We start from the raw sequence: 939,307 nt of genomic DNA, 5'->3' as shown, positions 1-939,307 counted from the left end.
CGTTGTAAAAAGTCAAAGTAGCAGCTTAAAGATAAATCTTCTTTGCTAGAAAACATCATATTCTTGTTCCTTATACAAGATGTCCTGTAATTAGTGACACAAGAAAAAGGGAATGATTCCTTATCCAAAACATAAGTCAATAATGTAGAATAAAATCCTGTTATAGCATCTGTAGTCAGGTAACAATTAATTTACATCATCCTCAATTTCAGGAGCTCATCTGCTAATACATATAACGAAGAAGTACTATTCAATATAGTGAGTGTCCAGATATTCTTTTAACCCTCCATAACTTCGTGTTAAAATTTATCTTTCGATTTATGTACAATTATAGATGTTTATGCCTTATTAGGCAATTCTTTCATAAGATACAACGATGATTTCAGTTATAGAGGGTTACTTTAATAGACTTAAATTATATAAGAGAAAAAATTCGTCATTGTTTTATTAATATTATATCATATCGATCCGCAAGGAGAATTCAAACTTTATATTGTGGCAAATAGAAGATAAACCTGTTAACTCAGATAAGAGTCGTGCGATACAATACGTTCAGAACTAAAATACCAAACTAGATCTTTAAAGTCCATACCAGCAATCTATCGGCTCGCGAACATATTTATCCGTAACGTTTTCGACCACACTTTTTTTTTTGAAGAACATTTTCGACGACAGAAATTTCTCTAAAATTGTTTCAAGCAAAATTAATGCGACCAATACGAAAACAATTTCAGTATTAACCGTGAGTATAATTAACAACAGTATTCAGTAACGGATTGCTTGAATTGACTTGAAAAAAAAAAAGGAAAAAAAAGAGCTATTAAGTTCGATCGCTCAATAAGTACTGCTCAGGTTCAATTAAAATACCACGAGTTCAACTGTCACTGGAACGATTCTATGCCGCGTTCATGTAACAACGCCGATGATAAAACAGAAAACAAATAACAGAGTTTGCTTACATCACACGTAGATTACACATGTCCGCTATTTTTTTTTTTCCAGCCTCGATCTGCGTCTAGCGCGAACGTGGAAGTTCGGATCGATCTGCAAGAAGTTGTGTAGAATGATACAGTCGCGGATCTTTCTTAATGAACGTCGTTTTATTTCACGTCTTTGAAAAAAAACCATGAGTATCGTTTGTACGAAAAGCAAAATGGCTATTGCTTCGACATTGAGATTCGAACGACGACGCATCTAAGCTACTTACGCCCCAAAAGGATCAACGCGATATGTTCGTCCGAAGCTCTGTACAACAGATAAAATGGAACCAAACGCGTGTAGTAGCTACGGCGGCTCGTTTAATTCGCAATTAATTGATACCAAACGTTCCCTACTACGAGAAACACACGGATTCATGTTGGATGTAAAAGAATAATTTACAATTACGCGGTTCCTTCAAGACAGAAGTGTGTCTACTAATATTTAAATAATTTTTATTGAATATCATAGGTAATATGAATTAGCAAAGATCATACCCACAGCGGCGTTTCACTTAAATAAAGAACAATACTGTTCATAAAACACTGATCATATATACCTGCACATTCTGCATGGCCTTCGCTCTTGTTTTCTTCCCGTTCCTCTCATTGTCTCACTCTCTCCTTATTTCTCTTCCTCGCCACTCTCTCACGCTCATTTACACCGTGTATCTCTCTTTCTCTCTTCGTCAACGTCGGCAACATCGTCTAATTAACACTTTATATGGTACTTAGAGAGCACGCGCATTCGTGTCCATACACTCACACGCACATATATGCATATAAACCACAGCTGCATCTGCATCCCGCACGCGTATGCACCTAGAATGTTACATCTATATGTGATTGTACCTAATAAGCATGAACTTTCCACGACCGAGGTGTGCCCTCGTATCCGGTACGATTATAAATATCCTGAAATCAAGGATCCCCTACTTTCGTAAGCTGCATTAAATAAAATGTACAATACCGTCCTCGTCGTGTCAAGTAAATTTGTACCCGCAAGAAACGAAGTTCTACATCGGCACGCTACACGTGGCCGCCTTCACCGCGAGACGAAACTAGACGCTGGAACTATTTGTTAAACTTCTCCGTATTTGAATATTTGAGCATTCACGGCGATTCAAATACTCAACGAATACAACGCGAACACTCGACTACTCGAATTGACTACTCGTTTGAACAACGGTATTTGAATCCTCGAATATTCGAAATCTATTCGCAGCATTCGAGTACCTGCAAAATATTCGAACATCGAATCATTCGAATAGTCCCAGCCCTAGGACGAAACTCCAACGAGCGCATCTTCGTGTACCATAGTTGCTTCCGAAAGGATACGTTTCACGAACCAATCATCGATCATCAGCAGCCATGAGAACCTTGAACGCCGTTAATAACTGTAGACAGAGAACTTGCATAAAATGGCCACCTCTCAGGTGATCTTTCACACAATGTAAATACATAAAAAAAAAGAAAAACAAACAAACACCTTGTGCAAGGAACGAGTCCATTTACATAAGCGCGTTGAACCGAAGAGTATTTTTGTCTAGCTAAATCCTGAAACGTGCGACTACTCCGCAAGGAATCGTCCTACGGAGGCAGTCGTGGCAGTACACGAAGAGTACACCTGGTTATTCCGGTTTTGTTTGGGAAAAGAACGCCTATTGAGGGTCCAAGTTAGTTGCTATACAATTCTTATTTTCTAAAAATCTTAAATAAATCTCGGTAAGGCAGTGCCAGCACGGTGGTACATGTACGGTGGAGGGGGCGGTCCAGAGTAGTGCCTCTGGTGCTGGTGAGGAAGCGAGGACCTGTGCGAGCCCATGGTTCCGTTCGACGGTGATACGTGCTGCAGAAGATGAGAGGTTCCGTCACCGAGATCCAGCTCCAGCTCTTGCTCCTCTATCAGCTGCAAAGCCCCAACGGAGGCTGTTGCCATTGCTACATCTGGCATCACACCGGACAACTGTCCATCGCTACACGAGTTGCTTTCTTGTTGCTGAAGCACACAACGAGCAGACGTTCGTTCGAATTCTCCGATTTCTTGTAGAGCTATTTACCGAAACTGTATTTCTTACCTCAGCAAGGAGTCTACAGCTTTCACCCTCGGTGACTATAGCTGGAAGCTCGTGTCTATGCATGCAAGATGAAGCTGGCCGTGGGAACGTCATGTTTCTACCGTAGCACAATGGTGGAGCTGTCCTTGGGTTCATCCCCATACCCGGGGAATCCATGTCTTCGATATCGGTCAGTCTCTCGTTTTGCTCCTTCACGTTGTACGCGGCTGTGTTCTGCAACAATACATAAAAACGGAGGTTTTAGTTTCGTGACAAATATTCCCAAAATACCTGTGCTGTTATATCACGCGTCTGAAAATATCGGAAGGACGGGACAGCACGGAAACAGGACATAAAACATGATTGCAACTTTAACAAGGAAACGTGTCTAAAGCCCTTCCAGGCGAACACGAGCTTAACGCTCAACGGAAACCAACGGTGCTTAGCAAACTTCGTAACTAGAGTCTCGAACAGAGAAAGGCTAACACCTACTGCGTCATTCATTAACCGTAGGATCCAAGGCATTTAGCGATGGCTCCCGAAATCCTACTGAAACGATTCCAAGGGCTGACGTCAAGTCCTGAGTAGCGTGGGTGCACTATTAGGAACTGAACCATTAGGAGGATCACCATAAGATAAGGGAAACGCTTTTCGACACCGCCTATAGATTACGATTCCCCCCACATGGATCAGTAGTACTGTGACGACAGCAGGTCTGACAGACTACTTAAAGAAATATTCTGCAATTGAATATTCGAACATTTTGGTGATTCAAATATTCAACGAAATATTCACCAATTCAGACACTACGATTATTCAACTATTTGGAGAATATAATTCAAATAGTATTCGAATACATAACTATTCAAATACTCAAGTGTTCGAATGCTATTTCAATACTTAACAATTTAAATAGATACAGACATGATAAGTAATCGATTCTGTGGCACTAAAATACTATACAAAAATTAGGATACAGCTCAAAAAATTAAAAAAATCAACTTATCGTCGCTGTATGTCCTATAATTGGATCTCTTAACCTACGTCCATTCTGTAGGTGCACCTAATACACGAAACGAATACTTTCCAAGCATTCGATTGGGAACAGAATACAAATGAGCACGGTATTCGTCGTTCGACTACTTTTTGAGGTACGTTTGGCTCCATCCCTGCTTGTAAATGGTTTCTCGCCTTCGATGCTCGTCGATTGATCTCATATTCTGCATCCCCCGGCGCGGACTCGCGTGTTCTTCTGACGCGTACCGTTCGGACTTAATCCGTAACGAAGCTGAAAGATGGAGATACCATCAATGAGCGTCGAAAAGAGGGAGTATAGGGGTCAAAGTCAAACGGTAACGAAGCTCGGCTCAGTTGTCACGGCTACGCTGTGCCAGGCAGCCGCGTCGACGGAGCGCATTCGACTGCTCCTGCGTTTCTTTGAACTCTCGGGACACTGCAACAGGTATTTCCGTTTCCATCCCTAACGCGAGGCTTTCTGTCAACGCTCGTATTCGTGTTAACCGCACGCGTTGTTAACACATTGGTGACCGCTAATGCTTTGCTAAAATTTTCTGTGGGTCCGGTGATTTCAGTCGAATACAATTATTTTTGGAAATAAGCATTTATATACTTAAAGTATTTCTACCTAGATATAAGTAACTCTAACAAGATTGATAACCGTACATTATTAAATTTGAAATATTGGCCGTTTTAGAATCTTCTTTGCTTTCATTTTTAATTAGAGAAAAGCGAAATATCTCGTTGAAACTTAGTTTAACAACGTTTGAATCAAAAGAACCAATAGGCAATGTACGAAGATTTATACGATGGGCTCATATATTTTGCCTGGACTGAATTAACTAGACAGTCAATTCATAGTTCAATGAAACTGACCTCTGATGCATGTATTTAAATGCTCTGTGCTTTCTGTCATACATGGCTGCTATTCCTAGATATATCTGCTTCCATATAACTTATGCGCGTGTAATACATATACGCAGATCCTCTAGTTAGTATAATTACATTATACCGATAGGTATCTCATTAAAATAATCTCATTAAAATAACAAAGTACATTTAAATTAAATTAAAACTTCATCACGAATGGAAGTATTCGCTGAGAATTCAGATGATCTAATAAATCAATCAGATTTAGTCTGCCATGGTGGACTATTGGAACACTTACAAGTTTAAGTTACATGACTATTCGAAGACTTGAATTACTCGATTGTTCGAATACTTGAGTTACTTGACTATTCGAGTACTTGAGTTACTTGACTACTCGAATACTTAAGTTACTTGACCATTCGTATACACTAGAACCTGAATATAGTATGAACTGATCTGTTTAGACCATTTTAAGACACATTCAAATTGTTCAAATGGCATAACAAAATGGTGACGCTTTGATAGAAACAGTTCACTTTTTTTACGACAAAAAGTATCGATTTTTTCGAAATTCTGCCTCCTTAAGAGCTAACTATTCGATCAAATAAACGTCACGAACAATTTTTACCCAACTCTGTGCAGCGCTCTATCGCACAGTCATGCATCTGGCAGTGATTGCATAATAGCGAAATTGAACAGCAACGAGATAAGTAACCGATCGATCGGAAAACTACCGACAATGATGTTACCGGAAAGGTTTCCGCACTTTTATTGCAACAAGACGTCACGAAGAGCCATCGAGATGCTCTCGAGTCTTTGCCATGTAAATGTTAATTGACTGTTTACCGGAACGACGCTCCAGGCGACAACTAGCGTCTAACTTTTTACACTGAATCAAGAGTTATCGTTCGAAGGAAATCTAAACGACGATGACGGGTCGGTGTGAAAATCTAGCATTTAAAAAGCAATGTATAATGTTCGATATTGGCAACGTTCGATCCCGGGCGAAATATTGTACGTTCAAATATTTAAGATTCGACGTCACGCGAGTAGTAAAACTGGTCTGGTCTTTTTTGCAACCTAGATTTCATACGTACAAATATTTGATGTGAGATATCGAATGCGTGGGGATTACTGTCCTCAAACATTGGAGCAAAACAGCGAATTAACACTATACTAACACTGAAATACTTGAAATGAGATATTGCAGAAGGCAAAAATTAATATCAGACAATTTCTCTTCAAACAATAGACACTAAATTAAAACGAATAATATAAAAATGTGGCAATTTCTCGTGTAGTTTAGAAATTCTTCTAAAGTCAAAGCTGTCTCAAAATATCGAAGAGGACACAAAGTAATCTCAGCTATGTAGTACGATATTAGATTATTTAGAACTTTGAAATGAAAGAAAAAACTGTCATGAAACGTTCGAGGAAAAAAGAGGATCGTTAGATATAGGCATCAAGATACTGTCACTTGGTTTAGAGCATTCCTGAATTCGCAATCGAATGCAGTTTCAAGAAATGTGAATTAAATCTCAAGGGAGCACAGAAATAATTTAAGCAGCTGCTACCAAGGGATTTCAGGTTGTGTATTGAATAGAGGAATACCAATCAGCTGGCAAAAAGTATCAGCTGCGATTCTAGTTTCCACTTTCTCTTGCCCTAATGTCTTCATAACCGGCGAATTGCATGGGAAAGGAAGCCAGTTAGTCGGTTCTTGCGATTGAACGCCGTGGCCCGAAGAAACGTTGCATTTTTCTATTATTTCCTTCCATTCCGTTTCGTCACAAATGTTCCAGTTACGGCCATTCATTTCTCATTAAACGACAAACTCGCGTTAAACGTCGTTCCGATCGTTTCTAAAAACTAAGTCTGCAAGCCAGCTGTATAAATTGTCGTCTTCTCTCCGGAACTGTGACCATTTGAGTAATTCGTAGTTATTCAAATACCATGTATAAATTTTGAAAATACAAATTCAGAAAGTAATACATCTATCTGCGGTATTTAAATATTACATCTTGTCATCAGCTGATTCAGGTCACACATACGGATGTACCATTGTGGTGAGTGAAATCGATGATCCTTAGAAGTTGATCAATAATCTGCATGTATATAGACATCTATAAATACAGTTGTATATAAACACGAGTACAGTAGCACGTTCGCGTCTTAGATTAGCGTATTGTAGGGCACGATTCGTGGCTACATCTGAAATGAAAATCAACTACGAGAATGACGATCAATTTAAACAACTCGATTTATAGTTTGCGTCGCGCTATTCGAATATCCAAGTACTTGAATACTATTTGAATACTTGATGTATTCGAATACTATCCAAGTACTTGAATAAATCAATATTCTCTATAGTGAAGTATTCAAATATCGAATGAATATTTGAATGTCCAAGTACTCGAATAGTATTCGAATATTTTATGTATTTAAATTGCTCGATATTCGAGTGGTACTCAGAAAAACTATTAGAATGTTGCGTTCCTCGTCAATGGTTTCTCTTACTATTCTCGAGTAAGTTATTACTGAAAAATTTAAGAATATTCGAGTACGAAAAACATTTGATAAATCCAAGCCCTACTTCTACCGAATGACACCGAGAGAAACGATTACAGAATTTGCGCCATGTGTGCGACGGTTATCGCATTACGCTAGATTTCTCGATGCGCTGCGCAAACTATAAATAGAGTCAGCTTCCAAGTGGCCTTAGCTGCGTCGAAACGACGGGTTGTTTAACAGTGTTTTTTCAACATTTGTCGTCGCTGCGCATTTTGTTCGTTGGCTTCCCCGTGGAATTCGGGTCATTGAGAACTGGTGAACGATACAGAAGGTTGAATTTTAAACGCCGCCTTGAAATTGAAGAGAATACGGTATTTTTGTGTGACAAATAATTCATCGAATGTGTCTAATTAAATTCTATTGTAAATACGAGCTGCGCGACACCGACGTTTGGCTTCGAAACGAAGAACCGACGTATCTCGGTGCCTCGATTCATCGTTCGAACGAATTCTATCCGCTACAGGGTGCATTTTACGTAATTCTACAGTGTAACGAGTGTAAGGTGACAAACACATGTACTTAAGATGAAAAGTTGGCGCGGTAATTGTAGCAGCATGCGCTCCCCTGGCAGCGATGAATTAATTAGTGTCCACGGGTAAAGGAGGCGTGAAATACCATTCGACGAATAAATATTTATGAGGGAAATGCAATTAAACACAATGGGAAGCGTGTATCTGATTTCGATTAGCGGAATAATTATCTGTCGCCGCGGTGCGTGAATTTTTTCTCATCGGAACAATAACATTGCTTCGCGATAACGCAATGGGGGAGTCGTCAAGGTTGAAAACTGTATCAAACCGCCGGTGTGCTTTTACGAAGGGATACTTCGAGAACCATTATTCAATCAGGTCGAAAAGTATAGGAAAGGTGGACGAATACTATCAGTACATTCATTTCTACTCTGTTTGCGATGGAATGTTCGAAAGTACCCGTTTGTTGTACCAAGTAGCTGTGGATCTATAGAATAGATTCGGTTTGATTCGGTCTGTCCAAGGATTAATACAAATTACATTAAAATTCTCTAGCACGATTAAATACAAAATGTTTTGAACACAACTATTTACTATTATACGCGTATTTTAATTACGCGTCGTCGTGTTTTTTTTCTTCTTTTTTTTCACTTCGTCATCGCGATTCAAATTGAATCTTAAATCATTTTCTACTTGCAACTGATCATCTTCTCATTAATAATACACTATTTGTCGCGTGTACGATGTGCTTCATAATAAACAGAACATGTGTAATATAAATACGTGTATGTAGTTTAGGTATCAGATTATTAGCAGTGATAAAAAATACATTATTCAACGATACAAATTATTTATGCTAGTGTCAATACTTGATTGCTAATATTTTTTGCTATGTCGCGACACTAACGACATCAAATTCCAAGTAGAATATAAAACAAAAAAACTATAGAATAACTCTTGCGCGAGATTAGCAACTAACGACCCGTTCGCCAACTCTACATCCGCCCAATAATACTTTCTAATCCATTTTCTAATCGCATAAAAAATATTTAAGTGTTCCAACGACATGCGCGTATTTTAATTTTAATCAATACCATGTATTTTTAGGATCAATATCTGCTTCACAGTTCTGGTAATTGATCCGACGAGTATGTCGAAATCACCGTAGCACGCTGGCGTTGAAAACAAAGCGAAAACAGTAAATCGTTCCACAGAATCCCGCGAAAGTGACAAACTCGCGTCACGTTGAGTGTTACCGTCTAAGAGGGCGTTTAATTCCCCTGGATAATGATCTCTCGCGACGGGTGTAATTACACGCCTTGCCTGTAATGCATCGTCGTGTTACGCAATGAAGCCAAACGAATTGTCGCCGATGCGCTCTCGCGAAATGGTTATCCGCCGAAGGCGATGAAAATTTTCACGGAACAACGAAATCGAGCATTAGAATCGAAGATGGGACGCGAAAAAATAAATCGAAAACGAAGAATAAAACTTTTTCATTCGAGGATTCCTGTCGTGCAATAGAATCATACACCTATTTTGGAATTTTTAAATATTCTTCACCAAAATACGCTTAGTTTGCATTTCGAAACATGAAAATCCTTAAATCCGTTCAGAAGTTATGTTTTAAAAAAATTTCAGAGAAATATTTATGGTCAGACATTATATTTTCGGTAAGGAATTTTTTTCTCCAAAATGCGTAGGAATTCGGAGGTATGTCTAATAACCAAAAATGATTGTAATTGACCCCTGCAACCGAAAATAATTTTTTTAGAACGATTTGAAATTTTTTTTTTCCGTCGAAAAATTTCACACCTTCTCGAATTTTTTTCTGGAAAGTGGATAGGATTTCGGGGGTATGTCTAATGACCAAAAATAATTGTAATTGACCCCCACAGCTAACAATATTTTTTTCAGAACGATTTGAAATATTTTAATTTCGTCGACAAATTTCACACCTTCTCGAATTTTTTTCTGGAAAGTGGGTAGGATTTCGAGGGTATGTCTGTTGACCAAAAATGCTTGCAATTGACCCCTGAAACCGAAAATAATTTTTTTAGAACGATTTGAAATTTTTTTTTTCCGTCGAAAAATTTCACACCTTCTCAAATTTTTTTCTGGAAAGTGGATAGGATTTCGGGGGTATGTCTAATGACCAAAAATAATTGTAATTGACCCTAGAATCTAGGAGTAATTTTTTTAGAACGATTTGAAAAATTTTTTTTTCGTCGAAAAAATTAGGCACCTACCCCCTGTCGATTTTTCTTAAAAATTCGTTTTTCATTTAGAATAAACACAACCATGTAGTAATAAAATTCATTAATAATCAATAAAATATATGAAATTCCTACGCTTTATTCGTCGCTCAAAAACAAAGTTTCGAACGAAAAGATTTTATCCATGATTTTCAATTTGAATCATCCCTTTCTCAGTTGTAACATCGATACACTGGAACACACTGTATATAATAATTTATTCCTATCAACCGCTGGTGTCCTCCCATTCGCGTGATAAAACGGTGTTTAAAAACCATCGCGGAAGTCATTTGAGATAATATCAGGTCGCTACCTGACGTTGTAAATAATTTGTCACCAATCGTTTTGCATTGGAAGCACGACGCATGTGGAATTTTCAACTGCGAAAATCGCCGTGTGTTTACACCGTACGTCACGTAAGACGACGAAGCAGATCCGAACGCAATCGCGTAATGGCTGCAGTCCCGTTTCCGTACGAGATTGGGTCTTGCATACAAACACCGAATACAAATGTCAGATTCGTTTGCAAACTAGCATTTTTTTTCCGTACAATATCGAGTTCGATTTTTGGGAACACTTGAGAGTGAAATTCTAAAAATTCTAAAAATAAATAAATTTGTTTTCTTATTTGACTGTGTCATTTGACGTTGATGTTACTATTTTCCTAATGTTTGCACTAGTTCCGGTTTTAAAAATGTTTAATTATGCTCAAATATTGGAGTTAGTCAATAATAATGTGTCGCAGAGAGTTCAGAAATAATTTTCACGCGATTTTCGAACCGTTGATAAAATTGCATTGTAAATTTGTTGAAAGTGAGAGGATCGGATAAATCGATCGATCGTCACGGGACATTTAATTTACATCGAAAACCTATCACTCGTTCGTAATACCGATGACTCGATTTTATCTCATTGATCACCCTGGCGCTTGTAACAGACAGGTGAATAGATAATTATGTGCGCACCGAGACATACCATAACAGTTCTCGGTGCATAATTTTCATACCATTTTCACATCGATCATTTGCATTTCTCACGATTTCCTATTACAAGAAGTTGAAATTAGTTGCAAGGTTGCGCTTTCAAACTAATAATACATACTCGAATAAAAATATGTTTCCAGCCTCGGTTTCTCTTGTCCCGATCATTTTTTGTACAACGAAATGCTTCGACCGTGGAGAGGGAATTAAAAATTTGATGTGCAAACATAAATGAAAAACGTAGGATACAATTTGCCCGTAAAAACGCGCGGGAAATTGAGATTTACTGGTCACTTGCGCGCGCAACCGTGTACTTTAAAGATCGATTTTCTCGAAAACCAAATTTATTGAAAAATATTTTGAATAAAAAAAAAAAGATAACCAAAGGAGAATCGAGATTAGATTCCTTGGATTATTTATATGAAATAAGCCATCTAATATTTTACAGTGACTAAGCAAATTTTTAAATCACCAATTGTTTAAGTATCCTTAAACACCGAAGACGCGCAATGCATCCGCTAATTTTCGTCATTGCACAACTTGCTCAATGCGGTTGGAAATATGAATTACTCCGTCGACTAAACACGACGTGGCACGTGTTTTCTTATGGTAATCCGATGATGCAAGTTTTTGAAAAATTACCAGCACGCGTTTTGCTCCTCACGCCTAGTACCTTTATCTCTAACGATCGCAAAACTTGAACTATAAAAGCGATTTACATTAATGCCCGCTAATCGCACGGTTAATCGATATTCAAGAGGGTGATTAGATTTCTCAGAAATAGGGGCTGGGACTATTTGAATAACTCGCTATTCGAGTATTTTACAGGTATTCGAATTCTACGAATAAACATTGAATATTTGAGTATTCTAATATCAAGCAATTCATCAAATATTGGAGTACCAATATTCAAACATTATTATTCGTATATTATTCTTACTATAGCGACTGACAAATAGCATTAATAAAATATCGAGTCATCAAGTATTTGAGTAGTATTCAAATCATTTCCGCCAAGTATTCGAATAGTTAAATATTCAAAGAGTATTCAAATCCTCGAATTCTTGTCGCCGAATATTTGAACTACAGAATTCTATTCTGCGCTGACTGAATTGTTTCGTACCCTTCGCAATATTATTCTGCACCAATTTGCACACAATTGATAAACGTCGAATGAGAGATAAAAGGTTACGATGGAATACAATATATCGATAGCGTTATGGCGTAATCAGTATAGTAAACGGGGGAAAAAAATGAATATTGCTGATAAATGTTATCATTGGCTACTTGTCTGCTGTCCAACAACCGCGAAAGCTCATATTATTTTCACGTTTCTGATACGAAACATTGCCTTCGCTTCCTCCGGTTCTGTAAACTTAAAATATTAGTGATCTAATCGTCATTTTGCTGTTTTAATAAGCGAAGAATCAAATCCAAGACTCTTGAAAAAGTAAGTCATTGAAAAAATAGTATTTATCGTTTCATCCGCAGGCTGTGTAAGTAAACAAATCTTAAGTAGAAGTATAAATAAATTCTTGATCAATCAATTGTTTATCTCGTCTATAATGGATAAAATTCAAAGACGTACTCTTTGTGTTGAAACGATTCTCTGTGACAATTGAAATTATGCAATTCCTTGAACGCAAGATGTCGCGAACATTCAACAAAGAAGATGACTAATGTTATGCGACGTTGTTTATGAATAGCTCTAGTTTACCTATGAGTTTGTAATCGCTCGCGATAGCAAAAGACAACTTGAGGATTATAGAAACGACTTCATGTGACACTGTAGATACCTATAACATACTGAATTTATAGTGTTTACATTAATTTCGTTAAACCATCTCTGTGTAGCTATTGTGTTAAGTGACTTCTTCTATGTTGTAACTTCAAGCAAGAGAGAAACCTCAGAGTACCTGAAACACTAATGTCCTTCATCCATTAACACATACATTAATAGTAACGATATAGAAACCTGTGATGCATTGATTTTTATTACATTAAAAAAGCTATTATCAAATTCTGCTAGATACAATCTCATTTAATCTTAATACCACTATTATTAAAGATGTAATAACATGCAAATGATATTATGATCAGTGGGAAAGAAGTCATATATTAAATACCAGCTTCTTCGGCTAGATCTCTACTTAACCAAGATGTTACTTTTAAGCTGAGAACTTGAAAACAAAGTTTCACGGCACCTATGATATCTTCATGAACGCAACAAATGTACTTCTAGGTAAATAATGTCTCCATCGATCGATCCACTCCCAGTACTGAACTTGGACACGGTTCTGACCCAAAATTTTGGCAAAGACCTTCAAGTAAAGCACCTAGAATGGAGGCCGCTAACTGCCCCAGGAGAAAACTTTGGAAGCATAATGCTAGCTATCGACGTCACAGTGACACGGGCTAACAAAACGGAGACTTTGAACCTGGTTGTTAAACTTCCACCCACGTCCGCCTATCTACTGGACTTGTTCAACAGTCCTGTTACATTCAAGAAGGAACTGTTGTTCTATAGCAAAATGGCCAAGGAGTTCGTGAATCTCCAGTTAGAAAGTGGCATGAGAGAAGAGGCTCTGAACATCATCACACCCAAATACTTTGGAGGAAGACTAGGTATACGCGACCCGGAGAATTTCGACGAACAAGCTCTGATAATTTTGGAGAATCTAAAGTACAGTGGCTACAGCACAGAGGACAGGATACTGGGGCTCGATAAGAAGCACGCAGAGTTTGCTCTGGAAGAACTGGCCAAGTTGCACGCGCTAACCATCGCCCTGAAGATCAAGAAGCCTCAATTATTTCAGAAAATTACATCAGAGGTATTGGTAGACGTTATGAATGAAACAACAGAGAAATGCGTAATCGACATGATTCGCAAGGCGCAAACAGATATAAAAGATATCGAGGAAGCCAAACCGTATCTAGATCGCGTGAACAGGACCATCGAGTTTGGCATTCAGCTAAACAAAAACGCGAAAAAGCCAGAGGAACCGTGGGCGACTCTGGTTCATAATGATTTCTGGGTGAATAACATGATGTTTCGCCACGACGAGCACGGCGAGCTGATCGACATGAAGATCGTGGACTTCCAGCTGTGCGTATACGATTATGGCATCAACGATCTTATCTTCTTCCTCGTATCCAGCGTGAAGAATGATATCCTGGACAATAAACTGAACGATATGATCGACTATTATTATTATTCTTTCATTAAAATGTTGAAGATGTTAAACGTCGACACCGAGAAGTTCACCAAGCAGAAATTCGACGAAATCGTCGACTATTGCGGACCAGTAAAGTTCAACCAGTGCATGATGATGGCTCAAGTGATTCAAGCGCCTCAAGAATCCGCTCCCGAGATCAAGGATTTGAAAGACGACATCTTCTTGAATCGAGGCGTCGACAACAAATACAAGCAAAAATTGTTGCACATCGTGAACCTCTTTGACAAAAAGGGATGGCTAATTAAATAGTATTTAATGCCGCTGTTGTTGTATTCTTAGAAAATTTGTTAAAAGATCGAATAGTATTTTTATACGCGAACATTTTCAAAGTACAAATTCGTGAAGAACGACAACGAATGTTTATATATAATTATATTTGTATGAAAGTCGGTGTATATAGAGTAAATTATAGATAAATAACACATAGTATTTAAGAGTAATCTAATCTCGAGAAAAAGACCAAATATGTTCGTGATATTCGTAACACTAACAAGCTTTAAAAATTAAATATTTGTTTAGAAAGAATTTTACTTCGTTACACGCACGTTTGTTCTATGCTTCCAAGTATCTGTACTACTTTCTACAGCATGATAAAACTTTACTTCCTTACAATAAAAAAACCTTTCTTGCAAGAAATAAACAGTTGAATAGTATTTAGTTTTTATCCAATCTTTCCCATATCTTCATTTTATACTTAGAATTCGTGTTGCATGCATTCCACTTAACTTAACGCCGTAAATTTATCTAAATATCAGTAATTTTATCAAAATTCTTACCTTTTCTATAAAATATTTTGTTTAACTTTTCGCAAATAGTTCGAATTCAACACTTACTAAAAATCTTCATGTTGGTTACTGAAGGGGATGAGGAGGGGGAGAATTACACGTATAACTTATACATATATACATGTAGTAATTATTTTAAATAAAACAAGCATCTTCTATTTCTATGCTAGAAAGAAGGAAAATGTGTCATATATTTTCACATTTTGTTTAACGTTCACTCTTCAATAATGGTACGAATACCGGTCGAAGAGTGAAGAATCAAACACGAAGCACGTACCTACGAGTCACGTTGCCATAACTGTGAAATTAATTTTTTTCCTAATGACTATGCATTCGTCATTGGATTCTGAATAAAGATAAAACCCTAAACATGGTATAAATGGGCCTTGAAGTTTGAAAATTGGCCGAAATAACGTGATACTACAATCATCGACGCATTTATGCAAATATAATACATATGCCTATCTGCAACCGTTTGAAAATTTATGCGATGGTCATATTTCCGAGTACTTTGCGGTCAAGTGAAATAGATATATCACAAACAGAATTTCCATTTTGAAACGTGACTACTTAACCTCTTTTTTAGCCTTGACTAATCGAGTCAAGTAAACAGAGAATTCGATTGAAATTGCTAGCTTCTCGATTATGGAAAATAAATTTATATGTAACAAAAAAAAAGTACTCACTTCTAGAAGGTCCGCCACCGTGTCAGGTAAGTTGAATTCCCTCACGACACGCAGCCGAACTTGCCTGTTGATTTCGTGACGCGACGAAAGTGGCAAACTGATAGCCCTCTGACAACTGGGGGACTGTCTCAATTTCTGCTCTCGTTTCATCATAGCTGCCAGGGTCACAGAGTCTGGAACTTAAGTACAACAGAAGTATGAAAACATTTTTTAACTTATAAAATAACACAACGGGAAAGCGACGTCTTAAGTACCTGGAAACGCCGGGGGGAGAACATCCACTCCAGCTGTGCCTATTGGTCTCGGTTTCTCTTCAACCATGTACAAGGCATCAGGAATATCGGCCACGTACCGTGGCCTTCGCAATCTCACCAAATCTGCTTCTTGGACCATTTGTTCCTCAACTAAAGACTGTAGAAAGATGGCCGGTGCATAATCGATAAGCAACAAAATATATTTCGTATTTTTCATGTTGTTCGCAACAACATGTACCTTTATTTCCTCGTAATAAGGCATGAACAAGCGAGGCCTTACAAAAAATCCATTTTTCTTCCCTCCCCTTATCCAAGCGTTCATACGTAGGTTCTCCCTCTCGTCCCCTATCATGTGACTCGGTGGGGTTGAAACTAATCCTCTTCTGATAGCCTAACATATATTTTCACTATTGTTCAACGTCTTTACGAATGTTAAGTAACAAATTTTAATAACTTTCAACGCGTCGAGCAACTGTGTATCTCTCTATGATGACTTGTAAAGTACTACTGAATATAAATGTTACGTGACTCGAACGAGTGAAAACCAAATACGGCGGCGGTTATGAGAATTGGAAGTTCGATCGCTCTTATTGGAAAACCCTATTGATGATTTTGGGAGCAATTCAAGAGAGTCATACCTGAGCTAGCGCTTCGCTATTGGGCGGTAATATGTGATCCATTCTGACAAGTGGCAGAAGCTCGCTGAGTATCTCTCGCAACTCTATGTCGCTTAGATCACGTTTCTTCAACCCCTTCCTTGTCACCGAATGCACCGTGTGACTGAGTAAATTAGGCTCTCGATCTTCCATACGGCGCACCAACTCCTGCTCCCCCCACTTGAGTACTGCCTGCAGTATTTCAAGCTCGCTGGCTTGCAAAAAGTGGCTTTGCAAAACGTTCGCTAAATGCGCGTGATCTAACTGATGGAGAATAGAGGAAGAGGCGACCGGCTGAAATTCCTCCCTCAAGTAATGCAACGCTTGCCTGTGTACCCATGCAGATCCGTGAGGTTGACTGCCCCATCTATAACCAAGCGTATTTAAACAACGATAAGTAAATAATTACGCGGGGAAGAACTAATTAAACCTCTACGACCCTCTATGACTCCGAGGTCACATATTTATATATCGGATCGAGTCATAAGTAATTGCCGTATCAATTTCACTGTTTATAAATGTCCTATTATATGATATTTTCAGGGGGCAAAAGTAATTTGGGTCATAGAGAGTTAAATTGACAACGGACCGTGGAAAACTCACTTCAAGACGGCTGGAAGCGATTCCAATGTAAGATATTCTAAAATAAGATCTTCACAACCCTGTGATAATATATCTAGCTCTAAAAATCTGCCGATTTGGTACAATTCCATTGCTTCCTCTAGGGGACTTGGTCGAACTCGGCCAGTGTGAGTGAGAGCTTGAACCTGAGAACGAATACATGGAGGGGACGTTGATAAAAAAAAAAAATTAGTAATAATTTGGAAACACGTGATAAATCCCTTGGGATCAATGCACGAGAAATATCGAAGACGACTTAAGTTATTTGAATATATCAGGTCATTTCATAAGTTTTTCATTTGCGACGAGACAGTTTTGTTTATAGTCAAATAATTAGTAGTCAAAAAATTAGTTTATTAACAAGTATTAAAGAGTCTTAAAATATATTAAAGTGAAGGTTCACCAAAATGTTTTTTATAACTCTGCAGTTTAACCACTTATTATTATTATTCAAAGTCCTGAACTTACCTGTACAGAGAAATTACAAGTCTTCTTAGCTAAGCTGTCGATATAGGAACAAACATCGAAATTATGGGAAAAAACAGAGCGGGATTCGGGCAGTTTCTTTTGGTGAAATGGGAGGTCTTTAAAAAAAGTTTGAAAACCACCGCGACGGAGGAGTAAACGAAAATAAACGTCGACTTATGAAATGACTCGATACGTATGAGAAATAACGTAGTTACCTCTCCGAGACTACCAGCGCTGCTTCCACAACCATTACCTCTCATTATTAACGATAAATCAACGGTATCTAAATACACTGCATGTAATAATACTCTGGCGTATCTTTTGGGTATTACACTCTCGTCCAAAACTATTCTAGTAGGTATATGAAGCGCCCTTTCTGTGTGATCTTCCCCCGATCTAGTCCGTCTTTGTATTAAGTTCCTGAAGAACGGGGATCTCGCAGAAAGTATCGCTTTATGACATGGCAGTTCTAACTTTGGCCGGAATCCGTATTCTGAACTTCCACTATCTGGTCTCTGGTAATCACTGTCCGACGTGAACACTAGCGCCGCGTCCGCGTAGTCGCCCGTGTCGAGCAAGTATCTGAGATCGTGCTCCAGCAGATTAGGCGTGCCAAATTCTTCTCCCAGTCTTCGCAGAAGGTTCGCCTCCAGAGCTGCATCGTGTGGACAAATATCACCAGTGTAGAGATACCGCAGCAGCGCTGAGAATATTTGTACTTCGAGATTCGGTGTTCTTAGCTCCAGGCATATCCTAGCACCGTATCCTAAAAATCAAAAGACACACGCTATTATATTTATGTTCCGTTCCTCCAACATTTTATATTGATTCTTCTCAGCACAAGTTTGCTAATCCCTGATCTAAAAGGCAACTGCTATTTTGTTAATTTCCAAAAGGAATCTGAAGAATTTGGACTCTGGACTGTGATCTCTTGATTCGCGACTGTAAATGAAAGGAATTTGTTTATGTACCCGGGCATCCGGTCAGCAGGTCCCTAAAGTATGGACAGCGTGCTGACAGCAGGGCTCTGTGAACGGGAAAACACGCTCCTCGGTAGACGAGATCCACGTCGGAACAATGCTTGTAGTCGTACAACATCGACAGGTCTTGCTTGTACGTGGCAGCTGGTGGTCTAGCTAATTCGGCTTGGACATGGAGGTCCTTTAACGCAGCCAGCGCCTCGTACTCCTCCAGGAGCGCCGTTGCCTCCAAGTGACTCCATGTCGACACCAAATCTCGTATTATTCTACCGTGGTCGCAGGCCTTCGAAGAACGACGTCTTCGAATGAACTTCTTGCGCAACGTCGCGAACCCCGTCATTTTCTTCTTCTTTTCCCTGCAAATGGAATAAATAAAACGATAAAGCGTACAACGAACGAAGACAACTCAAAGCGATTTCGTTTTTTTAAGACCTTCCAGTTTCCACTGTGTTTATCGAAGTTTAGCATTGTTCGAATTTATTTTTCGTTTATTTGAATTCTAATTGTTCTTGGATCACGTTTTCTTGGTTCTACAGTGAAACGCAGGAGCTCGATCAAGACCATTTAAATAGTCTTCATTTATCAATTTCGTAATCGTTAATCCGGGGGTGAGAAATGTTTATTAAGGAACTCGGTAGCACCAGCTGTACACCGTTTAATAGATCTTTACCAACGTTGATCGGGACGATAAACTGAGAAGTACAAACGAGATAACGTAGGTAAATGTTTGAATACCTGATAGCAATGCCATGTTGATCAGGATTACCAGAAGTTGAGAGTCTAGCTGCTTGGACCGAATCTCCACCTACACTGGTGATGCTTGACGATGCAGAAGCACCCATTCTATGTATCATGTGAGAAGCATCTCTACGCCGTCTTTTCACGAACCAACAATCCCTTTTATCGGAATTATCTACCTCCTTTGGTCGTCTACGTTGCAATACACACGGAGTCAAAATTCGGAATACATTCATTGCTCACCCAGAGAACAGCCTGAAATCATCGGTGCATCCGTATACGATAAACGATTCCCTTTTGTTCATTTTCTTTATCAATAATGTTCACTCAAGTCTTCCACTATCCCATTGAAACTTAATATAGACATTTTTCTCTCCTCATCTACTTGGAGTACATTTTTTCTCAATATTTCCCGTTAATATTTTCTTTTTTAGAGCAAAGATAATATTCTCATCTTTATAATTATTTCTTTTTTAATTTTCTTCGTTAAACACTTCTGTTTAGAATATTGTTAGAAACGTTACAGTTGATTATATAAATTTATTCGCGCAATACCAAAGATCTACATTTTGTTATTCGACCGCAAGCCACTCCATTTAATTTACGACTCGAAGAAATTCGAAACTATCATCAATGACTCATTTATTCGCATACATGCATTAATCTTACACATACAGCAATCGCTATCTTTATGTACAAATTACATTACTTGAAATCACTGCATTTTCAATGTCAACATTTCAGAGCAACAATGCGAAATCCAACAAATACGACGTACATAATTCTTGTTCTTCAATGGACTGTTAAACATTTTTATTACAGTCGATTTTAATATAAGCAAAATTTTCGGCCCGAAACGAAATCCGTGTTATGAAAATTATAAATTGAAATTTATTCATGAATAAATTTTCCCCGATTTTATACATTTCGTAATTTAATAATGTATTCAAAATATTTCCTTTCTCAACATTTGTTGCTTTTTCTATTAAAGCTTGCATACGCGATGGCAGACTGTTTAATGAAAAATAACGAAAGTCCTCAATTGCATCTGAAACTTTCACTTTGTTAGCCAACATACGATATTTACCTAGAAAGTGTACTGCATTGATTTGGAAGCTCCTTTTTTAAATGGATATCTCAATGCTCGAAACTTTTTTCACCCATTTCCGACGAAATTATCGAAGCTTGAAAGGAATAAAGTTTTGGAAATCACCACATGTTAACTGATCGATAATTATTTTCTAACAATTATCTTATCAGGCTGCTCCAGAAATTAACTTTCTTTATAAAGCTTCAATTATTAGAACTATGCACAAGCTTCACACACAAGCACTATTTTTCCATAATACGCCAACGTAACATTAACAAACTTAATCCTCAACAAACAGAACAACTTTTTTTTAATTCGCAATTAATTATATAATATTTTTATATTACCATATATATTCTGCTCATTAAAGATTAAATCGATTAATACTACATTTTCACATACAAGCTAATATTCCAATTATTATTTAGCGCGCGGCTGTAAATTAAAAAATAAGCGAAAGTATTCTGTTAAATACCTGGACAAGTAAAATAATTATAACAGTTAGTAGATCATTTTAAAAAAAAACTCCAAATTGTTCAACAAAAATTTGTAAACCACAAGGAAAATAGGATGGGAATTCATTTGTTGTTTTAAAACGCACTTTTGTTTTTACAAATATGAAAAATTGAAAATATACATCACCGTATCAAATTTCATGATAAACTGCACCTAAAATACAAAGCAAAACAGAGGCAAACATACACACATATATTTTTTGTTTGGCCAAAAATATAATGGCTTCAAAACCCTACAGCAATATTGTTCCTTTATTATATCTAACAACACCTTTCAAAAAATACAATATAAGCAAATTTGAAGCATAGAGACTTAATTTATACATGCATAAATTCACTATGCCAAAGAAAAAGAAAGTGCCAAAAATAATTGTATGGCAATTAATAAAATAGATGTACATAAATGCATATATTTATATAGATTGTGCAAATACTCGTAATGGGGCATGATCAATTCCAATTTCACTGGCACGTTATTTGAAACAGTGTTTCTCAAACTGTGGTTCACGAAGCCTCGAATCATACTTGTGGGAATAAATCTGTTTTCTTATTGTTATCAAAGCAGAGTATCTGTACTTGCTGAAAAAGAAATCAATTCATTGCTAAATGGCATTAAATAAATCCCAAAATATTTTCGTGCAATGCTTTGGCAAACATCTAAAAAGTTTTAATCAAAGAGTATGAGACCATTTAAATGTAATAATGATTTACGTAAATAATACATTAGAAAACATTTTCGAAGTATATTGAAAAAAAAATAACGACTTAACACTACGGTTTTGTTATGTTTTCCTTTACGAGGATATCCGCGGGAAGACGGAAGTTTGAGTAACACTGAAATTTGAAAGAAATCCAAGGCAAAACGCACTGTACGAAAAATCAACGTTTCCGCTGACGAGGGTATCGCGCGAGAGTAAATAAGAGCGAAGGGCATTGTGTACAGCACCATTAGAAAACAGCCCAGAAAACTTCCACTGACAGCAACACCAATAGGTCAATAGTAGTCAGCTGAGCTATGATTGCGATCGCGTTACGTGGGTTAACAATGCATATGACGTACGCCTTGGCGAAGTTCAGTCACCTTCGGCGCGATTACGTGGAAAAAGAACAGAGAACGAAATAAAACACGGTGAACGTATCTAATACGAACGTGCAGTTACGTGCCATGGACGAGACGATGTCAAGTCCGATACGACGGGAGGATTGGTAACAATGACGATGGTCGGGAACGTATCAGGTCGTAACGAAAGCGTCTCGCTTACCTGGATATTCCTGGGGCGCGCGTTCCGTCCATTATTTCCATTCCAGGGCTCCATCGAGTTCAGACTGACACGAGTAATCATCACAGAGCGCGACGGCCATGTTTATACTCGTCGACTCAGCCTGAACCGTAAATAAGTTGTCGCGGCACAGTGCGTTCCAATTCGTGGCCCGGTCCTCCTCCATATCACCGAAATTTCGCGGAATGTTCTACGAGGAACGGGTATTCGGCCGCGTTGGACGAACACGGCCGTGCGGCTCGATACGCATAATTTCGAGCACAGGGGATCGTCGTCCCGTCGCGCGAAAACAAACTCCGACGGTGGTCATGCTAACCGCGGTGTTGTTGGCTCGGTGATAGCGGAACAAAAATAACGCGGAACGTCGAGAATAGAGAGCGCGTGTTTACGTTCGCGACGCTTTCACAGATAACAGTACATCGTTTAAGGCATGCACACAGCTACAGAATTTTTCTGGCACAGAAAGATCTTATTCGTTTTGATCATGCGCGACTACCGCGATCCGGACTCCCGTGACTGATCGTACCGGGGCCTCTGATATCTGAGAGGTTAGGTTTATCGGTTCGCAACGGTATTGACAACAATATCATCGAAGCACTGACGCGTTGTTTTTGTTTAAACGAATTCCACGACCGTAGCACGATTGTTGCAAACTGTTATCCTGCGTTTCCATGGAACTAATAAATTCTTTACCCTAAAGGTGGAGCCACAATTCAGGCGTCCATGGCAACGGTTCACTGGTTCGCCGCTAGGAACAGCGAATCAAATTAATATTCAGGTACTATAGAATTTTTTATTTTATCGCGGTATAACTTTGTTCAGGACGAGATATGGAAATATTTTGTTGCATATTGGGAATATAAAAATGTTTCCACCGTTTTCATAGGAAATTTCTGTATTAATACGTCATAAACTGTATAATATTTTACAGTTCAAATATTTTCCATTAGTTTCTGTCATTTTTTTTAATTATATTAAAGGGTAGATATCGCGATGAAAGAATTTTTTAATTTCTGCATTTCGCAATCGTAATCTGATAGCACTAAGTCTGGTATACAGGGTGTGATAAGATTTCCCTCCCATTCCAATTCCATTAACGTTTCACGGGTTATCAATGGAACATTAATCAATGAAACTGTACAGCAAGGTTACGTTATTTCGGTACTTTCTTCATAATCTTTTTAATTAATTTCTCAAATTATTGACAATATAAAGCTACCATGAAATTTTGCTTCGAATTTAATAACTGATAGTACAGAATACAGTGAATCTATCAATCGTACAGTTGCATCTTGAATATTTGACTATGAATTTCGATGCATTCGCAGTGTTTTCACTGGCAAATTGTAAAGAATTATTATTATTATTAAAAAATTAGATTATTCAAATGGAAACTTCTCATAACGTGACGCTACTTTTATAGAGGTTAACTAGCACTACGAAAATCAAGAAACAAATAGAAATGCATTGCAATATCGTCTGCAATAACGTGCAGAATCACTTATGTTCAAACGATAGAAACTTTTGCATACCTCTAATATTATATTAATATAAAGAATGTAACAAAAATACAAAAATCATTTTAACAAATCATTATACTTCTTCCATTATGCGTTTTTAACGAAACAATGTCTGATTTTAATGTCAAATTAACACTTGTCCCATGTATAGTAGGAAATATTGCTAGTCAGTAATGGGGAACACGAGGTGGCCGACAGATGGTACAAATCGATCAATAAAGGGGGTCGAATACAAGTTTCACTATGATTTTCTTATAAATATTCAAATAACACTAGAGAACTAAGATTACATACTTTAATAAGATATTATTGAGTTTAATAATGGGGGCATGTACCTTATTCGAGAAATATCAAAGCCTGATAATAGTATATGCTCAACAATTGTGAAGCAGTAACAAGCCTCGTTTGCATCATTTTTATATTATCGAGGGACTTGCGAGAATTAATCGTTATTCGCAGCCATCTAACGTTAAACATGACAAACGTCATCAACGTTCATAGCGTCATCTGCGATTGTATCGAGTTGGAACTAAATCTGTTCGAGCTCAGCAGAATGATGATACAGCGAAGGTGGTAACAATCCGATCTCGATTGAATCGTGTACGTCGAGTGTTAAAAATCGGGAGGGAAAGTGAGAGGTACTCGTGTTGTGTGTTATTCAACTTGGACACGTCGAACGAAATCTCGATTTCGTGAACGCACAGCCGTGACAAGTAAACCCCCACTGACTGATAAAATGCAGTAAGTTTCAAAAGGTTTTCTCGCGTTATCATTGTACGTAAATGTGTGTCCGTTGTGGTGAGCGTTTTCTTTGTCGTGTAGCTGTCACTTTCAATTTTTTGAAGTTACCAGTTCGGTAATGGGAATTTTTTTTAATAACAAATTCAACTTTCCAAGACCTCCCGTAGTCCTTCGTACAATCTGCGGAACGTTCGTTTCGCTCTTGACGGGACCGTTTTTATTTGCACACACTTTTGTTTTCGTTTATGCTATATCGCGCGATATTACGTATGTGTACAGCTGTTTAAGCGGAATACGATACATATATCGTTTTGGCGCGCTCGAATATTTCGTGCACACTGTCTTTCCTTACTTTATTTCAGTCCGTGGAACCTTCGACTCTTTATAAAAACAGATTAGATTTCGAGATAACGAAAAATACTTCTTTGTCGATGGTTCGATGCAATGCCGCGAACGACATAGTTTCGAATATATTGCTGAGGCAGATGCTTCAGCAAATATATTGTTTACGTAAGTGATTTAATTTTACTTCGCGAAGAAAGTGAATATGACGTAAAAAAAATAACTGAAACCCGACAGACAATAACCGTCTCTCAGATTGTCGTATGTTATTGATACGCTACTGACGCAACATCGCTTTGTGCTCACCCAACGTTTCACTCGCTTTGTATTTATAAACAATTGATTTATGAAACTATTACAACGGAAATAATTTTGTAAATAAACAATCTAAACTTTATGCATTTGACAAACAAAATAAAACTATGATTTTTTAAAATATTTAATAAATAAATATAAATTTGTAATATCGTAATATTCACATTCCTGTGTTAAATGCAAACAATAGCTATTGTATCAGTGTACTTTGCACAGTATATATGACATAAGATATTCAAGTATGATGTAACATTATGTTGCAATCAATAATTTATGAATTGGTAATGAACTAGATCTTGTTTTAAGATTGTTGGCTATGATAATAAAATATTATGGACTTTAATAGCCTGAGCATTGTAGTTTTCTTTGTACTTCCTTCCCTGAATAATTGTTGTTAATTTACAGATATGGAGTCATTCTTGGAATTATTTAACCCAGTAAGTCACAAAGATGCACAAAAGCACATGTGGAATGATTCAGAAAATGAAGGAAATGGAATTTCGGATTGTGAAAATTCAAGCATAGACGATGATCACGAGGAGAGATTACCACCAGAGCCAGAACAGGGCAATGTTGAATATAAGCTAAAATTAATAAATCCCTCTAGTCAACGATTCGAGCATTTAGTGACTCAAATGAAGTGGCGTCTAAGAGAAGGACACGGAGAGGCTATTTACCAAATTGGTATGTAACAACTTGTCATTGTAATCCAGGTACAAATACATGCATTGCAAAATATGTAAACCTTGCATTTTGTTTGTTAACAGGTGTGGAGGATAATGGAAGGCTGACTGGTTTAACTAGAGAAGACATGAAGGCATCGTTAAAGACTTTAAATGATATGGCAGCCAGATTAGGTGCTGCAACGAGTATATTACGCGAAAGACTTGCCAATTCTAAAAATAAAAATAGGTGTGCGCACGGTAACAACAAAGAGGAAAGACGCGTGGCGGAAGTTTTGGTGAAAAAAATGAGGAAGGGAGACAAAGAGGATCAGGATAGTATTGTCGATTTAAGGCTTGCAGTAACTGGTGCGCAGGACGCTGGGAAATCAACTCTCTTAGGTGAGAGGATTAGCAGAGGACATTTAAGGTAGAGAAATATACTTAGAGTTTGCTCTGCTATACTCATTGCTCGTCTAGTTTGTGAAAAATCAACCGAGACGTTTATGTTAATGCGTTCGCAATGTGTATAGGCGTACTGACCCAGGGTGAATTAGATAATGGTAGAGGAAGGGCAAGACTTAATATGTTACGACATCTTCACGAGATAAAAACGGGTCGTACGTCGTCGATATCGCACGAAATCATAGGGTTTGATAGCGAGGGTCACGTCTTAAATTATGCGGAAATGGCAACCGCGGAGGAAATATGCGAGCACGCTTCGAAAGTCGTTACGTTTATAGATTTAGCTGGCCATCGCAAATATTTAAGGACGACGGTGCTCGGTCTTACGGGTATAGTATTTTTCCCTAATTATAGGGTGAGCCGCGGGAATTGTTACAAGTTTCACAAGGCTTATGATAAAATATCTCCTTAATATATTCCTCGTGTTGCATAAAGAACAAATGGATTAAAATTCATTTACATCGTCAACGCGGTTCACCCTGTACACAGATTGAACGATACACGGAAGGAATTATTTAGGGTTTTACGGTCTTTCAGGGTATTCCCCTCATCACGTTATGCTAGTCGTAGCACCGCCTATGAACGAAGCATCGCAGGAACATATGGCTTTATGTCTAACTCTAGGACTTCCTTTCTTCATAGTCGTAAATAAAATTGACCTCGGTTTTTGTAGTACACCAGAGACGATAAATCAGTTAGAGGGCGCGATTAGCGCCCAGGGTTATTCCAAACAATTAGTAATGTATAACGAAAGTCTAACCGCGTGGAATTATGAGTCTGACATGATACCAGTGTTCAATGTTAGTTGCGTCACTGGTGAGGGTTTAGGGGATTTAACGAATTTCATAAAGAATTTATCACCGTACGATGTGAATTCTACGAATTCAGATTCCGAATCTTGCCTGTTCCAAATCGACGAAACCTTTAGGTAAGCATATCGGCGTAATTTTTATTTGGAAGGTGGTATTCGTCGCGATTTAAAACTGGATATGTATTTTTTGTTTCTTTTGTTTTCTTACAGGGTAGCAGGTCTGAACGAACCTGTTTTAGGCGGATTGCTTGTGAAAGGAGCAATCGCTCCCGGTACTCGATTATTAGTAGGACCTTTGCCAGACGGGGAGTTCAGTCCCGTCAAGGTCGTCAGTTTACATCGCAATAAGGCTCCATGTTGTTTAGTGAGAGCCTCGCAGAGTGCTAGCTTAACGCTGGCACCACCGACAAATAGAGGCCCTCCCCTGCCACATCTTCGACCTGGAATGGTTTTGGTATCGTTATGGGACCAGCCACACGCAACACTGTTTTTCCAGGTACGTGCGTTTCCTGTTCCTATCAAGTGTAGGTTTATAGCATAGAGATCGGTTAATTATGCAAATTGTTTAGGCCACTGTATTAATAGTGTACCATGCTACCGCAATATTCTCTGGCTTCCAAACGACAGTGCACGTGGGGAATGTAAGGCAAACGTGCATTATTAAAGGTATAATGGATGCAAATGATAGAGGATTGCAAACAAACGATACAGCTTCTGTGCTGTTCAGGTTTGTCAATCATCCAGAATATCTGCATGTCGGAATGCGATTGTTATTGAGGGAGGGTCGCACCAAAGGGATTGGTAAAATTACGCAGATATTTCCTTTGATAGGTCAACAAAGTGGTATGCAATAAATTAAACAAAATTCCGCGTGTAAAAAGTATTAAGCGTTATAGATTGTTTAAAAGGTTGTAAGAAATTTAGTTATTTTAACGCAATACGTAATTATAATACGTATCTAGTGTAAGTATTTGAAAGTTATTGACTCCTTTAAACCAATTTCGAGGGGTATATACGTTGTCAGTGTTGTGGACAAAATATGAAGTAGATTTTTTTTTTTTTATGGACATAGCGTGTGTGTATGCACATACACATAGATATTTAATTTGATTTTCTGTTCCTTTTTCTTACCTGGGAAAAACTAATTCTAGGCAGACATAAAACATTGAAAAATATGTTTCGGATTGTTAGGAATTGTGACGCTGCAAACGAATTTATACAACTAAAAAAAAGCTTTATAAATATTTTTGCTTTGAGCGTCCAAACAATAAGATACTGCTTAATGAGGAAAGAGACCTTATTGTCTCGGTAAATTTCATTCATCGTCGTGTTATTGTTTCATTATAGTATTTATGCAGTTATCGCTTAGGATTAATCTTATTTCGTATTACGGAGTAAATTATTGCCCAGTTAGTGTGATATTTTGAATAAAAAAAAAAATTCTTTGTGAGTACAATCATTAAAATAATGCAATATTTCACCAAAAAAAAAAAAAAGAAGTTAATCTTAAGTGTGAAAAATAAAAGTTTAAAAACGTATTGAAGCTTGAACGATGCGGAATAAATATTTTTGTAATCGAGTACTGTAAGTATCGAATACAATAGTGTTTAGTTCATAGAACTTAGAGTCACAAGATCTTCTGTATCGTTAACAAGTTACAGTCAACCTTCCTATAAATAAATTTATTTCAGATATTTTTCACGATTTTGAGAGTTTATACATTAAAATTGAAATGTATTAAAATTCAATACTCTAATAAAACGGTCTCGAACTTTGGCCTATTTCCAAGGCACTACTGTATTATGTCATAGTATAGACGGAGAATTTCCTGTCCATTTTGACGAAAATAGTGTGATGGAAATATTCGTACTATGTGAGGATTATCGAAGTTTATATAATACGTGTTAAATGGAAACCGTGTTGCAAGAATGTCATGTAACACGGGGACTATTGCAATTTGCGTACTGTGTTATATCGAAATTGTGATTTCAGAGTAGCATATTATAAGAGGATTGACTGTACTATATCTTGAAAAAGCTACTTAATTACAGACGGTTGTACTTACAGGTATATTACAAATTGAAAGAAAGAAGCCTTTAATATTATCTGAAAGTTACATGTTCTGTAAAAATATATATATAGACGCGTTATGTTGTAAATTATTACACAGCCGTCCAAAGTAAGATCTCCAATTTATTTCTATCAAATCTCGATTGCAACATTGTATTATAAACTGTAAAGTACCTTGAATAAAACAAAAGATTTACATATCTAAACACAATGAATTTCCTTGCATGCTTTGAACGTCGGCGAGCCGATAAAACTTTAAATTAATTCTAAAGTATGGCAGCAATGGTCTGACGTGAAATTCAATCAGAGAAAAATGACCATTAGCGCGCGCTCTGAATATGATTTCTGATATTAAGTCGTCGTTAAGTGTATACTACAGCGATTAACAACACTTATAATTATAAAACGTTTATTTATCACGATTATATAAAATCATTCTCTTAATAACTTACAGCAAATAGTGCTAGAATTTGTTTTTTACGTGGATTAATATATGGACAGCGTTAAGTATCAAGAAAATACTGTTTCGTTAGGAATACAGATTTACCTTCAATAAATCGTTACAGCGCGATTAAATAGTAGCAGAATAGCATATTATACTCCGAGCCTGTAGTGATTCAAGGAAAACGATATAAATAAGTCGTACACAAACATTCACATTATCCTCTCATCGCATTCTGCTCCCAGTCGAGCAAGTTTTATTTAATCCTCGCACGATCTACGTTTACTCATTCAGAAATGGGGTGAATACGGTATCGTTACTACTCATACCAGATAAATAAAGTATTGTTTTGTATCAAACTGTTTTGATACCTGCACGAAAGTGTCGATACGCATCAATTTCCTATACCAATACTTTTGTAATGAACACATATTAACGTCAATACTGCATAAACTGAATTAGTACCGATACTATTGTAAATGCATTGAAAATAAGAAACAAAATCTAATCGGTACGAAATAAACAGTTTGCAACTTCAAGCAATTACTTTCAGCGATTAGATTTTGTTTCTTGCGATATATTTACAATAATAGCGATAATTACTAGGTATCCAACGGTATTGGAATCAACCAGTATTGATTCAAAAAGTATCGGTATCGTAACCTGATAACAAGTACCCGAGATTTCGATATCTTTCGATAGTTACCATTAAGTAGTTACGCCACCGTCGCGGTGAAAAGAGATTCACAATTTTTGGAATTAAAAAAATAATAATACTGTGCAACTTTGAATTTTCAAATACTGTTGGAGCCGAAATGACCGACGTCTACCGCGAATGAGATCAACGCCATTTTCTTTGCTCGCGTCTGCCATTAAGGGCGTATTTCTAGAACAGCCCTTCAATTTCGAAACTTATCGTGCGTTTTATTCATAGCGTTATATTATCGTTATAAAAAAAATTTGTAAAGGTACGTACCCACTGTTGTTGTCGCCGTCGAGGTGGCGTAATCTCTCAAATACTTTGGTATCGAATTGCTTGCGTATGATCAGTATGTATCGTATCAGTCGCATAACTAGTTAATCACCCGCATGACCAGCAGCGTGTCCATGAAAACAGATGCATACACGGTCGAAGCTATGACGACAATAGTAAACAGTATTAATTAAAAGCTAAGAATTTCCTCTGCGCGATTAACGCTCTTCCGCAGTCCTGTGTACTCGGTAATCGAGAAGACGATCACAAATTACGTCGCGACGTAGTTAGGAGTAGGAGCGTTCACCGTGCCCCAGAAGAGTATGAGCCCCGTAGTGTCGTGTCTGATAAAGAACAGGAAGGGTCGGTTTGCCACCAGCCTCTTCTGATTTCCATCACGGTCCAACAGCACGGCTGTAGCGGCCGCGGCCTCGGTGCCCTTCTCCGTGATGTCGATTTCCACCTTGTGCAAAACGTCGGAAGCAAATAGATGCGGGTTCACCAAGGTGGCGCTATTCCTGAGCTCGTCCAGCCCGTACGACGGGAAATCACGACGTTTAATAAAGTCTAAAAAGTCCTGATCAATCGGTCTGCTTTGCCTCCTGTTCCTCTTCCGTTCTCCATCTTGGAAACGGTACTTGTTCCCTTCGAGGCTCACCACCTTGGCGTTCCCAGCTTCGGATCCCTCCACTTTGTAAGAGTCCTTGCCCTTTACCGTGTCCCTGGAATCGCGAGGCTTTCGAGACTTGATAGAGAATCCAGTGGACCATTGTTCCACGGTGTAACCGCGAGACTTGTCCTCGTACGTGAAGTAGTTCCTCCGCACCATGTGATCCGGTCTGTTCTTCCCGTCGATTCGCGAAGTGATCCTCGGGTTCTCCGTCGAAGACGTCCTTCCGCCGAGCCCTTGAGACACGAGACTCAAGTCCGCCGTTCTCTGATCGAACAAGGACGTAAGGCCCAAGTTCGCGAGCGTCGACCTCAAGCTGAGGCTGCTCGACAACTTCATTCGCGGCATACCGATTATACAGGTCTCGTTCCTCATGTTTCTTATCAGATTCTCGATGATGTCGACGGTTAATCGATTTTGAAAACTGCGCAGGGCCCTCGCGCCTTTGGCTGCCGGCAGGATCACGTACATCGAGATCTGAGAAGGTTGCAGGCGATTTTATGTCTTGTTTAGGGTCGTGATATTTACCTCGAAACGCAACTTGGTTCAAATTTAATTAACAAAATAAACGAGTGATTGGATATCTTGGATTACTCACTTCACGATCTTTGTAGGGAAGACCAAGGATCTTAGCACCCAATTGTTTGTCTTCGTAGAAGGGAAATGGTCCTCCGTTGTACATCATGTCGATATCGATCGATTCATTTGGTTCGATGAAAAACGGTTTCCTGAATTAGCAATAAATAAATATAAATCGCTGTTGTTTTATTTTTATCTCTGAAAATTACCGTGTAAAGGACGATAAAAATTCTTTTCAAATACTAGAAGCTATGTCGAACAATTTATTTTCGTAGACGACCTTTAAATCATTTCGAGCATAATTTAGCAGTTTGAGCGAACAGGTTCTTGTGTTCTCGAGAAGAGAAAAAAACTGAACCTTTTAGTGGCCCCTTGCAAAAAATGCTGGTTCCATTCCCCGTTAAAATACAGTGCCGATAAGAGGATGACGGTCGTCATTGGATGCGGCGCGTCGTTCAGGATGCTCGTGATCTTTCCCATCGTTTTCTGTTTCACCCACGCGTTTATTAGTTCCTGTGACAGTCTTCCGCTCCTGGCGAAGTCCACGTTTATCACCTCGGTGTCGTAGACGTTTTGACTGAGCGACTTGAATTGTGGGAGTATTGGATATCCATCCTAGCATCGAATTATTCAAAATGTTTGTGAGTATTTGATATCATAATGCTTCTTTTGCAACAGTTCGGAACAAAGTGGAATCAGATTTTAATATGAAGCTGATGGCTTTCAGGTTCACGTATGCATGTGTCTCAAAGTGTTTCAAGAAACAGATCTCCAATTCCTCGAGGAAGATGAAAACTCTACCTGCACAAACGCTGCTGTGGCAATGTCCACGCGAGGCCCAGACGATCCTGCTATTTTACTGTGAAGCTGGGTTAACAGTACGCCGAACATCTGATGGACGACCTCCGAATTCCGTGAGACGTCGACTCCACCCTCCAGACCAAGGACCCTGGACACTTCGTCGAAGGTTCTGCCAGCAGAACCCGCGAGAACGATCGCCAGTGTCGTCGCCAGACTGATCGGCGAAAAGACAATGTTGTCTCGCTGGTCGATCATCGACATGCTTCGAGTTTTGTAGATTTCTCTCTCCATGTCCAACGCGAATTTCGTCACGCCTTTAACGATGATATTGTTCACCTACGATAGTTTGAATGATCATATCTAATTACCTCTGGAGAATCACAAATAGATATATGATTATTTAATGAATTCTACTTAAAAATGTAAGTCTCGATCAGATACTCGACGAACACCTAACTGCTGGATGTGACTGACCATTCCTTTTGAACGACAAACAATAACAATTTTTTGTGACAGATGCAAAGCTGATTCGAAAGTTTCGAAATAAATATTCTTCCACGATGCGTCATCGTCAAAGAAACAAAAAAAAAAGACTCGATAATTATGAGCGACTTCCTCGATCCACATTATGCAACAGCTTCTTGAAATCGAGCCTCCATTTCTGAGGATTTTAATCTTCTTGTGATAGGTTGTAACAACGATAAATAGTATTCCCGTAGTGTTCGAGCGTTAGAAAATGTTTAAGAATCGTTTTAATAATGCCATAAAGCTTGCATCATCGTCCTTTTCATCATTTATGAAGAATGTCTTCGGCACAACTCATGCTTTGCGAAGTTGAACGATTCGATTTTTCTTCCTAACGATTCGTTAACAGATCCAGCCATTATTACTCAAAGATCCTGTTAACACCTTTCACTAAACATTCTGAAGAGTGCTTACGTGATCACCCCAGTCCTGCAGCGGATTCTCGGTGGATTTTGAATCTACCTGCGGTTGCGATGAACTGACTGCAATCTCTTGAGGAACGTAGATAGTTTGTTCGGGCGGTGGCGGGTACGACTGCATATTTGGCACGTTCCTCATCACGGAGGGCCTCGATTGACGGGCAGGTGTCGTATAAACGTTCGGAGGTAGGACTGTCGAGGTCTTCATCCGCTCGTACTCGTCTGGGTAGATTAGTTGGGCGGAACTGCAGGCCAACAGGCCGAAGAACATCAACGCGATCGCCATTTCTGTAACAACAATATTCGAATGTGTCGATTAGAAGAGAACCAGCATTGTGTTTCTATAAAGATACGGCTGTTTAACTTCCACGTTCCATTATTGTCCTGTGGGAATACGCGACGTTAGCAATTTCCTATTTACGCGCGTTATCGTGGGTTTCCATGCGCCCGGCAATGCCTGCAAACTTTCTAGTTATCGCGAGTACGAAAACTGAACCGGGGTCATGTCACGATAATAAACTGTTTCATGGTCTGCGTTATGCTTTTCAAGCGTGGAATCAAGCAAATCCTAAGCTTCTATTAATTTCAACAATATTTCTATTAACTACTTTGCAAAGACTAGTCTACTCTGGGTCAGTTTATCTCAACCAAAGATAGAGTAGCCCTAGACTAGCGTTTATCTCCAATAAGGTCAGTTTGTGTCTATCAGGGTTCGATTGGTCTGGCTGAATTCCTTACTATTAGGATCAGGCTAGTCTAGAGTTTGTCTCTGCTAAGATTAGATTATTCTAGATCGGTATCTCTTTACTAAGGTCAGACTCAAGTTAGCACGGGCCATTTTATCTCTACAAAGAACTTTTTATAATGTATAGAAAAATAATAATAAAAATACAAAAAAAGTGCGTGACTATAGGAGTATTTTGAAGCGTAAAAACAATTGTGACGTGACAATGCCAAGTGGCATTACAGTCATTAGCGATTGTGAAAGCAATGGCGCTAATCTACATCAGGCAAAGACCGAAACGCAGTTTCAATTCACAAAAACGTCGCGCTTCGTTCGCTAATGTGAACAACGAGAATATAATACGTTTCCCGTGTCCAACTGAACGAACAATAAGTATCGACTAGTGTCCGGCGGTTTTATGGCTACGCGAGACGCTGCAGACGCGTCACTGATCACTGTAGGTGGCAATGTTGTGGTAGTGTACGATCATCCAGCGGGAAAACCCACTATCGAATGTCACCCAACGTTAACTCTGCACGAGATTAATCGTGAGACGAATGGAAACGTGTCCCGAAAAGATACACGACCCGTGACCGCTTAAAGTGCAATAAACGTTCCGCTAATGCGTAGTAGAAATTACATTCGAGCCAATCTGTTCGACGATTTTAAGACGACATTAACACGTTGACTGCTAGATACAGTTGCATGTAGGTACAAGCGCTACCTTTATTGCTTATATAGGTACGACCAGTTCTTGCGTGCACCTTGTATAGGGTCGTAAGAGGTCAAGGTTCTCGGGAGGTGTCAAGATCGAGGCGCAAGGGAGAGCTCTAAAAGGAAATCGGTACGTTGCGTCATGAGATTGCAAGAAAATGTTTAGATAGCTACTGCAACTCCATGTGGTATTCAACGTGTCAGGTTGAGGTAATTCGTAAAGGTTAAACCTCTTGTAATCGTGTTCGCGATGTGTCGTACATCTGTTGAGTTGCAACAACTGTCTTTATATTTAACGAATGACTGTATAATAATCGCGAGGTAATGAATGAGTAATAACTTCATAAATATTTGAAACTAACAAAATGAACTCTAAGAAATTGATTTAAAGCACTATCTAAGGCTATCGGTAATCTTTGGGGAACCTCCATTGTTCAAGGATTATAATTACACCCGGAGCTATCTCTAATTACTTATCGTGTCTTAGGAAATAGCCGTTTAGAGGAAAAAATTGCTTTCGAATAAATTCTCAGCTGCGTCGAACACAGCCGTAGGAATTCCCTGAAGATCACAAGCTCGATGACCCTACATTACAGGTTTAGTCATCGTTCAGTGTATCCGCGAGGGTCGTCGCTGGACGCGACTATCATTGAGCAAGAATTAACGTTCCTCTTAAACGAAGACAGAGGGGTGATAGTTATGGGAAAGAAATAACGATGCTTGATTAATCACGTTGTAAATTGCTTTAGCGTTGCCGACAATCTTATCGCGCATCTCGAATTCTAAATCGATTCAACTCGTATTTCGGTTTGCTCATAAACGATTACAAGGTCTTCCGTTTGTGCGTGCCACAATCTTGACAACAATTTAATTAAATGATATAGAAAGGAACTTCAGAAGAGTACACGATTATACAAAAAAGTAAAATTAAATTAAAACAGCAGTATTCGAGGGAAGTATGAAAGTAAAATACAAATTGGTCAATGAAACACCTTATGTAAACAGGACTTTCAGTGATTAATACATAGCCACTCATCGACGAGCATTGTTACGAACATATTTTTGCAAGCAGGCGTTACAAGCGTTATTAAATAAATTAAGATTGTCAAGAATGACTATGTTCGAAGCTCGTGTTCCTTTGATTACTCGACGCAGCGAAATAATCATAGTTGGAAAACAATAAACAGCCAAATTGATCCGAATTATATCCCAATTACGAGGATCGCCCTTGAGCTGGCTTTTGTCTGGCTAAAGGCGTCGTGAATCAAGCCGTGATTACGCGTCTCTTTGGAGAAAATTACGTTTAGTGTGGCGATAATCGCGAACAAAGTTGTGTGCGTCCTCACGGAACTGGTTCCGCAAACGTACAACGTCGAGGGGCCATGGAATTTGCATCCACGTGCCAGAACGTGCATTGCTAGAGAAACAAAACGAAATCAACGAAGAATATCACGTCGCATTTTTTCAGAAGGAGAAAACAAAAAATTTTTGAATTCGTGGAACGCCTCAAACTTCTCCGGAACAACTTTTGAAATATCTACTCATAAAACGTCGCCAAAACCACATAAAACCCGCAATCTTGCGATCTAAACTTGTTTTACCAAATTGTTACGTTCACGAAATTTCGTAAAATATTCTGTACATAACGACTCTACAAATTTCACCGATTTCGAACTTTCAAAACATAGCGATACGCAGTGTTTGTTACAATACATAATCGAAGCAATTACAAGCCTAGTTTACTTTTATTATTCATTAAATGTTTCTACGCATCGTTGAATTCCTGACCTCCCTCAAATTCCGCGAACCCTCCGATATAAGTGCAACAACATTCGAATAATATTTGCGTATTCGATCGTACGCATTGATTTTATAAAAAGTGTTTAATTTCTCTAACCATGCCATTACCGATATCATCCTTTGCCAAACGTTTTAATTAAAGTCAATGGATTCTAATTCATAAATGAGTTTGCAAACGTATTAACAATGTTGTGTCTGACGTAAGCAATATATTTTCCTTAGAAATGAATTTTATTATTCCTGTGTATGACATATACTCGAGCGCTGAGTTTACCTTTTCCAGCTTCTTCTGTCGCGTATGTATCTCGTGTAGCTAGTGTCGCATCCAAGTCTTCGATGGGTCTTCGGACACACCGGAGTGTGTATTCTTTCAATTACACTCAAACACCACGATTCACCGATCGAGAATCGCTTGGATCTCGGGTTGGACCGTTACTCGTCGAGCGTTGGTTATCGCAATAAATTCGAACGGAACTGTCAAACGCGCTGGAGGACTCGTGTTATCCTCAGACAGCAGGAACTATCGCGGTCTCCACGTCCGTATCGATCAACAGCCACGGCGCGACTGACTGAACTGACTCACTCTTTGGCCTCCGTTTGTGCTTTGCTCGTATCGCATTTACTGCATTTCTCCCTGCCGCTTCTCCGTGAGATGGTCATCCGGGTCGTGAGCGCGAAAGCAATCGTGTACAGGTCGTTACAAGGGTCGCTGACGTGATCCAGATATCGACTGTTATGATGACCGTCTGTAGAGGGATTATAAAGTCGACCGACCAACTGGATTTCCCAAGAGATTAGGTCTTTGGAACACGTAGCTCGTTGTTTGGACTCGGGAGATATTGGCTGCTTCCGAGGAACACGCGTTTGTTTTGATAGTTGACGCGTTCTTGAAGAACTTGGAAGATGGATTTTCCCGCGCGTGGATTTTTGGAACGTAGGACATGATTGCATTTAACGTGCGGTACTAGGGAGAGAATCAGTCGTATTAGTTTAGAATTTGTATCGATTTTAACAAAAATTAATGTTAATTATGAAAACGTTAAGAATATACAGAATTTTTGTGTTCATTGTTCTAATACTACGAGAACTTAATTTAGAGGCCAAAAGAAATGTTATATGAAGTTAATCATTTTGAAATGAGATTTTAAAAATAGTACGACACGTGCTGCATTACTTATTTTATTCAATATACATATTTCCCTTTGACTCTGAAGCAAAGTGTTTATTCGAAAACTTTATATTTTTTCCTCCTTCTGTCGACACACGTTGAAGGGGATCCAAGTTAGTACAGATGCATGGAATTCCCCGAGTACTGACTTATGGAGGATGGTTTAACCTTTATAATTCTACTGGAACGTCGGAATATACAGGGTGGAAAGAAATATTTTGTCGTGACTGACATAGGCGATGTCTACACTTTCGTTGGAAAAGCTTCCTGCGATAATTGATCTTGACTCAACCTTGATCTTGAAATTCAAGGTCAAGGTTTTTTTTTAATCGTATCGTATTCTAACCGTTTTCCTAAAAAATGGTGAGAAAGTTTTATTATTGTTTAACTGAGTAAAATTAAGCCACGACATAAATAAAGATGATCTAAGTGGCTGACAAATGTCAGATAATGTAGTGTAATTATAGACATTTAGTTTAGTCTAACCTTCGATGATAATACGTTACAAACAAAATATGCATTGTTAACATTAATGGATGTAAAATGTTTCCTGGTCGCATTAGCCATGAATTGTTGTAACTATGCTACCTGTGTCAACAATGACGTATTTGGAAGGAAGCTAAAGCTAACAATGAGGAATAATTTTCCTGGACAATACATTTTTTCGATCGTAAGTAGCTGCTGCTAAGAATTTCTGAGTTATCATATGCGTCAGTGAACCAGATATAGTCTACTCAAATAGTGGCACACCTAGCCCTGCGATTACGTTCGCATCGATAAATAGTTTTCCTGTAGACTGAATTTCTATCGCAATTTTCACAAATGTTGAAGTTCGTATTACCCTGCATTATAAAACAGAGTCCTTTCTTCAAATGACTTTGGTATGTTTCGTGTATTGTTCATCAGTTTCACAAGAAAGTCGAAAGAGATAATTTCACTTTCTACAGTCAGTCGGTTCCACGACCCCTAAAAAAGAGACATGCAAAATTTGAGTTCGGAATTGGCTATCATCGATTAAATTCCTGCGGCTGCGTGGGCAATTAAGCACCTAATGGAAATTCTCAAATAAATGATTAATTGCATAGATCATCGTCGGAACCTCGGATCATTTCTTTTAAATGAAAAGCGCCTACATGATCGCGGGACGTAACAAGATTTTGTTCGCCGATAAATCAACTCACCTCGCATACAATAGCAGCGATACGATCTGGGGAAAGATAATGATAATGATTTACGCAAAGATATAAATAGCATATCGATTGAATATGCGCTTCCAGTGAAATTATGTTAATGGCAGACTATTGGAGGAAAACAGGGAATTTCCATAATTTAGTTGCAATGAAAAGCATAAGTATACATTTTGCTTGTCATGTTTTAAACAAACGATCCTACGTGACAAAATAGCGTCGCGCGCCATTATGACAAAAGGCGTTCGACGTATGCAAATGTGTTTCAAACGGTGACTCGATCGCCTATTTGCCGCAATATCATTTCGGATTGTGCCAAACAATCAGTTGGGAATACCGAATCGTATTCTTGAATAATTCAGGATCGATTACCATAATAATCGATGAAAAAATTTCGTTTACGATTGCAAGAGTTATTCGTGATCCAATTCTGAGATTCCCAACGAGAGGCAAAAAATACGACTTCGGGATTCATATGACTCCCAACCAACTTGAATCATAAATTTGCATAACAGAATTTAAGAACAGTGGGAACAAATATCTCCAGATTATTGTAAAAAGTTAATAGAAAATATGCCAAAGAGAATCAGTGCAGTTTTGCAAGCGAAAGAGTTATGGAGGAAATATTAAAAATGAATAATATATTAAATATTGTCAAATATTGGACGTGGTGCAAAACTGAGTCAATCTATTGTTCGTATTATTCATAAACAACAAGATGTTAATTACTGAAAGACTTTCTTATATTACTTCTAACTGTGTTAAAAATAATTATAATGTTTATTTTTTGTTCTTCTTTTATATTCCTAGTAATAAATAATGATTTATGCAAAACTTGTGGTCACTTATGCTTCTTACTGTATGTCTTATTGTACCGATTATCCGCGATGTCCGATTAACATTTATTTTTTTATTTCCTAGTCTTGAGATACACTCCTTCAAAATGGAACAAAATGTTAAAAAGATCGTGCATTAAATTTTAAGAGGATCCTTGTAAGAAGGCTTTAATCTTCGACTTGGTCGTGGTTTTAATGGGTCGTTGGTTATTCGCTGGTCAACAACGATTAGGTAATGGTCATCGATGGTCAACAGTGAGGCTGACATCAAGATCAAAGGTCCAGGAATCCAAAAGGTAGGGCCAACCGAAATAGTTGTTCGGTAGACCAAATTGTCTTTAACTGTCAACTTGGTCTCCGTCTCCCCACTCTTCCACCTTAGGAAGAGGTATACAAGGATCACTGCTAGCGTACTCACTCAGTACCCCTGGGTCTCCCAGGGGCGTCGGGTCTCGCGAATTCGGGGGCCTACCTCTGGCCATTAGTGAACTGAGCTGACCAGGACTGACCAGGACTGACCAGGACTGACCAGGAGTGACCAATGCTGACCAATACTGACCAATGCTGACCAATGCTGACCAATGCTGACCAATGCTGACCAATGCTGACCAATGCCGGGCCGTTGTGAGTAACAGTAAGAATCAGTGAGTTGAATATGATTTTTATTTCTCCGGTCTCCATGTTGGTTAGGACGTTTCGTCCTAACCGACATGGGTGACTGGTTGTATACGTGTTCTCTTTGGCAAGTGTAATGACCGCGTGAATAGTAACACATGTATATTGTTTTATCTTCGGATCTTTTACTTAAAATTAAAATCTTCTTGCATACCGCGATTTTTGAGATGACAAATGTCATAGTAGATTCAATTATTTTTCATTTGACACTCACTTTAAAATGAATATATAACGAGTACATACATCAGTTTCTCTCATTCGCTCGTTCTCTGGTTCTCGCTTTCCGAGATTATGTCTCGACTGAAAGGACCAGAGAGTTTTGCTCGATCACCTCTGTTTATTGGAATGAAACACGTGATCACCTGTGTAGTAGGTCTGATAACTCTAACCGCTTCAACCCCGGTGCAGCTTGGTTCAGCTTAAGTGGGGCCTTGGCGGAGGGATTATTCTCCTCTTTATTCGGAAAAGAGCATAACCGACGTCGAGAGGTCTTGATTCAGGTCCTTTCTCAGTACTAAGTCGGGTCCCTTTGTAATCGTGTGTTCTCTGGGACCCGGCGGTGTACGTAGAGAAGTAGAGTGACCAGTTTCAACCGTGACTTGCTTTTCTGATAATCAAGGCCGGGGGGGATCAATTTGATACCCACACTCACTGCACGCTATGAGCACGCGTCGGGTCGCGTCGCGTTTTATTTAAGCGTGCGATATTTTTGCACGCCGCGATTTTTAGTATGACAAATATCGTACCGTCGATCGAAAGTAGAGAGTAGAGTCATGATTCTAATATCTTTTACTTGTAATTATATTCATCTTGAAATTAGTGTCAAATTTGTAGTTTCCGATTGTTCTTTATATTTTTCAGTAATTAAATTCACTTTCATGATTAATTTTACGACTTTGGGTATCTTCGATATCGAAAATAACCAAAGTCTTTCTTTACTTATTAAAATATATCATTAGATTTACGTGCAAGAAGATATTTCGCGACGAATACATTGTAGAATCAAAGTAACATGTATTATGTACTATTTTCACTTTGTCACTGCACTTGCCTGTAGTTGTAGTATTTGTAGGTTTACGAATGCCAAATTTTTGTTTGTTCTATTACTAATCTATTAAATAAATTTCTGTTACAGGGCATATTCCTATGGAAGTTTAGGTTTACAGAAATAGGAATTAAGAATTGTTACAATTTTGTTTCATATTGTTTTGTTTGTGTTTCAGGAAATCATCGTGGGATAAACAGAAAATACATCAGAAACATCAAGGAAGTACATATTTTAATGTATTTTATTAAATAATCAGTTCGGTAGGATGTATATTAATTTAGATTTATAGTTAGGCAGGAGTTTAGTTGTATTTAGGTGTTTCAATTGTTATATTTTGTTGTTTTGTTGATGGACATTTGCAGACAAATTCTTTCTTAGAAAACTCTTTTGTTATCTGTTTCCTTCGTTGGTTGCATTTTCGTTTATTGCTTCTTCGACCAACGTTATCTATATTAATTATTAAGTCAGGCAGGGTTCTATTTGAATACAAACTCTCGTTTTGGTTAAAATACTTTCTTCGTTGGTTGTGCACCTTTCACAGGTTGCACTTTCGTTTGTTGCTTCCTCGACCAACGATCGTTGGTCACAGAAGTTCTTTATTAATGGAGGGTGGATGGGATTCGGTTAGGGTGGGTCTCCATTCGCAGCAACCTCCACGTGGTGAGACCTGGGTAATATTATTTAGCGTTTAATTAATAATCGTATCACTCTTAGCTGGGTAATGCAATTATTAATTAAAAACTAAATAGTATTAGCAAATTAGGCTGCGATCCGCTTTGCATAGGTCATCATAAATATAGAGCTTCCTCGCTAGGTTTTGATTCTCATTGATTCATCAAAGATTAGAGTATTGTCACAGAAGAGGTATACAAGTAGATCTTTCACCCAATGCATTTTTTCGACCCATTTTTATAAAGTCTCGAATCCCCATTACCATTTTCGTATCATTTGCTACTGTTACCGACAGATTCTAATCCCTTTCATAGTAAACTCACATACATTTACGTACACGCTACACTGTTTGCCCATCAATACTAATTCAGTGCATAGTTTCTCAACTGACCGCCATCCATGAGAAGAGGCCGCTAAAATCATCTTCGAAATCATTTTCAGGTCGGTATGGCAGTCAGTTTGGGCCGCGAAAGCACAGACGAGGTATGAATATTATTACAATTGCAAACATACTCTGGAAATAAATAAATTATCATAAATACAGGTTATAGAAGCAATTTTCTTGGGTACTGCGTATATGTAAAGGAAAAAATCAATAAAAGAATGTAAACCATTCTGCGGACTATTGATGAAACACTAAGTTATTTATAATTCATAAAAATCGAACTGAAGTAAATGCGAGAGTACTCGAATGTTCTATGTATATTCATTTATACGTACATTCATGCATTATTCAACGATTTCTCAATTCGTATTATATTCGTATCTGCTTAATTATTTAATTTGTTTATTATTCAATTTCTATTAATAATCATTTCGATCCTAACTACCGAATAGTAAACGCCGTTTTTAGGTTATCGATCTTCCTTTTATTAAAGACAATGAATGATTCAGCATTATGATAGAAATCGCGATACGTTGTAGGATATTTGAAAATAAAAGTCAAAAGTTTATTGAGCGTTGTAACCTCAGAAAATTTCTTTTATGGAAAGATAAGTTTTAGAACTTCCTGATTGTTTTAATACCTGCGTATGTTAACGCAGAGACGTCTAACAACAAATTTTTTGTATTTCGGGTATGAATGAATGTTTTAGACTTTGTTTATGCAAAAATTTAAAAAACTTTTTTCGAATTTATTTACATACAGGTACTTAAATGACGACTTTTAATCCACGATAAATAGTATTCGAGCTTTTTACAATACAAAAGTAGAGTCTTCTTTGACAAATTTATATTATTCATGTTATATCTTTGCGCAAATTTTTTCGAGAATTCTTTATTTATAGCTTTGTTTTTATGCTTAGATATTTCCATTTTTGCTGCTGTAAACAGCCTGTACAATTCCGAAAGTGCAATAGCAATGTAAAAATATTTATTTCCTTCTTCTGGCCCTTGCATTATTAACTCTGCAGCTTCCTTGAAAGCTGATAATGTTAATTCATCTTGAGGCAACCAATTGCACTTGACAATATTGTGAGCAACAGAACCTATTGCTGATACATCATTTTCATACACTTTGTTTTGTTTCATATTATTAGAGAGGTCTAGAAAGACGACTGTAGCTTCTATTGGACAGTTCAAATAATCACCATTATAGTAATTAGCTATGTACGCGTACGCGTAAATTACGTTTGTTAAATTAAAACAAATGCTTGAGGAGGCTTTCTGTAAAAGATAAATACTTTCACTGTTTATAACAAAATTATCATTTCAAAGGAATAACATTAATGTACCTGTAACTCATTGAATATTGGAACATCTATTAAGGAAGGATATTCTCTTGTTTGTTCAATATCTTGTTGATTCAACTCTTGTACAAGTTTTCTTTTCATGTGGTAAGTCCACCATGGAACCCATTGAGGTAGTAGCTTCTCTATTTCACCATTCTTTATTAATGCTTCAAATTCCTGTTTCTCAGCATCTGTTAATGTAGACCACACCTCATCTGGGTTATCCAAGTTCACATTTTGTAACCGTTTTTCTAAATCTGGTACCTGAAACATACATTGATAGTTAGAAAAGAAGCAATGAACAAGCTTAAAAGCAACGAACAAGTTTCTTTACATCATCCTCATCATCAGAATCTAACTGTTCCTCTAGTTCTTCCTCATAATCTTTGTCACTTATATCATCAATTTCTAAATCACCATGCTTTAAAGTTTGTTCATGTACTCTTTTAAGGATTTCAATCATTTTTTTCTTATCTTCTGGATCGTTTTCGTAAGATCCTAACTCCTCCTGTACACATTGCCTGTAGAAACTCTCTGAACATTCTAGGTGAGCCTCTGATTTATAACAATCAATATTGCAATATGCTATGCCACATCGTGGGCAAGTGTATGTTCTAGGACGAGTGTTGCATCTATAATCAAAAACAAAATATAATTAATAAAAATTACACGTTTGAGCGTTGTTTGTAAACAGATTTTGAGGTTATTGTCGCGATACGTACAATTTGCACAGATTATTTGTATTCATCATGCTCGTTCCTGGACTGTCCATGTTTTTACTGAAAATCTGTTTAGAATTTTAAACGATCACGTAATGTAAAACTATGTTTATGACCAAAGAAACGTAGATATCGGGAATAAATGTTGCAGTGTCCGAATGCAGAAGTTGTCGGTACTTTGTAACGATAGCAATAGAAACTATTTCTTGACAAATTTAGACATTTTGCCGTTGAGAACAAGGCTTTTATAAACAAATTAAGATAACGAGTAACATATTTTATATTAATAATATTACTTCGAAATATTTTTCGATCGTATACGCTTCAGGCGCTATCCAGCGTCGAAGATAACGAACTATTTCTCAACAAACTTGGACGTTTTGCCGTAGATGGCAGTGCAATCGTCCGTATTATAGATCATTCTTTTTTAAAAAAAATAAGCTTTAGATAAATAAAAATAAATTGGGGGTGTCTTGTAATGATAGCAATAAAAATTCAGACAATTTACAAATGAAATACTAGACTTTGAATGTTCGAGTTTCATATATAAAATCATTTATTTATATATTTTTTACAAAACAGCCTTTTTATTAACAGTATAACTTTAATTTAAGTATCTTCTACCAAAGTGCCATTTTTTAGTTTTTTATATTTAAATTCAGGTTCCTTTCGTTTGCACTTCCAAGCTTTAGTATCTGTCTTTGATAAAATCCATTTGGGATCCACAGCAACTTCTTTACATTTTTCGAAATTCTTTTTATCATCTATTGTTGTTTGAATTTTTCTTTTTTGCGGTTTTTCAACTTCTTCCTTTGCTGTTAGAAATTCCACTGAGGAGCTAAGCAGCTTTATACCAATACTGTTGTCAGTGCTTTCTTTGTCATCTGTAGAAGAAGTAATTTTCTTCTTGACCTTTAATTTAATAGATCTGAGAAAATCGTATTATTACACAAAACATGATTAAAATCTTTATCACTGAGTTAATGTTATCTCTAATTTATATACTTCTCTATTGCTTCATCCAGTTTTCTTGCAACATAATTCTGAAATGATGGACTTGCTCCAAAGTTTTCAAAGTGATCTTCCTGATCCAAGTCTTTTCTTAATGATTTGATATTTGTTGAATTTTCAATGCGCGCTGAAAAAGAAAAGTACATAAAATAGACGATTCGATGTTTTTTAATTATTCAAAAGTTGTATACAAACTTGAGGAAACCAAACGAAAGTGAGGTTAGGATACTTACTGTCCTCATTGGTCTTTTCAGAGATTTTTGAACTTTCAGATTTTGTCGTAGACAAATAAGTATTTTTGAAAAAGTGATGATCCGTCGCTTCCCTTAATGCATCCTTCGATACTTCGTCTTCCGAACTCGTTGAATCTTCATTGTTTACGTTTAACATCGTTATATCGTATCGCGAACGATACGAGTACTACGAGTCAGCAATCGATAATCGAATTTAAATTTTTTCAAAAAACGCGTCTCTAACAAATTTTTGATAATGTTCTTATTAACAATTGTACCATAATTTGCAATGTATCAGGTATTCAGTATATTAAAGTACAGAGACGAGTGTAAAAATTAATTTAAATTTAATTAACTCATTGCCGAAATTTGTTTATTAGTTAATAGTTATAAATTTTGTACAGAATGTGAGTATTTGAAATGTGTGTAAAGATGTTCATATATTGTACAATTATTTATTAGCAATAAATTTTGATAATAATTAAAAACATAAAGAGTATTTTATCAAAAATGACATTAGAGGAGTTGATATAGAAGTTTGCTTCAATGTTTAATAAAAGTATACACAAATAAATTGAATAACTATGCTTCGATCTGAATTCCAAGCCAACAGAAACGAATAAATATTGGCGTTATTTTCTCTTACGAATTTGAAATGAGAAAACTGATGGTATTAATGTAGATATCGAATACCAGGATAAGAAACAGAGAATAGAAAATCATAACAAAGTGATGATAAAGAGTTCTTCGATATAATGATTATAAATGAACAAAATATAGATTCACACATACAGACCATCGTAAGAGTATTAGCGATCTTAAATTTTTAGTTGTATCCCGTACAGTGTTATATCAGATTTCATTCATAAATTCATTTTGATCGAATGCTGTTTGCATTGCTATAAGATGTGTTTCGATACCACACATATAAAAACCAACGATCGAGTCTTTGTCTTTTTTTTCTTTTTTCTTTTTTTTTGTAACTGAACGGTCGTTGTCGAAAGGAAGTGCAAAATATAAAGATGAAGATGACGATGAAGAAGAGAATGAGTATGGAGTACTTGGAAGTGTGTCTTAAACATAAACAATGATATATTTTAAAATATTATAATTATTCTCTGTCCGAGAAGAAAACACTTCGACTAAATTATGTCAACGTGTTAACGATAGATTAACAAGAATTACAGGCGCAAATTATTTCAATCGTTTCTGACCTATTCGATGCTGGCTCGAAAGGAACAATAGTAGAGACGTGTGGTCTAGAAACTAAATGGACGGGCGAAGTTGAATATTGCCAACGATGTTTATGTACACGATAATGATCGTTCTCTCGTCCCCTAATAATTCAATTCTTAATCTAAATACATTTAATAATATATTCTCACTTTGCATCATCGTCTCTTACTTTTTTTTTTTTTATTTTAGTGCGCTTCTGAGAGGTTTCATGTACACTGTTTCATTTTTTTTCTTTTAATTAATCATTATAACCACTTGCTGCTTGCTTTTTAAACAATGCGTTAAATGTATAAAATATACATGGAGCAATGTTCGCGGGTACATTTTATACAGATATACGGTATTTAAACATAAGGGTATATGTGTATGTATATCCTTTCTTTCCCCTTCGCTACTAAATGTATCTTTGATGTATGCATTGGCTTTTGGCTCGTTTTGTCAATTTTTTCATTTTGTTTTTTTTGTATATGACATTGCGTGTACTTATTATACTTATATAATTACCTTCCGCGTCACGTACCACAATGTACAGTAATGTTTTTTTTTTTTTTTCTGCTAAGGCATTTGTTATGGCAAGTATATTTTAAAAGTGCTGATGTCTAAACGCGCGTGAATACTTATTTGTTTTTTTCCATTTTTGTACAGTTTATAAAAGTATATTGGCCAGTTATGTAACTTCTAATTAGCCAGCTACGTGTCAAATCACTTAAAAAATGATTCGCTCGTTAGAAAAAGAACTAATCTGCAAACGTTTTTTGTTCTCTTTTCACGTTTAAATTCAATTGGCGCCATATAATCCGTGGCCACTAAATTTGTTTACTCTCTATTTTGCATGCAACTTTTACTTATGCTCATTATTCGGTTATCTGTTATTTTTTTTTTTTTACTTTTTTTTATACCGTTTAATAAAATATATTTAACCGCAGGCTAGAGAACCGGAAACAAGAAGAAGTATACGTATGTGTCTCAAGAAGTATGTATTCCTTTGTTTGGATTCTGTCGTATTTCTTTTCTTTTTTTTTTTTCGTTTTTTTTATCTTTTGTTTTCTTTTGTTCAAGTGGGGGGCCCAACTTTTTGCAATTGATTGATGACCGTTACGAAAAATTGTCCACCTCGTGCTTTCATTCTCTCTGCATTTGTATATATCCCGACGTAACGAATGGAGAACTTTCATTGCGATTTAGTTTACACCGTGCCCGTTCTCGATACGCGGGCTAAAATGGCGGCGCTCCAAGCGTTCGATTCGATTCGAATCGCGTTCGAGTGTATCGAGTTTATAAAATGTACGAACGAGATGCAAACAAAGTAACCGTGCGACTTATATTTTATTTAAATTTGTTCAAACTATATATATATATATATATCATGAGTTTCGTTTGTGAAACGTAATTATCAACTTGATACACTGTTTACACCACAGTTTCGTTACGGTAATCGGTGTGGTCGGTACGCACGCGTATCAAACGCTCGGTGTAAACTAGCTCTGTGTGTATATCGAGTTGCAGATGGCGGTAGTTTCGATTAAACCCCTCGTCTGAACTAACGTCCCGACTTATTATGAATTATTATTTTGCTCGAGCCACGAGCTGGCCTAAACGAAGTGCATCTTTGTACACACGCGCGCATATACACTTACATGTACGTGAATACACGTGTATGTTTTTTTATCATTTTCTTTTTTTTTTTTTTTTTGCAACGGCTATCGCCCAAGCGCGCTGGATCACTCTGCGAACAATAGTGTAGCGCTTAACAAAGATCAGTGTCGGTAAAATAATTCGAATAACTCTCTAGCCACTATCTTTAGATCGCCCGTCGGCGATGCTAATGTTAGTTTATACCTACAGAATAATAGTCTAATTCTTATTACGTTACTTCGATACAATGTAACTTCGCTAAAAGCTCGTCTGAACGTGTAATATCGAATTGTCGATTGCTTGTCGCGATTGAGAGGCGAACCGAGGATTGCAAGACTAAAAGAAATCATTTTGCCCCGCGACTAGAGAGTCGTTTACGTAGTCTCGCGTACAGAGCTTCCCGGGAGTTATCGATCGAAAATTGTTCATTGCGTTAGAACTAAAGAATCGTTGCCAGAACGAATCGATTGCGAATCGCAGAAATTCGTTCTAACGTTGTCCGCCAGTAGTGCAGTACCACACCACTGAAAACATTACCGCACAACGGATTTACAATTAAACGAAAGTACATTATAATCGCAATTATCGCTTTTCATTGAACGCTTTTGCACGCTGTTTTATTTATTATCTTCTTCCGCGTTTCTTTCTTGAAATTTTTTCTTTCCAACGATAACTCGACTATTCTTCCCAGAGCGATAAGAATACTCGATCGATGGTTTAACCTCTGCACACTCGATCGGCAGACATATTGAACCGTTCGTGAACGAAATTACCCGCGAGAAATGAAACGCGCTCAGCCACGAGTGCGAAAAGTTAAACACCGATGTAGAACTCAATAATTGAACGATAGTTATAATTGCTTCACTTCAATTTTTTTTTTTTCTTTTTTTCATCTGGTTCATTATTCGCGATTTACAATTATACTGCGTCTCGAAACAAGCATCTATGAGTTATTTTTTTGTTGCTTCTTTTATTTAATCCGCTACTAATGCTTGCTTGGGGGCTGCCCTCTCGGTTTTACATCGAATAACAGATTCACCGCTCTTTAAACATTGGTAACAAACTTAGCCAACGATATCTAATAGAAAAACGTCAAGAGATTCGTACCAGCGCTTGTATTAGCATACATACAGATTCATACGATAAGCGCGATTGCGACAGATACACGCTTATGGTGTGAATTTTGTAGAAAACTCTTTCGTAGAAAATTGACGCTAGGGTAATGTTATTTTCTCTCTCTCTCTCTCTCTCTTTCTCGCTCTCTTTCGCTCTCTCTCTCTCGCTCTCTCATTATTTCATTTTTTTTTTTGTTCTTTTTTTTTAAATCTGTTTCTTTACAAGGCGTTTACTATGCAGGTTTCTCGCATGACGAAGATGACTTCTACGTGGTGCCACACTACTGGATCTTCTCGTTAACGATAAATTCGACTTTTTTTAATATTCTTTTTACATTAAAAATTAAAAACGTTCCGCTAGAAAACTGTAGTCAGAGTTTCTACGATTCAAGATGACGGGAAAGTCGCGGATGAACGGTTTCGCTGATCCCCTGCCCCACCCCCTGCCAGAGTTACCTGTATGAGATCTACAAGGCAATCAAGGTGTACGTTTCTGTGTCAATGACCCATTTAATATCTTCGATTTCGTTGTTTCAATCACTCGCGGCTCTTAAACGAGTACTACGTTTTCGGTAAATCATATTCAATCCCGTTCCGGATCACAGAGCATAGGTACTACTTAGGATCTAGGAGTCGCTGATGCTAAGCCAGTCTTGTGTCACCCTGTAGAGATCACCGAGAAACGCTTGTCAGTGTACTGTCTAACGAAGCTTAGCGTTCTACTTGGCATTGGACAGTCGCATGTTTCGTTTATCAATCGTTTTTTATCGCGTTTGATCCTTGAAACCGGAAACGGAGGTTAGGTCTACGCCGGTGCCCTCAGCTAAAGTTCAGCTCGACTATGCTCGATTATTTAGTTTATTTTCTCATTTTTTATTCCGGGATCCCGGGAGAATTTCTTGATACTCGGAAACCAATGATGTCGAGAAGGGAATTTCGAGAGTAACGTGAATTGCGAGATTTAGGGGGAGGGGGGAGGTGGGGTTAGGTCTTAGGTCGTAGGTCTCCCGCGAGCGAAGGAAGTTTGCCTAGCGATGGGCGTTCGACAATATCGACAAGTTCTACAAATGTTTTGTTCGCACCCCTTCGGAAATATCATTTAAAACCAAAAGCGCGTCCAGTTGAAAATTAAAAATTATTCTACGAGTAACGAGAAGCAATCCAAGACTTGACCCTGAAGAATTGTTTTCCGTTCGACCAGAACAAATAATAAATATCCTCCTCTCCGTCTAAACGGTTTCAAATAATATTTCGAACGAGGTGTCTTCGCGCCCATCGCCCGGTCCCTACCTAGATCGTTGCACAGCTAAATTTCTCGCTGCAAACGTACTCATAGTCGCTCAAAACGAAACATCTGATATGTAAGATCCGAGATACACATTCATGGCGCTACAGTCTTTTGTGTTATACGTGTTTTTTTTTTCTTTTTACGTGGCTCTAAGACAATTCTAGGCGTTGTGTTTCCAGCTGCAACCGCGAACTGACGATCTCGCAATTCATCATCAACGAGATTGCACGGAGAAAGAAATATATATACATATATATATATATAAGTGTATCTATATATATATATACATATATATGTACGTGTAACGCGTTTATGCCGTGTTTAATTGAACTCTTTTTGTCATCCCTTGGATTTGTCCCACTGTTACAAATATACGTACCATTTCCGATTTCCGGACCCCCGATCGTGTATCGTCCCGTTTCTGCTAAGCCGCGAAACCTAATCCTCAATTGATACAAAAACTATCCGCCTTTGTATGTGTTTTTTTTCTTTTTTTTTTTCTTTTTTCTATTATATTTCCCTTAATTACGTCTCACTCTTGTCGCTTAGCGTTAACGTCTGGAATAGCCGCGCACGCGCGATTTTTAAACACTGTTTTTTGTTTTTAGTTTCATTTACTTTTGTTTCGATATAATCCTAATGTTCCTTTTTCGCGCGTTTCCCTTTCGGTACGCCCCCCCCCCCATCGGGAACGCCCCGTGCTCTATCCGCGACATATGTACACACTAGGTATATGTACACACACAGGTTACAATGCGCAATATGCAATGGTTAGCACGCTCCTTTCGATCGTTCGTCAACGTCAGCAGACAGTGGTTAAATAGTCGTCTATTAGTTAGCAGTGATAGTGAAGAGTACAACTTCGTTTCGTTTCTTTCTTTTTTTTCTCCCCCACCCCCTATACCCCTTTACGAATAATCGCCCCGTTCGGTACCGTATCCCCGTTTCTCGTCACCCGAAGTAGTAACAATAATCTATTTCTTGTCTGGGTTCTTTTATTTTTTTTTCTTTTCTCTTTTTTTTTTGTTATTAGTCACGCGTACACCTTAGGCCCGAAACCTCGCTGGCAGATTAGTCCTAGACCGGCTGTTATGTGTATAGATTAATCTATAAAAACGTCGGTCATGCGGTCTACGAGTATTCTACCATTTTTCTGGTGATGCTTCCTCGACCCACAGTACGCAATCATCCTTTCGTCGCTATTACAATATTATCATTTATTTAGTATTTATATATTTAGGATGACGTGAGGAGATGTAAAATAATGACAGAAAACTCTCTCTCTCTCTCTTTCGTTCTCTCTTACATGAAAAATAGGTACTTCTGTTTTCCTCGCATGTGTGTAGGTGTATGTTTACATATGTATATGTATGAAACGCATGTATAATATTCCTATTCTCTTACATGGGTATTTTTTTATATATATATATATATATGTATATATGTATATATGTACATGTATGCATAATCACATATGCACAAAGGTGTACACGTTCAACTAGGAAACGAATGGCACGTTTCTTTCACCCGCCATATATGTCAGTGAAAAGTGTCAGAGTGTACGTCAAAGTAACAAGCAACACTGCTATTAAATTAGACTCTTATAGCAATTGTTTTGAAGAAGAGTATTATTGTTAACAGACGCGACCTACGCTCTGTCGAGTTAACGCTTGGAACAGTGGTTCCTGAATTCTCGAACAAAATGGATCGCGAAACGTTTCTAGAAACGTTCGTTTGCTTTTACGAGTGAACGAGAGCGTGGCTCCATTTTTCTTTTTTATTAAAATAGGAAGTTATGGAACTCCATTTACGAAGCAAAGGATAGATCGATTGGAAATATTCGCGAAATACGTTCCTATGGGCTTTGAAACTGACTTAAATTCAGGAGCCACTGGCCCAGAGAATATTCCCTCAGAACCGGGTTCCCCCTTTCGTCGTGAGTATAGAAATATCAGAAAATTCAACAGCCGTCGTAAACTTTCAAAGACACAAATAATATCACCGCTAAAAGATACACCAACAGCTACGAAAACGATACAGTAACGCTAGGTAAATGGAATCGTTTTGGTCAATTGACTTCGAATTGTTCGTTAATTGCCTCGAAAGCGTCGTATCGACGGAAACTCATTAGAAGAAGCTCTGGGAATCGTCGCGTGAAACTGTCCATAAGTATTGGCGTTTTGTCGGTGTTTAACCCCTTTTTTTTCGCGTTATAGTTAAAACGTTACGTAATATCTTGCACCACTGTATTGACCACTATATGCGTACGCGTGCACGCATACGCGAGCGTATCCGTTTGTCGTTTACGTCTTAACAACTGCCTAGTTTATGCGGTAGTGGATGTAATAATCATTGCAATGATAATCGTAACAATAATAATAATTTATTACATAATATTTATACCTTTTGTTGTTGTATTTTTTTTTTTTTCTTTATAGTACATCGCGTCACTTCGCCTGAATAAAAAGGTACTTCCCCTCGCGTTCAATATTTTCATTCATTGACGTTTTAGTCGTGGCAGCCCAAAGGACTCTCAACAAGTTAACACGGTCTTTGGGCTTTCGATTAGACTTTTATAATATTATTTCCTTTTTTTCTTGTAGAACGACTTTGATCATCCCCCCTAAATTATTTTTTTTTTTTTTCGTACCTTTTACACCACCTGTTCCCGTGGCTTGGATCTCGTTCGCGTCTCAGGACGGTCTTCCTAAACTCCGGATTATATAATAGAACTTGTATACACAGCTCGGCCTTACAGTGTTATATCACTACGCTTTTCTCGAAGCGGCTCAAGAAGTATTAGAAAATAAAACTGGATCTATTTTTAACGAAGCGAGTTCCGAATGCAGGCTCTCTCTGTTAATCTCGAAATTAGGTTAGATTTCCCGCGGTGAAATGAGAAACATTCCTCTTCTTGTGCGTTCCCTTTTCCCCCTCCCCCACCCATTCCTGGGATCTTTCTTCGCAGGTCCGATCGCCACTTCGGAGCTATTGTTGGTTCGTTCGCCTCCATCTTGTTTTCACCCCTCCCCCCCCCCCTGATCACTCGTACGGGAACTATTTACGATACGAAGCTAAATTTAAAACACGTTAACAAAATTAATAACTGGAATATTCTCGTCTTAAGAGTACGTTCTCCTCTATGTTAGTTGTCTTAAATAAAAACGAAACGAAACAAACGTGAATCCTAATTGTTCGTATAGGTTGTAATCGTTTCTCCATTTTCTTCCCCCCCCCCCCCCCACCCTTGTTCTCCTTCGTGAAGCGGGAAATGTCGACTTGCAAAACTAATTGTTCTTTTTTTCTTTCCCCCTCTCCTTCACCGTAAAGTGCGAAACGTCGATTTGCAAAATCACAGAGAATTACGCATCATTACACTGTTGTTTTAGGATTTATACCTAGTCCACGACGGACTACACATACTCTCTATAAATTTTCTAGGCCTGCTCTTCGTCGTCGTTAAGATCTTCATCTGCTGTCGCGTCTTTCCTTTCGCCGACACTTCGATGAAGAGTCTCGCAGAAATGAAACGGCTCCGTGCCCTCCAATTGGCGACACAGCGTTCGATTCTCGCTCAAAACTAAATGTCTCTACAGTTTTCTCCAAACGTTGATTGTTGCACACCCTGCACCGGAACGTACGATCGAATGTCACCACGCGTTTAGCTTATCCTCCCTCCGAGTATCGGTTTGCTATTTATTGCTGTTCGAGTTCGAATCTTTCACTAAGAAATAATGGGTGTCCGAATGAGCTCCTGGTGCTGTGTCACCATTGGAGGATGGGACACGTTGGTCCACGCGGTTTTACGCACAGATTCTGGACAAACGTTGCCATCAGGTTAATATAAGGCGCTAGAAACCGATCGCTACAGGACTACTGGCATGGCGTATATCTATGTATAGACTGCTTCTAGAGTAGCGTCCAGAATCTAGGCTTAAAACGGCCACCAACAATCCTATCGACAGCGGAGACCACTGTCACACATGGAGCCGTTAGTATCTCTCTGTATGCTAGTATAACGAGTGTCGTCATTGATACGAGTCCTTATGAAAAGTGTCGCTTTTGTGGAAGATCTTTCGTCCCTCCCTTGAGAGCTCCTGACTCGCGAAATTGTTCTCAGACTTCGGTCTGGGCAACAGGCAAGCTGGAAGAGCCCTCAGCTCCAAGCTGTGTACCTGTAAACACATTTTACAATCTAAATAATCCCGTGGCACTTCAACGTTTCACCACAATTTCTGCTTTCACGAGTCTGTCAAGTGATTTTAGTGGGGTCGGTAAGATTGGGAAGGACTGTCATGGCGGACATCTAGTCACTTCAACTCGAACGAAAGAGATACAGCATTCAGCGTGACATATTAGTCAGTTATCGAACAGCAATTGATTATTTTTAACAGAGAAATAAGGTGTAGCTAATTATTATTGGTATTATAAAATGTATTTACCGATTCTTCACTGGCGCTAGCGTGCGCAGCTTGCTCCGCGAGCGCGTTTACCACGGCGTTTATCGTTTTCGACTCGCTGCCAAGATCCTCCTCGCGATGAGCCACCAGGTTCGGGTTCTTCCCGATTTTGTTTAACCTACAAGGAGAGCACAATTAAGCGTAGGGAATGTCGCATGAAACACAACCAACGATTATTCACATCGATCGACTTACAAACCGTTTAGCAGTACAGGTTTTTCCTAACCAAACTTTTTTACTCCGCCGCGACTTGCAACAGATTAGTATTATTTGTTCTAATACCACTTGCACCGCTAAAGGTTTTACAATGTGAGGTACAAGATTGGGTAAAAGAAAGTTAGTAGCTTTGAAATGCAGCCTGCAGAATCACGTTTCGATCAATCCTAAGTATCTGCAGTACAAGTCTTCAAACGACACGATACAATTTAAATTCGATTCTCAATTTAAGTTGAATTACAATTTACGTAGAAACTTTAAAATAACGTACGTTTACACGGGTTCTAATATCGTCGTCGGAACGCTAATATTACGTACTTCTACTTAACCCTTTCTTTTCCAATGATTCTGTATAGCATTAATAATTTTAAGTCTTTTAATTTCAGATATAAATTATTTCAAAACGATTTAATTATGACATTAATGTCCATTGGTAGCCTTTCCAAGTCTGACTAGAATGTCTGACCCAATATGGCCCAGAACTCCTTCCAAGACTGATATCTCTTTCTCACCCCTGGGAAAAATTTTAATGGAAGATTCTAGAGGTCAAAATAAGACGAAAATCAAGAATACTAATTTGTTGATGAAGGCTTCGTTAAAAAGTTATTAACGTTTAAAGTTCCGCCTGTACTGAATTTTTTTCTAGAAAGGGAGTAGGATTTCGGTGGTAGGTCTATTCACCAAAAATTATTGTAATTGATCCCCGCAACCGAAAATAATTTTTTTAGAACGATTTGAAATTTTTTTTTTCCGTCGAAAAATTTCACACCTTCTCGAATTTTTTTCTGGAAAGTGGGTAGGATTTCGAGGGTATGTCTAATGACCAAAAATGATTGTAATTGACCCCAGAATCTAGGAGTAATTTTTTTAGAACGATTTGAAAAATTTTTTTTTCGTCGAAAAATTTCACACCTTCTCGAATTTTTTTCTGGAAAGTGGATAGGATTTCGGGGGTATGTCTAATGACCAAAAATGATTGTAATTGACCCCAGAATCTAGGAGTAATTTTTTTAGAATGATTTGAAAAATTTTTTTTTCGTCGAAAAATTTCACACCTTCTCGAATTTTTTTCTGGAAAGTGGGTAGGATTTCGGGGGTATGTCTAATGACCAAAAATGATTGTAATTGACCCCAGAATCTAGGAGTAATTTTTTTAGAATGATTTGAAAAATTTTTTTTTCGTCGAAAAATTTCACACCTTCTCGAATTTTTTTCTGGAAAGTGGGTAGGATTTCGGGGGTATGTCTAATGACCAAAAATGACTGTAATTGACCCCCGCAACCAAAAATAATTTTTCCAGAACGATTTGAAATTTCTGAATTTAATTGTTAACTTTTTAACGAAGCCTCCATCAACAAATTGGTATTCTTGGTACTTATTGATACTTATCACGTTTGACTGAATCATATAACCACACAAATAATTCCCAATAATATATACATACAATTATTTTAGTATACTCCAACAATTTCTGTTGGTGAACTATTCCTGAAAGATGATTTTTACTGTACCTTCTTTCCTACCCATAAGATGCAAACTCAAACTTAAAAAACATCCATGTTGTGTCTCACCACATGCAGTTTGAGTTTCCCATGTACTTTTATTTATATTTTGTTCTGTACATTAATCTTGCATGTTATAATTTCCTGCTTTCTACTAGCTTACAATTGTATTCTTCAAGTTATTTATAACTTAACGTGTAATTTCGTAATCTTGTTCTGAAGCGGATCACAAGCGGACGAAAGATAGTTGTCCTCTTTACTATTAGCGCCTCCGGCGGATAAAAAATGAAACTATACCTACCCGGGGGATTCACCGTAGTTGTTTCATTGTTTCTCCGCCGGCGGTTTCAGTAGCAACGAGGACAGCTATTTTTTTTATCCAGCGTACGTTGATCTAATGTTCAAATAAAGTACACACTGTGTCAAATTATGCGATCAATAGATACATTTCAGCAAACGAAAAAGAAAAACTGCAATATTTGATTGTTATGGTGCCGTGTAAACGTAGTTCGTCCAAAAAATGGTGGCTCCAACGAAGCATCCAAGAAATGTGATTCTGCGAAGGTGCAGCAAAACTGAGAATCCAACTGATTTATAAAGAATGTTATGCAAAATTATGAATACAACATTACTATGTAGTGAATGTGTCGAGAGTGTAAAAATATTTTGTCGCGATGTCTCATGGTTTCTTAATCATTATATCTTTGTAACGCAGGTCGATTCGGCCGCGTCGTCGAACAAAAATTTCGCAACCGAGAAAATATTTTGTCGGAACCCTCTCAACTCATTTCGAACGCGTATCCGGCAGATACAGCGTCCATTGGTCGTCCCAAGTTAGTGCGCTTTCGTTGTAAAACTTTCTCCCCCAAAAAACAGATTCTGCACTGTCACCGTTTCGATCGAAAAGAGATAAAAATTTCTTGCTTTTTTTTTTTCACACCGCTGAGTGTCGAGACCAAAAAAGTTTCAATTCTTGTGTTGTGTAAAGTGTATGTAAAACAAGCACATCGAGTCCAAACCAGCGTAATACAGAGAAATTATATTGGATAACATGTTAAAGAGAAGCGACATGATGTTTGGACAACGAGTAATGACTGATTTCGATTTGTCGGACAGTACACAATGTTCAACAAAATCAACATGGAGGTGGGAGTGATGATTGACATCTAGTAGCACACCAACTCGATAGAACAAACCTAACCAAAGCTTATACCTCTCGGCGGCAACGCTTTCCATCGTTCTGCGCATTAGCGGATACTGGTCCAACACGGCGTTGAAGTGATCCACCGAGAGGCTGAAGAGATTGCAGTAGGTCTCTGCACGGACTGACGCCACTCTCCTCGCGTTTGTCAGCAGGCAAATCTCGCCAAAGTATGAACCGTCTGACAGCGAGGTCGCGACTTCGCCGTTTGCCATTACAATATCGACTATGCCTTCCTGTATGAAGTACATTTTCGAGCCGATTGTACCTTCCTTGATGATGATATCACCTGCAACGCGCAATTGCTTCTGATATCACATCATCGAAACGCAAGAAAGACCGGGGCAACGTAATACGACTCGTTCGAGAGCAAATGGTCGTCGGGGGCAGACGTGTAACATAACGTTGATATGCCATATTCGCGAGACTACTAGGAACGTTCAGAAAGTTCCATGTTGTCTCAATTTAGCTTGTTCCAGAGACTGTTAGGCAGCTCTAATTGTTCATCAGGATTTCTTAACGAGATGTAATTGAAAATTACGTTTTCAAACTGGTAACATCCTCTCATGTGGCTTAAGCTAAACCTTAAAGAAGACTAAAGCTTGCACTAAACGGCTTAGACGAAACTTATGAATCTAGTAATCGATACCTGGCTGGAAGACTTCGTATCTCAGTTTAGTGACGACGTCCGAGACAAAGTTCGAATCGGCGTTGGCAAAGAAGGGTACAGACGCGACCAGCGATCTGCAGTTGTAGTTGATCACATCCTGAAACGAAAGAAAGGGTTATGAAAGCGGAGAAACGTGGCGTCTGGTAGATCAGGGTCTGTTGTTAGGGCGTACTTCTCTTAGTTTCTCCGAGAGCTCTCCAAGAATCAACTCCTCGTCGAAGAATTTGCCCTGGTAGCGGTGCTCGAAGTACTCCGTGATCCTCTGTCTCATTTCTCGTGGTAACTTTCGGTAGGCCATGTACTCCTCTACTTGTTTCACCTGGTTTTACCAAAAACGGTTAATTGATGCTTCCTGTTCGATGTTCAGATTTGCAGCAAGGATACTTTTAAGGGTATTTTGCTTTGCTTAGAGGCATAGTTGGTTTGCACGATGAGGATTAGTTCAGTACCTAAACCCTTTGTGAACCTGTGGCCGCATTGAATGGAATTATACGGCTTTAGATTTAATTTCATGAATTATTAACAGTGGCAACAGTTCATTATACTGTTTCTGACATGTTGTAGTGCATTAATAAAATAGTTGTCTCTATTGTTAGCGCCGCCAGTGGAGAAATGGAGAAAGTGTGCTTCACCATTTCTCCGCTAATGGCGCTACTTTTTGGTCCAGAAATAGTAACGCCATTTCCAACTTAAACTTAATTCCAACTCTGAGTGAAATACTGACAGTGTCTACAAGAGTACTATATAAGAAGATATTCAATATTTACTCAATACAAAAGATCGAGCAAACGTATAATAATACGAATGACTTTTATGCTTGCCGAGGTCCATTTAAATATTTTAAAGAGCCATGAATTAAAAGGGGGAGTTACAACAGAGACACTGCTGGGAATCCCAGACTTCAAAGGACCAAAGCTTGAACTGAACGAGGAAGATGGACGTAAAGAGGAAAGCCGAGGCTCCTTCGCTGGCGGTGTTTGCTTCTTGAATGTTAACTACCTTCTCGCGGTATTGTCTTCTCGAGGAATCGAGAGATTGGATGAGATTCGTCGCGTGTCCAAGGAAAAGTGCGTAACAGGTAGCACCGCTGATCATGCTGAGCATCGTGAGCCACATGTCGGTCAAGGACTGCGGTGGAAACCTCCCATATCCTATGCAGAGCATGTGCGACATGGCCTTGAAAAGGGCCCATGAATATTGTTCCAGCCAAAATGAGTCCTGGAAAACAACGGTAGTTCTCTGCTAAATTGATTAACTTCGTAGTGGCGGGAGAGCTACTGTAAGAATGAACAATTCAATTAGCCAGTTAACAACAGTGAAAAGAGTCGCAAGAAGCAAGAAAGGGACCTTGGAATCCCTTCATTTTCAGAATCTTCCTCCATTCTTTGTTTTCTAGCAGCAAAGAAAAGAAACGGTAATCAAGGGAAGAAGGCATAAAAGGAAAGGGAAGCTGTTTGAGAATTTTTTTTCGCTCGTAAAACTTTCATTGCTCAGAAGACAGTGTCTAGAATAAGTTACAAGCTAGATGGTTAAATAGCTATCCACTGTTGTTTTTTATTGTTTAACGCAGTATGGTCAAAGTCGGTTGACTTTCAGGTATAAGTTCGATCTAAAATCCAAGCTAGGGACGCTTACACCTGGAAGCACCGACCGAAGAATCTGTTTAAACACAATTAAGTGTTTGATAAATCTCAGAGAGTGGCAAGAAGTGGTTCATAGAACGATATACTTACTTGCAACTCGTTAATGGCGACCCACGAGTTACTAGGAAACCCTTGGAGCATAGGAACCAGGAATTGCAGACAGCCACTCCAGTGGCCGATTAGGAGCATCATGCAAATCAGGTTAAAAATCCGCATGAACACCGATGCCATATTCAGGAACTGCCAACAACAACGATAAAGGTTTATTCTCGTGCCGATCCCGGTAGCCAAGATGTTGTTCACACTTCAGTTAAAAACTTCTCTCGTTATCCAAAGCTCCGGTTGCGTAGTGTACAGCAAATAAGCGAGTGTTGTACAAAAACGCGTCAAATATTAATTCACTGAATACATTGTCAAAACTATCTTAGTAATTGTTATCCAAAGTCTGAATCAAGGACCAAGTAAACTACCTGACGTTCGAGCGTTCAGACCTGAACGGGTACATCTTCGACGATGTTAGCAACGATCAGACAATCCTTTTTATCCGGACGAAGTTAGGTCTTCGCGTTCTAATTGTTCGGACGTTAACATTGTGCTATCGGTTCGAGACTATCTTTTTGGTCCAGACGAAAGGTGCGTACATTCGATTCGCGCGATAAAATTGTTCCTTCGTCTCGGATTCTGTTAGTAGCAAAGATGGCGCCTCAGGTCTGAACGCGAACGGTTTTAGTGTAATCTCTCTCCTAAGTAGTCTTCGCTGTTCATACTTCCGGGTTTCAGTTTTCAGTCCAAAAAAAGCATGCTACATTAGAAAATACGCATCACGTGGCACACAAAAGAACAAGTCAATGTAACCTAAAAAACGTTTATAATAATGATTACTCTACGAATGCTCTAAACAGAAGAAACAAAAATAAAAATGTATACAATATATATACAATATATATATATATATATATACATACAATATATATATATATATATATATATATATATGTATGTATCAATTTGCACTGCTTGGCCAAGATTCGCAGACCCGCTTATAGGCTGGACCTGTTCAGAACGATTCTTGCGTCCGAATTTTTAGCAAACGCGACGCGTCCGGAGGTTGCAATCCGATCGATTGCAACGCGATATCGTAAACTGTTCGGCTGAACAGTGCGCCATAAGCACGATTTGGGAATCTAAGTCCTTTACTAAGAAAAGAAGCTGGAGAACGCAGAAGCTACATTGACGAGAGCGAGCCATAATTCATGATCGTGACAGACGATCACTACATTTCAATAATGTCTTCATTTTCATTGCGTCGTAGTACTGTTCATAATTACACGAATTATCGTTAATTTCCATTCTTCATGCTTGATTGGCTCGACCAGTTTTTTCAACGCCTAGTAATTCTGTTACAGTGGTGTATGTTAATCCAGACGCCTACGCGGAGTCTTGAATTTTTATCGTTTTGATGTATTGTTACGCAATAGACAATCGTGACTTTTTCATCGAGGAACTGGACCATTACTTGGATCACAGTCAAGTGGCAATTCAAAGGCACGAATAAAGCTTTTTCGAATAGTTTAATAAAAGTTTAAAAGTTTAAATATGAATTATAACGATGCCCAATTTTGCTTAATCTCTGCGCCATGACAGTTTGTTTCGCGTTTAGAAAAGCAATATGGTGGCGATAACCTCTCAGCGGTTTTAAGACACCAATCGACCGTGGTCAACTATTTAACTTAGTAAAATATAGAGGTATTCAGATAATTATAAACAGTACTGTGCATAGTAATAATATTTCCATTCAATTGATCGTTGTAATTCCAAGAGGATCGGTAATAATAATAAATAAATTAAATCCTGTTTAGCAACGGTAATGCAGTTAGCATCTGTTAGTTTCACACTGATTCTCGATGTTCATCTTGCGTTCGAATAACCGAGAAAAAAAAGATCGCTTTAAAACGTTGGTTTCGAATTTCAAAAAGCATCGCAATTGATCGCAACGGGAGTTCTTTGATGAATTGGGGGAAAAAAACTGTCGATTGAATCTGAAAGCGTAATTAATTTTTCAAAGCTTCCTCTAGTGGGTTTTTGTCTGCAACAGGTTTCGAGCTGATTCGCGATTTCCATACTCGTTTGAATAAAAACGAAACATATTTGAATGTTAGGTCCTCACTAAAAAAAACCTTTTCGCGATCGAACAAAAATTGCGAAAAAAATTTTAAACAATAATTTGCCGTTGAAATATTCTCTAAATAGCTTCCACCGTCGCTCGACTCGAAACTCTATTTTCGTTCACTCGGTTTGAAATAAAAAAAAAAAAAAAAAAAATCATTTTACAGTGATATTAAAATTTTTAAAAGCCTTGAACGATATTTTGTTGTCTCGTTCGTTTGTTTCCCGGAACGTAAACTAGTTGCTGGCCGAGCCAATTAAACAAGTCAACGAGAGATTTATCGGAATCGATTAGACGGCTGATTATAAATTCATTATCGCGAGTGGAATAAAACGTTCACCAGTCCAGATGTAAAAACTCCCTTTCTTCCGGTTACGAGGCGCGAATGACGTCGAAATTTCGACTCGGGAGTATCGTTTATCGAATTATTCATGCAATTCGACCGTACTGGATCTCTTCGTTGCGCGTGATTTGAATTTCAGAATCGCGAAGTCGTATCCGGCGCGTTTATGTTCCAGCGTACTGGAATCGAAGCGCTTTGAAAATTATTTACGACTTCTGAATCGACTATATTAAACAACGCGTTATTTTGATTCTCCAACTATTTTGCAGCGAGTATCAAAAATTATTCGTCACGTGCATAACCTGTAAATTGACGTTGGGTTTGATTAACCTCGTCTCGATATTGAATATATATTTTTTACTCGATGCTTTTCACTATTAACATTCAGAATGGGATCAACATAGACTTCTCTGTTGGTTATAATAGCAGTGCAGGTAAATTTGTTCACTATATACATTGGCGGCCATATTGGTATTTTAAATGACGTACATCGGTAAGAAGTCACACTTTAAAAATATACAAGGTTATACGATTCATATAGTATCCACTTGCAAGTCAAAACGATGTCGAAATTAATCCCATATAAATTAAAAAAAAAAAATACAACGATCATACGTGGTAATTTCTGCTTGAATACGTCTAAAGAAAGAACAACCTGGCAATTGGCTCGCTCTCTCGGATCGGAATCTCGTCAAGGGTGCTCTCTGCGCTCTCCAATCGATCCAAGGGCTAGAGTCTAAGGATCGGTTGTCAGGGGGTTTCGATGGTATGTGCGTATCGTGGTTATGTACAGCACACGTTTCTCGCGGGGGCGCGCGTTTCCGTTTCCGCATTTGGAAACGCGCGCCAAAGGAAGTCCGATCGCGGGAAACGATCTCTGACCCCGGTTTTAATCCGCGACCAATCTCGACAAGTTTTCCAATTTGAACCGCGGCCCGATACTCAGCCAAGGCCATCGACGCCATGCTGTTATCGTTCTTATTGTCGTTCCATTTCCGGGCTAGCGAAACATTACCGCAAACTTGGTCAATCGGTTTGGCGTCTCGGGGTTCCACTGAGACCCGCCATCTGCTGGAGTCAAAATCAACCAGATCGTACGGGGAATCACTGAAGACGCCATGTTGGAACTTATAAAGAGTCGTACACTCGCAATACGGTGCACTTGTTTGCTTACTGAACGCGACAGCATCGATTTTTTATCGTGAATTTGTGAGAAATGTGGTGTAATATTGTACATGGTCTATATAAGATATTCTTTTTCTCCAAAAGACGTATTACTACGTTCATTGTTACTGTATGACTCTAATATTATAATACAAAAAGCTTATTATGTGGGCCACAAAAAATATTCTATTATTTCAAAATTGTAGATACGTCGAAACAAAAGTAAACGTAGTGCTACGTTACTAATTTGTAAAAAAAGTCGGAGATTCTAGTATTAAGGATTATAAGTCTTATCATTATGGAAGGACGTAGTACTGCGTAACGCACACGTACCATGTGTTTTTATGATACGTATTTCTATAGAACTACGTGATCGATGCTGCCACGTATCGTACAATTGACTCTGTTCCGTTCCGTGAAGAACGTATTAGTACGCGATGGAAGCTGCGAAACCCGAATGACTCCAGAGATAGCGTCTCTGGAAAACAGGATTCCGCGCGTTCACTGTCCGGCCCCCGATCGACGTATTCGATAGCACGGCGCTATGCCCCGTGAACGGGTCACGGACAGTGAACGTGTCGGAGTAATGGTAATCAATTCTCGTTTTTCCGAGTATCGGGCGACCACGGTGCGTGTTTGTCACACGTCTCGAAATCAAATGGCGACGATTCGGTTCAGCAGGGGGCGACGCATTGTCCCTGCAGCACCAATTTTCTCAGTCGTTCGAGAATCGACGTATTTCGAGTGGTTCGAATGGTTCCGCGGCAAAGGGAATCGTCATTCGATTTCGATTTCGGGGGGGTGGGGGGTGGGGGGGAAGAAAAAGCACACATAGTCCGTCTAACTACTAACGGCCGGTGGAATGATCGCGCGTGTCTCTATTATCGTGATGACCCATGGCTGATAAAGTCGATGTATTGTTTCTGCGCCTACTGGACAGTACGGGTTGTAAACGATGGGGGTGTTTGGGGGTGGGGGGGGGGGGCGGGCGATGAAAACTTACTGCTAGACCACAACTAGTTCAATACATTACCTGGCATTAAGAACATAAATAATAATGTTTTAAAAAAAAAAAAAAACAGAACAAACTAACAAACATCGTCATGCGGTACACATACACGGGCGCGCACGCGCGCTACGTAGAGTTCGATGGTTACACACTGGTTGGTTGCGCGCGTATTAATGGCACGTGGTTTCTGTCACGCATGGGAGCGCGCGCATAGTGGATATGCATACGCATGGTTTTGAATCATTCAGAAAACAAAAGATTTAAAAAGAAAAAAAAAAGAAAAAAAAAAAGAGAAAAAAAAACAAGGAGAGATAACGAGACAAACAAAGGAACGATATACATATACATATACATAGAAAACTGAACATCCAACCTTCTGTTCTACAAGAGACAGTCACAAGTCCATTTAAAGACGAAAGCTTTTGTTCGGTAACAATTCTTCACGGTAATAAATGAACAGCTAATGATCCAAAATGGTCGGTACGAGTAACGATATGGCGATACTTTTTTTTTTTCTATCAAATATCATACACGTGCGCGGTGTATGCATGTGTATACACGACGCTGGACGACGGGACGCGCATACACGTACAGACACGCGCGCACAGATGTGTGGCAACAGCGTTACTAAAACACAAGAAAAATCAACGGAAAGTAATCACACAGAAACGAGAATAAATCGGGGGAACAAAACCAGAAAAAACAACGCAACGTGAACAAACAAGGAAACAAACAGAAAGAAACGAGGCATCGACACTGGTACCAAAAAGGAGCGATCACCAATCCGGGGGCCGGGAACGTTCTCCCGACGTTCAAGCGACTAAAACGCGCGCAGGGGAGACGGAACGCAAACAACGTTAAAACGAGACGGAACAAAGTTGTAAAAAGATTAAAAAAAAAAAAAAAAATAAAAAAAGAAAGAAAACGAAGAAGAACAAAACGACGCGGAACGAGAAAGGAAACACAGAGAATCGAAATGAAAAAAATAACAGGAGATGGGAAGAGACAGACAGAGAGAGAGATAGAGAGAGATAAGAGAGATATGGAGAGACAGAGAACGTAAAAGAACGCCAGCTGCCAAGTCAAACAATCATCAAGCGGCGAAAAAGCCAGGCTCTAAGCAACGAAGCAAGCCACCTCTTCCTCTCGCTGTATCGTTTATAGTCTTTTTTTTTTCTGTTTCCCTGCGCCTGCTTGCAGCCACACAGACAGCCAGCCAGTATCACAAAAGGGGTGCACATTTTCTTGGCCGAGAAGCAACAGAGGCTCAAGGGGCGTGGAACAAGGAGGCGAGAGAGAGAGGGTGAAAGTCGTTCGCAGAGCAGCGGTAGGGGTAGCGAGCTCTCTACTCTCATACACTGCGCCCTAATTGTTATTCCGTTTCCTTTCTGGTTCGTTTCATTTCCGTTTTCGTTACTCATCTAGGAAAAGAACAGCGATGCGCCTCGTACAAAGGGGTGGGGGAGTCGGTGGGAACTTGGGATCCATTGGGCTGGAGGTCTCACGATGATGGTCAGCGATGGGCTCCACGGGCGTCAAACCGCCCTGAACACGTCAAACGGGACTATCCAATCGCTTTGAATGTCCGTCGAAGTTGAATGCAATAATTCGTAACCTACAAGGTCTAGGAGAAATCAACACTTGTCTGGTTCTCACCCCCTTTTCACAAGGGAAGCAATTGTTTAGTGGGGTGCGCTACTAGGGTCAACCTTTTTGGCAAATAGAGAAGAAAGAGGCTCTTTCAGGGGCTCTTCGGGCAATAGGAACAGGAATCTTTTAAAAACGTAGACCAGGTGACGTTTGTGGGTTCTGATAGTCTGCAAATTTGGGGATCAAGATGTTTGAACCAGTTGGACTCCTCAAAGAACAGTTTCAATACTATTGATTGTGACTCTTAAGGGACCATTTTGGGGTACCTAATAGTAGGAAGTAGGGTGATCGAATCAGCTCAGCTGGACTCCTAAAAAAATAGCAAGAAGTCACATGTAGGGAATGTTAAACATTATAGTTGGAATCCTCAACAAATAGTTTGAATATTGATCTGCCTTTTATGGAGCCACGTTTGAAGTCTGATTCTGAAACCAAAATGGAGAAATTTGTGTCCAATTTTAGGTGTATCCAGTAGTTGACACCTAATTTAAAATTCCAGTACTTAACCCCTCTTCGATTCAGTGATCTCTTAAGTGAAATAAGCATGATTAAATATTGTCAAGGGAACCTTGATTAGCCCCATGGCTACTTTACTGCCTTTGTTTTGAGAGCATCGCTGCCAAAAACCTAAGTGTCGCCAAGTGTCAACTACTGGAACACGGCCAAACGTCGGGTTCCTTTATCTCACCCCAGTGTTATCGACTTCCAAGTAAAGTCGCCATTTTAGTTCACTGATTTCAATGACAAAATTTTTGATCAGAGGACTCACAGTTTCGGTGGTGTTTCTTGGAACAAATTAGTCCTGAAAACGAAACGGAGGAACTTTCAGGCAGTCCATCTTCCTCCCAAGTTTACCAAAAGGTTGAGACCCGCTAAACCAGACTCAAACAATCCAAACTGATCCTCTTTTTCCGAAGGACTCCGACGAGACTTTAGGTCCTAGACCCTTGGACAGAGACTCCGTGTGACATCCAAAGCAACTCGTAGCCCCGGGGGGTGGGAAAATGGCGGCTGGGCCGAGCACCCATCGCCAACAGCGGCACAGTGTGCGATTTTGCAACAAAGCGACAGAGAAGGGACGCCCAATCAACGTGCGCTCGTTTCCAAAGGATCGTGCACACCGTCTAGCGATCAAAAAAGCGTTTCAAGAGACAGTGCGTGGACAAGTGGGCTTGGTACAGAGTGCGGGCCGCCTTGTTCTTCCGACTCGACGGTCCCAATGGGTTGCACAGGGCGGACGGGGACCGTTTACGGTCCCAGGGGACTCTGTTGGTGCCGGCTGGGAGAGAAATTCAGGTTGAAAAGAAAAAAATCCGCGGAAACGGAACAGAGAACTGGACAGACGGAAAATATAAAATACAGCAAATCAGACAGAGTAACGTGAGAAACAGACGGAAAGAAAGTGAAAGTGGGGGAGGGATTCCACGAGTAGACAGCGATTCTACGTGGGGGGACGTCTGATCTTGATCGCGATCGATTCTGTCGCGGGTTTTTCTCTCATTTTTTTTTTTTTTTTTTTTTTATTGGCTCGCGACGCACGGGGGCCGCGGTTATGGTCGTCGATTCCGACGAGTCGACATCGACAATGAAACGACGGATCCCGTCTATCGAAAGAACCTGTGTCTCCGGAGAGAATCAGCTCCGGAGGCTTCCTCGAGAGCTGGGTCTCGGTCATTTCAGTCACTGGACTTGGCGAACTCTTTTTGCCTTTTTACTCTAACGTACGTTAACATGTCACACATAATATATATGTAATATATATATATATATAAACACAATTTGGTACTTTCTCATCGCTAGGCGGGTGCCGATGGTGAATGTATAGAAGCATAGCCTATTGCTGCGGGTAATATGTAATGTATAATGCGGCGGATAGTAGAAGCGAATGTTTGTAATAAACCAACGAGCCAATCAGCGTACAGCTCCTGCGTCCAGCGTCCTCGTGATCGCCGTGCCTGTTTTCTGAGACGTCGACTGAGGGACCATCGAGACTCTTTGCTTATCCGTTTACTTAGTTCCGTTTGCTTTTCTTTTCGTTCTTTATTTATTTATTTACTTTTTTGTTCTATTTAGTTTCTTTCCTTCTCGTCGGCGCTCCTGACGCTCGACCAACATCGAATCTGTTTATTTGATCGCCGTTGCCGCCAGTCGCGAAGACTGGTCTTCGTTCGACGTTCGTCGTCCGTTCTTTGCGCCAGATTATCCGTCGGAGTCTGTTTAATACCGACGTGTCCGGTTCGGGGGGAACGGTTTTTACGGGGGGTGGGGTCGACAGAGTCGGCGTCCTTCGTTCGGGTCTCATGAAAACGGGACGGAAGTGGTCTCGAGGCGGGTTCGACGGTGACCGTGAACCCCGTGGACGCGAGCTCGCGCGTTCGTTAGGGCGGGTTACCTTAAAAATAAGGTCGCTTTTGCTGAAACCGGACTTCTTTTTATTCATATTGTCAGAACTTAGGCGCCCCCTCCGCTCAGTGCGTTTTTTTTGTAGGTTCTGCAATATCTAGAAACAAAAGAAAGCGGGACATAGCAAGACGTAGTAAGAAAAAGGCCAGGTTATCAAGAGATTCGTATAGAGAGAGAGAGAGAGATAGATAGAAAGAGAGAGAGAGAGAGAGAAAGAGAGAGAAAGAAAGAGATAGAAACAGACAGAATAACGGAAGAAATTAAATTAAAGTAACAGAGAAAAGGAAGTAAAAGTAAGATCGAAATATTGTGGAGAACGAAAGTACTTTGGGGGTCTTCGATTGGTCGACAGAGATGTGTTTGTACAGTATAATAGAGACGAAAAAACAGACAGTGACAAAGAAGGAAGAGAAAACAGAAGGAGCTGGTACGGGTTGTAAGGCGTCAAGGATCAAGTTTCCTTTTTTTTTTTTTTATATATCAATTTTTCAATTGTTTTTTTTCCGTTGTTGTTGTTTTTTTTTTTCTCTTTTCATTCTCCCACCGAGCAGAAAGAGTTCCGGTGCGATACGCTTTAGGGACACACAGGGTATTAAACGGCGAGATCACGGTCTCCGATCGTTCCTAAAAGATCTCGACGGATCCCTTTCGCCATTTGCTTTTCGACTGCGAGATATTCGTCCGCCGCTGAAAGCACAATCGTCACGTGAATGGCCGATCGGGCAACGAACGGCCATTTTCTCTCGTTTCGTCCGCCATTTTGGGGGCTACTCGTTCGTTGCGTGTACGCTTATGTGTCCGTGCACCCGACGGGATCGGTTTAACGATCGAGGGACCGATGGGCCGATACTCGATCAGATCCGTCTTCTTCTCGAACGCTGGCTCGGCGCAGTCACGTGGGGGGTACATAATCAATAGAAATAAAAGAAGAGAGAAATACAAAATAATGGTAACAGACGTTGGGTGCTTTGGTGTTTTCGTTCGTTCGTTCGTCCATGTATATGTAATATGTGTCGTTTATCGTTTTTACATTTTTATTTCATTGTATTCATCACCGATAGAGGAGCGTGAGACGCGATGATAGGGGTTGGCGCAAAGTGTGGGTACAAAGTACGGTGTGTGGAGAACAAATTGTTGCATAAAAATGACCGTCAACAGCACATAAGGATAAATGTAACAATAATAATAATCGTAATAATAAGATCGATAATAAAAATAGTAAGTATAATAAATATAACAGTAATGATAATAATAAATAGAATAAATATAATAATAATAATAATAAAAAGTAATAGTAAATGGTTCGTGAGTTAAGAAGTAAGAATCAAGAAGCCATTCTTTAGTATCAAGCTTTCGTTGCAGCAGTCGCCCCAAGCGTGAAGCCGCAGTCTCTGGTCAAGCTCGTATAAAGGCTCGAGAGATCGATTTTAGCGGGTAGCTTCGATGAAACAATCGAAAAGTTGGTGTTTTTAAACATTTTCCTTTCTCGCCTCGTCCGAGCGATCGACAGTCGTCGGGAGTTCCGACAGGCTCGAACGGGTTCAGCGAGAGGCGAAACCTGGCGTCGAACTCTTTTACGGAAATCAAAAGTGTCCGAACGTTCGTATCTCGTGGGAGAAAACAATGGAAGTTTGGAGGACGAAAGTGGGACACGATCGAAATTATAGATTTCTTTCCTCTTGCACGAAGTTCTGGCCTTTTTAATCCGCGTGGTTTACCGTTGTCCGTTCGACTTCAAGACGGAGTGGATGTAAACAACAGGTCACGTGGGGAGACCACGTGATAGGTTCACGTGACCAACATTGGTCCGTTGCGTCGATATTACAGATCCCACGCAAGGTGAAATTGTTCATACGAATAAATAGTAACTTATTAAAATTCTATTATACTTGTATTTGTACTGACTATAGTTGTGTAGTTGTATTTGTTCACACTTCGTCTTTGCGTTGAACGGACAAGAAACTAGTCAGAGTATGTTCAGATTAACATCCTCTCTTCGTTGTTTATAATAGATTCTGATAACCAGAGTTTTGTGCATGTACGATTTATATAATTTAGTTTAGGTTTGTTTCCACTTGCACGAAATCATGGCCTTTTTGGTTTGCGTGGTTTTCTATTATTCGTTCAACTTAAAGATGAAGTGGATGTAAACAAGAGACCACGTGATGGGGTCACGTGATTGGTATTATTTAATTTGAATTTTTCAAATTATTAACACTACTATTTACATATATAAATAAATTCTATTATGTTTGTATTTCTTGGGAGAGCAAACTTCCGCCAATGTGATGGCTCTATCAAGGCTACACTCGTATCTTTCAGTTGAACGAACGATGGGTTATGTGGTACAAATAATTAATTTAAAAATTCAATAAAAATTAAATAAAATCTCACTGATCGACTTGTTAGAGCCAGTTCAGACTGGTTTTCCCTTGCACAAAGTTCTGGCTCTCGTCTCTTCGCATAACGAGCGATTAAACAATTAATAATAACTTCATCGAGTGATTGGTATGGTCTGCGGGTATTGATTTTCTGTTTGTATAAATTTCCTTGTATCGTGCATCTTTGAATGCTGTTTCTCGTTCGTAGAAAAAATTTCGAACCGTCGATCGTTGTGTTACCCTCGACAGGGTGTGTCCCGCGAACGAAAATCGACGAACAAAGGGTGGCGCGACTTCGTGGGCAATCTGTAATTTATCACTTCACCGCGACAGCTATGATTAATCGTGTTCTAAGGTCCATTTCGGTCAGGGTTCTCGAGGTAGCTCGAATGGGCGTCGAGAAAGCAACGTATTATTGTCCCACGTCGATTTCGCGTGTCGCGTCGAGCTCAGAACAGAATGGAAGTCGAGGACAGCAGAGAGAAGAGCCCTAATATAATCGACGTTCCTCTCGAGAGCTTGGATATGGAACATATCCCCGTTTACGTCGATGCCCCAGCATTTCTGAACGTTCGACGCTAATCACCGAAATCGGTGTCCTGATCAGTTATCAGGGGTGAAATTGGATCAGTTATCCGGGATAACAATCGACCAATTATCCAGGATAACGTTCGATCGGTTACACGGAACAATACGTTTAATCGCGCGGAATAAAATCCGATTCGCTCAACCGGTTTGACGATTTTATCAGTTATCCGGGTCGAATTCGTAAAATTGAAATCAGTTATTTGGGACGAAGGCTGACCAGTTATCCTGAATGAAACTCGATCAGTTATCGAGGAACTACTATACCAATTTTCTCGTCTCGCAATCGAGCACGTCTGCGCTACAGCATTCCCACGAGCAGAAACAACCACAACGAAGGATCAACCACGGAACAGACGCAGCCTCCAACGGGTTTAATAATATTTTCAAGCGAAACAAGAAACACTGACAGGTGGATGCAACCGTCGCGAAACTAGAGAACAACGCTCGGTGAGATCGATCGATCTTTCGAACCGCATGCTGTCTTCGTCAGGGAAGGCTGAACAATCTAGGATCGACCGACTCGACAATAAAACACTACTTGATCTACGGAGAAACCGACCGACCACGTCTCTATCCGTCGTCATCTGTCAGAAACAACGCAACGGAACGTAAATAATAAAGAAAAATGAAACCTTCAAACTTCAAACTTCGTCAAACCAGGCACATATCTAAACAACATGGAAACAGCAAGCAACTTGGGGGGGGGGGGCAGGATCGGAACGAAACGCAAATCGGTCTAGAAAAAGAAATATCGGTTTCGGTTGGAGGTACTCGGGAGCGTGAAACGAGGGATGGTAGAGGGGTGGCTGAACAAAAAAACGGGATCGCACACTGAACACGGGCACATCGCCAAAAAATTTCGGGCAAATAGGGTTAATGTACACCTAACACTCACAGGCAGACCTACGATCAGTCCAACTTTCTCGTCTGTAGAGTAGCCACGTGGAGCGCGTCGTGCCGAATATCTCACGGTCCTCGCCCATTGTCCCGGTGGCTTTTGTTCCAACGGGTCTATCTTTTTCTCTTTTTCGCCCTTTTCTTCCCGTAAACCCGTTTCTAAATCTTTTCTCCGCTCCTGGGGTTCTTAATCATCGCCGCGTCCATCCGACAATATGGCGCACCATACGTTCGAACTAACCCGCGGAAACAGTTGCATGCACTCGTTTTTCGTAACGTCAACGGCCAGCCATCGATCCACACGGTCAATATACATGCGCCCCGTGTCGGTGTCAGGCCAGCGACAAAGTGGCAGACGCGGCGATGCTGCAACGAAGACCTCCAGCCTTCGGGACCCCGATATTCGACACGACGCGACGATTACGTTAACGAAACTGTCGATTGCCTAACAAGAATTTCCAACAAGACCCGAACAAACAAAACGTGACAGCAATTCATATATCAAATCGTTCCCAAGAGCTCTCGCAAGGAATCTAGTCAGTGTAACATGGATTCGTTGGGAACAGGTCGAGCATCGATTTCTCTCGTTTTCATCAAGGATTACGGTCGTGTATCTCGATTCGGTGTTCGTGATCCATGTGACACTCTCCAAGGACTACGGGGTTACCAAAGACGAGCCCGACCAAGAGCTTTCATCGTCGATTAAGATCTTTTCAACCGTCTACGGAATACCAAAACGCGCCCACGGGGGAGCTTTCACGGTGCAAAAAAAAAACACACACACACACACAACGAACAAACGAAAAGACTGTTTTCTATCCTCTATTCTATTCTGTCATTTCCACACCTCTATGTACGAACCGTGCAAACATCGATCGCTAAAGAACGTAACGGAACAATACGAAAAATGAGATCGAAGGACTTGGAGTGTCGGAAGCTCTTGGTCCGGTCGCGCTTCTCCGTTAACGGATCTAACTTGGTGGTATCGGGGTTTGGTGTGGCGAGTCAAAAAACAAAAAGTAACGTATCCTGGTTATACTGAACAGAAACTGAATATAGGTATACACGGCAAGGCTATACACGTTCTCTAGAGGAAACTTCCAAACCAAACGAACAACGATAATCAGTCGATAAAACGGTAATAATAAACGGTAACCAATAACCGTAACAGAAAAAACAATATAAGTAATAATGATCTAGCGTATATATATAGATATGTATATTTATACGTAGAAACATTAAGTTTTAAGTTAACGAACGCTTGAATCAAGAAAGGGCATTTGGCCTTGGTTTCGGGGTTACTAGGCAGGCACACCTTGCTGGTTCGGTCTGGTTGGGGCGGTGTCGCCCGACGCTCGTAGTGCCTCTCCGGCTGTTGATAAAGGGGGATCTGCAAACCCATTCGGAAACGTGTTCTCGCAATACGCCTGGTATTTCATTTTGTATATTGTTCTTTGTGTCTTTGGGGTCAAGGAATGGGACACTGGGGGCTTCTAGGTGATCGTGGAGGCTATAATGCTTGGTCCAGCCTCGAAGAGTCTTTGGGATGTTCAGGAAATGATCTCAGAAATAGCACAGCTCAACTAGTCACACGAGATCCCCGGAAGAAGCTACTGTCATCCTCAAGCTTACCACAATCTTGCTTCAAACAGTATCAGATGACACTTTGTAAAGATATATGTCTAGGCTATAGTCTGATTCTACTACATCAAGAGTCTTAAATAACTTGTTGAGCTGTAATTGAGAGACTTAAGCTTCTTCAATTGAGTCTAGAATGTTCAGGACTTAATCTACACTAGGTGACTGTATGGTCATTGATACAAGTAATATTATTGAGGTTGTCTGCATCAGAAGTAGAGGACTGCAATACTGAGTTCACGTTAGATTGGGTAGTATAGACCCTAAGTAGACATTACTGAGGATTTGAGCATCACAGTCCATCATCATCAGAGATTTGATGTTGACTGCATCAGAAATGGAGGATTATAATACTCAGTTCCCACTGAGGATAGTATGAATTCCAAGTAGACCTGGGATATTCAAGACTCAATCTACACTGGGTGCCCTGTGACCTTATGTTATATGACCTGATGACATTACAGATTCATCAAATGTAATTGGGCTTTGTAGTCCATCGTCATCAGAGATCTGGAAGTATAGTCCCAAACTAGCCCCAAGATACGCAGGATTTAATCACGTCAAATAATATTTGAGAATATAGTCTCTGACTACTTAAATATGGCTAACTATTTTAAGAGTTCCTCGGTTCATCACCATCACTGATTTGAAGCAGTAATTACTCCACGTAATTGTCATAGCCTCTTCTGAAGTTGCTGGTAGAATAAACAGAAAGATCCAGCAAACTTGACCCTAGACTGGGTTATTCAGAAACTGGGTCAAAGTTTAAAGCTATTGGAATCTCAAATACAAAAACATTTTCTTTCCATTATCGATGCGTCACAGGTGTCCCAAGCTTAAGAGCATTTAAACACTGATAGATGGAAGTCCTAGTAATTTGTTAAATACATTTTTAGGTTTCATCGAGACTCCAAAAGTTACAAAACAACGACTGGGGTCTACGTCCGGAGCTCCCTAAATCTAATTTTCAATAATCGACTCTGCAATATTATTTTTCCCCCAGTCACTATCGAGTGCTAGCGTAAATTAAGTCCAAACTCTATTCCCCGAAGTACCGCTGAAAGGTTTCAATCGCAAATTCAGCCCAAGGCCAAGCTTCACATCGTCGAACAACACCTGAACGATCCGCGAACGTATCGCGACTGGACCATTGGTATAAATCTGTGACTAAGTATAAATCTAGAACTAATCTCCGGAGTATTGAGCAGTGTCTAAACTGGACCGTTGGGTGTGAATCGGGTCTATTAATACGCCCAAGTGTGTCATGTTTCATTAAACGGCTGGTTTTTAGCTAATCCGTCGATGCTTGATCGATACAAGGACGCGCGTAGCTTTCGTGGAAACCGCCTACGCGTTGCCTTGTTCCTAGAACGGATCTCTGGTTTCGCGAAAATAGCGCCGTGGAGCGGGATGATTTCCAGGGAAACGACGCGCCGGAACTAGAATGGCTTTGCGGAATGGCCGATTGATTTTTCGGTGGCCCCTGCGGGAACGGAAGTGTGTCAACGTTTCTGTACGCTGCTCCGAGAGTCTTAGGCTATTATCCCGATCCTTCGATAAGATGACACTTCAATGGCCAGGACGAAATCGATTCTACCCTATAGAATGGACTTACGAACGGAGCACGAAAGAATTAAAGTAAATACTTTTATTTTTCTACTCGACGACAATAGTCCAATAGTAGTTCACTATTTCTTGACATCGAATAGTCTTGATCCCTATATACTTCACGAATAAAGGAGTCGAAACTATACTAATCAACGTGTTGACGATGAAGGACTCAAAATCAATGTGATAGTTATCACCTATCAATAGTAGCCATCACCTCTAGACTCTAAATAGTCTTGCTCTATATATGGGCACGTATAGTTGCTAGAGCTGCTATATAATTCATCAAAAATGTTCAGAGTCCTCTCTATAATTCAGCCTCAGTATTAGAATTAGAGTGAATACTTTTATTTCTCTGCTCGACAATGGTCTAACGCCTCTAACGAACAAAACAAGTTCGTGTTCCTCAGACCTAACCCAGACGCCCTACAGTTCTCGATGCTCACTCTAATTAACGACACCTACTTTTCCCGCGAACTACCGCGGTCAGCGATTTGCTGCTAGGATTATCAAGCTCTCGTTAAGCTGAATCCGTGGACCGACCCGACCGGGACAGCTGAGAATGCCCTGGAGCCTTAATTAAACAAATTACTAGCCCCTTTCCTCGACACTCTGTCACGAAATCGATCCTAAGCTCTGTTCTCGAGTTAGGGGGGGTCTCGCGTTCGGTTCCAGCGTCTAAAATTGCACCCACGCGGACCTCAGCACTCAATCTTGAAAATCTATCGAACCGATAGCTACGAGACCCTTTAACTAACTTTGACGCCAAGCGCCAGGAACTCTGTTTAACCAATTAGGGGGCACGGGGTCTCCAAGACAGACGGCGATCGAATCGCGAGCAGAACGGGAAGTAGAGGAAATGAAAGCAGAGGGTGGCAACAAGACGTTATCAAACGCAAGCGCAAACATACAAGATGCGGCTAGGTTGCTCTGCTCGATCGGACGAAAAGCCTGATTGATTCGTTGGTCTGTTTGCTGCGCTAAACGGCAAGACACAAACAAACCGACACACAATCGCTTTAATCGATGCGTTTTCTGGGGAGACAGGGAGGGGATCAAGTAGACGATTCCAGTTTGGGCTGGATCCTCCTCCACTCTGTTTAAGTAGTTACTCGAACAATCGTTTCTCAAAGATCTCTATCGGGATTACGGCGGAAGATTTACGTTCCGGCAGCGATAAGTGTCTTGTCTCGCGAATCTGCGAACGAGCACCGTCGTTTGTTTGTCTTTTCCAGTGTAACGATCGCGGTAATGCGTTAATTCGTCGCTCGTTACGGCCGACTCTGCCGACAGTTCTCTCACGTTTTGCGAAGAATGATAATTGCGACGATCGTCGGGGCCCCAGGTGCGTTCGGACGGTCGGCTGGAACCTCTGGTTCGTGCAGAGTTGGCCGCACGACGCGGTGGAAAACAGACCTGGCCGAAGGATGCCGATCGAGCCGACTTGGAGACGCTTCCTCGGAGCCATTGACCTAATCGGTACGAATATCGAGCCCTGAAGGACTTCCACCTCGAGGAGAGTTACTTACCTATCGCTAACGAGACGAGTGAACTCTCACGAGAACGCCTAGATCGACCGGAAACGCTCGAGACGCGAACGCAATCGACCGAGATTCCGCCTCGTCGGGTCTCATGCACGTGTGTTTGGTCTCTGTTTTGGACTTCATGCTGCTTTGTATTCGTGTTTGTATTAAGAAATCAAAGAAAAGAAATTTAAAGTAACAGAAGGAGGATCGATGGTTGCCTCGCCGCGGTCGTACGACCGAACAGGTGGCGATGGGCACGAGACGTTTTATCGAATGCTTAGCGAACGGTCGCTTTGAAGTTATCACCGTGGTTCGGGGGATCTCGAAGACGCTGGGGGATTATTGGGTGACCTGTTTCGATGAAAGTCTTGGAGATATTGTGCGGGTACACGGGTAGCTTTGCTGTTCCACTTACGCGAGTAATTCGTTCCGGAACTTTCGGATTGTACGATTCGATGTATTGCCGGGAGAATGAAAGATTAGACGCGTGGACGTAAGAAGAACCGTGGACAGAGCAATATCTACTCGGTTGGAAAATAATTGCGAGGGAAAGACAACTTTCTTTAATATGTAGATATATACACATATATAGGGTATGTACAAGGACTTAAGGTATATACAAATACACGTACCTCGAGGACTCGCTATATGTATAAGTGGTAGCATTTAGAGTCTGTTTGGAGGGAACAGCGCATGCATCGTGACGTGCTGATATATTGAAGACTTATTTACAGAAAAGGAACCACAGCTTCGATGGATCAGAAATATAGTATGCTTTTCGTGTGGTTCATAGACTCTACAATCTACTTGGATGTGATTCTTAGATTACAGGGGAAAAACTGTTTGACAATCTGTTCCAAACCTAACCCACATATATGGTTCATGATCTGCTCTAGTTTGAACTGTAATTGATCTATGGTATAGTGGCTCTGGACAACTCTGATTATCATATAGTTTGTAAATAGAGGACCTATGTAGGAGACTACATACGGTTGTCTTGTACAATTAATATAAAGGAGTCAACACTACCTTCTTAAATGTGAAGTCTATAATCAAATGTATCCTGCTCAGAACAGGGCTCATAGATTGATCGCTATTTCTTAACATCGAATAGTCTTGATCCCTATACAGGGTGTTTGGCCACCCTTGAGAAAAATTTAAATGGGGAATTCTAGAGGCCAAAATAAGACGAAAATCAAGAATACCAATTTGTGTATGGAGGCTTCGTTAAAAAGTTATTAACAATTAAATTCAAAAATTTCAAATCGTTCTAAAAAAATTACTCCTAGATTCTGGGGTCAATTACAATCATTTTTGGTCATTAGACATATCCCCGAAATCCTATGCACTTTCGAGAAAAAAATTTGGATAGGTGTTCCAATTTTTTGGCGAAAAAAAAAAATTTCAAATCGTTCTGAAAAAAATATTTTTAGTTGCAGGGGTCAATTACAAGCATTTTTGGTCAACAGACATACCCTCGAAATCCTACCCACTTTCCAGAAAAAAATTCGAGAAGGTGTGAAATTTTTCGACGAAATTAAAATATTTCAAATCGTTCTGAAAAAAATATTGTTAGCTGTGGGGGTCAATTACAATCATTTTTGGTGAATAGACATATCCCCGAAATCTTGCGCATTTTCGAGAAAAAAATTCAGTACGGTCGGAACTTTAAACGTTAATAACTGTTTAATGAAGTCTTCATCAACAAATTGGTATTCTTGATTTTCGTCTTATTTTGGCCTCTAGAATCCCCCATTCAAATTTTTCTCAGGGGTGGCCGAACACCCTGTATACTTCATGAATAAAGGAGTCAAAACTATACTAATGAACTCGTGGACAATGAAGAACTCAAAATCAATGTGATAGTAATATAGTGCATCACCTCTAGATTCTAAATAGTCTTGGTCTATATATGATTAGCTAGTGGAGAAGTCAAAATTCTTCCCAACTATAGTTAGTTCATGAATTTCTGACTCTAAACAGTTTTAAAGTACATACTGTTAATGAAGGGCTCTAAACTGAGTTGACCACATATGAATCATAGCCTTCTCAGGCTCTAAACTCCTAATCTGAACAGAGTCTTTGGATAATGTATTGATAATTCGTCTAACCTACTAATGTATAGTTGATAGAGCTGCTGTATAATTCATGGATGCCTGTAAGCTAACTATTCCAATGATTCTCTAATATTCAAACATGTTCAGAGTCCCCTCTATCGATCAGCTTCAGTATCTCCAAGACTTTCAAACTACCAGACTGCCCAGTGTGTAGCCACAGGTCTGCAAACGTCCTCCAACCGGAACGACACCAAAAGCGACACGCCTGAACGAAAGTTGCGGAACGTGGGGCACCGGGAACACCCATCGCCACGAACAAGGAGGTCGTTGATGGGTCGGTGTACGAGTGGTCATCGCGTCAAAGAGACACAGAGGGTGGTTGGAGGTTTTCTTTGTCTGGAATAGTGCAGAGTCGCGGGGACGATGTTATTCGGTGTACATATCGAGCAGACGGAAAGCGAGACGTGTGGTCTAACAAGTTTGCCTTCTGAGGAATTCCCCGCAGCGGTGAAGTGTGGTCGTCGTGTCGGTTCTCTGTCGCCTAACGAAACGGGTGAGCCTGGACACTGGTTCTAGCGAGTATGCTCTAAGGGGACATCCGATCGAATGGGAAACCGTGTTGAACGAAGGCCCTCGTCTCGTACGGGATCGAGGCTACCGATTCTGTTGGACCTTTCCGTGAACGATGGGGGTCTTGCTTGTGTTTCGAACGTGTACACGCATACCTATGGATCGTTGCCGGGCAGACAACTCGTAGGGGACTTGCCTTTGGGGCTCCTTTACCCTCCTTGCTCTCTCTACGGTAGCCGTGACCACGTTATTAATCCTGCGTGAACGCGTCGGCGATGCTCTGTAATTGCAGACAGTTCCAAAAACTGACACGGCGCTGTGCTCGCGGACGCGGCCCAAGCCAGGCCCCCCGGGGGATACAAAAGGGACACCGTTCGTTCGCGATGCAACACAGCGACGCGAAGCTGCACGGACAGACAGCGCGCGGCTCGAGAAACAGAGTCAGTCACTTTTTGAAACTGACGAAAGAAAGACGACGAGACGCTTGGTTTATAAATCTTTCTTTATACAAGGATCACACGAGCTGTGGGTATTATATGAGATACCAAAATGAAAAAAAAAAAAAAAACGGTGCTTGTATAAGAAATTGTGGTAACACTCACATAGACCTCTTCCCATTGCGAGACATACCGCACCAGTCTTGACAACCGTAGTAACCTAACGAGCGACAACAGTTTCGCAAGCCTGAGGATCCTTAGAGCACGGCCAGCATGCAGGATCTGGAAGGACTCGCTAAAGTCCTGAAACTGAAATTTACACGGTTATTAAACAGTCTTCGTACAATTTTACTTTTGTCTTTAATGGCTCTGTCGAAGATGAAGTGTACGAGTAGACCTTATCCAATGTACTTTTTGGGCCCATTTTTCTGTCGAAGAATTTCGGGGATATGCCTATTCACGAAATATGATCGTGATTGACCCTTTTAACCGAAAATAATTTTTCCAGAACGATTTGAAATGTTTTAATTTCGTTGAAAAATTTAGGCTCCTAAATAATTTTTTTAGAATGATTTGAATAGCGTGATGAGGTATAAGGTCTACTCGTATACATCGTCTGTGTCTCTGTGTCGTCAGTTATTGATAAATGTATGTGATTCTTTAAGTATTGTGAGATCACAGATATATTCGTATGCACTTACTTGATTAAATATGAGGAAAATGTAGTCTAATGGTATGGAGGAAATGAGGTCGAGAAAGAACCAAGTCCTGAGGTAGTGTTTCGCGATTAACTTCGGATCCAGGATCACTTGCTCGGCATTATCCTGCTGCATTATACCTGGAGAACACACATGAAACATGTATCTTAATTTCTGCTCGATAAAACGCCGCTCGGTGCTCTTACTGCTATCAAAGTTTTAGGAATTAGTATCGTTAGCCATATTAATTTTGATCTTACTCATCTAGCGTGACCTTCCACCCCTAACATCTGCGTTTGAAACCTGGTTTGGAGCAGATAACAAGGCTCGTAGGTAGGAAACGAAGATGCAGAAATAGTCTGACAGTCCCGTTCTTGGCTAATTTCGGCCCGAAACCCGGTCTCTTCCCGGAAGCGACGGCCTCATTAGCATACAAATATTTCATTCCCGATCGACCCGGGTCATTGGATGCATCCAGGCGTTAGTATGCAGTTCGCGGAACGTAATATTGGTCGACGGCCGATAATCTGGATCAAGAATTCGCAACAATCGCGAGTCGACGCCGGTCCACGTACACAGTTTAGCGCGTACAATGGTTTTCATTGGGCGCGGCACGTGACCCAATTTCGCGTTACTGGGACCAACTCGAACGCGTTTCAAATTAATCCTCCCTACTGGTAATAACGAAACGTCTACAAGCTCACGAGTGGCTCTCTGCGCGTCCAACAATGTTATTATTGTGCGTGTTGTCATGGTGGACAGATCTGAACAAGCTGCGTCGATGGGTCGAGGTCCCAGGGATGCAATTGCAGCCCAACCACCGCGATGTTGTTAAATTTTGACAGGAAATGTGCTACTTTCAATTAAATTGTAAAAGTACTATTTAGTTGCACGTCAATTATATTATTTTATGTTTAATTTACATAAGAAAAACCCTTACTGTCCAAGTTACGATTTTTGGTTAGTTGTTTATGCTTAGAAACGTTCGTGTTGGCCGCGATATTTTACGCATGTGCAAGTCGAGGGTCCCTGCGTGTGGACCCCGTGTACGCATGCGCTGTAGTTAGCTTCGGTTGATTTGCAAGCGTTGATAGCCCTGCGAGGCGCATCTATTTTGTCCCTATATTTGTACTAAACTGTTTTCTTGTCGATATTTATATTTATTTTAGTTTATTAAACTTCGATACGTTATCTAAGGAGTTTTACGTGAACTCTTTGGCGCAGAAAACTGAACAGTAAACAAACTGAAGCTGGAACAAATGGATACAGAGTGGAAAATCAATCGCCCGTCGAAGGGTGTGGATTTTTCAAGAAAATTTCGTGGAACGAAATTTTCCAATTTTCCAGTCGTTTCCCACCTGGTCGCTACCAGATAATCTTGTTGCAAGAAAGCTTTGAGGCGCAGCCGCCTTTCAGATAGCGTCAGCGTCTGGAAAAAGCTCGGACGCGAACATTGAAAAGAAAAAAGTTCTAATTGTTGACATTAAAGGGGAAGCCCCTGTCGGAACAGTGGCGCGGTGAAACGAGCAGGAAACGAACAAAAGGACCTGACTCTCGGGGAATACGCGGCTTTCATAGCAGTCGATCACGTTTTTGTGAAATTACGTTCTCGTGTAACATCAGAGAGGCCAATTTCGTTTCTCCGGTGTGGCTTGAATATGAATGATTTCAGAGAGTTAATTTCTTCCAACGTCGGCCACGAAAGTGTTTCACATACGAAATCGAACAACAATGCGATAGAAAATACGTTAACAATATTATAGTTAATACAGGAGTTTCCAATAAGAGCGATAGAACTTGTAATTGTCATAGCCGCCATATTTGTTCTGTACTCGCGCGAGCCATCATGGAGAAACCACAAACTGTTGACCATGCGAAAATTGGGTTTATCGTATTTACTCTACCAAACGCAATCGTAGTGGTCATTCAAATGATATCGTATTTCACGTATAATATCGTCGAACGTATGTTTCGTGGTTTCCATTTTATTTTAATTTAAAGTTCTATATTGGAAAATCCTGCATATTAACAATTTTATTTTCGAAACGTGGACGCGAAATAGTTAAACGAATCGTCCGTCGTTTCGACGGAAGGCGGAGATTTGGGTTGGCCTGATGAGACCAGGGTAGAGCCAGAGAACAGCGTGGGAGGAGGAACGAGGTCGGCCATTCTTCCCCCAATGTCCTTTTTCCCGGTGAGTACGCGACAATGCAAACTTTGCGTCGTTACTGAACCTCTTCCCGCAAACACGAGGTTACTATTAGTCCCATAGTGATTCGTCCCTAGCAAGAGAAGAGTCTTTCCACTTTCATATTGTATCTTCAAGTGAAATGAGTTCCCTATTATCGAGTATTCTTGATCTTACACCCCCCACCGCTTTTTAAACATATTAGTTCGAGTATTCAGGCATTCTAGTTCAATCAAAATCAACTGGCTGGTCACAGACGTACTATTCCCGCCATAACGTTGACTGTTTCAACGCCATCTGTCGTTTGATCGAACAAGCTACAGTGTCGTGTCGCCATCTGCCTCTTGAATAGACAAACAGGGGATGGAGATGACCAGCCACTTGATTTTGATTACGGCTAATAATTTTAGGGTTGAACTCACCTGTCCTGAAGTTGACGACAATGTCTATGAGGAATATCGTGTCGGAAAGGCAGTTAAAGGCTATCCATCTAGTGCTTAGGTCATCATTGAAAAAACTAATGGCGACTGGCAGAATTATCAGATTCGCTACCAGCAGGAGGAGCATGCAGAGATCCCAGTAGAATCTGAAATCAAAAAAGAAGCATCCAGTGTTAGGACAGTTATAATTATTTGCAATAGTAACTTAACTGGGTTAGGTTTTAATCAATGAACGCTTACATCCTTTGGATGTAAGAAAATGTCATTCGACAAGATGGCGGTTACACGAGGAATTATTAAATTCCAATTACGGGGAAATAAATGCAAATATTTCGCGAAATCTTTCTTCCGAATCCCATAGAATTCAATTAGTATCATCATTAAGGCAACGTGATTAAACGGAACATGAAAGCGGAGATTGTAAATGAAATTCTGCCGTCGCGCGAGCCACCGAAAGCCCGAGCTTCCTGTTTCTCCAGGAACGTCGGACCGCTTCCTCTTTTATTCCGCGTAGAGAATAAGTCAGGCTTCGCTGAATTTTGCATTAGAAATTTGCATTCCGGTTCCAGCGCGTAACCTACTTACGACAACGGTCGGCCTTCCTTAAACCGGGCATTTCTGAGATTGTCTTTACGAGCCAACTTCGCTCAATTACCAAGATCTGAGCCAACGTTTTAAGCGGCGCGTGGCCGCGTAACGGGCCGCGGGATTTTATTTTCATTCTGTTTACTTAAGGATCGCGTTAGCCGAATACACACTTCTTCTAATCCTGAATGGGGACGAGAAAACGAATTTTATTCGCGGATTTATTAGAAACGCAAAGGATTCTTCCAGACGTGGTTGGTCAATTTGACTGTGGATATCAATTCCATTTGTACGACGTTCTTTTTGTTTACTGAAATAAAAGGAACGGATGAAAGAGGTTCCAAGGGAGAAAAGGAGTCCAGTTTTTTGTCCTGTGTAGCCACTAGTGAGCTCTTCAGAGGGTTCTTAGTGGAGCACTACACCGGACCGATGCTTCTGGGCGGTCTTTCTTAATTTTCTTGAAAACCTGCACCGAGAAACTACAGTTTTTCCGCTTGTACGTGGTCTGATAGATCTCAAATTACCGAACGTAACATCGGATTAACGACTCGAGCAAATGTTGTCTGCGGACCGATGCGTCTGGCGAAACTTGTTTAATTCCCTCGGAAACCTGCACGGCGATGTTTCCTCAGCTTCTTGGTGGTCCAAGAGACTGTTAAACCAAATTTCTTTTGATTTAATCAAATTCTGTTCATGATTAGGTCCATATACATTTCACAAATTTATATAAATCCAATTGCAAATGCATTTCCATGACGAAGAATGCTACTAAATGCCATTTCATATCCTCAAATTGAAACGAAAAACGTAGAGGCGGTGGTCTCACAAACACAACTTCTCCCCTACTATTTATAGTGGCCAAGCACTTGCTTAACTTTAGGCTCGATAAATATTTACAATTGGCAGAACGATCTCACACTCGTGTTATTTCGAACGTTTTCTTTTCCTACTCTCCGTTCGTTTCTACTGAATGTAATTCGATTACACTTGAAGTGATTTTTTAATTTTAAGTATCTCCAGACTGGAAATAGTTTTGAATACTAGTAAATACTTTTTACCCCAGTGTTTCCATTTATGACAACATTGTGCTTTGGATTTGACTCAAATTCTATTTAAGGAAACGTTCCTAGGGAATTTTTATTTTCGTTACGACCGATTCTGCGGAGTCATTAGTTCCAAAGCAGACAAGAAAGCGTGGAGTACGAGAGCTTAGCTCCAGCCTGGCTGCCAAAAGAAAGCTAGCTTCGAGCACGGATACCAACACAAACAGCCAGGAGCGAAATCTCACGGGGACGGGGCTGGCAAGTGGGGTCGCGAACGAGGACAAACAGCTACTCCAGACTTTCCTGTGAAGGTGTCGCGGCAAGTGGAACCGCGAAAGCTTCGCGTTCATCGGTGCGTGCCGGCGGAGAAGCTCTCTCACGGCTTTCGAGCACCTTCATCCGTGCAAGCTGCATGTCGAACCCGGCTGGGGCAGCTTCATGCGAGCTACAAGCACATTTATTGCCCCGATGTAGCTACGTTATTACTCGTAGAAGTGGGCCAATGTTGGCTGCTCGGCCTGGAATCGAACTGATTAAAGCGGACCTTTTAGAAGTTTAAGCTTCCCTCGGGTTTCTCCATCAATTTTTCTTCGTTTTTCTACCCCGGTTCTTCTTTCCTTCTTTTTTTTCTTCGCGATACGATATTCCCCCCGCGGCGCTCGAACGTTTTACACGTTCCTAGGGTATTTGGGCTCGCGCGTTCGAACGGGGGCGAACTGATTGGACGCTTTGACAGATGGAGCATGGGCATTTTAGACGCCATTTTTTTCGGACGTTTCCTTTAGAGGACTTTTCGGGACGATTTGTCTCGATCGCTTTCGGGCTTAATTGAATTTCGAGATTCGAAGGTGACGGAAGGAAAGTCGAGAAACAAAGATTCGAGCTTGTTAATTACACTGTTGCCCTCGAGAAGAAGAGAGAAGAGTATCCTCGAAAAAAATGATTTCTCTCTACTTTACGGTTTGAATGCCGTCGGAATCTTCTACCAGAACGACGATGAATCGCAGTTTTCCTTATTCGCGGGTGCTCCGCCGCGTCGTAATGATTTCAGGAGTCGTTGTAGGTCAACCGAAAACGAAAAGCGTATCTGGTGCGTGAGATTTTCGTGCGTACACGTGGAGAACAAACGTCAAACAATGGGTTTGAAGCTATAGAAAATGGATACAAATTAGCAAGGATTAAGAGATTCTATTCTTAAAGTTTCGAGTATTTATACACTTTTGTAGATACTAATTGATGCGTTTATCCATTCTCTACGAAAAAGTATTGGGTACTTTTGTCGAGAAATGATCATTGTATAGTATGGATATCTAACTTTTAGACTTGAACGTTTCTTCTGTTTTCATGCATATTTATGAATGTATTTTGCAACTAATTTCTTTTCAAGATACTTTGAATGACTGGTACATACAAAAATGTATAATTTACACTTATGTTAACTTTATTTTCTACTGTTTCAACGTTGTGAATTGGCCCAGTTTCACTCTATAGGTGTCAAGCTTCAGAAAGTTCGCGAAAAGTTCTTCGTATTACTGCTTCTATATAAATTGTATGTTCAGAGACGAAAGAAGTTCTCTTGATATTTTTCGAAAAATTTAATTAATTAAAAGTTAAATGTTTCTTTCGATTCGCGATTCAATGACCATCAGTGAATGCCATTGGTCTGACGTGGTTTGAACGAATCGTCGTTGAAACGAGGAGAAAAGGAAGCTTCTCGGTGGAGAGTGCAGCAGGTAACCAGGAAAGTTTTGATGTACGACCTCTTTGCCTGCTGAATTGTCTGGAGCAAATGAAGATGAATGGCGGTATAAGAGAAAGAAGAATCGCGAAAATACTTATTCTTCCAGTGGAACGCTGTACCAATGCCAAAGTTTGGCAACATATTCTGGTCACCTCGAGGACGCAAGAAATTACGTCTACGGTCATACACTGTTTGCCAAAAACCGTAAAATATCGTTTATGTCTCGTAGTGAGATACAACCTAACTCAAACAATTTCACACGATGCCCAACAGCTGACAAACCGACGCCATATTGGATACGAAAGAATTTCCTACAATTATACAGGGTGTTTGGCCACCCCTGGGGAAAATTTTAATGAGAGCTCCTAGAGGCCAAAATAAGACAAAAATCAAGAATATTAATTTGTCGATGGAGGCTTCGTTAAACAGTTAACGTTTAAAGTTCCGCCCGTATTGAATTTTTTTCTCGAGAATGCGCAGGATTTCGGGGGTAAGTATATTCACCAAAAATGATTGTAATTGACCCCCACAGCTAACAATATTTTTTTCAGAACGATTTGAAATATTTTAATTTCGTCGAAAAATTTCACACCTTCTCGAATTTTTTCCTGGAAAGTGGGTAGGATTTCGGGGGTATGTCTAATGACCAAAAATGATTGTAATTGACCCCAGAATCTAGGAGTAATTTTTTCAGAACGATTTGAAATATTTTAATTTCGTCGAAAAATTTCACACCTTCTCGAATTTTTTTCTGGAATGTGGGTAGGATTTCGGGGGTATGTCTGTTGACCAAAAATGCTTGCAATTGACCCCTGCAACTAAAAATATTTTTTCCAGAACGATTTGAAATTTTTTTTTTCGCCGAAAAATTGAAGCACCTATCCAAATTTTTTTTCAAAAGTGCGTAGAATTTCGGGGGTATGTCTATTCACCAAAAATGCTTATAATTGATCCCCGCAACCAACCATAATTTTTTCAGAATGATTTGAAATTTTTGAATTTAATTGTCAATAACTTTTTAACGAAGCCTCTATTAACAAATTGGTATTCTTGATTTTCGTCTTATTTTGGCCTCTAGAATCTCCCATTAAAATTTTTCCCAGGTGTGGCCGAACACCCTGTATAAATTATAATTTACAATCTGTAAAGAAACAGGTAACTTTCAATTGATCGTACGATAGGGAAAATTGAAAAAAATGTTTAATTCCGTTACAATTCGTAACAGTTGAATGGATGTTAATTATAACTTATAACTTTGAAGAGAATTTCGCGTGAAATACGCTCCTGCGAATGAGGAAAGGAATCTGAAAGATCCATCTTGATTCCTTAATTGTGCGATTGTTTTCTCGATGAAGGGCGCGATGAAGCTTTTACGAACGACGATTTGAAACGATGTTTAATTCAATGCTAGAAGGATGATGCATCTTCTTGATCCATTAGTGTTTTGTGTCAGATCTGTTTCACGTTTGAAGCGATATTGACTTTTTTCACGGTAGAAAATACACCAAAGAATTGCTATTTTCTGTTTGAAATGTTCATATTTGTCCAGTTCGGAGCTTAATTAATAACCGCGTATTATCATCCTTTACTTAAAATCAAGCATCGAATTTTGTATTATTTTCATTTTCACTATTTTAGCATCGCAGATCATTAATCATGCATTCACTAATTTTGTATACATGATTTATGTATATTCTATTATTACTTCGAGTAATTATGTATAAGATAATTATAATATATTGTTCACAGCAGAATTCAAGAGTTCTGAATAGTTATAAAATATTCTTGCATTAAAGACTGAATCAGATATTTAAGACGATAAAAAGAGAAAATGTAAAATCGTAAAATCTTGGTTTATTTTTTGGCCCAACATTATGCTTCTACCTTCCAGCGATATATTTCGCAGAATACGTCGTATTTAGCGAGGTTTGTTAATTTTTCCGGAGCGCTAATGGGGTTTTCGAATAACGAGGAGTAGAATAATGCAGTCGCAGTATGCACCTCTGATGCAGGCAATTATTTTCAGACCCTATCGGGCGATCAATGCATTTCCTACGAAGCGGTCGTTTACGTATATTCAAGAAAGAGTAATTCGGGCCAGAATTTCGCGAGCTCTGCATTATGCATTCTCAATCAGCGCAGTGGAACCATTTCTCAGTTTCCACGAGGCGACGTGCAACAATCGCAATTCAGAGAATTTCGGCGAAAAATCGCAAAACATCGTGCGATGCTACTTTCACAAGTGGAAACTTTTAAGCGACTGGATAATTAAACGGAAGTTAACAAATTTAACGACAGATTAAATGTGAAACTAAATTGAAAATCAAGCTGCAAAATTCACACATCGAACAGCAGTGGAATAAAAATTGTAATAAAAATTGTATCGTCTGGAAATAAATTACATAACAAGACATTAGTAATGGCTAAAATTGCACATAAATCAACATATAATAAATTTCATTGAATAAAAGATATCGCAAGTCGAAGATTTACGACTTTCACTGTAATGAACAACATAATTCATACGTGATATATTACTTCAAAGAAGTAATAAATTATAGAGGCATTATATAAGCTTGCCAACTGTGACGCTGAATATTTAAGAAATGACCAATCTCCAATGTTACTTTTTTAATTTCTTTTCTTTTTCTGAACAAGATTGGAATTCATTTTCTTGAAAGAATGGTGAAGTTGAAAGTATATTTGATGGAACGTGCTGCATAGTGTTCAAATAGTATGACAAGTTCGTCCCTAAGATCTTGACCCAACACTCAACTGTAGAATACTTCATGGCAAAAGAGCGCGAAGATTGTTCTCAACTCTGATTGGCTAATACAGTTTTGTAGTCTGAAAACTTGACCCTAACCTCACTTTATTTAGCTCGAATTAAGCAACTAATTGAATTCCTTTGTAAGATGTAATTTGAAATGATTACAATTACAGTAAGTAAAACTTGAGACCCTCTAGTGGACAACTATTTGGCCTGAAGCCCTCTAGCAACTTAGAATGAAAACATAGCTTCCTTTGGCCACTGTTAGATGGCAAAAGTCGAGGGTGGCCATTTTTGAAGTCTAAAATTCACACTTCTTTGACTGAATAGTATATATTTATTTCTAATAGCCTCATTAATGAAATGTTCTATGTTTACACAATATTTTTTTCATGCTTCCACCTAAATATTTAGTTACCTTTATCATTTTTTAAAGATCTTATCTGAAATATATGCTTAACCTCCACAGGGACATCTATCAGTCTTCTAATCCTAAACTGTACTCAACAACCACAAGTTGTAATCTTCCAAATTCGTATTAGAGCGACCTAGATATTGATTCATCAAATATTTATTCATTTCTTAGCAGTCCTTTGCTACGATTGCGGTTCTGTAATGACGCCCAGCAATAGATTTGCAAATTGCTGGAATGTTCATTGGCCCTCGTGCTCTTAATCAGTCCAGCAACGACCCAATCGGCTTTATTTTTCGTTGACGTCCCCGAAATCAATTCTGCTAAGTACCTATCTGTGTACGGAAACCTCGCGAAGCCAGAGCACGACGAGTACCGTGAAATATTGAGGAGCCGGTTCCTGTTAATTCCGAAGACGTTGATTAATCCCCGCAGACTCTTCGTGCAAGTTAAACCCGGGGCCAACGTGAAAATACGGGTACCGAATACCGTTCAATAAAAAGCAGAACCGAGAGAACTCCTTTACGACGTACACGCCATTTTGGAATCTTGGAAAAATTCTATTTTAACGCGAGCTTAATATATCCTAAAAATAGTATCTAATTTAATAAATATGAGAGCCGTGAGACTCGTGGTGGTCGAAAATAATATTACGTCGACGATTGGAGCTAGTTTTATCTTCGGACCGATGCGTCTGGAAAGCGACACTTCTGGAACTGACGCGACTGGAGAGCGCGGGGGCTTATAAACGGTCCAGAATTTGACAAGTGTTCTTTAAGCACCCTCCGGAGCATTTAAGTGAACGACAAATACGTAATACTGCTTATTTTTGAAGCAAATAAATAGAATAAAACGTTTCAGGCAATGGAGACTATTTATTCATTTAAGCGAATATATCGATTAGGTTTTTAGATATTTTAGTGGTATTTTTTTAGAAATATAATTTTTCTATGAGAGTTGTTTTTTTTCTTTTTTATTTATGATCGAAGCTGAGTCTTTTAAGCTTCCATTTAGGGGTTTTGGACGCAATTCGAGAAGAAAGACAGCGAGTCTGTGAACAACGTAACGGAGAGTGGATTAGTTTCATCGGTCAATTTCTCGGTTTCCATTGTACAATGGATCTCGAAGAAACGGCCAATTAGACGGTAAGAGGATTTTGTACATACCAATCACTGTCCGGAGAATTAACTGATGGCTCTGAATACGTTGCCTGCAGGTCCCTAATGACTGGTTCTCGTTCAATAGATGTGAATGCTGTTTGAAAGTGCGAGTTTTCTTCGACAGAACGAATCTAAATGGGGCCTGGGGGTGAACAGCTGGATCCGAGGCTTCGAATCGTCGGAATTGTGTCAAAGACGTTGCTCCGTGAGCATGAATAGCCTTAGTAGAATCGAAGGACCCCTTTGATTAGGGTTTCAAGGTACTTCGACAACCAAACACTTTAGAACTCTAGCAATTTTAGTAATTTATATTTTTATGGAGCCCCAAAAAATGGAATTTTGACAAATAGAAAATTATGAAACAAGCTGGCAATTCTTTTTCTATCGAATTCAACGCTTGTGTTAGTAGTCCACGTGTACGAAACGCGAATTAAAAATTTATACAACGATCCATTGCTTTTGACACATTTTAAGTTATGAGTTTGCGTATCTCAAGGTTCATCGTTCTGCGTTTTATTCGCTCGTAGGCTTCCATGGCGGAGTTTGTTTTACGATGATTAATTCGTCACAGGTGTTCCTGCGTTTCCAGGTGCGCGTTAAATGATTCACCCACCATTGTTTTCAATTAAATTGATTTATGTGTTTGGTTAATTAAACAGCTTTTCGCTCGAGGGACTCTTATATAAGGTGCATACTCTTTCTCTGCTCGTTCGAAAAGTTCTGTACATGAATTTTACTAGAAACTCATGTAAATTATTTATTCCAGTCTCTCATACGATATCTAAAGATCCAGCAGGTCGATTGACTTCAAACTCGGAGGAAATATTCAACAAATGAATCTCTATCGTATGAAGTACTCCCCCTTTGTTTTGGAAGCCAATGGAGCCATTAAACAATAAGTTGCATCTCCCACAATTTCTACTATTCTCACACGAAAAAAATACCGTGCAAAGTTAGGAGATGACTAAGTGTATTCGCAAAATTTCAACAAAAGACAGCCTATCTAGCGCGGAGAAAAAAATCAGAATCTGGAGGTACCCCTTTAAGGTAACGACCCGAAACTTATGGACGGTAATGTACAGAGACCTGCACGTGGAAGCGTCCGTGGCGCATACACGTACACGCGATTACATCGATTAGTAAGAATCACCGTGAAATAGTAGCCACACACTCGGCCAGTGCATACAGGCGTGCCGAACAATACTGCGGGGTCGTCCATTGTCTGGCAGAGGATGCTGACATAACCAGAAGCACGGCCGCGTGCGTGTCGTTTTATAGCACGATGCAAATTTCAGGCTGGCTGATCCCTCGTCTGCGTCTCTCTTCCACGCTCGACGGTCTCGCTCCTGTCCGGGCGTCGATCACGACGCCGCGATTGCTTCGGCCCGTTTAACCGCGTGATTCGTTCAGATGCTTCCTTATAGAGGAGTCAATAGACCGAAGAACGTGGTTTCTGTGTTTGCCTAGCTGCGCGTTCTCCACGCGTCGCTGTAGCTTCTGGGAACCACCGTGAATAGGCTGCACCGGGCTCCGCGGGCTATTAGGGGATTCGGGGATTTCCCTACCGGTCGCTCCGGGACTTAGACGCTCGCCCGCTGCTAAATCTTCTCCCTCCGTTATCTACACGGTGTCTCGCGCGACCCACAAACGCTCCCCACAGCGTTATTTACTCTACATTTAACGAAAAATATTTATTTAGAAGATTTATCAATTTTTATTGCCATTTAGAGTCTTTCAATCCTTAACTTAAACATTATGATACTATCTCAAACGTTAAATTTGTCTACTCCCGTCCGCAGCTTGGAAATTTCTTAATAATAGAGCCTCAAGCAGCTTCTACTTTCGAACAGCGCTTTCCAAACTTATCAATTTTGATGCCTCCTTGTAGAGGAGTTAATAGAACGTGGTTTCTGTGTTTGCCTGTCTACACATTCTCTATGCATCGTTGTAACTATAGAACGGTCGGTGAATAGGCTGTCTTGCGCACACGGGCTTTTGGGGGATTCGGGGTTTCCCCTCCCCTCTTGCATCGAAACGTCGGAAGCGAGATCATGGTTTTGTTGGGAGTAATTAGGGTTTACAGATGGGGAAAGTTTGACGTGTGAATTGCAGTTGTTGAGGGTGGAGATATGTACAATCTGTGTGGAGGATCTGTCGAGAGGAATATAGTAAATCTGGATGTAGTGTTTCGTGGTAGACAGGCCATTCTGACGTTAGGAACGTGTCACGATTTAACAGTGAAATCGACGTTTCGTTCACAAGAATGCGAAGGTGTTTGAGCATGTTGGAGTATGTAAATTATTGGTGATACAGAGTTTGAAGCTTTTGGAGCGGAATGATAGGGATGTGAGCTTTTGGATACGTTGAATTTCACGTAAAGTATATTTCCTTTAGGAAGTACTCGGTATGTTTGTGTACGAGGGCTGTGATAACGAATGATTTAAGTAGAAATTATACTGCAAGAGTAATAGGTGATAAAAAGCCATCGAATCTGACCGTAGACGCGATAATATAGCAGTGTGTATCGACGATAACACGTGCACAGTGCCCCTGGAACTCACTTCAATACGCAGGGCCGACGATCAACGCTACTTGAGAATAATTAATTGAGTCGTTATAGCGCGCAGCGGACGATCAAACGTATCTCGTCGTGCTCATTAGCCAGACACTTTGCGAACGTTCTTAGAGGACAGGAGGCACGAAGAGGCCTCTTACATTTTCAAACGTTTCCCTAGAGCTTTTTCACCAAACAAGAAATGTACTGAACTACGTGTGCCACTGTTTAGGAGTCGTCTCTTACTCCGCTGTCCACCATTCGAGACAACGATGGATGACCACATGCAGTCTCAAACATCCTTCAACCTGTTCATAAAACACGTTCAATATTCACAATTCCTCATGAAACATGCTCGAACACAGTTCATTTAAAACGTTTGTATTCCCCTCAAAGGATTCTGCATCTTATACGGAACAGAAGGGAACTTTATACTTAAAATTTAGCAGTCAAACATGCTCAAACACACGCATCCAAACGTTCACATTCCTCTCATCAAGCACACAGTGTTTGAAACCTACGATCTCAATTTCTTTTAATGCTTTATCATATTCAAACGAATCCAAACATGCTCCAACCAAAGACATTCAATTTTTGCGTACACTTCTACACTTCCAACTACTGTTTCAATTGTTCCTGAGTTGTCCTCAGTGTCAAACCTTCCCAAAGTTCCCAATCGCAAATTTCGCTAACCCCAGCCGGGAATTTGTCAATCCCCGGTGTCAAATTCCCCCCCCAAGTTCTGCGTGCAATTCCAAGTTTCGCCGATTCTAACCGCGAATTCCAGCGACCACACGCACGCCGCAGACGGTTCAACCACGACTCTGCAGCCGTCGATCCGGTATATCCGGCCGCGAAAAAGAGACAAAATTGAAAAAAAGAAACGGCGAAGAGGCGGTAAAACCGTTAGCGAGGCGGGGGAGGGGGAGGGGGGAAAAATAGCAACGACGAGGTGGGCGTAGGTCACGGTCGTCGCGGTTTCGCGCCCCGGGAATTAACGCAACAATAGAGACGAATTAATTGATTAAGTCGTCTTAATTGCGGACCTGGTGGAATTCATACCGCGACGTGTGGGCCCGAGTAATTGCACGACAAAAACCGACGAACCTGTTGTCGGTTCACGTGACGACCCCGCCATCGACGCGGCTTTTTCTGGTCTAAGCGTACACAGGCCACCGTGCGCGGACAATTTAGCCATCGCGGGCCAGCAATTAGCTGCGACTCGCGTTTCGAATGCATAATCGCGTCGGTTGGGGACCCGTGTTTACACGTGTCGTTTCCAGACCGTGTAATTGTCGGTCATAAAAGATTCGCGACGACGATGAAGTCGTTCCCTGGCTCGGGGATGGGTCGTCTTCCACGCCAGAGAGGCAATTGCACGGCGTTAATTGTTCATACGGGTAGCGAAGTCCTTTAATCTCAAAGTTTCGAGGCATACATATGTAACGAGGACTGGTTCTGTATCGAGAGAGGCACACTTACCACGTGGAATTTTCAATTTACAGGCAAGTCACGAACCTGCAGTTTCGAGTCACTTTGAGATTGTGCTACGGCAGACTCGACGGTACTCGAGTGTATTGAATATCCGGAATATTTTATGGCTTTGAATATTTTCGAAGTTTCGAACGATTTGGACGGAATGTTCCCCGAAGGGAATATCGCGTCAGGTTTGGTCAAACGATAGGGAATGCTTGCTCGAAAGGTTTTCGGTAAAAAGGCAGGAATGTGAGCTTTCGAATGGGAATAATTTCACGTGAAACTGAACTTCTCTCGAGCGGAAGGTATATGTTATTTATGGAATGTGTTTAATGGAACTTATTATTGCAATGTACGATATATGGAAACGAAATGGAGTATTTTTTGTTAGAGAATATTTGTGTTATTGATATGTAAGTCTGTGTAACGTGCACGTTTGATGGCCTGATATGTGAACATTTTCCTGTTAGGGGAATTATAGTATCATGATAATTCATCAAAGGATAATGAATGCTAACTTCAATCTTGATGTTTCGTGCCTTACTTATGTAACGAGAAGTTTTGTTGTATTGAGAGAAACTTGTTTATAGCGATGATATTCTAGCTTGCACATTTTCCAGCCAGACAAAAATGGCAACTTTTATATTAGTTTAAAATAGCTTTGATCCTACAATAAAAATGTGTTGAATATTTTTTAAAAATCTGAATTATTTTATGTCTTGTCAGACTTAACATCACTAGATTAGAAGATAATATTGTACATACAATTTTGTTTGTATATTAACAGTTTATAGTATAGGATCAAGACTATTAAACAGCATTAATTGACAGTTTGACTAATTGGGATGATAAGAGAAGCAGAGTGTAAAATTGAGGAAATATGGGTTACATATTGAGACTGTTTAAACCACTGATCATTATTCAACCAAAGCCACAGACATAGCAAAAATTCGTGAGTCCATTTATCAATCGAAGCTGGAAAGACGTCAATCTGTCGATAACAAGTTTAATAAATTCAACGCGCAATAAATCATAGTTTCGAATATTGTTTGAACGAGAACGAAAGAATATCGTGTCGGTTGTCCCATTTGCGTGTAAAATTACATACGGCCAATTATGTTAGAATAATAGAAAAATGATACTTTGTTTTAAAAATGAGTTTTCAAAAAGAACTCGGAGGATTACATTGTCTGTTAGAAAACTGATTGGTATCTGGGTTTTAAACAATAGAACATTAACAAAATTTGACGGTGTGGATCGATGTGACCAGTCACGCGAGCTTTCGAGAGAACTATCGAAATATATCGATACGATGGTATCGATACATCGATGTAAAGAAAACAATATATCACCGCGAGGGTGTCGATACAGCGATATAGACGTATCGATGCGACTATCGATACAACGTATCGATATATGAACGTGACGGTATCGATACAGTGATATCGATATGACAGTATCGATACACGAACATGACGGTGTATCGACTTTGACGTATCGACGTAACCTATTTGTATCTACAGAAAATGTAATATATAATTACAAGAACGACTTTAGGGGCAGTCCACAAATTCTTCAGTGAATTAATTTTGCATCGTTCAACTATAACATCAAGAAAACGTTCTTGAGACCCACTGCATAATTTATAGCGAAGCCAACAGTTTCAATCGAACGTGAGAAAATGTAAATTCCGCCTGCGAAGAATTAAAATTGTTACTTTCCCTGCATTATCTGCGCGGACTTAGAACGAATCTCCATAATTGCTCTCTCGACCAATAAACGTGCTTACGTACGTTGAAAGTGATTAGCATAAATTTATGACAAAGCGGGTCTCGTACGCGACCGAGAGCAATAATATTGTCTTGACCGGGGAAAATCACTTTTATCTTTACGTGGAACCTCAACAATTTAAATGCACGAGTCGTGAATAGCCACGGTGTCCGAATGTCGCTAACGTTGCATCCGTTACTGTAGTCTGGCTCCAGAATTCATCGTTGCACGTAGATTAACAGTCACGGGGTCGTTACTGGCAGAAACAGCGACTGGAATTTCGGGTTTACGGACTTGGCGGTGTCCCGGTTATGTTTACGAAGCCCTACGGACCCCGTTGAAAGTTTCGATCCTCCAGTTTTACGGGAAATTTACGAGGAACAACGGCCGCCGGCTTGTCGCCACTAAATCTTCAGCATCCCCCGGTTTATGCCTCGCGCTTTACGATTCGTCCATTTTGCGACGGACCGGCGCGGCCATCACGAGATTGAGATTTTCGCCTGGCGCAATTAACCAGACACTCCACGGAATTGCTTCTTCTCTTCGTTCGGAGAAGGAAGCCTCGTTCGTCCATCAGCGTACGCTGATGGAACAGATTAATTGTCGTTAATCGTTGGCGGTTTCTACGGCGCTCCACACCGGTCGCTTTTATGTTACTTGCCCTCCAGGCGGCCCACGCGTTAGCACCACGGTACTTTATTAATTGTAAATGTACTTTGGGATTAAATTCTCTACTAAGACGTCGTTAAAATTCTATAAAATTGTTCTCCACGATGTTCTGCATTTGGAGGTAAATGCGATTTGGTTACTAGAATCGCAGAATGGTCAAACTTTGTCGAACGGTGGTCGTAGGGAGACATTACCAGAGATGCCAGAAAGGCACCGAAGGTGCTCTCTCATATTATGTCAGATTACGCGTACGTGAGCTCGTGGAGTTTCGGAAACCCAAAAAAGGCAAAATGACGCATGCCCTCTTTCTCGATTCACCGAAGTTGCCCAAAGTAAGTTCGGACTGCTTCGTGGGAGTCGAGAGAGAGAGGCTCACACTTCCCTTCTCGCTCTTCAACAACTAATATCCGACCTCCCATCAACAGGTCTCCACTGGCCCCTGCTGACCGATGCTGACCACTCTTGGAATTTCTGACAACGTATAACGATTACAACTGGCTACTGTTAGTCTCTCCCAGCCTCTGCTGACCGCTGCTGACCACTCTTGGAATTTCTGACAACGTATAACTATTACTACTAATGTCTGCCAGCCTCCGCTGGACTCTGCTGACCGCTGCTGACCACTCCTGTTACTTCTGACAAGGTATAACGATTACGACTGGCAACTGTTAGCCTCTCCCAGCCTCTGCTGGCCTCTGCTGACCACCGCTTATATTTTTGACAGCGTATAACGATTACTACTGACTTCTGCCTGTCTCCGCTGGACTCTGCTGACCGCTACTGACCACTCCTGATACTTCTGACAACGTATAACGATTACTACTTGTTACTGCTTGCCCCTGCTGGACTCTACTTGCCTCTGCATGCCTCTGATGGCCTTCGTTGGCCTCTGCTGACCGCTGCTGACCACTGCTGACCACCGCTTATATTTCTGGCAACGTACAACGATTACTACTGGCTACTACCACCCTCTGCTGACCTCTGTCAACATCTCCCGACCTAAGCTGGCCTCTACCAACATCTCCCGACATCATCTGACCATCGCTGACCATCGCTGACCATCGCTGACCATCGCTGACCATTGCTGACCGTTGCTGACAGCTTGTCACATGATGTAATATAATATAATATGTTTATATGTATTAAAGTTTTGTATAATGTAAATCTATGACAATAAATGATATAATTTCAAAGAATTCTATGTATTCTCATCATTTTTTACCCCTCTTTCCCTCTCCAAATTTCCCAAATTAGAAATGACATCATTTCTAAGATTTCCTCAAAATTCTCGGACCCCTGAAACTTACCGGCGTCCCTGAAACTTCTCGGAAACCCTGAAATTTCCAAGAAGTTTCAGGAAGCGGCTAAAATTCCGGCCTGAATTTTTCGGTAAAACAGAAATTACGTAGTACTACGTAACATTAGATGATATTACGTAATATTACGTAATAGCTCTTCAAAATTTCTCGCGGCCAGAATTTTTCGGCAAAAATTACGTAATACTACGTAATATCATATAATGTTACGTAGTACTACGTAATTTCTGTTTTACCGAAAAATTCAGGCCGGAATTTTAGCCGCCGCCTGAAACTTCTTGGAAATTTCAGGGATTCCGAGAAGTTTCAGGGACGCCGGTAAGTTCCAGGAATTCGCAAAAATTCCAGGCGGCGGGAAATTTGAAATCTTTCCGGGGAACTTAGAAAATTTTAAAAGATTCGGAGTGTCTTATAACTAAGGGAATGATTTCGATAGGAAAAAAAGGGTAAAAATGATGAGAACACATAGAATTCTTTGAAATTATATCATTTATTGCCATAGATTTACATTATACAACACTTTAATACATATAAACATATTATATTATATTACATCGTGTCACAATTTATCAGCAACGGTCAGCAGTGGTCAGCGATGGTCAGTTGACATCGGGAGATGTTGGTAGAGGTCAGCTGACGTCAGGAAATGTTGGCAGAGGTCAGCAGAGGGTGGCAGTAGCCAGTAGTAATCGTTGTACGTTGCCAGAAATATAAACGGTGGTGAGCAGTGGTCAGCAGCGGTCAGCAGAGGCCAGCTTAGGCCAGGGGACGCTGGCAGAGGTTAACAGAGGAAGGCAGGAGTCGTAGTAATCGTTGTACGTTGCCAGAAATATAAGCGGTGGTCAGCAGAGTCCAGCAGTGGCAAGCAGAGATCACCAGGGGCGAATAGTAGCACGTAGTAAGCGTTATATGTTGTCAGAAGCATCAGAGGTGGTCAGCAGCGGTCAGCAGAGACGAGCAGAGGCATGCAGTGGCAAGCAGAGATCAGCAGGGGCGAACAGTAGCATGTAGTAATTGTTATACGATGTCAGAAGCATCAGGGGTGGTCAGCAGTGTTCAGCAGAGGCCAGCAAAGGCATGCACAGGCAAGCAGAAACCTGCAAAGGCAAGCAGAGACTTGTAGGGGCATGCAGTAGTAAGTATTAATCATTATACATTATCAGAAATACCTGCAGTGGTCAGTAGCGTTCGGCAGAGGCCAGGAAAGTTCAGCAGAGGCATGCACACGCTGACAGAGATCAGCAAAGACCAACAGAGGTTAGCAGAAGTCAGTAGTAATCGTTATAGGTTGTCAGAAATATAAGCGATGGTCAGCAGAGTCCAGCAGAGGCAAGCAGTAATCAGGAGCAGTCAGTAACAGTCGCTGTATGGTGTAAAAAGTTGTCGGGAGTTCTGTACTTTTGTCAGCACTGGTCATCAGAGGTCATCAGATGCAAATAGAAACCTGGAGTAATTTGCAGAGTTCAGTAATGAACTCTAGGAAAGGCAAGTAAAGATACCTGGGCAGTCGAGATTCCGAATCGCATGCCATAGACGGGAGGTCGGATTTCACTTGTTAAGAGGAAGAAGGCAAATGTGAGCCTTTCTCTCTCGACTCCCACGAAGCGGTCCGAAATTACTTCGGGCAGCTCCGGAATAATCGAGAAAGAGGGCATGTGTCAGGTTGCCTTTGTCGACTTTCCGAAACTCTACGAGCTCACGTACGCGTGATCTGGTATGTGTGAGTAGGGCACCGGGTGCTGAATCTGGCATCTCTGGACATTACCGAACTCCAGAAGTCGGTGAATCGATCGAACACCCGTACCTCGACGAATCTATTTTCAATCCAGACAAAATTGCAGGTTAGGTTCGCAAAATCAGCGCCAAAATCATGCCCGGAGCGCCCCTCTCGACCCCGTGCCCCCCGGAAACCAGCTCCGCCGGGGGATGGCTGTTAATCTTGGACTAATAAAATATTTGAACCGCCTCCTGTTCCTTATAGCTAACCAGGCGGCCATGGCCCAGTAAGACCTAACGCGCAGGGTCGCACCGACACACGAACGCCCATCGGATACCTGCCGCCTCGATATCTCCTCGTGCAATACACGACACGTGTGAGCGTGTGACACACGGGTGAAACTCCCGCGAGATTACCTGGTCGCGGTGAAGGTGACATCGAAAGAGAGAGAGAGAGAGAAAGAGGGGGGGAGTTCGTTGGGCAGATCAACTTGAAAATGTCGATCAGAGACGAAGGCTGACCTTGTTGCCGATGGTAATGATTTTGGGACCTCTAGGTCAGCCAAACAATCTCGTTATTCTTTCGCTTTTTATTATTATTACCAGTGGTCTCCAAACATTGTTTCCTCGTGGTTAAATCTTTCGATCAAAATTAAAAAAAAGCAACCTGTTCATTATAATTATTACAAGGGAGTTAAAAACTTTCATTTTGTAATCGTACCAGAGTAGAAGTAGGTATCCATGTTTATCTTTAACTGGAATCAATAAACTCAAATAATAGTGATGGGATAATTGTCTTGAATCCGGGGTAAAAATTGTCACTTGAAAGCGGGCATACAGTGGCTGAAGTATCTCAATAATCTGTGATCTATCACTCTACCGGTCCACTAGAGACAGGTTTCAAAAAGTCACTAAAAAAATGAATTCCCTAGGTGACTCGGTAAAGAAACCAAGACACATTTCAGGTTATATATGATAATGTTGAATTATTATACGGTTTCGAAGCGACCAAGGGTATCAGATGACGTCGAATCATGGACGACATCATGGAAATTAATTCCCTAGGCGACGCACTAAAGAAACCAAGCCACATTTCATTATTACACAATTTTTAAGCGCTCATACGTATCGATTGACGTCGAATTCTTCGTATTCTCATTGAAAATTGAGGCTAGAATATATTTCGATGGAATATTATACTTCTATTTCCCGCGGGAGACGGGATGCAGCAGCAACAGGATTAACTGCGTCGAAGGGAATCAGGCTGGTCGCTATGCACGCTTGCGTTCCAGACATCTTCGAGAACCAGGAGGCTGGTCGGAGGATCGATAGCGTCTCGAAGCTTCCGGGTTCACTCGATTAGACTAAATTAAGCGCAGCGTGTCAACACTGTACATAAATAGCCGCGTAGAGCTTGGGCGCGGTGGGTGGCTCGGAACGTCATGGGACAACGGGACGTCGATTGCAATTTCAAATTTATGCTAAGGGAGCCGCGACGTCCGACTGAAAGGCCATACATGTCCGATGCACGGGTACGCCGGGATGCATGCTGCTTTGCGATGCAGCGAGCTCTGCTGGGAATTTTCTGGTAACATTTCTTTTTCGAGCCAAGTTTATCGATTTATGATTTATTCGATGGTGTACAGGGCGAATCTAGTAACTGGAACGGACCATAACTCTGGCCCTATCGAGGACAGAAGATTGTAGACTTCTTTACATAAATCGACTCTTTAAACCATTCTGCACCCAAAAGTACTCCATTTTGTATTTTAAAATATAAGAACACCACTTAAGCTGTATACATATTTTATATGGAACAATTCTCCTTTTGCTTACGATATTAAGGAATCGACAAATGCAGCGAGATATTAATTTTCAAAATGTTTTGAATAAGAATTTTTAAAAAATTGTAGATTGGAAACACAGAGTCGAAATAATTCTGTTCGATTTACTATAACAGTAGGAAGTGGTAATGGTGTTAAATATGTTTACCGTGGGAATAGTAATTCCTTTTTACAGAAATTAGACAATAGACGTCCATGCAAAATTAATCCTCGTACCCTAAGGCCATTTTGAGCAGCGCTCGTGAAAACTGTGTCAAGACTGTGTATGAAGCAAATGTAGACTCTAATTTCAGTTTTGCAATATTGTGCCAGTCTATTGAAACGCTAACTGAATAGACCGTTCAGTTACAGAGGGAGGGCGGAACTTTTCCTGGAATTAATCTCTCTTGGAAATAATTTTGCACGCGTGATGCCCCATTTATCTTGACCACTTTAAGTATCTAATTGAATGGGCTGTTCAATCACACCAGCAGGTTAGAACCTTTTTGGAATTAATCTATTTTTCTAAATAGGATTGTATACAGAGTGTCTTATTTGTCTTGAAGATTTAGTAACAAGGTAGGCGAAATTGTTTCTGAGCAGATAGAAATGGTGTCGTGTGATCGGTTTCCTTTCATTCGCGGGTTCTAATAAGATCGGCAAACGTTCTGGCGAGATATTCCGAAACGCGAGTCGCTGACTCGGGCAGGAAGTAATCCCGCAACGTTTCAAGTTTGCGCGGCCATTAAAGTCGGATCAGCCGAGTTTACGCGATCGATCGCCTTCCCTCTCGCGGCGGGTTCATTGATACATTCGTTGATCTTTCGCGATTCTATCAACCTTTATCTTTTGCATTCAGATTACGTCTACTCGCGTTATTTAATAATGGAACATTTGAATATCATTTGACTACTTGACTACTTGAATATTCAATTCGAATTGCTCGAATATTTGAACGTTTGAGTATTCAAATAGTCGACTGTTAAATTGTTCAAGTATCTAAGAATTGACTATTCCAGTATTCGAGTATTTGTTATACTAGTACTTGACAGTAATGACATTGAAGTTAGATAATAATAATATTTTGACGTTCATAAAAGTATGTGATCGGTACATTTTTAATATTTTGACGTGGATAGTTATGGGAATCAATAGTGGAGCTCGAATTATAACGCATAATTACGCATGGATCGTACGTTGGCGTTAAGTGACACTGATCGATGACGAAACGGTCGTCCCAAGTATCTCGATTTAGCGTGTCATTAATATTTTTACGCCCTGCGAAAGAGTGATTGCCTATTCATTGATTTTCGTTAATGGCTTCTCGATTTTCCGCGTATTGTTACTATAATCTATTACTCGTTTCTCGGCTTTAATGCAATTAAAATCTGGTCATTAGGACCGGAATGATTAATATATCCGATCTTGGTATTTCTCATTAATATTAATTGACATGGGGACCATTGACAGAATTCTATTGAACTTTAGAACTCTAATTTGCTCGAATCGAACTCCGGAAAAATATTTGCAATCTAAGTGATAGTCGAATTTCTGATCGTTCGAGTTCTTTAACTATACTATGAACTTCTTGAACCTTTAGAACTCAACTGTCCCTAACTATACTCGATAAACTATATGGATTTCATTTAACGTCTGGATTTTACGTTTGACCAAAACAAACTAACTTTAATTAAATAACTTTAAATTTTAGACTGAGACAAATTTCTTATCGCTAACTCAAAGTACTCAACTATACTTTGAACCTGTTGAACGTTGGGGATTCACTATTGTTGAACTGTTCACAGTGCTCGAACTTCTAATCTCTGTGTCTGGACGAATCGAATTTAAGAACTATATTTTCAGTTTTAGTTTGAGTAAAGTTTTCAATGTTTGGAATCTGTGAGTCATACTTTGAACTTTTGGATCATTCGAATCTCCGTACCAGCACCCAAGTCCCCCGATCTGGACATCTATCATCGCGCCAAGTGCGATGACACTCTCCTGTCGTTCTAAACTTGGCAGATGTGATCGGAAACCGGCTGGCAGTTGAAAATTGCAGAGGCCTTGTTCGGCTCTGTCCTATCATTAGGTAGTTTGCAAATTTAAACAATGGTTTCCTACCGCTAACACGGACCGCCGGTATGTGGCACGGTCAGACCAGGTTACGTAATGGCTGGCCACGTGACGACGCTGATTGAAGTCGAAGCTCGTCGACGAGAAATCGTTGAACGTCGGACGATCGACGAAAGGAACGTTTGCTCCTTCTCGTTTCTTTGGAAACTCCTCGGCAAATGGCGTCTCCACGATGAAATAGCCGTGAAATTCGATAAACTTATCATTGTTCTTTTTTCTCCGTTCGTAACTTCGTCGATGGCGTTCTGAATAGTCAGAATAAAACATACCACGTTGCTTTTTCTTTGCAGAAAATCATGTTGTTCAAAAATGTTATCCAAATTTTTAACGTGAATCAGAAAGCAGTATTTTGTTGCTTGTCAGTGCTTCTCGTTATGTTTTCCAATCGTTTGACGTAGATACTTGTTTAATAGTGTTTGTTGGAAAGTATATCAAAAACGTGGAAACATAATTCCATTGTAAAACTTTTCCCCCGGCCAAAAGTTTGAGAGACACCGAATAAAGTGGTTCAGTCGATACGAACGACATTTGCAGAAGGACGATAAAAAAAAAAAGGAAAAGGCAACGGTGCAGCCGCGGAGATAAGTTCAACCCACTTATGGTACCGTCGAAATCATATCCTCTTAAGGTCCACGTCCGCGCCATCGTTTACTATCGCCGGACGGCGATGCAGAAAACAATTTCGCGGCGATTATAATGCCAATGGCGGAACGCGAACAACTACGATACCCGGAACAGGTGGGCATTAACGAAACGGCGCCATTCCCCTTAAGCGTTTTTCCTAATTAATCGTCGAATAAAACTCGATAGCCCGCGAGGGGAAACGGCCGTGCAGTTAGGGAACAAGCAACACTACGCCTCGCCGGCCCTATTCTACGGACTTCGATAATAACAGTTTGTACTTGGGCCAGGGAAACCAGGCTAATCTTGGCTCCTTTGTCTCGTTTGGACGTTCCAGACACGCTGGACGAAAGTCCAAACGAAGCTGGTGATAAGGCCGTGCTAGGGAACGATGATCGAACGACGTGCGACGGTTGGAGCTTCGCCATCGTCGCGAGTACAAAGCGTGGGACCAGTCTTGGTTCGAATATTCTTTCGAACAGGAACTGTGTATCTATACGCAATGGCGGAGGTCAAATCTAAAAATATATGTGATAACGTGACTTCGAACACGACCACGTTAAATATTCCCTCTGTTTTCAACGATGGGCAGAAACTTGGGGGTAAATAATTTTTCTGGGACTCTTATTTTTGAGATTTTGTTTTTTAATACCGTGCCTAGCAACAGCCTACTATTTATAGCAGCCACGTTTACGTTTACGAGACTATTTTTAATCAAAGTTGGTTTCTAACCCTACATTCTGTTATCAATGGCGTCCGTTATTTTCTTCGGTAGTTGAGGTTAGGGTCACCGGGGGGCTCACCGATTCCTATCTAAACAAAAATCAGCGCATGTTGATTCGTTAGACGGGGCAATCTTTCGTCGTATTTGCGATAAAAGCGATGAAATTAGAGTCAACCAGCGTGATCCACGAGTATTCGCCGGCGGGACTGAAATAGACGGGCAGGCCTGCGTATGGCGTTCGACGCGAAATTGCATAACCGGGGTCGGGAATGATAGAATAGCTACGAGTCGTCTTAATTGACCCGGGGGAATGCGTGAATATGAACTGCGCGAGATACGATACGCGTTGTCTTGCGCCGACTAATGATGCCGGCCGTCGAGACACCTAATCATCCCGCGCGAATGGACCTGACGCCTGGCTGGTGCTCTTATCGGTCCGGCACGAATCGAGTCGTTCCTGACCCTTCCCTGCGATCGTAGTTTACATCGTAAACGTCATCGAATGGAATTCCCGTGTATGGGGGGCGTGCCACTTTGTTGGGGTCGGTGCGTATATTGACTGGCCGGTGAGTACGGCCCTGGATGGAATTAACCCTTTGACAGTTTAGTAAGACTCGTCGAGCACCGGACGGTTTACCCCGAGCGACGCTCGGGCTGTTTAGCCCACCGCAGACGTATAAGTATATTACCACGTGTACCACCTCCTACAGGTAGCGATGAGACTTCAAGCACTTCCAATTTAGTAGACTGTTGAAGGGTCGAAACGTAGTCATTAGAATTTTATAAAAAGATTACTTCGCTACTGGTTAAAATCTACGATGAAAATTACGCCATTTACATGTGGATACTAGAGGTATTTGTAACTACTTGACTAGTAGTCCTAATACTTTTCAATTATCACTAATACGTCTAGTATTTTAATAGTCCTAGAACTCGTGATACTTCTGATACTTGTAATGTTTCCAATACTGTTACTTTTTCTAATATTCATATTGCTACTACTTACAGTACTTCGTAATACTCTTAGTAGTTCTCTAAAGTACAGCATTTTCAATAATCTGAGTGCTTCTAGGAGTCCTAGTGTATTTGGTACTTCTAGTACTCATAAGTTTCTAATAATACAAGTTTTCCTATTGCAGATAGTTACTCCTAATACTCCACCTGTTGTACTTCCAGTATTTGACACTACTAGTAGTCACAGTGTGCCTCATACAAGTTTCTAATAATACTAGTTTTTCTACTGCACTTCTAATACTCCTGTAGTATTTCCAATAAGTTTACTACTTTCAGTAGTCTTAGTATTCGTAGTATTTCTAGTACTTCTAGCACTCATAGTGTTCCTAAGTATTCCTGCCACTTCCATAGAGCTACTACACTCGCGTATCGGGGAGGCAGAGTTTTCTTCTTGGAATACTCGTTTGTTTATTTCTTCTGCCGCTTCTGACGAAACGGAAGTACCTTCCGCACCGTAAATCTGGGATTTCTGGAGTTTTAACAGACTTGTGGATAGGAAGACCGCTCGACGATGCTGAGAACAGAGACGGGAAATCGGTGCACGCGCATGGAGACGCGAGCACACGCGCGACACGTGCGATCCTCGAAGCAACGTGCCTGTTGCAGTGACACGGTAGCCTCCTCTCGCTTAATCGGATGATTATTCTGAGATCATTCTTACAGCTGATGCCAGCCGGCATGATTCTAACTGCCATTATGCCGAACATACCCGCTTCAATCCGCATTCCCTTCCTCCTTCTTTGTCCTCTCGGCTTCGACTGCTTCTCGCTAGGGCACCATTGGGAGAATCAAGCGACTCCATTTTTCGTTACACGCGCGGGATTCCCCTCGACACAGGGGAAACGATAAAGGACCGACGAGAATAACTTTGGGAATTTTTTTCGGGGAAACGAATCAAGATTTCTTTAAAATTCCACCGCGGTTCTGTTTCTACACGTTTATAGAATCTTTTAATATTTTTTATTTGTTAATACAAATAACAAACTGGATGCCTATACTTGTTTTGTTTTTTATTTTAATGGAATATTATGCAAGACACTATACTGAAAACATGCTGTGACACTGATGCTTATATCCCAGCTGTTTATAAACATATTCTAATAAATAAAAGAAATTATAAATATTGACATGTTTTTGACTCTTTTAGGAGTATATAATGCTTTAAGACAGTGGTTCTCAAGCTTCATGTTAACATCAATCAATAATGTTTCTAGATTTAAACGAGACAATAAAAATTTGGAGGCCTGATTTTTAAAAATCGAGTAGATATATTTTATAAGTTATTGGAATAATCCATAACTTTGATAATGGGCTAGCTGCATTATAGTATTCTTGAGGTCACAACGGTACTCGATGTTCGAATTGTATCGATACTATTAATAGCAGTGACAACCTATTTCAATAACTGTTTGGTACTTCGACGCTTGGAAACTGATACATGTGATCGTTAATGAGTATGCCACTGGATTCGTCCCATGACTGTTTAATTGTACTAGAAGTAATTCTCAACTGTGACTGTAACTGAGGTGTCAGAGTTCTGCATTACGACCCTAATAAAACCACATTTATTTTAGTAGTTATCTTAATGAATTATTCCCCGCCAGGTTGTCACAGAATTGAATCTTAATCCAGAGTTACTAATATTTCAATGGAAAATTGTCGAGCCTATATTTTAGGACATATTTGATGAAACTATGAATCCGAGACGTTTCGTAAGTAATTTGTTTACCGGATACTAGAAATATTTTGGACGTTCTAGGGCGACGAGTTTTAATTTCTCCGGTCCTTAATTTCGCTAATGGCTCGCAAGGCACGATGAAATAAATTCACGGTTCCGTCGAAAGCGTCTTTCGTGGAAGTCTTTACCCTATTTCGTGCATCCTCCACTAGTAAGTACGTATTCTCGTCGACTGACAATCAGATGAAAGGAAAGATTCTACGGGAAGGAAAAATATTTGCTGGCTTCTTTCGTTGCCAAAAGAACTTTAACCGGGCAATGTAATATTTTTAACGTCTTGATTAATGTTTCTCCGCGAAAGCTTTTTCATCCGCCGTACGGCTTATCGAAACCCTTTCAAGTTGTCACTAGCTTAGAACCGAGCAGAGACAACCTAAGAGGGAGGTATGTGAAACTTGATCAATATTGTAATTTCTCACTTCGTGTATTAATATGGAAATAATTATTCGTTTCCTGTTAGGACCTCCCTAAAAAATTCTTCCTAACCTATAAACTTCAAACGTCCAAGAATAAAAAGTGATGTTCGATCGTAGATAATTCGTAAACCATCGCATAAATATCTGTAGAGTATTTATACTTGATCTTCCACTAATCATTCGACGTTCAATGAATATTCAGCATCTGCTTTGTAGAAATTCTGACGCCATTTTAAGTGCCATCGATTACTACATCGACTATATTCCATTCATTCGATCGGTAGCATCTGCATAATGTCTGGTTTATTCATAAATGATCCATTGGATGAGTCACAAACGTTGGGCGTTAATCCAACCGCGGAAGAAACAAAATTATAAAGCCAAATTGCGGAATCGAGTCGACTCATTAATTAAACATTCGACGCCGCTGCGCTACTACGATTTCATTGACCCGCTCTATTGGCCAGTGTCCAAAGAACCATCCGCCAACTTCGACCTTCTTTCTCCGACAGGGCGTGATATAAAACGTTTGGAATGCAATTTTAATCGATAATCGAATTTCACGTACGAAAAACGTTACCTCCTAAATGTATTGGGCAAGATTTATAATGTAACGAGAACCACATTTAGAAATGATTCTCGAAGTAAACAAGCAATTTAATCTTTACACTAATATTTATATTTAAATCTTGTAGCTAATATTTGTACAAATTAAACAGCCTATACTATTCACTGGATCACAAAGATCAACTAAATAAAATTTCATCTGGATTGGACCCATACAATAGGAGTTATAAGGATGTCACAAACACACAGATTTTTAATTTGAATTACATCCTAATAATTTACCGTTTACTTTTATATCTTTATATTGTTATATGTTTGATAGAGAGATGAACAAGATGAAATGTTTATTAACAATTGCTTGACCACAAGAATCATTGCTTAATGCTAATTTTTTTCACGTTTTAAACTTTCACGCGAGAGTCGTAAACCGTGTGGATTAGTGTAGCGAAAACTATGAATTTCCATTCAAAGGAATTTCCAGCTCGTATATTGGTAACCTAGAAACATGGAGCATTAAACACCATTTGAGGTTAAATTTAAATGCAGCCTTCGACTGCGCGCCTATATGCAATTATGTAATTATTCTGGTACAACATGTACACATTCTTTTAGTTTACGAAACAAAGTCGTTTTAATAATACAATGACTTATGTTTCCCTTATCGATAACCCTACGTTTCTAATTGCATTGACGATTAATTTGTTTTACAAGGTAACGTGCCGACAGCGTAAAATATTTGCTCGCTTGAATGTAGAGGAAATTCTACATTTGGAGGTTATCTAAAACAAATTTTCTTTTCTTTCGATCCATTAAGGCGACCAAAATTACACATCAATACTGCATACAAAATGAAATTAGAAAATGTTTCAATGACGCGAAAGATTTCGACAGACAGCGCGATGGAGGTTCAAGAACAACCGCCCACGCACAACGAATTTCTACGATATTCAACATCCACCGCGGAACGTTCCACGAAACGGTTGCTCAATCCCCGTAACTCAGAATTCCGCGCAATTATTGGATTTTCCCGGTGATGAACAAGGTTGATCTATTCTGATTCAATCCAGGAAGCGAGACGTATTTACGGTCCACGGAATCTAACTATAAAAATGACCTCTGATCCCCGGCGTGCCAGATGTCAGATACTCGTTTAAAGGTTCGGCTAAAAATAGTTAGGTCCGCGTGCGCGCGGCAAGCTATCGCACCAGGCGACGATATTTATAACGACGGATTCTTGAAAAACACACGCCCCTTTCGTTCCCAGGAATTGCATCGGCCCGTGGCGACGCGACAAAGAGGCCGTTAACCCCGTCGTTAACCCTAAACTAGCCAAAGAAGATGACTCAAACGGTCATTCGTGAGAAACGAACGCAGTACAAGGTACTTTCTTCGAACGCCCACGCTACGTGCCCCCTAAATAATAATTACTAGTCACGAGCAATAGAGAATGATCGTTTGGATGCCTTAAAAATAGCCATTCATGATCATTTTCTGGTAGCTGTTTATTGGGGACTCCGTGTTGACCTAATGGTAGTTATAAGTTTTTAATAAAAGTGTCTAAGGTGGATGTTAGAAGGTTCTCTTGCGGTGTAAGTGACGAATCACCAGAAAATAGAATATTAGGATCGTTTGATTGAAACTAGAGTCAGAGGTCTCGATACTATTGGCAATTAAGCAAGGCAATTTGAAACAACGGGAACGACAAACAAGGTTATTGCGTCTTATGGATATTATTAATGGATTGGCGAGATCAGCCCGATGAAAATGAGTCCAAACATGGCCCCATTCGGACCATTTTGAAATCGAATCATTTTTAAAAAACTATAGTGTAATTATAGTTTGGGGACGTTTTAACAATCGTAAGGCCTGCGATTGAATAAAAATTATTCCCTGCCGTCCACATTCTATTCACTCGTGATATTACATTCCTTTCAATCTAGGTCTAATCTTTCTTTGTCCATGCAATACATATAATTAAAAATGGTCCGAATATGGTCATGTTTGGACTCATTTTCATTGGGAAATCTTCATTAATCCATCGACGATACTCTCACGAAGAAGTATTGAAAAATATAAAAATTTCCATTTTTATTCCTAGTCACCCTAGCAGTCGACACAATAATTAAATGTAAATAACCGCTAAATAAAGATTGATTCGTGGGAATTCAAAAACAATTTTAAACGAACCTACAAATGCCAATGAAAATTTATTTTCCGTTTGACGATAAGTATTCTGAGGTAGTTGTTGCGTAGATAAGGTTGTATCACACCGAAGTGTAAATTGTTTTGAGAAAGTAGGTACCGCGCGTCACCGGAAACAACGATTTCCCGATACACCTTTATCCCAAACTAGACCATCGTCGTTCCAACGACAAGAATCGATCGGTCGTACCCAAAGGAACGCGTTATCCTGCTCCCGCAGGACGAATACCTTCTTTGTTCAGTCTTTCCTCGAAATATGTCGCCGCGGAGAGATGCATTCCAGTTCTCCGGGACCAAGCCGGCCGAGGAATTCGACCCCGATACGAGAAAGTGCTTTATCCTGTCGCGGAAGACAAAGGCCAGGTATCCCCAAAGTGTCTATAATTCTTCCAACAGGTCTGACACGCGAGGATATAAGTAGGACCGGGAAAATTTTAAGACCGAACGACCTGTTCTTGGGAAATAAATCTGCCCGACGTCTTGCAAACCCGGAAACCAGACTTTCTTGAACGACTGAACCGTTCGAATCAGCTGCAGCTATCTCTAGAAGCTAACTGATCGAAAACAGTAATATTAATATTATTTATACTATGCGTTAAACATTTCTCAAACAAGAATTGAAACCTTCTAAGTATTAAGTTCAAGTTTACTGGAACTCTCCCTTTGTGTATGACTACTAATTCAAGTAGTCATGGACTGGAACAAAGTTTGTGTCAATTTCAGGTACTTGAATTTGCACATCTCTTTTCTTTGAGAAAAGCGTCCCCTGAAAATTCTACCTCGGCCCAGTTTGCATATAAAGTTATCGGACAACACGTACTGCTGTCTTGACGTGTTGCATGTACAAGCGTAAACCGTTTCCGCGGTGGTCAAAGTTCATCCAAACATTTCAGGCGGTCGTATTTTTATAACAGAGCCGGAAGCGTGTTTATAGAGTCATGTGTTATTCAGCGCAGCCAGATTTATCATCGATTGTTTTCTCCGGCGAAATTGCGAACTGGGTCATAGCCGATCAGCGCGCAATCGCGGGCGAAGAAACGTTCGACGTAACATTTCGCTCGATTCGAATTCCTGCTACCGCGGCAAGGCACTTTAATTAGACGTTTTAATTGGTAATTAGGACAGACAGGAGTGGTCCGCGTTGTCGCGCGCGAAATCCTTCAAATTCGTTCCTCGTTAACGATCGCGTCGCGTACGGGATCTTACTTTGACTGTTGTACTTCGATGCCCGTGTCTGCGGGGGACCCTTTGCGGTCTGCTTTTTATACAAATCAAACTGATCGCCGAGGGCGCTTCAGCTCCCATCCCAATTCAAAGCAAACTGGTCAGAGCCAGAAACAATCATCTCCCCTTCGACGCTACAATACACGAACTTCCTATAAAGCTTCAGCGATCTGATGCTACGCTACGATCTCATAATCCATCACGAAAAGGAAGTGACTGTCCAAAAGTAAATTGTAAACGCGGAACGAGATTCTTATTTATAGCCACGGAGATAATTAATTGGGTGAGCACGAAACGATGGACATTGTCCATGGTCTGATCGAATTTAATTGGCTGTTCCAGATCTTTTTGCTATCACGAATGTCAGCTTCTTTGAGAAATAAACAATGGTTACTTAACGGTTACGTTAAACAATCTGTTTCACCTGGCTGGAGACACAGGTGGTTGCAAAGGGATTGGGTCAACTTCCAACTATGAAACAAACTTACAAGTTTCGAGAAGCACTTGTCTACTTGAATTCTAGTATATAGAATTGAATTCTAGTATAGAAAACAAATTTATCCCAGAAGGTCACTTGCATTATGCTTCCTAAAAAGCTAGCCATCGGGAGGCTAGCTTTTTCTATGTTTTATGCAAAGTACGAGCCTAACTCAGGCCACTGTTTCAAGGAAAAAGTGGTCTTCCAGGTGGGGAAGAAGCGCAAAGTCGTAGAATTCATCGTATTCGTAGTCCACGCGGTCGATATCGTTGCCTGTCGAGGCAAAATAGTTTGATAGACTGCGGAAAGACTCACCGAAAACTGGAGCAAGGATGGATGACCCAGTGACCTGCAGCCTTTTGCCTGATCCGTTCCTTCATCAGCGCCTTCTTGCTGCCGAACAGCTTCATGGCCAGCTTGTTATCCGTCGGCTGGAACAGGGCCTGAAGCTGATTCTTCAGGAAGCTCTGCTTGACTTCCTGGCCCGGTAAACCCGGGCCAGGCTCCTCCTTCGGCGTCCCATAGAGGGACACGTCGTCCACTCCGAAGTGGACCTTCCCGCTGCCCTTGTAATTCATCTCGTTGCCTGGAAAAACATAGCCCTTGCCATTAGTGTCACCCTTTTAACGAAACTCTAGGGTCCAGCTTATATCTAATCTTCGAGGGTTCATCTTTCTAAAAGCCTTTCTCAAACATCAGATATTTCCAATTCTTCTTATCTAATTTCCTTTGAAATCTGTCTACTAAATTCAATTCTAAAATTGAGTCGACTAAGGTCAAGATACTTTCAATTCTTCTTATCCAATTTCCTCTGGAATCTGCTACTGAATTCAATTATAAAATTTAATCGACTATTTGTAACGCAGAGTAAACTTCTGAAATTATAGACTGAGATATGGTCCGTTGAAATAGACAGTACTAATTTCTGAGAAACGTAGGCCTTCCCAAGGAGCAGGGAAATTAAATTTTTTAATTGTAAATAATAGCTGACTTGGAAGTATTAATCCCCATGCTATGCCCCATATAATTTATACCCAAGTCAGGTTGTAAAAACAGATTGCAATGCTATAAAACACCCCCTCCACAATCGTCGACGCACATGCGAGCTCATTCCGACCTCCCATCGACTTCCTTTCCAGTTCCCAAACATACCATACACACCATCAACAGTTACACGCGAAACGTAAAAACCTCCAGGCACTGTTCGCTCTATTAAATACAGTAACTGAGAGAATTCTCTTTAACTCTGCTATTTATAACGGACACGACATTTACAAGAGGATATAAGAACATCGGGTACCATTTGCGTTGATTGTTAGTCAAATAATTTCTATCTATTTATAGATTAACTTATATTATAGATAATCTTTCGCGAATAGATTAATTGTAAATTTAACAATTTCAATTTAAATACACTGACACAAAACCTACTTCGGGTTACAATTATTGAAGATAATTTACCGATAATTAATTGATATTGAACATGTTGGTTGCATCGAATCGCATGAAATTGGATCGTGTGCATCTCATTGGAAACTCAAGCAATCGATAAACCAGGAAAGCAACTGTACTTTGGTGAAAGTGTAACATCGGGATCAGGAAAATTATTTCGCCTACATGATCTGGCAAAAATGTTGTGGAAAGTATTCGTTAAGAAGTTGATTAAAGCTCATGAAAGAATCGTCTTATATAAGTGGACAATTATCGTAGTAGTAGGAATATTTTGAAACGGTCATATTGTCTGTAATTAGATACAAAAGTACATTATCTGAAAGCAGTTCTCGGAGAACAAAAAGCTGCTTACTAGGAGGCAGATCCAAACTCATGAAAGAACCGTCTTATATACATGAATAATTATCAAGATGGTAGGAAAACTTTTGAAGAACTACTGAAACAGGGCTCAAGTTTCTTATCGTCTGATGAGACAGCTGTAACAGAGCAAGAAGATGATCACCTTGAAACTGTTGCAGTATTCCTTAGTGAACCATCTTCTGCACGTGAATAATTACTACAATGGCAGGAATATGTTGAAAGAACAACTGGGAGAGAGCTTAAGTATGTCATTATTTGAAGAGGTAAGTCCAAGACAGCAAGAAAATCGTAATCTCGAAACTGATGTAAAATTCAATAGCGCAGTAACTTGTTTGTACGAATGATTATTATAGTGATAAAAACATGTTGGAAGATTGCAAGAAATGTGTAAGCTCGAACATGTAATGTTAGAATGACTACTAGAACAAATTTCAATTCTAATTTCAATTATAATTGAAAAGGCAATTCTAGTATTCTCATACTCAATAGTCTTTTGATATTTGCTGCATGTTGGGCACACAGAACGATTCACTGGTGAGTTTTATTTCTCGAAACCTGTCTGTCAAGACAATGAAGTTTAATGTTGTATAAATTTCTGTTAGTCTTTCGAAACTAATATTTCCACTGTCACGAAGACTATTCTGAGAGCTATTTCATCAAGCTATGACATCATCTGAAGCATAGTTCCGACAAACCAAGATCCTGAACACGAAAAATTAAAATTCTCCAGTGAGAGAATACCACGATAAGAGAATAAACGAATATAAAGATTGATCAACAACTGGTCAATTTTTTAAAAGCTTCTAAAGCAGAAGGTGTTAAGTATTACTGAAACCTAGATACATTTCAGAGATCAGCCTTCTTTTTTATTTCAAGGATCGTTTTGTAATTGTATGTCGTGGCATAAAGAAAAAAGTCTATTAATAAATTTTATTTTACGTCCAATTTCTTTCTCTGACACGTGTCATTTCAACCGAGAGTTTGATGTATCGTTCAATAGGTCTCCCGAAACTAGTGCACAGTTCTGGCGATCCTTTATCCGTATAAGATGAATCATTGATGAGTTTCATCCATTACTTGTCACATTCTTCTTCAGTGAAAGCTATCTTTGCCTCAGAAATCGTTCAAGTTTTTGTTTTAGTAATTCATTCAGAATTTTCGATCTATTACTATTATTATGCTTCTGTGTAAATTAGTTGATTGGTGGATTTTATTTCGCGGTGGATAGTCGACCATTCTCTGAAACGTGTGTCTTCAAATAATTATTATTTTACTAATTCATTTCTACTTCGTTCACTGGCAAATTTAAATTCTTAATCTGCAAGATCTATGTATTTAGAAGAGTATGTTTTAGTTACAATTTCATGCCTCGACTGAGAAGTTCTTTACACACCTGCTATTATAGTGGATATTCATATTCCAGAAATTGAGCTTTATAATGAATTCTAGTACAATATTTGTAGTAGGCAAATCCTCGTACCAGGCAAACTATGTAGGTTACAGTAGTCCTTAGACCTCCTGTGTCACTTATCACAAAATTCTTCTGCTTAGAAAGTTGGAATTACAATACTAATTTATTATTATTTTACTTCTTCGTTTACACACGGTGCACTTGTCAACTCGACTGCTCGATATTATAAAAACTATGGTCGATATCACAGTTCGATCCTACGATACTGTAACACACGTTTCCAATCGTTCCACAAGTTAACTCGTCGATTCTAATTCAAGACTGTTAATCGAACTCTTATCCTTCGAAAGGTGTTCGCGGTTTCAGTAATCCGTGCATGTCTTATTTCGGTAACACTTATAAGATTCGACGTTGCAGAGGACTCACCAGATGCGTGCGTTTTACGAGCATAAAGATCAGGCCAGCTAGCAACGAATTTGCGGCAACCTTGGGACTCGATATCGTCAGCTGTTGGTCTCTGTTTTCGCAACAGCGGTCTCTTCTGCTCGTCCAATGTGTTGACGCGCGGCAGAACGTCGGCCATCGCCCGAAAGCAGACTCAGGATCGCGGGTACGGTCTGCCCCGGTTTACCGCGTAACTGGTCCCCCGGAGCAGAGGTTGACTAATGACGAACGGAACACGAGGAAAAAGAAGCGACCGCTGGCGAAAGCAGCGGAGAAGGAAGAAAGGGAACGGAGAGAGAAGCACTGACCGGTTTTATTGTGGAGCCCAAGGAGGCACGCGTCTCTCGATTCTTTCCAACAGAACGTATGCAAATCCACGTGACGATCTCCCGTCAACCTTGACACTGGCCAGCCCGGTTGGAATGCAACGAGCCTCCACACGCTCACGCGAATTATCACGCGTACCGCCGCGATTCTTCGTGTTTCGCGCTTTCGACGGGGGGCGACGTCGATTATTTGCGCACAAGATACAGTGGAATTCGCTGGGTAGATAGAGAAATGCACTTGTTTACTATACTTCCGAGTCACTCGGGTCGGTGGGGCGTGGTTCGACTGCGGAGAACGCATAAAGGACGTTATGAGAATATGGATGCAGCTATGAGAAGTGGAATTCTGCACCAAAGGTAGTATGACTAAGGGATAGCGAATGAATTTCAGTGTAATTTCGTGTTTAGATGGAGATTCGTACAACTTTAGAGGAGTTTTAAGCCATGGGAGTCAGTGAGACAAGGTTCGTGTGCGGAGAACGCCTGTGGGGCGTTAAGTAGATAGGGAAGTAGTTATAGGAATTGAAATTCCGCACGGTGGGTTGTCTGATTAAAAGATTATGCTCCGTGGAGTCGTTCTCTTTAGTTCTGAGACCAGTTTCAGTGAAATTTCGTGTTTAGATAGAGAACTATACAACTTTAGAGGAGTTTTGAGCCATGGGAGTCAGTGAGACAAGGTTCGTGTGCGGAGAACATCGTTCATTTTACTTGTAGGACCAGTTTTAATAGATCTCGATGAACAGATAAAGAATATAAGAGGTGAGGGAATGTGGATATTATAATAAAAAATAGGTGTATTGACGATAACGTTAACGGTCGTGGAGGATATGATGCCACTATTGACCCACATTTCAAGTTTATAACCTGCTTTAGAATCGTTTATAATGGTGGAGCGTTAATAATTGTAAAATTTGTAATGACGTTGCTGCTACCAAGAATGTTATAGGAGTTGAAGTACACTATTGGATTATTTAAACAAACGTAGGGGACATTATGGGGGTTAGTGGGTCAGGTTTCATATGTTGGGATCGCCTGTATGGCGTTTGGTGTGTATGAGTAGTCTTATGAGACTTGCTGTTTGTTCAATTATGAAGTTTTATTAATTTCGATGCAAACACCTCATGTGTTGCTCGAAAACTGAAATTGAGTTGGATCGTTGTCTCAAGTTCTGTGATCTTGGGGATCTTTGGGAGCCTTAAAGGATCTTAGGGGATTAACGAAGTTGGATGCGTTGTAATGAAAGTCTCGAATGTATCGTCGAACTTGGAAACCTCGAATCATCCGTCTGTTTCAGCAACAGAAATAGCTCGGAAATATTTCTCTAATAAATTCAAATAACAGCATAAGATACTGCGAATAAAGATTAGATAATGTTGTAAAAATTTTACAAACATTGAAGTACAATTTGTATTTCCATCGAGAAGATTAATTACTCAGAGGAAGACTTTTATACGTTTCAGAATTCATGATAATTTTTCATTGTTCGAATGTTATTTCAAATTGCTGACAATCGTGTAAAAAAATAATTTACATATTCATCGTGTTCTGTCCGCAGTATTAAAAACTGATTGGATGTTACAAACACTTATGAATTCGATTGAAAATAATAATTGACAATGTAAAACAATATTGTTAATAGCGAGATGTGCATTTATGATTGCAATACAATGTAGATTGGCAATTTCGACAGAAAACAATTTGAAAAGAATCAGAATAATTTTAATCTCTAAAAAGCATATAATTGACTTTCGTCATTTAATTTTTGAGTTATATTGTACTTATTGAATTCTATGCATGCTTGAAAAATGTTTCAGCAGTAGTAGGTTAAATGAAAATAATTTGCATTCGGCCCGAGACGGAATTTTAACAAAAATATTCAAATCTGAGGGGGGTGAGTTTAACGTGGAATTCGAAATATTTGTTTTTTGGAGTCTTCGTATAACTGAATTTCATGATAAATAATTTAGAGAGTAAATCAATTTTACGTCGCGTTAGTAAAATATTGCGTCTTGCAATCGAAGGGGTTTGACACTGTAATATTTCAAGCTCGTGATTGTTAATAATTCAATTTAATGGCGGTTTACGGAGATGGCAAAAAAGAAACACTATTTAATTGCATTTGTAAATCCATCAGTGAAAACCGGTATGTTAATCGCGTCTTATGAAACGAGTAACCCTCAGTGCAAAACAAGCTCAATGATTTATTATTTTTATTTAGTCACGTGTGATTTTACGTTTAAAGGATCATATAATCAATGAAGTTTTACGATACACGATTAATACATTGCATATTTCATGATTTTTCGTTTACTTTTGAGAGGTTCACGAAGAAGTGAAACAATAAATATACAACAGAATTTCCTAAACCAAAAAATTCTTAATTTTTCTTCTTTTTGCAGCAATAATCTTCTAATTGAATAAAACAAAGAATTTCCCACGGAAGATGCACGCGTTGCTTTAGGTAATCAATGACACGTAACACTATCCCTGAAATCTATGCTTTTCGTCAGGGAAACCACAAGTGAAACCGGATTCTTGGAAACCGCAAACGAAGTTGTCACAAACAGTGCGCATCCAACGCTACACGTTCGTTCGATATTATTTTCTGTTAACGAGTAGATCGAATTATCGACTAAGTATGCAAAAATAAAAAAAAAGAAAAATAAAACCTTGTTAGTATTGTTGAAAATTCTGTTTCCACGTTAATGTACGATGTAAATAAACAAACGTAATCCACGTAGGAAAGGGGGTTCGATAGACCAGAGAAGAAAGTAACGCCCAATTCGTTAATAAAAAAAAATATGGATTCTATCGTCGAAGGAAATTCGCTTCTTTATGTTGTCATGTGCCGCTCGATTGCTTTTCTACGTTGCAACAGCCGATAATAGACTCGTTACGCGCATTTGTCGACTGGCAAACGAGTGATTCAACGAGCATTCTTACGCACACGTCAACGGTGCTCCATATTCTCGCGTGGACACGTGCATCAGCTTCAGCTTTCCTGATTTTCATACAATTGTATTTACTTTTTAATTATATTACACAAATAGTTCAAAGGACCACTTGATGCGAACGAAACATACCGTGCATTAACAATTTCATTAAATCGATATTAAACACATTACTCAGCGATCAAGCCATTTAAGCAGGTAATAGCTTAATTAATAAATAAATGGCACCGTTCGTCTTTATATTCAAAAACCAAAGTTCACGAATGTATCGTTTTATTTTCATCGCAGTAAAAATGAAATTTAAATCACTAATCATTTTTCTGCATATATTCGTTTCTAGTAATAGTATTTTCGTAAAATTTTCTGTTTTATCAGAACATGATTTAAATTAATTTCGTATCAAATTGCGCCAGCGGGAAGACTCAAAGCTTCTACCCACTCGTTTTTCACGAACCTCTCGCCGAACACGTGAAAAATATACGTTGCCAGCTCGAATGATCAAATTTCCGGCCAGCAAGATTCGGTAACCTAACACCCTTAAACAAAACGGAGATACGCGCGTTTGTCAGCGTATTCCCGTCTGTCAATGTACTCTACGAATTCCACAGCAGAAAATATACTTCCCTTGAAAAGATTTTTAACTATCTAAATTAATAATGATCGAAATTTAATAAAAATTTGCTGGGTAGATAAAGAACTACACGACTTTATTGGTGTTTTAAGTCATGGGTGTCGGTGAGATAAGGTTCGTGGGCGGAGAACGCCCATGGGGCGTTAAGTAGATAGGGAAGTAGTTATGAGAATTGAAATTCCGCACAAGAGGAAGTCAAACTAAGGGGATACGTTCTATGGTATCTTTCATTTCAATTCTAGGACTAATTCCCGTGAAACTTGACAGTTAAATAAAGAAATATCCTATTTTATTTCAATTCTAAGTCATTGGAGTTGGTAAGGTGTGGTTGATAGTGAAGAATCGAGTCAATTCCGAGAATTGATTCTGCTCTAAGTATTTGGCATTATGTATTCGGATTACGGTTCCGCTATCGTATCAATCTAAAGTCTTTTCAAAACATGTCTATCGGAAACGAACAGTTTGAAAATGAAAGGGTACCTAAAATACATAAGCTCGCGAGCTGGAACCCTTCGTGTTTATCCAAACACTTGCCACGTGTAGCCGAGCGAGGATTGCTCAGCTCTGCTAAAATTAAGTCTCTTGAGACAGGTTTGTTCAAACCGTACGACAGCAGATAGAAGACATCAGTAAATTTCAAGTACTTGAGCACAAAGGGATTGGCAGCATTTCAAGTTCACCCAGACACTGTTGTCTGCGTGTCTACGCGAAGTTTTCTGAGCTCTGCCATTGTTACAATAACTTATATATGTTATTGAATCGAAATATTCCATAAAGTATCCATTCGAACGACGATGAGAGATATATGCAAAGCCAATTTGTCTAATTCCATTCTAAAAAAACAAATGTGCGATTGAACTTGGCAGGTGCATCGATGCACTTACCAAAAAAATGAGGTCACACAAAGATAGAGCTTGTTAAACCGTTCGACTTTTTCCTCTACCATTTTTTTCTATTTCCAACGAAACAAGAGGTACGACCCGTCCCAATTGCGCGACGCATTGTGTATGTCTATCCGACAGTGGTTCTCAGCCCGTATTTTTTGTCAGATATTTATTCAAACTCGAAATTTGCATCGAAAGTAATTCTAAAGTTGAGAACCTCTCCTATATGCTACTGGTGGTTCTAAACTTACATAAAAACGTATGTACTCGGTTGAGTGACCTTGGTAGTCGACGGTAGATGATAGAAACAAAAGAACGACTCACCTGTATCGCCCAGGAAATCAGTGATGAGCAAGGTCTCGTCGTCTAGAGCAGTGACGAGGCTGTCCGTGCAAGTGTTCGTGTTCTCGATGCTGATCTTGATGCTGTCATCTTTATTAAGCCGTGGATGATTGTTCGCGGCGGGGTTATTACCGGCGTGGCAGTTATTATTGTTGTTATTATGGTTGTTGTTGTTGTTGTTATTGTTGCCGCCCTGCTGCTGGCCGAGGTGGTGATGGGGTGAACGAACGGATTCTGTGCTGCTGGTGTGCAAACTGACCCCTGTAGTCGCTCTTCCGTTCACCAGTCGTAGACTCGGTGCCCGTCGACCTCCACCTCCTCCTCCACCCCCACCAGCGCTGGTCACGGAACGCCCGCCACCGCCGCCGCCCTCGCCCTCCCTGGAAAAACGTTCGATTTTTCATTGACGACCTCCGTATTCTAGTCTCAATTCTTTTTATCTACTGGAACAGGTCTACGGTATGAGAAAAGCAAATTCTGCACTGTGTGCAATGTTTATAAGAAACCATATTCTTATTTTATCTTTCATTCATACATTTTGAGATAAATTAAGGGTTAAAAGTGGTAACCCTTAGGACACAGCATCTTCTATTACAGTTCTAGGACCAGTTTCAGTAGAATTTGGTGGTTACATAAAGAACTACACAACTTTATTAGTGTTTTAAGTCATGAAAGTCGGTGAGACAAGGTTCGTGTGCGGAGAACGCCTGTATGGCGTTAAGTAGATAGGGAAGTAGTTATGGGAATTGAAATTCCGCACGATAGGGTTTCTGACTAAGAGATTTTGCTTCATAGAGTCTTCCAGTTCAGTTCTGGGACTAGTTTCAGTGTATTTTCGTGTTTAGATAGAGAACTATACAACATTATTGGAGTTCTGAGTCATAGAAGTCGGTGAGACATGGCTCATGTGCGGAGCACGCCTGTGGGGCGTCAAGTAGATAGGGTTTGTGTTATGGGAATTGAAATTCCGCACGGAGATCTTTCTTTAGACACAAATCTACGTTATGAATGACCAAAGTCACTTCTCCGGTTGTCACAAGCAGAAAATGATACTCGAGAGCAGTTCGTGGCACAGTGCACGCATGCTGGGAGCCGATTCCTCTCGCGAACGACCAGCAACGTCGTCGACGAAGGAGCAACACTTGTATCTTAATCGTCATCGGTACACATATCCTGGCTCTGGTTTCCTCGTTCTGATAGTTACCCTTGGAACCGTCTGGCTTACCCGTTTGCAAACCCCCCGGCCTCAACGCGCGTTCCACTTCTTAATCTTTCCATCTCTCTCTCGGTGTCGTCCTTGTGATTCTGGACACTCCGCGCCTTATCGTCGCGTTTTATCGCTCTCGACAAATTGCCCGCCGATTCTCGCTCCTCCTGTCCCGCGGCTGGTAAATCGATACCCTTTAACCGTGCCGTGACGCTACTCCAGACAATTAGGAGATCGCGTTTCCGGACAATTCGGAAGAACGAAGCAAATGCCAGGGATGAAAGCCGTCGTATATTTAACCCTTTCTATTAAGGTAGGGAGCTGAAGTGCCACGAAACGAACGAACCAATTTGGTAATACAAAAATATATTTCATCGTGGATCCTTTGTACGTAATTTTTCGAGATTCCAACCGATTTAGTTTGCTTTGTGCTCAGAGCCTGAACCCTTCCGAGATTTCCAGAGATGTTTCGATCGTTTCAGGACACAATGCTTCAAAGTAATAGACGCATGACAAGGAGCCTATCGACGAAGGTAAATCGCAAGAAGACCCAACGACAAGAAACGCGGCATAACGATCCCAGACCGCTGTTATCGACAGCTCGTTTGGCTGAAAACGATTTCTCGTGCAGTTACTGGGGCCTCTGATCGTAGTACCAGATAAATGTCTACTATCTACGACACTGCGACGTTTTGCAAACCTTCCGTTTCCATTCTTCTCTTCGCCTCCGTTCTAACATCGACGAACGACTATAATCTAAAATTCCTCCACTCTGCAATCGAACTCAAGAATCAAGCAAAGAATTATTTAACTTTGTAGAATTTCCAATCCAAAAAAGAAGGAATTAGAACTAGCAATTGTTTTTTTTTCTACCATTTTTTTTTTATCCTGCATCGTTACACGAACCGTAGCAAATAATCGTTTCCTGTTAACCGCATAGTGAGACTCGTCGAAGAATTTATTCGACGTACAGGAAATTATCGAAGTTAATACGTCGAAAGATCTAGACGAGGTATAAGTCACAATTTCATAGCGTTCTCGTCCAACCAAGATGCACTAGCCTCGAGGCATCGATGTTCACTTTTGCCAGAGGTAAATGCGTGACGATTTGTATTCTGAAAGCTTCGACGGAATCCCTTGATTTAGCAGCTAATAAATATTCATCGGCGTACTTGAAACTGACCTCAGAGAATTGAACCGCATTATCTGCGTACTCTTTGAGGATTAACCGCGATTATTCTCTCGCAGCTGTGTACAAACGGATCTGTCACAGTGTTAAAACAATATCCCTGCCTGCTTGGAGTCTATTACGTTAGAATTGCGGACAGTGGAATCCTTTGTACAGGGCCATTAAAAAGACTGTTGATCATGTTTAAGATAGGAGGTGTTTCGTTGTTTATTTTTCCCTTTTTAAATAAAAATGAACACGAAGGTCAGGATCGTTACAATGGAGATTCTTATTTTATTAATTTAAACGATCAGACTGGATTTTTATTGATTTCGGTTAACTGCGTTATATCCTCTATCGTTTGGACTGAAATTCAGCCTCCGTTCAAGTTCGAACGAAAGCGCGCGACTAATTTAATATTCCACCGGCGCGATCTTCGGTGCTCTCGAATTTTAATTCATCAAGGATCAGATTTAACTCTTATCGGACGCAGAAAAATTCCATTTCGCGCGACGCTCAACGCCACTCGACGAGCTTCGCGAGCCACTCGATGAAACCAACTTAATTTCACTTTCATTGAATGCAAGGAAACCTCGCGTCGCGGATAAATTCGCAAATTAATTCTATTGGCTCCGAGCGTCGCGAGATGAATATGGCCTCGCGCATTTATTGAACCGCGCCGAACGATTACACTGTCGCGAAATATCCGCGAAAATGTCGAGATTCCGTCGAGTTCGCGGACCATCGGAAAGTGTGCGATTCAAAGAATCCAATGATCGTTTCGAAACAGCTTTGGAATTACGTCGAAGAAAGTGCTTAAAACACGCTGACATTTAAAGAAATGAGCATTATTTGCGCGTGATCGGTTAGAATGATTCGGAACTTACTAGTGGGGGAACCAGTCGGTGACCTTGAACGGCCAACTTACTCGGTTCTCACTTACATAAATTCGCGTGCGCCCGGCGAATTTTCAACATCGATTTTCTCGAAAACCAAGCTTCCTACGGGAAAAGCGTACTCCAAAGCTTCGATTCAGTTTTGTACAAAGAATCATTTTCCATAGTTTAAATCACGATCGTTACAATATTCCGTGAGAAACGAGTAGTTTCTCCAATTATCGATTAAAATTATCTACACAAATCTTTACAAACTACTGCACTCTCGCCAAAGTGAACAGTGAATGAGAATTCAAGTCTCTAAAGATATTCAGCGAATAAAGTCACCCCTCCCAGCGCGCCATCCCCTTTCGTTAATTAAAAATCGTCCTCCTCGAACACGGAGCCTCGCACGGCAAATGCTCACGGCACGTTTCCGACCCGCTATCCACCGACGAATCCCCGAGTAACAGTCCGCGTTACGATATTCGCTCCACATACCGTCTAAACGATTTTACATCGCTCTATTGTGCCCCGTTAGGGACGCGGAGGCGACCCAGCAGCAGTCAGCGCGTGACAAACAAAACGGTATCCCCCAGGAAGCACAGAATACACGCGATTTGACCGCGAAAACACGTCGACCTAGTTTCGAACCGGATCGGAAAGCATGTTACCACCTATCGAGCGCGGGAACGAGCCCCGCCGCCCATTGTGATCATTCTTACTTCCACGCGAGGCGTAGTTGCGCGACCCGAACACTGATCGAACGCTAATTATCCTTCCCCCAATTAACAAGGGCCGATACGGGCCGCGAACAATACAAGCAGGGGTGGAGGGTGCGCGAAAATAGCGACGAGTGGCTGTCTCACCTTGTGTGCGAGGCTGCGTTCGCACGTTCCTCTTGCAGGCTCGAGAGAAAAAAAAAAAGCGACGGACGGGTCAGGGAGACGAAACACGGACGACAGACACCCAAGCCCGGGACACGTGAAAGGGACCACCCCCCCAGGGGGTGCGAGAGGGCGACGACGAGAAGCTGGAAAAAACACGGAGTGCACCGACGGTGTTAACTCTTTATACGCGACCGAGTCATCACTGAAGAACCAGCTTCGAATCGCGTGGATGCACGGATGGGTCTCGAGACGTCTATAGCCGCGTGCACATTCGCAGAAACGTCTCGCGGACCAGTCTCGTCTCGCGGCATCGTTGAGAACGCGTCGAGAAATGTTCCCCTCCAGACGACGTTTGACGTTACGCAATATTCGTACACAGAGACTGAGATATCTACTTGAAATTTGTGCAGAGTTATGCTAGTTCAATTAAGTAGTAGTTCAATTACATCGCAATTCAATTATGACTACTTCAGTTGGTGATTGTTCTAATGTAATTGAATTCTTTTTTCAGAGAAGCTCAAACCACAATCACACTTGGCGAAATGTCTCGTTAATCGCTACAATTAAGTCAAAGTTTCGTTGTTCTTAAATAAAATTTTCTTTTGCATTTGCAGCAAAGTATACATTATTTTTAATGAACGTCTACGAAGAAATTAAAGTTCATTGTTACGCGACACGATCGAAATGTGTGACGATAATTCATAAACATGCACGTGGAGCAAAGTCTGGTAATGCAACCTCGTTGAATAAAATGATCTAATAAAATGCATTACACAACGAGGTTTTATATTTCTGTCTCGGGACATTGTGCGTGAGCAGCTTAAGAATGAATACACACGAATGCTTAGATCCACTGTGGATTTTATAACTGCGCACATACTTATAGAAACATCTGTTTGCGCAATGTTGTCACAAAAGATGTTACGCGACTGGGTTACAGACTCGGTAGACCAAACGATACCACAGCTTAAGGAACGATATACTGATCAACTGAAACATCAGACTTCCAATTTTACCCCTCTAGACGATCGAGCAAACTTTCACGACAAATACAAATCGAGAGTATCTGTATTCTCAAATAGAAGCTATCACATCGGTCAATACTCTATACCGAAGTCAAATTGGGAATGTTAAACATTTCTAGAAAATGAGTTTTTCGAAAAGAAAAGAAAGCCAATCTTGACTTGTTTAAACGTCAATTGTTATTTTTGTTTTAATTGAGTTGTAGACGATGTCAAGGCGAGTTCAATGAACTATGACCTCGGAATGTCTATAGGCTTAGAGTTTCGAGTATCGAGCTACTTTTTCACAGACATAAACTCTTTTCTGAGTGAAAGTGGAACAATTACACCACTGAACTTGAACTCGTCTTGATGTAAGCTAAGTTTAAAACAGTCAAACTTGATACTTCTACGAAAAAAATAATTTTTAAAAAACGTTTAACATTGCAATTTATAAATGATAAAAAAGCTGACTGATTTGAATTATAAAAGTTTTTTCTCAGATTACTGGAAGTGCCTGAAAATTCGCGATTACGATTACGTGGGGCACCATACGACATACAGGGCAGCGCTATAGCTCCGTTTACCTCGAATAACTCCACCATTTTAAGAGTTACGAGGAAACTTCCTCTACGAAAGTCGAATAAAACGAAGAATACTATAGTATGAGAGTGATATTTTTTCTTTAAGTAAAATATTTTCCAATAAACTCAAGGTCATCTGTTTTTTTTTTAACGACATATCATACCTTTCTATTCCTAATTAAACGACGAGTGTTTAGACGATTATAACGACCCCTCGTACAAGGTCATTCGATCTCGAATAAAGGAGTGGAAAGAAAACGAAGCTTACGTGTATCCCTCGCTTTAATACGGACCTTCCGGAACGCAACAAGAGAGAAGTTACCGGAGGAACCGAGAAGAGGCTGAAAAGCAAACTTCCGCGACCCTGAGAAAAACGATTGTCACACTTAAATACGACGGGAGCCCGGTGTTCAACGGGACTCGCGTGCCTCCGGAGCACAACGGAGACATTCAGGCGTTCCCTCTCGAGTGCCTCGGCTTGTGTACATTCAATGCACGTGCACACAGACGCCCGGCCCACCCCCTCGTCGTCCCCCCCACCCCACGGCCAGGCACTAGAATCTATTTTAAGAAACTTCCCCGCTGGCTGATGCGGTCGACCGAGGAGGAAAGCATATATCCCGGAGTCGAGTGTGTGCCGCCCTCTCGAAAAACGACCATCAAGGTAGGCAGAAGAGAGACAGCGGGGACAGTGGGAAAACGGTAGACGGAGAGAGAAAGTGGAAAAAGGTGTCAAGGTTCGCTTTCGATTGCTACGTTTCCAATTTGCCCGAAGAGAACCGGGGGCTCGTGGCGTTCCAGGTGACGTTCCAGCACGCGCTCGAGATCAAAAGCTCGAGGGGGGAATGCGCGTTTGTCGATGCGACGTCGTTGTCGCCTCGCTTCCATGTCGCTGGCTTCTCGTGCGGTTGCTTTTGTACATGCGTTTACTTTTCCACCTCCCACTCCCCCACGGTTGTCTGTTCGATGGGTTCGTGTTGTTTCGTTAACGCCGGTACGAATTAATTTTGCGATCATGACAGAATGACAAAGTGTACTCGGATACGTTCGTGTGATCCGATTGACATTTGACCTGGACTCGATGAAACCATGAGGAGGTTAACAGAGATGGGGGCAAGAAACGTCATCCTACGGTTACCTTAGAGTATACCAAGGCGAGTTACCGAGAGGAATCGTTCTCCACTCTCAAAATATCAATACAGTCAAAGTAAAAGTAGGTATTAGATGGTTACACTGACTGGTGAAAGCGATGGATTAATCTTTACTAAGTAGCAGATAACATTAAGGATTCCAGTAATCTAGTAGTCGACAGTAGATTCCAGTATTCTAGTAGTCAGTAGTGGATTCCAGTATTTTAGTTCCAGTATTCAGTAGTAGATTCCAGTAGATTCCAATCAGGTAAAAGTAAAGGGAGGATATTGAAGATGTTCCTCAGTTTTTAACTGAGACTTAGCTTTGACTAATCCAGTTGTCCTTTTGTTTTTGACTAGATAGAGTACCTGATTAATGGCTTCTCAAGATCTGAGGTGGTCTATTTCTACTTATGGGGAACGTGTTAATGATACTGGAGGGTCAGTAATAGGTCTGATTAAATTAACTCTGAGGGAGTTAGCTTAATGTCCCTATCGCTAACAAGAGTGATTGATCACCTGTTGTTCCGACCAACCAAAAACAAAGTGACATCGATGGCTCCAATATCCTCATAGCTAACGAAATTGAAGCATCAGTGGCAATTTTGGTTAACCCAAAGTGGAGAGACACTAGTAATCCTAATCCTAATCCATTCACTGTTAGCAAAAGTGAAGGATGACTGGTTACCCTGAGAGACACTAATGCCTCTAAGATATCCATAGTTAGCGAAAGTGACGTATCGTCAATAGTTTAATTTGGGGGATACTAATAATCCCAACATCCCTATCCTCAACAGAAGCGGGTGTCCGTCAATTGTCCTAATTACTGACGACATTAATAACTGAAAATCTTCGTTAAAATTTTCATAAAACACACGAGGCTTTAACGACCATTCCCCGTGCATATTATTTCTTGCGTCCAACCCTTTTTACTCATAAAAGACACTGCCAATAAAAGAAAACGGGAAATCCAATGTTCCCTGTCCACCTTTCTTCTACCCGGCTTTTTTGTCACGGTAGACCGCAAACAATTGAAATTTTGCAATTAAACGCAGCCATATATTTTTCTTTAGAAATAAAGGAAGCCAATGCAACGTTGTAAGTATTGTTCTTTTCTATCACGAGCTACGTCACTGCTTATCCCCCGCGTTTCGAACGATTAATAGAACTTCGTTCGCGAGGTTTCTATATTTTTTTTTTTTTTTTTAAATTTTGCTTCAATCAACCGGCGAACAATATTGTGGAACATGAATATCGGAGGCCGCGGCGACGGCAGTTATTTGTTACGACATTTCCTTTCAGCGTGAAGCGTTTGAAATGCAACGGGAATCACCGCCGTAGGAACTTCTACTTTCCTCGTTGGAACTAGTCGTACGCGCGGGCAAGAAGTTAAACGCTGAATAATCCCGCGCACAACCGCGAAATGCGTTTTCATTTACCACATAATCGAGTCACCGCGGAACGGTATATTGTTTAGCATTAATTAACTCGCGGCGAAATCGAGATTACTGCTACGATGACAGGGAAAGCCGGTTAATCCGATAATTGACTCGGTAAACCGCATCAAAGTTGAATCAAAGCAACCTGAATCGAGCCTGCACGCGAGTTGGGCTCTGTCGCATTGCGTAGAAGGAGACATCGTCTTCAGAGAGAAAGTTCCATCGATCGTTCTTGGCGTGTTCCTTGCGTGGACACAGTGTCCTTTAAACAAAGTGACACGTCGATAATCTGTTACCTATTGGTAGCCTTGCTCTGGTCTATTAATTGCGTCGAAGGGTTAGGGTGCTGTGTCCATAACAGGATCATTAGCCTAACATCGGAGGACAGGTGGATCATGAGCGCCACAGTAATGGGAGGACAGCTATGACTAGTCTTGATTAATCAAGGGGTTAAGGAACTTCAAGTGCTCCTGTCTGTTAGTAGTTAACGAATACTTGTAGTCTTAACTACTACGATAATTGATAAAAGTATATCATCAACAGTATTCATTGAGTCAGAAGTGAGGGGTGCAAGTAGAGCTTAGTAGTTAACGAATGGATAATAGTAGTTTTGACTACTACAATAATTGATAAAAGTGTGATATCATCAACAGTACTGGTTGAGTTAGAAGTAAGGGGTACAAGTCATCACCTAATAGTTAACACAAGTGATAAATACCACTAGTATTGGCTACACAACAGATTCTTCTTCCTCACTATGGAGATGTCATATTCATCGATCCTTGTTTCTGACTCACCAGTAACTATGAGGATATTCTATTTGTACCCCCCAAGCTTTGGTATAATTAGGACGTTTTTCATAATCTAATTTGTCAAAATGAGGACTACTAGCAATAGCTAAAATCTAGACCACATCAACGACTTCAACGCCCCCACAGTTGAGGGTATTGCAAAATCAGCAGTAGCTAACTCACGAGGGTCATTGCTACGTTCAATATCTCCATAGTCAGAGAAGTATCGCAACGAAGCCAAGTCTAGAGGGACACAAATAGCTTCGACAGGCTCGAAAGGACTCCAACGGACCAAGTGTATCCATGATTCGACTAAACCAGTATTTTACTTTCATAACAAGAAATTCTAAAGTATCCCTAGAGCGGTCCAATATATCCGCAGTTGAGCGAGATAGAGATCGTACAAATTCATATTTCCTCTGGCATCGTGACAACAGCTCGTGGCCTTCATCCCCCGCGAGATCGAGTAACGGATCTCCAAAGATTCCATATTTTGTACCCTCCAACCCCCCGGTCCCGTCTTCATCCCCGATCCGTTCACAATGCAGCGAACTTCTGATCGGCAGAAAAACCTGCACACTGGTGTTTGTGACCCGCTTAGCTCGTTTTCAGCGATTCGTTCGACTTAGTTGCCCGGTTACGACCACCTGCCCCTTCGTAGGCGTTTTTTTTTCGAGCTTTCCGCATCGCCCTCCCCCCCGTACATTAATCTCCCTTCCGGCTGTGTTTCGACGCCGCGCAACGACCCCCTCATTTTTCTCTCGATTTCCGCTGGAAACTTTGCCGCCGTCTACGATCTTCAATTTTTTAAAATACTTTTACGAATGGATGGGAATTAATTCTTTGTTGACGCGGCTGTTTCGACCCATTCGCACATTCGTATACCAATTTGACCATCGTTCTTCGAAAAATGTGTTTTTTTATGAAAAATCGAGACCACCGCGAGAGTGAACGTCAGATTGTTAAATTAATAAGTTTGTCGAACGAACCAACGACAAATAGGATGGGTCGGTGAAAAGCAGACGAAAACATTGAAGGTGATTTTCTTTGACACGATCTTGAATTTGGCTTGGAAACTATTCTTTCGCTAATGAGAAAAGTACTTGCAAACGGGTAATGACTGCGTCGCGCTGCTGCGTCATTAATGATAAATGTAGCAAGTAACGTGACTTTACTGTAATGACTTTTGAATGAGTTTGGTATGCGATATACAGGGTGGCGGAGAAATCAATATCTCTGCAGTTGATTCTCGAGTTTCCTCGCTAAATCGTGTCACAAATCAGCGATACAGTAAATAACTTATACAAAAATTTTTTAATCGACTAGAAAAAAATAACTTTAATAATAACTGTAGAAAGTATAATTGTAGTAGATAAAAAATGTAAGATTTTACCGGCAAATAATTCTTATTTTCGTGTTTGCAACGATAAGTCTCGAATACAAAGTTGGTAACTAGGTTTGAACAAGTAATTTTAAGTTCTGTAAATATTTAATGACTTATTGTGTCGGTTCTCAGCCACTTTAAGTTGCAATACGTTTTTTCTCGCTGGTCGAGAAAAACTGCAAACGCAATTAAAGTACCACCAGAGGCGCGGCAATCTCCACGGGCAATTCTACTTGCCAGCGGTCGCTTTGGAGTGCATTTGGAAGCGACGCGGGGGAAAAAAAAAGATTTGCATAAACCCGCAAAGATGTAAATATGCATAAGACCAGTTGCAGATGTGCAGCAGGTCGAATTCCACGGTTCAACAATCGACCAGAGAACGAAGATGCCATTCAACGTTCCTCCTCGTAATAGTTTCGACATTAGTGACGCAATTTTGTATTGGTTACACCGGGTATATACGCATAAGGAAGAAAATCAAGTTTCAACAGCATATATTATAATAAATAATTGCATCGAAGATTGAATAATTTTAAATCAAATTAAAATGGAAATTTGAGATATACTTAATAATGTAATTTTCAGTTTGAAGTTTTCCTTGTTATTAAGTAAAAGGATCTTTGTTTTTAGAATCCTATTCCTTGCAATTTGAAAAATTTTGAAAATGCAAATGGATACTCCAGTTTAAAATAACTATGACATACCTGGTGCACACGAGTACAAGTATTTTACGCACGTCACGGAAGGAAAAAAACAAATTCTCTGCAATCAATATACAAGAACGTTGTTGACATTTAATACGTTCGGACGTGACTGTTTTTTTTATGCACTATCGATTTGTAACATTTTTCTTTAATTTATCTCGTGTATCCTCGTACCTCTTTTCCGTGTTTAATGTAACTTTTATACTACGCAAATATACGCTAAGGCTACAAATATGGCGACCGATACAATAGGGAATATATTTTTTGGAAACGTAAAATAATTCTTTGGAGAATATTCCAAACGATTATAAAATAAAATAAACAATTATATGTTATTTATTTTCCTCGACGTCTCTCTAAGATGGATAATCCTTATTTGCTGGAAGAGCAAACCTGAAAAACATGATTTATTGCTCGACGAGTTTTGGCGCATGGTGAGATCCTTTTTCGAGAACTTTATTCGCAAAGAAACGCAAGGTTACGCGAGCATATAAATTATTCATCGCCACAATATTTGAGAATATCACGCATCATTACGTTCGAAATGCTACAAAATTACAAAAAAATAAATCTCAAATTTCAACCATAGAATCAATTTTAAATAAAAATCCAGAAGAAGGCTTTCATCATTCGCAAAAAAAAATGATACAGTAAATCAAGCTGTTTCAGTCCACGTAAATAAAAATTGAACACGGAATATTTGTAAATTGCATATGGAATCTTTACTCGATGTTTTGTTAAAAAATCGTCCTTTTGTATACAGAAATCGATCGAGCCATCAAACATCCGGGAGCGGAACGAATTCAAGCGATAAAATTCGTGTGCGTTTGCTAATTTAACGAAGATCGATTGCTGTATTACGTAAAAATTCGCGAACGTCGTGCATGCGAAAATACATGGCGATAAATAGCGAGGTCAATCGTCCGAATGGCCGCCTTTAAAAATTATCTAGCGCCTCTGGGAATATGTGTCAATGACCAATTGCTCGGGATTCCACGAGCTTCCTTCGAAACGAGTGCAAATCTCGCGGACGATACACTCACGAATCGTCGGAAAGCTTCGAATCTAACTTCTCTGTACTCGAATACTCCAACGCCTACGTTTTTCTTCGATATCCGAGTACTTGAGTACCATTTCAATATTCGAGTATCCCAATATTATTCGAATGCTTCAGAATTCGAGTACCTGTTGTGTACATGCGGTATTTGTGAGCTACATGTGGTATTTATTTGAGTAGTGTGGTATTTGTGTGGTCCATGTGGTATTTGTGAGATGTGGTACTCATTTCATATGGTATTTGTGCAATTTGGTATTCACCCACACGCCTTCCAAATACCGGATAAGATAAGAATTGATAGAATTCACAACCTGAACAACTAAATGTGATCTTTGTGTGACATACACGGTATCTGTATGAAATTAATATGATGTGAGTGGTATTTGGGTGATTTCTATAGAATATAAATGGTATTCAGATGATTTCTATGTGGTATAAGTGGTATTTCTGCATTGCTTATGATATTTGGCCACCGTATAAGATTTTAATATCACACGTGTGACATTTTAGTAGTATTTGTGATATCTGAAAGACATGTGACAACATTTTATGCATTCTGTGTACTTTCTGCATGACACACGTGGTACTCGCGTGGTATTCTGCCCATGTATCGCAGAAATATCGCAAAATATGCCAAAAAATTCTAAATTTGACCACCTAAATTAATTCTGTGCAGCGTCCAGTTGAAAATCGAAGCTTCCGTGGAACCGTGGGGGTTTATACATGCCCAGTAAGTACTCGCCTTTATCCCGAAGGCTAGGCGAAAAAACCTGGCTGCTTCTTTGTGAGAACCGCGCTGGGAAAATCGGATTTAATTAATTCCCATCGATCGACGACGGCTGAATTGTCCGCTCTCCTTGCACCGCTTTTCGGATTAAATCTGACGCGCTTTTAAGAGATTATTCGACGACCGTCGATGCATCGACAACCGCGGATTAAGGTTTTTTCTTTTTTTTTTTTTATTTATTTTCAATATTTCTCGCGTTTCGCCGCGGCTGGTTGCTCGCGGGGGAAGCGAGCGTGTAATTGGATCGATTCGCGACAACTCGCGACACGGTGAATTATTTATAATTCGACGATTCGTTCGCACGATGTAACGACGACAATAATGCGAGATTACATTGTTGTCGGGCTCATAGTGGAGTTAATTAAGTATTAATTCCCCGGTCCCGTCGTTTCCAGAATTATTCATGATTTACTGCTTCTACGCACGGAAACAGAAATTCGACCAAGTTAAGCATTTATAAAATTTCCTATCCGCAATTAGCATTAATTTCTTTATCTATTATCTTCATCGATTTTTACTAACAAAAAATTTGACATGGGATTATTTTAAAATGTCTGAGAGGCACGATTCAAGAAATAGAGAAGGAAAATATAAAATATTACTTCTTTCATTTGCAAATTTATTGGGGATTTGAGAAGAATTAAGCTGAAAGTCCTCGAACGTGGCACTAAGGTTCGAATAAAACGAAAGAATTGAAAGGAGCGAATCTGAAATCGAATTTAACGCGCGTGACGCATCGGAAATTCATGAAAACGCGCCCAGAGTAGCGGACAAAAGCGAAGGAGCGCACGTGCATTGGGAGACAATCGCAAGGAGAACGATCATGTTCTGTGATTTTGCAACCGATTCAATTTGCATGACAAAAGTGTACGCGAGAAAATAAAAATGGTAATGCGTCTTTATGGATTTCCTACGTAATGGTTTCGATCCATTAGAGAATTTTTCTTTCGTAAATTAAAGGTACTAGGTATCGTAAAAGTATCTACGTACTCTGGGGAAAATATAATGAACAATTTATTATTTTTATTCGAAGAAACGAATTTTGAAATTTGATAAAAATTCACTACAGTTTATTAAAACGTAGGGAGACTTTACGGACACCCGGTACATTAGAACAATAAGTCGAGGCAGCAGCGAAACCACCCCGCGGGAAATATCCTGCCGCAGGATTGCTGCCTTTAATCGTAATTTCGGTGCAGCTAATCCCTTCAGCTAATTTCTATCATCCGCAGCGATAGTTGTGGGTATTGGGAGCAGAACTATAAAATTAAAGTATCCTGGAATGAAATGAAATGACGTGGAAGTAACGCGGATGCTACAATTTTCCAGGATTTCGACATTTTAATTTCTTGGTAGTGAAAAAATCCAATTCTCTTTGCGAGAGAGATCGAGAAAATCACGAGCGAAGCTATTGTTAATTTTCACGATTAAATGTAGAGGCAGACTATAGCGAGTGTAACTGGTGCCATAGGAATCGTACCCCACTGATATGGACATAGTGTGTATACTATGTCGTCGGTTACTATAATTATCAAATACAGCAACTATTAACAGCCAGAGTAATAGTCAAGGGATCAGGCTACCAACTAAAATGGGCACCAACAAAATTGTTAGTAATTGTAACAGCGATCAACACAGCTATTACTAACTATCAGTGTGATTATTAACAGTTGTGACAACTATTATAGACTGAAACTATTTCCAGTTGCAATCACAACTAAGGAAACTATTGTAAGTTGCACCTACAACCAATGCAACTATTATCAGTTGCACCTACAACCAATGCAACTATTACCAGTTGCACCTACAACCAATGCAACTATTACCAGTTGAACCTACAACCAATGCAACTATTACCAGTTGAACCTACAACCAATGCAACTATTACCAGTTGAACCTACAACCAATGCAACTATTACTAGTTGAACCTACAACCAATGCAACTATTATCAATTGTACCTACAACCAATGCAACTATTACTAGTTGCAACCACTATCGACAACCATCAATGCAGCAACTGTCCTCGTCCAAGTCTAAACGACTTTCATATTTGAAAAGATGTGATAAAATTTAAAAGTCACGATCTGGACCAACCGTTTCTCGAAAAAATGTTTCACGATATCGCGCCATTTTCTGGGAAATATTCACCCGTTCGCGGGTTCGTTCCAATTCCCTCGCCCCAGAACAGACGCAAACTCTCCGCCGATAAATCCACCCGAGATGCAACAAATGAACCGTCGTAAATCTCACCCCTCGCAATAAGATTTATCGTGTCCGTGTCCCGACGCCGTAAACCTGGATCAATTTATTCAAAACAATGGGCAGCCCCGCGGCCCACGTTTGGGTAAAACTGTGGTGGCGTTGCGTGACGCGTCGGCGCTATGTACGCACGGTTCTTTCTGTTTACACGTAGGCTACCGTGGGCGGCGGTATTCCATTTAACGGGCACGATCGTGCAGTCGATATTAAACATGAAATTATCGCGCCACGTAATGGCACGTCGAGTTAACGCATCGCGAGACTGGGTAGGCGTGAAAACTTCGGAAGCAGAACGAATCGTGTCGGTAATGATGGCCCGAGCGAGTCGGGATAACAGGTTTTCCTGGGTAGCGTAAACGAGACCGACGACGAGGATGCACTACTGCACTGTGTACACACAGACGTCGTCGAAAGCGAGACTTCCACACGAATGTCGCAACCCGGATGATTCTTCGAAACGAACAGGTTGCAACGAAATGTGAAATCGATGGCGTTTATAGTTTGGAAAAATAAAATCAGGGAAACATTCATAATCAGACAATATATTTTAAGTAAGGAATTTTTTTCTCGAAAACGCGTAGGAATTCGGGGGTATGTATAATGACCAAAAATGATTGTACTCGACCCCCGCAACTCAAGATAATTTTTTTAGAACGATTTAAAATTTTTTAATTTCGACGAAAAATCTCACACCTTCTCGAATTTTTTTCTGGAAAGTGGGTAGGATTTCGGGGGTATGTCTGATGACCAAAAATGATTGTAATTGACCCCAGAACCTAGAAATAATTTTTTTAGAATGATTTGAAAAATTTTTTTTTCGCCGAAAAATTTAGGCACCTACCCCCTGTCGATTTTTCTTGAAAATTCGTTTTTCATTTTTAATGTTTTTGTTTGACGCCCTACAGAAAAGTTGTCTAATACTTTTTTGTAGGTACCCATAAGCTCTACTTCAGGAAAAAGTTTCATTGAAATATATTCACTATTGTAGGAGTTATGGCAGTTTTAAAATTGGACCATTTTTATGGGGTATACAGCCCCAAAAACAATTACTTCAGAATGATGTGAATTCTACTAGAAACAATTTATAAAAATTACAAGAAAACGTATCTTTTGGCGGTGGAAGGTGTTTGACACTAGCCGTATCACGCCCTCTTTCTCCTACTCCCACACGTGTTGCTCCACCCACGTGTTCTAATTGCGATCATCGCGCATAATTATATCCAGCTATAACTTTTGACAGGTGCATTGTACTGGAAATAATTTCAACGAAGTTGCGTAGATTAATCAAAGCTTCAAATTGACCTACTAATTTCTCCCGATAATTCTGTTCGAACCTAACTTACCCTATCTACAGATAAATTTAAAATAAGGGGTTATTTAAAATAATACGTCTATAAAAGTTTATCTTAGCTTATAAAAATGACAAGGGAATATTTTTTGGCAGTGACACCGGTTAAGCCACTCCTTCCCACGCTCTCTTTACCCTACTCCCACGCAAGTCGCTCCGCCCACGCGTTCTAGTCACGTTTGCCACGCGTTATTACATCTGGCTAGATCTTTTGATACGTGCACTGTATTAAAATGTACTTCGAGTAAAAGTTACGTAGATTGATCAAAGCTACAAATTTATGAACTAATTTCCCCGATAATTCTGTTTGAAATATTTAAATATTTTATCCCATTTAGTAAAAGATTTTTTTTCTCCTGTAAAACGAACCAAAAAGACAAAGAAACGATATCACGAATATATTTGCAAAGACACGGTATAAAAGGGCGTTAGTGCAAGAGGCTGTAGACGTTACGGATACGTGCTGATGGCGCCTGAATGCGCAGAACGTGTGTTGGTCCCAATGTCAGCGCGCCAATTAAAAATGAACGCCTGCTTAGCACACTACCTTATTAAGCTCTTCCCCCTTTTCTCCCTCGTACTTACTGTTTTCACGCTTTCGGACATTTATTACTGAATTTTGTCAACAAATAACCGAACGATTAAAATTTATTTTAAATGCCTTCCAATTATCATAATAAAATTCTTATCAAAATAATCGTGGACAGCGAAACAATATTTTTTTTTAAATATTCTGTTTCGTTTAATGGAACAGAAAAAGAAACTGTAATTAAAGATTTATCTGTGAAGAAATTGGTGCAATCTTATTCAGAAAATTGAAGATATCACGAGGCTTCCTTTTAACCAGAGACAAAGAAACGACGTCACGACCTTTCTTATCTAAATAAAACGAAAATGTGTGAATCAACGTTGGTCCAAAATTGCAAATTAGATCGCGATTGTCACGTTGCACCGTGCAGGAATAACGAAAGGTCAGGAGTTAACGCGTCATATTATCGCGAAACGAAAGAATTTCCTTTAAAGCATCGATACTGAAACACCAGGATGTTTAATGTTCCTCGAGCGATTCTCGGAACTCTTCAGACGCAAGCTGTTCGATAACACGACACAGTATCAGATACTTTGTACACAATAAGAATAATTGTACGCGAAATTAATGCTAATAAATTCGACGCAGATAAAGATAATCTGCATAAGGCGAATTTTTTCAATTTCGAATACGAAACTCGCGTCGAGCACGTCGATTAATTTTCCTTTTCTGCGTCGTTTCAATTTTACTTGATCTCGGTAATTGGCCAGTGACGTTGTTGCTCTCCGAAACTGCACAACAAGATGAATAAATAGCCATGATTTAGCCTCAATTAGTCATCAATTAGGTGCAAAAGAAAAAAAAAAAAGGAAACAAACGAGTTGAATCGAGCGTGAACGTTTCCGGTGTTTTTCCAGGTTTGAACGTTAACAGAATTTTCCGAGTTTCTCATATTCGTAATACCAAAATAATTTTTCTGAAAGTTGCTCGTACAATAAACGATCTTGTCCGATTTAATGATTTCGATGTTGAAATAAATAATACGAAATATTTTATACGAATTTAATGATATTAATTAATCGTCGAATTCAATCTATATTTAAATTACATTATTATATACGAAGAAATATTCGATCCTCCTAATTTACTTTTCCTAAATGCACGCACCGCGGCTATTAATTAATTCGAACAGGAAAAACGAACAGGAAAAACGACGAAATAAATTTCACGCATGAGAAACGGAGCCGCCCGTTCGCGGAAAGCAATTTAACAATTGAATTTTCCAATATACATAAATTTGAATAGCATCCTGCATCGACCGGTTAAAATTTAATTCCTTAATACTCGTCCGTTGTAAAAGTTCCGGGACATTCCCGACGAAGTCTCGATTACTCGATCGAATCAGACGAGAAACAATATTTACGTAAAACTATTATTTATTAATCCTATATTCTTATTCATAAATATTGGACTCGTGGCTGTGAATTTGGTGCATATTTTCAACCTTGAATTTGTAATCGACTACTTCAAAATCCCCAAGTGGCAAGTTTCGATCGATTTTTAATATTCGCCATATTGGATACGCCATATTGAATCTGCTATTTTCAACTTCGAGTTTGCGATCAACGCTTGATATTTCATACGATCTCACAGAATTTAATTAAATTCATTGTGTACTTAAACGGAGTAGAAAAATGTAAATAATACTGTTATTAGTATTATTTTCGTTGCTGTTTTAGTAGAGCTTATCGTAGGCTAGATGCATCTGAAGCGCTGTTATTGTAACCTAACCTCAAACACGCGTCTGAGTTAGCGGCGCCTGTCGCGCAATCGCGCCAAGTCGCTTTAATTGAAACGAACACTGAATAGTTCGCGCGGGACGAGAAGGTAAGAATCTCGACGAGTCGCGGGGACGAATTACGAGCGATGCTCCGATTAAATCCGGATTGAACTTGATGGAATGAAACGGCGTCGCAGCAACGGACGAGACAGCGCGGGACGGGAACGAAAAAGGCGCCATCGTGATCGATTTAAACCGCGGTCGATTTTTATCTTATCGCTTCCGTTACGCGTATGCAAACGCACCGCCGTGTACGGGTCGCTAATATTTGCTGGTTTACGTTGACCTTCGATGCTGTTTGGTTTACCTCGTGTGCACCGCGTCTCAGCTGGACCAGCCAGCGCAATCTCGTGCCCCGATTTAGAGCACCGTTTCAAGATTAACTGCGTGGCTCCACATTTATTGGACACTGTTTATATAATTGCAACAAACAAGCCCTTCGGAGGTGGCTTATTGGGACAAATTGAAACCACTGGGAGAAAGTTACTACACTCGCTGAAGCCACGCTTCCACTTGCAGGGACTTATTGGTATTAATTAAATGAGATTATGGAGAGGAATTGTAATGGGTAGAAAAAACTGGGCTAACTTAAGCAAGGTTTCCACTTACGTGATTGGGGGGTATTTGGAATTGAGAAAGAATTGAAAAATGAGGGAGATTTAGGAAGAAGCTTAAGCCAGTTTCCTACTTGTGTATCTTAATGGGTACTTGCAGTTGCAAAATTGATTGGGAACAATTCTAAAGACCAGCTTAAGCCACATTCCCACCTATGTAAAATATTAGTAATTACTGTCTTGTTAACACTCACAGAAAGATAAGTGAAACAAGTGATCCACGAAAGACTAGCTTATGCCACATTCCCACTGGCGCAAAATATTCGTTATATATTATTTCCTCACCAGTACCGACAAAAAAAGAAACGATACACGTGTAAAGATTCACAGACCAGGCACGAGATTCAACTGGAAGGATCCAGAAAATACTGGCTTAAGTCCCACTTCCACTTGATAGAATAAAAATCGAATGTATAAGGAAAGTGACACGTCTATCGTTCTTAGAATCGAAGTAATGATTATATTCGCCGGAGCGAAAGTTCAAATAGAGCTTGTCTAGATTTTCCTTAAACCCAACGTTACGAAATGTAGATACTGCCATCGATAAAATTGATTCTTTTTTTTTTTTTAAGAGTTGTTTCAAAACAATTATCATCGTATCTGGCCAATCGAGCAGGACGACCCAATTGTCAAAAACAAAAGGAAAAGTCTATTTGGCAGCAACATGTTTCTTGACTGTTAAATCCATGCGGTACGCCCGAGGCTCGTCACGTATCGGACACTTTCAGCGAACAATATAGTCATTTGAGTAGGTGATCCAATTGTTCGGTGGATCGTGTTTCAACCGAGCAGAAACGAAACTATCGAAAAGAGCTATACCCGACACAACCGGGGGGAGAGCCTACTCGCAGTATCGAGGTATTAACGAGGAGGAAAGGAACGCGACCATGCAAGTGTTCCACGCGGCGATTCAGCCACTTCTTTCTTTTTGTGCGCTGAATGATTCGTTCCAGCGTCGTTCGATCCAATTCGCCCGTCAATTGAACCGGCAGATGACATTCGTCGAATTTACTCCCGCAGCCCCCGAATGGTCGCAACGCTGTCTCGTTAATTTTGCGACGAAAACGGCCGTGATTATTTTTAATTGAGCCCCGACCCATAGGGGTGGGTGGGGGAGGGGAACAACCAACGTTCGGGGAATATGTATATCGGGCCGCTTCGAACGTTTTCTCCGCAGTTTCCTTTATTCGTCGGAGAAACGAGCGCGATTGCCTCTAATTGGCTTGAAATGGGACACTGTGTACGCGTCGGATAAATCGCAGTATGTGGGACGCTTCTTTTCTCTTCCTTTCTTTTTTTTTTTTTTTTGTATCTCTTTAGTTTTCCTATTTATTTTTCTTCGTTTCTATCTTGGTTTCGCGCACAGCGTACCGAAATGCGTTTATTTAGTACGGCGAAATTAAATGTCGGAACGTTGCGCACGGAACCCCCGCGTCTTCCGACGTGGTTCTTTTAAACGCAGAGTTTTTACTTCGGGGGCGAGTTCCGTTGCAGCTGACCGCATTAAGTCCGCGCACTACCGTTTCCTAGCATCCAGAAAATATATTTGGTACGTTTCTTCGCGTTAATTAATTGTTTATCTGTCCACGGACGAAAGAACCTTTTGTACAGGATGATCTATGGCAATTGATTCGTTTATTTGGAGGAAACGAGGTTATTTGGGGATCGTCTTCTCTATTTTGTAGTGGAGAAACGACCAGACAAGATTTTATCAGGATCGGAGCAACATAGTAAAAGTTACGGGGGAATCACAAACAGACAGATTTTGAATTTCATGGGTAATAATTTGTGTATTGTCAGAATATCGATGTGCCGTTAAAATTTAGTTGAATCTCGATCTGGGTCAGTGGAACGTCAATTTCAAATGCGTATAATTCGTTACAAGTTTGGATTTAGTTTCACAACATTGCACCAGTCGTTCTAAATCGTCGAATAAACGTTTGCTATCGTACGGGTATTTTGTCCCTTTTTACGCCAATTATGAAATTCGATAATGATGCCGTATTAATACTAAACGTTGCCAGAATATTGAAACATCGAGGGAGGAAAGTGATGAATATTGTTCGTGTCTGTGGGATTAAATATTTTCCATCGGGCATATCGTTTTGGGACACCGTGTATGCATCAGATATCGACGTTTTTTACGATATCGCGTTTAACGATCACGTGATTAGAAAGTCGGTGGACAGGTGTCTGTTTGGATGTCGAACATAATCGAAGAAAACGAAGGAACTCGATGTCGTTCGAAGTGTCACGAATTTTTAGGACATAAACGACGATCAATGATTTCTCAATAGAGATCTACGCGAGTCGTGAAGATTCTATTCTACGAAGTGAGTCTAATAATTAGGTCGAGCCATATGTTTTTCAAAAAATAATGCGTTATATATAATATTAAATGGAATTATAGATTTCGTATAAATTGAGGAGATCATATAATAAGATAATGGTTTCTTAATTAATATAAACTTAACATAGACTTAGGGATGATACTCCATAGAATTAATACTGACAAGATGTAAATTACAATTTCTATGAAGATCCTTTACCTAATAAACTTAACCTTGACACGGCTAACCTACTCCATAGTATTAATACTAATTTACATGTTATATATCAAGGATTCAATAAAGAGTCTCTACCTAGTCCAACTAACTTGGCAACTCTGCGCCATAGTGGCATTAACATACACGTCGTATATCAAAGATTCAATTTTCTTTACCTGATCTTTTCAACCTCGATTTGGCAATTCTACAGCACAGTACGCCCATTAATTGACGTGTTGGAATACACTAAAAATTACAACCTGTATCTAACATAGACCCAGCAAGGCAACATTACACTATTAATACTAATTTAAATATTGTATATTATGGATTAAATAGATATTCTTCGCCTAAGCCAACCACCAAAAAACTACCTAAAAACCCTAAATTACATGTTGGACAACACAAATGCTAATCTACCTAATTTTTGCAACCCTACTCCACGGTAGTTTCAGAGTGGTCCACTATTTTTTATCTACATTCCCATCACTGAGAAAATTTTGAATAAACTCAAGCCTCTATCCTACATTCCCTATCACCAAAGATATAATCATACAAATTGCACATCAATTCCACTTTTGTGTCAATGATAATCGACCCTGTTCCATATTTCTCAATAAAACGATAACTACAACGTATTGAACAACTATGAATCTCTCCAAGTGGAGTCGTAAAGCGCCAACAAATACAAATGTCACGTGACTCCAACGAGTAAACAAATATGGCGGCTAGTATAATACGAAAACAACACCAACCAGTTAAACAACCGCGTATCTCTCCAAGTGTAGTTATAAAGCGTTACAAAATGCAAATATCACATGACTCCAGCAAGCAAATAACAAATATGACGGCTAATATGATTAAAAAATAACTCCGACGTATTAAATAACTGTGTAACTCCCCAAGTGGAGTCGTAAAGCGCCATCAGATGCAACTGTCACGTGACTCGATCGAACGAATAACAAATATGGCGGATACGAGTCAGTTTATCTGGTTTCCCGTGGCGGATAACACCTTATCGACGGCGTTTAATGAATGGGAACGCCGGTGCAGAAATAGAAACGGCGTGTTCCGTGAGCGTCACGGGACAATGAGAGCGAGAGCGTAGCCAACGTCGGCTCTTTGGACGCACACGCGGTTTAACACGAGTTTCGCGAGCCAGCGACGCGCGTTGCTCCGCGGAGTTTATTATTCTCGTCGGCGCGCGTTCTATCGAGTCCCGTCGGAGGACGATCGATTGATAGCCGTGTAATAGGAAATGTTTTCGCGTTCCCGGCGTGCAACGCGACCGATGGAGCTGGGGCTAATTCGCTTTGACCGTGCCTGGTGAACCGACAGCCGTTGTCGCTGCGTCGGGTTTGTCGGCCGAGCCACGCACGCTTGTAACGCTGCTCAGAGACGATTTCCAGGGATACTCGCTAATGATCGCTCGATGACAATGTACGAGAGCCTATCGTTGATTAGACTAGTCGGTTATTCCAAAAGAAAAGAAACTATAAACCATAACAGGCGACGCGTAATCTTCGAGAAGAGTGTCGCGACTTTAGGGTTCGAACTAAAATTTTGGGTACTGAGAGATTTTGACACATTGTTTACGAAAATGTACCATTTCAGGGACATAGAATATTAAATAATATAGGTTTCCTTGTCGTTTCCTATACTACATTTTAAATGATAGATTAAGTGTAATTATTATTAAGGTCATGGTGTAGATTACGCGAACTTGAATGGGGTATTTAGTCTGTACAGATAAGTTAGTCAGAAGTTACTATTTTATACTATAGAAACAAAAATAAAATTCTAGGTTTTTTTAAGAGTCTTGAAATGAGATTGCAAGAAGGGCACTAATTCATTAAATTGTCAATGATAGACTACAAGTGTTAGGGGACTTATTTCGAACACTGTTGTTTGGTTTGGAAGATATTTAAATACCATGGTAAACTGTCAGTAATGGAAACAGGTTGTTAGGATTTAACTTATCTGATATACTATTGATTAGTCTAATGTATAATAAGGGGTTTAGATTGTTGAGTACATACGTAGATAATGACAGAAAAGTAGAAGAGAAAATCTAATTTCACTTGGAACACCATTCGTGATATAGAGGTTCTACTTTATATATGAAATGTAGAATAAAAACACTAGAATACAACTCACACGATGATTAATGATATAAAAGTAGAATCAAGGGTTCACAAGGTAAATTTCTAAAAGACAACGTGTAGACGAGGAATCTTTGTTAAGTAGATGACGGTGAAAAAGTAGAATAGATGATCTAATTCACGTGGGTGATCGTTTGCGATGGAAAACAGTGGGACAGAAAATTCTACTTTATATGATAAATCCTCGGGAGGAATCTTCAATTACAGAGATGTAGAACAGAGATTTGAACTTATTCTTGAAACAATTGGTATTCTAAAATAGAACATAATGTAATGTAATGAATTATTCTGGTTAGGGAAGTGGAACTGATTCGTCGTTAACAGAAGGGTGAATATCGTCTAACATGAATGAATCCTCGATGATAAGGACGTAGAATATAGGTTCGAGTTATGAAGAAGTAGATTAGAGACTCTAACGTCGAATACAATCTAATTCTAGCTTCGATTCAGTCATGTATGAAAGACTCTGGAGATGCAGATACAAGATTCTAGTGACTAGTAGGAAGTTGGTCGGAAGATCTATCCCATTGGGGATATTGGTTACGGTAGAACGAAGACTGTTCAGCTTCCTGCACCAGAACCCTAAACTAAAATTCCAAACTTGCGTTTTTTTGTATCACTGCTCCGGTGAACATTCTCGAGATGAGGTTAGGGACCTAATTTATCCTCAATGTCGAAAAATCGTGATATTGTTGATAGAGATGTACAATAGACGTTGTAGTTTATACAATGAATCATCGTTAACCTTCTATAATCCCGTGTGACTCTGAGGTTGCATACCCATACAACTATATTTTCACTATCTGATGTCATCATTCGCCACTGTGCGCCATCATGGCTTTAAAGCAACACCGGATGAACTCTACCAATGTTTACAATCTTTTAAATTGGGTTACTTTTATTAGGATCCCTCAGGTTTTATTCTATCGTCAAGATCAATAAAAAAGGTGGATTTAGTGAAAAGGATCTAGGATAAATGTTTGAAATTATTAAGCATATCGTTAATAAAAATATAGCGAATTAGTCTGAGGTTGATTAATCGGTTGCTATTACGCTGAGTATGCTAATAAGAGGAAAGTAAAAGATCTACTAAGAATTTAATCTGCATAATTATAGACCGAAGTCTATTATTTTGGCCCGCGGACGAGGGTGGATCGCAACAGACCTAACTTTGATTGTATAATACAACGAAACGATATCAACAATCTAAAATAGAAACTCCGGGAAAATGGACCCGAAAGAAGGAAGAATGAAACGGATCCAAATGAATAGTCAACAATGAAACCACGATAAAAGATGAATATTCAAAGAAAGATCCAAGATCCCCATTTCCCCAAAGTGGACCGCCGGAATGATTAAGCGACGGAGTTTCGAGTACACCCCGGACACTGTCGATCACCACGCTTCGAGAACAACAACAAAAAAGGTAGACCTGAACTTGCCACTGATCACCCAAAGTACCACTTCAATAACACACGGAAACTTCACCCTCCCGGAACTCGCACGATCGATCACCAAGGAGTCCCAAGCAAAAAGTCTGGAAACTTACTCTGTCGATCGTCGGCGATCCCGCGATCGTTCCTCTCGCGATCACCTCCGGATCGGGGTTCAGCAACTCCCATCCAAGTTCTCCGCGAACGATCGACGGCTTCCTTGCGCTCTCTGTTCGTCACAGCTCCATGCTAGGACACCCGCGACCAGTCGTCGAGCACCTGCCCCGGTTGAACACTACGTCGACCGGGCAACACGAGAAACGGATCACGATACACGCGCGTAAACACAATCGGGAAACGGATCGGGTACGACGACACTTGACGAGGAACGAGAAGACACTTGGCGAGTAGGAGACGAGCTGGAACCTGAGAGACGCGCGTGACACGGTGTCGTCGGTGGAGAACGACGTCGCGATCGCGAATGAAACGGAGCTTGGGTTGGCTGATCAGCCGGCGCGGATGGAATGAAAACGCACACGTGCCGCCTCTGCCTGGTCTACGCCGATCGGCCGCCGCCACCACCACCAGCTGATCGTCGGGGAGTGACTACTGCCACTGACTGTGTGGCCTGGGCTGACTGACTAACTGCACGGCCGAACAGTTTCTCCGGCAGAGGCTGCGGGAGCAGGACGGTTCGAATTGCGCCTGCTGCTCCGCGACCAGGAGAGCGGGGGAGGGGACAAGGCGCGAGGGGGAGGGAGAGTGTTTCCCTGGCGGGCTCCTTGACACGTTCCGCGGCGTACGCCGTTGGGTCACCGGTGGCCCACTGCCCGCCGGGGGCAGACGCGGGCAAAACGTGTGCACTACCGGTCAGAAATCTTGAGGGGATCCTCTACTCTAAACCGCCTAAAAAAATTGGCAATTGATCCTATCCAACGATGTAACTATAATGGATAACGGTGGAGATCAGAACACAACAAACGAGAAATTTTTTAAACGCTATTTTAAAGAAAAAGTATGGAAAATTTTTAGAAACTATAGCATTTTGAAGAAAAAATGTGTATTAAAATAGGTATGAAATTTATAAAAATTGTGTAGAGTAGTATACAGGGTGTTCGGCCACCCCTGGGAAAAATTTTAATAGGGGATTCTAGAGGCCAAAATAAGACGAAAATCAAGAATACCAATTTGTTGATGGAGGCTTCGTTAAAAAGTTATTAACAATTAAATTCAAAAGTTTCAAATCGTTCTGGAAAAATTATTTTCGGTTGCGGGGGTTAAATACAATCATTTTTGGTGAATAGACATAATCTCGAATTCCTGCGCATTTTCGAAAAAAAAATTCGAGAAGGTGAGAAATTTTTCGACAAAATTAAAAAATTTCAAATTGTTTTAAAAAAATTATTTTCGGTTACGGGGGTCAAGTACAATCATTTTTGGTCATTATACATACCCTCGAAATCCTATCCAGTTTCGAGGAAAAAATTCCTTACCGAAAATCTAACGGGAGGCCAGAAATGCTTTCCTGAAATTTCATGCATATCTTTAAAACGTCCTAACTTATGGACGGATTGGACGATTTTGATGTTTAAAAAAGCAAACTACGCGTATTTTGATGGAGAATATGTACAAATTGCAAAAATATTCGAAAAGTTGGTCCTTGACCCCGCAAAATGAAAAAAACCCCATAAAAATGGTCCAATTTTCAAACAGCCATAACTCCTACAATTGTGAATATATTTCAATGAAACTTTTTTCTGAAGTAGAGCTCATGGGTACCTACAAAAAAGTATTAGACAACTTTTCTGTAGGGGGTCAAATAAAATTATCAAAAATGAAAAAGTAATTTTTAAGAAAAATCGACAGGGGGGTGCCTAAATTTTTCGGCGAAAAAAAAATTATCGAATCGTTCTAAAAAAATTACTTTCGGTTGCGGGGGTCAATTACAATCATTTTTGGTGAATAGACATACCCCCGAAATCCTGCGCATTTTCGAGAAAAAAATTCAATACGAGTGAAACTTTACACGTTAATAACTGTTTAACGAAGCCTTCATCAACAAATTGGTATTCTTGATTTTCGTCTTATTTTGGCCTCTAGTATCCCCCATTAAAATTTTTCTCAGGGGTGGCCGAACGCCCTGTATACTACTAATTGGTTATTTTATTCGAGGCTAATTATGGTGTAATGGCGAACGAGGGGGACTAGTACCATTTTGTCCCACGTTTTGTGAATCCAGAAACAGTAGGATGTTTTTTTCTTTTTTATTGTCAGAGGGGGATTTAATTTCATTGCTTTTATACTGTTGATGTTCGATAAAAAGATCGTCGTTTCTATAAATATGCAAGCAAACGCCGCGAAACTTTGGCTCGGAAAAAATGTACAAATAACTGCTATATTTTCGTGCCGGGGAATTTATGAGAATGAAAGAACTCCCTCCTTCGCGCAGAGTAGAAATAAGAGGGCCACGGGCTTCTGGAAATTTTTCCTCTTGACGGATTGCACTTTTCAATTTTCAAATAGCTTTCAGATCTTTCCCGGGACGCGGCTGATTTAAGGCTGGCAGAAGTTCGAAGAATATTTCTCGTTAATGCTTCCGACGAATAATTATTTCCACTCAAAACGAAGTCGAATACTTCTTGCAGTCAAATATTTACCACTTAGATAATTGAAACGATAATTCGGAGAATTAATAATAAATAATATCCACCGTATCTTGTAAAGAAAAGAATTGTATCGACTTTGAACAATGAAAAGTTACTAACATGGAAATTAAGTTTTCTTATTTTGTCGATTCAGTTTGTGTTGCAATAAATAGAAATGCGTATTTGTGTCACAACAGATACGAACGAGCAGGAAAGTCTTTTAAAAATAAGTTGAATCGATTTTCGAAAACATTGAGCGAGAACCTCCAGACGTGTCGGTTCGCTGCGCTCGAGACGCATCGGTTCGCGGACAAAATTCACCGGCGATCATAAATTTAACATGATATTCGTCGATCTGGTGTCTTTTAGACTACGCACGAGGAGAAGAAACTACAAGTAGTCGTGAGAATGTTCGAGAAAATTAAACGAGACCCTCCATTCATGTCGCTCCGCAGACAAAATTCGTTCCAATCGTCAATCTAACGTTGCCATTTGACTTTCTGGCGTCCAACAGACCGGATTCTAGCCAAAAGTGGTGGATCGTTGTGCAAATTTCCGAGGAAATTGAGAAGAACCGTGACTCAACAAATAATCCACTACCTTAAGTAAGGTTGTGAGATGTTTAGTATACTCACGTATTTTATAAAACATTCAACAATACAACCTACTTGATCTTTACAATCTGGAATATTCCTTAATTGACTATGAAATTTATTTTGATTTTTTGCAAAAAAAGAAATTGCTGTCTATTTAATTTCGTTAATTTAATTTATTGGACTATCCGGAGTAAGAGCCACATTTCTTCCCCGCCACAAAGATTTATGTGGAATATATTTTTTTTATATACGGTAAGGTGCCCCGACGAGTCTATTTTCCATAAAAATAGCAGGGGCTTCGAGTTTTAATATAATTTACGAAATAACTGCGATATAACTTGTTCCGGGTAACCATAAAACCGGGAGTATACTAAATCTTCCTGACCTTTGTAAGAGACTAGCGCGCCTGTTGTTGGAATAATATCTGTTCTGTTATTTATTATGGAACTGGGGTGTATTTAGTAAGGATTCAAGCAGTGGAAGGTGTGTTGTAAAATTTTAGCAAGCTGTGTTGTCGAATAATTCATACCGTATGCAACAAGTTGGGATTTATTAAAACAAGAGAACTGAATGAGACGTAACTGAATGTGAAATAATTTTGGCGAACAAAAATTAATCAAAATATTTTAGGAACAATAGAAATTTTCACTAACAGTGATCAACAAATAAAAGTCAGTAACGCATAGAACGAAACTTGCAAATTAATAGACAATAATTTTTTTAAAATAAATAATGAGATATTTATGGGTAATACTTCCACAAATTAGGTAGCTTGTACTTTCCCTCGAAGCGTAAAGAGCATCTAAACAAAATTTCACTTGGATTGGATAGAAATATCAGGAGTTATAGGGAAATCTCAAACACACAGATTTTGAATTTTCTGTTAATAAAATGAGAGTTTTGTCGTTCGAGATGAACGATCGTAGATAGTGTCGAGGAATCGGTGGTAATGATTCCAGATGAATGTTACGAAATGAGGAAGAGAGTCAGGGCAATGTAACGAGACCGGGGTTTCGCTGTACGTGGCAATGATTAATTTTCATGGCGTGGCAGGACGGAATTTATATGCCTAGCACGGCGCTAACGACGTTTGGTAAATAATAAATCGATGACGTGTCACGCTGCCAATGACATATTTCCGATCGCAATGATAACGAATGGACCAGGTAACAGAAACTATCGAAGGACGATTCGCGTCGATTTACATTACGGAATCGACCACCGGGTGTCTTCATTCACGAACAGACCAGTGACACGAATGGCGACAGCCTTTGGACCCCCATTAACGCGAATTTTTATCGACCATCGGCGCCGAACGATTTTACGAAATCTGCGTTCGAGCCACGAGCTGTGCAAATGTATATTGCATGATAGACTCTATAACGACCGTAAGAATGTTTACTATTATTTACACGCGATATACAACACTTGGCAAATGGCCAAAACCGAATCGACGCGACTATAGCGAAACCAGTTTACACACCAGGTGAATTTCTTGGGATGGGAAATATTGTCGAGTTGATATCTCGGTTACTATGGATTCTATCCAAAATTCGTATAGAACACAAAAGTTTCGAAATTTAGTTTACAATAACTTTTGTTATATACGTTTCTACTGTAAAAGCGACCGTGGAAGAGATATCTTGCACTTTATAGTGCTGCTGCATAGCTTCTACTAAGAATTTTATGAATTTATGTCCCCAATTTATTGTTAGATTTACAGGTGGAAAGGTTCGGGTCGATATTTCGGTTACTATAAATTCTACCTAAAATTCATATGGAACGGAAAGGTTTTCGCATTTTTTTTCGCGATAAATTTTGTGGATGCAATATCCGCCATTTTGTATTGCTTCTAGATCCTCGGCTCTCTAATAAGAATTTTACGTATTTAACGTATTACTAGATATGACTGAAATGGAAAGATATACGATAAAGTAGTATAAAATAAGAAATATTGAAATTAACTTGCTTTGTTTTTGTGATCTCAACTGTTTGCAAAGTATTTTATATTATACATGCACGTATGCATGTAATTTTCCGACGGTTCTTACGATTATTTCTGTCAATCGAAATAGGTTATGATTCATCTTCCGTACACACTTTGCGCGCTCAACTAACGCCTGCTCCACTTTCCGCGTCGGTCTCGTCCATCTGGATCGCGACGATTAGGAAATCGTTCTCTGTAATATTCAGCTGCATCGTAATAAACTCGATCGGTGCGACAGAGAGCCGAGAGAAGATAGCGAAACCAATAAAAAACAAATTATGCCGCGGTAAATGTTTACAAACACAAATACAAACAGAAGCGACGATTTACAGAGTTATACGATTAGTCGACCCTCGAATCTCGAAGTTTCGATCCTATCGAACACTTGTTCGCGCTAAAATTTTCAAAATGGATTCTCCGCGAAACATAACCTAGCGAGGATACATTTTATTCGAGGAAGATATTCATTTGCCGAGTTATATCGTAATTTTGATATCGTTAAATATTGTTTATTAAACGTTTCGACCATCTGTACGAGAAAGAAGGAAACCTTGATATTAATATTGTAGACACGACTATTAAAAATGTCTGTTTGCTACCTGATGACGGTCGTAAATGACGGGGCAGGAAATATGGTGAAAACTATGTGATTAATGTCGTAATAGATCGTTACGATTTCCACGCTTGTTTACATTCTAAAGTCGCACGCTAACGGGCGGGAACGTCACAGATGGTAATGGTGACGAAATTTTATGGCATCGTTCCTAAACTGGAACTAACGATGAAGAATACCGACGTATTATCCATTCCAGAATCTCCATATCTTTACACTATGGAGTCGGTCGTTAATACAAATCTTTGTTTACGATTTTATGGCGTATATTGTCAATATAGTAATGGATAAATATCCGCGATTATTTAGGCTTTATATTCGGAAATAAACGATGAAAATCTTCGTACCAATATTGGCTTATTAAGAATTATTATTGCTCTTTTACTATGGTCTTAACAATTGTTACTACTACTTGGTATTGTCTGAACATTCCTGACGAAATATCGCTGTTTCTTATCTAGAAGAAACAACGTCTAATATCGTACAATCGACATTTTAACAATTGCCGGAAATATTACGACCCGACATTGTTTATCCGTTCGTCTTCAATTGAAACGAGCAATTCGCGCGGGAATTCTCACTAACACTAGGCGGAGCTCAATTTGCTTAAAGACCAGCTTATTTGCCGGTTAATAAGGATTAAATGATCCCGTGAACAGCTCGAGGCGTCTTGTGTTTCACGCAGAATATATCGTTTCGTTTCGTCGAACTGCTCACGCGCTAACCAATTGACTAATTGACTTTCTCAAGGAGAAGAATAAACGCGTATGCAAATGAATTCAAGCATTCCGTTTCCACGAAAAATTTTTCATCGACTTTGAAAAGATTTTGAATTTTTACATTATTTTGCGGGCATTAAAAACAAAAGAAACCGATCTTTAAATTACAGTAGAATATTTAAATTAGAAAATCGATCCTTTTCAAATTTAATTTCCAGGTTTCACGACAGTCTGAAAAGAATTTCAATGTTCATTTACATGATTCCAGTGAATAAAAATGAATTCTAAGAAGATCGTTAATCGGATAAACATGTTTACGCGCAGTTTCCGGGTATGCGTAGTCAAATGCGTAATTTCTTTACGAAATATGTGATTCGGAAAGGTCATTGATATTTTATTGGTTTCTGACGAAGATAAATGTTTCCTGGGATATGATTGCTGAAACGAACCTCGAAACCGGATAAACGGGTTTCGATTTTGTAAAATAGTTGACGTCTCGGTTAATAAAGCGCTATCGACGAACGGAATAGCAGGAAGTGGAGGTTAAAAGTTGCGGGCGTTCGTCTGCAGATGGCAGCATGTGTACTTCCTACTTTATCGATTAAGAAATGCAATAAAAAATATTTTAAAATATATTTTTTCCTTCATTCGTTTTATTGAAAGTAGTTAGTAAATACCTGTATCTTGTAATGTTAATAATTATCCAATTTTGAGTAGCAATTATGCTAATTGCAACTTCGCTTTAAAATACTAACGCTTGTACTTTTGATATTGTTACTAATTGAATTTGAAAATATAACAAAAGAACGAAAGAAAGAAATTAGAATAATAACGATGTTTCATTCTTCGTTATATATAAAAGATATAAAATGAAATGAAATAGACGTGCTTACATTTGTACGCGTGAAAGGAGCATTATAATATTATTCGTGCTGGGCGTGAAAATTTATATTCATTATATTTTTGTACCGAGAGAGAAATAGCTTTTGCAAATATTTCGCAAAAAATATATAAAAACAAGCCAGTAATAGTGTTATACGAGTTATTCGCATATAACAAATCAGACGAAAAGTTTTTAATTAAACTTCGCAATTGCTTTTCTGACGCTCCGACAACTTCCATAATGTATATCTCGTTGGGAAATGTTTTCTGAAGGATTGAGGTTATGATGTCTCTGGATTCATTACTAATGAAACATTCAAAATAAACAACCAGGAACAAATATAATAAATTACAAATACGTATCTCTTTTATTTGATAATCTGAATGTTGATTCAGTTATTTATTGCAAAATAGACTACGTGTCAAGGTTTTCCTTACATTTTTCTTTCAATTATTGTTTTTATTGTCAATTATTATTACATGAAATAAAATTGAACGATTAATCTGTAATAATCATGAATATAATTAAATTCTGCTTAGGTAAATCGGACACTTGTTGAATAAAACATAAGTTAGCAGTAGTAGTACGAAGAAATAAACAATTAATTTAATTAAGAGAATCGTGCAATAAATTATCAAATAATAGACATAATAATATTAGCATGTTTTCGTCGAAGAAAAGGAATTGTAGATAAAGGTATATGCCTGGGTACAAGGATATAGCTATATGCTGCTAATAATATATCTTTAAATATAAATATTTAATGACAAAAATTAACAAAATTATCATTGGAAAGTGGTAAAATAAAAATTCAACCAAAACAGTTCTCGAGAGACGTGCTGAAACCAAAGACCGAGTAACTTCAGAGTTGTCTGATTAGTCACGGGCTTCCACCACTTAAAGTTGACTTCAAAGGAGGAAACTCGAAAGAGTCGAGGAGCCACGCCTCCAAAACTTTCTCAACATCGTTGCACATCCCTCCCTCCCACCCCCGTCGAATTAGCATATTCCTTCCCGAGTCGTGTACAGCCATTCGTGCGATTCTGCTGGTGGAAATGACACGACGTTTTACGTAAGAAACGATTTTATTACACCGTTACACGACCTCACCAATACGCAGACGAGCGACCAACGGCGGCTTTTATAGCGATACACGAGCCTATAAAATCCAGCAGGTTATCGATTGGACTTCTGCCTACTGCAAATCTGGATGTGTGTTCTATTCACCTGGATATATCCGCGGTGTGGCGGCCGATTTAGGTCACTGGATCACATAACCGCATTTTTTCCCTTCGCGACTCAATTTTTCAATTAAGAGACGACTGCGGTTCCGCCCGGGGGACATCCTTTCCCCATTTTCGCGGGGAACGGGAGAGGGGTGGGGGGACGGGCACCGCCTGACCAGACGTTATCGTGTAATATTTTAATCCCATTTCGAAGGATTGGTTCTTGATGTCGGCTTGGAACTCATCCATGGAAACGGCGATGCGTTATGCTTTAACGAGGCCCAAGGCACAATGGAATTTTGAGAGCACTCGGATGTGATCTCCATCGATTTTAATGAAATTTGACAGGGTGACAGATCAGCATCCCCAGCAAGTGTAACCGTAATTATAACCGTAGATAGCCAGTCAAAATATATTTTGTAATTTTATTTTTATAACATTGGGAGGCCCCAAGATCTTTACGGATTTTTCTTTTATAGCAACAATTTCGTTTTATATTCGAGAGGCCTTTTATCACAGCATGAGATATATGTGGAGAATAAAATTATGCTCGTAATTAAACGGTGAAAATAAAATCTCCCTAATGAAAACGTTCACTCCCTATTAAGCACTATCGCGCCATAAATTCGTGCACAGAACACCCTAACCGCGCCTTATTCCCTTCGTTTTCATTCCTTTTTATTGTTGTTATTCTTTTAATTTTTGCCCCACGTGGAAAGGCACTTCGAATCCGACCGTGAATCGTAACTTTCACCTTTTCGTGATCTCGACTTAAGTATTACGTGACCCGCGATATTAATCACGTGCTACGCCAGGGCTAAGGTCGCGTATTGAGCACGGAGGAAGTTACGCTGGAGCAAATCGTTTCGTGCCACGCGTGCGTCTATGTGTTTGTGTGTCGCCTGTCGCGCGTAGCACGCGTATGCTCCCCCGAGTAGGCGATCGTTTATGGTCGCGTATCGTGTTCACGTTTTTTTCTGCCTCATTTTTTTTTTTTATTCTTCACCGCTCGCGTGATTCTAGCGTCAGATTTCCACCGGCACGCGAAATCTCGATGAAATATCGAAAACGAGCTCGTCGAATTCGAGAAACCGATCCGTTCAAGATTTAGGGCAACTCGATCATCCTCGAGTGGACATTACAAGACTCTGAAGCTCTGATTTCACGAGAAAGGCGTGAAAAAGTTTTTCAATGTGACTTCTCATCGATGCAGTACAGTAGTGCCTCGTTTATTGACCGTAACTTGGGTCCGTACGTGGTCAATTATCGAGGTGGAGCTATTTTCAGTAACTTACGAGCATAGAATATTTTTAATAGATCATTTGTATAGTTCAGAATTAAATTAATTGGCATGTTTTAATTTATATAATTGGGATTGGATACATGTTGTTGCCTATTGCCCTGTTGAGAGCTAATCCGTTACTGTTCGAGTGTACTATCTTTTCGTCCTATTTGACCTTGTGTCCCAGTTATAACGTGTTTCGTGTCCCAACAACTTGATCTGCTTACTCTACCATCTGAATGCAAGTTTATAAACTTCTTATCAATAATCTCCTTATTCTTCCAATACATTCAACCGTTATCAGATTTATGGAAAACCTTGTTCAATTTTCTGCTCGAGTATTTCACTATTGTCAATGCTCTTTGCGTGTATCAGAGACAGAAAGAATTCTTACATAAATAAAATTTCGTTTATCTGTTATCCATTGAGAATGAAAATTAAAATTATAGCAAGACAATCAAAGATGAAAATGTTTTTATTCCGAACTTAAAAGCGGTTTCCGTGTCACGAGAGGGAAAAAAACGAATATGTAAAATGGATCACGCAAAACACGTGGCAAGTAATGGCTGCGTGTAGCTTCGTTGCGTGGACCTTCGCGTGACGAAAAGTTAAATAATATTTGCTGTTACGTGGACTAATTAATACACTTCTTTTACGACCACTCTTAGCGGCCAATTCGAATGTAAATTCAGGTCATGTTGGCTAGAAAACATTTACAAATCGTAAATGAACTTAGGGAAAACAAATATCAGAATTGCAAAACCTTTCCATGTAGAAAGAAAAGAGGATAATTGAATTTAAGATATAATGAATTAATTTTTAAACGATTGAAATCAAACAAAGGTGCCCCAAGGAAATTAAAAAGAATTACTGTCTCGGAACTTATGCGAACTGACTGCAAACAGTAATTATTCTTTTCGTTATCTGTTAGAGCTCCACGAACTTCGTATCAATTTTCGAAGTTTCTGCGACAGTGAAGCCTGGTTCGAACTATCTTCACACGCACCAATTCCTCGTTAATTTCGTCGATCATTAGGAAACACGGATAGTTCAATTTGATTTATTCGATGCTTGTTTTTTTATTCATTATTTATTTGAATTTTGAGTTTGATTCAAACTTGAACTTAAACATTAGTTTTCACAACGAATAGAAACTGAACAATTTCAAATAAATATTAATCACATTCAGAATCTCAATTCTATCGTTGAATTTTATGAGAATGATTTATCAATTCTGAAATCGTCAACTTACGTCTTGGAGCATCAGACCATAATTAACGTGGCTTTACACTACATACATAAGTGATTTAGCTGTACTATAATGATACACTTCGGACCCACGTACTAATGCGAGTCTCTTTTTTTAATTCTTCGACTAAAAAATTATCCTTCGTTCTCTTTTTACTTTTATATTCCTGATATATAATTTACACAATTCTATCGTAACTAGCTCTCCGAAAAATCGTGGTAAAACTAGATTTCCTTCGTGCTCCACGAGACTCTGGATTGTTCTATTATGAAACAAAGCAAAATGTTTGGACTCTTGTTTTTTCAGCAAACACGAAACTGGTTTCCGGCCAGGATTATCCTAGTCCATGAAAATTATTAAAATAAAAGGTGGGGACGTTGCACAGGTATGCATACACGTACTCAGAGGGGTGGGAAGGTGCAGAGGGTTGCGTGGGGGTTGTGGAATGCGGGGTGAAACTAGATCAATACGGACGAAAGCGTAGCACGGTCGCGAACCCGCGACACACAAACCAGGAAAAAGGGCAAACTCGAACAGACGGACTGACAGACTTAGGGCAATGGGGAGCCCTAACAGGTTGGTCCCTGTTAAAACCCCACGACATTTAAAAATAAAAAAAAAATTGTTCTCCCTTAACAAAGCCCGTATAATCTCCATCGATGGTCATATTTAATTGTCCACTAATTACATAACAACTGACAATAGATCCACTATTGTTGTAATAATTTTTTGAAGGACTAGATTGTCCATATGGATGTTGTGAATTAATTGATTTACTGTTAATGTTTTTCTCTGTTGTGATTATTTTTATATGCACCAAATTGTCGATGCTACTATTCGGATTTAATTAATGACGTTATCTGATCATAGATACGACTGAAGGTTTTATTTGTGATTTGGTGAAGACCTCCATCTAAATTAAGATGCCTAACCGTTAACCTTTGTAAGGTAAACTTATATAAAGAAGAATGAAACGTATTTGAAAGCATATTTTAATAATAGATCGTCGGACGTAAGCGAGAAATATATACGCACACATGTGTGTATATCTCTGCTATAAACGCAGCGAAAACGTAGAGTGCCCATGACTTTCCAGCGCTGTATCGAATAACGTAGACAGAAGTTGTTGTATGTATCACAGCTCGGGAAATGTTCGTGAATTTTTCACCGAATCAATTTCTGCCATGGAAAGTATTAAGACACGTTCTTCTATGACAATACAAATGAACAGTGTGCGGTTCTCGAGTAAAAAATATTTGGAAATATGTGGGTGGCATATGAACCTATGCTTAACTAATTTAATCATATCCATTATTTCAGTATATTTAATACGATGACACGTTTTAAACTAGTCGAAATCGAGTTCTAGTTGGGTAAATCTTGCTCTAAGCCTCTATTGTATTTTTTATCATATTTGTATACGATATTAAATTTAAATATAGACATGTATAAATATACTATAGGACAATAGAGAAATATGACTCCATGGAAATATGATAGATGCCTCTATACGATTATAGCATAGAACAATAGAGAAATATGACTCTATGGAAATATGATAGACGTCTCGATACAATTATAATTGATATAAATATAGCGTCTAACTGTGTACAATTATAGCGTACAACATAACCTTCATCATATTTATATTAGACTCGAATGCAGCCATCTATTATGCTTTTATCATATTTGTATTCCGATAGTTATCATACACGAGCCCCTGAAAATGAGGGTAACGTGATTCTAGATAGTTTGAAAATCGAGTTAGCATTGTATTCCTGTTTCTCGGTAGAATATACACCTTTATGCATAAATTTCAGAAAATTAGGCACAGTTAAATTACACTATTATCATTCTCGAGGTTATAACTTTCACATACTTTGTAACTCACGATAATTTAGTTTTTCATTTTGAAATTTATCAATTCTTCTTGTATAGAAAGTATACCAAAAGAATATCTTTCATCGTACAGACGATACGCTATCATAAGGATTTATTATTTTCTTTCTTAAAAGTTAGCTCTCAAGTTTGAACGTGTTTTCCCCCCAAAAGCAACAAACACTGTTTCCGATTTATTCCCAACTTACTTCCACCAAATTCCCTGTTTATTTTTGCGACTTCTCGAACTCCCCATTCACGTTCCACGAACGGTTAATAAACAATCGAATAAAACGCGAACGAGCGACGGCAGACGTGATGCGGGAAACAAAGAGCGTTTACGAGAGACGACGAGCAAATGCGAAAGGAAGTGGAGCATAAATCGGTCTTGTAAACATTTTTATCGCCGTTTGTGTACCTTTCCAGATCTTTCAGGGACTCTAGACACCAGTGGATCTGCTACAGCTGTTCGGCGATGCTAATATAGCCGCAAAGGTCAGTTACTCGATTAATCATGCACTTTCCGCGGAACTTTATAAACACCATCCAGCGGCGACTATAGAACGGCGCGAAGCATATAAATATTTATCGATTCAGATCAGCTGATCACCGTAGCCAGTGGCTGTCGCCAGGAATTCTTTTTCCCTCGATGATTCTAATATCTTTCGTTTTTTTTTTAAATTTTCATGTTTATGCATAAGGATATCGAAGATTCTACCGTCTTTTTCGGAATTTTTATATCTCCGTACGAGTTCATACTAGCTCGATTGATCCTGAAATTTATTTCTTCCCGAAATTTTCGTTTCGTTTTTGTATGTTTCTACGAGAGTGTTTTTTTTTGCGTTTGGTCAGTGATAATTCAATTAATTTAGGAATTCATAAATGTACCTTTGTGTGTTTTCGAAGAATGTAAATTGGCATTATTTTCAAAATTAGACATAAGACAATATCCAACCTATTTTGAAGCACACGAAAATATTTTCTGAAAGTCAAGAAAATATTATATTTGAGAAATTTTTACAAGTAAACACGATAAGCCTCGCTTTTTATCGACTCAAGTTTTCAGTGTTATTACTTCAGAAGTAATCATTTCTCGAACGAAGGACTATGTGACTCCAGGCATATCAGTTTTCACAATTATCCTAAAAATATCTCGTACAGCACGTATTCCCCCCCAAGCAAGGCGCAGAAATGAAAAAAGTGACTCATGAAATGTCCTTCGATGACCGAGGTCTTTAACTATACCTCGATTATCTCACATACACAGAAATTCTTCGCTCGACGCAGAATTTTCTATAGCTTCCGACTATAGACGATAAACGCACAAAGTTCCGACTCGCAAAATAAAATTAAAAATTAATTCAAATATCTATACGAAAAAGAATCGAGATAATATTTTCAATTTTTAAATGTTTTTCGTAACACTTTCTATCGTAAGTATATTCGTCATTATTTACTATTGCAAACATAAACAAAACCGAACCAGATGGAAAACAAAAATGAAAACTTTTATGCAACCTGTTGCAACTTCATTGAAGGCAGATGTTATACTTATATCTAAGATTCAATATCAGTTTTCTTACATTTTCTCAAACTCGAGGAATCAGTAAAAGACAATAACCATTTTTTTTTTGACTTATAAAATTATATTTTTTATATCTTCATAAAACTATCATCAATCGATTGAAAATTTTATCCCGATTAAAACGAGTCCAAACACGACCACATTCGAGCTATTTGTACAATAATTATACGTAATTCGAATAATTTTGGAAAATATTTTAGCTATTGCAGAGAGAAAGAAAAATCAGACCTGGTAGAATCTGTTATTTGTGTCCAAATAAGGTCGTGTTTGGATTCATTTCCATTAGGAAAATCTCACCAGTCGATTAATAATAATTTCATATTGCAATATCGTATTGCTCTCGTTTACCATCGTCAGTGTGCGGAAATCGAATGCACCCTTTTGTCAAGTACATTCGTCGAACGCCTATAGGCGTTCATCGCACAGTACTATACCGATCGACTGCTTAGGTACCAAAAGGGTCAAGGTTCGCGACCAAACAGAAGAAAACCGGCTGAACCTAACGCGGCTATCTGGTACAAACCACCCAAGAAAAGAAAACCTCCGAATCCAATAATTTTTTTTGCCAAGCCTTGGACAAAGAGAAACGATTGAGTCGCCAATCATATTTTCCGCCAGCGATATCCATCGAATGAGAAAATGAATGTCAGCCAGCCACGTAATCGATTCGACTATTTCAGCAATCGGGATCGCGTGTGTGCTAAATAAAGTGTCCCCATCAATCGCTGTCGCTATAAATTACGCGACTTTATTTGGAAGCATTACTTGAATAAGCATTTGTTATACTACAAACGATTTAAGCGTATTCCGGTCATTATAATTTTATTAATTTACCCATCACTGTTTGCAAATTCCTGTCCCTTTTAGATGTATTGTTATTACAGTTATAAATTATTTTTTATAACGTAGTGTTTAAATTATTTTTATCTGAAAACGTTACCCTGAAAAGATCGATACAACGAAGTATCGAACTTCGACTTTTTCTCTGATTTATTCAATTTTTAAGTTGTTTATTTTTTACTTTGTCGGTGCTTCGAATAACAAGGTTCAATTCAGCGTGTTTTCGGCGACGATTCGTGCCTTGGTGAATCGTTTTGCGATCTACATGCGTGATCGTAGCGTGCCCATTTTCTTCATTAGCCTGCAGACACACAAAGCGACAAACAAAGCGCAGTAATATACGCACGTACATAGGGATAAGGAGTAACTCTGGGAGAGGGGGTGACAGAGCTGGACGAAACAACTTTCTGTAAAAGAATTCTTTATCCAACCAACCAATATATTACCATTTACGTAGTATGCAACATCTTAAAGAAATATACTATTAGAATTTTCCACAAATTGTTGATTATATCGTTTATATGCGAAATTGTTTGCAAAATGTAATTTTATTATAATTCTACGTTAAAAACTGAATCGTAAATGTAGAATAAAATTTTTCTGTCCGACGCTGCGTTTTCGAGGAAATTAAATTTTAAAACTCCTAAGGGCACACTACTTGGTCCGACCATTACTAGTTGTTTCTACTTACATCAGTCACGGTGAACCTTGATACTATCATAGAATTATCTGTGCGTCCTAACTAGTTGGAACTAGTTAAATTAGGTAATACCATGCTATCGTGAATGTTTACAAACTTCAACGCAAGTAGAAATACCAAGCATTGGTCAGACATGTTAGCTAAGAGCCTTACCCCATAAGTTTTCAATTCCAATTTTCTCGGAAACGAAGCCTCGTACGAAAAAATTTTATTCTACATTTTCGATCCACTTTTCCATGAGGAATCAGACTCTTGATCGTTGATCCTACATTTTACAGTACATCTCGAACAAATAGGAAAAATACATTGTAAATTGCTGCTCGCAGTCGCTTCTAACCCAGATCTCGTAAACAAAACTAAAATCCCCGTCCCGTCCACTAACTAATTAGTTTCAGCCAGCTCCGGCGCGACAGTGCAAGCGTAATCAAGCGACAACGGGGGAAACGAAACATCGAGGGCTTTATTAAAAGACCAACTGTACAACGACATTTCGTCGGTGAACCACAAAAGCACTCCACAAACGGAAGCCAACAGCAGCAACAGCAGCGACCGCGTGACAACAGTGTTCTCTCTCAAACAACATACAACAAGCTGCTTTCGGCGTACATCAGAGGGTTGTTCTCTTGGTGATTAGCTGGCTGGGATGTGACCGATCTCCGCGGTCTCCACAGAGCCAGCCTCGCCAATCCGTACTTCGTCATGCTTTCTGGGATGCTTCCTATTCGCCTCTGTTCCACCTGGTGCTGACTATCCCAGCGATCACCTATCGCTCGACATCGTTCTCGTCTGTTCTACGTGTTCTCTCAAGGATTGATCCTCGATGGTTCACCTCTTCAGCGCGTGGCCTATTATCTGACGCGTTTTGTCGATGCACTTTCGCAGGATGTTGCGAAACGACATGCTGTCCACGTGCATTCAGAACCCAAGATGGGGAGGTCCAGGTTTGAGCGGAACTTGGAATCCTCTAAAGTCCACCACTGGTCTCTGACACTAGAGAAGGTGTCTTGGACTCGATAGTCCACGTATACGTCTAACTGGACCCTTCGAAAGTTCAACTTTAACACAGTCCACTGATGAATCCTCGAATCTGACCACGTGTACCCTGAAACTCTCTTGGAGTCCAAACACTATCACTTGTGAATCCTTAAATCTGAACTCTGACGACTGATGTCAGTCTGTGGACGGTACCGAGCAGTCTCCACGCATGATCCTCCTCCACGTGCACCTCGAACGCTAGAAAGGACCTCTTCTTCCGATCCTTCCGTGGACGACGCTGACAGGGACGTACGTAGCAAAAATATCTCTTCCCCTACGCGTTAGTTAAGCTCTGATGAAAGGTAACAGCACAGCCAATTAATTATCGAGACGGTTGACGATTCCTTACGTTCGGTGCTCAACGATCCAACCGTTTGTTTCACCGTCCAGGCGCGAGTGACAGAGCCTGCTTTTTATCGCGACTACTTTATTCCAAGCACACGGCGGAGCTTTGATATGTGCGTCTCGCCCCCGCACCCGCGCGCCGACCGGGCGCCTTAGTGGCTCGCGACGTCGGCCAAGGTACAGGCGTCTCGGTAGTCAAGGCACTGGACATGCGCGTTGAAACTGGCCTCTCGCGTTCTCGACGAACCAAAGCGTAGCCAGGAATCGGCATAGCAAATTTCTGCGAACCCCGCTGGACGTACGAAAGCTGCTCGAGGACGAATTGGAAAGATCGTCTTCGAGGGACGTCGACAGGTCACCTTGAGGGATCAAGGATCAAGGCTTCGTATCGATCTAGATTACGCTAAATACAAAACCCTGCTCGTAGAAAACTGAACAGTAAGCTCTGCGTGTATCACCGTTTCGTCCGATCGATCTGAGGACAGTTTAACGGAAAGATCGATCAGAGCATCCGGAGGGGGACGTATCGGTTTCTCAAAGACGGATAATCGAACGGACTTGTGGAGTAGTCCTGAGTTTTGATATCTTTTTTTATATTGTCATATCGATGCGACGACGAAGAGATCCACGAGATTTGGAAACACGGACGAGTAGTCTGGTTTGGGGGACTTCGATGTTAAGTTCGGGGGAAGAGCGTTCCTCGCCATTGTTTCGATACAGGGTCAACGAAATTGGAGCAATCACAGTTATCGGCTTTCTGGGAACGGAGTATCAAGCGTTAGGGTCGACAGAGAACACTGTCGTTGAATATCGAATGTCACGGTTAACTAGGCTCGGGATTCTCTGTGTAAAAATTAGAACACTGGTATTGTCGATCGTTCCCGGATTTGGGAATCTTTGAGGTATTGCTCTGACACGCGAGGATCAACGAAACACCGAGGACTTATCGAAACTCTGATTCCATTGTTAATCGCTTTTACTTTCAAAGTGGGTTTCTGGAGACCTAGACGGGGAGCCAACGAATCCCAAGAAGGTTGATGTTAGTTATTGTCGGATACCTCCTGGGTTTCAGTTTTGGGTCTTCGAAGAAACTTTGAGGTTAGTATTGCTCTAGAGCACGAGGACCTAACCCCAAGAACACTGCAGTCGTCAACGAACCTCAACCTAGTAGGTGGTCACAAATGATCCTTGTTAACATTGCTCCGCGACAGAGAGTCGACGAAACCCCAAGAACACTGTCGTCGTCGATTGCACGGTGGTGTCTTGGAAGAAAACAGACCCTTTGCGAGAAACAAGAGCACTCTGATCGTAGAAAAACAACAGTTGGCCGATCTAGGGGAGTCTGTGAGCGGGTTCCTCGTGGATCCATACGGCAGGTGTCAGGGAGATCGTCCCGAACGACGTCATCGACGTCTACGCGTTGAACCTGGTCCTGTCTCGGTTCCTTCCTCTTCCCGACTTTCCCGCGGCCCGTATCGATCCCGTCTCTGGTGGCAGTGTCGCGTTCGGGCCGGAAACCGGAACGGGGAAATCCCCGCGACGCGTCAGCCACGGAAAGTTCGCCGCGGCGCGCGATCCCCGTGATCGATGTCCAGTCCGTCTCGCGAGTCGGAAGCACTCGTGTATCGGTGACTTGCGTGTCGGTTCGCGGCACACACGTGACTCGAAGGTCATGCTCCGGGGGATCGATCGTGGGGAATGCTTCAAGAGGCCGCGCGGTACTCCCGGAAACCGCAGGTCCGCTCGTACTGACGATCGGTCGGTCTCCCCGTGATCGACGCACCAGGTTCCTCGCACCTACGCCGAAACGTCACGTCGCGAACAGTCCATGTCATTTTTCACCAAGGATCCCTCGCGCCTCGGTCCCCGCCAGCGTATCCCGTCGTTGGAAACGGCTTCGATCGTGTCCCAGCGGCCATGGAAGCTCGCGCACGTTGCACACGGAGGGCCTCTGCGAGACCAGCTTCCGGCGCTGATCGCCTCGTTTCGTGTCTAATTGACCACTGCCTCCCCAGCACTCCGTGTCACCGTGTCCCTGTCACCGATTAACGCGATCCCGCACCCTGGACGACCGCTCCTCCCGCCTGATATATACGTGTACACGCGGCGAAAACTCGTCACTCTCCGCGATGACTGCTCTCGCGACATCGAGCGGTCGCGCGGCTGCGCACACACCGTTCCCCGTTCGACCCTCGATTTTACTCTCGTGCCCTTCTTTTCCACTGCGCTGCCTTTTTAGGCGCACTCGTTGCCCGATCGTCGACGCCGAGATCCCTCGATTTTTCGGTTCGTTCGTTTGAGGGCTTTGCGTTGATTGTTGGTCTCCGCTGATTAATGCGCGATCAGGTTTTAGGCTGATGGTGTTTTAAGCGAGCTTTAGAGTGACACTTGGTACAGTGGAGTCTCAATTAGATTGGTGGATTTCATATTGTACAGGGATTTACAATGATAGCAGTTTGAATTGAAAGTGCGTAGGATTTCGATGGTATGTCTATTGACCAAAAATGATTGTAATTGACCCCCGAAACTGAAAATAATTTTTCCTGAACGATTTGGAAAAATTTTGTATCGCCGAAAAATTTCAGGGAAACATGTCAATGCATGGTCAGACATTACATTTTCGGTAAGGAATTTTTTTCTCGAAAGTGCGTAGGATTTCGGGGGTGTGTGTATTCACCAAAAATAACTGTAATTAACCCTCGCATCTAAAAATAATTTTTCTAAAACGATTTGAAATTTTTTTTTTCACCGAAAAATTTTCTTTAAACGTTAATAACTTTTTAACGAAGCATCAATAAACAAATTGGTATTCTTGATTTTCGTTTTATTTTGGCCTCTAGAATCTCCCATTCAAATTGCCAAACATTGTAATTTATTAATAAACAAGAGAAACATCGAACGGAACTTTGAAATATTTATGTCGGAGTATTACGAAAGTTTGCTAGCAGAGCGTAACGTAACCATAAACGTTCATGAATCCGACCTGGTGGCTGATCGATGACTATGCCGTCGCGTCGACGCTTTCTAAATAAGAAGCATCCCTTCCACAACGTTCCCGCGATCGGAAATGACCATTAAATAAAGAAATATTTGCGGGCAAATACTCTCGATGCCAACTGCCTGCGTAGACAGAATTTTCTTTGTCTACCACCGAGTGCCTCTCAGCTCCATTGACTTGGATAACAATGGAGGCGGCAAAGACAACAAGAACCATCGACTTTCTTGCCCCAATTATAGGCTCGCGCAGCCGGTACACACTCGTCGCGCGTACCATTCATTTGCCGAGACAATAATTTCCCAAGGGCGGCGCGTATTTTGCAAGAAAAATGTGCAACCGAACGCCGAGGCGATGCGTGGGCGGTCGAGTTCGCGGCACTTTCTTATCCGATGTCGCGAGTTCGGTGGAATTTTAAGCTCGCTGGAGAAATCATGAATTTAAATGGAAAAAGGGTTGGTTCAACTTCGTTGAATTCTTTAGGGACACTGTATATATTCTGGAGGAAGAATTACTTTTTTTCCGCACTTTTGACCCGATGTTATTTTTATTGTTTTGGCGTTCTTGTTATTGTCGTATGTTATTATTATTCCAGTTATTGCAGTAATTGTTGCAATGTTAATATCATCACTGTTTGTTTAAAGATTTATTTGATTTTGAGAATACTATATCGTTTATCCATATTTATGATTTTAATACATTTAGTTAATTCGAGAAATTGATAAGGGTGTTCAGCGATATTGAATAGATAGCGATAAAATAGATGAATATCCGTGCAATAAACGCGTCGTGCGCGGCTACGAAAATGTTGAGTCAGATTTATAAATAAACCGCGTTATCAGATGCTCGCCGCGCTATTTTAAGGTATCGACCAATCAGTGTTAAGGTCAAGCGCGCCCACGATAATTCGAGGACTATCAAAATTTATCCGCCAGACTAATCCTTGACTTCTCGGTCGCTCGATCAAAACGGCGTTAAACAGTACTCGAAAGACAATACTGGTTGCATTTCAAAATATCTCGAGTGCCAAATGATTTACGAGCGATTACAATTATTATTGAGATTTATGTATAGAGTATCGACTATTTAAAACAGGAGCAAGAAGCATCCGAATTTGAGTAAACGGAACACGATGGGTACAGAAATTAAAAAATTACGAAAACACGAATTAGAAATTTTTAAATATCGAATTTACACGCAAGCGTTTATAAAAATAATGTCGGTTATATCGTGTATTTCCAAGGCTTCGATAACTTATGGTTATTTTTAATTTCCTAGATGTACGATTTTCATCCCAGATTTTGTTACGTCATCAATTTCGTAAGCGACATTCGTTTCTTTGCATAACGTCCACGCACCTATATGAATTGGATGCAATACCCGAGATGTCATAGCAATGACACAACGATGATGAATTGCGATATAAGTAACTAACCTAACAACGACGATGCATTATAAATTTATAAAAATTAATCCAGTGTTTGCTTCTTGCACACTATCAACGAGAGTATCAGACAAACTTGCGTACGATATTATTTTTAGAATTATTCGATAGTAATTTTGAATGGAAAATCTATACTTTCAATTAAAATATATATGAACAAAATATGATTATGAATACTGTGTATATTTTTAAAATTAATTATATAGCGTATATAAATGTTTGTTAGCTGCGAAATAGCATAAAAAATGTGTTTCAGACACAACGAAAAGGAGCATAAAAAATCTATGAGACCATTAATCTTGATATAATTAGCTGTAATCGCTAAATTCAAAGGAAACTATATTACCCGTAAAAAATATCATAAAAATTCTACGACGTCATTAGCACCATCCAGTCGACGGTGAACATTCTCAAAGGAATTTTATTAGCCAATAAAAAAAAGTCCAAATTTCCTTCGACTTAACAAAAAATTCTAAGAAACTAGTACAATGTTTCGACGAAAATTGTGTCTCGTAAAAATAATAATATACTTTCGTTAACCACATTACGTAGTAAACATTTTAGATTCTTGTCTATGAAATAACAAAATATTGACACGTCAGGAAATCGAAGTTCCATAGTGTGGACGAAGGGAGTTTGAAGATATTATCTTGCAAAGAATAAATTCTCGATAAATTCAGCTTAAACGCGTAAGTTTGAAAAGTGTCAGAATTCAGTAGCCCGGCGTGTCCCAAAAATTCCATCCGCGTTACGTAACGTCCGTTACGTTACCGATTCGCGTTCCTCATGGTAAGAACTCGACGCGAACTGACCCCGTTAGGGGACTTTTACTTTCCATCAATCCACAGTGAATTCCGTGTATCATACTCGAACCGTTTCTGCGCCAGTGAAAAGGTCGACACGGCGAGTGACGAATAAATTTAGCGACTCGAAACGGGAGCAAGAAACCAGCGATAGAATGCGACGAACAAAGAGCCTCAGCCTCGTGGAAATTGGAAACATGCCAGTGGCGCTATCGCACGGAGGGTGGCACAAGTTGCGAGGGGTGAGGGTTGGCCGAGTAAGAGGTGACATCTAGTCGCGGGGAAATATTGACCGTAAAAATGGCGTCAACCAGAATCTACGAAAAGGGAACCCCCATTGAAAAAATCGTTGACGCGTGTCGTTCAAAATTATCACATTTTTCTCGTAAAAATTAGCTGAGAATTTTTGTTTAATTTGTTTTTTTTAACTTACGGTCATAAAAGAAATAAAACTTCGATGACGCGATTTTATTGGGAAAGGGCAGTTAACACGTGACCCACGAAGGACACGTTTTTTGACAATGAAATGGTATACTGTCCTAGAATTGATCAGGTTATTATGTTTCATGTAGTAAAATTGCAATCGATAAATGCTTTGATGAAAAGATGTAACAATACGAAACGAATGGTACTGATATCGATTTTAATGTGAATTTATTATGGAAGTGGTCCACGAAAAACACGATCATTGATAATGTAAATATTTATGAGGGATGAGAAGGAAATATTGCGTGAATAAATATCAATAAATGCTTAATTTTAAAGTTATATCAACACGGGAAAAGAAAACAACGCCTAAATATTAACGTTGAAATTATTTGTATGTTGAAAGTGTGATTATGTTTCAAAGAAAGAATTTTTAAGCAGTATTTAAACAAATATCAACTTAATTTTAAACGCCCAAACATCGAGTTATCAGAGTACCAACAGCTTATTCAATTTTGGAGTAGTTACGAAGAGAAATTTATTTTCGTATTCTATGGCGTGGGTCTCCGATGACCCACGCTGAACTTTGCACCATTTCGTTTCACTTTGTAAGCGAATACCAGTCTCATAACCACGACGAGCTACCCAACCCAAGAAACCGACGAGTAACTTTCAAAAGTAATCTTGTTGGACTTACAAGGAAAATGGCCAGGAGGTTTCGAGCTTCTGTGACGGACGCTTTTCGTGTTTCGCGGCATGTCGGTTCTCAATTCCATGGCAACTGTATAAAAGGGAAAGAAAAGGTCAGAATTAATTCGTCACATTCCACGGTGTTTCGATTATTGCAAAGCCGGACAAAACTCATAATTTAGTTAATTAAAAAAAATATTCCACGTTTTATCCAATATCAAGACAATGAAAAATAACAGAATTTTTTTCTCAGTATTTCTTCAATGGTTTATTTCATTTAGAAGAATATTGTTTCGTTCATTTAACAACTCTCCAATTATGATTATTAACATCACGGGCTCTTAAATTAATTTATCAATTAATCGTGTTTTACAAAATTATGGTGGAAATTTTTAACCAAAATAAGCACTTTTCATTTGTATTTTTTATAGGTTAAGTTTCAAGAACAATAGACACTAATTGCTCCCTCAAAATTTCCTACAAGTTTTCGAAATTGTTGAATACAATTTCATTTTGCTTTTTAGCTCAATTCACAGGCAACATATGTTTTCCTTTTATTGTTTAAAACTAACGAACGGATTTTAAATATGTGTATTCACTTTTCCAGACCACATTTGGTTTCGATAAAAAATAAAAAAATGGTCCATCTAGCACGTGTAATCGAAACACTATGCATTCGACGAAAATATACAAATTCGGGATTGGACATCCAATAGTGAAGAATGTTTCTTTTTGCAAAATTACCAGTGCCAGGTTTAACAATGCCGTCAATTAATTTTATGATTTTTTCGATTGCCAAAAAACACGAACAATAAATCCTTGAAACAAAACCCTTCGGTGCAGAGACAAAAGGCTCGTTATTTGAAAACATACTTTTCCTTTTTAATGGCACATTTCAGACAACAAAATGCTTTCAAATAAAACAATCAATTTCAACGGCTCAGCTTGTATGGAAAGAGTACAATTCTTGATTTTCATTCGTAGCAATTACGAGCAACGATCAATGCAAATTAACCAATTTTTATAATCTAAAAGACGCATTAACAATTCAGACTAAAATATTTATAACATTATAGACCTCAAAATCTACTCTGATTTACTATTACTTTCAAAGAAATGACCAATAATTATTGTAAAATAGACATTTTTTACTACTGCTGAAAGATTATCATAGTAATTTCGAATAAGGTACACTTAAAGACCAGCACGTGGACCTTGCACGTGCCTAACTTGAACACAAAAGTCACGAAGCTTGATTTCACGGAATGGACAATATCTGAGAACGCATCGTTTGATCGGCCAGATTTATCGATTCCGTCAAAGTACACAATGTTCATTGTGACCGATTCAAAGGGTGGAAACTTAAAGAAACCCTAAAGGAACTTCATTCAGAGCGAACGGAATGAAAGCAGAGTGTCTCGAAAGCTTGGTCCCCCAATTTTCAAGCTTCCGGAGAATAAACTCGCGACACCCAACAATGTACTAGTCGAACCAGGTGAAAGTGCAACAAAGGGACCATCGACTTCCACAGAATTTATATGTAACGTCTTCCAAAGTTGGAACACAAAGAAAGTTTAAATATAAACTGAAAGAAATCCTGAAGGAACTTCGATCACCGTGAAAGGAGTAAGAAAAGCGTCCCCGATGCTTGGCCCATCAATTTTCGCGTATCTTCGAGAATAAACTCGCGGCAGCCAACAATCTACTAGTCGAACTACCTGAAAATGGAATAAAGGGACCGTAGACTTTGAGGAAATTTACATAGAACGACCAAACTTCAGCTACAAAGAAACTCTGAAGACGCGCTTCGTTTCGAGCGAAAGTAAAGTGTCTTTTAATTTGTTTCGCTTAACGATTTACGAAAAATCTATTTACTTTGAAGAAAAGGAGTATAATATCCTCTGTAGATACAAGCGAAAGTGTAACGAGGGTGCAGGTTTTGCGAGAATTCGTCGATGTTTCGAACCTTTTCGACCAGAGTAGACGATGAAGACGTCGTCACGCGACATGGTCGAGGAACGGAGCGTAAATTTGTTGACTGTCGTCGAGAAATGCGTGCGCACGAGACCATGCATCGCAAGGAGCCCAGATCGCGGACGTTTAAATAATTCATTAGCCGGCGAGCAGTGATTTGCATGGCGGCAAAGAAGCGTGCGCAATCGGCGGACACCGAGCGAACGAATGAATTAAGTGCTCCGCCGGATGAGAGAAAAACAGAGTGACGAACATTGCCGAGGTGCAAATTTTTTCAACCCTTTTTCTGCGGCTGACTCGGACGATAAAGTGGTAGCGTATAATAGCGATCGACCCCTCCGTGCGGGAGAGACGCTTTCAGGTTGATCGCGAACGGTGCTCGAACGCCCATGTGCGTTCACCGCATATTGGGAAAAGCTTGTGATTCTATGTATATTTACTATTATGTCATGTTTTATGTATCGTTTGTTTTAAATTACAAATCGAAGTGTCCTTTTCCATTTTGCAATCTGACGATTCGTTATCGAGATATGAGCAGTTAAAGTTCGTGCGGCGCAACCAAACATTTTATATCTCGGCAACGAAACTTCAGATTGCAAAATGGTACAGGACTTTTCGACTCCTTTTGACGCGAAGAATTGATCCTGAAAAATGCAAATTTTTTGCTAACATCGAATTGATTTCACGTGCACCGGGATACTTCAACTGTTCGCATCTTGGTAGAAAAGCTTTAGATTGCAAAATGGTAGAGGGCTTTTCGACTCCTTTTGACACGAAGAATCGACCACGAGTGAAAGATATGGAATTTTTGTTATCATTCCGTAGATATCGATAGCACGCGGTGCTTTTGTCGAGCACCTATAAACGCCAACAGCAATGAAAGAGTCAAGTCGTTTTGCAGTTTCTGAAATACACCTATTTCGTGAATTGAAATAGGTCACCCTGTGTGTGGAAGACAGTTACGTTTGCGTCGAGAGAACTGGGATCGCGCGCCACTGTTTTAACCTTATCAGAGGCTGAAAATTATAACAGGATGTACCAAAACGACTGCCTCTGCGTAAAGCGCTTTCTGACCCAGAAAACAGACTCGCGAGACTGGTTTCCTTTTCCTCTGTAAGGAGCTTATCACTGGAAACAATGATTTGGTTACAAATTTTTCCGCGTAACAATTGCGTCCGGGGATTATCTACCTTTCTTTATGTAATTTTTTCCTCTCGACCCTTCGAAATTATTGTAATATTACTTCGACTATATTTTGACTTAAAATTTGTTCTAAGTCTGTAGTTGACAGATTTGTCGGACACCCAGTGTGCAATATCTGTCCGTCGTCCGTTTCCACAGACGGAATAATGTTTTCCCCGGTTGCACCACAGATTTCGATCACACTCTGGACGTCCACGTGTCTCGGTGATCCGGTGTATAGATATCAGGGGGTGTACACCCTCTGTAATTCGATATCGATCGTCTCGTGGGCCCGAAAGGGGGCTGCATCTTGCCGTCGGAATGTTTTCAGCCCCGTTTCCAAACCGCGACGAGAGCCACCCCCCGCCCCCTCGTCGCCACGAAAATAGAGTTCGTCGAACAAGTCTGGAGTGTATTTGAAATTGGGGCTTGATACGAAGCTCGGTGATTTATTTGCCAGCCGAGTCCAGACTTCGAGGGTACGGTCTCTGCGGCGAATTTTTGTGTACTCGAGAAACGGAATTGTTTGGCAGTTGAACCGTCGCGGAAGTTCAGGCGACTTATTTCTAGGTTTGCGGTTGATTTTTTTGTTACGAGTGACCACCATTTTGGTAAACAGATTCAGCGAGGTCATAAGGCGTTAATATAAGTCCTGAACTATTATTATTTTAGAGTAGGTACACCCCGAAGAGAGAAATATCGAAGGAAACGACAAGCTGTATTTGATCATCAAAACAGTCAGTTAACATGGACAAAAGAAAGAAAAGTAAGACTCCTCGATAGGAATTTCGATTCCTATTGTGTCGGAAGTCTACCCCTCGATCTTCTTAATGTCTACTTTTAACCAAAAATCACTCGACTCCTTTCACGATTCCCCTCGACTAATCTTTCGCTCCCCCATCCCTGCCCTTACGTCAAGAATCCTAAGTGTTTTAATCCCGAAGAAAAGAACACTTCATGCGCTCCGAGTCCCCCGAATTCCTGGGGTACCAGGAGCACCCAGCATAGCCGAAGAAATAATTGACGGTACACGTCGAAGCTGGACACACATTGTACACGTCCAGGAGGGCAAGAAGTGCTTCATTGTCTGGCTCGGAGGACGCTTGACCTTCCGCAACGGTATCGAGCACCCCCCTACACCCCCGTCCCAGGCTCCTTTCGGGTTGATCGTACACGTGAAAAACGAGAGGCTCGCCTGGCCATATTAAAAAAAGAAAGAAAAAATCTACTTACAATACGAACCACCCCCTCTCCCTTCGTCGCGGATATTAGATACTGTCCCTCGTCACCCCTCCGGCGATGTCACTCCAATTCATCTCGATCGTCCCGGTCTCGTTCGGTTACACGTACACGTACACACAAACATACATACACACGCGTACAAATACACAGGGACGCGTGCAGGCATGGTAGCCCGCCCACACACACCCCCGCCGGCCCGGTTGCCACCTCGTACGAGGTCGAGCGCCCTTTCGAAATTTGCCGATGGCCAAAGGAGGCCTCGAGGACTGCTTGGCTGACCTCGAATCCGAGATTCTTATCTTTGAACCGAAAGACGCCGTTTATCGAACGACAGTACTACTCACGGCCGTCCGCGGCCGGTTTTCAATAGACGGACTACCGAACCACGCCTCCCGCCCTACCCCTGCGACGGGGGTTTCGTATCTCGTGGCCCAGAAACCGATTCACAATGAAAATTCTGAAATATAAATATGCCGACCGCGTTCGGGCGAGGCACAATCGGTGCCGCTCGACGCCGGGCGTCACGACGATGGGGAGACGATTCCGGGAGATTGGAATCCGATCAGCGAGCGAGAATGGTGGATATTGATATCCATCGGTCTGGTCGTTTCTTTTTGTCAAACTTTATTCTTTGATGGGGGCATCATTTGCTAGAATAGCGAATTCCATAAAATCTCGGATCATCCAGGACGAGATCTGTCACAACAAACTTACTGATAGGTCTACTAATAGGCCAAGAGTCTGTCTAGAGCAGGACCTTCTAGAGTAGCCTTGCTATAGAGGCTAGGATCTACTTGGATCTGCTAGAGCAGGGTTGTTCGAGTCTCTAGTGTTGTCAGAGCAAACTTACTGATAGGTGCACTAATAGGTCGGGGGTCTGTCTAAGGCTGGATCTTATAGAGTAGCATTGCTATAGAATCTAGAATCTACTGGATCTGCAAGAGCAGGATCATTCAAGTATCCAGTGTTTCAGACCCGGATCTGTTTAAGAATATGATAGAATAACCTTATTGAAAACTCCACAAATAGATTTAGAATCATTCAGGACTAAACCTACAAGTCATTCAGGACTAAAGTCTGTCTAATATTCTAGAATAGTAGTCTATGATCTTCTAGAGCTGTGTAGGATATTCTAGAGTAGTCTATAATATTCTAGAGTAGTAGTTTATGATATTCTAGAGCAGTCTAGGATATTCTAGAGTAGTCTATAATATTCTAGAGCAACTTAATATAGAGTTCCATACTATTATCGAACACTGAAAATAATTTGAATCGTGCGAGAAATATTTCTTTTTCCCCTCGGATGAGAAATGTTCTGAATCGAGGAAGATAAATTATTCTTTTCCCGATATTCGTTGTTAATTTCTCGGGAGCTTGGATAATCGACGAATAAGAAGATGCGAAATATTTATCTGAAAACGAATATCGTACTACTCTTCATTCCGAGTGGCGTTCTCGCAGATTGCTACGATATCCGGGCGATTGAGTTATCACGCTAGTTTCGAGGAATTCAGCGAAATAACTTGCCGATTAAATACACACCACTGGCGTCAAAATACCGTACACCGACTGTCCGATCTTATCGTAACGCAATGTGAAACATATCGCGTCTTTATATTGATACACACATGGAACTCATTGATTTTGTTTCTTTTTGCTTTACGCGATAAAGCTTTTAGCGTCAAAATCGTTTATTTAAAACGTAATTTGTTGCGAACCACTTTTTAAAGATTGTATTCGAAGCCATTTGTTGCTTTACGCTTTAAAATCTCATGTTAAACGCAGTTTAAAATTTAACTGTATTATTTGAAACTTTCGTCGATCGAGCGAATGGCCGAAGTTTCAACCGCCAGAATTTCATGCCATTTAAAATGTTAGAAAATTCGTGAAACTCTGTATGTAACCCGAAACTTCTCTATACTGTTTGGGAGTGTAACTTAATTTTCGCTATTCAACGAGGTAACGTGCCGATTAAATACACACCACTGGCGTCAAAATACCGTACATCGTCTGTTCGATCTTATCGTGACACTATGTGAAACGTATCGAGTCTTCATATCGATACACAGTGAATCAAACTCATCGATTGCGTTCCTTTTTGGCGTAACAATGAATCCAATGTTCGAATTGACATTATCGACACGATTTCAACGCTCACTATCGCCATTCGACGAGTAAATACAATAATAATACAAGACAATACATAAATAGATTTATTTCATTATATTAGAATAATTAGATATTTCTTCAAAATTCGTTATCGAGATTTTAATATTTATAAAGTTTATTTTCGAAGGAATTAAGTTTTATAGAATTATGAATTACCTTATTTTGATATTAACAATACGAAATTATTGACAACTTTCTTTTTATAAGAAATTCGAAATAAGATTTTATGAAGTTTCAATTCGTGAAAGCCTGTCTTTTAGAGGCAGTAGTTTAAACATTTGCGTAGAGTTTTGTGAGGTAGCCATGAAATAAATAGACATGATTTTCTTTACGCGCAGTTTATGAGCTCACTTCACGCTCGCTTGAAAGCTAATGAAACGAGTTGTTCAATGATATGAAACACGTTGATCTTTAACATTTACCAAGAAATCAAGTGAATTGACTCGACTTGCGTATCCATTTCACCACTTCTGCGTAAAAAATACCACGGACCTTACAACCTCAATAAAATGGCAGCGAACAATTTCATTAAAATGTTAACAAAATTAACTTCAGCATCCAAAAATACCTCACTGAAAAATTCAATACTGGACTTTTAGATAATAAAATTTTTTAAACATAGCTGCGTCAAATACTTCAACATTTAATGTTAGAATTTTTATGAAAAGAGAACTGAAACTTCGAATTGAATGAATATATTTTTAAACGAATGGATGTTTCTCTTACAAAAGTTCAATTCGAAAATCACTTGTAAATGATCCTTTGAAAGCAGAAACACTTTCAGAAACACGATGAATTATACCATGGCTACGACCATGTTTGTTCAATGGAGCTTGGCCCTGTTACATGTTACAGTTAGTATGGTGGCGCAATATGGTTCAATGGGCAATAAGTTCATTCGATGCTTCCAACACGACGTGCACCTGTATGTGCACGTGTACGTGTAATGATGATCTGATTAACGCTCGCGATCCTTTCATGACGAGTAAACCGATAGAAAACAAAACGAGCAACCGAATCGACGGATACGAGTGGCTAATCATCGACAATTTATTGCGGCTGCTGGAAGAAAGGACAATTACCATGGACAAAAGCTTTAATAACTTGGCAAATTAAAATTATTTGGAATAAAGCTCGTAGCATCAAAATCATTTAATATAGAATATAACTACTATATTTTCCAGTCAATTACAAGGAACAATCAGGGTTTGCATCAATGCATTTTACCTAAGTATTTAATTTGTCATACCCTCTGTCGAAACATGAACCATAACTGACTAAATTTTCATTGAAATCGGATAAAAGTGGCAGGAATTACAAAGAAGTCACAAACAGACAGATTTCGAATTTCACATCAATAGAGTTTCAAGCTATATATTATTGGAAATTTATTTTCATTAAATGAATTGTTTGAATTCTATAAAATTCCAAATCTGTGTGTCAGTGATTTCCCTATAACTCTAGCTGTGTCTGTCCAATCCAGCTGAAATTTTGTGTAATTGCTCCTAATATCCCTACAGGAAGTATAGGGTACTTATCTATGAACAATATCTAGTGTATTTGTTTAAATAAATACACGATGTAATCGAAAATTTTCACCGGAACAAAATGCAACGAAACTTGACAGAATATAAAGGGTTGATACACATCGTTATTTCGAATTGGAGGCGAAAGGGGATGGAAGAAGCTGAAATCCTTCCGTACATCCCCTTGAACGCACGTGAACCATCTGCGTACGCGCGATATCCGAGCGCAAACGCTATTACTCGACGCAGGTTCGTTCCTCAACCGCGTCAGTGTCGAGCAATTTCCTTAACTCACGTACAATACCACTTCGAGGGTTCGACAAAGGCGCGCGTCGCGGCGTCTGAAAGGGAGAATAAAAATGCATCTTGCGGCGCTAACGAGTGCCAGAGAGAATGCCAGCTAAAACCGCCGGGACACCCCGTCGTCCCGTCTCGTTTCGTTTCTATTCACCTGATCTCGTCCTCGAGCAACAATTTCCCCGCGATTCTTTCGACGTTAATCGCCGGTGGTTCCGCCGCCCCTCGACGCGTTTGCTTTTCCTCTCTGACCACGTGCAATTTTTCCCCGGAGAAAATATTTTAATTCTAGTGGATCTCTATGAGCATGTTTACCTTAGTCCTCCGTGCGTTTGTAACAGCGTATCCGCGTGAAAAATAAAGTTATCGAACGTGCAATCAATAACACGATTACGAACTATGTCATTCTATATGCAAAAATATACAAAATATGCGTGACACAATTTTTTGGTACGATGGATAGTTTCAGAGAAAAGTGGCTTTCTAATTGTTTGGGGCACGTTGATTTATTAGCCGATGGAATGGATCTGGCTGTGGATATCTAAATAAATGGTAATGCAAATTTATATTCGGAAATATCATGTTACTGTAATTAACTTTTTACCAACACGATTGAGAAATATAGAATTCATGAGTCGGGATTATTCATACAAATACGCACGTGCCCCACATATTTTCAGGATCGATTTACTCAGAAACGACACATCGCACGAAATAATAGCATTGATCATTTTTTGTTTATTTTTGCACGTGATGTAAATATCTTGAAAAAATTTAATTTCTGTAAAAGTTATGGCCAATTACGTGAGGCTACTCCGCCTGGGTTGAAGGAGAAGGTACTTAATGACCAAGTTACGTGAAATAAAAAACATGGAAAGTTTTATAATCAGCATTATCGTCAATATGAAAAACAAAAGTGCTTAACAATAACGCCACTAATGCAGATTATAAAACTTCCCTGTTTTTTAAAAGTTTAATAACTTAGAATCTATAGAAATAGACAATAGTCTTTAAAAAAAAATGTTCAAAATTTACCCCATTTTAAAGTAAGACGTCATTGAATGTTAGTAATTTTTTTTTTTAATTTTCTTCATGAGAGCGTAGCGCAAAGTAACGATTTTCGGTGATCCGAAATCTACATTACAGCGTTTAAATCGCATTTCCGTGTAACGCGGAATAAGTCCGCAGTATATATTTGACGCGGAACATCCTCTTTTAGTCTAACTGGAGTTGTCACAAAATGGAAAACGCTCATTACGACGAGAGTTCGCGCTCAACGTGCTCCTAAATCACGTTCAAACTGCTTCTCTGAGAAAGAGGGAAATCATCCCTCTTTCGCGAGCAGAGTGACAAAAGACGCAAGAAGGGGTGGCTATTTGAAACAGGCTGCGAGCATTCGTACGGCGACATGTGCGTATAACTAGTACTTTCGCGTGTGCTTATTAGGGCTGCGAGCATTTCAATAATTTAATATTCAAATGTTGTATAAGTACTCGAATGTTACGAGTGAACTTCGAATATTTCGGTATTCGAATATAACTACTAGCACATTCAATATCGTTGTTCAAACAATTGAGTACCGGTATTCAAATACTTGAGTATTTTAATACAATTATACGAATACTTGAATATTTATGTTCAAATATTTTAGTACTGGAATACCATTATTCAAATACATATTTGAATATTCGAATACCATTGTTCAAATCGATAAGTTTTGAATTACGTATTGGCAGAAATGATTATATCAGTAAAAGTTAATCGTATAAAAGACCTTTTAGCTTTTTCGGATTACTCGGATCCGTACTGATAATGGCGGTTCTTCGATTCTCTTTCTATCAATGAATCCTCGTTCAGATAATGGGAGCTGACGTTCGCAATACTGGATCCGAGGATATCCAGCTCCTCTGACGTTCAACTTGTCTAAACTAATATTCTGAGGCGACTAAATCTATAGAAGTTTGTGGATTGATCTATTACTCAGAGTACTGATAATTTGTTCTCGATGTTAGCTCCAAGTTACATGCAAACCTTCATACATTTGAAATACCGATGCAGACGTAGTTCTTATCTAGATAAAGTTCCAAGTAGTATAGCCAGACAGTGATCCAATTATCCATGATATCTTAGTAGTCAAAAATTTAAGATCCACTAGGGATACAACTAAGGTCTTAGTAGCCAAACTATAGACTCCCTATACTATTTATCTAGGAATCTATGCCAGGGGTTAATCAGTCAAATAGAAATGATGAACTTACTGAAGGTGTAATTGGCCTACTTAGAACTTAAGGTCCTAGATACACCAGTGACTCAACTTAATACCCTTTCAAACATTAACAAAAGATCCTACCTCATAACAAACTCGACTTCTTTAGCATTGCATATAGTGCAAAAACTGTGAATCAATAGACGAATTTGTTTTCGTGCATCGTGACGTAACGTTCGGATAACTGAAGCCCAAGACTATTGCAGTTACGTTTCACGGTGTTTGCGGTGGATTCTAACGCGATCCATCGGACGCAGCTCGCGATATGCTCGATCCCATCGCTAATAAAGAGTGTCGTGTAGCCGCGGAGGGTAAGAGAGACAGAGAGGGAGAGACGCACGTACAGGGGTGGGCTGGAAGGTAGACTCGAGAGTCGAGAGCTTTTATACGCGGCTCAAAAAGACCATCCTGCCTATCCGCGCACGGCCGGTCGAGCACACCGCGAGCAATTTAAAGGCGACAGGCACGAAAGACACTCTTGGCGGCGGCGTTTCATGCCCGCAATTCCCATTGTCGCCGCGCCACTGTCAACAGACCGGCTTAACGCATTCAACGCTGAACGGATTCCGTTTGTTTTCCCGCCGTCTAGGTAAGCCTGAAACGTATCAGGTCATCCACCGTGAGTAACGCGGTTTTTCCAAGAACTTCGCGATAGAGCATCTCGCTCAAAGGTGTGGATGCTTGGATTTCCTCCTGAAATACCCGGTCTGCTTCTCGTTCTTAATTCTCAGTCGGAATCAATTTCAAACTGACGATCGTTACCAAAAACGATAGCCCACAATTGCATATACACATAGTTGAGAAAGTTCATCTTATGGTAGCCACTCTGCCAATAATTAACAGATCAGCTCTGGAGCAAATGACCCTTCATAACGCAATTCCCCATCTCTGGATTAGGGTACCGTAGCTGAACTACTATCAAGAGTTTACCAGTTGCACCTCTAGTGGATTTAGAGTCCATAATGATTGCATGTTGTGTGTCTCCAGTCAAAACACTATCGACCACTAGGTTCACCATCTAGATCTCCAGGTTCACTGCATTTCCAGTGGATTTAGGATCTAAAGTTATGTGTGCTTAGTTAAAGCAGTATGTAGACTAGGTTTACCAGTTGGACCTCTAGTGGGTGAAGCTTTGATACTTGATCCTTCAGTGAATCTGAACTGACACTACTTATGTTTCTAGGACATTCGGGATCTCCAAACACAAGGACGTTATGAATAATCAGCTATTGACATTGGGTTTAGCAGTTTACCTCTACTAGACCTAACTTTAATCATTTTCTAGAGAGTTTAGGATGCCTAGTGACTTTGGTTGGATCCTATACTGGGTCTAGATGCACTAGTTACACCTAAAAGATGTCTAATCACTCAGTTTACTAATTGGAACTGTTATACATAGAGGTATCGAATAAAACAATAATTTTAAGTCGTCTTTTACTTTCATTCGCACAAGGAATAATTAATTTTGCAGTGCCAGGAAAAAAAGACGATGTTACGAACGAAATATATCCACTTTCCTCGATAATTACATCCTGGCAATCTCTCGCACGCGACAAATTTTCAATGAATTATATGCGTCGAGTCTGAATCGAAACAATGCTGGCTACGTTCAATCACGACGTCGAGTTAGCCTCGAGGGGAGGGTAGGGGACAAAGGTTGAAAGGAGGATTCATAAGTCGCTTCAGGAAGCTCGATCGCCGAGATTCCACGTCGAAGCAAAGCGGAGAACGTTGTTTTTCTTTCTCTGTTCGCGAGGGTTGCGCCGACACTCGCATTACGAGCCACTTAAACGACGCTTAACGAGAGGCCTCCATTGTCGCTCGTCCTTTGTTGCACGGCGCTTTACTTGCTTTCTAATTGGTGAAATAGCACGAGTGTTTTTGGATACGACTCTACGAACTTTTCCGATCTTTTCCAATAATATCTCTGGCGGATTTAAGATCTCGAACCGCTTTAGACGTAGTCTCTGTGAAAGCGCTGTTGAATCTTCACCAGTTGCTTCTCTAAGTAGTCTAGATTGGCCACTAACTGATTTAGATTCAATATCAGGACTTCCAATTAGTTTAGGTCTGGGTTAGTAGATCTAGAGTCGCCAGGTGGACTTCCAGGGAAGTTAAGGTCTTCGTCTTGCGATACTCTTCACTGTATAGTTGGTAGACCTAAGTCTACCTTAATAATTTCGAGTATCATTGTCATGGGAACGACAGGTGCAATCTGTCAACGCGTGGGAAAGATCAGAAGCAAACTAATCATTCGGATGAAATATTGAGGACTGCCAAAGGTTAATGGATGATCAATCGATACGTGGCACTTTGTTATGCAGTTCAGAATAAAGCTTGACTACACGGCGCAGAGAACTCGCACATTGTTCAGGAAACGTTTGCCATATTGCCCACGAGTTTCCTCGCGTTTGTGAAAAGAGCGACTGGTTATTGTGCTTTAATCCAGCTTCCCTCGCCCAACGAATTAAAAATTCGGAATTAACGAGATTATCGTGCTCGCGCGGAATCTAAGTAATTGTCGCGTCCGTAAGAGTACGAAATTTGTAACCGATTTGCCAAGTTTTGATTTTCAAAATGTTCTGTAGCCTCCAACGAACGTTAGATTATTTCTGCATGGATATGTCAGGGTTCAAATAAAAGAGACACGGAAATATTGTCTTACATAAAAGTTATTTTAAGACATCGATTTGGGGTGGAAGTTATATTTCCGTACAGGTCCTACGTAATACGAAAACTAGGAGGACACGGAAAATGAGAACGTCTGAAACGCTGTCAACTTCACATTTCTATATTTACGTTTACTCTGAAGTCCTTCGTTTCTTCGATTAGCCATCGAATTTTACAAGAAACCTGTTCAAGAGAATCCTGGCGCAAGGGAGGGTTTACTCGAGTTTACAGGAGTCGTCGAGTCTCAAGAGCAAGAATTATTTGTTGAAAGTTTCTTAATTTCCCGGCGCAGACAAAGAACGATACTTTCCATGATTCTTTTCCTTTCTTTTACGAGTAATTATATGCCCAGCGATAAAACGTGGACGAAAGATACCCCCGTTTCCATCGGGAACTTCCGATTCAGGAAGTTCTGTCCGGAGTAAGCAAACGGAATCGGTGCCGCGTTTAATCACCGGGATTTCATTAGTTGCGCGAAGGAGACTCGTGATTCGATTCGAGTCGAGAGACGAACGGACGTCGTGGCCACGCGGAATCGATACGAAACGCTCGATTCCTGCGAGATTCGAGTCGCACGGCACGTGTATATTGCGTCGAAACGATATTGCACCCTCTTCCCTGTATTATTCTTGCGGAAGACCACGGAGCTTTCGCTCGGGGGAACCACATTCGGTCGAAGCAAGCACACCGTCGTCGATTTTAAGGGGTGAAACTACCCTCCAAAGATTCACTGGGAAACTACTGGACTTACGAAGTTTTCAAATAAATTCTTTACGGTGTTTTTCCTATGTTTATCCCTGATTTCTGTTTAAATTTTCCTTGCACTCCTGGGAAATATTTTAATGGAAGATTCTAGAGACCAAAATAAGACGAAAATCAAGAATACCAATTTGTCGACTGAGGCTTCGTTAAAAAGTTATTAACGTTTACTGTCGATACGTCATGCTGAGTGAGAACCACTGCCGCGCGCACGCAGCTGCACGCAGATTGCCGTTCCACAGGCGCAACTTTAAACGTTAATAACTTCTTAACGAAGCCTCGATCAACAAATTAGTATTCTTGATTTTCTTCTTATTTTGTCCTCTAGAATCTTCCATTAAAATTTTTCCCATGGGTGGCCGAACACCCTGTATATTATCGAATGGTAATATGGCTGGGTTAAGCTCTCGAATCGGTTCAAACGGTTCGGTTGAAACGCGTCCCTCTGTAGTGGTCCATCAAAGGAGATTGTTCCAAAAATATTTCACGGCAGCCCCGAAGGGGTGTTAGCTTTAACTACGCGAGTGGTCGCCCTCGGCCGAAAACTCTGTGAATCCCGTCCCGCGGTGGCAGCCATCTCCGTCGTCGTGACACTTTGTCCTCAGCCGTTTTCTGTATCGCCACAAAGGGGTTAATCATCATCAGACCGCGATAGAGGGCAGAGGAGTGGGTCTTGCGTTCATCCTCGAGAAAAAGCGCAAGGCGCCGGGGGTAGCCCCGGGGCTGTTGGATATCTCTTTCCTCGCGTTGAATAAAAGGGAACCGTTCACCTATACACACGCTTCCGCATAAACGAAGGCTCAACGGGCGCTTTAGAGTGCACGAAACTGCAAAACGAACAAGCCTATTGTTTCGCTCGGTGCTCGACTATTTGACGCTTCTTTCACCCCATTTTTTTTTTCTACCCTCTCATCTTTTTCTTTTTTCTCTCTCTTTTTTTTTTTTGTCCTGTTGCAGATACCGGCCGATCCCGATCGTCGCTTTGTGAGCGATTCTGCCGGGTCGCGTCCGCGTGACAAAGCAAACCGCTGGAACAATGGACCCTCCGGGCTTATTTGAAAAGTTATTGGCTGATTTTTTCGGCAACGATATGCGAACGGCGATAAAGAATCCCCAGGTGTTCGCGGATCACCTCTTGGATCGCAACTGAGGGGTCTCGACTTCTTAATAAATTCGTACGACGGGGAATAATTGGACTATTGGTCTTCTCGACTATCCCGATCGGTATGAACGAACTCATTAAACGTGGAATATTTTTAAAATGCCAATAAAAGAATGGAATCTAAAGTAAAAATCTGGGACCACTCTTTGTTTGTCCGTACAATACATATAAATTTAAACTGTAGGGAACATAGTCGTGTTTGGGCTTATTTTCACCTGGAAAATCTTGTCGATTCATTTATGCTACTCTAACAGAGACACAGAGTATAAATATTTAAATTTTTCTTCGCCAATAAAATCTTATTTTCAGCACGACAAATGCCAAAATTATACACGACTACTCTACTTGCTTTAAAACATTCTACGACACAGAGATGGAAAAATTAGTTCTTGGTTTCTTCGAGAAAAAAACTGATACTTTTGCAAATACTATTACCAGCGTTATTATTGGCAACTGAAAACAGATTAATTTCACCTGTAACTCGTTTTCGATTCTGTAAATTAAAAAGCTTTGATTTTGTGTCTAACGAAGGTTACCAGTTTACTTATTTCTGTTTTCATTGTCGATATTTGATACTACGAACAATTCTATAAATTTCAATAAGCCTTCGTTATTTAATTAATAAGCATTCGTTCTGTGCTCCTCTTGAAACGAACTTACCTTCACGATAGATCGAATCGTTCATGAACATCGTTAAAGAAAAATATACAAAAACAAACGAATCAAAATAACTATAGTGATAACCATAATGATAAATACAGCATATTACAGTGAAGTAAACGCTCCTCTTAGCGCATGCAAATACGATAAAAGAGAAATTCATTAATGAATACAATAATGTGCCTCCTACGAGATATATATCGTATTCTAGCCGCTTCAATGCACTATATATACGGTGTGAACGCTTTACAATACACATATATAAATATGTATATATGCATATACATAAATATATAATACAATAAAAAGTAGTGAACATGAAAAAATCGATGAGCATGAAAAGATAGATAGTTGATGGCATGCGAAATACATCAGAAGGTCGTGAGCAGATCTCACAGCTGGTAGATTGAAATATTATACTTCTAAAGAAAGGTAGATAACAAAGATAGTATGATAGAACGGTGAGAGTAAACATGTAGGAATAAAAAAATGAAAGAAAAAAAAAAATAAACAAATGATTCCGACTGGCTAAACAGACCGTACAGTTATAATATAGACATATTAATCAGTAAAAAACAGTAAGTAGAGAAAAGTCCAAGCAGAAAGAATAAACGTGAAGGGGAAAAAATTCAGAAAAAAGAGTCAATGTACCCTATTGCTCATAGTCTGCGACGCTGATCGGCCGGAAGCCCCGACAATTCTCCGATTCCTACCAACACAACAACAGAATGATCAGTGACTTCTTCGCGGTTTCACTTTTTCGCGATTAGAAGAAGCGATAAGATTTAAGTCCCGCGGCAAAGATTTCGAAAACGCAGCTCATTTCGATGCTAATTTCATTCACCAGCGATAATATATTCTCTTTCGTTTTTCGACTGTCGAGTAAGTCGCGTGGGACCTTTCGAAAAAGTTCTTTTTCACTTCTCCGTTTGATCGAGACACTGTGGTCGTCGGGGATATAATTATCACGAGACCGAAAAGAAATGTCCGTGCTTAACCTAATTTTATTCGTCGAAATAATCTCCTCTGTTGTGGACTGTTGCCTCACGAGATGAAAAGTCGTAAATGATCGTTTAAACAAAAAAAAAAACATTGAACTCTTCGATCGACTTGTCTATTTAATAGCAAAATAAAAATGTTTTCTATTTCTTAAATATTATTGAGAGTGTCCTCCCGATGAAAAAGAGTCCAAACACGACTATATTTGGTATTTATTTGACGATATGTTGCTTAATAAACCTTTCGAAAATCTATGCTATAGCACGGAAGAAGAGAGATGAGTCCTGAAAGAAAATGCAAGAATTGTGTAGTAAATTTTAGTCACCTCTCGTAAGAGCTAGCACTAAGCAAACGTTACTCTTCATGATCCACGTTTTACTTACTCATGGTACATTTCTCTTAACCCAGGATTAATTTCTTGTTCTCCCTACTATACATAAAAATTAAAAATAGATTGAATAAGGTCGTGTTTGGGCTCATTTTTGACGGAAGAGTCTCACCGATTCACGGATAATAATCACAGGAACGTATTTGTGATATTCACAAAATTTCGAATTTATTTGCTGGAAAGCAGATGTTATCAGTGCCAGTGCGCGCGGTAAATTTAAATTAGACGATAAACCGAGGTTAATCACATCACCAGCGTTGGCTATAAAGCGTGACGGCCCCGCGGGCGCTCTTATAACGTTTAAATCGTCATAACGATCCGCGCGCAAAGTTTCTAAAATGCCAGCAGACTCAACGACAGGACATTTCGCTGCATAATAAACAGGGCGACTAGATATCTCGCGTCCACGTGTTTCATCTCAACCTGGTCCGGGTCGCTGTTCGCCAGTTCGGCCCCAGCATGTGGGTTAGGAACGCAATATTAAAGATTGTAGAGTCCTCGAGGGCTGGTAGCTGCGAACCTCGACAGAGATTGCTGAGATATGAACCATTCCAGCACTTCTCCCGGCGGTGGTCCGCTTGGCTTTCAGGCCCACTCGAAAAACGCCTTTGGCTGCCTCTATTTAGGCGACAAGGCCTACCCGCTGCCAAAGAGAGTGAGAGATCTGGGTCGGTGATTCCGATCAGAAGGGATCGCCACCCTCGTACAATTAGCGAAATCGTTGCGGTGTTTCCTTGTTTAAAACACGTTCACACCTGAATGACCCACCGGTGGGTCGCGGACTGCAACTTGTTAACCCTCTACTCCAGGAATTTCATCGTATCTACTATTTTCTATCACTCTCTGGATAACGTAAATAATTAATTTTTAGATGCTTTTAACCGTAGAATAACTGGTTTGGTTGCTTTTATATAATTATCAAATCTATTAGTACTTTACTTTTATGTTTTCTGGGATAAAAAAATGATTTTTGGATTTTCCTGCTTCTATATCAATTTTGCATACTTATTGTTGCAGCTTTGTGTGAGTATTATAAATGGACTAGTGAGATTTCCCCGATGAAAATGAGCCCAAACACGGCTTCCTTCCCACTACGTTTATTTTTCGACTATAGTAGGTAGATAGAAAGACTAGACCTAAAATTAACCCTCGTAAGATCTGCGACTACATAAAAATTACTCGACAGAGTCTAAATTCTATTTACTCGTGCTATTATATTTTTCTGAACCTAAGTCTAATCTTTCGTTCTCCTTACAATACATATAATTCAAAATGGACCGAACAGGGTCGTGTTTGGGCTCATTTTCACTGGATAAAGCTCGTCAATCCTTCAACAATACTGTCACAAAAATACAATAAAAAATATAAACAATTTTCATTATCGTCGATGGATAAAATTCGATCTATCGCGCGATAAATATCGTTCTCGAGACGCGTATCTCGTATCTACGGACATAAATAGCACCGGGGGATGATCCTTTAGCTGCAGTACAGCGTAAAAATAGTCATTTGAAAGCGGGAATTACTGCATAAACGTTGCCGACGTCTGCTGCTCGATTTCTAGAGCTTCGCTATTCAACGTGGAATATACGAAATCATGCGCTAGGTTTGAACTCGTTAATAAAACTGATCATGTTCGTCTCATCCAACCCTCCATCCCCGTCTGCCAACATCCAACGCGAATAATTCAACATTGAACGTATGCCAAACGACGGGACGACTGGTTGATAGATTGAGTCTCGCTAATCCACTGCGGGTTCTTGTTAGAACGACGCGAAAAACGCGTCTCTGCTCTGCCCCAACCTTCAGGCAGGAAATTCTGATCGGAGGTTGAAAGAGATCCGGCCCCGGAAGGCTTTGATCGCCAGCCTTCTGCTCGGCTAGGCAGTTTCCTCTCAGCCACGAGGAAGAGCGAGGGTTTTTCGGTGATCAGAAACGGTGTGCATATACGCGAAAATAATTAAAAAAAAAAAAAAAAAAAAATGGAAAAGAATGTCGAGTGTGTCACTGACGAGTAAAGTAAATTGTGATTTTTTGAATAAGAAGTACGGTCTTGCGACAGAGGGATGGATGATTCTGATTTTAGACTGTCCCTGATCATCTAAACTATCGGTTTCCAAACTTTTTGAAAGGCGTCCCACTGAAGGAGTCAAAGAGAATTTTTACGTTTGATCCACGTGAAATAATTTGACAAACTTTTTACTTGTTTTATTCTACTGTCGCCTTGAATTTCATTAAATTCCTATGTCTAATATTTTCAAAAATCGAACGGAGCGTCTAAAAATGACGGAAACGTAACATAATGAATAAATCGAGAATATTTTAACGCAATACGAATAATGGAAGCTTCTATAAATGTGAATTGGTCCTTAAATCAATCAACCCAACTCACGTCGCTATCTCAAAACTATCGATACCTTTGGTGCAAATTAAACGCAAATATTAACAGAGTCCCGAGAGTAAAAACACATACGCATAAATAAATAAATCCGGAAGCTTAAACTCAAACATTAACAGTCGTCGAATACGACAGACCGTAGTCGAAATGAAAATAAAAAGATCATGCAATAGGGGGTCAACCTCTTCATTAATGAATTATTTTGTTTGAAATAATAAAAAATTCGAACTGATACGGATCTGTGATGGTCATAACGATATTATGTTATTCACAATTTTAGTAATTTAAAATTTTAATCAACTCCTAAATTTCTGGGATCAAGGGTTTCTAAACATCACAGTATAGTAGGTCGTTGAACTCGTACTTCCATCAGCAACGATTCCACGAAATAAAAAATATGGAGTACCGTTTCGAAAATTAAGGTGACCTCAATTTTTTAAATTGGTTCGACTGAGAACTGGATTTACAAAAAAAAAATTTTTTTTGTACAAAATTGAGCAGAGTAAATATTTTTTTAACGCGACAAAGTAATCGTAAATCCGCAAATAAGCGCGGTGAATTGGCCGTGGGGCAAAAATGAGTTTGACGTGCCAGCAATAGGGCAGAGAAAACGCGAGCGCGCTGACTCGATTTTTCCGAAGCCGGTGGGGGGAGGGCGGGAAGGGGGTGGAATCGACAGAAAGGAAAACGTCGAAAACACAATCGTGGGAGGGTAAGAGAACAGCTGAGAGACGGAGAACGATCGTGCAGGGGTTGCGAAGAAGGAACGAGGAGGACGGAGAGAAGATAGAGGAGAGAGTAGAACGAGGACTACAATATGGGTCAGTTATTGATTGCTCCCTGGTCGACTCTCTGTAACGCCTACCGTACACCTCTGCCGTTTCTATCTTGTTATCTTAGATTCCGAAACGCAACCGCCACTTACCACCCTCTAACGTCGCGAGGTCCTCTTTATTGGCATGCATGCGAGCGTTATTAGAAGAGCCGCAATAACGTTTTCCCCCGGCCGCCGTGCATTTATAGAATTCACCAAGAGGCAACTATGGCCACGTTTCACACCCCGTCTTCGAGGAAGGGTGGCGCATGATTTATAATCGAACGATTCTCGTACCGATGGGTCAGAAGGAACGAGACATGAATTTGATCTCCCTGAATATTTTACCATGTATTTTTGAACGCGTGGCACGAACGCTTTTTGGGAAAAGGGGAATCCAAAAATTTTGCACTGAAAATCGGTCAATGGATAATGTTGCCCCTTCTAGTATCATCGTTTTCAATAAATTTCAAAAAGAACTGAATCGTAGTGACTCTGATGAAGGGTTCGTCTCTTAAAGTCAGAAAATACCATCAACGATGTACAGTATAATTTGTTTACAATGTGACTTTTATATATTTTTCATTATATCTTTATGGAAGTATTGCTAATCTATTCGCGAGACTTTCCCGAGAAGAACGAGTCCAAACTCGACCTCATTCGGACTATTTTTAATTTTACCACGTTTTTTGAACCTAGGTCTAATCTCTTTTTCTCCCTGCTATACATGTAAATAGAAATCGTTTGATCGAGGTCGTGTTTGGACTCATTTTTATCGGGAGAACCTCGCCAATCCTTTTGCAGTATTTTCATAAAAATATAATGGCAAATACACGAGTTTTGATATTTATTACAGAATGAAATTCCATGAAGAGGGTAATGTACGTTATTATTAAGATCCTCCCTTTGGAAATATAGAATGCATTCTTCTCATTCGTGAAATGTGAATTTTTAGTTGACTTGTAGCTAGTATATTTGCAAATTGGTCACAACCAATTTATTTCCCTTCTCCAGGGATCAATGATTTTTTGTTTTCTTTCGTTTTAACTATTTCGATCGATTCTAATAAAACTCCGCCCAATAACTGGAAATAACAATTCGGAATGTAAATTCTAGATGTTCTAGAATATCTCTGCGTGTACGGTTGTTTGCATATTCTATATTGCATTTGGTTTGAAATACAGAGAGAATGGGGTAATATATGATGTCAAAGTTAATTCACGCAGGATTGAGCATGGATGAATCCAGTGTTCGTGAATTTCTCTGCTTCACAGTATTCCTTTTTCCCCCCTTTCGGTTGGGTGCAAATGAAAAACGGAACAAAACGTGACTCCCCCTTTGTCCTTTAACCGTTTCGTTGTGACGGAGTAAATCGTTCGTTTCTGAATTTCGGAAGCCTCTAGTATTATTTTGCTTCTTTTTAATGAAAACATTGCCCAGAGGTGTATAATCGCTACCCTTTTTCTAACAAACATTGTGTAATCGTGAATGCAAAATGAGACTATAAAAACTTACACTTAATAACTCACAAATACCAATAATTACTCCCAGGAAATATTTATCCATCGATTGTAAATGTAACATTACTAATTTAAATTAGATCGACTACAACTACAATTTCACTGAGCAATATTACAATTAAAATAGTTCCTGAACTAACGAGTTTTCGCTATCACGAAGATACTCGTACGAATCGATTCAAATGGAACATCGTGTACAAACGTTAGTCTCGATTTACATGGAACAAATCTACCACGTAAATCGAGGTTTGGCCGTATTTGTATCCCCACGAAATCGTAGAACTCGAAACAAATTACGATTCGGCGATTCGTGGTGTTTTTCCAGGATAGCCGAAAAATGAATACAAAAGTGACGATTTCGCAGGAAATTGGAAGATTTAACGATGAGAAACGTGATTTGTCAACGCCATGCGCAGCGACACGAATTTTACAACTAGGACCGTTCGTCCACCCACTTTATGTCAACGTAAATTAATCACCGATACGTATACATATACAGGGTGTTCGGCCACCCCTGGGAAAAATTTTAATGAGAGATTCTAGAGGCCAAAATAAGATGAAAATCAAGAATACCAATTTGTTGATTGAGGCTTCGTTGAAAAGTTATTAACAAAATTATGCGTAGGATTTCGGGGGTATGTCTATTCACCAAAACTGATTGTAATAAACCCCCACAGCTAAAAATAATTTTTTTATAACGATTTAAAATTTTTTTTTTTCACCGAAAAATTTCAGTCTGTATGAAACTTTAAACGTTAATACACACAGGGTGGCCTACTAGAAACAGAACACTTTAATATATTCACTTTTTTAAATAATAGAAAAAAGTATTAATATAAAAGAGTACAATTTAATTGTCGAATAAAAATGGAAATTAATTCCCTACGTAAGTGAATTCATAAAATAAAAGTACAATGAACTTTGAATGGCCCAGAATTCGTCCTATTTCGAAGAAAATATTTTCTAACAAGGTTAAAAGTTTGAAACATCGCGTGAAAGTAAAGTAATTTATCTCCAACACAAAACCATTTTTTCGCTGGTGCCGTACTATAGTTTGGGAGGATAAAATCACCTGTTGAAAAAAATGCAGATTCTTGTATGTCGTAACGTAGCTACAGAGCGACGAGAAATATAAAATAATCCACAAAAACTGCCCCTTTTTTAGATTCAGTGAACTCAATAACAATAGTTAAAATTAATCTTTTTCAAGTAACTTCCACCACCAACCCTTACAATCGAATGGTAGTAAATTGAAAGTTTTGTTTGATAATTTGATCTGTCAAGAGGTTTCTCAAACAAACAAAAGTATTTTTTAAGCTACATTATTGCTATGTTAAGGCGTTCTGTTTCTAGTCAGCCACCCTATATATCGACACTATGTAAATTACCGGAAGATTATGCAAACTCGTCGCGTAATCATTTCGCGAGTTATTGCACACGTTGATCGAGTCGAAACCGAGAAAAAGATCTGCAAAATTTCTCCTAATCGTCATGAATAAATCGACTCTTAAACTTCAATTTTACACTCGACTTGCACACGAGGGATGATTATACGTACTAATTAACGATGGACACGCGTCCTATATCCACTATTTATTCCAAAAGTTTATATTAAAAAGTCAAATCTCCCCTTGCTTCAAACTATCGCCATTAAATGACAGTTTTTAAGATCATTTCCTGGCTTCAAAGTTTTATCTGAATATTTAGAAGACTGTTCAAACGTTTAGTTGCGTCTAAGGCAGAATGTGCTAGATAAGCTTTACTGAAGAGTTCTCCAACACAGTGTTTCTCAACTTTTTTTGGCTCCCAGCCCTATCCAAGTTTCAATCAACCCCCCTATAATAGATTAAATAATTAATATTAGCAAATTATTGAAACCTCGAAAAATGTAACCCTTCACAAAAATATTTACTATTAGAACCCAGAAATATACGAGTAAATAAATTGTACGAGTCAATTAATATCAGTAAGTCAAACATACAAAGTACCAAAATGAAAACCATAATTGTGTCGAGCAAATAAAGTGTATCGAACGTTTTCGGTGACACGGATTCGTCTTCGGAACACTAGATCTGACAAAAAAAAAACTCTCAAGGCCATCTGAAGGTCTCGCCATCATGCACTAGCCTTCTTTTCTATAAAATATTCACGTCTGATATAAAAAAAAAACAATATATTTTAGAATCTCGAAGTTTCTTTCGCAATTTTTCGCCGAGGGGGCGTGGTCCCGAAGTTTGGCCGCGTTAATGGAGCAGCTCGACGCCGATTTGACGCGTCATTTAACGCAAGGATGTTTGCATAGGCGCGATAAAGCAGATCGGCCGGCGAACAAAACGTTCGCGATGACACGAGCAAGTGCGAATCTGGCCTGAGGCTACAATTTCGTTCTCCCGCGACGTTGGAAATGGGTAGGGGAGGCGGCCGTTACCAGCTTGGGGAAAATAGCGGCGATTGGAGAACGTGCAAGTGGGGGGAGAGGGCACGGAGACCGGATCGAGGGAGCGTCGCCGCCTTTTTCAACGGTTATGTAACCGCGTCGTTCGCCAAAACGTGCTTCGATCGCACTGTCACGCGATTTCGCCGAAGGTGAAACGATCCTGCACAAGCATTTGACAATACGAATTCGAAATACGACTATCGTTAAGGTATCTCAAAGGTTGGACCTACGAACGAATCGAGAAACAAAGAAAAATGCACCATAACCTATAATCCACGCGTGGTTCCGCTACACGTTCGATTTATTTATAAATTATAATAAAAATGATTTAGGTACTGTTTAAAACTTAATTCCTATTTTACCAAAGTTAATCAATTTCAAAATAATTGTTTATCGTCTTTTTTGGACTAAACCTGCAGGGATTGATTAAAATTTACAAACATCGCGCCGTGGCCTTTGACTTCAACGAAACTATCTCTCGTCCAAGCTCCGACAATCGCATTCAAGCAAAACCGCTTCTTTCGTCCTGCAGCGAGCATAAACGCAATTATACGTACAACCCCTAACTATTTCTAACCGTCAGTTCATTTTGCCTTGTTCGAAACCGCAGCTGCAGCTGCACCAAACGCGGACGTTTGTTTCTCCGGCGCTGATAAACGCGTGGCATTTTACGAGATTATTTTCCTCCTTTATTGACACGTAGGGCGTTCGAAAAACGCGTGCATTGGTGACCAAGAAAAGGTGAGAACAACGGACGAAGGGGGTTTGAAAATAAAGCTGCGATCGGGGAAAGTGACCGTTTAATCCGGGGCTATTCATTAAAATCGCCGCCATTCAGAAGTCGCTCATAAATCGAGCAATAAACTTGCGGTGGAACAACGTGTATTGCGCTGATCAGAGTTTGATGGTCGTTACTGAACTCTTCGATAGAAATGAGAGGTAACGGGACAATGTCGATAGTTCAGTTTCGAAAGTTCTAATAATGCAGATGAAAGATTGCAGTCGTATTGGGCTGGACAAAGAGTCCTCGATTTCGTCAATAAATCAGCGTCCGTCGTGTGTAACGTGATTACACTATTAGAAAATACGTAGCAATTTTCACCTTTGCTTGAAAAAATGATCACTTGTGAGCGAGAATTACAGAAGACTGAATTTAGTTTAGAAAATCGAGACGTTTCTCCAACCCAGTACAATAGAAATGCACGAATCGTCGAAAGTTTCTTTGATCGTGATTATTTTAGGGTGTAAGTTCTGTAGATCTTGAGTTCGATGAAAACAGAGATTCATGGTCTACGATAGACGAGAACCGATCGCTAGGATCGCGAATCGGAACGGAGTATCTAATTCATGCACGTGGCGAACTAGACAGAGATCCATGGATCTCTGGATCGACTTATTCGTCCTAGTGTTTCTAATTAATAAAACGATAGGTCCCTCGAGGCGTTCGCGAGCTCGATTTCAGCGGCGTCGTCCGGCATTGTTTCATAAACCATTTGGTTAAACAGCCACCGTCACGCCTTTAATATTTTTAACTCCGGCGACTGGAAAAAGCGCGGATCGATAGCAGTATTTATAAACGCAACGTTCTGAAACAAATTCGTGAAAAATAGACGAAGCAGACGGTATCTCCTTCAAGCAGAACGACAGCCGAAATTAAACTTCGAATTCATGTTCCGCCTTCGTTTCTGGCTTCGAGTTCGATTAATCGAGTTTCGAGCGCGTCAAAGGACCAAACGTTGCTACTAGAAGCCACAACGGCCCGAGGATGGGATCAAGAATATTGTACGTATCGTAAACAATACTTAAATTCTAATAATAACAACAGTATTTGATAAGATATTCATTTTTGGCAACTAAAATCCTGATTCAAGTTTCTATAAATGAATCATGGCATAGTTGTATTGTTTTGTGTATAATTCGTATATATTATTAAAGTAATTGTTATTCAGAACAACTTTCATTGGAAACAATTTTCAAAATATTAAGAATTTTAGCTGGATGTCCAATGGTTGACTTGTACTACTTAGAACTAAAGAGTCTGGGTGAACGTGATAAGTGAAAATGGTATGTCAGTAGTCAGACATACTTGGAAACCACGTACTACTATCTAGTAGTAAATTAAAAAAGTCTTTATTTAGAAAGGAACATAAATTTCGAGGTATAAGAATAAAGTAAGTGAAAACAGTCAAGAAGTAGTCAGACGTGCTTAAGAATCACGCGCCGACGAAAAATAGTAATAATATTTACATAAATGAGACTGTAAAATTGTTGCTATTTCACACAATATGTGGTTGGAATAATATTCAAGATACATTCGTAAAAAATGATAGCAGAAGGGGGGAAAATATGATTGACTCTTACTACTGGAGCGCGCGAAACGAAATCTAGAACGATGGCAGTGGAGAGAGTGCAGTAAGTGAAAACAGTCTGCCAGGAATCAGACATACTTGAGAGCCACATACGGATAAAAAACAACAGCCATATATCGGGTGAGCCGTGAGTAAATTGCCACGATACCTAGACAGGTCCTAATACTTTTTTAAAATTTAACAACAAAACGTTTTCTAAAAACAAATAGCTTTTATAATTCCTTCACACCAATAAATATTTTCTTATTTAACTAACAAAACTAGCTCAAATATTGTGGAGTCTAATTTATGACTCTGTAAATTCATATACAAAATTATTATTACATGACATTCGCTAGAATCAATTTTGATTTATTTGAATTAAAAATTCTGAATGTAAAAATGCAAGACTCTGTTTTGCTACTGACATGAGAAAGGATAAAATGTAGAAAAATATGCAAATGCATCAGAACTAATGTCAAAGTGTTAAATTTACATAAATAGTTGAATTTATTGTTATTATCCACATTCGTACGAAACGGTTCTCAAAATAATCCAGGTTTAAGAAATTACAGCGAGCCAGAAGAAAGCATAATTGACTTTTACTACCGTAGAGTGCTGAACGAAATCTAGAACAGTGAGGAGAGCTCGGTAAGTGAAAACGACCAGCCAACAGTCAGACGTACTTGAGCCGCGCTAGTGGAAAGCAGTAAGTGATAGCGGTCAGCCTGCAGTCAGACGTACTTTGGAAACCGACGTGTCTGGGAACTCTACCTTCCCGCAACTTTTGATACGCGCATTGTATTAAACATTGCTCCTAAACGAAAGTTGTCCAGATTAACACGAATTTTTCGAAACGCCTGCAAGTTTCATTCCATTTTCTATGCCAGATTTTTTATTTACCCTTATAATCGTGCCTCTTATCGAGAGCGAAACTTGCGATTTTTCCACGATAATTTCTAAACAAAAAAAAAAATGAAAGCTATTAAATTATCGTGAGTAATTTTCCTAACCTTGATCCTGATTTAGTATAGCGCAAGATCCGAATAAAAGCGACAGACTAAGGGTCTGCAATGTGTGGAGAGAAACACATTTAGTGGCTCGTACCCGCAAGTGTATCAATTTAACCCTTGCACTCAGAGCTCTTACGAGATTGTCAACCAACCAACTCGTAACTACTTTGTCGTGCATCGAACATATACAAGGTGTCCCGCGAGATAACCGACAAACTCTTCCATCATGTTCAGCAGGTCACTATGGGGTATCAAAAATGAGACACTTTGTATTTCTAATTTATGTATATCGGTTCATCTCCTATCTGTAGGATTCTATTGTTAAACGAGCGTTGTTGTTTGATGTTTTCTAATAAGTTGTTGCTATAAATCTTTGATTAATAGACTAGTCAAGTGAATATAATACTTTGAAAATTATAGCAAGTTTGTATGAATAATGTTTATGAGGGATGAAAATAGACTCCTAGTATATGTATGATGCTTTTGGTCCAGAGTTACCTGTTACGCGTGCTGGACGAGTTTGTTGCATGTCTCGTGGGACATGACGTACACGCACAGCACAAATGTTCAACGAGAACTACCAGAAAATACAAACAAAACGTATATCACGTATAAAGTATATTACATTACCACCATTCACTTCTTCAATGGTAAAACTACAATTATTAAATCTTTCTTTGCCATCAAAATAGAAAGAAGTTCTCAATAACCATTGAGTACCTTCACCCCTGGGAAAAATTTCAATGGGAGATTCTAGAGGCCAAGATAAGACAAAAATCAAGGATACTAATTTGCTGATTGGGGCTTCGTTACAAAGTTATAGAAACATTTTCGACCACACAGTATATTTTCGATAAAGAATTTTTTTCTCGAAACTGGTTAGGATTTCGAGGGTATGTCTATTCACCAAAAGTGATTGTAATTGATCCCTCCAATCAAAAATAATTTTTTTAGAACGATTTGAAATTTTTTCATTTCGCCGAAAAATTTCAAGGAAAAAATCGCAGACCCAAAGGTCTTGACCCCTCCGTGTCAGTATTTCTTAGCTGAAAAGGGTTCCTAATAAAATCCTCGAACGTAACAATAACCTTGATCCCATCCAGAGCCGCGATAAGTGATTGAAAAAGTGGGACTTACGGGTGGGAGACGCGCCGATGGAGACTCCTCATGGACATGGCTCTGTTCTTGCGACTGGAGTCCGAGTTAGACCCGCTGACGCTTCCGTTCGGCGTGGTATGGCGTGGCGCAGCTGCTGGGGGAGCGGATTGCTCCCCCGTGGCCGCCACGACCACCGCCGCCGACGTGAGGCCCCCCGAAGTCGCCAGGCCGGTACGGCGAAACGGGCCCGAGCCAGCCGCTAGTCGGCGTGCTAACCTCCGGGCGAGCCGACGGGCCAGGCGCGCCCCTGCAGCACCGGCACCCACGCTGACGGTCTTTCTGCCCCACCCCCCGTGGCCAGGGGGTGGTACACGATGCCTGGCGACTGCTCCGGCGACGCTGTGTTGCGCTCTCTTGCCTCTCGCGTCTGCACTCTAACTCGATCGACACTCGCTACGATCCCTTCTAGGCCTTCGCCAGAGTCCCCGGCGACGTTGCTCTCATCAACGGTCGCGTTTCCTCGCGTGAAACCCGGCTGATGACTGTCCCCTTCGATTCCGCCTCGAAGACGAGCGTTTCGGTTGCTGGAACAATACCACGTAGATTTGTTTTGCGTTTGAAACTTCGCGGAAGAGGCAAACGGAGAATCAACCCTCTCGCTGCTATTGACGCCTGAAGGCGTTAAATCGATCGGCGAACGCCTATGGGCGCTCCACGTACGGGGTGGTTATGGAAACTGGGACGAGCTCTCGTTTTACGACGAAAACATATCTTTGTATTTGTTTAGTTTCGTAATAACCGAAGTATAGCGCATTGGGGCAATTTAGATCTGAGTGTCTTTTGACAATCTCCTCGAGAACCCCATTTTTTAAGGGTTTATTAACTCACAATCAGTGAAATTTGGATCCTCCAGAGTAGTTGTCGTTTTTATCGAATAAAAAAATTCAAATTTAGATTCACAGCTTCTCATTTCGATCGATAGCGTGCGAATTAAAATAATAATTGCGCCAATATAACTGTTACACGCCCCACGAATATAATGATAAATGCGAAAGAAGCGAGCAAACAACACGTTTAAACATTTCACGCTGAAATGTTTAAACAGCTGCTGGAACGAAATAATTTCCCAAAAATAAAATACACAAAATTTCGCGATGTATTTTCAATGGTAAAAAAAAAAGCAAAAAACATTTTTGTATTAAAAAGTGCATAATTTCAATTAAGAAACTAGTCCAACTGCGTATTGCACTTAACGTATCGTACCGGAACAAAAAATTATATCATTGAACGATAGTTCCCATTACGGGATTCAACTATTTCTTGTATCAATTTTTTTGTATCTTTGCCTAGAAAAGAGCTAAAGCTTGTCCTAGTTTCTGGAATCATTCTGTACATAGTCTGCGACAAAAAGATTGGTTCGCTTGGTTTTATTAGGGTGGCCCAGAAAATATCGCTCGTTTCAGTCACTTTGCTTCCAGTTATTTTTAAATTGTTCATCGAGACGAAGAATACGTACGTATTAATATTTTTTTCAAAGCTCTTTTTGCGCCGTTTATAACAGTATACATCTTGCATTTGTTAGAGTTTTTATATTTTCGTTTACTTTTTAAACTAGTTGAAAGGAAATCGGGTCTTACTGTTTTTGCAACGTTATTGGAAACGAAATTATGATTTTGCAATTAAAACCGTGATTCAGACAGTTATATAATGCGAACTCTAGATCCCATTTTTCAAGAAATCGAGTACTTTTTTAACGAGAGGTAATTGATGACCACATTAAATCGAATGTGTGAAGCTTTTTGCATCCAAACAATCAGCAGAGGAATGCTGTTACTTTTACTATGATGAAAGATCATAGATCATCGCGTTCGAAATTCTATTTTATTGTGACTATCGTTTAAATAATCTTCTATATGTATAATATATATCTTCAAAAATTCCCGAAATGTTTAAAAATTGTTTTCTCGAGAAAAATGAATGGAAATTTGTTAGAAAGCCTTCAGAATTCACGAGGCCAATTCCTAGTGAAGATATTACTTGACAAGGATGGCTTACCTTCATTTGTCATGGTGTAAAAGTAATATCATACAAAAGTGAATCCTCTTTGATACGACAAAAAGAGTCGCTTTTATGTTATATTACCTTTACACCATAAAAATTGAAGGTAAGTTATTCCTGTCAAGTAAATTGTCCTGAAAATTACGTACAAATACGAAGTTAAAGGGCTAATCTATCTTTTTGTCGCCGACTGTACAGTGAGACCCGCTTTCAAGTAACAAAATTGAACACGCAAATTCACTTAAAAGCGGGGTGGGCAGCGATTTTCATCTCAAAGGCCAATAAGAATACAATGCTCACTCTACATAAATATAAACAGTAGAGAAGATTATTCCGTTGCTTGAATCCGACATAAAAATTGTCACTTGAAAGCGGGGAATTCTGTAGATGCTATAATTAATGATCTATTTGCTAGTACACGTGATTTGTCTAAATTGTACAGTATAAAATTCACATCAGTTAGATACTTTATAATTGTTTTACGAGGGGTAGGCCCATCTGGAATGTTTACAAATCTAGTTTGCGAACTGTCTTTTATGTTTTTTTGAATTTTATGAACTGTCAAGAGCTTTTCCTGGGCATTGTGCCGAACAGACGTTGAATAAACAGTTTTGACAGGTTTCAATAGCACTGGTTGAAATAGCTTTGGGGTAAGAGGGTTAAAGTTGTTTAAAACACAACGTGAGTTGGAACCCCTGTTACAAAATTTCGCAGATATCTGCAGCACAAAACCAACGAACAAAAACAAACATTGGTACTGAACTCATTTATTTTTTACGTATAGAAACCACGACTACCAAACATTTTTTTATTTAATTTTAACTAGGGAATACACCAGGAAATTATATTATTTAATTATATTCCACTTGTATCTTGTATAGAAGAATGAAAATTAATCTCATATTGTGCACCCTATTACTATTTTTTACGTTTACAAGCCTGTGTAACAGATGAAATGTAATCATTTCATAACTGATAGTAATTTGTGTTGCATTTTCACAATACCGTGCAGCGCTGAATCGAAAGAATTTGAATGGAACCCTAATGTTCTTTTTCCATTCCCGTGTCGCGTGTATTTTTCTATCCGTCTGAATCAGTTTTTCTGTTTGTAAAGGACTGTGTTTATTCAGTCAGTTCGCGTGGCGCGACTTTTGCTTGATTTCCTCGTGACAACTAACGTATACACGTGATTTTTATCGTCCATCAAACGCGTTAGGGTGTGAGCGTCACATCGATTCACGTTTCGTTGGGCCACAGACATTTTCAAGCTGCGTGGTTTCATTTGCAACGATAACGCGGAAACAGAGTCAAGGGCATTCGAACATTAACTTTCAAACAATAAATAATTTCAGATAAAAAATCGTTCAGATTTTTCCTGGAATAGTGAAATTCCAATTTTAATAAAAGTTTGCATTAATTCTCTGTCACGCGGAACGGAAAAATATTAATTTTAATAAACGTTACTTTCGATTCTGTGTTACGCGACAGGAAAATATTCATTTTAATAAACAACAGTTTGGGTTCCCCATCGCGTTTAATGGAAAAAATGTAGTTTTATCGAGTATGAATATCTGGGTGCAGAACACGAATCGTTAATTAATTTTCACGTGAAGCCTTTCAACTGGTGAAAGAACACTGTTAAGACTCTTTTTAAATTATTTTCCAGTTAAATATAGTTTCTGTCGCCGAGAAACACATTATGAATTCGCTCTGAAGTGATTTACGGTATCATATATAAATTATAGTTTGATTTCAAAAACTTTAGTCGTTGCAACGGTTGTTTCAAATTAGAAAATAGCGGGTCTCATATAATAATAAATTTTCTACACACAAATAACTCTGCCGATTCTCGAATAATTTATAAATCGTATATACTCTACTTGAAAGTAGTAGTTCAGTTTTTATAGGACCATTCTTCGTTACTTAATTGATAAACTCCGCAAAATATAATCGACGTTTCTTATTTCAAACTTTCTTCACGAATAGTGAACCATTGCTGCGAAATAATGTAGGCACAGGTCAGCAATATTTACGTTTCGCCCGTTTATGCGAGTTGTGTTTACTGCCCGAGGTCTTCAAGAGTAGCACGTTACTTTCAGCGTTGCCAGAATCAAGACTCTATTTCAAAATATCCACCGTGTTTGACGATTCAAAATTAACAACGGGTGAAGTTTGCTTTTATTACTTCAACAATTTTATTTCGATTTTATCCAGTTTAATGCATCATATACTTTTTACAAAGATAAAAATTGAGTGTTGAACGACTTTTAGCCAAACTATGGGATCAAATCTTCAACTTATTAATGGTACTGGCGAAAATTACCTTCGAAGTGTTTAACGTATAAACATGACCAAATGTAAATATCGTAGTAATAGGCTCGTTTCCTTCGTAACCTTTACTTTTGTATACCTGACTACTACCACCGAGAAAGTTTGGCTATTAAGCTATGGGACACGCTATAGGTATTCAAACAGTACACGAATTTCGATCGACGTTTAACGAGCCAGACCAACGAGAGGGCCAAATAATTCAAGTAACGTACCTTCGAACGTATCACGAGGCGGTGGAGAGCGCGATTCCAAACCGGCGATTCATCCCACTCAGTTCGTTTTGGGTACACTTGAATTCGACGTCAGTGATCGACCATCAGTCTGCTCTTCTAAGCGTGGTTATCGGTGTATCACAGTTTGTAGATCCGACGCATGCCCCGCGATCGACCATCGTTTCCATTAATTACACTCGCATTTCATCCTGGCACCACTGCGTGTCGCGCCCCCTTTCATTCACACCCATCTCCTTGAGCGCACGTGTTCACCTTAATATCTTCGTTTAATATATCTTAGTATCACAATGGGACGATTTTTGTTTTATCTAGCGCGGCTAAACGTTTTCCTCTTCGCGCCGTCTTTATCCTTTTCTCTCGCTGTACCTCCTCTTGTTGAATAATTGTTTAAACCTTAAGCTTAGAAATCACAGTCGCGAATTGATACGGATCTCCGTAGCATGTGCTGCTGTTGCTCGCTCGAAACGATCACGCCGCCTCGTTACCAGGCATGCCCCGTCCTCCCTTGCCTCCCCCCACCCCTTCGTCGCACTGTTTCCCGACGCCGCACACGATTGGTACGAACGAGCCCAGTCGCCGATTCGTCTTCGCTTCCACGCCGGTTATATCGTTCTCGTACTGGGACGGATTGCGCGTTCGTCGAGCCGAGAATACTCGCGAATAGCACGGTTGTTATTTTCTGAAGTAGCGTCTCACTATTGACCATCGACGCGCACGTGACGAAATAAAGGAACGGAACGAAAAAAAAAGAAAAATAAGGAAAACACGGTCAGGCCACTCAGAACCGAGACACGGCTCGCGGGCAACGGTTATTTACTTTCGCGTGATCCGTCTCGCGTTGCTTCCTGCGTTTCGTCGCGGCGACGCGGTCCTCCAGGTACGGCTGGGCCACGCGCGAGTATCCAGGTGCCATCCTCTCGCGCTCCCTCTCTTTTTCCCTCCCTCGCGCTCACTGATCACCGGTGTGCTCTGTCTCCCACCTTCGACAGACTACCGAGCATCGTTTAAGATCCAGATGTCGTGACGACCGTTCTTCTCTCTCTCTCTCTCTCTTTTATCGAAAATGGCACATCTCAGCTAAGTGTCGTCGTCAGTGGACGTCGGCGCGCGTCTCCGACGGCAGTCCGACGGCATGGCAGATTGTGGAACTGGACTCACGATGCCCTGCGACTGGGAATCGATCGAAAATCATCGGTCCGTGCCCGTCTCAGGCCGCGATTACAATCTCGAATCGCCTTTGGCTCAGTTCGTAGGAAGGGTCTCGCTAAATCCATCCGCCGTTAACGACATATCCGTTCCGGGTACGGCCGTCGAGGACATCTGATTCCCTTCGATTGCGATCCCGCCGCTTTCCGTTCACCCTCTCCTTTCGCGCTTCCTCCTTCGCCGCCCCTGTCGACTTGGATAGATGTAGCCAGCGTACACCGCCGCGCACACGCTCTCTCCCCTTCGTGTGTGTCTTTCTCTCTCTCGGTCAATCGCGACCAGCCATTATTACCGTGTAATCCCGCGACTGCTTAATTACTCTCGATACCGCACTCACCGCCAATGTATCTCGACGATCGCGTGAAAACTGCCCCCGTTGTTTCCTTACCCAGGCCACCCAGCTCCCTCTCGTCCTGTCACTCACTCTCTTTCCCTAGCAGTCCACTCTTCCCGGGGACCCGGTGTGTCCGTTTCGTGGCCGATCCTGCGACTGTCAAACGAGAAACAAATTACGAAAGCGTTCCCCGCACGATCGCGTCCGATTATCCTTTTTCTTTCTATCGTTTCACGGGCACACAGACACACACGTACGCGCACGCGCGCGCGCGATATCTCGTTTCTTGGTTTCCCCTATAATCTCGCGACTTTTTCTCCCCTTTCACCATCGACGCGCATGGATTCCTTACGTTCCCGTCTCTCTCGCTCTCACCTCGCCCAATCGCTCGCACGCACTCGCTCTATTTCTCTCCCTTTCTCTCTCTATCTCACTATCACGCTTTCTCTCTTTCTCCCGCTCTCTCAGAATCTCCCGTGGCTTTCATTCATTTCGACATACTCGAAGGGCGCGACGTTTCCTTTAAGACGATCCCATACACGCGCCTCGCTCTCTCGTCCTTATCGATTACGACGCATACTGCATGGAGAAAGGGCTGCCCACCCGTTGTCGGCCAGAAAGGATTCCCCGCGTGAACAGTTTGCAAGGTCCCTCAGCTCGTTCTGGCCACGACGAGAGAATCCGCGAGAATCCGTACACGGCTGTCGCAAGTGTGTTTGTGGGTGTGTGAGAGCGCGTGTGTATATATATATATATGAATGTGTATGTGTGGGTGCCTGCGGCAGTCGTGTTATGTGTGCAAGCGTAATCCCGACCTCGATGTTAGGCGGCTGATAGCCGGCCTCACACTGATACGGCTCCGTCGTGACAACCACGGGCCATACCCGCCCCTTCGACACCCCCACCACCACGACCGAAAAAAAACTACACCCCTCTTTGGCGGAACGATCGCAGCGACGCCGCGCGACGCTCACGCGAAACGATTCGCCAACCTTTCGATTCCGACCAGGCGCGAGCCCTGCCGCGGGCGCAACGGGCGCAATAACAATTTATTTTCTTTAAATATTACGAGCATTATTAACTTGGAAGAACGTAGCGTCGATTTGAATTCGTTGGAACGACATTGTTGCAGCTTGAAACTGTTTTTGGCGCACTTCCGCCCGGAAATGGAAGAACGATTTTAACGGCCGTACGCTCACGGCGAAAGTTTTCATTTTTTTTTTAATAATCTGCGACCATTATCAATGGATAAAGATATTAAATACTATAATAATCGGTCTTGACAACTTTAACAAATCTATTACTCGATGTTTGTTCAAATCAGAATGTAACAAAAGGATACATTCGTCCGTTTATTCAAATATTAGAATTCAAAAGGAAAAAAACCATCACGGTAATATTTTAGTGTTTCAAATAACTATAACATTCTTAAAACTTAACTTAAAAGTAATTAGCATAGAACACAAAATTTCTAGTAACGTAAAATCATTGTCATTCGTTGGGGCTCCGAATATTTATGTTTAATATGTACTTTAGTATACACCACTTCTTTACTAGTTATTTTATAATGAATTACTATAGTTCATGTTATTGTTAAAATGCAGAAAAATAAAAGTGTATATTTTCTTAACGAAACAAATCTCTGAAACGATAACTATGATTGAATAGAATAATTTCTAACACCCCGGGTGGTAAATGTCTGAGGAACGCCCCTAATTTCGAAGCCATGCGCACGCGCGACGCAACGAAAATACGCTTTTCGGACAGAATTGTATCGTCTCGCGTCATCTGGCATTTTCTTCCATGGACAGAATACTGTAAACATTGCGATCGATTATTTTGTCCGCAATTTTTCGACGGTTCGGACCGTCAAGAATTTGCAAAAATCGTTCAATTTTGCGTTGTGTAGGCTAATAATGTCCAAATTAGGAGGCACGACCCTTAAGGGTGAACGCGAAAGAAGATTTTTAAAACAGAAAAATGTAGATACCATAAACACCTATTTGTATTAATGGATTGATCATTGGAGTTGTAACGATCGTACTTATATAATTTTCTTATATCGTTTTAACCTCTTATAAACAAATTGCTATGTGATCTAATTTAAAAAAAGTTAAGATCCCAAAGATTTGAAATATCAAAGTTTCGATGGTTGTTCTATGTTTGATAACGAACAAAGAAATCACTTGAAATAATTAAAATTCAAATAGTAGATTTTTTTTATGAATCTCAAGCCTCGATGGCCCCCTCATACCCACCATTGGACACAAAAAAATATTCCGGTATGATTAGATGTAAAACAAATTATGTTATTCGCGAGTCAATATCGAGTAATATCTTTTTTCGATATTTTCTCGGATTCTTTTCTGTTCAAAAGTATCTATTTGAATGTTCATTGCGTGTGCAAACGAGTACAGTAGGACTATGTTTTATGTGACGTTTCCTGTAGCACGAACACTGAGGTTATGCGATACCGAAATCACGTATACGTTGACTACGTTTAATCGATGCAGCTGACAAAACTAGTATGAATATATAGGACGAATTTCGTTCGTACCCTCGTAAATTTGATTTCGCGGTCGATGTAATGATTTCTTTACGTTGGTACCATTGGATACCTATTCGAACGACTATACGAAACATATGCATATATGTATACAATAAATATCGAATGTATTAAGCAATTATCGTAATAAAAATTTGTTTCCATATTAATTTTCATATCGTATGTTTTTGTTGGGAGGGGGAACAAAAATGTGCAACAAAAGTAAAGAAATATTGTTCGTACAGCAATTTCGTTGCATTATTTCGACCGACGATAAAATAACAAATATTATTATTTAAGAGAGCAAAAGCGGGGATAGGAAATGGAATTTCTCAAATAACTGACCTTATTGTGACATTCGTGCAACTGTTAATTTTGAAACCACAAATGCGGTCGGAATAGTTCGATCGCCATCATATTACGTATCCGTTACGACATCTTTTTGTATCCACTGAAAATTCGTCTTGTTGATTCAACTGCATCTCTGTTGAAAAATATTAACAAGTTAGGTAAAGAAAACTAATAAAAGCAATTTGTTTTCAAACTTTGTCAAAAATTACTCACAAATTGTCAATAATCAACATTGGTAGTTTCCTATATATTGTCGATCGACGATTGGTTCGTATATAATAGGATATCTCATATAACTTGATCACTTTAAACACCTAACACATTTTTGATAATAGAAACACGTATTAGAAAAATACATTATAATAAGGATTTTTCGGGACTTCGAAATCAATGTTATTTCCTTTTTTGATAGGTTATATCTTAATTAACAAGGCAATATAGTTCATAGAATAACAATTTTTACCATGTATGAAATGTTGAACTTCAAATGACGAGTAAGAAAAAAAGTATCTACAACGTTTCTATGGACGGCCATCTTGTGGCGAGTATATGAAATGAAAAATATTCTCTTCTTAACCGAGATATAATAAATAACCAATCATTAGATAAATTCGATATTTCACCATTAAAAAAGTAATCCAAATATCATGACCATTGTTCTCTTAATGAATATATCAACAAATTAATTGTTTACAAAGCGTATTACTTACCGATGACACAATTATGCTTTCATTATTCCAAATCTTCATTTTTTCGTATTACAAGCAATCAATTCAGTTAATGAAATTCGAAAGGCGATCACAAGTCACGAGAGGTTAAGGGACACTGCACTAACAGACCCATTTCTGGCAAAGTCACTGCAGAAATGCTGCACTAGCTAAGCATTTCTAACTTTCCTTTTCACTCTCCACCAACAACTTATTTACTGGTCGAAACAGATTGTCCGAAAGGAATAACACGTTCTATCGAAGTTACTTGCTTTCGACCTAAAATGTGCTCGTACATTCGACGAAATCGACAATTTGCTAAAACTACTTTCCCGCGCGATCTTGACGACGAGGAACTCGCGTTTGAAACCGTAACCTCAATTCGAAACGTAGATGACGCCACGATCCAACGGATCTTTCCGTTAATCGCTTTGTGTGCAGTCGATGGGATCGAGACATCGTTCAGTATCGACCAGGGCAGCGGGTGATGGTGGGTGCAGTACTGCAGTCTGTGTCAAATACAGGAAACGGTATTTTTGTTCCTTCGATATCGCACGGTTCTGAGTGAATTCTTTCCTCAATTGAGAACACGAGTAATGCTGTCGTGACATTTGCTCGTAAGAGTTGTGCCGCGAGGAAGGCAACGTTGATTCTGGTCTCGTGCGTATCTCGGGGAAACGACAGCATTTTGCAGCCGACAACTCTTCTAGCCATTTTCGTGGTCCGATACTAAACAAACGTGTCTCCTGTGGCCCGCAATGGCGGAGACAAATGGAGCCGCGAATTTAAATATGAAAAACGGGAATTTCATCTGTGGCGTCGTCGAAGGTGCGTAAACAGAGGATCGAACGACACGAAACACGTATATGGTCATCGTTCGCGACGGCTACGCGTAGGAGGGGGAACGAATGGAACGCGATGTTAGTTACAATAGCTCGTGTTGTTCCCATAAAAAATACATTTTGCTGTTGCAGGTTTTTACGGCCGGCCTTGGACCACCGAACAAAGGAAGGACCTGTTTCAAAAGTAAGTATATCACGATGATTTTTAACGCGTACGCGTGCCGTGTTAAAATCTTCGTTCGATCGTATCGAGATGTTTTATTAAATGATTTTCAGACTGAAAAAATGGGGAATGGATTCCTATCTGTACGCGCCAAAAGATGATTATAAACATCGCGCGTATTGGAGAGATTTGTACACAGTGGAAGAAGCAGAACATTTAACAGGGCTGATAACAGCTGCTAGAGAATGCGGTATTACGTTTTATTATGCTCTGTCGCCAGGCTTGGATATCACTTACTCAAGCACAAAAGAAGTTACCATATTAAAAAGAAAATTGGAGCAAGTTAGCCAGTTTGGTTGCACTGCCTTTGCATTGTTGTTCGACGATATAGAGCCAGAGATGAGCGAAGCAGACAAAGAAGTGTTTCAGTCATTTGCCCATGCACAAGTATGTATTAAATATTTTGACCTGTGTGTCAACCGTGGAATATTTTTTTGATGATTAATCGTAACATTTGGTTAACAGGTTTCTGTTACAAACGATATATTTCAACACCTTGGTCAACCTACATTCCTTTTGTGCCCAACACAGTATTGTGCTACGCGTGCAATGCCAAATGTAGCATCTTCAGAATATCTGAATACACTTGGAAGCAAATTGGCTCAGGAAATTGATATAATGTGGACCGGTCCTAAAGTAATATCAAGACTTTTAACCATTGAATCCATTGAGGAGATTACCGAGGTTTTGAGGAGGCCGCCGGTTATATGGGATAATTTACACGCCAATGATTATGATCAAAAAAGGGTATTCTTAGGGCCATATTCCGGCCGATCTCCCGATTTGATTCCCAAACTGAGAGGCGTCTTGACGAATCCCAACTGTGAATATGGAGCAAATTTCGTAGCGATTCATACACTGGCACAGTGGAGCAAATGTAACATCGACGGAAAGAGAGATTTAACCTTAAGTAAGTATTTAATTCTGATACTGTAATATGCTAAAATTGAATTAGCTTATTGTTTATTACGCACTTTCTAGACGATTCTGCTGATATAAGGTTAGAAACTGAAACGGAGGACGGCTTAATCGGCGAAGATGTTCCTTCCACGATGTCTCCGAATATGTATCATCCTCGACACGCTTTAAAAAATGCCATTAACGATTGGTTACTAGAATTTAACAAAAAGAAAGCCGTATGGGGCGTTATAGCAAAACCACAACCATGTGTCGCTCCGACAATCCCAATTCCCATAATTCCTTCCGTAAATACATGCATGAGTCTCACGTCAACAACGACGACTACTGTTTCCTCGACGCCAGCGCCAATAACGACTTCCACTCACCTTCAAGCATTGGCTGAAGTTTGTTCGAACGTAACGTCTAGCGACAATTTTGTGCCACCTTCTGGTCCAGTTATGAATTCTTTAGTATCCGATACAGCCGTTATTAGCGAGCCTATTATTCCAACGATTTCGACTAGTGTCGAACACGTCACAGCTTCGAACACTTTGTCGTCCATCGAACCGATGGATTGTAACACAACGCCTAATAATTCTCCAGCACACGCGGCCAAGATTCATACGGAAGACTATGTTATGATAGAAAATACTTCGGTGAGTCTACTCGGGTATCAATAGTTATAATAATTTATATAATCTTACGATTTTGTTTTACAGACGTGCAGTGAAGCTTCTGGCAGCATGCAAGTAGAAGTAGATAGTACTTCGCCCGTAGTAAATGGTACTCAAATGATCGTTGAAAACGACAGTGAGAATCATGACGCTACCGATAACGCTGATCAGGAGTCTCAGGATTCCATCGATGCTGACAAACGATTGAGGCAAGAGGATTTATCGTTATTGTGCGACCTCTTTTATTTGCCGTTCGAACATGGCGGTCAAGGTATTCAATTGCTACAAGAATTTAATTGGTTGAAAAGTAACGCCCACGTTGTCATGAGAAAAGTGAAAGAAGACGAGGCTGTGTCGCAATCCAATGTAAGTACTGCCCTTATTTTATGTCGAAAATAAAGTGTGTGCGCGTAAATAACAACGTGACTCGGGATAAATATCGATTTTAAAGGCGTCGATATCGAAATTTACTACGGGAATTTCAGATCGAAGAATGGCACGCGCGGGCGGCTAAATTAAACGACATGTGCAATGCTGTAAATAGATTATTTCAACGACTTACATATTGTAATAATCGTGAGTTGCTATATGATCTGTATTCGTATGTGTGGGATATGAGAGGGGTTGTATCTCTCTTAAACAGTTACGTGAAATGGTTGGGTAAGTTGCATTGTTACTTATATAATGAACTGAACACATTTAACAGTATCTTGCTATATTTTAATACGTATCTTTAAAAAGAAACATTAAGGTGCTTCGGTCCACGTAGAAAATAGTTCGAAAACTTGAGATGTAGTATTATAATTGTGATGCCATCTTTAATATCACATAACCCCTTACATCATTCATTCGTGTAATTATGAATTACGTAAAAACAGTAATAGTAAAGTATATAAAGAAAGTTCACTCAAGATGCTAGTATGCTGGTACAATGATCGATACAACAAAAATTATTCATATCCGTTCGAAATGTTAATAATTTTTATTTTTTTTATTTAATTTTTTTCATTATCTGGACTAGTAGAGAGTTGTATTTGTTGTGCTACAGATGAGTGCTGTTATTAATTTTTCTCAAAAGTACTATAATTTACTACCTATACTTATATTTCAGAACAAAAGTGTCTCGAGTATTGGTAAGTGTAATGTTCTATTCTTTTTTTTAACTCACTCATTTAGTCATTTTACAAGGAAGCTGTGTTTTTATATAAAATGTATATATTTTATCAGTGAAGGTATCATTCTTATATCTAATATAAATTTATGTCCAAAAATTGAAAATACTTTTATAGTATTGAAAAAGAAATTTGTATCTATTCTGTATTGAATACATGGTTTTGTATCCAATATTGGAAAATGTTTATGTAACATTTTTTAATAATGTACACAGATATCACTACACTTCCATGTAAAATGATATCATTCATACAATCATAAAACACGCAAAAAACATAAACTACTAATTCCGAAAATTACTGATAACTTGTTAACTTATTTTTACGTGAATTTAATGTGTTGTTCACTATAGATACTCTTTATGAATGCAATCATTAGAAAATTTGAATATTATTTTGTTTCTCTGAATGAGGAATAAGTAAGAAACATTGTTTCTGAAACATAAATTAGCACACTAAATTATAATACAGCACAACAATTAAGTTACACTTTAAAAAAAAAAAGAAGGAATTTGATTAAGAAATCAGTTAAAAGATCGAATGATTTCTGTTATTTTCGTTGGTCGTAGAAATGTTAGTGCTTTAAAACAAGAAGTGAACAAAGATCAGTAATAGTTGGAGCTGAAATATTTCATAGATCGCATATCTGTGGAATCGCATTTGTACATTTGTTTCTGCGCTTTAGAATCAAATGTACCGCGTGGCGCGCGAAACGAACGAACACGGGTTGCCGTAAGTCAATATCAGAATGAGTTAAAACCATAAGATGAACTTACTGTTTTAATTTCTTGGTACATTCGTATTTCCGGCAGATACTATTGTACAATTGCAAAATACATGATCCCTTATACAAAACTGAAACAGAAAATAACTCATTCAACACTGAAAAACCAATAATTAGGCTTTTTATGTTCGACTGCATACAAACCTTTTTATGAAATGATTTTCTTATTTGTCGACTGACGGCTTCCTATTTATGATTCTGTTGGCAAATGAAGCGAGTCACAGCACTTCTCGTCCTTTTCTTTGTACCTTTTAATAGCAAACTTGATTCTGGAAAACTGTAAATATATGCGCATTACAAGAATAAGGAGAATTGATGTGGCTTTCTGGCGCGATACAGTAGTTCTCCGCTTCAAGATTGAATTTTTTCCCCGGCAGTAAACCACGGAATCACCCTCCACCATTTTTTTTTTTTTTTTTTTTTTAAACGATAAAACTGCTTTGATGAAAAATTTTTATATTCTTCGTTACATCTTCATATGGTAATCTTACCAACGGATTGATGAGATTTTTCTGATGAAAATGAGTCCAAACATGACTCGTGCAAATGCAGATATCTCTGAATGAAGCTGTGTTTGAATTTATGTTTATCGACAAAATCTTTACAATTCATTGATAATATTCTCATAAAGATATAATGAAAAATATTAAAAATGACGAGCTTCGCCTCAAAATAGAATTCTATTCCTACCGGCGATTCAAGGCAGCTGTCGGACCCGATCTTTTGTCTTGAAGCGGGGAACTACCGTATTCGGCGAAACAATTTTCCGTAGCAAAGACTTTCTTGGGAAACTATTTAACAGCATCAATGTGGACCCGAACAAATACTGTGTTTTAGATAACCTTGTGCCAGCTATTAACATATTGGTTGACTTTCTTTCGCAGATTGTTTGGCAGAAATGTATTCGTTGCATTGAAATTATACAATAGTGATTTCACGTGCTGTAATGTTGGATAAAGAATATCACACGTGTAGAGGAAAATAATTCTTGCAGCGAATAGTTTTTGCCAGCAGTATGAGTGTATGAGGAACAGTACACCCTTCAATTCATTGACTAACGTCCATTTCTGTGTTTTCTGTCTTGTTGATAGCGTTTGGCAGATTCCCGTCGACGATGACAACGTTTACCCAGGGCAGCTACACATGTATGCAATTCACCAGTCTGAGTAATCCAACAAAAAACAGCGCGCGATTAACAAAGCTTCAAACCAGCGAAGACAGTCGCATACTATCAGTTTGCGTTTGAAGCTTTGTAAAAAAAAGACTATTATTATAATTAATAACAAGCAAGAGATTTGCGCGTAGAAGCAGCGTTCTGATGCCTTGAAGGATCTATGTGTACTCGACACAAATTCAACACAAATACCTTTTACACATAATATAGTTTGCAACCGGATGGAAATACTTTCTTATTTTGCAAAAATTACAACAACATATACACACAAATTTTGTACATACAGAACATTTGTGTATATATTTTTACTTGAATTTTACTCCATAAAATTCGTCTCTGATTACCAATTGACATAAACTGTCCACGTATAATTTTTGCATACAAAGTAGCTCCATCTACAGCATTTACAAAATTGGCAAAGCTAGGACACAATATTATGAACTGCTAAGAGTTTCTCCTGAATATTGTACTGGTCAGACACAATCCAACAAAAGTTGTACGTTGTACGCTTTTTTTTTTTAAAAGTTATTTTTCGGAGTTTACGAATGTATTTTATTATTTGCAATAACGTGTAACGGTTTTGCGAAATCGTGGTTTTGTTTTTGAGAAAGCATCTTTCATGACTTGTGAACGACCAGTGAAACATCCTCCTTTTGCCAACTTGCCTGTACTAATTTCTTTTAGTTCCAGAAACAATGTTCTTTTCAGGAGTAGTAGGAGTTTTATTTCAGGCGCATTTTGGCAAACTGGATTACCCTCTCACCAATCCTATTCTCCCTCCCATTATCTCCGAAATTTATCACTGCGCGAACTTTGGTGCAACATTCGTTAGTCAATTTTCGTTGTGTTCACAGCAATCGGTTCTAGCCTCGATATCGGTAATTAATCGTTTAACGCTGGAAATCAGTAATTAATCGTTCTTCGCGGTATTTCTTTTATTTAAAAATTGCTCGATATGCAACCAACTCGTTTCGAACGTGTGTGTGTGTTAAATGTGATTTCACTTAGTCGATAAAATGATGCACCGTAGTTTTTCGATACGGATGGATTTCTTTATTTCGCAGTACGATTCTTTCGATCCCGTACAGTAATGTATTTAGAGCGAAGCGAAGTAAAGAAAACAGAGCGCCATCGATCGAAGTGTACTTTATGCATGTTACAAATTTAAGCAAAATTAGTGCTCAGAACAGTGGAGACCATTTCATTAATTTCATAAACTGCATTATCGCGCGCACATAAGCCTTGTATTTCACCGTTTATTAAGCCCAAATACTGTGTCTCGGGATAGGGTTCTCAAATGGTTGGAAAGAAACGTTTATGAGTGGGGATCAAGAGCCATGGGTATTCCGCGGAGGACTAACAGCTGATTTACAGGTGCATTCATTGTATTTAATCATTTTAACGGGCACGACGATACAAACCATTTTTACTTTTTACAGAGATTAATCCCTGTAGACAGTGGTAATGATTTATTCGTTTACAAAGCACCGGAAGTGCCCAGTAGTAAAATCTACACGATTAGACCTTACTTAGTAAGCGACGAAGAAGCGGTTTACTCTGTGTGCAATAAAATCTGTGGCTGTACGATGCCGTCTGCAGTAGCAGATAGGTATAAAGGAACAATAAATTTAAAATATACCCGTTGCATTTTAACATATTCGCTACTACGGGTTGCATTCCCAACGATACTGATAATTTTCTGTATAAATAGAATTTTCATCAGTGGTTGATTTTTCATACAGATTCCTCGGCGGTTTCTTAACATTGAGTCCAGAAATGTGTATGGTCGTCGAAGACGAAACCGGTATAGTTGGTTACGCGTTGGCAGCCTTGAATATAAAGACTTTCAATCAAAAAATGGCTGTTTCTATAATTCCTGAATTGTGTATGAAGTACCCGTTAGACGACAACATAAATGATTTACCACAGAATGTTCAGGTATTAGATTTAAGTAATTCTCTGTTATTGAAAGGGCCAAAAAAAAAGAACAGGATAAAGAATCGACTGTTTATTTATTCCACACGTTTCTCATTCGGTGCATCAACTTCTGTACTTTGCTTCTAGGACGCGATACGGTATTTCCATTCGTTTAACCCAGACGTGTCTGAACAATTGTGCAGGCAACATCCGTCAAAACTTTTCTGCGCAGTATTACCAAGCGTGACGGACCAGTCAGTCCCTAAAAGACTAATCACCTGCATTCTCGCCGCTCTGAGAGCAAACGGTGAATAATCCTCGAGTGAAAACTCAAATGACGTCGCGAACTCACAATTATAGTTAACAATCCTTTTCCTTGACAATGTTTTCAGGTTCCTTCGGTGTGCATACCACGATGTCGTGTACGGAGAAGGAGTCGCACGAGTTTTACAGTAAATTAGGCTTCGTCGATTTGAATCCGGCGCACGAGGAGCATCCAGGGATCAAAACTATGTGTAGAAGCTTCTAACAAAGAGTGAGTACACCAGTGTTATTTGTGAATAAAGTATACTTGCTCGGTCCGTCGTCGAAGAAAGCTTCTGTGACTTAGAAGCGTACGGATGGCATAGAAATTATTTATTTCTAAAATAATCGAAGAGTATTTCTGTCCATTATGTGTTTTCGTACAATGGACGGGAGTGATTATTTGTCGAAGAAATCGATACCTTTCTATGGGAATACGAAAGATAACATAGGCAGATTTCACGTTATACGATCCTTGATGATTCGTAATTGCTTTCCGAGAACTGTCCCCAGAATACCTGCCTTCTTAAATTATAAAATCACCCAAATGTGTTTTAACGATATATGCGTACATGCAATGTATATACGGTATAAATTAAATGGCGACGTACGCGTCGCTGAGTAGGGAGAAAGAACGTGAAAGTGTAAAATGTGCAATAATAAGCATTAATGGAGCGAATCGTCACAGAATGGAAAAAGAGGAATCTGTTTATTTTATAAATTTGCATTTGTGTGTTGTAACGCTATGGAACTTCCGTATATCCGGTATGCTTGTGTATTAATAGGAAGTTTTCTTGAAAAGAAAATGTATATAACGTGTTGAATGATGTATGGTGGAAAAAATAATGCCAGTATGCGTGTTCAAACGATAAATTGTCGAAGCTTTTTTAACCGGTTGAAAGATATTTTCTTATCGGAAAACTAACGCTACAAGAATGCGACGAAGGTGTTCTGTTTTAATTTTTTTTATCTGTGTTCCCGAGAAAGCATACCCTAATCCCACAGGCATTTTATTGCTTCATAGTAAAATTTTCACTACGAAGTGTACATACTTGGTCTTTAGTACGCCTACCACGAGGCCTTTTTACGTTCAATCTATCGCCTTAATATTATTGCTCCTAATCGCTCAGATTCGGTATCGCTAGCGGATTGGCTCCACGCTTGCAATACATATACTTTTGTGTGTATATATTACCACAAGATACGATATGTAGAATTGTTTAGAAGATATTAATTATTTCATTAGCATCCAAATGTATCGGAGCAGTTAATTAATCGTAATCTGAATAAGATGAGTTCTTTTTTTTTATGAGATCGTTTGTTTTAATAATATTAATTGTTTATTACCATCATCAGTAATTTAGTCACGGGTGAAAAGCATGAAAAATTGTCCATGTTCTGGAAAGAACGATAATTATAAATTAGTAACGAATTTATAACAATTAGATTGCTACATTGCCGATTAAATACTAACAAATTAGTTGTCCGTACTATCCTTTATGCGACAGTGTATTAAATGTACAGAATCAGTTGGAGAACACGCGCACACGCACTCATACAACAGAAGAAATGAAATAAAAATGGAGATCATAGATATTTGCCTTATAACTATTATCAGTACTATTATAACGACAGATGTATTGCGGACTGAGGCGTGATCTTTTTATTCTGCTCGAAACAGAATCGTACTAGGATTCGATGTAGTGCCATGAACGAAATCGCGAGGCGTTCGATCGTCGCGAAAACCATTCGTGTAACTCGAATCGATTTTAATTCGGATTACCACTTTATAGAATTTTTATACTCTAAACTGCGATTTTACGACGATCGAACAGAGGAAAGCTGCCCTGACGGGAATACTGGAAAGCATTCTTTATATTTTCCGTCCTTTTCGCAGACTTATTAATATTCTTTTACAAATGGGGCACACTATAAGTCTTCGCGAATGTAACCAAGTGTATTATATTTCGTAAAATGTTTCCATCTGAAAAATTTTTGTTTCCAGTACGATTTAATAAAATGAAATCATCTAGAAAAATTGGATTTTCTCCTTGATTAGTTTTTTTAGGAACACATCTATGACTGTTTTTTTTTTGTATTACTATAGGAAAGGAGAACTATGGAATTGGACCCAGCGTTTGAATAAAATTTGTGTCTAACAGATTTTCACAACTTTTTCACAGCTATTAAGACTATAGTATGTCTCATCGTCAAAGAAATTTTCCTAGGATGAGTGCACAATGAATTATTCTTAAGATTTGTTTACAATCACGTTTATCTGGTGGAAAGTACGTTGATACATCTTTACAAAGGATTCAGTTAACTCTTTATAACCCCGTGTTGTCTCTATCGATATTTTTATTTTGAAACAGTCAATCTAAAACAATTAAAAGTTTGAAAAATACTTTTCAGTATACATTCAATTATCAGTATCTTATCGGAAACGAAATATAATTTGGGTTGTAGAGAGTTGATGTAAATGATTTTATGCATATCTCTTTTGTAAAGTAACAAACTTTTTAATATTTATGTTCTGCATCTTACGATGCGTGCACAGTGATGTTTCCAGTTATCTCGTCGTGTATTTGTAAGTGATGTATGTGTAGTTAACACTATGGAACGATATGTGATTACTACTGATTTATTTAAATAAATATGTCAAGACTGATACTTTTGGCGTAATCGAAATTGAAACGATAGAGTGGCTGTGTTGCAACGCAACTAATGATTTTCGCAGGAATCGCTGGTAGACTTTGTTCAATTTTTCAGATATACCGTTGCAACGTCGTTGTATTTTTGCAAATTCTGAATTTCAGTTTGGCATTGTAATATCTGAAATTTGAAGAAAATTGCATGAACTCGATATGTTTCGTAAAACGTACTTTCTTACTGTAACGACTGTTTTATATTCACTAAAATTATTGTATCGAGCACCTTCTCTATTTCTTTTTCCAGCAAGTTTTGTTTGGTTCTAGGAGTTACTCCATCAGCAGTTTCTATTTTGAGTTGTTTCATGGATTCTAATATATCGCTAATTTTCTTGTTAATATTTCTACAAGAGACGAACGATCGAATTATATTTTTTTTATATAAATTTTCTATGCAAAACTGTTCAAAATTCTTCACTCACTTGGGTGGAAAGAATCTCTGTCTGCATTTCTTAGATTTAGGTTTTTGTTTGAATATAGAAGTATAATCCTCCGGATCGAAACCAAAAGGAATATCGTCTATCGAATAAATATTTCACTTAATAACAATATAAACGCAGTGAAATTCGGTATTGTACCTTCGTTTCGTTTCATCGCTTTTTCCATAGCTATGTTAAAACTTCTTCTGTCGCGCCTCCACTCTTTTAGAACATTTTGATCCCTAAACAATCGAGTTGGCTCAAGTAATTGTGTTTTGCATCTAATATTGAGAATATAGAAACTCTTACTTTAATTTTTGAAGTAATGATGCTTGCGTGTTAAATAATTCTTTTATTTTTGAAGCTAATAACAAGCGACGTTCCATCGAAGTATTTGCACCTTTATTTTCACACCTGAGTTAATTGCAAAAAGCAGGGAACATCCATTATTAAATAAAATAGCTTTATAAAATACTTTTTTCAACAAATATTTATCATTCTACGATTTCTTGACTACGTACACAATACATAACTGACCTACTTCACTATCCCTATATAATTTTCTAAACACGACAACATCCAATCTGGATTTTGTAATCTCAACGAATGTAACTTAAATCTCTTTCTATCGTTTGTGATAATATCAAAAATTTGGTCGATATTTTCTGTACTGTTATATTTTTCATTGTTTTCTACCAACGAAAATTTAGTTTCTATTTTCGAGGGAACGACACGTTCAAGTTTAGTGTTAGAGAACTTAAGTCTACACTCTTTTTCTAACGATTTAGTATAAGTTTTCAGAGTCTTTACATTTTGTCTCACGTAAAGGGATCTCGGAGACGGATCCGTCAATCGTAAAATCTTATTATTCGTATTATTAATTTCAGTACGAACGCAAGTTTTACTCCAACTGTTTACTGTTCTCGAACAACTACACTTCGTATTCTCGCGCGTATTGCTTTGTCTTCCACTCGTTTCTGGATCAATAGTTTTATTTAAACAGGAGTCGCAAAGATCTGTTGTTTTTCTTTTAAATATGTAATTAATGTTCGTTAAAGAAGCGGATTTTGTATCATAGTACCTGTTACTGGGCTTGTAAGATTTGCGTTTTTCTCTGGTGGATACAATTTTATTTCGAACTGTGTTTTTGTATGGTGTGACTTTTTTCTTGCTCTTTCTGGGGGACTGATAACAGAGGATTGTTGAAAGTTTTGGCTCGATTTTGCCTGAAGTAGAAAATAAAAATTGTACTCTAATGTTTTCTGCGTTTTCAATCGTTATAAGCACCAATAATAATACTCACTTTCCCTGACTTCCACTTGGCTTTCAGGATATGTTTTATTCCATTCCATTGTCAAAAATTTCAAAATCTCTTTAAAACCCAAAACCACAATGTCTTTTGGTGGCACTGTAAGAGGATTTTGTGTTACTTGGAGAGTTTTTAGGTTCGACAGGGTGCCTGGAACATAAGAAAACAGAACGTTTGCCATTTTTTAACGTCAAATCTTATGTGAATATTCAATCTTTTTTAATAGTTTTTTTCAGCCGATTCAAATAATTATTTGGTTCTAAATATATTTATTCAGTAATGAATGTCTTTATTGTACAATTGTATTCTTCGATTTAATAAAACCTACAAAGTTCCAATGGTAATTCCACTATTTTATTTCCCTGAAGAAGAAGCGTTTCTATAGACGGATGTGATTCAATACTACTCGGTAGCGATGAAAGTTGATTATTTCTGATGTCCAACCACTGTAAGTATCTCAAAGATCTGAAAACTTCATCTGGGAGTATAGTCAGACTATTATCCGCCATATACAACATCTAGAGTCATAAAATATTTTCAAATTGTGAGTAGATAATAGAAAAAAATTGTGTAAATCGCAGGATCATTTTTGTAAAATTACTTGAAAATGCCATATACCCTTAATTGCGAAAACCTGTTCAATATTTCATTAGGAAATTGTGTTAAACCAGTGTTGGAAAAATCTGCAAATGTTTCGTTGCAGACAGGTTTTTTCTTCGATATTGGTGGCAGAGGTGTACTGGTTTTCGAAGATTTCTGCGATTTTTTAAGTGTCGCGCCAGAAACGTCCGAAGCGTTGTCCCGGGAAATGTCTTCGACGAATGTTAAACTCGAGTCACTTCCGGTTGCGTCCTTCGAGTCGTTTCCTCTCGTTTCAGTAGCTGGAATTGTGCTTGATAATTCGCGTGGCGCAGAACGTAGCGTGTTTTCGGAAAAATTGCATAGAATATTTTGTCCGAGATCAATTTCAAACGTATCCGAATTTTCATCAGAGTCGTATGCATCTTCTATATTATTAAAAACACGCGATGGCCTTCGATATGATTCACTCGTTGTACTAAATTTTCGGGTAATGTCGTCCTATGAGCATGAATTATTTTAATTAATTCAGTTTTTGCAATTCGGTTAACGATTATTAATTTACAGAAACCAAAGTTCGCAATATCATAAATAACAATCATTATTACTTGAGATTCATCTTCAGACACATTTTCTTCGTTCGTTGTTAAAGAAATTTGCTCGGAAATCTGTTTCTCTTCTTCATTCTTCGCGTCTTCGACAGATTTGTGAATAGATAGAAATTTCTTGCCTATCGTTTCTGAACCGAGTCCATAATATTGCGTTAATAAATTTTTCGCCAGGTCAGACATGTTTTAGAACGATAAGTTCACTCCATTTATTCACAATAAAGTCGTTTTAGGACGTTGAAAGCGACAGATCAATAATAATTCGTGTTTATTTATTGTCAAGGTAACGAAAACTGTGTATACATTGTTACTTTTGCTAGCAATGGTAACTGATTTAATACCTATTTCATACTGAATTAATTTCCATTTAAATCGTAATTGTGCAATTTATTAACAAGATTAATTCTCAAAGTTTTCAAACGATATCGTAACTAACAATATAGATAAAAATGACGCGTTGCTAAATAAAAAAGGAAATCTTTAATTTCTGTTTAAATATTCTTATGTCAAGAACATCATCATTTATTTGTTGTTTCCAATCTCTGTTATCATAATATTAGCCATCAACAACAGTTTCCTATCATTGAATAATGTTTACTCGTTTATCATATAGTTTCAACATATACAGTTGCGGGAATCCATTTGCAGCACTCTGGCGACGATTTCACGAAACATCGCCACATAACCTTTCTTATGTATTTTTGCATCGGTTATTCCGTGCTTCGTGCGTCTTGTTGGCCTAACCAAGCTGTTACGATTCGTGCTCAATAGTTTCTATTCGACGGGATTCGTTTAATTTTCGGAATTAAAATGTCGGATTCAGAAGCGAGCAATCTGTCCGACAACGAAAGCGACCGCGGTGGCGGAGGCAGCGAAAGCGATCAAGAAGAAAACCGCTCCGTAAAGTCTGCAGCTGGCAGCGATGCTGGCAGCGTCGGGGAAAGATCACGCAGTGTTTCTCGGAGCAGAAGCCCGTCTAGATCGCGATCCAGAAGTGCGTCGAGATCGCGATCACGATCACGATCGGTGTCTGGGTGAGTCAAATTTATTCTTGGAACATTATATAAATTATCGAGCTCAGTTTCGTAACGTGTGGTGTATGGTTGTTGATACTCGTTGGCATTTTGGTATTTGAGAATCTTGAAATGTTATCTTTCTCGGGTGTATTTATCTTCTTGGAACCTATGCAATTCTTAGATATTTGTGCATTATATTTTTGTAATGTACCATGATATTAATGTATTTGTGTACATCTCTTAAGAAGGTAAGTTTAAAGAAAATAAACAATGACTTTGTATGATATTATGTGTATGTCTATGTAAAAATGTATGCAGTATGTAAAGAAACAAAATATGTATGGTGTGAAAGTATATAGAAGTTAGAAATAAAATTTATGGAACCTCAAGTTCTGAGGATGGTAGAGGAGACGAGGCAGAAGAAGCCAGGTCTGGGGACGAGGAGCTGGTGGAGCCTGAAGAAGAACCCGAGGGTGAAGACTTGGATGGAAGCAGCGAATATGACGAGGAAGAAGAGGAAGAAGATGACGACAGGCCTAGGAAGAAGAAGAAAAAAGACAAGTATGGTGGTTTCATCATAGATGAAGCTGAAGTAGATGATGAAGTTGAGGACGACGATGAATGGGAAGAGGGTGCTCAAGAAATTGGTATTGTGGGGAACGAAGTGGACGAATTGGGACCCACTGCAAGAGAAATTGAAGGAAGACGTAGAGGCACCAATCTTTGGGAGTAAATATCAGAATCTTAAACTATTTTAAGATAGTTTGTTCCTGAACTAACATTTATAATTTTTATCAGTTCTCAAAAAGAGGATGAAATAGAAGAGTATTTGAGAAAAAAGTACGCAGACGAGTCTGTGGCCGCTCGTCATTTTGGGGATGGTGGGGAGGAAATGAGCGACGAAATTACTCAGCAAACATTGTTGCCGGGTGTTAAAGATCCAAATCTTTGGATGGTGAAATGTCGCATTGGGGAGGAGAAAGCCACTGTACTTTTGTTAATGCGGAAGTTCATAACTTATCAATTTTCAAGTATGCAACAATTTTTTTATTGCTCCGTTGGTTAAATAATCGTAATCGTTTCTAATCGTGTGATTTTATTTATCAGACGAACCTCTACAGATAAAGAGTGTCGTTGCTCCTGAGGGAGTAAAGGGTTACATTTACATAGAAGCGTACAAGCAGCCGCACGTGAAGGCTGCTATCGAAAACGTAGGAAACTTAAGAATGGGTATTTGGAAGCAACAAATGGTACCGATCAAGGAAATGACCGATGTATTACGCGTAGTTAAAGAGCAGACAGGCTTAAAGGCGAAACAGTGGGTTAGACTAAAGAGAGGCATTTATAAAGATGATATAGCTCAGGTTGATTACGTTGACTTGGCGCAGAATCAGGTTCATTTGAAACTGCTGCCTAGAATCGATTATACTAGACCCCGCGGAGCTTTAAGAACCGCGCAAAGTGAATCCGAAGCCCTGAAACGCAAAAAGAAAAGAAGACCGCCGGCGAAACCGTTCGACCCCGAAGCAATTCGTGCTATTGGCGGAGAAGTAACCAGCGACGGTGATTTCTTGATTTTCGAAGGAAATCGATACAGCAGAAAAGGGTATGTATCGCCGTGAGTCGTCGAATTATTGTGAAATTAGATTCTTCGAACAAGTATTCGTTTTGATGCAGATTCTTGTACAAAAATTTCACCACGAGCGCGATTATCGCGGAGGGCGTGAAACCGACGCTTTCCGAATTAGAAAGATTCGAAGAGGCTCCAGAGGGTGTTGAAATAGATTTAAGCGGAGGTCCAGGAACCGGGACTTCCAGTAACAGGGAAGACGCAGCGGTGACTCACTCGTTCAGTACCGGAGACAACGTCGAGGTATGCGAGGGTGAATTGATAAACTTGCAAGGAAAGATCGTTTCGATAGATGGAAACATGATAATGGTTATGCCAAAACACGAAGAACTCAAGGAGGCGTTGGAATTCCAAGCGTCGGAGTTGCGGAAGTACTTCACGATGGGCGATCACGTTAAGGTAATATAAAAAAAAATGAAAAACAAATGTCTTTTCAACGAACAAAAGTCGAAAGTCGAATAAAATCAACTCGATCGATCGTTTGCAGGTCGTTGCAGGACGATACGAAAGCGATACCGGTCTGATAGTCCGAGTAGAGCAGAACAGAGTAGTTTTGTTTTCTGATCTGTCGATGCACGAGCTCGAAGTCCTCCCGAGGGACTTGCAGCTCTGTTCGGATATGGCAACCGGCGTGGATAGTTTAGGTCAATTTCAGTGGGGCGATTTAGTTCAGTTAGACGCGCAAACGGTCGGCGTGATCGTTCGTCTCGAACGCGAGAATTTCCACGTGCTTTCCATGCACGGGAAGGTGATAGAGGCTAGACCTCAAGGTCTAACGAAACGACGCGAGAACAGAAATGCAGTGGCATTAGATTCTCAACAGAACACCATACAGAAGAAGGACATCGTTAAAGTCGTGGACGGACCACACGCTGGAAGGGGTGGCGAAATAAAACATCTGTACAGAAGCTTCGCGTTTCTACACTCGCGAATGTTCGTGGACAATGGCGGTATATTCGTCTGCAAAACGAGGCACTTGCAACTGTCTGGTGGAAACAAGGCCAACATAACCGCCATGTCGCCGGTGGCAGGATTTATGTCGCCAAGGATCGCCTCGCCGATGCATCCTAGCGGGTCAGTATACAGTTGTCCTGTTATACGTACCGATATTTATCAGTTTCGTTTGGTCACAGAGGCGGTTTTGGAAGGGGTGGAGGTGGAAGAGGCAGGGGCCGCGGAGGAGGAGCTCGCCGCGACAGAGAACTGATAGGTACCACCATAAAAATCACTGGTGGACCTTACAAAGGAAACGTTGGTATCGTAAAGGACGCCACGGAGACGACTGCTCGCGTAGAACTGCACTCCACGTGTCAAACCATCTCCGTGGACAGGTCCCACATCGCAAACGTGGGCGTGCCAACAAAGGATGGTGGTTTCAGCAGTTACAACAGGACACCAGCGTACAGCATGGGTGGGCAAACACCGATGTATGCCAGAGACGGGTCAAAGACGCCTATGCATGGTTCCCAGACACCTATGTACGAAAGTGAGTATCTTCGATATCCGAGCTTCCCACTGCAAACGTCCAAAGGAACTGGTCTACTGATTTCTAACTTCCTAAATTCACAGATGGTTCCCGTACACCTCATTATGGCTCGATGACGCCATCCCACGATGGGTCACGCACTCCGGGACAGTCAGGTGCCTGGGATCCAGCGGTCACTAATACTCCTGCAAGGACGAACGATTTTGACGGCTACAACATGGAGGAAGGCGGATCTCCTGGTTACGCACCAGGTTACCCCCCAACTGGTGGACCATTCACGCCACAAACACCTGGCACGATGTACGGTTCGGAGCAGAGTTTCAGCTCGTATCAACCGAGTCCTAGCCCGGCTGGAAGTGCTTCCGCGAGCCCCAGCCCTGCGGGTTACGTTGCTACTCCCTCGCCAAGTGGTACTGGGTACACTACCAGTCCTCATGGAGCATTCGCTACGCCTTCGCCAATGGGTTATAGTCCTATGACGCCTGGTAAGTGTTATTCTTTGCGTTCAATGTTGTTCAGAGTTGCGTTTTGAACGAAATTGGGTTCTACCATCTTCGGGGCATTGTTTCTTCAAGGCGTGGCAGGTAGTCCGTACAATCCACAAACACCAGGTGCTGGTCTAGACGCCAGCGTCGGATCTGCGATAGTAGGAGGGACCGAGTGGCACACCACAGACATCGAGGTTCGAATTCGTCACTCCCATCAGGACCCTGCACTTGCCGGGCAACAGGGTGTCATCCGAGGAATATCCGTAAGTGATACATCATCAATAACTTGTTCACAATTGCTTTTCAGTAAATCAAAAATTAAGAAAATAATGATTGTAATGACGCTATACCAAATGACCTGTTTACAAAACCTTTAATCGTCTATTAAGGTTAGTAAGTATTTTAACTAATTATATCTAATCAAAGTTTGCTGGGTCAGACAAACGGTTTTATTTTTGTAATGTTTTCATTCGATGTTCGAAACCCGGTACTAATTAATTAACTCGTAATGTGCTTGTACGCCGCGATGTATATATTTTGTCGACAGGGTGGCATGTGCGCAGTCTTCCTACCGGTTGAAGATAGGGTCGTGAATTTGGTCTGCGAGGAACTGGAACCGGTGGTTCCGTCGCAGGGCGATCGGGTTAAAGTAATTATCGGCGAAGACAGGGAAGCCGTGGGTACATTACTTTCCATAGATAACCAAGAAGGTGTCGTGAAAATGAACAAGGACGAGGTGAAGATGTTGCACTTGCGGTTCTTGTGTAAAATGAAAGCGCCAAATACATAATTTTTCATTCCAAGACAGTCCTCCGCGCCAGAATCCAGAACTGCGAAGACAATTTTAACGACGATGTCGAGAATTGTTCGCTTGACGATAAGGTTATGTTAACCACGACCTCTTTACGTTGTAACCCTTGTTATGTTCGAGAAATATGCACGTTATGTAAAATGCATACATACCATTTTATTGCAAGAATCATTTAACTCGTTTTTTTTTTAGTTACTTTAAAGGCACAGGCGATAGGAATCATTTGTGAAGAGTCACGAAACTGATAAAACGTTTTATATAAAATGTTTGACTGTTCTGTGCTTAATGTCAAATGAGATTGAAAGAAATAAAACCATAATTCGATCCTTTCCCGATAGAATTTTTAAATACAGCAAGTCTTCTGAACGTTCCGCGCAACTTTAATTTCAGAAATTGTAAAAAAAAAAACAGAAACTTTATTTAATATGTAAATGTATATGTACAAAATATTTGTGAACGCACGAGGACTTGCTTTATTACAATGCGAGGCAATAATGTGACGATTTTTCGGTCAAAAGTTTGCAGGACTATAGTGTAATTATTTATGACGGTCTATTAATCTGAACTCAGTCGCATAACAAACGCGAGATAATGACTGGGAAACGATCAAGAGATCGGTGTAAATTTTCCAGAATTTCGCAAGGAAAAATCGCATTCATCTGGAATTTACCGAATAGAGTATGAAATCATGCCTCCCATGGTTTCTTCTGTTGTTTGCAGCCACTATCTTCGTTAACATAAAAAGGTACGCGATCGAAAATGTGACCAGCACCATATTTATTTTACTTACCAAAAATAGATTACTCGATCTCGATGAAAATCGTGTCAACAAGTTTATTAAGAAATAAAGATTACACTATTATCTAATTATATTGTTGTAATGTGATATTAGGGTGATGGGTGTCGGTTTCAAGCATGAACAAAATATCGGCACGGTATTATTTGAGAAAAGTGACTCTGTCAAGCATTGCTGGACCACGGAGGAATTTATTATGTTAAACAGTAGACGAATGTTTCAAGATTTATTGCCAAAGGTATTCTGGACCTAACCTTACATTTTTTTAATTCCTTTCCACACTTCGGTATGTTCCCTTGTAAGAGTAATCTGCTAATTTCGTAACCGCACTATATACTCTCTTAGATCTCACAAAACTTTAGACAGTATAATTTACTTTTATATCTCGAGAAACAATTCTAAATTCGCTACAATTAGCTTTGTGTTACCCGGCAACTGGTTCTCCGGAATGAGTAAATAACCGGCATATTTACACCGACTATTCATCGGTAAATGGTACGAATTATATTTAGATGCAGAATTTTCTCAGTAAAATTAAAAAATTATTTTTGGTTGCGGGGGTCAATTACAATCATTTTTGGTGAATAGACATACCCCCGAATTCCTACGCATTTTCGAGAAAAAAATTCTTTACCGAAAATATAATATATGGCCAGAAAAGTTTCGTATGTTTAAACAATCGTAACTCTTGATTGGAGGATTTTATTAACGCATTTAGTATTAAAGTCTACTCGTATACCTTGCCTGTGAAAAATCATTACTGTTACTTTATCGACTGATGAAAAGTGCAATGGTTGTTTTATCAGTTACCGATGTTGAAGAAAGCACAATTTTTCTGACCTATGTTTACGAATATCTAACATAAGTAGAAGTAACGAATAATGGTCAGACATGTTATACATACTCGACGAAAGTAAAATATTTATCTGTTGTGTCAGTAACTAGAAATTGATGGCACCATTTGTCAGTAAGAACCGAAACTATTTCGCGATCAACTTGGGAACTTTGCCATAAATAGCAATAATGATCTTCCAGCAATTTTTTTCGAAAAATAAATTGAATATGTTTAACTACATATTGATACACGAAGCTAACATTTTTGATATTTTATTTAAAGTATATGCACGAGTGTATTAAAATGCTGCGATACGTAGTTAATAATTGATAATCTGTTCATTGGAACTTATTATAAAAGGGAACGTTACGTTTATCGACACGTCCATAAAATTTCTGTTAATACGCACCCCTTGATGGTGATCCCACAGGTGAAAGTTCTAAATTACGAGAACGATCGGTACATCGCCATGTTGATGGATTACTTTCACATTTGTTTGGAGAGTGTGCGCAAGCTGTCGATAGGAAAAACGAAGCACCTGATGCTGAAAGCCCTAGCAGATACTATGGGAGGCTACTTGCAAGTTTACATCCTGCCTCTCACGAGGCACTCCTATTACGCCGGGAACATAAAATATCGAAACGCGAGGAAGCTCTTCGAGCTGTACGACGAGCTGAAGCTCTTCCTGCGAAGCAACGGGGCAGGCTGGTCGAAGCCTTCCAGGGGCATCGGTCGCGCGAAGATTCCACCGATCGTGATTACGCCGCCAAGAACGTCCGTTGCGTGCGAGGGCATTATTACTTATCCTGCATGTAAGAACATATTGCATTTCATGGAACATTATTGGATCAGACGGTCCAGTCGATCTTAGTATGCCCTACGACTAAGCAAAAATTATTCGACGCCATTTTCGTTCTCCTTACTCATGGTACCACATTTATTTTTGTTGTACCTGTACGAAAGTATTAGATTGGCGAAGTTCTCCCGATGAAAATGAGTCCAAACACGACTTTATTCGGACTATTTCACTTGTCCCTTGATCCAGGTCTCATTTTCCTTGCTCCCTACACTACATAAAATTAAAAAATAGTCCGAAGTAGATCGTGTTTGGACTCATTTTCATCGGGGGAACCTCGACAACTTATTGGCGATACTTTCGTGAAGATATAATGACATTATTATTTATTCTCTAACTTCAGCCGATTATAACAAACGAGAGCTTCAGCGTTTCAAGTTCAAACAAAAGAGAAGGGCGTCGAAGCACAAGTCATCCAGAAATGTAAAACATGGTGAGCCAGTCATAATAAAATCAAATCAATAAATATACATTTCTGTCAACTTTCAAAAATTCTCCAATTTAAAATAATCACGAACTTTTCAAGACGAACCTTCGAAGAACGAAGAATTGATTACTATACCCCTTCCGTTTTTAGACGACGACGTGGAGCCGAATAGGTATCAAATGTTCAAACGATTTTTATACACTGAACAGTAAAGTTTCTTTTTATCTATAATAATACATAGCTTCTATCTAGTATCGCGTTGCCATTTAAGAGGGGGAGCTTGCAGTCTCTGTACGTAGAACAGTCGGCTTTCGTGCTGGTGAAATATTATGTGGCCAGCGTGAAATGCATCGTTTCGAAATCGAAAACGAAAACAGTGCTGAAAACGTTCAACCAGGAGCTTTTCAATTGGCTGCAGCAATCCGTACGTTGTGAGTCGCTGCGATCGAGAGTGGCAATTTTTAGTACGTTACTCGGTTCCTCGAAGAAATTAAAGTATCATTGCTGTAATCTTCGCAGGTACGACGACACCTGGATGACGAAAAATGGTACCCAGCGTTCGGTGGAGTTCTGAGGGTGATCTCCACGCTGGAGGAATCGGGTACCTCTGGACACTCGGTCGCCATTTATGATTTTCCTAGCTTTCTGCAACATCGTTTTTCCGTTTCAGGTGCAGGAACCGGTCTTACGGCGTGGAGAAAAAGCGGTACCTATCAGATGATGCCCAAAATAGGCGAGCCACCGACCGTCGAGCCCGAGGAGCCCGTGCCGCCGCTTTACAAAGGCGAAGGTGAAAGCGGTGCTTCTCATTCGAATCAAACGGTTTGCTTTCTAATGTTCTTTTTTTTTCTCTCATCCAGACGAGGACACGAGGGTCACGCTCGGAACGACGGAATTGATATCGATTGCCGTGGTGAGCGCGTTGCTGGTGTGGTTGCTGGTTGGCCTGAGCTTGGTCTGCTACAGATTCCTTTTGAAACACTCGGACGAATGCGGTCCCTGTGAGCCACAGCATCCGCCGTACGTTTACCCGAGTTATCTTCGTGCTAGTTTTCGCGAGGCTTTCGTTAATTAGGCTCAATTAACTTCTTAACGGCCGGGAACGTGCCTCGGGCGAGACGCGTTCGAAACGCACATCGGTAGCCGCGAGATACAATAATAGCGATGCACCGGGTCTCAAATCATCAGTTCAACTATATTTTAAGTCCTTGATTGACAGTACTTTCAGATTCAAATTACTACTAATTTTTAGTCCTAGATTATTAACAAGGTCTCTTTGACTATCATCCTAGGCTACCAGTACTGTCAGATCAATAAATTTCCCATATAACACAATAGATTGCCAAAAAATTCATAAATAAAAATAGGGGTTACTGCTGCTAGCAAGGCATATCCAAGTTAAGGTAAGTATTTTTCTAATAAATACTCTTTTTGTTTTAGCGTCGTGGATTTATATAAAAATAAGGAATATTGTCAGCAAGACACGTGCCCCTCGCAAGCGCCACGCAAAGGATTGTTGGAGAAATGGAAGGATTATTGGAGAAGCAAATTCGGTAGATGTCGTGCAAACTGTCAGGATGGTTATGACGAAGAACGATGCTTAGCTGCTATCAGTTACAGTAGCAAAGATACGGTCGACGTTAGTAATAGTAGCAGAAGTTATCAGTAAGTATTAATTACCATGAACCAACATTGATTAATTATATATCAGAAAATTGATTTAACGAAAAGTCGGAACGGTTAACTTTCAAAGAGAGATAATTGATAAATGACAAATTGAACTGTGTCTCTCTTCCGCAGAAAAAGAAAATTCACCAAATCCGTTTCGGCGACTTTCCAAAGTTTTCCGAAGCAGCGTCTACCGATCAGGGTAAGTAGCCATAATTATTTTACTGAATTCAGGATGATTTTAAATGAATTTCGACGCGCGTAGAATGTTCACTACAACTCCGATGGCTCTTTAACTACGAACACAGAAAGTCCTGGTAGACCAAGATAATAAACTATAAAATTATATTTACTTAGTACGTACGTTGTGATAAATAAAATCGACTACATCTATAAGAGAAGGTATTCCTTCCGTTGAAGCTATCGAAAAATTTTAATGTGATCGTCAACGGGACGGGTTTTAATAAAAGTACGCGTTCGTAGTCCATAAATCTTACTAAGTCGGCGATCTGGACGGGAAAAAAGTTTTCCGTCGATCAAAGTCCCGGCGTCGTCGAAAGTTTCTGCATCCCTCGAACGCGGAAGCCGCAAGCAGACATTTTAATTTTATTACACCTGCGTTCGATAGGGAGGCGGGCTCGCAGTCGATTGCACTTCGTTATGCCGGCCGCGTACGTGCCGACTGCATTCAATGAATGCACGTTCCAGGAGCGTGCAGCTCGAGCCACGCGCTGCAACTTGTTGCAAGCAGGCCGCGGAGTCGAATGCTGGCGTCTCCTGGTTTATCAAACGCTTCGAGAACGCCAGCGCCATCTACGCGTTGAACCGTGTTGGCCGCGACAGAGGGTCGGCCAGTGTCGCGCGATACGTTCAAGGGTGCGGGTGTTTTGCCAGGCTCCCTCGACGCGTTCTCGATCGCGACACGCGTCCTGTCACTACTAGTTAAACAGAGTGACATTTTTTAAACACCTGTTGCGAACACAATTGCAATTCACCGACCCGCGTACGATCAAACTGTGAGTGATTAGTCATTAAACTTTTCGAAGACACCGTGTTCGAGGTCGTCGATAATTACCGGAAGACACGTGTTGATCCGTCGCGTATTTTGATTGCATTTCTCGAGTGTGACCGTAGTTCGGGAACGACAACACAGTGCGAATCGAGTGCTCCCGCGTTTCGAGTCTATTTGTTCTTTGATACGTCGAACTCTGTAACGCATGTGAAGTTGATCGGTCGACGAAGAACAGAAAGAGCACGTAGATAAATTGCTCGAGACGTGTTGCGTGGAATTTTTGAGTCTTTCGTACTGTTTGTTGTGGAATCGCGAGTCGAGGACATCGTTTCGTAAACAAAACAACTGTTCGTGACGGTGGGATCGCGGTGGAGAGCGCGAGCGCGCTTTTTCGTCGGTTAACCTCAAATCGAAGGGGGGAAAAAAAGTGCGGGAATGCGGCGCAGTTGACTCGTTCTTGAATTAGTTCGTGCAACGATTCGCCAGGGACTAATTTCGACCACCGAACGATGCTCGCTGCGAGCAGATTCTCGTCTGGCGTTTCGCGCGTCTGCAATTGACTGTGCAGTGGAGTATACTCCGTAAAGGACACGATGGGAGACCGAAATCAAGGGAAGCTGCGTATGCTGTTCGCCGCGATACTGGTAGCAACTGTCGTCAAAGGTGAGTGTTATTATTTCATCGAATTTTTGCGAATCTGATCTGCTAAAAAAGCATTTAACTTCCATGAGGATATTAAAAGTTGTGTGAGTGAAATAATCGGAGTACGGACTGCTCCGAATTTTATGTCCAAGTATAATTGATATGTTCTTTTGTGTCGTTTATTGGTGTATGCATAGGGTGACGTAATTAATGGCGCTGGTCACTTTAGATCGAATTTCGTTTGACATGATTGTATCTAAGATTTATTCCCCAAAGATAATTTTGGATGACGTAATTGGCCTCCAGATGCCCTTAATGTTTAACTTGATTCTTGGTTTGGATTGTGTAGGGTTACACGTTGACTGTCGTGGCGGTCACCAGTGACCGGCGCTGTTAGCCTACAACGAACCTTAATAATTATAAATTTGTTAATAATGTATTTTTTGTAGAATTGTCGAGGATATCCCCAAACAGATAAAACTGGTATTAACGTGTTAAATAATAATTAAATGGTAATACGTGGTATAATGCTTTAGCATCAAGTAGAGTCTAAATTAAATGGCACGGAGTGCTTTCGATAAACATAAATTAGTTTCTCGACATTTTAATGATCGTGAATAATCAGGCAACCTTTTCGTTAATTTCGAAAACAAATTCATGCAAATATGACGTAAAATAAATATCAGAAATATTGCCCAAGATTTTGGAACTCTTTTCGTCTACCATTTCTCTTTTTACGGTTGGTTTGCAATATTAACGTGAACACCCTATACACGAATGGTAGATATATTATCTATATAAACGGAAATGGAACGATGACAAATGATTTTACTATGACTAAGACTGTTAGCAGATATTTTTTAATATGAAACAGAGTAGGTTAGGTTTTATTTAAATTTGGTTCGTTTAATCGATCTATTAATCGAATATTCCACAGAAAATTATGTAAAATGTTTCGTTTGAAGATATTTTTTCCTATGTTTGTGAGCATTTTTATAACTTAGTTTCGCCATATATTTCACAGGAACGAAGAAATTTACTTCCGTAGCAGTAAAAATAGCGTCGATTAGTGATCGATAGCATCGACTCCGACGCTCGTAGATCTTTCACACGTAAGCGCGAAAGGAAGTGTTATCTAATTCGTCATTCTGCTTTGTTTACGCTGTAAACAAAGGAAGGTCTTGACAATAGTAGAAATACATTTAAATATGACGTTCCAAAGGAATTCTCTTTTCACTCACGATGATTGTGCTCTTTTTACGGGGGGAGGGGGGTCCCTGAAAGGTTATGTTTACATTGGAACGGTGATACACGCAAAGAGACGACGGAAGCTGCAAGGAGGAGAATCCAAAACACATATTTATACAGGCTCTATTTGTGTCGACGACAATACAATGCAGCCTGCGTTCCATTGTTTTCGGGATCCCTTCTGAATATATTTGGTCCTGTTAGTTTTTTCTCGACAAATGTGGTCTGAGTCTTTTTTATCCGCCACTCAATTCCACTTTCAATTCTTCCTTGAAACTGAACATTTCAGATAAATATAAACCCCCCGTTGATTCTCCTTTTAATTCTATTGTTCGTCCTATCGCTTATTCATACATCTTATTATTACCGTGGGTTTATTTTCGACGTTAAATAAAAATAAAATAAATAAATGTTGTACAAAAAACATACGATACGATTCAATAGGATATCATCTATCAGTCTCTACGTGCCCATTACATTTTGCTACGTTTATTTTATTTATTATATTTGTTACATTTATCACATTTGCTACATTTATTGCGTTCGGTACACATTTATGAATTACTTTTACGCTTCCAACCTACCGATATTATATTTTTCTAAAATGGAATATTTCCCCCGTGAACCGACGCGTGCCGAGAAATACTTTCGTTTAAATTGAATTACAAATACCGGAGGCATGTCGAGCGTGGGCAATAAAAAAAATTGTATTTACGTCACCTTGAAAATAAACACCGGTACGTGCTCTGAAACGTGAGTTCTCGCAATTTCTGGCAGCGCGGACATTTTGCATGTAAAAAGAATGAAAAAAATAAAAGAGGGGTAGCAGTGCCTGGGCCGAAATTCGAATGGAAAACCGTCAGCGGGAGGTTCATTTCGCGCCGGCCGTCGTTTCGAATCCTATTCCATGGTCCGATCTCATTCTGGACACGCGTGATCCGGATTAGAAATCTCTAGTTTCCCTGTTCCAGGTTAGTTCGTTTTTGCCAACGTGCAAAAATCAAAATTGTACGCGCAGACCCATAACAGTTTAATGCCGATTTTTATTTTTGGCGGGAAAAATACGAAAGTCGAACCGTATAGTGACTTAAAACCAACAGAGACAAAATACATATGAGGCAACGTGATAAATAAGAATAATGTTACACAAATATTATTTTGTTTTGATACTACTTCAATCGAATCATTATTTAAACTATATTTTATTTATTTTTCTTTTCTTTTCTTTGTTAAAACAGGTAGACAAAATATGAGAGGAATATTACTAAAAGTAATATTTGATTTCGTTCAGGTCAGAGTTTATTTAGTATCGAAACGCAGAACAAAATTAAATTAGGTATATACGACAAAAAAAGCATCATTTTTGGAAAATCGTCAAAACATTTTGAATGTGAATTGATATTCCATATTTTGGTACGCGTGCTTTGACAAATACGGTTACTTCGAAGCGACAAGTGTAACAAAAAGTAGCAGATGCCCATCTTGGACTCTGCATTTCGCTTTATAAACATTCAACAAGTGGCACGGGTCCATTGACTCGTGGAACTTCTCAGTTCCCGACCATTCCTTTTAAAATCGATCGAACACCGTAAGTATTCTCCCCTCGACCGAGAACGAAACGAACTTCGCTGTTTAGTTTGTTGGATTAAACGAGATTCTTTCGTATTGCCTCGTGCCGTTGCTCGATCGTTAATTCGATATCCGCCTACAACGAATTCCCAAATTTATCGACAAATTCAATAACAGATTTTGTTTTTCAATCCAATCCATTCGGTTCATAAATTAAACATGCAAAAGTTAGACACCATTAATATAAAATTTAAGATCTGTGTGTTTGTGATTTCCCTATAACTCCTAGTATTTTTACCGAATCTGAATGAAATTTTGTTTAGTTGTTCCTTATATTCCCACTGAAAGTGTAGAGTTTCTAATTTGTGATAATATTAGCTACAAAGCAGGCTATGAGGCGTTAAACGAGCTGAGTTTCGCTTTGTAAAATTTCATCGGCGTTTCCTCGTGAAATTCTCGTTTTAATTCCGTATTTATCGTTTGTTTATCGTTGTTAGTTTCCTAATTTCGTGACTGGACACCGGCTGGCCGTAATTGCGAGCATTTAAAACCTGCATCGACCTGTACTTTAGTTTGTAAACAATTTCAAACGCTCCGGGGCCCACGAGTAAGCCGAATTAATGGTCTCACTTTTAATTACCATTTCGAGCTGCTCCGTGGCTCGCGTCCCCCTTTTTGCCGTTTAGTTTAATTGTTCGTAACGACTGCGTTCTTTTTATTCTCGCGATATCCTCGACGCGAAACTACTGTTTCAAACTACGAGTTTGCGCGTCTTTGCTCTTGTTGAAGTTGTCGCGGAATTAGGTAGGATGCCCAAATAACTTCTAACAACTCTAATCATGTTTACTTTCCGACTTACAAGGAAGCAAAACACTATAATACGGAAAATTTGTTCCGAAGCTCATTTGTAAATGCAATCTTAGGGTCCATATTTATTCAAACTGCATACATTCATCATCGTGGTGCAAGATGAAGGTTATTCGTGTTTTTATATCTAAAAAACTGTTTTGTATTCTAATATAAATTTTAGTTTAGTATCGCTAATAATATCGTGAAAAATGATTGCAAAAAATAATATTTTAAATTACTGGCTCGCGTTATTGCGATATAAAGTAACGCTCGAACATGGATGGCGTTCTAGAGTCGGTATTTGCGGAGTAAAACAATTCCCAACAGCTTTTCAAATAATTCACCGCGAAGACTGGCGGAGTCGTTGGTCGAGTTTCTGTTCGTCGTACATAACAATCGACGGAAAGGAGCGATTCTGTCGATAATAAAACGCTCTGAGTCGCAGTTACTAGTTGATAACGTACGCCCGTAAATAATCGAGGCCCGATCGAACGGGAGTTATCGTTCATTAACCGTGTCGACGCTCCATCATTCGGTTCGCTTAATACACGGCAGAATGGTCACGCTTAAATTACTAATCCTCGCGCGCCGGAGAAATAAACGTGGCGGCAAGCGTGTAACTACCTGCCTTACGTCGATACCACGCTCGACATTTACAGTCGCGCTTCTAACATATTTACGACCGCAAAAAGGCAAGGATCCTCTTTAACCTCGATCCTACCGGAATGTGACTTCGGGATCGTGAGCTGAGATAAATTTTATCGGGAATATTTTATTTGCTTTCGCGGTGAATACAATGGTTAACTAGTTAACGAAGATATAAAGTTTATTGTACAAATATCCACCGCATAAAATTTCAACTGAATCGTGCAAAGGTAGCAGCAGTTATAGTTAAATCACAAACACACAGATTAATGCGATTTAGTGGCGCCACCTAGCACCAAGAATACGAACTGTCCCCCCCCCCCCCCCCCCCCAGAAACTTGTGCATTTTATCTTCGAGAGTACTGAATATAGATTTAAGATTATTAATTGTATATTATTTCATGTAACGAAAGTAGGTGTTACAGGAGCATCACAAACACACAGTTTCACTTTTATAGGTTACAAAATAAAATGATCTACAGTTTGGCATCGCTTTAAATCAGTTTTGAGAAATTAATTTGTACATCCTAATGCTTTTTCCTGTGGTTTCTTATGTATTAATAAATGTACCAAAGGTTGCTAACCCGTCAATAGAGTGATATTACTATTGTTGATTCTTCGCGTCGATCAATATTTTCTCTGTGCAAAATTAAACATTTGTCCTCGCGGATCGGCGGGGATTCACCGTCGATAAAATTGTTAGGGGTAATCCCAGCGCCTGCAACGTTGTAATATCGTAGTCTATTTGACGCGCGGCGAATATTGCGAATCGTACTGTAATGCCTGGTAGTTTCGAATGCATAATCCACCACCTCGTCGATCATCGGAACGACAGAGCGTAGGCGCATCTCATCGTGCGGAAACATTTATACACCGTGCGCGGTGCAAACGATCGATATAGACATCCACGATGACAAAGTTTGAGAGAACTTGCGTGAATTATGCAAGCGGATCGTGTGTTTCCACGTTTCCTATTTTTCTGTTTGCCCACTGTGCTTCGCGTCGAGCGCGCCCGCGACGCGGTACCAGCGCCGCGAATCAATTTCTGTCGATGTCAAAGATTGAGCAGGAGTTAGTAACTTTGTGCCATTCTGTTTTTCAGGTTACGCTCGTTCCTGCGGGTTATTAGTCGGCCATATTGATCCGTGGTGTCCGTGGACCGTTTGCGATACTGTAAAAACTCCATTATTCGTTCCCGTTAGAAAAAAACTCCCTCCATTATCAGTGCTTTCGCGAAAATTCACGAAAAAAAGATATCAACGAGACTTCCCCGATGTTCGTTTTTAATTTTTATCCACGCCGTCTTTGTTCGGTTCGTAACATTTTTCCACTCGTAACGCGAGAAAAGGGGATTTACGATGATTAAAGAAAAGAAAGATTGAAATGAATATAATTGTAAAAATAAAATTAGAGTACGGTCAGTGAATAGGAAGAAAAATTGAAATTATTACGCGCCAAGAAAATTGCCATTCGGTAGCATTTAATTGTTACGAACGTATTTTCTCGTGTCGCGTTATCCGGGATAATCCAAGCGAGACCCATTCTGGTATAAAATTGTTCTTCGTTTGTTCTCGCAATAAAAATAATGAAGCAACCCCGAGGATTTATTATTCGAAATATCATCTTTTACTTCGTGTTCCGTATGATTTACGTCCGTGTCTGCAGCAGGAATAAAGGGGAAAAATGGTGAGTTAGAATCACAGCCACGGATGGGGTTGGCTGCGGTGGAACGGGATAGGAGAGGGGGGGGGGTGGGGTTAGGAAAGCGCACGCGGGGTTGAAAACGAGTCCGAGCAAAGTCAATGGCCGGCGTGCGAGGGCGTATAAATCTGAAACTTAAATTTAGATCGCCTCTAGAGCGAAACTTTTCGCTTCTACACGCTGCTCTATTGCCGGGGACCTTGTCGGACAGTGCTGCCATCGTGTCGGGAATGTTCGAACTGGGAAACGCGTTTTCACGACTCGGTGTTTTACGACGATCGTTTTGAGCTGACGTTTCCCTCGGAACCGGGTCACGGTTAGCATTTCTGATCTCTCGACACGCTCCATTTCCTCAGATATAGACATTCGATAAGTTTCGCCGTATTATCGTAATTTATTGCTATATAAACTTCGTTATTTGCCCCCTTTATTTATCATATCCCTGACGTCCATTCAACATGGCGTCGAAACGACGAATCTTTTCGTGAAACTTAAATTATGATAGCATATTGTTTTGTATTATTCTTCGCAAAGGCGGAGAAATGAAAATCTCCATTAATTAAGAATATTACATTCGTCGTGCTCGTCCCATAAAATAATTTGGACATTTCCAAATGAAACTTTTTTCTCGTAATTCCCATTTACGCTTTGAAAAATACAGAAATTTTATCATTGGGCCGGAAACGTAATAACAGAAGTAAAAGATACGCGGCTACGTTCAAACTTCCAATGGCAAATACGTTAAAATAATATTATTCTTCGACAGTGGAGGAGGGTGATGGGAATAATATAAAATATTATAGAAATGCGAGTTTTAGGAGACGAGATAATTGAAAGCACGTCCACTGGCAGTTTCGCGGGTATCAAGAGTAAAAAGGGCGATTTCGACGAAGCTCGGGTGGAAATAACGACGGAAAATGACTCGCAGATGTTAAACCGGCGCTCGGCGAGCAAGGAACGCTTTATTCGCAGATTGCACTAGTTAAAAACTGTCGCCAGAAATAACAGTAACACGCGGCGAGTTGTATTCGTTTCGTTCGAGCGACGGGCCGTGAGTTAAATTCGTAAGATGGCGTTCTTTATTCCTTCTTTTAATAACCTGTTGACTGAGTTGTATTACGATTTATTCGCAACATTTGTTCGAATAAAGCTGTTTGTCGTTCAACGTGAAATTTGTTTCGGGTGTGCAATTCGAGACTGTAACTTTTATCGAAGTAATAATAGATCGAATATTTAGTAGAAACGTATATTTTTAGGTTGGAAAATGTTTCGTCTCGATTCTAGTTAAAAGAAAATACAGTATTTTAATAAACGAGGCTAAATAATTCAAAGTAATTGGAGCGATGATTAATTGCATCTCAATCTGGTAAACTTGCTCTCATTATAATTTAGGAATATAAATGGGAAAACTTTGGTAGCAGACAACTCTATGCGTTTCGACGAAACGCCCGCCGTGGGTACCATTTCTTGAATTAAAAATCTCGAACCGTTATTAAAGCTGTCGATAAAAGAAACGCTGACGCCCAGACCAGCACACTTTTTCCCCAACAGTTTTTCCTGGACCGATAAACTTTGTAATTACGAAACTTCAGCGAGTGAAGTGTATCAATGGCGACGGATCAAAGCGATACTCATGATCACGCTGTAAAAGTTCTCTTAATATCGGTCGGAATATTACGCGAAACAAAAGGGGAAGTTAAATAAAAAACAAAACACTCTCGAGGGGAGGCCCTTCAATTTCACCTCGCTGGCGCAACTAACCTCGAAACAACTTGAAAGCAAATTCTATGGGCGCTGGTATTAAAATAATAATTGCGTTACACGATGCAAAATATAAATTTATATAGATCGAACAATCGTTTCGAAAAATTGAACATTTCGAGGTTACAAAATTCAAAGTCTGTGTGTTTGTGATTTCCTCGTAGCTCCTACTATCTTTATCCGAGCGATGACCATCTTGAACGGTTCGTGAATTTACGCTGCAAGTTCAATTCCAGACCCACCGCTTGCCATAATTTTTAAATCGATCGATTTACCGCGCAGAACCGATGGGGCTACGAAACTACGGGCCGCGGGTTCACTACCGGTGTGACTTGGTGATTTTATCAGCGATGCACGTCACAAATTTCTGCCTTCGGTTCGTTGCATGCGTGCCCACGTACAGACACTCGATAAACGTGTACGCGCTCACGGTACACACGGACACGCTCTCGCGGCCCGACACCGTCTGGTGTATGGCAGACGAGCATTTCGTGATTTAATTAATTAGTGCGAATTAATCCCAATTAGCGAATCTTGTCTGACGACTGAGAGATGAGTAGGCCCTCTTCGTTATGCACGAATGGCATGTTGCTGCATTCACACCAGGACACGCACGACCCTCTGCCTTCGGTCTTGTTGAATTTATTTGTTCTGGACACTTCGATCGCCGTCCAATGTCCACGGACGCGGATCGAAAAATTGTTGGTCGTCACGATATCGTGTTACGAGTCTCTAGCTTCGCTGATCTTGTCTGTATCGACGTTCACAACAAAGACAATGCAACAACGACATCGATGGTAACGATGATTGCAATCAACAACAACGTTAACATCGATGGCAATATAAAAATAACAGAAACATTGACGGGAACGTAACAACAGAAAATGATAAAGGCAACGAGAATGTAGCAATAATATTAACAATCATGGTAACAACAACAATAGCATAAACAATGGTAACGACAACAATGTCGATGAAAATAGCGATAAGAACAACAGTGACAACACGAAGAACAACAATAATATTAATAACGATGACAACAGTAACAATAACAAGCACCTCCATTAAGGATGATGAAAACAAGAACAAAATGACGATAACCAATGTGGAATATTTTTGTTCGTTACGTGAAAAATGATACAGTGACTGCAATTTAATTAAAGACGGCTCGAATGTAATTTGTGACACAGCTTGGGCTATAAAATTAAATATTTTACGAACGAAGATTACATTCTGTTTTATGGCTGGCTTCCATGCAAGCATATTTCGTGGTTTTTGGTGGCATCGTGAACGCATATACCTTGCGCGCGGTTTATTTTGTTTGTTAATCGCATTTTCGTTGTACGGTTTCGAACTTCGTGTTTCAGTCCATAGTATCGTATTCCTGACCAGGGATTAATTAACATGGATGTTAATTAATGCCCTGTAGAGGGACGAAGCGTCAATCATGAACTGTTTGAAGAATATTGACTGATGTTTGACGTAACTGTAAACTAATGATGACTTTCGATGATAACGTCGAGAATCATTAGCTCGTGTAATATCAAATAACGTTTGATGAAAATGTAACGCGATCGTTACTTGAAAATATAATCAAAACATTCAATCAAATTCAATTTCAAGTGTAAATTACACGATTGGTTAATTTCATAGTTAACAAACAAAATCACTACATTTAATCGTAACAAAGATCTTTATTAACTGTGAAAATGGAAAAATTAATTATTAAATTTCGTTTTTATCATACTGGTACCTCAATTCAAAGCTGAATACATTAAAATAACTAGGGAATTTACTACCAGTATTAAAAAATTACCAGAAAATGTGAAGTCAGGGTTAAACAAAAAATTCCTAGGTAATGTAACGTCTCTATTAAATAGTTACCGGGTAATGTACTGTCTGTGTTGAAAGAATAATTGAATTGTGTAAATTAATCGCCTCGCGTTTAATCAAACCGGTACATGCACGTTTGTCCATTTTTGACACACGAAAACACGACGCTCGACGATCGTTCATCAATATTTTCTCCGATACCGGGAGGTTTAACTTTGACATTCGAATACAAAGTCGACGTATCGCGGTGGTCGAATTTTACGTGCTCCGATTTCGCAGAGAAATCGCGTTTCAACGTCACTTCGATCACAGAGCGAAATAAACTCAAACAAGCGCGGAGCACTTGTTGGGAAAGTAAATGCTTTTGCTGTGACGTACATTTTCGCGCAGTTATAATTAATATCGGGCCGAAACAATTCAAACATCGTCCCGCGTAAAATGCAACGTTACGCTCGTCACGGTAATTAATAGTATCGGATTTAAATCTGCAAAATGTTGATAGGAAAACCGAATCCAATTCTCGTTCGCCTGCAACGAGAATTTATAGGCAAACATGGAGCCATTGGGATTTCTGCGCGCTGAGAATTTTCCTCGGCACAAAATGTAACTGGATCGCTTTCGAAACAATTCGGTATCAAACAGCGTTTGAAACAAGCATTCCACGATAAAAATGTATTCTGTTTTTATTTAATTTAAAGCACAATACATATTTCTGAAATAGTGTCATATTTATAGGTGTATTTGAAATTTAAAGTCTAAGAAAAGTGTGGATAAATATCAATTGACTAGCGTGGTACTTCCGGTCTACTAGTAACGCCTCTGACGAGTGCAACGCGTACTAATACGACGCGCTAAAGCTACAGACACGTGTGTGGTTAGTCGTCAGATTTATTCGTAATGCCGCGTCTGGAAACGTGTGATTATGTTTTCAAAGTGAAGATACTTTGCATGGAAACCGGAACAAATGTAAAGTTCAACAACATGGACTCTCAAATTTGTTGTTTCCGCGATATAGCTGTCTTAAATTTCAGCAAGATGGCGTAGGAAAATATGCGTAGTGCCGGATAAGAAACGTTAAAACAGAAAATATAAAGTATATATTAAAATTAAAATTTGCTATATTTCTAAAATAATGCCTCTTGGTACATTTTTCTTAGACTCTATATATCTATACAGTATAGTTATAATATCGGGAAGTTATTTTATAAACGCAATAAATAAAACACTATTTCGTCTCTGTTCTTTTTTAAATGAAACTTTTGAGTAATTTAGATACATCACGAAAATCCGATTTGCAGGAGAGACAAATGGGAACCACCTTGAACCACTTTTAAGACATTGCACCATTAACTACACGATCCATTATTTACAAGTAATGTACGCGTATCGTGTAGCCGTAATGTAGTTTCGGCTAAGTACCGTCGACCCTGTATCATGTTTCATAGCGAATTTACGCTGCGCGCAAATTTAATAGCAGCCATGCGTGCGCATCAATTACGATTATTCGATGCGACGTTATATAGGATTATCGATCGACTCCCACACATTTACCGTGTTCTACGGTGTACCTGGGACGATAATAGCGTAGGAACCCGTCGAATTGGGAGGATATTACTAACGATTTTAATTAATTCCACGATACACGAGGAAGTCCCTCGCAAAACGATAGCCCTCGTCTTGCCCGGGGGGGCTGGTCGTGCTGACCTTCCATCCGCTGTTGCTCGTACTTGGGATCTGTCTTTCCCTCCTCGTCCAAATTGAAACGCACGGGTTGATGGAGGAGGATGACAGGAAAGTGAGATTAATATGGGGTGCATCGGCGAAGATTGAAATAAAAAGACCTGGTGTACGCTATACGCACAGAATACAAACTAAACCACAAACTTATTACCCACAGTCTGTAGACCTAAACTACAATCAACAAACTTAGACTATAGTCTATAGTTCATAGCCCTAGGATACAGATCTATAGACTTTCAGTCTGTAAAGTTACTCTATAGAGCCTTGCATAGGTATCTAGGTTTCATAAACTCTACTATAGCTTGTTGATCTAGACTACAAACCATTAGAGTATAGCACACCTAACCCAGATTATAGTCTATAGACTAAAACTATAGACCTATAGAATGTGGTTTACAAGTCTGTAGAGTATAATGTATAGCCATAGATTAGAGACTTACTTGCTATAGTATGTAGGCCTAACCTGTAAACTATAGCTTATAGAACTAGACCATACAAACTTTACAGATCTAGAGTACATAATCCTATGGCTCTATCTATATATACATATACCCACACTATATAGACCTCTACTTTATAGAGTTACACTATACAAACCTAAAATTATAGATGTAGATCCCCTAACACATAATGCGGGGGGGGGGCAAACCTCTAGGAAAGAATGGGGTAATAGCCCCCCCAGGAATGACTGCGCTAGGTGCCCCGCTAACACCAAACTGAGGGGGCCAAGCTCTAGAAACGTGTGCGGCGAGAGTCCCATGGTAATTCTCGAGCAACACAGCAGCGCATACTGGTATCTTTTGATGCTTAACTCGATAAAGGTAGCAACTAATTTAATGCAAATACCCGGGATCTGTTGTTCATTATTGCATTAAATTCTTGGAATAACTTGCAGTGTATTAAATTATCGTAACCAGAGGGGAAGAGAGTGTGCACGATGAGATGAGGTCTCTATCATCGAATACTCGCTCAGCTTTGCCCGCGCTATCCGCCTCGTTTTAATCGGGCTCTTGCCGGCTGGATTCCGCTGGGAGGCCACGCGGAACGCTCGAGATTCGTGAAAGCGCGATTTTTCCTCGGACTGAATCTCTTTCTGCGCGCAAAGGGTTGGAACGCGACGCTCGATTAAAATTGGTCGTTTTTCGACGGTCGGGCCGCGTTGGATAAGGAAGGGTGGTGATATTTATACGATGGCTGGGAATTATTCGTGAACGGCTGTAGGTAGAACCTGGGATTATTACGTTCTCGGGATACGTATGAATAATATATCGCGACAGAGAATAGGTTTTGTGCTTAAGCTTGAGCGACGGGAATGATTGAAGGGGAATTAATGTTGAAATTGGAAAGCGAAGGTCGACCGAGATGAGCTTTTGTTGCTATCCGATGGGCACTCCGATGGTCAGCAGTAAAAGGATTGGATTCCAGCTCTGATACATTTTTTTTTACAATATGAATATTCCGATCCGATACCATGCGTTCGACTCTGTCGGACGATGTGTGTCCAAACACCAAACTGACCTCGTCATCTTGACGTGTTACCAGTCTACATGAATTCAGTGTAGTTTGATTCAATATAATCTAATTGAGTCCAGCCAAACTTTAGTTAACTTAGCCAAGTCTACCTCGATTACGTTTAGCCTAGTTAGGTCCAGCTCGACCCAGTTTAACCGAGTCCAGCACAGGCGTGTTTATTCCAACCAAACCCAATTCAACTCTGGTTGGATCCACCTCGACTCTGTTTAGCTTAATTGAGCGTAGCTCAGTGCAGGTTAAACAAACTGAGACCAGCTCAAACTAGGCTAATCTGATCGAATCTATCTCAACCCCCTTAAGCTTATCCCTTGAGTCCAGTGTAACTTTAATTAAGCCTACTTAATTGAAGTCTCAACTCAACCTAGTCAAACCGAGTCAAACACAGACTTGTTGGTTCCAAACGAGTTGAATTTTGTTTCGCCTACTCGATTCCAATCCGATCCAACCTGGTTTGATGCGGTTTCAGACACGGTTTTGCACTTACTCCCGCCGCGGAAACTGAAATCACTTAACAAATTTAATTACTTTTCACGTGGAACACGCGGACCGGTGTTTGCCAAAGTGCTCCCTGCATTAAGTTCAAACAGACCTTACTCTTTTACTCCTCGTCTCGGGCGTGCACTTTCATCCCGTGCCTTCGAGAGAACAATTTCGACCTTCGTTGGTTTCCCCATGAACGCGTACGCGTTAGGTAAACGGCGTTCGATCAGCTTTTCCAGCGCGTTCGGATCCACGCGATCAGGGGTTAACCCGCTGCTTGAATATCTCCGGCCCCGGCTATTGTGTTTCGTGGCTGCACGGTCCGCTTCCTCCTTTTTGTCGGCATGCCACGTTTCGTGCGCGACGCTCTCGAGTTGCGATCTCTCCCTCCAAATGCATCTCGTTGATTAACTCGCTCGGGGTTGCCGTCCGTCGGCCGAAAGGAATACCTGGCAAACCCTGCGGACCCCTGCCACCGATGACTGCGTGCCTTCGCTAATATGCGAGCCGCGAATACCGTTCTCAACAAAGCTAATCGAATTGAACGACACGTTCGTCTGGATACAGTACCTCTCTGGACCGCTATGCGAATCCGGCTATGCGAATTGTTGCTCGCTCGAGGCTTTTGCGGTTGTTCGCCAGTCTACATCGTTTGGTCTCGTTGGAAACTGTTGGATGCTTTCATGAGAGAGATATTTAGATTGTTTTTCCTTAAAATTGCTTTGACCAACGGGAATGTTGGGGGGAGTTAGTTAGAATGTCTTTGCAGGGGGTTGGAACAGAGAATTTTCGAGTCTTTGGTCGTGTTAGGATGGAACACTCTAACTGGGCTGTCAGTTGGTTATTATGTGGATAATTGAGTCAGAAAGAGGCTAGTCTTGTAGTCCTATGTCCTTTGTGACTGTTTGGAGTCTATTGTGGATTATGGATGAAGGATGGAGCTAGCATTCATAGTTAGACTTTTTACCTAGCACTGTCAGGATGAGACACTGAGTTGTTTCTTCATATTCACCTACTTCTGGCTACCCCAACTGGGCTCTATCGTCACGTGAATAGTCCTGATAGTCGTTCTAGAGTATACATCTATCAGGATGAAGCTGTTCCTCTATGTTCATCTATCTCTAGCTACCCCAATATTAGTATCTGCTATGCAATCGCTGCATTCATCAGTTCCAGTAGTACAAACGAGCGTCTGGTGTTCTTGTGTATAATTAATAATCTATAACGCTTCGCGTGATTACCCAACGTTTGGAGTCTACGAAGAATCAAACCGGAATGTCATCCTCTGACTTTAACCCGGACTTAAACGCGGGTATTACCGAGATGATTAATCTATAAGCGAAGGAACGATTCAAGCAAGTCGATCGTGCGTCTTTTCCAACAAATACCATCGTTTTATCGCATTTTATCGCAAGTAGACTGGATGCTCAGGGAGGTAGAGGCGAATATGCCCAGCGGAGTTGAGGTCTCCGGTTAACAAAGCGCGGTGGAGTAAACTTTAATTGCCTCGGTGGTTCACGTGTCCAGATTGCCAGTGTCGCCTGTAGGACAAAAACGGTTGAAACTACGGGGAGAGGGGGGTAGACATCGTCGTTTCAAGATGGGGGCTGGGGAACTCGAAGCAGACTCCGATGACTAAGATATTTCAATTTCAAACGGTCGTCTGGGGGTGCATACGGAAACTTTCTTTCGGCCATCCAGGGACAAACGATTCCAGTGACACCCGATCCGTCTGGTTAGAGACCCGGGACAACCTAACCTCGCGGGCAATCAGACGGCGCGATTGTTGCGCAACTCGCGAAAGCCCCGGGAATCCGAAACGAGAGTAAAGTTTCAATTATTAAATCGCGTCGCGACACCGGATACGCGGAGGCAGAAGTTCGAGGCGAGGGTTTCGCGAGTGGTAGGGATTCACCAGTGACTATTAAATCGCGGTGCTTCCCAGTCTCGGTTCAAGCATACCCGGCGATTGTTTAGTCGAAAGAGGAGTGCCAATTATTCCAGAAGGTACTTTTAGCGACTGCTGCGCCCCGACAATTGGCATTATAAATTTCTAAAGCATAGTCTACGTCACTCTCATCAACGACTATCTCCTTTTTATCTCATTTAAGCACCACGTCTAACTCGAGGACCCTTTTTGACGTGCTATAACTGTCGTCAAGATAAATACAATGGTATATAACAATATGATCTTCAAATGATTCGTTTGACAATATTCCCTCGTTACATGAAACTTTTTTGTATCTCGGTCCGTGTCAGAGTCTCGTACGTGCCCCATAATTCTTCAAATTTAATTCTCTCGTAAACGAAGTCTCGCAAGAGCAATTTTTATTCCCCATTTTTTATTTATTTATGTTTCGAACACCGTCTAGTTTTTAAGTCTGTGCCGGTTGTGGATTAAGCTAAGAATGAATTTGTGCTTCGCAATATTATAAACGAACGAATTCTTGTCTCGTATTTTTTAATCCCAAAGCAAGTGTGTGGAAGTAATGCTCCTGCAGCGTTGAAACGATTTTTTAATTTATTTTTTGCTCCGTATTCTTCCAGTAAAATTTACGGCTTCGTGCAGCGTTTAAGCGGGACTTGTATTAAGTGGAGCGTGAAAAATTCCCTCGAGTTTGATTAACTTAAGGGTGGGAAACTATTTCGAACTCGAGAGAGAAACGGGAGTCGCGGTTGCAAATAATGAAAACAACGCTCGTTTCACTGTTCCATTTTCGCGTCACCTATCATTTTTTTCGGTCCGATAACGCAGCGTTTCTCAAACTGTGATCTGGCAGCTCTTGGAAGAAAAAACGAAATATAAAAAAAATGCTTACCCGTGGTATAGTATACATATTAGAAGCACTCGTTAAAAAGTTTTCCACCAGCCACTAAACACGCGAAAACAGAAAAAACCGAGAAGCTCGAGAGTTCTGAATGGCTGGAACTTTTTGTACAGTTTTAATAACATCGTTTCGTATTTAATAATATATTAATTACTGTTCGTTCTACTTCCGTTGGAAGTGATAAAAAATAGTTTCTATAGCTAAGCACTCGTTGCGCGGTTAATCCGTTCTAAAGTTTTCCCTGAGGATCGAATACAGTGCACGTTAATATTTTATAAATTATGAATCGTAGGAAGAAAGAAAAATAACTTTAGAATTGAGAATAATGTAGGTACAAGAAAAGTAAGAACAAAGTCGATAAATTCGTGCTCATTCGCAGATCTTAGCAAGACTGACTGAAACGTCTGACCCTATAACAGTAATACTACTTACAATCTCTTTCAAGACTTTCCTTCTACTTGCAATGTATTTAGTTTGCAATTTTAATTTTAAAAGTCAGCAAAGGTAAATAAATCTAGATGTACGGGGGATTCTAAAGGCCATTATAAGACGAAAATCAAGAATACCAATTTGTTGATGGAGGCTTCATTAAAAAGTTATTAACAATTAAATTCAAAAATTTCAAATCGTTCTGGAAAAATTATTTTCAGTTGCGGGGGTGAATTACAATCATTTTTGGTCAATAGACATACTCCCGAAATCCTACCCACTTTCGAGAAAAAAATTCAGTACTGGCGGAACTTTAAACATTAATAACTTCTCAACGAATCGTCCACCATCAATAAATTGGTATTCTTGATTTTCGTCTTATTTTGGCCTCTAGAATCTCCCATTAAAATTTTTCCTAGGGGTGGTCGAACACCCTGTATATACATATATATAAAGACATATATCCCCTCCCCTTACACATAGGCGTAGAATTTAGTATAGTATATTGAATATAATCTCTAGGACTGAAAGAATTTTCAATTTTATTCCATAAAAGTGACAAATTCGGTCCAATTTAATTTACTAGGGTACTGCCCGGATTCATGTAACAAGTTGCGTTAGGGATACTTGGCGGAAACCGTAATCTCGGTTGGCAAACTTTTCCCGCCAAGGAACCTAACCTGGCAGAGAGTCGTGTCAAACGATTTTCGTTAAAATCACCGTTTCCCGGTCCCGGCGTTTCGCTCGTTCGCGAACAGTGAGCGCCAAACGGGAGAGAAATTAAAACTGGCGCACAAAGAAGCACGGATCGCAGACAAAAAACGCGAAAATCCTTGTCGAGCGTGTCTCGAATCAGCCTTTGATGTTCCCCGGATTACGTCATTTTAACAAACGACTTACCCTTACGTAGTGCGTTTTGCGGTCCCTTCCACCTCTCCCCCCCCCCCCCCCCCCCCGGTGTCCGACGCGTAAACTGCGAAACTCGCCATCTCGTTTCGTCGTAAAGGATTGCGGCGGGGGTGGAGGGACGGAATGGAGGGGGAAAGCGTTCCCTCGACGATCCAAGGGCGCGCTTGTTATTTCGCGGACGAATCAAAACGGCCGCGAGGCTTTCGGTTTACCTAAGAAGAAGGGCGTCGGTGCGAAAAGGCGCGAGTCGATGCTCTCGCCACTTAGCTCTCCGTTCCTCCGTTTTTTAATTGCTCGAAATCCTAACGATTTCTTTGCGACGTGTCCCCGAGCTTCTCCTTTTAGCTTCGTTCGAGTGTAATCCCTACCCCGGGGCCCTAATAAAGCCACCCCCGCCCGCGGTGTTCGCGCGTTTCATGCCCTTGCCTGTGTACACGCGAATTCTCTGTGTAACGGGTGTGGTGGAAGTCTCGACGAGGGACTGGGACCGGAGGGTGATTCCTTTTTATTTTGGAGAAACGGATCGTAGGTGGGGAATTAATGAGGTTCGTAAGGGTTCGTGATTTGGCAGAGGAATGTCAGCTGGAACGTTCCGGGGGAGTTTATTTAGTACCTCTACCGGGTGTCTATAAATGGTGGAGTTATCCAAGATTTATTCTTTTGAAAAATAACGACGTAATGTTTACATAATGATCGCTTTGGAGTTGTCTATAGCTAGAACTATTCTTTAGTCCTACCAGAAGCCTGGGGCTTCGAAGGGTCAATTTTTGTTTTCAAAGGATGTCTTAATGCCTCGAGGAGGAAGGATTTTCATCGCTCGTTCGAGTCTCACCCCTCCCCGAACGTCACTGGGATTCTAGCCGCACCCTGTATATACAAATAAAGCCGAACGAGAGTTGCGAGGGTGAGAGTGGGTGGGGGGAGGGGCGCAAGGGTAGAACGGTTCGGGCTCATTTTCCAGGAGTGTCATTATGAACTAGCAGATATTAAATTTGTGCCGGTCGGCCTGGCCGTGGTTACCGTGGAGACCCCTTTGCGCCCTCGTGTACAGCTTTTCGTGGCTTTGAGATCATTATTAGTGCAGCGAGTGCGCGCGCGGCTGTTTAATGAATGCCGACCGCGTCGTGGTCGCCGATTAAATTCCGACGAGTGATCGATAGGATGGGAGAACAGTTGTATGATAGTGTCGAGGAGCCTGGGATTCCTCATTCTTTCCAGGGGTGAGTCCCGGGGTAGATGTTTGCCACGAACGTGGTCGGTTTTGTATTTTTAGCATCAAGGGTTGATCGATGTGCTTCGAACGTCAAGTCGAGAATTCTTAAAGATTCATTCGAACAAAGTTTCTTTTCCGAAGTCACATACACGTGACAGCGGCGGTTAAAGCAATAAAATAAAATTTTGTGTTTTTTTATACTCCCAAAATGTTCGTAGATCCTTTTCTGCCATTTTTCATTTCGATTGGACATCCCCAAATAACCATATCATTCCCAGGCATCTTTAGAGATTGTATAAACTTAACACGGACCATAAAATACGAAATTTCTATAAAGTAGTTCCCCGTGTTTCATATTTTATAATGAAAAGAGACGTTTCCTCGAACTTTATAAGGTACTAACGTCGTGTGTAGCCACACACACTTATGTCTCATAAAAGGCGCAGTATAACACGGTTATTCGTACGAAGTATATCGCGCGAAGTATATGAAAGGGCATAACTCGCGTATTATGACCGTTCGTTCAAACATCAATTTTTCCTGGTAGAAACGTTTCAGAATTACCAATACAATTCCAGTAATTTTTTTATTATCGAAAGAAAAATTGCGCTCTAACGTAAGTTTCGTTGCTCAAATTCGATCTCCTTCGTTAGGAGGAAGTCATACATTCCGGTTTCTCACGTTATTTATTTACTGTTTTGGTTCGAGGTTCTGTTAAGCTCGATGATGATGAAAAAAGGCTGTTTTTGTCGAAAAGAAGATATCGCCCGGCGCCACGGACTCCATTCTCTTTTTCTCCCCTCGACATTCGTGAAGCATCTGCTTGCTCTGTTCTCCATGAAATATCTATCTCGACGCGCGTTGACACGACGAACGGCATTCTAATGGGGAAATCATGAGTTCGAGCGGCTGATGCATGAGCTTCCGCGTGGCAGATGCGCGCGTTGCTTCCTAGAGCCCGTAAAAACCGTACCACCCCCCATCCCCCCCTCTTCGACGATGAGAAATATCCCGTAGACGGTGCTCGGATGATTAAACTGTCGTTTACGCTGCTCGATGAAATTTCTGATGCCCGGAAGACGTGACTGCCGAAGCTGATACGAGTTCACAGTAACTGCGTTCATTTGACGATCAGGAAGCCTATCTCGTACCTCCAAATGACGACTTTATCGGTTAACAATTTTTCCGCGCCTCCTGAATCCCGGCGATTATTGATTTCCGTCGCTATTTTCTGCCTTCGTTGATTAAAACTCTCTATTGGTATTTTTAAATCGGAATTTACCAACGTTGAACGTCCAGCAATTAAAAGAAACAACTTCCTTGGCTCTTGTATTTTATTTTTTTATTTATTTTACGATTATATTCGAATCTTACGCCTTCGGATCTGTGAAAATCAGTTGAAGCAACTTCCTCTGCTCTATACGATATTTTTAGGTTTAGTTAGACTGCTCTGGATCGCCATTTTTTATTTTAGTTCCTCAAAGTTAGGTTAGATCACCCTATAACTGGAATTTATAATATCAAATATCGCTCAAGTTAGGTTGTTGGACGAGTGATGTTTTTTATTCGATTTCGATTTAGGTTAGGTTGTTTAATGGCAGCGAACAAGTATGGCGGCCCTCGAAAATCGTGCCACTGAAGCCAAAGTGGGGATTAGAATTTTCAGGTAACAGAAATCCCTCGCACACATCCTCGAACATTCACTTTTATTAAACCACGTTGAATAATGCATACGCTCGAGTTCATACTCGTCGTAAACGAATCGCACGAACACTCGAACCGAGGCAGATCGTAGGAGCCTCGTTAAAATATTCTTCGTTGGTGGGTCTCGTTACGAAACACAGGGAATCAGGCTTGTTACGGGGTTCGGGGAAATAATTTCGTTTTCGTAATTGCAGAATATTAAACGAGTCGCGGCGCGGTTATTAAGCGACGAAAAAATGAGAAATTTCGTGGAAAACGGCGTGTTTCGCGCGACAACGGACCTCGAAAAAAAAAAACGCAATTATCACGGATTCTTGTCTCGGATTGGGGGTGGTATGGGAGGGAAAGAGAGCGAAAAAGGAGTTCGATACGGCCAGGAACCGGAGCCTTGTATTCTGGAGAAAACGCGATGCCAGCGGGAAAAATCTAGACGACTGCGATTAAATACACGAACTGCTGCGAATAATGCGATTCGACGGACAAAAGGAGCCAGACTAATTAAGCAACCGCGTTAAAAGCTGGTAAACATCTTCGCGAAGTCGAGCGTTGCGCAGTTATTGACTGAACGTGGATGCAAAATTCGAGAAAAATTTCATTAATATTCTACGTTAAAAATCTGACAAGGTAAAGAAGGTGAAGAAGGTAACCAGGGGATTCCTTGTGTAAAAACAAGTCGAAAACATAGAAAGAATTTTTTTCGTACGAGCCTTCGTTTGGAAGTAAAACGACAACAAAGATGCCAGTGGCTCTCGTGTTCTTATTGGTTGACTAGATTAGGCGGGGGAGATTTTATAGAAATGATTTTTTCTCGGAAACGAAGCCCTGTACGCCAAAAATTCATCGTACATTTTTTATTCGGGGTTACACGAGGAATTCCTAAATAGCATTACTTTTATGTTTTTATTTTTTAAAAGCTCTGTACCTAGTTTGCACGTAATTATAGTTCCCTGCTATGACGCGTAGCGGCAATGCGAATAATAATTTTATATTATGGACGTCAATTGCAATTACACTTTCTGCGACACGAACGAAGAAGCAAATTGAAATTTGCCGAGTAGAAATGGCAATATTAACGACATCGTGTATGTGTCACGTGGCGAGATAACATAGGGCTGAAACGTCCTTCATTTACGCGTCCGAATGCCATTAACAAACCACATTGTTACTATAATTGCGCGTGCTTTATGGTCCTGGCGAAAGATAATAATGAGCACTTTAAGCTTAACTGCAGATTGATGTGGCAAATTGAATTCTCTACGGCATACGTTTGATTCTGGCTAGGCAAAGCGGCTTGACCGACGGGGGATTTATGCACAAAGGAAGCTCAGGTAATTACCTGTGAGTCGGCTGTGCCTTGAATATCAATTCGGACGAAAATTGGATGTCAGATCTCGTCGAATCCGCGCGGTCGTTCCGGTAACTTTCTTCCTCCGCGAAGGTGGATCGTTAGAAATCGAATGGAGTCTGTTTCGTGGCTTTCCTTTTCTTCCATTTCTCGATTAAATTTAAGAGCAAAAATAATATCGTACGATCGCGGAGTTCCTCGCGACCCTATCCTATATTTTCTTCGCCGACTTCGAACCATAGCGAGAATAGTAAGTAGGTTTTCTTTAACTTTTACCAGTATTTAATCTTGACTCCTGCTTTCTCCTATTCGTTCGATGTTCTCCTACTTTGTTCTTTTTGTTGCAATTTCTCGAAAGAATCGAGATTCTTATCTCGAGAATTATAGAATCTTATTTCATAGAACATGGTGCATATTCGAGATCCTCGAATGAACCGAAATTCTCTGAAGACCCGAGATTTTTAGGTACATCCGAGATTTTGAATCTGAGATTTCGATTTACATTCGAGATTCTGATTTATATTCGAGATTTTCGACTTCGCAAGGATATTAGAGCCACATTTTCTCGACTCGATTTCACCACGAGAATAAATTCGGATACATCCGACGGAATTCGGTTATTATAATAGAATCGTACCGTATATTCGGTATCGTTCGATCCTAAGGGAAGAATATAACGTGAAGAATCTTTAATGTTTATAGGCACCGGTACCGAATCGATACGACACCCTGTGTCGTCGAGATTCTATGTAAGCACAGTATCAGCCTCCCGGTCGTTCGAAGGAGGGGGAGTAGAATGTGGCTACGAGTCATCTTAAGAAAATTACCGTTCGCGGACATTTTGCCAGAATGGAAAATCGATGTGTTACAACGACGCTCGAACCACGCTGCAGGCTGAAAGTTGCGAGAGAGAGAAAGAGAATCTCGTTCCACGACGAAAATTCCAGCCGCACCGACATTACCGGCCCGTTATACATTCATGCCCTTCTAATTTTCACATTATTAAAAGATTTATCGGCCACTCGGTCAGCCGTGATACCGGCTGCGCCCGAATATCGAAGGTCCATTAAGAGATAGAGGCGAAATTGCGTCTGGATCTCTCGCTACTGGGTATCTAAAAAGCTCGTGATTGTCTTATTACTACAATACCAGGAAAAAATAGGACTTTCGAGCGATTTTTTGGACGTAGAAAAAACGGCTACGAGTGTTTGGTATTTTAAACTTTTCATTGAATAAATATGGTCGTTACATAGTACACAGGGTGTTCAAAATTTCAGAATTTTTGGAGTTCGGAAGAGATTTAAAAAAAATTCAGGAGGGTGAAACTTGGGAGTTTATGTGATTTGAGATACAAAGTTGGTCCGAAGACCCACAGTTTCCCTAGCGTTAACTTCGTTTCGTGGTTTACGCGGAATTCCTAGGAAGTTCCGGGGATCCAATACCTTCGTTTCCGGAGTGATGTTAATTCAATCGCGTAGTTATTACAGTAACGATATCAAATTTGTAAAACTGTCGGCGGAGCAATGTTAAGGTTAGACCGGTGTGGCGTTAATTCAGTTTTGCGGTTGCCGTAGTAACGACGTGAAATTTGTGCAAACTTTCGGTGATGTAATGTTGAAGGTAGACGCTCACAATGGCGTTAATTCAGTTTCGCGGTTGCCGTGGTAACGATGTGAAATTTGCGCAAACTTTTGGCCCGCTAATGCTTGGGGTAAGCCTCCATTTGCATAGGGTGTGATTACTGGAAATTGAAACAATAAGCCTGGCTAAAGTACGCTGCTTTAGTCGCCATTTTTTTCCCCTTCTTCTCTCCTCTTTGTACCAAAACAGTCGTTCGTTTTATATTTTACATTAGACTGAAACACGACACCTGTAATTACTTCTATTTTCACTCTCGGTCCGATATATAATTTTCAAGGTATATCGTGTTTTTAAGAGACGATATTCGAGAATGTTATTACGATCTGCTATCGCCTTACGCTTTCCTCGCGCTGTCAAAGCACTTCAGGATCCCTCGACTTTAAGCCGCAGGATTAAGTGTTGACTCTGCCATCGATCTGGCTCTTTGCAAATTCAGGTTACGTTCTCGTCTCCGGTTTCGCGCTGGAGACACGCCTCTCTCAATTTCAGCCCGGGTAAATTTGTTTCGAGTCACGATTCAGGATAGATATTTATTTAATTGCTAACAGCTACTATCTCGTCCAGTTAAAAAATTCAAAACTCCAAGAAAATACAAAAATTTTTACCGTATTATTACTCACTCTATATTAGTAACGAACAAGGGTGGTAGCCAAGAGTAAATAAATAAATTCCAAATTCAATTTTCTTCATAAATAAATAACTATAGTATCCAGACAAATACCAAGTCGACTATTATTTAACACTAATTCCTACCATGACCGGTCAAATGACCAATCTTTTTTTTTCTCTTTTACTAGGCAACATACTTCTAATTTTTACATTACATGTATAGAAACTTGTGTTTTGATGTTTATTCGTAAGATGTTCTTTTCTTTTATGTGAAAAAATTTTTTAATATTCCTCGGAAAGAAGATAAAACACCCTTGAAAACGAATTTTGTTCCAAGTCGATACCGTAGTTAGTTCTAGAGAAAAGAACTATTTAAGAAAAAGTGCTGCCTAGTAATTACGCAAACATCCTGTATTTAAATTAATTTTCAATGAAATAAACAATTTATGGTCCAGTTTTATCGTACACTAGTCGTACGATCAGTAGAAATTGCTGAAACTTCTTTGGGTATGTAGCGTCAAAGTAAATGTCAAAATAAACATAGAAGATAGCAAAAATTATAGTAAGTGATATGATCATTAGGTAGAGGATAAAATGCCCTTTAAAATGAGCGTTTGTACGAGTCGATAGCTTCATTAGTTCCGGAGATATAGCGATTTTAGTTTCAAGTCGATGCGATGGCTAGTTTCGGAGATAGGATTTGTTTACGTTTCGTAGTGCGCGCGCGAGTCATTGATAACGCGCGCGTAACAATAGTAAACAGTGCGTAGTAAATTCTTGGAAATACTACGCCCGAAACTAGGTCACGGCAGTCACGTACGCGGGGCAGGTCAGCACCAAGCACGTGCGACAAGGAGGTCCGACTCCGCTAGACGAAGACAGTGATAGTCGAATTATAAAAATTACCTTTTACATAAATTACGATATCTCGAAAACGGAAAGTCGGATCGACAAAAACCAAAAGCCATTTTAAAGGGGAGGCTTTGCCGCTTCTAACAATGCCTCAATAATTAATGAAACACTAGTAGTTTCGGAACTGCACGCGTCTAAAGTTTTTAGTATTTTTAATACGCGTTAATAGGCTTTCGTACGGCGGAGAGTCGGACGTAGCGGAATTTTAAAAATTACGATTGTCTTTACACGATGATATCTCCGAAACGGAAAGTCGGATCGACAAAAACCAAAAGCCATTTTAAAGGGGAGGCTTTACCGCTTCTAAAAGTGGTTCAATTATTAATAAAACACTAGTAGTTTCGGAACTGCACGCGTCTAAAGTTTTTAGTATTTTTAATGCGCGTCAATAGGCTTTCGTAAGGCGGAGAGTCAGACGTAGCGGAATCTTAAAAATTACGATTGTCTTTACACGATGATATCTCTGAAACGGAAAGTCGGATCGACAAAAACCAAAAGCCATTTTAAAGGGGAGGCTTTACCGCTTCTAACAGTGGTTCAATTATTAATAAAACACTAGTAGTTTCGGAACTGCACGCGTCTAAAGTTTTTAGTATTTTTAATGCGCGTCGATAGCCTTTTCTAAGGCCGAGAGCGGAATTTTAAAAATTATCTTTTACATAAATTATGATATCTCGAAAACGGAAAGTCGGATCGACAAAAATCAAAAGCCATTTTAAAGAGGAGGGTTTACCGCTTCCAACAGTGGTTTAATTTTGAATAAAATTGTAGGAGTTTCGGAACTGCACGCGTCTAAAGTTTTAGTATTTTCAATACACATTGTTAGACTGCTCTAAGACAGTGGGAACTGTAAATTCTCTCCTCTCGTCTTTACTATACATATATTTCCTATTTATATAGGAAGCTAACCAGAATTTGGTACCAAATGTCCAGTTTTTTTACAAAAAAACATAAATCGTTCAACCGGTCATTTGACCGGTCGCGGTAGGTTTAGTGTTAAATATTGTATACCATATCAAAAACTAAATTAGTAGTAACTAATAGATGGACATTTCTGGGATATTTAAATGCACTTAAAATTCAAAAATATAAGAACTATTAAAATAGGATACAAATTACTATATTTAGAGGTTGAAACAATCCTCTCCAAGGCTCCCATTTCATTAATTCTATTAAGTAAAAATATGAACTTATTTATTTACCATTTGCATCTGTTGGGCCCCACAGAAATAATGCAATTGTTTAATAAAAAGTTGAAAAATATTAAAATTGAATAGCTCTACGCCAAAAATATTTGAACGATGTAGAAGAACTAGCCGTCGACTTTTTCTCCTGGAACCGATTTACTATTTGCACGAGAGCTCGATCAATTAAAATCGTTCCCTGTCACGGGATGCGCGCGTCGATGGTATCGCGTACGAAACGACAGATTATTAGCCGGCGCACACGCGAATTGACCGATGTCGCGCATCGGGTAACACGATGTCTCGTTACCGTATTACACGTCGCGCAACAAGATAACCAGAAAACCGAGCCGCGCTGTAAATCATTTGGCCGGTCGCCGTTCGCCTCCGACGTCCAAGATAGTACCAGCCGGGACCGTTGTAAATCGCGTGGCGTGTTCTTAGCTTTTATTCCGTCGCGTGCTTCCCCTAATTAGATTCCACGCGTCGTATTTTTATTCGCGCCGCGGACGCGTCTCGTACCGTCCTCCTCGCAGCCAGGCTCGACGTTCGTCGGTTTGTCGAGCCGGAGATAAATAAGTGGGCCCCGCGAAAAGCGTGCTCGCGATGGAATTCTCTTGGAATTTCAAATATTCGCGCGTGAAACGAGCGAACGGTCTCCTTGATACAGACGCCGGGAGACAATTTCGTTGCTCTTAACGAAACTTTGGTTATCGGGTAATAATTACCATCTAGGAGACGAGATTTTCTACTAAGCAAGTTTAAAAAATAGTGTAGTAGAACCTCGATTGTTGCAATAATCGAGGTAATGGATAAGAAGTATTTTAACACAGTGGATTCTCATTATTGCTGGCACATTATCAGTATACTGAGTTAAGATATAGAGCAGCCCGACAGGAGCATCAGCGTCTGATTAGCCAACTCTATCAAGACACACCATTAGGCTGGCTCATCTATTTGGGATGGAAAAACATCGTCTAGTGCTTGCCTTGGACGGAAGAAGGTAGCCTGTTTCTTGCCGTCGTTAGGTCGCCATCCCAGGACGAGAAGCATGTATGTCCCTCAGGATCCACGAGGGTTGGAGGAGGGATAATGGAGGGAATGTATCATACCTGGAACTGGGTTCAATAAGAGCGACTGCAAATTTTCTGGAATCTCTACGTTTGCATGGATGTGGACCAGTGTTATGGTACAATTCTTGGTATAAAACAGAATGACTGATGGGGGATGCTATCCTGAAGAAACTTTGTACTCTCTGAGAAGCACTGATATTCCACATCTCAATGGACACATTTGTACCCTGCATAATTATCAGAATGGAGACAAAGCCCTAAGACTTAGAGTGTCTGAGTAGTCATACTCCCAACAGAGGTATCAGTGCCTAATTGGCCATTTTCATCTCTAGCCTCTGTTTAATTTATTTTGGACAGAAGAGCATAGTCCTAGGCCTGGATAGAAGACCATACTCTACTCCTCGCCATCCTTTAAGCTATCGTTTATTATACACCACAGGGTCCATGAATGATTACAGATGCCTGGACCTAGAATCGAAAAGAGGAGTCACCAGTTTCCTGGGATCCCAGAAAATGTTTCCACGCATTAATTAAGTACCAGCGGTTACGCTTTATCTTACAATTCATGGCACAAAACAGAATCGCTAATGGATGCTACCCTAAAGAAACTTTGTATCCTCTCAGAGGTTCCCCGCGTTTCCACATCACAGTGAATGCGTTAGAGGTGTATAAAACCCTTGTCTATCGTACAATTTGTACCCTCCATAATTATCAGAATAGAGACAAGGTTCTACGTAGCCTAAGACACAGGGTGTCTGAGCACCCTACACTCCTAACCAGCGTCTAATTGACCATTTTGATCATTAGTCCGACTATCTTGGCCAGAACGCCGTCTACTCCGTGTCCCAAAATGACGACGCAATTAATGTCCGATCGGGCTGGAACCACATCGACTCGTTACCATTACAAGACAGGGGTCAACACCGTGTTGCACAAAGCCACGCTAGGACAACATTGTAATCCCTCAGCCCGCGAGGTTGTCTTTTCCTTTGGCCGAGCATCGGGTTAGCGCTAACAAGATTGCTCGAAGGGATCGGGCATAATCTCTTCCCTTCTCTCGTCTGCTTCGCTTCCTCGTCTCTTTCGAGATTACATCTTGTACGTCGAGCACAGAATCCATCTCTAAGGACTCCCTCTTCGCGTCTGCGTCTCGCGGAACGCTTTCCAGGCTGCAAGCACGTTACAGAAATCGTTTTCTCCCTGTCCCGACGAAAGGTAATCGACTTTTAAGCACCGCCGCCTTCGCTGTAATTGCGGAAGGAGACACCCGGAGGCGGGCGGGGAAAGGGATACAGAGAGAGAGGGGGGGGGGAGGGAAAAGAAAAGAGGACGAAGCCGGAACTCCTTCCGTGAGCACGAAACAACGCCGCGGCCTGCCCGGGGACGCCTTTTAATTTGCAATTGATAGGAGGAAATTAAACGCGTTTGTTTTGCTCGGTTGGTCCGCGGGATTCGTCGCGATCGAACGACGGGGCTCGACAAGATTGCTGGGAGATTATGAAATTGAAATTGAAAATTTGCTGCGACCGTTCCAACGTTCGGTAGGATGGATGGGTTAATGGGGTTCCGAGGAATTGTACATCGATGATGTAGGTAGCGGTTTATTCCTTCAGCGTCTTTCTGAGAATTCGTGATGGGTTCAGTCACTTGAAAGCGGGCATTACCATATTCTGGTCAGAAATAGTCCTCTTGCAAACGACATCTCTCTGAATGTGACAGAAATTCTATCTTGGAGCCTCTCATTTTTCGTGCCCTCGATTGGAGGCAATAATCGCTATCTACCCCGCTTTCAAGCAAATCAGTGGACCCAATCTAGTCACTTGAAAGCGGGCATTACTATACTCGGTCAGAAATGGTTCTCTTGCAAACCACATCTCTCTAAATGTGACGAAAATCCTATCTTGGAGATAGTGACCGTCATCTGCCCCGCTTTCAAGCAAACTGGCAAGTCCAATTTAGTTACTTGAAAGCGGGCATTACTGCACAGAGCCAGAAATCTAAAATTCAATAGCACGCAACGGGAGCCTCCCCCCAAAAGTGAGAATTGTCGCTAAAATCCGATCTTGAGAGGTCCCCATCGACTCAGGTGACCGAGTTTAATTAATGGCCCAGGTAATTTTCCAGTGTCCCATTAGCATTCGCGATTGAAGGGAAAGGTGAAAGACACGGAACAGAGAAATGACTGATGTAGCAAAGAGGTTTCCCCGTGCGAGCATAGCGGCAAGTTTCGCGAGGGCCAGCTTAATCAACATCCGGTCGAGCTTCTGGTTAATTACGAGTCGCACCTTCGGCATCGTGACGAGCATCTGTTCGTGCTTTCTTCGCATTGTACAAGCGGACTCAAAGGTCCCTTTTGACACCGTTGTTTGCGGCTGCTGTGATGACGCCAGCGAGATAGCGCACGTACGAGAAACCTGGCATCGGGAGTGAATATTCATTCGTTCTTATCAGATCCGGAGCGCTCGCAAAGGGCTGTGGTTTGGCGAAACAGAAACGCCCTTGGTGAATGGCAGACGTGGAATCGTTGATACGGTTCCGTCGTGCTTTTACAATATCTTTGGAATAAATATTAATGAGCGAAGAAAGATCCCGGTCATCTTGATATGGCCTGTGCAAAGGATTGTGTCTCGTGGCTCAGTTTTATTCGGTTCCATACTGTATCGGATCGTTCCGGATTGATAAAATGTAACGACATATTGCTATTGCGAAACGAGACCTGGCATACAGTTTATTCGTATTTGATCGTTCTTTTAAACTTCATTATAGTCGACATCATTGTGCTATAGTTTAGGTGATCGCGCTATAATTGATAAGACTGTGTTATAATTGAGATCACAGTCCTATATTTCACTTCGTTATGTAAGAATAAGTGAACTCTAGTAACATTAGACTACTATAGGATATCGGTATAAAATCAATACCACCAGTTAGTATACTATCAATGTTACTGTAAAATCTAGGTATAGGATTACCATTGCACCGAACTGACCAACGCTATAGCGTCACTATCGTTATAAAACCCCCATGTTTATAAGATCACTATTGCTATAGGATTAGCGTTGCTATAAAACTACCGTTCCTATCGTTTCCCCACCGCTATAAATTTATGGTCGCTGTAAGACCCCTGTCGCTATAAAATCACCCTTGTTATCACGGCTCCAATTCTATCGATATCCTAATCCAGCACAGAGCAAACCAACGCGAACCGGTACCAGGAACCGGCATTTGCATACAATACTTGCAACTGCAAATCGACCGTACGCGGACAAATCACCGGAAAGTAGCCCGAAACGTTTTCAGTGCCTAACAACTTTTTCTTTAATTCTCGCGATACAACTTTCGCTCGCTAGAGCAAATTCACCGCGCTTCTCGGCCTAACCGAGCATCTTCCGTGGCACTCCGTTCGCGTTCGCGTAACTGCTTAGCTCGTAAACCGACTGAAATTTTCTCTAACTGCCGCTCGTAAGGAAGAACAGGCCGTAGAGAGGCTGCACTTTGGAATATGCAAACCTTGGAAGAGTGTGTAGTTCCCTCGCGTGTACGCGTACGCAGTTGAGGTTAAGTCTGGGATTGCCTGCAACTTTGCGACACTTCCTTCCGTTGTTGGAACTGTTGTTCCACGCACTCTCTGTCCCCCATGTATGTGCCAGGCCTGTTAAGAGGCGTTCCTAAACGGTTGTGGGATCTACACGATCTTAAAATATTAACAGAATGGAGGAATTTTTCTGGGGGTTCTCGTAGGTGATTTCCTGGAATCTGAATCCTTCAATGGATCCCTCATGAATTGGTTCTTGATCTATAGCAATTGGGATTTGATCTTGGATATAGTTCAATCCATATACCAACTGCAATTCTTGCATCCTCAATTCTTAAGAGTCTAGTAGCAAATTCTGTTGAAGTCCCTTTAAGACACAAGACACTTTTACTCAGCTATAGCTTCGAACCGTCCCGTTTCTGCATGAACTGTGCATAAAAACTGGCTCCAAATTTGTAAGAGGGATAGCTTTCCAAGGCTGGTAGCCGCCTTAAAACGAGGCAGGTCGGTTCCCCGGTAATAACGGAAGGAGATTTCCGTACATGGTTATTATGTAAGCGTACACGTGCGCAATTGGCCGCGTGAACACCGGCTACACGTATGTAAATGCGGTTTGCTCGCATATATATGGCCGGCTTTGCGGAGTTACTGCAAATTGCGCGTGCGAATACGCGTCCGTGTACATCTATTCCGCACGTGGGTACACACAACAGGTACCGAGTGTCGTGAACGCGGACACACAACGTAATTTCTGCCCAAGGAGTTTCTTTTCAAGGCAACCATTGTTATTAATGAGGGTTGGGGATACGATGCTAATGCCCTGGAAATTGTACGACGCACAACATTTCCACTATCGTCCGTTTCTTCTCGTTATCCTACAGCACAGATGATTTTTGATTCTAGTTAACAACTGATTGGAAAGTTGGGATTCTAAAAAAATTAATCAGTCTATACTCTCCATTAGAATACGAAGAACAACTACACGAAATTTCACGCGAATCGGGCAAAGATATCAATGATTATAGGGAAATCACAAACACACATATTCTTAATTTTATACGTTGCAATCGCTTCTAATCTTTTCTATAGTATTTCAGAGGTTAGAATAGTCTTCTTTTGCAACAAATCGCCTCTCCAATTAGAGACATAATCTTCCCTCAAAGCACAGGCTGAAAGTTTACGTTTAATCCTTCATCAGCGAGTCAAAAGGGCTTGATCAATCGAGATTGATCAGCGTTGCGCGCCGGTACCTGAAATGTGATCACGTAGCACACGAAAATGGGTCTGTGGGCACAAGATCTGCGACCGAAACCGGTCTCGACCGACACCACCTTGTGATCTTTCTCACGCGAGTTTAAGAGGCGTACGGTTCACCATTCGCGTAGCCGGATCGCCGCAAACCACACGAGGTTCTTGCTATACGGTGGTTCCTGTGCTGCTCTATTGCTGCTATAGTTAGCCAGGTTAGCTCTATTGTCTACAAGCTCGGTCCGTAAGCATCGCGATAGAATTGGACCAGTTTCGTCGGACTATTAGCATTCATACTGCGATGGGTCAGCTTGGTCTACCGGGCTTTGGGACGAGACAGGGACTTGTCCTCTAAAGACGAATCCTGTTTGGAATAACAAGTTGGTAATACGTGACGGCGAACAGGGATGTTGAGTTTAGTTCCACGCAGTCTGCATCGATCAGGAGCCAATATCAAGGCTTTTTACCGTGAAAACGAAGTGTGTTTTCAAATCGATTTATTTACATTTTTCTTTAGTCCCAGAATTTTATAGTATCGAATAAAAAACGTGCATATCGATGGGCTTAGTTACTGGAAAAAGTTGTTGACCCAAATCGATTCGTCCAGTTCTCGAAGAGAGGGTTTAAGAATCATTTTCCCCGATCTGCGTGCAATCGATCAAAATTGTCGAGGAATTCAAGATCGAGCCTCTTAAAATTCAAACGGTTCAGGCGAAGTTAATGCAGTTGCAAGGTGGAAGACAGATGCATCGCGACTCTTGAAGTCCTTTTCCTGGGAAATTACAGTACCGTTCCGGAGTTACTTGTTACCGGAGAACTGGTAATTACTACTGTGGAACCGCTATCGAGCCAACTCCGTGAAACCTCTTTGGTTTACCTTTCCTTTTGAAATTCTCCCCCTTCGCGGATATGGGGGAACGTTTTTACCGCTCACTGTGTTTACTTCATACGCAGTACACTCGCTAAACGCTGGTTAACTGCAGAGAACCTTTCATCGAGATTTCCTTTGGCGACCGTTTGAAATTTCATATACCTTTTGATACGCGGTCTTCAGCCGGTTCGTTCGAATAACTGGAAATTGAAATGAGTTCACTCGGCAATCCTTGCTCCGAATAAGTGGCTTGGAACCTGCTACAATGGTTGAAAATTATTAAACAACCGCAATATGAAACTTATAGGCTGTGATTGCTAGCAATCCTGCTTTGGGAACTCGAAATTACAGGTGAAACTATTCTCAATATATTCTTTAGCCACGCCCATTATACGGTTTCACCACGCCTATTAAGGTTTGACCACGCCCACTATCTCATATGACCATACCTTGTGATACCATCTATGTCCAAAAATTATAGCTAAAGTAAAAGAGTTTGGTCATCGACTGTCGCTAGAAGTTTATCCTAACTGTTTGACCACGCCCACTATATAGTTTGACCACTCCCACTGCACAATTTAACCACGCCTACCGTGTGTCATTTCTCAATAAATATTGTAAATGTTACAATCTTTAGATTCATTGTATTTCAAACAACTTATGCCACGCGGGGAATATTGTTTCGATCGAGGGGGTTAAACAATCGCATCATCTAAAGAAGCATTTATATCTACGACGTGCGATTAAATCCAAAGCAGATTGAATAGAAGGAGAATTTCCGCAATATTTTATACATCATCTTTTCATCCCCCGAAGAACGTGCTCGTTCGTTCATCCTTCCTTCTGCCCCCTCCCCCCGCGTTGCTAATGTCTAGGCTACCCGTTTTTCCCCGAATTCCGTTCTTGTACTCCGAACACGTTCTATTGCCAATTTCGATCCCGAACGCCTGGCGAATGCCAACATTCTAAGCCTTATCCATCTACTTGGACCGCGTTATCAGCGTAAATCCGTTTACAAGCTTACGGTAGGTCTATTTCTCTGCTCGTAGACGCTGAGAGCGTCGCTTTTGGAAGATGATTATATTAATATAATCTGCGAGGAGTGTGGTGTTACGCGTATCGTTTGCCTGAAAGGGTGAATTACGTTGAACATTTTCTTCTTGCATGTGCTTGGGGCGACGTACTAATGATTCGTAGAGTTAAATGTGTATTACAGTAGTTCTGAGATTGATTAATAGGTGTTAATAACGTAGAAATAGCTATGAAGTTGGCGTTAGAGAAATTAATATGTATTACGCACTGTAGTACCTCGATTAATGCAATTTTGATGGGTATATTAAAACCTCGATACTTGCAACTTTAAAGAATACATGGAGAACTTGGATAAATTGAAGATTGTATTAAATTTTTGATAAATGCAACCTCCTGCAACTGTTGGAAAACCTCCAAAAACGCAACTGTTAATGATGGCGCGAAAATTTGAATAATTCTACAAAAACCTCGATAAACGCATGGAATTTTAGCTCCAATTTTCTTTGAAATTATCGAAGTTGTATACAATATAGATGTTTTAATCTAAATTATCGTCAACGAATAATTATTTTTCTTGCGTTAATCGACATTGTGCGGGGAATAAATTTTGAGAAATGTCAGGTCGATCAAAAATGACTGGAAAAAATTGGGGCACTCGATTACGGGAACACGTGTCTTTAAATACGAATTCCCACTGGACGGTGTAAGTCGAACTCTAAATGAATCCCTCGCGACTAATTGCGGGCTCAGTCAGGTGCCATTTGTTACCGCGACCTGAAAATACTGCTGGTCGTGTAACACCTGGTCCGCTAACTGCAACTTTGAAATTGCACCTTTTTGACCGCCGCGACTAATTGCGAATTCGATCGCTGGTGCTCGTTAGACCGAGCTGAACTTCGTCCACCCGCGAATCGATATTGTTGATAATTGCAGCCTGCAAAAAGTGGGCCATTCGTCGGAATATTTCCGAAACAACGTACAAATTATGAACCAATTATTATCAAACTATATTTAATATAGAAAACGATTGAAATGAATTTCATTAATCGCGTTTCACAAATGTTTGCTGTTTCAAAACAATTTTTTCGTAACCTATTATTTACAGAGATCTTTTAATAAAATTAATTTTACAAAAAGAAAATAACTTAGTCCTCGATTTGTAAATAGTGACGAATATGAACACTGTTTTGTAGATGTCAAAATTTACTTAATAATTTTACCCCAAAAATCGTCCTAAAAAGTATTTTGCGTGGAAAAATGGTTTTCTTGGGGCAAGGGAAAGTAAAGTCTACAGGAATTCGCAAGTTTCACGGCAATTTCCTCGTAAGTTCAGTTTGAATGACGATTGCAGCATTTTCATACGTTTTTAAACGCATTCGTCGGCCTCGCCATTTTAATAAAACGTGACCCAGGCGCGGAGAGGACCCTCCAACTATGTCAAATTAGCTTTTTCTGCGTTAAAAACCCGTCTCGACAAGCTGTCATACCACGGGTCAAATATGAGCCGTCGCCAGCGTCGAGGGGGATGGAAGTATTTTTAACGTCGCAGAGGGGGTGAAAACGGTCCACGAGGGACCGGATTAATTATACCGAACCATTTTAATACAGACCGCGGATTATTTTCTCGCGGTAAATGCGTGGTACTCGAATGGGGGTTTTAACGCCGAAAAAAGTCCCGTTTCTTAATTTTCACGGGAACGAGTTTACTCGAATTAAAAACAATTCACCCCCCGCGATGAGTTAAGTCAGATTATAAATTCATTTTCTATTTACCGCGTTTTTCTCCCTTTCATATTGCATTTCTTTCAATTATTCTTAAAATTTTTGTGGCTCACCAACATCTTGGTCTATTAACATTTACTGTTTATTACGTACCAGAAATAATACGATCTTGTACGTAAAATAACGAGTCAGACATTTCAATGCCACAAGGATATTTTTACCGAAACAATCATTTTCTTTAAGCATTTTTTGACGTAGATCTCTTTATAAATCGCTTCTTCAGAAGTTCGAGAATTAAAAAAGGAGAACTTTCTTTTGAATTCATTCGTCGTTAAAAAAATACCATTAAAACCGAGGGTCGAGCCAAACGAAAACACAGATATATCCAGTGTTTTGTTAATCTCGAGTTACACTTATGCACACCGCCGGCTGGCCTACATACTAAGTGTTCCCCTTCGACCTCTCGACACCATGAAAACAACATTAGTGTCCGATGCTGGAGGAAGAATAATTGGACATTATTTTTACACGCGCCTCTCGCTCGTGATTCCAGCGTCCCGGCGATAAATATCTTTTGGTCGTTCGACAGCGAATAGTCGTCTGGGGAGAGCCGGGAAGGGTTGCGTGGGCGGATGAATTTTGGTCAGGGAGCTCGTAAGCAACCCCATGAATCGTACGTGCTTCGTTGGGACTCGGGTTGCGTTGTCAACGTGTATCAGCTTACGTGTGTGCGTGCACATATACTGGGTTTTTCACAACACGTGGCTCTGCCTCTCAAAAATTCGAAAGCAATTTTTATTTTTATAATACACAATGTTTTTTATTATATTTAATACTCAACATTACTAAGATCAACATCGATACATTATTATTGAACTTTATAAAATATTTACTATCAATAAAACAAAATCAACGGGAGGCAGATGCCTAAATTTTTCGGTGAAAAAAAAAATTTCAAATCGTCCTAAAAAAATTATTTTCGGTCGCAGGGGTCAATTACAATAATTTTTGGTGAACACAGATACCCCCGAATTCCTACACACTTTCGAGAAAAAAATTCTTTACCGAAAATACAATGTCTGACCGTGACATTCCGATTCCCCTGAAATATCATGCAAATGTTTAAAAAATCGTAACTTCTAAACGGATTGGAAGATGTTAATGTTTCAAAATACAAACAACGCGTATTTTAGCGGGGAATAGTGGAGACTTCGTTTCTTTATGTTCGGTAAGTCACGAACTTTTTTATGAAGCAGCCTGTAGGACATGTAACCGCAGGGATTTCTGTTCCTCTTTTCTCCGTTCGCCGAAAATCTCGTGTCACGAAAACACTTTAGTAGTTCCCTCGAGTGTCATCTGGCTCTCCTTCTACGCCCCCTCACGATCGTCTACATTGCCGGCCATTTTCGCCGCAAATTGTTGCGCCACTGTTCGCAGCGTTGTTATTAACCACGCGACAAAGGGGCCCAGATAAATCTTGATAACGCGTCATCCCCCGCAATTCTTTCGCGGAATATTGCGGCTTCGCTTCATGGACGAGGGTCTCCGTGGTTCTGGCGTCTCTATTTTAAAGTTTTTGCGACGAGAAGGTAATTTCGTTACTGCCAAGAACGTCCCAAGTTTTCTAATGTTTAAAGTGCTACCAATAAGGAGCCTCGTCCCTGTTTCATGAAATTATAAATGATTAAACTAAGCTCGGTCGATTGGAACCTAACTGGTTGGTAGCCTAACGGTGGTGATGGATGCCGACACGTGGCTTCTCTGAACAAAGGAAGTTGGCTGAAGGATAACGTGTTTAGGAATCCTTGGGGAGCCTTTTGCAGAGTATTGATCCCTTTGGAGTCTGTGGACGATGGTGATTGAGCTTCTTCTCCGAGATTCTTATGACAATGGGAAAGTTCAGTTACAAGCGTCGACACGTCACAAATAACAAAACAAACCATTTGTCGGGATACATAAGACAACTATCGGTTTAGTAGTTTTCAAACTTGTGACTTCCAAACCCCTCCAAATCAATGCCTCGTTTAAGATGCTCGTGTTAATCTTCCTATACTTCAGTCAGGGACTCCCCCTAATGCTTCTGAGGAATCTGACGCGGAATTCGAACTCAACTATTGACCTAGAACTATCAGTTGGACAGGATTTAGTAGCTGTTGCAACTCTGGAACTATTCGATGCTACAGGGAATTTATGTTAAGCGTCCACATTGTTTAGATCTAACTTGTGGATCCATATTTTGAGGAACTAGCTACCTCTGTTCTGGTCTGACTTGGACCGTGCAATACTCCGTCAAAACTCGATAGCGTCGAAAGTCAGGCGTAAGATAGACCCCGAAGTCCCCTAGTCTTCGGACTCATTTTCACAATGTGGTTCGATATTCAATTACTGTTGCGTTATCCAGTCGATGATCGTGTATCGACGGTTCTTGTCGTCCAGCTACTCGACAGCACGGATGCACGCGTCGAATTATCTCGTTCTAGCCTGGAGAGCCGGAGTATGTCTCGCCGCGAACCAATTAGGACGTATTCAACTGTGGAAGGGCTAAAATTCCGGCCGAGTGGTTCTTGAACCTCATCCGCAGATGCGGATAATCGTGTAATCCCGCGCGAACGTGCACGAGTGGCTGCCACGACCTCTTGGGTCTTCAGACCGAGGTACCTAAACGTCTCTGCCGCTTTCGTAGGCACGGGATGCTTGTCAAGGACACAGTTGCGTGGTTACGGGGGGCGAGAGGGCCAAATATGACGATGTAAACGTTCCTCGTGGATCGAAACAAAGGCAACGTGGGTGGAAGATTCTGGGCGTGAATAAACAAACACACGAAACACCATCGGTCAGAAACAGAAACGGGAACAGAATAGCAGACCCAATCAGCCAACTATCTCTCTGTTTTGACCCTTCTTTTGGGGGTTGCTTGATTTGTTTATTACGTAGAAGTCATAGTGTTTTTTATATGAGGATTTGGAATATTTTTGTATTCTATACATGTGACCAATGTCAGTGTCAGTAACAATATATTACATAGCTCTCATTTTTTCAAAATGGATTCTATATCGTGATGTAACACATAAAATTGAAAGTGGTGCAAAGGAAGTCGTGTTTGGGCTCGTTTGAAACGGTAATGGCTCTCCGATCGAACAATCATCTCGGCAAGAATATTGTTAATAAATTTAACGATGTATAATTCTAAACAAATCCTCCTTGGAGACCATTACGAAACGATCAACGTCGAAGTTGAGGTCTATTAGAATATGAAAGTTATCCGGTGTACCTATTCATCGACGAAACTCGACGTTATTCCTTAGGAAAGGGTAAATCCATCGGCATCCATTCTCTCAAAATCCATTAATCCACTCGTCGCGACGAATCCATTTCCGATCATAATCCCGTTGTCTGCGTAACATGGCCGATTGAAAATCGGGCCCGGCTCATCGACCACGTTTCTTCTTCTTCCTCCTTCTTCTGCTTCATGCTCGACGAAGAATCGCGTTTCCCAGCGAGCCCTAATTTGCATTTATATCGATCCGCGCCGCGAATGGAAATATTAAATCCATTTTCACGCCGCGAGCACCTACGCGAGCCCCCCTTTTCGGCAGGGGGGGGGGGAGAAAAAAAAATATCAATCGGCCGGGACGATGTCACGTATCAAGTCGCGGAGGCTTATCGAGCTTCCACGAAAGCGTTTCGATTTATCTCGTAGCGTTCGACTGGCGTCTGCGTCGCGAACGCGTTACAGGGATTTACGGAATGGTATCCGTGTACCGTAGAATCGAAGACGCGTAGATGAATAATGCGCAATCGACTCTGGGAATACCCTAACCGGTTGCACTCGCTTCGAGAGACGAGATCTTTGTGTCGAACGGATCGAAATCCGAGTCCACGGTGTGGCAAACTTATCGTTGGACAATTCCGTTATTCATAATTTTTATTTCATTATTAGCATGTATAATCACATTCTAAATTATTACCCACCTGTAGGTAAACCCCCTGTATACTGCAATTAACTTAACCTCGCTTATATCCTATTATTAACGTAACTTCACTACACACTGTTATCAAAGTTCCTTCGTTGTATGTTGTTATTAACCTAAGTCCACTATGTGCATTTATTAACATAACCTCACTGTACGCTGTTATTAACCTAACCTCGTCTTGTCCACTTCGTAATTTGCTTAATTCGAAGAGGGTTCGTCAACTTTTGCATTCAAAAAGAAAAGCTGTTTAATAACAATTACCTGGAGTAATCGATGGTTACCAATAACTGTGGTAGAAACATCTAGTACGTTCTGCGGTGAATTCTAACAAAAACAATTTTTTAATTATTGAAACTTTCGACTCCCGTCGTACAAGTTCTCAAAACATCAACCGACTCCCAGCAAACGCTAAACGAAAGCTCCCTGATTGAAGCAGAAACAATAATAACGAAATTCTTCAGCGAAACGTTGCAATCGGAATAGACCGCGCGTCGTCTTCTCCCGGGATATCCCGATACAATGGGAAACATTACAAAGCAACGTTATTGTCGTCTGTTCGCTGCTGATAGGGCTAAACCATGGCTCAGTATCAAATTAACGTTTATGATAGGTCGCCATTCAAATCTGGCTTAAAGCGTTTCGCGTGGAACGCGCCGCCATGTTAGAATTCCCCCGAATATACGACAAATATAATAATGAACGATAATCGAGGTTTGAAAAATATTCTGCATCCGACGATGATATTTAAAATGAAGATGTCTCGAAAATAGTTTCATTTAAGTTTTAATGCTTCCAACAAAAGGAAGTAGAGATGGTGTATTTTTTTTGATAATATCGAGCTTGTACAGTAGCCTATACTTTCAATCGGATCATACAGAACAACCGAACAAAGTTCCATCCGAATCTGAGGAAAGTAGCAAGAGTTACGAGGGGATCACAAACACACAGACTCAAAATTTTCCATGAATAATGTACAGCGAGCTAGAATAATCGATTCTTTTCTTTATCGAAACTTTATAATTCAAGCGTCGAGACGCGACTCCGAGTGTCCCTTCCGGGAATCGATAGCTGCACCTGAGCTTAACACTCTCAGCCTGAAATCTACTTAGAGAAGAGCCAGTAATACACAGCCTCGATCGCGGAGAGCAGCCAGCACGGCGCATTTGCGTCATTTACATACGTTGCGGCGTGTCGAGGAGCTTGGCGTGCGACAGATAGGCTGACAGGCCTCCTGGAAGTCCTAGATACATGGAAAAAGGTTATTCCCTGGCTCCGCGGCGCATTATACGGGATGAGGCAGCTAAATGTCTCTGCCACGTTCGAAGACACGTACATCTTTCCGAGAAGGTCTCGTGACTCTGGAAATTCTACTTGGGGATATTACTCTCGAAGGGGATTCGAGCTTCCAATATATTTCAAAATACCTATGACGCACTCCCAGGACTTGGCAACGGTGTTGTGAAACTTACGGAACTCCTGGCAGAGAAATTTTTACGTTCGTTTACGAAATTTACGAGGCCTAACTTCAAAATCGCCACCTGGCCCGCTTTCAAGCGGACTCACCGGATTCGCTTACTCGAAAACGGGGATTAATATCGTGCAATTTTTCAGCGATCGTTCGAAACGTAATCGTGCCAATCGCGGCGTCGACTCGATTTTTGTTCGCGCTCGGGCACGTTCGCGTGGCCAAGCTCAAAAGAGAATTCCAATTTACTGGTGTACGTCGTCGCGCCGGTTCCAAAAATCAGAAAACGAGAGCCACGCATCGACGCGACGCTCGCGGCACGTATCTACCCGCGGCAAAGTTATTGCGTCGCGGTAATTAAATCGCTAGCCCGGCCCGACGCGTTCGCGAAACGTCGAATTAAATTAATCGTGTCGATGCCGTGGCCTTCGTTCTTCGATAAATTCGTCGCTGCGTCGGCAATCGAATTAATCCCGTCGCGTGCAGACTTCGACGAAACGCGACAGTCGCGGGCCCAAAGTTGCGCGACCCTCTTCGTTTGTTGCATTTCATTCGTTCATACATCGCGTTAATATTCAGCTATTAAATTGTATAAAGGTATAATACTCGACAGAATATATTTCTTTGAGGATAAAGCGAAATTTGTTTCAACGTTGAAACTTATAGTAGTGCCCGCTTTCAAGTGACAGTTTCTACCCCGGATTCAAGTGACCATCGTCACTGTTTGCATTCATGTATTGTATTAGAAATGTTTATAGGAGAGTTTATTTCAACATTGAAGCTTGCAGTAGTGCCCGGTTTCAAGTGACAGTTTCTACCCCGGATTCAAGTGACCATCGTCACTGTTTGCATTCATGTATTGTATTAGAAGTGTTTATAGGAGAGTTTATTTCAACATTGAAGCTTGCAGTAGTGCCCGGTTTCAAGTGACAGTTTCTACCCCGGATTCAAGTGACCATCGTCACTGTTTGCATTCATGTATTGTATTAGAAATGTTTATAGGAGAGTTTATTTCTACATTGAAGCTTGCAGTAGTGCCCGGTTTCAAGTGACAATTTCTACCCCGGATTCAAGTAATCAACGCCCTGGCCTGAAATACTGTTTACGAACAATCTTCTGTGAAAAGCCAAGTATCGCAAAGTATAACGCCATCCGACAGTGACGTTTATCACGTAATCTACTACACGTTTTAAGAGTATAGAGTATTCTAAAAGCAATGGCAGGTCAGTTTTAAAAAGTTTACCGAATTTATCGAATCGTAAAGTAGGAGGTTTCACCGAGAACGCCAAGAAAATTCAAGTAGGTGGGGCGATTTGTTACAACCAGCCACTGACTGTATTCTTTATCCAAGTAGGGCGCCTCGGTATATCGTGTATCTTATTCCTGCTTATCCCCCTGTGCTCCCCGTGGAGTTCCTTCGACGTATCCAAGGCCCTGTTCCTTCCTTCTCGTCCTTCGTCCATCGTCCTTGCTCGTCGACCCCATGCTGCTTCGTGACACCTAATTTTCGCTTGTACTTCGAAGCTGTTGCGCGTGTGTCTTACCCGTGACAGGGATTTTAAACGCGAGACATTAGCGAAACACGAATTTTCCCAGACGTTCCAAGCGACCCTAGTGACCTTTGACTGATCAAACCTTCGACAGATCTCAACCTAGGAGGGATCATTTAAATTTCTGTCTCTAGCAACTCATTTGTCAACGCAACAGCTCTGATCCCAGCTGCTAATAGACCGCGTCTACATGCATGATCGACCGTCAAACCAGTTCAAACCAGAGATTGGAAGATCTGTATTGGGTCAGACGTTCTACTGAACCTCCATGAGACTCACGACTGAGCAAACTTTCTGTCCACTTAGCTCCTTCGGTCCTAAGTTCCGTTTCTCCAGCCAGGGTACCGTTGCGTCAACCATTGCAAACAAACTGGAACACAAGTGTCAATCTACCCGGAGCGTCGAATTTCGTGTGAATTGCTGCTTCCAGCACTCCGGGGGATCCCATTTTGCACACTTGTCTGCCTTACGAATCGCAGACCAATCTTTTAAAACCCTTATTAGCAAGCCTGGTTTGACATTCACAGCGAACACGTGTAATTCCCCGCGAACGTAGCTAGAAGTCGGCGAACGGGGGGGTTGTGTGAAGGCGCGAGAGGGGGAAGGGGTGGTCCATCGTGGAAATGAATGGTCGTATAAATCAGCGTTAACGATCGTTCTGCAAACAACTCGGGAGGCCCAACCGGTCCCCCAAATTAAATAAGTCCACACCGATCGCTATCGCGTCGGCTCGGTCTCGCGCGCGCGTGCAGGCATAGCGGAGACGAGCTCGCATCGATCTACGACGGAATGCATTATTCTTAGCGGTTCTCGGAGCCGCGCTCGTTCGCCGAGGATTCGTCCTGCTTTGCATATAACAGCAATAAAGCCCGAGATTTATGCATTTGATACAATAACCGAGGAGATTCCGATAGGCTTGGGGCAGCTGCTTCCTCGCAGCGCCGGACAGCCTCGAAAGTGCCCCGTGTCACGTCTGGGCATCGCTTGAACCATTCGCAAGAGTGGTTTCTATAATTAGACGGCCGCCCTGAGAGTCGCGGATGCGTCGAGTAGCGATGGGTCCAATCCAATGACACCCCGGTCATTACGGCGCCCGTGGGATCGGTGATCCTCGTAACAGTGGAAAAGGGCTGGACATTTGACCAAATACTCATTTGACCGAATACACTTTTCACCATATACTCATTTGACCGAATACACACTTGATCGAATACTCATTTGACCGAATACACACTTGATCGAATACTCATTTGACCAAATACACATTTGATTGATTGCACATTTGACCAAATACACTCTTGATCAGATACACATGTGATCGAATACATGCTTACTTGAATGCACATTTGACTCAATACATGTTTGACCGAATACTCATTTGACCAAATACACTCTTAATCAAGTACACATGTGACCGAATACACGCTTACTTGAATACACATTTAACTGAATACCCTCATAATCGAATACACATGTAACCGAATACATTCTTACTTGAATACACATTTGACCGAACACGTCTTGATCGAATACACTCTTGAATACACATTTAACGGAATACACTCTTGATCCAATACACTTTTGACCGAATACTAATTCAGGTCCTACCTAAACCTATACTTACCAGTCGTGTTTGAGCTTGTTTTAATCGGGAAAAACTCGTCAACTTATTTAGCATACTCTTGTACTATATAATGGACAATACTACGTACAATACATACCAATAATGCTACACTCATCAGGACATTTGTAAAACAAATTTGTTCTCTTTTTGAGAACTCAGCACGTGTGACCAAATTTAATCAAAATTAAATAGTACATATCTGAAGATTAACTTGTAATTAAATGGTATGACAATCCGTTTTAGTCCCATCGCTAGCGCCAGGGTTTGTTTCGGGCGGGAATACTCGGAAGAATCGCTGTTGGAGGTTTGTTAGAGTGAAGTATGAAAGGATGAAGGTGAGGGTCAGAACGAGGGTGAATGGGAAATTTTTAACTTGAAGTGCAGGTTACACCGAGAGTATTGATGGCAGTTTGTGACGGTTGCAGCTCGTTATAGTTATTTTGGATGTTTTCGAGTAGTAATTTTAGCGAGGTGAATACATCGAATACTATTCATACTTCAGGGCTGTGGTATAGTTAACAAATGGATGGATTTGGGAAGCCCCCAATTATCGTATCGAAGAGAACTCTTGTCTCTGATACTGGATTGGCCGGTGGTGTCCATAGTTAGAGTTTTGGCAGCGTTCGATGAAAGCAGTGATGGATTCGAACGTGTCACGAGTATTTTTGTTCACTTTACTACTACTTTGATCAAATTAACCTTGGTTATTAATCGATAGTAGTAGCAATAATAGAAATTGTTAATGTAATTATTAATTAGCCTTGATATAATTTAAAATCTCTTGACTAATCGAACTATTTATAATTACTATTCACCTTGAAGACATTAATTATCGACATGACGTCCCATTGATTCATGCCTCGGTTGCTCTGGATTCGCGCGGTTCATCCTACTATTCCTTTATCGAACAATTCAATTAAGAATTCCTGGCATTCGTCATGCAAATGACCCGTTCGTAGTAGTACGCATTCTCCATCAAGATTGTCACGATTCACAATCACTGCTGACGGAACCAATTACATCGAGGAACGCGATAACGCATTCCGATTCAATATCATTGATAACATATAGAATAATCTGACCGTTTCGACATCCGTCAGTATTGATTTATGTTTGGCACAGATTCAACTGTACCAAACATTAATATTAATTTTCTCGTCGATGTATTTCTTCACAGAATTTTATTTTAAATTCGATCAAATAAATTTCCAATCCCCAACCTTCAAGGGTAATTTCACCTCTCTCAAACAAGTTTTTGGCACCAATAATTATTTAGGTAAAAATTTGTTCTAAATTTCAACTGTACCAAACGTTAATATTAATTTTCTCGTCGACGTATTTCTTCACAGAATTTTATTTTAAATTCGATCAAATAAATTTCCAACCCCCAACCTTCAAGGGTAATTTCACCTCCCTCAAACAAGTTTTTGGCACCAATAATTATTTAGGTACAAATTTATTCTAAATTTCAACTGTACCAAACGTTAATATTAATTTTCTCGTCGATGTATTTCTTCACAGAATTTTATTTTAAATTCGATCAAATAAATTTCCAACCCCCAACCTTCAAGGGTAATCTCACCTCCCTCAAACATAAGTTTTTGGTACCAATAATTATTTAGGTAAAAATTTATTCTAAATTTCAACTGTACCAAACATTAATATTAATTTTCTCGTCGATGTATTTCTTCACAGAATTTTATTTTTAATTCGATCAAATAAATTTCCAACCCCCAACCTTCAAGGGTAATCTCACCTCCCTCAAATATGTTTTTGGTACCAATAATTATTTAGGTAAAAATTTGTTCTAAATTTTATTAACGTCGATGTGTCGCGTTGAGCATTGTCAAATATTGTATTTTATCTATAATTACATCGGTTCTAGCGCCATACTGATTTCGTCCAGCTCCGTAATGGACTCTTGCAAATGCATCCATGCGCAAATGGCACGCACGAGCATGTATACTTAACAGAGCATACGAGACATAAATGCCACGGGCTCGGAGACGTTCCCGCGTCTAATTCTGTTCGGCGGAGGCTGTTGCTAAAAGAGTGTGTCGAACCGCTTAAAACTACTCCGGAAATGGGAGTTCTTTTCGTCTGCTCGTTAATGGACACGGCCCACGTGCGATTCGCTCCAAAGTGTTTTGTCAATGCAGTGTGCTTTTGAAATGCGCTCAATCCCGTCGATCTTAAATTTTCTCCATCAAACACGCCATATTTTTCGTCCAGAATTCCTCAAATATACATCAAAATTTTTTAATCGAATTATACACATACATATTTTTTTTATTATAAAAAATATATTTGGCCTATCGATAAAACCTGCGTTTCTATAGTCGAGGAAAGAATTTTGTTTTCGAAATGTTTGTCGCCCGAAAAAAATGCAGAAAATATTCCAACGCGAATCCCTAGGTACACGGAGAGGCGTTATTTTCGCGAGAAGAAAAATATTGTTTCCGAGCGTCGGGCAAAGCGGATTTCCCAAGTTAAAATCGCTTCCAATCTTCGTGGAATGTTAACGACAAACTTGAGCGATTAACTTTTTGGATGACACGGCGTTTCGAACCGATCCGCGAGCGGATTCGACACTTCAGCGCACTTCGGAACTCGTGGAACTTTTTATTTCGCGTCGGATCCGCTTACTTTTCCGCTCGGAGCTTCTACGCCTCCCTGCCCCGGCCGCCGCGTTGCAGGAAATTCGAAACTGAGTGCCAAGAATCCACGATAAAAGTCGAAAGCTCGGCGAAATGTTCTCCCGCGATCGAATTGCGACGCGTAGCGCTCCGGTGTCTGGGGAAATTGCGTTTCGCGAAAAACCGAGCTTTTAGAAGCATTGTCCCGAACAAAAATAATTTCGAAGTTTCTTCCACGCCGAGATCGAGCTTGACACGAGCCACGAAAAGCTAATTATTATTATTTACACAACGAAAATTAAAATTAAAAATATTTATTATTAAGGTATTTATAGATATCTTAATTCCTTTAAATTGAAAATATATATTGAATTATATTAATTGTCGTACGAGCCAATTCAATCCGTGATTGCAATTTGTAATTATAAAGCTTTTAATAAGATCGATGAAAATATAACGAACACGGTGCATCGAGGTATACTACTCGCTTGTTCGGAGTTCAGATGCAACCGTCGATGCTGTATCTCGTTTCGCATCCCGGGGAAATTCGCAAATATTTGCACGCCGAAGAATATTTGCAAAAATGCAGAATTCCGGCTGAACCGGTCGCAAGCATACACTACTCGAGCTCGTAACAGGATATTGGACGTTTCGTGTAAATGAAACATTTGTACAAATTGAGTTCTGTTCAAACTCAATTTAAAAATTTCGATATTGCTCGACGAGGCACGGCGTTTCTATAAAATATTCCTGAAAACATAAAAACAGCTTTCCCCGTTTCGATGTTAGAAAAATTACGATGCCATGCCTGAATAGATAAATCTGTTTGGAAAACTGAAATGGAAAATAAGTTCACCTGCGTGCATGTTGTATTCTTTGAGTCTACGAGTTAAATAATTAAATGGAAGAGATTGGAGGCTGTGTAATTATATGATCTGATTACGTACTGGCAGTCGATAAAGTTGAAAATCAAAAATTCGAAGTTATATTAAGGGAAATAATAGTAGGAATGATAAGCACAGCAACAACAACGATGATAACAAAATGACAATGATGTCGATAATAAAATTGAGGACAATAACAACGATGAACGCAGCAATGACAATGAAAACAATGACAATAATAATTGAAAGCAGCAACGACATTGAAAACAATGACAATAGCAACAATAATGACTACAATATTAAGGACAATGATGAACTGAACAGCATCGACAACATCAGGGACAATTATGACAGCAATAACAACAACAAAAACAATGACAACGACAACAAGAACATGAAAAACATTAATATCAACGAAAGAACAACAGCAATATCAAGAACGACAATAATATTAACTTTTGACGGGAACTATTCAAACGTACAATAATGTTACAATATATTCGACAGTAAAAAGTGAGTTTCTCTGAAAGTAGTTAAAACGAAAGTTGTAAATAAATTTTTACGACGCCCCGAAACAGGAGGAAGAGGTAATAAAATATTTTTAAATCGCTCGATAGAAGTTTGTACCGCGGATAAAGTATTTCCGCGAGGCCGGTGGGCCTTTCTGTCTGTAATAAAAAAGGCAGACGGACGTGCCTGCAAGTTTTCGCGCCAGAGAAATTTCGAACACTTCGCGTGCCTCGGAGCTTGCGGAAACTCGCAAGAATCCGCCGCCTCCGTTGTTTTCTCGTTATTCCATATTACACTTGCAGCAGTTTCATTACTCTCTCGCCCCGAACGTCGGCGTCCTTCCTACGCCGACGGAAAATTTAGTCGAAACTGGAAACTTTATTACGTTCTCGCGTAATTTCACGCCGACGTCCGTAACCGGCACTGCCCGGTCACTTCAAATTGTATTTACCGCCGAAACGAGTCTTATTTTGTTCCGTCCTTTAATGGAAGCTTAAGTGCACGCGTCGATCTGTATCCTAAAACGAATCGAAAATGTCGAATAAATTTTTTAACAGGAGCCTCCGTTTTCGAGGTACGATAAAACCTCGATAATTGAACACAAAGTCCCATTTACCGTTCCACGCTAATTGACAATTACTTCCACTTACCAACAAAGTGCAACGACAAAATTAATATCGAATCATTGTACTAATGTACGTTTTATTTTTGTTTCAGGTAATTATATCTTCGGGAATAACAGGCGATAATGACTGGCACCATTACGTTTGCAGCGACCAGATTCGTAAAGGCTTTACGAGGTGCGTAATTAAACCTGATCATCTTAACGGCCATTGTGGCTGCAGATATCGTCCCCGTCTTCGGTCTATAAATACTCGCGATAGGCTTTTAATTGGAATTCATGGGGTCGAGTGCATAGTGTTCCCATCCGATAATCTTCGGTGTATCACGTGATATCGGGCGGGCAGTTAGGCCTCATTGTTAACAAACGATAAACGCATTTCGGTGGCTGCGGCTGCTGTAAATTTCGAGCCAGTCGTTAATTAAAGTTGGGACTGGGTTTGTTTTGTTCCCTTGGAGCCTCGATTCTTGAAGCGCGACGGGTTCGTCGACACGCTCGAACGGAGACAAACTTTCTCAATGGCTCATCAGGATTAGTGGTTCAGTTTGCTCTGTCTTTTTCTTTGAACGTGTAAATTGAATTTGATCACTACGCTATTGAATCTTAAAAAGTTGTGTGCACCTTGACTGGAAGAATAAGTAAACAATGGTCAGCTTCTGGTTGTTGTTTTGAGGCTCAGCTGATCCACAAGATATTGCTCGACTAATTAATTTGACTAAAATCTGATAGTTGGAGCCTAACTCCTTTGAGAACCCTTAGCTGACTAGGACAACTGGGTTTGTTAAGAAGTTTGCTACAATCATGCTAACTAAAATTGTGTTGGAAGACATTATCTGATAGGTAAACTTGCTAGACTGGTCCATACATAAATTTCACCGGAACATATATCAATCTGCATCGATAAATCATGCTCTAGCAGCTTAGTGCTCACTGGGAATTCAGTCACTGGGACAACCATGAATCGATAAGGTTACAGAGGGACCTCAGGGTACAGTTTGTTGCTTGGCCTGAAGCAGTTCAGGTGATGTTCTAAAATAACCTAGACTGAGTAATTGGTTCTGAGTCCGAGACCTTAGTAAACTCTCCATCGGTGCAATGGAAACGCAATTATGCTTCGGCAAAAATAGTCAGGAAAGGTCAGTCGGTCTATAAGTGGAGCAATTATGTAGTAGCAACATTAGTTAACGTCCGAAGCAATTAAGCTTCGGTGTAGCCACGAATAGTTACGACGACAGCAATACCCATTCAAGCAACGCTCGAGACTTAATGGGCACTGCACAATTGTACTGTGTTTTCTTCATAGGATTCTCCGTTTCACACTAGGTGAATCAACGATTAGGGCAATAAAGAGGTTCTTCAGGCCTAGCCATGAGCAATCAGGATGAAAGTAACGCATATCCAGGTCCTAATAGACATTATCCAAGTGTAGAGATCCTTTTTTCATAGGATTCTTCGTTTAACACTAGATGAAGCTAGGATTAGGACAGTACACAGGTTCTTGAGACCTAGCCATGAGCAATCGGGATGAAAGCAACACATATCCAGGTCCTAATAGACATTACCCAAGTGTACAGATCTTTTCTTTGTGAAACTCTTCGCTCAATCAATAGATAGAACAAGAGCCATACCCTCAAACAGATGCTTCAGATGCAAGAGTCCCAACTGGGTGTAGACTTGAACGTTATCTAGCAATTTCGCGAGACGCCTCTGTCGCCAGGCCAGCGAATATCACGCTGGAAGGGAAGAAACTGGCCTCGACTGACATTTGCAAATGACGTTAGCCCGTATCAACGTAGCGGCTCTATCCGCGCCGAGACAAAACGTCTCCTCTGACTTGGCGGCGGAGTCGTCTCGTAAATTAGTTCCGAGTTAATCGGTGACGGCGTAGGGTAGCGAGCACCGGCTCTTCTGGAAATATGGCCGCGCGAAAAGAGATAATTTGCATTTTAATTGCGCCAGTCTGCGCTCCTCCCCCTCCCCCCGCAGCGTTGACACCCTTGCAACCTAGTTCGCGTCTTTTCACGGTAGCACTCGAGCGCTGGAAGCCTCGCATCGGTTATTGTGCACCGACGCAAACTCCACCTGGCTTTGGGATCACCGATTTCTCCTTAAGTTTGCTCAAAATGGTTCAAAATTGCTCGATCCAGTTACACTGTCATTCGTGAACCGTTCATAAGTATCTAGATAATGAAGCTGACGCCATCTAGCTTTAGTGATATCGGTCTCTTCTCAACTTTGCTCAAAATAGTTCAAAGACTGCTTGTTCTAGTTATTGCTTTTCAATTTTACTCAAAATAATTGAAAGACTACTCGACTTGAGTAGTTTAATGCTCGTAAGTAACGCAACACTGACTTGAGCTAGATGGTGGCTCTATCTAGCTATGGGGTTGGTGTATTTACTCAAGATAACAATGGCGGTCCAACAATGGTAGTTTCCTGTAAAGTGTAGGTCGTTGACTTTTTCCTAATAAATTCTACATTAGTATTTTTGCATATCGTTGAAGGTTATGATTTTTTTCTCAATATTCGAAGCATCCAACAAGCATGGTATAGGTCCCTTAAAACTTCAACAGATTTTTTTCTCGTTTTTCACCGTCTTCCATCGGCACTCCGAAACTTTCGCTTCTCGAATCGTAAGAAAGCGCCGCGTTTAATTATAAGTGCATTCAATTTACTTGGTCGGTTCCTTTCTCCGGATTTCTTTAAATTTCTTCCCTCTTCAACCCCTTTAAAGCGAGTGGTGGTAGGGTGGATGGGTGAGGACTAACGGGAACAGAACGCTTCAGAAGTTTACGCGGAAGATGCTCGCGAACTTTGCCTTTAAGTTCCACCCTCGGCGGAGCCATTAATAAATGGGGCTCTTAGAATAAGTTGCGTAGAATAATCAATAATTCGATGAGTTATAGGGAAGAGCGAATTACTAGGGTGAAAATACGATCTGTAGCAATAGCCAGTACGCTCGTGGTACGTGAAAATTCATGTTAAACTCGACGCGCCATTTAAGTCGAATCGTTAAGAGGTCAGAATAATCGGCTAAGGCTAGGTTTCAAAGTATAACGTTGGCTTTTTAACGAGCTTCTGCATAGTGGTAGAACTTTAAAAATTGAAGCTAATGGTGTACGGTTTTAGGTGCAGACGATCGATAGTTTATGAGATATTTAATGTCAAAGTTAGTGCAGTATATTGTGGGGCTTTTTTTTAAGAACTCTATCAAATATGTAATCCTTTAGTTACTTCATAGCTTTTTAAGCTCTATTATTGTACGAAAGCTCTTAGTATTATTGGTCAAGGTCACGTCTTCCACTGTGAACCATATCAACCGCCACTCCTATTCTGACTCCCTGTTAACCTGTTCCACTGTTTAGAAGATGGTGTATGCCATTGATCAGCCAATTTGACCTGATTATAATAAATCACACTGGAGGGAAATACTGTGATCGTTTATATTTAAACAATTTACGGGATATATACAGGAGTTTAGCCCAAAGAATGATATATTTACAATTTTTGAACAAATTATAAATCCATCGTAAAAGTTTGTTATATTTTACTATAATAACTTAAACACCTTAACAAGCAAATTTAACGATAATATATACATAAATGGTATTAACGCTAAGTAAATGCATGGATGACAACTATAGTCACTCCACAGTGTTTCCTATCGCTATAAACGAAACATACAACGAATGGTTAGTACAGAAAGAGTAATAATCGGTATAAAATGATCTTCGACCTCTACCATGATTCGAAAAACTTTCACATAGGCAATCAGGAGGTGAGTCTCTTCTCCGTGGTCTGCTCGTTAAATATTAATTTTGAAAATTTAATTCGATCCACGTCTGCCTTGAATATCGAGAACAGACCGTGCTCCCGTATTCTTGGCAGGAATCCACCTCCGTAGCGAGCGTCACCTGAACAGTAACAGGTTTATGGTGTCCTGGTTCTGTCGTTGCTACTTTTACGACCGTCGCGATTGGCTGCAGCGGTTCCCTTATATTTGCGGCAAAGGTCGATACGGCTCCTCATGGAGTGTATCGTAGTCTGGTCGATATTTCATTTAGCTACCCATACTTTTGATTACTCGTCCGGTCCTGATTTTGCAATGCACGCCGTCGTTCGAAACTTGATTCCTCGCCGAAGGTTTATCTCGCTTAGAAACTCGCGAAAATTAATTACCAGTTAATATCTTCAAGTTCTGATCAAGTTCATGATATCAATCTTCCGATATACGCGAGAAACTCGTTTCGCATTAATCAGTTGCATCGCGCCGATCTGGTCGCCAATACAATAAATAACTCGCCATTAAAGCTAGAACTAATCGAGTCTATGAGCTAAATTTACACTCGAGATCTCGATATCGACATGATCGATCGTCCAACATACATTAAACTCTAAAAATTGACTAGAATCGAGTGTTTCAAAGTTCACCTCTATTCTGAGTGACACTTCCCGCACTCGCCAGCAGAGGGCTACGCTCTCTCACAAGCGCTCGACCTATATATACACTTCTCGACCGATCGTCGATAAGGCAGGGTTACCTTACTAACTCTTTTCCTTTTTTTTAGCTTCCGGAGATCACCAGTTATTCTAAACACACCCGTTGCCCCAACAAGCACACCAGGGAACGCTGTTGCTGCTTGTGCTAGCCTTCCTAGCCTTGGCGCCAGGCATGTCCCTGCTGCTGATGGAGTTCGTCCTCTCTCTTTCCGAATTCATCATCCCGTCCTTCTCTTTCGAAGTGTCCAAACTTCCGCTCCTGACCGTCTTCACGGACGTCAGAGAGGGCCTCTTCTTCGCGTTGAAGTACAACGACATCCTCCTGATCTGCTCCTTCTTCGGCGAGTCCTGGCCCGACGAGGACGACCTGCTCTCGTGCTTGTCCTCCTGGCCCTCCGACGTGATCGTCGTGGTGACGCTGAGCCTCCTGGGCTTCTTTCGCATCACCTTGCCAGGAGACTCCGGCATCTCCGTGGACGTGGAGCTGCTCTGCTTTTTGAGCCTCCTCTGGGCAATCGGCGACAGAGGCTTCTGCTCCTTGATCACAGCACTTTTCTCCTTCCTGATCATCCTCTTTCGACGCTGACCACTCGGCGTGGTGGGTGCACTCTCCTCGTGAGAGAAGGTCTGCTCGTCTTCGTGATGGGAGTCCCCGTCTATGGAGGTCTGCGTCTGGACTGGCACCTTCAGCGCCAAGTTGTCGTAGTACATCAGCCCCCTCTGCGTATACATGCCTCCTCTTGGGACGAAGGGTGTGTTTTGGTATAGGTTCTGACTCTGTAGATACGGGTTCGTGTTCAGTCTCTGAAGGGTGCTGAGCTTGTACGGCGTCGACGGACCGATCAGAGTGTGGGGACTCGGTTTCTCGAAGGAGGTCACTTGAATCTCGTGTTTGTTGACCGGTGACATGAGCTTCCCGTTGACCAGTTGATTGGAGGGGATCAGAAGGCGACTCTGATCGGGTTGGGCGGGCCTGTACCGTTCGCCAAGATGGACTCCTCTGTGAAGAGTGGATACGTCAGGGTGCGTTGGGTAGTAACACAAACTGTCGTCGTTCACCTGGACCGACAGTGGCCTGGTAACGTTGTTTTTGTCCGCGTAGCTGCAAGTTGGGTCGAAAGTACGTAGGAAAGGGTTCTTGAAGATTCGATAGTCCACGGCAGGTAGCTTGGGGATCTCTGGAGTTTCAGGGCTAACCGCTACTTTCACGCGAGGTCTCTTCAGGGTCACGCTCAAGTACGACTTGAACGGCTTAGAATCCGTTATGTTATCCAAGGTATTGTCGCTTTGAGTCAGTGTCGGCTGTTTGCCCTCGGATTGGCCGATCGACGCGGCATGGGATTCGCTGGGTAGGTCCTGGCACGACATCGACTTGGTCAGTTGGTTGCCAGCGTTGGCTCTGTCGTCGGTGATCAACAGGTTGTCCGTGCTCAGGAACGTCTTCTGCTCCGTCATGTTTCTCTGAACGTTGTCCTCGCAGGGCACAGCTCCGTTCACGTAGATGTCAGCAGACCCCTTCTGAAACGCGTATTGGTTCTTAGACACCACCGTGGACTCGGTCTTGCCGCTGCTGGAGCTGTTCGCGGTTCCAAAATGGCTGGTCGTTGGCGAGGGCTCGTCGGTTCGTTTCTTCAGCTTCGAAGGTAGCGGCGCGAAAAAGTGCTTACGCTTCTCCGCGTCCTTCTTCGACTCGCTGGAGCCCTGATCTTTCGAACACATCAGTTTCGGGTCCACGTGGAAACTCCAACCGTTTTCGACGATCTTTTCAGTGTTAGAACGTGGCTCTCCAAAAGACGAGGAGTTGAGGAAGACACCTTGTTGCTTTAGACCAACGTTCCTTCTGTAAAGCAGGTTCTGGAAGTTGGAGAACCCGTCTGTCGCTGAGGCAAGTCGTTGTTGTTCCTGATGGATCTCGTTGAACATCTGCATCTCAGGTGGCATGGCAGCTTCCGGTGTTCCGTAGCTCGTCATCTGCTTCTGAGGAACCATGATGTTGTTCTGCCAGCCTATAGGCGGTGCATGTAACATCTGATCGTTGATCTGGTCCATGTTCAGAGCAGTCATACTAGGAACGGGGAGCAACGGGTCTGTGTCCAACCTGGGACACGACGAATCCATTTCTGTCGCGTCTGAAGGCATCATCAGGTTCAGGGTACTTGGAAACTTGAACGGACGGTCTGCATAGTAGCTGGGACCGCTCAGCGCGGGTGGTTTGTACGTGCCAGGGTAGAAGGGGATGTTTTCATGGAGGTGCCTAGGCTTCAGGATTAGCAGGGGACCTTTTTCCTCTTTCTGTTGCTGGCCATCTTCCGAGGAACCTTTTTCCTTTTCCTTTTTTAGTTCTTCTTCCTCGTCGACTACCGATAGGTCGTCGAAGTCCACGTGCAGCCTGTGCACGCTGTTGGTCATCTTCTCCGAGGAGATCTTCTGGTTCTCCGCGTTCTCTAGTTGCTCGGCTTTGTTGAGATTCTTGTTCGAGTCCTGATCGTTCTCGTCCTGGTCGAACTCCTCGTCTTGCTCGAAGGAGTATTGCGATTGTTCGTCGTCATCCTCTTCGGAGCGATCCTGAAAGAGATTTGGGTCTTTGAAATTGGGGTTGTTTAGCGTGTTCGTTTAAAATCTGTCGATTTACAAGGTCGGAAGTGTTCTTGAGTAGGTTAGAACTGGGAGTTATTAGGCTATCTATGTTGCTTTTAGATGTTAGGGAATATCGAGAGAATTTATATGAGATCCATGATCTTTCCAGATGGCTTAAGCTACATCTCATAGAAGGATAATAAAGCTATTAATATTTCTCCAGTTAGCCTCGTTCAATTTGAGCCGCCTCTAATTTGAGGGTAGAGGAGAGCGAGTCGAGAGATTAATGTGCGATCGATATTCAATTTCAAATAGCAATTTCTTCGCAGACGCATGGACTCTCGGTAATTATTCAGCTACTGGCGCATAGTTTCATCGGAGCACTCCCATTTTCAGTAAATGGGTTCTCATTACAGAGTGTTTTAGATCGATGGTCAAGATTCAACCGGCTAATGGGGCTCACGAAATTAGACAAGAAAATCTTTATAAACACAGTGACCTATACTGACCTGTAAATTGTTCATATTCTAAACTAACATATCCAATTTTTTTTAGGATCTCCTGAACACTATTTATTACCCAGAAGAAGATTTGATGTATCAACAAATCCCTATGAAAATGAATGATCCTAGACAGTGGTGACGACTGAGCTTTAATTTCTCATCTATAGATCGCAAGTATCGTTTCTACCCCATGTTTCCAACCCTGCCAGTTGGATTGGACCAAGAATAATTAGCTTTCAGATCCATTTGATCCAAACGTAACGTATCTAAGGATGTTCCAGGTTGAATTCGTCGACTACCTCGTATTCTTCGCTTCCCTCGCGGCTCTTCTGCCTCTTCAGGATCTCCTCGAGCTTGTCGTACTCGTCCCGGAGGCTCCATATCTCCCTACGCAGCTGCTCGTTCTCCCTGCGCAGCTTCTTGATGTCGTTCTGACCTGCAACCAGACGAAACGATGTATCCAGCGCGCGGCAAAGGGTAACTGGGCTCGCGCCACCGCGACGTTTTTCTCGCGGAAATCGCTTAATCACGATCCCGCGCCGGTAACAGACGGTCTGCACTCCGCACCTATCGGGACGATCGATCATTGGTCAGTCCGGGCAGCAATCTCTGCCCTCTAACCCTTCGTCTTTCGACGCGTCAAGGAACCTTGATAAATCACCCGGTGCCCCCAGACCTTCCAATTACTTAACTGCGGAGATACGAATAAAGTTTCAGCGCGCCTAATCTTGCCGACGAAAGGCGAGTCCGGGTTGCGAAACAAATGAAAAATCGCGATGTCGCGGGCCCTGTTCTTCTCCACGGAGCCTCGTGTTTCGAGCACGGTTTTTTGATCGATCGTTCCAGCGCCGCGGAGATTAGGTGACCGATTAGCCGGACGTTCGGTCTGTTCCTTTTGCGCCTGCCTCTTTCGAGTGATTAATGCCCCGTTATTTCACGGCGACAGCCAAGGGAAGCACCCGAGCAATTGCGTTGTTTAAAGTGCACACCCTGCTATTGCCTCTTAGATTATCGCTTTGGGAGATTCAGGGGCGCACTAAACGTGCTAGATCTTCTCGAATCCAATCTGCAGGAAGATCGAGATAGAGATACCGTTTCTTTAGTCGGTTGGGATGGGTTCACGCTATTACTGCCCCCATAAACTAGACGGGATATAGCTTCAGTGTCCTGGGTAGTTAGACAGGGTGTTTCACTGTTGATGACACCGAAGAAATTCTAATTGTTTTATAGAGAAACGTAATGAAACTCAGCTGAACTTCAATTGAATTAGAAGCAGACTTAACTTGAAGCTCATCTTGAGCAATGTTTTGAAGGTTTTGGTTTGTTTTTAAAGAATTGTGGGCAAAGTAGAAGGTCATTTGGAGGTCATGTTGTTGTAGCTTGCATTTGTAAACATTGGAGGTGACCTTCAAGGATTTCCAAACAAAGGACTCGTAGAAGAGTCGTGTCGTTCTTTGGGCCGAATTTTACTTTCAAAATGGAGTCCTCCGCGGTCTCTATTACTGTCCCAAGGCTGCTGAGACGTCTGGTCCAGTTTGAGGGGCATTTATCGGGCATTTTATAAGCAGCCGCGTGATAACAGCTCGGTTAGTCTGGTCGGTGGCTGTATGTACTCGTGTAACAAGAAAAGCCGTGTGGTAAATCAGGATTAAAGCAGGGCTCGCCGGTCGGAAATTTAAATAAATTAAATCCTTCCGGGGGTTCATAAATTCGGATTTTCCGCGTGGACACCGACGGCTATTTAGATCCTATTAAAGCTTGCGCGGCCTCTATCTGCCGGGCGCGTTCGCGATATTTTTCTCTTTTCTTATCGGGCAGCCGCGCGAAAGAATTCGCGGAATTAGCCCGGTATCTCGACTGACCCGGTGACGATATTTAAAGGCATTACCAACCGCGACAAATCGCGCGGGCCCGCTCGAATCGTCGCCTGATCCGTCTGGAATTCTTTCTGACTGTTGCATACAGGGTGTCCCTGAACCGTTCAACAATATTCCAGCCTATCGTGCAGGATCAGCCCCTAATTCATGGGACAGATTGGGACAGGTATCTTCCAAGAATAAATTTTCTGGGCTTATAACAGATGGACACCAACTTGTACCTCTTCAATTCGAACGATCTTCTGTGGAACAGTAAATTACATATCTCTAACCATATATGTGAAGTATTAACCGTAGATACTGAATAGTTTTAAAGATATAAATACTTTTCACTATTCAGAAAGCAGTATTTCGCGGAAGACACTAGTCGGATTGGTTATACAGCAGGATTCCCAATTCCGAGGACTTTTGCCTCCCCGGAGCACCTACATGTTTGCACAAAGGAAAGCCGGAGCAACGAAACCAAACACAGGTGGGGAGGGGAACGTGTTATCGAGCAGCCCACTAATTCTCTTCCGGATACAATACTTTCCATCATTAATTTGTCGGTAACGATGCAACAAACATGCCGAGGAGCACGAACACCAATTAAAACGAAAACACGCAGCCGCTTCCTCGAACAGAAAAATAACAGACGCGCTCGTTCTCGGCGTACATCGTACGAATTATCAATGATCCGGCGCGTAGCATCCCCCAAAGGCCGAAACCGGCGCGTATCCTCATCGGAAACCCTTCGTTTTCAATAACAAGCTCGCAACAAAAAGACAAGAGTCAACCCCTTTTCAACGGGGGCCACGATATTAATTATTTCTCGAGGCAGGGGGCGTGTTTTGCCGCTCGCGACTGCATCGTCCCGGAAGAGGTACATAAACAGAGACGACGTACATTAACTTTGAGATTGGGTATGCTCGATGGAAAAAGGAGAGGAAACTGCGCGTGACTCGCCCTCCGACCGTAGAAGAAGCTGATCAAAGCAGCTGCGAGACGCATATTTGGTTTCGTCAAGTTTCCATCGGTTCCTCGCGTTGGCCCTTTGAAAAATGGAAATTGCGTCCCGGACGCAAACGAACGAACGCGGAGGAAATGCCTGCGGGCTGTTCCTCCCTTTGAGCTGGAAACAAGAAATCGCGTAAGCCCGACTGATTGAACCCCCGGCGAGAAGTTCGCGCCTGTTTGCCTGCCGGAGGTAAAAATATTTACGCGCTCCACGTTATTAACGAGCGTGGAACTCTCGTTGGGTGCACCCTTCGTTTCCTCGTGATCGTCCATTGCTGACGCTTTCCACGCGGGGGGGAGTTCAAGGTTCGCGAATGGGGGCTACGATCGTGAGAATTCTAGAATTCCTTCGTGTCAGGTTACCAATGGAAGCTGAATTCAGATAGAGTGATGGGTCAGTTGTGTATCTGATGTATTCTCAAGTCTTGATGGGGGTTATAGTTATTGAGACTGTTAGAATACTTCACAAATCACCAATGGAAACTATCAGATCTTAGCATAAAGATTTTAATTTTATTTCAATCCTCCATTATTGCTCGTATGACTCGGTGGATTTTCATCGATATAGCAGGACATCCTCCAGGTCCTTGTCGGTTAATTACACGGTCGATCCGTAAGCTGGCAGATCGCAAGCTCGTAATCGAACGTGGCACGACCGCCTGCCAGCGTCCAAAATTAGATCACTCGAATATCACGTGTAAATTATCGCGATCGGGCGGGGCGACCGCCGCTACGGCGAGGTTCGAGGAAACTCGTGAAATCAATTACCATAATGCAGATCGCCTTTCGTATTTATAACTCGTCTTAATCAACTCGTCGCCTACCGCGCGAGGATTAACCCGCCTCGTCGTGCATCCTGATGAATAACGAACGGGAATTGAGATTCTTGTGGGCGACAAAAGTTTTTATTTCGAATAACGCTTCGATGCATTCCACGCCTCCTACAGGTTGGTGGAAACTCGGAACCAAGATGAAGTAGCTTAAAAATGGGATGGGTGAAGCTTTTTTTCTTGCTAATCTTCATGTTGAGGATGAAAGTTGATGAAACGGTGTGATAACTTTGTTAGTGACAACCTGGCAGGGAGATCTGGAGATAATTTGACATGTATTAGTGTATTAGGTGTTGAACTCTGAAAGTCTCAAAGTATAGCCATGAGATTAGGTGGGTTATTGCCTAGGCATTTGCCCTAATTAGCAGGTGTCATTTAGTTGGTGTTGAGCCCTCAGTCTGGAGGTCTTTTAGATGTCTTCTTTCTGTTAGGGTCACCACGTTTGCTTCATAACTTCACCCTAATATCTTCTGTTAAGCACACTAACATTCAGGCGCCTCAGAAAGCAATGTCAAGAGGATTGTTTAGACTCAAACATCCTCAGGACGCTAGGAATCAAAATCGAGTTGTCACCTATGGCAATCATTTGATCTTCAAGTACAGGAAAGAGTCACACGTAGCTAGATCAGCACCAGCCAGAGGCCTCCAGATCGTCGAGTTTGATGAACCCTGTTACCTAACTCGTAGCTCGTTTATTTTCTCATGTCCATTACACAATGATGAGTCTATCCATTCACCATCACCCACGAATGATAGCTACGCGTTGAGGTTAATTTAGAGAAGGTATTAAAATTCCTAGTTTGTTTTCTTAAATCTTTTATGCGCTATAGTCGGGGCATTAACTCGAACAGTGTGTGCCTTGACCAATCCCGACGGTGAAAGTGTATACACAAGTTGGATTAACGATACTTTTACCGAACCCGTGTTTATTATGACATTCGTCTCTGTTTTACTTATAATACTGTCAAAAACGTACAAGCTTCACGTTTCGGGGAACCTGACAGTGTAATTGAATTTTCTTTCGTGGTTATCGTTTCTCTATTTTTATCCCGGATAATTTCAAACTTCCCGGATGATTAAAAAGGTACATTGATAGATGTACCCGTAGGGGAGACGGGTCCCTTCATAAAACATGTACCTTTGTCCCCCTTTATCCATTTAATCGTCGTCCATGTTTCTCGAGTCGTTGACTGTCTTCGTGGTTTGGTACAAGTAGTTAGACTTTTTCTAACGGAGTCGCGTACACGCTAGACCATCGCCTCGAGGCAGTTGTTCCATTGACAGAATGACGAACGTTCCGTGTAGTCACTGGTTACTTCCAGGGCTCGTAAATTCTCGGATATTTCCTGTTTCGATGCTCGCGGACGACGTTCGGTTTCCTGCTGTACGCCATTGCGATACTTTCAGCGGCCAGAATTGAAATCCACGTAGCTCGCGAACCATCCGACAGGTGATGTCATCATTAGGGATAGCAGTTGTTGGCCTAGATGGTAGTTTTTATCGTTCGCAAATATTGCAATTGTACCGGGGGAACCGGCTGAAACTGTGAGAAACGACGCTGGAACGACAGACATAGGCGTAGCCGGCGTCGTCGAAATAAGAGATCGTTGTTTATGGTTTCGAGCGGCAGACAGGCTTCGAGGTATTCCTGCACGCGCGAGTTTTACGGCCACTAGAGCTCTGACACTAAATTATCGCCGTCGCGGGTGTACAGGGTGTCCCGGTAGAAAATGTCAATGCTAACAGATTTTATCTCGATGTCTCGGAGAAAGGTTGCGACTCTATTTTTTTGGGGTTACGTTCGCATTTCATGTCTTATTCTCAGCACTTTCAGGTTGTATCTTTTACTGTAATATTATATTTTAAGTGCATTTATTGTTCATATTCTAAGTAATATTTTTCTTCAATAAAATTTGTAACTCATCTGTAAGAATGACTAAATAATCGAGCAAAGTTATAGATCAAAGCACTCGCTGGGTTCCTCAAAAAAATTGTAAATCAGCTATTTTCGACCAGGAAGAGAATAAGGCAGGTTTACATCAAACAAAGAAATCTTTGAAGGGAATTTAATCTAGCCATATAAGGACAGATTCTTTAGTATATTTTGATGGAAGTATCCATGTTGTTCCGGTATGGTGCGATTAGAAAATATTTCGTGAAAACTCGCCTTTACGGGAGTCTGGTTGGAACGAGCCACCGTGTAGACGAGATATGTATTCCCGGACACGGAGTTCCATAGAACGCTCGATGACGTCGTCGCTGTGCATGACCATGTCAAAATATCCACTTGCATGCCTTTGAATAATTACCATCGCTGGTATTTTTAACCGCGAGGAGCCCTGGAGCTCGGACGCCCGAGACGACGCGTTCATGGAAAACGTTTGTAAAGTGTCGCGCGGCGATGCTTTCATTGAACGTTTAGCCACGTTTCGCGTCTTGCGGAACGCAAACACCGGCCGCGAAAGTGGAACTCATTTTTCTCTCCGCTTTAAGATCCCCCGCGACATTTTGTGCAATGGGACCCGAACGACTAGAAACCGAACATTTACGATCTTGGCAGCCGCACGGTTCGGTTTTCATGAAACAAAAATCACATGAAAACAGCGAACGTGGGGTTGTATATCACCGGTAACGTCAAATAAATTTTTTACGCTGAAATTATCTCGACCACATTTAGACTCGAACGTGGCCGAGAAAATTTAGTGTACGTATTGACATCGAATAAACGAATAATATAATATAAATAATTTACGAGCGTGTCTCGAAGGCCTGAGACTTTAACAGAATATTATTTCGAAGTTGTAAACTAAAGTACTCTCTCAAAAAGTAATTCAAGTTCCGAGACAAACGCCTAAACGTTTCCCCGCGAAATCCGTTCGACCCGATTCGATAGGAGGGGGGGTGTTCAGCGATGTAAAACGACAAAATCTTATCGTTCGACGGCGTTCTCATTGACGGAGTCCTCGACCTCGAGCGACAATTTCGTTATCGCGCGCTTTCGCGAGAAACAGATGCTATAAATTTCCAAGCGAAACTCCCGACTCTCTATTATCCCCCGGCGCATTAAACGCCCTGCCCCCCTCCTCTCCGAAATTCGCAGGTGAATTTGAAATCGACCGCCTCCCGTTATTATTTTCTGGCCGCCCGCGCGAAATTATTTCGTCGCGAACTTGCAAATAAACTTTCTCGCCTAAACGCGCCGGAAATTCGAGGGAAAGCCCTATTGAAAACCCGGGCGAGCGCGCGTGTCGCTGTTTCGAATTGGCGGCGAGCGGAATTATATTTTGGCTCGGAGTCCGTTCGAATTCCCAATAACGCGACTTATCGGGAACCTAATGCCGGGCTTTCGAGGCGCCTCGCGATTCCCTAGTCTGGGGAAAACGGGCCAATTTGAATTGTAATTGGGCGGCGGGTAGAGGAGGCAAGATGGCCGCCACGCTCGGTTTCTTTTGAGGTTAGAATGGGAACGTTGCACCGAATGTTAATTAGTAGATCGTGGATTTTATGCATTTCAAGCGTATGCAAATATGATAATTATATCCTGAACTGAATATTTTACTGAATTTTTCACCTTCCATCGCATAATAACCGATCTAGGAAGTTAATATAAAAAACGATATTTGTTTACTTTAGGGGACACCTCACCGATTTTTATGATTCTCAAATATGTTATAGAACTCGATATTCTACACAAATTTTTGCTATACATACAGGGTGTTCGACCACCCCTGAGAAAAATTTTAATGAGGGATTCTCTTCGTTAAAAAGTTATTAACGTTTAAAGTTCCGCCGGTACTGAATTTTTTTCTCGAAAGTGGGTAGGATTTCGAGGGTATGTCTAATGACCAAAAATAATTGTAATTGACCCCCGCAGCCGAATATAATTTTTCAACAAAATACTTTTGTTAGTATTACGTATTATGTGTAAATTATCTCGGAAACTATGGCCGAGCGGGGGTTATATGTAAAAGATAAACTTGCTTAGAATATTGAGTTCTATGAGATATTTGAAGATGATCAAAATCAACGAGGAGTCCCCTCTTTTAAATAATTACCAAAAAAACATATACGAATGGGTCGAAAATATTTTATACAATTTCCTTTAGATGAAAAACTGATCGACTTGTCTATCTATTGCATTTTCTAGGACCTTGAGATCCTAAAATTACATCCGTAAAATTTTATAACGATATTCCAAGGTTTAAAAAAGTTATAGCCTCTTCGAGAGAACAGTATACGCGCCAAAGAATACAACTTAAAACTTTAAAGCCGTTCTTCTCGGAACAACTTTTCTTGGCCTAGCTTTGGTAAAAACTTGGAGATATAATGAATCATTTTGTTTGAAATTTTACACGCTGTTTCAAAAACTGTCTGCCTATGGTACGAGAATTATTATGGTATCATCACTTTTTTTTTTAGACAGAATTCGAATGTTTTCGTTTCAAATATCTCTATTCTCTTTTTAAATAATTCTATCGACGACAGCTATGCTCATACGGATTACAAATCTTTTTTGGTTCTCCCCTAAATTCTGACGATACATATTTATAGCTTAAAGATTAACAAATAGTGATGTCAACTTTGAATTTCGCGTGGTGATTTATTTCCAAAATACACATTCCTAAAAATGACTCATTTTATCTATCAACAAACCATCCTTTAAGATCAAACCGTTACGTTCGGACCTGACCAATTTGCGTAATAGTCGGTGTTCACTGTAAATAACGACCGCCGTAGGAAAATAAACTGTCTCGTGGAAGTCCAGAGCGAAACATGAAAAATGTAATTTATATTTGTGTTCTTACCCGGAGGGTAATTGATTTAAATACTATCGTACCGCCCACCATTTTCGCTGCATCGAATTCTTTTAAAATTCAGCTAAACCTCGCCATATTAAATGAAGGTTCAAAAACAGATGTGCAAATAACCAAGGGATGCTACATAAATTCTCTTCAAGATTTACTTCGAACATTTTTCTTCTACTCGAATTTCAAAATTGATTTTCCCACAAAAGAATGTTCTCAAAATATTTCACGATTACAACAATTATCCCAAGCTTAATTTCGATCTTATCCATGCGTATAGGAGAATCAACCCCTGCAATAAATGCTTCTAATTTTTCTAATTAAGTTTAGTAAATTGATAGTTTGCGCGTTTGAAGGTGCTCGAAATTCGGTGTGTTTGCGAAAATTTCAGTCACGCTCGTCGAGCAACGTAAATGACGAGGTGTAAAGGGGTTTTAGGCTCGGTTGGCGAATACACGGAATGCGTTCGTTTGTCCATCTTGGAATCGCGGTTTTAAACGCGGGGAAACCAGTCCTCTCGACACGACCAGCCAGAGACAACGCGTTTCCACTGTGGAGTGGTTGCTTTCGCGTCTCGTAAAAGCTTGCGGTGTTTTTACGCTTGACGCGAGCCGGGGCTCAAAAGACTGGCAAAAGGGTCACGTTTGCCGCGGCGCGGAATCGACGCGCTGTTTCGCCAGCGAGTCGGGTTTCCAAAAGGGTGCGATCGAGACGGGCCATTTCGATGGAAACGGAAACGAACGTGGAAATGGCACGACGTTACCCGGGCACTTTTTTTCGTTTATCGGCAAAGGGTAGAGAAATTAACGCGGTTTCGAGATCGAGGATATTTTTGCTTCGTTTTGCGATGCAATTGCGCGACCGGAATTATTTTTGAAGATGACGAGCAAACTGTATACAACGCGCCACCTAGTTTCCAGCGACACGGATTTGGAGACCAAGAGACTCGCTTGGGAAAATTCATCGATCGGTGCTTGGTTGCTTGGAAATTTTGTTCATTGGTAGATTGGTTCGTTGATGGATGGAGAAGTGTTGATGAGTCTTTAAATGACTGGAAAATGTATTTAGAGGTAGTTATTTCATTGGAAAATTGATCAATCGGAGCTTGGTTACTTGGAAATTTTATTGATTGGTAGATTGGTTCGTTGATGGATGGAGAAGTGTTGATGAGTCTTTGAATGACTGGAAAATGTATTTAGAGGTAGTTATTTCGTTGGAAAATTCGTCGATTGGTACTTGGTTGCTTGGAAATTTTGTTCATTGGTAGATTAGTTCGTTGATGGATGGAGAAGTGTTGATGAGTCTTTGAATGACTGGAAAATGTTTTAGAGATAGTTGTTTCATTGGAAAATTCATCAATCGGTGCTTGATTGCTTGGAAATTTTGTTGATTGGTAGATTGGTTCGTTGATGGATGGAGAATGCATTGGAGAAGTGTTAATGAGTCTTCGAATGACTGGAAAATGTATTTAGAGGTAGTTGTTTCATTGGAAAATTCGTAGATTGATACTGGGGTGTTGGCTGATTGTGTTAATTGATGGTTTTTCTTCTTTGGAGTAATTTTTTCAAGAGCAAAACAACCTTGAACTTGGAAAAGTCGAATCCATTGATGCCTCAACTACCACTAGGCTCAAAAAAATCTAAAAATACTTTATCCTTAAATTAAAAATTTGTAAGTTCAATGCCACTAGAATAATAGTGTCTGAGATATTTTGAAAACATAAAAATGTATAACACGAGTCGTTTATAGATAGTTTAATAGTAATAATTCCGTACTGGATTCGTAGCTCGTTCGCAATTTGGTGGGTTGTTAGCGGATGACTAATCGCGTTAAGCGAAAAACCCATTTCCATTGTCGCTAAAATTAGTCACAGTCACAATATTATAACGTCTCCTCGCTCTTGGCAAGATTACAATCGTGCTTCTGTTCAGGACTACGAAGACCTTCGATTTACTAATTCAAGACTGCGCGACGTTCCACCAGGATAATTAACAGAAACCTAATCAAGTCCTTCGAAACACGTTACAACTAATTTCAATCCCGCGGGCTAAATTCTTAAATAATAAACCCTTCGAAATTATCATTCTTTCTGCAATTGCAAAAGTAACTTCCACAGTTTTCCTACAATTCCCACTCACTTCAGTTTTATTATTAAAAATGATAAGTAACACTTACTCGTCGACAAATAAAATTCGAGTGCACTCGTTTGCAGTATTCACTACACGTCTTTCAGACTAAGTACCAATCTTCCATATACATTTACAAATTTAGCAAGAAATAATTCGACTCTAGTAAATTCCCACGGTGGGAATTAAAGTCTTCTGAATCAAGATGGACGTGAATTAATTTATCCTATCCACTCTTTCAACGTTCTAGTTTAAAATTAACCCCCGACAATTTGACACACGGTAATTACTCACTGTCTTGCATCCGTCGAATTTAAACCACGGTGTTTTCCCGCGGATGGAGAGATGCAACGTATCTCACGACGATCGAGCGCGCTGAAGCCTCTTCCGGCGCTGCGAAACTTCCTCTTCGGGAGCGGTTCATTGTCGCGTTGTCAACTCGCGTTTCTGGCGATCGTAGCGCCGGATCGTTTTCCTCGCGTATGCTAATTTTGCTGGCGCAGTCACGTGCTTTCGCAACACGACTGCAAGTGCAGCGGGTGGCCCCGTGCATTGCACGAAAGCTCATCGCGCTAACACATAAACCATGATTGTTTATTTTCGTATCCAGAGAACGGAGTGGGCGCGTGACGAATCGCAATTATTCGGCAAAATTATGATGGAAATATTTTTTTCTTCGTCTAATTGGCCATTCTCACGTTTGCGTGAATTGGGGAATTTTAGCGAGTGTCGGCCGTTCTCACGTTCACGTGAGTTCGTAAGTTCAGCGATTGCTAACTGTTATCACGCGTTTTCGTGAATGTACGAATCCACTAGTGATCAATTCAGTAATATCATAACACTGTTTTCTATCAATTAAGGATTATAGTAGTTCGAGAATTTTCTTCTCGAGTAAAGTTTTGTCTTTGGAACTTTCACGGACAAATCTGTTGAAGACTTCTGCAAAAATAAGAGTTCCTCAAACTTGAGAAAGGGCCGTTCAGCGTTCGTTGAATTAAAATAAATGTTGCTTAATGCACTCGAAATTATTTAGAGCGCAGCGGGAGTTGCTATTAGTACCTCCCGGTAATAAGCTCCAGTGAAGTTAATTATAGTAGATAATTACGTTAAAACTCTAATATAATTATGGCGTGACTCGCTCGAGGGATTCTGTTCTCCGATATTCCGCTGGAAAGATTCTTGAGAGATATTTGTAAGTAGCTGAGAACACGTATGGTTTCTTCGATCAATTTTCAACGTCCTGACTCATATCGTTATATTATTTACCAATAAATATTATTACGCGTAAAGATGGTCGAAACAACCAAGAAATCAGTCTGTACGAATGATAGCAAAATTCCAATATCAACAAACGAAAATTCCACAAAAATTTGCATTTCTATTTCTATTTCTAGAAAAATTCCTCAAAAATATCGGTCTGTCTAAACAGCCGCCGAACAAAATAAATGTTCCTGAATGAATCGCAGGTTTCGAAAGATACTTCGAACGCGCAGAAACCTTTCACGATCTACCAACAAATTTTAATAACAAAAAGCAAACATAATTTCACTGTTCGATTCGAGAAATATTTCTTTTCTATCGAGAAGAAAATCATGGATTTGTCAGCTGTCTAAACAGCCACCAAGCAAAATAAATTTTTTCCTTATTCGTTCTCATACATTTCGGTTTATAGTCTCTTTTTCTATTTATAATTTTACTTTATTTTCGTACTTTTTAATATTTACTGTTTAATGGATACCTAATGGAACCTGCGTTACTGTTGTCGGTAAATATTTGCTCGTAAAATGGAAAATAATCTGGCGCAAAAACTTAAACTCGCCCCGATGCACCTCCAAGATTCCAATACCGTGAAACAAACGATAATTCCGTCATATTCGCGACTATTTTCATCCCCTTTTTTCCCCCGTCACGCTTTCCATTTTTCTCCATGGGAAATTTCACCCCCTATCCCCACCCTGCTCACGATCAAATGATATCTCTTTCGTCGAGGAAAGAAGAAGAAGGCTTGTAGATTCTATCAGCGAAAATCATATCCACCTGTGCCCCGTGGTCATTATCGTGTCCTCGTTTTTTCGCTGGCGGATGTCGAGACGAGAATAGAGGCAGGGTAGGAGGGTAGAACGAAGCAGAGAGAATATTAAAAACTTTTTCCATAAAGCGTCTTCGCGAGGCGAGCACCGTTAGGCCGAGCATGAAAGCCAGTTTCTTGCACTTTCAAGCGTATCCTGCAGTTTTTCCGAATTAGTTCGGACGGTTTTCCGCGTTGCGGCCTGTTTCTTCACTGGAGAGAAACCGCTGCGGGAGAAACGAGAGCACGGGAGGTCTTTTGAAGAACAAACGCGGCAGGTGTACGATTCGTAGAGAAGAAAAGAAACGTTAGGCCTTTCGAGGAAATGTTAGAACAGTTTTCCAATTGTTTAACTGGAATATAGAACTAGAATTTAACTATAAATATTTTATATTTGTCGTTGTACCCTCGCGCGAGTATTACCAGTAGATCGGTGATGTTTTCGCGATGAGAATGAGTCCAAACACGACCATATTCGGACCATTTTTAATTACATGTATAGTACGAAGCAGGAGAAAATAGACTCGGGTTAACAGGACCGTGCAACTTCGAGTAAATAGTATGCGAACATTGTAGAATAATCTTTGCTAGATTAAAGGTCTCATAAAGTCTATCGAAACGTCTAATTTAATAGAAATCGTACTTCCTTCCAGGACTACTTTCTCTTTCTCCCTACTATACATTCTCAGAATCGATTAGAAGATCATATAATTACAAATGGTCCAAAGAGGGTCGTGTTTGGGCTCATTTTCGTCAGGAGAAGCTCGCCAATTCATTGATAATACTCTCAGAAAGATATAATGAGTTCTGTCATTTGTACAATTTTTAATGTTTTCGTATGGAAAAAGTACCGAATACTCTCGAACCATAGAGGTAAATGTTTCGAACGTACTCCCTTTTTCATCCTGCCTGCTTCTTCCCCGTTCTCTTCTCTGCATGGTGGTTGCCTCTGTCTGTCCATCTCTCCTTTCCGAAACGCCTCGCGCAGCCCCAACAGCGAGCTGACGACACTTGATTTACATCCGTGGGATACGGGACGAAGTCATTCCGCGGGAAAGTCGTTAAATAATCCCAGCCAGCGCATCGTCAACAAATAAGGCACACCTAACGGCGCACCTGAACGTCATCGCGTTGCGAATTCCAAGAACGTTGCACGCGATATCCTCTCGCATGAACGACCGAGGAATATGCAGTTTCGTCTGATGGATCGTCGATCTCCCGGCAACGTGCAACCCATTCATTTCGCCCGACGTCGAAACAAAGTTACTTAGTGACGCTGCGTCCTTGCTCCAAATCTCCGGATAGTGGCGCGCAGTGTTTGGCGAATGTTGCACTATTAGCGCGTCTTAGTTCTGAGGCGCCGGGGGCCATTCGAGGCTCTAATTTTTGACAGGAGTTGATAACTCGGGTGATCCGACACGGGTTCTCACTTGGGTTCACTGAAATCGATAGCTTTTCACGTCGAGATTAATGAATATTCTTGGAATCGATGACGCTCCTCGAGGAATTTCAACTTTTCTGAATTTTCTGATCTTCAGAGTTGAGCACACGAGCTCTGAACTATCGGAATTTCAACTTTTAGTAGAGTTTGTTGACACTGTTCGAGTTTCAACTTTTGTTGAAGATTTCTGAATGTTGTGAGCTTGAAAGTTGAATCTGTGATATCAGAGTTTCAACATTTTCGAGATTCAGCTTGTGAAACTAGAGCAGAAGAGGCTTTCCAGAATGTCAACTTATCTGAGATGTTTTCTCCTTTTAGGAATTCAACTTCTGTTAGTCTGATGGCACAGTTTTCAGAATTTCAACTCTTCTGAGAATTGTTGAGATGTCTGATGTTGAGTGTTGAATGCAGAAGCTCTATGTCCTCTCAGAATTTCAACTTTTGATTATGATATCATAATTCCTCGTGTTTCAACCGTTCGGGGAATTATTAATTCCTCTGATCTCGAGAAAGAGTGCATCAACTTTGGTCTTTCAGAACGCCAACTGTACCCAGAATTGGATGGCGTAATTATTTATGCTGCAACTTTTCTGAGAACTGTCGACCACTTTTATATTAGGAATTAATTGCATTAAATTGTTCTGCCAAGCTTTCACAGGACAAATTTTCGAGTTCTACCTTGAGTTATCTATCAACAATTCAAATTCCAACTATGAATTAATAAATCGTCTATAAAGTCCATAAATTTGTAAACTACCAAAAGACTCTATTTATACTTCTCTCGCAATTAAATTAAAGCCACGTGGGTATCTCTCAGAAAAAAAGACCACATGAATCTTCAGTATCAAAGGATCCAAGCTAGCGACCATCGTTAAAACGTTTGTTTTGTCTACCATAAATCTGGAATCTCATAAAACTGTTCGCTAAGTCCTCGGAGCTTCTAGCAATGCAAGTGGTAAAGTGTCGGACGTAAACAAAACATGGAAAGCTTTCACAGAAGAACAAGACCACATAGATCATCATGGGTCAACCCAATATATCACATTGACAATTTTTTGATCTTCGAACGACTTGCTTTGTCGCATCAACAGCTCAACACAAGCACAGTCGTCTTTTATTGACACTATGACTATCACAAAAGTCCACCACCAACGTTATTGGCATCACAAAATCTTCTTCGACTGTACAATCATCACAAGAGCCTTGATTGGCAGTATACTCGTCACAAAAGTGATTCAGAGAGAGTACAATGATCACAATGTTCCCCCATCGATAGTACAATCGTCATAATGATCCTTCACAGACAGTAGAATTGTCACAAAAGTCCTACAACCACGGTATAATCACCACAATGTTGTCACAAAGGAATTCAACAGCGTTATAATCATCACAAACACCACAACGCACCACAAAAAATTGATGGATGTCACAATCCTCGTTGAAGTTTACAAATGCCTCTCATTGGCATCACAATTGTCACAAACGTCCATCGTATTCACCAGAATTGTCACAGAAGTCCTTCGCGAGCACGAAAGTACGTGAAATTCGCTTGAAATTTTGAAATTGTCATCGGTGGAACAGCAAGAAAGAAGATTCTGCGAGATCGTGTTTTCTCAGAAGAAGCCTTCTGGTGTCGCGGTGGGCCGTCCGTGCGAAAAAACGAAAATTCTCGGTAAAAGAGCATAGCATTCTGGTCGTTTTGAGTCGTCGGACAAAACTAGTTCGCCGAAGGCTACAACTCCGGCGATGCCTGGCAGCCCTCTCCTTTCGAACCGCCGCCTTCTTTCTCGCCCGCGCGCGCGACTATTTAAATCTTTTGTAGTGGCTGGTGGTGTGCCGGGCCCGCTTCGAGGAAGATTCTTTCGTCACGTGTGGACGGAAATGTTGAAGGTTCCTGGGGATGCCTGGTACGCGACGCCACGGGGGTCTCGCAGTTAAATAGTTAGGGTGGTTTTCCTTGGTGGTTCGATCAGTAGAAAGCTTCTCAGTAGTCTTTGGTCAGAGACGGAAGTTTTAGGGAGCACTTAGTCCTATTTGTCTGCATCATTCGACTATTTTCCGTCGAGCTTGGTTCATTAGTAATCTGCTATCAAGATCATCACAATGCTATAATAGTTCTGCTATATTAAAATTGTGATGAACTCTAAACAAGCTATATGCTAAATTCACCACAATTGCTATATAATAAACCCACCACATTGCTCTATAATAAACCCATTACTCTTTCTTTTATTGGCAATTTATAATAAATTTATGTATGTCTTGTTTCTAGAGCATCATAATTTGTATATAGCGAGACCATCACAGTTGTGGTTTATCTTTATACTACAACAGTTTTATAATGATGTATAAGTAAGTTTGCATTTCGTTTCGAAATATTTCAGCAAGTGAATAATCATGTAGTACAGGACACGTTTGGAAAAGAAATCTTCGCTCATGGGAAAGGATTGGCCTCGAAGGCCTCCGATGAATTTTTCTTTTTTTTTTTGTATCGAGACACGACTTGTTTTCGTCGTGGCTCTGGCGTGTAATCTGTCGAGCCTTTTAAAAACGCCTGAAAATAATCTGACGTGACGTGCGCGGCGTCTGGCTTTTACGCGACGACCAGAAAACAGGCCCCCCCATTGAAATTGCTTGACCGATGCAGGTGCAGATAGCCGGGAGACTAGAGTCGACACAGCGCGCGGAAAAGAGCAGGTTGTGCCGCGTGTTCGAGTATTTCAAGTAGTTCGAAAAAGTTTGAGGGGTTCAATTATACGGACGGCTCGAAATAATTCAGGTGGGTTGCGGGTTTCCGCGAAAAGATCAAACGCAGTAGGGGCGGGGTGAACGGACTGACGTGATTGGGCGGTGACGCTCGAGTGGCCTTCAGCGGTCAGCTGACCGTTGGATCGACCGTGATTGGCTCTCACGAGTGAGTGACACTTTGGACGCGACAAACAGTAGAGCAGAGCTTTAGAGAAACGTGACATTTGATTTAAGATGATCCAAGCTGATGAAGCAAGCTGTGACGCGATCGACAAAAGGTATTTAGAAAATGATTCAGTTGGGAAATCGTCTGCCATAAACTGTGCTATATTTGCGTGAATGAAGCTAAATAATTAAAATGGATAATGATGTACCAACAATGAGATTGTTCGAAGATCTGTGGCAGAGTGATTCGATTGTTCAGTTGCACGGTTACAAAAATTCGCGTTTCGTTGGCAGAGCCAGACACATTTTCCCTTCAGATGGTCCTTTAACGTGTCACTGTTCCCTAGCCGCGTCTGTCAAAAGCTCAGGGGAAAAAGTTCCGACCCGTGGCTAACGAAATGTTTTTGTTTTTCCTGCTTTTTCCGGGCGAGCTGATTTAATTATCTCGGCATTTCAGCGTTTGAGTTGAAAAATGGATGCGGGAGAAAATTGTGGCTCGATCCTAGTGGTCATTAGAACATAGAAAAATTTATGGGGGCGCAATTATAAAATTTACGATCTTGACAGTCCTTGACAGAATCCAGTAATTTAATTAGCAGAATGAACAGAACTCCCAAATTGTGTGTTTGAGCTTTGTATCACATTTGACACTCCGTTTCAGAGTTCTGCTTAAAATAACATCGACCGTGACTGAAAAAAAAGCATGAAACAAAAATTTCCAAATAATTTTAATCCTAGCTGAGTAATCCTTTCGTTTGATTACTGTGTCTGCATATCAAACGAGGGGAATTACGACGAAAGTTAGAGAGTTCGGTGTGGATTCAATTTTCTGTCGAAACACATCGAGCTTTGGGAAGCTTTAATAAATCATGCGCTACGTCAACATTTCATCCCTACGTTGAAACTGTTTTGAGTTTCGAAACACATTTCCGCGTGCTTTGCAGAGGAACGCTCTCTAAGAATCCGTATAGAGACGACATCTGGGTTTCTAGAGCTTCGAGAGAGCACACGATATGCAGGGGGTGGGGGGAGGGGATGACTAGCAAAACAAAGCTTTTCTTGGCTTCGGGGGTAAACAAATTTCGAGAAAATCACCGGCTTTTCAAGTTTCTTCGCCTCTCGAATAATATTCAACGTGTTCTAAATGCTTCCACTATCGTCACCTATTTCGTCGTTATTTTCGTGACTTTTGACCTTTCTTTCGCGTTAAGAATTCAACCCCTATCACTGGCCGCTATTATGCTGCTGTTATATTTAAATTTGAGTTCCATTTTCCAATAGAAATTCATTCTTCAATTTTGAAATTGAACGACCGATCAAGTTTCTCATATTGAAGACTTTTATCATTGAGGTTAGGTTATTAACGGCATATAAATGTGCCTTTGCACCGCGAATGTATATTTATCTTCACTTTTATGCATTATGCTTCACTCGATCTTCCATTTCATACTTTACACAAGGCTGATGCAATAAAGATACACTGTTATTATTATCGTACTCTATACTTCAGCATGTAGATTTTTTTGTACGAATAATTCAACAAAAAGTCGAAAGATCGATTAAAAAGTTCTTAATAATTTAATAGATTCAAATTTTTTTTCTTTTTTGGGTCTCTTCCAAAAAATTACTTTCAAAAACTTACCATCGTTGTAAGCTCCAAAGTCCACCAAGAAAATTCACCAAATCCATGAAAATACTATCCACACTTTTTCCCCCTCCACAATAATCGACTTTTCAAAAATTTTACGAAACAAATTCTGTGAAAACTAACCACGATCGAATGTTTGCCCTAGTTACAATTTAAAATGGTGTCTATTTTCGGGTTTAGTTGCACGAAACTTGTGGTAGACTGTTTTTGAGATTAAGGACGGTCCAGAGTGGAAGTTCACCGTAAAAATTTCGAAGAATGATGTTGCAAAATTCGCGTGCAAAAACCCGACCGGCTGGAACTACTGGCCTAGCCGGCAGGACAAACTTGGCGCGTTTGGCCAAGTTTCGAAAATAGTTCGCTGCGTATTCGACGCGCGGATCTAGTGTACGATGGTGGCTATTTGTGGCGGGAAGAACTGGGGAGCCAGGCCTGCCACGCTTCCCGCGTCAAATTTCCTAACGGCTTATCATCGCCATTAATCTTCACAGATTTTTTACCATTGGAAAGATCTATATTTTTTCAATTATCGAATAGTGTTTCTTTACATATAAAATTATCAAATTGTCCCATAGTACGCGCTATACAAACGTAAACAATGGACAAAATGATTCTGTCACTTGAAAGCGAAGATTACTGTGAATCGATACGAGCTCTGTGTAAATATTTTACACACTCCCTCACAGAGAAGTGAACGTATTAACCCACCTAATCTGTAACACCTTCAACAATCCAAAAACCTACTCGTACCTCCTATAATCGCACAAACATACAGACGTTCGCATTCATGCAAAAATGGCCTTGCAAAGCGTGCTCAGTGCCTGAAAAGTCTCTGCTTTACCTTGTTCTACTTCGGCGTTGATGTGAATAGTTCTCAATCTCAGTTCCTCGTTCTCATATATCATTCCCCTCGAGGACTTCCGGTCGAGTTTCCTGTTTGGTTTCACGCTGACGTCTCTGCGTCTAGTTCTCAGCATCCCAGCGCCACCTACACTCACACCAGTGCCCGCCATTGTGTTCATTAATTCGTTCGAACGACACTGATTCAAAAATTCACTTCATCCAGCGACTAACTGTTCGGAATTCACTGTACCATACTCACGAATTCACATTTTACCGAGTACTCGCTATGCAATTGTCCTTAAAAAATGAAAACGAAGTGAAGTGAAGAAGGAAAATGGATGTCTTCCATGAAATTCGGATGCACGTTTCCACGATTTTTATATCATCCGCCTTCTGGCAGCTTTACGATTAGCCATAAGCTCTTTGATGGGGATTTTACCTTCACTTAATGGCTGCGAACGCGTTAAATTATATTGAGCCATTAGGAACCGGCTCGAAAGTCTTGAGAGAGTGAAGTAACGTCTTCAAGTAGCATCGAAGTTTATGCGATCCTTGGTACGGTTTCTTTCTGAGCCTCCTGAGATTTATCGGGCCGCTATGCACTTCTTCATTCATACATCTCGTAGATTTAGATCTCTTTGTAGATTTCTTCTTTTACATTGCTATTAATTCTCCCTTACAGTATATTACTCTTCTCTCGGAGCTTCTTCTTAACTTTTCTGAACTTAACTTTAAATGTCCCTTTTCTTCTTTAAATATCGGCTATCAGGGTGGCTAAATTTCTTCTTTAGAACTTCTATAATTAGACTAATTCTTGGACTAATCTCTTTTTCTTCTGCTAGACTTAGATCTTCCTATAGACTTCTTCTTTTAAATTTTCTCTGGAATTTTATTTCACTGCCTTCTGGACTTTGCCAGATAATACTTCGTGAGAAGAGAACTATTTTACTACTTCATTACTTCTCTATCTCTTCGTTTGGACTTACCTCTCAGGCCCTTTATTCTTCTTCTGCTGAATATTTCTCAGGTTTATTTCTTCTTCTTATCTTTGAGTTCCCTTAGTCTTCTCTCAGTATTTCTTCTTTCACGTCTTTTTAAATTTTACTGTAGGACAGTTGCAACTATTCTTCCTGTCCAGATATTCTTGTCATCTCTTAAGTAATTCATCATATACTTTCCTCTTGTTTTCTTCGTCTCCTCCCTTCTTCTAATACTCTATACAATTATACTCCGTTCCAGAAGAAGAATTCAATTAAAATTCATCTTCTCCTGAGACTGTTGTCTTCTCTGACACTTTTCAAGCTATCTTCTTCTTTTAAACTTCACTGTTTCGGTCATTTCTTCCTCTCGCAGACTATCATGAGACTATTTTCTTCTTCCAGACTCTTCCCAGCCTTCTTCGACTTTCCCCCGACTCTTCTTTCAGAATCCTACCCAGGATACTTTCTTCTCTCAGACTCAGCTCGCGTTTCTTCTTTCTCAGAGCTCTATCCGCCAACTTCTTTTGTATCGAACCAACCTCTAAAGGCTCGCTAGTGCGTCGAGGATTCTTTCATCGAATTCCCAGAAACACTCCGATTGCTGTCGTCCGTAGCCACAAAGCCGCGGGAATCGTTTCACCGAATGCACCGCGTCCTGGTGCATCCGCGCATCGCGCAGAAGAATTTGCATCGGTCGTTCGTTTATCACGCTGCGTTCCTCGCGCGCAATTTGCGTCCCCATTACTCACCGTTTATCAGCGCTCAGCGGGCATTTCTTTTGTTCCTCTGTATTTCTTTCAATTTATTCGCGCGTTCGCAGAAATTTATCCGCGCGATCTTCCGTCGTATCGAAAAAAAAAACTCTCCTCCAGTTTCCCTCCCGGTTCGATTCCCCGGAGGATTTATTCGCGCCACTGATCCGAATTTATCGTCGTCAGAATTTCTCCGCGACCCTAGCAAACAACCCCATGGCTCGTCGAAGGTGTTCTCCATGGAACCTTGAACATTTCGTCGGGTTCAACGCTTCGCGTAACCTTTACGTTCTGGGTTATGAAGTCGAAGATTCACGTTGCTGGGCGAGATAGGGTTTTCGCGATCCTTGGAACGGTGTTTGCTGGATCTTTGGTGTTTACTCGGCGGTGGATCAATGGCCACAAGACTCGTTGGATTGTTGGAATCTGCAGAGAAGGAAGCATTTAGCTACGTGGCGATAACGATGAGAAATATTTAATTTATATTCACGTGTGTGGCGAAGACCAATGATCAACTTTCGAATCGATGCCTCTGTTCTGTTTCTAGTTTCTCCATCTTCTTTTAGAATCTTGATCTAGATGTTGACTGTCTGAGATCTCTGAGCAGCGACTGACCTGAAAGATAAAAGCAATATTAGTATATGCGTTAATTATAATAATATGGCTGTATCAGTATTGTAAATATTGAAAAAAAATATTTATGTACTTTGTTAAATGTGTATAAGATTATTATAAATGGATTTGTGAGGCTTTTTCCGTGAAAATGAGACTAAACACGCCCCCATTCGGATTGTGTTTCGATAGAAGTTGCTTGAATCAGTTCTCTATAGGCAGGAGCAAGAGAGATTAGTCCTGAAAGGAATTATCGTCTGTAATGCGTCATTTATTTCGAGCAACCTAACCCAGACCTGCAACTGAGCATATATCGCTTAATACCGTCCATACTCTACTTACTCATTGTGCTATATACTCTGGGGCTAATCTTTCTTGGTCCCTACTCTACATACAATTTAAAATCGTCCGAATATAGTCGTGTTTGGACTCATTTTCATCGAAAAAACATCCCTGACACATTAATAGTTATGATCGCCAAAAATTTATTATTATTCGATTGACAGTGTATTTCAAGGTCACTGAAATTAACAGCTCGTACGAATATCGATGAATCGAGGGTGTTGTGAAGCATATTCGGTTCACGTTGGAAGGTGAACGCGTCGAATAAGTATCTTTCCCTTCCCAAAAGTTCAGTTTTAGGTTAACCGCGCGATATTCGCGGGGTGGAACCGACGGGGGAAAGTCGCGCGCGAGAAATCCAGATCGTGCGCGGATTCATCTTCGTTTCAAGTGTTTCCCCGCGAGCTGTCCCAAAGGATGGGCGATTAAAGCGTTCGCCAGTGGGCCGATTCACCCTTAGAAACGCGGCTCGGGCAGCTCGGGTTGCAGCTGCACGCTTCCCGACGGATGCATGGAATAGGAAAACATTCTCGCCGTTGGAAAGCAGCGGGGGGGAACGTAAATCTATGCTTTGAAGAGCGTTTTTGGTCGTCTCTCGTCGCTCCCCACCCTCTCTTTATCGCCGTGAGCCGGTACACACAGAGTCTGGGAAGTGACATCAAAGAGGAGCGCGCGAGCGCGTGGCTGAGGGTGGGAGGGGACAGCATGAAAGCACAGGTGCATATCGTCGTTCGTTCGTTTGTGGGCTGTGTTACCTTTTTGGGGTGGGGCAGGGGCCGCGAAACAGACGGACGGTGGAGAAAAAGAAGGGGTGGGAGACCGAAAGGGAGGGGGAGTGGAACGAAGCAGAAGTAGATGGGATAGAAGATGCGGAGAATAGGATCATCGAAGAGAGAGGGATTGACTGTTTCAGCATAGACGTCGTCCGTAGAATGTATAATGAATTTGAAAATTCGTTGCCCACACTGCCCTCGTTTTGAAATAATTTTATTGGGTTTAATTATTACTACTGGACGTACTGACGTACAATTTTTATTCCTTCATACACATACACACAGACGCTTCTTTCTCAAGGTCACTTCAAGGTCATTATAAGAAACAGATGTTAACATGCAGAAAAATAGAGTTCATCTTGGAATTTTAATTGCATTTAGCCATTTTTTCTTGCTTTCAATAGCACCAGAAAAATAATTTAGATGCTAGAATATATATTTTATTCCAGCTCCTACGGTTCATTAATTGTATACATACTTGGTTCGTTAATGAGTTATTTATCAGACGCTTTGTAAATATTAAAAGGGTACATCCCGTGTAATAAAATATAATAAAGGGTGTATTTTGTTGTTTTGTCGTAGACGAAGAAGTTTCGATGGAAACGCGGAGAGAATTCTGCGAAGTCATCAAGGCAGAAAATGCTTTGTGAATTGCACGGACGTAATTGATTTATAAACACGCTCGCAAGCCCATTCAGGCTTTTGTGCGTTTCCAGATTTCCTCTGGATAGCGTAATTAAGAGGAAGAACACGAATCCCAAGCGACAGCGCTTGCGTTTTGTGATTATTGTCGCATTAACGAAAGTGCAACTAATGTATTCAAAGGGCCATATTGTGTACTCCCGCGCTAATTTATTTATGGGCGGATAACGCGAGTCTGACTCGAAACGGTACTGTTCTACTCGTTCATACTGAATTCACTTATTTCTCGTTTACACGCTTTTCGTAAAAAATGCTCGAGGCAGCCCCACTATTATAATTCTTATTTAAATTTCATCCTCTTGTAAATTATTTTTTAACTCAATTTTTGCGCCCTATTCAGTGCGCCAATAGTCGCCTCACTCCCTCGCGTTTCAATTTCTGCCCGATATTAGCTCGACCCCGTTCACTGCACCGAATTCTAGGTAAACGCGAGCGTTGATCGGGGTCTCGTTATAAACCAGAAACGAAATAACGCCAGTTTCGAAATAATATTTCACGCGCGGCCGAGGCGTTAAAAAACCCGGGAAATTTTCATACTGCACGCCAGATTACTTCCGTTTATTTGTTCGCGTTTGTATGTGTTTCTTCTCGCGGAAATCAGGTCGTATTATTGTTAAAACAAACAACGCTCGACCGGGACCGCGATATCGAGCAACAAACGTTTCAAGCCGCAATCAGGAAGAGTTTAAAAGTTTTTTTCAATTCCCCGACGAAGTTTGCGGGGGGTGAAAAACGAAGTTCCGTCGTTTCCAGCCGCTTTCGCCGAAATACGCGCGACTGTAATCACGTTCATTTGAACGCGGATGCATTTTAATGCCGCCGGGCATAGAAAGAAACTCCGATGCGAAAGTTCTGCCCGGGACAAAAACTTAGGGCTCGTTAAGAGCCGGGTGCATTTGCATGACACTTATCAGAACTTCACCGAGTACCTTTAATGTACACAAGGAGGGAGGCACAATGAAGGGATGAGGGATTAACGAGGAGGGACGTTCCACCTTTCGTCATTACGTGCGTTGTGGAAGTTTCGGTACTTGGAACTCCGCGGATTTTTGGAACGGGCAATTTGTAAATTCAATTACGGATATAATTAATTCTGGTTTCAATTTAACGTTCCCATTACGATATTCCGAGGTTAGACGTTGGCGGGTATCTTAAAATTTCTCTGCAGAAACTTGTCAAAACGAAAGGAATATTTTTGAGAATAATTTTTAGAGATCTCTGCTTTAGTATAAACCGAATAACTTTGATTATTTTCATTCAATGAATCAGCAGAGTAAATAATACTAATAAAAAATTGTTTAGAAAAGAATCTGTAAGATGGATCGCGATATTTATTTTCTACAGAACGTGTGTGGATTAAAAAACAAAGGATAGCTTTACGAATGAAGCAAACTTACTAGAAAGATGTAATAAATCTTTTAAAATTAATTCGATCGAATTTACCGTTTGGATTGAGAGAAACGCGATACAGGAAACGAACTAAATTAAGTGAAGTATATTAAACCAGAAGTAGATTGGGTTACCGCGTGCCAAGACTAAAAATTGAATTTCTGTTTTACCGTTTATTACCGAACAGAACTCTCGCGGCAATCCGATAATTTTACATTCTTCGACTCCCACCGCTTCTAACGTGTAATTGGAAACCGATTCTCGATGGGAATTCGAAAGTTTTCTCAAAAGATCGGAAGTGTATATACCGGCACGGTATAGAAAAGTAAATTTATATTGGATTTAGTTATTTTTGCTCCTTGTTCCGAGCTGTTCGTTTACGTTCGGCGTTCTGCGAATTTTCTCCTACGATTTCTTATTTACAAATTGATCACGTGCTTTATTGCTCCATTGGTCTAACGAACACTCTAATTTTAAACCGCGATATACCTAACCTAAATATCGGTATTATAGCCTATTCCTATTTTGTACCTTGAATAATTTACGATCGAATACAAAACCGACGTCACAAGATTTACGGTCGTATTTTTCGGATGTGAGAAAAATTTGTAGGTTAGGTATTGCCAATTACCACCGCCATCTTGGCACGAAAAATATTCCCTCAGGGGGGAAATCTCTTTCTCTACACTTTGTACATTTTCGTTTTTCTCCAATAGAGATATAATTATTAAAAAAAAACAAAGTCAATTCCACTGTTAAAAATAAATTAACAATTGTCTGAAATTTTAATTTCAGTTTTAATTTCAATTTTGTTATATTGGGTGGTACGGTCGTAAAATAAATAAATAAGCAAGCAAATATGCTCGAAGCGCGATGTGGCGTAAAAACGTTTTGTAGACGCAACAGCCCATTGGACACCTGGCGGTGCAGCGATTTTAACGATTTCCGTTCGCGAGTTCGATACGCATTTTGATGGCCGTGTGTTACGTTCGATCGACTCCGCGACATAAAGCAGATGACTCCTTTCGACGGAATTACACGACCTTCCTTTCGCAGTAAAAACGTCACCGCCTCGTTTCGCTGGAGTCTGTTGACAGCCTCAAATACAAGACTGTTCGATAACCGTCCGCCATCTTGAAAGTTGCTTTTAAAAATTGCTTCAGTCTAAATTCATTGTTCCTTCTAAATAATACGACTGTCGAATTTTAACTTTGCGTAGAATAATTAATGGTGACTATCGAAAACTGAAATTATTCAGATTAGATTTTAACAGTATTCCAGCAGCACCTTTTGCACAATTACGGTACTGGTTTCATTTGTTATATACAGGGTGTTCGGTCACCCCAGGGAGAAATTTTAATAGAGGATTCTAGAGGCGAAAATAAGACGAAAATCAAGAATACCAATTTGTTGATGGAGGCTTCGTTAAAAAGTTATTAAGAATTAAATTCAAAAATTTCAAATCGTTCTGGAAAAATTATTTCTAGGTTCTGGGATCAATTACAATCATTTTTGGTCATTAGACATACCCCCGAATTCCTACCCACTTTCGAGAAAAAAAATCGGGTAGGTGCCTAATTTTTCCGACGAAAAAAAAATTTTTCAAATCGTTCTAAAAAAATTATTTCTAGATTCCGGGGTCAATTACAATCATTTTTGGTGAATAGACATACCCCCGAAATCCTACGCACTTTCGAGGAAAAAAATTCAGTACGATCGGAACTTTAAACGTTAATAACTGCTTAACGAAGCCTTCATCAACAAATTGGTATTCTTGATTTTCGTCTTATTTCGGCCTTCAGAATCCCCCATTAAAGTTTTCCCCAGGGGTGGCCGAACACCCTATATTTTCGTATCTACAGATGCCTAATATAAACTCAATAATAATAATATTTGAGATTGAATTGAAATATAATTTTGACTAAATAAAATCGTTTTAGGGATTGTAAAAATATCCTAAAAATTCCATGAATTGAGATCGATATTAGTTACCCCCATTTAGGGGTGGCGTCAATAGACACAAACCACCACACTGAGTATCTCCAAAATTTCTGGTTGCCAGATCAGGAACACCCGGTGTGGGTTGGGGACATCTCGTGCCAGTGTTGTAGGTATCGGTTCGAAAAATTGATTCCTCGAGAGGTGGGCGACAAGATTGGCGCGGATGCGAGCCAGTGAATCGGCTACACCGACTGCATACAGAGCGTGCCGATGACGGTGCATTTGTGACACGGTCGAGGTAACGACAACCCATGGATTACTCGCGCGACACGTGTTGCCGACGTTTACCCCGCGTCACGTTAACATGTGCATCGGCGTCGTTCCGCGTAAGTGCACGCAGAAGTGCGTAGTACAACGTTGGTTTCGGCCGGTCGATCCTGTTGCGGATGATTTACATGCGGTCGCATCACGCCAGCTGGGGTCGCTCGTGCGAGCGCTGAGAGACTTTCCAGCCGTGTTTTCGACCGTTCCGACGCAATGCACCGCGATTCAAAGAATTTCACTAGACCACGGAACCCTAGTTACGGGCCACACCACGATACATTCGACGGACAAGAGCACCAGAACCTTGGGGAATGAGAGATCACTTCGTTCGTGTTGCAAACTGATGACTTCTTGACCAGACGACAACATTCAGCATACTGAGGATTTTGCAAGTTTGACTGAGTTTGAGAGTGTGTCAGGGTAGCTGATGAGGCCTGGAGTGCTTCAAGACATCAACTGAAATCAAGAGGACCCCAATATCCACACGATTCTCACAGTATTTTATGATTTGACAATGTTTGAGAAGGTTTGAAGACGCCAGATGAGCCTAATAAATGTGTAACACTAATCTCAAGAGGATTTTAGAAGACTACTTGAGTCTGACAGTATCTTTTGACAATGTTTGAGAAGGTTTGAGGACGCCAGATGAGCCTAATAAATGTGTAACACTAATCTCAAGAGGATTTTAGAAGACTACTTGAGTCTGACAGTATCTTTTGACAATGTTTGAGAAGGTTTGAGGACACTAGATGATTCCAATAAATTTAGAACACTCCATCAACAGATTTAAGACATCAGATGAGACCAAGATTGCTTTACCAAACAAACGCTAGTCAACATTGCTCGCCCAGGAGCGCGGTATCGGGCGAAGAACGATTCAAGCAGCAATCAGAAAGAGGTTGTAGGTTTCTTCAATTCCCCAGAAAGTTTTCGCGATAAATCGATACGTTGTGCAGATGGTTACAAGGTTGCTTCTCGGCTGCGCGCTCGAGATGCCGAAGTGCTATAGTTTTTCCAGCGGATCGCGAAAGGAGAAACGGTGCTTCTTCTTCCACGATCTGTCTGGAGGATTTGAAGTTTCAAGGATGGCTCGAGCACCAATGAGAAATCGATGTATCGGATTTAAGTTAGGTTTCATCGTGTCCAACCGTATGTTCTTCACGACACTTCGATTGATATTGACAATCGAGAACTTGGATATTACTGCAGAAAGTTGTACCCCTGCGCGACTCTATTAGACGCTACAGAAATATGAATCAAACAAATAGGAAGTTACTCGTTCTTAATTCTCAGCCTATCCGGTCGATGCTGTTCCCCTGCGTGCATAGAAAATTCGTTCAGCTTTCCGGTCTCATTCGCAGTAAGAACTTTTTTCAAGTTGCAAAAAAAAAAAGGAAGATTGGAAGAAGTAAACGGAAACAAAGCGTCGAACAGAACGGGAGAAACTTCTGTTCAGAATCCGATACTGCCTCCCGACGATAAAACAAATCACGGTCGGCTGGCTCTTCGCGTCGCTGCACGGATGCACAACAGCCACGATTTTATTTCACAACTACTTCGAGTACACGTTTCCACGGAGCAAACAGGCGAACTTTGTCTCCGCGGAGTTAATTCAATCCCATCGAAAATGCTCGACTAACTGCAGCGTCAGGCATTGGGGACAATCGGTCGCCCCCCTGTCGATGGATGGATTAAATTGAGTATTTTATACTTGGCAACGCTAGTTAAATTGTAAGACTACGGTTGGTTGAGAGATCGAAGACACTGTTTGGCTCAAAGGAGTTAAGATAGCAGCTAGTTCCAAGAGGACTGAGAGATCTGGCGACACTTCCCGCGCTCACCGCCAGAGGGCTACGCTCAACTTGTACCTTTCTCACAAGCACTCGATCGACTAGGTGCCTCCAAGACGATTCTAGAACACTGGATGACTCCCAGAAGGTCTATTCACTTTCTAACTTCTAATTCGAGGATTCTACACTCGAAATAGTGCTTCATTGTCATAAATTTGCAGACTAGCTGCCTTCAAAAGAGAACACTAGAGAATACTCACATCCCTATGAGAGGACACCTGGCTCGTAAGCTTCTAATCAAGAACCACACCAGGGGTAGTCCAGGATTTTATTTCGCGACTACCTCGTGGGTGTACGGTTCCGCGAAACGAGCAGACGTCGCGAACTTTGTCTTCGCGAGGCCGGCCTCGCCGCGGAGCTAATTGAATTCGATCGAAAATAGTCGCCTAATTGCAGCGTCAGGCTCCGGCAAGTTCGCCCCGCTGCCTGGTGGAAAGTGGGGCTGAACTTTCCAGTTTATGGAACTGAATCTTAAGTGGCCGACCCTCCAATTTAAACTTGGGTTATCGTTCTGTCCTCGAAAGCGGGTTACTCTCCCGACCACCCTCCCGACAATTCCTAAATCACACGAGCGGTGAATCAACCCCCGACCCCCTTAGCGACGCCGAACGAACCGAGGACGAGGCTTGGGAAAACTGTCGCGGGATAAATTGGCCCGAGGAGTTTTTCCGACGCGTGGAACGATTATGGAGTTTTGAGGGATGCGAGTGATTCATGGACCGTCCGAGAAGGTGGAGGGTCGTGGGGTTGGGGGGGAGGGATTGTAACTCGCGTCGATGGGAAATTCTTGACGCGATTGGACACCGTTTTCGGATAAAAATTCAGATAGGAATGTCCGGGGATATAGCTTTACGAAATTATATTCGTATATACCGGGTGTTTTTCAAAGATGCTATTTTGTTTACTAAAAATGTTGATAATAGTATGAGTGCACAGAGGATGAATCGTTCGAGTCAACTGAATGATCTGTTTTAAGCGAAGTCGTCAAGGTCATTTCAAGGTTATTAATGTTTTTCAGTGGAAATATATGTTTTGTCGTTCACCTTCCACTGGAGACTCGTAAGGCAATATTCAATTCGATCTTTCCTCGAAAACACAACAGTTTTGTAGTATTTTTACCATTGTTAAACGTATTGTTCGTTCGTTCGATGTTTTCGTTTCCCAAAAAGATCGAAAACACGTCTGGTTTCCCAGAAAAGAGAACCGCGACGGCTCGAGAAATTTCACGTCTCGCCCCGAGCTTCTTCGACGCGTGGAAGAACGGTCTCACTGTGCCGAGTAAAAAAAGAAAAAAAGAAGCAATAAACTTCTCATCGACGGCGCGCGATTAACGCTTCTCTTTTTCCTCTCGAGAAGCGTCTCGATGAAAAGTTGATCGATCTCCGACAAACGAGCCACCTTCTTTTTTCGACGAGTCGACGATCGAAACCGAAATAGCGTCGCGGCGCCGTTTGAACGCCAGAAAATTGAACGTCGACCACCCGGTCCACTTTCGAGCGAGCTATCGTTCCTCCCGATGCACGGAAATTCAAATTTCGTGCATTTTAACGCCAAATATTTCGCTGTTCTTCCAAATTAAAAATGTTCACGGTAAAAATCGTCCACCATTTTCTATTGCATTTGATTAAATTTTATTTCTTTCACGATACTTGGATTCCTTATTCTTTTTTGAGTATTTAAATTTTGTGACTTCCTTCTTATGTAAAATATATATTTTCTCCCTATTTTCTTCGTTTGTATTTTATAAAATTTTTAATCACTTTTTATAGTTTAACGACGTACGAAATGGGTAAAATATTTTTATAACAGTAATAATGGTATCGCGTTTGTATATTATTTTAGGAATGGAATTAGAAAGACACAGATAGTGGACAATTTCGAGCGTAAGCCATTGTATATTGTGACAAGTCTAGACCAATCAAAACAATTATATCGCATTGCGTCATCCTCTGTCATGATGCATCAGTCTCGACCGAAACTACAGTGCATAAAGTGGCGCTGAGTCATCAGCTGCTCGTTCTGTGTTATTCGAGTTCAACTTGTAAATGTAAAGGTTCAATTTACGGTTTAATTTATCTTTCACGCACACTTTCCCAAAATTTCGTTTTCCTTTACTATGGAGGGTCTATCCTTTAAATTTTCAACATTTATTTACAGGGTAAATATTATTAAAATTCTATAGTCAAATAAAAATTGAAACAAAAGGTAGAGGCGTTCAACATTTGTTTTATAGAAAATTCTATAACAAAATTCTGATTCGAAATAACTGTTTAAAGTATTTTGTTTTACGTGTCTCTAAATTCTTTAAAATATTTTTTGCATCAGCCAATGTGTCATCAAAAATTATACACTGTATGGTTTCGTGTCTGTCGTGTTAAATATTCTATCATAAAAGCTGAAGCACTTGAAATTATCACCTTAATTCGCTTAATTTGCTGCAAGATTGATGTGAGTCGCATGGTTTCAACCGCTAGAGTCTAAGTTCAATCTGAGAATCGTGGATTTGGGTCAGCTTACTATTAAGTATGACTAGAAAACAGAAATACTTTTATTAAATAAATAAATGATAGTAAAAGGGTTCTGTCGAATTTCTGTTCAGTTTTGGGATATTGTTATGTTACAAGAAATCGTAAGTTATCGAGTTTACAGAAATAAAGAAGATGGTGGCAATAAATATAACTTTGCGTCGACTGTATCGTAAGATGTAACATGGAAGCTCGAAAACGTGTTGTCTGACCAAAGTCGGACGCGACTACTTGCATACAAATTACACTTCGCGAGACTTAACCCATGTTTCGTGATAAAATATTTCCAAACGTGACTTATTCGAAATATTAGAGCAGATTTTTTGAATGTTAATAATTCCGTTTGCATTAAAAATGATATCAGAGGTCTTTTAAATATTCCACAAAATTTTAACAAGAAAAATAATTCAATCACGATTTCATTAAAAATTCCATCAGACTCTCGGCAAGAGAAGAAACAACTCTATGAAATTCCACCCAAAAAAACAAGCTCATAATTCCTACTATCTTTTATATGAAATTCCACAAATAAATTTCAACCCCAACCGTACCCAAGTTTCCATCAATATCAAATAAACAAAATAACTACACGTTCCGTGGTTATTTTCGCAAAAAGTTTAGTTATCTCAATATCCATTTCTACGAACTTTCATCCCCCCATGTCCCAGTGAGAAAATTTCATATACGAAATTTCCACCCCGAGCGTAGCACAAGCTTTCATTAGTTCAGTATAATAAAAAGAAATTCCTCGTTTTTGCAATAATATACCCTAGTCGTCTCAAGGTTTGTTCGTGCAAACTTTCATCCCCTCGAGGCTGGACATAAAATTCCATAAAAAACATTTCAACCCCAAGATGGCTCAAATTTCCTTCAGTATTCAATAAATAAAACATACACACCCCATGTTCTTCTAAAATCATATTCCAATTATCTCAATATTTATTCTCATAAATTTCCACCCCTTCTTAAACTCTAAATAAATTTCAACCCCAATATAATTCAATCTTTCTCAAATATTTAATAAATAAGACAATTAAAGCATTCTCCTCAATGATCCCCTAAAATTAATTCTATATGTACTTGCACAAACTTTCACCCCCTAATGGCAAACGTAAAATTCCGCAAAAAAATTTTAACTCGAGTTTCAATTTAAAATCGAACGTACAAAGTAACTACACGCTCCATCGTCATTTTTTTCAAAAACTCCTCGTCTCGATATCTATCCGCGCAACCCCTGGTTGTTCAAACCTCCCCCAATTAGCCTCGTCAAAACCACGCGTCGAAGTTCGCCAACGCCGCGTGGCGGACAAGGAAAATGAAATTTCCCGGAGGCGAAGGAACAAACGGAAAAACCGAGGGAATTGCGTCAGAAAAATGAGGCCACCCCCGTGGTTCTATATTTCAAGGGTTGCAGCCGCGTTTCGACGGTTAGAACCGTGCGGAGTCATTCCGTGGCCATTGCAGCGCCATAAAAGTGTAGGGGTTGGGGGCGAGCAATAAAGGCCAGTGACGCGACTAACTGAAAAAAGGAAGATGTATTTTTTCGCTTCGGGGCAGTTATCATCCCCCTGTCCAGAATGTCTCGGAGGTCCGCTGTCGTCCGGGACAGTTGACGGACGCGCGTGCAATTTGATTTCGCGTTACCTTTTGCAATTGCGTTCCTCAGACCGGTTGAATGAACTTTGTCATCGCGAACCACAAAATTGCTTTCCGTTTTTTTATTATTTTTTTTCTGTGTTTTGACATCCGTGCAGTGGAAACGGTCGTCTTATTAAATTAGGTGCCCTTCTCGACCGGAGCAGTCCATTTCATCCCTCTAACTGTTTAACCTTTATCGTAATAGGATGTGACTTTCGGGTCACGTGTCAAATTTGATAATATATGTCACTAATATAAAAATTCTATAGTGCACGAATTTGGTATATGGTGCAAGGTCACTGTGCCTATGAAAATAGTATTAACGATTTAATCTGTTTAAAATATTGAAACAGTAAAATTTTGTGTCTGTTAAAAAACAATTTTGTTTTTTTTAGATTGTTCTTATTATGTGTTTGTATTTACAAATGTAAGAATTCTATTTCTATCAACTTTTGCGTGATCGAAAATAATGGAAACGCGGTTCTCAATTAAAACTCAGGAAAATAAAAAAGTCCATTGACGAAACAGAAACCACGGACGGTTTAAACACATTTTTCGCATTTCTGCTTGCAACGGACGGTGCAATGTAACCTGAAACGTGGCAGGGAAAAAAAAAACGCGAAACACGTTGAACCCTCGCAGCGGGAAAATAAATTTCTAAAGGTTGCATTCTTTGTGAATGAAACGAAAGGGAAGACGTATGTGCATTCCTAAAGGCACCATTCGTAATCCAAACAGCCGGGTATTAATAGGCAGGAAAGAAAACAGTGAAAATTTTCAGCGACCGGAGTCTGACAATCGTCGAACAGCTGACAGGCGGTCAGGCCAGAAATAAATTTTTCTTGTCACATTTTACGGCGAACGGTTTAATAATTCGTCACAATTTTTCGCGAACTGGTTCATCCCCTTGCCCAAAATATTTATCAGAAAACAAATAAAAAATAACAATTCAAATCATTTATGAAAATTAAAATAATTTTTGTTGTTTCGCTGTTACAAAATCGTCTAACTGCACAGGTTTCTCGATATTATTAGACACTTCTAGATGCCACTGTTCTATTTATAAAATACGCTTTATATTTTAAAAAACAATTTTATTTGCAACAAATCATTTTTCGAAACGACCAAAATATTTTTAAACGCATCATCTGAAAAATAGCGATGCAACGATTATTCTGTGATGTTTTCGAAAAAAATTAGGAGATAGAAAGAGAAACTGTTTGAAAAACTCGCAAAGAAAGCAAACAGAACGTCGCTAGTCATTTTCGAATGGCACGCGTAGAAAATAAATATCAATTTTGAAGAAAAGCATTCGGTACTTAATGTCTTTATTGATCCACGACTTCTTTCTTAAATGAAATCAAATATTGAAAAATCGGTTCGAAAAGCAAACAGAGCCACGCGAGACGGAAGCTCCTCTCAACTCCGCCAGTTCGAGCAAGTTTGAACAACCAAGAACAAACAATCAAGCCTAAAAACTCTAATTCGCGATCGCGAGATCGAAACAAAAGACCCGCGTAATTCTCTCATCGAACGATTTCCACACTGTCGATATCACCCCGCAATCGAGATCGTTCGCGTCGTAAATACGGACCATATGATCGTCCGGACTCTGAATCATCGATGCAGAAAATACCATCGTCCCGCGGGAACCTCGTCTCCGGCGAACCGTCGTAAAAAAAAAAGGAACAACGAACCCACCCGTAAAGGAAAAATCCAATCTCATAGACTCGTAACGTTCACGAGAATTTTCCGAGGTTTCCCGTTTCGCGGGAATTTTTCCTTCCGCGGGGGACGCGATCGTTCACGTGCGTCTCGGCCGGAAACGATCGTCGCGCGACCGCGAGTGGCCACAAAACAGCCCGTAGACGCACGGAGGGCAAAGAATTCCATCGAGCCTCCCTTCTTGGACGAAAGAAACGCGACACTGGAACGCTCGTCACACGCGACACACATTCACTCGACGGAAGGAACGCGAGCGAGGAAAAAGGAAGAAAAACGAAAACACACGAGCAGCTCGAAGCAACAATGACCTTTTTCATCCTCCTTTTACTTGCACCTCACTAACGACCGGCAGCACGCTGGCCAGCCTTCTTGCTCGCTTTTTTATCTCCCGACTCGCTGGTCCCTCGTTGAACCTCCTCCACCACCCCCCCTGTTCCCTACGCCGAGCCTGCCAGCCCTTTCTCGCACGTTCATTTTTCTGTTTTTTTTCTTCCCTTTTTTTGTTTTGTTTTTTTTTTTTTCTTTTTGCTCTACACTGGTTCAGGAAGGCAGGAAGTTTCCTTCGTGCGACGTACCTTACTTTTTTCCCCCTTTCTTTTTCTCACTGCGCCTCTCTTTCGGTTGTTGTTCTTTCTCACCGGCACGAGCCCTTTCTGTGCGTCTCCGCCTCCTCCGCGTCCTCCTCTTCCTCTTCCTCGCGCGTTTCCTTCTCGCGGCCACGGCCGTGCGGAATTCGAACCGGGGTTCGATTTGGCGGCACCCAGTTTGAGCTGGTCGGCATAACTGCCTCCGAGTAGAACACTCGCTCCATGACTCGTGGCCCGCTGTCTCTCTTCATCTCCTGCCCCGAGGAACCTCCTACGAACGCGTCCTTCTCGCTCTTCCCACTCTTTCGCTCTGGTTCGTACGTCTCGCGCCTCCTCGGTGGTGTTTATCACTGTCTTCGTTCGGTAGCGACGGGCTCGACGCGTCTCTGGGTCGCTACGGACGGTTTTAACTAGGGCTAAGACTATTCCAATCGTTCGCAGGCACTCGAATAATTCAAACGTAATTGGAGTATTTGGATATCAGTGTCCATTATTCAAATATCGGTATTTGAATGTCAGTATTCGAATACTAGTAGTCGAATATCAGAATTCGAATACTGGTAGTCGAATATTGGTATTTGAATACCAGAATTCGAATACTGGTAGTCGAATATCATTATTCGTATATTGATAGTACTCGAATACTAGACCAGTTACTTTCGGATGAATCTTTATTCAAATATTAGTTCGAATACTTCCTAAATCATTGAATTACCAAAGCAGTTCAGTATTCGAATACAGAAATATTCAAGCAGAAAAGCCAGTCCTAACTTCCCAGCTCTAAAGCCCCACTTGGACCTTACCAATTTCTAATTTAAAAACACGTGGTACGAAATTTATTTATAGCAAACTAAACAATCTGCAGCGATATAAAGACACGAGTATAGTAAATGTATTACTGCGCGATTCGATGATCTACAAGACGTAGCAGAACATTAACGACACCCGACTTCTCAAGTTTTAGCGGTCCAAGGTACTCGAAACCCTCGGAATCTGGGTCTCACAGGCTTATCGAGCTTTTCTCGACGACAATTGAATTAGTCCCATCGCTATCTTCACCCTGATCTTCTCCTTCGCTTCTGGCCTTGTTCATCTCGGTGGAACGATTTCCCTCCTTTTTCCGCCACGTCCCTTCCTCGCCCCGTTTCGTTTTCTCTTTCGTAAACAGTTCTCGCTCCGACGGATACCGATTTTCTTCGCCGCCTTCTTTTACCCCTCCGACGCGATGTTATTCCTCCCCACACCACACCCGACCGCGCGCGGTTTGCTCTTTCTCTTTCCGGCACCTTACCCCTCCCACTCCTCCCACATTTTCCCCTCCCCCACCATCGCGGCGCACGCACGCCGCGCGCTATCTTGCCGATCTAAAATTACCCCAGAAACGACGAACGACCGACGCTTTCCCGCTCTCTTTCGTCTGACCACTCCGCTCTCTCTCCTCCGTTGGCGCTCGAGTTTATGCCCTACCAGGTGGAAAATCGCTGGATCGGTGTGGATACGTCTCCGCGTATCGGGTTCGGGGTCGTAGCTTCTATTTTCTTAGAGATAATATTCTGGGTGTTTAGATACCGACGATACAATTCTGGTTAGGTTTTGACGGCTGTCTTCCGTATTTAGAGACGCCCATTTTGTTTCTATTTAAGGCCCTACTTCCATATACACGCAGTAGAAATGTTTAATATTAATCGAGATTTCAAAATATTTAGTAATACGACTTATGTAATTGGAATTGAGGCTATTAGAATAGTATTCAAGTATCTGGGTATTCGAGTACCATTACTTGAACAGTCAAGTATTCGAGTAGTCAATTACTCGAATACTATTTGAATAGTCAAGTATTTGAGTAGTACTCGAACACTAAATCGTTCAAGTAGTCAATCAAGTACTGAAATATCGAACAATTCGAGTATTATTCGAATATTTAAATCACAGGAGAGTCGATATACTCGAAGTACAATAAAATTCGACAATTGATCCCACTTTACGTTTCAATGAACTTAACGAGTGAAGAGTACATACACCATTTTAAATAATCAGTTTCGCAACACTATATTTCTGACGCAAATCCGTTACATTATAAATCCGAATGTTGAAAATGATTATTATTTCCGTGCCTTTGAACAGTAAGCTCTTCCAGGAAGGAATTCGATTGGCGTACTTACTTAACTCTATTCTGTCAATATAGGATTGCTAAAAATAACTGGAGGATCGTCGATTCACGTATAGTAAAACCTCGATTCAACAGACCCCAATTTAACGGATTTCGAGTTTAATGGCTAGAATTCTACCGAGCTATGTTTGGTACACCCCTAAGTTACACCGTCGTCCAGTTCTTTTCCGTGTTATTTTACAATCGAATAATTTCTCGAAGTCTGTACCGTCTTGATCTCTAGTGAAAATAATGGAACTAGATAGAATCGAGATTTGGTAATCAGAATTTTTGATCTGAAAAAATTTACGCATAATTTCCTATCGTGTAAACTAACAATTAGTAGCGTCACTATTGATGACTATTCCAACCGTGATAAACGGTCAGTTCGTTTTTAACGACGATACACTTTTCCACCTGAAAGTGTCGTAAACGTCCCGCTTAAGTTACGATTATAAGGCACGCGGAATGATGCGCACGGTATGTAAATGCCCGGCGCGCATTTCACGCGCCATAAACTTATGAATGAGAGGAACGGACGGTTGTCCGATTTGTACACCGCCGTTCGTCGGCGTAGCTCGACGAAATTGGTCTATAAACATGTTACGCCGGAATTCGGAGTGATTTCCGTCTCCCAACACCGGAATCCTACTGGAATTATGAATGGCTACCCTAGGATCGACGAATTATACACTCAACGTTAAAGTAAAACGGGGATTACTCTTCTTCAAACTACGACAAACCACCATCAACCGATAGAAGCTCTCCTTTCACCCTAATGGCATCACCAGGATGGATTACACAGTCAGGAATTAGGGTATTAAGCTATCAGGTAAAAGCAAAACTGTGACTACGCTTCTTCAAACTACAACAAACCATCACCAACAGATAGAAGCTTTCTCTTGACCCTAATCCCTCCATAGTGTTAAAGAGTTCAAAGGGTAGTTCTTTCCTCAAACGCGCGGGTTTAGACCTTTTTCCAAACTGTTTGACCCGAGCACTTGCCACAGAATCTCAAATTTGGCCGACGAATCGAAATTCAACTTTGTACGATGTCACTCGGGACTCCTCGAGCGTACAATTTTAGAAAGAAAATCAGACGGATGATCAACCGTGTGTATGTACATGCTTCAAGAATAAACCTGCCGAATTTGAACGCACCTGTTCTCCCCCGGACCGCACCCCTCGCCCCCTGGTCGATTACTCCACCCAACGTGGCTTGGACGACGTTCACGAGCACTCAGTCGCGATCCGGACGCGCGTTCGCATGACACTGGGTGGCCTACATTCGAAGTTAAATCCACACCGTGTTCCAGTCTATTATAAATTGGACTCCCGGCGTATAAGTGCCACGAGCCGGATCGTGGAACTGAGCACGCTTTATTATCTCGCTCTCGCCGCGATGGTGTCCGAGTCTTTCAAGACGGATGCCGGAGTTTTGTTGGCAATTTTGTTCCATTTTGATGTTGATCCAGGGGGATTTATTGGGATGCATAGTTCAAAGGACAGCTACATTGCTCTCTGATTCTCTTAGCTTTTGGGTGACACAGAATCCACTGTATAACAAAGGTTGATGATGTCATGGGGATTCAAATGATATTAGACCATTCCTTGATAAAAGCTGGTTACTGTTAGGTATCCTAGTCTCGTAGTTCTTTGATAGCTGTTGGCCACTTCTTACCTTTTGTAGACCTGGGTATTTGATAGAATGATAAAGGATTGGACCATTGTGTCATTAAGGATTCGTGGTTCCATACTATTGAAACCACATGGGGATTCATATTAGAGCGTTATAAAATGATTCTATGATCAATTTTAGTTAGTCAAGATGCTTTTATATGTTGTCAGTTAGCTTAGCTGCAGACTGACCAATCCTCTGACCGCATTTGAATAGGTTTGGAATACGAAGTATCTGTTATCTTTTATTGTCCCAAGTACTAATAGAGCTTTGATAATGGTATAGGATTTAGCATATAGTGGCGTAGAAATTAACGGTATTAAATTTCAAATATTTTATGCTAATGGAACCGCGCAGGGGAGTAGGATAGAAGGATTATTCCCCATCAAATCTTGATGGTTCAGAGCAGATTGCTATTGACTAATCCAATTGATTTCCTTCAGTACGCATGTGCAGGTCTTGAAAAGATCTCGTTATTCAGTTCCAACAGAAACTACAGTTCGCAATATTTGTCTCGAATGGGTATTTTTTTACGAAAATAAAGTCTTGCCTGATACTTGACACTCAACAACAGCGACGATTAAAGCAGGAGAAAAATGTCCGTGCACACACGATACCCAGGCGGCAGTGGAGCTCTATTGGTTTTACGATCGACTGCCTTTATTGGTCGTTCGTCACTTCGGATTGACGTGACATTGGAGAAAATATTAGACAACCTTCGGGAAGACTTGGAAATTTTAAACGTCAGCAGTGCATTGAATTTCTATAAATCCTGGATTATTGGATTTATCAGATGCGTCTATAGTTTTAGTTGTCAATCTAATAAACAGAGTCTTCTATTTACAAGTCACTACATTATAGTCGATTTATAATGATCAGAAGTCAACAAGGAGTTTTACATTTGTATTATTTTAACACGTAAACTCGTTTAGACGTAAGAAAACGCGTGTCACGTGGCTCTGTTTGAAGACACAAGATATAGTGTTGGAGTGGGGGAACCCACTCGGTGACCTTGAGCAGCCAATTCATTTGGCTCCAACTAGTATTAAGGAGGTAGACTGAGAGCAACACGGAAACAGCTCTTATTTGGAAGCAAAACTAAATAGGACAAATATTCGTACGAACTTATTAATTTCTGGAGTAATATATGTGTGTTAGAAGAGGGGATAAATTAAAAAACTGTTTTAAAAGATCTATTTTTCCAAATCTTGTTACTGTTCTCGAAACATACATAAAATAGTAATATCGAGTAATTTAGACCCCCAAAAAAAATTCAAAAATCCCCCAAAATCAGCGAACGAGTCCGGATCCCGAGAGCTGGGAACAATTAAACAATTCGCGGGCCGTCTTTCAGCCGGTTCGCAGCGCGTTCGATTCCCGATGCAACGATTAACAAAGCTCTTACCGCGGGCCAGGCATTGTTCCCGATGCAATTTCCCTCGAAATTTGTGACACGCGGCCGCCCGAAGAATGGCGACGAAGAAAAATGCAATTTCACGGCAGGGCCCCCGCACACGCGCGTGCACAGCGATTCAGGAATTCCAGGACGCGGACAAACAAACGAGTTAATTAAAAGCTTGTGGGGAGGAGGTGGGTGGTTCCAGGAGGAAGAGAATGAAGGCTGAACACAATACGCCAGTCCATTGCCCCCTCCCCTATGGCCACGGCCTTGCGTACCACATTCAAAACTCTGATGGTCCCGGGATATGCATATGCATACGCATCTCCCCGGAAGATGCAATTTTTCAACGGCGGAATGCATATTCGTCGATCACAAGCGGAGCAATTTCGGACAAGCGGCTGGCGATGACTGGTTCCTGGGGAATTTTATGGCCGGTCCTCGCTCCCCTGCGAATTCGTCCACGGTTCGCGACAGATGCCGTGGATTTCGGGGGCGTTTCGACGCCAATGGCGCGCGGAAGACGTTCTTCGGTTTCAATTGCTTCTGTTCGTTGCCGGTGGCGTGACGGGGGTAATGACGATTCGCATGATGATGAGCTCGTAAAAGTGTAAATTCGGAAGGCGAGCACGGTCGATGCCAGCACGGTGCCTACAGGGTGTCTCGGAAATAATTCGAATACGTTTCGATGATGGGATATGACGTGGAAAAAGTAGATCAGAATTTCTTAGTTGGTGGATCCAATTGACGATTATATTTCCGAGGAAGTATTAACCAAGCAGAGAATATACAGAGTGAGTCATTATAACTAGGAACGATCATCGATGTGAAATGATTTGAAATAGAAATAGGACAATTTTCAGAGAGACCTGATAACGTTTATTTTTTTTAAATGAAAGAAATTTGCAATTCAAGTTTGATTGAGTGTTTCATTTCTGTTGACCCACCCTGTATATCCAATGAAGTAGAGACATTGCCAGGATTATAAGACGCGGGACTACGGCAAGGAAGAATGCTTTCGCCATGGAAAACGGCTGGGTAGATTCCGTGGATATTTGGCAACGCAGACAGATTGTTATAATCGCAAACAAATTAAATTTCGACGGCCGTTCGCTCGCGATTTACGTTGCGAGCGCGAAACTCGTTAAGGACCCATGAAAATTGTATGGAAAATAAATTGCGTGGCCCGCCACGCGGAATTGCCTGGCGCACGCAGCCCGGATTCATGGGGGTTAATGAAACTTTCAGCTAATGCACACAACGAACAATAAATTAGTCGACGCGGAAGGAAAGCGGAAACCGTAATGCAATTTCAGACAACGGAACAATTTTTCACCTTTTTGATGCCCCGCCGCCGTAAGAATTTTCACAATCCGTTACGGTAACGTTCCTTTCGATCAATTTTGCCCCGTCAAAAAGTAAGTTATTACACTTTTACGGAAAAATATTATTTACCTCTAAACCAATACCAAATTAAAATAGACGAGCTTCTAATTCAGTGATCTCCAAACATTTTTTAAGACGCTCCCCTCCCCAAAATAATTGCAAAAATTATGTCCATCTCAAAAGAAACTAACCCCCCATTATTTCCAGCTAATTTTTTTCATTCAAGAAGTCCCTAGAAAACGTGATATCTCCATCGTGCACTCAGTTTAGGGAAATCTTAAAATGGATGATATGTTTTTAATATTCAGTGAGTAGCATTTGGGCAGGAGATACGGAGGAATGCAGTTCTCGGTCGAGTAACTTCTTTGATCTCGAATGCAAGCCTCGACAAGCTGACAAACTTTGGGACGATCGAGGAAACTGCGGCGTACCGGAAGGATCGATCGATCTTCCAGTGACTGTTGGTCCTTTGGGCTGCAATGATGGCTCTTGATTAGCGCGTCAGGAACACTGTTCAGCGAGTCTCCCTTTTCGATGAAAATTGCCGTGGCCAAAAGCAATCTATACCGTGCGTGGGGCAAGTTATTCGCCAATGAAAATTGAAATTTGTGTGTTTTTTACTATATCTTCGAGGTAGGAATACCAATAGATTGGCTATATTCGCCCGATTAAAACGAGTACAAACACGACCTTGTTTAGATTATTTTTAATTTTACAAAATTAGGGAATTTTCAAAATTGGATTGGACAGTGTAACTAAAAATACTCCGAATGAAGTCGTGTTTGTACTTATTTTCCTTAGGAAGATATCAACAATCTATTGGTAACATCCTTAGGAAGATATAATTTAAAAAATCAAAATTTTACTTTCGTTTAATAGTGAAAATTCAATTCCACGTTCGTGCCTCGCCGTTCCAGTCCACGAATCATTACACTGAACGAACACAAATACTGGTTCTACCTCAGGATCAATAAGCGAGGGTGAAATTCGATCACTAATGGAAGCAATACTGCATTACAATCGAAATGTCGATCATTGAAAATCATGGCCTTGTTCCAGTACCAATTTAAAGTGTTATCAAAGTAAATAAATTATAATACCGTGAATGATAGGTCCAGATCAGTTAGCGAGGGTAAGATTCGGTCATTAAACGAGGGAATACTGTTGTGCGTTCGAAAGATCGATCCTTGGAAACCATTCCGTGGTTCCGATTGCCATTTAAAATGTCAAGAAACAGAGAAGACAATGGTAAACGTTACCAGGACATGAACGATAAATCACTGGATAATATCCAGTCACGCCAAGCTCAGTTCCAGGCTGGACGACCAGACGCAGACGAAGTCTTATTCAATTCACGTGCTCCGAGAACGCCGCGATTACATCGCGTGACTCGATGCACCAGCTCGGATTACACGTGCCTGGGGATCGTGGGTATCCTGGTGATCCTAAATCCTGTCGGCCCTTGTCACCGGGCTCCGAGAACTCCGAAAACGACGTGGGCGGCCAGGTTTGTCCTATCTCGGCCAGCCCAAGATCCTACAGTGTGTTCCTTAATGATGCATTTGGGAATATCTTGAATTCTCTCTCATATTGAATGTACCCTAAACGGGCAGCTATTGCTTCGACGATGAATTCGCTGTGCAAAAGTAATGGGGAAAGGTCTGTACAAAGCGTTGGGAAAGATTGGGGCCAAATTGCAGGCACATTGCCTGACCAAAATGCTGTCCAATCCAGATGATATTTAATTATTTAAGAATATAGAGTTGACTGCTTCCTTTGTTTATTTAATATTGATATTAAGACAGTCTTTGTACATTGATCTACTTTGTCATGTTTTAAGATTTGTTATATTTGCATTACGTACATCAGACAGTTAATTTTTGGCAGATAGCTTGTTTTCAGCTGGAACTGCAGGAGCATTTTGCTTCGTCGCGTTATATAAACGACCCTTTTATTCGAGCTCTCGGATCGTTTGTACTACAAATTGGTCTAAGAAGATTTCGTCGAGCTGCACCCTTGATAGCTTGCCTAGATCCTGATTTATGCTTCTCGATCTACGCGTCAGCAACCGCGGCGTGTTCGCGTTACTCTTCCCAGAAAATCCTCGCGGACGTACCTTCTCCACTAAAGTCGAGAACACAATATCGAGAATGTTTGCACAAACCTGATACGTCCATTATCATGAGATACTCGTTCAAAATTTTAATAACTCATAATATCTTTGGATCTCATTCTCAAAACACATTGTTAACAGAAGACACAAAATATTTTCCCAAACCTCAAAATTTACTCGTGCAATCCTCCCAACCTAAATGAAATCAAGCTACTTCCGATACTTACATCGAGTCCAATCAAGTCTCAAAACGAATGGCCACAACCACCAGCGAAACCAAACAATCGAGAACTTCTGTCCAATTCTGTGTTTCGTACCTTCGAACGGAGCACAAGGCGGGGGTTCAAGGGTATCTAGCGTTAACAACATTTCTCCCCTTGTCGTCTCTGTTTTCCACGGAAAGGGGCACTATCGATCTTCTCCCTCGTTGCACTCGTACAGTAATTGTTCCAGAAATGCGAAGGCGCAAGTGGTCGTGGACCAAAGGGGGGGTTCGCGAAAATTAACTCAGCCTTGAATTGACCCCGTGGCCAGTACAGTGGCAGATGGCTCGGAAAATCTAGGATTACGAAAGTAACGAAAATATCAAATTACCGTGCAACGAGCTACGGACCGAAGAAACGACCGCTTGCACAATTCCAACGATCGAACAGGGCCGACCCTTCATCCCCTTTTGTGGGGAGGGGGTGGTTTATAGAGGTGACGTGTGTTTTCGTTGGATGGACTTGTTCCCGTGCTTCCCGGGAAACTCTTCTCCAATTGATTTTAGGGGAACGTTTGATTGGATCGACGCAGGAGTGTTTTATTAGTTTTCAAATAGTTTATTTTAGTTTCAAACCTAGTGTAGGAGTCGAATATTTCACTCGTGAGCTTTAAATTTGTTTCTATCAATCGAAACCCAAGGAACGCTATTTATTTATAATAAATAGTTATCAATACTCGTGAAATCAAACGAATTTGTGGGGGGCAAAATTCGGTCAATAAACGAGGGAATACTGTAATACATTCGTAACATTGATCTTTGAAGTATCATCAGATTGAATGAAGTTTAGTACTGTGGGATCAGTTAGCGAGGGTAAAATTCGGTCATTAAACGAGGGAATACTGAACTACGATCAAAATATTAATCCTTGGAAAAATTGCTCGATTCTGATAGCTATTTTAAGTGTTATTATATTCAATATACTCTACCATTGATAGGGATCAATTGACGAGGGCAAAATTCGGTCATTAAACGAGGGAATACTGTATCACAATTGAATCGTCGATCATTAGAAACTAGATAATGCCAACTAGACCAATTTCTCAACTAAAACCTGTGTGATATCTCGCTTATACTTGCTTTCACAGCAAAAACACTAACCACATAAATGTTTGGAGATTGAATTCCATATCTTTTTTGTCCCCATGCATATTTTTGATACACGGACATATCTAAAAAAATCTGCAGATAATAGGAAATATTAAAATGGAATTCGAATGTCCGTCGTGCAAATAAATCATTGAGGTGTTCGAAAGGGGAACCCCTGGCGAAGAGTACCTGCATGGGTTGGGGGAGAGGGGGACACGCATGATGCTCCATTAACCGCGTCGGGCCTTATGGCGTGTCGGACGTCGACCGATTTCGAAGCCCGTGAAATCCCGCGGGTGCCACGAATCGGCGATCAAGCGACAAATTAACTCGAAATCCCGTCGTAGATCGCCGCGGGTGGCCCCGCGACGCGTTAAACGCTCGCGGAATGCGACGACTGCGCGTTATCGGTTGTTGTTGTTAGCCGGGGCCGGTTCGCGTTCGTAAACAGCTCGTTCAGTCGACGATTGCTTTTCGGAATCGCGCTATCGTCCGTCTCCTGGAAGGCCTCCGTTGTTACTACTTCCTGGAACCAAAGGTACAGTCATTTGCAAAAATTAATCATAACCGTAATCATTGCTTAAAAAGCTATCCTCCGCTTCGTACGACTGTAAGCTTCGAAATTAACTTGGAAAGAAAGTTACAATCTAATATCAACTTTTCCATACGTTTCGTCCAACAGGCGTAAAAGAATAAAATGTGGTTCACGCTTGAAATCGAACCACCGGAGTCACCAATACGATCTTTCCTTTTTTCTTTCTCTTTACATAACTTTCGTCCGACTTTTATCGAACTATAAAGAAAGAACGCATTCGAACGAACCTCTTCTTTTACTGCTCCGGAGTTCCTTTCCAAGCAAAATATACCCCAGAAGGCAGCAAGATTTCTGCTTAAAAAACGATCCCCGTAAATCTCTCTCCAGGGTTCAGTTCCCCGGGATTCCTGTTCTCGAAAGATAAACTCGATACGATAAAGGGAACGAAGTTCGCAAGCAGAAAAGACGTCACAGAGAATACCGATAAAGCGTCATCGCCGATGTCTGCTATTGTTCTTGATCGGATCCCAGTTACTTCGGTTCGATTTGCGATGCTGGTGATCCCCTGTCGCGTCTCTGGGGGCCATCCTGGGAAAGAACGGAACCGGCGAAAGCGCTTCCGTCGCACTTTTCTTCAAGGAATCGTGTGTCGTTTGCAGGAATTTCCAAAGGAAAATCGAGAATCCTCGTTCGTTCAGGAAGACTGATGGAACTTGGACTTCTATTTAAGTAAGCAAGGAACTATTTGTTTATATAATACATTGATATTTTCTGTATTAATCTTAAAAATTGAACTTAGGTTTGGATTAATTACTTTGGTCAAGAAAAATTGTTTCGATTGCCATTTTTACATGTATAATCACCCCTTAAATTCTTACCCACCCCGCGATGAACACCCCGTAGAGTTTTATAATATTTTGGTAATGTTTTTTGAATCCCACTCTTTGTTTTTATTTTTTTTTTCATTTATAGTCTCCGAAGAAGTACAGAGTGGCCCAGTCGGGGCCCAAAATGGTCGCCCCATTGAGAATTATCGCTGTGCTAGGCTCTTGGTCATTATTTCGCGCGATCGAAACGCCGGCTTAATTATTTATCGTCACATTCGTCCCGTAGAAAGAGGGTAAAGTGTGTTAGGTCAACGCGTAGAAGCGTCTACGTTTAACCTGTTGCTTCAACGACGGATTTATCGGTCGATGTCGATGAATATTTCACGGGAATCGTCACGTCTCCCGCCCGCGTGATAATAACAAATGGTGATTTCCGACCTGGAAAAAGGGACGACAGTGGCGGGTGAAATCTGCTCGTTGAAAATTGCTGAAATTGCGCGGCTTGTTCCTTCATTTCCACCGTTCGATGCACTGTTTATATTTTCCTTTCATCGTTTGATACAACGAACGTCATATTTACATCATTTTGTCGCGTAAATACGTTAAATCGACGTTATTGTTCCAGCGTGAAAAAGTTGATTCATGAAGTTAACCCACGCAAACATTTCTGCTCCGAAATAATAGATATTTTTACACTTAACATTAATATACTCGGTATAAAATTTTTCGACGAAATTAAAACATTTCAAATCGTTCTAAAAAAATTATTTTTTGTTGCAGGGGTCAATTACAATCATTTTTGGTGAATACACATACCTTCGAAATCCTACCCACTTTCGAGAAAAAAATTCGAGTAGGGTGCAAATTTTTCGACAAAATTAAAACATTTCAAATCGTTCTAAAAAAATTATTTTTAGTTGCAGGGGTCAATTACAATCATTTTTGGTGAATACACATACCCTCGAAATCCTACCCACTTTCGAGAAAAAAATTCGAGTAGGGTGCAAATTTTTCGACAAAATTAAAACATTTTAAATCGTTCTAAAAAAATTATTTTTAATTGCAGGGGTCAATTACAATCATTTTTGGTGAATACACATACCCTCGAAATCCTACCCACTTTCGAGAAAAAAATTCGAGTAGGGTGCAAATTTTTCGACAAAATTAAAACATTTTAAATCGTTCTAAAAAAATTATTTTTAGTTGCAGGGGTCAATTACAATCATTTTTGGTCAATAGATATACCCCCGAAATCCTACGCACTTTCGAGAAAAAAATTCCTTACCGAAAATCTAATTTCTGGCCAGAAATGTCTGCCCGAATTTTCATGCGAATCTTTAAAACGTCATAACTTCTGAACGGATTGGACGATTTTAATGTTTAAAAAAGCAAACTACGCGTATTTTGATGGAGAATAAGTACAAATCGCAAAAACATTCGAAAAGTTGGTCCCTGACCTCGCAAAATGAGAAAAACCCCATAAAAATGGTCCAATTTTCAAAGTCATAAATCCCACAGTAGTGAATATATTTCAATGAAACTTTTTTCTGAAGTAGAGCTCATGGGCACCTACAGAAAAGTATTAGACAACTTTTCTGTAGGGCGTCAAACAGAAATACTAAAAATGAAAAACGAATTTTCAAGGAAAATCGACAGGGGGTAGGTGCCTAATTTTTCGACGAAAAAAAAAAATTTCAAATCGTTCTAAAAAAATTATTTCTAGGTTCTGGGGTCAATTACAATCATTTTTGGTCATTAGACATACCCCCGATATCCTACCCACTTTCCAGAAAAAAATTCGAGAATGTGTGAAATTTTTCGACGGAAAAAAAAAATTTCAAATCGTTCTAAAAAAATTATTTCTAGGTTTTGGGGTCAATTACAATCATTTTTGGTGAATACACATACCCCCGAAATCCTAACCATTTTCGAGAAAAAAAATTCTTATATATCGAATTTAATCCAATGCTTCATATTTTAGTCTCAATCGCTCCAAATCTTAAGAATCCCTTCACTCGTCGTCCATATGTACTTCGGAGCCACCGAAAGCGTTCTCCATTTCACGAAACGCGGCTGGGCAATAACGATAAAACTGCCCGGGCTGTTCCCGTAGTTGCAAATAGCGAGCACGGAACCAACTCGAAACGTTGGGCGAGGGGGGGTTAGTTTCCCAAAGGGTGCGGAGGGGAAACAATTCCGAAGGACGTCGATGTTTACCACGACGAGTTACCGCAAAGACAACCCCTTCCGTTTCTACGGATGCAACTGTTACAGCGGACAGGGCTGAAGGAGGACTTAAATCGCATCGATCGAACGGAAGGGGCGGACAGGATTTTGAGAAGAGTCCGTGCCTGTGCAGCCAGCGGCAGGATTACGGGCTTCCTTGGCCACCGATTGTTTAACTTTAATAAAGACGTGACCTGTTCTTTGCCTCTCACGAAGTGAAAAATCTCTTCGTGGAGTTGTCCCCGCGAAATTGAAGGGGAACGTGACGGGGACACTTAAGTGAGAACACAGAGGTTTAGCAGACTTTCACATTAAACGTTGATATGGAGTCTTAAAAATTCAATATAAAGAACTTAAACACGAAGGTACTATCCTCTGATCATATTCTTCTTTCTTTTAGGTCAATTGCACAGCTCAGTCAGAGGGAATCTTCTATTGCTCAGCTTGCCATGTCCTTCCAATTGTTACGCTACCTCCAATTGATACAATGAAGATGTTCCAGGTTCTCTGGACCATCTCTGCATGTGTAAATGTTAAGGTACTCCCACTGTTTATAACAGATACCTGCCTCTATCAATCCTCCAATCATTCCTCATAAGAGATCCGTCAGTTTAGGTCAATTGCAGAATTAGAGCATCTTCTATTGCCCAGCTTGCCATGCTACCCCTAATCGATGCTTCAACAAGGATGTTCCAAGTTCCATCATCCCCGAGTCAAATAATACAATCCCATTTCTGAAGCAACTCCTGCCACTTCTGGGGGCCAAGCATCTGATTGAAAGTGAAGTTAACTCCAGTTTCAAAGTTGGTGTCCTGTCCCAGAATGCTAGCCGCCATTGTCCCCTGATAAAGTAATACTGGAGTGCAACACGAGGTCCGGGCGGATCCGTTTCATTCATTTGAAAGTCTTTCGCCAAACGGAAGGGACCCTCAGGGAGATCGAACAGCTGTCCGCCTAGTTACGTCGGGTTCCTGTTCCCCTTTTTGTCCCCAGACCCTCTTCTTCCTCTCCGTTTCCTGCCGGACCTCTCGATCGTTATCTAAACGATCTTCTCGTGCGCTCGACCGGCGACTCGGGGCAAGATAACGCTCCGCCAGGATCGTCCCGTCCCCAGGACCTACGTTCGACGACCGTCTGGTTCCTGCTTCTCTTATTCCTGTACCTTTTCTCCCTGCAGAGGCAGCAAATTAACTCTTTCCATTGTTACGTTATTAGGAGAGCCTGTGATAAGACGTTCCATGGGGTTCACCTTGGAGACCAGCTTTCTCGCCCGAATTTCGTGACATTGTGTTTTAAGGAATTAGTTTCGTGCGTCCTTATCGTGCTACGATGGACGCGATATGGCTCGTAAGTAAAAAGAGTTAGAAGGGAAAAAATCAGGAACAGGGGTAGAGATCGTCTTGGAAGTCTAGATTAGGTAGACAACCTAAACTCCATAAGGTTGTTTAAATTTTCTTGCTTGGAAGATAATGGAACTGCTTCGTTTTCTTTTTTCATGATCAATGGATTCAAACTCTGTGAGATACCTTTGGGATTTCGTAAAATAATCTTTACCCCGCTTTCAAGCGACAAAATTGGGACTGCCAACTCACTTGAAAGCGGGCACTATAAATTCCCTCGAATACTATTAAATTTTATTTAAACAATTTACCGAAACATTGAATGGCATATAAATATCCTAACAGAGAAGATTCACTCCATATACAGGGTGTCTTAAAATACGTAATACACGAAACGAAGCTTGTTAAACAGAATTTATCCTGTCAATGTATTATTTTCCATTCAGAAACACTTCTTTAGAGTCGCAATACGAGTTCCGTGAGGTCTGTATTATTCGTTGAAGGAGTTTTCAATTTCTGGGGCTATCTTTCGATAATAAAATACGCAGTTCCAGTTTGTGTTTCCTGGGGAAGCGCGTGTGGCGAGTGGATTCGATCTTAAAAGAAGCACCACGGGCCGAAATCGAAAGCAATCGAATGGCGCTGGGGACACGTTTTACATTTTGCGAGCTTGCATATACACGCGACGGGAATGTTATTTCGCGGCGGACGGTCTCTGTAATGGGATTCTTCGAGGACTATCTAATTCCTTTCTCGTCCATTTCTCTCGAAACGAAATTCCTGGTCGTAGGTTCCCTAAACGATGGCGACGCAACGCGACGCGAATTTGCATTTCGATAGGTCCGAGTTCATTTTCGATTCTCTGTTTTTTCGTCAATTACGTTTTCTCTCCGCGTTTTTCCCCCCCTAATAAAATTCTACAGGAACATCCCCCGTGATTTTAAATTGATTGAAAACATTTCTCTCGGTCGGAAAAATTAATAGGTTGCGCGAGCACCGCCAACTGGGCTCGAATGGTACTAGAATAAAATTAATTAAACGCTTTTATTTTAATTATAAATTTCCTATTTGATCGCAGCGAGCGATGTGAATCACAGTCGAATAATATTTGCAAGGAATAAATTTCCTCTACTGCGGTGGAGGTTATGTTTCAAATAATATATTCGGTATATTACTTCGTTATTCGTATCCCAAGAATGTGCTGTGGACCACTTCTAATTTCGAAGATAGTTTGGTGCTTATTGTAATATTCGAAACTAGAGAATAGAACTAAGGAAACCTAGATTCAAAGCTGGTAGACGAGAAGTATGTCGTTCGTTGCGCGTGTCGCTCATCTATGTCATGGTATTTTTAAAATATAGGTCTCATCATTGATTTAACCCCTTCGTGTCTACATCTAGATCCAGTATTTTTTTTTAATGGAGGTTTTTAAAATCTTAGATCGTGATTATACTATCGTGTATTTAATTTTTGTGGTTTCAGAGACATTACCAAACGTATGAACAATTGTACATTTTTTGGAGGGGTGAAAATTTCAAATATTCTAAATTACGTCGGTTAGACTAAGAGATCTATGAATGCAACGGTTCCCTGAAAAGCCGTGTCATACGAAACGACATAATGCTCGGCTATTGATTTCTTATTAGCAAAGGAGGATACCCACTCCGACTGCACAAAGTGTCTCGGCGTTTGGGAGCCCGAGAGTCCGCCGGAATACGTTCAAAGCGGAAGGCGACCTCCAAGGAACCGAATCGATCCGTCGAAGCATCGTTTCGCGCAATTAGCGCGAGATAACCAGAGGCAACCGGGTCACTTATCGGTATGGCGATAACGGACACCGGCCGTACACCGTCAACACCGACGAGAAACCGACAGCTTTCGTTCTTTTTTTTTCTCCTTTCCTCCAAGGGTAGAAGTGACGCCTTAATTGTTCCGGCTGGGCTGAACGAACGATATCTTTATTCTCGAGGCGAGAGAAAAAAGCGAAGGGAGCCCCAGCCTCGAGGACCAAGTACTCGTCCACTCGCAATTAAAGATCGCTAATGAGACGTATGCAAATACCGGTGGCTCGTTAAAACTTCCCTACCTTGTTCTTTTTCGTAGCGGGCCGTAGTTCTTGCGTCGCGCGAATCCATTCTCGTAGTGGGACCGAGTAGTTTTTCGGGGGAACAAGTTTAGTGTAAAATTTGAAGCTGACGCGTACCCGAACAAGTTAAACACGAGCTTCGGCTTAACGTTGGTTCTCGTCGTCTTTTCCTTGGTCTTGCTTCTTTTCAACGGTAGCAAAGGAGATTCGTTAGGTAGGGCACGCGTCTATGCATAGGGAGTTCGCTATTATGCTTCTGTAGAGAACTGTTACAGGAATGATTCTTAAAATGAACATCTCTCTGGGGTTGGTGTGTTCAGTTTTCGATTAATTGTTCCACCTGGCTCCAAAAGGGATCCCCAAATTGGGAGGGGTAGAAGTGTTCAATTTACGAATCACACCGTTCATTTTAAGAATCATTACTGGTGTCAGTTCTTGTCGTCTTTCTTTGGTCTTGCTTCTTTTCAACGTAGACAGTTCACTATCATGCTTCTGTAGAACAGTTACAGTAATGATTCTTAAAATGAACATCTCCCCGGAGTTGGTGTGTTCATTTTTCCTGTAGTCTTTCAAGCTTCGCTGACTCCAAGGGAATCCCCAAATTGGAAGAGATAGAAGTGTTCAATTTACGAATCACGCCGTTCATTTCAAGAATCATTACTGTACCATTGTCCAGGCTCTCCAGGTCTTGGAATTTCTTGACTCTCGGAGCTACAACTCCTTCGATCGAATCGACAAACTCAACCTGTCGAAACAAAATGGGTTCCGTTTGAAACGTTTCTTTCGAACAGTTTGGGGAACGATTCAAACGGGACACCCTGTGTATCTCAGCATCATCGACATAACACTCGTTGTTTAATGAAAGGCCACGCTATTGCCAGGAGGATTAGGTTAACTATTTGCCCTGGCTTCTTGCACTATACGTTTTCCGCTCGGTAGCATCGATATCATCCAGAGAAGACGTTTAAAGCATCCCCCATAATTAGACATCGGACTCTAAGGAACACGATATCCCGTCCATCTGCGTGTAACCAGAGATTTTGCCCGGCCGAGCTTTAACCTTAAGCCACTATCTTCCGCCGCGTCCAGTAAATTCGACCAGTTTAATTCCCGCGCTGTAGCAGCATTATGTCCTTTGTTTCGTGCCGTGGCGAGCCCCGGGATCTCCTTCCTACGCCCTCGTATCGACGAGTTACGAGCAACCGGCCAACTAAACATCCAAGAAAAATTGCCGCAGGCCTTCTCCGGCGAACGTTGGCGGAAAACCGAAGTGGCCGTCGCGAATAAACAGGAAAACCTTGTTAACGAACATTCGGGATTATTAACACGTCCTCTGTCTGATCCTAAACGTGGCTACACCACTCGAACACGCCTAGAGATGAGATCAAAATTCCTAATAAGAATTCTAGCTCCTTCTTTAAATTCTAGATATCATTCATGGAAATCTCATCCCTTGTTTCTTAAACTTCTTGTTTTCAGTCGTTTGATCTAGTTTGAATACTACTATAGGTCCACCAGGCCCAGAGAACATGAACCTTCCTTTCAGGCGTTTAGTTTGAAGTTGTTTGATCTAGTTTGGACACTGCTACAGGCTGTCTTTCCCTTGTACTTCTTGAATCTCTGGGTCCATCGTGTCACGAAAACATAATTAGCAATGTACATTGATATTTCGTGGCATGAACCTTTCAGACGTTTAGTTTGGAGTGGTTTGACCTAGTTTGAACCCTACCACTGACTGAATCCCTAGGCCCACCAGGTCCAGAGCACATAATTGACCACGCATTTCGATGTTTGGTCTGAATTCTAAGCAACTATAAACCAGTTTTTCGTGGACTTCTGAGACCACAAGGTCTAGACTACCCAGGTAGCAAAGTGTTTCCATCTTCCATAAAGTGAACCAAGCTAGTACCAGTCCCCTCGACAACTGACAGACATATACAAGTGTTCAAACCACGTCGATCATCTCCGGAGGATGGTCGATGACCTCCAATCATCCTTGCCCAACGATATTTCCATCCAGCCTGCCACTAAATTCTACTTGTACAACGGACGCCTACGTGTTCCAGCATCGTTTCAAAAAATCGCGTGCCTCATCCCTCTGTACGTAGTGTTTCCGCCTCCGCTGGGACCCCCGATGGGTCACACGCGATGATTCACTCCATCGCGTCCGGAAAACAAGCGGATTCGAAATGTCGTGCGTGTCCGACAACGATAATGATAAGCGTCGACGTCGCGGTCCTCGTATCGACGATAAACGAACGTTTGGCTTGATGCACCGATCACGTGAGTCCGTCTTCGACGATGATGCAGAGGCCGTTAGGTAGTTCTACTTTTAGGCAATCTTCCACAGCTCGCGTTTGGTTGGTATTTTCCAGAGAACTCTATTCTCAGGACACTATAATAACCTACGTGGCTCAGGTTAGGTGGTGTGAATAAAAGTTCACGAAAACTGTTCCACCCATTATATTAACATCTCGATGGTTCCACGTTCTAAGCATAAACAGTCGTACAACGAGCGTAAATTCATAGTTTATTTTGGTAGTCGTAGATAATACGTGGACTCGCGTGACTCACAATAAATGTCGACGGAAGCGCGAGTTTCATCATCGTATCCGTTAGGGTTATGGGTTAGCTATCGCAGCTGTTGATGTTATCGTTATGGTCGAACTTCCCAGATATCAAATTTTAATCTCAACAGTGTACAAATTTAGGAATAGTTGCTCTCTTTAGTAGTAATTCCTTTTCTAGAAGCCCGCCTATTTCATTGGTTTGAAAATATAAAGTGTCGAATAGGTTCTAATTTTGATTCTGATAGTGGAAGAACCCATTGCAAAATTGATCACGAAACGAATTCCCCGTCCAAATAGTCGAATCTCCGAGCGCAGAATTGGCTCGGAATCGTTGCTACCACCCTTAGATAGAACAATTCCCTGGAAAACTCCGGGAAAAGCGACTTTTCCACGGAGAAAACCGGTCGCTTTTTCTCGCAGGCCTGATAAGGAAATTCGTTTTTCACATCAGCGACGTGCCAATGAGACCGGCTGCGAAACGTCGAACGGGGTAAGAAAGGGGACAATACGGGGACTGGAGGGGGGTGGATCGGGGTGGGGCAACGTTCGATTCGATATTCTATCGAGATAGCCAGCATTTTTCAGCGCGCCGGTGGCCAGCAACATTTTTCGTGGCGGCGGCTGGCTCGTGTGCCGTGTTCTGTTTGTGTGGAGGTGACGTGGGAAGCGTTGGATGCGTGCGTGGAGTGTCTGATATTAGAAATCGCGGAGGAGGATAAATGGAGGTGCCCGGAGTCCTTTGGATTCCTTCATTTTGGCTTTGAGGGTTGAAAGGATATCGAAGAAAATTCTCGTGGCGTGGGAATGTCAGACTGACAGGGGCCATAATTTTTTTTTAAATAACAGCAATCTACAGTATATTACTATACAGGATGAAATTTGTCTGCTTATATTATTTTGACTCTCAGTGGATTGATCATGATGTTTTTGCCGCGAATGATATGCTCCAGAAGATTATTTAGAAAAATCCGTCTTGCCTATTAAATCAGAATATTATGGAATGGAGAGCATCTTTCCCTTTACGGGGTACCAAATTAATCCTGACTGAACACCAAGTGATTCTCGTCTGTTTTGCCCCCCCCCCCCCCCAAAAAAACGACTCTCCAACAATTATTATCGTACGAAAAATCAGGCGGAGCGCGCACACTCACCTGGCAGGTGGAAATGCTTCAACAGGCGAGCGAAACACGCCCTCGTTGAACATTCAACAGCCCTCGAAAACGCGCTCCAGGATGCCCTTCATCGGCTCGTAAAACGTATCCTAGGTCTCTGTTTTAATACCGTTTATTAGCCAGCCTCGACCTTTATGAAATCATTAATCTGTTAATAGGTAGTCTCGCGGGCCCTGCAGCCGCCACCCCCGCAATCCCGCATAAACACCGTGAACAAGAGCCAACGGCTTCCCCTTTCCCTCCCCCAATTCGGATTCGTCATGCGTGAGTGAACGGAAGCTGCGTAATCTGCGTAATACCCGTAACACGCCATTATGTTATTACGACGGGGTGTTGCTGGCCCCGTGTGCACCGCCGTTAACGCGACGCGGCTGATGCTGAGGGTGTATTAAAAGGCTCTTAACGTATCTTTGGAAAACCGAACCCCCAGGGGCCGGCGAACTCGCGAACCTAATTCAGTTTGCGGCGGAATATGATACTCGTTAACTGGGAATCGTCGTTACTCTTCATCCTGACAACCTGCAATCTTGGGAACCGTTCTTTTCAGCCTGAGGAGTTGGCTACCCGTGAGGATGATGATTGGGAGGTTAAGGATGACGTCTATTTTCTCGAACTCGATGTCCAGGACAACCTGGGGCGTATCTTTCTTGGTATCTTTAGTCTTCCTATGTCAAAGGATTTGATTAGTGTTCTTGAAATGTTAGGGGTCTATTGTTAGGTGTACTAAAGACGATAGTTCAAGGCATTTCTAGCTTGGACGTGTGGTACTCTCAGAGTCTAGGGTTTAGGACTCCGTTGAGTCTCTTTGTAGTTGATCATTTGGGGTATATTGGTCCTGGGGATGTAAAATCCTCAGAATCTAGAACTGTTGACTTCTTAGGTGAAAAGGCTAGGTCTCTTTGAGGATGTTGCTAGGTGTACGTATGTTTTTAGGACTCTTGACTTCTCAGATGAAAGAATTAACTATTGTTAAGTCTCTACAAATGAGATAATTGCATCTTGAACATCTGGGATCCTCAGATTTGAAGGTACTTGCCTTTTGATCGTATTTCGAATTTTCATTCGTCCAGGTAATCTGTAGCGAAGGCTAGCAATCAACGGGAACCTTGTTTGATGTAATTCCACCTTCCACTCTGTGCAAATTGATTTCGTCACTGTTCGATAACGCAGACGTCTCGGGGTCGCGTTCCTTTCGCGGAATTTCTTCCCTTATTTCATCAGTATACACAAGTATATAGGATCTCCCACGGAAAAAGTGGCCCTCTCGATCTACCGTCAAGTATCTTCGCCCTCTCTGCGAGTCATCCCCATTTCTCACTGCCTTTTCGCGGGAAAGAGCGACGGTCTTTCGTCATGGAATACAGAATCCTCCCCTTAGGATGAAAAATTGTTATCTCTTCGAGAAGAAATTCCTTCATTCTTCGCCATTTCCGTTGAAAGGTCATGTCACGGTTGAATCGTACAAGATTCCTGATTTATCCTCTAGCAATAATATTTAACTATATTCAATCCATAACATCCAGACAGATGCAATTTATAAATTTATAACAACTCAAACTTTTCTAACTACTTAAAAGAGTAGTCAAAATTCTTAGTCCAGTAAAGATTCTCAAGTAACAAATCTACGGTAATAGTAATAACTCTGGAAAAAAACAATATTTTATGTCTTCAAACCGTCTTAAACATCATCAATCCTAAGCAGATGGTCTAGCACTTGCCTACTCTGAAAAGAACCCAAAGTTTGATCTTCTTTCGAATCGCCCAGCATGATTTGGCAAAGAAATAGACTGGAAATAGTGACAACACTATTCCCTGCGTCTGCACGGGATTGGTTGTAGAAAATGGCGAAAGACACTGGCGATGGTGGATGAGTCTGAAAATGAAATTCCGCGGAGAGGTAAATTCCATTCACTTACGAGTATGCACAGAGAAAATCGAGTAGAAAGGGAAGGCTCTCCGCGTTTACGTATGCATTACTACGCCCGTGAATTTGCGAGGAGAATAAACTGCGCCCCGCTATTAAGAGCAGCGTCAATTAAGGGCGGTCTTAACGATTTCGCGCAGATGTTCCGTACTTAGTCGAGCAGGTTCGAGGAACTAAATTTGGTACAAATGAGTCGGCTAATGCAGCATTTAGGTCAAGATTTTCGTTCCGTATCTTGCGTCTCATCGAGTGACTTCCCGATCGCGCGCGAAACGTTATTGGACATTATTTTTTAATCACTTTTTCATAGGTTTGAAGAAGTTTGTTGTTGTTTGTCGCTGAATCGATGTTTTCTTTTTGTTTCAGGTGAGTCACCGACAATTCAACGGTCTAATCCACAGCTAATTTCTGAAGAAATATCTCGCCACAGGTATTTAGCATTACAATGTTTGACTTTGTTGGCTGAGGAATGTTTGATAGTTTGATAGTAATAAACTAAAGATTGATATCATTAATTGATCAAATTAAGAAATGTTTGACACTGGAATTGAGTTGTTGGTATGTTTAACGTCGTGTTTGAACGTGTTGGATGTTGGAAACTACGAAAGACTTGATGTTAGATATTTGCACTGTGGACTCAGCAAAATTTATTGTGTTTAGAGTTCGACATTGTATGTAAAGGTTTGAACTAAGGTTTGACGTCGAATTGAATCATCTTGCTTAACGTTTAGCATTAAATTCAGATATTACTGATATGATAAAGTTTGATGTTGTGTTTGATAGTGTCAGACAACAAATTGGAGTTGAAACACTGAGAGGACGTTCGTCTTGAAGCTTGCAAGCTGATAAATGATTAGCATCAGAATTAGATATCGTAGACTTCAGGAGGTGTCGTATTTATTTGGAAAACGACAATCACACGATGGCTTTTGGTTGGATCCCTGTATAGAATGGGAAAGTTAACGTTGTGGTTGATGGGATTGATAGTCTGAGACTGTTTGCTCTTTGGCAGACTACGGAAGTTGTGACTCTGACGTTGGGCGTTCCAGACTGGCATAAATATCGTTTGACAGGCGGTGCACGTTGCCGAAGTGACGCGTTAGCACGCACCACGCGTCGTCTCAATCAACGGAAGGATACGCGTAATAGCTGTCCAGTACGCGGAATAATGACTTCGTAGACAATGATACGGAAAGACACATGGTCTGACCTCGATCGAACGCTGCGCATGCACTGGGTTTCATTCGTGCCCTGACATTTAAGTTGGTGCATGACTTTCGAAGTCATGCTTCCTGAATATATAATTAGATCAGTTTCCGTGCTCCAGAGCATCGGGACTGAATGAACCGACCCGACTCGTAGCAGAATAAACTCGAGCAACGTTGACACTATTATTTACTAACACTTTCCGAAAAAAAAAACAATTATAAAAGCGCATCTCAGCCGCCCTTGGGTAAAAATTAAACTACAATTCGTTCCGTGGGGATCCACCGTTGAATTCAGATCACAACTTTTGTATTTGTAAATTTAAATGGGAAGAAGCAATTTTGCATGGGATCTCCATAATTTCAACGCAACGCTTATACTCGCCGCTCTTTGTACACCGTCTAGCTAACGAGCTCGAATACATTTACGAAACACAAGGCGGAATAAAAATTCCAAAACGCACGGACGCGCAAATGGTCCTGGTCAATTTCTCTGGGGAGGGTTCGAACGCCACGGCTGGGGAAAAATCCCGACACTTGCATTATTTTCCACCAGCCGCGCCAGTGAGCTTACCGACGCGACTTCGAGGAAGCCCGGGGACTCGGGAAAAAAGGGGGGAGGGCAGGTCGTAAGAGCAAATGGTAAGATTCAGCTCGCGGTGACTGGAATATCGTAAGACAGTTTTCCGATACCGTGGATTCCCTCCGATAACTGCTATTCCCGTGCACGCGCCTACCTTGCGCTGCAAATATCGCGTTTGCATTAATATTTATTCTTAGAAGCAGCAAAAGATCGTCAAACAATCCCCTTTATCTGTATTGGGCCTAGTGATGATAGCTCGTCAGTAATTATTAATATTAAAGTTCGAGTCTGTGTGTTTGTGATGTGTCTATAACTTTTGCTATTCGTGTCCGATGAAGATAAAATTTCGTTTGGTTGGTATTTATATCCTAACGGAGAATATAGGCTACCTCGTTTGTGGAAATATTAGATATTATTTTAGTTGTTGCATTAATCGTGAAGACAGATTTTTTAAAAAAAATTCCAGTGTTCTGTTATAACGTAGGCAAATATTCGTACCAAAATTCACACTGATACGATTGGTTTTATTTAAAAAAAATTCCAAGTTCCTTAAATCCTCGGTTCTCGAGGAGTCAGCTGGCAGGGACTCATCCAAGGAAAAGGAACGACGCGAATCGGGCTGAATCGTTTCAAATGGAAGCCAGCAGCATTGTTCATTCCCTCCCACGCGGCCTGGGGAGCCGTCGAGACAACACCGGGGCCGGTTTTTCGATTTTACTGCGGCCCTATATATCGAATTTCACGACTGCATCCCGCGCGGGAGGACGAAAGGCGATTCCCCGTTTCGTTCCACGACTTCGGTCGTTCTTTTTTCTATCAGGACCGTCCGCAGCCCGTGCGCTCGATGGCAAATTGGACGTGGAATTTCATTTCACCGGATGAGAGGCCGCCCCAGCGCCGGAAAGGAAGGAAAGCTTTCCGGAAGAATGCAATATTCCGCCGGGCAGAGAAGACAAAGAATGTCATCCGCGCGCGAAACTGGATACCCAAATGAAATTTAATATGGCAACGCAGAAATCATCCCCACTCCCTTCCCCTTTCGTTCCCGTGTGTGCTCGCGCGAACACTCCGCACCGTCGGAGCCAGATGCAATTGGTGCATAGGTTGCATCCTGGGCTTCATAAAACCGAATCCAAGAGTGGATTCTTTATGGGATATGCTTTTCGCGTCGAACTGTTCCACGCCTATTTACGAGGAATATTCGAGAGGTGTTCGACGATGCGTTTGATGAAACTTTTGTCGAGGGGTGGGGAGAAGGGTTGTAGAGCAACTGAAAATTGAAGATACATATTTGATTCTAGCTAGAATATGGACTTGGCTTTATCCGCAGATTAAATTGAATGTTTCATCCGGTAATGCTGCGTTAAGAATTATTGCCGGTATAAAGGACTTTTTTAAACAAATTTTGGCGACGTCCCAAGCTGCCACTGTCGGAGCCAGATGCAATTGGTGCGTGGGTTAAGTCTCGGCTTCATAAAACCGATTCCAAGTGTGGATTCTTTATGGGGTGGGGCGGGGAGGGGGGCTTTCTGCGCCAAACAGTTCCTCCCCTTTTTACGAGAAATACTCGTCGATGTTTTCGACGAAATTTTGTATAGATCAACTGGAAATTAAAGGTAGATATTTTTTTTTTGATGTGACAATATCCATAATTTCAAAGGAGTACGTATATTTATTATTTAACAGATATTAATTTAAACTTCTACGGTTCTAATAGCTTTAAAATCATATTTTTGCATTGCAAATAGGTGGAGTAAAAGTAACCGCCCGTTTCTTTCCACTTTTTCGTCGCGAGAAAGGGCGGGATTCCTTCGTGAGAATTATGAAAATTCCGTCAAATAATGTCCCTCGCGTAATGCCACCGGCACTAATAGCGGGTCTTAAAAGACCTTTAAATCACGCCATTTTGTTCCCTGGCAAGTGCGTTTAATTATACTCGTAATCTCTCTGACTTCGCTAGGTAGAATTAATCGCCTTTTCCCGGCAATTGAAACAAACAGTAATGGAGCTTCCGGAACCAATTGATGGTGCCTCGATCTCTTGGCGAGTCTTTGCTCCTTTAGCCATAAGACAGTCGCAATTTAGCGAGTCTATTTTCTTCCGTGGAATAACGTTTCTCGGTATTATTTAGCTAACTAAATGTCTCGGAGACGTTTGTGAACTGCTTGTCGTCAGTTTTCTGAAACTTTCAGCTTAAATACTTTTTACGAACTGTACTGGGCGTTGCAAGTATTCTTCCGTTCGTATGTTTACTCGTGCTGTTCATACTGTATTTGTAGTTCTTGCTTTTGTTGTTACTGTTGTCCTTGACCTTTCTTGATGTTCTTGTTGTTGTTTTTGTTGTTCTTGTTGTTCTAATATGCTTCCCCCAGTTCGTTTTTATTCTTGCTCCAAGTTCTTATTACTCCTGATGATTCTGATATTCCTGAGTTCTTATCGTTCTTGTTCTTGCTGTTCTTGTTGTTGTTGTTGTTGTTTCTGTTGTTCTAATATTCTTCTCCCAGTCTATTTTTGATCTTGATCCAGTTCCTATTACTCCTGATGGTTTTGATATCCTTGCTGTTCTTGTTGCTGTTTTTGTTGTTCTTGTTGTTCTAATATGCTTCCCCCAGTTCGTTTTTATTCTTGCTCCAAGTTCTTATTACTCCTGATGATTCTGATATTCCTGAGTTCTTATCGTTCTTGTTCTTGCTGTTCTTGTTGTTCTAATATTCTTCTCCCAGTCTACTTTTGATCTTGATCCAGTTCCTATTACTCCTGATGATTTTGATATTCTTGCTGTTCTTGTTGTTCTTGTTGCTCTTGTTGTTCCTATTCTCAATGTTCTTGTTGATCCCATTACTCTTATTGTCCTCGACATTCTTCACATTCTTGACCCCATTTTTCTTGTTCCTGATCGTTCTCACTGTTCTTGCTGTTCCTATCAATCCCACTACTCCTGTTATCTTTGCCAGCCTCGGTATTCTTGATGTTCCCAGTATTCTTGAGCCTGTTCTCCTCGTTCTGCACCCGGTTCCCGTCGTTCTCGATATCTTTCGTACTCGTACTCTCCCATGTTCCTATCTTACGTAACCACCGTTACATAGTTAACATGTACGGCTATTGATTTATCATCGGTATGCCCCGAGTTATTCACAGACAACGGAACGCCGTGGATACGTGCATATTTGTTAAGGCGCTCGCGTACAAGTGTCCTTAATCTACGCTGCACCGCATTCGACGCGACAAAGGCCGGTCTGAATTTTCGACGCGACGACACGCGATACTCCAGACCCGCTGGCAGAGATCAGCGGACAAATTTCAATGCCGTAGCCGCGAGCGAACGGGCTCTCGGGTGTTGCTGGATAGAAGGGATAATCTTTCCTGCCGGCGCACCATTATCCCGAGCTAAATTGGTATCCATTGTTTGTTGATGGGCCTGCTAATTACCTGGCGCCGCGCACTGACGTCCTAAAGGGTTCGGGGATTAAGTAGATCGGTAGGTATTAGTCTGCGGTTCCCGGTAAATGCGTACTGTCTGCTACAGGCAGCTCCTTGCAATAAGTTTCCTTAATACCCGCTCCACCGCTGTATCGAAATGCCCCGACTAATGAGTCCTCTGCTCCCGTGAACCCTGCCGATTTGAAGCCTGAGACGGCTTCGAGTCTAACGCCTGTGAAATCTGATTGAATCCATCAGACCACTGAAACGTCAGCGTCACATGCTAAGGATGACTATGGGGATAGATCGGATAGAATCCAAACAAGAGGATCCTCAAATCCAGCTATGTCGCGGCGATGTTATATCTAAGTGTGGGGGGATGCTACGTGACTCCTCATTTTTAACGATTCAACCCCCAAGTATGAGTTGGACCGGGACTGATACTGAGGAGTGATTTAGGTCTGAATTAATTGCAAGCTCGAGTGATTGGGTTTTTGGTCACCTAGTAACTGGACTCCAAGAACGATTCACACTGGAAATAAAAATCTTGAGGATGAATTTTATCTCAGAGTCCTGTTTCTCTTCTGTATGCTTAAAGGATGTAGTCACGATTTCGCCAACAGCAGAGGTAACATTTTTCTTAAAAAGAATGTTCACTTTGAAGAGGTCTGATCAGATATTAGCCACGCCTCAAAGCGTTACGAGTTTGCAACGGAGTTTAAGAACTTCCACTTACAATACACAAACTTTATCGAGTCTCCTTTAAATCAAAGCGCCCTCCCTTAATGAAATTTTTCTCCGATAGAGACAATACCTAATTCAATTTCCAGAAGCTTCTGTGACCCCAAAGATTGTAAGTTGAAGTAAACAATCAAAGGCTTCCATTAAATTACTTTGCTACCTCGATTTCTGATATTCCTCACGGTCCCCGGCTGTACCTCTTCGATTTTAACGATCTCTCGTGGGGCGAATGCACGTTCTTAAGTAATTTATAACATCCCACTAGCCTAATTAAATTTCTATGAGATCTCGCGGCCCGTTAAAAAATGATTCGGTCGCGCTCTGTAACGATTCGATCGGATCCATTAAATTTCCGCATAAATTAGATTAAACTCTGCTCTCGGTGGCTAATTAAAACAACAATCGATACTGGCCCATCGACCGTTCAGACGATATTCCAACCGAGAGATGCATCAGTATCAAATGGAACAGCTCGCGTGGCCTAACAGCGCGGTTCTCGATGGGGCCGCGGTTTCGCTACAGCGCAGATGATATCTGTGGGACCAAATGCACGTGGTAATGGAATCCCGGAAGGGTTGAAATTAATTATAGAACGTTGTAGCTATTAGGAAGGAAACGTGCTCCTGGCGCGGGAACAACGACGGAAACTTTGTCGTTTCGGGATTGAACCGAGCCCGGGTTCCAATTGTTTACAGGATTGCTCGGGAATCCATTAGCTTGTTCGATCGTGTCAATTTCTCGTTTGTTCCGTGATCGATGGTCGGTGACTTCTTCGCTGTCGGGAAGCCACGTTTGATCGATCCGGCGGTGAATCGGGATCGGGGCATTCGCGACTAATGATATCGGAGAAAACATTGAAATCCACTCGATTCCCTTGGACGGAAACGAAGAAGGAAGTAAGTTGGGAATGAAAGAATCCCTATTTCTGGAACGCTCTTCCCACCTCGATAATTAGATTAGGGCTGATCGATCGATCGATCCCTGACATTCTGTATGAGTAGTTTGCTCGACGTTCGCTTATTTCTCGATCCCTTATACGGAATGAACCAAACGATAGATCGTGGGTTAATTTTTTTACTATCCATTTGGAAATTTTACGTTACTTGCTTTCCCAAATTTATTTAATCCAAAAGTGGATTTTGCCATAAGAACGAACGCGGTACGAGGCTCGCCAGCAATATTTTCATGGTGGCTGCGAGGGGATCGCTGACCAGAGACACTCGTGTCCCGATAAGGCATCATCTCTCTTCGCTCGAACCAGTTCCTCCCAACAATACCGTGTTTGATCGTCGATTCCGGCCGGCCTGAAGAATAATACCGTTAATCAGAATGTAATTCCACGCCGCGGAATATATATTCCGGGATCCCCGACACTTCACCCGCGGCAATGTAATTCCCTTCGATGATAATGCGGATCGGAAGATTTCGTGGGCGGCCCGCGTTCGCAATGAAACGTAATATCGAGAGAATCGCCATCGCCCGCTAATACTGTGGAAAGTTTATTAGCTCTCGCCCCCCCCTTCCTTTATGCTCCCCGCGCTTTAATCTCCGTCTGTCCTGAACGGAGGATCAATTTCTCATGAATAGTATCAGGGAGATCCGACGAAACGACCGTCCGGGAAATAAATATGCCCTTTAAACGGAACGCTTGCATCGCCGTCCACCGGAGGAGTTAGCCTCCGGTAATTTTAATATTTTTATGTATGACGAGTGGAATTCGGGTGTCAGGGGAGTTGAAATCGATGCACTGGGACTCGAGAAGGCTATTGCAAGATAATATATATGAAAATGATGAAGAATATAGCGTGGAAAATGTGCTAGCGGACGTTTAGTCTTTGGCAAATGGCTACTTTAGCTCCGGAGGACTTCCGAGTACGTTTATCTTTGACATTGTTTGCGATTGCATTATGGTTGTATTACCTGTAGGGTGATTCAGGAGTATTGGAAGACACTGTGTATCAGAACTGAGTAAAATATTGAATGAAAAGCGTGTGAGTCTGCTTGCTTGGATGACTTGGTGAATTCTAAGCATAGAAACTTGTATGCAAGTGTTGAATCTTCGAGGTCCTCAGTTTCGAATGTACAGACGATTTAAGCAGAGAAACAATGAGAACTAGAAGAAGACGTCTACCGGGGCCCATATTGACGTTTTTCGCGTTGCATCGTCGATCAACCGCGTCCCCCTGTCCTCGCCATCGGTCCGCATGCACGAGTTACGCGGAATATTGGGCACAGGGACGCGAGGATATTGAAATACTCTCCTTTGTAACACCGCGAGCTTTCGAAGACGGTCCTACCAGCTACGTGATCACATTACATTAGCGAGAGACCCGACTCTACGTGGTTACCAAGACTCTACTGTTGGGCGTGCACGTGGAGAGGAAGCGTGGGTGGAAGGGAACGAGTGAAGAGCCTGGCAGTGGTGATGGATGAAGGAAGAGACGAAAGGAAAAGAAAGGAGGACAGGGCAGAGAGGTTGGGGAGAAGGGGAGTACGTGGGTGGAAGAGGAGAGACGATGGTGTTGAGACGAACGAAGATCAAGAAAAGGAAAACAGAAGGAAAAGAGGACGCGTTGAAAGGAGAGGGATGCACGGTGATGTATGAACGAAGCAAGAAGAGGAAAAGGTCACTTGGGTGTAACAGAGCTGGGAAGAGGAAGACGGTTTAATGAATAGAGCTGTGGTTGACGAGAACCTGGAAGATAGGGGAAGAGGTACAAAGATGGAGAACAAGGTATTGGGAACAGTAGTAATGCAGAAGAGCAGGATTGATGAGGTGGACTCTGAGGAGGCGAGCAGATAAGTAACAATTATAAGAATGTGCACAAAAGACAGTAGTACCCTTGGGGCACAGTTAAGGGAGAACCTGCAATAGAGAAGACTGTTTACCCGTTGAAATGAGCCATTTTTCCTGATATTGCGCACAATTCATGAAGACTCCAGATGTGACTTTTACTCTAGCTTCTCTGCTTGAGAAGTGTCTATATATTTCCACAAAGACATCAAAGATGCTGTAAAGGGGTTGTTAGCTGGTATGATAGGGATGACCTCCCACGGTCGAGGTCGTTTCGATTCGACTATACCAAGCCCAAATGTTCTAGAGGATCTTCACTCCTATCTAGCTCTAACAATGCTAGTAAAGATGAAGAAGAATTGATAAAACAGTTAACTTCTGAGCGTCCAGGTGGTTTTGATTCAACTATGACAAGTCCAAGTGTCCTTTTGTAGCTCGTATCTATCTCTAACGGCGCCACTGAAGGCTGAAATGAGCATGCCCATTGAAAGTAACAGAGTGCTCAGGAAAGGAGGAGAAGGAGACCCTGAAGGAGGAAATAGTGTACCAGTGAAAGCAATCGAGACAGAGTAGAAAAGGTACAGCAGATAGTAGAGACACTCTAGAATGGAAGAAAATATAGCGAAAGCATGTACAAACGAGGAAAAGAGGGGATAGTTCTCGCAGAAATTGTTCTGCTCTACGTCGATGTCTTCTGTGACTAGGTTTCCAACCCTCTTGGAAGATGAGGCGGATCGAATCCTCCAGTCGAGTTCCCGTTTATGGGACGTGTACAGCATAAGGTCCCAGCGTCGGCGGTAACGTCGTCCTGAGAAATTCGTTTAAAAGCCGGGAAACAAGGCGGGGGGAGGGACGGGAGCGTAAATAGAGCACCGACAGCCCCTGGGTTCGTGAGTGTACTTCATTGCGAGCGCAACTTATGAATCAAATTGCATTCACGTAGCCCGAGTTCTCGCGGAATTCAGTCGCGCTTCTGTTGATGATACTGAAATTCCCCCGCGAATTTATGGCGAATTTAAGCCCCTCCATCCAAACTAACTACCACGCGCCGTGACTTTACTTCGCATCGAACGTATCGACGAGAACGTTCTTTTCTTCGAGAACCAGGATTGGGAAATTTATATATTTTATAATAGTTTGTTTAACATATACCTCGTTTGAGATTAGATTCTGTAATTGAACTTGAATCCCATAACAGAATTTTTAGCTACGCCTCGCGTCTGTGTGTTTGTGCTTCTCAGAAAAGATTTTATTAAGATTTATTAACTGTAATACCATCGATATGAGTAATATTTAGTAAAATATCTCCCCTCGTCGGCACAAAATTTCTCCATTCCTCCAGCATCTCATCAATGCCCCCATAAAGAGCAAAAGGATACACGGGGAATTCAGGTTTCGACCTCTAGCGAGTCTCTGAAACGCATCCCCCGGTTTTCCCCGCCCTCCCAGGGTGCTCGACGCACGACGAAACCTTCAATTTCCATTTTCCAGTAATTCGTTCGCTCTCCCAATGGCGCATTACACGCGAGCGGAGACGCGACCGCATTAGCGCCTCCACGTGGTAACGAATCCCGCTGATACTTGGCGTAAATTCCTGCATTTAACCCGCACCGGGTGTAATACTTAATTCCGCGGCGGTGCATTAAAGTTACTGCTGAATGGGCAAACGACGGGGTAAAAAGCGAGCGGCTATAACTGCGGCGCGCTACGTCGACGAACATTTATTTCACTTAAGCGGCGCACTTGCACGTGAAAGGTGGCACCCTTCACCCTCGAGACGCAATTATTTCTAATTATTCCCGCATCTTGGCTCGAAACGGGGGCGAGTTCGCCGCGAGGGTTGCGGGAAAAGTCGCCGCGACGTTCGTTCCCAGGTAAGCGGAGATGAAATGGTCATTTGGGTACCGGTACGCCGCTGAGAAGGCCTAGGTGAGACGCTCGTTACCATAGCGATACGTTCAAAGTTTACGTGTAATCCGTGAGTTTATGGTAGGCCGAGCAGAAATTGGACCTTTGGGAGAGACTCGACTTGGTTTAAGTTAAAAAACTTCCGATAGAGCTCCTGAACACCAAGAAACGCAGTACACCCTCGCTTCTTGCAAGAATCTGCGTTACGGATACTTGCAAACGACTCTTCACTGCTTGTACCATTGACTCGAGTGACCACTGTGTAACTAGAAATCCAATCGAGGTCGATGTGAACGAATTCTCGCCCATACCTCTCTACATGCAACCTGTCGGTTCTCGGTTCACTTGAAAGCGGGGTAGGTGCTGATTTTCACGTGGAATTAAAACTACAGAGTTTTAGTACTGAAAGGTGGTTTGAAATACTCAAATACAGTAGGTACCCGCTTTCAAGTGACAAACTAGGGATCCTTGGCTCACTTGAAAGCGGGGTAAATAGCAATAATTTCTAAAAACGCCGGAAACGATAAACAATGGTAGCTTATTACGTCGTATCAGGTCATCCAAGTAGATACACGAGCCCCGTATTCCGACAGGGAACGTCATAAACTCACTTCTAAACGATGAGCCGGGAGCAAGTCGCGGTCGACTCTTGGAATGTATCGCCAACCGTTCCAGGAATCCGCGGCTCGTGTGCCTTCGACCGAAAGAACCCAACGGGTCGTAAAGAAATTTCCCGCCGCCGCTTGCAATACGTTAGGATGAAATCGACTCAAACAAGGCGAACACAGAGCAAATAACGGACTTTCTGCTCCACTTCCGGGACATAAATCAGATCATAAATAAGATATAGCGGCTGTGACAATTAAAAGTTCCATCGTTCTTATTTGGAGTATGCTAGAAACGACGTGCCACGCGTCGTAGATCATAGTCGTAGGTTAGGGGTTGAAGGTTCGTCTTTCAAGATAAGTCGTAGCATTACCGCCCCCTCCTATAGCTCCTGAAGAATATCTGTGTCGGAAAGCAACAAACTCCAATTTGTTCATTTCCTTACGTCGAGGCTGTCCCCTAACAGCGTCTAATAAATGCGTCGCGTGCGCCCGGTGTCGCGTGCACCGGCTCAACCCTGGATCGATAGCGCGACAACGAGCGGCCAAACGAATATATCGCCGCTGCGAAAGAGGAAATAAAACCGGAGTACCTTGGGCAAACACGAGCAAAAAACGAACTGCCGGGCGAACAAACGAGCGGCGGGCGGGACGGAATGACAACAAATTGTATTCGAAAACAAAGTACGCGTAATTGCAGTGACGAGAAGTTCCATGCAGGTCGGGGCTCGCCTGGCCTGGCACGCACCGTCGTGACTTTTTGCCAGAAAACCGGCCCTCCAGTGCCCCCCGCGCGCGAATGCACGTCACGTAAAGGGATTGGTTCGCTCATTAGAAGCTAACTACGAGTATCCTCTAACCGAGTCTCTCTGCACCTTGGCCGACGCTTTGAAATTCACGGTGTCGCTCCGCCCGGACACGTACGCGCCACGGTTACCACGGAATTCGTATTTGACTCGCACTCCTGGACGTTTGTTTTCGGAATACGAAGCCCAGTCTGGGTGGGTGTCGCGCTAGCAGCTGGTTCGGTCTGTCACGTGTCGCGAATTGTTTGCCGGTTCTTTGAGCCCAAGCAATTTAGAGACGAAAGTGGAGAGTACCCAAGAATTGTTTAATCTTACCTCTCGAAATGATATTGTCATCCTTGCACAGGGAGGTGAAATGGGATACAATATTGGACTTGGGTTCTATAGGACAGTGATTCGGTTAGGGCACAGCAGAGTAGTCGGTTTCAAGTTACTCCTAGCTTAAGATGTATGAAGATTCGTTGTTTAATCGTACCTCTCAAATTGATACTGTCATCCTTACCCAGGGGGGTGAAATAGGGTACAATATTTTGTGCAAGTTCTACCTCGAGAAAAGGGGTTTTAAGTTTATGGACTTGGGTTAGAGAATCGCAGAATAGTCGGTTTCAAGTAACTTGCTTAGGGATAGAGTTGATCAGTTCGGTCACTGTGTTCTGAGAAAGTAGAGATCAGAAGACAAACGTTAACAATCGTTGAAGAAGACGAAACTGAAATTTGATCGATCAGTAAAAATCGACGTGGTTTACCCAGTAATTGTTGATGTATCAACATCGAACTATTTCACGAATGGTGAATTTTTGAAGAGATTAATTAAAGAGCCCAAGGAATACAGGAAACTGGAAACATCCCCCGAGCATGTACACCCTCCGTTAGCGCCGCTTCGTTCACGCAACGCGGTAGTGTAGTTCCACCCCTCATTAACTATGCCTTCCCACGGACAAGCAAGTACCCCTTCACGACGGAGCAAATTGGCGTAAATTTACGGCTCTCGTGGCGACTTAAATCGACGAATTGATCCTAGGCGTCGATCCTGGGAATACGTACGAACCAGTTCTTATCTGGACACGGGACTTCATAGGATATGGGTCGTAGCGAATGCGAGGGTGTATCCTCCGTTGCCGTTGGATCGCCCCTTTATAAAGCCAAGTTGGGATAAGACTCCCGGGGGAGTTTTGACTCGGTAGGGGGATGATGTACTCGCCTCGAAACTGCTGATATTATCCTGGGAAAACCGACGAAGTAGTCGTTCAAAAGCCCCGTAACCTCGTGGACTCGTACCAACTCTTGATTCCTCGGTGCGGCTCGCCAGGTTCCGCGTTTCCCGTGCCTTATCGTTCTTCTTTTCCCCTGTGAATTTATTTCCCGGGCTTTATCGGGGCCACGGGGCTGCAGATGATCCGCTGCATCCGTGAATTCTTGACACGAACGAAGTCGGCGGTTGCATTCCGGTTGTAAATCAAATCCCTCGAGACCGACAGTCGACGGTTGAGACTCTAATTAGGGTTGCACGAGGGCACGACTGGTTGATTTGCAGGTCTCAGTCTGTGTATGATTACTTTAGACCTGATTGATATTGACGTCGGTGACAATTTTGGGAATGCGGTGACCAACGAACATGTTTAGCTAATTAGCAAGATTAACGGAAGACTGTGGTTGACGACTGGTACTGGTCCCAGTTATGGCTCCAGACTCTATATGACTATTGCACAAAATGGTCCTGAACAACTGATGGTAGCTGGAGATTTTTGACTTAGGACGAAAGTTTTTTAATAGGAAAGCAACTTCGATAAAAAGGTTTGAACTTGGGCTATTAGGAGACGCGGTTGTCGCAGTCCGCATTTGACCAGCGTCGAGGCCGATTCAGAGGTTCCAAAATAAAAAAGGGGGAAAGTTCGGCCAACAACGGTAGTTCTATAGGATCGAAACTGGATCGAGGCTGACGCACAACGCTGGCAAATTAACGGCAGGCAATAAAGCGGCGAACCGGGCGACGACGACCGTTCCGGCCAATCTACTGCTGTAGCTAGATTCAAATCCGCCTCCGGCATTCCGGTCGATGATTAAATTTCACCTACCGCCGCTGTCGAATATTAGTCTCCCCGGCATTGGCCGTTGTTCCTCCTGAGAGTCATCATCGACACCGTGACGCACGTCGTGATCATAAATTCCACGGCGATCGGGCATCGAACCACACGGGGAGAAAATATGACAGAAATGTTCGAGGAATCGAGCACCCTTCGTTCCAAGCCCACGAAAGGACTTCTATAGTTGTTAGAAATTAGTAAATCGTATCCACGATCGTCTCTCGAAACGATAGTTCCAACGAACGATTGGAACAGGACTGAATCTGGACCTGTTCTTGCGCAGGAATGAACTGTGAGGTGTCTGACGTGTGGATGTTGACTGATGGGCCTAGGTAAGTCTAAAAATTACTTTGAGTCAATTGTTGGGACTTGTTCTCGGAAGATGTCTGATGTCCAGGTATTAGCTGATGGTACCAGGTTTGTCTTTTGGGACATGTTCTCAACTAGGATAGATGATGTCTGACGTGTAGATGTTGGTTGATGGGCCTAACTAATTCTAGAAATTACTTTGGCCCTGTTGTTGAGACTTATTCTCAGCCAGGACAGAAGATGTATCCCAAAAGTAGGGAAACATCAGCTTAATCAGGGTTTTTCGACCTGTCCAAACCCAGAAACTCCCACCCCCAGCCTCATACCCCTAATAACTAATGTCAGAGAGGAAGTACCAACAGCCAATAGTTCCATAAAATTAACCCTGCCTTACATTACGATATGACGAACGGTACGAGAGTAGTCAAGCCCAGCGTTCAATAAAACTGGCTACAAGGAAATTCAGTTTGCCATAATTATTGGCCTTTTGGTAAGAGTAGAAGCACTTAGAAACTAGTAGGTGCACCTGATCGCCCTCGAGGAAAGATTTCCATCGAACCTTGTGGCATGCGCCGGCCATAATTTTGGAAACAGCGTCCTATTGAACGAGGATACCTTAGGACGTGTACACACAGACGACGAACTTTATTGCGTACGTACGTGGGTTCTCATAATTTCAGGGATTCATATAATGCCGGGCTACGTCATGCCGAACGACGTGCCCCCCCGTTGAGACGCCGTGCACGGGATGCTGCGTACCCCATAAAGGGAATCCGCCCTTAGAATATATGCAGACGCGGGCGTGTGCCTTTCTTTTACATTCTATCCACCTACCGATTCTCTGTCTATGTCGGTTTCTTTTCCATTTTCCCCCTATCGAGATTTCTCCGGGACTCCCTTTTCTTCCGTCGTTCTGTTTTTTCCTCTTATCTGCTTCGGGTTTCACCTACGTCTACCTCCGCGACGGTACCGCCTTCGCCTTCGCGGGTCTCACTTTCTTGGCTCTTTTGTGGTTCAATTTCTTTGCTTTTTCGTTTTCTTCAGCCACTCGTCCTGCCTTCGGTTAACCTTGTTCCCTTTCAGAGCCTGCATTACTTTCGTTTCTTTTCATACACTGTTCCACTCTCTGCGCTCCTCTCACACCATAAACATACTCTTTCTACCCCGGTTTCTCTATGCTCGTTCTCTTTTCTGGCCTTTCAGACTTTCTGTTCCATTCGCCTCTTTTCATATCCGCCTCTCCTATGTTCCGGTTGTTCCTGCTCCTTCAGCTTTCCTATACTTCTACTCGGAGTCTTTTTGGACTTTTGTCCTTGCATTTACTGGTTCAATCCTCGGGCAATACCACAGCTTGGAGACTCTTGGGGACGATGGTAATAGGTATTTTTAATTACAGCCAGTGTTTTGAACGAGCGACAAAGTAAGGAGCAAAGACAAACGAGCTCGAGAACTTATTAATCGAGTCAAATCGAGTTAAACCCATTCTGTCAATACTGATGACAGTTTCTTTAGCCTTTGCACCCTTTAATACCACTTCAAACATCAAAATCTCAAACAACTTCAAAAGTAACAGTAAGACGAAGGACATCGATAATTGCAACTCTAAGACTGAAATTCTGAAAACCTATTCGATTCAGCTGATGGACGTTGCGACAACTCGAGAGGCTGACATAGTGACAACCTGACGAGCAGTAAGGAATTACAAATTTTGATCGCGTCGGGGAGTTTGACGAAGAACGAGAGGATGTTCCCGCAGGGCTGACAGTATTCAACAATTTTGTTGCCCCACTCCTCCGACAAATTCCAAATTCTTTTCATGTTTCCGGCGCGCCAGCAGGCTCCACATTCCGCGAAAATTTTTCTACAATGCCGGATGCACGGCGCGATGTAATAAAAGCCGGCCAGTCCACTTCTAATATCGCATATGAATGCCCGGGATCGGGTGGGTGGGCGGGAAGACAGATCGACCTTTCCCCGAACGGGCGACCGACGCATTCAATACTCTACCTGGCCGGATAAAACCATTAAATGCCTTTCTCGATATTTGTTCGCCTCGATTAACTTATCGATAGAGGCTGGCAAGAGTGTTCCGGCTTGTCAATGCGCGACGATATTTCAATACGGTCTCGGTTAGCTTCTCCTTTTTCGTCCGTTCGAAATCCCATCGATGGGAATTGTTTCTTCGGCTTCGTTTTGCGACGTGTTTCGATTAAGCTTTTAGCCTGTCGATTTACGGCACGCGAAACGATTCTTGACAGACGCGGCTGACAGGAACCGTTGACGTACGCGAATTGATTTTGATTCGCTGCTTGACGGTGGTGCACGGTTGCGACGCGTTCGAGGGGTTCGAACGCAGAAAAGTTACTTAAAAATGCACCTTACGTTGTTGGAAATATTTCCGAAGGGTTGGGTACGCAGATTCTGATGATATTACGTTTCTTAATAACCGTATTTTTTAATGGATTGTGCTTTGTCTTATTTATATCCTCGGCGCTCTTTGTTTGGCAGTGATTGTCAGCGCTTAATTGATTCCCTTTAAAAATTGAGTTGAATGAAACTGGACTCACGGCGTATTGATTTCCAGTTACATTCGTTTCAGATAAAATTCACTCCCGTCGAGAATCCAACGTATACTCGGCTATCTGACGACTTTTATACCACGCAAAAGTAGAACTAGTCGTGTGTTACTGTGTAAATTTTTTTGACGAGCCAAACGAGTCTGCCTCGCGACTGATCGGTCCGCAGATAAAAATTACTAAAATTAAAAATTCAACGTTATAGTCCGTTATCTGGCAACTTTTAAGCCCCGTAAAAGTAGATCTAGTTGTATATTACTGTCTAAATTTTTGTTCGAGAGCCAAACGAGTCTGCCTCGCGACTGATCGGTCCGCAGACAAAAATTGCTGGAATTTAAAATTCAACGTTACAGTCAATTATTCGACGACTTTTCGACCACTCTGTGCTGTCGATAAATCCGGAGTTCGACTGTCCCCTAAATTTCGTCAGTCCTTTACAGTCGAATCGGATTAACCATTACGGATTACCGAGGCTCCGCCATAATTGCAGCTGCGCCATATCTCCGAATCAATGAAGCGTAGATAAAACCCGGTAGTTGCGCGGAATATCGCGAGGCATCGCGTGCGACAGCCAGCCAATGAAGATAAAACCGCGTCCCGCGAAAAATTGGCAAACAACGGACGATATTTGTCGCTCTCTGACTGTTTCGGGGACAGATCAGAATCTACGCGATACAGTGCCGGTAATTAAACCGATATCCGGAAGAGCGTTCGTTAATACGTATTGCCGTATCTTGTTGCGGAACAATCGGGATTGATGATCTGAAAATGTCTACACGGACGAACCACGCGTTTCCGTTATATCGCGATGAACGACGCCCGCATAGTGTGCCAGAGAGACCGTCCGGCAGGAATATCGTGATTTGCGGACAACATATATTCCGCGTTTCCAGCTAGAGCCGCCGGTCAATCGAATCACTACGACAAAACGATTAATCCCATTTAGATCGTCGCGCGGGGTGTCAGGAAGCGGCAAACATTTTTTTACACGGATGACTTCTGCAAATTTTTAAGGGAGGTTTTGGGGGGATCTACTTTTAAGAGAAGCTTAAGTTTCTTTTATGGGAACAAAAGGTTTTGTTAAGTTGGTGTGAGATTGGAAAGATAGTCCTACGCCAGAGGTCTATATTTGGGCTTTGATAGTTGCCTTATGTTGGACTATTTAGCCATTCTTCCACTTGCATAGCGTACAGTCGTATCGGTGTCTGGCTATTAAGCTGTTCTTTCACCTAGTTTTTTCATCTAGTCAGTTAATAGCTTGAGCAAACTACTAACGAAAAATGACGACGAGAATAAGTGAATAAGGATTCCAAGGGGCTGGAAATCGTCTCGCTGTCCAACTCCTCGTCTCCCCAGGTTGGAAGGAGCAAGGAACATCGAGAATAGCGTGCGCCTGGGTAATGAGAAACAACGAATCGTTCTTCTTTGGCTGCGGACGTCCAATCGACCTCTCGCGACCGCGGCAACAGCGAGATAATTAAACCCTGACGAAGGAGAACGTTCCGCTAAGGATTCAATTCCAGTCTGTTCTTTTCCGTACCGGGATTAAGGTCGTGTTGTACATGTATCCTGGCTGGATTGAATCCTTAAGCACCCTTTCGCCCGTGCCTCTTTCGCCGATCAATCAACCGATGCCTGGAATCAGGAACACGTGTCTATTCGACACACGTACCGGTGGAAAGGCAGTGGGGGCGGCGAGGGCGGGCACAGAGGTGAAAGGAGATAAATTGTTGGACAGATGGAGAAATGGAGGCAGATAGACGGGAAGGCAGACACGTCGATAGAGACAGAAATATGAGGATTACCAGAGAAACAGAAGGAAGGGTATAAAAATGGCCAGATAGGGATACGAATTTGGATAACAAAAGACAGAAGAGGGGGATGGATGGCGAGAATATCAAAAGGTAGAAAGATTTACGCTAGGTCTGGGTTAGATTTATCGTCAAATACAAATTGAAGAAGCTTCAAAGCAGTGACTGGGGCTGCCTGCTAATAACTAAGTGGAGGACAGGAGTCTAGAATGTTACTGTTTGGATGCCCATCAGCTCCAGAACATCCACCATTCCACTTTCTCATCCTTCCGTCAGTCTCACCAAAGGATTCCTAAGTTGTATTCGCCTATTAGACCCAACTTTCTTGAGAAACATGTCCGTACACTTGTTAGAAAAGATCAAGTTCGAGGATGCACGAACGAGGCACTGTGCTCTGGGTGTTTCCAAGCGACCGGACGGGAATCGACGCACAATTTCCCGTCCGGGTCGATTAGAACAGTCTCGTTTAATGTCGGGCGAGCCGCCAGCAATCGAGGCTTCTAAAAATGTTCATCTCCATTCGCGCCATTTCCTTTCGACGCGAAGGACCGTGAAAGGAAGGAACGAACAGACAAGTAAAAATTTACGGCGGCTGGCGGACGTGTCCCTGTCGATCGTGAAAGAACAATCGAGTCACGCGCAGAGATGTCAGATTCAGCACCCGGTGCCCTACTCACACATACCAGATCACGCGTACGTGAGCTCGTAGAGTTTCGGAAAGTCGACAAAGGCAAACTGACACATGCCCTCTTTCTCGATTATTCCGAAGCTGCCCGAAGTAATTTCGGACCGCCTCGTGGGAGTCGAGAGAGAAAGGCTCGCATTTGCCTTCTCGCTCTTAACAACTGAAATCCGATCTCCCGTCTACGACATACGATTCGGAATCTCGACTGACCAGGTATTTTTACTTGCCTTTCCTAGAGTTCATTACTGAACTCTGCAAATTACTCCAGGTTTCTATTTGCATCTGATGACCTCTGATGACCAGTGCTGACAAAAGTACAGAACTCCCGACAACTTTTTACACCATACACCGACTGTTACTGCCTGCTCCTGATTACTGCTTGCCTCTGCTGGACTCTGCTGACCATCGCTTATATTTCTGACAACCTATAACGATTACTACTGACTTCTGCTAACCTCTGTTGGTCTTTGCTGATCTCTGTCAGCGTGTGCTTGTCTCTGCTGAACTTTCCTGGCCTCTGCCGAACGCTACTGACCACTGCAGGTATTTCTGATAATCTATAACGATTAATACTTCCTACTGCATGCCCCTACAAGTCTCTGCTTGCCTTTGCAGGTTTCTCCTTGCCTGTGCATGCTTTTGCTGGCCTCTGCTGAACACTGCTGACCACCCCTGATACTTCTGACATCGTATAACAATTACTACATACTACTGTTCGCCCCTGCTGATCTCTGCTTGCCACTGCATGCCTCTGCTCGTCTCTGCTGACCGCTGCTGACCACCTCCGATGCTTCCGACAACATATAACGCTTACTACTTGCTACTATTCGCCCCTGGTGATCTCTGCTTGCCTCTGCACACCTCTGCTGGCCCCTGTTGACCACTGCTGACCTTTCTTGACAACTCCTGACATGATGTATATGTATTAAAGCTTTGTATAATGTAAATCTATGGCAATAAATAATATAATTGCAAAGAATTCTATGTGTTCTCGTCACTTTTACCTTTCTTTTCCCCTCCCCATTATTCCCTTAGTTATAAGAAACCGTTTCTCTACTTAAAACTGGAATTCCAAAGTGCCCGGAGCGTTTTCTGAAATGCCGGTGACCTTGACCCACTTTCGAAACTGGGTCAAGGCCAAATCCTGATTCCCAAAGCGCCCGGAATTTTTCTAAGATTCGATGGCCTTGACCTACTTTCGAAATTGGGTCAAGGCCATCCGGATTTCCAAGTTGGCCCGAGGATTTCTAAAATTTTGAATGGCCTTGACCCAATTTCGAAAGTAGGTCAAGGCCATCCGGATTCTCAAAGCGCCCAAAATTTTTCTGAGATTCGATGGCCTTGACCTACTTTCGAAATTGGGTCAAGGCCATCCGGATTTCCAAGTCGGCCCGAAGATTTCTAAAATTTCGAATGGCCTTGACCCAATTTCGAAAGTAGGTCAAGGCCATTCGGATTTCCAAATTGGCCCGAAGATTTCTAAAATTTTGAATGGCCTTGACCTACTTTCGAAATTGGGTCAAGGCCATCCGGATTTCCAAAGCGGCCGGAATTTTTCTAAGATTCGAATGGCCTTGACCCACTTTCGAAATTGGGTCAAGGTCAAATCCGGATTCTCAAACTGCCCGGAATTTTTCTGAGATTCGAATGGCCTTGACCCACTTTCGAAACTGGGCCAAGGTCAAGGTCAAATTCGGATTTCCAAAGTTCCCGGAACATTTCTAAAATGCTGGTGAACTTGCGAAGAAGGTGGTACGCATCTTATTGGTAAAAGAATGATTTGGAGAGGAAAAGGACGGTAAAAAATGATGAGAACACATTGAATACTTTGAAATTATATCATTTATTGTCATAGATTTACATTATACAAAACTTTAATACATATAAACATATTATATTATATTACATCATGTGACAAGTTGTCAGCAACGGTCAGCAGTGGTCAGCGATGGTCAGCTGACGTCGGGAGATGTTGGCAGAGGTCAGCTTAGGTCGGGAGATGCTGGCAGAGGTCAGCAGAGGCTGACAGTAGCCAGTAGTAATCGTTGTACGTTGCCAGAAATATAAGCAGTGGTCAGCAGTGGTCAACAGCGGTCAGCAGAGGCCAACGGAGGCCAGCAGAGGCATGCAGAGGCAAGAAGAGTCCAGCAGGGGCAGGCAGTAGCAAGTTGTAATCGTTATACGTTGTCAGAAGTATCAGGAGTGGTCAGTAGCGGTCAGCAGAGGCCAGCGGAGGCAGGCAGAAGTCAGTAGTAATCGCTATACACTGTCAAAAATATAAGCGGTGGTCAGCAGAGGCCAGCAGAGGCTGGGAGAGGCTATCAGTAGCCAGTCGTAATCGGTATACCTTGTCAGAAGTAACAGGAGTGGTCAGCAGCGGTCAGCAGAGTCCAGCGGAGGCTGGCAGACGTCAGTAGTAATCGTTATACGTTGTCAGAAATTCCAGGAGTGGTCAGCAGCGGTCAGCAGAGGCTGGGAGAGACTAACAGTAGCCAGTCGTAATCGTTATACGTTGTCAGAAATTCCAGGAGTGGTCAGCATCGGTCAGTAGAGGCCAGTGGAGACCTGTTGACAGGAGGTCGGATATTAGTTGTTGAAGAGCGAGAAGGGAAGTGTGAGCCTTTCTCTCTCGACTCTCACGAGGCGGTCCGAAATTACTTCGGGCAACTTCGGAGAATCGAGAAAGAAGGCATTCGTCATTTTGCCTTTGTCGGGTTTCCGAAACTCCACGAGCTCACGTACGCGTGATCTGACATAGTGTGGGAGAGCACCTTCGGTGCCTTTCTGGCATCTCTGGTCACGCGTCGAGAGGGATCCGAAGCGGAAAGGAAGAAAAGACGACGATCGCCTTCTCGAGGAGCCGGGACGAGCGCGGGGGCAAGGGGTTGCTTTTCAAAGGGACGTTTGTACGTGACGCCGGCGAACGATTCGCAATATTCGCTCTCCGTTTCGCCCTCCGATCTTTATCACCCTTGCATCTGCCTTATTTATTTCCCTCTTACGTCTCGGTCTCTAATTAACTGCCCCTTTTTACGTACCTCCACCCCCTCACTGCTAGAACGCTCTTCATCGTCTAGGCATCTTCCTTCGGGTGTTCGATTGTTTGTAGAATTCTTGCCTTCTCACTTTGCCTCCCAATTACAGTAATTCCCGCTTTCGGAACGATTCACTTGAAAGCGAGCTATATCTCGTGTCGCCTCTGTTCATTGGCATTTTTCATCCCCCCATACAATAGTCACGTAACCGATGAACGTAAAATAATTGCAATTAAACGATTTCATAATTCTGAAAAGTGAAGTCTCAAATGTGACACTGATTTTACTGAAATTTGATAGCACGATAGATCTGTGTTTACAATTTTGAGAAAGATATGTATAAAAATTGTGTAAATTGTGTAAGTAACGCGTGCCTTTTTGTCGTTACGCAAAAATGGCTGGAAAAACGTAGCGAGACGGGCAATTTCTCTAGAACGAGAACAAGTAAAATAGAAAAGCTCGGGGAACAGAGACGATCCAGCGACCTATTATTACAGAAAGTAAAAATGGTTGTTAGTATCGCGGCAATTTTTAGCTCCTTGCACACTGTAATTTATCAAGAAATATAACTCGATCGTTGCCCGGTCTCTACAATTTATATCGCGATCGCTGTAAACAATTGCATCCCCGTGGATTCGAAAACGCTTCGAGGTAATAAACTTCAACTTCTGTTGCACAAATCACAGTGAAATATAACTCGACTGTTCCCAATGCTTCAGAACTATACCAAGCATTACCAGGATTAAAAATTCATTGGTATAGCTAGAATTCTACGATCGTAGAATTTATCTCGTCAATTAATTGTGTATTCGGTTCGTGCACAAAGAAAATTCAACGATTTCCCTCTAGGGATCCATTATTATTTTGTTTGTTACTGTTTGAGACTGTCTACAATTTAAGCTGAGTTAGAGTTATTTAGAGAGAGTTATTTAGAGAACATATTCAATAAATATTGGACAACTTTAGGAAGTACAACTTTTAGCAAAGTTTGGGGAAGTTTATTATTGTTTGAGGTCTGGAATTTAAGTATATTTTTACGATATAGAGGAGCAATCAAATTTTTCATAGTTCACTGATATCTAGATGAAGGCTAGTATCAGCAAACTTCGTTGTAACACCAAATTTGAGGATGTTTGATATTGTTTGAAACCTTCTTCTAAAGTTTTATTGATATCTATATGGAAGATTTTAGCCACCATTCAGTCGACTTTGTTCCAACTTTGATTAAACAAAAGAATTGAAGAAGTTTGTTACTGTTTGAGATGCTATTGAGTGACACTTACTGTCATCCCTTTTTATATCTGAATCGTGGGTACAACTAGCATTGAAGCAATTCATCAATTTCTTATTAGGAAATCTACAAAAATTAATGTTGAGTGATGTTTGTCTATGTTGTCCAGTTTCTAATATCTCACAATGACATACCTGTTACTATTTTGTGCAGCCAGAGTTCGTTAAAATTTTTACTGGAATGACTTTTGATAAAAAGTTGAAACAAAAAGTGACGTAGAAAACGACAAGTTGTACCGGGTGGAAAGAAGTGTCTCTTAATCAATTTCCAGATGGTTTCCGAGGTAGCAACATTCACCGATCGCGTCTTTTCTTCGCCAGCGATCAATTACCAAAGGAACGAGCACCTTTTCGGACGGGAAGTGGCTCGTTATCACAGTCATTACGGCCACCGTGATTACCTGACATTACATCGTTCGAGGCAGATCGATTTCGCTTGGGGGGGCGTGGTCAACGGCGATCGCGATTTACCCTTACCATGATCGAACGATCCTTGAGCGACCGGGGATCGATGAAATTGCACCGAGTCAGGTGTTCTTCGACGATGCTTCTTCCCTGACGTCCACACTCTTATCGATCGTCTCCTCCAATCTGGGATACCATTGATTGCGGGACATCCGTTGGGATTGGAAACGAATTTCTGCTGATGTACCGACGTCCGACTTTTTCAGAAGATCGACTAAGATTCTGAATGGCGTTGGAGCTAGTTTGAGCTAATTTCCATTCAATAAAAAATATGTAGGAATCTCTGGAGTCGAAGTTACCGAATGTTTGATATCGTATGGAACCTCCAAGAAGCTTTCGAATAACTTTAAAACCAGTTTTACTCAAGTATAAATCTGCAGACGGTTTGCTCTTGTTTGAAGACGTATGAAATTTGAGTTTAGTGAAGTACTGCAGTCTCTGATGCTATACACGTGACTTATGGAACCTTTCGAGTTGAGATGAAACAATTTTAAGTCGACTCTAATTAGTTTGTTCTTGTTTGAAGTCGTTTGGAAGTAGAGTTCAATGACGTAGTGCAGTTTCTGATACTATGTATTGCATTGAAATAATTTTAAGCTGGTTTGAACTAGGTAGAAATACTTAGAAAGTTTGTTGTTGAGACTTACTAGAGTTGAAGTTAACTCATAAGTTTTGAATTTGTCTTCAAGAATTGGAATAGTATCGTTGCTTCCTAGAATATCGAAAGTCTGTACCGTTTTTAATCGCGTTCCAAAAAACTTTTTCTAATTATCTGTTAACTGCCAGTCAAGTGGAACTTTTCGCGAGACTGGAAGACAAACCATACAACGAGGTATTGTTCGGCTACAATCGACGAACTGTCCTTATCCAAATTTACATTTTCGATATTGCGCAAGCTGCTGTCTGGTAGAACGGACGCGTTTCTGAATCTCAACGCGGCTGGCCGCGTCGACGGAGATCGATTTAACACTCGAGTCGAACAAGAGGCTGTTTGAGTTCGCGAAACTTTCGAGCTTGTACAATCTAAACCCGATGAAATAAACATCAGTTCTTTTGACTCTACGCTTGTTAGACCATCGACGAATTTAGATCGATATCGAAACGAGACTACAGCTGTTCCGAGAGTATTCGATACTCACTTTCGCTGTTCGACTTGGAAATAGGTAATGCAACAGATTCCAAAAAAGTTCCTCCGTCTCGAGGAATAATTTTTAACACAATTGGGCACGTAAATCGTACAATCGCAATTTTAAATAGAAAATTCGGAAACACGTTATAACCGGAGATTGTTTTACTTTAACGAAAGTCTAAAAAAAGTTTTTAATGGAGACGAATCGTTCTCCGGAAGAAAAGGCGTTTCGAACTACGTTTCTAGAGAACTCATCAATAATACTGATGTGGTAATCCATTATCTTGGACGTAATTATGCTCGTTGAAAGCAACTCTTACGTATGAGTCATCTACTTGGTGAACTTGCGAGAATGTATTGTAATCTAGTAGCCCTCTGGTGGTGTTATTCAAAAGCTTCAGTTTTCCCGCCAATAATTCGTTAAATTCAGATACTTATAATAGTCTTCTTTCAAATATTTTTATTGAAATACACCACGTTTATTGATAATTTTCGAGCATAGGAAAGGCCTCGAATGAATTTTTTTTAAAATAGAGATTGAAACTGGTACGTGACAACGGTTATTAACATCGAGCTACGTACCCAATGTGTCGTAAATAAAAAAAGGAAAATAGAACCAAGGATGAATGTGCAGAAACGTCGCGTGTGCAACTGGAATGAAAATTGTTTCCATCTCTGTCGTTCTTCGCGCGTCGTCTCTCTCCGTGTGTGAATAAGATCGTCGAGTTATGTACCGAGGAATTTCTGGGATTCGGAATTGCCGTCTCGTGGAAAATTCATAGAAGCGTAAAGCAAGTCGAGTGTTACGTGTAATATTTATGGCGTCGGCCAGAGCCAATGAAACCCACTACAGTCTGAATGGAAACACTGTCCTCCCTTTACGTCGCCAAAAATGAAAAAAAAACAGTATCAATCGTTAAATACTACCAAAGAAATTGTTCGATTTCACGCAAAATAAATCTTGGGTTCAGGAAATTTTCTTTTTGTTACGGGGGATGTGTAATTTGAAACCGATTAGTTTAAAGGGTTACTATACTACTTAAACTGAAGTTTCAACTCGTCAAGGATGAACATCTCGGTGTAGGGGATGATATAATTTATTGAGTAACCGGAGAAATGTTACGAAGTTACACCTGACAAATAGCATTCCATCGTGTTTCGATAAAAACAACAAGAACCGCAACTTTTGCCACGGATGTGCTTTTCAACCCCCGAAGCCGAGGTTTCATCGTAATTTCTCAAATTTTATTAGCACTTCCACAACACCGAGATCTGCCACGCGATAGTGTCACGAAATTTAAGGGTGGAATATCCCCCGAGGGCACAGATCACTCTATACACCGTAGAGGAGAAGAGAGATTAAAGGGGGAGCAAGAGAGTCCTTGGTCGAGGTCCTCGATGCTCCTCAAACTCTCCAAAATGGCTCCTTCTTTCTCCCGGGCCTTGCGTTGCCAGCGACAAAGAGACTTCTAAGCGGATCTAAGGTCGTGAGACGCAAAAGATAAAATCTATGTACATCCTACGCGTGTATGGGGGTATTGTACAGGGGTGCGTCTATGGGGGTAGCCGTACAGGGTGTCCCACCTAACCTTATTAGAAACCGTATTTTTTTAATTTTCATTTTCTTTGATATGATATGATTGTTATAATTGTAACTTATTATACAGAGTGTACACCTTACACATCTCACTTAATTTTAATGATAAGACGATAAAAATATAATATAATTTTTTTAAATAAATATACAGTATTTGAGCATTGTATTTCAGTGTATATTCGCACACAGGTTGGTCCCAGGGCGTCCACGAAGGTGGTCGAAGGCAATAACACGAGAAGGGTGGTAACTAAATTTACACGAATTCCTTTTTTTTTACCTTTCTCCTCGCTCGGGCGAGACACACCCTGTATATACGAAACGTCCCCTTTCTCGTGTAATCAGCCCCTTGCTCCTTTGTGAGCCATTAGACGTCTGTTAAGGGATGAGCCTTATGTGACGTATTACGGCCTCGCAGGAGTTCCACCCCTCCGTGAGAGAGGGTTCCCTTCGTTAAAACTCAGTTAGGCGAAAAGGGAAGGCCATGGCCTTTTGGGAATTAAATCTTTCTTTCTCGTCCTTTAATTACTCTTACAAGGGTTCCGGTCGGTTTCCGTGATACTGCGCGCTCTTTTTGTCTCATTTCTTTCTTTTTTGCGGCGCGAGGGTGAGACTCGCTCGTGTTGTCTTCTCGCTGCTCTTTCGAACGGTCCACTTTTTAAGGGCCAACGTGATTTGGAGCAAAAGGGGATATCTCGAAAAGAGGGGTGGCGCGAAGTGATGTCTACTTTAAATTTATTTTCCAATTTTAAACAGACTTTAGGTTAAAATTGCACCCGTATTTATTCGTGCTTGTCGATTCCACTTAGAATTTACTTCGATAAGAAAATTATTAACGGAGATATTTCTTTATTGCCAGTTGCAGGTAAGCGGAGCAATCACAGCGGCGCCATTTTCGCGAAAAGGTAAACACATCAGTTTCACTTCGCGTCGTATAATCTTGACGATGGTGTGAGAATTTGAAGACCAATTCCTAAGCACTCCGAAACGATAACCGGGCTCGTATACTCGAGAACATATTGATAAACCGATTCACTTAGAGCCTCAGCAGCGATTTCCACCCCTGTAGACGGTCTTCGCCTCCTATCGCTGCCGGAAACGATCCTCAACGTTCTCATAGAATTTATTATCGTCCGTGATTTTTCACTCCCGTGCCGCTGGTTGCTACTTCGCGTGGAGCTCGATATCTCAAATGAAATATTATTACGTTCTAAGGGGGGGGTTTCGGCGAGAAGTTTCACGGAACTGTCGGAAAACTTTGGGAAAAAGTAACGAGGAAAAGCGTCCGATTCCCATTTCTCGCCTTAGTTCCCCCCCTCCCCGCGGTGGGAATTTTGAATTTTACGACGTCGACACCGGTATCCCTCGCGATAAAGATTGTAAGTTATTGCGTTACAAACATAAACGTTCGTCGATTTATATTTATTTCTATGCTTTACGCGTCGATTAAAATTTATACAATTCGATTCGAATTTCGATCTATCATTTTTTTAATGCACTCCGGTGCTTTTATTACATCGTGTAAATAAATTGTTTTATTTTAAAATATATTTAAACATTGCAAGATATAACGTTTCGTTGAATATGACAATATTATTTTAGAAATAGAAAGGAGGTACGGGCAACCAGAATTTGTTTAATCGGGCAAATCAACGCGATGAAAACGTAGAAGTTTGCACTGCATATTTGAACTTTTAAAAGTTGCAATTTTATCCTCGAAATCTGGCCGGGCAGGAATGTGGGAACGTAAATTGTTAGCGGAAAGTTGCACGAGGCTGCTAGAGGGTTAAGTAGCCGCGTGAGTGCGAAAACGTGTTGGGAAAAATTAATGTAATTTACCCTCCGTATAATTATTGCTAAAAAATGCAGATAATCCTGTGAATTCGCGAAGATCGTGACAGAGAAAATGCCTTTTCTACTAGCTCCGAAATTTGGCGAGAAAATCAATTTTGCTTTGCACAATTTGAGATTTTAATAAGTTTGTAGTTTATATTAATTTCTGAGGATATTATCATCATCATTTTTAGGATATTATCATCATCAAATTGCACCAAATGTTATCGAACTAGACCAGCTAAAGACGAAGCTTCAAAGAGTGTGATCAGTCCAGACATCCAATTGACCCCCTCCCCTAATAGTTAAATCAAAGGTCCACGAAACTGGGTCATCGAAGAGTTCAAACACCTTTCCACTCGAGCCCAGTCACCTAGCCCATGCAACGTGGAACCCTTCAGACCGTGGAGGGTTAATCCCCAGCCCACTGGAATCCCATGTTCCGCTGCGTCATCCCCCTCCTCGCTGTTTCAACGCAGAAGTTTAGATGACTGCGTAAACGACGTGTATCCGCGAATAGCTTCACCACCGCCAGATGGCGATGGCGGTCGCGACCGTTAAGAGTTAATATGTGACTTTGAAAGCGCGCGTGCAATTACGTCCCGAAATACCGGACTGGCTGGCCCAGCATACGTAACAGGCACGGTCTCCGTGGAAACTTGGCCCACGAGGGGGTGGACAAAGTGACTCGTTTAAAGTTACGGTTAACAGTCACGTGCCTGGCGCGTCTCGAAAGTCGTTCGCGTGCTCAGACGTCATTTACACGACGGCCCGAGATTCATGGCCGAAATTCTGCGATCAAATAACGGGGGCCCTCGATTAATTGATATTACGGTGGTTTCTGTTAATGGTATTATTCAGTCTGATACGTTGAAAACACGCAATCGTCACGGTACCGCAGTACCGTTTCAAAGTTAATTTAATTTCCAGGCGATACCCAACCATCTGTTTTAAGTCTATGTTCGATACGTGCAATGGCCAAGCTGGGCTATTCGACGTCTCTAGAGTGTCGAATATCGTGTTCTTCCATTATAGGCTATCTTTGTATCGAAATATTTGAGGATTATTCTATCCTGCTAAACGAATAACCGACAAAATGTATTTTCTTGAAAATTGATCACGTGACTGTTTGGTGAGACGTACAGACTGTGATTAACTATTGCCTCCTGCACAATTTCATAATTCCTGAAGAGGGCTGGGTTGTGTAACCACATCTGCATATGATTTTCTCACGCTTGGTAATGCTTGGAGTATCATGGGAATAGCATGACTGGGATACTAGGGGACTCAGCATCTACTTCATAATTTACACCCTTGTCATGATCAAGCTATTGATAGATGTCTCTAAGGTGTATTTATACATTTCTACTTTATCCCCAGAATATTAGCAACTATTCCTACCTGGGATCTACCAGTGACCTAGAGTCGGAAGCTGATATGTATGGGCATAAGTATCATCTCAAGTAGACGGAAGAGCCAAATCCCAGGATGCTTGACATACCCCAATAACGCAACGAAACCTGTGCACCCGGTGTCTTTCCCGGAAGAATCGTCACCCCCTCGTGACATGGCGAGCAAAGGCGCGTTAGGGTTTCGCCAATTTGATCGTTTCACGCCACGGAGGGTGGCCTCCAACGTCTTGCGATCCTCGTGTCAAGTGGATGCCCGCCTCCCCCAATCCTCGCGTCTGTCTGGCGTCGGGTAAAACAGATGTAAATTCCGACTTCTGGAGCGAAAGTTGCCCGGGGCCCCCGATCCGACGATGCATGAGACGAGAATCGTAGACGTTCCGAGCGATTCGAACGCTTCGAGTGCCTCCGATAGTGTCCCGCGATCGCTGGCAGACGAAGGCTGCTTGGAAGAACGCGGTAGGGTGAACAAAGGGAACCCGAGCGAGAGGGCGAGACTGGAGGAGGCGAAAAGGACGCGACGACACCCAGAGGGAGACAAGTGTCCAGAGTAGACGAAAGGAGAGGAACCATCCCGAAGCGAGAAAGACGGATTGAGACAGATAGAAGGTGCATAAGGGACGCGTGATTTATCTGACGGATTACGAGGAAAGTTTTCCAATTGCTGGCGACATTGGAAACCGATAAGTTCCGGTGTTCACGCGACGCTCAAGGACCGGAAGCGTGGAAGGATCCCCGACGTTGTGCCATTTGTTCGCTCCGGTTTCTTCTCGACTGACCGTCGGCTACAACCGAGCCGGTGGAGCGTTCCTCCAACCGGCGGCTCACAAATTGCCCCGTGACTGGAACACCAAGTTCCAACAGCGTCATCCTTCGTGTTCGAAGGATCTACTTTATAGTCTTGCTTAAAAGACACCTGGACTGTAGACTCGTATTGTTTAGCTTCTACACTTCCGTTGGGGTCTACTGCAACCCCTTGTTGCTGGCACAATAGGTTCAAATGTCATCGTTGGGATGATTAGCCTACCAGTGCAGATGGGGTCAGGTCAATTGTTTTGACCTGGCCCCTTCAGTTACTGTAGAAGAAGGTGCTCAATGAGGACAACCTTTGAGTCTGGAAGAAGTAGTCTTTCGCGAGATCCTCACAGTCACTGTTGAGGTCTACTTGTAACCCCTTGTAGCTGACACAAGCACTTCAGTTGGTCAGCCTATCAGCGTAGATGTGACTATCCTGTCACACGACGTTAACAATGATCCCAGGTCAAGACAATCGACCTGGACCCTTCGAGTAACTATCGAAGCTACCCAATTACTTAAGGTGCTCGACGAGGGTAACATTTGACTACCCGTGACTTACGTCAACAGTGGTGTCTAGGAAATTCTAAACTAGTGAATCAATCGTGGCTCCTTGCACGACATTACGGAAATGAAAGAGACGTTTCAAGACGGTCGCGGAGGGGTACCGCGAGGACGCATTAAAACCTCGGGGTCTGACGCTGGGGACGCAAGTGCACGGAGACATTCATAAGAGCACTTGCTTTGAAAGCAGACGCATCTTTGATGACCGTCGCGGCGCGGCAGATTATTTCTCAGGCGGAAAGGGAGACACGCGGCTCGCTGGCTGCTAGACGGCCGAATATCTTGGGTAGAATCGCGGGCAAAGTATTAAACGAATGTTATTCCGCCAGCGGTATTAATATTTCCGGGGCGTTTAATAACGAGGCCGGCAAATAGAAACCCGACCGTCTGCCGATGCTAGAGTTTCACGCAGCTGGAAATTGGAAACGGAAGAACTCCGATCGGAACTGTAAATTAAACGTCAGCCCGCTCAGAGGTTTAGTCCTCCCGCTTTCGAGCTTCCTTTTGGTCCAATTAATAGGCGAGAGGCCAGCGGATCGAAGGGGGCCTGGTAGCGCGTTGTTTCTTCTTTCCGCTGGTCTTGTAGGGTCTTATAAATAGCGCAATGGCGGATTCCCAGGGTAATCTTGATCTAAACACTGAACATCAGACTCGACACAGTAGCGATTAACTTTTTTGAAAGCTGAAAGCAGGGTATATCGTTTGGTTCCTACGGCTCATTTCCGTTGGAAGTTTTTTGTTTCGAAAGGGTAACACGAGACAGAGCGTTGATCTTCAAGCGACCTTGAATAAAGAATATTTGTTGATCAGAAAGAAATGAGTCATTGATGACAGACACTGGGTTCTTTGATGCTCAGGTGTTCTGTTCCCGTTGGAACACCCTGTATAGACAGAAAATTTCGCCGGGAACAGCTTCGCAAACACTCCGCGCTCAAATAAGGAAAGCTGATCGCGAGATCCGCGCCGAATAATTCAAAGAGAAACACGCAAAGCAAGAGGAGAGGAGGAACAGCCCGAGGCTCGCGGAAATTAATAACAAAGTAGAAAGTTCCACGGCCGCCCTCGCGGAACAAAAGCCCCCCCGTGGGCTTCTAGGTGGCCTTCGTGGCCCGTTCCGCCATTTACGTCGCCTGCATCTTGGCGTGCTTATCAAAAACTTCCAAGGGACGAGCACGAGTCGCTATGTAAAGCGCTCGGGCCTCCGTGGAAAAAAGGGGGGCTGCATTTGTTCCGCCGGCTTTCTATCTAGGATCTGCATGTACCGAGCGTGTGGCCGGTTTCTTCCGGCCATGTACGAAGGGAGAAAACAATGGCCACGTTAAAGGCAATATTAGTTTTTGCCCCGGTGTCCCCTCGGCGAACAGAATGCATAAGCGGATGGGAAAGTGCCGAGAATGGACAACGCTGAACTCCAACGCGTTGGAGTTCGACTCGTTTATTGACAGCTACAACACGCGAAGGATAATCCGAACGAGTTACTCCGATCAGTTTTCTACAGCTGATTAGCCTCTGGGAATACTTTACGTTCAGTTTGGCACCTTCAATGGGCCATCGTGATGTTTGCGTTTGGAAGATTGATGACTATTGGGTGGCTGGAGCCTACTTGGATATTCATGAGTCCTTCGGATCACTTCTCAGGTTTAAGCGTAGGCTTACGAAGGATGTTAATGTATAAATAGTTTCTAGTTATTGTTCACTTTCAATTGCGAAAAGTGACAACCTATTTGGCTACTGTGGATGATGTCTAGGACTCTCAAGGTTTTCTTTATCACTGAGGATATCATCTTGACTCCAACAACAACTCCAGGTCCATGGTTGCTTTTTCTTCCTCTACCACTCACTCTTTCGGACCCTGCACCAACATGAGGCGATACAGGGTCCCAGGGGTCCCATGTGAAGGTGAGGTGAGTGGATTCGCCGAAATTCTCTGCACCAGGCTACTATCCAGATAATAGCCCAGATATAGGAGAACATCAGCTCGATCGGGGTTTTCGACCTGTCCAAAGCCAGGAAGTCCCAGTGCAGTCTCGTACCCCCGATCTATACAGCCTGTACCCATAGTTTATAAACACTTTATAAGTGTTTTACTACCCTTTGTGCGGAATTTCAATTCTCATGACGAAATTAGCATCTACTGAACGCCCCACAGGCGTTCTCCGCGCACGACCCACGTCTCACCGACTCCCATGAATCGGAACTCTGTCAAAAAGCACAGTTCTCTATCTAAACACAGTACATCCAGAGGGGACCGAAGTTTATTCCCTACAATCATCAAATTATCGCCGCGAAAGTTTCGGGGCCCCCGACTTACCCTTCGGAAGCAATTAAAACAAAGCGCGCAGAAGCAGAAGAGGACGAAAGTCCGACCCGAAGGAGGGAAGGATTTTACCGTGGTGCAATAAAGGAACGCGGTAACGGGGATCCGCCGCGCGTGTTAATAAAATTCGAACGAGCGCGCCCGGGAAATGCTTTCGGAGGACATTTACGTCGCGGCCATTTTCCTCGGAAAGCACGACATTCGACAGAGATGCCAAACGGAGCCCCGGATGCACCGGGGACACCATTCCACTTTCTCACACTATGCCAGATCACGTGTACGTGAGCTTGTGGAGTTTCGTAGAGTCGACAAAGGCAAACTCACACATACCCTTTTTCTCGATTCTCATGCTGATACTTCTGACATGATATATTAACGTTTGTGTAATATAAATCTACGGCAATAAATGATACAATTTCAAAGAATTTTAAGTGTTCTCATCATTTTTACCTTTCCTTTCCTCTTCAAATCATTCCCTTAATTATAAGACTCCCTCGTAAGCGCTCGATCGACCCTTCGTTTCTATATATACACTCTTCGAGCGACCTCTAAATAGGCCATTCGAGTACAGACCAGCCTAGTAGTCCACAATGATCAGCAGAGGCTGGTAGCAGTCAGTAGTAGTCGTTATACGTTGTCAGAAGTATTAACAGTGGTCAGCAATGGCCAGCAGAGGCCTGTAGATAATAGATCGAAAAATTGTTAGTTTCATTTAACTTTTTCGTATGATTGCTATGTACGTTACGAGAAGGCAAATGTGAGCCTTTCTCTCTCGACACCTACGAGAACGCGTGGTCTGGCATAGTGTGAGAAAATGGAATGAGGTGTCCATGGTGCACCCGGGGCTTCGTCTGGCATCTCTAACGTTCGACCGAGCACGGCGGGCTAGCCGGTCTCTAGCGGCGTTCAAGCGTGCAACAAAGACGCCCGTAATGCCGCAAAAGGCCCATTAAGGCGTCGTTTCTATTCCATCCGACGGGTCAATGCAACGACGGGGCCGCGAGCCGGATAAAAGGAGGCTGTACAGTAAAAACTAATGTCCCCCTTAACGTTTACAGCTATCGCTCTGTTTGGCCGGCTGAGAGAGAGGTAATTGCGCCAAGCAAATTGGGGGACGAAACAACTCGACCTCCGACTTGGAAGATTTTCCAGGAAATTTTGTAATATTTTCTCCGTGAACTGTCCATTTCGGTGATAGACGTGGGCAAGGATAGTAGTTCAGTTTGTGCACGTGAATTTTTATTATACCGCTACTCCACAGTGGTGGTGAGTAGTTAGAGCTATGATGAGTGATGGTGGGATGATTTTGACTACTTTGAATGACTCAAACTAATTAACCCCCTTCGATTATTACGCTTAAATAAGTTAATGTAATGGCAAAGGTTCCCATTTAGTTTATAACTGTTTACTGTATCAGTTCCATATCTTCTTCCAATGCAGGACCGCACGTTATATGCAATTTACAGTTGCTTTAGGAGCAGTGACATCTCTTCCTGTCTACCACGATATTCCTAACCTATTTGCGCGAGTAATACCCATTACTCTTCCTGCGTTCTTTATATCAACAGCATTATATTCTATCCAATCTGTCAACGTCAGGCCGCGATATTTGTCAGAAACTTGTGACAAGTGCTCTTTGTATTTGATAAAACGTTACTTGCGCGATGATTGGCTACACAATTCCAATGTCACGTGGGGAAGATGAATGCAAGAAGAATCCACCTTTAGCTGCAGTTCAGAATGGAAACGGATATGCCGTATTGAGAAACGAGAACGGATAGCACGACGGAAGATAGCCTCCATGGACAGGGCAAAAGAAAATGTTGCGCTATGAAAGATTGATAGACAAAGCTGCGTATAATAAATTCTGGTATAATACATTAGACGGACAGTTTCCTTTACATGCTTCCAATAAAAGTTTTTCTCGAATATAGCCAATGGACTCGTAACAAAAATGACCAATTATCGAAATTGAAAATACATTTAATGATTGAAGCTATTTCGAGAATTCCGTCGACTGCAGAACGTTGGCCAAATATTTTCTATCGCGTCCGAGCCGGAAGATTGATAAAACTTCGTAGACAGAAATCACCGGGGAATTAGTTTCGTGTCGCTGGGAAGTTATTTCGCGCGAGGGTCTGAGGATCCGAGCGCGAAGCTCGACGAAGATCTGCAGACAATATCGCTACCTGTGGATAGGCAATAAGAGCGGAAAAACATCGGAGAACGAGTCGAGACCGCAATAAAATAAACCGTCGGAGGTTCATAGTGTCAACCATTGTATTCCGGGGCTCACTTCGATGCCGCGCTTGAGTCCTCCTCTCAAGAACGTATCCTGCGAACCCGCTCCGTGGTCCTCGTAATCTCCAGAAACGAATAAAAGTTTCAAGCCCGGGGAACAACGTAACAGCACCACTTTATTCTTTACCGTTTCCTATTTTGTCACGTTCAATATCAGTCCTGTATTCCGCGAAATACAAGTTTCTACCCTGGTTATGAAACGGGAACACGCGTTCGACGAAACGTTAGCGCGTACTAGATTCCAGGATCTGTAGAAAAATAGATCGTATTGAAAAATTTTCAATATGGTATTTCCCCTCTTTTCTTGCAATTTCAGGTGTCAATTAGAGAGGTTTGCAGTGAAATTGCAAAGGTATCGACACCACTAAGTATCATTTAGAGAGATTTGGGTTAGAATGTTTCCTTCGATCCGATAGAAGATGGTTTATTTCGAGATACTCTAAACTCCGTGAGTCACAGAAGCGTTTCAAAGGAATGTCAAGACGGCACCCTGAGGCAACCTGACCATCAAACGGTCAGGATATTAAAACTTCGTTCTGGGGACTCCATAACAGCGAGTTAGAAGTCGCGGGACAGCCGTTGAGGAAACGAAACGTTGCATGACTGATGACGGGACGAAAACGAGGCTTTAACGAGCCACGTTTAACACACGAGCGTCCCACAATCCGAATAGAGTCGGCAAAAAGACCATCGTACGAAGAAACTGGCAAGGCGCGACGGGATGCGACGTCGTGGCGAGAACGACGCTTTAATGAGCAACGTCTAATAAACGGGGAGCCTTTCTCTTGCGACGTAGGAGAAAAATCCTGGATACGTTGTTGTCCCTTCAGCCGGGATATATCTTCGTTCCTAGCGCAGTGACTTCGAGTTTTCGCGGAGTGACGTGGGTGTCTCGGGCAGAGATTGCCATGGTACCGTGTGTCGTTAATTAGCTTTTGTAGAGGCCTCCGACCGAGTGACTACGGTCTCAGACGAGAGTTGTACCTTTGACGACGAGAACAAACGATGTTAATTATCGGACTTCGGGGAATTGGTCGGGCAAACTAGTGACTTTTGTCTTGCGGCGAATGAGAGTGCTCGAAGAAAGGAGCAAAAGTACTTCGGACGTCGAACTGATAACATCGAATTTAGAAATGTCGTGAAAAGACCCGGGATTCCTCGATAGTAACGTTAATTATAGTTTGCATACATTCGTTAGTTATGTATCTAAGCTATTGGGACTCAAGAAGTATTCTAATTCGATGTATCAACTTCTGGGAAACCTGATAGTTCTAGCAGCGTCTATAGTTAAGAAGTTCGGTAGTTGTTAGTCTAGTAGTTTCAGTAGTCACAAGTGGTACTCAAGTTGCTCAACTAGCAGACCTAGTAGATCTCTTACTTCCAATAGTCCACTTACTACAATAGTCCTCTGTCAACAGTAGTAGTTTTGACAGTATCTACTAGCTGAAATAGTTTCAAATAAACCTTAAATTATCTGTCGTTAAAACTACTAGGACCATTTCTAGTAACTCTAATAGCTGCACTATAGCAATACAGTAACACACTAAGATAATTGAAAATCGAGGTGTCTTAAATATCAATGAACACAGAATGAATACTACCACAAGTAAAGAAGCTGACAACCAAAGTTATCGAAGCCTTCAAAATTGAATTTCAATTAACTAGCTTTCCAACCTCTAACTTTAGTGGTCCCCGTGCTCGAGTAGCCAAAGATATGAAAATTGGTGTCAGGTAGACGCGAGAACCTTCGGGGACTTCGATAATCTCGGTGGACTTAGGACTTTCGATAGCATGAGCCTCTTGCCTGACTTTCCTCCGCTAGCTGTTGAACTTGAACTTCTTTCGCGAATCTCACACGAAGTTAGGAAAGTTCAGGCCACTCTTCAATAATCAATACCACCCTCCGCAGAACTTGTTTCCGCGCGTAACTTCTCGAGCCAATTGATTCCGGGCGTTGGTTTCAGCAGCTGCGATCGCATTTTAAATTTCGCGCCGCGAACTCAAGATTCAGACACGTCGATGGCACCCCTCGTCCGTGCTTATTGCACTCTGATTGGCTCCGAAGAGGATCGCAATCCCGTGAATTGCAGCCTGCCATAAATCCTCGATCCCTAATTCCCGCTGGCCGTAAAGCGTTCGTTGTAAATTAGAAGATGACCCGTTAAAATTGAGTGTCTCTTTTTTCGTCGGTTTCGACTGTGTCAACTGGAGAGACATAGTGTGCTTAGCTGCACGAAAGTTGTTATGAATTTTTAAGAAAGTAAAATAGGTTTTGTGACTCTGCTAGAAAGATACTAGATCATTCATTATTGCGTAGGGTGTTTTTAAGTGTCAGGTTGAAGTTAGGTCACGTGTCTCTTGAGAACTCTTGCCAACGAATTTTACTCGTTGATTGATACAAATTTGATTCGCTGAATTACATTAGATGGGGGATTTATCCAATCAGCCACCGGTTTTCTCTAGATCGTTGCACCGTGCACGAATGCAAGCGCTCACAACTTGCCCACACAATTCCCCATGACAGGGTCAAACGGTCGTCTGAATTACGACTTTTAGATTGTCAAATGCGCGAGCCTAATGAGTTCTGAGAGGATCCTTAAACGATGGATACCCGATATAATGAATTTACTGCCCCGTGACGCCGAACGTTTTGGACAAAAGACGCTGCTCGGTGCCAGGGGGAACGATAGATTTATATTTCGTGTCGAATGAATGGGCCTATTTCATGTGATCCAATTGTTCAGGCTTTTAGAATTAATATCTATTTGCATAGAAGAGAGGATGGTCCCAGAACTGAAGTGAAAAGTGCCATGGAACGTAATCTTACTACCCTTTGTGCGGAATTTCAATTCTCATGACACAATCCCAATCTACTTAACGCCCTGCAGGCGTTCTCCGCACACGAACCTTGTCTCACCGACTCCCATGAGTCAGAACTCCATTAAGAAGTACAGTTCTCTATCTAAACCCGAAATTTTACTAAAACTGATGCTAGAACTGAAATAAAAGATGCCATTCCGATGAAAGCTGACAACGATTGATGTTATATTGGTTAAAGAAACCTGTTAATCTCTATATAAATATTGTCTCGTGTTTTTGAAGATCTAATAGCTAGGGTAACTGTGAAACACGACCCTCGATCAGACAAGGTACACCTGGCGGCCCAAGAATCCCAGTTTATGAGGTGTACCATCTGGTCCTTGAACGTACAATTTGCGTCACGACAAGTAATGGGTATCTAAGTCTTCAAGACGCTAACTGTAAGCGAGCCAAAAAGTTGTTGAATCGATTAATCCTCTCCATTCTCCCATCGGACACGTAGCTCGCGAAGTCTCCGTTCCAAGCATGGTTCATTAGACAGGACAGAGGGCTCGTTAACTCTCGAAAATCGAGTTAGCCCGAGACACGATTCGCCCATACGTCTCTAAAAAAGGCAAAGTCAATTCACGCAGCGCGTATGGTCCAACACTTGTGCCCCCCATGATGGATGCGGGCTGCTCGAGGGCCTCTCCGTGGGGGGTTCCGTGCCCGAATTTCCCTTCAAGGGCGTGCTAGACCGTCCCCCTCTCGAGTTGTCACGTGCATCGTCCCTATTTCGAGTCGTCGTCCTTGAGGACAGGAGGGCAGTAGTTGTTCCTGAAGGACGAAATAAGTACCGGGGAGAGGTGATGAGCCTGCGAATGTTTCGACGTACGAAGGCCTGCACTTGGCCCCTTCGCCTTGCTTCTCACGCACACAACTATCCATTCCTCTTTGATTCTATCGAACGTTTCGTAGATGGAGTGCTGCAAATGAATTTTGATTCTTCCGACGTTCGAATAATAAATTGAAAAAGTGACCTGAGAGGGTAGTGAGGACTTTGAGTCAAGTATTAATGGCGGGGATGTCTGCAGAATCACGTAACTACTAAATAGATACTCCGATATGATCTTTTTTCTCTCCCTTCTGCATTCCATCATCGTCAATCCGTATCGTGCTTCTCCGTATATTCTAAACAATTGATGGTATGCTCTCCATACAGTAGTTGGCTTATCATTTGCTCCATTTACGTAACAATTGCACCGGCTCTAGTCTCCCGTGGACAGCAAGAATGTGTACATTGTAACAGCTGAGACAACGGCTCCATTCACGCGAGATGTGCCAGTTATTCTGAATAGCCTAGAAAAATGATTGTCAGGGAAGCTGTGCAAATGGCGAACGTTGCAAGTACGACTGCAGAGGCTCGTGGATATTCCATACGACACGATTCTGAAAACGTTCAAATATTCTTTACGTTGAATATCTTCTCGAAGAAACTTTCATTCTCTCGATCGCAAGAAATAAAAATAATTAGAATTAAATCGCCCAATGTTAAGTTACAAACGAAATTACGTGCGCCGGGAAAATGAGCCGAGAAAAGGAAAACCGAGGACAGGAAATCCATAAAAGTCCTTTGAATATCTTTCCACGCCGCGATAGAGCGGGTATTAGCATTTTTTTCTTCTCCCGGCTCTTTGCCCGCTCCCTCTTACCCGAGTCGATATTAGGGTGCTCAGCGTTTCTCTCCTTTATTTCCAGCGTCTCTCTTTCTCCTCGCATCTTTTATTTTGCGTTTTCTGCACGGTCGCCGTCCATTTCCTTGACATTCACTTTGCCCCGTCGTCGAACACGCGTGGAACACACTTTGTGTCTTTGTGAAACGTTCCCCGTCGTTCTTCTACTTGCGCCCGATTCGTCGTCCGGCCGATTTTCCACAGACTTTTCCTCCTCTTTCATCGTGGACCTGGCCATTACGTATCTAAAATTACCTCCAGGCAAATTCGTCGAACGAAAAATGATATTCGACCAAAGACCTTGTTACAATCGGTTCTGACAATTTCAAGATCAAGTAACTTTATTTTCTAGAACCTCCACGTTATCTTTTCCAATTTTGTTTAATCAAATCGATCAAATCGAGTTTCTTTTTTAAATACCAAATCTCGTGATTAATCCACGATGGACGTACCAGTGGATGTGTCCATTGGACCAGCAATCCCTGACACGAGGCGACATCAGATATCGGTGCAATCATAGTCACCAGCAAAATCTCGCGTCAGTGGCGTATTAAGAGGGACGCGGGTCGGAATAAATTGCCAGACAAACAGGGCCGCCTTTTCGGGGCGCTGGCTCAGGAAAAAAACGATGGGGTGAGTCGGATTTTTGGAGCAAGCAGCCGCCCAGGGATTAGCTGGGAAGAGTAAACAGGGTCGCGTGGCCCGCGTATTGCATCCCCTGGTTCGTCGATGACGCGTATTAAGTTCGTCGATACGCGTATTGCGCGAAAGTTCCGTGGACAAAGAGGACCACCGAGACGCCGAGGGAGGCAATTTTTATCGAAGCGTTTTTCCTTGTCCTAAATAAATATTTCAGAGGGGATTGAAAGCTTGGCAAACAGGCAGGAAGAGTTTTTAGTACTGGCGTTTAAGTAGCCTCTGCTGTTATTAAGTAATTATACACGGGACAGGCGAAGGGGGGGCGTGTCAGTGTACTATGAGGGTAAATTTCGATTTGGAGGGGCGTAAGGTTGCTGAGCTGGTAGACGGGGAAAGTTACGTATACCGTGGTTGCTGGAAAATTGCAGCGATTTGTAATTAAGGGGATAGCCATTTTAGAAGATCGAAACATCTTTGAAGCACACGTTACAGTCAGTCTATAGCCTGAACTAGAGTGATGTTATTACCAATCTTTATTTTGTCAATTTTGTCCCAGAACTGAAATAAAAGATTCCAATGTGCGGAATTTCAATTCTCATGACACAATCCCAATCTACTTAACGCCCTACAGGCGTTCTTCGCACTCGAACCTTGTCTCGCCGACAAAGAACTAAAAAGTTTTGATTTTTTTAGTCAACCCTTTTACAACTAACGATATCATCGACATTATTTATTCTGTAGTTACAAACAAAAATTTGTAATCTCATTTAAAAGCTTAAAATCTGAAATCTCGATTCTCAACCGAAAAAATCAACCTATCCCCAATCACCTTTGCCAAATTTCCAATCCCGATGCCCCGAAGACAGTTCAGAGCCTCGTTAAAAAGAGGAACGTTCACCGGCCGGAGATCCGGCGGATAAATCGAACGGTCATCGTCGCGAGACTCGGGCGGAACCGGACGGGGCAGACAGGTGCACGGGAAGAAAGGAGAACACCGGAAGACGCAAGGAAACCAGCGGTAAGGAAAACAAAAGCAAGACGGGAGAAACACAGCGAGCGAAGGAATCGAAAACTGGAAACGGAAATCCCGACGGAGCACGCGTGAACGAGCATCGGACAGTATTGCAATCAGCCAGCCCTTCGGCAACTGCACACCCCCTGCATCCCCCCAAACCCTTCACGGTCTCGTAGATACGCCCCTGACCCGTTGCCCCCGGCGAGTAGGGACTCTCCTCCGCAGAACCGAACGATGGACTGAGTTTTGTTGGCGTACAACTTGAAACTCAATCTAACGGAGTCTTCTTCTTCCGGGTCCTGGCTCGTTCTTACCGGAAACCAGGTTCCTGTCGATGGTTCCGGAGGACGAGAACGAAATTAGAATGAAATAGGGGATCTGGGAAAGTCCCTGGATACGTTTATGGCGGTACTTTCGAAAGAAATAAGGTGGATGTTCTTGGATATATCGAATGGTGATAGTTGGGTGACATCTTAGTTTGAAGGAGTTTGAAATCGTTGTTTGAGGTTGAGAAAAGTACATCATGTGTGGATTTCCTTGGGTATATCGAATGGCGATAGTTGGGTAACATCTTAATTTGAAGGAGTTTGAAGTCGTTGTGTAAGGTTGAGAAAAGTGTACCATAATACAAGAGTTTCAATCCACATTGAATTCAGGCCCCAATTACCCATTGAAACAAGTCGATGGAGTTTTATAATCCCTGCCATTTCTCTGATGTCCACATTCAAGAAATTCCGAATCATTTCAATGAAACGAAAGTTTTAAATCGCCCCGAACGACGTTTTAAAATCAGAGGTTCGCGGAGCTTTGAATTCGATGGGAAAGAACGTTCACCTCGGCCACCCAGGGAGCATAAAATAATCTTTCCTCGCGGAAGCTGCGAGCAGATGGCGCGAAAACGTTCACGCGTGTTCCATTCTCCCCCTCGAAATCTCAACCAAGGACAAGCTATATCTTCGACGGTGGTGCACCCGTCTCTAAATCCGAGATTCTCGTACCGCCTAAGGGCAATAAAGAGGCAAAAGGGAAGAATGCAAGAGGATAAGAAGCTCGGAGAAGAGGGTGTGGATTGCAAGGAGACTCGTTAGATTGAGTCTCGGGCCGGAAAGCTCCGAGCCCAGGCGGCTCATTTCACGGAATTTTTCTGCTCGTCCTGGAAAACGCAAATGCGCGTTGTATACGCCCGAAAGGGAACCAGACCCCTGTCGACGTTCGAAAAAGTGTCCTCATTACTCGTTATTGAGACTCCCACGGAGCTCGCGGAGGCATTATTACCTGCCAGATCTTCACAATGTCCTTTTATACCTTCTAAGTCGCCTTTAGATGCACTGCTTCTGACTATGTTCTGGAATACTTTCAGAATTGTCAAGTCTTCTATGCACGAGGTATAACGAGCGATGATACGGAATATACTAACCTAAATCCACGTTAAATGTCCTGGATTTCCAATCTCTTATACGCAAAATTGAGTAAAAACTGATCAGGTTTGATATGGTTTTTTACCGTTTTGTTTCTTCGCGTATTTAGTTTCCACGATATTTACAGCTCCCCCAGTGACACGTTTGCGTCCACTGGTTCTCGGGCCAGACCGTTTGAAGAACTCCTAAAGTCGATCGAAACGAAATCCTTGTTCCAAAGCGTCGTTGTCAAGAAATCTCGCAACTATTTGCGATCCTGCCGAGTAGAAATCGTGACCAAAGGAATAACGCCTGCCAGCCGAGGCTTTATAGCGTTCCAGCAGTGAAACACGACTTGTAATTACTTTTCTGAAGGCAAATAAGAGATCTCGTCCCAGTGAAAGAGGAACGACCGAAGAAGGGGGGCGAGTTTTGTTGGGCATACAACTTGAAACTCAATCTAACGGCTTTTCCACGTTTTACGCTGCTCCGCTTCCTCCCGCTGCGCCCTTACGTCCTCCTCTCTGCCCTTCGACCCCCGTTTCCAACCCCCCATTTCCAAGCTAGTCCTTCTTAGCCTTACGGTGACACAAGGATCCGAGTTTCGGAGCCGCGCTGCAAACAGAGGATACGCCTTCCTCTCTCTCTCTCTCTCTCTCTCTCTCTTCTAATTCTCTGGACAACAACTGCGGAATATGTCGCGAAGTTTTCCTCTTCCGTCACGGCAGATACGGAGGCCGCAATACGGGAAAGTTTGTCTCGCGAAGGAATCTTTTCTATTGCGTTTAGGCTCCCCTTTCCATCGGATTTATGCAGCTGCCGGGATATTATGGCATTTCGCGCGAAACTTCGTCCGTAAACGCGCTACTCCTGCAGAAATTGTTTAGAATTTCTTGAGCGTGGAGAGATATTTCTTCGCGACATTTCCTTCATTTTTTTTTTTAAATAAAACAGAGAGTCGAATAGTTTGGTGATTGACTGCTGTCTGTGTAAATATATTCACACGTTATCCTTCTTGTAACTACTATTAATTATTAATAGTAGCATTGACTAAATGTTGGTGTTTGTTTGCTTGTGATTGTATTTTACAAGCTGCTGATATTAACGATGTTACCATCTTTTAAAAAATAATCGCAAACACCAACCTTCAAACCTTTTTCTATTTCAAATCGTAGTCGATCTGGATAAATGGGGCTTCAACTGTAGCGTAATATCCAGCGTATGCAATTCAGATTCATCTTTGTCTCGTGCATGCCAAAGGCCATAGAGCTCGGCGAAACGCGTATAAACCCGAAACGGAGGAAAGAATCGAGAAACGTCCGACGAAGGTATCGATAAGCGAGTTTCCAGACGCGAGAAACGAGGGGAAAAATACTTCCGCAAAGCGTGCTCGCTGCACGATCGCGACTCGGATAAAAGGGTCAGCGAGACTGGTTCGTTTTAATGTACCTACCGATCGCAATTTACCACGGGCTCGCGTGCACCTGGTCAGGTGAGACTTATCAGGGCCCCGATAACGCATCCAGACGACCGACTCGCTCCGAACGGAGCACGGTGAAAGCTGGATCGATTTTTCAATAATGCACGCGCTTATTAATGAGCTGGTCGTTAGGGGACACTTTCAACCGGACTTGAGTAAATTTTCTCTGAACGTCGATTAAGGTAACCACCTACGCTGGAAGTTTCAACAAATCGATTTCCCCTTTTTACCGATTTTTAAAGGACACCGTGTTCCGTGCGATTTGATCGAACTGTGTCTTGGAAATAGGGTTGGACACCCTTTTTTGATTCGTGCAATTGCAAAGTGTAACTGTACTTCGTTTTTAAGTGAAACTATACAACTTTTATTTGTAAATTATGTGGGTTATTCCCTGTAGAAAAGTATCATGTTACAATGTTTACGTCTGACGTTAAGACAAACACAATAATGCATCACAAGGTGACCTCTGAATGATTTGGAGTACTCAAATAGCTAAGGTCGTTTGAGGGTCATGTTGTCGTTAGTGCATTTGTTTTGATAACAGTTGTAGGAACTTAAAACTTTCCTAGAAATGATCTGAACTACTAAAAATTGCCAAGGTCATTTGAAGGTTACATATCATGCATCCTCGTATTTATGGACTTAACCATCACTTATGGAGGATTTCGCCATATTGGTTGTTATTCAGTAATTATTCTAAACGTTTCTTTTTCGAAACTATGGTTTTGGTGTTTAAGATCGCCATCTGTTGTCAACAGCCGCAAATTCGACACGTTGGTGGGCGTTTTGCGTTCCGTCAAAGATGCCGAAGCAGCGGGCCGTGAAACCGAGAAATAACGATCGAAATTTGCGGTCGCGAGCGGGTTGATTCTTCCACAAGGACGGAAGCGGTGTAACAGAGCCTCAAAAGACGGTTAATTGGGGGAGCACGCAACCGTTAGGGGTGCAACGGGGTGCACGCGTCTCCGTTGGCTCGAGAACCAGGGAGATCCTGACCTGGACATCAAAGCCAGAGCTTACAGCGACGTATCCGTTCGCCCGAACCGGGCTTAAGGGGTGAAAATCTCCCCCGTAGCGACGCCACGGATATCCTAGCTGCCCCTGCGGAAACCAGCGACCGAACATGCAGAGGAACTCCGAGGGCTGTGAAACAGATATCCCGATTGAGCTCGATCTGCCCGAAATTTGCTTCGAATAATTATACTGGACAACATGCTCTAAACAATAGCTTGCATTCTCTACGATCAAGCTGCCTCCCCATTTAAATTATATGGATTTTTATGTCTATTAATCTACTGTAAATTATAAAATCGTAAGTGTTAGAAGAAACTAAATACTTTGAAAGATAATTTGAGTAGTGTAGTGGACAAATTGCCTCTTAAAACTTCGTTTATCTATCGTTTAGATTCGAAGCAAATTATACCCCGACAGCTTCATTCCCACCCTCAGAACGCGAGCCTAATCGAGCATACGAAGTAGAACACCCGTATCGAAAGACACAACGTAATCAGATCACTTATGAATACAATGTGACGCGAGCCCAACCCTATGATACCGAAAAAAAATCGATAACCGTGCCATTAAATCGACATCGGTTCTTTTCATAGAATCCTGCCCCTCTTGTTTAGGTTAAAAAAAGAAAATAACGAAACGTAACAACAAAGGGGGGAGCCACGCCACGTGTGCAAGCACGTACGCGTGAATCCGAAGAATAGAAAACATTGAATTTCTCAAATATTAAAACGACACCCCACCGTCACGTTCGAGATTTCTCTCTGCATCGATTCTCGAAAGCTTCCTGTCGATTCACGCGGTCCTCGTTTCACGGGCGACGCGTACCTCGTCTGCAGGGGCTAGAAAAAAAAGGGGGACGAAGCAGGAAGGAAGGGAAAGAAGGGAGAAGGAGCCTTTAATGGGGAAAGCCCCGTATTTTGCAACATAACCGCAGGGACGACCCCGTAGCTACAAAGAATCACTCGTCACCCCAACCGTGGAGAAAGCTACGATCAAGTTTTCAGACCTGTTCGTAGAGGGGTGGCTCTAAAGAATCCAATCCGTGTCCCCTAGCGCGTTCAGGCGTTTCCAATGAGGCCGAAAGAAAGAATTCTCGTTGCATTGTTGGGCCCTATTAATGTCAGGAAAATTGTTCCACTACCTAAATGATCCCTCCTGTCTCTCTATCACGCTTGAGGTGCTATATTCTAGTAGTATTCTATTTATCGTCAAACGTCCATTTCTCCATTTGCAATTCAATGATGACACGAAGATTGATATTAAAATACAAACTATTTCACTGAAAAATCTCATACGTTGTACTAGATTAGAAGAGTAATTATTACCATCAAACGTGAGAAAAACAACTGAAACTAAAAGAATTGTTGGACGAATTTCTCGACGAAAAAAAAATTTTTCAAATCGTTCTAAAAAAATTATTTCTAGGTTCCGGGGTCAATTACAATCATTTTTGGTCAATAAACATACCCTCGAAATCGTACCCACTTTCGAGAAAAAAATTCGAGTAGGTGTGAAATTTTTCGACGAAATTAAAAAATTTTAAATCGTTCTAAAAAAATTATGTTTGGTTCCGGGGCTCGATTACAATCATTTTTGGTGAATAGACATACCCCCGAATTCCTACGCACTTTCGAGAAAAAAATTCTTTACCGAGAATGTAATGTCTGACCCTGACAGTCTGATTCTCCTGAAATTTCATGCGTATGTTTAAAAGATCATAACTCCTGAACAGATTGGAGGATTTTAGTGTTTCAAATTGCAAATAACACGTATTTTGTTGAAGAATATATAGAAATCCAAGAATGTTGGAAAAGTTGTTTCTTATCCCCGTAAACTGAGACCCCATAAAAATGGTCCAATTTCCAAACGACCATAGCTCCTACAGTAGTGAATATATTTCAATGAAATTTATTTGTGAAGTAGAGCTCATAGGCACCTAGAAAATAGTATTAGACACCTAACTCTTAATTTCACTCGACACCATTCCGTTCAGTTTCACCAGTTGCTTAAAAATGATTTTACCATAAAAGATAAGAAATGTTCTCGCCTGGCTGGTCGTCTCTGTTCCTTTCGTCCATTCCTCAGACAGAAAGAACATCCATCCGCGCGTTTCCTATGCCCGGAACCGTTATACCGTAATCCAAACAATGAAGCATTCACGTCGCAGTGGCTCGGAGAAGGCGGGATCTTGATTTTCGTGCGCGTCGGGACCAGGCACGTCCACTGTATTTGTTTCTCCCTATTCCATTTTCAACGTACTCGAAATCCTTCCGGGATACCCGGGCAAATCCCCGTTCCGTGTTCCGCGGCTCGTTCCTTGGATATGTGCAGTATATCTGTCGTCGACGACGCGCGTTTAGGTAGATCAACGAGTTAGACACGTAGCAGTTGAACGTGGCTACGTGATACGACGGGAAACTCGATCGAGTTTCCGGATGTAACGACACGTAGTGTCTTCCGTGTGGTCTGCCACCGAGCTGGACACCTTTTGCTCGGAAGACGCCCCGTTCGAAATTATCGGTACCATCTGTGACGGAATTGGAGGGATCCAAAGCTTGTTCGAAAGAGTCATTAGCTTGGAAGGGGCGAAATATTTAAAAGTATATTTTTAAGGGCTCTTAATAGGCAAAAATACGATGAGATATAATATCGAAGAAAGATCTGAATGTGATTTAAATGAGTACCTTGATCTATTTGTGATTTTTAAATTTCTTTCATATATCCGGGTAGATGTAGTTTCAGATATCAGGGTAGAAGAGTATATAATATTCTTATACGTTTTTTCAGTTTGATATGCATTTTTGAATTCCATCTTTCGTTTTATTCGTCATAAAATTGGCTTAGTTTCGATGTTGAGCTTAGAACGCTTCGCTTCGTAGAAATTGCTCAATTAGGAATTTAATAGCACGTACAATGAATTTTCGTCTCTGGATATAATTTCGGAATAATCGCAACAATGGTACGGAACAATGAATGACAGACTAAATTGAACGCATGAAATGAATTTAATGCGCGCGCACAATGAGCTACTAAACAATAGATGACCAAATTCGATTGACGTTAACTGCTTGAAGAGAATGCGGACGAAATACAAAAGTAGTTATAAAATGTAAATATACGTAAATAATTCTGTAGTACGTTCGATTAATTCGTTTCGCCCCTATTCCATAAAAGTGAACACGTTGTTCAAACTAATTATTCTTTAAATAAACGTAAAATTAAAGAAAATATGTTTATTACTCGATGACTAAAGAGCAGAAGAAGTGAATTATTCCTACCAAAAAATTGCCCCAAAAATACAGATAATAATAAGTTTAATTGTTTAAGTGTGAATTATTTATTAAATTCTGTGCAATGAAATTTAGAAATTTAATGTAGTCTCCGTGTTTTGGGGTAAATACAGAGACGCAAATGGCGCGACGACAATGCGAAAACGATCGCGCGGAATTCCGATACAGCCACTAAAATTCCTTTAATTAGAAAATTAGTGGTTGTTCTCTGGGGGCGTGTAATCAGCTACCGGACTAGCTACGCTCCCTCAATTAACCTGCTTTTGCGCCTTAATTGCAGTCCACGGGTCTTTCCACCTGTTAGATAACGAAGCCACTTATGCACGGTGCACGCATGGATCGCGAGACCGTACGTAAATCTTTTTTCCGGTTTCAAAGCGACCAGTCGCGGTTCTCTTTGTCCCCGTTCCGGTATTCCCTGACCCTTACTCGGCTATATTTTTTTAACAAATCTTCCCTTTCCTTACAGTACATCCGCATCATTCCTTTTGAACCCCCATTGCACCCTTAATAATATTCAAGAAAAGCTTGCACTCCATGCAACATTCATTAAGTGTATCTTACTGCAACGTCTTTCGAAAGTTTTCCACTCTGGTGTAAAATAAATCTTTTAAATAAAAATCTTTAGATCAAACTTCTCCCTTAAGAGGATTAAAAAGAATAATCGAACCCCAAGAAATCTATAATTTCACCCTCTAATACAACCATCGTATAATTAAATAAATCACTCGATAGAGTTAAACGAGTAGAAATTAAAATGTGCCTTATTTTTTAATAGAAAAAACGGATCCCTCGAACTAAATTCTCGCAACCCGTAAAACCATCCCCCTGTTTATCACCATAAACCATTTAACTTTAGCGAAGCTTCCCCGAGTGTGTTTAAAAATCTGTTGAGAGAGTTTTCCACTCGCAGCTCTTTTCCTCCTGGAAGACAGGAAACAGGAAACTTACAACCCTCGAAACATCCCGTGGAAACGTAAAATAACTAATTACCAGCGGCCCCGCAACTTTGCGCCCTCAATGTCTTATTTAAAATCCACGGCGAAACTGCGCTTTATGTAAAACACGTCACCCTCGGTGAGCTGTGTTCCGCGAGGAAACATCCCCTTCTCTCGATTTAGATTTAAAACAGAAGTTCATCCCCTCTGCATCCACGTTTTAACCCCCGCTGGCCCTGGAACCGCGATTCTCTTCCTTTCACGCGCGAACGAGCACGGTCGCGATTCTCCGAATCGACCTGGACAGAAAAGTAAGTAGTGTTCCACGGTGAATTTCATGGCTATTCGTCGATTCGACGGAAAGGAAAACACGGGGGGGTTGAAATCACACGTTCGCGTACGTAAACAGCTATCGAATTTGTGGAAAGGGAATAAAACATGGCACAATTCTTCTTGTTATTTCTTCTTTTTTTTTTAATTGGTTACTTTGACAACTTGGAACTCCAATTATTCATAATAGTAACTCACCCCCTGGACACACGATCGGTAAAAAAATTTCGTTTGTCTTCTCTGTAAAGAATGGGGGAGAAAAAAATATCCATCGAACTGTCCCAGGCCAGTTTATTTCTCTATTCTTTCCCCCAATTTCTTTTCGTTCGCTTTTGATCTTCGACTCCGAGGCCAACCCCTGTTCCGACGTTTCTCCAGAAGGCTCCGACAGAATCTTTAATTCCACAACGTCGAACGGAATACGTAGCAAATAAAATTATCGGTCGAGTATGTGATTCAGTCGCAGACGAAAATAAAGGGGAGCTTTGGAAGATCCTTTTAGGTTCTTGAGAAAGTCCCTTTTCATCGGAGACCCTTCCGCGGAGAATGTAAAGCAGTGGAAACCGAAGGCTTCGGGACGAATCAAATTTTCGAGATGTGGGTCACGGAACAGGGAACCCTGGACGATTTTATTCCCATTGAAATAAGAGTGGAATAGCGTTTAAATTTATTTTGCTCGAGAGTCTTCTCCGTTTTAAATTTTGAACAGAATTTTGTGAGAAGTTATCTCTGGAGCTTCGAGATGTATTTTGTTACTATTGTTTGGTATACTTCGCAGACTGGGAATATTAAAATATATTTAGAATGGACGGTAAAGAGTATTATTTTTCCAACGTGAAATATATCGAAGCATCGAAAAGGCGCGGTGAAATTTGCCTCGTAAGGGTGCAAAAAGGCACGTTTACGCGCGATCTTGCGGACAGGGGCGAAGTCGTTAATCTACTGTAAAAGGTGCAAAGTACATAGGTAGAAAGCGATTTAATTATCCACTCGCGCGATCTTTCGCCCGAGCTCGACCAAGAAACGGAGAGTTAATGGTCGTTAATTACTCGGCGGGGCAATCGAGCACCTCCAAACGCTACTGTTTCCTTTGCAAGTGCAAGGAAAGGGTAGTGTTCGTGACGTGTACCAGCCAGTATTTTTCTTGGAACTCCAAGGACATTGTTCAATAGGAAAGTTTAATACCACGTTTCGCGGTGAATTTTCCATAAACTTGATGTCACATTGGAAGAATCACTTTTAAATTATCGTGGAATAAGCAATCTATTGCTACAATTACTTGAATAGATTGTATTTTGAAATTATTTTAAAGGTGTTCCATTTTAAAAGGGGAATATAGAAGTAGTTGCTTTAAAGTAACAAGTTAAATAGTTTCCACTTAGGTACAGCAATAATACAGCGACAAATAATTTAATACGTTTGGTCAGGGCATTAAATTTCTTAATCGACCGCATAAATACGATCAATGCGATCAAATTGTGTACGAACCAATTTGAAGACAACGTTTTGGCCGCGTTCCAGCACCGATCGCGTTCTCGTGTAGAACCATATGTTCCCCGCGATATGTGCATTGCAAAAGTAATAGGAATTTGTGGGAAACAAAATTGTACAGAAAAAAGTTGAAATTATTATAGAATAGCGTCGTTGTTTTGGATCTTACAAAAAAACATTTCGTTCGATGGAATACACGCTCGGGGGAATTCGAACGGAATTTTTATCAAACATTGTCGTTTTCTATTTTTGGTAATTTATTTTCCACGGGGTACGCCCGTCGGTCTCGAAACAATTCAAAAATATTCGACAGCGCAACAGCCATTTTTCACCGGGAATTTGAATCTTTTCCGCGGAAACACTGATTTAACGCAACCGGTACTTCATCGAAGCGAGCGTGTACTTCGTCGGAGTTTCGCGTAACTTTTGTTCGAGCAAAAAAAAAGGAAACTGGATAGCGAAGCGACACTCTTCCCGGAACTTTCGGAGCTCGTCGTCCGGCGAAAAGTGAGGTTAGGTCTCGCGCGGCGAATTTTAATTAAAACCCAAAAAATTCTGCATGGCTAAGAGATTCCCCGCTGTGGCTGGCTATAAAGGATAAAATCATCCGCTGGAAATGACGTTTGAAGCCTCGGGGAACGTCCCCGAGGGCAACGGATCGAAACGTGCCCTCGGGCAATTTCTCGCCCCGCCTCTGACGATTTACAATTATTTTTTCGTTTGTAAGATAATAGCAGACAGTGTGCCAACTATAATCTCGTCGTAAAGTCATATATTAGTTGATACATTGAGGACGAGAAACTTCATTTTGAATATACACTGTATAATTATATACAATTCAAAGTATTCAGTGTATAGTTATTTTATACTTTTTTAATCATTAATTGCAATATTATGCAGTGTACAGTTATACAGAAAATCAACCCCCACAGACTCGAACCCTGATTTTTAAAATCAGTTGGAATTTCGCTGAAACCAGAGGTCGCGATCGTCGATCAAACGAATAGGAAGCTCATCAGCACCCCCATAAAACTTATGAGACGGTCTGCTCCACCTCGTTGAAAACCCCACCCCCTCAACCCACCTGCTACTATTTTCAGAACGACAGCTGGAACGAACTGAATTAAAGTTTAATTAAAGCCGGTAAAATTCCTAGCGGACGAAGATGGAGAGAGAGGGCTAGCCTCTCGGACACGATGGGGATGAATCGGAGCTTCTGCGAGTGACGTACGAAATTGCTGGCCACGTCAGAGGGCCATCGTAACCCTGAAACCGGTGGTGGACACGCTTTCTCCTCTCCTTCATTTTAATTTCCTCTTTTTTTTTCTTTATTTTCTCACGACTCTGGGTATTACGAATTAAAATACGTTTCTGTCCCGCCGCGAACGGCGGAGCGAGGGGATGATTAAGAGGGGCGTTTTGAAGGGGCAACGGACTCTTCAGCCCTTTCTGCGACCATCGACAAAGGGGATACTTTGTACCGTCTTTTTTCTCCCCGGTTTCAGTGTTCCTCCCACCCCCTGTTCCGCGGTTTTTTTTCACCGTTCGTCTCTTTTTCTTGTTTCGGCCGTTTTCTCGATTTTATTTCTATCGGGTCAGATTAGGTTTCATCGCTTTTACGGAGCAAGTTCCCCGTAAATTAAAAAGATTATTCGTTGCGCAGTTTTGCTGCACCTGCTTGCCGGGTAAAAACGTGAAAGAGACCACAAGAGGGTGAAAGGGACTTTTGTTTGAAATTAAGAAAGACAAAGTAAATTATTTATAATAAAGTTAGATTTTTAAAAAAATAAACCTTCCTATGACCTCGTTTAATACAAATCATTATTTTCGTCTTTCCTTGGCCTATAACGTTACGTGAAAGGGGTACATGGTTCAATTTAAGAAGAATAATGGCGACTCTGGAGCACCCAGAACGTCTTCGCCCATAAAGCAGTTACATCCAATATGTGACATCCCTTGCAATTCGCAACAAGAACCATGAAGCAATCCCAACCATTCATCGTTCAAAACGTCATACTTCATATTCCATTTCAAATAATTTATAGCCAAGTGTCTGTTGTTCTTTCTCCCACACGTTCCCTCGTAGCGTCTCCTTCTTTCTCGACCTTGCGATCCCTGCGTACCCTTTCCCCTCCCCTTTCAATCCCTCTTGCTACCCCGTTTTTTTTCCTGCCCACCAGTTTCTCTTTTTCTCGCTCTTCCACACTCTCGGTCTCTGTCCATCCCTTTCTACTTCCCTCTTGTTCCTACGGTCTCTTCTACGCCACTAAGGCGGCTTCGTTATTTTATAATTGGCACTATCCGCCCTCTTTCATGAATTATTCCGCAGGCCGATAAAGTCGCGGAATATCGACGAGTTTCCCTCTAGGGCTCTTCTCTTTCTATCGCTCTCCTCTCTTCCCCCCTTCTCGCGGTACACGCTTTTTTCTCCAGCTCGTCAGTATCTCTCGTGAACGAGGATCAAGCTTCCCTCGTAATTGTGCCTCGATCGATTATCGCGCGAGAGACTCGCTGAAAACATGGATCACCGAGACAATGTTCGGTGTCGTTTCAATTTCCCTGTCGAAATTCGGTTATTTGTTTGATTTGAACGTCACGTGACCACAGGTTTAGGCAATGAGCGAGATTAAGCTCGTATTTTTCGTAGAAACACGAAGAACAACTATACAAAGTTTTATCCAGATTGGAGCAAAATAGCAGGAGTTATAGGGGAATCACAAACACACAGATTTTGAACTTTGTAATTATGAAACTGTTTTCTCGCCACGTGACTAGTGTTTGATACAATTGAGGTTAGGTCTGGGTTATGTATAATGAACTTCTATAGTCATACGTTTTCGAGGTAAGTGAGGTTAAGTTTGGGTTAAGTGTATGAACGTAAATGATCACTCATTTTCGAGATAAGTGAGGTTAGGTATGCGTTAAATGTATGAACGTACATCACCAATTATTTTCGAGATAAGTGAGGTTAAGTCTGGGTTAGAGAACGAATCGTTTCTATGATAAACGAAGTTAGTTGTGGGTTACGTATGTGAACGTACGTGGTTGCTCATTTTCGAAATAAATGAGGTTAAGTCTATGGCCAATCGTTTGAGAAATTTGAGGTTAGGTATGGATTAAATATACGAGCGTATAAGACGATGTATTGAACAATTGTTCGCGAGAAAGAAATTGTTCACAGGGGGGCATGGCGTTCGACGACGCGACATTTTCAGCGCCATTAAGAGCCAACAATTAAAATTCTAGACACCGCGATGGCCGGCGTCCTTATCGGCGAACTACAGCCGCGAAATGTTTTATTTCAGAAGGCGTGACGCCGTCGCCGGAATTACGCGACAGTCGTCTCGACGTTTTAAGAGAATAAAAGGGTGAGACAAGGTGGCGTTGGGACAGAGGAAGACGGGAGGGGGGGGAGGGTTGTGAAAAAAAAGGAAGCGCGTTCACACGTGCTCGAAAGCTCGGTTCTTGAGAACAAAAAGGAGAAGCGTCTGGGGGCTTTAAAACCCGTGTCAGACGGCGATGACTTCTGCCACCCTCTCGTGTCACTCGAACTATTGGTAGGGTTTCATGAGACACGAACAGACCGAGATGGCTGTTCGCGGAAGTGAAATCTCGTCGAGGAGAAGCGGACCGTGATTGGTCATTGTGTGTCACCCGGTGATGCCAAATACCGAAGTGTGTGAAAACTGAACGACTGCCAACGCGGAAGAGATTATTAGTGTCTCGAGTCTGCTGATACTTTCTGTCTGTGTCTCGAACGACTAAAGAAAATAACAAACTTGCATGTCGTTTATTCATTTTAATCGACAGTGTAATCTTCCATTGATGACAGAAGCTATTGCCAGTATTGTTTCAGACTTCAACCAACTCTTCAAAAAGTAGTGGATTTGTGGTGTACGGGCACTTATTCTTAGAATAAGTGAGGTTAGATCGATTTGAGGTTACAATTACAAAACGTCCTCCTAAAAATTTCATCCCTCTTGGAACAAAACCCCCCTTGGACGTAGCGACCATCGCTTTGAGAAACGAAACTCAAAACAAATACCGCAAGACTATACTCTGTATCGCAAAAACTCCGTCCGGTTGGGCAAGCGTTCGTTTCCCGAATCGCATTCCGGCTACTGCAGCGCAAAACGCACCCTTGCGCGTGGCACATTGCGGCTAGCCAACCCTCCCCCGCTCCTGGTCACCCGCCAAATCCCTCTAGCGCACGGGACAAAACATCTCTTTGATGTGAAACAACCGAACGCCGCGCGCGTACTCGTTACCGCCCCACCCTCGCCCCGAGTTCACTCACCCCTACCATCTCGCTAAGGGGGAGCGGAGTTGGGCTTCTCTTTGGCGCGCGCGCGCGCGATTATTGCATTCGCGGTTCCTTCCAGTTTTCGACTTCTCGTGCGGAAAAAGGCCTCGATCGATTTTGCGCTTTTTTCTCGCCATTTACAACCCCCTTTCGCCTGGTGCGTAGGTGGACGGGGGGTGGAGGTATAGAAGTGGCGAGAAATTGGCTGAGCAATGTCGGGTTAATGGCCGGATATGCTCAGCTTTGCGCGACGTTTATTGAAATTTCGCACAGGGACGCGGAGTGTTTTCGAGCGGGGTTCAACGTGGGGGTACGTTTTTGGCGATCGTCGGAGAAAAACGTTGCACGCACGGATTCCGCGGCACTCGATTAATTCGAGCGATTCGACTAGAAAGGGTGCGCGAAAACGGGTTTCGAGAACGCCGCCGCTTGTTCTTTCGATTGCATCGCCTTGATCGTTAAACGCTCGGCTGGAGAAAGGGGAGGGGGATAAGTGAGCCATTAATTAAGGCGAGTTAATTTGCGATCGACACCGAGAAGACTCCGCTACGCCCTGGATTTACTTACGGTCTCGCGAGACTTTCCTGCCGCGAAACAATTATGTCGTTGTTGGGGATGGAAGAGGGTGAGTGGGACCCAGAAGCGGGAATAAAGGGAGAGGGTTGAAGACGGTGAAGTATTTAGCTGCCGCCGACAGTTCCGTTAATGGCGGTCGCTAACATCCATAGCCATTTTTGTCTCTCGGGTTGTCACAGTCGTTGTCACGTATGGAGGGTGTCGAGGTACAACCGAAAAGGGGATGATTCCATAAATCAAAAACGTAGAATAAAATTTGTTCGAGCCTTCCTGTTTGAGATAATTGGATTTGAGGACTATTTGTCTAACCTGTCTGGCCATTACTTCCCATTTCTACTTATCGTATTCTACTGCACAGGTACCTGGTGGAATTTTCAAAATTGATTATTTCGAAAACGAAACATCCTTTGAAGAAATTTTATTCTACATTTTCGACTTATTTTTAATCCTATCACGATTGTACTATGATTACTAGGATACCCTGTGTAAAGGAGCGCAGTCCAGACTGACTAGCGACTCTTATAGAGCAGAAAAACTGAAATTTGATCGTTCTCATCTATCGTATTGCCCCACTTCAATTATTTATATCTTAAAAACTGTTGAGTATCTACACCTAATATTTTAGATACGCCCTAAGGGATCACTGTACTATCGTTCTGCAAAAGCACATTAAAATCGAAGTCGTACAGTTCGTGTCCATCCCTTGTTAGCATCTCCTTCCGCATCTCCGACGATCGGTGCCCACGGACATCCTCCATCAATTTCCACCAGCCAGGGGTTACTCTCGCACCGAGAACAGGAACTAGTATTCACGGTATCGATTAAACCACGAGCTCTCCTGTCCGATGATCCTCGTCGACCCGTTAATTCCTAACCCCGGCCAGAGATCGAATTCGTTCGTAATTACTTCGATTAAATCAAACGAAAGATAGCCGCCGGTGTACAGATCGCGCAGCAAACGAGCTCGTAACTGAAAACTCGATTTGCCTGTTAATTAGTAGGTGTCGGCCATCGGACGGTCCGAAAGTGTTCACCTCGCGAACCTATTCACCCTAATTCGTCGCTTCGTCTGCGCACCTGTGACACGTGCGCTCGAGGGACGACGCGCCTTTGATGCTACGCGACGATGGCGTTTCTGCAACGTCGATTGAATTTTCGCCTCTTTGTTCCCCGGGGAATTATTCGGTTGCTCATTTGGATTTCGTTCTGGTTCGTTTCGTACCAGATTTCACACCTGGGAGACGAACGTCCTCTTATTAGCCGCCATAGTGGTTTTAGAACCGTCAAAGCGCCTAAAAGAAAAGAACGTTTCGTCTGCGGTGGGTTTGAAACGATAAAATTCCCATTTTCTGACATTTTAGTCCAATTTAAAGCAGCCGTGTTTGGAGTACGACGTCTACAAATATTTACTACGCCCGCAAGAACCAGTGAAAACCGACGAAACAACGAAATTTCAATTTTCACAAGTTTTAATTATACGTATTTCGTGTGCATTAGTCGACCATTAAAAAGTAATTTATTCTGCCTTGGAAGAAACAGTTTAACTTGAGGCGAACGAGGGGTGAAAAACGTTCGTCCATATCAGCTGGCGTTTATTTTTCCTCTCGCCCCCTTCGTGGGGGTGCACGCCAACGGCAACGGTAGATATTTCTCTTCATCGTGAGCGCTTTATTAGCACGGACGCGCGAGAACTCGCCATTAATCATTGTTTTTCACTTAAGAATTTAAGATTAATGTCGCACGCACGAAAAGAAAACAGTACACAACCCCTTCTGGTTTTCGTCGGGGCTGGTCGACGAGTTCGTTTGTATCCATTAGCTTGTTGCGTGAAGAATATATTTATCAACCTTATTTAAACTCGCGCCCCTAATATTTTCAATTTTCCAATCCGTTTAAAAGGATTGCTATTGAAATTGGTATTCTCAATTCTAGTATATGTTTATATATTTATTATTGTAACGTTTTAAGTGCCAAAGAAAACTTTAAGTAATAAATAAAATAGGATAAAGATTTGGTATCAGACTTCTACCAAACCTAACCTAAATATTATCGTACGATGGTGAGGAGACCTCAAGCAGATTTCTTGGCCAGAGACAACTAAATCATTAATAATCATGTAATCCAGTTTTCAGCGTCTCCTCGGGCAATCAGTAAGCAAGGATCAGTAATCAGTCAGCGCTACTTAGTCAAGTCGGAATCTCCTGTAGGGATCAGCCGCGAACAGTTCATCAGCATTAAGTCAGAAGCGATTCTATCACCGGACTCGTGAAGCATTATGATTTCAACGAATCTGTTACTCGCTTGACAAATGCTAAGGAACTTAACGTATCTTATGATAGGCAATCGCAGACCTCGGACTTAGTCATCCATCATTCGGTCGGTATCTAGACAAGTCATCTTCTGAAGCATTCGGGGCTTCCAAGTGTTAATTGTCAATTAATTTAGGCAGCACTTCAATCTCCACATAATATATAGCACGAGTGTTCAAAGTTTGGAGATTAGGTTTTGAAGGTGCAAACAATATTGCTTCGATATATGCAAAAAGTAGTAACTCGTTTATTGCACAGTGGAGATATGCTGAGAGGGTCGAGAGGTTGAACCACTCATATAACGACCTTAAAATTTTAAATATTTATCACAGTAGTCCCTCGATATATGCGACTTCGATGACTGCGTGTGATCCCTCGTTTATTGCACAGTAACATACTGTTTACAAAATTAATTTCGAATGGTTTGTTAAAAGGGCGAAAGAAACCACCCCTCTAACGAAAGAATGGAGTACGATTTGACCAAAATTGACGAGCTTAAAATTTCAAATATTTATCACTGCTTTCCACCGAAACACCTAAACGTCTGCAGCCGATCCCATGTATTTTGAGTCGAATTTCGTCGAGAAGGCGGCCATGCAAATCCTGACCTTCCCTCTCGAGTTGCAGCGAGTAGGAGGCCACAGGGTTTCTTGAAATCTATTCCGCGACCATATTTCCTCCGATCCTTGCCGTGTTCCTTGAGGGAACGGCTAGGAAATCGAGCGGACTCTGCATCAGCAGGATTTCCGTGTTCACCGTGGGGGCGGGGGTGGGCCGAAACGCAATCCTCACGCAGGTCGCCACCACTCACGCAACAGTCGTATCCGCTGATACCAGCGGCCTCGCTGCTTGAATAATGCGTCCAATATGCAACGCGATAAGGAACAGCCAGGCTGTGTTTCACCGTCGAGAAATATGTTCACGAAGCTTTCTGCGACACGTTCTGCGACAACGACGCTGACGCGAGCCCAGCGGTGGGCCGGCTCACGCACCGCCGTTTGGATTTTGTCGCGCCGCCGCACGCGAATTCCGCCTGAACGTCGTCGACTCGCTTAATTCCGATCTAGATAGCGAATTTGTTGCGACAATTCGCGCGGCACGCACGCGGCTGTGCGACGCTGATAGGCCTGGAAACTGCTCTAACTGATCCGACACTGCTCACGATCGGACCGATTAGGGTAGGAACGTTGTTGTGAATGAGCGTGCGGATCGATCAAACGACAGGGATGGAAGGGGTCGCGTGTTGGAAAGAGGATAGCAGAAACAAAAATGATGATTAAGCGCGATAGTAGGTGCCATGGAAGGGAAAAGAGGATGGGGGGACTCCGGAGTTCAGAATTGACAACCTATCGGTTAGATCCTGGTCTGATGGGTTCCTTTTTTGTTTAGGGCATGATTTCTCAGAACTTTGCGAAACTAGCAACTGATGTGGTATTAACAGGAATACATGATAATCTATCAGAGACTTCTAAGATATCTGCGCTATCAGACTCCTGATAAAGCTGAAGACATTAACTGACACGGCTATCAAAGTGTCCTTATATTTCATGGGTAGCTGCCCGCACTCCATCACTGCTGATAAAGCTGAGTGAAATAACTGATATGCTATCAAAGATTCCTAAGGTAGTGGCTGATACAGTGGCGTGTCACCGGAGTCCTGATAAAGCTAAATGCGGTTCTAAATATTTGTGTATCTAGAGGATCTACATGGAACCGACTGATGTCTTTAGTAAGCTCAGCATTCATGAATGTATATCAGAGACCATCTTAATCACAGATTCTACATAGCAGTTGTTGATTAGTCAAGATTTCCAACTGTCAGAAGACAATGCAATTCTGAATATACTGATACTTATAGATTTGGGATAATAGAATATCAAAGCTAAGTTAAACTAACCATAGTACCATATAGAATTCTGAAGAAGCTTCCAATGCACCATCAAAAACATCTAATTACTACTAGTGACTACTTGCAAGAATTGACCCAGTGACACGCTATCTGATACAGTATCAAACCTGATAAGACTAGTTGCTTGCAAAGGATGAGGATCTGTATTTTGTAACCTCTCTAAAACACAGACTGGGACAAACAGAGAAGGAACTCAAATAACGAAGATCCAACAGTGTATTCTGTGGCAAACGAGTAGAAATATCAGCGTTCGGTCTTACTTTTACCGTACGTCCCGGTTGGTCGATACATTAACAGTGTAATACCTCGACGTTCCCGAAGAGACGATTCTGGGTTCGGCTCCTCGGAGATACGAGACACTCCTTTCACGTGCGGACCACGTTTCACCGATTTTATGTTTAATTTCGTGCCGGTCGTTACGTGAGTCGCATCTTCCCGTCGCGGAACTGAGCCATTGGTGGCGCACGGGTCTTTCGTTCCCTCGAAGGAAAACCCCGGGACCATAATTCAAAAACACGTCCCGCGGTAATGCAGCAATTTCGCAGATACGGAATTTTACGCCGACTTGCTAATTGCCAGCGATAGCGTAATGAACCTGTCGTCACGGTTTCCGGAAAACTGTGGTCTTCGACAGCCGTGGAAAGGCTGCTTGAATACCAATTAAAGGACGTATGTCAGTGTTTTGAGATAAATTTTGGTCAATGCTGACTAATTAGTATCTGGTGCTAGTTAGAGTTAAAGTCGATTAGAAACTATCAGGATATGGATGTTTTATCCAACCTGTAAAAGATTTGGTGCTAACAAGGAAGGTTCAGAAGTGACACTCACCGATTTGAATGAAATTTGGCAAACTGAAGACAAAGAGTTAACTTTTCTTTAAAGTTTGATAATTAGTATTCCTATCGGCAATTTATCCAGATTCCTCGATCCTTCAAAGAATGGTCTACTGTAAATTTGAAATTTACGTTCCTCTTGAAATTCAAAGCCTTTCCTCTTTGAGAACACTTAATGGAGCACGAAGATTGCTTGGCTTTTGATATGCAAGAATCGTCATATTTCACCAGGACACCCTGTATATTCTGAGACGAGAGAAAGGCCAGTTCCTCTTGCGGCAGAACGAGTCGTCCAGTCCCTCTCATTTCAAATGAAAGCCGATCACGAATGAAATCTTCGCGTCATTGTTTTCACTCTTCCGCGATCCGCTTCTTTGTCTCGGGTATAAACGTCTGGTTTATTCCCTTCGGCTTCTATATCGTTCCGTGGGACAAAAGGCGTATGACGCGGCGTATTTTCCTCCGACCATGCTCCACGGAGTCGATAAATATAACGAATGCCAAAATGAGGAGCCAGAAAACGTATGGATGGCGAGGTCCCGTTGTTCGAGCCTGACCAACGTTGTTTTCTTGTATTCAACTGTACTATTGACTATGTAAGAAGATTTATATCACGCAATTTTTAAAATTATGATGTTCTGTACGTGATTTTTAATGCATCCTTCAAAATTATGGACTAAAAGTGATATCTAGTCTTAGAGACCAACTGAAACCTTAGGAGGACTGTCATTTATGGTTCAGTATTGAAAAAATGTTAATGGTTGCATTGTGGTTCATGGTGACCTTGAGAACCACTCTTGCTTGCTCCGAACACTACAATTTAAATATTGTTTTTTTTTACTCCTTTTAAATTGGTGTCTAGATAGTCTAAGAATATTATTAATTATATCAGACGACTTTCAGCAATTGGAAAATCCTCAGTGTTCAGTTGAGACGTCATTAATCAAAGTACCAAAGATAAATGTGCTGTTGTCTCAATTCTCAAACGCACAGAAAGTAATCAAATCGAAGCTATGTCAAAAAAAGCCCTATTAAAATATGTACATGCGCAATTAATGAATACCTAGCCGCTTTCAATATCTACAAAGCCCTCGGTGTTCAACTAAGACACTATTAATCATAAGAGTAAGTGAACAGACTATAATGCTAATTACACAGTAATAACATCCGCAGAAGAGCCATGCAGACAGTTGCAAATGGGCGAGGCTCAGAATTAATTGCTGTTACAAGACCCAACCCTAACAGGTATCTAAACAAACACATCTAATAGACTGGAGGTACTCAAAAGAAAGCTTCCAAGGATCTGAACTATAAAAACAATTAATTAGGACTTAATAATCCCAACAGTACAAGGTCTAAGTCTCAGTTTCTTCAGTTGGGACACCCGGTTACCAAAGATTAAGTTCAATAACACAATGCATCAGAAAGGTACCTGGACCAAATAGTTAACAGCCACTGATTCCTAATTATCTAACAGCTCACTCTATTCACGAATTCTCTTAGAAACCGTAGTCTAGGCTTCCCTGAGGAACCTAGGGATATCTTCCAGCATTGACGATTCGCGTCTGACGCCGGGCAGCATCCACGAGTCACCGAAAGTTCATCTAAAACGCCGTTAAGCAGACCTTCGACCCAGGGCCCGGTTCAACAATGCCCCCATCAGAGCGTGCATTTGTCCGTGGCACGCCAGCAGAATTTTCCATCTCGCGGCCGGGCGTTGCACGTGTGCAGCGTTCAGTCTCGCGCGTGCATACCGAGCCTTTGACACGCGCATAAATCCACCGGGGCGTCCCGTGGCATTGTGAGCCTTGTCAGAAGAGCTTCCTCCCGTGCCTTCTTTAGAAATGCCATTTCTCTGCGTCACGCGTCTCTCCTTTCGCGATCCACGCAGCCCACCTTCGCCACGGGTGGAGTCGAACGCTTCGGTGCCGTGAACTGGGGAGGCTGTAGCCGAATCTTTTTAATGGTGCACTAGTCCTAATGGCGTCGATTCTCGAACGGGAGGGCGACGAAAGCGAACATTTCGCGTCTAATTGCACGCGAAGACGCGAACTATTGGTATTAGACACCGTTGGAAAGGTCTGCCGTTCCTTGTAGCGTAATGTAAATAGTAGTCGATAAGTGACGACGTCGAACAGGAGGTCCTTTATTATTGGAATAGCTGAGGAGTCGCTTAGTTTCATGCGTTACGTTCTTATAACTTCGATCGATGTAACGTCCAACAAGTTTACTTCTATCGACCCACATATGGATCACGACGATCTCGACTCGAAAATTGAGTAATTTATTGCGATCTCGTCGTCCCTCCGGACGATTCAAGTTGTAATTTCGATTCCAGATACGGTTGGCCAAAGCGTGAAATTTAAAAAACCCTCCCATCGGCGGGCACAATAGAAAATTCCGTACTCGAACGCGAGATAATTCACGTCGCGTGATCCGAGGGGCACCTTAACCGCCATTCACAAGCCTAAACACCGTCCGTTCAATGGGGTCCCCGAGAATCCTTAGCCCCCAAAGTTGTTTCCCTCCACTTTCGTCTCATTGAACGAACGATCGTCGGCTGAATAATTCACCGGATGATCGAACGTGCCGCTGAAAAATAAATTAAGACGCCCGCAGAGGATCCCGCGGCGTGAAACATTCAGGGTCCATCGTTCTAGGCGAGACAGGAGCGTTTGGAACGAGGCGTTTTCGGCTGTCGAGCGATTCGAATGGCCCGTATTTTGACACCGTTGACAGGCTTCCTTTCTTATGGTAATCTGCCGCCCCTTTAAGGCTGCTGCTCTCCGCCTCAGCCCGCCCCCGTGTCCTTTCTCACGTTGTCCTCGAGAAACCGGCGACAGCGGCTTTTGAAAATCTCTTCATAAATCTACGTCAGACCTGGCTAGTCCCATTGTGGCCGCGTAATGCGCCTAGGGATGTTTTTGGACGCACAGGATGCAACAGATCTCGTTTACGAGCACGTGATATCCAGGTGGGATCAACGAAGGAATTGGAGAGTTTATGTCAGAATTCGATGGAAACTGATAGTTCTCCTCGAGGTTTGTTTATAGATTTGGTAGACGGTATTGTAGTGGAGGACCGATATCGAACGATGGGGCTCCCTGTAAGTGGATTATGGTTGCGTTAGGTAAGGTTACGAGCTGCACAAAACAGACGAGGTGCATCGCCAGACCAATGGTCACAAGTTTTCTATAGATCACTCTTTATTGTTGAGGATATTAAAGAATGTGAGAAAGTAAACGTTATCCGTATTTGCATCAATAAATAATGATTTACCAAACAAATTCCTAACGTTTCTTCCAGTTATGCTCCTTACTGCAATTTTTTGGAACTCTTGAGCCTAAGACTGGGACTTACAAGCAAAGCTACTTACATAGAGGGAGTCACTGATAACAATAGTTCCAAGCAAAGCTACTTACGGAGAGGGAGCCACTACCGTTGCCCTATGCAAGCCTATTTAAGCAGACGAACAATTCGGAACAATAGTGTTCATAAGTGGATTACAATTGTCTTAGGGTTAGGTTAGGTGATAATAAACATCCCTAGCGAATTTTTAAAGAGAAATTCGTGTTTTTAGAAAATGTCTCCAGTAGTTCCCGCTTTCAAATGACCTGGAATTCTCATTTGAAAGCGAGCACTACTGCATTTCTAGGTAGGAATCTTTGTTTTCGACCAATGCAAATAGAAATCTGTATTTACTTGCAAAAGCAGATGAGTTTACAATCACTTATTTCATGGGAAACTTTGTACCCCCTGTTTTCAGATGTCAAATACGTAAATGAAGATTACAAAAATTGATGTTTATCGAATATGCGTACGAAGTGGAACGTTCAAAAGGGAAATATATTGCTGCTGATACGACACTTGCAATTACTTACAATCCACTCGTGGAGACATTACGGGATGCCTTAAGTGGATCCATAACCGACGTCTATTGAATCGTTGAAATCGCCGGCTGCAACGTTTGCATATTTAACACGCGCGATCCATTATAGTGATGTATAGTTCCATCATAATATTCATCGTGCCTCGTATTTTTCTTGGTGTTTTCGCGGCAAAATATCCCGCATCGACGGAGAACCCGATGAATAATTAATAAGGGCGGTTTTACGGCCGACGCGATGCTTATACGAGGAATTACGAGTACCTGGTGTTGATATAGTCTAAGCAAATAGTAAGGAAAACTTCCTTAAATGAAGTAAACTGTATTACTGATCCTCCATTACCCGAACTACTAAGATTATTCTGCAAACAGAACCTCAGGATTAAATTAATTGAAATTAATAAGTACGACGTCATATTACTTTAAATAATATTGAACATTTACGTTTCCAGTAATTTAATTTATAATTACTTGATCACGATCAATATTCTGTGGTTTATTTAGTATATCACGGACGAGATAACACAAAATTGGAAAAAGTAATATAAAAGGATTCCTTCTTTTATTTTGCACATGAATAAATCTGCAATTTTATTACGTTATAAATATTCAGAAGATCTCTCCAAAAGTATAGTAATTCCATATAATATTTTAACTGCGTTCGAGTTTCATTGTGTCTCAGAATATTCGCCCCACGGTACAGAAAATTAATTAAAAATTGATCAAACCTCCCGGGGACCTTCGAATTGAAAAAATTAATTAACTCTCCCCCTAGCGTTCTTATATTGAAAAAGAATGAATGCCGCAATCCATTCAATGAATATTTTCAATTTTCGGGCAAACATTAATTTGTCAAGCTTCCTATACATTGCAACGTACCCCTAGAAATTATTATTTAATACAAAATAATAATTTTTTCGACATTCCACATTCTGAACAAAAAATGTTATTCAATTATTTAAAAATAATAACCGTAATATAAGAGTCTGCAATGCAGAAAAAGACTCTGAATACAGTGACCACGTAAATTCAACGTTTTTAAAAGGTATCAATATTCGAGTGACGGCACCATTTTCTTCAATGGACGCCATATTCCCCTGGTCGCGTACAGCTGCGTCTTTTCATGCGCTCGATGCAACCTTTGCAACTGTCCGCAAATACTGCATACGGTCAAAGCGAAAAGCAAAAGGTACCATCGGGTTGGATAATTGAAAACGGCACCCCTGCGTTTTCCAGAGACCGCAGAGGAACTGTCAAAATAAAAAGGTGGCTGGTTCGGGCTTTGTGCGCCCGGTGAAATATCGTTTGGGACGCTCATTGTGACGGTTCGACGGTTCGTTAGAGTCATTTAACGGATAAGTAGCCAACCAGGGGAAATATATTTGTCTACTTCCGACGTGAGTTATCTACTTGGGGGGCCATTTAGGTGCCATCGTGTCGTGGGAATCGATTATTGCGTTCGAAAGTGTCGTTCCTGAACTCAATCACTGATATTGTCCAAAACTATTCTCCGACATATTCTCGCAACGATTGTCAATTTCTGTTGATTCTACTTCCTTTATATTTGTAGATACTGCGATAGAATTCACCTAAATCTTTCGTTACAAGGATCCAATACCGACGAACGTAAAGGTTACCAAAAATGCAATCTACACAAATGCCAAACTATCGTAGGGATTCATCGGTGGACAAAGTGAAAGTAACGGTGCACGTGATGCACCTAGGTGCAGCTATGGTTGCACATACGCAACGTGCCACTTGCAAGCTATATATAAAAGCTTTTTGATCCTTCTTCCTCGCTCTCTAGCATTTCTCCGCGGAAGTTGGTCGCTTTCGAACGCTGGAATAGAAACGACATACCGATTCGATTTCCCCCTGAAATTCTGCTCCCGAAATTGAATACGGGATTCCGGAAATATTAAACGCAACAATTCCAAAAAATAATCGAATAATATAACAAGGGAGATGAAACGATTTTTCGTTTGGAAGCCGAAACGAACGCTTCCGAATGAAACACAAATTATTGAGCACAATTTCTACATAAATGTTATTTCGCTATTGTTCGGCATTTCGAATCACGTAAACTCCATTAGTAATATTGTCAATATCATACAAACTCTGTGGATGTGCAGGATGGATTTTTGTTACATATATTTTTTTAAATATGAAGTAAATAGTATACCTGGCTATCAAGTTTGAAAATATAACGAAAAACTAGTAATATAAAAAAACAAACAAATTAGAATTTACTGTTTTTAATGACAAACATCGACAGATTAATTAATTTTGAGAATAAAAGTATTGCGGTACATTTATCCTAAACTTAGTAGTTCTCGAGATATTTGTCTTCAAAATCAGCGTTGGCGCGTCGTCTGAATTGTTAGACGACACGCGCCACAGAAATTGAAACCTAAATATTTCGAAAATTATTATGATTGTGGTAGATATATCCTAATACTTGTATTCTTCAAATTTAATATTCTATCAGATTCCGTTATAAAAAGTGGCCCATTTCACTTAATAAAATTCACTTCGTATGATAATAACCCGTTTGATCTTTCCAAAAATAATTAACCAGAAAAAGCACCTAAAATAGTAAAGGCTAGGAGCTTCCAACGAGTATACAGGACACCACCATCAGAAATTTGCTTTTAGACAGTGGCAAACGGGCCATTTCGACTCGCTAGAGATCTTAATAACGTACCACGACACCAGCCGTTATTAAAACGAAGCAAGCAGAAATTGCAACGCGCTAATTCCCTTGCAACAGACTAGAAACGAAATCTCTGAAAGTCTGGCCGCGTGAACCACTTTCAGCCGCATCGCCGTGAAATTATTTGAGCAACAGGAGACACAGAGGCCACGCTTCGCAAACTGGCAGACAGTCTGACTTCTCGTAATGGAAACACGGATAGTGGAATGGGGGGGAGGCGGAGGTGGGCTTTAAAAGTGGCGCGCCAAGCGCTTTAAATCCTTGCAGCATTTATTATTCTGTCGTGTGCATACTTTTCCACGCTTTTTCCTGTCTCTTTTTCCGCGGATTTTCAGATTTTTCGTTCCGCGGCGAACGATTCGGCGCTCGCCTACATTTCGAACGGCGAATATTATCCGGCTAAATGAAGATTATACGCTCCCGCCGATTTTACCCGTTTTTTCACCCCCCCCCCCTCCCTCCCCCTGGGCCGTTCGCGTACCCGTGTATCTGAAATTTTTATTCACGTCACGAGCGCGCCGCGGATCACCTATGAATTTTGGATCATAATTTTCGAGCAGGGGTTTAAAGGGGACGATGAAATTCGCGTTTATTCCTGCTGCGCGTCAATATTTATGACAGAGGACGGCGTGCAAAGCGTCTGAATACGCGAGCTGTCTGGATTTAACTCGAGACTTCCGCACGATCCTCGGATGAAGGATTTTCCTGAAAGTTTTGGTGACAATTTTATCTCTAGGAAATGCACCGTGAAATTTAGAACGTTTTCCAAAATATTCTCTCCAGAAATTGTCATAGACGTACAATAATCCCTCGCTTGAAGACTGAACATTGGGTCCGGCCAGTTGCCTTTAACCGAGGGACAGTGGAGAGTTTTGTCTAGCAAAACTGAGGGAGATAGACCTGAAAAACAAACGAATTGTGGCGGGAATCCATTTTAAGGATTCTTCGTGGAGGACGAGAAACGTTTTCCCTCTGAAAAATGACTCAAGAGCGGACAGCGAATAAAACAAAATCTGTAAATGCCGGTAGACAACTTGTTACAAACGGACGAAACACCAAAATGTTCTCAAACGCAAAGGGCCACCCCTATATCTGAATCTCGACGAAACACCTCACTCCCTGGCCGCACTCCAAACCCACGGATCAACATCGGCCGTCCACACCACAGTCGTGGACCCGTATCACCTCGAGGTTGCCGGATTTTTCATTCTCCAGGTCGGTTGCAGTTGGCATCAGCAACTTTCCCGCTTGGTACTTGGCAATTAGATGCTGAAGAGGAACGCTCTCCGCAGGGAAGGCACGGATAACACGACGAAGGAAGCCGCAACAGTGGACCCAACGAAAGTTTAAGCTTTCTCCAGAGGGTATTTTCATCGGTCTGTACCGGACAGTTTCCCCGGGCTTCTTCGACATCTCTGCCCACCGATCCCCTCTGTTTGAGTTCTGTTATCCGGCAACAGTGCAAATATGTAGTCCCGATCGCTGTAGACTGATGACGCAAGGGATAATGATTTCTCTTTGATATGTATACTCTGAACAGCAATTCCTGATACGAAATTGAGATCTCAGGTTATAGAAACGTACGATATGCATTCAAGAAGCCTTGTCATAGGTATAGTAATTCCCTCTTTAGAGTGACGATTTTTACCCCGGATTCAAGTAACGGAATCAACCCCTACATTGACATACAAAATGATCTTTTTTAGTACTTAAGGGTAGAATGAATGAACGTATCTCTGATCAATGGGACAAACAAAACCATTCACTTAGAAAAGTGGTATTTCGTATACAAATTGTTACTTGTAAGCGGGCAATTACTGTACTTCTCAACCTATCCTGTTATTTCATGTTACTTGCATCATTCTGATATATTTTTCACTACAACCGAATACAAAATTTTTCGAAACACTTCAAGCTAACTTTTCAGGTTAATTTTATTAATTACAATTTATATATTATTACTAATACGTAATTTTCTTTGATGTATTCGATCGAGAAGTGTGTCTTTTCAGTGTTTATCAATAATAAAATACGATACTGATATAAAAACGATTTTTTAATCGTTCAAACACGCGACTAGTCTCCGCCATTAAATATACAATTGAATATTTTAGCGCGGAAACATTTTTTAGAGCCAGACTTCCGTATTCATCGAATCAGTGATTATTGAAACGATTATGCGGACCGTTCCACGAAATTGTGACTAAATATGCGACGAATGGAAAAACGTTAAGCCGTCGGAAATTCAGTTGATCCTGAATCAGTCCGGATTTCACGATCGATGAGCATCGGGAAACAAACGACTCGAAAATAAATCCCGCCCCCGTGGAACGTGATCAAGCATCGCAGCAACCCGGAAAGTATTAACGCGACAAATAACAGGCCGCAACGCGGCGGAAAACCGAGTCGTTGAACGTTTTAAATAATCTCAAATCGGCCGGGCGACACGAAAACCCGCCGGAAACGCGTTTTTACGGGCTCGAAACGAGTTGCTGGTGCGTTGGTCCGGCAACCTGGCAAATGTGTTTCCAAAATTTTCATATAGGGTGACGCGGAATTATGAGTACCCTGTGTGAACGATTCGTAGATTTTATATAGTTGCTCAAAATTTATTTCATAAATGGACAGCTGATATCCCTGGTGAGATTAGAATGTTAATAAATAATATACCGTGTCAAAATAGACACAGTTCACAGTTTTAGGGGTTTGTTTTTGTACTTGTGCAATTTCATCTTTAAATATGGACTTTAAAAAAGATTTTCCCGTGAAGAGAAACAAACAAAAAAGAAATTACATTCGCACCTGAGTCACACTGTACAGATGGAGGCTCGTTATCGATGTCACCAGACACAGCCAGCGAATCCCTGGCTTTTTTCGACAATTTAATTGCCGTCCATGTAACACGAGAGTGAACAAAATTCAACGGATAAAAAGAATAGGAAAAGATAAAAATGTAACAGCTTTGCGCGTCGAATGAATAAAAAACGAGCCGATATTAATGTTTTTCGTTAACCGAGTTCTACGAAGCGTAAGATTTAAATTACTCTGTTATTGTCCGTTTTATTTAAATTGTAAATTGAGATGTAAACAGATAGTGGAAAAATTGTTTCACTGTGATATGGTGATACTATTAAAATTTTGTAAAAAAATATGTATGTGTACATATATTCGTCTCGATTCTGAATTATATCTATTGGTTTACTACAAAATCATATTTGGTACATTAAATTTCTGAAAAAAATTGAACAGACTTTTTTTTACATTTTCAATTTATCAAAAAATCGTGAAATTTAGTAAGTCTTCTCTACACAAAGCACCGACGCTATTGAATATTTCGAGAAAAGGCTATTGAATATTCTGTTCGTCAAAAATTCGTCCAACAAAAACCAGAAAATTTTACACGTTCTAAACTAATATCGGGAAAATTCTGTAACAACGTTGCCAGTTTTTTCTTTGTTCGATTGTCAAAGAGAGACTACAAAAGAAACCACTTTCGCAAAATTAAATTCTCATTTCAATGCCATTCAACACACTCACCTCCCCCAATCCCACGGCCCCGCCCCCACACTTCGCTGTCGTTTAACTCTCCGAAAATCGTTCCCGCGGCTTTCAAAGAGAAACAAAAGCAACACGGAAAACAAAACAAATAAACACAAACAAAAAAGAAAATCGCTAGAGTACAATAGCGTTCGATTTTATTGGCCCTCTCTCCCCGATACGTGTTACGCGCGCACACCGTTTGCCGACCCACACTCGTGGGGAATCCCGCGCGTTTTTTTCCACTTCCCGCCCATCACACAGGGTGTCTGCTTTATATAAGCAACGACACTTGTCCCCGAATGGGGCACGCTCGCGGACAGACCGACGGCAGATCGAGAGGAAAACTCGGTTTTCGAAATGCGTACGATTTTTCCCTCCTTTTTTTCGGATCTCATTTTTATCGGGAAAAATTTAAACAAACGACGATCGATACTCTGCCATCCTGTTCAGCTATAGAACTGTTCTCCCGCCTCTATCCACGGCCAACTACGGAGTTTGGAATCCATTTTATTCCGTCAGTATTGACGTTGTTCGCGTTCGTTTGCATTCTTCAATTGAAATTTTGCAAGCTTTTTCTTTGGACCAAAATAAATTAATGACAATTTATGTGAATCTTTGTTAGCCCCAAACTCGTCTAACATATTGCTATAAAATTGCTCCATAATCTTCGATACGAAAGTCAGGAGGGGTGAATTTAACATAGAGGAGGGAGGATGCCACGTCAGAAGAGCAAGGGAACTGCAAGTTTAAATTTGCACTTGGCACCTGATCTGCTGACGTTGCAGGGAAGCAGGAGCCAAGAGGTATGCTCGTAGGAGGGGGGTATAATTCGCTCGATTATTTAATAGCTTGGCTTGACGCCTAGCTACAACATTGAGCAGCCTGGTCCCGACATTCTCCAGTTGCAATCTATATTAAAGCCTCCATGGCGAATTGCTCATTAGTGGATTAACGAGGAGCACGGTGCCAAACTTAATTAGAGTTTGCTCTGTGGCGTGGTGAATCATAAATAACGAATAGCTACAACCACGCATCACGAAAGACAAGAAACAGATTATTATATCCTGATCGAAACCGCGAATCATGGTATCGTCGTAGAGATTCCAGTGTGATCCAAATCGAAGGTCTCCTCTTGTCTCCGGGTAATCACTGTATTAGACAACGTCCAGCGACGAAGATCTCTGGGTCAGAGGTCAGAGTATGATCCACGTTATAGCCTCGCAACGTGATCCCAGGTACTTGGTCCACAGCTTATAATACGATCCAGATGACTGTATCAGAGATCACCAGGTGACGGAGATCGCCGTGTCGAAGATCAGCGTATGATCCACGTCATAGCCCATAACATTGGGCACTCTTATGGCGGAGGTCGTGACGCGATCCAAACGATTATATCAAACATCGCCAGGTGACGGAGACCGTTATGTTAGGGATCACGGTACGATCCACGTCATAGCCCCGTGACACGGTCACCCTTACAGGTCGTGACGTAATCCAGATCGCTATATCAGAAGTCGCCAGGTGATAGAGATCGCCGTGTCAGAGATCACCGTGCGAGATGCAGATCGCCGTTGCGATAAATCACGATATAATCCAGGTCAGGCTGCGACACCCAGTGATGTAATCCAGATTAACGTATCAGCGAGCATGATGTGGTCCAGATCGTGCTATAACTCATGTCGCGGACCCAATCATTAGCCGATAAACGCACGTTAGGCGACCGGTCTGCCATCTATCGCGCGAAAACGGAAGGAGGGGGCGAAGTAATTCGCAGAAACGTTACGACTCCGACGTTTTCGAGGACCGATTACGACTTTCTTCGCACGTAAACGTCCCGTCAGGACGTAAACGTCGCTGTAACCGCTCATTATCGCGGTATCGGGACGCTAATAGAGTTACCCGGTTGCCACTCCGGTGCCCCGAGGCTGACGTGACGCTGGACGGAGGAACCCTATCGCGTTTCTCTTAGACGAAATCGCGGAGTTCCGTGTTGCGTGAAACGCGGAAGGGTTTGATGGCCGGCCCCTCAGGATCCTGGCAAGGACTGCTGCTGATGCGGTATTTGCGCAGGTGTAAGAAACATCGAACCACGTTGTTGGGGGGTAGTTAGACGTTGCGTCGTTGGGTAGTTAGATAACTCGAGACGCCAAGGATGGGCTTGCATAACGCGATAGGTGTCCTGGAAGGGAGGGAGGAAGATGGTTGGGGGCTAGAAGAATGTTTAGGTGCACTTGGAACGATTTTCTAGCGAAGTTGACGCGAGAAATTGTGAAAATAATTCTAGAGACTTTAGTTTATCCCTGTTTTGCAAGCTTCTTCTTGCGAGGGATATCGTTTAATTTTCCATTTTCCATCTCTTGTTCGTTTATCTAACTTTTTATCTGTATTAGATTGCTCGTTGCTTATCGAAGAATGTCTTTTACAGGTGGTAATGGCGACATCGAAGATCTGGATCCAGATGTTCAGGATTATAGTACCGACGAAGACTACAACGACGTCTTCGACGCTACCACCAACGGGTATGTTCAATATTTCTAATATTTTTGAGGATCTTATTCTTTATCCCAATAATCAATTTGGTAATTCCTTCGATCACATATCTCCATATTTATTTAGAGGGCAATTTCGGTAATCGAACTTGTGATAGTTGACTTGTGAACAATGTGTTCTGTATTTGTTTAATAGTTTAGAAATTTATGAAGATGCTGAAATATATTACCAATCATGTAATGTAAATAAAAGCCCCGAAGCGTTAAGTAAAAATCAGTTTCGTCGCGTAATCTTGAATTTCTCTTCATTTCCTGGCCAGATCTTCCCATTTCCTAAATCTCGAGCACCCAGGAGGCTCAACAAAGCACTCCGCGCAATAAGCCGAATCGAAGACGAGGTTCGATCGTCGGAATTTCGATTGGCCCTATCGACGCTTCCTTCTAGAATTAGCCTGTCAGAAGGAACGAGAGAATTCAAATTTAATCACGCCCAAAGCTTTCGCAGTGCCACGACGCACGGGAAGTGGCATTATTAGCTTTCGAATCGAACCAATCGAGTCGCTTCCTTATTAAGCCCTGCGGCATCCCTTGCTCGCTTTTCCATCATAGAGACCCATGAAATCCTTGCCCCCTTCACCTGCCACCCATCCATCATTCCCTCGTACACTTCTCCCCTTTTTTAATCCCGCCTACATCTCCGATTGAAAATTTTATTCCTGTCTATTTTAAAAAATATTTATATTATGATTAGACACAACCTAAAAAATCCAAATTAAACATTTATTCTGGAGGTCACTGTAACTATTCACCCCCTCTTCCCCATATTAATCTACGTTTCTAACAATTTTATTCTTTGCAAATTTGAAACCCCTATCTCTTTTGATAAAACAAAGCTCAGGAATATATCCTGTCGTCGCATTTTCATCGTCTCGAACGACTTGGTATCGTTCAGACGTGACCTTCTCGAGGTTCGTGGAGCCCTCCTAGCCAGAGCACCGTAATGCCGCGATAATGCCCTAAACGCAATTGAAATTACGTGTCGTAACCGATCGCAGTAACGCATTATGGTTGCGATATCGTGCGTGTACGGGTCGACAACTTCCAGCCAGCTGCATTATTCCTGAACGCCACGTGGCTCCATTAATATTGATGCACCGACCGATTCCTGCAACCCCTTCTGCAGGGAATGTCGAGGGGGAGTTGACAGAGATGCTGGTAGACGTCCCAGCGACACGGGGTTTATCCCTCGAAGGATTGTGGAAGATCCATTCTTCGTGAACCCGAACGTTGTTTGAATAAAGTTAGTCCCTCACGGTTATTCGGATAATTAGTTATCTAACGAAACTTCGTTACCAGCGACTGTGCACGAGAGAATCGTAGGAACAGAAGATTGCAAGCGAGATCCAGAAAACGTACAATGTACCGAAGTCGCAGAAACTATTCGTCGCTGCTTCCACGGACTAGAGTCTATTTTGGAATTCAAATTGGGATTCAAAATTTCTTTATTCGATGAAAATCAATGGTCTATAGTAGTCACCTTTATGTAAAAAGGTGATGACGCGAATATGCAACTGCAAAATGCAATTGTAATTTTTTATTACACCATTTAACGTATTTTTTAGTTCTCTGCAAAAAAGTATTGAGGTCATTTTGTCAGAAAACTGTTAGTTTCAGAGATATTTGAGTTTTAAGTTTGTCGTAGTGGGGGAACAAGCAGGGCACCTGATTGGTCAAAACTTCAATACTCTTTTGTGAGAGAACGGTACGTTTGCGGCGAATGGTTCCTTATGAACTTTTTATCCTCTCATCGAGTAGAATACTTTAAAACAGAAAACTTTGATCAATTGTTCACCAAATATATTTAAACAAATTTCCCCTGAACAAATTCTCCAATTAGACTCGACTCGTACGACTACAGCATAGATAAATAAAAGAAACGACGGTAATTGAATTCCCTAGCTATCCTAGTACTCTTCCATATTCATTTGTTAGACAAGACACGACAAGTACGCGCACTCGCGACTCCAAACGAACCGTATCCGCGAAAAGCTGGCTTCTTGATGATCCGGACGCTACGAACGCCTCTTCAATCATTTGCATGGCGACTTCAAAACGTTGCTCTCGAGGCCGGGGGACAAAACCGATCCCTCAACCGAGGTTAAACGTTGCATTATTTATAGAAACCCTGCGAACGCCTAATCCCTGTCTGAGACGGTCTTCTGAGTGCTTAAAACTGCCAGCAAAGGAAGTGACGTAACGCGGTGGGCGCGTCGAACTGTTAACGATTCGTCGACCCTCTTCTTCGCGATGTTTTAACACCTCTTCCCGTGTAAGGGCGAACTTGTAAGCGTGCTTGCTCGGGTGTCGAACTTAATTCTGCGTGGGTAACGACTGGATCGTCGAGCGTTCGTGGGATTGGGTCTGACTCATGGCGGTTGTCTAACGGAGCTTGTCTATTGAGATTATTCACTCGATCAACAACCACGAAACAATTTTTTTCTCGTTCCTTACAGTCAAAATAAAAGATCGAAACGTTGGTTATTTTTTTTAACGATTAATCGTTTTAGATTCATTATTCGAAGTCTCAATTTCGAACACTTTTATTCGTTTACCACGCTAATAACGTTCACCGCGAGTGTCTTAAATAATATATATTCACGGAAATGTCAAATTTAAATGACGGTTATCTGAGGATCGAAGTTAATTTTTTTATTTACTGTTAAAGAAAACGTTCAAGAAAGTGAATCCCACGAATGTTTTCGTTTTCGAATGACGGACTATCGTTAGGAATCCCAAAAGACGTTGAATTTCTCCGAAAAAGCACGAACGATAAAGCTTCTGATGAACGCGCGACGTGGCAGGCAAAAGCCGGAAAATTGATCCGCGCCGTTACATAATTTTCACGCGTTCCAGTCAGCGTTGCGCAACCGTTGTAAAGCGTGCTGAAATTTTAACTCGTTCCCGTCGTTTAATAAACGATATTTACGATCGCTGCCGGCGTTCGCTCGAAACTTTCGACGCTGCTTTTCGCTACGAACGTCGAGGAAAACGAAAACGGTTTCCTTCCTCCGTACACTATATTTTGTATGGTATTCTTATAGGATATAGCGAGTCTCGGTCGGGGTTTATTAAATTCGAATTGAAATCTATGCTATACAGAGCGCGCCATTATTACCCTCGTACTCCATTTTCCAAGAAAAGCGTCGAAAATACTTTTCTCAAAGATCCTTCTTCATTTTTAAAATTCTTAGTAGTACGAATATTTTACGCTCGAAATATTTCAAACCTTACGAAATGAAAATCAACTTTCGTGTTATTAGATCAATTTTCTTCGCTGGTCTCTGTCACATTTATGCTCGCAAATACGGTTTCTCGAAAATTGCGTTTCAAAATTTGAATTAAACAGGTTGCGTTCTTGTTCTTATTTAGAATTTTTACATTTTAATCGAACCTTTTTTCGTTTTGTCGCTGCAAAAAGGCCGAGACCCTCGTCTGTGAAACGACTGATAAACGCCTCCTCAAAATGCATGGAGGAACTTTGCATGGTAAATACAGAGGAAACGCGAGCCCTTTTTTGGCCCCTTTTCCTTCCCCCCTCCCTTCATACGTGTTTTGTGGACGCTGTTAATTTCGTTCGTGTCGTTCGACGTCGAAAACCTCCGGGACGTCGTTGACGCATGCACTGGTGATTTCAATTTTGCGAAACTTCCCGAGCGGAACTTTTTATCCCCGGTAATTCGATAATCCCCTAATGGCGGTGTATAAAATCGACCGAGACGAAGGGTCGGCTGATCGAAAAAAAATTACAAATCGCCTCGCGAGCCCACGGAGTTTCGATTTATAATTTATATTTACATGCAGAAGTCAATTTTCTCCCAGAATACAACGATGCCTAACCCTAAAATTATTAGTGGACGTGAACGTAATATTAATCTCCCATAGCCTATTCGAGATCTTTTCAAAGAGTTCTCTCCAATTGGAAACACTGATTTTAGGCGATTTATTAAATAAAAAATTAGGTTTAAAAACGTTTAAACAATAAAATTAAATATACTATACTTTCCATTGAAACGTAAAGAACAACCAAACAAAATTTCATCTGGATCGGACGAAAATGGCAGAAGTTATAGGGAAATCACAAACACACAGACGTCGACTTTTATATCAATAACGATACGCACAAAAATTAATCGTGGGATGACACGTATTATTTCAAGAAATCGATTATTTTGCACCGAAGGATGTCCTTAAATTTTGTATCGATTAAAAGGGTTAACCGGAAATACAAGCGACCCGGTGGAACGTCTGGCAGAAATTGCATTCCGTAATGAAGCCGAGCTACCCTCCGCGATTCCCAGCGTTTGGTGTCATTAACAATTGAAGCCAGTCGCCGTCAAGAACGGTCAACGCTGCGGGCCACAGGTGAGCCAGAACTTGCTAGTGACTTACCGATCATAGCTTGATTTATATTCAATAACCAGTGGGGTTAGTTACTCTCTGCGCCAGTGTGCAATCACGTTCTGCCGTGTAAACATGTCTTGATACACGGCTGCACGCGTGTCCGTGCATTTAAGGACCACCACGCACACAGACGTGCCTGGACAAACTCGATGATTGGCTCCTCGCGCAAGGGTAGTTTCTAGTTTACGTGGCTCTGCGGTCAAGTTGCTTTCGAAATAAGGACGTGCCTTCCCGTGCATATTTTCGAGATGATTGCCAGTACCGAGGACAAACGCAGATATACAGTCTTGTTTGCTGTTTTTCGAGGCTGGGTTCAAAATTGAAAACGTTCCACCCATTTTAACGAAAAGTATAAGACCTGGGCATTTGAAATTTGATACGAATATACGATTACGTCTCCAAAAGATACACACTTTTTACGCAATTATCTCGTATACAGTACTGCCTCGCTTGTTGCAACAATCTGTGTTACGGATACTTGCAACGAAATCATCACCCACCACTGTTTGTTTAGCTGGCAATTATGTACTTGAAATCCGAGTTTAGTGGCCTGTTTCCAACTGAATGGTGGGGATGATTCCTTTGCAAGAATCCGTAACACGGATCCATGCAACAAGCGAGGTACCATATTCTACTATTGAATAATATTTTGGGACTAAACCGATCGACTTGAAATTTGACACACATACAGGTTTTCCAACGCAAACAATCGAGGCTAGGTGTAAAACAAAATGGCGTCGTAAGTTCTGAGAATATAACGATAGTAAGATAGAAGTTTTTCAGTCCAAAAGGAAATATTTGTTGGGTAAAGTGTGTTGTCTTTGTATATACAAACTATTTCGTATATAGAGTGTCTCGTACGTTAGAAGAAACAGGCACACGGAAGTTTCGAAAGGGAATATAGACCGTTGCCGAGCTGCGAATCGACGCTTCGATGAATAACTATTCCAAAGCACCGAACAGTCGAAGGAACTTTCAGCAAACTCTGCACAAAGAAACACGAAACGACGCGATGCCTGGAAGTTTAATTCGATCGAATTCGGTGTTCGATTGAATTTCAAATTACCCGGAAAGTCCTGCGAGGTCGCGGGGACTTGACGAAATTCAATTAACCGTTTCCATGTGGAGGCGACGGTTTTTTTTTTTTTTTTTTATTTTTTTATTTTCATTCCACGGAATTTCACGCGCTCGTTATAAAACATGAAAGAAGGCTCGGGGCACGCGTTGTTGTCCAAATTGGCACGGCTGAATGGTCGCGTCGCGAACAAAGAAGCAAACGAACAAATTTACACCGGCGCGGCGTGGAGTTTAATTAATCGCGAGGCAACAATTGCCTGACGCAACTCGTTCCGTTGTGTTCTTCGTTCGTTGCTAGCGTTTCGCTCCGAAAAAAAAACCCGACGGAGTTTGTGTGCGTCTGACGTGCGTGCTTCGGAAGCCCTTCGCCTAATCGTCGCTCATTGTCGCCATTCGGCTTGTGACAATCAAGAAGTTCATGTAGAGGGTGTCCAATTTAAATCGATCGAACTCAATGACGACGCTAAATTTTTCTAATGGTTTCATAGGGGTGGTAATTTAATGCATATTTATAGAGAGTTTAACTATAATTATGACTGTAGATGATCAGCCAATTTTGAGAGGAATGTCACCAAAAATTTTTAAATAAATTATAATTTTAAGACTACTTGTTTGTGGTATGTCTATCTGGGCTCTAAAATGAATTCTAATCTAAAATAATTTTTACTCCCCCGCTGTTTACGGTGTATAAATATATTCTATTGGATATTGAGACGATGATAAGGTAGTAGGGGTCGGTGACTATCGCCCAGACAGCAATTTTCCTTATTTTTGGCAAATGGTCTAGGTTAGGTCGCAAGAAGGATCTTTCTCGTAGAATGGTTGGCAACCGCGATTCTCTCGGTGTAAATCACGCAAAGTGAATTAACGTTTCCACGGGTTGCATGAGAGACTGGCACGACAGGAAAAAAGACTGAAATCTTGGGCAGTCCATTTCCAGAAACACTCTGCGTAAATAGCGCGGCCCCGGCGATCGTATATCACCCCCGCGATAAGGGGAAGTCCACACGGTACGCATTATTTCGCCGCGTTGCAACGCCAGAGGGCGAGAAGAATAGGGTGCCGCTCCATTAACATATTCATAGTTAATATTCCAGTAGCTACGTACAGGCGACAACGCACGCCCCCTTGGATTTATATTGGCCGAATATACACGATTACTCCCTATCCTCGTCGCGATCGACCGGAAGTCGCAATTGATTGCAACTTCCACGAGCAGTTTCCTCTCGATTCGTCCCAGCATCCTCCTCGATGCACTTGAGCAATATCTTCGGTGACGAAACCGTTTCGAGACATTGCAGGCTACCATCAAGTTCATCGAAGAATAGAAAAAGCTATTCGAAAGTATACAAGCCACAAAAATGAATATCAATCGCTAATTGACTTAGATGCACTTTTTTTAAAGAAGATGCAGTTGGATTGTTACCAACTCTGAGTTTTATCAGGACCAGTTTAAAGATTTTCAATAGGTCACCTGGTGGTGAATATGTGAAGCAGCAATTGGACCAAATGTCCGCCATATTTATGTAAATGTAAGAACTTTTAAATAATTCGAGCTCAAGACATTATCAACAGGCGTTATAATAGAAATATACATTTTTGCTTGTGAGTGTTACTTATCAGAAGCTATTGCTGCTCCTTAATAAATCAATTTAGTTTCTTAATGTTTCACTTAGTAATAATGGTTTCTCCCAATGCATTATTCATTCCAATAATGAACCATCAGTGATCCATATATTTCTGATATGTTAATATAATTGCGTCGTCCTGGACTCCTCCGAGACTTCGTCCAGCCATCTAATTTATCAGTCAAGACAGAACTTAAAAGAGAGATTTCAATGCCATCAAGAGGGCCTCCATTGTATTAATATTCGTTGAAAGGAACTGCTATTTCACAGATTAAAAATCCTTTCATTCCATCGTTAAATACTCTATCTTTTTATTTCAATGTTCATAATAGTCCAAAACACAGCCTAGCTAAAGAAATTGAAACTTTTAATCGAAAATACAAGTGTATCCAGTAAAACTATCAACAGGTTGAGGCGATACTGTACCAGAACGAGGATTAAAATTATAAAATTAAAATTGATCTGGACTAAAAATGGATAACAGATTTAAAAAATAGTTAACTGAGGAGACACCGGTCAAAGAAGAGATACTCGGAGGATCATGTTCCAGGATCCTCTTTCAATATCCCTGCGTCATTGGCTTAATCAAAATTCCTTTGTCACTCAACTGATACTTTCACTGGCTACCCCTGATAAAACTCAGCTCCTTTAATGATCCCCATTTTAAAGTTACATTGTTAGCAGCAAGCCTGGATGAAATTACTCCGGCTATCGATCTGCATGTGGGAGGTAAAAGAAGCCTCGAGGGCATCTGATGCAGGATCGTCGTTCCAGAAAAATCAATCAAGGACACTGGCAACGTCCGTGTCCGTTGGTTGCAATTTATTCGATCCCCGGTTGTCTTGTACTTTCGCGGCGAACAATGCCACGATCGAATTTAAATGAAACCCGTTTAAACAGTTGGCCAGTCTTGTTTCGAAAATTTTTCGATCGCGAATACGAGGAACCAGGATAAAACATTCCGATTTATTAAACTTGGAGATAATATAATAAAAAATACCACACGATTAATTTTTGATTGATTAAATAAAGAACCGTACCGAGGAATTTATCACACGGATATTTTTGAACGACACTGTACTCAAATAATTTATGCCTGTAATACGAGTCGTAACAAATTCCGAACATCATGGGACAAGATTTTCCCAAGGAAGAGGTTCGGGCGTTTTAAAAATGTAGGTACAAGTATAATAATCGTTGAATTTTCATATACCGTGCACTTCTACACCTGTAATCATGCTAAACGGAGCATGTAAACCGACAGATGATAAAAAATTTAACCCACGTTCTCAACGTCCTTTGGTCAATTTCCCGCGACAACATGTCGCTCATACATTTCAATGAGACTTCCCTAACGGGTGTTCGAAAAGCAACGATGTCAAAACATTTATGTAAAACGTGGCTTAAAACTGAAATACACGCGTGAGAAGCTAACATTACCAAAATAATAACAATGTTTGCAAAATTGGAATACTCAAACATATTTTTGTGTGCTCTGTGGCAATTTATAACGAGTTCTTTGAATCTCAAAATTTTTATTTTATTCGCAGAACCGACATGGAGGCAGCGTCTGGGGCTAAAAGTGGTACGTTGAAGTTTATACGCACTTTGACGAACATCTCGAAGGATGCTGGCGGTGTCGCCCACATGCGATGCGAGGTCGTTGGCGATCCCCCACCAACCAAGATCAAATGGTACAAAAATGAAGCACCACTGGAGGAGAGGCGACCAAAGATCACTATTAAAAAGATACACGCTCAGGTAATACCCCCGACACAGTTAACAAAGTTACATTTGCTCGTACCAACATTTTGCATTCGTGATCTGTGTGTTTGTGATTTGCCTATAACTTCTACTATTTCTATCCAAACCAAATGAAATTTTGTATAGTTGCTCCCCATGGCCCGACGGAAAGTATGAGCTATTCATATCATTTGAAAAAAGCCTCAAAATGTCCTAATGCAAACCTTAATCGTGGGTATTAATTGTAAAATGATTTTATTTCTCAGGCACACGAACACGCCGCAAAGAACATAGCCGGAAGTCGGCTGAAGATCATCAATCTGGACGTTTCAGACGTAGGATTTTACACTTGTCGCGTGGCAAATGGAAAGGATCAGATACAAAGCGAGGGAACGCTTCGCGTCGACTCGTCTAAGAGCAGACATGGTGAGTAGAGATAGTGTCTATTGACGTTAACTTTAATCAAAGAGCGTCAAGTTCTTTGTGACAGTCGAGCGAAGCAAACGTCTAAGACGTAGGAAATGAAAGGGACTGCAAAATCATCGGACACTTTGATAAACGTGTATTAATACTAGAAAGAGAATGGTAAAGTTGGTAATGCTTCGTTTCAATATTGAAGTAACCAATTTTTGTATTCACTGTTGTAGGATCAGGTTTTATCATGAATCTTTAAGTTTGTTAATATTTAACGTTGTTAACATTGTCTAAGAAATTGTTACGTCAATTCTTTGATTACGTATTCGAATTAAGACGGCGTGGAAACGCGTCTCGACTTTTGCACGATGACGAAGGAAAAGCTTTTCCTGATCTCCAACGAAGACGAACGAAATATAGGAAGCTTTAGCGAGGGATCGTAAAACTGTCAATTCGACTCATCGAAATTCCCCTTTGACGTCTGCTCGCCAAGCAGGGGGAAATTGATTCCCCCGGGTGGCGTGATTCTCTTTAAAACAAAAATTGTACCAAAATTTCCGCCTGGACGATCTTTTAATGCTAGCGACTCTAACGGAGCTTCAAAATTTGCTTAACTGCAGTGGAATTCATTATAAAAAATATTTTTAAATTAAGCTACAAAGAATTAAGTAACATTATCGTTGCTCTTGTTCATAGTTTACAAAGTAAAAAGAATTGTGTAACGAACACGTTGGTCCTACAGTTTAATAGCAATGACCGACAACTAACCATCTGCGCACGTACCTTGCGCACGTACCTTGAGCACATGGCGGTGCAGATGACGCTAGTGTTCCGTGGCTTCGTAACAACTACAATGATCGTGGGTATACGAACGTATATTCAACAAAATGCGTTTTGTTTCATATTGAAAAATATTCTTCACTGATAGTGTACAGTCCACAGGGCGTCTCTCTGTTAAACAGTAGAAGATAGAACAAATTTTAAGTGAATATCTCACATCCTACGCAAACGTTATCAGGAAGAACACATTAGCGATGAGAATGAAATTATAACTCCCGTCTAAATCTCGAAGTAAAAAACCTCTTCTAAGGAGAAGAGATCACCGTCAAAAAAGGTGAACGAACCTTCAGACGCGTATTACGGCCCGTGCTAAGGCTAATTCACCCTCATCCCCTGGTAGGCCACGTCGTCCCTCATAAGTCGGTATTCAGCCCGGAAAGTTTTCCCCGTGTCTCGGAGCGGAATTTCGTGCGCGAAACTTTCCCAAAAAGCTCTTGTGCCCGGGAGCGATGAAACAAAACTGACAGCGTTCCTCTGACGAAGTTACCGAGCGACACCCCTAACAAATTCTAATCTAATCGGGGGCCAATGCGCGAAGAAAACGTCCCCCTCCGCGCCCCGAGGACCGCTGGCCAGCTCTTTCAACCCTCCGCGACGCGGAACTTTGATATTACCACTCTGCAAGTCAAACTCGTTCGAGGACTCAAACTTCTTTCGACCACCTTCACCGTTCGTGCCTTTTTCCAGCTGTTTGGGCCCCTGGTGTGACCAACGCGCTCGCTATGTTGAACAATAATAAAATTCGTGTTGAGCACTCGACTTTTCGTGCTTCGTTTCAAAATTATAAATATAGCCATACCCTAAACCTCCCTAGTCGCGTTAATTAATGGATACATCATTTTTCGACTTACGTCAGCCACTCTGTGACCAATTGATATTTCAATAGCTCTATTTGTATTTCTCTGAACATAAATCGCCACGACGCAACTGCTCGACTAATGAATTCTTCGTAAAGAAATACGAAGGGAAGAAAACGATGTCGACGGGGGAGGGAAACCATAGGGTGGTTCTCTCGGTCGCAAACTTAATCGGCCGGCTCTCACGGGGCGCGATCAACGTCACTCCGCGCAGCTCTTCCACGGGTGTTTAATTCGTGGGGTGAGAAGTCGAGTTAATTAACACGGTGCTCAATTATTCAGGGCAGGCCTAATAAGCCGTGTCGAAACTGTTTGCCGCTGGTACACGATCGGAACGAGTTTGCGTTGCGCGCGAGCGTCGCCTGGCTTTTATGGCGAGGTGTTGCTTCCGGGGACAGCCAGCACCCGAGAGGGGTGGAACCGAAAACATCAATTTTTGATAGTCAAATTGAAACTGTTGAGAAAACAGATGTAGACCGACCGCGTGAAGAAGAAATATAAATGTATATTGCATTTTAACATCACTTTAAAATTTTCCCCGCTACTTTTATACCATCCAACTTTTCCCTAACTCGAAAGTATCACCCTGTAGATCCACTTCACTCTACTGGCCCGTCCGATCGACGCGGAACGAAACGATTCGTGAAGTAACACTCGGTGTGTCGTAGAGTTGAACGGAAAAAGGCAGAGTTGAAGAAATATTTGACACCTGGGACGCGCCTAGGGATTTCGCGCGGTTTAGGGAAACGGAGGGTCAGGGAATTTCGCTGTCCATATTACTTAGGCGATCACCAATCGTCATTCGTTGCTTTTAGTCTAATAGGAAACTTTTAGTAGTTAGAATTTGCGACCGGGAAGCGTGCTTTTCAGTGACAACTGAAATTTAGTTGGAAAAAGAAAGCAATAAAATTGTATTAAATTTGTCTGTTCGAACAATGAATTAAACTACTTTTCAAAATGAAAGAATTCCTGTTTCTTGTCCCCCAAAAAGATTTTTAGGACTATAGGGATCCAGGTTCTCCTGCCATTGTCTTCGTGAAATTTTTTTTCTACGAACAACGGCGATGGAATACGTTGGCGATGGAAAATTGGGGAAGGTAAATGGCTGCACTAAAAGGACGTCTGGCCTCGCACCTTCCTAATTCACTTATCCGTGTTGCCCCTGGGTTTTTAACGAAGAGACTTAGTTACCCTAAAACCCTGTCAACCGGGGCGCTCGTAGATTTTTCACGTGTTTACTTAACCTGTCGAACGAGATATTCCAAAAAAATTCTCGGTTATGTGTGCCTACAAAAAATAAAAATTTGTAAACAGAAGCCATCGGTCAATATTACAGTAACGGCAAAATGGAATGGAAAACTGACGAAATGAAAATAAAGTAATCAACCGATCCTGTTGGGTCACTTGAAAATTGAAATATATTTTTATATAACAACGCAATGTTTATAAATTTTTGAAAATCCGTTCGGTGTTTGTAGGATCGAGTACAACGTGTCTGACCATTACTAGGCAATTCTACTTACGGCGTAGAACTAACTAGTAAGGGTCAAACAAGTAGAAATAACTCGTAATGTCAGGCCAAGTAGAAACATCTCATAATAGTCAGACGGGTTAGCAAAATCATAATTCCAGGCGCGTCGCACACATTTTCAAAACGAAGCCTCGTAGATAAAATTGCATTCTACATTTTCGATAGATTTCTTTCGTGAGAAATCATCCCCTCTCCGGATGCTTTAAAAATTTTGACTAAACAACAACAATCTCTAATTTTCGAAATACAAATTATCGATGTAGCACTTGATTTAAATTAATTTTCACGAACTACAAGATAGAAACAATCCATCGATGTTGCATCTAATAATTTCGTTCCACTTTAATTATAAATAATTTTGAACACGACGGATATTCGTGTTTTGTGCGTAATAAAGAAAGCTCGCTAAATGTTCGTATCAGATTATTCGCGGTCGTTGATGAATATTCAAGACATCGTTCATAATTTTTCGTACAATTCCAATCCCCTCCACCGACGATTATTTACAATCGACGGTGATTTGCGCGAATTGGTAAACGTTCGTTGAAACAACCCACGATGAAAAACGAACGAGGAAAAAGGCAGAGAACGAGCCTTCAAGCGACCGATAATTAAAATGATATTCGCAAATTTGATACGTCGCGTTTCCGGCTGATTCGATTAATTCAGAATTATATTCATCCCCCGCCGGTATCGATTCCTCGTGAGTCCTCTCGCTCGACTGCCCCTTATTTTACTCCGTCATAACCGAATTTTAATTAATCCCGGAATTATTAATCTGCCAAGCCAGGCGGCAACTTTGATCCGCCTATTTTGCAGGAGAATAATTGAAAAAGTTTCGCGGGGACTGTTTAAGCACGCCATGGACAATTTGTGGGCGACCCTTCTGGGCATTGGACGGCTTTGATGCGAATGTGACCACCATAAAATCCTCTAATTTGAATATCATTCGCTGGCAAAAGTACAAAATTTTCTGTCTCTTCGTGACATAAAAAAAAAACGCAACACGTTAATTAAATTAGTTATTATTGTACGAATGGAAATGAACTGAAATGGGTATTATTAAGTCTTGTTACTAATTACAATCTCTCGATTGGAGTTGAAATAAAATTAAACTTTTCCGAATATCTGTATCAGTGAAATGTTCATTTTCTTAAAATAAAACAGGAACAGACAATAACATTTTTGTGGAATTCAAGCAACGTCGAAAACATTTACGTAAATTCAGCGAAATTATTTGCTTCGAGATACATTTATTTATTTACTAATCGCTAAATAATCTTATACATTCTCTGTGTATTTATACGTATAAATAAATATGTAAAAATAGGTATGTTTATGATTTCGATTTTCCGCTGAAGTTTCGATATTTTCGGGATCGTTTGATGATACCAAAGTCAATAAATGTATTTTTCAGAACTGTTTGTTCGTCTGCCTAAATATTTGTTTCGCCGTATCTCGAAAACAGCTCGATATATTTCGATAAAATTATATATGCTCGTAAAAATCATTTTAACCCGCAGAAGACCACCTGACTTTGCTTTCCATAAAAAGTAAATAGAAAAATGATTTCCTCCTGACTATTAACGCCGCCAGCAGAGAAATGATGAATCACAACTATCATGGCTGCGTTGATAGATGTCGCCTACCAATAGTTGTGCTTCATCATGTGTCCGCTGATGGAGCTAATAGTAGGGGGACACTATTCTTTGGTTTATTCAATACAATAGACCATAAAAGGTCGAGAAATAATATTCAGGAAAGTATCGGAGTAAAATCACCGCTATAAAACAGATTTATTTACCCTCCGTGCGTCAACTTTTTCACGAAGAACCGTTTCGCGAATTATTTTCCCGCGGGTTCATTAAATGTTAATCGCAACTCGTCGCGAAACGCGATAAATAACCGACGCCCTGTTAGGCGAATCTCATTCGCTCTCGAGCGGGGTGCGATAAATCATCCCCTAAAATCCCGAACAAGAGGCCGCCGCAACGGAATTTCCCGCAAGCTTCCAGTCGCGCGACACGGCAATAAGACTTTCAATAGCGCGCGAAAAACCGATAGCAGAATAATCGAAAAAGTTCGCCTGTCATCGCGCGAACGCATTAACGTCGCGCGCTGAACGCGCCTGGAATGCGTCTCTTGTTCGATTTATAGACAAGCTGATGCACGTACAAGTGATGGTGGAGGAGGGCGGAGGGAAGAGATTTTAATAGAGAGAAACTCGAACAGAGAGGAACTCGAGATGCAGAGTCTCGAGCAGAAAGAGGAACGACACGAAGGAAATGAAATAGAGGTTCCATGTCCTCTGCTGGAAGTTGAGGTTGATAGCAGGTTTATTCATGAGGTTACGTCGTTTTGGTCGGTCAAATTTTTCCATACGATTCGAGTAGAACGCGTCTGCGGTATACTAACAAATATAAAATGACGGATCAGGTCTGGGTTAGGTTACGTATTTCCAACGCCCAAGGAGAAAACTTGGAACAAAAACGTGAAAATCTCGAAAGATGTTCATTAACAAGAGACTACTTGAATGATGAAGAATAGAGACACTTTTTGAGGAGCAAAAAACGGGAGATTTAGGATGAGAACAGGATGTGTAGAGGAAGACATGTTGGAAAGAGGGCGACAATAGAAAACGAGAGACTCGTAAGGCTAGAGCACACATCGGAGAGGGACAGAGAAAAGGGGTTGCAAACTACATAGACGTGTAATCATATATAGATAAGCGTGAACGTATTCACGAGGAGAACCCAAGATTCTATCGTTGCAGCAGCTGCAACGTAAGAGGATGTGGCGGACCTTGGTGAAAAGCCTCCACACCCGATTCCGACGTGATTTCGTAGGGTTATTTAGTAGTGGGTGGAGAGAAGGGTTCTCGGGGAAGTTTCACTTCGCGATATCGAATCGCGGAGTACAATGATACAATGAGTTTCGCGTACACGTCGCTTGTGCAAACGTGCTCCAAGATACCACGGCACCGATAGCTTTTATAATTTTACAAAATAGACCACCTGGAGGAACTTTACTGCTGAAATGTGAAATGTTAAAATACCTCGAAAAATAGAACTTTTAATATACCTGAAAACTACTTCGACTCAAATCTAAACTGTGACATATTCCAAAATCCTAGCCAGAAGGGAGAACTTTCGAAAAATAAGTCGTGAACTTGCTTACGGTCGCATTTACAGCAACAACGTATAGAATAAAAATTCTTAGAAATCAAATTTGGAGACTTTTTTGTCCCATACAAATTTTTGATACAACACACGGTAAGCGAGATATCGCCTCGATTCTTCCTACTTTTGCGTGCAACCGTGTGCAGACTATAAACATGGCCGCCATTAGTGCTGCCCTCTATTAACGGCGGGAAGAAATTGAAAGGACTACGATAATTAAGATAATAATTCTGTAAGTTTAACGACAAATTTTCTAAAAAAAGCTCCAAACCTTCGATAAATTGGGGACCTAAATCTGCGTAAGTTAATGTTAGGGACGAATCACGCAGTCGTAAAACAATCTCGATCGACAGGTTCGAGTTTGGAACAGTTAGCAACACGGACACCAGAAAATCGGGTAATTTATGGCGCTTCGTGTACGCAACAATGCTCGCTGGAAAAGCCGGGACAGGGCTTAACGACTATCTACGAAATATCGGCTACGCTGCAACTAGCGACGATTTACAGTCAGGCACGATTAAGTAGCTTACCTAGAAACTCTCCGCTACGCCGGAAACTTCGGCCGGAAGTTTCGAGTGCAACTCGCAACTGCTCCGCCGCTTGAATGCGTTAATCAAAGGATATTTGGCAATAAGACGAGGCTGGACTAGGGGTTGTTCGAACTGGAGTTGGAGTTATTGCGGGTTCAAGCGTGCGTTCTTCGAAGATTGTTGTCGTCCGTTGGCGACAAGTAGCTAGCTATCATGGCTGTCTAGAAAATTAGACAATTGGTAGACGACTATCCTTCAACTATTCGCTACTGAACCCGTTTCGAATAAAAGCTACCAGAAATTGTTGCTCAAACACTCTTGTTCAAATGAAATAATATTTAAAAGTTACCATTTTAAAATATAACTATGAATAGTTAATAAATAAAATTGCCTGTGTTATTATTGACATTTACATCTTTCTGGTTGTATGAATTATGGACATCAGCATAAACATTATTCATACGTATGAAACCTTTATTTCAAGCATACGAAATCAATATCATTTCATATGAATCATTAAAAGAGTACAATACTTCTACGACGACTGTTTACAGACTACAAATATGGCCGCTGTTAATGCAGCCCTCTGGTAGTGGGACGAGGAAGTTAAGTTGCGTGTCAGTTAATTAGAGGGCGTCATATTAAAAAGCTACTCACCAGAGGGCCTCGAGTTTTACTCGTTCTAATTAACTGCGTAAATGCAAGTACTTTGGATGCTTAAATAATTAATTAACGATCGTTAAATAAACGTAATCTCAAGAAATTGTATATTTCAAATTAAAGTAAATTGAATAACTTGATTAAATCCGGCGAAAGGAGCGAGGATAGATTAGCCAAAGGAGAATTAACCAAGCGGAGATAAGAATAATCTCGTCTCTCAGACTTCAAATCCTGCAATAGCAATTCGAGAGTTATGCATGGACACCGAAATTCAGAAAATCCTATCTAAGATCCACTTTGCCAAAGTCCTTTAACAGACGTACTTTCCGCAAATACTAATTAAAATCTGGCATTTTCCTGCAAATGAGTATGGACACTAAAAGTACTAGAATCTACTAGTCTGGAACATAACTAATAATTGGAGAATATAGGATCTAGAACTTCTGGTAGACTCTACAGAATGCCACGATCCGGAAGAAAATCTGGACTAGATTCCTAATAGACACACCACGTAGGTCGAACAAGTTGAATGCAAGCTCGACACGCCAGGCATACGGCAAAGGTCGAACCTTATCTCGAATCGCAGGCTCAGTCACGCCTACCCCGAAGACGCTTTTACGCCTCGGGCACGGCTTTAACTTTATGCGAAAGTTGGTCGTCGTGCGAGCTGCAACTTCAGCTGGATGCTTCAATTTCACCGTGGACGCTCTTAACGAGAGGTATCTTGGTTTAATGATACGCCAGACGAGCCGTCTGTAATTATACCCCCTTGAAATTTGTTAACAAATTTATCGACAAACTTGGGAGGATCCGTCTGGTTGGTTGACTTCTCCCCGCGGGTAGTTCTTGGTGTTTGTTGGCTTCCTGAGAGGAAGCACGAGAAAAACAGTACTTGCATCCTTTTCAACTTTGATCGTACGAATCCTCTCAAATTAGTCTATTCACAGGCGCATCTCTCTATTACTGTAGACTATCCTAGCTTATTATACTTCATAATTTACCTCTAAAGGTATATTGTTACGGGCCTGAATAAAATGGGTCCCGAGAAGCGCATCAACTATGGATAGGTTTGCTTATGTTTGGCTCAGTGTTAGCAACACAGACGAATGGAACTAGACCTCACAGACAGGGGAATAAAGATCACGTATCTTCCTAGTGCCCTACCATCGCTAGTGAATGTAAAGAACGATATTCTATAGATATAAATTCGTCCTTTAGATGTTGTACCTTGCCCATAAGACTGGTCTATCCCTATTCGAGAATCGTTCCGTCAGACAACTCCCAACATATGGCTCCGCCATAACAGATGCACAAAAGACTGTCGAGGTGTCCTCGAGGGGATTCCCCGACACGTGACGGCGGATTGCGTTCCTCGCGGGTACTTTTCCAGCGCTCGTAATGGCGGATATTTCTGCACCTAGCGTGCAACTGCCGCATCTTTGTCCGCGGAACGCGCGTACTGTCCCGAAATTAATTTCTCATCAGACCAGCGACCATAGAGACCCATCCCACAACCTATATTAATGGTATCGCCCGTACGAATTCGCTAACTCCTTTAACCGAAAAGTTGCTCGCCCGGTAACTCTTGAATCGACTTGTAGCCGCAACAACGCACACTCCCCGACCTAGACTCGCAGATGTACGCGTCCGTTCCGTGTGTTTAATGCACTCGAAACACAGAACACGCCCCGGGGGCTGGTGGGGTTGCAAGGATAATTTCGGATAACCACACTGGTAAAACCTGAACACGCCGGGGGCGTATCCATGGCCACAGGCTCGAGGCCGAATGAAATTTGAATGCAACTTAAATCTTAATAATATTCCGGCCTTATCTTAATTAGCTTCCCCGATGCGACGCGTGTTTTAATAGTGGCACCCACCGGTCGGTTATCCCTCCGATCAAAATTTATAACCGGTATTACGCTACTTCGCGCGTTAATACCGCTGATATCGTTCGTCCTCCTTTCCTTAGATCCGCGCGGACGTACTAACTCGTCGACTTTCCCTCTGAATTTCAAATTTTCGTATTTTCATTATGAATTTATTTTCTAAGGTCTACTCGTTGCCTGCTGTTTTATCTAGTGTCGGTAATGCAGTTCCTACAGTGTTTTCCTACGAGCTATGCAGTAATGCTCGGACATATGACACGAAATGAGACCGCCTATATGACCACGATGTGGTTATTATGCCCCACTACGACTAATCAGTTTAATTTGTTTTGTAAGCCCTGAGCACTACGAGCATTTTTGCCGATACATTTCGAAGTCTGATCATCCAGCTAACAATCGCCATTCCTCAAGTTACGAACATTCCTGTCTCCCGTGCTTCTACCACTTGTGTTTCGATCAATTCCGCGACGTCTAAGATTCTGTTCTACACGAGTCCCGCTCAAATTAAGCGATCGCACCGGTAACTTACGGTTCCATCGAAAGTTCGCCTGTGAATTGTAAACGGCACAGGAGTTCTCGAAGTTCTCGCCTGTAGCGCGGGTACAAGTACATACGAAGAAGCGAAACGTGGATCGAAATTCAGTGCCTCGAGCTTCGGGAACTAAAGTTCTTAAAGCGAGAACTATTGTCGATTCAATTCGGAAGGCTTCGGGAACCAAGCCTGACCATCTCCGCAATATCGGTTAACAAGCCGACGAAAACTGTCGAGACTCGTTCGAAAGACCCGTGTAACTTCGCCGGGGAAGTTGTTGCCGTCTCGGTGGCGATTTACGGACGACCGCAGAACTCTTTTCCGTCGGCTGAGTTGGACGTGCACTCACGAGAGCACTCGATTTCAACCGCACCTCTTCTCCCTCGCCAATGAGTGTAAAATTACACTCCCGATATCTAGGCGAGCACCTAAACACTCCAGACGCGGCGAAGGTCCTTGCGACCTGTCGCAATTAGCGGTTCGAAGAATCGACGGGAACACGTCCAGAGTTAACCGAGAATTATTTTTTACATTGTCGAGAATTTGTAATTAATTGCGGATACACCGGTGCTAACCAGACTTCGATTTCGAGACAGTTTCGGGTCAATTAATGCGTATTTGCCCGGTAATCGAACCTGACAAAGAATAAGCGCCGCGACCACTCGATATTGGCCCATTAAGACGACCGGTCGTTCGAGGCTGTTCGACCGTATCAAATCGGATCTATAATTTCGAGTTTCACTTTATAAATTGCGCTGATACCGCGTTAATGATCCTCTCGCTCGTCGTAATCTTTACTTGAAAATCAGGGCTAACGACTGGCAATTTATAACGATGGCCGCTCGGGGGATTCTTTAAAGATGCTGTTTCGCTCCGGTAACCGGACTATAAATGGTATATTCTTAATTAAAAATAGTTTGGGGGCTTTTCAGACCGCTCGGGACGTAATCTTAAATTGCAACAGTGTCGTAAACTTCAACGGATTAAAACAATTCGCGTTTTTCTTGGGGGAAAATCGTAACTTTAATCGACGTTCAGAGTTAATTAATGCTTTATAAATATGATATTTTTGGAACCTCGAGTACGGTGATCCTATTAAACAAGTCTATTCTTAACATCCGTTTCTCGTGTGTTTTCGAGGAACGTGACACCGCGAACAATATCGAGGGAAGAGTAGCGCTCGTTAGGGAGGAACGTAACCGGTAACTCGATGCGTCGGAAAGTGCATTTGAAAAATTCAAAAAGAGTTGACACGCACACGACGGTACGCGTACTCCCAGAAGCGACCGCATTAAACCGAGACCAGTCATAAAAATGAAACAGGTCCGCGCGACTCGGTTATCGTTCACCCGGTGTTCCCGTGCTCGTTTCCACGATTCGATCCTCTTTTTCCTCTACCCCAGCACGCTTACACGATCCCCCGGTAACGGGCCACCGATATAATTCCCCGGGTGTCGCTATCGGCCTATTCATTAAAAGGTCGCAACACAGCGCCACGTAGAGTACTTCACCCCCCCTCTCCTGACGCCTCTTCCTTTTTCTCCCCCTCCACTCCCTCCCCTCACGGACGTCCTGTGGCGCCTGCGGATTCCACCCTCCCACCGATTCGACCTTATCTTCCGTCCGTTTCGCGTGTACCTGCGATCGCCTCGTTTCTACGTCTGCCTTCCTCTTTTTCTTGCCACCCGCCCGCCCCCTCTTTCCACACCCCCCCTGTCCCGCTGATGGTCGTCTCGCGCTTTTTGCCCACGTAGTTCGTGCGGGGAAGTCAACACCAGACGGCGATAAACCCGACCGATTTCGGCCTTAACTGGCTCGTGAGTATCGCCGGATCCACGCGGATCTCGTCGATTTCTTTTCGTTTTCTGTACCTCCTCCTCCTCCTCTGTCGTCGTCGTCTATTCGTTTCGTTCGTTTTGGGATCGTCGGTGTCGCACGACCGTTGGCCGCATTAGAGGCGAGACACAACACGCCGCTGACGATAATGGGCGCAGATTCGGACGCGACGGGTGATAAAACGCGAGCTACCAGTTTTGCTACGCGATACGGTTATTAGATTAGACAAAGGGATCGGGGATCGAGTTGACGCGGGTCGGAAAGACGTAACGAGATTGCGGGCGATAGATTGAGAACGATTGTAGAGGGCCACCGAGAAGGAGCCGAGTGTCAGAATTAGACGGATTGGAGTTTAAAGAATGGGGTTCGTCCAAGTCTTTATTTCGTTAGACTTTTCTTCGTGGCACCGCCTTCTCATCGTTCGATTGTCCCGCCTTAACTTACTAAATGTTTTGTTACTCTTGGGTACTAGCAGAAACACGTATTTCCATTTTAAATAACTCTGACACAGGGTTGAGGCATTACAACCAAGTGCCAACTTCAATTTTTGGACATTCACAACTGTTTGAGCAACTTCAACGCCCATTTTCTTTCCTTCGCCATTTTATACCTTTTATTTTAATTGTTTATGATACTGTAGGTTACGTTTACTACCACATATAGTGTACTAAATATCTAAATTCCTGAATAGCTAATTCAGAACTAACCATAAACTCTCCAGACCTATCCCCAAAACAATCGATATTTAAATATCTCATATTTCGCCCCGCGGAGTTTAACAACGCCCTGTATATCCTTCAAATTCAAACAGAACGGGTAGCTTGGATTGAAATTAATTAACGCGTCGACATGGCGCCGATGAATGCAACAAAAGTAACAAAACAATCATGTAAAAAGCATTTGCAAACAATATCGGAGCCGGAAGTTGCGCGCCTATGGTAAAACAATTTGACAAGCACATCCGTACAAACCGACGCAAACAAGCACGGGAAATAATAAACAGACAACGAACGCGTTCACAATGAACCATGGAAACAATATCTGTTTAATGCTGAAACGGATTTTTCAGCAACGCGAAATATCCTTCGAAGCATGAAAATTTTCAAAAGCATGTTTTCGTATCGCTTATTCGGAGAACGGTTCTTCGTCCGTGAAAAAAATCGACGCAATATTTCGCCCCGGCCGGCAGCAATATTTTCGACAAATTTGCAATTTACACAGTCGACCCTTCGGACCAAATACGCGTTATCGTTACGCCCCCGCGTCCCCCTCTTCGCCCTTCGACCTGCACCGCCCCCCACCCTTCGAAGCGCCTCGGTTTTTCGCGCGCGTAAACCGAAAACGCGGCTACATAATCGTCCATAAACGCGTATAGATTTCGCGTCGCTTCGGGGCTGCCAGTCCCTCGAAAAGCCGGGGCTTAAGGGACTTAACAATTCGCGTTTCGCGTAATCTCGCATGAATCTTCATCGTCTCCTATCTGCGCGCGCTTTCTGCAAAGCTCCCTGATGCTGGATCCAACGCAAACATTGTTCGATAAATTGCCGACGGAGTTTTTATTCTGCACATATTTTCCTCCGGACATATTGGAGGTTCAACGGTGACGTGAATATACAGGGTGCTTTTTTTTTTTACACGCGAGCGTTACACGAGGGTGAGAATTATCGTTGATTTATGTTCGAAAAATTTCTAGGTTGCACGATGGAACGAGATCAAAACTTTCGGATTACTGTTCAGATACATAACATGAAAGATGTTGAGTTTGAACGTGTAACCTGTACAGTTTGAAGTTAGGTCTGTGAAAAGTGACGATTTTATAAGTTTGGAGACAGTTTAGACTTAGGATAAGCTACTAATAAAACTGCAAAGATGCAGAAATACTTTTATAACACTACCGTAATAGAACCGATTAATAACGAATGGTTATTACTACCTAACCCAGACCTAGCAAATAACGTCCGTTGGCAAGCATGGTCAAATGAAGCTTCACCGTCGTTGGTAACGTGCAAACCGAATCGAAGTAGCTCGAGGACGAACGAGGCGAGGGAGGAAAGATCAGGAGCGAAAGGCCAAGCAAAAGAGACGAATCAAAGCGTGTGGTAGTCACGTTAGAAAGTAGCCGGTGATCAAGCACGGTCATATTTTCACCGAACGGTTCGTTAAAGGACCCGAGATCCACCGGTGGACGAAGATTTTACCGCTCCGTGATGCGTGAAATGGATACACGACGACCAGCCAGCCGTGGGCAGATCTAAACAATAAGAGGGAATATTAGTCTTGCTCAACCGGACAGGTGTAGATGCGCGCCGTGATTTCACGTATCGCGGTGTCGCGTCGAGCTACAGGTATCTCGTGCGAGACAGAATTCCCCGGGGGCAGTTTAACAAATTATACGTGGGGTTTGATCCTGTTCTTGCGAGGGTACACTAACCGACAAAAGTAAGAGACCCTCCAATTTGCTTTCTACGGTCGAACAACGTTGTCAGATGTTTGGTCTTCGACAGTAGAACGTTACAATTATAGAAACGGGTCACCTAGGGATTATTCGATCCTGGGACTGGTCTTGGGGTTGTTTAGAAAACGCTGACATTATTAGAGGATTTGTAGTCACACGAGGGTTACTTAATCTTAGGATTAGTCTCGGTATTGATCACAGGGATCGCTCAATTGCAGGATTAGTTTCAGAATTAGTCGCATAAGGGTTGCCTAATGCTAGTGTTGGTTTAACCTTTCTAGGGTAGTTGGGCCGGAACCGGAATAACGTTTGGGTAGTAGAATCTGAAAGTTTTGAACCTGTTTATTCTGATTGAGTCTATAGATTAACAACTACCATTCACTCTTTCGCACCCTGTACTAACATGAGTCGGTACAGAGCCCCAGGGGCCCCACGTGGAGGTGAGGTGAGTGGATTTGACCAGAGTGGGCCCGCCAACTTCGTCGAAAATCGAGATAGTAGCCCAGGTATAGGAAAACATTAGCTAAATCGGGGTTTTTGACCTGTCTGAAGCCAGGAAATCCCACTCCAGTCTCGTACCCCCAACTAGGAATGCAGACGATGCCTGAAAAATTTGAGGTCTTTGTCCTGGGACCATTTCATATTTAATTTGTATTAATACATGAAATGTAGTTTCCGAGCAAAGGGATAATTTATACTTCCTACAGCAGGTGTATTATTATTCAGAACATTCCATCCTAGCGTTCACGATCCTTCAAAGGAAAGGGAATTTAAAGTACTACGTAACTCCATTTGCCAGAAAATTTTCTTGAATATGGAAACTATTCCTAAAGAAAAAAATATCCCATAAATTCGTGATATAAAGAGTGCTCTAAAAGTTTTCATAGATATTATTTTCCTATATTTACGTAAATTCTAGAATATCCTAGACTTTTTGTAGCCAGTTATAATCTTCGTCCTAGAAACATTGTTTGTCTCGAAATAAAGGGAAACGTATTTTTTTTTTCCAGCCATACAATGTTATATAAAAATCCAACCCATTGAAAACATCGAAAGTCCATTTGCAAAAGTAACGCACGCTCGAATTGGTCGTCAAACAAACTTTCTCGCTGCGCTCGAAGTGAAATTCATGAAAACATAGAAACACGTATCATTGTCACTTCCGGCCGGCAACATTTTCAACTAAATCAAATAAATTCGTTTCAAGCGCGCTGGAACGTTTCTCCGTCAAAAAGCGCATACAGGACGATTCATTTTAATCTACAAACCGTTATATTCCATACAGGATGAATGTGAATTGACAAAATGGAATGTACGGGTATTGAAAAAGAAACAAGGGTAATAAAATAACCTTGAAAATACATTCTCTATTGCCTTTGTCACAACAGAAGCTTTGTATTCGATATAAGCGACCTATCAGTAAACATCCCTACCAACCCCGTTTTCAAGTACATACGTGGTCCAGATACTGTCACTTGAAAGCGGGCATTGTAGATAAACAGAATATTTCGTAGAAAACATGTGATACAGATTAATATGAGTGTCTGTTAGATTAAGACCAAATGAATATATATATTTTTCAAGCAAAACACTTAATGCCCGCTTTCAAGTGACAATTTTTACCCCGGATTCTAGTAACAAAATGATCACCTCTACATTTATGTGTAGATAGTATAAGTCATACATACATCAAATGAACATCTATTTCGAGATACGTCAACCTAACGAAACACCATCAATGAAAGGTGAAAATTTAGCTTCGAGTTCGCTGAAAAATGAATTCTATTCGATAATTGACTTCCAATGTATCCGGTTGACAAAAACCATTTACCTCTATTTCTCGTTTTAAACGTGAAAATTACTTTCGAAAACCTTGTTTGAAATTGTTTATCAATATGTACGCGAAACACCTTATACAGCGGGGTCCGACTGTTCCATACATCAAAAGTTTCGACGGAAAAGTGAGTGGGTGGGGGGGGGAAAAAAAGGGTATCGTTTGCGTTTCACGTGGAGTTTCGCGCAACGGTCGATTAATAGCGCAATTAAAGAGCGGCACCCGGCAAAGGCACATGCTCGATCGTTATTGACGGGGCTCGACGAAATTCCATTTCGTTTCAATAATTCGCGTCCGCACGGTGACACGGGCGTTAATAAAACGGGAGTTAAAGTGCAGCCGCGTTCATTGTAAATACGTGTCCCGCACCGCGTTTTACGCTATCCCGTAATAGCATTACAGTTTATTTCGTGATTCGATAACGAATAAGCATAAATAGCTTCGAATATCGTGCCCGCTGTATCGAAATGATAATACTAAGCGGCCGATGCGCGTGAAATAATGATTCGCGCGCGCGTACGCGATAAAAATTCTCGCGATCCGGTAAAATCGTTAAATTTTATCGCTTCTGTAATACGCGGCGCAGATATCGCACAATAAAAACATACCCCGATGCTTTAGAAATTATTGTAATTGCCTTAACGTACAATTTCAGTGTACCTGGTGCGCTTGCAATACCATTATTGGCGTCACCAGCCAGACGAGATCCTCGATGGCTTTAAACAGGCTGATTAGTAGCATTAGTCTGAGGCTAATGAAGGCTGACGGAGGATATATAACACTTAGATGTACTTATGCGGACTCTGCGTGGGTGATATTTATGGACTCGTTCCATTACGCGTGGTTAGGTTGTCACGAGACCTCTCATAATCGCCAGAGGTGTCATCCATGTGAACGCATCTTCCCTGATAGCCATTTGTACATACATTCCTCAACCGATAGTCCTGATTAGGCCTGCTAAATAGTGCTACTGATGAGTCTAAGAGACCTTATATCTCTCTACCCCATGGCTAAGTAACTCTGATAGCTAACCTTTCAACATTTAGGACGTCAACTACATCACCAAAGCAGTAGGGTTCTGAAGCCTCCTACTAATTTAGTGCTGAGTTATGTGGATTCTAGACACTCTAGCCAATCTACGCAAGACTTACATCCGAATAAGCCTTCGATACTGTTCACAATCCCCTTAATCTAGGGCAGATGATACCTTCGTATGAGCCAACATTAAACTAGACGTGCTACCTGTTGGAACGAAATCACCACTTCTTGAAAGAATAAGCACACCCCTCTTCAGCTTCCACCAATTTAGGTCCTGAACTTGGACTAATATCCAAGACACAACAGTATCAAAAACAGGTATATAGAAAAGAGATGAGCTCAGTTGTCTTAAGACAATTGGGCCCAGAAGCCTAGTTAGCACTTGGTGAGGTTTCAGGAGTGGAACCCAAAGTACCTGTCGAACGAATACCAGTAGGAGCGTTCTGTAGGGGCATTTTGTAAATTATTTCATCTAAATACGGAAGCTTTAACCAGTATCAAACAGACTGTCCCGTGGCAGTCAGTGATCCACAATTCATGCCTGATCGAGCGCGTAACCCTGGCATTTTCGCCGGAAGGCACAGCGTTCCAACGATCATCCAGCAACCTGCAGCTCGTTACCATTTACAGAGGGTCGTGTAATGTGTGCCGCGTTACACGCGATTCATGCAACACGCACGACCGTTCCGTTTCGAAATTCGAAAGCGGTTAATGCCGACGGGAGCACGGTTGCAGGCTCGCGGTCCATTAGAAGCCACCTCTTTAGACCGTTCCGAGCGATCGCGAAACTGATGGTGGGAGGGTGTGCTCCGGCGTAGGGGTGGAGCGGAACCGGGAAAACGGATAAATTGGAATGGCGCGCGCGGCCTGCCTTGTATCGACATTTTGGATAATCCTGGGGCCACGCAGCGGCGCGTAGAAATACTCGACTGTGTAAACTATGCAGCACCGACCGTGTATTTATTAAACATGACCGGCTACCAGCGCGCCCGACGCCACCCCCCGACGAGAGGGTGTTGCTCGACGTGACGGTCCAAGGGTGACGTTACGAAACCTCCACTTTCGATCTTATCCTTTCGATACTCGACACTTCTGCAGTCTGACACCTCGTACGAAACGTACTAGGCTAAGAATTGGGGGAATACCTCTCAGGACATATAAATTATTTTTACAAACGTTGATTTGGTCTCGTACACGACAAATTAAAGATGGCCTCGAATCTTAATGGGATAATACACTATTCCAATGCCCCAAAGAATTGAACCGAGGCAGATCGAAGAAACACAGATGGGGAGGTAATCCACTACGATGGGGATAAACACTCGATGACCTTGAGTAGATATTTTTCCACCCCCATTTGCGTTTTAAGTTCTCATTCTTATTCGATTTGTCGAAGCCGTTTGTTTCTGAATTATTAAAGAAATAATTGAAAAATAATTTCGAGAATAATCAAACGAGTTACCGAAGAAACGAAGGTAATGGAAAACGCAATGGAAGGAATAATTGGCAAAACAATGTAAGAATAACTGGGAGACCAATTGAAGGTAAATTCGAGAGAATCGTTGGAGGAAGTATGGAAGATATAATTGAGGTATTATGGGAGGGTTTACAGAAACAATTGAACAATTCTTGAATAGGTGGAAGGATCCTTGCAATAATGTCTGAAGCAGTGCTTGAATGAAATAAATGAAATGATGAAGAGCGTAATTGTAAGAACGACTGGAGCAATGCTCGAAGAAATAAACCGGGCAACGGTGGTAGGGCATAATTCAAGAAATATTTGTAAGAACGTTTTGCTTATTTTTGCGCCGATCAAATCCTCCATTGTGTTAAATAATACTGATATCCGAGCATCGACCGACGCTGTTCTGATAAAGCAATAAAATTCTCGACGATTCGAGGTCGAAAAACGAAGCAGAGGAAAGGAACGCGGATCGAGAATTGCAAGCAATCGGATGTCGGTTGGCGGGTCCTCTTTTTGCATCGCTTACAAGTGGTTCCGACGATATTTAGGATCGAAGTTTGCTTACGTAGAGGAGCTGCTATCATTTATCTCGGTGCATTCTCTACCTCGGCGGTGCACACCCGTGCCCCCCTCCCCCGCACTCCTGTGTCTGCTTTTCTCGGAGTTCAACAGCGAAACGATCGCATCACCACGGCGCGCCAGTGGTTCTCACGAAGTTTGGACACTTTAATGATACAACTTGAAGGCCATTTCAACTTCGGCTAGAGCTTCAATAGGGAACTCGACCCGTTTGGACCGGGCGAGACTTTTCGCGAAAAGTGAGCATTATGATTTTTCGCCGCTGTTGTTGCCACGAACGGTTGGAAACATATTTCGAACACGTTGACAGGGCAAATTCTCGAATCACAGTGCCGTACGAAGTTGCAATAAAATATTTTTATCGAGCACAAAGGCATTGAATTAGAAAACTTATTAAATTTCGATTACCGAGAAGATCAATATTAACTAGCTGTATTCATTATTGGTAAATGCTGGCGGTATAATATACTAATTACTCCATCAGGAGCCTAATTACTATGAAATATTAATGACGCTAATTAAGTTTCGATGCTTTGCATAACATTAATGGAACGTAAACAGTATAGTTTGATCAAAATCAACATGGCTGCTCAAGTCCACGTCCCCGACGAGAAACCATGCGAGATTGTGTCTGTTTGATACACGGGGAGGTGTGTCTGTAGGTTAGCCCGCGGAAACGAGGTTAAAGTGGCAGGAAGGAAGGAGGGGGAAGTTAAACTGCACGGTGGGAATGACAACTCGATGCCCTTGAACGGCCATTTCATTCCCACCATAAAAATCTAATATCTATATTAATATCCAATAGACCATTAATATTTATCAGCACACTAATATCCCAATCTGTATTAATTCAAAATTTCAAAGCATGAAACACACTGGTCCTGGTAGAAATAAATTATAAAAAATTTTAAACAGCCCCCCTAATGAAATATTTTAAAAATTCATGAATATGATTAATATTGAACACACCGAGTAGCATACTAATAACTCAGTCAAAGAGATCGAGTAATTCAATGTATAAAATATTGATAATAATTCGCGTGAAATACGCAGCCGTCAGAGTGCTAACTAAATTTGATAAATCTCATGAAATTCGAGACACAAAGTTAACAAATTTCGAGAAATTCTTTTTTATAATTTGTTTCTAGAAATTACCGCCAAGCATGTAGGTAAATTCTAATCGTATAAATCGCGTATTCCTCCCACTCCTCGAGTCTTCTCCATAATTCCGCACTAATTCCAGTCAGGGCGAGCAGTTGCTCAATTTCGTTAATATATCGTCGCGCGTGCCGGCTGTTTAAACGGCGATTTAATTTCATTTAATAACACGGAACGGAATTACCGTGATTTATCGCGGGTACAATATACGCGGAATTCGCAATGCGCGGCTGCGAAACACCGCGGTAACGCGAGTGTGTGCAACGCTGTTTCGACGATGCACGGACGTAGGAGGCTCGTTTCCACCCCGCGCGAGCTCCAAAGGAAAAAAAGAAATGCTCGCCGACCGACGAAATTTAATTACGTCTCGGGCAAACTGTTTCTGCTCGTAAATTCGTATTCGCAGCAACGGATATCGCGTTGCATGTCGAACGCAACCCGCTTCGCGAGCATCAAAGTACGCTTCTTATTTTCATTACCCGCTAAAATAATAGTAATGTCCTTCGAGTTGTCGCTCGATCGAAACGGGACTGTAGCAACTTGAAAGACAGAATTTCGTTTCTTATATTCCTTCCTTGCACCATACTGAGACTAATATCAGTCGATCGGTGAAGTTTCTCCCATTAAAATGAATACAAACACGACCACCTTTTTAAATTACAATTTATTCGAGTCGTTTTTCAAAAAAAGATTTTGAAATTAAAAGTAGTCCGAATAAGGTCGTGTTTGGACTCGTTTTGATGGGGAAAACTTGGGCAATTCATTGAGAAGTATAGAAACTATTTCTCAAATTACTTCTTAATCGCTATAAAAATCGTTGTGTTCAATCTACGGACCGTTCGACCGCCATCGTGGAAAGTCGGATGACCTGAACGGTCAAATGCACGTAAAGGATGGCGAGTTTTTCGCCGGTGTGACCGGGTGAATGAAAACGCCGTAAAACTACCAAAGTGTAGTCTGAGGGACACTTTACGGCTGTACAGTAAATCTTCGATTTTACACGACTTATGGTAATCGAGTCCGCTCGACGTCCGAGGGTGTCGAAGCCGCTATAAATTCCACGGGAATTATGGCGCTACTAAAGAAGGCAATTTCCACGGGAACCGTTCGCCTGTAGCCAGGATAATCCGGGAAAAAGATCAGCGCGAGGATTATTAGCCTGCGGCCTCCGCAGAAGTGTTTCCAATTAACGAGAAGAGAATTATGATCGCCGCTGACGGGCCGTTCTGTTACGATAGATTAAAAGTTTCAGTCTTCCCCAACCGTGTGTGCGTTTGTCCGTGTGTCTGTGCGTTTCTCGTAGATGACGCTCCTAGATTAATCGTTCGGCCATCGCGTAAATTCGCCCGAAAACAAGAGGTGCACGAAACTATGCACCGAAAAAGAGAATTGAGCGATCGACGTATCAAATAATTCCTCGACGCGAGCTTTAATGCTCTTCAGGCACAATTGAACTAAAAAATTTGCCCCAAAATCTTTCTGCCCCGAGAAAGAATCAACTTAGAGGAAATCCGAGTCTTCGAATTGTTGGGTTTAAAGTTCATTTCAGTAAGTAACTGGATTCCGAGTGAAAAATCCAGTCTTGAATTTATGGACAAATTGAATCTTCGTAGTGAAACTAAATTACCTGTGCAGGAAAAATGGAAACTGCAATTTAAAGAGAAATTGAATCTTCGCTGTAGAGACAAAATTGGGTCTTGAATTTATGGAGAAATTGGATCTTGGGCTTGGATAGACGCTGAGTCCACGGTGCAGATAAAATTAAGACTTCAATTTCGAAAGAGATTGAATATTCAATGTGCGGGTAAAAGTGTTTCACGAGTAAAAAATTAAATGATTAGTTTAGAGGAAAACCGAGTAAACAGAACAGAAAAAATTAAACCTTCAATTTATGAGGCAACGAAATCCTCGGTTTAAAGAGGAAGCTGAACCTCCAGTTTAAAGAGAAAATTATGAATCTTTGAGTATAATATACCGATGCAAAATTTGTTTTAAGGTTAGAAATGTTACAATAACGGGAATTTTATTGATTGACATTTTTTTTTTTTATTCAACGAGACAAAAACGATTAATAACTGTGTAGTTTCGACAGACTCGAAGGGAGTTAGACAGTCGATGTCATCAATTGCTTCCACTACAACCCTCCCCCGATTCAACAAAGAGGCTCACGATTGAGCCATCGATTCTTATCACTCGTTTCCAACCTGTCCCACCGGCGTGCTCTAAAACCGAACGAGAAAAAAAAACGCGAAATGGCTTGTCAGAAGGGAAATAAAGTCGTCAAACAGCGGAGGATCACCGGTGAATTCGAGGCAGAGCAAATACACCTGGCCACAAAACCGTTCAAAACGCCGTCCGGTCAATTCTCGTGGCCAAACCGCAACTGCGACGTGCCATCGACGTTCAGGGAAATTGAAAATCCAAAAGACCCCGACAGTGTCAAAGCGGAACAGGCGGGAATCGAGATCATTTCGAACAGAGACTCGCATTGTTAGGCAAATATCTCGTCAATCTCTGTAGAGTCTTCACTCTTTAGATACCAGCTACTTTAGGTTTAAATTTTCCCGCCTAAAACTTGTGTTTGAAAGTGTCTGATCGACTCCATAACAGGACAAATTAGTTACGAACAAAGTTATCGATAAAGATCTGTTGTCCATAACTATAGTTGGAAAGTAACTGACGTCTCAATGCGACTCCCACGATTGGGAATCATGCCAGGTACGACCCCTCGCGTTTGCTACACGCCAACCTGTCTGTCTCAGAGACAAAGGACGTATGCCTGCAGAATTGTACTCCCCGTCTTTCAGACACAAATGGTCGAGCGAATATAAAAGGGGTGAAAGATGAAAAGATAGAAGTAGTCAAATGCTATAATGGAGGTAGCTAAATGCTACTGCGAGGATAGCCAAAATAGTCGAAAGATCATAAGCATGTGATCTACCCCCTCTGAACTGGGGTTAAAGACCCAGAATTACTAGCTCCCTCGACACTTTTTGCGTCAACAAAGAATGGTACTCTGCTCCTGACTATAAGGAGTCTTTTCAATGTAATACTTTACGAGTTTATCCATTGCAATGTATCACCAATGGATTCCTAGAATCTATCAGAAATATTCCTCGAATTATGGAGTTTATTTCACGCGTTTGCTCGCTCCTCTATTGCCTTAGCACACCTTCCACAAATTACACTGAGGATTAAGGCTGCAAAAGAACGCAATAAAATTTAAGGTGACGTAGCTAAATTTATGCACGATAATTCTGGAAAACCCGTTGAGTAAAATTAGCAACGAAATACGGCTAGCAACATCTTTCTCTCGTGCCCCACGAACTAGCCTGGACTACAAGAATCCGTACCCCCAAAAAATAATCCCCCAACGCCCGTATTAAGCTAGATTATGGCTTAAACCCGCAGGAAGTTTCTCCTTAATATTATTCTATGTCCGCCTACCGGCTAATCCCCATTAGCGAAATTACATGAAATTATAATAAAGCTCGCTACCGCCGTTAAACTCCCTATTTTGAAAGCGCGTCTACGCGAAAGAGTATTCCCGGTGTATGCAGATACGGAGTTAATACAATATTTATGAGCCATATATCTCGCAGTTTAGTTTACGATGGAGGAAATCCGTCAGGAAAGAAGCAGGAAACATCCGTTGCAAAACTGAAGAGGATTTTGGCAGCTTCTTCAAACACTTGTCATGTGTTCACACTGTTTTTAATTGATCATCATTATCTTGTGATATGGGATCTCGTTTGGTCATCATTCTTGTATTATTATAACATATCTCTAACAGTTAAGTCAGTTCTCCTGTGTTGATTTAACTCTCTAGTAGATAGAGGTCTAGGATATCACTTTTGCGGACGTTTGTCGATTATTCCGTCTGAAGGCACTAAATCAAAGGACATCTCAGGACACCAAAGAACCATACGTCCCCGCCACAGTTGCTTCTTCCTCTTCGCTTGGCCCCGTTCTTTTTGAGCCTCTAATCTTTGCCTCGGATAAGGGAATCCACAAAGCGCTAAGAGTCTCGGCGGAACACTTTATTAGTCAACCTACGACGAAAGACAATCCAGCTTCGAATATCCTCCTCTGATCCGTCTTTTTCCTACGATACGTCCCCGAATCCCTTTGATCCGCGAAGGATTAATTCCCAATGACGCGAACAGATTCCGCCCCGATGGCTTTTCGAGGGAAACGATACGCCATCGAACGTCTCCGATCGGTGGCCCGGGCTGCCAAGGCCATTAATATTAATGGAATACCGATAGAACGCGATAAAAGCGATTTAATAGCGCAGTTAATGGCATCATATCACGGGGCTACTAGAACCCATTAGCGAAATTACATGAAATTACGGGAAAATTAGATGCGCTTGGTAGCACGACGCGTGGGGAGCGTCGTTTCTGAGCTACAACTTTTCACTGACGCGCGACGCGATCCGCGACCCATGTCCGACTTCCGGTAACCGTCGATGAAATGATGATTCCAGGGCCTCTCGCGCGCGATATCGCCTGAATTAGGGATGCAAATTAATTGCATCGTTAATGCGCTGGCTTTTGGCAGGGCACTGATTATTGCGGCCGCCGTGGACGTTAATATCGTGTGAACAGATTTCGCGGCAGGGTTGTTCGATAATTCAGTAACCTAAATTCGATTTAGAACAGTGCCCGGAACTGGGCTGATAAACTGGCCGTGACTTATTGAAGTTTTCAATTTGTTTGAACTTGTTGGGGTTCGACTGAACTTGTTTGGAGCTTATATTCATAGTTGCTTCAGTTGGTTCACACTTGTTTCACTTGGTTCACACACTTGTTTTTTAGTTAGTTCACACCTGTTTGACTTTATTCGGCATTTCTTTGAATTTTACTTTGTTTGATGTTGTTGATATCGTTATTCAAGGCTTACGAAATGTATTTTTCCTAAAATATATGTTTCAACCGAAACGTGGAATCTATTCAGCATTTCAGAATTGAAATCTTTGAATTATCAACTATTTTAATGCAAATACTGCAACGCAAGGTATAACATGAATCCTCTATAGCTTCTTCTTATACCTCTCACGTCACACTTCAGCACTCTAAGAATTTCTTAACCCCAGACACCCAAGATCAGTTCAGTGGTTCTCAACTGGTGTTACGCAAACATCTTTACTGTTAATTTTACTATACAGGGTGTTCGACCACCTCTGAGAAAAATTTTAATGGGAGATTCTAGAGGCCAAAATAAGACGAAAATCAAGAATACCAATTTGTTGATGGAGACTTCGTTAAAAAATTATTAACAATTAAATTAAAAAATTTCAAATCGTTTTGGAAAAATTATTTTCGGTTGCGGGGGTCAATCACAATCATTTTTGGTAAATAGACATACTCCCGAAATCTTACCCACTTTCGAGAAAAAAATTCAGTATTGTCGGAACTTTAAACGTTAATAACTTCTTAACGAAGCCACCATCAACAAATTGGTATTCTTGATTTTCGTATTATTTTGGCCTCTAGAATCCCCTATTAAAATTTTTCCCAGGGGTGGTCGAACGCTCTGTATAGGTTACACTTTAATTGTTAACGTGCACGCATACGATCCAGAAATATTGTCATGAAATCCCTAGACAGTTATACCCCAACCATTCATCCAATGAACGTCAACTTAGTTTTTAATCTCTTGAAACCTACCTACCGCAGGCGTAAGCTGCTTATGTTTGACTCATATATGAAATATCTCGGTAATCGTAGGAAACTTATTTTAATACTGCAACCTCGTCACAGCCATTTCCACTAAAATTACCTGGAACGAGTTACTTCTGCTTCATAAATATAAGCATAACACTAAAATTCTCAAACCTCCGCTCGTTTGGCCAGGGATCACTGCCTATTGGACACCCGGTACCGTCCCAGACATCGAAAATCGTTTCACGCCGCGAACTTAATATCGCAATCGTCGCGCCAGCTCCCAATACCAAGCGACGTCCAGCCTCTAGCCATTTTGGTCAGCCGCAAGATACCCAATTACAAAAAGAAGGAGCAGAAACTGAACGACGGGGTGGAAAAAAAGAGGGAAAAATAAAAGTCCCCGGCATCATCGGCTTAATTCCAACTGCACCGTGCCCGATAACAATTTCATCCCCGATATCTCTGGTCGATTAGTCGGGTAACACGCGGACGAGGAAGCGGAAGACGAGGCGAGGGCGCGGCGACGGCGGTGGCGGCGGCGGAAGATAAAAAGAGGAAACGACGACGAGCATCCCGGGGTCCGGCAGAAGGCAAATCACGTACGCCGCTGCCTTTCGCGGGCTACTGAATTGAATTTCGGACAACACTTACCACGCCGGCCTCATGAATAATGCATTCGGCGGCGTGGCTGGCCGCGGGTGTCGCGCGCGGAAAAGTGTTGACCCTTTGACCAAGATGGATGGGGTTGCTGTTGATTATCAAAGACAAACGTGGACCCAGGTAGCATTTCTTACGTTCGCTTGTGTGCTCGGGCTGTACGTGGCGACGAAAGTAGACCGGGGGACCAGTTGTCGCTGAAAGACAAGGTTCAGATTCCCGGAGATTTCAACCAGAGACCGAAGAATTCAATTCTACCGCTTTCAGGTTGCTCACCAGGTGGGAATACGTTTATAAATGGACCAAAGGCAACCATACCCTTCCTTGCATTCGCTTACGTGTGCATCGACGGATGTAGACATGTACCAGGTGTCAAATTTGTCAAGGCTTTGAATTGTATCATTCTCAACTAATCAATTGGTGCAAATGATCTTAACTAGTCAGTAAACCCCGGCTACTAAGCTTGGAACAGTCTTTAATGGGTCTAAGTGGATCACCCATTTGGAAGGAAAACCCATCAGATCCCATGTTGAATAACTAATCTCTTAAACTTTCTTTCTGGTAATGATATACCATCCCCCAACAGCTGGGGACAGAGTCTATCATCCCACAGAGTATTAACCTTCCTCCATAAATCACCCCACAGATAACAGTCCACTTATCAATTTCTGAATACTGTGCCTGCCACGCACTTGCTAAGCTGGACGAACTAATGTTCAGAACTATCTCGTCAACTGATCGTTCCTGCTCAGTTATTAATGGAAGATGGCCACGTTGTCCAGGAATCACCCCTTTTTTATCACGTAGTGAAAGCTAGTTAGACAGAGCAACAACGATGGAGATAATGCCAGGTCAATTGTCGAGAGAAGAATTCGATCAGTTAACGAGGTACTATTGTATATCCTGCACGAGAGCTCATACGCGTACTCATTATCAGCTGTCAGGGTAGTCCAATTAGTTCCAACTGTTCCTCGTGCGTTCACGTTTTCCTTATTCATCCGAGGCTAAACTAGCCAGGAAAACGCAATTAGAATTCAGAAAAGGTGAACTATTCCGAAGGCAGCGCTTTGCATACAATTTTCCTGGACCGTGTAACGTGTAGAATCGCGCGATACGCGGTGATACATTACGCTATTACGTTTCATTGCCCGACATTAGACGGGATTACGTTGCTCCTCGTGATATTACACCGGGGGCCGTGACTTAATGGCTTATTTCATCATCGCTCCCGCCCGAATATTTTTCTGTCTCTTTTAAGACTTTTTAAGGATTCGCGACGCTCACGATTTATGATATCTTTAGCGCGCCGTGTAATTTGTACCGTCGTAAAAATGCTGGTAAAAATGGGGGACCGAATTTTATCAACGGTACTACATTATTATTTTTATCTCCGCGAGGATTCGTTTAATCGAGGTAATTGAAGAAATCATTTCGCGAGTTTCTATAGCCCTCTTAATGTAATGTACATCTGTCGGTATTATTTATAGGTGAATCAGGGTGACAATTTGTTAGGAGGAGAAGCCCTGTTGAGAGTATAAACGAATGCTTGTAATTTTATTGGAAATTGAGGCGCAAAGAGTTTCAAGATTTTCAAATATTTCAAAGCTTTCAAAACTACGCTATTTTATGGGCCACAAGGTTTTCCAAGATCCTTTTGATAATTATCAGCAAGCATTTATTCCACGATTAGACTTCTACGCTCCAGACAAAGAATTCCTGTCGCTGCAAACGTATAGCAGCACGCAAACTTATACACCAAAGTCGATCGTCCCGTGTTACAGAGATGCAGCAGCGGTTACGTGTCCGACCCACGTATTATGTATCTCGAACAGGAAGTGGAAAAGATAAGAGAACTTGTGGTCATTAATAAACCCTCCCCCGCACTGGGCTCGCATCTCGAGTTCGCCCTTCGTACCAACTTCGTACACATCCACTTACGTTGCCATTTATTCAGAAACCATTTTATGTCTCGACGAGTTCATTGTTCTATACACATTCTGCTGCGTAACAATTTTTTTTTTACATTCCCGGCTCGCCTCTTTGCAAATAACGTACGTCGTGAGCGGTAATCGAGCAGATAATTACTTCCATAAAATTTTATATTTATCGTATGCTCGCATAATTTGCTGCAGTTCTGTCGAACGATGCACGATTTTGCGTTGGTCCCTTTGTCGTTCGACCTCCCGGCGAGGCAACCCTTTCAGTTTCGATAAAAATGAGAGAATCGAGACGCTGGTCTATTATAGACACCGCGATAAATCGATGCAGCGAGCAGTCGAACGAATCGCGGACGGAAGCTCGAGTCGCGTCGCGTATCAAATTCATTGCCCGGAAATCACACAATACGGTCCCCGATGTAATGGAAGATAATTGAAATCAAAACGGAATCGATACGGAGTTATATTCCGTCCACGTCGAAACGGCACAAAAAACCCTCGCCCCGGGTTTATAAAGCACACGAGTTTCGCCAACGATTTTTTTATGCGCATCCTGTAGAGAGTTCGCTTTATTATGTTGCCCGCTCTGCACGAAGAGCAAATATTTCCGCGATGAAAAGATCGGGCGCAATTACGAACGGTATTACGCGAAACAGCGTACACAATGAGCGGAATTTTCAGCGAATTGGAGCCGTAAAACATTTTAATAAATCGACAATTGTCCCAGTGGAACGACGGAATCGAAAAATTTTAACAATATTCGGTACGAAACTTACACGATCGAAATTACAATGGACTTTTGTTACCAAAAATTTCTATCAATCGACGCATATGGCACTTTAATGAATGTTTAATAATTGTATTATATACTGATTAATTCGTCGGTTAATAGAGTTTGGAACCACATTCTCTCGTGTAATAAGCTCGAAACGCCGATCTTTTGATCGAAAGAATCGATCTTTTCGAGAATCGAATCGTAATCGAACACCTCTAAAGTAAACCACGGTTCCCTTGGAAACACGTTCGAGGGTAGATTCAGATTTCCGATATCATTTACTTTGTACCAGCCCCGAGATGCGTCTTGCGAGCAGGACAAACATAGAGGGTGTCTCCCTAAAGACCAATCCGCCTATAATAAACCCAGCGATTACCGGGCGAAATTACTTTTTCTTCAAAGATCTCCCGGTATCGTTTGATGTCGCGTCGGTTATCGCGAAATTTCCCGTGAATCATGATGCAATCAGGACACAACCATCGCGTCGAGCCTCGCCGAAAAGCTCGTGGGGAACTGTTGAAACAGGAGGTGTTGCGTTCGCGTCTAGTTTTTTGAGTCTTCATATTACTTTCACAAGAATGTACAAACGGTAATTGCAAGAATCAGTGATTCAGAAAACGAGAAATTATAACGCGGGGGGAGGATGACGATCGTAACGCGTCTGATATCTCCTACAATAGTGAATGTACCTCATTGAAATTTAGTCTGGAAGTAGAGCTTATGGATACCTACAAAAATGTATTAGACAACATTTCCGTAGAGCGTCAAACAAATTTATCAAAAATCGAAAACAAATTTTTAAGAAAAATCGACAAATCGGCGAAAAAAAAAATTTCAAATCGTTCCAAAAAAATTACTTTTGGTTGCAGGGGTCAATTACGATCATTTTTGGTCGATACACATACCCCCGAAATTCTGCCCACTTTCGAGAAAAAAATTCTTTACCGAAGATATGTGTGTTGCTAAACACGTTCAAATTATTAAAATTTATGACCAAATTTCTTTTTTGAGTCGAACGACGTTTAGCATAATTTATGAAAATGTTGGAAAATATATAGTTACTGAAATCTGTCGGAATCACGATCGTGCCTAGATTCCAGCGATAAAAAAATTTCTGTTTTCGCATGTTAAATAATTGTCGCTGGAAATAGAAACAAAATTGACGCTACGCTCTTTCAAACGAAATGAAACTGATATTATCCGTGGGTACAGAGAGCGCGAGAAGCAAGTACAAAGAGAAACGAAATGCGATAGAGAGAGGCAGAGAAATTCGACGGGGATTTTTAGCGAATGCAGCACGCTCCCTTTCATCGTGTCCCAACTTCTTTTTTTAGAATTATAGCGGCACAAAAGCGAACACGACGAGAGAGGGGAAATAAACCGGGAGATTTTCAAAAGGACTATGCGACGTGCAGGGCGTACAAAGTGGAGCCTCCGCCGACGGAAACGCATCTTGGACGGTGAATCGAGAAGATTTCAGGTGGTCGCGTATCAAATTTTATCGGTTCACCCTTCTTCGCGTCACCGAGAATAAAAGCGAGCCGGAGGATCGTCTTCGACGAGAAAAGTGGAGTGTAAACGATATGTAAACTCGCGAGGTAGAAGGGTTGTCGGTGTTCGAAGGAAGACAACGAGCACGAGACGCGATAAAAGAACGATTACTTGGAGCGGAATGGCCTTCTGGAACAGTAGCTGCGATTCTGAAGAGGGAGGCTCGCGTTGCGAATAGTCGTGCAAACTAGAGGGGATGTAAAGGCCTTGGGCAGGGTAGGGAGAAGAGTTTGCGGACCTGCGTAGCTTCGAAGGGCTTTGTTACAACGATATCAGGAACGAAGAAAATTTTTGTTCAATTGCGTTAAAAATAAGATGATAATACATAGAAATGGAGAAATGAATTCTATTAATTAACTACAGTTTGTAAACTAAACATATCAACGATTCTCGAGAGAACAAAATAAGAGAAAAATAATGTTGACAATTTCAAGGTATTCATTGATGCAAGGAATGAGGAAACTTTTATCTGAATAAAAGTTTCTATTAAATAGAAAATAAACAAGTTTATACCTTGTTAGTACTCGGCGGTTCAGATAAAAACAGACTCGTGTCGCAAATACGATGGGATGTGGAAATCCACGAAAACAGAGACGGGAAAAACTTTTTTTTTGGATAAAACTATGGAATAACGGAAACGCGAATACGAAAAATTCATATTTGTTATTATTTCGAACCAACAAGCATCCATCTATGTCAGATAAACTTTTATTCGAATAAAATGTTTCTCGTTAATGACAAAACAAAATTACCCCATTACGGGGGAAAAAAGACGATGCTACTCCCATCTCTTGGATTGACCAAGCAACGGAATACTATACACAAAGTGACCTATTTTAAGTGACCTATTTTAGTGAAAGATCTACTCGTATACCTCGTCTCTGACAATACTCTAGAATCTTTGAGGAATCAATGAGAATCAAAACTAACCTAGCAAAGAAGCTCTATATTTATGATGACCTATGTAAAGCGGATCGCAGCTAATTTGCTAACATTATTTAATTTTTAATTAATAATTGTGTTACCCAGCTAAGAGCGATACGATTATTAATTAAACGGTAAATAATATTACCCAGGTCTCACCACGAGGAGGTTGCTGCGAATAGAGACCCGCCCTAACCGATTCCCAACCCTCCATTAATAAAGATCTTCTGTGACCAACGATCGTTGGTCGAAGAAGAAACAAACGAAAGTGCAACCAATGTAAGATGCACAACCAACGAAGAGAATTGAAAGAATTTTCAAAAGAATTTGTCTTCAAATAAAAATAACCTGCCTAACTATAAATCTAAATTCGTTTATTATATCAAGAAACAATTCTAAATTCGCAGCCATTAGCTCGGTGTCACCCACGAGGAATAACTTTTCTATCGTGGGTGACACCGATTACCAGGTCTCACCACGAGGAGGTTGCTGCGAGTGGAGACCCGAAGGGAGATAGATGGAATCAAAGTTTCATCGATCTCCCTTTTACATTCTTACAAGCTAGATTACTAAACTAGAGAGATAGAAGGAAGCAATGTTCCTTCGATCTTCTAGTTTAGTTGTACCAAGTAATTATTTCGTTTAAAAAGGGATGAAGCTAAATTATGGGAAACGCGACGCGACGCGATGCTGAACCGTGCAGCAGATCTTCAGATCGAATCAACACTACCCTTGGTAGATTGATTTCTATTTCTAGAAATCGATCTATCATTGGCAGGCGACTAGATCTTTCGGACAAACTGGACGGCCGATCACATGTTCCGTTCGACGAAACAGTGGTGACCGAAGCAAGAAACGAGAGAACGAGTCGAGAGAAGCTACTTGTTAAATAATTACTTGGCAATATTGGGAGACGCATACAATAGGGACTTAAAATTAACGTCGAAGCTCAAGTCTAGTCAAGTTGAAGCTAAAATTCGGACGATAGAAGGAACAAAGTTCCCTGATTTAGTTGTACCAAGCAATTATGTGGTTAAAAAGAGGGATGAAGCTAAATCGTGGGATACGCGACGCGACGCGACGCGATGCTGTACCGTGCAGCGGATCCGAGGATCGAACCTACTGCCCTTGCTAACTCGATCTCAACAAGAAAACAGAGAACTGCAACCCCGAGTCGAGGTCTCCATTTCTCCAACGCAACCCGCCGGGAGCCCGAAGGACCCGACTTAGGCTGTCTGACAAAGAGAGAGTACCTGAAACAGGGTCGACTTCCGCTGGAAGGTATGCGTTTCCGCAGAATACGGAAACTCCATACCTTCCAGCGAAGTGCCGTTTTCCCTCAATCAAGCTTACCAAGGGAAGGCGATTAGATCTTTCGGACCAGATACACGGCCGATCACATGTTTCAATCGATGAAACAGCGGTGACCGAAGCTAGGAACGAGGAAACGAGAAAACGAGAAGCTACTTATTGAATAATTGCATGGTACAGACGCGAAAATATGTACAATAAAGAAATCTTCGACGTTAATTTTAAGATTCGCGACGAAGCTTATATCTAATTAACCTAGAATTAAATGTCCCTCGGCGGATGTGGCGTACTCCCTCGATGTCCCTGCGAATAATCTGAAACTAAAATTGATACCCATATTAGTGACATACGAAAGGAAATTTAATAAACACCATGAAAACTAGACAAAGCGATGGAATAATTTGTCGTGCTGAATCTATAAGATTCTCGATGTTAGATCTACCTAAGGAAATGTACAAAATTTACACATGATACAAACAAAGCGTCCTACTTATACTTGCGTAACGAGAGATACAAATTCATGGTATAATGTCGAAGTAAAATAACCAACGATTACAAAAATTATCTGAAGAACCATACCAACGAAGACAGACAGAAACAAAGATGGAGCAGAATTGAAAATCCAACGATGAAATCAGAGAATGAAAATACCCAAGAATTAAACAAAATATCTTGGCGAAATAGAACAAGAATAAAAATCTTATTCTAATTAGTGACATCAAACAAAACAAACAAAAATGGTAGATAATTCAAAACAATTATGGCAATTCAAAAAATAAGGCAGAAGTGGAAATAAAGGAGAAAAACATAATAACCAAATAAAACCGGACAGTCAAATAACACTGAATTATGTCCAAACAAATAAAATAAATTAGTCAATTTTGTGATAATAATATAAATAAGTAAAGTGGGCTTACTACTTGTTGAGCATTAGTTACTATTACCAAGGAAGCACCAAAGGTCCAGCTGCAACATAAGAAACGATTCGTAATTTAGCAAAAGCGATGGACAGTTCCATAACGTTCAATTGGTATCAAACGACAAAATAGAAGTGGGGAGAGCAATTTTAAATAGTTCTTACCGTTGGTCATCACGGTCCGGCACTGGTCAGTAGTGGTCAGTAGTGGTCAGTCGTCGGATCTCCACTGGTCAGCACTGGTCAGTAGTGGTCAGTTCTGGTCAGTCCTGGTCAGTCCTGGTCAGTCCTGGTCACTCCTGGTCCCCCAGTGGTCAGCACTCCACGAATGGCCTGACTTTGGCCCGCGAGACCCGATTCCCCTGGATGCTCCAGGGGTACTGAAGAATTTGTCCAGCGGTAGTCTTCGAGTGGGGAAGTCGAAGAGTGGGGAGACAGTGTCAACGTGAAGAGTTAATAACCGCTTGGTCTAGAGAAAAACGCTATTTCGATTGGTCCCACCTCTTGACCATTTCTGGATCTTCACTGGACCGCTGACCTGATGGTGGTCAACCTCACTGTTGACCAGCAATGACCATAAACTAGTCATTGTTGATCATCGACCCATTAAAACCATTACGAAGATTAAAGCCTTCTTACGAGGATCCCCTTACAATTTGACGCATGATCTTTTTAACATTTTGTTCCACTTTGAAAGAGTGTATCTCATGCTATAAGACACTCGTGGTACAACGATAGCGTTCATCTCACTAACGATAGGTCTATTCTTTACCTCGTTTATGTGTAATAAGTGTACATGGGTTGGAAAATAAAAATGTCTGGGCTGTCGAGACTCAAAATCGTATGCAGGTTGACACAAATCGGAATTCAGCTATTTCGAAAGCAAGAAAGAAAGACTCACATTCGCCTTCTTTCTTGAATTCCCAAAGCTGTCCAAAGCACCTAAGCTCACGTACACATGGCTATGGATTGGTGTGCGTAAATGGAGGGTTAAGCTTACTCTGGACACCGGTCTGCCGTCTGATAACAGTTATGAATCAATTTTTAGATTTATCAAGACACATATGTATAACCTCCGTATCTGTAGTATTACTCATTTTCTATTCATTACGTGTGCGTAAATACATGCGAGTTGACTATGGGAAGGGGATTGAAATTCATTTTTAAATTTGTTGGTAACGTTGCGAATGACACGGAAATGATAATGGGGTTTCGAGATCCCATAAAAATGTGCCAAAAAAATATATTGGGTAAAAGATCTACTAGTATACCTCGTGTATGATCCTACGATGTACTGTATGGTCAAATTATTTAACTTTGAAACACTTTTAACCCTTTCACATTAAAATATTAAACTTTGTTGATTAAATATACTTTGAAACTGAATAGAAACCGTATTTCTAACACGAGCAATAATTTATTTTTTAGCTCCTATTCAACCAGACCACCCTATTGATCAAACATCGGACGACGATAGATTTTCTCCCGACATGAGTGGCGGTAGCGATTTCATCGATGGGTAAATATTAAATTTGAACAATATTTGTTAATATTATATACTTTAATTAACTGGATCGGCGCCAAATATTTTAGCCGCTCGAAACCATATTTCCAACTCTGTGTGACATTATAAACTACTTCCTTTCTTACAATATCGTTACGTGCCTCCCTATTTGAATGCCAGAGGACGTGTGCCAACTGATTTGCATGAGGAGACAGGAGATAGGGCAGCAGGGTAGCCAAATGGCATATAGTGGAATTTATCCTTCGATGGTCTTAAATGACTAAAGTATTTGGCGCATACAAAGAGTAAACAAAATATTTTCGAGTTTATAGAATATAGAGAAAAATTTAAATTTCATAAAATATCAAATGGTTCGATGCTGCCTCCGATCCATATTACTTTACTTTCATTATGGACTTTTTTAAAATGGCAATTTTAAAAGATAAACTTTATTTTACCGCCAAAAACTGTGATTACTATTCGATTTACAAATGGACGCCGGGCGTGGTGTCAAATGACACAAGATTTCTGTTAAAATTAAATGTTTTGATAAATAATTTATAATTATGAAGCTACTCTTGTACCTAGTATTGTTGCAAAATGCGTGTATTTTTGTACGTGCCACAAATAGTGTCAAAAATGTTACTAATGTTACAGAGACAAGGTGATCATTCTTTGTTGTAACGATAGTGAGGTTATAAAAAAATACCGCGTCTTTTTGCAATGATACACATACAATAATGTAACTGATATATAGTAAATAAAAATTTAACAACTAAAAGCTCCTCTGTTTTGCCTTCAATTCTGAAACACTTCGTTTCGTTACTTGATCGGGATTGTATTTGGTTGAGGTTATGTTTTGAAAAAAAATGATCGCTATTTTGACGAAAATCATGACATAAAATGTTCACAAACTAACGTAACGAATTGTTATTCCCGTTTCACGAGAAATTTAACTTTGTATACGATTAAATAACGAATGAAATATACTATTTCACTAAATATTAATACCAAAATTGTTGCACTCTTAACCTACTAAATGCATTGCATAAACATGTATAAAACTAAATCAGTATAATGAAAAAAACATGATTTTGTGTTGTGCATAGCATTAGGCCTGGAGATGGATTAGACCTCTCAGGACCTGGAATGTCAACGCCACACATCTCTCATCTAGCATCAACAAATCCATTTAGTATATTATCGCCAAGTCCACAACCAACTAGCTCTCAATCTAGTACTACCGACATGCATACAATCGGTGGCCTTAGAAATGTCAATATGCAGTTATCTCCTGGGAGAAAAGACAATCATGAAGGAAAATGTGAGGTATACAAAAACTTTTATATGACTACTACTCTGACCACCGAATCATATATTAAAGCATAACATTACTGTTTCAGGTGTATGTAGGAAAAACATGTGCACAATTTTTAGAGAATCAGTCAGTCTATATACCATACCCAATGACACAAAAATTACTTGATGACAAATTGATGAAAGCCTTTGGTGTTATTCAATACTCCAAGTAAGCAAAGTCTACTAAATTGGATACAATTGTACATAATTAATTGGTAACACATTTAAGTAAGTTTTAATTTTTATGTTTCAGTGAAGTCTCATTAAATTGTGAAGGTTATGCAAAACCGTCTCTATGTTACTCTGCATTCCCGATATGCCGCGATCCTGCCAGTATTCTAAAATTAAAAAACTCGAAAAGTTTATTTCATCTTCTAAATAATAATCAAGGCGGTTTATCTAAAGATGTCGGCGACGGAGACGATTCTGATGATATCGCGCAATCTCATGGTATTCCCAGAAAACGCAGTCCCACATTGGGCCCTGGTTCCGAATTTAATCCATACAAAGAAGGGAAATCTTCTAACAAGAAACTACTTGGTCAAAGCTATGGGGATGTACAATCCTCCAGCAGAAACGAGATTAATCGTAAATTACGACGGATTTGTCGAGAAGAGTGTGAAATATTAGAGAATGATCTGTGTAGAAAGGAATATGCAATTGCTAAAAGACATCCAATGATTGGACAACAAGTGCCTTTAATTAATTGTTCTGATTTACCAATTGAAAACACCCCTGAGGCTCGTGATTGTTTAAGTCTTGGAATTTCCACCGAGAACAATGTGCAGGAAAGTAAGTAGCTCAAGATTATTTGAAGGTCACGCCTTCCTAAATGAAAATACTATTGCACCTATAAAAAATATCCTATACAATGCCCCTCGTTTTCTAGACGATTATTGTTATTGGGGAAGCGGGAAGTCTTATCGAGGTATCGTAAAGACAAGTATTAGTGGAAGGCCATGCCTACAATGGCTGGCTGCCTTCAATCTTCCAATTTCTGATTACCCGGAATTGGCCGGGCAACATTCGTATTGTCGTAATCCGGGTGATACAGAATTGCAACCGTGGTGTTACGTTGATGTCAACCATACAATGCAACAGGAGTTTTGTGATATACCTAAATGCGGTAAATACACGCGATATAAAAAAAAAACTTGACCGTGCTAGATTAGATCACTTAGTCTCGTCTAAAATGAAAATTTGTCTCTTTGCAGTTGAAAACTTATGGATCTATGCAGTCGTTGGTTTTGTGCTAACAGGAGGATTTGTTGTCATATTGATTTGTTATTGCTGCTGCTATAGAAGCAGAAAGTCTACAAGGCAAATGAACCATTTGCCATCGAACAAAGTAAGAACTAAGAGTGTAATTGAATCGACAACTATAAATGAAATCTAACCTGTTTACTCGGCAGATGTTGACGAGTATACAATGCGACAAGAACATATATGATGGAAGACGAAGTACGACACAACCTATGGAAATGAGTTCTCTTTTAGCCGGCCCTGGTAACACAACCCCTGGCACCGGAACGTTAAGCAGCGGAAGTAGTAGAACATCCAATAACAGAGTGCCACAATTTACTACCAATAATGTTGTTCTTCTACAAGAACTCGGCGAAGGAGCTTTCGGTAAAAATACAAAATTTCCTATAAGGTCAATGCTCCTGACTATTTCTAGCGTAAACAAAATGAAAATCTTAAACGTTCTTTAGGAAAAGTGTACAAAGGAGAGTTACAAACAGGCAACAAATGCGAACCACCGATTTACGTCGCGGTGAAGACGTTAAAAGAGAACGCGAGTCCAAAAACACAAAGTGACTTCAAACGAGAAGTGGACCTCATGACGGACCTTAGGCATCCAAACATTATTTGCTTGCTCGGCGTAATATTGAAGGGAGAACCAATGTGTATGTTATTCGAGTACATGACTCAAGGGGATTTGCACGAATTTCTCATCTGCCATTCGCCGAGGTCTGACGTTCCGTTAAACAATGGAAGTGGCAAGATTTTAGAGCAGCCCGAATTTCTACACATCGCTTTACAAATCGCATCCGGTTAGTTCAACTTTTGCGCTATCTCGATTATTTTACACGCATCAAAGACTATCACTTTATGCATAATGTTGTTTTAGGCATGGAATATCTAGCAAGCCATCACTATGTTCACCGAGACTTAGCAGCAAGAAATTGCTTAGTTGGAGATAATTTAACAGTAAAAATCTCCGATTTCGGGTTATCGCGGGATATATACAGTAGCGATTACTACAGAGTCCAATCTAAGAGTCTGTTACCTGTTCGATGGATGCCTCCAGAGTCAATTGTTTATGGAAAATTTACGACGGAGTCGGATGTATGGAGTTTTGGTGTTGTATTATGGGAAATTTATAGTTATGGTTTACAGGTAATAATCTCTTCGCGTTCGTGGACGAGATATCTCTCGACTCGACGTTCTTCCTTTAACACTTTAAACATTGTTCTATCGAAAATATCGAGATACCTTGTCCAGAAGTAAAATAGCAATTGCTAATACGTAAATTTTTTAATTTTCAGCCATATTATGGTTACAATAATCAAGAAGTGATAGACATGATTCGGTCGCGTCAATTATTACCTTGCCCCGAAGACTGCCCGACCATGATTTACAGTCTAATGATAGAATGCTGGCACGAGGTGGCGAATCGCCGACCACAGTTTCCAGAGATCCACCATCGTTTGCACAATTGGTACATAAACCAGACCTATCTGAGCGATTTCTGTAACGAGTCCATAACCAGCTACTCTGGAAGCAGTCACAAGAGCACAAATAAAACTAATTCCACGCAGCTGTCGGCCCCGATATACAAATGCGATCAGAAGGAAATGGGAAACTTTAAGGGGAACACAGAGCAAGTGTTTTGCAACATGAACGACCATAGTAATGGACTGAAGATGTTGCCGAGCTTCCAAAACTCAAACTCTATCGAACAGAGGCCGAATTGTGGTTACAGCGAGCACAACACGCCTATGAAAACGCCGAATTATCCGAACCAGACAAATATTAATATGAACGAGTACGACGATAAACAGTGTTGCTCGCCGAAACTGAGCGGGGCGAAGAAAGTTTTGCCACCTACGGCACAATCGGTGGGCAAAATGAACACGCTGAACGGTACTAGACCAATGCAAAATGGTGCACAACTAGTTGTCAGGTTACCAGACCCCAGTAAGGTCACAACCGAGACCAGGGTATCAAAGTGAAAACGACGATCCGACGTCGGGCTCACGACGAATTTCTATGTTTCTGTATGTTTACCGTAATTGCTGTACAAGGTATGTATATGGTCCGTTTTTAGGTACAATTGAATCTTTAAAGCTTCGGGTAATGTTCGTTGAATACGTTAGGTGCGACCTTCGATACCTAATCACTGCCATATTTCTGCATTTATATTTATTTCTACCGAAATATACATAATATTTTATACTGGCAATAACACTTTGAACGATGTACAACCTTAATGTTTTATACATATAATACGATCGAATATACATACGTATAAATATAAATATATACAGTATAGACTGTAGACTGTACCATTAACGTTTTTCTCTATTATTTAACGTTACTTCTCGAATTGTATTTGAAAGTATTAGGCATCGTGGTTAATATGTGTTTAAGCATATTCGACAGCACTCGATGAATTATGCGTTAATTTCACGTGAGTACGCGTGTGGCTGATATTTCGTTTATATTATATTCCAGTAACGATATTTCAAAGACAACAATGGCGGAACAAAATTGTAAATTGATCGACGCAAGGCTCTTTTTGTATGATTTTTACTTGTACTTTACACTAGCGAAACCGTGAATTTTTAAACGATATATCGTTGCTAGAATGTAATATAAGTGTAATATCAGTTACGTTCGAAATACTGTGTGCTTACCAGACTGATAATAAGTATTTTAGGTCTTAAACTTCTAAACGATTTGCGAAATCAATTTGCAGAAGTGGCACAATAATAAATTATCGTCTATACGGTGTAGCGGTAGGTTCTCTCTGAAACGAACAATTTAAAACGCGATCTCATTGGTATTTGACAAACTTAAACTGTTACGTTTCGTCCGTAAAGCAATTATTGTAATCATATCGTAAACCAGAACTCGAATAGCAATAATCGCGAATAATCGAAGATACAATCACATTGATAAACTAAGTTTCATGATTTCTATACCATCGAGATATTGTCCATGTATTTGAATCATCAGAGTTTGCGTGTTTTATACAAGAAACGAAAAAGGAAACTGATGAGATCACGTACTCTGTTGCTAATTTATGAAAGAATAATCATAAAACAATTATCGCAATTAATACTACAAACGTAACGTTTTAAAAATGCTTCTAAGTTTGTTAGAAGAGAAAGAGTATCTATGTTCACGGTAAATCTTCATTCTAGAAGATTTAACGATAATGATGAACGCTCGCGAAGACTCAACGACGTTCAACAAAGAAGTTGTCAACGATATTAATGTGTAAATTATACAGGATCACTTATCATTCGTGTATAGAGTGTAGAGCATGCGACTAAAGCGGACGTTATTGTACCGGAATTGTTCGAAGCTAGTCCAACATCCGAATGAAAATCAAGGGAATGCGAACAGAAGAACCAATAACGTCTGTCTCGAACGATAACATGCACATAATAGGATCATAAGTAAACTGGGTAAAGACAGCCTAGAGTGAGAGAGTTTGAATGAAACTGTATTATACTTTTTATAATTTTCTATTAAATGGAACCAGAGGGATGTTTCATCGACCGAAAAGAAACTGTCGACGGGGCGTATTGCTCCCAGAATCGATGTAAACGTGATTCGAGGGAGACGATTAGAATAATCTATCGATTAAGTTGAAACGAGACTTTAAAAATGACGAGCCTCCGACTCGGTGTTTGTATTATTAATTGTATCGTAACGCTCCTCTGACCGCGTCGAAGGCTCGTCATCAGTTAGACTTAAGTTAACTTATGACAACTATTTCGACGAAGGATCATAAACTTAAGACCTTTATATATACAGTCAAGTACGATATATACGATCCATGTTTTTTGTATGAAACCGTTGTCTTTATTTCATCCCTACCAAACTTGATCCTTTACTCATTTCGAATGCACTGCGATCGTTCCTTGTACGAATGTAGTCTAATGACGCGAGGGGGATGATAACCTCTTACGCGAACACCCTATAATCGTACCCTAGGAGATTTGGAATTAAATATTCTACAGTCTGTTTGTCAGTGACTTTGTACCTAAAAATAACCTTGAAAAAGATTTTACTTCAATCAAGAGATTGATATTCTTCAATTAAGTAGCTTCTTTTCATATTTTTATATTTAAGACAATGATGAGAGATCTAAATATTAACTCAGTTTCTTAAAGATTTAACGAGTTTCCCGCCACATCACATCGGATATGCACGCATAAAAAACACCCGGGGTAATCTCTTAGCTAAAACGACTCGCGTTTGCTCGACAATCGATAAACAAAACTCATCAAATTGCAATTTTCTGCGTTTTATCTTTGCTGAACGATCGTAGTTTAATAATGGCACGTGCACATTAATATCGAAGCCGGTACCGTGCAACGCAATTTGTCCAGAATACTGGAAACGAATAGCAGACGATGCTCGCGATCGTTTTCATCGTATTGTTTCGTTATGCACGCGTGCAATGTGAAGTGGATCGAAGTTTGATTTGGGACAAGGATCGACAGGATTTCGTAAGCCTGTTCGGTGTTCCGATATTCGCCACTTTAGGGGAACAAGCGCTTACCAGGAAACAAGATTTCGATGAGAGAAATATCAGCGGGAAAGTTCTGAAAGTGGCATACTACCAGGTTTAAGCCGAAACCTTTCGTGCATACGAATTGCCCGTACAGTGAGACACAGAAGTACTCGTAATGTTCAAACTGGTCGGATGGTTGATATTTTTTTAAATAAATGTTATAATATCCTTATAAATAAAAATATACAGAATATTTATCTACAATCTTTTAAGAAAAATTCACTCTTTTACGTAGAATTTAATTCCCTTTGAGGTTTAAGATATTAAATGACGAATGTACCAGTAAAGAAATTGGGAATTTGTAAAAGGTTACGAGATTTCCTTAACATTTGTTCTAAAAATATCAACTATATAAAGTCTAGGAATGGTACAGTACGAATACTTTTACGACTGACTGTAAATGTGGGGCATCGTTCGATGGCACTCAACCATACTTCATCGTTATTCTTAGGACGGAGATTTCGTTAGGTTTTATGAGAACGACAGAAAGGTGACTGGAATATGCGGGGAAATATGGAACATGCTTGCAGATCATCTGAAATTTACGTACGTTCGTAGCTGTAGCATAAATTTCGACAGTAGCACGTAACAAAATGTTCATTTGTAAATTATTTTGATTTGAAAAATATGGAGTACCCTTCTATTTCTTTTAAACCTTATATTTTATTCCTAATAAAATGAAAATCTTTATTAAGATGTAACTCGAGTCCCTCGACACATTTACTCAGATTGCTTCCAGTAAGGCACGACAAAAATGATTTTGGAATGCGCTTGGACAACGGAAGCTACAACGGTCTAATGGGGTTGATCGATCGGAATGAAACGCAAGTAATACTGCGAACAGGATACTACGCGGATCGTATGGATTTGTTAGAGTATACAACGCCTGTTTGGCGGACTAAGTAAGTCATTTGTTGCTTCTAAATAATTATCGAAATACAAGTGGCAACGCCTGTGGAACTGAACCCGATTTCAAAAGAAATGAAAGTCTCTTACCACTTTGCAGTCTGAAGCTACGTTTTACAGCGGGCTGTTCAAACCACAGACGACTGCGCGTGCAGCTGTATGCAATGGCGTCGCACATTTACATTAGAATACCATTTAACTTATTCGATCGATTCTAATCACTTTTACGTACTCATTGCACTTTAAGGTTTTAAATACTTTTACTAAACAACTTTGCGTTAAAAAGAAAACTCCCACATATCGATAAATTGTATTTTCGCAAAAAACTACTCGAATTTAAACGTAACACGATAAAGCCACAGTACACAACTATCGAGAGAGCTCTTCGCGGTTTCACTGCCGAAATAAGACTAACTGAATATTTCATTCGACTCTAGAGAGGACGTAAACAGCTACCTGCCTCGAAATTCTGTATTTACGTATCTTAACGCGAAGGTCCCGAATCTCTATGGCACGAGGGGGGTATTCGTTAAGCTAATTATATGCAAAATTTATGACTGGGTGAGGCTGTGAAAGTACCCTGTTTACCTTTCTTTCTATTCACCTTCTTTTGAAAGACCATCGGGCATTTATGTTATAGCCTATGTAGGCATATCATGCAATACAGGCATCTATTTACTATCTACAGTTCAAAACAACAGACGTATGTAATATAAAAATCAAGTCTACCTTGTCGTAAATTTTACACACGATCAACCCGAATTCTTCTCGACATAAAATATTTGTTTCATCATGAGTAAAGTATGATTATACACTATTCAATCAATAAACATTACACAGATACCGATTGTACATACAGCCGGAACTCAAACACGATAACAAGTGGATATTTACAATATTCGAGCGGCACGTTTGGTACGCCCTCGTATTACTAATTTTAATACTCAGCCTGGGTGGATACATTCTCCAGACCAAACAGTATCGAAATTCTAAAAAGAATAAAACTCGAAAACAAAAGACAAAATACTTCACTTTCAATGACCATGTCTTTTATACGCATTCCATAATGTGTGGTCAAGGTACCCTAATCACAAAAAGTCAATCTACATATTTTTTAAATGTAACAAAAATATTAATTATGTAGATTCATTACTGGTGATTCTTTTAGGTTACGTTCCAGACGCTCTTTACGATCAGAACAAGATATTGTCGATATCGAAGAGTACATTTGCCTGGTTGATTCTTTTGAGTTTCAGCTCGAATCTTATTTACCAAATGGCGAATCGGATCGTGACACTCCCATTCAACAATCTAGACACTTTAATAAATAAAACGAAGTACGATGTTTTGGTTTTTAGAGGATCAATGATTTACGAGTTTGTGGAGGTACTTGGAATGATTTTACAGTAACGTAATGCTTGCAATAATTAATTCGTTCAACGTCTACACATTCGAATGTTTATCAAAACATTAATCGAGTAAAATATAAATCTCCCTAAAATAATTCTAAAATAAGTATTTCAGTAATACTGATACCCTGCTTGTTCCGTTTCAAAACTTCCAAGAGAATGACAAAATTTTAGAAACGCGTTCATCTATCGAAGAGATTGCCTAAACGATACGACCTCACGAATCGTTTTCAAATCGTGGATACAACGAGCACGATGTATCGAAAGGTTTGCGACAAAAAGAAGAAATTCGCGATGCTAGAAAACCAGGACAAGTATTATATAAAAAGAAGACGTATCTGTCCAGTAATACCAGTAGGAAAAAGTTACTTTCATACTTGGATTGGATTTGGCCTAACGAAACGTTTTCCATATAAGAAAATTATAAATATATCGTAAGTATACGATCAATCGATTCAAGAATTAATTCCAATTGGAACTAGACTAAATATCAAAATTAGCTTCAGAGAAGAAGTTTACTTCATATCTAATTATTTTTTCCAGATTGTTGAAGTTCCACGAAGTTGGCCTGATAGACGCTCTAAAAGATCGCTGGTTTGTGTATAAGATCAAGTATGAAAATAAAATTCCCTTCAAAACGATCGATATGGAACAAGTTTATTTGATTCTCTGTATACCTTGCATAGGTACTGCAATGTCTCTCGTTATACTTCTTCTTGAAAATATCGTATTCTATTGTCAAAATAAACGTAAATGAATACTATACCGACGGAGAATGTTTTAAACATGTTACTTTTAACATTTTACTGTTACGATTTGATAACTAATTAAGAATTACGTTAATAAATTGATACGCCAGAGAACAATTGCAACTCCAATTTTATACCCCTCTTTGTTTATTCTTTTTAATTTGAGAAACATTAACGGAAGAGTTTGGAATCGCGAATAAATTCTGCAGCATACATTAGAACCTCGATAGTTGCTCAGTAGAGGGGCTCTTCTTCAACTTCACTGGTTGATAAATGGCAATCCCTCCACTTATCAAAACAATGAACCGAAATTAGTACTATGAGTGTTTTATAACATGAGATACACTCTTCTAAAGTGGAACAAAAAATCATGCGTCAAATTGTAAGGGGATCCTCGTAAGAAGGCTTTAATCTTCGTAATGGTTTTAATGGGTCGATGATCAACAATGACTAGCTTATGGTCACTGCTGGTCAATAGTGAGGTTGACCACCATCAGGTCAGCGGTCCAGTGAAGATCCAGAAATAGTCAAGAGGTGGGACCAATCGAAATAGCGTTTTTCTCTAGACCAAGCGGTTCTTAACTCTTCACGTTGACACTGTCTCCCCACTCTTCGACTTCCCCACACGAAGACTACCGCTGGACAAATTCTTCAGTACCCCTGGAGCATCCAGGGGGGCCGGGTCTCGCGGGCCGAAGTCAGGCCATTCGTGGAGTGCTGACCACTGGGGGACCAGGAGTGACCAGGACTGACCAGGACTGACCAGTGCTGACCAGTGGAGATCCGACTACTGACCACTACTGACCACTGCTGACCAGTGCCGGACGGTGATGACCAACGGTAAGAACTATTTAAAATTGCTCTCCCCACTTCTATTTTGTCGTTTGATACCAATTGAACGTTATGGAACTGTCCATCGCTTTTGCTAAATTACGAATCGTTTCTTATGTTACAGCTGGACCTTTGGTGCTTCCTTGGTAATGGTAACTAATGCTCAACAAGTAGTAAGCCCACTTTACTTATTTATATTATTATCACAAAATTGACTAATTTATTTTATTTGTTTGGACATAATTCAGTGTTGTTTGACTGTCCGGTTTTATTTGGTTATTATGTTTTCCTCCCTTATTTCTACTATTGCCTTATTTTTTGAATTGGCATGGTTGTGTCGAATCATATACCATTTTTGTTTGTTTTGTTTGATGTCATTAATTAGAATAAGATTTTTATTCTTGTTCTATTTCGCTAAAATATTTTGTTTAAGTCTTGGGTATTTTCACTCTCTGATTTCATCGTTGGATTTTCAATTCTGCTCAATCTTTGTTTCTGTTCGTTTTTGTTTGTATGGTTCTTCAGATAATTTTTGTAATCGTTGGCTATTTTACTTCGACATTATTCCATGAATTTTTATCTCTCGTCATGCAAGTATAGGGAGAATACTTTGTTTGTATCATGCGTAAATTTTGTACATTTCCTTAGGTAGATCTAACATCGAGAATCTTATAGATTCAGCACGACAAATTATTCCATCGCTTTGTCTAGTTTGCATGGTGTTTATTAAATTTCCTTTCGTATGTCACTAATATGGGTATCAATTTTAGTTTCAGATTATTCGCAGGGACATCGAGGGAGTACGCCACATCCGCCGAGGGACATTTAATTCTAAGTTGAGTAGATTTAAGCTTCGTCGCGAATCTTAAAATTAACGTCGAAGATTTCTTTATTGTACATATTTTCGCGTCTGTACCAAGCAATTATTCAATAAGTAGCTTCTCGTTTTCTCGTTTCCTCGTTCCTAGCTTCGGTCACCGCTGTTTCATCGATTGAAATATGTGATCGGCCGTGTATCTGGTCCGAAAGATCTAATCGCCTTTCCTTGGTAAGCTTGATTGAGGGAAAACGGCACTTCGCTGGAAGGTGTGGAGTTTCCGTATTCTGCGGAAACGCATACCTTCCAGCGGAAGTCGACCCTGTTTCAGGTACTCTCTCTTTGTCAGACAGCCTAAGTCGGGTCCTTCGGGCTCCCGGCGGGTTGCGTTGGAGAAATGGAGACCTCGACTCGGGGTTGCAGTTCTCTGTTTTCTTGTTGAGATCGAGTTAGCAAGGGCAGTAGATTCGATCCTCGGATCAGCTGCACGGTACAGCATCGCGTCGCGTCGCGTCGCGTATCCCACGATTTAGCTTCATCCCTCTTTTTAATCACATAATTGCTTGGTACAAGGAACTTTGTTTCCTTCTATCGTCCGAATTTTAGCTTCAACTTGACTAGACTTGAGCTTCGACGTTAATTTTAAGTCCCTATTGTATGCGTCTCCCAATATTGCCAAGTAATTATTTAACAAGTAGCTTCTCTCGACTCGTTCTCTCGTTTCTTGCTTCGGTCACCACTGTTTCGTCGAACGGAACATGTGATCGGCCGTCCAGTTTGTCCGAAAGATCTAGTCGCCTGCCAATGATAGATCGATTTCTAGAAATAGAAATCAATCTACCAAGGGTAGTGTTGATTCGATCCGAAGATCTGCTGCACGGTTCAGCATCGCGTCGCGTCGCGTTTCCCATAATTTAGCTTCATCCCTTTTTAAACAAAATAATTACTTGGTATTTAGACTTAAGTCCTTAGTGTAGTCGCGTGTCCTACCAAGTAATTATGTAACAAGTAGCTTCTCTTTCACTCGTCTCCCGTCCCCTCCGATCACCACTGCTTCCATGTAGAAAGCAAGTGATCGGCCGATTAGCTGGTCCGAAGGGTCAGTTGCCGTCCTCTAGTAAGACGATCCAAGGGAAAGGGTATTTCGGCCGCAGAGGGGATCAGGGACTGTTCCTGTCTACGGTAGCCCCGACTCAGGATCCCTCTCTCTGTCAGACATCCCGAGTTGGGTCCATTTGGCTCCCAACAGGCTGCTTGGGGGAAATGGGGAACCTGTGTCGGGTGCGTCGATTCCCTTCCCCTTCGATCGGACTTGCCAAGAGGCAACGAGCTGACCCTTTTGACCTCGCTATTCGGTTCGCGTCTCTCGTTCCTTGCACTATTGCATGGTGCATCGCGTCGTATCGCGTCGCGTCGCGTCACCCACGATTTAGCTTCGTCCCTCTTTTAAACAAAATAATTACTTGATATGACTAATCTAGTTTCTAAGGATGTAAAAGGGAGATCGATGGAACTTGGATTCCATCTATCTCCTTTCGGGTCTCCACTCGCAGCAACCTCCTCGTGGTGAGACCTGGTAATCGGTGTCACCCACGATAGAAAAGTTATTCTTCGTGGGTGACACCGAGCTAATGGCTGCGAATTTAGAATTGTTTCTTGATATAATAAACGAATTTAGATTTATAGTTAGGCAGGTGTTTGGTTAACCATTATATTAGGCAGGTTATTTTTATTTGAAGACAAATTCTTTTGAAAATTCTTTCAACTCTCTTCGTTGGTTGTGCATCTTACATTGGTTGCACTTTCGTTTGTTTCTTCTTCGACCAACGATCATTGGTCACAGAAGATCTTTATTAATGGAGGGTGGTTGGGAATCGCTTAGGGGACACTAAAGCTGTTTTCCTATCAATCTAATTCAGTGAATAGTTTCAAATTAAATAGCCTATGGTTCCTATAAAAAAAAAGGACAACCAAACAAAATCTGGTTTGGATGTAACAAACACAATAGGAATCATAGGGAAATCACAAACACATAAATATTCAATGTTATATTAGTAAATGACTTATAGTATGTACACGTTTGTATATTCTTAAAGTAAACTGCTTATTTCGACACTAAATCAATCCTAGCCTCTCTCTTTCATACCAACACCTGTTTTAAAAAATTAGATTTACTAAACTGATTAGTATATTAAACGTTTGAAACGTTAAGAAAATTGAGTGGTGCTATAATAATGCACTATATAATTATTGAACGCTCTTAAATACTATCTAGAGAAGCTAGCCGCCAGTCAGAATTATTCAAAATGGATAAATATGTAATACCACGCAATTGTGATTAAAATCTTACAAACTAGGCTTAAAGTATACCGCTGATACTTGGATCAGTTCTAATAAAATCTAAAAATCATGAAATCTTTTTAGTTATATCTACCCTCTAACTCCACACATCTAATGCGGACCATCATGGCTCATTGTCAGAATTGTCAGTCCTCTCACAGTATTCCATATCACTTGGGCCATCCATGAATCCACGTACAATTGCCTGTAAAAACGTTTTCTCTGAAATCTTACTCCTTACTCGTTTACCACTCACTCTTTCGCACCCTGAACCGAACAAGTCGGTACAAAGTCCCAGGGGCCCCACGTGGAGGTGAGGTGAGTGGATTTGACCAGATTGGGCCCGCCAACTTCGCCGAAATTCTCTGCACCGGGCTACTATCGAGATAATAGCCCAGATATAGGAGAACATCAGCTCGATCGGGGTTTTCGACCTGACCAAAGCCAGGAAGTCCCACTCCAGCCTCATGCCCCCATTTTACATAAATGCTATATAAGATACAAGCCACGTTGAAAACCTTTTTGGTAATATTAGCATCACCTCAAATCGAATTGTTTTGCAATCCTTAATACTGGTCAACTGACAACTCGGTTACTTGGAAACCGTACACCCTAATGGCCACATATAATAGGCAAACACGAAAGGGATGATCGATATCGTTATAATTGTGTTGCATTGAAACGTAAAATATATTGATAATCTGGAAAGAATCGCTGTAATAAAATAACCGTTGATTTCAGCGAATATGATTCTCCATGGCATTGTAAAGCCAGGACCAGACCCGAAGACTCCTCTTAGATAGCTCCATGAGGAAATTACTGTTACTTGTGGTGATTCACGTAATCACAAGACCTGTTCAATCCATGAACGGTATAATATGGGATAAAAAGAGCAAGGATTTCGTGTCGATTTATAATATTCCTGCTTTTGCGGCATTGAATCAGGAGCTACTGAACCGGAGTCGAGAGAAAGAGACGTACAACTTCCAGGGGAAAGTAATTGGGCTCTCTTATTTCAAGGTAAAAATGTTCAGCCAAATTGGTATTCTCATTCCTTGTTTTTTTAAAATTAACATTCACGGGGATTTCTATATCTACAAGGTGCCTAACGTTATCATTACCGGGAACGAAACGAAGATTACGGGAGCAATCGGTGACATTTGGAACACTTTGGCAGAATACCTAAATTTCACGTAAAGTGCATCATTTACTGAAACTAAAATTACTCGATTATCGAGGACGTAGATGTTTCAATTAGGTTCGTTTCAGATTGAAGCCAACTGTAATCGAAACACGCACTCTGGGATTTAGACACGATAATGGTACATTCACCGATGGTTTGTTGAAGGTTATTCTTAATAATGAAACTGATGTGATACCGAGGGTGGAAGCCACCAAAGATCGACTCGATGCAGCCCAGTTTTCGGTCCCTTTATGGCGAATCAAGCAAGTCGAAATTAAAAATGTTTTAAAGATTTACACGCGACGGATCGCGATTCGTTTGTACCCTTAATCGATTGGCGCTCGTTGTGTAACAACTTGTATAATTTGCATTCAGTTATCAACTGACCATTCGAAAAGAGAAGGAACACGTTTTGACATGGATGCTGAAATTATTTTCCCAAAAAGTCTGGATCGCGACTCTTATGACGTATTTTCTTCTAAGCTTCTCCAACTACCTAGCCCAAACGATGAATTCGAAGACTCCGGAAACAATGTCCGTGACGACAGCGACCCTCCACGATCATCTCTTCTATAACTTTGGCATAATCTGCGGTCAAAGTAAGAAAAAAAAAAGAAATTAAAACACGTTGAAACGAATTAACAAATAAAGGTTTAAAGGAATATATCACTTACAGGCTACATGCCAACTGGTTTAAGCAAAAGTTCCAAGATCGTGGAATTATGGTTAGGTCTATTTTCTTGTCTACTGAGAACAGCTTTTGGCGCGCTTCTGGTAGTTTACATGACACAACTTCACAACAGTCCCCCTCTCATCGACAGTTTCGAATCCATATTCAATCGTACATCGTACATTCTCCTTATGTCGAAAGGCTCTCTGCATGGTATGAGATTTCAGGTACGAACATACACAATGCTGCATCAAGAACTCTCCTTGCAAGTACGTACTGATACCATTTCGTTTTTAGTTCCGTAACGATGGTAAATATATAAAGTACCGTGAAATGAAACGGGTTGAGCACAGCGATAATCGGGAAGAGATGTACAAAATGTTATGCTCGACGAAAAAACCGTACGCCATGTTGGAGGGCGAAGACTTGAAACAGTTTGCCGGGTTAGATTTCTGCGAAATAAGTACTTTCGGACTTCCTATAAACCATTTGTCTATAGTTTCCGCCATTTCAAGGAACTTCACTTACAAAAGATCCATTGACATGGGGTGAGTAATTTACAAAATATTTGAATTTTCCTATCTGTTTTTATTCAAGTATGTTATTTTTATTGCACAGGATAATCAAGATGCACGAAGTCGGCATCATACAGCGATTTAAGCATTATTGGACAAGAACGAGTTACAATGAAGAAGCTCCACTGTTGGATGCGGAACCACTTGTTATAAACAAACTCTATTTAGTTTTCTACATATGCGGCGGTGCGGTGCTGATCTCCTTCGCAACCCTCGTGTTTGAGACGTTTATGTTTAATTATAATAACTAACAATATTCGTGTAACATTTAATGGAAAATTTCACAGGTTTTTTTTGTAGCACTTTGCTTGACAAGAAATAATAATAATCAAATCGAAATCTCAAAGTTATCTCTTAAATCACATTTTCCAGCGATGAAAGCATTTCCAATTGTCGTTTTCAATAAATATAAAACATTTTCTTCATTACTATAATGGCTAGAGGTCATAGAGTGGGGGATCTCCGGAAACCACTGCACTTAACCAAATGGAATCTTTCATTTGTCGAACCATAGATACCCGGATAAGCTCATAGCGTGCTAACTCAACAAAGAAATAAGATGCATATCGTTGTAATTGGGGACTGCGTTGCGTGTTCGTTAAACCCTTTAAAACATCCTAAGGCAGTGCCTTTAAAATGCAGTAAGATTGCGCGATTATTCGTAATGTTGTTTAAATACCTATAATGGTGTGCAACTTTGCGTACGCAATCGATGGCGAAACTTCGCTGAAACTGCTGCATAAATACAGAGTAGAGAGACGATAGAAATTTGTTAATGCTGGAGTGAACTGAATAAAATTACATTCATCGTTCGATGGTATTTAATTTTGCCTTGTGACTTTCCCAATCCAAATTTTTCAGCCTATAGTACCGATTAGCTGATATCACAGGAACGCGGAAATACTATCCCCAACATGTATGATAGATAAAAATATAAGGGGATATCGATGTCAGGATATTCGTGTCGCGTTAAAACGCAAGGTAACGTGATAATCTCAACAGAATTGCGTTTGATAGCTTTGTTAATACGAGACCAGACTCTACCAGTGACGCTTCTTCCAGTTAAAAAATCTGAAAACTCTTCGCTTCATGAAAGAATTACTGTTAGTTGCGGTGATTCACGTAGTCACAAGACCTGTTCAATCCGTGAACGGTGTAATATGGGACAAAAAGATCAACGATTTCGTGCCGATCTTCAGTATTCCTGTCTTCGCGACGATGAATCAGGAGCTATTGAACCGAAGTCGAGAAATGGAGACGCACAACTTTCAAGGGAACGTTATCAGACTCACTTATTTCGAGGTGAAGAAAATAAATAAACTCTGTTTTATTGACTATGTTACGTGAATTTATGACCGCGCAAAAACATTATTGTAAAATGGACATTGACGCTATTTGCAACACTATCGTTTGTAGTATGTATATTTTTGTTCTTCCTTGTTGAATTACGATCATTTTCAATACTCTTCACCCTTATTACACTAAATCGCCAATATTTATTCGCGTCTGTACCTGTATTGATTTGAAATAAATCAGTATAAAATTGAATTCGTAATTCTTCGTATTTTCAGATAAAAAACTTGATCAACAAGAAAAATAACGGGAGGGAAATTACTGGAGCCATCGGTGCCATTTGGAACACCTTGTCGGAATTACTAAATTTCACGTAATAAGCAACACTTATTGAAATAAAAATTATTCAAGGGAAGAGGTTTGAAATGCGTAAATTATAATCGTTTTAGATTGAAGCCAACTCTCGTTGAAGACGCTATTTTAGGATATCAAAGAGATAGTGGCATATACATGACTGGGTTGTTGAAAATTATTGAAAATAATGAAACAGACGTGATACCGAGAATAGAAACTCACAAAAGCCATCTTGCGGCTGTTCAGTTTTCTATGCCTTTATGGATAACCAGGCGAGTTCAAACTAGTGTTTTATCAAGTATCATTATTGATTAAATTTGTATCTTCCATACAGTGATTATTCTCATAACTACCACCTCGACCAATTGTGAAACTTTGTTACACTTGTTGCCTAACATTCTATATAATTTATGTTTAGCTATAACGTATACATTAAAGGAGGAATGGAACCCCTTTCTACATGGATGTTAAAATTATTCTCCTGGAAGATTTGGTACGCGATTCTGATAATATATTTTCTGCTGAGCATCTGCAGCTATCTAACTCAAACGATAAATTCGAAGATCACGCAAACAAAGTCAAGTGCTAGCTTCCACGACCATTTCTTCTACAACTTTGGCTTAATCTGTAGTCAAAGTAAGAAAAAAGAACAACTTCCATAAATAAGTTGTTATAAATTATTTGCAAGTGATACAAATAATGAATATTTTTAAATAACAATTTAAAAGAGTACATTAATTTTACAGGCTACCTGCCGAATGGTTCGAACACAAGTTCAAAGATAGTGGAATTATGGTTGGGCCTATTTTCGTTGCTAGTAAGGACATACTTCAGCGCACTTTTAATTATCTACTTGACTAAAATTATTCCAACATATCCTTTCCACGATCTGAAATCCTTATTGAATAATAGTTCGTACAATATTGTTGCTGTAAACGAAACTCTTCTCACATTTCAGGTACAAAAACAAATAATGGCAAAGTAAGATATTCTGCTAAGTATAAATGTACCATTCCAACCAGTTAACTTAACACATTTCTAAATAGTTAAAGTAATTATAGGCAACGATAACAGTAAATTATTTTATACTACGTACAATGGAACAAAGAATGGTTTTCCCCCATACTACTAGCGCAGCCAACGGCGAAACAATGAAACACTGTTTCGTCGCAAGTGGCGCTACTAGTAAGAACAATTATTGGCCCAATGCACTTACCGATACAATTTCGTTTCTAGCTCCTATACAATAATTCGTACCAAAAAGAAATTGAAATGAATCGATTGAAAATTGTTAAAACTAATACAGAGTTGTACGAAACGGTATGCTCGTCCGATAAATTATATGCGATGCTAGAAACCATGGATGTAACACTGACTAGCAATCCACATATCTGCCCCTTGCACACTGTAGAAAATCCTATAGCTATAATACCTATAGTTTCCGGTATCTCAAGGAATTTCACTTACAAAAGATCCATTGACATTGGGTAAATAATTCCAATAAATTAAATTAAAATTAAAATAACTCGTATGATAATTTTTCTGCGAAACATAGAAATTTTGTAGTTGATTTCATATGTATAATTCCTATTACGCAGGATACTAAAGATGTACGAAGGCGGTATCATAAAGGAGATACTGACTTATTGGAAAGACATGAACAACCCTAGAAAAAATGAACCAAACATAATAGAACCAGTTAATCTAAAACACACGTATCTAATTATTACTACATTCTACTGCGGAGTGATGATCTCCTTTATAATTTTCATATTTGAAATCGTGATATTTCACTATTGCAATTAATAAAATATATATCCACACTAATATAAAATATTTGTCTACTCGTTTGTAGCACTATCATTTCTGAGACTTTGCAAAAAATTGATGAATAGTCTGTTCCATCAACTTCTTTAGATGACCACTATGATATAATCTAAGCTGCGTTAAAATCATTCGTGGCATCATTAACGCCAATCTAGTTACATTATCGTGCAACCCTTAGTACACGTTAATTGATGTCACGGATATATGGAAATGCAACTACATATAAAAGATAAAAGGGAAACGTAAGATCGATATCACTGTATTCGTGTTACATTAAAAAGCAAGATATTGCGATAATTGCAATAGAATCACAGATACAAACGTTTATTTAAACGAACATTGTTTGGTACCTTTGTTAATGCAAAACCAGTCGCTACTAAGCACGTCTCTCTTAACTCGAAAGTCTAAAACATCTCTATTTCATGAGAAAGTTACTGTTGCTTATGATGATTCACGTAACACTGAGATCGGTTCAATCCGTGAACGGTGTAATATGGGACAAGAAAACCGAAGATTTCGTGCCGATCTTCAGTATTCCTGTCTTCGCGACGATGAATCAGGAGCTATTGAACCGAAGTCTAGAAATCGAGACGCACAACTTTCAAGGGAACGTTATCAGACTCACTTATTACGAGGTACAATAATATCAATCATATCCGAAATATACTATTTCTCTGGTCTACTGAAGATTAAGTCATTTTATTATTGACTGTGTTCTGTGAATTTATGACTGCTCGATATTTTCGTTCTTCGTTCTAATTATCACGTAACACGATTAAGATTCAGTATAAGTGGTGGTTTTATTTATTACAATCATAAGACGTGGCTACTAACTTATTCTTACATTCATTTATGAATTTAATTTATACAGGGTGTTCGGCCACCTCTGGGAAAAATTTTAATGAGAGCTTCTAGAAGCCAAAATGAAACGAAAATCAAGAATACCAATTTGTTGATTGAGACTTCGTTAAAAAGTTATTAACGTTTAAAGTTCCGACTGTAGAACGGCAATCTGCGTACAGCTGCGTGTATGCGATAGTAGTTCTCACTCTGCATGAAAAAATCTACTTACTGATTCGTCGACAGCCTTACAGTTTTCTGAATGAGAACCACTAGGACCAACCTGTGCAGTTCAGTCTTCTACAGGCAGAACTTTAAACGTTAATAACTTTATAACGAAGTCTCAATCAACAAATTGGCATTCTTGATTTTCGTCTTATTTCGACCTCCAGAATCTCCCACTAAAATTTTTTCCAGTGGTCGCCGAATACCCAGTATAGTAATTTATTCTTTATAACTTAATACTAGCCTTTTATATTCCTCGAGACACACCTGTTTAACCTTTTCTAACAAGCTAACTCGTCATTGGGAACTTAGAAAACATTTAAAAATTAAAATTTCAACATCATGGGATCGAGTTTTCAGATAAAAAATATCATCAATACAGAAAATAATGGAACGAGAGTTTCTGGAGCCACCGGCGAAATATGGAACACCATGTCGGAATTTCTAAATTTCACGTAATAAACAACACTTACTGAAATAAAAACTATTCGAAGGCGGAGGTTTGAAATGTGTAAATTATAATCGGTTTAGGTTGAAGCCAATAATCAGTGAAGTACCAACTTTGGGGCATACACTGGGAAAAACGTTCATGCCCGGTTTGTTGAAAACGATACAATTTAATGAAACAGACGTGATACCGAGGCTGGAAACTCACCTCAAACGGCTTCGGGCTGCTCAGTTTTCCCACCCTTTATGGAAAACCAGGCGGGTTGAAACTAGCCTTTTATCAGAAGTTATTATACTGTGATTCGTTCGTGACTTTTATTTAATTAAATATGGCACTTATTGTTAGATAAAAACAGAGTTGAATAACGTTCTATATAATTTTCATTCAGCTTGCATATGTACATTCCGCTAAATATAAAATACATTCGTACATGGATGGTGAGAGTATTCTCCCCGAACGTCTGGTACGCGATTTTGGCAACGTATTGTTTACTGAGCTTTTCTAGCTATCTAACACAAACGATGGATTCAAACTTCAGGCAAACGAAGTCGAACGTGACCTTCAACGACCACCTCTTCTACAATTTTGGCGTGATCTGCGGTCAAAGTAAGGAAAAACGAACTTTCACAAAATGCTAATGAAATCTATTAAATAACGATTTAAAGAGAATACTTTAATCTGGCAGGTTTCGTATTAAGTGTTTCAAGCAGAAGTTCGAAGATCGTGGAATTATGGTTGGGCCTATTTTCGTTTCTAGTGAGAACAGCTTTCGGTGCACTTTTAATAAGCTACTTGACGCAAACAAACACGACGCCCCCTTTTCATGACGTAGAATCCTTATTATCGGATACTCCATACGATATTGTCACTGAAGAAGGAACTTATGGAGATATGTTGTTTAAGGTACAAAAATGAATAATACAAAGGTTTATCGTTTCAAGATAAGAACGGTATACAGTAGTGCCCACATAAGTGATCGGATTTTTGCCCACATAGGTGCTGAAATTTTTCGACGAAATTAAAATATTTCAAATCGTTCAAAAAAAATTATTTTTAGTTGCAGGGGTCAGTTACAATAATTTTTGGTGAATAGACCTACCCCCGAAATCCTACCCACTTTCCAGAAAAAAATTCAGTACGGACGAAACTTTAAACGTTAATAACTTTTTAACGAAGCCCCCATCAACAAATTAGTATTCTTGATTTTCGTTTTATTTTGGCCTCTAGAATCTCTCATTCAAATTTTTCCCAGAGGTGGCCGAACACTGTATATGGTTTCGAGTGTCTGCTATTGTATCTCACTCGCACTTATCCTCTTTCTTTATCTCCGTTGAATTCTGAGAAGTAACCATGCCCACATAAATGACCGCGGCCGGTCCCGAGCTTGGTCACTTATGTATGCACTACTATACTTGTTCATACCATTACGTTTTTAGTATTTTGGGGGCGAACCATATCGCACAGTACGTATACTAAATCGACACAGAAGTTACGACACTACTAAAGAAATGCATGAAACGTTATGCTCGGGGAAAAAATTATATGCAATGACAGAAACGGACGATATGAAAAAGGCTAGCGGTCAATATATCTGCAAACTAAACGAAGTAGGAATGGCCTTACATCAAATGGATATAGTTTCCGGGATTGCATGGAATTTCACTTACAAAAGAACAATCGACAAGGGGTACGTAATTTTAATAAATTAAATTGAGACAACGCAAACGTTGCTGAGATTAAAAAATATAATAAGTAGTACAAGCTTGCTTTTTGAATATAAGGATGGAATACCTTTTCTTTTGTAATATTTCTTGCACAGGATTATCAAGTTCCATGAAGTTGGTATCATAAAGAGAATAAAAGATGTTTGGATAGAATCAAAAAACGTTGAAGAAACAGTGTCAGATGAAGCAGAGGCAATTATTTTTGAACAAGTGTATCTAATTATCTTAATATTCGGTTATGGAGCGCTGATCTCTTTTATAATCTTCATATTTGAAGTCCTAACATTTTGTGTTACACGAAATTGTTGTGTTAAACAAAACTGTTGCATTTAACAAATATTACTGTTGCATTTATCTGTAATATTAGGCAGCCATACTCAATTTTTTTTTTTTAAATCTGGTTTATAATTACTACATGCTACCTCTCAATGTATTATCAAAACGTGAATTAATAATCCAACTTTGGAAAAAGAATTGAGAAAAACGAGATAACTTCCAGTTGATCAGAATATGTGCCTACCATTTGTTATGAATAATTTGATTACTGAATGTACACATGTATTCTTTGTAGCACATTATTTGACCTTTAACCTTTAATCTAATATAAAATTAAAAATCTAAGCAATGCATATATAATATAGATTTTTTACAATTATGATAAATATCTACATGAAATTGAAAAAATGGTAAAATTTGTCCAAGAAAATGTGTTAATGCAAACCTTAGCCATCCATCAAGTTTAGCAAAAGAAAATACTGGCATTTCATATGAATAAAAATAAAAATTAAACTGTTCAATGAAATAAATGTTATAAAATGTCGCTATACAATCGATTTATTTCTTATCAATTATCAGAATATAATTTTACCCATCTCTGTCCATGCCATTGCAAGTGGCCAAAAGAACAAACAATGTTATGCAACTTACCAATCGTAGAATGCGATACAGTAGTGCAATAGTTCCCCTTACTAGTCAGTTCTATGGACCCAAACAGATTCTGTTTCGGAAAAAATATATTACAATCAGTTTTTACAATAATTTCTAATCTTTCTAATACTTCACAAAATTTTTTACTGACTGTCGTAAAAATGAAACATTTGTTGGAACCGACCTTTTTATAAACATCTAACGAAATCATTTATATTTATTAAATACATCGAAGTGTACGAAAAATATTGGTTTTTATTCTTAATACTGACCAAATACTTTAATAAAAAAATCGGTAAAAATATGTGCACATATGTCAATTGCTTTGATTCCATAAATTAAAAAAACGTTCTCACCGTGTCGATGCAACTCTATTTGAATTGTTCAATGGCGTCCACGGCTTCCATGGCGTCTATGGTGTGACGCTGCATTCAAATTTTCATCGAGGTCCTGTAACAAAAAAAAAACTAACAATATTAAAACACATTTACTGAAACAAACATAGCCGTACTATAAATAAGCAACAACTTAAATTGAAATGTCTGACAAAGGATTGTAATTTAATTTAGAGAGCATCGAATGGAGGACGAAAGGACACGTGAAACTGATGCAACTTTTTTCTCGAAGCAGAACAAATTTACGAGTAAGAGAATATTAATATTCAATGCAAGTGTCAAAAAAGCCAATTAGATGACAATAGATAAAGAATACACACCAAATATTCGTAAAATCAGCGAGAAACCTCTTTACGAGTTGCGAATCACGGCACTCTACACAACGAATCGAACGAATGACGAGAGGGAAGAGGGAGGAAGTACAGTGCACTGTTGCCAGACGACAAACTAGCATGCCGGGCAACCAATGGAGGGAGACTTCCGCTCCCGCTCAAATTATTAAGCCACATACACATGTATAATATACGACACAACCAATCACGTTGGAAAGAACGTGATCAAATGATTTGTGATTCGCAAGTCGCAATTCTAGTCATCTCTAATAAATATAACAGAAATTGCTCGCACTTTTACACTATTTAAACGAATATAATTATGATGACATCGAAAGGAAGATAATATTTTACTTTTAAAAATTTTGATGAAATATAGGAGAAGGAGAATTAAATTACCTTTTATTTGTAATACTAAATCAAATAAATTTACGTCATACACAGAAAATGTAACGTAATTTAAATTTTAGTATGAGTATAAAAATATTAAAAATACTAAATTTATTTATATTATTATGCTAGATAGATTTCAGTACTAAAACGTTCCTAGTCAATTAAACCTACTTGCGATATAATGTCCCGATATTTGTGACAACAAATATCGCAGTTATTACTTTTATTACTGTCGTGACAATAACGTGATCTGAAATTACTTTATTCTACACGAGTTTAAAAGTAATTAAACGTTATATAACAATCAACTGCATAAAAATAGACGAAAAATCGTTACATTGTCACGATATTACCTCCGCACGAAAATGTATTCTTAGTTCCTAGTTACATCGTATTTCGGCAATTTTTCTGATTTTATATCTATATAACCTAAGATTATAGTCGCTAGGCGAACAAGTAGAGTCACACTGTATGATTAAAATAATAAACAATAAGATTAAAGAAAGGATATAATATTTAGAGCAGAATTTTTTAATATTTAAGAAGTAAAATTAAAAAGACTGTGCCCTTTTTAGAGAGACTACTGAAAAAAATTTGGCAAAACAGCAGTGAAAATACATGATGATTTCAAAATACAGAAATGCAATTTGTATCTTTGGAAAGTACATGCAGGTTGGCTTGATTCTTGTCAGTAATTTTATAAACATTTCTAGTTATTGAATAAGCTTTAGTTTCTTTCAGAATAATTTACCTTTGATGTTAAGTCCTATTAACTATCCATGTGATACTTCTCAACAAGTTAGAAACATACAAAAACATTGGAATCCAAAGTTTCGCAAACAAAGAAGAGAAAAGGTTATTAAAGTTGAATTGCCCAACAATGATGATGATGATGATGGAAAATTATCAAGAGAGGAAATAAGGTCAAAAATGAAGAAGTATGGATTTGTACCATCTAGAGAGTGGAAAGAAAGACCTGTATTTCTATCTTGTACACCTGGAATATTTGAATCATATGTTGTTCCAGAAGGTGATGGGAAATTTTCTAGTATCACTAAAGAGGTATAGAATATATCTTTGTCCAATGTAACATTATTATAAAATATTAAATAATTATTATTCTTACTACTGTGTATGTTCAAATCCAAAGAAATTGTTCAAAAGTTTTATTCTATTTATTTAGGGGGCAAAACAGAAATTTGAATTTATAGAGAAAAAGAGTAAATCTTATATGGCTATTAAAAAAATTAAGTCATATGATGAAAATTTCTCACACCGTTTATTTGAGATAGATGCACTGGATATTTATAAAAAAGCACATGAAGCTTTAGTCACGTAAGTTCTACTTATAAAAACTTATGGATAGAGTAACTTTTAAAATTCATAAATTTATAAATGTTCTCAGTAAAGACCAAGATACAATATTACAGTATGTTACGGAGACTGCATATCCTGTAAGTTTTAGAACATTTAAATTTAGTAAAATTTTTTCCTCATTCTGTAATACTATGAATATAGTAATATATACCATACAATTATAGCAAATGATGCATAATATTACGGATAAAACAATTCACTGGACATATTTGGAATCATTGGAACCAGCACGTCTGGTATGTGCAAGGTGTACAAATTTGATAACAAAAGAGAATGTGTTTGCACAAGTTACTATCCGTTTTCATTCTCAACAGGTTTGGCAACATAAATCTAACTGCTATCATACATTATAAATATTGTGTCTGGATTATTACATGAAAAATTAATTTTTTAGATTTTGTGCATTTATGATAGATTTGGAAGGTTATTACATGGAAGCGAAATATTAAAAAAAGATGTATTAGATTATGTAGTATTTGAGAAACATTTGTCTAATGTGTATGGAACTTGGAGGATACATGGAAAAATTGTACCAAGCTGGATGCCACCAGAAGAGATAGCAGCAAAGACTTATGTATTGCCAAAAGAAGATAAGAAATTATCTTCAGAGTCTGCTGTTGAATCAGTTGCTCAGACAGTTCCTCCTGAAACCTTAGATAAACAAACTAAGGACGAAATGAGATGAGGAAATTACTCAATGATATATTTAATGTAAAGATTATTATTACTCAATAAATAAAGTGATATAATAAAGATGCATTTATGTCGGTCATTGCTTTTATATATTTTTTTTTTTCTTTTATATATGCAGTTTATATCTGAGAAGAAATAGACTCGATGTTTAACCTTACTTTTAGAGATATGAATTGCAATGGCAGGTTGAATCTTTCCTTATTTACGAATATAATTTACTGCCTGTATTGATAGACGGAAACGCATAGAAATATGAAATAGTGTAACTCGTTATTTTTTCATTTGTGTTCTTAAATTCTTTTCTGTTTTCTCGGGGAATCCCACACCATATTCGCGGTTGAGTTCAGAAAAAAAATCTTTCTATTTAAATCATTGATTTCTATTAAATAAAACTCAAATTAATACATCATTAATAGTTGAAAGTTTGTCTACTTGTTATAAATAATACAATCTGAACAATGTAATGATAGAAACATATTTGGACGCATCAGAATTACGTGCAGTTTCTTTACTTCGAAGAAATAATTTTGATCTCGTTGCTTAAAATTATAAATACTTATAACTCATTTTACTTTTTGCATATTTTTATCAATTTTGTGAACACGAAAGAGTATAAACGGCAGCAGAGATGCCAGAAGTGCACCGAACTTCGGTGACCGCACTTTCTCACACTATGTCAGATTACGCGTATGTGAGCTCGTAGAGTTTCGGAGAGTCGACAAAGGAGACCTATTTACGATAGAAGTTCTAACCTAACTGAATCAAGAACTTGATTTCTTGATACCGATGATTTTTATACTGGTGTAATGTTAGGAAACTTATATCGAAACCGATTACTATCGAAATAACGACATCGATAATTTGCCAAAACTACAATAAATACTGATTACATTAATATTAAAACATTAATTCTTTTACTATTTCATTTAATACGAAATGGCGTTGAATATTATTAAGCAGGTAAATATATATTTTTTGTCAGTATGAAGTTATGTAAGTATGTCAATAAATAAATTTGTTGTTTATGAAAAAATAATTTAATCGAATTATGTATTTAGGTTTCAACGTGTTGTCGTAATTCAGTAATTAACAAAACGTTAAGGTTTTACAGTCTATACGAGCCTCCTTATTTAAAGGTTATTTTATCAAATATTATAAATGATATGTATTGTATTTATAATGTATAATATAATAATATTAAATAATTTATATGTTGTAGTTGAAGGAAAGAGGACCACCACATTATCCTACATTAAATATACAGATTAAAGGATACGTATTTCCTCTTCTTGAAAGTTATCAATCTTTCATTCATAAAATTGCAAATATATTGGATGTTGATATTATAAATAGGTAATATTATATTACGTATTATTTAACTATTTGCGGACGAGTGTCGGCAAATAGCCGCCTAAGCCTTTTTACTAGAGGTGTGCAAAAACTCGAAATATCGGGAACCCGACGGTCGGGACGAGTCGGGTCGGATCGGATCGGATTCCCGATATTTCGGGTTCTCGCATACCTCTAATAAAAAGGCTTGGGCGGCTATTTTTCGATACTCGTCCGCAAAGAGTTAAATTTAATATTTTACATTTTAGTAATATCTGTAATTTATTATTTTTATAGTTATCCTGTCCCCCATCAAGAATATAAGATACAAAAATATAAAAAAGCAAGCACACAAGTTGATAGCGAATATATTCTTAAACTGTATGAAAGAGATATGGTAGTATCTAATATAACATCCTTAAAATGTCCCATTTTAATTCGATTATTAGAAGCAACTTTACCCGAAGGAGTCCAGTTACACATAGATACATACTCTCCTGAAATGGAAAATATACGTTACATTCCTGATAAAGAATTACTTGACATACAAACTGAATTAGAATCTCTGAAGAAGCCAAAATAGTAATATAGAATTTGTATGTGAGATCAAAAATATTTAAATGTTACTAATCTATGTAACAGCAGATAAATTATTTAGTAATACAACTGCAAAACAATTTTTATTATATAAAAATTATGTACAAAATAAATGTATAAAATAAGTTCTTATAAAAAATTCAAATGTATGTAAATACAGTCTCGCATTCTTTTTCCAGTAATATTGGAATATTTTCTTTATTTATAAAAGTCCGAAGTGTACAACTTTTATTTTAGAACCTTCCTCTGATTTTGAAGGTTCTTTTACTTTATCATTAATATCATCTTCTGTAAAATATAATATTTCGGTATTACGTATTTAAAAAGTTCTTTAATTACGGAACTTTATCACATACTCGATAATGGTTGAAAATCCTTAAGATAATCTTCATTACCAAGGCACAATGGCAGGCTTTCTGCTAATTCACGTTTTGGGTCGGTCAAGTGTACTTGAGTAATTGTAGAACGTTTTTGTTTATGTAGTGATTGACCCTGTAAGAAAATACTTAATAAATAAAAATATCAACTAACAAACAGAATTATGTTTATTATTTCATATGAATTTTAACATTTTATATAAATACAAATATACTTACTGTGTCAGGTACAAATATGTGTGTTACTGTATCTGAAAATTTCACCTTTGGTTTTTCATTTGATGTTAACGTTGTATCCGTAAAAGTAGAGAATGGAGAACAGGACATAGAACTAGAAGTTGGGGTGGATATAACAGGTAATGGTGGAATATTTGAAGATATCTTAGTTTCTTTACTAACACTAATATTTGTACTATTTTGTGATGATACTAATTTCGAATGCCTATTATCAAATCTGTTCTGTACACTGTATGCAGAAGGAAACTGTGAAGCACCAAGTTTCATACTATTAGTAGAGGAATGTATATTAATATTATCACAACTTCCATGGAATGAAATGTAATCGAGATCATAATTAAGTCTATATCTAGAAGGCTTAATATTACTATATTTGTGATGAACTTGTAGAATGTTAGATGTGGAGTTTTGTCTTTGCAGTAGGTGCGACGTGACATTTCTTGTTCTAATTGATGAAAATTTTTGAATAGATTCATCAATATCTGCTAAGCCAGATGTACTTCTGGATAAAGGAAGATTTTTTCTTGGAAGATTCTGAAAGTAATTTGTAAATGAATTTGTTAAGGAAGGTGGTGGTGGTGGAATGTTGACATCCCCGACCTTTTTTCCAACCGATTGTTGTAACTTGATAACATTATGACTATCGCCATTAATACTATTTTTTGAAATGCAATTACGAGAATCTTGTACTTGATTATCAAGAAAATTAAATGAAGTTGACATAAAGTTACTATGACTGCTATGAAGATTAGATGTTAATTTGTTTGCAGTAATAGAATCGGGAAGTGTTTTAGGCGTGAAGTCATTCATTGCAACAGATGATTTTATATTTCTTAAAGAAGATGAAGTTATGGTAGAATCAGCTTTGCTACTTATTAAATTAGTAAAAGAACTATCATATGGGCTTGGAATATTTGTACCGAGCGTACTAAAAGATGTTGACATGATATTGTTATCTACATTATCTAACGAAGATCGTAATAGATCGGAAGAAACATCTAATGTTTCGTATGTTGGATTGTTAAAAGGAGTTGATGTAAAGCCATTGTCTTGTGTTAAAGTAGTTGTTACTGTATTATCGGATACACTGTCGAGAGAATATTGCATTTCACCAAGTAGACCTTTGTTTAATGTGATATCTACCGAGTTTTCAGTAAGCCGATTAGATACTACAGCCTTTCGTTCATTCATGGACAAACTTCCAAACGAAGTTGTCATTAAGTCGTCAGAAATATTATTAAAAGACTGTGAACTATTTGTAGAAGTTACTGTTGATGTTGGTGTTGGATTTGCATGAGTTTTGTACAATGGTTTATTGAATGATGTTGACGCAAAAAATGTATTTAAAAGTGAAAGATGCGATGAATGATTAAAAGAAGTTGTAGTAAGTGCGCTACTAGGTATATTAAAAGATGTTGACACTAGATTACAATCAGCTTTTTCACTAGCCGAAATATCCGATGTAAATGATGTAGGCAACAGGTTTTTGTTAAGGTGATGGGGATCAAGAATTGGTAATGGTGGAATTTGACTATTGGACTCTTTTCTGTAACTATGATTTTTAGAATGCTTTATATCAGTTTGATTTCCTTTGGAGGAATTTTCACTCTCATCGCTAAAAGATTCCTCCCCTTTGTCGCTCGTCGAATCAGAGCACAATGAACATGATGCTCTAGAGCACGTAGAATCTAAAAAATTTGTATTACAGTATTTTTCAGGAAACAAAATGTTTCTGAAACAATATATTCCATTAATTCTTACGTGAACTATTACAACTGTTCGATCTACTCAGTATACGTTCAGCGTTTTCTTTTGCTGCAGTTGCCATTGCTACATCGTTTACAACTAACGCGTAAAAGTGTATATCCATAAAAAGGTCATGATCGTTTAAATCTATAGCAAGCCTAAAGGCTTTTTCAAACATTTGATACCTACATTATTTACAATTAATATTTTATACGAGATAAATGTTTTTTTTTAGAAATGAAAGCATACAATACCGTAATAAATGATGAAAAAATCTTCTCGTTAAATCTCGTATTTCGTCTCCATATTCTTCTTCGATAGTTTGACTTATTGGTTTAATTGGAACATGGAAACTACCTAGTGCATTCTGTATAAAATCTGAAAAATTAAACTATTTGTATCATTAACAAGAGTTAATTAAAGTACAAAACCGAATCTTACTTTCACGTTCTGGCGTTAAGGGTAATTTAAATAAATAATTCACGATTTGATTTAGCGCGTGCATACACGCACGGGGATGAGTATCCCAATTCATAGACAACAATAATGATGTTGCTTGTTCAACTTGACACAAGGATAAATATCTTTTGACTAATACATCACCAGAGAGAGAATCTCCTTCCAATACTTTTATAACACCTATGGGGCCTCTGTTAATACATTATACCAATATTACTCATTATGTAATATTTTATTTATTTTATAAATGATATTGTTATAGTATACCGTTGAAAAGTAAGTAACAATAGAGAATTTCCATGATTGTGCAAATCAATGTAGCAATTTAAATCATTTTTTTTATTCCATTCCATACGCATTAATGCTGGTTGAGTTCTATATTGTAAATAAATTCCATATTTTACAGACATGTTGTTAAGTTAATTATTTCGGAAATGACAAGGAAGTAAATATAAGACAATACCTGAAATATGAAGATAAATCAAGAATATTGGCTGGTGTTACTTCTTCGCTTAACGTCTGACTTTTAATACATGACAGAGAAATATCAAAATGTTGAAATTGACCTTTGTCATTTCCGATCATAAATATTATTCCATCACTGTGCCATGATGCTAATGTAGGTATCTTGAAAATGTATATATTACTTTGGGTATTTTAAAAAGCAGCTCCTTTCGGTTTAGTTTTCATGCATATGAATAAAGCTTATACATTTACAATACTGCCCACTTAAGTGTCCGCGCTCGGGACCGGCCGCGGTCGTTTAAGTGGGCATGGTTACTTCTCAGAATTCAACGGAGGTAAGGAAAGAAGATAAGTGCGAGTGAGATACAATAGCTGACACCCGAAACCGTACATATACATATGTATATACAATGTATCGATAACGACCGGCGTCAAGTTACGCTCGACACGCTCGATGTTCAAAGCCGCTTGGCGGCCATTTAAGTGGGCAAAAGTGCGGTCACGTAAGTGGGCACTACTGTAGTAATTAAAGGAAGACAAATTTTGTTCTAATCAAGCTTATACAGAGTGAAGCTTGAATAAAACTGAGTTTGTCTTTTTTCATGTATACATATTTCACTTACGAAACCGGCTTTTACACTGGTAGTGGTAGCTCTGATTTGATCATAAATTATTACAGAACCATCTATGCAACATAATAGTAACAATTCCTGATTAGGGGAGAATTTCACACAGCTTGTATGTGTAGGCAAAGGCACAGAGATCACTGCTATTCTTTGCAGTTTATCTTGTTGAGAAACTTCATATGTTCTCCATTCTATAGTCACCTCTCCCTATGACATACTTATGATGTAAAATGCCCACTTAGAAAATTGATGCTATAGGAATGATCATATAATGTAGAACTATTACCTTTCTTGATACTTTCTGTTCTACAGAATGAATAATATTATCATGACATGCATCAAATATTATACATAAAGGATCAAACTCACTACGTATATAACAAATTAATTCTAATTTTACTCTGGAAAAAAAATACATTGTGCTCAAATACTCTTATTATACAAACAGGAATTAATACTTTTACTAAATATTAAAACTACAACATTCAATAAAATCAACATTTTGGGAAAGGAATTTTATACCCTATTAGACGATACAGGTGTATATTTGCACGGTCATGCTCTTTGACAACAGGACTCCACGGATAAACTTCATTCATTGTGGATTTCCACCAAATTAATATCTATAATGGTCAAAACTTTGTTATAAATTCTCAAAGGCCTTCTTGACAAACCATGTAATTTAAAAAAACTGAGGAACTTTAATAACTTGTCTATGTGTACAAAGGAATGCATAAATAAATGAATACATATTTACCAAGTCATCACATTTATTAGTTTGTACTTTTTTATCCAACCTACGCCCATTAGGACCAAACAGATCAATTGTGGACAATTTTGGTTCAAGTTTATTAATTTTATCAAAGACATGTCTCTTTGATCTTGTGAAATGTACAAGGCTTACTTGATTATCATTATACGTGCAAAGTATATAATTTTTAGTAATTATCACTACAAATGTAAATGATAAGATATTTAAAAATTGTTCAGCATGCAAATATAAATTGTGTAAACATAATTTAGTGTTTACCATCTGATATATGTTCTGAAAGTTTTCCAACAAGGTATTTATCAAAAGTTATTTTATATATATCACCAGTAGCAACACTGACTTGTATTTGTATTAACAGGGCATTATTCAACATCAATTGGAAAACACAATCATCATACCATTGGCAATATATAATTGTATTGTCTTTCAATTGTTCCTATAAAATTAGTTCTAGATAAAAAACGAAAATATTCTGAATTTTGATCAGTAGTTTACTAAAATTTTACCTCCAAATATTTTATAGAATCTTTTAATTTATTTCCTTTTTTATTTGTTGGTACATATATCATACCACGTTTTTGACAATACGACCTTTTCCCTTCTTCATGTAAATTATCAATACGTTTATCATGATACCTATGATAATATTGTAAGATATAATTTCCCGGCATTTTTTACGTAGTATGTTACACGAATGGAATTATATATTTTTAAAATTATTCCATATTTTAAAATACGAATATTCAGTATTATTTAACTTTATTGATATATATATATGAACATTAATGTAATTTATTTATCTCACCGAAATGCACCAAAGTCTGTACTCTTTATATTAATGTTGTCATCGAAACTCCATAAGTTTACTTCACCGAATAATGTAAACATTATAAAAAAACAACTACTGTAATTGCATTGAATATTGATCACCAAACTGTATATAAACAAACTCACGTTACACTCGAAAGGTTATGTTGCACTGCATTAGAAAAAAAACAGTGGTATGTAAATTAAATACGCACGACATACATAAAAACGCGACGGTAATCAGATTTACAATAATCGAGATTTGTTCTTCATCACTTTGTTACATTGTACTGTATTGCCGATGTCATTTCGATTGCTATTGTTGAGACACAGCGTCATTCAACGTGATGTACGTAGAAAACAGTAGAAATTCTACGCTAGTGTTATCCAGTGTACCAGTGTTACCAGACGGCAGATCGGTGTCGAAAGGACACTATCTCTCTACTTACGCACGCTAATGTAGAACTACATGTACGTGAGCTTAGACGCTTCGGATATCGTCGGAGGTTCGAGAAAGAAGGCGAATTTGAGTCTGTTCTTCTTTAGTTAATGCAAATTAGATTTCAACTGTTTCAAGAGCGAAAAGGAAAGGCTCTTATTCGCCTATTTTCTTGAATCCCCGAAACTGCCCGAAGGTCAGAGTTCACGTACGTATATGACTGTGCATTAGTATGAGTAAGTGGAGGGACAGTTTTCTCGGGGCACTGGTCTGTTTGGTAACACTGCTCTATCCCCTTTATTTTCTACTGTTGAGTATTGATAAGTTTTGGTCGACCGGTGTACACAAATGAACACGTGTGTGTTTGTAGTACATGTTACCCAACTTTTTTTGTTGAAACGATATCATATTTTTTAGTTGCGTACATACTTTAAGATTCGTGAGTTATTTCGAAGATAATACGTATTTCCTAAAATGGTGAGAAACATAAGTACATTTTCAAATTATGAAGACATAAAGGTTATATTGTCAATAGCACGTGACAGTTTGCGAAACCGTATTCGACATTTTTTCAGTATTCCTTAATTAATAAAACAGAAAATGCTCACGAAGACAGTATCTGGACCTGTGCTTGGGGTTGCCCTAAGAAGAAAAAAGAATCTCAACCGGAAAATGACGATTCACGGTAGTTAATCTCAATACAGCGTCTGTTGCTTGTTCCCCGTTATGCATAGTTTTTATATGATGTTATAGCGATTCTATGCGATCTAATGACGAAGAAACAGTAGAATACATAGTAACTGGTTCAGTAGATGATACAGTTAAGGTCTGGGAACAAAAAGATAAAAGTTTACAATTGAAACATAAGTTAACTGGTCATTCTTTAGGTGTGGTGTCTGTTGCAGTAAGTTCGGACGGTTCGAGTAAGTATGTTAGATCCTTGATTACTCGAAATTGATTTCTTTAAATTGAAACCCTTTGTAATTCAATGCTTTGGTTATTCATCATTAATAATAATATATTTACAGAGTGTGCATCAAGTTCTTTGGACTCTAGTTTGAAGCTATGGGATTTGGAAACAGGAGAGAAAATATCAAGTATAGAAGTTGGTCCTGTAGATATTTGGACAGTAGTATTTTCTCCTGACGATAAATTCATTGTGTCTGGCAGCCATTCTGGAAAAATACATTTATATGGAACTGAGAGTGGAAAACAAGAACAAACTTTAGATACTAGAGGTGGAAAATTTACATTGAGTGTTACCTATGTGAGTATTCTCATTTAAATTGTAATCTGAACTCTATTCTTGGTACAGGGTGTTTGGGTATCTTTAAGACCTTTGTCAACCTTTGAGAGAGACAAAAATAAAAAATGACAATATTTTGGTAGAGGTTTCATTGTAAAGTTATTAACAATTAAAAATTCGTCTAAATCACGGCAATTTTCGAAAGCTATTCCTCAGTGTCTGTGTATACGTGTTCGCGGTCCCGTAAATTGAGGCAAGAACTGCTACTAGATATACCATGGCACGATCTACAATAGTGCCCATATAAGTGACCGCATTTTTGCCCACTTAAGTGTCCACGGTCGGTCCCGAATGTGGTCACTTATGTGGGCACTACTGTATTTCGCGCACGCAGCTTTTCGCAAATTGTCACGATTCAGGCAGATCTCGTTAATAATTTTAAGATTTTCGTCTTATTTTGCTTTATAGAATCACCCTCTCAAAGGTTGACTAAAGGTATCCAAACACCCTCTACAAAGCCCAATGTAGACGAGCGATAATTTGCTGCACGATTAATCTGTCTTCAGATTAGAAGGGAAATTGTTACAGGGAGACATACGATCGTGTGTAAAAAAAAAAAAATAAATAAATGATCGCTGAATCGAGTCTAAGAAAGAAAGTATACAATTCTTTTTGTTTTGCATTATTATATTTTCTACTTTAGAGTCCTGATGGCAAATATATTGCAAGTGGCGCAATAGATGGAATTATCAATATTTTCGATGTTACTTACGGAAAAGTGTTACGTACGCTAGAAGGTATCTACGAAAATTCATCCTAATAGTTTTTACTTATCAGACATTACATAAATGTATTATTTCAGGTCATGCAATGCCTATCAGATCTCTGTGCTTCTCGCCCGATTCTCAGCTGCTTCTTACTGCATCAGATGACGGACATATGAAAATATACGATGTGTGAGTAATTTTCTTTTTTACATCGAATCAGTTAAAAATACAGTTAAAAGATCGATTATACTTTTATTCTTCCATACAGGAAAGACGCTAATTTAGCAGGAACTATGTCAGGTCATGCTTCGTGGGTACTCGGCGTTGCTTTTGCTCCAAACGGACAACAATTTGCATCTAGTAGTTCAGATCAAACAGTTAAAGTTTGGGAATTAGCACAACGACAGTGTTTATATACATTTAATGAACATAACGATCAGGTAAAATTTTCATATCGCATGCAATATTTTGGAAGTTTTATAATGATATTATAAAGCAAGCAAAATATACTACAACCTATAATAAATTTTTAAAATTTACACGTATCGTCCGTATACATATGTTTTAAAATTGTTTATGAACATTTATAGGTAGTAAAAACATAATTCCTCAAACAATTTGTTTTCATTAGGTATGGTCTGTGAAATATAGTCCACAAAGAAACAACATAATTGCATCAGTGTCAGAAGACAAGTCCATTAATCTGTACGAATGTCCAATGTATAATAAATAAATTTTCTTATAAAGATGGATGAATAAATGCTCATATTTATTATTTTTCCTTAAAATATTTTACATTTTGTGAAATATTATTTTTCTTTGACATGTATATCTTAATAAAACAACTGTATTATTCTTACCTTGATAAAAATATCAAACAAAATAGACATTAGTAGCTATAAATTTTATTGTACTGCAATTATTAATATACAAATTATTAAGATGTCTGCCAAATCTAAATATAAAGTAAAAAAAAAAAAGATGAATTACTCTTAAGATCTAAGTAAAAGGTAAAGATAATTACAGAAGAACCGCGAAAAAGAATCTGGTGTACAGACCAAATCTCGTATAAAGAAAACATAAAACTACCCTGATGTGGTTCCAAGTTGGAAGGGTTAAATCTAATTAACTCGAACTGGAACAGGGTAAAACACTCGTAACAAATCTCTGTAAATAATGCACAATAAAATCTACTCTATATTGTGTCAAACATTTTCCTTCTAATGAGGTTTTAGGTTATTTCGATACATGTAGAAGGAAAGATGACGCGATATAGAAGAAAACTTAAGTATGTATTTTGATGCTTTAAATACGCAGTAAATTTTTCAATAAAATTAGGAGAACAGAAACGTATGGAATTAAAATTGATAAATTCCATGCCAAAGTTTTCAATTTTCAGACCTATGAATACATAATTGATCCGTACACACTCCTACCCGTAACCTATATGAATTTTAGAAAGGGTAACGGTCGAATCCATAGACATTTCTTACATGCAAATTGATTTCACGTAGTACATATGACCAAAATAGAAACTACTTCACCTGTTAATTTTTAAATAGACTAGAAACTTAAAGTAAAGTTTACAAAATTTTGTTTCTTTATATAATGCCAGTTCAGCGTTACTTAGACCGCTACATCGATACAAATGTTACTACCTTTTTTATCGTAACATTCTCTTGCGTCGAAGATGTCCAAGCTTTATCCGAATCTTCATCGTGTTTCTATCAGTCTTTAAAAGTAATTAGACTTTGTATTCGTTAAAGGAATACAAATCAGTTACGATGGAAACAAAATACAGATCTCATTCCTTGCAAATTTATCTATTACGAAGATGTACAGCGATATATCTTCTGCGATATATACCGTGAGCCGTAATATATATCACTAAACTTTCTACATTTTTCATTCACGATCAATATATACAAAATTGAATAAATAATCAAAGGTAATCACTGCTACATACTACAGATTTTAAATTTCTTCCTAATTGTGGAATTTCTCAATATAATGTATGTATATACAACACGCAAAGTGAATAGGAATGATATCAGAATTTCCGGCTACTATTTCACACTTTGTTCGTATCTCTTAAAAAACTTGCATCGTAATGCAACGAACAAATATATCCGAGTGACCATTCTATATTTAAAGTGTAAAAATTAATGAAATACGATGGAGATTTTCAGTGCCATTCGAACAATGAGGTAAAACGAAATCGTTAACTTACTTACTGAGAACTTGTAATGTATACTGTGCGTCGACTCATGATCAACACAGTGTAAAGCAAATATACAATGACTAGCCTGCCTGAAACAAAAAAGCGATGCTACAAAAAAAAAAAAAGATTAAAATCAACATTTTTCTAATTGATTCAAACAATCCCTTGATTATTTTATCTTTTATTTATCAAAATGTTTTCAAAGTTAAATAATTATAAGAAAAGAGGTAGAATAAAAAGAAAAAAAAAAAAAATTTTTTTTGTTTTACCTTTTTCCTTATGATTATTTAATTTTTTATTCTTTTTGTAATAATTATAGATAGTCAAGACAATCGAAGGATTATTTGGATCAACTATAGAAATATTAATTTTATTTTTTTCCCACAAGCAAGAATCAATTTTTAACAAAAAGAAAGTTGTTATTTTATAAATATAACGGGCTCTCCTATACTGTCGTTACTCTCGTAGAAGCTGTGACTATGTCGCTGTGACAATCCGTCGCCCCAAACTTGTTTTCGCTCTCGTTCGGTGTAACTTTGGTTGTTTGCGAGGGAATGTCTTGCTTCGGGTTGTAATTGAAAGGCGGTACAATGGCGGAGGCGGGTGTGCGCACGTTACCATTCACATACGTTTGTGCAGAGCTTTCTGCGTTCGCAGAGTCTACTCTTATGAAGGAACCAAGGCGTGATATTCGTTTCGTGGGGTCCACCTCTATTGCGGAAGACTCGATGTTTTGTGGTTTCCGTAGAATCACTGACGCGTCTCCTACCTGTACAGAGTCTTTCCTGTACGCTGAAGTATCGCCGGACTTTACGGGTATTTTGCAAGGTGCGTCGTTTGCATTCATTCCGCTCAAATCGCAAGAGTTCCTGTACTTTGCTTTGCTGGGTGGTACACCCATTACCAACGGTCTCTTCGATTTGGACTTGTACAAGGCCGATTCGGGATGATCGTTTTCCTGCGGCACTCCTTCGAACGTCGAGCTACGGAACAGTCTGAAAGCTGGTGGATTACTCACTGGAGAAGGTGCATCCACGACATTGGCACAACTGCCTGGTTGCACCCACTGCCTGGTGTCCGGTTTCTCGAATCGTTGCTTATTTTTGCTTTCCTCCACCTTTTTCCAAAGACTCGCGATTTTGCTAGTCGCTTCCTTCGCTAACCTTCTAGTCTGCATTCCTGTCGACGAGTTGGACACGATGCTGGAATTACTATTGGACCTTTGTCCAAGGGGACCTACTTTGCGAAAAATCTTACCGTTTTCGGTTTGTACAGTTTGATTGCCAGCTGGAATTTTCGAAGTTGCAGCTACTTTTCCGGTAGGCAATCGTTTTGGAGCCACCAGCAACGGCAATGCCTTAGGTGGTTTCTCCGAAGCGGCTTTCGCGATTTTCGATTGGTGCACCTGATGCGACTTCGGTGCAATTTTAGGTTTCACCATCGTAGGATACACCTTGGAAGTGGCACCTTTGATAGGTTTCGCGATTTTTGTCTTTATCGGGGAAGAGGACGAAGAGACCACCATGGGCGCGTTTTCTACTTCCGGTTCGTCTTTAATGAACGTACCTTGTCGTTCCAAAGGCTTGACATCCGACTTGCTGTCGTTTTGGAAGTTTGAGGAACATGTTGGGGGTGTGCTGTGTCTCTTCACGGATTTGGTAAAGGTCAACGACGACCCTTTCTGAGGAACGGATGCTCTTTTGGCAGCAGCTGATAACTTCTTCGTTCGTTTCTCTCCGTCTATTAAAGAAGGAATTTTAGGATTCGAGCTTGTCTTTGGAGACTCTTTCGTTGCGTTACTTGGACTGTTGTTGTTCTGCCTGAGCGTGGTAGCTCGAGTAGCCCTCACAATGGGCGAGGTGTTGCTACGACCTATGGGAATTCCACTGACAGGATTCGGTTGTTTCAACGGGGACGACTGTGGAGTTGGCTTTCGCGTTATAGGATTCGAGTAAAGAGCTTTCCTTCTGCCACGAATGGCTTTAGGACTCTCTGGTTCAGATTTGTCCGTCGCGTTTGAATCGTTACTATGATCCCTCGTCATTCCTGGTTTAATTATCCTTGGTCGCTTAGTTTCCCTAGGTTGTTCCTCAGCGTTATTGGACTCATTTTCACTTTCACTTTCTATAGTATCTACGAACCTGAGGTCCTCCTGTGACCTATTGGTTTCAACTCCGATCGTCTCCTTGTGATTCTGTTCAAGTTCTAGCGCTTCATCCATCTGCTGACTACATGCACCTATTAGTTTCTTCGAAACACCATTCAGAAATCGCATTCGCAGAGTCCGTTCAGACTCTGATTCGTTCGACACCAGACTTATCGTCTCGCAGTCTAACAACGGTTCTTCCCCATTCTCGTTAGCTTTGCTTGACTCGTTCAAGGTATTCAGCACGATAGTAGCGTTCTGCTCCAACATGATCTGAATTTCCTCAGACTGGACAGTGTGCGTCACACTAGATTGACCTTCTTCCGTTGCATTCTCAGCGGCGTTGTTCTCTGCCTCTCTGAATATGCATTCAGAGTCGTCCAACGTCCTCGTACGATATCTTTCACGATTTTTCTTTTGTTCCATCCGTTTCTTTATCAACATTTTGCAGGCAGGTAACTTCGTAAGCGTGGGAATGGCAGACTTAACTGGCGACGTTGCTTCCGTTTCAGGACTTTCTTGCTCACGAGCATCGATCTCTTGCTGATCTTGGTACAGTTCAGGAAAAGGATTCTCCAACACCTGCGTCTGAAATCTGGCTCTGTCCTCTTGTCTCCGTTGCTTGGGAGTCAATTTAGAAAAAGGCGAACACTTCCCACGTGGAATTTTACCTTCCCTTGCGCTACCATTTGCTTGTTTATCCCTTTCTTCTTCCTTTCTGCTCATTTCCGCGGCTATGGTGTACGTTTTGTACCTCTCCTTGGCCAGAGTTCGTTTCTGTTTAGGCGTTAAGTTCCTGTGCAATCGTTTTTTGGGCGTGGATTCTGCTGAACTAGTAAAGCAGTACTCCGAAGAGATTGGAGTGATTGCCTCGTCGGTGTCGTTGGCACCTTCGTCGATCTTCTCCACGACGTTAGGTTGTGGAGCTTCCTCGGTGCGTAGTTCAACGTCGATGCAACATAACGTGTCGCTGCAGCCGGTCTCCGTGGCCTGCTCCATCGTTGACTCATCCATTTCACAAACTTCGTTGAACAACGATGGGGGATTAATATTTTCTAAACACTCACTTAAGCTGTTGTTCGCGCTGGTCTGCATGGCCTCGGCATAACGCATGCAAGTTATGGAGAGGACGTTCGCGACAGGCTTCAATAGATCGAAAACTGCGTCGCTGCTAGTTAAACTATGATCTTGATCTTTGGGATCAGCTATTTCTGATGTGATACTAGCGACGCTTACCATGCTGTTCTCCATATCACCAACGTCTGGTAGCTCGTCCATCATCGACGGTGGCTTCACGCTGTCCAAGTGCGACCCGCTGCACTCGTTCAATAAATTTTCTAGACTTCCAGTGTGAGTTTGAGCCTGATTGAGAGCTCGTTTAGCTACCACACCGAGGGGAAGGGACTTTTTGCGACAACTTCTGGAATCCGTGAGGGACATGGTCTTTAGTTGCATCGGGGGAAGAGACGTGGAGTTGCATCTGTCTCGATTAACGAACGTCTCGTTGTAGTCGCCAGAACCCGCGTAACTGGCTGTTAGAGACAACAAACTTCCCATCGTGGAGGGAGGCTTGATCGCTTCCAAATCCATGGATGTCATGCTCGTCATTTCTAATTCATTCTTGTTCATCTCCGCGTCGACAGCTTCGGCTAGTTTGATAGCTTCTCGTTGGATGATTTTGGAGTTCGTCATGTGTCCATTGTCGCTGTTTGTTGTTTCAGACGTGATTGTAGCTTGTTCTTCCGGCACGTCACTCTTGAACGAGGCGATGATCGGAGCACTTATGCTGATACTCGGAAAAGAGACTTCATTAGGGGAATCCTCGTTCCACGTGTCGCTTAATATACTCTGCTTCATCGCGCTGGAGTCTCGTTCTCGTATTGCTTCCGTCTGTTGCACCAAAGCTGCGGTTAATCGATCTAACGAGGCGATCATGGCGTCGGGATCTCTCTGACGTCGATACATTTCTTCTTGTTTCCCGTGTTTTGGCGTGTCGGGATGTTTCTGTACTGATTTTTGGTTTCCGTCAGTTTCATCTCTCGAATTTCCACCCACTTCGCACGTGTCGTACATTTGATTGTTCTCGCCTGAATAGTTGATTTGATTCGGGTCAGATTCATCGAGGGCTTTGTTGGATTTCCACGTAGCTTTATTGAGTTTAGTATTCTCGATGGTTTTCGTTAGTCCAGGTTGAATGCACAGTTCTAGGAGCGCGTGTTCGGACTGCTCAACCGAATCAATCGATTCGCTGCTTTCAGAGTCTATTACTTTTGCGTAAGACTGCTGCATAGGGTTCTCTGTGATTTTATCTTTTAAACACTCTGACACTTTGTCAGTTTCGCTATCTTCTGCGATTTTTTCGTCTTCGAGGAAATCATTGTGAATCAAGGATGACATATCTTCGTTCGATTGAGTATCTGATAAATATTGCTGTTGACTGGGTTCTGTGTTGAAAATTACGGTTTCGTGTAATATTGGACTGTTTCTCAAGTTCGAAGGCAATGAAAAGTTGCAAAGATTATCATCGTCTATTACTGAACTAAGTTGCGCGTTTCTGCTTAGTTTTCCCAGTTCATTGTGCAAAACTTTCGAATGCTCTACTGTGACTAAATTTTCTACCACCTGCAAAACAAAGCGGATGCTCGAATCTTTAAGAATCATTGCTAGTGTTATCAGAATAATAAATGTCTTACCTTTTGATTCAGCGTTGTTGTATTCTGGCTATAATCACACGCAATATTTATATTTGGCGAACTGTTTGCAACTTTGTTTGTACAAGCATCAGGACTCATTGCTTCTTCGCATGTTATTCGATTTGTGTCTAAGCTATTCATGGTTGATTCTACCAATATATTGCACTCCATTTGATCTAGAGCAACGCTCGTTTGATACCTGGCTAGATTACTTTCATTTCGTGGAAGCTTATCAAAATTATTTCCTATAAATGAATGCCTGTGCCTAGAACAATAAATATAAATGGAAGATAAGTTGCAGTTATTCTTAATTAATGAGCACAACGAAAAGTCAAATGAATAGTTGTTACATTACATTTATTCTAAATGAAAATATTTACCTATTATTTTGCATTCCAATATTAATGCAAGCTGTAAGCAAATCTTCATCGTCCTCATCTCCATCACTGACTTGATCTAAACATTCGGAAGAGTTGTTTATATTTAATGTACAAGGCATGTGACGTGTATCGCCTTTTAGTTCAAATTCCTTACATCCTGAATCGTTAGAAGCCTTGAGTGCACTGATCACGTACGAATTAACTCCGTTTGTAGAAAAATTTTGATTGAATTTATCGGTTTTTCCAAAAATTTCATTTTGAATATCATACCTTTCTTCCACGTCTGTAATAATACGGATTTATATATAAGAAAAATATCTATATTTGTTTACACAGCGATTATATAATAATTCAGAATACAATTCTACCTGATCTAATTTTTGCAGAATTGGATGCCATATTGCTTCTTTCATCGTAATGCAAATTGTTGGAAGATACTTGTGCTAATGTCGTTCTCAAACTATTAACAAAAAACAAACGAGTTTCAATTTTTTTCTTTAAGCAATACAGAACGATGTACGTTTTAAACCTCATTCTAAGCAAATATATTATTTAGAATATTATCTTTCAATGTGTTTTCATCAAAATTGTAGCACATTTTTATTTAGATAAAATATTTTTATTCAAAATGATGTTACGTCCAACTTCGGGGTTTTCATATAAAAAACAATAAATAAACAAACCTTGTCGGACTTTTGGTAGAGGAATGTCCAACTTCTTCAATGTTATCACTCTTAATGTTCCCCTCAAAGTAATGCAACGGTTGGTTCCTCTTTTTCTCATCAGAAAGCTTCGTCGTGCATTCCAAACTAAATTCTTCCTTATTTCGCAATTTCCTCTGTTCCTGCACCTTCTTCATCGAATTCTTTTGTCGATTATCCTCCTGCAGATCAGAAGCAGATGCAGCTCTGGAGGAGTTCAAAGAGATCCCATGCGGCGTTCCCTCCGTGCAGTAAGTCTTCACCGTGTCTTCGTGAATGAGTTCCTGCTCGCTGGTCACAAAGTAATGAGAATGTTGTTTGTCCTCGTCGTCCATACTCCGTTCGGCATAGCGCAGACTATAATCGGTTGGTTGATCCAAATCGGTCTCGGCGTAGAACAGATTACCTTCGGTGCAGTGACTGACAGTTGGAGAGATGGCTTTTTGTATTGTATCCAGTGGATTCAGCACGGTCTTATCGTACATGTTACCAAAACTGACATCTTTCGCGGGAGAATCGCTGCTGACGAAGGACAACGACGACGGTGTATCGATTCCGGATTTGGCAATGCATTGGTACTCTGTTTTCGTGCACACGTTCAATTCTGTTTCCTCGGACATGCTAGACTGGCTGCCAGCCTTCGACGAGATGCTTTGAGGCAAATTGTCTTCGACCGAAGAGTGGAGCAAGTTTTGCGAACAGGCGGATTCTTGGTCTGGCGCCGATGACCACGAAATCGTGGAATTAGTGCATCTATAATCAGCGAGACCGTTGAAAGTGTCCGACGACTTCAAACGATCAGGGATCGCGTTCTTATATCGCAGCGTATACTTTTTCTCAGAGGTCTTTGTATGGCTGTCGCTGGTCGTCCCGGTATCAAAGCCAACAGCAGAGTGCAACGACGAGGACTGTTGCTTGATCTGGCAATCGGTGGGAGATAGTCCATTTAACACGTGACGATTCACCCTCTCGAACATGGTGTCCGAGTGAGTGCTCGTTATAGACCTCATAGAGTCTCTACTCTCGCTCCTAGCGACTCCGTTACATTTCACACCGGACGTGCTAGGTTGATTGTGCAATTGATAGGTGCGCAGAGCTCGCGCGTTGATGCCCAAGAAGCTGTGGTCCACCTTGAACAGGAACTTGTCGTCTTTGTTCGTTGGGGACGTGCTGGGTTCGATGTTGTCGCAAGTCTCAGCCAAGTTTTGATCTATCTCCTGCTCCAGCGCCCTTTGCCTGCGGGCGACCAAGGTGGGCAGAGTTGGAAGCCCCAGACCACGAGCAGTCGAATCCAAGTGAACTAGATTGTTGCAACCTGGCCTAGAGCTTAACAGATTCTTCAACGCCGCGCTGGAACCCATCGAAATCATTTTGTGCTTGGAATGCATGAGGCTGCGTAACATGGAGACCGCGCCCAGATCGAACAACAATTGTTGATCCTGTGCACATCGAGCCGAAAGGTTCCAGAGTGCTCCACAAGCATTGCTGACGACTGTCAGACTAGGTGACCGTAATTGTTGCAACAAAACTTGTAGACATCCCCTTTCTCTCACGATGGATCGGTAGTCCTCCCTAACGGCAATGTGACTGGAGACGTTTCTTAATATACCCCCAGCATTCTCGACGATCGCCAACGTCTTGGACGGTGCTTTGTAGCTCAACATGTCTACGAGGAACGCGAGGGCACCGTCCACGGCGCAGATGTCTATTTTATTTGTGCTGCAGTGTGCTGAGAGGTTCCAAAGCGCTGAGAGAATCGACTTTAGCGTTGATTCTTTTCGACCTTCCATCGCTGCTTTCATCAATCCAGTCACGGCTCCGACCTCCCTTAATGTCTGCTTGCTGCTGGTGTCGGCTCGCCACGACAAATTTCTCAAGACACTAGCTGTCACCTGTCTCAAATCGTCGCTGGGACTTCGTAATTGCGAAACCAACGCCTTCATAAATTCGCGGAAAGAACAAAGGAGTGCTTTGTTGTTGCCATCTCCGAACGTCAGATTCGTCAATGCCATTCCAGCGTATCTGCGTAGAGTAATGCAGTTCTGGTCATCACACTCGCTCCCGTGAGCCATGTGATCCATCTCGATGAGCTCTGCCACCGCGTGGAGGCCACCTAGTTGGCACATAGCATGACGATGGGCCTCGTCGAAGGAAAGTTTCATCAGCGCGGCTATCGTGGGCCCTGGATGCCTTTCCAAGTCGTCGGGGACCTGTCCCGTCTCCAAAGACGATCTCAGAGCCTGGCAATAGTCTCTCAACTGTTCCAGAAATCGAAGAACCCTAGCTTCTCGGCGTCCAGCTCTCTCATCACTTTTGGCATGAACTATGTTATGCAGAGCTCTCGAAGCTCTTTCTCTAGTTTCTGGAGCCTGTCCAGGGGCGTGAATCAGTTGCACTAACAGTGGCAGACACCCCGATTGTCTCATTATGAGACAGTTGTCTATCGAATTGCTCATTGAAAGCAGCGTGGCGCTCATGTCCTCCCCGCCTTCGGTGCTTCCCAGCATTCCCAGCAGGTTGTACACCACATCCACTTTAGCTCCTAGTCGTCGATCTCCTTGCATCTCCGCGGAACAGCTAAGTGCTGCGCCAGAATTTGAGGAAAAACTCATCACGCTGGCTACATCCTGCGGAACAGATTATTTTTCACATTAAAATATCTATTGTTCTATATTGTTATAAGACAGGTGCTGATATTACAATCAGTTTTATGCAGTACACATTACTTTTGTGTTAATTTTACTTTATAATAGCAGTATTTATCAGTATTTTTTCATTAACGTGTGCATTCAAGATTTTCAGCAGTAATCTAATGTATAAGGAAAAGTGCCTTACATTATGTACAGTGGTTGACGTGCTTTGTTGAGTGGAAAAGCCCATTTGTTGATTGGCCCATATGTCTCTTCTGATGGGCCAAGTCCCTCGATAAGAGGAAGGTAATCTGTGACTCTGTAAAGACGTATCTGACTTATTCTCTTCCTCGCTGCTACCACCTTCATTGTATCGTTTATTCCTCCTTGCATAAATCTGTCCAACATAAAAATTGCAAAAAAAAGCCATGAAATTACAATTTATTTTGGAGTTTTAAAACATAAATTTGCAGCCGTTTAAGCTTATCGATCTTCCATCATCGGACATCAGCATTGTTTTCAACCCCTAATGTGGTGTCCCAAAACTATTCTAAGGTTTAAAAGTTTCACGCCCTTGAAGTTTGTAACGTGCATCGACCCGATACGGTGTTAAAAAAAAAAGGACAAGTGCTTCCTATCACACACATTCGACGATAAAATAAACCGATTTGGATTCTCGATGAGAAAAAATACTGTGCAAGGTCTTACTTTTTCTGTCTTACGTTTCCGCGCAAGCCGCAAAAGGAGCATAAATTCTTGGGGGTAAGGTTTAGGGCGGCAGGGCGAGTGAAAGGGCGGCGAAAGAGAAAGGCGGAGTGATAAGGAGAGAGAAAGAGAGAGAGAGAGAAGTAATATACGTGTGCGTAAGCGTGCAAAGCGGAGGCAGAGAAAGATAGAATGAGCTCTCCGTAAAATCAATACGTGGCTACGCTGGTGGGACGTGTATATAGTCAGGGACTCGTGCTCTACAAGCACGAGGCAACACCAGTGGTATCCAACCATTTCTTTTCGGTTGGAGCATGATCTCTCGTAAAAAAAAAAAGAAAACAATCATCGAATGTTAGCGAGCCAGAGATCGAACAAAAAATGCAAATACCGATCGGCATGTGTTGACCCAACGATGGAATTAACGCGCGTATAACGTTACATAACAATGCAGTAGTTCGTCCGAACACTTGTGTAAACAGAGACGGATTTGTTGCTCTTTTAATAGATTTGCAAATCGCGCGCTTCGTTTAGATAGTTCGATCCTCCTAATACCACTGACTGATTCACTTATTAAAATACATCACTTTGATATACAAGATACGGATAGGGTTTAGATTAAATTTTATACGAAACTATCGTCACTGAGCTGTCACTCGATAGCGATCGTTCGATCGCGTTGACACGCGAAATTGAGACGAATTACTAAATGATATCATCAATAATATTGACCAAATAATTATTCGAGCGTTTAAAATTGTGGATCGTTTTTCAAGCCTTGCGAACGTTGAGATATGCGCCATAACAGGGAGTGCGAAAAATCTCCTGCACGATTATCGTCATAGAAAAAAAAAAAAAAAAGACACTTCGTTCAGAAGCCACTGGCATTCCTCCGATGACTGCGATGCACCTGTTCTACCTTCGGGCTCCGTAATAAAACAAGGCCACGTATTCCGTCGTTTAACGGAGATAAAACGATAGACAGTGAGTGTCTCGATCAATTTCGACGTTGGCTTGTTTTCACGGTGAACGTCCTAAACGGGGAGTACCAGGTAGAAAAAGGACAACAAGAATGGAAGGCAGGGGATGGAGAGGGATGACAGAAAATCGAAGCGACCGATGAAATTTACCTCGGGGCTCGGCGTGGACGACCTTCGCTCGTCCTCCTCCTTGACTTCCGGCTCCATGGCATCCTCCTTGCTGGTCTCAGCGATCGCAGAGCCTAGGTAGAACCTCGATCTGGAGTTGACTGCATTGGCGGACGTTGAGGAGCAGGACGATGGCGTTTTCAACGCGTTCCTCGGCGTAGAACATCTCGTGGATGTCACCGCCGATGCAACGACGACGGGGTTGAACGCTGCGCCGTCCACGGACGACTCCAGTTCGTGCGCCGCGACGCTGGCCAGGGGCGTAGGTATCTGGATGCCGTGGGGGCGTCGCTGGCCCCTCCAGGAGCCGACACCTTCCACGCCGACGCCTACTGGCTCGTGGGATACGCGACACTCTTCCGAGAGCAATCTTTCTGATCTCTTGTAGCAGGGCTCCGAGTCCTCCTGGAACAATGAAAAGAATAATTATGAAACGCTTGAGGGAACCAAGGATTTACATCGATGGAGGCACAGTTGACGGACCGTAATTGAGCAATTTTATTTTATCTTTCCCGGTGAACGCTTCTGTCTGGATTTTTATTAACTTGGACCCGTTATTGGTAGGCACGAGACATTTAAGTTTAAAATTGTCTTGTATCAAACTTTTTTCAATGATTTCAGATTTAATTACGCGTTAACTTATATGGAATAATTTTCCCCGATTGTACGAAACGACATTCCCCGGTAATATGAAATGGAAATCATCCCCGCCACTGTGAAATTTTGAATGCACATTGGGAAACGAGTGTTTTTATGTAATTACCCAACCCAACTGTACAAGAAACTGTAAAAGTATTCAGACTTCAGAGTTTCTTGCATAAAAACTGGCGATAATTTGACACTACCACTTGTTAGTGACAATCAGAATAATTCTTCGGCTATAATTTGTTATGTAACGAAGCGTAGGCAGTGCGTTCTTATCGTATAACATCCACAAGCAGACGAGAATGATGAGTAATGCAGTGTCACTTAGGATTGCTTCCACTAAAAGTACGTTCTTATCTTAGGAAGCATTCTTTGAATTAATATCTACTGATATCGTGTACAGACGACAGTGATTCATCTTTCATTCATATACTTTTTAAACTAAATACTCAACGCTGTAGGATCAAACAATGCACTTGGTAATTTTTAATACTCAAGTACTTTGGTATTCTATAAATTTGCCTAACCAGCAAAATAATTTCAACAAACTTCTTTCCCTCAATTATCGCGTCTCAGAGGAGTTCAAAGTAATCAACGTGAAATAGAGGTATAATTACGTACTCATGGCTACCAAGTTATTTTAGTTAATCATTTTCCATTTTAAACGTCAGGGTTGTAATTAAACTGATCATCTAAAAACAATAATTGACGTGGTATTTCCTTGTCTGTTTAATTCCTGTCAAGAACAATTAACGATTACCTTTTTTATAGGTGAAAGGGCAAAAAAACAAAGACAATAAAATTCGCTTCGATTCGCGCCACTCGAGAATCTCAAAAAAAAAAATGGGGGAAAGAATTGAAACCGACCGTGCTACGAAAGAGATTGCGCTCGCGAAATTCCGTGCAGTTCATTCATTTTTATCTCAGTCAATTTAGGTTTCGCCCCTTTTTGCCGCGGTCCGTTCTCTTTCAACAAACCAAAACAAACACGGCCAGAGAAAGGAGTATCGCACCGGATTCGTTCTGAAAGCCGTGGCAAAACTTCAGACTTCTCTCCCTGCACTTTCTCCCAGGTTCACGGACGTTCCCCGATGCTTCCCGGTCGTCGTTAAAACACGATCGCGGTTAATACTGGTTCATTAGGCGCGGCACGAAACGTAGCTGCGTGCAACAAGCAATTAACCCAAGGCATTCTACGGAAACAAAAGGTCATCGTTGCGAACCTGCAACATTCTGTACAGGCAGTATACCGCAGGACTCCTAGCAGTATCGTGAAAGGCAAATATTGAATCTGGGCAAAAGTTTCAAAACGGTTCTCGTATAGATGCTACAAACGAACGATTTGCAAAGCCCCGGCGAATAAATATCAAGCTTCATCTATCGCTGTCGTTGCGAAACTAAGAATTATTTCGCAGTAAACCCGTACACGAAGCATGGATGGATCTAGAGCGCGCTCTATCGACGAAATGCAGTACTATCTGGATCAGTACCCGGATACATGAAACAATTTCTACCCGCATGTATGAGAAATTCTCTAATTTCTTATTTTAAAATAACTTTTGTCCGACACTTTGAAGACACCGTTATCCAAAAATTAAAATAATAATTTAATTATTCTTTTTAATGGGATTTTAAAAATTATCCAAGACTACTGTTAATGAAATTTTAGTATTAGTTCAACTGATATTTTTATGGCTATTAGTTTTTGGCAATATTTCGAAAACTGACTGTACAATTTAAAAAGAATTGTAACTAACGTAGATATAACGAGACGAAATGGAGAAAATTTGCACATAAGGCTAGAATTAACGAGATCGGCCCGCAGAAAACTTCATCCCTTACTGCATGCATAATTAAAGACATCGCGGATCGTCGGAACAGGTATTGTTGTTACTTATTTACCACTTTCTCCCGGTTTTCTCCAATACCAAAGTAATGCTGGAATAATGAACGCGAAGAACTACGCGCTACGTTGCACCGAGAATAATAACTTTGAATGCATTTGAATTGTGGGGCAAACGCATTATTCGAGGATACTAGTCGAAGGTTGCTGGAGTATGGCGTCAGAGAGAGGATTTTGGAGCAAGATTACTCGAGCTAAACTAGATTAAACCAGGATTACTTTCAAATGCTTTGTGTACTTCCAGTCGACCCTCAAAGTTTATTAATTATTGATAAAATCTATTAATTAGAACAGCAAATAGAAGTTGCCATCGATGAACATAGTTTGTGTAATGATTCTACAAGGAAGAAAGTTAAATAATTATGATGTTATATTTTTCAGGATTTCAAGAAATTACAATTAAAAAACAGAAAAGATTTTAATTGCATTAATTAGATTTTAAGTATTTGTTGAGGAGCACGAACACTAGAACGTACTCGAACGTTAATACAATTACAAATACAAGAGTAATTAATGCACTTGAGAATATTTAATATTGGGTAAACGAAACCCTTGAAATTAATCTTTCCTTTCAAATAAAATATTACATTCGATTAAACATACACAAAACTACTAATAAAGATTGTAACTAAACGCAACTGCATTAGCATCGTTACGAGATATATTATTTAATTTATAGTTGCATATATTAAGTAACGCGTTAACGTTCTGCCATCGTGCTGAATCATTCTTAATTGCCCGATGATTCATAGTACATTCATTCACAAACACTGGCCATAAGTGTGCGTCTTCATTTTCTTGTTTATTTAAATATATCTGACAATATTTATCTCTTCTATTGAGAAAATTTTTTAAATAAATTGTCATTTATAAAATGTCGCTCGTTGTTACTTGGATGGAGACGAGAGACTCGAAGATGCTTTAGGGGGCATTATCGCAATCCTCGAACAGCGTTAGAGGAAAATCGTGTTTGCAAAAGTACCGCGTTGTACGGGGGTTGTACCGCGTTTATTATCTTCTTTCCGCAAGCAAGAATCAAGTTTAAAAAAATAAGCTACAGACGCGAGCAACGGGGCATTTATTTAGCTTTCACCCTGCAACTTCGTTTCCTTTCTCCTGTCAGCTTCTTATCCGGCGATCTTACGCCATCATTGGAACGATAAGCGGTTCCACGTAAATAAATGCAGAGACGGAGAAGGCTTCGTCACGAAGCGTGTCCGTGACGAAGAAGCGACCAGGTAAACCGTTTATCGCGAACGGACAGCTGTTTTTACGACTATCTTCGACGTGTAAAGCTCGAATCCACCGGTAAATCGGATTCTGAGTCGCTCAATCGTGTGCCAGCCGTCGCGTCCATCTCAATGGACGGGGAATTAAGATAAGAGGCTGCATTCAGAAGCGGAAGAAGAAGCTGGGAAACGCGAAACGGAAATTGATTCGACAGTTCGGGTTAAAGTTCGGGTCTGAAAGCTTCGAAAGGGATTAGAACCTGTATTTGACGAATAAATTACAATATTTTTCCAATATACAGGGTGTTCGGCCACCCCTGCGAAAAATTTTAATGGGAGACTCTAGTGGTCAAAATAAGATGAAAATCAGAAATATCACTTTCTTGACTGAGGCTTCATTAATAAGTTATTAAAAAATTAAATTAAAAAATTTCAAATCGTTCTGGAAAAAATATTTTCAGTTGCAGGGGTCAATTATAATCAGTTTTGGTGAATAGACCTACCCTCGAAATCTTACTCACTTTCAAGAAAAAAAATTCAGTTTGGACGGAACTTTAAACGTTAATAACTTTTTAACGAAGCCTCCATCAACAAATTAGTATTCTTGATTTTCATCTTATTTTGGCCTCTAGAATCTCCCATCCCTCTATCTTCTACACCTTCTTTCACAAAATATATAAAATATCTAACATGGTTTTGTGTAAATTTTTTTGATCGTACTATCAACATAGATCAGAAAATATTGTATAAACGAACTTCGAGAAATACTTTGTTATAAAGTTACATTATAAATGCATTAGAAACCACGCGATGAATAATATTTCAACGGTAAATCAAATTCAATATTTATATAGGAATGCTCGACGATTCTAATTGACCCAATTTTCTGTTTCCAAATCGGTGGTTCGGAATCCGCGTAAGACCACAGCCTTTCAGCAAATGATCAATATTATACGGTTTATAGTCAATTGTAATTTCTGCTTTATTATTAAATAAAGAAAAGAAATAATTATTTCACTTTCGACTAAATTTTATTACCGAATTTCAAACGACAGCGACACATTATTTCGCTTCTACCGATTTCGGAACACTGGAAGCGATTCTCTGCAAGTCGTATTTTTATTTTCGACACGGCCAAGCAAGGAAGCGTATTTTAGTCACGTGCACTGTACACTCCAACAGAACAGAACACCACACGTTCGTCGTTGAACCTTGGTGAAGTTCAGAAAAGAATTATTATCATCGATATCATCGGAAATTAAATATAATTTCCAAAGAATCGGTTTCTAAAATTCTATAAACTGTTCTTGCAAATGTACGAAGTTACTTGGGATGTACAAAATGAACGATTGGAAAGATAGGATCAAGCATCCGAAAAGCAAGCAGAAAATCGGTAAATGAATACTATTCTCGAACGGTGGACCAAAGAGTTTTCTAGCATCTTAAGCGTGAACACTAGCGCGACAGAATTACCCCTCGAGAGGTCTTCTTTGCCCTATTTCGGTCCAATTGTAAGAAATAAAGCGACAAAGCGAGCGAACGTGCTGTGTATTGTGACGAAACAGTGCCATCGTGAGAAGCAATCAACAGTCTCCGCAATACGTCGCGACGGCATGTTAAACTACTTCGCCAGACAGTTTGGAGGCTTGGTTTCTAATGAATAGTTTCCATTTCGCTTCTGAACAAACATTCCGCGTCATATTTTACATGAAATTATATTGCGACATTTAAAATAATTTCCAATACAACAAATCGAAGCGCGTATATATTTTTACACTTCGTGTAATTATATCAATTTTATTCTATTAATTATGTAACTTTCTCATTTTGCTCTATTTCAGCACCAAAGAAACAGAGATAAACTTTTCTCGTTTCTCAGAAGACACACTTTTACATTCATCGAAAAGTTATACAAAAATTGTAAACGTTTGTACCTAAAAATAATTATAAAAAATTATATTCTATTTATAGAAGCAATTTATAAATATTTTAAGAACTTTGTTGTTCGATGGAAAACTGAGGTGAACTTTGTACTCGGTATTTTTTACAAAGTTGAAGTCGATTAATATCGAAAAAATACTTTCGACAGTGTGTTGCACACTTGTTAATGAGTACGGCATTAAGATATAATAATAATGAGTTGGATTATTTTTATGAACACAATGAAACGAGCATTCCAACGTAATATAGTAGCAGTTTATATGCAAAAACCCTTGGGAGATCATTCTCGTGTGATTATATGCATAAACTAACTTCAATTAAAGTTAACTTTCAGTTTTAAAACTAAAAGTTAACTTTAATTGAAGTTGTTTGTGAAATGATGATTGCACCGTCTTGGTCAAATAAAGTGTTACTTTATAAAGTATTATATATATATATATATATATATATATATATTATCATTTATTTACTTTATAGATCTATAGATCCAATGCCACGTGTCTGGTAGATGCATTGACGTTAAGCGAAATTTTAGTTACGTTTTCACAACAAAATGATCGAAAATTTCTTGTATTAACTTTGAAGCATCGAGGAAAACAAACATTAAATAATAAAAACCGGGTCATTCGTCTTGATATATTAATTAAAGAAGTTATGAGATTAAATCTTTCGTAAGTGGGTAAAGACTTAATGTTGTAATGCTGTTAGAAAACAGAGCATGCTAAGCAGTGGTGCGAAAAAGACGAAAGCAATCTTCTGGTCGGTGTTTCGAAAGACGCGATGATAAGAATGATTCATTATCAGACGGAAATATTAATCGATTCGATTGCAAAAATACATTGCTATCAACAAAAGATACGTCCAAAATGTGATTTAAGAAAGTCACAGTTATTTGCAGTCTGAGTCAGAACAGAGACGATGAGTTTTGTGCAGAAAATTTTCAGTTGGAATCCTATACAATACGCCTAATGAATTTAATTAGATACCATGTATGATAATTGAAGAAATCAAGGCAGGAGAGAGCCAACCCACATTTTGGACGAAATCTTATCGTTGTATCTATCTGTTTTGTACCCTATTTGAAGTTATTAAGGAATTGAGAAAATCCTAAGCCATGTTACTTTCATCTAATTTTCATAAAAGTAGAATTCTGATGTAAAACGAAATTTAAATTTGATGGACATGTTGAAACGTACAGAGAATATTAAAATAATATTTCACAAATATAGTGGAAACGTTTTAAAAACCAATTTAAAAAGCACTTTTTCGTTAAAAGTTTAACGAATGCGTAAAAACAATCTGGAAAATATTATAAAAAAAAATTAAAAACTGAAATTAAACAAAAAAAAATGTTTATAATTATAAAAACAATCTAGAGAATATTATTGCAAACAAAAAATTGCAACGAATTTAAAATTCTTTTAATAAAAAATTAACGAACATGTAACAGCAATATAGAAAATATTATAAATATGAGTTCAAAAATACTGTAAAAAAATTCGTTAGAAACGAATTTAAAAACCTCTTTACGCAAAAAATTAATGCATATAAACACATGAAAGTAATCTAAGGTATATAGGAATAGTATTAAAAATGTGAATCTGGGAAAGAACTGTTAATCCTACAAATTTTATGAATATACAATTTAAAGAGTATTCAAATAATATTTGAAAGGAGAAGTTATAAAAGTAAAAGATACAGGACAAACCTAACTGTAACAAGTACACAACAGTCTACAAATCAAAAAAATACATTTAACAAAAAATTTTCTTAAAATACCTATTTCATCAGAAACCAAACAGAACCAACAAAGCCGCAACTATAAACAAATAAATACCTACATCGCACTCCAATAAACTCCTACTACGCAACGACACCGCACAAGATTTTCCGGATTGACAACCTCGTAAATCTCCATTTGCAAACTATACGTGTAAAACAAGGGTTGACACTGCCCCCCCCCCCTCCCCCCGACCCCCTCTGAATTCTATTTTCATCGATGATCGATGAACACCTTTAAGCAAAACAACAACCTCCGAACGCAGAGTCACCTTTCTCGCAGGACATCGATACGTGTTGCAGGACGGGTCGCAGTATCTTTCCCTCGTGCAGGACATCCGATAGTCCTTGGACGTGTCCTCGTTGATCTTCCTCTCCTTCTCGTAGACGTCCGTCAACCCTCTGTTCTCCATGATCAACTTCAAACGATTCTTCTCCGTTTTCACTGTCTTCGGATTCGTCGAGGCGACTTGCATCGTTCGCGGAAGAGGAATCATAGACGCGCCGCGAGTCCTCGGGTCAAAATCCTTCGAGGCGTTCTGCCCTTCAGCCGTTCTCGAATGCTGCTCTCTGTTCTCGCCAGGCATAATTTTTGTCGACGAGCGTGTGCGAATGTCAACAAAACACGACGTTCGACGCTACGATAATACGAGTTTCTTTTAACACGAGGCTGCCGAGTCACGTCGATACGACGACTCCACGCGTCGCGACGACCGGTGTCCTGACGTGTCTGACGTTGGCGCACACCGTCAGAAACTCTTCTCCGGGTCTCGACCCTTCTTCATCCACCGCGGGACAGCTTCATCGCGCTCCATCGGGCGTCGAGTGCCGCGGCGCGCATGCGTCAAACCAAAGATTTTCAAAATGTCCCTCTGGCATTTCAGCTCCCTATCTGCCCGCGCGGCGTACACCTCTTCCGCACGATTTTCTCGTCCCACTTGAATCTGTTGTCAATTTCGATGAGCCGACCGAAACAATTTGTAGAACGCGTGTGTCGAGGAATCGTTTCTCGAACGTAGATTCCTTGAAACACGTTCAAACAACGAACGCTTTCGTACGATCTGCGAAATTGTTTAACCGTTGCGGTTAGTATGGGCCGTACAATCTTGAAATTAGGTTTACATCATAAAACGCAACGTCTTCTGTTTCGGCGAGTTTTCAAACTCTAGATCGAATATCTACCCAAAATATCGTGTCAGAAATTTTTGGATTTGTAGGTTATCGAAAAAATCATCGATTTCTTTCAACTTTCTCGTCTTCATTTTTAATTTTCCTTGTCACATGCTTCAGCGATGCAGGTTCCATTTATAGTTGTACGCCTGTTACTTGTTTGCAGCCCACGTTTTGCCATTCGTTTCGTAAATCGACCGGACGCACCTTTTGCGGTGATAGATAAAGAAGGGAAATCTATTTTCTTTATTAGTCTGACGTCACTGTCTTGCTACTCTAATTTTCCTTCTAACGATGCCTTCCGATTTTTCATTCGAGGGTACCCTCGATATTTGAATTTTTGACTCGGAAATCTTGATTTAGCGATAACCGTCCCGGATAATATTCAAATTTATTCGCATCCTTCGTACCTTCCTTCTTCGACACTTTAATATTGCTATAAAAGATTCTCTGGACGATGACTCTTTACTTTGACATTTCTCGAACTACACTTCGATTCACGCGGATTTCTAAATTCGTGTGAACCTTCGATTCTCGATCATTAAAATATCGTTTCCCTTTCAACCTCGATTACAAAGATCGACTGTCCCACCGTCAAAACGCGTCACGCCGAGAGCCTACGCTCGAAAACGCTTCATGGAATAATCCGTATCGTAATGTCACGTTCGATTCGTTATTTTCTCGGTTGAACGAAGCCGAGAGGACCCGCGAGGGCAAAGGGTCCTCGGTTCAAGGGCCAGGAGGAAGAAGGACGATAACGAGATCGACTGCACGCCGAAAGCTATGCACAGTTTCCCCGCGGCGTGGAAACCTTGCGTCGATAGGTCGACGGGGGCGATTCGTTTCGATGCATGATCGAGTCGTCGTCGTCACTGTTGCTTCGAGAAGCATGGAAGACCACAAGACGCGAACACGCCACTCACAATCGACTCATTGTTCGACGCAGACGAAACGTTTCTCGCGGTCACTTTGTTTTTGTTGTTCCCTTCGTTCGCTCGAGCAAGGATTAACGCGAGCGACAAAACACAAAAAAGAAAAGACGATAGGAGAACGATAGTACTGGAAGGTCGTCAGATAACGAAGCTTCGAGGGACCACGAAGCCGTTTGGGATCGCGTGGTGTTGGTAGCTGAAATAAACTGGCGTAGGTTAGGGGATCGAAGAACAGCTGGGCTCGGCCTGGCTGCTGTACGCCATCACTGACTCACTCGATTCCCTCCCTCTCTTTCTAGCTTGCTCCTTTGTGCGATTCGTCTCCTTCTCTTTCCACTCTCCTTTTATCCTACTTCTCTCTATTCTCCCTCCCCCGCTTGTGCCTACTCGCTCGAGCTATCGTACTGTGCCTCGTGCTTTTGGATAAATTGTTTTCTTTATTCTAGAGCGAAGTAAACAGTATGAGTCAATATCAATAGAGTTTATAGATTTTAGCACAAACTAAAAGACAAATGAAAATAATTGAAAAATTTTTAGAAGGTGCAGTATATATTTGAAATACCGAAGTATCTAAAAAACTATTCGTGCAACGACTTGCAACAACTGTTACGAGCTCTACCTTGATCTTCCATACGAAATTACTATTGTCCTCGTCTCGCTCTTCTTCCTGTTTCATCATATTAAACTGCTCCCTCTTGCTCGCATGAAATTCCCCCCTATCTGTATCTGTACCAGTCAAAGTAATTAGAGATTCCCCGGCTAAAATGACTTCATTGCTTAGTAAGCTATCCAATTCGTTAAAAGCTTCGATATACTTTATAAAATAAACATTCGGTGCAAATACTATTACATTAAGTAAACAATATTCCTCCATTATAATATAATATTTGATTAATTTTTCCTTGGGTATTTTTGTCTGGTTCCCTACCGTATAAATTATTCTTTTCCGTCTCTTTCGCTCATTCTCCCATTGCAAAATTATTCAACCTCTCGTTGAATATTTTCTGCGAAATTGTCCATTCTTTTCCATGCAAAACGTGCTTCGTTTTAAATAAAATTTGTCTCCTTTCATATAAAATGCATGACGCGGAAGTTCTCGCTCTCTTTGTTTTTGAAAACTGATTTACCGATTTATTCTAACTCTTACATAATTATTCTTTTTCGAATTCATAATAATCTAACCTCGCAATTAAAAAACTACAAATTACAAATAAGAGGTGTAACCGATTTACAGAATAATATAGTAATACACATAACCGTTTCAGAAGAAAATATCTTTTTTTACATTTACTCTACGATTGTTGCCGTCTTATCTCTTGTATCTAATCAGACTTTCGTGGTTTTTTCCCCGTTAAAGATTAGTGCTTGGATGTTTCTTGATTAAACAATGGATTGGCGCCTCTGTGTATAGGTATAATAGAAACTACAAACTAGTTGCATTCAATGCGCTTTTTTAGTATTATCTCTTATCTAGTGGCTCGTAATATATGTATAGTCTTCCTCTTAAGATAAAACCAGATTTGCCCTTATCAGTGGTTTTGCAACTCTCGAGTGATGTATGTTGTCTGCATTTTTCTGCGATACGTAAAACACAGACAAAATGGTAAGTTTGAACAATGCAACAGAAGTAATAATACAAAGTAAAAGAAATATCCAAATTTTGAAGAATAAAAAAAGAACTGTAATTTAAATAATTCTTGTCTCCGATTAAAATAGTATCAATGTTGAAAAGTAGTGCATTCGGTACTGTTAATTTTTATTTGCCGTTGCATTTGAGGGTGCACGCGCAGGATGGAAAAAATCAAACCTCGATGCCCCATGGCGTGATACACTTGAGCCATTTCGAAGGGAAGAAGAAGCTCTGATCAATAACATCGCCCCAAAGAGAGGCAACCCCTCTGCAATAACTCCCCTATGGTTGTGGCGCATGCTCACGAATTAAATGCCATCCCTTCTTGCAATTTCACCATGTTCTCGCCCCCTTTTGCACCGGTAGGGGGAGGCGAACGAAAAAAAAAATAAATACACGGAAGCGCATACGCAAAGGGATGCCGCGTATAATACGCGGCGTTCATTGATGCTGGGGCGAGCTGTGGTGACCTTGATCGTGAAAATATTACGCCAAAGAGACGAACTATTGCGGCGAAATTTTTGTTATCAATTTTTTTCGACGTTCAGAAAAACTATGGAGCTTGGAACGACCTTTCAAGATCTATACGGATACGTTCCTTTGTACTTTCGATGGATGATACGAAGCAATTCGCGATGGAGCACAAAAGACTGGTTCTCTGCGATAAAACAAGCGGAATACGAGGGATGAAAATGTTTTGCTTGACCTTTCGTTTTCATGGAAAACGATTTGAAAAGTCGTAATGTATAGATGATGGTAATATTCTTTCCAAATTTAGATTTTAAATTATTTGAATCGAAGTGATTTAACAATTGCCACACGAAGGATAATCCAACCGTTTTATCCTTTGATCCGTTTGTGCATTTTGAGAGTACCCTTTGATAACACTCGAGCATCACTTGTAGTGAAATCAATCCGCGAATATTTTAATTAACACACCTGAACTCGTTTTTTGTCGTTGTGAAATATGAATTTTCAACGATGGTTGGTCGCATATTCCAGTGGGACAGTTTAGCACGGATGCTGCGTATTACCTTGTTCGCCACTTCAGCGTATCATCGTCATTAATGCACCGCACGGCATGTGCATCACTTACAGCATAAGTGCATTAATGCACGATGCACGAGGAGCTTTCAGTAAAATTTAGGAAATAACGAATAAAAAAAGGGACATGAAAAGGCTCGCCACGAGCACCAATTTTCAAACTAAATATCGCGTTGCAATTTTTTCGAAAAATTGAATTTCGTTTTATCGTAATAATTTTTAGTATTAATTTTTTCTCAAACGGTTTCTTTCAGAGTTACGAAGGCCTTCATTTTTCGTGACTTTCGCTGTACACGTAATTTATGTTTGCTTCGCAAACCACTTTCCATGCAGATTTACTCTGACAAAAGGAACGTATTAAACTCACCTGCTGAATTATTGCACGATGATTTCGACTCCTCCAAGACAACAGACGACTGGTCAGCTCTCCGGCATGCACACCTTCGCTGGTGTCCAAATTTTGACACAATCGCGGACGAAAACGGTAATTACTATAAAATAAATAAAGAAATCTAATTATACAATTCGAACGTGCTTCTATATAAAAAAAAAATCTCAATTAAAAGACGCTTATTAAAAACGGTTTACTAATGATGATAAAATATATAAACAAGCATATTTTTATTTATTTGTATAATATTTATCCTACGATGTGGTTGTTTGGGCTACACAATGTGTAATATTTGTTTCGATTGTGGCAAACAACACATACAGTTATACGAGAATAATTATTTAGATACAAAATTTATGCGAACGTTCGTTATAAATGTTTGGTAGTCGTGATATTTGGTAGAGTGGAACGACATGCTAGGGATAATTGCACGCATTAAAAGACACTCCTCTGCCGTGGTGAATGGAACTTTGAAGTAAACGCGGAAGCATCTTCAAAGGCACCGTTTAATGCTGTACTCACTTGCATTCAGCCAGGGGAGTTTGTACCGCCTCGTTTTTCTTGCTTTTCTCGCACTGCCGTATCACGTTATCTGTCAGGTGTTTTCCTGAAACACACCGTTTTGTGGAACGTTAGGCCTCCAGCCTTAAAATCGGGACGCATTCAAATAATTATACTAGACGTTCCAAAACTGTAGGTACAAGCTTCGCTTGCACAACAAAACTCGTACAAAACAGATAAAACTCTTAATAAACATGGATAAACTAAACCACAAAAGGTGACAATTTTATTTTGAAAATAATAGTTAAAATTTTATTTGAATATATGGCGAATAAAAATGATCTACTAACATAATAGAAATTTTGTAAACTATAATTTAATAATAAAAACATTATGTTTTGTATAATTTATTTCCAAAACTTTGCAACTTATTACACCACTCTTTTTTCTACACGTTCAATAATTTTTTATTCTTCCTTCATTATTCGGTGCAGTCAACGCAGAACGGTTGCACGTTTCTCAAAGTTTCGAGTGCACTCGTTCCGCCATTGAAGTTAGTTTCTTTTTACCTAGCAGCGCGCCACGCACAAAAATAACCAAATTCCTTCCGGGGAGAGAGGGAGGAACGTAAACCGTCGGAAGACGATGAACAGAAAAGTGCAGTGGATCGTGATGCAAGTGGTAGGAACCGGAAAAACAGAGCCCACCAACCCCCGCACGTGTTCACTAGGGTGGACCTTATTTTTTGACCAACAAAATTCGATCAAAAAATATTATTTTTGCTTTAGAATTGCGTCGATTAAATTATACATCAAAATGGTATACGTTTGAATTGAATTTAATTGACAGAAAAATGGAAAACTTTCTACGATCTTTCGTGGAATTCCATTTCTCAATGTTTCGTAACAATTTCCCATCGTTCTGCAGTAACATCACACCCAATCTCCTAACGTGTATCGCATTCAGGGTAATCGTATGTTAAGTGTTTGTTTTATAGAGTGATGATTGATTTCCTGTTTTAATATTCATTCGTCGTAGCCTTTTCTAGACAGAAACCGTAGTGCATTGTATGTTAAACTCGTTAGAATCCTCGCACACGGCGTCAGTGACGAAAGCGCATAAATATGCAGTGCATTCACACGTTCGTGTAATTGAATGCAGTTACAGACGACAACAATACCGGCGTTCTTTAAATAGAACAATTCCCGATGGATGAATTTGCCAATGATACTGATTGTTTCACAAACTTTGCTAGCGATAGCAAACTGATAAAAAAATATTATTATCAACAGTCTTTTGTTATACGCTACTAAAGGTATGTGCAAATATTGCAAATTTGTGACAACAAAATTATTTAATACAAGTGGACCAGTAATAATAAATATAAATTAAAGTTTTAAAAATAAATTATTGAAAATAAAATACGTTTTTTATGATATTTATTAAATACGTTTTATATTAAAAAATAACAGTTATTGTTCTGCTACTCGCATAGAGTTTGAATAATTATGAACAGTACTGTACTATACCTCGTTGTTATTAATTATAATCGACCATAAACGCTCACTTAAATAATCCACGAGAAACGATAGGCTCATATTCAGGCGTGCGTGGCACGCTTAATGAAAATTCCTGCGGATCTTTCCTCTTTTCACATCTCTCGTGTTTCCTAGGAAAAACACGATAACCTCTTCAACAAGCTTTCCAGACAAACATCGAACTGCACCGGCTGTTCATCGTTAACGTCGAGAGGCTTGATATTTACGGCAATACAAATTACAGAATCGATGCTGAATTTATTGACCGACCGAATATAACCCCCAAAAAATAATTCGCGACCGCCCGACCAACGCACGAGCCGAAATTCTTTTTAATATTCAAACTTTGACGACCACATCATCTCGCAACTGTTTCGCGGCTACGAATACGTAAGCCAATTATGCAACGGTCCGAATGTTGTTATGTAAAACTAGAAAAGTATAGTGTTTTATGTTGGGACCAATCCGGGAGTACAATCGTGCGTGGAACACATTATATTCTCGGTGAAGAATTTTTTTCTCGAAAATGCGTAGGATTTCGAGGGTATGTCTAATCACAAAAAATGATTGTAATTCACCCCTACAACTAAAAATAATTTTTTTAGAACGATTTGAAATTTTTTTTTTTGCCGAAAAATTTAGGCACCTACCCCCGTTCAGAAGTTATGATTTTTTATATTTTCGGGGAAACATTTCTGGCCACTTGTTATAGTTGCTACCAGCTAATAGTATGTAAGCATACTACTATCTAAAGCTACTGATATTTTGCATTATATGCACTATTCTATGATCACAGCTGACTATGGCTACTAGCTAACATATGTGTATGATTACTACTTTCAATAGTTACTACCATCTACGACGAATGTTACCTAGGACGTATGTTACCTAGGATTACTTTTACCTAAGATGAATACTACCTACGCTCAATACTGCTCAGGATTCCTACAACCTACGTTCATTAGTACCTATAATTACCTACTACTTGGTAGTTCCACTTCCAATTTCACCCATTGTTAAGTCACCGCCCGTTCCACTTACAAGCACTATGAAACTAGCAAGGTTCCCATGCAATTATCGTAGTTGTATTTATAGAGGGCTCGGTGTATTTAATTCCGAGGGACTAATCCATAGACGCCTAAGGACGTGAGCTGCATTACCATATAAGAATCCCAGTTGACGGTGTCGTCCACAATAAACTCACTAAAATCAGTAAGGTCTTTGCCCTCGTCCCCTTACCATGCGCCGTAACAAGATCATTTGTAAATAAATCGTACAACAGGCATCCGACGTGAGTTGGCACCATCATGCAATATCCCTCCACCGACCCAACATTCTTCAGCGATCAAGACTCCCGCGAGAAAAGAAACAAGCATTGCTCAAACACGTTGATTGCGAACACTCCGCGTAAAGAGAATTATTGAACCACAAAACCGACTGGTACACGATGAAACCAGGCGGATCGGTATGCACCTCTTATTGCTATAAATCGTGATCAAAGTATTTGATTATTGTTCCGTTCCGTGAATCGAGCTACTATGCAAAAATAAGAAACATGGTATCGTTTCTAACTAATCGGAATTTATTTTTGCGATCGACGTCAGAGAACAGCGATGATGTTGTTCGAAACGACCACCTTTCGTATCGATGAATGCTCGCGAACGACGAAACCAATTGGCTATTGCGGCACGCACAGTCTTCGCAGTTATTTCCGAAGCTGCTTTTTTTAGGGTGCTCTCGTCAGGCTATCCGAGTGTCTATTAGAAGTATCGCAGACTGCATAACAATTTATAGTCGTTCGTAAGTGGATTAAAATCCGATGGAAGACCAGTAAGTGTTTTGTGGAGTTCTATCGAGGTTTAATGGGTCTTTGTTTCTGGAGGAAGGCGTTAAAAGATGGGTTCAAAGATTACCAAAAATAATACAAGTCCATTAGATTTAATTGACGGATCTGGAAGAGACGTATCAATCTGTTGGGAAATCAAGAACTGTCTGTCTGAATACTAGGTTGAAAAGAAACGGTGCATCGTCATGCATAAGCCGCATGCGATGTGCATCTAATGGAACTACGTTCAATAATTCATGCACAATCGACTACTCAAGAAACTGACGTGAAATTATTGAACATTGCGTACGAATAGTTTGATTGAATCGGTTGTACTATTACACAATAGCTCAGCGGGTTCACATGATGAAACCAGATGATCCAATATACTATAATAGATCTAGGCGAATACATCCAAGTGTACGTTGATTTAGACCCAAAATGTGTGCCCACATATTGTGGCTGGGCCGGTAGACGAGGAAATCGTGCTCGTCGAATGAAACATGCACAAAAGCAAAAGACGTTCACGACCCAGGTGCAGTGTAGCTTTTACTGTAGCCTGTGACAGATCCGACGAACGCGTTTTTCTCTTAGTCAGTCTCGTTCTCGAACGATGAGCGCTTTGGCATCGCGTGGCACAAGTCCAACCCGTTGGCCCCTCTTGGATCCACCAGACGCCACTTGCCAGACATAGCACAACCGGGTCCCCGAGACGTTTTCTCATTCGTCTAACGCTGATAATACCGGGGAACTATCCGAGAAATGGAAAACGATTGCGTTCCGTCAAACCACGACGGAAATAGACGCGATTCTAGCCCAGAAAAGATTCCTTTGGCGCGACGTTTCAAGAAGGTTCCACCAAAGATAAGCGAAAATCTTATCTGTCGGTTGTCTGCTCGAGTATATCATGAAATTAGGATACTTAAATATTCGAACAGTGATATTTAAATGGTGAAATATTCGATTTTTCTGCATATCGTTCGAACAGTCCCAGGTCCAAGTTAAAACCAGTGGTTGTAGTAGGCTTGGGACGTTTAAGGAGCATGCTTCCTGTTCTCAGGTGGTGTTGCCTCTAAGCGATTACCTGAACCGTTAAACAGGAAACCCTCTGACGATGTGTTGGTGTTTAACTATTTTTTCCTGTTTCCTATGAATAATTATAAACGAGTAAAATCGTATCATGGGATCCGAATGGATCGCGCCGAATAAAACAGGAATAAACTAATTTGCAAGTGTATTTAGACGTTTATCGCAAGTTCAATGTACTATTATATAATGTAATTGCTAGTTGAATATTTTGATATAAAAACTATCGGAAGACTCGAGGTCTTATTCTGTTCTACTTAAAAATAGTAATTTTGTTCTATTACTTTCACTAGTGACTTCCATTTTATCCAATTTTTGTAAAACGTTAATAAATTCGTTTTTAAGTAAAAGAAACAGCAAATATTTTAATGACTCGGGAAATTCCACTGTGGAATTACTACTTTTACAGTAAATTCATGCACGGATCTTGAGAAGCAAGACCAAGATCGACTGAAATTATTTATACCTCGTCTATTTAAAATGAAAACGAAATGCAGGTTACAGTAATTTTTTTTTCCTCATTTTGCTCACTATTACATCCTTCGCTGAGAAGTTAGCGGTATATCTATAACGTTAATACTTATCACAAGGTCGATGCACTTGCGGTAATGTCGCGACACGCATTTCCAATATGGCGGCGAAAAATTGGCGGCAACACGATCGTTACAGCCCGCATCGTTTTTATTGCACAAAAGTGCCGCTGAGAGTCTTGCATTACAGGAAACAAAAATTTGGTTACCGTCGGAAGACGTTACTTTTTATCGTGCTATACTTTAAACAAATGCTTAAAAAATTAGAATATTAAACTCGACGCGCCAAGCTCCTTACCTAGCGGACTAAATAAATCACGATAAACAATATTTATGAATATTGTTCGCGTACACGTACCCTTCTCATAGTTCTTCTGGCCAAGGGAAAAATTGTGATTCACGTCTGGAGGGTCGACATTGTCGAACAAGTCGGAGGACAGCTGTCTCTGCAAGCGGATCGTTTCATGAGTCAGTTCTCGAACTTGAATAAGGAGTTCCTGATAATTCGATACCGGAAGCGTCATTGCTGTGCTCTGTGCCCTTCACCGCGCCCTTGGGCCCAGTTTTTACACGAACAGCCATCCGATTTGAATTCTGCGAAAAAAGGAATAATACTAGTTAGTATTGGGTTCGATCATTGCTCAAGGTATAGTCTCCATTTGAGTTACATGCATGGAAAACTATTTAAAACAAACGTAAACGCCGGAAGACCATTCTCGGAACCAGAAATTTCGTGAAAAATTAATTCTATTATATTGAATTTAACAAGTTTGACAATATGTAATTTTGAGAAAGCGTCCAGACAAAATTTCTAATTGTAGAGAAGTATCTATATAGCTGAAAAATTAATTTTATAATAAATTCTGTCCGTCTCTGGACGATAATCAATAACTTTGATGCATGAAAAATCGTGTAAATGTAAGTAATATACAGTCACGACTCGCTTCTATCCCGGAGCCACTCAAAACTCGTCTATGCGAGGAACCCTTGTGGTTGAATAACTCCGAATCACGAGTCGTTGCAATCGCAAGACTCTGTTGCGCGTATGTATGCGCGTGTACGCTTAAGTGTAGCACTTGTTCGGGCTTAAAAGAGCTTTTGTCGACGGGGAGGAAATGCAGCAATCCCTTCTCTTCCCGTCGGCACTTGCACAGCACGTGAAAAGCGTGCACGCGAACAAAGGGAACCCCAAAGTTGCATTCGCGTCAACTGGTTTGTTTGTGCGTCGTCCAATGCATGGCAACCATAATAGGTGATACGTCGTCTTCTTTTCGACCAGTTTTTTGGTATGTCATTGGAACGGGTCGAATGCCGAGCTGGTTCTCAGAAACCAGAAATGTTAAAATATCTAACATTTATTTTTTTTTTACTTAGTACTTGTTTGCAAATAATTTTATCGCGAAAGACATTCCTACGAGGAAAGTTTTTTTTAATTAAAGAACACGTTTGAAAAACCTCCGATCGGGAGGTTAATTTTAATTACCAATCCAACAAGTACAAAATTATTATTTTTCATTATATCTCCACACGAGTATGATCAATGGATTGGTGAAGCTTTCCCGATGAAAATAAGTCCAAACACGAATTTACTCGAACTATTTTCATTTTGATCTCTTTTTATTTTTTGTGTAAATGGATCGAGTAACTTAATAATAAAAATAGGTCCGAATATAGTCGTGTTTGGACTTGTTTTCTTATTTTTTAGCCAAGCTGTACATGCTCGTATGACCGCCAGATTACCGATTTTCTTAACCCTCGCACGAAATTAGCAAATCTACCCTCTTTAATGCGTTATTTACCATGGGGTGACTCGAGCGACTTACGCTGTTGGACTTTCGTTGATTGAATTGGGTAACGCCATTGCTGTGGCCTTTCGTTGGTAATAATCCCTGTCGCGTGTTACAAAATTATAAAAGGTGTTGGGAAATTGAGTAATCATTTTGTCATATCGTTAAAAGCAACCGAAATATTTTAGGTTCAACGCTTAAACGAATCGCCTTGTAGAGAACACCTATTCGAATGATTCTATCAAACACTGTAAAATTGCGATATCAATAAAAAAAAACTCTCCCTAGGTCGAATGCATGTTATTTATTATATGTACGAACTTTGATTTGGACGTCTGGTTGGTTCTGGTGCATTAGATTTCAATTACTTCGTTCTTAATGTGAAAAGTTTGAGTTGTAGGTGAACTCGTGGAGGGAACACAGTTCACAGAAAATAATATCGCGGAATGGTGGCGTAGCGGGTCTGCCAGAGCGCGTCTGTCTCGCTTCGTGGTCCATGACTGGAACCAGTCTAGATTGCAACAAGAAATGGGTAGAAACTTGACTGAATGCGTCTCTTAAAAAAGAGACCATTGCTACCCCTTTTCACGACCCCGAACGAAGAAACAAATCAATGCAAGCCCTTGCATTCGCACTTCATCAATATAGCAATAATTAAATGAGCTTAGAAGTTTCATTAAAGCCTTCAAACATTTTCGAATCAAACGATAACACGTAGAAGAATTGTGACCGCTTTAAGATTCTTGTTTTTTATGGTTAAACTTTTGTCGATATTTGGAAAAAGACTGAAATTTTTATTGCATTTATACATTTTTTTTATCGGTCTACTTGACTGACACGTCGCCAATAAGTTAAGGACGCAACTATGCAACTATGCAATGTTCAGCTTCTTACAGCGAAACCATTTCAGTGCTAACGTAATGGAATCATGTAAGGGTTCTTCATAATCACATATAAATGCAAATTATTTATACTATACATTCATGAAAAAATACTGTAAATAAAATATTAATAAATTCATAACATAATTCATTAAAAGGTAATCTATACAAAATTGTTATTAATATTAAATTTAATTTCGCGAACAATTTGTTTTCGCTTGTGCCAAGACTGAAGAAAGTAGTTTTTGTTCCCTATACCCTAAGCTTTATATGAAACTAACAAAAAATATATTTAACTACTAGCTTAGCCATTTGACAATGCATCACGACTCCAAAATCATTATGGTTTCTCGAAAGCTAGGCCTGACCAGGTCACGCATGCAAAGTGCGCGCGTAAGAGGAGTTAGGTACCCGAAGACTCCATTTTACAAGCGTATAATACTAAAACCGTGCGCTAAAAATATATTTCAGACGTCGTTGTCCCCTTTACTGTATTACGTGGAATTTATTAATGCGGTCAACACTCCATCATACAGACATTACACGTCAATTACATGTCGTTAATAAGCTTTCGCTCCTCGAAGACCTCAAAACGTATAAATTTCCTCCAAATTAAGGACACTTGTGTCTCGTTACACAAATCTTAGCAAATATTTGTATCTTTTAAATCCAAATACTGAACCATAATAATCAACCTTACACATTTCCATTCCTTATATCAATTTACAATTTTTTATTTGTTACATTTCTATCGTGCACTGTACGATCGTTAGTCTAGATACCATGTTTTGTTCCAAAGAAAAACGCACTGGCCACGTCGAGTTATTAAAAGCCAGGCTAGGTAAATTTGGAGGTGAGTGTTCTACGAATCCGTTTTTGTTGATTAGCTCATTGTGCTTTATTCTATGGGACTGCCCACGTAGATTATGATTTTTGGCAGATGTAACCGCTTTTGTGTACTGCGAATTCAATTGAGGATACAACAATGCCACGGTTTCAGAGTCAGATATCTTTCAATTTTCCCTTAATTTATTTAACCTATTTCATCTGACTGCATTGGAGTAAAATTATTAAAATACACATGGCTACTTATTATTAATATTCGTTAAGGCATTGTAAATTGCTAGAAAATTGTGTTCCATTGCATGAACAAAAATTCGACACAATTTGACAGAGTTATTCGTGTGGCAAGACGTCCTAATTTGTTACGAAATTTATCCATAACGAAGCAGGTTCCGATTTATAAAAATGTTTACGAGCATCGTAGCACGAGGCAAAATTATAATTGGCACCTTTTAAGTAAACCACATAATCAGGAAACATTAATTATGTGCCCATGAAGCTAATTTTTTGAGAGACCCAAGTAATTAAATATTCGAAAATTGTGCACCACCGTGTAATAAATTTTATAAGCGTTCAATATAATTGCTTGGGTATTATTTTAATACATTCGCCAAGTAATATAAAATTGACTAAGGGTATCGATACAGCAATTAACAAAATTCAACGGCAAAAATAATTAGAGTATCACCTGTTCAATACGGATAACGAATATATCGTAATCTACTTTTACTATACGGTATAAATATTCAATAAAATTACAACGATTTTAATCTTGAATTTCCAATTCTACCAAACAGTATGTATACACATTGATTTGGTTCATTCAAACTAAGCTCCAGATGGTAATAATTAATGGAAGATTTAAGAATATGTACAATACCAATTTTCTAGAAGATAGTAATTTTATATTATAATTGCCAATTAAGAAGTGAATATACAGTACTTCTTCATTCAGAATTTCCTGCAATTATTTGGGGCAGTATATTTGAATTAATTTGTCACGCAATATTTCGAAATTATACGAGGCATATCATAATAGGTTTCTTCGAAGTTGTAGCAAGTAACTTATCGGAGCTAACAAGAATGTTTTAATAAATGCATATTACATTATAATAATATACAAAGAAATATTGACTCGGCCCACATTCAAAATAACTAATACATCTGTGAACCAATTTATTTTCATACACATATTTATTAAGACCCTTCTTCCCCTTTTATGTGCCCCATTAACCGGTCAATTTCGTGTCCATAACTCCTAAATTTCTCATACAGCAGCAAAGGAACGTCATCGGCCAGAATTGTAAACGAAGAGTTTATTACAAACAGTACACGCTATTATTATCCACTCGATACTTTCGACCAATAACAAAGCTTTTTATCGCACAATTTCTCTTACAAATACACGGTAGAACAAACGATGTTGATATTTGAACAACGATCGTCTTACAACCAAGCAAGTTTACCAAGAATACGAAGATTAGAACCAGTTACCTTTCAGACATCGGCCACGAGGACTGTATGGGATCACCACGTCGCGAAGTATATCCTAAATATTCACCAAGAGACCGTACTTCCCTTCGCACATAATGTTTAACAATTAAAAAGCACACTTCGTGTCATAACGGAAGAAATAAGAGAGTCAATAACAATACGACACCGATGAACACACACGGACAGTGAAAGGTGAACGCAAGAAGAACCTTCTCCTTCCGCTGCCGTTCGAAAACTCATGGTGCACGCTTGACGCGGCCACCACGACGCTTCCCCCCACCCCAAACCTTATCCCCTCTCCTACGATGGAAGTTAATCGTGGCGGAGAAACCCCTCGTGCCGTTTCTAACTATACAGGGTGGGGTGTAATTCTCGATAGAATCGAGAAGAGGATGAGACTCCTGAGAAGTAGAACATGTATCAAATCAATCTGCTGGTTTTCAAAGCTTTGAAAATTATCAGTTTCGATAATAAACCCCTTAAAGAAACAAAAAATATCGAACACAACATTTTTCGTTACGTTTAGTTAAATTAACTCAACATTGTAAATAAGTTAATATCAATTTATTGTGATTCTAACGAATACAAACACGCGTTAAAATTAACTTAATGTAATTTTAAAGAAAGCCCAAACTGATTACATGTAATTTCAAAAAATAGAACATTTCGCAACTCTCTATCAAGCACCATCAGATGGCAATTTTCTTAAACCGTTTCCCACGACTGTAATAAGCATACCTTCAATTTCGGTTCTCTCATCATTTTAAATATATTAATCTGCTGGAGAAAGTGCAATATAAATTTCTGAGATACTCTGCATACCTATCTGGGAAATCAACATCTCTCGATAACCACCATTACGAGCGTGTTGCGCGTACGCTTAAATTGCGCCGATTAAAATAATTTGAATTAAATTACTTAATGGAAAAATTGAAAATCGTGCAACGGTAGCGAAAGTAAATATTTATTTTCCAGAAATTCGTGTTTGAAAAGATATTTGGAACGCGAACACCTGTTTCGAATCGACTCCGTGGGATTCTTATATTGATTACAGCCGTATATCTGTACAGATACGCGGTATACATATAAAGTTAGCGGTTAATGTGGCTTAAGAAATTGTAACTCAACCTTCGATTCTTTTATTTTGTTAATTAGCGAACCGGTGTAAACACGATTGCTAGTGTAGTTTCGATTCGAGAACATGAGGTTTCCAGTACTTTTGTTAAGAAAAATAGTACTTTTAATGACAAGTTATTAACTTCTTATTATTCCACACAGAACACCATATACATATACCATTAAATTCATTTGAGAATGTACAATCGTACGAATAATTTTTAACTATTTTTTAAAATGGTAGAATAATGATCTCAGAACTTCCAAGACCTTCACATATGTAAAGAACTCTTTCAAGGTTCCTGCAAAAGCTTTTCAACCACATTTGAAGTGATTAGAACCTTTATATGGATAAATTGCTTGGAAACTTACAAGAGGGAGAACTTGAATGCCCATCACTACTTGTATTCCTCATTCCAAACACTGAACACTACTACCAGCGCAGAGAATACACGAATATGATGTTCTGGAAGGTTGTCATAAGCTGGAGATAATTATCTACCACCCTTTAATGGCTCCCCTTGCTATACCCGAGAAAAGGATACAGAGTGAAACACGAAGACGAGTAAACATTAGTGCAGCCAATTATGCTTAAGCAATTTCTGAGATGAATAACCTTCTACGACGTTTGATAAACTTTTGCAAAATTTGAATACAATTAAACGACTCTACATTTATAATAATTTGAATTGTTGCTCGATGAAAAATTACTTAATTTTCAAACCATGCCTCTATAATTCTGAAAATTCTACGTTCAATTTAGGTGAAATGGTAGACAATTTGAACTGATCTGAAATTGTGATTCAAATAGGACGTATCATAGTAAACGCACGATGAATATAACATCAGATAGAGGTAGTTTCACTTTCTTGAAAAATAATTCTTTCTCAGGCGGCAGATTAAATTATATGACGCACACTAGCGCAATGAACGCCGAGCAAAGAGTGAAAACTAGTTCCACTTTCATCTGAATTTTTTCCTTGATATACCGAAGGTCGTAAGTGTACTGAATGACTCATTACGTTTTCACGTTTGAACGTTTGAGGATGCAATCGTAGTAAACTAAGTGCGTACGCGTATAAAATTACAGACTATAAAAACATCGCGCAAGAAAATCGTGTGAATGTGAAATTGAGGACAACAAAGATCAAAGCTACTCTACAAATAAAATAAAATAAAACTGTATCAATTTTACCCCTTATTTACGTTTTCGAAATGAAATAATCGTAAAGAAAAATCGATCTGACTCGAAGATTTTGGGTCTTCTTCGTTAAATACAACACGATAATTCGTTGATATAACGTTAAATACGAAAGAGTATAAACATCATGGAATTCCACAACGGTTAATTATAGTCACAAGGTTTGAGACAAAAACAGAAGATGCCTTGGCGAGAATGTCCACCGGTTTTCGAGGAATACCATAAAAGTACAAAGCTCCATGTGTGACCCGCGTCTGGTTAGTCACGATAAAAGGTGCGCAACTTTGCCAGACCTTGATGCGTTGCATTCGTAAACACGTGCTAGATGCAATTACTGCAACACATTGCATCTACATAAGCGAAGTAAAAAATATGGCGCGAACACAGAACGTGTAACTTAAGTAGTTGGTGTTCTTTATCCGATATATTAACTTTACTGGATGAAGCGTGACACGTGGTACAACCGTCGGAGAGGGTGATTTCTCCAATATACAGGGTGTCCCCTCTTGAAAATTGCCTGAGGCATATATTATTATCACGTAAATCCATCGAACATGAAATAAGTGATTTCAATTTTTATCGAGCAATAATTAAACAGCGTTCTTACGCTTTCTTTCTAATATCAGCGTGTACATATACAAGTTAATCGTATGGTGGACTTTCTGCACTCAAGGTCATTCGAAAGACATGTGGTCGTAAGTCGTTGAACTTGTCTTGGTGCCGGTTGTAATGTCACGCGAACAAAAACACGTTTCCATTTAAAGAAACCATGACTGTCCTTGAAATATCTTTCAAAAAGGGACCGCGAAAACGTAAAGAAACTTTATAATATTTTTTCGTATCATCGAAGGTAAGAGAAATACTTAAAAGTAAGGTGAATAATACTCAAATCTTTGTTTTTGTACGAGAAGGGTCGTCTTCGCTAAACTTTTGCTCAACTTATGATACGGAGATCCCGTATCGTTCTCATAATTTCCCTCTTGAGGCAGAAACAGGGGAGAGCACTATTCATGTGCGTGCGCTCTCCTGCGTACAGGAAATAGAAATCCAATACGTTCACGGTAGTGTTGACCGAGAGAGCAAGACTGTTTCACCTTATCCTGAGAACTGAAACACACACGTCTCACTTTCACGAGCAAAAATATATCTAGGCGTTTCTTAACGACACAATTTTATCCACAAAAACTTTTATGATTCAAACTAAGTCTGTTACGGACAGAGATTCTTTTATTAAAATTACATAAATTTAATTACACGTTTCTACCGATCGTTATTACGATAGAGAACTATCGAAGGACGCGCGTCTCTGCCAGGAATAATTACACGGGAGCGTGAAGCCGAAGAGAATGCATTCGCAGACTGAAGAATTCACCGTGTCATATTGTCTGGGTTTGTTATCGCTGGTACTTTAATTATGCGCTTCAAACGAGCGAGGCATCGTGATACGTTTGCGTGTACTGTTCCAGGAACTTGACATTAATAAGCAATTCATTAAATCGGCAGTTTCTTTGGTAGGACTCGAAATCAATTCATGACCCACATGATCATAAAGTTCTTTCAACTGCAAATACGCAAATTGGACGAGATAAAAAAACGCTTCAATTAACTTTCCATACACGGGGGCATTGTAGCCATTAATTATACGGCGAAAACTCCTCTAATTACGCGAATGTATTGATTAGACAATATACGAGTGTTGACGATAAACAAATGTAACGAGAGAACTGTTCTGTCTAAGGAGATACGAAATCACGCACGTGTGACAATGGCCAATAACCGATGGCTGAAGGAACGTGTAACAGCAGCCAATAACCGATGGCTAAATGAAGTCACGCATACGTGACGTCTGCCAATAACCACTGGTTAAGAGAAATCACGTATACGTGACAATGACCATTGACAGAGAGAAGTCATGCTTACGTATGTCACGCCTGGCGTAAAGATGTCAAACGATTTTTTCTTTGCGTATTTTTTTTCTATAATTAATATTCATTTCGTATTGTAATGATAATTTTACTCGACTCTGTAGTCAAGATATACAAGGTCAAACACTCTGCAGAATGAAAATGTAAATAATTGAAGAGCAGGGAAACAACGCCATGATAAATCGATATACTGTGAAGTAAGGTTCAGTGAAGTGCTCGATGTAACCAGATACGGAACTGGAGTTTTGCCATTCTTATTAAAATTTTCTCGTTTGCATTACACGATGGGATTTCACGACGTTTGTACAGAGAGAAAGTTTTCCGCCGCGAAAGATAATGCATTAGATGTCTGATTCTAGCTATTCACTTAATTGTACGTGTCGCTTTCACGCTTTTTGTTTAGGTGAATAACTTCTTCGTTGCGTATGCACGGTCTTCGTCGGTTCGTTTGTTATCGACGTGCATTTACCGAAGGAGTCTGAGCACTGTTTCGATACAATAAATTCGGGGTTGTTGTTCCAAGACTTAACGAGTCCATTTGTACAAATATTGTATCAGACAAGAAACCTTATTTGTAAATTATTTCGTTAATGCATTGCAAACCACCATTTTGTATTGGAACAATGAACCACAGTGGAATAATTTGTTGGTAGATAACAGCAGAATAAAGGTATTGCGCGTCTAGAATGCTTCGTGGTCCATAACTGAAACCAGTCCAGACTGCACGAAGGAACAGGTAGATATGTTAACTGGACATGCCTCTTGAAAGAGGATCCCTGCCTGTTTCCATCCATGGTTGGATGAATGGGGAGAAAAAAAGTCATGAATCTCGTCGTCTGTAACATCTAATAATAGCAAGGTTCGATATTTCTCTTTCTAGGGAGGGAACGAGCTTTTGGAGAATCGATAAAAATCCTTTACACGTGTGGTAATATTCCTATTTTCGAAGATTAAGACAGCACTACCATTCTAATAACATTTTATGTGAATTGAACTCGAAGATGACCTTTACTTTTTCGAATGGAACCGATCTATGAAATTCTTATACGGACCATCCTGTGAAAATGGAAGATTTGTAAACAGTATCCGCTTGTTATAACGTCACGGGAAAATGGTTAGAAAGATCGCGATGAAATGTGGAACGTATGTGTAAGATAGCTTGACTTAAGTCTGAGCAATGTGGCATAGCAAAATTCTTACCGCTACGGCGGATTATGGGGGGGGAGAAGCAAAGGCACCAACCATAAATTCATATAAGCTATCTCGTTAATCTTGCAGCAAAAATTGTTGAAACTTAGATTTAAAATCTTTTTCGTTCGATGTGTTCGTGACCCAAGAAATAAAACTAAAAACATTGTACGTTTCTAAGTTGAATGAATTAATTGTCGCATCAACAATGGTTATTATGGTAAACAACGTCATGTAACTTGGCTAGTTCTACAATAAGTAAAAGTAGGCAAGATGTTAAGCTCATGGGAAGGGAAAGTCGGAAACCTCACCCACTACCCCCCAGACCTATCCAATGAAACACATCGCTAAACACGTCACGCCCATAAGTACAAAAGCACCAATCACATACGAGTCTACGACTAGTAATTTGAAATATTCCAATCAGAAAATTTTAATGTATTCGTCGACCAATTCTTGCAGTAATAAATAAGTAACAATTGGTAACAGCAATGATTCACTAAAGATAGTAATGGCAATAATGATAGCAATCAAAGTTACAATGACTTATCATTATTATCTTTAATAATATAAATAATAATGGGTCCAACAATGCGCTAAAAGCAGTAATGTAAAAACATTGGAATAGCGATAACAATAATAATAAAAAGGTACGTAGTAATATCGATAGTAATAGTCATTACGACAAGAACAGTGATGGTAATACTATATTGAAGCTGTTAATGCTAATATTGTTAGCAATCACGGTAAAAGTAACAGGGCTTTAAGAATAATAACAGTAATGGGAGTGGTACTATTAGTAGTAATAATAGTAACGCGGTAACAATGATATTTCACATGAGCAAATGATAATTAGAAAACACAGAAAAATCTTGTGTGTACGTGGTAGCGTATAGAGCACCGTGCACCGTGTTTTGCACTAAATTAGTCTGACTAGAATAAAAGCTGGCAGCGAAGCGTTACAAATGGCACGTTTCTTCCAATCCACATTGGCAGATTGCCGACTAATTATTAACCGAGAGATTCTCAATTATGCGTCAGGCCGTTGACCTGTCCATTCGCGAATGTCGCCGCGGTGAAAACTAGAGTTTATCGGACGGACAGTAAGATCGATCGAAGTACGTATGCACTATTCACGTGCAACCAAGTCTAGACAGTTGACTGCGCCGTTTTATGGTCGTCTTATGCCAAAATCGTATTCCAAGAATATATCTGCACGGACACGGTACACCCTTTATGACTTATGTAGAATTTATTTTCCTGCGGACGATGCTTCCTGCCCTAAGGCGGACGACATTTCTATTTCTATAAATTTCGTGCAATTTCGAAAACTGTATTTTCCCCAACTCGAAACGTCAAAACGATCTGATAAATATTTTCAGAAACTCTACGAACTACTATTAGTTTCAGTTTATACGTGAAATTAATTGTTAAGAATTTTTTTATGAGGATATTGCATCGCTGTTATTTTAAATACACCGGTAGCGTGACAAGAACATTATTAATATAGTTGGATATATTCAGCAACGCGTCCGTCAACCTTGCTTCGTTTATTTCCTATATTCGACTATTTTTAACTTTCGTTACAGCACCCGCTCGTTCGTATATGTATAATCCCGTCGCTGGTTTCGTTCGTTAATCGTGGAAATTAGTAAAGAAACCGAAAAGGGTGCGTAGCACGATTGAAACATAAATATTCGGCAACTGCAGTAAATCATTTGGTTATTTTAATCAAGTAAAATCGTTTAAATTATTTAGCGCGTAAGCTTAATAAAAAAAGCAATGCCCCTTTCTTCTTTACAGATCGAAAAGCAAGATTTATTTTACACCTACAGACTACGAGGATTTTAAAAGCCGATGAAAAGTTTAGAAATGTTAGAAGTCGAGCAGATAGAGAAGCACGTTTCACGAAACTTTCTGTTAAAGTTCTGGTGTAAATCCGTTCATTGCTCTGCAGTGTATACACTTTCAAAACAATAATTCGACAAGTAACACGCTTTTGTCCGTTACGAACTCAATTACGGGTAAGATAATGTACAAGTTTCAAAGGTCAAAAGGTCGTTAACTTGCTAGAAACGAACTTTAACCTTTGAAATTAAATTTAATTAACAGTAACCATTTATTACTATGACCCATTAAAAATAAAATGGTAGAAAATTAGCTAAATAAATCCCAACACTACCACGCGAGTCAAAATACCAATTAGATCCTTCCAAATAAATCATATGTGTAATTAAGGTCTATTAATTATGCTTTTATGGTGCGAATACTTCAAGAAATGTATGCAAGCAACTAATCAATAATTATGTAGCGTTCGAGTAACAAATGCTAAAAGAAATTCCTTGTAAGTTAACACCGTTAAAGCTGCAAATTATTCCTTTACTAATTTAATTTTGACCAACAAATGGGCTGCTCATGCGTCGCTCTATCACAACGACAGTAACGCAATCTATCTGTCACAAAATATTTGAAACGCTGTTACACTCTCGCCTTTTACTGTTATATTCTTTTCTTCTTAATCTATCCATCTTCCTCTCCTATTCTTGTTCTCTTGCGTTAGTCTCTAAACGATTATGTATATACGAAATCACATACAGCGTTACATCAATATTTGAATTAAAAGTGCACGCTTACAATTGTGCTCACCTTACGGATATCCACCACGAGGATTTTTCGAGTCACCGACCTACGTTACACTGGATCATCTTTGGTCTTGAACAGCAAGAAAGCATTTCTCCTTTCACACGCGTCACGACTTACGGAGCCCACTCGACGGAAACACTATTCTACGCGTGAATTTCTTCCGACTACGCGAAAGGGAAATTCGTGAGTAAAAATAACGCTGGCAATAGACCGAGAGGTGTACAGAAAGAGATCTGCCTCCTGCCGTTGTCGTTCGAAAACTCATGGTGCCCAGCTTGATGCGGTCGTGTGCTTCTCCCCCACTCTGATGGAGTTAATCGTGGTGGAGAAACCCCTCGTGTTGTTCGTATTTCGAACCTGACTCTGCGTGTACACACGGATACACGTGTACATACACTAACGTTCAAAAGTTTGGTGCACGCGTCAGTGAGAAAGACGTTCTTAAATTTCACGCCACCGGGGTAGGATCGATACTACTCTTCCGTGCACATTTTTAAATTTACACGTGCACCTAGATGCAAATTAAACATTGTTAACGAGCAATTTCATTTCATTAGAAATAAATAGAACTTTTACAAACCGATGAGCACACATTATCTTCTGTTATGGCCTCTATAAATATAGGAATTACTTTTAAACGTTTCCTTGTCGATAATACTAATTTTAGATACATCTGCAACTTTTGACCGATAGTGTATACAAGTACAGCACTGTCAAACGGAACATAGCCATTATATGTATATACATATGTATACAAACATATATTCGTGAACCGTGTATACGTACGAACAAAACAAATGCTCTAAGACCTTTTTATGGAGAATTTTTCTCTGCGGTACTGTAAATAAATGTGGAAAAATATATGATCGTTAATAATGTAGTCAGTCAAACGTGAATCAATCGAATAACAAAGTAAAATACTATAAACTGCAAGAATTTTGCGTGGTAAAACAAAAATGGTGCACAATCGCTTCGATCGAATCTCTCTATATCGATTTCAGTCTCGGCATAGAAACATTTTAAATTTAAAGTGCCATGAAGATATAGCTAAAGATCGTTCAAGCACGCTATGCAGGGTTATCAAAAAATTCACGGAGGTTATTGCTGAGCCAGCAAGGAGTCCCGATTATAGGATAAGACATATACATATACACCGTAAAGTACACCGTATTGCGTTACTCGAGTGTACATGCAAAATATTTCACCTGCATCGGCTATCTATATAATTTGATCTACGTAATCGCAATTTCATTTTCCTTTGCTTCTCTAAAATCACATCTTAGGTCTGTGAAAAGTAATAAACGAATTTAAGTATGGTAGGAGAACGAATTTATAACCTCTTTTCCCATATGTTTTATAACCTCTTTTCCTGATTGTTTTAATGTGACGAACCAGCACATTTTGTTCAATATAATGGCCTGGGTTAGGTATTCGTACTTGCTGATTCTTGAGGTAGGGTACAATTTTGCCTGGTATGTCGTGCTTGGCTTTCTTTTCCAATGAAAAGAACCTTTATGTTGCTTTCCCTCTCTTTTGGGCGCCCTCTTTGCCCTTCGATACACGCGACTTGTTCTGCAACACACTTCCATGAATAAGTAACATGACAGACAAGGAGACTCTATTAGAATAGTAGGCGGGACCTTAGGGCGCCTCACGCAAACACTCTTACGCATACATACTTGCTGCTTGAAGTATTAAAACCTACGAACAGGAAGTATGTCTACACGAAAACTACGTATCATTCACAGATAGATCAAAACTGTTTAAAAAGAAATAATTACGTCAGTTGTCAAATAATAAGCATGCATACGTAGTCGATAAATAATTATTTATCACGAATAAAAACTATTACACATTGGTTTTATTCTTTATCTATTGTTTTAATAAAATTTTGCCCATCTCTTTAGATTCCACTCTTAAGTGAATTAACTCTAACATTGTTCCGATCACGTATTCAAATATTATCAATCGAAAATCAACAAAACTGTAAATCACCAACTTCGTTAATTATTTTGTCGATCCTCGAGTATTAAAATCCGATACTCATCAAATGCACTTCCGGTTTCCTGGGTCATGCGGTACACGTAGAGGAAACTGCTTAACATTCCTCTAACCAGTAAGCACATGTACTTAATAATACAAAATAAAAACGTGACAAAACTTGTGAATTTATCAATCAGCTTACATCAATACCGGAATTGCATAAAATTTATTGATCCTTGTACCATTAATACCTCGACGTGTCAAAGATTAAACGTATAAGGAAATCCGTATGCTACATAATCCTTTACACGCACGTAAAAAAGCTATTAATTACAACATATTTATATATGTTTTGTATAATTTTCAAAGTAATAGATCATAGCAAATTTTATTGAATTGTTCATTTATAATAAAATAGCTTTACATAAAAACCAAGTAATAAGGATTTTGTAATACTATTCAAGAACAAAAGCTAATTTATTATCAACAATATTAAATAAATCTCAAGAAGATCCATGCAACTCTGATTCATATCTATTTTTATGCATTACTTTAATAAAGACTGTATGATCGTCTAAAGCATAGATCATCTCTTCTTCTGTTCATATAAGTTATTTAAACAAAATATTAGTTGAATTATTTACCAGATTTTTTATATATTATTTGGCTAGAACGACGTAGACGTTTACAATTTGGACGGGAGTATAGCCAGTTCCGGCGCTTCAGTAGTATTCACGCAAGTAATTTCCGGCCACGTTAAAATAGCTTGTTTAGATGAAATTTTGACCGGGACCTGGATTGATTATTTGGACATTATTCGTAAATTCATTCTGGTTTAAATGTGTCTAAAGTAGTGTACTAAACAAAGAACTAACAAAGAATGGACTACTGGTCGATCTGCCTGTTATTCGTCTCGCTGTTCGGTACGATATTACAAACTGGTGGCGTCGAGCTAACCTTTGAACTACCCGACAATGCGAAACAATGTTTCTTTCAGGAAATCGAGAAAAATGCAACGGTTATGCTCGAATTTCAGGTACGCGACTCGTGTGTCTTTCAATGAATTATTTTTTACGTACAGTACGTGGTTAAAAAATGATATTTGTAATTCTGTTTGCCGCGACGTAATACCAATAGCCACGTTCACACTTGTTGGTAACTTGTAATGAATCCAATATGTTACAAATTGTATAATCACCAAAAATTGTGCGTGTTTCTTTCATAAATCGTCAAGATAAATATGTTTTAAGGTAAATGAATGCCTTTCAGGTCGTGACTGGTGGACAATATGATGTAGATGTAACTTTGGAAGCTCCAAATAAAGAGATCATCTATTCGCAAATAAAAACACAGTTTGATTCGCGGCAATTTACAGCCCCAATGACTGGAGCATATCAAGCTTGTTTCAGCAATGAGTTCTCTACATTTTCACATAAGCTTGTTTACATGGATTTTCGAGTAAATGACCAACTACCGCTTGCTGGTCTTGGGGAACATGTGACTGTTATGACTCAGGTAACATTTTTTTAATATTTTTTTTATACATGACTAAACATTATCAAGGCAAATACATTTAAATATAAATATTTTTTTCCAGATGGAATCTTCTGCGGAAGAGGTGCACAAGAATTTGAATAATATTTTAGATTATCAAACACATCATCGATTAAGAGAAGCACAAGGTCGTAAACGTGCAGAGGATTTGAATGATCATGTATTCATATGGTCTGCTATGGAAACAGTAACAATTTTGATCATATCGGTAGGGCAGGTGATGATTCTAAAGGCTTTCTTCACAGAGAGGAAAGCTTAGTACATTCATTAGTTTATCTGCGAATGACAATGTTTTTTTTGTTCGCAATAAAATAATTTATCCATCCGGACGACACGAAACAACGTTGTACGTAATGATCTAAAACTTCTAGCAATCACAGTGCCATGTTAATATTGGCCAGTTGTTTCTTACGTCCGTATTTTATTCTGGACGTTGCAGTACAACTCTGTAAACAAACAGAATTTTCTAGTAAGAGAAACTTACAGTTTCCGCGTGTATGAGAATGTTGTGTATGCGCGTTCATGTGTGTATCATCTGAATATTAAGTTATGTGAAAGATAGAAGATTTCAATATGAGCATCTGCTCTGCTATAAGCTGTAATAGAGAACATGAGAACAATTCGACTGTTGTATCTCTTCTCATGGTAAAGTCTTAAGTTTGAATTATACTTTGGAACTGACAATATAACAAACATTGTCCTAGAAAATACGCTTTTGTTACCATGAATGTATAACAATAAACTAAAATATTTGTGCGTATTACTCGTTGTATTTACTGTGTACTCCTTGCTTTTATTTATTTAAACATAATTATAAATAAGGAAAAAAAGACATCCTAATTTCCTATCCTTTATTGATAAATTAACAAACATGTTTAAAAAATTTTCTTAAAATGTCCTTGAAAATATTTTTTGAATTTATATGCAACAAAAGATAAAAGTGTAATGACCCGTGAAAATTTTAAACTAATAAAAACAAAACAAAAAGATAAAAGTTTGAGTTGTGAAAATTAAAAATTATACCTAGTAACTTGCAAAGCTTCAAAAATATGACTAATGAAAATTCTCTTTCTAAAAAAATCTTGGATTATTGGCACCTATTGTTTCTCAATGCTGAAATACGTGGCACGTATGTACATTCATTCGACATTCAATGGAAGTAAATTTAAATGTAATTTTTCCGGAAATACGTCAATGTCACTAAGACAGCCGGTACGATAGCCTAATCGTTGCAATCACTCCAAAATACTGAACTATACTCGAAATAAACGACAAATATAAATAAAAAGTAACAGCTGTTACAACCTACAAGGAAAGGGACGCAGAAAAATTAGTATAAAATATTACGAACGTTTCATATTATGGAGGTAAATATTAAATATCTAGTTTTGTAACAATAACAACTTTTTTTAAATTGGGTAGAACATGAACACTTTGATCAGTGTGACAAAATATCTAGAACATTTTTATTTACAAAGAAATGTTTATGAAAGTATTTTGCGATTAAAAAAATGTATATTGTCGGCTATTAAATTTTACTTCAAATCTGTAGATAAATTACAATTATTCTTTCCATTATATAAACTTACAAAGACTTAATAGTATAACTGGAGTTGCTACTAATGTTATGTATTATTTAGGAGCAAAATATTCCAATTGATATAAATACTGGAAAGTTATTAGAATGGTTAATTAGCAGACGGCATTGTAATAAGGATTGGCATACAAAAATCTTACTTATTAGAGAAAAAATTAACAATGCTATACAAGATATGCCTGCACACAATGAAATTGCAAAACTGTTATCTGGTGCTTGTAAGTTAAACTGTGCTTTGTACTTTAGAGTGATGATTATTTGGTTTAAATTTATCTACATTCTTGCAGATATAAATTACTTTCACTGTTTAAAAATAATAGAAATTTTGAAGGAAACTGAAGCAGATACAAAAAATATGTTTGGGAGGTATGGATCACAGAGGATGAAAGATTGGCAAGAAATAGTACGTGCATATGAGAAAGATAATTTATATCTTGCAGAGGTTGCACAAGTACTTATAAGAAATGTTAATTATGAAGTTCCAAGTACTAAAAAGCAAATTCAAAAATTGGAGCAAATACAAACTGTATGTTTATTTGGTAAATATTATTTGTTGTTATTTTGTTGTAAAAATATAATATGTATTTACAGGACTTGGAAAAAAAAGAAGCAGAATATAAAGAATCAGAAAATACAGCCAGATCAGACTTCAATACATTCTGTAATCGATTAGGTATTTCTGGCAATCAAATTATGCAAGAGCTATCAGAGAGAGTGAAAGTACTTCCAGAAATTTATGAACAGATAGCGAAAAAAACGAAATTATTAGAAAAAGGTGTAGAGTTTTATCGTGATTTTTTAAATTACACTTTGGGTATAGGAAGTGATTGTTGTGTTCCCATGATAAAATATGTAATTGGTATGTTAAAATATAGTTGATATATCTAGTAATGATGAATCTTATTATATTATATATTACAAATGTATCAGAGAATGGAAATACTACTACATATGAATGGGTTTATGGAGTAGCCCCATTATCAATTAACGAGCCTCCTTTAAATATATGTTTTTATGACGCTGATATAGAGAAGAGGAGAAAGGAATATATTGATAATCTTGTACGTACTACCTGTTTCAACGTTTTCTACGTTATTTAAATAAAAAAAAAAAGCTGGTAATGTTACAAAACTTTAGTTTGATCATTAACGATCGTTTTATTTCGTAAAATTTTAGAAAACTGTTTATGGTGACACTGACTTAAACGGAGATAATATAGTTTTGGACAGTGACGTTAATTTAGATGTCGGAGGTGAAATTGATTGGGGTGATGGAAATGTAGAAGTTGTACCTGAAAATATAGATTGGGGTGATGAAAATGTAGAGGAAGTTGTACCTGAAAATATAGATTATAATATTTCTTTGGAAGAATCTGGCATAGTCGTAGAAGCAGCTGGTCACGATGGTGGAATTGCGAACGACACAGAAGCGTACACAATCCTTGATAATCCATCTACCAGAACCGATTTTATCGATCAATTGTACGAGGTATATATGTTTTATTAAGTTTTTAATTAAATACACATTGATTTCAGTGATAACTAAGATTCTCTTTTAAACGCTATGATTGTCTTACAGTTAGAAGCATTCTTTACATTTCGTTTACGTGAGTTGAAAAGCGACGATAGTGTTAATTTTTTAAGCTTCAATCAACTGCAGTTATCATCTTCTATTTTACAACATTCTACGTCAGAGAGCACACAAAATATGTTAGACAATGTTAAAGTTATTTTATCTGAAATTTTGGATACTAAGGTCCAATTATTACACCACATTAAACATTCTAAGAGGTAATTAAATGAAAGAAACGTTATTTCCGCGCATTGCACAAACAAAATTAACTATCTATTCATCTTTGCAGACACGTAAATGGTATAGTTGACTCAATAAAAGAAAATTTATGCTTAATTGACAAAATGGTAGTTTTGCAAAGAACTATGAGACGAAAAAGGGAAAAAACTGCAGAAGAAGCTAATGCTCTTCGTCCTCTTCTACAGCTTGTTATCCAAAGGACAAAGGAATTGCAAGCAGAGGTATTAATAATATATTTTAAAATATCAAAGGAATAATAATGTCTTAATGTATAAATATTTTTTCCTTTTCTTTTACCTACAGATAGAACAAGATATTTCGAAGAAATATAAAAACAGAATTGTACATTTAACGGGAGGTATAAGTACTTTGTAAATAGTAGAAATAAAAGAATGGAATTTGTATTATGGAAATAAGATTCTACTATGTGGAAAGGCGTGAATGCTATTATGCTTTGTAATGTTACAAACAAGTTTTGTACCTTTAATTACGATTAATAAAGTATATATACTCTTGTTATCTTTGGCATATTTACGCAACGGTATTCATTTATTAATCAATTTCCGATTCCATTATTCTGTAATTCTATCATATCAGTAATCACATGACCATAAAAAGATTTTGTACCAATCTCCAAGGCGACGAAGTGCACACAGCCTTGGTTGTTGGGCAGGGGAAACGTTTTAAACATTCAGCGAACGAACGATCGCATTCGCATAACCGTTGGGCACATGATCCAGATCCTCCCCAGTTCCCGTGTTCCACAGCTACAATGCAAAAGGGGATAATTATGTATGATATTATACAATTTAGATAAAATGTAAATATAATGAAACAAACCGCATACGGGCTTATAACCATGGTAACATCTCCAATAATATGGTACAAAGTACTCTGAAAACATTGGGCATTCCGTAGCATCATAGCACCAGTCATGCATTTTACAACACCTACAACAAGGTATTAACTTGTAGTTTAAATTAATTAATCTATATTTCTAAAGCCATCCGATCTGAAATACATTTTTGAAATTGCATTTATTTTATTAACACTCTACTGGCTTCAAGAAATGCAATAATTGTTTAACAAAGTTTTTTTTTAACATTCAGACTATTAAAATTAAAACTTACCTATCTATCCCATCTATGACATATCCTGAACCTAAAAAACCACAATAACATCCATATCCTTTATAGGATAAAGGATTGCATCCAGTAGCACAAACTACCATGTTATAAAGATGTATTACACCCCTTTTAAATCTTTTATGAGATAAAGTCTCTTCATTATGTATTCTAAAACAATATAGATTGTTTCCTTACATAGAATTGAAAACTATGTCTCTTGGAATCAAACAATACTACATGCAAAATTAATTTATTTCTGTATTTTGACATATTTGTTCAGAATTCATGTTTATTAATAATTCAACTCCAATTTTATGAAAAATATCAAACTTACAATAATTGATTACTCTTTGTATCGTTGGAGGTAAAATTAACAGAAGGGAATTCATGAACATATACATTTTCCTTCTGCTGTTGCACAGATACTGAATTCCATGGTTTCCCATTTCGTCCTATATGAAGATTTCCTTCTTCCCATTCATGTTCTACGTAATTAAAGGGCGATTCATCATTGTTTAATTTGTACACTCTGCTACTTTTAATCGATCTTTTAACGCTTGGTGCTTTCCTAGCTGTACCGCAAAAGTAACATTATGTTTTTTTATGTTTATCAATAGATATAATTTCTTACTGATTGAATTATTTTTCAATTGATAAAATAACTTTCAGTGATCTCTATTAATATAGATTATTATTTTTGTCTCTTCTGAAATTACATAATGCAAAGAAGCATGTGTCAAATTAAAAAAATGGTGACGATCTTCAAATGATTATAGAGAAGACTGTAATGATTTTATAATCGGTCGACTTGGTAATTTAAGTGTGCTCGAAAACACGATTTTTCCCCCCGTTTTTTCAACCGTGCATTCCCTCCGTTTCACGCTAGTTGCACCGTGATCCGTAAAAGTGAGACACACTTCCGTTTGCAGTGTGTCACGCGGTACACTTATAATATTGAAAGAACTATTTATTGATTGCCAAAGTTATGGATCTCGTTACATAGACATTACGTTGGAATCTGTTCACGCTTATAATGACAATTTCGTTTCTTTTTTTCATACGGTTCAAGGATATTTCTTACAGGTCAACGAACCCATTCTCAAAGTATTCCTCGTTTCTTTTAACTTCTAAATTTGAAATCATAGTATTGCAAACGGTGTAGTGTTGTTAATTAAATATATTGTTCGTGACTGATATTGTTACATACCACGACCAGCGCAACAAGACAATGTCACGAGTATCGCGAGTGATAAGACGAAGGATCTCCATCGACGTTCCGATCGAGGCATTCCAGAGCCATGAAGAATCGGTGCGATCTTTTTATAATTCATCGAGCACGCTTTCATGTCATATCAGCTACGAATCGTTCTGAACTCGTTCGACATAGTCAGAGTTAAAAGTCCTGGTATCGAAGGATCGTCGCCTTTCGTACGAGACATCATCGTTCGTTGCACGAGATCGATGCAATAGAAAGATCCATCGAGGATCATCGACCGTAGATCATCGTCGATCGCTTCATCGAACTCAAAGTCCCGTATCTCGGAACGATATCTTCGTATATTTAATATAAAAATATATAAAATTCAAGTAATTACGTTAAAATAATATGTTTTTGGTTCTTCGAGGGAGTCGCATTTTTCACGAATTACAATAACGAATCAAAGTTTCGCGCACTTATCACGCCTGACAGAACCCAATCTCTGTTTTCCAAAGTCAACGCAGGAGTCTCTTCACGGCAGGAGAGCGAAACGAGCACTAAACTTATCAAAGGCACCTGGTCCAATGGTTCCCACTATTATTCCTCCTACCACCGTGCGCACACGACCCCAGAATTCACTGTTCTGCTGAACCTAAGTGACCCCCGACGGTCTACCTAATCGAGCTTGCTCCGTAGCATTAGAGGAATGGCAGTTCGCCTGATCAGAATCATCCAGAGAGCGGCGGAGTTCTTAGCTGCACTCTGAGAAACCTACTGTTACACTTTCGACCATTTCCGTGAAGAAAAGAGGATTCGAGACGCGTTCACCTCTCATCCTACCACCTCAGCTCGTTGCTACGGTTTCCCATTGTAGTTTAATGTCCTACCTCAGTGGTCAAGCTCCCCAGGACTTCTCTTCGTCCATTTTTAGGATACCAGAGTTATACGAGAAATGGAGTCTGCTAGTTCCTGCATATGATTAGGACTTTATCTTGATCAACCATTTACTTTCGTACGAGCCTTTACGTTTCCTGATAATCATTTACAAAAGAAAGAACCTAATAAATAATTTAGATATCTATTGTCGACGTGAGATGGAATCTAATCTAAACTGCAGATACGATCTAAGTTTTTAAGTAGCTCGTGTCTTTCTCGGACAAAGCTCAAAGGGCAGAGGACAGACGTAAACGACCGTGTTAAAAATCTCTCTTGAAATTGTAATTCTGTGCCTTTGAATCAGATGAAAACGGTAATTAGGGCAAAAAGATACGTTACAAGTATTCGAGTACAACGAATAAACATTGAATATTCAAACATGATTATTTCTATTTAAAATCTAAATTTAATTCGAGATATTTTACAATACATAGAAATTAAAAAAATTATATCCACAGAAAAATTTGACAAGTAGTCCGAGACCTAATTTCAAGATCTGCCTGATCAAAGTTCAGAAAACGCTGTGGAAAACTAAAATATGAAAGTCTAACTAGCAAGTCTTGATAGATTTTTCTGATCGATCGAGGGAGGCTCGAGTCACTGTAGCCTTAGCTAAATCCCTGTTTCTAAACCTAGCCTCGATCGACCAAGTATTAGCCAAGTATTGGGAACGGCAAATTCAGCGACCGACCGAGTGACTGTCCATCGCAGTTTGCAATAGCAAAATAGAAGAATCTTGTTTGCTGGAATTTACAGTGAATGGATCTGGTGTGTTGCATCTAACGGTACTTGACTAGCAGATGTGATACACAGTTATCGAGTTCTGTTAGATAATTTCTGGATGATTCTGCTACTTTTATCCAATCTAAATTTTGTTTAGTGAAACATTTTCTAATTTTATCAAATCAATATCCTTTAAACAAATATCATAATTATTTCATTATTTATCCAGAAAAAATTGGTTTTACCCCTTAAACTGTTATTATATGTTTCCTTTACATTTGTATACCTTTTAATTGCTGTATGATTCTACTTTTCGCGAACGATTCAAGTCTTTTCTCCTTTTCTTAAGTTGTTAACGGCTTAACGGCTCTATCGTATTTTAAGATTGCAAGCAATTAGGCGGAATAATAATCGTGATAAATCTTCGCTTACGTGCAACAATACCGCGGGAAGGAACAATCTCAACATAAATCTTCGCGGGGACGAGAGGAAGTTAACCGTAACAAGAGATTTCGCTTTCAAGGAACTGCAAACTCGCGCCTTTGCACAATCGATACACACCAAACAGAACAATGGCCCGTCGCGAAATGAACGCGGGAAATAGTTTCACCCGCGTTAAATATCTTTCGTTCGTGTTGCAGGTGTCGTTTCCTGAATTGCGACAGTTCTCCCGGAATTGATCTGAAATTATTTGGCCAACCGCGACGATCGATTCCAACGAAATTGTTTACCGTTTCTTGGAATCGTATTGCACACAATATTCGAAAAAAAACTTTAAAGTAGTTTGCAAACTCGTAATTTCAATTGATAAGGACAATGAAAATTTACTTAAATAACATGTAAATATTTTTTTTCCTATATTTTGTAACACCTGAGTTTGGGGAGGAACGTTTCTTTTTGATACATTGATATATTTGCACTTTTAGTAAAATTTTGAAACGTTTAAGTTTTTAAACATTTTTTTTATTGAAAAATAATTGAAAAAAAAAAAGATTATTTTACTTATTTTGAAAAATTCTATTTAAACAGTCCTATTGATACAATAAAATGTTTTTAATTATTGCATTTTCAAGTTGATATTTTTCCAGCGGAGAATAACAGTTTTGTCTGTAACAGAACTAGTTATTTTCGATGTAAGAATGCACGTGCAATTTCGACAGTGTCCAAGTAAATAAGCCTGCTTATCCCGACTACAAACTGATGGCTTTGTTCCCCCAAGAAAACGACCAACCTTTTTAAGTTGTGCAACTTTAAATGGATAGTTTGCGTGCAAACTAATCGTCTCCTGTTTTCTTGTGATTCACATTCTTCGGGGAGCACTTTCTCACGATGCACACGCCCATGTCTATGAATCTCTCAACCATTAGACCGTGTGGAAATAAATGTCGATAAAAATACCTCTAATCAGTCTTAGAAAGCGTTACGTAAAATTCAAAATGAAAAAAAAATACTACTTTAAACGACAAATTATTTAAAGATTTCTTAGGAAAGCATGTAAATTAGGATGAAATGCTTCATCGTTTGAATCACTGTTTTCAAATAATTGACGAATATTTTTTAATTTTATATTACGAACGTAAAAGCCACTGTTAAACGTTTCTAAATTTCTTCGAATTCTTCCTCTCTCGCGATCACTTTCCTTAAAAGAAGAGTTTGGTTCGTTTAAATATGTAAATTAAGCTTTAACAGCCGCGAACAAAAGTAGAGCATCTGTGAAGCCGAGTGTATCGTAGCGTAATTTTGCAAAGTGTATCAAGGCTGCACTCTTCTTACCCTGAATTCATGGTAAGCATAATGCGACAGAGGATCCTAACGTCACGTTATCGTGGAATCGATTGCATACTTTCACCAAAAGCATTATCAATTTTAAAGTTGCCTTCTTTTTGTGAAACAAGACGAATTATAAACAAACTTGTACATTTTGTATACTTTCAAACGCCATAAAAGTATTAAATCAAAAACTGGCAACGTTTTAATCTAAAAATTTTAATTATTACTATCCAAATGGGACGTTTTTTGCAAATACTTTTGTAAAAAAAGGCCAAGAAATCTATTAAAAATTCACACATTTTCCGACTTAATTTATTTCTGAATTATGCAATTTTCGTGCATTTACTTTCAATGTCGAGCCACCGTAATGATCACAGCAACATTAACTTTCGTTCTTTTCCAACGCTTTCTCGGTCCTCCATTTACCAGGGGAGAGGTTAGTTCTTTTCACTTTACTGTTATGTACGTTCTTAGAAAATGTTTCGGTCAGACAAAACGACGATTGCTTAGGTATGTGTTAAACATGGAACGAGGAAAAAAAGGGTTAGCCAGCACGAAACCGAGAACGCGGACTGTAATCTTGTGGTAAAGTATCTCAGAAAATGACGGATTTGTAAATTGTTTATGGCAACGAAGGTGCCCTGTTGAAAGTGCAATTTGTTACCATTCTTTATCTTTTAATTTTACTTAAATGTCTAATCACCGACATCGGAAAGTATACCAAAACAATAATACTTTTCGCCTTTCTAAAGCAAATTTAAAATTGAAACTTTTTGTCTATTCAACGTTTCAATCTACATTTTCAGGTTTCTAGAGATATGTTTATAACAAAGAAATAAACTTAGAAAAAAAGATTAAGTGTATTCCCCACATGATTTTCCAATCATTATTTTATTTATTCCCACAAATGTTCATCGAATAATGAACATAAATGGCTTGTAACTATATAATAGTAAACTAAATTTTCTCCATATAATAGTAATTTACGAAGATATGAAGTTTTTGTTCACGATTAAATGTAGAATATTTCCTGTTCGCTTTGTTTACCATATACAACAAGAAACTCAGGCTTGGCAGGATGTGAATTTTTCCCGAAAGAAAATGCACAATACGCATCCATGAAATCCATGGGATCTCGTTATCAAAGAAAATTACCTTATCTGGCCTGCACATCATTCTCTGTCGTAAGAAGTTCAACAATGAACGGAGACAACATGTTCACTGCTTACTTTCATTAAGCCTTACTTTGAAAAATGGATAATTCATTCTAATTTAAGTGGATTCTATTAACAAATAATATTATATTACATTAAGCCCATCGATTAAACGAAATCACGTATTATTTACCAATCAAAACGGAGTTTATTTCTTCCAGTGAAAGTACCCCACTTCGCGTCTACGCGGTACACTGCGTAAATTTAAAAAAATTTATCAGCAAATAGTCGAACAAGAGCAATTTCAAGGGACATCGAGATTCTTAACTCTTAATCTACCCCGAGTTTACGTAAGTCTATATTTAAATCGTTTCTCTCATTAAGAAATAAAACTCAGCTACTCCAGTTTCGAGATAAAAAATGTTAAGTTCAACCCATATTTTTTGTAAAACAATTGCAATTAGTTGATTAATGGAGTTGATCGCTCGTTACTATTTTGTTGTCAAATTCAATTATCGATTCAGAATGAAATCAAATTATATCCAAGTATCGATTGCTTTGGATCTGACGAAGAAGCTATATTTGTACTAAACTATCCGAGAAAGATCGCAGCCATTAGCTCATATTATTTGCTATGTAATTAATTATTAAATAATTATATTATACAGTGACAAGCGATAAAATTAATTACATGCCAAATAATAATCCCCAGGTCTCACCGCGAGGAGGTTGCTGCGAATGGAGACCCACCCTAGCCTCACCCCAACCACCCTCCTTTGGCGAGGAATCCTAACATCTTTGGATATTTTCTCCTATGAGAAAAGCTATCTAAATTCGACTGTCGTTAGAAATGAACGACAAGGAGAGAGTTTTGAGAAGAACTGCCTGATAAAAAGGCCAAACACCTAATAAAATATCGATACATGTGAGATCATCCACCACATGTTTTCTATGAACGAAATAGATACACAAATACCAGTATGTATTTGTGTATATACGTATGACAGTGTCTAATAAGACACATGTTTTTCATGCATGAAATAAATACATAAATGATACATAAATATCAGTATGTATTTGTGTATATACGTGTTACAGTGTCTAATAAGACACATGTTTTTTACGAACGAAATAAATACATAAATGATACATAAATATCAATATGTATTTGTGCGTGTATGTGTATGACAGTGCCTAATAAGACACTGGAAAATGAAGTGGAGATGTGTGATTGCACGTATTAATCCTGTTCCACTGTCCAGTGGAATACCAATATGTACCTTTATATTAATTGGTCCTACTTGAACGTATGTTTATATTTCGCTAGTATCTAATAAAACGTTGTAGCGCTTGGTTGTTTATTTCATAATTTCGGTACTTGTAGTGGCCACTAATAATAATAACTTAACGATACATTCATACTTATATCCTAACGCAATTTGTAGAAATATGAGAAAATATTTTCTCCTTGACGTCTTCGTTAATCCCATGATGTTTTTCTGAAACACGCGCTCATATAAAACAAACATAATTCAAATAAAACAAACAAACATGAAAAGATATGTTCTTCTTGGTATCTTTGTCAATCCCTCGATGTTCACCTGAAACAAAAACTCAGACAATAAATAGAATTTGTATGAGACAGATATTGCCCTAAGAACGATCGAATCTTGTATCTTGTAGTAAGTTTTACCATTAATTATTTCCAATTCGATTCACCTATGCTCGTATACTCTGTAAAAAGAACTTGTTCAAACGATTAGTAAGCTGAAATGAAAATGTATTAGTGGCAACAAAAAAGAATAATTATGCATTGACAAAATAGACTCGTATTTATTGTGATAAAAAAGCAACAGTACTTTTAAGCAGTATTTCTATTGACGTATATAAAAAAAAAAGATATATTTCACATAGAATAAATTGTCTACTTTGAAATCCAAATAACAACTCGTGAGTGGACCAATCTAATTTATAAAATACAAAAATCGCGAGGGATGCTTATTATTCGCAAGATGAACCACAAAGGGTTTCTTTATTAATTAAACCACGTGCATCCATATTAAACAATACGCAACACTAATTTTAATGATAAAGTTGAGCCATCCGAGGCTTTGTAGTCCAGCTGCGTCTTGATGATCTTGGAGTCGTGGCCAGAGTCAGATTCTGGGCATTTAATCGCAACACTAATTAATAAAAACGCGATAAATCAAGATCGCAACGCTAATTAATAATACAAAAATTCCAAACGCGATTTATAACAATAAAAGCAACCGCGAAAGGTGATTATTCGCAACACTACCCTGAAAAGCAAGCGCGAAAAATAGTAATTCGCAACGCTAAGAGTAAACCGATCAGTGCATTCGCAACGCTATTCTTAAATAACAATAAAAGCAATCGCGTATGAAATTCGCAACACTACCCTGAAAAGGAAACGCGAAAAATAGGAATTCGCAACTCTATAAGCAAACACGATTATTGCATATTTTTCGCAACTCTATCTTTAATGAAAATATTATATTTGTCTCGCAACGCTAATACAAATCGCGTTTTGCCCAAAAAACCTGGACCAAGTGCTGGCGGCGTCTGTAGTTGATACAAATACACATGCAATAAATAAATTAACTACTGCAAACTACAATATAGTGGCACATATTGGGATGAAGTTAGATATTTCAAAATATCGCAACACTATGGGTCAAACAACGCGATAAATCAACAATCGCAACGCTAATATATAATATAAAAATTCCAAACGCGATTTATAACAATAAAAGCAACCGCGATTGGTGATTATTCGCAACACTACTCTGAAATGCAAACGCGAAAAATAATAATTCGCAACTCTAATTCGCAATCGCGTTTACTAAAAATTCGCAACTCTATTTTTAAAGCAAACGCCCGGTTCCTAAGTTTGCGAAAAAACAATCGCGAATCGTGTTTAGTCGCAACACTAACACATCAACGCGATAAATATTTATTCGCAACTCTACGAACAAACGCGAACATTTGTATGTTATTCGCAACTCTATCTTGAATCATGGGCCAGTACTGGCCACTAAATGAACTAACTACTTCTAGTACTAAAAATGGGGTAGAATTTGGGCATTGAAAATATTGCTACGCTAAATAAAAAATCGCACGATTGATTAGGATCGCAACGCTAATTTATAATATAAAAATTGCAAACGCGGGTGATATCTTTTGTATGTATAAAAGAGTAAAAAAACAACGCGAATCGTGATTGTTCGCAACTCTATGAATATATAATGAAAAAAGTTATAAATATATTCGATGATGTTATTTTATAACTATATTGAAAATATTAGAATTTGTTCAAAGTATTATTAAAGAATTAATGTAAATTTGAAATGGCAATAAACATGTTAATATTGATATTTAAACCGCGAATTGCCCCGATGGCTGGCATGTATGGTGCAATCATGTACAAAGTACATGCATACGTGAGCCAACCAATAGAATACAGGGGAGGGATGGCTGGCATGTATGGTGCAATCATGTACAAAGTACATGCATACGTGAGCCAGCCAAGAAAACAAACTACAAAACTACAGGCGAAAAAAGTGACAATGTAGTAACAAGAATGACTTTCCATCCTCATCCGAAGATGAAGATGAAGAGCCATTTGTTGCAGCCCACTCTTGAGACAATTTGTCAGAGCCTCTTCGACTCTTTGAGCCTCTTCTTTCTTCGGCGGTCCTGCCAAAGCCTGAAACTTAATACTAGGCTCAAGCACTCCGTGCAATACGCAGCCTCCAACAATTCTACGAACTGTTATCGGAACACGTGCGAAGTAACTTGAGCGGGACGAGCGTTTCGAGGGGGCCTAATCGCGACCGCGAACGCGAAGAACGACTTTGATGAAGTCGTAGCGATTTCAAGAATCGATAGTAACACCAAAACAAACGGTGGAAACCGTTTGTATCGGCTGACTTTTCAACTCTAAAAATCGTACCTACAGGTACAGGACAGCCACGCGAAAAAATGCCTACCCGAATAACTAATGTGGACAGTCCTGCCCTGACCCTACCTACTTAAATCTAGCAGACATTCCAGAAAGTTACCTACCTACCTAACCCTATATTTAAAAAATGGCAAAACGCATTCTCTCAAACAAACACTCCACGGTTCTCATACAGTATGTTCGGGCGCGACCTAAACTAGAGAGGACTCCCCGGGGTTCCTCCGACACCCGAACATTGCAAACATTCACACTCTAAGGTACGTACCAATTCCTGAAATCAGCTGACACAAACTAGTGACCATTGCGTATTTATATTATAGATAATATTTTAACTTAATATAAAATCTTTGTATTATTTAATATAACATAAAGTCTCTAATCAATTATGTTGAATTTGTTAATTTATTGTAGTATGAACTACTATAGTCATTGTGTATTAAAATGAATATGCGAATAATATCAATAATTCGTATGGTAAATTGATAAATAGAAGTTTAATGTTGCAATTTATAGAAATGTAATGAATTATAGTGAATTGTTTAAACGACGTAATTCCACATCCTAACCACAAACACATACATATGGAGATTACGTCGTGCACGAATCACTAGCCGTGTCAGCCGCACACATATGATTTATTAGAAATTTTACAAACTAAGTCATCGTGCCCCGTTGCATTTGCTCATGCAAGTAGCACCTGGACATGTGCATGAACTCAGGCAACGAGCACGGAAAGATTATTCTGGAAATCCTGACTAAAAAAGTGATTAATTAAACAAATGGCGCTAAACGGTATTTCTTATTTAATTTTTAGTAAAAATGACTCGACCTTTTTATATATAATATGTTAATATTACGTTAATACTGAAAAATATTATTATTGAAAAAAATTTATTATTTCTTGATTGAAATTTAATTATGTAAAATGAAAGACTTTACTTAAGACTTCATGATAAAATAATTGACTTTGAAAATTGAAATAGATTATTGAAATAAATTTATTAAATTATTATTCAAAATATTCAATTATAATTGGTCGATTTTGTCGTCAAAGTAAATTTTTTAAAAGATCAAACTAACATGCATGTTACTTTGATTTGAAAATCGACCAGTCACGAAACATCTTCTTGCACGTAAAATACATCATTAATTAAAGAAACGATCGATACTTAATAATTATATTAATGTACGAATTATTGTATAATGACAATGATATTGTATCTATATTAATCGATATTCATATACTACTTGATCATATGATTAATATAATGTTTTCACATTATATCAATTTATATTCTACTTAATCATATAATTTATGCAAAGTTAATGAAAATATTTTACATATTTCATAAAGATCATTTATCACGTCGAGAAACATTTATTTGTTACATTAAAAAACGCGAGTGCAAGAAGATTCTAGCCTGTACTAAAAAAATATAACAATAGTCGTTACTACTCGCGGGTATATAAAATACCCGCGGTCACAAAACTCGCCAAAAATACTAAGTATACAACTGGTCACCCGTGTTGATTCGGATCTTTCATCCTACAACATGGTTGGGGACCAGAGGAACATAAATGCCATGCGACTCACTCAATCGCAGAATGTAAATACGCAGATGATGATGTTGTCCATTTGAAGTCATCAGCGAAGACATCGACGAAGTCCATGAGGGTGGATCCATAAATATGTTGATGAAATATCCTGTAAATATCCTGTATCAGGATCCTGTAAAAAGAAGTAGAAAATATAACACCCTATTTTTTAAATTATAGAAATTTGAATTTTAATTAAGATTTTTGCTGATTTTGGAAATTTTATATAGAAAAATTTTAAACAATTTTTTCCTAAACATACTCAGAACTAAGTACGATGATACTTACATTTTTTGCTCGTGGGCATCGCCAAATTTTCCTCTTCGGTGATGCACAGAGTCTAATACCGGTAACGAGGAGTTTAAATTTCAAATAGAAAAAATAATGAAGTTTATTAGTAGATATTAAAATAGATTATCGCGACCGAAAATTGAAATCGGCGAACAAATGATTCTATTTTCGCGATTCATAAAACAAGGAGAGCCACGATGCTCTGGAAATAATTTATAATTGCGTAATAAACACTGACTCTATTTTCGCGTTTGCCTAAGATGTAAACGAGAATTTATTTAGGGTCACTGCACCCTTAAAAACGAACTTTCTACGCAGCAAACACTGAAGCTATCGGCCGCATTGCGCGCGGCCAACAAAAAAAAAAAATCCTGAAAGGAAAGGGATAGGAGAGAAAAAATACAAGCACACGTGTGCTTTTCCTACTGGTTTTCTTTTTTTTTCCTTATTCATCAACAGAAATACTACTTGAGTTGTAAGCATGATTATGTTTATTTAATCGGATGTTGGAATATCCAATAATTTTTATAAATATTCTGAAATTTGCAACAATTGAAGTTCGTTAACTATTTATGCTTCAATAGTATATTCCAACTACGCAATTTCTACGTTTTCCTAAATTTGCATCGGAATATGTATGCAAATTGCAATTATGATAATTCATAAAGAAAGCATTGTAAATAATCAACTAAATGAATAATACTTGGAAATGTTCAACCACGATCAGAATCACGAATATCTACCGACGCCATTTTGAAGTACCACAAAATTCGAAACTTCGTTAACCAGTTTTATGTTTCATCTTAACACTGACCGATTATATAATTTTATATCATGCTTGCAACGTAAAAAACTCAATAAATAAACAAAAATATATAAATATAAATGTTACTTGTTGTAATAATTGAAAGGTTACCAATATTCCGTTTGAAATTTCTTCGAGTCGTTTACCTAACATGGCGTCCTTTACGCGCTAATATAACGTTCCTTGACTTCGTCTCCCTCGAAGAGACTAACAGAAACGAAACAAAAATGCGTTGAAGTACATGAACGATTATTATCGTTGAGTAATGATTAAATCCAAATTGTATTGCAAGAAATCGTAATTGAATTCAGACAGACATGTTAATAATTAACACAGATCGAATGCCGGAGAAAAAGTACGAAACCGATTCAATATTTGTCACGATAATAATTGAATTTATAATCAAGAATATATTAATAGTACGCGAAAGCACCGATAGAAAGTAAACGCGACTAGTAATAATGATAAAATATCAACAGGTTAAAAATACGTACCTCGCTGGTCGCGAAACGAAGACAAGTCCAGACATGTCTCAACGCATCTTCCTACTTCAATTTCTGCAGCACCAATGACGACCCCTCGCTGTACCCAGCGACGCTCGCAATTGGAGGGGAGTTCTGTTGCTTAGCAACGCTCGTAACTTCGATTCGAAAACCGTTGATTTCAAATTGCAATAAGAGACTCTAACAGAATCGAAAAAAAATGCATTACAATACATGAACGATTACTATAACTGAGTAATGATTAAATCCAAATTGTATTGCAAGAAATCGTAATTGAATTCAGACAGACATGTTAATAATTAACACCGGTCGAATGTCGAAGCAAAGTACGAAGCCGATTCAATATTTGTTACGATGTCGATTGAATTTATAATTAAAAATGTATTAATAGTACGCGAAAGCACCGATAGAAAGTAAACGCGACTAGTAATAATGATAAAATATCAACAGGTTAAAAATACGTACCTCGTTGATCGCGAAACGAAGACAAGTCCAGACATGTCTCAACGCGTCTTCCTACTTCAATTTCTGCAGCACCAATGACGACCCCTCGCTGTACCCAGCGACGCTCGCGATTGGGGGGGAGTTCTGCTGCTTGGCAAGGCTCATATTTCGAATCGAAAACCGTTGATTTCAAATTCCAATAAGAGACTGTAACAGAATCGAAATGAAAATGCATTACAATACATGAACGATTATTATAACTGAGTAATGATTAAATCCAAACTGTATTGCAAGAAATATTAATTAAATTCAGAGAGATATGTTAATAATTAACACCGGTCGAATGTCGGAGAAAAAGTACGAAGCCGATTCAATATTTGTTACGATGTCGATTGAATTTATAATCAAAAATGTATTAATATTATGCGAAAGCACCGATAGAAAGTAAACGCGAGTAGTAATAACGATAAATTATCAAGTGGTAGAGATACGCACCTCGTTTGTAGCGAAACGGAGACAAATCTCGACACGTCTTACCACGTTAATTTGCACAGTAGGAATGACGACCCCTCGCGAATGAGGTGGGTGGCGAGGGGGGCGCGCGGGAACTCCTGTTGCGCGCGGGAGCTCCTATTTCGCGCGAAATTTGAAATTCATTATTTTCCTTTAAACTTTATTTTTATTTTTATTTATAATATTTTATTAACTATATTCTATACAACGTTCCTATTTTAATCAAGAGAAACAAACGTGTTTATATTTTTCGACTTTAAGCAACTATTTTTCCAGTTAGAAGGAAATTTATCTTTGTTTAATTTATAATATTTTTAAAAATTCGTATAGTGTTTAGTCACTGAAATAGTAATATTTAAAAAATAATGTTTAAATACTCAAATATTTGAAATATTGTAATATTTCAAACGTACATAATATTAAAATATTAAATTAATGTTTGATGAAAATTGCTGCTATTCGCTGCCCTCTGGTGATGCGTCCCGAAGACGTCGTCAGATAGTCACACAAAAATATAAGATCAAAATAAATAATACGTTAGAAATAGTTTAAAATATTCAATGTCTATCGTTTTCTGTCTAAAATGCCATAAATTGCCAAATACGCAAAATATTCGGAAAAATTAACTATCGGTGTTAACATTTTTTAATAGTGGATATATTTAAACAAACATACAGAACGATGGTTCAATTACTCCAAAACATTATATAGAAATTCCATACTATATAACATGTATTTAGTTCAACGCATTTAAGTAATTGAACAATTCTATGTGAAACTAACAACAATAGATGTTCACTGAAGTTTCAAAATAAGCGCATATTAATTTTTTTTGGTGTATATGAAAACGTAATAACCTATACGTATTTTGACGATTTATTATGCGTAACGTACATTAATTGATGCAACCGTTGCTTTAGAATGTAACACATGCTACGTATTTTACTAATCAATACAACAATATAATACATAATGTGATAATGGAATTTAGATATTTTAAATAAAAGAACGTGGAAATACATTTTATAGTGTCATTATGACGCGAAAGTGTATAATGTGCAAAGAAACCAACTACAGGAATACTTACAGCTTTTTCTCAGCGCCAAAAGATCCAGAAACACGTAAAAAATGGCAAAATGTAATTTCCATTGAAAATTATGCTGTTACTGACGATACATATGTTTGCAGCAAACATTTCAGCGAAGACGATATTATTACACATTGGGTTAGTGGTGTACCACCACATGTTATAACGGTAAATTATATTTTGCATTTATGTTATTAGTATAAATTTGCAATTTTCATTTTTCTTACAATTCTATCGTTTTTATAGATTAAATATAAAAAATGTAGATTACGACCAGGTGCTGTGCCCAGTAAATATAATGCTGAAGACGAAACAACCAAACTTGAATCTTGTGATTCTGATTTAAACATAAAGTATTATTCATCATGTAAGGTAAGAAAAACAAGTACATCTGAAGAAAAGAAAAGGGATTTTCTGATACCCAGAACTGATGAAAAATTACAAATAAATTGTAATGAGAATTGTAAAATTACATCTTCACATCGTGAATCATCTCGTAAATTTGATGATTATGATTGTTCGCTGAATAGAAACTCATTGACTAAAAAAGAATTGTCAGAAAATGGCTCAAATACAAGTAAGATACACGAGGAATCTAAAGTTAAAGAATGTCTTGAAAAAAATTTAAAGCATATGAAACGAATTAAAACGGTATATCAAAAAGAAGACAGTATTACTTCTGACACAAACTCGACTAAAGACATGAATTCTGAAAATAGAAGGGAAGTACAAACCCAAACATGTAAAGAAGATAATTATTTGAGCATGTCTAAAAATATATCAGAACCTTCCTCGATACTTTTTAATGTTTCTGAAGGAGATGATACACCAGTACAATTATGGGGAGAAGAAAAAACAAAAGAAAATATTTCTTTTAATGAAGAGCCAGTGGGTGGTAGTTTAAAAAAAACAGAAGATTTGTACGCAGAAAACCAAATAGAAAATAATTTAAATTATGATCAGTTAAACACATGTTATTCTATGTATAACGATATTGAAGATAGTGAAATGTTATTTGAAGATTTACTTGAAGTATGCACCGAATTATTATTACCGCCCGGTTGGTCTTGTTTAGTAACTTCGAAGGGGCATAGTACCACAATTGTGTATCTGTACATGGCAATGACCAAAAATGGAATGCCTTTTGCAGAGAAGCAAGTTTTTATAAAGAGTGATATGATATTACATTGTGCTGCTGTAAATAGGGAAATTAATCCACTTATTCATAATCTGATAAGGGAAGGAAAACATTTAAAAGTACAAAATTTATTAGATGTAGAAGAATTTATTGATGAATTTGATCAAAGAACCATTTGTCAAGGTATGTATGCTCTTTTGTTTCATCTGTTAACATTTTCAGCAAACATTATATATTATATTTTTTAATTAGGTATATACAATACTGAAGGGTTTCAAAAAGTTTCTGATATAAAAGTAGCTTATAAAGATGGCATAAAATGGAGACATATTTCATGTCCATTAATAGTGAATAATGATTCGTTAAGATGTACGAGATGCATTACTTTAGCTCATAAATTACAACACAGATCAAAAAGTTCTCATTCTTTTTCTTACAATCTTCCTATATTTACAAAAAAAAAACAGAAAGTATATACAATTCGCCAAAAATACAAATGTACAAGGAAACACGACCGTAGATATGAATTTATAAAAACATTCAAGGAATAAATAATTTCAAATAAAACTCGGAAGAAATACAATCGTGAACTACAATTTCTACACACTTTGTACAAATATGATAAATTTTTACGAAAAAAAAAAAAAAAAAAAAAAATGAAAGAATTGTTTTAGCAAGGAAATAAAAGTAGAATCTATTTACAAAAAAATCTCTTTAATCTCAATAATTTGGATTTGTATTTATACTTTAAATTGGACTGTCTAAATATAAAAATGATATACTCTTAGATCATCACTTTAATTAAGAAATTAAATTACAACACCAAAGAGTTTCAATGACGTCTTTTAGGTTTTATTGCAGAATTATTTTCTTCGCTAAAATTATTTGAATAGTAATTCTTCGCCTTTAGTTTCTCGTTTTTCTGAAATGGTAAAAAAAATATGTAAAATTTATAAATGTCTAAACTATACGTTGTAAAAGAGAAAAAAATGTGTCCAATGTTCATTCAATTACTGTTACGAATAATATAACATCTATAAGTTACAATCTTTTATGAATTTGTAAAACCTTATTTTTTCCTTATTACCTCAATCCACTCTAATTCTAACTGTCGTAACAGTTTTGGCGATAAACGACCTTGGGATATTAAAGAGTTAGTTAATTTTCCTCTCAATTTCGGTAAAGAGTAATCTGAAATATGTTAGTGAATCAGTTTTTCTTTTCGAAAAATTTAAGTTTATATAAATTTCTAATATAAATTGTTTACAATCTTTAAATATCAGAATTTTTAATATTTAACAAATTACCTTTCTGTTTACTATATACTTCATTTGTATTTGTTTCATTTGCAATCGTCTGTTCACCTGTTGATTCAACAGAATTGAATATTATTATTCGTTGTATCTACAGTAATTAATAACTAATATTACATCTCGAAACGAAGTATACCTGTTTGAGATTTCTGGAACAATATTTTCAATTTTTTAATTCCTTTTTCAATTAGTCTGTCTAAATCTTTTTGTATCTCTCTAACCGAATTGGCGTCGGGAAATAAATCCATAAACCGATAACTAGATAAAGTTTAAATGATTTTAAGAATTGTGTGTATTAAACAAAAACAGAATTATTATATTACTACTATTACAATCACTTACCTTAACCAAAGATAAATATCCAGAATATCAAAAACTGCTTCCAAATGTACCAAATCGGTAATATTTACTGGTGATTTAGGAGGCCAATTAATTTGTTTACACAACCAAGCAATAGTTATTTTTTCGTTTCTACTACATTGTCGTGCATACTTCGTAACAAATTAAAAAAATTTATATTATATATAAAAAGTTTTAAAATATTTGTGTATCTTACCTTTAAGAACATGCTGCACACAAACGGTATTTTTTTATTGATGGGTGCACAACAAAACACGTATCGCATACGAAGAGATAGTGGTATATGTTGTATCATGTCAGCAAGAAATTTAAAATCATCCAAATTGCAAATGAAATAAAGAGAGTCGTCAACTTGGGATAGCGCAACAAAAATATTCTAAAAAAAAAAAAAAAAGAACATTAAAATTATAGTAGATTATAAATTAGATTTAAAGAAACATTACAATAAGATTTGATAGCGGTGTATTCGGCAGGTAATAAGCATATAACTCGATTTGATCGGCAGTCGGATGAAGTCCAGCCTGTTTTATTGTTTCTGGGTTTTGCTTTAATAACTTTTGTAACAGAAGAAGATCGTCAGGCTTAAAAGTCGTAACATAACCCTACAATATAACATGTAATAATATTAACTTTCATATATATCATTGGAATAATTTTATTCCTATTTTAATAAATGCAAAATTATTTACTGTTGGCCATTGTGTTTGGTAACGACCTGCACGCCCCGCTATTTGTAGCGCGGCGGATACAGAAATTGTGTCAATTTCTTTTTCTCCTTTTTCATTTACAGTTGGTTGAGAAAGAGAATAAAATATAATTCTACGAATGTGTCTAAAATAATATCAATGTATCTTGTTATTTTCATTGTGTTATAATATTCGGGCACCCAAATGTTATAAATTGTCGAATTTCCGATTCGACCTAAAACTGAAATATCGGGTATCTGCCCACAGTTATTATTCGTCTCATTATTATATATAAAACAGTAAATTTAATATATTTGCCATGATATTCCTATAATACTATGCAAGTAAAAAAATTGTATAATTGTAAACTTACAAATTAAGACCCATTCCTATTGCATTGGTAGCTACTAATATCTTACAAGGATCATTTACATCGTTGAATCTGGCAGCTTGTGCAAGTTTTGTACCTGGTGGTAAACTACCATATATTACTGCTACCTGTTTTTTCATGGATTCAATAGCTTGCGACACTGTGAATATATCATTTTTGTTAAAACAAACTATACAATCTCCTGGCTCAACATTGTTTAAAGTACAAAGTGCTTTGTGTTGTACAACAAGATCCGTCAGTCGTTTGTACTCCCATACTTTTACTTCTTCTCCTGTTGTTGAACATATAGATTTTACCTGTGTTAAAATAAAAATTTTTGCAAATCTACGTAATCATATAATTCATGAAATAAAAATTATGAAACCAACTATAGGTATAGCAGCAGCTTCACCACATAAATGTATTTCATCCGCAATAAGGCCAAGAAGAGCTCTTGTCCATGCCCATCCTCTAGATGGGTCACGTACTAATTGAATTTCATCAATTACTGCTACCTCATCTGTAAAAAAAATTAAATATTATATTACATAAATTGTATTTATTTGTAAACAAAAAAAATTTTACGTGACTGATACTTACAAACATTTTCTATATTTACCATTTCTACAGAACAGGCTACATGATTTGCAGGAGACATTTCACTTTTGGCATAGCTTCTTTCTTCTCCTGTTATTAAATCACAGGGTGTCCCCTAAAATTATTTATACTTAATGTAATGAAATTACTTTAATGGTAATTTCATACATGCTACTAACCAATGCATTAGTCTTGTTAAATACTTCAACAGCTAATAATTTTAATGGACCACAATAAACACCAGTTTTTGCTGCCATGAACCTTCTTAAAGCTTGATAAGTTTTACCACTATTCGTAGGACCAGCATGATATATAATTTTTCTGGTTTTTGCTCTTGCTGCAGGATACCTACAGATAATGAAATTTAAAAAAACATAGTTAAATATATTCAATGAGCATAAGTTATATTAAATTCTTACACTTTATTGTTGATTATTATTACCAATTAGGTGGATGCCTGAGATCACTAATTTTTTTAAGATCTTCCAAGCAATCAATATGTGGGTATATTTCTTTGGTATAACGTAAAAAGTAAGGAAATATATCTGTAACATTTCCAGCTCCCTGAATGACATCATTTAAAATAACATGAAGATCAACAGGTAGTGAATCAAGTTCTAAGCAATATTTTCGAAAACTGATCATGGCTGTAGATAAGAGACCATCTGAAAAAAATATAACAGCTAGTAACAAAAGACATTAACAACTATTTTAATAAGAATAACACAAATGGTGATAGTTACTATCTAATCCATATGTTAGAGCTAGGTCTATCAGGGACTTCTTGTGTTCAAAAGTATTTAAAACTCTGATAATATCAGATTTCTTTAAAGCGCCAGTTAATTCAATACCAATATTTTTATCATTTGGATTTGTTTTAACAGGAATTGGATGATAAAATGAAAATAGAGACTTGGGTGAATGTTTCTTACTACTTTCTTTCCTTATGCTTTGAGTAAATCTCACTGTGGGATATAATTGTCTGAAAATTATATTCAAAAAATAAGTTGATATAATCATTTTTAAAGGACACTTGATATATGACATTTGTAAATATAATGAAATAACGAAAACCTAAATAATGGTGATATCAATGAATTACTCCGCCGTTTAAAGTGGTCTATAACAAAATACTTGAATGGTACCATTTTCAAAACCAATTTTATTTATTTTCATATTCTACAGTTTATAACAGGAAAAACTAACCCTCGTGGGTAACCTCAAAGATTGAGATATGTGGCGACATCGCTAGTTGAAACCTCGCAACATTAACTTTATACAAAGGTCAAATCTATACTAATTATTTTTCATATTACTTATCTATACGAGTTAAACATTTTATTTTATATAACTCCAATAATAACAGTAGATATTCGTTGAATTATAATAAATATTTCCTGATTATAAATTTATAGTAAAAGTTTCTAAACTTCATAATGCTAAATTATATTAAAAATTGTCCGATACTTCGTTTGTTTCTTTGTTCGATCAACCAGTCAAAAATATGCATCTGGAATGGTTAAATCTCTTGTAAAATCGACCTCTTTTCTATAAATTTATGTATTATAAAAAAGAAGAAAATATGAGTAAGTTATAACAGCAGTGAATATTAAATCTTTTAGTACACAGGTAAAACAAAATTATTTCAGATCAAAAATCATCGACGTGTAATGTAAAACTGTGTTCGAGTAACGATGTACCAACTTCGTCAGAAGTTCGTGTTTGTCTAGGCCCATCTTTGGCAGAAATATTTTTCGAATACAGTCACGATGACACGAAAAAGCTTCTGGACTTGATTACGCCGCAAACAACGCTAAAACCCTGTTTTACAATTCCAGTCGATGATCATTTACAGGACGATATATTACCGCTAACCAACGATGAAGTCATTAAAGCAAACGCGCATACAAATATATTGAGTAATACTTGTATAACAAGTAGTGGTGCGTGGATACAAATTCGAACCGTTGAAAATCGATGAATTCGAATGGATTTTTATATTATTTCGGGCCAAACGGTCTCAACAACCTCAAAGCTGTTTGATTGTTTGAGATGTATCGGGTACCGACCGAACCGCCAATTTCTCCGCAATCGAGTCAACGTTTCGGGTTACACGCATATCCCTAATTAGAATAGAATCAAACGTATTTTGTATAACTACAGTTTTAAATGAATTTATTAGAAATAGGTGGAAAACTCCTAGAATGCTTCCAGGAACAAGTTCAAAAGGAGTTACGCGAAAAAATAGAAAAACAATCGCAAGTAAAATTTTACATGTATCAGGCGAAAAAAAGGAGAGAAGCTGAGCTCAAGGCGCTGGAGTTACACGCAAAATACAAAGATTACATGAAAACCGTTCAACATGAGTTACAGGAACAACTCGATGTACTAATTTTTGTTTACTACATTTAATTTCAATCTGCATCTTCGTATGTAGTTAAGACAAAACAAGCAAATACAACTACTGTGGTCGTCCGCTGACTTGAAGTCCCGCGGGACGGCACAGGAGTAAGAGGAGTCGGACCGCCTATCTATCTATCTTGCTCCCTTGCTCTCAGGTAATCCAGATGTGTATGTAACTGCCTCGACGAATAGTGAACCAGAGTTCAATGTGTACGTGGGAATAGGTGTATCCCTTCTGCTTTTCTCGCATTCCTGCCACGGGACTTCAAGTCAGCGGAAGACAGTATATGTATACATACATATAGTTACACGTAAAAAAACTCTAGATCGAATGGGCGAACGCTGCTACAGAATGCACCAAAAATATCCAAAAATCAGTAGTCCAAGAGCGAATGAACGTAACTCACGATATGATGCAAAAAATGCGGACCGAAGTCTCTTACGTTGTACAGTCATTATACCAAGAATTCGAGGAATCTTTTCGTGCTCAAAGAGAAAACATAATCGCTGATTTCAATGGAATTATGAGGTTCATAGTTGCATATTAGTAGATAATATTTGCATTTACCTAACTGCTCGTAAATTATATAGGGAAACGCACATAAAATTAAACGCGGAGAAAAAAGAATTCGAAACGAAAGTTGGCAGAGAATTGCATACTCAAAAGAACCAGCTTCAAATGCAAAACACCGTAAATATAATACATGTCCTCTGTTTGGAACGAATACGATTTTATAGAGAAAAGCATACCATACACAAGTACTTTCAGGTAGAGAAACTTTGATCTCGTTCGCAGGTATTAATTCAAAGAAGTATCGTTTTATAGAAACTTACGTCTAAACAGAAACAAATTACTGGATTGCACGAACTGATTTCCCGATTGAACAATGTTATAACCGTGACGAGGGAAGAGATTATTAACTGTCATGTGGAAAAAAAATTACTGGAAGAACAAATTTGTGATGTTACTAGGCAGTTTCAGAAATTCATAAATTTCATGTTTAATGCTGTGCCGGGACAAGCAGAATATTTGCTACCTCTAGAATTACGATTGGCTGTTTCAGATAAGGATAAAAAAGAAAAAAGTAGTAAATAGAAAAATTTATGAACTTAATTGTAAAGTTGTATGTATATATATACACAGTACTGTTTTAGTTTTTTTTAGAGGTTTTAACAATTGTTTAAGAGGAATTTTGAGGAATTTTTTTCAAAGTCAATATCTCATACAAAAAGAAATAAATTAAGTTTAGAGTTTCCTTACTTGGGTATAAGTTATTGATATGAATTCTAGCACGTGCTTTTCATATTGTTGTCAACTGATTGCGCGGTTGCGCAATACCGTGCACACGGAAAACACACGTGTTCATGCATTTGTAGGCATATTAACTGTACTTATAACTTATATCTCAATACCGAAGCCTCACGTTGCTAAAATGTTTTGATTTATGTGACACGTCAGGACCGAAATGACGGGAAGCTGTGCTCAAATAGACACAAATTTAATAAAAGTTATAAAAGCTATTATTTATATATAATAAGTTACAGTTTCGGCAGTCTTCAGAAAATACATTTTCAAAGTTTAACATAAATGAATTGTTTAAGAATGTGAACAATCAGAAATCATGTGAAAAATTCTGCTATCGAATTCACGATACACTCCCGGTTCAAAACACGGTATACCAATGAACTTCTTTCGCAAACACATGGTTTAACTTATTCTCTGCTCGTGCCGTGAATAAAATACATATGTATATAACTGTGTGTACATATGTGTAGTCAACTATATCTATGCATCTAAAAAATGTACATCCGAAGCCGCGCTGTGCAATTTTATTTAGTTATATCTTGAACCAAAGTTTCAGATAGCAGAACAACAAAACCCATTTCGACTTTTTTTTAACAATACTTTATTTATAGAGATAAATTACTACGAATAAAAATAAAAAAAGGACCAATGTATTGTATATTTCACAATACACTGAAGAAAATAAATATTCGTATAAACCTTTTTGTTGTACTAGAAAAATACAGTTAATGATATATTAACTTATTATTACAAATTCCTTTTGCTGTAAAAATATACATACTCTAATTACGATATTAGTTTGCATCATCGTCGCATATTGATGGTGTATGTTGGCAAGGACGGTGCCATTCTGGATCTCTCTGAAGACTCGAAAATCTCGGACGGTAGAATTCGTTTATCATAACATTTGTTTGTCCAACCTTACTTCGCGGAACAGGTGGATAATCTGATAGGCGCCATCCGTATACCCAACTCGTACAATCAGGGAAGAAGTAACGATCTTCTGGAATGTCTTTTAATCTATGATAATCAATAAAAACTATAACATATCGATTTTTTATTTAAGCGTATCGTTAAGAAAATATATTAAGTAATTTTCATGTTCTTAAACATAAATAGATAATACTAAGAAAATGAAACGAACTATTGTTGTTCTTTCTATTATGTTTGACCTTTCATTGAAGTAATTTTCAGCAGTGACGAAGCTTGGAGCATCCTCATACAAGAGAGCTCTTACTCGCGGTTCGATCGGTTTCATTATCTTCATATTGATAGAACCATCAGGCTCGAGCGGTCTCCAATTTGGCAGTGGCTTTATGCGTATCTATAAAACAGGAAGCGTCGCCTAATTTTTGACACGCAATAAAAATAGTACGTTACAATGCGTCACGTGATTCCATACAGTATCTGCGCTCGATTGTTTCACTGGTTCATGCGTGGGCGTTTCAATTTTCTTCACAGTTCCCGTTATTTTCAGACGATCCAATAATTTTTGCTGATTTTTCAAAAACCATCTCATGCGTAAAGAGTCTTCTTTCTGTATCATTCCCACGTGAAACGCCTGGCAACGTGTATCGCAAATTCCTCTGGTCGACATAATTTAACTTTGCGTCGTGTTCGACTATCTTTTTAAAAGTATAACAAGAATTTAAATAATATATATCAGCGACTTGGGAAATTTACATTTAAGAAGATATTAGTACATTAGCATTAATTAATTATACATTACTCTGAAGTGAGATTACGAAATAACGCGACGCTTTAATGTTTATTTCATGTTATTCATTAGTAAATTTTTCCGTTAGTGTAACAGACAAGAGAAGTATTGTTATATGGTTTTCATACTTTGAAGAATCATTTTATTTACATTATTATTGCATATAATACATCTTATTATATGATGCTCAGTTATTTTTGCATGTGCTATCATTATAAACTTACATAATAATACCAGTGGTAGCATTATTTTATGTACAAAATAATTAAAAGGAAATTAATTAATTTAAGAAGCAGACGATACTCCTCTACCATCAGAGTTTATTTTAGATGTTGCATGAATAGCGCGTTTACTAATTTTCAGATAAATAATCCATGGAAATTGACTATTTATTGTGACCTCGAAGCATTTGAAATTAGATTTAGAATTTAATGATAGTAGAAAATGGACTGCTTTTAGTACATTTTACTACAAGCACAAAGAGTATTTATTTAAACACTTTAAAAAAGTATACATACAAATTTTGCGCAATAAAATTTAAAAAATTACTGTAAACGCAAGATTTACGTTCATTAAACATCTGATATAATTACTTAAACACATAGTGCCATTGATATGGTACACGTGAATGAATACGTATACGCATATTTCGTACGTACAGATATATCGTACTAACATGTATCTAATTGGTAAATTTGATGAACGATCGAATTTTCGCAATACAAATAATTTTAATGTTTTTTCCTAGAAAATAGTATATATATTATCGTGACGTGTCTATCAAAAAATATTTCTAAAAAAGTGTCCATCGTAGTACACTTTTTACATGCGTAAGTGTCACTGATGTATTTTGTAGTAACAATTAATAACGTATTAATAACGATGAGTAGTATTACGGTGCCGTAATAATAAATATGTAAATATGGCGTGAAATATGAGTTCTCACATGATATTACTCCCTCTTAAAGTCAACATCAAATGACTCAGTAATCACAGCCATAGGAAGCAATATTGTGGTACATCATAAGGTTTAGATGCAATGTTGTTTATACGTATTACAAACTGACTAAGAAGCAATTCTTAATTTGTACTTGGGTAATTAAGACGAATTGTATTTATCGCACAATAACAATTGTCATTTCCTTTCTAATCCGTTCTTTTATACTGTACATACACATGTAACATTAACTAATTTAATTTATATAATTTAAATTATAATGTAATTAATAATCTATATTGCTCTACAAAATAATTACTTTACACCGTCGGTAGTTGGTTTAGACCGTTACTGTAGTAGACAATTTTTCCCTCGTATTAATTTAAATTTTCTTTTTACGTAAAACTTATCTAGATCTTCGCTTCAAAATCAATATTATTTTAATGAACTTACATTCCTTCTAAATTTATTGAATATATGTAAACTAATTCACTATTCAAGTTGGAGCAAGTTTTTCAAACCTAATGTTTTAAACAATGCTTGTATTAATTTTTCATTTGTAACTCGTTCGATATAACTTTGCTGTACTAAAGTGAAATATTCTCAAGTTTACTTTTTGTACAAAAAACGTATACAGTAGATTCTGGTTATTTGGGCGATCGATTAATCAAGACAGTCGTTTATTTAGCATATATCTTAACATTTTCTCTCATCGAGAAAATTATATTATTGTATTATATTACAACACTTCATGCAGGAATGCAATGGAGGTAGTCTATTATCTCCACTAAATATTTGTGTTGATTTTGTTCACTCATAGTAAATTAAAAGTACACAGGAGCGCACACTGAATAATTTCCTTCGTCAATGATTATTAAAAACTAATAATATTATACACATATTTTTCTCTAATTCGTTTCAATAGGATTAGATAGGAAAAGTTTAAGGATACACAAACGCATCCTTGAACAGGGCATTAATAATGTTGATATTAAAATACGTAATAAATATTTTACTGTAATTTTTTGTTCAGTAATTAGTTTAAATACACAGTTTGTTATTTAGTGAAATATTAGTTTAGATTTCTCATATCTTTTTAAAAGTATTTACATGAAATGTATACATCCAAATTAACCGGAATCTGCTGTGTTTCTTTGATTCAAAATTAAATACGACTCACTCTAATGGACAATTATTGTTACGTTTCAATACTTTTATACATTAAATAATTTGTGAATGTAGAAATAAGTCCATATAAATAAGCTAATATATAAGTTATTTTATAACAAAAATACATAATTATTTCATAAATAAATTGAATATGATTTACAAATAATTTCGTAGTGTTGTCGTTATGCACTATAGTCACAAAACAATGAATTTCAATTTAATTTTGCGTAATGAATTTTTCATGTTACTTTATGTGAGTGGTACAATAGACAGTAGCAGTTTCTAGCCATTTCTACTTGTTGGATAACAGGTAGCAATACAAGTGCCAACGAATATTTTTTTCTCAAATATTGCTAATTGTTAAATTCAATTTTCTGTTTCTTTTAGAGTGATATACAACATCAATAGATATTTTATCCCGGTAGAATATTCAATGAAATTTACAAATTTTATAGTATCAAATGGAATAAAATATTTGATTGTTTTACAAAATATCATATTCTTTTTAACTTTAACTTCAAATTCTTTATGAATTATTGTACACATGTAATAATACCACAATAACAGATGAATTAACAAAATATCACTCATCATCGATAAACTCTCGAAATACGAAAAACAGACACTTATTCTTCATGCAAAAGTGCATGAACTAAACAATTCAGATATACCTAACTTGTAGTCATGTCAAGTAACACCGAGGTCGAGGAATTTTTATTAAGGTATACGCTCACATCTTGAAAGCGACTAGACATAGACGAACCAGACTGATTCTGATTTGTACCGCTTGAATCATTGTCAGCTTCTGGCCCACAACTAACATCGCCTTGTTTCATACGTAGTAAGTATTTGAGAAATTCGTATCTAGAAAATGTTTAAAAAAAATATTTTTCTAATACTGTGTACAAATTATTACACAGTACTTTCGACATCCATTGTCATGTTGTTTTAACTGGGGAATATTAGACTTGGCAATTACTAGTTAAATATTTGTAAATAAATGGCCATTAGAATAAATTTGATCGAGCAGAGAAAGTGTTGTAATGGTTTTTATTACAGATAGGTCGGGAAAATGTAAATCTGCAACACATGCACGATGTTTTTCTGCAATGCGACCATCGTTCGCCTGCCTTGACCCCGTCAGTGACCGATAGTAGATACTGTCTAATAAGCATTTACTTTCTATAAATATGTTTCCTTAAATACTAATCACAGAGTTAAAAAATACTTTTTTTTACGTCACTTTTAGTTTCACTCCTCTGTATTCACTAAACCTCACAAAATTATACTATTTGTCTATTTCAAACTGTCTTTCAGAAGTACTGAACGATACTATCGGTATCGATTATACATAGCTACGAGACTGACGAGTCTCGGCAGACAAGCAATAGTCGCATGGCGGTAAAACATGACGTCTTTTTAAAACTTTGATGGTCACTTACAGCCATACAAAACAAATTTAATAAATCTATATACTGATATTGTATATTCCGAGAATTTTTCTGAACTTTGTAAAACTAAATTCTCAAAAATTCATGCTTTCAAAAAATTATAAATAACAGAGCATTCCTGCTTCTAGACTTCTGTTTGGGTCAAGAAATTCAAGATGTCACAGAATAAATATTATAAAATAAAATTCGTGTTGGGCAGTGTTATTAATATACAAATTGTAGTTATGTACTTACGCTGACCAACAAAAACTGGTTGCTGGTGTTTGGTACATAACACGAGCCTGTATACCACGGAAGTAACCAGGTATCCCGCCGAATAGATAAACTTTCTTAAAAGCATCAACCATACCTTGAGCGTGTATACCGTTCTGCGTATTTAGTAGCGTTTTACAAACATCTAAAGGTGTTGTGATTGCAGCAGCAACAGCTCCTGCCAATCCACCTGCAACATACATAAACGAATTGATATAGTTTCAAATTACAATGTTTCTTTAAAAATAATACATACCAGATACTACGTGTAATGCAGGACTATAAGTGTGTTTTGGATTCATGATAGCTTGTGAAGTTTCATAAGTCATAAAGTGAATCACTTGAAAAGGTATATTCATGACTAGCTGAGTCGTGTAACTCCTATAGAATGCAAATACACCTTCACTTTTATATATACTCTTTATACATGTCCTGACGTTTCGATACGGAGAATTATACATTTGTAATCGCTGTTTAACCACTGGAATAAAATAAGTTAATTCTTCATTTAATAATATTCAGAAAATTATGACTTAATAATATAACAATTAAATTACAAAAGAATGATATTATGTATTCTGATTATGTTGCATTTTGCGAATAAATTTAAGAAAAATTCACCTTCGGCTGGATTCATCACACCGTCGTGGAGAAGTGTTGCCAAGGCACCAGCAGTTCCATAAATAGTCAAATTAATTTCATTAGGTGCTCTTGAGCTTGATAATTTATTTTTGATGAATTCGTAACATGAAAAATATAATGCATGTGCAGGACCAGCTCCTACAACCATTACACTCATACCACGAATAGGTCTCAGAATACCTTCTTCTCGTATCATTGTAATCAAGACTTTTAGTACTCCCCCTCCACCACCAGGACCTGGAGTCAATGATTGCATTCTTGTCTAAATATAGACAAAAGAATGACATGTATGTAAATAAATTGCACAAATAATTTCCTTATTAGATAAAACTAATTGTCCACATACTTTGTAAATAAATACAGTTAAACTTATAAAAAAGGACAAATACACAATTTAAAATATATACTATCGCAAAAAAGAAAAAAGTACATTTCTTTTATTAATCTGATATCATATAGTTTCATCGAGTACTTGACAATGGAAGAAAAATATTGAAATATCAAGATAATATAACTTGTAATAGGTAATAGTTAATATTTTTCAAAGACAAAAGATAAATTAGAAAAAGAAGTAATTTAAGAATATGTAAACAAATCTTCAATTACCTTATAATACTGAAAACAATGACATATAATAATGCATTGCAAATTGTATACATGTATAAGTCATTGAACTTTGAAATTATAATTTTGTAATACATTGTTTATATGATGATGAATTTCCATATAGTAATCATAATTTGGTGAAAATATATTTTTTGAGAGTTGAATGAAACAGTAAGCAATAATATAGGTTGCAGGTTGAAAGAAAACCAAAAATAGAACCTATTGCAACAGACCAAAGAAACTTGTTACATAATAAATGTTTGAAACTGATGTTCTGCTTGAAAATTTCACATGTATTAATACTATCATATAAATAATTTTCTTTAAAATTATCAAAATGTTAATATCATAAAATAATCTTTACTTTCACTGTCATGATAAAATAATACAATGAAACAATGAAAATGCTTAATTGAAAATAATTAAGTGGGTAGTACATCAGATATTATATTTATTTTTATTACATAAAATCTGTTTCCTTTCTAATTCTCTGTTCACATAATGTAGATACTACTATTAACTTATATAAACAACTGTATTTATCATGTTATTAAGTAATTGTTGAATGTACAGTAACCATACTATAATAGAACATAATTGCTAAATCACATGATGACTAAGTCGATTCGTTTTTGAGTACAACAACCTAGTAGTACCTGGAAATAATTATGAAATAATAATGTCTGAGTTGGTTGCACAATCTTTTTTGCAGTCATGCTATAAAACACGAAACAATTGTAGAATAACGAAATTGTTATAACATTAGTATTTAACAATGATTATCATGTGTATCTTGAAAATATAAAACGTTCATTATTTACTTAAAATTATGATGACGACATGCGCGACACATGATTCTTGGGTTTTCACGAGGAAAGTATGAAAATCCCAACAATTATCTTGCGTTGAAACTTCGCGTTTACCATTATTCAAAGATCATGCAACTTGCAATGTCATGGTATTAAATGTCATTGAATTCCTTCTAATGTATCAGGATCGAATATCGCGATACGAATGGTTGAGGTTATGTAAAGTATCTTGTAAAAAAGTACGCAGAAATAAAGTCATTACCTTGACACTGTCAAGCGGATACATCACGCAATGTTCCATAATTCCGGCGAATGCACCTGCTATCATATGTATGTACACGGAAGACGTGGGTAAACTCTCATATATATTCGTATTCATATTTTTCGAGAGGCGTTTAACACGAACTCCAGTCGACGACTTTATAAAGTATTGCACTCGTTATACACTCTATCGAAGCGAACAATGCGCAACAAACGTTTTCGGTCGTACCGATGCCGAATTACTGTCAATGTAACAGCATTTACCCTACATTCGTTGAAACGTTGTTCCATTCAAATAGAATCGGTAGAAATGTTTATTCGTTCGAAATGAAGAGACGTAATCGTACACGTTGATCGTATCTTAATGAGACTGTATTGGAATTGAAAAGGCTGCTACCCCCAATAAGCAAATTTACAATGTATAATCCCCTCCACATACACGCAGCGAGAAGAAATTTCTATTGTACCTGACTACACAGTTAGTACGCTACAAAATGCAGAGATGCACAGCATTTACGTCTGACTGTTTACCGGAATAGTTACAGAACCCGATGTATATCGACATTCTTTGCAATACGGCTATGAATCGTCACAAGTTGATGCGGTGAGGTTGGATATACGCGCACGTGCCGCGCATGCGTTGTATTCGCCACGTGGTTCGTGCGTGCAATATGTTACGCAGTTTGAGCTTCGTGTATAAGGTGTTTCAAAATGGTGAAACAAGCAGCACACACAAATTCTTCGTGCGAAAACGAATGGAAAAGTTCTTTATTATAGTAGATGCAAAGTGAGAAAATAAATGTGATGGATTATTCAAAAGACTTTCCTTTGCAAAAGTCTTTAATTCGACTGTCTGCTTTTTTCGCTCGAGAAGGTTTGCTGTTCGGTACCTCTCAACCAACCATCTTCGATGCACGGATCTCTTATCTCCGAATCATAAACAATCGAAAATGATACGCACTGCTTGCCGCTTAACTGTGACGATCGTTCTAAAGATTGCGTACATTATTATTATGCAATCTGAGGCTTTATTTTCAAGATATGAGTAGGTGATAAGTAGTACGCGGTAACTATGTCCCTCAGTTATATGATTACACAACGCTACATACACAAACTCGAATTCATGATATTCTCACATGCAAAAACTTCAAACACATATCTAAAAAAACGGAGCTTTAGATTGCAAAATGATAAAGAACTTTTCCATTTTTCTTTGCACGAGGAATATGCACGTTTTAGCTTGTCCCATCGTCTTGAAACGCTCTGTATAGCTGATCATTAGTGTATAAGACGTGCATACATCTACATTCAGGTGCATGATGACGCACTATGAGTGATGAGTTCGCTACCTTATCGATACTATTAATATCAGCTAATAAAGTGTCATTTTATTATATCAGTTTACACACAGCACAAACCTGGTATATCTGATTGGTAGTGATACTCTTGAAAACCATATCAATACTAATATCATATTAATCAAGTAAAATAAAAAGTAAAAAATAAATTTTAATCAATATGCGAAGAAAATTATAAACAGTACAATTTTAAGGAATTACTTTTACCAATTAGATTTTGATTAACTGAAACTGCATCACTATGTTTCGTGGATGGGTCATTTCTGTTCTTTATTTTTATACATAGATATGCCATTTGCAGATTTTCTTTTACGAGGTTCTAGTATTGTATTTCAATATATGTATGTAATTATAATTCAACAAGTTGCTCTGTTGTTTTTGAAACGTGACAAAATTACAAATTGAAGCATAGAGGTTATTTTGCAACAATTCAAATCAGAATTAAATCTTGCAAGTGTTATAGCAATTTTGAATACTTGCCAACTAAATTGAATTGAATATTCAATCTTGAAATATTTGATATACTTTGCGATAGGATAAATAAAATTAAAATAAACTATGGAGATAGGAGAAATTTGAAATTGAAATATTCTGTTAATTATCAGTTTTAGAAATAAGTTTTGCATTTCACAGTATACATATAATTTAAAATGTAATCTAAACTTCATTTTATTGTGTTTTGAAATACTAAGTTCCACGTGTACATTACAAAATGTAAAATTACCCTTCAGTTATACATTCTTCAAAATTACATGCATATTTCTTCCGCATTATTATAAGAAATTTCAAATATTTTAAATATTTTTTGATTCAAAATAAAATATTTCCAAGTCTTAACTTGTTTTTTAAGATTTAAAATGCATAGAATATCTAAAATGGTATTTCAACAAATATTCAACTCTAGTTTATAGATTACTTTCCAAATTTTAGTGAAGATGTTGATGATGTCCTTCATAGATTTTATTAATTTTGAAATATGTTATAAAGGATATTTTGAAAGATTTTTTCTTTTTCAAAAATATGCGGTCGGCTTTAGTTTTCGAGATATTTGTTAAAAAGTATTGCTACTAATACTTTTGTTTTGAATTTTGCCCGCTTCCAAGTTACATCTACTGTTCATGATAGACATTCGTATTAATATTTTTAAAAACTAATTTCGTTTTATTTAGCACTAGAAAATGTAAAATAAACGTATAATGAAGTGGGTTTCGTTGCTAAGATAAACGATCAATGAAATTGAAGATTTTATTTATTATTTACACACGTCCATGCATCTATTAGGACGCGTTCCTTTACAATTGTTTTCAATTTAACAACACTCCAGACAATGCATGTGTTGTATAAACACGTAGAAGATAATATTACGTATAGCATGATAAATTGTTCACAATTTGTCATTCTATTTATAGAAAATCGCGATTACGAAGTGTCGTATATGTATACGCGTTTGAACGTTATAATTCTAGTGTGGTAAAATCGGTCAAAATTGTTGCAGTAATTTACATTTGATACGCAAAAGTTCGACTTATGTCATAACTTTTTGAATAATACACGAGGGTCTTTGATCACATTGCATATGGATTTACGAAGAGCCCGGTTAAATGGCAAGGTCGAACGATATAGTTACATACAACTTAAAAGAAAACAGAATGATTTGTCAAATAATAGAAACTTTAAACAGATAGCTCCATGAATTATCTAACTATCAGTTTCGCGCATTTTATTATGTTCGTGTAATCATTTTCTTTTGCGGTCACGTATCGTGCAGTATCATTATACGTATGCGATTTCATTTTATCTTTATCACTTATATTGTTTGCTAAATAAAATGGAAGCTTTTTTCACACACATGAAACGACTTCTACCGAAGAAAATTCTTAAATAAAACTTGTAAAATACAACATGATCTCCTATTTCATCGTTAAAGATAGAGGAAGGTTTTAATACTTATGGACCGTTTAACATGTATACAAAAATCGCTTTATTTTAAAGCAATCATAGTAGTAATAGTTTTATAAATTTTTGGCTACTATATTACATATGGCAATAAATATTTTAAAAAGTTGGAAAAAATATTCTACAATATCTCCACAATAATAAATTGTAATGTACTCCTGTTTTATATACACATTTATACAAATTTCTTCATGTACAGAATTGAGAACACGCTTATTAATAAATTTAACATCTTTGTAAAAATTTAATATTATAAGTTCAAGTATGGAGAATGGAAAGCGATGCAATGTGCAATTACTAATGTGGCAAAAATGAATGACTTTTTTTGCATTATAATTTACTCGTTGCTGTTGTTTCATTATCTTTAAAAGAATCGTGGAACCTATTGCTTTATTTTATTTTAACATCACAGAATAATTGCTATTAATTTCTATTCCCCTTGTTAAACTTAATTATAAAAAACTTGCCAGCAGAATAGATTAAGAAATGTAAATAATATTGTTCCTAATTTTAGGAATACATTCGTACATCATCTAAATGCAAGTCATTGTTTAAACATTATAATGATTTCTCGCATTGTTATCTTTTTTATCAGGCTTGTATTCTCAGACACACTCTTCATCAATTCATCAACTGTGAGAAATAACACTTTAAAGCAAAATTATACAATAGAAGTATACAATTTCTGCAATCACATATAAAACTTACTTTAAAGTATGAATAATGTGTAATCCTATAAATATATTCTGTATGTTTTCAATGTATAGTGTACGTGTACATTAATAAAAATTGCACAATGTTAATTGCAGATCCATGTGTTATTTATGATAGATTGAGCTTTACATAAAAACTTTAGTATGAATAATATGAAAAAATATGAATTACCTTTAATTTCTTGTTATAAATAAGATCTACGTAAACATATAGTATCAGAATACAGCCCGAAATATAAATAAAATATACATTATGCACAGAAATTGATATATGTGCTTTCTTTAAAAAATAAGATTTTACAGTGCATTTTGATGAAATTTAGTAATTATACGATTTAATTCAATATGTGTACATATTCTATAATTGTTCATATTTCCATGAAATTCCAAAGTATAGTACTTCTAAAGTAAGTGCCATAAAAAAAAGTCTATTTATTTAAAAATATTTCTTAAGTGCGTATTTATGTTAATACTGCATCGGATTTAATATTTCTAGATAAATAGTTGTTACTAAACTCATATTATTTCTGAATAAATGATTTCTTAAAATATTTTGTTTTTTTTCTAGTTCAATATGTTATGCCAATTTCCTTTTTAAAATTTTTAATAAATTTAAAGAATATCAATTCATAAAAATCTTTCAAATATTTCTAATGTAACACATATTTAAAAAGTCTTTTAAGATATTCATTTAAATTTCTTACATATAGAATAAATTGTATAGATACTATAATGTATATAATAATCTACAGACATCACTTGGTCACACCATTATTTATATTAATTGAGTTCAAAAATATTTGATTCAAATATAGTGTAGAGTATATTACTAGAACCAACAACTAGAACTTCTTTTTATATTACATAAAGTAAAACATAATTTAACATCTCAAACTACATGCTACTAGCTATGCTTGGTTAGATCTCCTACTTCTGCGAGAAGAACTTGAAAATAATGGACGTGGTTTGTATAAGTCATCGCTTGAATAACGCTGACTGCTTCTATGACGGCTGCAATAACATAACAGACTAATTACAACATTAACAACAACAAATTTATATCTCATATAAGATATTCTACTATCACAAAAGGTATGTAGTACTGTATGTACTATAATTCTTTTTATAGAGAAATATCATGAATTTAACAGCCTTAATTTGTTATATATGTATAACAATAAAAATAAACATTGAATAAAATTTATTGTTATTTTGTCATTTGTTTACTTCATATAGTAGAATTGTAAAGAAATTGAACGTTACGATAGTTTTTGGTCTTTAGAATAATAATTAATGCAGCATATATAAAGAGAAAGAAAAGTACTAGATTGTTATGTAAGTTCACTTTAGAAAAATAAGTTGTATGTAAAGGAAATTATTTCTTTAAACAGAATTAAACATCCCGAAATTCGAATACATCGAATATTATTTTAAACCTAATGTCAAATAGGATGGAATATTTAAGATAAGTTATTTTGTTAATTTTGTAGATAAAAAAGTATATTTGAGGTAGAAGTTGCTTAATTTCATGAGGAACATAATATGATGACGTAATTTTGGTTCCAGATAGTACCGCCAAGGACATTTCAATGTATTCTTTTATTTATCTTTTAATAACGTTTAAAGTTACTCAGAGTTACTAAAGAGCAGTTTCAAAGAAAAATATTTTGTCTCAGAAGATAAATGTAACAATTCAGTTATAATTTTACATTTAAAATTTTAATTTGAATGTTCGAGGTAGTAACCTTGAACGACAATACCTGTTCCGAAACGGTTTAATATGGATATCATTGTATTTTTTTGTTATTTTTTCTTTTAGCTTTTAATACTTTGATTTATTTTATTTTACGTCATAATTGCATATAATTGTAAAAATATAGAAAATGTGTAAGAAGCAAAGTGTAGTAAAAATGCTGTTTTAAAACTTAACCTCAATTTTCTTACATTGCAAAATTAAATTTACGACGATATCCGATATCTTTTGATTCCGTTTAAGGAAATAATTTCTTTTTCTATATACAACTACTAATTCTGTCCAAAATTGTTCCAAAATGTAATGTAAAACATTCTACTAATTATTTTACATACCCTTTATCTTCTTTAATTAGATTTGATGATGGTATTTTTTCACTTGTTGCAGATACATCACTTTCTGGACTTAGAGGCATAACAAAATTTTCTCCATTTAAAAGTCCTTGAGGAGTGCAAATATTTGCTGCTTGAACTCTTTGCTTCTTAGGTGCCACAAGTTTCATTTTCTTTATATTATTCAAAGCATCTTCACTAGGTAAATTCAGTGCTCTTTTATGGCCATCATTATTATTATTTGAGTTATTTAATAATATATCTGTCAATGGGCTAGTTGAGTGTTTGCGTTTTGGTAAAGGAGGTGCCATAGCTTTTGGTATAGAAGATACAACTTGTCCTCCTAAACTTTCTATTATATCTTCCAAAGAACTATTTTCTACTAGTTCTAGTGATTCTAAGAAATTGGAAAACTTTTCTGATTGTTCATTATCTGCTTTGAAATAACGACAATCTTCATTTTCTTCTGATACTATTGATGTAGATTCTGTACCTATGGCTCTGCTTACTTTAGAATGGCTATTATTTTGAATATCCTGAGAAATGTTTTTGTCTTTAGATTTTGACATTGTAGGTATTTCCATAAATTTTCTATCTTTTAAACAATTTACATCACCTACTGTACCATTTGATGTGTTTAACTGTCCAGGTGTTTTATAATTTTTATTTTCATTGGTACAACTGTCAAAATAGTTTGATTTTCGACATGTTACATGTTTTTCTAGTTTAGATGTACTAGCTCCAGGCAGCAATTCCTTTTTCTTAGAACACTTTTCTACACAGTCATCTATGTTTTCTGGCTTTGTTATATTGCTTCCTATTGTTTCTCCTATTGTAGAGAATAGCGACTCTTTATTTTGTAAATCACCTCTTCCTTCATTGTTAGAGAGCATTGTCTGTACATTTTTGCTCAATGATTGCTGTATACACAATTCCATGTCTGATAATTTTAATTTTAAGTTAGAACGTGTTTCCAATAATTCTTTTGCACCTGCTTCACTTTGTAACATCATTATTGATCTTTCTTCTAATGTCAAATTGGTATGGTTCTCGGGATACGGTTCTTCGTATTCTTCATCCGGTATTTCTATTATTTGGACTCGTTCTTCGTCTGGCACACTTTCAAAGTTATCATTGTTAACTGCATTTGATTGCATCGAATGTTCTACTTTCTGTTGAAGTTTTTTCTCTATTTTCTTATTATCTTTCAGCTTTTGTTTTTCTATCTGCTTCCTTATTTTCATTAATTTCTTGGCTTCGTGTATATTCTTTGCAAATTTTGGTTTTTTCACTTTCACTTCTCCTACAGTGCTGTTATTTTCACCAAGTAATTGTCGTTTCTTCAGCGGTAAATTGCTGTCGTTAGATTCTGATTCGTGTTTAGTATATGTATGCGTTTCATAATTACTGCTATCATTCGTTTTGTACTCTATGTGTAATTCTTTATTTAATTTATAATCCGATTCTTCTAGTGACAATTTCAATTCACTTGTATGCATTTCTTCTATATTGTCTGATGTTTCACTACCAGAATTACTCATATGATTTGTTTCTTTGGACAAAGTTGATGCACCTGATTTACTATTTGCAATGTTGGAATTAGAAGTACTAGATTGTGAACTTTTGCTATTTGACCCGTTTGAGCCATCTCTGTCTGTCGAACGTCGATCATTAGAATTTTTTCTTAAACTAGAATGATCATCTTTCGACTTGGATTTTTTTTCTTCTTTACGTTTTTTGTCCTTATTTAATAGGTCATTTTTAGAATCCTTTTTATTATCTAATTTTTCATTTCGTGTTGAGCTTTTATTTTGTATGTGACTCTTTATATCTTTTTTGCCATTTACTTTTTCACTGCTTGATTTAACATCTTTCTTCATTTCGGATTTTTCAGTTTTCTCTTCCCTTTCATTTTTAACAGTTTTCTTTGTATCTTGTTTATCTGACTTTTCCATTGAATCTGTTTTAATACTTACATGATTTCTCGACTTTGAATCTTTTGAACTACGTTTTTCATCTCGTTTACTCTTATCTTTTGATTCACTTCGTTTCTCTTTTCCATCAACTTTATCAGATGTTTTAATAGTTTTAATTTCGTGTGAGCTTAACGAAGTGTTTTTGGAAGAACTTTTATGATCCTTTTTATAAGATTTCTTATCTTTAGGGGAATCTTTTTTATCTCTGTTTTCCTTGTTTGGCTTTGTTTCTTTGTTGTCTTTATTTAATTTTTCTTTTTCTGTCAATTCTTTCTTTTCCCTAAGTTCTCTAATTTTTTCTTTGTAGAGATCTTTTAAATCTTTTCCTTCTTTACTGACACTATCCTTCTTGTCGGTTTCTTTTGTTTTATCTTCCTTTACCTTACTGTAACTATCCTTTTCCAAGTCTTTACTTTTATCCACACTTTCTTTTAGTTGATCAGTTTTTTCTTTAGATTTACCTTTATCATACTTATCAGACTTTGTACTACTGTGGCTTTTTTGCTTCTTTTTGTCACTACTTCTGTCCCTATGATGCTTTCCATCTTTTGCATGATTTTTTTCTCTCGATTTTGATTTAGATTCACTGTCTCTGCTCCTATCTCTATTATTTTTACACTCATACTTATCTCTTATATTACTATCTGTAGCATCACGAGAATTTTCTTTGGAGGATAAATTGTACTTAATATTTTTAGAATCTTTAACATCTTGTACATCTTTACCTCTATTTAATTCAAAAATATTTTTACTTTTATTTTTACTACAATCATATTCTCTGACAACTTTAAAATTGTCTTTAATGCTTTTAACATCACATTTGTCTTTATTAACTTCGTCTTTCAGGGTATCATGTATTGGTGTTGATGCATGATTCGAAGATCCAAAGTCTGTTACAATCGATAATCGAGAGTCAGATGAGACTTTGCTTAGCTGTGAATCTTGATTACTATAATCAAAATTGTCTCTTGATAGTTCATTACAAAAGTCGGGACTTCTAGATCTGTGACTGGTTAATTCCGATATTCCCGATAAGTGCGAATCATTAGATTCATTCAAATTCATAATGTCTATTGGTTCAAATGTAGGACTGTCTTCTTCATCCTCTTCTGTTTTATCATCCGATTTCCCAGATGTATTTAAATTTAAATTACTACCAGTCTTATTAAAAGATTTGCCACTTTCATCTAATCCTTTTTCTTCAAAAGAAATGTGTTCATTTCCTAAGGTATTACCTTTATTTCTCTCATTAAAAACCTCATCATCTTCCAATTTCTGTTCATAAAATGACTTTTCATCTTTTTTTAACACCAAATCATCCATTGCATCCATAGACTCTAAAGATACATCTTTCAAACTATTTTTATCAGATTCTGGTGAAACTGGATCTAAATCCTTGGGTAATAAATCTTTAAGGCCACACGCACCATTTCTTTCTCTTGCCTTAGGTCGTTCTATGCCTAGAAATTTGTATACCACATCCTCGATCTGAGGCATGAAAACAGAATATACTTTTGGATTTACTACTTGATCTACTATACGCTCTACACCGGCATCTAAATAAGGTGCCTCGTGTACATGTTTGCGTAAAGTTTCTCTCAATTGATTCTTGTTCAAATCTGGTTTCCATGACTGTTTGCTAAGGAAAGAATTCACAGAACCTTCAACTCTTGTACGTAAATTTTGATATGCTGGCTGTAATGAAAGTGGCATAAATTGTAATTAACATGTTTCTATAAATAATCATAGAAGAATAATATTTATCGATGCACGCATAATTTTCACTCAAGATACTAGATACTGGTACAGAAATAGAAATACATTCTATACCACGTACATACGTATCTATAATTTTATATTACATATGTACATGGTTTAGAAATATTACTTTAGATGGTCACGTAAATACTTTTACAATTATTCAAGTTTTTAACAAGCAATGAATCGGTCGTTAAACAATATACTGCGTACCTTTGTATCAACATCAGCGATACATTCTTTACGAAATTGATCAAAGATTCCTTGAGACTTAACTTCTCCAACGATGTGATCGATTAATCGTGGATCACCCGCCAATAACGTGTTAGATAAACCCAACTCCATGCTAACTACGCTATTTAAAACAATTATAATTCACGTGAAAGCTAAACAATTACTCATTTTCATTATCGAACTTATCCCGTGAAACATTACGCGGCCATACTCTTCTGGCTTTGTGTCTAGGTTAAATGCTGTATCTGTGTAAGTAAATGAATAATAATCAGTGATACCAATCCTTCTGCTTTTTTATTTACACCAAAACTATCAAAACACAGAATAGATGTTCAAGTCAGTAGGTCAGTTTGTGTTGTGTGAAGTAAGCAAAACATAAAAATCACTAGAGAAATCTGTTATAAATTTGCTTTTCCCTCGTATTAACGAATTATTGTTACTTTTTAATTTGATTAAAAATTGGAAGAATTTCATAACGATTATTCATAACATTGTATTACTATGTTATTATTTTTTCTCCCTATTTTTCTTTAGATTCTCCTTTTTCACTAGTCTCATGTTAAAATAGACGTAATTGAACCTTTTAGTATTTTAGAGTTGAGATACTTTCATTGAGCAAAGAATAAATTAGCTACATAAATAATATACAATTACAGTGAATACTAATTACTTTCTAGTGAAATTTCCATGATCAAAGATTTGTTTTCTACGTCAAAAGTCTCTTTACTTTATATCATTTGAAATCAAATTGCCTCGCTATTAACATGCTTACCAATATCCAAAATGTAACAACTAGAATATTTTTTGAAGTTTATTGAAAACTGTAAAAGTAAATTTTTAAGAATACTCATCTTTGTATCATACATTAATAGAAAGTAAATTTAACTGTTTTGATTTGTGTATAGACTTTATTAAGAATTAGAATTTTTTTTATTCATAAATAACAACAATTACGTTGAAAATTAAATCTTAAGGCGTTTCACAAGAGAGATATACGATTCATGTAGTAGTTGCTCATTCATATATATTTTCTATGTACAGAGATCAATGACTGTAGTCGAACATTTTGAGAAACCCGTATTCCGGATTCGGGTAAAGCATATTTAATATGGCAACTTGTCCACTGTCAAGCGGAACTTGTTCATATTGCTGTCACTCTATCTAGTATTTTTTACTAGCTCTATTTTATTGTACTGTACAGATTTTTATTGCTATTTAGATATGAAGAGAGTAATCCTTTTTTTAAATGGAAGCGATGTAAATGGCAAGGTGACTGGAATTTTATTCGTATTTGTAATTAATTGTATCTTGTGGCCTGTTTTACATATTCACGGGATTTTTTTGATAATAATTCTTTAAAAGTTTGTACGGCATACGTAAATTTTGCAATGTTATATCTTAAACAGCATGTACAAAATGTATTTATATGTAATTATTTATAATATCGATACATTATAGGCGATTTATAACGCGTTATACATATTAATTTGTATATGCTGGGTGATATATTTATAAAGATTCATGGATAAGAAGGAAATTTTATGTTTATATTATTTGTCCATGCCAGGTGTTTATGGTGACTCATTCATTGGATGAATTATTAACAGCTGCTAGCTCAAAGTTTGAAATAACTGCCAAAAGAATATTTACTCCTCAAGGTGGAGAAATTGATGATATTAAATTAATCCGGTAAATTAACTGATTTACCGTTGAATAATAAATATTTAGATGATTATTTTTGGTTATGTTGATTTGAGATAATGCATACATATTAATTCTGCAATACTAGTAGTCTAATTATTTTTGAACAAAAATAAATTCTTTACAGGGATGATGATGTCTTATATGTTTCAAGTGGAGAAGATTTTATTCCAAAAGATAAGATTGGTATTCCAAGTCAGTTGAGTAGAAACTCAAACTGGATTACATTGAATGTTGGTGGAAAGTATTTCACAACAACTAGAGATACTTTAACAAAAGAGGAACCAACGAGCATGCTTGCAAGGTAAGCAAATATATTGTTCAACTGGTTGGTAAATTAGAAGTAGTTAAGCAAGTGTGTATAATCTTATGCAATAAAATCATTTATAGAATGTTTACTGAAACTACAAGCAGCGAACAAAGAATTTTACCCAGCAGACAAGATCAAAATGGTGCATATCTGATCGATAGGAGTCCTACGTATTTTGAACCACTGTTAAATTATTTAAGACACGGGCAAATCATACTTGATGCTAATGTTAATGCAGCAGGTATAGTTTTTATCATATTTTTGTTTGTTTTATTGTATCTTACCATGTTAAGTAATTCTCTCTTTCAAACTCATTAATCATATACCATTGATATAGTCACATTCTATATGTTTAAATTAATTTAATTAACAGTGTTAATTAACATTATTAATTAATTTCAGGGGTTTTAGAAGAAGCGCGTTTTTATAGAATAGAAGGTGCTATCGATATATTGACTACAATGATCGAAACAGAGGATCCTCAGAAAAATGGTTCAGTGTCTTTAACTAGAAAGGATGTACTTAAAGCAATCATGTCAACACCTATGACGTCGGAACTTAGATTTCAAGGTGTCGATTTTGCTGGTGCTGATTTATCAAAGTTAGATCTCGGGCATATTAATTTCAAGGTGATTCAAATTATTTTGATATTAAGGTAGTTATATTACGTCGAAGATTATTGCGTACGTTTATTAAAAAATAAATAAATTAGGAGAAATGACGATATTTAAACGTTTCTGTTTCGATTCGTGACCTCTTTACAATTATTACAATTGATAGTTTATAATTTTAGACTACTATTATTGTAATATTTTTCAGTATGCAATTATGCGCGGCTGCAGTTTGGTGGGCGCAAATTTATCTGGCTGTTGTTTCGAACGCGCAGATTTATCTAATGCAAATCTGCAGGGTGCACAGCTTGTTTGCGTGAAAATGTTACGGGCAAACCTTAGCGCCGCCAATCTTCATTCGTGTAATTTTGAAGATCCTTGTGGCTTATCCGCTAACATGGAGGGTGCAAATCTAAAAGGCGCTAATCTTGAGGGTAGTTCCATGGCTTCTGTAAATCTTAGAGTGGCATCGTTAAAAAATGCTATCTTAAGAAATTGTGATCTGAGACGAGCTATGCTAGCTGGTGCTGATTTAGAGGTAATATTTGTTGCACATTTATTCACATTGGAAAATACTTTACTTTCTTTGCTTAATTCTCGCATACCGGATTTCGACACACGAAAGCTGTGTATTTTAGAATCGTAATGTTTCAGTTTTTACCGAATAACAGTAATAGTAGTGCATGAACTCATAAAATTAAATAATAATAAAAAATTCAGATTTGGGTAAAAGTAGAGTCAGAGTCCGCCGTTCGGTCGCTAAGACGATTCGTCGTCCGAGGGTTAATGAACAGGACAACGCATTTGCATCTGTTTCAGTGCTGTGACTTATCGGGGTCTGATTTACAATATGCAAATTTGCGCGGCGCAAATTTGAAAAACGCTGCGTTCGAACTAATGCTAACTCCATTACATATGTCCCAAACGATACGATAACAATGAATGCAATACCCCGCGTATTGCGCGGCGGTTTACCTTCAGTGATCTAGGTATTTATTTAATTTGTAGGATAACGAAAGTTTAAGTGATAGTACTTTGTTCTTGATACTTTTACAGATAATGAGAAAGTACAGACTGATCATATTATATTGTAACAGTTATATTAGAAAGTGTAATTGAGTTCCTATGTGGTTAGAGGAATGTCAGTTATGCATTTTTATTTCCAGGACGATATCGAGACTAGAATCGATAATGAAAAGTCGAATTAATGGGAATAATCTATTGCAAATAATTTAATACTAATTTACTTGCATTTTTTCATTCTAGAATGTTCCGTAAATTCATATTGACAAAGACTTAGAATCGTACGAACTTGTAAATATTAATCGTCAAACTTTTATATTAAACGTGTAAAAATGAACGTAAACAAATTTATAATGCCACTTACATTGTGTATTACTAGATTTTATTACTACTAATAGAAGTAGAAATTTAAATTAATAGGAATTAACGTTAAAATTATACAAATATTTTAACGAAATTATAGTCGATATTACTCGGTTATGATAAACTCTTTCGTAATAATGGTTTGGGCAATCGTGTGTAATATACGCTGGAGGAAGGTAACATCTTTTCTTTTTGTGTGTGTGATATACATGTTTAGAATTTCATGATTAAAATACGTATCGTGTACATGTAAATTTAATGTACGTTTATAATATTAATCAATCTATACAGTGTTTTATCTATAGAAAACAGAAAATATTTAGTTTCTTTTAGTAGATTCAAATTTTCTTTATTAGATTCTTAGTAGTTCACTTTACACAGTTGTCCAAAGTGAATAGATTATTATTAACGAACGAATGTATCTTCTTAAACTTGAGTGTACATGATTGCATAAATTTTTCTTTTTTTTTTTTTTTTTTAAATAACAGTTTTTAAAATAAAAATGTAATATAAGCAGTGTTGTATGGTTAATAGGTTTTTATAATTTATACTGGATCAATGTGATAATTTTTAAGGCAGAAACTATGACAACCTACAATTACTATTTTAATATCAATAATTTGCCAATGCTGTATCATGGGGTAAAAGATTTTTACTGAACCAAGCAACTATCTTCACTTTATCATTATAATGCATATACTGCTGGAGTATATAGATAAACAAAATTGTTATCTAGATACAAAATTCGGATAACGAATAAAAAATAAATTAATATTTATTCATCCATAATCGTATAAGAATTGATAGTGACCACTGGTCATTCCAGTTCTGACAACTAGTGAGAACTGTTTAAATCCTAAGCATCTCCTGTTTTATCTAATTTTATTATGTGATCCTAATTTAATGATAATATATTTTGTTTAACATTTTACTACTTTCGTTTCTATTTCTTCTTAGAATTCTATGATTTTTCAGTTATGTGCGATATCGAAAAATGGGGGATTTAAAATAAAATATTTTGTTCAATTCTTTTTTTCTTCTTCAATTCGTATAACTATTTTCTTAAGTGCAATATGGAAAAGAGAGGAAATGTAACAAAATATTGTGTTTTCTTAACGTTTCTTGAATTTTGATACCATAGAATTGGCGGTGTCTTGTAGTGACAGGAATAGAAATTATTTCTTTCTTACCGGAGAAAATTCAGCTATACGGAATATCACAGAAAAATATGATACTATAGATCGAGGCATTCGAAGCTTGTCGCAAGTGTTCCAAATTTTCTATAATAAGAAAAGAATGCATTGCATTGGTATCCCCCATCTCACTTTCCGTGCTCTCTGTTCTTCTCGCTACGCCGGCTACGCGAGGAGTGGGGAAGCGGAGCCACGGTAGTCGCGACTCGGGCCTCGTGGTGGAAGGACGTTTGTTCGGAATAAAGTGTTTATCGTTTCGTTGTTACAATCACGTGGAGTTTCAATAACTGTGTTCCTATCTAATCTCTCCGGCAATATGCAGAGACGACAGGAGTGAGGCTTCTATTAATCACTTAGCTTACAATATCGTATCAAAGATGTGATATGCTGATCGGGCCAAACATCAACACGTTGTCAGGGACGTGACGAGGCGGACGTGTGACCGACCTTGTTATTTATGGCACGTGCTATTGGAAGTTAAATCGTAAGGCAAGTGGTTAATATTATCTTTCCGACTGGATGATTCCCTACAGTACGATGGATTGAATCGTTGTTTGCGATAAAACGTCGTTTGTCGAAAAATAGTACGTTATCTTCGACGCTAGATGATGTCTCAGGTATATGCTTATAAAAAATTATTGGCGCGCTATCTAGTGTCGAAGTCAACGTATTATTTCTCGACAAACTTGGCCATTCTGCCGCAGATGGCGGCGCAATCTTGAAAATTATCCATTTTGACGCGCGTTAAACACTTACGAACAAAACGGACTTACGTGTGAAAAATATATCCAATGATTAAAATTAAACAAATGTTATATTAATATATCCGATAAATAATCATTACTCTTGTTAGAATACTTTACGTACGTAATCGGGAAACACTTCAGGAACTATCTTTTACTATGGAACTCGGTAAAAAGTTATTTATTTTTTATCATGCTCGTTATACAGCCTCCAGAGTAATATCGAAATTCTCCACGTTCTGAAATACGTTTCGCGTAACGATGCATCTCGCGTTGGTAATTGTTCCACGGTTAAATACAGTTCCAAACTATCCGCAGACAGTCAGTGTTCGTTCAAGTTCTCGTCGATAAATTTACTCGTAAATTTCCTTAATGGTGTCTTAGCATCTGTTCGATGAATGAAACCAAGGAAAAGCTGACGCGTGCAAAGTGTTCATTGAATTCAATTTATCCGTTTCCGGTTACGTGAAATGTGAGTTTCGACTGTCTGACCTGCAACTTGCACAGATTTCTCCTAATCTCGTTTACCGAAGTTCAGGCACATTTGCTCTGCTCGAGAGTTATCTGTGTCTCTAACGAAATCACTATAACGAGGGCACCTCGAATGTCCTCGAGGATGTCTTTGTTCTAGCGGACACAGGGTACGTCGAAATTTACTGACTTGGTATTCCATGCCTTTTGTAATGTTAGTAGTGTGTCGTATGTAAGACCGCGTTAGGATTAAAAGTTATTATTAAATTATTATCAAGGGATTCAATTTTTCTTTTATACTTTTTTTAATACAGTACAATATTACATACAATACTTAGAAATTTTCTCTAATAGCAATGGCTGACATTAGACTTCCGTTAACGAGTAAAGTATGCAGGGTGTTCGACCACCCCTAGGAAAAATTCGGAAGATTCTAGAGTTAAAAGTTATTAAAAAATTAAATTAAAAAATTTCAAATCATTCTGGAAAAATTATTTTCGGTTACGGGGGTCAATTACAATCATTTTTTGTCAATACATATATCCTCAAAATCGACGAAAAAAAAAAATTTCAAATCGTTCTAAAAAAATTATTTTCAGTTGCGGGGGTCAATTACAAGTATTTTTGGTCATTAGACATACCCTCGAAATCCTACCCACTTTCGAGAAAAAAATTCAGTACGGGTGGAACTTTAAACGTTAATAACTTTTTAACGAAGCCTCCATCAACAAATTAGTATTCTTGATTTTCGTCTTATTTTGGCCTCTAGAATCTCCCATTACAATTTTTCCCCAGGGATGGCCGAGCACCCTGTATTTCTAGACGTATTAAGGTTCTGTTTTCGTTCTTAAAAATGTTGTTTAATTCTGTTTTATTGAATTTCCAGGCAATCTTGCCCGTAAAGCAAGACGACGGTAGGTTTCTGTAATAGGAAACGAATTGCACGGGTCTCCTTTGGACACCGGTAGTTTTCACCCTTTTGCCTCGGTTTCTTTGTCAAACGATAGACGACTCGTTTGTTGAGTGCAAGGGTCACATTTGAGACTTCTTTGATGTTAAATTGCATTGAGAAACGAGGACTGCTAACTATTTTACCTAGCAGTTGTAGGTGCAGCTTAACTGTGCCATGAAACAGGCGGTACTATAACGTGACTACGTTCCTGAAACAGGAGCTCTCAGGGTATTAAGTAAAGAATCCAATCTTAAATTTAGGGGTTTACGAAAGAAAAATCAGTCTTGAATGAAATTAGAGAAAGTTGAGAACCGCAGTCGTGACGTAATAGTAAGTTAAAGATTGTATATATTACTGCACGAAGTTGCATAGGTACACTAAATAGTGGCATTTTACCACGACCTTCCGTTAATAAGATCTTTCGAGTGATACGACAAAGTGTTTAAAGTTGAACGTTAACTCTGATACCCTGTTGTCGGCATATTTGTCTCGCACGAGTTCCGCGCGGTAGATTCGAATCGGTCGAATATTGTATTTATAACTTCTTATCTAGGGAAACGATACTTTCAAGGTGCTTTATATTTGGGTAATGTTTAAATATATGTAACAAACATAATTACAGTATTAAGAAGGTCATGGAAATGTTACAGATATGAGACTACTATTATTACGTATGTGTCTGTATCCCTGTATAAATAGTTTCATTGAGGTTTGGCAGTTTAGAGAGACTGCAAACTCTGACTCGACATGAGATGTCGGGGTACACAACTCTCACAAGCTTCTACAGAATTATACAGTAGTTGTGTTTCGTCGCTGAGTAGTCAAGTGTTCGAATACCAGTCGAATGGTCAAGTACTCAAATACTCTAGTTGAATTGGTCAAGTATCCGAATAGTATTCAAATTAGTCAAGTATTCGATCACTCAAATTTTCAAATACCGGTCGGAATAATCAAGTATCCGAATAGTATTTGAATTCGTATCGCAGAAATTGAGAAAAAACGACAGTGAGAGGTACCGGGATTCGAACCCACGACCTTTGGATTACTAGTCAGTCGTCCTACCAATGTCGCCATCGTCGTACCTCTGGTAATCCGATGTTAGCGACGTGTTTTTTCCTGTGGTTTTTTTTTCTAGGGCTACCATAGTATAGCCATCGAATTATTATACGTTTGTCGAATATTTCAACCGTTTAAATATTTAAATAGAAAATGATTCGACGAGTAGCCTCGGTTCTAGTCCCGAGGCGTCCAGAAAATTCGATTCGTCGTATCAGCGTCCCGTGGTTGACGAGGGTCGAGGTCGGAAGGTCAGGTACCGTTCGCTATTTAGAGCAAGACCTTGGGTGGCGTTCTTATCTCGAGCCGTGCGAAAGGAGGGTGCGAGTAGTAAGGGGAGAGAAAAAATGGAAAGAAGTACACGCGATGTCGTGTTGGTGGGCAAAGATACAAGGGAAAGTTTCTCGGGCACAAGTGGTCACGTACTGGCTTTGTCAGACGCTGTCTATCTCCTCGAAAGATCTAGCCTCGAAAAACTCTACTTTCTTAGGCACGCTGTATTTCCTTCTTTTTTTTTCTTGTCTTGCATTTTTCGTTCTCTCCGGTCTGGTCCTTTTCTCGTTTTCGATCGATGCTCGTTCGATGGTCTTCGAGTCCAGGATTTTGTTGATGTTCCTTTTAACCACTCGACGTATGACTTAATTTCAAATAATTCATCGAACTTCCACTATTCAATTTTGTTTAAATTTGTTCGTACAAGGAATGGCCACGAAAAAGAATAGATTTTGTTTTACGAATGCCTCGTAAATGGAAAAATGTGTTGATTTTAATATACATATAAGACTTGACATCAAGAATTTATAACGAGTCAGACTCGTCAAAGTACGGCGAGGGGTTGAGGGGATTAAAACAATAAACAAGTTAAAGAAACCTTGGAATGTTCCATTAAAGAGCAATTTTTTTTTTAAATATATTCATTATATTTAATCGAGGAAGGATATTCAATATTGAACAAGCACTTGAATGTCATGGTATCCTCGAATGTTACAAATCGACTATTCGTATCAAAAAACCCTTGAACGCGTTTGAAAATTCTTGCTGATCGATGACCAGCCACGTTCACCGTTTTCATATCCGTTCTGCACCGGACATCCGGTGTGCTTGATCAAATCGGGTCACTCGGTATAACTGCATAAGCCCAGCTCATCACAGCCTATTAGTACCGTGGTTTGTGTTATGGGCATTGCCTGTTGCGGAATTGATTGTCGCCAATCAATTTCACCTTCCTTGATTCTGTTTCGCGAGGCACTTTCTCCAGAATTTCTTAAACTTAGATAATGTTGAACGAAAAAAAAAAGTAATTTTTTCTGTAATAGAAAATAAAAAAAATGTGCGAATAAAAAAAATAATTGTGAAGTTCACGAACGAATGTAAAATTTTTTATTCGTTATTCGCGAATACAATTTGTTCGACTCTGCCTAGTGGTCTCGACTCGATTGCAGGCAGAGGGGCCAGTACTATAGTCCGATAAACGAGCTGTAACGATTCACGACCCGCGAAGTATCGCCGTTACAGATTTTCGCGTTTCAATGTGGTCGTTCTTGCTTTTTACGAGCCGCGAAACTTCTAGTTGGGAATTACGTGCGCGCACCGGTACGTAATTATCCCGGCACGGGGCTATCATCATTCCTATCCGGAGATTTAAAATTCCCTCATTAGCTAACAAGCCCCACACCTCCGGAAACAACGATAAAACTTTCTCAAAATTATTGGACCACGTGGCGGCTTGGAATTTTGTCTCACGTGGAACCATGCAATTATTATTTTCGATAGTAAAAAAGTTACGTTTTACTTTCTAATTAAAAAAATAACTTTCTAGAGGAAATCTTATTACCTTGATGTAATTAATTCTTCTAACTTCTATCGCGTTTAACTTCTAGATCCGTTATAAAATTGATTACAAAATTGTAAGATATTTATAATATTACCAAAAACCAATATTTTGATAGTCTTCGTTATTACATGTATGTAGATTGGTTAAGTTCTCCCGAGAAAAATGAATCCAAACACGACCTCGTTTAGATTATTTTTAATCATAGGTTGTTTCCATTGGTTCTCAAAAACTTTTAATTATTGTAGGGATAAAGAAAGATTTGCAGTTTATATTGGATCATACGTTTTAATCGGTTTTTGTAAAGCCCGTGTGGGTAAACAAAAATTACTCGACACTGTTCCCAATCTGTTTAACAAATCAATATTCTACTAGTGTTGCTACAATACATGCCAGTAAAAGTAGTCCAAATAAGGTCGTGTTTGAAAAGCCTCCCCAATCCATTAAATCTTTCACGAAGATATAGTCGTAAATATAAATATTTTAATTTTCATTGTAATTAGATGAAATTTGATTTATCACGTCACACGTGATATTAGTAACATTAGTACTGGTTAGTCATCGTTCCATTTTACCCAGCTAGGTTAAAAATCATTTCATATAACGAGGGTCTACTATACACTAAACTATAGAAAAGCAGAACATTTGCTAATTAAAATTTCTTCCTTCTCACAAAGAGAATTCTTCAGAATTTCACCTACTGCGCACTAGCCTTTCATCAGTTTCATCCGAGCCGAAGTTTATTCGTACCCAAAGGGGTCGCATTCCATATTTTCGGTCTACTTTTCCTTCCACGATCCTCTGAACTCGACGATCTCTGTCGTCCTCATTTGCACCCCCCCGTTAGATTTGTTTCTCTGTTTTTCCTCCCTCGTACCGCGCGACACTGTCCACCAAACCTAGCACTTTTGTATTCGTTTACGCGGCCGCTGCATTTTTCATCCTCCGCCGGCGGGTTAATGAATGTCGCTGTAAAACAGAAAGTGCGCCGCGAATTTATCGCGGTGGCGCGGTTATCTCTGCCGCCACCCGAACATCCGGCCCTCGGAAATCGTTAGAACCACGGGGATTTCAGGCATCGATCGATGCTCCCGAAACTATGAATCTACTCTAGCCATACCGTCAACGACTGGTGTAATTCATTATAAAAGTAGTAAGTATTTAGTGGTCAGCTTACGGTCATCGATGGTTAAAGAGATTTACGTCAAGGTGACTACTGATGGCCACTCATAACCATGTATGACCACGTATGATCATTGATGGTCACTGCTGACCACTGCTTCTTTGAGCTTTGATTTCCTCTATTTTTCCATGGGTCCCCAGTCGCAGCAACCTCCAAGCGGTGGGACCTGGTAATCGGTGTTGGCCGCGACGAAAAATCCTGCGTCGCGAGCAACACGGAGCTAATGGCTGCGAACTTAGGGTTGTTTCTTAACACCTTTGATTTCCATCAGATTCAAAGGGAAATTTTTACATGGATATAAAACCATTCGATAATAATTTCCTTCGCGGTGTGTTACACTGTTACTTACCCTCACGAACATGTAAATTTTCGTAGCGTAAACGTTTTTGTTTACGTTAAAAATGAATTTTCCAAGCGCGAGTATAATCCTGGTTGCCAAAGGGCGAAAAGTTTCCAACCTCTAACGGTGGCAGTTTCTACGTGAAATCGTCGCTTGAACCGAATGCAACGTGCGGAAACGCGGAAAGAGGGTAGCTGGATTTCGGTACCGCGACGCTGCGAAGGGGAGTTGGGAGTTGGAAACCCAGGGGTTGGAAGCGACATCGGCCCGTAGTGTCTCCGCGGACAGCAACAACGCCGCCACGCAGCCTGTCGGGCATCCCCCTCCGTGCACCGTTGCGCACCGTCCTCCCGAACAACCTCCGGCTGATTTTCCCGCGCAACCCCTTACGACCCGAGTCCCTTAGTTGCGCGCGGTCAAAGCTGCCAAAGCTGTCGTTCGCGGCGTCCTGAACGATTGGAAACCCCGGGTAAAGATCGGGTTAGGCCCTCGAAAAGTGGTCTCGCTCGTCCACGGTACCCTCGCAGTGATTAATCCCCGTTTAAGAGATCGCCAGACGCGTTCATCCGCCGCGGAAGGGGTTGGAACAGGGCTCGACGCTGGGCAATCCCCTGGTGAATGGAGGATTCGTGGTTTACGAGTCGTTCGGAAGGGTTCGGAGGGGGTGGATCCTCTTCTTGAGGGTTGCAATGTGACACAGTGAATCCGAGGGAAATCGAATCGACACTTTCGTGCGGTGGGAGGCGTCGATTTACAGACTCTAATCCCGCGTTCGACTCCAAAGTTTGACCGTTCGAGAGGCCAGAATTTCCGAGAGTTTCCGTAACCGGGATAGTTATTTACTTCTTCGACGAGGACCATCAGTGAACAGTTGGGAACGTTCGACGATTAAAAGCTCGCGCCCGTGGGGGGGCGGGATCGAACGATCCCCGAAACGAAGTAGCGATAAAAAGCTGGGCCGTTGCATCGATCTGACGTCTCGATAGTCGTGCTTTTTGTATCGCGGAACGGGCTGACATTCGCGTGTTGATCGGGGCTGTCAGATAGGAGGGGAACCCCTGTTCGAATCTTTTTCGCGGAGGCGTTATCATCGATTAAGGTAAGTCGCCTGTCACGCTTTGTCCTTTGGCGAACGCGTATCGTCTTTGACGTGCCTTCACGCGGCGTTCCGCGGGCTAACAAGGCGATTCGTTAACCTCCCCGGGTGTACTGCACGTTGCATTCTACGCGGATATTACGGAAAATGTCATACAGGGTGTTCGGCTACCCTTGGGAAAAATTTTAATGAGTAATTCTAGAAGCCAAAATAAGACGAAAATCAAGAATACTAATTCGTTGATTGAGACTTCGTTAAAAAGTTATTAAAAAGTTAAATTAAGAATTTTCGACAGGGGGTAGATGTCTAAATTTTTCGGCGAAAGAAAAAAAATTTCAAATCGTTTTGGAAAAATTATTTTTAGTTGCAGAAGTCAATTACAATCATTTTTGGTGAATAGGCCTACCCCCAAAATCCTACCTACTTTCTAGAAAAAAATTCGAGAAGGTGTGAAACTTTTCGACAAAATTAAAAAATTTCAAATCGTTTTAAAAAAATTATTATTCGTTGCAGGGGTCAAATACAATCATTTTTGGTGAATAGACATAACCTCGAAATCCTACGCACTTTCGAGAAAAAAATTCCTTACCGAAAATGTAATGTCTGACCATACATTGATATGTTTCCCTGAAATTTTTCGGCGAAAAAAAAAATTTCAAATCGTTCTGGAAAAATTATTTTCGTTTGCGGGGGCCAATTACAATCATTTTTGATTATTAGACATACCCTCGAAATCCTACGCATTTTCGAGAAAAAAATTCGAGTAGGTGGACAAATTTTTCGACGAAATTAATAAATTTTAAATCGTTCTGGAAAAATTATTTTCGGTTACGGCGGTCAATTACAGTCATTTTTTATGCAAAAACACAAGTATCTTTAAAACCCAAAGTGCCTTTTTTAAAATTTTTAATCATATTCCATTAAATTTTAGTTTTCTTTTTCGTACGATTATGCTTTCATTTGTAAATCATTTTTAAATCTTTAATCGCATTCTCGCTTCTCTCTTGTAAAATGAGAATTTTCTTACTGTTGTAAAGAACAAGGTCAAAACTTAGGTTCTTTCGAACTTCTAACTGCCCTACATTCTTCGTGTTTACTTTCTGTACCAAAGTCCAATTATCTCCACAAACGTATACTAGAGAACAGAGACCGATGTTTCCTCAAATTTCAGTTGCTATATCGTCTTACTATTTTCTACGTTATTTATCTATCTCAATTTCAATCGCAAAGACGAGTGAGATTCTTCGAATTTTATCGTCTTCGTTGTGGGATTCGCTTCGAGCAGCTTTTCCACTCGTCGAGACGCTCAGCGTCGGTACGATTCTCGTTAGATTCAAAAACACGCTGTCCCCAAGGGTCCCATTGCGCTGTGTAATTAAATTCTCTTTGTTAGATTACGTCGACTGTAATTGGAGAGCGTATCAAAATCCAATGGAAGTGGATGTCATCGACAGACGCGAAGTTGCATTATCGGCGCAACGAAATCGATAGATCGCTAGCAATAGGACCGATGCAATCGATACATCGATGAAAACCATGCAATTCGATAGCAACCTTTTCGATAAAAAATATCGGTACTCTTGTGCCTAACGAATACTCTATCTAGTGAACTTAATCTAGTGAGACATTTTTCAAAATGGCGAGGAAGACGAGACGAGAAAATGGTGTTTTGTCTCGTTTCTTGTGGTTTAGTTTACACTAAGTATTCTTGCTTTTATTTACGATACACCAAACAATAAACACGTTTTTATCGCTTTTATCGCGTTGTGTACTGAATCCATTCAAAAATATAACGCAAGTCCAACAGGAAGCATATCGTACTTATCGTAAAGGTGAAAAAGAGTTAGATAAACATGGACCTGGAAACGCTTTCTGTTTGAATTGTAACCTCTTTTTATTTGCGAGTAAAAGTTGGCACGAGTACTTGCCAAGTTAATGCTACATGATTATCGTTTTAGAAGTAAACGATAGTACTGCATGGGACTGTAAAGAATGCCCCTGAATTATACTCGCGATATACGAGAGAAATCCGTCATTGTTTATCCGACATTTCGCTAACGTTCGCAAAATTATTTAGAAAGATATTCCAAGTACTCTGAACTTTATTTAAATCATTCAAATACCATTTAACATAATTATACACGAAATCTCGCTTAGTAGCTTTCCAGTTACAAAAAAGTAAAGCAATTATTTACATGTATAAAAAGAGGCATGTAGCTTGAAAATCGTGCTTTTTTTATATTTATCGATACACAGTTTTTTTTTTATCTCGTGTAAACTATTTTTTTTATCTCCCACAGTTCTCTAAATATTTCAGAAAAACGAAAAATCGGAACATTTTTACCCCCCAGATAAAAATTCCGCACCAACGAAAAATGGTTTTGTATTGCAAGCGAACCACAAGCTTTTTTCGCGATATGTAGAGTTTAGTGCGTAACGAACTTCCGTTTTTTGTATTATCGCAAATTTTGAGAAGCGAGCAATAAATATGGCGGCCAAGACGATCGAAAAACCTCATAGTTGACTCGTGCATCGTGCAAATTCGACGATCGTAGTCAAAATCTGCTCGAGTCGACGCGGTGAATCGGTTCGTTGGTGGCTTCGGGGAACTTTTTGTCGAACAGACGACGAAGACGGAGTTGCAACGACTACTCGCGTCTCGAGGGGATAGTGTCTCGAACTGCATTTATCGCCTCGCGTTGAGTACGTTTCAGACGGTTCGCCGTGCTCGGTAATATTTCACGAAAGTCTCCAAACCGACGGAGAATATTCGGGATCGTTGGCGATATTATCGCCCGACCTACAGGATTATCCTGCCATTGGTTTTCGATCGACGGTCCGCTGGACGAATACGTACACGTTTCGCGTACAAAGTGGCGACTGTTCCCCGTTGATCGAATCAATCCTGCAAATCGGGAAATTGGTTTTCTCTGACGTTGTTTGCGAACGGCGTCTTTGAGTTCTGTGGAATGCTTTTATACGCGTGTCGGTCACTTCGTTCGATTCTGACGTTCAAAAGGCCACGTTTCGGCCTGTTTCGGCAACGATCCTTCGAGGAAATTTTAATTAAACCGTTACACGGTGGCGTTTCGCAAGAATTCACCGTTTTTAGCAAGCCTGCAACAGAATTGGGTCGTTACAAAATATTTAAACGTATTTGCATTCGATCGATTTTCAATTAATTTTAACGATTTTAATCTTCTCGATTTAGTAATAAATTTACCTCTTTTTTTATTGAGCGGTATCGACAAATTTTGTAAATAAACGAAAGAAATACGAGTAACTGATCGAGAGGCTAGATAACTTAAATTTTTGTACGTCGACCTCGTTCACAAATCAATTTCTTTTGGTTTCTTCGTTACTTCGTGCTCATTGCTCAGTGTAGCTGGGAAACGTTGAATAATTAATAATTTGCGCCATGAGTGTGTTTGTTAGTTTATTTTGAACCTGTTGTTGCAATCCAAATGCAGAGTCTGCCTTGTTATGTCACCGTACACATGTAATTTCGCAAAATATTTTCTTGCAATTCTGTATACCAGATGTCTGACTCTCGAGATTAATTATTAATAACATTTGGCAGTCTTGAATATCTTTAAATCATCCTATAAAACATATCCTGTTCGCAAACTTTCCCATATTTTCGAGTATTTCATAAAATTGTAAAATTGCGAATCGATAACCAGATTAGGTGCTTCATTATTTTTGTTAAATTCAGTTTTCGACGAAGGATATCAATTTAAAACAGAATCTAAATTTTCAATTTCGATTTAAATGCGTTAATATGCAACTATTAGATATCAAATATTAATTCTAAATCAACGTAGCTTACGCACTAATTCGATTGCTTCAATTTGCATACGACCTAATTGTTTATTTACACAAAAGCGGAATACTATTTCTGTTTCACGGAGATTCCTTCCATGCATTCTTTGTATAGTCGCCATTTTCTGTACTTCGGTGCTTGTAATTATAATATATCTTCTTGATCGTCTCGGAAGCAACTCGAATGCATAGTAGTCGGAACGTAACAGTGCAATTGTTATTCGAGTCTGTCTCTATGTCGCGTTCGCTACGTGCATATTTGTTGAATAATTATACCGGTGCATTCATTCATTTGTTATTCTTTCTCCGAATGTGCTGTTTCCGACGAGAAATGTGCGACTGTCCAAACGAATATGAACATTAAAGGAACGTTGAAATGGGTTTAATATTTTGTCTGCCTCGTAAATCACACGGTTACGTGTAACAATTGCTTTTATTATTTAAACAATAGCGAATTGCGAGGGTGGTTTCTCAGAATTTTGATGAAATTGATACTGGAGTAATTAACAATGATAGAATTTTGCGCAAGCTTTTCCCTAATTGGATTGACTTGGATGATAATATTCTTTCCAATACCATTTCTACGCATTCAAACTATTTACATTTTCCTCCAAAATGTAATCTCTTATTCCATTTCCATGCTTAAATTCTCTGTTGCAGTTCTCCGGTAATTCCAAAATTACTACGTACGAATTAACTGTTGTGTCGATTGTTCCTCTTCTCAAACATACTTTTACAGTTCAAAATTATCAATATTTTTATAAACTTATTAATCGCGAACATTATTCTGTTCTATTCGTTCGATTAGAGTCGAATCTATTCTACTTGTCGGCCCAAGCGTTGATCTATTCTACTTGTCCGATCATAGTCGTGTTTGTTTCACTTTACAGGGATAATTCCAGGTGTCTGGCTAGACAAATTCCTATTCCACGCGTTTATTTAGTTTTATTCCAAGAAGATATGTCTTCTTTCAAGACTCTATACCGAGTGAGACATTTAAAACGGACCACCAAAAAAATTAGCCTATATTTGACAATAGAAAAAAATGTTTCAGATCAATTTTCTTTGGTTCTAATGGAGTTATCATTTGATGTTAATAATCTTTTCATAGGTGGAGATTCAAAGGATATACGAAGGTCAATATTGTCTCACTCGCACTACAGGATTAGTTCCCATAAAATATTTGTTTTGAAATATTCCTTGTACCCCCAACAGTTTCGAAGCTAACATCAGTGTGGCGAAACTTTGGCGGGTAGTTTCACCTCTTAAACTCGAATTACTACAGCCAAAGAATATACATGTCCTTTATATTTTGCTGCCCTACAAACATGCAAAGTTTCGACGGAATTACCGTTGGATGCTTTCCGGATATTTGTAGGTCACAGCATCCTTTTCGAGATCCCTACCACGAAGTAGCTAGAACAATAATTATAAACGAATATATCGTTATTGAAATATTATATATTTTAATTGTCAAGCTAGAAGTCTCCTTAACAAATTTTTCCCCCTATACATATACCCCTGAAATCCTACCCACTTTCGAGAAAAAAATTCGAGTAGATACTTTTTAGATGAAATTAAAAAATTTCTAATCATACTAAAAAAATTATATTTAGTTACACAGGTCAATTACAAGCATTTTTGGTCAATAGACATACCACCGAAATCCTACCTACTTTCTAGAAAAAAATTCAGTACGTGCGGAACTTTAAACGTTAATAACTTTTTAACGAAGCCTCTATCAACAAATTAGTATTCTCGATTTTCGTCTTATATTGGCCTCTAGAATCTCCCATTACAATTTTTCCCCAGTGGTGGTCGAACATCCTATATAAACTCGATTAACCCTGTAGATCTCGGTTATCAGTAATACCAGAAAAATTTTTTTACACGTTTCGTAGAAAATAAAATCATTTCGTCTTAATCTTTTCTCCGTTACTGTATGGAAATGATTGTTTTCTTATTTCTCTGTAATACGAGTCGCCGTTCGCGAATATTTTCATTCCTCTGCGCGTCGAGTTCGCGAAGGTATCTTCGCGTTTCAGGAGGCAAACCTGTATAAACATCAGTTTCCTATTTGCTCGATTCCCTCAGGTTCGGACCGCGCTAGAAATTCCCATCATCCTCGATCCTTCCCCTCCCACGTCAAGTTTGGAAAGCAACCGTAACGAATCACCAAAGATCAGACCAGTCGCGTTCGAATCCCCGGCACAATATAACCAACCACTGGGAACCGTATTTCCCATCGAAGCGGGCGTCTACTCGTCGTTGAAGGATCGCAATAACTTCTGTAATTCGGTATTTGCGGCGCGCTCGCGAGAACCGTATGCAAATCCTCGAGCTACAACGACAGCTGCTCGAAGTAACGACGGAGAGCCATTCCTTGATCCTGTCTCTGGAAGTTCCGCGGCACGAAGTAACTCGACGTCACGGTGCATTTCGGCCAGATCAATGATAACAGCCCGCCATGAATCGTGTTCAACGACGTGGTTTATTGCTCGTTGGAGTTTCGATGTCGAGGGAGAATATTTTTGTTTTACGCTATTCTATTCGTAACTTCGATCCTTGACACCTAACAAATCCGTTTTAAAAATTTCCAACATCGAAGGTGTTAAAAAGTGACGCCATCTTGGGGAATTTTTTTGGGCCAAACGAAATGTCCAATATAAATTTTTTGTATACGCATGAAATGTAAATATATCGAACAGTGTTTTTGCAAATTATTCGTAAAGACTCTAAACTTTATTTGTAGGAATTTCTTTTGGCCCCATTTAACCCCTCGATTCATCACCCTTGGAGAGATTATCTTTTTCAAAGACACTCTGTATATCACTATTTACCGTATTACTTCGCCTCAGGTGGACGACCCGTTTATATGACAAATGTCGACACGAGCTTTCGTTCTTCTGGTCTTACCTTAAGGTTTTCCTTTTTTGAGTTATTCTTTATCCCCATCTGGAGTTATCTTGCTACGTCTTCTATTTCTTCTCCGTGCTGCTCGCAAAGAACGCTTTTCTTAGCTTAGAAAGCTAAAGCTAAGCTTATTAGGTTATATGTAGGAGACATTCTAGGTTAGATTATCGCAGGATGACGAGGGGAATAATAAAAGAAAAAATGGCGTACGTTGTAGAGTAGCTAGACTTAAAATTCGTTTCTTGTTTAGAGTGACAAATTCTCAGCTAAGAAACACATGTTACGTATGAATTATTTATAATACCGTGATTTGGTTAGCTATGGTCAGCTATAGAAGTTTGCTTCTTTTATTCACGACATTAAGGGTAGCTTCTATGTCACGAATATCAATTTTGCTATTTTTATTTGAATCTGTAGTATTAAATAACAATTCATTTAACAATTAAGCTTCATCGCGATCTGTTTTCGGTATTAAAGCTGGCTTCTCAGTCTCTCTATTCGCAATATATAGAAACCCTCGATGTTGAAATACTTGACCTTGCTGGTTCTGCATAACTTTAGCCTGCAGCATTGTTTAGAACCATCTTCAAAGGTTTCGCGAGTAGATTGGTGCTCGAAACTGCGCCGTTGTGGTGGTAATGCAAATACAAGTTATCGGAACAACGACCAAAGGGGCGAAAGTTATCGAACAATAGATATTTCGGAAGCGTGATGAATTGATAAATCGCTGGGATATTAACGAGATACTCATCCGCCTGAAATTACACCTAACTTAACCACAATAACCACAATTAAGTTGACGCCATATTGGATAATATCATAACTGCTACTTTATCTAGTCTGTTTTCAAACATTGCAAGACAATTTTGCCTCATCTTTTAGATGTGCAGAGTCTAGATATTTATTTATAAAGATACCCTGCTAAATTTATCGTCTATCATAATATTTGTCCCTTTCTTATTGTTTCTGTTTATGACGCCCTTACAGAAGGATCGAGTGAATATATCGTGCGATATAAAATAAAAATAAATATAAAAAATAGCAGAAGAAAGTTCAGCCTTATCCGAGCTTCAGCTGGTCGAGTTAGGCGCGCCTAAGTAGATTTTATATCCGTAAGCTGGATTAGGAAAACAAAGTTGCTCTGGAAAAATGAAATTTACCAGGTTGCAACAGCGAGGAACAGGAAGCGCCGCGAAAGAAGGCGAGAGCCTAGAGAAATGGGAAGATATTTAAACGATGAAAATAAAATTTCGCTCGGTAATCCCTCCCAAGAATGCTGACGCACGTGCCAGCTGAAGCCAGTGAAGAACAGTGATACGTGCAGCTACAGAGTGGCTATAAATAGGTAGTCAACAGTTAAAAGGAGGGAAAGATCCACCAAGGGAGAGCTAATGAGTATTCCGTGGCTTTCAGCTATTAATGCATAAATCGTTACAAGCTATGTTACACGAGCTGTCAGGGATGTTCTGAGAAATTGCGCAAACAACGCGCTGATACGCTTGCACTATGCCAGCCACTCACCTGGTGAAGCGAACGAGCTTCCTTCTGCTATTTACACGTTGCAATAATTTGCACAAGGCCGACATCGTGATTGCTATAAGTATATTGCTGGGTAGACAGGACTTAAGAGTCTCGGCCGTTTGAGATAAATTTGAATTACCTACCTATAGACTCAACTATTAGCTTTACACCCCATCTTTAACACGTAACGAAATATTTCGTCGAAGAAATTAGCATAAAAATTGCATCTTTCGTTCTTCCACTCCTCCCAATTCAATCACGAACACTTTATTTCGCCCCCCTCGAAACAATATTTCATTTTGTTTTCCTTTTTCGGGACGATTTCAAGCGAAACTGCTTTAAACGTCGCGTTCCGTTTCATCTAGCAACAATAACGGCACCGAATAATAAGAAAAATTACGGGACAATTATAAACTGGGTCGAAAAACAGCCACGGGTTCGGTCAACAACAGAGACTGCGCTCGAACGCAGTCGACTAAACGTGCATGGCTGTTATTAAATATAAAACAGCGGATCGCGAGGCAACAAAGAACGCCGTAGTCTTTAACGAAACGCGCGAACGTCGCTGTTTCGCGGGTGCATTTGCGTCGAGGGTTAAAACGGGGGTCGAGTCTGGTATTTATAGAAGTTTTTGTGCTCGGGACACGTTGACCCGATATTAAGCGAGGCGTATTCCGCTGTTCTCCCGCGATCCACATCGATACACCGTTCTGTAGAATGTCAACGGGCAAGCCAATTTCGTGTTAATTTTTTTTTTTTTTTTTCGTCTCTGCTTCCTCGTTTTCGCCCTTTTCGAACACGGTTTCGATCCATTTCCCCCGACGCGAGCGAAATTGCTTGATAACTGCGAAGCGGGCTTTAATTGTACCCGGCTATATAGCGAGAGGTGGCTGATTAATACGCCGGAAGATTGGTTCGTAACTTTTGGACACCGGGGACAGTGATAAATCCTAAACGGCGAAAGAAATTTAATCCCGAGTTGTTGGAAGGGGTGCGAGAAATATTTAGACAAACCTTTAGTCACGTCGTCGATGGGAATGTAGTTTGGTAGCGTTGGTCCTGGTTTGGCGATGTTTGACGATGTTTGACGGCTATATTTACTATAATTTGGCACTTGGTGGAGAGCAAAATCTTAAATACAGGAGCAAAGATGATATTTCAAAGTAATCTTTACCCAAAACATGGGTTTGATAGCGTTTGTTTGCGTTTACGGAGGAGTAAATTCTTCCGATATTCTCTGGTCCCGTGAATTTTTTTTATTCGTGATTTATTGGTTTCCCAGTTATTTATTTAAATAAATACACAAAATATTTCTATTTTTTACAACGTGTTGCGTGCATATTTACGCGCTACAGAGTAACTCATAAAACAAACACGAATTCAATAGAACAGAAAACAATTATTTTCTGAATTCGATTTAAAAAAAAAACATATAATAAACCAGATCTATTTCTATTTTGTTGTTCACGACGACAATTAATTCAACTTCTAAAACAGCTTCTTTGAATGATATTTACTTGAGTATTCGATAGTTTTCAATATTCGAACTTTTGCAACCATTTCAATTCGATGAAAGACGATCGAGGGTGAAGTCCTCGAAATATTATAAATTCCAAGGTAGCTAGAGATCGATAAGTCGACAATAGCGTATCGGGTATAGTAGACTTTTGGTTACAATGGACGACAATCAGCCGCATCGAAATTAAAGCCGTGATTTAATAGGAGTTATTCAATTCGCAGTCGGGGTTGAGGGATGGCTGATCAATTAACGTTACATTCACTTATTTTCGAGGGAGGCGGCCGGGTTACACAACGCGCCCACCGCCACGGGGAAAATTAGTATTGCGGTCGAAGTACGTGTCGACCTACTTAGCAGGTTTCCGTAATTGGAGAGTTTTGGCCGCGGCTATTCGCGCAGGGGAAAATATATTTGCAGCACCTGGGGTATTAGAGAATTACCAGGGGGATTCGTTCGAGAATCGAGTTACTCTTGGTATCAGAAGTTAGTCGAAGGGATTCTTCTTCCTTTTAATCTAGCTCGGATCTTTCACGATCCATCTCTGTCCTCAATCTTTTTCTTGCGAATAATTGACTTTTTCATGATAAACGATCCCTTGAGATAATTACTTGCTCCTTTATTTTTATGTATTTCTTTTTTAACAACTTTATCTTTTGCGTGTAATTTGCTGTGCCCCCATGAACAATTTTTTTTGCCCCGGTTATCCTGTTCGCTGTTCACGAACAATTTATTCATGTACAATGTACTTGAACGCGAAATTCGATGGTACAAAGTAATTATTAAAATTTTCAGGGGTCATATATTATGAAACAATGGCGAATAAATAGCGAAAGAGATTATTTAAATTCACTTAACCACTAACAGGGTTCTCTATTATTTCATAATGGGTCATAGGATCTTCATAATTCATGATATAATTTTGATAGTATAATAATTTACCACTGCACGTACTATCGTATTATGTTAAAATATAGTTGTTGGAGTGCAGGGATCGTATAACATACCATGTCACAGCTAGTAAATTTCATAGCCAGTATTACGGTTTTATAACGTATATGTTGCTACGCTATAGTCCATTTATTTACACTTTATCAGTGCAAATATATGCTCGAGGTATCTCGGTATTTGCTCCGAATAGAATAAAGAAATATTGTTAAAAATATTGTCTGTTGTCTCGACGTATAAGTGAGTTAGTCAGTCATAGATCCGGCATCAAACAAAAACACGAAATCGTATCCGTTGTCAGCGATATAACCACATAATTGGTCAGCCCATCAAATGTACGCTAACTGATAGCGTTGAAAGTGCAGTTCAATACAAACAACAGTGGCATTGTGCGGTGTGATGCCAGATGGTGTGCCATTTTCAGATCCTATATTCAGTGATATTTCATTTTATCCTTATATTCGTACGTTAACATTCTTTTCTAGTAATTAAAAATAAAATTAAACACTCCCCTTAACGAAAAACTTTTGCACGGGTATTAAATTACATTTACGTATCTCTAACGATCTTTCGTACATAATGACGCACGATTCTTTTTCTGTTTTAATTACTCAAAAATAAATAAATAATTCCGTTACGAAATTTTTTACGATCACCGATAGTTTCTAAATTGCTAAAATATTGCGAAAAATCAGGTTTTATTAATGGATAGATACCGCAAGCGAGGCGCGAGGAAAGAAAAAAGGAATCGATAAATATCTTTGACGTGCACGCGCGACCATAATGCAGACATTTTGTTCGCGTAATTTTCGTCGGAATTCCCGCGAGACCAAAACGTACAACGGACGAAGAGAATGTAAAGATGGCTACAGAGAACGAAAATCAATAAGTGGATCTTGTTCTCCGGGATTTGCAGAAAAATACGGGCGTCGAATTCTCGAGATCTTTCATTGAAAATTCTGATCCCTGCTCGCAACGAAAAGGATCATTCGATTTCTGGTGATTTCTTTTCCTTCGACTTTACTTTCCACGAAGGAATCCCTGCTTCCCAGGCACATTTAGAAATAATATTTAGGAACGCGCAAGCTCGTATAATTTATTTGCATTTTGCAGCTCGTACGATGTCGTAATTTTTATTTACATCTAGCTTTTTTAATTAATACTCTTGGCATAAAATAATTGAAAATTTGCAATCTAGCGAAACATGTTTGCACGAACGCATTAATTAAATGTGAAATACTTCATTAGATATGAATGCTAAGTATAAAGGTTTTGAATTTGATGCATATGGACAAAAATGTTTTTCATAAAATGTTGCAAATTCTCATGAAATAAATCAGAATGCAAATAGAAGGGGTGTAGATCTCTGCATTATTAACAAAAAATTGTTTAAATTCATGGAAAAAGTAAATGGAAAATAACAGATAAAGCAACGAGGAATAAAGATTTAAAATACAAAATACGAAAGCTCACGTAAATCTACTTAAAAAATTACGATAATTATAATATGGAAAAGGGGTTTATTAATACGTTTGGCTGAAAATTCGATGTATATTTTCAATTCTAAAATTCTCTGTGCCATCGAAACGTTTTATCTTTTTTTTTTTTTCAATGTATGCCAGGTTTAAAGAATTTTCGTTCACCCCTTTATGGCAAACAGTAATGATTTCAGAAGAGTCCCCGGCTTTGTGTTCCGTTTTATATTCAGCATTTCGTTGTTACCGTTCACAGTGTTGACGAAATACCTTTCTCGATAGCTACGTTCCAAAGGTATTTTGCATAGCCATTCAAATTGTATCTCTTTTGAAAATGTTTTGGTTCGAGGGTTTTGATTACTTTTCATCGTTGAACAGTTCGCCGTTCTGTCGCAGTCGAATTGAAACTTTCATCATTGGTTTCCATTAATCGACCCGTTTCGACTGTATCGCGTGCTGTGTATTCCGCGGTTTTGATTTAAAAATGTATTGAAATTCATTTGTAAAAATGCATTCTTTGTAAGGTGCTTTCTATCTTCGCGTTGCACCAATTTTTTGCCCGCGATATTAATAATATTTACCGTGCAGTAACGAGTACAGAAACGATGGTACACGGTATAGAATTGATTGAAAATATATTTCATACATCAGATATTTGCCAAGCAACATTTTAACGATGCTTTTACAAATAACACGTGCGAGTGATTCGATGATTGAATTTAATTAAACGTAATATATCGAAGAATGTTTCCAAAGAAAAAATCGCGAAGGAGTTTTTGTTCTTATAATATTAAATTGTTAAAATAAGAAATATTTAATTACATAAATGATTTATAATTGTGGAATAATATCGTTTGTCCTTCGTAGATCTTACCGTTTTATAATTAGAGCTAGTTGGAAAAAATAACATCGTGCCAACGTCAATGTTTACTTTTAATTAAGTAGAAATAACGAATATTGATCGGACGTGTTGGGCAAGTTATATTTTTACTATCAATTATTTCGACAATAAAAATTTTCAAGCTTTATTTTACTTATTGTTAACTTTGCTACACAGTTACTGTGTATATACAGTGGCAAAAAATTTAAAACAATAATTAGAACAAAAATAAGTAGAGTCGTTGAAAAATTTCAAAGGTTCCAGGTTTTCTTATGGACAAAATTATTGATTAGAAACTGCTAACGTCGATGCAAGACTGACTTCCTTTCGATACATTTCTGATAAATCGCGATCGCGGTATAATATTATGCGAATAAATTGCATATTATATACGGAGAAACAAAGAACGGCGTCCATCGAGATCCATTCAACGTCAAATAAGCTTGAATCGTGCTCGTCGATGCTGTGGTTAATTCTATGAAACGATCGTCCTCGATCGGAGTTGGTGTGCCCCCGAGAGGGTATCAGCCATCGATCATGGTTGGAGTACTTTCAATCAGCGCCTCGAGTTGATACGCGGATCCACCATTAATGAAATAGCTCGACGAGGTTTCGATTGTAGAGCAGTCGACTATAAATTAATTCCAATTAAAAGTGGCTCGTTCTCTGTCCGTTCGTCTTTGACTCCCCTCAATTATTACCCCCTATAATTTCGATTGTTGCATGTCCGGTTCCATGTCACCGTTACGCTGTCATTGTTTATGAACTTGTAGCTAAAACAGTGGGGCTGGCCTCGCATGATATACGCTGACAAACATGTACACATTGGAGGGTGGGCGGTTAGAGGATCCAGGGGGCGGAGATCGATTAGGTTAAGACAAGCCTGCTTGATCTTCTATTGCTGTTAATAGACACATCGACGGTGGTTGTGTATTGGTTTTCGAGAGCAAGACAAATTGTTTGGAAAGTAAATTGGGATTAGAGAAGGGTAGTAATACGAAAATTTTATTAAGATATTATTTTAAAAAAGTATGGATGGAATTTTATTAAGTTCTACCGTGCTGACTATGATCTGTCAGAGGCTGTTGTTTACATTTGAAAACCATAAGAAAATTAGGTTATTTTAAAATAAAACGAGACATTTTAAGATTGACAGTGAAAAGGAATAATGTTTGGCAGGATTAAGTAGTAAACGCCGGACATAGTCAGACGCTCGTATAGACTTCCATGCTTTTGTGCAGCAAATTTATGATGATCAGATACCTACTTAATCTCATATTATTTTTATAAACAAAGCTACAAAATTCTACAGCATTTACACACCGATTATCATAATAAATCGATACTTAGCAGACACGCGAAGATTAACGTTTAACTTTAAAATCTATACGTTCAACCCTTCTCTGGCACGTCTGTTGTAAAAATATTTGATTTTCATCGCTGAAGCTCAAACCAAAATTCCCCTCTTTCATTCGCGAGACAAGTTTCGAGCATCCTTCTTCGTCAAGTATATCCGAAAGTATATACGAAATACGTGAGTTCTTCACGGGTTCTCGGCGCGTTGAAACTTTCCCACGCAGAAGCACATCCATAATGAACGAAAAGTTTCGAGTTCTGAAGGAATTATTCTGTTCGCGTAGCGCGTCCGTACCTGTTGAGTCCGCGGCGCGCCAGTCCGCGGCCGCTTCATTTGTAAACATTAATGGTAAAATTCAAGGTAAACCGTAACTTCGACTATGTTCTGTGTTACAAGGAAACTTTTGCTCGCTGCGTCGTTCCATTAAGACGTCACTCTTCTGTGCATTATGATTCACCGCTCGCCGTGATACGTCTATTTCCCTTTCTTCTAAATTGCAAGCACACAGTTGCTGCCGGCTGCTGGAGAGCAACTTTTAACGCGTTCAAAAATTGATAAAGTTCCACTGTATTTAAGGCAATTCATCTACAATTCGAATACCATTCGAATACAACTCGAATACAATTCGAATACCATTCGAATACCATTCGAATATAACTCGAATACAATTCGAATACTATCTTGAATGAGCTCGTACAAGAAGATCGCATTCCACATTTTTGTTTGACTTTTGCGCGAAAAATCATTCCACTTTCGGTCGGGCTACGAATACCGTCCTACGTTATATGAACGCTCGGAGTTTGAAAGACAGAGGATGAGAGGATAACCACGAGAGGATACTTTGTACGCAATGTCACAAACGGTACACTTGAACCTCCAACAGTCATGTAGAAAAGCGAAAAGGATGCGACTGACATAAAGCAAGATTACCAACCTGTTCCAAAGTTTTTCTCGTCGACAATTTCTTTTTTTTTATAGTTTTCGAATCGCGCGTTTCGTTTGCCTTTCATCGTTACGCGAGGCGCATTCACGGCGCGTCCGCATTAACATTTATACTTTCCGTTTCCTAAGCCGTAAGTGGCGTTTTGAACGAAGGCGTTCGTTAAATTCACGTAGCTGAAAGAGCTTCGGTTCGCTGGAATATTTTACATGGCCCAGAATGTTTGAATATTCCTTGCAAATTAGCATTCGTTCCTTGGAAAACTTGGTCGTTCCGCGAGACTCTAGGCTTGTGTCGTTTAATGGAATGCTTTCAATTAAACTTAAATTGGATAACTCTTGAATTGATTCGCCGTTTGATCATTCCTGACGATTTTCGATGCAAACAGGCTCGCGAATAGCGAGTTTTAATTCACTCTTAAGTTCCCGCGTTTTGCATTAACGAAACTTCGTCTTTCGTAGTAATTATAACTGGTAATTGTTGGAAAGTACAATCTATAGTCCTTTGTCGCGCAAAGAAAAGGCTTGTGACGACATTGTTCGAAATTAATTAGGTTTTCTTCTTCGGAGAAAGATACGTATCAGAGAATTTAAGGCTCTCGTAATTTTTTAGGGGATCATTCTACACTCTAAAATTGAAATTAATCTTTGATGATATATTTGCTTCTTTAATATTGCTTTAATAAAACATGACGAGTGGTTTTTAACAGACATCCTTGCACATCGTAGCAAATTTTTTCGAGGTTCAACGTAATCAAAGTTATCGAGTCGAGGGGTATTTATGTTGCCGCACACGAGAAACTCACGATTGAACAGCAACAATGAGCGCAGTCGCGATTGTTCCATAGTTCACGCGTTGGTTAGCCTGTTGCATTGTTGGTCAACATGGGTTGTAACGTGTAATTGAATCGAACGTAGTCAAAGCCGTGGCGAATGCAGTAAAATTGGACGAGGGACCTGAAGTCTGCGCCAAATGTTTTGGCCGATCAGGGTCACAGTTCAATGTCTCCCAACGCAGGACACAGGGAGATGTAACTTTAATCATTTATTTGAGAATAACTAGAAAATTCTTCATCGTCGACACAGTCAAAAAAATCACTATTATTTATTACGCAGCATTGTTTAATGATTTAAAAATCTTCGAGGCGTTTGAGATAGGACTTGATCTAAGAAAGGTTGCGAAAAACTGTTTTATTCTCCTTATTCTATCCCATTGCTCTGTTCCAGTGTTCCCCTTTCTTTAAAAAAATGGCCAAAACTTTCGTCCTGAACCACCGCCATTTGCTTTACATCTCTGTCGCACAAGACTTCATAAACTAACAATATCGTCGATATTATTTATTTGGTCGACATAGAAAAAATATTTTTCGTATCGTAAGAACATGCTAAATAAATGATAAAAATCTCGGACCAGTCGGTTGTACCGTTTGCTTAGAGTAAATTCTTGAAAAAGATGTACTTTTTACGAAAAGAAACGAATATACCTTTAAGACTTCCGCGACTTAGGTTTGCTTTGTTGTCGCGTTTGGAATAGTCGTGTTTCCAAGATGAAACGGGTAACGATTCATCCGGTTGGGATCGTCACGAGATTATCGGTGCGTGGGAATCGTTATCAGTAGCCTTATTTCCACAGGACTTTCCGCCAACAAAGGGTTGGTTTGTTCCTCGAGTAGACCACCGTTTCCAATATCCTCCTGTTTCGTTTCGATTATTCTTTGTTGGCCGCTGAAGGGCCGTGAAATTGGGGATAATGATGCCTCTTGCATTCCTCTTTGCGGTAATTATTTTCTTCGTCGGGCCTGTCGTTGCGTACATTTCGAAGAATTCAATTGTCTTTTCAAATTTTGGCTCTTGCGATTAAATAAATTTTTCGTGTCACTGGAATAAACAACGATTTAAAATTGAATGTTCGATGCTATACGAAAATTAACTAAACTTGAATCGTGTAATCACCGTGGAATATGGGATTTTAACGACCCCCAGATCCGTTTACTGATTAAACTTACTTGCTGAGAATGGCGGTTGGTGTTTTTACGAGATAATTAAAGTGCGGTGCTTGACTGGAAAAGTTTGCGGCTTTATGGCTGGTAAAAGTTTAATTAAGTAATAAATAAATAGGCTAAACGAGAGAGTTTTTGACGCCACGCGTAATGAATTTATGATAGGATTCACGGGCGGTTGAGGATCGAATAAAAACTGAGATAATCAGGCAGATTGAAGGGAGGCGTACAAATTAAATTTACCGATTTAAAAGAAATGCAAAAAGGATTGGAGGGTCTTTTAAATATGTTTAGACAATAAAATACGTTTACATATTTTTATTTATTATATTTATCCTCGGAAAGAGGGTCGGAATAAAGAGTCAAAAAGCGACGATGCGAGCGGACTGCAGGCTTTCCTCGCTGGTGAATAACTCGGTTAATTACTCAGGACGATTCTGGCTCGCTGGTGTCCGATAAATCTGATTTGCTTCAGGGACCCGGTTAATCGCTTTTTCGAACGCATGCTTTTTAGGTACGTCCACCAGTTACACTCTAATACCAGGACACTTACACATTCTCGGTGATTACCTTTATTTCCGAATTTTGAAATCGAGTTGCGACTCCCCATATTGCCAATTACGATCGATCTCGTGCTTTTTTAATCCCTTCGTTTCCGTTTACAGGTTAGGTGTTGTAACCCTATATGCCAGGCATTCGGAGAGAAAAACAGTTATATAATGTTTTAAATTTTATTTCGATACAAAATCATAATTACGTGAAGATTAATATTTAAAAATATATCACTAGTATTGGGGATTTTTACCAAGGTGTCGGAATTATTTTGAAAACGATTTTACTATTTAATTTCAATATCCTTCATCATCTCATACTGTTGTAGCATCTTTCAACATCTCGTATCCTTCAATATCTCGTTCATTTATACAGTCTAGCATGAACACCCTCGACATTCTTTCGGTTTTTCAGAGAGTTAGAATCCACTTTCAACATTCCCCGATCCTATGTTTGTTGATTCAGACTAGAAATGAATTTCAACATTCTTCAACATCTCGTAATTTTCCACGACAATAATTTTTCCGCGACGCAGTGATAAATCTAAAGTTAAAATTATCACGATCCATGACACGACGCCTTTTACCGCAAATAGCTTGACATAAATTCGTTCAAACACCCCCCTCTGTCATGGAACCTACGTTTATCTCCAGCTTAGCACACCCTAAGTCCTTACCAAATCATTTATATTCGATTTTCCAGCATAACTTTTCCACTGAATAGTAATTCACCCTCTAGAGCCGCCCCTCGAGAAACAAGCGAGGAGACAAGGAAGACCGTTGACCCAGAATCTCGAATTCCGAATCAATGGGAGGGACACTTTGAAGGGGTAGGAGAAAGAGATCCTTCGGTATCGGGGAACGAGACTATTACAGGGGCCCGCTGGAAGGGCGAAAGAAAACAGACGACCTGTAACGAGTCGGCTCGGCGGTGGGGGCGCGTTGTTATCCGTTAAAATCTAGGTTATGAGCGCTAGAACAGGCCGCGAGGGAAAATCGAACCGAGAGAAAGAATATAAAACTCACTCCTAGCGATGGCACTGACAAGGAGAGGTCAGGATTGGGACAATCGCTTCTCGGATCACGCCGGCCTTTAACTTAAGGGCTCTTTTCGTTTCAAATTTTTCTTCTAGATTCAACAGTTCATCCCCAAATGTGAATTCTTAATACTTCCGTTCTGGTCAGATCATTTTTGGTCAACAGACATACCACCGAAATTCTACGTACTTTTAAGAAAAAAATTCCTTACCGAAAATGTAATGTCTGACCATACATTGACATGTTTCCCTGAAATTTTTCGGCGAACAAAAAAAATTTCAAATCGTTCTGGAAAAATTATTTTTGGTTGCGAGGGTCAATTACGATCATTTTTGGTCATTAGACATACCCTCGAAATCCTACCCACTTTCGAGAAAAAAATTCGAGAAGGTGTGAAATTTTTCGACGAAATTAAAAAATTCCAAATCGTTCTAAAAAAATTATTATTGGTTTTAAGGGTCAATTACAATAATTTTTGGTGAATAGACCTACCCCCGAAATCCTACCCACTTTCTAGAAAAAAATTCTTTACCGAAATTATACTATGTGGTCGGAAATGTTTCTGTAACTTTTTAACGAAGCCTCAATCAACAAATTAGTATTCTTGATTTTCGTCTTATTTTGGCCTCCTGAAGCCATCCTTTTTAAAAATATAGACATTTTTGCAAGCATAAATTTTATTGAAGCACGATTATGCGAGAGGTTTTTATTTTACATATATCTGACTGACGTCTGAATTAAAAATGAATAAAAAAGAAAACGAAAATTTTTGAAATTATTAGCTCCGTGCAGAGCCGTGATAAACATAAATTAGCAGAAAAAGTTTCGAGTCGTTACGTGGGGTAGTTTTCTTACGAGAATGTTCCAAATATTGCCCATTTTTCGAGACGCGAGAAAAACTAATGAGTAATGTTATTGGATTGGCCCCATTACTGCTCGCTCCAATCATTTTTTTGTCTCTGTCCGCGCCATCCTGTTCCATCTGGTGTCGTTCGTTATTGGCTGGTGGAGACCCGGGGTTTGTTAGAGTGGCTGCGGAAAAGGAATTGCAGTGGCAAGGGTTGATGACGCGAGGAAAATTGAGGCAAGACGAAGGGGTTGCTAGGGGTCGATGGAATATTCCGACGGTCCAAAATAATGGGATTTCATGGCTAGCAGGGGCAGGAAGTAGCGTTCCTGTGCATCCTTAAAGCTCGACTTTGACGGGATAGGGAACCCTTGTTTGACAGGACATCTTTTTGCCTCTTTTTGTTTCTTTAGGGGATGATACGGGTTCGCTGTAAATTGATACCCCTGTCTTCTGGTGACCCAATTCAATATTACATTCCCATTCGGTAGATAAATTTTATTCAAATTTTCTTGCATTATTCGTCAATTCATTAAGAAAATAATTTTTGGGGCAAGATTTTACACCCTCACAGGAGGATCATTAATTATATTTTCGATGTGGCGATTCTACGTGTAAAAATGAGTCGTAAACGTGGTATAAAATTTGTTCTTACGAGGCTTCAATCTTGAGAAAATTGACACTGAAAATTAGTCAGGGTAGGAATACCATGTTTGACTGTAAATCGTTATTTCTACTTAAAGTTTCAACCTTAGGTTTTATAACAGTATTTTGAGCTGTGCCTTGTCTCTTGTGTGAAAAAATTGTATCCTACATTTTCAATCTATTTTTATACGAAGAATCATCCCTCGAAAGAAATAGGAGGGAAATACCACCGAAACACCCGAGATCCACCCAGGAACTTACCATAAGTAATCAATATCGTTCAGACGAACAACCTGTCCTCCCTCCTCGAGGAAAGAAGCTATCTTTACACCCCGCTTTCGTAGATGATAAAGCAATCAATCCACCCTTTTCCTCAGTTTTATTACAACGCCCCGGCAGCAAACGTCGCGCGTAAAATCAGTGAGGGGTGGAAGTCTGAAAAAGCGTTCGGGGGAAAAAAGGGATTAGGGAAAAAACGAGCGACGGGACAGGGACATTCAGGCGCGGCGGGCTTGATAGGAGGGGTGCAAAAGCTCGTGACACCGTTTAAAAGCTACCGCAACCTCCTGTCTCCTAGTTTTTGGTCCTCTTATTTTCCTGCTACGTCGACGCGCGGTCTTCGACTTTTTTTACCCCCGAGCTCGTTCCTTGCACCCCCGTATTTACGCTTGTCGAATTCCGGGAGGGTGAAACAAACACCGCGAGATATCGCTTCCGTTTCTTTTGACAGCGACACGGCTACGGCCACGCATTCGCAGAAGGGATGGAAACTGTTGGAGCGCTCGGGGAAGAATAATGAGGCGTCAGAAGGAGGTTCGTAATCGGAACCGGGGGGAAGGGAGGGTGAATTTCGTTCTCGATGTGCCGGCACATGCTAAGAAACGCGACGCAGAATTTTCCCGGGGGTGGTTTTCGTTCGAGATAAATGGACTTTATTCCTTCGAACGTTTTGGACAGAATATTTAATTTGTTAGGAATCATATATCGACACTAAGTAGTGCAGCTCAATGTAAAGCATTTTTAAGTAGTGTAAGTCAATAATAGAGTCAATGTGAGTAATATAACTGAATGACATAGCAGTTGCAAATACCGTGATTCTACTATCTCTATGATATAGTAATTCTAAGTAGTAAAGCTCAATTATATGTCAACCTTGAGTAGTAAAGCTCAGTAATAAAACGTTTTTTAAGTAGTAAAAGTCAATAATAGATCAAGCACATGATCGACTGAACAACAGTTCGTCGTAGTAATGTTCTTCCCTACTTTTTAAATGGTTTTAATCGATTTATTGTACCCCACTCGATTCATAGTACGTCTCGTAATGAACACGTTTCATTCTGTTGCGTACAATACCGCCACTATTTTTAGCGACTTCAATCAAAGGCGGATGAACGAAGCCTTTTTGAGGGGAGATCAGACTGGATTCCATTGCACGGTTTAATCTTTCTTTCTCTCGTTCTGCGTGCAACTGAAACATTTTCATTTCCCTCGTATCTGCGGGTATCGGCTTTTTCCTTTTTTATTTCCCGTATTTAATTACTTAATAACGGTCCGACCGCGCTTATCGAGGAAAACAAAGGAACGAAACGCAGATTTTCATTATGGGGCGTAATCGAAAAACGATTCTCCGCGCAATTATTGGCGACTGACGTGTTTCCTGGATTTATAATGAGATTTTCAAACATTATAATTGTTTTTTGTGTTTTATTCTTTTTAACATTTCTATATCGAATAATGACGTTAAAAAAATTATATTCGAATAGTAATAATCCAGTAATGAAAGTCGAATAGTAGTATTCACAATAGTATTTGAATAATGATATTTGAATAGTAGTATTCGAATAGTTTATAATACTCCAAGTATTCGAACACTATTCGTATCATCCAAATACTAAGTTATTCGAGTAATTTCAGTCTGAGAGTGAGTTTTATTGAAACGGAGCCTGTTTGTCTGAGCGGTATTTTAAGTTATTTCGGGTCTTTTTCGTCTGATTCTACTACCCTCCAATTTAACTTTCATTCTGTTTTCTAACACACGTTAATTCCAGGAAGTATCATGGCAGTAAAAAACAACGCCAGATGCAATCCCCGCACCTTCATTTGAATCCCAATTCCGTTCGGTCGCGCACCGTGAACTTTCTAACGAGGAAATTGCTTACGAAAATTTCTAGTTTTGGTCGTATAACTCGAGCCCCCCGTCACCAATTGATATTTTGCCAGCAGGATTATTGCGAAAGTTTGCGCAACGGACGCTTCGATTTTCGCTAATTATCTGGCTCCCGCGTATAAGAAAGCATACGAAAATGAAACTGACTTTCGAGGTTTAATGTTGAATTTCACTTTTAGGAGAGAAATGGAGATGATTTTATCAGAATATCTGCCTTTCGACCTTTTAAAAACATTTTTCTGGGGTTTCTTCTCTGGTTAAATCTTCTCATATTTTTCACGAATTTTTATTCGAGTCGAATTTGATACAGTAATTTATAAAATGATGTTCGCTTAATTTTATCCATCTTAAATAATAGATTATTCGTATATTTAATATTAGTTATTGTTTCTCGGTGCAACAGTTGTTTCGTACGATGGGAAACGCGTGAACATTAAACACGCGTCGATTATCAACGGTTCGTTGTTAATGAATTCGATTTCCGTCTGAAGTTTATTTATCGTATCGTTTGTTACGCGTTACAGCGTCACGTGTGTACACATTTGATGAATAAATATCAGCCTTTAGTCGACCAGATTTTAATTTCTTCCTTTACGCGTCCTATTTTTGTCGCGCAAATACGCTTTCAATCATATAAAAGCTTGTGTCCGTCGGGCATTAAATAGTTTCGCAAACACACGGACAGTTAAATTGGATTAATCGAAAACAATATTTCTTAAATACAGAACGCTGTGATAAAATGTATCGTTTAGCGGCGAGTGAAAATCAGTGATAATTTTAATAATAAATACGTCGATTTACCTCGCGTAACGTATAAATTAAATTATTTAATATCATGTAAAATTGTCGGAGTAAAATGTACATTTATCAACGCGGACTTTAGGTTTGTTCGAACGTTTTGCACATCAGAAAATGTTCCGAGCGTCGCGAGATCAATGACGAAACACCTTCTTCTCTGTAAAGACGTTTATATGTTTTACAATCGACCCAAAAGGGAGCTGCGCGTACTTTCTTTTCTTTTGTGGTTGTCGACCGGAAGAGCTAGCGAGGCACAACGTTCCATCTTCAAAATTGGAGGTAAGAAGTATAAGACGAAGCATTCAGGAATCGATATGGAGAGAATATAGAAATGCAAATGGGAAGCCATAGAGGGTTGGATGGTATATTCGCGATAAGGAATCTCTGACTTACAATATAATCGAATTTCGTTCAAGACTTTTGAACCACTACTTTCATCTTGATTTTTGTATCGAACCGATTTCTTTTCTCAAAATAATCAGAGAATTTATTTTTATGGGCGGAATGCACTCTAGAAAATGAAAATTTTAACATTCGATAAGGAAAAATTCATTTCTTATTACTGATTTCAGTTTGATCAATATCCCTTTTTAAAATTTGCATTCCGTTAAGAGATAAAATTATGATGATTACTATGCTAGCGTATCGACTTCATTGCGCAAAGTAGAAGATACTATACATACCATACAAGAGTAATTATATAACTGCGTAATGAGGAGCCGAAGGCTGTTTCTAGACCCAGCCTCAAAGTTCTGCTTTTACTATATATAATGTACCACTTAATATAGGCACAACTTCGGAAACAAATTCAACGAACTGAAGTAATTTCACGAATTATTGAGTCGAGGTAACAAATTGTTATTCTGAATCGATGAAATATATTGCAAGATTTTTCCAGAGCTTGTATTACCATTGACCAGATATTGATATAACAAAATTAATTTTTTTGCCAAAATGTCATTGAATTCTTCAATTCCGACCACTGTGAGCCGAGACGAAGGCGTCGCGGGAGGAACACTTGTTCCTGATCGGCCCGGATAGTCAGGAGCGATAGCAACTTCCTTGACGGCTACTTACGCTCTAACTAGTAACTAATAAACTCTGAGGGGGGTTCGTTGCGGTGTGTTCGACGAAGTTTCACCGCCGCGAGGTTAACTGCGTTTCTTAACGCGCTTCGTGGCGGCTGGCGGTAATCTATGGCGCTTAATTATTTCAGCCACTCATTCGAAGTCGGCTTGTGTCGTTCTCTGAAATATACGTGTCCCCAGATGGCGAACTTGTAGAAAGTTGCTGCCAGCGGAAATAGTTGCAATAAATGCTTATATAGTAAAAACGAAGCACGTTTATTCTCTGCAGACATCGGTTTATAAGGGGCGTTGATAAAAATGTAATATGTACTGCGTATAAATCGTAAAAAAATGAATCGAAAAGTCCTTTACCATTTTTCAATTTGCAGTTTCGTTATCGAAATATAAGCAGTTGAAGTTATGTGATTCTCGGTGCACGCGGTGAATCCCAGTCAGCTGGCCACGCGCGTCGCACTCACACACGAAAATTATAACTGCTTATATCTCGATAACGAACCTTCGAATTACGAAACGGAAAAGGACTTTTTGATTTATATTTACGCGAAGAATCGATCCTGATAAATATCGCATGTGCAAACCTTTACAATAAAAATATATAGAAACCAAAAACTAAGAAGTGGCTGTTCGAAATATTCTGTCTTAAAAGTTTAGAAAAGGAATTCAAGTAACAGAATTATTCTCTTCAGTTGAATTAAATATCTAAAAACACTCTCCATTAATAATGGAGGGAACGTATTGCTGTGTCAGGCACAGATTCTGAAATAAATCATCTTTCTTCTCGCATCACGAGAACTTTTGCCATTTATTTATCTTCAGCCCTCTCGAGTAAGAAACCAATTTGTAAAGGTGCAATTAAAAAACCTTTGACGTCTGCTAGCTAGTTAAATGTCTGCGTTAGGGTCCAACATTGTGATTTATTTTTTAAGGGATTGGATATTTCGTATTCATGCTGTCGTTAACATGATCTACGACCAATGAACCAGGATAATCATCCCGTGTTTAAGCGTCCCACAGCAGCAATATAAGATCCCCTAACAGCCCGCCAAACCGTGATACAAAATACAGGATGCCACTATGAAGGTAGTCTTTATGAATCCCGCTGGGATGAAGTTGTTCTACTTTGCGGGCACGTCTGGGGATGGGTACCTTATAGGTCTGACAAGAAAGCAGGGCTTCCACTGATGCAATCTTGAACCCCTGGAATCCATGAATTGTATAAGAAATTGGATAACACGAGTCTAAAAGGGTGTCTTGAAAAATGTACGGAAGTGTGCAGTATAAGATAAGTAAAATTTAAATGCAGCATACTCACCAATAATTTATTCGATGAATATTCCTTTTTTTTTTTTAATAGGTAAAGTTGTTTAAAAATTGTATCGATAAAAATCTATTCATAAAAAATATAATATAAATAAGCAAAGCTTTTATTTTACATAAATGATTCGAACTTATATTTGGGGGTTCTTAAGATTTGAAATAACAATTTTATAATTATTTTATTTTATTAAAATTTATTTAATATTATTATTTTTATCACAGATAAGCACACTATTATAAAATCATTTTAAATAATCTTTCTAGAGTTTCTCTAAATAATTATAATTCGTCATTTGCTTGCGTTTCACTGAAATACCTGAGAAACTTCTATCGCGACGTGAAAATTTGACCAACTTCAATATTACATTTCGCAAACTTTGCGCAACGTGAAAATTACACATTCTAATCATCGGGTTTATACACGCCAGCTAGTCTATTCAGAGCTAAATTCAATTCGTGCGACTCGCTAATCTTCAATTCGCCCTTTTTACGCCGTCGAGCTTTGCGCGTTACGTTTCACGTCCACGATGTAACACAGTGTTGTTTAATGTTCGATAAATTACGTTATTCAACACGTACAGGATTATAATTACTTTCCATTGGTGCTCGATAGTCGCGAGGCAACATATATTAGAACACCACGCACATATCCACTTTTCGCTGCGCTATACATCGTGACCCGTAATAATGAACGATACAAACAACGAGGAGGTGATTCTACATTAAAAAACAAATCGTAAATGCAGAATAATTTTCTTCCGTACGTAGCTTCGTTTCTGAGAGAATTGAATTCGAAATTGTTTGGGGCACGCGCAGAATTCGATTCAAGGGAGCAATCTATTTTCGTGAATTAAATACAAGAAATCTATTAGACGTATCAATTTCAAATTTTGTACACATGTTTGTGCATACTACCAGTGTCTGTGTAAATCGTTTCGAGCACCAAAGTCTTTTCGTTCATGAATTATAAATTATTATACTGAAATACACAAGAGAAAAGTTATTTACCGGGCTTCATGATTCAAACAGTCGTGTTCTTTGGTAAATTTTATTTATACATTGTTTCTTGCACGAAGCAACGTTTGTTTTTTTGGTTGGGCTTTTCTGTACCAGGTCACCCGGTAGATTGATCGCGGTTACGATGATAATCGGGGCAGCTTTACGAATCCGTGTTCGGACGTGACAGTCGCCCTGAATTAGTAATCAACGCGGCTGGCGATTACATTTTTGCCGCTGGAATCCCCCACGGACGGCGGCGTGATTTCTGAAAATCATGTAAACTCGCCTGATAATACTATCGCGAACATGGGATTTCAATTTCGATAAACGCGGTGCCCCTTTCACGAACATTTCATACCGATTGTACGATTCTTCGCGTTCCGACGTAGTTGTTCGATATTTTGGAATTATGAAACCATAAATGCAATTTAATTATTACATTTTCGACCGATAATTATTAATATTAATTTCGTATATTATCGTTATTTTATATTCATACTATCGCTTTTACTTGCATATCCAATCTCTGTCCACTCTGGTGGTCGGTTTAAGCTCGATGCTATTCTACTTACAGGGCTATTCAACGCCCTATTCTCCTTGTCTGACCAGGCATTGTCCTATTCAAATTATCTAACCGTGCACGGACAGATTCCATTTACCTGACCAAGCACAATTCAATTCTACGTACGTAATCGCTATCCTATTGTGCTCGTTTGACCATAAACTATTCTACTTCACTTGTACTTATATTTGTATTTATGGATGTAAAAAAAATTCCTATATCTGAGAATGTAAACAATTCACGTATTTAGGGGTGCATAGAATTTTATGTACTGGAGAATATATAAAGTTTCATCTATTTAGGGGTGTAACATATTTCATGTGTTTTGGGGGTGTACAAATTTTTATATATTTGATGTAAAATATTTCCTGTGTTTGAGGCTGTAATAAATTTCGATGTATTAGGGGATAATAGATCGATAGAATTCACGTATGTGAGGGATGGATAAAAGTGTCGCGTATTTAGGGGTCTCCGTTGGCTGAAAAGTATTCAATTATTGTCGTTGGGCGTCTGCTCGTAGAAATAATTAATCCATCGATGACAGATGGTGAATGAGTAATCGCGGGGTTAAAAGATGGGAAAATCCGCTGTCGGAATTGACGAGTAAACAGCGGAACGGAGACGATTTGAAAGAGTCCTTTGGCAAAGGCTTCCAGACGGCTTCAGAAGGGGGTCGAATTGGAGTGCTAATGAGACCTCTCGTTCTTCGACGTGGCTCGTTCTATTTCGAGCTTCAAAATTATTTACGTTTTCCAGGAGATTCAATGAATTTGTAAACTACGCGCCAGGAAGACGGTTGAGTGTTAATGACGCCTCGAATCGATGACCCAGTTCCAGATCACGAGCCCATAAAAAGGGGACAGGTTTTTGGCTGTAGATAATTTGAAAATTCCAGCTGAAATCACACGTTTAAACAAAAATATTTCACAGTTTAATAAATTATAACGAAATACGTCAGATTTATTAGGAACAATTTTTACCAGTTAGGTTTTTAATTTATTGCAATGCTATTATTTATTTGTCTTGCTTTGGAGATAATTACTATGCAATATGCAAGATTCCAATATTTGTTTGCCAAGATGCAGTAACTGCAGACTGCAATATTCTCTTTTACTTTAAGCAACGATATTACAGATTTTATTTAGTAAGTATTAAGAGAGCCCTTAGAGAGTATTGAGAGAGATTTTAAAAGATTTTTCAATATTATATTACACCAAGATTGTACTAATAATTTTCACGTAAAAATTCTGAAATTAGTAGTAGTACGTTGCAGTACGTTGTAGATCCTCTTGCATACTTTAAGTGCAAATAAAATGGCGTCGTTGTCTAGGGGTTGACTCGACGGTCCTCGACAATGCTGAAAGAGAACAATATTGCGTTACACATTAGATTTTCAGGAGACTGCCATCCCTGAACGTCATCAAAATCTACTCAGAGGTGGGGGGAGGGGGGTAGAGAAAAATGTCCTCGATTTAATCTCTCGTTTCGTTCGCTTCGTCGCGTTGCAACGGTTTCGTTTAATGCGAATATATTAAGACGACTCGGGCGAGGAAAACATCTTGAACGACAAAGGCAGAGGCAGATTTGGGAACGAGAGTGGGGAGGGGGGGGGGGGGCAACACATCGAGGCAAATTAATTACGTTACTGTGAAGCGCGTTTAGTCGCGTAAAGTGCCCTTTGTGAATAGCGTCGGGTCTCCCCAATAACCAATCGCTTCCCCTGTCGCGGCAGAATGAAAATCGTCGCTGAAATCCCGAGAACTTTAATTGAACTTCAACGCCTGGCGAAAACGAGCCGCATCTCACCTTGGGCGTACGAACGACGAGCCCCGATGCAATCTTGTGCGTGACAGCCAAGTTTGATGGCTGCCGAGTTAAAACGAGTCGGCGTTCGCGATGAAAATCATCCAAGATGTCCTCCGGGAGGCGAATCGTTCCGCGAAAGTGATTTCACGACGATCGACGGGGGTGAGTTCTCGATTTTAGCTGCTTTTTCACCTTCAAATTAGCCCTTTTTATCGATCGATTCTTCGAATTAACCTTAGAACCTTCGAGTTATTTTAAATTCAATATGGCCGACTCAGAGAAATAAATTAACGGAGACATGTAACTTCAGTACTATTTTACTCGAAAATATAGAAATATAGAAAAGATAGAGAAAATGTTTGATTTTAAGATTGATTGAAAACATATTTAGAATTTTTGTAAATAATACTTAACTTTAAAATGACGTTTAAAAATCGCGTTTATTAGTAAGTTTAGTTATTTTAGTTATTTTTAGTAATTTTGTTTTTAAGAAATTCGATAGATCACGAAACGAAAGTGAAACGTACGCGACGCGAATGTTATGAAAAACACGGCAATAGGAGATTAGGAAAATGAGCAACAACAGAAAAAATAGCAGCTCCTGCTCCCCCGTTCGTGTACCGCATTTTCATACAAATGTGCATTTTTTATTCATGAACTTTTATCACGCACGAATACATGTTTAACGCCGCTCCTTTGGGATTCTTTAACGAAAAAGTACAAACGAGAATCGCGCTCTTACGTTTTCCGAGAAATTAAACCTCAACTTACGCGACGTAAAGCTAACAGCGTCGAGTTCAAAGTTTCGTTACCGTTAAATGTTAAATACACTGTCGTGCGAGTAACAATTTTCCTAGAAACGTGTGATAAAATATTCCATCGTACTTTCGAGTAGGAAATAATAATTCATTTAATTAACATGTTGAAATTTTTAAGGGTGTCTTTTGTGTTTAGATTTTATCTCCTGGAAATATTTATTCTAGAATTCTGTTTAATACTCATTAATTTTTATCGTGTCAAAATTCAAAACAATTGTCAAAGCATATCATAATACATCACTAAATGGCACTCCAGACACGATCAATAGAAACACGGAAGTTTTACAACAAATGTACACTTCGTGAAACCTTAACTTCATCATTAACTGTTCCACGGTACATCCAGTTTGTCTAGATATCCCTTAGAATCAGTTACAAAGCTTCTTGAAGTCGGTATTCGACTAATACGTACTTTGCTATAACGATTCAAACATCGTTCGCCCCGAAACAGAAGTAACAGAGTTTCCTACGAAATCAACCATCTCCGGGGCTTTGGGAGCCAGTGTCTTCAATTACCTTAATGCACTCCGTCTTCGTAAACAAACTCGAGCGTAAAAAACGAAAAGGAAATGCACAAGGAATGAGAGATTCCCAGTCTCAGTTCACCGTAACGCTTCGTCGCGTATAACATCGTTATTGCGTCTCGCTAAATTGGAAAAGTTGGTCAGTCAGTCTCTGCAACTCGTTAGAAGCTGCGTTGCGCTAAAGTATGGCTGGAAAACGCATTCTCATTTCCGTTGTTCCTACCAAATGCTGCTACCGATGCCGCGTGCTCGCTGTTCGCGATCCGCCATTTTTGTCATACCAATTTCAACAGGTAGTTTCAAAGATGCATTGTGACCAGCTTCATTACTGACAATGAAAAACGAGGGGGTTTAGAAGGTATTAGAAGAAGAGGATTTATTGGGGCAATTAGTAATTTTTCTTAAAGTCGTACTCTGCGAAATCACGAGGTTGTAAGATACGATTTTGGGATTATATATTTTTTATAACATTTTTGTTGGGTCGAGGAAGAGAAACTTCATGTTTTATCAGTTAATGATATCAGTTCTAACTTAAAAGATTTAATTCAGACGCATATGCAGCGCAATCTCTCGAGGCCCAAAGCACAGTGACAATATGGCGGTCGATTCGAAACTTGGAATTCCAAGAATTTCTAATACCGAAATTAATTTCGTGACAGCCTGTATATTATTACTAATTTATTTCGATAAAAATCGAACCACTTGATTGTAAAATATATTTTTCCTCGCGAAGTAAAAATGGAGGAAAGTGGCTGGGAGTCGTTTTAAGAGTAAAAAGCGTCTAGCAGCGGCCTCGTTGAAAGTGTCTGCCACTTAATATGAATTATCGGTTGCTCATTATATCGGTGCAGCGTCTAATTACACCGATATATTGCTTAGAAATGGCTGGATCAAGTTGGCGGCAGCTCGAGAGGCTGCGCGTCCCCGGACACGCTTCCATTAAGGAGAAATGGAACGACTCCTCTAGCTGCGTTCAATCCGTTAAGTGCGCTGATAATTACATCGTCTATTTTGGCCCAATGTCCTTAATGAACGGTCGTGCGCACTGCAATCGAAGTCCTCCTGGCCAAAGCTCTTCGTTAAATTACAAATAAAAGAGGACGTAAGGACAAGTATCTCGTGCTTGCAACGTTGCATCTTGGGATTGGTGTTATTGTTAGAGAGATTACGGTTGACGCGGACGTTCCAAGTCGGATATGATTGGGTCTTTGTAATCCTGTTTCCCCAGGATTTGTTGGGAAGGAAGTTTGCGATTGTCTTGCTCTGTTAGATCGCTTCGAGCCTAATCAACTTTTCTTTGAAAACCGCCGATAGATTTAATTGCAAACTGACAGCGTTTCTCGTGCGAAAGGGCACAAATTAATTTGGACACTTCCATTTTTCCCCTAGAATTGGAAAGTTTCAATATGGCGTCTTAGGTTGGACCAACGACGATTACATTTATCCGTTAATATTCCAATTTCTCGTCGGATAATTAAGCTTTATAACGGCACGACGCGTTACTCCCAATTGGGTCTCGAGTCGAGGTAAATACAGTGATCAGAATTACGTCTATCGCGTTCAATCGAATCGCTTCAAAGGGATACGTCTGATTTGGCGTTGTTGCATTAGGTCGGCTAAGGTCGTGGTCTCCCGTGTCGGGTAATTATTCACTTTAGAGTCCACTGGGAATTTCATGTCCTGATTACTCGGATTGCCGTGAGAATTGCCGGGACCCGAGACAATTGCGATTCCGTTTGCGTCTCGAGCAACGGTGCCGTCATTTTTAAGACTTTATCTCCCGCTCGTGGGAACGGATCGAGGAAAAATTAACTGGAAATCAAGAATAACACTTATCCCGTAACAGAGCGAAGCGAATCTTATCAAACCGTTTAAATAAATATTTAACTCGCTGGTCGCGGTTGGTTTTGTGTTCCACTCGACTCGAATGAAAGAAACAGTGGGTTTCTTGTAGGAAGTAGCTACGCCGTTGTGACGCAACGTCGCGGTTTCTATTTTTCGACGTTCGACGGGATCAGAAATATTTGCCGGTCGTAAATTCCCGCTCGCGACGCGGAAAGCTATCTCGCGGGAGTCGTAACAAAGGATCGGCACGAAAGATCTCGAGATCTCGGCGCGGAGGCGCGATTTATCGCGAAAGTTTCGCCGGTCTGGAAAGTTCGGGACGTGGAACGGTAATTTCCGCGCCTTCGACGTCCCGCGGTTCCGACGCTACGGACTCGTTTTCGTTCTCACGATTCGAGACAATACTTCTTTGTTGCATTGAGAATCCACTTTCAAACATGTCGGCTTGTTCGGGGTAAACAGGGCTAATTCCGTCTTATGACGTTTACAGTGTTACCCGCCGTCTCTCCATTCTATCCTTCTTATCGCGTTCTTGCTGTTTATTTTGGAACGTAATTGAATACAACGACGGGATACAAATAACGCTCTCGCAATTGTCGCCGCCTGATTCAGCAAACTTCCTAATGTAATTGGACGATCATGCGCTGAGAAGCGCGTTAAGGGATGTTCCTGAACAGTTTCACACCCTATCGACGGTCGTGAGAATGTGGAAGAAGAAGAAACTATGACTAGACTAGTTGACTAACTACAATTCATCAGTAAATTGTCAACATGATGGTTCAACTTCATGAGTTAGGTAGATAATTGACCATTATGTGTACTGTCAGCTCTGTAGTTTGGCAAGGAACATTGAACCTTGTCAACCTGTTCAGCTGAACTGTACATTAGTTGATAAACTGCAGTTCATCAGTAAATTATCAACACGATGGTTCGTCCTGATGGTTCAGGTAGATGATTGACCATGTCAGCTCTGTAGTTTGACAAGGAACACTGAACCTTGTCAGCTTCTTCAGTTAAAAATACCTAGTATTTACCTTAGTAGATTAGCCGCAATTTACCAATAGCCATCAAATGATGCAACTTTATCGGGGCTGTTGGATGGTCAAGGATTCGCATTTGCCATAAAGTTACATATAGAACAAGGCTATGCACCTTAGCAACTCTCGAGCTCGCGTAGGAGTGCCGAACTCTCTTGACCTTTCCATTCAGTCCCAGTGGCACCATTTAAACCAACAGTGAGGCTTTTATGATATATCCTAACACCACTTCCCGTCAAGTTCAAGGATATTGGTCAATTAGAGCTTAGAGTTTAGAAGAGAATAGTTAAACCTTGCCCCCAGTGGTACCATTTAAGTCGTGTTGAGGCCTTTGTGGTATTAACAACAGCATCGCTTTCTGTGAAGTTATCCTGCTGGTTCTGGTCTCAGCACTATACAGCTAGGTCGTTAGGCACCTGAGGACGGTACTCCTAGACGTATACCTATTTCCTACGTAATCCCCGTCTGGGTTATGTACTAGGTCATCCTAAGGACTTTTGCACCATTTTTAAGGGTAGAAATAGAACTTGTAATTTTGAATGTAATGTAATAGAAAACGAAATCCCTTTTCTTTTTGTTAGGTTATATGTATTTGGAGGGAATACTTACCATTTTTATAGAGGGTCTTCCGTTTATTTTGAGCACTTTAAATATCTCCACTGTTTGTCATGTTACGAAAAAATATTATTTGAATTGAATTAATTATGCTGCTTTAAGGGATTGTTAGATCTTCTAAGAAAATCCTTACATGACTTTTAACGAAAGAGGATAGGGTCGACAGTGTTTGCGAATTTTTGTAAAACTTGTCTTTCTTACACTGTAAATACGGGGTCAGATAAAAGCGTGATACAAAATAATACTATGTGATGTACTCTAGAAGGCTTAAGCGGATCTGTTTCCTCAATAGCACTCTGTGTTACTTCAGCTGAACGGCTCCACAAGTCTTGATTCTATCAAAGCTAGAACCCTTTACAACGCCTGTATTATGAACATTGGAAAGGACTACATAATCTCCAAAGTTGTAAAATTTCTACTTGAAAACTAAATTTTTAATCTTCCACGGAAAATTTCAAAGTGATAATCCAATTTAGCTGATAAAATATTAATTTTTCTGTTTCTGTACGAAAGCTGTAAACAGTAAAATGCAAAGGAAGAGAAATAACAATTTTCCATTTACTTTAAAAGTATCCGTTAGAGATTCTGAATATAAGGAATAACATAGTAGTAGTTTTTCCTACTTTTCACGAATCTCCTCTCCGCCGTGTATGCAAATTACGCGCATACGTTGGAAATTTCCATATTTTCTCAGCAAAACGAATCATACAAAAATTTTGGTCAACAAGCAACGGAATTTACTCGCTGTTTTGGAATTACGTACATGCGTCCGATGCATCGAATACAGTAATGCAACTGCACGGTTTTGCTTTTACGAGCTTAGTCATGAAGGTTTACTGTTACACTGGAATAGTCGATTCGAATGTTTCCGCAATCCTGTCTTCGTCCTCGTTTCTACTTAAACAACGTACGCGCGAGACGTGTATTGTTTTAGAAGCTCTGCATTCGATTTTGGCGCGAGGGAAACGCCCCCAGAGGCGCGTAATTTTTAAATTGGACAATACATCTAATTGTTCCACGAACGAGTAGTTTATTCTGTTTTGAAATGAAAAATTCGATAATTGAATTCAGTTTGTTCGGTAGCTATTATTTTAATTGTATAATATAAATATCGAGGGAACTCTCGGTCACTCAAGTTCCAAATTAAAAAACTTTAACGTCGGATTAATCGTTTGTTGCAAGCACCATGGTCTAAATTTTGATCGTTAAGAAAGCTCGCGAGGAAGTATATCGAGTTCTTTTGTCGACTGTATCTCGATTCTTTTCATGCATATTTCTGCGACTCGAGGAGACGTCGCCGAAGTCGACTCCATTTCCGTTGGCGAAGTACAATCCCGTTCGGGGTAACAAGGCGCGATAAAGCGCCAAAGAGTTTCCAAAGGGACCGGGAGCAAGGAAGTTATTTCGGCGTCGGTCGCCGCGGGGCGAAATAAATTCTTTAGATTAGCGGAACCGCTCCAGTCGCGTAAAATACGGCCCCTGAACGCGATTTAATGCCTTGCACGATCCAAATTCGGCTTAAGCAGGCGCGAAGATAGCGGGGCACCCTACCACAAATCAAACGAATCGTCCATCTGTATCCCTCGTCCCTTGTTTTCTCAGGCAAAACTTCTGGCAATTCCCTCAAGTTTATTTACCCTTCCAAAAATTATTATCGTACAACAGGATGGGTGCAAAATATCCGTGGATTAGAAAATTATGAAATTATCGATTTTTATGCTCGAACAAAAGCTTTAGCAAATGTTATGTTTGAAAGTTTTCAGGAAGTATCCATAATTTTAATAGTCTACTGTACATTAGTAATATTTATTTGGAAGCATAGAGATTGTAATAGAGTTGAAAATTTTCGAGCAAATAAAGAGTAAGTCTTTGAATAAAAACATGCTTGGAGATCACGTATGTTTTGGGAGTTTCGAAAGGTTCGAATTTGTGTTTCGGTTTCCAATCTCGCCCCGAAATCGCGCGAGTGAAACGTTTCGTTGATACATTATCGGGCCCGCGAACTTTCCAACAGCCAACAAAGGGAAAATAAGCCAATTACTGGATATCGGTAGGAATTTCGAGGCGTCTGGAAACCCGTTTCCAGCGTTTCGCTCGACGATGACCCGAACTCGTTAGGAATTCCATCTTTCCTACCGGATAGGATTCTCGCGCTTACTAAGCACGATGCGAACTATGGCATTTATTTTGCGGCCGGATAGCCCCGATCGTTATTCGTTCTATTTGCCCGAGCTGTGCTCGAAGCTCTGTGCAAACTGGAAGCTCTCTGAATGGGCCGCTGAGACGTCGAAAGGAAAGTAGAAGAGTGAAACGAGGCAACTTAATGTTGAAACCACCCAGTGCATTGTTTGGTGGAAAATACGAAGAATATATATGTCGCTCTATTATCGGGATCTTATTATAAGACCAATATCTTTTGTTATTAAGGCCGTGGAACGCGTTTCGCGGGGAGAAAATTTTGCAGTTTATCGACAAGTTCGTCGATAATCCGTGTAAAGTGCAATCGTAGATCAACGATGCGATTATTTAGCCTTATATCGAATCAAGATCTTAAGTATCGAGGTATCGAGCATCGAAGTACTTCGATCAACTATCGAAGTTCCAAAGTAGTATCATCATAGGAAGCACTAAACTCCTAAAATTATGAGAAGCACTGAAATTTCGAAATGTATGGCACCAGAACGCTTACAAGCGATATACAGTAATGCCCGCTTTCAAGTGACAATTTCTACCCCGGATTCTAGTGACGAAATTATCACCTCTACGTTTATGTGCAGTAAGTGTCAGCCATCGATTAAAAATTGCTATTTAACCCGCTTTCAAGTGACTTGTCGGCCACTATTGTGTCACTTGAAAGCGGGCACCACTGTACTTTAACTTTCGATTAAATATTCCAAGTATGAAATTAGCGTTAAAAAAATTAACAATTATACGTTTACTCAAATACAAATTTGATTCCGTGAATACGGCACACTGCATTCTATGTACAACGAATTACGTGTACATTTCATAATTGTCAAGATTTTGACATACTGTGCAACTGCATCGCTCGTATAAACGAAATATCCTCTCTCTGTGAATTTCGAAACGGGCGGCCGGAATTTCGCGGAATAAAGTATATAATCGAGACGAGCGGTTCCGTCAAAGTCCGTCTCGCCGTTTCGTTTGAAATCATTTTCACAAAAGCGCTTGGTACCTATTAAAAATTGTCCCGCGTACGAACGAAATTTCTTTTTCGACGTTTCGAAAATATCGTCGGCGCTCATTTTTTCTGTTTTTTTTTCTTTCTCGCGGATTTGAAAACTAATTCCGTACAGACGGAGTCGCGTTATCGATAAAAATAAATTAGCGCGCGGTTACGAAGCAACGAACGATCAGACGCCGGAGTAGCTGCATTCAGAACGGAAATTAATCGACGTCGATTAATGGACGGCGCTCGCTTTCGACGCCGATGAATTTTGTTGTCAAACAGACTAATTACGCCTCCATTATCGCGAACCAGTTACGCATATTTATTCACTTCTTCCGGGCAATTTATTCACTCCATTTGTACTGAAACGGGGTATTAATTAACACCTGAAACGCTACCAAGTATCAAATTATAGGAATAATCGGGACGGCGGATATTGAGCAAACGACAAGCCGCGAGTGCTTTTGAAATGAATCGTAAATCGAAAACCGTTGAATGGTAAAATTTTTCTATAGGCCAGGAGCCATCGGATATTGGAATCTAAAATTCCTATATTGCGTTTGATGGCCTGGGAAAACGTATACCGCTGGTAAGAAATTATTTCTCCCATGACACGATAGGAATTGCAAATTATTAAATAATTGTAAAAACTTCGATCCATTGTACTCTTCTTATTTTTAGAAATTTGTTTCAAATTTACTGTAGAAATGAAAATATTAGCTTTCCTCCGAAAAGGGAAATATCAACAAATTGCGAAGAAGTTAATTAAATATTGAACACCCGTTGGAATTCGTGGTCTGACCTATATTCGGGCTGTTCTACTGAATCGCTAACTTTGGTGATATAATAATTGTATTCACCAAATATTACAATATTGGAATTGTATTCACCATGTATTCGAATGATTCAATATTCGAGTAGCATTCGAATTGTATTCACCAATAATCAAACGTTCGAATACTAAAGCACTGGAATTAAATTCCGCGAATATTTGGGTCAGCAAAAGGTTTGAAATTTCGAATGTAGAACAATTCTGTAAGTTTCCCCAACCCTAAACGGAAGGTGGCGCGACGCAGGAAGCTCGCGTAAAAGTTACAACCGCCGGGCGAATGGTTTCATGGTTTCCTCTTGGGTAATTTTACCGACGACGGTGCCCCCACTCTCGTGTAAGGACTGATAACGACCGCCCAGGACGTCTGTGGATGTGTCGGCGACCGCAGACCGGAAGCAGATTCAATTTTCCTCGGTGAAGCAGGTCGGGCCAATCGAAACGCGTTCACGTGACCCGTTGGATGTCAAGGCGGACGTCCGAATAAATCACCCGCGACTTCGTCGCCGAATACCTCGTAGATCCTGCGACCTGAACTCGCCAGGGACTCCTGCGGATTATAGATTCACCGGGGTCACCATTTTGCAAGGAATGTCCCTGGTAGCAAGTACTTTACTGCTATTCTATCGAGTATAGACATCTGTGTCTTCCTATTTGCCTTTCGATGTCTGGTCTGACTTTCTTTACTGCTGTTCTACTAAATTTGGATACCAGTGTCGTTTGTTCTGTGAAATCATTGCGACGTTTCTGTTTTAGTCTCGAAAATAAAGATCTCAAGTCACACACGTCCTTCGTTTCTTATTCCTGTTGCGAAGTTTCGTCTGACTCTATTCACTGTTGTTCTACTGAAAAAAATATTTCACTGCTGTTCTACTAAATTTGGATACCAGTGTCGTTTGTTCTGTGAAATTATTGCGACGTTTTTGTTTTAGTCTTGAAAATAGAGATCTGAAGTCGTGTGTCCTTCGTTTCTTATTCCTCTTGCAATGTTTCGTCTGACTTCATATACTGTTGTTCTACTGAAAAAATATTTCACTGCTGTTCCAATAAATTTGGATACCAGTGTCGTTTGTTCTCTGAAACTATTGCTTCTGTTTTAGTCTTGAAAATCTCAAATCGTGTGTCTTTCGTTTCTTATTTCTGTTGCAATATTTCGTCTGACTCTATTTACTGTTGTCCTACTGAAAAAAATATTTTACTGCTGTTCTACCCAGATAATTATAATGTTTTCGCTAAAAGGTTATTGGAATAACTCCAGACCTACGTTTCGTTAGTTGTCCACGGTACGCGTGTTTTAAATTTCTTTGCGACAGGAGCGTAATCCTTGGAGTCATTTCCTTTGTTCCTACTCGTGCCACAGGGCCGAAGGGACCATGGACTCGGAGATGGTTGAAATTGTTGGGCGGGTTTCCGGATTTAGGAAATTGCACGAAGATTGAGAGTGACGTTTCTGAGATTGCATTTTCTGCGATTCGCTTCGTTTGTTATTATTTTTAAGCCTGGGAAACATTGCGCGAAAGTTGAGACGCGTTGGAACTCTATTTACCAAGTAATTCTTTGGTTAAATTGCAGAGGACGGAAACTCTGGTTTGGGGAACTAGAATCCGTTGATGAAATTAAAATTGTTCTTGTTTTTACATATATTTATATGTTATAAATTCCTACGGTATTCAATATGTTTGATTATTGGTGGCTCATACTACTAGATATAAAGAGACTACAAAAGTGTTTAGTACTATACTGGGAAAAATCAAGAATATCAATTTCTTGACTGAGGATTCATTAAAAAGTTATTAAAAAATTAAATTAAAAAATTTCAAATCATTCTGAAAAAATTATTTTTGGTTGCAGTGCTTAATTACAATCATTTTTGGTGAATACATATACCCCTGAAATCCTACTCACTTTCGAGAAAAAAATTCTAGTAAGTACTGAAATTTCTCGACGCAATTAAAAAATTTCAAATCGTTCTAAAAAAATTATTATTGATTAGAGAGGTCAATTACAATCATTTTTTGTCAATATACATACCACCGAAATCCTACTCAGTTTCGAGAAAAAAATTCCTTACCAAAAATGTTATGTCTGACCATACATTGATACGTTTCCCTGATATTTTTCGGCGAACAAAAAAAATTTCAAATCGTTCTGGAAAAATTATTTTCGGTTGCGGAGGTCAATTACAATCATTTTTGGTCATTAGACATACTCCCGAAATCCTACCCACTTTCGAGAAAAAAATTCGAGAAGGTGTGAAATTTGTCGACAAAATTAAAAAATTTCAAATCGTTCTGAAAAAATTATTTTCGTTTGCGGGGGTCAATTATAATAATTTTTGGTGAATAGACCTACTCCCGAAATCCTACCCATTTTCGAGAAAAAAATTCAGTACGGCCACAATTTTAAACTTGATTTTTATCTTATTTTGGCCTCTGGAATCTCCCATTAAAATTTTTCCTAGCGGTGGTAGAACACCCTGTCCGTGTAATTTATTTTATATCTCTGCTATGTAATTATGATATTATAATATTAGATTCATAACCAGCATCTTTTGCAAAGACTTTTGGACAATTCACTTTCATATTTCTTGTAAATGGAATATTATGAAAGCTCTATTTCTCGTGGCTGGAAATCTTCGACTTCCTCAAAGCAAAAACGGGTCCATTACTTAGCCCTTCAGTTAACCGGGGGAGGAAACTTTTTCAAAAGTCCCACAAACAAAGTGCTCTCATTGAGTTCGGGGCGCGCTCGGCGCGTAGCTCCGGTTACGATTTTAATTTCCATAGGCAATAAGACGTGTAACGAGGCTCGTAACTCGTCGTAATTGGAGTTCCCAACGAGTTAGCGATCGCGGTGTGTTAAAAAGAAACTTCTTAACGACCAAACCCGAGCCAATTAAAACTCGCCGAGCAAACAATTAGCCGACAAATCGGATTTTTCGTGTGATTTATCAACGCCTTAGTTTATGGACGACGGCATGGGGCGAGGATTCTAGAGGTTAGTCGGTGCTTGTTAGTTTCAAGTTTTAATCAGGCTGAGGCTACGGTTAATATTTCTGTCGAATTTTGGTATTTGGTACTCTGATATATTTAACATCAGTCTTTTATTTTTGTCTGTGAATTTGTGCATATTAAAATAATTTTTATTATTGATCCAAAGTGATTTTATTAGCAAGTATAGATGATTATTCATATTCTACGATTTAAAATTGCGGCGAAAATTGATCCTCTAACCGGGTGTAGAAAACGAAGAGATAAAATACGATACCGCATCGCGGAAATGAAAAATCTTCGGACTGAATTACATCCGGAATCAACCGTAGAAAAGTCCAACAGGATGTTCCCGACAAATATCCCCGTTTCACGACCCATATTTTCCCCTATCAAAACATCATGTTTCATCCCTATTGCGGTACGTCTCGCAAGAGAAAGAGCCATATGAAATATTGAGAACATTTGTAATATTGTGTACATATCGTATGTTTGCACATCTCACACAAATATAGAAACGTGGCAGACCATGATTTTCTATCAACACGAAATTTTAACAAAATTGAAAATTAGTTCGTTGAACTCAGGCGTTTAGTAAGTTCAGAGTGTCGGACTTTGGTAAAGTTTTAATAGTTCGTTGAACTTGGTTACAAAATTCAGTTTACAAGCATGAAATAGTTGAGAGTAAACATTCTACCTAGTTTCAAAGTTCGAGAGGTTATTTGAGGTTACAAACACGTGAAATGAAGGTAAAATGTTAAGTCCACAAATACACATGTAAAGAGACGAAGCGTAGAAGTGTAGACCACAGTTGAAACCTAACCACAATTCAAATGTATTTTCAATGGTAAATTTAACCACTAGTTAAATTCAACAGTTGGTAGTTAAAATTTGAAATTTATACTTGATCAAAACCAAATCCCGATTTAATATTAGTTAAAATCTAACCCCAATTTGCACCTAATTTTCATCAACTCCTAACCTTAGTTCAAATCTATACCCAATTAAACTCTAACCTCAATTCGAATCTAACTTCGATTGAAATTAGATTTCAATTGAATCCTAACTCCCAGTTAATATCTAATTAAGATATATTTCAATTGCTATATCGTAAAAGCTATGGCAATCTTCTCTGGCCATACAAGTTTATTGTAAGATTTAATTTAAGAAACCAAGTTTGAACCCCCAATCTTTATTCGATGTCTGTAATTTTGATGCCACGAAGCAGGAAGAAACTCGAACTCCTCTAAGAATCAATTAAAATTTGCAGCTTTTCTACCTTTAAAGAGCTAAATTGAAAAAACATCGGGACAAAGCAGTATATGGACTTTAAATCTAAAAAATGGCGACGAAGTCACGTCCGGAACGTAAACCCAGGCCATGTCTCAAACCTCAACGCAACAAATGGCGGTTGAAATAATTGAATCGAAAGATTTGAGGAGATTAGGCTGACAATTATAATTTCCAATATTGAACAATCTAATAATATTACACTTACAAATTAACGTCTAACACAATCCCAACCCAGTTTCCTCGAATATAATTTGAATTAAAGGGTAAATGCAAACCCTTACCTAATTTCTAACTTTTATGGATAAAAGTCTCCCAAGTTTTTTTCTTTTAAATAATCTTTCATAAAGTATCACGGTCGTTTGACAATCGAAAATCAATTTACCGCGATACCGCGATGTTAAATTTTATGATTATTATTTTTTAACGCGAGAAATGTGCTATCCCCACCTAAATGGCGAGGAAACCCCCCATAAAACTCGGACTTCGGTATCAGTGGCAGACAGCGAACGCCACCGGCGTTTTTGCGCTCTTCTTAACGTACTTGACGAACGAGAAAGCTTTCAGGCTGGAAGCTCTGAAAGTTCGTGGTCGACGAGTTCCAGGAAGTTCCTCGAAACTACGGTCGAAACGTACGGACAAGTTTTTCCTGTTCGCTGCTTGAGTGTTGTTGCCATTTATCTCGGCAAATAAATCGCTTAATTACGCATCCGTTGACGAGTTCCGCCCGCGTTTAACGTGCTTCCGTATGAAAAGGCCGGGTGGACGAATTTTCGCGAACGGTAAATAAATAATCAGCGACAGTCGGGGAAGTTTGCAATTAAATAAACGACGTTCTTTATTCGACAGGAATTAATCAAGAAATATTGAGTTTTACGCGTCGAAGCAAGCGAGTAAATATTAAGTTTAAACCATAATAATTCTTGTTTTCATTATTATTAATAACAATTGAAATTTATATGATTGCTGTTGGATTTGTGAGGGTTTCTCGATAAAAATGAGCCCAAACACGACTATATTCGGACAATTTTTAATTCTATGTAGAGTAGGGAGAACGAAAGAATAGTCCCAGGTTGAGGTGCACGTAATACATCAAAAATAGTTCCGTACGTGGTCGTGTTTGGACTCATTTTCATCGGGGAAGCGTCGGTAATATATTGATAATACTCGATTCAACAAAGAACAACTTTTGCAATCGTTGACGTAACATCCTGTCACTTTTTTCGCGATTTTCATTATCGCTATAGCGAGTTTCAGGTATGTACCGTGTCCGTGGACAGGATTTAATTTGATGAATTTGTGCGCAGGAAATTTGTCGGATTACGCGGAGCTTGGGTCGCCGTTTTAATTGCGCTTGGTCTGCCATTAGTGCCGGAGTAATTGCTTATTTAAGTGTAATTTTGTTCGCGTTCAAGTTCGTTTAGCAAAGCGTTCGGATGTTACGACGTCGCGACGACGTAGGCCAGAGGGACGCCATAATCGAACGCAAAGCGTCGTTTCATGCGATAATCTCGAAATTTCAACGACGCTACGCAACGAGCGTTTGTGGAGATTACCCCTTTGATCGCTTTGAAATATTAATTTCTCCTTAGAATTAACAGTAATCAAGTTGCAACCTAAATCGTACTCACTTCATCTATTTAGTCAGAGACTCGAGCATATTTCTTCTCTATTTTGTGCATTTTATCATTAAATTTTTGAAAAGATTTGATGAAAAATGGAGATACATTGACACACTGTTTTTCTTTATATCTTGGGAGTGTTTTCATAGAAAATTATGAAATTTGCACAGTTTCCAGGTGCCTTAGAAATAAATTTTTACCATTAATGTATCGCTACGACCATGAAAAAGAGTATAATATTCGGTGTTGGAAAAAAATGCGTCGGTTTGTTCGGAGTTGTTCGATCGCGTTTATCAAGTTTCTGGCGACATTATCTCTCGCGAGCAAACAGGAACTAGATATGTTTACGGGACACCTGAATAGGTTTGCGGGCCAGAAGCCAAAACTCCGTTTTTGACCGCGATGGTTTCGCGAACGCGTTGCTAAATCGATCGCGGTGAAATTCGATGTACGTACGTGCGATACGCGACATCCATATCTGCATGAACCACAAATATCCATTGTTCCAGAATGGCGGGCCCGCGGATGACACGTACGCTTCGAAAAATCACGTCGCTCATGCGATAAGATAAACGGGCTATTTGTTTGCTCGTAAATTACGCTTGCTACGGTTTCTCCAAAATTTGGCTCTCGTTTCGCGGTGTAAACGATCCACTCGTTCGTTTGTTATCGAGAATTTACGGGTTTCTCAAGATTATTCGGGATTTCCCAACGTCCATTAAATACGGTATCTCGATATCGTTATAAAATAAACGTTAAAATAAACTTCATCCAACCTCATTGTAAATAATTTAAAACACCCTGGTGTTTAACGAAAAACCAATTTCCATCACGTTATAAAATTTACGTTGAAATAGACCTTCGTAAATTTCAGTGGTATAATCGAGAATAAAATAAAAATCAACCGCGTTTGAATTACCGTGGAAAAAAAAAGGTACAGATTTCTGTGGCTCGGAATTTCATTTCGATCCGCTTTCATTCACCCCGTTTCCACTTGACGATGAAAAAGAGAGACGGGGGCTGGGGGTGCGTTCACCGCACAATAAAGGGTCGTCTGTCCTCGCCAGGACTCTGAAGCCCTCGATGGCACTTTGCTACCGGAACTACGTTGTTAATTAAATAGATTGAACGACGGAATGCAGGCTGCAGTCGAGCCACCGTTTACTTTTACGTCGTCGCGTCATTTTTGTTCTCTACGCGAAATTCGCGCTCCCTGAAACGATACCAAGATGGCGACGACGTCGCTGTTAATCGTCGGTTAAGGTAATCGGCGTTAATGTCCTCAGCGTACGGGATCATGATTATTATTGTTACTGTTACTATTATCGCGGCTGGGTTCTATCGATTCCACTAAATCGTATTATTCGAGTCGCTGTTATCGTTCGCTATATTGTTTGTATTAACGGTGTAATCGATACTGTAAAATCAAAGAAGGTGGATCGCGTTGTTGTGGTTCCATTAAACGCTGGAGGGCTAAGTTGAACTTTGCATCGAGCTTTATACTTTATAAAACAATATAACAATGAAATATATCAAGTATATTAAATAAACTTAAGCGTATCGAATATTTTGAATATTTTAGAATACCTCGATGAGTATTCGAAAGAATAATTCAATCGACCACAGTTGAATAAAATTAGTCCCACTATCCACCTCAACTTAAAAAAATTATTGGAGTAAAAGCACTACGATACCAGAGTTTTAATAAAAATGTATAGTCAAACTTTGCACGCGGGTAAAAATGAAAAAACTTCATAGGAACCGCGATGGTGCAACGAATAGAGCGTCAGGTTGTGGATAAATGAAGTCTCTTCTAGATTCCTAGAAGTTTCAAAAGAATTTTTCCCCCGTGAATATCGAACGAAATTTGAATCGGGGACCTGCTTCCTTAATTAAATTCCCGTGGCGGAAGTTCGTTCTTAAATTTCTATTTAATAGCCGGCCGATGGACGCACGGATAATGAATAATGGATCAAACTGGCACGTGTGCATTTCAATTAAATTGGGAGATACAGAAACGGCATGTTTGCGAAAAGTACGCTCAAAGGGACACTCATGATTTTCACGAAAGTCTGGAGCACAGTAATGACACGCCACAGAGAGAAAATTTCCAAATTGATTAGCCAGTTTCGAAGTAGCTACGCCAGTATTAATTAATTAATTAAATAATTACCATTGCCACCCAAAGTTATCGCAACAAATTAATTCGAATAGAAACTAATTATCTGATATACGCGTCCGATAGGTAGAAACAATCGCCATTTCTAACGATATCATGGATTACGATATGCTTTCGGGCTGATTTTAATAAGCTCATGCGTATTATCGGGATCATGGACTGCCATTCTGCCTTTCGTTTAATTACTGTTCAACCGTCTAATTAATAATACGTTAAATATATTCGACAAGCACCTCTTGTTCAGTTTTTCGTTCGATTGTAATGCAGTATTTACATTCGAAATCGATATGAATTTAGATTTTATTCAAGTTATATTCGTCACTATTTCGAATACTCAAGTATTCGAATGCTACTCGAGTATTTAAATATCGAAGTATTCGAATTCTATTCACCGAATAATTGAATTACCGAAGTATTCGAATTGTATTCGAATCACATTTCCCGAATATTTGAATTCCTCAAGTGTTGAGGAACCGGTTGAAAATTGTTTAAAAAATTCAACAATCAGTTTCCAGACATATTTCGAAATTGTTGAGCGGTAAGACTGGTCCAGGAACGTATTCCCTAGATACGATGCTACCTGTGGATATTTACAAGCCACCAGTCAACAGTTACAAAATCCACAGTTCATTTCCGGACAACTGGATGGTCCTCGACGTCTAATCACACGACACCGATTAATTAGTGTTACGTTACCACTATTTCACACGTCGTTACAACAAACCGCGTAACGATTTCTACTCTGGATACGGCACGAAATTTACCACTATCGACGCCCACGAGCACACGATCAGCTACTTCACAGTGACCGCTGGGGGTATCGATATTCGCGCGTAAGCCAGGGCCATTCGATAGCCGCCAACGAGAGGAACTCACCAACCACCGTTGGTTTAGCTTAAAGGGGAATACTATTAGAAATACCATTATTTATGTAACTGCTGCAATTTAGCTGAACTGAAACTTGAAGGAGTTCGAATACGAGCCTTCGTGGATATATTTATTTACTTTAAAACGTACCCTTTTCGCTTATCAGATACTAGATCCACAAATAAAAAAAACATCACCGTGGTTATTCGAGGAAATGTTTTTAACGTCGTCAAACTCGGTCAGAAATTTCTTAAATATTTTCGATTAAAATTTGACCACTTCGTTTGCTCGATAATCGAATACTGCTCGAATATGCAAGTATTGGAATTCGTCAAATACTCGAGTACTCAAGTATTCGTATAATATTCGAGTATTCGAGTAGTCAAGTATTCAAGTACTTACAGGTTTGACTACTATTCGAATACTTTACAGGCTTCTAATAACATTCCTCTGAAATTTTAAAAACCAAATAAGTTATTCAAGGTGCTCAAGTCAGTATGTAAAGCTTGCAGAACACGATGTCAAGGATACATTATTTTCAGAAAGTCCAATAAAAAAAAATAATCGTTCTTTTTAACACTACTAATGGGAATCCCTTTTAATGCTGGTAAGATGTTAATTTCCCCGGGGGATAAAGTCTAATTTATTACTTCTTTCCCGAACGCGCGGATCATTACACCAATCCTGGTGTCGTGAAAGATAACGAGATCCGTTAGAAAAGAAGGGAAAAAGGCGAGAGAAACCCTATAATTCGAAGGAGCGATACAGATGTTCCTGAGACGAGGTTTATCGGAATCCACTAGATTCAAACAAGCTTCCAAGCGACCCTGTCAGTCCTCCCTTTCAGCCTCTGTTCTTCTTTTGTTTCGCCTGCCCACGTCGAATCGATTATATTTTTACCTTGGAAATACGTGTATGTGCACATGAGCTCGGAAACAACGATCCTGGCAACATGATGGAGAAGGAGGGTTCTAATAACTGATTCTAAAAATTACTGATCCATTGCTGTCGATACCCGACCAGGTTGATAAGCAATCCTGACAGACAGCTGGAGTGGAAATGGCTTTCACCACGTACGGGACACTAGAATATCCTTTAGGATACTTTGGGTTTCACATAAACTATTGTTCAAAAGTTTGGGAGCAGTATTGTAAAATCACGTTACAAATATTTTATTAGAATTAATAATTGCGCTACTATTATTTATCTATACATAATATAATAGTAGTGCAGTCTGGTCAATATAAATATAGAAGTCCTCTGTTTTTAGGTTAGGAATTCATTATATAAAGATAGCAGTATCCTTTCTATAAATCGCTAGAAGTGCAACACAATATAAATCTATAAATTCGGTGACTATAAAGCAACTTTATAGCTCAATTCTGAGGCACAAATGGGTGCCATACTGTTTGCAAATGGCGGATGATAATCTTTATTTTATACGACGCTACAACCTCACGAGTATATGCTAGTTCTAGTCCTATAATTGGTTTATAGTGTAACTATAAGTCCCCGAGTATGAAACACCTTCTGGGGGCTTTTGATTTCTTGAGTAGCCATGATAGGCTGATTCATAGCTCGGACAAACAGGATAGTGCTTTCGACGATTCAGTAGTAGGCGTGTGAATGACATCAGGGAAAAGTGCATAATGGTCGTTGGGGCAAGGGGGGTGGAGGCTCACGGCCGTTTGAGTTACAATGGCCGCGTACGAATTCCGTGCAAGCATCGCAGAGATTAGAGGGGTTGAATACACGGCCGGAAACCAGGACACCGGACCCGGGTGCTTTCCGCTACATATCAGCGCAGTTGCCTCTGTGTGTTCAGCGTTTACATCTCGTGATATCGTTCACATTGGCGCGGGATTCGTTGGCAAAAATTTAGTTACGTTTGCTTTTTCAATAAATAGAGGCTCGCCTGATATATTTAATTATCTTCAGTGTTTTTAAAGATTTGAGAATATATTATTCGTAAAAGTTCCACGACACGGAGAGGGGAAGGGGAAGCATTCTTTTCGGTCAATGAACGTTAGTAGTTCGAAATCAAATATTTCCTGAATCCCACATTGAAACATTGCAATGAAAAAGATTTGAAATATATTTCTCTGAACGAATATATTCATGGAAAAGAGAAGAATACAGCCTCTCAAAAATCCAATTAACGGCGTTTAACCTCCGCCATTGTGCGTTTAACAATTGTTGTATTTCAATTGTTTTTAGTTGAACGAACAATTTCCTGAACATCATCGATACGTTTTTTGATTTTGATACAAAAACGTGTAAGTTGCATTTTCATGCACCGTGTAGTAGTCCTGTTGTACTTGTTCTATTTATATGACTGCAAGCAATCAGTGACGTACATGGAACGGAAAAGCCGGTTTTGTGCTAACGATATAAAACAAAGAATTTTTCGCCAATTAATAGTTATTTGTAAACGAAAAAGGATTTTGCGATCGATTGTGTAACGTATTGTACCGGTTTGTAGAACAGGAAACAAAAATATTATATTCTAGATACGCGAAGTTTGTTGTTACCTTTCCATTCAATATGAAAAAGGTTACAAATTTTTCGACGAAATTGAAAAATTTCAAATCGTTCTAAAAAAATTATTTTTAGTTGCAGGGGTCGATTACAATCATTTTTGGTTAATAGACATACCACCGAAATCCTGCTCACTTTCGAGAAAAAAATTCTTTACCGAAAATATAATGTCTGACCATACGTTGATATGTTTCCCTGAAATTTCATGCGTATGTTTAAATCACCATAACTTCTGAACGGATTGGATGATTTTAATGTTTAAAAAAGCAAACTACGCGTATTTTGATGGAGAATACGTACAAATCGCAAAAATATTCGAAAAGTTGTTTCTTGACCCCTTAAAATGAGAAAAACCCCATAAAAATGGTTCAATCTTCAAACGACCATAACTCCTACAATAGTGAGTGTATCTTATTGAAATTTTTTTCTGAAGTAGAGCTCATGGGTACCTACAAAAAAGTACTAAACAAAATTTATGAAAAATCAGAAACGAATTTTTAAGAAAAATCGACAGGGGGTAGGTGCCTAAATTTTTCGACGAAATTGAAAAATTTCAAATCGTTCTAAAAAAATTATTTTTAGTTGCAGGGGTTAATTACAATCATTTTTAGTCAATAGACGTACCCTCGAAATCCTACGCACTTTTGAGAAAAAAATTCTTTCTTTTCTTTTGATTTTCACATCAAAAGGATGCTCTGTACTTTCACATTATATTTTAATGTTGAACTCAAGGAGTTTAAATTCACGATGAAAGACGCCACGGAAGGGGAGGGGTGTTGAAAGTCGGGGGAACGAAGAACAAGGAAAGACGTTCTATTATGTTACTGGTGCGTAGGTCATCCTTTATGCGACTTGCAAACTCTTTGTTCGCTTGCCGTCCACGGGACAATGACAGAACAGAACCGTGAAAACGGTGATAAGCTTTGTCCGCGCACCATCCGTGAAACAATAATGGGAAACAACCGTGAAAACCGTTGCACGAGTAGCACACTGCGCCGGGAACGTCTATTAAACTACTCTGCGTTTCGAACGAACTTATCTGCTGTCTTTGCAGTCGACTGACGACTTCGATTATTTAAGATTAGGTTACGACAAGAAGGTCGTGACTATAAAGCAAGCTCAAAAGTTATTTTGAAGTTAATTTTGAGCCACAGATGTGTACCATGTTATTAGAAGCTCACGTTGGATGACAATTTTTGCTCTATAGTCGTTAGAAATGAAAGGTTTTCAATATAAATCCAGATGTTCGGTGACTATATAAAAAAATTCCAGGTTAGATTTGGTAAAAATATAAGCAATATGAGAAATTTGTGACTATAAAGCAAGTTTTAAGGTTAGGTATGGTGCATAAATATCCGCCATGTTATTCGAAGGTTATGATGATCCTTGTTCTGTAAGTCAATACAAATTCTGCAACGCGGTTAGTAGAAGAGTTACACGTGCAGTGACTATAAAAGAACATTATAGGTTAGATCTGGAATGCAAATGTATGCCACGTAACTTGAAGCTCATGATAAATGGCCTTCCTGGCTCAATAAGTTGCCAGAAGTGCAACGTGGTCAGTGGTACTATGGAAGTTCTCTGACTATAAAACAACTTTTAAGGTTAGATATGGGGCATAAATGTCCGCCATGTTATTAGAAGTTTACGATGAATGATAGTTTTTGTTTTATAGTCTATAGAAATGCAACTTTGCTAACGTGAATTTCAAATTTTTTCACATCCTTCGATTGACTTTCCATAGTTCCTCGCTGGAGGAAAACTTAGGAACGACCCATTGCTTCTAAGCTATCGATTGAAAGTCGAGTCCACCAATTGTAAGAATTATGGGCTGTATTTGTATTTTCGAAGCACCCGTTATACATGGTATTAAGTTTTGTTCTTGAAAATAATATCGAGTGACCTCCAAGATAGTCGTAAAATAGATTGTAGCCAAGGGTACCAAAGAGGTCCGAAGCTTCAGCGAAGGTATTAGGAAAAGAGGGAGATTGGAACGGAGCTCTAAATCTTTCCACTATCGTCTTGGCCAGTGCTGGCCCGCGAACAATTCATCGCTGAAAATGCTAATTCGACAAGGTAACCGTAGAAGAAAGGGTGGCACGGAACTGTCGGGTCAGAGCCAAGGAACCGGGACTTCATTGATTTCACCCGTTTGTTCAGCGAGGACAGACGTAAATTATATTCGTGGCCGAGTGTAGAGTGTATTTGCATGTTAAAGGAGCACCGGTTACAGTTTCAGGGAAGATTAATGCTCGAGGTCTGGACAAGCGGCAGACCATGAAGGTTAGACCACACGAATGCTACAATGACGGCTGAGGTTCGATTTGGAAACTTTTCTCGCGGTAGGTAATGGTCCACGTATAGGGAATACGGAAAGACTAAAGAAACAACAATGGAAAAGTTTATAGCAGAGTGGGTACAGTACAGTTACTTATTCGAAATCGAGAAAACCTTAGTAAAGGAGTTTTCCAATAGAGAAAATCCAGAATAGAGGCGTTTCCCAATAGAGCAGAGAACTAATAGAGGGGGATTCCCAATAGAGGGGGTTTTCAACAGCAAAATTTCCCAATAGAGGGGTTTCTCAACAGCAAAATTTCCCAATAGAGAGGTTTTCAAAGGGGTACTCTAATATTGAGATTTTCAATAGAGGAGAATCTAAATATAGAGTTCTCAATAGAGGAAAGTTTCCACACTAGTGATTCCCAACAGAATAGAGCCTCAATAGAGGGGAACTCTAACTCTAACTTTTATAGAGGGGATTTCCAATAGACTGCTTCAACAAAACAGACCTCAACAGACGTGATCTTTGATACCGAAATGTTGCAAAGCAAAGTACAATTGTTTCTACATTAGAAAATTACAAATACAGTAAGCAAATAATAGTCGAGGTATAATATAGTAGTAAAATGAGTAAAATACACGGCATAAGAATATTACACCGTTTTAAAAGTTCTCTCTGAATCATGAGAAGGGAACACGCTACTAAGGCGTGTACATTTACGGAATTTAAATGTCAGAATATTAAAAAGACATGGCGTAGCTATCCTCTTTGACAAAAGCACGGTCGAAAAGTACATTCCAAGCATCAGAGTGCCTCCTTAGATATAATAAGCTGTTAAAAGTAAAGCGACCAGTTTTCATAAGGGCAGTTCTTTATTTCAAAGAGAGATCTTTTCTTCTAATGGTGGGTTAATAGGAGACAATTTTCTGAAGCTGAGTTACTCGGTATCAAAGACGTCGCTGAGAGAAATTGCAACTACAAGTGACTCCGCTCTAAATTACAGGCTTTATTACTTCTACCTCTCGGTTGGAAGTGATAGTACTTTTTGTGTGATTATTACCGTCATCCAAAGTACGTCGCTGAAAGGAGATGTAAAAGGAACAAGGAAAAGAGCGCATTTCGTCCTGGATTTGTTAAAGGCCATTTTGTAATCGATTGAAGAATGAGTATAGCGCCTCTAAATAAAAGAGACTTTAGATTAATTATAGTCACAATTATAGTTTGACAACTATCAAGTCCTCTAGACTAAGCATGCTCTAAAAAGTACGCTAGACTAATATCTTGCAAATATTCTAGACTAATCACAGTCTATCCAATACTTCTGACTGACCATAGTTTGGTAAATAATAAAATAGATATAAATCCCAAAATAACTCCACTGTCACACTCTAGACCAATCTCAGTTTCACAACGTCCATCTGTCTTTCTATTTGTTTATCCTCGACCATTCAGATTTCTCTATTTTCAACCCCCTATTGGCGGTTGTGCTCGCTCTCGAATGGTCTATTAATTCCTGGTTCGATCGTACCGTCTGTTGGCTGTTTGGATTTTCGTCCGCAGCCGCCGAGGTGGTAGTGATTCATCAGTCGATCGGGCATCGTACGTCACTCAGTAATCGTTCATCACGTTGAGTGGGATTCCGTGAGGTTTCAGGATATCGTACGATTTGCATACGATGGGGATATCGCATCTCGCCTGAATCTGAATCCTATTGTTCAATGGAGATAGGAATCCTGTTGCGTTTGAGCTCTAGCGCTTAACGCATTGGGATTTAGCTTGGTTGAAAACGGACGAGTGTTCTGCCTTCTACTTGGACGTTAATGTGTGAAATTGGTTTAAATTTTTCTCTTTGTTATAGTGCGCTTTTTAATTTGTATACAATATTGGAACGTAGATTCGTTCTTGTTGAAAATAAAATTGCTATAAACGATCGTCAGGAAGTTGGGTCTGACTGATTATAGCATAGTTTCATTTCTATAGTTTCACATTCCTATGTTTATAGCAAGATGATTGTGCTATAATCAATCAGACACGCTAGACACATTCCTGCGTTTATAGTAAGGTGATTGTGCTATAATCAATCAGACACGCTAGACACATTCCTGGGTTTATAGTAAGGAAATTGTGCTATAATCAATCAGACACCCTAATTTTCCATGTGTAGTATCGTTTTATAATTTTTTGTACAATTTCATCTCGTACAAAACTTAATTACCAAAACTTCTGGTCCAGAGAAATTATAATTTATAGTACTACTTAGTACGTGTTATGTATAATTTAGTAATTCTTGCGTACACATGACATAATACATCAGTCCGAATGCGATTTACGCAATCTGCATGAATATTGAACGTAAACATGTGTTCGGATAATTTCTGTGCAAATATCATTTGGTGCTAAATACACGTTTGATCTATATAATATTGTGTAATTGCATTTATGACATTATAATTTTAGATTGAGAGTGTAAATTAAAATCCAGGGACCTGACTGACGCCTCTGGCGAGTTCCAGATGCTTATTTATACCGCAATTCTATTTAATATCCATGTTTATATTTCATCACGTTAATATCCGCTGCATTAATATTGTTCCTTTTGAAATTATTATTGAATATTGTTTTCAAAGAATTTATTACTCTTCCCAGTACATTTTTGATTTATATATTTTTAATTTCCTAATGGTACAAGTATTCAAATTTATTAGTAACTTTTAAACGGCGAACAATTTTTTTTTTCGTGACACATAAAGAAATATTTTCTTTGCGATTGAACGTTTCAAAATTCGATGACGTCTGGGAACGTTGATTCGTTCTGGTCAAGCCACGATTCCGGAAACGATTACCGTTGCGGAGTCACGTCGCTTATAAAGAGAAGAAGAACCGTGAAACGAGCAACGAGTCGGGAACTGGTGTACAAGGGCCAGGACACGTTCTTGTCAGCTCGTTTTTTCAGGACAAAAGAACTCGTGATTTGTGAAGCGCGCGTCCTGTGTTTTTTTCATTCATCGCGAGGAATTTTCTGGACCGCGGAGGGAATTGTAATTCAGAATTACGGTATTATGCTGAAGAGGAAAATGGTTGGCTAATTAACACGCTAACAATGGGAACTATGGTCTTTTGGTACTTTGGAGTTACGTCATTGTTTTCGTAGTCGTTTCTATTGTTTGTTTGGGAAGTCGAAGAAACCCGACGCGAAAGAATTTTAAGTTTTTCATTTCACTTTTCGCTCGTTCGTCTATTATTTTCATTTTTTCTTTCGATTTATTTAAAGGGCTCGTTACGTTTATAATAAATAAAAGCGTCTAACCAGAGTACGAGCCGAACATTTTTTGTTCATTTAGCTCGTTTCCGCGGACACGGTTCTCCAGACACTTACCACGTTACATCTTAATTAAGAGCACTGAAGACGAGTTGAATGAGCAGTGTTCCAATTATTATTCTAATTATTCCTCGATGTGGAATGAAAGAGTGTGAAGAGCTCCACGCCGTAGCCCTTCTAACCTTTCACGAACATTTTTTTGCCTCTGCTTTCATACGTGACTATTCGTCGACAGCAAATAGGATGTTCCGAGCTCCAGTTGCAGGCAACTCTAGCCTAGCCTCTGCATATCTTCATTTCCTCGAGAGATCCGCGCGGAATTGACTCTACCACCAAGGGCCAGATTGCTCTTGATATTCCAGATAGAAGACGCGTACTTACAATCTTTAAACCCTTAAATACACGAAAACGCATCTCGAAGCTCGTTTCACGAACAACGCGACGCATAGCAATCATTTAACAGAGTTTCTGCGTTCCCTTCTGCTCCCAAATGTGTGCAAAAGACAAAACTCTTATCTAAACAAATGAAATATCAAAAACAAAATTGGATTATAGAACGAAACATTGTACGAACAAATAATAATTTAATTGTCCGATTAAACAAACGTCACACATAAATCGTCGTTTTTATCGGGTATTTATTCGCTCGAGGCACATGATACACTCGACAAGGGAATTTACATTATTTGGTTTCATCGGGCAAACGTGGGAAAATTTCATTTTTTATTTAACGCGATCATCGCGAGTATAATTTCTTTTTTATAGATGGATTAAATAGTTTTCGAATAATATAGAATTTATCCAGAGCGAGAGTAAAATTTGTCCAGAACAGGAAACAGGATTTTAATTTTTATAAGATGATATTATGGTATTTCTAGAATCCTGGAAAAATAAATTTAGAATAGGACTCCTGGTTTCCAGTTGTCGAAGAACGAAATTTCGTATTCGTGGACAATTTGAGGGGTTCGATACGGCAATGGACGCGTTAAAAGCGCAATTGCGTCGAGCTCGGGAGGCTATCATCGCACGACGTATATATACGTCGAAAGGATTAACAGTTCCACGGTACCGGAGACTCAGCAGCTAACCAACTGCCGGACAAGTGAATCGATCGAGTCGCCAGAGTCTTCTGAATGCGGCGAATAAGAAAGTTCGGAGTGAAATTGAGGGTGAACAAGGGTGAGCGATTCGAACGGAAAGAATCTTCAAAGAAAAGGGCATCGGACAAGGATGAGGAAACGAGCGGATAAAGGAAGCAGACGGGATGGCGGACGTACGGACGGACAAAAAGCCGATTAAACAAAAACGGTTAAATTGGAACGTCGGGAGGAATAATTGGAGTGCCCGCCGAGCGATTTCTCTTTCAGGACTAGACGATAAAACTCTGTCGCCTGTGGGGCATCCGGGTGCTATTACTGGACGTATCGAAGAATGGATTGGCCTATTGGAAAAGAATTACAGCCAGTGGATTCCGCGCGAACCCATTCGCAGCGGAGAGTCGCAATCGGCCCAGGACTCGTGGAAAGGGTTGGTCACGTTTCCCCGGTTATTGGAAACGTCTTCTGGAATTCTTCGCAGTCTAGTTTCGGTTTTCTGCGACGCTATAACTTACCTACCTATCGAGAGACATCGATCGATACCAATTTCTCTCTTTGAACCAGCGGAGATTCAAAGAACGATCGTGGGATGTAAGGATACAGCAATCCCTCTCTAACGTTCGCGAGCCAGCGAATGTTATCGAGGGAGGTACTTGCTAATTGTTCACTGTTAAATGTTAGACTCGCATTGCAGAAGAAAATCAGAAAAGTGTTCAAAGTATGAAGCTTTGTTCCCCACGGTTATTGGAAGCGTCTTTTGGAATTCTTCGCAGTCTAGTTTTGGTTTTCTGCGACGCTATAACTTACCTACCTATTGAGAGACATCGATCGATACCAATGCAATGCAATTTACATTCGAAATCGTTATGAATTCAGATTTTATTCGAATTATATTCGTCACTATTTCGGATACTTAAGCATTCGAATGCTACTCGAGTACTCAAATACCGAAGTATTCGAATTCTATTCACCGAATACTTGAATTATCGAAGTATTGGAATTGTATTCGTAGAATATTTGAATCATATTTCGAAGATAATCTGGCCAATACAAACACAGAAAAGTCTGCACGAAGTATGAGTATATCTTCATCAAAGATTAGGTATTCAGAAATTGATGTATTTGAAGATTATCTTTTGATTCCTCCTGGGGAAACTCATGTTTCGTAATTTAGCGTCTAAGAAGAGCTACTACAACAGAATATTAACACGTTTCGTTTGCATAACTGAAGCTCGACGATAGTTCAGATGATAGTAGGCCAGAAGAAGTTGAGTAAATTTCGTTCCGCTTACTCTCTCGGGACTTGCAGAATTGTCTGGCATAATTGCACGCGTGATATACACGACACAGGTAGATGCATAAATCCTCGACGACTCGACGGCACCTGTAACGTTGGGCAATTTAATTTCACTTGGTGGCATCTTTCCGCTACCAGTCGGTCGGAATATTCCTCAGAAGTAAAGAATCCTCGCTATGAAATTTCAATTGCGAAGATTTCCCACGAGCTGCTTTTCCAAGACGATATTTTCCATAGTTAGGTGTCTTCTGTTTAAAGGCGAGAAACGTCGGGTGACTTTTATCGCGAGAAGAACTCTGCGATATAAACGGTCGATGATTAATGCAACCTGGAGACGCATTCGAAGCGGTATCTCTCGCAGATGGCGAACGAGGATTTAAAGAGCTGGGTACTTCAATCGTCGAAAATAAGAAGGCGATAAATATCTATCCCGAAAAGCACTTTTCAACGAGAATTCCTTCATCATAAATATTCCTTGCACGAGAATCGCCGGGGCAACGGGTATCAGCAATTTTTCTGAGCTTCACCCGACACAGGAATTGAGTTCTCGAACGACTTCGAGTTTACCTCGATGGAGGAGTCTGTATCGCTTGTGTTCTACTCAGAGAAATAGGTATCATCAATTTTTTAGCAATATATTTGAGACTCGAGAGAGGCAAAGCTCGACGAGTTAAATAAGACCCTTGAATGCTGTGGAGGAAGTAAATTTATTTATTATGCAAGTATTGGTGAAGAGTTTAGTTCAAATAGACGGAAGCTTTTATAAAGTGGATCTTTCTTCTGTAGAGAACAGCGTTTTTAGAGGGGATTTGCAATAGAGGAAAGTTCTAATATAGCAGATTCTCAATAGAGAAGAGCTCTAAAACACGAAAGCTCTAGTAAAGGAGTTTCCCAATGGAGGGATTTCTCAACAGCGAAATTTTCCAATAGAGGGGGTTCTCAACAGCACAATTTCCCAATAGAGGGGTTTGTCAACAGTAAAATTTGTAGCGTTGTGCCCAGGGAGATAGGTATCATCAATTTTTCAGCAACATATTTGAGACTCGAAAGAGGCAAAGTGAATACACGGTAACAGTTGAGGTGCGAAATTATCGAGTCAAACATTTACAAAGTTTTTTTTTCTGAAGATTAGCTTTTTCGCTAGCAAAAGGGGGATACGGTAATCGGGAAAAAGCGACGCTTTTGGGAATGTTGAATATCGAGTAATGCGCAACAGATGTGCCAAAAACGTCTGTTCGCTATTCGATAGGGCGTATCAGAATGGCCCGTAGCGAACATCGACCTTAATAAGCGTTTGTTCGCATACATGCATTAGATTGGAGTGTGTAACGTGAAATTGGATTCTGATAATCCACTTTCCACGCCAGGCGATTGAATTGTGGCCTGTTTCGTGTTTCTTGTACATTGACTATTCGCATTAAACGATTTCTATCGCAGGAGATACACAAATTAGTGTCATACAAACTATAACTCATTATAACTCACTCAGTATAAGTCACTAGTACTTTGCTGAGACTGCTGTAAAATGGCGAAAAAAAATCGAACGCCACTTTTCGAGTGGTCATTGTAAATAGGAAGCTACAGCCTTCAAACTCGCGGTTGTTTCAGGTGGATAGAAAATTTTTTAAACTTTTAAGAGCGTTTTTAATTCTGGACATTTTCTCGATCAAAAGCATTTTTACTTTCTTACTTGTTTTCTGTTTTCCAATAGAATCTCGAATTTCCTCCTTTAATGATTCAATAATATTTCGTTTCTCGTGAATAAAAATTCAACCGTAAAATGAAAATGAACGTTTTTCGTACGCTATAATACTGCTGGTACTCGTGAGAGCTGAAACGTACCGCGTTGCGGCTCGTCAGCCATAAATATTAATGCAGGCTTTGAATTATGCTGTAGCATTCGCGCTTTCTAACTGACAGCCAATCGTGCTTCACGACCGTGTATTTTACTCGTCGTGTTTACCCAGTAGTCTCTTGTTGTTCTTCTGTTCAGAATACATTTGTAAATCTAGAATTAATTACGATTCACGACTACCTCCGCGACTGCGTGAAATTGGAGCTCCGTGCGATGAATAGATCATGTTTCGTCTCGTTGGAAGTATCTATTCTGGAAATTAGTATTGTCACAGAAGCATACAAGACCTTATAACGTGACTAACTTTGCATTTATTCCAATAATACATTATTTGTTCACTATTTTATCTCGACTTGAACGAACATGGATAATCTCGAATTAATAATATCGTTGTATTCAGAAATATTTACGTGACCCATTAAGAAATAGATTATGCATTTTAAATCCATTTAAACTTTATTTATTAATACCTGAATTTCAATATCTGACGTGTTCACGTGTACTAACGGCGGCCGGAATTTTATCGCAACATTTTAAACGAACAGGATATTGAAAGACATTTTATTAAAAGTTCAATCCAGTGTATATAATAAATGTTCGAGATGAACTTTTTGAAAACGCCGCGTATCGATCGATATTTTCGAAATGTTAATAAATTTTTGGCGCACGTTGTATGATTTTCACTTTGGTGAATTTTTCTTTTTTTTTTTTTTTTATCCGCCGTCGAATAACAAATAGGGATATTAAATAAAGTTTCGACCAGATGAGTAAATTAAAATCGAGTTTCAATTTTAATGAAAAGCGTACGCTTCTGATCGCTTTACGCAGCGAAAAATTTATACAAAGCGATTTAATCCCATTTTTCGATCCTGATTGCTCGGAAATAACGAAAATATATTTAAAGTTCGCTTTTGTATGAAAATATTAAAAGTCCCGGCGTTGTTTTAATCGCGCGTGTAAGAAACGAGTTTTAATTTTACACCAATAATATTTACCAATACTCTGTTACTTTTATGTAAAGAAACAGTTTAATTAATTTGGAAGTATGGAGCATCGTTAATTATTATTACTCGGACTTTCCAGTATCTTCTACCATGATAAAACGGTTTTAATTTCTACGAAGTTTCAAAACTTTTTACAGATTAATTTTATGTATTTTCTAGGAAATCTTTATAAAGTAAGGTACCACGGAGGGATTAACAAACTCGGGACATAAACTTTTATACGATTTTTAACGAGAAATTAATTTAAATGGTTGAAGTATTTTAATATTAGTCTTTTTACATTTATAAAATAATATTGGGCTTACGTTGTTACTTTTTTAGAATTTTATAGTTATTTAATTATGTTACAAAGTAACTCTGTCCACGTTAAATTAAAAATGTTTATTAATCTCTGCTCGTGGTTGACTAATCTATTTTCATTCCCTTTTTAAATGACTATATCCACAATTTCGGAAGCTACCCAACATCGAATCAAGTGCTGCTAAAGGGAACACGAAAATAAGGGTTGAAACGTCTCGGAGGAAAATTTAAATCAGTTTTCGCGAAATATGAATACATAACGTGTTTCGAAAGTTGGAATATTACTTAATACTTTTCGTTTACTTTTGTCGGTAATGTCTTTTAGCGCTATCCACGGTTCGGAATGCTAAAAGCAGAGTTTGGACGACGCAGGATGTCTGATCGATTTACACGCTCCGGTGACGTTTCTCCCCTGCTGAATTCGCATCTGGAAATTCGTTTTTCGTTACATTGTGGCTCTGCTCGTTCCACACGACAGGATTGCTGCATACAAAATGAAACCCTCCGCAAAGTAAACTGACATCCCAGTTACACGAATGAGCCGCCATCATAGTTTAAATACATATGGGGTGTGTGTTCGCGTCCAGATGATAAAACATCTTTAAATTTGTATCTGGGGAAGTTATCTTTATTCTATGGAGGGAAAACTTTCAATTAGTGCCTTTACAAATGTATTAAAAATTATTTTCTCTAACAATACACGTTCAAAAAGTTGTTCAGTTTTGAAAAGTGTATTGCGTGTAATTTTACAAATTTTTAATCCATATTAATACTGTCACGAATATTAAATGATCGTTCAGACTCCGATTGCATGTATCCGTACCGTAGATTGATGCAATAAACGAGGCACTACTGTTCGACAAAGAAATCTTTCTTTCCCAATGTTTCAAACATTTTTGTGGATTATTGGAGCTGTCGGAAAAATCATGATGCATTCTGTATATCGAGAAAAAAATTTGAATACAGATATTCCACCGTATCGAGCGCAAATTGTAGCTTAGCTTTCGCGATTCTGACGTCCCAATCGGAATTTCGATGCAGTTCATTGCCAAATGCACTGTCTGCACTTTATCTCGTTTCTTCGATTCTTTCCGTCACGCGAAGCGTAATTCTCTTTATGCCTGCACGTCGAAGGAAAGAACACGCCGCGGAAGGGGGGGGGGGGCTCGAATGAAAACGTAAAACGAAACATCAAAGGCCAGGTTCCGTTGCCACTCGAGGAGAAATGCATCCAGAATCGCTGGGTGGCACGACAAAGAGGGATGCGGATCGTGTTGTCTTTGTGCACGCATGCCAAAGAGTGATTGATCGGGGAAATATTTGCATGAGCAACATACAGCCGGGGAAGTCATGTGATCGTTTCGAATAGAGTGGAAGATATCGAGGAAATAGCTCTTTTCGATGGGAACGGGATGAATTGGTTTTGACTGCTATAGTGAGGGCTAATAAATATAGGATCTCTCAGCAGCTGCTATAAAGATATCAGAACTAAATAATATCGAGATATTCAGTGTTAGAAATACTCTCAGTCTCAGAGAAAGGATAACACCTGGTCACTTCAGAAAGAAAACATCTTCTCAGATCAAAAGAAGAAGTCTTCTCAGTCTATAAAAAGAATAGACAGGATCCTCTTTCAACAGTGGGTGATAACAAAGTTCCATCATGATATACTAAATAACATTAATTATGGACCACCACATGTCAACAATAACTCTTGGAGTGTGAAGTTCCAGAGATTCAACAGATGAGGCTACCATCACCATAACTGTTTCCCCTTCATAAGTCATCAGTCTATTAATAATAACAAACGAGAAAGGACTCTAACAGTGAGCCCTCCAGCCCTCTAGTCCCCAACTCGATCGTTTACCAAGACAATTATGGTTTTCCATAAAGAACGGATCCTTTTTGGAGTTTCAAAGACTGAATTGCTCAATAGGAGAACAATCGGTGTTGTTTTCGAGCGGTACGTGTCACAAAATTTACGCAGAATCAAATGATTGGACGATTGAACGCATACGGCGTACAATTAATACGACACGCCCAATACTCGGTCTCATCAGGGATATTTGACAACAGTAGAAGCAATTCCTCCAGTTCCGTTCATTAACGCGAATCGATCGCTGTTGGCTAGTGTTCCGCACAGATTCTATCCGTCGATGACAGTTCTGGGTAATTCATCATCGAGCAAACAAAGCCTCGAAGAGCTACGGTCTGACAGAAGGTTTCGTGGCTAGCACGAACCGCTCGATCGAATTCGATTAATTAGCACCGCCGTCGGGCATGTAACAAGGTGAAACTAGGGTTCGTGGAGCGCGTACTAGGCCGCCATGTCGGCGCTTTTATTCCAGAAACGGAAAGTTCCTGGCTCGTGTGTGACGTGACCATCCGCCGTAACACGTCCCTCTTTCTTCCAGGACTGAAGTTGGCCCCGATCCGAAACTTTCCGATCTACCCAGACCTGGGGAAATCTGTTTACAAACTTTTAATTGCCACGCTCGTTTCGTTCATGGGCCTCCAATACATTGCTGTCATTAAGTGTTGATAGGCAAACGTGCCCACGTTGAATTATGAATCCATTTGGTTCTGATTTATCATCTAGCAGAGTGTACTTTAGACACTGCATCGTTTGTTATAATCATTTGTTTATACGTTAGAGGATGTTGATAGTAGGTTGAGGAAGATGATGAAGTATGTTGAGTGCAACTGTTGAGTTAAACAATGCATATGTTAGAGGATGTTGACAGTAGGATGAAGATAAGTGAGTTTAATGGTGGATTTGTCAGTATTTCCAAAATTTGTTAGCTCGAGCCTCTCAGACACTGAAACAGCGGCCAGTTGAATTATGTTAATAGAGTCACTTTAATCCACAACACCGTAAACATTTTATCAATCTGAAAACATTCTCTATATTCAGTCTACAGACAAGGGGACACGTCTAGCCTCTCTAAACATGAATTGCAGTCGACGGTTCAAAGAGTCAGGTCCATTGTTCTTTACGACACAACAGTTTCACATCAAAATGGCATCCCCCCTTGCAAGTAGTAACCTCTTTGCAGACATATCAGCTCCCGGACTAGCGTACCTTCCAAGACTGGAATCGCGTGGCGTTAATGAGATTTGCTATTAAACTGCACACTCATCCCGTTCCCGGATCGTAAATGCGCGCTCTCGTTTCTCCGTCCTCTATCCCGGTCCACGTCGTCTGATTTTTTTCCCCTCTTCACGTGTGCTCGGACCTCTTTCTCGCCCCCGGGGGACGAAATTTTCTTGTCCGGGGATAGAGGAAGCAGAGTGAAAAGAGTGCTCTCCGTGGGAATTGGAGCACGACATTCGTGAACGAATGTGCTTTCTCACGGGAATACTGGCGCGAAAGCTGTGTGTTGTGGTCTTTACCTAAAGTGCGAGTCTGCCATACATCATTGCCGATGCAACTCCGGTGTACAAGGAAGAAATTGTCCTGGTAGATATCCGTGACTAGACTACAATCAATTTGAGCTTTGTTTAGTTTCCATCCATCTTTGAATACAACGTATCGTTTTAGTTTTCCCTTTTTATCGAGCAAGATTGATGAAGGGCAAACATTTCTTTTTTTAGTTTTACGAGCATGGTTCTATCTTCAAGCTAGAAAATCGAAATTCGCTTGAAAGCGGACTAGGTAGCGATATACACCTCGAACTGGGGAAAATGAGTTCCGGTCACTTGAATCCGGGTTAAAAGCTGTCACTTGAAAGCGGGCATTATTGTAGTATCCTCTTCTAATATCACACAACCATCTTTTCCTCAACACAAAGGTCACTCGAACTATATAAACATAAACATTGACGGGGATGGTTCAGTCACTTGAATGCGGGGTAAAAATTGTCACTTGAAAGCGGGCATAACTGTCGTGTCCACTTATAATATCACCCTGAACTCCACACGCCTTTTAAAATACGAAATCTGTAGGATTGTGAGTGGAATGTCGACGAGAGAGTGCATTGTGCCGCGAATTAAAATTTAATAATTTGTTTTGTGTGATCGAGTCGTTTCACTGTCGATGAAATATCACTCTGAGGCCGCTTAATCAGAATCGTGCATCAATTCCACTCGAAGTGGCGGTCCTCTGTTTCAGTGCCGTTCATTCTGCATCGTGAAAGGACATAGCGCACAGAAGAGGACGCAGGATGAAGCCTCGTCGATCCTCGAGCCATTCAGGCCTCGAGACAAAGATTATTGTTAAGCGATACGGGGATCCGGTTATGCTTTGACGCTTTCCAATCTCTATCCTCGCAACTGGGCATGTTCATTCGGACAAAAAATGTCAACAACGTAATTTAAAGAAAATATAATTTTCGATAAAGTATTATACAGGGTGTTCGGCCACCCCTGGGAAAAATTCGGAAGATTCTAGAGGCTAAAATAAGACGAAAATCAAGAATATCAATTTCTCGATTGAGGCTTCGTTAAAAAGTTATTAATAATTAAATTAAAAAATTTCAAATCGTTCTGGAAAAATTATTTTCGGTTGCGGGGGTCAATTACAATCATTTTTGGTCATTACACATACCCCTGAGATCCTATCCAATTTCGAGAAAAAAATTCGAGTAGGTGCTGAAAGTTTTGGGTAAAAAAAAGACCTTTGAATCGTCTTGGAAAAATTATTTTCGATTGCGGGGGTCAATTACAATTATTTTTGGTCATTAGACATACCCCCGAAATCCTACCCATTTTCGAGAAAAAAATTCAGTACAGTCGGAACTTTAAACGTTAATAACTTTTTAACGAAGCTTCCATATGTTTTGAAAGCTTCTATTTATACGAACAACTTTTATTGGAAACTACTTTAAAAATAATGCATGCATCAAAAGTTATAAGAAAATATCACGTATGTCTGACCATATATGAATCTGTTTCACTTGCTTTGTCAGAGCTTCATAAATCTTCATATATCTTTTAGCCTGTATATAATTTTGAAAATTGCTTCCAACAAAAGATGTGCAGAATTGTAAGGACTTTTAAAATATTTGAGTTTTTCCTAGGAAATTTATTATTTTTAATAAACAATTTCAATAATAGTAGTTTTTCAATTTATTTTCAATTTACTAAATATTCAATCATTTTTTGCCCGTTTTCGTTTTTCTAAATTTTCATACTCGATTTATTGAAAATAATTATTTTTTTAAATTTCATCCTACACTCTTTTTCACTGAATTAATAAAACGCTCTTAGTATAACATACTTGGTCCGCGTCACAAGTTGCAGGGTACTAAAGTCAGAAATGCACCTCTTGTGCTCTCGTTTTATTCATATCACTTTACGCGGTCACATCCCTAACCGTCCCTGTGTATTATTCACGCGACGCAGGTGTCTGAAGGATTTGCGAGTAACTCTGTTCGTATAACCGTTTCGTCAACTAAACCCATCTGTGCTTTGAGGCTTGTAATTGATAAATGGGCCGATTCTGAGAATATACACTACCTTTGAAATTTTGACACGAAACCGTCTTAGACGAAAATTTTTCTAGAAAATCTAAAATAACAAATTGAACCCTCAACACATCAAATTGAATTATCGACTGTATCAATCAAGGTTGTCCTCAATTCATTCGAATTTTCCAGCGAAAGAATTAGTCGGTCTGGTAACTAAGAGGCTCAATTAATAATTTTTGCATACATATATCGGTGCACCAGCTTCCGCGCGAGCTTAATCCGTTTTATATCGAATCGTTAAAACTCGTCTCAGCAGGATCTCAAAAGCGGATTAACGTAGAGCGTCCTTTTCTGGATTAAACCAGGAACACTATTCCCTTTCCTGGTCGTTGTATTTTTATTTTACTCTCGAAGATTTGTATTCGTTGCCATCGGTGCAGCGGCTGCTCTATTAAATCTCCACGACAATTACTGCTCAGTTTGATTACATCGAACTTGCTCAGCAAACGTTCCTTTTCTTCTCCGTATTCGTGTAGAGTTAATTATATCGTAATCCTTATATTTTCCTAATTTTTAGCGTAACACAATAGAATTCCTTATTCTCCGACAGAAATATCTGTTTTATCGACAGATTACTCTGTTTTATCGAGAGATTGCGCTGTTTTATCGAGAGATTGCTCTGTTTTATCTACCGATTAGCCTGTTTTATCGATAGATTGCTCTCTTTTATTAACAGAGTGCTCGTAATCCCTCCTTCGCTCCGCTATACTGTAGAATGTAGATAAAGAAGCTAGCCTAGGCTTTAAGAGCTTGGTGTCTGGTATTCAAGCGTTCCTAAAGGGGACGTATCAAACTCTGTAGAGGTCTACAGGTTCCCCAGGTCCTGTCGAGGTTTCTTCGAATCGATCCACCCCATGTCGTGTCTTCGAAAGGCATCGTACTCGCAAGAATTAATTTATCGCTCGTCCGAGCACGCACGCGGCTAGAAGCGACTTCTGCACCGTCTATGCGCCTCGTTATTTATCCTCTTCGAACTCCATGAATTTATCGAATCCCCTGCCAGCCTAAAACGTGCCAAGAATTTTTGGTCCGGGTTATTTACCTCTCCTTTGTTTCATCGGTGTTCGAGTCGGTGAGTTTTTAGAAAAGGCGGGGTAGGGTTATGCACCATTTGTCGTGATCGATAGGACAATCGTTACTTATCCTTATTGGTTTTCATTTATTTCAAACTAAAAATATAATCAAAATAAATAGAGTTATTCTTGATCAACATTGCTGATTGAACTTGGTATTCAGATGTATTTCGATGGCTGTTAATTAGAAACAAGATTGGGCGGGATACTTCGTAAGTGCGCGATAGAATATTATCCACTTATAAATATTTATCACGCTTGGAGTTATGTAAGCCGCGGTTTGGATTTACGCGTTTCGGCGGAATATCGCGTGTACAAGGATAATTCCCTCACTGTTCGAAATACCTTGGCGTCGAATTTACCTGAAACCACTTTACGTTTTGCAACTATTTGCGGTCTACGTACAAATACGCCGGAAAAATAGTTGAAGTGCCCCGAAAACGCGATAACAGATACGTCCGTCGGCGCAGTAAAACGTTTGCCTTTGATTATTTCAGTTTTCGAGCCGAGCTTGAAGTTTTTTAAAACAGTCGAAAATCGAAACTCACGCCACCAGATGGAAGTTCATTAAACGCCTATCCATTCACCGGAAATTGATGAAGTTTGGCCAATGATTGCCACCCTTAATCGTCACGTAGTTCCTCGAAGTCGATATCGAGCCACGGTGTCCAATTAACATTTAACTTTTACGAGATACAACTTCAGTGATCGATTTCATGAATAGAAGAAAAGATTCTTCATTTATGTATAGCTCGAATTTCACAAGAAAGGTCCTGGGAAGAATGCAGGTTTTATTCAACATCTATCGACTAACGTTTCATTTAGACTTTTTTCTCAGACAGAATTATCAAAACAGATAGCAAGGATCGTGAATATTTCAACGTTTAATCATCTCAAATACCGTATTTGTCATCTTATACTCCGAACAATTGATATCCTAATTTGTCAGAAGTATGGTAATACCTTAATGCTTCTCTCACGACCCATAATACCCATCATCATTAATAAGATACTAGGTACTAGGAGAAGAAGCTATTTCGGTAGATGACCTTCTGGGGATTTAAGGAGTATGGTCCTGGAATGAATACACGTGCTATAGCTTAGAATATCGATCCCTCTTTTTGCCTCACGCGACTAAGTGAGACCTCCAATGGGTGTCATCTATCAGTTCATGCTGAATTTTGGCTCCCTTTTTAAGATACATCTGCTAAAACAGCCACAAGAAAACACAGTCTGCAAGCAGAGTTAGGGTGATTCCCAATATATCATGGTACCCCAGAGGATCATTCTTTTCTGTCTTAGAGTTCCCAACTGTAGTTATCCATATTATAGTAACTCGAAATTGCGGTTCTGTGCGAATGTGTAGGCGTATAATCGGTCATAAATTTTAAAGTGTGTCCATAGTGGCCATTACTTTTTTAAACCTGGATGAATAAAGTTGATAATTGAAAAAGAGGACATTATTAACAACGACTGCGCACAGAGTTCACCAATGATCGATAAAATAGAAAATTTTTTATTAAAAATAAACATAGTGCTGACGTGTTAATGAGCCACCTTCTCTAAAAATAATTAATCGATTTCGCGGTGGCCGTTCCCATCCGAATCAACGGATAATTTTTAATAAAAATTTAACCACAATGCTAATCAGTTTTCTCGAAAAAGTAATAACAATTCAGAGTTAATGAAATGCATTGGACTTATTTTATTCAACATAATTTGAGATATTATATTTAAAATTTAAAATTTTAATTTAGTTCTTTCTAAATTACGAATAATACATTTTAAATTTAATTTTTTAAATTTGTTCCTGTCAAGACCGAACAAATGTCCAATTTCTTTTTAATGCCACAGGCTTTCGTATGGAATTTTATTAAAATTTAGTTTGCTGTTTCCCTAAATGATTCGACTAATTTCAGACGAAACTTAAAGAAATTTTTTCGCGAACATTTCGCGAAACTTTGGCCCAGCTTTCTCGACAAATTCAACAAATATTCTTAATTACACGGTCTCAGGAACTTCAAAGACAAAGTTCCCGCAGAACGTGCGCCACAGTTTCCGAGAATCCTAATTCTCAGGTAGACACAATGGTCGCGTTCATAGCATTAATTTTATGAGCAAAGTTTCGTAATTTAACGCAAGACATCGTGGAAAATATGATCGTATCGCGTATATATCCTGGCTATCCGGATCCGTAAAACGTGAGATTGTAACCCACCGTGATTCATCCAAATAATTATAGGCATTTGATCCAAGGCAAGGAATGATTGTCTCTCTCGTCAGTGCAACTGTTAATTCTTAAGCGAATGGATCGATTTATGGGGCAAAAACAGTGTTAAAAATAGTTATTGGACCTAATCAGGTAACCAATATCTTGAAAACAAGTCAACGTATAATCTCCAGCTATAATTTTATTAATTATATAATATTTTTCTAAATTTTATTCGCAATTTAGAGTCATATATTTTAATTTCTGTTTTGACAGATGCAAGAACCATCAATTATTTTAAGCATCAGCATATATGATTGATCGTTCCTGAAGTTGCAAATATATCGATCCAAACGTATGAATTCATTGTTGAAACATGAATGAATATACGTACGCCTACAAAAACGGGGCCACGCGTGCAAGCGGTAAACAAAAGAAAAAATTCCGTACTTATGACGCGTGAAGAAATGCTGACTTTGCGTCTGTCGATCACTTCTGCTTCGCAGAGCACGTCCCGGAGCGTGGACACTACGGCCCCCCTAAAGAGGGATGTTCTCGACGCGCGGTTAAAGGGTACGTTCCCATCTACGCTCCAATCGTGCGTGACGGAAAGCTCCAGACTACGTTAGATTTATGTTCGTCTTGGGATTCTGTTTAACCTGGGGTGGCTTTGATTTGCCATCCATTGAGGCAGGTCTATGCTAGGCCTAGGTCAGATCCATGCCCATTATAGTCCTAACCAAGAGTATACTATGCTATTTGAGCTCAGTTTTGGTCTTAAATTTGAGGAATATAAATATAAAGTACTTCACTATATAAAGTACTATTAGTTGAGTACTACTATATAAAGTACTACTAGTTGAGTGCTACTATATAAAGTACTACTAGTTGAGTGTCACTATACAAAGTACTATTAGTTGAGTACTACTATATAAAGTACCACTAGTTGAGTACTACTAGTTGAGTACTACAGGTACAAGGCATAGAAGATATGGGAGAGCTGTCAATGATCACTGAAGACCCCCACTGAAACAGACTGGTACGAAAAAGTTCTGTTCTTGGACAGCCATTAGCAGTTGAGTAATAGGTAACATGGTGAATTCGTTTGAGCGTTTTAGCAAGTAGGATTTTGATGATCAAAGTGACCATGTGTTATGGGAAGGCCATTAGACTCCAGAAGCGGTACGGTCGTGTGATTAGGGTGGGTAATGGTTGCTCTGTATGCGAAAGTAGCCTTTGGCTGAGGAACTGTTCTATATTCTCATATGGACCACTTAATAATAATGTGTAAGCCTTTCATTAAGCCGCGGTAGCTGCATGGTCCACCAACACTGCATCTCTGCGAGTCGTGCGTTAAGCGTGTATGTCAAGAGGTATTATTAGCATACTAACAGTGGAGGGGATAGCGAGGCGACTTATAACGAGTCACGGAAAACGACTTATAACGAGACAATGCTATACTCTGTTCCGTAAATACGTGTTTGTTAAGTAAAAGGGATCGTGATTACTAAATTTGATAAGCGTTACGTTTATAATTACTCGTGATAGATTTGTTAATAAACGTGTTTTTAATCGTGGATATGGGACGAACGAGATGTAGAGGATCCGTTGAAATACAGAGACGCGCATTGGCAGGTATTGAAATTCTTGGCGCGCGCGCGTTTACATGCAAATTTCGATTCAAATAGCAAAACAATATTTAGCTTAACGATTGCAGTTATAATTACCGCGTCAGAGTTCGGGGTTCGTTCGACGATCCATCGTCTCCTTTTGTTTTTATTTTTTGGACGAAGCTGAAATTTTTCTATTTCTGTTTGATAGTCCAAAGTTCAAAATCTGATTTTATTTGTAAAACTTTATATTCGATTGAATGCTTAATTTATTTTCTTGTTCAATTTTGGTAGTAAAATTATGTTCAGAGACAGTCGAAATTTATTTACAAAAGTTGACTTCCAAAGATTATCAAATTTCTGACGTGCACTTTTATTTTCTATAATTTCGAGACTCGTTGAATATTTTTATTGCTGCCTTCATATTTTGCGAGGTAAATATAAACGTGGTCCTTAATGAAATCGTTCCTCGATTCAGCCGATCGCCTTCGTTGTGTTATTTTAGTCAAAAGGTTGGACGAAACGTCGGTGCATCTGTTCGTGATATATCAAGCTCGGAACAAAATGCGTCTGCGAATCTTCGTGGAATTTTTTGGCGGGAAGCCAGTGAATGCACGCGTTTGCGTTTCGTATCGAGACCGGCAGGCATTCTGGTTAACTCATTGAGACCATGTATCGAGACGAATTCGCGATCAAGGATTTCGAATATCAGGACTCGCGTCGATGATCCTGAAAAACGTCTTTCCTCTCAAGAACAATAAAAAATAATACACATCTTCAAATGTGTATATTATCAAAATTGTACATTTTCGTATCTCTATACAAGACCGAGGCAAGGATCAAATATTACTTGAATTCCTCATACTATTATGATAATGTTTAAACAATTGTATTTTGCAGTATATCGTAATGAAACTATTGCCAAACGATTGGCGAGGTTTCCCCGATAAAAACGAGTACCAACACGACCATAATCGGACCATTTTTGAGTACACGTGTGTTTCAAATTTTTCAAAATTCTCAGTTTTTTTTTTTAATTTTATTAGTCGGCTTCAATTCTCGATAAAAAATATTTCTCGCAATACAAAAATCAATGTTCCAGACGGATGTTTTGTCAGAGTGCTGATGAAAATCTCTGACGAACAAGGAATATTGTGGATTTATAGAATGCACGGTGCTCGGGCAACTTGTATATTTATTTCACGATAAAATTTGGATCAATTGTTCCGATTTCGTTATTTATTATTGTCGTTGTGCAATGGATTAGTTTAATATTCCCATATATTATCGGTGCTGCAGCAATGTTACAATAATTTTATCGAGAAACGCGTTTTATCGAGAAACGCGGATATAAGTGAAAATAAAACGTATCGAGTGAACTCGAGAGCCAAATCCGACAATGCGAGCGTTCCAATTCGAAATAAACAAACAAATATTTGCTTGGACGGTTTACGAGTGAATACCGTACGAAACAACGATATGCAGCTCCGTCTATTTGCACGTTTTACGATTTATAGTGAACCAAGGAAAACTAAAATGTAATACCCATTGTTTGAAATTACCGTGGATCAGTCTAATAACAGTTTTAGAAAAACCAAAAAATAAAATATTCCAGATCAAAAGGGTAACTTTAATTTAAGAAAAATAAACAGCTCAATTCCACCAAAACAAAGTCTTTTTTGGGAACTATTTTGCAAGAGGATTTCTCAAAAAAAAAAAGTAGAAAAGTAAACAAATAAATTATATAAATATTCAGTTGGAATTTATGGTCAAATGTTAAATGTTAAATTCAAAAGCCAATATTGTTCACCTACGCATAAACCACATAGAATACCGATCGATTATGTCATACTAAGCACCCAGGTTTCTAGGAAACAGTTTATTACGTGAATACATCAAGTATGATTATTACAAATTAATTATTGCTCACCGGTACAATGCCCGATACGTACTCGAATCGCAGCCTTTGAAACAGTATTAGCGGGTAATGCAATTTTTATCTCCCAAATTGTTCAACCGATCGATACCGTGGATGTGGAAGTAAGCCTCCTCTGGAACCAAGGCAGCAGAAACCAAGTCCCGTCGATGGAAAGCTCAATTATTCATTGAATCCACAAGTAGCCATCAAGTCTCTTCAATGTCCCTGTTAAATTCGATGCCAAAGTCCTCCTGGATCTCGGTTAGGCTCTTCCCAGTGGTATCCTTTGCAACTATGGCGCAGAATAGAGATACGAGCCAGCAGATGCCAGCGGTGAGCCACATGGCCTTCGTGCTGCCAAGGGAAATGATCATTTCGTCGAATGTCAAGGTGGACAGCAACGCGACCAGCCAACCCAACGCTACCGCCATAGCTCCCGCGGAAACCTTAACTTCTACCGGAAGCAGGTCGCCCAGAAGGGACCAGGAAATGGGACCCAAGCCAAGATTGAAGGCAGCGAAGAAGAGGGTGATCCAGGTTGGGGCCATCCAGAAATAGATGTCGTCGTACTCGGGATCTGTGTCTCGTAAACTGAAGAACCAGCCTGAAACAAAGTGGGTCAGAACTGTTGCTGTTACCGTGTACACTATACTGATATACTGGGCCTTAAGTTTATGACTTGTCAAGGCTGCATACTTGGACATCAATCCATACATGCTGGGTCTCAGATTTATAATCTGTCAAGAAAATTAAGACTTTGACATCCCTAATATAGAATAGGATCTTGAGTTAATATCCTGTCAAGTTTATAACTTATTGAGAAATTGTGGACTTGAACAATCTTCACATACACATCAACTCTTACATACTACTGTATATTTGGATTAATATTTATAATCTGTTGAGGAAGATTTAAGTTTGCACGAGGACTTGGTCAACCCTCATATATTAAGATTTATGTTCATAATCTTAGAAGAGTTGAACATCATATACTGAGACTTGGATTTATAACCTGGGGACTTGATTTATAATTTGTTTAGAAATGATACGATATAATATACAGAGTAAAATTATTTAACAGCTCTGCGTTTAAGAGGCAACAACGTGGAACGTCACAAGTGTTACGTTCAGCCTTGAAATTGTAATTCATCTTCCATTTCGAGTTTCCAATAAGCGTTCGATTTACTGATTGATACATGGTCTGTTTTGACGTCTCGATATGCGTTATGTAGCATGCACCGGAAGTATCGCGGAAGAGCTCGTATTTTAAGCTGGATCGATGCCAGGTCTGAATTACGCCTGGATTAGGAGTTGTGTCCAACGAACGAGTCAATCTTTTTCTCGAGTAATTTTGTCGACCATAAATCAACAAAAACATTTAAACGTAATTTACAAATTAAACTGAGAACGATCGCGGAATGAAATTATCGAAGTTTTTGATATAACGTAATAAACTGTAATTATCAGACGAAATTGAATGCTATTAAAGTATATTACTACCGTTCGTACATTAATATCCATTTTTGAGTCTCGTAACGAAACATTAATTGCAAGGAAATTACGAATAATTATTAATAATTAATTCAGTCAAAGCGAGCAGTAATTACAGAATAATATATTAGAAGGGTCGATGATTGATTCTTTTTAAGCCAAGCATATCTCTGAATGTCTAAATTTATTCCATATTGTTTATAAGCAGCATCCAAATATAGATTTTCGTTGCAACCCAATAGTTAGTAGAGTCAAAGGTCGAGATTTCTTTTAATAATTAAACGACAAAGCATCGTGTTGGAAGTGATTCCGATTACATCTGATCAATCAAGGGATGTAAAACTATTTACCTAACAGTATCAGAAACAATCCCATGAGCAGAGTGGATACTGTCAGCAGAATACGACGACCGAGTACGTCGACGAGGAACGCCGCCAAGAGGGATGCCAATATTTGAACGGCGCCGACGACTAACGTCTGCTCGCTTCCGGTCAGTTCACCAGAACCAATGGTGTTGAAGAGTGTCAAAGCGTAGAAGATCATCATATTGACACCGCTAAATTGCTGGCCCAGAGTCACTCCGAAACAGGTCACCAGGGAACGAAGAACTCGACGATTCGTTAGCATCTTTAAACTCAGCTGAAATTAGAAAACAGGCATACGAGTCGAAAAATTTGTGGAACATTAGACTCTAGAACGTTAATCTCGAAGTTTGATCTAGTTTGATAGGACGTTTGAGTCCATTTCAGGTACTCTGCAAGATTTGTCAATTCTCATTGTCCTCCTTGAGTTTGGTAGAGATCATCGAATGCATTTGTACTAAGTTTGACGATGTTTGAAAGAGTTTGACTGTACGAAATACTGTACTTGAGTCGTGAATATTGTTTACCTTTTATTTGTATGTTAGTTTCATTACTAATTTCTATTTATTTGGCATTCTATAGAGCAAATACGGAAGGTTTGACATAGTTTAAACGAGTTTGAGTAAACATTTACTGATACAGATCATGATACCTTTCACTTTTATTTAATTAATTAAGGCACGAACCTAGTAAAATTGGAAATAATTCAACGCGTTTTAGTTGCATTGAACAACTTTAATCCGAGTTAATTTTTTCACTTTTATTTTTTCGTTATTGGATTTTTAACTCTGTCGGAGCTTTATTTAAATAGTTCAGGGATACAATTCTAGTCGAACTGGTTTTGCACTCTTTGGTCTTTTTGTACAGTCTTTTACTTGGCACATAAAATAAAACAATATTTATCGCGAGCCACATGAAACGATATATTTCAATACGAAACGATGTTAAATTTATTTTGGCTGGATATTGCGCCCAAAAGATATTTTAAAAAGTCGTATTTCTACAGGACGTATTCACGGACGAAACAAATGACTGTGTTTACCTTTTTCGGTCGAGTCATGAGAATCAACCGTTTCATTTCGTCGATTTCGTCCTGGATATTGTAACTATCGCCACGACACCATCTCAAGGACTTTTCTGCATTGATCTCATCGTTCTTCGACAAATAGTAGAGGGGACTTTCTGGTAGCGATTTCGTTGGTATGATCAAGAAGCACGCGATCCCACAAATTGAGCCGTACCTTCGCGAGAAGGAATTGATTTATACAGTTCACAGGTAAATTCAAGGTGCATTTAACCCTTGGAAACAAGAGTTAAAATATCGAATCGTAACTATTCAAAAACTGAGGTGTATATTACCAGAAAAATAGCGAATTACAAATTTTTTCGAAATTTCAGATAATTCAGGAAAATTGTCGACAATTGTGTAACCAAAATTGTAACATTCCCGGGGCTAATGATAAACCGAGCCTGAAATTAAAGTCAAATCAATTCGGTGAAATAACAACACGGCACAGTGACTTCTAAAAGGATTAACAGAGACAAAATCCGCCCAATAGGCTCATGAATAGAAAATGAATCGACGGGATTTGAAAGCCGCTTCCATTCAGTTTCTGGACAAAACTCCGCTTTCAGCGGCGTCAATCTGCTCATACAATTTAATTTGCGCCGTACCTCCACATGGTCTCCTGTTCGCCGATCGCGTGGGCAGTGACGAATGTGTACATGACGCCACAGTTGAGGAAAATTTGGAAAAATGCGAGCAGACGTCCGCGGATTTTTTTGTCCGCTATTTCGGCCACGTAACACGGCGTCAGAATGCAAAACATCCCGCCGCACACGCCGCACAGTATTCGCCCAATTATGAGATAGACGGTCTGAAAGTCGAACCGAAAAAACGACGAATTTTATCCCATGAGCAGCTAATTAAAACGAAAGCATTTCGTCCGGCATGAATTTGAGATTCCTCGTACTTTCATGCCCGAGAAGCAAATGAGAATCCATCCGAGAGCATAGATAGGCATCGTCGCGGACATGATCGTCGGTCTACCGACTCGTCCAACAAGGAACGGTACCAGGATCACTCCCAAACAAGCCCCAGCATTCAGGATGCCACCGACCAGTCCAATTTCAGTGCCAGTCGCGTCCATGTGGCTCCTCATCGTCTCACCAGCGCTGGAATTCCAACCGAGTGAGACACCGAGCGCGAAACCGCCGAGAGACGCTGGAATTTCACGAATAAAGGCGACCGTTAGACCTCTCGTTAGGGCTAGGACATCATTTTTGTTTGAAATATTACGATTCTTCTGCGTTCGAACATTTAAATCACCGGTGTGTTCAAATATTTCGAGAATATAATTCGAATACTCGATCGCTCGAATATTATTTGAATGTTTGATCATTCGAATACCGGTCGAATACTTGACCATTTGAATATTCGAATTATTATTCAAATACATGACTATTCGATTGGTATTTGATCATTCGAATACCAGTCGAATACTTGACCATTTGAATATCAGAATTATTATTCAAATACTTGACTATTCGATTAGTATTTGAATACTTGAATGACCATTCGAATACCATGAGTATGTACTTGAGTATACGAATGATACTCGTATAGTGGTATTCGAATTGCAATACTCGTTTACTCGAACATTTAAGGTTTATTCCAATATTCGAGTAGCTATAAAATATTTGAATTTATAGTTTTTGAATGGTCCTAGCCCTACTTCCTATCCTTTTTCCACTGCCTTGAGCTGCATCTCCTTTGTTCTGTTAATGTTTGGTTTATTAATTGCTTGGTTACGTTCTTAATTTGCCCTCTTTAAAACTTTTACAATTCAGAAGATTGCAATAAAAGTATGGAAACAAGTGCAATAAAAATATTGAAAGCACTTTTGTAGAAAGAACAATATAGAAACTTCGCGTGAAGAAATCTTCTTAGGGAATAGCAACGAAAGTGTTGATACTAGAAAGAAGTAGAAAGTATGGAAGTAGAAAATTGAGTCCTTTAACTTTTTGAAGATAAAATTGTACCTTTTATCTTGTGACTGACTGCTGTTAATTTAGAGACGCATTGGTACAGAATTCATTGCTTCGTTTAATTTGAAGTATAAAAAACAAAGAAACAAAATCAGAAGAAGTAAACAAACAAGGTATATCAAAATATATATTAATACGAATTTAGGCATCCTACCGACTGTCTAGAAAATTTGAAAAATATTATTTTAAATGGTATAAAAATTAAAATTTATTCTCGCTAGTGTCAGTGAATTGTTAAGAAAGATATTAAATAATTTGTAGAAAAAAATCAGATAATATAACTCGTGATAATTTTGATTTTATAAACGTGAAATACGGCGAACGAGTACTATAATTAATAAAATTTGCGTTTGTAAGAGGTTAGCTCACCTATGACAGCTCCGAAATATTGATTCAATCTTCGTATCTCGACCACATTGTCGTTGGTCGATCTCGAGGTCATTGTTTATTGTCGCTCATGCTAAGATATCTTTCAATAATTTTGGCCCCGTGGCGATGAAAAATCAGCGGACGCGATGGAATCGAACTGCAACTGAACCAGACCCGATTTCGATGTGGCAATATCGACTTCGAATCTCGTAAAGTCGATCGTAGTCGCCGTTTGTTTTGCAAAACAAAACGTCATTATGTGTTTTGACCGGGAATTTTATTAGGCATACAGTCGATTACAAAAATTTCTTTCAAGTGCCATGCACGTTTTTGTCAGTTTCCCAAATTATTAAACTCAAAGAATATTCGAATACTTTAATCAAATAATCAAGTATTCGAACTATTATTCGAATAACTAAAGGTATTGAATTATTCAAATATTCGAATGTAACTAATTCAATAAGTAATCCAACTCTACTTCGAATATTATTTATTTCCAATAGTTATATTACATTGCTTCTGTATTTTTTAAAAGCTCTCATTCAAGCTAGATTTTTAACATTATTACTATAGAGTACCGAACACTTTTTTTTTTTGCTTTGAAACGTTATTTTCCAATAATCGTTTTATGTCGTTCAAATATTTTATAAAATGAATTTCACGTGTTTTTAATTAAATCCGCGACATGTAACTTTGTAAATAATTTCGGTGACTCGTTTCGGTTCGGCAATTGTTTCCTGGCATGACAATAAAAGCATTTTAATGTTACTGACAGTTTACAGTGATCACAAAGTTTATTATAAAATCGCATTAAAATTAACTGCGTTTACAAGCGCCAGTGAAATTCGTTGTATTTATTTCGAAATTGATCGCGGTCATGTGCGTACGCAAGGTTCATTAAAATTTATTCCGACGTTAAATTCCGCTTTACAATTAATAAATATTCCACTTTGCATCGCCAGGCTGCGCTTTCACAATTGCAGCGAAAATATGTTAGTCGTAATCAATATTCTGTAACTTTCGATCAACGCGTAAAATTATTAATTAATTGAGATGATGTGCGAACCGAGTGAGAATAATTCAGGACTAATTCCATTGTGCAATAAAATATTATTTTTGTTTTTTTTTCCTTAAATTATATTTCCACGTCTCTGTTGGAATATACGGTTTTTCAATTTCACTTACGAATGTAAATATTGCTTGTTATGAAAGTACCAATTAAAAGAGCATATTAAAAAAAAAACTAATACATTTATTAACTGACATGGAATATTGTGGAGTACATTACACACAGCTTTATGAATCTTTTTCAAATATATAAAGAGTTATATTTGATGAGAATGTTATAATATAGGAACAATTGTTAAAATTCTGAATAAATATTCACGAGTGAATCGTATTTTAATATTGAATAGACGATAAACATTTAGAATTTGCAAACCGTCTAACGGTGCTATTAATTCCTAGTTTAATATTTGAGAACATCGAGTTTAGACGCCGAGTGATCAAGATGGCGCCTAAATTCGAAGTTTTCAAATATTAAACTAAAATTGATGGCGTCGTTAGACAGCTTGCAAATAAATAATGCATCGATTAATGGAAGGTTGACGGTGGAAGACGAAGTTTGCGACGTTCTCAGGCACGTAACACGTTGCGGAGAGGAAATTATCTTACCGAGTTCCACTTGTTTCTTCGTCTGCATGGGAATGTTCACGCAACAGGAAACATCAGCTTGTCGTGTAATTGGATAACCGATTATACCTTGCTGTTTCCATGCACGGCCTATAGTTTACAAGCAATTAAGTGGGTCGCGCGACACTAAATTCAAACCCTTGATTATGCTCCATTTATCATAGCTGTGCTCTTAACCAGAACCCATCAAGTCCTAGATGCTCCAAGGATTGGCCCACTGGCTGTAAGAGGATTATATTGGTCATCAGGATGGCCAATTATATCGTCGGAGTACTATCCTACCTTGGTATCAATTGTGATTACTGTACAAACAGATGAAAATCGCTGTCCATGCTTTGATCCTGATCACGTGATGTCTGAATTATGGCTGAGATTGCCTGTCAAATCTTTTCTCTACTCAAGTATTCGAATACAGAATTAAATATGGAAATAGAATTCGAATACTATTCGAATATTGTGAAACTGTATAGTAAAACTCAAGTATTCGAATACTCGAATACTTGAATACTTGACTACTCAAGTATTCGAATACTCTATGCACTGACTAACTATTTAAGTATTCGAAATAGTTAAATACGTGTACTGCGAACAATATTTTACGCACATATTAAAACAATAAATCCGTTAAATAATTTTAAAATATAAATGAAAAAATAGTTACCGTAAAAACAATTATAAAATAAAACTGATAACAGCATTAATCAATTGAGCGTAATCAATGTACTACTGTGTATCATAGAGAGTAACTTGTTAAAGATAATGGCTTCTGTTGTATGAAGCGACATGTATAGTAATGTATAGGGTGTCCCGCGAAATTGGTACGAAATATATTTTTAAAACGTTTTGAAATATGGAAATAAAATTGAATACTTTCAAAAAAAGAAAATCCTGTTGGCATTTGCAATAGATTTCTAGATTACCAATAAAAATGTCAAGCATCCGTCAATATGGATCCATTAAAGTAGACTTTGATCGATCATCTTTCAGAGTTTCACCAGGGATTCTTTTCAAATTGCAGCGACTATTAATCATTGACATTTAGAGAATATTAAAAAGGATTTAATTTGCTTCTTAAATACAGCTTCAGATTGGCTATAACAGAATCTTAAATTCTTGGCCTTCAATATGAAAGTGAACTTGTAATTCGATAATTTTATCCATTAATATCAAACGAATTTAACATGATTAAAAGATGTCCTGTTATTCGACTTTAAGTAAACTCGATAGAACTGAAAATTTTCACAGTGTATGTAAAAATTTGAGCTCTGACAAACAAATAAAAAGTTGACAAGAATTCAGTTGAAACGAATTCTGTTTCTATGCAGTTTGCAGTTCTCTGACATTTCCGCGTCTCGAGTCAAGAACAAATTTTAATGCTGGATGGATGCAAACGCGTAGCTCGCTTGCTTTGGGTCAGAAGCTTTTAAGCTTCTCCGTTTCATCTTCCTCCAGCTCCGATCCATCAAATAAAGCCGTGACGACGCAACCAATTTTCGCATCAATGCCACTTCAAGATTCTCGATGCAAGAAGGCAATCTTGAACCGGATGCCAGTCAATCTCTGCTTGCATCGCGCTGCCATACGATCACGCGACACCTGATCCAGAAATAACTCTTTATTATGTGTGATTCCCTTTATTTATTCCTCGCAAATTTACATTTCCTTATTCTTAAAAAATATAACATATTTATTATAATATACAATTTGGCTACACCAGTTTTGGTACGAGTCTCTATTATAAAATTTCAGAAAATTGAAACACGAAGAAATAAATAATGAAATGTTTTAAATTGTCCATTAAAAACGTACAGCTTCAGTTAGGTTTTACAGAGAGATATAGACATGTTTTTAAATATTTTATAAGGTTTTATTCCACATTGTGAAGCATCCATTAAAAATTTACCATTTTCGGGATTGTATATTCTGTAAAAATGATTATTAAAAAATATGAGAAGCGAAATAACGAAAGTACGCTTCCAAACCTCCATTAAAAATTTACAATTATATTTCGTTCTACATACTCAACAAAAAAGTCCATTACAAGTTTAGTGTTTTTGTGAATTTTATAAACTTTAATTGCAAAACGTTCAAATATGGAACGTGTTCGCATTTCGTTGAATGTTGACGACTGTTCAAGCTGAAAGTAAAGGGGATCAATAAATTAATATTCACGACAGACTTCCCGAAATTCCTCGTTCCCGCAGGCAAGTCGAATTTATGGTTCATGCATGCATTTAGGGACTTTATTGGCGTTCCATGGCATCCTAGCGCTCCATGATCGTTCGAGCTCAACATATTATCGGTACAGGTTGCCTCGTGCAGACACTTTGATGCAAACGAAACAATTTCTCGTATATAAAGGGCTGCTATTTTAAAGCGAACACGAAAATCACTAACGACCAAAAATACAGGATCAACTACAATTAAAAACATGCATATGTTCAGTAAATTTTCAAAAACTGTATTTCCTTTCTTTATTTGAATAATTACAAATTTTATTCGTATAGAAATTAAAAAAATTGGAAAAATTTTGGTCCTGTTCTTTTTAGAAATGATGAGGCTTGTTTGGACTCATTTTTGAGGGGAAAGCCACGCCAAACTACTGATAGTACCTTGATAAAGATATAAAGGCAAATACAAAAGATCAAATTTTTTAATTAGAAGGACATTTAATTATCGATACTAAATTCAGTATTGCCTTGTGTTCAATCGATTCGATTTTGCGTAGAACGTTGTCCCGTTGGGCAAAACCGACGAATATTATAATTGGTGATAGATGGCGAACAGTTTGCCAATCAGTGAGTCTATAGTCGCCCTTAAAACCAGTAAAATATAACTGGGGCAGTATAATGAACGGGCACATCGTGGATGGTCGTTTCGCGGTTTGTCCATGGTATAGTTTCGCCGACGAGTACGAGTCGATGACAGCTGTCCCTCGCAAATGCGTCGTTATAGTGGCGAATCGCGTGTCGGGCAGTGTAGGTTGACGGATATCCTTTATCAACATCGATGATATTCGCTGTGCTGACAAATGATGCGGGCAATAAAGATAAAACATCGACAACTATTGTGTCTCTGCCTTTAGTAGACAATCAAATAAAAGGACACCAAACGGGGCAAAGTAAAGAGACAGTCATTGGAATCACGTGACAGGATAGTTAAATCAAGTTACAAGTTAAGATGCAACTACTCAAGTTGAGTCACAAGTCAGTTATAGTAGAACTTAACAGACTGATCAAGTGTTTTTCAATTGCTACGTCTCTGTTGGGCAAGATTTCTATGGAACATGATAATTAGTATAGAGAAGAAAGAGTATAGTCCAGGTGCAACTATTCAAGTTGAGTCACAAGTTAGTTATAGTAGGATCGAACTTAAGAGACTGTTAAATTCTCCTATAATTTATGACTCAACTTGAGTCTAAAACCAAGCCACAATTTTTTAAAGATCCAAGGCAGTTAAAAACAATTTTCACGAAGTGTTAAGATTCGCCCAAGTATTAAAAGTCTCAAGAATAATTCTCAGCGAACCGTATAATAAAAGGTATGTAAAAAGCAAACAGAGGGGTGTCCCGATAAAGCAAGTGGTTTCAATTTGTCAGAGTCAAACACGGATTCTTTTCACATTTTTCAAGCGTCCATTGTGAAAGCAAACCCCAACGAGAAGAACGTCACATCGTGCGAAGATTACTCAAAGGATATTCATAAAAATTCATTAAAACCTCTGAAGAATAATCAACGAGAGACATGGTTTGCTCGTTAACCCCTTTGTAGGAGGTGTCAGCACTGTTGATCAAAGCTAGTTATTACGCTCACGTAGATTACAAAACGTCAAAAGCTCTTTTATTATATAACGTTCATTAATCCGCCATGTCGTCGGTAGCTGGTATAACGTCAAAAATGAATTTTTCACCGGCCCTCCGGCGGGACACGTTAATATCATCCTTCTGATCGATAATATTGACCGAACAAAGGGATGCAATAGATTTCCTCTATGTTTACAGATGATGGATCGTCGTAACGCAGACAAAGTATACGAGTAGACTTTACGTCTTATGGACTTTCGTGGTACAATCTGAAATAAAAAAATTAAAAAATTTCAAATCATTCTGAAAAAATTATTTTTGGTTGCAGGGGTCAATTACAATCGTTTTTGGTGAATAGACACACCCTCGAATTCCTACGCACTTTCGAGAAAAAAATTCTTTACCGAAAATACAATGTCTGACCGTGACATACCGATTCCCCTGAAACTTCATGCGTACCTTTAAAAAATCATAACTCCTGAACGGGTTGGAGGATTTTAATGTTTCAAAATGCAAACAACGCGTATTTTAGCGGAGAATATGTAGAAATTTTAAGAATTTTTAAGAAAAATTGACAGGGGGTAGGTGCCTAAATTTTTCGGCGATAAAAAATTTCAAATCTCTTAAAAATTTTTATTATTGCAATTTATTGGGTGTGTCGAATAATTTTTTTTGTAAACACGTTTAGAAAATCTGTATATGTTCTCTTGTTGCACGGTACAATTGGGTATCACTGCTCCATGCGATTAATTCTTATCCATACTCGGATAAAATTTATTCGAATTTGACTCTGTTCGCGAATATTGATATCAAAAGAGATAAAAACTCGATGGCATAATTATCCGAAGAAGTGTCAATAATTTCCTGTCATAAACATGACACGCGCGCGCGGCACCAATGTTTTTCTTGCGAGGACGCAATTATCCTGTCAGCGTCGCGAGATTGCAATATTTTCTGCCTGAAAATATGACACGTGATTATATAAAATAGCAGTGTTTCTCAACACTGGTATCCTCGAACGTAACGGTAGGGCTGAAAAAATATTTTCAACGTTTCGTAAATATAGACTCGAATCAAAATTCTTTTATTTTTATTTTAAAAATAAAATAAATCAGAACTTTCTTTTCTCGATCGATGCAAAGCAGTGTCATTCGTTTCAAAGTCATATTTGAAGAATAAAGTACTTCCAGATTATACTTAAAAAATGGGAATTCTACTCTAGAGAGTGGACTGCAAAAATAAAAATTTGTATAGATAAAATTCTTTCGAATCGTACTTAAAAAATAAAAATTCTATTTAGGGGGTGGATTAAAAATTTGTTGCGATCGAAAGTAATGGGAAAGTGAAGTTTGAGAGGCACTGAAGCGGGGAACGGGAATTGTTGAGTATAGCAACGATTTTTCGCGCGCTGACTAAACGATTCCAGCGAGCCGTGAAAATTGCTCGCGACGTCGGAGGCGCTCTTTCGTGGCTGGCCGCATAATTTTAGTCTAGCTGACACGTTAAGATGTCAATAGGCCTCGATTCCGTCGTGTCACGGCCGCAGAACAAGTTTCACGAGCAAAAACGACCACGAACCTGGTGCTCGTGAATATTCATATTTCATTTGTGCCGTTTCTCGAACGGCGAACGACAATCTATCCACTGTTCGGATACATGCAACACCGAACGAACAGTCTCAAACAGCCCAACTCTGTCGTCCCCTCGATATTTATTACGTTCGCCAAAACAATTTACCATTTCCCCATCATTTATTTAACAACATTCGTCGTAATTTGATTTCATGCGTTGAAAATTTATTGCATTAACTAAAACAATTTATTATTTCGTTCTTCGTCGTTTATTTACCAGCTACTCGACCCTAGACATTTATCATTAATTTTACAAATATCCTGGGGCGAGTGTAACTGCAAATTTCGTTTACGCGCGAATCTAACGTTTTCGTACGTTATTTGCTAATAAAATTTGCCCGAATCCCCGGTTAACGAGGGAAAATTTTGCGTTCGTTAGTCGCGAATAAAATTCGTCCAACTCCGTCCTCGACCGCATCTGCGAATTCGAATTTCGTAATTTGACGATCGCCAGCCTTCGTTTTCGCCCCTCACCCACCCCCATCCCGCGAGGGGGGAATTATCATCGTGCTCGCGAACAATCGCAGCGAATCATTAGACGGCGAGAGTGAGTCGCGGGTATGTGTCAACACCGGCAAATGGATCGCGTATCTGCAGGTTGTAATTAAGTTTCGCGTAATTGCATTCTCGCGCGGAGCTGAATCGCGCCGCGTACGTCGATAGCGACGCAATTCCCCCCGGTTCCCATTCAACGAGGGTTAAAATTAACAACTACCGTCGATTCTTTTTGTTTCCCCCCCAACCGGGGCGAAACGACCGCCTCCCCCCGATCGAACCGACGAATCGATAATCGCATCGTCGGGTATCGTTGCAAAACGAACGAACCGCGTCCGTGACTTTTGCACTCCGGGCGTCAGGTTCACGCGAAATTTATGGAATCGTCCGTAAGGAAATTGGAAACGTTTTGCGACGGCCACCGAAAAGAGGAAACTTCAGGAAATTAAAAAAAATCCTATTCAAGTCCGTCCGCGACGAAAAATCATTTCTCGTTCGCGCTGAATTCCGGTTACAGGGGGTGAAATCACCCCTTGGCATAAATGTATATTTTTTAGTCCCGCGGAGAGGTATTTACATAAAAATGTTCGTCGAAATTGAATCGTTTTTTTTATATATGCAAAGCTGTGTATCAAGAATTATTTAAAATTTTCTCGATAATTATCGTTAATTTTTCTTTCTTTTTTCAAGAGGTGATTTGCACACAGTTTTTCTTCCATAATACGTGACTTTTTACAAATTATATCGTTGTTAATATCATTACTTTTTAAAGCGTTCTGGGTTCGCGATAATAAAATGGCGGACCGTAGTGGGGGCGCCGATAAGGTCTCTCTGACGATTAAATTATGCGCGAGATTTTCTCTAAGCGTTCTCCGTTCGTTCTGTGGCGCTTACGAAACGATTAAACCGTCGTATTTTCCCGGTTTCTCGAATAAAGGGCGGTACGAATGGCCCCGGAATTTGCAAACGTAATTCGCCAGGTCGCTCCTTAAATCGTGGAAATCCGCGGGAGTAACGCGGAACGCTGACCAGGGGGGCCGTGTTCGAGCGCGACGATCGATATATCGCCGCGAAACTCGAACGTTTTGGCACGATACGGCGGCCGATTGCCAACTTCCAGACGTTCCACGTTCTCGCGTTATCGGGGTTCGATAGTTGCACGGCGCATAAACGAGGTATCGAACAATGAACACGTTTCTGTCTTCCGATCGACGTCCCCGATACGCCGAGTATTTATTGTTAGCCTGTTTCGAGGATGAGATTAATCCTTTCCGTCCTGAACGAATTATTTTCGTAAGAAAAAATATTACGTGGTCGCATTCTTAAACTTAAAGTGTAACAATTAAGTTTAAACATAACAAAAAGAATATTAGTATCAATTAATGTAAAAAACAGTGTAAATAATGATATATAATTCAAAGTCTTTGAACCGGGGACGTCTATGATGGCGGCCATGTTGGACATAACCTAAATATAATTTTACTTGTGAAAAATTAATCGAAATAATCGAATAACAAATAATTTACGTATTTTTATGTTTGTCTCTTGATTTTATTCGCGCACACCATGTCATAATAGTCATTTTACCAGTCGTTTGGCAACATTAGCGTATAAAATTGCGAAACAGCTTGAGCACGTCTTATATAAAGAATTATATTTATCCTAGAACCAACACGTCTGCAGAGGTACATTTTCCAGATTGTATACCAAATTTAGAATCGGATACTAATGTTACTCGAAAGTGTAAGCTACGTTAGAATGCAGAGTTTCTTAAATAAAAACATTGGTGTGGCATCTTGCTTTAAATAATACCATTTCCAATAAAATATTGATTTCGTACCTTTATCTTTTCAATTTTGTTTTGTTCCTATATCATGTGGAAGACGAAAATATTTTATATAAACTGTTACCGTTTCTTTCCCGTTAAAAGTAATAATGGTACTTATGGTGGGATGAGTTGGCTTGACACTGGAATTAGTATTCCTCGTACCCAGAGACAAAATTAACAGTTTCTATCTAAACGTCTGATAGTTGAGATAGGGTTTATCGAAATGGCAATTTATTTCGACATTGCGTGGGCGGATATCCACTGCACTCACGACCGAGCTAACGCAAACTGCAATGAACTTCAAAGCTTCTATAGTTAAACTTTTCTTTGACGATAATGTACTGCACAAAATACTTGCAGTACTGTTCGTTATTGAATTAATTAAAATCCCTCGTTTCTCTATTTCGTGAAACGTTGTTTGCGTTTGGCGTAGTTTGAAAGAGTTTGACTGCATGGAGGTATTCCGTAATGTGATTAAGATGCGAATATTGTTTTAGTTCCACACTCGTACGGGCTTTGATATTAGTTTGAAAGCCTGCTAGATTTTCAATAACGAATTTGAGACATCCAACGAAGTTTGAAAGGGTTTGTTTGCGTTGGGTTGCATTGGTCGAATTACGAATATCGTTTCTCTTTACTTTTTTTTATTTCCACAAGTTTTAATATTACATTGAATACTTGATAGATTTTCTAGAATTCGAAACTTTGTTTGAATTCAGTTGAACACAGTTTGAGAATGTTTGACCGCGTACAAGTGCTCGGATAGATTCGTGACGAGTTTACCTATCACTTTGTGTGATGTTTCGTGACAGAAGAGCTTGTAAATCTCTTCCCGCTATGTACAGGGTGTCTCGATACAACAAGTTAAATAAAAAATGAAAAGTAAGAAAGAAGAAATGAGAACGGTCCCTCCCATTCATCCCAACGGGCACAATGAGGCTTCTGTACAAGCAAGGAGATACAGAACTCAGCTGCCAGCGGCGTGTAATTCACTGCTGGTGGCATTATAATAGGCGTGTCGCTTTAAAAACTTCTGTGTTCGATCGGCTCTCCGCCATGCGTGAGTATCGGTGTTGTGGTCTTTCAGGAGAGCCCGATAGAACAGCATATTGTACGTTGCAGGGGGATTGAGTGTCCTTAGAAGTATAACATCTATTATGGGAATCTCGATAATCGAACGTTTTTCAGGGATAAGCGGTTCCGAAAGTTTCTGGTCGTCCATTCGCCACATTCGATATACTTGAATCCCTCGGAACCGTTCAGGAAATCTTTTTCAATGGGACTTTGAGCGACAAAGACGTTAAATAAAATTAGAAAACTAAATTACACGGGAATAAACTTTTATGGATATAGTTAACGAACGTACTTCTCGATTGTTACTTTCTTCTTGAATTTCTCACCTTTCGTGCTTTCCCGTTTCCTTTGACTCGCTTACATTTCCCGCCGTGTAATTTATTTAATTTCCACCTACCACGTTGAGTTCTCTACCACCTGTTTATTGTTTCTCCACGTTCAAAGAAAATTCCTTTGTCGAGCATAAATTATTATACGTTTTATTTATCCCGTTTGGTGAGACTATTCCCGCGTTCTTTCTTCCTTGATAGAGTATCGCACGAGTCGAACAATAGAAGAAAGTCGTTAATGCAACGTTCCAAACCTGTCCACGGTTCTTCGTCAGAACTTTTTCACCGAGCAAGAAATTAAGTAATATTATCGTGGTTTCCGCGCGAAACAAAACGTGAAATTAATAGTAGTAACAGAGTAATCTAATCTTATCCATCAGTTTCCAGCAAAGTTTAAAAAATTCGATTAATATATTTTGCAAGAAGTACCTCATCTTGCATTTTAATTTTCTTTTCTCACCTACTACAACGTTACCCCTCAACGTTAATTCTTCTCGACAACATCCTCGTCTTTTCCACCCTTATTTAACATCTCAACCCCAAATGTCACGTAGGTGTATCTCTTGGGCAGTCGTTGATCACCATAACACTTTCATTCCATTCTAATTTTGTATTCCTTTGACCACCGTCCACACCTGTTTTCTGATAATGCCTCTACCTACTCTATCCAGCCCTCAAATCCCTATTATCTCTCCGCCATTTCCATTCCCTCTTGATTACACCCTCATCCCTTTCGTCCTCTCTTAACATTCCGACTCCAGTTTCCCCGTTCGCCTAAAGCCTCATCTGCCACCCCGATTCCTCGTTCCCTCTCTCTCTCTGTTGCCCGTCGACGTTTCCGTTTCTCTCTGTCGCGCGACTGCTCCCCACCCTGGCCACCCTGCACCCCTCCAACGACGCTGCGTTCCGTCTCCGTCCATCCCACTTTTTCCCTCTTCGTCGCGCAGCCACTCTCATTCAAACCGAGTCGACTTGCTCGATTCAGTCGCGGTCGACCCGCCACGCTGCGAGCTTTGTCGATCGAGCGTCCGCGGTTAGGCTCGTCACGTTCTGTCGCTCGAACTTCTCCAACCCCAACAAACGAAAGACAGACCCTTTGGAGGCAAAGTTCCATCGAGGGGGGATCGTGGAACCAGTGTGTGTCGCGTGTTTCCTGGATCATATCCACCTGACAGACTCTGAAACAACCCCTAAAACTGACCAGGACCTTGTTATACTATCCAACACCAAGTTAGTCTAAGAGTTACACCTTTTGGAGGCAAAGTTTCGTCGACTGGTGATTGGAACCAGTGTGTGTCGCATGGTTCGCGTGTTTTCTGGGTCTTGTTCACCTGGCAGACCCTAGGGTAGCCTCTAAACACTGATCAGGACCTGGCTAGGTCATCCAGGACGAGTGCAATAACCCTCACTGTCAGCACAGCCTGAGAGATACACCTTTTGGAGGCAAAGTTCTGTCGATTGGGGATTGGAACCAGTGTGTGTCGCATGGTTCGCGTGTTTCATAGGTCCCCTCCACCTGGCAGACCCTAGGATAGCCTCTAAACTCTGATCAGGACCTGTCCATGCTGTCCAGGACGCGTGGAGCAGCGGAGGAACAGGTGTTTCCATCGAAAGGCAGACGTCGGGGAACGATGGAGCTGTCCAGGGAGTGACTCCAGTGCCGTCGGTGTGTTTTTGGCGGGAAAAGTGCTGAAAGGGTGAAATGAGACGTCCAGTGTCCTCGATGGTAGCCGTCGATATGCGTCGCGACGCGCTGACTCGGGGATCGTGAGCAGTGGTAGTTTGTGAGAGGCAGTTGCTAGCCAGAGAAAACGAGTGTCCCGTGAAAAGTGTGTGGAAAGCTACGTTTTTTCTTGGGATTCGAGGCTACGATTTGCAGGTAAATGTCATCGAGGAATGCGTGATCTCTTCGTTAGGGCCAGGGTGTCCTGTTGAGATTTGATGTTTTGGTTTCAGTAGGGTCATCATTCTTGTGGTCTCATTCCTTTGGGATTTGAAGGGTTCAGAGTTGCTATTATAAGATTTATAGAGAATATTTAACTTTAATATAGACGATGTGAGTACATTGGATTTAATTTGAGCCTTTGTAACTATTGGAGCTGAAGAGTTTGAGGAAATGTCACCAGGACGATTTTGTTGCTGTGTTTAGGTGTGGAACGTGATCACAATAATCATGGTAGAGTCGTGTACAAGTTGTTACGAATACCTTATTTGAATCCACTTTAGTCTCTTTAATTAATTTACAAGTTTAAGAATTTGACGTCAGAAGTTACTTTTAGGAAAAAGCTAGGCTCTTGTATTATTAATATATTTCCACAGCTCATTTCAATTTATAGAAACATAGTTTAATTGCTACGTTAGGAGTTGAGAAGCCTAATATTAGGAACTGTCATTAGGTCTCTGTAATTTCATTGTTGCAATCAGTCTGAAAGCACCCAGGCTCTAGGCATGTTAAACATGGCACTGTGCGTCGTTGTCTGTTATAAATATTTATGTATGCATATGAATGTTTATTTAAATTTGAGTGACACATGGAAGACTGTCATGTAATTGCTCCGTTAGGAATTCTAGAATCATATGTTGACAAATTCTGTTTAGAATATTTATAATCCGCGATGGTACACTATTTATTGCGAACGTATCATCGAGCCTGAATGATTCATCAGAATCGACGTGGACGAATCTAAAGTCGTTTCGTTAAGACTATAAAAATCAATCGTAGCGAATTACAATTAGGACACCTTGGCTACACGTTTTATTATTATCTATTTTTTAAATGTTTCACAGTCGAATATTCGATTCAAATTGAAACTAAAATGTCTGTAAAATGTCTGTAAATTAATTGCCGCGTTAAGTGCTGGACAGTCACGGACGGATGATCGATCTTTATCGATTACCCTATCTCGACGAGAAGCATGATCGAGTTCTGGCGAGCGATTCAGTTGTTGGGGGAGGCATTTGGCTAGTGTCACGGACCAGTTTGCGGGGGAGGGATAGATTTTGCTGTATACACGATGCATTTGGATCACTGAATCGGTTTTCCAGTGGTTAAAGGACGTTTTTGATCAGCGTTTGGCACGCTTTAGATGCCATAGTCTTCCATTAACGATGAATTTCGTAGCGACATATTCAATTTGTTCTTCCGATTTATTTACTGCGTGTTCCTATTAATGGAAATTGCATGAATTTTACTATACCAATGGACAAAGGTTCTTGAGGAAATAAATAATTTCTCTTGACATTTTTCTTTGCTTATTAAATCATAATTCAATTCAAAACGAACTTTTCGACTCTCGTTAAAACTTCAGTGTTTATTTACTTCATTTTATTCTTACTTAATTTGTACAATTTGTTCGTTTTAATCTTTATTTTATTGGTCCTCTGTCACAGTGGTTTCTTTTGAGAAACTTTATTTCATTCTGAGACAGATTTTACCTCAGACTCGAGATTAAAAAGAAAAATAGAATTGTCACCCATATATGTGATGTTTCTACTGTTCACTATAAGTCTTTCACTCCCTTCTACCCACGCAATCTACTCTAAAAGTATATAAACATTCTACACTTTGTAGAAAATCAACGAGTAATTTTTTTAAATTTATTAGTCCGGAATATTCTCAGATTTTTACAGTTTTAGAAATTGTAAGACTTTCTGACAGATCTAAAAATGCAACTTGAATCGTAAATTAATCAGAAGAAAAGACGTACAAAACAAATTAACAAATCGAAATTCTATTGCGAATGCATGTTACTATCAACTTCGAAATGATTAGAGTAAACAATCATTACGATAAAGAACAAGTCTTAATTGAGTTTCGATCAGTGACTCTCGATCGATCTGCGTCCAATTTATTAATAGAAACTAGACCATGTTCGGAGAGCTCTAAACCTAGAGTAATTTTACCCGAAACGTAACTTTTAGCGCGATTAATTGGAAAGGCGTGGGAGCTCGATACGCGGGAATAAAAACGTGCAAAATTTTCAGGGATCTCGCGAGAAATTCGATTCGTATCAATTTCTTAATACGCGTTGAAAGGGACTCGTGCTATTTGGTGCAGAATTATGCGACACAGAGAATCGAGGCTCGATCAGCGGTTTAGTTTCAGCGAGGTGGATTGATTGGAGTTCGATTTACCAGCACGTGGAAATGCTTTCGGTCGATTTTCCGCGGCGAGAAAAATTCTGCAACGCGGACAGGTTTTAAACTGTAATCAATTCTCTATCACCGGGATGGTGCATACATTTTTTAGCTTTTTCTCTCGACTTTTCTGACCGACTAAATTCACTGTATTTAGGAGAACTGTCCAACTATTTTTTGTAGTCCTTTAAAAATCAATGAAAAACGTTGTTTGGTTACGAGAAACAATACTGAAAATTATAGAGTTTTTCATAGTTTCTGTATCTGTAATTTGATCATGACAATTTTAGGAAGTTTTAATTTTAAATAGTTAGTTACAATTTATTCAAAAGGAAATTGGAAAATACAATTCATTGAAAATAAGTAAGATTATAGATATACTGTTCATTATTATTAAACGGGGAGCTGTTTTATGATGTATCTTTCGCAGATGAATTATTCAATTTTATTACAAAGTAATTCTTTACGTTTTATTGAAACGCAATAGCAGAGAAGTTTTGTTTCAAGTAAATTCAATCGAGTTTTATAATCTCAGCTGATATTTAAATGTTCAGTTAGTACGGGACAAATTCCGTTACTTTTAGGTTAATGAATTATAAACAAAATTAATATATCCTCTTTCGGTTTGAATAATGAAAGAAGTAATGCTGTTGTCCGTCGATGCGAGTGATAAAATTATACAGAAACGCGAGATGGAAAGTACGTTATTTATGTTTATATTCAAATGTCCGTAGCCCAGTGACAAACGTGATGGAATTTATGTTTATTTTCATTATTGGATCCTGTACATCGACGAAATCGTGATCCACAAAATTTCTGCGCGATCTATTACTCGTATTAAATCGTGTTCGCGGTAGCAAATCGTTCGCGAGGTTGGAAAATATTCATTTGTTATTTTAGTTCCTTTGTTACAAACGTAATTCATCCAATAACAATAACAATGATGAAAATAGTTGTTAGATCGGATCATAATTTTCTAAAATAATTTAAATTTCTGACAATGATTTTACAATGAATTAAATGTATTTATAATTTTCTGGAACATTTCAAATTTTATATAATTATTTCCTGTATTTTCCTACTCTGTAAAATGTTGTAGAATTTCGTACAATAAAGTACACGAAGTTTCTTGTAGGAAGTTCCTCGTTATTTTATACAGAAATATATTTCATCAAAAGCGGCCCATGCCAACAATATTAAATCGAACACGCTAGAAAGTTTTTCTGTTACTGCGCTGCTGATAATTAACTGTTGCATTTTGCAAGAATAACAATACATTTTTCATAGAGGTAATTCCAGTAATATTAACGGCAGAAGGAAAAGTCGCGAAAAATTCTCGTTTCCTCCGGATACACGTTAGAAATCTCCTGTAGTGATAACAATAGATTTCCCATTTTTATAAAAAGTACAACTTTATTTTCACGTGTCAAATTTTTGTCGAAACGTTATTGCACTCTTTGTATGAAATTCCATTGTTTTCTGGACGCGTTCAAACTTGATTGAAAAATTACTGCTATGGGGAAAGAGTTTTCATCGAAAGAGGCGTTGTCAACTTATGATCTGTACATAGTACATGGAAACAACTGAATTTACATGCACTAGCAAAATATTTTATACGCATTCCACAAGTTTTTGATCGTCACTTTTCTATAATATCTTTCATAGAAATTTTCTTTACAATTTTACTAAAAAACATTATTTTCTATTTTTATAAAAATTAAGAGAATTGTTATTTTTATTAAATCATGTATCATAGCTTGAAACCTTGTTGATTAATAAGTATCCTAACATCGTTTAAAGGAGGATCGTTTAAATTGACAAAACTGTAAAAAACATGAAAATTAAAGACCATCGATACCGAAACATCACTGTTCGCAATCGATGTGAATTTTCAGGGGACCAATCATGCAAATTATGTCTGCTCGAGTAACCAGTGTTAATTGTTGTAAATAGACTTGGAACACTATAGACACAGTCAATTGTGTAAAACGATTATCACTCCATGTCGGGGATATAACTATAGTTTCCACAAATAGTTCTAATATTATCTCATATTTCAATTGTTTTCACATTAAACAATAATAAAACAAAATTGATCAATAGTACTACAACTTCAAAATAAACATGACTTCAAGATTAAATCTTCTTCCATTACTACGTGCGTTACTAAAAACTCGAAAAATTCTCTCGATTACAATATGTTTTATTTTCGTCCAGATGGAGAAGTAACAAATTTTTTTCCTGACACTTTGACGACTGCTGACGCCACTGTGCGGCGTCGTACAAATTTCAGCCGCTAGAGAGCGCTGATACCACATTGGCGTCGCACGAATTTCAACCGCGGAAGACTTCAGAGTCTTCATTGACTACAATTTTCTATTATATTACAGCCTCTCGTTTTACAAATTTGTTTCAAATTTTAAAAAGGAAAGCTGAGTGAGAATTGTGCTCCGTTCGAGACGACGTTGACCTAATCTGGCCATATGCACGATAACGCCTAACGGCGAACGTCAGTATCGTCGTGAACGAGCGTCGAATGGGAATGTTTCGCGGAGGTTGTTCGGTCGATTTCAATTTAGTCGTGGAAAGTGGTGACATTGGTTCCCGATGTCGTGTCGGCAGAACGAATTTGTTTACCTGGTTGGCGCGCGTCGCGCAGGAAAATTCTATTTAGCAAATAAGATCGTATCGCGAGCCACGATACCGTTTTCGCGTGACAGCTGGAATAAAAGTGTTCCCCCGGTTATTTGTCACCGAGTGCATTCTACACAGGGCGTTTCACTGCAAACAGAATACCATAATACCTTCGCTATTGCCAATATAAAATTCAAAGTCTGTGTGTTTGTGATTTCCCAATAACTTTCTTCCCTTCCGTCCGATCCTGATAAAATTTCGTTCGATTGCTCTTCTTGATCCGACAGAAAGTATAGGACACCGAATTTGTGGAAATATTAGTTACAATTTTTAGTGTATTCGATAATGTAAAACTAATAATCTTTAAAAATCACGTAATAAAGTATGACGATCAGAACGATTTGAATGATTGATTTATGCCCGTACACGAACATTTATTTAAATTCGTACGACGCCATCAGGGTTCGTAGCAATTAGTCCGCAGATAATACAGTAAAAATATAAAGTGTATAAACCGATATTTCATAATTTACGAGTACCGCGATGAAGATCACATTAATTCAGCGCATAAAAGTTTCTCTCTCTCAGTCAGGGTAAAGGTAATTAAAGAATCTCCAATCACAAATTTGCGAGATACGGCAATCTAACTTTCCAGTAATTCAATATGAAATAAAACTCTACCGCTGCTCAGCGCACGGACGTAATTATTAAAAAAGCGTAGGCGAAATAAAAATTTATATCGGGTCACGTCGCGAATTCGCCACGCGGAGTTTTCTCTGCTTCGGTGAGGAAATATTTTTAAAAAATTGAATTAGGATCGAATACATAACCTAAAAATAATTACATGCAAGGTATTTATCAAAATTTTTCGAGTTCATCTTCTCGTTGAACGAACTATACGTTACTACGTACTTTGGACAGTTGGATTAGCATGGCTGAAGTTGTTTTCTAGGGGGAAAAGTTCCAAATGTCCCTAGAAGGAAAAGAGCGCGCAGTTTGAATAGTCGATTTGAAAAAAAAAATAATCGTTCTTGAGAATGGTGCAGTTAGTGTAATTGGAAATTGTCCCCAACGTAGTATTTAAATGAAGATCGTCTAGGGAGCTTGAAATAAGCTCAGTTAAGCTCAACGACGCTTTTCTTCTGCGTTTGCCGGCTCGTTTCGCGCTTTCCGCGTTCAAGGAAATAAATAAAGCACGCTTCGGGGAACGTGATATTCTCGTTCAACGAAGTGCATGGACGAGATTCACTTTTTTCAGGATATTTTATCGATTACAAGAACGCCGTTCTTTTTTAACGGAATAAAATGTGTAAACCGATGTTTTTTTCTTTTCTCGCGTTCCAGTGGTTAAAGCGCGGAGCGAATTGCGGAGGAAATTTATCGTCGATCGTTCCATTGTCGTTACGCTATCTTTAAGTTACAGAAAACCTACGTTTAGTTTAGTTACAGGATAACATACAATGATAATATTTTTAATTTCATAACAATAATACATAACTTAATTCACATATAATAAGTAATACGATATAATCAATCACAACGTACGTACGTAATTTTAAGAAGAACGTATGATTTTTCAGCGCGATAAATATTCATAGAGTTCAATTATAGAATCGAATAATAAAAATAGTGACGGTCATAAATATTTATGCGCGTAATTGGTAAGTAAATACAACTAAATATTCATGGAATTGTACTAAAGTTTATCGGTAACATTTTTTGAAATGGATGCATTTATTATTCATTGAAGTCGCCTGACCAACGTGTATCGCGCTCGTTGCTAGTAATTTAAACGCCATATTTGATTACAGCGTTTTTGCCATTTTCGTTGCGCTCGTAGAAAAATAGATGAAAACGTTACGAGCTCTGTCAAAGTTGGTCGATGTGGAACCGATAAGAGGATCTCGACGAAAAAATGCAATATAAACGTCGTTGGCGATCCGGAACGAAGTTACAAAAATTCTCGTCCGTCCTTTATGGTCACGAGACTCGCGGGATTTACAGCTTCGATACAAAGGGTCGATCGTTTGGAATGGTTCTTTAAAGCCCGGCGAAATCGACGATAAAAACGTGAACGGTGTTACACTTTTCGCGGGAAAACAAACACGTTACGTGTTCGTTACATACAACTAATTGGCTTTTTGCGTATGTTTACAATTTTTTTTATAGACTCTATATGCACCAAAGATAGACGAAAAAACGGTTGTTTTATCCTTTGGATTTTTTATTTTTGGTACATTTTTTGATACGTTTCGTTTCGTGGTCCTAACTGTTAATTATTTAAAACTGATCTGTAATTAGGTTTAAATAAAAAAACTGAACACGTGGATTTTTCTGCAAACGGGACAAACTGTCGACAGAAATGGCAAACAATCCTGCATAACAATGAACGTGAAATAAATTGATCTCATTGTTTGTTTCCGTTATGTCATCGCGAATAGTGAATGAGAAGAATGTCAGAACTTTTTCACAGAGCTAATATGTAGTTTGTGCATTAATCATTTGCGTTTCTATTTCAGGCTGAACTTGACATCGCGTTTCGTTCGAGTAGCTCCTCCATTAACGTTCGAGTGTCTGCGATCATTCATTGATACGATTTAAATTTGTCTGTCAGGGAAACCGGAAAATTCGATAGTCGTGGTTTTAAATAGATTTAGCGGTAGCCATGGTCTTTAAATAGTTATTGAATTAATTCTCGTCGAGTTAATAATAAAATTTCTAACGTTTTCAGTCATCTTTCGATACGATTAAATTGAAAAATATGTTTTATCATAAATACACGGTGTTGATGATTAGTAAATCGTGCCAAAAGAATCCCTCTGTTGTTTAAAGTCTCTTGGAAAATAACGCCAATTATGATGTAATTCTTGTTCCTGGTGGCTTTGTGTTTCTTTTTCTTTATAAAAGAATTTCGAAGAATTTCTCTGACGGAAGGAAACGGCGGTTTGCATTCTAAGACTTGGCCAAGATTCATGCGCCACGCAAGGTTGAGGTAATTTCGATTATGCAACGCGTTGCGTGCGAGAAATCCGAAATGCAACCGCGAATTTGCTCGTCGGACGCGAAAGTCGGGACGCCAAAAACATTTGTTCTGTGCAGTTGGCAGCGCGCGAGCCATTGCAGTACACTAATTTCGTATTCTAATAGGTTGAACGAATGGAAGGAAAATTTTTCCCGTTGATTCTATACTATATTTTATACTTACATTCGACCTACAAATCTGGATTCGTTCCTAATCAGAGCAACGGTATTTCAACAAATTTAATTTAATATGGTGGGTTACATTTAGCAGAAATTATTTCTAGGGATGAATAGTTGCTCGAAAAAATTATGTATAATCGACAATTTTAGGTCGTTGTTTTCCTTAAAAGAAAATTTAGAATTTAAATTTTTAAACTGTTTATATTTTCAAGAAGTTATTTGGTGATTTTCAATTTTATATTAAATAATGTGGAGTAATATTGAAAAATTTACATTTAATATTTTTATAGTAGAATGTAATATTATAGCAGAATATGGTTATCAGACGTTAGGATTTGCAATTGAGGATTGATGTTAAACATGATGCAACATCTTTTATAAATACGATTGCAAATATGATCATGTTAATAGCAATCAGTCAGTCAAGTAGAGTCAATTCTTAACAGACAAACAAACATCGAGCACACAAGATAGAAATTTACATCAATACGTAGACACGAGTTACACATTCAACTCGTAATAATGATTGGTGAAAACATATTGGGTTTTCTATCACCAAAAATAATTCCAAATTGCAAAACAAAAACAAGAAAAATATCTCGTACGATGGATAACATTTTCCAAAGCTTATGGCCGTTCCACCAGTCAACCATAATGCTGCACGAAAAATGTGAACTTGATGTCTTCCATAGTTTAGGTGATATAGTGTCCAACAACTGGCTCGAGAGAAAAATAAATTTGAAACGACATGGGTGACCGTCGCGTGACACATTTTCATTCTTACTTAGCGTCAAGTAGCGGTAAATGTAGTCAACAAATATCGCCTAGTTTGTTTTGTAAATCGCCTGTGTCGTTATCTAACACGAAACATATGCGCGGAGACGTTTTATCGTGGGTTAACACAGAGAATTTTGAGTATGGTTCAGGGCTAAATTTATGTTAGATGTATATTAAAACTATACGAGGTTTAACCTGAATCTATGTTAGACCTGCAAAGCTGAAACTCAAGCTAGAAACTTTGTGTCTGTTGCGGTTCATAAGCTGGAGCACCTAATCTAAGGCAGACGTCTCTAATCGTGCTGTGACGGATCCCCACTAAGTGATACAAAATCAGTGCATCCAAAGCTTAATAATATAGGCTTAACCAAGTTTCTGTTAGCTCTGTGTTAGAACTATGGTTATTTGCAATTCTATGTTAGGTTTATTAACTTTATATAGTAACTCTATGCTAGTTTGAGTCAGCTCTGTGAATGAGTGTCTGTTAACTCTATGGTAGCTCTATGAATAGGTCTCTATTAACTCTATAGTAGCTCTATAGATAAGCCTCTATTAATTCTATAGTAGCTCTATGAATAAGTCTATGTTAACTCTATAGTAGCTCTATAGATAAGTCTCTATTAATTCTATAGTAGCTCTATGAATAAGTCTCTATTAGCACTATAGTAGCTCTATAGATAAGTCTCTATTAATTCTATAGTAGCTCTATGAATAAGTCTATGTTAACTCTATAGTAGCTCTATAGATAAGTCTCTATTAATTCTATAGTAGCTCTATGAATAAGTCTATGTTAACTCTATAGTAGCTCTATGAATAAGTTTCCGTTACCTTCATGACAATTCTATGTTAATTAGGCCTGAGTTAGTTCCGAGGTAACATTACTGTCGAAAGATAATATTCCGAAGCACTTTAACAATAAGAACAACATTGTTGCTTGCAAAACTACTCTCAAGAACGGTAACAATTTTCATTTAATCCAATCCGTTCGACCACTTCTCGAACTTAACGCGCAGTGGTGGATTTCGTGCGCCCGGCGTATCAATTAAAAGTTTATTAATCCCCGTATTAATTTTCGACCCGGATGGGAACCGACAGAGGCAACTAGCGCGACGGGAGTAGTCGCGAAATTTTCAGCAACAAAGCAACGAACTCCGCGGTTATCTGGCAATTAGAGAGTGCGCGGGAACCGATATTACGCGACTCGTATTTTCGTGTGCTCTGTCGCGGAATAATTGTCGGCAAAATAACAGTTTATTGCCGGTTTCTAGCCGCGCGTGGACGCTAGGCGATTCGAATGCTACGAACAATAAGTATCGGTTTTAAAACGTCGAGGAGTCGAACTGGTACGACGGTCAATTTACAGTAATATTAATGAGATGTATAGCTCGAGTTGGAGAGGGTTAAGCTCAGGTTGACCTAAATCTTAGTCACCTGTCCATGCGGATCGTGTGAATTCCCTAACATCGTACTCAAGTGTTGTCTAGGATCCTTGAACTCAGTTTGATGATAGTGTCTCTCATCTTTCCGTAGGATTATATTAATTTGCATGCACCGTACGAGGGTGTCGTCCAGGTACCAAATCAGTTGTCACTGGTATCAGTGAGGTGTATCATTGGTTTTTTTAGTTTTTTCATAGTATTTGCATTGAAAATAAAATTTGTCGTGTTTGTTCCTTGGGATTTTGAATTGGTTAGGCGTTCAAGCGTCTGTGTTAAAGTCTGCATTTATGTTCAGACGCACGAGCTGCGAATCGGGAGTACTCGATACGGGTCGTCGATGCAACAACCTTCGACAACGCTCAAAATAACAATAAAAACGATGACGACACTCGGCTCCCTCGTGGGACCGTGTGTCTTCGCGGCGCCTGCCAAAACAAAAACAGCTGAGTGCTATCAATAAACATCACCATACCGTACTTATTTCCGATACTACGAGCTATGCTTAGGAGCTATGCTTAGGTGAATTATTCTTATAAATAATATAAATATTCGTTTCAATTTCTTATAACGTTACGTTTCTAAAATATCTTTTCTCGTTAAATCTTATAAAATTTGACGATTAAATTTTAAAGAGATTTTATTTACTATAATTTTCTAACGAAATGTACGTGGGGAAACGTGTTTGACTGTTTAAATATCCCGCCACTTTACTGGGAGATTAATGGGGATGCTGGGACTGTTGAAAATCAGAGATGCCAGATTCAGCACCCGGTGCCCTACTCACACATACCAGATCACGCGTACGTGAGCTCGTGGAGTTTCGGAAAGTCGACAAAGGCAAACTGACACATGCCCTCTTTCTCGATTATTCCGAAGCTGCCCGAAGTAATTTTGGACCACCTCGTGGGAGTCGAGAGAGAAAGGCTCACATTTGCCTTCTCGCCCTTAACAACTGAAATCCGACCTCCAGTCTACGGCATACGATTCGGAGTCTCGACTGCCCAGGTATTTTTACTTGCCTTTCCTAGAGTTCATTACTGAACTCTGCAAATTACTCCAGGTTTCTATTTGCCTCTGATGACCTCTGATGACCAGTGCTGACAAAAGTACAGAACTCCCGACAACTTTTTACACCATACAGCGACTGTTACTGACTGCTCCTGATTACTGCTTGCCTCTGCTGGACTCTGCTGACCATCGCTTATATTTCTGACAACCTATAACGATTACTACTGACTTCTGCTAACCTCTGTTGGTCTTTGCTGATCTCTGTCAGCGTGTGCTTGTCTCTGCTGAACTTTCCTGGCCTCTGCCGAACGCAACTGACCACTGCAGGTGTTTCTGATAATGTATAACGATTAATACTTACTACTGCATGCCCCTACAAGTCTCTGCTTGCCTTTGCAGGTTTCTGCTTGCCTGTGCATGCATTTGCTGGTCTCTGCTGAACACTGTTGACCACCTCTGATGCTTCTGACATCGTATAACAATTACTACATGCTACTGTTCGCCCCTGCTGATCTCTGCTTGCCACTGCATGCCTCTGCTCGTCTCTGTTGACCGCTGCTGACCACCTCTGATGCTTCTGACAACGTATAACGATTACGACTGGCTACTGTTAGCCCCTCCCAGCCTCTGGTGGCCTCTGCTGACCACCGCTTACATTTCTGACAACGTATAACGATTACTACTGACTTCTGCCTGCCTCCGCTGGACTCTGCTGACCGCTACTGACCACTCCTGTTACTTCTGACAACGTACAACAATCGTTGACCACTGCTGACCACTGCTGACCGTTGCTGACAAATTGTGACACGATGTAATATAATATAATATGTTTATATGTATTAAAGTGTTGTATAATGTAAATCTATTGCAATAAATGATATAATTTCAAAGAATTCAATGTGTTCTCATCATTTTTACCCTTCTTTTCCTATCGAAATTATTCCCGTAGTTATAAGACACTCCGAATCTTTTAAAATTTTCTAAGTTCCCCGGAAAGATTTCAAATTTCCCGCAGCTTGGAATTTTTGCGAATTCCTGGAACTTACCGGCGTCCCTGAAACTTCTCGGAATCCCTGAAATTTCCAAGAAGTTTCAGGCAGCGGCTAAAATTCCGGCCTGAATTTTTCGGCAAAACAGAAATTACGTATTAATACGTAACATTATACGATATTACGTAGTATTACGTAATTTTTGCCGAAAAATTCTGGCCGCGAGAAATTTTGAAGAGCTATTACGTAGTATTACGTAATATCATATAATGTTACGTAGTATTACGTAATTTCTGTTTTACCGAAAAATTCAGGCCGGAGTTTTAGCCGCCGCCTGAAACTTCTTGGAAATTTCAGGGATTCCGAGAAGTTTCAGGGCCGCCGGTAAGTTTCAGGGATCCGAGAATTTTCAGGAATTCTTAGAAATGACGTCATTTCTAATTTGGCAAATTGGGAGAGAGAAGGAGGGGTAAAAAATGATGAAAATACATAGAATTCTTTGAAATTATATCATTTATTGCCATAGATTTACATTATACAAAGCTTTAATACATATAAACGTATTATATTATATTACATCATGCTACAAGTTGTCAGCAACGGTCAGCAGTGGTCAGCGATGGTCAGCTGACGTCGGGAGATGTTGATAGAGGCCTGCTTAGGTCGGGAGATGCTGGCAGAGGTCAGCAGAGCTGGCACTAGCCAGTAGTAATCGTTGTACGTTGCCAGAAATATAAGCGGTGGTCAGCAGTGGTCAGCAGTGGTCAGCAGCGGTCAGCAGAGGCCAACGGAGGCCAACAGAGGCATGCAGTGGCAAGTAGAGTCCAGCAGGGGCAAGCAGTAACAAGTAGTAATCGTTATACGTTGTCGGAAGCATCAGGGGTGGTCAGCTGTGGTCAGCAGAGGCTAGCAGTGGCAAGCAGTGGCGTGCAGAGTCCAGCAGGGGCAGGCAGTAGCAAGTTGTAATCGTTATACGTTGTCAGAAGTGTCAGGAGTGGTCAGTAGCGGTCAGCAGAGGCCAGCGGAGGCAGGCAGAAGTCAGTAGTAATCGTTATACGCTGTCAGAAATATAAGCGGTGGTCAGCAGAGGCCAGCAGAGGCTGGGAGAGGCTGACAGTAGCCAGTCGTAATCGTTATACGTTGTCAGAAGTAACAGTAGTGGTCAGCAGAGTCCAGCGGAGGCTGGCAGACGTCAGTAGTAATCGTTATACGTTGTCAGAAATTCCAGGAGTGGTCAGCAGCGGTCAGCAGAGGCTGGGAGAGACTAACAGTAGCCAGTCGTAATCGTTATACGTTGTCAGAAATTCCAGGAGTGATCAGCAGCGGTCAGCAGAGGCCAGTGGAGACCTGTTGACGGGAGGTCGGATATTAGTTGTTCAACAGCGAGAAGGGAAGTGTGAGCCTTTCTCTCTCGTCTCCCATAAGACGGTCCGAACTTACTTTGGGCAGCTTCGGTGAATCGAGAAGAGGGCATATGTCATTTTGTCTTTGTTGGGTTTCTGAAACTCCACGAGCTCACATACGCGTGATCTGACATAGTGTGAGAGAGCACTTTTGGTGCCTTTCTGGCATCTCTGTTGAAAATGGTTGTCGTGGCAACATAACCTGAAATAAAATTTGTATTGTTGCACATTTATAACGAAAAAAGAAATACAGCATAGAAAACAAGTAATATAATCTCAAAAATACACACAAAAAAAGAAGTTAAGCGATAGATAAAAGATATAGTGTCAAAAGCAAACAAGATTCACTATCAGTTAAGTTAATGCGATGGAATAGCGATAGCGTATTCAAAGGAATGAATAGATTTGGAAATAATATTTCGAGGTTAGATACCTCATTCTTCTCTACGAGTGAATATACTGTCCTATTACGTCCATTCTGGTTATTTTCAATTTAAATCGATAGAGAATTGAATATAAGTTGACGTCTGTAATTGAAATGTCATTATCGATTTAATTCGCGCCTGAGGGCATCGAACAGTGCCATTGAGGATCATCTGGCATGCATAATTTCAGTCCTGTTAGTTCAAACATTAATCATTTGCAATTAGAATTAATTAATCATTATATTCCAAATAAATCAGTCTAAAAACATTTTATTCGGCTATTTTAATTGAAATAAGTCATCGTCCATCCAACTCGCGATCGAAGTACTCAACAGCGCCATCTTGGCTCACCTGACGTACAGGATTTGGTCCTATTATTTCGATTTTGGTAATTTGCAATTGAAATTGCCATAGAGTTGCATATAAATCGGCTACTCTGATTTAAATACGTCATCGTTGATCTAATTCACGCCCGTGGCATCGAACAGTGCCATAATATTATCGTCCAACGCACGGAATTTTCGGGAACTAGAATCCGCGCGCGTATGTCACGCATAACAATGTACACATTGTTTTTGCGCACCGATCCTCCAGGAATGGAGTATTTTCGACAAAAGCTGTTTGTACGGACAAAGTGAAACCCCATACGGTGAACATTGAAAAGAATTGGATTCCAACCAGTCAGATTTGGCCCTCTGTGTTTTCAATTTCCTGACGGTACAACTCGTTACGCAGAGTTCAGAATCAGGTGACTCCATTTCCCAACGTAAATGAAATTCCTAGGCAACAATACGTAGATGTTTGTTGATAATACATGTAATTAAATTGTAAGAATTGTTATGAATTAAAAATGTGTATAAAATGTAGAATAAATAGTAACGAGCGAGGATAGAGGTGAAACGAACGATTATAGAATTGTCCGTCAGGTTGTCACAAAATTATTTCTATAAATTCATCGAACGTTCTGCAAGTAGTTGCTTTTCCAACGAATGTTTCCATTACTTTATTAGATATGTCAATTACTATTTATCGTATTAGTGGGTTGTTTAAAAATAGAATCTAAAAACGTCACTTTTGTTTGAAACGCGCCCAATCGGTTTTAAACGTTGCTCGTCGGTCAGATTAGATAAAGTACATAACCAAAGAATTTAATGGCGTCATAAAACGATTATTAAAGCATTATTTCGTGCGTAGATAAGTGGTTGTTACTTATGACCTGATACTGATAAATGGTGATTATGGTTGTACGTTTGGCGTGCTACAAAATATAGGATGAGTCATGCAAATAAACCGATGCTCCTGTTGGGTCGATGATGAAGAAGTCGAATATCACGACAGAATCTATTTTCTTATCTCATCGTTCGACGCTTAGTTTCAAAACTGTAACTGTCACGTTCCCTCGAGTATTACGACTATTTTGCAAATTTGATTTATACTTTGTCAAAGCAAAGATCGGCGCTCCAAGCTAAAATATTTTTAAATAAAGGAAAATTTTAATGGGAGAGATGCTTCGTTACGTCGAGCATCGAAAGCTTCCATTGTGTTCGAATCTCGTATTCAATTAACAGTTTGCTTTGATTCGAGTTTCGTTAAACAGCGGTAGCGTTTTAAAATAAACTGCACGATTATCTGTGCACGGTCGTGTGCAGATAAAACGGCCTAGAAATGAGTAATTTGTGACCGCGAAAGCTGCCAACCAAGTCCGTCGCTCGAAATCAATTACTACACGATGTCGTGGCTGCTAATTGCGACGGTTTTCTGAAACGTGTTGGGTTTTTGCAATTTTAAGATTCATCGGGCGACATGTTTGGCAGGAAATGCTGCCAGTTTATCACGCCTCGGATCGTTTAACTTCGCGTTAGAAATTTGAAGCTTTCTCATTTTCGTTTCTCAATTTTTCATTTGAATCTCCCACTTTAATCGTGTATTTCTTTTTTTAGCAAATTTTTCTAATTTCAGCTTTCCTTTTTACCAATGGAATTTTCTATTTATTCGTCGATATCTTATTCTTGAATCTTCTGTTTCTTTTGTTTATAAAAAAAAACCTGCATGAAAACTAAACCGACTGTTTAAGCGGAACACTTGATGCATTCACGCCTCCAAATCCGTAACCCCGGCGACACGGATACCCCTAATCCACCCCTAATCCGCGGGACGAATGCACCGGGGACAACGGAGCGCCGGATCCAACCGGAAATGGACAGAATTGTATTTCGTGCCGCGGGAAACGCGACGAAACTTGGCGGCGTTTCGTTCGTAAAAAATGGCCGATAGTGCTGGGAGAATAAATTGTCCGACTGTCGTGGGAAAACTGCAGACTCGTAACAACGGGAAAGGGTCCCTCGCGCAACGAAATCCCTAGCGGCTCGAGAGAAGCACAGATAACAAACTTTGTAATCTATTCTGACCGAGAATACTAAATTTTCATAGACAGGAAATCTATAAACGGCTTCAACTCGGCTTCGAAAACTGTTTCGTACGCGGGGGCGACAGTATATAAATTAGAAATCAATGTTTGCTCGTAAAAACGAACCTTCTTTGATCCAATACTTTATTTCTATAACCGTTAAAAAATTCTCAAAATAAGAAACAGATTTCTTTAATCCAACGGTTTATTTATGTAACTTGTTAATATATAATAACACCTCTCAGAAAACAGTGATTTTTCTTCTTTTTGTTATTAATTTTCGAGCAATGTAATGCATTTGATCGATGGTTGTAATAAACGATGTTTGAAATAATTGTTGGTCATTTTTCTGAGTTTCTAAAATGCACGAAGAACAATTCATCAAGTGGAGTGTCGCCAAGCGGATGTTTATTTTTAGAATGAAACAATAATAGAGGAATTATTGTAAACAAGTGGCTCGACCGGTATAGATGTCGGACTAACATTAAATGCATATTGCATCGAACGGTGGGAGAAGAAAATTCAAACAACGATGATCCTGAGCTACTCTCTGGCTCTCACTGGTTAAATTTATGATTCGTACCGTTCTCTCTAGATATTCGAATTTGCATTCCTTGCCATCCAACTTTCGAGCCAACTCGCCTAGAATGCTTGCGTATTCAAATAAGGCTGATCCAGTTTTTAATCATTCGTAGAACTTCCCTTAAAATATACTACAGCATCTTACCCCCGCAATATCTTCGTTGCGTTTATTGGAAAAATTAGCAAAATTGCGCGGCGGGAAATTCGAGATCTACAATTCAAAACGGACGACGTTAAGAAGCAACGATGGACGGGGATGAAAATTGAAAGGAAATGTTTGACATAGAGAAGAATTGTGAAGTGACGGGGTAACCGAAAGTTAGGGGGAAACGTTGGAAAATGTTGAACGTCGAGAGAAAATTTAAAAAATAGAATTTAAATTTCTTCGTTATATAAAATAATGTTTGACATCCAAGAACGAATCCGAATGTTATTCAAGCTGTTAAAGCAACGAGTCTATATAGGAAAATTGATAAAAATATTAACATACCTCTCTCTCTCTTATTTAAATAAAATTTCGCGTTTCGCGAGAAATGATTTCCTGAATTTTGTTAAAACTACGTAACGGGATTATTAATTTTTTTTTTATCGCCGCGAAACCGTAGCATCGATAATTCTATTGCAGTCGAATATGTCCAATTTCGTTTCGAATTATTCTGGGAATTTTTTGCAAAATATATACCATCGACTTTCGTTATATTTTCGCCGCGTTTGTTGGACAAATTTGCAGAGGTAACATTTAAAATCTACAATTCAAAACGCACAGTGTTAACAAGGCGCTACGGACGGAATAAAAATTGAAAGGAAATGTTTGACGCAGCCGTGGAATCGAAAGGTTCAAAGTTATGAATTTTGCAATTTCTCTCGGAAGAATTTACGTCAGTCGTCGTCTCTGTTGAAACGCGTGAGAATTTTCGAAAAACGCCGGAACCGAGCTTGGAAGTCGGTAATTATGTATTCGAGGCTCGAAGACGCGCGGAGGATTTATTTTCAAATCGTGACAAGCCGCGATTTTCGCGCTCGAACGCTGCCAAACTCGCATTAAAATCGGGCTAAAGCGTACAGAGACACACGTGTCATTAAAATGATGCGTGGCACGCGCCCAAAATCGCGGCTGCTTCGAGCGACGACTTAAAATATGCTTTTCCTGGTTCGCGAATTTTTGTCACGTTAATTGGTGAGGCAAACGGCTATTAAGTGCTTCTGACAAACACTTGTAACAATTTAGAATCGCATAATTTACTTGTAACCACCTTCGTTCCTTTAAATAAAATATACCGATGATGAAATTTTTCGTACGCTCGAATAAATTCAATTCTTCGTAACGCTGTTTGCAATCTTAAATTGTAGAAGTCGTTTAATGTCACGCAAAAGTTCAACAAATTTTTGAATTAAAAATTTCCTCTCGAATGCAATAAAATAATTTTCAAACGATATCTCGAAGGTTTACAATAATAGATTATTAAATGTGAGTTGAAAAAAATATTCTTTTGTGCATGGTATAGGAAATGTAGAGAGCAAGAAACTGAAAATCGATGGATAAGAAGACGAATCCCGCGGGAGATGAAAATTTCAATTGGAATCCATTTTAAAACTGCTGAATCCAACGGATGGTCGAGAGTTTCTCGAGCGATGCAATTCCAAAGTCCGAGAATCGTTCGAACGTACGCAAATCGATTCGCGACAACGACAAACGAACATTCGCGTTTCAACCAACTCGTCGACTTTTTCTTCTCGTTATCAGATCTTGGACGGTGAATAACCAAACGCGATTTCGCTAAAAATAATGGAAGAACTAAGGATTGTTAATTACCGAGGGCGTTATTTGTTTCTCGGAACAGCTGTTCGCCGGATACTGTAATGCCAAGAGTCGAAGCGTGGCAATGACAAAAGGTATCTTGATTGACGACTACGTGTTCGCGTAATAGATTCCGGTAATTAATCTGAACACCGTGTGTCGAGTATAGCGAATGGCAGACAGGCAATTAACAATAGCTTTGTGTCAATATAGTCGTCTGTAATTTAAAAGTGATTTCTATCTGTGGGGCTCCATGACCTACAACTGAGGAATTTCCATTTCTCGTTCGATGTGTATTGATTCCTTTTTTTCTAACATTATTCTTCTGTTGAGATTGACTGAACAAAATTTCAGTATCACAAGAAAATCTAAATGTTGAAAGAAAATTCAACTGTTGAAAGAAAATTCAACGATTGAAAAAAATTCAACTGTTGAAAGAAAATTCAACGGTTGAAAGAAGATTCAACTGTTGAAAGGAAATTCAACTGTTGAGAGAGCCTCCAAAAGTATCTGAAACGCCACTAAATAAATTTAAAAAATTATAAAACGGTATAAAGCAACGTTGAATAATGTAACAGTGCAGTTTTTGAGTATATTTAAGAATTTTTTTATGGTAATATAATTTTAAATCAAATAAACGTTCCACGTACAAAAATTTTGATGAAAAATGTTCGGTCTAAAAATCGTAGTAATGGTGGAGAAAAGATAGACAATTTTTATTTCGACGACAGAGTAACATTGAGGAGAGAAATTGTGGAAATAATAACAATTGGAAAGCAAACCTTGGGAGAAAATACAATCTCATGATTGTACAGTGACTTCTGTCAGGAAACTTCGTCGTTGGGAGTTTCACTTCGAAGATCCTTGCTTCTTAATGACCTTGTGAAAATATCCCAGGGGATGAAAGTGGGGAAAAATGGTAGAAATAGTGAAAGTTGAGGAAAAAATTTGAAAGGCATGGAAATTAGGGGGAAATAGAATAGGTTTGAGAATTGGAAAGAAATTCAATGAAAGACAAATACTGAAAAGGAACATCAAGCGAGACGAAAATTGGAAGAAAATGTCTGTTAAAATGAATGATTTGAAATTTGTTAATTTTTTAGAAAAGAAGTTATGAAATAAAATTGTTTAAAATGTGTACATCAATAAGTGAGAAATATTATTTGAACTATTACGGTTTAGGTTATCGAATTTATTATTTTCTAAAATTATTAAATAAATGATATACGATGTTGCTCGAGTAAGGCAAATATTTTGATCGAACAATAGGTGCATTGAATATTTATAACATCTAACAACGTACGATTCTGAGTACAGAAAAACTTGTGGAATATATTGCCATTGTAAACCGATTGAGAGAAATGTTGGGAAACAATATTCGAGAATTATTGAAAATATGCTTTTCCTAGAAAATTAAATGGATTAATGTTTTGTGATTCGGTATATCGAATGTTATTGAATAATATCACGCGAAAGCTTTTATGCAGTGTTACGTGATTTAATGGAGGTATTTGTATAATTCGAGAATTGTTTGTTATTTATTTCTGATGAGTTTATAACTTATGAGCTGGTGTAACATGTAAATTAACATTCATTATCAGATGGATTCGATTAACAAAATAATGTCGTGACATTCGAAGATAATCGAAATATTAAATTAACATTTTATGACGTAAAATAAAATACTTCGAGGTCGAACTCTTTTAAATTACGTCCAACTTGAAGTAAATACATCGAACAATACTTCACACTTCCGTATAAAAATAGTTAATCAAGTTTCACGACTGGATCAGACAATCTGGATGCAGTGAAACCCTTTCAAGCTGCATCGAATTCGCCAAAAAAAATTTCACAAAATCGATCGAAAGCACAGATTCGATCAGCGATCTTGGATGCTGTCAAACCCTTTCAAATACTGCGTTTCTGTAATTTTAAATCCATTAAACCATAGAATGGAATAAATGTACTTTTAGCAAGACATCGACTTTAAGGAAAGATTTCTCGATAGATACTCTATCATGCATGGTTCCATTAGCTAGTCCATAAGTGCTGAGTGTATCTGCCCACTCGATGTTAGAACAAATTGTCATCTTGATAAACGCTATCTGAACTATCAAACGCTCAGATAAAGACTGATAATTTCCATACTTGCAAGAGTGTACACTGATTCCAATATTAAGTCGACTCATTCGATTACAAGTACTGTTACTTACTTTAGACAATAGAAAAAGATAAGAGCACTTCTAACTCTAAACTTGGCCTGCTTGTTAAATTCTATCTCCAACAGTGTGTTCATATTTCGGGAAGAAAGAAGAACGGTTTGATGTTTGCGTAACCTGTTTTCATGTTTAAGACGAGCACTGCTCTCCTGAGCCAAAAAGGCGTAACTCACCTTTTCGACGACTTTATCTTTCGTTAGAGACGTTAAGGCTCTATCGAAGTTAAATGCGTATAAATAATAAAAATTTCAAAAATAACACTTGCCTTTAGATTCTAAATTGTTTTACATATTGTAACATGGAGATAATTATTGATATTGTAGAGAAATATTTACGATTAAACTTTCGAAGTAAAAGATGGCAATGAGTACTGTTTTAACATCAGAGTATACATTTTGCTCCGTTTTTAAGACGAACAGGATATGCTTGCAAGATTCCATCACTTATTATAGTGACACCCTGAATAGAAGAGAGTGGGTATATTCCAGTCAAGTGAATAATAGCCAATCGAATAGTCATAGGTTCTAATAAAACGAGCGTTTGTGGAGATGTTAACGTCTCTCTCCCACACGTACTTCCGTATCTTTAAAATTCGCGTTGTCTGGCTGTTCCCGGTCGACGGTTCTGTTTTACGTGATTCAGAGTCGGTCACTGTTTATTTCCAGTAATAATAACGAACGTTAACAATGAGTAATTGCTGGAACGAAGATAGCGAATAATTTGATTACGAATGCCCATCAAGGAAAATAAATTTCGGAGGGTGCTCCATTTGGAAAATAAATCGTACGAATAATATTATTTCAGAATGCAGGTACGTAGACGATGGATGAGTCACTATATTTCGCTCGTATCATTGTATCGTTCAGTATCATTAGCTACCTCCGCAAGCATTACACTCAGTCGACGATTTTTCAAGAATTTAAATATTTTTCTCTTCGATATTTAAAGAAATGGAAATTTATTAAGATTGTGTAAATAACTACGATGGTGTACAATTACATTACATTACATTTCTAATTCATCGAGTTCTTCTATTGGCATGCATAATGCATGAGATCTTGCATAATCGCGTAATAGTACCAGTTTTTATTCAGATATTCCGATAAGTGGAATCTGGAAAAATTAATTCAACATCGAGATACAGTTGAAACAGTATATATGAACTTGGAACTTTAAACGGAATCTAAAATTATAAACTTAACAAATTTTTAACATGTCGATCTTGAAAAATTTGAAAATACTACGATTTTAAAATTCTAAAATTCTGGAACATTAGGGTGTTTTTTTTTCGTTACGAGGACATTACAAATTAACTAAATTTTCGTCCTTTGAGGCACATGTCACTAATCACGCCTCGATTGTCCCAAACTTCTCGCTCCGTTGCTTCCGCTTGGTTCTAGAAATGAAGTGGTAATTACTATAGAAATTAAGCAAACCAGATCCACTATGGTCTGTTTGGGATTCAGTAAATCCAATTATTCGACAAAGGGACAGAGAATAGGGCATAATCGTCCGGCTGAAGGTCCAAAGTTTCATATGTTTCAACGAATGTTCATAGAACATGTCACAAGATCAAGGCGATGAACCGGAATTCGTTCATACTTCCAGTAATTAATTTACAACGCAAACAAATGTGAATAATAATTAAATATAGTACTACTATAAACTGCAATAACAATTATTACTAAATAATATTGTATACACATCCAACACCGTTTCAATCATTTAAAAAAAGAACGAAAATGTTTTGCAAAATATACTCTGTCATTGGAATTCTCTTTTATGCGTCTGTATTAATCGATAGCAAAAATACCAGTCTTGATAGACGAGAAAAGAGCGAGTTTTTCAAAATTTTTTCGAGGCCCCTTTTCGCGCGACACTATCGAATCGTTTGCCATACAAGCTGGGCTTAACGATCATACGGGACTTAACGTTGCTCCGATGCGCCAATGTTCCCGCGTTAATCGTCCGATCACCGTCGAATGGCCGTTCAAAACCTATTCAGATTAGTGCTCGAGCGTTTTGCAAGAGCTACGACAGGCGGCGCTCGTCGTTTCCGGGCTGATACTTCGTTGAACGAGAAAAATCCGACGCTTGCGGTCATCCGTGACGCGCGATCGAATGGAAGCTGCTCTGTGGATCGAAAGCAATGGAAAATTCGAGAATACCAACGATCTCCAAAAGGCAGAATGAAAAAGAAACCAGTCACAAATGAAAACCATGTCGAAACAAAATGAAAGTCAAAGTTCGAAGAGATTAATGAGTCATTAAAAATTTCAAGACATTCCAGACTCACCATTAAGAATTCCAAGACTTTCACGACTCATCATTAAGAATTCCAAGACTTTCACGACTCACCGTTAAGGATTCCAAGATATTCGTAATTCAGAACTCATTTTTGAAGCTCAGAGAACAGTCGAAATTCAATAAATTGTAACGAATTCGTCGAAGACATTTAAATCTCAATATCAGGAATGTCAATAACCTAATCTCAAAGGGAAAGAGATTCGTAAACACGTTTGAAAAATCCTCCAAATCCCCCAACGGAGTTCAACGGGACATCCGGAGCACAGAAGTCGACAAGTCGAAGGATGTGACTTGGTGTACGGAAGAAAAATCGATTAACAGCGATGACAGGCCCGTAACACGCGAATAATCCGCTCGCGCGATGTTTACACGCGATCCGTTCATCGGAAGGATGCATTTGCATGCGAACGTGCGGAAAATCCGAGCTTCCGACTTGATTTGAAAGGCATTATGCCGACCGTTCCAGCTCATGAACACCTGTTGTGATTCCATCAGATTCGCAGCCACTTTTCGCTCGCTTCCGGGCGAAATTATATTTGAGAAGGTCTTTTGAGGTGCTTTTATACCGGATGCCTTGCGATTCCAAGGTGGTTGAAAATCGGGAAATTTCTTATTCCGTGATTCGAGCCAAAGAATCTGGATTTTGACAGCAAGTTCTATTTGCAAAGAAGAAATAATTAGAAAGGAAAGGGTGGAGTATTCGAGCGAAGAGAATTTGCAATTGGAAATGAAATTGAACTAGCGCTGATACAATGATTGGTTATGGATGTGAAACTCTCTTCGAGATCGGCAATCTGTTTCGTAGGAGTTCCGTGGCGGTTTATAATTTTAGTAGTAGGAAGTAATAGTAGGGCAAAGTTTGAAATACCGCGTTTCGAAGCATGAATCAGGTTTCAGTGACGGGGGTTTCGGATGACGCAAGAGGCAGTTGAGTTGGAAAGAAAATATTTAATTAGGATCAGATTTCAGCAGTGTTTCGTGTTCGAGATTAATTTAATTAAATACAAACGAATCGAAGTTATTGTTGGCTTAGTACGATGAATTAAAAGATTTAAAAAGACTTGAGAAACAGTCAAGATCCGTTAAGATCTTTACGTACGATATATCACTAAGAATTCCAAGCATTCAAGACTCACCATTAAGAATTCTAAGGCATTCATGACTCACTATTAAGAATTCCAAGCATTCAAGACTCACCATAAAGAATTCCAAGCATTCAAGACTCACCATAAAGAATTCCAAGCATTCAAGACTCACCATAAAGAATTCCAAGCATTCAAGACTCACCATAAAGAATTCTAAGGCATTCATGACTCACTATTAAGAATTCCAAGCCATTAATGACTCATTATAAAGATGTCTGAAACATGGAAGATTCCCGCAGACTTTCCAAACATCCAAAGCCATTTGAAACTTACCAAGACTGTCGAGAGTTATTAATTTCGGATATTCAAAGCGATTCGACCTCAGAATTTATTTGAAACAAAAATTCGAACACCCGTATCGCAAGATACCACGTCTCTGTAACAAATGCCAACAAGGTTGTTGCAAACCGTGCATGCAAATAATACACAAATCACAGGAATTGGGTACACATGTAATAACAGCTTACAGGCGAACCCGCATTGCTTGCCAACGATCGTTCTGCACATTTCGTCCGAATGAAGTGTCCAGGCCCGGCGTAACCTACTTTACGCCACGTTTGCAACGAGAAACAACCGCGGCAATCAATGAATGCACTCGTCTGTAATACAACAAGAATTTGATGCTTCGTTATATTGCCGTTCTGTTCCCTGAAATATGTGTCTTCCACAGGGGGGAAAAAATTTAATACCGTTCTGCTGGATGGGAATTTTATTGCGGACGAAAAGGAAAAATATGAAGACACCCGAGGACGGTCAATGCCGAAGTCCGCGGGAACTATTTCACCGCGCGTCTCGTCTCGACGATCCCTGGACAATTGATGCTGTGTAATTACCGGGGCGACTCATATATTTAAACCTTGAGAACATTCAGGAGTCTCATTAAATCTCGGCAAAAACATTCGAGGCATTTGCAACGCATCATCTAGATATCCAAGGCACACTGGGAGCTTTCAAATATTTAAGGTTCGTCGTCGAGTCTTTCAAAGCATTGCGGGCTCGTCAAAATTCATAAAAGCATTCAAGACATTTAGAATTCATCATCCAGACTTTCGAGAAATTGAAATGTTGTTAGGCTTTTCATGAATTCATCGTGAAACCTTTCAAATTATTCAAGACTCACTATGACTTATGAGTCATCGAAGATTTTCACACCATTCACGACTCGTTAAAACTCATCGAAGAATTTATAGATATTTTTACGATACCCAAAACTTATTATATGATACGAAAAGACATAAATAAAAATAAAAGAAAAGAAGGGAACACTGGTCAATAAGGAAGGAAGGAAATGTTATAAATTGTGTATTGCAGAGGCCACAGAACGTTTAAATGCAACAAAAGAATCATAGTAGAAGTCGATGAAACTACAGATATATTGACATTTGTTGCAATTCCGTTCTATGGTATTCATTTAGTCCGCAAAACGTTCAGTTGAGAACTTACGAGAACGATACTGTGATCTCTGTATTCTCTGAAATGGACGTTTGAAATCAACCTGGAGTATGAATATTCAGTTTATTCAGAATATCACAGTTAATGAGTTTCTATACAAAGAGTTGGTTAGTTATCATACGAGATTGCTTGCAACTAAATGATGCTAGTTTTTAGTGCATGGGGCCGCAATTACGGTAGTAAGCCGATGTAAATGCGTCGCTGTCGTGGAAAAACATGCGCGAGAAATTTGTGTCGCACACTTTGAATTTATTAATATTTTAAACCCGTAGTAAAAACGTTTACAACATTTGAAATTCATTAGCAAGTCTTTTACGTCTGATAAAAATTCAGGATTTTCAAGACATTGAAAACTTTCAAAACTTTCAAGACTTTCAAGACTTTCAAAACTTTCAAAACTTTCAAGACTTTCAAAGTACTTAACACTCGCCAAATCTTTCGCTGCATGTAAAACTCGAAGAAACTCGATATTTTACGAAACATTCAAAAGTCACGAAGGCTCTGTAGATATTGGACACTCGTCATCAAGATTGCCAAGAGATTGAAGACTACTATAATTAAGTCCTGGCAAGCCAGTAATTACGGTTTTTACGGTCGTACTCGAATTCCGTGTTCATGAGAAAATGCCTGCATACGCGGTCACGATAATCGAATATCGTTGGCGAAGCTCAAGGTTACGTTTCTGTGCTCGAACCTAGACGCAAGCGTGTTACAATACCGCGATTCTAAACGAGTCCAACGGGTTGTACACTGGTCAATAACGATTGGCATTAACCTCTTCAACGATGATTTATTTTTCAACGATCTACTTTATTATTTCCACTATTGAACAGTTTTCTAATATTCCACGCTATCTTTATGTCTCATTTAAATTACTATAATGTGCTATATACATCGAGTGTAGGTATCCTTATCTTCTTATATGTAAAGATATGAAAAAATTCTTTATCAAAATTGATCAACAGTTTTATATTTTGTATATAGAAACATTTCGACATCTAATTTGGGTCTCTGTGGATATCCATCTCGTTGGACATAATGACCTTGAAGAATATTGAAGGGGAAAAGTTCACGAGTGTTCTGAAGCAAACAAATAATAGTCTTGCGTAGGCGTGAGAGTAGGTTAGGTCTGGAGTTGGGTGAACGACGACGAACAAACAATTGCAACTTCAAATAATTGGCTATTATTTTTCTCTTATCTTCTGATGCCTGTAACTTCAAAACTAGAGATAAGCAACCCTTGATCGTGGGTTCGGGATATCTAGTGACCTTCCCTCTCAACAGACTTCAGGGTCATTGAAATCGATGAAGTCGTTAGTGATGTGCATAATCACGTAGTACTGCCCTTCGAATCGTCACATTTTTATCTCAGACGTGTGTAGTAATGAAATTCCAAGTTAATAAACTCACGAACGTTCGGTTTGTTGATTTCCTTTTCAACTGAAATTGAATTTCTGTCGTTCGAGAATGACTTGCGCAACTTTCAAGGTCATTTCATTTTTCTATAAATAGAACTGTCCTGTACTATACTTAAAGTCCAAGGTAGAACTTTCTATAATCTTCTTTAGCGCTATCTATAGCCCCCTATAGCGCTAGTCATGTATAACGAGTTCATGGAAATATCTGCTGACAACATATTGACGTAAAGGTTGGTAAATAATAGTCAAGATCTCTTTTTGGGAAGTTATTGTAGACAAATAAATAGTAATTTACTGTTATAAATAATTCACAGTGCTAGTTGCACAGTAAGTTTTGGGAAATTATGGAAACCCCGGAAAATCTTGAGTCTTGGAAAATCATGAAAGCTTTTATAAACCTTGAAAGTCTTGAAAATTCTAGCAAATTTTTTTAGAGTTATGAGAGTGATGGGACTTAAATATCTTCGAAGCCTTGAGCAAAATAACTGCCTATGAAATAATTGCGTTAGGCTTTTATTTTCAAACATGACTCCAAACTTCTTCTTCACTTCTCGAAGTAACACCTGAAAATTACACTCGCAAATCGAGCTTTCAGCAGCCTTCGCGTGCGCCAACATTACGAGGTCGATTCGCGAACAATCGATATTCATAGCGATTCAAACCCAGCAGCAATTGTTTCGTCTACGAATTGATTTTCCGCGTTTGCTGTTTTCCGATGTTTGGTAATTCGGTTCCAAACATGTATGGACTCCTTTGTAGCAATTAAAATTCCTATCAATGTGCATTCGATGGAGAAACGATAAAAAAGGCAGATTAAAAAAACGATGTTCCGTAACTTATGAATTCTTATCTTACCTGGCCAGAGGGGGAGCATAATAATGGAGTAAAAAAAGGATGGACTTGCCTGGAAAGAAGCAATAATAATAAAATATCATACCTTCGAGGTAGACAATCCCATAAAGATTAGTATTCAAGGATAGAGGGGGTGAGTTTCGTTGGGGTACAATAACAAATCGCGATTCTTATCACCATTTATGGGTGGAAGTTTGAGAATCTATCTCAAGACTTTTTCGAAACGAGTCCAATTCTGTGATTACAAATTGCCCCTAATTTGCAAGCTTGTACACGACCCCCATCTTTGTGTTTCCATCAGATTAGCACAATTTGTAAACTTGATCCCAAGTCACATATTTTTTTAGAAGAATGGTAGCCCCTCCTGGCGTTTTTATACATTAAAAATATAATTTTTCTTTTACAGGGTTCTCTCGAAGGCCACATGTGTTTCAACTATCCAACAAGAAAAGACAAGGTAAACGAACAAAAGTAATTATTTCTAATTGAAGATTGCAATTCTATAAAAAGCTCGAGGTACCTCAGGAAACATCCCTTCAAACTTCTCGAAGAAATCTGGACGAGTTTTCTACCAGATTCTTTGAAAAGTCCACAGCAAAAGCTGGCGAAATAATTACTTTTCTAATGCAGACTGGTAGCTGCACTTAGACGAAGAAGAAATGTCCAGCAAGTAATCCAATCTGTTACTCCATCGAGGTAGTTCAAAGTGGCGCCACGCGTTGGGAGGATCATTGTTACGGAGTGGTTTAGGACACCATGTGACGTGAAATTAGACGAAACGTCTCTCCATCCACTGTTGGGACCCACTGTCAGTAGAGGGTGGGACGTATGTAGGTTTCAATTCGTTAAAATGGATCCAATCGAATGAAATCCTACGCTTTGAATGGACTGGATGCTTCCTAAAAGCTCGTTCACGTCACCGCTGCCTTCAAAGAGCTCCTTTCTATCGGATTCAGTTCTCTAATGTCCACTTTGATGATGATAAGTCTTCTAATAGTCTACCAGAGTCAGCAGACCTTAAGTAGACAGGTCAGTCATGTTGAGTCGTGATTGACGATCGGAGAAAATAGTTTGAGTCAAGCTCTAGGTAGTCCTTATGTTCTATCCATAGAATTAAATCTATCAGATTGAGGTTCGAGGATATAGAGCATCCTAGCATATTATATCTTTAGTCTGATCAACCAAGTATGTCTCTGAAGCAGACAGGTCAACTGCCATGCAAAGCTAGATGTTCCTGGGGTAGGAGCAAACTTTTAACAGGTTTCATCCTATAGTTTGAACGTACAGGTCTATCTGATTACGTCTCATGCATGCTCTTCTTCGTGCGGTGGCTATAAGTCGAGAAGATGAAGCCCTAAAGACTCTTACAACTAGTGTTAATACTCTTTGAGGTTCCCCGGTGTAGGTTACATCCTCCAAGCTTACTATGGAAAACTTCAGACCTTTCATACTGACAGTTGATTATCGAAGGTCACTATTCCGATTGCAAGTCTCGCCATGGCATCTAGTTTTAGCTCGTGCTAACATGACTTACCATTAAAAAGCTACATAAATCTTAGATTCACATTTTGATAAATAGTTCACGTAAAAGAATCTAGCAAAAAAAATGGTAGATCTACTTTTGAAGAGGTCGTTCTAAAGAAGAGACTGTAGTCTTCAAATTTATGGTAGTTTTAGGTGAGAATAAAATTTGTTAAACTTTCGGCAACCGTAAAAAAATTTCTAAGAAACTCTAACGCGGGTATGTGAAGATGTGGAAGGTTCAGCTTTTAAAATTATTGGACGTCTTCTTTCCTTGGAGTTACAGTAGTCCAAAGATTAATAACGTTTTGGCCAAGTGTCCTGATATTTATGAGCGACACAGTCCACGTAGAGGAATATTTAGAAACCGGACAGAATATTCTAAGAAGATTTAAAATAGACTGAATCCTTATATTAATGTTGAAAGAATTTATATCATCAACCTCGAACACTGACAGTATGTTGGCTGATCCTTGACAAATTCCACATATATATCTCGTTCTATTGATATTTGGCCGCGGGTTGTTTGAATAATTTATGGCCCTAGTAGTTTAGGCTATACTGTATGACTATGATCGATGTATTTGACAGTTTACACGGCTATCAATCTCCTTGGCTCGGTTAAACATTTATCACTTGCTTTGAATCTTGAATTTGGAATTACGATGCTTGATTAAGCGTCCAAATTTCGTTAACCTTATCTTGTTCTGAAATTATTATTATTTACTTTCCACGGAAATGCAAGATCGAGATAAGAGTATTCATAAATGTAGGATACTATTATCGAGGTTTTGGGTTGGATCTTTCTCCCAGACGTAGTTTCATTTGCTAAACTACTACTTTTATCGAAGTTTGGAAGGAAGTCGCTCCAGAATGCGTGGAAAGGAACCACCTGGGACCTGTTTGCATCCGTATTATCGACTACTCCACTGAAACTTTGGTTGTTTTCCCCATTCTTTTAAACCGTATGTTTACTAATTCACAGCGATCTGTTTTCGCAACTCGCATAACGAGATCTAACAATTCGTTATTTCTGTTGGGATACGATGTTTAAAAAAAGATTATTATTTAAATCGTTTTTCGGTACGAATTATCACACGTATATTTGTGTTTAATTTTTTTTTTTGTATACAGACACACTCCACGCTTTGATACATTTCTCACCATTTGAGACACAGAAATGACCATTGTGCGAGATGTCTCGTAAGTTCAAAGCTTGAAGTGGATTAGAAGTGCTCGAGAAATCAATCGCAAGATTCGATATTTACGGCAGATAAAATTAAATGGAAGCGTGTAAGAAAAGCAATTGTATCGATGGTGTAGTAGATCGCGAGAAAATTGAAAAATAAGATAGATGTACGATTTGGTAGTATATTTTTTAGCGTGTTTGGCATGCTGGTGCACCGCCGCGGCGTCGAGAAAATTATTATTATTCTCGTCGGCGAACGGTTGTTCGTGTAACGAAGAAGATCGAACATTATTTTCGCTTATAGTTTCCAATTTATTTGCAGCGTTAACCGATTATGGTCGAACCCGTTTCTCGGAGAATTTTCAATTACCCCGAAGAATTTCCCGGATTTCTCGGACGGTGCTTCATCGTGTTTCGCGTTATCTGCAGATCGTGTAATTCAAAAGAAACTTTATAAAACGGTTTCCGTGGGAAAAGTTAGTCGCTAGATTCGCGGCCAAGAACAATATCAAGTTTCCCCCGATGAAAACTGTAAAATCGACGGAGCTAATAACTTCGAGCTTCGCTGACGCCTTCAGCGTTTCCGATCGATATATGTAAGTATGTATGCTAGAAAACTTGGAAAGTTGGAGACGTTATTATAGCCTGGCGCAATCTTTGAACGTAGCTGAATCGACCTTTGGAACTTTCATTGCGTTCCTATCTTCGCTTAATCGTTATTTTTGCGAATACCTTGGCGCTGATTCGCTTCAAATTGCAAACTTTCTTGAAACAGAATTTGCACGCTGGATTCGCCGCTGAAATTCGCAAATATTGTAGCACGAAGTTAGAAAGCATTCAATTTTCAAACGTTCCTCACTGGAAAGTGAAACTTAATAATCCTAACGAATTATTAAAAATTTATTTTTTAAACATGGCAGATTATTTTTATATATTGTTTGTTATATCTTCGAGACAGTATTGTTAATCGATTCGTGAAGTTCTCCTGTTAAAAATGAGCCCAAACACGACCCCATTTGGACTATTTTTAATTACAGTCGAAATTGTGGTTGAAAATTTTTCAAAAATTCTTTGAGTTTAGAATGATTAAAAATAATACGAATGGGGTCGTGTTTGTACTCATTTTCATCGGGGAGACCTTGCCAATTCATTGCTGGTAATTTTATAAATATATCAAAAAATCGAGTTGTCTTTATATATAGCTTTCGCTATAAAAAGGAATTTGAGACCTGATTTTCAAACCACCTTTCACGATCAGAAGGAAACCAATAGGAAATCACAGCTCTTTAGACACGAACGAAAGTTTGAGATTTCATTTCCTCGCTACCCAAACATTCGATTTCGTTCCGCAAAGAAACGTTGGAAAGCAATCGAATGAAAATATAAGATTTCGGATACTCAGGAGCGACAAACTTTTGCGACTGATTTATGAGAATTGAAGTTGCGGTTAGAATGCAATAAACGGGTGGAAAAGTTTGAGTGGCAGGGAAAAATGTCAGTGAGATATCGTGGATTTATTTTAATAATGGACGACAACAGCGGAACGTTTGATTTTGCCGAATTTATTATGCCGCGCCGGGACGCTGCAGCGTCGAGCAGAATTTTAATGAAAATTTGTTAACGAGGCAGCTTCGTAAATAAAAGGTATCGATCGGAACGAAATGTCGTGGTATTGCGTTTTTTAGAGAATTTTTCGTGATAATAATTCAACCTTTATGATTCGATGCGAGAGACAGCAAAGATTAGTAACGAATATATAGGAGATTTATAAAATTTAAAAAATTTAAAAAGCCACTTGGATTAATTTATTACGCTGACTGTACATGGATTTGTAAACTTTTAAGAGTAACTTTCGAGATTGAATATACAGGGTGTTCGGCCACCCTTAGAGGCCAAACCGAGACGAAAATCAAGAATGACAATTTGTCGATTGAAGCTTCGTTAAAAAGTTATTACGAAAATTATTAATAAAATTTGTCCACCTACACGAATTTTTTTCTCGGAAGTGCGCAGGAATTCGGGGGTATGTCTATCGACCAAAAATGATTGTAATTGACCCCCGCAACCGTAAATAATTTTTCCAGAACGATTTGAAATTTTTTAATTTCGCCGAAAAATTTTTCGCTCGTTATGGAACTTTAAACGTTAATAACATTTTAACAAAACCTCCATCAACAAATTACTGTTCTTAATTTTCGTCTTATTTTTGCCTTTAGAATCTCCCATTCTAATATATCTGTATAGTTGTTATTAGTGTATTTTCACTGCATATTCGAGCCTATGGGAATTTTTTGGTAGATGACTGTACGTAAGTGTGTTTACAGACTCTTAGTAAAGACTGTACATGAATATCTATGGCAATTTTTTAACCAGTACAGAGGGACAGTATATTTCTTCGACTGACCAATATATATTTGGACCAATATTTTGATAATTTTGCGACTGACTGTAGATATGTGTGTATTGAAATTTATGGAACCGACTGTACGGTTAGGGTGCACAGAGTGTTTTGCGATCGAGTGTACTGTCAGTGATTTCGTACCTCGGTCAGAATTGATCCGGCTACCACGGTGAAAGAAAAATTTCCGCCGAACGACGTTTTCCGGTTTGACGATCCTTCCGGTAGCTTCTTGCATAACGGACGTCGGCGTCGCTCGGCAGCAGTGTCTCAAGGTTCCCATGTTGAATCCGTTTCCTGGCCATCGGCGAGAATATTACGCTCCCGGCAGTCATTAAATCGACCGCAGACACGTTTCCACGATATGGAAAAGAGAATAGAGGCGCGGAGAGTTGATTTCCAAACATGTTCCTGGAAACTCCGCGCTCGGTATCTAAATGCGATTTGTTCGTTCTAGAGATATTCTTTCCTTTCAGCAACTTTCCGTACTTCTGCGCGGCGTCTATCATTTCGCTCGCGAATTATCCGTTTCGTGTTCCGTTTAATTTCGCTATAATTCCCCACCCGGTTCTCTATTCCGCTTTCCTAATTTTCTCAGCCTTTGTGGCCGACGTTATCTTTGGAATCCTTAAACGTCCGACTGCGTTTGACACGCTCCATTTTATCCGTCTTAGTTGAAATTTGTTTGCAGCTGATGGACACGCAGGCTAAACGGATCCCCTTCCTCCAATTTATTTATAATTTATTAAGTCGAGTTAATAAAGGAGAGAAAAATTCTTTGGCCAGATACGTGATCCAAAACGCGTTCACTTTGCCCTGTGAAACGTATTCTTTGTTGTGCCCCCTTTATTTGAGGTTACTTTCAGATTATTCGACGTATACATATGGGTATATTTTTCATAGTTCGTGCAATACATATTATCTAAAAAAGTGCATATTATACAGACAATGTATCACATACCCATACGAAATAGTTTGTACTGTGGTGCTGGGTCATTGCGGTGTAGGAACTCGTGAGAATCGTAGGAGGGCAGAAAAGGAATGGAGGGGGCCTGCTAGTGGACTCATCAGTAAGACTTTAAGGTGTATAAACAGAGTGTTCGGCCACACATGGGAAAAATTTTAATGGGGGATCCTAGAGGCCAAAATAAGACGAAAATCAAGAATACCAATTTCTTGATCGAGGCTTCGTTAAAAAGTTATTAAGAATTAAATTCAAAAATTTCAAATCATTCTGAAAAAATTATTTTTGGTTGCAGGGGTCAATTATAAGCATTTTTGATGAATGGACATATCCCTGAAATCCTACTCACTTTCGAGAAAAAACATCGGGTAGGTGTTGAAATTTTTTGGTAGAAAAAAAATTTTCCAAATCGTTCTAAAAAAATTATTTTTAGATGCAGGTGTCAATTACAGTCATTTTTGGTGAATACACATACCCCCGAAATCCTACTCAGTTTCGAGAAAAAAATTCCTTACCGAAAATCTAATTTCTGGCCAGAAATGTGCTCGAATTTTCATGCGAACCTTTAAAACGACAACTCCTGAACGGATTGGACGATTTTAATGTTTAAAAAAGCCAACTACGCGTATTTTGATGGAGAATATGTACAAATCGCAAAAATATTCGAAAAGTTGCTCCTTGACCCCGCAAAATGAGAAAAACCCCATAAAAATGGTCCAATTTTCAAACAGCCATAACTTCTACAATTGTGAATATATTTCAATGAAACTTTTTTCTGAAGTAGAGCTCATAGGTACCTACAAAAAAGTATTAGACAACTTTTCTGTAGGGCGCCAAACAAAATTACTAAAAATGAAAAACGAATTTTTAAGAAAAATCGACAGGGGGTAGGTGGTGAAATTTTTCGGCGAAAAAAAAAATTTAAATCGTTCTAAAAAAATTACTTTTAGCTAGGAGAGTCAATTACAATCATTTTTGGTCAATAGACATACCCCCGAATTCCTACGCACTTCCGAGAAAAAAATTCGTATAGGTAGACAAATTTTATTAATAATTTTTGTAATAACTTTTTAACGAAGCGTCAATCGACAAATTGTCATTCTTGATTTTCGTCTCGGTTTGGCCTCTAGAATCTCTCATTAAAATTTTTCCCAAGAGTGGCTGAACACCCTGTATAGCAATCGAGGGGTCAGTCGAGCGCTTGTGAGAGCGCAACCCCTCTGGTGGCGAGCATAGAAAGCGACGCCACAGTACGACACACAGTATAAACTTTGTACTCTACAGTAATTTACTATAGAGTAATCTGAAAACAACCTCAATAGACTTCGCTCTAATTAAAGAACACTGCAAAAACAACGTGACAAGCACTGGAGGGAACGTCATAATATTTAATAGGGGAACGGATTATTATAAATGATTAATTATAGAAACGACCTTTGCAAAAACCATAAGACGGTATCGAGATCGAGTCGGGGGGTGTTCTTTTCTCGCAGTCGTTCCGTATCGGTGGCTAACGATCTGTGCGAGTCATTAGTCATCCCGTTATCGAAAACAAACGATCAACGGAGTCGTTTGGTCCGCGATACTTCGCGTCGAACGCGTACCAAACGAACAAGTTTCGATTCCACGGTCGCGTACTCCACTTATACCCGAAAATCATTCGGTGCACAGAGCTGCTGATGCACCGGAACGGGGTGCACGGCCTTATGCACCGCGCGCATTAGATCGATCGCAGCCCTACAGAGGAAACTGCATTGCACCAACCGAACACACGGACGAATCCGAAATTTCCAATTTCGACGCGTCTCGATTGCACGATTCGCAAAAGTTTTTGGCCCCCTCCCCACCCACGTGTTTTGGATTAATTGCCATTTCGTTGCGCGGAGCAAAAACTAATGCTTGGATAAATTGCGGATGCATCGTGTACCTATTTCGATCGATACGCGAGCATTCGCTGCACTTTATATTTATTTTCGATCATTCTACGTTGAAACATCCCCGAAAAATATACCTTGGATCAGGGACGACTGTCTTAAACGCGAGGATATATCTTATTTCGTACGGATAATACATTTTACTATACGTTGTATTTGTAAATTATTATTTCCTTGAAACAATTTTTATTTTTTTAAGATGGTGGTCGTACAAATATTTGGCCAGAACGTTCTTGAGTTTTTAATCAATATAATTTTAACGAATGTTTTTGGAAAAGTGCTCAACAGGTACAGCGAAAATATTAAGTAAACGAAGAATATTACGTAAGGGGAACTTGCTTTCGGAAGCGAACACATAATTGCAATTACTCGTAGCAATATTTATAAAGTTAAAGGGATTCCAAGGATGTATTTCCATAAATATTATTCGATGCAAACTCCCCCGGCGGAGAGGTTCGCATAAATTTCGTTAAACTTCGCGCTGCAATCAAAACAGGCTCGTATAAATAAAATATTAGTCTTCGCGAAATTTGTTCCCCGTTTCTTCGGGAGTATAAACAGAAAAAATTTGCCGACGGAACTCCCGGGTAAATTACCCCTTTCGAGCATCCCCTGGAAGTCAACAAACTCTCCCGTGTTGCTCGATAGGGAAGTGGATTAATAAGGTCTAACGAAGTTCGTTACGAACGGTGTTGATTAACTGGCTAATGATCGCGAGCAAAAAACAGAAAAAAAGAAAACTTGGATTGAAAGATGAAAGTCTCTTTGATCGAGGGGGTGGTAAAATTAAAATTGCCTCGCGAAGAAAGTGATCAGCGACGTACTTTAATGTTTGTTTAATTAAATCAGTGTTTCTCAACTGTTCTCAGATACCGAACAAAGAAAGTTTTTTAACCAAATAATTTTAATATTATTTGTCACTGAATGTTTCTAACCCACTAACTTAATAATATATCTTTAAAATATGAGTATAATAATTGTTCTCACGAGAGAAATGTTAAGTGTGCGCTAATTTTTAGGGCTTCAAAGTAGATGGTTCCTTAGGTAACCTCGTTAGGCTTACCAAGTATTTAAAATGGCGTTCCTCGCCAACGATACAGCGCTTGTGACGAACGATAAAAGCTGTTGGTTGCTTCGATGTTTTATATTTTCCGCGAGACAGTCGGTTTTAAGCTCAAACTGCAACGATTCGACTGGATTCAACTGGTCGACGAAGGAACACGGTTGTTCGTCGGTGTTATTGATTGCTTGAAAACGCACGGTTTGCCGAAACTTCAGCGATTGTTTATTGCAGACAACCGTTTAACGATACCCCTTGCAATATACGAGAAGTTGAAAAGTTTCGTAGTTCGGAGTTCATAAGTTTTTCTATCAGCGAAAACGTTCCTGTTGGGAAAAGTTGCGTTGTATACGATGGGGCTCGAAAAGTTGATAGATTTCAATTTCACTGTCGCGAGTTCGTCTTCTGCAGTTCAAGTACGCGATATTGAAATAAACAGGAAAAATTGCCAACTTCGTTTCCATACAAGATCCTCAGTTTTTAATCTTTTCTTTTTAAAGTAAACGGATCAGTTTCTTTTAATTTATAAAATTCTCTATATTCGACGATAGTACAATTCGTATTATTCCCCTTTAATTTTAGCTGTCCGCGCTTTCCAAATGGCTGAAATTTGAATAGGAAATTTCAAATGGTAAAAAGAGTGCGTATCAGGTAGAATGCAAAAGGCATGTATAAATTCAAATACAGCGCAACGGGAAAGAATGTATCTCCAGAGGAATCGGAACCGAGATGGTAGGATTACAAAGCTACAACCATACTCGCTGGGGTTGCAGTTTCTCTGAAAAGAAATGCCAAGTCAACGATACGTGAAACATCGGCTTATGAAGCTTGATTTTTATTTTTAGATACACACACGGTTATTTCTATACTTTGAAGCTACGAAAAAGAATCGAAGCAAAAGCAAACATTATTTTTTCGAAGTCTCTTAAATCTAAGGAAAATGATAAATTCAATTTTATTTCGCAAATTTCTCTAGCACGGAATTTTAATTCGACGCGGACGTTGGAAAGCAGAACCAGACGCGATTAGTCTGCGAGAAACCAGTAATAACAAACTTCAATGTCGTCGTGGCGACGAGTTCTCTAGAAATTGGCGTGGCGTTCGAACGTTTCTTCAGGCCCGCATCCATGATGCGACTGATCGAAGGTCAGTGTCGCAATCCGCGTCGCCGCAGCCTGCATTATTTACGGAAACTCTCGGACATTCTGTAACCGAGTGTCGTGCCTCGATTACGCAATTTCTGGTTGCATCGGTCGAGGAAATAGAAAACCCTCGGCCACTTCCACGAATTTTCGGTATATCGGAATCAATTGGACCGGGAACTCGACGAACATAACCTCCACGCGCGCCAACGCTCGGCCGCCATTGTTGACATTACCGTTTCCCTCGCTTTTCAATCCAAATAAAATAAACTTCCTCCTTTCTTCTACTCCAAACATCCATAAGAGCTCTATAAAGTGTTCAAAAAATCAATTCCTTTCACGAAATTGCGTTCTCAAGATAACTGTCACCGATATCTGAAGTTTCAGTTAACCGATCAACGTCGAATTCGCAGAGAATCGTCGGCACATTTATTTCCATGGCTACCGGTATTAAAATTAGCAAAATCCGATGTTTTTATCGTTTTCAAGAAATGGTAAACCAGCTTTAGAATTTTATTTTCCAATATTTTGCGTTAAGAAGGTCCCGGAGTGTGTTTGGAAGCTGTTTGAAAAAGCGTGCACCGACCCAGTTGCGCAGTTTCGCTGCTGCGAAAGGTTCGACAAATATTTTTTGACACTCTGTGTGCACCGTGCACACTTTGTCCACGGCTAGATAACCACACCTGAGAGAACTCTGTTAATCAGCGAGCGAGGGAATAATGGGGGTTCAATTAAGAGCTAAATTCCGGCTCATTAGCTCCGTGGTTGTTATCGGTGTCGAGTTTCTTTTTCCCCCGCAATGGAAATGGCAAACGATCGAAGCCGCGGCGATTTTCTATGGGACGATCGTTAATTTCGATCCCCAGGACTTAATTGCCAGGCCGCGGGAGGACCGGTTCCCACGACGCGCGTTCGCGTATGTAAATTAAAAGGTTCGTACTGCGCGGCCAGGATGTTCTTTGTTAGCCATAAATGCGTCGACAGGCATCACAATTCTGCGCGTTTGAAGTCGAACAGCCTCGCGTTGACGCGCGATTGAAAAACCGGGGGAGGTAGACGGCTGAGTAATTCAGCGATCAGATCGTTCCGAGCACAAAGGTGCACTGGATTCGCAAAAGGTTATCAAAAATGTCCATTCGTGAATATCTGAACAACGTTTTTTTACTTTATTTTATGCCTCGTGCCTTGTTTTGAATTTATTTGTGCAGTTAATTCGTATTGCGTAGCATGTGTATCATATAGCGAGATACGTATACGAGACTTATATCGAATCATTGAATCGGTTAGTTATACGAGGTTTACGATTTTTATTTGTGTTAAGAATTGCAATGTTTGTTCGTTAATTGCTGGGGGTTCTTCATTAAATTCTATATTGATTGTTTGTATGTGGTTTTTAAGAAATTGAAGACGTTCCATTGGGTTGCATCGCAAAGACAATGTAAACATTGAGTATCCGTGAGTTGCACTGACTAATGGACGACAATTTCGAAGTACTATCAAGTAGAAGTTCGACAGTCTGACAAATTCCTCGTCCGTTCTTGAGAAGTAAACACCTGAGTTCCCTATAGTACTGGTAACCTATCGGTTCTAAAGCCTCGCGCTATCGAAAATTACAGTGAAACGATTGCAAACAATTTTTAAATAACAAACTGGTCCATTTTTATGATCGTCGAAGAGATCTATTTCGATCGAACCGGGGGTAAAAATATTACCAATCGTCGCAACAGCGTATTAATATCTATTATGTCATCGCGATAGGTGCAATTACTATTTTTGAAACGCTTCGCGACTCGACTCGATACGGTGTCACCTTGGCGTCGTTAATTTCATGAAAAATGTCAAACGGTTGCAATTTTTTCGCGCGCCGAATGCTCCTTGATTGGCCTCGAGATCAACACATGTGGAATCGCTGATCCGTGGATAGATAAATAACAGCACGAGCAGCAGCAATTAAGCGTCACTTAACGAATCCGCTGTGTCACTGCCAACAGAACGGTTCATTGTCACAGTTCAAGGTGCTGATCGTTGCATCACCTATTAAATGCAAATCACACAACGTGTCAGCAGCTCGTCTATTTTAGACGAATCGATACCTGAAACGTTTTCTGTCGTTCGCTTCTTACGATCGATCTGCGTGCATCATCGAGAATTCCACAATATGCATTTACAATTTCTCAAATTATCGAATTTTATAATTTCTAGAATAAGAATACAATTTTTTCATAATACGCTAATTGAGAATTGTTTCTGAAGATATACAAAAAATAAAGTTACAGGATTTGAGGATGCATGGAAATTTGAATTAAGTTCGACAGTTTTGGAATCGCTTTTAAGATAAGATTGAATATAATTTATAGTATACAAAATATTTTTTAAACTTGGCAAATCTCTGTCTCACTTTCTAAATCTAAATAAATTTCTCTCCGTTATCTTTCGCACGATAATTTCAATCTCGAGGCGTATGCAAACGTTCTCAAACTCTGCGAGGAGTCCAAACGCTCTCGAGCAAGGAAGTTCCAGACGAAAGTGTCCCTGTTTCGCGAAGCGACGTTTCCGGTTTCTCCCATACGGGGGCCTATCCGCATTGAAAATATGGCGAAACGGAATTCGCGAAGAATAATATCGCGTCCGCAAACTTCGTATCTGCTTTACGTTATAACCGACGCGAGCCAGACACGAACGGTTAGAAAAAGCACGAAATATCGGTCCAGCGAAGTAATCGAATCGTCGGGGAACTTCGATCCCCAGTTTGATACGGGCAAATATTTTCTGCAACAATAAATTTTCGATTTATCGGAGGATACCTTCTGGACGAGATAGAAAGCCCCTTGTTTCGCGAGTTTCGTAACGTGGACTCCGATACAGAAACGAGAAACGTGTTATCGGGAACACGAACTGAGTCTCTAATCTATTATACAATTGCTATAATGCCCGGTTTTCAAGAGAACGATGGAACCGAAGTCGTCCCAAAGCGAAATTTTCAATCAACGACGAGCGCAACGGAAACAACTTTTTATCGGTTTATTAAAAAACTCGGAGGAAGAACGTACTATCGAATTTTTTTACAGTGTTCGGCCACCCCTGGGAAAAATTATAATGGGAGATTCTAGAGGCCAAAATAAGACGAAAATCAAGGATGCTAATTTGTTGATTGAGGCTTCGTTAAAAAATTATAGAAACATTTCCGACCACGCAGTATATTTTCAGTAAAGAATTTTTTTCTCGAAAGTGCGTAGGATTTCGGGGGTATGTGTATTCACCAAAAATGATTCTAATTGACTCCTGCAACTATAAATAATTTTTTTACAACGATTTGAAATGTTTTAATTTTGTTGAAAAATTTCACACCTACTCGAATTTTTTTCTCAAAAGTGGGTAGGATTTCGAGGGTATGTCTATTGACCAAAAATGATTGTAATTGACCCTCGCAGCCGAAAGTAATTTTTTCAGAACGATTTGAAACATATGAAATTTCAGGGGAATCGTTCATTCATGGTCAGACATATTTTCGGTAAGAAATTTTTCTCTCGAAAGTGCGAAGGATTTCGGTGGTATATCTATTCACCAAAAATGATTATAATTGACCCCTGCAACCGAAAATAATTTTTCCAATATGATTTGGAATTTTTTGATTTAATTTTTTAATAACTTTTTAACGAAGCCTCAGTCAAGAAATTGATATTCTTGATTTTTGTCTTATTTTAGCATCTAGAATCTCCCAGTAAAATTTTTCCGAGGAGTGGCTGAACATCTTGTATAATGATGTCAAAAGAGAACAAAGGAAAAGTATCTATCAATATAATGATGAAATGCAAACACCACTGTTACGAGGCTTCTCGTATTTTCTGATGTCAAACCGGCCTCATCACGTAATTATTAAATAGCTACGGGCACAAACTAATATTGGAGTTACGTTACAACTTCAATATTGCAACAGAGTTTGACGCATATGCACAACTGACGGTTTGCCAATACAGACGAGATCGAAACTTTAAAGCGATGCAGTGGGTAAACACGATAAGTTAGATTTCTTGGTGTATCATCGTTTTCATAAGCAATCCGTGTATGAAATGGATCACGTTCTATTGTCCACGCTGCGTCCCTTATATAGAATTTAATTAATTACAGCACTCAATTAATACAGCATTTAATTAACACAGTTACTCTACGTCCTCGTATTCAGGGTAAGGCCCTTTTGATAGTATGCCAAACAAATGTTCTCTATCGAAATTAATCAGCAGATTTTCGATAAAAAAATTAAGTTATAAACTTTTTATTGAAAATCAATTTGCTTTTGAATTTAAGTACTGGTTAACTTCGATAGGAAACATTTTTTTATCAAATCGAAAGAGGCTGAAAAATCGTGTTGACTAATATCTCCAATATTTATTTTTACAAAGAAGTACATTCGAGTCTTTAATTTATTCCCATTGGAAACATAATTGTTCGGATATTTGATGTAGATTTCTATTTGCAATGCACTCGAGGAGGACCAAAGGCAGAAACGAAACTCAAAAAGTTACCGTTTCGTTGTCCGACGCGCGATTCGCAACTAATCGCCTCTAAATGGCAGAATGGGGTAAATGTATATAATTTGGCCTTATCGCTGGCTATTAACCGTACTACCTGCATTTTTAGAACAAAGCCCGAAACGGGTCGCGCGTTCCCCTCGTTAAAGCAGTTATTGTTCTGCGTTCCCGCTCATTATGGAGTCGTTTCACTTGAAATTCCGACTGGTCGGCCGGGCGGACTGTCAGCGCGGCAACAAAAGCGTCGAAATTTTGACACGAGCCGCGGACAGTGTCGTTAATTCGAATTCTGTTCGCACGGCGGTCCCGCAGAACGCTTAACAGCCGACGCACAATGGCCGCTAGTGCTCGTAATTAAATCGTTTGGCGTGGAACGGACAGAAATGGGAGACGTTTCTCTGCTACGGGCTCGGGGAATTTTGAACCTGCCCCAATCCTTTGGGCACAGCAGTTTCAGGGTTGCTTTTGAGATTTGCAAAGTGTTCGAAACTATCGTGTCCCCGGCGACGTTCGCGTCCGGATATTATTCCACGTCGTCTCGCGACAGCGTCCACCACCCCCCAACCCACCAGTCACAATCGGCGATGGTTCTGAATATCAAGCAACAAGACGTAGAGCTAAACCGATTACTGACCTTTCGTCAATATTTTATTTTATCTTCAAAAGTTTATATAGCTTCTTGAAAACTAACGAGCATAAATAGAAAATATTGTTGCTCGATCGTTTACGAGCAAACACAAGGCTTGAGTAAAAATATCACCGAGTCGAAATTTTTATTAACGTCGTTCGATTGTTCGCGAGAGAGCAAATTTTTTTCACTGGATAGGGCATTTTGCAACTTGAAAGTCAAGGTACTGATTCTCTTTTTAATACAGAACACGAGGATCGCATAGAGATGAGATTTAAATCGCTGTAATTGGGCAACAGAACTGTCTGGATTAAAAAATGAACGGTCTGACAAGTGTCGGATGAAGTGTGCTGTCAGCAAATAGAATATTCTTCTAGCTGGCTAAGAGAAACGTTAGCTAAGCTGTCTGTTTGATCAGTCAGCCACCCTTGCAAACGGAACTTTGCCCGCTGAACGTAATTGCGTATTAAAATTGTGGACACTATCGCCACCTGGCCATTTAAACTCGCGCATAATTAAATCGAGATTGAAAATTTAGAACGTGGGATCTGATTCGATTAAATATCTAAACGCTGAGACCTCGACTTCCCTGATTGAACGTAAAAAAAATTAATTCACAGGCAGCTTTAACGACACAAAGAGACCGGAGAAAAATTAGTTGCAAGTTGCGAGTCAAGGTTCCGGGTTGCAGGGATCGAAAATTAAACGAAGAAACCCGACTAGGGCCGGGGCTATCGTGTTTCGACTTAACTTTCGAGCATTGGCCTCGGTTAAGTCATCAATTACGGGGCTCGCCGCTGCCACGCGCTAATTCCCGCTAAAGTGAATATTAATTAGCCCACTCGAAGGCAGCCGGGGCTGATTCCTGCCTCGAGTTAATATCGGCTGCGGCTCCCTCGACTCGATTACGGACACGCGTTCATGAATAAGTAATCGAAACCGAGTAACGTTGCTTCTTCCGGGGGCAAAAGCACTGAGTGTTCCTGACGTTGATTTATGTTCATAGTGTCTGTGCCGCGCGTTATAATAAACTTTTCGGCTAACGTAATTAAATATTTGACCGGCAGAAGACCCACGGTGGAACGATGACGATAGCAGATCGGAATGTACGATGATTTATTTAGGAATTCTTGGAAGAAACGTATAGTCTGTCTACTATTCACCAGAGTTATCAAATTACCATTATATAGTAGTTAATTGAATCTTATACTCTTCTACCATCGACATACTTGGAAACGAGTAAGCTCAAGATGAATATAAGCGTCCAGTTTTAAGAAGAGACGCCTTCCTCTCTAACTGATACGAATCGCGACAGTTAACGAGGAATCCCTGTATCTCCGACACTATAGCAGTTAGAGCAAAATTTGTTGGACGAAAACTCCTCTAAATAACTACATCTATCGCACAGTGATGATCGCTGATTTAGGAATTCTTGAAAAAAATTTATAGTCTGTCTACTATTTACCAGAGTTACCAAATAACTATTTTATACTCTCCTACCATCGACATACTTGGAAACGAGTAAGCTTAAGATGAATAAAAGCGTCCAGTTTTGAGAAGAGACGCCTTCCTCTCTAACTGATACGAATCGCGACAGTTAACGAGGAATCCCTGTATCTCCGACACTATAGCAGTTAGAGCAAAATTTGTTGGAAGAAAACTCCTCCAAATAACTAGATCTATCGCACAGTGATGATCGCTGATTTAGGAATTCTTGAAAAAAATTTATAGTCTGTCTGTACGAGATTCGATGGAACTATTTCTGAGTCGATGTCTCTCTGCACGCGGATGGATGATGGTTTCGGAGTGAATCACTGGCGTACGAGGAGGAAAGATGAGGTACAAAAGTATTGGACCGATATCACTAGCGGAATAGAACTCACAGTTTATTTCGAGTGGTCCGGTCAGCGGCGATACGACAACTGCGCTCAATATCGAAGCATTTCAGTTCGGTTCGATTCGAAACCGGGAGCAAAAAATTTATCGCACGGTAAACACCGGTAACCGTCGAGACGGCAGTTTACTGGTCTAGCCGTCTCGCGCGACGCGTCCGTTATTGTCTTAATAACGGCGAATCCGAAACAAACATGATTGATAAGAAAAGGATGCAGGAAATGCATTTTGATTTATTTTGAAAAGCGACTGTGGGCCTCCAAGAATATTTTTAAGTACTATAAAATAGTAAGAATGAAAAATTTATTGAAGTATACATAATTTACACGATCCCTAAGGGATCTTCTGTTATGAAACAATAATTACCAGCGTGAAACAGTGTCATCGTCATAACTAAGGTACTCAGTGAAGCAGTCAAGCGTGAGTTATAGCAGTTAACGATCTCAAGATGCAAATTCTGTTTAAGGGATGTTCCCCTCCTAACTTTCTTTCCCCATATTCGTCCCGTGGACTCATCTTGGAACTTGTCGACCGCCGTAATCTGGCGTCCTTGACTCTTATCGAGAGGACAAGGACAAGAAAAGCCTCTCAATAGTCTCCCGGGCCTCCTTTAGCCCTGGCGATATATTCGCGATAATAATGAAGAGGCTGTTGTTCCAGGGAGACTTGAAAATCTTCTTAACACATTATAGACGGATCACGTGACGATTCGAGTTTCGCGTTCCTCCGCCAGAGGTCGTTCGAGTAGCCAACTGCTACGGTTAGCAATAAAATTATTGGAAACGCGTTAACGGAGTTTATAGGTTATCATATATCCGGTATTATAAGATAAACAATTTCTTTTTACAGTCGTGAACACATTTAAGGCTAGATTTTACCAATAATATTTTTTTAATCGAGAACATAACCTGCAAAAGTAGTTACGATTGTATTTCCCCCAAAATGACACTTATCGAAGCTTGTAATTTTCGTTAGTAAATTTCTCGCGGATTCCGGAAGCAACAATAATACTCTGGACCGAAAAACGCTTCTGGAATAACGATAAGAAATAAGGGGGGGCATTACTCTTTCCCGGTCCGACACAATGTACGATTTTTATGGTACCCTTTCGATCGTATTTCACTGTCGGTGACGATCCTGTTTCCGGTTAAACTCCCGGGGATGAAAAATCGCGGTGGAAGGGCGCTCGTGGCCGCGTAAAAATATTTGTAGCGTTTTCCTGCCAGGAGAATCCGACATCTGAATTTCAAATGACTCTCGAGTATACTTGGCGATCGTTTGAAATATGCACGCGGCGTATGTAGGGCCACGCGGAGTTCGAAAACGTACGAAGTTTCGCATCGATTACTCGCAGTTAGAGAATTTGGGCCTGCACGTGCACCGACCGACAACTTCCATGCCAGTTTGTTAGGAAGTGTGTCAACAGTCTCTGGAGATCGATAAGCGTGTACGCGGCGCGGGAAAATGAATTTGAAAAATACATCGACGAAGATTACGAATGCTCGATAAATACAGACTTGCTCAAGCTTGAAACGGAATCAGAATCCGATCGAGAAATGTTATATTTGAGTTAGGTTTTACGGAAATTGAAATTAATTCGAGAAACCAGTAAAAAAGTTACTTGCACGCCCGCTTTCAAGTGACAGTCGGTAATAATTTTTGTTTATACGCTTACAGATCACAAACAAAGTATGATTAATAATACTTATTATCAAAGGTATTTGTTTATATTGTGCGGTAGAATTATTGATTTCTCGTATACAATGGATGATAATATCCTTTCTTTCGAAAAATGTATTAATCAAAATGTTCGTTCCATTATTTCACTTCGAACGAACAATATGGCGAGAAACGCGGAAATACCATACACAGTGAAAAGATTGTAAAGGCTGTTCTCATCGATACGTTTCAGGAATTCGCGGCTCGGTGGCGATTTATGGGAATTCGTTTTAATTCTTCGTTCAGCGTTTGAAGCCAGACTCCGTTCGCCAGGAAAAACAATATGATTCACGGTTCCGTTATCGGCGCGCGTTTTCTCAAACGTAAGGGAGCAAATATAACACGCGATAACACCTTCTGGCCTTAGCTTCATTTATAACTGCACGACCTACGCCAAAAGCGTGCTGATTCAAGACTCTGGCTGTTATCTCCGCGGCGAACGATAACAATGCACGGGAAACAAATCACTCGTTTCAATTGATTAATGATAAATGTGTACGAGAGTATAACGCTACCCTTCCACGTTGTTACACAATGTTTTTTCTAGATGTTTTCCGTCTAAATATGGATACGATGGACACAAGAAATGGAATATATCGTTGGAATATTTTATAAAATATGTTCCAGTCGTAATTCACTGTATTTTTTTATCGGTTTTAAACGGTGCTGGACAAAATATAATCCACTTACAATTGTCAAGATTATTTCTACGAAATAATTGCATCGTAATTCCATTGTAATTATCGTGTAATTGCCGTGTAATTATAATCAAAACTAAACTGTATAATTACACGGTAATTACAGTCTAATTGCGATGAAATTGCCCTGCACAAGTAATTGTGACAAACGCAGCCCGATTATATATTTCTTCAACACTGGTTTCAAGTATTGCTTTTGTAAACATTGTTTTATTAAATTTTTCAAGGTTTTTAAAAACTAATTAAAATTAAATAAGTTGTTTGCAGCGCTAAATATATCGTATGTCGTTTTATGGTCGATAATACCGTGTACTTTCAATTGAAGAAAGTGCTATTCGTTCAAGACACGGATTGATTTATCTGACCGTTGTCAGTGAACAGCAGTGAAAGATGTTCCTTGGTGAAAAGTTCCTTATCGTCGATCATTGACCGTAAAAGAGTAATTACTCGAAATCACGTGGGATTAGAAGGAAAGCCAAGCCTCGGTCTACGTGATTGGTTATTTTTTTCGATTTCCGAAGACATATTGGACACGGTTGGCCAATCTCCTACCAGCGATTTGCTCCATAATACGTGATAAATTCATAATCCCTTGAGCATAGTGAAACGCGTAATTGATACGGTTTATCGGTAGATATCGCGTAATTGCCAAATGCGGCATTTTTATGAAACGATCGCTGTTCAATCGTGTGCAATATTTGGTTATTAGTACGTCGTCGTTTTCGATCATTTAGTTAATTACTTCGACAATTATCAATGTTTAATTTCACTCCATGTGTTTGGTATATTAATGATACTTAGTGGTGCTTCGCCGCATTTGATTCGTAATAATTCACTCGACGAGTGGTGATATTTACTGTCCATTAATTATCAATTATCTTAATTGTTTTATAATAATACAAAAAATATTAAAATATGCAAATTCTACGTGCAAAAGAAAAACGAAAAGCCCTTTACTATTTTACAATCGGAGGATTCGTTTTTGAGATACAAACAATTTTGTACACGGCACCGGGCGATCAGCTGATTGGAGCAAAAATGGCGCGCGCCAGATGCAACGCCACGAAACTTCGACTGCTCGTATCTCAAAAAGAAAGCGTCAAATTGCAAATCGGCGAAGAACTTTTCCATTTCTTTTTACATCGAATATTTGCTTGCAAATTTTCAAGCAGAAATTTTAAATATATCTGTAAATTTATGGCACAGAGAAAATAACAACAGCTTCGTTTTATGTTGTGAAATTTGGAGGAAGTGAAGCCTTTATTTTCGAAGAAACGAAACCAGTCATGACTCGTCGAAGTTAAATCAATAAAAACGTACGCGCAGCCATCCGTCGTCTTCTCAGGCTCGCAATTCTTTCGTTTTTCCCCCTTTTACGAGTCCGAAACAGAACGTTCGTGCTGCAGGCGAAGCAGAATCCTCGCGCGACGCCGGAAAAATCCGAAAAATCCTTATTGTCGAATGACTTACGTATGCCATTGGCGTAGAATGGCTTCGAGCTGCTACGTGAGCCGCGTGCCAAACTTTAGATTTGCGTATCCGACCCATGAAAAATTATACGCGTCTCCGGTGCCGGGCTTGCAGACAGAACTCCCTCGTGGAAAATATCGTCGAAACATTTCGGTGGATGACGCGTCGCAGTACGCTCGGAAATTTTTGTTCGCGTGTCTCTTTATCGCGATATGAAGCGGCTTTAGTTCATGCGGAAAAATGGGGATGAAAATATAAACGGGAACGGGAGCGTGGATTTTGGACGCGGTTGCGATTCCGTTCAATACGTTTCATTTGTATCGCTTCATTATAGTCATTTTTATGGGAAAATTCGTATTAAAAAAAATACTTCGATTAAAATACTCTGTCTCGTAATTTAACCCCTCGACCTACGATCTAATTTCGAATAATTTTTTAAATGTATACTATTTAATTTTGTTTAAATTTGTTCGTACAAGGAGTGACCCCGAAAAAGAATGACATCGACAGAATAAAATCGTTCAATTTGTAATTCGTAATTAAATATTTTTTCGAAGGGGAAGAAATCTTGTTACGTCAAAACGGATTGTGTTTGGTGATAGTCGAATATTTTTGTCGAGTAAATAAAAATTATCCATATCTCTATGTGTAAACATCAATTTGAAACTTGTAAAACAGATATTTATAATTTTTACGTTGAACGAATAATTAAAATGAAAATTCGTGAGTGCAGTTCGCTTTGAAAATTGAAAAGAAAATAGAGGAGCTTCTGCTTTTCCTTTGCCTATCGAATAAGAGAATATTCGCGTGGGAGGAAGTCAACGACCTGATATAAACCGAGAGGCGAACCAGAGCAGCTCCTGACGCGGGATTCCATTACGAAAAGCGGGAATTCCACGTCTTCGTTCCTCAGGACGCCATAGAATGGATTTATGCGACTGGGGGGCCGAAATTAGTGGCAATACAAAAGCCCACCCCCTCCTGGGTCACGGACGATTGAAAATGCGAGAAATTCTCATTAGATAGGCGAGACGACGCGGTACGAGGCCAAGCCGCCATTGATCTTGGGAATTCCGCGAGTCTGCTGTCCTTGGTCAGCCCTATCGTCGAGAATTCTACTTATATTCGTAGTCCGGATTTACACGGTACTCATTCCACACCAAATCGATCGTATCTTATGGATTTTGGTGAAATTGAACGTAAAATTAGGGACGGTTTAAGTCACCATTTTGGTGGACTCGAATCTGTTTAAAAAATAAAATTGAATTTTGGAATTTTCAACTCTAATGAAAACGAATTTTTATCTCTAAAACCATCCACTGCGCGTCTGAATGAAATTTTTTACAAATGCTTTTTTAACAACTCGATTTCGTGTCGAGAGGAGGGGGATAAATTAATTTTCATAATGGAGTTTTGAAAACTATTGAAACGAATAACTTGAAAACAGATAGAGGTAGGAAGAAATGTCACGTACAAAAGTTGCTCGAATTTTTGCAGGGAGTAAAATGTGAGATGTCAAATTCTTGCAAAAATGCAGGTGGCGCCACTGTGTTTTTTGAGAGTTAGAGAATCCCTTTAATTTGTGTGGTATTATTAATAACGCGAATTATCAATCGACTTTTCATCAGAAATTTTTGAACGTAGGAATTTTGAAAAATAGTCACTTTCCACGGTCTGGAGCACTAGAAGAAAGGCGTCGCTCAGGATTTCTTTTTACTGCCTTTTTTATGTTCGCTCGAGCAGTGGAAGAAATACGACACCGTCTGATCGTGGCTAGAATTTCTACTTAAATTCGAGATTGGGGACTTAAACGAGAATACAAAATATAGATATCATTATAGTATTCTCTCGTCACTCTCTGGGAATATTCTTTATGTCATCACAACCGAGAAATGCATTTAGACAGCATTATATTTTAAACAAACTCAAAATTAAATCCAAGCTTATCTAATTGCTAGGCTAGTGTTCTTATTAAATAATTATCTACATATTTGCATTTCAAGAATAATTCTTATTCTACTTTTCTTTATTTTCGTTATAACAATTAGGGTTACCTTTCTAGGGTTCAGTTATAAAAGCAGAAAGTTTGGAATAACTCTATTCCATTTTCGTCGAACTCCACCCTCTTAATTAAATTTTTTTTTCATTATATCCACCCACCCTCAGTCGTGTTACGCATTGTCGTCGAAGTCAATGTTGGTGTTCCATTGTTGTTCGTTGCACAGACTCGGATTGGTTTTGTTTTCTTGCTGTTGTTCCCGATTGAAAAGTGAATTTGGTGCACGGGTTTACGGCCGCCCATACGCAATGAAGTCACGGCGAAGTATAGTCGGGATTTGAAAAGGAATTTAACGAGTCGCGAGCCACAATTGTAAGCGTTTTGGCGTTTTGAATTATTTTGGCAACGCATTACTGAAATAGTAAGTTATAACATAAATCAGACTTTATATTTTTAATGGTCGATAAATTCATTCATATTCCACAGAGCTATCATATTTATAAAATTAGAAGCTATGTTTTTCAAGCTATTATAATGATAAAATTAGAGTTAATATTTCTAGAGGTATTATAACGATAAAATTAGAGTGTATATTTCTGGAGCTGTCATATCGACGAAATCGGAAGTTATATTTTTAAGGCAATTATATGGATAAAATTAGTGTTTATATTTCTGGAGCTCATGAATCGATAAAATCAGAGTTTATATTTTTAGAGCGGAGGATACACACGGTAGCCCACAAACGTAATAAGTTCGGTGCTTGCGTACTCTAAATTTGGCGTTGTCGTATACGCGAGCACGCATAACACACATCGAAATCGAGTTTCACTATGCATTGTAAACTTTGATAAAGGTATACAAAACTCGTTGCGCGCAGCTTAAAAGTGTTTAAAATTCAAATAAGAGTTTTCCATAATCGACCAAGCGAATTTCGACGCGATAAAAGTTTGCCACACCACGGCTGATAAAATTCTTCGCGATAATACTCGAACAAAGTTTACCGAAGCCAAAAAAAATTCTTCGCTGTTCGCTTCATCACTTAAAACGAACCGGAAAAAAGCAGCTTATCGCGTTTAAGTATTGGATTATTCTGTCCTATCTGAATTTTTAATCCTCGACTTTTCTTTTTATCTCTTCTACATTTTACATAACTTAATAACCAATATTCGACGCAGCACTTTAAAGAAAGTGTAAATATTGGTTGCTGTTCAAGAAATAAATTTGAATTATTTTCAGAAAAAACAAAACCTCGAAAGATAAACACGATAAACGAACCTACAGTATACCTTGAGTTTTGTAATTTTTGAGAATTGTAATTTATCAATTCTTTTTAAGCCTGAAAACTGGAAATTTCATAAATGTTGGAAGGACTTTTATTAGTCTTTTATTGACTATAAAATTCAAAACCATGAATTTTTTATTTTACGAAATTGAGAACACGATGTCTTCGCGTAAAACACTCCCCACCTAAAATTTACAACCTACTAAACCTGCCGTATTCGTAGTCGCGATACCAGATTTTACAAAATGTTTTACGAGCTGCGTTAAATAACTTTTAACCGTTCGAACCGTAAATCGAATACTTTTTCTTCGTTAAAAGATTTTCCGTTTTTCCAAAGCTAAGCCCCGTCGAATATTTTATAGTCTGATCACGGGAGTTCACAAAATATTTTCAAATCCTGAATATTAGTCACCGTAACGGAGATTAGTCATGCTCCGTAAAGCGGAAAAAGCTGAATGCACGGCTGGGAACTGTCTATGGGGTGATCATTTTTTACAACCAAGCACAATGACTTACGGTTCCGTGTAACATAGCATGCAGCAAATATAGAAGCAACGAAACACGAATAAGTATGGCCTCGTTGCGACCCAGACATTGTAAATTCATCGCGGCCGAGTAAATACCATAATTAAATTAAATTTACACAAATGTTTAGATTTTTACGATCTTTGTCTCTTGATATATCGAATTTTTAATTAAATTAAAATAAAGAAATTTTCATATCCAATGTATGTTACAGCAGAGACGAAAAGGAAAATACTGTTTAAGTTGCTTTGTGATTCACGTAACCTTAAAATTCGATTTGTATTACGATGACATAAACTTATTTTTACCGCAGTAAATATTTGAAAAGAATTTTCCTTGATCCAGATATCATTGCCCAGAGTTCAATCTTTAAATCAACCGAGCATATAACCTCCAATAAAATCTAAGTATAATATATTTAGATCGAAGACACTAATTTTAAAATAGCGTTCTTAAGACCTCGATCTGTATACAGGGTGTGAGTCACATAGTCTGTGAAAGATAATAACTGGAGGTCTCCAAAAAATTGTTCGGTATGACATAAAAAACAATTGGTGGAGAATAATTTTAAAAAATTGCTAGTTTTTTTAACTTGTTTGTTAACACTAAACCTACTACGACCGGTCATTTGACTGGTTGAATGCTTTATATTTGAACTGGACAAAATTTGGTATCAAATTCTGGTTAGCTTCCGATGTAAATGGGAAATATATGTATAGCAAAGACGAAAAAAGAGAATCTTTAGTTACCACTGTCTTAGAACAGTCTTACAAAGCGTATTAAAAATAGTTAAACTTTAGACACGTGCAGTTCCGAAACTATTAGCGTTTTATTAATTATTGAGCCATCATTAGAAGCGGCAAAGCCTCCCCTTTAAAATGGTTTTTGGTTTTTGGCGATCCGACTTTTCGTTGCTGAGATATTGTAATTTATGTAAAAGGTAATTTTTCTTAGTTTGACTATCGCTGTCTCCGTCTAATGCGTCGCGTCGGACCTCCTTGTCGCACGTTGACCCACTGACCGAGTGACCGAGTGACGTCACGTTTACTATTTACTACGAGTCACGTGCGGTCAACGGCCTTGACAAGGCCGTTGTAAACAAACGCCGGACCCTTATATCTCCGGAACTAGCCACCGCATCGACTTGAAACTAAAATCGCTATATCTCCGGAACTAATAAAGCTATCGACTCGTACAAATGCTCATTTTAAAGGGCATTTCATCCCCTATCCAATGACTACACCAACTACTATAATTTATGCCGTCTTCTATGATTATTTTGCAATTTACTTTGACGCTACATACCCAAAGAAGTTTCAGCAATTCCTACTGATTGTACGACTACTGTACGATAAAACTGGATCGTAAATTGTTTATTTAATTGAAAATTAATTTCAAATTAAATACAGGATGTTTGATCGGTCATGGTAGAAATGGGTATACACGAAGTGCCGGTAGGTTTAGTGTTAAAAGACAATACCACATTTTAACACAGAGAAGAGGCAATACTGTGTCCCGAATGTTTTCCAAAAATTTCTTTTCGGAAATAACGGTCAGCCATTAACGATTCCACGCGCGAATCTGTTTTCGTAGCGGGCCGAACTTTAAATCTATTGAATCGTTTTGCCGCGAAGGTTCGTCAACGAAATCAGGTTACGAAAAGTACGCTGATTGTCCACTCCTGTCGCTGGGCAGAAGGCAAATTGGATTCCGTGAGATCGATTGGACACGTTTCTGGAAAATCAAGTTCCGCGTAGCGTAAAATACAGCAAATGGGTATCATGTCGCGGGCGCAGCATGCAATTGCAGGAATGAATCGCGTTTCAACCGGAAGATAAATTCAATTTTATCACTGTCCTTCCCGCGTGCTGGCATTATCGAATTTTTCGAAGCCTCTGTACGATCCTCTTTTTGCTAACGTGGTCAATTGGAGAAATATTATTCTACATTTTTCCTATTTTTACTGATTTACTTACTTTTAAAAAGAATCAGGTACAAGCAACGTTATGCATACTTGCAACTAGAATCGTCCCCGCTACAGTTCATGTTTTTTTAGCTTGAATAGACGAACAAACAATTGTAAATAAAATCTTCTATTCGCAAAAATAGATTATCGTATTTTGAATCATTTTTTTTTGGAAAATTTCTTTTGATCTGTATGAAATACTAAAATTTTCATTGCTAAATTGGTACGAATTCCTCATTACAATACATTGAAACTGACGCTCTTTTCATATCCAACGAATCAACGTATACAAAAGTAAAGAGTTAATTATCCGAAAAATTCTGAAGCAGTCTCGGTGAAAAATTTCTAAAGGGTTGGTCAATATTTTATTGAATGGTGGAGGAGAATCTGGTAGGGGCTCCAGTCAAGTTTCCAACGTCCTAATTCATTTATCTGAACGCTTCGACGCTCTTTTTTAACAATCGAGAACGACGTAACCTAAAATTTCTAGTATTTTCATAACCTCATCGAAATTTATGAATTTTATTCAGATTTATTTTCCTTAACGACTGAGAATAATGGTTTTTAGTTAAAGGTTCCATATATTTGTACGATGTGGTATTTATCTTCCCAAAAACACCGAACGACTAGAAGAATGATGGCGTCCTCGAGGTTGGTTCTCGACGACTCCAAGGTCGCGTTCACCAATGCTGTCCCGAATGGCACATATTAGGTTAGGGCATTTCTTATCTGTCAGAGGCTGTCAACGTGACTCGGTGACGTTATTTTTTGGCCACAAAGTTGCCTCGCGAGGCCGTGCAACTCCATACGCGAAGAAAACTGCTGGAAGAAAGTTTCCTTAGGTATCCGATGGTCGATAAGACGACGCGGGAAAGATAAATGATCCCTTTCTTAATAGTATCGGGGCTTCTTCTGATGGTAAATTACGTACGACATTTGTTTCAACTGGAAAAGATGGAGAAACTTTTTTGTTCGATCGAACAGTAGCTTATGTTATCTGTTGTTTTGATGGAAGACGTTTTTTGATACGTGATCTCATTTTAACCAGAAAAGTATCACAAATACATTAATATAGAAATAGACACAAGTATAGAAGATAGATACATAACAAAGACTGTGAATAATTACAAGATGCAAAAATTTATGCAAAAATTATGAGCAATGAAATAGTTTTGCCTTCTTCTCGCTATTCCCCCGTTTTTTCGCTATCCGTTTCTTTCCACGTTCGTCCACGCGACAAAAGGCACGGCACGTAGTCGATCCTCGATAAAAGCGCGTCCGCGGACCCGAGTAACGTGCATATAACGCGAGAGTACTGTACAAAGGCACTCAAACTCCGCTGACGACTCAGCGCGAAGCCATCCATCGAGGCTTTTTTCCCCGACGTTTTCTCGCGAACATCAAACACGGATCAAGGGAACGTCCGTTAGCGACGATCCTTCGTGGAAGGCCAGGACACAAAACCTCGAAGGACAAAGGCGAAAGCTGGGCGAAGTAATCAAAGCTGGCCGAGACGCGGATCCCTGGTCCCGGCGGCGATGTCGTTTTCATCGTGGAATAAAAGTACCGTTCTTTAGGGAGAGATGCCAACGGATGCGAGGGGGAGGGATGGAGGTGGGTGTTTTTCATCGGCCGCTCGGGCAGAATCGCTAGCGTGGCCGCCGTCGGAATAATTGACCCAAATGTACCGCAAAAATAGCGGATCATAAATTACACGGACGGAACGGGAGTGCACTTGACACAGCCCTGTCGCGACACGGTCAACGGAGCTAGAGAGGCAGACGACGCGGCAGAAAAAGAGGGTTCCATTCAAGGTTACTCATTCTTCCGGCACGTCCTCGTTTCGAGTGGCGCGACAATCGGGAAACTCGGCACTTCAAAGGGTTGAGTCGCACAGTCACTTTCGAAACCGAGAACTGGGAAGGCTACCAGCGTCGTTTGGAATAATTACTGGGTAATATCGTTCTACACAAAAGGGGGGGGGGGGAGTCTGCAAAAAATTTTTTGATCGAACTTCACAGTTCCAGGTTTTGGTCTTGTTCATTTTACTTCAGCAAATTAGGCTTTAATATTTCAGTACTGGACAACAATGGTAACCTGGGAAGGCTATCAGTGTCGTTTTGAATAATTACTGGATAATATCGTTCTACAGAGAAGGGGGGAGGGGGTCTGCTAAGAATTTTTTGACCGAGCTTCATAGTTCCATGTTTTAGTCTCGTTCATTTTACTTCAGGAAATTAGGCTCTAATATTTCAGCACTGAACAATAATCGTAAACCCCACCCCTAATTTTAATGACAATTTAAATATTTTTTAAACTGTAATTTTTCGAACGATTTCTCAACGATGTTTTAATGTAACTAGCCCGGAGCAAAATAATTAATTTAATTATAAACTTGATCGTCTGATCTAGTCTGTCAAAGGCAAGTTTTATTGGGCGTCAAAAAGGAGTCGGGAGGAAACGAATCCGCTGGCACAGTGCAGTGCCTTGCAAACCGAATAAATTGAATAGCTCGAATGATTGTAATGGATTGAGTAGATTAAGCAAGTAGTACAAACAAATCGAATAAAGTGGGTCGTGTAGTGGGCTTGATACCCCTCTCCTGTAAAATACCTCAATCGAGATGATAAGAACTTGGTATTATGCCATCGACATAAGCAATAACATTATTATTTTATCCAAAGTCGATAAAACGTAACGAAAAAAAACTATCTGTATCCTAAAATGCTAAAGAATATACATGGAAAGTGGTGAAAAGTTTCATCAAACTATTATGCTGTAAAAAAAATTGTCAAACATCTCGTTTTACCATTTTACACGAGTCTGTCCCCTTAATTATACTCGTTGGGTCTGTCGCGGAACGTCCCTAATCGATCCTAAACTCTGTTTCCAGGTCACCGTCGAGACTACCAGGCTGAGCACGTAGAAGAGGACCGTCCAGGAGTCTCTCGAGTCGTCCGGGATCGTCCCTGAAACGAGTAGAGCGTCTCTGTCGCGCCCCGTTATCGGAGATTACGCTGGCAATCGTTTCGGGGTACGCGAAACTTGGCAAGAGGCAACGCTCTTTCCGCGACGAAGATGAAGGCCAACCTGGTACGTCGGCTCGTCGGCACGTCCGTGACCTAAGGCCGTCCGTCGAGTCTCTTCCGGCCGAAGAAGAGGAACAAGGCCAAGGGAAACACGGTTCAAACGGAGACTGAGCATGACGACGATCGCGACGACCTCCGAGCCGACGGAGGTGTCACCGGTGGACGTGACGACCCTGCTGAACGCCATATCGACCGAGGAGGGTCAGTTCGCCAACAGCACCTACCCGAACGAGCCTAAGTGGTCCGTGCCGGCCACCATCGCGAAAGGCTGCCTTCTCGGTTCCATAATCCTGACCGCCGTGTTCGGTAACCTCCTGGTGATGGTGTCCGTGATGCGGCACAGGAAGCTGCGCATCATCACCAACTACTTCGTGGTCTCGTTGGCCCTGGCCGACATGCTGGTGGCGATGTTCGCGATGACGTTCAACGCCAGCGTGCAGATAACCGGGAGGTGGCTGTTCGGTTACTTCATGTGCGACGTGTGGAACTCGCTGGACGTTTATTTCAGCACCAGCTCCATCCTTCACTTGATGTGCATCTCGGTGGACAGGTACTGGGCGATCGTCAAGCCCCTAAAGTATCCCATCATCATGACCAAACGTATCGCCGCGTACATGCTGCTCGCCTGTTGGGTGATGCCGGCCTTCATCTCGTTCGTGCCCATATTCATGGGCTGGTACACCACCGCCGAGAACAGCATGCACAGGCGCAAGCATCCCGAGCTCTGCGAGTTCAAGGTGAACAAGATCTACGTGATATTCTCGTCGAGCATCTCGTTCTGGATACCCTGCACGATCATGACGCTCACGTACTTCGCGGTGTTCAAGGAGGCCAACAGGCAGGAGAAGCAGATGCACAGCAGAATGGGTAACGTGATGTTGCTTAGCCACAGGCCCAGCAAGGATCTGAACAATCTGAACGGTGAGCTGAACAGTGCCGGATCGTCCAAGACTTTAACGTTGAACGAGATCAGCACCGATCATCTACACACGCCCACCAAGGACAAGAACATCATGAAGATGAAGAGGGAGCACAAAGCTGCCAGGACGTTGGGCATCATCATGGGTACCTTCATACTGTGCTGGTTGCCGTTCTTCTTGTGGTGCGTCCGAGCATTCTTCGCGATGGACACTTTTCGTTTACGTCAGTGGGTGTTGAAGTTCCTTCGTTGTTCGGTTTTCATTCTTTTTTTTTTTAGCAAATTGTTCGCGTAGTGTCACGTGAGAATTTGGGAAGTGACAGATTCTGCAGACTGGTTGGGTGGAATAGTGTTCATCTTCGCTATGATGTTCAGGAAATTCATTTTTCTGTTCTGTTTCTAATACGTTCCTCTGTTTTGATAACCTAGCCTGACGTTGTCTAGAATAATCTTTATCAAAGCTCGTTAGCACACCTTCCATTGCACATTCACGAAGGTTTCGCGAAGTTTAACCCCATTTTCTTGCACTTTAGAATACATAGTGCCTTCAGCTTTCAAAATGCATCGTTCTGCTACCCCTATTTAATCAAAACTTTGAGCGTATTGTTCCCCGAAACTTTTGTAACAAATTCTGTGCCGACCAACCTTGTTGCGAGTACCTTCCACAGTATGGTTCATCCTGTTCAACAAACTAAATAATTTCTTAGCTCAGACGTTATCCGTTGAAATCTATGAGAGTAATTCGATGAGTAAAGAGACAAACGTTTGTTTTAATACGTTTCTATGTACTAGGTTCTTTTAAACCAACAGTAAAGAATTCTTTGTCTCGAAGTTTGAGTTAGTTTCGAACATTTCTCTTCGTTTCTTCCATTCCTGCGAAACTCGACCACCGCGCAATGACTCCTAGGAGGGATCGAGCAAAAAGAACTTGGACGAAACAAGATATGGAGTATAAGGTGGATGTTGCTTATATTTCCAACAATTTCTTTTTGTCTCTTTACTTACTGAATGATAAATCTTCCAAAATGGATCCTGCACCAATCACCCCCATTAAAATGAAACATTCGTTTAACTTTCTGACGTTTCCTCATTAGCTTGAAAGTTGCTTCCTGAATCTAACTCTGCCTGATGATATGTTATTAGCGACGAGGTTTGCTCGTGTCTCGGTCTACTGCTCTACTCAAGAAGAAACAGACCAAACCTACATACTCCTCCATAGTGTCATAGGATTAAAGTCTTTGAGGAGAACCATAATCCTCGTTGCAAACGGAAAGGAGGTTTTCTACTACTTATTCTTAAAACACAATAGCAAATTAAGTGACTTCTATAGTTTAATATTGGACAAAATTCAAAGATACCTTTCCAAAAAGTATGGGTGTAAGTCAATTTCTGCAAGAAAACAGCACCTTCCCGGATAACTGAACGGTAAAGACCTCGACTCATCTTCGATTAACCGGGTGGTACTTCTGGCGATAGATAGATAACTCGAGTCGCGTAACCGAATAGGAGTGATCTTGACTACCATTCAGTTAACCGGGTGGTATCGATTCCTTCGATGTAAGCGCCAGAATTGCTTCGAAAGTGAAAGCTGAGCTACCGTTGGACGAAGGGATTCTGTTTCAGACCAGAGTCTAGAGTATATCCGTTATAGAATCTATTCGTGACTTTAAAGCGACGGGTTTCGTGCTGTAAAATCGTTTGTTCGCGAGCGACGCGAGGATTGTGGGACTCTTGGAAGCACGTATACCTACTGGTGCCTCTTGAAGTGATCTCTCTCCGCAGGTACGTCATCACGACACTCTGCGGCGATAGCTGCCCGTGCCCCGATATCGTGATAGCGCTCCTTTTCTGGATCGGATACACGAACTCGGCGCTGAACCCGCTGATCTACGCGTACTTCAACCGCGACTTCCGAGAAGCCTTTAAGAATACGCTGCAGTGTGCTTTCTGCTCGCTCTGCAGACGAGAGCCGTCCGACCTCGAGGCGCTCGATTTCCGTCGGCCGTCCCTAAGGTACGATCTGGTCTGACACATTGAGGTACGCACTACATTCTATCGCTTTTCTCGTTCCCTTTTTCTTCCACCCCCCCCCCCCTCTGTGATCGTTTCTTGATATTTTACTCTGGTATCACCACGATAAATAGCGCGCCTGACCGTTCAGTCGACCACTTCCCGGATTAGGGGAACTCGCGCACGAGTTACGGCACTGTCCTTCAGGTTGTCACGTAGTTACAATCACTTGTCACTCCCGTTCTGGATGTATTCGAACGTCGTCGAGCTGGAAATTATCTTTAAATTTCTTGAACACTCTGTCTTTCAGGTTGTCGGTCTCAGTCGCGAGCCTGTGACAACCGGGGAGACAACGCTGCGTAAGCCGGTTTTTCAGCGCGTTAACAGGCTAGTCTGAGAGAAACAGGTCATATATATTGGAAGTCTATTTTCATGCATGTTCGGGGTAAACGTTGCTCGGTTCGATGTCGTAGGTATGTGATAAATATTTTGGCTCGTGTGGGTGACAAATATTTCGATTTAAATACTATTAGGGCCCGTAGAGAACTGTCTGTTTTTGTTTGTTTTTCATTGGAGTAAAAAAAATATTTGGTTGCGTATCGGAGGGACGAAAAATATAGCAAAATAGTGGGAGGTATAGCGAGATGTTTCACAATAGCTTTGAGAAATAAAAAATATTTGCTGCCCGCTCTAGTCTGTTTCCATTCACTGTGCCTTAAATGTTTTCAAACGAGAAACACACCTCTATTATATTCGTTTACGAGTTTTGCAAGTTTAATAGAACAGACTACATCACTCTGTGACTATATTTGTTTGTAAAAAGGCAACTTGTATGCAGTATTTTATTGTTGATATAACTCTATGAGGGATGAGAATAGATCTACAGTGTATATGACATTGTTTACTCAAAATCACCTGCCAAAATTGTTGGTTATCTAGAACGACACCCTGTAGAATTGTGTTTTTCAAGTATTAAATTAAAAATTCCTCCTTTATGTGAACCCAATATTGCTTAATAGAAATTCAGTGATTCAGTCAATGTCTACAACTATCAATGCAAGTAGAAACATCGAGTAATGGTCAAACAAGTCATAAACGTACCCTAAAAATATTCAAAATCAATTTTCCCAAAAATGAAGGCTCGAATAGAAATACATTATTCCACATTCTCGATGTAGTTTTACACGATGAATCACCCTCTGGACGCTGATACCAGACACAGTAGGGTACCCTGTATAAAACTTTGAATACGAATTACGGAATTTCCATAAAGCAATTTGTCTTTAGTTGCTCCACACGGCGATTACAAAATGAAATATGAACGAACCAAAAAATTTCACTATCGATTTATCGGACGGAATTGATATCCAACCACTACTTTTACAAATAAAATTTCAACTATTCTTTCGAGGGAACAAACCGAATCACGTAGATCATGAAAATCACAGTTAAAGACATCGGTGCCACCTGAATTCACGGCGCAAGAAAATGCCATAAAACGGGGGTGATTAGAAGCGTGGGCGGCGAGGTGGGGTGGACATTACTTTTAATTTCGCCGGGCGAAAGTAGGGCAAGTCGAGAACGGGATGCTCAACTTTTTCACACAAATGCGAGCGTTACTCAGGAAACGCGTGCTTCTTCCACTTCGCTCCCTTCTCTTCACAAAGTGGTTCGCTCGAAGTAAGAAACGGACGACGAATTTTTCGCGCCGCGAAACCTCGATCGTAAAGTTTCACTTGCGTCATGAAATTTTAATGATCTTCGTAAGAATTCGTTAGTCACGAGACCAATAATCCCTTTTAAACTATCGTAAGGAATGCATTCGTATTCTATGAGATCAGTAGTCCCCGGTTATATGAAATAATTTCCCCCCCCGGTTATATGACAATAATGAAACTTTTGCATTTTCATGAAAATGTTATAAACGAATTGTACGTGGTTCCCCGATGAAAATGAATCCAAACACGACCCCATTCGAATTACTTTTAATTATAAGCTTTTCAAAATTTTTTTACCAGACTCAAAAATGTATATAACTAAAAATAGTCCGAATGGGGTCGTGTTTGGACTCATTTTTATCGGGTAAATCGCGTTAGGAGACTGGTTCTAACACTGGTTCGAGTTAATATCGCGCTCGTTCGAAATTTATTTCCTCGCGTTGGGTTTTTCGTTATTCTGCTTCCAACTTCGTTCCTTGCAAAGCAAATAAGTTGCTGGACTTTGCAACTCCGATTATTAGAGACACGTCCAGCTGTTTCTCGCGAGACTTTACGGCGAATTCTAGCCCTTATGCTACGGTAAAATTGCGAACACCGAAACCTAACCTTAAAATACGATTTTTACACTCTGTCGACGGGGATAAAAATATTTCACGATTACTCGGAAACGAGCGCGCCTGTCAATATTTGCGCCCACGATAATACGGGGTACAAAAATGTTTTTGTTTATCGATACATCCGTGTATTATTCAAACACACGTTCCGTACGATGAACACCTCACGGATTGACACACGTGTTGCGATTGCTGTCGCAATTTCCGGGAAATTACAGTACGAGTTTCAACGACCGGTGGGAGGAAGAAACGTTGATGATACGTTTTATGGTTCTTTTTTTCTTTATCCAGCGTTAAAGATCGCAAAACAATAACTGAAAATAAATTACTCGTGGATGCCAAAAGACATTACGTTTTGTATTGGATTTAATCGTCGTAAACGTGTCTAATGATTTTCAAAAATTGATTGACAATCGTTCAAACAATCTTAGGTAACGATGGACGTTTAGCAGTTATTTAAAATATTTTTAGTTAGCGACAAACGAAGTGACTCAAATCCCCTCGAGCCCATCACCATTCGTAGATCGATCACAAAACCTTGCAACGACAAATCTCCAGTCCCGACCACACAATCGCCATTCGATTGAGGGGAAAAATGTATTGGTTGCCACTTTCTGCTTCTGCTTGCAGGTACGACGACCGCACTAAGAGTATATACTCGGAGACATACGTCAAGCACATCGACCGACGAAGATCGAGCGAGTTTGGTAGCAGTCTCTGAGAAGACAACAACTTTATACGTTAACTGCAATCGCAACAAGATACGAATAATACGTACACACCCACCTATACATCCGTATCATCATCCACACACGCAACAAACCGACGGTATCGCGTCGGACGAATACGTACGCGTAGCTCGCATCGAGAGATTCTTCGTTATGTTGCCAAAAAAAAAGAGACAACAAGAAACAGAAGAAACAAAAATCCGAATCTCAACGAGTATTCGCATTTTAAACATTCTGAGTGGCCTCGTGTATTTTCGGTTTCAGCGGCTTCCGTCCCGAAGCTTCAAATTAAGCCTTGAAGTCCCGATCACGCGTGAGAATATCGACGACCGACGGAGTATCGAGAAATACAGTTTCCGAGACGGTGTTTTACATTGTGCATCATCGGTAGGGACCATCGAAAATATATTATTGAATATCACGCCGGTCGGGAATGGAAAGTACGAATCAGGCTTAACCATCTGCCATCATGAACTCCGGAAGACGTCCGATTGGCTTCATTTTCATTCCAAATTGTAGGTATCGACAAAAACAATAAAAAATGTTTTATATATTTTAGGCGTAGGATGGATAGTTCAGTCGAAATATTAAGTTTCTTGTCGCGAAGTGCCTTCTTAAGCACGCACCCATTTAAGGGAACACTTCGCAATAAGAAATTTAATATTTTGAGTGAACTATCCATCCTAGGACGAAAATATATAAGACTTTTCCATTCGTTTTTTCGAGATCTACAATTTGGATCGAAAATAAAACAAATCCATCTTCAAATTTTAACGTTTGACGCCGTTTTGCGTAAAACTGGCTGATTCTAAACAGCTGATATTCTAGAATCTGTTTCAAATCTTCCTTTTTAAACCAGTCCCAGTTCACTTTCTGAGATCTCAGAAGACTGCTGGAGAAACCGAAACTGCAGGGGGCCAGGGAACACAAGGACACACGAGAATCGTGTGACGTCGCCAAACCGTCACCGAAGATGCACACTCGGGGCAGGTACACACGCATACAACGCATAGATCACGTCACATTGCCAAAGATAGTATTTTTAAGAGAAGCTTCCGTGACAAGAGAGAAAGAGAGAGAGAGGACACGTTCCACGTCGGGATCGACCGATCTACGGGCCCGGAGAGGAGACGATGAGAAGCACGAAGAAGAAGGACAACGTGTGCCATGTCGTCGACCAGGTCAGATCAACCAAGTCAGACCAAGTCGTCGGTACTTTTCGTCGTCCTTTCGACGCTTCGATAAATGTCCGATTGGGTGGCCAAGTTCATTAGCTCGACGTCCCCCCGCCCGACGTTGCTTCCGCTTCCTTTTTCCAGCGCAAGCAAAATTGGCAGTTCCAGCGTTGGGCTCTGAGCTGAATCCCAGAGGCGAGCGCAGAGCCACACAGCGGCCATTTTTTTTATGGCTAGATGTCGCTCCGGTAGCTGCCATTGCCCCCCAGTTGAGCTACGATATTTGACCGAGAGTTTGTCGGCGCCGTACTCGAGAAAGATGGCGCGTAGAATTGTTGATATCGTTGTTGCTGTTCAATTAACATTATTTATTGCCGACGAGAACATCCTGAACGCGTTAGTATATTTTCAATGCTGCTGGTCTCAGTGGAGCCTGAACACTTCCAATTCGAGACACGCTACGTACGAAACCAAAGAGGTCGTTATTGTTACCAGTTGTTGTTTAATTATTATTATTTATTACCACCAGGTTATTTATTCTACGGTTAAGATTCGGAGAGAGATTCGAGTATTGTTGGTCGTTGGAGGTCGGAGTTTTGTTATGTTTGAATGGCCCGCGTTTGGATCGAGAGCACCGCATGACTCCGAGACACGAGCGTTGGTCGTGTTTCGTAAAACGTTTTACAGCGTCTGTTGTTCCTTCCTTTTTTTTCAGAGTATATATTCATCACTCGAAAGGGTTTAAACGGATATATTACATCGTCAAGTTTGCTCTCTAATCGTTTAATCGTCTTCAGCGCCCCTTCGAGCTAGGATCGAATCGAGTGGATGCGATAACTTCTACTTTCGAAGAAACCATGTCCTCCAAATCATCCTTTCTTTTCAGATAGGACGACAGAACCTAACCTTGGGACTCAACATTTCCAACGAGTTGTGAATATTTTTAAACGATTTATTTTGCTCATTTACATACTTAGAACATTATCTTGTAAGCAACTAGGTGAAATAACGTTTTCGAAACACCTCAACGTGTCGGTTAAATATTAACGTAATGGATCGAGGCAACGATAGGTTGATGAATGGAAGAATTGTGATCCATCTTCCAATTTCCAGTGAACACGAATTTCCTTTTGTTTTTTCCCCCCGCTGGGAGTATTGATTCGCGGTTTCAGGAAGCTCTGTACTCCAGGCTGAGCTCTAGTTGTGCACAAAAATCAATAACAGTGGAATCTCTTTAATCACATCTTGCTGTATCATTTATCTCACACACTAAAATCAGTATTACTATACTTGCTGAACGTGTAAGAGCATATATCGCTTAAAATTCTATAAATTTACTAAAATACATAAATTATAACTCATTTTACCAAGGTACCGATATTAAAGTTTTATGCCACATTATTGAACATATTTGTCATTTTTGGAGCTGGTGACAATATAGCTTGTGCATTGTACGCCCATGGGGCGTTCGGATCGCGTGTCTAACGATAGAAACCGTACTGTTTCCGCACACGGCGCACTGCACACGTACAATTTCATCGCGTATAGTTGGAATCGTCTACGTTCGATCGAGGTGTTTCGAAAAATAGGAATAAATTTCACAAAAAGTCCATTTGCTCACCATCATCGTCGCCTGGCAAGTATTAATCGACAGAAACGCCATCGGATAGCTGTTGCAAGAATGAGTTTTTTGGAATAAAATTTTTGCTAGCGGAAAGCAACAGTTGTCGGGTCGAAGCTGCTCGACCGTATGAAAAAGACAAGCAAGAAACCCGATGTAACGACGTCGGTTCGTTAGCGACTCGTTAGATGAAGTTGATTTGCCTGCTTCGTTGTAATTTATTCGTTAAACGTATGCGTACTTTAGCCGTTAATTAATTTTAATTCGCCGTTCGAGATGTGTTTTATTTACGTTATATTTTATTAATGTCAACCGTGCCAATCTTTGTACGTTTAGTTGATTGTTAGAATTTTATTTATGACGTTGTTACGTTTTCTCTCATTTATTTTTTATTTTTGTGCGATTCACCGTTTCTCTGTGATAGAGTCGTGTATTGAAAAAAAAGAAAAAGAAAAAAAAGATATCACTTGTATACGTGTAAATAGTTTGTAAATAAATACATCGCTCCACGTGGTGGTCAGTTGCAATAACCGTTAGTTGATTACGGCGTTTCTTCCGTGAACGACCTATTAGCTCGTAAACAAAATGTAGTCGTGCGTATTAACAATCAGATGTACTGAGTGTAGAATAAATGAGCGACAGACGACAATGTGTGGAACGAAAATTGTGTACTACGATTTCGACGGTTCGGTTGCGTCATTTTATTATCGGAACGTTGTCCTTTTTTATTGCCATACGCTCATCACCGATGAAACATGAACATATTTTAATTGTAAGATTAGTGTTTTTTTATTTCTGTTAGAGAATTTCATACGAGTTTACGGATTTGAACAATTTTTTTTTTACAACGGCTAGGCGTGTATTTATTCGTTTTCATTGAAAGTATGCGTAGCACGTAGATTAGAAGAATCGAAAACAAAGAGTGCTAAAGAATCGAAAGTGCATGAAAATTTAAAAAAAATTTTGTTACGATCAATTCCCAGCGATACTTCGCAAGTATCCTGTATCGTTTGTAATAATTATGAACCTGGAAATATTCGTCGTCGTACGTACTTTCTATTATCTTGTTCGTTTCGTGCGTCGAGTCTATAAACTAAATGTTATTAAACGTTTCTCGAGTCGATCCGCATAGATTTACGAGCGCGTGTGAAATCGTATTCCGATTCGAGTTTTCATGAGAAAAATGTGTCGTTTAAAGTACATTCCGGAAAACCTCCGTTTCGTATTCGTTTCATTTTTTGTATCGAATTCGCAGAAAAAAATAAAATTTCAATACACTTCGGTGACGAAAGTCGGTAACCTTATTCTTCTTTTCAGTAATATTTCGATGAGTTGTTAAAATACAGAATGTTCACTTTAGGGAAGTTATTTTTCATAAAAAAGTGCGTCAGAAATGTAGAGTAACATTTTTTTATGGGACACTTGGTTATCGAGAAAATCAAGCTTGAATGTTTTTGGGGCGCGACCAGATTCTACTTAATCGCTCGCATGCTCCACGGATCTTCGAACTCAATTTTCTCAAGAACGAAGTCTCCTACAAAAAGATTGTACTATATATTATTGATGCACTTTTTCATGAACAATCGATCACTGCCCACTAATACTATAATTTGCGGATCACCCTGCAGATAATTACAAGATCCATATGAAAAGTACAATAAATTCCTTCTTCGTTGGCAAACTGGACATTTTAAATCAACGTAAGAATCATTCTCCTTGTAAACACCGAGAGAAACAAATATTCCTCTTGAAAATACCTTAAAAAATTTCTGTTTAAGTGATTCTTAACTATATTAATGTTGAAAATTAATGAACGTAATTGGAAGTGTTATAAATTCTGTATTTGTTAGTTATTAATTGCTATTGAGAACTAGGAGACAGTAACTTCCGACGAAACATATAAAAATATTTATATTTTTGGATTTTTTTATAGAATATGTCTTCCTTTATCTTGTTCGAGTATTGTAGAATTATTGTGTTTGGAAGGTGATGTTTTTTAACGCGTATCAACGAGACGGATGACGAATAAAATATTTGACGGTATTTTGATGTATATCACGATTTACACAAGTACGTCCGCGCTGGCTAAACAATCAAGTTCACTGGCCGGGCTCGTAAATGAACCCATGGCGAGCCTTTTACGAGCTCTTTACGACTGCACATTCATACCAGTTGCTGCATAAAATAGCTCGCTGCAGCAACACAGCATTTCACACGATCATTAATCGACTGTCGAATAAAAAAAATTCACTCAGGGTGCTTGCTGAGAGCACCCTTCAATCCTGAATTAACGAGCGCCAGGTATATCGACATTTCAGACATTTTTCACCGTCGGAATAAAACCGGTTTCTGCAAGATACTAAATGCTAGAAACTTTATTTATTCATTAATGGAAATATACCACATTTGATCGGTGAGAATGTCTCGAGTATTAAAAAAAGTTTTATAAAAAATTTACAAGTTTCTGACTTTAAAAAATGATCCCACTAATATACTTCGATTTAAATTTCATTTCAAAATTAGTGCACGTAATGTTCGCTAAGTTGATTATCGGAAAAATCGAAGATGACACGAGGAAAATAGGCATAGTACCATAAACGTCATGTGTATCTGTAAAGAATATTTGTACTAACGTAAAGTAACTTGCTGGGCAGCACAATCAAATGATAAAAGTTTGTAGAAACAGTATTATCACTAGAAAACGTTCAAGTACCCGTACATGTATATAGCTTTGCGATCGAAGGAGTTGAATTTTAATTTTTTGTGCAAAGCTTACTCGAAATATCCGTTGCTTTAAATAATTTCACTGGTTAAAATATTTATTATTTTAAATAAATCGTTATTTTCGAATAACATCGCGAAAAATAAAAGACTGAAATGTTATTTTGAATAGTCATTTCCTATTTTCGTTTCAAATAAAAATTTGCCCAGATCTGTCTACATACGAAGAAGCAGAAGCAAAGTTAAAAGGAATTATATTTATAAATTTCGAAGAGCTATTCTTATGCTACAGCGTGGAGCTCAGACGTTTCAATGTGGACGAAACTTTGACTCCGCCCTTGGTAACGCCCCCTGCAATTTATTGGGCGTAGTGCCTCGTAGACACGCAACGGGGGCGTGCACTGTCGTCGTCAGATATCGCGCTACTGGCTGTAGCCCAACCAACGAGTGGAATCGACTAGTAGCCCCGCCTCTCAGGACTATGCGCTCGAGCTCCACACTGTACATAATCAGTTGTACTCGGTAGAGCGTTTTGGCGACAAAATATGAAACATAAGGCGATTCATTCTCTTCATATTTTCAGCTGTAAACAGTTTTCCTTACGAAATAAGTTTAATACTAAATTTTATATTGCCCAGTGTCGTCTCTAAATTACCATTCAATTCATTTAAATTACAACGGAATTGAATAATTACTTGTTATTTTAACCTCCCATTGCATAATCGGCCTGGTACAATAAACAGAATCCTTGCAAAGTTTGCCAAGGCAATTCGACAGGCACGTATCGCTTACTTTTAGTATTAATTAACAGACCCACAGATAACCGAAAAATAATTTTATAATTTTGTAAGAATAACATTCGTGCAATAGTGGGTTAAAGGAAACATATCCCCCGCGCGAAAATGATGGTTCGATGATCGATAACCAAGCAAAGGTCGAGCAATATTCATCGAGAATGAAAAAACGAAACCGCGAGGGGTTGATTTTGTTAAACGAATGACGATTAAACGGATCGGTAAACGCGACAGGCCCCCAATACGGATAATTGTCTTGGCTAATTGAAGCCATCAGGCTGATGTAGACCGACGAGGCGGCAACAGGCTGGTGCGGGCGAAATTCAAGACTCGAAGGAGTAAAAAGTGTGCTTCAATTCCTCGGAAACTTGACGCCGCTACGTTGCGTAAAGTGTGAATTAATATCTTGATAGGGTAAATTGACGGAGGCGTGGATTAATTTCGATGTCACCGCTGCCATCGTTGCGCAGCGTCGTCGAACAGTTTTTCTTTCCGGTTTCACGCAGATGTACCGAGAACCAAAGTTGAGCACACTTTATTCGCGAATAACGAACAGAAAATGTGTGTTTCACTCGTAGACTCGTTCGTACGTCAGAATCTGTCGATTGACTTTTTTTTTTTAAACGACATCCAAGTGGACAAATGTTACAATAATTCGAGAACGAATCTAAAATATTGTTTTCGTTGTTCGGGAATAAAATTTGCCCAGCTATGCCTGACAAACGAGGCGTGTAATTAGCGGCGCGGTGACGCTGATTGAAGGGGTTGCAGTGGAAAGAAGGTAACTCGAAGAAACTGATTTTTTTACCGAGTCGAATCTAATTCAATTTTAGCGCTTGAAACCAGCGATACAGTATTATTATCAGAGATCACGCTAGTTAGATATTATTATTAAAAATTAATACGAGGTAGACAGTATTATACAGATATTACCATTTGATAAGTAAATATTCTTTGGAAGTGAAGTTTAACGAGCGAAGATTTTGGTGAATGAAATGAGACAAGTAGTGATGGGACTGAGACAGTTTTGCAATTAAGCATGTAATCGATTTTGTAAAAAGATTGGATAATTATACGTTAATTTTTGTTTGAAAAGTAGATTTTCATTATTAGTTCCATCATTAATAAAAAATTTAATCAAAGAGATTTTTGTCAACGATTTAGTAGAATAGAAAATGAAAATTTTTAAAAGACTGATAACGTGGAAATATTATTTTATTCATTTCTTAATCGATTTGCTTTGAATTAACAATTGTAAAATTGATTAAAAAACAAGTACCACCGAAGTATTGAATGTTATCGTGAGTCAGTAATGGCAGTTACCATTTTTCTCTGCAAGATCATCAATTCTCAAACCTTTTTCTCGTACGCGTTGAGTCTCAACGATTCAGAATGACGAGCAAGCAATAATACGATAATATGTGTGATAAATAAGTAAGCTGTCTCGAGTCCTCGCGAAGTTATTGTTCATAATCGTTTGTTTATAATGCTAAGAGCGAGAGGAACCATAGACCACTACCAACACGCAGACTTTTCAAAATGTCGTCCGCGAGAACAGTTCAACGAAATGATATTCTCGAGCTGTTTTCGCGATGAAAGGCATCTCAAAGACTAACATACTTTTTAGCGTAGGTATTTTAAATGTGCCGCAATAATACATTTTACGAGGATGAAAAATCTCGAAACGATACGGTGTTCGAAAGTTTGTAAACGAAAGAAACGAATGCATAACACGCCGAGAAGAATAAACATGATCGAAATCAAATATTTCTATACTCTAACTGAATAACAATCGATGAATTTGATAAATCAACATCTATTAACAATCGAATTGATCAAAATTCATTAGAAACGTTTTCTGAAGTTTGCTTAAAATTAAATATAAATAATTGAATTTTGTTACAAAAATACATTTTCTGATTTTACCTGTATTGTTTTCTTTTTATTTAATTTTTAGAACCATATACGTGTACCATTAAAAAATTATTCTTTTCGATGTGCGATATTGTTAACAATGGCGCACGTCGATTCGCGAAAGCTGCAAAAACACAGAAGTTCACGAACGGTCGATATCAACAATATAAAAAAGTTCCTCTGAATCAAAAAAAACACTAGATGATAATGAGACGTTTTCCACTTTTACAAACAACAAAAATGAAAAGCACAAGAATTCAGAAATGTACAGTACTGATTAAACGCGATCAAAATTGGAAAATATTGATTTTCTTGAGATACTCGATCAGTTATTCTATATAAATAATCGTTAAAAATTGTAAATGTAACTGAGATCGTATATATACATTTTCAAAAATAAAATGTTTCCGTCCTCTACTTGCAAAACCCGTATTTCCGACAAAATCAACATTTTTAATGTTTAGGGAGAAATTGTGATCACTAGAATGAGTATATTTAGATGTAATTGGTATGAAAAGCAATTTGTTTTTAGTAATATTAAAAAATAAAATGGTGTAATAAAAAAAAAGAAAACAAAGGTACTATAGATGTTACCTTTCAGAACACAAGTCAAAATTATTTAAACAAAGAATAGCTTTTTATGCTGTGGAAGTGAATTTGTGAATCTATATAAGTGAGTAATATTAAATCCTCTTTTCATCATCCTTAATCTCTTTAGGGATGGACACACCCCTATTTAAAACATTATAATATGGAAATAAATAAATGATAAATATTATAATTCAACATAAGTTTACGTTTCTTTTTAAAGAGTTAATCTATGCATTGGGAATACGTTATAGGCATCGTGGAAGACATATTGCGCATGCGCATATCAGTAGAAGAAAACCGTGGACGTGGACCCCGATTCTGGGCGCGCAATTCAATTCGACATTTCCGCAACAAATCAGTTTTACGAAAATATGTCTCAACTCCAGGATAAAAATTATTATAAATGCCGTTAATATCCGCAATAAAGTAGTATACTCTTTTCGTGAAATTAGAAAAGCAAATCCAATATGGATCTTTCCAATGTTTCTAATCTACTAATTTCGTCATCTTGCGATTACTGGAAGATTAAGCGATGGACGTCTATTTCTTTGAACCGGTATATTTATTTAAGTACACTCAGTGTGCCAAAGAAATTCACACAAGAACGCGAAGTCTGATGAAATGATACGATTCAGTTGTTAAAGTGATACCGCGAGGTTTTCTTCGCCGAGGACATCCGGACCGAAGGAAAAAATTCTTTAAAAGAGAGACCATCGCCCTCGTAAAAATGAAGCCGCGGTCTTATTTAGCGCTGCGGAAGTACAATACCTTTTTGTTCGTGATATTACCCGTTAAAATCCTACGCGGACGATTGTCCGCGCAAAAAGAAAACGTTCCCGTTCGAGGGAGAAGAAGAAACGTTGAAAGTGGAAACTCGTGGACAATGGGGAATTGTTTGTTTCGATGGTTCAGCAGAATGTCTATGAAAACGCCCTTTTGTCGTAGAATTAATGGACAGTTTAAAGCAGCCCACCTGCGTTCACGATTGTACATTAATTGCACCTGACACCAGTATGTTAATGTAAATCACTGGACACGGGGATTAGAGGAAATTTACGGTACAATTATTATAATTATAATCTTTTTACGTTTCCTTTGGAACCATCAATGCAAGCATATTAACGATTTTATCATAAAAATCAAGGAAATGCAGACGTTAATGCATTACAGTATTACACGGCTATATGAAATTTCTTTTACCCGGATATGTGAATCAATACCTACCCGGATAACATATTCCATCCTAATATGTGGAATGCTTTTTAACTGTACATACGAAACGATTTCTACTCGGATACACGAACCTAACCCGGATATGTGAAAACAAGCAGACGCGATTCAGTTTCTTATAACCGGGTGATACTGAATTCTGCATCTGCCGCGGATATTAAAATGTGTCACAAATTATTAAATGTCCTAAAGAGATTCGGGAAGGCAAGATACATTTTATTTGGTATAAAAACAAGAATATTTAGCGTGGGTTGTTAGTGAAAAGTGAGAAAAAGAATTCTTGTAACGAAGCAATTCGTTTCTCGAAAATCGTGGCGTCTGTGTTTTGCAGTTTAAATATAGCGAACGGCGAATAATTTCGTGCGTTTCGCGACGAAAATTGAAGGGAACGGAAATGGAAAACAGACGAATCGTACGTAATGCATACTATAGACAATCAAAAGCGCGTCTCGAGTTCATCAGGGACGCGCGAATCATAATCGCGGAATTTCGCCTGCATCGTCGTTCGATTTCGCGCGCGTTACACGTGCTACGTCAATGATAACGATAATAACGATAACTGTAATTATAACGATAACAATAATAATCGTAACGATCGGTGCATATTACGCAATAAACGAGGACTAATCGAAGTTAAGGAAACAAAGATAATGAATGTCTTGTAAATAGTAAGTGTATAAATTGTCATTGTATAGCGGTCACGAATATTGTAGCTGGATATACGATTGTACTTTAAATGTCCACTATTTCTTTTTGTTATGACTTATTTAATGAAGATCAGTCGAAATAAAGATTGTTTTTTGAACACCGATATTTCTATCCTCCCAACTATCGTTTACAAAGATACAGTTTTTGATTTTTATGTTTTAATGAAAATAATTATTATCATTCTAAATTGTACTATTATTAATTGTAGGAATGTTAATGTGCCAACGAGACTGCATGATAACGAACGAAGGTATGGTATCATTTTAATTATACTTTGCATCGTTATATAAATGGAGAACAAATTTGAATGTTCCAAAATAAATTATGAAAATGTTTAGTAAATTCGATGTAATTATATACAGGGGGTTCGCCTACCACTGGGAAAAATTTTAATGGGAGATTCTAGAGGCCAAAATAAAACGAAAATCAAGAATATCACTTTCTTGACTGAGGCTTCGTTAGAAAGTTATTAAAAAATTTCAAATCATTCACGGAAAAATTAGTTTCGGTTACAGGGGGCAAATACAATCAATTTTGGTGAATAAACATATCCTCGAAATCCTACGCAGTTTTGAGAAAAAAATTCGAGTAAGTATTGAAATTTTTCGATGAAATTAAAAAATTTCAAATCGTTCTGGAAAAAATATTTTCAGTTGCAGGGGTCAATTACAAACATTTTTGGTCAAAATACATACCCCCGAAATCCTACGCAATTTCGAGAAAAAAATTCGAGCAAGTGCTGAAAGTTTTGGGCGAAAAAAAAGAATTTCGAATCGTCTTGGAAAAATTATTTTTAGTTGCAGGGGTCAATTACAAGCATTTTTGGTGAATAGACATATCCTCGAAATCCTACGCAGTTTCGAGAAAAAAATTCATAACCGAAAATGTAATGTCTGACCATACCGTTGATATGTTTCACTGGAATATTTCGGCAAAAAAAAAATTTTTTTCAAATCGTTCTAAAAAAATTATTTATAGTTGCAGGAGTCAATTACAATCATTTTTGGTGAATAGACATATCCCCGAAATCCTACGCACTTTCGAGAAAAAAATTCGTGTAGGTGAACAAATTTGACTAATAACTTTTAAGTATACTTCTGTTAATAACTTTTTAACGAAGTCTCAATCAACAAATTGGTACTCTTGATTTTCGTCTTATTTTGTCCTCTGGAATCTCCCATTACTATTTTTCCAGGGGTGGCCGTACACCCTGTATAATCTTTTTAAATGCCAGAGCCCAGTTTACCAAACTTCCTCGAGCATTTTTCGCGCAATAAATTTCCCCCTTTTCGGATCAAGAAATGTATTTCGTTTGTTTCAAATATTGTACGAGTTGGCTTTATTATCTTCCCCCATTGATTCTTCTCGCGAGACTGATTCGTCATACGCGACGTTTAATGAAATTCCTAAATACAGCGGTAGAACGACGTGGTCCTGGCGTAGCCGTTGCGCATTGCAGCAACCCCACTACAAACACCGCTCCGAGGTGCATGTACATATCTAATGCAGCAGCTGGCATGCATTGCAGTCACAATTCTACGAAGCCTGCCTCTTTGATTGCAACGTGCAACCGAGGACAGTTAATTGCCAGAATTCTTTTCCTTGCAACACCTTCAGGAAGAATCCACCCCCTCCCATCCATCATCCACCATTTTAACCTTCCATCAGCGTGACTCTAAAGCCACGTATCCATTATCTACACTTTTTAGTCCTGATTTAATTATCAATTAAAATATTAAAATAATTTCGTGACCTACAATCAATCTAAAACAACTATTTTGGGATATCTCATACTAGGGTGAGTATAGTTGAAAATTTGTGTTTACTGAAACTTGCATTCTAATTTACATCTCGTTATTTATACTGTATAATTTTTTTTTTAAACTAAATATAGTATAGGCTATAGAACAAAATTGCTAATTCCTTATAATTTATTATTCAAACGAATAATCCATGCAATTTCAATTCTCATACCGAGTATAAAAATTAAAAGCTTTTTATATATAATTTTCATTCTAATTTTTAGTTCCATATCATGCTTCGCAATATGAATAAAAATAAATTAATATTCATAAATCAACGTCACCTTCGCTCGTGTTTACTATCAATTGCATCACGTTTTTATGCATAAAACATCGTTGAAATTAATCATTTCTCCATTAAAGGACCTCCGTACTTTTTTCTTCGAAAATAAAAATAGTAAACAAGAAATAGAGACGATCTTGAAATATTTGAAACACATTCAAGCGCGGAGAAGACGTAGACAATTTTTCCTAATGAAATTTTTCACGCTCTTCTACTGTATTAACGTTATGACTTGGCCTAGATACGTAGAACACCCTGTATAATTGCATAGATCCTAAATAATACGCCACAAAAATTGTTTGCCTTGATTCTCTCTTTATCAACGAGTCCTCTTCCAAAATATTTATAAACCTCTGAAACAGGGGGGGTTAATAACCATCGAGTTCGTTTGAATTATAGTTTTATACTGGAAAAACGATAAAGAGAAAATCCTCTTTCGGAATGCATTTAATTTATATTTTCGAGGCATCTCGTTGGCTGCGATAAAAATTAGTTGCTCAAAGGAAACCGTCCCGCTCGAAAGGGAATTAGGTTCATCCGTAGTAACAAACGAGCCGGTTGATGATTTCGCATCAGAGCACTCGAAACTTAATCACATTCAGCGTTACAGGCTAATAGGATTGTTTTCGCGAAAACTGCATACATCGGAGGCATGTAATTATACAGGTATTGTCAGCGAGCTGTTACGAGAGGCACTAAAGAGGTCCTCTCGGCTTAACAACATTTCCTCATTACTCTGTATTCCCTTTCCGCATCAAAGTCTCCATCCGTGATCTAATTTAGTTTTCATTCGTAGACGCGAAACCGCAGCGGCCGATAACACCGGGAATCCTCCTCCTTCAGTCTTTTACTATTCTTATTATAATTGAACGCATTTTATTACTTAGGTACTTCGAAGCTCTCAAAACGACGTCGTTTCAACGACGAGAATCCGTTGATTCGCGATCACGCCCATGGAATGCTTTTGGACCAAAGGCGCTCCGCTAATTATTCCGGGTGAGGCGTTCGAAATAAGCCACCGAAGTAATTCGCCGTTTTAACCGTCAGAAAACTGCATCGAACAAATTTTCTCGAGGAACACCTTTCCCATGCATATTCCACGCATTCCTATCTAATTGTTTTCATTGGGCACGCCCATCATTCCCTTTAGACACGCCCATCATTCCCTTTGGACACGCCCATCATTTCCTTATCTTAGTTTCGCATCAACGTCTTCGCCCCCGAAGTATCAACAAAGGTAAGGGATTTAAGGCGGATCAATATTGACCGAAAACTCGGAGCTCTTCGGCAAAGAATTGATTTACGTCTGTAGAGAGAATTACACGACCTTGGTGAAGCGGAAAGGGTTGATTCCTAGCACTGATTAAGCGCATGCAAAACCACACCTACCGCGAAGACCTTGTTGTGTACACTGTGCGATGGATTTAAAGCGTGTGACTCGACTCATTGCAAAAGAACGTCAGACGGAGCACGCTCTTTATCCACGCCTACTCTTCCCGTTTACACGTTCCGATAGAAAAGTTTCAGGTGGATTGGAAACGAGTTTAATTCGACCGACAAAGAAATAATCGTTGAAAGTTAACGCAGAAATTTACGCGAATCACGAGAATTGAAAATGTTCCGAACGACAAAGGAGAACACCATTTTATATTCATATCCGACCTTTCTCGTTAATTAGAACTTGTGAACACGACAGTGGAAACTTCGTAGCACCACGGTGTACGAAATGCGAAGCGAATTTCAAGGGTTTCGAGACTCCCGGCCACCGAAGAGAACAACCAACTGTGAAAATTTAATATAAAATGATATACGTTCCCGCCTGTCGCCTCACGGTTGAAATTCAACATTTTCGAAACGATTAATTTCGATGACACCCGGTTAAAAGCACAAACGGTTCGAACCAAAACTCTACGAACATTTACGCCAACTCGTTGCTCCAAAGGAAGAGTAATTAAAAGTCTCCTGTCGTCCGCGGCGCTCGTTACTTTTCCGAAAACGTTTTGTTTCGCCGAAGAACGTACCGTAAGTTTCGTGAAATACGAAGAATCTGGGCGCGGCGTGTCCTGCAGCGGCAAGAATGCTTTTCGAAGCACGAAGGAAAACAAAAAAGGTCCTCCGGGGTGACAGAAATTTACGGCGATACGGAATCACCGAACGGATCCTAGTTGCGCGTGATTTCGTGGAACATCCAACGCTCCCTCGCTCTTCCTTCAGTTTAGAGTTGGTCGTTAAGGGCAAAGACGCGGGAAAGAAAAGAGAAGAAACACGAAATTGCAGAGAATGCATCGGATACGCTAGGAGAGTTTTATCTCCGCCTCTCGCGAGGCTATCGAATCCTCAATCTTCCACCCGCTCCATCGGTTCTCCCACCCCCTTCAATCCACCCCTCGGTGTCGAACGATTCATTGCTCCAACGTAACACTTCCGTTCCATTATTTTTCATCGTCCTTCATTTTTCGCGATCCGTGTTGCTTCGCGCGTTTACGTTTTCAATCTATGCATACCCCATTCCCTCTTCCTTATGGTCTCCATCTCGAGGATACTGGAGGGTAGTTTTTCCAACATTTGTCCTTGGAATTTGTATGGTAATAGTCGATGCGAAACGATCTGCTCGAGAAGTTATATGAAACTTCTTGTTACGATAAATAAATATACTTTCGAAGTACCTCAAACGCCGTTGCAACATCTACGATTGAAGGAATAAGAAACCCGTCCATTTGTGTTCCCATGTTATTTTTCTATTTCAAGCATAAACATACTAAGTGTTTGTGTCCCAGATACTGATTCTACTGGGAGGTTCAGCAATTATTTAAAGCTTCATTATAATTTTCGTTCATTAGTTGCAACACCTTCTATTCTCAGCGTGCTGTTCCTCAGAATCCACGCTTGTACCATTCGCAATGATAGTTTCACCCTCCCATGTAGACACAGTAATCGATTTAACTTTGAATTCTTAAAAAGTTGTGGGTGTCAGTCGAATTTTATTCCGTTTAAAATTAGCTGGTGCACTTTCAGGCGAAGCTTTACCCCGTTTTCGATTCGAATTCTCACAATGACACCGACACTCTCGAAATGGGATACAGTTCATGAAGATTCTGGCCGCGCGTCGTGGATGTTTTTTTGCTCCCTTTAAAGGGTTACGGATACTCCGACTTTCTCAGCCCTCGTTGGCTCGTTGTTTTACCTTTCTTCGTGCGCTGCAGGACGCGTCGTATTCAAGAGGGAAGGTAAATCGAGTTTGTTTATGCAGCTGGAAGCCTAGCATCGTAATTCAATTCCGTCGGTGGCTCTTATTTGCCGGAGCCAAGGAGCGCAATGGTACGTATCAGCGCGAATGAAATGCCGCAGACGCGGAATGAAATTCGATTTTCGACTGATTCGCTGCCAGGATGAAACACCGTCGCGTGAATATGTAATCAATAACGAAACCCCCGATTGTACACTGATACGAGGGTAAAAGAATCTCGAAGAATTTGATGGAATTAATTCATCGAGATACAAACGCGAAGTCTGAAGACTCTGAACCATCTGGGTGGTCGAATATGTATTTGTGATTACAGGGTGTTCGGCTACCCCTGGGAAAAATTTTAATGGGAGATTCTAAAGGCCAAACTAAGACGAAAATTAAGAGTACCAATTTGTTGATGAAGGCTTCGTTAAAAAGTTATTAACGTCTAAAGTTCCGCCAGTACTGAATTTTTTTCTAGAAAGTGGGTAGAATTTCGAGGGTATATTTGTTGACCAAATATGATTATAATTAACCCCTGCATCTGAAAATATTTTTTACAGAACAATTTGAAATTTTTTAATTTTATTTTTTAATAACTTTTTGATGAAGCCTCGATCAAGAAATTGATATTCTTGATTTTCGTCTTACTTCGGCCTCTAGAATCTTCCATTAAAATGTTTTTGGACAATTGGAAAATTCGTAATCTAAAATTTGTTGTACTAACTTTTGTAATATAAACTTGTAAAATAGTAAATGTTTATTGGATAAATATAAAAGTTATATTTTTTACCTAACATTTTCGAAATATAAACATATTATCGATCGTGGATATATTGCAGATTTGAAATAGTAGCACGACAAAATAGGACACAGAAAAATAACACAAGATAAAATATTTCGCTGCAAAATAACAGTATAAAATGTCACATGATAAAATGTCAGAGGATAAAATATTACCGGCGAAAACATTTTAATTAAAAATAAGCTTAATTCAAAATCAGTAATAAAATACACTTAAAAAGTAAAATAAAATATAGATACACTTTTTAAAGTGAGTAGGTACATTTCATAATCTATTTAATGCGTACGAATATTGACATAATATTGAAGAGAGATTTAAAAGTGATATTTTGTCGCGTGATATTGTTATATGCCATATTTTGTCGCGTGATATTTTTACATGTAATATATTGTCGCGTGATAGTTTTACATGTGATATTTTCGCTTGTAATATTACTGCTTGGTGACATTTTATCGTGCAGTCCTTTAAAATAGCTTCTAACAATTTTAGAACACGTATCGTGTAGATAAAAAGTATATACCATTTTTGATAATAATTGTTCCGCTTAAAAGAGATATAAATTATATTTTAGCTTCCTATATTTTATAAAAGATAACATTCTAAATTTATTAAATATTCTGGTAGGAAGATAATAATTTCTGGCCTCACATTAGATTTTCGGTAAGGAATTTTTTTCTCGAAAATGCGTAGGATTTTGGGGGTATGTGTAATGACCAAAAATGATTGCGATCGACTCTTGCAACCGAAAATAATTTTTTTAAAACGATTTGAAAAATGTTTTTTCTGCCAAAAAATTTCAACACCTACCCGATTTTTTTTCTCGAAAGTGGGTAGGATTTCAGGGATATGTCTATTCACCAAAAATGCTTATTATTGACCCCTGCAACCAAAAATAATTTTTCCAGAACGATTTGAAATTTTTTAATTTAATTGTTAATAACTTTTTAACAAATTGGTATTCTTGATTCTCGTCTTATTTTGGCCTCTAGAATCCCCCATTAAAATTTTTCCCAGGTGTGGCCGAACACTTTGTATATAGAAATCAATGAATTTGTGCAATGCTTTTCCAGAGAATTTTAAGAATAATCCTTTGAAAAATTCTGTTTTGTTCGAAAACGAATGCAGTTACATATTCACAAAAGAAATCCGATTTTCGACTGATTCGCAGCGACGATGAGACACCGGCATGAATGTGTAATCAACGATAAATCTGAATTGTGCGCTGATAAAAGGAACGAAATAATAAAACGAAAGGAGAAATCGAATCCACCTAACAGAATATATTTCTTTTGACGCTTCAAAATTAAGATCTCTTCGCAATCAGGGGACTATTTATTTTCGTAACCTATAAATTTATTTATATTTATAATGTAGCCTATTTTCAAATTTGTAAAAATGTTCAGACCTGTACAAAATTTCATCCCAATATGGCGAGCCGTTTTCGAATAATGGCGGAATAAACAAACAAATATTTGGTATCGTTAAACAAATCTTAACATAACCAAACTTCGAAGAAAACCATTCAAATAATCAAGAATATTCTTAAATCTACCGACACAGTATCAATCTCATAAACAATAAACAATCTTTCGTGACTTTTAACGTACTTACGTTTCGTTGCATGAAAATGTCTCGAAAGTCGAAACGCTATTAAAACAGCCCATCTACCGTAGAACGTGGTTGAGTCAATTCGAACACATTTTCCATTCCATTAAAGCATCCTGCCTGAAGGGAAGTATTATCAATTATCGAACGACCGTAAAACAATTAAAATTAGACCTGTTACTCGTCAACGATTGTTCTAATTTACCTATTTTTATTTTTTAGAAGAGGTTAGTCAAACTTGCGCCGATTTGCCATTCGGGAGTCGAGTGAAGTTGGCTGAATGTTCTTTCGATAGTTCGGCGTTTGACCGAAGATGCCAGATGGCGCTCTGAGCGCACTGGGGACAACTCACTCCACATTCTCACACTATGCCAGAGTCTGTAATTACTAATTTGTAATCGTTATACGTTGTTAGGAGTATCATAAGTGGTCGTCAGTGGTCACCAGATGTTTGTAGAACAATTCAAAGGTACATGCTACTTTATGATGGACTATACCGCTATCGACGACCAGAATGCCCAAGCTTGTCGAGAAGTAGTTCGTTCCGTACAGCGGTAGGTGACGTGCCAAATATAATAGATCGAAAAGTTGTTTCATTTAACTTTTTCATTGCTATGCACGTTACGAGAAGGCAAATGTTAGCCTTACTCTTTCGAGACGGTCCGAAATTACTTCGGGCAGCTTCGGTAAATCGAGAAAGAGGGCGTGCATCGTTTTACCTCACGTACGCGTGATCTGGCATGTGTGAGAAAGTGGAATGAGGTGTCCCCGGTGCACCCGGGGCATCTCAGCGTTTAACGGCCCACGCTTCATTCTACGTTCTTTTTTGCACGTGCTTTTAGTGCTCCGTACAGATTGCGATTAATTAATTTATATTCAGTGATTTGGTGTGTAAATGTTGTAAGAAGTGTTAGCTGCATGTTCCCGATTCATCGAGCATCAGTTTCCGAGTGAGTAGCATTCATTAATTTTATACGTTAATAGGTTTCAATTTTCTTCTTCACTTAACCTATGAACACGCTTCTACCATGTTCGTTTGATAATTCTGTATTTCTTAACGTTCATATCCGGATATTTTCTGCATAATATTCAATCCATTAGAACTTTTAATGTTTTGTTACATATCATAATATTGCACAACAATGTAATGTGATATTTCTACTACGTCGAATATTCGTGGCGTCGCGTTGACCAGTGAATCGCCATTATTTGCTAGGTTATTACTATTGAGAGACGAATCCAGATAATTGAGCATTATTAATCTTTGCGTTAATGTATCGTTGACTGTATTATTGCTATATGTTTATTGACTTATTTTGTATATCACGAAAGCTCGTGCGCGTTCGATGTAAACGTTTTACTTCGTTCTTTTTTTAAAGTTTGAATTCTACATTTGCACGCGTCGACATACTTTTTAAACATATTTTTGTTAATTTCAAAGCAGTCACTACTTATACAGCGTGTTCGGCCACCCCTGGGAAAAATTTTAATGGGGGATTCTAGAGGCCAAAATAAGACGAAAATCAAGAATACCAATTTGTTGATGGAGGCTTTGTTAAAAAGTTATTAACATTTAAAGTTCCGCCTATACTGAATTTTTTTCTCGAAAATGCGCAAGATTTCGGGGTATGTCTATTGACCAAAAATTATTGTAATTGACCTCCGCAATCAAAAATAATTTTTCCAGAACTATTTGAAATTTTTTTTTTCCGTCGAGAAATTTTACACCTTCTCGAATTTTTTTCTCGAAAGTGCGTAGGATTTCGAGGGTATGTGTAATGACCAAAAATGATTGTAATTGACCACCGCAACCGAAAATAATTTTTCTAGAACGATTTGAAAAATTTTCTTTTTCGTCGAAAAATTTCAGCACCTACCCGAATTTTTTCTCGAAAATGGATAGGATTTCTGAGCTATGTGTATTCTCAAGATGTTGACTTTAGAAATGTAAGGACGTTTTCTTAAAATTCGACCGTATAGTCAATGAGAATCCAAACTAATCGAAGAAACTCTATTTATGATGACCTATGCAAAGCGGATCGCAGCCTAATTTGCTAATACTATTTAATTTTTAATTAATAATTGCATTACCCAGCTAAGAGTGATACGATTATTAATTAAACGTTAAATAATATTACCCAGGTCTCACCACGTGGAGGTTGCTGCGAATGGAGACCCACCCTAACCAAATCCCATCCACCCTCCATTAATAAAAAGCTTCTGCGACCAACGATCGTTGGTCGAGGAAGCAACAAACGAAAGTGCAACCAATGAAAGGTGCACAACCAACGAAGAGAGTATTTTAACCAAAACGAGAGTTTTTATTTAAATAGAACCCTGCCTGACATAATAGTTAATATCGATAACGTTGGTCGAAGAAGCAATAAACGGAAATGCAACCAACGAAGGAAACAACCAACAAAAGAATTCTATGAGAAAGAATTTACCTGTAAATGCCCATCAACAAAACAACAAAATATAACAATTGAAACATCTAAATACAATTAAACTCCTGCCTAACTATAAATCTAAATTAATATACATCCTACCTAACTGATTATTTAACAAAATACATTAAAATATGTACTTCCTTGATATTTCTGATGTATTTTCTGTTTATCCCACGATGATTTCCTGAAACACAAACAAAACAATATGAAACAAAATTGTGACAATTCTTAATTCTTACTTCTATAAACCTAAACTTCCATAGGAATATGCCCTGTAACAGAAATTTATTTAATAGATTAGTAATAGAACAAACAAAAATTTGACATTTGTGAACCTACAAATACTACAACTACAGGCAAGTGCAGTGACAAAGTGAAAATAGTACATAATACATGTTACTTTGATTCTACAATGTATTCGTCGCGAAATATCTTCTTGCACGTAAATCTAATGATATATTTTAATAAGTAAAGAAAGACTTTGGTTATCTTCGATATCGAAGATACCCAAAGTCGTAAAATCAATTATGAAAGTGAATTTAATTACTGAAAAATATAAAGAACAATCGGAAACTACACATTTGACACTAATTTTAAAATGAATATAATTACAAGTAAAAGATATTATAATCATGACTCTACTCTATTTTCGATCGACGGTACGATATTTGTCATACTAAAAATCGCGGCGTGCAAAAACATCGCACGCTTAAATAAAACGCGACGCGACCCGACGCGTGCTCATAGCGTGCAGTGAGTGTGGGTATCAAATTGATCCCCCCCGGCCTTGATTATCAGAAAAGCAAGTCACGGTTGAAACTGGTCACTCTACTTCTCTACGTACACCGCCGGGTCCCAGAGAACACATGATTACAAAGGGACCCGACTTAGTACTGAGAAAGGACCTGAATCAAGACCTCTCGACGTCGGTTATGCTCTTTTCCGGATAAAGAGGAGAATAATCCCTCCGCCAAGGCCCCACTTAAGCTGAACCAAGCTGCACCGGGGTTGAAGCGGTTAGAGTTATCAGACCTACTACACAGGTGATCACGTGTTTCATTCCATTAAACAGAGGTGATCGAGCAAAACTCTCTGGTCCTTTCAGTCGAGACATAATCTCGGAAAGCGAGAACCAGAGAACGAACGAACGAGAGAAACTGATGTATGTACTCGTTATATATTCATTTTAAAATGAGTGTCAAATTCAAAATAATTGAATCTACTATGACATTTGTCATCTTAAAAATCGCGGTATGCAAGAAGATTTTAATTTTAAGTAAAAGATCCGAAGATAAAACAATATACATGTGTTACTATTCACGCGGTCATTACACTTGCCAAAGAGAACACGTATACAACCGGTCACCCATGTCGGTTGGGACGAAACGTCCTAACCGACATGGGGGCCGGAGAAATAAAAATCATATTCAACTCACTGATTCTGACTGTTACTCACAACGGCCCGGCATTGGTCAGCATTGGTCAGCATTGGTCACTCCTGGTCAGTCCTGGTTAGTCCTGGTCAGTCCTGGTCAGTCCTGGTCAGCTCAGTTCACTAATGGCCAGAGGTAGGCCCCCGAATTCGCGAGACCCGACGCCCCTGGGAGACCCAGGGGTACTGAGTGAGTACGCTAGCAGTGATCCTTGTATACCTCTTCCTAAGGTGGAAGAGTGGGGAGGCGGAGACCAAGGTGACAGTTAAAGACAATTTGGTCTACCGAAGAACTATTTCGGTTGGCCCTACCTTTTGGATTCCTGGACCTTTGATCTTGATGTCAGCCTCACTGTTGACCATCGATGACCATTACCTAATCGTTGTTGACCAGCGAATAACCAACGACCCATTAAAACCACGACCAAGTCGAAGATTAAAGCCTTCTTACAAGGATCCTCTTAAAATTTTATGCACGACCTTTTTAACATTTTGTTCCATTTTGAAGGAGTGTATCTCAAGACTAGGAAATAAAAAAATAAATGTTAATCGGACATCGCGGATAATCGGTACAATAAGACATACAGTAAGGAGCATAAGTGACCACAAGTTTTGCATAAATCATTATCGTGATCGATAAATCTACATTATCCACATAAGATCAGTTGATGCAGTGCAATGTGCAAACGATGCACAATGAGTATGCAGTTTCCCATTTTAGCTTCATACGGTCATTGAAACTCAAATTTAACTTTATCATTATTAGATAATTTTTAAACTATTTTCAAGACTGGTAAAAATATTGTTGACAGGGGTAGGCGCGGAAATTTTTCTGCGAAAAACAAAAAATTTCAAATCACTTTAGAAAAATTATTTTCGGTTGCGGGGGTCAATTGCTATCATTTTTGGTGTGTAGACATACCCCCGAAATCCTATGTACTTTCGAGAAAAAAAATTCTTTACCGAAAATATAATGCGTGTAAAAAATATATTGGATGTAAGATCCACTCGTATACCTTACACCACAGGCGAGGTATACGAGTAGACCTTGCACCTTATGGATTTTCGTGGCCCAATCTGACTGCCATACCGACCTGAAAATTCGGAGATGATTTTAGCGTCCTCTTCTCATGGATGGCGGTCAGTTGAGAAACTATTCACTGAATTAGTATTGATGGGCTGACAACTGTAGTGTGTACATAAATACATGTGAGTTGGCTATGCAGGGATTGAAATTTGTTTCTAAATCTGGTGGTAACTATTGGTAATGTTGCAAATGACACGAAAATGGTAATGGGGAAAAGATAGATTGGATACCTCGTCTCTGACAATACTCTAGAATCTTTGATGAATCAATGAGAATCAAAACTAACCTAGCGAAGAAGCTCTATATTTATGATGACTAACTTTACAATCATTTTATGAAATTTATTCGTTTTGTCAGGAGAACAAAAATTCTTCGATCGGTGATCGAATAATTCGTCGTCTCACGTATGCACCCTATGCGTAAGAAATGTGACTTTGTGAAACTGAAGAATCTCGTCATCTGCTACTGTAAATCGATAAAAATGTGAATTATATTTAATTTATATATTATATTCCGTAGCCAAGATATTTACGTTGATCTAGTACGCACGCTTAGCATCTTCGTACTTTTGTTTCTGTACCCGCGGCTTTTACCTGAGGTATCCTTAGTTCCGCGAATTAACGATGCCTCGAAAACATGGTTCAACCTTTCTTTCCGAGATACAAGCCTCGCGAGACATCGCAGCTCCCCCCTACCGCGAGCGTTACTAAACTCAGCGAAGGGTCGTCGTTATTCGTACTCTGTAAATCAACGTAGCAGGACGTGTCGGCGTTTCGCGACCAGCGTGGTGCGTCTTACTAACCTATTCGTCTTTCCTCGTGTTTATTCTCTAACAGTGCTTTCGTTTGGAATTAATACATTTCTACCTCAAATCGAATCGGTATTATGAAGAACTGAATCGTATTTCACATGTTTTCTTTGATATTTGAACGGCATCGGTTCATTGTATCTCTCTAAACGAAATTACGTTTTTTGTACATATTACATATTTCGAGTTCAATTATTATTAGATACGCTTACTGTAATGCATTTGACTTTAATCTGCATTTTATTTCTGTTACAGTCTTTGACTGGAATTCGAAGTCGAGGAATTCCTTTTCGAAATAGAAGCTTCGGGAAACATCGGAGACTCCCCCTCCCCGCACCGAATTCGCGAGCGTTGCTGGGCACAACGAGGGGGCGCCATTCCTGCTGTAAAAATTGCCGTGACAAGACGTGTCGAGACCTGTCGGTGTTTCGCTACCAACGAGGTACGTATTTCTAACCTGTTGATATTTCCTCATTATTATCAATTATTGTTTAATTATGATTTAATTTATATTTTATTTCTGTAGCAGTCCCTGATTGAAATTCGACGCCATGGAAACATTTATTGGCACGTGAACGACACCATAACAGATGGCAGGCAACTCGACAAATTTTAGAGGGAGTATTGGTAACGTTTAAACAATTGTAACAAAAATTAACGGGCATATTAATATTTACATATTTTTATTTCTTTATTAAATCATCCATTGCAAGCATGATTATAATTTTCTAATCGGCCAATGTTAAGATAAAATATGAAAATCGTTAACAAACTTTTTATCCACTTCGATACATATCGAAGTATATACAAATGGCGTCGGTAGATATTAACGATAAATTGGAATAGTTTATATTTAATTGTATTCTGATCGCGATTGAATATCTTCAAGTGTTATTTATTTAATTGATTGTTCATATTTCTTTCTTTATGAGTTGTTGTAATTGTAATTTGCATACATTTTCGATGCAAGTTTAAGAAAACGTAGAAACTACATAGTTGGAGTATGCTATTCAAGCATAAATAACCAACGAACTTTAATTGTTGCAAATTTCGGAATATTTATAAAAATTACAGGATATTCTAACGTTCGATAAAGTGAACATAATCATGCTTACAACTCTAACTATGAAACTTAGTGATATAATATTTACAAATTGAATAATTGCTTGTACTTAATTATTTTTGTAAATAATATTTTATCGTTGAAATTCTCATTGATTGAGAATATTTCGCCTTCGTGGCATTGAATTTTTACGTGGCAGACAGTAGTGTTAAGTAAAGCAGTATTTCTGTTGACGAACTTTAGTAAGAAGAAAAAAGAAAACCAGTAGGCTAAGCACAGGTGTGCTTGTTGTGTTTCTTCCATCCTGTCCTTTTCTTTTCAGCTCTTTTCTTTCCAGGAAATTTGTTGGCCGCGCGCAATGCGGCCGGTAGATTCAGTGATTGTGCGTAGCAACAGTTTGTTTTTCAGGGTAAAGTGACCCTGAGTAAGTTGTCGTACAACATAGTTAGGCAAACGCGAGGATAGAAGCAGTGTTTCCTACGCAATATTACATTACTTCCAGAGCATCGTGGCTCTTCTTCTTTTCTGAATCGCGATAATAGAATCATTTGTTCGCCGATTTCAATCTTCGGTCGCGGTAATCTAATTTAATACTTCTTAATCAAATTAATTATTTTTTCAATTTGATATTTAAACTCCTCGTTACCGGAATTAGAGTCAGTGCATCGCCGAAGAGAATTATTGGGCAGTGCTCCACGAGCGAACAATGTAGGTATAAATTTATACTTTCAAATTTTTAATTAAAAATTTTGTACAGTTTTAACAATAGATTCAAATTGTTTTCTTACAGTTTTCTTACAGTGCCTGAATCTGATCCTGAGAACCAGCAGAAGTATCTGGAGGACTATATCGGGCGGTAGACCATGAGCGAACAACGTAAGTATAAATTTATACTTAGAAATTTTTAATTAAAAATCCCTATAATTTCAGCAATAGATTCTAATTGTTTTCTTGCATTTTTCTTATAGTTTCTGAACCTGATCCTGAACGGAGGGATGACTGATGATTTCAAGTCACCATTGGTGAGTTGCATGATGTTTGTGTTCCTCTGGTCCCCAATCATGTTGTAGGATGAAAGATCCGAATCAACACGGGTGACCAGTTGTATACTTAATATTTTTGACGAGTTAAGTGACCGCGGGTATAAAAAATACCCGTGAGTAGTAACATCAACTGTTATATTTTTTAGAGCAGGTTTTAGGGTCTTCTTGCACTCGCGTTTCTTAATGTTACAAATAAATATAACACAATTTTTATAAAATATATAAAATATTTTTATCAACTTTATATGAATCATATGATTGAGAAGAAAATGAATTAATATAATGTGAAAATATTATATCGAGTAGAACATTAACATAAATTATTAAATATTGATCGTTTACTTAATTAATACATCGAGAATACATCGATTCTTGCATTTAATGTGCAAGAAGGCATTTCGCGACAGGTCGATTTTCGAGTCAAAGTAACATGCATTTTATACTAGTTTGATCTTTTAAAAAATTTACTTTGACGACAGAATCGACCAAGGATAATTGAATATTTTGAATAACAATTTAATGAATTCATTTCAGTTTTTGAAGTAAATTATTTTATCATGAAATATTAATTAAAGTCTTTCATTTTAAGTAATGAAATTTAAATCATAACAGTTTTTTTGAATAATAGTATTTTTCAATATTAACGTATTTTATTATTGATATATTACATATAACAAGTCGAGTCATTTTAACTAAAAATTAAATACGAAATACCGTTTAGCTATTAACCAGTTTTTCTAGTTAGGATTTTCAGACTAATTTTTCCGTGTTCGTTGCCCAAGTTCATGCACATGCCCAGGTGCTATTTGCACGAGCGAAGGCAACGGGGCACGATGACTTTATTTATAACAATTCAACAACATATTAACGACTGACATTGGTTAGTGAATCGTGCGCGACGTACTGTCCACATGTGTGTGTTGTGGTTAGGTTGTGGAAGTGCGTCGTTTCAGATATTTTTATAATTGTCATTTATATACAGAATTTTATAACATTACATTTTTATCAGTAATAATATCAAATTTCAATTTACCATTTATTTGAAAATTGTTGATCCTAATGGATTTCAATCTTAATATTTTTCAATTCTCTATAATAGTACATACATTTTATTAAAGACTAGATTCCATATATTAAAAGGTTCTATACAAATGTTTATCTATATAATACAAGTACGCAATGGACACTAGCCCTTGTCAGTCGATTTCAGAAATTGGTACGTACCTTAGAGTGTGAATGTTTGCAATGTTCGGGTGTCGGAGGAACCCCGGGGAGTCCTCTCTAGTTTAGGTCGCGCCCGGACATTCAGAATGAGAACCGTGGAGTGTTTGTTTGCTTGATTGAGTTTTGCAATTTTTTAAATACAGGGTTAGGTAGGTAGGTAACTTTCTGGTATGTGTGCTAGATTTAAGTAGGTAGGGTCAGGGCAGGACTGTCCACATTAGTAATTCGGGTAGGCGCGTTTTCGCGTGGCAGTTCTGTCCCTGTAGTTACGATTTCGAGGGTAGAAATCTTGCTGATTCAAACGGTGTATGCTGTTTGTTTCGGCTTTAGTTTCGACTCCTCAAATCGCGCGACTTTTAAAGTCGTTCTCTCGCGCTCGCGGTCGTGATTAGGTCCCTCACGAAACGCTCGTCCCCCTCGAGATTCACCACGTATGCTCGACCAACAATTCGTATATTGTTGGAAGACTACGTATTGCACAAAATCTCGAGCCAAGTCTTAAGTAAGTTTCAGGTATCGGCAGGACCGCCGAAGAAAGAAAAGGCTCTCAATGAGCTGAAGAGGCCCTGACAAACTGTCTCAAGAATGGGCTACAACAAATGGCTTTTCATCTTTATCTTCGGATAAGGATGGAAAGTCATTCCTGTTACTACTTTGTCGCTTAACTCGTCTGTAGTTGTAGTTAGTTTATTTTTCTGGCTGGCTCACGTATGCATGTACTTCGTACATGATTGCACCATACATGCCAGCCATCCCTCCCCTGTATTCTGTTGGCTGGCTCACGTATGCATGTACCTGGTACATGATTGCACCATACATGCCAGCCATCAGGGCAATTCGCGGTTATGATATATATAGAGTTGCGAATATGCAATAATCGCGTTTGCATTTAGAGTTGCGAATTCTTCTTTTTCGCGTTTCCTTTTCAGGGTAGTGTTGCGATTAGAAACGATTCGTGATTGTATTTTATGCAAACTTAGGTACTGAACGTTTGCTTAAAAATAGCGTTGCGAATTATTGATAAACGCGATTGCTTGTAGAGTTGCGAAATACTATTTTTCGCGTTTGCTTTTCAGGGTAGTGTTGCGAACAATTACGATTCGCGTTGTATTTTTACTCTTTTATACACATAATGGATATCAACCGCGTTTGCAATTTTCATATTATAAATTAGCGTTGCGATCTCGATTAAACGTGCGATTTTTTACTTAGCGTTGCGATATTTTTAATGCCCAAATTCTACCCCAATTGTAGTACTAGTAGTAGTTAGTTTATTTTGTGGCCAGTACATGTGCATTCGCATGTACCATTAACCCCTGATTAAAGTTAGAGTTGCGAATAATATACAATGTTCGCGTTTGCTCGTAGAGTTGCGAACAAATATTTATCGCGTTGATGTGTTAGTGTTGCTTATAGACACGATACGCGATTGATTTTATGCAAACCTAGGAACCGGGAGTTTGCTTTAAAAATAGCGTTGCGAATTATTAGTAAACGCGATTGCGAATTAGAGTTGCGAATTACTATTTTTCGCGTTTGCTTTTCAGGGTAGTGTTGCGAATAATTACCATTCGCGGTTGCTTTTATTGTTACAAGTCGCGTTTGGAATTTTTCTATTATAAATTAGCGTTGCGATTGTTGATTTATCGCGTTGTTGCCCCGTAGTGTTGCGATATTTAAAACGTCTAACTTCATTCCCATATGTGCCACTCTATCGTAGTTTGAAGTAGCTTGAAGTAGTTAGTTTATTTCGAGCATGTATGTTGTAGCTACAACTGAAGGCGCCAGCACCCGATCCAGCATTTTTGGGCAACGCGATTTGCATTAGCGTTGCGAAACGTAAATATATTTCCATTAAAGATAGAGTTGCGAATATACAATAATCGCGTTTGCTTGTAGAGTTGCGAATTCCTATTTTTCGCGTTTCCTTTTCAGGTTAGCGTTGCGAATTCCATACGCGATTGCTTTTACTGTTATTTAAGAATAGCATTGCGAATTAACTGATCGGTTTGCTCTTAGCGTTGCGAATTACTATTTTTCGCGTTTACTTTTCAGGGTAGTGTTGCGAATAATCACCATTCGCGGTTGCTTTTATTGTTATAAATCGCGTTTGGAATTTTTATATTATAAATTAGCGTTGCGATCTTGACTTGTCGCGTTTTTTATTAATTAGAGTTGCGATTCGATGCCCAAAAGCTGGCCAAAACGCTGGCCACTGCACCAGGATCATCCAAGAAGCAAGCTGGGATTCTGCAAAGCCTCGAATGGCTCAACATCATTATTAAAATTAGTGTTGCGCATGATTGAATATGGGTGCACGCGATTTAATTAATAAAAGAACCCTGTGCGGTTCATTTAACGAATAACAAGCACCACTCGCGTATACTTTTTTATATTATAAATTAGCGTTGCGAAAGAAAGAATGGTCCACTCACGGGTTGTTTGAATTTAAGACAAGTGGACGTTTATTCCAACTATGTGAAATATATCTTTTCTTTATATATTTCTCAAAAGAAATACTGCTTGAAAGTACTGTTGTAAATAAACCAATTGTTTCATTCTTCATAACGTGTACAAATTTATAACTTTTATGTATACATTTTTATTACAGATTTGTAATGCATTAAAAAATGCTATATTATGATTAATTTTATTGTAGATTGAATTTATGATTCCAATATATATGTATATCTGTATCACTAATTATTTATTATTAGAGTTGATAATTTTTACGGGATATAATAACCTTTGCAATCCAATTGTTATTTATAAATAGTGAATTTTTTTATTAATATTCTGTATTCCTTGCATAAATCAAAGTTTGTTCGCGATCATTGTTTTAATTGTTGGGAAATAGAATGCTTGCATCAAAAAGATATGCAAATTGCAATTCGATATTTCATATTGAGAGTTAATTTCCGCGTAGAATCGACATTTTTGTTCGTTACTGCTTTTTCTGTACGAACGTAATTTAGTTTTCAATACGATAAAATATAATTATTGCAATGTATACGTCTGGAAAATCTTTTTATTTCATAAAAGAAACGAAAAATAAAATCTACGGTAACAAATGAATACAATTTTCAATCTATTCGGTATTTATCTTAACACTGAGACGAATTTAACATTTCATTCAATTTCAATTACGTAATATTTATGTTTTTAAACTTTTTAATATCAATTTTTACTCGTGAAAGCCTTAGTTCAAATATTAATTTCATATTTTTCATTCATTCGTATATAATTATTTTTTTCTGTGTCCATTAATACACTTTCATTCCAGCTATTAATCCTTTGAACAAGTTCTTGTTACAGAATATGTAATCATTGAAGAATGGAATTGGAAATGGTACACGGATTCCATCTTGATCGTTCTTAGAGATATATTTTATACAATTCTATTTATTGTTTGAGTTTATGTTTCAGGGAAACATCGTGGGATTAACAGAGACACCAAGAAGGAAGTATCTTTTGATATTTCTTCGTTTTATATCGATTATATTTATTGTATATGAATGTATGTTTTAGAAAAACATCGTGGGATTGACGAAAACACCAAGAAGAAAATATTTTGTCATATTTCTTCGTTTTATATCGGTTATATTTATTGTATATGAGTGTATATTTTAGAAAAACATCGTGGGATTGATGAAGACACCAAGAAGAAAATATTTCCTCATATTTCTTCGTTTCCACAAACTGCGTTAGAATATAAGTACAAATGTATATAAGATAGAAGCGTTCTCCTGCGTTGTATTAAGTACTATTGAACCGTGTGCGTAAATTTAAGTGGGAATAATTAATATTAAGGTATATACTAGTATTATAATATGCAAGGTCCATACGTGCAGTTGCACATTTCTGGTAGGATCTTCAGTGTCTTATTAAACACTGTCATAATAAAAGGATTCATTTAAGAAGGAGCGAATAATAATAAAGTACATATTGGTACTTTAATAATCAGGATTCGTACGTGCAGTTGCACATTCCAACTTCGTTTCCAGAAAACATGTGTTGGATTATCTCACATGTATCAACATTTTGTTAGGTTTCTGATCTATTCATCAGTCAGAGTACGTACGTACAATTGCACATTTCAATTTCGTTTCTAGAAAACATGTGTATCATCTCACATGTATTGATATTTTGTTAGGTTCTTCATCTCTTTGTTGAGCAGTTCTTTTAAGAACTCTCTCTTTGTACCTCATTTTCAACTTTTCGATAGTTTCTCTCTTAGATAGGTATTCGAATTCCTCGCCAAAGGAAGGGTGGTTGGGGCGAGGCTAGGGTGGGTCTCCATTCGCAGCAACCTCCACGCGGTGAGACCTGGGGATTATTATTTACTATGTAATTAATATAATAATTAATTACATAGCAAATAATATGAGCTGATGGCTGCGATCTTCTTATAGTTTCACATATCTTCCTCGATTTCGAGTCTCAGATACGTTTTTACCGAGTTATTTTTCGAATAAATGATATATTACAATTTAAAATAAAAAATTAGAGGATTTGCGGTGTACGTATCGATGAGATACATCCTTAGGTATTTTAATAATCTTGAAATTTTTAAATAACCTTAATCGATTGATTACTCCAATGAAATTAATCGATTAATGTCCAATTATGGACCGTACAGCTTTCATTTCGTTAAAAAATAATAAAATTTCTGAAATTTCATTTTCTGTCTCACTTCCTCTTGTGTTCATTTCTAAATCTGTTGGTAACGTCGCGAGTGACACGGAAATGGTAATGGGGCTCTAGAGCCCCAGAGAATCGGGTTGAAAAAATACATTAGGTGATAGGTCTACTCGTATACCTCGTCGGTGCTTTCACCTAATGGACTTTCATGGACCAATCTAACTGTCATACCGACGTGAAAATTCAGGGGTGATTTTAGCGTCCTCTTCTCATGGATGGTGGTCAGTTGAGAAACTATTCACTGAATTAGTATTGACGGACAGACAGCTGTAGTGTGTGCATAAATACATGTGAGTTGACTATGTAGGAATTGAAGTTCATTTCTAAATCTGGTGCTATTGTTGCAAATGATACGAAAATGGTGATGGGGTTTCGAGACTCCATAAAAATGGGTCGAAAAAATACTTTCCCGAAAGACCAACAATCGTTATTTTAGCCATGGAACTATTTGCTTTTAAATTCTGCCGCTTATAGCGCCAGAATCTTATTTCTTTCTCAGTTGATAACGTTGAGTTTGATCTCTAAATTCTAGAATTAGATAGTATACCGTACCTTTTCTATGATACTTTAGGATTTTTATAAAAAAAGTTGCCAAGAGAAGAGAAATTGCAAAGTAGTTTACCAAATTCGTAGAATATTTTTTAGATTTACACAGTCGACAAACTCCGTCATTGTACACGTTAGCATTTTTAACGCTGTTGTTTTATTTTCGAGGGGTAGTTCGTGTAATCTCATATATTTATAGTAGAAAAAGTAATACATAAATTCGTGGCTGTTTCCATTCCATTTTATACCCCTTTTGAAAGGATTTGTGATTCAGCGATATAGATCGTCGAGGAACAATGAATCAATCGCCCTGCTTGAACGACAGAATTTATGTACCCACTATAGATTCTGGTGATGATCAGTGTGACTTTAAAAATGAAATCAATGTTAGCTTTCTAATATCAAAGTCAAAAGAAACTAGCCCTGAGAAGAATTGCGTATCATATTGGTTAGCTTTTGTAAGGCCTTTGACTTAGCAAAAATTATTAATTGAATTTTATCCACTGATGGACGTAAACATTTTTATATTTTTTGTTTCGTTTTAATAAAAATAGTATCAATGGATTGGTAAGCTTTCTCCTATTAAAATGAATCGAAACACGACCACATTCGAAATAAAATAAGTATTTTGAAAATGTGTTTCGAATAATTAAAACTAGTCCGAATGGAGTCGTGTTTGTACTCGTTTTCATCGGGAAAACCTGCCCGATCAATTAATAGTAAATAAATATGTGGTCAACGATATAAAAATTGATATTTTATTAAAAATGTTTATGCTAAGAAGTTGCTGATCCATTCACTCGATGCGTGTACTCGTTTTTGGGTTTAGATTTTCTTGACATAGTATATAATCGATAAATTGCACGGTCTAGCGATTGATTACGATGGCAAATATTTTTCCAAATTATTGGAAAGTGTCCGTGAGCTGCTATGGAGGTGACGCGGCAATTAACGCGTTAATGTAGTTTGACGTTCAACGAAATGCCGCAATTTCGACAGGGTAGATGTAAAATCGGATTCTGTTGTGGGGTGATATTTAACAACTTACGCCCACGTTTCCATTGTGGCCAGAGTATTAATTCCGCGTCGCTCGAGCCTCTCGTCCGGTGCTTTAAAATTCCATCTTTCAATTTTGATTTTGTTATGGGCGAATTTGTCGATTTATTCCATCTGTTTTAGATTCAGATTTTTGTCTAGAGATTGTTTCGTTTCGTAAATGAAAAACATAACGTTTTTCAGAGAATCTGAGCCGACATCTGGCGGCAATATACGCTACGACAACCGGTCAGTGCAAAAGCACATTGATGATACTTGAACAGCCTGCTCATTTGTCGATTCTGTTCAATATTCACCCGACAGACAAACTTGCGGAAATCGGAGGGTACTCGAAACTCGGCTGTAATCGATAGCCAGCTTCTGAACTCGTAATTAGTTTCGTATTACGGAAAGAATGAGCAGACATCGTTGCGAAGTTACAGACACCGCTTGACCCGGTTCCGTCAATTAACAATGGCCGCTGCGTCTGAAGCTGCTCGCGTTCGTCCTTCGTTGCATCTTCTCGGCTGCTTTATTTTCTGCAAATATTTAACAGAACACGATGCACCTTGCTAGGTATTTTTAATCTTTCACGGCTTTAAACGGGGACAGTTTCCTCTTTCCATCTAACCGTTCCACTGTTTCCGTTACGAATTGAAGTTACGGGACGGAGATTTTATAAGATAGAATAATTAACTTCTCCCAACTAGGTCGGACTGTTTGGTAGTTTCGAGTTTCGACGCTATGGAAATTAAATATCCTGCTAAATATAATTTTAAGAAACGTGGTTCAGTGTAAACGATTTTACTCTTAATTAGGGCACTTGCCAATATACAAAAATTAATCAATATTCCTTGGAATCGAAACTCAGCTTTTATACATTTTACAACGTGACTCTTACACGAATTTTTTCCTCGAAAGTGCGTAGGAATTCAGGGATATGTCTATTCACCAAAAATGATCGTAATTGACCCCCGTAACCAAAAATAATTTTTTCAAAACGATCTGAAAAAATTTTTTTTTGCCGGAAAATTTCAGTGAAACGTATCAACGGTATGGTCAGACGTGAAGTTTTCGGTAATGAATTTTTTTCTCGAAACTGAGTAGGATTTCGAGGATATGTCTATTCACCAAAAATGCTTGTAATCGACCCCTGCAACTAAATATAATTTTTTTAGTATGATTTGAAATTTTTTAATAACTTTTTAACGAAGCCTCAATTAAGAAATTGATATTCTTGATTTTCGTCTTATTTTGGCCTCTAGAATCTCCCATTAAAATTATTCCCAATGGTTCTCGAACACCCTGTATATTAAATAAATTATGTTTCTTTAGACTATATTCATTGGAATTATTTGTTTGAATATGAGTTCTGCAGGGATTTCATGCGAATAATAGAATAGCGAAAGCATAATTCTAAACGAAAGTCCACACCGTGGGCCATTTGCACAAACCGATTTCACCAAAATATAGTTGGTCTCGTTGGCGCTAATAATTCTGTTCTTAATTAAGATTCATGCACTAATATTGAATAGTAGCTTCCGCTCCGTTATACGATCCCCTGTAGTTCTGTTGGATAAATTATCCGAATAGCCAAATTTTGGCCGATACTAACTGAAAACCAGGTATTTATAACTTCAGAAATTAACACTATTGATTTTCCTCGTAATTTATGCTCGTCACATCTAATTCAATTTACCGTTTCACGCGACACGTCGCAAAATTGATCGTGGCGTTATTTACTATTCTGATTTCGGTTTTGATGTTCCTCTCTTAATTTCTCACGAGCACTCGACGAAATTGTACGTCGTTAAATCGAATTATATTTCTTCACGGGTTTTATTTACTAAAGAAACTTTATTTTTCTTTCGATCGTACTGTTAACTATTATACGTTTCTGTAAATCATAATCCTTAATTGGTGATAAATCTCTGAAACTTATGAAACTTTCAGTCATAGTTCCATGATTTTTATTCTGAATTATAAGGAGAATTAATAATATTCAATATTTCTGTAAATTTTGATTAAGGACGTTCGTAATTTTTGCAGGTTGTTGTAAATCAGTCGTGTTTTCCGCAAGTTAAAATTTTTCCTTGGAATATCGCCTTACGTGATTAAAAGTAATTTCTTATTTATTTTTAAAAAATATCGCGTAACACGCGTACCTTCTATATTCTTGAGTTTTCTTCGCGTAGTCCTTTTTTACACTAACCCTGCAATTTATTCCATGAAATATTATACCCTCTATATCTTCTTTGTATTATTTTTTGCTTGCACGTTTAATTTTTCCTTCCAGCGTCGAAAGCAATTTGTAACGCGTAATTTTACACGCCATGCTCTCCCTTTTTATCCTTTTAATCGAACATTTTGATAGCATTAAAATTATTGCACATCGTTACAATCTCTTCCTTCTAAAATCTTTGCAATTTTTTCTATTTTAAAATCTAATCTCAAATGGTGCTTCAAAAGCAACATTGCCCAGACAAATTTTATCGAGACTGTTTTATAATTTTTCCAATCGCATTTTCGATTTTTAAATCTCAAAAAATATCAAAATTGCAAGAAAATAAAGAACCAAGTCCAGATTGTATTTTAGTCTTCTAATTTTCATTTTCTCGTTGTCGTTGTCGACAATTGTATTTTCATGGAGCGGAATGCACTGTGTCAAAACATAACCTCGCATGACCCTTTCGATTGATAACCTGTAATGCAGCGATGCGCGACAGAGAACGAAAAACTCGGTCTGTTTATTAATCGTTCGATTCTAATTTTCTCCGTCGTCGTAATTTAAGAAGCGTCGGTGTCTACGCCACTACATTGCGTTTCTCGCGATGCTTTCATTCCTCACTGGGAAGCGTAGTAGGCATCCTCCGAGATTTTAAAGCGCGTGGCGGATGCGCCGCGGCCGCAGTAAGGTCGCTTAAGTGGCGCGCAGTCGATTGTCCCAATTCCTGCTGGAAATCGATAGCGACGCCGGAAAATTTATTTGCAAATGCGGGCTAGATATACCTGCAAAACTGACGACCCGGCCGGTTGTTGTGTTCCGCTGCCAGAATTCCACGGAAAAATGGCAAAAAGCTGTGGAGGTCATGCTCAATCACCGCCGAAAGGGGATCCCGCGAAAATTAAACGTTGAAAAAAGAGAAACAGAAAAACCTAACAGCGGCGAGTAATTTTGTGGCGGGAATTTAAAGGTTCCCTCGTGGGAGCATATTCGGAAAATGAATACGTATTGTGATCGAAAGAAATGGTTCGTTTTAGTCGCGGCACATGAGAAATCGAGTTCACATTTCCGCGCGTGTCAGCTACATCGCTGATTGGTAACAATATTTGCCAACATTTTTATTATCCGTGTGCCACGGTCGTTCAAAATTTATTTGCGACGATGGACCCGCGGGAACTCATCAATATAGCGAGACGCTTTTTTACATATCCATTCGAGGTAAAGCGAAAAAGTATTTGCTTAGTTAAATTTAATTAATCCTCTTCGATATAAGTTGAATATCTAGGTACACAGTTAATTTCAATAATTTCCTGTTGTATAATGTATACTAAATAACAAACTGTGAAACTTTCCCTGAAGATCAATTTCTCGTATAAAATGAAATCGAAAAGTCCTTTACCATTTTGCAGTCTGAAGCTTCGTTGTCGAGATATAAGTAGTTAAAGTTTGGTAACGCGTGCGCCATGTTCCGGTCAGCTGATCGAGCAGGCGCGCGAACACAAACTTTAATCGTTTATATCTCGACAACGGAGTGACGGATTGCAAAGTGGAAAAGTACTTTTTGATTCATTTTGGCGTTCGTAGTCAGTAGGAAAGCTAACAATGGTCGATGGTTTAAATAATAAGATAAAAATTAAATCACAAACACGCAGATTGTCAGGAATGGGGCCGAGGTTTAAGATTATTGGTATCACAGTTACGCTCAAGCTTTCCTAGCGCTTACTGTACCAATGTTTCGTATCGATCGTTATCGAAACCAACCGGGTATGATGGCTGCAAGAAACGTCGATCACCGTTAGGAAATTCGAGTTTAATTACTTCGATTCACGCTGGATGTCCGCGATCCGGTGCCCGGTCGCGTTCAGAGGGACGGTAAATTAAAATCGTCGCGAGCACGTCGAAATATCGGCCGTATAAATAGAAACCGGAACGATTGTAATATCGCGGGGAGATAGAAGCACGATTTTGCATTAAGCCAAACGATAGTTTCCCAAGAGCACGCGACGACCTTTTCGTAACCACACGGGCGTCGTGCCAGCTGCCCAGCAATCAAGGAACGATCCTTTCGTTTTTCAAAAAAGTCTCGTTTCAATCGTTCAATATCAACCGAACGAAGTGAAAGTTCGGGAAAATAGATATTGGTTCCTGCCAGGGTAGTTTCTGACCCCGCCAGAATTTATTTTCCACACCGTACGTACTCCATAAGAAACTTGAATATTTGACAATCTCTGTGTTTTCAATTTTTCATACTTCTAAAAATTAAAATTGGAATATAAAAATGTATTTTATACGCAAAAGGGGGACTTTAGACGTTTGGAGTCTAATAAAAGTACTAAGCGTCGTTTGCATCCCCCTTTGCCATACGCGTTGGTCGTTTAAGCGTGCCGAAAATCTTTCTCCCTGACCGGTCCATATTTTTTCAATTCTCATCGCCGTCGTTATTCTCCCACGAGCTTTCACTTTTCCCTTCTCGACGCTGGCCATTTTTCTCGTTGGCTACTTTATCTCGCCGGGCTGTGGCGAAGGACAGACCGTTTGATATACAGCAGAGCTTCGATCTTTTGAGCGAAATGGGGTCCCTGGGGTTCAATAATACCTCGCCGTTAATAAAAGAATCTATTATTTGGAAATATTGACCTGCAACGTGATACACTCGTACGTGGGAAACTCGTAGCAGCGTTTTCCAAAATGGGTGGAGGGGGGTGGGGACGAGAAATGAAGTTTTCAATCGAAAAAGATACGAACGTCTTAAACAGTTTTTCATATCGATACGTTTATCAAAGTTTGACAACTGTTGGAGTATATTTTCTTCTATCATTTTAAATCTACCACTCGTAAGTCTTTTGCACAACCGTAAATTTTTAAAAATTCCTTGCTTCAAGACTGATTTAAAACGATTGTTCGCACTTGTAATAGGATTAATAGCAATTATACTTTTATTTATGTAAAAGCACGTGAAACGTAATGGATGTCTTCCGAAACTTTCAGGCCGTCACAGTAGAAGTTGGACAAAGTCGTTAAAAGCCGCGAGTGGCGTAGCAGAAGCGTTGTTACGCATTTGTACGCGTTCTTAATGCGTTTTATTACTGTCTGGTTGGAAACGTTGCTTTTAGCTTTAAATTCGTTCGCGAATGAAAAAAGTGGTTTACGCGTCGGGACGATAATAAAATTTTCATCCGATATAACAAAATTATGAAGATAACGCTTTAGCAGGGTCGAGTTAATTGTTTCGTCGGCCGCGTTGTCTATTGTCCGCGAAATTCGAAAGAAAAAGCACGAAAGCTTCAATCGTAAACGATGGATTCCGGATTGCTCGCTCAACGTCGAACAGTTATCGGGCATATTTATTTTCGAAATCATTTTTTACCGTCCGTTTCGCGCGATAAACTTCAGAACGTTAGTTATTTCCCAGCTGCGGATATTTACAGTGTCGAGCGATGAAAAAGGAATTTCAAAATCGACAAACAACAGAGAAGATCCGACGTATCAATTTTATTTAGATAACGTCAACGAGTCGAGAGGTACAAATCTCAAGCACTCGGCGTGAAAAATTCCTCGGTTAAAAAGATCAGTGGCGTTTTATTAAATGTGAAACGGCGAAACTGTTTCTATATGGAGCGTTTCGAACCGAGTAACGGAGATTGTCTGAATTTTACTTTCGAAGTTTCCACGTAAGAGCGAAACCGTATCTCGACGTCGAAGTTTTCGTCTGTTTCGTGTTCTACTTCGATCCGCCCCCTCCGACGGGGGTTGGTTCCGAGGGGGGAAGAAAATCCATCGAGCCGTCTTATTTCTTCGTAAGACGCGAGCAACGAGAGGAAATATTTCTCTCGTACGGTTGTTATCCGGCAGAGGATAAATTTTGGCCGCTGAATCTCGGACGAAACTCGAACGGAATCTTCGATATCCGTTTCCCTTCGACTTCTCATTGGCTTCGTTAAAATTATTCAGAACCGCTTGGGGGATGATGGTATGACGCACGTGTACACAACGATAAATTGTCTGTCTCGTCGCGAGATCGTATTCGCGTTTCGTTGCTTCTGGATTTGTTGGGTGTTCCCCGTTAGGTACCCCATAACTCATTGTCCATAAAAAATGAACATCCATAGGGCTGTTTCCAGCTGTGAAACGTTTCGTTTCGCCTGGCCATAACTCATCGCACTGGGCGGGGGAATTTGAAACTTTTTTTGTAGCGAAAACTTTTATGAAGTACGAACGTTGCACGTTTGGTTACAATAAAAATAAAACAGTAATTTTTGATGAAAATTTTGAAATGTTTCTGCCGCGTGACACGGTCGACACAGTGGTGAACCGTATTTTAGCGATAAAAACGTGAAAACAGTGTTGGGAAAGACTTCGTTGCATGTATCCGTACCACAGATTTATGCAATTAGCGAGGCACTACTGTCAATCGTAAGAAACAGAATGTATTTTTATTTCCTGGTACAGTATTCGTTGAAACGATATTTAAAGAAAAGTAGAACGTATACAAGAGAAATTTAGGCAAACTTTTTAACCAACGAAATTTGCAATTTTACGACCACCTACGTGTACTCGAGCATGCGAAATTTATGATCGCGGTTCTATGCAGTAGACAAAAATAATTCTTCTAAAAATGGTGAAACTGGTATTCACAGAATACTTGATCCTTTTAACTCCAACATTGTGAAATTGTGAATTGGTACTTTGGTCTGGTTGTCTCGATGGAAACGAGCCATGCTGATTTCCAGAAACGTCTACGTGCCCTTTGACATAGTACTTGGAGCAAGTTGGAACGTAAACAAAACTAGAACAAGAAGTTTCTTGATAATCTGGAACTGTCGAGACACCCAGAGATTCTACAATACGTGTAATTGTACAAGGAACTCTACCGAGTAAATGCAAAGTCATCTCGAAATAATTAGTTCGTGATCCCGTGTTTCCTAACCATAATCCTACCAGGATGCTACTTCGAGTCTGATATCAAATTTGACTAATTTTGGAATCTGTAAATAAATTTATATACCGTCCAGTGTATTAAGGTCTTAAAAATAATCGAGGGTCTCAAACTGATATCTCGAGCGAGGTTTCTTCTGGAAAATCCCACGGTTGTCCCACTTTTTCCCGCACGGAGACTGCAGTAGGTCCTTAAATCACTCGTTGGTCAAGGAATTAAGGTAATACGATCATTTTAGCCGCCAATTTGTTCTCACTCGACGTCCTTAGTGGCGTTTTTCCTCGTGAATTCGAGGGTCTCACATGTCTCTACTTACCTTTATTCCGTGGTTCTAACGAGCTCTAGCACCTTCCAAGAATCAATTGCAACGTCCAATCCGTGTTCAGAACAGAATTCGCTGGAAAGGATTTTCCTTAATGACGAAAAGGAACAATTGTCGAGATTCGTCTATATAAAATTACGTGTAAAAATCTAATCACTTTCTTACCAACTTTTTATTACCTCTGTCCGTTTAGATTTATTTTCCATCATTTTTGCAAATTTCTTGACTTAAAATACTTATCTATAAAAAGGAAATTGCGATGGATGGCACAAAAATTGTACAAGATAATCGTGTGAAAACTAACTGCACCGAATTTCAGCTGATTCGATCTATTAATTTGTAGGATAGTTTGGGTGGAAAAATGCATTTGATAGGTCCGTTGGTTTCAAGAATTTTGCAATAGAATTTGATCAACAATTTAGGAAAGGCGCTCCGGTTCTCAAAGGCTTCTGTATCGCGTGATTTAATTAGAGACCAGGTATTCCTGCGCAAATTCCGATTCGTTTCATCCGAAAGGAACTGTATCAGGTGACAACAATGCTCTGTGATCTCACAATTAGGATTGTCGTGTTGCACGGACAGAGATTGATTTTGCTAGGCTACGGTAGAGAATCCTCAATTTATTTAGTATAGAGCCAGTAAAAAGAAATTGAAGGCTCTAGCACATTACTCGATAAAAATAAAAGAAGTGCTAGTCGGTTCTGATAAATATAATATATGTAAGGAATATCAAGTTAATCTCTTGTGTTGAATTTTTTAATTCTGTAATTCTTAATGTTTCCACTTTTTACTAATAATACTTACTAATAATACTTATTCATAAGGAATCGTCTCCTTTTCCATTCCTCTGTATAAATTGAAAAGTACATGGCATACATTATATTTTGATATCACTTATCAAAATGAATGATATAGTTTGTCCTGTAAACAGTTTTTTGAATTTTAATCACAATCGAGCCAATCGAAGTGTCGAATAATTAATCGCGCACGAAGCCAAGACTATAACTTTCCGAGTATTGGAAACCATTAGTGTCTAATTGAAATTCACGCCAGCAGATATCAGCTCGAAACTCTTGGCTTTGATCGCGAGTGATCATTTACCAATTCTACCTTCTTTCGATCGTATTTAAAATTCAACAAATTTAATCACGTCAGCCACGATTTGATACTTCGAATCTTATTTAATTTTCCTGTAAAACTTTGATGCTTTCATACAAAAAACAAGGTTGTTTAATTTGTTGCTATGCAGCGAGGGATTCGTTGGCCTCGTCGAAATTTATGTAAATTTCGAGGGCTTCCCATCGTGTTCGCGCCTCTGAACGTGTGTCGGCCGGGAGGCTGAGTTGAAAAGGCGAGAATGTGGGTCATTACCCACTTATTTTACGAGGAGTGAACGAAGGTTACATCGCCGGTGCTTTCCGCGGTCGGAGACACGGAGAAAAAAAATCCACTGATGCGTGCACTGCACAACAGCGCAATTTTCTATTTATTTTTCTGAATACTTTCTTTCGAATAATAGTTTCTCGCTATTTATGAAAGTTTGCGCCTCGGCGTTTCAATGGGGACGCATCACGCGAAATGTAAGTTTCGTTAACATTGCTCGTACGACGCGGAGCGATGAGCGAGGAAAAGTATACAGCGCAACCCTCCAGCGCACGCTTGAGCAGAATTTTTTCCTTTGTCGAATTTCCCGCGACCTCAGAAACAAAGCAAACGCTCTGTACGTTAATTTCAGCATTGTCTTTCATGTTGTCACCGCGGCCCATCGGTCTGTGACAACTTCAGAGACAACGCTGTATTAGAGTTTAACTGGTTCTGTAAATTTAGAATATTAAAATAATACATATAAATTAGAATTTCGAACGTATTGCGAAAATATTCATACACTGTAGGGTTGTAAAAAGGAAACAATGAAACAGTGAACGATGCAGTAGCGTTTACTGTCCCACTTCGCTCAGTTATAATGCACTTTCCAATCAATGGTTTACATTGAAGCTACAAATTGCAATGTAACACGTACTCTTTGGTATATTACGCAATGTCAGAAGAGTTCTAATTACGACGATTTAAATCCGTGATACTAAAACGGAAGCCCAATAGAAAATATCTAAACGCATCGACGAATTAATTCTTGTGTTGTACATATACAAAAATAAAGTTCGCGTCGACGCGTCGAAAGGAACACTTGCGTATCGGAAATGAAATCTTGTCGTGGCTCGTGGCTTCCGGTAACGAGACTGTCGTCGCTCGAATTTACTCGAATTTCACAATTATCCAATTTTTGGAATAATTACTCGTGCCGATGTGTTACAATTCCTTAAAGAATTCGAACAGTGAAAATAAACGATTCTGTTTCATGTAAGCGGGTAAAAGTTATTTCATATAACCGAGGACTACTATTGTACCTTCGTTCGGTTTTCATTTTTATTTCTCAATTACTTCGGAAATATTTTACAATTTTGTTAAAAATCCTGTGTCTCTGTTTCAATGACTCGAAGAACGAATAGTTAATTTGCTAAAATCAATTGGAAATCGTTGCAATTTGTCAGTTAAAACGATACTATCGACACCGTTTATTTACTTCGAATATAATTCCCCTTTAAATGGCACGGATTTTGTTTCGATATCGATGTTGAATCCCACTATTGGTATGTCCGTGCCGATTGTTATTATCGCGAATGATACGAATCTAACGGATAGGATTAATTGGAAATTCGAGCGAATCGAGGCAGTCGATGACGTTTAGCTAGGTCAGTGTCAGCGCTCGATCGAATGAATGTCTGCAGTTTCTTTTTGTTTTATCCGTTCAGCTCCATAAAACGGCTTTTAAACGCATCTGAGCTATAAAAATAAGAGGCTTCGAAGCTAACTTCCGATAGAATTGTCGGATTTCAGATTAAAAGTGCCAGAATCTTTTACCGAAAATAGTTTCGAGAATTAGTTTCGAGTCGATATTATTCAACAATTTTTTGAAATTTCTTTTCGAAATTATAAATAAAAAATATCTTGTTTCTTTTAGAGAGTAAAAGATTATATATTTCATTATATATCGTTATATGGTAACATATGTGAAATTTTACTGAATTTTAAATTCGTCTTTCCCTTTGACAATCTGTACAGATTACGATATTGTTGTTAGTTTGTTTCCCATCTCTTTTACTTCTCTAAAGGTATTAATAACACAAAAAGTGGAACAATTTTGGCACAATACTTTATATTACTAGTCTTTGATCGAAGAAAATCGTTAGAAAATTTAAAAGGGAAATATCGCGTGAAATTATTTTCCACAATAATAAATTCAGAATATAATTTAATTATTTATATTTTCTCCGTGCAAAAAAGGGGAATCAGAACAAATCGAACGTTAACAAAAATATAAATCACTCTTTAAATGAGACATTCCCAAATGCATCAGGTCAGTCCATAAATTCGCATTTTTCAAACTATAAAAAAAATAAAACTACCTTGTACAATATATTCACGTAAAACTAATGTTCTTGCAAAGTCATACTAGTAGGAGTGAACATTATGAGACTGGTACTCTAGACCTCACTAGTGTCAAAAAGAATTAAATGTTTATCAATGTTTTGGAATCTCTTTTCACTTTGATGTCGAAATTCTATTTTCCAATGAAAATTTCCGTAACTGTTTCAACTCCTGACATAATCAGTAGCACAAATACACACGAACTTATGGACCTGGCAGTACTATATCCATCTCTTAACCCTTTGCCCTACAATTGGACCAAAACTGATCATCATGCGTGAGACTCATGGTCAGATATTCAGACCAAGACTGATTATCACGCGTAAGACCGTGGAATGGCTCAAAGGCTGGGCAGTTTAGTTTAAATTTTGGACTCACGCTATTGGACCTTAAATCGTAGAGCAAGGGGTTAATCTCACATTTCCGCCATAGATTTGGAACGAAAGTTAACTGAAAATTGCATCGTAGGTTAATAAGAAAAATCGTTTAAATTTATTGATCAGAAACAAAGTGTTGCATTTTCATTCGAACGAGCAGTCACTGACGTTCAAACAGTCCAGCTGTCCTTTAAATTCTCTTGGACCATTCCCAAAGAATATCTGCTACATCTGGGAATCTCACATGAAACCTATCGACCTGCAGGGAGGTTAACGATGATAATAATTACGTCGCTCGTAGTAGGGGGAAGGGGGGGGGGGAAGATTGTGTACACTTTAAAGCAACACGGAACACGCACGCTACACGATTAAACATCACTTACAAAAACGACGGGCATACAGATTCACATACACGCGCGCTCGCACTCTCACCGTTGTTCGTCGTCAATGTATGTACAGTCCTTGATTATTATTGCTATGGTACATTTATACAGTCTAAACGCGTACAATAGGCCGTACGAATGAAAGTAAAGCGTTCGCAAGTCCTCTAGAAAAAGTCGAGTCTCTACCGCCAGAGAGAGGAGACGCACGGGCTGGGACCGGAAGTGGAGAACGAAAGAAAAGTTTCGTTTTCCACTGCAAACAAAATCTCTCAGATTGATCCAATACCACGTCCAGGAGTTTCTATCACCCTTGTGCCACCTTATTTCGTGTTTCGTGGCGTCAAATCGCTGGCTTTGTTGCTCTTTCGTGTATAGGATGAAACACCTAACATTGGGAACTTAGATAGTGTTTCTGAGGCGTGTCAGTACGCGTGAACATAATTACGCGACCGAGGAAATTACTTTAGGCTGATACAAGGCGATGGAAATTGTAGCGTTTACATTTTCTTTTGAAAATAATCTATCGATGGGATAGGTATAGAGAAAGGCATGTAGAATCTCGTTTATTGCACTACAGTGACAATTAGATGGGTGGTTAATTAGTAACAAGTGCAGTCGAAGAACCAGGAATTAGTGGGAATAGTGGAGTATGCTTTTGTCGAACCGATTACCCCAATAATTGCCCAAACCTCGATATATGCACACGTCTCCATCTTTATTTTCGCGCAATTATCGAGGTTTCGTTGTAATTTCTTACCTAAGAGTGTTCGAAAAGTCAAATATGACTGGAAACGATAGGAAATGATAAAAGGAAGATGAGAAAGATGAGAATTCATAGAGTTTTTATAGAATTTGTTCATCCCATACACGAAAACTTGTGAACTCCAAGTGACTATGAAAGCAACTCGTGACTCGGTTCGTGATATTTGCATTTCATGCGAACGCAGCCCGGCACTCTTCTCTCGTTAACAATTTCATTGTTAATAAGTATTGCGTTACAGATAATACAGCTTTGTTGTTCTCTAATTACACCTAGGTAGCACTGGTTACCTTTATCCTACGTTTATGGTTGACAACGTATTTACAAAGTCAACGCGTATTCGACGATTCTGCGCGCTGATTGGTTGTCAGTCGGTTTATGAACAACTGGACAGTGGTTTTGCAAAATATTTACATTCATCTTGATTTACAATTTTTGGGAATTTTTTTTTTTTTGAACTTTGGAGTCAACTGATGTTATTCAAAATTAAACGTGAAACTACAGTAATTAATCGAAATTCTGGTTCTGACTTTTCTCACTATCCTTCATTTTTAGAAATTATATTTGGAGAATTTTAGTAGATTTATTATTTTGAATTCGACTGCTAATCGTATTTGTTAATCATTTTCATCGTATGAGAAAACAAATAATTTTGCCATTAACATTCAGTCTAATAAAGAATTTAATAATCTTATTGTCTCATTGATAGAAAGAAAGACATTATTTAAATCTGCAGCAACCATGAAATATACTACATTTTTACAAACAATTCATTTTACGTGTGTATTTATAGATTTTTAGTAATGTACAGTTGCAATCGTGAAATGTGTTTCTTGAAACAGAACAAAACAAAATGAAAGTTAAAAAATTAAATCTAACAAAATAAAATTTGATTTAATTCAAAGTTAACTTCCGTTTGATTTCATTCGAGTAGATTTAATTTAATTTAATTTTATTACTAGAATTTACAATAAGAAATGATCAAAGATGGATGACTGACAGTCAAGCAGCGCCCAAAATCGCATTTTAACTACTACTTCCGCGAAGCTCGTCGCCCACGAAGGTACGCATTTCCGGCACGTGTTTTTCTGACGAAACTCGCAATGTCGTTGCGCGCCAACGAAAGACGTAAAAGAGTACTTATCATTTTTTGTTTTTCTTCTTTTGCCCCACGTTTCCGGTTGTCGACAACCATTGTCGTCAGTCGTCACACCGCGGCTCGAAGTTTAAATGTTAATTCATTCATCCAGCGAACTCATTTACGAGTTCCCGACCGTGCGCGGAATTCTTCAAACTGCTTTCAACGCGCGCTCAACCAAACTCAGAAACCAAAGTTTGCACCCCAAGATGCGCGAATATATAAATATTAAATCACCAGCTCGTTTCTGCGATACATTTCCCTGTTCATTCCAGAGCACCGAGAAATCTATTTTAATCCAGTATAAATAAAATTATATTTGATCTCTGGACAAAATTATACGATAATAATATGTTGAAAGGCAACTTTCGGCGTGAAAAATCGTAAAATCAAATATCACCAAAGTTAAATGTTCTTCTCGTCCCCTATATTATTCAGAAATGACCAGACTTCCAACAGTACCACTTGGAACACTTATCATCCTTGAGAGAAACTTGCAATTCATCTGATAAATTTCCACTCGAGGAAAGTCCAAGTCCAAGAAAGGATTCTTTCTTCGACTGTGAAATCCTTTAAGAAGATCAGAGAACTTCGCCGAGTGTCTTCGCCGAAGAAACCAGAAGTGTCTTGTTCAATATTATTCGCCTCTGGCGACTGCTGCGAAGGAATCGAACTCGAAGCTTCCTCGCGAACGCAATTTAACGTCTTACAATTAGCAGTTTGGAATTCCAGCGTGGCTACCGGTCGGGAACTAGCCAGTCAAAGTAGCTGACCTTAACGAGGGGGTCTGATTGCGATCCACGGGCAGGAGGTTCCTAGAAAGGGGCTTAATTCGAGTCCAGAAATGCATAAAATCAGTCTCAAATACCGTTGCACTCGTTTCTCGGCGAACGGTTGGCAAAACTCACGGGGCATGGCCTCTACTTCCGTCCGGATTAATTAACGCGCCTCTAATAAATCATTGAAGCGGAACGCCTGGCCGAGCGTAATCGATTCTATCGGACAAGGATGGAGCAAACCGTGCGTTTCGTTAAATATGTATGCGTACGTGTGCACCCGGGCAAAATCGAGTTTTCACGTGACAAAATAGTGCACGTTCCACGGTTGTAAGGGAGACGTATAATTGGAAATGTTTCCATTGTTTTGGGAATCGAATCCAATCGTCAGGATGGGAAATTAAATAAAGAAAATTCGAAATCTTTTGATCAATTTCTAGCTGTTAAAATTTAATAAAATTTCCGTACGCGAGGATCTCGTTCGTTCGAAATTAGAAAATAACAGAAAGCAATCCCAATTCGACGCAGGTCCGGAATTGCTTAGAGACTGAAAAATCGGAAACTCTGTTTGATATTCGTATCCTTCCGCGTGTCCACTTAATTAAGCCGCGAATAAAATTTTCCTATCGCGCTGAGCCAATCAAAGAAATCAACTGATTATTAATTTTACGCAAAGAGAATATTCTTTTTTCGTTCTTCGTCCATTAACGTCAAGAATCTCACGAAAAGAGCACCCGAGTAATTGGGAATCATTTTCTTCGAATACACCATAATCAAAATCTAATCGATGCACACGTACGAAACGCGGTTTTGGTTTTGCAACCCCTTTGGGATTCCATTCCAAGTCGTTTCACCGTTTCTCTAACTTAGCGTATGATTTATCGTAGGCGTACTCGCGATTCAACAAATTAGCATTAAATACTTGTAGCTGAATGATCGATGATAGGTTGGCACCCTCTGCATTTCCTCTCAATTAGCAAATTAAATTGCACCGTCGTTCGGCGATCAACTCGGGCAGAATGCACCGTGGGAGTTGACCGAGTCACGTCCAACTTAACTGGCCGCTCAAGGCCACCGAGCGGTCGTCCCCACCATCTTCGTTCCTCCGCCATTCCGGTCCCCTCCGAGCTCCCGCGAGACGAAAGCGGGGATGTGTCGCGCGATGAACGATGGAGGCGATGACCTTGAGCGGCCAAATCCGACTAGAGCAGAGGAGTAAAAGGAAACGCAGGTACCGCGTGTTCGTTCGCCCCATGGAGTTTGACGATCGTTCGGCCAACGAGCTGACGCCAAATTCGTTCGTGGATCTCAAGCTATGGCGTGTCCGGTGCGACTGTTCACGGGGGCTTCTCTCGCTAGACGAACTGCGACGGCGTCTTCCAGCAGCTCGCGCAGCAGGGGAGGGCGCTCTTCAAGGTGTCCTTGAAGGCTTCGCGAAAATCGCGGTTAAAGTACGCGTAGATCAGGGGATTCAGGGCGCTGTTGAAGTAACCTATCCAGAATAGAACGGACACCACCGTGTCTGGACAGTAACACGACTCGCCGCACAGGGACGTCGTCAGATACCTGGGGAAGACACGAATACCATGGATTAGTATCGATGGAGAACAGTTTATACCATAGTTTAATAATTTACTGACGTTTCCTCTCGTCGACCTCTACAGTCAAATATTGCCTCGTTAACTGTCGTGATTTCTACCCCGTTAATTGCAACAAGTTATCCCCCTCAACTGTGTCCAGTTACAGTGAGCTTTCTCGAACGATTCTAACTTTGACTCATTTGATATATTTTATTTCTAACATCCCAGTATAGAGGACCATTAAAGTTCAGTTTTACCACCCTATAGTTTAATAATTTTCTGACGTTTCCTCTCGTCGACCTCTACAGTCAAATATTGCCTCGTTAACTGTCGTGGTTTCTACCCCGTTAACTGTGCCCAGTTACAGTGAGCTTTCTCGAACGATTCTAACTTTGACTCATTTGATATATTTTATTTCTAACATCCCAGTATAGAGGACCATTAAAGTTCAGTTTTACCACCCTATAGTTTAATAATTTTCTGACGTTTCCTCTCGTCGACCTCTACAGTCAAATATTGCCCCGTTAACTGTCGTGGTTTCTACCCCGTTAACTGTGCCCAGTTACAGTGAGCTTTCTCGAACGATTCTAACTTTGACTCATTTGATATATTTTATTTCTAACATCCCAGTATAGAGGCCCATTACAGTTCAGTTCCACCACCTCGTAACGTCTAATAATAGTGGTCCGTGAACTGAATTATAACTCGGTGTTCGCTACATTTCAATCCTAACCCAGACACTATATAAAACTCCACTAAAAGCTTTCCTCGGGGTTTTCTTACCGGCCACAATATTTCTAGACGATGCCCACTAATGCAGCCCGCGAGAACGTACGAGAGAATTTTTCACGCTGACTAATAATCATATTTTCAGCCACTGCGGAGTTATTTATTTCGAAAGCGACATTTAGAAACGTCCCACGGACCGGAAATCTCCATTCACGCCCGCGGAAGCTAATCGAGCCGCGCAGTCGTGATTTACTGCAGCCGTCGAATGCGTTCGCATATGTCCGCAGCTGCACAATAATGCTCGTCGTAGTGGGCACGCTTGCAAATCATTCCAAGTTCTGCTTCAACGCGCGGCTTGGCTCCAACTGTCGCTCCTAACCTACAATTTTCGTGTAATTATAAATACGGGGGAAGCCCACGACCGTACGAACTAATAGGAATCCATGCCCTTTCGGGCAATGGAACGGTCGTGTTCCTCGTTTCATCAATCTGCTATCACGGACGAAATAACAAATATATTGGCGACAGTGATACTAAAATAGTACACTCGAAAAAATTATTTTTTAACAATATGAAAAACAATTTGTTTCCTGGCCCAAAGTGTCGACGAAACGCATCGTCAACTTGAATTAACTGTAGGAATTAATTATTACGAGGAAAACGAGAAGCGAAGGCTGCTAGACTGAAGTAATTAACCGAACTTCCATCGTTCGATAAAAAAAATGATGAAAAATAGGGAAAACTCGCAGAAAAGTATCGTAAACATTGAAACTTTCTACTAGCAGGGACAAGTCATACCATCTCGCTGAGGTACAGCCCATTTGCTATACGTTGCGGATTTTTCAAGTATGATTAATTTTTGTTATCGGTAAAGTAATCAATTCTCGGACGAACAAGAAACTTTTGGCGACTTAATTCATTAATAACTTATTTTTGTAGCTGCAGCCACTCGCAGGCGCGGTCCAACTTTCGAGGGGCCGATTGTTTTAGCGTTTAGCGCAGCTGCGAGTTAAATAAATAATGCTCCCGACGAAAACTTTCCGTCCCACGAATTCACTGTTACACAGTTATTTTACGAAAATTCAAACTCATACTGCTGCATATAATTCATAACATAAGAATGTTGCTGGGTTATACAGGGTGTTCGACCATCCCTTGGAAACATTGGAATGGGAGATTTTGGAGGCCAAAATAAGATGAAAATCAAGAATACCAATTTGTTGATTTTTGGCTTCGTTAAAAAATTATTAACGTTTAAAATTTTTCGGTGAAAAAAAAAATTTCAAATCGTTCTGGAAAAAATATTTTCAGTTGCAGGGGTCAATTACAAGCATTTTTGGTGAACAGACATACCCCCGAAATCCTACTCAGTTTCGAGAAAAAAATTCATTACCGAAAATTTCATGTCTGACCATACCATTGATATGTTTCACTGAAATTTTTCGGCAAAAAAAAAATTTTTTCAAATCGTTTTGAAAAAATTATTTTTGGTTGCGGGGGTCAATTACAAGCATTTTTGGTCAACAGACATACCCCCGAAATCCTGCTCAGTTTCGAGAAAAAAATTCCTTACCGAAAATATAATCTGAGGCCTGAAATGACTGTCCGACTTTTCATGCGAATCTTTAAAATGTCATAACTTCTGAACGGATTGGACGATTTTAATGTTTAAAAAAGCAAACTACGCGTATTTTGGCGAAGAATATGTACAAATCGTAAGTGGACAAATTTTATTAATAATTTTTAACAATTATTTTGTTAATAACTTTTTAACGAAGCCTCAATCAACAAATTGGTACTCTTGATTTTCGTCTTATTTTGCCCTCTAGGCTACATTTTTCCCAAGGGTAGCCGAACACCCTATATAATTATGAATATTCAATTACAGTTTCTTTGGTTACTTAAGAAGAGTCAGTATCTATGGTAAACTTAGTTTCTCTCTGACTACTTTGAAAAGGTTGATACAGTCTAGAAAGCACTCTTTGTTTAACTGTCATAAACTTTGGACCAAACTGTGATAAAAAAGTAGCACCGTATTTTGCTTCCTAGCTCAAAAGAACGCCATTCTCTATCGAAGAAAATTAAATTCAACTCGGCCCTTCCAAATTGAACTTCCCAAAGCGTTCCTCTCGTCTCCGCGATAGTGAATTTTCAGAAAGTAGAACGTTATTTCAAACGGAAACATTTAAATCCAGGAAAAATCGTTCAAGCAAGGGATTTGTATAGAATGTAATATCGAGCCACAGATTGCCTTTCAGCGGAGTCAGTCGATACACGAGTGATTGGAAAATAAAGCACACGGTAGTCGAAATTGTGCCCAATGTAGAGTTCGAAAAATTATTTAAGGTAGTAGAAGAGATCCTCAGTGTCAGTCGTTTAACCGCGTCAGTTCCCAAAATACGATCTTTAATGAAACTCGATACGATTCGAATGCTGTATTTGGTACATAATCTTTCAGTTTGTTCTTCATTTCCTATCACGCGTGAAACTTCGATTCCCGACGAACGAATCGGCATAGGAACGGTGAAGTTCTCATTAGAACCCGATGCCTGGCAACTTCTGCCCTTATTATTCCAGCAGCAAGGAGGAAGTGCCATTTCCTCGGAAATCACGGTCCTGCATCGCTTAGTCAAGCAAATAGTTGGACTGGATACGCGGAGACCGAGCTAAACTCACGGGCGTACTCTGCGGGATGCACTCGGCTTTGCATTAATAAAACATGCAGCTGGTTCAGCTTTCGCGAGTAATTCTCCGACTCTGGAAACTTGGCGTCGATGAAACGAAAGCTTCGAAAAGCTTGCAACCGCCATTCGTTGATGCACCGTGCGCCGCCGAACAGATGAGTTTCTGTTCAGTTTCCCGACGCTTCCGGGATCGCGATTGTGCAAACCCCCGCGCAAAAAGTACTCGATGGATCGGATATTTACATGCCGTAGGTGGAAAACAGTTTCGCTGTGAGTTCCGTCCTTCAACGGAATTGTTTACGAACGTCTGCGAGGAAAGTTGATGAAACTGAAACGTCTGTGTTCGCGAACAGCAGTCCTAGGCGACCATTTGCATTTTTGGGCATTTAATCCCCCGGTGCGCGCCCGTTGCATTATAAAACCGGGATCTAATTTTAACTCGCAGAGCTGGACAACTTCCTTTGCGTCAATTTGCATTTTTACGAATTTAGTCGCCCGGTATAGCGTAATACTACATTGAAATTATTTTAGACTTGAGGATCCAGTGATTCTACATGAAAAAATGAATCGATAACGAGGAATCAAATATTTTTGTCCGAGGCTCTGTTTTCGAGAAAATCAAATTTGAATATTTTTGGGGCACGTGATGGATTTGGCTAAAATGCCTATTCGTTAGTTATTTCGATTCATATTTTTTAATATCAAGGCTAGTAGAATAAATGAATAATGGTCGGACGTATAATTGTGTGCTTGGAATCACACGCCCCAAAAAGTTTTCAATGCCAGTTTCTTCGAAACCGAAGCTTCGTATTAAAAATGTTATTCTGCATTTTCGATTTCCTTTTTCGTGAAGAATCGCCTTCTGGTTCGGGGTCGTACATTTGTCAGGACACAGTAATGCCATTAGTATATTAAGATAGTGCTGAGTTGAAAAGTGAGCTCCTGAAAATATATGATCGTTTCTGCTTACCAAAGGAAAAATGGCAGCCAACATAGGAGGAACGCGCCCATTATTATTCCGAGCGTCCTCGCAGCTTTGTGTTCGGCCCTCCAGCTTTTCGTTTGCTGTCGTATCGATGTACCTGAAAATTATAAATTGTCACGTTTATGATTTTGTCGTTCGTAATGATCGAGACATAGAATTGCATGTTATTTTATTCGCGTGTTAACCTTCAAAAATTGTAGGAGTTGTTGAGCAATCACAAACACACATATTCTGTTTCTTATATTAATAACTCTCAATGAAATTAACGCGCAAATTCCATTATTTTGGCATTTAAACTCGACACTTCCGCTACTGTTCCCTGTCGTATAGAAACAACGTCGATGGGATTATTATTATTAAACAACGCGTGGCATGCGATTGTACGTCGAACTTTGACAAACCACAGTGATAATTAATTTCAATTTCGAAACGACGCCCGTTAACGCTCGAAGAATTTGAACATCGATGCGTTGATATCAACGAAACAAATTCTTGTTTGTTCTGACTCTTCTCGTGCTTCGTTGGTTCAGCCTTGTTAAGATTAAAAAGAATATGTGAGTTTCCAAAAAATTGACTCTGAAGAACAAAAATTTATTTCCTCGAATTCGTATCTAAAGACAATTCGCAGAAAGAAAAGATAATTAGGTGTTCTATTTAATTTGGGTCAGCCTGATATTTATAGAAAAAGTATACATGTATTTCATAAGTAGATAAAATTTCGATACGCTCTCGCGAGACCTAAATTGTCCGGTTGATCTCGTTTCGAGTAATTTATCTCTGTCCCGATTAGCCCCCGGGCCCCTTCTCGAGTCTCCGAGCCAATGATAAAGATTGCACTTCCTGAAGAAGCACGTCGAATGCAGCGTGTGTCCATTCAGGAACACGTGGCTTCCAACGAAAGATAGCAAATTCATTTGGACGGGACCGATATCCAACCGTTGTTTAGATAATGCGAAGTGCCAGAATAGGAAGGCAGTCGTTGAAGCGAAAGCTGAAGGGTTCGCGTGCTACGACGCAGTCAGGCAGATTTAGGTTGGTTGGTCGATGCTCACCGGCTTCTCCGCTTTCGTGCAATCGATGCGCTCGTCTATCAAGATGCAAGAAGCGTCTGTTCTACGGTATGCCCAATTTAAGTGTACACACGCAATCACTTCCCGAGCTGTTGAAGACGCAAACAAATTCATAGACCAACGATATCAATGTCCAGAGTACCAAGCAACGTGAAATTCCAAATTCATGAGAAACTAGTAGTATATCATAGCATTAATCGGACAGAGTGGACATATCGCGAGGAAGTAGTCTGCTAGTTTCATTCTTCGTCCAAGCTTCTCAAGGATGTAAGTCTAACAGAATTAGAGGACCCAGAGAAACGTAAATAGCAGATCCATGAGAAACTAGTAGTATATCATAGCATTGATCGAACCTAGTAGACATATCGTGAGTCTGCTAGTTTCATTTTTCGTCCAAATTTCTCAAGGATTTAAGACTAACCGAATTAGAAAACCCAGTGGAACGTAAATAGCAGATCTATGAGAAACTAGTAGTATATCATAGCAATGATCAGACCTAGCGAACATTTCGCGAGGAAGTAGTCTGCTACTTTCATTCTTCTTCCAAGTTTCTCAAGGATGAAGGACTAACTGAATTAGAGAACCCAAAGGAACATAAATAACGTTGATGGTGATTCCATGGGAAGTATCTTAGCAGATATTGAGGTATAGCAATATCTTATGTAGTATTGAAATGCTTGCAGAGTGGCGCCTCGGATCCTAAAAAATTTACCGCGAGAAAATGAAACTCGCGTGCTTGTGGAAAAAGGAACACCTGTCGGTCTCTTCGGAGTTGTCGGTTGGAAACTTTATGATACTCCAGTTGTTCTGGAGTCCCTCGATTCCAGAAGGGAAGCACCACGCAGGGATTGCGAATAACGTTGCTGCAATCCGCTGGTCCCGCAGGAACTCTGGCACAAAGCGGATTCGGAACTTTTTAATGGAGACGAGAAAAGTAGTTTAGGGGAGGGGCAACGGGGAACACGTAATCCTGGAAGCCCGGTTTCGCGAAAAACGCTTCGAGGAACGCGAGTTGTTTTGAGAATTTATTCTTGTCCATCTGCTTCGAATTTCATTTGTCGAATGCAATTTGTTTCTCCGTGAAGCGTCCATCGCTCGTTAGGTTCCTCCTCTTCGGGAGTACTGTAGGAATACTCGGGGTGTCTTGGGCACGAAGGGTAGTTTTTCAAGTTGAATACCGCGTGTCTGACCTCATTTATTTTATTTTTTATCCGAAAGCTTCGTACACCTAGCCATTCCTGTTGAAAAAGTTATTGAAAATGTGCGTCTTGTGTGAACTGTAAATTGAACGTGGAATTGCAAAAATTTGAAAGAAACGACGGTAGGAAGAACAATAATATAGAAATGTAAACGAAACGGATCCGAAAGTCTGTGTGCTTGTGATTTTCCTGGGTTGGAAAGGGATCCGTTAATTCTGGTTCTTGGAAATTCTGTTTCGAAACGAGGTTAAGAGAAACGAATGTGCTTCGAACTGCTTTTCTTTCAGCGAGTCAATTTTTCTCTGCCCCCTCGTTGGACGAGATCGATTCGATGCATGGTTAAATGAGAGAACTCTGAAAAACGGTAGGAGATAAAAAAGACGAGTTTCATTAAGCTCTCGCTGGGAGCTTCGAAACGGAATCTTCAAAGATTTTATTAGCCTGGATTTTATGAGCCATCCACGGTAATGTTCAGTAATGCAATACCTCTTATCTATTAAGGGGAGAATGATGATCCTCCTTTCATAAATATGCAACCTTGTGTATTCTATATTAAATTTTTTACTTGAATTATGAAACAGTAAATTTATAGAGAATATTTCTCTGTTTTCCCTCGCTGTCGCAATTATTTTGTTCAACCGTTTCTTTTGTAAGGTACTCAAAATGTTGATACGTTAATTTAAATTATGCTGTCTAGTCTAGTGTCTAGTCAGGTGTTCCCACGGAACAGTAGGTGTTTAGAATCTGTCTTGCATGCATCCATCCAAGCTTTGATCAACTTTTCACCGCTCCTCGACGTCGTTCACTCCACATTTCATTTAATCGGCTTCAGACACAGCCGTGAACGTCACGGGTAAGTAAAATCCGCTCGTTCTCGTGCCGTAACATTCAACAATGGCGTAGGCATTGAATCCCGTCGTCGCGTTTGTGCCGCCTAACAGGCTGAACAATAAGAATCTCGACGGTAATACCAAGTAGGTACACGTCTCGAATATACTTAGCTGTACGCCCGTCTGAGACCACGACCGGACAAGAGCGACGTAATCCTCATTCAACAAGACCTGCATATTGTATGAAAGTGGGACACCGTCGTTTCCTGAAACTTACGGGCGTATCTGTCCCCTCTTGGCTCGGAATTTCGCCAGCAGCCCAGACCGCCAATTAAGCGGCATTATTATGCGATCACTCGTTTCGAACGTAGCAGATGGTGCTGTTTCGTTTTTGCGTTTATCCGCGACCCATCCACCTGCCGCGTTTTCGACACGCCTCATTCGGATGATCGAACGATAAGCGTAACGATTACGTCTCGAGATCCAACTGGGTGGTATAGTCCAACAAGTTAAATAGACTGGTGGTGGCTGGATAGTGGAGAAATAATTGGAATGAGATTGGGAGATTAAACTATAATCTAGGCCTTCATAGCTAGTGGATGCCATTCCATAGGGTTCGGCAAGAGATTGTAGAAGGATGAAGAAATCTGGGGATCTTATTTAACTCTTGGAGCCGTAAATTTGTTCTTCATAAACGAGGATATTCAGGGTAGAATAAATACAACGTAATGAGGGTTGTATCAAAGGAATTTATACCGGAGCAATGACTACCTCGGTTCTGCCTTTTCGCCTGCCTCTTGTGTTTGCGTTCTACTCGTTATCTCTGTTTGCACTCCACTCTTGGCATAGTCGATAGCAACTATTTTAAAATAGTTAAGGAGTGCAGTCTAACCATACTATCCCTACTGCGAGCATAATCAAGCATCCTCATTTTACTCTTAGTAGAATACGCATACCTAGCTATGCTTTTAGTATAGGCCAGAATAGTCACCTAACCTTAGTCACGTACTCTTATCATAGTCGAGCGTGTAAACTTAGATCTACTCTGAGCATAGTCAAACATATCAACCTAATCTTAGCACAGTTAAGTATACAACCTAACCCTACTTGTAGCAAACTCAGGGATTCTAGCCTAACTTATTGTCTAACTTATTATCGTCAGTTCCAAACACTTAAGGGGAAAGACTCGGGTAAAATGGTAAAACGAGAAGTGATATTTAACAATTTTTGTACAGCTTAGGGGTTTGCTGAACCCTTCTGCCACTTTCCACGTAGATTCTTTATCATTTCAAGATACAAATATTTTTTTTTATTCCTTATGTGCAGTCTGGCATTTCTTTTCCTTTGATCTAGAATAAAAAATCGAACAAGAACTAACGTACTTCGTAATAATAATTATTTAAACTATGTTTATCTCGTAATTAAATTAGAAATTTATCGCAAGAATCATTTTTTAGTGTTCAGAGTCGTGTATCTTCGAGAATCTTGCATTTTTTAAGGAATCTTAACGCTTGATCTAACCTATTATTAAAAAATGAATTTTTAACGAGAATTTAGCACGTTGACTAATATCGAAAGAAAATAGAAAACACGTTGTGGCTTCCATGGAGGCGATAACGAGAGGGGGATTTGAGTGTCGCGCAAACGATTCGTGTTTTTACGACGATATTTACGGCTTCATTGAAAGTACGTTGAATTTCCATGCTGTTTTCCATTTGGTACGCGCAGCAACACTGATATAAATGGAAATCAGGCCTCCGTCCAGCGTCGTTTTGTTTAAACATTTTCCAACGCGTCGTCTATCACGCTTTCGTTTGCATGGCCGGCGCGGGGAAGTGAATTATGTTACGTCGACCAGCGTCGCGCACTGTATTGTCTGGCGTTTTGTTTCGCGCGAAGAAAACTGGACAATAGCGTTTCAAATTATTTCGCGAGAAGGACGGAGGAAAGCGTGAAAATTCGTGTCGAATTTTACGTCGAAAATTTCAGGGATACCGAACATACTTTTCCAGTAGTCTAACCCATATCGTCGCCTAGAGTCAGACACCCGGTACATCCAGTATATACCCACCCTCGGCGCTTCAAAAGTGTTTAAACTTCGAAAACTAGCGCGAACAGCCACATACGAAATGATATACATGTACCAGCCTACAACCGCGATAGTCAGATCGATACCTAATTCCATTAAATCATGTTTCAATGAACTGTGCGCCAGATCTTCAACCTCGTTTCTCTAAAGAGCGAAGGTTCGTTTGAAAAGAACTTATCCCTCATTCCAATTCAATTTAGCTCCACAAAGGGAATCATTTTCTGCGCGGCTATATACATCTGAGTTCGTTTCATAGGTTTCTTTAAAATTCTCTGTCTCGAGCGTCCCGGTAGCCGGTTTAATTTCGCCCAAAAGCTATCCAGGCTCATTCTCGATCCTCGACACGATCGTCCCACGGATCCTCGTCTTTTCACGAGCGGAAACGCTCGGTGAAATCACTCGCGTGATCCCTCACGAGGAAATCTTATCTTTCCTCAATCTCGTTCAACCCTTGATCCATGTATGGCCTGATCAGACGATCGGGATCCTCCGTTATCACTCGGTCCCTCTATCTTCGCTATCGTTACTCCTCCACTGACCCTGATCTTCGTCTTCACTCACCGTGAAAAAGATCAGGGAACACGTAGACGTGCTTGCCAGCGGACGTTTATTCGAGTTTTCGAGGCTATGAGAATTCTCGTTCCACGAACTTCCCTGAACATGTCGCGACATTATTGTCCCCGATATTTTTTTGCCCCGGCGTTCGTGATACGGAGTTACGCTCGGGGCAGTTCTATTTCACGGGGCGTTAGGTTTGGACGTACGGTAAAATAACGATAATCGACGGCTTACAGGCGGACAAATTATTCTTTGCGTTGTGAGGGCTGCCGTACTACCGACAGAGCTTTCGAATACAAGCATCGTTTTGTTATTGTTTATTATTTTAACGAACCTGTCACGCTGTCTACTCCTAGTGGACTACTCCAACCATCGAGCTGAATTACCACGCTTAATTGAAACAGAGCATCCGCACCGACGAGCGATTAATAAATCACGTTTCTGAATTTATGATCGACGAATTGCCCAAGGCGGAATACCGCATGCCACATTTCCATTAAAATTGTACCACAAGATCGATAAGTTCCTCGTGACGAGTTAAGTGAGATCCTTGTCAACCACAGGGTACGTTCGTACGCCTCCCCACCGACCTTCCATCAAACCCGTATCACCTCGAATATAAAAAAAAAACGCGCAACTACCACCCTCCTCAACCCCGCCCATTCAGTGATCGTTGTAAGCGTGGAAAAATCTACCACAAGAGGCTCTCGATATCCCGCGCGTATCCGGTCGCTGCCTCGGTGTGTAAACAACCCTGAATGATAGAGATTTCTCACCCCCTTGTCACGCCATACCGCTTGTAAACTACCCTGCGAGTCGACGGCTGCCGATGGAGGATTCAGCACCCACTCGTGCGAATTCTCAAGCACACTAATCACTTAATCGCTTTCTGACTTCGGGCTTTTTCTCCAGCACGAGTTACCTATGTTAATAGGCGTTTAGAATAAGAATGAGACATCAATTTGTCAAATAAGTTTGATTCCATCTTGCTATAATTACTTTTTTGCGTGTTAGAGGAAATTGTTGAAGAACTTATTTTATATTTAATATTGCATTACAGGGGGAAACCACTGTGACGGTTCCACAACTATAGATATCTCTTTGGACTCGTGTTTATTACTGGATTTAATTTTAACGTTTCCAATTTCTTCTATGTGCCTCAATTAGTCACAATATTAAGTTACTTCTAGTTATACGATGAAACGTTTAGTTCAAATGCAATGATATTTCACACGACCCTCGAATGATCCAAAGATTAAGAGGTTCAATTTTCATTTTTGCAAATATTACATTAATATTTTAAGGAGGCATTCTTAAAATTGAAAAGAGATAACAAAAAACAATTTCGATTTTTTCAATCCGTCACAGTGGTTTTCCTTAAATTTCCAACCGCTCCTCTGTTTTCTTATTTCCATTTCTAATTCCGAAAAATATCCGGAACGATTAGAAGCGTTTTTAGCGCATCGCTAACCACGGCTTCTGCTGTTTCCACCCCTCTTTCCCGGCGAGTCTGCTGTCGTCGTTTCCAGATATCGAGCGAACAAGTGGAGGGCGAGGGTGTCCGGGGGTGTTCTCGTTGAAGCTGCCTGGAACCGCGTTCACTGACCTACCCTACTGCTCACCGCAGGCTGGGAGAGATCAAGCCCCCTGTAGTTCCCTCGCCCTCTCGTTCTTTCGCGTTTGCCCCATCGCTACTTCTCGCGTCGACCCACCCCTTCCGCGTTCCCAGCCTGGCCTCTTCAGACTCATCTTTACGAACCGTTTTGGCAACCTGCTGGATGGTGCGTGTTGAAACTGAGCCACCAGGGAACGTTCCCCTAGTTTGGCATTAGGAGAATCTTCTAATTATTCGAACGACCAGTGATCCTTTTGTACCCCGGTTAATTGAAACCCAGACTCGAGGAGACGCTTAACGTCTTGCATGTTTATAACCTTAGGCAATCTTGTTAATTGCTGGGTTTGTAGCTTCGAAGAAAGTTCTCTGCCTCTTATTGAGCTAGTCTTGCTCGTCGTTAGGAGATATCGAATCTATCAGGACCTTTTGTACCCAAGTTAATTGAAACCTAAACTGTGGAGGGCAGTCGATATCCGATGATGTTTTCCAGCTCTGCCTAGTCGTCACGAATTAATCTCCTAATTGATTTTGATTGACTTTTCAAAATTGAAATCCACCCAATTCTACGGGAAAAGTTCCAATACTCGTCTCCGATTATACGCCAATTCTCTTACGAAGCACGATATAAAGGAAAGTGCAGTGACCTATTCCAGATGATGGGATGAACTCCGGCAGTGTCTCTGCTCCACCCCCAGTCATTCACACCGCCTGGTACGGGCGCAGAGATCGCAAGAAAAATATTTCTTTTCCCGCCTGCTATTGTTTTTCTTCGCCCGCTGTCTCCCTTTTCTTTGTTCCACCTATCCTCGCGGCTGTACAAAGTTAACGACACGCGGAAAACCGCGCGAAAGTTTTTATCGCAGAAGAGCTCTTTTTGATCATCGACAGCCACGGGAATTGAAAATAGTCGCAGACAAACGGTCCTCCAGCATTCAGAAATCGTTAAATTATCTTTTGTAGATTTTTAAATGCCACCACAGAAGCTCGAAACTCTGCAATTCCCAACGACCTCCAATTAATTTAATTGTCCGTCAATTTCCTGCAAAGGTCGACAAATAAATCGCAAGGTTAAAATCTTCCCAAGGACAGCCCCGAAAAGCAACGGGAAGAACGCGAGGGCGACCGTATTCAATTTTCTATTTAGTTACAATTCCGTGACACGGAGAAGCCCCGAAATATTTCTCCGTCGTACATATTTCAACAAAATCTCCTCGTTTCCCTGGAAGAAGCTTTTGAATCGCTTGTCTGGGAATATAAAGAACTGCGGCTTGATTCAGGGAACCTTTGGCGAAACCGTTAAGGGTTTCGGTGTACCTTTCTTTGTGTTCGGTCCAGCTCGGTCTCGTGCAACCACTTCTTTCTTTCCAGCGTCTGGAAACCACCCGGAAAGTCTCGTATACGGGCCTTTGTGCGATTCTTTCTGGGTCAGTTTCTAAATAGGCACCGACGCTCGTAAAAATCCGCGTCGGGTTGCGTGAAAAGACGAACGGTCGCGGACGTCTGGCCGGAAAGCAAGAAGACGCGGTAGGAAAAGGATTTACTTTGGTTCGACACGTCTTTTTTGGTAAGTGGCTGACCCAGATGAGACGGATGCGGACGCAAGTGTTAGGGTATCTTTGAGAATAGAGGGTCTGCGATGACTGTTTACTTTTGCCTAACTTCAAAGAGGAGCCTTTTGGATGAGAATGTCTTTGACGATTTAAGTAACGCTGAACTTATGGAGCTAGAAACCTTGTACATCGTGGTTTGTCGTGTGTAATGACACGTTAGAGTGCGGATTAAATGTTTATATATTGCCTTTCTAGATGGACCCAAACACCAATATTTATGTAAAAAGTTAGATGAATCTTTGAGAAAGATTGCTTATTTGACTGGACTTTCATGTTCGTTAAATACTCTTTTTATAGAAGAAGTTTTTAAGGCGTGATATGGGCAACAGGCCCTCTAAACTAATCCTGGATCTAATCCTGTAAAAAGGTAGTTCAATGTTGCAGATTTACTGGTGAAACACGATTTCTAATTTTGTAAAGAGTGTATGTGATGACTCGATTAAACTCTTGACTATTGAAACTTTAAATAGCAATTCGTTCTAAAACTGTCGGGCTGAGAGAAGACTGCATTTGATATAGTACGCCTCTGATGTTGAAGTGTTGATTGATGCATTGCTTTCGGGTAATCTGTGAAGGTATTGTCTCTTTGGGCGTACTTGGGTGAAGCAGAAATGGCTAGGTGCCTAGAAACAACTAGGTCAGTCTTTAAGAAAGATTACCTGTATCATCTAATTTGCTTTAAGCTTTCTAGATGTAACGTAGTCGACAGACTTAACTTAATCCTGAAACCAATCTGATATGAAAACACTTAGATTGTGCATACTTGTGAAACACAATGACCTGTTAAAAAAGAAAACTAAGACCACTGATCTACCAAATCCTAATTAACGAGAATTCGCTTTGTTTGTTTACGTATTGACTTATATATTGGGGTTGGTGAACCTAGATGAAGCAGCCACAAGTGCATGTAAAATTAGGTGAATATTTTAAGATTAAACCTAACACAAGCCTCGTAAGATTGCGAAACGACGCGTACGTTCATATTTTATTTATCAAACTTTTCTGTGAAAGATGGCGGTAATGGCCATGGCATTAATTACCACGTAATTAATCACGCGTAGCACTGACGTTTCCACGACCATAATTGCAGACCGACTCGGACAGCCAAAACGGGTCCTCGTTAGGGGAGTTGTACGGTCAAGTGGCTCGTGCATAATTTCGTGGCGACGAAAAGTTTACTTTTGCTCGGTTATCAATTATTCATTCTGCCACGTTTGTATTCGGGTCAGTCGTTAATCCGTTATTATCAAGATTACTCGCGGGAAATAAGGATGTTTCATGAATTATGAATGGTTTGGTTAGTCGCTCCAACCGCTTGGAAACTAAGTTTTATCGATCATTAAGTGGACGCGCTGGATCATCGAGTCTTCATCAGGTTTCTTGGCTAGGAATCAATTTCACCGACTGGACTTGGCTGAAATAAGATAACTAGAACCTAGCTTCTCTTATTTATCGAATCTAAAAACACCCTTCGAGGAGGTTCACGTTTGAACACGTGGATCTATTTTGTACTAGTTCCGCGCGCATAAGTGATTGTCTTAGGTGTCCCAGCAATTTACAGTCTTGGCTCCGGGCCGTGACGTTTATCGTTGCTCATAAACGACGCGTGTATCACATTGTGGCTCGCATGCGCGAGCAATTAAACGGCCAAGTAAACAGATCCTCCGGTATCGTTGATGCTTACCCGTAACTTATGGACCGACTACGTGCAATTTGCTGGCGTGAATTAGGACCAGGCATTGCGATAATTTCACGCCATTGGCGACCACTCTGCCCTGCTTCGTTTCACCTCCCTCCCCACCCACCCTGGAGCATTACGTGCACATTGACAGAGACAATCGCGTGAAATACTAGGTTATTTGCTACGTAAGATGAAATCGTTGCGTAGACTTCGATAATTTGCGAATCTGAGTGACGAGAGTAGTTCGACAAGTGGAATTTGTTTGAAAGATCAGCCAATATTTCTATTTGTAGAGTAGCTGACCAGGTGGGACTGGTATACTACTTTATATAGCCAATTTGTCTAGCTCTCGTTGAACTATTGGGAAACACACTTTCCAAGCATTTTGACTTCACACCAGTTAGCTCTAAAAGTGCCTGAAACTGTCAAATTACCGGTGCCAAGTTGTCTTTCAAACTTCTTAACAGTCTGACGTGAACTTGACTCGGCCAGAGTTGTTTTGAGAAGAATACGTAGGCGGTTTACGTAATCGAACAAATTGACTCTTGTAGGACCCTTCAAGTAGTCAGAACATAGTAAAGAGTTGAAATAGTAAATCTGGAGGGGATTAACCAATTTAAACAAAGTGTATAAAAAGCAATTTGGTACTCGATTTACAGAAATTAGAATTCATCAGATTTTGGATGACTATATCGAAGCTTATTAGAAGGTCAGTCTTTCTGTGGTATAAGTTCTAGGTCAAAGTATCGTTATTAATATTTAGACACTCGCGAATTGCTTTGATATGCGGCCATAATCACGAAATTGGACATGTCCATGACTGGACCTGAAAGCAACACGACCACGAAATGCCAAGTTCGCTGGTTGAAGCTTTTGGCAACGCTTCCGTCTGGCTGTCCTCCACCAGGCTGATCGCTTACGAGATTCATAGCTCACTGTCACCAGAGGCATATTTATACTGCCGACTCGCGGGAATATTTTCGATTTGTCATGTTACGGAACGGTCTCGCAGCTTTAAATATGGCGCGCGCGAGCGGAGAAAGTGAGAAACTCGGGAAATATGGCGCCACAGTCGATGTAAAATGATGGCGGATCGGCCAAATGCGATTACTAGTTGCGCTGAATGTCGATTAGAGAAATTGATACGTTTATTTGTCGGAACAAAGTATGATAAAGGGATTTCAATATTCAAATGCATTCATTTATGACCATCTTGCACGAGGAAATAAATTTTTGACCGAAACGTGATTATCACGGCAAGAGTGACTCTTTTTTTATTTTAGTTCCAGTTCCCACTTAGACTGAATTGAACGTTTGCCAATGAGCAATGTTTATTGGACTTTATTGCAAAATTTAAGGGGATATTACAAAACGTGCTTATTTTCGTAAAGCCTTCCGACAGACTTTATGTTGCTCCCAACTGTAATTTCTTTGTCTCGGGCAGACCTAAATTTGTACATACTACTTTTCGATTTTCGCGATTAAATTATTGGAAGTTCTTTTAATTACGACTGGGTTACGTTGGAAGTTCGATAAACGTCGAAATAAATTCGAGTGTAAAGTGACACGTCGTTCGAGTAATACGCGCCAACACGCGGGATACATCGATGCATCTCGCCAATAATAAACGCCATGTTCATTACACAGAGAGTACTAAATTTCTCTGGTGCCACGTTATTTCAGGCGAAATGCATTTAGACGTAAATGCATCCCCGTCGAGACAAAATTCTCGCTCCCATACGCGATACCCACGCCAGGTTAAAAGCGACACTTAGGCTGACGACGCGCTCGCGACGCCTAAATGCTTCCAGCTGGAAAATTTCATTCTCGCCCTGTTAAATCGATCCATTCACAAAGATCGACTTAAAGTCACCCGACACTCGTCCATCCATTACGTAAAATTACTATTATTGTTATTATATCTCTCGACCATTTTTTGTCATAGTTTTGACAGTTTTTAATTTCTGTATAATTCTTATGACTACACTACCCAAACTTGAATTTCAGTAAATGATCTCGCGTTTTTCTCTTATTAAAAGAAAATTCCACAAAGGTGACACATTAAAGTCTGATCTCGCTAATTTGGTATTGTAAATTAATGTTAAATATTCGTTGACGTTAACAGCTGCTATTTTGCCAAACGCCCAAACAGCTCATTTCATCGGTGACGCAAATTGAAAGGAACACCGTTCTTTCCAAGCATTCCAACGGTCAAGACAAAAAAGGAAATTGAGTTAGGCTTCAGTTAAGAAGCTCCATTTACCATTCCAGTAACAAATTACGACTATTATCGCCGCGCAACTGCGTGCTGTGATCTCCGACGATAAGAAAAATTCTCGTTCCGAGTCGCTGATCATCCGCACCATTCGGATTGTCGGTCATGTTTGAAATATAACCACCCATTTCTATGCCACCTTTTCACCTCTGTCGGACGTAACGCGAGAAAAATTACCGCTTTAGATTGAATTATAATTCCTTGCTGTTGTAAAATGTGTGACTCAGAGAAATTGGGGACATTAATTGGATTAGAGAATATCTGTTGCATTTAAGAACAAAAAACAGTAAAACAGATTTTAAAACGGTCAAAAATTGTATCGTAAACATGTCAAATCTGGGCATTGTAAACGCTGAAGCGAATAAAAAGGTACCCCTTTAATTGTCGCGGTTGCTACCTCGATAAGTGTCACATCATTACCAACGCCAACGTTATTATACTCCACTCGCCTTTCGTATAATGAATAATAGTAATAATTAATGTCACAATTTGTGAAATATTTGTTCTGAATTATTAAAAAATGCACCATTCTTTCTGTGAGACATCAGACCTCGGGCGGCTTGCATAAGAACAGTCTAATTGTCGACTTACGAGCCCTGAACGAATCACTTGTTTCCATTCAATTCCCTTCCCAGCGGAGTCGAAATTTATCCTTGAACGTCGCACCAAGGGCCGTTTTTACGCGCCGCCTTCGACAAATTACCGTGAAATTTCGCCACGGAATTAAGGTCGTTCCATGGCGCTAGCGACAGGCTCAAAACGCTTCGAATGTTGCCCGGATTAATACCACGAAACATCGAATACAAAATAGGAAAATTAAACGTTTGAAAATCGCCTAAAATAACTTGTAGCTTTTTTTATTTTCTCACTCGACACTTGAAAAATGAAACCCACAAATATTTGAACAAATTGTTCCTTAAACGTAGAAAAGAATTTAAACCTTGAATTTCTCAGTTTGTTTATAGAATCATTGATTTGTGATTTGCTCGAAAATTCGTCGGACCATGGAACGGCCATCACTACCATTAACCTTGGCGGGCATTGAAACTGGCAGAGAAATTACATACGGCATCGATCTCGATCATTACGGACGCATGCAATTTTTGCCCGCGGTAATTGGCCACACTTAAACGCATTTTTACGATACGATTGCCAAACCGAACGTTTCGAGGGGCCACGGCGTTTTTGCGCGATCCTCGATCCTCGATCCTCTTTGTTCTTCTTTCCCTTCGATTTCGATTCAACCATCAATGTCTTTCGACTTTTATTTATGCCCCAATTTACAGAACGTTCGTGACAGATAAAGTCTTGTTCCCCGGGGAGAAAAAAAAAATCTGGAGTTTCAATTTGCAGTAAATTTTCAGTGAAAAGAGTTTCATTACCGTAGGAACTGTCAAGTGGAAGGTTCAGAAAATTTATCGAGCAAGTTTGGTTCTTGGAAGATGGAAACCCCTTCGAAAATAGTTGCGGAATCGATTCTAAAATAATAGATATTTCGCTACTGGAACAAAGTGCCTTTAAGTTTTATTAATTTTCGTTCAAATTGGAAATTCGTAAAAATAATATACACGTTTGAAGTTGGGCCTGAATTAAACAAAAGGTATCTTATTTTTTCGCGATAAATTTTACTATCTAAATAATCTTTCTAATAAAAATGTTTCGTGGCAAAAATAATTTTCACGAATCACAGTTTGTTTATTTTCTACCGTTGTTTCAAAACAGTCACTTAATACGTGTCTCGTAAAATAGATTTCCAAGAGACGCTCTAAAAATACGAAACCTCCAGAATTTCGTGGTCGTGTGCAATAATGCTAGAGCCAGAAGTGTCTCGCGACGCGAATTTCAGGAAGTGTGAACAGTTTCAGTGGCAATGAAAAAACAGTGTAACACTGTTTTATAGCGGTAAGGAATTATAATTCAATCTAAAGTGGTAATTTTTCTTACGATACGTCTGAAGGAGGTGAAGAGGTGGCGTAAAAATAGTTGTATTTCAAACATGACTGACGATACTCGACCCTGTATTTTTGTTTGCTTTTTTCTTTTTTTTTTTTTTTACCACTCACCGTTCTCCACGTTCAGCTCCGCGGCGGTTCTGTAAGAAATAGGCCTCCCAAAGTCGCTGACATCGCTCGGATGCAGCAATAATTGATGAGACGCTCTGGAATGATGCCTGGAGGTGGACACACGATGCAAGTGAACACTATTTAGCACGGTATTGCTGGAGGCACGGCTCAGTGCCTCCCTTTGACGCACAGCCTCCTTGTAGATCTTGCAGTACATCACGATCATCACGACGCCAGGTATCCAGAATGACACCGAGGAACTTATCACCGCGTATGGTTTATTCACCAGGAATTTGCATATCTGATTCAACGAAATTCGACGATGATTTTTAACAAAACGTTCCATCGATAGATTTAGATTTATTCAAGTCGGTTAGATTCTTGGTGATCTCTTACGAACCTGTTCGGTATCCCCTGACATACGAAATTGTTAAACCCCGGAATTGACAAGCCTAAGCCGAAGGAAACGCACAAACTGAACGAAGAAAAGTTTTAAAAGAAATATTTCTAACCAGATATTTTAACTAGACAACAAATAGCTACGAAGATTAATGATACCAGCGACGAAATTGAAACTAAAGTTTCTGAAGTTACAGCTAGAAATTAGGAAGATCCACGCTTCAGACGTTCATTGTCCGAAACAGTTCGGTGTAATGACGCTGTTCAAGAAACTCTCGAGGAAATTCCCAAGGAAAGCAATAAATTTCACACCATCTTCCTTCGGTCGCTAGTTCCATTCCGGCCGCAATTTCTCGAGGATAAATTATAATAATGTACGTGCACCAGTACGTGTATCTTTCCATGTATGCGTCCGAACAAAGTTATAAGTGCTCGAATACCGGATGAGAAGCTATAAAACAACGGAATATGACTTTGGATATAATAACGGAACATGTTGTTTGGAAACTACGCTAACTGCGGTTGAACAAGAAACATTGCGTAACTGGAGTCGAGGAAATGTTCGCTGTCTCTCTTGAAACACACCAGACGTGTGAAAACATGGCCGTTTTTCAGCGCCCACGGAAATTCGTTGAATCAGTTTTCCTTTCTTATTCCACTCCATTCACGGTTCCATTCTTTTTCCATAACGCAGTAATTATAGTCCGGTTCTAATTTACTGATAAATTTTAGCAAACACAAGAGAAATCAATTTTAAAGTAATTCATATCTACGTTTATGAATTTGAAGCTAAACGCACGATAGGAAGCGATGATATTAATGAAACGAACAGTTCAATTACGACGAAGAATCAAAGTGAAAATAGGCCCAGAATATTTGGAAACAATGTAATGTACAAAGGAATGCAACGTATGTGTTGGACGTAGAATTATTAAAGCTATTAATCCTCAGTTTCCGTTTATAGTACGCTCGGATAACAGGCTGACACTAAATCATCTCTATGCAAATTTCGAAGGCCGTTCATCTTGCCTATAGTTTCCTTTCGTTGCATTCCTCGTTCGATTTTCCACGGATTGGAATTCTATCTTGCGCGATTCAAGTGTAAATACCTAATGGAATATTCTATTAACAGAAATGAGCGAATAGAACTGCGCTGGTATACGAGATTAACGTAAAAACGAGTACAAATTGCAAATTATCTCGTAGTTCCATGCAGTGAACAACGAAATATCAATCGAAAGAATTTCCTCTACAAACATAATCCCACATACAGTATATATAAATGACTCTAGCAACATATACATCTGCAAGTACCCTAAACTGGTCATTTTAAGAAGTGCTACAACACTGTCTGTACTACTGAAACTAGGATTAAGGAAGAAATCCAACTCCCGGTAACTAGTCACCAAGATCTATTATCGAGAATGGACGTCAAATAGCATCCCTACACTTAAGGGGGGGAGACTCGTGTAAAATGGTAAAACGAGAAGTGATATTTAACAATTTTTTTACAGCATAAAGGTTTCATGAAACTTTTCGCCAACTTCCGGACGGATTGAAGGATTTTAATCCTTGTGCTTTAAGAAAATTGTCAAATATCACTTCTAGTTTTGCTATTTTACATGAGTCATCCCCCTTAATACAACGCGAATCATCCAAACTCTACCTGAGGATTATCTCGCAGATAGTCAAGGTGTTCTTTCGTGGCGTACCAGCCCATGAAAATAGGGATGAAGCTGATCAGAGCTGGCAGAAGCCACGCGCTACCCAGCATACAGGTCACGGTGATCCTCCTCATGATGGCCGCGTATTCCAGAGGCCTGACGATCGCGTAGTACCTGTCCACGCTGATGCAGCACAGATGGAGGATCGAGGCCGTGGAGAAGTAGACGTCGAGGGAGCTCCATACGTCGCACATGACCCTGCCGAATACCCAGCGTCCCGTCAGCTCCACGGACGCGTTGAAGCTCATCGCGCAGACCGCCACCAAGAAATCAGCTGCAGCCAGGCTGACCACGTAGCGATTGGTGGGCACTCGCAACTTCCTGTGACGTCTGACGCTGGCTATCACCAGGGTGTTGCCTATCAACGCAGTCACGATGATGCTGATTATCACCACGCCCTTTATCACCGTCCAGATCACGGGGGACTGCTGATACGAGTCTCCGGAGACGGTGACCGCTTGCAACGTGCTCCTCACGGTCGTGTTCAACGACTCCGAGAGGCGATCGATGCCGGTGGTTGTACTAATCCTGCCCAACGATAAGTCCACGTCCTCCTCTGCTGGCTCACTGACTTCCATTCCAAAGTACACGGCCTGGGTGCATGTTAGACGCCGGAACACGGTTCAGGGTATAGTCTGTTGCTCCCGAAACGCGGCTTTGAAGTTCCTGCAGCTGCTGGGGGACATCGAGCGCCAACGGTTCTGAGTGTCGACATGCATGGCGCTTCCGGGAGTTCGGAATTGGTTTCGCGGTCAGATCCAGGTCTGATATCTGTTACAATTTAACGAAATGCTACTCTACCATCTCCTATCGTTGATGTTTCGATAGGGTTTGAAACGCAAACGTTGGCACACTGGGTGTTTCTTCCTACATACGTCTTTTTGTTTATACCTAGATTAGAAGAATTGGACGAGGTCTAAGTCTACTTAGACATTAATTGATCGTGTAGTTAGAAGTGACTGGTGTCTTTGATTCGAACGCTAAATCGATCAAACGCGTTCTGCAAGCGAACTTACAGGAGTTTATTGGGCAATCTGTTAGCTTGAAATCTGTTTACTATTGTGGCGTCGCCTTTCATGCTCGCCACCAACCCTGGGAAAAATTTTAGTAGAGGATTCTAGAGGTTAAAATAAGACGAAAATCAAGAATACCAATTTGTTGATGAAGGCTTCGTTAAAAAGTTATTAACGTTTAAAGTTCCGCCCATACTGAATTTTTTTCTCGAAACTGAGTAGGATTTCGGGGGTATGTATAATGACCAAAAATGATTGCAATTGACCCCTGCAACTGAAAATAATTTTTTTAAAATGATTTGAAAAATTTTTTTTTCCATCGTAAAATTTCACATCTCCTCGAATTTTTTTCTAGAAAGTGGGTAGGATTTCGGAGGTATGTGTATTCACCAAAAATGATTATAATTGACCCCCGCAACAGAAAATAATTTTTTCAAAACGATTTGAAATTTTTGAATTTAATTGTTAATAACTTTTCGTCTTATTTTGACCTCTAGAATCCCCCATTAAAATTTTTCCCAGGGGTGACTAAACGCCTTGTATACACTTCTCGATCGACTTCCTAATATCCCAGTCGATTAAAACTAACAATAAGTCCTAAGAAATTCTCGAGTTCCTAAAAGTCTCCGAGTGCAAAGGGTTAAACAGAGGGAGACATTAGTGTTCGATTCACGGGCCTACTTAAAAGTTGCCAAAGTAATCCTAAAATTTAAACAACGGAGACACTTCTCTTGATAATTTAATGTAAACGAAAGGATGAACAAAGTTTCTGAAACTCATATGAAAGGTGAACGCGCGCGACCAGCGAGTATACTTTCCACATAAACATCCCTCCACCCCCGGTGCTGCAGAGCATACCTTAACATTAAAGTAAACTCTGGTTGGAGTGCCGGGCGAGACAAGTTGTATGCATATTTAGCTTGCCCGAAAAACACCGTCCTCTCGGGTCTTCCAAGTAAAACGCAAACAGTAGGGAACGTAGACATAATGCGTAAGTATCTGACCTGGAATTACGAGTAGAAAACCCAGTAGAGGCAAAGTTCCGGTTTTTTTGCAAGTATGCACCTGCACACGTTGAACAGAACTTCTAATCTTCGAAGTATCGCGTAAGTTTAACGCGCTGGGGATATTAACGTCTCTAGCTTGAGATCTTCGATAAGTATAGGGACACCAGAAGCATTTCTCAGCACTATTCGACGGAAAAGGAGTTTAATTTATAGTAGCGATTCTATAATCGATCCGTGTTCGAGGCAACGGTTTAACGAGGTGGGTTTCAGGTTTTGAAATTACATTATAACGATCCAGTCACGACTAGGTGTACTCGTTCACGCTGATGACAGAGCCATAATACGATTTCAACCACAATCGCGTGTAAATTTAGTCCCTGTTTACATTAATGGTTTCATGGTTGAACGGTGGCAGCCAATAGTTGTCAAATAATTGCGTTTTCATTGACGTTGCTCCTCGAATCTAGTTAACCATATATGGTTTATTAATGAGCATAGCGGATTCAACAGGTTATTCTAACTTCGTGTGCTTTCAATGCGATCGTAAACACCCTATCTTCGAACAATTCTCGACATGCAACGTCTGCCACGGCTCAGTCCGAATAACACGGCTCGAAACCACCTGCCAGTGCGGGGGAGACAGTGTCCTGGCGTCAGAATCCTACAGAAGGACTGCTTAATCCATGTCCCCGATGCTAAATACAGAAGCAGACTTAAAACTTGCCAGTTGTTAGGTTCAGCCAGCTTTAGGGGGGACTGGGCGATAACTGCTGGGACTAAAGAGCTATCCATCTAGATAGAGACGAGTGGCAACACACAGAATCAGACCTAGAACTTGTCAGCTAATAGATAAGGTTAACATAATTTGAAGCTGAGTTGAATAGCTTTGAATACTAAACGAAAGACTTAGATGAATGATAGTCTTACGAGGACGCCAGAGTACATCCAAAGTCAGACTTGAAACTTGCTAGCTGGTACAAATAGTTTTAAATGGAATTAAGAGATAAGATAGCTTCACACGTAGAACTGCAGAGTCAGGGATGATAGAAACGTAGGCGAAGCATTGGCGTATTTTCATATTAATTAGAAGCATATTTCCCCCAACTGTGCAGGTGCCTCGATCTCGAATAATGGCTTCAAACTAGCTGACGACGAGTCTTCAAACTCGCGATGCGTATTTAACTGCACGAAGTTCCATTCACACTATAGCGAAGACCAATTACTCCGCAAGGATTGCGGGTCTGTCGTTATTATGTTAATGTCACGGATACTCGAGATGAGACTTACGGATCCCTGGAAACTTTAGACCGAAAGGGGGAAAAGCCAACGTGTGCGTGCCTTTGTTGCTAGCCTCTTACGCAACCATAGTTTTGTTTCATAGTAGTACGTCACTATTCAATTTTCTTTTTTCTTTAAATTAAGCGACTTCAGGATTTTATTTATCTATCTAAGGTGTATGCAGTGGCTTGTTAAAGGTACTGATGAAAACATGCCATCAAAACGTAAGGTAATTGGTTACCTTACTCTATCGCTCCTTTGTTATTTTTTGTTGTAACATCTACTGGTTAATTGACACGTACTGCTACAATGGAAGCAGGAAATTACACTGCACGACAGGGAGATACTTAATAATATGCCATTACTCGCTGACCTCTAGACCTCTATCTACAACAGCTATAGATGTTTGGACTGGTGTTTATCACTGGATTTACTTTTAACGTTTCCAATTTCTTTTAGTGCACTCTTTTATCATATACTGGATGCCTTAGTCACAATATCAAGTTATTTTTAGTTATACGATGAAACGTTTAGTTCAAATATAAATGATACATGACCTTTGAATGATCCAGAGGTTAAGGAAAATAAAGGCAATTTTCAAACATTTTTTGAGCGTAACTATGAAACCTTTTCTGATAAATGTTTAATGTTTTCGAAAGTACATTTCTAACTACTTCGTGTAAAAATTTCGTATAAAATATTAATTATTATAGCCATAATAGGAACCAACGTGAGTGGCCTCCAAAAATTTGTTAGAAAGTTGTGAAACAAGAAATCAATGTGTATATATGCAGACGGAAAGTCGGTCGAGTACTTGCGAGAGGAACGGCCCCTCTGGCGACGAGCATGGGAAGCGATGGACCCCACATTATATTTTTTACATCTACTGAATCTTCTGTAGCTTTCTCAATTTTGCGAATTTTACTTTAATATTTTCAAGGGTCGTTCTTAAAACCGCGAAGCATTGAAAAGAGATAAAAAAATTTTTTAATCCGTTACATTTCCCCCTGTTATCAATATTTATCGAAACGTCGACGTTTTATCGCGAGAGAAACAACGTGTATCGTTTTCCTATTGTTGTCAACATATCGTCTACAGGAAATCAGGCCAATCCCAGCATCCTCATCGAATGCTCCGCGTTTCCGGCGGAACTACGGGCGTTTCGGGCGCCATTAATTACGCCCATTGAGGCCTCCGCCTCGCGATTCTCGAGTGGCCGTTTCTCACGCGGTATCTGACGCTGAAGTGATCTAGACCTTGACTCTAGTGGGACTTATTGATAATGCTCGCGCGGCGACTAACCGGCGGATGTGTCGGCGTTTCGCGATTGAGATGGGCCTGGAAGGAAACGTACGATAATGGCCCTGGCACGGAACGTTTCGCGTGCACGGCCGAGCGTCGCGAAGAATCGGGAAACCTCGTACGTCTGCTGCTCGGACAGACGAGCCTCGGACCTTGGCAGCGATATTCGCGTCGAGAGCGTGGGATGGGTAACGAAGTTATGGAGAAATAGGCCTAACGACGTGACGAAATTGAACTCGAAGACTCCGTGACACGTACAGTAATAAATACTCTTTTCGAAGTAAGGAAACATATCTCGAATAAATTGTTACTCCGCGATTTCACTCGGATGCATTATTGGAGAAAATTGCGTACGAAACGGGGAATTATATTCGCGGCCTTCTGTCTATCGAGAAAATTTTGAACACAAATTTATCGATAGTAAAAATTCGTGATGACACCAGTGTCTGTATGTGCGTCAGTCGAAATTTTATAAGGAAATAAATTATCGAAAATCCCGGAATGATGCTCAAGGCCGATTCGATGAACTTAAGGTCATCCTCGAGAGGTTGTGCACTTGCTCTTGTAATTGCAGTGCCAATAAATTCGCGGAATTAAACGATTCCACGAATCGCTCGGCCATGATATTAGCAATTGCTCTTTCAACTTGTTTGGCTGCACATATTTCGTTTCTCTCGTTTTTTTCGCGATGTTTATTCGCTTCTCTGACGGTGTCGCGCGACGAAACGAGGTCTTGGTTATTCAAAGACTAGTTATTATTAACGTTCCTCCAGTGGACCCGCTCGTTACCTTTAAGACGTCCCATCAACGATTTCTCCTCCGCTTTCTCAGCGCCGCCTCGTTCTATATTCATGATCGCGAGTATAATTTAAAAGCTTCCGGCTCCTCTTCGTCAACCGAAGGTTCAACGCTCGGACGTCGCGATTGGTTTCTCCTTCTATTTTAACGAACTCCCAAAACCGACGTATAATCACTAAACTTCCTATTCCACTGGTTTTGTACGCCATATTATTATTCTTCATTATATGCATCAATTGGGCTGAGACCCTGTACATAACCTGAAATTACTACGTGTTCCAATTTACATTCTTCGGAACTCCGTGCAAATTGCTTCTGAATAACGACGAAGAACCTTCAAACTCGAATTTCGATTAATTACCAATTCTCTCGAAATTGCTCATAAAATAGAGTAAACAAACCGAAAATATTCCCATCTAAATAATAATATGGCGAATAATTAGTTTGCGACAATACCTGGATGTGTAGAAAAAGGTAAAATATCAATTGCGTTGCATTGAAACGTGCACAGAGTTCGTATAAAGAAGGTTAAATAGGTCATATGTTTATGTGAATTTATTGTATTATTTTCAAGTGTTAAATTCCTGAAGCTAGCCCCGCATATTACACCTTGTATAAATTATCAAGGGGGATCGTACGGTTAACAGGGTCAAGTGTGTCATAACTAGGTTTACAAGCAGGGGAATGAAATGTCGGTCTTCTTTTAACACATCTGGGTGGCAATTGGTTACACCATTAATGGTCTTGCACAAGATAGGTCAGTCACTGTTCTGCGTGCTACCAATTCGTCATATTAAGAGCTCTCGCTATTGAACCGTAGGTTGGCATACTATCTACATACTGATATTCAACAAATTTAAAGAATCTATTCAACAGAAAATACATCCATGCATTTTTAGAGCAGCAATATAAATTATTATATTAGCGGAAGCCTTGTTTCAAGCAACGAGCATTTAGGAACGAGCCTTTTTATCTTAATAAATCAAACGAATGTATTAAATATTTATAGTCTCGTCGATATTTCCAAATGCGAAATAAAACAGTCGTGCACGTGTTTTATATCCAAGTCATTGTTGTTTGATGTCTCGTATCAGAGATTATGTTACGAATGGAACGTCAGTGATGTAAACATCATTCTAATCCGGTCAAGCAGACCGTAAACAATCGCGGGGAGATATCAGACATTTCTGTATCGTGTCACGTCGTTATTCTGACGTTGAAGTTGTAGATATCCATGTCACTTGCGAGCGAATGGGAGTAGCAGGGAAACTGAGCATCTTTATCGAGAAACGTCCGTTTGCATTATGCAGTGGGTGGTCAAATTATCAGTCAGGCGTATTAGATTATCAGTTGCACAGCGTATTCTGAATCTCTAATAATATTCGTGGACAAGGCATCGTTTTATAATTAACAGGAAAATTTAATGGAATCTGTGATTGTCCGAAAAATCGTGTAATTGTATTTGAGTAGAGATCTGAGTATTCCGGGAACACTCGTTGGACTTTGAGTGTCATTCATCACGAGTCAGAGCAAAATTTCGCGAAGGTACCTGCGATGGCCTCGTTCGCCCGTAAGAATAACCAAAAACGAAAGGAAAATGCTGGTATAATCAGCGCAGTGTCGAGAGCTGTTGCTCGTAAATCGTGTCTCCACGTCAAGAAGAGACTGTCGCGTGCATTACGTGATCATGATGTGCCAAGCTTCTCCTCGTGTTCCTTCGAACTGCGGAGAAACCTCTGCAGCGTCTGGTATTGTGATTCAAATAAGAGTTAGCCACTTGTTTCCTTCTGTCAACGCTATGCAACCGACCAGTGATGCGGTTCTGCGAGACGTCAAGTGGAAACTTGAGCAAACGATACTATAGCACCTCGGTTGTTGCAAGAAAATTGGGTCGGAGAAACGATCGAGGCAATCCTAGTTATTCAGAATTTCCATTCCGAGTTCTCATATTTTTCTTACTTTATTTTACAAGATTTTTTCGTTCCTCGATACCCAAAATACTCTTATACCGGGGGAGTCACATAAAACTTGACATTCACTCGTGTACTTCGTATCGATTTTTTTGTAATACCGACAACGATTTTAACGATCCTTTTTCTAAGACGCTCGAGAGTTCCTTGAATAATTCCACTGCAATTACAGAAGTTGATCAGACTGGTCGATTAACGCGCGATAAATTAACTAATAATGACCGAAGTGAGTCAGGAACCAGTTTGAAACACGATCGAAGCAGACGCAAGTAATGGCTTCCTGCATGGGCATAATCGTGGAATAAGTAACTCGCATTTCTCGAATCGCTTGCTCTAAAAACTTCAACGATGAAAGAAACGATAACACGTAAGTTTTCCTCGACGATAGTCATGCTCCAAATGACAGTAATGTTCTCAGAAGTAACGGAAGAAAATAAAAGAGAGCAAACAATGCTGCATAAAAATATTTCTGAAATTCTGAGCGACGAAAGAATAATTGTATTTCTAGCTCTGACGTACGTGAGAACGAGTCCTTGATAATTCTAACACAGTCTTGGTAACTCGCATTAAATCAGTTGGTATTGGCTGTACCAAGTTAATTGTTGCATCCAAGTACAATTAAGAAAATGAGAGCTCTGTTATATATTCTCACAGTTAATTTATTTTATTTAAAATACTTTTCAGAGATATGTTTTGACGTTAAAACTTAGAATATTTTATCACCAACGCAGTACTGGTCAGCCTCACTTAAAAACCTTCTACAAAGGCTAAAAGCACTTCAAACGAAATAACCACAGCAAAAAAAAAAAAAAAAAAAAAAATGTACCCGCTCCTGAAACTGAATTTTTCAAGAAAATCATGCCCCTGCGTTCCCGTAATATTCGACACGTATAACGAGAAAATAAATTTTTAAACAAATTTTTTTTATCAACGGTATATTCAACGGAGTATAAAATTTAACTTACAGATTATTTTACTGTGCATTCGTCTATCGAGAAAAGATATATTTGCATTAGAGCGACATCAAATGTCTGTTTATCAGAGTTCCAAGAAACGATCGAACTCCTCCGTCGGCGAGCAAACTTCCAAGCATCTCGAAACGAATTTCTCGCGAACTTTTACCAAAAGTCAGGATCCATAAAATTGGGGGAAACGTTTATAGCGGTTGGGCTCGCCTTGACACGCAGGAACGAATCACGCATCCAGATTGAAAGGCCGCGACGACCTTCGCGAGAGAGGAGTATGCAACAGACGGGAGACGGGAGGGCGACGGGCTAAAAAGAGAAAATAGTGCTGACAGTAGAGCAAGTTCAAGAGGGCTGAATTTACATACTACAATATTCATAGAGACGACTCCGCTGCCCGCCACGTACGGACGCCAACAGTTGCCGGACGTTTGCGTATGCAAAACTGAAGAGAGGTTAGAAGCGATGGCTGGAAGCACCGACCGGGATCGTGGAGTCCGGTATTAGGCTTGGAAAACAATTCTCTTGTTACGAGAGAAGATAAAAACTAGTGTATGAATACCGATCGATGAAGAACCGATGAAGAAGTAGACAGAGTGCGTCATGCGATACAAAAAGACTGCACAGGAATGCTCGGATAACTGCAAGTCATTTTCGACCGGATAACTGAACGGTAGTTTCCCCACTACTGAGAGTTGGACACCCTCTGACGAGCCACGAGGCTTCAGTGTGCTCTACTTGACACTGTTTGGGGACTATGAGTAATCAAAATCGGGGTCTACACGCAAGGATTCCACTTGGAGCCACTGATCAATATCGGGGGCTACACGCAGGGACTCCAGCTGGGAGACTACGATTAAAACCGGGGTCCACGCGCAGGGAATGCTGTCCACCTTCGCAGGAAGCGCTCAAGATGGCCACCGTCTGCCCAAATACGAGCCTGTGGACGATCTATCACAGAATTGCTCAATCTTTTAAATATTCCAGGCATTTTGCCGGATTCGTTGGCAGCCTTCTTGTACACGAGAGTGAATTATATTTCGAAACACTGGCAATGGGTGTTGAAGGAACAAATATTTGCGAGTGTTTCTAAAAATAAATATCCAGTAAAATTTAGATCCGGGGAACGAGCAGTCGTTACTAGACTGTAACGAGACTGTACGTCGCGTTGTTATGCATAAATCACATGCGACGTATAGTATCTGATGAAACTGGTTCCAATAATTTATACAATTGATTGCTCAACAAATTGACATAAATTTGACCCGTTAATTCTCTGTTAAGAAAAACGATTGACCGACTATTACAGATAAACAGGTTAGTAATAGACTCGGGAAAACTTTTTAATTAGACACGCGTTTATGTGAATTCCTTCCATAGTATTTTTCTGACCCCAATAGACCACTGAAATAAGTCCCAAATTTTAGAATATTGAAAATTATATAAAAAACAGTTCGTCAGTGTTGTTTGTGACAAGTTTGAAAGCTTCGAAACAGTACAGTTAATTGAAATATTTAAATTCGTCCTTGGACGACAAAGTAACTCAATAATATTCATTGTTTGAGCACAATGTAGTTACCTCAAAGAATTCATTTTTTGGGATCCAGATAATTAACTTGAAAGAATGATATTCATATTCAGAGAATAATATAATCAACACAATAGGAAGACTATATGGAGGCCAGAGTGAAGTTACAATTCTCTGTCACATCCAGACAATTACTGGTATTATATTCTGCTATACCTTGGCCGGAGAACGCCAATCCCAAAGGTAATAAAGTGCAACCTCTACGTACACGGTCGCCCAACGCAGACCTAATTCCATCACGCCTAACCCCTGACCACGAGACAGCAATTTCGAATCGGAAAAGGAGAAACAACTTCCAAGGCGCTAGTTTAATCAGACGCACGCGGAGACGGAATCAACGCGAAGCATATCGCCAATAAAAAGGTTAATCATCGAGTTCGCGGATCTATTTTCTCGGTGGAGCTGTTACGTACGCCAGTTCCTGCCGCACTGGCAGTGAATTAAGTGTACGCGGCCTTGCCCATGATCAAACAGCGAACTTGTAAGAAAATAAAGAACGGTTTGCGTAATCGTTAGACACGGAGTCGCCTCGGTTGCAGCGCAGAGTTCGAGTGGAAGAGGAATGTTTCTCGACGAGTACAGAGTCCTTCGCTGTGTTTCCGTGAAAAGACACGAAGAAAATGCATCAGTTATTCCATGGAATGTCAGTTGCGCGAATTATGACTGCGACTACTTGTTCGATTCTTTCGTATTCGAATATCGGCGCGCTCGATTTTTCATTGTTGTTTTAATAGTACTCGAATACTACTCAAATATATTGTTAGGACAAGGGCATTTGACTACTCAAATATTCGAATAACGATACTCGAATACTACTCAAATATTCGAGTAATGATGTTCGAATGGTATTCGAATACCACTCGAATGTTTGAATAGTGATATTCGAAGATTTTAATCTTCGAGTACTCAAGTATTCGAGTACCAAATATTCGAATACCTGTGAAATATTTGAGTATTGACCTATTCAAATAGTTTTACAGAGACCCAGAGCTAGTCTCTGTTAGATTTGGGATTTTTATTACGATTTATGATATTCATTCCTTTGCCTTGAATTGCAATAACAGTTCTCTGAACAAACAGACTATAGTTTTGTTAAGATTCTCAGAAGTCCGTTGTTGACAAAGACGTCAGAGAAGAATTTTTCCTTGTGTTTCAATGGAAAAATTAATTTATTATTCTTAACTAGTTTTTTGTGTGATTGGTGTGACATTCTCGAACGTATAAGTTTGACTTTTATTAGAGTTTCGCGTACAAAGTAGGAAATTATGTCAATTTTGCAGAATTTATGGAATATTACTGCCTTTGTATCTGAGAAACAGAAACTGCTTATTGACAGATATTTAACTTTTCCTTTCTGACTTTAATTCTTGTAACTGCATTGCAGATTAAAAAATTACGATACATATTCAATTTCCTTCTTATAAATGAGAAGTAAGTTAAATAATTTTTTGTGATATCCGTCAACTTTGTATGACAAGTGTAACTAATGTAGAACATTTGATATAAGTATCACTGGACTCTCTTTGTTCCAGAATTAGCATTTCTCATTTAACTAGAAATTCGAGACGTGCTTTTTAGGTCCTCGCGTAAGATAAAAGAAATGGGATAATTCGGTTTTATGCCGCAGAACATTCCGTTGGTCGTGCATTCAGAAAAGGGTCTGCCTCCCCTTACTCTTCTTTATGACACCTATCGTAGAACCTTTTCGTTCCCTGCAGCAAGCATAACATTTCGAGCAGGCAGAATATTCGTGACTCTTTTCCAGAGTATAAAATGAAACATATTCATAAAATCAATAAAAAAATTAACGTTTCGGTGCTGTAAAAGAAGAATAAACTTTCTAAACAGTATTTTAATTAACTCATTCTTTCACTGTGACTACAATAGCATGTTTTACTCACGAATTATTTAAAAAGTTGGAAATACAATTAAATTCATAGGGACACCGAGAAATTTATTTTTAAACTCCTTCAGCCTCTTGCAGAAACTCAAAGATCAAAAGAATATTTCTTGATAAATCCTGCTGAACCTTATGCCATGAAGAATATATTAAGAAAGAATTTCTTTATCATATATAATCTCGATGACAAGTATTTAGCATCTTCTTTAAGTCACAATTTTTTTATTTTCAAAATTAATTTATCCCATTAAAAGGCGGGAAAAGGGCTAAACAAAGAATCACGAAAAATACTCGAGATTTCGAGGGTTCGAGAATCCTACTCCCAGAAATAATAATAAAATTTAGATACTGGGATACAAATTGTTTAGTTTCGAGGGTATTCGATAGTTCCAAGATGATGCACCTCTCGATAGAAAATAAATCTCTCGAGGACAAATTGCTCGCTGGGAACAAAAATTACCATTTTCGCAAGACTGGGAGTTAGTCGAGCGTGCGAGGATCCATGAATTTTTCCAAGAATCGGGCGACGAGCGACTGCTTTTATTGGCTGTCTGCGTCGGTGGACCGTTTGCCAGTTTTACGCCTTGGCTCCTCTTACGATCGCGATGCCAGCGAATCGGAAACCGGCGTACTTTTCGGAGGGAAAGCAAAACGGAGTTTTCGGGGAGCATTTGCCGCCACGAGAGTCGTCTCGTGTGAACCGACCTGCGAACCGAGTTATTATTTCCGTTTGTGGCGGGGGGAGGGAACACGGACCAGGAGGCACCGTCACGAACGATTTGCCCCGATGAGTCTGCGAGAGCAACCGCAATTTCGAGTTTACGAACTGCTCGTATCACAAGACGCCACACCGCGAACAATCTGTTGGCTGTTTCGTGAAATATGGCGGAGGAATCTTCTTCTTTCGGTAGAGTTTTACGAGAAGGTTTCCCAACAGTGTTAGAATCGTTGAATCGAAGTAGCCAAAATCGTACGTCTCGCGATCGGGAAGTTTAAAATTTTGGGGACAAAGTATTTAAAATTTTTGTAAAAAAACATTTTCAAGGTCACGCGAAGGTCGACTTTATTTTCTTTTTTTAGTGTATAATTATAGCAGAATTCTTGTATGCGTCCAGGAAAAGTCAAAGAGGCAAAAAAAAGTACGGAAAAGTGTGATGTCCGGAGTATGAGGTAGTAAATATTTGCTTTTTGAGTTATTGATGTACATCAGCTTGTAAAATAATCTGGGAAATTTCCCTTTCACACCCATCGACGTGCACAGCGAGGTAGATAAAATTACGAGTTGCACTTTCGATAATTGGTATCCATCGATTCACAGATTGGATTAAAATTCTCAATGCGAGAGTAAGGAAACAAATGGAAAAATTAATAATTAAAATTACTCGATTTAAATTGAAACGTGTGCATTGTATTCTCCAGGTATTTGCAAATCATCGAGAATTGACCATCGAAGAAAATATTCTGGACGACTCTGTCGATGTTTCCAAAAAAATTTTCGACAATTTTCACCTATGAGATATGAAAATCGTGAATATCGAACAACCACCGCATTGACGAGAAACTTTCGAAACTTTTACCACTCGGTTCACTTGTCAGAATTCTTTCCTTTTCAAAAATTAATATTCCTGAGAGAAACTTGTCCCTCGGGGTGGAATTTAGTCTTCAAATTCGTGCGACAGTTACAAAAACATTCTCTGATTTCAAGCTCACAAATTTCCCCCTCCTCGCTGCGCTGCTGACGCAGCTCTCGAGCTGCACACTGCAGAACTGCGTCGAAATCGCACGTGCAATCGCGCCTCCGTTATCGAGCACGAGACGCTCAAATTTTGAGCGCGTTTGATCACTTTGAGAACTAGAGCATCGATTATCTTTGTCATCACTCTATATTTTCCACTGCAAAGACTCTAAATCCGAATTAGAATTGACTAGAAAGGCATCTATTTTGAGCACAATTTGTTGCCACTTCCTGTGGCTCAAAATAAGAGAACTTTCAGCCATTCTTGTTACTCAATTCAGCGATTTTACCATCTCATTGGATATTTTCAATCGAGATTCACTGATACATTAGTACTTTAAACACAATTTTCCATTTCACTATTTTGAGCCCTATTTTTATTCCAAATTTTATTCAATATTGACAAAGAAAACTCATTCTTTATGCTCAATCATGTCCCCAATTTCCATGACTCGAGATCACAAAATTTTTAGTTCCTCTGTTTACACTACCTCAACGTATCCACCGCAAGATCTCAATCATCTTTTAAATAAATTTACTTAAACTGCACAGTTTTTCACAATTTTAGCGACTTAAAACTCGTGTCAGATACTTTCGAAAAACTCACTGCAACAACACTGATTCGAGCCCAAATTTTCACTCATTTATTCTGGGTCAAGGTAACAAAACTTTGAGGCTTCCTCGTTATAGCGAATCAATTTACCGAGTCGGAGGTACCGTTAGTTAGTTTCAAAGCACACTCACTGCAAGTGCGCTATTTTGAGCGCGATCGCGAACTATTTTATACCTCAAAATAGTTACGGGACTCGTTAATTTCGAGCCACGATTTGGACACTCGATCGCGAGACCGTGAAATCGGGGGATGCAATCCACGGGGATTTAACCGAGAAAGTAACGGCTGGACATGTTTGCCCGGTCGACGCCGGTAGACTGAGCGTCGCGACGAACCGTGGCGCCGCGGGATCTCCCCCTCGTGCTCGCTACTTCTCCGTCTTTCTCACGTGGTCAGTCATTCTCTTTCCACGCTTTCGTCTCTATCCGTGCAGCTTGCTCTCCTCCGTTGCTTTCCTCTTCCGAGCCTCTGTCTCTTTGAGCACCTCCACATTTTACGAGCCCTGGTTTCTTTTAACTTTTATCCTCTATCATGATTTCCGACTTCCTCGTTCATCCACATTTTTTGAATTCTTTAAAAAAGTGTTCTTTAAATTCAGTATTTTTGAGCTGAATTTTTCTTCCAATTATCTCTTCTTGTTTTGAGCCTCTGTCTGATTTATTTCTTGTAACAGATCGTCCAATCTTTTTTTTAAATTACTATTCTTTGATCGAATTTTCGTACCATTTCTTTGTTCTTCTTTTGGAGCCTTCGTTTGAGCTATTACAGCCGCCATGCTTCGACAGGGATTGTCTTCAGTGTCTTTGCTGTCTTTACACAGAGTGACCCAGAACTATTGGTCGATAAGACTAAATTTGAGATTAAGAAATTGTTCGTTGTCTCATTGAGCACTATGAATTACTTCGGTATTAAGTTTTGCAATACTCCTTTGATTACAAGGCCTGGAATATTGATCTGCAGTAAAACAAATCCAATAGTTTTTCAATTGTCAACGATCCCCTGACCTATTTTGATTTTCAAGGTTGGTAGAATGAGGTCACTATTTTTATCTGCTATTATCGAGACAGTCTATGTGTCTATTTCTGTTCAAATATTTTCATTTTGAACTCTGCATCTAATTTTGAGCATTTCAAATAATTGTTCTAATTTGTGGCAACACTCGTGGATTTGCAAGTATTCGATTTTCCAGTTTATCGAGAAGGTCCCTTCTTGATTACTCTACAGTTTCTATATTGGATCTGTCAATATTTGTCCATTAACAACACGACACAGATATGATCGAACGCTTTTCAAATATACCTTAGAATTTTCTGCGAATCGGCTCGAAGCCAGGACATATTTTTCAGTTACGTTGTCTGCATGATTCATTAGACAAACCACGCTCGCGCTTTAATAATTATTATTTAATCCCTGAGACAGAAAATTAAGGTCAGAAAAAAAAATAATCAGGCTGATGAGAACACCATTCTGGAAAGTTTGCCATTCAGAGGAAACAGGAAGATTAAAATACAATTTTACAAAGTGTTCCAACTAACCTAATTGTTTATTTTAGTCCCTATTTCTGGCTATTCGTTGTTAACTCTTTCGCTAGTTTTCGAGTTCTACTCTTCAATTTATTCTTTCACCGAGGCGGAAAATTACAGAGCACAGGTCAAAGACAGCTAAAGAACACCGAGGCATAATTTCAGAAATAAATGACAGACCCGGTGGAAACCGACGACATTTCACGGGGAACGAGTTTCGACAGTCTCTTTCGATAACAAAAAGTATTACTTCGATCGAGTTCTCCTACGTTGGATATTACCGACGAGATTCCAAATTAAGTGCCCTGATTCAATTATTTCTTGGACGGTCGAAGACCACTAAGAAACACCTATACACAAACTTCGTTCCATAATAGAATTACGATACTTCTCCAGACGTTTCGATCACAGAATCGGGCAAATAATATCTCCAATAACGAATTAAACGAAGATAGATCACGTGGAAACTTTTATTTTCATTTCAAATTTGTAGATTTATTCGCAAAGAAAAGAATTTTTATTCCTAGCTTTCAAATTTTATTCGAAATGAAATCCACAGATTTATTCGCAGAGGACGAATAAAAATTTATTCGTTAGCGGCCTAGATAAATATGAAACAAATATGACTCACCCTCTATAAAAAAAATAACTGAATAATGAAAGGAGTCGATCGAAATTATTTTTAACGATGATTCTTCTCCATATTTATTTTTACGTTCCATGTACGCTTTCGAAATGATAAGAAATCGCATTTATAGAATTGTTCGTTGCACGAACGTCCTCAGACATCGGGCGTATCTGATTTTGAGCGTAACATAATTACCGTGATAAAGACTTCCGTCCATCGTACCGGTTGTTTAACAATTACGTTACCTCTGATACGGGACACCAACCGGAGCCCAATATCCTCAAGGGGAATTTCAAGGCTGGCTGAAAGTAAATCACGACGCGTTTTCAAAGCGGCTCGTCGCCAGTGCCGGAAGGCCGTCAAGCAGACTGCAGAAAAAGACGAAGCAGAGCTTTTTGAAGAGCGCCGCGGCCGTAATCTCGCGGCGACGGGAACCACCACCTTTCCCGCGCTTCCGGTGACAACGAAACTGAGGAAAGTAGCGCGATAGGGAACGAGAGGATCGAGAATAAACCAAATTCACCGGGAATCGTGACCCCCAAGGAACTAATAGCGAGGATTTCGTCCCATCAGCGTGTTCAAACTCGTGAGAATCGTAGGAGGACGGAAAGGAAACGACTGGGATATTAGGAAGTCGGTCGAGCGCTTGTGAGAGCGCGATCCCTCTGGTGGCGAGCATGGGAGGCGACGCCACAGAGTCATTAAGTCTTTCACTCCCAAATGGGGGTGGAATAATGAATGAAAATTTAAACAAAAATGTAGATGAAGATCTGAGAATTATGTAACCACAGTTACAGTAGGAATGGAAGATTCAAACTAGTTATGGAATGGACATTTTAAACGAGTACACCCAAGTGTCTTCGTTACTTAGGAATGCACGAAGAGATGGTAGTTATGAACACTAGTAACGACTTCACTGATTTCAACGGTTCTGAAGTATGTTGAAGGTGAAAGGTTAATGAGTGCGTCGGAGCAAACAGTAATGGTCTGGGTTTGAAACAGTAACGACGAGTAAATAATTTAAAAAATAGTAAATTTCTATTTTTCTCTGTCACTCCAAAAAATGTCATTAAACTCGCGTTAAGTTAAAATTATTACAGTTTCGAAAACGTGACGCCTAACTTGCGCCTCGAAGTAATTGATGCGAAGCAATACGATGCAAATAGAATCTTAACAGCTATGGAGCCTCCAAGTATAGTGGACTCGACTTAAAGTTTAATTTAACTTCGTCTGAAAGCAAACTCTTCGGCGCAACTTCGTTTTTAAGTGACTTAAAGGAAATTTCCGTATTAATACACTGTTGCAGGGCAATGCAGTTCCCGGTTTCGATGCTAGATGGCGCCAAATTGCGTGTGTCGGCATTGCATGCATCTACCATATTCAAAATCTGTGTGTTTGTTATTCCCTTATAACCTCTACTATTTTTATTCAATTTGAATGAAATTTACTTTCGTTGCTCTTTGTGATCCAATAGAGAGTACAGGCTGATTTATTTACAAAGACCACCACTGGCATTAAAATGAAGAAATGTATACAGAAAGATATCAAATAACATTCTCTTACTCCAGTAATATTTTTCATCTCAACAGTCGATCAGGGAATAATAAAGTTAATTATATCAAGTTAATTGTGTGCTAATTTGATTGAAATTAACATTTCAATGAAGTTCGACGCATCCATAATCTCGGGTTGGCAACTGTAATAGAGGAAAGAGAGAAATAGTAGGAAGGGATACACGAAACGAATGTCGAAGTCTCTGAGACATTGAAAAATGATGGCGGACGGTATCGCTGTCGAGAAGATCAGTGGTGGCCTTGAACGAATTCCAGATTTTCCTTGGTCTGAACTTGGAATGCTTCGACGGTAGACAAGCTGGCGGCATCTGCATCGATGTCTCTGATCGTTCCAATGAAAGTGATATAACAAGCAGTGAAATAATTCAGAGAATTTATTTCAAGCGATGGCAAATTCTTATCTTCGTTAGCTATGAGCACCGAAATTTTGAGAAATAAATGTGTCTGACTCGAGAGAAGGTATACTACTTAACACGAGTCCTTAAAACGAATAATATACAGGGTGTTCGGCCACTCCTGGGAAAATTTCAATGGGAGATTCTAGAGGCCGAAATAAGACGAAAATCAAGAATATCAATTTCTTGACAAAGGCTTCGTTAAAAAGTTACTAAAAAATTAAATTAAAAAATTTCAAATCGTTCTGAAAAAATTATTTTTGATTGGAGGGGTCAATTACAATAATTTTTGGTGAATAGACATATCACTGAAATCTTACCCACTATCGAGAAAAAAATTCGAGTAGGTGACTAAATTTTTCGACGAAAAAAAAAAATTTCAAATCGTTCTGAAAAAATTATTTTTGGATGCGGGGGTCAATAACAACAATTTTTGGTCAATAGACATACCCCCAAAATCTTGTTCATTTTCGAGAAAAAAATTCAGTATGGGCGGAACTTTAATCGTTAATAACTTTTTAATGAAACGTTCATCAACAAATTGGTATTCTTGATTTTCGTCTTATTTTGGATATTTTAGAATGTTGAATGGATGCAACATTAAATTATAGTAGCTTGGATGATATCTCGTCTATGTAGATAACGCAGAAGTTAGATTAGTTCTGCGTTGCAAGTACAACGCCTGCAAAGCTCTTACACCAAGAATTATTGCCTCGACACTGTGTCTGCTCTAACAAGGGTCTACACTACTTAACGAAATTCATCCCCCCTCCCCCATAACGTAGTTAAAAAGCTTTTCTGATCGATTCAACTAACTTATAAGAGGTACTGTTACTTGCTATACGGTCTCCTTTAATATCGAGTTATGTTACTTTAACGGAGTTCCCTCTATCACCAACGCATTTAGAAGAAATCTTTCTCGATCGATTCGGTTGTGATTTATTACTTGAACACAGTCCATAACGGAAAGAAAGTTGTTCCCACTGGTAACCCAATAAGACGAGCTTTCAAAGTTCCTGTTTTAGTTAGTTTTAGTTTGTCTGAACAATATATTACGAATGATCAATTTTATTTCAATATCAAAATTGTTTTTTTGAAGAGTCTGTTACCGGAAGCAACCGCTATAACAACGTAACTCGATATCAGAGCAAATAACGTGTCCAAGCTGCTATATTCCCGAGTCGAGTCGACTAAGAAAAGTTTCCCCAGTGTCTTATTAGCGGAAAGAACTTCCATTAAGTGGTGCAGCTCGTTCTAGAGGCAGACGACACGTCTAAATTGTAAATCTTAGCGGAGTAAATAGCGCAGCAGCTTTCCAGCGGTTTACTGAACGTCACACGAAATTGTAGATGAAATAACTCTGAAACTAATGCAGATAAAAAGAAAATTTAGTTTTCGATAAGCAATCGCGAGATTTCCACAGTAGCTAACTGGATATTTAGTTGAACGAGCATTTCAACCAATGTAAAAAATAAAATTGAATATTCTATGCTCGTGTAAAGTTTTACAAAGGTCGGAGATCGTCGTTTTGGTGTTGTTGCTTGTCAAGTGACAGAACTCGATAACAGAGCGAACAGGAATGTCCACATTGTAGCCCTCGGTCGAATTTGTTGGGTAAAAAAGTTCGAAACACGTTGCTTGGGAGAACTTTTCTGAAAATAGTACAGACTCGCTGTCAGACCGTCCGAGACCGCTGTAACTCTCGGCGGGATCAGCTGGGAAATAATCTGCTTGCCAGAAAAATTTTCCTAAAGTGATACAAAATAATCCCTCGGCGGACCAGGCATTCATATTAAAGCGAGACTTCGTAACGAGCGAAGTTTTTGATTACAAGTATTTCCTTTTATATCCTCGTTAGTGAAATATCGTGGAATAATTTTGTTTTTACACAGGGAATCCTTATTTATGAGAAAAATACGATAATCTATCGGTAACGCTGGGAGATAAAGTTTATCGAATGTAAATACTTAAAGATGTTTAAATAATATTCCTGGTGAATGTTCGCTCTCGCGAATTTTGCAGCGACGTTGAGATCGAAAGAGCAGCCGAAAACAAATTTGGTAAAATTATCGTGTAATCGAAATAATTGCCCCGGTACTTAGGGCTCGAGTAGTACAGCTCAATGATAGAACAGACTCTGTAGAGGCTCGACGAACAATGGAGTAAATTGTTTCTAATGACTCGCTGTAATCATGAGAGAATTTCTGTCAATTGTTAACGTAATCTTTCCACAGGCAACTTAAACAATTTTTGCTAGAGAACAGAATTAAATTAAAAAAAAAATATTCTATTCAAAATATTGCATTGTTTATGCTGTTTGGCTAGAAATTAAAACACGGTTATATTATTTTAAATAGTTTCTACGGACGTATCAAACATTTTAAGCGATATCGTGCGCCTCGAACGGGTATCGTTAACAAAATCGTTTATCATTTTCCGAAGAAATTTTCTACGTTCTTGGAAAAGGGAAATGAAAATTGATCGAGGAAATATTTATGAGGGATACTGTACGCGTCAGGAGCTGTTCGTAAGAAAAAGAAATCTGAGACGTCCTGCTCCTGCCAGTAACCGTAACGGATCCCCCCTACCCCTCGGCGTGAAATTAATATTGTTCGTACGTCCTGCACGCGTTAATTATTTCTTCAACAAAAGCACAAAAGTGGAGCATCGTTCGCGGCCACCTTGAGATAACGATGCCACTTTCACGGAAACAATGAACGCAACAAGATTCGCGGAGGCATCCTTGATTAATGGCCACGATAACGCCGACAATAAGAACGATCGATTTGAATTGTATGCGTTGGAACTGGAACGGGCCGGGGACGCATGGCAGTTCCAGCGATCGAAGGAATGCCTGGAGATTACGTTGCTTTAAAATCGAAGAAAATAGTCAAAGGAATCTCGATCGAGCTTCTCTCGAAGAGGGTCAGCAGTCTTTTTGACGAACATGAACGCACATCTTTCTCGATACGGTTCACTCGTTACGATCGCATTTTATTTTAACCTCGTCGAACATAAAAGATCGTAATTGATTCAAATTTCGTAACCCTTGAGAACCTTAAAAATCCGTAGGTTTAAAATGTTTGGAAGAGTCAGGAAGGTGTCAAAAATATCAAACGCAGTTAGATAAATACGAACAACGACCCAACGAAATGAAAATTGAAAACGTACTCTGCAATTTACTCCTGGCGCCCACGCGAGTAACAATTTCGGAGGACGTTTTTCATCCGGATAATCTGCGCGACTTACGCTGCAAACACGGTTCCCAAATCGGTGGGTGGGCCGGGTCAAGAGAAAGGGCGCAGCCGAACTCGGTCAAGTTGGTATTTTTCGACGAGCGGAACGGGGTGGTTAGCGGGGGTGCACTGGGAACCGAATCGCGTAGGGTAGGCGGCCTACTATTGCTAGCAATGGGCGTTCAAACCCTCCCCCTACCACGAACATATAAGCAATTTAGTCGTAAAGCGATTCGAACCACTCCAGACACGAAATTCTAGTTCACTCGTCCTCGGGGATATTAAAAATACTGAACGACTCCATAACCTCGATGATTTAAAATAATCGAAACGTTCCTACGATTGTTTGATAACAAAACAAAAGATAAAGTAGAGATTTCATTTTCTACACAATTTTAAAGACTTTAAATTTTGAGTCGTATTTAATTCGAAGCTTTCGCTAGGAGTACCAGAGTGTCGAGATCGTAGCGTTTGCAGAGAGATTCGCAGTGTCTTGAGCCCATCACTGACTATTGCCAACCTTTTTTTCGATACCCCCCTCGCCCACATTGCCCCTCGAACGCCCACGTGCCCCTGCACCGTGCTGTGTCAAGTTCGTCTGGACGTTAATCGATACGTCGCGAGCCCTCTTGTTTCGCTCGCTTCAACCCCTTTCACTCTTCCCTCGTGGTAACCTTTGTGTCACCCAGCTCCCTTCCTTTCGAGGTTTTCTCGAGTTTCACAAAGTGTCAGTTAAGAAAATCCTGTTAACTCGCTTCCACTCTTCGATGCGGCGACTCGTGCATTTACTCTTAATCCGTGGGAAATTCGGGTTAATTAATAACTCGTAAAAGAAGCAAAGTACATTGGCAAATACTCGAAACGATAACGGGTTGGAAATTTAACTACAGGTTTATTTCTGGTTCAATACGGTTTAAGGAAAGCCAAGTGTAATATTGGATTCTCGATTGGAGCAGATTTTGTCTCCGGACCGATCAGTCGGGACAGTTTTTCTTAATTTTCTCAAAGATATGAACGATAACTTAAAATTTTTTCTACGTAGATGCGTTCCAAACAATACCAAATAGTCAAATATAAATTTAATCCATCGATCGAACCAAATTTTTTTGCGATTTTTCTTAATTTTATTCGTTATTCGAAGATTAAATTTACCCAACTCTAGTGTACTACTAAGAATATCGTATATTGTGTTGAATCAAGTCCATTGAGTACTGCAGTTTGTCTAACAATGAGCATGAGAAATGGCGATCAATAACAGATCCATAAAAAGGCTCATCTCGTCGTATACAGGTCGCGAGCGTAACACGCTCGAAAGTTTCTAGATTCGAGCTCATAATCGATGAGCATCATGTGTCGTTCTAGACGTCTCCATAAATTATTGAAGCACCAGGAAGCAGGACACGTAATAATACGAAGACTACATCGGCTTTATGAAAATCTACGGCCGAGACGGGGTTTCACGAGTTGCATGGCGGCGGTATCTGCCTCGTTTCTCGCGTCACTGTCCGGGTTATCCTTCGGGCAAACTGGGAAAAAATTTATTGAACGCCATTGTAGTTCTTGCTAGACCCTGTTATCGCGTATTTCGCGCGAACGGATTTCCGTGAATTTCTGGCGTCGGACAGGCCTCGACGCCCACGCAATAATAGGTTTGTAAATCACCGCTAAAACAGTGGATAAGGGTAAATTGTAGCGTGTAGAGAAATGTCACGTTTTGAAAATGGAAACTACACCAGGCGTGACCAGTTATTACACTCCGTCCAGCCTCGAACAGCTACTGAAATACAAAAAAAAAAAACCTTGAAAAACTAAAAGGTCTCGAATATTTTCGAAATTTTCTAGGAAGCCTCGAGTGTCTGTAAAACCGTGGCTACTTCAAAACTATCGCGTGATTATAAAATAAATACCAAAAGTTTTTGAATTATATCTTCGCGTTCTATTCGAGCCGAGAACAAAAGAGCTCTCGGAAACGCGAACGAATTCAGCATCGAACAAATTGGATGGAAGGATCCAGTTATTTAATGACGTTTCGTTTCGCTCTATGTTTCGATACTAGATTCGATCCCCGAAGCCCTCGTGCAGCTAAAGTGTATTGCATTTGCTTTCACTAAATTTGATGCTACGCTCGAATATCTGTTCATCTCCATTCTCCCGTGTTCTGCCTCGCTGACCATTAAAAAAAAAAAAAGTTTAACTACAGCAAAATTTAAATAACGCCTTTTGACATCTGGCTTGACGATAGCTTTGAAAAGCCTCGCGTGTAAAGTTTTTATTCTACATCTTTTACTTACTTTCTCCTGTAAATGTCACAGAAATAAAATCTTTGTTATATCGCTGCACTGTCTCTTGGCAAATAGCAAATCTTCCAAGTAGCATCGTATCGGGGAAAGTTCAGAATGCGCGTAATCTTGATTCTCGTTTGTCTTCGTCGCGAACAGGGGGGGGGGGGGTTTCTTGTCCTTTGGCTATAATGACTTCCCACGGGGAACCCCGAAATTCAGGTCTCGTAAGGCGAGAGCCCGCGAAAGGTGAAAAGGCGTACTGTTTCGATCCGTCGACAACGTCTGCTACCCCTCGGTGTTCGTTCCGTAGCGTCTGGGATCGCGAAGCAACCCCGCCAGAGACGATCGTGGGCTGTGGCAGCTTTGACGGAACAATTAGGTATTAGCGAGCTTGCAATAATGCACACATAGCATCGTGCACGCGTGCAAATCAGTGGATAATGATCATCTGATAAATTGCGTTAATATTCCTAGCCATTCACAGACGTGACGCTGCAATACTGGATTGCTCGAAATCGAGGCTGATCGATGATCGATGATCGATTCCTAGTCTGGCCCCGGAATAACCACTCTGCACAGGATATTCCACTTGTGCAGAGTGGATTTCGCTCTAAGACCGTTTGGAGATCTGTTTTCGATCATTTTTTAGCGAATTATTATTGCCTGTTATTATTGGGAAATTCTAGAGCTCGTAACTGCGACTTGAAACTTTCATCTTACTCTAATTGGAAATTTCTGTTATTATTCCCATGTTAAAAAAACAGTCATGAAGGCCCATAAATCCCACAGATTGATTCAGTATGAAATGTGTGTCAGAGTTTTGATTGGCATTGCGTAATTATTTTTCGATTACGCAGCCTTCCCCCCCTGTTTGGAGCTTGTCTGTCCGTTTCGCTGAAATGCATAATTACAAACCAGTCGATAGACGATCGGATTGCCGTCCGCTGTTATTACGTCGTCAGGATTGCTCATTACATCGAACCTGCTGATAATCTTTCTCGATTAACAACAATGACAAAGAGGTCGCGTCGGACGAGGTTTAATCGGAACAAATGAATCATTCAGCCCTTCCATATTGGAACCACCCTCTATGACCCCCATCCCACGACGTGTGAATTAAAAAAATTCAACCTTTCTCCCCCAGCTTAAATCCTATTTTAGACATATTGGGAATTAATTCAGAAATTTGGCAGAGGTCACAATAAACTGGAAGGCAATAGAAGATAAATTTAATCACGTGTAAAATAATTATTTACTTCGTTCGTGTGATCGTCCGAACATTCGCCATTTTGGATCTTGAATCATTTACCAAAAAATTGACTATTTTGAGCCAACTGATCGCTATTTTTATCAGCTACCAGAAACGTTAATAACATCACGCGTCGAATTAATTATCAACAAGTAGTCTATTTTGACCCAATTACCAGAAACGTTAATACCACGACGCACTGATAATTAACATTAAAGGACATTAAAGTGTCCTCGACCAATTATCCGCAATACTCGAAACATAACTTACGCCAATTAGCCTACTTAGCTAACTACATACCGACGCCATAGCGATCTAGCAACAGTTCAACAAAGATACTTAGCAATGTTGACGATAACTAAGTTGTTACATAATATCAGTTACTAACAAGTAGTATAACTCTTGGTCAGTTACCATAAAACGAGATATTGGTAACATTGTACGCCGATAATTCGTCATTTTCGATCGCAATGCAGTTATTCACATCAGAAGTATCCTGGACCCAGTTATCTGCAAAATAGAAAACGTGACTTATTGACGATTAGCATACTAAAGCAATTATCAATAGAACTGACAGGGTAATTGCAATAATTTAACAATTGATACCCATGTCCTGCTTTAATTAACAATAATTGCAATATTAATATTCCAAAGACAGTAATAACGAGTTCAACTATAGTTTGAAGTCTTTTTTACCAGTAATGAGAAAACATTCAAGTACAAGTGCCTCGTATATTGCTCCTTTTCATCGTGTTAGAGGAACGATAATGAAAGGAGACATCGAGCTCGCGAGTCGAATTCGAACAATTACATCGATTTCGTCTAACTTAAACACCAACTTCGCTGAAGTTTCGTAACTCTTTAATGGGCTCGGTGTGGCAATCGATTTTTGGCAATTAAATTCATTATCTCGCAAGAATGTACCCCTTCGACCTTTAATTAAACTTCGAACCTCTAATAATAGAAGCGGCGTTGCGTAACTTATCAAGTCAATTTGCTAATTTTACCCACTTCGAAGTCAGCTATGGCACTCCATCGTTGGAAATAGATTCTAGCGGTACACGAGTCACAACCGCGTGAATAAATGTCCAATTACAAACTTTCTGACTCGAAAATTATGTCTCCATTCTTTGGAGACAGTTTTTGTCAGCTATAATCATATCTCATCGAATGGAAACTTCTGATTCATAAACTGGACGCAATAAATTACTTATTATGCGATATTACCCGGTTAACTGAAGTGAAATAGGCTTCACCTCTTTTCAGTTATCCGAAAAAGGTAGCAATCTTTTCCATACTTGTAACTAATTTAGTTCCTTATACCAAAGGTGATTTCTCTTCGCCTAGTTCGTTCAGAAATCATTTCCAGGTGCGATTCAAAACACTATGCCCGCCTTGAGGCCAGAGCAATCTCAAAATGGGAAAGGATTTCCTGTAGGAGTTCTTACTGCGTCCGATAATGGAATCCTAGGACATCGTATTGTGGCTCAGGTGCTCTTCGATTCCCTGAGACAATTCCGCAGATTTAAATTGTCTCCAATGATCAATACGTTTCTCTGCAAATTGGGAAATCGATAGACGTCTGATAGAAAACGAAATTGGCTTGATTAAGGTAGCTTTCCATTAGGGGAGATTCATGTCCATCGAAAGTTGTTCATCAACCTTTGTGAGCAGTCCACAACATATTAATATTGATGTGTTTCTCAATAGACCTTGTACTTTATCCTCGTTACAATAAACAGATTGATCAATCTAATTCTAGACTCCATAGATATCTACGTTGAAACACTTCTGTATCCATCAACAAAACTCATAGCTATTTGTCATGTACCTCATCGATTGGAAACAGTTGATGTACTTCAACATTGATACATTCCTCGACTAATCTCAACAATGTTGCACTGATCGTCAACCGCTTGGTAGATACACTTGTTTCATCTTCGTCGTTTATCGACAGAATTACAGTCTTCATCGTTAATCGGTTGCATCGATACACCGATAAACTCGTTCCCTATCTCCGCGAAGCCGCGTCTGCACATCAACAATGACGCCTTAGCCAACAAACTTTCAGCCTCCCACGATATTACCCTCTCCGACAAACATCAAACGTGCAGCGAAAGCAAACAGAATATGCGCCAAAGATACCAACGAAGTCAAGGTAGCGACGAAGGAAAGTTTGCATTTCGCTCGGGGCATAATAAACAACTACCTCTGGTGGATCAACGAATCTGTAATGAGTTCATTAACGACGCTGAACGGGGCGCGAGATACAGAAGACGCCGGGGGTGGCCGATTGCAGCCTGCATATACGGGATTCACCGTTTTCGTTTGGAGGACATTTCGCTTTCTCCTGCTATCGATTCGCTAAGCGGCTCGTAAGGAAGAGCAAAGCAGCCTTAAAGGCGCACGCCCAATGCCGCTAACCTATTTACCTATGTAGGAAAGAGCGCGGCTGACTCATTTCCATCGATCGGCTCACGTGTATTCCCAAAGAGCCCGGGATTCTTTCGAATCTTCATTAATCAGAATCCCCCTGAACAGTCCAGGCTGCATCGACACCTTTTCCCCTGCCATCCGATCCTCAAGATTAGCTTCGAATATTATAATCGTCGCGCACGATCCTCTCAAACGCTTTTCCCCCTTGATTTCATCTCGCGATTTTCCAAAATTATGCAATTTCTCCTTATCGGAAATTTTCTCTGTTAAAAACTCCGTGTTCCCGTTTCATAGGTGAGAAAGGAATTTGCAGAGAATATAAAAGGGAAGCAAACTACTCAGTCCGTAAATTCACAGAGCCGCAAGAAGCGAGGTAGAATAACTGAGGTCAAGAAAAATTGAGTGTACGATGATATGACCTTCGAATGACCTTGAGTGTGAAGTTTCAAAGGTGTTACGCTCGAATATCATTTATTGTTTTTGTTAAAAAAAATATGCGATCCACTTTGAAGGAATCAAAACGTTTAAAATGTAAATTCACGTAAAAATCGAAATTATCGTCTTCGATTTTAGCTCGGTTCCTTTAGGTAGAATTTCTACCCGACACCCGAAGCGTGAACTCTATTTTTTTTAATACTGTTCAAGGATTCTGAGGATTCTGCGGCAAAGGAGGCCACGCAGCTCGTCTCTGCAAGCAGAAAAGATAAAAATATCTTTCCTTGGCGTTGGTTAAATGGAGTAAAAAAGATTGACAGCGTCTTGCATGTGAAAGTATAAAAGACGGCTTGGAACGTTGGATCTCGGTGCACTTTTGAAGCGATAGGTGCGGAAAGTAAATATACTATACAAAGTATCGGAGCATTATGCTTCCGAACTAGTCAGGTGAACGGACCAACTAGCACGTATTTGTGTCATATTTTTAAACTGCAATAATCTGATCACGCTTCTTGTCAGAACACTGTGCTTAATACAATAACATTTGCAACTCATTCCCACTATTATTTTCACGAAAAAAAATGCAATTTTCAGCAAATAATCTTTGTGACACAATAGTCCCTCGTTTAATGACGAAAAATCGGGTCCGTCAGTTGCTCTTGATGGCCAGTATGCAATCTATCGTTATTATAATATTGCAGTGACTGGAATATTTGTAAATTGTTACAGCAATCCCACATTTTCACACGTTTACGTTCGTGTTTTAATTTAAAATCACCATTTTAATCTTTCTTGTTCGACGATTCGGCAGAATTTCAGCGCTCTCGTGGCAAAATAATTTGGGAAATGTTGCGTCTGACTGCAGAGGTGCTCCCAGTGACTCGTTGATTCTGCGACTGATTGCATGCTTCAATCTGGGAACCGTGTGTTTGATGAGGAGCAAAGGCGAGGGTGGGAAATTTGATTGAGAAATACTTGCAAATGCCGGCTCAAGTTCGTCAAAATGAAATTCCACTTGCACTTTGACGACTACCGTTCGTCTCCGGTGCGCGATAGTTTATTTAATCTGCGAATTCAATTCCCACAGATTTTTACGACGCACTAAACACACTGCACAAATGCTTTAGAAAGGTCCCATCATTACCGCGTTTAAATTAAATAGAACCTTTCCTTGCATTGTACGCGAATTAATATGGGTTCTGAAGAGAACTCGAAACGTAGACAGATAATAATTTAAAATTAAGCCCGTGTGATACTCGTCTGACAACTCAAACGAACAATAAATATAGTGAATTTATTGTTTAATTTCAATTAAGTAAAAATATCATAGTTTTCAGAGAATACAAAATGATTTTTGGCGCCTCGTTGAGTCGTCCTTAAATTCTGCCTTCGAATGTGCAAGATGGCTGCTTATTTGCGAAGATAGGAATGTTTTTGCAGCGATTATCAGTAATGTGTCGTTTCTGTCGGATATAGTAACGTTATTACCGGAAAGATCGACGATCGGGTTCGCGTTAGTGTTGAAATCCGCAAATGGAAGGCCACAGTCGCGCATCCTGAACTAATTCGAACTGATCAACTGAGAATCTGAGTCGATTGCGGTCAGCAGCAAGCTCGTTTTGATGACTCCCCAGGTGCCGGGAGACCTTTCCTACAGGGAGCAAATCGTACATTTCACTGTCACGAACTTCGCTATGCCGCTAACGTACATACGTTTCGAATCACTATTTATTTAACCGTATTAAATTGGAGCGCGCGGTACAGCTAATAAGAGAAATATCCAGCCCCAGACCTATCGTTACTCTGTTTGAACTAATCCGTACGATTATCTGTGCCCGTGAAACCTACCGTGATATTTACTTCCAACTTCAACCCCGTTAGCCACCATTGAAACGCGACATTAATTAGTAATATATTTACGTTAGTTTACATAACTCTATGGAGATGATCAACCGTAGCCTTGTTTATTTCTCAAAGTTGCAGCTTTGGAAGCTGTCGATTTAATTCCCACTCACAGGTTCAGATGAGTCGTGTCAAAACATCTGACACATTTGACCCTCGCATAATGGAGCTTTCGCGCTTCGAAAGTTGAAGTATTACTTCAACGTTAAGCTTTTAAGCTTTACATCCAAGTGTAAAGCCTTTGGAGTTGCCCCCTTAGCCTGTCATTCCGAATACTTCAGAAAAATTACTGAAACATCAGCGTTCAGAATTTTACCATCCAATTACGATTGCAAAATGTCTACCTCGCGCTCATCTTCCATAAAAGTTACTCCACGATCGACGAGGGGATCCTTGACCATGAAGGTCGAACGTCAAGCACTGAAATTCCATCCTGAAGCGAAAAAGAAACTTCCAGCGTTGCCTTTAAAACGGCAAAAAGGGCGGCGTTCCACTTCTCGGAGTAATTGAAAGAAGTCCTAGAAGCATCATACGTTTCCAGTGACCAGTAACGAACGAACGGACCCAGCAGTTCACAAAAATACGTATAAAACTGTTCCTGATAAGGGCGACCAGGAATCACGATGAAAGCAAAGTAGAAAAGTTACTTGGCCGGGGTCCAGGAAGGGTGGAAGAAAACCACCCCCGACGTGCAACTCTCTTTCTATGCGACGCGAGTTCTGCGCCATTGCAGAATATACTCTACTCCAAAACCTGTCTTTCTTTCTCCGATCCCACGTGGAAAGTGGACTTTCGTCGACAGACACCGGATAAGTCATTACGAGTCAATGTGGATGGTTTTAATCGCGATAATATTGTGGCCAGGAAAGTGGAATAAAATGCGTGGCACGTGGGAGAAGAAAGAATTTGAAGGATCGCTTTTGGTAGCTTCAAAGCTGAATTCTTTTCGTTCCAAAGTTGTGTAACAGAGATCATCCTGCTGGGTGAACTGAATTCCAAGAATATTTTTCAGATTTTGAGATGGAAAAGGTTGGGATTTTTATTATTCACGATGCCACAATTCCTGACTTATTGTTACATACGATCCTCATCAATTTCTGAAATTCACGAGAGGATTCTTGTCAATCGTCAATCGTAGATCTTTCAATTAGTCAAGATGCCTCAGTTGATAACAATCTCCTCTAATTAGTCATCAATCTATAAACATTAACTAGTTAGTTTAATGGGTAACAGTGTTAGGACCTACAATTCTTGCCATCTTGAGGCACCAGTGTTGAGGATCAAGGCCTATAATTATCAATCAAAGATTTTTCATTTGATCGACCAAGTAACCCAGCAATGGCGTAGCCATGTAACTCTATGATCATGAAGTTCATATATTCTCTACCTATTTGAATCATCGATATTCGTGTTACAAGCAATTGCTCCCTAATCAGATGGTTGCACCCCAAAGAATGCACTTAAATTTCAAAATGTCGGTAACTGCTATCGAAAAATTTATGCCTGAACCATCCGCAAGTAGACGACTTAAGATTCTGACGTTGCCTGTTCTGCATCTGAATTAGACCACTGCAACTTGTGTTAGGATGCTATGTCTCTCGGAGGATCAATGATTTCGAGGTCGGTTTTAGATGGTCTGTGTTTAAGAGAACCCATTAGTAAGTTTATCATTGTTCTGCAATAGTCTATCGCGAACAAAGAACAGTTTAACACTTATCTACACTTCGAAATCACTTTGCAGGTAATTGATTACGAATAAAGAGCGATACAGACAGTTTTAATGTTCGTTATTACATTGTTTACTTATAAAATCCTCCTGTTTGTTCGCGTCAGTCGCCAAGAGACATAAGTGCAAGTGCTTAAGCTCTCGATAAACAATGCGCGTAACCGAGTAACAAAGACACTGTCGTGCAAACAGTAACATTGCCATTGTTTGCGTGCGGATGCAGCTGGCAACCAACGCACTTAGTATGCAGTCATAATTTGATTGCACGTATATTACTAAGATTCCATTATATACAGGGTGTTACATGTCACTCGATCACTCGAAATTTCTCAAAGATAGGATAATGTTTACCTGGAAAGTTCAAGATCATGTTTTTCGAAATTTCAAGTTCATCGATATTTCTCTTATTAAAACTTTTTATATTGCAGTCGATAGAAAGACAAACTTTATCACATGTGATAAATTTTGACTCAAAACCTGATTTGTTATTTTACTTGTACGAAGTTTAATCGTCGAGAAAAATATTTTCTAGTCTTTGCTCCTTCGAACGCAAACGAGATACTTTAGGTGTTCGAGTTAGGCGGATCACCCTATATGCGTCACTGTTACACGCAGCACCTAGGCGACGCATTAGCATAGTCGCATCACATAATTCCCGATACTAACATGGGAAATTCACGAATGCAGATATTCAGAAAATTTCGAAACACTGTGTGCAAATAAATTAATTCTCCGATAACGCAAAACTAGTTTTCGTGCTGTAGTATAGATTACGATGAAATTACACTTTAGTGAAAAGTGTTGGAACAGCTTTTATTATTAAGTTTATTATTAACTTTTCTTGCTTGGTAAAATGCAAAGATAGTTATTGGGAAAAACCTAAGTCCTCGTGGTCCAAGGTTAAGGTCGTTTCTTCCATCGTGAATTTCATGGTCCCAAGCTTGGCAGCCGTTGTACGCGAACAAAACTGCGGCAATAACAATAAATAATCGCTGCAAATTCGCGGCTATGGATAGTAGATCGCGTTTCCAATTTCGTATCAGAGTCGTTTATCATCGAAGCAACGAATAGCTACCAGATAGAGGCGCCATTTTACAAGATCTCGCGATCGCGTCAAACGTTCTTTCGCCATTTTCGCACGAACAAAGAATAACGTTAGTGAATAGTAAATCGTCCAAACTTATTGTCCACTTCAGAGTGCTCGATTAAGAAAGAAAATGGTGGATTCGAATCGGTAACTAAGCTTTGACCAAACATGTTTATTCATGTCCAGCAGAGTTTCGTATACTTCTGTGAGTTCGAGTTCAAGCAGCGATGCCGGGAACATGAAAGAAATGGCGAGGTCTACAGGCAATTTCGCGTTTCTTCGGAAACTTTTCCATTTTCTCCTTTCACTTTGCATATTGGTTTTCTTCTAGCTCCGCGAGGGCTGATTCACGCCTGAGGAAATTATTAGGAGTATTTCTTGCAGGATTGAAGCCCGGGGTAGGGATTTCTTGAAATATTCTATGCATATTTTCTAACCCCTTGCACCTTTAGCCATGAATTACACGTCTGCGACAGACGGTGAGCAAATGGAAATGAAAATGAAAATAACTTGGACGCGATCCAATGAATAAAGCTAAAATTGGTCACGTCTCTGTTGCAGTGAATGGTGGCAGCTTGAATGGGATTAACGTTATAAATTTCCGTAATTCGCTGTGAAATAAATATTCGGATTCCAGTTACATACCGATCGTCTGCTATAAAAGGTGTAGAAATTTTTCGACGAAAAAAAAAAATTTCAAATCGTTCTGAAAAAATTATTTTCTGTTGCAGGAGTCAATTACAATAATTTTTGGTGAATAGACATACCCCCGAAATCCTACCCACTATCAAGAAAAAAATTCGAGTAGGTGCCTAAATTTTTCGACGAAAAAAAAAATTTTCAAATCGTTCTGAAAAAATTATTTTCTGTTGCAGGGGTCAATTACAATAATTTTTGGTGAATAGACATACCCTCGAAATCCTATGCACTTTCGAGAAAAAAATTCCTTACCGAAAATACAATGTCTGACCATACATTGATTCGTTCTCCTGAAATTTCGTGCGTATGTTTAAAAAATCATAACTCCTGAACAAATTGGAGGACTTTAATGTTTCGGAAGGCAAGCAACGCGTATTTTGACGAAGAATATATAGAAATTCCAAGAATGTTCGAAAAGTTATTCCTTGACCCCGTAAAGTGGGGAAGACCCCCATAAAAATGGTCGTATATATTATATTATATAATATTATTATATAACTATAATCTAGTAGCATCGTGCACCAATTTTCTCAGAAACAGGGCTACGTGATTCCATTGTAACCCAGCTAAAAAAAAATTACCAAGTTCAACAGTTCGGTAATTAATTCATGCCTCGAGTTCAGAATAATTTCGATTCGTTAAGTGGCCGTTGCGAAGGTTGGTCGACGAACAGAACTGCCCATTACGATGCATGAAATTCAGTATTTCCTCGTCGAAAGTAGTCGAACAATACAAATACTCCGGCGTCCCGTTCGATTTATATTCATGGGACACAATATTCGAAACGATCTGCATCGAAGAGAATGTTTCGATGAGAAACGCCCGAAGAAAAAGACGTAACAAACGGGCGCAGCTCGTTTAATTCGATGCAACAGATAATACCGCGAACGATCGTCCCGTTGTTCGATATTTTCACCGTTCCCTTCGATTAATAATCGCTCCTCAGTCGATAATGGACGACCGTGGATGCGAAAGCACGACGCCCGGTCGAAGCACCTGGCAAACACCGCGACCATGGTTGTACATGAACTTCGTGCAAACGTTGCACAACATTTGCAACAACTATTTCGACCTGCCGTCTATTAATTGTTCAGCTGCAACGACTGCTCCGCGTATGACCCAATTTCGTACACGTTCATCTCGGCCCACCTGCGCTACCCTCGGATTCTGAAGCTCCGAGTTCTGGCGCGATCGCGAAACCGTAGACTTTGGGTCGGTGCCAATGGACCTATTACACAATTCTCTTACACGACAGTCAGAAATCCCGCCCACGAGTTCTAGGTTCGACGGTGAACTTGATCTCCGCCCTCTTCTTCCACGTTTCGAACTCCAATATACCCGGTGACACGTGCGCCAACTATAGCTCACGTTAAACAGTGCAATGGACAAACATGAATCAGAATGGGCTCAGTAATCTTTAATTTGTACAGTCACCATACGTTTATTGTGCTGCTGATTGAAATCGACAACTAGTAATTATTAAGTACAAGAATTGTGTGTATATTTTGTCAGCGACTGTACACATCGTTTGAGGCTTCAATTGGTAAAAAGGAACACTCACGAGTCGAGGAAGATTACAACCATTTCGTCAATAAAGACTCCCTTCGAAACAAACGACAGAGAGTATCAAAAGGTTTGCAAACTACTGCATTTCCCATTGGCGTACCAACGAGGGAAATCTAATTCCAAGAAAACATCCAAGCAGAAGCGTACGTATGCTTGACGGAGTGCATTTCGTGTCCCCTTTCGAACCGCTATACTCAGACAGACTTAAGGTCGTCGTGGTTATTTTCGTGGTGGCCCTGAGAGGCGACACCCTGAAAAAGGGCGGTCTCGGTGCTGCACACGCGGCTGTCTGTTATTTGCAATGCACGCGTGACCCACCATAATCTAACGACCGAAAGCTGCTCGTTATTCTGAAAGATTGCAACACTCGAGGTCAAACGGTGGGCGTGCACGTCGTCATGCAAATGGCCACGCGCCTCTTTGCACGTGTGTGATCCCAAATTTTTTCTGACGAGCCACTCGTGATTTCCTTCATAATCAAACCATGAGATGCAGAGAAAATGTACAAAGATACGAAAAGAAATTTTTAATCCTCGTGGATCTCGACGCGAACGATCCAGTGAAATTCGGTAAACAAAAGTAAAAAATCTAGAGATTTGTACTTGTATTTTCACGGAGTGACAAAGTGAAAATATCGACGTTCTCATCGCCGTTTCGTGAAACACGTCGAGGAAGAGAGTTAAAATCGACAGACGGCTGCGCTGGGATTTCCTCGGCGCCGCGTCAGGATCAGAAAGCAAATTTGAAGATTAGAGGAGGGGGGAAAAAGAAGGAGCGTGGGTGTCACGGGATTTAACTTGTCTTATGGAAAGTAGAATGTCCCCGGATCGTACCCGAGAACGTACCAGCTGGCCCTTCGATTGGGTCAGAAAGTGGAAGATTTCGAACCCCCAAAGTCACCGACTTCCGTGTAAAAATGGGAGAAGCAAATATTACGACCACCCTAAGGAAAACAGGGAAGTGTAATAGGGTGATTTTTAGTGAATTTAGAAGACGATTCTCGATGGGGATGCTTGAAATATTGCTTTAAATTCTGATACAAAACTTATATAGACGATCTAATATTGTTTAACTATTTTTGTCGCGCTGTTTGTTCGGATATGGGAGTCTATAGTGTAGAAGTGAGTATACGTCGTCGTGAATTTCCCTCCAGGAGTTTCCTGGACGTGGCGAAGAAGCATCGATAAACCTTGCCCGGTGGTGGCCTGCATAAAATAAAATAAAATGGACTCGATGGCGAGGGGGGCGACGTCTTAAAAATGCAGAGTACCGTTGGGGGAAGAGAATTCCGAATTCGCAGCGTGTCGCGGCGTCGATGAATCGTTGGGACAGTGGATCTCGTAAAATGACAACGATGTTACCCATTTTACGAGAGCTTTACAATCGCCGCCCAGGCCTCCGCGGAGATCCTGACCTCTATTCGACGTGCCCCTTCCAAACGGTCTCTTTCGTCGATATCAGTACAGAAACGAGCACGCCCGATTCGATTGCATCGTATCTCGCTGCCAGGCACATAGGCGCGATTTCTGGCCGTCCCCTTTGAAGAACAGTTACGCCAATGGAGAGCGGAATCGACGACGGATAAGAAAAATATATCCCACGGTCGTTCGATACCCGAGCTTTGGGAATTTTGGTTCATGGGTTCTCGACACTTCGATCTATTTTAACCGTCCGATTTGCCGGAGGACTCGAGACGGGAACCAAATAACGAGGGTTGTTTGTCATCTCTGTTTTTTGTGATCTTCGTGTTCCTAAAATATCAAGTGAGATATTTGCAACTGATGAGGGGTCTTTTCAATCGTTAGGGTTGGAAGAATTCATTTCGACAGCTTCGAGGCTTAGGAATATTTTTCTCGATGTTTCCTCACAATGAAAACGTGTAAATTTTCTCGTAACAACGGGAAGAAATACTAGAAAGAGAAGTCTCTGTTCGCGCTAGAGTCTGATCGAAATAAATTGGTCGTTCAAGGTCATCGAAAGCTACACTCCTTAAAAACACGATGTTATGAGAATTGGCGTGGCACGATTCACAATGGCGGACTGGCGCCAAATTTTGTTAATTTATCGTACCTAAATTCTTTTTTTACCACTGTCAACAATTAATAAGTCTCTCAAACAATTTCGTTGATTTTTCTCTTGCTTTGGCGCGCAGAATCGTTCCATAAAAAGATCGCCATTAGTATCCGAACATTCTGTATATCGTTCCAATTAAAAAGTTGACCTTTAAACGTCCTCGACGCTTCCACTCGGAACTAAAGAAATGGAACCACGCGATGACTTCCCCAATACTCAAGAACCTCGGTCCGAATCTTTTCTCCTCGTCTCAGGAGCAATTCAGGTGGCCTCGAGTACCTCGCCCTGTACACCGGAAAGTGTGAACTTTCTACTTAATTCGTAATTTTCAATGAGGTGAAATTTCACGACGACACGAGGATGATTAATCGCACAATATCGTAACACCTTCAAACATTTTCCTCGCTGTGCGTGGGTGGTAGCTGCGTGGACGAAAAAATAGGTCGAGGGCTTCATTCATGGAATCTAGGGACTCGAGAGACCATGTTGGAATATTCGTTTCCAATAATGGAGGATGAAATTGTACCAGAGACTTAAATTTCCCCAGTAAACGCGTGGATTCGTTATACTTCCGACGAGTATCGACTACTCCCACGCGGCCATACCGAACTTGGCGTTCGTCTTTATGTTTCCGCAAAGTTTGACACTCTTTTCGGATCGCCCACAGTCTAGCTATTTTTAGACGTTGATTTATCGTGATTATTTTGGATCAAATACAAACGACCCCATTTTGAATTATTTTTATTCGTTCTTCGATAATGCGGAGAACATGGAAGATCGAAGCTTAATTGTTTCGAAAGTGTTTTTTAGTCAATTTTACTCTCGGGTACAAGATCTGAATAAACATTCTTTGAAGCTACGACAAATAGTGAAAACGAGATCATTAAAATTATTCGTGACCCAGTAATTCCCTTTGAATTCTTTTCTACTCCCCATTGGTATTATTTACACATAACTCTTACTGTCAATAGCGAAATCCCGGATGAAAACAGAGATGGTTTATACGAGAGAGACCGTGTCTGCGTTAATACACGCCCACTTTGTCAGAGACAAGCACGTTGTCCCTGCGTCATCACCGACGTCTCAGGCACGTTTTTCACATTTTCCGGTCATCTTCACTCCGCGTGGAAATGTTTTATTTTCATGGAGGCATTGTTTCTCATCTCACGGTCAATTCATTTGCAGCTGACATATTTGCGCTCAAATGCTTTCTTTTCTCTCCTTTCCATCACATTTTTCAATTCCATTTGTCTTCATCCCCCTCCCCCCCAGTCCACTACTGCCTTTTTAATTCTTTTAATTCTTCGGTACACATCGTCTCTTTTCAAACGGTTTTGTTCCATTTCTCGTTTAAGAGTACTATTTCAACGGTAGTTCGCGAACTCGTAATCAAACTGCCATCGCTGTATGAATTTTTTAATTATTTGACATTTCTATTGGAAGAATTATTTGAGGATATTATCTGTATAATAGGAAGAATCACCCCTTTCTTGACTATTAAAAATTTATTGATATTACTCGTGCTATAGTCTGGTCGTTCAAGGTCACCGAAGGCCTCTCCCCACTATGTCATTTGCATTCTACTTTAGATTATGGAAACTATTACCTCACAATGAAAGCATAGCTTTCCCTTTCAATAATTGCAATGGACATAAAGTCGATCGATACTTATCAAACGCTGGGAAGAAACATCTCTATTCGCGCTATAGTCTGATCGAAAGGAATTGGTCGTTCAAGGTCACCGAAGGCCTCTCCCCACTATGTCAATTGCATTCTACTTTAGATTATGACAACTATTACCTCACAACGAAAACATAGCTTCCTGTTTCAATAATTGCAATGGACATAAAGTCGATCGATACTTATCAAACGCTGGGAAGAAACATCTCTATTCGCGCTATAGTCCGATCGAAAGGAATTGGTCGTTCAAGGCCACCGAAGGTTACTCCCCTCTCTAAGAACAAAACGCCACGAGAGTGGAGGGGTACGTTGCACAATTGACAATGGCGGACTAACCCTGAAAACCCGAGTGGAGCGTCGCGCGAAAAATTTTGTTGGTTTATTGCACCTAATATAATTGCATTGGCCCCCGAGGCTCGTCTTCTTTTTTTTTTTTTCACGGTAAAATAACTGGGTCACGGGCCGAAAATATCGATGTTCCGTAATCTCGTAGGTGAAAAGGCTTCGCGTTAGCGAGTGTATACACGGTCGCTCTCGTGCTAAAAGCTTTCCGCAGCTTTTGCAGAAAGTCGACCGTCCTTGACTGGATCGAGCCACCCCGTCGGTATTTGTCGTTCGCGTTCACGGCCAAAGATCGCCGACTCTCGAGTGCATACCGGTGCTTGAAAACACTCGGATGTGCTTGTTCGAAATCCAGCAGCCCCCTCGGCCGAACGAATACACGAGCGTTTCTCTTTCGTTGGCTGGGAACCGGAGCCCAACCAAGGGAGCAAAGCCTCCCTTCAGCTTTATTCGTGCGTATACTCGATTCCGTCAGGATGAAGAATCCGTGATCTTGAGAGGCATCTTCTGCACTCTAATTGACTCCTCTTTCGCTCGGCTTTGTGGAAAAATCGCGTCGCCCCGACGCGAGGGCTTCCGGAGATTTGGAGATGGAGATCGGGACGCTCGAAACTTTCTCACTTTTCTCGCGATTCGAAACTCCGAAGATACGTGAAAACATTTCCAAATTCATTTTTGTAATTGCAATGCTGAATTCTTGTTGGTATATATTTATTTTGTATTTGATTATATTTAATATATGATTTGATGTGAATGAGAAAAATAAGGCAAAATATACTAGCTGTAGTTGAGTGATTAAACACGAGACAGATTTTCTCGAATAACGGAGGATCTAGATATTTATTCGTTTTCGAAAAAAAAGGATAACTTTTTGGGGATTTCACGTACGTGGCATTGTTTCGATATGCAGTCGGTGTTGTCAAAATTTCAATAGGTCCCTATCCCATATCCGATATTATTGCACAAGCTACGCTAGAACCGTAAGGCATGTCCAACTGTCAGAGCAACAGGAAGCCGGCTGCGCACAAATGGCAGAAAAGTCGCGCGTCCGATTCAAATCGCGTTTGCCGGGGGCCCAGGGATACGATAAGCCATAACGCGTATGGTATTGTCGCTACTGTCAATATGGTTAAGTTGGGTCACGCTCTGCGAAGCAGAACGCCTCGATCACCGGTACGCGACCGAAATTCGTATCGATGCTTTTTCGATAAGAGGAACCAGGAATATGCGTTCTGCATCCAGCGTATCGGTTTACACACAGACTGGGTTATTTAACCCTTTATTCCACGAACTTTCCCGTCAAATATACAAAATGGACCACCTCACTTGATCAAGGCAAGTATTTTTCAAAGAATTGGACGGATCACAATTGTTTGGTTACGAAAAGTAACGTGAAAATTGTATTTTGTCTGGAAGTGTATATTAAGTTCCATCAAAGTGAGGATACAGGATCAATATGGTGTCAACCACCTAACTTGACCAAAGCAAGTATTTTTCAAAGAATTGGACGAATCACAATTGTTTGGTTACGAAAAGTAACGTGAAAATTGTATTTTGTTTGAAAGTGTATAAGTTCCATCAAAGTGAAGATACAGGAGGTATCAACTAAGGAGTCCTCCATGAAGTGAACCACCTAACTTGACCAAAGCAATTATTTTTCAAACTAGTAAATAGTAATGAACGAAATCAAGATGAAAATGAGATTTTTCCAGAAAATGTACATTGAGTTTCATGAAACTGAAGATACAGGAGGTATCAAATATGGAGTCAACCACCTAACTTGACTAAAGCAAGTATTTTCAAACTATTGGACGAATCACAATTGTTTGGATACGAAAAGTAACGTGAAAATTGTATTTTGTTTGAAAGTGGATATTATGTTCCATCAAAGTGAAGATACAGGAGGTGTCAAATATGGAGTCCTCCATGAAGTGAACCACCTAACTTGACCAAAGCAATTATTTTTCAAACTAGTGAATAGTAATGAACGAAATCAAGATGAAAATGAGATTTGTCCAGAAAATGTACATTGAGTTTCATGAAACTGAAGATACAGGAGGTATCAACTAAGGAGTCCTCCATGAAGTGAACCACCTAACTTGACCAAAGCAATTATTTTTCAAACTAGTAAATAGTAATGAACGAAATCAAGATGAAAATGAGATTTTTCCAGAAAATGTACATTGAGTTTCATGAAACTGAAGATACAGGAGGGATCAAATATGGAGTCCTCCATGAAGTGAACCACCTAACTTGACCAAAGCTATTATTTTTCAAACTAGTGAATATTAATTAACAAAATCAAGATGAAAATGAGATTTTTCTAGAAAATGTACATTAAGTTTCATCAAAGTGAGGATACAGGAGGTACCAAATATGGAGTCCTCCATAAGTCTACTACACAAAGTGCTACCGTTTTGCTATAATTCAATTTGTACCCAACTGATGATAGAAATCGTTGAAGATAGAAATTCCACTTTACGATGATCTGACACGGCAAAAAAATTACCGGGGTATGAGAGATTCACTCCCGATGTAAAGTTCGATCGGTTGCGTAGCTTGCCAGAACGGTCAGCCAAGTTGTAAAAATTTGCCCAATGGCCTTAACCTTCGCGGAGGACCGTCGTTATCGTGGCAATCGTTTCGCAAAACACCGACCGTCAAATTTATTGTTATTACTTTTGAAGCTCGCAAATACGCTTTTTCTCTCTCGAGCCGCGGCTCTCTGTTCGTTTTAACGGTGACCTTGGATAAAAATGCTACCAGTTATTTCTTAGGACAGATACGGATCGCGACGATAAAAGCTCGTTTTAGCTTTGATTGCCGCTTACTAATCGTTGGACTGGTTTCGTTGCCCCAGCAGCTGCTGCGTTTAGCGTGGACCCTTTTATTCGAAAATTACGTTTCTCTTCCGTCGGAAATTTCCAGCATATTCACTTAATTTTACGTAATTCTAAACATCTTTTTATGGAGCCGACCATGCATTAAGAAACTAGATAGAAGAGAAGTAACTTCAGGAAAAATTCACATCGTAAGTAGATTACATCGATCATAAATCAAGTTATATCAGATAGTAATTCCCACCATAAAACGACAAATTGATGCTAAAAGTAACGTGTAGCAATAAAGGCAATTTATGGTCATCTTAAATGCAGCGAGGGACAGTTAATGTGCAATGAAAACACTATCAACGTGCGTTAGGATGCACCTAACACAGGAATGACAACTGTCCACGTTTATAATTAAATTCAAACGAATGTTTATACTGGACTTAAGTTTTAAAGAACATTTAAAAGTGGTATCGATAAAAATTTAGGAAACAGAAATGAAATTGATCGAGTGAATGTATTTTTACCAACGCAACGATTGAAAAGTCCAATCGAACGGAACTCTGTCGTAATTAAACGAAAGTCGAGTATCCCGGAAGTTGAACAAGAATTTTTTCCCGATGGATCATAAAAAGCAACGATGATGCTGGAGAATCGCTCCTCCGTCTCGAATGATTAATCACGAAAATTGGCTGCAGCGAGGGCAACACCGATATTTTGATTTTCAATCTCTTCCGTAACATCGACCCGACCGACGAAGAGAACGGACCTAACCCAGAACAACCTGCAGCTGGAAAATTGGAAATCCATTATTAACCTCATCTCACGTTGACAGGCTATTTGCCATAAAGACAATAAAACTGACAGATCCGTTCCTATGAAAAATGGCCGCTACTCCGGCTGCGTTGGCCCGCGAAGGGCCAAACTCGGTTTATTCATTCTGTTGGAATGAGAAAGTACTCGTCGAGGTACAGTTGCCTGATTTAAAGATTAATGCACTAGAGACTGGCTCTTATATCGTGATCGATCAAAATATAAATAAGAATCCAGTCGAACGAGCAAACCTGAAAGTTCAATTCTATATTTTTAGAGGCGAAACAAACATTTCGAGCAGAAGCGGTTTTGCGGTGCCATTTTTTTGTTCTAACGAGAAAATTGCGGTGTTAACGCCCGTGAAATGTCTGACCAGGATTTTAACGAAAGTTTTCATGCTTCCGGAGCCGTCGGAAATTAGGGTCGCCTATTTATTTGAGCTCTGGTAACTCGCTTTTAGAAGAATAAAATTACTGTAAAATGGTCCTTCCTTCTGAAACTGCCTCGAAAACTATTGAATGTGCTATAATGTTTCTGTTTGTACATCGTTTACGGTTGTATGGGAAACTACTCCATCACTGATCTACATTTTTTTGTATTTAATAGGTACGTGTTATGTCTGACCATATACAGACCTATACTACTGATTCTTAATTCACAGCGTTTAATATTGAATCTAATTTTTTAAAAACATAGTCAGCTACTGTTTTATGAAGACTATCTCGTGAAATATTTAAGAGAAAAAAGGATTTTAAATTAAATTATAACTGATCTTGTACACAAACAGTATAATATAATATTACAGTAATTTTCGAATTTATGAACATTTTAATAAGATCATATTCCAGTATAATTATTTGTATTTATCGTCTATAGTGCATACACGTTCACAATTAATAACAATGAATAATTAATTTAATCTTTATTAAATAATTATAGTGGAAATTGCATACGAAATTATTTACCATAATGTATACGTGTATAATCGTATTCATTGATGACTATCCGTAACTGAAATAGGAAAATATTGAACTATTAGAGTGGTCGATGGGAAAAAGACCAATATTTCTGAACGTCTGTAATAAAATGAACGAAATAACGTGGAACGAAGTAAAAGTCGAAAATCAACACCCACGAAATGGCTACAAATGTGGATACAAATATAACGGTAAAACGATAATAAACAAATTCAAACTGACCGCAAAAAAAAGAACAGAAACGTTTCAGTTGAAAAGTGAAAACGTCCAGAACCACGATAAAAAAAAAACCATTTGCTTTCGAATAAATGTCAAAAATCCATTGTCGCTAAAATCTTCATCGAATTTCGATGAAGTTAAATAACCTCCGCTAACAGAAAAAAGATACGAATGTGTAAATCTTGTTTCACATCATTTTTATTTATTTATAAATTTAGATAGTTATATATGCCTTGTACTCGTTTATTTTTTTTGTTTCAAAATCCATAAAGGTAGTAAACAACGAAAGGCCATAGAGTTAAAGCGATGAACGATCCAAGTGCCAAAAAAAAGAAATTCATAAAAATGTTTTTTTCGATTTGCGTCAAAAATTTTTATTTCCAACACTTGAAACGACAAACCAACAACACCGCGTCACAGAGAAAAAATTTATTCATCGCAAACTCCCTCGTTTTCTCAAACGTCCCGCCTGAATTCCTTCGAAAGAATAAATTTCACGGTCCCGTGAATCCGCGAATCACGTGTTTGCGAATTCGCGTACGGTAAAAACGGAAATACGAGCTGGATTTTTGCGTTCCAAGCACCAACCAACTATTTAACACGTTGGTTTTTCCCCTTCTGTCGTTGTTCCACTTGAAAAAACAGGCGATCGCAGAAAAATTCATGATACAGCCTGCACCACGTTCTTTGTACGCCCCCATTATTTTTAAATACAACAAAAATTATCATCCTCATAAGCTCTGTATAATACTCATTGACATTATAAACATTCTCTTGCTCGAATCTATGCAGAGAACTGTACAGTTTGTTTAATAATATAAAGGGGTCGTAGTACTATAGTGAAACAGAAAGAGGAAGTTATTCTACGTGAAAATATAAGTCGAAAATATATAATAACATTTTTCCTGTGATGCTTCCTTTTCGAAATAATTGAGTTTGAAATTTTGTGGGGCACCCACGTGATTTCGCTGACGCGTCCAACTATTTCTGGCTGTTTCTACTTGCGTTGATGACCAAGTACTCCATTGCACGCGTGCCCCATAAATTTTCAATGTCGATTATCTCGAAAACGAAACCTCGTATGAAAAAGTTTCATTTTATATTCTGAACTTATTTTTTCAATTCGTACTATACATGACGTTCAAATCAATTACTGGGAAATTGAAATTATTCATTTTAAACCTTTAAGACGTTTAATTTAATAAATTCTTGATTAAAAATTACACAATGTGGTCATTTAATATTTAACATTTAACAGATTTAACTGTCTATAGAAAACGATATTACGAACGATTTGTCCCAATGGATGATATATTATAATATTCCTGGTAACAATAGCACGAATGATGGAAATTACAAATTGATATTTATTTACGAAATGAATGTAATTGATTCTGCGTTTAATTTGTAATAACGAGAAACTCTGGAGAAATTAATAGAGGCTACTCGATGTCTTAACGAAGAGTCACCTTTCATAAACACTGAATAGAGAATCTTTAAAATAAATTAATAAATATAAACGGTCGATTGGCGAAGTCTGGCCAGTGATTGGCGCTAATAAGGTCGTTGAAAGGAATAAAAGAAAGAAATTGATCAACGCCATCGTAAAAGAGGGAGGTACAAAGGTGAGAATAAACACCGCCGGTTCATTTAATTGTTCCAATTAGACTTGCTCGGTTTACGACGGAATTATAATCGTCGAATGACCCTTCCGCCCCAATCACGTAATTTCCAATTAAACAAAATGCGCTGAAACTGATGGGCGCTTAATGGAACCGATATAAATACGCGGCGGTTGGTAACAATGCGGCGGTTGCATACAAAGCGATCTTGTGTCAATAGCCGCCCTTTAAATTAATTGGATTGCAATTGGCCGTGCAACGCGCGCCAATTTCGCCATAATTCTATGGCGTTGGCGTGGCAATATTCCCAGATGGCGAACGATCTTTTCACAGAGGCTTTGATTTCTGTCGATCGACTTCGTGAATTATTACCCTCGTCTATGTGTAAACCATTCATTTGCTTATTTTGATACTTTGCACTTTAAAAACTGATTAGAAACCATTTTTTTTTCACGCTTAAAACTGACCACAGTTTTACCCCGTCAGATTTTCGCGTTACGAACGCACGTGTCACGCTGAATTGTCGGGTGGTCCGTTCCGCGGTAAAAGGCTTCCTATTTTTCCAAATCGTATCACCTGACACACCGTAATCTCCCAACAAGGTGGACGTTGGTCGTTTTACATCCCTGAATTCATGGGACAACGCCGCAGCATCCGCGCTATTACGGTATTCGTGCAAAAAATCGGACAGAAACAATGAGGGTTTTAAACGCGGCAATAAATAAAGTCGGAATTTATTTGCGTTCGCGAAACGCTTCGAAGCTAGAGACGCTGAAAATGCAAAGAAACCCTGCTGTTATAGTCTCTGTCTTTATTAGTCTGAAAACAGAAATGAAAGAACAGAATTTTACAAATATTTTTAATAATATAAAAGTTTATTGTTACGTTCGATCTCGGAAAGGGTATTTGTTTACCTCTGACGATAAAATGGAAATTATTCCAATGGAAAGTTACACGTTTTATTTGTAAAAGAAGCCTCAAATGTATACCATGGCTGACCATAAATTGGTTCGTACTACTGAATCTTCATTCGTGGACTCGCGAAGGGAAATAATTTTTATAACAAACATTCCGATTTTACATTTCCTGATATCATTTATAAAATGGAAATTAATATTTCTTGTTCTCGAGGAAGCGTATCGTACGTCGAGTCTGACCAAGCGTTGACCCACACTACTGGATCCAACTCTGCATCATTAAATATTCACCGCTAATTTTTCAAAAGCCTTCCCAACTCTACTAATTTCGTCTTTGAAAAGGCACTGGCGGTTTAATTTCGCCTCCATAGCGGGAATAAAAAAAAATCCCTCGTAAATTACGAAACACACCCCCAGCTCGATGTCCGACGGCGCGTCAACTTTTCTAATCCGCGAATAAATTTTTATCGCCCGTTCCTTTTAAAAACGATATCCCCATGAAATATGCATGAAGCCTCCGACGAGTAATAAGCGATGAAATCTCCGGGAAATTTTCAATGTGTACAGAAGTAGCCTGAAATACACGAGATTGCGAAATCTGAATTTCAAAATACACCCGGAATTTCCCGCGCCTCGAATTTCTAAACAATTTTTCGCCGGCTGGTTGGTAGGAATCGTTTCGTAAATTATAAATTATCGTTCGAAATGCGCTGAAGCGATTTTATTCGCGGTGATTTTCGAACGATCGACCTTCGAAAACGTCCCGCGAACTCGAGGAATTTCGCCCGCGAGACGTGACTCTCGCCGAAATGGTACACGCGATAAATCCCCGAGGCAAAAAAGCTTTCGCGATTAGAAAGATATATGCTATCGAAGAATAATCTTTTAGAGTGCCCTATCTTCATCTTTCTCGGACTCGTTTGCTCCCACTACTTTCCAGCCTCGTCTACTCGACTCAAGCACCGTGTATGACTTTCGCATTCGAGTAATCGATCGCCACGCGATAGCTATCTCCGCCACTCTCTCGGAGAGGAGACTGTCCTCGACTCTCCGAGCTTTGTCGTTCAGGGTTGCCTTTGAACGATGACCCACGCAATCCTGATCTCGATTTCCTTTCACCGGTAACGTCTTTCGAAATATTCGGGGCACGACTGAACTCGCAACGGTTCCTTTCGTGCGCGAAACTGGAAACTTTTTAGTCGCTAACTGATGTCACGACATCCATCATTTCATCCAAAGTTGACAAAACGTAACGAAAAAGAAATATTTTTCAAATATCGCTTCTCGTTTTACCATTTTATGTGAGTCTTCCCCCTTAGATATCAGAAGAAGTAAAAGACTTATTTTTTCACATTAAATCGCCTCCTTAACGAAGGAATCGTCAAAGGTGTTCCCAGAGATCTTGAAATCTTAACTCAGTCGGGTTAACTGCTTAGTGACTACTAATTTGGGACTCCGAATGGCCCCTAAATCTTAACTGATTGCTAACTAGGCGCCCGTGTGCTTGTACCCGGAAGATTGATTAATTCCAAAGTCTGAACTTTGACATTCCCCACGACTGATTGACTAATTGTTCAAATTCTGTGTGCCTCTTGGACTCTAACAGCTAACTGGGTCTTCAAGGACTCCCAAAATTCCCAACCGAAAAATGATACGTTTTTGTTCTAGCGATGGGTTTAAGTCCCCCACTGCTTGTATCGAGACTTGTATATCGACAAATATCAACGTGAGAAGGCTATTTAAGACCCGGGGAGTTTCGTAGACGCGAAACCGACTTCGTGGACAAGAGACGTCGTACGAAAAGAGTCCCTAACGAAGTTACGTCACTGCAAATAGATTCCTGATGAAGGGTCTATTGAAAAACTTTACGCGGAGTTCTCCGACGGCGTTTGACGTCGCCAGAGCGTGCAACGTCCTCGTCTGACCGAGGAAAAGAATTCCAAAGTCCAACGGAAAGATCGAGTTTTATCCAGTGGCAACGCGACTGTGCAGAATAGTCGCGTGTCATCGAATTTTATGACACGGCCATGAGACTTTCATTCTAGCCTGGACAGGGATCGATGGAACGGATATCTGGTTTTTTTGTATGCGATCGGTGTTCCTCGTGGAAAGGGTCAACGCCAATAATGGTCGATATGCATGTACGTGAACTTTTGGCAATTTTCTGCCAGTTGAAATTGGACAGACTGCCGTATGGAATTTTAATGGGAACCGTTCGAGTTACGGCCAGGAAGATTGCTATTGGCTACGGCACGTTCAACTATTTTCTAGAAAAATTAATTTCGGACTGTCGACGCGTTGCAAAAAGCCATTCGACAATCACTTACCGTGAATACGTCCAAACGAAAATTGTTTATTTTTGTTTTATACAGGGTGTTCGGCCACCCCTGGGAAAAAAATTTTTACGGGAGATAGTAGAGGCCAAAATGGAACGAAAATCAAGAATAGCAATTTGTTGATGGAGGCTTTGTTAAAAAGTTATTAACGTTTAAAGTTCCGTCAGTACTGAATTTTTTTCTCGAAGCTGCGCAGGATTTCGAGGGTATGTCTATTGACCAAAAATGATCGTAAATGACCCCCGCAACCGAAAATAATTTTTCCAGAACGATTCGAAATTTTTCTTTTTTCGCCGAGAAATTTCAGGGAAACATATCAAGATATGGTCAGACATTACATTTTCGGTAAGGAATTTTTTTCTCGAAAGTGCGTAAGATTTCGGTGGTAGGTCTATTGACCAAAAATGATTGTTATTGCCCCCTGCAACTGAAAATAATTTTTCTGAAACGATTTGAAAAAATTTTTTTTCACCGAAAAATTTCAGGGAAACATGTCAATGTATGGTCAGACATTACATATTCGGTAAGGAATTTTTTTCTCGAAAGTGCGTAGGATTTCGGGGGTATGTGTATTCACCAATAATGATTGTAATTGGCCCCCGCAACCGAAAATAATTTTTTCAGAATTAATTAAAAATTAATTAATCAAGAAATTGATATTCTTGATTTTCGTCTTATTTTGGCCTCTAAAATCTCCCATGAAAATTTTTCCCAGGTGTGGACGAGCACCCTGTACATGGAGAAGTTATTTTCTCTATTGTATTGCAAGATTTACTTTAGTCGACTAACTATAGGATTCTTTGTAAACTGCACTCCCAGCAAAATTGCTCGATAAAAGTCTATTATTTCTCTCTGCTGTCTCTCCTGAATAATGGAAACCCTAACATTGTTCTCCGAACGAGAATACCACAACATATAGTTAACCGTGAGAAAATATCGGTTCCTGAGAAACAACTCCCACGTGTAAATTAAGCAGCACTTTAACAAACACAAATACACCTTCAACTAGGTGGAACAAAAATACTAGCAGTTATATGGGAATCACAGACCTAGGAATTTTGGCTTTTACATTAATAATATTCTACTAATGGAGCTAACTTTAATAAAACATACAAACTTAAAGGGGTATCTAGGTTCATGAATTCGACTTCATTCCTTTCACGATTTCATTAGAAACAAAAATGAACGGTGTACCATTAGCGCTGTTCCATTAAAAGGTTTCACACGTCTCGCATTACGCATGATTCGTGACATCCAAGTGTATGGATCGTTTAGAACTGATCTGACCCGCCGGAAAAAGGATCGAGGTTCTTAAAGCAGCACGTACAGAAAGCTCCGTAAGTTCCCAAGAACCGAACTGTCGTGGCACGTGAATTGACGAAACGTTCAGACACGAAGGAACAGATCCATCCAGTAGGATGCAACCCTCTATCTTTTAGGACATTGCGTCAAAAGGCTCCCGTATGTTTCGTAGCATCGATTATTCATGAGGCGGAAGTTCATAAAGTGCTTTGAACTGAAGCGACCTACCAGCAAAAAGGATTCAACGCTGGTACCTCTTATGCTGTCAATATGCACAGATCCCAAGATTCTGAAAGCACTACTTATGAAAGTTTTATAAGTTACCAAGAACCGATCCTGTCGTGATGTCTAAGTTTATAAAATATTCAAGCACGAAGACACTGGCTATCAAAAAGGATTCGACGTTATTCCTTTCATGATCTTATTAAAAACAGGTACCAGGATCGATAAGTTCAAAGACTCTTATGTATTCTTGGGATCAGTTTTCTCAGAGGTATGTAAATTGATGAGCTGTTCAGAGCTATAGAAACATCTCTGCATTCTGTTCTATGTGATTTAATGCGTTCACGATTCATGAAATGACAGTTGATGAAGTGTTCAGATCTGAAGTAACCTTCTAGCAAAAGCGGTTGGATCTGTTGTAGAACCTTCACAGATACAGAGACTCTTAAAGTGATGAAGTGATCAATCATGGCGTCTAGATTGATAGCGTGGGAGATGGTGGAATCTTACAGTCTTAAGCTGATACATCAAACGGTACCATATGCTCCAAAGTGCCCGTGATTCGTCACATCTAAATTCATAGAACATTCAGACCTGAAGAGGCAGGTCAGCGGGAAGGATTGGACTCCGTTCCTTTCGCGCTGCTATTAGAAACCCAAGCTTTGCAATCGACAGACCAAGAGGCTGTCTAAATTCATGAACCTTCCAGGCCCTGAAGGAACAATCCAACCGAAAGGATTCGAGTCTGTACGTCTCCCGTTCCGATTCCTGAGGCGTACTAAACCATGTGATTCTAAGAACCTATCGATCATGGCGCCCAAATTGCTCAAGTATTCAGACCTGGAAGAGGGTGTTAACAAAAAGTATACGACGCTATTCTCGCCGATATCGCGAATCCATGGTTGAAACTGCCGTTTAATTTGATATTCAAAAAGCGATCAACCGTGCCCGTTGGCTTCACAGCCTCGTCGTTTGACGGAGTAATTCTCCGAAATGGGAAACAGCAGCCGTGAGGTATCAGCCAGAATCGCCTTCGTCCAGCGTGGAGAATCGATTGATCGGCTTCCGTTTAATCGCATCGGGGCGTCGACGACGCGAACCCGTTGTTCCTCCAATTTCGGCCCCATTCAGCGCGAACGACAGCTCTCGAGACGCAGGGGGGGGGGGGGACGTCCCCCGACGCGCAGCTGACCGAACGACCAATCGCGTGAGCCGCGACAGTCCACGCGCCGCTAATGCGGATCACCTTTAAGACCTCCTCGGTTCCGCGACACGTGAGAGCAGGCCTTTTTCTTTAATCGTGGTTGCGTAACGACAGAGGTCGCTGCGACTACGTGACGCAGATCCCTCCGCCAGGTGGACCTTGAGTTTTTAATACCGACGACGTCGTTCGTGCGTGACCCCCGATAAATCCACTTTGGGAACCAGTTTTCGTCCAGCTTCGACCTCGAAAAAAAAGCGCAATTAACGTCGACGATCGGTCAATCCGACGGTTCGGGTTAGGTCGAGTTTTTTTTTTGTCGAAACGAGGGGGCCATTTTACGTACAAACGCTAATTAGAACGGTAACGCGAGAGACGAGGCTCGCTAGAACTCGGACACGAAATAAAACTTCCGTTGAAACGAAACTGCCTCCTCTCCGCGTTAGGGATACATGCAAAATTTAATTTTTCACCTCCAAAACAGCATTTCCCCACTTTTAACCTACAACTAAAAATGATTTTCTCACTCCCTGAGACACTATCAAACATCGTACGAAAGGGAAAGTCTGGAATCGTGTTCGTTTCCTAGGAATTCGATACTTCTTGAACGATTAATTCGGTAGAAAAATAATGCACAGAACGATTCTGGACGTTAGGGCAACCTGTCACCACCTTCTCGAGGGAGATGCAAAGCGAAAACACGTAGCAAATATTTATCGTCTCTGAAATTTCGTCTTATCGTCAACAGCAAGGTATATTTAAGGTGCTCGAATTAAATGGGGCGCAGTGTTGTTCGCTGGGGCGTATACAACCACTGTAAATAGCGCGAGGCAACGAGATGCTCGTATATCTAGATCGTTAATTTTCCACGGCGTAAACGGGGGAGGAGTTCGTTGCTCCTTTTGGTCTTCCTCGTTTTCGCCAAATTTCGCTTTGCCAGCAACAATCCGCGGTGCCCGCGTTGCGTTTAAATTTCAAAACGAACAGCGATCCTGCAATTCGGTTAGTTCTCATAAAGGTAACCGCACGTTCCCCCGTGCAAACGTATCGCGCTGTTTAATTTTGCCTGAAAGTGAATTACAGTGACTCTCTGTAGCGCGGTTTAACTGATTTCCCGAGTTCACTGCCAATCGGTCAACCGATTGATTAACCGTGCAGCGCTACGCACGAGCTACCGCTTTATTGTCCAAGGTTGTTTCTGCATGCAACACGCCCCGGCGTTTCATTGTTTTGTTCGGTAATTCCATTGGGAGATATTATATTAACAAACGATTCCACGCTCGTGCGTTCCCCGTCTGTTTTGTTTTCGAGGAAATCAGTTTTCAATGCTCGCGTGTATAGCTGGACGAATTAGAAAAGTCTCCCGGGGGCGTGCACTGGGCGTGGTCTGAGTAGGGTTTAGGCGTGGTCTAAGTAGAGTTTGGGCGTGGTGGAGTAGTTGGGGCGGGGCGTAGAGTGGCGTAACAAGTGGGTATTGATAAAGAATAGTAACATCGTTGTTTAGTGTTTCGAAAATCGTTTCAACTAAACACTTTTTCGTATAAATTCAGTCAGTTTACTGATCGTACCATGAGTTACGGGACAGACACCCTATGTATTAAGACTCATCAGCGGTTACCTTTATGATCTTGTCTTCGTTACACCAGCCTAGTCTTTAATTCAAGCGTTACTCTGGTGTAATGAAACAGTGACTATTGATCAGTTTATATACACGGTGAGCAAATAATAATTACCACGTTGTATCTCTCTGTGAATGAATCAACAAGGTATTACCAAGGAAAGAGAAACCATCGTTATTTGATTTTAATTATTCATCAGAAAGGGATCACGACAGAATTTTGTGTAATTCTGCAACCGTTTGTGTAATTGTTTCGTTGCGTCACGTGGATGCAATAAACGGATATTACGGCGCTAGCCGACCATATTGATCAATCGTACCGTTTATTTACGGTAACGTATCAAGCCGCGAAAGTAGCCGTATTCGCTGGAACTGCAGAAATGCTGCGAATGCGAGGAGAGCTAATGGGCTGGCTCGAGTGCATAATATGCATAACAGAATACCAAAGTGTAAATGTAGATCAGAAGTCGTAAATGAGCCTCTCGAATCGCGTAGATTGAAGTGATGTATAGTGGGCGATCACGGAATTGGAAATTCCCCCCATCGAAAATATCATTGTTTCCATATGCCTGGGGAACAGGATATCAGACATAGATTACTATGATAACAAATTTGAATTTCCTTTCTCTCGTTTGGTATTTCTAAATTGTTTAGTTTTTAATCTTTTTACGAATCTTTGTCTTTGAAAAATGTTTCAAATTTTTTTATTTTATCAAAGAGAGAAACGAACTTTCAGCTTGGACATCGAGGTGTTTGTTGTACCGATGTCCCGACAGTTTTCCGGGTACACGAACTCGGAGTTCTCAGAATTGGATTCGCCGTTTTGGCCGCTCGAATATTTTAGTAACCCACGCCAGTCGACTGACCGTTTGAAATTAGTGCTGTTCGAGCGCATTCGTTCTGCCAGCCACGTGTACGCCGCCACCGGGCGTCCATTATTGATGGACTTGTATCGAGACGCGACAGCGCCGAAGAGTCTAGAGGTCGAGCTAAGCGGATCGAATTTTCTTGCGAACGTGTAAAGCTATCCGCATGGCTAAGCGAACCGCACCTGAAACCCCATCGTTCCTAATCGAACTGAATTCAATCGACTCCGTTCGAACGTGCACCCTACTCAACGAAGTTAACCGGTACCAAGCCACATTCGATTCGATTAGGCTGAATGGTTATTCCTAACCTCAACTACTTTAAATTGATTTCGGGTCGATTCAGTCCCAAACACCACGACTGAATTTTAATTATTCTTAGATTCGATTCTGTTCGTTCGAGACAAGTGCATGAGACAAAGCTCGAGGCTCTTCTTTGTTTAAATGCCTATCGATCAATTTTTTTATTTGAATTTGTAATAAATAGTCGTATTATTTGTCTTGACAATGTTTGCTTCGATACGTTTTGTGCAACTTTGCCTGAACTTGAGCTTTATTAATTTTAATGTATGATGTCTCCCTATACGTACTGATTTCTACTTAATTTCTTTCGATTCGATTCGGTCCAAACTCCACAACAGAATTTTAGTTATTCTTAGATCTAATTCTGTTCGTTCGAGACAACTGCATAGGCTCCAGGCTCTATTTGTTTAAATGTCTATCCATCAATTATTTTATTTATTTTATTTTGAATTTGTAATAAATAGTCGTATTAATTGTCTTGGCAATGTTTGCTTTGAAACGGTTCGTACAACTTTGCCTGAATTTGAGCCTTATTAATTTTAATGTATGATGTCTCCCTATGCGTACTGATTTCTACTTAATTTCATTCGATTCGATTCGAATCGCACCAACACGAAAGTGAATCCAATTAGAGCCACATTCCTTTCAGTCCATGTGGACGTAACATGTACATCATTCTAAATTAAAGCTAATTTCAACTTTATTGAATTTGGCCCCGATTAAATTACCATGAGTGTCTTAATTAAAATTATATTCTGTAAGCCTGAATTATATCCCAATTAAGGTTCTTTTATTAAAACACAAAAACCAGCCATCCCAGTTGGGCGTGAGAAATATTTGATACAAAATTGCAATCATTTTTGGTCATTAGACATACCCCCGAAATCCTACTCCTTTTCGAGAAAAAAATTCGAGTAGGTGTGAAATTTTTCGACGAAAAAAAAAAATTTCAAATCGTTTTAAAAAAATTATTTTCAGTTGCAGGGGTCAATAAGAATCATTTTTGGTGGAGAAACATACCCTCGAAATCCTAACCATTTTCGAGAAAAAAATTCCTTACCGAAAACGACATGTCTGACCATACCTTGATATGTTTCCCTGAAATTTTTCGGCAAAAAAAATTTTTTCAAATCGTTTCAGAAAAATTATTTTCAATTGCAGGGGTCACTTACAATCATTTTTGGTCAATAGACACACCCTCGAATTCCTAACCATTTTCGAGAAAAAAATTCAGAAAGGTGGACAAATTTTTCGACAAAATTAAAAAATTTCAAATCGTTCTGAAAAAATTATTTTCGGTTGTGGGGATCAATTGCAATCATTTTTGGTGAATAAACATACCCCCGAAATTCTACGTACTTTCGAGAAAAAAATTCTTTACAGAAAATATACCGTGTGGGCGGAAATGTTTCTATAACTTTTTAACGAAGCCTCCATCAACAAATTGGTATTCTTGAGTTTCCTTTTATTTTGACCTCTAGAATCTCTCTAATTTACAGTTTTGGAAATACGAGTGACTGTATATTTATAATTTTCTACTTAAAAATTGTCCATCAACGGCCATAATTTTTGGCCAGAAATTTGATTAGAATCGGTTGGGTACACGTCCAAGGCTCGTCAGTCACGTGCGTCTAATTTACAGTTCAAATAATCGTCGATTAGCTTCGATTCAGCACGTGAGAATATGCCACTCTAGAAGAGCTTAAGGTCGACCGTACGATCGATGTTGCATGCTTGTAAAAACGGCGACTGGGATATGAATCTCGAAGTCAATGGCAAAAGTAGTGGCAAGGTCCACGGTCTGCGCGTGTGTATGGATGCGCGCTCGCGCTCACTCTTCGCGTCTAATAAGCTCGAAAACGCTCGCGACCGAGAACTCGTCCCATCCTCCTCGTTTTCCTCTTTGCGACGATGCTGATGCAGATCTACTCGAGAGTTAAATTGCGAACTCGCGATACGGACCGAGTTCTCCGCCACTGTACGCCATATACCGCATCCGCGTATAATTAATATCAAATATTTATTTATTTATTTAACGACGAACGAAAGTTAACCTCACCACGCAAATTGCGTTGGCCATGCAGTGGCAAAGCGATGACAAATCGTACGTTTCTTCTCAAATTTGCATTTCGTAAACACACTCCCGAAACAGTGTCTACAAATAGTATTATTACTGGTAATTACTTTTTTTTCGACCTTTTTCGAAATCCTGTGATCGTAGCAAAACGCGTATTTCATGGAAGGAGACTCCGGGAATATTCATATTTTTAACAAATTTAATTTTCATAGTGAAGTTTAGTACCCCGTACAAAAGAACGTTTTATTTATTTATTTTGAAAGTGTAACTGTTGAAGTGTATTTTTATTGCACCATTTTGCAGAAATTTCCTTTTCCTCTGTTTGAAGAATTTAATTTAAAAAAAAAAACAGTGGGATTTCGTAAATTAGTATGCAGGGAGTACACACACAGATTTCTGGCCAAATGTACAAAGCCTTGAAACTCGTTGGTTTGCATGTTAGTAACAATGTAGCAAGCTATTTGAAGCGATCAAACTTTGCTCGCCTTGAAACTAACAAAATCGTGTGTTTGTGTGTGTGTGAAATAATTTGCAACTTTTCGAGTGTCTGGCTCTCGGATAAACACTTGTAGTTTGTTTTTAATTCGGTCGAGCGACCTTAATAATTTCAATAAACACGTTCGAGTTCTGTAAAAGTTGTTTCGACAAGTTTTTGAATTCTCCAAGTTTTCTGCGCCACGCGAGAAACAATGTTCGTAAATATCAAACCATATTCGATTCTGGCACGTGAAGGTGCTGATTACGTTCAGTGGCTGTTTACACGCAATCAATATTATTGATTTAAACCAAGCACAATGTATGCAAATATTGAAAGTATCAAATGAATCGGTGGCTAGGACGCGTTCAAAATCACGTACTCGTCCGATCTGTGGTAAAATACAGACACTTGAATTTTTTGTTATTTAAGTTCGGTTCAACGTTATTCCAGCCACGTATCTCTTACATCGAGGACAAATTTTACAAGTTGTTTTTCACAGAAAGTTCTACCAATTCTATCACTTTTTAAAAATATAAAAAGTGTTGTTTCGAGACGTAACTTTTATTTTTTCGTAAATTACAAAATAACGATTTCCGGTTAATTAACAATTTCACCTTTTCACAAATTGTTCAAATGACACGTGTCCAAATCAATACCATCGAAGAAAATTCAGGCATTATTTTACCCATGCTCTAAGAATTTTCAGTTAGTATTAAGAATCCCGATAGCAAATCAACGAGTACGTGATAAGCATGCAATCGTTAATGAATCGAGTTCCCCTACATCGAGTAACGTCCGCTGAAAATCATCCATTGAACCGATGCAATTATATCCATTTAATTTGGACACGTTGGATTTTTACACGTTTGCCGGACAGAGCTGCAGAAGCGTGGACTTCACAAAGTGAAGAGGGATGAAAGGGAGGAGGGGAAGTTGGTGCATTCACAACACCACCGTCGAATATCGATCGTCCCACTTGTCAATTCGAGTATAAAGCGATATACATATTTGAAAACAGTCCGCTGTAAATATCAAGAGCGTTCCGTGTCGACCTATGCAACCCCCTTACGCAACTGACAAGGTGAAAATAATGACAGCGGCGAGCCTAATATTATTCTTCAAAAAAGATCCTAAAGTTTGGTTAAAATCGTTATTGTAGCGATTGTGTGATAATAGAATCTTCAATGACTGTGTATTAGTCTGGTGGATGGAGTGCTCTTGCAGTAAGACCAAAATTAAGTGGCTGCCTAGGTCACTGAAGCTAGCTATCCCCGCCATAACGTCTCACTCCGCCCATCTTAGCGTCTAGCTACGCCTACCGGCATCTGACTCCGCCTACCACAATGTGTGACTACTCTCACTATTATATTTGGATATCCCCACCATTGGAATTGACTACGCCCACATTCTGGATAATACATATTCAGAAAAAATTTCATGCGTTTCCAAAATAATATTTTTATCATAGGTGTTTTGAAGAATTAATTTAGCGATGGTAATTGCATTTAGAAATACTGAATATCACGTTGGAACATAATTAAATGTTAGAAAATGAAAATTACCTTCTGTATTGTTAGCTTGTTCGATCATCAACGGCGCAACACAATTTTCTATCATTAATTGAAATCTCGAGATTGAAAAACAGCCTCAAAAATTACCATCGAACAGGACAATGACTGACTTGACACAGAATTTCGCGCGAACAATGACAAATCACGTAAAACCGGCCAATTTATTGTGAAAACGTATGAATAATCTAACAATGCCATTCTCTAGCGGCTGCTGAACCGTAATTTATCAACGTCCGCCGCTGAGGGCTTTGCTAATTGTTGCGGAATTCAGAATTCGCATCCATTCCCAACTACTTCCTTTCGTAACTTGCAAGCACAAAGACCATCTAGAGGACTGTTCAAAATACAGCCCCTATAAGGATTCATTGCATTGAATCTAATTGCTACGTTCCTTGTTCCGGAGAAACAAGAACTTTCGGAAAATTGTGTTTTATATTTTATATTTTATATCGTAGTATTTGGTCACGCCCACAATAGTGTTTGGCAACACCCACTAGTGTTTCGTTACGCCCATTATAGTATTTGACTACGCCCATCAGAGCTATGACAAATTATCTTGTCTGTGAATAAAGGGATGAAAAATTTTAGCGAAATTTAGCTCGTAAACGTTATTAAATAATAATTACGGTAATATTACAAACATCGTAACGATTTCGTAATTGGTATTGACATATCGGTTCATAATTCCGTTCACGGAATGGCTGTGAGTTATTTCTCTCTGTATGGAGGCCGCAAACTTTTGTTTACGTAACTCGAAACAACTTCCCACGATAAAGCTGCAACCGCAACGATCTGAGAATAAAAGTACGTCGTAGGTAACTGTCACCCTGACCTTCCGCGGCCACCCAACCCTTCGGTTTCATTCTGCTAACCACCATTCAGCCCGAATGCTGGCGATGATGTGGGATCGCGCGGGGTCAAGGCCATCGGTCGAGACACAGGAAATCTTATGGCTGATCTATGCGGTGCGTTACTACTGGCGACCGCCGCTGGCAGCTAGCAACGGGCTCGAGTCGTTTCGAGTCGATCCAAACAAGCAACATGCTTTCGAAAACCACCCCTAACACGAGATTACGATCGCCGTAATTCAACTTTATTTATTTACACGCGAAATAACCCTTTGGCGAACAAATAATGTGAAAGTTACGCAGAATTAGACGCAGTGAGAAACGAGACAAAAAATTACAACAAATACTGTTCCATTATTTTTACTAAAATTAGATATCAAATGGTGTGGAATAGTTTGAACTCATTACTGTCGTTCACTTTTTCCACTGCATAAGAATTTTCGATGGAACCAAAAACATCTCTGTTAATCTTCACTGGTCCCCCCACCCTACTGTGATTCGTCGTCCTTGCCAGAATAAAATGCCAGCGATGATAGGGTGCGTTTAAGGGTCAAGGTCAGCTGGTCGGCAAATTCTCTGCGCAGGGTAGGGGAGGGGATGCTTGCAGTCGATTCGTAATTTCGTTGCAACTGCAGTTGAACAGGCGCGCTCGTAAATTTCCGACACGTACCAAGCTGTTATTAATGACTGGTCATTAAAGGCGACGCAGAATCAAGCTCCTTTTCTGTTTACCGTTGTCAGCCGCCTCCCGTTACTTTTACAACTGCCACGATTTGTTTATTAATTTATTCCCCGTGCAATAATCGCGCGTTCACTCGCGTTAAAATTTTATTCAACGATAAAATCACTGCTGTCGACTTCGGGAATTTCGTTCGAGTGTGAGAAATACTTGAAAGAAATTTCGAATTAATTTTTTTATGCAGGAGAACAGTGGTTCTATTTTAATTTTAAATTACGCTAATGTTAATAGATCTCGCGACAAATAAAACTAGGAAATGTCTCGCAAATCGTGGAGGAAATTCGACGAAAATAAAATGGAGCACCAACACGCGAAAAATCTCTGGAAAAAACGATTGAATAGAAATTTTGGAAAAAAAAGGAAAAGAGAAACAAAGCGTTTCAAGTGGAATACAAACTTTTTCGAGGCGAGCCTTCTGCAGTTGTGCTTTCAATGGCCGCTCAAGCGAGCGTACGAGTTTACACTAATGCTTTTTTCGATCGACCGACCTTTCGATACGCTGAACGATACTCGCGTTTGATCAGCGAATATTTGACACGGTCGTTTGTTCGATTGTGTCAACCAATGGCCGCGTTTCAGTCGACTTTCGCTTTCTACGTCGGCCAACACACAAAACAGTTTACTCTGAAAACGATTTATTCACCATTATTCTCGAGAACTTCCGCCATTGGGGAGCCAGCAGCCCTTTTCGAAGCTTTAACACGCGACGATCGAGACTGGCAAATCGACCGCTGGAATTCGTTTTAAATACTGATCGAAATTTTCTATTAAATAGATAATTAATTACACCTTTTATTTATATTCTTTCCAGTAAATTGCTACAACCATGATCTTTACTCGAGACTACCTTTGGCCTGATATCTCCACAAAGAGGAGACTGATCAAACGATTAATCGTGTCTGAGGCATACTCTGCTGGAAAAGCCTCGCTAAACAGTCGACTAATTACTTGTTATAACATAACGAAGCGCAGAAAATTAAAATTTTATATAGATACATAAGAAAAATGTTTGTTTACTGTTCAATCAACGCGAATGATTCTGCTTTTAATCACAGAGTCGATGACGCGACACGTTGATTTAATTATCAGCTCAAAGGATTATTTTACCATGGGGAAAATTATTTTCTAGTATTGGTTCGCCATGGGAGATTACTTAACCCGGTTTCGCAATTTTCAGAATTATAATCCGCCCGGGGATTAACAAAACGCTGCTCGTCCCTCCCGCGTTTAACATCGAGCCGCGCGATCGCGTTTCCGCGGTTGTCGAAATCGATCAATTTTTCCATCCGCCTGTAATCGCCGGAAGCCATACGGAACCGATTATCGTTCCCCATCCGTGGCACCGAAAATAGCCGAAAACCGCCATTTTATCACGGGACCGCAAAATTCCATTTAATCGGTTCAACCGTATCGACCGCTTTCAATCCGCGCCCTTAATTGCAAACCGCAGAAACTGCTGATCAAAATGCAATTATAAACTTTGAACGCGCGTTTTTCTCGCCTAAGAAAAGACTGAAAGTGTCTGAGAAACTCTGGCGCAAATGCAGTTACCGTACCTCGCTCTTTGCACCGGTCTGCGTTAGGGATACATGCAAAATTTAATTTTTTATTATTAAAACAGCTTTTCTCCACTTTTAACCTGCAATTAAAAATAACTTTCTCACTCCCTGAAACACTATCAAACATCGTACAAAAGGAAAAGATTGGAATCGTGTTCGTTTCCTTGGAATAAATTCCCAAAGATGACTTCGTTTCCCAGGAATTCGAAACTAGCTTCTTTCTAATGAGAGAAAAATAAATATTGAGGGAAAGTGAAAGAAAAATAATGCACAGAACGATTGTGGAAAGGACTGAAAGTGTCTGAGAAACGCTGGCGCAAATGCAGTTACCGTACCTCGCTCTTTGCGCCGGTCTGCGTTAGGGATACATGCAAAATTTAATTTTTTATTATTAAAACAGCGTTTCTCCACTTTTAACCTGCAACTAAAAATAATTTTCTCACTCCCTGAGACACTATCAAATATAGTACAATGGGAAAAGTCTGGAATCGCGTTCGTTTGCTTGGAATAAATTCCCAAAGATGACTTCGTTTCCCAGGAATTCGAAACTAGCTTCTTTCTAATGAGAGAAAAATAAATATTGAGGGAAAGTGAAAGAAAAATAATGCACAGAACGATTGTGGAAAGGACTGAAAGTGTCTGAGAAACGCTGGCGCAAATGCAGTTACCGTACCTCGCTCTCTGCACCGGTCTGCGTTAGGGATACATGCAAAATTTAATTTTTCACCATTAAAACAGCGTTTCCCCACTTTTAAACTGCAACTAAAAATAATTTTCTCACTCCCTGAGACACTATCAAATATAGTACAAAAGGAAAAGTCTGGGATCGCGTTCGTTTGCTTGGAATAAATTCCCAAAGATGAGTTCGTTTCCCAGAAATTCGACTGGTCAGTTCCCACGTGGAATTATTTCTGTTAATTTTGATAAAATGCAATTAGTTCGGCGATTGCCGCTTGACAGCGTAACCTCAATTCGCGCCGTGAAAACGTTCCTCGAGCGCGGTCCGACGAAATTTAACGCGGGAAATAATGAGAGCGGGTCGTCGAGTGGACCAAGAGAAACTCGGGCAGCGCGTTGTTTCCGGCTTCCTGGGCAACGTTGATGCGACGCAACGAAAATACCAAGAAAACGGACCGCCCTGGAACGACGGGGATTCACAAAGGTAGCCGGAAACTGCATTTTCCTCGAGACATTCCCGGCACGAGCTGCTCCACGACGGCCGGTATTACAGCTTAACGAGATAAGAGGATTTCGAGGGAACGTTCACCCGCTTCCGCGTTCTTCCGCTCGCCGTTGCAACGGTATTAGAAAGTATTGCGATCACAGCGGCGTTATTAGTTCGTCGAGAAATGCGGCTGAAGACCGCACCGTCACGCGGATCGTAAGACGATTAAACGCGATGAGGAGGGGAGGGGGGAGATTATGTCTTGTGTAATCGAGTTATGCGCGTCGATAACACGAGTAAGGAGCCCCGATTCTCGGATCGTTTCGTCGTTACTGTGTCGTTGCTGGGAAATTGTACGATAACGGGACGGGCGAACGTGTTTCGAGTGTTCCGAAAGAAAAGCAAAACAATAAAAATATTTTCGCCTCTGCAACGTGACACTACGTGTAAAAATAAGTCGAAAATGTACAGTACGATTTGTTCGTACAGCGCTTCGTTTTTGAGATAATGAAATTTGAAAGTTTGTGGGACGCGCGTCTGACCATTGCTCGTTGTTTCTACTTACGTCATGTTCTCCTTAAATATTAAGAGTCAATTTTCTCGAAAACAAAGCCTCGTATCGAGAAAGGTATTCTACATTTCCGGCGTAGTTTTATGCCGAGAAACGTTGTCTAAAAATTTAATATTTTTCAACTTGAATTTTTAGATTGTTTGTCATAACAATGTGCACAAAAGTATGGAAAAAATTTAGCAAACTAAGATTAGTGTTCTTGGAATATATTTCAAGTCTATTAGTGCATGACAAGCATTCAAGCACAATCACTTCCCTCCCTCTGAATTTCATGAAACTTCTCCGGACAGTGGAATACAATCAATTCATTCGAAAATCGATTGGACATGGTCCGCGTCAAAAGCTATTAAAGCGTCCACTTTCTGTGAAAAACTGCACGCTGCTTTGCGATCGATTGCTTTCGGAATCGCCTTTCCCAAATAGACTCTTGTTTCTCGATTACAAATTTGTTAACTCGTCATCAAAGTATTCATAAAAAACATACGCTCCCTAATAAATAAATCATTACTTTATTTCATTTAATATGAACATGTGATCGAATTAAAATATGCAGAATTTCCAAATGCACCAATTTTTGCTACAAATACAAAAACCGATTCGCGTAAAATTTTAAGAATTATCTAATATAAGTCTTCCGAGATTTTTGTCGCGAGAAGAGCAATTTCCGCGCGGGAGATGTGGTAGCCACATCTTTAATTAACTCTTTAATAAATATCCTTTCTCGGTTAAGCGGAAATTTCACGAAAACCCTTTATTCCGCGAGACTTTGTAATCAATTTTAATTAACACCAGCAAAAATATTCCCACCTAGCGTCGAACACGCGCGTAATCATCGGTCTTCGTTAATTATCGAAGCCAAAAATTAATCACTCGTTGAAATGAAACTTAAAGGCGCCTCGAACCGCTTATAATTAATCGTTATCGGTCGATCGATATTTTACAACAGTGCGAATTCGTGGATCAGCGGTTGTGCCTCCATTTTATTCCGTATCTCTGTATAAACGTTCACAACGCGTGACAAAAATCAACCTCCCAAAATATTCCGTCAGAACTCTGGATTTCGACCTACTTTCGATCTCTGAAAAGTCTTGGATCAACAAGTAGCTTCCCCAGAAGGAAGAACAAAAGAAACAATACGCCTCCTACAGGTGTTGCCCTAGAACTGTCTTTTCAGGAACGAACCAGATGTTCCAGTCATCGTGACGGAGCACAAACTCCGGAGGATAATCTATAACGTTCTAAGTATAGTGATTGCTCACCAGTCTCGGCCGCCGCTTGGAGCAACATCTGCTGATGGTGGTGTTGCCTGGTCGAAGACCTATGATGATGGACGCTGTTCAGGACTATGTTACTGGACGTCCTGCTCAGCGCCTTCCTTTGCCTGACCGCCTCCTTATAGATCTTATAGTACATCACTATCATCACCAGACCAGGAATCCAAAAGGACACGCAGGAGCTGATCACCGCGTATGGTCGGTTCACCACGAAGGAACAAACCTGGAACATGGATGATTCCTTGCTTTGAATGGGGCTCGTAGGCTACTAGTAAACTGTCAGTCTGCATTTTGTTATGTGGTGATTCCTTAGGTTGACTGTATTTGACTGCATTTGACTGTGTTTGACTGTGTTTAACTGCCCTATTCTCTCGTAATTCAATCTGTATGCATACAGATACTTTTCAAGCATGACAAAGTTTGAAAATTTATTTTTCCCGCCATTAGGTGACTATAGTTGACTATGTTTGACTGTGTTTGACTGCCCTATTCTCTCATAATTCAATCTGTATGCGTACAGATGCTTTTCAAGCGTGTCAAAGTTTAGAAATTTATTTTTCCCGCCATTAGGTGACTATAGTTGACTATGTTTGACTGCATTTGAATGCATTCGACTGTGTTTGACTGCTCTATTGTCTCATATTTCAATCTGTATACATACAGATGCTTTTCAAGCATGACAAACTTTGGAAATTTATTTTTTCCTCCATTAGGTGACTATAGTTGACTATGTTTGAGTGCATTTGAGTGCGTTTGAATACATTTGACTACCCTATTATCTCATAATTTAATCTATATGCATACAGATGCTTTTCAAGCGTGACAAAGCTCCAAAATTTATGTTTCCCCCATTAGATGATTACACTTGACTATGTTTGACTTGGTTTGATTGCGTTTGACTACCTTGTCCTCCCAGAATTCAGTCCTTCATTACAAGTATATGATAATTGCATAAAGCAGAGTTTAAATTCGAGCAATTTCTTGGTTCGATTAGGTTTGACTGCGTTTGAGGTTCGCGAAGCGGTTTATCGTTGCGTATTTCACGTTTCCCAGCGAACGAATATTTACATTTGACGAACAGCGTCGTAAACTTCGTGCAACGGGGGCGTTAAAGAAGGCGCTCTGTACGCAGAAACTCGAATTTGTTTTAATAATCGTGTTTCGTTTTCCCATAAATGTTAAGCTAGATTTTTAATCCAATTTCCCCTGGCAGTTCAGTTTCTGTTGTGCATGCAGAATTTTTATTAAACCCCCTGGCATAATGAGATGAAGCCTTTCCTCGAGCTTACGTAAACTTCATTTTGAAACAATGTATCGTGCTAATCGTAATTTGCATTAAACTTCCGTCAGTCACATCGCATAATGAAGTAGCCGAACGAGCCGTGGTTCGAGTTAACATAAATTAAGGGAAACTTTGATAGAACGAACTAACAGTAATTAGAAATAAATTATCGCGAATCCGATGCAATACAGCGATCGTAACCGCGATTCGTTCCCTAAAGAATTGCAATCAGCCGCTTCGCCGGAAATAATTGCGGACAGAAACATCCTTAACAGCGCCGAGAATCGAAACTACGATTTAATTCCGTTTCGCTGGCAAATGGAGCATCGGCTTGACCATGTCACGCCAGTTTATTTTTATTACAAGCGGCTGAAGACACGTTTAAATTGGATTTGCCCGGCGACGCTACGAAATGGAACACAGGGACATGACGTTTTTATCTTGAACACAGGAAATTCACTGCATTACGTTAATGAACGATTCTATTCGAGTCGAGAAGTTTACCGATTTTTATTTCGATCCGACAATAGCGGTGACGATGTTGGAATTATTCGTCTTCGTATTTTTGCAACTCGCGATATTCTTTTTTTATGAGACGAAAATAACGAAGATAAGAAGACGACCAAGGTAAACACGATGGCCCCGTATAAATGAATGTGAAATTGAAAATTTTTGACTGCGCGCGGACAATGAAAAACTAGCCCGGAGCATTTGCAAGAGTATGAATATGGAACAGTTGATCCTTGAAGATCGGAAATTCAATTCTCCCGTACTAAATTACCATTACTTATGCATTTACAATGCCCCACGACGTCCACGGTGGTGTTCCCATGATGCATCGGGACACTATGCATAACCAAATTAGCCAATCGAGGAAACAATAGTGCAAGTTACGCGGACGACGTGAAGGACATGATTGGTCGATTTACTCGTAACGCGTGCGTATGCAAATCGACGAAGACCGTTGCACAAATCCCCCCTTATCCCTGAGGAATTATTGTCAGTATTCACAATTTAGTATGCAGGGGTCAGAACACTTATTAAGCAGGCAGGTGACGTGCCGATTTATTCAGCGGAAATCGTACGGCAATCTGATCGAATAGCTTTCACGGTGAAACCCGAAGGTTTCGCGTGAAATAGTTTTCGGAGACTTGTCCTTCGACTTTGCGAAACTATGGGGAGTACAAGCTGAACTTGAAGGACAGAATCATTTTACTTAATTTTGATCTTTACCAAATTGGCAAATGGAAATCAACTTTCCCTTAAAGCATTTAAAAAATAGTGAACTAATGGAGTAATAAATTATTACATTGACATATATTAGTCAATAGTCCACTTAAGGGTTAAAATAATGAATGATTTGCCAGATGCAAGAAGAAGATGCAAGAAGAAAAGAAGATAGCCAGTTGCTTATATCGAGACAGAGGAGGGTTGCTTATAACGAGTGATGGTTGAACCTACCTCTGGGTTCATGACCATGTATTCCAAGTGCTCCTGCGTGGTGTACCAGCCCATGAAGATGGGTATGAAGCTGATCAGAGCAGGCAGGGTCCAGGCGCTGCCCAGCATGCAGCCAACGGTGCCCTGCCTCATGATGACAGTGTACTCCAGCGGGCTAACAATGGCGTAGTACCTGTCGACGCTGATGCAGCAGAGATGCAGTATCGAGGCTGTGGAGAAATAGACGTCCAGGGAGTTCCATACGTCGCACATGAACCGTCCGAACAACCACTTGCCGCCCGACAACTCCGCGGACGCGTTGAACGTCATCGCGCACATGGCCACCAGCAGATCGGCTGCCGCCAGGCTTACCACGTAACAGTTCGTCACCACGCGTAGCCTCCTGTGTCTCCTAACGCTGGCGATCACCAGCGCGTTACCCAGCACGGCCGTCGTGATTATGCTACCCATTATTATTCCCTTGATCACCACCACAAACACGTTCACGTTCTCCGGCAGGTTCTCGACCGTGGGATTCTCCACGGGCACCGACGTCACGTTGTTCGCGGCTGTGCTGGATGGGCTGCTCGCGTTGCTCGACGTAGTCGGTGTTGGATCCACTCGGTTGGGCAGGCTCGTCGTCACCGCCGCCATTACGTTCAACATGGTGTACCAGGCCTCGGATGATCCCCGACTGGTTTACTCTGTCATGGCTGCGGGAGAACCTCAGCCACGATGATCATTTTTACCACTGACGATCGAACGATGCATGAGAGAGCCAGTGGATGCTCTGACCCTTTCTGATGATGCTGTGGTACCAGGTAGTTTGGACACCCTTCGATGTCCTGGTACTAAGTCCTCTGACGCTTTGTTTAGACCCCTTGGATGGTAGAGCAGTACTTGATAGGTGGCTCTTTCTGATGCTCTGCTTGGACTCTTTTGGACTTTAGTAGCCCCAGGTAGACACCCTTCGATGTCCAGGTCCAAATCCTTCCTCTGATGCTTTGTTTATACCCCTTGGATGATCCAGCAGTGTTTGGTAGGTGGGTATCTTTTGTTGTCCTGGTGGAAATCCTTTTTTTGATGCTCTGCTTAGACTCTTATGGACTACCCTTCGATGCCCAGGTCCAAATCCTTCCTGTGATGCTTTGTTTAACCCCCTTGGATGGTAGAGCAGTACCTGGTAGGTGGCTACCTTTTGTCGCCCTGGTGCAAATCCTTTTTCTGATGACCTGCTCGAACTCTTTTGGGCTTTATAGCAAATTTATCTTATAGTACTTCATTTAGACCAATTTAAATGATGGCGTAGCACCTGCTACTTGAATTCCTCGAGTTTTTATGAAAATCCTGTTTCTGAAGATTCGGTTTGGTTTCCTGACTTGTTTGCAAGTCTAGATCGGTGATGGATTATTTAGGGTACTTTTCCATGGAAAGAAAGTGGTCTTCTTGGGTCCTCAAGTGGGACCTTCTTTGAGAGCCAGTTCTGTTGCACTTGTCAACATGATTGGGGGACTTTGTTGATGCTAGTGTCGTTGCGATGATGGTTGATGACTGTCGAGTGCCCATTACTGGAGTCCAATTCGAAAACCAAGGTGTCCAGGTGATTCGTATGGACTTGGTTTTGCAGTCGATAAAAAATGTTCTATTTTTGTTAGAGTCCAATGTTCATTCTATGGTTGCACGAAACACTGTACAAAATTAGAGTCCCTTCTCTGTGGCGTCACGGGAACCGCATTATCCCGGCACGGTTGTTTATTGATTTAAACAAAAGCCATCGAAGGTATTAGCCTAATCCCAGTTGCTTCTCATTCAACGCAGCCCCTGTAAATCAGAGATAAAGGCAATCAATAGATTAGAGCGAGGACTTGTTCTTGCATTTATTCACGGGAATCTGGGTAATGCAATTTGTTTGGGGATTACTCGATCGTGTTACATATGTCGAAACAATTTGAGCGTTTTAGCTGTAATTGTCGAAACGATAAAACGATAGTGGAGTAGAACGAAACGAAAGTTACAAAACGATCGAGGTTAATTAAAATTTCGCGAATGGAGATTAATTAATAGATCCCAACGAAGTTCTCAGTTTCACCATTCGAGATAGCGGCCAGAATATATCGATTTTTCGGGTGCCCCCGAGAATTTCCGTGTCACGCTTTATCGCGGTCCGCCAGAACAAAGTTACAGACGTCAGAAATTTAACAATGCTTACGCGGAAATATTAATCATCGTATTTCACGTGGACGGCGACGAGCGGGGAGATTACAGACAGCCCAGAGCCGCGCGAGCAGCAATTCCATCGGTTTTGCGAGCTACAAACACTTTCGCGAGGCAGCAATATGTAAAACGGAAAGCGACGTAATCCCAGGCGACGGGAACCAGCTGACAGTTCGAACCGAGGATCGTTGCTTTCTAACCTTCGTCGAGATATTCTCTGCTCAGAAATTTAATATTCCGATATTAAAATCTCCCATGGAAACTTCCTGACGACTCCTTGTCGCCTTAAATGATCGTCGTCGATCGCGATCCATCGTTCCGATCGAATGAATAAATTGTTGCGCTCGGACTTCAAAGTCTCATCCAAGATCCAATAAAGGAGCGTTAAGGAGATGTTAATCATTTCTATTTCTTTTTTTTTTACTGTGAGAAATTCGCGTTTGGAAAGTGAAACAATGAACAATAGAAGGAACAATTTTTCCTCAACTCGATCGTTTAACAAGTATTTAACTTTTTTATGGGAGAAAGAAACGACAGATGCTCAAGCCTCCGAGCTCTAAATATATGAGAGATATTCTTTCACGTTAATAATTGAGAATATTCCACGAAGCCTCGATGCACCAGCCACGAAATAAATGCTTTGCTCAACAACACGACAAGTTTATCCTTCGGAGACTTTCAGGAAATAGGATTTCGAAGGATCCAATTCTTTTCCCTTTTATATCGCGGCAGAAATATCACGTATCGCTACTGGACGTAGGAGGAACAGTCACGGAACGGACAAAGAGGGCGGTCTCGATACCCCAGAATAGAATTTTTAAAGCATATTTCGTTCGGTCGATTAGACTCTGCGTTGATAAAACCCACTAACAAAGTAAATATCCATCGTGGAATTTGAAAAGAGAAAAAAACACGAGTCCTACGTTTCAACTGACCATCCCGGACTTAATTCGTTGGAATCGTTATTTCTATTTACGTACCGCGAGTGATTCTTCGTCTCCGCGCAATAAAAATGTCTGTCCAGCCAACTTTTAAGTGAATTGGTAGTTTCTATTATGACGCTCGAAAGTGTCGCCCTAATGCCATCAGAAAATAGTACGTCCCGCTGGATCGACAATCAGCAAAGTGGTCCGTAGCAATTGAATCGGAAAGCCCAGTACATCCTATCATCAAACAAACCCAGAAGTTGCAGTACAAATCGTCTGTCTTTGTTCCCTTAACTCGAACCGTCGGCGCAAGTAGCGTCAACGCGCCGTCATTCAAACTCTGATGGTCTTCGATAATCGTACTACCGGTCACGAAGAGAGAAAATGAGAGGAAAGAAGCGTGAAACCATATTCGATGAGCTCCCGCGAAACAAATGCATCGTTCAACGACACGACAAGTTCATCCCTCGCACGATTCCGTTACAAATTGCATCGATGACAAATCGCCCCATCTGAAGTCTGTCCTCGTCGTACTCCCCTCTCGAGGCCTCCCCCCCCCCCCCCCCCACTGCCACCCTCTTTGATAAAAAGTTTACTTTCCCGTGGCGCCATAGCTTCTACTTAAAAAGTGATTGCACCAAGATGAACCCATTTGCGAAGATTACAAGAGGCCCGCGGAATTACGCGGCGTGACGTTGAAATACTTTCTTCGTCGCCGTGGAAAGGCGAAGTGGCCGCGTCGCTGCATGACAGCGGATGTAATGAAAGAGCAAGCGAATTCTGGGGCCGCCCCGTGTTCTCAGGCCTTTAATTACAACGCCTTCGTGGCCGCGGAACAGCGAGAGGGGGCCGTATTAAAACCGGGAAAAGGGGTTAACAACATCATCGAACGAATATTTACTACGACGGAACGCCGACGATTCATCCCGCGTTGCATCTGGCTGTACCCAGCCGTCTAATTGCGCCATTTTGTGGGGCTCCGGAACGTTTCAGAATTTCGGTTATCGAGAATGCGATCCATTTCCGCCGTGTCGGGTGCAATTTTATCGAAATTAATCGAGTATTATTTCACGCGACGAAAGGACTGCGTATTGCATGGTCTTGATGCTACGTACCGAGTGTCCTGTTTCAAAAGAATGATCTTGGTTTGTTTCGATGGTACTGCGATCTTTACGTTCACTCGACACAAAGGAATTGCGATATATAGTTTAGAGTTTAAATTTCAGTGACGTGAGAACATACGCAATTAACACGAGGCTATTGTCTGTTGAATAGAAATATCATAGGCGTAGGCAAACTCAAGATAAATTACAAGTTGTATAGTGTTGGCAAGTTTTAAGATAGCATTTAATCACATAGTCTCACGGGGATGGTAAGAATAATTTATAACGATCTAGACTCTGTGAAATGCAAGTACCATAGGCGTAGTGAGACTCTAAATTACTGGAATGCAAATTCTGAGAAATCGACAGACAATTTTTAACCAAACTTTTGCTGGACTTGAATAAACAATACAATTGTAGAAGCACGATTCTTAAGATGCAGCTGCCATAGGCGTAGACAAAATTTTACTGCATGTCATGTAAGACACACAGAAGCAAGCAACTTTTAACCAAACATTTAATCACATAATTTCTAACGATGGTAAGAATAATTGATACCGATCTAGAGTCTGTGAACTGCAAGTACCATAGGCGTAGTAAGACTCTAAATTACTGGAATGCAAATTGTGAGAAATCGACAGACAATTTTTAACCAAGCTTTTGCTGGACTTGAATAAACAATACAATTGTAGAAGCACGATTCTTAAGATGCAGCTGCCATAGGCGTAGACAAAATTTTACTGCATGTCATGTAAGACACACAGGAGCAAGCAACTTTTAACCAAACATTTAATCACATAATTTCTAACGATGGTAAGAATAATTGATACCGATCTAGAGTCTGTGAACTGCAAGTACCATAGGCGTAGTAAGACTCTAAATTACTGGAATGTAAATTGTGAGAAATCGACAGACAATTTTTAACCAAGCTTTTGCTGGACTTGAATAAACAATACAAGCAATTGTAGAGGCAGGATTCTCAAGATGCAGCTGCCATAGGCGTAGATACTTTTAATGCGTGGCCCGTAAGACGCGCGAAATTCAATCTACCGATTGAAGGATCACCCCAGAGTCAGAGTCCCCAGACCAGGGAAAGCTGGTCGCCCACACGCCACGCGAACGTCAGGAAAGGAAGGAGAAGGAATGTGTGTCAATCGATAGACGTTATTCGGAGTATAAAACACGCGGAATGGATGTGGAACAATTTCACCGGCGGCTACGTTTCCGCATTACGATTTCCCTCGAACCGGCCAACAGCATCGTCGTTAAGGTCTCTGCTCATCCTCCAGCCTTTCCACTCTGGAATCTTCCTGTTTACGTTTCTCCCGGGGCCATTCCCCGAGCTTGGACACCGTTGGATCCGATTGTCGAGCCATCGTCCGGAATTTTAGGAAACTGAATTTTCCTCACCCCATCCCCCTCTCTCTCTCTCTCCCGACGAACTGAATTGTCCGCTCGTTTCCTTTATTGCAGTCTCTCTCGGCTTGATAGCGTTTCAAGGTAATTTTTTGCGGAATAAGACTTTGACTTCTTTGTAGCGTTCGACCCACTTTATTGGACGGAAAATTGAGAGGAAACGAGTCGAACGCGCGCCAAGTGACTCCGCAGCGATCGAAATGAAAGAAAACTACCTTATAATACGGAACCTTGAAACTTGTTCATAATGCAGTTTCGGATACTCCGACGGGATTCCTCGAACTGATTTTGTATTTATATTTGTGTCAAAAGTCAACTGATAAAACTAGTCGTTTAATTAACTAGTAGAATCCAGTGAAAGTTGGCTGGCAAAATTTTTAAACATCACGATCGGAATTTAATATCTCGGAGCTCTTTAAGCGGAGGAAAAAGGAATCATGGGGTGTAATTTGATAATGAGATGAAATCCGCGATTATGAAGTGAAAGGAAAATGGAATGTGTTAAGTATAAAAAGCGAAAGGGAGTGAACAAAGTGATACGAAATGAATGCGAAAAATGAAAGTGTCCGTTATTATTTCAAAACTGAAACTTTCGTCACGTGACCGTGTTTTCTTTTCGCCCGGAACAGTACACACGAAAGGGCACGATTTATTCCGTTCCTTTTTTATTTTTTTCTCCCCCCCTCGTCGCGAAAAATGAGTTGCACGACGTTTGGACGAAACGAACACGATGTTAATTAACGTCGACCTACCGAAATTCAATTTCAATTTTACAGCATTCGAGCCCAAAGCAATTTACTTCGGCGCGGAAAAACGAACGGACCAACAGTTTCGTTTAATTAGTTCAAGATAAGCGAAATTAATTACAGCCTTCTTTCTGAAACGAAAAAAAAAAAAAGGAAACAGAACGTTGGACTGGAGGCGATTGGGCAAGAGAGAAATTTTCTCTGCAAATTTATTTTTCCTTGCAATTGTTAATCGCGTGGCGCGTTAGCGTGACTTTCGCGTTTACGTGCTTAAACAAAATAAAACCTCGAAGAAACAGCGACTGGTACACGATTAATAATTATACGTTAAAAATATTTCTTCTCACTGTACAACAGTCGCGTAATGTCGTTCGAAAGCGTAGTTTCTGAAATGATTTTCAGCTCGAAAATTAAAGGATCGCTGTGACTTTTTACTTGTAGATAAAGTATACGCATGAATTGTTGTTATGAGTGCAATTGTGTTATATAAAGGGCAATATAATCCTTGCATTTCTTATTCAACGTAAACAGTTACGCAAAGGGATGAAATATTGTCACAATGAAAGCTAGAGAAATAAAAATACACCCCTTTACCGGTAACTACAAGGGTGCTCCCTTCTATTGTTGTAATATAATATAATTCCTCATTTTTATAAGTTCAGAGTATTCACAGTTAAAAAATTATTTTTGAAGTCTACGTGCCAAAATGATGAACATTATCACCCACCTGTAGGGTAAACAACTTGTACAGTTATATAATTTTCACCGCTATTTTTATCCCCCTCATTTTGTTGTTTTGCAATATTCCTCTGACACGAGTGGTAGACAAATCTGCGAAGGATTGAAATGCACCACTGTAGCTGTTACAGAAGTTTTAATTTAAATTTTCCCCGATTTTTTTGTCTCGCATATGTTTAATTGGCTTCAGACTCTTGACGTAGTCACTCAAAGGAAAGGCCACGCAAAGGCCACGAGTAAAATGCTATGCTTATACGTACGTCCACGAATGCAGAAAGGTATACAATAGTTGAATATTACACTCTTTTTCAGTAAAAGCAACGCGAGAACCATCAAAGCGATTCCTGGAACTTTCCAGGTCATGGGAGATCAACATATTCCCCAAATGAGAATGAATTACGGTCAGATTTTCAAAAAGTTTCCGTTTTCATGAACCATTTCGGGACGTTTAACAAGAAATCCCCACTGCCCCAAAAGAATTTGTTGCACATTGCTTGAACCATTCAATTACACAAAAATAAAGTAGATATTTTCACTGGTTTCTGAGAAAAGAATTTTTTTCTCGAAAATGCGTAGGATTTCGGGGTTGTGTCTATTCACCAAAAATGATCATAATTGACCCCCTCAACCGAAACTAATTTTCCCAGAACGATTTGAAATTTTTTAATTCTGTCGAAAAATTTGTCCACCTTCCTGAATTTTTTTCTCGAAAATGGTTAGGATTTCGAGGGTATGTCTATTGACAAAAAATGATTGTATGTGATCCCTGCAACTGAAAATAATTTTTCTAAAACGATTTGAAAAAATTTTCCGCCGAAAAATTTCAGTGAAACATGTAAACGTATGGTCAGACATTACGTTTTCGGTAAGGAATTTTTTTCTCGAAAATGGTTAGGATTTCGAGGGTATGTCTATTGACCAAAAATGATTGCAAGTGACCCCTGCAACTGAAACTATTTTTTCTAAAACGATTTGAAAAAATTTTTTTTCGCCGGAAATTTTCAGGGAAACATATCAATGAATGGTCAGACATTACGTTTTCGGTAAGGAATTTTTTTCTCGAAAATGGTTAGGATTTCGAAGGTATGTTTATTCACAAAAAATGATTGTAATTGACCCCTGGAACCATAAATAATTTTTTTAAGACGATTTGTTTTTGTTCCTCTTGCTAATTCCAATCGTTACAGATCAGATGTTAGAGAAAAAGTATCAGAAATACTTCGACAATACTCCTCTTTTGAAAAGGAACCACTTCTTTAGACGATCTCATTCCAGCTTCGCTAAAACGTTGATTTTAACAATAGAAGAAGGATTTGTGGACGCAGCTACAGGGAAGTTTACCATCCAACGCTAATTACCGCCAGCAATTAGCACACTCGCCTCTGAGGGGGGAGTACCAAGAGAGGGGGGAGGGTCGTAACGCCTACTGGCTACGAAATGAGCCGGAACAATTACCAATTGGACTGATTCTGTTTTCCACCCCTTATTTCCTTGATTGTGCTTGCGAAGTAATCGGAATTTGCCCATCCATGGAAAATTGTCAAAACCATAAATAAATTATAAACAGTTTTTAAACCATAGTTTAGGAATATTCCAAGTCAGGACTGCTCAAACTTTTGTGACCTGGGACCCACTTTTCAGAATGATAATTTTTCATATTTTTCAAGATGGAAGTGTCAAATCCATTGAAAATCGGCTCATGGTGCAAACTTTGGGAATCCACACTTTAAAAATACATTCTTGAAGCTTCGAAATTTCCCCCACTCCGTCGCTCTGTTTTCTAAATTTACGAATGGATATAGCTGCACTATTCAATCGCCAGTAATGTACTCGTTCGAACGCTATTCTCGGAACGTAAATACCAAGAACAACTTAGGAACAGTGACACTTGACCCCGAATTCTATACCCACTACAGGCTATTGCCAATGAAAAATCTTCGGACGATAAGCACGGTAAATGCATCGATAACTGCATGGTCAGTGCATATACATGCAGCTAGAACGTGGTAACACGGAATTCATATTTAGAGACACGCTTTCAGGAATATAGGACGATCGGAGACCACCATTCTCTTCCATAAGCTTTAAGTGGAAACATTTTAACGAGTCAGACGGAAACGTAATTTTGTTGAATTAATTATTTAATAATAGCTCAGTATATTTCTCCATGTACTTGAACCATTAAACTAACAAACTGTAACAAAACAATAATTTTTTAAAAAGAAATGAACGTTTTACAAAATCTAGAGCAGAAAAAAACCTATAATGTAAAGTTTCACGTTTCGTTCGGTCCGAAAACTGAAAACTCAAGGAAAAGCGATGCAAACGAAGTAAACATTTTTTAATTTTTGTTTCACTTATGGAAAATAATCCCTGGGAGCGAGAATTCCACGATTTTCTGTGCGCCGAAGGACAATTTCACGGAATACCCGATATTACATGCGCTACGGAAACAACCAAGTCCGAAAGATAGATATTCCACGCTGTAGAATTCAAAGAGAAGAATATTCTACGTTTTGTACGCCTTCGGGAATAGGAATGTGAAAATTATGGGCGTGTCGTATATCATGCACCTCCGATAGGAAAAAACCTCAAAAAGTGGGGACGTCGTATTTCACGGGCGCTGTAAAACCAGAGCGGATCAGACCGCGTTTCGTGTTTGCAGACACACAAAATTTGAACTACTATGCTTGTAAATGCAACCAAACTTGGGCTATAAATATAAAGAAGATATACAAATTAATTCGTTTACAGGGTTACGCAAAGTAAACACAAAAAGCAACCAGAGTTTCGTCTGAATTCGATGCAAATAACAGGAATTATAAAGGAATCACAAACACACAGATTTTAAGTACGAATGGGTACTTACGAGTGTGAATACACAGAATATGGTGGGTCTTGTTTAGTTGTATACTTTTACTAGTTAATTGCTTCCCTCGTTGGAGCATTTAATTATTAAAAATAAATAATAAACTGAAGACTATTCCAACATTTTCAACTTATCGACGAGAAAAAGCTTCAGAAAACAATTTGAGGACATTGACGTACCAAAGCAAAATGTGTACAGCTATTTATTCGGCCAAAATTGAGATTTGCACGAAGTATAACAACGCCAAGAGCATTATTTGTCGATGAAGACGTTTATCAACCGCACATTTAGAAATTAAAGTAATTCTTGGTGGATTCGCTTCTTTCGCGGGGTGCATTTCCATCACTTTCGTTTCGAAACTTTCGCGTACTATCGGCTTGAATATTCCACATTTCATAGCCGTCTAAAAAAAGATCGTTCCAGATCCCGTGGCCCAGAAAGAAGTGAAACCAAAAACTGTAATTACTAGATACTTTGCTTGTCTCAAAGCTTGAGTTAGGAGCCAAATATTTATACTGGGATATTTGTGTACCAGAAACTCGCGGGCACGGCTAAAAATGTCGGAAGAAAGACGATATGAAATAATCTACGGGACCCTACCCTTATTTTAAAAACGAGCCAACCCGGAATGGGACCTCGAATTGGCTACAAATTGTTGGGATCTAATTTATGTTATATCTGTACCCTAAAAAACTGTGCAGGAAATTCCATCTTCTTAAGAACAAATCCCAAAATATCCACCCCCTAAGTCACTACAAAATTTTACCCTTAGGAGTTTAAATAAAATTTGATATACAATTATGTTTTGTCCTTTTCATATTTCTACCCCATTCTGAAAAGCTATCCAACGTATCGATACTCGAGGGTGTTTCTTTCAACGATTTTTGGTATTCAGAAACTCATTGTAGCTCGTAAACATCAATAAGGAAGCAAAACCTTCGATTACAATAATATTCGATATAAAATGATTCATAGAAAGAGCCCTCCTCTCAATACCAACCCCCAATATAGCTATGTACTTTTCACCCTGATCCACATTTCGCACGTATTGATAAAATATTCAGGACAGAACGTTCCCCACTTATCAAATATTTGAATATTAAATTATTCTAATAACCCTAGCCCCATTTTACCCTGTTACATTAAGTTCCACAATTATTCTTGGGATCCCTAATTTTCGAATGTTCTCCAATTCTCAATTTTAAATGTCACTGATAAAATCTCTTTCCGGACGCGAACGTTTCTATTTTTACTTTACTTTTCCCATATTTCTCGCCAAATTACTCTTGTATTTTATTCCTTGAGACCTAACCCCCCATTTATGGGGGGCTCAATTTGTATTTACCGCCAAAACATAGTGAGAACAGTGATGGTGACGACAAACGACGACGGATGAAGGGTTGATCTTACGAAACCTGACATTAGTTTTGCAAATTTAATAATTTACAGTATATCAATATAATATGCTTCTAGTTGCCAGTTTTCACCTTACGTAAATATTGGTAGACGAAGCCATAAATCTTGCAGTTTAACTTTTACCTACCCCTAACAATTTTGACACTTGTGACTTGATATCCAGGAAGATTTCTTTCCATTCCTTGTTCTTTACTGAAAACAATTTTCTTTATCAATTTGATAAAGGATCTCTGTACCTGATTACGTCTAGAAGAGTACTATGACAGATTGGCACGTGCCTCGACAAATGAGTTTTGAAGGAGAGATTGTCGCCCCTAATCTGTACTGTCGAATGCATAAAAGAACTGCATTTTTTGCGTAACGCATTTGCATTTAATCACTGGACGTTAAGATGCAAAAAGGGGTAGAATTAATAGGAGCTTTACTATACTAAACTAAACACTGGTATTCGTCTATCGACAATGCATAGTTTCGATTAAAATTATGCCATTAAAATCAATTCGATAGAATCCACAAAATCTACCACCATTTAAATATCAATCCCGATACGTATTCACCCTTAAAATTATCACAAACTGTTTACTGCGAAGAAATATACTGGAATTTGTTACTAACACACATATTTGAAAGTACTTGAACAAAAATAAAATAATTGACAAAGCCACCCTCTTCTCAAACTAACACATTCTCCATCAAAGTAGCTACAAACTATTCGCCCTAAACCATATTTCACGCGTATTGATAAAAGGGTTCATAAACTACGACTAACCCATACTTTACCTACCCCTAAACCGTAAATCAGAAGTTAAGTATTCTTGAATATTTATCTATCAACAACATACAGCAAAATCAACCTGAACGTGGTTACGAAACTTTCGACGTGATTCAAAAACCGAAAGTATCACATTGCGTACCCCACAATAAAAAAAAAAAACCAAGATTATAATCCCTCATTTTACAAGCAAAGCATTTATAAAAAGTTCCCAAGTTTGATTAAAAATCCCCCGAAAAGCATGGAAAATATAAAAAAATCGTCCCTCTTCTGAAACCCACCCCCTCCACCAAACAAATTCATCTCCAAAATCTGCGAGATGCGTTTCCCCCGAAACTGACCTTCGTCGATGGGGTTGGCCAAGAACCCTGCGTAACTCGTTCACCCGCGTGAACCAGTACGCGAACCGAAACTCGAAAAACCACCCCCGATATATATCGAGCGTCGTCGATTTCTTCGTCGAAACACAAGGTGGTACCCCAACCGCACAGGGTCATCGAGTCTCGAGATTTTCCACGTTGCTCGATCGTCACCGGATCATCGAGCCCTCCGACGGATCTTCTCGCCGTTCACCCCCGTCGGGTCCAATAGGATGCCGATTGCCGCGCGTGGGGGCACATTTTCATTCATCGTTTCATGTACACCGTATAGAGATCGCGGTCGCGGATGCAGCCGTGAGGCCAGCCGCTCGTTTCAGCGGTTCGGGGCGCACTGTCCGCTTCCGGAATACACCGATCCGTTTCCCCCAGTCGCCACCGTGGGCGCCACCGATGTCGAAAACAACCCCCTCCGGGCGGCAGGTGCGTTGCACCAAGTCTACGTGGAAACTAGTGGGGGATTTAGAAGAACTCCGGCAATGGAGGGGGAGGAAGGGCTGTTCTCCTCTCCGGTTATCGCGTCCCGGTAGTGCAAGTGCAAGGTTAATTGGTAGAACCGAAGGGGATGATTTTTCTTGGCACGCTCGTGCCGTCTCACAAACGGTGGATCTGGCTGGAAGGGTGGTTCGTGACAGGACTACCACGCGGAGATTACTCATTAGGATCTCGCGTAGGGATCAGTTAGGATTTTCTGTTCCTCCAGAGGACAACATTTTTAAGGGATGCTTCGCGGAGAGTCGATGAACGTTGGGAGGCTTTAGAGAGGAAACCACCGTGATTGATTGAAAAATCGAATTGTTTCTTTTCAGTGATTCGGGGGATTTTAAGAATCACCCCCTAAAATATTAAAGTGAAATTCGCAAAAATGAATAAAGTCATGGAAGATTCAGTAAATGTGGAAAATGTAATATGCGCAGAATTTTCAATCGAATAATTAGTTTCGACGCGATCTTAAAAGAAATATTAATTTTGTCAAAGTTTTTCGAGAATTTTCCTTCGAAGCTCCACCATTTTGTAATAATTGTTTTCAAAAATCTGTAAGTACAACTGAAACTTGCATCATTTCCAACAAATTTTTGGATGCCTCTCACGCTGGTTCCCATTATGACTAAAATAATTATTATTTTTATACAAAATTTTCACAAGAAGTAGTACAAGAAATGTACTTTCAAACACAGTAAATATTTATCAGAAAAAGTTTCATAATTACGCCGAAAAAATTCTTGAATATTGCCTTTATTTCCAGCCGTCACTGTGGTTTCCTCCCTTAAAAGATTCCCTTAAAGTTGATGAAAGCTGTGGTTTCGAATATCGTGAGGGCACTAGGGGTAGTTGGGTAGGGTAAATTTAAGAGTAGAACAACGCAATATTGAGGGGTCTAAGGTTATTGGTTTTCAACAGACGACATGACAGGTAAAATTATCTCTTCTTTATTACAATCTAGAGGGCCATTTTTTAATGGCAAATATCCCAAACCATGGATTTAATCTAGAGATAAATTTGTTGAACAATTTCCTGTTAAATTGAAACACTCATTAATTAGCGTCCACGTTATAATCGAATGCATTTCTCGGCGATCTGTCGCATTACGTTAATGAAGTTTTATAATATTAATGCGCACACGTGATACTATTGAATGGTAATTTCCTTTGAATCCTAAAGTAATCCGACCGCAAAACCAATTTGATTGAAATCAATTAACACGGGAACGATTAACCTGGTTAACGAGCAGCTTCCATAAAGCGTATTATTTCTTTACGGTAATTTTTTTATTTCCATTAGTAACTCATGAGAAAAGTGGCTCGTGCTGCAATTTATATGAACTTGGATCAATTAATTCTGAAACAATTTCACCATTGCAAAATGATGCATGACTACGTGTATTCTTGTTAAATTTACTTGCAAGTTTCATTTATCAAAATTCTTTCTATAAAGTGAACTGAAATGTGGTTCAAACTTCTCTTAAAACTATCTCAAACACCTAAACAGTGTATGATTTAGTTTGAGATAGTTTTAAGAGAAGTTTAAGACAAGTCTGATATAAATTTATTTCAGATTTTGTTGAAATATAATTGCTAACTCAATTTAAATTGATTTATACTAAATCTAATTTTTTAAATCAACGATACATGTGTGAGTTACGTTTGAACTGATTTAAATTTGAGTCGTGTTTTGCTACGCTTATTTTAAATTATTGGTTCCTAATGTCATGATACTGATTCCATCTCGATCGAGAAGAAGAGCGTAATTTTTCGCGTTTAAACTATTTATATAAATTCAATCGTTTCCGAGCTTTTTATTCCGACGGCTTTAGAGGCCAACAAACGCACACCGGGATTAAGGCTACTTTGTTCTTCCATTTTCCGCCGCGTTTCCAGGAAAACCAGCTTGTCTGACTAATCACGGACTTGTACTACTGAAACTTGCTTCCTCTTCTGCAGCGAGAAAACGCGATAAAACATGGAGCGCGGTAAATCGTTCGAACAAAATGAATAAAAGCAGCGTAAACAAACATAGTTTGATACAAACGTACGAATTATACATTATTAGATTACTGTCTTTTTATTAAACAATACATGGATAACGTTCCACTCTTTCATTTGCCAATATACACTTGCTATTTCTAAAAATTCGAAGAAACAGTTTAAGTAGATTTCAGAGAGAATTAAATTCCACGCTAGAAAGTTAAATAAACATTTTCTCTAACTTCTCTGATAAAGGAGAAATTAAATAAAATATTGTTCATTGCGTATTTAAATCCTATTAACAAGCTCCATGTTTTGATTAAAATATTCATGACGCTATTGCTTCGTTCAGGTATTTTCGATTGCAACAATGTGAAAGTAATTTTATTATTCACAAGTGCAATCTACTTGCACGAGGTGTTCTTAATAATTGAACTCCTCGCGTCTCGTCGTTGGATTAAATTTTTACAGCGACTTGTTATCGCTTAAAAGGATCGCCACGTTGCTTTACACGCGTTTCTGAATTTTATCTGAATGTTTCATCGACGGTCCACCGGGTCATCGAGGAGGAAAAAAATCGTTTACACACCGTGGCTGATTATTTTTTCACCACCCGCGGGAGCGTTATCTTTTAACTCGATAAAGGTCTCGCCGTGATTCTCGTTTCTCCGCGAAGCTGTTGGTCGTAGAATTTTCGAAACTTCTCCATTCTACGTGCAACAGTAATGGTGGAGGTCGAGCAACCGCGCTGGCTCGTAACTGATGTAAATCTAACGCGTTGTTTGCGTATTATTGCAACGTCTTACGAGAAAAGTTGCACCGTGAAATCTGTCGGGCACGTCCGGGCGCAATAAAATCGGCAGCTGGCGATTTGATGAATCTGTTTGTTCAACGTGGGGAATCAACGCTTATCACGGTTTCCCGTGCTCTGAGAAATTCAATAATAAATTGCTCGCCGAGTTCGAATCCGACGAGAGAAGAAAATGTCGGAACGAATATCCTGTCCGAATAAAAACGCATATTTTTGTTTCGAGTTAACGTTTAACGTAAAGACGAATATCAAATTAATCAATTTAAATTTTTCACGCGTTAAAAATGTTCAAGATCGAAAGGATAGTATTTATTTTCGAATAAAGGGAGGATACGAGGTTTCTTTAATGAAATTCCGGTGGAACGATCGTTTAATTAAATCGAAAATTTATTGTTCAAAATTGTTTCGTTCAAGTAATAAGCACCGAAGCAATAAATATTAAAAGTTCTCATTTCAAGACCCTCGCGCTTTAAATTCAGAAACGTTGAACCCACTAAATACTGAAACTTCTACCATAATAACCTTCAAACTTTAGGAATATTAATATTGAATTTTCTGGATGTTAGAATTTCTAGTCCAAGAATTTTTGCTATTTGTTAGAATCATTTTTAACTGTTTCTTTACTCTGCTGGGTATCATTCAACATCGTGTTAACAATTTAATATTATTATTTAATGCCCCCAGACAAAGGGTAAGTTATTTTATTCATTTCTATTTAATTTTTGAACGATTTCCATTTGTGAAATGATAATATAGTGTATGAGAACCACGTGCTTTTAATAGAAATTTAGCATTCAATACAGCCACGGATAAAATTTTATTAGAAATTCTTGAAACTTCAAACCTACACAGATTGAGCTCATTGAATATCAATGCCTCGGATATCGATATTGAAACTCCTAAATTTTTACCACTATTTATATTTATCTTTCAATCTAAATTCAAAATCATCCTTTCCATTTTCAACGAATAAAAGTTTCAACATAGTATTCAAATAAATTTTTAAATAACTTAAACTTCCAAGAGGATGACACGGTTTGCAACAACCACGTGTTTTTAAAGCAAATTTTACATTTAATATATTGGTAGATAAAATTTTATTAGAGATTCTTGAGCTACAAACCTACACAGAATGGACTCGTTAAATATTAAAGCTTCGGATATCGATATTGGAAGCCCAAAATTTTACGACTTTTAAATATTAAAATACAGTCTTTGACTACCAAACGCGTAAACCCAAAACATAAAAATTAGTGAACTTTCAAACTACAAACGTGAAAAGCACATTTCATAATATTGCAAATATTATGAAGTATTCAAAGGATAATTTTGTCAAAGGTCAAAAGTAAATCGTAACGAGCCAACCCTTAATCACATTACAGATAAATCACATCTCTCTCTCTGAACAAGCAAGTACCAGTGTCTGCATCACACTTAACAAATGGTCGTGACACAAACAAGCAATGCAAAGTTCTACCAAAGCTGCGCACGAATTCACGTACAAACAGAGGTAATAATAATTTCCAGCTTAAACGTTGCACGCTATGAATGCTCCTCCTTTACACGCGTGTTAAAACAGGAAACACGAGTTTGTTCGTACGCGTTGAACGCGTGCCATTTATACAGGATATTCGACCACCCCTGAAGAAAATTTAATGGAAGATTCTAGAGGCCAAAATAAGACGAAAATCAAGGATACTAATTTGTTGATCGAGGCTTCGTTAAAAAGTTATAGAAACATTTCCGCCCACACAGCATACTTTCCGTAAAGAATTTTTTTCTCGAAAGTACGTAGGATTTCGGGGGTATGTTTATTCACCAAAAATGATTGCAATTGACCCCCGCAATCAAAAATAATTTTTTCAGGACGATATGAAATTTTTTAATTTTGTCGAAAAATTTCTCCATCTTTCTGAATTTTTTTCTCGAAAATGGTTAGGATTTCGAGGGTATGTTTATTGACCAAAAATGATTGCAAGTGACCCCTGCAACTGAAAATAATTTTTCTGAAACGATTTGGAAAAATTTTTTTTCCCGAAAAATTTCAGGGAAACATATCAAGGTATGGTCAGACATGTCGTTTTCGGTAAGGAATTTTTTTCTCGAAAATGGTTAGGATTTCGAGGGTATGTCTATTGACCAAAAATGATTGTAAGTGACCCCTGCAACTGAAAATAATTTTTCCAGAACGATTTTAAAAAATTCGTTTTCGTCGAAAATTTTAGGGAAACATATCAATGTATGATCAGGCATTACATTTTCGGTAAGGAATTTTTTTCTCGAAAATGGTTAGGATTTCGAGGGTATGTCTATTGACAAAAAATGATTGTAACTGACCCCTGGAACCAAAAATAATTTTTTCAGAATGATTTGAAACTTTTTAATTTAATTTTTTAATAACTTGTATTAAATTTATTTATTTGCAATTACCGTACTAAAAACAAGTAAAATATTGTAAGGGGATAATAAAATAATAATGAAAACTCGTATATTCGAAAGAATTCAGCCTCCCTTACGAGTCGAAAAATAAATAAAGTAATATTGGAGACTTAAATAACAAACGCACACTGAACAGAACAGAATAAAAGTATTACCATAGTAAGATCATTCTAACGACATCGAGAACACCCAAACACACGACGCCCAAAAACTTTCCAAAGTCTTCCAACGCGTCGTACCCTTGATATTCGACTGCAAGGACTCGTCGATAAACCGGAAACGTAGGGAACACCGTTGAACGACCGCAGTCCCGGAATACGAGGGAAGTTCTGTGCAGTTTCTGTGCGAGAATAGAGGGTGAGCTGCTGGCAATGCACCCTCCTACCCGATTAGCCTCGCCATTGGCAGAGTCAGGCCTGTTTGGAGCAGAATGAGGGTCACAAATGCATAATCGATGCACCCTCTGCCCGCGACCCGCCCTACGCTCTTGTTGACCTTGTCAACTTGACTCGAAACACGCTCTGACACGGCACAATGGTGGAACGGGACCCAGCGTGTCCTTAAGTTCAGATATTGTAAAGTGACCCTTCGATTTTTAAGGAACAAATCTCATCCGGGGGAAGAAATTTGTTATTTATCGATTCGATTCGCTTGACAAGGGTGTCAGAAGTTTCACGTGTTGCGCAAAGTTGACATGTTGACACCTGAAAAGATCGACGACATCTCTACAGATTTATTTCCAACCGTCGAACGAAGGAAGCAAGAAGTGGTCAAGAAGAAATGGGATTCCCATGTTGCCCCTGGGGCAATTCAAATGCCAACATTTCAACTCTGCACAGTAGTTCAGCCTCAAAGCCCACGTGTTCGTGTAAGTTATGGAGTTTCAGAGACTTTTAGAAATGGATTGTCAAGGTCCAGATACTCACTGTTGAAGCCTTAGACGTTGGCTGGTTGGATGCTCCTCTTGTCCGTAGGATAATGTACCTTATCCTTGAGTATGGAACAGGAAGCACGACCCCTATCCTGTTATAGGGTGCTGTCAAATGAATCAATGAACCTTCAGCAAGTTTCATCGGACCATATAATTGAAACGTACAAGTGTCCAGGCCAATACGATAGTTACAGCACAGTGCAAAGGCAAGCTCTATGGAACCCAAGTAAGTTTCAAAGTCCAATGATGACTGGAGTTCGCAACACAATAACTTGATGAGTCTGCGGAATAATAATTTGTACGTTCACTTGTAAATAAGGTATAAAATAAAATCCAAGTTCGAAACTATGTTTTAACGCAATGATCAAAGTGGCATTGAAGAACTTGAAGTAGCAACAGCGCGGATCTGGGTTAGAGTTAGGTCTGTGTATATTTTAAATAAGATTAGAAATTGCCTTAATGTAGTCTTGCTCGAGGACTCTATTTGTTACAATAAAACTTTAACTTGCTCCGACTCTACCAGCGATTTTATTATCAACGGAAAATTGTTTTATCTATCGGTATAATGTTCTAAAGCACACCGATGCTATCGACGAATGGTACAAGTTCTTTGTTCGATGCAACTCCTTCGGTGACTGGATCCGTGTCACTTCCAACGTTACCGGTTCACGCTGGAATTCAAACTCAGCACCCTTTGTATTTGGAATTGAGACTAAATATTGGGAGAATTTAATTTGGCGAAGTTATCAAACGTAGGAATGCTTTTCTTGCTTTATGCGATGTACAGACACATACGAGTAGACCTTACACCTTATGGACTTTCGGTTGAGAAACTATTCACTGAATTAGTATTGATGGACAGACAACTGTAGCATGTGCATAAATACATGTGAGTTGACTATACAGGGATTGAAACTCATTTCTAAATCTGTTGGTAATGTGATTTCGAGACCCCATAAAAATGGGCCGAAAAAATACATTGGGTAAAAGATCTACTCGTATGCCTCGTCTGTGCCTATCACCTAATGTATTTTTTCGGCCCAATTCTTTGGGGCTCTAGAACCCCATTACCATTTCCGTGCCACTTCCCTTCTCGCTCTTGAACAACTAATATCCGACCACCCGTCAACAGGTCTCCACTGGCCTCTGCTGACCGCTGCTGATCACTCCTGGAATTTCTGACAACGTATAACGATTACAACTGGCTACTGTTAGTCTCTCCCAGTCTCTGCTGACCGCTGCTGACCACTTCTGGAATTTCTGACAACGTATAACGATTACTACTGACGTCTGCCAGCCTCTGCTGGCCTCTGCTGACCGCTGCTGACCACCGCTTATATTTCTGACAACGTATAACGATTACTACTGACTTCTGCTAACCTCTGTTGGTCTTTGCTGATCTCTGTCAGCGTGTGCTTGTCTCTGCTGAACTTTCCTGGCCTCTGCCGAACGCTACTGACCACTGCAGGTATTTCTGATAATGTATAACGATTAATACTTACTACTGCATGCCTCTACAAGTCTCTGCTTGCCTTTGCAGGTTTCTCCTTGCCTGTGCATGCCTTTGCTGGCCTCTGCTGAACACTGCTGACCACCCCTGATGCTTCTGACATCGTATAACAATTACTACATGCTACTGTTCGCCCCTGCTTATCTCTGCTTGCCACTGCATGCCTCTGCTCGTCTCTGCTGACCGCTGCTGACCACCTCTGATGCTTCTGACAACATATAACGCTTACTACTTGCTACTATTCGCCCCTGGTGATCTCTGCTTGCCACTGCTGGCCTCTGCTGACCATCGCTTATATTTCTGTCAACGTATAACGATTACTACTGACTTCTGTCTGCCTCCGCTGGACTCTGCTCACCGCTACTGACAACTCCTGATACTTCTGACAACGTATAACGATTACAACTTGCCTCTGCATGCCTCTGCTGGCCTCCGTTGGCCTCTGCTGACCGCTGTTGACCACTGCTGACCACCGCTTATATTTCTGGCAACGTACAACGATTACTACTGGCTACAGCCTGCCTCCGCTGACCTCCCCCAGCATTTCCCGACCTAAGCTGGCCTCTGCCAACATCTCCCGACGACAGCTGACCATCGCTGACCACTGCTGACAACTTGTCACATGATGTAATATAATATAATATGTTTATATGTATTAAACTTTTGTATAATGTAAATCTATGACAATAAATGATATAATTTTAAAGTATTCAATGTGTTCTCATCATTTTTTACCGTCCTTTTCCTCTCCAAATCATTCTCTTACCTATAAGATGCGTACCACCTTTTTCGCAAGTTCACCAGCATTTTAGAAATGTTCCGGGAACTTTGGAAATCCGAATTTGACCTTGACCTTGGCCCAGTTTCGAAAGTGGGTCAAGGCCATTCGAAACTTAGAAAAATTCCGGGCAGTTTGAGAATCCGGATTTAGCCTTGACCCAATTTCGAAAGTGGGTCAAGGCCATTCGAATCTTAGAAAAATTCCGGCCGCTTTGGAAATCCGGATGGCCTTGACCCAATTTCGAAAGTAGGTCAAGGCCATCGAATCTCAGAAAAATTTCGGGCGCTTTGAGAATCCGGATTTGGCCTTGACCCAATTTCGAAATTGGGTCAAGGCCATTCGAAATTTTAGAAATCTTCGGGCCAACTTGGAAATCCGGTTGGCCTTGACCCAATTTCGAAAGTAGGTCAAGGCCATCGAATCTTAGAAAAATTCTGGGCGCTTTGGGAATCGGGATTTGGCCTTGACCCAGTTTCGAAAGTGGGTCAAGGTCACCGGCATTTCAGAAAACGCTCCGGGCACTTTGGAATTTCAGTTTTAAGTAGAGAAACGGTTTCTTATAACTAAGGGAATAATGGGGAGAGGAAAAGAAAGGTAAAAGTGACGAGAACACATAGAATTCTTTGCAATTATATTATTTATTGCCATAGATTTACATTATACAAAGCTTTAATACATATACATCATGTCAGGAGTTGTTAACAAAGGTCAGCAGTGGTCAGCGATGGTCAGCTGACGTCGGGAGATGTTGGCAGAGGCCAGCATACGTTATACGTTGCCAGAAATATAAGCGGTGGTCAGCAGAGGCCAGCAGTGGCAAGCAGAGATCACCAGGGGCGAATAGTAGCAAGTAGTAAGCGTTATATGTTGTCAAAAGCATCAGAGGTGGTCAGCAGCGGTCAGCAGAGACGAGCAGAGGCCAGCAGTGGCAAGCAGAGATCACCAGGGGCGAATAGTAGCAAGTAGTAAGCGTTATATGTTGTCAGAAGCATCAGAGGTGGTCAGCAGCGGTCAGCAGAGACGAGCAGAGGCATGCAGTGGCAAGCAGAGATCAGCAGGGGCGAACAGTAGCATGTAGTAATTGTTATACGATGTCAGAAGCATCAGGGGTGGTCAGCAGTGTTCAGCAGAGGCCAGCAAAGGCATGCACAGGCAAGCAGAAACCTGCAAAGGCAAGCAGAGACTTGTAGGGGCATGCAGTAGTAAGTATTAATCGTTATACATTATCAGAAATACCTGCAGTGGTCAGTAGCGTTCGGCAGAGGCCAGGAAAGTTCAGCAGAGACAAGCACACGCTGACAGATATCAGCAAAGACCAACAGAGGTTAGCAGAAGTCAGTAGTAATCGTTATACGTTGTCAGAAATATAAGCGGTGGTCAGCAGAGGCCAGCAGAGGCAAGCAGTAATCAGGAGCAGTCAGTAACAGTCGCTGTATGGTGTCAAAAGTTGTCGGGAGTTCTGTACTTTTGTCAGCACTGGTCATTTTAAATTGCTAAACAAAGAGGACAAATAGGACAGTATTTCAAAATTTTTTCAGATTTAAAAATTTAAAAATACATTGAAATTCATTCGGTTGTTTAGACTCAATCGTATAAATAGTGTAAATATATGAACGCACGTCCATAAGCATAGTAAAAAAATGTCTTTTTTTTAATAGTTAAAATATGATTAGGGAGTCTTGAAACCCACGTACCCGTTTGGTTGTCCAGGCGACGGGGGAGGTGAACCCCTACGTGGCGCGTCCCCAGGATGCGGGGATGAGGTCATCAGCCTGCGAAGGCTGGTAGCCGAATGCTCGCATGGCATCCCAGAGGTCGGAGCGAAAGTTCCCGCGGACCAAACACTGGTATGAATGTGTGTATGAGTGGACTGGGGCAGGGGATATTTGCCGCAGGTTTTACCTAAGGCTGCAGGTTGTCCAGTTGGCTGCGGATGAGTCCTGCGGCCAACGTGGCCACCCAGCCGGCGGCTGAGTCCCATGTCACAGGGCCGTGGGCGCTGGTGACCAGGCGCCTACGGTTGAATGGGAATGCGGTGGAAGGAGTGCCTCCCACCGGGAGGGGCCTGAAAAGGCACGACGCGGCGGGGGACTTTGTGATGTCTCAGATGTGATGACTTCCCGGTCCCTCGCCAGGCGTCTGAGGATGGTCACCGTGGGGTTTTAGCCGGTAAGAGTCCGGCACTACCCGCCGGCGGGTGTCCATGAGGATTTCCCCACGTACAAAAAAAAAAAAAAAAAAGGGAGTCTTGAACCGTGTATTTTTGAAATTTTTTTTCATTATGGTTGTTCGCTTATATGTGCATACATAGGTCGGAAAGTAAAAAATGCCTGGTCAGTCGAGATTCGATATCGCATGCCGGTGATGCGAGGTCGAATTCAGCTGTGTGAGAGCAAGAAGGATAGACTCACATTCACCGTCTTTCTCGAATCCCCGAAGCTATACGAAACGCCGGAACTCATATACAAGGTGGTTGTGCATTGTGTGTGTAAGTGGAGGGTCAGTTTCCTTTGGCCACAGGCTTGTCGTCTGATAAAACTGCACTGCCAACTCACATGTATTTACGCACACACTACAGCTTTCTGCCCATCAATACTAATTCAGTGAATAGTTTCTCAACTGACCGCCATCCATGAGAAGAGGCCGCTAAAATCATCTCCGAATTTTCAGGTCGGTATGGCAGTCAGATTCCGCCGCGAAAGTCCATAAGATGATAGGTCTACTCGTATACCTTCTCGAATAACATTCTGATTTATGTAGTTTTTAGCTACAATCGATAATAACATTTATTTAACATCTGTTGTAAATTACTTGATGATTTTCAGATACTGGTTCGTTCCAATGTATGATGTTCATCATTTATCTATTGAACCAAACACTTTTTAAAATTAGTTCTCACTAACTAAGTTCACTTTGGCAGAAATTATACTACAAAACAAATTTACGATTTGAGTAAGGCATTGAAAAGTAATTCGTTCGTAAATTGTTCGACTTCCCATCGTATTAGTCACGAGTTAAATAAATAAATTTATTTCATACATAACTGAGAATATGGTTGTTTAAAAAATTGTTTTCAACGATTAAAGCAGTATTAAATCTGTCAGAATTTATTGTTACGTATTCATCTCTGTTAATATTCGTCTTTTTTGTTTTCCTTTTATGGAGTATTTCGTGTGTCCAATAACGAAATATCATATACAAATATACGATTCGTATCTCGTGCTCGTTTAAATCCGCTGAAAAATGTTGTTTTTTGCCGCTCGAGAAAAAATTCACCGGCTTTGCAATTTTAGCGACGCTTCGATAGCTAAATCCAGATTGTGACCCCATTGACTTGCGCGCTAAGTCGCAGATCCACTTCGAATCCCAACGAATTCTCTACTGTTTACTCCACAAAAAAACGAATGCAACCCAATCTGGATTGCATCGATCTACAAACAATTTAAATCTTATGAAAGCAAATAATACGTCGATATATTTTCGCTGTTTTCAAATTTACGATTGTTTTAAATTTATTTATTTGCAATTACCGTGCTAAAAAACAGGTAAAATATTCTAAGGGAATAATAAAACTCGTATGTTTAGATACATTTGACATTTAAAGTGATTATTAAGAATAATTTTCTGTGGCATTTCTGCTTGAAAAATTTTCTACGCTTGCAGAGGAATTTATATGAAAATACTCTAACGGAAATGAATAATAAAGTGGTTGAAAATATTTAAAATAATTTAGAATAATTATTAAAATCATTATCAATCATTCTGTACTTACGAGGTCTTTCAAACTTCTTTAAATCCAAGATGGAAGTTTAAGTAGAGAATTCCGTATTCTCGCACGCGTAATAAGAACCAAGTAACAAATTAAACGAATTTAATATAATTTGCCACGCAAGAGGCAGCGACAGAAAAATCACCGCGGTGCTTGAAACGTTACCAAAGATTTCTCAGAGAGTGGTTATTTTTTTTCTCCAGAAAGTGCTCCGTCGTTTCAAGTCCGTTTGAAATTGTTGGTGATACGTCGAGGGTTTAAAACTGCTGGTAATTCATTAAGAGAAATTACATAAAACCGTGTGGTTGCCCTCTACGCAAATTAATCGTGTGAATTTCCCGTGCCAGCATCAAAATAGAATTTAGGTCGTGACCTCGCTGACCTATATGGTACGTAACGAAACCTGTTCGAACCCTCTTTATCAAACTTCCTTCTATTCTTACCCTTGAAAGGGATCACGTGGATAGAAAAGACTTAGTTCGTGGATACTTAAAAAATCTTTCATATTTTTCCTTTTCATTCTTACCAAAATATATTCCACGTCATCGAAAAAATTTATTATTACCACGTTCGAGTAAGATGAACTTTTTGCTTTTAAAGAATAAAAACTCTTGGGTATGCGTTTGAAAATGGTGGATTTTGTAGCATGTCGCGCGTGTAATTGATTATTGCACGATATGGGTATGGTCATGTTTGAATACGTTTGATATATGTTTGATGTATGATTAATCTTCAAACATCAAGGGTTCCATCTTTCGTTCACGTATTTATTTTCTTAATGATTGTTGGACGAGATGCGTTTGAGTATGTTTGTCGAAGTTTGTTACGTAAATACGGGGTGTATTCTTATGGGTCTCTAGACTTCAAAGTGTGCATTTGTATTTATTTATTATTGCACAACACCATATGTGTATGGACATGTTTGCAGTCGTTTGTTACGTGAATAGTTGGTGTTTGTTTTGATGCAGCTCGTTTTCGTGAGTGTAGATGTGCAACTTTCGCTGCTGTTCTACACCGTGCCCGGACAGTCTGTGCAAATGCATAAACCTCGACCTTCGATTTCAAATGAACGTCGACAGGAGGAGAATTTCCCGCGAGTTACTGAAACAATGCGCTTTCCTATCACGGTTCCATGGCCAATCGAGTTTCTGAAATGTAGTTCAATGTGATATTACAATAATTGCTTTAATTTACTGGAGCATCGGATGCAGAATGTAGGTTACGACCTCGTTAACCTACTCGCTAAGACAGAGATTCAGTTAACCCGCTCCGAGAGCCGCGTGAGATCTTTAAAAATCGATCTGCATCGCCATTCGGCTCGAACGCCCGACGCTGTCGCGGTCCTCGCGAATCCTTTTCTCGCTTCGGATCGACTTCCATCGACTTCGTTCAAAAGCTTTCAAAATATGTTTATTGTAAAGAAAAATAGAAAACGTTTTCCTTTTGTCTTCCGTTTCGAAGAAATCGAAAGGAACGCATTGAAATTCAGGGAAGCGGGAGCGATTGAAAGCGAGGGAAGAACAAACGAATGTCCGTCGGGAGGCGTAATCAGGTAACAAACAACGGGATCAGCGCGGACCAACTCGCCTAACTCGATTTATGCTAGAGGCGGTTTCCGCGAACGAACACGCTGCTCCGCTCGGCGGAGTTAACGCGCCGGATTAAAGCGTATTAGCGTTTCGCCAACGCGACATACCCTCTGGGCACACGTGCGCGCTACCAGCGAAATAAAAAGAATTACAGTTACAAACGCGTTGCAGTTTCTACCGTCGCGGAAAACTGAACGTTGTTAAAAGCTTAGGTTAAGCAATCAACTGTCCTACGCAACAGCGTCGCGTACTTTTTTAATTGGCGCGCATCGTACGTATTGAATTTTGTGGAAACAACTTCCCTTTTACGGTTCGCTGTGATTCCTGCTCGAAAAAATATTCGTGTAGCATTATACAGCGAAACTACCTCGTTAAATAACAATTTCCTAGTTTCGTCCGCGTGTTTTGCGCGCCCATGGACTTAACGAGTTTTAAACTTGCGAGACCATCTGTGGGGAATAATGGGATCATCAGTCTTGCAGCTGAAGCTGACCATTAGGTGGAGGTAGAGAACCACGTACATTTTAATTAAACGTCGGTTTTGCGTATGGTCAACTATAAGGTAAACACGGTAGTCGCGAAATAGCCACGAAATTGCAACGAAAGCCTATCTACAGCGTATAAACTAACACATTCGCGTGTATTTGTCAATGTTTTAACCCTTGAACAGTTGGAACCTATCAGTATTATTACATTTATGGAATGTACGCCTGACTTCGTGGGTGTAGACCCCGATTTCTCGACGACACAGTCGGATAATCCGTCGGGGAATCCGTGGATGTAGACCCCGGTTTGATGCGGTCGCAGTTGGTTAGTTGACCATTAGAGGGAGGTAGAGAACCACGTACATTTTAATTAAACGTCGGTTTTGCGTATGGTCAACTATAAGGTAAACACGGTAGTCGCGAAATAGCCACGAAATTGCAACGAAAGACTATTTACAGCGTATAAACTAACACATTCGCGTGTATTTGTCAATGTTTTAACCCTTGAACAGTTGGAACCTATCAGTATTATTACATTTATGGAATGTACGCCTGACTTCGTGGGTGTAGACCCCGATTTCTCGACGACACAGTCGGATAATCCGTCGGGGAATCCGTGGATGTAGACCCCGGTTTGATGCGGTCGCAGTAGATTAGTTTGTAATGAAATCAACGCAGTCGAAGGTTGACTGATCTGTAATGAAATCCGCGTGCATAGATTCCAGTTTGATTTAATTTGATTCGAGCGTAATTGGTTAGTCTGTAACGAAATCCGTTGATGTAGACCCCGGTTTGATGCGGTTGCATTTGGTTAGTCTGTAATGAAATCCGTGCGTGTAGACCTCAATTTGGCGTGAGCTCCGACAAGTTAAAGTATAATAGAATCCGTGCGTGCAGACCTCGAGATTTAATCCAATTGAAGTCGATTAGTGCCACACACGACAAAACAAAAGCATATCTTTAAGTTTAATGGCGTTGTAAGTACAATAATGATTATACTTGATACGTGAAATATAGTTCGTTAATAAAATCAGAAAATATATAGGTCGTTAATTTGTTATTCAATGAACAGTGCCCTATCAGAAACCATTATCTGCGTTATGATGTATAGCAAATATTAAGAGATTAATGGCTGTATACTTTGACGAGTGTTTTGGAGCTGGCGTCGTGTTCCCGATATGAATGCCCCCAAAGCAATTAATCTTTCAGTTTTTGATTTATATTATCAAGGACCAAATAATGCTATCTGATTGTGCATTATACGTTGAATAATGAATTACCAGGGATCTATATATTTTTCGCATTTTGTTGTCCAATTGATTCTTGTACGTTGACATTATCCAGAAAATTAATCAAACAACATACATGTGTTTCCATAGCGCTCGAATTTGGAAAATCTCGGTTTCCATTTAAGCAAGTCCTCGCCCCAAGATCGCCCAACGTCTTGAATTACAAACTCCTCGTTCGTTGTATACATTTTTTTAATAAACGCTCGCACGGGAACGGGAAATGGTACACCGGCTGCGTGACCCACATTGCAGGGCAAAACGTGGGGTTGGAACAGGGGTTGCACGGGATGCTACGTACGATGCACCGAAAAATGGCACCCTCCTCGATTCGCGGAAACAAAATTACATTACCGAACGAACAACTGCGTGAACTTTATTTTATCGTTTAAATTATTTTTACGTCGGTGAATAATACCGAGGGGTATTAAACGTCTCGTTGAAAATTGTAAAATATTACTAGCGGTGATAAAACGGTGAAATGAAATTCTCATAAATGAAACGTGTAAAATCGTTGGAGCTAGAGGAAAATGGCAGTTTTTCTCGCGAGGACACGGGAGAATTCCCTGGACAGAAGCGCGTGACACGTGTCCGAGTGAAACGCACAACGCATATCCCATTTGGCTCTCGACTGCGAATTCCGCGATAATACCAAAGCAACTTAACATGCAGCATGTAGTCGGCTGTTGCTGTCTACGGCGCGCAACAATGCCCGGAGCGAGCCCGTTCGTTGTTTCCCTGCAAAGGCATGGCCGCCAGAGGTTGACTGGACGCGAAATTGCACTACTTTCTGAAGCAATGTGTCGCCCCCGACGCGTACAAAGCGAGAATATACGAGCCCGGTTGGCCATCCTGTTAGAAGTCAATAGCTTGGGATAAGCTGGACAACTTGTTAGAAAAATTCTCCGCCAGGTGACTGCGTGACATTTTGGTCAGCCGTGTTCTAAATTCCCGCGAAATTGAGACGCGGCCATTTCGCGAAAAATTGGACACGTTCCCCGATGCAGCGTTCTTTTGCATGGTTTATTTTCGTCGTGCACAGTTTCTCCCCGAATGTCTCCAATCTAAAATTAG

At 39.6% G+C, this 939,307-nt stretch overlaps 34 protein-coding genes across 88 annotated transcripts; 18 read left to right on the top strand and 16 right to left on the bottom strand.

Moving 5' to 3' along the window:
• Window positions 1-1,416: 1,416 nt before the first annotated feature.
• Window positions 1,417-23,290, bottom strand: LOC143343932 (BTB/POZ domain-containing protein 7). Of its 3 annotated transcripts, XR_013080034.1 has the most exons (13): window positions 22,489-23,290; window positions 20,709-20,805; window positions 19,619-19,876; window positions 18,875-19,239; window positions 18,119-18,669; window positions 17,418-17,581; window positions 16,797-17,181; window positions 16,397-16,549; window positions 16,159-16,315; window positions 15,905-16,083; window positions 3,056-3,268; window positions 2,467-2,976; window positions 1,417-2,374 (listed from the first exon to the last, which is right to left on the bottom strand). XR_013080034.1 is itself a non-coding variant. In XM_076769341.1 (12 exons), the coding sequence occupies exons 3-12, from the start codon at window positions 19,855-19,857 to the stop codon at window positions 2,689-2,691; spliced, it is 2,694 nt and encodes an 897-aa protein (XP_076625456.1). In that variant the 5' UTR covers window positions 19,858-19,876; window positions 20,709-20,805; window positions 22,489-23,290; the 3' UTR covers window positions 1,417-2,688. The 3 variants fall into 3 exon arrangements, 2 of the variants coding, with proteins under 2 accessions (XP_076625456.1, XP_076625457.1); XM_076769341.1 differs by having other exon boundaries at window positions 1,417-2,976; XM_076769342.1 differs by lacking the exon at window positions 20,709-20,805 and having other exon boundaries at window positions 1,417-2,976.
• Window positions 4,343-15,086, top strand: LOC143343935 (uncharacterized). Of its 3 annotated transcripts, none has more exons than XM_076769349.1 (2): window positions 4,343-4,496; window positions 13,440-15,086. In XM_076769349.1, the coding sequence occupies exon 2, from the start codon at window positions 13,447-13,449 to the stop codon at window positions 14,680-14,682; it is 1,236 nt and encodes a 411-aa protein (XP_076625464.1). In that variant the 5' UTR covers window positions 4,343-4,496; window positions 13,440-13,446; the 3' UTR covers window positions 14,683-15,086. The 3 variants fall into 3 exon arrangements, with proteins under 3 accessions (XP_076625464.1, XP_076625466.1, XP_076625465.1); XM_076769351.1 differs by lacking the exon at window positions 4,343-4,496 and adding an exon at window positions 7,650-7,803; XM_076769350.1 differs by lacking the exon at window positions 4,343-4,496 and adding an exon at window positions 12,498-12,647.
• On the top strand, window positions 17,124-28,861 carry LOC143343934 (GTP-binding protein 2). Of its 3 annotated transcripts, none has more exons than XM_076769348.1 (7): window positions 17,124-17,444; window positions 25,830-26,108; window positions 26,192-26,488; window positions 26,620-26,880; window positions 27,089-27,479; window positions 27,573-27,858; window positions 27,932-28,861. In XM_076769348.1, the coding sequence occupies exons 2-7, from the start codon at window positions 25,832-25,834 to the stop codon at window positions 28,214-28,216; spliced, it is 1,797 nt and encodes a 598-aa protein (XP_076625463.1). In that variant the 5' UTR covers window positions 17,124-17,444; window positions 25,830-25,831; the 3' UTR covers window positions 28,217-28,861. The 3 variants fall into 3 exon arrangements, with proteins under 3 accessions (XP_076625463.1, XP_076625462.1, XP_076625461.1); XM_076769347.1 differs by lacking the exon at window positions 17,124-17,444 and adding an exon at window positions 24,366-24,767; XM_076769346.1 differs by lacking the exon at window positions 17,124-17,444 and adding an exon at window positions 24,951-25,277.
• Window positions 28,862-29,441: 580 nt separating this feature from the next.
• LOC143343933 (serpin B4) lies at window positions 29,442-37,842 on the bottom strand. Of its 2 annotated transcripts, none has more exons than XM_076769345.1 (6): window positions 37,354-37,842; window positions 33,885-34,129; window positions 32,898-33,233; window positions 32,455-32,711; window positions 32,116-32,245; window positions 29,442-31,994 (listed from the first exon to the last, which is right to left on the bottom strand). In XM_076769345.1, the coding sequence occupies exons 2-6, from the start codon at window positions 34,125-34,127 to the stop codon at window positions 31,119-31,121; spliced, it is 1,842 nt and encodes a 613-aa protein (XP_076625460.1). In that variant the 5' UTR covers window positions 34,128-34,129; window positions 37,354-37,842; the 3' UTR covers window positions 29,442-31,118. The 2 variants fall into 2 exon arrangements, with proteins under 2 accessions (XP_076625460.1, XP_076625459.1); XM_076769344.1 differs by having other exon boundaries at window positions 33,837-34,129; window positions 37,354-37,838.
• A 5,840-nt stretch (window positions 37,843-43,682) lies between these two features.
• Window positions 43,683-45,459, bottom strand: LOC143343321 (zinc finger HIT domain-containing protein 2). The gene is made up of 5 exons (XM_076768109.1): window positions 45,292-45,459; window positions 45,118-45,182; window positions 44,730-45,027; window positions 44,399-44,659; window positions 43,683-44,330 (listed from the first exon to the last, which is right to left on the bottom strand). The coding sequence occupies exons 2-5, from the start codon at window positions 45,165-45,167 to the stop codon at window positions 43,803-43,805; spliced, it is 1,137 nt and encodes a 378-aa protein (XP_076624224.1). The 5' UTR covers window positions 45,168-45,182; window positions 45,292-45,459; the 3' UTR covers window positions 43,683-43,802.
• A 187-nt stretch (window positions 45,460-45,646) lies between these two features.
• LOC143343883 (uncharacterized) lies at window positions 45,647-52,897 on the bottom strand. The gene is made up of 3 exons (XM_076769229.1): window positions 46,359-52,897; window positions 46,120-46,252; window positions 45,647-46,042 (listed from the first exon to the last, which is right to left on the bottom strand). The coding sequence occupies exons 1-3, from the start codon at window positions 46,513-46,515 to the stop codon at window positions 45,724-45,726; spliced, it is 609 nt and encodes a 202-aa protein (XP_076625344.1). The 5' UTR covers window positions 46,516-52,897; the 3' UTR covers window positions 45,647-45,723.
• Window positions 52,898-54,873: 1,976 nt separating this feature from the next.
• On the bottom strand, window positions 54,874-209,603 carry Ih (hyperpolarization activated cyclic nucleotide gated potassium channel Ih). 11 transcript variants are annotated; one of them, XM_076769228.1, is made up of 18 exons: window positions 209,419-209,592; window positions 207,255-208,971; window positions 202,693-203,237; window positions 173,739-173,822; window positions 124,024-124,421; window positions 115,556-115,826; window positions 85,071-85,234; window positions 82,464-82,600; window positions 81,928-82,071; window positions 75,242-75,316; window positions 70,050-70,157; window positions 61,415-61,564; window positions 60,681-60,899; window positions 59,854-60,000; window positions 59,661-59,778; window positions 59,012-59,300; window positions 56,075-56,210; window positions 54,874-55,807 (listed from the first exon to the last, which is right to left on the bottom strand). In XM_076769228.1, exons 3-18 carry the CDS (start codon window positions 202,728-202,730, stop codon window positions 55,661-55,663), a joined length of 2,625 nt encoding a protein of 874 aa, XP_076625343.1. In that variant the 5' UTR covers window positions 202,731-203,237; window positions 207,255-208,971; window positions 209,419-209,592; the 3' UTR covers window positions 54,874-55,660. The 11 variants fall into 11 exon arrangements, with proteins under 11 accessions (XP_076625343.1, XP_076625333.1, XP_076625332.1 ...); XM_076769218.1 differs by lacking the exon at window positions 75,242-75,316 and having other exon boundaries at window positions 209,317-209,590; XM_076769217.1 differs by lacking the exon at window positions 75,242-75,316 and having other exon boundaries at window positions 209,419-209,590.
• Window positions 209,604-212,900: 3,297 nt separating this feature from the next.
• On the top strand, window positions 212,901-223,075 carry Oga (O-GlcNAcase). Of its 2 annotated transcripts, XM_076767896.1 has the most exons (13): window positions 212,901-213,246; window positions 213,393-213,444; window positions 213,537-213,870; window positions 213,949-214,393; window positions 214,465-215,039; window positions 215,103-215,423; window positions 215,543-215,717; window positions 218,105-218,158; window positions 219,476-219,561; window positions 219,627-219,796; window positions 219,930-220,125; window positions 220,252-220,411; window positions 220,497-223,075. In XM_076767896.1, exons 1-13 carry the CDS (start codon window positions 213,177-213,179, stop codon window positions 220,631-220,633), a joined length of 2,775 nt encoding a protein of 924 aa, XP_076624011.1. In that variant the 5' UTR covers window positions 212,901-213,176; the 3' UTR covers window positions 220,634-223,075. The 2 variants fall into 2 exon arrangements, with proteins under 2 accessions (XP_076624011.1, XP_076624013.1); XM_076767898.1 differs by lacking the exon at window positions 218,105-218,158.
• Window positions 223,076-223,293: 218 nt separating this feature from the next.
• On the bottom strand, window positions 223,294-226,163 carry LOC143343541 (uncharacterized). The gene is made up of 8 exons (XM_076768520.1): window positions 226,031-226,163; window positions 225,462-225,923; window positions 225,172-225,361; window positions 224,838-224,993; window positions 224,076-224,760; window positions 223,694-223,776; window positions 223,538-223,634; window positions 223,294-223,459 (listed from the first exon to the last, which is right to left on the bottom strand). Exons 3-8 carry the CDS (start codon window positions 225,359-225,361, stop codon window positions 223,294-223,296), a joined length of 1,377 nt encoding a protein of 458 aa, XP_076624635.1. The 5' UTR covers window positions 225,462-225,923; window positions 226,031-226,163.
• A 567-nt stretch (window positions 226,164-226,730) lies between these two features.
• Window positions 226,731-232,341, top strand: Spt5 (Transcription elongation factor subunit Spt5). Of its 2 annotated transcripts, none has more exons than XM_076768828.1 (10): window positions 226,731-227,064; window positions 227,452-227,775; window positions 227,845-228,077; window positions 228,154-228,652; window positions 228,724-229,075; window positions 229,164-229,750; window positions 229,810-230,162; window positions 230,246-230,647; window positions 230,738-230,913; window positions 231,198-232,341. In XM_076768828.1, exons 1-10 carry the CDS (start codon window positions 226,841-226,843, stop codon window positions 231,438-231,440), a joined length of 3,393 nt encoding a protein of 1,130 aa, XP_076624943.1. In that variant the 5' UTR covers window positions 226,731-226,840; the 3' UTR covers window positions 231,441-232,341. The 2 variants fall into 2 exon arrangements, with proteins under 2 accessions (XP_076624943.1, XP_076624942.1); XM_076768827.1 differs by having other exon boundaries at window positions 227,437-227,775.
• A 1-nt stretch (window position 232,342) lies between these two features.
• On the top strand, window positions 232,343-236,374 carry LOC143343539 (uncharacterized; the record flags this gene model as incomplete). Its single annotated transcript, XM_076768517.1, has 11 exons — window positions 232,343-232,495; window positions 233,523-233,904; window positions 234,292-234,381; window positions 234,475-234,547; window positions 234,628-234,799; window positions 234,895-234,976; window positions 235,046-235,159; window positions 235,236-235,395; window positions 235,816-236,040; window positions 236,176-236,245; window positions 236,309-236,374. Coding segments are annotated over 11 exons (1,587 nt in total), but the record flags the coding sequence as incomplete, so codon positions are not given.
• Window positions 236,375-236,917: 543 nt separating this feature from the next.
• Window positions 236,918-478,919, top strand: Ror (tyrosine-protein kinase transmembrane receptor Ror). 3 transcript variants are annotated; one of them, XM_076768966.1, is made up of 14 exons: window positions 236,918-237,718; window positions 427,479-427,572; window positions 436,259-436,469; window positions 436,718-436,877; window positions 472,417-472,507; window positions 473,602-473,821; window positions 473,896-474,020; window positions 474,105-474,643; window positions 474,741-474,977; window positions 475,066-475,199; window positions 475,264-475,480; window positions 475,564-475,905; window positions 475,983-476,251; window positions 476,401-478,919. In XM_076768966.1, the coding sequence occupies exons 1-14, from the start codon at window positions 237,649-237,651 to the stop codon at window positions 477,085-477,087; spliced, it is 3,396 nt and encodes a 1,131-aa protein (XP_076625081.1). In that variant the 5' UTR covers window positions 236,918-237,648; the 3' UTR covers window positions 477,088-478,919. The 3 variants fall into 3 exon arrangements, with proteins under 3 accessions (XP_076625081.1, XP_076625079.1, XP_076625082.1); XM_076768964.1 differs by having other exon boundaries at window positions 236,918-237,724; XM_076768967.1 differs by lacking the exon at window positions 236,918-237,718 and adding an exon at window positions 286,670-286,754.
• On the bottom strand, window positions 290,084-314,538 carry LOC143343692 (uncharacterized). 4 transcript variants are annotated; one of them, XM_076768844.1, is made up of 4 exons: window positions 309,399-310,085; window positions 307,751-309,359; window positions 294,456-294,592; window positions 290,084-293,641 (listed from the first exon to the last, which is right to left on the bottom strand). In XM_076768844.1, exons 2-4 carry the CDS (start codon window positions 307,794-307,796, stop codon window positions 291,167-291,169), a joined length of 2,658 nt encoding a protein of 885 aa, XP_076624959.1. In that variant the 5' UTR covers window positions 307,797-309,359; window positions 309,399-310,085; the 3' UTR covers window positions 290,084-291,166. The 4 variants fall into 4 exon arrangements, with proteins under 4 accessions (XP_076624959.1, XP_076624957.1, XP_076624958.1 ...); XM_076768842.1 differs by lacking the exons at window positions 307,751-309,359; window positions 309,399-310,085 and adding an exon at window positions 313,702-314,538; XM_076768843.1 differs by having other exon boundaries at window positions 307,751-310,085.
• Window positions 478,920-480,140: 1,221 nt separating the features above from the next.
• LOC143343794 (glutamate receptor ionotropic, kainate glr-3-like) lies at window positions 480,141-482,740 on the top strand. Its single transcript, XM_076769035.1, has 6 exons — window positions 480,141-480,209; window positions 480,392-480,565; window positions 481,410-481,648; window positions 481,738-481,955; window positions 482,153-482,412; window positions 482,522-482,740. Exons 1-6 carry the CDS (start codon window positions 480,184-480,186, stop codon window positions 482,733-482,735), a joined length of 1,131 nt encoding a protein of 376 aa, XP_076625150.1. The 5' UTR covers window positions 480,141-480,183; the 3' UTR covers window positions 482,736-482,740.
• A 7,492-nt stretch (window positions 482,741-490,232) lies between these two features.
• Window positions 490,233-492,596, top strand: LOC143343538 (uncharacterized). The gene is made up of 7 exons (XM_076768516.1): window positions 490,233-490,445; window positions 490,715-490,809; window positions 490,886-491,062; window positions 491,209-491,426; window positions 491,537-491,748; window positions 492,027-492,277; window positions 492,389-492,596. Exons 1-7 carry the CDS (start codon window positions 490,233-490,235, stop codon window positions 492,594-492,596), a joined length of 1,374 nt encoding a protein of 457 aa, XP_076624631.1.
• Window positions 492,597-493,039: 443 nt separating this feature from the next.
• Window positions 493,040-496,187, top strand: LOC143343536 (uncharacterized). Its single transcript, XM_076768515.1, has 7 exons — window positions 493,040-493,252; window positions 494,043-494,137; window positions 494,214-494,387; window positions 494,519-494,736; window positions 494,816-495,033; window positions 495,567-495,817; window positions 495,950-496,187. The coding sequence occupies exons 1-7, from the start codon at window positions 493,040-493,042 to the stop codon at window positions 496,185-496,187; spliced, it is 1,407 nt and encodes a 468-aa protein (XP_076624630.1).
• A 1,893-nt stretch (window positions 496,188-498,080) lies between these two features.
• On the top strand, window positions 498,081-500,048 carry Mrpl45 (mitochondrial ribosomal protein L45). 3 transcript variants are annotated; one of them, XM_076769466.1, is made up of 7 exons: window positions 498,081-498,183; window positions 498,477-498,573; window positions 498,633-498,963; window positions 499,085-499,236; window positions 499,307-499,355; window positions 499,443-499,592; window positions 499,673-500,048. In XM_076769466.1, the coding sequence occupies exons 2-7, from the start codon at window positions 498,542-498,544 to the stop codon at window positions 499,961-499,963; spliced, it is 1,005 nt and encodes a 334-aa protein (XP_076625581.1). In that variant the 5' UTR covers window positions 498,081-498,183; window positions 498,477-498,541; the 3' UTR covers window positions 499,964-500,048. The 3 variants fall into 3 exon arrangements, with proteins under 3 accessions (XP_076625581.1, XP_076625579.1, XP_076625580.1); XM_076769464.1 differs by having other exon boundaries at window positions 498,083-498,183; window positions 498,643-498,963; XM_076769465.1 differs by having other exon boundaries at window positions 498,084-498,292.
• A 493-nt stretch (window positions 500,049-500,541) lies between these two features.
• Mrpl48 (mitochondrial ribosomal protein L48) lies at window positions 500,542-502,045 on the top strand. The gene is made up of 4 exons (XM_076769469.1): window positions 500,542-500,931; window positions 501,030-501,107; window positions 501,191-501,324; window positions 501,598-502,045. The coding sequence occupies exons 1-4, from the start codon at window positions 500,908-500,910 to the stop codon at window positions 501,881-501,883; spliced, it is 522 nt and encodes a 173-aa protein (XP_076625584.1). The 5' UTR covers window positions 500,542-500,907; the 3' UTR covers window positions 501,884-502,045.
• Window positions 501,951-507,857, bottom strand: Frtz (WD repeat-containing and planar cell polarity effector protein fritz). 4 transcript variants are annotated; one of them, XM_076769459.1, is made up of 16 exons: window positions 507,602-507,853; window positions 507,385-507,513; window positions 507,086-507,215; window positions 506,838-507,015; window positions 506,565-506,758; window positions 506,330-506,430; window positions 506,094-506,208; window positions 505,805-506,014; window positions 505,180-505,343; window positions 504,984-505,091; window positions 504,699-504,907; window positions 504,512-504,635; window positions 504,273-504,442; window positions 502,494-504,199; window positions 502,254-502,389; window positions 501,951-502,185 (listed from the first exon to the last, which is right to left on the bottom strand). In XM_076769459.1, the coding sequence occupies exons 1-16, from the start codon at window positions 507,604-507,606 to the stop codon at window positions 502,100-502,102; spliced, it is 3,765 nt and encodes a 1,254-aa protein (XP_076625574.1). In that variant the 5' UTR covers window positions 507,607-507,853; the 3' UTR covers window positions 501,951-502,099. The 4 variants fall into 4 exon arrangements, with proteins under 4 accessions (XP_076625574.1, XP_076625578.1, XP_076625575.1 ...); XM_076769463.1 differs by having other exon boundaries at window positions 507,385-507,445; window positions 507,534-507,852; XM_076769460.1 differs by having other exon boundaries at window positions 507,609-507,852.
• Window positions 507,858-508,129: 272 nt separating this feature from the next.
• Window positions 508,130-510,598, top strand: LOC143343972 (WD repeat-containing protein SL1-17). Its single transcript, XM_076769467.1, has 8 exons — window positions 508,130-508,302; window positions 508,401-508,510; window positions 508,579-508,748; window positions 508,854-509,092; window positions 509,775-509,868; window positions 509,934-510,027; window positions 510,107-510,278; window positions 510,470-510,598. The coding sequence occupies exons 1-8, from the start codon at window positions 508,300-508,302 to the stop codon at window positions 510,569-510,571; spliced, it is 984 nt and encodes a 327-aa protein (XP_076625582.1). The 5' UTR covers window positions 508,130-508,299; the 3' UTR covers window positions 510,572-510,598.
• A 232-nt stretch (window positions 510,599-510,830) lies between these two features.
• Window positions 510,831-554,190, bottom strand: LOC143343969 (uncharacterized). 6 transcript variants are annotated; one of them, XM_076769457.1, is made up of 12 exons: window positions 545,612-545,827; window positions 540,965-541,200; window positions 535,649-535,733; window positions 535,103-535,226; window positions 522,445-522,867; window positions 520,815-521,006; window positions 517,962-520,606; window positions 517,647-517,738; window positions 517,279-517,561; window positions 516,899-517,163; window positions 513,317-516,827; window positions 510,831-513,238 (listed from the first exon to the last, which is right to left on the bottom strand). In XM_076769457.1, exons 2-12 carry the CDS (start codon window positions 541,128-541,130, stop codon window positions 512,505-512,507), a joined length of 8,520 nt encoding a protein of 2,839 aa, XP_076625572.1. In that variant the 5' UTR covers window positions 541,131-541,200; window positions 545,612-545,827; the 3' UTR covers window positions 510,831-512,504. The 6 variants fall into 6 exon arrangements, with proteins under 6 accessions (XP_076625572.1, XP_076625571.1, XP_076625569.1 ...); XM_076769456.1 differs by having other exon boundaries at window positions 510,831-516,827; window positions 517,279-517,354; window positions 517,433-517,561; XM_076769454.1 differs by lacking the exon at window positions 545,612-545,827 and adding an exon at window positions 553,688-554,190 and having other exon boundaries at window positions 510,831-516,827.
• Window positions 554,191-556,388: 2,198 nt separating this feature from the next.
• On the top strand, window positions 556,389-557,984 carry LOC143343973 (transmembrane emp24 domain-containing protein 7). The gene is made up of 3 exons (XM_076769468.1): window positions 556,389-556,703; window positions 556,937-557,182; window positions 557,265-557,984. The coding sequence occupies exons 1-3, from the start codon at window positions 556,548-556,550 to the stop codon at window positions 557,478-557,480; spliced, it is 618 nt and encodes a 205-aa protein (XP_076625583.1). The 5' UTR covers window positions 556,389-556,547; the 3' UTR covers window positions 557,481-557,984.
• Window positions 557,985-558,435: 451 nt separating this feature from the next.
• Window positions 558,436-561,160, top strand: LOC143343779 (CDK5 regulatory subunit-associated protein 3). Of its 3 annotated transcripts, XM_076769008.1 has the most exons (9): window positions 558,436-558,588; window positions 558,862-559,036; window positions 559,106-559,344; window positions 559,410-559,677; window positions 559,749-559,879; window positions 559,995-560,306; window positions 560,397-560,608; window positions 560,680-560,851; window positions 560,934-561,160. In XM_076769008.1, exons 1-9 carry the CDS (start codon window positions 558,583-558,585, stop codon window positions 561,003-561,005), a joined length of 1,587 nt encoding a protein of 528 aa, XP_076625123.1. In that variant the 5' UTR covers window positions 558,436-558,582; the 3' UTR covers window positions 561,006-561,160. The 3 variants fall into 3 exon arrangements, with proteins under 3 accessions (XP_076625123.1, XP_076625124.1, XP_076625125.1); XM_076769009.1 differs by lacking the exon at window positions 558,436-558,588 and having other exon boundaries at window positions 558,899-559,036; window positions 559,150-559,344; XM_076769010.1 differs by lacking the exon at window positions 558,436-558,588 and having other exon boundaries at window positions 558,912-559,036; window positions 559,139-559,344.
• Window positions 561,040-564,722, bottom strand: LOC143343781 (uncharacterized). 2 transcript variants are annotated; one of them, XM_076769011.1, is made up of 5 exons: window positions 562,965-564,722; window positions 562,092-562,329; window positions 561,761-561,925; window positions 561,471-561,580; window positions 561,040-561,397 (listed from the first exon to the last, which is right to left on the bottom strand). In XM_076769011.1, the coding sequence occupies exons 1-5, from the start codon at window positions 563,101-563,103 to the stop codon at window positions 561,231-561,233; spliced, it is 819 nt and encodes a 272-aa protein (XP_076625126.1). In that variant the 5' UTR covers window positions 563,104-564,722; the 3' UTR covers window positions 561,040-561,230. The 2 variants fall into 2 exon arrangements, with proteins under 2 accessions (XP_076625126.1, XP_076625127.1); XM_076769012.1 differs by having other exon boundaries at window positions 561,478-561,580.
• Window positions 564,723-576,160: 11,438 nt separating this feature from the next.
• LOC143343700 (uncharacterized) lies at window positions 576,161-578,943 on the top strand. Its single transcript, XM_076768856.1, has 3 exons — window positions 576,161-576,927; window positions 577,006-578,080; window positions 578,150-578,943. The coding sequence occupies exons 1-3, from the start codon at window positions 576,709-576,711 to the stop codon at window positions 578,446-578,448; spliced, it is 1,593 nt and encodes a 530-aa protein (XP_076624971.1). The 5' UTR covers window positions 576,161-576,708; the 3' UTR covers window positions 578,449-578,943.
• On the bottom strand, window positions 578,623-582,473 carry Suv3 (Suv3 RNA helicase). Its single transcript, XM_076768855.1, has 15 exons — window positions 582,298-582,473; window positions 581,967-582,205; window positions 581,666-581,888; window positions 581,403-581,571; window positions 581,227-581,338; window positions 581,016-581,146; window positions 580,630-580,943; window positions 580,260-580,401; window positions 580,014-580,172; window positions 579,767-579,946; window positions 579,553-579,701; window positions 579,347-579,468; window positions 579,205-579,261; window positions 578,985-579,088; window positions 578,623-578,819 (listed from the first exon to the last, which is right to left on the bottom strand). The coding sequence occupies exons 1-15, from the start codon at window positions 582,369-582,371 to the stop codon at window positions 578,730-578,732; spliced, it is 2,265 nt and encodes a 754-aa protein (XP_076624970.1). The 5' UTR covers window positions 582,372-582,473; the 3' UTR covers window positions 578,623-578,729.
• A 332-nt stretch (window positions 582,474-582,805) lies between these two features.
• On the top strand, window positions 582,806-584,795 carry LOC143343532 (uncharacterized). Its single transcript, XM_076768511.1, has 6 exons — window positions 582,806-582,809; window positions 582,873-583,142; window positions 583,406-583,608; window positions 583,953-584,155; window positions 584,218-584,395; window positions 584,471-584,795. Exons 1-6 carry the CDS (start codon window positions 582,806-582,808, stop codon window positions 584,720-584,722), a joined length of 1,110 nt encoding a protein of 369 aa, XP_076624626.1. The 3' UTR covers window positions 584,723-584,795.
• Window positions 584,796-585,181: 386 nt separating this feature from the next.
• LOC143343359 (protein SPMIP1) lies at window positions 585,182-586,329 on the bottom strand. Its single transcript, XM_076768182.1, has 2 exons — window positions 586,105-586,329; window positions 585,182-585,952 (listed from the first exon to the last, which is right to left on the bottom strand). Exons 1-2 carry the CDS (start codon window positions 586,197-586,199, stop codon window positions 585,727-585,729), a joined length of 321 nt encoding a protein of 106 aa, XP_076624297.1. The 5' UTR covers window positions 586,200-586,329; the 3' UTR covers window positions 585,182-585,726.
• Window positions 586,330-586,340: 11 nt separating this feature from the next.
• On the bottom strand, window positions 586,341-593,407 carry LOC143343358 (mitoferrin-2). Of its 2 annotated transcripts, none has more exons than XM_076768181.1 (5): window positions 592,779-593,407; window positions 591,081-591,363; window positions 590,716-590,940; window positions 590,442-590,649; window positions 586,341-586,553 (listed from the first exon to the last, which is right to left on the bottom strand). In XM_076768181.1, exons 1-5 carry the CDS (start codon window positions 592,893-592,895, stop codon window positions 586,475-586,477), a joined length of 912 nt encoding a protein of 303 aa, XP_076624296.1. In that variant the 5' UTR covers window positions 592,896-593,407; the 3' UTR covers window positions 586,341-586,474. The 2 variants fall into 2 exon arrangements, with proteins under 2 accessions (XP_076624296.1, XP_076624295.1); XM_076768180.1 differs by lacking the exon at window positions 586,341-586,553 and adding an exon at window positions 586,778-589,620 and having other exon boundaries at window positions 592,779-593,402.
• Window positions 593,408-595,271: 1,864 nt separating this feature from the next.
• On the bottom strand, window positions 595,272-603,075 carry LOC143343399 (uncharacterized). Its single transcript, XM_076768274.1, has 3 exons — window positions 602,837-603,075; window positions 598,893-602,560; window positions 595,272-597,815 (listed from the first exon to the last, which is right to left on the bottom strand). Exons 1-3 carry the CDS (start codon window positions 602,966-602,968, stop codon window positions 597,713-597,715), a joined length of 3,903 nt encoding a protein of 1,300 aa, XP_076624389.1. The 5' UTR covers window positions 602,969-603,075; the 3' UTR covers window positions 595,272-597,712.
• Window positions 603,076-603,875: 800 nt separating this feature from the next.
• LOC143343206 (BTB/POZ domain-containing protein KCTD9) lies at window positions 603,876-607,796 on the top strand. Of its 4 annotated transcripts, none has more exons than XR_013079933.1 (8): window positions 603,956-604,126; window positions 604,425-604,546; window positions 604,686-604,862; window positions 604,949-605,109; window positions 605,271-605,497; window positions 605,688-606,017; window positions 606,299-606,468; window positions 606,646-607,796. XR_013079933.1 is itself a non-coding variant. In XM_076767850.1 (7 exons), the coding sequence occupies exons 1-7, from the start codon at window positions 603,905-603,907 to the stop codon at window positions 606,413-606,415; spliced, it is 1,179 nt and encodes a 392-aa protein (XP_076623965.1). In that variant the 5' UTR covers window positions 603,876-603,904; the 3' UTR covers window positions 606,416-607,796. The 4 variants fall into 4 exon arrangements, 2 of the variants coding, with proteins under 2 accessions (XP_076623965.1, XP_076623964.1); XR_013079932.1 differs by having other exon boundaries at window positions 606,536-607,796; XM_076767850.1 differs by lacking the exon at window positions 603,956-604,126 and adding an exon at window positions 603,876-603,949 and having other exon boundaries at window positions 606,299-607,796.
• A 7,120-nt stretch (window positions 607,797-614,916) lies between these two features.
• On the top strand, window positions 614,917-781,398 carry LOC143344102 (octopamine receptor beta-2R). 6 transcript variants are annotated; one of them, XM_076769788.1, is made up of 6 exons: window positions 705,814-706,694; window positions 735,415-735,465; window positions 764,819-765,751; window positions 765,842-766,116; window positions 767,716-767,946; window positions 770,906-781,398. In XM_076769788.1, exons 3-6 carry the CDS (start codon window positions 765,128-765,130, stop codon window positions 770,994-770,996), a joined length of 1,221 nt encoding a protein of 406 aa, XP_076625903.1. In that variant the 5' UTR covers window positions 705,814-706,694; window positions 735,415-735,465; window positions 764,819-765,127; the 3' UTR covers window positions 770,997-781,398. The 6 variants fall into 6 exon arrangements, with proteins under 6 accessions (XP_076625899.1, XP_076625903.1, XP_076625898.1 ...); XM_076769784.1 differs by lacking the exon at window positions 705,814-706,694 and adding an exon at window positions 614,917-615,733 and having other exon boundaries at window positions 764,819-766,116; XM_076769783.1 differs by having other exon boundaries at window positions 764,819-766,116.
• On the bottom strand, window positions 688,901-694,067 carry LOC143343782 (facilitated trehalose transporter Tret1). The gene is made up of 6 exons (XM_076769013.1): window positions 693,965-694,067; window positions 692,521-692,771; window positions 692,222-692,424; window positions 691,590-691,788; window positions 690,536-690,824; window positions 688,901-689,298 (listed from the first exon to the last, which is right to left on the bottom strand). The coding sequence occupies exons 1-6, from the start codon at window positions 694,035-694,037 to the stop codon at window positions 688,901-688,903; spliced, it is 1,413 nt and encodes a 470-aa protein (XP_076625128.1). The 5' UTR covers window positions 694,038-694,067.
• Window positions 781,399-815,355: 33,957 nt separating the features above from the next.
• On the bottom strand, window positions 815,356-922,487 carry LOC143344104 (octopamine receptor beta-1R). Of its 9 annotated transcripts, none has more exons than XM_076769789.1 (6): window positions 922,132-922,487; window positions 909,612-911,411; window positions 906,854-907,091; window positions 867,831-867,926; window positions 825,233-825,344; window positions 815,356-820,835 (listed from the first exon to the last, which is right to left on the bottom strand). In XM_076769789.1, exons 2-6 carry the CDS (start codon window positions 910,254-910,256, stop codon window positions 820,625-820,627), a joined length of 1,302 nt encoding a protein of 433 aa, XP_076625904.1. In that variant the 5' UTR covers window positions 910,257-911,411; window positions 922,132-922,487; the 3' UTR covers window positions 815,356-820,624. The 9 variants fall into 9 exon arrangements, with proteins under 9 accessions (XP_076625904.1, XP_076625907.1, XP_076625913.1 ...); XM_076769792.1 differs by lacking the exons at window positions 867,831-867,926; window positions 906,854-907,091; window positions 909,612-911,411; window positions 922,132-922,487 and adding exons at window positions 840,238-840,538; window positions 842,303-843,251; window positions 855,892-856,367; window positions 856,422-856,834; XM_076769798.1 differs by lacking the exon at window positions 867,831-867,926.
• Window positions 922,488-939,307: the final 16,820 nt, after the last annotated feature.

This window comes from Colletes latitarsis, chromosome 7, assembly GCF_051014445.1.
Source record: "Colletes latitarsis isolate SP2378_abdomen chromosome 7, iyColLati1, whole genome shotgun sequence".
Lineage (NCBI taxonomy): Eukaryota > Metazoa > Arthropoda > Insecta > Hymenoptera > Colletidae > Colletes > Colletes latitarsis.
Note: the sequence above shows the minus strand (reverse complement) of the source record. Positions and strands in the feature narration are given on the sequence as shown.

Coding starts and splice junctions, on each gene's coding strand:
- LOC143343935 (XM_076769349.1), top strand. CDS start 13,447: ATGTCTCCATCGATCGATCCACTCCCAGTACTGAACTTGGACACGGTT.
- LOC143343932 (XM_076769341.1), bottom strand. CDS start 19,857: ATGAATGTATTCCGAATTTTGACTCCGTGTGTATTGCAACGTAGACGA. Junction 18,670..18,874: donor CCTGCTGACCGGATGCCCGG/GTACATAAACAA, acceptor TTTGATTTTTAG/GATACGGTGCTAGGATATGC. Junction 3,269..15,904: donor CGGTGGCGGACCTTCTAGAA/GTGAGTACTTTT, acceptor GTATTGTTGCAG/AACACAGCCGCGTACAACGT.
- LOC143343934 (XM_076769346.1), top strand. CDS start 25,199: ATGGTTCGATGCAATGCCGCGAACGACATAGTTTCGAATATATTGCTG. Junction 26,109..26,191: donor AGAGGCTATTTACCAAATTG/GTATGTAACAAC, acceptor GTTTGTTAACAG/GTGTGGAGGATAATGGAAGG. Junction 26,881..27,088: donor GACGGTGCTCGGTCTTACGG/GTATAGTATTTT, acceptor ACGGTCTTTCAG/GGTATTCCCCTCATCACGTT.
- LOC143343933 (XM_076769344.1), bottom strand. CDS start 34,127: ATGGCGATCGCGTTGATGTTCTTCGGCCTGTTGGCCTGCAGTTCCGCC. Junction 32,712..32,897: donor CCACAGCAGCGTTTGTGCAG/GTAGAGTTTTCA, acceptor ATTCGATGCTAG/GATGGATATCCAATACTCCC. Junction 31,995..32,115: donor TTCCCTACAAAGATCGTGAA/GTGAGTAATCCA, acceptor CAACCTTCTCAG/ATCTCGATGTACGTGATCCT.
- LOC143343321 (XM_076768109.1), bottom strand. CDS start 45,167: ATGGACAGTCCAGGAACGAGCATGATGAATACAAATAATCTGTGCAAA. Junction 45,028..45,117: donor ACAAATAATCTGTGCAAATT/GTACGTATCGCG, acceptor TTTTGATTATAG/ATGCAACACTCGTCCTAGAA. Junction 44,660..44,729: donor ATTCTGATGATGAGGATGAT/GTAAAGAAACTT, acceptor TGTATGTTTCAG/GTACCAGATTTAGAAAAACG.
- LOC143343883 (XM_076769229.1), bottom strand. CDS start 46,515: ATGTTAAACGTAAACAATGAAGATTCAACGAGTTCGGAAGACGAAGTA. Junction 46,253..46,358: donor TGAAAAGACCAATGAGGACA/GTAAGTATCCTA, acceptor TTTCTTTTTCAG/CGCGCATTGAAAATTCAACA. Junction 46,043..46,119: donor CTGGATGAAGCAATAGAGAA/GTATATAAATTA, acceptor CGATTTTCTCAG/ATCTATTAAATTAAAGGTCA.
- Ih (XM_076769228.1), bottom strand. CDS start 202,730: ATGTCCATGAGGAGTCTCCATCGGCGCGTCTCCCACCC. Junction 75,317..81,927: donor CGCAATGGGAAGAGGTCTAT/GTGAGTGTTACC, acceptor ATGGGTTTGCAG/ATCCCCCTTTATCAACAGCC. Junction 61,565..70,049: donor AAAGCGACCTTATTTTTAAG/GTAACCCGCCCT, acceptor TGTTGTTGGCAG/TTCCTGAATATGGCATCGGT.
- Oga (XM_076767896.1), top strand. CDS start 213,177: ATGGCGGAGACAAATGGAGCCGCGAATTTAAATATGAAAAACGGGAAT. Junction 213,871..213,948: donor AGTCATTTGCCCATGCACAA/GTATGTATTAAA, acceptor TTTGGTTAACAG/GTTTCTGTTACAAACGATAT. Junction 220,412..220,496: donor CGCCGCTCTGAGAGCAAACG/GTGAATAATCCT, acceptor CAATGTTTTCAG/GTTCCTTCGGTGTGCATACC.
- LOC143343541 (XM_076768520.1), bottom strand. CDS start 225,361: ATGTTGTATATGGCGGATAATAGTCTGACTATACTCCCAGATGAAGTT. Junction 224,994..225,171: donor GGAATTACCATTGGAACTTT/GTAGGTTTTATT, acceptor CTTATGTTCCAG/GCACCCTGTCGAACCTAAAA. Junction 223,777..224,075: donor AATTATATAGGGATAGTGAA/GTAGGTCAGTTA, acceptor TCGATTGTTTAG/GGATCAAAATGTTCTAAAAG.
- Spt5 (XM_076768827.1), top strand. CDS start 226,841: ATGTCGGATTCAGAAGCGAGCAATCTGTCCGACAACGAAAGCGACCGC. Junction 228,078..228,153: donor CATAACTTATCAATTTTCAA/GTATGCAACAAT, acceptor TTTATTTATCAG/ACGAACCTCTACAGATAAAG. Junction 230,914..231,197: donor GTGTCATCCGAGGAATATCC/GTAAGTGATACA, acceptor TTTTGTCGACAG/GGTGGCATGTGCGCAGTCTT.
- Ror (XM_076768964.1), top strand. CDS start 237,649: ATGGGAGACCGAAATCAAGGGAAGCTGCGTATGCTGTTCGCCGCGATA. Junction 472,508..473,601: donor GGTAGCGATTTCATCGATGG/GTAAATATTAAA, acceptor TGTTGTGCATAG/CATTAGGCCTGGAGATGGAT. Junction 473,822..473,895: donor ATCATGAAGGAAAATGTGAG/GTATACAAAAAC, acceptor TTACTGTTTCAG/GTGTATGTAGGAAAAACATG.
- LOC143343692 (XM_076768842.1), bottom strand. CDS start 313,882: ATGAACACAATGGCGGGCACTGGTGTGAGTGTAGGTGGCGCTGGGATG. Junction 294,593..313,701: donor CAACGCCGAAGTAGAACAAG/GTAAAGCAGAGA, acceptor GTCTGGTTGCAG/GTCAGAACGACATCAAGAAG. Junction 293,642..294,455: donor AGGGAAGCGAAGAATACGAG/GTAGTCGACGAA, acceptor AATCTCTTTCAG/GATCGCTCCGAAGAGGATGA.
- LOC143343794 (XM_076769035.1), top strand. CDS start 480,184: ATGCTTGCAGATCATCTGAAATTTAC. Junction 480,210..480,391: donor GCAGATCATCTGAAATTTAC/GTACGTTCGTAG, acceptor ACATTTACTCAG/ATTGCTTCCAGTAAGGCACG. Junction 482,413..482,521: donor AAGAAAATTATAAATATATC/GTAAGTATACGA, acceptor TATTTTTTCCAG/ATTGTTGAAGTTCCACGAAG.
- LOC143343538 (XM_076768516.1), top strand. CDS start 490,233: ATGAAAGAATTACTGTTAGTTGCGGTGATTCACGTAGTCACAAGACCT. Junction 490,810..490,885: donor TCGGAATTACTAAATTTCAC/GTAATAAGCAAC, acceptor TAATCGTTTTAG/ATTGAAGCCAACTCTCGTTG. Junction 491,063..491,208: donor ATGCCTTTATGGATAACCAG/GCGAGTTCAAAC, acceptor ATTTATGTTTAG/CTATAACGTATACATTAAAG.
- LOC143343536 (XM_076768515.1), top strand. CDS start 493,040: ATGAGAAAGTTACTGTTGCTTATGATGATTCACGTAACACTGAGATCG. Junction 494,388..494,518: donor CACCCTTTATGGAAAACCAG/GCGGGTTGAAAC, acceptor ATTTTCATTCAG/CTTGCATATGTACATTCCGC. Junction 495,818..495,949: donor AAAAGAACAATCGACAAGGG/GTACGTAATTTT, acceptor TTTCTTGCACAG/GATTATCAAGTTCCATGAAG.
- Mrpl45 (XM_076769464.1), top strand. CDS start 498,520: ATGATGATTTCAAAATACAGAAATGCAATTTGTATCTTTGGAAAGTAC. Junction 498,574..498,642: donor TCTTTGGAAAGTACATGCAG/GTTGGCTTGATT, acceptor AGTTTCTTTCAG/AATAATTTACCTTTGATGTT. Junction 499,356..499,442: donor TTACGGAGACTGCATATCCT/GTAAGTTTTAGA, acceptor ATACAATTATAG/CAAATGATGCATAATATTAC.
- Mrpl48 (XM_076769469.1), top strand. CDS start 500,908: ATGGCGTTGAATATTATTAAGCAG. Junction 500,932..501,029: donor CGTTGAATATTATTAAGCAG/GTAAATATATAT, acceptor TTATGTATTTAG/GTTTCAACGTGTTGTCGTAA. Junction 501,325..501,597: donor GATGTTGATATTATAAATAG/GTAATATTATAT, acceptor TTATTTTTATAG/TTATCCTGTCCCCCATCAAG.
- Frtz (XM_076769459.1), bottom strand. Junction 506,209..506,329: donor CACCTGTATCGTCTAATAGG/GTATAAAATTCC, acceptor TTTTTTTTCCAG/AGTAAAATTAGAATTAATTT. Junction 504,443..504,511: donor TTTTTTCATCATTTATTACG/GTATTGTATGCT, acceptor TAAATAATGTAG/GTATCAAATGTTTGAAAAAG.
- LOC143343972 (XM_076769467.1), top strand. Junction 510,028..510,106: donor CATATGAAAATATACGATGT/GTGAGTAATTTT, acceptor TCTTCCATACAG/GAAAGACGCTAATTTAGCAG. Junction 510,279..510,469: donor TTAATGAACATAACGATCAG/GTAAAATTTTCA, acceptor TGTTTTCATTAG/GTATGGTCTGTGAAATATAG.
- LOC143343969 (XM_076769454.1), bottom strand. CDS start 541,130: ATGACGCTTCCGGTATCGAATTATCAGGAACTCCTTATTCAAGTTCGA. Junction 522,868..535,102: donor ATCGTGCAATAATTCAGCAG/GTGAGTTTAATA, acceptor TCATTGTTCCAG/GAGGACTCGGAGCCCTGCTA. Junction 520,607..520,814: donor CGTCAACCACTGTACATAAT/GTAAGGCACTTT, acceptor TCTGTTCCGCAG/GATGTAGCCAGCGTGATGAG.
- LOC143343973 (XM_076769468.1), top strand. CDS start 556,548: ATGGACTACTGGTCGATCTGCCTGTTATTCGTCTCGCTGTTCGGTACG. Junction 556,704..556,936: donor CGGTTATGCTCGAATTTCAG/GTACGCGACTCG, acceptor AATGCCTTTCAG/GTCGTGACTGGTGGACAATA. Junction 557,183..557,264: donor ATGTGACTGTTATGACTCAG/GTAACATTTTTT, acceptor ATTTTTTTCCAG/ATGGAATCTTCTGCGGAAGA.
- LOC143343779 (XM_076769008.1), top strand. Junction 559,880..559,994: donor AGGAATATATTGATAATCTT/GTACGTACTACC, acceptor GTAAAATTTTAG/AAAACTGTTTATGGTGACAC. Junction 560,852..560,933: donor CAAAGGAATTGCAAGCAGAG/GTATTAATAATA, acceptor TTTTACCTACAG/ATAGAACAAGATATTTCGAA.
- LOC143343781 (XM_076769011.1), bottom strand. CDS start 563,103: ATGAAAGCGTGCTCGATGAATTATAAAAAGATCGCACCGATTCTTCAT. Junction 561,926..562,091: donor ACAAAGAGTAATCAATTATT/GTAAGTTTGATA, acceptor ATATTGTTTTAG/AATACATAATGAAGAGACTT. Junction 561,581..561,760: donor GTCATAGATGGGATAGATAG/GTAAGTTTTAAT, acceptor ACCTTGTTGTAG/GTGTTGTAAAATGCATGACT.
- LOC143343700 (XM_076768856.1), top strand. CDS start 576,709: ATGACGCGAAAGTGTATAATGTGCAAAGAAACCAACTACAGGAATACT. Junction 576,928..577,005: donor TACCACCACATGTTATAACG/GTAAATTATATT, acceptor TCGTTTTTATAG/ATTAAATATAAAAAATGTAG. Junction 578,081..578,149: donor TCAAAGAACCATTTGTCAAG/GTATGTATGCTC, acceptor TTTTTTAATTAG/GTATATACAATACTGAAGGG.
- Suv3 (XM_076768855.1), bottom strand. CDS start 582,371: ATGGTACCATTCAAGTATTTTGTTATAGACCACTTTAAACGGCGGAGT. Junction 581,147..581,226: donor GGTAAATATAGAAAATGTTT/GTAAGTATCAGT, acceptor TTTTTTTTACAG/ATGAGGTAGCAGTAATTGAT. Junction 579,702..579,766: donor TGTGCAGCATGTTCTTAAAG/GTAAGATACACA, acceptor TTTGTTACGAAG/TATGCACGACAATGTAGTAG.
- LOC143343532 (XM_076768511.1), top strand. Junction 583,143..583,405: donor CGCGCATACAAATATATTGA/GTAATACTTGTA, acceptor TGAATTTATTAG/AAATAGGTGGAAAACTCCTA. Junction 584,156..584,217: donor GATTTCAATGGAATTATGAG/GTTCATAGTTGC, acceptor TAAATTATATAG/GGAAACGCACATAAAATTAA.
- LOC143343359 (XM_076768182.1), bottom strand. CDS start 586,199: ATGAAGATAATGAAACCGATCGAACCGCGAGTAAGAGCTCTCTTGTAT. Junction 585,953..586,104: donor GAAAATTACTTCAATGAAAG/GTCAAACATAAT, acceptor TGATTATCATAG/ATTAAAAGACATTCCAGAAG.
- LOC143343358 (XM_076768180.1), bottom strand. CDS start 592,895: ATGAATACGAATATATATGAGAGTTTACCCACGTCTTCCGTGTACATA. Junction 590,650..590,715: donor TGCATTACACGTAGTATCTG/GTATGTATTATT, acceptor TGTATGTTGCAG/GTGGATTGGCAGGAGCTGTT. Junction 589,621..590,441: donor ACCAGTTTTTGTTGGTCAGC/GTAAGTACATAA, acceptor AACATTTTCTAG/ATACGAATTTCTCAAATACT.
- LOC143343399 (XM_076768274.1), bottom strand. CDS start 602,968: ATGGAGTTGGGTTTATCTAACACGTTATTGGCGGGTGATCCACGATTA. Junction 602,561..602,836: donor TCGCTGATGTTGATACAAAG/GTACGCAGTATA, acceptor CTTTCATTACAG/CCAGCATATCAAAATTTACG. Junction 597,816..598,892: donor CTAATTAAAGAAGATAAAGG/GTATGTAAAATA, acceptor ATGTTATTGCAG/CCGTCATAGAAGCAGTCAGC.
- LOC143343206 (XM_076767849.1), top strand. CDS start 604,079: ATGAAGAGAGTAATCCTTTTTTTAAATGGAAGCGATGTAAATGGCAAG. Junction 604,127..604,424: donor GAAGCGATGTAAATGGCAAG/GTGACTGGAATT, acceptor TGTCCATGCCAG/GTGTTTATGGTGACTCATTC. Junction 605,498..605,687: donor TCGGGCATATTAATTTCAAG/GTGATTCAAATT, acceptor AATATTTTTCAG/TATGCAATTATGCGCGGCTG.
- LOC143343782 (XM_076769013.1), bottom strand. CDS start 694,037: ATGACCTCGAGATCGACCAACGACAATGTGGTCGAGATACGAAGATTG. Junction 692,772..693,964: donor ATATTTCGGAGCTGTCATAG/GTGAGCTAACCT, acceptor GTGAAATTCCAG/CGTCTCTCGGCGGTTTCGCG. Junction 692,425..692,520: donor TTTGCTTCTCGGGCATGAAA/GTACGAGGAATC, acceptor TTCGACTTTCAG/ACCGTCTATCTCATAATTGG.
- LOC143344102 (XM_076769784.1), top strand. CDS start 765,128: ATGACGACGATCGCGACGACCTCCGAGCCGACGGAGGTGTCACCGGTG. Junction 766,117..767,715: donor TGGTTGCCGTTCTTCTTGTG/GTGCGTCCGAGC, acceptor CTCTCTCCGCAG/GTACGTCATCACGACACTCT. Junction 767,947..770,905: donor TTCCGTCGGCCGTCCCTAAG/GTACGATCTGGT, acceptor TTCTGCTTGCAG/GTACGACGACCGCACTAAGA.
- LOC143344104 (XM_076769789.1), bottom strand. CDS start 910,256: ATGTTGAACGTAATGGCGGCGGTGACGACGAGCCTGCCCAACCGAGTG. Junction 867,927..906,853: donor CCAAGCGGCGGCCGAGACTG/GTGAGCAATCAC, acceptor TCTATTTTGCAG/ATAACTGGGTCCAGGATACT. Junction 820,836..825,232: donor TGGCTGCCATTTTTCCTTTG/GTAAGCAGAAAC, acceptor TGTCTTCCCCAG/GTATCTGACGACGTCCCTGT.